Source organism: Cynocephalus volans, chromosome 1 (assembly GCF_027409185.1).
Source record: "Cynocephalus volans isolate mCynVol1 chromosome 1, mCynVol1.pri, whole genome shotgun sequence".
Classification (NCBI taxonomy): domain Eukaryota; kingdom Metazoa; phylum Chordata; class Mammalia; order Dermoptera; family Cynocephalidae; genus Cynocephalus; species Cynocephalus volans.
In genome coordinates this window covers 160,094,185-161,247,617 of record NC_084460.1, presented here as the reverse complement: position 1 = coordinate 161,247,617, position 1,153,433 = coordinate 160,094,185, and the positions used below count along the sequence as shown (strand labels likewise).

The 1,153,433-nt window shown below is 35.1% G+C and overlaps 1 protein-coding gene, 1 non-coding gene and 1 pseudogene across 2 annotated transcripts; 2 read left to right on the top strand and 1 right to left on the bottom strand.

The window, feature by feature from the left end:
• The first annotated feature begins 398,174 nt into the window (after positions 1-398,174).
• Positions 398,175-999,085, top strand: ROBO2 (roundabout guidance receptor 2). Its single transcript, XM_063077978.1, has 28 exons — positions 398,175-398,235; positions 453,490-453,816; positions 809,456-809,613; positions 812,337-812,457; positions 823,153-823,291; positions 849,235-849,362; positions 853,862-853,873; positions 871,464-871,588; positions 875,746-875,917; positions 880,826-881,031; positions 885,439-885,520; positions 885,946-886,108; positions 887,684-887,850; positions 891,011-891,132; positions 898,414-898,645; positions 901,404-901,528; positions 903,773-903,944; positions 912,955-913,137; positions 919,033-919,075; positions 920,522-920,649; positions 925,241-925,522; positions 930,819-930,975; positions 940,267-940,527; positions 944,875-945,080; positions 956,967-957,140; positions 963,248-963,520; positions 965,344-965,544; positions 998,952-999,085. The coding sequence occupies exons 1-28, from the start codon at positions 398,175-398,177 to the stop codon at positions 999,083-999,085; spliced, it is 4,554 nt and encodes a 1,517-aa protein (XP_062934048.1).
• Positions 450,274-450,381, top strand: LOC134365433 (U6 spliceosomal RNA). The gene has a single exon (XR_010022098.1). It is a non-coding gene; the product is annotated as a U6 spliceosomal RNA (small nuclear RNA).
• Positions 669,992-682,693, bottom strand: LOC134387140 (ferritin heavy chain-like; annotated as a pseudogene).
• Positions 999,086-1,153,433: the final 154,348 nt, after the last annotated feature.

Sequence of the window (1,153,433 nt, the reverse complement as noted above, 5' to 3'; positions counted from 1 at the left end):
GGTTCCAAAGAGAACAAGAGCATCTCACATATTCATGATGTAAGGGATAAAGATAACTGCTTAGCCAGGCCCCCAGACAGGCGCATTATTCATGTATGGAAGCAACTGGCTTTAACATGCAGATGACGGCTGCTAAGGAATTTCTCACATCAACTGTCATATCCCAGCAGCACAAATTTATAAGAAGATGAAACCAGTCTCTAATCCCTTAAACTGTTAATACATAGCTAAGAATCCTTGTGCATAACTAATAAAATTTACATTTACTAAGCTTCAATTTCTTTGAAGGATTGTTTTGATTTTTTCAAAAATTGATAAGAAAAATGTTGAAGTGTAATAAACACCACATGACTATATTTGGAAAGGAAGAGGACTGTAACAGGAATTCAATGTATAAATAAAGTATATCTCAGGGATGCTCACTTGTTTGCCTGTATTAATTATTTCTGCCGTGGGAGTAAAGCAAATGATATCTCTGAACATGAAATTAATCCTTGTGTGGTGTAAGAGATATTTTTTCTTATTTAATATTCTTTTCCTATGTGTGTGAGTTTTGGCTATAATCCTCAAACTAAGTCTAGAAACATAAATGGATACCCAAAAATAGCAGGAATGGTTGTTGACTATAAATGAGTTACTTTGAATTTATAACAATGGTAGGTTTAAGTCCTTTGCAATAGAGAACAGAAAAGAAAAAAAGTACTATGTACTAGGTGAGATAAGTCAGAAAAAATAAAGCTTTTGATTTGAGTCCTCAACCCAAATGATTTCTGAAACTTAAATGATTCCAAATAGAATAAATGTGCCTCCTACTTGATTTTTATTCAATAGGAATAACTTTTATTCTTTTTCCATTCTCAGCTAGTATTTGTCAACTGTTAAGATGAAAACATTTGTTTCTTCCAATCTAATTCTCAAGAAACAAATCGAGTCTTACCTATTATTTCATTTCATGCCACTCTGAAAGGAAACTTTTTTCCTCGTTGATCTAAAAAGTTGCTATGTGTACTTTTATCTAATATTTTTCTTATTAAACAATTGTGAAACTCTAGTCAAAAGTGTTTGTTTTATTTCAGATGGAATGTTTATATTTTGCTTACTCACATTAGAAATTTCTATTCTTTTTTGTTGTTTGTGTGTTTCCTTTTAGTTTTCCAGTTTGTAATGTCACAGGATTTCCTCTACAATTAAAAGGCAGGGAAATGTGTATTTTAGGAATTTTAGAATTACAGATAATTACAAATCTAACAAAGGTAGCATAAGTTGTTTGAGAAGGAGAGGGCTTTATTCTAGAACTTGTACACTGGTCTTATTCCTCCAAATGTTGAATGTATACAGAGTTGACATAATGTAGAGCAATTTTTGCAGAATTGGTGATATAATTGCATTGATTATCCCATCTCTCATCTGGATTCCCTTGAAACCGGCATCACACATTTGCAAAAGAACTGAAACTAAGTGAAACTGATTAGATCCCAGGAACTAGCATGCCTGGTTGTACTTGATGACACAGATTGTTCCAAAAAAAATCATTTGGCTGAAAGAGGGGGTAAGAGTGAGTCCACTGAAAATCTATACTGTCCTTCTCCAGAGCCACGAGACATAGTAACAATTTCGTTTATTATGCACAGCTAATTTTTTCTTAAATCTTTAGTAAATTTTAAATAAATATTTATAATACAGTAGTTCATTATATTTTTAATACAGTAGTTTATGTTTATTATATTTTGTTGGTATTAAAACGTGTGAGCCTCTGGTAAAGATTCTCTTGCTGAACAATGACAGGGTTCCCACTCTCCAGTTTATGGGTGAAAAGAGCAGCTGTTTTGAATCCTAGGGGCATAGGAAGCAATAGGAATTCAGAGTTTGAGATGAGTCAAAAGGGGTACAATCCAAGATCCGAAAGTGAGTACTAGAGAAGCAAATAAATAAATAATTATATATATAAATAAACCTCCATTGTAAACATAAGACAAGATAAATAACCTGGATTCCTATGAAACCAGGACTAGTTTGGAAAAGAATGTGTTAAGATAAAAAGGAAAAACAGTCCTATTATAGATTTAGAACACAGTCACATTGTCAGATGGCTCTTCCTAGTGGCTTCTGGCTATACTGCATTGAGAAAAACCCAATTATTGCCAAAGCTGGCTTCCTGGTTAGTTCGTAAGTAAGTAATCGTACCTCCCTAGTCCGTGGAGGGTGAGGAAATGAGCAACTCTACTGGCAGATCATGAGTTATATGTTTCTCTATCTACTTCTGTGTATGTGTGTAAAAAGAGATTAGAGTTAATAAATAACTTAGTCAACCAGACAGTGATACCAGAAAGAATTTTTACTCTCTCTGTACTACTAAGAAGGTTTGGACTAAAATAAGATTGCTTGAGCAAATATACCATGTTATATACGAGAGATCTTCAAAAAGTTTATGAAAAGATTCGTATTATCTTTTAATTCTATTTTTCCATGAACTTTTTGAAGTATCTTTGTAGTTATCTGGAAATGGTTTAGCAAACTACTTAATAAAAAGTCTCTTCATTCATGTATTAATTTATTCATTTATTTGATACCTTCTAACTGTGAGATGTTGTGAGGCATGGACAGCACACCCCCTTTTTCTGCCCTAGAAATTGGAATCATACAGTGAGCTTCACAAAGAATTGTAAAGTGGGACTGTGAACTATAAACTTGAATTGTCATTAATTTGCAGCGTGACATTGGAGAAATCACTTAACCTCAGTGAAATTATATAATATCCTCATCTGTAGATGAAACTATTACATGAGTCCTGGTTGAGCACTTGACAAATAGACCATAGTAAAGAAATGATAGATTCAGTTCCTTTGTCACTTGCTCAGCTATCACACAGACTTACTTGCTTTTGTGCATTAGCCCGTTCAAGTACATCAAAGTGCCTCGGGCCTTACCTGTTAATGCACATCTTTGCCTTTAGGGACTACCTGAGTTTAATGAATGGTGCCTAAAGAAGGTTGCATCCTTGTGAGATGTTAGAGCACAATTCCTACCAAGTATCATAGAATCAAGAATATACAATTTTGAAAACAGTAGCAAACCTTCAAAATAAATGAATATTAGAAGCTGAAAATAATATACCAAGAAAATATTCATACTGTCACATTAAGAGCATCACTATCAATATGGGATTCAGATCATTTAGAGAACATTTTAGTTTACATAACTGAAAATATAATCACAGGGTAAATTTCTCATGTAATGAATTTCAAAACATACATGTAATATGTACTAAAAATGTATCCCGTAAAGTTATATACATGTGGATATTTAATTATTTGTAGGTAAAAAATAACGGACATATTTGAATGGCCCTTCTCTTTATTTATTATGCTAAATTGCTAGAAGAGCCATTGCTGTCATGATAACAATACAATGAAAAATGTGTTAATCAAATCTCTAGTTGAATAGGTTGTGGAAAATACATTTTTTATTCAGCTTGCTGAAAGGACAAAGAAAAATGCATTATAGCATTGCATCTCTCAGATGAATATTACTTGTTTTGCCCACAAGGCATGATGTCACAACATGTTTACAGAATTATTGTGATTTTAATTAAGCCCACACTTTCAGAGTAAGAATTGCAATGGAAATAGATCTTGAATTTAGTAAGAACAGCATTTTTATATGTGTCAACTCCAGTTATTTTTACAGTATTTATTATATAAAAATGCAGAAGAAAGATGATTTATAAAATAGGTGGTTTTGGCCTCTAACATGCATAGCAATAAAAACAATTCTTTTCTTGTTTGTTTATCAACCTGCCTCTGTACATAAAATCAGGTATACAAGTGCTTCAGAAGCCATAACTGGTAGTTTCAGAAGATACTCTGATGGTGACGTTTTCGTGAATATGTTGTGAGTCAGAGCCAAAAGAGTCATTTTTGGTTTGGGGTAAAAAGTGGAGAGGAAATGAATGGAAGCAAAATAGCCATTCGAAAGTCCTGACCCATGTCCTCCTCTTTCACACAAAGAAAAAGACAGTGGCAAAGAGAAAGAAGAGGAGGAAGAAGATAAGGAAAGTAAACATCTCCTAGAATTTTAAAGGATCCTTTGTAGGGACCACCAACCACACAGGCAACTATGACATGGGAACAGGACCTGATTGAATTGACTGCACCCCTGCAAATGGTTTTCCCAGCACCTTCTCTCTTACCACCCATGAAATGAAAGTAAATAGTTTAAGGCCGGCCATATCCTAAGTGCTTTACATGGTTTAATTTGTTTAATCTGCACGATGACCATATGAGTTAGACATGATTACTATCCCCACTTTACAGATGAGGAACTGAGGCAAAGAATGGTTAAGTAATTTAACCAAGAACAATCAGCTAATAAATAGCAAAGCTGGGTTTGCGTTTTCTGTGCCCACAGCCTCAGCTCTTATTCACTGTGCCACACTGATACCTAACAAGCATTACTGACTGAGAGTCAATTCATATGATTGGTGAGACTCATATCTGTGCAGAACATTGGCCTTACAAAATCATCTTTAAATGAGAGTCATTAATTAAAGGGAATGTTATGGAAAGAATACTATTAGTTTGCTAAGGCTGCCATAAAAAAAAAAAAACAAAAAAAAAAACAGACTGGTTGCTTAAACAACAGAGATTTATTTTCTCACAGTTTTGGAGACAAGTCCAAGAAATCAAGATTTGGTTTCTCCTGAGGTTTCTCTCCTTGACTTGCAGATGACCACCTTCTCACTGTGTCCTCACATGGTCTTTACACTGTATTCCTGCCACCCTCGTGTCTCTTTTGTGTGTTTAATAAATTTCCTCTTCTTCAAAAGATATCAGTCAAATTGGATTAGTGTCCACCCTAAAGGCCTCATTTTAACTTAATCGCCTTTTTTAAAGACCCTATCTCCAAATGCAGTTATATCAAAGTACTAGAGATTAGGGCTTCAACAAAAGGATTTGGGGGCACACGAGTCAGCCCATAAAAACGCAAACTCAGAGTTGTCATCAGAGTCCTTATTCTGGTTTTGTTGCTGTGTGACTTTGGGTAAGTCATTCCTTTCGTATGGAGGGCACCTGCTGCCCAAATGCTGATGCTGTCTGGCCCTTGGCTTTCTGACTTTGCATCTTCAGCTTCTCTAACTCTGTGAATCACCCTCATCTTCACACATACTTTTACATACATAGGCTTTTTCTGCCTAAGCCAGCTAGAGTTTTTGTAACATACAACTCAAGACCTCTAAATGGAAGGTTGACTTTTGTTCACAGCTTTGCTGTGTCTTTCGTACATTCAGGTCTATCCAGTCTGTGAAAGGGGTTAATAATGCCTACATCATAAGGCTGCTATGAGTATGGAATGAAATATTGTATGTAAATGTCTGGGTACCAGGTCTGGAAACTAGGAGACACTTGGCAAATGTCTGTCTTCTCTTTGCTACTCTTCCATAGCCTTTGACTTCCCTCTCTGCTTCCAGTTATTATCTCATATATTCTTGGCCACTCATCCTAGAAGTTACACACCTTGACTTTCTGTCTTCTGGGAGATAGAGATTTTTTAAAAACTCAGATGTAAGTGAGTGGAGACATTTTGTACAAGTTCATAGACAAGGGGGTCCACGATTCAACATGACTTCCAAACTGTTCACATTTTGAGATTTAACAGAATTGTCTGCTCTATCAGGCCTCCAATGTTTGCCTAGAAAACTGACTCTGGCTTAGAAAAATTCTTTAGACCTGAGCAGCAGAGGCAAGGCCTCAGGGCTACTCTGGACAACACAAAGGTGAACAGTTAACAGAGAGCAGCCCAGCCTGTTACTGTGGTTCTGCCGACAACCAACAGGAACTGTAGACATCATGTTTCTATGTTGATGATTTTGAGGTGATACATTTGAGACTTAATTACTTGCTTCATCATTTGGATATGTTTTATAAAATAATAGTCATATGAAACTTTTTAAATCATAAATAATAACTACTATACATAATTCCATGTATTTATTTGTATCACTTATTCCAATTTTCTTCTACTAAAAGTTAGAAATATTGTATAAATCTCAAAGAAGTAATGATGCTGAAACATTAGGAAAATTTATAGGTGTTGTGCTCAGGTAGAAGGGAAGCAAGGTAGGTTGAATCTCTTTGGTTTAAAAGCAAGTGATTAAAATGTGTTATTTATGTCACATGCTGGTGAACAATGTTAGCATCTGCATGCCATGTGCAGTCTGTAAACCACATGTAGACAAAGTTGCAATTAGTGAAATGGGGCAGTGCGTGGGCCCAGAATGCCCCTCAAGTTGATGGGCATTATTCAAGAGAAGCTCATAGAATCATAGCTTGAGGCAGGACTCTTCAAGAAACATGATGGCTTCCATTGGCAGCCAGGAGCAGTATCACTGTAAATTATGAGTCTCCATTCCTGGTTTCAGGCAATGTTCTAAATTTACAAGTCCAGAGACCAAATCCAAAGACACGCAGGGTCCAAGGAACACCAGGTGAGATGATGTGGGTAAGACTTTGGAAGCAACTCTGAGTCAGGCAGAATTGTTGAGCAAAGTTCCAGATTATTCCTCAGTCAAAGTTAAAATGGATCCTAAAGGCAGCTTGCAGGAGGCCACACTAGGACCCAGTCACAGCTCCCAGGGCACCAGAGGTAGCCTCAGAGTTTTGTTTGTACTGTGTTATTTACAGGCTGTAGGAGCAGTAACAAAGTCAACAGGTTCAGGTTGCCTCCGGGCAAGGGGGCAACTAATGATTTCAGATCTTCAGAACTTCGTAAAGGAGTAGTATTGATATCAGCCAGGTTGGAGGGAAGAGGGACAAGGCAAGAGGGATAGAATGACAGCTAGTCAACAGTGGGGAAAGAGTGATACTGACTTCAGGAAGAATGGGCCAGGGTGATGTCCAGGGAGACTTTGGGATTGAGCGAGCAGGTACAGTCATGGCATAGATGACATACCTTCACAATAGTGTGAAATGAATGGGAGTTCCAGGTGTACGTGGTCGTTTTAACATCTCCAGGCCAACTTTGGAACCAGAGAGAAGGAATTCTTTGTGCTGTGTTCACAACAGCAGCAGCAGCAGCAGCAGTAGTAGTAATGGAACAGTCCCGAGTCGCTGCAACCTCCAAGGCCACCAGCAGGAGGCAGGCTCCAGCAACAGATAAACCCTGGAGACTCACATGCACCAGGACTTCAAACTTGAGCAAACTGACCTGGACTTAGAGGAGGACAGATGGGGACTTAGATACTTTCACTGGATGAAAATGGAAACTTTTCAAAGATTTTGTGAACCTGCATTTTTTTTTTTTTTTCTTTGAAGAGCCATGGTAAAAAATATATACTTGCGCGGGGGGGGGGGGGGGGGGGCAGTCTCCTACTTATACTCCACCAGGGAACTGGGACAGGAGATATGGTATATCGTGAGGGGAGCAGGGTGAGTAGGGAGGCCAGTTTTTTACTTTAAATTTTATAATTTCAGTACAGTTTTTCCCACATGCATGTATTAATTTTTTTTATTTGAAGAATAACAGTCTGCTCTAGGCACTTATTATATATTAGCAAGTTTTGGGGGGTTTTTTTGTGTGTGTGTATGTGTGTGTGTGTGTGTGTGTGTGTGACCGGTAAGGGGATCGCAACCCTTGGCTTGGTGTCACCCACACTGCGCTCAGCCAGTGAGCGCACCAGCCATCCCTATGTAGGATCCGAACCCGCGGCAGGAGCTCCGCTGCGCTGCCAGCACCGCACTCTCCCGAGTGAGCCACTGGGTCAGCCCGTATATATTAGCAAGTTTTCAAAAAGCTTTTATATTATTTTCCGGCTTGTGACTAATCTAGGAAAGTCTAACCTTTTATCCTCATAAAAGTCAGTGCTGCCAAAATTCACAGAATACATGATTTGTAATCAAGCAGATTTACACAGAATCTATACCAACAGGGTTTTTAAATGTACTATTGAGTATTTGTATAGTATTATGGAGATATGCATATTAATTGTAAAAGATCTAATTTTACTGAAAAGAACTGACTTAATTTGCATCTCCTATTTATAGTATTGGGTAGCATAAATCACCAACTTATTTTTTGTTTAAAAAAACCTCCCTATTTTAAAAAGTGCTGGGAAGCATGAAGACAGTGTCAGGTAGATTTGATCCAGTCTTAATTTTCAACTTTGTTTAAACAAATCCTGCCTGTACAACCTTCTGACATTTTTATCCAGTTACAGGAGGCCCCCCCATAAATGCATTTGAATGCATTTGTGACGGTATGAAATGAATCACTGATGATTCATGAAAGAGACAGTCCTATCATTAGCCTTGATAAGATGGTAATTTGATTATTTGATGGTCCTGTTGCTCATTCCATTTTTGAACATGAATATTTAAAATATTAGAAGGGCAAAATAATTCCAAAGAAAGAATTGGTCGATATTTCAAAATAATATGTTACATCACAATTCCTGTTAACTCTGGCTTCAGAATATCAAATTAGGGTTTTTTTTGTTTTTTTTTTTTTCTTGTTAACATAGAAAGAAAAGTAATGGAAAATATTTACTTTTTAATAAAAATATTTAAATTCAATTTGTGTCAATTTTATCTCCAGTGACCAGTTCACGTATATGAATATAGGATGTGCATTTGTTAGAGAAATTTAAATCATTGGGTAAAAAACTGTTTTTCAATATATGTTCCAGGAAATAGCACAGTGTCTAGGTATCATCCATAACAGGTATAGTTTTGCTGTCTTTAAGAAAATTCAAAATGGTAATGATGAGTTCTTCCTTAGCTTCTCATCAGTCTTTTCTGTCTTCTGTCATCTTTTAATATTTTTAGGGTTGGTTTTATTCTCTAAGTATAGAAGAAAAGAGTAACTGATGACTAGTCCTGCTCATTTTTGTATTTCAGATTTAGGATATGACAAACTCTTTGGTTTCTTTCCTTCAGACTTGAAAATAGATAGTAACCAACAGTGTTAGCTCTCACAATCACTCCCCAAATTATCAAGCACTGTATATTATCAAGTATAACAAAAATGCTGTCAGTGACATACTGTATGAGGTCCTAGCATTTTTTTCTTGTTTTCATTTTGGATTTATTGGCATTTCTACTCTTCAAAAGATTCTGACTACTCAGATATTTTTCTTCAGTTCCCACAGAGGCTGAAACACTACTCATTTATCCATATTGGGTTTGTGAAGCAAAGATATTCCACTTTCAGTAGAACTAATATACATATATCCAGATAGAAAATAATTTATTACTGTGGAACGGTGGGCAGTATGATGCTCATAATTTATTGCTGTGAAGTGATAAGTGAACAGCTGTTGTGCACAACACATCTACTCCCTCACTTCTAATTTTCCTAGCAGACCTCTAAGGCATGTACAATGTTGTCAGTTTTAAGGGGACACAAGGCTCAAGGAGATCCGTGCAGGAGTGGACAGAAGGACAGCATGAGTAGTGGAGACACGATTCTTCTCCCTCCAGTGCACAGTGCTCTCCTACGGACACAAACACAAACCACTGAGTTCAACAGTAGCTTTTCGTTCACCCACACCCCACCTAAACTGGACAAAAGGGAAAATTTCTCTGACATATTAAAAAGTTTCCAGGAAGTCAGTGCACAAGAAAAATAACAATAGCTAACACATACATTGGGAAGAGCTAGCCTAATTAACTTTGGATGGTAGTGTGTTGACTGGATACTGTAAAGTTAGACTAGAGTGATACACACATACTGTACTCTAGAAAGTAAATCTCTTTTACAAGGTTTTGACTTGGCAAGTCTGTAACTACTTTATGTTTAGCAATTTTGTAACTGCATTATACTTTCTGCAGCTAGGATATAACAAATAAGTGACTATAATATATATGATGAGGACAGCCAGGCTTTAAACTGACAAATAAATTATATATAAGGAAAGGGAGATGGCTACAATTAACATGGTGTTGGGTTAGAATCAGAGCTATCAGTTTGGTTTTTAATATATAAACAGGTAGAAATAGAAATAAATATAAATATATGTTTAGGTGTGGGTGTATTGGCTGAGAGGGCTCAGAAGCAATTATACCCCAGCAGCAGTGAACATACCCAACACCAGATCTTGGTGTACAAATGTCATTTCCTAATATATGGAACCAGGGTTTCTTGGAGAAGTGGTTAATTCTAGGGTTAGGGCAGTCAAGTGCAATAAGCCTGAAACATGTCATGGTGCCAGAAAATAAGAAGTGTGCAGAAAAGAATCAGGAAATGTAAAACGTACAGAAGAACTAACCTGTAGGAGCTACCAGTGGCCAAAGCCAAGACAACTTGAGCAGCAAAATAAATAATGGTACTATTGGATTATAACACATAGAATAAAATAAATATCCAGGAGTCTAAATTAAATTATTAATTGAATAAATACGTTAATGCAGAATAGGCAACTCTTTCTTATAAAAATTAACAAAATATAGAAGAATCGAAGAAAATTCAAAATTAGCATTAGACAAAAACCACAGTAATAACTGTTGCAGGCAAATTTCACTGCTCAATGATAAAATCACTAGGTGAAAGTTTGAAGAGAAACAGGGTATGTATATAGTTTTGACATATTGCCTCCAAGTATTTATCTATTACAGAGTGAATAATAGTAGCATGGCAGGGACAGACCCTAATAGGAGTCCCTTTAGCATGTGATCAAGGTTAATATCACCAGTAACAAGAAATGGCAACATCATATACACCCTGATGTGGTGCAGAGAGGACACAATATCATCTCTGCAGTATTCTTATCAACAATGCATGACTCAGCATAATCATTAGAAAGTATCAGATAAACACAAATTAAAGCTTTATCCTTGGAATAACTGATCATCTCTTATCAAAAGTGCCAACGTCATGAAGAACTGAGGAATTGTCCCAGGTTAGAGGGAGGCAAGACACAGGAACAAAATACAATATAGGATCCTGGATTTGATCCTGGAATAGAAAAAAGACACTTGGGGTAAAAACTGATGAACTTCTAATAGGATCTGTAGTTTAGTTAATAGTAATATGGTAATTTTAACTTTTTTGTTTCAATAATTATACTATGGTTATGTAAGTTTTGGGAAACTGATATAGGGTTATGTGAACTTTCTGTAGGCTTAACTTTATTTCCAAATTAAAAGTATAAAAAATTATCTTAGCCCTATGACAATACTACAAGATAGGTTCTATTATCCTCACTTTACAGAGGAGGAAATTGAACAGAGAGATTAATAAATTTGCCTTAGATCACCAAGTTAGAAAGTTATAGAGCAAAGATTCAAATCCAGGTAGTCTGGCTTCAGAGTTCAAGATCTTAACCTCTATGATTTGATGTGATCTGAGACTTAACTAATTCAGAAATATTTATAACTGCTTTTAATTCTGCTTTGACATGCTAGGGTACTACAATATTACATAAAACATATCCCTGGAAAAAGAAATGCATATTTTACAATGTTCAATGCTAACTGATGTAAGAAAATTCCATTCTCTTGCATCAATTTTCAACCAAATGTCAAACCGTGAACTATTAAGTGGATCTTACTAAATAACTAAATGGGAATATTTGCATTCAAAAATGAATATGCATCCATAAGGCTTTTATACTTTGTTTCTAAAATAATCATTAATAATAAAATATATAGTGACAGACAGTTACTAATGCAATAAAGTTCTAAAATGAGATAAAAATGCTAATAATGTATTTTATTACATTCAAAGACAGCTTTAGGTGGCTGTGCTCTGACTCTGAATTTGTTACAGGTAATTAGTAGTTTAGGTCTCTGTACTAAAAGAGTCCATTTGTATCACTGGAAATAATTTTTTAAACTGATAATTTTTTTGAGGAATTCAAGCAACATGAACACTTTACTTATATATCACAGCAATCAGAAATAACATACGTGAATAAAAAAGTATTATGTGATTGTTTTCTTCTGTTCAATAATATTTGTAATTAAAATGTTAAGTAGGTAATACATAGCAATTCAGCCAAAAAAAGCATAACTCTACTAAATTACAAAGTGAACAAATATGAATTATGTTAAAACACATTATGATAGGTAAGAAATATGATTGGGATTTAAGTTAAAAGAGAAAAGAATACCTCTCAGATTACAAGTCTTTATACTAGAAAAAAAGAAATTTTTTTCTATGATGATATGACATACAAACAATTAAAATTAATCCTGACCTGAGAGTATGCATTTAATAAATATATAATCTTCTGAAATTTACAAACCTGAGACTGTTGAAAAATATTAAAATACAAAAATACCCTCTTATTTAAATATGCGTTGTAGTCAAACCAGGAAGAAGGAGGGTGTGCAAAATATTTTTGTGTTATTATTTTTGTGCTTTGTTATAGCTTGATACATAATTTATGGCTACCCCTACTTTCTTCTCTTAAAACACACTGTAGGAAAATCCTATACAGATACAATTAAGCCTTCCTGAAAAGTACTTGTAACGAAAGTTTTTCCATTTAATGGTTAAAAAAAAAGTAAATAGAATTTATGTCTGTCCTGGGCCCAATTAAACTTCCATTCAAACATGTTCTGACCAGAAAATAAATTGCCTATGGATTCTGAATAAGGGATTTTACACACTTGGAGGAAAAAAAAGTGCATCTGTGGAGAACTATGATTTATGAAAGTATTGATTTCTTTGTTAAATAATGAATTAGATGTCCTACCACAACATTATTTATCAAACTTTTTTGTCATATAATTAAATTGTCACATAATGGATTGTACTCATATAGATTCATTAAATATTAAAAACTACATGTGACACTACTCACCTTATCTTTGGCTAACAACACATTTCCTCTGTCCTTTTCCATTAAGGTCAATAATGACAGCCACCATCCTTACTGTCAAAGCATGTAGCCTTTGCTTATCGAGGTTGCAGAGGCCAGGAGCACATTTTCTTAGCTTATGCAGGAAAACCCAGCTATGACTGCAACTAGCCACATTTGGAAAGCAAGTGGCTTGAAAAACATTCCATTCAATGCAAGACAATTTAACAAATGAGTATAAGGGAAAAAATTGCCTATAAACAAAACACAAACACAAGAACAAAACTTAGACGTATTAACATTAGATTTGCATTTGACCAGCCCCACCCACTTGATCACCCGTGATTTTCCCCTGAAACCTCTGCTCCAGCTCGGTGTTGACCTGGGCCCTCTGGGTTTTTGTTTTGTTTTGTTTTGTTTTGTGGTGTGCCTGTCCCTCCATATGTTATAACAACTACAGCCACTCACAAAGTGTCGCCAGCGACATAGATGTATTTCTGCCTTCCCGTGATCACTAACCCATATTCCCCCTTGCACTGACCTTCCCCCAGGACTAACTTGAAGTCTTCACCATAATTAATACTTTTGGTAACCATGTAATCCATTTCCACCCCCTCCCAGCCCACAAGTGTAATATATTCTCGTTTCTGTACACTTGACATTCAAGAGCTGACACTGTTTTGGAACTGAACTCCTGTATCCCATTAACCACATCCACAGCTGTCTAGGGGCTTCCTGTGAATAGGGAGATCTGAGGCAGTTAATAGTAATAAAAGCTTACATTAATTGTATGCTTACTCTATGTTAGGCATTTGCTAAACATTTTACATGCATTATCTTAGTCAATGTTAGGACAATCCTTTGAAATAGGTACTCAGAATTTTCTTGTTTTTTTCATGAGGAAACTGCAGATTAAAGAGGGCTGGTAATATTTCAAGGTCTCAGTGCCAGAAAATGACAGCAGGCATTCAAAAATCAAATATGCCTGACTTCATAATCTATGTTTATAGGCTCTATGCTCCATTGCTTCTCAGTGAATAGGTGAAAATAAAAGCTGAGGACTATGGGCTATTCTTACTCTGAAATCTTTGTAATGGGTTGGTAATTTATTTTAAAATCAAACAGTTCTGTGGTCATGAATTATCTCTGCTACTATTTTAAAATCTAAAATGTTCCTTTTTATTAAAGAATGAGGAGATTTCAAACAACTCTTATTTCCTATAATACTTCTGTTTAGAATCCTGACCTTTTTATCACATATGAGTTAGAAAAGGAAATAAGGATATTATCTTCCAAAGACCATAGAATACATAAACTTAAATGTCTGAGACTCAGGTGAACTTGCAGCTCTCTCTAAAGGGCAGCCATTTCTACCAGGAACTGAAAGGGTGTCTACAATGAACAAGGCATCTTGGAGAATTAAACATGAGTGAGACACAGTCCTTACCTTTGAGACTTTTTCCACTCAACATGAAAATGGACATAAGTACTATAAGGAAAGTTATATAATAAGCTCACAGTCTAGACAGAGAGGGAAAGAGGTGGGGGGGGAGAGAGAAAGACAGTGAGAGAGAGAAAAATAGGGAGAGACAGGGAGGGAGGGAGGACTGATATCTGTGGATTTCAGGATAGGCTTAATGGAAGAAGCAACATTAGAGAATTAGAGACTGATGTTGGAGAATGAGTCCATTTAAAGGCATTCAATAGATTTGTGGATTAAATGAATGGGTAAAATAATGAGGGAATTTGACTTTACAGATTAGGAGAAAGAGTAATCCAGAGGAGGAAAGTACTTAAAGAAATTCATGGAAACAGAAAAAGTCTTACAGTTCCATTCAGTAATTACTACAGTACTGGTTTATGTTCATTCCTGCATTTATTCACAAATCATGTACCTAGAACTGTCCATTGTACAGAGAAGAAGATAAAAGAAAAAGACACCGTGCCCTGTCTGTGTTTACAGTGGTGTGACTTGAGGAGGACTCAGTGCTTGGGAGGGGAAAAGGTAAGCTGGGGTTGGATCACAGAGGGTCTGAAATGCTGAGCTAAGGTCCTTAGACTTGATTCCTAAGGTACCTGGGATCCTTTGAATACTTTAAAAAGGAGAATGGAATGATCACTTTAGAGTCTGTTTGTGTCAATTACTAGATCAGATTAAAGAAGAACAGGAAGACAGGACGTTTTCATGGGTATGGATGTCCCCGTGTAGTCCTGCAGAAGCCTGAGTTGAACTAGAAAGGAAAAGGCCAAAGGGACAGGATTTCTTGTCTGTGGAACAGTGAAGGGAAAGAAAGCCAGTGCTGGTGGGAGAGAAAATGCTGAAAAGAAGGTGGCTGAGGGTTTGCTGGTAGAAATTTCATGTTTTCTGAGGTAATATTACAGATGGACCATTGGGTAGTATAGCTTGTGGTTAAAACACAACTGTGAAGTCTAATAGCCAGGATAAGAATCCAAGAGTCTCCACTGACCAGCTCCCAAATTGTAAACCAAAAAGCTATTTAATTTCTGTAAAACTTCTCTCACTCATAAAATGTGAACAATAAATACAATCTACCTCTTAGTGGTAGAGAAAAGATTAAACATGATTATGCAAGTAAAACATTGAGCACAATTCCTAGCAAGCAGTAAATGCTGAATAAATATTAGAAGTGTTCCATGACATACATGTGGACACATCAATAGGAGTTCAGTTGGTTGGTTGACTTCTTTACTACAGCCTAGATGCCTGTAGTAAAGTTACAGATTGACCATAAAGATGGTTGTGTAAGTCAGGATCCAATCAAGTTCCAATCATCAGAGCAATTATTTGAAGAGAGAGACTTTAATATAAATAGTTGGTAACTAGGTATGAAATTGTTGACTAGGTAACTGAAAAGATGTGAAAGAACTCTGAGTTACCACAATGTTGGTAGATGAGCAAGTCATTACCCACCCTATGGCTGGGGGAACAAAGAGAAGAAGCTGGGATTGTTAAGACTTTAGAAACCTGGAAAAGCTGGAACTCAGCCCTCAGAGAAGGAAGCACTGCTTGGCTGGGCCAGTGTCTCTGAGCTTGAAATGGGTTGGGATGTCGAATTCAGAGACTGGGACACTACGTGTATTGTTCTTGTGTCTCTGAAGTTAGAGTAGGGGTCCCCTGAGGCTGGGACCCAGACCTCTAAGGAGCATGAGCTTCAAGGCTGGTGCTAGTGTCTAGGGGGTTTGGGGACGGGACATAATGTAGCTATTTCTGCAAGTGCAGGAAGAAAATGCAAGCTGAATTCAGCTGCTACTACAAGGAATTGCTGTTGCTAGAGTAGAGAAGCTCTCAAGAATTATAAGGAACAAGGCCCTTCTTCCTCCTCCAGCCTTGCAGTCTCCCTCTAGTGCCCCTTATTGGTAGAACCTAATGGAGAACAGTGGGCAAAGCAGAACCGTGGCTAGCACAGTTGCAGCTCCAACCTCAAAGCAGAGTATAGAAAGGTAAGTCTGGACACAATAAAATGTTGAACTTTCAGAAGGAGGGAACAGACCTACAGTGACTAGAGGAGGGAAAGGGGAAGAGGGAGGGAGATTAGGGAATAATTGGGTAAGAAGCACAAAGAATAATTACAATTTATAATGATGAACATGCTAATAATATTGATTTGATCATCACATACTGTATACAAATACTGATAGCTCTGTACCCCATAAATATGCATAATCAAAAATAAATTAATAAATTTTTTAGAAATAAAAAAAGAAAGGTAAGTCTGGAGCTGAGAGACAATAGCTTACCAACTGGAACAAAAGTAAAAAAATAATTTTGCAAATGGATAAAATTTTTTTTAAAAGCACCTTCTCAACTAAATAGCTGAGTTGGTATGAACTTTAGTATGACCTTGCAGCTAAAGTGGTGGAGCTATATGGGTATATGATTGTGAACTTAGTGGTTGTATTTTTGTTTTATTAGTGGAATATGCAGGTGGACAGGATTTTGGTAATCAGATGTGTTGGACAAGAGAGTAGCCTGGCTGGGGAGGAGATGGGGCAGATTAAAAATGGAGAGACAGGGCAATTGTCAGAGGGAGAGAAATTTGGGGAAAGAAAATCCAGATAAATGTTATATTGAAAACATTTTTTAGTGGGCTGTGAAGTAAGTGTAGAATGAAAACATTTTTTTCAGAAATATTTTCAGAAATAGGTTTGTAGATATGTATTTCATTATTCACCTACTTATGACAGTAGCACCAAAGAGGGCTCTGAGTTATAGCAGAGCCAGCCACAGCAGATACATTCAGAGCAGGGCTAGACACACTTACATAAAAGCATATCTGGGGCTGGCGGTTAGTTCACTTGGTTAAAGCGTGGTGCTGATAACACCAAGGTCAAGATGTTGGATCCCTGAACCAGCCAGCCACCAAAAGCAAAACAAAACAAAATATCTGAAGGTAATATATATATTTTTTAAATCCTCATATTATTGTGATAGCATGATTTGGGGATATTAGTGTACTTTGTTGCTTATTTCCCTCAGCCATTGCTATCTAGCAAAATAAATGACTATTTTTGCTAAAAACAAAAAGTGGAAAATAAGATAAACTTATATAATTCAAATTAAATGATGAAGTTTTTGAACCATCTGTGAATCTATCATCAAATATAAAATATGAAATTCAAAATAAAATGTTAAAAAGTACATAATTTGAATACTTAAAATGGAATGAAAAATAGAAAATTGTTTTAAACTTAGGGAGCCCTAAGAGACAACCAAATGCAAACACATTTCTTGATTCAATCTTAGATCAAAGACTATTAAAGGGTAGTACAAGAATATTTAGGGAAACCTGAATGTGGGCTGTCTATTAAATAATAGTATTATATTAATACTAAATATTCTGAGTGTGATAATTGTATTGTGGTTATATAGGAAAATATTGCCATATTTAGGGTAAGCTGACATAGCTCTTTCAACATACTCTCAAAAGTTTCAGAAAATAAATGAATCATAATTATATATGTGTGTGTACATATATATATATATGTGAGGTGAAGTATTAATGATTAGCAAAAGGTATATATATATATATATATATATATATATATATATATATATATATATATATAGGGTATCCCTTGCACTGTTCATGTAACTTTATTATGGGTTTGAAATATTTCAAAATAAAAGTTAAAGAATAAATAAAATACAAATTTTATTAAAAAATAGTTGATAGCATTAAAGAAAATATAAATGGAACAATTATCATTTAGTTTTATTCTTTATAAAATTCAAATGTTAAGATGTTTAAAACGTTTTACTTGTAAAATTAAAGTTTATATTCTCACTAGTCTCATCTTAGTCACAAATAAGAATGTTGGTGTACAAAATATTTTATGCTGCTTCCAACTCTGATATTTTGTGATCTTGTGTGAATTTAATGATGTGGTACAATAGGAAATGAAATCTCTTACAGATCTTGACTTGACTTCAAATCCATTCTAGTAGAAAGGGGATGCAAATGATTAGTATTCTCAGTGTTTGACCAGAAAATAATTTTAGAAGCAGAAGCATGTGGCTTAATTTCTAGAAAGTATTTTGGGGATTTTATTTGGCTTCTTTTGTTACAATCCAAACAATTCTTCTGGTTTCCTAATTATTCTACTATAAGTTAGTCATATTGAGAAACTACATTTTAGGGGGCCACTAGAGAGCCATGTTGTCCTACAGTTTAGTATTTCACTGACTGCTACTCCAGTGGTTTAATAATAAACATGATTTATTCAATATCTAGGAGACCTATGCTGTGGAAGAAAACAGCTCTAAACATAACACAAAAGAATGTGTTGACTTTTTAAAAAGAATCTAAGTATTAATATTTCACATTCCTAAACCAATTATCTGGTTTAAAGTCAACTTAAACTCCACTCTGTCTTTTCTAAAAGAGCAACTGTGGGATAAACTCCCAATAATCAAAGTTAGAAAGTTAAAATGTCTTCTTTATGCATAAAAAGTAATTTGGTTGTAAAACAAGGTGAGAATTTTATCTAGTGATATTCCCTGGTCATTGAAAAAATTTTTATATAAAGAGATATTTAAAAATACAAGCTTAAAACATGTTAGTTGAGAAATACTATTGTGTTGACTAATATGAAATCAATGCTCTATGCTTGAAAATTATTTTTGAAGAATTTACATGAAAAGAAATTGGTTGGGACTTCTGGTCAATATGGCAGAATAGATGGTCCCGAGCGTCACTCTCTCCCACAAATCAACCAATTTACAACTATAAAAATGTAACATCAGCCAAGCTGTGGCCACTGGGGCTTAGGGGAAGAGGAGGAGAGAACTATGGAGTTCATGAAGGTGGGAGAAGTCACAATGAGAGAAAGAAAAAACTGCTCTGAGTGTTTTGGGCTTTGGCTGCTTTAATGCTGGAGCACACGGATCAGGAGCCGGTAGAAGCACAGATGAAGTTGCATGGAGGTGGCAGGGGAGAAGAGGACCTTGGTGGCCCCCAGGACAGCAAGACCACTAATAAGGTTCCCATGGACCCACGTAGGAGCAAAGAGCCACAACAACTGAAAAAAGGGAGCCATTCAGAGGCTGATGAGTCACTGCAAGGGACCCTCACACGGCCTGTCCCATGGGAAGTGTTTGGAGCACAGGTGGTGGGGGAGACGGGCCCACCGGGAGAACACTGGGACACAGCAAGGACAGCTGATCCATCCCCCAGTCAGCACAGGACCACTCAGAGGAGACTGGTCAGGAATGCAGAATTGCAAAGGGTGCAGTATGATGAAAAAACCCAATCCTAGATCAGAGTTTCTGCATGACACAGATCCACCAGGTCTCTGGAGAGCTGGAAGTACCTGTAAGATCAACCATTAAACCCTGAGCTGCACAAAAAGACTTCTCTAGGGAAACAGCAGCAAAGCAGCAACTTCACTTAACCACACAGCTCAAGTACTGGTTCCCACAGGAAGTTCCCCTGTGTTAGAAGTAAGCAAATGGCAAAAAACTAGTTCCAGACCAGGCAAACCACGCCAGCACCTCGGGGCCTTCCCTGGGACCTGGGGTCTGGACAAAGGGACCAGACCCCCCTCCCACAACCAGGCACGCTGCCCCAGCACCTCAAGACCCACCTGGGGACCCGAGTCATGGAACCAGGGACCAGACCCTCCTCCCACAACCAGGCATGCCATGCCAGCACCTTGGGGCCTACCCAGTGACCCAGGGCATGGAGAAGGGGACCGGACTCTCCCTCCCACAACCAGGCACACCACGCCAGCACCTCAGGGCCTGCCCAAGGACCCAAGGCATGGAAAAAGGGACCAGAACCTCCTCCCACAATCAGGCATGCTGTGCTAGTGCCTCAGTGCCTGCCTGGGAACCTGGGGCATGGACAAGGGGACCAGACTGCCCTCCCACAACTAGGCACATGGCGCCAGCACCTCAGGGCACAGCCAGGGACCTGGGGCATAGAGAAGGGGACCGGGCCCCCCTCCCACAACCATGCACACCATGCCAGCAGTTTGCCCATCCAAGGACCAGACATACCCCACAACCAGGCACACCACCAGCACCAAGGAGCATGCCAAAAACATCACCTTCATGTGGGTGGCCCACCACAGCCACAACAATAACCATGGCTGCCATGAAAGGGGCTAGACACCACAATCAACATGCAGATGGTCCTTCAACCACTGGAGTGCATTCATATAAGGAGAGTCACCAGAAGAGATAAAGAAGAGGATGTCTCTCTCCACAAAGCCATTTCAGAGTGACAAAAGAAGCGTCTGCCATATGATAATATTGGGGGACCTGATCATACCTCTCAGCATTGGTGATGTCATCTAGGCAACAAATTAACATAGTAACCATTATTCTTTCAGAAGGAGAGAAGAAATCTAGTGTAATTAGAGGGGGGATGGAGAGGGGGAAGGAATGAGATTGGACAAGGAGCATAAACAATAATTACAATTCATCACAATATATATGCTAGTAATATTGATTTGATCAACATATCTTAATGAACCCCCAAAATATGTATAATCAATTTTGATTTAATAAATAAAAGAAAGAAAGCGTTTAGTGTAAAGAAAAAAAAAAGAAAACTATAAATCTTTTAAAATAATGCAATGTATTAAAAAAAATTGAAAATGAAAAAAAAGAAAAGAAATTGGTTGTGAATAGGTCTCAGGGTTAGAAGTCACTTTTTTGACTGTGGGTGAGGGGTGGATGGTTGTAAAGAGAACAAATGAGAACAGAGAAGACAATGTTTTTATAATACATACTGTTTAAATCCATTCATAATAATAGCATCAACAATTAAAACTACTTGTCAGATTGTGTATTCTGTTATTTTTTCCCTTTTGAGAAGTTATAATTTAAACCATGGATATTTCTTTGAAGGAAAAAGAAACCTTTTAGGCGACTGTGTTATATTTAACGTAACATACAAACAAACATACATGACCATCTATATTTCAACCTTCTTGCCCTTCTATCTCTTTTCACACAACCTCATCCCCAGAGACACTTAAATGTATTCAAAAGAAAATTAAGGTTAAAACAAAAAAACAGAAAACCCAAAAAGCTAGGAATGTAAGGAGCAAAAAAAGTAATAAAAACTGTGAAACCAAAAAAGTCATTCAAAGTATGTGTTAGGTGTAAGGTACACGAATACAATCACCACCTGTTTGTACCTCACCCTATTTGAAGATAGAGCATTGCATCACCTTAGAAGTAGTGTGAGTTTTCCCCTCTCCCCGTTCCCTTTTCTCTCCTTTGAGCTAATTGCTAAACTACTTTCTGTGTATCATTCTCTCTAGCTTTGTTTTATAGTTTTACAGTATGTGTTTTATACTCTTACAAACTGAGTTTTCTTAACCCTGAGTGCGAACCCAGACTGCATCTTTCTCTCTCCCTGCCTCTCTCCCTCTCTCCCTGTCTTTCTTTCTTTTTAAGGGAAAATGTTTCTATTTCTAGTGAAGTGATTCTAAGCTCCGTTTGCTAATTAACAGGTTGAAGTACTTGACAGTTTTGCAACACGAAGGTACAAGCAGGTAGCAATTATTTCCAAGCCATCACATTTTGCTTACAAATATTCTATTTTTACCACAAACATACAGGGCATGGGGCTTAGAGTGGTGATTTCAAACTGTGTCTAAGCAGAATTCTGGAATAGAAATAACCACCAAAATTACGAACATTTTTCAATCTTTAAAGGTGCTCAGTTATAGCCTAAGAAATAGCATAACATGATCAATTGGAGTAATATTGTTTTTGGAGCACTTAGGTTGTTTTGAATTTCAAGAAAATACAGGAAAGGACCAAACCTTAAGACTTTAATAGTGGCTAAAGTGTAGTAAAAACATGCACATTAGCTTGATCGTAAATTTAGCTGTTAAAAGGCTTTTGTTAAACAAATTAATTTGTGGTTGTCTGTATATGTCCACCCTTACAAAGTCTAAATCAATTTTATTAGAGCCCTTACTTTACTTGCAAGAGTCAAAAACCCACCTTAATGGCTTAAGTGTTTAAGGAAAAGGAGGGGTTGAGGATTCACATAATTGCCAGTTGAAAAGTATGATACTTTCAGGCATAGATGCATATTTAGACACTCAAAATATCAGATTTTGTCTCTCCAAACCTCAAATCAATTCCTCTGTCATCTTTAGAAAGGATTTTTCAACAGGCTGGCAAGATGGCCCCCAGAAGCTCCAGGGTTCTAGTTCAAAGCTCCTGAAAGAGAAGAGCTCTACTTTCCTGATAATTCTGTAAAAGATTACTGGAAGGATCTCCCTGGGTGAAATGCACATCCTTGAACCACTGCAGTCCCGATGAGGTGTGCCAGGCCAGGTTAATGCACACCTCCTAGGAGACTGTAAATGTCACAGGAGCAGGGACTCTGTCTTATATGTTTTTGTCTACTCAAAGCTTAGCATAAGTAAAAGTTACTACCTTTATATTTGTTGAGTGAATTGTCTTAATTTCATTAATTCTCAGTTTTCACATACATTAAATGAATGAAATGACTTGCAACTCAAGGCACATTTAAAGAGTAATCCTCCAGCCCTAACGAAACTGTCATTGTTTTAATTAGATAGACAATTTTTAAAAATCATTGAAAAATTACAGAGAGAAAGTGAAAAAATTTGAATACTTAAAGGTTAAAAATTAGTTACAATTGAAAAAAAAATGCCATGAAAATGTTTTTCTTTAGGACCCTGTAATTCCTTCCACCTCCTCCTTTTTAACGTCATTGATATTCACAAAAAGAAGGGCTTGGTGTTTGTTTGTGTGTGGCTTCTAGCTATCCTTGGACCACCTAGAAGTCTGTTGGTCCTTGTTCTTCTTGGTCCCCTGCTTTTCTCCTCCCTTGCTTTTAAACCTCATTCTCTCAGAGAATTGTTTGATCTCAACCAAGTACTTCCCCTGCTCTGCTAGATACAGTTGCTCCTGGACTTTCTGGAGGAAATGTTTCTACCACCTTTGTGTTACCAAATGGAAGATGTCACTCCTGTGGGATTTCTCATAGACCAGCAGCAAGGAAATTTACCACAGCAGTGAAAAAACTATGGGCGTAAATGGGACTTCAAAGCAGCTTCATTTCCAACAAATTGGCTATTAGTAAAAGACCATGCTCTCATTAGGAGACCATAGGCTAACTCAGAATTATGCGTTAGCCATGATTGTATCTTCCTCTGACCAATTTCAATCACTTCTATCAGAGGTAGTAGCTGTACCCACAAATGAGACGGATAATTAAAATTGCATTATGTACCATTATGTGAGGATTATTATGTACTAGGAATCTTGCTAAGGACTTTATGTTCATTGTTAACTGTCTGCGAGAAAATGGTTAGTTCATATTAATGATCCCTCTTTATAAATGCAGAAGCTGTATCAAGATATTGCACAGCTTATCTAAACTCACTCGGTTTGCAAGGGAGACCTAAGATTGGATTCCCGCGTGCTTTACCTTTGTGCTATACTGTATACCTTAAAATCAGATGAGATGTTCCTCTTGACTAACTTTTTAGTATGATATTTGATACATGTATAAGAACATATTTAATACAATTTAACAGCATAAGATATATATGAATAAATTTTTATCTTTATGTTTAAGCCTTATATCTTTAGCACTTTTTTGTGGTTTTTGTAACCCAAGTTTTCTGCAAACACTGAAATTTAGAGGTATGAAATCTCAAATAATTAGCTGTGTCAGCATCCTGAAAAATACAGTTGAAAGTCATGGTTTTGGTGAAAATAGATGCCTCAGGCAATTAAATTCCACTAGAAAGCTCAATGGTGCTTGTAAAATAAAGAATAGTACTATTAGAAAAATAGTGAAGAGTTATGGTCTTTGTTTCTTTTTTAATTCTAGGATTATTCTTCCTAGTTTTCAATATTTTTCTTCATATGGAACCTATAAAGTAGCTTCATCTTTGTAATTACCATCTTGATAGAGTGTATTCAGGATATTTACACTCTATTACAAATTTTGTGAGGTTCCTTGAAAGAGTTCATTTCAGAATTTAACAGCCAGTATACACTCATTCTAATGGCACATTTTAGTTTTTTGTGTTTTATTGTGTCTTTTTGTATACACCAAATAACAAAATTTTTTATTGTTGTTATTATTGGGTTTTTTTACATACACCAAATTACACCAAATTTATAAACCCACATGTCTTGGTTCCTTCCCTTAGGGCAATGTTATAGAAATAATCACTCTCTGAATTCAGTATGAATTAGTTAATTAATAAAACCAATATTCTTTTTATTTTCTCTTGAAGTAATACCATCATAGAAATTCTCACATGCCTATAATAATAAAATAATATTATTATTATATTCTCAGTACAAGGGCAAGGTAATACATTATTTTACATCCGATATTGGTCTTAGTTGAATTTTTTAAAGCATGCTCTGTACACATTTTTTTTTTTTTCCTTTTGACATTGCCTTTGTCAGGCTAGCTGAAATTTTTAAACAACTTTATTTTAATATATGGAATCATAGAATGATGCAGGTTTTTAAATGCTTGATGAATTTTGCCATTACCCAAGTTTCTCAAATTACTTAAGACAAAGCCAAAGTAAAACATTGCTCTTTAAAAATTGTATTTTCTAAAGTAACATGATGGAAACTTACTTGCTGATTCTTTTTTTTTTTAATTGAAACATAATTGATTGTACATATCTGTAGTATACAGTGTTGAATATCAATACCTGTGTGAAATATATAATGTTCAAATTACTTGCTGATTTTTATACTATGCTGCTTTTTTCTATTTTATGCAGAGTTCATCAGAGAAACTGCAGGTTTCATAATTAAATATAAAAATTGAGGAGTTCACACAGTTATGCTAATAACTCCATTAAACTTCTCCCTTTATATGTAAATTCGAGCCCAGATGTTGCATCATTTGCAAATCTTGCAATTAAAGCATTTTATAACTTCGGTTATGCAAAGGGGCAGCAGACTGGAAAATGGGTAAAATTGCTTGGCTAGGACATTACCATGGCAACACACTGACCTCCATTCAATTAGTTACCACTGAAGATTCAGCTATTAATTATAGTGGTCAAAAGTGGATATCATCTGGATCTCCTCTTACCTTTTTAATATGGACATTTTTCACTCACCATAAATCTTTGACTTTTAGAGGCAAGGCTCCCAAACTGAAGTGTTAAAAGTGATACTGCTTAAGTACTGATGGAAGTGAGGGTCAAGAAAGGAATCTCATTTATCAGCCATATTCAGGATAGTTCTTCAACTTTGTGTAATCTAAGCACTCTGCCAGGAAAGCATCAAAGTGAATATTCATTACTGCTCATTTTCCACATTGAGTTCTTTGCATTATGTGTGTCAGCAATTACCTCTCACTTTACAAAGCCATTATTAATTAGGGCCACCATAATCACCAGGGGGCCTCTGAAATAGATAGATGTTCCATTTTGGGTTGAGTTTTACATTTTCCAGCAAAAAAGTTATTATTTTCTTGGCAGAGTGTACAAGAAATGTTGTGTATTAATTACAGAGGTACTTAATAAATGATGAAAAAAATTCTTTGCATTTTATTGTAGACTTGAAGATAAGAATCTTGTATTCAATGAAGTTAAAACATACTGTTATTACAGAATGTGCTTTAATCAGTGCATCCATAGACTGAAAATAATAAGCACTTGCAGACACACCAAAGAGTGGTGGTCAAATATTGTAATACACCAACACTACACAGATCATAGCTTCTTCGTACAACAAAGATTTACTGATCATCTACTGTGTAGGAGACATTGTTCAATGTGCTGGGGATATAGGTGTGTCCAAGTGTGGCAAGATCCCTGCTCAGTTAGAAAGAAAGAAATTAATCAAATAAAAGGGAAAATATCAGTTCATAAGAAGTGCAATGCAAAGGATTAAAACAGAGTTAAAGAATTACTTGGTATCCTTTTGCGATACTGGTAGTCATAATGCTACTACTAGAGGAGGTGAAGAAAAGTGAACACATTAAGAAAATTGTGAATATGGTTTATGTATACGTATAAAGTACCAGCCAGATGCCAATAAATAAATAAATAAATAAATAAACGTAAAGTTCAAATAAAAATAAAGATACCTTAATATTCACTTGATTTCACAACGGGCACATGCATGAGAATGCTGGGCAATTCTGATAAACTCATTTGGTTAAAACCAAAAAGCAAGAGATTGCTAATCTTTTTTTTTCTTTTGCTTTTATGAATAATATGGCTGTGAACAATCTTAGTGCAAGAATTTCTACTGTTAACATTCCCAGGGTGGGATTGTTAATGTTTACCATAAAAGAATAGTAAAAAGTCCACCAACAGTAAAGTGAAGATATAAAGTGTAGTCTAGTCAACACTGAAATATTATACGGCCATGAAAATGCATGATTATAGGATTTAAACTTAATATATAGTTGAATTTAAAAAATAGGACTTATAAAATTGCATGCTAATATTTATTAAAATAGATTTTTATAAACACCAGAAGATTATTTTGGAATGCCTATTGCATTAGTCCATTTTTGTTGCTTATAACAGAATATATATAAAACTGGGTGATTTATAAAGAAAATAAATTACTTTAGAAAGGGAGAAAAGAAAGAAAGAAAAAGGAAGGAAGAAAGGATGGAAATAAAGAAGGAAGGAAAGAAGGAAGAAAGGAAGGAAGGAAAAAAGTAAGGAAGTCAGGCAGGCAGGCAGAAAGAAAAGAAAGAAGGAAGGAAGGAGAGAAAGAGGGAGAGACGGAGGGAAGGAAAGAAAGAAACAAAAGAAGGTAGAAAGAAAGAAAAAAACAAGGAAGTAAGAAAAAAGAAAGGAAAGCAAGAGTCATATACTAATGACAATGTATCATAAACCAGAGATTATGATTACTCTCATTATTTGAACATAAAGTGCTTAAAAATAAAAATAAGTTTTTATTCCATGACACTTTAACATTTATACAAAAGATTCATTTTAAGAACGAACAGAATAAAATCTTAGAAATTATTTGTTTAATGATGGCTTATTATTTTGCTTTGTATACATGAAGTTTTGATGCATTAGTTTTATTTTATTTTTATTTTTTATTTTTTTTCTCCTAAATTACTTTATTTTACTAATATCTTGAAAATGCCCAGTAAATAACATTACATGAAGGAATAAAAAAGAAAATATTTTGCTTTCTATTGCGCATATGCCTAGAAAAAAGTAAACAGTCTTGAACTATGTCAAAAGTACAATTAATGAAATGTCTGGCAAACTGTGTTTAACTCTAAGTTCAATAGTGCATTACACTAGGTGTACAAACATCTGAAAAGTGCATTAAATATTTTTTTGACAGTATATTATCTTTATTTTTTTATTTAATTTTTTTTTTTATTTTTTATTTTTTTTTATTTTATTTTGTCGATATACATTGGGCTGATTATTGCTCCCCCTCACCAAAACCTCCCTCCCTTCTCCCTCCCCCCTCCCCCCCAACAATGTCCTTTCTGTTTGCTTGTCGTATCAACTTCAAATAATTGTGGTTGTTATATCTTCTTCCCCCCCCCGTTTGTGTGTGTCTGTGTGTGTGTGTGTGTGTGTGTGTGTGTGTGTGTGTGTGTGTGTGAATTTATATATTAATTTTTAGCTCCCACCAATAAGTGAGAACATGTGGTATTTCTCTTTCTGTGCCTGACTTGTTTCACTTAATATAATTCTCTCAAGGTCCATCCATGTTGTTGCAAATGGCAGTATTTCATTCGTTTTTATAGCTGAGTAGTATTCCATTGTGTAGATGTACCACATTTTCCGTATCCACTCATCTGATGATGGACATTTGGGCTGGTTCCAACTCTTGGCTATTGTAAAGAGTGCTGCGATGAACATTGGAGAACAGGTATACCTTCGACTTGATGATTTCCATTCCTCTGGGTATATTCCCAACAGTGGGATAGCTGGGTCGTATAGTAGATCTATCTGCAATTGTTTGAAGAACCTCCATACCATTTTCCATAGAGGCTGCACCATTTTGCAGTCCCACCAACAATGTATGAGAGTTCCTTTTTCTCCGCAACCTCGCCAGCATTTATCGTTCATAGTCTTTTGGATTTTAGCCATCCTAACTGGGGTTAGATGGTATCTCAATGTGGTTTTGATTTGCATTTCCTGGATGCTGAGTGATGTTGAGCATTTTTTCATATGTCTGTTGGCCATTTGTATATCTTCCTTAGAGAAATGCCTACTTAGCTCTTTTGCCCATTTTTTAATTGGGTTGCTTGTTTTTTTCTTGTAAAGTTGTTTGAGTTCCTTATATATTCTGGATATTAATCCTTTGTCATATGTATGTTTTGCAAATATTTTCTCTCACTCTGTTGGTTGTCTTCTAACTCTTTTAATTGTTTCTTTTGCTGTGCAGAAGCTTTTTAGTTTGATATAATCCCATTTGTTTATTTTTCCTTTGGTTGCCCGTGCTTTTGGGGTCGTATTCATGAAGTCTGTGTCCAGTCCTATTTCCTGAAGTGTTTCTCCTATGTTTTCTTTAAGAAGTTTTATTGTTTCAGGGTGTATATTTAAATCCTTAATCCATTTTGAGTTGATTTTAGTATACGGTGAGAGGTATGGATCTAGTTTCATTCTCCTGCATATGGATATCCAGTTATCCCAGCACCATTTGCTGAAGAGGCAGTCCCTTCCCCAGTGAATAGGCTTGGTGCCTTTGTCAAAGATCAGATGGCAGTAAGTGTGTGGGTTGATTTCTGGATTCTCTATTCTATTCCATTGGTCAGTGTGTCTGTTTTTATGCCAGTACGATACTGTTTTGGTTATTATAGCTTTGTAGTATAGCTTAAAGTCAGGTAGTGTTATGCCTCCAGCTTTATTTTTTTTGCTCAGCATTGCTTTGGCTATGCGTGGTCTTTTATTGTTCCATATAAATGTCTGAATAGTTTTTTCCATTTCTGAGAAAAATGTCTTTGGAATTTTGATGGGGATTGCATTGAATTTGTATATCACTTTGGGTAGTATGGACATTTTCATTATGTTGATTCTTCCAATCCAAAAGCATGGGATATCTTTCCATCTTCTCGTATCCTCTCTAATTTCTCTCAGCAGTGGTTTGTAGTTCTCATTATAGAGATTTTTCACCTCCTTGGTTAACTCAATTCCTAAGTATTTTATTTTTTTGGTGGCTATTGTAAATGGGCAGGCTTTCTTGATTTCTCGTTCTGCATGTTCACTATTGGAGAAAAGAAATGCTACTGATTTTTGTGTGTTGATTTTGTATCCTGCTACTGTGCTGAAATCATTTATCAATTCCAACAGTTTTTTTGTAGAGGTTTTAGGCTGTTCGATATATAGGATCATGTCATCTGCAAACAGGGACAGTTTGACTTCATCTTTTCCAATCTGGAAGCCCTTTATTTCCTTCTCTTCTCTGATTGCTCTGGCTAGTACTTCCAACACTATGTTGAATAGGAGTGGTGAGAGTGGGCATCCTTGTCTAGTTCCTGTTCTTAAAGGAAAAGCTTTCAGCTTTTCCCCATTCAGGATGATATTGGCAGTGGGTTTGGCATATATGGCTTTAATTATGTTGAGATACTTTCCCTCTATACCTAACTTATAGAGGGTCTTTGTCATGAATGAGTGCTGAACTTTACCAAATGCTTTTTCAGCATCTATAGATATGATCATATGGTCCTTGTGTTTGATTTTATTAATATGGTGTATCACATTTATTGATTTGCGTATGTTGAACCAACCTTGCATCCCTGGGATGAATCCCACTTGATCATGATGAATAATTTTACGTATGTGTTGCTGTATTCTGTTTGCTAGTATTTTAGTGAGGATTTTTGCATCTATATTCATCAAGGATATTGGCCTGTAGTTTTCTTTTTTGGTTATATCTTTACCTGGTTTTGGTATCAGGATGATGTTTGCTTCATAGAATGAGTTTGGGAGATTTGCATCCGTTTCAATCTTTTGGAATAGTTTGTAAAGAATCGGTGTCAATTCCTGTTTGAATGTTTGGTAAAATTCTGCTGTGAATCCATCTGGTCCTGGGCTTTTCTTTGTTGGGAGCCTTCTGATAACAGCTTCAATCTCCTTTATTTTTATTGGTCTGTTCAAATTTTCTACGTCTTCACGGTTCAGTTTTGGGAGCTTGTGTGTGTCCAGAAATTTATCCATTTCCTCCAGATTTTCAAATTTGTTGGCGTATAGTTGTTTATAGTAGTCTCGAATGATTCCTTGTATTTCAGATGAATCAGTTGTAATATCGCCTTTTTCATTTCTAATTTTTGTTATTTGAGTCTTCTCTCTTCTTTTTTCTGTTAGCCATGCTAATGGTTTATCAATTTTATTTATCTTTTCACAAAACCAACTTTTTGATTCGTTGATCTTTTGAATTGTTTTTTGGTTTTCAATTTCATTCAGTTCTGCTCTGATCTTAATGATTTCTTTCCGTCTGCTAACTTTAGGTTTGGATTGTTCTTGTTTTTCTAGTTCTTTAAGGTGAAGTGTTAGGTTGTTCACTTGCCATCTTTCTATTCTTCTGAAGTGAGCGTTTAATGCAATAAATTTTCCCCTCAATACTGCTTTTGCAGTATCCCACAGGTTTTGGTATGATGTATCATTGTTTTCATTAGTTTCAATAAATTTTTTGATTTCCTGCTTGATTTCTTCTTGAACCCATATGTCATTAAGTAGAATGCTGTTTAATTTCCATGTGTTTGTATAGTTTCCAGAGTTTCGTTTGTTATTAATTTCTAGTTTTAATCCATTGTGGTCTGAGAAGATACATGGGATAATTGCAATTTTTTTGAATTTATTGAGACTTGATTTGTGACCTAATATGTGATCTATCCTGGAGAATGATCCATGTGCTGATGAGAAGAATGAATATTCTGAGGTTGTTGGGTGAAATGTTCTGTAGATATCTGCCAATTCCAATTGGTCTAGAGTCTTGTTTAGATCTTGTGTTTCTCTACTGATTCTTTGCCTAGATGATCTGTCTAATATTGACAGTGGGGTGTTCAGGTCCCCTGCTATTATGGTATTAGTGTCTATTTCCTTCTTTAGGTCTAATAGAGTTTGTTTTATAAATCTGGCTGCTCCAACATTGGGTGCGTACATATTTATGATTGTTATGTCTTCTTGATGGATCAGTCCTTTTATCATTAAGTAGTGTCCCTCATTGTCTCTTTTTATGGTTTTTAGTTTAAAGTCTATTTTGTCAGATATAAGAATAGCTACTCCAGCTCGTTTTTCTTTTCTGTTTGCATGGTAAATCTTTTTCCATCCTTTCACTCTTAGACTCTTAGTCTGTGTGAATCTTGATGGGTGAGGTGGGTCTCTTGTAGGCAGCATATAGTTAGGTCCTGCTTTTTGATCCAGTCAGCCAGTCTGTGTCTTTTAATTGGGGAATTTAAGCCTTCTACATTAAGAGTTGTTATTGAAAGGTGTTGATTTATTCCTAGCATTTTATTGGTTGTTTGGTTGTCTTAGGTGTCTTTTGTTCCTTGCTTTCTGATTTACTGTTTGGTTTCTGTGTTTGTTGGTTCCTTAGGTTGTAGATAGTGTTTTTGTTAGCTTGTTTTCTCTTCATGAATGCCATTTTTATTATACTAGCGGGTTTATATTTTTCTTGGGTTTTTATGGCAGTGGTAGTTATTTTTCAGGAACCAAACCCAGTACTCCCTTGAGGATTTCTTGTAAAGGTGGTCATGTGGTAGTGAATTCCCGCAGTTTTTGTTTGTCTGAGAAATATACTGTTTGCCCTTCATTTCGGAAGGATAGCCTTGCAGGGTAGAGTGTTCTTGGCTGGCAATCTTTGTCTTTTAGTATTTTGAAAATATCATCCCATTCCTTTCTAGCTTTTAGTGTTTGTGATGAAAAGTCTGATGTTAACCTGATTGGGGCTCCCTTATAAGTGATTTGACGCTTCTCTCTTGCAGCTTTTAAGATTCTCTCTTTGTCTCTGAGTTTTGCCAATTTGACTATGACATGTCTTGGAGAAGGTCTTTTTGGGTTGAATACATTTGGAGATCGTTGAGCTTCCTGGATCTGAAGATCTGTGATTTTTCCTATACCTGGGAAGTTTTCTGCCACTATTTTGTTGAATATGTTTTCAATGGAATCTCCATTTTCCTCCCCTTCTGGAATACCCATGACTCAGATATTTGATCGCTTAAGGTTGTCTGATATCTCTCTCAGATTTTCTTCACTGTCCTTGATTCTTTTTTCTTTCTTTTTGTCTGCTTGTGTTATTTCAAACAGCCCATCTTCAAGTTCAGAGGTTCTCTCTTCAACTTCGACAAGCCTGCAGGTTAAACTCTCCGTTATGTTTTTTATTTCGCTGAATAACTTCTTCAGTTCAGCACGTTCTGCTACATTTTTTTTCAGGACATTGATTTCCTTGTACATTTCCTCTTTCAGATCCTGTATACTTTTCCTCATTTCATCATGATGTCTAGCTGAGTTTTCTTGTATCTCATTCAGTTTCCTTAGAATTATCACTCGAAATTCCTTGTCAGTCATTTCAAGGGCTTCTTGTTCTATAAGGATCTAGAGTTTGTGATTTATTAACTTTTGGTGCTGTACTTTCTTGATTTTTTTGTATTTCTGGTATCTTTTTTTGGTGTTTATTCATTGTGGCCGGGGGTTTCACAGTCCACCAGTTTGAGACTAATGACTAACTAGGATGTTGCTGTGGTTCCCAATTTCGTATGGCTCCCTCCGTGACTGCTCAGTTGGCCTCTAGTGCCTTGTGTGTGTGGTTGCCTCGGGTCTTGGGCTTCTCTGGTGAGCCACCTTTCTGGTCAGCTTGGACTCTGCTGGGCTGGTGGATCACGTACCACAGGGTGTGTGATCTCTGTTGAGCTTTCACTTCCTGTGCAGGACTTCTCCCCATTCCGTGTGCTCTGTCCCAGGCTGTTAGATCGTGCAGTGGCGACCCCACTGGGTATGTGGTTTCTGTCGAGTCTCCGCCTCCCTGGCCGCACGTCTCCCCACTCTGTGCGCACTGTACTGGGCTGGGGCGTGTCTTCTGCACCCCTCGTCTATCAGCTGGGCCTTCAAGACCCTGCTTGGCACCGCCTCGCCCAGGAAGTGTACCAGGTTTCTGGTAGGCACAGACGAGTGGTCTCTCTGGGTGCCTTTGTAGCACTGTGTAGATCTTTCTCGGGTCTTGTTCACCTTTGTATCCCCCCGGTATAAACCGAGTCTAGCGCCCGCCTGCAGCCTGCTCTCCGGCAGGTTCAAGTGGACCTGGGAACTCTCCTACCACACTATTCCCAACCAGAAATTCGTTAGGCTTTTTTCCAAACTGGTGGCCGCAGAGATGGTATCTGCCTCCCAGTATCAGGAAGTTTACCAGGGGCGGAGTCCAGGGTGTGGTGGAGTGACAGTCGGCCCGCCCGTACTTCCTTGCCCTCCCGACACTGGCCGGGGACGCCCCCCGCCACCAGCCCCGCCAGAGAACCGCGGAGGGAGTGGGAGGGGAGGCCGGCCTCAGGCTCCGGAAAGCCCCGCGCCAGGCCAAGCAAGTGGGAGGGCTCAGTGATGGCCGAGCCGGGTGGAGCTGCCCGGACCTGGGAAAATGGAGGCAGCCCCGGGGCGGTGAGTGGCCTGGTGGTGCAGGCGGGAGCCGGGTGGGCATCCGCCCCCCGAACAGAGCTGGACCAGGGGGTCACTCACAGGATTGTGCCAGGTCGGGTGCTCGCTCTCTGTCTCTGGTTTGTTGCCTTCCCCGTTCTCGGCCGCTGCCGCCTCGGGCTGTTCAGTCGCGGCGCGGCTCGGGCGCTCCCAGGAATCTTCTTTAATGCCGGCCTGAAACCTCGAATCCTGAATAGGGCAGCTGGCCGCCTTCAGCGCGCCCCCGGCCTCCAGGATCCTGTCTGCATCCACAGCAGCCCTGGCGCCGTGTTCCCTGTTTCGAGATTCGCTTTTGCAGCTAAGAAACAGTTCTTTTCCTGCTCCACACTTCAAAGCTGTTGCCTGTAAGTGAGGCAGCCTCTCCTGCCGGGGGCAAAGTGGCAGTCACCCCCATGACCGGCCAGCAGCTGCGGTCCTCCCTTAAGAGATGGCGAGAGGAAGGTCCACAAGTTTCCCGGCTGCCTGAGGCCCAGTGGCCGCCTTTTCCACCTCAGCTACTCCGCGCCAACCGCCGCAGCCACCGCCATCTTGAAACGCTGATGCATTAGTTTTAAATCATGTTGTCGATTAATAAGCTCTTCCATGTACTCAACTCAAATTTAAGCAAAAGCAGTTAAGGGAAAACAATAAAATCTAGTAAAATGAGTATAATACGTTGATTGTGGCAGAATTTTATTAAAATATTTTGTGACTAGAAGTGCAAGTACTGGGCTCTTTGCTTTGTGTCCTTTATGTCACTGATGGTAGTCAAAATTCCACAGTGGCTATCAGTAACTAAAAGTTCATTGTTTATTTTTAAGGGTCAAAGTTAGTTAAAATTGGCATGAAAATATTTGAGATTTTGCATTCCCATGAAAATGTTATCATATCTTTTGTTCTCTGAAATATAATTAGTACCTTCACGTTTTACATTTCTCAAAAAATAATGATAATAATCTCTCAAAAAATACTTCAGATAGCACAATTAATCTCTTCTCTCATCAGGTACATTGCCTTTGCTTATTTAAAGACATTTCTTATAAAGATTAGTTAAAACTGGCCAAAAAAACAAAGCCATTTTTTCAAAATTGACAACCAGGAGCAACCATTGGTAGCAGAAAATGACTGTTCAGAATCATAAGTGCTGCCTGCTTTATGGGCAATCGTAAGGCTCATTACCTTTTTTTTTTTTTTTTCCCCAAGTTTTTAGAGACTTTGAGCTTCTGACTAAAGGTACATCATTTGTCATTTCTCCCACTGCAGACTTCTGAGACACTTTGGCAGCCTTGAACTTGCAGTCACTGCGCTTGTGCCTGAGGGCATTAAGAAAGCAGTGAAGTCTGTAGTGGAAAAGGATTATCATTTAAACCTCTTCTTTCTTCATCATTTTAACCAATGGCTGACCTCTCATTTTATGTAAAATTAAAAGCTGGCAGCATTGTGATGACAATGCTTGGTCTTTAACTGGCTCTCTCTTTGGGAGAGTAACAATTTAAATGCTAATCAAGTCTCTAAGTCCTTCCTTGCTTAATTTTCCTTTTTCTTCTCTTTAGGTTTCCTATCTTAGATTCCTCTTCTCTTTACCATACTTCTCACTTGGACATTTCTTTGTCTTCCTTTTCCTTTTTATTTTAGCCATTTGTCTTTTTTTTTTTTTTTTCAATAAAAATGATTTTAAAAGTCATATAGAAATACTTCAAGTATATATTTCCTATAATCTCAGTACCCAGACATAGACACAGTGAACTCTCTTTTGCATGTGTTCTTCCAGATGTTTTTAATCTATATACAAATTAGCAGGTTATACTATTATTACTATTGTATGAAATTTGATTATACTTTACTTCCTGTGTTGAAACTTGCCTTTTTAACTTAACAATGTATCTTGAATCATATCTCCCCAGATCAGGATATAAAAGCCTGTCTCATTCATTGAAAAGTTGAATAATATTCTATTGAATGGGTGTTTTATTTAATTAATCCTTTATTAATAGTTACTCTGCTCTCATAAAGAAAGATGCAAAGACAGTATGAATTTCCATAAAATAATTTCCTGGAGTGGTGCCTTCTGACACAGGGTGCATTAGAAAAAACTGAGTTTGAGTCTGGCCGGTTTGCTCAGTTGGTCAGAGCACAGCCTTATAACACCAAGGTCATGGGTGTGGATCCTCACACTGGCCAGCCACCAAAAGGAAAAAAACAAAAAACAAACAAACAAAAAAATGCCTGAGTTTGAGCAGCCAGTCAAGAGTTCAATTTTGGACATACTGATATTTTAGCTCCCTTAGAAACATTTAAGGGAGGCATCAAGTATAGAGTTGAACTTGAGTATTTGAGTCCAGAGCTCAGAGAAATGATCTAGGTTTGAGATATACTTTCCAGATAATCCATGCCATGCTGATTTATTACAATGTTCTTTGTCTCTGGTATATTTTCCAGGAATTGAGGGGGAGGTGAGGAACATGTCTGTGAAAAAATGCGTATGTGCCTTTATATTTATGTATGTATATTTATATTTCTGTGTTACATATAAACATATACATACATTACATATACAGTTCATACCTAATGCATATAACATATGTAATCCATTGCAGAGCTTTGCATACATACTTACATATCCCTCTACATATAAGATGAGTTAGGACAGTATATTACTCTGCCCATAGTTAGCCAGTGAGAATTGGCTTGCCCTGTACTGTAATTTCTCTCAGCTAATGGACACTTTGCAGCATTGTCCTGATTTGACCTTTTTGTGTGTGTTTTTTCCTCTGCTGTTCCTTCTTTTTCTGCCATTTCCTTTGTGTTGTGATACCCAGTTTTTCCCCATAATGGCTGACCAGGATGAACGTGTCGTAGAGCAGGAAAGCAATAGATATTTTAAAAGGAAGTCTAATATTTAGATGTTAGAAGGCTGGTTTAAGAAAGTTTAGGAAATTCTTTCTTTAAAAAATTGGCTAAGGAAACAAAGAGCTTGCAAGGAATTAATGGAAGTACTTTGACATTAAGGAGGCAAAGTAAATATATATGTAAACAAAATTCCCACCCCTGAGGGTTATTCAACAATTGTATGAGTGGAACCTAGGAAAAACTATGACTAGAGGTGTGTCCTTTCTTAAGAAGATTTGAAAAGGATAAAGAAGCCATTGTTAGTATACAGTGCTGGGAAAATTTTCCACAGTAATTATGCTTTAAAGACCCTTCAGAAAACAGTAGCAAGTATTCCCACTTCGAGTCCTGTCTTTGTAAATGGAAGACTTAGGTATGGGTTCAGTGCTCTTCAAGAATGGTCTGTAGACCAGAATGTTCTTACTGGTCAGTAATAAAATAAATACAGAAATTAAGCATAAGCATACCAAAGGTCTATAGCAATCTGACAGAGTAATTTAATATTTGTGGAATCAATATTAATCCTTTTAAAATTAGGTGTGCATTTTGTCTTGGATTTTTAATTTTGTTTTTTAACAACTTATTTTCAGTGTAATTTACAAAAATATCATCTGCAAGAAATTAGAAATTTTAAGTAAGAGAGTAACTGGTCTTTCACCATTGACAGTTTGAGAAGCACTGAACATGAGCCAGGGGAGGCATGTATAAGCTACAGTGAATTGAAAGACTAGGATCAAAACTACAATTTCCAAGTGCACAGTTGGACTTCTCAAGAGTGAAGAGCAGAAATCAGCCTCCCTTGTGATCCTTAGATGTATGAAAAGATGCAACTGGACACATAACTGAGGGATGGGCTCCATCACATTTAGAGCCACAAACCTTTTCAAGGGCACTGTTGTAATTGCTGCACCAAATAGAAACATTAATTGAATGTTTTAAAGCAAGACCTGTAGAAGCTGTTAGCCACTCAAATGTATCATCAATAAATCATTTTTATTTAGCTCTTTTTAGTGATTTTGTGGAAATCGTTTCCAGTGTTGCAGTTAATTTTAAAACATTAAGAGCTTAGTTGTTGCATTCCCCCTGAATAATACCAAGAGTCATTACATTATGGGGTAATGATTTGGCAAATTTAATTATGTAAATCAAAGCTATTTTGACATTCAGATGCTCAAAAAGAATCTACAGCTATTGAATGTTTATGGACTTATTCATTTTAAGCACTTAATTTTTCTCATCAATTAAAGTTTTCTCTTGTGTAGATAGCCTAGTGATGAATGAGGATGTGTATTATTTTCTTAAAAAATTAAAATATGAAGAGAGTAATGGAGATTTTCATAGAATATAAGATACAGAAAATTTCTCAAAGAAAGTAATGAGAAATGAATGATTGATAGCCAGAAAAACAACCAGTTTTAAATAATGAACAGCTAGGCTTCTTTTAACTGTATTAACCTAGTTATCCATATTGTCAATTGTGTTTACATGTTAATTGAACCTGTCTGGTTAGTGTAAACTAAGAGAAAATTCTCGGAAGTGGGTGCAGTGCTTCATCTAGTTTCTTAAAGTTCTTGGCTCTGAGTGGGCCAAACTAGAAAGTTAGAATGTAAAATTATAGGTTATCTGAACAATTTAAAGTAGGAAAACAAAAATAAGTAGGCCAAATCTCTAGACAGCTCAAAATGCAGTATAATGTCCATGAAATGCACTTTTGGAAAGCTCTGCTCTGAGGCCAGAGTAATGTCTTCCAATAAGTGAACTGACCAGTGAACTGACCACGTCATCACCGGGCAGCTCATCACTTTCCTTCCCTTTTTTCCCTCCAGTAAACCTTTACTGAACACCTACTTAATTGAGACACTGTGGATTCAAAAATAGCTAGGATATGTTTCTCACCCTTAAGGAACTCATTTTTTTGGAAGGTAAAAATAAACATTATAGTCAACGTAGAAGGGTAGTGTAATGCTAATGGGAGCGCTTAACCCAATTTCAGAAGTTGCAGAAAATTTTCCTGGTGAATGTAGTGACTCATCTAGACTTAAGGTGTGTGTCAGCAAAGTGAAAGGGCCAGGGGAGAGGAGGAAATGATGAAGAAAAGACATATCAGGAATGGGGAAGGGCGTGAACAGAGTCAATGGGGCAAGAAGAAGACTGTGGGCAGTTTATGTAACTGGATTGCAACACGAGGAAGTAAACAGAAAAGAGACCCGAGAGGCCAGTGAGGAAGCACCTCTACCATATGTTGAATAAATTGGACTCAGTTCCATAGATGAATAGGCAACTGCAGGAGTCTGAAGCAGGTGAGTCGGGGTCAGACTACAGCAACCACGGAGATTTTAGAGGAAATCAGAGAAAAATGTGGTTAATAGTTTAGGTACAAAATAATGAAGGCCTGAATCAAAAAAGTGTGTTAGTGGCAAAGTGGAAGAGATTGGCTTGAGAAATATTTAAGAGATAAAATATGCAGGATGTGAGACATCAAGGCAAGAAGTTGTTTTTTGTTAGGGTTTCTATAACAAAATATTTTAGACTGGGTAATTTATAAATAATAGAAATTTATTCCACACACTTCTGGAGGCTGAGAAGTTCAAGATCACAGAGCCAGCAGATTGGAAGTCTGGCGAGAGCTTGCTCTCTGCTTCCACATGGCACTTCTTGCCACATCTTCACCTGGTGGAAGGGGCAGAAGGACTAGCTAGTTTCCTCAAGCCCTTTTTATAAGAGCACTAACCCCATTCATGAGGGCTCAACCCTCTTGACTTAATCACCTCCTAATGGTCCCACTTCTTAATACTGTTATATTGGCAATTAAGTTTCAATATATGAATGGGGTGTGGGGGGGAGGATGACACAATCAGACTACAGAAGAAGAGATCAGAAATGGCTCCAAGTTTTTTCCTTGGGCAACTGATTGAGTATTGGTACCACCAACAGAGAGAAAAATTCAGGAAGAGAAATCAGGTTTAGAGAGGAAGAAGATGACTCATATTTAGGCAGGCTAAGTTTACAGAGCCTGTGTGATATACAGGTGGAATGTATAGTTCGGGAAAGAGCTTTGTGCTGCAGGATACATTTTGTTGTCCTCAGCATATAGCGGCTGACTGAGGTCATGATAGTAGATGACACTGTCTGCGGAGCAGACACAGTCTGAGAGGTGAGTGTGTATCACATTCTTCAGCAGGTCTTTCCAAAGAGTGTTTACCATTTCAATAGTCCTTCCTTACTGGCTTTATCCTAACAGACAAATGTCTACTGTGCTCCTATACCTAGCGCTTCTGTTTTCACTTAGAGGAGCTATAAGTAACTGCTCACAACCTACGGGTGGATTAAGGTAGAACAAGTCTCTCTGGATGCACTTAGAAGTTTGCCATTAATTCTGACTTTAATTGGAAGAAGTGAGGACAGATTATCCAAGAGAAAGTGAAATTTGAGCTGAAACTTGAAGAATAGGTAAGACTTAATTATATAGAGCAAGCCAAAGACATTCCAGGTTGAGGTGAGTGGTGGTATATGCAAAGCCATTTAGCTGTGAAAGGCTCGGAATTGACAATTGCTGGGATAATGAGCATGTGGAGAAACTGAGAAAAGTGTATGAAAAGGGAGAGTTGGGCCAAATGTTGGGGCATTTTAGTTCTAGCCAAACAAGACCAGATTTTATTTTATAGGCTATGCTCTATGAGGAAAGTTTTGAACAGTGAGAACACGAGTAGAATTGCACTTTGTGAAAATTAAACAGGGAATATTGTATAAAGGGGTTAATAAAGATCAGAGAGGCTGTTATGTCTATTCTGATTGATTTGAGAAACGAGAAGATCTGACGTTGGATAGTGACCAGTGAAAATGGAATGGAGAGTGAAGATGGGAGACTTATTGGAAGGTTTCATAAGTTCTTAAAATGATTAAGGAGGGGAGAAAAACTGAAGGCCCAGTGAATTTGAAAAGCTGAGACATCCATGGCAACATGTCCAGAGAGCTTGGGAATTGGAATCTGGAGTTTGGGATAGCATTTGAGAGTATAGATAAATATGTGAAACATCTTCATTAAGTGTTAGTAAAAGCCTTCAGGTCACATAGGCTGAGAATTTTTTTTTTTTAAAGTGAGTTTCTATATGCTCCACTAAAATAAAACTTTCTTGAGCATAAAGACTAAGTTTTATCTTGCTTTAAATACACTTTTCCTAACTTCCCATGCATTGCTGGGTGCTGGACATAAATATGCTTAATGAATGTTTAGTTAGTTGAGCAGAATATCATAAAATAAAATTTAATGAAAGGTGGGCAAGGCAAAATATTTGGGAAATACATAGTGACATCTAAGGGACAACTGAAGAAGTCAGAGCTGGTATTGGACTGAGGTGGAGTCAGACAAGGAATATCAGGAGACAGGACTAGGAACGAAGGTGGTCAGCAAAGTCAGCACTGCAGAGATGAGTTGAGTGAGGCCCAGTGAGAGGCACTGCACTGGGTGTGTTGATTACAAGGGAAAAGACAACATCTGATACAACCACTTTTTTTAGTGGGGTGATGGGAACCCAAACTAGATCACAGCTGAGGGGAATATGAAGAGGACATGAGAATGAAATAGACATGACTCACTCTTTTTCCTTCGCTTCTTCCTTTCTAATTCTCAGCTTCCTGATTCTTCTTTTTCATGTTCTGTATTCACACCCCCATTTCTCATTGTTGACTCTGGCCGACCTAAGTTGTAAGTCCTGTTAAAAACCTACTTTCAAAGAACATTGTACATATACTACTTTAATCCTTACAACAACACAGCAAAGGAGATATTATTTTTCCTTTTTGCAGATGAAAATAACAGAAATGTAAAGAAGTTAAATTAATTGCCCAAAGGTACTGTTGGGGCTGCTATAATAAATTACCATGGAAAAAGTGCCTTCTAAACAGCATACACTGAGTTCTCACAGTTCTAGAAGCTAGAAGTCCAAGATTAGGATGCCAGCACGGTTGACTTCTAGTGTGGGCCCTTTTCCAGGTTGCAGACTGCTGACTTTTCTTTGAATTCTCACATGTCAGAGAACAGAGAGAGAAAAAGCAAGCTCTGTTATATCTTTTTATAAAAGCACTAATCTCATCCACAAGAACTCAACACTCATGATCTAATCACCTGCCAAAGGCCCCATCTCCTAATACCATCCCATTGTGCATTAGGATATCAATTTATGAATTTTGGGGAGACACAAACTTTCAATCCATAGCAGTTACACAGCCAGAAATTGAGCTAAGATTCCAATCATGTCTAACGAATGTCAAATGCTGTACCCACAACTTTTGTAAAATCTCTACCTTCCCTCTTTAATTCCACTCAGCTAAAATTCCAAAGGTCTAGATTGCAAACACCTTTTGATCGTGTTCCCCAGATCCTGTCTCACTGTACTCAATAGCATGAATGTTTTGGAGCAGCAGTGAGGCAAACCAGGAAATATATCCAATTATATACAATTTTCAAGATTTAAGAATGAGGATCCTTAATTTCATATCCCAGCCCCTCATAAGAAAGGCACTTACTGCCTTTGGATCTTGACACATCAATGACTAAGACTGAACTTGAGCAAAATGTTCTTTTTCATATCATATCAGTGATGTAATTTTGAACTCATTTTTATCCCCAAACTCCACAACAATTACATAGTGCTTTTTAAAATCTAACTATATTTCATTCATCTATCTAGCCTTCCATGAGGGTACTTCATAAAATTTGTGGAAAAACGGAATTGGAAGATAATATGAATCTTTCCATGAATTTTCAAGGTATCCTCGTATGCCTCTGAATGTTTTCTATGCATGAGTAAACATTATGTTTCCCTTTCTTACAGCTATGAATACAACTATTGTAGATATTTTTCAAACTGCTATACAAATTAATTACCATTAAGATTGTTACTCTGAAATATGTACAATATAATTTGAAACTATCTAGGATTAGTTTTTTGTGTGTTTAGTATATAACAGGTACAATGTTTAAGTATACCTACTTCTGGTTGTTTAATGAAACTGTGAGCTGAAGTTTTCAATGATGATGAACTTTTAATCAGGCAATTTAACTGTATTAGGAGAGGTCAGTTCACTGTGACCAAAATGTCTTACCTGATTATACTTATTTCAAGTATAATGTATAAAACATTATCCAAGTAACATAGTTTCATATTTAATTCATATTGCACAGTGAAAGCATTAGTGAGTTTGGGTTATCTGAGCAGAAGAATAAAGTTGCTAGAATATAGCAGGAGGTCTCAGGTTCAAGTCAAACAAAAGCATCAGCAAAAAATACTGTTAATTAATTCTGATCCTGGATTTCCCAAGGCTCAGTCTATTGAAAACTGAGAAATTTTGTCAAACCGAATAGGTCGCATCTAATATCTCCTCCCCCTATCAAAACCAAACTGGCTCTTAGAATTATTTCATTAGATTTTTTCCCTGAAAATTTTTAATCAAAGTAATGAGTTTACTTCTCATTTTCTTAATTATCAACAAATAAGCACACTTTTTCAAAATTAATTATTTTATCTATTCTATTTAATTTTTAGTCTCCTTGTTGATGTGTTTAAGAAATAATAATGATTTAGAAAACTGTTATCCTCAGCAATAACAGAGTTTTATCAATAACTTATTGATTTCTCTGTTAATATTTCTATGTTAAGAACGTGACATATATAACATTTCAGGATGCATTTAACTCAGAGGAAATGACTCATTCATTTGCATATGTTGGACAGAGTGAACATTCACAAGGATGTTTTATTATGGTGACACACTTTTATTGAGAAACTGACAAAGTCTTGAAAAATGTTTCTTTTAGGATAGAATATCCCAAGGGAGCAGTCAGGGCAGTTAGATTTTAGAATCATATAAAGAGAGCAGACCTAACTCAAAATGACTTTTCAGATTACTTATTGACAGATGACTATGGATACCCTAAGACCTAATGACAAATAGCAAATCTACTTAGAATACAATTTAAGTGAAATATTTAACACAAGTAATATCAACAAGATTCTCAAATGCAATCACCTGCTTTTTCTGTTGCCATCAAAGCAGTTATAGAGAGCCAAATTCAAATCAAATAATGTTTTCTATACATATAGAGGGAGTCTGGGCTTTTTTGTTCGTTTCTGTATTCTGGCCTTCTATTCTTTCACTCACTCCATAAGCAAACGCAGTAACAACACCACCATGCTATTTAGCAACAGACTTAAAATTAAAAGCAAAAATAAGCAAGTTAGTGATCAAATCAGATGAAAAAATTAATTTGATATATTTTAATTGAACATATAATGATTGGTGTACTTCAGAGTAATCAGGCATTCATAATAAGAATTTTTGTAAATCTTATTATTTTTCTTATTACTTTAGGGCTGTTTTTTGCAGTGATCTAACTTTTTTGCTTATAAGTCCTCTAAACAGGTTTTTAAACTATATATTTCTTATTATTTGGTATCTAAAATATATTTTTATATCTTACAATAAAAAGAAAATAAGAAACATTTCATGAAATGAAATTAAAATGACTATACTTATAATAAATATTTTATAGCTTGATTTGATAAAAATGGGTTTTTATACATTACTGAATAAAGCATAGCAAGTCTGAGAAAAACTACTGTAAAATATTTATGCATGGATTTTGTCCAATATAGCTGTAAAATTTTGTAATCCCCCAGAGCATTTTATTTTAATTAAAAAAAATAAGTTGTCACTAACTTTACTTCTTTGGCTGTTAAAAATTTGAAAAATACTCACATAGGCCAGAATAGTTCTCTCACTTTCCTGAGAAGCAAACAATATTACTAGTCCATATGGGAATTGCAAACTCAAATACCTTTAGAAGCCAATCAGGAATCTTAACATATGTGAAACACCTGGTGGAAGACGGCCTGGGCAATAGAACTTGATAGATCTGGATGAGTTAAGCTCCACCTAAAGACATTCAATTTAAAAATCAAAAACAAAGAACCCAGAGGTGGTCCAAGCCAAACCACTGTGCAACTGGATTAGCACTGCAAGCTGCTATTTTGTGACTTGGCCCATATACACTACGTCTCTGCCTATCCCCCAAACAACCTTTATTTCTACCCAAAGTCTGATGTAAAATTAATTTGATTTACTAAAGAAAATCTGCTAGGAGGAGAGGGGCATAGATTCCAGAACACTCCCATGATTAGGATGGGTTTTGCTTATTAAAATGAATTAAATTCTAATCAGCTTGGAGCTTTCAACATCAGGGAAAGAAATCAGTTAGCAGCTATTAATGCCATGGTAATACTAATAAGCCTTGTCTGGTTATCTATGGTGTACTTCTGAAGACTTGAAGGTGAAGTTTGAGAACACAGGAAAGTAGAACAGCCAGCGCTGAGATTGAGATGGTTTCTTTCTTTCTTCTCTTGGGGAAGAGATGAATTAAAAGAAGACAGCTAGAAAAATCTACCCTGGAAATGCGAATGTAAGGCATTTTAGGAGGCAAAATTGACAGAAGATGCCTTTTTCTAGAGAGAGAGAGAAAAGCATCTCCCTCTGGAGGACATTGTGCTGCTAAATTTAGTATTTCGGATCATGATGTTAAAAAAAATATGAAAGCTGGCTCCTCTGACCCTAAGAAGCACTATGTTTTCATTCCATACTATTGTCATTTCTGTGTCTGAAGGGAATCCCGCTCAGTGCTATTAAAACTGCTAAGAAATGGGGTGAAAATTGAGGAGAAGAGGGCATTGTGGTTGTTTCAGGGAAAATAAAATGCTTCTCATAACACTGCTCCTGCTCTGATGCACCCATGAAATACTTTTATAGGCGCCAAAATTCCATTAAAAGGTAAAACAATTTTTTTTCCCCTTTAACTTTGCAAAATAACATCCACTTTGACAAAGACGGCAAGAATAAGTCACACAGCAGGGCGTCCTGGGTGGGGTGATCTGTGTTGGAAGGCACAGGGAGAGGGAAGTAAAAGGAGTCTGCAAGCAGAAAACCAGTGTAAAGGGCTTGGAACTATAGCCAGGTTTGTTCTAGGGCTATCCCACCTGTTCTGCTACCCACTTCCTGTCCCCGTCCTTTATATGAGAAGCAATAAAAAGATAAGGAAGTAAAACTTAGCACATTCTTTGGCTTTAGTAAATTGATGGCCCTCCATCGGCAGGGGCCTAGCAGGGGACTACAGTCCTCTGGGACACATAGAAGAGCAATGTGGTACATGCTGAATGCTATACCACTACTGTGAAGAGCTGAGTTATCATTGCTATTGCTGTTTCCAGTATTTATTAATTCAATTAAAACTTTATTTTCATCAATACATTAACCTCTCAAGTTTTCTTCTCAGCACATATTTCTATTATTGTGTCCTGTGAATTGCAATTTAAAATAGAGCCTTTAATTAAAGGAGACTTGCTTTCTCATACTACTTAATATATAACAATAATCTCTAAAATATGCTTTTTACAATCATATTTTTCCTATGATAATGTCTATGCTAATTCTATTAATATAATAAAAGTCAAATATAGTTAATAGGGTGTCTCATGTGAGATAAAAATGTTGATGCTACATGTTTTATGATTTCATACTCATTCAAAACTCATTTGTTTGCATTTATGCAAAATATCTTGTATAATTTTTAGAAACATATATAAGCCTTAGGAAATGGTTATAAAGACCTTCATAAAACTTGCATGCAAGTTAGTTTTAATTAATATTTTCATGTAAGTGTTCTATGTATTTTCACTTTTATGAATTTCATAAATCCATGTTTTTAATAAGTTTTACTTAGAAAAGAACCACATGAATCTTGTAGTAGCTTTGTTTTGTTTTGTTTTTTGAATAGTAGTTTCTTTCAGGTATATTGCTCGACCAGTTTTGCTACAAAAGGGTCAGATTATTTGGCCTTCTACATTCCATGAGTGTGACCAACGAGAGATCAAACAGCCTCTATATGGTTGCCAGAAAAGTCACCCATATTTAATATAATACTTAAAAGTCAGTCAGCAAGTGTCAAAGCAGGGTTTTAAACCTAAAGGCATCTGGCTCTATATGCTATGCTTTCTACCCCCTGGGCAAGTCTACATCCTTAATTCATATTGATACATTATATGCTCTAAGGGGCATGAAAGGGTGACTATTTCTGTCTTGCTCACCACTGTATAACTAGAACCTTCTATGGTGTCACAGGAAATACGCGTATTTCACTATAAAGAGGACAAGCATTTTAGTATTTGGGAAAATGGTTGTTTTATACTTATATTAATTATAATTATATAATTATAAATTTATTATTAATATCATCCTACAACTGTTGTACTTAATCTCTAGAGATGATTTTATTATTGTTTCTATGCTGATGATGTTAAAAAAAATTGTTCATTTTGTATGCTTAACTTATGAATTCCAAAATTGAATGATTTATTTTAGATGAACTAACTTTTTATTTTTAATCCACTGCTTGGTTCTATTTTATATGCTATGAGTAATTCACAGGAAATATAATACATCTTTCTTGTCCCCAGACAGTTTATACTCTTGTGGAGATATTAGCTACAAATAAATGAAAACTTAAATAACACTACTTTAAAAGAAATGCCATAAGGCATAATGATTTACTTAACTGATGTATATTTTTTAAATAGTCATGTAAAGCAGGAATGATTAATGGACTGTCACCTCGAGTGACGGAGACACAAAGGATTACTCAAAGCCCATTTCTTCTGAGCAGTGAGAGGCCCCAAAGGAGTTAATTTTCCAGGAACCCTCAAGAGAGAAGCATTCCTTGGAAAAATAACACCAAACTCTGGTTTTCTCTAAGTATTTATTCTCCAGGCCAGAAAGTTACAGAAAAGGAACATAGGTGGTTACAAAAAGAACAGTAAGATAATTGTCATGGCAACAATCATTAGGTTTAGCTGCACCAAGGACCTCTGTCCTTAGAGCCAGCAATTTTGCTGTATTACAATTCTTTATCTACAACAGAGACTTTAGCCCGGGGAAAGATTTTTGTCTTTCACAAGCTTAACATTTCTATGTGTAATTCTAAAAAGTTTATACCTGAAACTGCAGGGCCTTGGAAGCTAGGCCCTGTGAAATATATTTACTTTATAAATGTTAGTATCCTCCACAATGGACACAACTAATTAAGGTAAAATTTACATAAGATTACTCTATTACAAAGGTATCCTGAAAAATAAGTGAAAGACATTATTTTATATATTCATTTAGGGCTTTTTTTTTTTTAACCCTCATGCCCTGCAGGACATCTTATAGAAGGTGCTTAGGGTTACTTGGAGAATAATGTTTGCCTTCTCTCCTGTGGATATAAAGCCTAAACTGCAACTTACCTCTTATTTAATATTGAACTATTAGCCAAAATACCCACTGATTTGAAATGCTATTCATTTCACTTGAATGTGTTTTAACATTTATATTGTCATTTGAACAGCATGCCTCGCACAGTAGTTCTCAGCAAATCTACTTTGTGATTTTGAAGCGTAAATCTGAAAATTCCAGGCATTTATTCTCACAAATTGCTGTGTTGTAATTTTGAAATTACTCTACTCTTGAAAATTTCTTTTCAGGAACAAAAGCAATCGAAGTGCCAGAAACCCATGAAGCAGCTAAATCTGAGACATGTTGGTTTTGGCTTTCTCGCATCTTCTTCCCTTTAATTGTTACCAGCTCCCAACTATATAGAGGTCTTTTCTCAGGGATGGTTCAGATTCTCTGGAGAAAGGTCCTCTAATCTCCTGCCTGGGTTTTAAGCTTGGATGCTAGCCTTCGAGATGTGAATAAGAAAAGTATGTCAGGGTTAGGGCAGTCTCCCAATGAATCCAGCAGCTCATCGCACCCCTCTGTGTTCATGTTTTTCTTCCTAAGCCCCTCTGATGGAGCTTTGGCAGAGAATAAACTGCAAATCTCCTATGATGCGGGGGAGGGTGAGCTTGGGTACCTGGGTTTCTAGTTGCTTTTTAAAAAATATTTTTCAAATTGTATCTGTTTTTGCCTTCACTCTAATTTTTGCTTTGGTGCCTCCAATTCTTGAGACTTTAAGATCTGCTGAGCAAACCAGCTTGCTTCTCAGCAACATTCCTTGTTCTCCTCTAGGCCCTGTGATTCAACCTTCCTCCTGTCTGTGAAATCCTTCACCACTGCTCTGTCTTTCATCTTCACATATTTTAGTTCATAGAAGCAGATGCCTCCTACATTCTGTTTCTTGGGTCCTTTGGTTGGTTTGTTTTCTTGGTTTCTTGGGTTCTTTGTTGGTGGTGGTTTTCAAAAGGAGAAGTAAAGAAATGTCCTTATTTCTGTAGTCTTAAAAGATAACCATGTAACTTTAAATGCTTATCACTTGCCTCCCAAAGACACAGCATAGTTCAAACAACATAAAATCCATGGTCTATTTATCTCTTCAGTTTTGTAGATATAGGTGCTATAGTAAATATTTTGATATCCCTGTGTCCTGAAATACTTTGCTGTCATTGTTTTTTTAATTGATTTTTCAGTTTTATTCTTTCTTAAACTTTGTTTTTCTGTTTTGCTGGGTTTTTTTTTTTTATCATTTTATGAAAATAAATTTAAAAAGCATTCTTGGTTGAAACTCTTGAGCCTTTTTAAGATCACAAATGAAGTGTCCTTGCTTAGCAACACAACATTGAGATGTGAGAGAGGAGATTCTAAAATAATGATAAAAAGCATACAAGATTTATAATAATATTAAAAAAATAAGCATGTAAATATTTCATTTAGAAAATAGATATTTTGGAAAATTTAAAAAATAAGCTTATAATCAATACATGAAATTTTAGGTAAATATTAAATGACATATCAATATATATTTGCATTTTGAAAATAATTTTCAGTGAAACATGAAAACCAAATAGCACAAAATTGTATAATTCAAACTTCTGAAAATTTTTAAATTTTAATTTATATTGTCATGTAAAGACAATACAGAAGTCGATAGACTTCTAAGTTAGGGTTGCCAGATTTAGCAAAAACACAAAACCAGAAAACAAGGTGCTCAGTTAAATTTGAATTTCAGATAAACAACAAATAATTTTTTAGTATATCCCATGTAAATGTTATACTGTATTTTTATCTGGAAGTCTCAATTTAGGAACATTTCAGAAATCTGCAATGGTTTATTCAAAAACTGATTTTATCCAATGTATTTTTTGTAGCATATACTGAGGACAAAATAGAAGACAAGGAAAAGGGTGGATGCCAGCCATATTTTAAGAAAGATTTCCCAAACGGCCTAGTGACCAGAGGTTAGTGTCCCGATAATACCTAGCTATAAGGGATACTAAACATTTCTTTATACTGGGAGAAAGTGTGCCCAATTGAAAGAAAACAAGGTTCTATTTACTTTGGAAGAAAGGGAAAACAGATTGTAAGGACCTTACCATAGATGTGTAAATAAAAATATTTAGGATACAATATGAAAAGTTGTATAATGGTACACATATAAAATATACAAGAAGCACATAAGTAAAAATATCCAGTAGAGTTTGTACATTTGAGGGAAGAAGACAGGATACAACATCAATAAATGTTATACATAGAAATTTATTTCTGTTGCATTATCTACTTAGATTAAAGGTATGGAAGTGGAATTGTTGAAGATCACAGATGAAGTGTTCTTCCTTAGCAACACAACATTCAGCCACAGAACAAGAAACACAATGACCATCTTTGACTTCTCATACATTTTGTTTTTCAGTCATCATAAAAGAGTATGCCCATTTCCATGGCCATGGGCAGTGAGTAGCTTGTACTTATTTCTTCACAACTTCGCAAACATTGAGTGTTATACTTGATTTTTAAGTCAGCAACTTTTATGTGTAAATAAAAAAGTATTGCAAATTTATAGATACACATACTTTGATTTTCAGAAGTTTTAAACTTTTCCAACTTGTTTATGATATGTTTATCTCCATGTGAGAATTTTAACCATTCTCTTGGATTCCAAAATCTGTGCTTTTTTTTACTATGTGTGTGCCTCAAGCAAAAAATATAAATGCATATGAAGCAATATACTGGGGAAAATGTAGCAACTAATCACTTCCAGTTTTTTGTCAGTCCACTTCTCTCTGGTAATCTATTCCTGATAAAGTCTTCTCAGAGCCATTTCCTAGAGCAGTGATCCTTTCTTGAGGCCTCTTCATCTATAATGTCCTTTTTTATTCCTTAACCCTATGCAATATGGTTATGGACCTCATCTCACCAATGAAAGTTTTCTTGAAGATATTCAGTGAATGTGTCTTATAGACCCTACTCAGAACAGGGATTCTCATGCATCATTGTGCATCAGAAACACTGGGAGAGTTTGTTAAACCACAGAGCTTCTGGGGTGGGGCTGAGAGTTGGCATTGCTAATTAGTTAGCAATACACAAACTAGTTCATCTTCATGGGAATCTTGTAGCCATTTTGCTGGGAAGGAATGATAGAGTCAGAATTTGAATAATTTTCTACCTCCTAAATTTGAGAACCATTCTCACGTTGTAAAGTGTTCAAAACACTGGCATGTAGTAAGTAAAAATCAATAAGTGTTTTTAAAAAATCAAAAAAGAATTTGAAACAATTATGTGGCAGCTAACTTTGGTCTCATTATCAGATAAAAAAAAATACTCAGACTGTGAAGGAGAAGGATTTGCTTTTACCTTTATAACTTTCTAGGACCCAATAGGATAGTTTTTTGAGCAAAATGAGTGTGGAAATAGCCAAGAAATGCACTGATTTGTTTGTGTAGCTCAACAATGCATAATAAGCTTAACAAAAAATTTCCGACAAAGGATTCCTTTTGTTTAACTTCAGGTGTCTTCACTGATAATGTATTCCTTTAATTACCAAACAATCAATAAAACCTATTTAATAGACTTACGTTCTTGCAATGTGATCTATACAATAGAATATAACGGAATGGATGATTAAAAATATTTCGAATCTAATACAGGAAAGGTTTAATAGGTGGCTTCAATGCTGTCTTTCATACATTCAGAATTGGATCTACTCAATTGAAAATGGCTTTGACTATTACATTTTTATAGATTCATATATTCTACACAGTCATACATTTCAATCAGTGATAAGTCTCAGGTAATACTTAGTATTTTCTAGAAATTTACATTCCAATCGGCATTCTACAAGCAAAAGGGGCAGTGGGTTGGGTAGGGGATGAGAATAGTTATATTCACAACTAAACCTACAGCATTATTGTTCAAAGAGTGAACTGAAAGAATTGAAATTCTGAAAACAACAACAACAACAACAACAACATGGAGATTTCTTCCTTTGCTGAAAATTACAGGGCAAAGCACCAGGTGCTGATAATCTTGTAAAGGCACTTCCAGTGATGAAGAATTTTGTAGTGCTGGATGCTAAGCCCCTGCCGGTGCTCCCTACCCCCAAGTCAATTAGGGAGCTCACGAGTCTTTTTCATTTGCTGTCATCCTTTACCTAAGGGAATTCAGCTGGATTCACAGTTGCTATCCATAGCAGTGTCTCAAGTCCCTCCCCGCCAAAATACCAAGGCTTTACAAAGACAAAAAGTGAGAAAATTCTGGTAGAGACAGAGGGTAACTTCTAATTCTATTGCACCTCCCCAGTAGACACACACACACACACACACACACACACACACACACACCGAGAGAGAGAGAGAGAGAGAGAGAGAGAGAGAGAGAGAGAGAAACCTGTAGAAAATGCAAATTTTATAGTATAAACAGTGCTTCTCAAACTTTAACGTGCATACACATCACCTAGGAATCTTGCTCAAAATACAGATTGTGACTTAGAAGGTCTAGGGTGAGGCCTGAGCTTCTGCATTTCTAACATGCTTCCAAAGGCTTTTCAAGGGTATAAAACCACACACTCAGTAGCAAAGCCTTAACATATAGGTTTAGTTTTTGAGAAATTCTGGCTATTTCTTTTAAATCAAACTACACTATGTGTTGAGGTTTATATTTCTGGTTTATAAAGAGTGGGGGGGGGGGCGGACTTTTTATTGTTTAAAGAAAAGTTTGAGCACTCCTTTGGAAAACGCCAGAAAATATTTATTGTGTTAAATCCTTGAGAAGAGAAGAAGAGAGCTGAAAAGCTCAGAGCCATAGACTACGGTATATAAAGGCACACCATTGGCCGTCTTCAGTCAAAATCTCTAGATTAGTTCTGGGTCTCTGACCAGGGAGTTCCAACCTGCCTCTGCAACTTCTCTGGTGGACAATTTCCCTGAAGGATATGAAGGATTAGTAATACCCTTTTCATCTGATCTTCCAAGGACTAGCTTGGGTGAGTTATCTCTTAACTCTTAAACCCTTAAGTAGAAATCAGAGAGTGTCTGAAGCAATCTATATAACGTACAACAAATCTTCCTATGTTTTTCTACGGTTATGACTCCCTTTGAGAACAATTTTATCTCCAGGAAAATTTTACATATACAAACAAATATAGCATTTTATATTTAATAATAAGGGGTTCATGGATGCTTTGAAGTCCAGATCTTACATGGATCCCCAAATTAACTCTAGATTAGAGTCTCTATAATCAAAGCCTGGGGCTTAGAGTTGACAGACTTGGACTGGATTTGTTTTTATAGTGTGCCCTACGGGAGTTTGGAATAACTCTGGGGTTTATTCGGACCATACTCTACAGAAATACTGAGAACAAAGGTTTTACAAGATACCATCTACTATCTTCAAGCAAAAAAGTCTTCTTTTTCTTCTAAGTCCCAGAATTTAAACATCTCTGGAGGACTTTTTTTTTAAAGTTCTGAAAGTACAAAAGTCTTGGGGGAGACATAAATTCATGCTTGTTTTTGCATTAGTGGAGGCAATTTTCCATGAGGCTGGTTGAAAGAATCACAAATCCATTGATTTATGGCTTGAAAGTATACTAAGGATTGTTTTTAGTTGTTTCAAAATTAATTACTTAAAATGTACACTTACCATTAAGTGTGTGCAGTAAATTTATTTACACATTTACATGCTCACAACAGGGATGGTCAGTTATCTTAGTTGGTTAGAGTGAGGTGTTATAACACCAAGGTCAAGGGTTCAGATCGGATCTCCATACCAGCCAGCCACACACACTAAAAAGAAAAACGCAAAAAATAGTTACAGATGCTCACAATATATGCTATATTGTTAAGGTTTTTTTTTAAAAAAAGGTAAATTTAGAAAGCAAAAATGTAGGTTGTAATTTCATTTTTGGATTATAATGGTGTAAACAAAGCCTATCTATCTCTACAGGTAGGATAGGATTACAAGTATTTTTCTTTTTGTATAGTTTCTTTTTTTGTGTGTCTATGCTTTTTTCCTAAAATGAACTTAATCAACCTAGAAATCCTCACATTCTCCAGAATTTGTTGTTTGTTTGTTTGTTTACCTCAGCCAACCTCTGGCCTCAGGCCATTTCAGACTTCTGAGTCACTTTCTTGTAATTTGGGGTTTCTCCTTTGGGTTTATGCCCATCACCCTGTACCGAGGTAGGTACCCCTTTACCTGAGACTAGACAGACCCCCTTCTGGATTTTGCAATGGGCAAATTAATTTTACTGTATCAGTTAACAAAACTCTAATGCCCTGAAATAGCAAAAATAAACTATGATGCTGAAAAGAAAATTTAAAACTGTTGCTATAGGAAACTACTCCTAGAGATACAACTTTTCCCCCTCGGGTTTATCTCTCCAGTGTTTTATAGGCTATAACTTAATATTCCTTAATGGAAGTGTCACTGGTGTTGTACCTAAACAGTGTACCCAGGGCAAATCCAGACCCCTAATATTTTCTTGGTTTTAGAAAAAGGATAAGGGGAGAATAAGGAGGAAGAAGAGGACAAGGAAAAGAGTCAGCAGAAAACACCTGTATTACACTCAGTCTAAGGCAGTGGTCCCAGCCCAAGCGCATAAGAGAATCGCCTGGGAAGTTTTTAGAATTACTACATCCCTGACCTACCCTAATCAAGTAAATAAAAGTTCTCAAGTGAGGCCCTGGGAATAGATATTTCCTTAAGTTTCACAGATGATTCTAAAGTGTAGCCAGGGCTTCGAACATTTGGTCTAAATTCCTACTCCCAATTAAGAAAATAATCTGCAAGGAAATAACCTTAAACCCCAGGAAGACAATGTTTTCCCTTGTCATAGCAGTGTAGCCCCATAGTGTTCATTCCAGAATAGTTTGGTAGTTCTCTACCTCCCTACTCCACTCAGAGTTGTTCTACTCCTGCCAAAAATGAACTCAAACCTCCAACTGTAATCATGCAGAGAATAATTAATACTTTAAAATTAGTAGGAGTGAAGTTTTACTATGCACATGACCCAGAGTAAGAGATGGCAGAAGATCCATCATTCCTTCATAAAGCAAGAGCCAGAGCTCAAGACCTTTTATGTTATTCATACAGTACTTTTATAACAAAAAAAAAGAAAAAAATATTTTTAATTTAAAATATATTTAAGGTTGAATTGTTTGAAATAATTTCATGACAGTACAATTATGAGCTACTATAAAACATATCTTAGACAATAGTAAGGTAGGATCTGACTGCTAGCTTCTTGCACACTCCCAAGTTTGTATGTCTGCTGACTTGCTTGTAACTATCGTATGTTCATGACCTTTTATGACTAACCTGTTGGATATGTTTTCACTGGCAGAGAAAGCTTGCTTTTAATATGTGGAATTTCTTTGTTTCTTCATTTATTTAAAGTCTAGGTAAATGGCAGATAGCTGATCTATTCTCTTCTGGGTTCCTTTCATAATGAACGTGGAGTTAGTGAAATAGGATCAGAAATGGTACAAGAAAAACTGATTATTGCCTATAGTGTAGGCACTTGGCAAACAGGGGTTCATGGACATACATTCATAATTGTGTTTTGGAATTCTTCATCAGCATTAATGTAATATAAAACCAGCAAGCTCTTAGTGAATTCAAAGCTACTTATCTTTTAAGTGAAAATTTTTATTTACAAGATCTCTGATTTTTATTTTTGTTTTTATGATTACTCTTCCTTCAAAAACTAATTTATGTGTATATAGATGAATAAATGGATATTGTATGTATTTATTTGACAGTTACTGAATGACATCACTGTGGTGCTTAAAAGAGCGCCACACTCTCCCGAGTGAGCCACGGGGCCAGCCCAACAAAGGTTTTTTTTTTTTTTACTCCAAAACTTTTGATTTCTCCTCTACAGAATATTTTCAGTTTAATTTATAAATAATTTTTTTAAAAACACTTTATTTTCTAAAATGGTACCCTCATTTCTGTATCATTTGAATCAATTGTTTCTAGAAAATGGCAGTCCGTTAAATTATCTGTAAAGGAATAAAGAAAAACTCAAATTACCTGTGGCAGATAAAACCTTATTAAAATTTCATAGGATATTAATTTTATCTCGCTTTGTAACATCCTATGCATTAATTAATTTCTGTATCTTGTTTCTAGTAAACTCTCCCTTTTAAAATCTCCAATCTGAGTTACACTGAACTATTTCATATACTAAAATTGTAAGCTGCAGAGAAAGTTACATTTGTGTGTGTTTCTATGTACTTACATAAATTTCAAATGCTTTATGCTGCTTTCTATACAATTCAGTGCTAAAACCTATAAGCCTAAATTTGGAAGGAAACATCTTCTTCAGCCTGCTACTTGGATGCTTTATTTTAAAAACTGTTAACAAAAATAACACTATTAGTCCACTTGGTGGGGTAGGAGGCATTGAAATCCAGTTAGAGATTTTGTTACTTTAGGTACAATATAATTATGTGGTGAAATTCTCTTTGTCTTTTTATTTTATCCTAACTTGTGCCTTGCAAAATTTGCAATTCCACATAAGAAAGTTGTGGTAATTATTTTCTTAGAATTATCAGAATGTGTACTAATCTGGGGATAGTTATCTTTATTTCTTCTTTAATTTATTACAGATTAAAATTAAGCTGAGGTTTCTTTAGTGTTAATTTTCTAGAGCCATTGGGATTAGAGATGATGGATTTTGTGGTGTTCTGAGTGTAGTTAAGCTCTTGTCAACGTTTAAGTATAAAATTATTGCTATGTGCAGTTGGTATATATTCAAAGGTAATTAAAGCTAAATATGGTGCAGAGAATGTGCAGAGATGATTAGAAATCTTCGATTCACAAAGAAATTTAGCTTTGCTTTGACATCTAAAACTTCACATTCTTTACATTTAAGAAATATATTTAGACTAAAGATTTTATAGGAAACGTGATAATTTACATATCTGGAAATCATTATTTTCTATAAAATGTATTATCATTACCTTTGATAACCCAAGCATGGTCTGAATATTATTTATTTCTTTTCATTTTAGTTATGGAATGTTCTTACACACTTTCTGATATGGATATTTTTATTCAAAAAACCAAACAGGGAACTAAGTGAGAGTTAATTGTCTATCTGTTACCTTTTTCCTTCCTTTCCTTCTTATGTCATCAATTTAAAATTTTTTTCTTTTACTCTTGATGTTACTAATATGACAGTTTTATTAGGAATGTGGGTGTTGATAAATACAGGAGAAGGTGGATTGATGCCAAAGCTAGCATACTTAGCATAAATAGGTAATTTGAGTTGCTACTAGCCTCTCCTTTCTATATTCCCACATAAAACATTCTCAGTACTTTGTGTAATATAGTTTTTTTAAAATATATTTTCTTAGTACCTTTAGTTTTAAATTCCTAAGGAAAAGGTTAGAAATATGATTGCCAAATATCACAAATTTAAAAAGTATATATATTGAGTATCTAGTCACCCTTCAATACAATGGATTTTATATTTTAAACAAATAATACGATATTATCTAAAACTCTCTAAATGATAGCAGTGATGCCAGAAAAGATAATTAATCTAAAATCAAATTTTAATAAGAGAAAGGGAACCCAGCACTATAACATATCAAATCATGTTGGTTGACCATATTTGAGGAGAAAGAAAAAATCTGAACATGTTGAAGAAAGATAAGGGAAGAGAAAAAGAAGCAAAGTAATAATTTTTGAAGGCTTATCATACAGCAGCTACTATATTCTAAGCACTTTGCAAATATTAACCACTTAAGTCCTCTCAATAACTGTATAAAGTTTATACTGTTATTCTTTTTCTCATTTTACAGATATATGCAAATTATCCTGATTTGATCATTGCACATTTTATACATATACACAAATATCACAATGTACCCTGTCAATATATACAATTATTATGTGTCAATTAAAAAAAAGTAAGTTTTTGAATTTATTCAAAGTTATTTAGCAAGAGGTTGTATATTATTCAGCATTCTCTGGAGAGAGAGAACCAATAGGATATGTATATAAATATATGAGAAGGAATATATTAGGGTAATTAGCTCGTGTGATGAAAGCTGAAGAATCCTATGATAGGCCATCTGCAAAGTAGATGCCAGTAGTGTGGCTTAGTCCAAGTCCAGAAGCCTCAGAACTAGGGAAGCCCATTTTGTGATTCTCAGTTAGAGGCCAAAGGCCTGACAGCCCAGGGGGTGCCTCTGGTGCAAGTCATGCAACTCAAAGGCTGATGAGTCTTGAGTTCTAATGTCCAGGGACAGGAGAGGAGAGTGTCTCCCAGCTCCAAGAGATAGAGTGAGAGATTTGCCTTTTCCTCTTTTTTATTCTCTGGGCCCCCAGTGGTTTGGACAGTGCCCACCCATTTGAGGGTGGGCTTTTACCATCCCATCCACTCAGGCTCACGTGCTAATCTCTTCTCGAAACACCCTCGTGGACACATCCTACAATAATGCTTTACCAGGTTTCTAGGTATTCCTAGTCAACTTCACACCCAAAACTAACCATCACAGGTTGAGCTTGGTTTATAAGACTATTTTGGGTGGGGCGATCAATGGAAGTTTTTCTCCTGAGTGAACATTTAAACTGAAATCTAAAGGACAAAAGGGATTAGCATCCAAGAGAAGAAATAACTTGTGCAAAGACCCTAAAGCAGGCAGGAAATGGAGATTTGAGTAATGGAAAGAGGATCAGGTGGCAGGAAGGGTGTGACTTCGGGAGTGAGTGGTACAGAAGAGAATAGGATAAGCAAGAACTAGATTATTAAAAACCTTGCATACATGGGAAGAAATTGGATTTTGTTTGAAATGCAATCAGAAGCCATCCAGCTGTGAGTGAACTGACCTGATTAACGTTTAAAGAAGACATTTGCTGGGGATACGGTGAAAATGGAAGGGCTGCTGCTATGTTCCAGATATGAGGTAAGAGGCAATAGCAGAAAAACGGGATAAATTCAGGAAATATTTTTGTAGGTGGAATCCATATGAGTTGTATATGAATTTGAATTAGGGATAGCAGGGGATGGGAGGAGAGAGAAAAAGGGAGAAATCAAGAATGACCTTTAATTATGTGTTTGTCAAAACCCATAGAAAGTTCCTGAAGAGAGTGAACCCTAATGGACTTGGGGTGATAACAATGTATCAATGTAGCATCATCTACTGCAGCAAATGTACCACTCTGGTGTGTCATGTTGATAGTGGGGGTCGCTGTACAAGCGTGGAGGCAGGTGTTTGTGGAAACTCTGTACTTTCTACTCAATGTTGCTGTGAATTTAAACTGCTCTAAATAGTCTTTTTTTTTTTTAATTTTAAAAAAGAATGACACATTTTGGCTTAGTTACCTCTGCCAAACATGATGCCATTAGCTGAGATGAGGAAGGTTAGAGAGTCTGAGATATAACAGTAAACATTGTGTTCCATTATTGATGTATTAGGTGGAGATCTCTGCAAGACACTCAAGAGAACATGTCAAGCAAGGAATTGCATAAAAGAATTGAAGCTCAGAAGAAAGATCTGGACTGAGGTTCTAAGAATAATTAGTATAAAAAGAGGATTTAAATGACAGTATATTAAATTAGTAAGGCAGATAAATCAGATAAAGAATAGGGGAAGGCCCAGATATGACCATTGAAGAACCTCCTTCATCATTAGATACAGGGTACTTCAAAAAGTTCACAAAAAAATCAAATTGAAAGATAACTCTAATCTTTCCATGAACTTTTTGAAGAACCCTGCATATGATCTAAATAAATATTTTATTAAAAAAATAGGTTAAGGGTAAGTGTTATATATTCTCCAAGGAAAAGGAGCAACAGAGAGATTGTGACATACTGAAGCTCATTAAAGTATTTTAAACCAGAAAACATGATTACTAAAGAAAATGAAATTAGAGTAAAATAATATTTCTGTAATTTAGTTTAAAAATAACCTAAGACACATATTGAGAAATTGGAACCAATCCATACTTGGTCAGAAAACATTTCAGTTTAATATTACAAATAACTGCTTGGTTTTTTATAGCTTGCTGACTTTTTTTATAGATGGCAATCTGTTTAAAATTCCAGTTGCTTCAGTATAATGTAATTCAGTGTAATGTAGATTTGGATGATAAAATTATTTTTAAAGTAACCAAAAAAAAAAAAAGAAAAAAAAGAAAGAAACCTGGAAAACACATGCATGTGTCATCTGGTGTCTATCAAGCATTAGGTTACAATTATTTCTTCAAATTCATTACTTTGTGGTTCTCCACTTGATTACAAATGTTTCATTTATGTTACATATTCTGTAATTTCATGTGACTGAGATATCTGAAATATAGTTTTGAAATAGTTTTTAAGCACTTACACATTTGTTTGGACTTGAAATAAACAAGAGAAAAAAGATTCCATTTGAGCAAACATCTCTAATGGCTGTAAAAGCATATTTTCTAGACTATCTCAGGATTTTATGTATTTTCTTAGCTACTTTCATTAAATAGTAGAATTATAGTTTTCTAAATAAAAAACTAGACAATACTGAGTCGAGTTTAGTCCTCATTTTAAAAATTTTGATATGTTTTTTTTTCTTAAAAAATAAATCTTATTGAATTCTACTTGTTTCAAGCAGTTATATCCTGAAAAGACTTAGCAAATCTAGATTCCTTTTCAAGAGGCTGTTTATAACTGAGATTCCTACTTGAGGTGATTGAAAAGAAATGTGTATTTCATTAGATCTGGCTCCAGAGAGAGAAGAGTTGCAGTTAGGAGAAGGAAAAATGAGCCTACTGATTAAACAAACAAAACACAAAACAAAGCAAAAAACCATTCTATGGTGGCATTTTATCCTGTGAAAGTGCCCAGCCCATCTCAGCCCTTTCTTTTCTCATGTTCTTTTGCTTCTCTACATCCCCTAGTTTGGAAAGTATATTAGTCTAGTCAGAGGTTTAAGAAAAGCTGTTGGATGAAGCAAGTGCCTGTAAGAGCTTTTGGCAAGAAAACAGTTTGTTCAAAGTTGTGAATAATCTATAGCAGAGACTTATGTAAAAATTACACATATAGAGTGAGTTAATTTTACTTAAACCTCATAGGGAAATAATAAGTTAAGTTAAAAGGAGAAAGGGAAATAATGAATTGCGTTAACTAATTAGTAAGTATTAGTTGGGGGAAAAAGTTGTTCCTTAGTTTCTTATTTTCTTAGAATTTTGCCTTATATATTAATTTTACATTTTAGCAAGGGTTTACACAATGTATTAAGATTCTGTCATGAAGTAAAGAATAGAACTGCATCCTATTTCCAGTAATATGATTGACTAACACTGTACATATTTTGTTGTACTACTATCCAAAAGTAAATAAAAGAAAAGCATGTTTCTTTAAAGTTGTGCCCTCACACTGTTAAAACTGATGGCATCAATTTTAAAAGTTTTTTTTTATCTTTTTAAAATTCTGTCACGTTTAATCAATATCACACCAATTTATTTTTCTTTACTCTTTGCTATGTTTTCAGGTAAAGAAGATTAGTTGTATGTGTATTTATTTTAAATTCCACTTGATTAAAAGAGAATAAAAAACCCCAGGCAAAATTTTAGTATTTTATATAAACTGTAACATTTGCACTACAAATGCAAAGTCTCTCCATCTGCCCATGGAAAGAAAAAAAAGTCCCCACACCCCCAGAAGGAAAAGTCTCCCTATAGGACATTTTTTCAATAAAATTTGGATAGAACAATCACAAGAGTTAATTGGTAAAACCATAACTAATTCTTGAAATCATAGGCCACCCAGCACTTTGCCAGCCACAAAACTATTCATTGTTTTTGTGTGTGTCTGTGTTTCTCCCCAGTAATTTTAGTTTAATGAGTACAAAGAAGTATCTGGGATGAAGGAAGACAGTTCCCAAAGACATTCTGAAGCATAGTGGGTACTTAAGAAAAAGAAAATGCTATGAGCTAGCTGGGTTTCTTAATTTTGACATTGGGCTTCAAATTATCATGTTTACATTTTAAAGGTAAAAGTATTTTTAGTAAAGCACAAAAGTTTAAAATTATTGGAAGATTTGTCTCTGATAAAATAGGAGAAATAGACAAAAATATGCAAATTTAGAACAAAATCTGTTAGTAATTCATACTTCTAGTTTTCAAATGTAATTTCAACTTATTGTTCACTTCTGGTCACTTAATTATATTTTGTCCATCTGCAGTTTTATTTCATGAACTCATATTTTTCTCTGTCCTTTAAAAACACTTTTTAAAAAAGATTTTGGGACCTATTTGGCAATAAAAATTGGGTAAATGAAATCAGTCCTTTCTTATAAAAGAAAGTCAGTTAAGTTTTTTTTCAAAATAGAAGGTTTATACTAAGTTTGAACTTGTACCTGAAGCCTAAATATTTCCTTTACAATAAATCCTTGAGCAAGGTAAATAAACATTAATGTGTATTAATAATGAATAATAAAGGACATATTATTTTATTTAAATGGTTTAGATGCACATGATTTGTAATTTAATTAATTCATCTTCAAGTTTGTGTGTGTGTGTGCTTGTATATCTATATTTCTTTCTTTTTTTTTCTTTTCTGTTATACATACATGTGGGGTACAACGTTGATTTTCAGTAATTGTATACAATGTGTGGTGGTTAGATCAGTATAGTACAGTTAGCTTATTCATCATTACAATATGCAATCATTTTTTGTGTCCATTGACCAATTCTTCATTAGCCCCCCTCCCTCTGCCCCTCCTCTCCACTTTTCCACCTCTAGTTTTCTAAAAGTTAGACATATTACTGTGATTGTTTCTTTCTCTCTGCCTCTCTTTATTGTTTACTTGTTTATTTATAGATTCAGCTCCCAGTTATGAGTGAGAACATGCAGTATTTCTCTTTTTGTACCTGGGTTGTTTTACTTAGGATAATTTTCTCCAGGCTCATCCATGTTGTTGCAAATGGTAGAATTTCATTCTTTTTTTTTATGGCAGAGTAGTATTCCATTGTGTATATAGACCACAATTTCCTTATCCAGTCATCCACTGATGGACATTTAGGTTGGTTCCATCACCTGGCTATTGTAAATAGAGCTGCAATAAACATGGGAGTGCAGGTATCCCTTCAACCTGATGTTTTCCTGTTCTCTGGATATATCCATAAGAGTGGGATGTGTATTAATAATGAATAACGAAGGACATATTATTTTACTTAAATGGTTTAGGTGCACATGATTTGTAATTTAATTAACACATCTTCAAGTTTTAACAGGAGGTAGCCATCCTTTTGTGGCCTTGCCTAACTCTGAACACAAGGTAGAAAAGTGGCCTTGAAAGAGTAAGCAAAAAGTTAACAAATAACTAGAGCTGCAATGAATCCTCCCTTCCCTTCCCCTAAAGAGTCTGAAATTTCATTTCCTTATTTCTAGAAGCCCGCAACAGTTATCCAAGTTGGGGGAAAAGGACCATCGCTTGGATATTCAGTTTAGTGAGAAGATATAATCATAACCTATTTGGCACAATCAAAGGTTTCCTATTAGTTTTCTGATTGAATCAGTCAGCTTAGAAGGAAAAGGAATGAACAAGAATTAGGTGTTTACTATGACTTTAAAATCCATGAATTCTCCAGTGTATTTTTTCCAATAAAATAATTTTTAATTATATCATTTAGAGAGCCCAAGGTTTGGTGTTAGTCTTCAAATTCCTAGTCTATTCTATTCACACAGAAAAGCTAATCTTGCTTACCAAGTAAATTTAGTCAGATGTTTTACTTAAAATTCATGAAGAGTAAAATATGACAGCACCTAAGCCCTATAGACCAATGCTCCTAATATTTTCCTGATCATCGATCCTGCTGAGAATTCTACATAAGCCATGCATCCTATTCTTCTAAAAAAGCAATATACTAAAAATTTTCTTTAAATTTTAGTGTGTTTGTAAATTTCATAAAGTCCGTGAGGAGACTTGAAAAACCACATTTGTTCCAGAAATCATGTTATTATCTGAATATAAATTGCTAGAGGGGTAATAAGAGAAATTTTCTTACCCAAAATTATTTTACAATAAATAGCATGATATAAATGCAACAGCTTTGTCACAGCAACTAAGTATATTTTCAGGAATCAGATAAACTCCCCCAAGTGATTTCTAGCAGAACAGTATAATAAATAAGTAAATAAAAATGCGTAACTTGAATTTTCAATTCACTTTGTACTCAACTTTGTGCTTTCATCTGAGTTACCTTAGAAATCTGTAGCTTAGCTTATCAGTCCCTGTCCCAAAGTTTTAGGGTTAGCCTGAAAGCATTGTAATTATTGAGATTAATCTGGAAACCTTTTGGTTTGTTTTAAATTTAATTTCTAGCTCTTTGAAGATATAACCAAAGAGTAAATGCAATATAAGGAGTTTGTGAAATTATTAATTACTCGTAAATTTTACACAATAATTGTATTTCTTAAAATATAAACATCTTTGAAAAGAGTAAATGAAATATTAATTCACTTTTTATGAAGACAGAGAAATCTTTAACTTTATAAGCCAAAATTTTAGCAGTAGTTATGGCAAGAATAGAATAAGTTCCCCTGTCTGTGGTTCCCTTTACTTTCCCCTTTCCCTTTTCTAACACTCATTGTATTTTAATACCTGACCCATTTTTGTTTTGCCCATTAGACTGTATGTTCTGTGAAAAACATTGCATTGCTCTCACTGTATTCAAAGCTTCCTGATATATACTAGTTTTGTTTTACCAGTGAGGCATATTGGTTTTAAATCTTTTCCTTTTTACATATCCTTTGACTTCTAAAACTTCAATATAACTATTATTTATTATGCATTCATTTATATAGTAGCTTAAATGTTTCAATACATATTACCTGGCCATCATAGCACAGAGATTCAAACCACAGGGCCTCAGATCCTTGTAACAGCTAGTTGCCTAAAAAAAAAAAAAAAAAACCCACAGGGTCTGAAACCAGACTGACTGGTGTCAAAGTCCTATTAGCCATGTGAAATTCGGCAAATACTTTAGCTGCTCCATTTCCATCATCTGTAAAATGGACAAGATGTCATGTGAGGATTAAATGAGTTAATACATTAAGAGAGTTTAGAGGAATATCTTATACTTAATTCATGGAGTGGGTTGACTTATGTCCCCCCAAAACTCACTAAGCTGGAGTTATGTCTCGTAAGTTTTATGTGTTAGAAATTTTGTCCCCACTGTGATTGTTAAAAGAGGGGGAAATCCTATTATGTAATTGAAACATGGAGCCTTGAAGAGGTGATTGGATTATAGGACCAAGCAGTAGTGAATGGATTTTAAATGGTGGTCAGGGGCTTGGTTCTGAGGACTTTAAAAGGAGAGAGTCTCTCTCTCTGTCTGCTCTCTCTGCTTCCACCATCTTGCAATGTGAGACCCCTGGGTTACTGTCACCACCACCAGATGGACTTTGGACTTCGCAGCCTCTGAAACTGTAAGCAATAAATTTCATTTTCCTTATAAATCACCCAGTGTCAAGCACTTTGTTATAAACAATAAAAACTGACCAATATAGTTCACATTCAATAAATATACATCATGATTTTGAACTGGCAACCTTAGTATCGAAATAAGTGTAAACATTCCCAAGGCCATGAAAGATGACAGTCACACATTAAAAAGAGGAGGAGGAGGAGGAAGAGAAAAAACTTAAAAAACTCAAGAAATAAACAGGCTAAGAAAAATGGCTTTATAGTCTTCAATAACCTCTGAAGGTATTAATATACGACAGAACAGTACAACGATATGTTTGTAATAAAACTGCGTCATTAAGAACACATTGAATTTTATTTGTTACAATCAGCTTTAAAAAGCAGGACATTGTTAACACAAATTTTTGGCTTCGTGACTAATCATTTTTTCAAATTTGTAATTAGAAAAAAGCTTAGTTTTCTGGGGAAAATGACCATGAAATGCCAAAAATGTCAAATTTATACCAAAAGATGAAGTGTCTCTGTATTCTTATAGCCAATATTAAGGACAAAGGGAAGCCATGTGTTCCTTAAATTCTAGATGTCCTTAAACATCACTGTTTTAAAAAGAGATTTTAAACTATGGGTATATATGTGTCTGTGTGTGTGTGTGTGTGTGTGTGTGTGTGTGTGTGTGTGTGTGTATTTTGGGTTTATGCCACCTTATATGAAGATTTTTTAAATCTCTACTAAAAATATGAAATGTTAAAGTTTAAGATTATAGTTCCTTTTTCTCCTGACTAGATTTTAAATACTTCATGAAAAAAGTCATAGGAGAATCATACCAATGACTCTGAAGATCAAATAGTCCTACTAAAAAGTACTAATCATATTACGGGAACATAGTTTGTAACACTTTATGGTGTCTCTGCAATTTCACACTCATTATGTTGGCTTAGCACAACACCCATTAAGGAAAAGGCAAGGCATGCTTCAGGAAATAGAAAAAAGTTCATCATGATGCAATTGTGGAGGAGACAAATACAACTAGGGCTGAGGTGATTTTTTATTTGTTTGGGAAAGGTGCTATTTCTCTTTCATTTCTGAAGCATGACTTTTCTGGGTATATTATTCTTGGCTGGCAGCTTTTTTCTTTTAGCATGTTGACTATATCATCCCACTCTCTTCTGGGCTGTAAAGTTTCTGTTGATAAGTCTACTGTCAATCTGATGATTGTTCCCTTATAGGTGACTTTAGGCTTTTCTCTTCCTCTTTTCAGAATTCTTTCTTTGTCTCTGAGTTTCAACAGATTGACTATAGCATGTCTTCGGAAGGACCTTTTTGGGTTGAATCTGTTTGGGGATCTTTGAGCCTCTTGGATCTGGAAGACCATATCTCTCCCAAAACTTGGGAAGTTTTTGGCTATTATTTCATTAAATAGGCTTTCAATGCCTATTCCTTTCTCTTCCACTTCTGGTACACCCATAATATGAATATTTGTACACTTAAGTTTGTCTGGTGCATCTCATAGGATTTCTTCATTTATTTAAATTCATTTTTCTTTTTTGTGATCCAAAATTAATTTGGATTAATTCAAAAAGCCTTGCTTCAAGTTCAGAAATTCTTTCTTCTGCTTGTTCTAGCCTGCTGCTTAAGCTCTCAGTTGTATTTTTTTATTCCATTGAGTGAATTCTTCAGTTCCAGGATTTCTGCTTGGTTCTTTTTTATGATATCTATTCCTATTGAATTTCTCCTTCAGGTCCTGTATTATTTTTCTGACTTCAATATGATTTCTATCTATATTTTCTTGCATCATGTTGAATTTTCTTAAGATTACCATTTGGAATTAATCTTCAGTCATTTCACAGGCTTCCTGCTGTTTGGGATATGGTGGTAGAGAATTATTGTCTTCCTTTGTGAGTGTCATGTTTCCTTGTTTTTTCATGCTTCTCATTCGTGTCTCTGTGCTGATGTCTGGGCGTCTGATGGGGAAGTTGCTTCTTCTAATTTTTGGAGTAGTTTTTTCAGGGAGAAACTCTTACCTGTAGTAGTGTTCTATACTGACAGCAGCGTTGGGTGTTGCAGGTTTGATTCTAGGTGAGTGCAGCAGTATAGTCTTCATGTGACTTCTTCAACTGTGTTCAGTCTTTGAGTTGTCTGTGGGTGCCTTTATGACCTAGGTAGCGGGGCCCTTGGCAGTTTTTTGTTGTGGTGTTTGACACTGGGCAGAGCTGTTGTGGCTGTCAGCAAGGCCTTGGGTACCTTGGGTGTATTCTGGTGCACACAGTGCTTCCTAAGCTAAGGTGTACAGGGTCACTGAGGTCACAGTTGGGGCTTCAATTTCTGGGGTAGGCATTGTGGTAATAGACTGTTCCTCTGCTAATATGGGTGGGTTTGCTGGGATATTGAGTGGGTTGCACACCCCTGGGAGAAGCACTGGGGCACTTCCCTGTGTCCCTGGATGAGGTGGGTGGGCTATCCGAAGCTTCCCCACTGGAGTCTGTGAATTTAGGCAAGTTTAACAGAAATGCAGGACTGCATACACCGAGAGGGGCCAGCGCACTCCCCAAACCCTCTCTGCTGGGGCAGGCTCACTGAATTGGGTGGGTCTCTGAGATCCCAGGAGGAGGTGTGCATGGATCTGGGCAAGTTTACAAGAAATGCATGGAGCTGCATGTTCCCAGGAGGGGCTGTCACACTCTGAGGTGATTTTTTTAGATAGGATTTTGATAACTCACACAAGCCATAAAAAGTTCAGACCTGATTAGGAGATGGTAAGGAGTTCATAGACTATTTGAACATGGAAGCAAGATGTCATACTTAGTGTTTTAGAAGGTTCTGGTCTATTTCCTCAGTAAAAAAAAAAATCAATTTAAAGTTTGAAAATATTTGGTAACTAACATTAAAATTTGAAATAACTAAGCACTGTAGAAGGAAGATAAGAAAAGGCAATAGGTTTCTGTTGTAGACTAGAGGTAGAGATTTAAGTGGTGTGTGTGTACAAGAAGAAAGAATCGTGCAATCTTAGTCCTTTGAAGTTATTTATTAAATAAAATATTTATGAAAATAAGCCTGTCATTATTTCTCTATGAATAAGCTATTCCCTCCTTGTAAGCATCTTTCTCCATCTTTCTTTAACAATTTCACATGCTCTTTACCAATTTGTGATTGTAACTTCTTTCATAATTCTGTCTTCAGTCTCTCCTTCCCTCCTCTCTCTGTCTCATCTTTTCCCCTCTCCTATTAGTCAATCTATTGACATCTTTTAGCCTGTTACACACATGTAAAATTTCATAAGCATAAAAAAATAAGAAAACATTATTTTCTTTGATTTAAATTAATAAGGTATCCCAATGATATCTTTTTAAAATCAAATAATTATAAAATAATACATAATTTTAAACATTTATATTTCTTCCTAAAGGAGGATTAAAATAAATTGTAATTGCTGTCCCGTTTACTGGTAATTACAGTTTTGAAGGGATAGCTTCTCATATCTTACTGACAAATTCAATTATGTTCCAGAAATATATAACAGTATGTTCAATCATGCATTTATTCATTTATTTCTAAACTCATTTAATATTTATTTATTGATCACTTGCTCTGTAACTGACACTGTCCTAGCCAAGTTAATCATGATTTCTGCTCTCATGGAGCATAAAATTTATCAAGGCAAACATATAATTGAACAATTGCAATACAATGCATTGAGTACCAAGTAATTAAAATGTGGCTCAAATTTCTCCAACTTACTTCTGCACACAGACCTTTCCACCTTCCTCACCCCACCCCCCAAATACGTAAGAAACACAATTTAACTACTAGAGACTTAAAGAATAACATAGATCTTCATTGCAGTGCTCCTTAAAGAAAAATATGAGTGGGATTATATAAACATTACACAGAAAGCTTTGCAGTAGTCCTGTGTAGGTATGTCTCATTTTCTCTGAATTTTCCCACTCTCCTTCTCATTGTATAGCCAGTCTACTTCTCTCTCTGTGTATAGGCAGTATTCTGTCTACCAAATTCCTTTTGCAATTTCTATACTTTATTTACTCTCTGCTCATGTCTCCTAACATGTAACATCACCTTTCCTTAGAAGTGTATCTATCTTCCATTTTATTGTCTCTCTCTTGAGAAGTAACCTGGTTAGTGTTATCTATTGTCACCATGATAGACAACATGTGAGGTGCTGTAGAAATACAGTGTGTGACACCTAACATCCACCTGGACATTGAAGGAGACCAGAAGGAAAAGCAGGAGTTTCCCAGAACCATAAAAGGCTGCAGCCAAGGGGAATATGGAAACATTTTCTAGGCAGAGGAAGCATTCTGTAGGAATAACAGAGAAAGAGATCATGACTCCCAATGGGCCTAGAAAGGTAAGTAAATGTTCAGTCATAGAGTGCCTATTCAACCATATTAAGAAGTTTGACCTTCTATGGTCCGAATGTGTTCCCCAAAATTCATATGCTAAAATTTAATCACCAATATGATAGCATTAAGAAGTGGGGGACATTAAGAGATGATTAAATCATGAGGGCAAAGCCCTCATGGATGGAAATAGGGGTCCTTGTGTAAAGACTTGAGGGAGTGGGTTCATCCCCTTCCATCTGTTCCACCATATGAGGACACAGCATTCCTCCCCTCTGGAGGGTGCAGCATCAAGGTGCCATCCTAGAAAGCAACAGCAGCCCTCACCAGACACTGAACCTGCCAGCATCTTGATCTTGAACTTCCTCATCTCCAGAACTGTGAGAAATAAATTTCTGTCATGGATAAATTACCCAGTCTCAGATATTTTTTAATAGCAGCACAAACAGACTAAGACAGTTTTTATCATATTTACATTTTTATGTTTATTATTATCATTATTTAATCAATGCCTTTGTTCCCCTCTAGTTGGAAAGAGCAGAGCCCATGTCTGGTTTGTTCCCTCTTGTATCCCTAGTACCTTCTTGGTTCCTGAAACCTAGAAGAGATCAATAAACATTATTTTAGCAAATGATGAATTAAAAGTGAATTTAAGCTCTTTGTATATCTGTGAAGACAGTGGATTTATCTAGTGTTGAGATTCCAGGTAGGTGTGACAATAGGAAAAAGGGAGTTGAGTGCACTCAGAGAAAGTAGATGAAATAACTGATGATGGAATTTGAATTGGAAAAAGAACAAGAACAGGTGGAGGCTGAGAGGGAAAAATAAATGGGCAAAGCAGTTGAAGATATTAATGAGTTTCAGAAAAGGAGCATTGGGAATAGATGGGTGATAGAGTTAGAGGAAAAAGAGGCATCGATGAGAGAATAGATGTAAAAATAATGATTCAAATGTGAAGCAGTTCTGGATGATGTTGATAAAATCCAGGGCATGGACATGGGAGTAGATAGCTAAAATGAAGTGAATGTCTGTGAAGATCATGAAATCAATGAACACAGAGAACAAGGTGACTTCAGCTTAATAGCATGATCTAGGATGGAGGACGCTGTAAATCATGTACCAAGGATGTGTCTACATAAAAATGAGGAAGCAACTATAGGGGAGCATAGCAGGATAACATGTGGAACAAGAAGGAAGCTGACCAACTTCTAAACCTGAGTCATATGGAGTCTAGTGATAAACAGCCACTGGTGGAGAGGACTGTAAGAGAACTGATCTATTCAGGCAAGAGCCAAGTTATGTTTAAGTCAAGAAGAAGATGGGGAAGTTCAGAGAAGCAGTTGAGATTGTAGGAGAGTTTAAGTCTTGTCTCAGAAGACACAATTAAAAAGATGGGAGAGAGAGAGGATAGAAATTGGGAGGACAGAGATGTAGGAGATTAAGAGCAAAAAAGAGACTAGATGACTTTGGAATTGACCAAAAATAATGGGGTTGGAGGATTTAGCTGGCCACTCCCACTGATTGATCTGGGGAGGAAAGGCAGTAGGTACTTTAGGTCTCAGAATCCTGCCATGCCTGGCTGTATTCACTTCCAAGAAAATTCCTAGGATTCGGAATTTAGAAGTACTTTAGAAGTCTCCGGTCCCTCTGGAAGGAGTCAAGTATGGTTGGACTGGGTGAACTCTAAAACTTGAAACCCAAGCAGAAAATTTCCCTAATGCTGGTCACAGGTCTGCTACGTAAATGCTGAACCTGGTGAGCAGAGGGGCTGACCCCCAAAGGATTAGTTTGTAGAGCCCATGAACAGGGCACAAGCATGTTTTTTGTTCACCATGAGTACTTGACATTTTTAGCACGTGAGGCAATTGTTTGGCACAATGAGCTTTACAATATTTACAGGTATTCTGAGCTGATCAGTTTCCTAATTTTCAGTTGTAAAAACATCTATCAGGCAGATTGGGCACTGAGTGGGCTTGACAAGGGCTTTTTCTTCCTATAGTCAAGGTATTTGGGAAGCCATGTTTTCAAAAGAAAGCTTTCAAAAATTGGCCAAGTTCCCAAATGCTGAGTATAAAAAGTGGGATTTTCCAGAATTTATCATTTGAGTCATTTTTTTGGAGTATTTATATATTTTTATATGCATTCTCTCTGATAGAGAAGTATATTAGGGCATTCTAGAGAAACAGAAACCATAGGATATATGTATATATAAATATATATATATATTGAGAAATATATATATATATTCCCAAAATAAATCCCCACATGATTGTGGAGGCTGAGAAGTCCCATGATAGGCCATTGCAGCTGGTCAAACAGGGGAGCTGTTGGTGTACCTCTCAGTCCAATGTCGAAGGCCTGAGAACCAGGGGACTGCTGGTGCAAGCCTCAGAGTCTGAAAGTCAGAGAACCTGGAGTTCAAGGGCAGGAGAGGATGAGTGTCCCAGCTCCAGAAGAGAAAGAAAATGTGCCTTTCTTCTGCCCTTTTGTTCTATCTGGGCTCTCGACCAATTGGATGGTGTCTGCATTGGGTGAGGTGGATCTTCCTTATTCTGCTCACTGATTCGGATGCCAGTCTCTTTTAAAAACACTTTCACAGACATATCCAGAAAAAAATGCTTTGCCAGCTATCTGGATATTCCTTAACCCAGCCAACTTGACACCGAAGATTAACCATCACAAGGAGGATTTTGCAGAGCTCTCCACCTGCCTACATTTCTGTAAGCTAATGCAATTTGTCTAGATATAAAGCTTTCCTAAATATTTATCTGAAGAGAAAGGCTCACTGCCTCAATGACAGAATACAGGAGCTTGTTCTAATGCCTCACATCTATAGAGTTTGCACTGCTGCTTCTTTACGTAACTCGCATGCTACTAAATGTTACCATGATGGATTAAATGGGCATTTTTCTTTACTCCAGATCAGTGCCAGAGATCAAAAAGCTGCTGAAATCCTTTCCACAAGAATGCCTCCCAAAAAAGAATGAGTTATAGTTGTTCTCACCAACACTCTGCCTTCTGTTGTACTCTGTCACTTCCTACGATCCAATAGCTTGAAATTGTGCCAAGCTAATTAGCTAGTTCAGGGACTGTTATAGTAAGAGCCCAAATAAGCCAGAAGAGGTCATCTTCTTAGGACTCAAGTGCAGCTTTATTGCTTTTTCCACCAACAGAAGGCAGTGCAATAACTAAACCCAATTTAATATTTTCATGTAAACACTTTACAGTGTTTTAAATTTTGTTATTTGTTTAATTCAGGAGCTTCTTAGGTAGTGTTCCTACCCTGTAAAGAAAAAGATAGCTGTTAACTATTTCATTTTAAAATTTATTTTCATCAATTCAGTAAACATAGGTGAGCTAGTATATGCAAAGTACACAGTGCTGTGGTAAATAACCCTCCTACGAAGCAGGGCAACTTATGATTTCCTCTTCGTAATACGAACATTGTTAGTGTTGGTCTTTCACAATTAATATGAGGCTTCCTTAGTTTTATCTTGTTTTATTAATGCTTACTTTAAAAATAAGAGCAACACAGACATCATATGAAGACTTCAGGCCCCATGTTTTCATTCTAGCACCAGTTACAAGCCCCCAAACCTCTGCAGTAATGTTTTCCATCTCTTTGGAGATCTCCGTGTTCTTGCGTCAGTGGGGAGATGGTATATACAGGAGCTAAGTGATGCTCACCCTGGAGCTCAGAGACCTGGAGACTCAGTGCTATTTTTCTATGCCTGTCTGGCAGCTCTGTCAGGTAAATAGATTAAAGATGTTTGTTTGTTTTTTAGTAGGCCATCTTTATAATTCATTGTAACTACCTTTTAGATTCTTAAGCTTATTTCTTTTCATTTGAAAACATTGTGACTCCCTCTTGAAAATGGTTGTATCTACTGATAAAAAACATGCATAATGACTTGTTTCACTTAATGTAATTCTCTCTAGGTCCATCCATGTTGTTGCAAGTGGCAGTATTTCATTCTTTTTTATAGCAGAGTAGTATTCCATTGTGTAGATGTATCACGTTTTCTGTATCCACTGATCTGATGATAGACATTTGGGCTGGTTCCAACTCTTAGCTATTGTAAAGAGTGCTTCAATGAACACTGGAGTACAGGTATACCTTCGACTTGATGATTTCCATTCCTCTGGGTATATTCCCAGCAGTGGGATAGCTGGGTCGTATGGTAGAGAAATATCACATGTTCTCACTTATTTGTGGGAGCTAAAAATAAATAAATAAATATACAAATAACATGGGTGGGGGAAGAAGACACAACAATTACAATTCCTTGAAGTTGATAGGACAAGCGACAAGCGAACAGAAAGGAGATTGTTGGGAGGGAGGGGGGAGAGAGAGGCTGGAGGGAGGTTTTGGTAATTGGCCACAATAATCAACCACATTATATGTTGACAAAATAAAATTAAATTAAAAAAACCATGCATAATGAGAAACGGCTACTACACACAATAATGCTTTTGAATTAGTTTGTATTTTATTATGACTTTGTATTGTTATTAGTAGTTTGCATCGTATTTTATTGTGTTTTACAGCTGCATACAATTGCTAATTGTCCTGTAAATGTACTAACAGCAGACATTTGTGTAGTATTTACTATGTAACAAGCACTACTCCAAAAACTTTAGGTGTTTTAACTCATTTAGTCCTCTTAACAATTCTGCAAGAGGTACTCTTTATTCCCCCATTTTACAGACAAGGGAACTGAGGCTCAGAGAGAATTTGGGCAAGTCACATGGCTAGGAAGTGGTATTTGAATCCAGGTGGTCTGGCTTCAGTTCCCGTGCCTGATCACTGTGCTACACAGCCTGTGTAGGTGAGATGTGGATATCCAGATAGTAGTTCACATTTGATTTGCTGATATTTTTCAATAATTTTGTACTTTTAAAAAAATTTTTCCTCATTGCTCCCCACTGCCTAGATATCCACAGCCCAGAGTTTGGGAACCATGGTTAGATAATTCACTGATGGAAAATTGGACATTTTTGCTTTCTTTTCCCTTATGATGTTTCATCAAATTGCTCTCATCTGGTTTCTCACATATTTAATTCTGATCCAATGCCTTAATTTTGCTGTATGATGCAGGTATTAATGACTTAGGTTGAGAAATAGTAACCATTCTAGCCTTCCTGAAATTGTAGTGGAGACGTTTTATCTAGACTCTTGCTTATTATACACATTTTTAACTAGTAATAAATGTAGAGTCCATATTTATTTATTTATGCCTCTTCCTTTGTTCATCCTAGTCACCCCTAGACACGTTCTGTCAAACTAAACATGATTTTAAATGGATCTCTATCTTTAATGAGCCATTAGAAATCATTAACACCTGCCCTTAACTGGGTCAGTGCACCTAGCCACCTTCTTGGAGGTCTTAGATAAAGTGAGCCTTTGTGTTCTATTTGTCTTGGTTGAACTTGTTACCCTGTCTCTCTGCTATGATATGAAGTGACAGAATAAAATGACTTCTTGTTTGTGCACCTCAAAGCTACAGTCAGAGCTATGATAGGGATCTTCCAATTAAGGTCAACATTGCCTGTTGCAATTTACACTTATTGATATGTTAACAACTAATTCAAGAGCATAGCTTGTCAATTTCCACTTTTCCAATTGTCACAAGGGAGAAAACACAATTCTTATTGCCTTTCTTCTGTTTTATGTTCTTCCACAGGGATGCTACTCATTTTATGTTTAGATGTGTTAAATAATTTTTTCCATTTGTTCCTAGGAATCTTGTTCTACTTTTTCTTTACTTTGATAAAGTAAATATAGTTGGAAAAAGTACACTTGTAGTATTAAGTATAAAAAGCAAAACTACCATTATATGTAAAGATTGACTAATTTGTAGGACAATGATGTCTATTGAAAATTGGGACAGTGTATCTATTATATGCTAATTCCAAAAACATAAATGAAATTACGTTATTAAAATTAGTCATTTAACTATATTTATGTAGACTGAGTTATAGTTAGAATGTCATGGAGTCCATAAAGGGCTGCATGTCTATCAGACAGAATAAGTCCACTATAAATCCACACCTGTCCATATGAATGTCATCGATACTTGCAGTGGTGGCATTGTCACAGTCGGACCTATCAAATGTGTTCAAATGCATAAGAAAGCAACAGAAGTAAAGTGTTATTAATATTTTAGTTTTGTCTGAAATATGTGGGTTCTTGAAATTCTTCTTTATATAATCATACCTTTTCTGATTTTCATTCACTTAGTTAATATTTAATTAGCACTCATGTGTGAGCTATTTGTTCAGGTAGGGTGTCAAATGATGAATAAAACATAGTTGAGACCCTCAAAAAACTTACTTTATAGTGAAGAATAAAAATATTAGACAATCGTATTGGACTAAACTGTATGAAATTGCAGATATTCAACCATTTTTTTACCTACCAAATGGCATGTAACATGATTTAACATGATACCAGGGGCCATAAAGAACCATCACAATAGAAATCCAAACTACCTTAAAGAACAAAAAAGAAAGAACAATTATTTAAGGTGTCTGCAAAAGGCTACATAGAAGAGGTGAAATTTGAACAGTATCTTCAAAAATGTTAAAGAGTTGGACTATAGAATGCCTGTGGAAGCTCTGCTATTTTATCCCTTCATTGGACTTTTTCCATTCATACCATGTCAGCCTGTGGTTTGGCATCTCAACGCAAGTCAGTTCTATGAACATGCCAGTGAGAATGTGGGCAGGAAGCCCTGAAGCACTTCTGGGCTATGGGCTGAAAGTGAAAATAAGCATTGACCATTGACACAGTGTTTTATCGACAGGTTCCCTGGCAAAGTGTTAATGACTTACTGTGGCACTTCAGATAGATGATAAAAAGTAGAACAAGGATAGTGACAGTGATGTGCTGGTAAATGTTTAATAACTGGCTCTCTGGCAAGCAGGCGGGGAAGCCATCATGTATAGCTTTTGACAATTTCCAAAACCAATTTCAAGCTACCCACCTGGTGGCACAGGCAGCAGAGCTGGAGAGATGCACACATTCAGCTCTCAGGAGCAGAGCCAGTGTGAACCAACTCCAGCACACTTGGAGTGACAGCTATTTGTCCTCAAAATAAAGTATTCATTACGTACCCTGGTCGAAAGTGGTGTGTTCAAGTGCACCATGTCATTAAATCTGTCCTATAAACCCTGTCTGATTTATGATATGTCCAAGATCTATCTGGAATTACTTGTGTGGAGACCACTCCAAAATTATTCTTAACCATAATAGAAAACCATTTATTTATTTTTCAGTACGCTTTCAGTATGCTACAGATTTACCCTCTCTCCCCCGCAAAAAATCGTACTACTCTTTTTTGGTTATCAATAGATGTGTTTTTTTTTTAAAGAAATTGTTTATATTTTGTACTTGTAATAAAAATACAATATTGTAGGTTTCCATAACTATTCTGATGCTCAGTGTTTTTCCCTTTCTAAAAAGTAATTATTAATTTTTCAAAAAAGTGTATAGCTTTTTTCTCTGTAGTGAAAAATCAAAGAACTCAGGTCCCTGGGGACATCCTTCTGGGTCCTCACTTAACACAAAATATATCTACAGAAATTTAAATACAAATATAATTGTATTTTAAATTTTCTAGGCATTTATTTTCTAGGCTGTCAATTTTAGCCACACTGGAATGAAGTGTAAGGACTTTTAACAGCTGACATTATTGGATGCCTGCTTAATCTTACTTAATTTATTGAGATCTTTTCAAACTTCTTAGCAGCAGCCATGGTACTTTCTTTCTCTAGCTTCTAGTCAGATCTGCTATTTATCCAGGTCTTGGTGAACAAACAATTTGCATGAGGAGATTTTTTTCAGCTGAAAAAAGTACTTTATAGTTCAGTTATCTTTTGTTAGTGACCTAGGCTATGGGACGGGAATTTTCCCCACGATATCAGACTTCTCCAGGCCTTCACCACCTTGACACTGTTTTTTCTCTTATATCTGTACTTTCTGATATCCAGGTATTTTTTTGTCCCTATGAACACAGATGTGTGTGTCTGTACAAAAGATCTCATTCTGATATAAAATCTCCTCTTAACCCATGTCTTTGTTTTAGATCTCTGCCCAAGCTTTGAGGCAGTGTAATCTGAATAACATAGGTTTCTTTTTTTTGTCCCATCTGCTCCATCTGCCAATGTTTAAATATGCTTCCTGGTTTCTTTTAAACTCACATATCATATCCATCCACACAATGTGCAACATTTTATAACCTTGAACCCACTGATGCCTTTTAAAGGCAAGACTTGGCAAGGTTGTGTTAATCACTTCCTAATGCTCATTTTCTGTAATTTTGTGGCTAACACTGCCCTTCCTCCCTGTTTCCACTTACTGTTTTATATCTAACTCTGTGCTTGAAGATACTGAGTTTTGCTATGGGCTTCTGTGTCAACACTATCGATATTGCTGCCTCCTCTTGAGGGTCAGAGCTTGGGAAATCCAACTTCTGGCCTCATGTCCCTTTGAGATGAATCATATCTGGGGAGAATAAGAGAAGGAAGAAAAGCAAAAGAAACATGGACTATGGGCGCTGTCTAGTTCTATGTTCGGGTGCTCTACAAATGCTTTCAACAAAGAAGCTATTCTTGGGAAAAGAATGCAGCAATCCCCACACTGCTCCCCAACATCACTATTCTAGTCTTTCCCCAAAGTTTTCCTTCTCCCACTCCCTGTTCTTTTCATCATTTTATTTTTGTACATTATAAATTCTTTCCCTTTTCTTATATTCTTTAGCGTTGTTTTCCTGGCTTTAATGTACACCTGTGACTCGGTTCATTTTATAATCTCATTTCATATTATCCAAATGTACTTCCCAAAGCTGTCCTCTCAGAGATTTGTTGTGTAACTCATCTCTTTCTCCTATTTTCCTTCATGTTTGCTTTTTGACCACAGACTTCTTTTCTTTTGTCTAAATTTCATGCAAATCACCAGCTGAGAAACTATCCCTAGAGCTACAAATATATACAGCCAGCCCTCCATATCTTCAGATCAAAAAAACACAACAGTTGGTTGAATCTACAAATACAGAACCCATGAATACATAGAGTCGACTTCCCATATCCATGGGTCCTCAGCACAGACTTTGGGACTTAAGCATCCCCAGATTTTGGTATCCATAGAGAAGTTCTGGAACCAATCACCCTGAATGACGGTATATATTTGTTGGGAATGGGAGATTTTAACTGCATTCCCATCTGTTTGTGTGTGTGTGTGGTTTTGTTTTTGTTTTTGTTTTTGTTTTTGTTTTTTCCCATAGTACCAGGAAAACTCTGAAGACAGACTGGGCTCCAACAGATTCGATAAGCTCATTTTGAAAATGTGAAGATTTAATGTGTCACCCTTTTAAACAGACTGCAGCTTCTGCCATGTTTCCATGTTGGAAACTACTTCCATTGAGGCCATTCTTGACCATTTTCTTCAATGAGGTGTTGCCTTTGAAATATGTGATGTAGAGAAGCCCCAAATCTATGTTTAAAGCTCCTATAGCACTTCAAAAGAAAAACTTCTCCCCTTAAGGAGGACTTCAAAAATTTTCTTTGCTCTTTAAAACCAGCCTTATCTCTACCAAGTCAGTCTCACAATTTTAGATTGTACCATATCCATAACATATCTTTCATAGTCATTCACTCACTCGTTCACTCAATAAATATCATTGTGCTGAACATTTACATTTGAAAGAATATTGAGTCATGATCCCTCTCAATTATTATACACAAGAAATTATTACACAGTATAATAAGGGCTGTGTTATAAATTGTCAAGGGAACGCATAAAAAGATACCTAGAGGCCAGGTGGCAAAGCATGTGATCTAATGAATAAGTGGTATATTTAGGTCTTCCATAGCTGCAAAGAAAGAAAAATGCCTGCTTTTTTGCAAAAGAAATACCATTGAAAGGGATAAACCATATTAATATGCTGATGCTTGCAAAGTTCTTTAGGTTTGAGATATTTGTTGAATAGATGAGTGAAACCTATTATTTTAATTGTTTCATTTAGTTTAAGAGCATACTCAAAAGTAATGTGTCCTTTGCCTCATCCTGAGAATGCAACAAGCATTTAATCCTAGTATACATCAGTATGTTAGTGGCTTTTCCAAGTTGAGTATATAAAATGTTACAGTCAGATGTGTGTTTTGACTCTTGGTAAAAGGAGTCAAAAGCAATCTAATTTGATTATTAGCATTGTGCTTTAGGTGATTGGATGCTACTTGATAGGAAGAGAGAAATTAAGTTGATTTGACAGCTCTCCAATTTTGCTTTTACTGTTATTGATTCATTGAATTCAGGCTCTTCTGTTGAAGGCTTGCTCTTGAAAAAGACAATGATGGGCACATGTAGTCTAATCACATTTCATTGTCCATTTTCTGTGTGTAATGATGAATTTCACTAGCCAGATCAATTTTGGCCCAATCTCTTCTAATAGAATACAACCTAAAGAAGACTGTTTGTTAGATTAAAAGCAGTTTATTTTATGAGATGTATTAGAAGGGAAAAATGAACTGGAAGCATTTTGCTTTATAGTTTTGGTTTAGATTTTATTTGAGATGTATTAGTAAAAAATCAGTGCTTTGTTTAGTGTATGGGAGTCTATAGGGAAAAAGGTCATTTTTATGATTAACTAAAGAAGTTGTTCAGAGAACTATGTATATATAGAAATTTGAAGGGATTTTATGTACTATCAAAGTCAGTCTATTACTCAGGATGAAACAGGCTCAGAGTCATATAAACCAGAGTATAAAATGCAAATTTTTCTGGGCCAATTTTTATATATTTTGCCAACTGATTATACAGGGTGTGTCCCTCTGCACCCAATTGTATTAGTAAATGAATGCTATATTTTTTCCCAGAATATATGAGCATGTGTTATAATATTTTATATATTTAAATGGAACTTACAGTTAACTTTTCAGTGTTCATATTTTTTATGTCTTTATTCCTTTCATTTGAAAATTAAAAGTATAATTGCTTGCCACAATACAGACTGAATTTTTTTAGAGGGTTAATATTGCGCATGTTCCCAAAAGCCAATTATGTTGGTAGGATTTGGAGGTTTTGATGAACTGAACCTAGATTGATGTATGCAATTAAAATCTTTCTAACCTGTGTATCAAGAGAATTAAGTGTTGAGTTAATGCTGGGAAATGAGTTTCATTTAATGCACATAATTCCAGTGTCATGGAAACACAGGGGAGAAAAATCAACTGAGGGTCGTATACAAGAAAAAGTGTTCATTCAGAGAAGTTATTTATTTTTTTGATTTGTGTGTATGTATGTGTGTGTATGAGAGAGAGAAATGATAGAATTAGACTGATTTTTAAAATTCCAAACCAAAATATGATGTATTATAATGATTGATAGATATTGAATCAAAGTCAAAATTTTGTCAAAAAAAATACATGTTAAATAGAAATAATAGGAGATGAATTTATTCTAAGACCAGTCAGGTGAAAAAGAGTCAACGGAGGGAATAAAGAGGAAGAAAAAATGAGAAATGTGGGGGAAGAGGTAAGAAAAGGAAGACTCCAAGAAATGTTAGCTTAGAGAAAGTGAGATGAAAGTTCACAACCTGGATTTTAGTCTTCTGAACCCTGAGCCTCACAATGTTACTGCTATGAAATCATAACTAGTTAATTCAGCCCTTTAGAGAGCTTCACCTGATCTTTTACTTTTGAAACTTATTATGCCTCTAGAAGGGAGAGCTAGTCTTTAGGCAGTTAACAGAGCACAGAGAAGTTGAAGGTCATATGAAAATCAGCCAGGGTCAAGTCTAATTGGAAGTTCTCCTTAATCCGTTCTACCTCCCAAATAATATATAATGGGCCACTCCTATTGTGTGTTGAAAATTCTGACAGTATATATCCAATCAAATTCAGTGGAACAAATAAAGACAGCCCTTGCTTTGCACAGTAGTGCAGAACTGTAAAAATGACCCGGTGAGCTGCAACAGTGCAGGGAGATCTTAACAGTTAACCAAGGAAGTTATGATTGTTCTATGACCTTTAAAGACTTTGGTCAAAATATTGAAATTTCTCACACTATCTATTATAAATGAATAGGGATATTTTAAAAATAGTAAAAACTGATATCTATTTAGTACACTGTAATTTAACACATCAGAAACATTGATAAAGTGTTTTATTTTTTTATTAAAAAATTCACCAAGAGTAGTTTGAGCAGTCCTTGCTTTCTTCTCATTGTATGTTATGATTTGGAATGGCCATCTTTTCTATGCCTTTGTAAGTTGTCATATTCTTTTCTGTTTGAATCAATTTCCAACAACTTGTTCATTGTGCTTTCAGTGTAATGAAATATCTCTGAGAGATCCTGCAATGTCAAGTTTGATAGAATCACTTCCTCTGGAACATCTTCATCATTTTTGTCACAACCACTTTCCTCATTTATGCCAACAAGTTCACCTTCACTAAGTTTCTCTGACTGTGCTTCCAAGATCTCTCAGAGAGTGGCCGTGTCAACATTCATACAGCTGTTGCTTCTGAAACTCCATCTGTGTACAATTTGAATTTCACTTTTCATTTTTTCCTGCACTTTGACTTGTTTTGACCAACTACTTCTATTATTATTATTATTATTTTGTAAAATGGAATATGAGTTTATTGTTGGGAGACAATAAGTCAACACAATACGCATTTGCTGTCTGCATGTGAACTGAGTAACAGATGTGCAGTGGCCAATCACAGACAGATTTTGCAAGCAGTGACACGATTGGTCATTGATCATCATGCACATCTCTTACTTCTGTAGTGACCTGAGGGCTAAAGAGCTAGTAGCCAAGTTTGCACTTCATGAATTTGCTTGTACTTAATATAGCATGGTAACTAAAATTTGAACTGTACTGTAGGGGGACTTGAGTTATTTTAACTAAATCATGTGTATTAGTCAGGGTTCTCCAGAGAAACAAAATTAATAGATATATGCATGATATGTATATGAGAGAGAGAGAGATTTATTATGGGAATTGGCTCAGGATCATGTGATTATGGAAACCAAGAAGTCCTACGACCTGTCATCTGTAATCTGTAAACTGGAAAATCAAGAAAGCCAGTGGTGTAAATCAGTCTGGGTTCAAAGATCTGAGAGCTAGGGGTGAGGGAGTATAGGTATAGCAGGCTGATTGTGTAAGTCCTGATCTAAGTGCTACTGCCCAAGAACCAGGAACTCTAATGTGTAAGGGCAGAAGAAGATGGATGTCTCAGCTCAAGAGTGGGGAGAGAGAGAGAGAGAGAGAATTTGCTCTTCCTCTGCTCTTTTGTTCTATTCAGGCCCTCAATGGATTGGATGGTGCCTGCTCTCATTGGTGAAGGTGGATCTTCTTTTCTCAGTCTACTGATTCAAATGCTAATCTCCTCCAGAAACATCCTCACACACACACCCAGAAATAATATTCACCAACTGCAGGGCATTCCTTAATCCACTCAAGTTGACAGGTAAAATTAACCATCATACCCTGGTAACTCAAATCTGTGCATATTAGAACTATGCACTATCAGGACTGCTTATATATAGAATATCACTTAGAAATATGACATATAGAATACCAGTAAAACTCTTTAACTTTTGATTAAATTAGAGGCACAAAATATAGCATTTTTATATGGCAGTGATTTACTATGTGAAGTTTGATCACAGTGTGGTAACATTTCTCTTCTGTTGATGTTATCAATTGAGAAATTGTATAACAAACCTCAGTATATAATAAATCTGCAGGTCAGATCATTAATGAAAGTTTTCTATAAATCATGAAATTTTATTGCTTGAAAGGACCTTTGAAATCACCTCTATTTCATATTAAAGCTGAGTAAGCCTCTTTCTTTGGGGTTCTGAGTATTGCTCATGGTCATAAGCTAGTTAAGTATACAACTGTAACACATCATTTAACCTCTCCAACCTATTTTTCATAAGTCTGAATGTCAATTATTAAAAAATCCTCAAATACATTTTCAGGGATAAAAAGAATGTAGTTCCATTTGGATGACATGAATTATTGAATTGAATTATTTGAAAAATGTCGTTTCTGCCTGTCCTTTATCAATATCAGGGATTTTGTTTTATAACATTCAGTCTAAAATAGGCTCAAATAATCAATACACTTCAATTTTTAAAATATAGGTATTTGTAAAAATGTTACACACACACACACGCACACACATGCACACACATAAACAAAGCTGGACAATTAGCATAAAACCAAGCCCTCTGAAAATATCCAATGGGATTTATTAGGGCCACAGAAATAAACTATAAAAGTCCCACCTAAAAAATTATTTTGTTGGATAATGTCAACAGTTTAATTTACAAGAATCTAAATAATTTGATGGTAGATATTAAATCAAAATCAAAGTTTCTAAATGAATTTGGAAGGTTTTTAAGTTTTTTTCTGATGTGCTTACCTATAAAGTGGACCATGCAAGAGTCTGTTATAATTTCTCAGCTTCCTTGGGGTCAGTCCAAGTTCATTTAGTCAAATATGTTTTGGTTACAAGGAAGACAAACCCACTCCAGCTAGCCCAAATAAAGGTTGGGTGAGAGGATTGGTCATTGTAAGGATAAGAGAAGTGCAGTAGAAGCCAAGAGATTACATGCAACTAAGGCTTGCAGGAACTTCAATTTGGTAAGGTTTCTGGCATCCTTCATACTTTGAATACAGTAGATAAATGTAAACTCTTAACATGCAAGTTCTCAAACAGGGACCAATTCACTGGAATGTAATAGCTCTAATGGAAAGTACCATATATCACTGTGCCTTCCTCCCTTCCTCCCTACACCTGGATTCTAGGGATAAGAAACTTACCCCAGATAGGGCTCTGCATGCTTGTGGGCACTTCTGAAGCTAGAACTGTGAGTAAGATGGCATGTGGTCTTCTAGAATCTTTTTATGGGGCCAATTATGATGGGTTCACACACTTATTCTTGATGGAATTTGCCAAAAATGAAGGACATATCTAAACAGACATCTCTAGAAGACTCATAACCACGCTAGTTCCGCATCTTCCATCTATCTTGGCATAAAGCTTTACAATGAGGATGCCTTTTCTTTGCATCAGACAAGACAGATGATCCTCTTCTTAGGTCAGTTAATTAATCCTGTAACCCAGAAGCCTGTGAACTTTTTCTGTATAAAACTAGTTAGTAAATGTTTTAGGCTTTACACAGCATATGGTCTGTATGGCAACTGCTCACCTCTGCACCTGCAGCACAAAAGCAGCCACAGACAATACATAGATCAATAAAACTTTAGTTACAGAGACTGCAGTAGACTGGATTTGGCCCCCAGGTGTAGTTTGCCAACCCTCCATCTAATTCTGTGTGTGTTCCACTTTTAGTTCTGTCATAAATTCCCTATAATTCTTCATATTTGAAAAGGAGATATCCCAAATGCCCAGATAATACAATAGCTAATTAACTTTTCATAAACTCTAGTAGTTTATGCTTGCATTAATTTACAAAAAGTTTCCAAAAGGATGAAAATAACACAAAGTGAGGCATATATAGATGGCTTCACATGTCTTAAGACCACTTTATTCTGTGACAGAGTAAACATTTAAGAGTGAAGAAGGCGTACGCAGTATCAAATGATGAGGCAGTGTCTAGGAAGATGAGAAATAAAAAAGGCCTTTGGACTTGATAATCAGGGAGTTATTGGTGACCTTCAAGAAAGTGATTTCAATAGAGTAATTGAGGCAGAAACTAAAATGCAAAATATTTAGGCCTGATAATAATAAGCTATGTAAGATCTTCTCATATGAAACACAGGTTAATTTAAAATGCACCCAGTCCAAATATCTTTTCTTAATCACACTTCCAGAATAACTTCAAGCCAGCTTAAGTAAATGTATTAGTAAAGTAGGTTCGTTTGTAACATATGTTTTCCTATGTGCCACAGTTATTGATGAAATTCTCTATGCCACATTTGAATTTAAAACTGTGACCTGTGATCTCAGGTTGACTTCCTGATAGTAATGATTAGGATGGTCGGTGAGCAGCACAAATTTACTGAAATCTCTCTGTAGTAAAGTCAATGATTTTTTTTCCCAAAGAGGGAATCCAGTTATATGTTTTTTTATAAAAAGATTTTCATTGGCATACTTTCTTTCCTTTCTAATCACAGATGTAAACATATGTTAAATTCTTATAATAACCCATAGAAGAAAGTAATAATAGTATTCATATTTAATTATTTTGTCATGACAGTTGACATTGGAGTTTTACAAAAACCTCAAAATATGCATAGAATAGAAAATGATTACATACTTTGATTCCTACTCAGCACAAAAACAAAATAGAATTTTTAACTTGAATATGAGAATATAAACAATTATAAAAAAAGAAACATCAAAACATTTTTTTTGTTTTTATCTTGTTTATAATTCCTTTGCTCCAATGATTATTTTAATTTAAAAAGGACTTAATATTATTGAAGTCAATTTGATTAGCTCATCTGGTAGACACAGCTTTCCTATTTCTGCCACCCAAAATTCAAAAGAACAAATGTCATCTTTTTACTTTTGACGTAGGACAGGAATTATTTCTCTGTCTCTCTCTCCTCATCATGACCTCTCCCCCTGCATCCGAGTCCTCTATGTGAGCTCTGTATTAGTCCGTCTTGTGTTGTTACAACAGAAATATCTGAGACTGTGTAATTTATAAAGAACAGAGGTTTATTTGGCTTATGATTCTGGGATAGCTGCATCTGGCATGGGCCTCAAGCTGCTTCTACTCATGGCAGAAAGTGGCAGGCAGCCAGCGGGTACAAAGCAGATCACATGGTGAGAGGAAGCGAGAGAGAGAGAGAGAGAGAGAGAGAGAGAGATAGAGAGAGAGAGGAGGTGCCAGGGTCTTTTAAACAACCAGCCTCTGTGAGAACTAATAGAGTAAGAACTCACTCATTAATCCCCCTACCTAGGGAGAGCACTAATACATTCGTGAGTTATCTGCCACAATGATTCAAGCAGTTTCCAACACTGCCACCTTGGGGATCAGATTTCCATGAGTTCTGGGAGGAAAATACATCCAAACCCCATCTAGCTCAATGGTATAGAATGTCACATGGTTGATGGATTCCTATTTTCTGAGTTTTATAAAAAAATTTAATATAAATTCAACATAACATTCAATTATAAGCAAATTTAATATAAATTTAATATAAACTTTGCTTTTCTATGGGAAAAGAATGATAGGCTATAAAGATATATGATGGCAATGAGAAAGGTAGAGAAACCTTGTCTCTCAAGTGTTTTATAACTTGGAAATATACTGTAAACTGGAATTTGGAATGTAAGTGGATGTCTCCTGGGTACAGACACATAGCTCTGGAGAAATATATCTCTACAGATCTCTGAAGATTGTTATCTATCCAATCACCCTTTAACTTTCAAGGCATATCCTTTAACCCAGTTTTCAATTTTGTTTGCCCAAATAACTTAAGCATGAAGATATTATCATAAAAGAACATGAAAATATTTTCTCTGTACTTTTACACAATTGAGAAAATGCTTTATTGTACAAACGACATTTGAGCCTAGAATGTTGGATGTGTGTGAATTACCAAACCAAAGGGGGCAGCCATTCCCGGCAAAGGGGACAGAAGCATAATGATTCAGAGGTAAGAAAGAACATGGTAGAATTCATGTCAAGTAGTTAAGAGTTATAATTTCTTGGAAATAGAATGTGAAGAATAAGTGGGAGTTTAAGGATATCTTTTCAGTTTTACTGTATTTGTATTATCTGAATCATTTATATCAAATTACATTTATATATTATTTGCATAATAAACTTCAAATGAAAAAAGACAGTGCAATATCATCCAGGAAACATGTCATTTGATCAGGTGTTAACTGAAGATGTAGCAGAACAAAAAGCCAATCATAGATCATGAGAATTTATATGCTATACCTAGCAATTTGTACTTCATTCTGTTGGTACAGAGATCCCTGAAAGTTTTCAAGAAGGGATTGATGAAATTGTATCCAAGTTTGAGAACCATCACTATGACAGAACAGATATGAATGGATGAAGATGACGGGGTTGGAAGCAAGGAGGAAAATTTAGAGTTTCAATGATAGACCAGAGTGTAGAGGACTGGTACCCAATTGGAGACAGTAGGGAATTGACACACTTATGAAATCAGGAGGGCTTTCCCAAGCTGCTGGCCTGAGAAGCCCATTAGTTTATTTTAGGTTCTTTTTATAAGCCAGTAAAAATAACATATTATACAGATTAAGCCAGTTATGTCTGGTACAAAGCTGTTTATAGAACACTTTCTGTTGCCATGGCGCTTTGAAGGTTCAGGGCTAACTACTTATCAGCAAAGTAAAAGCATAAATTCCTCCTTTACAAAGTTCTAAGGGTCCCAGTTTCGTTCAAAGTTCAGATCTCAAGGAGAGGGAGAAGGAGGAGACAGGCAAATGCGAAGCCAGCTTTTGCTGGCATAATTCCCATACGATAACAAGGACCCTATCAACTTGCTACTTAGTGCCTTACACCAGAGGATTCAAATGATAGCAGTAGGAGCAGAGATAAAGGCAAACACCTAAGAGATATCACGTAGATCAAATTGGCATGCACTTGATCTTAGCCAAAAGGAATTGGCATGCAGGCGTTAGCAAGTGATGAGATGTATGAATTAGAAGGGTTTTTCGGTTTTTCATTTGGGCAATTGGGTAGTTGACGGTGCTGTTAACTCAAAAGAGAAATACAGACTTTCTGTTTTTGTTTTTGAGCTGGAGAAGATAATGGATTTGTTTTCTTATGACCTAAATTTGACCTTTGTATGAAATATGATGAGGATGATATCTAGCAGTACCTTGAAAAGATAGGCTTTAAAAAGCACTGAAAATTCGATATTCATTCTTCCAGGGAGAATCTAGAGAGGGGGAGAAAATAAGGAAAAATATATAAGAACACAACTATGCTCCACACAGAGTTTAAGATCTGGCTATTGGCATTGGTTTGACAGCTCAACAATATTGGATTCAGCATCTCTATGCTTTTCTAGGCTATTCCTTTACACTTTCATGTTTATAAAATGCCTGTTGGGGTTCCATATATCACAACCATGTTTATAGTAGGGAGAAAAGGTAGGGAGTTGTATCAGTCTTGTCTGTGTCCTTCCATTGAGACAGCAAAAATTTTTTCATAATTTCCAGAAGTTTCCCATTTGTATCTCATTGACTAGAACTGTTTCACATGCCAGGACATACCTGTGAATGGAGCTGGGGAAGCAAGTATTTAACTGGGGAGATTACTGTGCCAACTTTATAGGGACTATGACTTTATGAAGAAGTGGTAAGTAGATAGGAGCAACTTCAGTGGCTGCCACAGGAGATTTTAAGAAGGAAGGTAGTAGGTTCAGCGATGTCATATACTTTGTTGTTCATTGCATCAGCTCTGGATTTTCCAGACAAAGAGTAAATAGTTTTCATATTAACTGGTTAAAATAAAGCGTATTTGTGAAAATAAGTATTATTAACTTGTAAAAACATCTCCATACTGAAAGAGACCTACTGTTTGAAATGACATGGTAATAAGCAAAAGCCACACTGTCTACTGCAATATGGGACTGCCTCTTGTGTAGCCAGTGAGAAGGTATAACCAGAACAGAAACATCACCTCCTTCTGCCAACAGCTCTTCTGAAGACATGATATAGCAAAGCTAAAAGGTAGCACTTTGGTTGCAGATTCCAACATAATTTTAGAGGCAGGGTTGTGAAGGTAAAGAAAATAAGTTAAAAAAAAAAAAAAAGAGAGAGAGAGATAGAGAGAAGTACTTAAGAAAAATGACTGACGCTTTCCTCTCTTTCCAACTCTTGTCCTGTTCTTGTATTCAGAAAAAGGGTAGACTCAGCTAAAAGAGAATAAAGATATTATTTAAACCAGTGTTATTTTTGGCCAATTTCCAAGTTAATTCATGAACCTACTGAAAATCACCTTGTGGATTTGGTTATCAGAATGCCTTGGATGCAATAAGCTAGAGTTATGGAGATGGACCTCAGAATACAGCAGGTGGAGGACTACTCATCAAGGTAGGGACTTGAGACTACTCAATATGCTCTTGGCTTTGTGAGAAAATGAAGGTAAACAGAGAATGATGAAATATTGAAGGATGACTTTTTTTCTTTTTTTCCCAAAATGGGAGCAACTTGATCATGTTTATAGATTTAGGAAAGCTTAGAGACAATAGGTTAAAGATATAATAGGGAAGATGTAGTTAAAAGAGAGGGCAGCTGAATCCATCCCCAGACAGAGTGATGTGATAGAAAATAAGAGAAACCAGGCAAAATAAGGTAGTTCACTAGATGCTAGTACTTTTAGTTCATTTATCTCTCATTCATCGATAATCATTTACTTTTTGTTTTATGATATGGGGCTTTCTAACTTATCGAAATTACAAAAATATTATATGTTGGTTGACTGGTCCATAGGAAACTTAAGATGTTTATCATTGCTATCATTGCTTCTCCAAGTTTGACTATGTTCATTGTATTTCAGAATTAACTGTAACTTAAAATTCTTGCCTTTCGGCAGACAAACGTACGAAAAGGTGATCAGGCTCACTAGCTAGAAACAGAAATTAAAAAATAATGAGATACTATTTTTCACATTTCAATACTGAGGACCTTTTACAAGGCAGGCATTATGCAAGGAAGGCAAAAGACGAGGGAGTAGGGAAGCCTGACATGTCAGCTGTCCAGAAGCGTGCACTTAGTTAGGTGGCCACAGAGTGCTGGGCAAGAGTCAGTTTTCATCATGTACCATGATTTTTCTTACCTGCCTATCTTGAAACTGCTCTGGCTGGAATCTTTTTCTGCCTTACTATTGGACACCTTAGAAATTCCTATTGATTATTAATAGTTTCAGCTTAAATGTAACTTCTTCCAGATAACCATATTTCCTGTGTTTAAGCAATGCCAAGAGCTTCCTCCTCTTTATTGTTATCTTATCATTAATTACATTGTCCCAGTTATTTGTCAATATCTATGTTACCTTCAAGTAATGGAGCTTTTTAAAAAATGGGAATTTTGCTCCATTTACTTTTATATTTACAGGGTTTACCACACTTCTTAAAATAAAGTGGGCTCCCTTTAATACTTAAATTCTGATCAACCAAATAATTTTTTTGATTGCTGAATGATAACGGTTTATAGAAAGAATAGTAAGCATGACCCTCAATTTAATTTTTGTCCTTATAACATTAGGTACAAACCTTCAAGTCCAATATGCAGTATAATGTGGCATTTTTCCATATTATTATTTTTTGTTAATTTTGGTAAGAATTTCTACCAGTATTAAAGTAAAGTTGAGACAGTATATGTCCTATTATTCTGGAATATGCAGTTACTAGCCATATTAGTCAGGGTTCCGCAGAGAGACAGAATCAATAGGATATGTTATATGAGAGGTGATTTATTAGGAGAATTAGCTCATGTGATTGTGAAGAAAAGTCCCATGATAGGCCATTTGCAGACTGGATGCTGGTAACGTGGCTCAGTCCAAGTCCAAAGTCCTCAGAACCAGGGAAGCCAAGGGTGTCCTTGGTGTAAGTCCTGGAACCCAAAAGCTGAAGAGTCTTGAGCTCTGATTTCCACAAACAAAAGAGCATCAGAGCTCCAGCAGATTGAGAAAGAACTTTTCCTTTTTTCTTCTTTTTATGTTCTCTCCGGGCCCCCAGTGAATTGGATGGTTCCCTCCCACATTGAGGGTGGGTCTTTCCCACCCAGTCCACTCAGACTCTCATGCTAATCTCTGCTGGAAATACCCTCATGGACACACCTGAAAAGATTGCTTTACCAGGTTTCTCTGCATTCCTTAATGTAATCAAGTTGATACCTGGAATTAACCTTCACACTACTGAAGGATAAATGGATGGTAAGGTGAAGTCTAAAAGGAGATAGGAGAGAAGGAGAAAATGCAAATAGAGGAAGAAAAGCCAAGAGAGCTGAGTGATAGCAATCCTAAAGACAAGAGCCCTCATGCCTGACTGTGTTCGGATTTCAGCTTCACTTCATTTCTAGATTTAAGTTCTTAAAAGATCCATCTGTAACCTTAAAAAAAAAATCAGCTGACAGATGCCTACCTTGAGCAAGATTGCATGGGTCACTGTGACTTCTGGGCATGCTTCTTACCGGTGTTTTTGTTGTTGTTGTTGTTACTAAAGGAAATTAATGTTATCTTTATCTTCTATGGTGGTCTGAGAGAGGACCTGACCCTGTGTTTAAATAATGACATTAGCCCTATTTTTAAATGAGTATATATTTATAGAAAGAGCTATAAAATTGTTCGGTCACCCCAGAATTTTCTTGTTTTTTCTTTTCTTTCTTTCCCTAACTTCCCTTCCTTTCTCATATTAGAATAAAGTTATGTTAGTTATGCTTTCCAGTTTTTAAAGTAACTTTTTCACATTAAACATCTGTCATGGCAATTTTTTTAAAAAGTTATCCTTGGAACTGCGTCTAAAAGATGCTTCTCAAACTGCTATTTTTCTAAGATTCGTAGGGAATATAAGCATATCAGAAGCTCTGACAACTCTAAAATAATAAAACCAAATAATCTGTTCAGGAAAGAGACTTGAGAAGTAAGTTGTCTTTAAAAAAACTGACGTTTTCCAAAATTACTTGATTTGGACCCACTTTTTTAACATCAGATCTGTAAATATCCTATGGAATGAGACTTTCAACTAACAAGCTTTGGGAACAATGCAAGGAGAAAAACTTTCAGGCAATTTTGACTCCTAAATGAAGAACTTAAAAATCTTTATGCCATTTTAAACTTGTTTATTTTAATATTGTTGGGATAATCAGATAAATAATTTAATCATGCCTCTTTGAATTAAATCAAATAATTTTGTTCTGGTTTTAATCGGTGATTCCCATGCAATGATCCCTCTATGCATTTTTTTAAAAGGTTTTCGTTGTTCTAAGGTTTTATGATTTTATCTCAGTTGTTTAGCCATGTCTTTCTCCATTGATGAATCTTCTGTGTTCATATTAATAAGATATTTCCAAGGAACTGTTTTGCAAGTGGTTTACCATTCAAATGAGTGCCAAATGTAGTAGGTCAGAAAGAAATGATTCATTTTTTAAACAACTTATTTTTGACCAATTAACTCTCCAGGGATTAGGTATAATGACTATTAAATGTTAATATTTCTTAAGAAAAGCTGGTAAGTTTTTGTTGTGTTAACTTGTTTGAGCAAGAAAGTTACCTTTTTCTCTTCTTGTTTCTATTCCCAATCACTTGGTAGAATTTAATTAGCTATCATTATTCAAAACTGAGAAACTGCTTTTAAGTGCTCTCCTATTTTTATGTAAGTTGACTAAGTTCTCAATCACACAGGAGGTGTAGAAGAATTCTGATTTCATTGTTAAGCCATTAGGACTGCGGCGTAACATAAATAGCAAAGAAACAGGATACACTCCATTTAATTGGACTAAATCAGGATGGTTCTTAAGTGATAGGTTTAGAACTGTGCATTTTTTCAAGTAAAAATTATTAGACTTTAGAATAATATAGAAAACTATATTTGAGAAAGCTGTACAGAAAACTGTATAGTCTGTATGTTCCAGAAATGTGGTAGCCTGCTTAAAGAAGTGAAGCCTTTTAATAGTCAGAAATTTATTTTTGTTTTGTTTTGTAACACTGAAGAATGATCTTGTGTAGAAATCTGCAATACACTCCAAAATCAGGAGGGGAATTTTGCCTATGAGCTTTTCTGTTTTTCACAACTGGACCCAGCCTTGAATATGATAAGTTCTCTCAATAAGTGGTGCTACAGATATTCATTGGGAGGAAATGCGATAAGGTCTTTCTTTGCTTTCAGAAGTGATTTTTCAAGGCTGTGGAAAAATAGACTTAATCACAGATCAGACATGGAATGTTGGGTTCTATGTTTAAAAGTAGCATTATTTAAAATTGGTTTAGATTAATTGAAAAACAAGCAAACTTTTGTACTAGCTAGAGCTGAAGAGAGGGTTAAACAAATTCCATTTTGACGGAGGAAATTCTGAGATCCACACATGGCAAAGAAAATCAACCAGAACACACATCTGTGGAATGTTGTGTATCCAGCTAATGCTCCCCTTTCATAAAGCAGAAATCTTAATAGAAAATAACAGGACAGTGCTTGAGAGTCAGTGGCTGGGGACACCTGGAACTCAGAGTTTAGAGAGTAGTTCCTGCTAGACTCAACACACTGCAGATTTACAAAATTAGTACTACACTTAAGTAGGATTTAAGTATAAATTAAATAGTACACAATTCCACTGCTAATGGCACTGACTTTGGGAATTTTTTAATATTTTTATTGTAACAAACCAGAATCTGATATGAAATAGAGAGATTCATAGCTCTGCCAAAGAGTCTTTTAACTGTTCAAGACTTTAGCCCATTACTCTTTTTAGTATCCACCAAGTGTGTGTTGGGCAAAGAAATGAGAGGGGTCACAGTCTTGTAAACCTTAATTTGTAACAGGTGACCCCAGCCTGCAAACACTATTTCTTTTATTCTGATATCAGCCTAGAAACATTTTAAGTCTTTGACCTGTTTATTTTAAATGAAGGGATGAAATGTCACTTTGTATTTGCACAATAATGACAATAAAATAGATTTTCCAAGCTATAATTAGACATAGAGAAGAGGAAGGTCTTTTTTCTCTTTCATCTAATAAATGATGAGAGACCCAAACCCGGATTAATAAGTCTTCCCATAGGATCTTATTTGAATCTCTGACAAACAATTTGTTGAAATTCTAAGAAAAAGTTAATCATCTTCTAGGCAGCTTGAGTTATGCTTTTGTTAAAAACACCACGACCACCACCAACAACAAAAAACAAGATGAAACAAACAAAACTTGTATGCCTATCATTAAAATACACATTCAGTGAAGACTGACTCTGTGGTCTACCTCAGAATTTTAGCAGATGGCAAAATGAAAGTCTTAAAGACTGGCCTTCTTAGGACCAGTGGCATAGACAGTATAGTACTTGACAGCTCTCACAATGTTTCCTGTGGTTCCTATTGTATCACGTAAACCTAATTGTACTTGAACCAGAGTCGTGGGCAATAGTCTGTAATGTGAGGATGTTAATGTGTGGCATGGGGAAAGTATCTGACGCTGTGTTGTGCATTGTAATAAACTGATAAAGACTAGAGTTCATGAGAATGAAAAAAAACAAAATCTATAATTATTGGCATTTGTGGGAATTGTTCTAAGAACATTTAGCCATTTTAATTCATTTTTCTTTTTTTTTTTTATGGTCCTTAATGAAAAGGGGAATATACACAGAGGGCTACAATGCACGCCACTCTTTCATTCTCTCTTACTGGAGAATACAAACCAGATCTGTGGCTTACCTCAAAAGTAAACCTTATTCAACATGCAACAAATGAGATATAGATGCTCACAAAAAATTTTTGTCAAGTTCTGTCTTTAGAAGAATTTTAAGATTGGCTTCAGCTGCAAAACAATTATATGTTGACTCTTGGTTAGAAGTTTTGTTTTTAAAGATTTTATTTGAAATTATATTCTTCTAGAGGGCCAGTTTGTAAACAATACTTTAAGGATAGAATTTGTTATATTGTGCATTTTTTGGTGTTATTTTATTCTGGCTTTGTCATAGTTTTGCATATGAGATATGACCATAAAGTGAGATTGATTTATTTTATTGGCTTCTGTGTATTGTCAGAGTAGATGCATTGATGATACATTTGTTCAGTCAATTCTGCTTTAGATACTATTTTGGAGACTCTTTCTTTGAAATTGTCATTAGGCTTCTTAATTAACTGTAGGAAAACTGGCATTATCGCTCAAGTGAACACCTGAGCTTTACCCAAAAAAAGAAGAAAATATTATATATCTCAGTTTACTCACTCATCTTTTTAAAAAATTTTTATTTCATCATCCTTTTCAGATAATAGATACAATTCAAACACTATTTGGCTATTTAAAAAAAAAATGAACTCTGACCTTAACAATTGGAGATATACCACACTGAGGTTATCAAAAGAATATCCTGCAGATTCTGAAGAAAATTTCAGTGTAGAGATGTAACCTTAAGGCTACATATGTCAGAGAAAAAATACTGCCTAATGGGCTAGAGCAAGAAAATTAGCAAATGAATAAATTATCCCTTGTATACACTTCAAACAACAAGCAAATTGGTTGTTTACCTAGCAGCTTGAGCCTTGTGTATAGGTCACTAATGACCATTAAAAATGAAACAGTTGAGCCATCATGTGGTATCTGTTTTCATGTCTGACTTCCATGACTGAGTTCAGATGCTGTGTGTGCTTAAATCTGCCTGCAGGGAATCTTTGAATTGCTTAATGGGATGGCCAGTTGCAAGCTCTGCCCCACATTAACCAACCATAACAAATCCTTTTGAGTGACTAACATGCTCCAGTTGTAAGTCATGTCTCCTCTCATGAAAATGTACCAACGTTACATTGTAGTTTACTTCAGGGATGTTATACATTGAATTCACTGCCATATTTATATTTGTACCATTTTCTGTATGTATTTTTGCTTAGAAGGTGGATTTGGAGCCATTGAGCTGTGATGTGAAAGTGATGTCTGACTTAAGTTTTATAGCCGCAAAAAAGGCCGGTCAGCATAATACTGCTATATAGTTATTTTGTTTTCATTCCTAACTCTATAAATCTTCCACCAAGACTCTGTCCACTATTTCTTCATGAAAGGTAGCTTGAATAAAACCCCCACCAATCAACCTAACAAAAGTGTAGATAGCGTAAACATGAGTACTATGTATTTGTATCACAGAGCATCAGCAGAGTTTGGCACTTTGGTTAGGAGGTTAAATTAAACAAATCAATTCTGTTTAAAAAAGAAAATGTGATCAAAAGGTAAGAGCTTTGATATTCTTCTGAAACCTATATATTCACTCTAAAGACAGTTTTCTTAAAAAATCTCTACCATTGGCCATCGGAGGAATCAAAAGTAAAACCTGATGTAATGAGCTTTACTGGCTGTGTAAGGTTACTTAGCCAAAATTTAGTCTTTGAAAGTAGCACAGAAGATTACAAAACTATTTTTAATACCCCTCTCCAAATGATTTCAAAATGAAAACTTTTTATACACCAACTCTTGATGAAAATATTTGGTAGCTCCTATACATATTATTTCTGACTACCAAGACTTAAATTCCAACTGATATAAGCATAAAATTCAACAGGTAGAGTGAGTGTAATCCTGGACTATTAGTTTTACCAACATTACATAACCTGCCCAAACTGGATCATAGTTCACCTTCCTTAAAGAAGTGAGTGAATGAATGATGTTTATAAATGTCTACAACTGACAGGATTACCTCTATAAAAAAAAGTATAAATGGCAGTATTCACTGACAACAGGTCTCTGCTAAAGGATTTTTATGATATCTGTTTGTCACAGAAGAACATATGCAAGCATAAAGAGTTATATAAGAACAGCTATTGCTACCATTCAATTTAGCATTAGAAACTATAGGGCAGGTTATGTGATAATAGTACAAGTAATAAACTGGGATTACTACCATCCTACCTGATATTCTGTTGCCCTTGCCATTGTTATTTTGATGCATCCCCCAAATAATTGGGATTCCTAGTTGAAAGGTAGACTGTGCTTTTCTGAATTTTTATCTTAGAATAATTTAATAAAGGAAAATCTATGACAAATGGGCTTCAAAATCTTAGCAACTCAAGCCTGAAAGTCACTGAATTAAGAAAGCCTCTCTGTGATTAAAAGTAGTCACAGGACATTAGAGATGTAGGTCTGAAGAGCTCTAATCATTTCAGGAAGTATTACAAGAATGTTCCCATTGAGGCTTTGATTTACGAGTGATGCTATTTCACAGATAGAGGTATTGAGCCTTTACATTTACTGTTAGAGAAATGTAGGTTGAAAGAACGTACCTGAAGTACAAAGGTCACATATTAATGGCTTTATTCATCTGAAAACTGAAAACTATTACCTAGAACATTTTAGTTATTTTTATTAAAAACGTTTTATTGACTGTTTCTGTGGACGGTGTCCTTTCAAATGACACAAAATATAATACTCAACTTGATACAGACACATTCAACAAAGCTTCAACAAATTTTCCAGGCTTTGGTTCTTTTTGGTTAATTATATCATCCATCATTTCTTTAACTCTTTTGTTGATCATGTGTGCATTTCCCATATGTAGCACACAAGAAATTTTGCTCTGGTTCAATTTTGTTAATTTAAACATGTAAAATTAAAGTAGATTTATTAAGATTACTCACATTTTGCTTAGTTCGTGCTAGGTGTACATACAACAGAAATTGTGTACTATAAACTTAATGGAAAATGCTAATTCATTGCAAACACAGATAAACTGATATAGAAAAAACAATCCATTTGAATATAGAAACGGCTTTTAAAAATTGTTTAGACATAATGATATTTTATTGTCACAGATGAGAATTTTAAATGTTAGTTAAGTGGAATGTTTGATTATACCTATTTTAATTTTAACTCATTTATTTAAATTTTGACTGACTTTTCTGTATTATCCTCCGCTTCTAAAAGTTATTTTTTTTATTTTATGTAGATTAATACCCATCTATTTTAAAGGAAAAAATCTACAGGAAATACTTTTGATGAATTCATCCTGAATTTTGTCATCAACACAATTTTTTGTTAAGAACCTCCCAGTAAGAATGTAAGAGGTCCACTAGAAAAAAATGATCTGTTAAAAAAAATCAACTTGAATTAACTCCTTAACTGAGAACTAATCAACTAAGGCAGCTACATAAAAAAGTGGGGCACTCTTATGAACCACATGTTTGTGTCTCTCCTAATCCCCTCCCAGAATTTATATGTTGAAATTCTGACTCCCAATACAATGGTATTAGGAGGTAGGGTCTTTGGTAGGTGATTACATCCTGAGGGTAAAGCCCTCATGAATGGGATCAGTGGCCTTATAACAGAGGCTTCAGAGAACTCCCTCACCTGTCAGTCATGTGAATTCACAGCAAGAAATGGGTTATGTATGAACCAGGAAGTGGGCCCTCACTGGACACTGGTATCTTGATATTGAATTTGCCAGCATCCAGAACTGTGAGAAATAAATTTCTATTGATCATAAACCGCCCAGTCTATGGTATTATGTTATAATGGCCTGAACAGACTAAGACAGAACACTGAATGGATAATTTTGTTTGGTAGCATTTATAGGGAGAAATAATGTTTGCTATTTGTTAGATATCCATGTAGAAAAAGTCTGGAAGCCTTCTGCTCAAGAATATGAGAAACCTGGACTTCCATAGGCATTTATTCTCCAAAAGGAAAGAAATAATAAAAAGAAGAGATGGAAGAAATCTTACTTGGTATATTTTACATACTTCACAAGTTTGCCATGGGGGCAGGAGTAAATCAGAGCAGTATCCTTATCTTTAATTTTAACTTTAATTTTAATTTTTTTTTTATAAAAGAGGCTATATGGGTTGGGGTAACATAAAAATAAAATCCATATTTAGAGTCAAAACTTGTCATTCAGGTAAAAGAATGTGGTTAAAAGAGTAATTTAGCTTTCTAATTAAAATTCTGATTTAGGAGACTAGTGATTTGCAGATCTCTCTTGCAAAGTGTGCCACTGAAGTTATGGGGTAATGTTAAAAGCATTGGAATTTCTAATCCTTGTCATTGAGGGCATTTGTTTATCAACTAGATTTCTTAGCACAATGGTTAAATTCTGGTAATATGGAAGCTGGTTTCTAATTTCTTCTTGTCCACTATGTCCCCCAAAATATTGAAGTAACATATCTAAAAGCTTTTTTAAAAATGTATATAACTTACCAAAAACCCAGAATTTTCAAAACTCTAGCATAAATCACAAAACAGTTTGAGTCCTTTAAGGTGAGTCAAGGTACTTATTTACAATTAGCCGGGGAAGATTATAGCTTCCATTTAGCACAAATTATCACCTCTAAAAAAAATCAGTATGGATTCCTAAGTTAACTTGATATACAAAATCAAAAATAAACTCTCTATTATTTCAACATTAAAGTTAAAAATATCAAACATTTTTTACAAAGTTTCCTAACTTCTATCCAAAGCATTTTTTTTTTACTTTTGTAGTATTCATATTTTCTACATCACCAAGGCTTCTGTGATAAGAGAAATAAACACATTTCAATTTGCCTTTCATCTGTTGTTTCTCATTAATTATAAAGTAGCATGATTCTAATGAGTATTTCTGACTCTCCATTTTTATTACTTTCATAATACAATGCAAGAAACTGTCATAATGCATTTCTAGTCAGAAATGGTTTTCAACTTATTAAGTTTTTTAACTATACCATATTTCTCTGAATCTGATTACTTCCTGCATTATTTACTTGTTTATTTCATCTTCTTTTGACCAACCTGCTTCTATTGTGCTGCTTTTCATCTTTTATCTTCAAAGCTTCATTGCTGAATCATATGTGACTGCCTAAAGTTAGTTGCTAGTATAAACTTCAAATGCAAAACTTCAGTTTAAAAAATTCCAGCTGAAGTTTATCATTCCTGAAAATGTACAGCTGTTTCTACCACATTTATTCTTTTTATTGTCAAGATCATAAGGCTGAATGCTAGAAGCAGACTGTTCTCATTTCAATCATGCTAACAATCCAGAAAAATAAGGCTTTGATGTTTGGGAAGAAGATTTGGGACACCTTGTGTGTTATGATCGGTTTTGGAGATTTATTTTACAAGAAACTTGCAGTTGTGTTTCAGAATGTGTTTTATATTTATTACCAAGGGACAGAGAAGTAGAAAGTTATTCTGTTGTCAGCCATGAAGATATGAAGTTTAAGTAATTTGAGAAGTAAAGCCTTAGGTGGGACTTGTCAGACTTTGAATTAAATAGGTCTCTGAATTACTAGTGATGCCTTTGGAAACTGAAGGCAGGAAAAGAGTGAACCAACCTGAAATTGGGAACAAAGGGAATGAGATAGGAGGAAATATTGCTGTGGACCTTCTCATAGGGGTGACCACAGGAGGGAGATCTTGGAGAGAGATCTTAGACAGAGAGCTTTTTTATTTTTAAAACAGCTTTACTGAGAAACAGTTTATATGCCATAAAATCCACCAGTTAAAAGTATGCAATTCAGTGGTTTTTAGCACACTTACAGAATTGTGCAGCCATCATCATAACCTAACCTTAGAATATAGTCCCCCAAAGAAAAATGGTATTTATTAGCATTCGCTACACATTTCCCCTCTCTACATCCTCAGGCTGGGCCCTGGCGATCACCAATCTGTGTTCTGTCTTCACAGGTTTGTCTGTTCTGGACATTTAACATAAATGGAAGTATACTGTATATGACCTTTTGTGAATAACTTCTTTCACTTAGACTAATATTTTTGAGGTTTATCCATATTGTAGCACATATCAGTAATTCATTCCTTTTTTATCACTGAATAGTATTTTATTGTATGAATGTACTACATTTTGGTCATCTATTTATCAGCTAATGGACATTTGGATAGCTTCTACTTTGTCTATTATTAATAATGTTGTTATAAACATTAGAATGCATTTTAAATTTCATTTAAATTTTTTGCTTATGTATATTATTTCTATTGTTTTCTTATGACTGAAATATGGAAAAAACTATAGACGTATTTTATCAAAGAATATTGCTTCTAATTTTACACACTAAAATCAGAATATAATTAGTTTTAAAGGTGAAAATATATAAATATGTATGTCAATATAATATGTTATACTATTCTATTTGAATGGAAAAAAATAAATAATATTTTAGTTAGAAATATTTCTTTATAAGTATGTATTATAATGATATATATTCAAATAACTTATGTTTTCTTAAATAAAATATACTATTTAGATAAGTTTCTGTCAACTGATTAAATGCCAAGTTCATATGTGAAGAAGAAACAAATATTATTTATAAAAATGTATTACATTCCTTTATATACAAAGAAAACGTGGGAGACAAAATATGACTAATGCACTGTCTTCGGGGGAGAAATCCATATACATAAGTGACAAGATTAATTCTTTATTTGAACTTTGGCTCTTCCTTGAAGACAATAACTCTCTTGAAAGGCCGTTGTGTAAAAAGACGACACATTTTCTTGCTCTCCTTCCACCCAGGGATGAAGCTGGCGTTCTCCCCCACCCCTCATTGTTAAGTCTCAGCCCATCCCACTTTCATTCCTATCAAAATTCTTTTCTTCTTTTTGGTCCATGTCATCAAATGCTATTAAACCCCAGAGGTATTTACTCTATTGTTTACTGACTTCTTTACCAATTTTATGTGTCAGATATGCCCCCCAAAAGTGCATGTATTGGAAACTTAATCTCCATTGTAATAGTGTTAAAAGGGTGGGAAATCCTATTATGGTAATTGAAAAGTGGGGCCTTTAAGAAATGATTAGATTGTGAGAACTGTGCCCTGGTGAATGGATCAATCCATTCATGGAGAGTGGGTGTGGTTCTGATGGCTTTAAAAGGAGAGCAAGTGAGGAGGTCGGCTCTGTCTTGTTCATTCCATTCTCACCATGTAACACTCTGCATTGCTGTGGAGAGTCACCACCAAGAAAAAGGCCTCCACCAGATGTGTTCCCTGGACTTTGGACTTCCAGGCCTCTAAAACTGTAGGAAACAAATTTCTCTATAAATTACCCAGTTTCAGGTATTTGGTTGTAAACAACAGAAATGGACTAATACACCAAATCACCTGCATTCATTAAAGACTTTGATGCCTCGTTGACACATTTTTTTCTAAGTCTTGCTTTCATTCTACTATCAATAATATTTAAATAGTTTGTAATTCTAACATTCTTAGCAGTTTTTCAAAGTGTGATTTGCCTCCCACATGCATCCAAATCATCTGTGTTAGAGAGGCACATTCATGGATCCCACACAAGACCTATCAATTCAGAATCCCTAAGAATATGATCAGGGAGGTTGCATTTTTTCAAGCTCTTCAGACTATGCGTAGCCATTAAAGTTTGACAGTGGCTGCCCATACTCTCATCTTCTTATTCTATTGAATAATAACATTCAACATCCGCACTGTCTAGTCACCTATTCTTGTGTAGACACTGCTGTCAATTATGCTACCTCTGAAATAATAAATCCCATTCTTTAAACATAACCTTTTATCTTTTAATTTCCATTCATCCTATTTTAAGTTTTTGTCCTCAAGTATTTTAGCATTCTCCCAGCTTCAGTTGCTTCTCCATCTGACTTAAATCCCATTACCCAACACTTTAACAGCTCCTTATCAGCACTCTCGACTGCCCCTTGCTCACTCATTTTTTCTACCACGTATGCTCAGCAAACCCCAACCTTGAATTAATCCAACTACCATCTTGATTCCTATATCCAGCCATCTGAAGATGGCTGGGGAAGATTTTCACAATTCTTTAGATTATTGACACTACCAGAATGTTACTCTCTTCACAATTTACAAGACTAAGCTTCTCATTTCACCAGCACTGTTTTCTCTCAGCAGACGATCCTGCTTTCAGTTTTGTGCCTCCAGGCCCCAATATCCATCTGTTTACCTGATATATACTCTAGAATTTCCTGTGGCCACTTAAAATTAAGTATGTCTGCAGTAGGATAAATAATGGCTCCAAAGATATCAGATCCTAATCCTTGTAACCTGTAAATACTACCTTATATGGAAAAATGGTCTTTGCAGATGTGATTAAGTTAAGAATCGTGAGATGGGAAGATTATTCCAAATCACCCAGATGGCCCTAAATACAACCACAAGTGTCCTTACGAGACAGAGACAGAGGGAGATTTGATAGACACAGAAGAGAAGGCGATTTGACTATAGAGGTAGAGATTGGAGTGATTTGGCCTCAAGTCTACAAATGCCAGAAGCTGGAAAAGGCAAGGAACAGATTTTTCTCAAGAGTCTCTGGAGGGAGCACATCCCTGCTGACAAGTGTATTTTTAGCCTAGTGATAGTTATTTTAGACTTCTGCCCTCAAGACTGTGAGAGAATAAATTTCTATATTTCTATTGATTTAGACCACCAAGTTTGTGGTCATTTATTACAAAAGCCACAGGAAAGTAATACAATGTCCTTAAAGCTATTTTATTCAAAATTTTCACTTCTGTTGAAGTGAAGGACACAAACTTTTCTAGACTTTAGTTTTATACCCAATATTCAATATGTCATCAAGGTCCATTGATTCTGCTTATAAATTTCTCTATGAATTATTTCTTCTTCTATGTATCCACTGCCATTGTCCTTGCTGAGGCATAAATGACTTTTGATGTAGCCTTCTAGAATTGCAAACTGACCTAAGTTTTTGATATTTCAGGAATTATCAGGTTCTTTTGGCAAATATCAGTGGCTTCCAGTGACTAGGGGTAGGAAGTAGTTTTAAGTCTTGTATCTAAAAACTCTCTCTGGTCTGTTATAAGGAAAGCAGGTACCAGGCCAACATCTAGTACACACACAAGTGCCTGTTAGTGAGCAAGAACAAAATTTCATATCTTAAGTGTTTTGCAAGTGCAGCAAGCTCCTGACCTCTCTCTTTTTTGGTACTGTTATGAGAACCCCTGAGTCATTGTAGCAATATTTTGGCCTCAGGAGGAGCCAAAATTCTAACTGGATCAAGAGACAGTATTTTACCTTAAGAGGGAGAATGCAAGCCTCAACAGAGTTCTAGATTATGGGCACTTCTCTGAAGGTACTAGGCTCTTGGACTTATCAGTTTCCCATACCGTATTCACAGAGAAGCACTGAGCCTGTGGGATCTTTCTTTCCAGCTAACCAAATACCTGGAATAGTACTTATTCCTCCAATGAATATTTACTAATATTAATCAGTGAAACTTCTGCTATTGATTAGGTGATATGTGAATTACTTATAAAGCTACCTCAGAAATGTGTGTTTCAGATTGAGTTCCTTCAGATACTAACAAACCATCCTTGGGGTGTCCATGAAAGTGAACATTACACACAAATACATCAGTCTCTTCTTCCTGAATTAATTAAAGTAAATTACCTCACAAGATATTTAAATAGACTCAATTCTCTTTGCTTTTTCTGCCTCTCCATTCATATCCTTTGCCGTGCTGTGTCTGGGCTGATCTTTTGAATAGTACACCTGTTACTCATTGTTGAGGATTCTTATGGCTTCTAGAGCATGTGTTGTTCTCTGTCTACCTGTCCAGTCCCATTTTGCTTACCATACTCTTTATTTTTCAGAAATATTTAATTGTTAGTAGTTCTAAAAATTCAGGCTATGATATTTTAGGTATAATATTAACTCTTTGCCCTCCTCAACTTGCTGACTGCAATTTTTTTTCATTCTTCAAATTTATGTTAAAAAGATAGATCCTCAAGGGAGCTTCCACATTTGTCTCTGTACCTTAGGTTCTTCTTTCCCCTTTTCTTTACTTTTCTGAGTTTACAACCTTATAATTTTGCTGATACTGCCTTTTAGAGTTTTATGTGAGTTTACTCCACCCCACCAGCTCTGCAAGCTTTCTGAGGGTGGTTTCCATGTCTGTTTCACATGCAGGAACCTCTGTCCTATCACAGTGCATAACTGGATCTTTAGAATTATCTGACAAATAAAATAAAGGAATGAATGAGTGAATGAATGAATTTAATAGCCAAAGAAAATTCTTTGTTAATCAGAGACAAACTATGTCTCTTGGAGATACAGAAAAGAGGCTCATGCAATATTTAAGCTGTTTGTTTTTAGGGGTAGAAAAAGGTGTTCAGATGTAAGTTACTATAAAACAAACTATTTATGATTGGCATGTGTAAAACTAGAATAGATATATTCTAGAATAGACCCAATGTTGAGTCATTGCATTCTTTGAGCATGTCTTTGGTCTATGTTAAGTTTTAAAACTAAAATAATGTCAAAATTGAATATTAATTTTCTTGAATATTGCATATGCCACATAATCATTGTATGAAAGAATTTAAGATGTCAATATTTTTAGTGTAGAAAAAGCTGATGATATGCATTTCAATACCTATGATGTTTTAGCTGCTAGTCTCTAAGAATAAAGTTGTTAAAGTCAGAAGATATGGATTCAAGTCCTGAGGACAACACTTCATACTAAAATGATCTTAAGTAAAAAATATCACGGGCACAAAATAAGGCAAAAACAAGGAAAGATAGAAATGTCAAAATGGCAATATTTCAAAAAGTACTCATTTCTAATCTGTAGCCCTACCTGCTGCTCTAAATTACTTTTATTCATCTTTATGTGGCTGATTTCTTTTAAGAAGTGTGCTTTCATTCTTTCAAAAAATATTTATTGAGCCCTACTATGTATTAGATTCTAATGTGCTGAGAATAAAAAATGAAGGGCATGTGGTCCACGGTGGAAACAGATTTAAAAAATAAATGTGCCTGATTGTAGGTGTGTGCTCTTACTACCCAGGATATATTATGAAACATAATTATACCACAAAGCAAATAATTTTAAGGATTATATCCATCCTATGTGTGTATGTGTATGTGTGTGTGTGTTTCTTTTCCCCTACTGCATTGTTAATTGTGTTCTATTGCTGCACCTAAATTAGTGTCTACAAGGATTTTGTCATTTCATGTTTTGTAAAATAAGCAATGCTTTGGTTTATGGTTAATGTAAAAACTGTGAAATAAGTATACTAAATTTCCTGAACATTGACCTATTTATTTTCCTAAATAATCTTTGGCTAAGGTTAACTCATAATATTGAATGTGTTTCCAAATCATACCTTGTTAAGCCTTGTTTATTTGTTTTAAAACATTAATAAATCACTAAATTGAGGTCGTCTTGTGCCATAAGGTGTGACTATTTTACTCAGTCCTGACAGTTCTAAAAGGCAGTTTCACTGGGAATCACGATGCTAGAAATTCATATATTTCAATTATGTCCCCCTAGAGGCCAGTAATTATTGGAAAAACAGTTAACTGGTTTTATAGTCAACCTTTGTCTAGAAGTTCATCCCTGCAACCTACATTCCAGACATCTTGAATTACAGTCTACAGTGTGAATCCAAAGGAGAATAACAGTAAAATATGCCCATATAAAAATTCATTATTTACTTATAAAAATGTGCCAGAAGGCATTTTGCTAAAGCCATTTTCCCTTTTACTTTTTGAAAAATCACTTTGGTTTATAAAGTAGCATTTTTTAAAAGTATTGTATTTACTAGAAGATAACATTTCTCTTTTCCTTTATTCTTTTCTCTTCCTCCTCCTCTCTTTCCTTTTTTCTTTTTTTGTTTTTGGTTTTTTTGGGGTTTTTTGATACTTGGAATAGCTTATCAATCTCAGTAAATGTTGATTTTACTACTAATTCAGTGATTATTTCTGTCCCGGTCATTTAGTTCAACCCTGCTCTACTAAAATCATAACATTCCTTGCCAGAGATTTGCACATTACTTTGTTCATTATCCAGAGGCATTTTTGGTTCTAATTTAACAGACTTAGCTCTATAAATGGATTCTGACTAACATACCAGGGTAACTGTCTTTTTCAACACAAATAAATAAAACAATTACCAAGGTTTTCTAATTGTTTTCAAATGGAGCTAAATTCTAGGATGTAGTAATACAAATTATCCTAGCAATTGACTCTGAAGGCAGTATGGGAATACTCTGTACCTTTTTGTGATAATTTACCACTCTAATAGTTGTAGTTTATTAAAATAAAATCATACTGCAAACCCATGGCAGCTGAGGTTTAATGTACCCATATTTTTATGACTATCATAAGAGTAAGCCATGGAAAAATAAAACAATGAAAGGAATTAGAAGGTTTGGTATATTTTAAGACTTATTTGTAATGGTCATATTTATATTTAAACATTCTAAATGTGCTAATTTTTTTTTCCTGCTGAGTGTATATGTTTTTCTAAAACCACTTCCATTAATATAGCCTTGAGAGGTTTATAACCTGGTATCTGACTTATTTTCTTAGTTTGGATATATAAAACAAATGTTTGAAAGTCATCAAATTTTGTCTTCAGCATCTATTAATATTACAGATTGAGCATCCCTCATCTGAACATCTAAAATTTGAAATGCTCCAAAATTTGAAACTTTTCAAGTGCTGATGTAACACTACAACTGGAAAATGTCATACTTCTCATCCCAAGCATTTTGGATAAGCTATATTCAACCTGTCATAGTGACAATGAGGGTGACATTCTTAACACTGCAGAAAAAGTGCTTGTAGACAACACGGTGAAAATGTGTGATGGGCTTATTGAAGGAATAGAGAAGTGTCCATTCATAATAGAACAAGGAAACATGTCCATTTATAATATCAAAGAGAGACTTTTAAGCCAAAAACCATTGTAGATGAGGCGGATGACTCTGGAGGAAACATTTTAAAAAGCCGTCTGGCAGAATGCCTTTTCATCCCTAGAAAACCAACTTCCTAGTCTTTCAATTTCTGACATTTCTTCCCACTGAAAAAAATTAAAATTTGATGTATGGTAACTTTTTAATCAAGACAGCATCATATGTGGAGACAGAAAGCCTGCTGTTGTTTTTTATTGCTGTTGTTTAACAGCTGACACAGGTATCCTGGTGATCCTCCTGCGCTGCTTAGTTACCCTGAATACATTAGTTTTTCGCTGTATTAATGGTAATCATATTTTTTAGTGTTAATTACTTACATGTGAGTAAGTGTAAGAAAATGATTACTTATCAGTAGGATGTAAGTTCAAAGTCAGAAATGATGGAGATGCCAAACAGCCACAGATCATCCACATGAGTGACGGAGGGAGTGACACCTGTGCTTTCTGATGGTTCAGTGTACCTAAACTTTATTTCATGCACCAAATTAGTAAATATATTGTATAAAATTACCTTCAGGCTATGTTTATAATGAAACATAAACATGGACTTTGTGTGTAGACTTGAGTCCCATCCCCGAGATACATTACTGTGCATATGCAAATTTTCTAAAATCCAAAAACATCTGAAATTTGAAAAACTTCTGGTCCCAAGCATTTTGGATGAGGGGTACTCAACCTGTATCCTTTCTAATCATTCCTCTTTCACATCTTCTCCTATTTCTTACTCTCTTTTACTCTCCAAACCTCCCATTTCACCGTCTGCTACCCACTTTCTTATGCCCAGGAGACTCGCACCATATCATGTTTGTCAGGGCTCCCTTAACTTTCATTTAAAATAGTGAAAGAAATGTATACAAAAAGTCAAATAGTTAAATTAATTTGTATGTGTGAGTATTTTAACCAAGATGACAATATTTCAATTCATATTTAGATTTATTCACATTTAATTGTTTTTGTTTTTTACTATTACTGTACATTTTGGGCTCAGTCTTTAGTTTAATGGAAGCTTTCCTAAATTCACGATGCCAAGGGAAAGATACTGGATGCCAGAGAACTCCTTTTCATTGCTGTTGTAAGATTGTAAGAATCTCTGAGATACCATTATGGTTTTCCCCCTACAAATCATAATGAGTATATCGTTTTGACCTTACCCTATTCAAACCCCTAATTCTGGGCTACAAGATGATTTTTTCAACCCCTTCTCAATGGTAACTCAAAGAAGCACAAAGTTACTTAATGTAACTGCTCTCTGTCTCCTGGCATTGAATGGTCAGGTCAGGGGGATTTTCCCATTGGACAGAATGGTGACTCTGCTACTCTATTTGGGTCCTGCTTCATATGGGGCTTGTAAGTCCAAAAGTGCAGGTAGAAGAGCCCTGGAATCCAGCCTTACTTCACTATTTACTAGTCAAAGGACCTTGAACAAAACATCATCTTCTGGTATTCATACAATTCTCTCTAGTATTTGTGAACAATTGTTATGGGAGAGGAATGGGTACTGTCTTACGAGTCCATGGGATTCTGTATTGAGGAGGGCAGATGGGGATAGGCAAGGACTTCATAGAGAATATAACATATGGCTGATGCTTGAAGCTTGAGTAGAGTTCATTCACTTAACAAATATTTATTGATCATTTACTATGTGTCAATAATGCAACAGAAATCAGGAAATGCAACAAATTTCCAGGTAGCAAGGCATGGTTCTTAACTTTTCAGAGCCCAGTCTATCAGAGAAGTATCTTACCCTGAAACGTTAATATGCTATTTTAAATACCATAATAAAAGTATGTGTCATTAGTGGAAACTAGGAGGAAGGAATGGTTTATTGTGACTGGGAAAATCGGAGAAAGCTTCAATGGGAAAGTGATTAAAATCACTTTTTTTGGAGTGTGAGTAGTTTTACAAGTAAAAAAGAGAGAGTTTGACAGACAAAAGAAAGAGTATGTGCAAGTATTAGGAGACTGAAGACTGGTACATGCTTTGATGTGGCTCAAGTTGAGGCTGAAGAGATAAATTGAAGAAGATTTTGAAATCTTCATATACTGTGATGAAGACATTGGATTTTATTCTAAAGCCTTTGGGGGAACCACTGAAGGTTTAACAAGAGGAGAACACAGATAAGTTTTAGGAAACTAACAGTGGGTGATGGGAGGAGAAGGGGCAGTGTGCAGGGAATGGGAACTGGAGTTGAACTGGAGATAGGAAATTTATTAATTCTTGACAAGCCTGCTCTCCCCCAATTGAAGTTTAATATTCTTTAGTGTAGTGACTTCATTTTATTGATTTTCTTTGGCCCCAGAATAATGCTTTCTATACAAAGGCCACTTTTTTTTTCTTTTGATGGTTGATGGAAGGAAGAAGGAAACAAAGAAAGGAAGAAAGACCTTAGGAGGTGATGAAGTGATCTGATTGTGTGATGAAGGGGACTGAAATGACGTGTCCATCATAGGATGGCCAGAAAAGACAGATTGGAGATGGACTGACAACATAATTTAGCAAACCTATTTTATTTCTGTACATATGGTGAATGAATATCTTTTGCTTTTATTCTAATGTGTACTGGCACATATGAGATTTATGATGAGTCCAATGCACAAAGCTGATTTTGCATAGCTGATTATAACAGTTGTGTATTATTCTTCCTTATGGTCCTGAGTTGCCCACCTCCTAGCATACAGATGACATTGTCACTGACTAAGGAGGAAAAGTTTCCCAGAAAGCCAGCAGCTTATTTATTTTGGCTCTGTCTTCTGAATTGCAATTTATGAAAAAATGCCTAGAAAAGTTATGAGAAGAGAGATATTTGCTAGCTTGGAGGTTATCAGATATAAATTACCCATTTGAATATGGAAAAATGTTCAGTGAGTATTTGTTATCCAGGTTATGTGCCCACCCAGAGGGAAGAGCAATGGAAGAAATCAAATTTCCCAAGGTCCCAACAGCCTGTGGATACAAGCAAGTGAGGTTACATTAACTGAACAAATTCAAATGTGCTGGTTCGTACAGTTACCTTTTCCCTGACTTCTCTCCGAGCTATTTCCATGAATTCCTAAGGATACCTTGTACATATTGTAGGTCGAGTACTAGAAAATAAATTTTCCAGAGGACATTTTTCCCACAGCCAATTCACTGAAAGATTAATTCATTTATTTTACCAAATTTACCAATTTATTATCAACACTTATATGTAAATCTTATATAGCACTAATTACGTGCCAGTCACGTTAGAAGCAGCTTTTTCTCTTTTCACTGGCTCAGGTCTAGTTCATATGCCTAGCTGGGAACTTTCCTCAGGTGGCTTCCTCAAAAGACACCTTGCCAGTGTAAACGATTCATGCAAAGTTGTGCTGCTTTGTCTCTCTTCCCCACTTCCAGAGTCTTCAGTGGCTAAAAATGCCATCTAGTGAGAACTAGCATTTGGCTCTGTGAAAAAGACACCGTAATACTGCTTCATAAAAAGACACATCAACTAAGATCAGCCCCGAAATACTGCAAAAGTGTAAGAATAAAGGTTAAAATAAACTTGTGATTGAATTCCTCTACTCCATTCTTTCTCTTCAATAAGTAAGATGAATCTCAAGCAGCCAAAGTATTTGACATAAGCAACAATGCAAATAAAAATTCTCTGCAAATGTTTCAGTAGACACTAAATGTTAGGTGGGTATGATTTAGTGTTGTCATAGCTTGTGTGGTTTGGGGCATTTTCACAAGGACAAGGCTCAATGCATTCCATATTAAGAGAGACAGTTTGATGTTGGTAAGTAATCACTACATGGAGGCAAATTCACACACAAAACTAGTTATGCAACAAAAAGTATCCCTTTTAAACAATAGATGTTTTGTTTGGTATATTTGCTTCAGTGGATATGGGTAGACAGACTTTTAAAATTGCTAGAGGAATATCTGCAGTAAATAACTCTCATAAGTAGAATTATGGATTTAAATAAAACCTGGCTCAACTTTTAATATAAGCTGATTAATATAAGTTTATATTAATATTAATATAAACTTTAAAAACTCATTTGAGGACATTCTCTTGCACCCTCATTATCTAAAGATGTGATTTAATCTATTTCATTTTGAACCCAATGGATGTAATTTGTATACTGAACCCATGAAAATTTTGAATAACGTATAAGGTAAAATCATTGTCACTTGCTACTGTTCTCAGTGAGAATATAAAACTTACTGCTTAACCAAAGTACTTTTCTATATTGTCGACAGTAAATGGTAATCTAAATTATGTGAGGCAGAAAGGAAGAGTTATATTTCATTGTTATAGCACACTCTATCCTGCTTTTATGTGCATTCCCACGATGTGCATATATGAACTCTCTTTAAGAAGCAAGCTCTGGATAGTTATTCAGAATGGCAGAGAATTGAGTTTAATATAGGGTTGAAAATTTGCTGTGAGAATGAAATGTTTTTACATGCAATAATTGTAACCATAGCTTGCAGATTAGAACCAAATATAATGGCTTCTTTCTCTTTGAAATATAATTAATTCACTATTTCTAGATGAAATTTATATATGAATTGTTTTATCAGGTATAATTTATATTTGTATCATTTTGTAGTAAAAGGAGATTCATATTGTTTTATCATCTAGAACAGGGCTTATTACATTGACCTTTTCATTATTCACAGATTTATTTTTCTGGTAATTTCTGATGCGGTTTCTACTATAGTTATTTCTCCATGTTCAAAAGATTGGTTTTCTTAATTTCATTTGGAAGTTATTTTCTGAGATTTGGAATTCATTTCCTCATAAGGAACAAACAATGAACAAACAAGCAATTCAAAATTTTAAATGGTGGATGAAATTTTTGACCAGCCCAAAAGGCTTATTTAACCTAAAATGCTGTGAGAACCTAAAATGCTTATACATTTCAACAGAGCAGACCTGAATCCAACCTATCCCGAGTTCCACTTTACCTTAGCTACATGGATTTCTATTCTCCCAGAAAGGATATGATTTCTCATCTCCCAGCATATAGATAGGGGGAAGAAGGATGTGACAAAAACTTCACTGTAACTACTCTAGAGAAGTTGTACAGAGAAGGGTTATTAGTTCAGTAAACTTCTCTGTAAGAATGGAACCAATTTGTTTGACCTTTAGTCCAAGATTTAAGGAGATTTCTAACTCTCCTTATGAGAATTTCTAATTCTCATATGCAATAATCATATGAGAAAAGTATTGCTTAAGAAATGCAGACATGTCTTTAAGCAATATTTATTGCTGGTCTAACTCGGCTAAGTCATTTTTCTACACAATGAAACAATGAAAAATAAGACGGGTAAGGACTGATTCTCATTAGGCTTATGTTCTTCGGGGGAGATATAGATAATAAACAAGTATTTACAACTGCATAATGTTGTGGAAAAGTTGAAATATTTCAGGGTTTTTCAATCTCAGCAGTATTGACCTTTTGAGCCGGTAAAGTTTTTTTGTAGAAGGCTTTCCTGAGTACTGTAGAATGTTTATTGGATTCCTGGTCTCAGTTTACCAGATGTCAATTGTAGCACACCCGTCAGTTTTGACAACCAAAAATGCTTCCAGATGTTACCAATTGTCCTCCAGAACCAATGAAAACCACTGAGTTAGATAAAGAGAAAAAATTGATCTTTGAATGTAATAAGATGGAGATCAGTGATGACCTTGATAAACAGTTTGAATTGGAGTGCTGGGAATAAATATTGGAATAACATGGGTGAGTGACTGAAAAGTGAAGAAATGTAGAGAACTCTTTAGAGAAGTATTTTCTATGAAAGGGAGAAAATACATGGCACAACATCTTGAGGTGGATTTGGCTTGAAATGAAGCTGTCTTTGTTATTTTATTTTATTTTTTTTTCTTGATTTTTCTTTTTCAAAATGATACTACTACATGTTTGTTAGTGGTTGGGTTAGATTCAGTAGGGCAGGAAAAGTTGGTGAGGAATAGGGAAAATGAATGAAGTAACACAGTTCCTGAAAAGGTAGTTGCATGTGGTTCAGACCGTTAAGTGGTGGAGTTGACTTTTGATAAGACATTTCTTTCTTGCATTATAATAGAACATAGCAAATTGTGGGTGCAGATCCAGGTAAAAGTGTAGTTTGGTTGCTGTATTGTCTTATTGAAGTGGGTAGTAAGGCTCTCGCCTGGAAAAAGACAAGATTGGGTTGAGGAAGTAGTTAAAAGTTGAGTTTAATTTACATTACTTGACATTGAGTTAACTGTATCAAAAACAGACAGAATCCAAAAATTCCCTGTCAAGCCCTCTGACATAGATCTTGAAATGCTTTAAATAAATCATTCTCCTAATTCTGTTTTATTGCTATAGAATAATACACTTAATGTAAAACTAAATAAAATTTCAAGTTTTAAGTTTTTTTCCTAAAAAAATAATTTTTATTAGTTATATACTTGCAGCACATAAAATATTATTTAAGCCTTCCATTTCAAAATTGAGGGAAACATACAGTTCTGTAGATCTTTTTGCCTATGCAACACTGCATTCCAAACAATAGCAATATTAGAAGGAAAATTATTGTTAAGGAACAACCTTATTATCAAATCAATATAGCCTCTGACTCGACATCAATTTGCTTAGAGTTTTACATGGCTTTATTGATTTGAATCATAAAAAGATACAAAAGAAGGATACATTTTTACAAGTTCAATATCATAAAAAGGAGAAAATGTCCTGTAAAACCCTCAAATGGTAACTTGGTATGTTGATGTGTGCAGAAATTTGGAACAAAGTAAATTGTTTCCTTTTCTATCACAAATCTGGAAAAAATCTGTAGAGTCTGTCTGTTATGTTACCTTACGCTGTCTTCTGACCTAGATTTTCTATGGGAGATATATATCACTGGCTCATTCTTTAGAAAGTAGTAACTCACCCCCTAGAGAACTGAACATGAGGAAATGTTCACTTTGACCTCTATTTTAAAAGCTTGACCCGTGTTTTGAATTCTCTTACCCAGATTTCATCTTTAGTTGGTTTATTTTCTGACCTGGAAGAGTGAAACATATTTACATTTATAAAAAGCTTTGACTTTCATGACTAATGGATGTTAATTGCTATGACAGTGACATTTTGTATCTTACTCATATTTCTAGGTTACCTTTTATGAGAAAATCATTGAGAACAGAATTACCAGGGCTTTTTAGAAAAACTGAAATATACTGCTTTCTAAAAATACAAAGTTATGGCTAATATAAAGCTTATATAAATCATATGAGATTCCTAGACTGTTTTTTACATATCTTTGAAATTTTTCATTTTACTTGAATAATCTTGATTTTTTTTTAAAAAAAGGTAATTAGGTAACTACATGAATGAAAAGAGTTGTTCTGTTTTGAGTGTTTATGAAATCTTAATTTTATCAATATTCCTGCCTTATCTTATCCTAGTCATTCTAAGGAAGTATAACCCTTTGAACTAGCAAAACAGTTTTGAAAGACCAATGTCTTCCTTCTGACAGTATTTTATAAATGCTCTAGTGTTTATTAGAATCCTTTCTAGCTGGTTCTACTTATCCTGTTTTTCCCTGTGGGACATTCCTAATCTCATTATTTTAGTGGAGACTCAGTTTATAGGCTACGACATTTAAGGAAACATCTGAACTGCACTTTGGTCTCCATCAGGAATACCTCATTTACCTACTGTTTCCAACTATGTTTAGCACAAATTTAGGGAAAATTTTTCAATTTTTAAAGTGAAATAAATTAAACATATTCAACTTGATGATTAAGTAAGTAATAATCAGTGAATATCAGCTAATGGAATTTCCAAAGTTTTAAATTTTATGTGTCCAGATTTTAAATATTTATGTGCCTAATCTTTATTAAAGTAGCCAGATAAACCCTAAAAAAGTCTTTAAATGTAAGTAAAGGTTCCCTTGCTGGTAAATGTGGCTAATATTTACTACAGTGGAACTGAGGAGGAATCATATTTTTACTTATTTTTAAGAGTATAAAATTTTCCTTAATTTTTTTATTCATAACGTGACTTCCTAGTTATCAAAGATTAAATAATATAACTTTATAATAAAAAAGTGATTTCTGGAGGAAGAAGTTAGTAATTTAAGAATGCTGGGTTACAATGGCAACATGTTTCTTGTTCTTTTTTTCTAAATTTCCAGGTTTCATTTTTCAGGGCAGTGAGAGGTGTATGGTCTTCTTTTTATAACTAAGTATATGTGCATGGTACATATGGATGATATTTCAGGATTTGACATTACCCTGCCTAGTGATATAGTTCATTTTTGGTAAAAGATTTATTTTCATTATTATACTTGTATACTTGGATCAGACACCAGATAGTAATTGAGTAAACAATTTCATACATATAAAGATTTAAATGCCTACATGTCAGTTGTTTTAGGCTTATCTGCTTAGATTTCTTGACAATAATCAAACTCAATATCAACAGAGATGCTATGTAAAAATATATAATGTTCTGTATATTTTACCTAAAGAAAGTACTCCACATAACTCTCTATAATTTTTGTATATTTCTAAATGATGAAGGGCTCAATGATTTCAGATCGCAGTCAGATTTAAATCCTGCATTCTTATAATTTATGCAAGGAAATGTTTCCTAGGTAAAAGTAGTTCTTGTTTCACCTGGATAAAATAGTCATTTTTTAACCACTCTTGAAAATTCAGGACAAGAAAGGTTGCAAGCATACAGACAATGAAAAAAATAAAGGCTGAAAGGAAGATGTGAAAAAATATACTCAGGGCCCTTTTCATACTTCATTTAGTTTATAGAAGAGGTAAAACCATATTCCACCTACTCCTCCCCAAATGAATACTAAAAAAAAATGTGAAAAGTTATATGCTGGTGTGGCTAATTACAATCCTAAGACTGATTTTCACATAAGACTTTGGAAACTGGTTTGCTTTTTATAAAAACATTACATCACATTAATATTATCTTGGTTTTAATGTTATTTTTCTTATGGCCTAATGAGAACTTAACACCAGCAATTTTTATTGTTTTGAAACACACAAAGAAATTATTTTGAAACACACACACACATCAATATCCCTATTCATTGCATAATGAAATTATTTTAACTCCTTAATGTAACCCTAGGATCCAGGCAATATATACTAATTAAATGAAGCCAGCTCTATGGCCAACAATATTATGATAAAACATTAGCAAATTATCACGTATTATCATTTAGCACAATCTTTTAGAAATATCCTCCTATTGGGTAAGTATTTTTGGACAGGTTCTTTGACATCACAATATGGCTGCCTGCAGCAACTGGGGAACATATACCCAAGGCCAAAAAATTTTTCCTCTGAACCTTGGAATACCAGTCCTGGGCTTCATTCTGATTGGATAGTTTTGAGTCAAGTGCCAATCCCTCAACCCCTCACTTTGGCTAGGGATTTGGAGATTTCACTAATTAATTGATTTAGGCCCAAATGGAGACCTGAGCCCTGCTAAGCCCAAGCCCAAAACATAATGGCTTCCTAAGGTAATGGAATCCTAGAGAGAATAATGGAACAAAAATTTAATGGAATCAAAATTGAGTACTGTTACTCATAGATAGGAAAATAGATGGGGTTAAATAAGAGAATCACATGAATTTTGCTGGTAATATCTAAACAACTATAGATATATAGGTATATGTAATATCTAAACAAATTTTTTAAAGTTATCTTGTGACAAAAGAAATTATATTTCTACTTTCTGCTAAGAATCATGTGAACATAGAATAGATGATTTCATGAAACAAAAGAATGAGGTGGTAAAGAGAAAGTAGATTATATGTTTAAAGAAATATTACTTGTCATTTCTGAGATTTTTGTTTTCATTCTCCATTTTTTCTCTTATGCTATGTAAATCTAATACCTATATTGCTTGAAATATAACAGAATCTCAATAAATCCTGAATTATTAAACACAAATTAATTAATGAAAGCCTATTATACTAACAAGTTGAGTTTTAATGTAAACTTTTAAAATTTTTATAAAAACTCAAACTTAAATATTTAAAAGAAAATAATTGTTTTATTTTTCTCAAAGTAGTAAAACTTTTTGCTTGAATGAAATTGCGCTATGAACAAAATGCGTATTTTCATTCTGTCTAATCAAAGGGTGTTATATTTTTCCCCGGAAAGTATTCAACTTTAAACATGATTTATTATGTACTTACCTTTAACTTTTCCTGCCAGAAGACAAAGGATTCAGATCAATGACCTTCTCTAATTCTATGAATGTTCTGTAAAATGGTCCCTTGCCTTTCAACTTACATTAGAAATCAAAAGTGCAAATGACTTTGAAGAGATTTATGTTTCCTTAAGTATATTTGAAGATTAATCTTTATGTTATTAATCTTATTTGAGTTCTAACAAGTTAAAGGAAAGCTGCATTTTGAGGGTAAATTGGTATCTGCCATTCCAATACGCTTCTATATCTATCAATTATTCTCTATTAATTGATAGATTGATCAATAGAGATAGATGTTATAAAATATAAAAATATAAAATATAAAATTAGCCACTAAAAACTGGAGTTTATTATAGCTCTATCTCTACCTTTATCTCTAGCTCTATGTCTACCCCAGTTTTCAGTGACTAATTTTATCCTAGGTTGTTTTGTTTCAACAGTCAGCATGCTTTTCAGTACTATACCTCTTCAGCTGTTACATCTGAGCAGTAAAAGGCACATTGTAGTGAGATTCAAGGTCAGAGTTTTATTCTAGATAATCCTAGAATTATATGGTTTTTCCTTCATAGGGTGAAGGTGAGGGAACCATGTGTCTGTGTGTTTTTTCTTCTGAGCTGTTAAAAAAATAATTTGGCAATAAAAAGCAAAGTGACCCCATTCCCACTTAGTATCTTCCTTATCTCTGTTCCTGGTTGTAATTTTCTTGGTGTGCTGGAGAAACTCGATCAAGTATATCACTTTACATCCCTATGGCAGTTCTTTATATGTCTGAGGACAGCTATTATATTCTGAGTCTTTTACGCATTTTAAGCAGAATCCCTCACCATCTTTGAGTAAACTCTCCTCTAGACACATGCAGATATTTGTCAGGTCCTTCTTAAAACATGTCTGCTTGTTTTAACAATAAAATAATTTGCAGAACAGTGTAAGCAATAATTTCATATTGTAGTCATTGGTGACTCTAAGGAAATTTATAGCAATTTTCTTGTAAGTTAATTTTTCTTAAAAATGACATTGAGTATATGTAAAGCTTTTAATGATGTCTATACTTTCTTTCATAGATTATTAAACGACTTTTTTGTTTCAAGATACTTAGACTCAGGTTTAACCAAAGAAAGTGGAAGGAATTTGTGTTAATATTATGACGGAGAGAAACCTACTTTTATATCTTGTCATATATAGAGGAATGAAACTGCATTTGAATAGCAGTTGATTACATTTAAAAATTAAAATCTAGTTAAGTATTTTAAATTTCCTGTTTCTTTGAATATCTCTTGTTATAATTTTACCATCAATGACCTTTTCTAAAACACGATTAAAGCGTAGAAAATTTTTAAGCGTCATAGAAAACATAATTTTGCTTTTTGTCAGTATCCTGTATTAAAAATTTGTCTACATGCTTTTTTTAAAAAAATAGTTGTATTCAAATAATTAGAATAGCCAAATATCTTTATTTCTAGTTTGAGTAATTAAACATGTATTCTTCCTCTGAAATTAGTTTGTGGGTTTAAATTTAACCCATGTCAATTTAATTTAATATTTTATTTTGGGGGTGAAAAATGAAAAACCTTCTATAGACTTAAGAGTTTGCTTTGGAAACTTCATTCCATATGAAACAGAAGAGAGTTAATAGCCTTCATAAGATGACTTAAACTCTATCTACAGAGGCTGCTAAGAGGACCAATCAAATAGCATTTTGATTCTCCTATTTATCGCATTTATTATTTCTAAAACCTGGCTATCTCTTTCAATCCAAATAAATTTAATGTGGCGGCATTTTAACCATAAATTGTTGATAGTAAATTAACAGAAGGTTCCATCACTGAAAGGGGGGACATTGCATTTTTTCCCTCCTCCCCACCCCAGTGGTTGATTGCTAAGTAATATGTATTAAATTATAACTTTTGTAAAAATAAAGCCAAAAATAATTTTTAAAAATATAAGGGATGATTAATATTATATGATGTTAATGAAGCTATTTCTAAGCCTAAAACTAAAGATAAAAATCATGAAGCAAAACGTTAATTGATTTTCCATATGCATAAAAAGCATATTAAAAAGTATTTAAAAACTTGTATACATATTTGTCATACATATAACATGCTTGACTTATATAAGGTTTTAAACATGGATCGATAAAATTGTGAATGAAACATTGAAACTAGGAACAACAACACAATGCATACATGAATTAATATAATTATTATATAGCAATAATTCAATCTTGCTAGTAATAAAGACAATTAAGTTAAAACAAGTGTGTAAATTTTCATTTATCTAATTGGCATGTCTTTTTAAGTACATCACCTAGTGTTAATAAGAATATGGGAAATCATGCTGGTAGTGTCATAAACAACCTTTTAAAGAACAATTAAAAAATATACATAAAAATTGTTTAAAATGTGTGTATGTTTTGACCCAGCAATTCTAATTTTAGGAATTTCTTTTAAGGAAATAATCACGGACATACAAATATAAAACTATTAGAATATTCATCACATTGTGTTTCTGATATTGAAAAATAAGAAACTAGAACAGTCTAAAATCCAATCACATGATAGTTAAATGTATTGATTTATCTTTCTCAATAAAATATTTGTGTTTCATTTAAAAAATATTACAGTGGAGAATTTAATGAAGTATATATTTTACTGTATTGTTACATAAAAAAACAGGATACAAAATGTATAAAATGTATAGTATGATACATTTTTTGTGCAAATTATGTATATACATTGAGAGATTCATACTGAAATAATACATACTGTGTTAATAGGTATAATCTTTCAATGTTGAAATTATGAATGATGGTATTTTTATTTTCTAAGTATTCAATAATAATCATGCATTATTTTTGAAACAATACTGTTTTGGGAAAAAAGATAATTTTTTTCCCAATTACATTATACCATTACAAGAAAATCATACCTTCGAATTGGCCCAACTCACAGTTTAAATAGATGAGACTCAAGGTGAGTATTCTTAAACTACAATTTGCATCCTACTATTGGTCATGAAATCATTTCAAAATTTAGTTGGATAGAATAGGAGACAATAAATATAAGATATCAAAGTACTTTTCTTGCTGTCCCTGCCTTCAGTTGCTCATACTCTAGTTGATGAGATAGACCATCACAAGTTTGTACCTGAGCAGAATTTATCAAGAAAGTAAGTAGAGGATGAACATCCCAGGCAGAAAGATCAAAATGAGCAAAGGCATGAATTACATTGAAATCAGGTTAAAAGAAATCAAGAAAGCCTGCCCATTTACAATAGCCACCAAAAAATAAAATACTTAGGAATTGAGTTAACCAAGGAGGTGAAAAATCTCTATAATGAGAACTACAAACCACTGCTGAGAGAAATTAGAGAGGATACAAGAAGATAGAAAGATATTCCATGCTCTTGGATTGGAAGAATCAACATAGTGAAAATGTCCATACTACCCAAAGTGATATACAAATTCAATGCAATCCCCATCAAAATTCCAAAGACATTTTTCTCAGAAATGGAAAAAACTATTCAGACATTTATATGGAACAATAAAAGACCACGCATAGCCAAAGCAATGCTGAGCAAAAAAAATAAAGCTGGAGGCATAACACTACCTGACTTTAAGCTATACTACAAAGCTATAATAACCAAAACAGTATGGTACTGGCATAAAAACAGACACACTGACCAATGGAATAGAATAGAGAATCCAGAAATCAACCCACACACTTACTGCCATCTGATCTTTGACAAAGGCACCAAGCCTATTCACTGGGGAAGGGACTGCCTCTTCAGCAAATGGTGCTGGGAGAACTGGATATCCATATGCAGGAGAATGAAACTAGATCCATACCTCTCACCGTATACTAAAATCAACTCAAAATGGATTAAGGATTTAAATATACACCCTGAAACAATAAAACTTCTTAAAGAAAACATAGGAGAAACACTTCAGGAAATAGGACTGGGCACAGACTTCATGAATATGACACCAAAAACACGGGCAACCAAAGGAAAAATAAAAAAATGGGATTATATCAAACTAAAAAGCTTCTGCACAGCAAAAGAAACAATTAAAAGAGTTAAAAGACAACCAACAGAGTGGGAGAAAATATTTGCAAAATATACATCTGACAAAGGATTAATATCCAGAATATATAAGGAACTCAAACAACTTTACAAGAACAAGCAACCCAATTAAAAAATGGGCAAAAGAGCTAAGTAGGCATTTCTCTAAGGAAGATATACAAATGGCCAACAGACATATGAAAAAATGCTCAACATCACTCAGCATCCGGGAAATGCAAATCAAAACCACATTGAGATACCATCTAACCCCAGTTAGGATGGCTAAAATCCAAAAGACTCTGAACGATAAATGCTGGCGAGGCTGCGGAGAAAAAGGAACTCTCATACATTGTTGGTGGGACTGCAAAATGGTGCAGCCTCTATGGAAAATGGTATGGAGGTTCTTCAAACAATTGCAGATAGATCTACCATACGACCCAGCTATCCCACTGTTGGGAATATACCCAGAGGAATGGAAATCATCAAGTCGAAGGTATACCTGTTCCCCAATGTTTATCGCAGCACTCTTTACAATAGCCAAGAGTTGGAACCAGCCCAAATGCCCATCATCAGATGAGTGGATACAGAAAATGTGGTACATCTACACAATGGAATACTACTCAGCTATAAAAACGAATGAAATACTGCCATTTGCAGCAACATGGATGGACCTTGAGAGAATTATATTAAGTGAAACAAGTCAGGCACAGAAAGAGAAATACCACATGTTCTCACTTATTGGTGGGAGCTAAAAATTAATATATAAATTCACACACACACACAAAACCGGGGGGGGGGGAATAACAACCACAATTATTTGAAGTTGATATGACAAGCAAACAGAAAGGACATTGTTGGGGGGGAGGGGGGAGGGAGAAGGGAGGGAGGTCTTGGTGATGGGGAGCAATAATCAGCTACAATGTATATCGACAAAATAAAATTAAAAAAAAAAAAAGAAATCAGGTTAAAATACAACAAAATAAAATAAAAGGATATATATAATTAGGTATGCAATTATTGATGGTGGGGCATAGGCCAAACTATGTACCATGGAAATATGATTGGGCTTTATCCTATAGACAAGGGTGAAGCATCAAGAATTTGATATTGAGGCTGTGGGTGATAAACAGTCATTAGTTAAGGGATGGGTGGGGTCATGTTCAAGAAGACAAGGTCATGTTCAAGAAGGCACAGTCCTGGGGACATAAACAAGATGGTTCTCTGTGATACATTTATCCCTAGATTAGTTTTGAATGTAGTGAAGTGCTTAAAGATGAAGAGGTGTAAGATAAGGATTGGGATTAAAGTACCCGTAGTACTCATCCTTAAGAATTAGAATTATATTACACAAAACTTGTTCCCCAAAGAGAGAAGTTTTCCAAGATCTTGATAGGTTTAGTGTGTAAATGAGGTTTCATATCACCAAGAAAGTTTGAAGAAATCTGGGTTAGAGGAAGTTAAACACATTTCTTTGCTAAAGGATATGTCAAAAAGTTTAATATGCTAATTTGCATTCTGAAATTTTAAGAGAACATAGTATGCAGAATTTTTTTAACTTCTAAGGCTTTAGAGATTCTACGTTTATTTGTTAAGTAGCATCTGATAGGACTATGATTCCACAAGGCACACTTTGCAAAACACTTAGAGCACAATGACAAGAAAAAGTAGAAAATTCAGTGTTACTCAATGAAATTCATAGCAGTATCAAATTAAACAAATATAGTAATTTTACAATTTGGTTATTAATTCAAAAGTGTTAAGCATAACATTCTAATATTTTTTATTTTTTAAAATATGAATTATTTTTATTGAAACATAATCACATATTTGTGGGGTACAGAATTAACTATCAGTATTGGTGTACAGTATGTGATAATCAAATCAGGATAGTTGGAATTGGCATATTTGTCATTACAAAAGGTCCTCATTCTTTGTGTCTACTAACCAATTTCTCCCTAAGCCCCCTCCATCTCCCTCCTCAATAACCACAGTTCTGTCCTCTCCTTCTGAAAGTTTGGTGTGTTACTGTGTTTGTTTCTTTTTCTTTCTTTCCTTCTTTTTTAGCTCCCAATTATGAATGAGGATATGTGGTATTTCTCTTTCTAGGCCTGGATTATTCCACTTATTTATTTATTTGTTTGTTTGTTTGTTTATAGATACATGCATACATACATGCGGGGTACAATGTTGATTTTCAATAATTGTGTCCAGTGTGTGGTGGTTAGATCAGTATATAGCTTATTCATCATTACAACACACAATCATTCTTTGTGTCCATTGACCAATTCTGCATCAGCCCCCCCTCCCTTTCTCCCTCCCCTCCCCTTTCCAACTTCTATTTTTCTAAAAATTCAATGTAAAGGTAGATTTAACATGTATGTATACACAAGTCATTTCAGATTTTTGTTAAATGTATTGCCAAAGACTTAAATAGAAAGAGAAATACTGTTTTGGAATTAGGTTCAACACATTTGGGAGGACATGTCAAGGTAGGAGAGATAAAATATAGAGCACAGGATATTTTTAGTTTGTTTTCATTCCGTTTGTTATTATTTTCCAATTACCTCCAAAAAATGGTGATGAGAGCAAGAAGAAATAAAGTTCTAAAATATCTTAAATCGACTTTTCTAGATTTCATTTCATTGTTTCATTTATAGAGCCATAATCTGAAACTCACACAGTTTTATTCTTTTTAATGTGCCTTTATTATACATGTAAAAATAGTCGCCTATAATGTGTGAATCCAGTAAATTTATATTTTTAGTTCAAACTGTAAATATATACCCCAAATAACACTTTCTTAGTTTTTCTCTCTTAAAAGATGAGTTTTGTTGAAGGATGATTTTGGCAAACTTTTTGTCAGGTGGATAGTTGTTTGAGCTATTTTTTGAAAAAATCAATTGCTTCAAAAGAAAACAAAAAACTTTGAGATTTAAATATCTGAAAATTCACATATGTTTTGTGGCAAACATGGCAGGTCACATGTTGAAAAAAAGTCAAAGAAGAGACCACATGCTATTTAAAAAGAAAGAACTCTCCAGAATAGAATCTTCTGTTCTATTATTTTAACTTATTTTATTAAAATTTTCCTTGTCTCAATTATATGATAGCAACCAGCAGGGGTTGCTCTTAGCATTACAGGAAAACTAATTTTCTCTGGAGCTGAAATTATTTTCAGTCCTAATTTTCAATATAACTAAAACCCATTTAGCTTGGAAAAATTTTTATAGTAAAATTACTGCCCTTTCCTTTTTCCAGTTAAATATTCTTTCTCGTTCTTTGCCTTTATCCTTTGTCCTTAAGCCTTCAATATTTGAAACCCATATAATTTAATGAAAATAGTATTACTTTCCACTAATCTTTGTGAAAAAAAATTTATTGGTACAGTTATAATAAAGGAAAGACAAATTAGAGAATATGTGTTCTAAAGATAAACTGTACATTTTTAATAGAAATAGCAGGAAGGAGAAAGAAAGTGTATTTTCATTAAGGTTGTAATTTCAAATAGGAGCTGGCTTTCTTTAGGACAGTTCACAAAAATGTACAAAGCAATTTAGTTTTTTTTTTTTTTTTTTAAACTAAAAGCAAGGTTCTTCTCTCTAGGCCACTGGAGAAATTAGAATAAAAGACAAGTTCTGTCAAATGGCTTTTGAAGGTATACTTGGAAAGATAAGGAAATATTCTGTGTATTAGTACCCACACAGAAGTGGCGTTATTTGTCAAAGGTTAACTACACCATATGCATTACAGCTGCAGCTCTTGGTGGGAAGAGCATAACCTCTTCACAATTCCTAAATTGCTCTGTGATTTCCCCAGTATTACTGCTTTTCTGTGTTTTATTTATGTTCTGCCATTCTGGAAAAGCTCCAAATAGTTGAATAAATCACCTGTCTTATGATATTTAAGTATTATAACTAAGAAAGTCTGATTGCTTGTGATAATGCTGCTTCTTTTATTATGTCCAATTAAGAAATGTAATTCTGGTCAGATGTGATTAAGGCTTTCAAGTGCTCAAATCATATTTTGGATAACACCTTCCCTTTTAATAACTCACACACAGATACCTCAAGGTTATTGTTAATAACATATTTGAGATAGTCAAATTTGAAACTCAGTACTAATTAGGGAGTTTGGTACTTTGTCATTACATATATACATTTAGGTATCAGCTTGTCGCACTATTGTGTGATAGGTGGGGTAGGAAATTGCAAAGGATGTTCACGAATTTTAAAATCTAATGTAGAAAATTTTGGACCTTGATGTATCCAGTCTGAATTCTATACTACTAGTCATCTTTAAATGATAAACACAAATGCTATTCAAATATTCACACTACTTAAATTTTGTTTGTAGTATCTCTTACGTGTACATTATAAACTTTTTCTATACTCTTTTCATATTTGCCCAGGAGGTAATTAAATAAATTCTGATTAGTTAGCCCTCAACTTTGTGTTTCTTGGAAATAATTTGACCATTGGTCTTTTTCTATTTCTACTTGGATTATTGATTAAATGAATCATTTTATAAAATAAATTCTAAGAAATATTAAAACCTATTTATTTAAGTCCCCAGTGTTTGTTCATTCATTCATTGAATATTTTTAAAACAGTTTCCATAGGACAGGCACTTTCTAGGTTTAGGTTCTAGATGTGCTAATTCAAATGAAAACTCATTCTCTATCTTTGGATTATCAGTCCTTTTGTTATTATGAAAAACAATAAATTCTGTGATAGAAGTATCCAGAGAGTGTTACAAGAGTCTTGGCTAAGAGACCACTACCCCAAAGTAAGGATCAGTAACCAAGGTTATTTGGGAAGCCATGTCATAAATTCATTTCCAATTTGTATACTGAGAAAGGGTCCTTGTATTAGTCAGTTTTCTGTCACTTGTGATGGAATACATGAAACTGGGTAACATTAAAGAAATGAAATTTATTTCCTAGAAACTGGGAAGTCCTTGGTCCTGTGGGTGCATCTGGTGAGGGCCTTCTTCTGGATGAGAACTCTCTACAGAGTCAGGTGGTGATGCAGGTAATTACATGGCAAGGATGGCAATTGCTCTTTCATGTACTCTGCTTATAAAGCAAGGAGTGCCACTCCCATGACAATCCACTAAACCATTAACTCATTACTCCACAAATGGTTTGATCCATTCACAAGGGCATAGTTGTCACAATTTAATCTCCTTTTAAAAGCCCCCTTTTCAACACCAACATAGTCTGATTTCCCACATTTTTAACACTGTTATGATGGGATCAAGCTTCAGTGAGTTTTGGGGAGACATTCAATCCACAGCAGTCATATATGAAGATTTTTGCTAGCATGATTCATATTAAGAAAAGGAAAGAGATGCTTAAAGCACTAATAAAGTAGAGTCATAAAACTAACGTGCCTTCAAGATATAATCCACGTATTTCTGTCTTGATTCCACCCTCATTTCATCTTCTATCAGCCCAAAGATTTGCTTTCTCATGACCCCCTCCTCCAATAAACTGAACTTTCTTGTTGTAATGAACTATATCTTTTTCAACTTTACAGATGAAGCATTTAATATAATAATTGGTATATAATTGTCCTCAGTCACATAATGAGTAAATGAATAAATCAATGACTGGTATTTGTTTTGTCCACCTAGGTTACCAGTTCTACTTTAACTGTACATTGTCAATAGGAAATCACTTTTTCCTGTTTGAGCTTGACTTGGCTTTAGTTCTACAGATCTCAAAGCTTATGATATAAGAAGTCCCTAATCCAACCTTTGCATCCATTCCTCTGGACCCAAGAGCAGCATCAGAGGAAACTACCCTAACCACTTAGTGATAGGGAAAGTAAGAAATCTATGCTAAAACTGTCGAGAATTTCTTTAATTTTTTAACACCATATATAAAATATTAATTATTAATCAGCTATGAAGATATAAATTTTTAATTCATAATATAATATTTATCTAGCAGCCTTAGGCTTTATATCATGAACATGTAAGTTAGATTTTCATGGTCTACTGGCCAACCTCAAGAAGAAACTCCTTAGTCAATCAAATACTTTACTGAGTATTTTACTCTTTGAACACGTTCTGAATACTCATTTTACAGCTACAAAATCTAAAGGCTGCCATTTACCAATATAAGCTGTAATGGAAATTATGAGAAAATAATCATAAAAATACTAACTATAACAGAATGTTTATAAAGTATTTTTACAGGAGGTAGTATTCAGTGATGAATTGTTTTATATTTTGCTCCATTCCTGAATTTGGAAAATTTTGAAAATAAACTAGAATAAAGTATATGTATTGTCATAACTCCAGACATATGAGGTTACTTCAAGAAGTTTATGGAAAGATTCATATTATCTATTAATTCTATTTTTCCACGAACCTTTTGAAGTACCCTCGTATTATTGCAGTAAATTTAGTATGAGTTTGGGGGTTAAAAAAATAACTTTCAAATCCCAATGAAAATAAAGTTTACCTTTCAGTAGTCTTTCAGTAACTCTCAGTAGTCTGATGGTTATGTTATTTCAAAGGTTTGGAGAATCAGAAGGAAAAAAATTGCAGTGGATATACTTATTACAGTTTCCCTGATGGTTTCACTAAACCAGACGATTTATCGGAGTTAACGTATTCTTTTACTTTTAATTATCTACTTTTTTTAGTCTATTTTCTTATCAGATAGTGGCTGGGAATGGTCCATCTATGACCGATTGGGATGTTCAGCTATTCCCAGGGAATTTTATAACCTGTTTAGATCTTAAGCAGTTTTATCCACAAGATATGGTCCTAACTTTCATGGCCATGCAGTCTTGTTGAAAGAGGTAGAGGAGATTTTTATGAAGTTCTTTAAAGTACAACGGCAGCATGTTATTTATAAAGACTGAATATATCCAAGTGTAAAGGAAGAGAGTGAGAGCATTATTAGTGATCAATAGGAGAGCTTGGTACATAAACTATTTGGGCCTGATCAGATTGATATTTAGAGACCTTGGAGATCACAGTTGCTAAACCCTTGAATTAACTGGAATTCTTTATATTTTGGTAGTGCATTGGATTTTTGCAAGATGTTTAAGGGTATTCTTTTTCCCCATGCTATAGATACAACAGCTCAGTAAGGGAGATAGCATAATTGTCTGCATTTTGCAAATAAGAAAATGGAGATAAAGACAGGTTAGATTTAATTCAGGTTCACGTTAAGAGGTAAATAGAACAGTCGGAACTTCATTTGAGGTCTTACATGTCTAATTCTAATACATCTGGCCTCTCAGTCTGTAAAAGGCAATTCTGTGATACCTGGAAGTACAGACCTCTTAGGATGTTAATTTGAAATAAAGATAGGAACACTTTAGCTGGAACGAAAAGAAGGTTGTAAGTAACTTCAGATCCTTGAAAGCGTTAGGCCTCTTTCATGTCTGAGTTATTGGGTTTTTGTATGGTCACCAAGGAAAGGAAAGAAGGGTTGGGTTGATGATGCTTCTACTGCCCCAAGATGGGGTTAGTGGCCGTGGCCTGACTTGGACTTCTGAGAAATGTCATGATTACAAAAATCGTCAATCTTGACCTCACAACTACAGCACCTCTAGTAGATGAAGAATGATTCATTTATAAAATAAATAGTCTATGTTATTTCAAACCAGCTGGCAAATTTCTTTGTTGATAAAATAAACCATGATTTTTTTCTGAAACACTGGGAGAAGGAAGAAAAAATAAACATAATAAATGATAATGACATACATACACAAATGAGCTTTTAATACTCATCTAAAGAGAGGTGACTGAGCCTTCTAAACTGTGGAGAAAGTTCACTCAGCAGGGATGAGAGAGTAAGGACTAGAATCTGAGTCACCAGCATCTCTAAGGGATTTTTCAGTTCTTTCCTTAGTCAGGTTTCAGGAATAATATTTTTCCCAAAAGACACAATTTGTAAAAGAAAAACAAGAAGCTGCCTTTAATGAAAAAACAGAATTTTAAAAAGCAGAAAGAATTAGAGAAGGGTGGTCTCTCCTATACTAACATCTTTTTTTTCACCCATTTATCTCTTTCTGACACCTACTTTTCCCACCAATTTGATTACCTGCTTATCATTTCTCCAGTATCATCTTGTCATATTTTCTAGAAAGACTCACCTTCTAACACTGACACCCATGACCCCCCTTATTGGCTGATCAAGCATTTCTATCAAACTTAATTTAATTGTCTATTTACCTCTCTGTTTGCCTCTTGCAAGTTCCTGGAGGGCATAGTGTCCCCAACATTTTGCATATTGCTTGGCACAGGTTAATTGTTCAATAGGTAATTATTAAAATAACAAATAAATACGTACCCTAATATTTCATTAAAGCCATACTACAAAAGAAGACTTAAAACATAATGATACAAAAGCAAATAAATAGCTTAAGTTATCTGTTGTGAAGAAACCTAAAATTGGCATTGACAAAGACAATTGAAGAAATAATTTTGTGCCATGGGGAAAAATACTAACCATTTTTTGCAGCACTCTTTACGTTTAATACCTTTCTTTCAAAGTCATTATCAGGAATGTATCCTATTGAACAAAGAATTTTGAGAGGAGACCTTCAAGACTAGATGAGTAAGACGTACCTGTGCTAAGACAGAGGAATTTTCCTCAGCATTAAGTAAGAGACTAGTAGGGTGTGGGCTCTGACTCCACTTAGCTTCATGGACATGGCATGAGGCCTGTAAAAGAACAGTCTCAGGTTTTGTTCTCCACTGCCATATCTCTCATTGATCTTTACAACTCTCTTCAAGTAAGTGCCATTGAAATTCCTAGTGCTTTGAAAGATCAAGCAATGTCCGCAATCCTTCAGAAATTCCCCAAGGAGCTGAAATTTTACTACCTGGTGCTTAAGAATTGCACCAACCCATCACCTTCTCATTCCTTGTAATAGTTATTCCACCTCTGTGCTGGGAAAATGAAAAACCTCCATGATCAAAGCTGGTATACAGACATTTAATTGATAGGGACTTTAACATAACAAAACCATCATGTCTGCTGCCAGCAGATGTTACTGGCCATTGATGTTTATTTTCAACTTAAAAAAAAATGAAGATCACACACTCACTAAAGAATTATAGTGGGAAAGGCTTTGATTATATGAACACATAAGCTTTGTTTCTAATAAAAGGGAGTGGCATGTATGCATAAAGTGATGTATGTATATAGTACTGTTCACTCCACATAGGCAGGACTTCTGCCCTTGAATTTTGCTATGTATATTAGGGATAAAGTAGACATATTGTTTTAAAATGAATGTCATTATAACTCCATATCTTTTGAGCTATCCTTTGTGTAAGTAACTATTGACTAAACAGATTGTGGCTTGAAATTATATTTACTCATTCAAATTTCAACTATGTCAGAGCCAGCAAAATCTTAAGTGATGAGTCAAATTTTCTCATGTTGCAGATAAAGAAAGTGAGGCACAAATAGGCTAAGTGGTTGCCAAAGTCAAGGATAATAAACAGAAAATTTAATACCAGAAGTTGTCTTCTAATTTCTAGTCTTATCCTAATGATGCTTTTCCCCCGAATCTATATCCAGTGCCTAAAGTCTAATCAAGTGTTTAGCTCTTATGTTTGGTGACATAATTTGATTAAATGTCAGAATTTAAATAAGGAACCCAAATATTTTTTGACAACAATTCCAGTGCTTTTTCTCTTGTAACACTTTGTCTTTAATCATGAGTGATTACTATGATGTTGATGTTTTTGGAGTGTGCCTATAAAATTTCGGAGTGCTAGACTTAAGCATGTATTAATATCTATTGAAGGTTGGTAATTTAATAGGTGATAAAAGCAATAAATGCAGTTGTGGGTTTATCTATAAAAATATGACAGTGTCTAGCACATAGCTGGATCTCTGTTAAATAATTGTATTCATTAAACGGATGCAGAAACATGAAAAGAAATCATGGATGAAGAAACATGAAACATGGCATTTAACCAAACCATAAACAGTAAATGGAATTTCAGAAATGTCTATCTCCTGGAACCAAGGGTTTCTACAGGATGCTTTTGTGTATGGGCTCATGTGCGTGAGATACAGCATGGGGTATTGAAAAGTGGTCTACTGGCCTGTGAGTTAGGAAACTTGGGTTCTGGTTGATCTTTGTCATAACTGCCTAAAGAGGTCACCTTACTTTCTTGAGTCATAAATTCCTAAAGTGTGAAATAAGGAATTTGAGATTCATGGGATTCCAGATCCATTTGACAACAGTGGTTCCATGATTCTCTTTAAATATTTATATGAGCTTGCTAGGGCTGCCATAACAAAGTACCATGTCCTAGTTTCAGAATTCTGAGTCTCAGAATTCTCATCTATAAAATGGCCAAGTTGAACCAGATTGTCTCTTAAGTCCATTGCAACTCTGACATGTGAAAGGAAGAAAATCAATGATATGGTTTATAGGAAGTGGTTGATGAAGCAAAAGAGCAGAAGAGCCCCAAGTAAATAAAGAGTAGAAGTGACTATCATGGTGTTCATGGGCAGATATCAGTTCCTTCAGTGATTTGATGTCGGTAATATGACTTTAACAATAAAATATTTTTGAAATCTGTGTCAGGTGAATCTTTTAAATTAAAAAAAAAAACATTTATGAGTATACTAAAATAGACTCTTTCCAAATAACCAAAAATAGTATTCTTTCTTTTTCCTCTTGTAAAATACTTTCTGATTACCTGCAGGCAAATTTAGCCTCTGATGTTTTTAATAAGCACATCATGGCTGAAAATAAATATCTGGTTTTAAAAGAAAATGTGGGTTTTAAAAGAGAGTACAACAAAATGCCAAGACCACTTCTTTAGCCAAGCTCCTGAGTTGCCTGCTTCTGAGTTGCCTGCTTCGGGAAAAGGCTCGTAGAAAACAGGTGTCACTAATCACCATGCAATCTGGATCTCCAGTTGGAGACGGAGAGAACCTCAACCAGCTGCTTTCTCCTCTGATTAAAAATGCCTTCCTATTAAACTAACCTTTTGTTCTTAAACTTACACACGTTTTGTACTTTTTTTTCTGTGGGCTTGGGGAAATGAATGGATTAGCAGCATTTTACCTCTGAGTCAGTAAGTTAATTAAAGAGTGTGTATATAAAATAGAATAATGAATTATTTAGCTGATAACAAACATGATATAAAATTCCATTTATTGGATAGTCAATTCAATTTTGTTAGTTTTAGAATTATTTAAATTATTTTTAACAGAATGCAAAAATATTTAGTATTTGGTGATTTATTTTTCATGTGGTAGGTCTGTTGTTCTACAACCATATCCTTCTTCTTTTTTTTTTTTTTTGTACTTTTTGAAAGGTTTCAAATATTTGACTGAAGAATGATGCAGTTTGATTAAGAAGGAAATATATAGCTTCTGAATCAAGAATATGTAAAAGCCTGAATGATTCCTATATTTTGCCTCTCCTTTCTTCTTGAGCCTGGGACTGTTTCTAACCCTTTTAATACTGTATCCGTTTTCAAAGGTAATTAACGACATCAGATCTCTCTCAACTAGAGAGCAATCTGTTAAACACAAATAGCAATGGATAAACCCTCATTTTCATATTTCTTCAAGAAGGAAAAAATTTTTAAGGTACATGCAATTACTTTGAATTCAAGCCTTTGAGAAAAAAATCACTTCTGAGTAAGAGAATTCAGGTTAGTCTCAGCTCTGTTTCTCTCAATCACCAACTCAACTTTATCTGCATTTACAACTCCCTGTGTGCGGGATTACCACACATTCCAGTTTTCCTAGGACACTTCCAGTTTAAACATGCTGACTCACCATTCTGTCTGGTGATAATTCCCTTTCACTCTCAAAAGTGACCTGGCTTAGGAAAATATATGGTCCCTTTACCACCATACATACACCATATTAACCATCCCACAAATTCATTGCCTTCACTAACCATAAAATGAGAAAATTCCCTACTATTCCTCTCCAATTTAAATATTATATGCTCTTTTCTCTGAACCAGACTTGTGTTGTTATTTCTCCTTACCTAAGAGAATAACATTAAGAGATTTGCAGAAATGCAAAGCCCTGTGATCTTCTAAAAATGCAAATGCTATTTTGTTAAAGTTGTGACTTTGCATAATGCAATAAGCAATTAGCATGGCTAATTGCTAGGAAGAACATAGCATTTAGAATATTGCCTGGCTAAGTTGTGACTTTGGGCAAATTTAACTTCTTTAAGCCTCCATTTCCTCTTCTACAATGTGAGGATAACAACATTTTTTTGAGTGATGGTTGTAAGAATTGAGGTATTGTATGTCAGGTACCCAGGACAGTGTTTGGTTTATAGCTAGTGTACCAAAAATGGTAGTGATTATAATTATTATTTTTTTATCACATAAGATCATGGGACACTTATGGGAATAAATACAGTAAAACGGTTTCTTTTTAATCTTCAGCGAAAATTCTCCAAACCAACTAATTTGGTAGAGTTCAACACAAGTTGAACTACATTATGTGGTTGAGTCTCTATCTGATTCCAGAGATTAATATTCAGTTCAGCTATTTTTAAAAATATGGAATTGTAAGCATTTAGACAATTAGAACTAATGATGAGACAGAAACACAAAATATCCTTTAAAGCAATTCTATATAATTGCCTTTGTTTATGATAAACTTGAGCAGATTTAGAATGAAGTACACATTGCAAAAATAATACTGAACTATGATTTTTAAAAAATGAAGATATTTGATTTGTCAAGTTACAGATTTCTGTCCTCAACAAAGAAAAAAGTTCCTATCTCCAAAAAAGAATCGTTCATTTAATAAAAAACACAATCCAGTATACCTTTGTATTAGTCAAATATTTATCCAATAAAATCAAGCAGTCATATGTTCTTTAATTTTGTCCTTCTCTACAACAGGGATCCAGGTTTTACTTGTTCCTTTAACGTGAGCAAGCTGTTTTTCAGAAGCAAGTTATGTTGAAAATATGTTTCAGATTTACATGGACATTCAGTACTCACTGCAAACAACATCTTTTGATCAGATCACACATCATACAATGTGTCCTAATTTTGGAATTAAAAATGAAGATCACCATAGAGAAACATTTTCTCAATTTTTAACCAGAACATGTGGCTTCAAGTCCTGGCCTTGCCAGTGATTTTGAGATAGTTGCTACCTCTCTGCACTTGAACATTCTTAGCATGCTCTTATTGATGTATTTGACTTTAAAGCACACACTTGTCTATGGAAATTGTACAGGGTTCAAATGGCCAAATGCACTACATTGAAACTAAAGACCTGCAGAATGTGGTAACTGGTTCCAAGTCACCTACATCATGTTATTTTTATTTCTATTTCAGTAATGACAAAGTATAACATTTCCCCAACCTATCTTATTCATATACTCTATTCTAACTTGCATTGTTCATGGTATTTGTTTGAAATCCTTTATGAAGGTAGGATATAAATTCATAAATTAATTAAACTGATTAAGTTCAGTTTCATTAAAAAGTTAGTAAGGATTTACATAGCAGTTAACTATCTTAGTCTTTGTTAAACAAAGGCAGTAACATATAAAAATCATCCTCCTTAGAAGACAATTGAAAATGCTATCTTTAATGCATGAACCTTCTTAACATCAATCATGCACTAAAAGGTTTTGTCATACCTGTTGATTTTAAAAGTTATGACAAAGTAGACAAGTTGAAAGCATTTGTTTAGTGATGCCAACAACCCATTCTACCTGCTTCCTGGGAATGTTGTGAGGCTCAAAGTGAAATAATGTATGCAAAATTACTTTACATGATAAAGTGATATATGTAAAGCTTATTCACTCAATTAATATTGATATTGAATGTCTGCCATGTGCCAGCCAATGCCTTAAGCACTTAATAGCAGACTACAACTTCTTCTAACTGCCCATTATGTGATTCAGCTTTTCATATCAGATATCTTATGTATCTATCACCTTTCTATCTATATTTCAGAATGTTTCCTAATTGTTGATACTTCTTAGTCACTTTTTCAATCTCCCTTTAAACTATTTTTTCCCATCTTTTTTGCTTTATGTGTCTTTCTCCCTCTTCTAGACTTGATTCATGTTCTTTCAACCAACTCATGAAAACAAACACAAAGGTCTACACTACAGTTTTCAAAGCTATCCTAATCCTACAGTGCCCTGTACTCACTATCCGTGCTTCCTGGGAATCTGGCTAAAAGGTGGATTCTGATTCAGAAGGACCTGAGATTATGCATTTTAACAAGCTTCCAACTGACACCAGGGCTGCTGCTCTGCAGACACCCTTTGGGAAGCAAGGCTCCATTGCACTGAGCCTGTGGGTCAGAGCTCCACTTGCTCCTGTTAAACTATTTTCTTGCATCCTATTTATTTTCACCAGAGATTCTTCTTATAAATAATTAAAACTTTGAGATGTAAACAAAATCCTGCATATTTCTCCTAACTTTAACACATTCCATGTGCAGGAGATTTTTAACAACGAAGGATCTTTGTTTCATACTTTATCTAGAAGATTCTCATTTTAATTAGCCAACTCACATGCAGTAAAATCACAATATCCAATGATATGTCCTCTGTGTGTTTTGTCCCTTGAGAATTAGAATGTAGACTCTGTTCTCCCTGTTGCTTGCTCTGTCTTGATTACTATATGTAAATGCAGATACTGGACAACTGGAACATAACTTAACACATGCCATTGCAAAGTTAAATTAAGTCAACACCTGATTTCAATCCAGTTTCATTTATGTTTTATGTAGGCTTTGTTTTAAGCATCCATGGTTTATTTAAACATGCTCCCTCTCTGCTCCAAATTCTATTGTAAGTTTATGCAGTTTTGACTACTTTGAAATATTTTAATTACACTGTTTCCATTGTTTAAAAATATCCCCACAGAAAATTTTATAATACCAAAGTTTACTTTCCAGTTATTTCATATGAGTTATATTATTAACATTAAATGATTATATATTTTTTTTTCATACAAACTCTTGACCATGATAGAACATTTTTCAATTTCGAGCTCTTAACATAATTTTCCAGACTTTGCTTTCACTACCACATATATATCTTAGGCCACAGCCTTATCAATTTTAACTCAGTATTTTTGTTCGTATTTCTTGCCTTCTCAAATGTAAGTGCATTTGGAATGCCATGGTCTTCTGTCAGGGAGAGATCTGGCCACCTGTCTATCAAGAATCCTTCCAGATGCCCCTATAACCTCAAAGCTTGCAATCATCTTCTTAACTCATACATAGTAAAAGCCTTCCATAGACCACTTGTTTATGCTTCTGTTATAAAACTTAGCAATACTGTTTCCAATTCCATGTTTACTTTTCTGCTTTTTCACAAGCTAGACTTGAAGGCAAGCTTTTTTCTTTGATAGTTGTATTCCCAGTACCTAGGTTTGGGATTTCACACAGCAGTACTCAACTATATTTCGTTAAAGATTTATTGATGATTGGTAGCTAAATTTTAAATATTAAATATCTGAGGCCTTTCTTATTTTCAAGTCAAGCATGAGTACCGTTGTATTGCTAGGGCTAGGACTCACAGACCCTACAAACCTGCTGTACATACTGGGTCACAAACCCCTCATCTGCAGGTCCATGGGCTAGGTAATAGGATGGGAGCCGTTGCATAAAAAAGATTAACAGGCTTTGTTCAGATGCAAGCTCAGGTAGCTAGCAGCAGCCACCCTAGTGGCCTCCTGGAGCATCCCGAGGGTGCCAGCAGCAACAGCTTGCAGCAGCAGCCTCCAGCAGCAGTAGCAGCTTCTCCATGCTCCCACCCCCGGGGGGCATCCTGGTTCCTTGGCGGGGGGGGGGGGGGGGGGGGGGGAACCATGGCTCAGAGAGACTCATCCATTATACTTAAGTCCATAACCCAGGACACCTGGGCGCACATATGCAATTACATTAGAACACCTGGGCACACATACACATTTACATCAAATGCTCAGCAAGATTCTGAATATCTGAGGGTCTCTGACTATTTTCCTATACTTTCCTTATATCTGTATATCTGTCTGTCCAGGGAGACATGGGAAATAATTTTTCATAAAGTTTCTCAAAAGGAATGTCAGGATTTAACAGGGTACACTAGACTGGCCTAGATAGAGTGTGATGGTTTTTAAAAATGGTTTTAAATTCTTTGACACTTCCACCATTGAGATATGGGGTTTATGTTTCCTCCCATTGAATCTGGGCAGGATTGTGAATGCTTTGACCCTTAAAGTATGATGGAAATGATGCTGGATGACTTCCAAGGTTAGTTCATAAAAGACCATATACCTTGCACCTGGTTTTCTTGGCACCCTCTCTCCGGAGGGAGCCACACACCACGTAAAATATTCAACTACTCTGAGTACTTCATGTTGGAGAAGCAGTGTGTAGGGCTCCAGTCGAGAGCCCTCTTCACCTGCCAGCCAGCTTACTGAGCCATTTCAGATGTCCAGTTTAGGTAAAATTTCAGATGACTGCAGTCAGCATTAGCAGACCCCAAATGCAAACTATTCAGCCAAGCTCTTCCCCTACTCCAGACCCACAAAATGGGGAACAAAATAAAATGATTGTTTAAAGCCACTCAGTTTGGGGGTAGTTTGTTATACACTAAATAGTAGATAAAACCAACCCAGAGTCTGGATGGGGACTCTGGTTCCAACTGTTTGCATGCTTCTAAGAAAGTCACTATTTGTATTTAGGTTTCAATCTCTTAGGAAGTATTAACAGTAATAACTTATATTTTAAATACTTTTATTTACATTTTCAAATTTCTAAATTCCGGTTAGAATAACTATCATGATTATTATCTCTGCAACTGTGGCCTAAGGTGTCAGGGGTAGGCTTTTGCAATGTAAGAACTTGAACTCAAGACTTACTCTGAGTTCTTTGTAAATCAACAGAAACTGTGACCTAGAAATTTGCATACACCTCTACCTCTGGCCTGCTTTACCTACAATGAGAATTATCGATTAGATTGATGATCTCTCAAGTCTATGATTCTAAGATTCTATAATCTGATGATAATAATATCTTTTCATTTCAACCTATGGACTCAATGAAGGAAGTAAGAACGTGAACATGGAGGCTAACTAGCAGCTTTTAAAAATGCGTGTTGCTGGAAAGTATGGGAAATAAAATGGCAGAAAGGAAAGTTAAGCAATAACTTGCTTGAGAAATGAAAAGACAAGCAATAACTCAGGTGAGAGCATCATTGAAAATAGAAGAGCAAGACAAAGTAGTGGCATTTTTCTGAGCTGTTATTTTTAAAGTGGCAAATATGACACTTGACACATTCCCCCACTATGAACAATGTGCTTGCCAGGATTCCTGAATTGTGATGATTTTACTGATACCTTCATTGGGTCTTTTTCTTAACAACAAAACGGGGGTGGGGTGCAGTAATTTCTAAATAGGCAAAGCTCTCATTGGGATAAATGTATAATGGAACAATAGCTAACGATTTACTATAAATCACTGTTAATATTTGCCATTGCTCTCTGGTGGGTAAGTGAATACTCTGAGTACAGGTATTAGAGTAGGGAACTGTAGACTATGTATCTTGACTCTAATACTGACTTACTGAATAACAATAGGAAAGTAACTTAGCTTATATAGCTTGAGAAATGGAAGGATTTCTACAAGGTGAAAAAAAAATTTACATTTCACATTATTTATAAAGTTTATAAGGAGATTAATTAATCAGTACATAGAAAAAAATGTTGCCTATAAGTGATAAATATAGGAAAATAAATTAGAGTCACAGAAACTCAAAACAAAGGAAGCAGTTGCATTATTAGACTTCTTACAGCTTATCTTCTTTGTATTAACCCTTCTCAATCGACAGGTATGACAAAAACCTTTTTAGTAAGTGATTGGAGCTCAGAATATTCATGCATTAAGCATGATATTTCCAATTGTCTCCTGAGAATGAATGACTTTTACACTTTAGTGCCTTTGTTATATTTAAAAAAATGAAATATTTTACTTCTATATACATATTTATCTAAGTTGTAGATTACTGGGATTAGCCTGTCAGGATCCATAAAATAATTTGTAAGCAATTAATTTATCTACACATACCTCTGCTTGTTCCAAAAATGATTTTGAGTAGGCATCATGAACATTGTAACTTAAAATATATAAGTAACATAGATTAGTCAAATATTAAACGTTGTAATTAAAAACTAGAAGTGTAAATGAAATTTTGCTCTAAGTGATGCAAAGAATAAACATATCTGATATCTCTTTCTCTTCCAAGTACTACTTTAAATCATTTTAGCCCAGATCAACCTCCACAAAGAGAAGTACATACAAAAGTTAATTAAAAAATAAAAAAATTCTTCAGCATTTAATGCTCTCGTTTTCTTTTTGTTTGTTTGTTTTTAAATTAGACTTTTTATTGCTCCAGTTTTGAGTCAATGTACCACATTGTCATGTGTGTATAATTAATACAGGAGAAGCACATCACATAGATTAATTTAGCCCCCACTTTGGTATGTATACATGTCCATTTTTATATACAAAATGCCACTGAAGTTTTCACATTATTCAAAACGTTAGTTAAATTTTAATTCTAAGTCACTATTTTGTGGACTTTCACTCTTGATAAATATAAAATCTTCTTTTTTTGATTTTCACTGAAGATAAGCAAATAGGAGAGTATTTTTTGGTAGCAAGTAAAGAAATACCTACTTAAATTGACACATTAATATATTAAATTTGTTTTTGGCCCATTGGCACTGGTATAAAAGGCACTGATAGCTTCTATGTCAACCCAGAAAGTATTCTGTAAAATATCAGTGTATAGTCTAAAAAATACAAAGGTTAAGATTAATCAAATCAGTTTGGAAAATGATGAATAAAATAGTTAGGTGCATTCTTTTTAGCTGCAAATCTTACCAGAATTTAAAATACTTTTCTGCACTATGACCCCCCTCAGAGTGTCCCAAACTTATTTTGCACAAGTGCACACTTCTTTTTACCGATGTTTGTGTGGTCAGTGTTCCACAGAACAAAATTGGAATAAACAGCTCTGCTCAGCATTTTCTCATGTGAATGATATCCTCACATCCTGTCACTGACAAATGGATCACACTCCCCTTCTTTTTCTCATTGATTCTAAAATTTCACCATCTTCTTTTTCTTTCATGTTTTGTGGTTGAGTTGAAGATAATTTTTAATCTCTTCTTTGTTCTAGAAGTATTTATTAGATGAAAAGCAGCCATGTTTTGTTGGTAACAGAAAAATATATTAGGAAACTATAGACTACATAATACATAGTAAAAATCACTTTCCATTTGAGATGAAAAGTGTTCTAGATAAATGACTTGCCAAGACTAAGTATTATCAAAATCTTATTAAAATTAACAATTACAGTAATCCGCTCCTATTCACAATTTCACTTTTGGTGGTTGCAAATATTACATAGAAAATTCCAGAAATAAAAAATTTATACGTTTTAAATTTCATCCATTCTTAGTATTGTGATGAAATCTCATGTCGTCCTATTCCATATGGCCAGGAACATGAATCGTCCCTTTGTCCAGTGGATCCATGCAGTAGGACCTCCTGACCATTAGTCGCTTAGTGTCATCTGTGTGCTCAAATAAATGGTAGCAGTATTGCAGCGCTTGTGTTCAAAGAGCCCTTATTTCACTTAGTAATGTCCTCAAAGCTCAAAAGTAGTGATGCTGGCAATTTGCATATGCCAAAGAGAAGCCATAAAGTGCTTTCTTTAAATGAAAAGGAGAAATTTCTCAACATAACAAAGAAAAAAAAATTGTAAGGTGAGATTGCTAAGATCCACGGTAACAGCAAATCTTGCTGTAAATTGGGAAGAAAGAAGAAGAAATTCATGCTAATTTTGCTATCGCACCTCAAACTGCAAAAGTTAAGGTTACAATGTGTGAAAAGTGCTAAGTTAACAAGAAAAAAAGCATTAAATTTGGGGGTGAAAGACATGAACAGAAACATATCTGATTGATCGCAATTGGGTTTGGTACTATCTGTGGTTTCAGACATCCACTGGGAGTCTTCGAAGATATCCCCAAAGGATGGGTGGGGGGGCAACTGTATGTTAAATTATAGACTAACTGAGGTAATAGGATCATTTATTATAATTCTAGGTAGTCATATTAAGTAGATTAACAGTTTTTTTCCATTTTTTGAAAGGATTTCTGTGAGAGGATTTGTTTTAGTGCTTAAAAAAAACACATGTACACACAGATATACGCAATCATTTTTTTATGGCTACTCGAATTCATGTACTGTATCTTGGCCAGATAAAGAAGGTTGTGTATAATGTCTCTTTATGTACTTAAAGACTGTTAAACTGTCTGGATCCCTGTACTGGCGAGCCACCAAAAAAAAAAAAAACAAAAAAACACTTGGTTAATTTAAATCTTCAATTCATTACTTTTTCAACATTCTGTGCATTAGGTGGGAAAAAATAACAAAACCATATTCAGATTAACAGCACATCATAGATTTTTTTTCCTTCTAAATACTAATTTTATCCCTGCCATTTGGACTACTGCATGACAACAGCACTCAGCAACGCTAAAGTTTTTGTTGACTGACCCAATTGTTCATCTTTGCTTGGTAGGTGTAATGATGCTTGGTAGGTGTAATAATGGTGCAAAGTATAGTTAGATCTGGCTGCACTTGGTGAAATGGAAGTGAAAACCAATATATATGTAGAACAGCACTCCTTAGCATTTAATGTACATTAAAATCACTTGGGAATCTTGTTAAAATTGAGGTCCTGAGTCAGCAGGTCTGGAATGGGGCCTGTGAATCTGCATTTATAATTCCCAGGTGATGATGATGATGATGATGATGATGGTGATGATGATAATGATACTCCAAGGACCGTGCTTTAAGAAGTAAGAACAAAGAAGTATGTTGACTTAATCTGGTTGGTCAGCTGTTCAACTGAAGGCTCTATCAATCAATGATCTACATTGGCCTATTCTGTAAATATATAGATTCTTTACTCGCAAATCATAATTCAGAATAAAGGCCCAAATAAGTTTGAAATAAAATTTGAGATTAAAAAACAATGTTCATTTCTTTTTCATCAGCAGTCATTTATGGTTATGCTTATAATCTACTTTTCAAATTTACTTCATATTCTTCAAAATGTGGTCTTCACAATGAGCTCTCCATCTATAATTCCTCTGCTGCCTCTTGCAAAGTAGGCTGCTAAAATTCACCCTTGATGTTTCAGTGTACAGTCAGGGGAGTAAATTATTCTCTCCTACTATGTATTGTAGGCACATGTTCTTTTATTTAAAGTAATCTGGCTTTAGGAAAGAAAAGCTTGATAACTTATTCTTGCTCATCTCTTCCATGGTTCAGTTTAGTGTCTCAGTACCTATCATTGTGCCTTCTGTTACTGTTGTCTCTCTCAAATGACCATTTTCCCTTTTTGAATAATTTCTGGAAGCTTCCAAAGAAGAATATTGCCATTTACCAACATATATTTTTCACTCAGTGTCAACTCTCTGTTTATTTTATTCACAATTAATTTTAATAAAATATTATAATCTGATACTGTTTTCCAAGTATACCAGGGTTGTTGTTTTTTTTTAAATGACCATTATACAATGTTTTACTTCACTGCTTTTGACTAATGAATGATCTGAATAGAGTTCTTTTGAATAATGTTCTGTAAAATAAATGTCAGGCATAATTCGATAATAAAATATTTACAGATTTTGTCAATTCAGAGGGTTTTATTAAATAGATGTAAAATTTGATTGGATTGAGATTGTAAATAATGATTAAATTATAACTCCACTTTTCTGACTTTGTGCTCATATATTCTCTCTTCTTCTCTCCCTCCTTCTGTCCTCACCATTTCCCACTCAAAATATTCTCTTTAATGCGCCGAAGAAAATACAGCTTCTCATCATGGTGTTGCCCTTTTTACTAGATGATGATGATTAATCAATTATGAATTTATGAGAAAGAAACACCTGGCACACTTCCATAAACAAATAGGTTTCCTGTGGTTTTAAGAACAGCTGAGGGTATTTCAAAGGGTCAGGGCGATCTGTGAAAAAAATTCTGTTCACAGTTTGACATCCCCCCACATGCCTGTTTCTCATAAATATGCACCCTGACACCCAACATACAAGTATTTATCTATTTCTTTATTTGGCAGACACATGTTGCAAAGGCTACAGAGAAACAAAGAATTTTAAGGGAGAGAGAGAAGGATTTAGCTCAACGACACATGTGTATTGAAAAAGATGTCTTTTTAAAAATATATTTCTCAAATAACTGTAAGTCTAAACCAAAGAACATAAAAATGAAAGTTTCATGAGTGAGAAATATACGGCTCAATGCCACCAACTGAGGTGATCTGCAAGTTAATGGCGGCAATCTGTTTTGGATACAAGGCACTGATTGAAGAAGCATGCTCCGATTCTTCCTTCAGCCGCTCTTGCAGACCTATTTTCTTGCCCTTGACTACACTTCTGCGGAAAATTCTGCTGGTATGTTTTCACATTCAAGGGAGAAAACTTTTAATTGATACAGTGATATTTTTCTACCTTTTGATATATCCTATACAATTTTACCTCACTTTCCTTAAATGCAGTTTTTTCGAAAGGCAGGGCTCATGCCAGTTGCTACCCAGTCCTCAAAGGCAATGCTGTTCAGTACAGTAGCTACTACACTCACGTGCACATGGAGATGTGCTGATGGGGTAAAACATAGCCCAATTTTAAAGACTTTGAGTACACACAAAAAAGAGTAGTAAATATGCCATTGATGATGTTTTTAGATTGATTACATGCTGAAATGATATTTTGTGTGTATTGGGTTAAGCAAGCTACATTGTTAAAGTTAATTTAAACTCTTTTTTGCTCTTTTTAATATGACCACTACAAAATTTAAAATTACATATATGGCTCGCATGATAGTTCTTTGACACAGCACTACCCTAAGAATTTGTTTTTAGTTGTTTTGGTTTTGGTTTTTTGGGTTTTTTCCCCTTATTTTATTTATTCTGTAATGGCAACTATTGTTTTCTCATTTTGATGCTTTCATTCCCAATAATTTTAAAATAAGTCTTGGAAAATCAAATCTAAAAATCCTCAAAATAATGGTTACTTTTCCCAAAATGTATTTAAGTCAAATTCAAAGTTAATATCTACTCTTTTTAAAAAGTATTTAAATAACAAAAAGTGTTAAGATTTAGAGAGTTGGTTTTTCATTCCTGGCATGACAGTTACCAACATTACAAAAAAGTGAGTATTTTTTTAAAATAATTTTTAAAAATGTGCTTAAAAATAAGTTTAAAATGGAGGGGAAACGCACTATAAAAATTTTTAAAATTAAACAAAAGAGGGAAATTTCCTATTTTTGAAACTAATGCATTTATTTATTTTATAGCTAAGCATTTTCTTATTTCTTATAAAACATTTAGTATAACACTACGGAGTACTAATTCTTACATTGAGAAACTGTTTTAATTCTGATTTTAAAATTATAGTATGAAAATGTTGAGGATATTCACAAACATTACAGATTGGCACCAGCACATTAATGCATGCCCTAATCATAATAAAGTGAAGGGCTTTCCCAACATTATTTAGTGAACAAGAAAAGTCACCACAGGGCACATCTGTTCGAGACCCCTACAAAGGGTGCTGAGGGTTTGAGACAGCAAAATTGCCTCACGTCAATGGGGACTTTCTTTATAAGACAGTTCTTCAAGTATTCCATGATTTCGGATTATATTTTTAAAGGTTCTTTGTATTTAACTTAAAAAATATTGTTCTCCAAAATCCATAATAGTGATATCTAGGAGATACTTTGAAGAAAGGCAGGGTCCTATCTCAAGATCTTTTAATAATTAGTCACTAAGATTATGAACAGTAAGAAAAACACACCCACACACGTATATACACATGCACCCCTATATATGTATGTTTTTCAAAATATCTATTAGGCAAATTTTTTTGTGATTATTGTAGTTTTCTTTCCATACCCAACAGTATAACTTGTATTTATTATTACTATTATTATTATTATCATTATCATCATCATCATCATCATCATCATTATTATTTTTAGGGATCCAAGTGAAGAAAACAGAACTTGATTTTTTTCTGTACACTTTAATTTTTGTTAAGATTTGTTTCAAGTTTACTTTGTTATCAGTGGATTTATTGAGTTAGCAGAGTGGTAAAGTGAGCACAAAGTGGTCAGTGCATTACAATTTCCTCCCTTTTCAGGGGTGCTGTATTCATGTCACGGTTATTTGCCAGAGTGGACAATTACTGATTCATGTGGATGACTTGTACCAGTTCCAGAGGATTCAACTGGTTTCTGTTTTCATTAGTGGGAATCTGGGTTCTTAACAGTCAATAATTTATATTTAAGTCAACAATGGACACAAAGAAATTTGAATTAAAGCAGTAATGGGATGAGACTGAAATTTTTCTGTGTGCACATTTTCATCAGTTCCTAAAATCTTTGACATAGATGGAAGAATCTCGAGGACTGTGATGAGAGACACAATTCTAACAAAAATCATAAACACTATAACTAATGCCAACTTAAAGACAAACATTTCGAAGAAAACACAAATTTGAGAAGCCACATGCATACATGTGATAAATGTGCATTGTTTTCACGTAATGCGAAATGGAATCTGATGACTGAAATGTCATGGTATAAATCTTTTAATCAATAATAAAATGCAGCATTATTTACACCATGATTATATCTATGTTGACGCTTTCTTTTATTGTAAGGAAAACTTTTATTCTTTTCTTTAAAAATTCTAAATCTGATTATATTGTTGAACTGTTACATTTATTCTGGTTTGTTTACTTGAGCAATGAAATTGTGATTTCATGGACTTTGTTTTTGAAATCTTCCAGAATTGGTCAATCAAAAATATTAGGCAGATGTGTTTTATTCTTTCTTCACCTACCATAGCTTTTATTTGTGCTTAATAACAAGATTTCTGTATGCATATGCCTTACCTTTTTGCCCTGATCTTCACTACTTCTTCATTAACATATGTCATTCTTGAATCATTATTTTGGATATCGTTATCTGTGAAGAGCTTAAAATTTAAGTTTTTTTTGAAATTTTAAGATTAATGTTTTTTTATTTTTTAAATTTTAATTTATCAATATACAATGTAGTTGATTTTCATGTCCCTTTACCAATTCCTTTTTCCCCTCCTTCCTCTCCCCCAACCCCGATCAACATCATATCTGCTCACTTCTCTTAACAAGTTCAAGGAATTGTTGTGATTGTTGTGTCTTCTCCCCCACCCCAATTTATTTGTTTGAATATTTATTTTTTAATTTATTTTTAGTTCCTACAAATAAGTGAGAACATGCAGTATTTCTCTTACTGTGCCTGGCTTAGTTCACTTAATATAATTTTCTCTAAGTCCATCCATGTTGCTGCAAATGGAAGTATTTCATTCCTTTTATAGCAGAGTAGTGTTCCATTGTGTAGATATACCACATTTTCCATATCCACTCATCTAATGATTGACATTTGGGCTGGTTCCAACTCTTGGCTGTTGTACATAGAGCTGCAATAAACATGGGAGTACAGGTATCCCTTTGACATGATGATTTCCATTCCTCTGGGTATATATACCCAGCAGTGTAAATCTTGCAGCACAATAAACTTTCATCTATGAAGTAAACTAATATATTTTCTCTCTGTATATAAATATATATATATATATATATCGAGAGAGAGAGAGAGAAAGAGAGAGAGAGAGTCTTATGCATATTTATATCATATATGGTCTTAGTTGGATAGTTTTAGCAAATTGAGATTAAATTTAGAGCTTCTGATGAGATAGAGATACCTTATGAGCAATCAAAAAAGAATGGGAAAAAACCTTGGGAAATAACCCTGTGGACAACACAAAGAAACTGGATTTATTTTGTCTCTAAAAATGTCAGAGTTGAGGAGCATAATAATATGAGTTATGAATTACTAAATTGAGGCATAAAGCTGTGAAATTTGCTCTATTGGATGTATTTTATGGAAAGTATGGACAAATATTGATTTTTTTTTCTAGGCTAGTACAAATGTGCTCCTTTTTAGAAGCAAGTGGATGAGGTAGTTGTTCTCCCAGTGGGGCTTTGAGCAAGCTGTAAATATGCTCAGAAGCTAAAACATAAACACAATTCAGATTATTATCTATTCTTTGAAATGGAAGTCCTTTATCCAATGGATATGTTATATAACTTATGTTGTAATTCTGGAATTCATGAGTCAATTTTGTATTTCCATTGTATTTGTGAATAATCGTTAAAAATACTAAGTTAACTCTATTACCCTAATTTGCAAGATCTGATTCTCTGGTCCTAGCTTAAAAATCAATTTGTTGTATTTTCTGCCTTTAACTGCAAACATAATTTTAGAATTATGGAATATGTGACTTGGGAGAAAGATTCCATCTGATAAACTCATTCTTATTTGTTTGAAAGGTCAATTTTTGTAGAAATAATTTTGTATCTTGGTTTAGTTCATAGCATTTACTAGTTCAAGTCTTTCTATTTTTTGGTAAATCATATTTTTAAAAGATAAAACTGACATAAACCAGATTTGTATTAATTCCTTTAAATTGGTCCATGTAGCCCCTCAAACAGGCACACTGTAAAACTGCCAGATATCTTCATTCAGGCAAGAATAGAGGAGAGATCTTCAGTTAGGAAAGAAAAGAGATGGTCAAAACCAGAGGCAAGTAAGAAGTAGGCTTTATCTAGTTAATAAAGTGGGGGTGTAGTTATCTTAATTTGAAAAAAAGACCTGTTTTCAAAAGACAACATTTTCTGCGGATGTTTAAATTTCTTTTTGCATTCAGTAAGAAACAAAAAACTTGGAAATTATAATATTCTTTTTTTTGAGAAGTACTAATTACAAAAATAAAGTTTTCTTCTATTATGGGTAAAAAAACTTATGAAATAATTGAAAGAAGTTTTGGTACAAAGCTGGTATGAAGACTCAAAATACACAAGAGGGTGTGATTCATCCAAAGGTGTTTTGGGATAAATTGGATTCACTTTGGTCTAGCTTCAAGATCAAGACAGAATTTATGGAACAAACGGAATTGATATAAAAATATCTACAATAAAAGTACAGAATGACCGAAATTTTTTTAAAAACTTATTTCTTTAAAATGAAGAAAATTTCTTAATCTTATTATGGCTGTTAGATTAGGAGACAAATTTTCCCATGTCTATATGTAGTTATGTATGTAGTTCTATTGGACATTTAACTGCTCTAACCCTACATATATGAAAATAGAAATGGTTTTATTATTTTAGACAGACTTATTACTGTTCTGAATCTGGAAGTTATGTATAATTATCTGCTCATAAGAACTACAAGAAAGCAACATTATTTATTTTAAAACTGTTCAAAAGAATTCATAGAAAATGACATACAAATTAAGAGTAAATCACATAGCTTCAAATTTTGAAGAAGCCACTAGGTATTACATTTATTTTATGAGATTTAAGTAACTGACAAACAATTAGTGGACAGGAGAAAACTTGAAATCTAAAAACTATTTTTTTTTCATGTACTTCAGTCTTTTCCCGTTTATCTTTAGAAACTTACTGTACTTAGCAATGGATAAATTTGTTTTACCACAGTTGCACAAAAAATACTAAATATTCATAGAACTTATTAGTATCATAGGTTTATTTCTTTAGGATCAATTCACCTTAATTCCATCCATAGCATTAACATCTTTTCAGAAGGAAGTATCGACGAAAACTATTGATCTTTTGACAAGATCCATTTTATGGAGTACGTTGATGCTATTTAATTGTTCAGTCATATTAACCAGGCCTTCAAATGGTTTCATGTAGCTTAAGAATCTCAGTTTTAAATGAAATCTAAAACTGGCAGAGGATTTTTAGTTATAACTCCTGTGTATTAAATGGAAAAAAATGTATGTATCTCCTAAACACCTAGGAAACTAGGGTATTATTTATACTGTCTATTTATGAATATTAAAAAAAATCAATATCCACATCTTTAAATGCATCTCTTTTGTACAATCCCAACTCATAGTATCACTTCCTTTTCTGAACTTTTGCCCTCAGTCTCTGTTATAACTCAAGTAATTCAATTTAATACTTAGCTAAAACCCTTTCATATGTATTTTCTTTCTCTATCCAGAAGAATATTATTCAGCCCTAACAGAATATACATTTTGAGATTCTGATCAAAGCTATGGGTTATCTCCCCAGAAGAAAAGCATGCGCACTAGCACATACATTCAAAATGCTGGACTTTCTACAGTTCATAAACTGTCCTGAATAAACTTCTCATGATTGAAGCCATAATAATTTTATACAAGTTTTAGTCCCAACTGCTCATATAAGGTGTTACTTCAGAGTGGATTTTCAGGTAATAGTTGATGCTGATGACTTGGTAATTGATAAAATATAAGCCAATGGCAGTAAAACATATATGTGAAGCATTTGTATCAATGTTTTTATTTTTTTTAATTTCTTAAATGAGAACTAAAATGTAGATAGTACAAAAGGATTCTGTATTATAAAAGTTAAAGATTATTATTGTAATTATGCTATGTAAACAAGTAACTTTTTGATCACCAGGCCAAATAAAAGGAAGATTGGTACAGATCACAAAATCATTAAATTAGACAAAGAAATCATTCTTGATACCCAATAGGAAGAGTCCTGGATACATCACACTCTTTGGGGGCAGATACAGATATGCCATTGCACTTTTTATGGCTCATTCCCCATGAATAAATGATCCATTTTTCATCATATCCTGATGGCTATGCATTACACATAGTGGGTACACAATAAGTACTATTTACTGATCAAAAGGAGTAAATACAATTAATTATTAGTATGTGGCATTTTTAAAGGGGCAGATATAGCAGAGATATAAATCTCAAGAAGGATAGTAATACTAAATTTGTCTACAACACTGTTTCTAACCCTAGTGAAACTTTCATTTTCAATGGCAAATTATAATATTACCATAAAACTAAAGTGTGTAGGACAGAATCCCAACTTCCTTTCACCAGCTGCCTTTTCCCTATGGATTTAAATATCCTGTTGATGTATTTACAAGGTAACTGTTTTGCAGTTAACTGATGTTTTGAGTATCCTGTTAAAAGTGCATAACTTATTCAAAGCTAGAAAGCCACACTAGCATTCCTTTAGTTCTGCATTATAGTCCTTAATTTGAAATGAAATTTGATTGTTTTAACTATAAAACATAACGGAGCCTGCACTACATCAGACGTTTAATGGAAACTAATGGAATTTTTGGCATAAAATAGTAGAATTAATTAGATCCAGCAATGCACACGGTTTAACTGCTAGCCTGCCATTTTACACTGATTTGAAGTCATACATACTTAACAAAAGACATTGGGTTGATTGCACAAAAGAGTCGAACACTCTTTTCACATTTACTGTGTAAGTTATTATCCACTGTGAAAAGATTATTGACTTTTTTTAAGGAGATATTACTGAGAGAAATGATTGCTACTAGGATGACTGGTAGAATTATGTATGAGATAAGTAATAACTCTAATTTCTCATCTGCTGAATAAATGGCTTTAATTTTAAAATACTAGTTAGTGCATATGAGATTTCTGCTGAATTGAGCAGAATTATCAAAACCAACTTTGAAATGTAATGGATACTAAGAGTAAAGCATAAAACAAAACCTTTTATGTATACCTTTGTCCATTCGGCAGTTATATATCTTACATTGTTAGTGATGTTTCTTATACCTTATTTCTTCCTCAAGGTTGATCTGAAAAAATAACATGTGTGTTCTTTATCCCGGATTTATATTAACCGGGTAGAGAAAATCCCATGCCTCTGATTCTCATATAAGAGATCAACCATATTTATTGAGAATTGATGGCAGTTTAGTTAGTCTGGAGAAAAAGGTCAATTATATCCAGGTAAATCTAAGTTAAAAGTCTTAAAGTTTCTTGTGTGTTTTCCCTGTAGTATTTCTTTCGCACTATTGTGATTTTCTTTAACAGTGTGCCTTGACTTTGAGGCAATGTAAATACTGTATCTGAAAAGCTTGTTGTAAAATAGAGACCTCCAGGTCCCTCTGATGGACATTTAGATCTAAGCAAATTTGAGAACTACCATTCTAGAATGTGCACATGTATTTCCCTGCATGAACCTGCCTCCTTGAGCTTAGGCAGGCTTAAGCAATGAGTTCTAGCTAATGGAGCATGAGAAAAGGTACTGTGTGTCGTGTTGGCATAAAGACAGTTAAGAGGTGGTGAGCCTCGTCCATCCTTGCCTTGCCCTGTCGTGGAGACTTTGGTGACCATACGTCCCTGACTGCACGTCTCTAAGATGGGGAGAGGGTTACTTCATATAAACGTGGTAATCATTATTGCTGTTTGTCAAGCACTTTCTATTATCCTTCCTTCAGAACACTCAGCATATGTACGAATATAAGGTGAATTTTACCTGGTGGAGCCATTAGATGAGTTCTAGTGTTTATGAACTATACGCAGAAGTTATGTGTTTCAGTTCTGAACCAGAGCATTTAATTCCAAGCATGAGACTCTTCAGCTCTCCTCCTGTTCAAAATGTAGGTATCTGTTAGCTTGGGTCCCTGAGCAATTTAAAGAGCAGACCATGATGGGTATGTAACAGGAGAAGAAATGAACATTGTTCATTGAAGACTCTGAGGGTGGGATAATTTATTATTGAAATATAAGTTGTCCTACGTGGCTGAAGTAAGAATGATAAATAAATCTTTATTTTATTAAGCTATTGAAATTTGGGGATTTTTGTTTTGATTACTATCCTTAATTATCTGAAATATTACAGTATATAAGCAAGCCTCTCTCTGCACAATTCTGATATGCAGATTTCAGTTATCACTGTTTAGTAGAATAAATATCATCAGGCATTCAACTCCACAGTCCAAAATTCCATCACCATTAGCTGTAATTGCATAAAGTACAAACTCGGATGCTAGCTTTCAGTCTCCACAAATCACTAATTAAATAACACGTGTGCATCATCATCAGTGACCAATTACTTCTTTGAAAGTCTCTCTGTGATGGGTCACTGCATACCTGTTATTCAGGACTTGCACAGACAGTAAGTGTCACATGTATTTGTGTTGACTTCTTATCTCCCAGTGATAACCTGTGGCATTTGCAAAAATGGATTATCAAAAGAGGGAATTAACCAACGAAGATAAAAGTGCAGTAAAGAAATGTAAAGTATTAACACTGGAAGTGAAACTCAAATTAAATACAAAGGAATTTACAGAAGAAAGAATCCACCTTGGAAATGTTGACACTGCTGCCATTCAAGAGACTCCAGATGGGCAGTTAAATGAACTTTCGTGAAGGTGAACCCATCAACAGAAATTGGGTAACTGTTGTGAGGGAAAGAAAGAAGATATCCCAGAGGAGGTGCTCTGGCAAAATAGTTGACATTAAAGGAATTCTCAGAGATATTTCACAACATTGCAAGTGTGAAGGATACAATGTTAGAAGCTGATCCACACTTAGGAAGGAGCATGACCATTCACCAAGGCATAGCAAAGATACTCACTTCCTATCATAAGTTATATGACAAGAAGAGTGCAAGCACTTGTCAAACTACTCTTGATAAGTCTTTTTTAACAAAGAAATAAACACTTCAGTTCTCGATGTTTGTGATATTTTAAGTTACAGTGCTTTACATAAAAATTACTTTTATTATTTTGTATTTCTCTATACATTTATAGCCAATGGTGAGAGAGCTTTTAATGTTTCAACCAAAATTCAAAATTCTGTTAAGGTCACAGAGTTATCCTAATTTTTCCCACTGACATTAAGTTTGCTTTCCACAGTTTCAAGTCGCATGGTCATTTTTACGTCCCTGATCTAACATGTAGAGCCAAGACTGCCTGTATTTGATTAGGAATAGCTCACTAGCTGAATGAACTGAATAAATGAATGGTAAAATATCTGGGACAGAATTTTGATGATAGTATCTTTAAGTACTCCTCAAATCATGTTACAGTCAACCACCTTTTCCAAGATCAGGCTTGTAAAAGATAAGCATAATTCCTATTTATCTCTTCTACTTGGCAGTACCTCTCTGTCTTGGTCATAATGTCCTTGTTTCATCTCTTTATAGTCATCATGTCTCTTTTTACCTCATGCTCTTCCCTATATTTTTGTTTTTCTGCCTTTCTCCACCTGCTTAACTCCTCCTCACCTTCAGTCTTTAATTGAGGTCTCTTCCTCAAGGAGCCTTCTGGATGTCTCTATGTCTTCTTTTTTATAGTCTCACATAAAATGTTTTATTTACACCTTTCATTTACAGTACTTACTACAGTTAAAATTTTATATTCAGTAAAGTAATTATTTTAGTAATGTCTGTCTTAGTCACTCTGTTGTAGATTTCTTCATGGCAAGTTTTATGTCTGAAGTATAAAAGAGGGGCTTACTGAGTCATTGTTGATTTTAAAAAGTGAGTGAATATGGAGGCAATGTTGCCTACTCTCCAAAACATATATATATTTTTATCTTAGATAGCTAATAATGTTAGGAGTTAATTACTTTTAGCTTGGAAAGGAACCTTATGAGTCACATTGTCCAAATGTTCTTGTTATACAAGAATTATTTCTACCCAATTAATGGTCATTATTTTGGGGGTCAGGATTGAAGAGTGTTTATTACTAATCCCTATTTTTCTTATTAGCTCTTGTAATAGCTGGATTTAGATAACTGACTTTTGATTAAATGGAGGGACATTTTGGGGTATGGAAATTAGAAACATTGGTGAGTAGGAGGAGAGTACTGAAAAAATGCAGAAAACACAAAAAAGGGATTGCACACAGAAAAGGCAAGGGATTAGTGTTTGTTGCTTCTTCTAATTCTCAAGCACTGTATTTGAAACTTCACACATTATTTCATTTAACATTTATCCTGTTACATACTTGTAGATGTTGTTCCTTATTCACTTTTGTAGAAAATAAGATTTAGTGAATATAACTAATTTGCTCAAGGTTATAGAGCTAGTAGTTGCTTTATAAAGGATTAGAACCAGGTCCCTCCGATTCCATAAACCCTGCTTTTCCTGTCATCCAGGCTCCATCCTAAAGAAAGGATCCCAAAGGGCCCAGTGTTAGTTTGTGGTACCATGGAGAAGTTTTCTTCATTGGTACATATTATTTTCTTTCATTCTTGAGGAAAAAAACAAAAACAAAACCCACTTTTTTGAGGTATGGTTGACATACAAAAAGCTGTACGTATTTAATGTTCACAAAGCAGTGAATTGGGGATAAGTATATACCCATGAAACCATCATCACCAGCAAGAAAAAAACATATCTTTTACCTCCCAAAATTTTCTCTAGCACTCTTTATTATTATTACTATTACTCATGTGTATGTGTGGTAAGAACACTACATAAAATCTACCATCTTAGCAAATTTTAAGTATATAAAGTACTGTTAGCTATAGGCAGTATGCTAAAAGTAGATCTCCAGAACCTGTTTAACTAGAATAATTGAAACTTCATACATTAAGCATCACGTCTTCTTTTCACCTACCCCCTAAGCCCTGGCAACCACCATTCTACTCTCTGCTTCTATGAATTTGACTATTTTAGATTTCATGTATAACTGAGATCATATAGTATTCACTTTTCTGTGCCTGGCTTATTTCACTTAGCATAATGCCCTCTTGGTTCTTCCATGTTGTCACAAATGGAAGAATTCTCTTTTTTTTTTTTTTCAGGATGAGTAATGTCCCGTTGTAGTTACCACATTTTTGTTCATTCATTTATCAATGAATGTTTAGATAGTTTCCACATTTTGGCTATTGTAAATAATGCTGCAGTGAGCATGGAAGTACAGATAACTCATCGAGGTCCTGATTTCATTTCATTTAGATACATACCCACAAGTGGAAATGCTGGATCAGGTAATAGTTCTATTTTTAATTCTTTGAAGAACTTCCATACTGTTTTCTGTAATGGCTGTATCAATTTTCATTCCCACCACCGGTGTGCAAACATTCCCTTTTCTCCACATCCTCACCAATGCTTATGATTTTTCTTTTTAAAATAATAGCCATCCCAACAATGATATCTCATTGTGGTTTTGATTTCCATTTCTGTGATGATTAATGATGTTGAGCATTTTTTAATATACCTGTTGGCCATTTGTATGTCTTTGTGGAGAATTGTCTATTCAGGTCCTTTTGCCCACTGTTTAATCAAGTTATTATTATTATTATTATTATTATTATTATTATTATTATTGAGATTCAGTTGTATGAATTTCTTGTATGTTTTGAATATAAACCCCTTATCAGATATATGGTTTGCAAATATTTTCTCCTATAGAAAGGCTACCTTTTCATTTTGTTGTTTTCTTTTCTGTGTAGAAGTTATTTAGTTTAATGTAATCTCTTATTTTTCATTTTGTTGCTTGTGCTTTTGGTGTCATAAGCAAAAAAATCATTGCCAAGACCAATGTCAAGGAGTTTTTTTCCTATGTTTTCTTTTAGGAGTTTTATGATTTCAAGTGTTAAGTTCCTTAATTCATTTTTAGTTGATTTTTGTGTATGGTGCAAAATAAGGAACTAATTTTATTTATTTACATGTGGATATCAGTTTCCCCAACACCATTTGTTGAAGAGACTGTCATTTCCCCATTACATATTCTTGGTGCTCTTGTCAAAAATTAGTTGACCATATATGCATGGGCTTATTTCTGGGCTCTCTATTCTTTCTCACTGTTCCATGTATCTGTTTCTATGTCAGTGCCATACTCTTTTGGTTATTATAGTTTTATAATATAACTTGAAATCAGAAAGTATGATGCTTCCAGATTTGTTCTTTCTTGAGAATGCTTTTGCTATTTGGTGTTTTTTGTGATTCCATAGGAATTTTAGAATGGTTTTCTATTTCTGTAAAAAAAAATGCTACTGGAATTTTGAAAGGGATTACATTGAATCTATAGATCGCTTTGACTGCTATGAACATTTCAACAATACTAATCTTCCAATCCATAGACATGGAATATCTTTCTATTCATTTGCATCTTCTTCAATTTATTTTATCGATGTTTAATAGTTTTCAGGAAACAGATCTTTTACCTCCTTGGTTAAGTTTATTCCTAAGTATTTTATTATTTTTGATGGAATTGTTTTCTTAATTTCTTTTACAGATAGTGTCTTAGTCTTTTTTTACTACTGGAAAATACAGTAATTTATAAAGTAAAGGAGTAATGACTGAGTAATTTATAAAGAAAAGGAATTTATTTGGCTCATGGCACTGGAGACTGAGAATTCCAAGAGTGTGGGACTACATCTAACAAGGATCATCCTAAGGTAGAGAGTAAGAGAGTGTGTGCAAGACAGAGAGAGGAAATTGGGCAAAACTCATCCTTTTTTTTTTTTTTATCAAGAACCCACTCTCATGATAAAGGCATTAATCTCTAATCACCAGTTTAAGGCCCTACCTCTTAAAATTGCTATGATGACAATGAAGTTTCCAACACATGAACTTTTGGAAGATACATTCAAACTGTAATATAGTTTGTTGTTAGTGTATAGAAACATAACTGATTTTGTATCCTGCAACTTTACTGAATTTATTAGTTCTCACAGTTTTTTGGTGGAATTTTTAGACTTTTGTATATATAAGATCATGCATTGTGCAAAGAGAGACAGTTCAACTTTTTTCTTTTTGATTTGGATGACTTTTATTTACTTTTCTCACCTAGTTGCTCTGCTAGAACTTCCTGTACTATGCTGTGTAGAAGTGACAAGAGGGGATATACCTTTCTTGTTTGTGATGTTAGAGAAAAAGCTCTCAGCTTTTCATCATTAAGTATGATGTTGGTTGTGGCCTCATCATATTTGGCCTACATTATGTTGCAGTACATTACTTCTATACCTAATTTGTTGGTAGTTTTTATCATGGAAGGACATTGAATTTCATTAAGTACTCTTTCTGCATCTATTAAGATGATGATATGATTTTTATACTTCATTCTGTTAATGTGATATAACATTTATTTATTTGCATATGTTAAACCATCCTTGCATCCCACTATAAATCTCATATGATCATAGTGAATGATTCTTCTCAATGTGCTAAAAATTTTTCAAATTTTTAGAATTTGGTTCATTAGTATTTGATTAAGGATTTTTGCATCTATGTACTTTCACGGTATTGATGTCACAATTTACTTTTTTGTATCGTGCATCCATTAACTAATTATTATAGCTATAATTATTTAAAATACTTTTGCAAAAAGCACTGTGTGGGTTTTCAAGATGGCAGTGGCTGCGGCGGTTGGCGTGGAGTAGCTGAGGTGGAAAAGGCGGCCACTGGGCCTCAGGCAGCCGGGAAACTTGTGGGCCTTCCTCTTGCCATCTCTTAAGGGAGGACCACTGCTGGTGGCCGATCGTGGGGGGTGACTGCCACTTTGCCCTTGGCAGGAGAGGCTGCCTCATTTACAGGCAACAGTTTTGAAGTATGGAGCAGGAAAAGAACTGTTTCTTAGCTGCAAAAGCGAGTCTCTAAACAGGGAACACGGCGCCAGGGCTGCTGTGGATGCCGACAGGATCCCGGAGGCCAGGGCCGCGCTGAAGGCGGCCAGCTGCCCTATTCAGGATTCGAGGTTTCAGGCCGGCATAAAAGAAGATTCCTGGGAACACCCGAGCTGCGCCGCGGGACCGACTGAAGAGCCCGAGGTGGCAGTGGCCGAGAACGAGGAAGGCGACAAACCAGAGGCAGAGAGTGAGCGCCCGACTTGGCACAGCCCTGTGAGTGACCCCTGGCCCAGCCCTGCTCGGGGGGCTGACACCCACCTGGCTTCCGCCTGCATCACCAGTTCACTCACCGCCCCAGGGCTGCCTCCATTTTCCCAGGTGCTGGCAGCTCTGGCCCAGCTCCGCTCGGTTCCTCACTGAACCTTCCCACTTGCTTGCCCTGGCACAGGGCTTCCCGGGGCCTGCGGGCCGGCCCCCCCCCACTCCCTCCATGGTTCTCTGGCGGGGCTGGTGGCGGGGGGCATCCCCAGCCAGTGTCGGGAGCACAAGGAAGTACAGACAGGCCGACTGTCACTCCACCACACCCTGGACACCGGCCCCCGGTAAACTTCCTATTACTGGGAGGTAGATACCATCTCTGCGGCCACCTGTTCAGAAAAACGCCTAACCAATTTCTGGATGGGAACAGTGTGGTAGGAGAGTTCCCAAGTCCGCTTGAACCTGCCGGAGAGCTGCCTGCAGGCGGGCGCTAGACTCAGTCCATACCGGGGGGATACAAAGGGGAACAAGTCCCGAGAAAGATCTACACAGTGCTACAAAAGCACCCAGAGCGACTGGTCATCTGTGCCTACCAGAAACCTGGTAGACTTCCTAGGCAAGGTGGTGCCGAGCAGGGTCTTGAAGGCCCAGCTGATAGATGAGGGTTGCAGAAGACACGTCCCAGCCTAGCCCAGTGCGCACAGAGTGGGGAGACGTGTGGCCAGGGAGGCGGAGACTTGACAGAAACCACACACCCTGTGCGGTCGCCACTGCGCAATCCACCAGCCTGGGCCAGAGCACACGGAACAGGGAGAAGTCCTGCACGGGAAGTGAAAGCTCAACAGAGATCACACACCCTGTGGTAAGTGATCCAGCAGCCCAGCAGAGTCCAAGCTGACCAGAAAGGTGGCTCCCCGGAGAGGCCCAAGACCCGAGGCAACCATACACACAAGGCACTAGAGGCCAACTGAGCAGTCACGGAGGTAGCCATACAAAATTGGCAACCACAGCAACATCTTAGTTAGTCAATAGTCTCAAACCGGTGGACTGTGAAACCCCCTGCCACAATGAATAAACACCAAAAAAAAGATACCAGAAATACAAAAAATCAAGAAAGTACACCTCCAAAAGTTAATAAATCTCAAACTCTAGATCCTATAGAACAAGAAGCCCTTGAAATGACTGACAAGAAATTTCAAGTGATAATTCTAAGGAAACTGAATGAGATACAAGAAAACTCAGCTAGACATCATGATGAAATGAGGAAAAGTATACAGGATCTGAAAGAGGAAATGTACAAGGAAATCAATGTCCTGAAAAAAAATGTAGCAGAACATGCTGAACTGAAGAAGTTATTCAGCGAAATAAAAAACACAATGGAGAGTTTAGCCAGCATGCTTGTCGAAGTTGAAGAGAGAACCTCTGAACTTGAAGATGGGCTGTTTGAAATAACACAAGCAGACAAAAAGAAAGAAAAAAGAATCAAGGACATTGAAGAAAATCTGAGAGAGATATCAGACAACCTTAAGCGCTCAAATATCCGAGTCATGGGTATTCCAGAAGGGGAGGAAAATGGAGATTCCATTGAAAATATATTCAACAAAATAGTGGCAGAAAACTTCCCAGGTATAGGAAAAATCACTTATCTTCAGATCCAGGAAGCTCAACGATCTCCAAACATATTCAACCCAAAAAGGCCATCTCCAAGACATGTCATAGTCAAATTGGCAAAACTCAGAGACAAAGAGAGAATCTTAAAAGCTGCAAGAGAGAAGCATCAAATCACCTATAAGGAAGCCCCAATCAGGCTAACATCAGACTTTTCATCACAAACGCTAAAAGCTAGAAAGGAATGGGATGATATTTTCAAAATACTAAAAGACAAAGATTTCCAGCCAAGAATACTCTACCCTGCAAGGCTATCCTTCCGAAATGAAGGGCAAATAGTATATTTCTCAGACAAACAAAAACTGTGGGAGTTCACTACCACATGACCACCCTTACAAGAAATCCTCAAGGGAGTACTGGGTTTGGTTCCTGAAAAATAACTACCACTGCTTTAAAAACCCAAGAAAAATCAAAACCCACTCGAATAATAAAAATGGCCTTCATGAAGAAAAAACAAGCAAACAAAAACGCTATCTACAACTTAAGGAACCAACAAACACAGAAACCAAACACTAAATCAGAAAGCAAGGAACAAAAGACACCTAAGACAACCAAACAACCAATAAAATGCTAGGAATAAATCAACACCTTTCAATAACAACTCTTAATGTAAAAGGCTTAAATTCCCCAATTAAAAGACACAGACTGGCTGACTGGATCAAAAAGGAGGACCCAACTATATGCTGCCCACAAGAGACCCACCTCACCCATAAAGATTCACATAGACTAAGAGTGAAAGGATGGAAAAAGATTTGCCATGCAAACAGAAAAGAAAAACGAGCTGGAGTAGCTATTCTTATATCTGACAAAATAGACTTTAAACTAAAAACCATAAAAAGAGACAATGAGGAACACTACTTAATGATAAAAGGACAGATCCATCAAGAAGACATAACAATCATAAATATGTATGCACCCAATGTTGGAGCAGCCAGATTTATAAAACAAACGCTATTAGAGCTAAAGAAGGAAATAGACACTAATACCATAATAGCAGGGGACCTGAACACCCCACTGTCAATATTAGACAGATCATCTAGGCAAAGAATCAGTAGAGAAACACAAGATCTAAACAAGACTCTAGACCAAGTGGAATTGGCAGATATCTACAGAACATTCCATCCAACAACCTGAGAATAGTCATTCTTCTCATCAGCACATGGATCATTCTCCAGGATAGATCACATATTAGGTCACAAATCAAGTCTCAATAAATTCAAAAAAATTGGAATTTTCCCATGTATTTTCTCAGACCACAATGGATTAAAACTAGAAATTAATAACAAACGAAACTCTGGAAAGTATACAAACACATGGAAATTAAACAGCATTCTACATAATGACATATGGGTCCAAGAAGAAATCAAGCAGGAAATCAAAAAATTTATTGAAACTAATGAAAACAATGATACATCATACCAAAACCTGTGGGATACTGCAAAAGCAGTATTAAGGGGGAAATTTATTGCATTAAATGCTCACTTCAGAAGAATGGAAAGATGGCAAGTGAACAACCTAACACTTCACCTTAAAGAACTAGACAAACAAGAACAATCCAAACCTAAAGTTAGCAGATGGAAAGAAATCATTAAGATCAGAGCAGAACTGAATGAAATTGAAAACCAAAAAACAATTCAAAAGATCAATGAATCAAAAAGTTGGGTTTTTGAAAAGATAAATAAAACTGACAAACCATTAGCATGGCTAACAAAAAAAAGAAGAGAGAAGACTCAAATAACAAAAATTAGAAATGAAAAAAGCGATATTACAACTGATTCATCTGAAATCCAAGGAATCATTCGAGACTACTATAAACAACTATACACCAACAAATTTGAAAATCTGGAGGAAATTGATAAATTTCTGGACACACACAAGCTCCGTAAACCGAACCATGAAGACGTAGAAAATTTGAACAGACCAATAACAATAAAGGAGATTGAAGCTGTTATCAGAAGGCTCCCAACAAAGAAAAGCCTAGGACCAGATGGATTCACAGCAGAATTTGACCAAACATTCAAAGAGGAATTGACACCGATTCTTTACAAACTATTCCAAAAGATCGAAACGGACGCAAATCTCCCAAACTCATTCTATGAAGCAAACATCATCCTGATACCAAAACCAGGTAAAGATATAACCAAAAAAGAAAACTACAGGCCGATATCCTTGATGAATATAGATGCAAAAATCCTCACTAAAATATTAGCAAACAGAATACAGCAACACATACGTAAAATTATTCACCACGATCAAGTGGGATTCATCCCAGGGATGCAAGGTTGGTTCAACATACGCAAATCAATAAATGTGATACACCATATCAATAAACTCAAATACAAGGACGATATGATCATCTCTATAGATGCTGAAAAAGCATTTGATAAAGTTCAGCACTAATTCATGACAAAGACCCTCTATAAGTTAGGTATAGAGGGAAAGTATCTCAACATAATTAAAGCCATATATGCCAAACCCACTGCCAATATTACCCTGAATGGGAAAAACTGAAAGCTTTTCCTTTAAGAACAGGAACTAGACAAGAATGCCCACTCTCACTACTTCTATTCAACATAGTGTTGGAAGTACTAGCCAGAGCAATCAGAGAAGAGAAGGAAATAAAGGGCATCCAGATTGGAAAAGATGAAGTCAAACTGTCCCTGTTTGCAGATGACATGATCCTATATATCGAACAGCCTAAAACCTCTACAAAAAAACTCTTGGAATTGCTAAATGACTTCAGAACAGTAGCAGGATACAAAATCAACACACAAAAATCAGTAGCATTTCTTTTCTCCAATAGTGAACATGCAGAACGAGAAATCAAGAAAGCCTGCCCATTTACAATAGCCACCAAAAAAATAAAATACTTAGGAATTGAGTTAACCAAGGATGTGAAAAATCTCTACAATGAGAACTACAAACCACTGCTGAGAGAAATTAGAGAGGATACAAGAAGATGGAAAGATATCCCATGCTCTTGGATTGGAAGAATCAACATAGTGAAAATGTCCATACTACCCAAAGTGATCTAAAAATTCAATGCAATCCCCATCAAAATTCCAAAGACATTTTTCTCAGAAATGGAAAAAACTATTCAGACATTTATATGGAACAATAAAAGACCACGCATAGCCAAAGCAATGCTGAGCAAAAAAAATAAAGCTGGAGGCATAACACTACCTGACTTTAAGCTATACTACTAAGCTATAATAACCAAAACAGTATCGTACTGGCATAAAAACAGACACACTGACCAATGGAATAGAATAGAATAGAGAATCCAGAAATCAACCCACACACTTACTTCCATCTGATCTTTGAAAAAGGCACCAAGCCTATTCACTGGGGAAGGGACTGCCTCTTCAGCAAATGGTGCTGGGAGAACTGGATATCCATATGCAGGAGAATGAAACTAGATCCATACCTCTCACCGTATACTAAAGTCAACTCAAAATGGATTAAGGATTTAAATATACACCCTGAAACAATAAAACTTCTAAAGAAAACATAGGAGAAACACTTCAGGAAATAGGACTGGACACAGACTTCATGAATATGACCCCAAAAGCACAGGCAACCAAAGGAAAAATAAACAAATGGGATTATATCAAACTAAAAAGCTTCTGCACAGCAAAAGAAACAATTAAAAGAGTTAAAAGACAACCAACAGAGTGGGAGAAAATATTTGCAAAATATACATCTGACAAAGGATTAATATCCAGAATATATAAGGAACTCAAACAACTTTACAAGAAGAAAACAAGCAACCCATTTAAAAAATGGGCAAAAGATCTAAGTAGGCATTTCTCTAAGGAAGATATACAAATGGCCAACAGACATATGAAAAAATGCTCAACATCACTCAGCATCCGGGAAATGCAAATCAAAACCACACTGAGATACCATCTAACCCCAGTTAGGATGGCTAAAATCCAAAAGACCCTGAACAATAAATGCTGGCGAGGTTGCGGAGAAAAAGGAACTCTCATACATTGTTGATGGGACTGCAAAATGGTGCAGCCTCTATGGAAAATGGTATGGAGGTTCCTCAAACAACTGCAGATAGATCTACCATACGACCCAGCTATCCCACTGTTGGGAATATACCCAGAGGAATGGAAATCATCAAGTCGAAGGTATACCTGTTCCCCAATGTTCATCGCAGCACTCTTTACAATCGCCAAGAGTTGGAACCAGCCCAAATGTCCATCATCGGATGAGTGGATACGGAAAATGTGGTACATCTACACAATGGAATACTACTCAGCTATAAAAACGAATGAAATACTGCCATTTGCAACAACATGGATGGACCTTGAGAGAATTATATTAAGTGAGACGAGTCAGGCACAGAAAGAGAAATACCATATGTTCTCACTTATTGGTGGGAGCTAAAAATTAATATATAAATTCACACACACACACACACACACACACACACACACACACACACACACCCAAAAAAAAAAAAAAAAACCGGGGTGGGGAAGAAGATATAACAACCACAATTACTTGAAGTTGATACGACAAGCAAACACAAAAGACATTGTTGGGGGAGGGGGGGAGGGAGGAGGGAGGGAGGAGGGAGGAGGGAGTTTTGGTGATGGGGAGCAATAATCAGCCACAATATATATCGACAAAATAAAAATTTTAAAAAAATAAATAAACAAATAAAAAATAAATAAATAAAATAAAATACTTTTGCCTTTTAACTTTTATTAGATTTAAAAGTAATTTATGCACACCTTTATACTGAATATCACGAATTCGATTATATTCTTGACTTTACCAGTGAGTTTTATACCTTCATATGTTTTCATGTTGCTATTAGTTCACTTTTTGTTGCTTGTAACAGAATACCTGAAACTGGGTAATTTTTGAAGAAATGAAATTTATTTCTTATAGTTTTAGAGGCTGGGAATCCTACAGTCCAGGGGGCACATCTGGTGGGGTATATCTTCCTGTGGTAACTCCCTAAAGAGTCCAGTGGCAACCAGGGTATCACTTGGAAAAAATGGCCCAAGGAAGAGTGTTAATCTTCTTACTCACTCTCTTTAAAAATCCATCAGAACCAAACCCATGATAACTCATTACTTCATGAATGGATTAATCTATTTATGAGCGCACAGTCCCTATGATCCTATCACCTCTCAAATGTCCCATTTTTCAAATATCATAATTGGATTTCCCAAACTCTCAACACTGTTACAATGAGGGCCAAGTTTTCAATACAAGAACTTTTTAGGGACACATTTAACCCATAGCAATTAGCTTCCTTTTGTTTTAATTTGAAGAACTCCCTTCAGCATTTTTTGTAAGTCAGGTCTAGTGGTAATGAATTTCCACAGATGTTGTCTGTCTGGGAATGTTCTTATCTCTCCTTCTTTTCTGAAGGACAGACTTATAGAGTATAGAATTTTGGGTTGGCAGTTTTTTCATTCAGCACTTTAAATATATCATCCCACACTCTCTCAGCCTGCAAGATTTCTGCTGAGAAATCCACTGACAGTCTTATGGAGGTTCCCTTATATGTATAAGTTGCTTTTCTCTGGATGCTTTGAATTTTCTCTTTGATTTTTGACTACAATTATGTGTCTTGGTGAAGGCCCCTATATTCAACCTACTTGGGATTCTTTGTGCTTCATGGATCTGTGTATTCATTTCTTTTTGTGTTGCTATAACAGGACACCTGAGACTGGGTAATTTAAAAAGAATAGAGGTTTATTTTGCTCATAATTCTGAGAAAGCTGCATCTGCATCCAGGCCTCAGGTTGCTACTATTCATGTTGGAAAGCAACAGGTAGCCAATGGGTGCAAGATCATGTGACAAGAGGAAGCAAGGTGGAAGGGGGGAGTTGCCAGGGTCCTTTTAAACAACCAGCTCTTGCAGAAAATAATAGAGCCAAGAACTCAGTCACTATCTCCCCCCAGAGGAGGGTATTAATTTATTCATGAGGTATCCACCCCCTATGACTGAAACAGCTCTCAACTCTGCCACATTGGGGATCAGATTTTGACATGAGCTTTGGGGAACAACATACACAAACTCTATCATTCTACCCCTGGCCTCCCAAATCATGTTCCCAATAGTCCCAAAAGTCTTAGCTTGTCTCGGCCCCAACTTAAAGGTCCAAACTCCAAAGCCTTATCTGAGACTAAAGGCAAAACTTCCAGCTGTGAACCTGTAAAAATCAAAAACAAATATATCCACTTCCAAGATACAGTGGTGGAACAGACATTGGGTACATATTCCCATTCTAAAAGGGAGGAATGGGCCAGAAGAAAGGAGAAATAGGCTCCAAACAATTGCAACACCCAGTAGGGTTGACATTAAATGTTAAAGCTTCAAAATGATCTCATTTGACTCCAAGTCTTGCACCCTGAACAGAGTCAGGGATTGGGGCCCTAAAAGCCTCAGGTAGCCCCACGGCCATAGCTCTGTCAGGAACAGCCCACTGGGTTGCACTGGTGCCTGTGGCTTTTTCATGCATGTTACCAATGGCCGTACAGTTCTGGGAACCTGACAGCAGACCAGCTACCATGGCTGCCACATAACCTCACTAATATCTCTAGTAACCAGTCTCTCTGCTGCACCTTTGGATTTTTCTCCTGAAGACGCTCTCTCATTCTCTATCACAGGGCCAGGCTGCAAATTTTCTGAATTTTAAACTCTGCTTCCCTTTTATTTATAAATAATGACTTTATATTATGCCTCTGCTACCATAACTGAGCATTGTGAGTTACAAGTATCCATGCAACTGTCTGAATGTTTTGCTGCTTAGAAATTTCTTCCACCTAACATTATGGCTGCAAACTCTTAAATCTCACCTTGAACAAAGTCCTAGGGCTTGGACTCAATGCAGCCAAGTTCTTTGCTATGGTGTAGCAAGGGTGATCTTTTGTGTCCAATTTCCAATAAGTTTCTAATTTCTATCTGAGACCTCATGAACAAGCTTTACTGTCCACATTTCTATCAGCATTTCTGGTCACAACCATTTAACCAATCTCGAAGAAGTTCCAAGCTTTCCCTTATCTTTTTATCTTCTTCTCAGCCCTCCAAACTCCTGCAATCTTTGCTCATTACCCAGTTTCAAAGCCATTTCCATATTTTCAAGTATTTCTTATAAGCAACACCACACTTCTCTGGAACCACTGTTCTGTATTAGTCCATTTTTGTATTGCTGTAACAGAACACCTGACACTGAGTAATTTATAAAGAAAAGAGGTTTATTTGGCTTATGATTCTCGTTGCATCTAGTCTAGGCCTGAGGCTGCTACTACTCATGGTGGAAGTGGCAGGCAGCCAGTGGGCGCAAGATCACACGGCAAGAGGAAATGGGTGTGAGGAGTTGCCAGGGTTCTTTTAAACAACCAGCTCTCACAGGAACTAATAGAGCTGAGAACTCACTCACTATCCCCTCAATTCCAGGGAAGGATTTATCTTTTCATGTGGGATCCACACCCTATGACCTAAATAATTCTCAACACTGCTACATTGGGGATCAGATTTCAACATGAGCTTTGGGAAGACAACATACCTAAAATCCATTAGTCTGGATGTACATTTTGATCCCTAGATTCTGGAAGCTTTCTCTCATTATTTTATTTTATTTTTTAAAATAAGCTTTTTCACCTTCCTTTTCTATGCTCCTTCTGGGACTTTCATAATGTGTATATTTGTTCATTTGATGATGTCTCAAAAGTCTTGTAGGCTTTCTTCACTTTTTTCATTAATTGTCTTTTTTTTCCTCTGGAAAATTTCAAATGACCTATCATTAACTTCACTGATTCTTTTTTTTTTTTCTTTTGCTCAATTGAGTTTCCTGTTGAAGCTCTCTTTTTAATTTTTCAGTTCAGAAATTGTATTTCTCAGCTGAGTTTCTTTAAGATGATTATTTAAAATTTGTTGTCAAGCAATTTGTGGATCTCCATTTCTTTGGGTTCAGTCACAGGATCTTTTTATTGTTTCTTTGGTGGTGTCATGTTTCCTTGGTTCTTAATGCTCCTTGAAGCCTTTCATTGCTGTCTTCATATCTGAAGAAGCAGTTATCTCCTCCAGTTCTGACTGGCTGTGGGAGAAAAAGACCTTCAATAGTCAGCTCAGCTAGAGACTCTGGGGGTCTCTCAGACTTTTTCTATGGATGGTCCTGTTCCACTCTTCTTGTTTCTTCTTAGAAAGGAAGTCTTAGGATTGTGTGCCTTCTCTTGATCTTGTAAAACCAGGCCTGATGCTGACAGCCTCCCATTTATTTTCCCTAGAGCAGTGCCCTGATGTGTTTGAGGTTGTGTGCTTTCTCCCAGTATAAGAGTCAAGCAGTTGTTGAGATCCACCCTTATTATTGAGATCTATGCAATTAATGTCTGATGGGGCTCAAATGCACTGTGTGTACACTGGGCACTGAGCATGAAGATGCATGAGGTGCCAGCCACAGGGTTGTCATGTGGAGTGATGATGGAATATATCAAATGGTTGAGGGAGTCTGAAGGATGACTTTCCTTCAGGGTTTGTGGGCAGGCCTCTTGGTGGAGTCCTCAAACCAGTTAGCAGGAACTGTGGCCAGCTGTTGAGATCCACACTCTAGTTGCTGTTAGTTCCTGCCCCTTCTTCCTGTTCCTAGTTTCCCCCTTATAATTCAGTGATTTTGATTCCCTCAGTGTGCTGGTGGGGCAAGATAGATATGAACCTTGTAGGCAGCTCATTTTTCTCTCACTTTCCTCTGTCAGAGAAATAGCTGTGTCACCTTAGGAGGTGGCTGATTTGAGTAAAGTGAAATTGATCTTCTTACCCTCTTTGGTGTATCCACTCTCAAATTTTTTGCTCCACCAAGGTGCTGGGACCTATCAGTTGGACTCTAAGACCCCCACAAAGTATTCTTATCCATGGGTTGTTTCTGTGGGGGGATGAGGGCTGGAATCTCCTTTGCTGATGTCACTTCCACATACATGTATTTTTTGTTTATCCTTTCTAATCTTGAATGATTTTAGTTTTAATACTTTTTAAAACTCCCATCTCTTCCTTTTGTATTCCATTACTATTTCAGTCTTAGCAGGAAATTTAAACTGAGCTTTGATTTTGTAATGGTGTGATATAACAAGTAGCCTATGCTGTAATTTTTTATGTACTGGGAATTCTCAGGATCTAAAAATCAATCAACTGGAGCCTTCACTGAAATATAACTGTCTTGTTAAGCTGTTAGGAAAGCTTGGCCCAAGTTCTTCTGTGAGCAGTTCTTCCTAAAGCACAGTGTTATACTAATAGCTCATCTAATACCATGTATACCCAGGGTAAATATATTTTATTTATTCATCAAATCATATATGTCTGGCGTTTTTGGCATAATAGTATGGCAATAGAAAGTTTGGTGGTATTTCCCTATAAAAAGAAATGAGAATAAAATTAAATTAGCATTAAATCAATATTTCATATTTCATATTGTTTTAGAAGTTGAAATAAACTAGATCCAGAATCAACTATTTGAGAGAGAAGGAAGAATTATGTTTTGGCAGTCTATCTGCACATGATACTACACTGCTCTTATAAATTCCATTTCTTGGTCCCTACTGCCAGAAATGTCCTAGAGTGCCAACTAACCCAGACATATTTGCCTAGTGATTTAGAGTGTCCCTAGAGCCCAGTGCTACATATTGGTGAAAATGTAGAGAATAAGAAAGCCATCCAGTTGAATTTCAATCAGTGATTCCTAATCAAATTCCTCCTCTAATATTTACCTTTATAACCTTGTGTATGTATATGCCAATATATATCTGAGTTGGACAATCCATATGTCTTATAGGTAGAACAACTTTATCCATCTATTTATAATTTTCCAGGAAAAAAAGACTTCAAGGTTTTAATTTTCTGTATTCTCATAGCTAAGTACATTTCCCAGTTTTTCTCTCTGATCAATGTATAAATAATGATTGAGATATATTATACATTTATTTGAGTAGGAGAATACCAAATTACCTTAAAGTTTTAAATAATTCCTTAAGCAGAAAGTAGGCAAACTTCTTTCATAAAGGGCCAGATTATAAAGATTTAGGCTTTGTGGGCCATATGGTTTCTGTCACAACTACTCAACTCTACCACTGTAGCATGTAAACAGCCATATAAAATACTCATATATAAATAAATGGATGTAGCAATGTCCTCAAAATTTTACTTATGGGCCTAAAATTTGAATTTCATATAATTTTCACATGACACCAAATGTCATTCTGCTTTGGAGTTTTTCAACCATTTTAAATTAAAAGATACTACACAAAACCTTTTTAGCTTGGGGACTTATATGAAGACAGATGGCTGGGTGAATTTGTCCCATGGGCCATAGTTGATCCTACCTTAGCATTCTGTTATTTTCATCGGGGGATAGGGTTTAAATTTGTTTCAGAAGCTATCAAAATCATGCAGAAAGAGATACCATATAACCCACAAATGCAAACAGGAGTGTGACTTCCTGCAATATATTTGTAAAATACCCTTTTGTTATAAAAGTGCTATGAGTGCTCTAAATGCATTTTATTCAATACATACTTAAAAATGGCAAATGAGATACACACTTTCTCTCTGAAGTAATAAAGTGATGACTCACCTACCAGCCTATACGGATTATGCCAGAGATATGTCTAACATGTGAAATATATATATTTTAAGTGTTTAAAATATCGAAAGGTATTTGGATCTATGACAAGTGGTAGACTACAAGAATAATTAGCATATATTTTTTTTCATGTTGGTAGCAATATATCTCATATGCTTTCTACAACAACACATCATGATATCAGTATTGCATATATATATAGCAGGAACATAGCTAAGCACCCAGATAGCAACTCTCAATTGCAATAGAAACAAATCTAATGTTGGTAACAATTTAGAACAAACTTGAAAAATTAATTATAAGGCTTCTGTTTTAAATCAGTCCAAATAGAGGACAAAATTAAAACAATAGGATTTTCTTTTCTCTCACTAACCCTCCCTCTTTATCTCAAGAATATTGCAATTCTGTTATTAACAAAGCAGAATAAAAATATAAAATGGAAATGTTGGGAAAAAAGAGACTCATATTTGTTGAATGTCTAGAGTATGCCAGGCAAATAATAATATTAATAACAAAAAATAAACTTGGGACAAAATACTTGGGAGAAAAGGAAATGATATATTTTTTAGCAGTCTATGTCTACTTGATGCAACACATATTCTAGTAAATTCCACTCTCCTTGTTCCTACTTAAAGTGGTGTAAGGTGCCAGTTAAGCCTTACCTACTTAGCCCTTAGTATACCAGTATATTGTTTATAGTGTTTTTTTAAAAAAATATCTCTAAACAAACTTATTATACATTTAACTATTTACCAGGTAGGGAAAACTGAGGCTCAGAGAAGTTAACATGTCTAAGTTTATACACCTAATAAAGAATCAGAGACAGGACCTGGACTACATCAGACTTCACTGTCTTTTAAAGTAGATATTGCCAAATTTGTATTAATTTTAAGACAAGAAATCAGACTATGAAATTACTTTATAGCAGTTTGACATGAAAGTCATTTCTTCATATTATATCCATTTTATGTATGATTTTATAATAACCATAGAAATGATATAAAATATCTACACAGTGGAAATATTTTTTAGTGTTCTTTTTATGAGCCTCTTAAAAAAGAAAAACTTCTATTATTGTAGATTCAAAAATGTCCACCAATGCTTCAGTAGTAGAACCTTTGATATAGCATGGTTCAATAAGTCTTTTTCCTCTAGCAAGCAAGGACACCTATGAGAAAATTTAACAGTAATAATCAAAAGAACCTTAGGGTTGAACACTGATCCTATTATAGCAGATGATTAGTACAGGTGGACCTTTCTCTGTGTTCAGTGACTGTTGGTAATCCTTAAATAATCAAGCAGCTGCTAGATAGCAAGAAAATGTCAAGTCGAACACCTGGGTGTTAAACATTTATACATGCTTGCAGGCCACTTTTGATCTATCTGCCCAACATGCCAAATGTCAGTGGCTTCACATCAGTTAGGAGGAAAGCACCTCATTAGAGCATGGTTAGAGTTTGCTTAGAGTCAAAAAGCACAAAGAATCCTGTACCCTTAGATGCAGGGTGGTGATTTTCATGTGCACTGAGCTTGCCAGTATTTTCGAGTAGCCCAGGTTCTCATTGTCTATATGTCTATAAACCACTCTTTTCTCTTTAAAAAGAACTTTGAAATGGCTTCATTTTTCTGAGCAGAACAATACAAATTACTGTTTAATGGCCTAGGATGCCATTCTATGAAGGAGAAGCCTGCATTGGCAACTCCGAGTTTCACTTGGAGTTCTTCAAGGAGTTAATGACTGATGGCTCCACGCTGTATACAAGGGTAATCAGCACAAGATAAGGTGGCATCCTGGCTCACAGGATGTTGCGCAGACAGAAGCATGTTGTCTGATTGCCTTCCCTAACCTTCTGTTCAGCTCTGTTTCCCTTGCCATTGTACTGAAGATGCAGTAATTAGTTTGTGAAAGGGCTTGGGGAAAACAGGCTCAAAGTGAACTCACTTTCTTTTTTTCGAAGAAGCTGCCCAAGTTCATAAGCTGTAGTGAGTGACTTACTGAAATCAATGTAGAGTTTATAAGTGAAAAAGGACAAAGAGCATAACACAAACTGAAACTTGATTTTTCCATCCAATTTAGAGGACAGCAAATGTGATTTAAGAAATAGAATGTCAAGAAAAAGGAATGCCATGTATTAAGTTAAGGGCTTATAAAAAATAGCAAGTCCATGAGGAACCTTTCGATTCTACCAGAGCTCCTTATATTACACAACTCTCCCAGCTATACAATTTGAAAAGGTAATGTAGAACACAGTCTGGTAAATATTTCCTCATTTGGCCACATACGAATTATTGATATTTCTATATTTTATATGATTATAATAAAGTTAAACTAAGATTTCATTTTTATTTTAGCAACTAATTTTAAACTGTAATCTAAAAAAGTACTGGTATGCAAATTGGTATAATTTGTCTAGAATTGGCCTCAGACTGCTGAATCATCAAAATTTTCACCTAATCTGAAGATTAATGTAACTTGTTCAAACCAAGTTGAAGGTGGCTTCTAAAGAGAGCATTTCCTCTAAACCTCCTTAGTAACCTGGGGCTATTCTTGGAAATTAAGATTTCCAGGTGAAATGGGAAAGGATAGCCAACTGTGAGTCTTTAGGACAATTATAAGAACTTGCCACCAAGAAAAAGGAAATGATAAAGAAGTTTCAAAATACATTGTTAGCAGCCTTAATGGTTGGGAACAATACCCTTCCAAACATGACTGCAATGACATTGCCCTTCCAATAGTGCTAATTTAGCTATAGATGCTCCTTGACTTACAATGGGGTTAGGTCTCAGTAAAACCATCCTAAATTGAAAATGTATGTTGAAAATGCATTTAATATACGTAACTTACCAAACATCATAGCATAGTCTAGCCTATCTTACACATACTCAGAACACTTCTATTAACCTACAGTTGGGCAAAATATTCTAACACAAAGCTTGTTTTATAATAAAATGTTGTGTTTCTCATGTAATTTATTGAATATTTTATTGAAAGTGAAAAACAGCATGGTTTTATGGGTACTCAAATATGGTTTCTACTGAATGTCTATCACTTTCACACTATTGTAAAGTCAAACAATCTTAAATCAAACCATTATAAGACTATACTTTCAGGGATCATTTCTATAGTTCGTTAAATCAAACCATTATAAGCCTTGCGTTATCTAAACATTCATTCCCAAAATGTGAAGATAATATCTCTAAAAACAGTCATAAAATAAAATCTCAACAAATTTCTTCACACTTACTTATTTTTGCTTTGAATCCCCTTACCCTCACTACACCCAAGACAACAAACTTTGATGGTACCACCTTTGGACAGAGTATCAGTAAAGAAAGTTGGTACCTTAGTAAACTGGCTTGTATATTTAGAAAGAGTCCCTTGTTTAAACTTTTCTCTAGCCAATCTGGATATCTCTTCACATGTAAACTAAAATCTGGTAATTAATGGTGTGCTTTGAAGTGGAAATTATAGGATATTTGGATCACTGGACCTGGCCTATGTAGATATACTCATGGGCTCTTATTAGGTAACTAGCAAAAATGAAAGCTGGTGCTCATACAGTAATTCTAGAACAAATTAGTACTTGTGTGACGTGATACAGTATATGATGAACTGAAATTTTGTGCTGTAAACCTGAATTGGTGACCTGAGCAAAAGATAAAAATTTTTTTTTTTGACCGGTAAGGGGATCACAACTCTCAGCATGATGTGGTCTGCACCACGCTCAGCCAGTGAGCGCACTGGCCATCCCTATACAGGATCCGAACCTACAGCCTTGGCGCTACCAGCGCTGCACTCTCCCAAGTGAGCCACGGGGCTGGCCAAAAGATAAATTTTAATGATGTGTGATAGCAATGCATTTTTCTTTTCTTTTCTTTTTTTATTGAAACATAATTGGTTTTACATATCTTTGGGGTAGAGTATTGAATATCAATACCTGTATGCAATATGTGATGCTCAAATCAGACTAATTAGTATATTCAACATTACATAATATAATCGTTTTTTGTGGCCATTTACTAAATTCTCACTAACCCTCCCTCCTTCTCCCCCTTTCCCACCTCTGGAGGCCTCAGTTCTGTTCTCTCCTTTTGAAAGTTCAACAAGTTATTGTGATTGTTGTATCTTTCTTTCTTTCTTTTTATTTATTTATTTTTTAGCTCCAATCTGTGAGTGAGGACATGCAGTAATTCTCTTTCTGTGCTTGGTTTACTTCACTTAACATGATTTTCTGTAAGTTCATACCTGTTGCTGCAAATGGAAGAATTTCACTAGTTTTTATGGTTGAGTAGTACTGCACTGTGTATATATATCACATTTTCCTTATCCAGTCATCTCTCAATGGACATTTAAGTTGGTTCCAACTCTTGGCTATTGTAAATAGAGCTGTGATAAACATGGGAGTGCAGGTATCCCTTCGATCCTGGAGGAGAGGGTCTGGAGAGGCCTCAAGCCACCCCGTTCTCTTATCAGGTTCTTGACTGCCACAGGAAAGAATTCAAGAGCAGAGTCACAGTAGAAAGTGAGAGCAGGTTTAATGTAACAAATAAGAGATACAGATTTCACAAAGGAAGTGCAGCCTAGTTCCAGAGACTGAGCAGTGCCCACATTAAATTTAATACAAAAGTCAGAAACACACACTTAAAGTTTAGTACAGAGTGCAGGCTCACTCAAGAAAATGAGCAGCCATCTCCGAGAAGTAAGCTTAACACAAAAGTAAAGTATACATACCTCAGTCAGCAAAGTGCAGGTTGGCTCTAGGAAGATGAGCAGCAACTTTGCCTTCTACTGGGATTCCACATTTATAGTTTGCATTAGTCCATTTTTGTGTTGTTATAATGGAATACCTGAAACTAGGTAATTTATAAAGTGAAGAGGTTTATTTGGCTTATTGTGGGATACCTACATCTGTCATGGGCCTCAGGCTGTTTCTACTCATGGCAGAAAGCAGCAGGCAGCCAGTGGGTACAAGAAGATCACATGGCAAGAGGAAGCGAGAGAGAGAGAGAGAGAGAGAGAGAGAGAGAGAGAGAGAGGTGCCAGGGTCTTTTAAACAACCAGCTCTCCCAGGAACTGATAGAGTGGGAACTCACTTACTACCCTCACCCCCAGGGAGAGTATTAATCCATTCATGAAGGATCCACCTCCATGGCTCAAATAGCTCCCAACACTGCCACATTGGGGATCAGATTTCCACATGAGTTTTGGGGGAACAACACATCCAAACTCTATCATAGTGTCTCTAATCTAATACATATTCATGCTATTAATGAATACTCAACTAAGGGGGTAGTTCCCAGTTATGTAACATAATTGTGTACATGCTCAGTTAATCTCCTTTCAGGGCATGTTCATTGGTAAAATTCTATCACACGCACCAAACATATTCGAGAATATTCTGTGCTCTTTAATGTCTCTAGTGGAAGGTCATTCAAAGGATAAATTCCACTTCACTGAGCATGCTTGGCTATGAGAGTTATATAAGCCCTTTCTATTGAGCATGCCCAGCCACTAAATTTGAATAAGTCTGCACCCCAAGGTCTCAATTTCCCCATGCTGGTACTGTAAATAGGTGCAATCAACAATAGTAACTCTCCTCTAAAGGAGGGCCTGGAGGAGGGGCTTGAGACCTTGGGGAGTGGCCTAAAACCCAGAGGTGTATCTTGTAACCCAAACTCATAGAAGCTGAGCACCTCTTATCTCATCTTCAACATAATGATTTCCACTCCTTTGGGTATATACCTAGCGGCAGGATTGCTAGTTCATATGACAGTTCTATCTGTAGTTGTTTGAGGAACCTCCCTACTGTTTTCCATAATGGCTGCACTAATTTACAGTCCCACAACAGTGCAGGAAGTTCCCCTTTCTCTACATCCTCACCAGCATTTGTTATTCTCTGTCTTTTTGATAATAGCCAGTCTAAGTGAGGTGAGATGATATCTCAATGTGGTTTTGATTTTCATTTCCCTGATGCTTAGTGATGTTGAGCATATTATCAGAAACATATTTTTCATAGTATTGTTCTGTTAAAAATGAGGAAGATACAATAAGAAATAAAATAGTTTTATAAATAAAATTATATATATATAACAAAATAATATAAATAAAATTTATATTTCTTATTAATAAGAATAGATAAATAAATATCATCATTTCAAATATGTGCCAAATGTAAATCTAATCAAATCTTCAAATATCCTATGTGCTTTTCTTTAAAATATCATTTCTTCATAAGGCTATATCAGAAGTGTAATTATGCTTTCAATCTAAAAATATTAAACATATCATATTTTAAGCTGAAAAAATAGTATATACTGTATATGCATTTTCAAAATTAAACACACATTAATGTTTTTAAAAGACAGTAACAACATAGTAAGTAGATACTCAGATAACACAAGCAAAATCAAAAGAGTTCATTACTAAATTGAAGCTATGCCTTAACTATAGCTTTAAAAAATAGCTGAAAATATATAACATTGGTTAAAAGTATGAACTGTTGTGATAATTAATACTGGGTTCCTTCCAGCCCGACCACTTATAACTTGTGTGACCTTGGATAAGTTATGTAAGTTTCTTTAGGTTCTTCTTTAGTTACATGTGAATGATAATAATAGCTTCTACCTAGCAGAGTTGTTGCAGGATCACTTGAGATAAAGCTGGTAAAAGGCATAGAAAAGGCTCAGGAAATGTTCTGTATGATTATTTGATGAATAAAGGAGCAAAAGGCTGCATTTTCTGCAGTGTGATGAAGAAAAACTTCCCAGAAATGTACTTTGCAAAGTAGTTTGAATGACCCGAGGTATGAATTACAAGAAGGGATAAGTACAAGTAGAGCAGGCCATGAAAAGAGTTGGCGAGAGTACAGAAGAAATAGATGGATAAATAAAATATCTTGGCATTACATGGGGTAGTGAGCCTCTAATATGGCCCCCAAATTATCCCTGCCTCCTGATATTCACTCCCTAGTGTAATCCTCTCCCACACTGTACCAAGATTGTTCTGCATGACTAATAGAATGTGTCAGAAATGATGGGATATCACTTTTGGAATGAGGTATTAAAAGATATTGCTACTTCCGTGTGGTTCTCTCTCTGTCTCTCTCTTTCTCTCTCTCTCTCTCTCTCTGTCTTTCTCTCTGTCTCTGTCTCTGTCTCTGTCTCTGTCTCTCTGTCTCTGTCTCTCTCTCTCTGTCTCTCTCTCTCTCACACACACACACACACACACACACACACACACACACACACACACACACACACCATTGTTCATTGGGAAGTCAGTTACCATCTAGTGAGCAAACCCATGGAGAGGCACACATGGCCCACATAGTAAGCAATTGAAGTCTGCTGCCAATAGCCCCATGAGTGAGCCACTCAAGCTTCAGAGGCTGTGTGTAGCCTGGTCTACCACTTGATTGCAATCTCTGTGAGAGACCCTTAGCCAGAATCCAAGCTGCTCTCAGATTTCTGCTCCTCAGAAACTGTGTAAGATAATATCTGTTTTAAGCTGTGAAGTTTAAGATAATTTGTTTTTTAACAATAGATAATATTTTACAAGCTGTTGTCTGAATGTGAAAATAGATTATCAAAATTTATTTTCTGTTATTGCCACCATTATCACATTCTGGAGTTCCTTTTGTTTATCATTCAAAGTAATTCTGCTTCTTCAAGAATGGAAAATTTTTTAGCAAAATTACATATAAATTTGGAAAATTTCTCTCCTTGAAAGTAGGTATCAAGTAACTGTTTTACTAATTCTCAAATATAATTCAAGTGTTTGGAACTTGGAGACCATGTTGGTCTACTTAAAGGAAAAAACATGCCTAATTCGAAATAAGTTTTTCAACCAAAATGTTAAAAAAAAAAAAAGTTGTAGAAGACGAATAGCTGAATTAGAGCTAGATTCTAAATTAAGACTACAATAAAATTAATTTAAATGCAGAATCGTTATGTATCATACAGTTTTTTAAAGCGTTAGGAGGATACAACATATACATATTTGAGAATGAATACTTATCTGATTAATTTTTCTCAAATTCTACTTTATTGAATATTTCCATTTTCACAGGAAAATTACAAAACTTTAAATGTATAAAGGCAGTATAATACTAAGTGTAAAGACAGAGACAAAAACACAATCCTATCTTTCTAGCTCTTAGATTTCTGACGTTGTGCATTTCTGTCCAAAATTTGCCACATATAAAAATGTACACTTCTGTAAGCATATATTTATAATATTTACTGTAGTTTTTTAGATTAAAAATTTTAAAAATATTAGCACATAGAAAGTAATTTTTAAAAAATCTCTAGAAATACTAACTCAACAAATATCCATTATTAATATTTTGTTAACTCTCCTCTGACATTTTACCATCTCACCCCCACTATTTGGGTATGGGAATACAAAGTACCCGAGCCTGAGACCCATATCGCCATTTAATAAAAGAACCTAAATGGCATTAGTTGCAGTCACATGGTCACCTTTTAGGTATGGGATTTGGAGGGAAAGAGATAGAAAACAGTTGAGAACATTTTGATAAAATTCCTGCCATGACTTCTGGAAGTGTGAAAGAAGTTGCTCCTGAATGAAGCCCTTGCAGTAAGTCAAAAACAGCAGATGTCGTCAAACAGAGTAAGCATTCGTAGGAGTGAAATCACGATAGTGAATTCTTAGCAATTCCTCCAATTTCTATCAAATCGCTTTCCTTGCTCCTTGTCACCAAGTTTGATTCCAGTTCCTTACCTCTTTTTCTCTCTAATCTGCTTTCTCTCTTTAAGAGTCCACAGAGAGCCCACGAAATAATGTCCCAGTTCTGTCTAGAAATGTTGTAATACTATAACATTTTGGTCTTGAAATCTTTATCCTACTTGATCTCTTTGAAGAGTCTGATATGTCTTATATCTCTGTCCATCTACTCTTATCTTCCTTCTTTAAAGTCTTTTTTTTTTTTTTTTTTTGCTTTTATGATGCTCCTCTTCTCTGGTTCCAACTTCCCCTGAATTAGGTCTTCTCTTTTGGCTCTGATGCTTTGAATGACCTTCTTAAAATCTTGTAGTGATATTTAAACAGGAGAAGGGTTTAAAAAGAAAATATTTTTTATTAAAATATACTCTGTGCAAAAATCATACTTCTGTAGCTTAATCACAAATCTTACCTGTACAGCTTGATAATTTTTTTATAAAGTTAACACACCTTTAGAATTAGCACACAGATCAAGAATTAGACTGTTACCATATCCCTGAAACACCTATCATGTCTCCTCTCAGTCACTGGATCACTCCAAAAGTCATTACTATTATGTCTTCTAATACCATAGATTAATTTTGCATGTTTTTGTATTCTACATAAATGGAATCAGTATGTAGTATTTAGTATTTGTCTTGTTTTGCTCAATGTAGTATATGTGAGATTCACCTATGTTGTTACATACTGTAGTTAATTTATTCTCATTGCTGTATAGATTTCCATTGACTGTATTATATTTTACTTACCTATTTTTTCTGTTGATGGGTATGTATATTGCTTCCTGGTTTTCACTCATGAATCATGCCGCTGTGAGATATTTTTTAATTAAAATTTTATGTAAAAAGTTTTAATTTGCCTTTTAGCAGTCAACTTTGATGCCTTGTCAATCTTAACTTCCTCACAATTGAGACAAATAAGGAGAAAATATTGAAAAAATTGTAAATCTTTGGTGGGAGCATATTTTACCTTATATAAATTCTGGAAACTTTTGCCTTCAAATTTAACATTAATAGCTTTCATTCCAAACAAACTACTCAAGATAGACATACAAGTCATATTTTTTTTGAAGTAATGTTTATTCCAAATTTAGAAACACTTGCATTTTACATGTTGCTAATAATGGTTCTCCAGTTAGCTTTACAAGTGGAAATAATAAAAGCTATTTAACTTTCATAGGATTCCTAACTTTAAAGAACAGTCCTATAAATATACTAAATGTGAAGGGAACATATCAAGTGCTTTAAAATTGGGGATAAATCTGTAGATGGGTTATTTTCATTAAAATGGTTTTCTATATCTGAACAATCTGTGCCATTCATTTCTATATATCATGTTCTGATTGTGTTTTAAGCCATTTTTTGCCCCTACAGCAAATGAGTTTCATTAAAATTTATTACAGCTTTATTAAATACGAGTAGCAATATAAAATATATCCAGACTAAATCACTTGTGGCAGTTCTGGTGCCAATCTATTTAAAATAAAAGTAACGCCTGTATGCTAACTTAGTAGACCTTCATGAAAGTATTTTCACAAGGATCTATTCTGGATAACTAATCAGTTTTGGTAAAGCTAATCATTCTAAGACACAATTTCCGTATTTGTATGAGAAATAATGACTACATTGCAGGATTGTTTGTAAGCATTTTTCTGGTAGTCCAATATTATTATAGGCAATGGTTATTCTGAGTAAATAGTACTTTAATTGTCTTGCAAATTTACTTATTAAATCCAACATTCTTAGTACCTGGCCTTCCAGCATGTTGAGATTATGGGGGCCTTAAAAGCACTGTAAAGTGCCACCTTCAGAATAAGTTCTTTTGATGTAAAAAAGAAATTCTGTTTCTTTGGGATGATGAGTGCTGATGATAGAACAAATGCTCTTAATAGTAATGAAGTCACTGTTTACCTTACTTACTTTAGCTTAGTAAATATTTACCCATATGCCACATGAGTAGAGAAGAAGGAAAAAATGATATCTGAGGCCAGCAGAGAAGCAGAACTCAGAAGTCTGTGATTTATGGAAGGCTACATGCATTATTGTTTTCTTTATTGTCTGTGGAGAATAAACTTCAAGATCTGGATAAATATTCAAATTTAGAGATCTTTTTTGATCTCATTACACAGATGGGAAAGAAACATGGGCACAGAGTACTTCAGTAAAGGCAATTTTGATAAGACCTTTAAGGACACAGCCAAATCAATAATAAATATTAATAACATTTGTATAATTTTTCACCTACCTGATAAGAGAGAGACTACAGGAATAAGTGGGTTGTTCACTTTTCTGCTTGTTTTTGAGGAATTCAGAGGAGGCTATTAGCTTTAATTTGATTAACTTAAACACACTTTCTGGAACAAAGGATATTCCTCCAGATGGTAAAGTATCCCTTCTCCCTTTCTTTCTGCCTAACCAAAAGAAGGAGAGAAGGAGAGGGAGAGAGAAAGAGACAGAAAGAAACAAAGAAAACAGGAAGGCAAGAATAAAGAATAAAGGAAGGAAGGGAAAAGGAGAAAACACACACAAAACAAACCAAAAACCTTATGTTTCTCTACTTTTCTTAAACTGTTGTAGAAGTTTTACTTACATTTACTTAATAATTAAATTTTTTGTGTGTTCCCAAATAAATTACATATTTGTGCATATCTTGTACTTTTTTTTTTTTTTTCCCTACTCCAGTCTGGACACCTAAAACAAATTTTGTAAGTGCTTTTAACAACTTTCAGGATAAGTTAGGATGACTATTAAGTTAAGTCTTTTAAGAGTATGGTTCTTTTTATTGGCAAAAAATATATTAAAGGAAGCTAAGACATGAAGCTACAGAAAAATGTCTTCACTTGAAATGCAGATTTTCTGTTTAAACATACATGGGTGGGCGAGCAGAGTGATGAACTAACGTTTATGGGGTATATTCTCAGCCTGTGAAAATGTCCGAGTGACTTTATTCATTCAGCGAGTGTTTACTGAGCTCCCATCCTGTGTGGATACAGAGGTGGACAATAGTAGTAAGAGAGGGACGAATGCTGACAGCCCTGCTGGCTACCTAGAGGGGACGGCCCAGGAGGCGGCCAGTGTGGCCCTGGACAGGGTGCTCGAGGGAACAACTTGAGCTTGGACCTAAATCTCAGGAGACATGTATCCATGTGAAGATATGTAGGGGAAAAGCATTGCTGGTGGAGGGAATGGCAAGTTCGAAGGCCTTTAGGCTGAGCTGGACATGGCACAGGAAGACGGCCAGTGATTCATGGTAGTCTGTTTTCTAACGATGATAGGTGCACAAATTGAGAGACGATGTCATAGACAATTTAACAGGATCCTTATATTAATAGTAGTAACAGCTAATATTTAGTGAGGACTTTGTGCTTTGGGGTCAAACTTTTTGCATAGACTCCATTGAAAGCCAATTATAGAATAATGTTAAAAGTTAAAATTTTGAGGGCAGACAGCCCCTGGGTTTAAATCCTGTCTCTGCCTGTTGTTAGCTTTGCAATTGCTAGTGAATTTCTTAATCTCTCTTCAACTTTTCTTCTTGTTGAGAATAGGGGTGATGAGGTAGTGCCTATCTCCTATGATTGTTCTGAAAAAGAAAGAACATAATAATAGTTCACATTTAGTGAGTACTTACTATAAGCCAGTGCTTTAACATGAGTTAATTTATCCCTGCCAGGATTAAACCTCATTTGTCTATCAGAGCACGTAGAGTACACTGTAGAGTATTTCCTAAATTCTTTACATGTGCTCATTAGTGATGTAGGCAAAAATATTGAAACATGGTAAGACATATTCCAATGAAGATCAATGACGGTAAATATTGCATTATGGCTATTGCCTTCTTTGTGATAGTCCCAACATACTGTGAGCATTTTGCAAGTTAGAACTGTGGCCTATTCATTTTCAAAGCTCCATATCACAGTATCTGACACATAGTAGGCTCATAGTAATTGTTCGTTGAATGAATCAGTAAACTCTAGAATTTCTGTGGATAGAGTACTTTTAGTTGATGTTTTCTTTTTTTCTCCTCTTGACTCTCAATATAAACATCTTTCCTTTGCACTTTCATTTCTGCTGTTTCTGCTCCACTTCACCTTTGATTGTTTTTTTCCAACTACATGTTCCACTGAGCACATCTACAGCTGGAAATATCTACTTTTCTCTTTAAAGCCTTTGGTTTTACTCGTTCCCTTGAGTGCTTCCTTTATATCATTTTAAATATATCCTGCCACCAAGTCATCTTGAAAAGGGAGCTAAACATCTTTTCTATTGACCATTGCTTTTACTTTGATTTCTTTATGTTCTAAAAAAAAAAAAAAGGAACCTATATATGTATATAAATTTCATAGCTTTGAGAAATTAATTTTCCTAACATTAATAGTAGCATGGATCAGAAAAGCATATTATATAAAGCCTTATTATTTCTTGTTCATGAGGCTCTTAATTCTACTGGACTGCTTTCATGTGTGTGTGTGTGTGTGTGTGTGTGTGTGTGTGTGTGTGTGTGTGTGTGTGTGTGTGTGTGTGTGTGTGTGTGTGTATTCCAAGCTATTGGCATTTATATCTAAATAAGTATCCTTCAAGTCTGATAGACTGAATCTAAATATTTGGTCTCATGGGTTATTTTCTGTTCACTGCAATCCTGTCTTTGTTTCCTAAGATATGGTAGAAATTTTCCCCTAACAGACATATCTTTTCATATGCTAGAGTGCTGTAAGAAGGCGAAATAATTTTTCTCCTTTGTATTCCTTTTCAAAGTGGTATTACACATCCACAAATATAATCTTTTCTCAGTTCACTTCCTTGGTCAAACATCTCCAAACTGGGTTCATGCACATCTCCAAACATAGCTATCAGTGTCCTAAATTAAAGTCCTTCTCTATATTTCTTTCTCTTTACAGACCAGAGAAAGAGCCCCAGTCCCTCCCTTGATGTGAAATCAATTTCCTTCTTTGTATTGAGGCTTGTTTCTCTTGTACTAAGATTACATCTCGTCTTCTTCCTCTAGCTGTCTGTGTTCTTAATGCATTACACGGGTCTGTTTGAAGGTCTGCTTCCCTATATCTGGGTGATTTTAATTAGTCTTTTGAAGTTTCTTTTGAAATCCTTCTTCTCTTTCCCTTTTGATTATTTACTGTCTACAATTTCCCTTATCTCAGTCTTTATGTTAAATTCTTTTCTATATTATTATTTCTTCTGGAATTTTAATTCCATTTATCAGGGTGTCGGTCTGCTTATTTTATTTGTGTGTGTGGGGGGGTGTATTCTTACACACACAAATACTTTTTTCTCCTTTTAAAATTCTTCTCCACATTCCTCTTCAACATTCGGTGGAAAGGAAATAAGTCCTGATTCTTGCACTTAGACGCAAGATATATAGAGGAGTAAACAAATGTTCTCTGAACAATGAAGCAAATGCTGCGACACAGAGGTAGGTCTATAAAAGAAATGCATTTTACCAAACTTTTTCTAGTCGAGCAAGCTTTTAAGAAAGTTGCCTTGAATTCAGACTTAAAAGTTGAATAAGTGTTTGCCAAAAACATAAATAAAAATGAAATGTCTTGGAAATTGTGACTTCAAAAGCAGCTGCATCTTCTGAAAGAAAGCACTTCTGCCTCTCGGAGGTGCAAGCCAAAATGATTGGCACACTCACCATCTAAAACTACAGAGTGGAATTCCCGACAGCAGTTAGTGTTGATATTTACTCTACATTACAGAAAGCCATGTTAAGGTGCCACCTCTGGTACTCAAATGATAAACTTTTGTTTGTCACTACTCTAAGTTGCAGCATATAGACACAGACACAGGTGATTGTATTAGTTCATTTCTGTTGCTTATAACAAAAAACCTGGAGCTAGTTAATTTGTAAAGAAACAATATCTATTGCTTACAGTTTTGGAGGCTGGGAAATCCAAAGTCCAGGGAGCACATCTGGTGAAGGCCTTTTCTTGGTGGTAACTCTACAGAAACACAGGGTGTCATGTGGCGAAGTGGCAGAAGCAGAGAGAGTGCTAACTTCTCACTCCTCCTTTTAAAACCCTCAGAATCATGCCTGTGACCACCATTAAACCATCAACTTATTAATCCATTTACTAGGGCATGGTCCTCACAATCTAATCTCCTCTTCAAGGCCCCACCTTTTAATTATCGTAATAGGACTTCCTACCCTCAACAGTGATAGTGGAGATTAAGCCTCAATGAGTTTGGGGGAACATTCAATCCACTGCAGTGATATAGTATATATATATAGATAAATATATGGATATAGGTTATAGGTTATATATATATATGGATCTAGGTTATATATAGATATACATATCATACATATATGAGGATACTTCAAAAGATTCATGGAAAGATTCATATTATCTTTCAATTCTATTTTTTCATGAACTTTTTGAAGTTCCAAGTACCTTCATACATATCCTTGAGGTTGTAGAACTGAGATCTTCATTCTCTTGCTGGCTGTTGGGTTGGGGGGTGTTAAGCAGGTACAAAGGGGAGGGTGCACTGCTCTCTGTTCCTAGTGGCTGCCCACCTTCCCCTGCCTGGCGGCACTCTCTGTAAGTCCTCTCACACTGTGGCAGCTTACTTCTTCAAACCAGCATGGTAGAAAAATCTCTCTCTCTCTTGTTTGCTAAGACAATCTTACATAACAGCATAATCAAGGGCATGATTATAACCTGTGCTTTTCCCCTTGATTAGATCAAACCATAGGTTCCACCTGAATTCAAGAGGAGGCGATAGTAAAAAAGGGCAACTCAGGAGTCAGAAAACACTGGGATCACCTTAGGGTCTGCAGCCCACAGATGGATTTCTTAGAAAACCTAGAGCCAAATTTGTGGGTCACTCTTACCAAGAACATATGCATCTTCTAACCTCATTTGTGACCCTTTTCAACGATCCCACTTGTGCTTATCATTCTTCCTGGTTTTGTTTTTTTTTTTTAAATTGGGGGAGGAAGTATTCATTTTAAATCACCTTATATAATTTTAAAAAGAAAGGAAGGGAGTGAAGGAAGAATTAAGAAAAATAGGGGGAAACAATTCAATTGAGAAAAGCAGAATAAATGAATGGGGGAATAGAAAATAGAGACCAGGGAACGGTTAGAACATTTTTTGATATTATGTCAGAGGGGAGATAATAAAAATCTAGATCATAAACAGTGCAATAGAAATAGGAAGAAAGGGATGTATTTGAGAGATATTATTATGCAAGAATCAAAATAAAGGATGAGTTGCCAGTAGGTTTTGACTGGCAGGATTTAGAGTTGAAAATAATGGGACATTTTTAAGGTGACTCGAAGAGCCTAGGAGACTGGAAGAATGAGGATACAAATAATAGAAATTAAAAAGTCGTGAAGAACAAAGAGTGTAAAAGAAAGGATGACTAGTTTTAATCATGAAATGACAGCACGGTGCAGAGTAGAGAAATATACAAAGTTCTATTCTAACATTCATGTTGTAGAAATAAGAAAACTGATGTCCAGAGGTATTCAATGACTCTCACGGAGGTCACACAGCAGTCAGGGTCACACCCAGGACCCAACCCAACATTTTTGATTATCTGTAGCCTAACAGGACTTTTTATTGAACCACAGCTACTATGCAATATCGAATTTTGGGGGAAAGAAGAATGTGTACTAGACATAACAAGTAATAAAGATGTGGAGATAACATAGATGCTCTCTCATAAGGTAGGTGCACTAGAGAAAAAGATTTGCATGTCATTTGGGTAGAAATAAAGCATTTATCGGATTAGATCTCCAAGAGAAGAGTAAATAGACAACCAGCTATGAGATCAACTTAGGCAACATTCATATTTTGTAAGTACCAGGAGGAAGAAGAAACAGCTACCACAGACACATTTAAAAGGATTGAAGACTATTGAGTATTATCATTTTTCTAATTATCATTTTGTATGTGGTGTGTAGGTAGAATATTTTATGCAACATTACCCAAGAATGGTGAAAAGTCTACATGAGGACAAAAAAAGTATGTAATTTAGCTTTTAAAATTTTTTTGTAAGTGTAGTAAGAGACTAGCATTCTGAAATTAAGAAAGGCTTTAAGAAATAAGGCATTACTGTATGGAGAAGACAGGGATATTTCTTCTAAGACTAAACTATTTAATGACAGTCTGTGAGATGAAGATAATTTGGTTGTTTATTAATAAGATGCAAGTTACTTCCCTAATGAACCATTTTAATCAGTGATTTATCAGTTAATCAGTGTTAATCAGAGTTTCATTACTAAATAAGGACTTCATGATGAGGTGGACAAACTCATAGTGTTGCATGACTAATAAGCAGACATCAATTTTTTTCAAAAGGATTTTCATTATTTAGGTCTATAACATCCAAAGTTTGAGAAAAGAATATCTTTAGGTTAGCAGAATCCAGTGGCTTCATGAGAGAAGTCCAGCATTTGTGATCAAATGTTTTGGAGACATACATAGTTGTGGGTAACCGTGCAGTTCCTCCAAGTACAGGGATCTGAAGAAAATAGAGGTATTGTTTACTTTAGGTAAAAAGACAGAATACTCTCAGCAAAATTTTTCTTTCATATTTGTTCATGCTTCATTTTTCTTACCAATAAAATAATATTGCTTATTTCAGCTTTTAAAGACAATGAGATTGTAGACTGTTGAGATAAAATCAAACAGGTCTTGGAAAGTAGTCACCCAACCATTCTCTGCTCATCAGAGGATGTCTGGAGCATTAGATTTAGTTTTAAGTGTTGTGTTATAAATATTGTGTATGTTACATCTCATCCAGACTCCTGGTGACCAGCTTGCCCATATCTACCAGTTTTGGTGAATTGCCACCCTTGTAGATGCTTTTGGCTTCAGACCTCGGGTTCTCAGACCTGGAAAACCAAGTATCAATCCTTATCCCACCAAGAAAGGATTAAGAGGCAGGTTGTGCTGTAATTTCAAGGCTTCCTCCCTAGATCTGTTCTCCAGACTGCTTACCCAGCTTTTTGCTTAATTGCCTGTGCTTTATTTTTTGTTCAGGGAGCCCAACATAATTCCAGATGATGTTCAAAGCCTTTTGTCCTAACCTGTCAAATTTATTTTATGTTAAGTGGTTTATAACATTATTTCTTATATTGAAACAAATATATTACAGACAAAAATAAAAATTTTATATGAATTTTAAAGATAAAAGATTTTTCAAAGAAATAACATATTTGCCATTTCATGCCCAAAGATCAAGGGTAGTTGAATATTTCAACCCTCAGTTATCAGAGAGATTTCTAGATATGGAAAAGATTTGGAGGGATTGGAGTGAAAAGCTGAAGTTTTTGTCTGGAATTTCAAAAAGGAAAACTTGTACAAAGAAACAGCAGAAAAAACTGATTATGTATGGATTTTTTTCTACGTTTTCATATGAGAGAATCAATTATTTATAATGAAACCTTATTTTTTCCTCCAAGAAAATATTCAATTGCACAGAGAAACAAAATGCTAGTTCTCAAATGAAGATACTTATAATTAAAATAAGACAGTAGAGCTTTCTAAAATGTACTCATAGAATGTTAATAGATACCCAGTCAACACTTTTTAAATATAAGAAATACAACTGTGAATATGTAGAACAAAATTAGTAATGGAAGAAAGTTTCTCGCAAGTGTTGTTAATGGCATGATCAGAAATCCAATTAAATGTGATCTGTTTCCTACAATAAAAGAGTCCTAGCATAGAAGCACACTTTTTTTTTATAGCAAATACCATATATTTCACAAATCAAAAAGACATTTGCTTCAGAGATTCCCTAAAGAGCTGAATAAATAAATACATCCATTGTTTATACTGGCACACTTACTGGGCAAACTTTAGAACTTGGAAGAATATTAAAACAATTTCTATCAGGAAATGTGAATTAGCATCACACACAGACTCTTTTGGGCATAGTTGTAGCTCATTAAGAAAATTTTGCCTGCAGCTTCTTTCTCGTCTTCTCTCTTATATATAAGCAAGACTAAAATAATTATATTTTAAGACGTTTCCCATGTTTAAATAACATTACTGTTTTGAAAGTTTAACCTTCATTGATCCTTAGCCAAAGAACCCAAAATTAAAGCACCACAAAAATTTACTAATCTGTAGATAACATAAACCTGCGACTTAGAACATATTTACTAAGTTTGGTTGGTTTCTTTAAATTTAATCATCAGATAATTTTGTCTGTAATTGCCCATCATTTTTGTCAAAACTTTTTAAAAACTTTATTTTAAAATAATTTTGTGTGCAAACAAGAGTTATTTTCTCTTGTTAAAATATGTTGCCGTTAGGGCCGGCCCATGGCTCACTCGGGAGAGTGTGGTGCTGATAACACCAAGGCCACGGGTTCGGATCCCATATAGGGATGGCCGGTTTGCTCACTGTCTGAGCGTGGTGCTCACAAAATATGTTGCCGTTAGCTTTAAGGATACTTAAAAATAATGGATAGTTACAAATGATGCTTTAGTCTATAATTAGTTTGTACTTTTTGAGTGATGTGAGGGAACCATTTCCAAACTTGTAAAATTAATGTGATAAGAAAAAACATGTAAATATTCTAAATAGTTCCTTACTCTGCTATAATAAAACAGCACAGCCTCTGTCTTAATTGTGTTCTGTCTGGTAACTCTCAGTAACAATTCACCATGATACATATAAATGTATTTCTCAGACTCCCTATTTTTGGTATACTCTATAATGGAAATAACTGAAGATGAAAAGAAAGATGTTTTATGTTCTTAATGAAAATTCTGTTTGTACTAATTTATAAACAATGGAATACAAAATAAACACATTTAAGAGATAAGTTAGAAACTAAGAAAATTAATGTATATAAAGCTTTACTATAATATATAAATCTTTTTAATAAATTATTTTTGCACTGCCACATAATAGCAACATGTTCAAAGTATAAGACAGCCATTTCAAAGAGAAATACAAATGCCAGGGAAACAAAAATTATATTCAATCTCATTAGCAATCAGAAAAAATAAACATAAAATAACATTATATCTTTTGAAGCTAGACTGGCAAATAACAACAAAGTACCTGTCTGGTTAGTATATGAGATAATGAGCATTCTCATGCAATGCTGATGAGAGTGTAAATGCATTTAAATAAAAAGATACTGACTGTTCCAACCCTGGCCAGTACACATACAAATGCAAAAGCTAGACGGATATGGTGATAGAGTGAGTTACGAATCCTTATTTTGTGTCCAGAGATGGCAAAGAAAGTGTGATAGAGGTAAGTGGAAGAGAAGAATTGAATGAAACTAGGGGTTTATACGATCCCTTCTTATTCACTTTTTTGTCTCCACCTACCATAAAGAACAAAAATTTCAGCATCTGTCACCGTGAAGAGTAAATATAGTACATGTCAATTTATCCCATGTATTGGACACATCCATTTCTGTGATGAGTTAAAACAAACCTCTTTGCATAATAGGAAGCAGCTAAACTTTGTGCAAAATAAATATATTCTTTTAGTTAGATTAGTTGGAGGAATACAATAATAAAAAAGGCAACAATAATTTCTCATTAACCAATTAAATATTGTGCAAAACATGCACTCAGGATATCTTGATATACTTTATAATACAGTTCCTATTGAGAGATGTGTCTATAAACCATGTCATTCAAGAAATAAGAGAAGAAACTTTAGGTATTTCACCTGGTACCTCTCTTTATAATAGACTTATTTTACATTGTGCCCCAAAGGGTAAGGGGTAGAAGTAAAATAAAAGAATTTTTTTTAGAAAAAATATAAGTACTTTGTAATAAAGAAGTTCATTATTTTCTGAGCCAGACCCCTTTAAAAAAATCATTTGCTGAGAATCCAGACATGAAAATACCCACTACCTGCACTCAAGAAGTTTACAATCATGCCTTTTCTTCACTTATGATTTTCAAATGGAAATTGTTATTCTGGTGGCTCTGCAATTACACAGCGGGAGCAGACAAAATTGGGCTACCCAGTAAGTTCCATCCATTTGATAGGGTAGCCATGCTATTGATCCTACTGCCTGATAATAATGCTTATGCTGAAAAATCTTTGTGCTGAAAATATTTATCTAAATTTTTATGAAAGATCTATCAGTGTTTCTAAAAAACATCGAACGTGTTAATAGTCAACAAAGAATGAGACAGCAAATATCATGTCTTCTCTGGTAGAAATATGGATACTTTGAAAATCATCAACACATCCTTGTAGAATTTATGTAAGTTATGGTACAGATTCTTTGAGCTAGTTAAATTGAACTATTTCAAACTTACACTTGCACAAATATTTAAAGGTTTGACAATCTCTCCCCAGTCAATAGCAATAAATAATGTCAAGTAAAACAGAAGCAGTGTTAATAAAATCAACAGCAAGAAGCTTACAACTTCTATTAAAAATATTGGAGGTGATTCATGAGAGACCCAAATGGGTATTGTGCTTTCAAATATTTTCTGTAAGTGTCTAAAATTGTAGTCACACAATACCTTGTTCTCTCTTTTTTAAAAATCTTTTTTCTTCTTTATCTATTTTAAACAGAATTTTCTTTAAGGACTAGTGAAAATGGCCTCTCTTCCGGGTAGTTAAATTACATGTCAAACATTTCAGAGCTTAGAAAGCAGCTAATGAGAGTGTAATATTAAAATGTCAAACATGTACGTACCATTTTCTTCCTCTTCCTGCCTCTGAAACCCTCTGGTAACAACTATAATGATCTGTTTAGGCTTCGGTCCATTGTTCCCTGTCCTCACTCATATTTAGTAATTACTTTCTCCTTAAGGCTGCACTTTTCTGGAGGAAAGTAAATTTCCAAAGCAGTGTTCAGTTTTGAATTAAATCCTGCTCATGTGACAGCAAGACACATTAGGGGAGTGAATTCAATGCTTGTGGCTTTTCTCATTTATTTCCATCTCTACAAAGTGACTTACAAAATATTCAAGTATATTTTTCTGTGTTGGAGAGGGTTATTTTCTTAGAAAACTTTCTGACTGCCTGCCTATGCATAACACCAGAGATGATTTTAAACTGCCTGATATGTGCTATCCTCTTTGCTTCTCAAACAGGAAATGAGAAAGGAAAAGGAAAAGATTTGGGTGAGCAAGGACTGAGTAATAGGAAACAAGGTCCCTAATGGAGTGACATTAATGTTTGAAGACTAAATGTGGATTCAGAATGCTATTATTAGTGGCGCTTGAAAGAAGAATGTTATACGATGTAATATGTTTATAAAAACACATTCTTTCCAATTCTAGCTAATGTTCAAAGCGAATTTATATGGCAAATTGTTAGTGTCCTGCATTATTCAATAGGATGAGTATAGAATTATCATCAGGAAAAGCTCCATGAATAAGAATAATCCCTAAGTGAGCCAAAATGTGTAATTCAGAATCTAACAGTGGCCATAATTGCTTTCCTATTGTTTTTAAGTGCAAGGTCAGTCTAATACATGAGATAGTTATGATTTTAATAACATCTTTGATGTGATGTTTGTCATGCTCGAGTACATGTGGCTTGCTGTAATGTCAACCATTAGCCTATTAAAAATAATTTGAAGTTATTGTCAACACTTGGAGTCTCCATGCACATAAACAAAGAATGAGATGGTATACTGCCCATTCATTAAACTAGCAAAATATTTGTGGTATTATGGAACGTGTACTATAAAATCAAGTATTTTTGTGTTTTTCAGGGCATTATTGGAGTAGTTGTATTCTTTATGCTAAAACTGAGAGCTATGACTCCAAACCTGAGGAAGGAAATTATTAACGAGCAATATACAAAGATGATCCAGTATTGACAATTCAACCTCCAACTGTCTATCTTAGATTTTCTCCCTCATGGCCCAGGATAATGTGTAATGGCTTTCACTGATCTCAGTTCTTTCATTCTTTTAACAAATATTTTGGAGCACCTGTTTAGGGCAAGGAACCAGAGATTTAGGGTAAAATTAGAAAAACCTAGCCTCATAGGTAAACAAGTAACAATGAATTATAAACAGGAGAAATGTAGAGTGCTAAGAGTGTGTACAGATACTTAACCTAGCTGGGGGCCAAGAGGCTATCTCTGTCCAAATGATATTTAACTTGAGATCCGAAGAACAAGTAAGAGTTAGTGAAGGGAAGTGGGAGTGAGGGTTCATTAGATAAGGCCATGAATGGATCTGTTCTCTCCTCAGATACCTTCTTCTAGACAAATACCATCTCTCTGATCCTTTGTTAATCTGAACCTTCTGTTAAGCTCCTGGACTTTATCTGAAAGTTATACTTCTTGACTCTGGTGCTGTCCTGCTAAAGGTAATCAGAATTTCTGGACACATCCTTCCTCATCCCAAGCCCCCGAGACATCCCTAAAAACATGTAACCTGAGAAAGGAAATTGAAAGCATCTTGATGATCTCTGGGCAACTAGCAAGTGAGAAAACATGGCAGTCTTTTGTTCCTGGAGAGAGCCTTTTATGTTGGGGTTTTGTGATTCTTTTTAAATCTTTAGGCTAGCAGATCAATCTCTGCAGTAGAGAAAATGTTGATGTACATTAATTAACTTACCATTAATTTTGTGAATAAGCAAGCAGGATACAAAAACAGCTCTTTTTTTTTTTTTTTTTTTTTTTTTTTTTGGTAGTGTGTTCAGAACAGCAAATACTCTGCTATTGTATTGCAGCTTCAACTGGGACCTGTGTCGTGTGAGCCCACGTTGGGAGAATGAGGGTAAATACTGGCTTTGGTTCAATAGAAGTTTTTAAACAAGTCAATCTCTATTCTGTCTGTTTGATGGCTCTATTTTTCTGTGTGTTCTATTCAAAGACATAATTCACTCTCACTCAAACAAAATGCTCCACCAGGTAAATCATGAGTGACAGCCTGACTTGAGTTCAATCCTGGTTCAATATTGCCCTGCTAACATGTCAGTTATTGGAGGAGGCCTGTTGATCGATCTGTTTCATGTACACATTATTTTGATTCACGGTGATCTTAAGCATCAGAATTTCAAATGCAATTATATTCTTTCTAAATCAACACCTCTAGCGTTCTCAGTCACCCATTCTTTCTTTCATTGCCACACACATGAACATGCATGTTTCTTATCATAAGAGAAGATATTACTTATAAAACTTTTCTGGACATGACATTAGTTTCAATAGGAAAAAATTTCTCTACCGGTATGAAAAATAATGTCCTTTTCTACACAGAAGAGTCCATTACATATACAGTACTGAAACCTCTTCTCTTTCTCTTTGTAATTTGCATCAGATTATTTAAATATAGCACATAATCTTATTTTCTTAAGATTATATTTAATTCATCATAGCAGGGCCAATAAAGAGAAATGATAGTGTTGTTATATTTCAGTTTTCCTTTAAGCATCTAAAAATGGAAAATTTTAGCCATGGCCAAATGAATTACACAAAATGGTAGTATAGCTTCGCCTGAACTAGTTTATATCAGAAAATTCCAATGGGTAATAGACAACATTCCCTACACTAATGTACTTTGAAAGTAAGGTTGTTTGAAGTGGCTTGAAGTATGAAAGTCTGGAAAGATGCAGTTATTGTTTACAGTATAGAGTGTAGTGTGGATGATTGTGTATCTGTTTCATTATGAATCATTACTACCAACTAGTGCTATTGGAAATTATGCTGTAAACTTTTCTATTATTTGACAATGTTTTTTATTTGGATTGTTTTTGACAATACACAGAAGAATGTTTCCTGAGTTAAAAATTATGACAGGATTTGTTGCTAGGAATATGTAAAGAGTAAATGATGTTTAACTTTCAAGAATGAACACTTGGAAGCTGGTGAAAAATTTAAGCTAAGCTCACAGAAATCAAACTAAAATAATTCAACTGTTTATTTGAAGATGTAATTATATTAACATATTCTGTCATAATTTTTAAAATTCAGGAAGTAATTTTCTGTGTATTGTCAAAACAACCCAAATAATGAACAATACTATATAATTAAGTGTAGTATTGTTTGTATGTACTCATGTTATTTTGTTTTGTTCTTGCATATGGGATAGAATATATACCTAGGATAAAAGTGACTATTTCATTTTAATGATTTAGTTAAACACATGTCTTTTATCATTTCATCAAGCCTATGGATTTTATATTTCCTTTACATAACTCAACAATGCAAACATTGCGTTTGCAGATAAGAATTTAATTAACATTTCAGAGAGGTCAAATTAATTCCCTCTCTGACAGTTGCTGTTATTTCAGTCTACAAAGTAAAACTCAATTCTACAGTACAAAACAATCTTAAAAAGAGAGAAACAGCACTGGATCTTTTTAACCGAATAGTTTTTGAACTAGAATCCTGAAGTTATTATTTTTTATATTTCCATTTTCTATAAAAGGTTTTTCTGAGGGATCTTAGAGTTAATATTTGTGAAGTGCTTGAGACCATGGTTGGCATATAATAAATGCTCTATAAACATAAGGATAAATAATAAAATACCAAAATTCAAGTGCAGCATTATTTTCTGTAGTATTATTGCTTGCATGATTCCAAAATCATTACAGAAGATCAGTAGCAAACCAAGGGGAAGGAGCAGCAAGACTGTTGTGTCCTGGGCACTCTACGTAAAAATAGTAGTAAACTTATTAAAAGTTTGGGTTGGTTTCCTTTGACATATTGCTAGTAACATTTGATGGCTTCCTTGATTTCTGGTATGACAACAAGATCCAGTCTCATGTGTTTTATCTATTGACCCACAAAATGAATCAGCCTGTTCTCCAAAAACAAACAAAAACAAAACAAACAAACAAACAACAACAACAACAAAAGTGTTCTTTTTTGTGGAGAAAAGAATTTGAAACAGCAAACTTTTTAATATTTCCTTTCTTTAAGGTACTAGCTTAGAGTTTACGGAAGTCACAAAGTCATCTTATTTTTAAATAATTTTTAGGACAGGATTTCATGTGGAAATTGATCTTTGGCCTTGTGGCTTATTCAGAAAATAATTACGCCTATAGTTAGAAAAGGTAGGGGTCACTTCATGTAGGTCTGGTCAAAAAAAGAGTTATGAATGAGATGAGCTAGCTCTCGATGAATGGGAGGTATTATAATTAAAAGCAATAAAAAGAGTAAAAAGTATTCCAGGCACATGGAATGACAAAGAAGACTAAAACCATGTTCCAGAGAAGGGAAATAAATCTTTTAAATTGGACAAACATTTCAGTATGAAAATAGAGGAACAATAGTTTACCATGCATGAACAATTATAATTAAATAATCACATCTAAATATGGTGAAGGCATAAGACAAACAAACAAAAGTGACTTTCTCTGATTAGCAGTTGTATTAGTTAGGGTAAAACTAAGCTGCTGTAACAAAGAGACCCCAAATTACAGTAGCCTGAAAACTGTAAAAGTTTGCTTATGAAACAGGTCTGAGTTGAGCAGTCGAGGTGTGCAGACAGCTCTGCTCCTGACAATCATTCAGGAAGGTTCCTTCCAACTTGTTACTCCACCATTGTTTAGGGCAATGTCATCTGCATGGTCAAAGTTGGGTCACTCCACAGCTGGATTCCGGTCAGAAAAGAGAAAGAGAATGTAGTAGAGATACACGTGATCTCTCAAGTCCCAGAGAAGAGTGTGGCATGTGTCACTTCCACTCAAACTCTGTTGGTGAGAACTTGCTCATATGGCCACACATAACTGTGGGGGAGGCAGGTAAACATAGACCAGCTGGGTGGCCACATGCCTGGTTATCGTTCTGTTCCTATCAAAGTGGAGAAAGGCAGATTTGAATGAAGAGCTAATAGTTGCTGACACACCAGTCTCTTCTCTTTCACACCCTCCTGTTTTGTGCATTTTCATATTTTTCCAAACTTTATTACTTTCAGCTGCCCCATCTGTTTTCTTAATTAAAATGTCTCATTATCCCTCCTGCCCTGCATATTTAAACTGAGTTTATTAGAGTCCAGTCAGGAGACAGAAGCCACACCAGTAGTTTGAATATGGAAAGTTTAATGAAATTATTAATGAGTAACAAGATATTAAACAGTAAGTATAAGGAGATCTCCAAGAATTCAAAAATAGCAGACATAGAGAGCAGTCACTACTTTTAGGACTGAGACCAAGTACCCAAGGAAAAGCTCCCGCTCCTCACCCCTCCCCTGACTCCCAAACTGAGATTCATACTTCGTTGGAGAAGGTACAGCTGTGGCCACTGGGTGGTAGAGTTTGCTGAGGTGATGCAGACCAGGGCTACCGAGCATGAAGCCATCGGCTGGTGTCATTCTGAAACGCACTGGGAAGCTGTCTGTGGAGAGCTTGTGAAAAATCACTAGGAAGCTTCCCACCTGGATGCGGATGAAACTTGCTAGAAAAGTGAGTATCACTGGGTGTCCTGCACTCCCAAGGCAGTCATGCCCAGAAGCAAGAACAATAAATCACACCAGAACCAAGAAGAGAACACCTTCCTCCTGCCCTGTCCCCCCACACTACCTACCAACAAAGCTTAGCATTCTGCCAGCTGGCAAAGGAGATGTGTTTACACATGGAGCTCCAGTGTCACTAAACAGGGCAAAGAAGGGTGAATTTGAGGCTGAAGGGCAGTAAATTAATGACTGGCACACTGGACAAGCTGTGAAATCGTATACTGTGTTTGTTGTTTTGTCACAATAAGGTTTCTCTTTTTAGAAATGAATGAGATGAAAAAAAGTCATAGTTTTTCCTCTCAACATAAACAAACAAAAACTCAAAAAAAAAAACAAGATTGCTTTTAATTCTTGGGTAATATTCAATCTGCAAATTTCCCCTCCTATTTCCCTCAGTGTTTTAATGGCCCTCAACAAGTTCCTCACCCCTATGTACAATAACCATAAAAAATTTTTTTAATTGGCTAAACAATAAAGGAAGTATATATACTCTCTTATCGTCTTAACCAAAATAATTTTTAGGTTTTTTTTTTTTTTCTGTTTTCTCACAAGGCAGTGTCTGTTCTTAGAATTGCTTGTGACCATCTCCTCCATGACCCTGTCATTATCAGTGTGAGCAGTGAGAAAACGAAAACCAAAGCTGCAGATGTGTTCCTAGAGCCATCTGGCTCCTTTGGAAGGTAATTTACTTACCTAAAAATAATCACATGCATATGGACGTCCCCCTCCCTTAACGTAACATGTTCCTAAAACTGTTAACATTCGTGCCGTTGAGTTTACAGAAAAAGCATTTCTCCTATGCATACTGTTCTTTTGTTAATATTCATATATGGTATCTGAAGAAAAGAAGCAACTCTCACACGTCCTGGGAAGCAGGAAAAATCTGTTGATGAGATTTTTTTTTTTTCTTTAAATCAATAGCGTACTTTTAGGCACATTTAATCAGTGAGTTTGTGTTTCTTCTTTTAAGTAGCTATAATAGTGTCACATTTTGAAGTAGCAATTTAGAGTTTGATTCTGAAAAAATTTTTCATATGCAGAGTTCTGAAAGGTAGATTGCCAATAGGCTATGATCATCTATGTGTAAGCCTGCCAGCATTGGAAATTTGAATGCTTCAAGCATGGGCATTGCAATCAGCTCTGTAGATTAAAAAAAGTGTAAGACAAACACTAGGACTTCATCCATCATCCTTTTATTGTTTGGTTTAGGTGGTTTATAAAGACAGTTTAAGGGTGTGGGTACACTCTGTCCACTGCTGTGGAGACATGGTGTAGGGGTATGTCATCTAGAATTACCTTCCAGTAATCAGTGGATGAGTTAATTTATTATTACATCATAACATTTTTATACTATGAAATGCTGATGGTGAACACTCAGGTAATGCCCATGCGTACCAGCTGAGTGGTCTTCAACAATGGTTGGCTCGGGTGGTATGCCCTCATAACAACATGAGTATGCTCCATGAGGCTGATGTATTTAGGACCACCCATGGTTAAGGATCTGTTCCAGTATAAGCTGATTCCTGAATCTTAAGACTGAAGATAGATGCCACATTAAATACTTAGCACAAGCCTCTATTCCAAAATGTTAGTTCTCCTTAGTAAAATTGGCTTAAAAAGAAACTATTGATTTTAGGCTAGTTTCCATAATTTTACCTGACTTACTCATACCCTAAATTATAAAGATGATGCTCTTTTACATTTTTAGTTTGTCACAGTGTTTTCAAATAGCCTAGAAGTAAGAGCAAAGTGGAGAAACAGCTGTCCCTTGTTATTTTGTTTCCTGAATACAAATAGTCTTAAATTGCTGCAAATGGAAAGGCTGGAATGAATTCAAACACTGCTTGTTTAAATATACTCGGCCTGATGTTTGTGTGCTGGAACCTTTGGAGAGGGCAGCAGTAGGAAATATTACACATAAACTTGTCGCACATGACAAAATACGGTTATGGCTTCTCTTTTGTTTGTTAGGTAGAGTTGCATTGGTATCGTTCAGAAATTTTTGTGACAGTAAGTCACAAGATACTTGAACTAAGATATCTGAACAGGAGCATTAAATCCTGAGGCATTTACAGTAATTTTTATTCTAACTCCTCTTAGGAAAACAAAAGCCCTTTTGGACTTACATAGTTAACTGCGTTCAGGCAGATATTTCAGATTTTTATGATACACCAGGAAAGGAATGAATGAATACATCTAATCTTTTCTCTTTACTGCTGACTTCTGAACTCTTATTATTTGAGAAGTTAGTCTATATGTAAAGGCCAAAAAAAAAAAAAAAAAAAAAAAAAAAAAAAAGGTGATATGTTTGTTTTCCTTCCAGGACCCATTAAGTTTAAGATAAACCCTATTTTCAAGATGTTCCTAAATAGAGCTTTATCCAACAGCTTTATTGAATAAGTGGGGTTTTAAAGATTCTTTAACAAATTCCTTCTTCTATATTTGATGAAGCAACAGTGCAGAAAGTATAAGAAATTTGGCTAAGATCACAGAGTTCATGTTTGCTGACACAATAATAAAGTCCCTGGTATTTAGACTTGCACTCCAGTGTTTTTAACACAAAACCGTTTTCAAAATCAAGTTCCAGGATTTTCTCTAACTATTGTACTACTTCCAGGCAGAGTAAGTCATTCAACAGCTTCCTCCAAATTTCATTACTATACTATTGCATAATATTGCAGATTATTTTCCTGTTTGACTCCTCCACAAACACACTGCCTAGCACATTGCGTGGGAACTCTGAGAAAAAGTGCTATGCTCAGCCTTTTGAAGTTAAAACTGCTGTGATTTTACTACCTCACAGATTGCTTTAAGATTGTAAAGTGAGTACCAACCAAGCGGAAAGGAAATAAAAGACTGATGACCATTAAGATATCAGACTTATTTATTGGAGAAAATAATAACAAACTGTGAGTTAAAAGTCTCAAAATAAAGTTCATAAAAGGAGACAAGAATCAATTGTTCTTTACCCCCACCACAGATCTAGACAAGAAAATGAGGTAAAATTGTGTCATTAGACTTGGTCACAGACTATATTTAAAGCAACACCCTGCAAGTAATATTGACAGACCTGAGCTCACATTTTGGCCTTGCTTTGTGCCTTTGGATAAATTAGTGAACCTTTGTGAGTCTCAGTTTCTACTTCACTGAGTGGCTCTCAGCATTAAGTAATATCTAAAGTCCCTATCTAGCACGAGAGTGGCATGTGGTATGTGCTCAATAAGTGATTTCTATTTTAATTTTGCTATATTATGATTATATATTATATAATCATAATATATAATATATTAAAATAACATATCACTTAATTAATTAATTAATATCTAATTCACTTTACTTTCCCAACTAGACACACACACACATTACATATATATAGTTATTTTTTATTTACTTTTAGCATACATTTAATGCTCATTGTACAGTATGGAAAGAGAACAAATGCTCAATAAAAACCTCATTAGTGAGCCAAAATGATTAAAGCATAAAGTGTGTATTAGACGTGTTTGAAAATTTATTCATAAATTAGGTTCTTAGAAGCATTGTCTCATTATTAGGTAGTAATTTTCAAGGCTCTTCTAAACATCATAAAATATTCACTTTCACAGTAAAAATCCACATTATGGGAACATCTTTTTTTCATATAACTGACATAAAGTATTTCTAAGCATATCCAATCACTTTGTTATTTTTATCTTCCCTTATGCCCTGTGTTGCATCTGATCCTTGCGTGGTCCAATAGTTTTCTAACAAACCTCACATTGCCATCCATGTCAAAAGACAGACCTTTCTGTACCTCTTTTTGCAGAGACAAAAAAATATTTCCCCTTTTGTTTTGAAAACTCACCGCCCTTGAGTCCCTCCCTCTTGCCTTCCTTTGGCCCCCATTCCATCCTCTGATTCTTTCCTTAAACTACATACAGTTCAGCATCTCCCTTTCCTTCCCATCCCAATTAAAGTCCCTCCCCTAACCCTCCCCCCCTCATCTCCTGTCTTGTTTTCTTCCCCAGCACCCCAAACCCACATCGTCTACACTTGCCGTTTCTCCTTCTTCACCTTTAATCAGCAGCCTGATCTGATCTGCTTTTCCCTCAATAAAGTACTGAAAACGTCCTCTCAAAAATGCTGCTAATTGCCAAACCCAGCATGTCTTTTCAGGCTTTATCTTAGTGTATCTCCCTTAAGCTTTTGAAAACAACTCTTCCTTTCTTCTAGAAAATCCTCCCTTGCGTGACAATATTCCCAATACTTTTTCCTCATTTTTCTCTTGCACCTAATCCCTTTTCCGGTTTCTTCTCAAACTCTTTTCCCTCCACCCTCCCTTAGATACTATGTTTCCTCAGGCACCAGCTTCTGCCCTTTCCTTTCTGTCTAAACTCTCTTTGGGAACCATGCCCAGTCGTTCTCGTTTTCAGGTATAAAGAGGAACTCTAACAGATATTATTTCTCCAGTCCTGGCCTCTCTCTGCTGAAATTCCAGCCTAGATTCTCCAACAATTTTCAGAATTCAACCTGTCCCCTTATGCATGCTCTTCCTTTGGTATTTTCTTTCTTGATCATTGCGAGAAATACTTGTATATCCACGACCGTCGTTGACTGTGACATTCTTTCTCCCTCATCCCCACGATGGGCTAGCCTCCGAGTCCTCAGAGCAGTGCCATTTATGAAGTGTCTGTTACGTGTGTTCCCTGGATTTCATTTTTTGCTGATATTATTCTACTTCCTTGGCAGAAGGTTCTTCCTTTTCTAGTTTTTTTTTTCTTTACCAATTAAGCTTTTGTACCTTCAACAGAATATCCTCTCTAAGGCAAAACTCTAATATCATCCCCTACTCAAAAACATTTGTTTGCTCCTTACCACTTACATCATAAAATATAACATTTTTAGTATTTTTCACAGTCCGGGCTTTGTTGTGTCCCCCACATCCTCCAAGGAGTCCAAGTATTATCAAGCATTTTCGTTCTTTTATGACTTTGCTCATACAGTTTACTATTTCCACTTGTATATTCTACTCACACTTCAAAAATACAGATAAAATGACATACCCCAATAAGAATCACTTCCATTATCCTATATTTATTCCTCCTTGTAGCACTCATCACAGTGTGCCTGAGTTTACTTTAATAGGTTTTGAGTTCAACTACTACATGGGTATGTACAAAGTAACATCCAGAGATAGGGTGCACATTTAGAAGCATCATGTGTCAAAAATATCCGGACAGGTTAGTAAGAATTTTTCAGGTTTTTGTTTTGTTTTAATCATACGTTTTCACTCATGCTATTTATGTATGTAACAGAATGAAATTTTCAAATAAAAAATGCTATTTCATAATATGGTAAGACCAATTTTCTATTTAAGGAACTTTGAAAACACATCTGCTGATTTTAACAAATCTTCAAGGTAGGCTTAGCACATAAACAGCACGGATTATTGTGAAAAAAATCTACTAGAATATCTAAAGGTGTGAATTTGTATAGGGTTATATTCTTAGGCAGAATGTTTCACAAAGTGATTTTTTGAAAGAGAAAAAATGAGGCCTAGTTTATAAGTTCCATTAAAATTATCTAGAATATTAACCGCATCAGCTTTTCCTCAAGACTCAGCTTTTTGTAGGAGACCACTGCAGCCATTTGTGACTAGTTTCACTTTTATAAATTTGTTGTCTATTTTCAATCCTTTTTTTTTCTTATTTTAGTGCACATATTTCTATGTGAGATAAAAATTATTGTCTTCTCAAATTATTTTCTTAAAGCATCACAAACAAGAGAAACTATCATTAGGATGCTATGGGTTGTATTTAATAGGAATTCCAATATGAATTGTCTTCAACATTTTAGAAAACCCGAAAATGAAGAGATTCTTATTGGAAAAATTAGCTGAACTTTGTGCTGAATAGGTCAACTCAGAACCAACTTGGTGGCCAGGGGAATACCATGTGTTGACTGGCTTAGGCCAGGATTGCTGGAATTGACCAGAATAGAAAACAGCATTTTTTAATTTAATCCAGTCAAAGCAATCCATGGAATGGAAGGAGAAGGATCAAATCAATCCCTTCCAAATTATATGATTGCTATAATAGGGGAAGGGTAAAATGGATAAAATAAATGTTAGGAAGACAAGTACAGTGACTACCAATAAGGTTAATTAATAACTTTGACTTTATTTAATGCTTTTACTCTGAAATGTTCCAGATAAGACTATGAAGAAATTTAACACAAATCAATGAATTAATTAAAGAAGTTCCATGTTATATCCAAAGAAAGTAAAGACTTATTGAACTAATTTTCAATTTAATGTGTCTCTAAATAAGCATAGAATTTGAGGACTGTTGGATATTATGCCAGACTATTTCCTGCTCTCTGTTAAAATCAATATGAAGTTATGGCACACTTATTAATGAGAAGAATTAGAGAATTTATAGAAGCCTTGGTCTTTACCCTCAAGAAATTAACAACTTTGGTTATGGAGACAACACCTAACCACGTAAAATAATTGAGGAATGACACCATTTAATTAATGCATCGTAAAGTGCTACGCAGGATAGAATCATGATAGAAGATAAGTGTTTCCTCAAGAAAGAGAAGTTTCTTTGTTGACCAGAGTTAATGGAGGTAGGCTTCTAAAAGCAGGTGGGAACTGAGATGAACCCTGAAAGGTGATGTAATTTGGATAAATAGAAAAATACAGAAAATCCATTCAAGGTTAAGAAAACAAGACAAGCAAGTACAAATGGTTTTGAAAGGCATGCTTTGGGTATGAGTATGTTTGGGAGTTGGGGGGCTTGGGACAGTTAGGTGACAAAAACAGGGAAGGTGGCCTCTCTGGAGAGATAAGTTCTTGTTCAGGACTAATGTTAGAGAGCATTTTATAGTTAATGTAAGGATAGATTGTACCTAAAATTCTAGCAGGAGGACAGTTCTCAGAAGTATAAAACTTGAGCATTTTTCACCTGAGGGAAAACATGATCAAAGCAATTATCTTTTTAAAATGTGTCTGTCCTAGACTCATATAAGTTCAGGCACACTGAGAACAAAGAGATAGGTTAAGGTTCGGTTTAAGACAGAAAAATTGTATCTTAAACCTAGTATGACGGGAAAGGGTGAATGCAAGAGTCTTAGCCAAAAATCAGTCTCAGTGTCAGGAAGTACAGAAATGGGACTAGGACCTTTTAATGCTTACATAGTATGCAACGTCGAACAAGTAATTTTACTTTTTAAGATTTCAGTTCCCTCATTTATAAAATAAAGGAGGGGTTTCAAATCCCCAGTAGGCCTGGATATAAAATCTGCAGAAGGCAAAGATTTCCCAAATAATTTCCTTTACCATGTGCTTTTGCTCATTGTGGAAGAGGGGGCAAAGGTTGGTGGGATCACACATGTAGCTGAAAAAAATTATTAGTGTGTAGTAATACATGATTACCACCAGGTGTCAGATCTTTCAGCAAAAGTGCAGCATTTTCAGAGAGATTAAAGTTACAGGATTCAGTGTTCTCTGAGAATTCTGAAGAAATAAGTTATATAAGAGACATAATGTTACGAGGAAACACAAGAGTGTAAGAGAAGTCAATAGTTTCCATTTAGATCTTGATGGATGTTGTATGAATATTTATAATAGAGTTGTTAACTATATTTTGACATGCTGGTGAGAATATATCAAAAGTGAACTCATTTAGAAGGTTATCTGTATTCTATGACTGTGCATAAACACTTTCCCCAAACACTCTTTTATCGATGCCCCATCCTGCTCTTCTCCATACTCCCCTTATCCCTCCTTCCTTTCTCTCTCTCACACACTTGCAAGTGCCCCCACAGACACCCATTCTCAAGCACACGTAAAAGTTTCAAATCTACTTTCAGTCAGTTAAAAGTAATTGTGAGTACCTACTATGTCCTTGCACTTGGTTGATTTGAGTGTCCAAAGATAACGACATTGTTCAGATTGTCTTCTTGATAGTAGAGATGTCCCAATACTCTACTAATGGTTATTTTGTTATGGCATTTATCTAGATCATGAATTTAATCTACACTGCTTATTATATAACCCTCCTTAATGAGAAAATATGTATGTACATATAAACACATGTAATCTCTTCATTGGCCAAAGCACTCCATTCTTCAAATTCTTGAGGCAATCCCAGTTGTTAAAATATATAATATTTTATTAAGAAGATTTGTGGCACTGTTTACAGAGGTCTTGTGAATTAAAAAGTGGAAAGTAATTTTGGCAAAGCTTCAATAGAGTTTTTTAACTATTACTTTTTATATGAGACATAAAGTGTCATTTTTCAAGTAAGGAGAAACTTTTATGACTGCACATATATATATATATATATATATATATATACACACACACAAACACAATAATATATAACACATTATAAATCATCGGTAAACATTAATAGATACATACATAAACAGTCACATATATTGTTGCGCACAGAGAAATATATATACATATTCAGTTTTTATTTGTAACAAAGGGATCACTGATTTGTATATTTAGTTTGATAAATACTACATTGAGTCATAATTGTAATTTCTCCCAGGGCCACATAACTTGCATCAGCATTTTAGTTTGTTTTCATTTGTCTGGAACTATATTCAATGCAGTGTTTTTAATATTATCAGGGCTTTGTCAAGTGTTGATATATTTTTCTAACATATCTCTATTAACTTTGTCATTCCTACTTTTGTTCATTTAAACTGATTTCTGAAAATTCATGATTCCTAATCTTAAAAAATAAATAGCATTTCATCTGAAGTTTACATTCTACAGTCCAAAACCATGTGTAAAGCTTTGATTTTTTTAACTTATGAGAAGTCCTTTTGAAACACCATGAGTAAACATTTTGGATTCTTGTATTTGGTACCAAAGACTAAGCAACTCAAGGCCATTTTTGGAACCACCTCTGTCTTGCCTGATAGGTAGGTCGTTGGAACTATCTCTTTTATATATTACATTTTGTAATGAAGATATACATAAGGATTTGTTTTAAATTATCACTTGTATTTGATTAATACCCATTTAAACAGAGTTTGTAGTCATTCAGAGTATATTTGTTGTATGAATAAATAAATGAATTTGAAGATGTCATCAATACATTATATAAGAATAGATATCAATGAACTGTAGAACTACGCTTCTACAGTTCTACCTGCTTTACTGCTTGATAATGTTACTTCCTTATTCTAATATGTTCCTATCAGTTGAGCAAATATTTTGTAGAATTTTTCCATATGTCAAATATTGAATTTATTCACAGTGCCTTATTCAATTAAAGTCAAATCTTCTCTCACCATCACCAATATTCTTAATTTTGGCCCTTTTATGAGTAAACTCTTATTCTCTTCTTAACTGCTATTTTGCTCATTACTTTTAAAATATGTGTTAATTTTTTTGCATGTTTACAGTATTGAATTAAAAACAAAAAACTTCTGGGATGGAGAAGATACTGATTTTGTTTTTAATAGCTTGATTTTGTTAAGCTCTTTGCTTCTATGTTCTATTTTCATTTTTATTTAGTTCACATACTTTCTAATTTCCCCTAGAGAGTCCAAATACTTTCTAATGTCTTCTTTGATTTTAATTTGACCTGTGGGTTGTTTAGAAGTATATTATTTGATTTCCAAATATTTAGAGATGTTCCAGATATCTTTCTTTTATTAATTTTGAATTTAATTTCATCATGGTCAGAAAAAAATATTTTGTAGGTCTTGAATCTTTTAAAATTTATTTAGAATTGCTTTATGACCCAGAATATGGTCTATCTCAAGTATTTATTGTACATTTGAAATGAACATGTATTCTTCTGCTGTTGGATAGAGTGTTCTACAAATATCTGTCAGGTCCATTTGGTTGATAGTGTTATTCAAATATTATATAGTCTTAGTGATTTTCTGTCAACATGCTCTATCAATAATTTTAAAAGGGGTGTTGAAGTCTCTGACTATAATTGTGCAGTAATATATTATATTATATCATATTACATTACATTACATTATATTATATATTATGTTACATGTCAAAATGCTCTTTTCTCATGCCATGACATTACCAAGTTAATGTTACCATCTACCTGTATTTTATATGGATAGTGCATTTTTATTACAATGTTTTCCTACAAATTGTCATGCTGTATTTTACAGTTGAAGCAACTTTATAGAACCAAGGAAAAGTAAGTTGAAGAAGGTAGATCTAATTTTACACTAAATATTTCGATTGATACATAGTACATTTTAGATTTATAAAATATTTAAGGTATTGCATAATGCACATATTAAAAACAATTCACTAATATGCTAACTGGCTTCAAACTAATTATTAAGGAATTTATAAGAAAATGCCTCAATAAGAATCAACTGCCTACATAGGTATTTGATTCATATAAATAAAAGTATTTGTATTAAGGAAGTTGAGTTTTTTAGAATACTTCCTGTTCTCCAAAAAGTTAAACTATTTTATAGTGTTCTTATAATCTTATAGTTATTTCTTAACTCTATGTTTTTAAAAAGTACCAGACTTACAGAAAATTTGCCATGCCACTTTCACTTGGATTCACAATTTAACATTGTACCATGCTTGTTTTAGCATCCTCTATTTTTATATGTTTTTAATATTATTATTGTTGTTAACTCACTTGCAAATTGCAGACAGCATATCCCCCTCCTCTAAGGAATTCAATATTTATCACCTAGGAACAAGGACAGTCTTTTTTTTATAACCACAGGCAGTTATCAAATTCAGGATATTTAACATTTATTTCATACTGTCTAATATACAGTCTATATCTAAATTTTGCCAGTTGTCCTAATAATGTCTCTTGTTGCATTTTTTCCTTCATCTAGGATCTGCCTGAGGATCAGACTGAATTTTGTCTTGCCTCCTTAGTCTTCATTAATTTGAAGCATTTCGCCAGCCTTTGTATGCAATGTCCTTAAAGCTAAAGAGGCAATACCTCTTTACCTAACGAAATGTTTTATTATACTATACAGCATTCAAGAAATATTTTACGTAAAATCCACTTTTTGAAATTTGGCATAAAAATGCCATATGCTTTATTGAATAGAAAAAAAGTCTAATATTTAAATAGTTAGGACATGTGCTGTGATAGAGTTTGGACATTACTGTCCCCCCAAAACTCATGCAGGAAGTCTGATCCCCAATGTGGCAGTGTTGGGAGCTGTTTGAGTGGTGGGGGTGGATTCTTCATGAATGGATTAATGCTCTCAATGTAGGGTGGGGGTAGTGAGTGAGTTCTCACTTTTTTAGTTCCCACAAGAGCTGGTTGTTTAAAAGGACCCTGGCACCTCCTCTCTCTTGCTTCCTCTTGCCATGTGATCTGCTTGTACCCACTGCTGCTTTCCGGTGAGTAGAAGCAGCCTGAGGCCTGTGCCAGATGCAGCTGTCCCAGAATCATAAGCCAAATAAACCTCTGTTCCTTATAAATTACCAAGTCTCAGGTATTCTATTATAGCAACACAAAAATGGACAAATACATTCTTAAAAGACAGGGTTCTACTGGGAGCTTTTTAGAGCATTTGCCCTGGTGTCTTAAGAGCCCTCAGCCCTTTTAGATCCTATTAAGATTACATCGTATAGGTGACTACATAAACTAAGTTATTCAATCACTGGGGGTAACAGTAGCTTTAAATCACCATGTACTTTTTAAAATTTCCTTTGATGATTTTTATATATAAATTACCATACTATGGCATTGTTGTTCAGTGTTAGGGCTCTGGAGGCAGAATTCATATTTGTAAATCCTACACTACCCTTATCAGCTGGGGAATATTGAATAGGCTCTTCAAACTCATTAATTTTAATTTCCTCACCTGTAAAATATGGTGGGTAAATATGATACCTCCCAAGACGGATGTTGTGAGAATTCATCGAGTACATTACATTCCATCCATATGAAACTTTTAGATACTGACCAACATCTCATATGTACTCAATAACCACTAGCTATTATCAGTTCAAAAAACCACCAAACTAAGATAAGGTCATTTCTTGAACATTTGAGCATTCTGCTTTACTGCATCTGGAAGCCACCATTTACACAATCAAAAGGCAAATGACATCATTAGTACACAAATGGCAGAGCAAAGGAAAATAGTCACTCAAATTATTGCTTTCTAAAATAGAAGAAAGTAAACCTTCACAGCAAGAATTCTCCAAAATTAGGAAGGAATTTAATGTTGAGACACAAAATGAAAATTTAATAATAAAATTATTTTGCGAGACAATATGTCAAACACTGTAGGAATTCAGTAAGCCTTGGACCCAGACATGATAGAGTTTAAAGTTTAATCAGTGAAATAAGGCACACAGGAAAAGATAGCTAACAATTTATTGAATTAATAATGCTCAGGAACCTTACAGAATATTATCACTACATAGCAATAATTGTTATGAAAGTCAAATGGAGGAGATGCCGTCATAGATTTAGTAGTGAAAAAGGCTCTACAGAAGAGTTGGAGGGTTGGCCTGGGCTTTGGAAATAGGTTAGATTCAAATAAGAAGAGAAAGGGGTAGTTTGGGAGGAATGGGCACCGGGTATACCGTTCAGGGGAATGAAGACACACAAGCGTGCGCGCGCACACACACACACACACACACACACACACACACACACACACACACACGAGCACACATGAATAAAGCAGTCCACTTCTAGTAAGGCATTTGAGTAAAAGTAACTAGCAATGTTAGTAGAATTGATCCAAATTCTAAATACCTGATATTTCTTTCTGTGGACAACTGTTCTAATCAAAAATTTAAAAGTAACAATATGTTATCGTGCAGAGTTCCTTGGTTGCAATTATTCAAATTTCTTTGATTAAACTGTTGCTAAAATAAACAGAATTTATATATAGTAATTATATATACATATGTAGTGTGTGTGTGTATATATATAGAGAGAGTGTGTGTGTGTGTGTATGTGTGTGTGTGTGTATACCAATTATAGTCAGAGCTCAAATATTCAAAGGGAAGTCAGGAGACAAAAGGAACAGGATTTGGGCAGTGCCAGGTTAAAGAAAGGTTGGAATTGTGGGAGAGTACTCATAGCAAGAATGCTATAGTTGGGGCCCTCCTTTAGTTTGGGGCTTCTCTTATTAAGAAAACAAACTCCAGCTATTTCTTCTACCTTTTTGACACTTCTTCAAGATTCTAAGCCCTTGAAGAGAACATCTGATTGGCCAAATATAAGCCACATGTCCCCTACCTGGCTATATCTGAGTGGTGAGTAGAAGGCTGTGATCTTTGCTGCTACTGTAGTAAAAGGCAGGCACCTGGATTTCCACAGTACCAAGACTACCCCGAGTGAGGCAGAGATAATTCTCCAAAGGAAAATAGGAATGCAGTTAGGAACAAAGGTCAACACATACAAAAACAACATTTTAGTGAACTAAAATCTTGTAGCACTGTAAAGGAGCCACTGGACTAGAGAAGAACCATATAGGAAAAATTATAGCCTTGTCCTAGAAATGTGATAACATTCTGTACCCAAGAATGCATATGGCCCCAAGATCACCAACAGAGCCTCAGACTTCCATATATGGATGTCTAGCTCTCCACTGTGCAACTAAACAGAATTCCTCTGTATTTTCAATGTCCCTAATATAATATTTTGTGGGGTTATTTTACCTTTTTAAAAATTTGTTTCATTGTACATGTTTGTGTGTTAAAGTTTGTTTCAATATATGCGTATACTGTATAATGATCTAATCAGAATTGTTAGCTTATCTATCACCTAAACAATTATCATTTCTTTATGGTTATAAAATTCAAGATTCTCTTTTCTGGCTATCTTGAAATATACAATTCAATATATCAGCTACTGTCTCCCTAGGGCACTAGAACTTATTCTTCCTATCTAACTGTAACTTTGTTACTTTGTGCCATTCTACCAACCTTTCTCTGACCCCCTTCTCCTTCCCTTTCCCTGCCTCTGGTAATCACTATCCTTTCTATTTCTCTTCCCCCCACCCTTTTAATTTAATTTTAACTGACCGATGATAATTGTATATATTTATAGGGTACAATATGGTATTTGGGTACATTCATTTTTTGTAATTCATGTAAGCTAAAACCACAAATATAAAACCAGAAGCAAGATGGAAGATATGGAATGCACAGCTGTAGAAAAGCTGTTCTAAACTGGCTAGTATTCATGGAATTTGTTTGGGTGATGAAGATTGGTAAATTGCCCCCCCCCCCTTTTTGGAGAAAGAACATTAGCAATCCTGACATCCTTGTCTTCTTCTTTTATGTGCAAGTAGTAAATCTAATTTAATCAGTCTCAATACTGCTAATAAAAGATAAATGATAGCTTTATAAAAGCCACCACTATTAGTAATGTATAATAGAAAGGACCATTGGTGTTTTTTTCATGTCACCTAATTCAACACATACGAGAAAAAGGAGGAAGATTTATTACACATTTCTAAATACTCAAGAAGGAAGGACATCTTTTGTACATAAATCTAAAAATATTCTCTTAAGGAGAATTAGAAGTAGAATTTAGTACAAGTTTGTGTCTGGCAGCTAGCTGAAGCAGAAGTTGTCTATTTGCTGCAGCTGATGCCTATCAGACTCCAAGGCGCAGTATGTACCAGCTGAAGTCTAACAACAGGGAGACCAGCATAAGGGCAACATGATAGTCAAAACAGGATGAAGCCACAGTCTAAACAAGATGACATGAGCATTTGTGCAATTAACAGCATCAGCAAAAGGAAAGTTGTGTTTGGAATATTGTGCCAGGAATCCAAAAGAGACAGAATGCTTATTTTGCCACAATAATGCTATATTTGGCTAAATCCAATCAATGACATGATGGAAAACACTGCATAGACGGTAGTAAAGGACAGAGTCAAAGTTGATGGCAAAGTCAAAAGATTGAAAACCTTACCATGACTGCTGCTGTTGTAATCAGAGCCTACCCCCAATCCAGTATTCATGTACATGCTCATCCTTATTTGTGCTTAAGGACTGTGTATTGGCTGCTGACTTTGTGCCACGCATTGTGGTGACTTAGATATTCTTCATTTGGTTTGATTTTTAAAACAAGTGTGAGTGGTTGACAGTATTAATCCCATTTCACAGATGACATAGAAACAGGGAACAGTTGTGAACACCACTGTAGTGGAAAGACCAAGAGCTGTGAGGTTAGACACATCTAAATTGGAATACCATTTCTGTTGTTTATAAACTCTAGAGACGTTAGGCAAACCATGTAAATTTTCTGGACTTGATTATTCTTATATAAAGTGTAAACTTCAGATATGTATGAGTATTAAATGATATTACATATTGCTTTTCACACAACGCTTGACATGAAATAGGTATTCAATAAATGTAGAATCAATATTATTATTGCTTTTATGAATTACATGGTGAAAGGTGCCTTATAAATATTTTCTTATTTACATAATTTTTAGAGTAACTCATATTATTAAGAGTACTAATCATTTAAACTAGTAAATATAGGCTGCTAAAAAGGGGCAGACACAGTGCTAAGGACTTTTCATACATTAGCTCGTTTTATTGTCTCAGCTGTACCTGAGTAAGTTATTATCTCCATTTTTCTACTCAAGAACCAGAAGCTCATGAAGATCTTGATTACACAAGTAAAATTTTTACTTCAAGGATTCTCATTTCCAAATCTGATACTCATTTCCACTATTTCACTTTTTCCACAGATTTAAAAATAACCAAAATAAACAGCATTATTTATTAATGATCTAAGAAGCAGAAGGTGAGTCAGTCTTGACTGCATTTCCACTTGAGCTTTATAGAAGTATCTTATAATGAGTTATGATTGTTTTTTAAATGCCATCAGTCACAGCATTTGCTCACAAGTTTGTCCTTAATGATGATTTGTTATATAAATACAAAAATCTATTTATTAGTGAAATATAATATTATAAATTATATTAAAATATAGTAAATAAATGTATGTTAATATTAGGTATTATTCAAAATCTGCTTTCAGAAGAAGATGTGAGAGGGACCATATGACTCACAGTAGAATATTACTGCATCTATAGTGCATTACATTGTTGGCACAGTTAATATTTTATGGTTGTTAATAAGAAATTTAAAGTATTACTACCTCTCGGCAGGAACACAGGGTGCTGGCCTCTGTGGCTGGTGCCATTTTCCTTAGCTCAGTTTCCGTAGCTACTTCTTGAGGACACAGCCACAATTCCTGCCACATTATATTTGTCTTCTTATTGAGCTATTCAGATTTGCAAGCTTTTATCTTTGGTGGTAGTTTAAAGATTTGATGACATATCCCTTCACAGTGTCTTTCAGGACCTTGCTGCTAATCAAGAGTAGCAGAATAAACATCATCTGGTGCCTTATTAGAAATGCAGAATCTGGGTCCCTTCACCAGAAATGCTGAATTAGAATCTGCATTTTTACAAGATCCCCAGGTGATTTGTCCGTACATTAATATTTTATAAGCATTGTTCCAAAAACTACAAGCTGAAAGAGCCTCAATTTTGCTGGACATAACTTTTGTGTCCGGTGGGAATTAAGATTTAGGTTACTCTGATCTTCTTGTAGCAAGAAGAACTGGATTGCAGGAGAAAAAAAAAAGATGATATCCTTTTAGGTGGAGAAAGTAAGGTAGAATTTTTGAATTGTATCATCATTTAATATTTATGTTCTGAATTTTATGTGTTCAGATTATTTTAGGGACTTAAGTAATGTAAATCTTAGAAGCATTCTGGTTCCTTGTTGCTAAGGGACTTTGGCATCGTTCTTCTTGTTTCCCCAACACTTACATTATTTGAATAAATAGCATGTTTATTTGGGGTTAAAATGCTTCATGTGACATTGTTTGCAACTGAGCAAATATGAGTTAGTTTTGATGCAACTGTTACAAATAATGGTTTAGTGTATTGAGAATAAAATATGGTTTTTCAATGTTCCTGAACAAATTTCACATTACCAAGCAATCTTAACATAAATTCTTCTTCATCAGTGAGAATTTCATGCCAATAAATTAGAATATATAGAAAGATCTATGTATGTAGTAAACCACATATGCAAATTAACCTACTTCATCAGGAGAAATGGTTTCTCACATCTAGGCTGTGGGTTTCATATCATAGAGCAGTAGTTAGTTAAAACCATAAACTTAAACATTTCTTTTTTTACTGTTTAAATGATGTATTTTAACATTTTGAATGTGAGCCCCCACCTCATTGGTTCTCCCCATCCCCCAGTTTTACTTTCATTCTGACCTCATTAAAGCTTAATTACATACGTGTTATACTCAAAATACAATTTGGGGGATCTATAAAGCTTATACAGTACTCCTCCCTTGTCTGAGGTTTTGCTTTCTGGGGTTTCAGTTACCTGAGTTCAACCTTGGTTTGAAACTACTACAGTATTTTGAGAGAGAGAGAGCACATTCACATAACTTTTATTACAGTATTTTGTTATAATTGTTCTATTTTATTAGTAGTTATTGTTAATCTCTTACTGGGCCTAATGCATAAATTGAAGTTTATCATTGGTATGTCTGAAAAGGAAAAAAAAATGCATACATAGAGTTGGGTTCTATCTGTGGTTCAGACATCCACTGGGGGGTCTCGGAATGTATCCCCCATGGATAAGTGGGGACTACTGTAATTCCAAACTTACCTGTGTCACTGGAAAACAGAAGTAGCCATAGATTTGTACAGGATTCTATTTTCTATCATAGCATTAGATCTAGAGCTTTGCTTTTTTCACTCCTCCTTCTGCCCAAAACTAAAAGAGGAATAAAAACCTAAAAACCTGTCTTTATAAAGTAGCATAATTAAGCTTTATTTACTGCATTAGAAAAATCAACAAAGTATTAGTGACTTCAGACTAGGAAAAAAAAATATTGAAGACTCTAGCATAGCAAATTAAAAGAAAGAATAAAAAGACCTACTAAACCAGGAAGACCCTCAATCTTTTAGGCAATCTTCAAACTGTTTTCAGTCTGGACCTTGTCTGAATACTCTCAATCTGATCAAAATATAGTTGTAGTCATCTTTTTGAAACGTAGAAAAATCAAAGATTCCACAGCCTAGTACAATCTAATAACCTTTGCTTAAAGCAAAAGTTAAATCTCCAAATACCCTAGTTAAAAATTTTATCACTTTTAGATTAATAAGCAATTTAAAAATTTTTACTTCCCATTTGTATTCTAGGAATGTTGGTCTTATTGATTATTGATTAAGAAATAAGAAAGTTCAAATGCAATTGAACATCTTCTAATAGAGGATGTTATCAAAGTTAAAATTGTTTTAAACCCTCCACAAGTTCTGGAATGATAATAAAATATCTGTAACTTGAGAGATTATTATCTTTGTAAAGAATATTATCACCATCATCGGTATAGCAATTTAAAATTTGCCATATATTTTTACATAAATTATTCCAATTATTTTTATTTAATTGAACTAAAGATATTCATCTTTCATATGAGACAGAGATATTGCATTGCTTAGCCCAAGATCTCAAAGTTGGAAAATCTGGGATTCAATCCCAGGTCACCTGTCCCAGATCCTTTGTCGACAACACGATACTGTCCTCACCTCATTCAAGTAATTGAGATTCCTGCTCCCTTTAACCCCAGCAGTACATTATGTTTTCACATTTGACTTTTTGACTTCTTTTTCTGTAATGCTTCACTCTTTCTTTAATATTGCGTAGACAGCATTTCCCCACTTTTATAATCCCTTGTTTTTTTTCAATCAACATGATAACTTTTATTTGTCCCTCTCGAATTTCATGATAATTAATTCTGACAATTTGTGGAATTTCCTGAGGTTGTTTTATATTCTCATTCTTTTCCTGAGAAGTGCTGGAGATGTCACTTTCCACAAGGTATCTGCAAAATTAATGATCATGTTCACGATTCAATCACCAAAGTCACTGATTAAAATGCTCAACAATAGGTCTGGAACCAACCACTGAGGAACATTACTTATGTCACCTGAACTTGGCAATGGCCCATCAAATACAACTCATTCTATAGTCCTATCGTTCTGTGCTATAACCTAATGGTGGTTGAAACAAGACAATACATCCCAATTTATTGACGACTGTTGGCATGTGATACAGAACCAAAACCTGTATGAAATAAAACTGTATTGGAGCTATTGCTTTTCCCTTGATTTGTCTTGTCTGTCATTCTGTCATAGTTGTAATTGATCATAAAGGATATATATATATCTTACTGGCAATTAACAAAGTAGTTATTCTTCTGCACTGGTAATTAACAGAATAGTTATTCTTCTTTGCACATATACCAGTTTGTGACAGAAATGCTTTATATAATTTATGGCTTTTCACAATAAATGGTTTTCAGCCCAAATTTCACTGTGCAGACATTCTTACCATTTGTACTAATTGAATTATGTTCATATGTACATATTGTAAACATCTTAACGTATTTGAGAAATCTAAAAACCTGTAACATAATAGATTTTGTTCTACTTCAAACTATCTACTTTCAAACTGTCTCTCAATGATTGTTTGAAGAGTCAGTACTTCAATTTACTGTATTAACGCTGGTTGGTACTTTATCATTCTCGATACTCGATACTGTTGTCCCAGCTATAAGTGATTTTGGAAAAACTTTTCACTTTTTATTGTTATTTATTTACTTGCTCTTTAGAGATCACATAAACTAAAGTAGTCTACAGGCTTCAACTCACAAAATATTCATGGTTTATTTTTGTAAATCATTTTAATTTAGAAGTTCATAGTTTTATACATTTTCACTTATCAATAAAGTAGCTGACAAAGAGAGTCAATATACATTATACACTCAGTGATCACTGTAGTCTGCTTTTTGACCAATATCGGTCCGTTTCTATAATTCAGTTCAGATGCTGGCTGACCTTGTGATTCACATCTTTCCTGGAACTTAATTAGATAATTGAACAACAATCAACTTATTCACTCTCAGTGGCCCCTCAAGCTGGAAATGTCAATAATAATTCTCCTTTACAGAATCAAATTCAGGGTTGATTTGAGCTATTGGTCTGCCATGTGCACATGCCAAATGCGCAATGACTACTTGGTTGATTTGAGAATTTTGTTGGGTTTCTTTTTTTTGTTTTTTTCTCATGTATCAAACTTTTGATTAGAAGCTGAGATGACATAGCACAAACACTGCTCCTGTTACATATTCCGAAGTGGAAAACAAAAATTTAAATATATTGGCAATAGCTTTTTAGAAGTAATTATCAAAATCATGATATCTAGTCAACTTTAGAAGAAGTGAACATTTTTCAAATCATTTGAAATACTATTTCTCATAGTTTGAAGGTCTTGGGACACCTTTTATCCCAAAACAGTTTATACGGGCAGGTTGATCAGGCCAGATTGGAATTAGTTTACATTGTCTCTAGATCATTTTGCTCATTTTGCTTATTCTGGAAGCACATGTTACTAATATCCAGGAATTGTAAAACTAAGTGAAATGTATAAGAGACAAATGGATAAATCAGAGTGCTGGAATATTAATTTTAAGGAGAGATAACTGGTAAGGAGATCCGATACTCATATTTGGAGATTGACACATTTTCTCTGTACAAAAGTAATACTGAAAAATAAATCTTTGTTAGCAAACTCTAGTGAGCATAGAGAAGAAAGCCAGGAACTTAGATAATCTGAAAAGTCATCCGCAGCTGAGAGACTGCCTTTGCCAGTATGACTGAATAGTACATCTTGCAACCTCCATTCTCTCAGCATTGCTCAAAGCTGGTATATTCTTTATTATTTTGATTACTTCTTCATTAAGAAAAATTAATATAATTATCTGTGCGGGGGTACCAAAGTTCCTGTCTAGCTGTGTCAAAGCTTTTACTCAGACATAGTAAAATGGTGGTGTAAGAATGCAAATTATTATTTCCTGACAAGAATTGCAATTTATGCTGAGATTATATCTTTATTTTTTACTTTTTAAGTATTGAATATTCTTTCAGTCATGAAATTTCAATAAGAAAAGATGACAAGATATATATTAATTATTTCACTGACAAAATAAAAATTTGAAATCTTTTGATGATCATGGAAGTAAAGAAAAAAATGTTCATTGCAATAAAAATCTGTCTGGAGACTACCAGATTACATCATGACTTTCTCATATTGAGCCAGTCATTGTGTAAAATGACACCTCATCTCTTAATTTATACTTTTTTATTCCAGAAACAATTTAGCCACCTACTTATGATATGTTGCATAGATGAAGTGCTTGTACAAATGAGTCTTATATTGAATTAAATTAGTTAGGAGTTCAGTAGACTTTGCTATACAGTGGTAAATGATGCTGCTTTGTGTTTAACAATAGGGATGGGAAGGGCAACCTGACTTGTAACATTTATGATTTGTGTGGTGTAAATACTCCCACCATGATGGATTTCAAGCTATGAACATCAAGTCTCTTCTTCCTATAGTTGGGAAAAGATATACACATTTGGCTAAGCAAGCCAAGCTGGTACAAACTTTAGCAATCCAATGCTCCCCTCTGTATCTATCTGTCTTAGTCTCTTCAGGCTGCTATAACAAAAATGCCATAAACTGGGTAGCTTATGAACAACAGAAATTTATTGTTCACTATTCTAGGGGCTGGGAAGTCCAAGACCAAGGTGCTGGCAGACCCATCATCTGCTGAGGACCTGTGTCCCAGTTCATATATAGCTTTTCATAGATTGCACCTTCTCTCACTGTGTCTTCACATGGCATAAGGGGTCAAGCAGTTCTCTGGGGCCTTTTTTATAAGGGTGCTAATATCATTCATGAGGACAGCACCTCACAACCTAATCATCCCCCAAGGACTCCTCCTTCTAATATCCTCACATTGGTAATTAGGTTTCAATATACAAATTTTGGGGGAACACAAACATTCAGACCATAGCACTATTGTAGTTTTATTGGAAGCATGTCTTATGTACTGGAAACAAAAACTTTTCATTTGACAACAGGTGATCGATAATGGACTTAAAAGCATAAAAAGAATTCAAGGTAGATAAACTGGAGGAAAATTATAGAAAGTTATTTTAATTATTACATTAAATAATATTTTTGCTCCAAGTTTCACTCCATCTGTTTCCTAAGTGGCTTTCTACCTAAAGCAGTAGCATTTTGACAAAGACATGTACCATTTTATTATTTTCTGGTTAGTAAAATTATACTATAACATAGACATATATTCTCTGCAGACATTAATTTCCAGCAGGGAAATAACTTTGGAAATCTGCTCTAAAGTCAAAGGAACAGTTTCTCTTAGGGATTACATCTAATACTTCAATATGTATTAGGGTGTTCAATATGTATTGTGGATGGTAATAGCAAGTGTCTTAGAATCTTGTATTTGGAAAAATAAATTTAGGGAAGAAGTAGTCTATATTTCTTTTCAGCTCTATGTGTTCTTCTAAACTCTGATTTCCTTGCATGGCCACATCTACATTGTATGCTTCAGAGCACCACTAATTTTGCAGCTGACTTTAAACACACAGATGTACAAGAGGAGTGGAAGTCCTTAGACTCCTATTCCCAGATTTCAAAATCAAAAATGATTCCAATATAAAAGATCTCTCAAATTAGAAATAATTGTAACTCATTAAATCATAAATGCTAATTTGAAAATATTGTAATTTATATATTTTTTCCTAAAAGATACTTACAAAAATCTATTTCTGTTTTGATTTAGTATGATTTTATGGTAATAAATGCAGTATAGTGTTGTGGTAAGGAATAATGAGTTAATATACAAAATGTTTCAGAAGCAAGTAATTGACACTCAATTGGTATTTATTGCTAAGAGCAGTAGAAGCAATATAGTATCAAAGTATTATGTTGTTCCTTAGTCTACCATCTGGACAAGATTAAGTTAAGGTAAGGATTTTAACTTGAGCTAATGAATTATTCTGTTAGACATTATTAATGAATTATTCTGTGCTAGCTCATGGGATACAAAGATAGATAAGGTTTTTATCTATCTTCAAAAGCTTTTAGTCCATTAAAATTTTGTGACCAAAAAAATGAAAGGAGCTACATTTAATCTCTTTCGTCTATGTAACATCCTTTCATATTATATACACAATAAAACAAATATATTAATTGAGCAACAGTTATAGCTTCACCCTGTGCTGAGTTCTAAGTACAGCAGGAGCTGGAGATGCTCTGTCATTATCCCCCTCACCTCACCTTATCATCAAACTGCTGATTTCCACCTGCCTGGGAGCTTTGCCTGATGGGAGCTGATGCATAAATACTTCAGCTCCTTCACTTCAAATGTTTCCCCAGTCACGCCAAACCGAGATAATTCTGAAGTATGCATTTCAAACTGTATCCCAGAATTTTCCCCATGGAAATACCCTCTAGTGCCCACAGTACCTGACTTGATAGTGCTCTTTATTACTTTCTAGCCCTCCCTGTCTCACTCCCCTACTGGCATTCTCTACACCTCCTAAATAAATTACCTGTGTACTAATCCTGGCCTCAGAGTCTGCTTGCAGGCAAATAAACCATGACATCAAAACAGGCTTTCAATCTCAAGGAAAGATTATGCACAGAGATTAGACAAAATAATTTTTTAATTATTCATAAAATTTTAGGATATTATGGCCAAAAATATTTCCCTGAGAATAAAAGCACCTGAACTCCGGTCCTATCTTCTTCACAAAATAGCTCTGAAACAAGGACACGTGTCTTCCATGGACTCAGATTGTTGTTCCCTAGATATGAAATAAAGTACTGAATCTAAGAGCTTGAGCCATTTAGTACTAAGTCGTTACTCCTTAATAACAGAGGCTCTGCTACTATCTCTGTCAACAAAGAACCTCAGTATGTTCCAGATGTGTGGTCGTTATGTTGATTTGCCTAAAGGAGTGTTCTCGAGATCATGTTGTCATCTCAAGGGTAATGGATGCTTGAGGTTGTTGAATATTTTATTTGTCAGAAGAGGTCAAAAGAAAGAGATGTTAGGCTACTTTTCACGTATTTTAAGAGAGAAAAAATTAGAAGCTTCAACAAGCCCATAAGCATAACCGATGGAAACTTGCAAACACAAAACCCCAATCTGAGAGAATAGCAATAATATGCTAAGAATAACATACCTTTGATTAATTAAGTATCTTTTATTATTTTGTAGTTATTACAAAATTTGCATTCACAAATACATCTTCCATGCATTCTGCCTATTTGCATAGCAGTTGGTGTTGTATTCACTATTATTTTAAAGTAGTGTCATAATTATTGTATGCATAATACTGTAAGGAAATCTATATACACATACTTAAAAGCATTATCATGTGTCCCCTGGGAAAATATACAAAATTGTGGTTAAACAACTTAGAGTAGTTATTAAGGAATTGTGTGCATTCAAAGAGATTGTATCTTAGTGACTATTTTAGGCAATACTGTTCATTTTTGAATGAATATATATTGAGATTTACATCTTAAAATAGCACTGGGCTTCATCACACATCTGAAACTAGTATCAAGTAATTTTTTAAAAAGCTTATAATCTTCATATTGTTACTATTTAACTTTTGGAACATAACAAAACCTTCTTAATCTTTAGGGTTTTTTTCCCTGTAGGCTAATATTTAAAATTTTTTTCACATGTTGATGGAATGCTGCCAAGCTACAAAATGACTAAAAAGGAGTTGTTGAGATTACCACTTGGGACTCAAGTGTATTGCTTTTCCAAGAGTTACTTGGGTTTAGAAAATAATCACAAATTTCAGTATAACATATTGGCCCCCAAATTTTAAAATACAGATGAAGTATAGGTGATTGGATAAAACCCTAAATAATCCAAGACTACCGTAAGAAATTCTGTAATGGTGCCTGGTGCATAACATTTTAATCTTTAAGACATGGATATTTATTCTGTGCATATATTAATCTCCACTTTTAATAATGTGGTATACTTTTGAAATGCAATTCTTTGCAATTAAGTTTTTATTTTTTAAATTTATTTACCTGGTAACTTCAAATGATACAATACAATTAAAAAAAAAAAAAAGCCAAAAGGTTTAGAGGAAAAGTGTGATTTACTCCTACCCCAGTCACCCAGCAGAGGCAATCATTGCTTTCAGTCTCTTTGTATTCTTCTGGACACATACATAGATAAATGCATAACCAAAATATTCAATTCCTAGAAGTGGAATTGCTCATATCTAATTTTCATAGATATTAGCGTATTATCTTGCATAGACGACACCAATTTACACTTCCACCAACAATGAATGAATGTGATCCTGCAAACTTTTAAGGATTCAGCATCCTTTACTTTGGTTTGTCAATAAAACCCGATGGATTGGGAATACATTCAGATGAGTCTTCTTATTTAACTTGTTGGCATAATTGAGGAACAGTAACTTACATCTTTTTTATTTCTGATCTTTGCAAATCTCTTCAAGTGCCTAATCTTGCAGAAAAATAGAATGATTGCCTTGTCAATTATTTCAACTTATTTAGTTGAAATCTTATGAGTGTTGGGTATAAATACAGACCAAATTCTTCTTGTACTAACAGTTCCACTACTATATTATTCAATTAGTTAACAAAGAAATGTTCATTAGCATTAAATATATATTTGCTTAAATTATAAGCTGAGAGAAAAAAAATTCCTGCACCTATTTAAAAGATTAAATAAAAGATAATAGCAATTTTTGGAATCTAAAAGGTAAGCCCCCCCCCCCAAAGAAAAATCTGAATTAAACAAAAACTAAATTGTACATGAGGGAATAAGCAAATATTCCAAGTGTAGTTTTTATTGCTTAGGTGCATCCTTTCCTCCTTTCCTTGCCTAAACATGAAAATGCTGAACTGCTCCAGGAAATGTTATGTTTTTGTAGCATTCCAGTCCTGGTAGTAATCAGGAAGAGCTAAAAATTCTCATGAAAATCATATTCTACAACCTAAGTGAAATTCACACATGGTTAAATAAGTAATCTAACATGCAAAGATTTTATATGGTTTCTCATTACTGAACCATCAAAATAAATCCATCGAAGTAGTTTGTTATCATCCATTTAAATTATACCCTCAAATTTAATCAAAATCTTTTCTATAGGGCAAAATAGCCCAATGTGTGTGAATGTTGATGTAAATGGTGCTCAAGGAAAGGGGCAGACATTTTATGTATCAGTTAGACTGTTAATAAATATCTTTACATGTGCCTTTACCACAACAAGGTGATAGATGTTTGGATGTCTGTCCTACATAAACCATGAGAGAGGGTGCTGCTAGTGGATACTGAGTTCAAATTTCAGACCTTTGCAATCTGCACATATAAAACAAATGTTTTCCCAATATGAAAGAAATAGTTCTCTTTTGATAAGATTGCATAATTCCAAGATCAGCATCCATCTGTGTATATATTTTTTTCTTTTAGCTTATGTTAATGGCTTTATTTGGCAACTTAATGTTTTCCTTTTTCCTCCTAACAGCAGGTGAAAGAATTCATAAATCTGCCATGAACAGTTGCCAATGAATATTCATATCTGGGATGTCTGATTGCAGCAGTTTGACATTTTTATTTGATTTCCAGCAAGAAAATGAAATGCTTTGTTTTTTAATTCATAATACATTCTAATCGGTTCCTGCACATTATACCACTGGTTAAGTTATTGTAATTGCCAGTATTGAACAATTAATTTATAAAATAAGAATATGTGGTATGATCCAAACAACAACAACAAAAAACCTGTTTGAGAATTAATCTCAAAAACTCATTGCATATTTGTGAAAAAAAATTATCCACACTGAGTATCTTCATTTCTTATCCTCAATGTGTAGTGCTAGTCTATGGTATGTGCTGGTATTCCCTGCTGGAGAGTTGATTAGGTCTCTTTTGATCTATAAGCCCAATGAACAGATAACATAAGCCCAATGGATATATTTTTCATAGATCATTGTTGTATGAGCCAGAAGTCATAATTGGTTCAACCAGAGTCAGCATAGACTCAGTACCATTTTAGTGGATATTTGTGATTATATGTCAAAAGTCAAGGCATTCACAGCAGCAAAATTAAGTTTTCAATTAATTAAAACCTGTCTTTAGGTTTATCATTTACCACATCCTTCTTCAATTTAGAATACATAAAAATCATCTGGAAAGCTTGCTGCAATACAGATTCGTGGGCCACATCCCTAAGGAGTCTCATTCAGGATATCTGGGTGGGGCCGTGTAATTTTTATTTCTAAGAAATCTCTAGGTAGTGATGATTATGCTCTACCACACTATATTTAAATATTTTATAGTGCTGGCTATCTATTTATAGTGCTGGTCTTCTGTAAAAATATACACAAATCTAGATGAAAATACAGTTTGGCAAATCCTTAAGAAGCCTGTATTGTCAGACAGATTGCAAGAATTATGTGGGGAGAACAGGATGCAGAACAACGTAGACATTCAATAATCCAACACAGCAAGTGTTTTCTCTAATCGTAGTTCTAAATGCTGTGTTTGCATATGGTATGTTTTATATGCAAGAAATTAAAAACTAAACAAGAATGTATGTTTTTTAATCCTCTTATGAAGTAGAATTGCATTCTCTAGTTCCACATTTTTATTGAGAAGCTAAATATAATGTAACAGTAAATTAATGCTTTTCTATTCTTAATCACCTATAAAAAATACTGAAAAAAAAATCTAACAGATTATGAGAAAACAAGGGGAATTAGAGATTATTTCTCTTGTGTTACTGAACTCAAAACATTTATTTTTAGTTTCAATGAATGAAATGCTGACTTCTGTGTTTTTGCAAAATGGGCATGTATTTTCTTGCAATATTTTTTATTTTAATACATCTTAACTACCAAAATCAATTTTGATGACCCACCGGGTTTCAGCATTGACAATGAACACAAGTCTTTGTTTTTGTGGTAGTAGTGGTGGTTTTTATGTAGTAACAGCTTTCCCAATACTTTGTGAGAGACCAAATCTTCCTAACTTCTTTTCACTATGTCACATTCATCCCCTCCAAGCATTTTCAAGTTTACTGTCAGGCATGTTTCTAAAACACTGGTATGATCACATGCAGCTCATTATCTTAATTAAAATATTTCAACAGCTTCCCATTGCTTTTCGCATAAAAGGTGCATTTCTTAGTCTTGCTCACAAGACACTTTATAATCTAATCCCAGACTATCTCTTTAGCTTTTTAGCTAAACCTTTTGCTCTAGCCATAAAAGAACAATTTAGCATTCCTTAATACCATGTGTTCTCAAGCTACAGATCCCCTGTTCTTAAAATGTCTTTATTCCTGTCTTTCCTTTAATTCCTATTTGTCCTTCAAGACTTAGCCCATTCTTCCACTTCTTTTTGGAAATTTTCCCATGTGGCCCCAGTCTCTATTAAGTCCCCATTTTCTGAATCGTCATTCTCCATTACATGGAGCTTGTGAACTCGAATGCCATCAAGGGTCAGGCAGGCAATGTAAATATGTGACATGCCTGGTAGAAGTGGGGAGTGGGGAGATGGGTTGTGTAGAGCATGCATGCCAATCTATGGGCATTCAGATTGAATCATTTTTCTTCAAACACTGTAGCAGGCATATTTCATAAAATGTTTGCACCTACCTGTCTGCAACCCTGCCCCTAGTATACCATTAGAAGGAACTATTGCTAATTAATTGCCTTCTTTCAGAGTGTTTTGACACATTCATTTTTTTTTTTGAATAGTCTTATTATGGTTCTATGAATTGGGGCAGAAAAACTTAAGTAAAAGATGTAGTATATGTGTGCTAAAGAAGGGGCAAAGAAAGGCTGGTCTAGAGGTGTGAAAGCACATCCAATCCAGGAAAACTTTCTGGAGGAGGTTGTTGCTTTGCCTCCCATGGATTTGTCACCCCTTTTTCCCTGGGTGATGGAGCCACAAAGATTACTCAAAGCCCATCTCTTCTGAGCAGTGAGAAGCCCCAAAAAGGGGTTAATCTCACGGAACCCTCAAGATAGAGGCATTCCTTCCATTTGGGAATTAACCATGAATTGGTTAATTTCCTGCATTTATTCTCCAGACCAGGAAGTTACAGCACGAGAACATAGATGGGGTTTTTGCTAAGTATAGTTTAACAAGTTTAACAATAGAAGCTGGTAACATTCAGTAAAACAAGCAAGGTGACATTCCATAATACAATTTTCAAAAAGTTAAGTTGATCCACCAACAAAAGCTTGATCTTAGCAAACATTCTCTTCTTACAGCAATTTCCCAGTATCTTTACATATCAATCAATAACCTGTCTGTCTTTGAGCCAGCAACCTCGCTGTGTTACAATTCTTTATCTTACAACAGAGACTATAGCCTAGAGAAAATTTCCTTTTCTTTGCAAGATTAACATTTGAAACTGCAAGGCTTTCAAAAACCAGGCTCTGTGAAATACATTTACTTTATGTATACTCCACAGGAAAGGAAGACCACAGTGGTGCATTGGGCTTGCAGAGGGAGAGAGTATGCCTTGGGATACAAAGTGGAGGGTGGGGGGATAATGGGAAGGGGAGGGAGGATGGGGATAATTGGGTGGGGGACACGGGGTACAAACACAATTTGTGGTAATGGGCATGCTGCCAGTATGAATCTGGCCTTCACATCTTGGGCACAAGGGGTGACAATCAGCTTCATATCTCATGAATATTCATAACCAATAAAAAAAAGTCAGAAGGTGAAGGACTGAATGTGACAGAAGAGAAAGAAAAAAGATGCTCACAAAAGGAGGCATGACCTTCAAGACAGGAATGGTTGATACTGTCAATGCAGGGACTATTCAAAACTTTTATCTCTTTTTGTGCAATAGGTTTTTAGTCAGGATGGTTAGATATTCTGAATTTTTAGACACAGGTAGAACTAAAATATCACTGTGAACAGCCACATGGGTGGTGTTGGAGGTGTGGGTGCTGAATGACGTTTCTATGGTTCTGCTCTGGGTTTAGCCCAGATATCCCAATCTAGGTGGAGCATCCTCTGTTGAGTCCCATCTCTCCACAACTCCTCTTCTTCCCTCCTATCTCAGTCTCTTCTCTTTCTTTCATCCCTCATCCCTTTCCCTCTTCATGGCTCTGTCTGCCTCCCTGTCCCAGACTATTACTTTGCATCTCTCTGGAGCTCCCCACCATGGGGGACCGTGAGGATGTGGCAAGACCACAGGAAGAAAGCAGAAAGATTTCCCATAACTGATCTGACCGTTTCTCAGCCACAACCTCCGGCAGCATCTTTCCCCCACCCAGCTGGCTGGTGGTGGCCACACATCTTCTTGTTTTTCTGCTGGATGGCATATGGCAGTTAACCATTCTCTGTTCAGCAGAGCCATGCTCCCCTAGGCCACTTCCTTTGTTCATAATACGGCCTTTCTGTTTAAAATTAAGTGTGACTCATCAGAACACTAAGGGAACCAGATGTGACATCCATGGCAGGTCCACCTCTCACCACCACTGAGATATGTGGACTTGAATGTTGTCACTTCTTGCTGCTGTGATTGTCTTCAGTTGCAAATGATGTTTCATAATATCCAAAAGAAGTGCTTGCCTTTGTATAGACATTTGTATTAGCAAGTTGTTTCATATTAACAATCGAGTTCTATCCTTATACAAGTCTTTTATCTAAAGACAGTTATTACAAAGGAATTGATCAAGATTCAGAGTGGTTGAGTGATTTACACAAAGTGACACTGCGTACACGTGGCAGAGCTGACCCACGTCTGACACCATTCATTCTCTACCACATGACGACTTTCAGTTTATTCATGTTTCTTCTGACCGCAATAAAGTCGTGGAGCATATTCTTTTCTCGAAAGCTTTTTTATTTCAACTTTTCACAAAAACATATTGATTCAGCAGGCATTTTACAATAAGAAAATTGAGATGTCAAAACTCTAAAGAAGACACGTTTCCTCAGCTAATTTGTGGCAGAGCTTGTAGCAGGAGCCAGGCTTTGTGAAGATTATCTTCATACTGTTTTTATAGTGGATGCTCTCCTTTGGGTCCTTTTCAGTTTTGTTTCTTTTCTTTGTTCTCAGAAGATACTTAAGAGTGCCTTACTTTCAGGTTTTCATGATTTTGCACTCACATACCCAAACATGAGGAAATTTACCTTCATCTTCTCCAGGCTAATCCAGTCACATGACCTATCATTGCCATTGTCTGCCGACTTTCCTAGCAACTTAGCCAGGCAGTGTTCCATCTTCCACCTGCATTTCTGAGCAGTCCATTTACTGACTTCTTCACTACATGTAATAAGACATACTTTAGTCTCTATGATCTAATAATAAACAAACAAAAAGCTTCTTTTTTCCTAGATGCCTCTCACAATCCCTCCTTTTCTTCACAGGTGTGCCCTTTCTCTCCATGTACTCATACTCTCTTCACTTTTTTAAAAAAAAAACTGCACTTATTTTATGTGTGTGTGTGTGTGTGTGTGTGTGTGTGTGTGTGTGTTTGTGATGAAAGGAAGGCATGGACTTTCTCTTCAGCCCATCCTTATCAAACTGTAGCCCACCATCCCACCAAGGGGAGTCTCAGCAAGGTCACTGGTGACCACCAAAAGTTCAAATCCAGTCAGCTCTGTCTGGCCTTCCACTGACTTCAGTGCAACATTCGTAATAGCCAATAATTTCATTGTTTTGAAATTCTCTCCCTTTCCCTGCCATAACACCAATCTGAGTCTCTTCATAACCCTTTGAACTTCTCCATCTATCCCGAGGAAGTGGCGTATGATAGTGAAGACCAAGGGCACTGGAGCCAGGCCACTGGGCACCACCACTAATGGTGTGATATTGGGCAAATTACTTAACTTTTATGCCTGTTTCCTTTAAAATGGGGTTAATATTTGTACCCACCTTGTAAGTTAAGTATTATCTTACAGGTTTGTTTAGAGGATTAGTAGTGTTAATACATGTAAAGTCCTTATCAATTATAATCTTATCCGTTACAACTTTTAACAATGCCTGGCACATGGTAATTGCTCAGTAAACTATCCTACTACTACTGTTATTGCTGCCACCTCCACCCCTACCCCCAGACCCCCACCACGATTACTCCTTGTCCTTTTACTCCTCTCTTCTTCTTCTTTCTTCTTTTTTTTTTTTTTTTTAATAAAGATGACCGTAAGAGGATCTTAACCCTTGACTTGGTGTTGTCAGCACCACGCTCTTCCAAGTGAGCCACAGGCCTGCCCCACTCCTCTCTTCTTTTACCCAGAACCTACACATGGATGCTCCCTAGAGTTCTGTCCTTAGCTCTTACCATCTCCCAGTGCTCTCCAAAGCCATCATATCTATTGTCAAGTCTTCAAATCACCACATATATTTTATGCCTCTCAAATATTTGCATCCAACTTGAATTTCAGACCAACTTCTGAGCATCTTCTTTTTGATGTCATGTTGGTATTTTAAAGTCAAATGTTATAAATCTAATGTCAGTATATTTCCTCAGAACATGATTTTTAATTCACTTCCTACTAAGGTTAGTGACTCTCTGTTCAGTAATCGTATAAGCCAGAAATCTCAACTTTTTTTTTTTCCTTTGCCTTTACTTCTAATTGACTGCTGTAGCATGAGGAAGAGGTTTTGCTACAAGTACCAAGAGACCTTGAACAAAAATAACTTAAATATAATCATTTATTTTATTTTATTTATATCATCAGGGACTCAGGTTCTTGCAGTTCAGTGCTCTTCCTTTCTAAAACAGAGACCTCAAGAAAGCAGAGAGAGCTCCAGCCATCTCTCCTCCATCCTGGTAGGGGTCCTGGCTAAGTCTAAAAGGAAAATTGACAAGGACAAATTGATAGGATAAAAGCATACACATTTATTTAATAAGTTTTATATGAGATGGGAGCGTTCATAAGGAAATGAAGACCCAATAAAATGGTTTAACTTGCATATTTTTATGCTAGGTTTAATAAAGAAGTGGACAGTCTTGGAGGAATAGGATCAGACAAAGGGGCATGATCTAATAGTAGTGGAAAAAACTTAGCAATGTCTGTTTAGTCAGGTTCTTCTCTGTGTCCTCATGTCTTCAGAGATAAGGATGTCTCTTTTCTCTGAGTATAGGGAGGGTATCTCTTGAATCAAGATCTTATGTCCTGTTTCAGGGGAAGTTCAGAACATCCTTCCTAGATTTTATGACCTGCTTCAGAGGAGAAGGGTGAGGATGTTGAGGGTGCAATAGTTTGGGGTAGTGTGTCCTGAACCCCATCGAGATAAATATAGAAGAGAATAATATTTGAGGGGATTTAGAGTGGTCTCTAATATCTATTATCATATCAATTATAACTTAACAACTTCACATCTTTTTCTTCTCCATTGCCATTGCCACTGCCTTAGTTTAATGTGCCATTATCCCAAAAAACAAATGCAAAGAAACTTGCTCTCCACATTGCTGATAGAGTCAACTTTACTTTAACTTCCCAGTCAAATTTTTGTCTTAACTCTGCTGTACTATAACATTTGTACATGTTATTATGTAAGGCAAAAATTGCCCTCTGTAATACAGATCTAACCTAAGTACATACCCTTAACTTCCAACTGAGTCTTTGTATCTTGTCTTCCAGCCACATCTAATTCTTTGCAATTTCTTCAAATTTTTCTTTATTTATTTGCCTCTTGGGTTTACACATGCTTTTTCTTCTTCATGAAATATTTCCCACTCCTTTCAATCTGATGAATTTATATATATATATATATATCTCAAGTTCCAGCTCAGACAGTACTCTCCTGTTAAGTTGTTGGTGGTTGTTTGTGGGTTTTTTTTTAATTAGTTTGAATTAATCACATGTACCTTCATACCCCCATAGTACACTGAATCTTATATACATAATACATTCCAGTGAAGTATTTATTCTTTGTCTTGTAGGTAGATTTCATTTATCTGTCTTCCTTCTTAGACTGTGAATGCCAGGGGTACTTTTTGGGCATATCTGTTTATCTTCAGTACAGATACAAAATAGTAGGTAATAAATGTTTGCTGAATTGCTAACTATATAAAATTAAATACATTAATATGTATATCAATTATTAAGAGAATGCATGTTAGTACTGTGAAGACAATAACTACCCCCACCAGTCAATGTCTCAAGCAATAAAAATGTGAAACTTTACAGATGTTTTATCTGAATTTAAACTTAAATAATATGAATTAAATTGCCTTTTCCTAAATAATTGCCTTTTTTTGACGCCTAACAAGGTTTTTTGTTCTTTAAATAAAGACAATACCAATGAGACTTAAGAAATTCCACTTTCATGAAATACAAACTTTTCTAATGCAAAAAAGTAACATTTCTAGGTGGGTGAACATTTCCCAAGAGCCCTACACAGTTATCTGGAACAGTAATTCACTACATTCTGCTCTATTGAATTGAACAAGGTCCTTCTCCAGAATTGACTATTGGATCTGGGCCATAGATTAATAAAATTATAAATGCTTAAGATATATCTGGGAACTCTCTCATTCACAATATGTTTTTGGTTGATGGTTATGTATATGTGGGTTCTTCGTTTCACAGATCTGACAGTTGTTTTTACAATATTGAGAATATCTTTCTTGATTTATATTTTCAGTGAAATATTCCCTACTATATTCAAGAAAGTAGATTGAATAGTTTCTCACTTCAATTTGTTTTGTTCCACAATATCAGTTAAGGTACCAAACTTCCTTCACTTTATCTTGATGAATCAGAAAGTTATTCCACAGACATCACAGAACTAATCATAAGAATCCCTTCATTTCTCCATTTCATATCCCACATTCAGTTTTTCTCATCCATTATGTCTCTAGGGTAGAATTGCCAGAAACTCAAGTAGACATCACAGCAATTCTTACGCCCAGCATGCGCCTTTATTTTGACATTCATCAAAAAATTTTGTCACTGTGTGTCTGTAGGTACATGGAGGTCTTTAGGTATAAGCCTCAGTTTGCCATAAATTAAAGAAAAAGTAGTTTATCTATACCTGGACAGCAATTTGTGTTTAAATTTGACATGTGCAGCCACAAAAATAATGTTTTGTTGTCTAACAATTAGTTGAATAGATTATCAAAAGGTGTGTATATGTGGGAATATAAACAATTAAAATCAACCTTTATAATGACCCCAACTTCAGAAAAACCATTTTCCATCTGAGTTGTAAAAATGACCTAAGAATAGATTTGTACCAAAATAATTAAAAATGGCATATAACACAGTGTGGGACTAGTCTTTGTAGTTTTTCTGAAGGTCAAGACAAATTTTAATAATGCACAATAAATATCATACTTATCTAACTAACAGATTTAACATAGCTAAATTGAAAGCACTTAGAATGGCAGAAAAATCAGAATTTAAATTATTGAGCATTGAGAGCTGTCATTAAGAATGTCAAGCATGAAGATTATTTTCTCTAGAGACATTTTACAGAATATTCTAGTTCCATCCTATGATTTTCTTTTCTTTTTCTTTTTTTTAAATATCCAAAAATACATGCAAGCATATCATCTACACCATTTCTCCTCAGACTTACAGTGGTAATGATTATATTTTTGTTTTTGATTTCATTTTCATTTACATTCTGTTGTGGCCCAATAATACTTTTGTGAAACAAAAGAAAAATAAATTACTAGAAAATAAAAAGACTAAATCATACAAATTGAAACCTTGCATTCTTAAAATTATTATTAGATTCAACAGCATAAAATAACTGTTACATTGCTATCAGTGCTTACTCTTGAGGTCTATACCTAACACTCTGCATACCCACAACAAGCAGTGTGTGACTAGTACTGGTCCACGGAGCACACTTTGAGCAGCACTGTTTTACACTATCACTAGTGCAGAACATACACTCTGGTCAATTTTCTATGTTCTGCCACAGTCTAGGTTGACTTAAAAGTATAGATTACCCAGGTCATAAACAGACTTGTTACACTGACTCACCATTTACTTCATATGACCAAATAAGCATCACTAATATGTACGTCTCTAATATTGGTCCTCCTAGCCCATGATAGGTAAACAAAATTTGAATTAAAATACAGATATTGGAAGAAATTTATCCATTCCTTTTATAAATGCTATATTATATTTTGAATTAAGAGGTATTTTATTCCTGAAGGTAGAATTTTAGGATCAATTATAGCTACCTGGTATTTTAGTAGGCACTTCAGCATGATTATATTAATTTAGACATAAAAATCAGGCTACTTATGCAGGAGTTGAAGTATGAAAGAGCTTCTCAATAGGATCCTTATTTTAAGCCTTCCCAACCAAATTACAGTATAATTGCTTTTATTTGATCTTTTCCTATCTAAAAACTGCCTTGAGGGTACGTGTTTCAGTCCATTTAATTTGATCAAAGAAAAAGAAGTCCATGAGTTTTTCAAAGAACTTCCAGATTTGAAGTAGCAAGAATATTCTATGTATTTATACTACTTATATGGACAAGTAATTTAAACAACTCATAAAAAAAAAAAGGAAGGAAAGAAAAGAATGCACATAATGTTTAGCTTTGTAATAACATTATTTAACTTCATATTTTGAAGATAAAACATTGTATTTAGAAGAATACTACTTATATTTACCATGGTTCTGTTATTATCAATCACATAAAGTCTTTGTCTTAAACCTTAGTCTATCTCTCCAAATGTTATTTTGTGCTTATTCTTACTCTGTTTATCATTATCATTATTATTATTATTATTTTAGAATATTACTTCCAAGCTTTAATTAAATGCCAAATGGTTAATTTAATTAATTTACATTAAAACAAAATTAATCCGTTTGGAGACTAAAAATGATAAATTTAGCTCTATCCAAGACTCCAAGCTTAAAGAAATACTTACGGCTGTTTTTTGTGAGTTAATTATTCTAAGTATCTTATCTATATTACTTATTTACATTTCATGCTTAAAAAGTATTTTAAGTGTTTAAAACCCGAGGCCAGCATTCCTTCTCTTTTGTAGTATAAAACTAGCAGTTTATTTCATTTTATCTTATTATTTTATTTCTGGCAAACAAGAAACAAATGAAAAATGAGGATAACTGTTTATCCATAATCAGGTTGAATAAGAGAAGAGTAGGATAATTTTCATAATCCGCACTAGCTATAAGTAGACACACCTGCACATCTCAACTGCTACTTCCTAGTGCCCTGGGATTTCCTCAAGGGCCTGATCTTACTCATTTAATGAACTATATGTTAATTGTTCAGCCATCTCCTGTGACAGGGTAAAGTCACTAAGTGACTTGGAAAATATAGTGAACTGTCTCACAACCAAAGAGTGGCTACATTTTAACTTAAAAGCGTGACCACTGCTTATTTTTAAGCAAGAAGAAAGGGAGGGCTTTGGTTCAATTTAACACACATTTATTGAGTGTTTATATGTTGGAGAGTATTAACACTAACCCAGATTATTGTTATTTTGTAAGACAAGAGGAAGTGATATGATGGACTATCAACTTGAACTTTGTTTTCCAAGGAAGTCTTGTTAGGTAAAAAAAATTGTCATTTGGGGTGTTATAAGGCATCTCTTTCTGATTTCCATTAGGAATAGAGGCTAATGAGCATTTACTCATTACTGAGACATACCAGTCTTAGTCCAGGGCTGTTGAGGCATGCACCCTCAGGGATTATCTTCAAGATGAGACCATTTTATATGAGGTTAATGTACATTGTAGTATGTTGTGCATTAAGTTTGTTTGTTTTGCTTTTTTTGTTTTAATTTCCAGACGTTGAGTTTAAGAAAATTTTAGCCCATAGAAATTTAAACCTCAAAAGGCCACTATTACTAAAACTCAATTTTGGAGCATTTTTATTTAATGCTACTCAACAGGACAGAAAGGCATCCAAAATGCACTCTTGTATCCAGATTCTTTTAAAGAAAATGTTAACATCAATTTCCAATGGAATGCATTAGCAGTTTTATTCTCATACTTGAACTGCTTCAAATTAGAAAAGAGTTCTAAAAACAAAGGAAATGTTGGTTTGGGGGAAAACATTTTTTGATTCTGTCCTCAAAAACCCTTAATTTGTTGGGAAAATTTAACTCATTGCGTGAGCCTTGCAAAAGAGAAAGGGAAAAGTACTTCTAAGAGAGAACACTGTTTTCTCTATAGAGTTCTGAATGCAACAGCAGGGCTGCCAGTAATACTTGAGGCAAATGATCAAAATATTGGGTATGCATTTCATGGCAGGGATTCTGCTTGGCACAGCCTCCAAAGGTTTATGCTTTCTCATGGCACTAAAGGTTTGTTAATATCATTCCCTTTCCCCCAATACAAACTCATTTTTTTTCATTGTAAATCATCAGGCAATATGCATTTAGCCCCATTTAAGGAGTATTCTATGCATTTAATCATACACATTTTTATAAGCAGTGTCATAAATGTGGATACAACCTATTTTCAGGCATCATAAGTACATACGTATTTCAATTTTGTAAGTTACAATTAATTTTTTTACCCAATATGATTCTTTTCAGCAACCTCCCTAATTTCTGAATTTTTTTTTGCTTCCCCTAAACATCTATAGTTCTTCTCCCATTTCCGATTACAAATGTATAATCTGTCTACCCACGTACTATGCTCTTCTAAATAATTTGCTCTCTTCCTCTCATCTTCTTCCATTTCTTTCTTCGTATAACACGTTTGTCTTGCTTTACATTGCTCCTTAGTGAACAAGAATTCGCCACAAATTTTCTCTTTGGAGATAGAGCTCTCACTCTCAGGTACATATTTCTTACATTCATTAATACATCAAAACTTAGACAAAGGCATCTCTTTAGATAATAAATTACAATTTTTCAAACTTAAAGTAATACAAACTGCACCAATGAATTTCTAATAATGTCTTACCAAGCTGGATCTAGACTTCGAAAAAACAGCACTTCAAGTCACCTCAATTGTTGTTCAAATCACTAATTGAATATAAATCGTTAAATTAAATATAAAAACCTCAGCTAAAAAACTCAGTAAGGAATCATTGGAACCAGATTAAGGTTGTTTTTGTTTTTGTTTTCTGTTTGTTTGTTTGCATTGGGGTTTTCGTTTGTTTGTTTTGTTTTTTGACAGCTGGCTGGTAGGAGGATCTGAGCCCTGGACCTTGGTATAACAACACTGCGCTCTAACCAGCTGAGCTAAGTGGCCCACCCCTGGAACCAGATTATGTTTTACAACAATAAATGGATGAACAGTAACAACACAAGAATAGGCGGAAAGTATCCAGACAATCTTTAAATGTCATATTATGCTTATAAAACATCTAAAATCACTCACTGATTTTTCCACATATAGTAGTGGGATCTCAACACAAACATGCATGTATTGTGCTAATGCATGTTTCTTCTCTTTGGTGTATCAATGAATAATAATAGGAACACTTATCTATATTGGTAATATTATGACAGCATGAAAACTTTAAACTTCTACCAGAGTATCGTAGCTCAGAAGAAAAGATAGATAGACTTGCTCACACACACAAAAAAAGGAGTCAAGAAAAAGGGATAATAACATTTAATAAGAACTTACTCTATGCAAGGCCTTTTAAAAAATTCCTAGGTGGTCTCCATTCCTTAAGTTAGCTAATTTTTACCAAACTAAGAAATAGAAAACATAATGCTTATTTTATAGATAAAGAAACTGAGGCACAGAGAGCTCATGTACTTTGCTGAATGGACATAAATAGTAGAATTAGAATTTGAAACCAAGTAATCTTAACCATTATATACATTGTTTCTCAGTTAGTAGGGATGTAGATCTGTAAACTTGGATTGCTATTAATTTAAATAACTTTTTTTGCAACAAATAAATTTGTATAGCATTTGTTGACTATTTTGTGTAGCTAGGAGAAATTGATCATTTTTTAATGTTATGAATTTTACCATTGAAACTGAGAATATGAGCTAGGAAAATCCTTAAAAATCTATTCCATTGCCTGCATTCATATTGAAAAAAGTAGCATCTCTTTATAAGCACATTTGCCACTTGCTAGGTGCTCTTTATATCTTCTGACCAGACACTCTGAGCAAAGAAGTGTGATAAGTTTGGGGAGTGTTGGTTTCAGTTTGGCTGGTTCTGGTTTAGAGCTGTCCTTTAACAACTTTTATTCTGTTCCTCCCCCTCAGTCTTCATGTCCAAAGCCAAGTAGTAGTGACACACCTAAGACTTCTTCCCAATTAATTTATTATACTCTCAAAGAAATTAAAAATTCTTTAAATATCACATAATCCACAGTCTCCTAGACCTGTTTGATTAGAGTAAACCTGGATGGAATTTTGACCAACTTGATTAGGATATTGGCCCCCTGATCCCCAGGATGTAGAGATGTGGTATATTAGCCCCCAACATCCCTACGCAATGTGGGTTTTTATTAATTTTCAAGTTCCTACAACTTTGGCAGTATTGTGAGTTGAACAGATGTTTGGCTTGTCATAATACTCCCAGAAACAGAGTTGACTTTAGGCTCCTAATACAGTGAGATTAGGGGCAAAAATGTTCCTTAAATGTCCCTGTAACCTGTTATCTACAAAAAACTATTTGTTTGAGAGACATTTTTAGAGACATAATTGTTTTTATATATTATAAAATACATATACAAAAACATACATTTAGCAAGAAAAATGATTTTGTTGGGGATGTTACTGATGGTTGTGACAGGTACTAATGAATATATAACGAAAGAAAGGAGATATTAATTTTTAACGGGCACAAAATGGCAACTTTAATGATGCTTTTTGATTGAAATTCTTTGGAAGTAAGCAAAAAATTTGTTCAGGTTGAGCAGTAAGCAGTATAGGAGAAAGATTATGTCACTTAACTAAGGGCAAACACCAATTTCCTATCCCAGTTTATACAGAAACTTGTCTTTGAGGTACAAGAAATGATAGGAGACAAGAGATAAAACTCCCTGTTTGGATATCCAGCAAGACACAGTAGAGAAACAAACCACAAAAAAGACTAAACATAGTCTTTAAATATCATATTATGCTTATGAAAAATCCGAAATCACACATTGATTTTGCAACACAGAATAATAGGAACTCAAAAAGCATTTGTCAGGTGAATAAGATGTATTCTGCTGATGTGTATTTCTTTTCTTTGGTGCATAATATAGGGAATAGTTATCTATATCAATAATACTACAATGATGTGAAAACAGCAATAATAGCTGTGTAGCCTTGTGCAAATGACTGGCCTCTTTGGATACATTCCCAAAAAAGAATATTTTGAACCTTGCATTTATTCATAAACCAGGCTTTCATCAGAATCACCTTTTAAAATTATAAATTTGCACCCCACCTCTAGAGTCTAATGCAATAGGTGTTATAGGAGCCTCAGGAATCTCTATTTTCATAAGTTCCTACAAATGATTCTGCTATAGACAGTCCACACACTGTCATTTAGAAACATGTGTTCATATGATCTTCCAGTTTTCTAGAAAGTCCAAGTTTCCATGAAGTATATGATAACTTTGAAGATTTTTTTCTGGCTGTCAATCCAGAGGACTTCTCTGTATTAGACTTTCTCACTCAACTATGAACTCCTAGAGGGCATATCTCATTGATCATTGTCACCCAGATTTAAGACAGTGTCTGGCATTTGGTAAATATCAATTTAATAAATTAAATATACCACACGACTTCTTATATTCAGTAAAATGTTATTTCTCTCCATATCCTCAAATTAAAAGAAATGCACAGGCAAAATGCATTATGAAACAGAAAATGAATCTTAGTTTGTGAAATGTCAGTTATTTCAAGATAAGACAAAATGACATAACACACAAGATCTTAAGTGTCCCTGTGCTGTGTCAAAATCTTCAGCTTAGTTATGACCCATTTTCCCTCCCCTACACCTTGCAGTATCTTTCCACCACCTACCTTTTTGATTGGAGTTCCTTTTGTTTGTCTTTCTTAGAGATATGACAAAAAAGACACATTTCTTTTGGCATTGAAAGGAGAAACCGTTAAAGACACTCTGCCAGTTGTGTCCTCACCCACCCACCTCAAGAAATAACACTGAGTTATAAAATATATTTAGTTATTTAGTTTTCATTTTATTAATTACAGGAATTATGAAATAAACTAAGGGCATGTTGCTAAAGTAGAACTAAATACATAAACATTTCTAAATAACAAATATAGAGCATTAGGCTATTTAGCTTCTGACCAATAGCGATGACCAAAAACAATAGAGACATTAAACTTTTTCAGTAGTTTTTAGGTTTGAAATGATATATGACTTAGTGATTCTTTTTTTCATTTTGTGGCATGTAGTGATCTACTCTTCTTAGGAACTGGAAATGTTTTCTCTAAAATGATTTCATCACAGCTTACTATTTTGAATTCAAATAAGTACTTTAATTTAGTTTAGTTTTTAACTTCTCTGTATTTTGTGGAGTTTTATCTAACTGAATTCAGGATTTTGTCTTTTAAAAATATCTATTTAGCTAAAAATCTGATCGATCACTGAGTCACTTCAGGAAATGATTAAAAGAATCTATAAAGATAAAATACATTTTTCACAGAAATGAACTAAATTCATTGGGAGCCGAGAAACATGTCTGTGATTGTTATCTGTTATCTGGTGATTTGTCACTGTGAATGGCAGCCAAGTTGTTTCATGGAAAGTCAGTGTCTGGCTAACTGTGACAACAGTAGATCTGAAAGAACCTTGTGGAAACCAGCTCTTGCTCACATCAGAACTGGGCTGACCATGGATACAATTATCGTTAGAGGGCCATGGCTGCAGATGTCTGTAGGGTGTAAACCTGGCGGAAATAATGACAGGGCTGCAACTCAGCAGTAAGTCTTCATAATTTTTTTTTTTAATTTACTTTCATTCTTTTTTTAATGAAAGCTCTAAACTTGGAAAATTGTTACACCTGGAGATTTGTCATAAATGTCACTGAAATATCAATCAAGGCACCAACAGAGAATAACAACTTTTGATTTCCTTTTATTCTACAAAGATAGTCTCTCCTAAATTTCACACGCATAATCCAAAAAATTGATTTTATCACTTGAGTCATAAGCTCTGCCCTACTAACATGTTCTTGTGAATTTTTTCTGATTTATCTTGCAGACCAGAAGCCAGTGTGTTAGTGGAAACATTTAAAATATGACTAAAATAGGATGTTTATATCGTGACTTGAAAACATGAATTATAAAATCAAATCAGGCTTATTGTAGAAAAATGTAAAAAATACAGAAAAGATGCTGGGACTACAGATAACCCATAACCTTAACATTCATAAAAAAAAATTTTTTTTTTGTTTTTTTGTAATTACATTTTTATGCATTAAAAAGTTTGTATTTCCATTTTTGGCTTTAGAAATGAAAGAACTCAGTATACTAGAAAGAGATATGTAAAGTGCTCAAGATTAATAATTTTTCAATTATTCTATTTTCAAATATTTTATTACATCCCAAGAAGAAAATTGAATAGGCAACCTCTTTCTGAGGTTATAAAACTTAAATCAATAAGGCCACAATTGGTGTAAGCTTTGGTGAGAAAGAAACTCTACAAGAAGCATCAGGAAAGTTTTTCCCTGCTCTTGCTACAAATTTTAAAATAGAACTAGGTACATTTTTAACATTAAAAATATTCCGTCAAAACCATTTGATGAATATCAAAAATATTCATTCTTGTAGATCTAAGGTTTGAAATGACATGTATGTCTGCTGCTATAAGATAAATAAATTTACTATTAAGACTTTCTACTTGGTTTTTTGTTGTTGTTACTTTCTTTTGCATCTGTCACATAGTTTATATTTATGTAGGCCAGAGTCATCAATATGGCTGGGGAGCAAAAAAAAAAAAAATCACATATATTATATCAAAGGGAGCAAGAGCAACATGAATGTTGATCATTTTAAGAATGTTATATAAAAGTGGTGTTTTGCTCTGTTCACTCAAAGAATTCATGTTGATATTTTAAAGATCTTTTATAAGAAAAACAAATCTTATATTTTTAACTCTTACTTAACTAAAAAATATCCAGGAACTTATTATTCTTCAAAAGAATAATGTTAAACCAAGATTACTTTTAGTGCACATTAAACATTTCAAAGGTTAATAAATGTCACATTACAATAGATCAGTCAATATTTAAGCCTCCTCTAAGGCAAAGTTCATGTGCTCTAGGGCAAGGAAAAAAGCTTCATAAATATTTTAATTATTTCAGAACCGGAAAAAGGGTGCACTGAATGACTTGTAAACCGTAGGAATTATTTTATTTTTTATGTAATGTCTGGAATTGATATAGACTCCTGAGAATATTTAGCATTTTAGAAACAGCCAATCTCCTTCTATAATCAGCAAACAAAACTTTTTTGCTTGAATTTACAGTCTCTTTTATAAAATGTTTTTGAATTATCGAATGGCCTGAACAATTTGCTTTCTGGAAACTTGTGGCACTTCTTACTTCTGTAGTCTTGTCTTGTGCTGCCAGTTGCAGAAACTGAAGAGAAGAATTGAAACAGCAGCACCATCAGCACTAACTGAGTATACATTTTGCCATGAGAGCTTTCTCATGAAATTTGTTCATTTGACATAAGATCTGCCAATGCTAGGAAAAGAGATTTTCTTTACATTCCTTCTCTCTTATTGCCAGAGGCAAATTGCGTCTTCTGAAGTTTACCACCCAGAAAGACAAGGCTTTGGTATCCTCCTAATTTGATTATTGACCTTGGTGGCCTTGAAATAGAGAATGTCACTAGCTAAGATAAATAGAATGGAGAAAGAACCAAACAGAAGCATAACAGAAGTCAACTAAAGAATGTAAATTTCCCTAAGACCCCCAAGTTAAAGAGGGGAGCCGGTTAGTGAGTCAGCCACAGTTGATTGACGGAGGAGATAAGTCACCCTGGGAATTTGAGAAAAGGAATTTAAGTGCCATTAGGTTAAACAAAGGCTTTAGGTTAAACACTTCACGTAAAAGTTGGTTGTTTGTTTTTAGAACAATAAAGAAAAAAAAAGTGCCTTTGACTTCCAAGAACCATTAACTCTGTTTTTGTCAGCCCAGTGCCTCATCTCACCCATTAAGAATCTTCCAAAGCCAAACAGGGGACAAAATTTTTCATCTTCAAGCTGACATTAAGTTTTTTGACTCTTTTCCCTTTTCAATTAATAATTCATTATTGCCCAAAAATCTCCCTAAAAAATTCTGAGGGTGCTCTTGATTTCTTCTCAAACTACATAAAAAATCCCATGGGTTCAGTTGCATGGTTTTGTTTTAAATCAAGGTTTTTCAAAGCAAGAGGGTCCTTACGCTCTGATTCTTCAGCCAGTGGGGAGGCCCTAATGCCTCCACTTTCACCGCAGCCCATCATACAAGTGAATATCAAAGACTCAGGGCTGAGAAGAAAGTGATGGTTATTTAAAACAACATTTTTAATGTACCTATTTTCTTTTAATTCAAGCAAACAAAAGTAAAGTTTATTAACTCTAGACAGAAATGAATGTGAAAAGCCATAAAGGGGGCATAGGATTAGTAAAGAAAATTTGAGACATGATCTTGTTTAATTTTCTCACAGTTGTCACAAGAAGAGGGTGCCTGGTCCAGACAGGCCAAGACCTCCTAAGTTCAGTGACAGAGCTAAGGCAAGAACACAGATCACCCCCTCAGTGGGAACATGTGGTTCAGATACTGCATATGTAACAGAATTCATGCTGTCTGTGATTTAACTGTTTAATGATTTAACATGAGAACCCTTTCCTTGCAGCTGTGATTTGAACGTGTCTCCTCCAAAATTCATGTGTTGAAACTTAATGACCAATGTGACAGTATTAAGAAGTAAGGCCTTTAAGAAGTGATTAGATCATGAGGGCTCCTCCTTTATGAGTGGGATTAAGGCCCTTATAAAAGAGGCTTCACCCAGGGTCTGGCTCTTTTTGCACCTGCCGTCTGTTCCACCACATGAGGACACGGCGTTCCTCTCCTCCAGAAGGGCACCATCTTGGAAGCAGAGAGCAGCCCTCATCCGACACCAAACCTGCCAGGGCCTTGATCTTGGACTTTTCAGCCTTCTGACTGAGAATTAAATTTCTGTTCTTTATAAATTACTCAGTCTCAGGTATTTTGTTACAACAACACAAATGGACTAAGACACTTGCTATGCATAGTGTCTTTGTCTTATTAGTTTTCTATTGCTGCTATAACAAATTAGCACAAACTTAGTGGTTGAAGGCAACAGAAATTTATTATATTAGCATTCTGGAGTTCAGAGGTCCAAAATGGGTTTTATGGTGCTAAAATCAAGGTGTCAGCAAAGCAGAATTCCGTCTGGAGAATTGGGCGTGAGGATTTATTACTAAATTTTTCCAACTTCCTAAGGCCACCTGCTTTCTTTGGCTGACAACCACCTCATTCTGAACTCTGTTTATATTATCACATCTTCTTTTTGGATTCTAATCTTCTTGTCTCCCTCTTCGAAGGACCCTTCTGATTACATTGGGACCATAAGGATAATTCAGTATAATCTCCCCATCTTAAGATTCTTAACTTAATCATATCTGCAAAGTTCCTTTGATATGCTAGCTTAACAAATTCACAGGTTTGGGGCATAAAGTCATGGACATCTTTCAGGAACCATTATTTGTCTGCTTGTTATAGTATTCAACCAAATACTGATGTGAAGATAAAAAGCATAAATTTGACAAGAAACTTTTTCTTCATGGTTTTGCTCTTCAAGCATCACTTCATTATAGGATAATATTTTTACCATATTATTGCAAATACTAGAAGTAATAGAAATTTTATAAGAATATGGCCAGTACCAAGTGAACCTATTCTAGTTAATATACAAATTAGATGTCATAAATAAATCATCTTTGTGGTTGCTTTGACCCACATAAAGCACATTAAAAAAGTCTTTTCTGAGATTTCATAGACTCTGTACAGAAGAAAGATAAGGCTTATATAATGCAAAAATAAATGCCCAAGTGCTTAACGGACTAACACTCCAACTAGAAAAATTGCCCACAAGAAATAAAATTCACAAAAATTTGCTATTTCACTGCAATTAGAAACTGGTAGAACTTTTTCCCAGAACAATAAGTCTGGCATAATCAAAGTACAGTGAGCTGCTGTCTGATATTCTAAAATGTTAATAAATGAATTCTTACAGAACACTATCATTCTTTAAGACACTCAAATTTAGAAAAATAAATGTATTTTTCCAAGTCCTAGGTAAGAGGGTATTTTACATATTTTGTAAAAATAAGAAAACCAAACACACCTTATGTTTTCCAAGACCCTCAATTTACACAAATGTTTTATAATGAAAATGTAATATAAAATAGTATTATTTTACTGGTATTATAAAGACCTTCTAACAGGAGTAGCACTGAACACAAACGTGATCATGAAATTTTTCTGCACAGACCAGTTTCATGTCAGCTTACCGGTTTTCTTAGAAATATTCTGGTCCTCGCTGAGGCTGTGGGTTCGGATCCTATATGGGGATGGCCGGGGCGCTCACTGGCTGAGCGTGGTGCAGACCACACCGTGCCAAGGGTTGTGATCCCCTTACTGGTCAAAAAAAAAAAAAGAAAGAAAGAAATATTCTGGTCCTGGTCAAAGGATGGTAGTCTGAAATATACACAAACAGAACACCTAAATTTGTTTTTCTTTCAGTATGCTATGCTGTTAGGCCAGAAACCAAGGCTAATTAATTTTGTATTCTTTGTTCCAAGGTTGTAGAATTTTTGGAATACTAAGCAGCCAAGAGGGGAAGAAAACAAATGTTTTAGAACTGTGAGGTTGAGGGAGGAGAAATGTTGGTGAGGTAGGGTGATAAACAGAAACCTAGTAGTTGATACACAGATCTTTAGAGCCTTTTTATTCCTTCTGTAAAGCTACTTATGAAACGTTTGTTTTGTTTTTTAACAACTTTTTTCCACTTTGTGTCTTCAAGAGCTCTATGATATACACTAGCTATTCTAGAAATAACCTGCCATCTTATAAATAACCTGTTGTCTTTGTTAGCTCCAGCTGCCATAACGAATTACCGTACACTAGTCTGGGTGGCTTAAACAGCAGAAATTTATTTTCCCACAGTTCTGGAGACTGAAAGTCAGAAATCAGGGGGCCAGAATGGCTGGGTTCTAGTGAGAAGCCTCTTCCTGGCATGCTGACAGCCGTCCTTCTCTCTGTGTGCTCACATAACCTTTCCTCAGTGCACGTGCCTACACAGAGAGAATCTCTTTCCCTCTTCTTAAAAGGCTACCTATTCTATAGGATTGGAGCCCCACCATTATGACCTCATTTCACCTTAATTACCTCCTAAAGCCCCATCTCCAAATACAGTTGATTGAGGGTTAGGGCTTCAACATATGAGTTTTGGGAGGACACAATTCACTAAGCAACATTCTGCTCCTGTGACTTACAAGTTAGGAAACCTCATAAAAGATGGATACAGAAGTGAATGAAAAAAGCTTTTTACCTCTGGCTGACAATTGTTGAAGTATTTTTTAAGTATTTTAAATTAATTTTTAAAAAATCCCTTGAGCAGCTAGTTTAAATGAAATGAAATAAAACCAAAAATAGACACAGAGGTTTGCCTGTTATTTCCTCTTTATCAATGGTTATTGAGTCATAGCAAGAAAAATCAAGCCCTCTTTCATTAAAATTTATCCTTTTGGTTCTAATGTCATGTAATTGGCTTATTATGGAAAGGATTTAGGATCCCTTTGAATATTACCCATGGAAAAAGTATAAAGTAAGATAAATTTGATCTGATTGTTGTTTTATATTCAAAGACATTCAGAATATTGCTTACAATGTAATACTGAATAAGAAAATGTGAGCCAAAATAGCCGAGACTTCCAGTCAAGATGGAAGAATAAACGGTCCCCAGCGTCACTCTCTCCCACAAATCAACTAATTTACAACTATAAAAAAACAATGACAGTCAAGCTGGGTCTGCTAGAGCTCAGGGGAAGAGGAGCAGAGACCTACAGAGTATTTGAAGGCGGGAGAAGCCACGATGAGAGAAAGAAAAAACTGATCTGACCGTTTTGAGCCCTGGCTGAGTCCAGGCTGTAGCTGCTAAGCACACCGAGAAGGAGCTTGCAAAAGCCACACTTCTGCCCTTTGGATGAAGTTGCTTGGAGGCGGCAGGGGAGAAGAGGGCCTTGGTGGCCCCAAGGAACACTAATAGAGTTCCTATGGACCCACATAGGAATGAGGAGCCACAACAACTGAAAAAAGGGGCCACTCAGAGGCTGGTGAGTCATTGCAAGGGACCAAAGCATGGCCTGTCCCATGGGAAGTGTTTGCAGCATGGGCAGTGGGTGAGACAGACCCACAAGGGGAACACTGGGGCACAGCAAGGACAGCTAATCTGCCCCCCAATCAGCACAGGACCACTCAGAGGAGACTGGTAAGGAGTATAGAACTGCATGGGGTGCAGTTTGATGAAAAGACTCAGGCCCAGACCAGAGTTTCCACACAACCCAGGTACACCAGATTGCGTGAGAGCAGGAACTACCTATAAAGCCAACCATTAAACCTGAGCTGCACAAAAAGCCTTCCCTAGGGAAAAAGCAGCAAATCAGCAATTTAACTCAACCACACAGCTCAAGTACTGTTCCCCACGGGAAGTTTCCCCATTTTAAAAGTAAGCAAAGGACAACAAATTAACTCCAGCATGGAGTTTAAGTGGTGGGAACAACAAATAAGCCAATACAGAAGTGAAAGAAAAATCAAAGTACCTGCAACCAGAGACAAAGTTTGATATTAACCAGTAAAGACCTCATTTCACCACAGAACACCTATAACACCTAGAAGGATTGGAAGTCCCCTGGGCTACCAAGCCAGAAAGAGGGGAGGTCCGGGTCCTCAGCAATGCCCTCCGACACCCACAAACAGTCCTAAAAGTGGGAGACCAGGGCCTCAGCCACACACCCTGACACACACAGCCAGCCCAGCGACAACCACCGAGCTGCCACAGGAAGCACCCCAGGCTCTCCTGAACTGGAGTGGTGGGGGTCCAAGAGCCTTGGCCATGCTCCCCAATACCTGCAACCAGCCCAGCAACCATCATCAAGCCTCAGCAAGAAAGGTCCTGGGTTCCCAAGCAAGAGTGGTGAGGGGCAAAGGCTTTTGTCACCCCCCCTCATATGTGCACCCAGTCCGGCAATAACCAAGCCACCACTGGGAGCCTGCCAGTCTCCCCTGTGGGAATGAGAGGGATGCCACAGGCTTCAATACCACCCGTCTTCCTTCCTCCTTCTTCCATCATATTTTCTTCCCCTTTCTGCTCTCCCCCTCCCTCCCAACTGCTCTGCAACAACATCCTAGAATGTAATAAAATAATATTAATAAATTAATAAAACTACATTCTCTTAAAATAAAATAGCCAAGATATGGGACTGTTGCTTTGTGTTGCTTTGCCCCCATGGATTTGCCCCTGGGTGACAGAGATGCAAAGGATTACTCAAAGCCCATCTCTTCTGAGCAGTGAGAGACACCGAAGAAGTTAACTTCCCTTGGGAATGCTCAGGCTAGAGGCAACCCTTCCTCAGGGTATTAACCCCGAATTGGGGTTCTCGTCCTGCATTTATTTTCCAGACCAGGAAGTTACAGGAAGAGAACATAGGTGGGGTTACAGTTTAACAATATAGGCTGGTAACTTTCAGTGAAACAAGCCAGATGACATTCCAGTAAAGCTATCAACACAAGCTTGATCTTAGCAAACATTCCTTCTTACTGCAATTTCTCAGTATCTTTACATAACAATCAGTAACTAGTCTGTCTTTGAGCTGGCAACCTTGCTGTGCCACAAATCTTTATCTGACATCAGAGACTTTATAGACTGAGGGAAATTTCCAGTCCTCTGCAAGGTCAATATTTGAAACTGCAAGGCTTTGGAAAACCAGGCTCTGTGAAGTACATATGCTTTATAGTATATTCCACATGGGACCGAAAGATAATAATAATAAAAAAGAAAATGTGAGCCAAGACCAATATTAAAAGCTGCAAACCAACATTACCAAATGAACATTTTGCCAACTCATCCTATTTTCTTTCATCGTTTACTCAGCAGGGAGAAGACACTTCTTGTAATTGAAGGAAGTAGTCTAGGACTTCTTTCAGCACATCAGTGGTGCTTATGCATACACCCATGGATACTTTAAAAATAGAAATGAGGCTGAAAAGGAATCCCCACTTATTAATGCAAGAACAAATGGGATAAATGATCATATTAATTCCTAATGATCCATTTTATGCTCCCCCCACTCTTCCTGGGTGCTTACAAGAGAAATAATATGGTCAAAATTTCAAAAAAAGAAATTTAAAAAAATTCAGTTAGAATAATAGAAATGGGGGAGAACTATGGGTAATAAATTGTGCTTTATTTGTAATTCATGCTAAATAAGTAAATTTTAGCTGCTCCTGTGACAAAAACAAAAAAATGGAGAACTATGTGAGATGATGGATGTGTTAATTTGCCTCACTACAGCAACCTTTTTACCATTTTTATGTATCCCATAACATTATGTTGTATACCTTAACTGTACGCAATAAAGTTTATTTTACAAAAAAAAAAAAATTTTAAAGTTAATTCATTTTGAAGGCAAATTTCAATTGAATGAAACCATAAGATTTATTCAAGAAAAGGATTCTTCAGCTAATTTCTCTTATCCTACTTTTGCGTAAACTTTCATTGCTGTTTTGTTTCCACCTTATTTCTTATTGACTCTTTTATGTTGAAAGTGCAGCCCAAGGAAATTTGTGGGGGAGAAGAGAAAAATTATGTATTCATTTTTAAACCAGTATCTACTGGTTGCCTTCTGCAATGCTTCTCAAACTTTAATGTGCGTTTGGATCACCTGAGAATATGGTTAATGTGAAACTACTTGGGTGGGTGTCTAAGAATATTCATTTCTAACAACCTGCCAGGTCAGGTCCATGGAACAATTCCTTGGGTAGTAAGGAGTTAGAGAATAGATGACAGTGGGAAAAATCTAAATAATCCCGGTAAGTATATCACCTTTCCTGGGAAAAATAAGAGAAAAAAAAAATCAAATCAAAAAGGACAATAAAAATAACATAGCAATAAAGTAAACCTAGCAAAGAGAGTACATCCATAAAGCCCTTTGAGTTTATTTCAAGTCAAGGAGATCAAGGCTAACAAATAAGATCAAGAAGCTAGAACTACAATAATAGAACAAATCTGCTATGGGCTATATCCAAAGGGAGACATTCTGAAGCAGCCATTTAACAATAATGATAATATGATAGTAATAATGAAAGTAATATTTATCCCATCTTTACTGTCTACAGTGTTTATTCATAGTCAGTTTAGATTATAGTTATCAGATATTCAAACCATTTTGTTCTAACTGTTCAACATCTATCCCTCTGAATAAAAGATAATACTATTTAAAAGGTGAAAGCAAAAATAAATTGGAAATGTGATATGATATCTTTCCTATATGACCGAGTAAATTTGGCTCAGTAAATTATATAGGATATAAATGCATTGGTATTCTGATGCAAATTATTCATTATAAGACAAAGAAAAATAACAGAAGTAGTTCTCAAAGTAATGATTTAAGGCTTGAATTTTACATGTTTTCCAAGGGCTTTTATGACTATACATAATTCATGAATCTGTATTTCTGTAATGTTTGAAATTTTTCCCCTTGAAGTGTTTTTTAATGATTAGGTCACATGTCCAGAACAGTCCTTTAATGTCCTTTAATGTCTCTCTTTTTCCCGGTTTATCATTTTTCCATTTTGCTTAGGAATACATTAGCCTTTGCTACATACCCTCAAAATATCTACTTTCACAATCATCTCGGAACAGAAAATGAACACTGGAATCTAATTGAATATTATGTATTTAAGATGGCTAAAACAGATACATTTTAGTGATGAGAAATGCATATGAATACACACAATAAAGATTAAAAGATGGTTAGCACAAATAGAGGAATGTATGCTAGCTGAACATATTTCACTGTGTAGGCAAAAGAATTCATTGAACATAAAAAGTATGCTGTCCTGAAATGATGCAAATGTTTCTGTATGAAGACCAAAGTAGTTTCACACTTTAAAAATTGAAACATTTTTACTTATAGTTTATTAGATATGGTAACATGATTTTTAACTTAAAAATTTGTATTTGGGGGAGGATTTTTTTAAAAATTCTAGGAATTCAGACATGATTTCAGGGTTGGTGGTGTTTTGCCTAGCAAAACATTACTTATGGTTCTCAGATCTGATCCTTAACAGCTCCAAATTATTTGATAGTCCATTGGTAAATGGATTAAAACAATCATTCTTGATTATACTTGAATAAAAACATTTATGAGTACAGTGAATTAAAAAGAAAATATGCCATGGAAAAAACTAACAGGTATTTCAATGCATTCTTAAAAGTTTGGACTATGTGACACTTTATTAACACAGACTATTTTAAAGTAGGAATTTGGAATCAATCTGATTTTGTTTATTACTCATCCTTTTCTCTCCTGGGAGAGTTTCCCTATATTAATTGCTTCTGTGCTCAGATGCTTCTAATTATTAACCTGCAGGTGTCTCTAATCACTCTGTTTTCCAGCAGAGTTTTGTTTGAGGGCCATTAGCTGTGATGCTTAATTACAATACACTGTACCTAGTTTTGTGTTCTGTTTGATCTTTCAGATGGCTTCCCAGACCTCAGAAAATAGTCATTGGCAATCATTTTCTACAATTAACCACAGTGCCCTGTATCTCTTTCTATATTATTAAGTTGGACCACAGTGCAGAGAATTGTACAAGAGCTAATCCTAAAACTGAAGATACTAAACTCTAAGACATACTAATGACACTCAGTCTCAAGGATATTAAAACAAAAGAATGAAAATTTATTCCTATATTTTCGAACCTGAAATCTGGAGTATGTATAAAAGATGTATAGAGTCACAGAATCTCAAAGTGTGACTCTTAAGTGTTTAGAAATACTCTATTTCTTGCAAACAGAAAAGCACGGCTACAATAGACTTTAGCCTAAAAGGGACTTTTCTGTTTCTGAGTCTCATCTTCTACACTGCACTGTTTGTTTACTTTTCATGCCATTTTCAAACATTTCAGGAATATCTAAAATTGGATTAATTGAAATAATGTCAACATTAGGACATATTTCTCCTGCCAATTGATCTACAAACTATGTATTTTCTATTTCACATCAGAATAAACTACACGTTGAGTAAAAATCAACATGAAAATAGAGATGTTCATAGGTCAATAGTTTTCTCCTACTCAGAGTGCTTATTTGGATCTTTGAATATGTCTTTTGACCCAGACGTGGCATCTAAATAAGGCACTGTGATTATGGCCTTGACTGTGGCATAAAGTGTGGAGGTAAGGTCTGATGCTGTGATCAAACATAATTTTGTCTGGTGGTTTCCATAACTGCCCTTGTAATTACTGTTTGGCTTGACTCAGCAGGATCACCAAGGAGTTTGTTGGGTGGTAGGTTGGGGTTTCTGTGGGTGATATTTGTTTTGTTTTGATTTCTTGGTTGTAGGTTTGGGTTTGTTGTTGCTGCTGCTGTTGTTAGTTAGAATCTTGATGCGCACAGGTATAGATATTCTGCACTGTACCCCACAGATATGTACAATCAAGTATGTTTCAATAAAAGAAAATAAAGAAGGGATTTAAAAAACAAACAGAAAATAGAATTTTAGTTTTAACCATATCAATTACTGCAATGTGAAATGTACCTGGCAGTCTGTTAGTGTCACATTCTAAACCGTAATTATTTAACATGTTACATTGCCTTATTTATCTGTGTTGGTTTTACCTGTTGATAAAAAGTTCATCTTTATCACATTTGGAAATATAGTGTCATCACTCCTCTCCCAGGAATAAATCATTCTCCTTCCCCCCAACTCTATATTATAAATAATTTCAGAGTATCAAAATAGCTTTTAAAAACACTTTGGATTTCTTTTTCTTGAAAATAGCATTAGTGTTTTTAGCACTTTCAGCATCTGTTACCTGTATTGCTTAGCATGCTAAACAAAAAATAACCTCAAGTAACAAAAAATAAAATTAGCAAAAACGTACAGTTCTAATACAAATAAAAGACTGAGGATATGGTTATGTGATTCTCAAAATCTATCAAGACCTCACTGGGAAAAGAAGATATTTGCATTTATTTAATTTTCAATAATTTATTGCATTTTTCATTGTTAATTGTTAATTTTTTTCTGCCCATCCATGAAACTGAAAGAAATTTATTCATTCTTGTACTTCTGTGCTAGAAAACTAGAATTTTATTACACCAAAAACTCAACTCTTGCATATAAGCTTTAAGCTACCCTGTCTTTGAAGGAAAATTTTGAAGATGAATAACTCTTAATCATGAAACTGCTGTTGAATTCACAGTCTGCTTAATTAGTTTCCATTATCAGTTAGTTATGTGCCTGTTAGGATCACTTGTATCTGCAAAAGGATATTAACTTGGAATTCTGCCTACGGGAAACAGAATGGCCTCTTTTCCTTACATGATTCCAAACAAAAACATTATCATCATCCATTATGTTACTTATTTTAGTATTGCTCTTAATTTTATAAAGCATCTCTACCAGACATACTATAACTATTTAAAAGGAAATTTAATTAGCCTTTTGCAAATAATTGCCTAGAATCATGAAATTGCCATATATATAATTTACTCCATAATCCACATGATATAAATGGCTGAATTAAAATCCTCATTGAAAAATTTTTGTATATATTTTTAATTCATTATAAAAGTCCACAGCATCAAAGTCTATTTTATGAGCTATAGAAGAAAACTGTTTTACTTACATATGTAAGAAATCTTAAAATATGATTGAAACACATTCGTGATTACTTAACACTCTTATCATGTTCACATTTTGTGATTTATATAAATGATCCTAAACTTTGTAGTCATTAGCAAAGCCCTATACTGTGCTAGGAAAACAATCTACAGACCTGTTATCTGGGTTCTTTATTCTAATCTTCCTGAATAATGAGGCGACTTCAGTATATTAATGGTGTCAGTTTCTGGTTTTTATCCCCAACAGAAGCATATGATGAAAACCATTTATCTCAAACCAATTTAGTATCACACTGTAGAAGACAGTAAATGGAAGAAGTCTTGTATTATGATTTATTTCATGCCATGTGATCTAAGGTTGCTAACTATCCATTTACTTTATCTGGTGTCCAATACCAGATTGTCTAATTAAATTCTGATGTCCGAGGAATAGCTATTAGCAAACCAATGCTTTCTTTAGATTGTTAAAAAAAAACAATGTAGAGTTTTTGCTGGAACCTGTTGTTCAACAATGCTCTCTTCCAAGGTCTTATTAGAGAGTTTTGTTTAAAAGGGTCCTCAATTTAATTATTCAAGTTGAAGCTATGTTCAGGCTATGGAGCAATGCAATGAACAAATTTCAATTCTGGAACTAGACACCAGCTGATTTAAAATGACCCTTTATATTTTATCCTTCGTTATCTATAGCACATTCATAATAATTAATAAACATTTATCAACCTTCTGGGTGAGCACACTAGGAGGTTTAATTATCTCTTCTTGCTAAGTATAGGCATAAACATTATTATGAATCATCTAAGTGGCAGATCCTAACTTGCTTTTTTTTTTTTGAGAGATTAAAAAAAGCTTCTTAGGAATTAAGTTTAAATTTAGCATAATTCTGTTTTATAATGTTAACAATTACAAATATGAAATAAGTAGAAATTATCCTCATTGTCAGTTAATGAAATTACTGAATATCATGTATTTTGAGAAGATTGTATGAATGGATAAGATTCTATGTGGAAACATGCATAATTTAAGAATTGTCACCCTCTCTCCAAACATTGATTGAAAATCTGTTATTCTCTAAACTGTACTGTACATAGGAGATACAAAGATAAACAAGAGAGAGTCCCTGTTCTTGTGGAATTTACTTTCTCGTTGGGGAGATGTTTCTAGAGAGAACTAAAAACAACACTGGTATAGCTCTAGAGAAATGTAACAGAGAAGCTTTTTCCAGAGGCCGGCGGGTATGGAAAATCAGGATTTACCAAGTAGGAGTCCCTTACGATCATCCCCGCCGTCAGCTCCAGTTTCCAGCTCTGCAATCTAGGAACACAGTTGTTACCAACTAAAAGATCAAATGGAAGAATGGATTTTTACTTAGCAATTTACTAGAAGCCTAGGGCTGTTTCAATTACTTTTGTGTTATTAGCTCTTATTCTTTTTTATCAGATTATATGGTAATCTTTGCTATTTTTAATTTTAGTGTTTATATCCAAATAGGAGATGGCTGTGGGGGATGCCTCAGTCTTACATCTCTCCACATAGAAATGACAAATATAATAAGCTTCTTTCCAATAGCATAAAGAAGATGAAATAAAGGCACAGAGGGGAGATGGTTAATCTTTTTGAGAAGGTCTGGGTCAGTAGAATTGAGTCAGGCACCTAATTCAAGTCCATTAAATAAAGAATGGATGCATGTATGCCTGAAAAGGTCAAGAACAAAAATGATTGAAGAAATGTGTGAATGATTTAAGGCTTTTGTGAGACTTGGAGCCATGTAGAAAATATTCACTAGCCAAGTCCTAAAGGATATCCTATAGGTTTGTATAAACAAACCATGAATATGTAATATTGTTCCTAGAAAGTGATTTAAATGAGTTTCACGGATAATTTTGACTGCCCTCGATTTTTGCATTACAAAATGACTTGAGAACTTAAGAGTAAGACTCAACTATACAATATAGTGGTCTTTAGAGAAAAGAAGATTTGAATTGAACTTTCAGGATGTGTGAAATTTTGTCAGATGAAAAGACAAAAGGCCACTTAAGGTTGACAGAATGCATGTTTATCAAACAAATATAAAAAGGATTTATTTAGGGATTGTAAGATTTCAAAGATCAAGCTATACAAAAATAAAGCTGGTATGAATATCACCGAACTTATTAATATTAGTATTAATAAGCAAGCCAGACCACTCTTCCTACTCAAACTATTCCAGGATATGTATTATCTAAAGACCTCAGTGTTCACGTACTGATACATTCATTGTCCATAGTTACCCCATCACAGAAAGAGAACTCAAATTAGAGGATGGATGCAAACCACCCTTCAGTGCTAAAGATCGGAAAAGACAGAATGAAGTGGATGGAATTTGTGAACTATATCAGATACCTCTTAGTGCTGTCTGAGAACCTCTTAGCAGAATCTCTCTCTGAGGCCTTTGAACATTTATCTCATTCCAGACACTGCAAATACTGATTTTGCATGGGTCAAACATGACTGCATCTGTCTTCATGCCCGCATGGCACAACTTAACTCCTTCCTTGATGTTATTCCTAAGGAATAACCTATTATAAAAAATTTTTATAGACCCCCCTTCGTTTATGGACTCCTTTTAATTAGATAAAGCTTTGGAAAAACAATGACAATTAGTTCTTCAAAACTATTTGTATTAAGATTTCAGGAGTAAACTTTTAGCAGACTTCAGCCTTCTAACTTTTAAAAGAACAAAAACTTTTGGTCCCAAACTCAATAAAGAACAGTAAGCTCAGTCTCAGGGTTAGGGTTCAGAGCAACTGTTCCTGGAGCAAAGTCCTCTGGCTACTTAGAAGAATGGGATCTCAGTGTTTCTTTTTTGTACTTCTGGTGGATGCTGTCTAGAGAGGATTGGAAGATTAGGAAACCTTCTCAAGGAAAGCATCATCTAATCAAAACATGAAAAGTAAATAGAAGTTGACAAGAAAAAAAAAGTGAGGAATTGGGGAGTAACACTAACTGAAGGACTAGGAGTCAGGAGAGAGCACTTGCGTTCACAAAACTGGAATTCAGTATGGTCAAGCTATAAAGTGATAGGTGAGGGCGTGGTTAGAGATGACACTGGAGAGGAATTCTAAGTCTGAGCTATCTGACGATGGTGGCTACTTAAATATAAATTAACTAAAATGAACTAAAATTAAATATCTTATTTCTTAGTCCCATTAGCCACATTTGAAGTGCTCAGTAGCTGCATGTGGCTAGCAGCCATCACACTGGACAGAGCAGAAACATCATAGAAAGTTTACCTGGATGGAACTTATGGAACTTGGCTAGATCTTGGAGGGTATGCTAAGGTTTTCTTATGGGGTAATTATCTGTATTTATTGACAGGTTTTAAGTAGTGATGTTTCTTTCAAAATATCTGTTTAAAGGGAACAATATGACATTTTATTTGATTCTTTTAATGTTCATTTTTTGATTACTAGTGATAATGCCCTGCCCTCGCTTCAGGAATTTTTTTTTTTTTTTTTTTTTTTTTAATGATTGATGTGATGAGAGAAGCACTGGACTGGATTCTAGTCCAAAAATTAGCTATGTGGTCTTAGGGAAAATCACGTAAATGTATGGGTTCTCTGTTTTTTCAACTATTAATGAAGGGCATTAAACTTTCAGCCCACTTGTTCCAACCCTAGGTAATAAATAATAAAATAATAATAAAATGAAGAAAGAAAAAATAAATTTAAAAAGAGGTTAAAACTTCTTTTTAGAGGATCTTAACCTAGGTTGCAGTGGAGGTACATCAAGGGCAGCACAGTTGCATGTGAGGGGCTGGGAGGGGATGAGCTGGTCTTTCCCTCTGCCTCCTCCACCCATCTCCCCACATCAATCAAAGAAAATTGGAATCTTATTAAATTGAGATTCCTAGTATTGCTGTATTTAAAAATGTTTCCCTAAACACAGTTCTCTCCAAAATATTTTCTGAGATACTTTGACTCAACAAATCTAGATTCCAGCACCAATATTCATCTGCGATCACATTATGAGTGAAATCAAGTGTGCATTTTCTATGGTGTGTGTTTATTTGTCAAATCTCAGGAAGCCACATTGGATGCATAACTTCAGGCTTAGAGTCTTGTGATATCCCTACTCTGATTACTGTCTGCATAAGATGGAATACAGAAAATGGTTTGAGGGATAGTTTATTACCTGTGGTTTGGTACAAACCCAGAGTGTGCAGAGTAGTAACGTATAACTATCTCTAAAATTCTTTAACTATAGATTTATAGTCATCTAACTCTAGGGAATTAAAAATACTGTGGTGACTTTACCTACTTTCAAATTAAAATAGCATACTTAATGGACAGTAAGATACAGAAAGAAGCCTTCAAAATTAACTTAGTTTAAGTACTGATGGCGAACATCAGTTGAACCAGAGTTAATACTGATTTTCCAACCTGCTTAATATAATCAGAAAATGGGGATGAAAATCAAAATAAATATGAATAAAAATTAGATAAAGTTTTATAGCAAATTCAACCAAACCACTATGTGTTGTACATCATAATTATAATTGAAGCAATATATAGGAAGAATTGTGTTATCTAGGTTGTGTTTACCATATGACATCATAGTCTTTTCCATTTATAAATCACCATCTACACATCACTCTAAAAAAATGCCTTGGATTATCTCATGCCACTGGAAGACTTTTGGCTCCAGGTTTTAATCAGCACCAGCAAGTGTTAAGGAAGCTGATTTATTGGCTCAGTTTCTGGTATGAATGTACATATGTATGTAATGTTTAAAATCCTCTCATTTCTGTGCAACCTCTAGAAAATATGCTTCCTCCTGAAAATATTATCTGTTAAGGACTAATAACCTTTAATGTAAAAGTCATTTTTTTCCTGGAGTTTGTAATCCCCTGAAAAGTTGACAGATTTGTCAGAATTTTGAGAAAGTTCTTCATCATTTTTATTCATTCTTCACACTATTTATGCACCACGGTGGCTCCTCTGTTGGAGCTGGGCCTACACAACTTCCCATGAGCTTCTCCAAATCATAGCTGTGCCCCTGCGGCTTGACTGATGATAGGTGCTGGGAATCTGATTCATATTTTCAGTGACTGAGAACTCTTTACTGAGCCAAATTGATTACTGAGATGAAACTGACTCACTTGCTTAGTGTAGGCACTGAGGCTGATTTTTTAGTCTTGCCATTTGATTCTCAAAGTAATCCATGGGAGGGAGATTCAAAACAGACATTATTTTTTTACAAAATTGTAACTTGTTGAGGTATAAGATCTTATAAGGAATGGACATCAAGAAATATTTGGGGAAATCTACTTGGAATATTAAAAAAATCATAGATCAGGATAATTAAGAACCATTATATCTGGGAGATGCCCTTCCTATATGAGGAATTAAGGGGAGCAGAATGATAAAATCACCATAAGAACAAGTTGATAAAACATGGTGAAAACTTGTAACATTTGAAAATCAGCATTTCAGCACATGGAAATGAATTCAGTAGCTCCATTTTATGAAATTAATGCTGGAATAATAATAGTTATAGTCATGTAACAAATGTTTATTGAATATTTACTGTGTGCCAAGCACTGTTCTATGTATTGGGGGAAAAATGAAAGAAGATTTCTAGGGAAGACAGTAACAGATATTTATGTAAAATGTAATAGTTTTAAAAGGAAATGGAAACAAGGAGTGCCCAGAGTAAGGTTTTTTTCTTTTCTTAGTTTTTGTTTTTAATTTTTAATTTTAGATAGAGTGGTCAGGGAGATTCTCTGCAAATAGGTGACATTTAAGCACAGAGATGAAGTGGGTGAGGAGCAACCTTAGTGCAGTGCTCAGAGTAGAGGGAATGGGTTCTTCAAGGGGTCTGCAAGAAACGTTACCTTCAGGTAATGGAGTAGGGGTAGAGAGGGAACTTTGGATCAAATTTACAAGGACTGTTAGGTCATTGTGAGGACTTTACTTTTACTCTGTGTGTAATGGGAAGTCATGTAAGGATTGTAAGCCAAAACTATCATAATCTGATTTAAATTTTCACAGGATGACTCTGCATTGGGAACAGGCTGTAGAGAGTCAAGGGTATGAGTAGGGGAACCGGTTAGGAAGACATTGCCAGAATTCAGGAGAAATAGGATTGTGGGTTATTGAATTATTAATATGTGCCTTGCATTGCATATTTACATGGCATACCTCATTTAATTCTAACAACAATCCAATAAAATAGATATTACTATTAGCTTTCATTTCTTAAGAATAGGAAATGGAGTAAATTGTACAGTCAAAATTTGAATCCCGTTTGTCTTTTCCAAGAGTTTGCATAGCTCACCACTATACTTTATTATCTAAGATCAGGTGAAAACTACTACTAGGTTAAATACTTTTAAAGTGGGACTATCAAAGGAGTTCTTCCTCTGCCCAAAGTGCCTCTACTTATGAGCTTATCCTTCCTCTGGTCTAGAATAGCCATTCCTCAGGTTTTTATATAGGGCCTGAAATTTTCTTATGATGATTTCTAGTTATTTCATATATATATATATATATATATATATATTAAAATGAATATTTTTTCTATTTTATTTTATTGATCATTTATAAGAATATTGCTTTTTTAATATTGACTTTGTAACTCTGCCACTTGCTGGACACTCAAACTAGTTTTGATAACAGTGATTTTTTTTTTAGTTAATTATTTTGTGTTATCTAAGCAAACACTATCTTTAAATGATGACCATTTTGTGTCTACCTTTCTACCACTTACCAATCTTATTTTTTCTTCTTGCCTGTTGCACTGTTAGGGAGAGTGGGCATCTTTTTCGCATTGTTCACCTTAGTAGTAATTCTTCTAACACTTCACCATTCAGTGTAATGTTTTTTGAAGGTTTCTGGTGGATACTCTTTATCAAATTGAGACAACTCTTTCTTTTCCAGACTTCCTAAGCAATTTTAAAGTTTGGCATGGGTTTTGAATGTTGTCAAAAGATTTTTTAGCATCAACCAAAGTCTCATGGTTTATAGTTTCACTTTGTACTCATTAATATGATTGATGGTATGCATATAATTCTTAATAGCTAACCACCTTTGCATTTCTCATCATAGATTTTTTTAATATTCTATATTTTATTTGCCAGTATTTTGTTTTGAATTTTGCACTTACACTCATAATTCAGATGAAACAATAGTTTTCCTTTGAGCTAATACTATCCAATTTGGGTATTAAGAATATGCTACCTTGTAGAATAAGTTAGAGGAATTTCTATATTTTTCTATGCTTTGGAACAATTTAAATAACTTAATTATAATTATTAGTTTTGATTTTTAATAAAAATCTAAATGTAACCATCAGAACCTAATATTTTTAGGAGTGGATTGCTTATTAATTTTCCAGTGCTTTCTGTTATTATAGATATGTTGGTTCTTTCATCTCATCTTCAGTTCATGTCGATATTGAAATCCAAGAATTATAACAGGTTTAGTGTTGGAGGGAAAGAGTGTTTGAGCAAGCTCCAGTTGTTTATATTTCAGGACATAAAAGGGAATGACAGAAAGGTCTATGGATGACCAAAACAAGTATTATTGGTAGATAGTTGGATCTAATTGTTTAAGCTTCATAAGACTCAAATAAATTGCGGGAGGAGGTGGGGAGGGAGATAATGGTCAGATCTCCATGAGAAAGAAGGAAAGATATCCAAACTACCTTGAGCTCAAGAAAGAAGATTGTGGGAGACAAAATTTCCTCCACTTAAGAGGCAGCAATATCCTCAACAGGATATCCTCAACCTTCACCTCTGTAAAATTCAGAGATGAAGGTGACAGCCCTGGAGGATTTTGTTGTGAAGTAGCATGAGTTCCAGAGAGTACAGTGGATGGGTCTGGGGGACAGAAGAGGTGGCTGATCAGGTGAATTTAGGGAGTGTGCATATAAGTATGTCCGTCTGTGTGGGAGATGACCTGGGAGTTAAGCTTCTGATGGGGATCAGGTAACAAGAATATAGGACATTGATGGGATTAGACCTGATGGATTCTTAGTATGACAGTGATGGATTCTTAGGAGGACAGAGCTATAAATACCAGCATTTTTAAAAGAGATGGGGAGGTGGGAAATGTCTTGCAGGAGCAAGCATAACTCTGTTTTGGTCTCTGCTTCAGTACTCCAGTGGCTGTGAGGCCACACAAAGAAGGGTCCCCAATAGCACACAGAGATCTATGTTCCCAGGCAGCTTCTCCAGGAGCATTCTTGGCTCTGTCTTAAGTATCTGTGATTACTATATCCACAAAAACGATACCTCCAACACTGTAGCATCATGAATTTGGACACCTAGATTACAATATTTTAACCTCTCTCGTCACCTCAACTCATAGTCATTAGCATAATCTCAAAATCAAGCATTATATTCTTAGCCATCATGTTCCATCTGTACTGTTCAGCCCATTCAGGGGCCAGATGCAAACAATTCCAGCACTTCTGGATTTTCAATTCAGTGACACTCCCCTACTGCCTTCACTTCTCTCCTTACCTGCCTAATAATAATCACTCCCTCAAATTCACCTTCTATTGGTTTGCCATGTCTCTCTTCATCTGCCCTACTTATCTAGCAAAAATGCAACTCTGCTTAAATTCTTCACTTACTCTTCACCAGCACAGTGGAGAGAAACATACAACCAGACTGGCTTGATTCATTTCTCTGTCCAATTCATTTTCTCCCCTCCCAAGATGAATACTTAATACCTTCCCCACACTCGGCAAATCTATAGGACATTCTCTCTACTCCTTTCTCTATGCTGATTATTTGGCTTGTCAGTTCATTGAGGAAATATAAGCAATTAAAGGGTTTTCACATGCTCCAATAACTCTTCAACCTACCTCCCTCTCTACCTATTGTGGCCAACCTCCTACCTCAGAAGATAAATAACTGTTCTGGTTTTTGCCTAAAACTATTTCCTCCAATTGGAACCCTGGATCCCATCCTACCCCCTGAAATATCTCACATTTTTATCAATTAATTAAAAATATTGGCTTCCGTTTTGAAAATAAATGTTAAGCATTATCCTGAGAGTGATTTTTGCAATGTTATTATCGTCTCTTCTCCTTTTGACCACACACACACACACACACACACACACACACACACACACACACACACACACACACACACACACACATCTCTTTTCACCTGCATCCTGGTAGCTAGAGAAAAATTCACAGCCAAACTAGCTGCATTTACTTAATTCATTTCTGTATTATTTGGGAGGGACAGGATGGCCATGAATAAGCTCAAGGATGGAAAAGAAGAAATCCTTCAAAATCATCATAATGTCTGATTGAACATACTGATTATGTCCTTCTGAAAATTATTTGAATTAGTTTATTTTTATGTTTATAAGCAAAAAGTGAATAATTATCCCTGTATATGAAGACTAAGTTTATAAATGGTTTTGCCTAACTGATATGGAAAAATTCATTTTTTCAATAGTAGGGATTAATAAAGAATTCCCTTGAGCAGATGCCTTTTTTGATGCCTTTTTTCACATCTTGGTCTAAGTGTTATGTAGATAGTCATGTCCGTTACCTTTGGGAAAAAAAATCCCTTTCGCTTGCTTCAGTAAACCTTTTATCAATACTTGCATTATAACATCAATTCAATGCATTTTGGATTCTATTAAACTTTTGGTATACAAGTATGATTTTGTATATGTTTTTATATTTCAAAATGTCTTCCTATGGATCAAAAATAACATAATTGAATTAGCTACCATATTGATATTGCTGTAATCAGGTTGTTGTCTTCTAAAACTGATAAATGCCTGTTTAAATCACAGATGTAGCTGATTTAGTGTTATGTCAGAATATATAAGAATGCCATTGTTTTAGTAAATTTTTGTAGGTAAATAATTTCCAATTGTTATTATGTAATTTTCTTTCCATTAAAGGATGAGGCACAGTGTCTTTGAAAAACAGATCTGCTTACTGTGTTTTGCTGCCATTGGCATTGTTATGAAAAACGTCTCTGAGAATGAAATATTTTATGACTTGTGCTGAAGTAGTCATACTAAGGCTTTTGGATTGCTTCATAACTAAAAATTTCTTCTAGATGATTTTAATCTTGTTCGGAGACATGAAGACTTATTTCTTCTGTACATCAAGAGTCAGGGTTCCTAGAGAAAATAGATTATCTAATTCTAGTCACTGTTTAAATATTCTTCTGAATCATGTGACAAATGGAATTGTATTTGTATGGAAGAATCTGGCTGGTTTTCTTTCAGATAACTAGGTAACTTAGCTTTGGTTTTGCCCTTTTAGAAAATGTATTAGAGAATTATTGGGTTAATTCTATTCATAATGAGCATGTTAGTAAAAATTAAAACCTTAAATCAAAAAATAAACTTTTAGATTTGAATTGAGGTATTCATACCATGGAAAAATATATTTACTTTTTTTCCTTTCTCTTTTCTTCCTATATTTCCTACTATTCATCCTCTTTTATCTTCTCTCTCTTTCTTATATTCTCTTCTTGAAGTATCAAGTGATCAATTAATTTTTCCTAGTGTCTTGACTCTAATATCATTTGGTTTTAAATGACTAATATCATTTTGGTTTTAAACGACTCCGTCAAGAAAAATAAATAAGTGCTGGTAGGTAGCATGCAAAATATCCAGCTGATATTTTCCTTACTCAGAATGCATTGTACCCAAATCATAATAAATTTTCAAATGATTTGAAATTTGTGATAGTTCAAACAGAGACGAAAACATTGTATGTTTAGTACCACACACACACACAAACATACACACACACACACACATTTCTATTATATTTATAATTATTAAAGTTAAGTTGTAATATATTAATTATTTAACTTAATCATAGCATATAATTGTAGCATAGTGCTATATAATTTCCTTAGTGATTATTAGGTGAAGTCTATATGATTAGAATCAAGAACAATTCATAAAATAATGATGTTGTAAATACAGCTTTGAGAGCAGTAGTAGGAAACTTTAGAAAAGAAAACCTCATTTTCCTTTGGATTCATAAGTAGCAGAGCTAAGTTCTTGGGAGTCTGCAATATTGAGCTCAGAATAGCTACAAGAATTTCAAAATGTGATTACATCATAGAGTGCTTAAGAAAAGGTTTTCTGTTCCTATTTATGAAGAGAGTTTTCACTTACTCTAGTCTGGCTATTTTACGTTTATTTAAAATATTTCTGATTTGGGATAAGATGTTAAGTAATTTCATTTTGGCAGCTCTAATTCTCTCAAGACAGTTCTTTGGATTTCTCACTTTGGCAAACCGGTACTTTTTGTTTATTTGACCTTTTTCCTTTTAGAATAATAGGACTCTTTACTTTTACTCCTCAGACAGCTTGCATCATAACCTTATATAAAACGTCTCACTTCCGGAATCCTTTACCTGACCCTCTCCCGGGAGCTCAGTGCTTTATTTACAATGTCACTGCCAATGTGGTGTGTTTGAGATTGACTGTCTCTTCTGCCACTGGAAAAAAAAATAATTAAATAAATAAATAAATAAATAAATAAATAAGCCCATTCCTCAACTTTCACCTACATATGAACCTATTATTGCCTACTATAAACATTACGTATAAATATCCCAAGATGTGACATCACCATTTCCATTTAGAGAATTCTGTTATGTCATTTAATGTTAACCTGATCCTTAAGCATAAGGGATAAACTACTGTGTTTACCTGCAAAACTGAACACATTATCTTTTCAGTCAAAATAGTAAAAGTAGCCTCAGCCTTTGACCTCTTCATTTTTACTATCTTGATTTTTTTTTTTTTTTTTTTTGTCGTTTTTTTGTGACCGGCCGCCCAGTGAGTGCACCGGCCACCCCTATATAGGATCCGAACCCTCACTCTCCTGAGTGTGCCACGGGGTCGGCCCTTTACTATCTTGATTTTTGAAGTTTAGAACTTTTTGTTTGTTGGAGTTGTAAGGGTGTATTGATTGACTAAATTTTGCATTGAATACAAAGAATATGCAAATTAAAAAGACAAATAACAATAAAAGGAGATATATTTATATTTCAAATAAATGCTTTGGGGTGAACATATATTATACAGATGATAATGCACCTTCCCATATTAAAATGCTATTATCTTCAATTCTTAAATCTTAGAGTAAGTCTAATTCAGTTGATAAAATTAGTATTAGGATTTTATCAGGTCCATGACTTAAAATTAAAATCTTAAAATTATGGCCTTATGTAACTTACTTGATACAATTTTCTTACTCAGATAACATTGGTGACTGGGAGTTTATCATACCTTCACTATACAAGAACTATTATGATTAAATTTTTTCTAGTAATTGAGCCCAGTGATTTTGATGATGAATACTTGAAGACACTTAGGACAATTTTTAAACTTTAAGGGAATTTTTGGGTACTTTTAAAATAGCATTTTTTAATCTCTAAGTTTCAAAATATGCAGACATCTTGACCTCTCTTTCTGTGAATACTGTATCATTGCTGAGTGAGGCAGGGAGGTGCAAAGTTATAAGGAGGGTTTATTCCACAGTGTAGACAGTTGTCAGCTGTGTGTGTGATAACAAAGCATTCTACCACTAGAGTCTTTTCAGATCTTTTAGTTACAGATGGGTCTAAAAGTATGGACTAAATGTCCAAGATTTGAGAACCTCGTTTGCATATTATGCATAAAAATATGTACAGCAGTTTTCATTTTCACTTCACATTCACGATGGACCTGTCAGTAGTTGGAATAGGATTGAAATTTAGATTCACATTAAAAATTCTACATGCTAATTATGTTCCTGTGTAACTGCATAACAACATCAGGAAACAGCTGCTTTTACACACGCACACACAAATTGCTGGCTTTAACTTACATTAAAGAGACTTTCAGCAGTTTTGTAAAACTTTGGAATGTCCCAGTACGTTTTTGCAATGATTTATATGGGGTCTGGAAATTCTGTTCATAAAAATGTCTAAGGCACAGAAGGCTCATCTTGGAAAAGCAAAACAGAGGGTAAAAAATTGACATCAATACCAACCAAATAGAAAAATCACTGCTATGATGCACATGTCCATATGAAGTGCAGACACAGCACAACAACCCACATGACATGATTCTAAAGTGACAAGTGTGAGGAGAATAAAAGTACCTCAGATGGAGCTGGAGGGTCCTGAAGATCAAAAGGACCTTATCAATGTGTATCTTTCCCTTCATGAATGGATATCCTAGTTACTTCAATAAAATGAAATTTCATCAAGGATGAGATGGCCTTCATTTCTTTTTTTGAAATTTTAAGAGTTGGGTATGGAATATGCTGTTTATATGTTGTGGAGTAAATTAATGAATAATTACATTGAAGATTTCTCTTCAGTTTGCTGTCCAATGGACATATCCAATATTGATATGTCATCATATATCTTACCTACAGTTAATTGACCAATTGATGATCAGCAACAAACTGTTTATAACTAATTCACTACTTGTAAAATTTTTCAGTGTGGTTGTGTATATGTTAGTCCGTTTCTGTGGCTTTTAAAAGAATACCTGAAACTGGGTACTTTCTATTTCCTACAGTTCAGGGGCTGGGAAGTCCACAGTCCAGGAGGTGCATCTGAAGAGGGCCTTCTTGGTGGTGGCTGTACAGAGACACAGGGTGTCACATATCAAATGGCTGAGCAAGAGAGAGCTAACCTGCTCACTTGCTCTCCTTTTAAAGCCATCAGAACCACACCCATGACCACCCATTAAACCATCAATGAATTTATCTGTTAAGGAGGGTAAAGTGCTCATGATCTAATCACCTCTTAAAGGCCCCACCTTTCAATTACCATAGTAGGATTTCCCACCCTCTTAACACTGTTACAGTGGGGATTAAGTTTCTAATACATGAATGTTTGGGGTCACATTTAACCCATATCAAGTTGTTATACTTCTGTTGTTAGTTTACCTGGTTTCCTGAGGTATATTTTCATATAAGCACACTCTTGTTGCTGAAATGGCCTCTTGATCTCTAAAGGATATGAATAGAAAGGTTTACCCTGTCTCACAATATTAATGAGGGCTTGATTATTTTCCCCATGGAATGAACAATAGCAGATATTACATACTGCAGACTCTTTTGTTGTACTTTATTATTTAATTGAAATCATTGTATCTCATGGAGAGAACATTGGATAAAACAATTTCATAAAATAAATATATAATATGACAATTACATGGATGTCTTATTTATCTAAAGATGGTATTTTTAAAGTGCTATTTTTACAATTTGAGCTTCCTTTATAATTTTAGTACAGTTTGAACCTAATTAAATCACAGAAGTCACCCAATCACAGAAGTCACCCAATGATAAGACAGGAAATACCAACAGAGCTGATTCAATAAATCAAATATCAATATTTGATATTGATTTATATTCAATAAATCAATCATCTAAAATAAGTATTAAGTTATCATGGTAAAGCATGTATACTTAAGATGGTATAAGTAATATGTATAAATAGTGAAAATTTTAATACACATAAAGTCTAATTCATAATATATATGTTTAATTGCTATGTTCGGAGAACATATTGTGAAATAATAGTGGTTTACATGCTAAGATCCTATATATGGTTCTCATAATATCACTTGGTCATTTTACTAATGAGCATTAATGATTCTAAACATAGAGTTTGGACACAAAAAATATGAGCAAGAGATTCCTGAAATTCATTTTTAGGGTGAATTTTACTTAGTCTTAATCGGTTCAGTGATTCACCCTACATTTGTTTGAGAACAAGTTTTCCTCCAGCAGTGTGGTGCTGTGAAGAATCATGATTACATTAACTTAAATTTCTCTGTATACTAAGGGTCATCTCAAGTTCTACAGTAATATAAATATTTCTTAAAAATATATGCTCTTTTCTATACAATATAGAAAGGAAAAGAGTATTTCTAGCTGGCATTTATTATATTCCAATTATGGGGGAAACTCCAGGCCAGGAACTGTGAAGTTTCAAGAACAGAGTTCTTTCCTCCATCTATTTGACAGTAGGAAAGAATGAGTCATGTGATATAACCCTATGAAGCGCAAGAAGAGTAACTGGACACCCGTTCCATGTGTTTGCAAAATCACCAGTGCCAGATGCAAGATACATGCGACCATTCCTTCTCTTTCTCCAAAAGGAAAACCTCTTTTTTATAGCCAGTCTAGTGTAGCACTATAAATAACACCAGATTTTTTTCAAAGGAAGAGGGGGAAGGTTTGCTAGTGCTCTTGACCTGGGATTTAAAAGCCTGCTCAAAAAATGTTTTAATTGTTACGTTAAAAAAAAAAAATTAGGATGCTTGAAAAAGTCAAAAACCTAATCCATTTCCTATGTCAAAAGCCAGCAAGCTCACATATGTGGAGACGATTATTATGTAAATGAAGAAAATAAAATAAAACAGTATAATAATATAATTGATGTAAAAAATGTGTTTGCATTTAAATAATACCTCCTGCTTAGGATCTAAAGATCATCTCTTAGACTTATGTCTTACTTCTCAAACATCTGATGATGACCTTGCTCTATAGCACTAACATTTTCAAGTTAACCTTTTTATTTTCTTTTAAGCTTTTTAAATTATTTCAATTTGTTTGACAGCAGTTTTCTTTCTATGGAAAGAGTAAGCCTTTAAATTACAAGGATATGACCTTGACATCTTCATAGATTTATTTAACATGGGCAACTACCATTTTTTCATTTATTGAGTATCTCTTGAGTATCAGACATTGTTTAAGGTGAACAACTTATACAAAGCTATGGACAAAAAAAATCTACGATTGTCTTGAGAAAAGTGTGACAATCCAGGATTTATTCACATTGAAAATACTTCTAAACAATTAATGTGGGTGATTGAAAAACTCCCATAAGGAAAGTGGCCTGCAAGTTAAGAATACAATCTGGGACCAATGCTACCAGCCTATATGTAAAGCCATAAAAACACATTACAAGAGAAGCTGCTGTTGATTATTAAGAAATAAACATTCCTGTGGTTCATTTGAAGGCAAATCTGTAGTAGTCAGCAGAGAATACATGTGACCACATCTGAGGCCTGGAATTTTCAAGTTCCTGTTCGCAATGAGAAACTGAGTGCCACAGTAATGTGGATGAAGAAAAGATGGTGTAAAACTGTTTCCTTTCCATCTGGTGTTTTACAGCAGTTATGCTCACAGTTACTCTTAGAGGAAAATAAAATAAAGAAAAATAAATTCACGGTCTCGTGTTGTTTAGGCTGCATAATCTAAGCCAAATCATTGTTTAGGAATAAATTAAATTTGGGTAAAACTGAGTCCAAATGTAAATAAAATACACTGGAGGGAAACCTCTCACTACTGAGATTCTGAGCTGATATGACTTGCTGGAGAGCAACAGGATAACGGTACCAGTCCCAAATATGAGGGTTAGCATGTATTTTGTCATTTGTCACTGACTGTCCTATCTTAAATTGCAATATTCCCACTATTCTTTACCACTTTCCCTAATGTGTTTTATCTATAGAATGCACCCCCATATAACATGTTATATATTTAACTTTTTATTTTTGTTTATGCTATTACTCTGGCACTGGAATATAAGCATCAAAAGGGCAAGAATTTTGAAATGCTTTGTTCCATTTTAAATCCCTGGTTCATAGTGAGCACGAATATGTATCTGTTAAATAAATGAATAATTAATTATTTTCTTTAAATATGATATGGGAGGAGGTATGATAGTATATATGAGGAATAGTGCAACAAATATTCATTCCAGATGCATTCTAGGTATCAAAAGATATTTGTAAGTCCCAAGAGGTTTGTTAATTAGTGAATTACTCTTTATACTTCTACCCAGATGGCTAAGAAATATGTATGTTTTTCTTTTTTAATTAACATTTTTAATCCAACTTAGTTTTTTAAGAAATATATTCATATATGTAATTTACATGTATGCATACATTTGACTACATGTAAGTTTTTAGTATAGATTTTTATTTTCTTCCTTCTTCTTTAGTTTGGTTCAACCCTAAACTTTTTCTCCATGCTCATTTTCACCATACACACCTTAAGGCACCTATGTTAAAAACCTAATATGTGTCCTTCCATATTTTTTGTATAATTATATGTCCTCCTTGTTGAACATTTCTATTTTAGAAAATGGAGACATATTAAGCATACTTTTTGCATATAGTTTTCTCACTCAACAATAATGTGTGGACATTTCTGTTGATGTAGATTAAATTCATTCTTATGTAAAAGCTACATGATATTGTATACAGTGCATGAACCACAATTAATTCATCCATTTTATTACTGGTGGACGTTTCTTTATACGCACAATAACGTAATAAATATCTCTGTTTACATTATTCAGCATTATGTAACAGTGGTCTTTTTTTTTTTTTTATAAAGACTATAACAGTTTACATTCTCTGGTGATTTAACTGCTCTTTTTGCCAATACTGTGTAAGTTTATTACTTGTTTTGATATCTGGTGAGACTGCACTCTCACTATTCTATTTTTTCTTAATTTTTCAAGCCATTTTTAGGCATTTCTTTTTCTACGCAAATTTTAAGGTAATTTCATAAAATTCCAGAAAATACCAGGTTGGGCTTTAATGTGATTTTAATCAATTTTACGTATTTATTTTGAAACAATTCCAGAACATATTTTGCCTTTTTAGTTTTTCATTCAGACCTTTTCATAATTTTAAACAATATTCTGTAGTGATCTTCAGCTAGATCTTCCTACTCATTAAATTAATTTTATAGCATTAACATTTTCCGTGTTGCAGACTTTTTTCTCACTGCTTATTGCTAGAGTAAAGCTGTTGATTTTCTTATATTCACATTTTATCTGACCACTTTGAAATTTTTATTAATTCTAGTAGCTTTTTATTATAGTTTCTTGGGTATTGTTAAAATGTGATCATATCGTTAGCAAAAGGAGATTGGTCTATATTTTCCTTTCAGTTGTTTTTTTAAAAATATTTTATTGTGGGCTGGCCCCATGGCTCACTCGGGAGAGTGCGGCGCTGGTAGCGCTGAGGCCGCGGGTTTGGATCCTATTTAGGGATGGCCAGTGCGCTGGCTGGCTGAGTGTGGAGCAGACCACACCGTGCGGAGGGTCGTGATCCCCTTACCGGTCAGGAAAAATATATATATATATCTATATATAGATATAGATATATAGATATAGCTATAGATATAGATATAGATATAGATATAGATATATTTTATTGTAATTATAAACAACTCCAAAACTATGTTAAATAATAATACTAGGCATTCCCATTGAGTTTTTAATTTTAATTGATATATTTTTTATGCTTCATCACTTAAGATAATTAACTATTTATGTAGATTTTTTCTATTCTTATTTTTCAAATATTTATTACCAATGGCAGCTCAATTTTATCCTGATCGGTAGTTTATTAATAAGCAGGTTCCCTTCTCTTTACTGCCAATCTTCTTTTCAATCTCCTAGATTTGCCAAGCCCCAGGGGCAGGTAGACTTAGCCCAATTCAGTTCATCCTTTTCTTCTGGGGACCAAGGAGACATGGAATCAATATTGTACATTCTGGTGGAGCAAAAGGCACAGAATTATCTGAGTATGATGGATTGGATGTTATTTTCCTCCCAGAACTCATGTGGAAATCTGATCCCCAATGTGGCTGTGTTGGAAAGTGATTGAGTCATGGGGGCAGATCCCTTATGAATGGATTAACACTCTCCCTGGGGGAGGAAGGATTAATGAGTGAGTTCTTGCCAGAGCTGGTTGTTTATAGGACCCTGGCACCTCCTCTCCCCCGCTCTTGCTTCCTTTCGCCATGTGATCTGCTTGTACCCACCAGCTCCCTGCCACTTTCTGCCCAGAGTAGAAGCAGCCTGAGGCCCTTGCCAGATGCAACTGTCCCAGAATCATAAGCCAAATAAACCTCTGTTCTAATTAAGTTACCCAGTCTCAGGTATTCTGTTACAGCAACACAAAACAGGCTAATATTAGGTGGAACAACAGGCACAGAATTCCTCCATAGCTTTCTGCCTCTCCTTTGTGTTTCTGCCCTTGTTCTCTCCTTGCTTTTTCCCCTGCAACTATTTTTCTTGAAAGTGAAACAGGTTTACATCCCTTTGCCCATTGCAGCCACTTTAAGAAGCAAAAGGACTTGTACTTGGGAAGAAAAGAAAAGAACAAAAAAAAAAAAGAGAGAGAGAGAGAGAGGCAGAGGAGAGGAGAACGGAGGGGAGGGGAGAGGAAAGGAGAGAGGAGAAATTCACATTCATTTTATCATGTTGCCAGAGTTCTCTCCTCTACTAACAGTCTTTATTACTTTAAAAAAAATTACACTAAAAACTTAAGGCTGACTTTTTTGTTAATCATCTCGTAAAATTCATCTTTCTCCTCTAAAATACATAGTAATTTATATGGAGAAGAACCATGTACTTTTTAAATGATATTTCAAAGATTTTTTTAAGGATTCACTTTTTACTGAATTTGCTGAAAAACAAAAAGCACTGTTTATTGTATCCTTAAGATGTATGCATATTTGTATGAGAGTAAAGAAATGGAAATATAGGAATTGCCCATGACACAGAGATCACAACATGTGTGGGTTATAGAAAAAACTTTTCTTTGAATTTTGTTTCAATATTTTCTCATAGTAATGTTGCTAAATACAGCAATTAGGTCTATTGAACCAAGATACGATTGAAGTATTTTACTCAACAACATTCTAGGACTTAACATCTACCTAAAAGAATAATTCTATAAAAGAAAATACGATTTATTTCCGGTTGGGGTACGGTACCAGCCTCATTAATATGTCTTCAGTGATAGACCTGGGCAATTTCACTCCTTTCTCACTGCCTCCACCTGCTGGCAAATGAGATTGACAATTCTCTATCCCGTGCCTCACAGGGTCTGGAATTTAAGAACTGGTTCCTGTAGCTCTTTTAATCTAAGGATACAACTTAGTTTGGTCCTGAATCCTTGCTCCGCCTAATCTGTCTGCATTTACTTCATGAAGATGAACCTTCAAGGGCAGAGAGAATCTTATATTTTTATCTGCAAAACATTATAATTGCTCAGTGTGAGCTTGTGACTAAACTTCCTATTTGCCTTTTTCATGTCATCAACTTTTATCTCTATATTGATATATCCCAGTTTGACTACAAGTGGGTTAAATGATTCATTTTGAATTTATAAGTATATTTGGTTAAGATGCTATTAGATTGTGGAGTAATTTAGACTATCTAAAAAAACGTTATGAGGTTGCAAGCATGAAGGGGAAAGCAGACGTGTTTTGGTTTTTTTTTTCCCCCACCTGCTAGAATTTTTGTCCTTGTTAATTTCTCTATCCCAGATGTCTATTACCTGGCTCTCCTAGGTACACATAGTTGAATGAATAGATGAATGAGTGAAGGAATGGATATGTGAGTGATTGCAGAGGACGGTAAAGAGGAAAGATGGAAAGAACTTGGGTCCCTAATGACATCATTTAGGCATTACAACAACCACGTTACTGCCCTCTTTGGTCTTCTTGTTATATGAAATATTAAAAGTCCTTATCATTCTTTTCAAGGATGTTAGTATTTAAGTTAATTCGATGTCTTTTCTATATGAACATGATGAGTCACCCTCAGTAAAGCAAATATTTCAGGTATTACTGTATAATGAAGTTGGATCTCTGTATTTTTTTACTTCTCTCATCTTTTGTCCTTCTCTCTCTCCATTCCTGTGTCCAATAGCCTATATATTTAACCAAGTTAATTGGAGTAACAGATGCAATCTGTCACCATGGATAAACAGTAGGGATAATGAATCTGCTCTGAAATTCATTCAATAATTTGATAATATTTATTGAGGGCCTACTATGTGCCAGAGAGCTTATTACATACTGAAGGTAGCATGAGGAGCAAAACTTTACCTAATTTCTACTGTAATAAAGCAGTCTAATGGGAAACATTGTCATTAATTAAAACGGCTAAAGGAAACGACCCTCACAGATATCGGTACATGGTCTCTCTGTTTTGATACCAGGTTTCAAATAAGTCAAAAGCCAAAGAAAAATTGTCAACCCTAAAAAAAAAATCTACAAATGTTTCTTTGTAACATTAATTCTGTCCTCTGGATGAAGTTTCTGTAAAATAATCAATGTTGAAAATTTAATATGTAGCTCCAACTTGACAGCCCAAACATGTCAATACTGTTCCAACTTTAATACTCAACTGAAATGATAAAATGTAGTTTACCTACAGAGCAGCATTCTCAGCAGAGACCCAGATATATCAGTCCTTGGTGGGCACCATCTAATAGAAAAAAACAAGGTGATTGGGGTTTGCCTAAATATCAGAGTAGAGCAATTCTCAAAAGCACAGCCCTGCTAAGTCTGTCCACACAATTTATCATTTTTTTCTTGCAGCATTTACACTCAAAATTGTGCATTAAGCAATTGGCTTCAATAATCCTTTCATGAGCAGCTGCTACACAAGAAGCACAGAGTAATCCCTACCAGAGGTGGATGGTTAGTTTTAGAAAAGAAGACCAGAGAAATCAGATACTACTGAAAGTTGTAATTAAGAAAGTTTCCTCTTTGCAGGGTTGAGTATTCTACTCTTCATTTCATATACACTTTCTTATGAGGAACCTGTTTACTAGGAAAGTTGATGAGAACTATACTTTCCAAAGTAATCAGTGTTCAAAATGAAGGATTTGGTAGATCATATCAAGATGATTGATTTATTTTTTCACTTTGATAGAACTAAAATAACGTACAATCTTCATAATCCTTAAAAAATTTTCTACTTTAATTTTTTAAATTTGAATTTGAAACAAAAATAGATTACTTTGACCACAAAACTTTTAAGATATTGAGACTGCATAGTGTTCTATCTAAACAGAGAGAAATGAATCCAACAGGATTTTCATTCATTAAAACACACATGTGCATGCTTGCACACACACACATACACACACACACACACACAAAGTGACAACAATATGTTAGAAAAAGGAAAACGAGGGTATATAAAGATCAATGGAATCTGACCCCAGCTAAATTTAGTCTCATTGCAATGTCCTTATCTATTAAGTAATTCTTAGTGGACTATTTTTTAAATTGACACTTCAACCTAGCATCTTTTGGAGCCCTTTTAATACTTGGGTCTCATAATTATAGATTATAGTCTCATAATTATAGATTATTAAACTCAAAAATTAAGTCAGCTTTTGTCTCAAGTAAAACTTTAAGTTGATCTGGACGAGAGATTAGCATTAAAGATTCAAGGAGAGAAAAAGTCTATTTTTATATTTCTTCTCATTGTCATATAATTTACTTGGGAGGCAGAATGATGTGAGAAAAGGAGTTCTGGATTTGAAATTATAAAATGTGGATTCCAAGTTTTTCTCTCAAGATCTGTGTGAATTTAAGCAAGTTTTTGATGTCTCTGAGCTTCATTTCTTCCTGCTATTTTTTGTGAAGTCCTAAAATCAATAGGGAACCATGTTTGCAGTGGTATAAAGTTAACATAACTAGTGCTATTAGAATTAGTGAAATGTCTCAATCACAGTTGTTATAAACTTTCTTCATCTTAGCTATTCATTGGTCTTCTCAGAGAAGCATTATTTCAGTGCCCGACTCAAGGAGTCTTAGTTGGGACACTTCTAAATATCTTCTTTACTTATTAACTCATTAGCTGCTACAGAAACAATTGAATGTAAAGATATTGATACATCCTCAACAACTTGTAGATGAATCTGTTAAATTTTGATAAACATGAGGCTATTAAAATTTTTTTATTTATACACTTATGAAATGATGAGAAAGTGCCAATTTAGTTTGAATAGGCTTTGAAATGGGGAACTTTTAGAAATTATAAACATTGTTATTGTGTAAATAATGCTTACAGTAAATGAATATACTTCACAGAACTTTAATCATTAAAGCATTTTTCATATTGTCTCTTGAGAAGGGGCTACTATCATGTATTTATTGCAAAAAGAGATCTTTGGGAAGTAAATCCTTTTTTCATTTCTTCCTAATGCTTTAAGAATTCTACTTTAATCTCCACAAATTGTCCCCTAAATAATCCTGAGAAAAATATGTGGTTTTAATAGTGTATGTGTTGGCGGGTATTTGGAAAGGTTCTATAATGTACCATCTGCACTTCTGAGATAAACAAGTAAGAGAGATTAGTTCAGCAACTAAGCAGGAAGTTACTTTAAGAAATGGGAAAGTATAGTGCTTGCTGGTAATTTCATTTTCAGGATCAAAAATATAGTTGTGGTACACCACAAGGTCCTTTCCAAGGAAATGGAAATAACTGTCAACAAGTGGTATAAAATTTGTTGCTAAGCACAAGTCTTACTGATATGATGTAACTTTTTTTTTCTGTCTCCATGATTTATTTCAGTTTCTGTAAAATTCAGTGCTACCTTATATTTGCAAGGAGAACTAGAAATTTTTCAGTAAAATATATATATTTTACTCCCTTAAAATTAAGGGGCAAACATGAAGTGCATTTCAAATTTTAACCAAAATACAGAGAAATTAAATTTGGGTCTATTCAAGAAATAAGAAATGGATTAGAATTGAGTCAGGCAAACCTAACAGTGATAAAGGAATGAAGAAACAGTCAAGGCCCCCCCAAAATAGGCTGGGTGAGGACAACTATTGTTTAATATAAGGGTTAATTTTTAAATTAAGTTTGTAAAGTTAAACTTTGATGCACCTAATTATGCAACTCAATGAAGCAAGGCAGCAGTGCCAGTAACTGCTGAAGTACTTTAGCCAAAAATGGCAGTTCTCCTGGATCTTCAAAATATGTGCTATTACTGTTTCCAAATTTGAAAGTTTTTTTAATTCTCAAAATTTATTAACGAATCATTTAAACATAGGTTATTTTTGAATGACAAGTATGCAATGTGTATATAATGTTCTTTAAGTTTTCCAAAAGTGCAACAAAAACCGCAACACTCTTTTAATTAATCTCCAATAGGATTTTTCAAGCAGAGGTAAAATTTGCCATTTAAATGTTCAGATGATAAAACCAAAAGCAGAGTTGGAATAAAGAGGGACACATGGGGGAGGAGAGAGGGGGTAGAAAGGAAATTCTGAAAACTTAATGCTAAAATATGGAACATTAGACATAAGACCTAGCTCTCTTATGCTGATGTAGACATTAGTTTTGTGATCTTGAGCAAATTACTTCTCACAAATCCCCTAAATTAGTAGAGAGTTTATGTTACACTAGCTACTCTCCCCAAATCACAACTCAGAAATTTTTAGGTCTAGTGATACAGTAAGGTTTTATACTCAGAATAAGATATAAATAGATAAGAAAATTATATTTATTTCCTTTATGAATTAATGTTTCTCTTGCAGTTTTTTGAAATAATGAAAATCTTAAGTACAACCTAGTACAAACTGTTCAAGAAAATCTATCAGGGAACATAAGTTGTGTATAGAAGGCTAAAATTCCATTTGGTAGATAAAATAATTTACAAACCTGTCAACTTTATCAGCACACAATAATCAGTAGCCAATTAACTTCCTAGATGTTCTTATGTAATTCTCAATCGATAGCAGCTAATTGCTTTATTTTCCAAATAATGATCCACCAATTAATGATCCAAATAAAACTTTGAAAATGAGTCAAAGTGAAAATTATCATATCAGAAACAACCTCATAATTGTTTAATAAGAGAATAATTTATATTTACAACTGTTTCACTGAACTAAAGTTAATTAGGTAGTATATATTCAACCATCAGCAATGAAGTCTTTTAAATAAAAAGCGTTTTTTGTTTTACTTTTTTTCTTTTTCTGAATTGGGAGAAGAGGACTACTAATGATGAACTGCTATTTTCACTCTTTACTCTGAGATTTGAAATAGAGAAATATAATGATATAATCCAGAACCTAGTCAGCTAAGATTACATTCTTTGTACAGAGGGAGTTTTAAAAAAATAGGTCTTTTGTGTCCAAAGAGCACACAGATAACTTCAAGTAACTCAAACATAAACAGGAAAGAAATTTGATAACAAACTTTGGTGGAGGTCCAGATCAAGTCTAATTACTGCCACTCCTTGTGAAAATTTTGAATAAATAAGGTGGGAGGACAAAAAGAAAGGCAAGACATGATGAGTCTTCCGACTTTAAAATCTGAAACCTTGACCCCTCTTTCAAACTGTGCCTCTCCCCATGAAACTGCTTGAGTTGATGTATGAATGAGTAGTTTAGGTGGTGGGAGAGGTCTTAAAGAGTCATTTCTCTGGTCATTCCACCTGTGTTAAAGATCATCATTATGGAGGGAGTCACCTCCTCTACTCGTAAAAGCATGCAAGGCATTCTAAGAAGATAGCACTCAATTACTCACTGGTGCTAATTTAAGTAAAAAATTATATGGATCTGTTATTTAGCATCAATCAAGGACATGGTTCTGCCTGCATTATATGTGTGTATTTTATGTATAAATACTTCTTTAAATGTTTGTTTTATGTATTATCAGTACTATTAGAAAATCAAGAAATCTGTGATTCAACATCTCAAGGGCAATTTTTTAATTATAAATCTAGTTAAAAACCTTTAATAAGATTTTCTTAAGATAGACAAACTCTGGTGAATAAGTAAATCCATGCATCATAGATTCTGTCCAGAATCACTGTATCAGTGACTATAATTCAGCCACTCACTTCTTGGGCCACCTCGAAGCCATTCCAACCTCTTGTTGGTGAATAGTATTTCTTTAGATTAGTGAGTGCAAAAGATTGAAATTCAGCTGGGTTCTTCATATACTTTTACAAATTAAAATAGTAGCTTAAAAGGCAGATTTATAACAAAGCTTTTTTGTGTTGGGGATTAGTAACAGTTACTCTTAAATATTCATGTGATTTTCTAAAATGTATCCTCAATTGCATGGAGAGTATGCCTCATAGATTAACACACAACTCCAAGGCTATTAGCGTTACATAGATTTCCATGTTAAGTGCCTCCTAAATCTACCATCACAAGTAAAACCCTTCCATGTTGACCAATAGTTTAGAATTAAAATGCAAACATGGAAATATGCAACATCCCATGTAAATATCAGAATTTCTCTGCTCAAATATACATAAATATTTATATATACATAATATAATACATAATATACATCTGCTACTACATCACGAGTATTCACTTTTCCGAAGAGCCACTGGAGAAGCAATTGGATGTTGGTACCAAGAAAATGTGTGTCACTTCTCAGTTGTCGATATTGTATCTTCCTCCCTTCTTATTGGGACAAATTTATACAATATTGTAATGCCTTTTGGTATACATTTCAATGTACTGACTACATCAAGATCAAGGAAAGTAGAGATAATATTGTATGTATTTTAGTCAACTTCCTCAATTTGGTTATAGAACCAGCTGATAGGTGCATGTGTCAAGTGAAGAGAAAGCAAAGAGTAAGAATTTCAAAAGATGAAAAACAGGACAATTGTGTTCTAAGTAAAAAGGAAGGCAGGAATAGCATCACATTCTGACTGAGGAGAAGGTGCTCTTGTATACATTGGGCTTTATCACTGCCAAATTGAGGTGACTATAAATGGGAAAAGAAACCTAATCCCTCTAAACTTCAATATGACTTTTTCAGAGAAACCACCTTTTAAAATTCCTTCCTTCCTTCCTTCCTTCCTTCCTTCCTTCCTTCCTTCCTTCCTTCCTTCCTCTCTCTCTCTCTCTCTCTCTTAGCTCCCTCTAAAAAACATGATTGTACATATCTGTGGGGTACAGTGTTGAATATCACTTGTGTGAAAAAAGAAGGAAAGAAGGATAGAAGGAAGGGATGGAGGAAAAGGAAAGGAAGGAAGGAAGGAAACACAATAATACATTGAAACTTCAGAAGGAGAAAAGAGAACTGTAATGAAGAGAGGTGGGAAAGGGAGAGGGAGAAGGGTTAGGGTGAAGTTGGTTAATGGGACAAGGAATGATTATGTTTTGTAATGATAAACATGCTAATTATCCTAATTTGATCATCACACATTGTATACAGGTGTAGGTATTCCATTCTGTACCTCACAAATATGTATAATCAATTCAATAAAAAAATACCCATTTGTAGTTCTATTTTTTTTTTTTTTTTTTTAAAGATGACCGGTAAGGGAATCTTAACCCTTGACTTGGTGTTATCAGCACCATGCTCACCCAGTGAGCTAACCGGCCATCCCTATATGGGATCCGAACCCGGGGCCTTGGTGTTATCAGCACCACACTCTCCCGAGTGAGCCACGGGCCAGCCCTGTAGTTCTATTAATGTCACACCTTATTCTTTATTTTCATGACATTCATCACAGTTTGTAGCCTTATTTTTATTTAGTTATTGTTCTCCCCTGCCAGACTGTAAGTTCCATGACAGCTGGGACTGTGCTTGTTTTATTCACCACTCTATTCCCAGTGCTTAGCCATGTCTAGCAAATAGTTTGCCATGAAATTTGTGTTAAATACATGAATGATGTGTCTTCTGTGTACTGAGAAACCCATCATAAAGCTTAAGAACAGACTATAAAATGATTCCAGGCATCGTACCATTGTGGACAAGAGCTTAAAGAATAAAAAGGATGACTAGTGAGGCAGCCCGTGACCTCCATATCCTTTCCTGCTCACAGCAAGGGTGCTGTCTATGTCAGCTTAGGCTGCTATAACAAAAATGTCATAAACTGGATGGCTTAAACAGCAAACATTTATTTCTCACCCTTCTGGAGACTAGGAAATCCAATCCAGGCTGATCCAGTGACTGGTGAGGGCCTACTTCTTGTTTTGCAGACAGCCCTCTTCTTGTTGTATCCTCATTTGGTGGAGAGCAGAGAGAGGAAGCAAGCTTTCCTGTCTGTTCTTATGAGGGCACTAATTCCACTCGTGAGTTCTCATGACCTAACCACCCTCATGATCTAACCACCTCCAAAGACTCCAACTCCTAATACCATCAAATTGAAGGTTGCAATTTTAATGTATGAATTTTGTGGGAATATAGTCCATACAGGTGCAAAATAGGTTCTAAAATGCTGCAGTTGCTGAAAGTAGTTCTTTTTAATAAAGATAGGTTTGTTTTAATATGCTCCTCTTTTATTTGACCTTTTGACGAGTATTTCATAGATATCTGTACTTGAATGAAACACATTTTTGCATGCACGTTTTGCATGCCCTATGTAGATAAATATCAACATTTGCATATTTCCATCTTAACTTTGGCTAACAAGGTCTGATAGAAAAAAATAAAATTTGTTAGAAAATGGAAATAAAGGAGACTTTATAGCCAGATGCATTTTGTGCATTAAACACATCTTTTGTGAGCCTGATTATATTTAAAAATATATGTGAGGTAGTAGCCAGAGTGGTTTTTATATATGGATAATTGAAGTTAAATAAAAAGAGTAAATCATCCGACACCATAACATTTTCTTCTAAAGGTTATACAGAAAATGAAAAACAATAAATCCAAAGGAATTTTTGATGTCCACACAGGGGTGTGAGAAGAGGACTTGCCTCCGTCATTGTTATTATGGGAAACTACACACACTATTTTTTCAATTATTGGGGTTTGTTATAAGGAAAACACTGATCTGTTTGAGAAATAGATAGAGAGATTTCTAGCTTAATTTTCTAGTTAATTGGTATCCTCTCCCAAAGACAACACATTGACTAAAAAGCAGACAGGTCTAGCTTGAAAAGGGGCCCTAAAATTTTAGTGGCTCTTAAAGGCAGGCATTGACAATGATAACTGACAAACCAAGGCTGAGCTCCATGCACAGGGTGGTTCCCATACCCAGAGGGAAGAACGCTGCAGCCTGGCATCAGCACAGTAATGTTTCTGCTTCATTTTTATGTTCTAAGTATGGTAATCAAGAGTCCCATTAAAGTAAAGAATGAAGTCTGGTAGTCTGTTGCTTGTTATGCTCTGGGATCATTGCTATTTGCTTCTTCAGTAAGAGTGATTTCTTTTCTTTTGAGAATTATAGACTTTTCCAATGAAACTCTTACCTTGAGAGGATTCAGAAATTGCAGTACCTTCAGGCAACACTTAACATGGACACACACAAAAATGAGGTTCTTACCAACAAGAAAAATGATTGAAAAGTGTATGCTGAGAAAATTGTGAAAACATTAGGAAACCCAAGAAAACTATTTAGTGGAATCAGCTCTATGCAAATAAATATCAACATTTGCATATTTCTTTTTCCTGCTTCTTACATTAAGAGGCCCCAGGTGGTGCTTAAAGAAGAGCGCAGTTTGCTTTTGGATTCTATAACAATTTGTGTCTTTCGCTTATTCACCAACTGTATTAAATATGGTGAAAATGGTTGGTAGGACCTTCTCATTGAGGAAAAAGTAAGTTATTTTTAAAAACTTCTGACAGTCATATGTAAGTGGATAATATCTGGTGAGCTAGAAAATCATGGCTAAGTTTTTAAGCCCGGGGTTCGACTTGAAAAGAATATTAGGTTCCTTATCTTTCTGGAAGATATGAGCAGTGTGAAAACAGTTAAGCAGCCAAAGAGAACCAGAGCCCTGGAAAAAGAGAGAAAAGGATCAGATGAAGATAATATAACTGTTATTATTTTCTAGATATTAAGATGGACAGAAATTAAAAACTTTCCTCTTATCTGGTTATTTTAGTTAAGAAAATTGGACATACAAGGCAGTGATCATGAATGAGCACATAATGTGTAAAGCCCAGTGAAAAATAAAAGCATGGATCTCCTTGTCCAAAAAGCAAGAAAAAAACCCCACAATTAAAGGTACTACAACAGGAAACATCTTCCCTTAAAATATTTTATTATTTATATAAAACAAGGCTTACACATAAGTAATAAACTTACAGATTGCAAAAATTGTATTCTATTATCATAATTTTATATAATACAGTAATACTTTGTTAATATGACATCTTTATTGATGATGAGATTTTTCAGGTTAATTTTTCTACAAATATTTTTATGAAGTCATCAAATGTATACTTTTAATAACTTCATTTTCAATCAGTATAACTGAAAATGATGTCACTCTTGGCAAATGTTTGATAGCAAACAATTTTTGATGATCTTCAATTTAAAAGTACCATTCTGAAGATACAGCTGTTCTGGAGCTGTTAAAGATATTTCATATCCATGACAATATTGGGATAAATTTCTAATAAATTATTTCAAAATATAAGTTTAAGTACATACTGAGCTGATGAGTCTTATGGTAATTTTTTTCTAAAAAGATTTATCTCTTCATATATCAATTTTATGTTAGTCTGTATTTAATTTTAAATGTAAATTTATTTAATGGTACTTTTATGTTTCCAATGACATTTCTAATAACTTGTGGGATGTCATACAAGAAAACAAAAGTGGCTTCACGTTTGGCATATAATTCTAAGCACTTGTTACTACATTCTATCACGTATCTCTAACTGCAAGAAAAAAACAATCTTAAAATTGTCTTCTTAATAATTGGTTCATCCAAAATAGTATTATTTTGCATTAATGCATAGATCTTTAAATTAAATTTTTATTTTAAAGCCTGTGGCTATCTGCTTAGCAGCGTTGCAGCAGTTATCAAAACCAGAGATTCAAAACTCTTTGAAGAATTCTAACTACTCCCTGATATACTTTATTGCATTACCATGTGTAAACTTTTATCTTGTAATAATTTACCAACAAATTTTACTGCCTGAGTAGTTATCTCTTCTAAATATTAATATAAACAGAAAAAAAATTCCCATTTATCTGTATTTCAGTTGCGAAAATTGGACATTCAAGACTTTCATCAGGAATGGCAACATAATTTGTAAAGCTCAGTGCAAAATTAAAATGTCCCCTTTTTCGAAAAGCAGGAAAAAAAGTGCAGTAATCCAAAATCCAGTAAACCTAGGTAATTCTTATCAATAAATGTATCAATTGGCTTTCCACTATTTCATTTTTTCTGTGATTGAAGATTTTATTTTTTGAGAAGAAAAAAACAACTTAGCCGAAGGTCTTAATATTGTAAGAGAAAATAAATGATACCATATAAATGAGATAGTGGAACAAAGGAATAAAAGCTCCTTATACTAGCTTATTCATAAAATATCCTCAAAAAGAGACAGTTTAGAAAAATATTGTTAACAAATATGCTGCCATTATTTACATCAGATTTCATCTAGGAAGAAAATTTGGGTAACCTATTTGACAATTTAGGTCAACAAAAACAGCTTAGTTTTTATTCTGGACAGAACTGGGAGGTATAAAAGTTCACTATTTCCTGGTCTCAAGTTCAAATTTTACTCTTTGGTTTCTCCTACAAACCAGAGAACCTTAAATTCATGATAAATCTTAAAGCTATTCATTTGGTCCTATGGACACAGCACCAAGCTAGTACTTTTGAAAATTGAACGAGTGTCTTAAATACTTAATGTTTCAAAGTTGTATCTGACTTAAAAACATTATATATGAAAGCAAAAAACTCTGTGGTACTAATGTAAATTCTGTTTTAAAAGTGTACATATTGCATGTGTTCAATCAGTGCCAATTAATTGAACTACTTTGCTTCAAACCTTTTGAAAAAAAGATGCAAACTGATACAAAATATAATTTCTAAGCCAATACTCAAAGTAAGCTTTGATTACAAAATTAGACAAATTTAAATAGAATGAGTTTTTAGAAATGCAATGCATACAATGAAAGCTAAAACACAGCAATGGTTTTTATAAAGGCTCATTAAAAACCGTGATTCTTGGCAAGCATATCTGTTCTACGTTAAACAATAAAATCTATATTTTCAGAGGGCAAACAGTATTCTCTTTGTTGAGCCAGAGAGTGGATGGGGGCATGGGGGAAACTATTTCAAGCTACACTAATAAATTTCTAGTGAGTCCTTTCAAGTATCTTGCCAAAACATTAGACAGGTTTAGGAGAATGCTTGGCTGCAAATTGATCCATAATAAATCGATTGATGTCATCACTTGAATGTATACCTTCCATGGTTGGTGATTTAGGATGTAGTAGAGTTGAATATGTGTTTGACCTGTCAATAATTCCTCTTGTGAATTTAGTTTAGTTATAAAAAGTAAATGGGGGGAAAAAAGGAAATGGGAAATATCCATTGTAAGGTTACCCAATTTTTGCAATGTGCAACGTTAAATATTTGCAATGATAATTTAAAAAGCATGGAGTGATTTTTATATGCCAAGCACCCTTCTCAGAACTTGAGATACTTCAGTGAACAAAAGCAGACCACAGTGAATCATGAGATAGGCATTTTTCTGCTGTACTTCTGAAAAAAAGATGAGGGTTTTAGCAGAATTGTCAGAATCATATCTGACTGTCCAGGATCACATGAACCAGGGTAATCAGACTTTTTTTTTTTGGTCTTAAAATATGTTGAGCTGTGAGCATACTAGAAGAATCATAAAACCTCATGGTTGCTTACAAAGCAGAATGAAGCAAGTATGAGATGATTTTCTATGCACAGATAAGAATACAAATAGAACTGAGCCACAGAAAGTTGTTTAACCATCACTGAGTCTCCAACATGCAAGGTACGATGATGGTAACTGGGAAGCATAAAGCAGAATGAGACATAGTCCTGCCTTCAAGTAGTTCAAAATCTACACTTCTACCAATAAATGCTTCAAGAACAAGAGGAGGAAGTAATAATTATAGCTTTCAATAGAGTCCTATAACCAATAAAACTGAGGTCTAGTCCAAAGCATTCAACAGAAAGGGCTTCCCACCTTTGTTCCTGAAGCACAAGAAAGGTAAGAAGGAGGCATGATTTTGAAATGGGAGCTGCCGTATTTCAGGAGGAAATACTTCCCTCACAATGAAAAGCCTATTTTATTGACCTCAGCCGACTTGGAACAGGAAGGTATCCACTTGTCTCAGTATCTCACAGTGGTTGGGAGGCAGAAGGTAGACACCATTTCTCATTATTTCTCCCAGCCCCAGATTGGGAAGGATTGGCTTTGGGCCCAGACCCTTCCAGGATCCCAAAACTCATTGCAAGGGCCTCACACTCCACTCCAAAGCTTTTGGTTCCTTTAGAAGTCACGGATGGGTCAATACCACTGGGCTGGTATTGTTTCTTTTAGTCACTGATATAGGCTTTCCAACTTTCCTGACAGGGTGCCAAAGTAAGAGGTTTTCAATCTTCTCATGATCAGGAATGTATTTTTACCCCTGTCAAGACAACTCTGTGTAATAAAGTTTGGTTTCCTGAAGAACACAGTATAACAGTGGGGATGTTTACATTCATTCCCATTTCTAGCTGTCACACAGTTGCTTCTGGCATAAAGGGCTGAGTATATGGGCTCCATTCCTTCTGGTGTCCCCAGGATTTATATCTTCATCCAGGTATAAAGATGCTGCTCTGACAGAGACAAAGTATAACTCACTCAGAGCCATCACAAATATGAATCATTGCTGGAGTCTCAGAGGGAACAGCTCCCTGCCATTCAGCTTCTCAACAGCATTATCATTCTTTCTAAAAATAGAGAATTAAGTCCCCTCATAATGTTCTGCTTTGAAAAGTCAATATCTTTCTGTGATTTAAATTTTACTGTGATTTGCTCTAAAAAGGTACATATGTATGTAAAAAGACATTTAATATAATTATGAGTATTGTATAGCTAAACTGGCATGTGGGAGCATATGTATAAATGATTATTATTAGCAATAATATGGTCTCTATTTTATCAAATATGTTCCATCCAAACTCAGTGAACTGAAGGAAATGACCTTACCAAGAAAAGGAAAATGCTAATAGCTCAAGCCCCTTTTTGGTTTTCAGTCAGAGTTCTTCTGGCTCATTGGCCAAGCTCATTGGCCAGGAATGAGGAAAAAGAGCAAGTAACTACTAGTAATCTTTCTCTTCTGTAAAGTATCATTGGTACATCAGAAAGATTAATTGCAGAAACATCGTGTCCTGTCTACTACTGTGCCGACAGCCTGAAACTAAACAGTTGTGCTACTGAATCACACAGAAAGTGTTTCTGGCAGCTAACTCCTTCTTCCTGTGCCTCTCCCAAGTTCAGATCTAAAAGATTAATGAACTAAAAAATGTGAACATTAGTTCGTATGACCTGGAACTGGTCCATTTCTTCTTTTTTTATTTATTTTTATTTATTTTTATTTTTATTTTTTTAAATTTCTATTTTGTCAATATACATTGTGGCTGATTATTGCTCCCCTTCACCAAAATCTCCCTCCCTCCTCCCTCCCCCCCTCCCCCCCAACAATGTCTTTTCTGTTTGCTTGTTGTATCAACTTCAAGTAAGTGTGGTTGTTATATCTTCTCCCCCCCCCCGTTTTGTGTGTGTGTGTGTGTGTGAATTTATATATTAATTTTTAGCTCCCACCAATAAGTGAGAACATGTAGTATTTCTCTTTCTGTGCCTGACTTGTTTCACTTAATATAATTCTCTCAGGGTCCATCCATGTTGTTGCAAACGGCAGTATTTCATTCATTTTTATAGCTGAGTAGTATTCCATTGTGTAGATGTACCACATTTTCCGTATCCACTCATCTGATGATGGGCATTTGGGCTGGTTCCAACTCTTGGCTATTGTAAAGAGTGCTGCGATGAACATTGGGGAACAGGTATACCTTCGACTTGATGATTTCCATTCCTCTGGGTATATTCCCAACAGTGGGATAGCTGGGTTGTATGGTAGATCTATCTACAATTGATTGAGGAACCTCCATACCATTTTCCATAGAGGCTGCACCATTTTGCAGTCCCACCAACAATGTATGAGAATTCCTTTTTCTCCGCAACCTCGCCAGCATTTATCGTTCATAGTCTTTTGGATTTTAGCCATCCTAACTGGGGTTAGATGGTATCTCAGTGTGGTTTTGATTTGCGTTTCCCGGATGCTGAGTGATGTTGAGCATTTTTTCATATGTCTGTTGGCCATTTGGATATCTTCCTTAGAGAAATGCCTACTTAGCTCTTTTGCCCATTTTTTAATTGGGTTGCTTGTTTTCTTCTTATAAAGTTGTTTGAGTTCCTTGTATATTCTGGATATTAATCCTTTGTCAGATATATATTTTGCAAATATTTTCTCCCACTCTGTTGGTTGTCTTTTAACTCTGTTAATTGTTTCTTTTGCTGTGCAGAAGCTTTTTAGTTTGATATAATCCCATTTGTTTATTTTTCCTTTGGTTGCCCGTGCTTTTGGGGTCGTATTCATGAAGTCTGTGTCCAGTCCTATTTCCTGAAGTGTTTCTCCTATGTTTTCTTTAAGAAGTTTTATTGTTTCAGGGTGTATATTTAAATCCTTAATCCATTTTGAGTTGATTTTAGTATATGGTGAGAGGTATGGATCTAGTTTCATTCTCCTGCATATGGATATCCAGTTATCCCAGCACCATTTGCTGAAGAGGCAGTCCCTTCCCCAGTGAATAGGCTTGATGCCTTTGTCAAAGATCAGATGGCAGTAAGTGTGTGGGTTGATTTCTGAATTCTCTATTCTATTCCATTGGTCAAAGTGTCTAAAAGAAAAGCCCAGGACCAGATGGATTCACAGCAGAATTTTACCAAACATTCAAACAGGAATTGACACCGATTCTTTACAAACTATTCCAAAAGATTGAAACGGACGCAAATCTCCCAAAGTCATTCTATGAAGCACACATCATCCTGATACCAAAACCAGGTAAAGATATAACCAAAAAAGAAAACTACAAGCCGATATCCTTGATGAATATAGATCCAAAAATCCTCACTAAAATACTAGCAAACAGAATACAGCAACACATACGTAAAATTATTCACCACGATCAAGTGGGATTCATCCCAGGGATGTAAGGTTGGTTCAACATATGCAAATCAATAAATGTGATACACCATATCAATAAACTCAAACACAAGGACCATATGATCATCTCGATAGATGCTGAAAAAGCATTTGATAAAGTTCAGCACTCATTCATGACAAAGACCCTCTATAAGTTAGGTATAGAGGGAAAGTATCTCAACATAATTAAAGCCATATATGACAAACCCACTGCCAATATCATCCTGAATTGGGAAAAGCTGAAAGCTTTCCCTTTAAGAACAGGAACTAGACAAGGATGCCCACTCTCACCACTCCTATTCAACATAGTGTTGGAAGTACTAGCCAGAGCAATCAGAGAAGAGAAGGAAATAAAGGGCATCCAGATTGGAAAAGATGAAGTCAAACTGTCACTGTTTGCAGATGACATGATCTTATACATCGAACAGCCTAAAACGTCTACAAAAAAACTCTTGGAATTGATAAATGACTTCAGCACAGTAGCAGGATACAAAATCACACACAAAAATCAGTAGCATTTCTTTTCTCCAATAGTGAACATGCAGAACGAGAAATCAAGAAAGCCTGCCCATTTACAATAGCCACCAAAGAAATAAAATACTTAGGAATTGAGTTAACCAAGGATGTGAAAAATCTCTATAATGAGAACTACAAACCACTGCTGAGAGAAATTAGAGAGGATACAAGAAGATGGAAAGATATTCCATGCTCTTGGATTGGAAGAATCAACATAGTGAAAATGTCCATACTACCCAAAGTGATATACAAATTCAATGCAATCCCCATCAAAATTCCAAAGACATTTTTCTCAGAAATGGAAAAAACTATTCAGACATTTATATGGAACAATAAAAGACCACGAATAGCCAAAGCAATGCTGAGCAAAAAAAATAAAGCTGGAGGCATAACACTACCTGACTTTAAGCTATACTACAAAGCTATAATAACCAAAACAGTATGGTACTGGCATAAAAACAGACACACTGACCAATGGAATAGAATAGAGAATCCAGAAATCAACCCACACACTTACTGCCATCTGATCTTTGACAAAGGCACCAAGCCTATTCAGTGGCGAAGGGACTGCCTCTTCAGCAAGTGGTGCTGGGATAACTGGATATCCATATGCAGGAGAATGAAACTAGATCCATACCTCTCACCGTATACTAAAATCAACTCAAAATGGATTAAGGATTTAAATATACACCCTGAGACAATAAAACTTCTTAAAGAAAACATAGGAGAAACACTTCAGGAAATAGGACTGGGCACAGACTTCATGAATACGACCCCAAAAGCACGGGCAACCAAAGGAAAAATAAACAAATGGGATTATATCAAACTAAAAAGCTTCTGCACAGCAAAAGAAACAGTTAAAAGAGTTAAAAGACAACCAACAGAGTGGGAGAAAATATTTGCAAAATATACATCTGACAAAGGATTAATATCCAGAATATATAAGGAACTCAAACAACTTTACAAGAAGAAAACAAGCAACCCAATTAAAAAATGGGCAAAAGAGCTAAGTAGGCATTTCTCTAAGGAAGATATCCAAATGGCCAACAGACATATGAAAAAATGCTCAACATCACTCAGCATCCGGGAAATGCAAATCAAAACCACACTGAGATACCATCTAACCCCAGTTAGGATGGCTAAAATCCAAAAGACTATGAACGATAAATGCTGGCGAGGCTGCGGAGAAAAAGGAACTCTCATACATTGTTGGTGGGACTGCAAAATGGTGCAGCCTCTATGGAAAATGGTATGGAGGTTCCTTAAACAATTGCAAATAGATCTACCATACGACCCAGCCATCCCACTGTTGGGAATATACCCAGAGGAATGGAAATCATCAAGTCGAAGGTATACCTGTTCCCCAATGTTCATCGCAGCACTCTTTACAATAGCCAAGAGTTGGAACCAGCCCAAATGCCCATCATCAGATGAGTGGATACGGAAAATGTGGTACATCTACACAATGGAATATTACTCAGCTATAAAAACGAATGAAATACTGCCATTTGCAACAACATGGATGGACCTTGAGAGAATTATATTAAGTGAAACAAGTCAGGCACAGAAAGAGAAATACCACATGTTCTCACTTATTGGAGGGAGCTAAAAATTAATATATAAATTCACACACACACATACACACACACACACAAACCGGGGGGGGGGGAAGAAGATATAACAACCACAATTAGTTGAAGTTGATACAACAAGCAAACAGAAAGGACATTGTTGGGGGGGAGGGGGGGAGGGAGAAGGGAGGGAGGTTTTGGTGATGGGAAGCAATAATCAGCTACAATGTATATCGACAAAATAAAATTAAAAAAAAAAAAAAAAAAAAAAAAAAACTCTTGGAATTGATAAATGACTTCAGCACAGTAGCAGGATACAAAATCACACACAAAAATCAGTAGCATTTCTTTTCTCCAATAGTGAACATGCAGAACGAGAAATCAAGAAAGCCTGCCCATTTACAATAGCCACCAAAAAAATAAAATACTTAGGAATTGAGTTAACCAAGGAGGTGAAAAATCTCTATAATGAGAACTACAAACCACTGCTGAGAGAAATCAGAGAGGATACAAGAAGATGGAAAGATATCCCATGCTCTTGGATTGGAAGAATCAACATAGTGAAAATGTCCATACTACCCAAAGTGATATACAAATTCAATGCAATCCCCATCAAAATTCCAAAGACATTTTTCTCAGAAATGGAAAAAACTATCCAGTCATTTATATGGAACAATAAAAGACCATGCATAGCCAAAGCAATGCTGAGCAAAAAAAATAAAGCTGGAGGCATAACACTACCTGACTTTAAGCTATACTACAAAGCTATAGTAACCAAAACAGTATGGTCCATTTCTTCTTAATGCATTGTTCGGAAACCAAAAATAAAATAATTTTAAAATAGAATATTATACATCATAATTGTATTTGAATTCAAAACCATTTCATTGTCTTTTAGGTTCAAATGCCTTTTTCCACCTCTCAATGGATAAAATACTTAAGAATTTGAACAAAGTTATGCAGACCTTCAAGTTATGATTTCATCTAAACAAGATTTTATTATATAAGCTATGATGGACCTGTATCTATTCTTGTCCCCTAACTTTTTCCTTGTATTACTATGTACTTATTTATGTACTGCTATGGTTTGAATGTTTATATGTCGTCCCAAAATTCTTATTATAATATTGTAATACCCAAGGTGATGGTATCAGGAGATGAGGCCTTTGGGAGGTGATTAGGTCATAGGAACAGAGCCCTCATGAATGGGATTAATGCCCTTATAAAAGAAGCCTGGGAGAGCTACATTCACCCTTGCATCATGTAAGGACACAGCAAGAAGTCAGCAGGTATGACCAGACACCAAATCTACCGATACCTTGATCTTGGGCTTCCCAGCCTCCAGAGCTGTGAGAAATAAGTGTTTGTTTTTCATAAGCTACCCAGTTTGTGGTATTGTTATAGCAGCCTGAACAGACTAAGACATGCACCTATATTATTGCTCTTAAACACTAAAAGTAACCTAAGTCAGACTCCATATTTGATTTATTTTCGTACTCCCCAATGCATACATATCACAGTGCTTTGCACAAACTCAGTGAATCAGAGAGCAGCATCAATGTAGTTGTGTTCATGGATTTTGGATTAAAAATGCCATAAATTAGAATCCCAGCTAAGCCACCTGATAGTTATATTCCTTTTGACACTTAAGCTCTTAGAGATTTTATTTCTTCACCTGCAAAATGGAAATGATAATTTATGCCTCAGAATTATTAAACTAATGAAGTGAGTTGATATATGCAAAGTTCAAAATATAATGACTTACATATAGAAACTCTGGTTTGCTTCTTCTTTTCTAAACCTCAATAAATATTTGTTAGATAGATAAATAACTAAATGAGGGACTATAAAGACTTACAGTTTCTGATTTATTATTAGGATGCTTTATATACTTGTCTATTGTGGATGTTAAATGTTTCAAAAAGATTTTTCCAAATTTTACATTTGAATTCAAATTGCTTTCCCCTCTTCAGGGTCCCTTGGTTGTTGTCTCATGGAAGTATGACTGTATCTAAATGATATGGAATTCAAAGTCAATGTGGCTGCATTTCTTGAACCCCTGTTTTGACTTTTCTTTAGTTGTACTAAAATTTTGGCTTTTTGTTAAGCATGGGGATGTTTAAGCAAATAGTTTTAACGTGAAGAAGTGATGGCATTTTAATAGTATGACAAGAATCAGAGAAAATTAATCCTAGGAACTAATTATGGAAATATCTCTCTCAGTATCTTTCACTGGAGAGAAGGCAACATACCTGAATTAGGTATAGTATCTGAGTTATCTGCAAATCTCCTCAGGTCCTTTTGGAGATTTTTACCTTTACCTTGATTTTTCTTCAGAAAAGTCATCAGGGTAATACCTGTGCAGTATTTGTAGAAATATATTGTCACTGGTAGCTTCATTATTCATTTTCTAAAGCTCAGTTTCTCTTTTCTCATATCCATGAGTAATTAACTTCACTGATGTAATTGCCCATTTGACATGATTATCAGGTTTAACGGCTGATTGTCAACACAAGATAGTAAAGAGAGAGAATCTGTGTAGGTTCTTGAAGAGGGGGAGGTAAATTCTTCATTTCAAAATACAAAAAGTTTGATTAGTTTGAAATTGTTAATAGTCTGAACTGAGCTGAAGATCTGCACAAGAGAGCTAAAAACCTTAGCAGTAATACTATTCTGAATAATCAATTTTTAGTGCTTTCGAGCTCAAAGAAATGTTATTATAATCCATTTGCTAACTCATTTCACTTAAAAACTGAAGGAGGTGAATCATTTTTTTTCAAGTATTCAAAATCCAACAGCAAATAATGGGAAAAAAGTAATTTTTTTATGTTAAATTTACTGTAATAAAATTTCCTGTTACCCAGCTTCACCTTAAATTAAATCTTTGCTGGACATATGGGATTATTTATGAGGGCACTGCTGAGCTCTTTGTTGTTATTTCTAATTTTTTTCATGTTCCACTTACATGATATAAAACAATGACTTGCACATAATAGATGGACAACTAATGTTCACTGGATTCAGATGACTACAACTGTATGTATCCACAGAACAAGCATGTTCAAATATATACCCATGTGTTCATTGGATAAACAAAAAAGATACCTTGGCCCAGATCATTTTTCCCAGTGAATTCTTTCAAACTTCTAAGAACCTTTTTAAAAAAGATCTTCATATAATATCACCTCTTCTAAAGAGTACGCAGTATTCTTCCAAGTTTTCACTATTCCAAACAGCATAGCAATAGATACCCTTATACATAAATCATTGACACCTCTGATTATTTCTTAATGATTGATTCCTGGAAGTGAGATTACTAGGATGGAGTCTATAAATATTTTTTGAGGTTTTTGTAAAATATTGTCAAGTTATTGTCCAGGAAGAAGATACCATTTTATATCAACAGTGCATAAGAATGCTTTTGTTTTCATCAAACTCTTCAACTTTGCAAAGGAATAGAATATAGCTTATCTTTTAAAATGTACGTTTCTCCAAAAAATATAGAAAAATGTGGAAGCAAATATATAAAAAATTTACAATGATTATAGTTGGGTTGTAAAATTACTTAAAACTTTTTATTTTATATTTTTGAATGTTCAAATAGAACACAGTTATTATACAAGTATACGTCATCCTATTTCTCCACAAATCACTTGCATCCCCCCATCACAACTCCCAAACAGTTTCTCTGTTCAATTTTGCTATTTATGTTATTGAATAACCATGCACTCACTATCTCAAAGTCAAATTTTAATATTATCAGTTATTGTCATCCTTCATCTTTTTATATGCACTCAATTATCAAATTCTCTTATTTTTCACTTCACACCATGCAGTCTTCCTTCACAGTTTCTCTCGATCTATCCCTTGAGTTCTACATCTAAACAGAATGCTTTTGGTTTATAATCTTCAGTGACTAAAATAAAATCTTAATTAGTCTTTCTGATTCTGGTCTTTTTCTATTTTATTTGCCATATTAAGTTAATCTCCTTCCAAACAATGCTTTGATCACCTCATTTGGTGTTAAAAACTCATAATGACTCAATATTACTGAATTTACACTTAGATTTGCACTAACTTTTTACCCAATCAGGTAAACTGATTTTTAATTATTTTTCCTAATATGACCCTACACATGAAGTTACATAAACATTTTATTAATGTATTGCTATTCAACATTTGCCTATTTATTTAACATTTTAATATGCTTATGCTCTCCTCACCCACAGGATATAAACTGCTAGAAAACAGCATCTTTATATTACCATAGAACCTAGAACGTTGCATTATACATAACAATAATTTAGTAATTATTTAATTTATTTGAAGACCGAGAGTTGTTTTCTTTTTTTAATGGAAGTCAGAAACAAAAAAGACATTCCACTGTGTTGCAATTCCCAGCAGAGGCTGGAAGTACTAAACAATTGTTAAGAGCATGTGCCATACCCAGGAACACATCTGCTTCAAGAGAATTACTCAAGAATCCTATCTCTAAAACTTACATTCCACATCTTGACCTCTGTACAAACTACTGATTTTGACACAAGATTAATGCAGATATTTTGTCTGTCATATTTTTCTCATTAAATTTTGTTGATCTGGTGTAAGATTTTTCCTAATACCAGTTTTTGACCATGCTTCCAAGCTTTGCTACCACCTCTCAACCAAGATCCAGCTTTCCCTCTACCATCTCATTCAAGAAACTCTGCTAGGTTAGGGCTCTTTGTTTACTTCCCCAACACATGAAAAAAATTGAAAAATTGTATGATGTTTCTCAATTTCCATACAGCCAACATCTCTATAAATACATTTTTGTACTCTATCCATTTACAACCTAAACTTCTTTTCATATGGCAAATTTAGAATTTCATACTTCATCACTTTCATGTACCTAACTATTTTCATTTCAGAAGTGTAGCCATAATTAGTCAAGTGGCAATGTATATTTGCATCTATTTAATTTTTTATTGTTTTTGCTCTGGTTTGTTTACTTAGAAAATAATTAGGCTTAATGGAAAAATAAATGAGCTGAAACTAATAATAATAAAAAAGTGATTTCTTATCTAAGAGCAACTTATATTCTCACTGTGGTGAGCAGAATAACACCCCTTCTCCCAAATGTCCAAGTCCTAATCTCTAGAACCTGCAAATATGTTAGGTTATCTGCCAAAGAGGAATTAAAGTTGCAGATGAATTTAAGATTGCTATCAGTTCACCTTAAAATAAAAGAGGGAGAGGTAGGCAGAAGAGAGATGTGACAATAGATGAAGACTGGCCAGAGAGAGATGACATTTCAAGCTTTGAAGACAGACAAAGTAAGCCATGAGCCAATGCATGGAACGGGTTCTCCCCCAGAGCATCCAGAAAGAAAGCTGCCCTAGTGACACCTTGATTTTAGCCCAGTGACACCTCTGTCAGATTTCTGAACTACAAAACTATAACATTATACATATGCATTGTTTTTAAGCCATTAAGTTCATGATGATTTTTGCGGCAGTAAAACTAATACACTCAAATAAAAGCCTTTCAATTCCAGCCCAAAGCATTCTGATATTAGATACTTTTGTTCAGGATCCTCAGAAAACATCTAATGGTGATTTCTCTCTGCCCCCATTCACTCAGTTCTTCCGCATATTGTCCAATCCATCCTTTCAAATTTCTCAGGGGTCACAACCACTCTACCAACTCATACTTTCTTCTCTACGCTTTCAGGACAGCTGTCATGGTGTATTTCCTCTTTCCCAGCCACCACACTCAGTCTCCTTTGCTAGTCTCTCCTCAACTTCTAGAGTGCCCAAAGGGAGTCCTTCAATCTCCTGTCCTTCCATCTTCTCTCACACCTCCTTGGTTAACTCATCTAATCTAATGGCTTTAAATATATTCTGTATTCTGATGAGTCACACGTCCATAGGCCAGACTTCTTTATTCCTCCCTGCAGCTGATGGCCTGTTCAACATCTCACGTGGATATCTCACAGGCATCTCAAGTACAAGACACCCAAAACCAAGCTATGCATTTCTGTCTTGTCCCCATCTCAGTATGGAGGAACTCCATTGTTTCACTTGTTTGGGCCAGAAACTTTGGAGACATTCTTTACCCCTCTTTCTCTTATGCCCCAAACCTGTTCTGTTAGCAAGTCCTTCTGACTTTATCTTCAAAGTATATTCAAAATGCAACACTTCTCATTACATCCACTACTATCAACCTGGTCTAAGCCACAATCATCTCTCTCCTGGGCCATTTTAACGGCTTTCTTTTTGTGTGTGTTTGTATATAAATTTATTATTATTATTAATATTATTTAATGTTTAGATAGAAAGTTATTTCTCAATATGCAAATGAAGGAAAACATCACAAATTGAATTTAAAGTGAATTGGTAAGGAACAAATTTAACACACAAAGATCGATATCCTTAATGCATAAAGAACTCTTAAAAATGAATTAGAAAAATCTTAACAGAAATTTGGTGAAGGACATGAGCAGACAAGTCAACCACCCCAAAGAAACACAAGTGACTAATAAATACATTCTAAGATGTTCTTGTAGGTGGCGGCGGTGGCCCAGAGCTCCCATCTCAGGACCCAGGGCATGCTCTGTTGCTTGTCTGGATGCAGGTGGGGTGGGGTGGCCCAACGCCCTTGTCCCCCATTTTAATAGCTTTCAAAAGGAGAGAATAGAACTGAGGTTACCAGAGGTGGGAAAGGGGGAACAGGGATTAGTGAGAAATTGATAAAGGGCCACAAAAAATAATTACATTGTGTCATGTTTAATATACTAATTATCCTGCTTTGAGCTTCACAAATTTCACACAGGTATTGACACTCAACACGGTATCCCACAGATATGTACAATCAATTATGTTTCAATGAAAAAAATTAAAAACAAAAATAAAATAGCTTTCCACCTGTTCTCCCTGCTTCCACTATTGCCTTCTCCTCCTTTAACAGTGGCCAAAATGAATGCTTAAGAATGTAAGTTGAAATATGAAGCAATGCTCAGAATACTCCAAAGGCTGTGGATCTCCGAGTAAAAGCTAAAGTCTTTATATTGTTCTCCCTCCTATCCTCCTTACCTTTTGACTTGACCTCTTGTTCTTCTTTCTCCTACTCTCTCCACACTGGCCTATTTACTGCTCTTTAAATGTATCAAGCTTGGTTCCACCTTTGGGAGTATTCCTGTGATCCTGTACAGACTGCTCTTCACTGCTATTTGTGCACAACTCGCTCCCTCCCTTTCCTCAGACCTTTTCTCAAATGTTGCCTGTGACATCTTACTTGATGACCCTATGTAAAATTATCACTGTCCCCCAAACATTTCTTATCCACCTTCCCTGCTTCATTATTTTTTAAATCACTGTCTAATTCTATACAGTGTGCTTCATTATCAAGCTTATAGTCTGTATTATGCAGGGTTTTCCATAGAAACTGAACCAGTACAATATGAGAGGGGTCTCTAAAAAGTTCATGGGAAGATTCGTGTTATCTTTTAATTCCATTTTCACAAACTTTTTCAGGTACCTTCATACCAAGATACATACAAAGATATTTATTATGAGAGATTGGCTTACATGATTAGGGAGGCTGAGAAGTCCCTTGATCTGCCATCTGCAAGCTGGAGGCCCAGGTACTCCAGGGGTGTAGTTCCAGTTCAAACCTGAAGGACTGAGAACCAGGGGAGCTGAAGGTGTAAGTCCCAGCCCAAGTCCAAAGGCCAGAGAACCAAGAGCTCTGGTGTCTGAAGTCAGGAGAAAAAAGATGGATGTCCCAGCTCAAGCAGAGAGTAAATTCACCTTTTCTCCACCTTTTTGTTCTATGCAGGTCATCAGTGTGTTGGCTGATACCCACCCACATTGGCAAGGACCATCTTCTTTACTCAGTCTATTAATTCAAATGTTAATCTCTTCCAGTAACACCCTCACAGACAAATCTAGAAATAATGTTTACCAGCATCTGGGCATCCCTTAGCCCAGTCAAGTGGATGCATAAAATTAAGCATCACATAGTCCTTCTATTTCTCCACTAGAGTGTAAGCTCTATGAGTGTCAGGATTTTTATTGGTTTTTCGCTGCTGTGGCGTGAAGGAATGAATAAGAGCAAGAGCAAGGACTGTATAAAAAAGGAAAGAGAAGGAAAGATTTCTGTTACTACTTTCCAGAACTCCCAGACTTCTAGTTTTGCCACACTGTATGTTCCTTTGTTTTCTTTAAAGTGAAAATGATATATAAAATTAAAATTTACTGATTTATTCTCAGGTTAAAGGTTTTTTTTAAAAAAACTCTAAGTCAATTAAATGAAAACTTAGCAAATAGTGAAATGGATAAGCAGAACCAAAATCAGTTGTATTTTTATATTTAGAAATACATGCTACATTGTTGGCTTAGCATACTTCAGATAGCAAAATAGTGAAAGCTATTAGTTCTCATTTCATTTCCATTCAACACACATTTAGTGTGGGTCAAACATATCCCTTTTTCTCACCTAAAAAAACACATAACACTTTTTATTCCTTTATTAACTGACATAATTTACTTAAATATTTGTATTACATTTTAAAAACATTATACTACCATGTCTTTGTATGCTTTATGAACACACACACACATATAAGAGCATTTACTTTTAAGCTTATTATATTGTCAGTGTCATAAGCAATATTCTCAACTATTTTCATCAGCCTACTACTATTTTTATGGGACATTAAACATATTTTAAGTTACACATAAATGCCCAGTTTTTCATTGACAATCCTCATGCAACAACTTTAGAGTAGTTTGTATGGTTGTAATGACTCTCAACATGAAGTTGTTTTTTTAACTTTTCTCAGGACTTCAAAACATAGGCTACAAATAAAAAATATATAGCATGTAAAAATATAAAGTCTAGTAGCACTCTTGCTTTGAATTAGCATTTTACTAGAAAACATGAAAGAGAATATGAAATTTTTACCTTAAAAGAAAATGAAGTATTGAAAAACTTTTATTAACTCATTGATGTATACTTGACAAATATCTCATCATCTTCATATTAATTTGTAATAACATGTATTCTATACTCTTAGAAATTCTTTAAAATAAATAGAAATAACATCATACTACCACAAAAAGGAAATGATTCTATCTCCATGATTATATGCATATGTTTAGAAACACTCCCAGGCACACACATAAATGTAAATCACAAATTTATGTTACGACTGTAACCCCCAGTATATTATGTAGTCCCCCCACTCTTCATATGCCATGGTTATTATTTCCCCTTTACTTGGACAACAAAGAATCTTCTGGTCAGAAAACAGAACATCTATTCCTGATTGTTGGACAAAAGTACACCCACGTAAAACATTAATTTGAAAGAAAACAAACCTCAGTCCAAATTAAGATGTCATCTTTGCTTAAGAGAACTACCTAAACAAAAACTGATAAACTTTCAATAAAGTCAGTACTTATATTTTGTATTTTGAGGAAGACATGGAAAAAATTAATTTTTTAAATTTTACTATCAACATAAGATGGTAACTTAGGCATATTCCTGAAAACAATCTTCCAAGACCCTCAAGTCCTGAATTTCATCTACTCTGATGTTCACATAAAGAGGGCACATGTATAAAGATAGAATCCACCCTCCTGGTATTTCTGTCATCCTTATTCCTCAACCCTGGGTTGAGAGATCCTAGACAAATATATTTTGTGTTTCAGGATATGCTTTGTTTGTTACTGTGAGAATATTCTTTTTAAACTTCTGCAACTGAAGCCAGATTTGAGGAAGTGAACAGGAAGTAAAACATAATATTTATTCAAATATAAAATGCTAAATAGTCAAGAATGATTTTGTAATGCTAGTGTAACCCTCAAATATGTATAACCCTTTCCCAAGTCTCATTAATTTCTTCATATTCCATATAAACGTATAAAAAAAGTATTAATCTAAAATGGAGAAAATTTAGTTACCTTTAACTCACTGTGATTTACTACCATAGCAAGCTTACACTTACCTTGTCATAGATATTGAGTTGTGTTCCCTTCAATAAACCAGTTCTAATGACTTCAGCAAATTTTTAGGGCTTGATTCTTTGTCTTTTGAAAAAGCAATCCTCTACAGAAAATTTTTAAGGCTTGATAAAGTTTATAAGTTTTTCTTATTTTTTTTATTTTTAAAACTTCATAAAGTTTAACTTGTTGACGTCAGTTGTCAGATGAATGTTGGAGTCAAAATTGTAAATGAAACAACTCTGTTCAAAACAAAATATATTGTTTATAATTGTGATTTGTGGTCAACTGTAATTGATTGATGGTCATTTGTGATCCTGGCTTGTTTCTGATTAAAGTTTAGAAGTCAGCTTTGTAGCAATGATTTCACACTCGCTAAAAAGCCTTTTATTCTGTAAGTTTGTATTGTTGGACTCATACATTATGTATTTCATTTAATGACCCACATAGCCAAAGGATGGCACTATAAATTGACGAAGGTTATACATTCATATGCAGAACAAATTAAGTTTCAGAACAAATGAGGAATAGATGTGCAGTTGAGCAAGCATGAACTATTACAATTATAGTGATTATTATAACCACAGTCTAATACCTTCTACACATCAGCTATCATTATATATGTTTCTATCATAAAGGCACAGTTCTATCTCTCCTAAAAAAATATTTCATTACAAGAATATTATTTATATAAAAATAATTTAGATGCTGTCAGTATTTCCAGGTAAAACCATTATTTTTGGGAGTTGAATACTCAAGTAGCATAAAATTTGCATTAAGGCCTATCTAGAATTACAATTCATCTCTTTAAAAGCTTTTGCTGTACTGTGTTCTAGAAACTTTGTTTTGAGAAAGATTGTTGAACAAAATGACAGTTTCATTTATAGCTGACACACATTACTTTCTTTTTGCTGTGTTGCCATATTCCTAGCAAGTGACCTAGGTATGGCATGAGATCCAAAATTAAACAAACACATATTAAACCACTTTTTAAACATTATGAAACAAAATTTTGTTGGTTTTAAAACCTTCAAGTCAGAAAATGTTTCTCTTAAAATGTGATGATTATATTTTACTCTTTATAAAATTTTAAAATATCTGTCTTTCAGATTTTTTTTTTTTAATTTATGGTTTGCTTGAATACAAAAAAATAGATGCATGTATAAAATGTTAATCGGTGTCCTATTGACAAATGATCCATGGAGAAAATAACCTCAATCTGTGAGTAACAGAAGGACTACAAAATATTACTTCTCTAGTTAATTTTCTGCAATACCAAGATTTGTAGGAATTATCTGAATAGTCCTACTTTTCACAAACATAAGATGAAAATTTGGGCCTTTTGGACTCAGAATGTGGACTATCCTTTTTCTACTTCATTTTGAAATAAATTAAGGCTTACAAAATTTTTTGTAAAAAATGGTACCCAGTTTTCTTATGCCCTTTGCCCACTCTCCCCCAATGTTTACTTAATTACCTACAATTAACATTCATATATACTATTAACAAATCTACATACCTAATTTAAATTTCAATTTTTCCAATTGTCCTGCTAATATTCATTTTTTGGTCCAGCATCCAATCCAGTATTCAATTGCAATTACAGCCATGTCTCTTCAGTCTCCTCCAATCTGAAACAGTACCTCAGTCTGTGTTTCACGAACTTGTAACTTTTAAAGAGTTCTGGCTGTCTGAGTTCATTCAGGATACTATAACAGAACACCAAAAACTGGGGAGCTTATGGACAATAAATATTTGTTTTTCACAGTTCTGGGGACTGGGAAGTCCAAAATCAAGGTGCCAGCAAATTTGGTATCTGGTGAGGGCTGCTTTCTGATTCACGGATGGTGCCTTCTCGCTGTATCCTCCCATGGTGGAAGGGTAAGGCAGTCCTCTGGGACCTATTTAATAGGGCACTAATCCCACTTTCTGGATCATAGATGCCATTTTTCACTGACATGGTGGAAAATAGTGAGGTAGCTCTCTGGGGCTATTTTACAAGGGTCCCTTTCATGAAGGCTCTGCTCTCATTACCTAATCTTCAAATCACTTTAAGTACCATCACATTGGGAATTAGGATTCAACATATAAATGGGGTTGGGGAGAGGAGTGCACAAACATTCAGTCTATAGCACTGGTTAATCATTTTGTTGAATATTCCTCAATTTGGGTTGGTCCAAAATTTTCTCATAATGAGATTAAGATAGTGCATTTTTAGCAAGAATACCACAAAAGTGATTTTTGTGCTCTTCTCATCATATCCCATTAGGAGGCACATGATGTCCATATAGAAAAAAAGCGAGAAAAATGTAGACACTGTATTTTTATTTTATTTTTTAATTAATTTATTTTTTTCTTAATTTTATTTTGTTGATATACAATGTGGTTGATTATTGTGGCCCATTCCCGAAACCTCCTCCCTCTCCTCCCTCCCCCACAACAATGTCCTTTATGTTTGCTTGTCGTATCAACTTGAAGTGATTGTGGTTGTTATATCTTCTTCCCCCCTCCCCAGTTTTTTTTTTTTTCGTGCATGTGTGTGTGTGAATTTATATATTAATTTTTAGCTCCCACCAATAAGTGAGAACATGTGGTATTTCTCTTTCTGTGCCTGACTCGTTTCACTTAATATAATTCTCTCAAGGTCCATCCATGTTGTTGCAAATGGCAGTATTTCATTCATTTGTATAGCTGAGTAGTATTCCATTGTGTAGATGTACCACATTTTCCGTATCCACTCATCCGATGATGGACATTTGGGCTGGTTCCAACTCTTGGCTATTGTAAAGAGTGCTGAGATGAACATTGGGGAATAGGTATACCTTCGACTTGATGATTTCCATTCCTCTGGGTATATTCCCAACAGTGGGATAACTGGGTCATATGGTAGATCTATCTGCAATTGTTTGAGGAACCTCCATACCATTTTCCATAGAGGCTGCACCATTTTGCAGTCCCACCAACAATGTATGAGAGTTCCTTTTTCTCCGCAACCTCACCAGCATTTATCGTTCAGAGTCTTTTGGATTTTAGCCATCCTAACTGGGGTGAGATGGTATCTCAGTGTGGTTTTGATTTGCGTTTCCCGGATGCTGAGTAATGTTGAGCATTTTTTCATATGTCTGTTGGCCGTTTGTATATCTTCCTTAGAGAAATCCCTACTTAGCTCTTTCGCCCATTTTTTAATTGGGTTGATTGTTTTTTTCTTGTAAAGTTGTTTGAGTTCCTTGTATATTCTGGATATTAATCCTTTGTCAGATGTATATTTTACAAATATTTTCTCCCACTCTGTTGGTTGTCTTTTTACTCTATTAATCATTTCTTTTGCTGTGCAGAAGCTCTTTAGTTTGATATAATCCCATTGGTTTATTTTTCCTTTGGTTGCCCATGCTTTTGGGGTCATATTCATGAAGTATGTGTCCAGTCCTATTTCCTGAAGTGTCTCTCCTATGTTTTCTTTAAGAAGTTTTATTGTTTCAGGGTGTAAATTTAATTCTATAATCCATTTTGAGTTGAGTTTCGTGTATGGTGAAAGATATGGGTCTAGTTTCATTCTCCTGCATATTGATATCCAGTTCTCCCAGCACCATTTGCTAAAGAGGCAGTCTCTTCCCCAGTGTATAGGCTTGGTGCCTTTGTCAAAGGTCAGATGGCTGTAGGTGTGTGGGTTGATTTCTGGATTCTCTATTCTATTCCATTGATCAGTATGTCTGTTTTTATGCCAGTACCATACTGTTTTGGTTATTATAGCTTCGAAGTATAGTTTATAGTCAGGTAGTGTTATGCCTCCAGCTTTATTTTTTTTGCTCAGCTTTGCTTTGTCTATGCATGGTCTTTTATTATTCCATATAAATGTCTGGATAGTTCTTTCCATTTCTGAGATAAATGTCTTTGGAATTTTGATGGGGATTGCATTAAAATTGTATATCACTTTGGGTAGTATGGACATTTTCACTGTGTTGATTCTTCCAATCCAAGAGCATGTGATATCCTTCCATCTTCTTTTAACCTCTCTAATTTCTCTCAACAGTGGTTTGTAGTTCTCATTATAGAGATTTTTCACATCCTTGGTTAACTCAATTCCTAAGTATTTTATGGTGGCTATTGTAAATGGACAGGCTTTCTTGATTTCCCTTTCTGCATGTTCACTATTGGAGAATAGAAATGCTACTGATTTTTTTTCTGTTGATTTTGTATCCTGCTACTGTGCTGAAATCATTTATCAATTCCAGCAGTTTTTTTGTAGAGGCTTTAGGCTTTTCGATATATAGGATCATGTTGTCTACAAACAGGGACAGTTTGACTTCATCTTTTCCAATCTGGATGCCCCTTACTTCCTTCTCTTCTCTGATTGCTCTGGCTAGTACTTCCAACACTATGTTGAATAGGAGTGGTGAGAGTGGGCATCCTTGTCTAGTTCCTGTTCTTAAAGGAAAAGCTTTCAGCTTTTCCCCATTCAGGATGATATTGGCAGTGGGTTTGTCATATATGGCTTTAATTATGTTGAGATACTTTCCCTCTATACCTAACTTATAGAGGGTCTTTGTCATGAATGAGTGCTGAACTTTATCAAAAGCTTTTTCAGCATCTATAGAGATGATCATATGGTCCTTGTGTTTGAGTTTATTAATATGGTTTATCACATTTATTGATTTGCATATGTTGAACCAACCTTGCATCCCTGGGATGAATCCCACTTGATCATGATGAATAATTTTACGTATGTGTTGCTGTATTCTGTTTGCTAGTATTTTAGTGAGGATTTTTGCATCTATATTCATGAAGGATATTGGCCTGTAGTTTTCTTTTTTGGTTATATCTTTACCTGGTTTTGGTATCAGGATGATGTTTGCTTCATAGAATGAGTTTGGGAGATTTGCGTCTGTTTCAATCTTTTGGAATAGTTTGTAAAGAATCGGTGTCAATTCCTCTTTGAATGTTTGGTAAAATTCTGCTGTGAATCCATGTGGTCCTGGGCTTTTCTTTGTTGGGAGCTTTCTGATAAGAGCTTCAATCTCCTTTATTGTTATTAGTCTGTTCAGATTTTCTACATCTTCATGGCTCAGTTTTGGGAGCTTGTGTGTGTCCAGAAATTTATCCATTTCCTCCAGATTTTCAAACTTGTTGGCATATAGTTGTTTATAGTAGTCTTGAATGATTCCTTGGATTTCAGATGAATCAGTTGTAAAATTACCTTTTTCATTTCTAATTTTTGTTATTTGAATCTTCGCTCTTCTTTTTTTGTTAGCCATGCTAATGGTTTGTCAATTTTATTTATCTTTTTGAAAAACCAACTTTTTGATTCATTTATCTTTTGTATTGTGTTTTGGGTTTCAATTTCATTAAGTTCTGCTCTGATCTTAATGATTTCTTTCCGTCTGCTAACTTTAGGTTTGGATTGTTCTTGTTTTTCTAGTTCTTTAAGGTGAAGTGTTAGGTTGTTCACTTGCCATCTTTCTATTCTTCTGAAGTGAGCGTTTAATGCAATAAATTTTCCCCACAATACTGCTTTTGCAGTATCCCACAGGTTTTGGTATGATGTATCATTGTTTTCATTAGTTTCAATAAATTTTTTGATTTCCTGCTTGATTTCTTCTTGGACCTGTATGTCATTAAGTAGAATGCTGTTTAATTTCAATGTGTTTGTATAGTTTCCAGAATTTCATTTGTTATTGATTTCTACTTTTAATCCATTATGGTCTGAGAAAATACATGGGATAATTCCAATTTTTTTGAATTTATTGAGACTTGATTTGTGACCTAATATGTGATCTATCCTGGAGAATGATCCATGTGCTGATGAGAAGAATGAATATTCTGAGGTTGTTGGATGGAATGTTCTGTAGATATCTACCAAGTCCAATTGGTCTAGAGTATTGTTTAGATCTTGTGTTTCTCTGCTGATTCTTTGCCTAGATGATCTGTCCAATATTGACAGTGGGGTGTTCGATTCCCCTGCTATTATGGTATTAGTGTCTATTTCCTTCTTTAGGTCTAATAGAGTTTGTTTTATAAATCTGGCTGCTCCAACATTGGGTGCATACATATTTATGATTTTTATGTCTTCTTGATGGATCAGTCCTTTTATCATTAAGTAGTGTCCCTCATTGTCTCTTTTTATGGTTTTTAGTTTAAAGTCTACTTTGTCAGATATAAGAATAGCTACTCCAGCTCGTTTTTCTTTTCTGTTTGCATGGTAAATCTTTTTCCATCCTTTCACTCTTAGTCTATGTGCGTCTTTATGGATGAGGTGGGTCTCTTGAAGGCAGCATATAGTTGGGTCCTCCTTTTTAATCCAGTCAGCCAGTCTGTATGTTTTGATTGGGGAATTTAAGCCTTTTACATTAAGAGTTATTGAATAGTGTTGATTTATTCCTAGCATTTTGTTGATTGTTGTTTGGTTGTCTTAGGTGTCTTTTGTTCCTTGCTTTCTGATTTACTGTTTGTTTTCTGTGTTTGTTGGTTCCTTAGGTTGTAGACAGCCTTTTTGTTTGTTTTCTCTTCATGAATGACATTTTTATTATATTAGTAGGTTTAGATTTTTCTTGGTTTTTATGGCAGTGGTAGTTATTTTTCAGGAACCAAACCCAGTACTCCCTTGAGAATTTCTTGTAAGGGTGGTCTTATGGTGGTGAACTCCCGCAGTTTTTGTTTGTGTGAGAAATATACTATTTGCCCTTCATTTCGGAAGGATAGCCTTGCAGGGTAGAGTATTCTTGGCTGGCAATCTCTGTCTTTTAGTATTTTGAATATATCATCACATTCCTTTCTGGCTTTTAGGGTTTGTGATGAAAAGTCTGATGTTCGTCTGATTGGGGCTCCCTTATAGGTGATTTGACGCTTCTCTCTTGTAGCTTTTAAGATTCTCTCCTTGTCTTTGAGTTTTGCCAGTTTGACTATAACATGTCTTGGAGAAGACCTTTTTGGGTTGAATACGTTTGGAGATCGTTGAGCTTCCTGGATCTGAATATCTGTGATTTTTCCTATACCTGGGAAGTTTACTGCCACTATTTTGTTGAATATGTTTTCAATGCAATCTCCTTTTTCCTCCCCTTCTGGAATACCCATGACTCGGATATTTGAGCGCTTACGGTTGTCTGATATCTATCTCAGATTTTCTTCAATGCCTTTGATTCTTTTTTCTTTTCTTTTTTTTTTTGTCTGCTTGTGTTATTTCAAACAGCCCATCTTCAAGTTCAGAGGTTCTCACTTCAACTTCCACAAGCCTGCTGGTTAAACTCTCCATTGTGCTTTTTATTTTGCTGAATAACTTCTTCAGTTCAGCAAGTTCTGCTACATTTTTTTTCAGGACATTGATTTCCTTGTACATTTCCTCTTTCAGGTCCTGTATACTTTTCCTCGTTTCATCATGATGTCTAGCTGAGTTTTCTTGTATCTCATTCAGTTTCCTCAGAATTATCACTCAAAATTCCCTGTCAGTCATTTCAATGGCTTCTTGTTCTATAGGATGTAGAGCTTGAGATTTATTATCTTTTGGTGGTGTGCTTTCTTGATTTTTCGTATTTCTGGTATCTTTTCTTTGATGTTTATTCATTGTGGCAGGGGGTTTCACAGTCCACGGGTTTGACACTATTGACTAAGATTTTGCTGTGGTTGCCAATTTGGTATGGCTACCTCAGTGACTCCCTGTTCTGTGTGCTCTGGCCCGGGCTGCTGGGATGCACCAAGGCACCGCAGAGCATGTATTCTCTGCAGAGCTTCCCCTTCCCCTGCAGGATGTGTCCCTGCTCTGTGCGCACTAGGCCGGGCTTGGGATGGTGCTGGGTGGCAGCGGTGAAGCCTACCTGCTGCTGGATCATGCAGCGGTGACCCCTCCACAGGGTGTGTGGACTCTACAGAGCTTCTATCTCCCTTGCTGGATGACTCTGTGCTCCATACACATTGGGCCGGGCTGCTGGATTGTGCGGCAGCAGTGTGGACCCCGTGGAGTTCCCACCTCCCCTGCCAGACGTATCCCCACTCTGTGCGCACTGGGCTGGGCTGGGAATGAAGCCACGTGGTGGCGGTGAAGCCTACCTGCTGGATCATGCAGTTGCGCCCCGCAGGACATGTGGTCTCAGCGGAGCTTCTGCCTCTCCTGCTGGACATCTCCCTGTCTCGGCCTGCAGGTTGATTCACTTCCAGCTCCAGGAATGGGCGGGTGGGGGCGGGGGGTCAAAAGCCACGGTCCCCACTGCAGCTCGGGGTGACGCACGTTGGCTCAGGCCTCGATGCTTCCAGGTCTGCGGCTGCGGCTGTAACGCGGGCTGCGGCGCACAGGCCGGTCACACTCACGGATTGGGGGAAGATTCCTGGTTCTAGGCAGGGTAAAGACACCCTTTCAAAGCCGTTCCTTTGCGCCGATTCTGCTACAGCTGCATCTGGCATGGGCCTCAGGCTGCTCATTGGCAGGTGAGCCCCTCTGGAGCACCAGAGCACCTACTGTCGCCACAGACGCTCTCTCCAGCCGCTTCTGGCTTCTGTCTTTGGGGAGTGGGGCCCACCACAAGAAATTTTAAAGAACTGAAATCACAAAAAGTACATTCTGCATTTGTAGTAAAATACCAGGAAGATGAAGAGTGAACTCGTCGCTGCCCTCAAAGAACACGGAAATCCAAATGTAGAAACTTCAGACACAAAACACATAATTAACATTTCGCCTTCACGAAAAAAAAATAAAATAAATATTTTCCAAGATAAAAATCAGAGCTCAGGGAATCATAGATATATAGTACCTTTCCAAAATAATGTGAAAATCTACATTCTAAAAAGGTAATTTGCTATATGAATGTTGCTATGTCTTTTCTCTCCATTGTTTGTGTATTTATCATATATAAAATATCTGCATAGCCTTTAATTGTATAGAAACAGTTAAAGATAAATTTATTTTGAAATTGAAAATCATTCTAAACATCTGAAGATTTCATATGTAGCAACATCAAGACAGAAAATGAAAATATTACTGCAGATAGTGTTGCTCCTCCGAGTCAGGGTAGGTGTGACCTGAAAAATTTATGAAGTATTAAAAGCAAGAACCATAAATTAATTCTTTGCTGGAGCCAACCCATTACAATTAGCACCAGCATGTTGACATTACTAGGTTTTTATCATAAATGCACATGTCCATTAAATATAAATGATGCCAGTTATGAAGTTGGGATCATTATTATAACACTGGCTGAAAAAAATCACTCTAAAATTTATTTTATTCGCAACAGCTCTTTTTAGACTATATGTTCTAACTCAACTTTACTTTCTTACATTCTGCCTTTAACCTTAGTTCTTTTCCTAAAATTGTAAAAGGAACACCTTTGAGCCTGAGCTCGTTGTTTGTAGCATTATTCCAAGACAACTGCTTAGGATGCCATGGAGTATTAAAATGAAGACTAGTGTCTCAATTAACTAGCTAGTCCTTTGTAGTGTTCATTCACCCTTTAAACCAGCATTTATTTTTGACCTACCCCTTCTTATCTGCAATTCACCCACATTGATGGATTCTCCATTTTCCTGCTTGTACTTAGTAAACACTAAAAGTGAAAGGTAGGTGTGAGATGATCTACTTTAGTCACATTTGATTTTTATAACAAAATAAAACTTAGTGGCAGGCAAAATGTATGGCTTTCCATATAAGGGCTAGGTAATACTACTATTAAGTAATTATAGATATCTGATTCAAATGTCTACAGTGCATGTGCCAGATCTGTGGCACATAATGCTACCTGTTACATGTTATAAGAAAAGCTTTGCAAAATAGTGAAAAGACAAAAAAAAAAAAAAAAAAAAAGTTTTGATCTACCTGATCTACCACCATACTGGAATCATAGGGAAATATATCTTTCTAATTGTTTACCCCTATATTTCTATCGTAGGTACAAACATAGTCTGTTAGGGTTTGTATTCTGTTCTTTGTTTTGATGAGTATATTTTCTTTTTCTTATGTTGTTTGTGATTCTAATTAGAAAAATAAAGAATGCTTATTTTAGGTAATTTTATCATAAAGAAGAGCCAGTGAAATAAAATAGTGACTGATAACCCTATCAACCAAAAAATATCACCGTTGCATATGTGATAGCAAACTGAATATAAATTTATGTATTGTTAACCTAAGCACTTTTAGCCTTTGTTTCAAACTCAGTTCACACATGTGTAATGAGTTTGTAATATTCAATTTTGTGAATATAATAGTATTTATTTATACTGTTTAATTCCTCAATATTATGCATATAGCTGGATTGCAATTTATATATATATAGTGTCACTCCACCCTCTGCCCACATGTACTTGAGAATATTCACTTAGGACCATTTTTTGTTCTGTTTTGAAAAAATTGGCCAACTCAAACTAGCACAAGTGAAAATTCAGGGTGGTACTGGGTGCTGTTGGTCAGTGTGATGATACAGGAAATATGGAACCCATAGGTGGGAGGTACAGACATGCTTCATAAAATGGGCACTGGGAAACTAGTCAATAGTCAAGGAAAATTTTCTCTCCTTGAGGCCACACATTCTCCCTCATTCTGTGTGTCTCTACTCTTTTATTGACTGCTTCCTTCTTCACCTGATTTCTCTGTGTTCTTTTAGGGTACAGCCATACAAAGACCACTGAACTACATTCTGCTTCTTTCAGCTGGCTGGCTCTGCCTTTGAGTTTTTACAGTTCTAGAAATTGGTAGATGGCCAGCCCATATGAGTGAGACCACATGTACTACAGGTGGCTAGTCAGATAATCCTCTGTTTCTTTTTTAGAACTGTTAGCCACATGTAGTTCAATCAATGGTCACCTCTGCACAAAAACAGCCCTGTATTTTTTCATTAAATAGGAGGCAATGTACAGAACTGTTAAGCCAGAAGGAGGCAGGTGGGTAAGGCAGAAAATGAGAGATGATTTGGTATAATGAGTTAAAGGTGCATGACTTTGTTTTAGATAGTTTATGATAATAAAAATGGAGAAAAAAAAGAAATTGCCCTAAACTTATCACTAATTAGGTTTTCAAAATATGTTTATTTTTCCATAAGCTTTTCTTGAGATTATTTAGATAATTCTTGATAAGTCTTCATGATAACATATGTGAAAACAGTTATGTTTATACTGTGATCTGGAGGAATGAATCATCAAAATTGTAGTTTTTAACACTGGCAAACATCTAATGAGAAAAAAAAAAAAAACCTAGTAAATGAAGAGTTAATATCAGTGATGAGCCATATTTTCCCTTGTTGGTGACATTTTCGTTTTCCCTCCAAAATCTAAAGACCTCTGAACACAGAGCAGAGGGTAAAATCCTCCCATTCTTCCACCATTATGTATAACAAGTTGTGCCTCAACTAGTTCTGCAGCTGACTGAATCAGAACTATCCTTTAACATTGTGTAAGTTTCTAGATTCGTTTGTATATCACTATTTAATTTGGAAGGACAGGGGTGAAAGATTAGGGATGAGGTAACAGGATATTCTAATACTGCCAAATATTAAAATTATACACTTTTTTCCATTTAGCACAATGTAGGATTAAATGGCTTTTGTCATATTAATCTAAGTGTTCTTCTCAAACCTTTTCTCGATACAGGGCCAACAAGGATTTGGTCAAGTCAAGGCAGCTGTTATAGTTCTCAATAAAACAAATCTCCATTTATCTGCCTGTTTTGCTAAAATTGCTGGATGTTTTATCAAAAATTTTTTTTAATTGTATTCAATTTAGTAAAATAACCTTTCCTTTTAATTCACACTGACTCTAATTCATCTCTAAATTGCTATAATACTTGTTAATCTGCAGAGTTCTAGCATCTCAAATATAAAAGGAGATTGAATACTCTCAGTAACATTTCTACAAAATAGTCATTAATCTTATAGTTGATCTCACTAACTCGATTTTTCCTATTTAGAGCTTTCTTTTAAACTTTTTCTGAGTTTCAGATTTGTATATCCAACTGCCTGCTTGACTTTGAAATTTAGATTTTTCAAAGGCACCTCAAATTTAACAATATCCATACTTGTCTATATTTTTCCCCAAGTATTTTCCATCCTTAATCTCTAGTCTTTTATTTCACAGCAAATGATGCCTTAAGCCCCCTCTCTCCCCAAAATGTAAAGCTTAGGAATCATTTTCAAATCCTCCCTCACCACCACTGATGCCAGAGGAAGGATCTGGGAGGCCTGATAACCAGCCTCAACCCAACTTGTCCTCTTACCAGTTTCTTGCCTACAACACATGAAAGAATTCAAGGGCATAGTCACAGCAGAAAGTGAGAACAGGTTTAATATAACAGATAAGAAATACAGGTTCAACAGAGAGTTTGAGGCCTAGCTCCAGAGGCTGGGCAGGGACCATACCAAGTTTAACACGAAGGTAAGAAATACAGACTTAAAGTTCAGTACAGAGTACAGGCTGGGTCAAGAGAGTGAGCAGCCATCTGCTAAAAGTAAGGTTAAAACAAAAATAAAGCATACACACATCAGCCAGCAAATTATGGGTTGGTCCCAGGAAAGTGAGCAACAACCCTGCCTCTGCTGGGATCCGGCTTTTAAAGTTTTGCTGTCTAATGAATATGCAATTAAGGGGGTGGTTCCCAGTTATGTAACATTAGTCTTGCACATGCACCTTTTAGTCTTGCACAGGGTCCCCTGTTTGCACATAGTCATATTGTTACAGTTATGTAACATTAGTCTTGCACATGCACTTTTTTTTGCATCTGGTCCCCTTTTATAGCATGTTCATTGGTCAAATTCAATCACACATACCAGACATATTTGAGAATATTCTGTACTCTCTAGCACCTCTAGTGGAAGGTCATTCAGCTACCAGGGTTATATAACCCTTCTCTACTGAGCATGCCCAGCCACTGGATTTGCATAAGCCAGCCCCCTGTAGTCTCAATTTCCCTGCTTTTGTGCCAAAAACAGGTCTAACTAGCAACAGTAACTTTCCTCTAGGGGAACGCCTCAGGAGGGGCCTGTGACTTCAGGGAATGGCTTGAAACTCAGAGGTATGTCCTGGAACCCAAACCCAGGGTAACTGAGCACCTCCTATCCATCATCACTAAATCTTGTCAATTCACCCTCCGAGCTTTGGCTCAAAGGAATGCATTTTTCTTGATCTACATTTGCCACCACCTTATTTCAAGACAGCATTTTCTTTCATTTTAAATCAATATAAATGTTTTATGTTGTTATTTATATTAAACGTTTAGACTGTACCCCATTTTAATACAAATTCTTCAACTAGACTCACAAAGCCCTTCTTGATCTGACAGGGGCCTTCTTCTCTAGGACAATATTATTCCACTTACTCCCCACCTCTCAAGGCATCAGCTACACAAGCCTTTAAAGTCTTGGTTAAGCCAAGTTCTTTTAACACTGAGTCATCATACATGTTGCTCCCACTACTTGGAAGTCCCCTTCTCCTTTACCCGGTTACCTCTTGAATTGCATTATAATCTGTATAATGGAAACAATAGTGTCTTAGACTTAGTAGGCTTCCCCTTCAAAGAACTTATCTTTTTGTGGTGATTGTGTCTCTTTTGCTCACTTGTCTGTAATTTTTAGGAGACTGTTGCTACAGCACCAGAATCTGATCACTGCTCTATTGCTGGGATATAACCCTGATGCCTGATACATAATAATTATCTGATAAACTTCTTCTGACTGACCAGCAAAACTCAAAAATACGTGTTTCTAAATTAGAGCATAAGATGCATCTGACCAAGAAAGTGGACTCTCTCTCCTAGGATATAATCCACAAGTAATTTAGATGATGATGATGATGATGATGATGATGATGATGATGATGAAGAAGATGATGTGATGATGATTTTGTCAACTGAACAGAAAGGGGATCCTAACTCTTGACCCTGATGTTATCAACACTACACTCTAACCAAATGAGCCAACTGGCCAGCCTAAGTAATTAAGTATTAAATGACTGATATTATTACTAAAAGTTTTCCAAAGGAAAATATAATTTCTTGACTTACTTATAATAAATGTTAGAGTTTAATTTTCTAGAAAGATCCTTCCACGTGTTTTATTTCCAAAAGTTATACCAAGTCATTGTGATAGGAAAGCAATTCATGCATATGAAGAATTATGTAAATTATTACATAGGAAATTTATAATTATTTAGAAACAGGAGATTTAAACTGTTTAGTAGTGTCAGCTTTAAACGTTTCCCTGTTGAAACTCATTGATTTATTTTCCTTTTCATCTTTCAGTCCAGCAGCTCTAGGTCTGACATTTTTATCACCACATTGGAATGCCTGGTTTTCATTTGCAAAGCACACCTCAGTTTTACAAGTGAGACAACATTTCACTTTTACAAGTGAAACATCATCGGCTAAGTTATACATGCAAATCTAACAACCATATCTTCTTTATTGATCTTACTCTGTATTTCTACAGACCTGGGTTTCTCACAAGGCAAATGTGTTATGTAAGTGAAATTCTTTTCCATTTAGAAGGAGAAGGCTGTCTGCTGGGCTTGCCTGTGATTTTTTGCATGGGAAGCATCACTGACATTTGAAGAATTTTGGCCTCACTTATCAACGTGCTGGTGACAGCTGCTCATGGAAAAGCAGAAGTTTACGTGTGCCTGAGTGAGCTTTTCCACACTCAGTTGCATTGGCTATACACACTCAGGGAACAGACAAAATGGAAACATCAATGCGGCCTAGAGAAAACACTGGCCACTGGGAATTAGGAAGTCTAGTTTAGTTCTGATTCCAGCTCCAATTTCCTATCGACATTGAACAGTTCACTGAATTCTGCATTTCAAACCCCTGTAAAATATGGAGTTAATCTGGATGGACTCTAAACTCTCTTTCAACTCTCACTTTCTATTACTCTAATTTTACATCTCTTAACTGAAAAAACAATAACATCGTTGAAATACTATGTTTTGTTTTATTAAATTATGTTGAGCACCAAACTGTGGACAGAGGGTCATATCTCTGTTCATTTAGACTCCTAAGATGTATATCTTTATTGTCATATATGTTTTTGTGACATTATATTTTTATTACCTAACTATCAAAAGTATTTTGTAGGGACATAGCCCTTAAAACAATGCTCCTACTTCAATGTAAGTACTTTATGTAACCTCAGGAAAGTACTTTATGAAGAGCTAGGAAATGTATTTTAATATGTTAGTAATGAAATATGTTTTCAAAGTAATTTTAGCATTTCTCTGGTAGATCAACTTTGAGTTGGTCCTTTCTAGGAACTCAGGATCATTGCCTATTAAAAGAGCTACCTCAGAGGACTGGCATTTGGGGAGTTTCCTTTCGTGATCCCCTGGCCTCCTTTATCTTGACCTGTTGCATACCACTCATTGCTATCTGTGTTACTAGCTGTGTCCACAGACCTGGCAAGAACATTTTAAAAAACTCTTCTTGTTTTTATAAAGATTGCCATTCAACTATAATTATTCTTCTGGTATTTCCAACTTGCCTGTTAGTGATCCCAAACTTCCAGGGAATGAACTCTTGAAGTAGATCTTTGAAGAAAGCAAACAAATACATATTATATTTCCATAAAATATATTGGAAGGGACCACCTAAAATGACTGCTTCTTTATAACTGAAGTTCATTACCAAACTAGAAAATAGTGACCATATTTTATAAGTGGGTTTTGCAGAATAAATTTTGATAACTAAAACACATATTCACAGTTAAGATATAGAATTATTGCAGGAAGCAAAAAGAGATAAGCCACTGTTTGTATCAGTACTTTTTTTCTACTGGTTCTTTGCAATGTTACAGGCATTTACCAAGGGTTAGGTTAGTTTTCTTTCTTTCACCCTTACAATACACTTTATCCTGCCATGTGCCAAATGTTGTTTGGTTATAAGTATACTGTGTCATTTAATCCTTAAAGAAACATGGGGGACAGGTAATACGGCCACTAATTTACAAACGAGAAGGAACTGAAGCTGTGGTAACATGGCTAATAAATTGGGAGGCAATGATTCAAGTTGGACTTATTTATCTAAATCAAAGCTGTTTATTTTTTGCTTTAAAAAGTAGCTTGGACTAACTAGAGAATACATAGGAAGTCAAAATTATTATTTTTAATCACTTGGTCTAAAGTTCCAAATATATACACTTAACTTAGCAGTTAAAGAACTTTTTTCAATAAAAAGTTATGTTTAACTCCCACTTGTCTTATTTTGAATAGTTACTTCTCAGTGAGTCATTAAAAAATAATACTTTTCTAAGCACTCTGTATACATACCGTGGAGTCGTCTTACACTGTTGCTTTATTTAGAGAATATATTTTTATAGATGGTGAAAAAAATAAATGCTAGCCTTGCCCTGAATAAATTATCATAACTTTTAAAAGTCCCAATTAGCAAAAGCTAATTACACTCAAAACAAAACTAAATAATACATTGTCTTTACTTTAATCAACAATGAGAAATATATGGTATTTTAAACAATACACTTTTCTTAAATAATGTTCACCCCACACTTCCCCAGAACAAATGGCACACAATTTGCTTGGATTTACCAAAAAAAATTGCAATTTTATAAATCAATAGATATTGTAGTTTCAAATTAAATCCTGAAAGATTTTAGCCATCAATTGAAAACGTGTTATATTTTAAGAAATTGAAAAGGGAAAGGGAAAATATAAATTTTAGTTACATAGTTTTTTGTTGTTGTTCCTTTTCCTATATAGATTTCAAAACCCAACAAATAGAATATTGCCAAGGCAATATGAAAGCAGAAATAATAACCCTAATGTTTTGAATGGCCATGAGTAAAGACTGGACATTTCTGATTGTTCATAGTGTGGCTTTGCTTCTATTGTACTTTTTCACTGAGAGTGTTGTCTTTCAAGGGTCTTGATTTAATGGGACCAGCTTGCTACCTTGTGGGTTCCAACACTCTGTCTGCCTCTTTTCCCCAAGATGGTTGTTAAAGCTTCACACTTTTCAGGCACTGACACTGTCAAACACTCACAAGGCAGCTATAGCTCCCATAAATAGATTTTTAATAGATTTTCTGGCTACTGCTTTGTTTTTGGTCTTTGAGGATTTCCCTTACTATCTTCTTCCCTTTCCTTAGCTCTGATATGCATTTAAAATTGTGGATTATACTATTTTAGCAAATATTTCCAAAGACTTATAATGGGACATTTTTTCAGGTTTACTAGTCCAAAATATTGCTCTATCTTCCATAATGTTTTCTAAGTCATTTGGAAACATACTTACTACGACAAAGATAAAGATGAAGTATTATATGACATTTAATTGAGAATTCTGAGTTGTTCCACAATAATTAGAAAGTTTAAATATGTGTATTCTACTGGTTTCCAGTTCACTTAATTGCCTTTCTATATAGTTCATATTTCTTCATCTTGTCCCCAGGTATAAGCAGACAGACGACTGATGTTTACAATACACAGGGTGTAAAGTTGGGATTCTTTCAGTTTTAATGACAGAATCCAAAATTGAACTACCTTAAACCAGAAACTAGAATTTATTGGATGATGTTCTTGAGAAGTCCATTAGTTTAAATAACTAATTTCAGGTGGGCTAATGATGTCATCAAAATCCTCACCATGTCTCCAACCTGCTTCCTCATGTTGGTTTCATTCTTTCCTAAGATGCGGCAGAATGGCAACCAAGTTACCCTTTTAAATCTGGCACCCCCAGCAGAAGTAGATCCTCTCTTTTCTAATAGTTCTGGGGGGACAAGTCCCATTTTCACCCTCTTTTGTTTGAATAAAATGTCCATCCCTTAATTCAGAGAGTTAGATTTGCCCCTTCAAGATGACGTCTAAAGTGGAGGCAGGACAGACTCTCAACAGAAGAATTGAATCTGTTACCACAATAAAAAATACGATGTAAGCAAAAACCATGGATTCTTATTGCACTTTGTGCTCTCTGTGTTTGTGCTCGAACTATCTATATCTAAAACATTGAAAGAAAGAAAAGCGATTATCCTGAAATCACTTCTTAGTGACTCATACTGGAGCATAGTAATCATTGCCTTCTTAATAAGTTCATAAACCATCTCATTATGATTAGCTGAACCTATTTTCTCTCACTTTATAAATTTAGAATGGCATATATATTTTCAGCATCCCCCTTTTTTTCATGAATTCTCCAAAATTCTTCAAATTATTTTGGTGATCATCTGTTCAATATCCTGGAAAGCAATTCACAGAGGCTAGAGAATTGAGTGGATTTACACTGGTAGGTGCTCCCTGTCTAATCTCTTAACTATTAGGGGATTAAAATCCCTTATATCAATATTTGTTCTACACTGTTCAGTTTAAGCCTTGTGCTATTTGACAGAGGAAGAAAAGTAGTAGTTGAGGAAGTCTCCATTCTTTTCATCAGTAGAAATCTTGACTTCCTACTCAAAGAGGAAGCCAATGTTTTCTTCTTTCTCTAATAGAATCAATTAGTCTTTATGCTGATTTGCCATTTTGTAAGCTTCAATTCTCACGTGAACAACACACACAAAACCCTTATATTCTAGGCAGTTGTTCTCACTCTGAAACTATCTGTGATGAATGAAATTTTATTAAGTATATCTAAACCATTATTGATTTTGGTAAAATTCAACAAAAGTGAATTACTATAAAACTGAGTACATGCTAGGAAGTCACAACCATTTCAATTGTGATGATAGTTTCTAAACATTTAATCTCGATTCTGTATTCATCTCATCATGGCAATGGTTCCTGGACCACACTTTGAGTAGCAATGGTCTAGAATGTGCATCTGACTACACCCAACTAATCCCTCCCTGGTTATAACAAACTCCAGGGTATATTTTATTCCTTTTCATTACCACTTTCCTAAGTATATTACTTTACTTTGAACATAGATTCATCTAGTCACTTCTTCCACAATTATCATCAAGATAATGAAAGTCTAGAACTTATAAGCTTTTACAGGTATCCAGAAAGTTAAAACCATCATTAACACTACATCTGTCCGCAGTTCTCTATTGCGATCCGAATCTGAATTCCATAATCCATTCCTCCCCCCAAGTTTAAGGACTAAATTTTATTCCTACAACTTGTGTTCTCTTTCCAATGCTTTCCCACTCTTCCTTTTTGTGAACTTACAGTCTGGTTATATTATCTTCCATCCTAATAGATTTTTATTTCTTTTAAAGTGGTACAAGCTTCAGTCATCCCAGTCTGGTCTTTAGGTTCATCAACACTATCTCAACTATATATTTGAAATTATATGTACTTTGTTGCATTATACTGTATATACCACTCTGCAATAAACGTAAATATAGGAAAAGTGAACTTAAAGTGTGTATGTATATGTATGCTTATGTGTGGATTTATATAAAGATGCAAGAGAGAAAAAGAAACAGAGTCAAGAATATTGTTTTCATTTCCTTTCTCAACTTTTTAAAGTGGCTTTTTAAAAAATTTCATCATAAAAGAGCAAGCATATACTATATAAGTGGGTTCTTCCTTAATTAAATTTTTTTGATAATGACAGATAGCCTCTTAAAAAAGTGTTCTAGCTCTCCATGAAATTTGAACTGTTGTTCCTAGACTAATATAAACCATGATCCAAATTCCTCTCCATTCTCAGTGTTCATACAGCCAACTGCTGTACCTTCAGTTCTTTTTCTTATTTCCAATGGCCCAACAGTACATAAATATGATCACCGATACCATGAAACTCTCAAGGTCTCCAATTATTTCATTAAGTTTTCAGTGGCAGCCTTTCCCCAATTTTGTCTTGAAAGATGTAAAATGTGTTCTTTAGTATACATGGTCCACGATTATATATCTTTGGTAAGTTATGTCCTGTAGTTTATTTTGGCAAGTAATGTATCACTCTGAATCATCACAGGTCAATAGCATGTGAGATTGATGACTTTCAGCAGGCCTCCCATCCATCTCATAATAGATATTTTCTTTAGAAACTCAGTCTATGATCTAGTTGACCATTTCTACCAATTTCTAAATCAGCTGGTATGATAGTTAATTGTCAATGGACATAAACAATTTCTGCTTTGGGGCATGGCAAAGTAACTCCCCTATTGTGGGCTACTTTTATATCTAACTTGTGAAATTTTTGTATAGTCATGTAATTATCACATATGGCATAATTTTTCTCATGTATATCTTCAATATATATGAGTGTGTTTATGTATATATTTATGAATAAAATATTCAGTAGTTATAATGATAAAATTCATACACTACATTTGCTTTTCTCTTCCAAGGTGTTCAGTAAGGAGAATTTTAATTAAACTGAATTTTCAGATTCTATCTTAATTGTACAGATATTAATTTTTTTATTTAATGACTAAAAATTTAACACATCACATAAACCTCTGCCAAATGGTAGTTAATAATTCTGGCATTTTTCCGCAATCAAATACCAGATAATTCTGACAGTATTAATCACAAAACCTGTAGAAAAGTTTGCCATCGTGCAACATTCTGACAAAATTATGACAATATACTAACACTAAAATTTTAACAATCTCTGGATAGAAAATTAAATACGAATACTATCCAGTTTTATAAAAGTTGATTCTGAATTAAATCTCTTTCATCTTTAAAAAAATACATCTTACCGTAGTAGATAAATTTGTGAAGATTGGCACTGCTAACTTCAGCTGTGTGCTGCTTGTGAATGTCACCCATCTTAAAGGTCACAAAAAAAACTTTTGGTAGGTGTCCATTTTAGTTTGAAACAGATATATATAATCCTTGTGTATTAGTCCATTTAGATTGCTATAACAGAATTAACTGAGACTGGGTAATTTATAAAGAACAGTGGTTTACTCAGGCTGCTTCTACTCATGGCAGAAAGTAACAGGCAGCCAGCAACAGGTACAAGCAGATCACATGGCAAGAGGAAGCAAGAGAGAGGAAGCAAGAGAGAGAGAGAGAGGAGGTGCCAGGGTCCTATAAACAACCAGCTCTCACAGGAACTAATAAAACAAGAACTCACTCATTACTCCCCCAACCTAGGGAAAGCATTAATCCATTCATGAGAGATCCGCCCCCATGACTCAATCAGTTTCCAACATTGCCACATCGGAGATCAAATTTCCACCTGAGTTTTGGTGGGGACAACACATCCAAACTCTATCAACTTGCCATCAAGGAGGCTTGATATAATCTAATTGATTACAATAAGCCACACATACTCATATATGTAAAGAGTTTAGTCAAGGATGAGTCTGTTCATTGATGACAAGAAAAGGGCAGAATATGACAATGCAGATGGTACCTGACTTATGCTATTTCTACTTATGATTTTTTGACTTTACAATGGTGCATAAGTGACATGCATTCAGTAGAAACTATACTTTAAACCCATGCAACCATTCTGTTTTCCACCTTCGGTATGGCATTCAAGAAATTACGTGACATACTCAACACTTTATTGTAAAATAAGCTCTGTGTTAGATGATTTTGCCCAACTGTGGGCTAATGTAAGTGTTCTGAGCATGTTTAAGGTAGGCGTGGCTCAGCTCTGAGGTTTGGTAGGATGGTTGTATTACACGCATTATCAACTTAGGATATTTTCAACTTAACGATGGGTTTCTGGGGAAGTAACCACCTAATAAGGAGGATCTGTACTATGGTAGTGTACCTAGGAAGCTTCAGGGAGGAAACAGGACTTGAGAACACTGAACTCAAACTTAATTTTATCCTGAATGACAAGGATTAGACCAAAAAATCTGCAAATTTATTTTGTGTACTTTATCTTGCTAGTATTCATGTAATTCAATATGCTTCCAATTCAAGAAGCACTCTCCCCTGATGCAATGTTGAATTTCACTTTGGAGATGAACTTATACTGCAAGATGGTTCTTTCAATCAATATTTTTGGTTGACTAAGTAAAGGATATACCAAGCATCATTTTGTATTATGTTTGGTTAGCTATGAGAAGTGCAACAACCTCCCTCCCCCAACACACACCCCTTCCTCACACCTTAATCTTAGTAGGTTAACATAAGAGACCACATGCTCTTCTTAAAATCTGTATGTGTATGTGCATGTGTGTGTTTTTCCATTTTCCATTTAAAGGCTGGCAGCTTCTGTTCCACTAGAGTAAGTCTGTATGTACTTGAGCTCTTTAGCAGGAAGGAATTTTTAAATGCCGTATAGCTGTAGCCTTAACCTTGACTGTCTTTCATTCTCAAATATCTATTCAGTTACATGTGCTGAGTGACTTACAATGAAGTGAGAGAAAATTCAGCGACTTGACATTTACAGGTCCCAGCTGATTCGTTTATTTATTCAACAGAGTAAATATTTAGGCAGCAGAATTAAATTGGAAAATGTTTATCAAGTTGATAAACACCTTTCTTTCAATATATGAAACATAAACCCAGAGGCCTAGACATAGGGAAATCTACCTACCAACATGCCCTACAGAGAAGGGCACATTTAAATGTCCCAATAGGTTTTCTTTAGCCACTAGTTTGTTTTGAAAACTTCTGCCAATGTTTTAGGATAGTGCTATTGATATAACACTTAATAAACCATAACTTACATACAACTACATTTTATTAACCATTTTATATGATCTTACAATGCAAGCAGTTCTCTGAATGTATTTTCTCACTCTATTTCAGTCCAAGGATCTAGTCTATTGCCTCACCTGAATAGCACATATTTCTCTCATCACTTTTAACACCATGTCTGTGTCTACACACTGGGAAGCAGATTAGCTCAAAAACTCTTATGACCATAACCTAAAGACAGACTCTTAAAAACAGTGTCTCAGCACAAAAGTATGATAAAAATACAGTAAGACTTGCAGTTCCTGCTTAAATCAACAATGTATCGATAAGCTAATTAAAGATTATTGTCCAAAAAATAAAGTTTCCAATGGTTTTCAGAATGATTTTATTGTCATGGGGAAGTAACAGAATTATACAAATGACATTTAAAATCTGAGAAGACAGTGATCACATTGTCATGATGGATGAAATAATGACAAAAACCTTGCTGAACCTTTGCATCAAAGTCAGAAGGCCAATTTCCATGGATATATTCAGAAAAGTTTTTTATATATATAAACATAAAATTTGCCATTTTACTAATTTTTTAGTTATCTGTTTTTATTGATTATACATATTTGTGGGATACAGAGTTGAATTTCAATTTCAAGACATGTATACAATGTGTGATGATCGAGTCAGGGTAACTGGCATATCCATCATTACCAAAATTAATCATTTCTTTGTGATGAGAACATTCAATCTCTCCTCTCTTCTAGCCATTTGATATCATGAAATAAATTATTGTTACTTACAGATGCCTAGCTTGACTATACACCAATAGAAAGTGTTTTCATTCGTAAGTGGGAGCTAGTAAATAAACAAACAAAGCAACAATTAATAATGATAATAATAAGTTGAACTTTCAGAAGGAGTGCAAGAGTCAGGAAAAAGGAAGTGGAGGGAGGTATAGTGAGAGGTTGGTTAATGGACACAAATCAGCAAAATAGGAGAAATAGTTCCATTTTATTTAAGTGCACAATTCAATGGTGTTAATTACATTCATGATGTAGTTCAAATCATCACCACTGTTTCCAAAGGCTTTCTTCAGCCCATGCAGAATCCATGCACACTAGACAGTAACTCCTCACTATCCACTCCCTGAAGCCTTCGGTAACCTCTAACCTACTTTCTGTCCGTATGAGTTTGACTGTTCTAGATATTTCTTATAAGTGCAATTATACAATATGTTATTGTGAGTCTGGACTGTTTCACTTAAATAATGTTTTCAAGGTTCATCTAAATTGCAGCATGTATCAGAACTTCATTACTTTTGGCTGAATAATATTCTTCTGTATGTACATACAACATTGTTTATTCATTCTTCACTCATGCGTTTGGATTATTGTGAATAATGCTGCAATAAACATGTGTGTCCATAGGGCCAGCCTGTGGCTCACTTGGGAGAGTGCCGTGCTGATAAACATGTGTGTCCAAATACCTGCTTGAGTTGTTCTTTTCAATTCTTTTGGGTAAATGGATGAAGCTGAAATGAGCCAGAGGATGTTGTGTGATGACGGCTTGGATGGAAGAGTGGGGCTTATCCACGCGAATGCTCCCTGGGGGGGCACTGAAACCCAAATGAAGGATCTCCTTTTTATTCGCCTCTCTCTCTCCTTTCCTCTTTCTTCCTGATAACCCGCCTTCAAATGTGAAATTGTGGATGTAATGTAGCTCCTCAGAATATTAAAAAAAAGGAATAGATATTACTTTCTTCTAGCAGTAAAATAAATATTCCAGACTAACAGCTGCCTTGTCGCAGTGCTGCCACCACTGCGTGTCAAGGTCTTGAGAGAGCCACCTCACTTCTGTGCCTTCTCAGCCTTCTCATCTGCTGAGTGAATGAGGCAGCATGAGGTTCGGATTACACTGTGTTTTCCGAGTACTGGCATCCTCCCCCCACATTAAAGCAAGTTCAGATTTTCAGAGGAAATAGAAAAGAAATAAAAACAAAATAATCCCTGTCCAGGATGCAGTTTGTGACTTTTATCTGTCTGCTCTTCCTCTCTCTGCTCAAGTTTAGGCATCAAATTGCGCTGAGTATGTGCATTTAAAATCACAAGCCTAATGATGCAACTGTGCTGTAGTGATTCAGTCTCGTGCTGTTTTTCTAGCTTCACATCACTAGCTTGTAGGCTTTACTTTGTTTGTAAAATCTCAACTGTCTTAGAGTTTTAAGAAGGTCATATTTTACTACAACTTTCTGAAGTTGCATTTTGTCACAGCTTTAACATAAGGCAATTGCCAAACTGTAGCTTATGCATTTGGGATGATTTTTAAAGCTATATGTTCAGTTTAGTGCCAGTTCACATTATAATTGAGTAGTCAGGTTTTCCCCACACGGTCACTTGATGAAGACAAATATAAAGCTAATGAAAGAGGCAAAAATGACATCCTTTTTGTGCACATATATTCACATGTGTTCTTTGGAAATAGCTGTGGATAGGATGTTTATCATTTTGCTACCCTTTCAGTTATTGGCATAATTGATATTCTCCCTTCCTTTAATACAATTCCCTCCCAACCTCTTCTCCTAGGTCAGATTTTTACAGTTATTTCCATAGCAACGTTCACATCTAATGGAAAGATACATCTTCTGAATGGCTAACAATACAACATTAACTGTTAGAACATAACATTTTTCATGTTGGAAACATCTGGAATTCACCACCAGCCAAGATGTATAAAAATGTCTGTGGCTCTTTAATAGTCACCCAAGGCTGAGCTGACTTGCTTTATTAGAATTCATTTACAAACAACTCTTATTAACCAGCTATGTAGCATAATAAAACTAAGCTTTATTTCAACATGAAAAAAAGAGTTTAATTTACAAGTGAAGTTGTTTATAAAGGCTAAAATCGCCCTTTGTGGAAAAGAGTTTATAGTAGATTTGGGCCGTATTACCAAGCTATTACTAGGGCACTAATACTTCTATTTACTGGCTGATTATGTCCTCTGGCAAAATTCGGAACTGTCTACTACTCTGGTGCAAACTAATCAGTTTTCAAAATTAGTTATTGATCTCAGACCCATTGTAGAGGACCAATTTAGTGGCTGGTTCATTGAGTACTGAAGTGTCACCGTTTATGTGATCAGCAGAGGAGTCAGACAAATATAGTGTTCAAAGACAATGCTCAGAGGTAGATTTCTATTGCAGGGATTGACAAATACAAGTATTCAAGGATGCAAAGTTTCTCTCATTAGAGATCAATAACGCAGGTCCATCCCAGCCAGTCACGTGAACTTATGATTGTGCCTTTCTTATTCAAATTCTGAATTTAAATAAGCAGTGGGTTGTAAATCATTAAAAAAAAATTCTAAGAAAATATTTCCTTTTGTTTCTTCAAACTAAATTTTTTTGTTTGAATTCATTTGAAGTTCACTAAAGGGAGTTACCTTAAAAATATAAAGTAATTCTTTACTGCTAAGCATATGAAGAAAAATGCTTGAAAAAGTAAAACTGAAATTAGAAGTTCAAAGTACTTTAGTGCCTAAATTCTACTTCAGACCTTTTTCTTTTATTTTTTGTTTCACCGTCTTTTATATATTTCTTTTTTAAAAAGTTCTTAGAGGTTTGTGTTCTATGCTTTGTTTTAGGAAATGTTAGGGAAAATTGAGATTTGACATATTTTATTAGTATTTTGGAGAAACAAAAGTTAATAACTATACTATTTGTCTGCTAGATGAAAAGTTTTCAAAAATTGTCCTTGAGTTTTCTCATCAATTTGACATTCCTGAGGAATAAAATCTTAAAGGTTAAGATGTAGCATCTTCACACAAATTCCCAAATAAGATTTACTCATTTTTAGCTGTAGTTATTTTTAAAACTACAGTCCACATATGTAAGACAAGAATTGACAAACACACAGTGACCATAGCTCTCAATATTGAGAAGAAACTTAGAAGTGGCTATACTGAAAAAACCTTCTAGTATTTTTTTTTTTTTGCTGTGAATTGCTAATCATTTTCTAATCCTTGACTTTCAACAATACACTGATTTTTTTTTTTTGCCTCAAGCCCCTTGTAAATGTAGGTGTGTATATTAGCATATGTACTGTGTAAATTTAAGATATAACTTTCAATAATTGTTTTAATTTAAAATGTCTACACCATGTATAATTTTTTAAGTTTCTAGTTCCAAGAGTTAAGATTACTTTAAGTGAGAAAAAGAAAAAAGACACTTAAATATATACTTACAGGTGAAACCTCACACCCAACTGAAGTTAACCTTATATAGTGTTCCTGTGAATTATGAAGGCATGAACAGCTCTCTAAGGTGTAAAAGTGATATAAATTCTGTTGGTTTGTACATTGTCACAGAATTCCACAATTAAAGAAATCCGCTTAAAGCACTTTCATTGTAATTACCTTTTAATACCTAAAACACACACACACACACAACGGTAGCACTACTTACATTGTGAAAATATAAAACAATCGCATGATCCTGGGACAAAGGAAGGAAACTAAGAAAAACAAACATTGTAGACTTGTTCAGACTTTCATATCATTAAAGTCAAAACTCCTTCTACAAGATAAGTAGACAACCAATAGTTTCTCTAAGGCAGCAATTTGAGCATCCGATGGTATTTTGCATATGAAATCTTTCATGTGTCATTGACACTGGGCATGGTTATCAAATCTAGGGACATTCAGTAGGCCCATTTTCAGTCAGATAATTTCTTCGGAACTGTAGTTTTAAACCCTGTTGAATCATGAGAATCTGCTCTAAGGCTTGTTAAAAGACACAGACCCTACTAAATCAGAATTTCCATGGACAGTTTTAGACCTGTATATTTTATAAGCTAATGTGCCACAGAGAAAAACCACTAGTCTGGGTTTTCTTAGAAACTCAAAGGAAAATGATTTTTCAAAACTCAAAATATATGATAGCTAAACAGGTATGTGTATCACAATTTTAAGTTTTTTTTCAGGTAGGCTTTACAGAAACATTCTTAATATACCTACTACCTTGAATGGAAATAAGATATCACTATCTAAGCCTGTCAACCATCAACTTATAATTAATAAAGAATGTTTATATGGTTCATATGTTTTTCCTCACAGTAATCTAGAAGGTCAATATTATTATTGTTCCCAGTTTATTTCAGAGTGGTTAAGAGGAGGTAAACACGTAGCAGAAAGAACATGAGCTATAGATTCACACAGACCTGAGTTTGAACCCAGCTGTGCCATTTCGTAGTTATGTGGCTTGGGCAATTACACATTCAGAGTGTCAGGTTTCTCATGTAAAAAATAAAAAAAGGAGAACTAAAAATAGGAGAACTATTCCCTCCTGGTAGGTTTAAGATATATGTAACTCAAGTTTCTCCAGTCCTCACCAGATAATCAGTATGAATATACAATTAATTTTATGTAACCTTCATATTCTTTACTTTTTTATTGACATTAGTGAAATTCAGTGTATGTTATATTGGCCTGACTTATCTAGCTGTGACAATAGGAATACAGCAATTAATTGCCAAAATAACTCAATTTAAATTGTGAAATGTGTTCTCTAGTCCTATTTCTGCCCATTGTCTCTGATTTCTGCTTGGTTCAATCCTTTCCACTTTGTTCTTTGGTCTCCTCAAGTGTGTCATTGATGGTTGAAGAGAGTTTTTAAAATTATTTACTTTTAATCCAGTAGGAATTATTGTTATAAACTCAGTTCCTAACTTAGTGCCTACAGAGAGTAACTAAGTAGATGTATGTCAAAAGAAGGAAGGAAGGAAAGGAGGGGGAGAAGGAAAGAAGGATGAAAGAAAAAAAAAGGATAAAAGACAGAAGAAAGTTGTTTAAAATATGAAACTCTCCAGATTGGGGTCAAAACAAAATGTTCTGGCCCCTTTAATATAGATTATTTGGCACTAGCACTAAAATGCATATTTTCAGTAAAGTGGTCAGAAAATGTATAAAGAACATGATAATATGAACTTGGTTATTAGGATCAGTTATGTTAGTTTATATACTTTATTTTCAAAATATTTTTGTTTAATCACTTTTACATTTTCAGCTAGCCATTTTAAAGAATTCTGATATGAAATAAATGCAGAAATAATTTTATATAAAAATTTCAGAAGGCACCTAGCAGTACAATTGTACACGTTAGAAGTATATTTGTATCACAAAAGGAACACAGTATTGATTAAGCTCCATGTCTCTAAAGAATGATTCTAATAATATCTGATTCTAATAAAAATCCAAATTTCATAAAAAATAAAGTTCTGTGGAATACAGTCTTCTTCTCTAGACCTGTTTCTATTCACATATTTCACAGAGAATTTGGCAAATTCTATCATTTGACTTTCTATCTCTATTCCTGTTTTAGCACTACTTAAACTTTTATAGACAATAAAGCAGTGGATTTCATAATAATAGGCAGCAATAAAATTGTCCAACTAAATTTTCTTCTGCCCATAGGAGTATTTTTTTTCTTTTTTTAAAATCCAAGTAGTCTCTAGAGGGAAAGCCTGTAAATCAAAAACACCTAAATTATCAAAGTGCTACAGAAAGTTATGAAGAGATGTACCTTCAAAACTGGAAAATTAAAAGTTTTGAGCAGAAAGTCTGTGAGGAACATCCAAAGGAAAAGAATGTATAACCTTCAAAAAAAGAAGCCAGGATTGGTTTCAGATTCTGTCACAGTTATTTTATTCTCTTCCTGCCTCCAGGACCAACTGAACTCAAGGCTAATTATAATACAGAGAGAAGAGACTAGTCATTTCTCTCAAAGTGAAAAGAAAAGAACAAGAAAATATAATTTAAAGTTCAACTTTAAGAATGAATATTAGATTAGAGAATGTCCCCAGAGAGGATCTAGTTAAACAGTGAGTATGACATTTTGGAGAGCTCTGAATATTCCTTAGAACATTTAAGAATCCAGAATTTCTTCTCATATGTGTGGTCATTGAGGCAAAAAAGGATAGTGCTGGGATTGGCATCACATTGGTTTTAATTTACATTAAGGTTTAAAGGATTGGTCTAATTGTTTCATGACCTTTTGAATTTCATCCAGTTATTTTACTCCAAACATGTTATCCGCATTGCCTTAGTTGTTATCTAAGCAAATAAAGTTTGATTAGGTGACTGATATAGGTCATTCTTTATGTCACATTCTGTTCTTCCCTGACTTTAGAATCCTAATATTTTTTCTACACTGTATAATAGCACAGGTTTTGGTATTTGGTGGGATTTTTTTGGGGTGCTCTAGGAAATAACACACTGGTTACCACTTAAACTCACGAGTAGCACATGGTTCAGATGTATTGCTGTTGGTGATTCATAGCTTCATAATAACCTAGAAATCAAGTAGGTACTAGCTTTCCTCTTTAATGACTGGAAACATTTCCATGGGTCTCTGTGTAATTAATTATTATAAAGCTGCCACATCTAAATGTCTTTCTTTCCTCAGCTGGATATTAAGCTCCTTTCTTTTGATATCTCCAAAAGAGCTCCTACTGCTACGCACAATTCAAGTGTTGCCTGGGTTACACAGATGTACAGTGATTAGACACAATCAGTGGGTCAACAAAAGGCTCGAACTGACAGTGTCCTTGGATGACATTTGTGGAACAGGAATGGAAAGGAGAATTTCCTGCTAATTAGGCTGCAGCCACCCATCTTGTGGGTTATAGCTGGAAGTCTCCCTCACACTCACTGCCAGGCAAACCCAGATATCACAGCCTAGTTATCACTCCCATTGACAGAGATGACCTGTGCTTTGGCAAGCTGACTTATGGAACTGAAATAGGAAGATGGATGTGTAAAGCTACATTTTGGCAATTGGTAGCCTTGGCCTATATGACTCTTCCTGCTTTAGCCTTTGAGTTGGTTCCATTGATATCTGAAAAGGTCACAACTCTTATTCCTCAATTGTTGCATAGCTGCCATTGGCTAAATGGCAGAGCCAGTTCCCTTTTGAGATTACGTGTGTATCTATACTTGTACCAGGAAAAAGGTTGGAGCAACAGAAAGAATATATGCTTCAGAATTCAAATCCTTGCCTTTACAATTAATAGCTGTGTAATGTTAGGAAAGTAAATTAATTTTTCTGAGTATTCTTTTTCATATGTATGAGGTAAAAACAAAAAAAACCTAATCTTTTGTTAAATTGTTAAGGATTAAAGATGTCTGCAAAGAAACTTTGACAATGTCATTATTCGAAAGGTAGCTGCTATACCATTATTTATGATATATATAATTACTTTAATACTAATTATTATTCTTTTTGTGGGCACTAGTGAAGGACCATCCATATCTACAAATTTTTCCTATTTGCCCTTTTTTACATTTATTTAACTAGGGAAATCTTTTATTTGAGTCATAAAGATCATTTAAAATGCAGACACTCATGGTTTATTCACACAAAGCTATAAATGATACATATATAATATTTATTAAGCCCCTAACATAATCCAGGCACTGTAGTCAGAGTTTTACCTGTGTTATTATTTCATTCTTTTCCATTTTACCATGAGAAACTGAGTCATAGTGTCATTAAATAGAATTTCCCAAAACCATAAGCTAGTAAATGGCAGGGCCAGAGCTTGAGAGTAAGTATGCTTTAAGACTCTCTACTATAATGTCTCTCTCTCTCTGTGTCTAATATTGAAGTCTTAATAATCAGAGGAAGGTTCAAGAGAAGTGAAAATATGACCAAATGCGTAACTAATGAATGAGAGGAAAAGAAGTGGAAGAGATTATGGGTTAATAGTAAGAGCTCAGTCACTGCTATTAGATTGGGATTCAAATCCTAACTTTCCTCATGCCAGCTATGTGACTTCGAGCTAGTCCTTCCACCTCCCCTCAATCTTTGGATTGCTCATCTGTATAGGATCTCCATCTTGGATTCTTGTGGTAATTAAATGAGACAAAATGCCTCGTAATCAGTAAGCATTCCATCAATATTGGTATGTTTTCCATGGGTCCAAAAAGAGGAATTTTAAGGTACAGTGGAAAAATTTCATCTACATAACACAACTTTGCTTGAGACACCTTAGTAATAAAGCTTTGTGTTAAGGTTCTCCATACATAGCATTAGTGAACATTCTTTTATATGGCCACCCAAGTGAAAATGTTACATTGTAGCTACCGTTTATTAAATATCTATCACAGCTCAGTTTTTTGGGCACTTTGCATACAACCCTTCATATCAAACTTGTAAAGTAACTACTACTGTGCTCATTTTACAGATGGGAACACTAATGAGTGTAAAGGTGAAACAGCACATCCAGAATTACACATACACGCTCAGTACATTGGCAAAACCTAGAAAGACATTAAAGACTGCCTAACTCTAAAATGCACACTTTTTTCACAATACTTTTTCCCTCTTGTTGAGATTGCTTATTTCTGTTATAGACACTGATAGTTTGTTGGGGGAGATGGATCTCAAAAGTCTTACATTGTTGGTGGGGTTAGGGATATGGCCAAGGTTCTTCCATGTCTTGACCTTGAGAGACTTACATGTTGTTTGGGTTTTGTTTTGTTTGTTTGTTTGCTTGTTGTTTATATTTTTCCTGATATTTGGTGTGCATTATAAGGTGCTCGAGAACAGGAATATATGTTTCTCATTGCATTCAAAAATTTTGCATAAATTTTAAAATATTCTAGATCCAATAATGATTGAGAGAAATCCTATCCACTGCAAATTGATTTAAGGTAAATCTCTCTAGAATATATAAGAGGTATATTGCTTTGTAGATTGGTCTTGTAACTATGCTCATATTTATGAAATTTCTAACATTTTTTATATGTAACTGTTATCCTGGGAACCATCTACAACTTTTGAATTTAGCCTTAACATATATTAATGAAATATTTTTAACATATAAAATGTATATTAACATAATGTAGAGCCTACAGAATGATCTAATCAATATCTCCTTTTAGGGAATTTATAAAAGTATAACATGCATAGAACAAGTAGTTAAGTTCTTGTTTCTCATATTATTGTGAATACTATATATGCATATATGAAATTGGAATAACAAAATAATTAATATTCTATTAAATGCCAGTTATTAAGGCAATGGTTTAAATTTTATGTTTGTTTTCTAGAAAGGCCCTAGAATTCATTCTTTATTGTTCTACTAGCTTCTGTGAAGGTTAAATCTTGAATATTTTGGTTTTTAAATGTGAGCATAGTAGGCTATTATATGTAAGTTTTTATCAGGTTTGTGATGTTTGCCAGAAAACCATTATTAATAATATAATTTCATCAATGATTGATGGATACTTTCAGCTAAATATGCGACATTTTCTTGTGTTATGTAGGTTATCCTTTTTACAACAAGGTTTATATTTGGGGATGTTGTTTCAGTGGTTTACATTTTTCAAGAGTTGATATTTCTCATTTAATCATTTTTAAAAGTTAATTTAGTGACAGCTGCATCACTGTGTAATCAGTCCTCATTTTATTCCATCCAGCATGGATAGCTTTTCATTAATTTATGTTTCAATCTAGGTTATGTGTGCCTTGGTACTACAGCATTTGGAGACTTATACATTTATTAAATAAAGCTTGAAGCAAGTGAAATACATTTCCTTAACTGTTTGTGAGTTGGAGCTATCAACTGGTTCAATGCGCTTTGAAAATAAGTGAAAATAGCAGAATTCAATAAGGGGGCTAGGAAATTTGACCTTACCTATTGCAGATTTTAGAATCCATACATTAAATGTGTTAATATAGAAAAATGTTAATGGAAAATAATGAAGCTTTAAAATTTAATGCCTAATTGAAATACCAGGCCCCTTTTGTGAGACGATGGCTTCTCTCATTATACTAAACCAGAAATCGAACTGGACTGCAAGGCACAGAAAGTCTTTGAGAGACCGATCTTTGTTGCAAGAGACTCTTTAAGCTCCAGTAAATTGTTCCAAGACCTAATTTTATTATTTCTAGAGAATCTGATGTACTCTGTCCCTACATACCAAAGAACCACAAAACCCAAGAAACAGTACATTTGCTGAATCATATATCAAACTGAGAAGAGATTTGTTAAAAATAATTCTTTTGAAGAACATATTCAGCCTCAATTGTATATCCTCAGCTGGCCACATGCTGTTTTTTTCTCTTGATTTCTACCCTTTTAGCTTTCCCTTTATGTCTTCTTCCTAGTTATAAAGAGAGAATCCCAGCCTCTGATAATGACTTACAGCTTTATTATAAATTATTGGTGCCTTGGAGTTATAACAAAGAGGACTATTTTTCTTAAGCTGTGATATAACCAGTCATATTAGAAGAGCTCTGTGTGTGTTATATGTGTGCTTGCTATTTCTAGAATTTTTCTGTAGCAGGCAGGGTTTTTTTTTTTTTTTTTTTTTAATCTTTGTATCATTAATTTTTAAGAATACAATTATAACAAGTGGTATAAGAGTACCTTGCAAATCTCTCCAAAGGGGCAAGATAAAGCCAACATGGTTCAAAAGTTCAGAATTCAAAGCTTCAAAGTGTGAGCCTGGAATAAAGGAAATTCCTCTGGGATCACTATCATTTTCTTACATTCCCACCAATGCTTTGCTGGTTTGTTCTGAAGAACCATTCTCCACAGACCCCTCATTACAATTTCTGCTGTGACTGGCCACAGTCACTTGAAACTTGTGTTAAAAGACAAGCTATTTATCCATGTTGTCATTTTGCTTCTCTGTGGCCAGGAGATTAATCACTTTCTCAAGGGCCTTACTCTACCATTTCCTTTACTTTCGGGAAAGGAGATTTTAAGTAAATGCCTCTCTATAACCACAGCTTATTCTTTAAAAAGAAATGTAATATATCATTTAAAGAAAGAAAATTACCAGGAGATAATTTTAACCAGAATTTGGTTATTGAACGCATATTTGAGAGGTGACCTCACTTCATGGCCAACTTAGGTCTAGAAGTACCCTTCTAAACACGATGAATACATACAAGTGAGCCTTGTGGGCTGGCTGGGTGACAAGCATGTGTTGGCTTCCATTTTTACCAGCTTAAATCTACATTCTGGAAAAGGGCTAAATGAGAAGTGACAGGACAATCTTTCCAGGAAACAAAACTGGTTAGGATACATGTGGACTGATGCAAGGAATCAGTGCAGAGAATTCAGTATTAGTGTTTTAAATGGCTCAGTTAGAATGCTTAATAAACCAATAGTATTTCACTAAAATATGCAAACATCAAATGAGTATTTAGGACCACATAATTTCTACAGAAGAAATTTATCATATACTAATAACTTGTGTGTTAATTTCTTTAGATTGATTTAATATTTTTGAGTCCCTTCCATTAACTACATAATGTCACATATATTATCTTGATACTATTCATAGCAAATTTATGAAATACATGTTTTGTTTTGTTTTTTATTTTCTGGACTAGAAAACCTGGATTGGAAAAGAATTAAGGAACTTTGACTGATATTACATATTCATTAAGTTTATGACCCAGAATTAAAGTTCACATCTGTTTTATTCTTGATCCACTCTTTTTTCATTACACTATGAAGTTCTGACTTTGACATCCATATATAAATGAATGTATATTCACTTATTTGTATATAGTTACTTAAAGTAACAAACTATTCAAGAAACATTGCATTTGGGGAATATATTTTTTCTATGCCTTCAAAATAATGACAAAATGCTTTTTTCATTTCCGACAACCTTCTATGATTATTTGCTCACCATTTTCCCTTCAATATTCTTACCTCTCAAACTGTAACTCACATGTGTTACTTCCATTAATAGATATGACTGTTAATAGGATTAAAAATCCTTCCATAGGAGAAAAGTATAATAAACATTTCAGAACATTTTTATCTAAATGTATAGAATTTGTAAAGGGTTCAATGACTAATACCTATGTAAACTTAACTTATAAACCCAAGTTTACTGTCAATTTGAGCACAGATGAATTAATGTTCATTAGATTGTTCTTTTTAAAATTTTACTCATTTTTATAAAAAGTAATACATGCACAAGTTACTAAATTTAAAAGTTACAAAGGGGGAATTGAAGAATAAGTTACATCTATGTCCTTTTCCCAAAGGCCCCAAATTATGCTTGGAAGTCACCACTGTAACCAGTTTCTTCTTCTAGGTGTTTACAAATATATTTGCATATGATAGCATAGTACATATACTGTTCAGTATGCACCTCTGCTTCTCTCACTTAATAATATATTTTGAGATTTCTCCATTCAGTTTATATAGAACTGTCCCATTCTTTTTGATGGCTATATAGTATTTTTTAAAATCATTATACAATGTAATTGATTTTCACGGCCCTTTACCAATTCCTCCCTTTATATGTGGGATGGTGCATTAAGAAATGAAGGATAGACATACATATTTGGTAGGAATACACATCTTCATTTTTTCTATTAAAAATAAGCAAAATAAAAAGCCCATACACCCTGAATGTACCAATTTGTCATTAATTGTTGTTTCATCAAGTTTGTGTTGTTTGCTTTAGATTGATAGACACACGGTTCAAAGTTTTCAGATGTAAACCATAACATTTGCATTTTTGCATGTGGTTTATAGTTCAAAAGAATTCTTTCTTGGATGCAAATGACTGAGCAAAGTTTAGAAATGCCGGATTCAGTTAAAAACCCAGCTACTTGATTCAACTCAACAAATGGTTGTGTACTAGGCTCTTTGTTTAGCTAGGCAGTGTGCAGCAAAGGACAGATGGTGCAGAGGTGAGCTGGACCTAACTTGGCAATTAAATCACAAGACTGATTAATCTGATCTAATAATATCCTTATTGAACATTATCTCTAAATGCAAGCTATAACAAATTCACTGTTTAGCATCTGATACTTAAGTTTCCCAAATAAACTTACCAGAGAGTATATTTTTGTTTCTGTCCCTAGCTCAAGCATCCCATGAGAATCAAGGATAACATCTTAGCAAATTATTTAAAGGAAATTGTTGTAGGAACTCTCATCCTTGCCTAATGAGCTGTAAAACAAAATGTTGTAAGTTTTTGGAGTCTCTAAAGAAATGTTACCTGCTTGGTTAGGCCCTGCTCGTGCAAGGCATTTTCTGTTTGGGAATAAGCCATGTTTCCACCTGCCATTCAAGAAGAGTCTTTATTTGGATTGATTTCCTTTGTGGAAATATGTTGTTAATTAAAAACACTCAAGAAAAAAAAAAGATTTCTTTAATAACGTGGCAAGTATTTTCGTTTGTTAGTTCTTGCTGACTTCTTTCTAAGTTTTTTTTTAATGTATAGTAAGGTATTGATTATATTTTATTGTTAGTTAGGAGCATAACTGGGACTCTTTTTCTGTACAAATTCTTGAACACATGTGCATTTATGCATAAATACTATGTACATTAACATGCAATGCTTTTTTACATTAAGAATAAATTACTTAGCAAAGTAACATTATCAACTGCTAACAAGCCACAGTTCTATTTTTTTACTCTTTTTATTAAAAGTGATTTTGTACTGCTTAATATAGAAGCTGTGTTTGTATTTCACAAGTTACAGCACAAATATCCAGATAAAGTAACCTTGGCCCGTGGACCTGAGGGGCCTCTGTGAACAGTTTATTTGCCTCCTCAAACAGAAAGATAAACAGTGACCCAAATTCAGCTGTGTCAAAGCTTAAAATTTACGTCTCCTCAAGCTGCAGTTGCCTTTCCTCCTTTATTTATTTTTTCATTTGTATCTAAACTTTGCCCAGTCCCGGTGGCAAACTCTTAGGCTGACCAATTCAATGAGCCCATGCTTTAGTAGCCACTGAAAACTATCACTACCTATTACCTGCCTCAGGTTATTATATATAAAATTTTGCCTTACATCTTACCCTGAGAGAGAAAAAGAAGTATTAAAAAATGCTTTGAAAAAAAATTATGGAATTCAAGTCAGTATATATAACATTAAAGAGCAGAAATAATAATTATAATATTCATACTATATTATTAAATGCCATGATTAATGTAATCAACAAGTACTGTAAAGGAAAAAAGATATCCAACATCTTACACATTATTATCAATAGCATTGTCTTCATGTATGATGAACACTATATTTCAGCATGCCACAGATAATTAACACCTTGTCTATTAAATACATACACAAGGGACGTGGCATGACTTTTTCTGAACATTCGATTTCTAATTTCAATGTAATAATGAACATTTACAAAGCTCTGACTATGGATGAACTCCTGTGCTAGGAAAGAAGAAGATAATAAAAGATGAGTTAGACACTGTTGCCACCCAACCCCATCCCAAAGGGCTCATAGTCTATTTCAAAACACAATGGATGGTATCACCCTGTAAGGGGGCTTTGACTTCACAAATAAGATGCATCCTTGAGGGGATGGGGGGGTGGAGGTGTGTGATAAACCTAAAGAATAAGAACATGATAAAATGATGAACTTACAGTGAGTTACGGCAGTACAAGAGGTTTTGAGGCTCCCAGGTAACAGACATGTAACTCCCATAACATTTTCCCCTTTTTAATTTTGATAATTCTGTTACTAAATCACAAGATTTATATTTCTAGAAGGATCGTTCTTGCATATAGATTAGACTTTTCACATTCATATGCAAAGGGAATTTAATTTTTTGGCTGCTGGCCTGTACAGGGATTGAACCCTGGACCTTGGGGTTATCAGCTCCATGCTCTAACCATCTAAGCTAACCGGCCAGCCCCAACAAAAGGAATATTTTATCTAATCTTTTGTTTGAAAGACAAAAATTCACAGCAATCTTGAAAAGTGAATACTCTAATAAACAGCTTCTTTTTATACACATTAAACCTTGAGGCAAAGATTTCAAAACTATTTTTTTTTTTAGCTTTTCAAACACCCCCTCCATTTTTTTTTTTTTCTTTTTCTTTTTCTTTTTTTTTTTTTTTTGGTATTCTGCTATTTGGAAAAAAAAAAATTGGCAAATAGCTGGCCAGAAACTGTCATAATCTGGTAATGTCCCATAAATTAAGTAATTTGATCTTCACATAATAGGTATTATTTTTACCCTGAGTTTACAGATGAAGAAAGTAACTTGCCCAAGGTCAATTACCTGGCAAGTGGGGAGACAGAAGGATTGTAAACCAGGTGGTCTGGTTACTGAGCTCATGTTTCTCAAAGACTTCGTAATTTATTTACTTATTTATTCTTCTCACACACAGCCTCTTGCATGTTTCAGGAACCTCTCTGATGATACTGTATTTGCCTTTTCTGACCTTCATTATAAACTTCAGTTTCTAAATCCCTAAGGAATTTGTTGCTTGAAATTTGTCTTTTGTACTTCAACTTTGGAATTATCTATTCTTAGAAATGTTTTTGGCCTCTCCTCCCTAGCTATTAGTAGCCCTTCAAGGGCTCTGTGGGATAGTAGGAGTTTATTTCAGTTTTCTAAATAATACCATTGAAGAAAGCGAAAGTAGTACACAACGTAAAAGCAGCTAAGATATATCCTAATGTCCCCATTTTCCATAATAGTCCATCCTGACTTTGTATAAGGATTTCTTTTTCATTAAAAAAAAATTAAATCCCTGTATTATAGTAATAATACTTTATACGAAATAACAATACGATACTAGGAATGCAGACATGTTTTAATATGAATTTTTATGTTATGCTACATCTAGACATATTTGAAAAACAGTAATACATATATACATGGAAAAATACGTTGTTCTTTAGTTTATGGTCAATGCTTATTGTGCATTTGTGTTCCTGGATCTTTGCACGACTCTTGGAATTCTTCAAGAGGGGGCCTCAGACCTTATGTTAGGAATAAGATCCCGTTTTAGCATCTTGTCTCAGTTTGACATTCCACACAACAGAAACAATGATGTTAAGTTGCTTCCTCCATTTTCCTCAAACTTTCTTTTCCTAATTTACTTTTGGAGGAAACTATTACTCTTTGCCTCACAAAGGTGTCTTCTGATTTACATTATTTTTAAATTCTGTCTTTTAACCACAGTCACTTTATGACTCTAATTGTCAAAACATGAATACCTTTTGAAATCCAAGCACAGTTTTTAATTGTCAGTTTTCTTAATATTTAAAAAAGAAAATTGCTTCCAAACTTTTTTCTGCCAAAACCCTCTTTACAGACATGTTGTATATTATTTACATATGTGAATTATGCAGATGAAGGCATGATTTAACTGTGATACAAGTATAACTAAATCTCAAGTATGCTAGATTAATGACTACAGAATAGACATTCCTAAATTGGGCAGGTAGTAAGTGGGTCATTAGAGTCTCATCTCAGAATTTAAGCTCAGAAAAAACAAACAAACAGAAAAACACTCAACCTGGTCAAATTTGCCATTTTTTTCCTCAGTGTTTTGGTTAGAAGTTCATAGAGTCTATAAACTGGCAATATGTCTTAAATACATAAATTGAAGACTAACATCATAAAACCTAAAGGAAAGGAAAAGAAACTTAAACATGCAATTAGACAATGTGACAGATTTCATGCAGAATAGACATTGTTTTCCAGGTAGATGAAATATGTATTTGGGGGATTATATCCCAATACCGCATGATGTTAGGTCATCGTTATTTTATAATACTATGAAATAACCTTTTCAGACTAAATAACATTTTCACATAAATACACAGATGTTCATCTCCATCACCACAGATTTTGTTTTGTTTTAATCATGTAATGAGAAAGTGGAACTTTCTCAAACCATACTGGAATAGCATTGCAATGACTGGTATTTTCTATTTAATCTTTATAATGCCTTTTTAGTATGTCTACTGAAAACATTACAGAAAATGGCCAGTAAGTAGGTTTGCATGTGACTTGAATGGTGACATTTTATAACAATTAGTAATCTTGTCTGTACAACGAAGCCCTCTGGCCCCAATCAGGACATATAACGGTTCTCTTTATATTGATTTCCATTGAGTCACATTGTGCTTTACCACCTTGCAAGCTATTTAAATGAATGATTCGTCTGAAAACATGGGACGTGTTTTAGAAAAGGTAAAACGTGAATACAAACCAAAAACATTTTTTATTTTGTTTTATAAATCTAATTGCAAAGAGGAATTTCATGTTGAGCAATGCAAAATGTGTGAACATCATGTTCAACCTGGGTGAAAAGTGATTAGTGACTTCATCTCATGGTATTGCTAAAAACTAAAATATAACTAATGATCAAATCAGAATATAAATTCAGTGTTTGCTTTAATAATACATGATTCACACTCACATCAGCATTTTGCATTGAACAACACAATGTCTTTTCCATATTTTGCTGTATATTTTGATGCCTTCCTTTGCTATTCATGTTGCAAATGACATTCCTACATAAACATTTTCATGTAAATTTGCGACTGAAGTCAAATAAAAAAAGAATGGAGAGTAATCAGTGCCTGAATTAATGAGTTAAACTATCCCAATTAATCTCATACAAAGAAGCCCTTTGTGGCTCAATAATTTTGTCAGCTCATGACATAAACATTATGTTTCCCCAACAGTTTCAAGTTCACTGCCCATTATGGATTGCATTACAACAAACATTTTAAATGAAAACCTTACAGGGAGGAAAATGATTCAGTAAGGAATAATAGTGAACATTTGTTATGATTTCTGAAAATCTTGATTGATCTTTTGAGAGGATAGATGGTCAATGTTTTTAAAAATGTCTAAAAAGTGTTATCAATAAATTGTGAACCATTAGAGATTTATTCATTATGCATAGAAATTGGAAAACGATTTTGTTTATGGAATGCTGTATTAAACTTGATGCTGGTGCAAAGAAAATTTTGCAGTGGATCATGAAGTATTATTTAGGAGTGTTTAAAAAATGGAAAAGGCACTCACTAGGAGCAAGCTTTGGTTCACTTAAAAAGTCAAGACAACTAACCTCATTGTTAATTCATTATTAAACCTGTAATAAGGGGAAAGCTATAAGATGACTAGATTTCAGCAAAACATTTGACAATGTCTTCTCCATTGCTGAGTACCGCAATTAAATAGAGTCATATCTGGTGTGACTTGTTTTGATGTAAAGAATTTGACAGTCACACAGAACTTAGATCAAATTTAACATCTTTACAAATATAGTATTTTTGTTAATATTGGAAAATAATTTATAAATTTCAGATAATATCTGCTCATGACAGAATGAGTATATGTGCAATAATGAATTTTACATAAATCTGTTTGTATTTCAAAGCTATTCCAACAGATTCTTTGCTGATATCCTAAAATATATGCATTTCTGTGCACCCATGCAAAGCCCAAGATTCCAAACTTCGGTGTTTATCCATTTGACTATGAACTTGCAAGTTTGAATTACAAACACCCCTGTCAATATTCTTGTGATTCCCTGTAGTTATCTTTTGAACTATGTTAAAAATTAAAGACAATAGTAACATGATTGAAAATTCAAATCTAAATAACGCAGGCAATCTAGCTCAAGGCAGTGAGAGTACATGTTCAAGGTTCTGATTCATATTTCCACTTCACATTATAAGCCTATTTGTGTTCAGTAACAATAAATGGAGATATATTAAAGGTGACTCTGTGCATCAGTAATATGTATAAATTTTTTAGTCTCAGAATGAAAATATTCATATTCTTTGAAACAAAGCACTTTTTTTCTATATTTTCTTGTCAAAATACAAATCGACATCTTTTTAGTGTGGAAGAAAGAATATCTCTTAATGACCTGATATCTATTGGAATGTATTTGAGTGTTTTTTAACAATGAATGAATGCTATGGATTCTTCTAAACAGCTCAGTTTAGCTCTCTGTTGCCAGATAAGAACTATATTGCTCACAAAATGAAAATGAATAACCAAAGAAATCAATATTTCCTGGACTTAAAAAATGAAAACAGCATTGTAGAGGATATTTTTCAGATTCTGGATAAACAAGTTGTCTATGCCTCAGAAAAATAAAATAGGTAACCAGATACTTGACTCAATTCTGCAAAGAGAAACTGCTACCTTATAATCAATAGTGGAAATAAAATATGTTGTCACTCTGCTGTGGTTCCACACACAAATACACCAAATGCACACATGTGGTTTTTAAATAAAATTGCCTAAGCAAAGGCTAAGAATATTTCAGAGTTATTAGGACTCTGTTCAGTTGTTGTTTTGTTTTGATTTTTTTCTATTGTACTGGGAAAGTGAATAACTTCCTCCTATTACTTTAGACACACACACACACACACACACACACACACACACACACAACCCTGAGGGCTTTATTTCCCCATGCATTTTATATTCTCTCCCTGACGTTCTCTTTTACACAGTGAAATTTGAGGAGATTCCTGAAAACAAGCCCTGGAAACTTTCATAAGGTCAAAGACTAAAGAGGAATCAATTATAGGCATGGACAAATAAAAAACTCTGTGCTCCAAAATCTGATGTGGAGATCAAGGAGAAAATTTGTCTCTGATGAATTGTCTGCTGATTTTATAAAGGAAGTAAAACTTTGGAGTATTTGGAGATGATGTTAGAGGACGCACATCTGGTTCCATACTCCAAGAAATAATTTGATTCATGAGAAGGTGGTGAAGCTAGGTAAAAATGACACATGACACTCTGCCGATGGATGGCTGTCTTATTCCTTTGGCCATGCTTAGGTGCTTTTTGGTTTTCAAAGTTGCTGTATGTGATGTAGGCTGAGCTTTATATCAAGGGTTTTCCTTGGCCATTGGTGGCTAAACCATGTTGGGCCTATGTAATCAAAAGATAAAAATAGCACTGCCTGTCTGCCTTTGGCCTACTGCAGCCCTGGTGGCTTTCTAAATGTACAGACATAGTCCAAATTTATAACTTAGAAAGCATTGGCTGCTGTATGAGATTAAGGTCAGACAGGGGGAAGCTAGAAGATAAACTGTCCCATTCTCCCCTTTGATTTTCTGTACCAAACAGTGGCCCCAGAAACAGTATCGGAAATTATGCTAGGAGATTCCAAATAATATACCATAGATCACATTAATGGGATAGCATAATAACAAAAAATGTTTTTGTTCTATAGAAGTTGAAAATAAAATGCCTGTTTTCCTGATATATAAACAACTCAAACTGAGCATTTTTGGAAATGATTTTAACATTATTATTAAAGTAATTTCTTGGTTGCCTTTTTCTTTCTTGTAACAGCTTTTATTGAGACATGAGATAATTTATATGCCATAAAATTCACCCACTAAAGTATACAATTCGATGATTTTTAGTATATTTGCTATGCAAAAATTACTGTAATTTTAGACTATTTTTATTACACCAAAAAGAAAACCTCCAAGCCCACTCCCGATGCCTTCTTTCTCCCCAGCCCTAGGCAGCCACTAGTCTACTTTCTTTATGCACACATTTGCCTCTTCTGGACATTTCATATAAATGAATTCATGTAATATGTTGTTCTTTGTGACTAAATTTATAATTTAGTATGTTTTCAAGGGTCGTTATGCTGTTTTATATATCAGCATTTTATTTATTTTAATGCCTAATAATATTGCATTGTATGGATATAACACATTTATTCATCCATGCAACAGTTGATGGACATTTGGGTTGTTTCCATAATTTGATTGTTATGAATAATGCCGCTATAAACATTTATGTATACTTTTTGTGTGAACATATGCCTTTATTTCTCTTGTGTATGTACCTAAAGTAGAATTCTTGGGTCATATGGTGATTTTATATTTAATCTTTTGAGGAATTGTCACCGTTTTCTAGAGTGGCTGAAACATTTTATACTCCTATCAGCAGTCAGCAGTGTACGGAGAGTTCCAATTTCTCCACATCCTCAGTAATACTTTTTATTATAGCCATCCTCCTGGGGTGAAGTGATATCTCACTGTGGTCTTGATTTGCATTTCTGTGATGGATATGATGTTGAACATCTTTTCATATTATTGGTCATATGTATATCTTCTTTGGAGAAATGTCTATTCAAATCTTTTAACCATTTTTTAAGTGAGTGATTTGTCATTTTTATTATTGAGTTATATAATATTTATTTATGTATTCTAGATATGTCATTTATCAGATTTATCATTTGCAATAATTTTCTCCCATTCTGTGGTTTGTCCTTTCACTTTCTTGATGGTGTCCTTTGAAGCCAAAAAGCTTTGCAAATTTGATAAAATTTAATTTACCTATTTTTTGGTGCTGTTGCTTTTGGTTTGGGTTTCATATCTAAGAAAGTGTCATCAAATCTAAGATCATTAAGATTTACCCCCTTGTTTTCTTCTAAGAGTTGTATAGTTGTATGTTGAAGACTTTGATCTGTTTTGAGGTAATTTATGTATATAATGTGAGGTAAGGGTCCAACTTTGTTCTGTTACATGTGGATGCGCAGTTGTCCCAGCATCAGTTTATGAAGAGGCAGTCCTTCCCAATTAAACAGTATTGCACCATTGCTGGAAATAAGTTTACTGCAAATGTGAGGGTTTATCTCTGGACTCTCCATTATGTTTCATTGATCTATATGTTTATCCTTATGGGAGTACCACACTGTCTTGATTTCTGTAGCTTTGTGGTAAGTTTTGAAATTGGAAGTGTGAGTTTTCCAGCTTTTTCTTAATTTTAAGTTTGTTTTGGCTATTCTGTGTCCTTTGAATTTCTTTGTAAATTTTAATATTAACTTGTCAAGTTTTGCTAAAATATATTTTTATTTCATGAAAATATATTGCACTGTGAAACAAAATGAAACAAAACAAATTGTGGGATAAGGTTATACTCTGTTAATTTATACCCTTTTATTTATGATTACATATGAAAAAATCTCAAATATACTTCTTAAATGACTCATGTAACATTAAAATATATTAGAAATTGTATTGAAAGATAATGTTTTATATTAGGTGTGTCAGTAAATGAATCTAACTTTTTTTCATTTTATCATTCTCCATTAGGAGAATCTTTAACAGGCAGTACTCATTAGAATTCCTATTTAGTTGAATTAAATATCTGCACCCAAGCAACAAAATATTTAGGTAATAATTCTTAAGTAATTAAAGAAAACTAAGCGTTTCTGTTTATCTCAACACAGTGTTTAGTTATAAAATGTACATATTTAATACTTAGAAGAGAAAATAATAATTATTAGGTAAAAATTGACAATTTTTCTCAAGGATTTGAAAGGTGTACGTTGCTTTTTTTATAGATAATTATGGTTTATTAAATACATCTATCTAAACCAAATAAAGATACAAAGTAAACTCAAAGGGCAAATTATGTGTATTAATACAATTTATCTATGAATTTAATTGATAATGTCCACATTGATATCATGGATGCCCTTTTCTCACCAAATATTAGAATCTGATCTTATGTTAGATGAAATGTCCAAAGTACCTTCATAGACAAGGAAATTGATTGGTTAAATAGATTTGATCAAATATTATTTAAAGATTTTTGAGCTGGCTGAGATGCTCAGAGCGCAGCCTTGTAACACCAAGGTCACAGGTTCGGATCCACATACTGGCCTGCTGCCCCCGCAAAATAGATAAATAAATTATAAAGGGCATAAAGAAAAATCATGATTTGTAATAATGAATATGCTAATAATAAATAAAATAAATAAAGTACATAATAAAAAATTTTTTTAAATTTTTAAATACTTACTGAGTACCTATCATGTGGTAGGCAATAAAGTGACTTCACATACATAATCTCATTTAACTTATTCTGTTCAGATAATAATAGAATGTCCCACCACTTTTTTGAAGTGAGAAAACTGATCTCCTACAAGTTCAAGTGACTTGATCAAAATCAGCTAAATATTGGTAGAGTTGATATTTATACTCAGGTTATAAGACAGCAGATCTTGTTTTTTTATACTTATCATCATGTTTCTCTATTCACTGAAATACTTTCTCTAAACTTGAACTACTAAACTATAACTTACCAGCTATTTCAGCTCTCTGTTGGAGCTCAGCATTTTTCTAAGACCCAAAATGAACAGAAGATTGTACCAATTAAAAACAGAGAGATCGAGAGGTTAGAATAAATACAAAAGAAACAAAATGAGACCCATGACCTGCACTAATCCTACTATTCTCCAAGACTCATGAGTATAGTTTGGCTCCTGGGGAGACAGAAGTTTTTACCATAATCCAGGGAAGGTTTACACCCTTTTATGTTCATTTTACCATCCTACTAGATAAAGTTTTTAAAATTCATGAAAATGTTGTGTAAAGGTCTGAATATAAAAGTAATAATGATATTTATAAAATAAGAAAAAAAGAATAAAATTCTGACTTGCATAGATTATGCTGGGATTGAATGGTACCGGAAAAATTTGAAAAAGAAAATTGAGGGAGTGTTGTTACAGAATAGCAGACAGAGAAGGGACAAGAAAGAACAATAATTGGGACAAATGTTCTGTGCCACTATAATCCAGGACAAAATTTATTTGACATAATTACACATGTTCTTTTTTAAATTTTCCATTTAAACAAAAGTACATATGTATATGTTGAAAACAGTTTACTGCAATAGAACCTACATATTTTAATATAATTTAGCCCAAACTAAAATCACACATTTGAAATAATTAATCAATATAGAATCTATTTGAGGATACAGTAATAATGCAATTATTAATCAATATAGAATGATGAGAGTAATCCTAGTTTATGTAGAAACATACCTTTCCTAATGCTCTGATTTCTTTTCTCATTTGTTCACATTCAGCCTCCTGCCTAGTCTAGTACACTGAATTTATTAGGTTTAACAATTTTAGACTTTTATTGAATAGTCATAATTAATCTGAATTTTATTAAACATTGGAAATCAGTTAAAATATATATATGTTATAATGAATGACCTTAAAATTTGTCTTTGAGCAAAATATTGGCTATGAAAATTATAAAATGAAGGTAATCTATTCTTGCATAGAAACTGTAGCAGTTCATTTCTCTCCAGGGGGACATAATCAATTTGATAATTATTGATAATAATAGATAATGTTCTTTAGAAATTATTCCATTCCATATTCGACTTTAACTTAACGAGTGGGATATAACTCAAGAAACAATGAAGGAACAGAGTGGAACTCTTGGCGCTATATATATATATATATATATATATATATATATATATATAGTTTCAACAATAACATATAAGTTGCCAGTATTTCCTGAGGATTAATGATCAACTGGAAAAGCCTGTGGTCCTAGGGCTATTAACTTCATGTGGTCATTAATTCTGCTTGAAATATCTTACAACAAGGACATTTATAACAATTACTTTCTCTTTCTTGATACAAGTTTTGGGCAGGATTTTTAAAATCTTTTCATTTTTAAGGATGCTGTTTTCTTACCCACTGACTGAAAAAATATCAATGATTTTATGATAAGCATTTGAAGCAGATTCAGATAAAATCTTTCATGTGTTATGTGTTTTTTGGCATTGTTTTCTTTCTTATAGATCACAATAGAAAAGCTGTGTTGTACCCTAATGAATCAAATGGTTCCAGGTAACATAAAGCAAAAGCACCTACTTAAATGGCTTGCTGTATAGTATGCGTTGGGCAAAGATGAAATTGATAAAGATCCAAGTTACAGAATGCAGGGCTGTTTACTATAGTCTGGCACTGCAAACTTCTAAGGAGTTGCAGCTGCTTTAAAGATTTATGTCACTGCTTTCAAAATGCAGGTTGAATTCATGGTGAAGTTCTAGAATCTAGCTTTATTTGGGTCCTATAAAGCATGGTTTCTGCCAAAAAATGTGATTTTTTAGTTATTTAATAACAGAAAACAGTGTGTTAATTTTCTATTACTACTCATTGCCGTAATGGCACAGTGCCCACGAAACTATTAGTGTTCTATTGCAAATTAAGTTTTTTAATTCCAGAGGGAAAAAAATACATTATATTTTAGTTATCACAAAAAAACTTAAGAATATTAGCAATTCTTTAAAAAAGAGATCCTATTCAAATAATATTATAAAATAATCTGGGTATGTATGAAAATATTAATCATCACCACTAGAAAAATATTAATATAAATAAGTATATGATTGCACTTGGTTATGGTATTTGCATTATAATATGAAACTCAGTATGTTATTAGCCAATTTTATATTACACATGAATAAACAATTAACTTCCATCTCTAACTGATATATATTATTGAAACCAGTAGGAAATGTAATAAGTAAACCCCTAGCTGTGACAAGATGCAACAAGCAACTCTAAAGACCATGCCAAATTAAGGCAGAATGAGTCCCACACTGCCTAAAATGAACACGACATTATAAAAAACCGATGTCACATCTTATTGACAATAAAAGTGCCAAAAGCATGCATATTAGATTAGAGCTAAACTAATTGGAGAATATGGGATGTTTGAGGTAAAGTAATAGAAGCAGGCGCTAATCTCTGTCATGATATGCCATGTCACTGCTACTTGAAATTCCATTGGGCAATATTAATTCAAGCAGAGGTCTGAGCTACTAATAAATGAGGCAAATTGAGTCAATTACTAATTTTATGCTTTTATGATTTGGGGTTTAGCTAGATAATATCTGTGATTTAATACACTGCCCTCTAGAGATCTTGTTGACCATTTATAAAGAACATGCTTTTACAGACCTATTTGCACTATTCATTTTGTTTAAGTTCTACACTGCCATGTGGTGGGGGAAGGGAAAGCACAGGCCACAATGTTATTTTCTTCCTCAGTGCTTCATGTGTGACTTCCCTTTGATTGAAATCTTCATCAAAGTTTATAGCTGAATTCCTTGCCTTCTAGCAGTATTTACTTGGCCCTATTTCTCTTTTGGGAACAGTAGTCACAAAAGATAAGGCAAGACCTATGTATTAATACATTTTACTGGAATGCTGCAAGGGGTTTTATGCCATCAAGAATTCATGCACTTTTAAAGAATTAACCTCATCTTCCACTTTCTTAAAAAGCCACTTTTTTTTTAAAGAATTAACCTCATCTTCCACTTTCTTATATTTTGTGTTCAATTCAGTAATTCTGAATTCCTCTCTTCCACTACCTCCCTTCAAAATGATGATAGGTCAGTTCTCATACATTCTTTGTATCACTGCTGATTTCCAAGTTAATTGGTGCATAAGTAGGTATCCCCCTGGGAATAGTTTAAATTAAAGTTCCCCAAATAACACATTTTATTTTATTTACAAGAATTTCTTTGCATGGCAAACATCTAATGAATTAAAAGTGTATTTATTAATATTTAAAAAGTTTAGCTCTGACACATATAGAAAATACAGAATTAAAAACAAAGCAATATTAAATAATCTATAAAGATATTTTGTCAGCATATACGCTTTTATTTTTGAAAATTATATATTTCTTGTTTTTAAAATGTGTGTGTATAAGCTATACTGTATTTGTCTTAAAAGTAATTGCAAAACAAACTAAAATTTTATGCAACCTTTTTGCTGATAGAATCATAACAGCATTGCTCAACTTATTTCCTGTTAGAAAGGTAGATTTTAATAAAATAATCATATAAAGTACTCATTTGTATCAACTCTAAAGGTAGGGATGTAAGCCTGTTTTTCCCAGTTTGACCAAGGACCAAATAAAAATATACTTTAAATCATGTCTTTCCAGCTGTGGTTAACTTGATTAGAAGGAGGTCAGTAGGGGAGTGGATGGTTGCCAAAAATCCTCTTTGGCCAGGTCCCCATCACCAAAGTGAAGTAGTAAATTGAGAATTGAGCCAATTATGTGAATAAGTCAGGCTAAAAAGCACTTTCCATGGAACTCTATCAATAATTTACCTAAGTTGTGCTGTGGGAGTTTGGGTTATAATCAAGGTCAGAAAACCTAGAGGAGAGTGTTCTTATTCTCTGTTTCCTTCCTTCTTTCCTTCCTTCTTTCCGTCCTTCCCTCCCTCCCTCCCTCCCTCCCTCCCTCCCTCCTTCCGTCCTTTCCTTTCCTTTCATTTTATTTTCTTTCCTTTGAATTATTTCAGTGTGTCTTTATTTTCCGCTGCACTCTGCTGGTGTAGCCTGACTAACAATAAATACCGCTGTTATTCCCAGTGGAGTAATTTTCTTTGTTTCAGTAGAACTGAGACATGCATACCTCTGATTCTTTGTTCTGACAGTAAAGCCTAAAACAACTTCCTTTCTGAACTGCACTTTGTGCTCTGAGAGGTTAGAATCAAGAAGTGAATAGATTTTAGCAAAACTGAGCTTCACTCTACATTTCAATAGATTTAGTGTAGAAAAGAAATGAATCCCCCCAGCCACGCTCTGATGCTGTACATTTAGAGACCCACTCCAAAGAGAAGCTTCAAATTTCCCCACTGTACTATTTAGAAAATTAATGTGTATAACATAAAATATTATGCCATAATTCAATGTCCATAGAAGAAATGTTAGTCCTGTCTCTTCATATTTATTATCTCTCTAAAGTCCTTATTAACATGATAATTAAACACTTGCTTAATATTAATACTTTCCCATTCTTATTTTCACTTACCAACAAAAGAACTGTAGTTGAATAATGGGGGAAGACAGTCATTTAAAATAAAACTGCTAAAATATTGGAAAGATAAAGTTGCATAGAGTAGATAATAATAGGTAATATATATTGAGAACTTACTATAAACTTGTCATTTTTAAGCACTTTAAATGAGACATTTTTATACCCATTATATAAATTAGGAAACTGAGGCACAAAAAAGTCATGTAAACTGATCAGTGAAACAGAGGTGATATAGAGTAGCTTTTAAATCTGTACAAGCTGATACTACTCTTAACCACTCTAGTATGGTCTAGCAACTAAAAAAAATTCTATTTTCCATTATAGTCTTAGTAAATAGTTTCAGAGTGATTTTTTAAAGGAAATTGATCCGCATTTTAAGCAATACTTAAGATGAAATGTTGGTTATTAGCATACCACTTTTTTGGGGTGATATTTGGAAAAACGATAATAGACAAATTGAGTATTATGGTATAAAAACAATATTTAATTTAAATCTTTATTCTTTGGAGAATGTTTACTCCTATTTGCTCTGATTTTTCACTTTGCTATGATCCCAATATTTCAATAAGACTAGGCATTTAGTAGAAGAACACTAATATAAAACTGTGGAGAGAAATCTAGCAAGATATTTGGGACAAAGCATTTCAACGAGTTATAATGACAGATGAAATCAAAGTTTTTTTACATAGCCTGTTTGTGTGTGTGTCCACAGTACATGGGCATATGGGTGTATGTGAACAAGGGCATACTTGTGCTTCTTTTATACCTAAAAGATTATTCACCTTTGTTCCTTCTGAATTCTATTATTAGCATTAAACCTATGGATTTAAATTAATAAATGGTTTAAATTTATGCTTTTTTATCTTTTGAGATCTAATAAATCTCAGAATGGTAAGATTATTATTTTCTTTTTAACTCCAGTAACTTACTTTAGGAAGCTTATTGAAAAATTATTTCTGCCTTAATTTCCCTTACTTTCATCGTACTTTTTTAAAAAATAAAATAAAGTTCAAAAAATGCAATACGAAATTTTCGGGTACCTATTACCAGCTCTATGAGGTTCATCTTGGTTTATTGGTTTCTTCACCTCTCTTAAAATTACTGTTTGGAAAGCTTTAGTGCTGTAGATTGGATGCCCCCAACCTCCCTGAGGCTTAATCTCCACTTTTAACTGTGGAGAGTGGGAAATCCTATTACAGAAATTGAAAGGTGAGGCTTTGAAGAGGTGATTAGATTGTAGGACCATGCCTAGTGGATGGATTAAAAATGGTGGTCAGGGGCATGGTTCAGCGGGCTTTAAAAGGAAAGTGCATAAGGAATTATCTCTCTCTGCTCCACCATTTCCTGCCATGTGAGACTTCTGAGTCTCCACCATCAAGACCCTCACCAGTTATGTTCTCTGGACTTCGGACTTCCAGCCTTTGAAACTGCAAGTCATAAAATTTGTTTTCTTTATAAATCACTCAGTTCCGTGTATTTTGTTATAAGCAACAGAAACGGACTAATACACTAAGCCAGTCTTTCTTCAACTTAACCAGGTAGCTTTCCTGCCTACATACTTCCAGTTAGAAAATAGGGGTACAGGAATATATTACATATGCAAAATCATTAATAATAGAAACATAAAACTTTAAAAATAAAGTAAAATGATCTAACATGTAAAGTTTTCATAAATGTAATGATTTAGAAAACCAACACATTAAAGTTAATATATACTACCTCTGCCTAATGTTGGAAATCTTTTTTTAAAAACATGGTATTCAGCATATAACTCAATGCTATTAACATTACCAAATAAGAGCCATTGACACTTATTGTTATTTTTTTCTATGAAAGATCATGGCTAAGAATTAATTCAAACCATTGTGTAATAGGCTGTATTGCAACATTCTAAATCATATAAATAATTAATCTATTTGCAATATCATCCCACAGTCTGCATTGTTTTCTAGTTTCCACTTTCTGGGTGCAGTTTTTGAAGTCATCAATACCAATTACAATGAAATGTTGCTCATATTTTTTATAACCACCATCAGCTAAGATCTCTGTATTTGTTCACAGGCACTAGATAAATTATGGTTCCATTACAGCGTTTTGTTTTGTTTTGCTCTTTATTATGGAATCCATTGAGTTTTGAGGACTTTGAAGAGATAATAAATTGGTAATCCAAGGAAAAGAAAAAAAAACTTTTCTATAGAAAATATAGATAAAGCCTTAATGTTAGATTAATATGTGATTCTTTTAGTGTATTAATATGCACAGTGTGACTATCCTGCCATTTATTGATTTACAATAAGAAACCAAGTGAATAGATCATTAGGGGAAGTAGAAAGGCTTCAACTATCAGAGAAAGCAGAATATGGCAGAGTTCAAAAAGCTCTGAATTTGTGTTTTTCATTCCAATAAGGCTGTGGACCCCAGCTTGGAGGACATATATCCTCAAATGTAGGGTTATTTGAAAAGCTGTTCATCAGCTAGTCACTCTGCTGAACATATGGAAAACTATGTAACTATAAAGAGGTTGCCTTTTATAAATTTCCATGATGAACTAGAATTTCCCAGCCTTCAATGCTGATGCTTGTTTTCGTTATGAGTGTGAAATGTATACACCTAGAGCATAAATTTTCTTGTTCCTAAAAAAACCATTTACTATTCTATAGTGTAAACAAAACACATTATTAGAAATAGATTTGCCCTACCACAGAACTATTCATTCTATGGTAAAAGTAAGTTAGATAAGGGGCAAGTAGAATGGAGAAGGCATGAGACTGGTGGCATTAGTGTGTTTTCACCTCTGGGATTATCATCTCTAAACACCCTAGCATTTCCTATCAACCATTCTGAAGAAGTTATCTATACCTATGTATTACTAAATATATATTTTTAAAATTTAGCTTTAATTAACAAAAATTGTAAGCACATTTAAAGCTCTGCTTTTCTAAATTACAATTACACATCACCACTGTTGAAACACATCACTGAAAATTTAATGCCACCCTGGGAAAAATAACAGTGGGCTATTGAAGATCACACATTCTGAGTTCTCACTTAATAATTTGATGAGAAAAAAATGACACATTTAGACCAATTTTTCACGAGAGAGAATTATATGAAATCTTGGCATAACATCAAATATTCCTAAAAATAAGGGGAATTTTTTTTTTTTCCAGGGCCTGATGTCCCCATTGCTGAACAGAAATCCAATTTCCCCTGCTAGGAATAGCGTATGACCCACAAGAAATAACAGCACCTATAGGTCTAGTCTCTCCGTTTTTAAAGAGACCCATTTTCTACCATGATCATTCTAAAAAATAAGAATCCAAAGGGTATTTAGCTAGAAAAAAACAGTTTTGAGAATAAAACATTCATTGATTTCAAAACTTCTGATATACAGTCGACTGCCTGCTGATCAATTTTTATTCTACTTACATTTTAACAAGAACTATTAACATCATTTTAATGAAGAGTATCATATTTTTTAAATAATAAGATTAACAACTTGAAGCTTTTAGCAACTCTGTCTTGAAGAGTGAAAGAATAAAGAATTTGTAAAATTCTAATATATCTTAGAGGAAATGATTTACAAAGTTACATGTACATCTTTCAAAAAACCCTTTATTTGTTCTGTTATCACCACCTCCAGAAATGTCTTCATTCACATCATCTAATTTTTAAAAAATTCTATTTTAATGTTTACTTGTACATATTTGTGGGGTGCACTGTACTGTTTCAATGCATTCATTTACTGCACGATGATTAACTTAAGGTAGGTAGCATAGTTTTGTAACATTACTGTTACATAGTCCTTGAAATTGTTCCAACTAAAATTCAGTTTGGTTAATGACCTCTTTTAAAAACAACAAAAAAAGCAGTTATCTCTTTTGAATCTTGTTAAAATGCTTTCAGTCATTCATACCTTAGTGTGAATTGGTTTAATTAGCATGTTTCCACCCTAATTGCTCTGTTTAAACAGGAAGAGGAAAGAAAGGTAAGTTACAAGCCACACTTTGATGAGTAGGGATCCTGAGGACTTATTGAGTCCCTAAAATAGGAGAAAGTTAAAAAAAAAAAAAAAACCTGCTAAATGAGCCCACAAAACAGTCTATACCTTGAAATGTTAGTGTTGGACAACCATGTACACGAACAGGAAAAAAAATGTATTTTTCTTGCTGTGCTGTGTAGCTATCAAGAAGCGATCAAATAGGAATTTGTGTTCTGGCCTGTGAACCTAATTATTTCTAATGTTGTTTCTATGAAAAAAACATGCTTTGTTTCCAAATACAAACATTAAACTTTTTCAGTACATTGGGTAAGTTGGAAACTGCTTTTATTGGCTACTCTTTTCTTTCCTAATTATGCGATTGACTCTAAAATAATTGCATGAGCAAATAAGATTAAAAACAATCTAATAATAATAATAAAAGATTTGTCTTATAATTTCCTCTGAAATTCTAATCATAAGCACAATTAATGACTGAATCAAGATATCTAGTAAGAAATTATTTATTCTTTCGTTTAGCAAATTTGTATAGAGAGCATGTTATATGACAAATAGTGTATGAGGCTCTCTGTAGACAGTGCTAAAAAGTAGGTAAACTTAATACCTGTGCTTACAGAGATTACAGTCTTATGCAGTTGTATCCTGATTTTTCCTGGAGAAACCTATGTTAATATTTTGTCTTCACCCTCCCATAAACCACAGAAACATGCTAGAATTTTCTGAATTTCACCAACAATTAACTGAAGTATACAGGGAGTAATATAATAAAAACGTACCTAAGTTGGCAAAGTTTTATTTTAATCAATGAGTTCCATTTTTTTCCTCATTGGAAAACATTGTTAGCAAATCTATCCCAGATATTAATATTAGTAAATTTTTCATTAATTTAATTTAAGACAATTTGAGCATTGGATCGAAGTTTACATTTACACTAGAAAAAAAAATAATAAATGAGCAAAATAAGAAGTCAAAATAATAACGCATTCACAAAAATCTTTGAAGGAGGTTCTGTAAGTTATACTTGGCCATAGTCTGTATTGTAAGATGTACTTGAAAATAATCTCTTTGAAAATAATTTGTAATTGGTCACTGTTAATTCAGATTGATCTTCTTTTGATATTGAGTAAATTTTTACTGAGCATTCTCATTCTGAGCTATGGTGGATTATGAAAGAGAATTTAACAAAGTAAGCTAGCCTTTCCTTATTTTATTCTACTAATCATGCAGAATTATCCTTTTTTTGGTGGCTTCTTGGTCTGATGTTACTGTATGATTAAATGATAGTCTCTATTATCATTAACTGATGTACAACATAATATGTGACTGCCCGTGTCTGCCCCAGCATTACAGATCTGCTTATTGTTTCTTTGGGAATAAGTCAATGAGATGAGTGAAAACAAGTATGAATATATAATTTGTGTGTACAAGGTATACATTCTTCCAGTCTACATGTTCTGGGATAAACTACTTTGGCATTTTAAAGTTCCATACTTATAGGCTATTCCATATTTTACAGAAAGTTTTCTTTGGTTGTATAAAATAGGAATAATTGTTACTAAGAATGCATGAAAAACACAAATTATAACATTTATATATATATCTCACTTTAAAATATTGATACTTTTAATATATATGAATGAATATGTGTTAAAGCGTCTGAAACATTTAATGAGATAGGATTGATAATCTTATACCTTATGGTAAATTTTTATTTCTTCTATTTTTATATTTCTCCTGTTAAATAATAGTGTTTCTTGAATAATGTAATACATGAGATCAATTGTGAGGTCTGACATTTTTTAATATTTTTATCAATGACTTTGCTCACTAATTGAAAGCATGATCATTCTAAATTATCCTAAATCAGAAGGGTTTTCTAATATCTTAGAGCACATTGAGAGAGTTCAAAATAGTCTTCAAGATTACAGAAACATTTCATGAAACCAATTTAATTATAATGGGACAAGTGAAAAGAAATACCGATAGTGTGAAAAGTAAAAGAAAGATATGAGTACCGCATCAAGAACAACATGAGAGACATTATATGAGTTGAGCTTTTAATTACTCACTTGTGTAAATGTATTATCGGTAGGTGTATCACTTAGTTTTTGCTGCATAACTATTGACAACAAAACTTAGCGGCTTAAAATAATAACCATTTTATTTTGCTCATTATTCTGTGGATCAGAATTGCTATCCATGTGTGGTTGATCTGATCCAGCCTGGACTTACTCATGTATTGCAGACAGCTGTCATGCTGGCTAGACAATGGCCTAAAATGACATTAGGTGAAATGAGATTAGCAGCCCCATGTGCCTTATCATTATCCAGGAGGCTAACCATGGCTTATTCACATTTTCGTGCAGAGTTCCAAGACAGAGAACCAAAGAATGTAGAGCCTCTTGAATCCTGGGCTCAGAACAAGTTCAAAACCACTTCCACCCATATTTTGTCGGCCAGAGCAAGTCACAAGATCAGCTCAGAATCAAGGAGTGGAGATATTCCATCTCTTTATGAGAAAGCCTATAAAGAATTGTGGTCAGTTTTACAATCTGACACAGTAAGCATTTACTATACTGGCCTCCATAATAGAGAGCACTGAGCACTACTTATCTTAGGAGGACAAACTGATTGATACCTGCATTCATCTATCATCACAGATAATGGAGATGAGAAGGACATCAAAAAGAAAAGAAAAATTCAGCTAAATTGTATAAAACATTAATCCAAGAAAGAAAGGAAGAGGGAAAGAAATTGAGCATATTTTAAAGAAATCTGGACTGAAAATTTAAAGACAAATTTTCTAGTGTCAGTTATTATTAACAATGCTTGATATATACTATATAGTACTTTATAGAGTATCAAGAAACTTTCACATACATTAATTCCCACATGACAAAAATAATATACATATGATACAATAATCAGTAAGACAAATATTATTTCTCACAACTTATAAGTGGAAACTGAGGCTCATAACATACTGTGCATAGTGGTTATTGCAAATATAATGGTAGTTCCTTTTAGGAAAAAAGTGATTCAGGTAATTTAGTACAAAAACCCTTTACATCTTGTTATTCTCATAGGAGTCCACAACTAGCCTATGACTAATTTGCACGCCTAGGGGAGTTTGGTGATTAATGAAGTCAGTGTGCTGGCAATTCTCTGGAAGGGTTGAATTAAGTGCTCCTTCACATGCATTGCAGAAAGACTTGCCAAGTATATCGAGGGTGGAAGCTTGATCATAGGAAACAATTTTATTTGCTTAATAAAATAGTTTTTAATGGATCTTAATAACCACATCTATTTATTGAAGCAGTCCCAGTAAGATTTAAACTTATAAGTATTTAATTAGCTGTTAGTTCAAATTAATATTTATATTCAAAATCAATAAAACTATATTAAGGTTTGTACTGGCCTTCTCCCAAATTAGTCCAAATCTATAAGTTTTTCTGTGTTTTGTAGTTAGGCTTACTGCTCAGTGATGCTGTTGCTTATGGAGTCTATTTTCAGTCATCTACTGATGGAAAGAAGATTTTTTTTTTTTTAATTTACTGCAAAATGAGTAATGATCCCCAAATCCTATTTATTTGTTGTGGCATGCACTTCTGATTCTTTACTCAGATTCAGCATTAGCACTCTTGCCTACAGGCTGGGTGTCTATGAATTTGACCAGAAGAGAATGCACTCACAGTTATCTATCACAAATAAAGGCAATAACCTCTTGTAGATAACTGTGAGTACCTGTAAGACTCTTATTCCAGATAACAGTTTCCTTTAACTTAAAGAGAAATATGTCCAACATTCACACTGTTATTTACACTTTTTAAAAAACTTATGTCTTTACAACTCAGTACAGTCAAATGCTTTTGTCACATGGCTCTTGGTTAAAATAACATTACACAGTTTAGAAATGTCAATCTTGTTTTATCCCCGGGAGAAACTGTATTCTAGTTAATGGTATTCACGTTAGTAATAATTACAGGAATTCAGTTCTTGACTAAATACAGAAAAGACCCACATTTCAGCAAGAAATGTGTGTCAAGACTGATAACATACATGAGGAACACTTGGGATTTGTATAAAATCCATTTCTTAAGAGTTGTATGCTTTCTATCCAGTGTTAAGTCTTTTAATACAGGCCTTGCTTAGGAGTTCTAATTTTTAGCATTTTAAGTATGTGTTTTCTAATTCAGTTCTGACACATATATGCCTTTGTGTTCTCCAACTGTTTCATGTGCTGTTTTTCTTACAAATTGGTAAAGTTAAAGATACAGATAAATTTTCATTGCTTTTTATTCTCCACTGCAACTAGCACAATACATGATATAGGTGTTCAACATAAACTTCTTGGTAAATTTCTGGCTATCCATACCCTATTACTCCCGAGAGTTTCGAACTACTTTTATTTATCCTTTATATTACACTTCTCCCTAAGACCAGATGGCTTAATTAATGTCCACTGAGAAAAAGGAAAAAGAATCAATCCTTGACTTTGGTAAAAATCACCATTCAAGACCCTTAAGGTTCATTGTTTATAGTAATAAAAAGCTACAATTAAACAAACAAACAAAAGAAACAGACAGTTGAGGAAGTTATTTCACACATGAGCTGTGGTCAGACATGAAATGGATTCTGTAACCTGAGTGACTTGCTCATTTCTGCTCTAGGCATAATTGGAACATGTGCTTGATAGGTCACTGAAGGACTTTGGGTCCTATGAGAATCAATAAAACAGCAAATATTAGAAGCCGAGGACCTACCACTACCACATACATACCCTGCCTCCAGAGTTCCCCCTTTGCCAGCCTCTCAGTCTAGACAGCTCTCCTTCTGTTTTTCTACTTATTTAAGCTTCTGCATCTCCTGTTAAGTTCTAACTAAGCTAAGCATTTGCTGGCCATTCCAGGCTGAGTGGTCATTCATTTTTCTGAACCTTTCAATATTTATGTTTGCAAGCACCCTTTAGAAACTTATTTATAGGTAGCTGGTATTTTTAGTTACTTTGTTTTCTATGTGTGGCCTCTTCAAATGTCTTAAAACTTTGGGGACAGGAATCATGTCTTACATGTCTTTATATCCAAAGTTCCTAAGACAGAGTTTTGAATATAGCAGATAATTGGTAAATATTTTTTATGACAATTCTTACCTCTTGGAGAAAGTTATCCTGAAAATAAGGAAGTAAAATGGGGTTGAAAACTGCATATGCAAAATGATATTAAAGTGAAATAATAAAATATCATTCATATTTAAAATGTGTTTTAGTTTAAAATAGTTTTATGGATACCATCTCATTTGTTATATACATTTACAAAATAAGAATAATAAAATGCTTTAGATACAGAGGTAATTTTCAAAATGTGACATGACATGCTTTGGGTTTTAATTTGTCTAATTTAGCAGCATATATTTAAAAGCCAGAACAAGGTTTGAAATTTGCCCAGCAGACACAGTTTGTGTGCCTACTAAATTTCTAGAAATAAGCACAAAGTCTAAAACACTGCATGCTGGTTTCACCTAAGAACAAAGAAGCAACAGTGCAGTCCCACTCCTTCCCCCCCCCTAAAATCATGTTCCATAAATGAAATTTGATACTGTACTTTGAGCAAAAGTAGGGCAAGAATAGAGCTATTACTTTAAATCAGGCTCATTTTCAAGCAGAAATCCAAATTGGAATGTTGGCCAATGCCAGTAGTATCAGAGTTTTGGCTACAAAACAATCAGTTTACGGACTTATTAACAGTTCATAAAATGTATGGCATTCTTCTGGTTCTTGTCACTGGGGAACATATGCTCTGAATCTATGAGACTGAAGCACCATTCCATAAATATCAAAAATAGTTGTGAGCATCACAATGGAAATATCTCAAACCACGGTGGAAATATGATGCTTATCTAAAGAACAACAGATCTTTTCAGATATGATCAGCAATGAACATCACTGGGGATTTTGAATAGGGATTTTCAAGGTCTTCTAAATGGTTACAGTGTAATTTCTCCATTTCATAAGAACATGATAAATGCCATCCTGTTTCAAATCTATGAATCTTCTAGATCAGAATTACAAATGGGCTAGTGGTGCCAAGACTCTTTATGCATGGGCAAGGTCACCCTCATAACATCAGACTCAAACAGTAGAGTCATTATGAACATCTTTCTAATCCTTAATAAGCTGACAGTTTTACAACTACAAAGTTACTCCTTTCTTTTTGCTGCAGAAAGACTTTGTACTTGATATATTTTGTTGCACATATGTGTGTGAATATGTTTCTGCTTAGAATGGGAGCTAATCCATGTTAGAGATCCTATCTCTTCTTCTTTGTGTGTCCTCCCTGCCTACTGAACTGGTCTCCACGAGGCATCTAGTACAATATCTAGTCCAAATCTGGACATCAGTGAGTATTTTGGAAATGAATGAAGGCATTTTCAAATCTGTTGTATTATTGAAGAGAGTATGATAAAAGGCTTGTAGAAATGTGTATTAATCCTAGGTTAGTAATTATCATGCATGAATTTAACTTTTATTTTATTTTATTTTATTTATTTATTTTTTTTAAAGATGACCGGTAAGGGGATCTTAACCCTTGACTTGGTGTTGTCAGCACCACGCTCAGCCAGTGAGAGAACCAGCCATCCGTATATGGGATCCGAACCCGGGGCCTTGGTGTTATCAGCACCGCACTCTCCCGAGTGAGCCACGGGCTCGGCCCTGAATTTAACTTTTAAAATAAATTTTACCTTTCAGCCTTGTGGTTACTAAATTTCGTAGTGTTCAAATTAATACTTTATTTTACTGGTCTTTAGATTATCTCTTTCACGCTTTTGAAATAACCCTTATAACTCATAGTACAGGACTTGATGAAAAATGACTTTCAAATTTATTAATGTGATTAGCATTTACATTCATTTATACACCAATAAAAGGTTTCTTTCTCTAAATATTTTATCCAACACTTATATTTCTCAAAAATCTAAATCTTAAGGGCTCTGGCCGTATTTAAAAGTATGAATTGTATTGATGATATATTATTTTGTATTAAAATGTTTATCACATTTGTGATCATTTATTTTATAATCACAAATAAGAACTCAAAATTCTAAAACTGATGTCTTATGAAAGCAGCTTTAAAGTATTTACAAGTCCAGTTAATACTAGAATAATAAAATAGTTATGATTCTACTTATCGTATAGTATTAAAAAGGGACATCTTCAGTTACCAAGAAGAACTAACACACAAATATAAGAATTTACATTTAAGCTTTGAAGTTTCTAGTATTGTCTACACATGGCAGAGATTTCAAGTTGGATTTCAGTCTTCAATGATATCTTTTTGCCTCAGTCTGTAAATCCAACTCATGGGTAATTACTAATTTAGTTGAGGTTTATGCTACCTTTTATGTTTTTCTTTTTGATCTGGCACACCCATGAAAGTCAGAGAAACAGTACAATAATATTTACTTAGTACATATTCAGCATACATATTAAAGGAGGAGAGAAATACCTGCTCAAACATTTGTGTGTAATGACAAGATCAAAGCATTCTGACAATTGACCATATGTCCAGAAATACTCTGTAATTAAGGTAGATGAATAGAATCCCCTAGGAATCTTTTATTGTGTAACCACAAGAAAAAATAAAAGAAGAAAGCAAGCTATTTCTTGAGTACATTGACTGTATTATTCTCTATTTTTTTATCTTCATACACAAAGCGTATTATATTTTTCTCTGTGAATCTGTGAATATGGTAGATACTTAATAAATGTTCTTTGTTTTGTAGCACCTTTATAGTTCCTTAACTTAGTAGCAATAACCTCTATGTAATAATAATAAGCACATCACTTTAATAGTTATGGAAACATACTGATCCCTTAATAATTAGTCTACTATAAACTGGAGAAAATATGGGAGCAAGAGACCTCTATATTGAGGAGATATCCAAAAAGAACAATAAGACGAGAAATTTTTCTCAAGAGAACACTTTAATAATGTTACCTAAATAATAGTGCTCTGAGGATAAATGAGATAGCTACTTGTTAAATAATTAGAAAAGTATGTTGTACAGATTAACTGCTCGACAAAAGGAGCAATTATTATCACCATCAGTCTTCATTACTTTTCAAGCCTTTGTTCATAGACATTCCTCTACCCAGTTAGAATGAATGCAGGCCAGGCTTTCCAAAGACGGAAATTCTTTAATCAGATCCAAAGGGTCTTTTCTGGAAAAGTTGTGAAATGCATTTCTTTCTCAGCCTAGAATTTATGTAGTTGGCTGGCCCACTAGCTGCTCATTGTGAACTTGGAAGCTTCATAATATGTAGCCAAACCTAAAAACATCCTTTATATAGAAATTCATGCTTATTTCCTTAATATGTTTCCGTTGATGAATCAGTGAAAAAAAACCTTCAAAAAATTAAATTTTTATCTGAGCCAAAGATAATTTTGACTGTGTTTGTAATAAATGTCTATATAATAAACTCTGGGTACTTTAAAAATGCGAATCAATAACAGAACTGTTTTGTTGTCATGTTAAACTTTTTAGAAACCTCAGGATTTAATGGCTATTGACATTAATTAAATCTTCATAGCTCTTTTGGTTGGCTTCTCAAATATAGAAACAAGCTTTGTGGCTTGTAATTCTGCCAATGGTTGAAAAGAAAAGGAAAAAAAAAAAGATATAAAGAAAATCCATAGGTAACAAAGGTTTCAGGTTTTAGTTCTTTGTTCCTTGCTGGCAACTAGTTGAGTAGTAGTTCAGGACCGAAAGTAGGACAAACTGTAATTAAAGCTACAGCTACTCCCCCATTTTACTCCCTCTGAAAATAGAAACTCCCAGTAAGTCAATCACTTGCCTAAAGCTGTACAACATCCATGGAATTTCTAACTTATCCAAGGAGGCAATCTAAACCAAATGTCTAAATTCAGTTGAAAGCTGTTTATCATCAAAATTCTCATTCATGCTTTGGGAACCAGATTGATTATAGAGAGATCTGTTGCAGAGCCAGAAGGAAGCCCCATTTATAGACATTTTGCTTTCTGTAAAATGTTTTGGTGCTGATATTTGTTTCTGCAAATATTTTGCAGATGGTCATCTTAGGTTATTTCGTGGTGATGACATAAGCCCTTCTTTTTAAAGTTAGACTTCATCTACCTTAGCAGCTTTACCAGACTTCTCCCCTTGCAATCCCTGTCTTGCTCATTTCAGATGCGATGTTCTACAGAGGTACCATGCCTTCTGCATAGGCTTCCCCCTTTGCCTGCACCTTCCTTCCCACTGACCAGATCTTGTCAAACCTCTCCCCACTGGAACAGCAACGCTACTGGAAAACTCTTTTTAACTCCACAGCTAGTCGCTCTTCCATGCCCCAGGCACTGCATTTTAAGTATCTGATAAATTGTTTGCCTCCAACCCTCTGGGTGTTTCTTGAGGAAGGGCAAAGCCCAGGTCTTCTTTACATTCGTAGTAACAGCACCAAGCAGTTTCTGGAACAGATTTGACTCTCCCTGTTCTCTTATTAAGCAACAATTGTGTCCTATGTGTTTAGCATATAATTCCTTATATTTGTTGTTATACACACACACACACACGCACACACATATAGACATACATATATATGTGTGTGCGTGTGTGTGTGGCTGACTGGTAGAGGGATCCAAATCCTTGACCCTTGTATTAATAACACCACACTCTAACTTGTTCGATATATTATATTAGTAAACTGGGCTTATGCTGTAAATGTTCGATATATCATTCAGTACTAATGAACTAAATCCACTTGTGGTTCAAAATGGACTTTATATTTTGACAATGTAATGAGCAAAGCGGATAAGATATAAGCTTTGTTGAAGGTATTGGTGCACACCTGGATCCTCTGTAAGGACTGAAAAAATTGTACTTTATAGAGTAAAAGAAACAAATAAGAATGATGTAAATGAGAGCAGACAGCTGAAGAGAGACTAAACTCAGAACTGATGGATCAGCTGGCTCATGTTGATTTTACCATGATAGTGGATTATTTATGGTTTGTGTATATGATTCTGAGGAAACTTGAACAAGAATGTGAATTAGGTTTCTGTAGCAGTCCTAACCTCAAGTCTTGAAGAATATTATACCATAAAGAAGGATGCAGTTGTTTCTCTTCTAATCTGAATTTTGTTTACACCAGAACTTGACACTATTTGAAAATATTCTCTTTGCCTTTCAAAGAATTAATTGGTTTTCTGAACTTTTATTTTCTAATGAGTCGATTAAGTGACTAAGCGATTAAGCACTTAGTTACTAAGTGATATTTTGAAAAATTAATTTAGTGACAATCTTTTATTTTGTATTATGTAAGAAAATCAGAATAGTCTTACTTGAGCTCTAAAAATATTTGCTTGCAAACTTTTCTCAGGTTCTTTTGACTATCAGTTAATCTTTGCTACTTAAAGGGCAAGGGCAGTCATTTCTGTAGTCACCCATACATGAGTAGTCTGATTGTTATGTGGGTTAAGGATTATCAAACCTTTAAGCCTCAAGCATTACCCAGCCAGAACTGTATGTAATCAATAGGAATGTAGAAATAAAAGATACATATGATGTATATACTGGCCAAATGTTAGTGATAGAAATTTGTTAATAGAAGTGTATGTGTGTGTGTGTGTGTGTGTGTAAGTAGGCTGTATAATTTTAAAATCTTTCTGAAAAGTTCTGGTGTGCATCCAGATTTGGGGAAAACTAAAGGAAAAATGAGAAGTAGGAGAAATGCTATAGCAAATTAAAACTTTAAAAAAATTATTTAAAAACAAATCTTGAAATAAAAACAAGAAGAACAGGAAGAAGGCCATGTGGTATAATGAGGAAAAAAAATGAAATGGAGAAAATGATTTGGATGAAAATTATATGAGTTTTCCACTTACTGACTATAATCAGAGATGTCTCCTTATTTTTCTAAGTCTTAGTTTCTTTTTTTGTAAATTATATGTAACAAAAGCTATTTCATAGTAGTAGTAAAAATATTCCATGGAATAATGTCTAGGAATATAGATTGTAAATGATAAAGCACTCTTAAAACATTTATTATCATTGCTCTACAAAGGTAGAAATGATGAAATTTAGATAAATGACTTTGGAGGTCTAAATCTAAGGCATAAGAGAATAAGAACATAAAAGAGAAATACATAAATTTAAAGTAAAAGTAATATCATTAAACTGATATAATGGCATGTCATGAATGACAAAAATATAAAAGAAAATTATAAAAAGCAAAAATTAAGTACTACTAAATATATTAGGAAATGTAGTTAATAGTCTCTAAGATATTTATTAGTTTTTAAAAAAAGTTTTAAAAGATAATATATCTTGCTTAAAGACAATGAAGAAATTATGTGAAAGTTAAGTAAAAGGTCAAAGGAAATGTGTACCTTAAATCTATTAACATTTTAAAGGAGTAGGCACAAGCAAGTTAAGTATGAATTAATTCAAGATCCAACAATAGAAGGCACACTCTTTAATCAACATGAAAGACTTACGAGAGGACAGAATACTTAGACAACACCTAGGAGAGCCAGGTGGATGAAAGTGGGAGTTGTTTTCTCCCAGCTGATACTTGAACAGCTGGGATGGGGAAATATCCTTCAATTCAAATCCTTTGTTACACCATTTGATTTTATAACCATTAATATTTTATGTAACAACACTATAGCATATATGAATTTATTAAATTTAGATGATAGTAATTATAAATTCATAAAGTTCAATACATACACATGCATTTTTTAATGTTTTGCTTTCATTGTATACATTTTTCCATTTTTCTCCTCCACCAAATCTTCATTACACAAGATACCAAAAGTATAAATGTCCATCCTCATACCACCCATTATTCCAACCACCTTTCTCAGAAACTGCCAGTTATATTATTTTGTTTCTCTTTCTTATAACAGAGTGCCTAATGCTGCATAATGTAGAAAGAGATAAAATTTATTTCTTACACTTTTGGTGATGGCCTTGTTCTTGGTGATGAGGCTCTACAGCAACGTAGGGTATTGTACGGCAGAGAATGAGCTGAACAAGAGAGAGTTAATCTTCTCACTTGCTCTCCTTTTAAAGCCATCAGAACCACCCCTACTGCCACTCATTAAACCATGAACTTATAACTACATGAGTGGATCAATCCATTCAGGGGGGTAGAGCCCTCATGATCTAATCACCTCTTCAAGGCCCCACCTTTCAAATACCACAGTTGGATTTCCCACCCTCTTAACACTGTTACAAGGAAGATTAAGTTCTAATAAATGAAACTTTGTGAGGCACATTTATCCATAACACCACCTCTGTCTATACTTTGATAGGTTTCCTTTCTGTCTATCTTTGAATTTACTCACACACACACACATTTCCATGATTTATTTTCTTAAACAAGATTGAGATTTTACTATAGATGTTATTTTACAGTTTGTTCTTCTTACAAAAATTTTGTATCTAAAAAATATCTCCATATTTCATTTTAAGTAGTTGTACTGTATTCCATACTATGCATATGTCATAAATCTATGCATTTCTTTACCTCTTAGTTTTAAGCTTCATCCAGTTTTCTCTATTGCAATGAATCCTGAAGAATTTTTGTACATATATCTTTGAGCATATCTGCAGGGTACATTTCTATAAGATGCATTCCTAGAAGGGAAATCACTGAGTTTGAATATATGTGCTTTTTCTTACAATTGTAATGGAGTACTAAAATTACTTTCCAAGAAGGCTTTGCTAATTTGCATTAGAATGCTAATGTTTCTAGTTAATGAATTATGCAAAACATTACTATCTTAAATGGATTTCAACCCTGCATTATTTAATCCAATCTGATATATATTATTATCAGAATATATGGTTTATGATAAGATTATGTATTTTGCAAATTTTCTTATCATAGCTCCTTATTTCCGGTCAAGAAAATTCAGATACTCTCAGAAAGCTCAATTCCAAATACCTGGTGCTTCAATCACACTGTATTAAAGTTATAGCATCATCCTGTTTTAAGAATATTACTCTATGAATTTTTTCCTCAGGAAAAAGAGGAAAGTTTGATTTCTTGATCTTGTAATTTAAAACAAACCCTAATCCAAATTAAATTAGATATGGTATTTGCATAATTGACATTACAGAAAATCTACTGAGACTATAAATATTAAAGGAAAAAGGGATCAGTATTTTTTCATTTCAGACAAGTATTAATTTATAAAAATTGATCTTACTTTTATGTGAAATCATTTGTAGCTTCCATGTATGTTTTCTCTTACTGCTGCATACGTATGAGTGACTGATTCATACTCGAAAGGAATTATAGATAAAGGTGGTAAAATGTACATACAGTAGTTAGTAACAAATTATAGACAGGTGAGATGAGGAAGAAATATACGTTAATGCTAACTCCAAATTTCTCTCCTTTGTGATCAGGAGAATAGTGATCCCATTGCTAGAGACACATTTAAAAAGTAGGAAGAAAATACTTGATTGAGACTTTACTACTTTGAGAAGACTATGTATCATGTGACACAAAGGGTGTCTGGAAACACAGGTCTGACAGATCTGGGCTAGAGCTATAGAACTGGAACATATCTGTCAATATGTGAAAATTAGAGCCTTGTTTCAGCTTTGCATGAAATCATCCAGGAGGAAAACACAGAATAAGCACTAAGTAGAAAATTTGATGTGCCTGAATAGGCAAGTTCCACAAAAGTAGATTTTTTCCTTGTTTCGTTTACAATTTTATTCCTAGCAGCTGGAATTATGTATGACACATTTGCTGAGTAGACGTATGCAGACTTTCATTTGCTTTGTTCCTTTGGATCTTAACCCATTAAAAAGTTACATGCATCATAATAAAATCAACAGTTGGGGCACTGAAGCATACTTGCTATTTGGTCAATTTCATCTCTTCCATTTAGATAAATTAACACTTACTTCAAAAAGTAAGGTATTAAATGAGATAATCTGTTTGAGGGACCTAGCCCAGTGACTGATCCTCATAAAAAACAACAAATGGCAGCTATTATGATTAGTGTTAAACTGTGGCCTGTAGATTTAGTTTGGAATATGTGCCCTCAGTCTATCAATAACTTACTCAAATACTGAGAAAATTAATTGAGAGATTGAGTTGACTTTTCTCTTTGAGTAAATCACTGTTAACCAGACTAACTTATTTAAAGGTAGGATAAAACTTTTGACAAGAAATCAAATCCAATTTTTAAACCATTTTTAAAAAACTGAAAACTTTAATCTGATATTGTTTATATTCTTGATAATTTCATTTCTTTTTATAGAAATAATTGTTTTTAATATGCCAAACTATTTCACAAACAATGTTTAAATACTATATGATATTAAAAACATCTGGTCATAGCTGATCTTCACATTTTGTATGTTGCTTAGTCAAGAAAGCCTCAAGTACATAACCATTATATAGAAATATTTATTCTAAAATTATACGTTTTTAACAACCAATATACTAATAAAAAGTCACTTTTTTGACTGAGTTAGATCTTGGCTTATAGACACATTCAACTTTTAAGTTTAATATGTTAATAAATTCAGAATTCTATTAGCTTAATGGCCATAAACTGTTTATTCAAGCACAATCAGAAAGCTTACTCAAAGGATCAGTTTTTTAGTTTGGTTTTATGTTGTTTTCATTGAACTTGGTTGATTTCAGAAACAGAGGGAATTGACATTCAAAATTAATATAGTTTGGTTTCTATAAAATTGAAATACACATATGGAAATGACCTTCAACACATCTGGTGAATATGATTCCCCTCACTCTCTTTACCTACCACCAATCCTCACCACTATAACCAATTACCTGGACTGTTAAAATAATTTTGTAACTTTCTTTCTACTTCTACTCTTGAAGGAAAAGTAGCCAGGGTGATTTTTGATACAACTAAAATTAGAACACAACTCTCCTGCTTAACACTCTCCAGAGACATCAATACCTTTACAGTAAAAGGCCATCTCCTTATAAAAATGCTTAATTCCCCCCATGATCAGGCCAGATCTTATCACTCCAACCTCAGCTCCCATTAGATTCTCCCAACTTACTGTCTCCTTCTTGGCCCTTTCAGGACCTTTATACTTGTTCTTTCTTCTTCCTGAGATGCCCTACTTCAGATTGTCCGATGGCTGGCTCCTCTCAGTTCTTGGGTTTCTCACAGAGGTTTTCCTTGAACTCTTAACTAAAACACCACTGGAACCCTTGCTCCAGCCACTCTATCATCCGCTTTGCTTTATTTTCTCCATAAAACCTAAAGCACCCGAAATTCTTTTCTTTCTTTCTTTACTTTTCTTTTTCTCTCTTTCTCTTTTTTTCTTTTTTTTACCTGTTTATATATAGAGTAAAAGCTCTATGAATTTAGGAATGAGGTGTGTTTTATTCACTCTTGTATTGTTAATGCTTAGAAAATGGTCTTGCCCACAGTAGGTACTCAATAAATATTTGTCAAATGAATAAGTGTCTATTTTTACATATAAATCAAAATAGGTATACCTATTAGGAATGTCAAAAAGACTTGTTTCTTGTGTTGGGTATCTTTGGCCTGCTCCTCGAAATCCATCCAGAGGTGAATTCACCCTGCTCAGTGCCCTGGGGAAACTGACCCGTTTGGATAGCATCAACAGCATGGCTTCTGCTTGAGTTTGGCCAATGGCAATCACTTGCAAGTGATTATAGGGCAAAGGGATGGTGAGCTCAGAAATTTTTTTTTCCCCAGGCTGTCTTCCAACCAGATTGACCCATGTTGTCTATAGTCTGCATCCCTCTAGCCTTCTACAGAAAGCCTTAGTGCTGTCAGATGGACATCTCTCTACAGCTACCTTTTCAGGCCAAGGGGTGGTAGGAGCTTTTCCTTATGACTAGCCCAAAGGTAGTTTTCCTTAAAACTTGCATAAACTTTTGTAAATAGCTCCTTTATTAAACCCTCCTCAAAATATCAGTTAGAATATGCCATCTATTTCCTGCTAGGACCCTTGTTTTGAAATTTTACACAAAAGATTATTTACCCAGATTGCAAAAATAATGAATTGATTCATCATTCGGTGGCATGGTATAATAACAAGAGATATGAGCACCCAACTTAAAGCAATTTTATGTAGGCTTGAAATTTCTTTAAAATGAATCCTTCCTTTCTAATCTAAAAATAAATATTTATATAAATATATGACTTTATGAAGGGTTATCAATATTTAAAATGTTTTACTTCATAATATATTTATTTTCATTGTAATATAAATAAATAAATAAAATCTAAATAAATTTGATACTCAGGACTATGTCAAAAGTTTAATTATACTGTGGTTTTCTGTACCCCTGGGTCCACTACTCCATACCCTAGAATTACTTGTGGTCCATTTTGAGATATGTTACTTCAGAGCACAGAGGCACCAAACAATGGAAAAGTGCAATTTTGTCTTTGAGATCATACCTCTTTTGTTGGATTTCTATTTCAAGACTTCATGAAGCTTACTAAAGATTAGTTCCCCTGATTAAAACAGTCATGTTAATGAACAACAAAGGTTAGATGATTCTATGACACAATCAATCCAATTGGAATAACATGTGAATCTGGTCTCCTGTAATTAGTATGTATGCTTTGTTGTGAATTGAAGAGTCACCTGATAATGGGAATTTCAGTTACATGGGTGGATAGAAAAATAAGGTAACCACTGCATGAGAAGCTTTTATTGTCAAAATTTGTCTAATGAAATGTTGTAAATCAATGATTTTCAAATTTGGCTGATAGCCCAATTTACCCAATAGACTTTTGGAAATTCAGGTTCTCAGACCCTGACCCAGAACTACTGAATTCAAATGCCTCAAAGTTAACCTGGTAATCTTTATTTCAACCAACCCAGGTCATCCTGCTGTGACTCACCCTTTGTGGCATCTTCCTAAATCCAGTTCAGTTCTATTTCCCTCTATATGGGCAGATTTTTATTAATTCCATTTTTGCATTTTTAGATTTGTTACTAATTCCATTTCATTATATGATTTCAGTTTCTTTAATAGAACCATTTTGGGGGGAAGAGGAAATGTTTCTAAATAAGAATTAGAAAATGTAGTTGACTCAAGAAATGTTCATTTAAGAGAAAGAAATATAAATGTCTACAAAAATCCTTTTTATCTTTAAGCATTAGCCAACATTAGTGTTTTAATATAATTTGCAATCACTAAGCACATCTGTAATCTAATCAGAATTGAAATATTTTTAAAAGAAAGTAGAAAAATAATGAAAAAATAAATTAAATTATAGATGCACCTTAATTTATAAGATAGATGTGTTTCTGAGAGATTGGCTGTTGAGGTAATTTCTATTAACTAAATTATATTTTCCCATTGACTTGGGCTTATAATTGGAAGCCATGATTCTTAGAGTGGGGTAAAAAGGAGAATGTGATCCGGAGGCTAAAAAGGAAGCAAACATAACTTTGATGTTATTTTAAAAGATATTTGAGAATAAATTATAGATGTTGATTAAATAATAATACTTAAATACATCAAAAAATAATGCACCCCGATTTACATGCCTTTAGGGCTCTGCCCATAACTGAAGGAAACGAACGCTGGAGAGAGAAACATACTACATAAAACACGTTGTTGCTTCCTTCCATTTTGAGTAAGGTAGTATCCCTATATCCCTAGTAAGTATTGCTTTTGTTTAAGATCTTAAGCTTATAATAAACGCTTATTGTTACTGATGCCTCAATTATTTTCTTGCACTATGAATATGCAAGACTATTGGGACAAAGTGTAGTTAGAAACAGTGTTTCTAAATGTTAGATTTTAAAAAATGCATTTCCAATAACCTACAACATCTTGTAATATCAGTTACCCAGCTTTAGTATTTTGATAAACATTAGTTTCTCCATGGTTAATTATCTTTTAGTGAGGTCTGCCCAAATACTTTCAGGATAGTTACAGTTGTGCAAAATCTCATTTTCTTCATTTTTGAGCCTGAATTTTAGAGGATATAAACATTTAATGTGACAGACTCTAAACTTCTGATGCACTAAAGATTTTTAATGGCTGCTAAATTGGCCCTGTCTCTTATTCTACATTCTCCACACTACACCTTATGGATTAACGTTTCATTTGACATTCCTCTCTCCCACGCAATTTAGATAATCTGTTCACTGGAAGACCCTGGTAAACTCTGATTAAGCTCACAGCTGCAGACAGTGCAATTCAGTCCTTCTCCAGCTAGAGCTGTGCTGGAATAGGGATCTGGCTGAGATACTCATGGGATGACTGCATAGCAGCGTGCAATGTTACCTGGGGCTGCAACCCTGTGATACAGAAGCCAGCAGTTTTCACACTCAACTTTCTTAGATGTGGCACCCCTAAGAAAATGGCATTAGGCTGGAAATCCTCACCATCAGTCTCCTGCATCTCTATTTAAACTGTAGAACTGTCTCTTGAATTAAAATGTGAGCTGCTGTATCAGAAAAGACCTAGTTTTGTTAAGGGAGTGAACAATCAGGAGCAGCTGGAGTCTGGGGGTGGTCAGAAGACCACCTAAGTTTTACTCTATTATCAAAGAGAAGCAAAGGAATTACTGGTTGATGGTGGCCATTTAAAAAAGAGAGAGAAAGAAAAAAAGCCATCCTAAATGAACAAGCAGAGCCTTATTCAACATCTGCATTCCTGCTTTCTTGGACTTTTGCTGAGTAATGAATCTTTCACTCTATTAATCACGTTTTTATTAATACTTGTCATGTTTCCATTATTTAAAACTTACAGGTTATAATCATAACTAATGAATTCTAATGAATTTATCTTTAAACATAGATATTTGCTTTCTAAATACTATCATGCCTCAATATTAAAAGTTCTACTTAAAAGCAAAAAAGTATCTCAAAAAAAGAAAGTACTTATTTAAGAAAAAAAGGAAACATAGATTCCTAGCCAGTGTTTCAGGAGAAATCTTGTAATCTCCCTCCAGTAAAGCTCATCATAAAAGCTCTAAGGAAATAGTGTTTAAAATCAATTAACCAAGAAGGCCAAAATCAATTTAACAAGAGTTAGCTAATGTTTTACTAAAGCAAACTCTCTTTTCTTTAAACATGATTAATATCATTTAAGGATTATTATTAGTGGTGTCACTTCTAAAAAGTGTGACCAATTTGTAATGAAAGGGTCTTTGTGTACACGTATGGGATTTATGGGAGGCACAGAAATTTAACATGGTATTAGTGATTACATCTTTTCCTTGCCTTTGATATTTTAAGAGAACACTCCATTTTTACTCTGTCTCCTTGGAATGTCTCCTAAAAGGTCACTGAAGGATCAAGAAATATTTAACCTATAACTATCCTTGATTAAAGCAGCTCTATGCAAATTATATTCTAGGATGACATTTAACAATGTTGGTATTGGGTAGAATCATGAAAATCAATGGATTTTAGAGTTAGAAGAAGCTAACCAATATAGGCTAATAACTTTTAAACTATTTTTAACAGCTTATTTCTTATAAGAACCCCAATATATACAAATGCTTTAAAATGAATCTGCTCTGATTGAAAGGAGGGCTACCTAAGCTGAGTTTCTCCAACATCATAGGTCCTTGCCCGGGCCCCAGGCCCCCAGTTTGAAAACCCAACAGCCATCTCCTACCTTGACACAATAGGAAACTGAACCTAATGTGTTCAAATGTTTGTCTATGTTAGCACAGAATATTCATATTATATTTGAAATATAGCTTGATCCATATTTGAGATTAATACTATGGTCTTTTGGTTTTTCCCTCTCAGTCTCCATGTCCTAATATGTTGTTTTCTACTAATTGGTTTTAGACTTTTGCACTTTAATTTGCTTTGGCAGATTGTGGTGTTATAGTGATTTGGATCCATATACAAGTCTATGTCTTTCCTTTAAAAAAAAAAAAAAAGGAAATGCTTTACTATTGATTGCGAATACCACACTTTTCACTATCTTTGTATGTGTATGAGATTCCCAGCCACCAGAAACTGCATCTTATTTATCCTTATAAGTCTAGATCCAGCAAGAGTAATGTCAACACCAATAGTCACCAGTCCACTCAAGTAAATTAGATTAAATCATAGAAAACTGGCAATATTTGAACTTTTTAATCTACATGTGGCTTAACCTAATGCAACTTCTAATCCTTTCAATAACTGTAATGCAAAATTGATCCCATTCTATAGGTGAGGAACATGTGGTCACAGAGATGAGCTTGCCCAAGGCCACTCTGTCAAGAGAATTAGAGGACTGGGGACTTGGCCCTACACATTTCTCTAAATCCCACACCTTCTCTCTTGCACCATGCTGCCCTATATGCTTAGATCATTTGACAGTATAAACAAAGTGATTTTGTTCAAAGCATAACTTAGTTCGGTGTGTGCGTGATAGTATGAAACCATCTCAAATATATATTTTTATGAAGTAAGCTTTCTATATTATAATATTTAGTAAAATTGTGATCAGATATCAGCAGTATAGATTGTCTGAGTCTCTTCTGCTACCTCTAAAGCCCTCAGCAACATCGACTGTCAATCTTATTTAATTTACTATAGCTCATATGCACAATAATCTTACTACATGTTCTGATAAAAACAGGAGATCTTTATTTTTTCTAGAATTTTGAATTAAAATGAAAATATATTTGGCCAACAAACAACAAAAGAAGGCTATTAGAATGTAAGAATGTTACCTTGGAATTTGTATCTAATTTCAGAAACTGTTAGGTGGAAAAATAACCAGCCATTTTGTCTGTGACCTTCCATCTTTTAAATTCAAAGGAAATGAGTTAAAAACAAAGCAACCACCACCACCACCACCACAACAACAAAAAAAAACCTTCTACCATAAAGGGAGATAAAGTAAATAGATGGGGGAAGTAACACTGATTTATGAAAAGATTAGTTGGCCCCCTCAGAGATAGCATCAACTGGCTGCCAGGACCCAAGAAATTAAAGTGTGTATGAAGTAAATTAAACATGGTTTTCCTTCACAATCATTGCAAAGTATTAGTTCAAGAAAAGTACACGAGTTGCTTAAGCTGAAACAAATTGAGAAAATTTTAACATTTTGTTCATGTCATCCTATCCATAGAAAAAAAATCTTTAGGCCTCTTATTTAAATGATTTACTTTAAAAAAGGGCGAAATTAAAAATGAGATGCGACAGGTAGAAACACAGACCTATGAAGATTCTCATCGTATTTACTATTTCCTTTGTATATTTTATTGTTAAAGAAATGCTGTACCTCACATAATTTAAAAAAATAATAATTTTCCCCTTTTTTTTCTTAACCTGCACCCTAATTAATAATCAAAAATACTATGGGCATTAAGGCCACATCTTCTAAAATTTTGTTTCTGTTTTTTATTTATATTAATGGCATGTTGAAAACCTAGCTGAAGTCCTGCGATATTATTGCCTTCATATAGAAAGTTTAATGCACATGATGTATATGGAAAGGGAAAGGAAATTAAATAAGCTCTTATCAATTCAGAAACAGTACTTTAATTATATCCTAATACTAACATGTATAAACTCAATGTAGAGATTATAAAAAATACAATTTAACAGGAAATAAGGAAGGGTAATTTAGGGCATCTCCTGTCACCTAATGATTGTCAGAGTTGATTCCTCTGCTCTGGATTACCAAGAAAAAGCAGTCCCTCCTATCTCTGATCCAAACACATCCCTTCTCAAGTTGGTGGGGGCAACAAGGACATCCTTCCGAAATAGAACATCTTTCTTCTATCAAGGGTCTAGCACAGCATAGCAATGGTCCTCTGCTAGAATCGCAAAGTGATTAGGATAAATTTCAAATGAGTTATCTTAGTCCATTCAGGCTGCTTCAACAAAATACCATGAACTAGATAGCTTATAAACAACAGGAATTTATTTCTTACATTTCTGGAGGTTGAAAAGTCCAAGATCAAGGTGCAGGTAAATTTAGTATCTGGTTAGGGCCATTTTCTAGTTCATAGATGGCATCTTCTAGCCATGTCCTCACATGGTGGAAGAGGACAGGCAGCTCTCTGGGACCTCTTTTATAAGGGCACCAATTTCATTCATGAGGGTTTCATCCTCACAACCTAATTACCTCCCAAAGGCCCTATCTTCTGATACCATCACTTTGTGGGTAAGAATTTCAACATATAAATTTGGAGGAGACACAAACATTCAGATCATAGCATGAGTGCACCCAAAAAATACGAATTAAAGAAGAGGGATAGTTCTCTGTGGCCTAAAGACATCAGGAAATTCTTCATGAGTAGATGGGCCTTGAAAGAAACAGAAGGGAGACCGCGAATAGAAGGAGTAAGAGAATTTCGTAAGGGAAAATGTCCCATAGGGTGAAACCATAGTCAGGAATGGCCAAACTAACAGATCCTTTGTCTTCAGGATTTTATCTCTCTCACTTTAAGTGATTTTTGAGTGAGCCTTTCATTTGCAAGTATTTGTAACTTAGAATTGTGAAACCATTCAAAAATTCCTGTGGAAAACTTTGAAAAAGAAGCCTAAAAAAATCTAGCTGGCTTCTATAAAATGGTGATCTGCATTGCCTCTTGAGGTTAAAACTTTGTATCCTAGATTCAGACAGATTTGGGTTTGAACTATGACTCTACCCCTTCTAGCTGGTTGTCTTTGTGATGTGAAATGTGAGTTAATGGTAATGGGGATTTGGTAATGAGGTTCCAATGGATCCTCATCAAGTTCAAATGAGACACTATATGTAAAATGCTTAGCACAGTACACATAGAGCACAACCATTGATTCTAGTCATTATGATTTCCAATGTATTTTTAGAACCATTAAAAGAGACTCCGTTTTTAAGGAGTAAGAACAGGAAGAATTCTTGAATAAAAAAAAAAAACTGAATACATTTTGGGAAAAATAATTTAGATATTCCCCTTATCCTATGCTGAAATAAAAAAATACATCTTGATTTTATAGGTAAATGTAAAAATAAAGCCACAAACAAAGCAGTAAAACTGCACACTGAATAATTTATCAAATATCTAGATGGGAAGAACTTTCTATATATAAAAGCATTTGTGAAATAGAAGTTCTTATTCACAGCTGGTGAGAGTGTAAATATTTTGTTTTACTCAGAAACATTTTTGCGATGCAAGTTAAAAACTTTAAAAATGTTTATGTCCTTGTATTCAGTAACTCAATCAATTTGGGTAAATACTTAAATTTGAGTAAAGCAATGAAAAATTTGCACAATAATTCATGGACAAAGATGTTGAATCCAGTATTGTTCATATAAGAAAACAAAGAATAATCTTTTAAATAACCTAAGTGTCCAACAGTAACGGAATATTAAATAAAATGTGGTATATTCACACTACATAATATCACAAACTATATAAAATAATGTTTATATGTTTAATGACATGAGAAAGTTTTATTTTTCAATATTAAGTGAAACAAAAAGCAACAACAGAGTAGTAAATAGAATAAACTTGCAACTATAAAGAAATACACAGAGAAAAAATGGAAATAGATTACAATAATGTGTTTTTCCTTAAAAAATGAGGTATGGGTTGTATGAATTCTTTATACTTTTTAATACTTAAATATTTTCTATTATGAACAATGAGAAAAGCTAATTAACAAAGATGCCATAAGAATATTTTTTTCAATTGTGGTACAATATAGCATAAAATTGACCATTTTATCCATTTTTCAGTGTACAGTTCAATGACATTAAGCACATTCATACTGCTATACAACCACTGTCACTCTCCATCTCCAGAACTTTTCTCATCTTCCAAAACTGAAAGATATGCCATTAAACAATAACTCATTCTCCCCTCTCCTTAGCTGCTGGCAACCACCATTCTAATTTCTGTCTTTATATATTTGACTACTCTAGAAATTTCATGTAGTGGAATTGTATAATGTTTGTCCTTTTGTGACTGGCTTGAGAATTAAAATTTTTGCAAACCAATTTCTTCCTTTTCATGAAATTACTAGAAAGTAAACCAAATAGTGGATAAGGAAATAAAATCATAAAAGGTCAAACAGGCTCCAAAAGGTTGTAACAATAGTTGAGATATATAATGATTGGATAAAAAAATGTAGTGAGGTGAAATAATTTGATAACCTTTTGTAAATCAAACGGTATAGTATTTTTAGAGTTCAAGGAGTTGAAACACTCTGCTGAAAGGATATAGCCTCTTAGTAAAAAGTATGAAAAGAAACCTAATTACCCCCTTATTAACATAGAATTCTTTTAAAATGCTTCTTTCAAGCATAAAACTAGACCGAAAAAAATTAAAAACTGACTATGCTGATGAAATTCTCATGCCAAAGTACTGGCCTCTCGTTTTAATGAGTCTGTTAATCTACTGTATCTACAGCCAGAGCAGTTTTGGGGAATGTTCTGATTATACATAAATCACAAAATAATTGTAAATATGGACAATAAAATTCTCATATCTATATTTTTGAAGACTAAGAATATTTACATTATGTTTTACAGTTACAGTTAGCAACCTTATTTTAACTGCTTGAAGTACAAAAATGTGGTATTAATATGATATTTTCTTCAGGTCTAATAATTCAGATTCTCTGTATTTCATGTAGACATAAGACAAATGAATTCATAGGTCAGTTCTACACAGAAGAAACACATAAACTAACATGCATTTTTCTTAGATTTGGAGTTTACATGGATTTTATGATTTTACATAGTTCTTAGCATTGCTCCCAAAGTTCCATTTGATAGATTGGATTGGTGTGTCCCTACCCAGTTAAACTTCTGAATTTCTTAGGCAGAGAATTCTGTTAACATTTCAGCATAGATCAAAGTATTACTTCAGAAATCTTTAAGAGGGAAGATGGAAGAGGACACAGAATGGGTAAACTGGAGTGTTAAGCGTTATATGTTTATTGTTCTGAATATGAGTTTCAATGCAAAAATAGGTCTGGCACTGAGCTAAGCTGTGTCAAAAGTGAGGCAGTGAAACAGAGCTTGAGTTGTTGATGGACCGGAATAAAAAAAATGGAGTGATCTCAGCTACAGAAAGAAATTGTGTAGTCCATGAACATAAACATGTAAAATACTATGGTATAGTATTTAGAGACATGGTGTACTTAGAGTAAAAGCGAGTTAGAGATTCGTAGATTTTAACTGTACTGAGAGAAGTAAGAGAGTTGGAGACTGAACTCTGCACTGAGAGAAGTATCAGAGTGTTGGAGATTTGGAGACTCTAAAAACCAGTTGTTCTGGATTATATTTTGAATGATAATGAAGCCAATGAAGAGAGAAAAGAAATTTGAAATCTGCTTTTATAACATGAATCGTAGTATGACCAGTTTGGAGCATTTTCCCATGTTAATTATTGTTCCAAAAATTCACGTATTTCTTCTGAATTTGTAAATTAATACCATATTGGAGGGGGAAAAGACGCGTTTTGGAATGAATGACTACCACGAAGTGAAGAGACTGAAACATTAGGGAAGTGACCATTAGCTTGACCTTTCCCTGTTTTTTCTTTCTCTTAGACTTTTTTTTTTTTTTTTAAAGACAGAAGGCCTGTCCTTTGGCAGTAAATTAATTTAGTGTGGTTTCCTTAAAAAGGCAGGAGATGAGGAGACAGGGTGGCCATCTCCTCCCTTTAGAATGTATAGTGGTTAAGTCTAAAGGAAGTGGTCATAAAATTCTAACACAAAATGGTTTACTATGATGAAAAAGTTATTTCTTCCCATTTTTGTTATTAGATATTTAAGGTCAATTAATGTCATTTGTATTCCAACTCTTAGTTATTATTTTGGATTTGTCTTTACTGATGACTGCTTAAGCCTGCCATCAGCTCATGACTCCTCCAAAATTGTTTCTTTTTATTAGGGTTCTGTTAAACATTTTGAACCTTAAAAACAAAACATAATAGAACACATCCCAAGTGACATCAATAATTAAATTTGTGGAAACTTTCCTGTTCCATTGCTGTAACAAATTCAAATATAAATTTATTGCTAAAGGCAAAACCGAAGCAATGTCCTGCAGTGACTTGGAAATTTAGTTAATATGATAACTAGCAAAAGTTTCTAAGAGAACAGACAAATTGTTCCCAACTGAACATAAAAGGGGTGACATAAGGATAGACAAAAGATTCACAATTTAAGTGAATTTCTTTTGAAATGCAAACGACCTCAAAGAATCTTTACAGCTCTCTTAGGGAAAATCTCCTGGGTGGTATCATTTGTGTGGAGGTTGTCTTAGAATGGGCTGGTAGGGTGCTAATGGAAAGTCTTACAGTCCTGGCATTTGGGGATTTACATGCACAAATCCCTAGAGCAATTACTGAAGATACCCATATAAATCTCTGCATCATTTCTTGAGAAGCATTTTCCTTATTGCTGCTTTTAGCTCAATGTTTTATACAGTTTTATTTCTTGAGAGGTACTTGATAAGGAAACAGATAAACACTATCTATTGGGAGACACAGTTCTGCTATGAGCATCTCAATGTTTCAATTTATTTATTTAAAAAATTGTCTTTACCATCAACCAAATCAACAATCAAAATTAAAGTTCATGGGAAGGAAATACTCAAACGACAGAAAAGCTCCTATGTTTGTTATTAAGTCAATCTCTATTTCTTGTTTTACTCAAGAGAACCTACTGTAGTTTTCTTCAGTCTCATAAGTTTTTAATAATATAACTCCATGGAATTCTCATACACCACTTAATATCCAGGGATAAATTGACCTTTATAATATCCATGTCTGAATCATTACAAGCTGTGTTATAGGAAGGATTCTAGTATGCTCCCTTTTTTAAAAATAGAGGGTTGTGATATTAGAATAAGACAGATACATGATTCCTATGGACTATAATGGAATATAACAGATGAACTAGATACCCAGGATGACCACTGCTTTTCAGTCAACACAGTGACCCAAAGAACAACCACTTATACTCAGACAACTTCACATAAATATAAGCATAATGGATTAGATCAGTTGCGCCAATGCAGGACTAACATATATACATATAAAGGTATAGACAATATAAACACCTTTCAAAGTAATTTATTTCACAGATCTAAAACCTGAAGCAATAATTCATTATCTTCTGCAAAGGGCTCAAGCCCAATTATTAATAGAAGTAAAATCTTTGGAAATGTCTTCTACCTGAGCAAAATAATAGAATGTTCTTGGGGGAACTAGGCTTTAAAAGTCACTAGTTTAACTGTATCATTTTACAGATGAGGAAGCCAAAATCCAGAAAGTCAAGGTGTGTTTATGAGACAGATGTATTCACGTCATAGCCTGGCACGTAACATAAAAATTTCAGTGAATTGAACAAATCAATCATTTCCCCCCAATTTTCTTTATCCTAACCACTGCAACTTCTCATGCAGAGGAGACCTATTCAGAAATAGGTGCAGGCATTTCGACTAAGATAATCTATTTCCATGATTTTCTTTGGCATAAAAAAGGCTGTTGTTAATGCAACAGCTTTTTAGGGGAGAGCTTAATGGATTTGTAACTAGAATAATAGAGCCATATTGCTACTTATCAAACATTCAGATAAAAAACTAAATTACATCAGCAGTGAAAAGTCATGTAGCTCAAACATCAATTCTAATTTAAAAGTATTTCTGGAGACAAGGCAAAATATAATTCCATTCCTCAGTTGAAGCAATACCATCTCAAGGAAAATTAATATAGAAGCCTGACAAACAATAATGTTAATAATCTCCTTATATGTCTTTTCGATGACAATAGTGATGACAGCATCATATTACAAAAATAAATCTCAGTCTGAGCAAAATAGGTAGGAAGAATTCACCTAAAGCTCCTAGTGTGGTTAGGTCTCTTACCAAGCTGATGGCCCAAACATTCCTAAAGTGACATCCCTATGGAGCTGGCATTGTGTGTGTGAGACAGACTAGTGTTTGGACTGCTATGCTATTGCTTCTAAAGTTCATGCAGAAGCACACACAGGCATTATCAATTTAGATACCCCAGACAGCATATATAGCATCAAAAGTAAATTGGACAATAAATATAAAATCAAATTCTGAGTACTAAATGAATACATGGAAATTGCTAAGTTGCTTTGTTTAAATATTTTAATATTCAATGATAGGAACTGTTAAAAAAAATCTTTGGCACACTTATGTCAGCGTGGTACTTTACGGAAATACAACAGTTAGTGGAGTCCTCTCAGCACTGAGAGCTAGCTTGAGGACCGTGGAGGGTCAAATTCAGAACTCTGGGGAGGGTAGCAGTCAAGTACTACTCTCAGACCCACTTAGCATATTTAAATAAGTGGGGGAACGTCACAGCTAAGCTATCTTAAAGGTCCTGTGAACTAAGGAGGCCATATCACATGTGTCATTCAAGACAATAGTGAAGAGGGTAGAAAGAAATCAGAAGACGGCTCGATGAGAGCTGGACCACAAAACTGGAAGCCCAGAGACTATCAAATCACATGGCTTCCTCCAGCTTTTGTTTTAGTGAAACCGGGCTTACTGAACACTCCTCTCTACTTCCGCACTGTCCTGCTTTTCCTGCTTTTCTGTCCTCGCACCTTTGTTTTCTTTTTCTTCTGTTTCATTTCTTTACTCCACTCCATTTCCAGGGTGGCACATCAACAAGGACCTGTTCATGAAATCCCCTAGTTCAATAATTGGCAACACTTTTCTCAAGTTAAAACCATTCCAAACACCTTCTCTCTACAGCCAGGAAACAATGATGAACATTACATTAGTCAGCACAGTACAGTGAGAATGAAATGGACTTTGAAGTGAATGAGGTTTCAGTACTCTTATTTATTTTTGTTCTCTTCCGCTGAAGTCACCTCATTTCTCAGAGCCTCAGTTTTTGTCATTCATAATGAATATTCTTTACTCATCTCTGATCTGTTTCAAGTTCTCAAAAAACTTGACGAAACCATCTGACATCTCTTGTCTACTTTTTTCTTGGTTCTATACATATGAAGCTTTTTACTTTTCCCCAATTTTGACTTCATGTCACTATGAAAATGGCTGAATATTTGTGGAATGTTTTCCTCCTTTTAAAAATCTTCCTATAATTACCTTCTCTGTACCTTACTTTGGTGGCTATAACAAAGCTGATCATTCCTTTCTTCTTCCCAACATCTCTTTTTCACACTGAGGTTTTGGTGCAATATGTGGCAGTCAGTACTGTGTATGGTATAATTGATCAGCCTATCTGTTCATGGATTTGTTGTAAGATGTAGTCTGGATTTCGTATTTGTTTCTCTGTATAATTATAGCCAGTGATGCTTCTCAATCTTTATTATGGATGTTGATTTAGACTAAAGTAACAGACTTATTAGACTATGTTCCTTCAACTTGATTTAAGAGGCTCAGAGTCTTTATTCGTGCATACGTGGTGTGTATGTGTGTGTGTGTGTGTGTGATTTATCACTACTTGTTAATGATTATGGTGATTGGCTGGCTCCTGTCAGGCCTAATATACATATTAAAAGTTGCCAAGATAGGACAAATGTTGGGTAATTTTGGGCGCTTCTAAGTTTGGAGAGTAATTTCTTTTTTGCTTTTTAATTGAATGGAGAAGAAAAATGAAGGGGTAAATAGGGTAGTGACATAGATATTAAGATTTGGCAAATTATTTCCTTTACTTTAAAATAGGAAAGTTGTAAAAACATGAAAGTTAAGCCTTCTTCCTCTCTAATACTACCTTAAATAAATCAACAGAGGAAGCATCTGAAATCTTGTGCTTACTGCCATAGGCAGTTGTGTAAATCTGGGTCTGTGATAACCTTTAGAACATGTTGCAAGAGGCATTCTGTAATAAACATTAATAAAACCAAGACTGAATATTTTATTTAACATTTCCACATAGAGAATACAGTCATTTAGTATTTCCTGTAACATTTTTATGGTATAGGCTTATTTTAAAATTTTGATATGATTCTAATTATACAAAGAATTTAAAATGTGCTAAAATGTACAAAATTAAATTTTAACCAGAAACCATTGGCAATTGCAATAACTATTAACAAAAGATAATATCTAAATTACTAAAGTTGTCTTGGTTAAATTATTAATACAATTTTAAAAGGCTAATTTGTGAATAAGGTGCCTGTTATTCATTTAAATTGGGCTCCTATCCTTAAGTTACATAGTGACAAGATTATAATAGATAATCTTGAAGATACCATTTGGTTCTGAAATTATAAAATGGGTCTTTTAAAGTAAACTTCTCAAGTTTTAATTTTTTCCCTTTTAATATTCTTTTTAATTACATATACATGTATCTATTTGTATGTATGTACATGTATGATAAACTTTTCATTTAAATAGATTTAGAATGCATATTATCTCTTTCCAAGAATTCCACTAATTTATTATTAATCTAGTTGGCTTTTACAAAGTAAAACTTATTTCCTCATTTTGAATTTATCAAAAAAGGTAATAGCTATATTAGTTTCCAAGCTATTGCAAATTTAGTGGCTTAAAACAAGATAAATTTATTCTCTCATAGTTCTAGAGAATAGAAGTCCAAAATCAAGGTGTCAGCGGGGACATGCTCCCTCAAAATCTCTGGAGAAGAATCCTTTCTTGCCTCTTCCAGCATCTGGTGGCCCCAGGCATTCCTCAACTTGTCACAGCATACCTCCAATCTTTTTCATTATCTTCACGTAATTGTCTTCTCTCTGTAGTTTTTGTGTCTCTGTATCTAAATTTCCCTCTTCTTATACACTAGTCATTGGATTGGGGCCCATCATAATCCAGTATGAACTCATCTTAATTTGATAGTATCTGCAAAAATCCTATTTCCAAATAACATCACATTCTGAGGTGCTGGATGAATATGAATGGGGGGGGCACTATTCAACACAATACAGCAGCACATGCTGGTCAATCATTTATCTTTAGCCTACAATAACCCATATCACCACAATGAATTCACACAGTCCTTTCAAAAGCAAAGAAATCGGAAGGAGGTAGATATGTGTGATAGAACTGGTAACAAATATTTCCAGCTTTCTGCCACCCATGAAGGGGTAGGGTGTGAGGTGAGGCTTGTGTCTTGCTTTGGCAACAAAATATAAGGAATTGTGTCATTTGTCTCCAGCCACAAGATTTAACATATTCTGCCTTACCATTTTTTTGGAAAATGAGTAATCCAGCAGCCTAGGTCTGGGAATGAAGATGTGGAGAAGTCTCCAGCTGATTCCCAATATAACAAGAAATAACCTTTGTTGTATAGGACCAAGGGAAGACTTCAACCCTCTGAAGTTTCTCTGAAAAATCACCTGATAAACACAGACTAATACGGAGAAAAGGCATAACAAATTGTATTATATCATAGTTTAATGTGACATGGGAACCTTCAGAATGAAGATCCAAATATATAGAGAAAAATGTCCATATTTCTGCTTAGTTTCTACAAAGCAGGGGCATCTGTGTAGAAATGTGACTGGACAAGGAAGGTATGATCTAATGCTAATAGACTCAGTGGGGAAACCCAGAAATTCCTGTCTGTTTATATTTTTCTTGGCCTCTCTGAGTAGCATTTATTCCTCTAGAGTATGGGGTAGGACTCTTTCTGGAATGGGAGTCTTATGACTTAAAATCAGATAAGGTAGGTCAGAGAATTTCTTTACAGCCAGCTCCAAGACAGAGATGCAAGAGGAAAGATTAGAGTATATCTATGACCCACTATGGGGAAGAAGTATTCTAGTTTCTATGGCTTCCCTCAGAGAATAATGAGGCTGAGAGAAAGGAGGGCAGGAGAAAGAGGAAAACTTTGCTTTTGAGGATGCTTCTGAGGCCTTCACTTTGGGTTATCACTTTCTGGATCCCAACAGTTGCCTGAGACCCGGGCATTGTTTGTACTTGTAGAGTATTCATCCTCAACGGAGGATATATGGCAAAAGTTCTTGGGCACACATGGGTGTTCTCATGCACACAAAATCATTCAAAACCTTTCTCCTTTATTTATAGAGTGTGTGTGTGTGTATATACACATACAATACCTAAACATATGTATAGTTATCTGTAATATTGGAAGTTCATGGGGAGGTGGTTAGAGAAAAAAGGTATAAAATTGACCCTGTCTTAGTCTGTTTGAGCTACTATAACAAAATGCCATCAACTAGGTGGTTTATAAACAACAGAAATTTATTTCTCACAGTTCTAGAGTCTTGGAAGTCCAAGATCAAGGCAGATTCATGTTCATGTCTGGTGAGAACTCAATTTGTGGTTCATAAGTAGTGTCTTCTCACTGTGTCTTCACAGGGTGGAATGGTCTAACTATTTTGCTGGGATCTCTTTTATAAGAGCACTAACCCCAACTCTGCCCTCATGACCCAATCACATCTCAAAGGCCCCACCTTCACATACCGTTATCGTGGGGCATCAGGATTTCAACATACAAATTTAGAGGAGCATGAACATTCAGACTAGCTCTTTCAAGAAGTGACAATGAAAAAGATGTGGTGAAACATTGCTGTAGAATAACCTAGCCTATTCTGGGCTTTGTTGAGATTAGATACAAGTCTCAGCTACAATCTATGGCACCTTCTAAGTTTCTTCATCAATTTGAGCATTCATTAACTATTCTGAATTATGGGGCTAATGATAATACCATCCTCATCAGCTTTGTGAGAATTAAATAAAACAATCAACACAAAAGGCATATTACAGTGCTTGCCATACAGTAATTATTTTAAAAATTTAGGTATTATTATCATTTGTTATTAAACATAGTTTAATATCCTATAAAGAAATATATTACAACACTTCCATTATAAACTTTAGGCAAAAAAAAAATAGTATATTCAAAGTAGCTGATTATATTTGTCAGGATTGGTTAAGTGCTAAGGCAAAGAATACTAAAACTTCAATAATTTAACACGTTACAAGATATTTATTGCTCAACTCACAGTCAAAAGCATTCAAGGGAGAGTGAGATAGTCTGAGTGTGTTTACATACTCATTTTGGGACTCATTTATTCCATCTGATGGCTCAGTGTTTTCTACGGGATTTGGCCACCTAACAAAAGAGGAGGATGGTGTGGGAGGGACCTTAGAGACCAAATCCTGCATTCCATTGGCCAGAAGTCAATCATATGGTCCAATGTAACTGCAAGGGAGGCTGAGAAACTCGGCCAAGCTCTGTGTGGAAGAAGGAAAGGAAATGACTCTTGGAAAGAAAATGATGGAGGTTAATTAGTAGACTCAAATAGTCCTAAGTGTTGGAAAACAATTAAAATGTACACTGTTCCAAGTTCTTTAAAAGCAACATCCAAATGCCCTTGTGAGTAGCCACTATTATTATCTTTGTTTTATTATCTTTAAGTGGTAGAGCTAAGATCAGAATGCAGATCTGCCCTCCAGATATAACTTCAGATCTATAGCTCTTAGCCAGCATGCCCTATCATTTCCCAATTTATGAGCCCATTCATTACCCCTTCTCCTTGCAGAGATAATGGAGTGGAAATGCTGCTCCAGTGTTAGATTAGAGAAAAATTTTCCTGATGACAAGTGAATGCTTTACTTAAGAATATTGTAAAATCCCCTCGAAAATATTTAAAATAAAATGTTTTCATTTCTTTTTGATAGTTTAAACGTGATTGAGAATGAAGACTGGAAAATAGACTACTGGAACCCCTATAAATGTTCTTCCACCTTTGTGATATAATGTCTTTTTAATATGTGTGTTTGGTGGGGAGTCATGAAGGAAGAAACAAGGTAATAGGTGAGTAACTACCTGGACTTAAGCCAGCTGTAGAGACAAACTAAAAAATGAAACAAGAAAACAAAACCCCTCACTGATCATCAGGCTACATAATTTTCATTGACCATGTTTATACCAATTATACTTCAAACACTAATGTTTGCCAGATCACTGAAGAGAAAGATCATAGATGAGTAATCTTAGAAAAATGGGAAATTACAATCTAGAGATTTGGTGAAACATTTCTCACATTGATAAAACCACAAATTAATTTAGATACCAAATATATCTTATCTTAGATAAAGTGTAAATATATTTGAATTTTATATTCCTACTAAATATAAACATTAGTCATTAAAAATTTTTTAAAGTACATTAAAAATAAAAGCAAGTAATGGGGGACTAAAACTTCAGTAATTTAACACATTACAAGATATTTATTGCTCAACTCACAGTCCAAAGCATTTGATTGTGAGACAAGGGGACCTGTACAATTTGTATCAAATTGTCAAATCTGCACTAGCATTTTTCAATTTGAAGTATTTGGTCCATTGGTCCCTTTACATTCGTATTAGTATGTCATGGAAAAGCAGTAATTACTCAGAGAACAAAAATCACTTATCGCTGTATTCTTTTTTTGCTAAGTAAAAGATTAATCAGTAGAAACTGCCTAAGAGAGAGACTTTCTATTCAAACTGAAATATTTTGATATGAGGTATCTTATATGTCATATTAATCCTTCATTTGCAGGTTTGCTTCTAAACTTGGGCCATGGAGACATCTTCCATTTATATCACCTTGTTACTTAAGGAAGAGAATGTGTATTTACATCTCTAAGTTTTATAAACAAAATTATGTTACCTAGATTCCCTGTTGGTATCTAATAACTATAAACCTAGAACTCTTCATAAAAAGGACTTTAGGTACTCCATGGGCAGTCAGAATTTATTTTATCAGGCAGAAATAAGATAATTTGGATACTGGAAGAAAATCAGAATCTGCTCCCAAACACAGCTCTTCTATATGGTAGAACCATAGGCAGTTCAATTGGATTACACATGCCCTTGGATTAATTCCACGATATTATTGTAATGGAGAACAAGCAACTTTTTTTCTAGTTTGAAGAATCCATTATGAAACACGTTTAAAAGATGATCTGTGCATGGATAACTGTAAAAATCTGGGATCTATGGGTATGATGTGTCTTTTCCCAAATCTTTGACAATCCCATCTTTCTAAGAACAACAAAAATTCTGTTTAGGATTTAAAATAAAATTTCCTTAGGGTTACATTTATGTGTTGCTAAAATTCAATTATACAAAGTCCAGATTGGAGCAGATGGACTTGGAAAAGTTTGGCAAAGAATCAAAAGGATTTTCTTGGGTTCACGATACTGTGGGGTAAATATAGCAAAAAAGCGTACATTTTATGTCATTGAAGTTAGGCTATATACTAAAATAAGAACTGAAGATCTTTAAAAAGAAATGATAAAATGATGGCAGGAAAAAAATCCCTTCATGCCTAGCCTGTCATGGTTAATGACTGAAGTTGCACTGATTTGTATTTTTGCGAGGTGGACAGTTTTGCTTATTTTGTAAAAACATTAGCCTAACCTACGTGAGAGGTTATCATCTTTGCTACCAAAGAGCTACATTTTAACATTTAGAACGGGTTTAGATTTTGTGCTTTACTAAGATGGGGATAGGGGCAGTAATGGACACCCTTTTACTGACATTATGAAGATAAATAACATCTCATCAATGACCTCTGAAATACTTCTGTGTAATTTTAAAAATTTCAAATTTTAAGGTATACACACATAGAGAAATTATGCCTCAATGTTATATACGACTTACTATGATATTTTATTTACTCAAAAGCTATGTTAAGTTTGAAAGTAGCACTTAACTCTTCAATCAAGATAGAAAATGATTTTCCAAAATGATTTTAATTCTAAATAAGGAAAAATCTTTTTGACAATAAGTGATAATACTCGCCATAGAACACTTCTTTTCTTTAAAATAAAATATTGCTATGTTTCAGTCAACTTAAATCCCAGATTTCTAAAAATGAAATAATTTAATAACTCCATGTAATATACCAAAAAATACCAATCATAAATAGATACACAGATAGATCTATTAAACAAATTTATTACATATAGTGAAGTACTAGCGAACACATCAGAATGAATTGAGTGAAATCAGATAGAACGTATTTCAGAAAAATAAAATTCACTTCACTTCAGCTTTGTCAAATCCTTCTTGGAACAAGATGAAATGTAATAAAAAGAAATAATGTAGGAACAAATGAGTCATCCTTCTCTGATCAGAATTTTTAACGCTTCACTTATTTTAATTGTCCTGTGTCCTTTTGTAGATAATAACTCATATATTTTGTTTAAATGTGATGTTTCTGTATACTATGGTAAAACAATCTTATATAGAAAAATATGAGCTGAACAGATAACAAATGGTGATCTTTTGGCTTTAAAAAGATCCTTCAATTTAAAGAAAAATTGATCACATATTTCTGTATGTTTTGGTACACCAGGGGTTTTCTTAAATTGATTAATGAAAGCAATTTATTAAACTGTTACAGTATTTCTAAAACATGGAAGATGTCTTAAGTCAATCCCAAGAAGCACAGTCTAAACTTAAGGACAAATTTTGTAGTCAGATCTGGATTCAATGGAAGATTGTACCTTTTATTCACTTGGGTTAGAAATCTCATCTTCAGTGTTCTGGACAACCACATATGTACAGGAATTTAACAATATAATGAATTTTTAAAAAAAAAACTAGAACAATTCTTCAAACATACTAAGTGCTTACCACATAGTAGTATGTATTAAAATTATTATGGGTCAAATCTTTGATTTTTTCTATATATGCTGCCTTGCAATTATAAGAAGAGCATGTTGGAGAAAGAATTAAAAAAATGGATTTGGGTTTTTCAATTTATACCACATTCTTGGGGAAACTGGCATGAAAAAGAAATATTTAATATCTTATATCTTACCTTGTACAGATTGCCTTCATATGGTTATTTTCTAATTCTCCAGGAATGCCAACTCAGAAATTCAATCACAAAGAAGTCCATTTGATCACCTTACCCAAATTAGGGGTTAATTATAGTCTCGTACACACAGTTGTCTTCAGATGTATTAAAATATATATTTATCTGGTAGGCACATTTCGAGTACATAATAACACCATTCCAAGTTTTACATAAAAGAAGCATAGATTTCCACATACATTTCTCTATTCAGCTGCTTGTGTAGAGAAGAAAGAACTATTTATATTTGAAAAGATATTGTAGCCAAATCCCCATTTGATTTTTTGTATCTTAAATCCTCTGATTTGCTGCTGGTGGGGCATCATTGTTCTAAACCATTTCTGGTTTTGTGTCTTAATGAAACCTAAATATATATATTTTAGCTAAAGCACTGCCAAAATTGAATTTCAAGCGTCTACTAGAAGGTTTATGTTATAAAGATTTTCCTTTAATTAAAAATAGAATTACAGCAAGAAATTCATTTCTTACGTAGACAGAGCTCACTTAAAAGTGTGTTAAATTTAATTGAAATATACACATTACTCTAGTGCAGATTTTATCAAATCTCTCAGAAGATGGTGTCTTTGTTCCTCTTGGACTTAACATTGTCCATATTAAATTTCTAACTGCAAACTTGTTACTGTTGCTAATTTAGTGTGAGAATTTTGTTCAAAATCTTCAACCATCATTCGAGATGAGATTCTAATAAAATCAGTTTTCCTTAGGCACATTTCATATCAAATGAGATACTTACAAAGTATTCATTTTTAAAAAAAGCAGAAAACACGGATTCCAAAATTCTTTTGTGTACAGACATCATTCCATAATGTAGGTAATGAGTAGCAAAAAAGATGGCACCAATATGAAATCAGTGGCTTATTTTGTCACTTTTAGTAGTAAAGTAATTATGACGGCAAAATGAAGATGCTTGGCTAAAAATGTCAATAGAATATAACCAAAGAGATTTTCCTTAAATAAACTTCTTCTCTGAGTGAGGTCACTTGTCATACTCTACACACAGATAACTTTTTTGTGAGATAAGAAGCAACATTTGTCTGCCCTAGAGGACAACAGCAATAGGTAGGCTAATCTTCTTCAACACATCTCTACTCGTTCCCACCCACTCTTTTTCTGAGTGATTTTATAGGTTACTTAAGGAAAAGCATTTGTAGATGGGGAGTCTATCAAGTATGAATAGAATCTATCTTTTGCCTGGTAAATGAATAGCCATGAGAAAACTCTTCTAGCTGAAATGGTCCAATTTCTTTCTTTCTGAGACTCATCTTAAAATTAAAGGACTTATAATCTATATTATTTATTAATTCTTGTATTATTTTATTAGGGAGACTATTTTCAGGATTTTTTTTATTGCACGTACATAAGGAAATTTGACTGAGTTAAGATGGAGGGGGGATATTATTTAGAGAAAGGAGGTAAGACTTTGTAATCCCCAACTTTAAACCTAGTCTAAATATTTTAAATGAGAGTTTTAAAGAATCACCAGTCATTTTCTAGTATTCCAAACAGATAAAAAGATGTTAATCAAATGAATTTTGGGGTTTTTCTAGACCACAGTATTATCTAATTTAGACTTCTTGGCCTTTTGGTGGTGGTGATGCTGGGGGGAGAGGGGCAAGTGCATTTGTTTTCCTTTAATGGTTTAGCCTTTTTTCCCCATAGGGTGCTAAAACAATACCACGTTCAGAGTCATTACTGTGTGAATTCAAATGATTTAACTTCAGCTCACTAATGCACTCTTTCCCTTTACAACTAAATACTGTAGATCAAAAGTGTGCTAAAATTACACTTAATGCTTCACGAGAAGAATAGCTTGTTTTATTCTTTTGCAAGACTATTTCATTACCATAATTTTCAAGCATGCTGAGGTGCCATAAGAACTCTTCTAATTGCTTGAGTGTCGCTGGTCATTTTTTTTTAACACACAATATCATGCCCATAATAGGCAAGGGAGAAGTAAGTTAAGTGGTAGCACCAAAATGTATGCAACCAAACAAAAGGCTCTTCCTCAAACGGCCTCAAAAGGAGAGAATCTTTCCTAATATTTTCCAGTAGGGGGAACTAAAGACTCACCATCCAGCGTTTAGCTGGGCTCTCACGGACCTGCGTGAGTTCCTATAAGCCGCTTCTAATCACCCGAACGAGCATCAGACAGCTACCAGCTAGCCTGTGATCACACGTGGGCCCGGCCACACCGGCCACACCAGGTCACCGCATACACTGGAATCCCTTTGATCTAACGTGGTCTTCCTTAATCATCCCCAGTCCTGAATGGCATTCACTTGGTAGTTTTTGCATTAATTTTCAGCGATTTGTCGTCTTTGGGCTGGAATTCGGCTTTTTTGAGCTTCTATTAGCTCAGTTGGGTTTTTCAGCTTGCCTGTGTTTTCCTGAGCCTGTGTTCCCGAATTTCCTTTCAGAGGGGCTTGTCTCTGGAGGGTAAAGGCTTCGGGTAGCGCCGCCCCCACGGTCTTTGATCCCAGCTCCCCATTCTAAACATCTTCTGCTGAACTCCTTTACACCCCACCCTCTCGCGTCAAACTCATCTTGGAGGGATCATGAGGCAACAGAGTCACAGAAGAGAAGATGCCACCCCTTCACCTCCCTTCCTCCCTCGGAGATTCCGCAGAGGGAGATTGGCTAAAACGAGCCCGTAGAGGCTAGAGATGTCTGTCCCTCGCCCCTTTTCTTGTGCCTTTTAAACCATATAGGAAGCACCCATACACCACCTTTCCGCTCCGAAAGGTGGTTATATTTCTTTTCCTTTCCTTTTTTCCCTCCCTCTCAGCTTCTCATTTTGCTACAAGGTGAAGAGTGAGTGTTTGTGTGATTTTAAGGGGTAATGAGGCTGAGCCCCGGGTCCTGGTAGACGATCTTTTTCCAGAAAGCGCGTGCAGCTCCGGCAGACGGAGGGATGAATAATTAGGAAGGGTTTCCATGAAATCACTCACCGAGAAAATTACCTGCCCATTAAACCGGACGCGGCGCGGAGCGGGAGGCTAGAGCCCACCTATCCGCTCTCCAGGCGGGAAGGAGGGCGGGGGTGGGGTGGGGTGGAGCGAGGCGGCGCCGAGAAGGGGAAGGAGTTGGCTGGTGGCTCGACCCTGGGCAGCCGGCGGGGCTCCGAATTTGTTAATTTCCGTCCCCCTAGGACTCCTGACTCTCCAGATCCCCTCCGCAGTCCCCGGCGGGCTAGCGCCCCCTGCGCGGGCGGGTGGTGGAGTCTGGAGGTGGAGGGCTCAGCGCACCCCCTCATCGCTCCCCTCTCCGGGGCAGACTCCAAGCAGCTTTTATTCCTCCCGTCCCCTCCCCTCCCCTCCCGCCTCCTCGCCTTCCCTCCTCCGAGTCCTTCCACCCGCGGCAGCTGCCGGAGGAGGCGGGCGCTCTGCTGTGCGGCCGCTGGAGCGGCGGCGGCTGGACCGCGCCTGGCGGCTGCACTGCGCGCTGCCGTTCTGTCCGGCTCCCCGGCACCGCGGGGGTGGCCGCAGCCTCAGCCCTGCCCCTCCCTCTCTCCGTTCTTCCCTCCCTCCCTGCAGCCCCACCACGTAGGAGTTGGGATTCTCCACCCGAGTCGTCCTGATTTCCCTTTTCCTCTCTTTGGGAAACAAGAGAGGTGGAGGGAGGCAACGCGGCTGCACTGGAGAGGCCCGCCAAGTCTGCACGGCTGCAAAGTGTTGCTTTGACACATCCTTATTATGGAAGTGAAGTGAAAACAAAAACAAAAACAAAAACAAAAACTCCGGACGTGGAGCTGCTACGGAGAGGGAGACCGGGGGAGAGAAAACCAGTAGGCAGGCCAATGGTTTTTCGGCAGCGCGCTGGCAAGTTTGTGGAACACTTTCTAGGAATTAGGTCTTTTTCCGTCCCCTTCATCTTCTTGACTTCTGAAGAAAGAACTTGGCTTTGGATTGCTATGCAGCCTAAGGAGACAGGGTTAGATACACTTGAATGATCTCTCCGGCTGGGCTGAATTTGTGGGAATTTAGGAAGCCAGAGTGTGGAAATACAGCAGCCTTTGAAGTGCCCTCTGTTAATTTGGATGGATCTAAATGTGCCCCATTCAAGACCTCTCCACCAACCCCTTCTGATCTTGCGATTTGCTCGTCTTGACTTTAATTAGTATCTAGCAAAGTCTAAACTTTGGACCTACCTCTTTTTTTGATACTTATTTTGTACTTCTGCTCTCTGGGATTGGTTTCTTAAACAATCTGGATCCTTTTTAATATGTCAAAATGAGTCTGCTGATGTTTACACAACTACTGCTCTGTGGATTTTTATATGTTCGGGTCGATGGTAAGTTAAACATGCTTTTATCCTTTTTGTCCTCCTCCCCACAAAACATTTATTTCTGAGTCAGATGTGGGTTATAAATAAAATGACATTGTGTCTGTTAGTCCGTTTTGGCTAGGCTAGGGCTGTTTGGGGGCAGAGGTTTTAAGTCTTTTGTTTCTAAACTGCTGCAAGTGGAATATGTTTGTAGTCACCAATTGTTATTGTTGTTGTAAATTACTTAATTAATTGAGGAATTAGATAATAAATAATGGACTCCCAGTTTTGTTAGAAAAATAAATATTAAAGTAAATTTCTTGAATGATCCTAATACTATTGTGCCTGCTATTTGATGTTTGTCCTTGTGTCTGAACTTTGGCTCAGAAATTCAGGTGAGGAAATAATAGTAATAGACACTCCAAGGAAAGTTCAATAGGTTAGGAATTTGAGACTGGGTATCTCAGGGATCAGTGTGTATCACCTGTGTGCCAGTGAATGCTATCGTAGCGTGAAATCAGAATAAAAAATTTAGATCGTAGGAAGAAAACTGTCAAAAGTAAGACTGGGCGAGACTCCAGAAAGGGGGGTAAGCATCAGCTCTGGGCTGGCTGCAGGTGAGAAACACTCAGCTCAGTCCCCAGTGGGCAGACACAATGGGGACCTGAAACAGGTGTTGTAGGTGTCTCCCTCTAGCTTGAGTCAGTCTGTCAAGCATACAGCATTCTACCTCTAGTCTCTCGTCTTTTGTTCGGATTTGGTTTCCTGGGATATTTTCATAGGATGTCAGTTTCTTGTGAGACTATAGAAAGATCCTTTTTTGAAGCTCTTTGAATGAAGACTGGAGACAATCACTCACATGCTTTTTTGTTTGTTTTCAAAAGAAGAAAGTCAAAAGTATATTTAGTACGAACCTTCTAGAGGCTTTAATTTTTGTATTAATGAAAAGGATTGCTATAAAGGACTAGAGTATTCTTTTTTTGCCCCTGGAAATGGTGATTGTGGTACTTTAGATTTTTCATTACTGTACTTATAAAGAACCTGAGGTGTATTGGTCAAATATTTAAACCATCATCATAGCTCGTTGCTCCATAAACTTTCTTCAGTATTTGCATTGTGGATGAATTCATTATTTGGAACACTGCCTATTTTTGCCCATCTGTGGGAGCTAACTTTGTTCCTGGCAGCTGCTACTCTTCAGAACCCAATGTATCGGACTCAAAAAGGAAGGCTTTCTATAAACATGAGGCAACACAGACGAGTTTACCTACTGTCAAGTGGCTGTTTTCAATCATGGACTACACGAGTACCTTTGCCCCCCAGCGATAGCAGGCGAGGGTGCATGTGTGTGTGCAGTGCTTCTCTCTTTCTCCCTCCTAAGTAGTGGATGTTTAGGAATTAATCACTGTGAATTATACTGTGGCAATATCTATTATCATGTCTGTAATCATTCTTTATGCATTTTCTTCGTCAATACATTTGCCTTTACAGTACATTTTACATTACCATAAGGAAAAGGTTTATATATTTGTCCCAAGTGTGTTTGATTCATGATAAGAAGATTCGTATCATGATAAGAATATAGTATAACTTTTTAAATAATGTCTTCATAAATCATGAACTGACACATCTCAGTAACAAATGCATGTATAAAGTATATATTAGACTAGAGAATTATCACCAAGTTTTTTTGTTTGTTTGTTTTTTAAAATCAGTTTGTCGCTAGAAGGAATACAATTAAATTGCTCAGTGAAAGTGACAGAGGAAATCAGAAGAGCTTGATGTTACAGAATGTAATTAATGTACCAGGGTGTTTGGAGATATATGAAACAAATGCAATTAACCAGCTTGCTGGAACAGCAGTAGCAAGACATTTCTCTCCTCCTTCTTTCCTTCTCCCCTTCCCTTCCTTCCTCCATTCTCTCCCTCCTTTCACCTCCTCTCTCTCTTCTTTCCTTCTTTCTCTTCCACACCACCCTCCTCCTGCCCCAAAGACACACCTAGAACCTCTGTTCTGATTTAACATTATAGGATAAGGGGGCAGTTTATGTCTGGGCCACAGTTATACAGTAGAATTCATACTGAGGCAGTGAAAAATGCCCAGGCTTGAGGAGTTGAGACTGAGAAGGCAATGTTACATTTTGTGTGTGTGAAACTAGTTTTGTATTTAGCGTCTGTGTCAAAAGGAAACTGTGAACACTCTTGTTGAATCAGTATGCAAATCATACATTTGGCATTGGATTGCCTTTGGATACTTCAGAATGATGACAGCCTCTCCACCGGGATTGTTGAAAATTTGGGACATGGACAATACTGCCCTCTAGGTTGTTTCAACACTTTGGGACCCCGTGTTCACATATATAATGAGGGGGTTGATTTGTAGGATCTCTAAGCTTTGTTACTCTTCCAAGATTCTATGATTTCTATTTACTTCTCATCCTTAGAGGTGTGTGCTTATTCTCTACATGAATTTTAAATTTAGATAAGCTTGTACCATTTCGAAGATATACTGACTATCCTTGTGCTAGACACAGAAATTAATTTTATTCAGTGACAAATGATACATAGATTTGCATTGAAATTTGCTTGGTGGGTTATTTATATGTGCATTTTTATAGTGTATGAAAAATGTTAAGAGTTTTGCCTCCTCATGGAAGATATGTGTTAATATTATTTATGATTTTTCAATATCTTGCCCCTGAAGTAATCCATAGAGAATAAACAGTAAGTTACTTGAGAACTACAGATAAACTTTTCTGTTTGTGCTATAAATAAAGATTTTCTCATTTGATACAGATTAATTAACCACATGCAGATTTTTCTCTACCCTTATATAGAAGAATATATATATAGCCTTCATTTTCCAGATTTTCTTTATTTTTAAATAAAAACAGAGTTTTGCAGTCATTTATTGAGAACTAATATGAACCAGCACAAGACTTTTAAATTACATTTATATCCCGTATGTTATGTCAATCCAATAATTTTATAATTTTTGTAAAAAGGTGGTTTTAAAATGAGAATAGTATTCTCATCTTTACTCCTTAACTATTTTTAAATGAAAATGGCACACATGATACTTGGGGAAGTAAAGATAATGTGTATGTATAGTGCAGATATATAATCTCTTATATAGGTTTATACATTTTGCTAAAGTGCTTCTTTCTGTGATGGGCTCATTATCATTGCCATATGTAGACCATTTCAGAACTTAAATTGCATATGCGTAACCTGAAATTTGTTCTTGCAGCTATGCAGTAATATCACGTTTGAATTGGCTTTGTTTGAGTAACCTTTGATGCTGTGCAACATGTGGGCCATAAACCCAAAGGATTTCTTAGAACATTAAACAACAATATCTTAAAGAAAAAAAAAATCATGATTATACAAAAAGAACAGTCTGGCCATCTCATCCCTGAGCTGCCTGTGTCAAATAGCATCTTTGACAAAGAAAATATGGATATGTAAGCACAATGCATAAATTCAAATACATGTATAATAATAAAGGGAGCATATGTATGCGGCATGTATGTGTATCTAGTAATATCTGCTTCAGCAGTTCCTGCAATCTATAGGGGATAATTTATTTCCCATGTGCAATTTGATTTTTGAAGAATATTAAAAAAAAGATTTTCCTCTTACTTATTTCTTTTCCTTCTTGTTTTCCTTCTCCTTCTCTCCTGTTTTGTTTCTCCTCTCCCTTCTTCCCATCTTTCTCCTTCTCTGTCCTTTTCTTCTTTTTCTCCTCCTTCTTCTTTTTTGGACCTGGTGAAAGAATTAGAGAAACATTTGTTGAAGAGTGATGCAGACAGGTGAGGGTGTTTCTTAAATAATAATTTAGAAAAGCTGTGTTTAAGGGAGATACCTTAATAATGTTTTTCATTTGGATATATACAATTGGGGTTTTGACTTTCTTACTTTTCTTTAACAATATTGTTTATAACCTCGTGCAAACTTGTTTTGTATGTATCCTATCTTTTTCCAGTTTAGACAAACAGGAGTCTCCTGCCTGTTTTCAGGCAGACAATGGAAATCTACAGAGTACCATTTTATATAATTTATTTTTAAAGAAAAATATTGTTATGTTTCTTACAAGGTCTCCAGCTATAAGTCTATCAACCTAAGTCAATACATTGACATAGATATTGATTTTCTTCTTCTTTTAAAAAAATTATTGAATGAAGAATGAATGAATAATTATATAAAGTGTTTCAAGTAGAAATTCCTATAAACTCTTTGAATGTTTTAGTTGTGTATTATACCATCATAGACCTGTAATTTTAAAGAGTAGCCTACTGACCCAAGATACCTGTCTCTAACTCAAAACAGTGTTGGAATAAACTAGGCTTCAATCCTAGTGTTTTCTGCTCCATTTACAGCCAACAAGCTCTTTCATCTAATCCCATGGGTTTTAAATACACATTTATGCTGATACTTCTCAAATTGTCCTACTTATTGCACAGAGGAATATAAGCTCCACGAGGACACAACTTGGCTCTTCTATATACTGTTTTATTTCCAGTGCCTAGAACACTGCTTCACATTTTCCCCTGACTACTTTTTTGACTACATTTTTGCTTTGTGTCTAAAGAGAATACATTGAACTCAAGCTCGAGATAGAATCTGCTTCTTTTTCTAGTCATTTCCATTTCAGTAAATGGCCTCACTATCACAGACTTTTTCATGACACAAAACTAGGACTCATTCTTGACTTATTCTCACAGTCCTTAGCTAACTTGTAAGCAAACCCTTAAAAATTTATTTGGATATGAACCATTTTGTGTGTGTGTTTGTGATTTCCCCGCAACATTTTATTATGACCATTTTCAAAAACACAGCAAAGCTAAAATAATTTTATAGAGAAAACTCAGATATCCCCACTCAGATTCTACCATTATTTTACTTTACTTAATTACCACTTACTTAATAAATCTATCCATTTATACATTCATCAATGCATCCATCAATTCATCTTACTGTTTTGATGCATTTTCAAATAGCTAGATACCAAATGTTTCTTACCAACTCAACCACTACCATCCAGGTCAAAACCTGGACTATTGCAAAAGGCTGATAAATGGCTGATAAAAGGCTGCTTCCACTCCTGTTCCTCTTATTCTCACACCTTACTCCATCTCAGTTCTCCATACAGTGACTAGAGAAGCCTTTTAACACATGTAAATGAGATACACATTTTCTCACAGCTCCTTGCTCATAGCTTCCACTCAGTACTTTTCACAATGGTTTACCAGACTGTACAAGTTCAGGCCCCTCTCTACCTTTCTGACCTCATCTGCTTGTAATTTCTACCTAGAATCTGGATTAAGAACTTCCTTTTTGATGTTCTATTTCTCCCGAGTGCGCCACGGGCTTGGCCCTTGATGTTCTATTTCTGACTCATGTTTTTTTTTCTCTACTGGAAATGTTCTTCCCGAGATTTTTGCATAGGTAAATATTTCAATTGATTTAATAATCCCTATTCTAGTATTATCTCTTCAGAAATAGGGGTCACGCTATCTAAAGTTGTTCCCCTTGAAACACTTTTGTGCTGCCCCCTTTACCTGTCTTAAATTTTTTTTTTCCATAGCATTTATCACCTCCTAGAGGGGTGTGTGTGTGTGTGTGTGTGTTCTGTATATCTATCTACACACATACACATATGTCTATGTATATGAATGTATGTGTATATATGTATGTGCATGTGCATGCGTGTGTGTGTGTGTGTGTGTATCAAGAACTGTGAGGGGTATGACATTCTACTCGCAAGTAAAGAAGTTGAGAAGTTAGATCACTACACCATAGGAATGCTGGCAGAAGACATAAGATTTCTGGGTCAGAGATGATGGACTTCATTAGCCCTACCACAGTAAGCAGCATAACTTGATGTTTGTACTGATAAGCCCCTGAAGTCCCATAGGGAAATGTGGAGGAGCCCAGTTGATGATACACACATAGTGGCCTAGCTTCGCAGCTGAGGAAACCTGAGTGCTTGGGATCTGGATATTTTATAATGGGTGACAAGGTAATTTGCCTAACTTTTGCCATTGAGGAAGATATTATCTTTATTATATTGGACACTAAGAAAATCTGCCTTCTGCTCTCAAGAGAGACCATCTATATTTTCTAAGGCTCTGTGCTATAAAAACGTCCTTGAAAATATAGTTGGAAACAGAAGACTAATTATTGCTTCTGCTAGCAAGATATACAGAAACATGAGAGGCTATGGAGAATGTTCTCCCAACAATACATAGGTATAGGCATTGGTTTGTTTATTGTCCAACTCCTCCACTAAACTCCTAGGGCAGGGATGTAGCTTTGTCTGTCATGTTTACCAGTGTACCTCTAATGCCTAGAGCACTGAATGACATGTAGTTACTCAGTTTTTTGTTGAATAAATGAAAATGTGTGATGGAGTGCTTTTGAAGTGTTGATTTTCATGCTCTAGCCCAACATAGGAACCATTCACCATTGGAACTAGTTTTTTTGGGTTTTTATTTTTTGTGTGTGTGTGTGTGTATATGTGTATGTGTGTGTAGTGAGGGGCAGAGACAGAGACAGAGAGACAGTTATAAAACATGTATATTTTGACTCAAATAACATCATGGCTTCTGATGATTTAATATTTTGCCTTTTACCTGGCAAGAGACACAGAATTGATCATTTGCTTAGCTATGCCTCTTTCCCATTTAACAAAGAATATTTTCTTTTCTTTTTTTACTTTCTAAAATTTTATTTATTTATTTTTTAAAATTTACATATTTCATTTTATAATATCTACAGTTACTTGAAATCGCCCTCTAAAGTCTTCCAAAAGCTTGCAAATATCAAATTTTCAACAGAGGAAAATGAATAAACTTTTCAAAGGCAAATTAATTTCTAAGCAAATCAACAAGTCCACTTAATAAAAAGAAATCAAGAACAGAAGTTAAATATCTAAGTTTCGCAACATACGTTACATAAAAAATCAACAAAACAGATATAAACACAAAGACACTTCAAAAAGTTTGTGGAAAAATAGAATTGAAAGGTAATGGAAATCATTCTGTGGACTTTGTTTATTTGTTTTTTGAAATTTTTCCCTTTTTTTTCCTAAAGACCAAGATCATAGAAAATACGTTTTCTGACCACAATAACAGAAGGAAGTTTAGAAAACTCACAAATGTGTGGAAACTAAACAACACTCTTCTAAATAAATAATGGGTAAAAAGAAAAATCACAGGGAAGTTATAGAGTACTTTGAGATATAGATCAAAGCACAACATATCAAAATTTATAGGATGCAGGGCTCATGCAGTGCTTAGAAGAAAATTTATACTTGTAAACACCTACATCAAAAATAAGAAAAATCTCAAATCAGTAACATAAACTTCTACCTTAAGAAAATAGGAAAAGTAGAGCAAACCAGACCAAAAGCAAATATAAGTAGGAAATAACAAAGATTGCAGCAGAAATATATGAAATAGGGAATTAAAAACAATATCTCTATTCTCAAATCAACAAAACCAAAAGTTGATTCTTTAAAAAGATCAACAAAATTTGCAAACCTTTATCTACACTGAAGAGAGAAGACCGAAATTACTAAAATCAGAAATAAAGTAGGAATATTATAACATTGTCACTATGGCTTTTTGTGATAATAAGATTTAGTTTCTTTCTCTTTCTCATTTGCATTTTTGTTCTACCAGATGCAGAAATTCCCTGAGGATTTCTTATAAGGATGGTCATGTGGTGGTGAACTCCCACAGTTTTTGCTTGTCTGGAAAATACACTATTTCTCCCTCATTTCTGAAGGATAGCCTTGCTGGGTATAGTATTCTTATCTGGCAGGTTTTTTTGTTTGTTTGTTTTTGTTTTTTAATATCTCATCCCATTTTCTTCTGGCCTGCAGAGTTTCTGTTGAGAAGTCTGCTGTTAGTCTGATAGGTGCTTCCTTATAGGTGACTTGACACTTTTCTCTTGTTTCTTTTAAAATTCTCTTTGTCTTTGAGCTTTGCCAGTTTGTCTATAATGCATCTTGGAGAGGATCTTTTGGGGTTGAATCTGTTTGGGGATCTCTAAGTCTTCTAGATCTGAAGGACCATGTCTCTCCCTATACCTGAGAAGTTTTCCATTATTATTTCATTGAATGGGTTTTCCATGGCATTTCCTTTCTCCTCCCCTTCTGGAATACCCATGATTCAAATGTTTGTGTGTTTAAGGTTGTCTGCTAGCTCTTTTAGATTTTCTTTATTTTTAAAATTCTTTTTTCCTTTTTTAATCCACCTGGGTTATTTTGAAAAGACTGTCTTCAAGATCAGAAATTCTTTTGTCTGCTTGTTCTCGCCTTCTGCTTGAGCTTTCAGTTGTGTTTTTTATTTCACTGAGTGAATCTTTCAGTTCCATGAGTTATCCTACATTCTTTTTTAAGGTATTAATCTCTTGTAAATTTCCTCCTTCACATCCTGAATTTTTTTCTCATTTCATTATGTTGAGTGAGTCTTCATGTATTCAGTTAGTTTCCTTAAGATTGTTCCTCAGAATGCCTTCTCAGTCATTTCAAGGGTTTCCTGCTCCATAAAGTCCGGTATTTGAGAATTACTGTATTCTTTTGGTGGTGTCATATTTTCTTGGGTTTTCACATTTCTAGTATCTCTACATTGACATTTGGTCATCAGGTAGAGCAGTTGCTTCTTCTATTACTCTGGAGTGGGCTTTGAGGAGAGAGATGTTCTCTTCTTTTGCTGGCCTCTGCTGGTGATTCCCCTTGTGCCAATACAGTCAAGAGTTTGGTGGGTAGACTGCATTGGCTATGGCTGCTGCTGTGGCATCAAGCCACTTTTTCAGTAGCCATGGCTGTGGTGGTGGCTCTGGTGGGTCACCCACACAGAAGTGGTGTTTTCAGTGAGCTCTCCTGCCTGCTTCTAGGTGGAGGGGGCTGAAACCCTCAGCTCCTCTAGAATATTTTCTGTAATGGTGATTTTCACAGCTACCATTCCCTCATTCCCACACTGACATTGTTGTGTTTCCTAGCACACTGTTGAGTACTGTGTATATTTTGACAAGGCAATCCTTCAAATGATTCTGATGTGCTTTACTAGGACATACACACTCCCTCACACTGAAGACCACTTTTAGACCTTTTTGTACACTTAGGGCAACTTTCAATTTCTAATTAAACATTAACAACAAATAAAAATTGTTACTTTAGAGATAAATCAAATAGATTTGTTCTAAAATTGCTATAAAATATATAGCTCTTCAATAACTGAAAAAGAAGAGGAAGATTAAAAGTAATATTTCCAATAATGGGCATTGTTCCACCCTATCTGCTGTTTCAATTGTTATGGCCGGGGCCCCATTTACCATCATTGACACTAAACTGATATAGATATACTCAAGGATTTAGCAAGTCTTGTCTTGATAGGCTTACTTTCAATTAAAAAGGAATACTGTGAAGTAGTCTTATGAAAAATTTACTTTACATAACTGCTATAAAGGCCAAGATAGATACCCTCTAAATTTTGCTATTTAAATATTCACTTTTCCCCCCCAGGACCTTTATTGAGATGGAATTAACATACCATAAAATTCACTCATTTGAAGTGTACAATTCGGTGGTTTTTAGTGTGCAACTATCACTACAACCTAATTTTAGAACACTTTTATCATCCCCCAAAGAAAACCTGTACCCTGATCCTGTCCACTATCTGTTCCCCCAACCATAGGAAACCACTAGTCTACTTTCTGCCTCTACAGATTTGTCTGTTCTGGACATTTCATACAAATGGAATCATAGAATACATGGTATTTCATGACTAGCTTCCTTCTCTTAGCATAATGTTTTCAAGTTTCACGAATGTTGTAGCATGTATCAGTATTTCATTTCTTTTTATTGCCCAATAATATTCCATATCACTTATCCTTTGATTTATCAGTTGATGGACATTTAGGTTGTTTTTACTTTTTGGCTATTACGAATATTACTGCTTTGAACATTCACGTACTAGTTTTTGTGTAGTCATATCTTTTCATTTAACCTGGGATAGAATTGCTAGGTCATGTGGTAACTCTTAACCTTTTGAAAAACTTCAATACTGTTTTCCAAAGAAGCTGTACCATTTTACATTCCCACTAGCAATGTATGAGGTAAGGATTTTCTTTTAATTCATCTTGGAAAGAAATTGGTGAATGGCCTTTATGAGTCAAATATGATGTTTTGGAGTGATACAATTTCATATTATGATAATATGCCTCAAATTTCCAATAATTCTGATTTCTAATCCCTTCACTGTAAAGTTTTGCAAATTTAGTTAACTCAATTGAACTCTTAACTTTTATCAGAGACCTCAAGAATACTAAATATAAATCATAAGATGATAGCATCTCAGAGCTAGAAGAAATATTTACAGTTATGGGGTACTACTCTCTTATTGGTTGGACATTTAGAGAACTGAAGCTCAGAGATTTTATGTGCCTTGTCATGGGTCATGTTGATACTTTGTGGTAGAGCTGAAACTAGAGTCCAGGGGTACTTTATCTCTATATCATGCTTCTTTCTATGAGAGACTATTTCTAGCTTCCCAGCCCTGCAACTCCTTAACAAGAGTTCCAAACTCCTGTTACTGAAAATGACCAGCTGTTTTCTAAACATGTCGATAAAAGAAGTAGCTCAGATACATTGCGGTTATTCATTCGACTCAACATATGCTTACAGAGCAACTATTTGTAGACAAGGCAACTTGCTGGGCTCTGTGAGTAACATAATGAACTGCTAAATTGTCCCCACCTTCAAGGACATCACTACTTGGAAGGCAAGGTAACAAATGTTCCAGTCACTAAAAAGAAAATAGTGTCTGGTAAATGGGGATTTAAAGATATGCACATCATAGTCTGGGAACTCAGAGAAGGAATAGGTAGTTTCTAGATGGTGCAATCTGGGAAGGGTCAACACCAACTGGGTCACTTAAACTGAGCCTTAAAGGAAAAGTGGGGTTTTGATAGGCAGAAAAATGGACATTTTATTCCAGCAAAATGAGTAACAGGAGGATTGGCATGGATATGACAAAGATGTGCTAGGGGAAATGCAAGAAATCCAGTTCGATTGCACCATAGTCTGTAGGAAAGAAGTGTGAGATGATAATTGAAAGACAGTCAACGAACCCTACAGGGACACATGGCCTGTCCATCTGTGACCAGTCATGGCTGTTCTGTGTGTGAGAAGAAGGAATTGAATTTAGCACAATCCTGGGGAGGCTGTGCAGAGAGTGGAGGCCAGTCCTGGACTCAGAAGATGTGGGTGCTGCCTCCGTTTGACTGATCACCATGCATCAGCCTTCACCACCTGCCTTGAGTGAGTGTGAACAAGTAATTTAATCTTTGCATGCCTCAGTGTCCTTATCTGTAAAACGGACATGGTAATGATATCTATCTGAAACTGTTGTTATGAGGAATAAATGAATATATATGTAGCTCTGAACAGTTCCTGCTGATTTATAAGCATCATTTAAGTGTTACTATTTTTATTAGTACTAGTATTTTAAGAATACTATTATTCTCTGCCTAGTACAGGATGGACAAGGAAAATACCTTGAAGAGGATTTTGGCTATCAGACTGATCATGGACTACATTTGGGATGCATTTCATGACAGTTTTCATATGATTTAGCAAACAAGAGACTGTAGATGACTGATTAATAATTTTTGTTGCCTCTTAAGGGGACTAATCTGCAGCCACACCTATGCAACTGTGACAAACGTGCTATGACATGTGTGTTTCCATTGCATCATACGCTGATTACAGAATGGATAGGATTCCCAAATGAATGGTGTTACGAATGAAAGGAGTAAACAAGAAAGGCATCCTACAAATAGCAATTTGTTAACAAATAGATCACGCTTATATAACCCTGCATTTGGTTCATGCTGACTGATATACATTTTATACAGAATAATTTTTACTTAGTGCTTTTGGTATAAAGCACTGTGAAGATATATCTTGTATAAGACAAAGTTACTGGATTCTAAATAAACACACCTAGTACAGAAAATCTTTTTTAAAATTAACATTTGGTCTCTACTTACTTATATTTTTCTAGATAGTCCACTTATCTTTCATCTATTATAGACATTGATTCTAATAACTTTTTGCAAATATCCATTAATCAGATTTGCAAAATGAGTGGTTGTATATATCAGAAAGAATAACCTGAATAAAACAATATAATTATGATTGTAGAGAGGATATACCTTGGGTGGTCAGAAGTTCTGAATGCCAGTGTTCTTATTAATTGTGTGCTAGATCCTTACCTAATAAAGATGAAACTTGACTCTCTGATATCCAGGGTCTTCGTCAACCTTAACTTTTATTATTCTAAGTAATTCTTTTTAATGTTCTATCATTTGTTATCATCTTTGAGTATAATTGAAGGAGAAATTTAGTCTGGAAAAAAATTATTGCAAACTGTAAATATCCATCTTTGAGAACAATCAAGGTCTGTTCAATCCATATGTGTATATCCCTGTATTTTTGTATATGGGCTCAATGATATGTATATATGAGTCGATATGAATGACAGGCAAAATTCACTAGTCTTGGGATTCACATCCACTTTCATTCATTAATGACCAGTGGTACCTATGTTTTCTTTACGAGTAAATGCAATTTTTAAAAATTTAATAATAGGGAAACAACAGTCTTAAGTCAATGTATTTTGTTTATGGCTACTGTAACTAAAACCATATGCAACATAGCAGTTTTAGTTCAGAAAAGGAGGGTAACAGCCACTTTGTAATTTCTGTTGCAAGGATTGATGTGGGATCTCTTTCCCTAGTTTTTGGTCCCAAGCCGTTTTGGAAATGAGCTGGAAAATATGAAATATAACTCAACTATCCCATTATACTACTTTTCAAGTTTAAACAAGGAACACCCAGTTAAAATCAGGCTGGAATTTAAGGGATTTGTCCAAAGGCTCTGCAACCATTATAACAAATTAAAATGTCTGTGAGTTTGATTTTAAAAAAGGGATAACTTTGGACTTTCCAAAAAAATTAAGTCAAAGTTTTTTAAAAATAAAGACAAGTTTATAAATCTTTATAAATCAAGGTTAGAGCCACACTATAAAGGTTTATAATATATATTTCCAAATACTAGCAAATGCTACAATATGGTTAAATTAACTTGTTTAGCTACATCTAATAATTATAGAATATGGTTTTAGGGTTACATTAAATTAAGGGAAATTAAGGATGAACCTAGCAACATACACTCTAACTTGTGTTTTATATCTTTATTTTAAAGTGAACTTTAATGTATTGCCAAATAACATTGTAGTTATTGAAAACCAAGTTCATTGTTGATCCATTAAATTAGACAAGGCATTTCACCTTCTCCTACTCTAATATGTAACTGCTTGCATATTCTAAAATATCTTTGAATATCAGCAACAGCAACAACAAGCCACGACCCAAATGCTAAGTGTGTTATCCTCCCCCTGCTCCAGCTCTATCTTGGATAGTAGGAGAAGCTGAATAGGAAGAATACAACCTTTTAAAAATGAATGGCTGGGTACAACATTCGCCAGCTTTTTTTTTTTTTTTTTTTTAATGCACAATGAACAATGAAGAGTTAAAACATTTAATCTGATGATCTCAAAATAATTTTTTTCACTGCAGTGATAATCTCAAGTCAAAAACTAACAGTAAAAATTATTTCAATGGTACACAAACCTTGCACTCAAAAATGTCATGCTGTCGTTCAGTTGAGGTTTGCAGCCTCCCATTCTGCTCAAAACATGGCCAATACTGTTTAATAACTTCACCAGAAAAGTGCTAACAGATTTAACTGGGGTGTTCTTCACTGGCTCTCATGAAAATATGTAAGTGATTTTGTAGCTAAGTACGTTTTTAAGTGTTTCAAGCCCACCTTTGTGATTTGAAAGCCTGGATAATGTCAAGTCAATACAAAATGAAAGAAAAAAGAATTGGGAAAATACACACATCATGTGGGTACAGATTTTGGGCATATGTAGCTCTTGTTCCCCGCCCCCACCATAAAATGGGTATGAGATATAAATGAACTGAATTGCTTGATGCCTGCACTCTACTCACAATCCAACAGACAACTTTTATTTTAAGATGAACACTTTCCAGGCTATGAATTACTATTGCACTTTTCTGTAAAACTGTAACACCTGTGATATTCACAGATGGATCCTATGAAGCTCTCCAGATTTTTGGGACTTTGAGTAAATGTGTCTTGTCATATTAAATTTAAATCCCAAGTTTGTTCAACTTTCCTTTGCAGAAAGCTGTTTTCATCTTTCAAAGAAGCAGCTAAACATGACATGCAGATAAAATGACCAGGCAATTGCTTTTATAGCCTATCTTCATCAGGATTCAATCCAAGCTCTCTAAGCATGGCGTGCTATAGGAGTTTATTCATAATCTTTGCATTTGAAATGGTCCGGGAGGTGCAAGGATATACTTGGGTGGGGAGATCCCTATGAACTATAATGAACGAGTTGAGGGGGTGTCTTGGAGAAGCAAAAAACTAACATTTGTATCAAGTGTGTTGGACTAGCATTTGACACTCAAATATATAGCAAGCAGACAAGTTGATATTTAGTTCTATGGATTGTTAACATTCACATAAAACAGAATTATTTAGCATTTACTGAATCCTTTTTGATAATCAATTTGGGATCAAATGCAAAAGAACATGTGTCTGCTTTGTATGACCCCAAATTCTTCCGTTTTCCCTTTGAGCAGATGACATGCCTTCTTTGTTGACTGATATTGGTTGCTAGGAGAAGTGCACCGGTTTTGTTCCTTCTTATCCAGCAGTAAAACTAAAGAGTGTATTGAGTAAGAGAAAAAGAGGCAGAACACAGTACAGGCCATGAATCATGACTTGTCTCCAATATATCCACTTTGCTCCCATTTTCTTTCCCTTTAAAAACTTTTGTTTTTACCAATGATGCTTTCTTTCAGCCATTATCTGCAATCCTTTTGGAGCCTGAGGGGATGAGGGTTGCTAAAGAGAGGCTGTACTGCTAAGAGTCCACTCAGAGCAATAATAAAAGCCTTGAGAGTTATTCATGGGGCCACATTAGTGAGAATGCCCTACTTGGTGAATAGCATCAGTCAGCTGCCTTTGAGTTTGGGTGATTAATACCTTCTGTTTTTAATGGGGGGAAAAGGCAGACAAGAAAGGTCTTCATACCACTTTGGCTATTTTGCAAATTAGATCTTATACATTGTCAAAGCTTTTGACAAAGAAGTTGCTAAATTTTCAATACCTGCAGTAGTCTTTTTTAAAAAAAATAGTGTTCATGAACTGTTAATTGTGGCCACTGTCAAATAAAACTGAAATGGTAAAAATATCCCAAACCAGCCCTTAAATAAAATCTGTCAGCCAATCATATTTTGGCAATGTTTGTGGTGACACTGAAATTAAAACATGATGTTAGTGATTGTATTCAGAATGTTGTCTAGGCAGGTCTATTTCACAACATCCAAATAACACTTTTGTTTGTTTGATAAAGAAACTAATTACAATACTCTTGAGAGTTTAGAGAACCATCTAATGAGAAAGTGTTAAGGGTGGCAGGTGTTAGTTTCCCATGAGCACTTGGATGTAAGGGATAGTCTGTGATTTACAAATAAGTTGTTAGTTATATATGTATGCATGTGTGTTTATGCATGTCTAGTTTATAAAGGATTAGCAATAATATCATTATAATCCCCATTACTTCTCTTTATATCTTTTGATTACAATCTGTACATGGAACAGTTCAAATAAAATTCCTGGAAGTTTAACAACCTTGTCAGTCATCTGAGGTGCATAGTTAGAAAAGCTTCCAGTTTTGGTGCCTTGCGTGTGGCCACTAAAAATGCAAGATGAGGCTTTTCCATACTTTTTCTCAGCATGATTCTAATGTCATGTGGGCTGTTAATATTTAAATGATAAATTAAGCCAAGCCTTAGTGTTTTTTTTTTTAAATTCTCATTCTTCTCTTTATTTTACATTTTAAACTTATTTTTTATATAGCAGCCTAATCTGACCTATCTATATATATTCATATTCATTCAAAAGCATTCACTTTAGTGTGAGAATAAGCAACATTAAAAGACTCTGTGTAATGCTTCCTATAACCTGTTTTTCACTCTGTGGAAGTGAAATGTCTTGTTAAGAGGTGGTAATACCCAGGGGCAATCAGAGATAAAAATTTAACGATTTGGTGGGTGACGTCTAGAGATCAGCTTTAAGTGAGGTCTGATTTAACATCTTTATTAGTGATATAAAGGCAGAATGATAAAGAAATTATGTATCTCAACGTTGGAAAGCCATCTGAACTCTGCCTCCATCTGCTGAAACTACATAGAATGATTTACAAAAATTTAGGTAGAAAAAATTATTATCAGGGTAAGAATGAAAGCTTTATTTGGTACGTATATGTAAACTAAATCTTCAGGGAAATAATCAGAAGTCTAGATATCTTCCTAGAGAGAGAGCCAGCAAAGCATTAACAGTGAAAGGGCCCAGGGGATAAGTATAGGAGTGGGGGCTAGGAGAAAATGGGATTCAGATTAGGAGTGTTATATCCCAGTTTACAGGTCATGCGATTATAGTGCCCATTTAGGGTGTATTGCATCACTGAGTAGGGAGATTCTCTTTCAATGAACGTGGCTTAAGTGAAATTGAAATAATTCTTTCATTTTGTACTTCATTGTCAGAACATAAGGGAAATTTTAGCAAAATAGAAACAGGAGTTAGTGCGAAGACAGATTCTTTAGGAAGATGCCTGTCTACTTAAAACTAGAGAATAATGTACTTATTTTCTCTGTGTATTCTGACCTATGCATATGAGAAACAATGTTAAGATGGATTCTATTAGACCTTTTTAAATATTGGGGGAAAAGGAAGCAATGATCTGTGTTTAGGTGGAAAATGATCTGATTTCAAAATTTTTGTTGACTTAAATTATAGGAGATGCTTAAAATAAAGTTGCACTGCATTTCAAAAGAAATGTAGGAAACAATGTGAGTTCACTATGTAAATAGACATGACTTGTAATCAGACTCACGAATTGAACAGAATCCAGAACATAATCCTCTTATTACTTTCAACATTAGGGTGATCTTATTAGACTGATTTGTGTCCTTTGGGGCTATATAATTTATGTGAAAGTGAAAACTTTGAAAGAGTCTATTCTGTAGACAGTGGCAAAATGATAACAGGATTGGAAAATAATACCTAACATTGACTACATAAGTCCTTTTTCTGTGTTTTTCTTCTGGTTCTATTATTTTGAATAAATTAAACGTAGAGGGCAGAACAATGTCCTGTAATTTGATTTTAAACTCACATTTTTTGGTTTAAAAGATTTTCACGTTTATAGGCATCACCTACAAACTTTGGTTCTTATTTTATATCATTAATGATAAGCCCAAGAGAACAGAAAGAATGTAGAGCTGACTGCCAAGGCTCATCCACTCCATCCTGTTCTTACCCTGTAGGTTAGTAAAGGAAGCATAATATTCTTGAGCAACTGTCTCAGAACTTTTCTATGAAGAGAAGTTGTAACAATTTTTGGCTTTGCCAGCCATAAGATCTCTGTCAGACTGCTCGAATTTATCTTTTGGGGGAGAAAGAGGCCTTAGACAATATGTAAATGAATGAGCAGAGCTGTGTTCCAATAAAACTTTACTCATGTGGAAATTTGAATTTTTATTATAATTATTTTGGGGTCTCAAAATATTGTTTTCCATTTTTTTTCTTTTTTTTTTTTACCATTTGAAAATGAAAAACAATTTTTTCTTACCCTGTGGGTCATAGCAAAACCCAGGGGCAGCCAAGATTTGGCCTGAGGGCTGTAGTTTGCTCTAGAGAATATAAACTAGCCTTTTTCATTAGGAGAATTGAAGGGAGAATGTGCTGGGTAAATGGCAGGTGGAGTTAGAACCCTCCCATATTATTTCTCCAACATCATCACTGTTCTTCCTTTCTTTTAACAAATGTATGGAGCGTGCCTACTATGTGCAGTTTATTGACCCTTTAGATCTAAAGCGGACAACTAAAGTCACTGCCCACAAAGATTACTGCAGTCAAGACATTTACACAATTCACTGAGAACCTAAAAGGCTTCCTTATGTTTTGTTAGAAAGCTTCACCTGCAGATAACTTAAGCAGACTGTTAAGAAGAAAATGAGTGTTGTGATTGCTGTTTCAACAAGTGGTTGTGTTGGTGGGGATAGAGTGGAAAGGGCGTTTAAGGCAGGAGACGAATAGATAGAGTGTTTCTGGATGAATATAGGGGCAAAGAGGAGATTCCTGGAAATGAGTTTGAAAGTTTTCTTGAGAAAGACTCAGTCATGGAAAGAAAGCAATAAAACCTACCAAGAGGTTTTAAAGTGGGTTAATGTTATACGAAAATATAATATGTGACCTCTATGAGAGTGTTATTAAAGATGAAAAGATCAAAGGCAGAGAAAACCCTTTAGGGATAAAATGGGGAGGGCATAAGGTGATAAACTGTTAGTGGACGTGAATGAAGAGAGACTGATTCCAAAATTATAGAGGAGGTAGATTTGACCAGATTGGACTGGGTGTGGCGGAATAAAGGAGAGAGAGAGAGTATAGCAAATGTATCTAGGGATTTAAGTTGAAATTAAGAATTTGCAAAGGTGAGTTGGAATTAATGCACCCCCACATATATTTGTCTTGATTATCTTTCAGATTGCACAAGGGAAGTTTTTTCTTTATGTCCTTCCTTGTGTTCCTCTAAAGTTGAAGATGCTGGCAATTCTTTTGTTAGATGTGCTTTCTTTTCTCTCCACTTGTTTGGACCTATGTAAATTTAAACTCAGTCTAGATTTAGAAGGAATGTAAAACTGTGACTTTAACTCCCGTGTACATGCTCTCCACTGAAAAGTTCAAATAGTTCATTTTTTATAGAGAATATAGCATCTTCAGAACCAAGATCAAATTCATAAAGCTTTCCAAGAGAGATTTCTACCTTCTGTCATTATATAGCAAGGCCATGTGTTGTTTTAATACATTTATATCTGCTGAATTACACAAGTCGGGATCAAGTAAGGTTGGAATAATTTAATTTATCCTTTATAGACTGTTTTTACATAAAAACCCATACAATTTATGCCATCTGACCCTAGATAAGTTCAAGAGTAGCACTTCCTGTTGAAGGCAAGCGTCTTCCTTCCAGTTGAAGAAGGGAAGCTTGGAAAATGGCTCTTCTAACAAAATATGTCTCCTTTACCCACTTGCTGGTGAATAAGGATACTAAGCTTGAGGATGAAGGCCTGGAAGAGGTTGGACAAGTGAGATTCTCTCCTTGCTGCACAATTACCTGTTGGCTCCTTTTCCCTAGTCCTCAGAATTCTCCATATTTCTTGTTCCTGATGGAAGTGAGTGATAGAAATAGAATGGAGCCAGTATTTTGAAGTAAGAGTGAGTTAAGATGGGCAGTGAGAAGTAATGGAAGCCAATTCCTTGAGTTTCCAGTTGGTTTTATTTTGTCAATTTTACCTTACTGTCAATGCTGTGGGGACACAGAGCCAACATTTGAAAGCATGTGAGCATTGTGTCATAATATCATTTTAGCCAGTGATTGAGAAGAGACTGAACTCTACAAAATCTTATCGGTGTGTGTGTGTGTGTGTGTGTGTGTATGTGTGTGTAAAACTTGATTAAAGTGTAATATACCAATAATAAGATTAAAGCCCCGATAATTAAATCCCTATATGTTAATTTTGGAGTTTTGATACAGGAATAAGTAGAAAAGCAGTTATTAGTTGTTTTTTTTTTTTTTTCTTTAGAAATACTAGATAGAAAATATATTCACCTGGAACTCACCATCCTATGATTCCTATTTACTGCTTTTATAGTTTAAATTCTTTTTTTAGATTTTCTCTGTTATTCAGCTTCCACTGCATCTTCTCACTATATCAAACTCTTTTGTAATTAGTATTCATCATGTTATAACAATGAAATATAAATATTGTAAAGGATGGTCCTGACATTAGGGGTCTCGTCATAAAATTCGTTCTCCTGGTTTTGCGATTGGGCTACTAAATTGCATATTGTACTGATGAAGGAACTTTCAATAGTCTTTGAACTCACTGGGAACTACTTTGCTGACGAGGCATGTATAAATGACTAGAACTATACAAAAATCTCATAATGAATCTGTAATAGAAATATAGATGCGGCAAAAGAAAATGTGGTAGATTCATTCTCCTTTTTTCTTCTGCATTGTGATTCTTGAATACATCATTCTATTCCATTTCTGAATACCTTCAATATCCATTCCACATGAGGCTTATTCTTATAAAGAGTTTGAGAAAAGTTGGTGTTTGGAGGACTAATTTAAGTATAACATATCCACATATAAACTTTGATAAACTGGAGTAGACTGTAACTTGTGTGATATAAATGTAACTATTAACTACATATTTGTACTCTGAGGAACTAATCAAAACCAGTGGGATAACCTTTATTACTCTCAATACCAATATACTGATGAGTTTATTTCTGTAAATTATTTATTTATTTATTATTTTGGGGTGGCTGACTGGCACGGGGATTAGAACCCTTTGACCTTGGAATTATAACACCGTAGTCCAACCAACTGATCCAACCAGCCAGAATATTTCTGAAAATTTATATAACTGCCAGATCATTTATTCATTTTTTTCTTTGAAGTTTTTAAAAGTAGAGTCAAGTTAGCCAAAAGAGTGCTTGTAAGGTAAACTTGGCAAAATAGCAATTGTGATAAAACGTAACTTTTTAAGTATTGTCATTATGAAATGCATTAAATTAAAAAGGTAAATAGAGAAGCTGAACTGTGCTTACGTATGGCTGCACAATGCTAACAACGTGTCTTTTGAAAGGAGATTTAGGACATATTTTATAGGCATTTATCTCGCACAGAAAGAAAAACTTCCTCCCGTGGGAAAACATTAGAACACAGGAAGGCCTGAATTATTTGAGTAGCAACCTTGTGAAGCCACACTCAGTCTAGACAAGTTCCAACCAGATAAAGTCCTCAGAATAAGAAAAAGGGATGATGGCCATGAAGGTCTACCACTGTGTTTCCCAGCTTTTCTTTCTAATGTAGCTAAGACTCTCTTTGATGAAGTCATCCTTTCTTGATCTATTGGTGTAAGAACTAGCCCTCGCCCCTTTCTTTTTTCAAAGGAAGCAGTGTTTATAGCAAATTTGGTATAGTTTATAAAGACCTAATTTTGTTTGATGAGATTCACTGGGCTTAGGCAACAAAAATAAAGACAATGAAGATGTACATTTGTAAGTGAAAGATTCTACTGCTTATTATGAATATCTTAATTCATGCAGTGCTTTGACTCATAAGAAGACACAAGTACTGTGTCACATTTCAGTTTAGATTGTAAGAAACTAGTAACTCTTTGTTTATTTGAAATTATGTGGGCAATTTAAAAAAAAATAAAAACTGGGAACTAAGCATTTAGGGGAAAACAGTACATTTGGTGTAAATTTCATAGCTTCAAATATACAGGTAAATTAAAACTGAGACTTAAGTCACAATTATTTGGCAATTTGTGTTAAGGCTTATAGATCCAATAATATAAACATTTTTAGTTTTTTCAGATATATTGCTTAACATTTCAAACATAAAACCAAAAATGGTTGAATTGAAGTTATAATCATAATCCAGGCAATATGTTTTATAGACCAAGGATGTACATGTACGTGTATGTAACATGTGATTATACATATACACCTATAAATATATTCATGTGTGCACATATAAAGTTCCACAAAAGAACTTACACAACTTCTATCCTTTGTCTTGTCAATCTTTTGAGTTAGTTATTAACATGCGTGATATAACTTTTGGATATAATAGGGTATTTTTTATAAATATGTGGTTAGATTTTGATTGTATTTGATGTTATTAGGTATCTATGTGTGTGAGGGTATGTGTTGTTGTTTTTTTTTTACCATCAAATGGAGGAATAGTTATATTTCTTCCTAATTTGCTGCTAGGAATATTCTGAGAATATTGGGATAAGAAAGGTCTTCAAAGTCTTTTACTAAGCTTTCAAATATCAACTGAATGTAGTAAGTGAATTAAAACTGAGCTTAGATGTTTTTAGCTTTATATAAAGCCACCTAACTTTTTTCAGTTGCCTTGATGTAAAATATATGGCAGTTAGGTATAGTACTTTGATGTTTAGTTACCTGGAAAGTTCCAACTAAATGTAAATAATAGTGACAAAAGCAAGGCTATTGTAATTTTAAATAAAAGATTATTGTGTGCCATCTTGTGTACCCTGCCCACCTCTTCCATAACATCCCAAAGAATGAGTTTCCAACTCCTTTCACAGTTAGTAAGATCTCAAATGACATTGCCAGTACTCTTGAAAAAGTAATGGAAAAAATGCATCTGTGGAATTTGACACTAAAGTATAGTTGCTTTTGAAATGCATATTGTTTTGCTATTTCCTTTGAGACCCTTGAGAAACTATAGCACACCAGGGAGATTACAGTGATGACTGTCAAGAGGATGACACCAAGAGACTGGAATATGCTCTTTAACTGATGTCTCGAGAACCAAAGGAACTAATATTTCTGTGGAAACAAAGAAAACAAAGGTTGATGACTAGAAGAAACTAAAATTCAGACTCTATGTCCAGAGGGCAGTTAGTAGAAAAGACTTCTAGATTTGAGCTTGAAGCATATTTTCCTGGTTTGCAGCTTGAATGTCTCTAGTTATGACACTGGGCATTTTGGTGAACTCCCGGAGTGATCCACATTTTGGGCATGAGGGTTGTCCTCTGAAATTACATTAAGTTGTCCATCTCCAGCTTGAGGGGTTTCAGGAATGGAGATGTTCCTGTTCTTCACGTTTCTAAGTCAGAAAAGTGGGAGAAATTGGATTGGAGGAACCTGGAAAAATTCAAGATCCCGTTCAGTCTACAGATAGATAATAAAATTCAAAAATCAATGAATAGGCATGCTATTATTTCATTTACATTTAACTAATTCACTTTTTTTAAACAATTATGCTTGAATTGCTCATGAATAATTTCATGAGACATTAAACAAATATAGCCATTGAAGGAGTTCAGTAAATGCCACCCCAAATTATGCCACTTTGGTATATCGATCACTTCAAGCTAAAGGCAATTGAAAAATAGCAAACGCAGGGAGGGGCTTTCTATGGACTCCCCTTTTCTGTCTAAAGACAGATCCTTCATGGGAACTGGGCTGTCATCAGTCACCTCCCCTGCACCATTATCTTATGTTGTTATATTTTCATTGACACCTCTATTTTTGTTTTACCAACAATTTTAAAACTAGCTTTACTTACTAGAGATCTACCTAAAGTGCGTGAACTTAGGAAAAAATACCTTTTGGGTCCATTTCTATATTTCTGAGAGTATTAGGAGTAAATTTATTCCCAAGCCAATTTGAAAAGAACTTCCTTAAAGGATTTTAAAAATTGATTTATTAATACCATTTGAAAAATATCACATATACATAACATATGTGCATTTATACAAAGACATACATAAACATACAAACAGAAGCAGATAAACTATTGATTTGAGAGTTACCTATTAGGAGAAGAGAAGCCCAAATGTCATTCAGCATTGGTGATTGCCATGGAGTTACTGTCATTGCAGGCCATTATTGTATAAGCCTTTTGTTTCTTATCTTGCTCTAAAGTCCTTTAGAAATGTTCCCCTAACTTAGCTAAAACTGTAGCTTCCCTCCCTATCTTCTTTCTTTTTTTCTTTTTTAAAAATAAATCTGCTAATGTCTGGGGAGAGTTTATTTACATAAGGCAGCTAGGGCATCTGGATTGATCTCCAAGTGGGCTTTGAAATCGGTAAATGATTCATCTTTCTTTTGTCTGCAGGTCTGGTTGATTGACCAGTCAGTGTGGGTGGTAAACATTTCAGGAATAGCTTTCAAAACGGTAATTGTATTTTTGGGGGCTTTTCTGGCCAATATATGGACCAAGTGGGGGGCTCATGGCCATGGATGTCATCCTTAGGGTGACACCATTCTGCCTCTTGCATCCATTTTTGAGTTTCCTCAGGTCCTATCAACATGTGTTTAATTAGATTACTGAGTTCAGGGCAGATTCCATTAACAAATGGTGTAGACAAGCATTTTCTATGCAAGACAGGGATACCTTTTATAATTGCTCTGAGCTCAAGATTTTGACCAAGGCATAAGGGTGGATAAAAAGTAGATCTAGTTGATCCAAGAGCCTAACTTTTATAAACACTTATGTAGTTCATTTGCCCTTCTTTCCTTCCTTCTTTCTTTCCTCTTGTCCCTCTTTCCCTCCTTCCTTCCTTCCTTCCTTCCTTCCTTCCTTCCTTCCTTCCTTCCTTCCTTCCTTCCTTTATTCCTTCCTTCCTTCCTTCCAGGTGGGCAAGAAAACAAGTAAAAAAAGTCAGCAGATTCAGAGTAGGCAGGGGAGGGTAGAGAGAAAGACAGAGATATTAGAAGCCTCTACATGCCAATCGAAAATATATTCTATTGTTTTTCAGGCTCCCCTATACCCTTTTACCTTTTATTTATTTATTTTTTTTAATGCCCCATAGATGAGCAATTTTGCATAGGTTAAAACTTCTTTGTAGTGGTTACCAGGATCATTTTTTGTAAGGTTCATGGATTTCTCTAGAAAGCACAGGTTACATGATGGAGTCTCTGATTTTCTGAATAAACTCATTTAAATAAACTCATTATTTTCTATCTTCCTGGAATGTATCCTACCATAGGCCTTTTACTAAACCCAATTCAGTTTCTGTTCAACTCAGTCAGACACCTGAAACCTCCCTACAGAATCAAGTGCAGTTTCTGTTGTGACTTCAAACCAAGTTTGGCTAAAATATGAAATACTCAAACTCAGATAATTTGACACAAATCATGGAGGTCATGTACCCAAGAGGGCTTTCTGGTATTGACCTTCAAATGCACAGCAAGAGGTGGTGAACAGAAGAGACTCAGTGTGGTACCTATTCCTGTTTGCTCTTTGTTCCTGAATGTCATCATTGGGCAAGTTCCTTAGCATCCCACTTCTGACACCAAATCTGAAAAAAATTTTAAGCACATTTATTTTAAAGAGTTTTTTTGAGCATTCATTGACTTATTAATCAGGGTGGCACCAGACCACAAGGGGCTAGCATTCTTCTGGGAAAGGCAAAAGGGGAAACTTTTATAAAGTATATCAAGAAGCAAGACAAAGAAAGCAATTTTGATGGGTTAGAGTGGAAAGTTCCTAGTTAGAGGTTAGTTGGTTGTTTCTGATTTATGCAATTTCTAGTTTCAATTTACTGTCTGCATTGAATTTTATTTGTTCATGTAGTAATTTAAAATGCCTGAGCCACCCCAGTCTAATGGCCCCCCAATTAGAATTTTTTTTGAACAGTAAGAACCCTGAATTTTATTCCATAGATAATGCAAAGACATTGGAGGATTGTTATGCTTCTGCAGGAATTTATAGACTGGTAGAAGAGGCTCACTAGTACATCAGTATACTGTAGAGTATGAGCAGGTGTTAGCTTAGAGGTGGCCTCAGGGGACTGTTAAAGCATAGTGGGTGGGAATTAAAATCATTCTTGGACAGTGAAAATGATCAAGAATACCCTAGGTTGAGTCCAGAGTAAGATTTAGCTAGGAGCTATGCATAGCCCCATTTCTGACCACTTACATAAAAAGGCTGTGAGGGGAGCCTATGTGTCTTTTTTAAAAAAGTTTTGTCATGTGATTCTTGATGTGCATCCAGAGTTGATACTGAGAAGATAGTAAAGAATACCACATGTTCTCACTTATTGGTGAGAGCTAAAAATTAATATATAAATTCACACACACACACACACACACACACACACACAAAAAAAACAGGGGGGGCGGGGAAGAAGATATAACAACCACAATTACTTGAAGTTGATATGACAAGCAAACAGAAAGGACATTGTTGGAGGGGAGGGAGGAGAGGGAGGAGGGAGGGAGGTTTTGGTAAGGGGCAACAATAATCAACCACAATGTATATCGACAAAATAAAAGTTAAAAAAAAAAAATTTAAGAACTCTAGTCTAAATGTAAAAAAAGTACCCAAGGCAGCACCATTGAGAAACATAACCAATAAACAAATCCCCACCCCCCAAAAGAATAAGGTAGGAAGAGGTTGCAAAGGAATTGGAAGTCAGTCAATAAGACTTGAGCAAAGTGGGTGAAGAGGGAATTAGTTTAGAGAGATAACTAGGACTATGACCACAAAAAAAAAAAAAAAGCTTCCACTATGTGCCACAAAACAGGGAAGCTAATGAAAGTTTGACAGGATCTTCTTACCTTATCATCTTTCATAACTTTTCTTTTCTTCCCCCTGGATTACAACTTACTTAAATTGTAGTGAATTATGTATGGGCTTTATGAATCATACTTATGTTAAGCTACTTCATGTCAGGAGCTGTTTCTTCCTGTTATTGCTTGTATTTGGTAGCAAAGAACCTTACAAATAAAAAAGTGTTCAATAAATATTTGTTGAAATAAACTGAAATGGCCCACTTAATTCGGCTCTTCTGTGTCCTGGCCTGTTCAAGATTCAGCTAAGACTACTTATTTCCCTTGGTGTTGCTAAATTCATCAATAGCATGTGCAAATTTAAAATGATTCTATTCCTGTATATTTATTTCCTGAATATACTTAATTTAAGAATTTGGAATTTTGATTGGGCTATCTCCCATCTATATCTGAATGCCTAAAAGCCATTTCTCATTTAAGAATACTCATAATATATACTTTGTATTGTACATGTTAATTTACTTACCTAGATGGAAGGGCAAGCCTGTTTTCTTTATGTTAACTTTAGAGCCTGAAGAAAAGTGAGTATCCTTACGTTGTTATTGTTAAGCTTTCTATTATGTAATTTCATAAAAGGAAAGTAATTGGGTTCATTGTTTTTATTAATCATGTTTATTATCATAAATAGTTGGCTTTATTTTAAAAATTACCTTAAAAGGAAAATGTATTAAATTGTATTGTTTATTCCTTTCCAAGCAAGGAAACTAAGGAGTAAAGATTAGTTTTAAGAACAAAATTCAAATATATGAAAAAGTAGTGAAATGTATTTTTTATATTTTGCAATTTTATATCATAAGTATTTAGGTAAAATTAATAGTTGAAAACTAGTGACATTTAAAACATAATAAAAACATTTTATTTCAGAATAAATAGTGTAGAAGTTTGTAACAATTTAAAAATTGGGGTTAAATACTTGAATCAGAAGCCTATCTATGTAATAATGATTTCTGCTTTCTCACTCAAATATCTTAATTTTTGACTAAGGAAAGAGGAAGAATGAATTAGTTTCTATAATAAAATATTTTTGATGATTCTATGATGTTCTCAGATTCTATTTTTCCATAAGATTGATGACCATCAGGGGAATATGGAGGTCTTGATAAAGTTAATGCTCAGCTGTATGCAAGAAGTGGGTTTTTGGCATTTGATCAGAAATGTGTGAATCCCCAGATTTGGAAGGGAGAAGTGCTCAGAAAGTATTTTTATTCAGTGGTTCTAATGTAAGGTAGGTCTGGGTTAATCAAGGGTACTAGCTAAATTCATTTAGAAAAAAAAAATGAGGAAACTGTATATAAAATAATAATAATCACAATAATGTTTAGTAATATTATCACAGTCTTTCCCCAAGGAGCTTCAAGAGCTTGGCAATTGTCTCATTAATTCTCAGAAGCTCCCTGGGAAGAAGTAGAGCAATAAATCATATGTTCAAGAGATGTTTTAAACAGGGTAGTAAGTTGTAATAAATATAGGTTGGTCAACAAAGGTGACAACTCACTTTTAGGGAAATAAATTTATTCTTTTTCTTTACAAGAAATGAATGACCAAACAAAAACTTTATTAAAAAAAACTAATTGTGAAAAATAGCTCATTGTTTCCCTTTGTATTTTTATCGAAAACCAATCACATGTCATCCTGATGACCTATTTTCAAAATCCCATTAAAGTCAGCAAGTAACAAGATTCTTAGCAATCTTTAGTCAGGTGTCATTTGACTATTGGTAATTAAGATTGAGAGTGCCTTAAATGAGGAGTTTCAATCAATGACCATCATCCATACTATTGATTTAACATTTTGTTACCTTAGTAATGGCCCAAACTTAAACATTTCTTAGAACTTGTTAATTTTAAGAAGAAATTAAAATAATAAAATAGTATAATTGTTTGCATAATTAATTCGAAGATGAACGGAATATGAAGGTACATATATGTTTCTCTTGGAAAATAGTGCCTTCTGCTATTATTGGATATAGAGATGACCTTTTCACTCTGAGGTCAGAGTTCAAATTAAGACTTGGTCCTAAGTAAATTGAGATGAATGATTTAGCCTTTGTCCCTGGTGTAAAATAGTTCATATTACAAAATCACCATGCATCTGTTTTTGCAAAATTGGCATAATTGGCTTTCTCCTAGGAGATATTTGGCATAGTAGCTAAAGCTATTTCTTACCACAATAGAAGATTCTTTTCTAGGCCATGGGTTTTTAAAAAAATATCTATAAACTGGCCCAGAATATGTCTGTTCACGTGTGACAAGGGAAAATTATGTCTCATCACAATCAACTTGGTAATTGAGAATAGCAGAGAAACAATTTAATACATTACTAAGATGGACCAACCAGTGGGAAATGGAAAGATAAACAAAATAATTTTGAAGAGGCCCCCTCATTGATCTTATATATTTTATAAGTACTTTCACTCAATTATACTAAGAAAAATCAAAAACGCCTTAAAATTCTAATGAATTAAAAGTTATTAATATTTCTCAAAAACTTTAACATTTAAACACAGTTATGATGTTTGAAGCCAAAAGATATTAGGCAGTAATAACCCTGACCATATTAACTGCATGTGGAAAAAATTGTTTTGAAAAACAACTCTTTATTCTATAGGTTCCTGTGTTAATAATAGTCTAATTATATACTTTCTTAAATATTTTATTGTTGTCAATTTGAAAAAGTTTCTTAGCCAGAAAAACTTTGTGTAAAAAAGGGGTTTGCATATAATGTCACCCAGCAAATCATACAAAAATGTGGGTATAATCAATTGAAGGACGAAGATTGGGGAAATTAGTTAATGTACTGAGGTGCATATGTTAATGTTAAAGATGCTCATATTTTAATTTAATAGTTATGTAGATTATTTAGAGGGAGTGATTGTTTTCATTTTTGTATTTAAACAGTTTTTGATAGTACAAGCATGCAATCGAAAGAATATATAAGGAATAATTGGTTAGCATTATGAGTTGGGAGATCATATTAAAACATAAAAGTTACCTCAATTATCCTTCTATTTTTTCATAATAAAACAAACAATTATTTGCTATCCTTGCTGTCAGTTTTAGAGTTAACACACATCTTGGAATTAGTAAATTGTTAATTCTTCATTCACTTTTGGTTTAAATATTATTTTAAGAACAAGATCCCTTTTCCTTCTTCCCTCCTCTGCTGTAACACACACAAACATATACTCACTGTAAAACAAAAACCCAGCACTCATACACGCATATACTCACCATAAAACAAAAATGCAAAACAGCTTGCATTTATTGGTGGGCTGTAGCAGTTTTTCCAAAGATTCCAGAAAATGTCTCTACTTCATTTTTAGTGACTACCAAAGTTGCAGCATTGGATTAATCAAAGTTGTCATTCTCTTTGCAAAACATACTGAACTGAAACCAAGAGTCCTCCAAAAAGGCACAACTACCCTCTTAATTTAGAGATGGTGGGCACTACTCTTCCATCAGTGGAACTGTATACTTAAAACTGAGTTTTGCTTATTCTCAAACTTTTTTTTGTGCTACTTGTCCTCGATATTTTTATTACTATTCTTATTTGACAAACCTTAAGCCAAGGGACAACTGTGAGTACAAAAAGGGAAGCATTTTATCCATACATACTAAATTAGAAAGAACTGATATGTGTGTCTCTAAAATAAACTGCGTTTGAGTTGGAGCTGAATAACAGACTAAAAAGATTGGGGAAAATGTCACAGGATTTTGTGAGAATAACATTAATCAAGATAACATCTGAAAACAACTACCACCATGATTGACATAGACTCAGTGTTGAACTGAGTGCTGTATTTGTTTTTTTCTTTTAATAATTTTTCTGATGAAAGTTATCTGCTGTCTACTGACATATTATCTATAACCTCAGAGGACACAGACCTTCAGGAAGTTGGCAGGAAAACCATGGCCGCTGTGAGTATGAAGGGAATGAACCCCACATGGCATGTTTTCTTTCGAATTTACCAGGTTATAAGAAAAAAAAAAAAAGACACAACAATCACAGCATTCCCTGAACTTGTTAAGATAAATGAACAGATATGATGTTGGTGAGGGGGGATGGAGGGAAAGGAAGGGGTGAAAGGAGGAATTGGTATAGGGATACAAAAATCAACTACATTGTATATTGATAAGTTAAAAAAATAAATAAATAAAAATTTTAAAAAATCCCACACATTTACCAGGCTGCCCCAGTTTTTAAGGAGTATCCAGAGGATGCTTTAGAACACTTTCCCTTTTCATTTTATTGATGCCTACTTCATGTACTGATTCTTAATATCATATTAATTGTTTACAGGGTATTCCTGTTTAAGATATCATCATCCACTCTAAACAATCATGTCTAACTCTTTGCTTTATTTGTGTTTCTCTTTGTGTTATCATTTTGTTGTTGTTGTTCTTGGTATCTCTTTTAGTTCAAAATACTTATAAGTGTATATTTGCAAAATTTTCTAAAATGACACCATTAACCTTTTGTTGTTGTCATTGTTGTTCTAAAGTCATAACTCGAGGGAAGAGCTGTCCTATATTTTGGAGTGCTGCTTCTCTTTAACCACAGGAATGCATGGGCCTTCGGTTTAATATTTATATGAATGGTGTGAACCATGATTGGTATGAGAAAATATTTTTGTAATGAAAGAAAGCTGTAAGTCTTATGTGTTGGAAACAAAGATTGAAATGAAGACAGCTTTTGCAAAGATGTTTTCTTCCGTTGTGTCATCATTTCCCAAGGGAAGTGATAGAAGCCATTTTGTTTTGAGTCTTTGAAATGAGAATGAACAAATCGCCCTATTGAGAACAATCTTTATTTAGATGAACATTGTTTGGAATAAAGGATAATTATTTTTTTTCCATTGCTAATTTCTGAAACCTCCTACCAACCAGTCCCTTAACAGACAAGTTTTATATTCACTCTAAAGGGAAATATATCTTGGAAGTATAATTCATGCACATTATTCATTTGTGGGAGAGGGGAATGTTATCAAAACAGCATGAGGAACAGCAGAATTGGACATAGAATGTGTGAATTAGGACATTAATGTTTCTGTGAACATAAAATTTAATATAATTCCGCACTGTGATGCCCAACCCACTTCCACTTCCTTGTGTGTTTCTAGGCTTCATTAGTAGAACACATTATCTGAAAAAGAGGTGGGCACACTACAGCCTGTGGGCCAGATTCAGCCTGCTGCCTGTTTTTGTGTGACTCACAAACTATACTAATCTTTTTTTTTTTTTTTTAACAATTTTAAATGTAAATGAAAAGTACGATAATATTTCACCACTCATGAAAATTTTATTAAATCTTATTTTCTTGTCCACAAATGAAGTTTAATGGGAACATAGCCACGCTCATTTGTTTAAGCATGGTCTATGGCCACCTTCCTGCCACAAAAGCCGAGTTGAGCAGTTGTGACAGTGTATGGCTCACAAAGCCTCTGAGGGTTACTATCTTGCTGTTTAAGAACAAGTTTGCTGATCTCTGGGTTAAAATAAAAGGGTAATACCATGTGCTTTTAGACCATATACAAAAATGCTAAATTTAAGACAGAACTAGACAAACGGGGATTAAGTTGAGGAAGTCCTTTAGGAGAGAGGACGGAGGAGGAGGAGAGCTGAGATGAGTTTTCAAACATGATATGAGAAATAGTTGAAAGAACGAGGATGCTTTGCCAGGCAAAGAAGTTGACTGGGATCATAATATTCTTCGAATATGCACTATCATGTTGGAGAATGATTAGACTTGTTGTATTTAACCCAAAGAGGTAAAACTGGAGTTAGGAGTAGGTAAAAAAATTACTGAAACATAGGCTGATTCAATTCAAAGAAATAAACAGTATACTAATAAAATTATACTATAATGGAATCTCTCTTTTTTCTTTCTTTTTTATTTTTTTGTAAGTCTTCTAGTACTTCAGTCGTTCAAGCATAGGCTATTCAAACACTTAGCCAACATGTCCATGGTGGTTAGACTGAATGACTTTCTTATTCTCTAATTAATTTGGTAAATATGAAGAAAAACTTCAGAGAAAACTTTGGGGAAGACAGAGTTTTGAGAGACCTGGTTTGGGGTGGGTAGGAGTGTGAGGGAAGATCAGAGAGACCTTGGTTCTGAAGCTGCTTCTTTAGTTCAAGTACTCAGCATGTCAAAGCAACATACTTTGGAGTATCATTTTCTAAGCCCCAACACTAGATTGGGGAAAGACTGGAAACAAGGGTAGGTTTCTTCGGTCCTTGTGGGGAGGGGTGAGAGGTGTTTAGCACAAATGTTAAGAAGTGAGGCCAGATGTGGAAGACTTGCTGATAGATTGGGCAAAAATCAAGACGTAATGAGTGGTGTGTTACAGAGAGGGGAGAAATCATGGGTGGTTTCTTTATTAATTTTTGTTTGCTTATCTATTTATATGAGCACTAGCAGACTAAAATATTTGGAAAGCTACAGCAGGCTATGCTGTGAAAAGAATGTCTCTCCTCTAGCCCTGTCTCCCAGTCTCTTTACTTTAGGAGCAACCACTGTTAGCAGTTTTTTCTACATCCTTCTAAGGAAATATTCTATAAAGAATCTTCTTCTAAGAAGACATAGATCTCCTTCTAAGCTAGAGCTATTCTTCTTCCATAAAATTCAGTAAATGAACAAGATTCCAGGCCAGAAAAATTTACTTTTTTGAGTAAGTAAAAATGTCAGTGAACTCTAAAATAGAGCTAAATTAAAATGAAACTGGTAGTTTTATGTCCCTTATGACTGACTCTTGAGTAATAAATAATTGGGAAGTTAGCTAAAACTTCAAAGCTAGGCTTTTTGCCTAGAAAAGAAGAAAAGCACTTCCTCTCTCATTTTCAAAACTTATAAATGAAAAATGAGATGGCTCTGTTACCCGTTGTTTCTTCTCTCACTCCTGTGAAATGAGCGATGGTGTTTTGGAAAAAGCCTGGTCATTAAGCAGCTTGCCTGAAGGGTGTAGACTCCTGGCAGAGTCCTTTTGAGGTGAAGGGGTTGGCGGTGTGTGTAGATGTCCCCTCCTGTGAGCCACTGCTATCTTTGTGCCCTTTTCAGGGTCTTTCTAAGCCATTTAAAAAATGATTAGGAAACAATCAGCTTCCTGCAGCAGGATTGAGCATAATAACGTTTCCTTACGTCCACGAAGCTGAGCTGTGTCCTGGGGTATCTACGTCTCACATAACAAATCTACCCACTACTTCCAGTCCTCACAAGTTCCCATCATCTCTTACCTGGGCTACAAAGAGCCTGCTAGCTGATGTCTACACTTCCCCCTGACTCTCCTTAGAGCAGCCAGGATGGTTTTTGAAAATGTGAACCAAATCATATTAGCTTCCTGGGGTGTCTAAAATACCTCAATGATTTCTATCGCACTTATGATGGGATTGCGATCATTAACATAGGAGTCATACATTTCTACATAGTTTTGGCTTTAATTACTTTTAAACTTTAAATGTACGTTCCACGTCTCTTTCCCTTATTCTATACCCTAAAGACACTGATGTCATTCAGCTCCTAGAACAGACCAAGGCCCTTCCCGTTTAAAGACTACCTGTGCTAGATACTCTGCCAGGAGTGTTCTTTACCAGTTCTTACCTTGGTTAACTCTATTTGTCTTTCAGGACTCTGCTTGAGAGTCGTCTGACTAGGGAAGACTTGCTTCCCCAATAATCCGAATTAGTTCCTCATGTTACACCCTCCTTTATAGCATTTTTCACAATTTTTATCACAGATATGCTATCTGGTAGTAGGTTCTCAACATATATATTTTGAATGAATATATTTTATGTTAATATGTAGTAGAGATTGTAGCTTTTAATCACCCTTAAGGTTTGTGCGCCTGTGTCCTGCATTAATCTGTTTTTATTTAAATTCATGATTGTATTTATGTTTATTTACTGCAAATATACCAGAATAAACTTCTTTTTTTTTTTTTCATAGAAGAACTGTTAGGCCAGGCCATCATCATTTAATTCAGTGTGATGATTCATAGAAGTCAAAATGGAAATCACTTTGAAAATCTAAGTAGGAAATGAACTAAGACTTTATTACGTCTATAATATTGTAGCTTTTGAGGAGTTTTGTAGGAGGTATTGAGGAAAATGTCCAATAGATATGAAAACAGTTGCGCTTTAAAAATTACAGCAAACAAGCATATAATGCAAAGGGGGTTAATAAATTGCTCAAGGGAAAAAGATTGTAATTATATTTAATTGCTATCATTAAAAATAGTCTTTAACAGTTTGAATGCTTTTAACTCACTGTTCTGAATACCAGGTAAACACCAGCTATTATTTTTATAATGTTTACTTTGTCATAAGAAACTAGCAGTGAGAAGAAAGCATGCTGTTTCTGAAATCACCTGCAGGATGAAGTCAATGTGAGAAGTTATAGTTGTTTAAAATTTATTGCAAAGATTGCTTTTTCATACAAAAGAGGAGAAAAGGTTGTGAGAAGCACATTACAGAAAACAAAGATTAGTGGGACAATATGATTAATTTGAAGTTAAAGTAAAGGAGGTCTCCCATTCGTCACCCAGTGCCAATTTGCAGTAAACCTTAGCATTTCATCAAAGGGTTGAGGTGAACGACTTTAAAGCAATCAACTTTCCTGGAACTAGAACCTAAGGCCTTCCTGACTCCTCTTTGAGAACACAAAGTCTCTGTGATTAATCTTCTCTTCTTTTCTGTCAACATGAATATTAAGCGATTTCCTCTCTAGTGCATTATTAAGTTGTCTCATTTATAGCTACTTTCTGGGGTCGACACAGCTTGACCCTCACACTGAAGGTGAACAGATAGGATTGTCCTGTGGACTTGGTGTGATTCTCCTGTGGACTTGGTGTGATTCTCCCTCTTTAAATGTGAAATTATGCAAAGTCTGGAAGCTTCAGGCCTAGTTGGAGATTGTGACCTGAAAACATACACAAAGAAAGGGAGTAAATGAAATTTGTGAACTAGAGCCTGCATTTTAACTTATTTAAAACTAGCTATTTTGATAGCCATTTTTGTTCCATATCACTTAACACAAATATAAAAGTGTATAAAATTTACATTACAATTTAAAATTCTGTGTGTACAGATGAACACATTCTCATTAAACATGTAATGTTAATATTTCATTTTTATCACTAGCACTGTGAACATTTATCAATTATAGATGCACACTTAAATCTAGATTTTTCATAAATATTCAAATATGTTCCGATTGTTTTCAAAAACATTAGTAGGTGATGTAATTTTATTTTCCGCCCTCCACACCTGTGAGGGCTACCTTTAAAATGTCACTTACATCCTCTTCCTTTTCTCTCAGGTTCAGTTTTAAAGTATGTCTCCTTTCCCGTACTATAATTCTAAGTCATAAAAGACTAGTTAGGAACAGATGATTTTTTATGTGTCTTGTTTCCTTGCAAATGCCTACTAATGCAATCAGTTACATTCCTGAGAGGGTCTTTGTATTTATCTATTATATTTTGAACGAGTCAAGGCACAATCTTTTCTAACATATTAGAGTGTTTATTAGTTCAGCTGGTTTGCTGACAGATGTTTCCTTTAAGATGGAAGAACTAATATAGCTAGTTCAATTAAAAAAAAAAAAAAGTTGTGTCCTGGGTGAATTCATGACTTTGTATTTCTCTCCCATTTTTAAAGTAACCCTTCCTGGAAAAAGCATCACTTTTATTTTATTTTATTTTATTTTATTTTTTCCTCCTGTGATGTATATTTATTACTGGAACCTTGCTTATAAATAAATAAATGACAAACGAATGAATGAATGCAATCCTTTGAAGAAATATGTTATTTCAGTACAACATAAATGTCCCTAAGGACAGGATGAGATGACAGTGTAGCAACCTTTTCCTCCTAAACTTCACGAGTATTTAAAGTGCAGTACATTAGATGTTTCCTTGTTTTTCTTTACCCAGTCTGGAGAGGAAAACTTAAAAATGTCAAACTTTGTATTTATCATTTTCAAGTAAAGGTTTTCGTTGTTCTGTTTCTGTCATATAATTTAAATTTTCACAGCTGGAAAGTTGAACACTAAAACCTGGCTTTTAGAAAGTGGGCCATAAATAAAAGGGGAGAGAAGTCACCTTGTTTCTGGTTAGTGATATGCACACACACATACACACACAAACACGAAATACATTTCTTTATACATTGGCACTTTAATGTGTGTATGTTAGCCTTCTATATAAGCATTATAGAATGACCAACCAAGTTTAGTAGAAGTTATATCTTTCCTGCTAATTTTACTGGATAATATTTTTTCTTGTTGTACCTGAAGAAGGTATAATATGTGGAATATTATATAGAAATAGGAACACTTCACATGAAAATACTGATGAATTTCAGTAATAAAGAAAATTGGGTACCTCAGTGAAATTTTAAATTGAGAGTAATGTTTTCCCTTTCTCACTGAGGCTGGGCACTATCTGTTGAGATTATGTGGGATTCCTGTCCTAGGATGTATCAACAACTTGGAGGTGGGTGAGGAAGGGGTGCTCTAAGATATTCACTGTGGGAGGCCTGAGCCTTATTCTCTGTTTCCTTTAATCAATAACCTCCTGATGAAAATAGCTAACAGAAAAAGTACCTTTTAAAATCATTTTTATGTTAATATATACACCAAAATATGGTCTATGTATTTTTGCTTTAATTACATACTATTGTTTTTTATGGCATCTTAGTGGGACTCAAAATTACTGTTCAGGAAGTGTTGTTAATAGTTTGAAAAGCTTGGGCACATTTGGTTATCTTGCAGTTTTATTTAGAAGGATCATTATCTTATCATAACTTATTTATTTTTACTATATTATAAAAATAATATGTAATTCTATAATCCTTTCTCTTACATTGGTGGTTACTATACCCACTTTATTATGCTTTCTCGTGATTCTCGTTTTGTCTTATGAAGACCTTTTACCTTTTTTGGGATTAAATTAGACTGGCTCTTAAAAATAGTACCTAATTTAAATGTTTAAAACTTATTTGGGGGAGGGGAGGTATTTTAGCATACATGGTACTAAAGCTTCTAACAGTAGCTTTTGGTGTTTTGTTTTATTTTTTTCTTGCTTAAAGTTTGCTTTTCTAAATGACAAAGATTTTAAAATGTGAAGAAAATAAGTAAAACTGGAGGAAAGACTGTCTTTTCATGTCAAGATGTACCTTATCAACCACCTATAAATTATTCCAAATTAAACTATATAAAATCCTTACAAATAATTGCGTTAAAAATTAAGTAAAACTGTTCAAATAAAGATTAGTTCTAATTTCTAATATAAATACTATAGCATTTTGCATCATAAATAACTCACAATAATGTACAGATAAATCTACATGAAGCATTAATTAATTGCCTAATTAAAGATATAGCTTTTCATTATAGAAACTTTTGAGTTTTGAATGTCTTTCTTCTCCAAAAAAGAAGTCAAAAGTATAAGGTCTCAGTTTTGCCTTAACAGTTTAAGTAAATTAATACTGATCAATGAAAATTTTGAACAAAATATTTAAAGCTGGCAAAACCAAAGTTTTTAAGGAAGAGATTAGATAATCAGGACCTTCAATGACCATACTGAAACAGCTCACTGAAACAAACTGGTACTCCCTCCTGATAAATGAGTTGTCTCCTGAGCAAAATCTTGGTTGAAAAAAACCCAAAAAACAGTGATGACAGCACAGATGAAATGTATATTCTTGCCTTTTGAAAAAAAGAGCACAAAAATTTTTTGATTATATTTTGAAAACCTCAAATACTGTGGGTAGTGACAATTTCTTGTGAATCTATATAAGCAATTTAAATTCTGGAATCCTCATCCATTATACAAATGTTGTTCTGAGAATGCAATAAAATAATCTTGGTAAAGCACCCAGTGCCTAAAAATTCAACAAAGTATAACCATATTGATTATTTTTGTTGTTGTTATTGATTAGTATTATTGAAAACAAGTTAATGTTTGTTAAATACGTACGTATGTGGGTGTGCTATGCTAGGCACCAGAAATACTAATAAGTTAAATGCAGAAGAAACAAGATCTTTATATATATGTAACTATAACTACATATATTTATATATTTATAAATTTATATATAAATTTATATATTTAAATGTATTTTATATATTTATATTTATAGTTATATATATTTATAACTATAAAAATATGTTCTTATCCACCAAGAGTCACTCTTTGCTATGTCAGAGATATGTCATGGAAAGGGTAGTCCTGAGGTTAAGGGTGGCTCAGCTAAGTACAGAATCACTCCTAGATGTTCTAGAATCCCTGCCATTGTATCTCTGCTTTCTACTTGACACCAGGATTATGAAAGTGGGCTTTCAACCAACACTTTTACAATTCAATATCACTTTAATGAGCCTCCAAGGAGGCATTGACATATCTGTTTCACATATTTTACTGTCCAGAGGGAGAAAGGGGTTTAATCAGGGTTCTAGAACACAAGACTCTGACCTCCATGAGGTTGGGACTCCCTCCGCCTAAAGTTATACCTCTGATATAGCAAAGAGTGGCTCTTGGTGGATGAGAACATATTTTATAGTTAATATAAATATAAATATATAAAATGTATTTAAATATATAAATATATATAAATTTATAAATATATAAATATATGTAGTTATAGTTACATATATATAAAGATCTTGTTTCTTCTGCATTTAATCTGGCAAATAATACCCAATATGCTTGTTTCAGGAATTAATAAAATTATTGGTATCAATGAGGTCACTATCTTTGTATGAGAGCCAATTAAAATTAGTTTATAGACTATATTTTCTTTCTATTCATATAGATAGAGCTCATTGCAGCTCCTGAAATATATTCATAAAACTTAGTTTGCCTTTATTATTGAAAAGAAAAATGTCATTGAGATAATGGGCACTGCTCTTTAGCCACTAAACAGTTAAGGCACATCCAGACCTACCTGAGAACTTACAACACAAAGATGTTCTTTAGCTCTTATTATTTAGCTGATGTTTATGTTTTCCTGGGACACTTCGTCCCAGGCACTCATCTAAGCATATTACATGTATTAATTCATTTTCTTCTCATAATATGGGGTAGGAGATATTATCATCACCACTTTATACTGGTACTGAGAGAGTTAGTAATTTGCCCACAGTTCCCCAACTCCTAAGTCTGGCTCTCAAATTTGAGTCCAGAGTCCATGTTCTTCAGTGGCCCTCCTGTACTGTCTTACATTGATATGGTTTCTTTAGAATTAAAAAAGTGTGGCTTACATATATGATCACTTTTCATTGTTAACAAAACAGATAGATTTCAATCTGCTTTACAGATGAAACAACTGAGATTCAGAGAGGCAAAGTGTTCCAGCTGATGTGGGAGACTGAGCTGGGCCTGGAAGTGATTGGTTTATTCACTAGATAGTGTGTGTCACTTAATGTCTTAGGACTGAGAGACATGGATTGGTGTCTCCCACCTCCATGCCCCCAGTTCACCAGGGCTTCCAGATTCTCAGAGCCCCCTGATTTCTCCAGTAGTATTTTTCTGATTATTTTGGATACCCCGTGACCCAGGCACCCACAGACCTTGTCTTTTATATCTTACTCTAATCAGAATTGTAGAAGTAGATTCTACATTCAATTGTTTAATTCAACTTCTAGTAATTTAGTAATGTGTATACAGTAACTAGTATTAGTATGTTATGCTTTTTTGACAATTTTCTGTTTCCTACTGTTAGTGAGACTGACTTGATAAGCATCCTTCACTCTAAGACAGACTGTGTTCCAGATTTACTGTTTTCCTTGGCCAATCATTCAGAGTTTTCTAATAGCAGAAGTCTTCTTGAGTCCAATTCTTCATGTGGCTACATTGACGACTTTAATGTTTCTATTTGATAGTGCCTTGAAATTTGAAAAAAAAAATTAACTATTATCAAGATACACTATGTAAGAAGTATGGCTATAAATTAATGAAACCAATCTCATGAGTCTCACGTGAAAAGTAGTTTACTATAGTGTTTTCCTTTATATGTCCTGGGTCCCGTGTTTATTAATTTATTTTTGCTAATTACCGTGTCTCTGCAATGATGTTTATTCCACAGGTAGTACTGTCCAGCCTGCACACTGGGGAACGTTTAATCTGTGACCTTAATTATGGCTCACAGTGGCACTTCCATGGAGTGAATGCTAGCCAGGGGCTGTATTGGTTGTATCACATATGCTCCAGGGAATAAATTAGTGCATAGTTCTAAAATTCAGAAGCTGATTTTAAGAATATATTGGTTAACCAAAGTTGGGTCTCAAAATGACTTTGTGGCTATTATACAAACTCCTCTAATTCCATGGAGTAGAGAGGGTAGCTTTTTAGATTATACAGTATCAAATAATATTCTCATTCTGTGTTTGTTAACCTAAGCAAAAGACAGATTGAATTGTAGAGCTCACTTGACAAATGAGCGCGTTTTGCTCTCTTCCTGTAGTCTTCTTCTCTTAGCTTTTGTGTCTTATGTTTCTTCCCAAGCAGTGTTATGCAAATGAACCAATTAATGGTAGATAAAATGGTCTTTCTACCTCGCTGTGTTTTTAACTGTTAGGGCAACACCGTGAGTCACGTACCTATTCAGCGGATTCTATAGGCCACAGAGAGGGTCTGATTAGCTTGCCTGTGGAAGCCAATCTCAGAGGCATCTGCTCGGTTAATTTTGAGAGAAAATTTACCAGATGGAGGCTGAAGATTTAAGTGATTAGAAGGTAGTAGATTGGAATACAAATTGGATTAAAAGAAATTAGATTGATATAAATCGAATTGAGTCACAACAGTTTGTGTTGTTCGTACCAAGGGCCAGTGGATTATGGGAGAAGCAGATGCTCCAATGAGATAGGAATTAATGTGGCTTTGACAGTCCATCTGCGAAGGTCTGAATATCGAGTACATCCCTAATCTCTCTCTCCATTTATCAATGCCATAATGTTAATTAGTACTTCATTCATTAAGTTACTTACAGGAGAAAAAAATCTCACCCCTTTCCCCTCTCTGCTCGAGAATTTGTTATTCTGCCAAGAATCGGAAAGCTCTCTTCAGCTGAGCTAGCTACAGTTGACTGTGAGAGTACAGTAAACCCGAGTCCTTTCCCTCATGCGCACAACTAACTGCCTTTGGTGTGAGTGCGGTAAACCTGAAAATAGTTGCTGATGTGTTTCCCTTCATAAACACAAGTGTGTAGTTATTTGGAACCTTGCATTAAGGCCTAGGCACAGCTCCACTAAAAAAAAGTGGCTATATTAATCTGATAATATAATTATATACATTCACTTTCTGATTTTTCTGAGATATTTATTCATTATATGTTTTGTTTAATGACTCAAATATTTGACATTAATATTCAGTGGGAGATTCCTCCTTAAGGGAAAAAATGAGAAAAATTGTGTTCCCACAGTTCTGTAAATGTGTTTATACCCCTATGCCTGTCTCTGTGTGTGTGTGTGTGTGTGTGTGTGTGTGTGTGTGTGTTTGAAGTCCATGCACTAGTTTATTAGTTTATGGAAAATTGCATGTTACTGACACTTTCAGATGTTTTGGTATACAATGCTTGGCTGTGATTGTTAAAGAAAAAAAGTTAAATAAAATGAAATTAAAAGAAACACATCATTTTCAAATCTTGTGCTTATATTGGGAATATGATTCTTTACAATGCAAGGAGTATTGACACAGGAGCCTCATTATTACACCATTGGCCACAGCAGTGAAATGCAACATAAGGCACTTCTGTCTTGGATCCCATCCAAGGGATCTGAGCCAGTAGAGATCCAAAGGTGATCTCACCTTTCAGGCAGCCCAAGGGTGTGGACTCTAAGGACAGCCATGCAGAAATACCCCTGTCTATTAATAATAATCAGGCAAATACAACTTCTGGAGACTAAAGTGATGAGATAGGCAAAAACGGAACATCGAATCTGTGATGCAAGCATATCATTAAAGGTTGTGCCAAGTCATTTAGAAATAATTGTGGTATGGGCAAATGTGGGCTGCCTGCCAATGTGCAAGCAGGAAGAATTTCTATTTTTGTTATGTGAAGGAAGACAGTTGCTTGTGCAAAAGTGTATTGTGTTGTAAAATTTGGGGTTTATCAAAGAAAATTGTTTGGGCAATGAGCTCTTCGGGCAATGTGTTTGATGTAGAAATATAGATATAGATGATATACATATAGATATAGGTATAGATGGCCACTCCTCACCCAGGCTGACCTGGGGCTTTTCCTGCTTCCTCTCCAGACTCCAATCCTTGGGTAGTTTTTGTAATCACTCTTAATACTGGCTGAAGAATCTGATACTTTTAAAATCCCAGTGTCCTTGACTTCATAAATAACCTTTTCTCCAGGAGACAGGACTGAATCTGAGGTCTGTCTGAATCCGGAATCTATGCACACTCTCTGCTTAGGCCCTATGTTTAAGGACATTGGCTGATATATCTAATTGGATGCTCATTGATCCAAGTTGATCATAATGAAAGAGTGTATCAAGCAAGATGCAAGAAAAATTTAGAAAAGGAGAAGGGGGAAAAGCTAAACTGTAAACCTACAAAGTGCAAAGTGTAAAGCAGAGTTACTCATTGTAATAAAGAAGAATCAATGAAATTTGTCTTTTGCTATTGTGAGAGTGATTAAATGCCACCTAAAAATAATTTACTATTCGGGGGTCAGTTCCTTGTTCCTATTTTGACACTTGAGGTTTCAACCTATTTGTCAGTTGTCTAATTGGTGACAGTTGTCTTCATTAAGAACCATCAGTACATCAAGGTAGTGCATACTGAGCCTGGCAAAGTCATACAGGGAGCTCTTGTTCACACTTTTGTTTGCATGCCTGATCACTGGGTGTTTAAAACCTTTCTGAGCCCAAATGAGGATAATTAAAGAAAGCACTTGGTTGTAAACTAATGACAACAGAGATACAACCTCCTCATTTCCTGATTGTTGATGGACTTTAGCCAGTTGATAGATTTTCGCTGTGAAATGTGTTTCAGTGATTTTGTACATTTGAGTTAAAATTCCACATAAATACTGAGGTTGGTGGGTGTGTGTTAGCTATATTGATGCCACTACATTCTAATTTCTTTTTGTTAACGATCTCACAAGGAATATACAAAGATTAAACTAATGCTCCTATTTAAAGATACTATTACTTTATTTTCTATTTTAAAATACTCATAAACCAAATGCAAGAAAAGTAGCCAGATTATATAAATGCCTGCATCATCATTTCAGAATTTACATCTGGGCCAGTTGACCCATGGACCTGATTTCAATATAGGCAATTTAGATAAATATATCAGGCACAAGCAATCTCAATGAAATGGAAGATTCTGCATCTCATTTTTGCCCCCGCAGTCAGTGTATTTTTTCAAATTTGCAGTAAACTTAGAAAATGAGAAACACAGCCAAGTTTTAATATAGTAAGTGATGTTCTGGCACCTTTGACTATAAATCAGTGTCACAAAGACATCGTAGCAGCATGAGTAAAAGCTGTCCAAATAAACGCTGAGCCTTGGCATGGTGGTTTGAAGTTTTGTGCTTCATCATAGGACCCACCAGGCAATTTGCTTAATCCTGGCTGCATCAACTGGACTTAGAGAAGTCCAATTTGTAGTTCAGCTGGCTGAATAAATGGATTTCTACTGGCCAAGGGACTGAGAAGAATTTAGAATACTCCATGAAAGTCTGAGATTTGCCTGGCCAACCTACGTAGTTTGTGAAGAAAAGCTACATCTAGCTGTTCTAAAATCCTTATGTATTTTTCTAGGAATGGAGTGATTAGGGAAAGGAAAGAACATATTTGGAAGGGAGAAACTACGAGAGTGTGGAATAACAAAAGTGAGAAATTGAATTTAGAGAGAGACAGTGAGTGTGGAACTGAGAAGCAGACATAAACCTAGAGAAGAAAGGAATCCACAGGAATCCATGACTGTATAGACATGAAAGGAATCGAAGAGTTAAACCCCACAGCTGGGATTTTGAGCAATAGGGACCTGAAAAAAGATGGAGACGATGTCAGGAAGGAAAAGAGGATGAGGTATGGGACCAGGAGAGAGGTGAGGGATCCATTTTGAGAAATAGAATTTGAGGTGATGACTGAGCATTTAAATGGGCACCTGAACAAAGATCAGAACTTTCCTTAGCTGGAAATACTAGAGATTTGGCTATTGTCATCCTAGTGATAATACCTGACAGACAGAGAGGAAATGAATTCCTTTTCTGTGGAAAGCATTGAAGAGAAGAGCAGAGGTCTGAAACACGTCCATCTCTGGAGGCCTTAACCAATCAAGTCAAAAATGATTAGACTCGATTTAAACGTCTAGTTCAATAGTTTACATACAACTGAAAGATTTTTTTTCCCTCCCACTTAGGATGAAAATTTTTTTAAAAAGTAAGAGGTAACAACATTCCTCTTTAAAAAATGTCAGCAGCAGTATGTGTATCTCTAAACAAATGAAACACAGTTATTTATTGCCCCCTTTGAAAGCTGAATATCTATGTGGAATATTGAGCAAAGATCATTATATTCTCTTTTAGAATTTGTACACTTTTCAGATATTATGTTGATGGGGGAAGGGGGAGAAGGAGAGGGGACAAGGAGGAATTGGTAAAGGGACACGAAAATCAACTACATCATATACTGGTAAATTTTTTAAAAAGTAAAAAAAATAAAATTTGTACACTTTTCACTTTCTTCCAGATTTCCAGTTGATACTTGTTTATAAAATCCAACTTGTCACAGTTTGATGTATTGAATGCTTGACAGTAAAAGCAACTTCCTACTTTTAAAAAACACCTTCCTGTACTAAACTATCATTATTCGTGTCTTTCACTATTGTTCTAAGTCTATACATTTTTATTCCCCCGCCTGTCAGCATTTTCTTTCCTTCCAGCATGATCCAGTATAATTCTGTGCGTTCCACTGCTTTTGCTTTGTGACAAGAAAGCATTGCATTTCGAGGATGGCTGGATGGAGGTTAATTCCATGTCCACATGGTAATAATCTGGGAAGACCCGAGGGTGATCGGTTTCATCTGATCCCTCACATGATAATGCTTCAAAGTAAATGGAGTGAGTGGAAAATAACATTTTTTATAAGTTTTCTAGAAACTGAAGATGTTTTCTAAGAGACTCAAGGAATTGAGTCTCATATATTTTAGTGAAATATAATTCAAGCAGAAAAAGATCATTTTAAAATGTTTTAGCACCCATTTGCTGCTTTTCTCCATTCAGCAGAAAAATAAGCTCCTTTTTCTCTATGCACACAGATTCTTTTAGCTGAAAACTACACTCAGTGTTTCTGTTACAGCAGTGATGTTATCTCGTGGTCATTTTGCTCTGAAACAGAAGACATCTCTTGAAAGGAAATTTAAAGTTTTTTTAAATAACTCACTTTTAAAAGGCATCAATGGATATCTTAACTAAACAAAAAGAATGTAGATCCCCCAAAGAAAAAATATCTTGTATTCCTTATCTACTAAAGCAACTTCAATTTGCAGTACAAGTTTAATTATTTGCATAGCCTTACTACAGATGTCATATCAAAATCACCATTTACCAAATGAAAATGGAAAAGAACATTTTTAAGATATTAACTTAAATTTATATTTATTTATTATTTTAATACAATGTGTAAAGTGAGTACAGAATTCAAACTTAAAAAGTCTTTCATAGGATCCTAAAAATTTGAAAACAGATTTTATTCCAAGCTATTTGTAGCTGATTAAACATGGCCTCTTTTTCAACCTATTTTGTATCACTTATCTTGTCTAAGGTTTTTAGTGGAATAAGCACTTTAATTAGGCTTCTGCATGAAGTAAAAGTGGATTTAGGTGTGTATCCTGCAAATACCTCCACAGAAATGTGATGCTGTCGCCTTCATTCAGTTTGGTCAACTGTGAAAACCCATTCACCCTCAGCGTGATCATCCAAGACAAAGTGATAAGTACGGGTTGTATTCAGCTACCTTTATAAATCTACTTTGCTCCCAAGGTGCAGGCTTCAGAAAAGAATTCCAACATGCCATTGAACAATATAATGAAAACTAAATCTAATATGGCTATTTTCACCATTCAAGAGAAAAATCTTTCATCTTTGGGATCACTATACTCCTCTTTGACTTGAGCTTTTTATAGCAAGTGCTCTAGCCTTATTTTAAAGATACACAGTTCTATAAACTGTAATTTAGAGATTGCAAGGAAAAATATGATGCTTTAAGAGGGAGAAAATGATTTTGTTTTGACCACACCTCGAAACTACTGGTAAGAGTTACTTTTAGATGGTGTTCTAGTAATATTCTTGTTCCTGTCATGCTATTTAATAAGTCATGTTATTTTGCCTTTAACCAATTTCTTTTGCTATCTCTTAATCCTTTTTGAACTTATAATGAAAAAGCAACCATAAAATAGATGCTTCCTCTATATTAATCATGCAGGGGTTTCAAGATTTTGGTGATGAAAAATCTTCAGTGTTGGTATAACCTATTTCAATAAAATAGTTTAGAGGGACCCAAAGACTTATTAAGCATTGATATTTGCTTAAGTTTCAGTGAATATAAGTTACAAATCATTTCTTCAGCTTGCCTAGACAGTCATGCCTGGTACCAAAATCCTGCACAAAAATTCTACACATGCAATAGAAGTTTTCTTTAGCTATAATAAAGCTTATTTGATTACAATAGAACTACCTGTAGCTCCATTGAGAGGATAACAACAGTGATATGTTTATTCATGCATTTATATCGCATATTAATTAAGCACCTAATATTTCCATATTTAGAACATAATATGGTATATTGCAAGGCTGACTAAAGTGCAGAGCTATTAGATCATGAACCCTTCAGGGAAGTGCAGGTGAGGTACGTCATTCAGAATAACCTTCAGTTTTGTAGTTTGGAACAGACAGTAGCAGAAAATCAGAGTACAGAGACAGGCAAAAGCTGTATTTTAAATGACCAACTATTGCCTAAGAGGAACCATATTATAGAATGGTGGTTTATTGACTTTATGAGGTCACAGGAACTTTGAACATAACAATAAAGGTTATACTAATAAAAGGATTATACATTATAATACTAACAATAGTAGCAAACATTTACTGAGTGCTTATGATATGCTAAGCACATGCAAAAATCTCATTCAATCTTCCCAGCAATGTTATTAGGTTAAAACATATTGCTATGTTTTATAGATAAGGAAAGTGTGGAAAGGGTAAGAAAGTTTTCTGAGTTCACACTTATCTGACATTTGAATAAGAGCAATGTCAAGGCAGATAATCTATATTAACTGCCAAAGATGTACCTTATGATTTCTTAAAAAGACACATGCACACATACACACAAAATTTGCTCCTAATTTCTGAGGTACCATTCCTTACCTCCATTTCACAAAAGCCAATCCATGGTTGAAGAACCATACTTTAAAAAGTTTATAGAATAATGAAATGTGATTCACATGTTAGTTGAATATTAATTCAAAGTGAGCAAGCCTAAAACCAGTCATTGTGTGTATCCCTTGGACATGATACAGCAAACGCTTTTGGCAGATGAGAGTTGTAATTTTTTTGATAATGATTTAGCCATAATTATTTTGAGGAACTTTCTGGATTGTACTAGTATTTTCAATTCTGTCTTTTAAAAATCTTCGGCATACTATATAGTAAAATGTGCCTGAAATTTTAATTAAAGTCATTTAATTTAACTTTATAATAAAATATTTCAGGTTAAGGGAATCCCAGGCAAATTAATCAGAAACTAAATATTTACAAAGCTTAACACACATGTGTAAAACGTCAGTGCTGGTGGAAATGGTGCTTTCTAGACACTGACACTGGGGCCTTCAGCATCTACAGTTACTAAGATTAATGCTACTGCTATAGAATTTTCAGAATATATTGTTGCTTAGGAACTAGAGTTTATTTAAGTAGAATGCCATTTTCTGTAGACTTGTTCATAGTCTCCATCAAGTAAATATCGATTGTTTTTAGAAAATTAAACATTATTAAATAATTTATTGGGTTTGGGGATTGTTTCATTACATTACCTTTTGTAAAGCCAAATGCAATTTTAAACCATGTCAAGGTATTATAAATATGATAACAAGAAACTAAATTTCAAAGATGTCTTTCCTAGAATGAGGATTGTTTTTGTCATTGTAAGGCAAATCTGCATAACCCATGAAAACCTCTGATTTGGTGGCAAATCACTCTTTTAAAGAATACCTTCAACCATGTAAGATGTAGCAAATTGATTTGAAATATATTGGATGAATGTCTAGGTTAATACATTAGCTCCTCGCTGACTAGTTGGAAAATGAATTTGTAAAGTAGGAAATTATTTTTTTTTATTTCTCAAGAGGAGAATCACCCCTAAAATTTTTCTGGAAACCTTTCAGATTAGTGGTTTCAAAATTTCTTTCCAATGATATATAGATATTGCCCTGTATCTGCCCCAGGATTCAGTTGCCTCCTGCTAGTGATTCTAACTTGCACAAACCAGTCCTGCATCCTTCCCTGGATGCAGATGCTCCAGACTGTCACCAGTGCCCACCTGCTCAGGCATGGTTAGTGGCTCAGCACCTTGGATGTGGGCAGCTGGGAAATATAATATTTTAAAAAGCAATTAAAATTTACCTTATGAAATCACTGAATGACAGGGGATGTGAACAAAACAGGGAAAAAGCATTTTAACAGTTATAGCAATTCTGTTAACAGTAGATAAGTATAGGCCTGAAATACAATTGCAAAATTCAGAGAAAAAGTTTTATGAATCTGTCCTAGTTACCTTCTCTGAAATAGCAAAGGTAATAAGAATAAGGAAGGAAATATTGAAGATCTTTGATGTAGGTTGTTTATATAATGGATGAACTATTTAACTTTAAGATAACTGCTTATATGTTGCCAGTTGGTATTTGGTTAAAATGATTTATAGAACCATGTATTTATTGGCAACGTGAATAAATTTTATAGAAATTTAAGAATAAATTCCAAATGTTATATAAGCTAATTTTTTTTGAGAAAAGTCTTTTAAATCATTGTTTACTTTTGGAGAGTTCTCTAAGAAGGCATGTTGATACACATTGATTTTGATAGCAGACATTAGAGTCAACCTTTCTAATCTATACTTTTTATTAAAAAGATAAACATTAAAGTGTGTATCCTTAACATTTTGCTTTATGTTCATAAATTTAAATTGCTACCCATTATACTCTTACAGATATGTCCATTAAGATATTGTTGATGTGACAGCCATAAAGATTGTGATTATGTTACAGAACAATGAGTTTGTAGCAATTTACTCTTCCAGTTGCTTCAATTTGGGGATGAAGAAATAGTATCATAAGAAAGTTTAGATAACTTTATTCAGGTCATATCATTAACCATACAAAGGTACAGGGGGAAAAAGCCAAAACAAAACAATAAAACAAACAAAAACAACTAAAATCTAATGTGTTCAGTACTTTCTATTTTAGAATTCCAAAATATGGGTAAGAAGGAGGAGTAATAAAGAAGGAAAAGTTGTGCTGCTGAAAACAGAGCTTGGACCCACAGCTAAGACAACTATGTCCTTCTAGTCTCAGTTTTTGGGAAATAAACTTAAATTCTTTGGTTCTCTATCTTTTTCTTCTCATCTATAAAATGGAGGTTTGGAATAAGAGGATCGCTGGTAGCTCAATCTTCCGTCTGTTGGATCTGGAAAACTAGGTAATAGGGACGCTGCTTGATGCCATATTTTACAACTGGAAACTTTAAGAATCAAGGCTGCCTGCTCTTTGACAAGAAAACTCTTTTATCCTTGTCAATTTCCTTTCATTAACTTTAATTGCAAGATATTGGAAAGCCATGTTTAAATTTTATAGCAAACAGGTAGTATTTCTCGGTCTCAATTTTGCTGTTGTTTCTAATTTAAACTTATTTTTATTAACGTGGCACTACTGTGCTTCCAAAATAAACGAGAATCTTATAAATTTGTTTATGTCACTGGCAAATTAGAAAATTTCCTGAGAGTTTTAGTAGTGTGCAAATTGATGAAACAATTTTTGCGTTTTCTAAATATTGACCTTTTTACTACCTCCTAGCCCATCATAGGACATCTAGGGAAAAAAAAGTTATCTCATAGCCCTTTTCTGCTCCTTCATAAGGTAAGTATGCTGGAATTTATTCATCATGAGGAATTCAAGTATGGAAAAGTTGTAAAGACAGACCTGATGGAGTGATAGAATGGCTCATTAAATTCATTTCATTACAAATTACCTTAGCTCACTAATCAATGAAGACAGCATTTACAGTGGCACTAAGATATGCTTTTTTCAGTGGAGGAAATTTTGAATAGGACTTATTTTGGCAAAAGATAATTCAGTAATAACTTCTATTTTTTTGAAATCTAGTGTAAAACTAGCTAAAATATATTGAGCAGTAAAACATTACTACAAAAATGACCCTCAGAAAAGAGAAATTCATGTTAATGTGATTAGAGTTTTATGGGATAAATTTTGAAAAGAATATTTGTAATGGTTTACAGAAGGGAAAAAAATAAGATAAAGTCAATACCTGCTACCTGTCTTGGTGTTCTATATACGTGATTTCTTTTAATCTTCTAAACTGACTAGTGAGACATTCGTGTTCTGATTTACACCTGGTACAAGGCAAGTGAGTCATAAACATTATCTGGTTAATAACCTGTGTCCTTTATTTCTACCACACTGCCTCCTTCTTACTATGATGTATCAGGCAGCCTTCAGCCTTCAGTGGCACTTTTCATATAGTGGCACTGTACCTCTCAAACTAGGGTAGGGATAATGTCAGGAAGTGTCTCTGGGTCACCTTAAGAATGGGAGTAATCGTAGAAAATCTTCAGGATCAATTGTACTAGGATGATTTTTGAGGAAATATTTTATTAAAACAAACAATTGTTATGAACTAGGACACACTATTACATATATTTCTAAGAAAGAGAAAAAAAGACTGCATAGTAATTTTGCTGGGGGAAGTGTATTTCATACTCTGTTCCTAATTTGCCAAGAATTACTTCTGCCCTCAGAAAAATTCAGAGAAGTTTGAAACACATTGCTTGCCTTCTGGAGGGACTAATAGTTGATAGGACTACCTAGTTTGTGCATGAAAGAAATATAGCTTGGTTCAAAGAAATACTATATTTCAACTGAACAATGAGGCAAGAGCATTTTACTTTGAAATACATGAAATGAAATCAACGATTTTCTTCTAGGTGCTTTATCCTCCTTTATTATATCATGTAATTGAAATCGCTTCCTAAAAACAAAAGTTCAGTGACACTCACTGCAAATGAGTGGTTATTGACTAAATGAAACTAAACTTAACTATATTTATGGATTATGATTTCTAATTAACCTTTACAAAATTTGAAGAACTAATAAATCATTCAACTTTTTAAAAATTAAATATTTTACCAAAATTTATTATACAATCATTGTTTGAGAGTCTCTGAGAAGCAGAAATAACCCATTATGTAATTTGGTTGCTTAGAACATCATTCAAAAATACATCTGCATCCAACTGTTTTGATCTTGCTGTGGAATGCTTATATCTCGCCAGGCCTAAGTTCATGATCTTCTCCTGGTAAACATGCTAAAAATGCAACTTCCCAGACGCCTTTACCAGCTATTTCTGATGCATCCTGTTCACTGTAGAGACTAAAAATCTTCATTCTTAAGAAGTATCCCAGTGCTTGCTTTGGCAGTACATATACTAAAATTGGAATAATACAGAGAAGATTAGCACGGCTGCTAGGCAGGGGATGTCATGCAAATTCGTGAAGTGTTCCATATTTAAAAAAGAAAATTCCAGATGATTCTGATGCAGGGAGTCTGAGACTCACATTTTGAAAAACAAGGAAGATATTTTCTGGTTAAATTATGACTAGTGACATTCATTGATTCATTTTATTGAAATCAACATTAGAAGAGGATTTTGGAATCAGCCTAGAGGTAATGGGCGTTCTTTACTTACTCTTCCATTCATTTTTAAGAAGCCTGGCACATTTTGGATTAAAGGTCTTGAGTTCTAATTCTACCTCTAGTAGCCATTCAGTTTTGCATAAGTCACATGACCTTTTCACAGCTTACTTTCTTGGACAGAAAAATAAATATTTGGATGTTCATCTTTTGGACTCTGAGTAATTTCCATTATCTTTCTTTCTTAATAGCTAATGGGAATTGAATAAAATGTTTTTAATTAAAACTTGACTGATTGCCCAATTAGTAATTGAGATATAAAAAGATGGCAGACTTGATATCAGCCGCAAGCAAATTTAGAATTGTAGGTAATTATTCTGGTACGTTGCTTAGCCTATCTCTTCTTACAGGGGCCCTGGATATTTCTCATTATGTGGGCAATACTAACATTGCTGTCAAAGTAATTTTTTTCATCTGAAATCTGGAGAAGAGAGTTTTGTGTACTTACAAATTTATAAAAGAAATATAAATTTAAAAATGAAGTTAGTAATGGAAAGTGATAATCAGGTATTCTAGAGCAGGGTCGGCGAACTTTTTGTGTAAAAAACTGAATATTAAATATTTTAAGCTTCCTAGGCTGTAAAAGGTCACTTTTTTCCCTTCCCTCTCCTTTGTCCTTCTTTTTCTTCTTTCTCCTCTTCTCTCTCCTCTTCTCCCACCCTTCTTTTCTAACAACACTTTAAAAATATAAAAACACTCTCAGCTCAGGGCTATACCAAAACTGTTTAGGGCACTGATTCTCAAACTTTAGTGTGAGTACACATCCCAGGGGGGCGGTGGGATTCTTGTTAAAATACAGAGTCTGAAATCTTAGGTCTGGGGTTGGGCCCATGATCCTATCTTTCTAATATATATTTTGGGTGATGCTTGTGGTGCTAGTTGGGGACCACACTTAGAATAGCAAAACTCTTAACTGTTTCTTGGCACTTTATGTGTTCAATGGTCCCCTCTCCTGTTTGGTTTTGAATTCCCAGTGAGTTCTGCTGACAACTCAGTTTTGTTTTTTGACCAAATAATGGAGGTGTCTTGACAGTAAAGTAGAATGCCCAGTACTTTAGTGCACTGTGCTTCATAATTGTAAAGGCTCTGGGAAATCGATGAACACTATGCCACCCCTCTCCCCACTACTCACTACCCCCCACACAAAAATACCCATTTTTACACACAATCTCAAAGAATTCATGGACCTACAGAAGGTTTATCCATTGGATCCATCTTTAGGGCCACTGCTGTAGTTGTGTAATGTCTAAATGTAAGGGAGCTCAGAATTAATTCTCATACTTTTAATCATGTCTTGAAATTTAGATTGTAGCTATTTTTTGTATATCTGTCTTTCTGTCTCTCTTATCTATCCATCCATCCATCTGTATCTATTTACCTACCTACCTCTCTATATCTATCTATCTATCTATCTATCTATCTATCTATCTATCTATCTATCTATCTATCTATCTATCTATCTATGTAGCTGGCTGGTGAGAACTTCAAGTTCATTTTATGCACTAATTAGTTATTGCAGGCCTGCTAATTACACTTAAAACCTAAAATTATAAGTAAAGAAAATAACCAAACTTGTTAGCAGTGAACACAAATTGTTACACACTTTGTATTAAACTTGTTCACAGTGCCTTTTTACCCATTACTTTAAAAAAATTTTTATTGAGATACAATTCATATTCCACAAAATTTACCTGTTTAAAGTGTACAATATAATAGTTTTTATTATATTTACAGTGTTGTGACATCATGGTGAATTTTAGACTATTTTCATCACCCCCTGAAGAAATCCCATTCCCATTAGCAGTAACTCCCCCATCCCCCTTATTCCCCTTACTTCCATCCCCCAGGCCTAGGCAACCACTAATCTACTTTCTGTCTCGATGGGTTTTCCTATTCTGGACATTTCATGTAAATGGAATCATACAATATATAGTCTTCTGTGACTAGCTTCTTTTGCTACGTTTTCAAGGTTCACACATGTTGCAGTGTGTATCAATACTTCATTCCTTTCTATTAATGAATAATATCCCATTATATTGATATGATGCATTTTATTTATCCATCCATCATTAGCATTTATTTTATTTATCAATTCATCATCATCCATTTAGTTGATGGATATTTGAGTTGTTCATGGTATTCTTTCAGTCTGAATGCCTTTCTTCATCAGTTGACATATTTTCATTCTTTATAGTTCAATTTAAATGCCACCTTTCTGGGGAGAGGCCTCTTATTATGTTAAAGATAGAGTTAACTTTTTTTTTTTTTTTGCATTTCTTCTACCTCTATGCAACACTTATTTCATTTTCACATAGTAATTTATACTTGAGTTCCTTAGTCAGAAACACTTGGGTTCAAATCCTGCCTCTACTGCTCAGTTCATCTACATTCCTGGGCAATTAATGTTATTTCCTAAGCTGCTTCCTCCTCTGTTACATTGAAATAATAATATTTGTGCATAATTTGCAGGTCTCATTTTGTGTTAAAGTCTGATGACACAGTGCCAGCACAGTAAATGGTATCTATGAGTGTCTTCTAAGCACTTTCCCACTGGTCTTTCTTCCCCAGTAGATAGCAAACACTTTGAGGACAAAGTGTCTTTTTCATCTTAGTACCCATCCAACATGTTGGTCCCAAAATAAAATCTCTTGCTGTCTTTTACTTTTGCTTGGCATGATTCATAGAACATGTTAAACCTAACTTATTGAAATTAATAAGATATTAATTTATCCCTATATTACAAAGGCATTGGGATGACTTATGAGCTGCATAGAGACCAAAAGAAGGAAGCATAAATAGAATAATAGTATTCAGTTATTCAATTGAAGAAGTGAAGAATTTAATTTCACCATTTTGAACCTAAATGAAACAGAAGGCATAGATAAGGAAGCGTTAAAGCCTGTCTTCATTCTGTCATGCTTTGTAGGATCTCGTCTTCGCCAGGAAGACTTTCCCCCGCGGATTGTGGAGCATCCTTCGGATGTTATCGTCTCTAAGGGAGAGCCCACCACTCTGAACTGTAAGGCAGAGGGCCGGCCGACGCCCACCATTGAATGGTACAAGGATGGTGAGCGGGTGGAGACCGACAAGGACGACCCCCGGTCCCACAGGATGCTTCTGCCCAGCGGATCCTTATTCTTCTTGCGTATCGTGCACGGGCGCAGAAGTAAACCTGATGAAGGAAGCTACGTTTGTGTCGCAAGGAACTATCTCGGTGAAGCAGTGAGTCGAAATGCATCTCTGGAAGTGGCATGTAAGTGACCATAATGAACCTCGTATACACGTTTATTTTTGTTTATTTTTAATTAACTTTGATTTGTTCCCATAGATGTTTAATATCTAAGCATGCTGAATCAACACACTCTGCATAATTTTACTTTGCCTTCTCCAAAGAAATCCGGTCAAAATAATGTCGAGCTAGGTGTTGCAACAAATTTCTTTATATTAAATCAATGTGGAGGTTATTTTATTATATTAAAGCAAGGTTACAATGATGTCAAATTTGAATTATTAATGAGAGATATAATCAAGTTTTAAAGTTGGCTATGTTAAAATGAAAAGTTTATGTGTAAAGTACCATCACATATAAGACACAAATTCAAAATTGTACCTATTACTGTTACCTATTTATGTATAAGTAACTATTTTATAAATATAAATATATATATATACACACATATATATTTACTTCTAAATCTAACTTTTATTAGGCAACTTTAAAATGAACATGTTCTCTTCTTATGTAGGTTATATTAACTCTTTTACTTGCAGGCTGAATTCAGGAATCATTACCCTAGGCATGGTAGGGAAAATATAGCAACAACAACAGCAATTATATCTTATTCATTTATTTTGTATAAAACTCAGCAGAGAAGAGATCTGCTTTCTGTGTGGACAGAATGTTCATATATAGAAGGATTTCCAATTTCTTCTCAATATTGGTAATCATCAATAGCTAAGGACTTGCCCTGCCTTTGGCATATTTTATATATTTATTTATTCGTCAGATAGTCCAAATAGCAGTGGGAAATCGGGATATCAATGCTTCGCATCTATTTGAACGTAGATTCCATAACTTCATAGATAATTTTCATGAGCAAATTTTTAAAAATGATACATATGTTTTCTGGTTTATAGGTGACGGTTTGGGGTCATAATTTAAACAATACTGTACAATTTTGATATTATCTATTTTAAGGAAAGATTATATCTAGAATAAATTGTAAATAGATGGCAAACAATTTTTAGGTGGCTAAAAAATGTTTGTACTCTTTGACTTTCTAGTTGTAAAGTAGGTCTTTATGCAGAAGAGAACTGAAGAAAGTCAGGATGTATGAATCTGATTTATGTAGCTGACAGGGGAGTGCTTCATAGCTCAGGATCTCATGTCTTCAGTGATACTTGATAATTAAAATCACGTGCTACATGATATTGTACTAGATTACAAAACTCGTGTATTTGTATATTGAGATTCTCAACAAATATATCATTGTCTTTACACATGAAAACATCTTTTAGTAAATAAAATCATATAGCTACTAATTCAGCTATCGTGATTAAAGCTTTTGTTCTCAAATATCTAGTCTTCTGATTTATAGTTTCTGTCAGGAAACTTGGAACCCACTGAAGCTTGAAATTTGTATCTCCAATAGGAAAAGACTAGAAGTATCCTAAGACCCTTTTTTTTTTTTTTTTTTTGTGGAGTATCTTAAGGTAAGAGCTTCAGAACCTTCACTAGCAATGTCGTTTTGCAGTGAACACCAGGTACTTTCATATTAATAAAATACTACCAAAAATTAATTTAAATGGTACTTAAATTCAGTTTAGTGAAATTTAAAATATGTACTCAAAAGCTCAAGAATGCAAATATTTCTAACTCTTCCATCTTTATTTTGAAATGTCTTATTTCTGGAACTTTTCAAACACATTGAAATATGTTAATGCCAAATCCTATTGATTTTTCCTCCATTAGATCTTTTTATAGTAAATATGACAGGAATTATTCTCCCATTTTGTAGGAAAAGAAAATGAAGCCCATGATGGTTAAGTGGCCAACATTCAGAAATTAAGTTAAAGGGGAATCCAAAGCCAGATCCTCAATCTTTTAATTTTTAATTTTAGGAAATTGTGCCATATTTGAAGAAACACTCTAAATGAAATCTGGCCTATTTTACATAAATGATAATTAAGCATTGTCAATTTTTCACAGTTTTTAAATTTTATCTACTTAGTAGCAAATAACTAATTATTTAAATCCTTAATGAATTTTACTTCTCAAAATTGAAGTTTATCTAATTGGTCAGACATTTTATTGTTGTGCAATTATAAACTTATTATTTTTTTCTGAGCCTTAACTTTGTTAAAATTGCTCCCAGCACACATGCATCTTTTATTTTTATTTCATTTACAAAGGTTGCTGTCTTTTCTAATTGCATCATTAATAATGAATCAAACTGTTTTAGGAGGAAAATTTTCAACCATGATTTTATTTCATGTAATGTGACAGTAGAGTTTTTTATTTTGAAATAAATGAGCTTTAAGAAATGCTTGAATTACTTATGACTTAGAGAGGAAGACAAGAAGGCTTCCAAATTAGATTTAGCTAGTGAATAAAATTCTCCCTTTTAATGCTGTGTCAACAGTTCATGCCATTTGAGGCAATACAAGATCACATATTCATTGGTATGTTGCTTATCTCTTCCCATTAGCTCACCAGTCTTTTCTTTTTCCGTATGGATTGCAGAAAACCTATTCATATTGAAATTTGTTTCAGAGCATTGTTATTTTTCAATACCTGTTGATAACTAAGGTGTATTTTTATAAAATGATGAGGAACAGCTGAAGATTATATAACCATTTGGCCTTCATGTTTTAGAACACTCAACATTAATAGCTCAGTCATGGTGCTTCCACCTCATCTATTAACAAAAAGTAGACTCTACTGAAAGAGGTGTTGGGCAGTAGGAATGAAGAAGATGCCTTCCAGTCAATTCTCAAAGAGCTCTCAAGAGTGTTGTGATGACAAACATGTAAATAAATAATTATAATAATAAATAAACAAACAACAAAGTCTATCATAGAGGCATATAAAAGGTACTATAGGAACCCAGAGGGGAGGAGATTTAATTCTTCTTAGATAGACGAGTTGAAGAAAGGATTCTGAGGGGATACATGACTGAGCTCTGATTTGAAGGTCAGGTGAGAATGTTTCAGATGGAAATTAAAGTGAAATTTTACCCTGGTAGAAAGAATGGAAGCCTAAAAGAGCACTGTGTATTTGGAAAACTGCAGATAGGGTGATGTGAGGTTGGTGGGTGGAAGTTGGAAAGGGAGGCATGTGCTGCATTGTAAAATCTAGACTTTTTTTGTTATGTGAAAGGAGAGTCTTTGAAAGAGAATTGAAGATTGTGTTAAAGAGAGGATGACTGAAGTCCCAGAGGAGTTGAGGGTGTGAAATAATTCAGAACAAAAAGTTGATTTTTAGATTCTAAACTGAGAATAGCAGTGAAGATTGAAAGGAGGAAATGTTTTGAAACATATTTAGGATTTATTAATCATATCACTTTATGGTCAATTTGTGGGGATAAAGGCTGATTTCCAGATTTTTTCTTTTTTTTTTTTTTTTTTTGCTGAATGTTTGGTTATATAGTGCTACCATCCTTAGGGATAAGGGGGTACAGGAGAGATAACTGTAGTGTGTATGGTCAGCTTTGGCTGTACAGTTTGGCATACCAATGAAATATCCTGGTAAAAATATCTCTTGTTGCACTAAAAACAGAACTTCTGGAATTGAGAGGAGAGGTCTTTCCAAGGTAGAGGCTGAGGCCATGGGAATAGATAGACATAGAGGTGATTGCCCAAGCAGGCTGTGGGCAGGGTGCAGTTGCTAAGGTCTGAGACCATTCCCACTGCTTGGAACAGCAATATTTAATGGTGAGCAAGGAAAGAATTGCCCATGGAAGAAGTTCAGGCTGAGAAGAAGTATCAGAGATAGGATACGGGCAGAGAAGTGACAAGAAAAAACAAAGAAATACTTTTAAGAAAGAAAAAATGGTTGGCACAGTGCGAATGCTACATGGTTGTCCAATAAATAGCAGCTGTGGGCTGTAGTGATGGGGGAAGAGCCCAGCTGCTGAAGAATGAGTGGGAGGTGGAGGTGGAGTCCGAGTGGCAGACGCTGCCCGTTCCTTCAAGAATGTAGCTCTGGATGGGGCTGGGGGTATCTCAGCCTCTGCACTCCTTCCATTTGGGATTGGATAATTCTTTTTAAAAAAGTTTAATTAAAAAACTTTTTATTTTTATTGGAACATAGTTGATTGTACATATCTGTGGGGTACAGCAGTGAATATCAATATCTGCATGCCATATGTCATGTTCAAATCAGGTTAATTAGTATATTCAACATTACACAATGTAATCAATTTTCATGGCCCTTTACCAATTCTTCTCTTACCCTCCTCATTCTCCCCTTCCCCCCTCTGGTAATCTCAGTTCTGTTTGTTCTCTTCCTTTGGTTCAGTGTACTATTGTGATTGGTGTTCCTTCCTTCCTTCCTTCCTTCCTGTCCGTCCTTCCTTCCTTTCTCTCTTTCGTTCTTTTTTATTTTTTTTAGCTCCCACTTACAAGTGAGGACGTGCAGTATTTCTCTGTCTGAGCCTGGTTTATTTCATGTAACATAATTTTCTCTAAATTCATCCATGTTCCTTCAAATGGCAGTATTTCATTCTTTCTTATGGCATGCTAATAATCCACTGTGTAAATATAACACATTTTCCTTATGTAGTCAACTGATGATGGACATTTAGGTTGGTTCTAACTCATGACTACTGTAAATAGAGCTGCAAGCAACATGGGAGTACAGGTATCTCTCTGACATGATGATTTCCGTTCCTTTGGGTATATACCCAGCAGTGGGACTGCTGGATCGTATGGTAGTTCTATCAGTAGTTGTCTGAGGAACCTATTGTGGGAGGCTCCTGCTCTGCACTGTGGGATGTTTAGAAACACGTTTGGCCTTTGCTCACAAGATTCCGATAGGACCCCCCACCCAACCCCAATTGTGAAAACCAAAAATGTCGACAGACATTCCAAAATGTCCCCCAGGAGGCAAAGTCAACTGAGAACCACTGATCTAGGTGTATCTAAGTGGTCCAGTTTATGGATAAGTATAAAACAAACTTGTTATGATTTTTATTGTAAAATGATTATTGGTTAAAAAAAAATGTGGAAAATGTTTGACTCTCTTAGCTTTACCTTGGTCTTCATTTTAATTTCAAATATCTTGGAGCTGCTGTAATATAAAATGTGAAATTTTATTGATAACCATCTGTCTTGACTGTTTGTATGGAAGTGAGCATATTCTTTACCATACCATATTTTTTCTCTTTTTTGTTTTCCTTTAGTACATTCTTCAGCTTTATATGATGGAACAATACAATGAAGGAAAAAAATTCAGGACTAATCATTGCAATGGAGATATGAATCACTTGCCTCATATTTGCTTTTTAAAAATTTTCCTTGGTTCAGAAGAAAAAAATAATCTAGAAAGTACTTTTCAAGACACTTCAACTCAAGATAGGTCTTTCAGCAAAGAGTGATTTTTTAAAAATAGTCTGAAAATAGAATTGCAGGGTGCACAAGCAAGGGACCTGGCACTCAAGAAGTTAGTACATAGTTTTCCCATGGGAACCCAAAGAGAGCCGTGGTGTCTCTGGTGCAGATAGGTTTTCAGTTCTGAACACTAGTGCTCGCCTATAAGAATCAGGGAGCACAGGGGTCCTCACACAGATTGCAGCTGCCTGTGATGCAGCCTGAGTCAGCGACAGCCTCAAGAGATAGCAGCTGTAGCCCCAGGTGGTAAATATATGACAGCAGCTTGGTCTATCGACTAGGGTAAGAAGGGGTTCTGGCCTAAATGAAAATTCATGAAAAATTAATAAAGTCCCCAGATTATTTTTTCTGTTTCCTTTTCCCAGCACTATGCCAGTGTAGAGAGGGGGATTAAATGAGGTGCTGAACACTTTAGTGGCAAGAAGGTTGTGGTTCAAAGGTTAGGGGTCACATAGAAACTGATATTTTTTTCCCCTTTTCTTCTAAAGTAAAGCACAAGAACTTTTCAGATTAGCTGTGAATTACCTTCACTTTGATAAACAAAATGGGTTAAAGTTCAAAAGTTGGTATTTGTTACAACTGTAAAAGAGATGTGATTCATAATTCAATTGGGGGACTAGAAGTAGATTGAATTCCGTGACTGCAGGGTGATTTCTTTTTTTTTTTTCTTTTCTTTTTCTTTCTTTCTTTCTTTCTTTCTTTCTTTTTTTTTTTTTGTCTTCATATATCAAGACTCATGCTGCAAGAAAAGGTCTTGCATTATTTATAGGTCACAGATTGCTAGAATAGGAAAGCTGTGGAACACTATACAAACATAATGACCCTGTTTGCTTTAAATCCAAAACTAAATTGATGGCTTATTGGTATAAGGAAGAGATGGTTACAGCAGTAGACTGATTTTAGTGTGAGAGGGCACAGGTGGCATTAAAAATGAGCATAACTTACATAGTTTCCTTGATATCTTCTAGTTAATAAAAATGTAAAACTGTTATTTCCTATTCTATTTTGGCTGTAAATGAATCTTATCCAGGCAAAATAGTTTTATACTCCATAAAAACAAAGATAAATTAGATTGCAAAAAGGCTAAGCCATGGAGAGCTTTAAGAAAATTGTTTTATTGAGATATAGTTACCACATCACTCATTTCAAGTATTTAATTCAGTGTTTTTTAGTATGTTCATGGAGTTATGTAGTGAATACCACAATCCAATTTAGTGTATTTTCTTCATTCCTAAAAGAAACCCTATACCCATTAGCAGCCAATTCCCATTTTTTCTGAACTCTACTGCACCAACTCTAAATAAATACTCATCTACTTTCTGTCTATATGCATTTGCCTGTTTTGGAATTAGATATAATGGAATCATACAATATATGGTCTGTTGTGACTACTTTCTTTCCCTTAGTGTTATTAAAGGATCATCTTTGTTGCAGCATGTATCAATACCTCATTCCTTTTTGTTGCTGAATGATACTGATATACCGTGTTTTTTTATTCATTTATCAGCTGACAGACATGTAGATTATTTCCACTTCTTGTTTATTATAAGTAATGCTGCTATGAACATTTTTGTACAACTTTTCTCATGGACATATGATTTCATTTGGGTATTCTCTTGGGTATACACCTAACAGTAGAATTGCTGAGTCATATGGTAACTTAGTTTAATTTTTTAAGGAATTTATATGTAATTTTTAAGTGTAGATTAAATGATGTTTATTAGGCCATTGAATTAACTATATCCAACTCCCCTCTTATTATAAAGCATAGTCATGAAACATTTCTAGTATTTGATAAACATTGTTAAATGGATTGTTATGTCAGACTTCCATGATTTAAAATAAGATTTGATTAATTAAAAATATAAGGTAATTAACTATATGAGTATATTGAATGGCTACAAAGTTTCTGTTTTTTCTTTGACCTAGTCATTTAATCCAAGTAGGTATAAATTTATAGAATAAACCTTTGAGTATCTTCTACTAGACTATTTTAACTTGGGATAATCTTGCTATTTGAGAGCCTCCAGAACAGTCCTCCACTCTACCAAATGAGCTGTTGAAGGAATCACTAATCTTGCTATTGGAGTCTTCACTTTATTATTTGTCCTAGTTTTACTTGTACTAGAAATAGTCAATTTTCTGTCTTCTTGGGAGTTTGACATCTCACCTTTCCTGAGAATAACTGACATTACTTTTCCTGTTCCTAGATTACTTTTCCTTCCAAATATCTTAAGGTTTATATTCCTCTACTTGGGAGTTTCAGAATAAGAAATTAATGGGTGATTATAATAGAAGTCAGTTAAGTAAGTCTAGGAATGAGAAAACAGACTACTATCATCATTCCATTTCTTTCTTAAAACAAATAAACATACAAATGTATCCTCTTAAAATGTAAGAGGCAATGAGTTGGACTGAAACTGATATTTCAAGATTTTGACCAAAAAGAATATGGGACCAACTGTCCTTTTCATTTTCTTTTATTTGTGTTTCTACAAATGTCAGGAGAGATTTCAGATTTTTTTTTTGGTGGTGATGATTAGGGGGTGGGGGAGGATACACAAACAACTGAAAAGCACTCATAGCTCAAGGTTCTTTGCACATCAATGTGAATGTGTTATGTCCGATGTTTTGTGTGTGCCTTTTAATTTGCGATACTCTCTGCCAGGTACTTTTGCATACAGGTCTGCTCCTTTGATCTTCACAAATAAAGGTGTGAAATTTCTACATATGGGAACATGTCTGAACTTATGACCTATTTAAATATGTATAGTGTCGTATTTTGATATCAGGTTTCTTCTGTTGGCTGAACTAACTGTATCCAAGCCCTCTCTCAATATAAGTCTCAAGTTGCCATTCACTGACAATTAGCCTGAATTAACACTGATTCCACGGAAAGCATATAAATTAAGTGAAATCTTGATGTCTTCTACTTTTCAAAAGTTTATTCCTATAAATGTTATACTTCTGAATATGATCCTGAGCTCTGCAATTATATAAATCTTAACCATAGAATGACAGGGGAAATATTCATAGTGATACTAAGTGATAAAAAGACAAAATATGTTGAGGTCTGCTCTAGTTTTCTACACCAGAAACCTTTTTTAGGTAAAGTTAAGGAAAAGATATTCAGGGTTTTCGTGGGTTTTCCTGCTATAAAACTTCAATTTATTAGATTTCGATTAGTGCATAGATGCAAGTTGATTTTACTGAAAATGTGTATAGGTTGACACTAAGGAAATGTAATTTTATGCAGCAACTTGTATGTTTTTCTTTCAAGATTCATGTTTCAGCCAAATGACAGGTCTCCACTTTTCTCTAGATTGGATTTGTTTCTGATAATTATAATACACATCTTTTAATTCTGAAGCAGCCCTCACAAGCTTTCTATAATTACTCCCAGTAGGGCGAACTTTTTTTGTGCAGGAGTCAGTATACATGGTAAGCTCTTTACAGAAGTGCAGCAGTAAAAGCAATAGGTGAAGTTTTGTTTAACTCTGGAAATTTTTTCTGCGTAGAATTTGTGACACTCTGTGGCTTAACTGCTAAGGAATGAGATTCAGTCACAGTGTTGACATATTCTCTCCACTATATACCATTGGAATTGGTTATTACTCTTAGATTTTCAAAAGCAAAAACATCCTCAACCACTCATTTCCTAATTATGAGACATTCATACATTTTTGTCAATTAGGGGATATTAATACATTTTTGTCAATGTTTCATAAGAAACACCCTATGAAAGCAATATTGGGTCCCAGCTTGCAGTGGCTTCTGTAAATTCTCTCAGGTTTCTTAGCACTTCCCACCTGGGGCTACTCAGACACAAGTAGTACAGTTTCTCTGTCTGTCTTAATCTGTTCAGGCTGCTATAACAAAATACCATAAACTGAATGGCTTTTAAACAGCAAACATTTATTTCTCACAGTTCTGGAGGCTGAAGTTTTGAGATTAGGGTGTCTCAAGACTTCATGACTGGATTTTGGTGAGGTCCTGCTTCCTGGTTTATAGATGGCACTTTCTAACTGTGTCCCCTCATGATGGAAGGGCATTAATCCCAATCAGGAGGGCTCCTCCTCATGACCTAATTACCTTCCAAAGACTCACCTCCTAATAGCTTCTCCTTGGTGGTTAGGATTTTAACTTATTTATTTTGGGGGACACAAACATTCTGATCATAGCTCTGGACCTTGGAGAGAATTTGAGCAAGGGTTGTAAGAGAGGCAGGTGCTTCAATGGCATGGCACACAGATAATACAGGCCCAGACCCTATTGAATCCCAACTGGTTTTTTGTGTGTTTGTTTATTTTGCCCCCCCCCTTTTTTTTTTGCCCCTGGAAAGTCTATCACTGAAAATAGCCCTTAGTAACTTATTCGCTAGTTAGTCTGAGTCCATTATACAATTGACCCTCAAAAGGCCAGAAAGTAGGGATGTCAGTCTGCATTACAGGTAGCAAGAAAAGTCTAATTGGCTGCGCCATCAGCTCATTGAGTAGCATTAAAAGTAGGGCCTGGAAATTGAGCTTAAATTCACACCCAAGCAGAGAACAGGCTCTACTTTATCACCTGTTATTTCTTTCTGAGAATCAGCCCATTTCTCAGTTATATAAGTACTTCTTAGTATTTATAAAGGGAATCTTTTTTTTTTTTTTGTAGTTTTCTAACATTTAAGTCTGTACTGAGATTTTTTTTTTTTAATTTTTTTTGTCTTTTTTGTGACCGGTAAGGGGATCGCAACCCTTGGCTTGGTGTCGTCCGCACCATGCTCAGCCAGTGAGCACACCGGCCGTTCCTATATAGGATCCGAACCCGCGGCAGGAGCGGCGCTCTGCTCCCAGCACCGCACCCTCCCGAGTGCGCCACGGGGCCGGCCCTGTACTGAGATTTTGAAACAAGCTTTACAACATCACTAGTGATCAGGCAAATGCAAATTAAAACCACATTGAGATACCACCTCACCCCAGTTAGACTGACTATAATCAAAAAGATGGTGAATAACAAATTCTGGTGAGGGTGTGGAGAGAAGGGAACACTTCTACACTGTTGATGTGACTGTAAATTAGTACAACCACTATGGAAAACTTTATGGAGTTTTCTCAAACAGCTACAGATAGATCTTCCATAAGATCCAGCTATCCCTCTCCTGGGTATATACCCAGAGGAATGGAAATCATCATGTTGAAGGGATACCTGCACTCCCTTGTTCATTGAAGCTTTGTTTACAATAGCCAAAATGTGGAACCAACCTAAATGTCCATTGATAGATGATTAGATAAACTGTAGAATATATACACCATGGAATACTACTCTGCCATAAAAAAGCATGAAATTCTCCCATTTGCAACAACATGGATGAGCTTGGAGAAACTTATGTTGAGTGAAATACGCAAAACATACTGCATGTATTCACTCATGTGAGGGAGCTAAGAGAGAAAGAAGGTAGGAAAGAAAGCCCACAGTACTGCGTTGGTCTTACAGAGGGAGGGAACATGCCTTGGGCTACAAAGTGGAGTGTGGGGGAAAGGGGGAGGGGGAGGGAGGTTGGGGGATAATTGTGTAGGGGACACGTGGTACAAAAGTAATCTCTGGTAATGGGTGTGCTGCCAGTAGGAATCTGGCCCACACATCATGGGCAGGAAGGGGGACAATTAGTTTTGTATCTCATGAATACTCATAGCAAAAAAAAGAGAAAACATATATATATATGTGTGTATGTATGTATGTATATAAATGGAAATGTAATGTAACTATTTCTTTCCATAACATAACCATTTTATACAAATTCACCTGCCTCATTTTCTTCTTTTTCTGCTTGTTCATATTGAATGAGGACATCCAATGTTTTTCTTTAAATCAATTTCAAAGTCTTTACTGAGTTTCCTAGTTGTTAGGAGTAAAAAGGAACTTAAGAGGTCTGTGCGCTTGATGGTACTTGTTTTGTAGGTGAGGAGACTGGGCAGCTTCGTTAAGTGACAGCTAACATTCCACTCTGATGTGGGATGAGGGCCTTCAGCAGGACATGCCGTAGAAGTTAAAAATGCTTCTGGATGAACATGGATGAAAGATGGTCTTAGAAAACTGGAAAAGAGTATAAAAGCGAGGTACTGAGGTTGTGGTTGTCCAGGTTCAGAAGGAAAAGAATAGATTAATTTCATTGGAGAATGTATGCAGGGGAGAAGAGGGAGATAATTTAAATAGGGAGGTGGAGATTGGTAATGACTAAGTGAATTATGGGGCTTGTACTTTATCCTAGAAGACTAAGGGAGCCCCTTTTGATTGGGCTTGCTATTTGAAAGTGAGGTATAAAAGGAGATATATTACACCCAGTCTGAGGTGTATTGGAGCTGGAAGAGTATGCAGGGAAGAGACCCACTACAAGTAAAGACAAGATGAGAGTTAAATTAAGTTGATTAATTAAATTGATATCAGAAAAAGGAGGACATGGCATTTCAAAGGAGAATTAATAGGATTTTAAAAAACTGAATTGTACTTCAAGGGAAGATATAAATTTAGTTTGCTATATTTATGTACAATACCTTCCAGCAGCTAGGTTCTCTTCTAGGCATTGAATTAATACAGAACAAGAGTTGTGCAGTGGGTAGAGTTTCAGTTTTGCACAATGAAAAAGTTCTAGAGATCTGCCGTACAACAATGTGAGTATACTTAACACTACTGAACACTTAAAATTGGTTAAGATGGTGAATTTTGTTATGTGTGGGGTTTTTTACAATTAAAAAAACAAAAACAAAACCAAGGCATGGTTCATGCCATCAGAGAGTGTTCAGTAGGGTGGTATGGAATGTGGTAACTGCAAGTGAGCAAGCCAGAGCTGCTGTGCTATGGGATACAGAGGGAAAACAGGGTGATTCCGAAAAGAGACCCGTGCAACAGGTGAGATGCTTTCTCTAGGCGGAAAATGATTAACAATAGTCATTGGTGCTTGCTAAGTGCCAGGCTTTTTTCCAAGTGTTTTAAACCCATGGTTTATTCAGTTCTCAAAACAACCCTAAGATCTGGGTACTATTATTTTCTCTCTATTATATGTGAGGCATAAAAAGTTAATTTTCCAATTTTTACATGGAAAGGAGAGTTGGGTTTCGAACTTAGGCAGCCTATCTGTTGCGTCTGCTTTCTTAATAGTGCGCTAAATGTCCTCACTGATTAACGTAAAGAGACAAAGAAAGCTATTTGACACTTAGAAGCAATCATTAGCTTTTGGCTTTAGGTATTTTATCCAGAAATAAGTATCCAATTGTATATATTCAGTGATGATGCTGGTCTAGATGAAGTCTAAATCATTGTTTTTAGACTACCATTTAGACCACCATTCCATGAGTCATACATGGGCTATTAAAGGAAAGAAAAAACAGCAAGAGTAATCTGTCCTATTTTTTTCATTTAGTTATATATTGACATTTGAGAGCTCATTAGTTTATTCGAGTAATTTGATTTTCTCCATACAGTTCCTAGTTGTCAAATATCAGTATTAGGAAAATTCATCACTTTCAGATCTTATTGACATGTTTGCAGGCCAAAGCAGCTTGGAAATTAAGAATCCAATTTATAAGACGAGTCATCTATCATTTAATATCGAAAGATAACTTGACAAAGTTTTATAGAAAAAAAGTATGATACTAGTAATAATACGTTATTATACTTTAGAGAGTTTTTTGAGACTCATTAATATATTTATATGCATTATTTCATTGCTATGTATATTTGTAGACATTTGCTGACTTTGATAGTTTGTTTCTTTCTAAGTTCAATACATAGTATCATTAACACTGGTCAATTTGGCTTTCAAATTACTATATTTATGTATTTTTCAATTAAAATGAATCTAAAGAGAAAGGATAGTCTTTTCAACAAATGATGCTGGAGCAATTGGAAATCTATAGGGAAAAAAAATGAACCTCAACTTAAACCTTACACATTATGCAAAAATTAATTCAAAATGCATCATAGACTAAAATGTATAGTATAAAACTATACTTATTTCAGAAGATAACATAGAAGAAAATCTTTGGTGCCTAGGGCTTGGTGATGAGTTCTTAGACATAACACCAAAAGCACAAACCAAAAAGATAAAATTAATAAATTTGACTTCATTAAAATTAGACTTTTTTTCTCTGAAAGATATGATTAAGAGGATAAAAAGATGGGCGATATACTAAGAGAACATATTTGTGAACCACATATCTCTGAAAAAATATAAATCTAGAATATGTTAAGATCTCTCAAAACTCAGTGTTAAATAATACAAACAATCTAATTAGATAATAAGCACAAGACATGAAAAGACATTTCACCAAAAAGGGTACATGGATGACAAGAGTGCACATTAAAAGAGGTTCAGCATCCTTAGGGAAATGCAAATTAAGACCTTGTTGCAGAGATCACTACATACCTTTTAAAACAGCCAAAATAAAAAGTTGTGACATAACCTAACACTGGTAAGGTTGTGGAGAAACTGGATGTCTCATTCTTTGCTGAAGAGAATTTAAAATGTTATAACCATTCTGTAAAATAGTTTGACAGTTCCTTAAAGCACTAAATATATACTTTCCATACAATGGCACCCCTGGGCACTTATCTCAGAGAAATGACAAGGTATCTGCACACAAAAACCTGTACACAATTTTAATAGCAGTTTTATTTGTAATAGCAACAACAGAACAACAACAAAAAAGCTGGAGACAACTAAAATGTCCCTCAGTAGGTGAATGATTAAAAAACCATGCTGTATCCTTACTACAGAATACTACTCAGCAGTAGAAAGGAATGAATTATTTACATACACAAGGACTTGGATGGGTCTCATGAGCATTAAGCTGAGTGAAAAAAAGGCACTTTAAAAGGCATTTCAAAAGGTCACAATACAGTATGATTCCATTTCTGTAACAGTCTCAAAATGACAGAATTATAGTGATGGAAAACAGATTAGAGGTTGCCAAGAGTTAGGATTGAAGGAGAGAAAGGGGAGTGATAGTTACTGTGAAGGGAATGCAGGAGGGAGATCTTCTGGTGATGGAATAATTCTTTATCTTGATTGTGATGGTGATTACACAAATGTGCACATGTGGTAAAATGATGTAGTGTTACATGCACACATTTTACTAATGTAAAATTCCTGGGTTTGATATTGCACTATAATTATGTAAGATGTACCATTGGGGGAAACTGTTCTATTATCTCTACTACTTCCTGTGAACCTAAAATTATTTCAAAAGAAAAAGTTGAAAAAAATTAGTTGTCAAACTATCTTAGGTAGACATTAATAATATAAATAAAAATGACTTCTTAGAAACTGAACAATTTATTTGATGACTTTTGAAATTTAAGTATTTTTCTTAAATACTAATAAATTCATATTTTTATGAAATGTCCATCATTTCTTTAAAAGTCACTTATTTAGATTCACAAATTTACTGTTTGAAATTTATGAACTCAACTAAGAATATGTTGTATATACAGTTCTGTGAATTTATCTTCATGGCTTTGATTTTCGCTCCATCATGTTTTTTTTTTTTAGTATAATCATAGGTTTTTGTTTTTTTTTTCTTTTTCAAGAAGAAGTTAAGGTAAGAGGGGAGTGGTTTTTTTCTGGGAGTTAAGCGAGAGTGCTCAGTACATGATTTTGATAAACTGGGTGCATTATATAGCTGCCCCAAAGTCTCTTACTCTAAACTGGGTTACTAGCATGGATTAAGAATTGCATTTCAGCTTGATTCTTTTCGTGGCATTCCAGTTTTAATGGTGCATTTAAACTGACTCTCAAATTCACCATTGAAACTGGAATGCCACTAAAAGAGAAAGATCAAGGGTATAAAACTATGTTACAACTAGGAAAAGCTGAAGGAATCGGGATTATTGATCCAGAAACAGTGAAGACACCGTAGGTGCCATAGTTCTCACTGAGCACATCAACAACTGTCATACCAAAGAGAATAAATTGATTCCATGTGACCCTAGAGGAAAGATAAGGCCCTGTGGATGGACGCTGCAGATTTTGCCTTAGCATGCTGGACAATGATTATGGTGTCTGTTTTCTTTCCTGGGATGTTAAGCGTGTTAAGGACTAAAGCCAATATGATGTTGTGCTCAGAAATGAACCTAAAAAGTTACATACAGCTGCATGTTTTGGAATAGCTTTGTTTTACATTTTCCTTCAAAGGGAAAATGAATCTCTGGGATAATGAAACAAGATAGAAAGGCTTGGTGCTGGTGATCTATTCAACTACAAAATAATTCTCATCACTTTCTTATTCACAAAGAATATCATAAAGTAGAAATAATTTCCTTACATTTAGTATTATTATGTTGCATGAAAAGTACTTGGAAAAATCCCATTTGTGCATACACCTTAAACATCTTATTTCAAAATCCTTCGAGATTATAAGCAATTAAATTAATTGCATTTTGTAGGCCAACCCCTCATTTATAACGTATAATTCCCCTGGATCCACATGTCCAGATTCAAGGGCAGCTTGATAGAAAGGCTGATTTATTTTTGGTTTCTTCCTGGATCTGCTCTGAATATTCTTAAAAGAGGAGGAAAATTCTGTGTTTAATATTTATATAGGATTTTTTTTAAAAAGCAGCTTCCTCCAAAAGCCTTTCGTAAAACAGGACTATCTGTAAAGGGGTCAACTTGCAAAATCCTTCCTAAATACTTATTTGGTTCTTTGAGATTGATGGATAAGCCGATCAAGTCTAATCTTCAAATGTGTATGTCATTAATAGAGATGTAAGAATCTCAGTTTGCTTTGTCTTTTCCTTTTCTGACACATCATAAGGAAAAGCTTTCCTAATGAAGTACCCAATGCTAATAACCCATTATGTACTAGAATCTCTCTTTATAGCAGACGACATGCAAATGAACTGTTCCATTTCTGTGGAGAAAGAGAGACAAGGAGTGGTCTAGTTAATCATACTTGAGGGCTGCCGTAGTTGTCTTCTGGGAAATATTATCATTATTCATTCTTATTTAAGGGTACTTACCCTGTGCATAAGAATATCTCCCATTCATTCCATTTGGGTTTGATGTTAATTACAGGGGCATTAATAGAAGCTTTCTCATAAGAAATGAATGTAGGATTAAATCAGGAAGAAAAAAAAATGATAAAGCAACCTTAGGGTGAATCAGGTCATCAAAAAACCATGCATGTAGGAGCTGGCAGGTTGGAGGAACTTTAGAGATTATCAGTCTTCTTTTTGTTTAGATACAGAAAATGAGGCCCAGAGATGTGAAATGGCTTAATCAAAGCCCCCAGCTGATGAGAAGCAGGCATGGGATGACAAATGAGGTAGCCTGTTTCATCAGACAGCAATGTAGGGAAAAGATAATTCTGAGAATTTAAGAGACTGGGTTCTGGCCCTTTCCTACTATTAACTAGTTCTGTGATTTTTGGCAAACCTTTTAATCTCTCTGTATCTGTTTTCTTAAGTTTAAGGTGAGGGGACTAGACTAGGTAATTTGTCCTCCAGAAAAGGGGAGATCTAAGGATGGAGGATGTCAGTGTGTGATGCTGGACTTAGTTCATTGGAAATGAGGTAGTTCTAACACGTCGTCTACATTTTGCTCTCAGAACTTGAGCAGCACCTTGGATATGAAGTAAATTTAGCAATTTAGCAGCAGTCTTTTTGACTGGTCTTTCCCTAGTCCGTGAAATGACTTTTTTCCTATACCAGACAATCTCTGCCCTCCTCCCCCTTTTTTTTTTTTAGTGTTTCTTCATGTGAATTCTAGTTGACAACAAATAATTGATAATATTGTGGATAAAATGAGGCTATTCCTTAATCTGTATGTCTTTGAGAAATTAACTGATCGTTTATCCGTGTTTACACAGTCCTTGTTCACCTTGTGACCATGTAATTAAGTCATTTTTCTTTTTCAATCAGCCATTCAGGTCTAAGGTAAATGGTTTTTTTGAAAAATTATGTATATCCCGGTCCAGTATTTCTGGTCTCTTGAAGTTTAAGGTGTACAAATATAAATTTCTAGTATATAAATTGAATTCTGTTTTGTTTCTCTAAAAAAGGAAAGCAAAATAAAAAAGCAAAGAAGTTCATTTTTTACTTATATAAGTATACTGAACTTACACTTAGTGTATAAAATGTTAGTGGGTAAAAAGCATTCTATCTACCTACCAAAATATTTTCACTCACATAGAATATTTTACAAACAGCAGACATATATTAGACCAACATCACATTTCTCCTCTCTTTGGACCCATATTAACTGAGCTACTACAAAATCTTTCCCCACCATGAGTATTTTTGTTTGTTTTGTTTTTAAATTTTATTTGTTTTGTGTTTTATTTTTTATGTTATTTTCCTGATTATATGTAATATATACCTGTTTAGGAAATGTTAAAAACTACAGAAAAGTTATAAAATATTACTACCAGAAATAAACATCATTTTTCCACTGTTTTTATTTTAGTTTTTGTCAATAGTATGACTTTAATAATAGACAATCTGTGAAATGGATTCAGTTTTGTTTAATATTTTAATAAAATAAAAGATAAAATACTGCACATGTAAATAACTATATAATTTAAAGAACATTTAGAAAGCTCAAATAGTAGCTTGCACGTGCACTCAGAAAATAGGAGTAATCTAAATTACGAGCTTACTTAATAAGTCCTTCCAAATTTGAACACTGTGTTATCTTGAAAGTTTTTATGTAATGTTCTAAGTGCCAAATATTTTATAACATCTCTGTAAAATAAGTTTAAATAGTTAATTTTTCTGCCAAAAATATGTTGTCTTTCAGCTTTCTAACTGTTCTAATATCCTTGTGAGCACCAGCCCTTCCTTCACTTTTATAAACCAACTAACTATACAGTAGGCCTCAAATTTTACTTGGTAAAAATCAGCAGAGTACTTGTTCATTTGTGGACTAATTAGACTTTTATAGCCCCTTTAAAATGTTGCTTATCTCTTGGGTTTTTTTTTTTTTTTTTTTTTTTTGGCTTGGGAATTTAGAGATAGTTTATTCTGCATTTCTTAAAATTATTGATTTTAATAAATGAATGTATTTGAAACTAGAAAGCAAATTCAGAAATGTTTTGTTTTTATATGTGATGTCAGTTCAGAGGAAAATTTGGTTTACCTGTATTTCATGTCTTCCTTTACCTATGCCAGCATCCTCAGTTAGAGTGACCTTTGCAGGGACTGGTGTCTTGAGTGATGTGGTTAATGAGATAAAGTGACATCATGACCCTGACCTTTTCGTGGCCTTGACTCCTCTCATCCATCTTCTTAACCTCACAGGCTGTGAGTCAGTGTGTAGAATCAAGATTAAACAAGTGTGAGTGAACAAGTTCAAGAGTTTTCTGTCATGGTAGTGGCAAAGCAAGACGCAGAGAACTTAATGCTGAGAATGTTCTCTGTGTGCCCCCATGAATCCTGCTGGAGACATCACTACTGTTTGTGGTCAGTTTACTGCATCTAATCTCAGTTTGCTCCATTCTTGGACAGTGTTGAAGGTTGGCCTTTATATTCACATAGCTGTTGGCACATTCAATGAAAGGATGGCAGATCTATCACTTGCCCAGTGTCACACGTTAATAAAGCTTTTATCTCATTAACTATGATTAATGTTTAAATGGCATGGGCTTGTCATGTAACTCTTCATATTCAGCAGTTTTGAATGTCTTAACTTGCTTGATGAGCGAAGGGTGTTTCTCTTTCCAGAGGAGAACTTTGTCTTAGGGACAGAGAAGCTTTATTTACAGATCACCATTGCCACATGGCCTGATAACTGTGTGCTGCAGCTCTTCCTTGACTCTTTCCCCATTATTGGACTTCAATGTGCTACTTATCATTGAATTTGAGAATGTCTTTATATAACTGCAGTCTAATGGAAACAAGGAAGAGTTCGCTTATGTAGAAAATAATAGAAGGAATTCAGCAGAACTTCAAGGAAGCATTTGTCTGTAATTTCTTAGCCTAAAAGTTGCTTTCCTAATATGATTTCCACTTAAGTCTATTTTCCCAAAGTTAGATCAAAATGGGTCAAGATAAAGGGTGCAGTTACCTTCTTGCCCACAGCTATGGTTTTTGCATTATCTGTTTTGCGTTTGACAAGTCTTTCCTCTTAGCTCAGGGAACCATTTGATAAGTTGACCAGTCAGTGATTAAACATATTTATTTAGTTCAATGGGTCAGAGCTATTGTGACAGATAGAAAATTACTGATGGATTATCAATTTCAGCACCTCTGACATCTGGCCTCGGTGCGGTCCATCATCTGAGGACTCATAATACGTTTGCTTAGACAATAACATGCTCAGCTACCTGTGTGATCACAGAGTTGGATGTTGGAAATATTTTGTTCAGAATTAATAAGACAAAAGTTGCAGAAATTAGCAGAGTTTTACACTTACCCATGAAAACCTAAAAGCACACATTGATCTACACTATTTAAACCTGGAAAGACAACCAACTTGTAGTACTTTAAATATGCTTTGCTGATTTTGGTGATGTTTTTATAATTTTTTTAACAAATATATCTTGTATTTGATGAAATAGTTACTTGGAAATACTTTGGAAACAATATTACTTGTAAAAAGATTACTTGTGTTAAAATTTTTAAATTTTTTAATGAGTAAAAATGATGCTCATAAATTTTTGGTCTACTGGGGAGTGGGGTTAAGGAGTAATTGGGTAAGGGACACAAAGAGTAGCTATGATTTGTAATGAGGAACATGTGAATAATACTGATTTGATCACCACATGCTGTACACAACTCTGATAGTACTGATAGTCAACTCTGTATCTCATAAATATGTATAATCAAAAAAAAAAGTTTTTGGTCTACTGAAATAAAATTACCAAAATAAAACCTCGATGCAAATACCTGCTATTCTAATTCCTTTAAATCATGAAAAGGATTTCAAATTGTAGCTTTAGAAAGCTTTTGTGTGTGCGTGTGTGTATTATTACTGTTGAGTGGTTCTTTTATCCTAAATGTGTTCAGTAATAAAGAATAAGAGCCTTATAGCAGATGCTAATCTAACATGGAAATATATTCAATTCCTCTGACCATTTGATTAAAATTTATTCCAATATAATCTTCTTCATATCCCTATTTCAAAGTTCCACATAAAATTTAAGAATAAATTAAATTTGTGATTAGTTTTTCAAACAACTACGATTCAGGTTAGCGGTTTGTTTTAAGTTATGTTCATGTCTTCTAAAAACTGGCCACACTTGTTGAGAAATTAATAGGTTATGGAGATAATAAACTTCAACTTTTATTTTGGATTTATTCTCATTTGTAAATCTTTTATGTGACTATCCCCATATCTTTATATTCCATGTGCTTAATAGTGTACTTTATAATGAGTGTACATTTAATATTTATGTGTGCTGTCGTAAAAATATCTGTGAAGCTGAAAATGATTCCTAATTCTTAATGGGCTTATTTTCACACATTCCCTGAGTCTCTAAACTGATAGGAACTTAAAAATGTTACCTTTGTTCACAAAATAAAGATTGAGCTCTTTGACATTACAGTTTATATTTATTCTCTAAATCTACACAAGTGCTACGTGCCATAAAATTGACAGGCCCTTTGGAATGTCCAGCTTTTTACAATGCGATATAACTTGGCAATATTGTGGGTCATTATTTATTGCCAGAGACTTCCTGATTTGTCTTAAGTGAGGTTTCTTCTATAATTCAGTGGAAACCTTCAGTAGTTGACTATAGCATTTAATTAATGCATTTCTCCTTAGACAGCTCTGAGTTGGCTTGAAAAATCCTTAGGTGAATCCTAGTCACCAATCCTCTCTGGAATCTAAATGTGTGGGTTGGAAAAACTGTTATGAATATTCAAATAAGGCACAATTGAAAAATGAGGGAGGTCGGATTAGGATAAGAGTTTGATTTGGAAAATCCTTTGGAGCAGTCATAGGGAAGGCATTGTAGCATTTTCCCTTAAAGACCCGCCCCTCTAACTATCAGAGCATTACACATCTGTCATTTGTTTTAAATACTTAAATATGATGCCCAGAACTTAATGCTTCTTCAGATGTGTTACATAGTGCTTTTAAAATTGGAGATGCTCACTGAGTTCACTGTACATCGATTAACTATTCAATGACTAAATTTTCCTTTTTCTTTTACTCTATACAGTTTACTTCTCTCTAAAATAATGTATTTTTCCATTTGCAATTTCTGTTATATAAGCTGTATATGACTTGCCAGGAGCAGGCCAACAGATATTTCCATATAAAACAAACAAACAACAATGGAAAAGTGATATACATTATTCTGGAATAAAAATCATGTGGATCAACCCATTAGCATGAAAATGTGTTGTTGTATCAAAATGAATCAACTTAGATGAAAATATTTATTTATATGACTTGATGTGGGTCAAAGTTTCTTTGCCTAAAGGAACATGGTGTGCTAAGTTGCGAGGTGCTTTTACATAGAAGGGGATCTTATCACCTGTTTCCTCACAGAGAGACTGAGAAATTAAACAAGTAATGCATGTGAAAGTGCCATATAGCCTACAAAGAGCTCTAACAATGTGAGGTATTTTAATGCTGGTTGAGTTTGTTGGAGGAGACATAGCAAAGGAGAGAAAATCATTATTAGAGGCTCTGTGTAGTCTAACAACTGCGGTCTCATATCATCTATATTGGCTTATAATGATTTTTGATGCAAGGACATTAACGTTGGCAAATTTCATGTACTATAATGTAATGCAAGAAGATGCTGAGAACTAGTTTTGAAATACAGCCTTCTAACATTGTCCTTAAAAGCATTTGAATCAGTAATTTTGAATGACTTCCATGCTGGACTATTTTTTTTTATAAACCCTATTAAGCATCAATGGTTTTTTTTTTTTTCACTTCCTTTAGATTACTGGATTAGTGTTTTGCATCATCAACAACTTTGATTTCTACATTTAAATTCCATTTTTTAAGGATTGTGAAGAACAGTTATGGTAACAAGTGGATGAAATAATTATTTTAACCTATAACATGCATTGGCATTTATTTCAGTGTGTTCAGTATGTACGTTTCTTCTATGCACAGGATATTTCATGAAGATGTGGCAAAGAACCAAGTCAATGATGTTGATACAGCAATTTAATAACCTTGGTGTCCTAAAAAGGATTTAGGCACTGAGGGAATCTGGCAAGTTATGAAGCTTCTAAAATGTGTGTTAAAGGGATTCAAATGGAATCACATTATGCTCCTCATCTGGATTGATTCATATTATAATTACCTCTCAAAACACTGGTATCTTATTACTAAATTGATAGTCGTAAGTTGATAGTAAAAATTTAAATGTGGAGTAGCTGCACAAAATATGGAAGGAAAATTTGCCTTTGTTCTGTGAATTTAAGATGAGCCTGGCATAGTTATGATAATTCTAACAGCTACAAAGGTAGAATTCAATGGCATAGCTGGAATTACAAAGATAGGATTGAGCTTTGAAGAAAAATCAACTTTGCCACCTAAGTATATTGTCCTCCTCTGTATTCAGAATATTAAACATTTCAGCTAAGTCTGAAGTAGATTTAACAAAAAAACTAAGAAAAAGCAATTGAGCAATTTTAACAGCAAATTTAAACATGCATTGGTATTTTGAAATTGATTGTACCTCTAGCTTTGTTTGGCATACTCCTTAGACTTAGGAACCTCAGAGAATTTCTTATTAATAATAAGTGTTTGGGCAAATTAATAGGGGAAACAATGCAGATGTTTAATATTATTAAGCTGATGAGTTATATGCTCAGGTTTTGATATTCTTTTTTAATTCTTTAGAAATTCTTTGATAGTCCATCAGCATAATAATTTGACTAATGTTCATTTTACTATCCATCCATGTAAGTTCTTCATTGGTGGAAACTTAGTGATGATATTCTCATTTAAATATTTTCTACAAAACTCAGTTGAGCCACATTTCCTTGGTTTAAGCCACCGTGCTCTGCTGAAAATCTTTCTTGAAAGTATTATTTTATATTATGCATTGTCGGAATTTCTTGGATGATTAAGGTCTCATCAGGGTAATAATTCTAAGTATTGGTTTTCTGTATATTATGGAATCTTGACTAGACGGTGGTATTCCACAGTGGAAAATTCAACATTTCCTTCACATTAATTGAGCACTAATTTTGTTCTGGAAACTTTTCAAACACTATTTCATCTTTACTTCAAGCCACTGATATTTAGGATATTATTTTTTCCTTTATGAGGAAATTAAAAGGCAGGCTGGATAAAAAGCTGCCCAAAGCCAAATAGCTGGCCAGATGGGATTTTTTAATTCTCATGTGTCAGTTCAATGATCTGGATTTCTTGCCACTTAAAAAAATATCTAGTGTGTTTGATCTAAGGAAGGATTTTTAGAATTGGTTTCTTTGTGAATATAAAGTACAACAGGCAATTCTGATTACGTGGGAATTCAGGATCTTTGTTTATTGAGGTATAACTCTTGTTCTAAGCAGATGAAGTAGAAAACTATGTCTGAACACTGAGGGAGGTGTGTTTATATGGGTGAAGAGAGAGCAAGAGGGTATTAAATATTAATCTGCTCCCTGACTATACAAATATAAACTATTTGCTTTGTGATCACAAACAGATGAAGGTACTTCAAAGTGAACTTTTTGAAGTAACCTTGTATTTTTTGTCTGATTTTAAATTTCAGAAAGCTGAAATTCCCTTGCCACCTTAGGCTGCAGGTGTACATTTGGTGGTCTTCCATCTAATGTGTGAATGACTAAACATTGCCCAGGCAATGACTTGAGGTTATAATTTAGCTCTCACTGCCCCTTTTCTTTTGTGTGGGTTAAAATAGTTAATACGTAAAATTTTTATTAGTTTTCCTATTCAAAGAATATGTAGAAATCCATAAAGCTGGTTTAAAATTAGATTATTACTTCACTAATAGTACAGTTAAAGAAAATGGCCAGTCGAAAGGCTGAAGTTGAGTCAAATATCTTTTTTACAGTGATGACAACATAAAAAATGAACCCATAATGCCTTACCCAAGGCTTCCTTCTCAGATACATCCCGCATGTGGTGTTGTGGTAATATTGCGAGCACTGAAGTATTAAAACAGTTTTGTCTTGCATTCTTTCATTCTGACAGGCCAATGACATAATGCCGACAAGCCATGTCTGATGGATTCAAAATTAAATGTGAATACCCTGCCTTTTTTCCCTAGCTCACACCTAATGGCCTTTGAGTCAATGTGCTATTTCTCTGCTTCCAACAGCCAGTCTTCCACAGTAAGTCTGGGAACAGCTTGTGAGGGTTTTTTTTTTTTTTTTTCCAAGCTGCAAAGGATCATTTGATTAAAATCATATTACTTTGTTATTAAAAGAATGGAGAGGAATCAAGAAGAAAAATGATGGCTAATTCAGGATCTGAACTCTGAAAATCACTTTGTCAATAAAGATATTAACCTTGTATATGATTTAATATTTTCACAATAAAGTTAGCTAGTTGATTTTTTTTTTTTTTTTTTTTTTTTTGTCGTTTTCGTGACCGGCCCTCAGCCAGTGAGTGCACCGGTCATTCCTACATAGGATCCGAACCCGCGGCGGGAGCGTCACCGCGCTCCCAGCGCAGCACTCTACCGAGTGCACCACGGGCTCGGCCCAGCCAGTTGATTTTAATGAACAAACACGGAAAAGTATTTCAGAAAAGCATTCAGAAAAGTAAAGGCAGAAATTTAAAAAATTGTGTTAATTGATTTTTAGTTCTACACCATGTTATACAGTCCCATTAAGGATGTTTTATAGCTATGTATGGAACAAGTCTTTAAATACCTCCCAGGCAAATTTTCTCTTCTGCAGGATTTTCACCAATTCAAAAGGTTTACTTCTGTGGCTACATAATTCAAGATGATTTATTAGACTAAGAACTTAGTGGATTTAGAAAATAATAGAAATTAAGAATTTAGCCTGTTTCAGTGTGTATTAATGTGTGGCCCTTGCTTTTTGACTGCTTGTATACTAATCTGAAAATTAGACATACGTGTATGAAACTCTTGACAACTCTAGACAGTGGGCAAGAAAGTGATCAAATGTGCTAATAATATATTACTATATTACTATAGGACAGCATTATACATAGCTATAGGATGGCTTTCATGTATATGCATACACACACATATAAAAACACACACGTGTAAAACATTTGAAAAAATACTTTTTTGAAATAAAATCTTATTGGAAACCCCAGTGTCCAGGGTCCACATTGGATAAAAGCAGAGATTGTCTGTTCCTTTCTGGAAAATTTGGTGTTCAAATGGTTAAAACCCATCTTTGTAGGATCAGGGAAGCCCGAGCTAAATGTGGGTTGTGGGCTAGAGGAAGTGGTGAACCTTCCTTGTTGGGGAGATTGAACTGACCAAATTTGAAAAATTGGAAGAGAAGAAAATGGGTCACCAGAACATGGTGAAGGGGAAACCTCGAGCCAGGAAGGAGCAGTGTTTTTTTAAAGTACTGTAAGAGGACCAGTGTGGCAGGAATAGAGTTTATATTATTGATTTATGAGGGGCCTAGGTCCAGTGGAGCCAAGATCACAGGACCAACAAATGCCAGGCAAGAGTTTTTGAAGTGTATCTGGGAAGGAGTATAAAAATGTTTAAGAACTTTTGCAAATGGACACGACATAGTAGGATATAACATTTAGTGGAGTGGTGGGAGTGGGTTACTGTACAAAATAAAGTCAGGGTAGGAAAAGGAACTGGAGGTGTCTGTTGTATTCTTGAATTTGTTTTTGGAAGAAGGACTACTGACTTTGGGGACAGTAGTGTAGTTACTTTTATTTCAGTCTTCAACTAAATATACACCCCTGTATGCATCTTGGTTAAGCACTCACCTTTTTAGTTCCAATTAAAAGCAGCAAATGATTTATCCATTGTCATTCCTTGTAGTTCCTAAGGAGTTACCCTCTCTCCCTTCCTCCCTTCTTCCCTTCGCCTTTTCTCTCTCCTTGCTTTTAATCTTTATTATACCTTTCTTTCTCTCTTCCTCTCTCTCTTTCCTTTTTTCCTTCCTTTCTTCATTATCTCATTCTTCCATACACTATACTGGCCTTTTCATTATGAGAAATATTAAATTCTAATATGATAAGATTATATCCTTATGATACAGAAACATCAGGGTAGAAAGGGAGAGAATCCAGACAATTTTCAGATGTTTAATTTAAATAAATGACAGGTTCCTGCTTTTGCTCATTTTCCAGGTAATGTTTAGACACATCCTTTATTTGCTATGAAACCTAGAACTGTAATAAAATTTAGGCCAGATATCCACACTTAGTGGAAAAACTATATTAACCTTAACAGCTGTGGTCTGTCTGTACAATGTCACAGTCATAGATGCATGAGTATTTCTGGATTTCTACCTCTAAGAGTGCTGTTCAAGTAGATCCAGGTGATTATGCCAATGGAATAGATTTGCCTTTGAGGCATAAATCACTACAATTTTCAACCTTTCCAGGGATTTGTGTCATCTGTTGGTGTTGGTTTTGTTAATTACTTTGCATTTCATTCACATAAGGTACTATGGTTTTAATACGTTAATATTAATACTGCTGAATTTGAGGCTCTAGGTCTATATCCCTTGCTTCACTGATAGGCATTCACTACTCTCTCTAATTAACAAAAAAAAAAAAAAAAATGAGCAGTGAAAGATAACAGATACTAACCAAGGTGCATATTGGTACCTATGTCAGTGTGCTTGAGCAAAGGTGTGATGTGAATGAATCTGAACTCTTCATCATGAGAAAATGTAAAAAAATGTTTTGGAACAGAAAAAGTTTGCTTCATCATAATCTTTTTGGAATATATGTATTTACTAGTTATTTAGTGTATAATAATTTTTATGAAGCTTTCCTGAAGTATGAATTGATTAACAGTTGATTTTATGGAGTGCAATTGTTAGTAATTCACATCACAAAATAAAATGTACAGAATTGTCATAATAATATACCTCTGTGTAGTTTAATTCTACTTCTGAACTACCGTTAGTTGTTTCACTCACATAATTAAACGAAAATATGTCTGCAGAGTCTACAGCCTTTAAATTCAAAACAGGTTATTATTATTATTCAGCTCCTAGCGATTACACACATTTGACCCTAAATGACAAAGTAAATGAAAGCCCTTTTTCAAAGTAATACAATCAGTTCAAAAAATATTGTGCTAATAAAGTTATACATTCTAATTGAAAGATTGATGGCAATCCATTTAGTTGTTACTAGGTTATTTGTGACAGACAGATGCAGAGTAACCTCATTACAGTCAGAATTGTGATGACTTGTAGCTGCAGAGAGGAATAAAGCTTTAAACCATTGTCACAGTCCATTTCCAAAATGTATTCAGAAGATGGTTTAAAAGAAAATATATGACCATTAAATATAAGTTTGAATTGGTTACCTAGGAGTGTTATTATAGAGGCAATGAAGTAATCATCTGTTTGATCCCTAATTGGCCTACTTAAAATTCACAAATCTGGTTTACAGATCCCAATTTATGTAAGAGAAATACAGTAGCAAACACTGGATTAAAAAGGTTATCCCTTGTGGTTTGGTATTTTCAGTTGATACTTTTAGTTGTTTTCTTCTTGATCATTGAGTCTGTATTACCTTATTTTAGACATTTCTGTCCACAATCATCAGTTTATGATAAATTATTCAGCACTTTTCATTTGTATATTCCCTAGAAGTTTACAGTCAGGCTTTCAGCACAAGTACTCATGGGAACTCTAGAAATATTTTAAAGTTATCTAGTTGAGAAAAAGAAGGAATATTGATGCACATAATTATTTTTTTTCTTTTGAAAGATTTTTAAGTCTTTGTGGGATATATTTCATGTGTCTTTGATTTTGAAGCTTTTTGAAATTAATTAATAATAATGTAGAAATGTTGACCTGCAAAAAGTACTGTCTTCTTCTCCCAGTCTTCCTATTGCAGTATTTGCATGTATCTCTAAAAGGTTTTACATTCAGAAATATACCCACAGACACCCTTTTTGTTTCAAGTGTCATACATGCTGTGTCTCACACAAAACACCCATTGTATGTGATGTGATCTCATACACCGTTGCCCTTGCTTCTTTCATGGTTCAGCATTTGCACTTTTCCTTACTCTACATCCTCAGGTTTTTCTTGTGCTCCTTATAATCACCTCCATGTCTTTCATTATACCTTATCTTTCATTATGAATTCTAAAATTCTCTTATATTGACAGAGATACTCTTTGCAAGAAGACTATCACAAACTTGATTTAAGGCTGGTGCTAATTTTTTTTAAGTGCATTTAGGAGAAGAAGATTGTCATTGTGTGGATAACTTAATTAAATATCTGTTGGATATCTCTTTTCTGCTAGTAAATTTAACATGATGTTCTTTCTAAGATAGTGTCTCCACATAAAGTTGACATTTTGTCTGTCCCAATAAATAAATTAAAAGGAAGTTTAGGATGCTGCTTCCTTATAGGTTATCAGTTAAAACTAAAACTTTGACTTGTCCAAGCAAGTAATCAAAAAATATATAATAATCAAATCCTAACCAACAGAACATCAGTCAGTTGAGAGGTTGTGTGTTGAGGTGAGAGGCTAAAGGATGAAGTGGGAACGAAGGAACTTTCTTCCAATTCTAGTCATAGATCATTTGCCATAAATTACTTATACGTTATGTGAACAAAGGCAAACATTGGACTTCCAGGTCTTGGGTTTTTTTAACCTATAAAGTTGGATGGTTGTTCTAACCTTCTAAGAATATTATGATACTTATATGTATATTTTATAATTATAGATGATGGATTCATTTATCAATCATAAAGCTTGGGAAGGTATTAGATTTATACATACTTATCATTCACTTAAGAAAATGATTACAGAGTGCCTGCTGTATTCCAGGTGTAGTTCCAAGTGGCTGGGATATGTCTGTATAAACCAGATAAAAGTTGTGGCCTTAAGGAGCTTGTATTCACCATGCTTAAGTATTCGGTGCAGAAAATAGAAACATATATGGATGTAAATACACAAAAATTAAATTACTTAAAATTTTGCTGTTAGTTTGTGGGTTACTAGTTGTATTGGTCCATTTCTGTTGCTTTCAACAAAATACACAGAACTGGGTAATACATAAGAAAATAAAATTTATTGCTTACAGTTTCTGAGGCTAGGAAGACCAAAGTCCAGGGAATATAGCTGTTGAAGGCCCTATTGGTGGTGACAGTGATGGTGGGATATCACATTGTAGAAAATGGTGGAGCAGAGAGCAAAGCAGAGAACAAGAGAACGACTTCCTCATTCACTCTCCTTTTAAAGCACTCCAAACCATGCCCATGACCACCATTTTTAATCTATTGACTACAGCATGGTCCTATAAACTATTCGCCCCTTCAAGGCACCACCTTTCAACTGTGATAGGATTTCCCACCCTCTTAATGGTGGGGGCCAAGTTTCTAGTACATACAACCTGGGAGACACAATTCAAGCTTCAGTGAGTTTTGAGGGGACATAATTCAATCCTGTACATTAGTTTTTTGCATGTTTCTGTGTATGCATGTGTTTTGCGGTACTTTTTTTCAGGCTGCCTTTGTAGCCTGTCTTGTTTTATTTGTATTTTTCATAAATATTTTTTCATATTGTATTCTTCTTCACCATGGTGTTTAATGGTGCACATTTCAACCTATGTTGTATGCTACTTTTCTTAATTATCATTGGATCATTGGCTATTTAGGTTGTTTACAGTTTTTCAACATTACATATAAATATATGAACTATGAAGACCATACTATGATAAAAGTTCTTGTGCACATCTCTAATTATTTCCCTCAAATAAATTCATACACATAGAATTGCTGAGTCAAATATACACATAGAAAGTTTTGTAAGTTCTTCAGAAACGCTGTTTAAATTTAAACTTGCGTAAACAATATCTAAGGGTCCAGATTTACTCATGCCTTTTCTTTGAACATTTTCCTTTGCTAATACAATAGGTGAAAACATTATCTAATAATAATTTTATGTTTTATTTTTAGTGAGGTTAAAACTTTTCTTTGTGAGTATTATCTTAATTTTTCTTATCTTGCGAACTGCCTATTTATGTTGTTTAAAAGATTTTCCTTTTTGAAATGCTCCTCTTTAAAAAATTTGTAATCTTTTATTATATTAGCTCTTTTTTAAAAATTAGATTGTCTTTGTTTTTCAACTCTATTAAGGTTTAATTGACAAATAAAATTGTAAGTATTTATTATATACAACATAATGTCTTGATATATGCATACAGTGTGAAATGATTAAATCAAGCTAATTAACATATGCATCACCTCACATACTTATTTTTTGTGTGGTGAGAACATCTGAGATTTATTCTCAACAACTGTCAAGTATACATTACATTAACTATAGCCACCATGTAATATGGAGTGCTCTTTTTACTGATACTTAAGTGTTTGTTATATATGAAATACATCATTGTCCTCTTTTCATGTGCCTGTGTGTGTGCATGCATAAGGTTTTCCATTTTTTATATGGAAAGTAATCTCCATGATTTCCTAATGATTACTTCAAAATTGATAATTGACACATATGTGATTTCTGACCATCTAATTACTAATTATTCTGTTATGTTCATGATGTTAATATGAACATTGCTTATGTATAAACTTCTTGTGTCATCTAGTTACAGAAGTAGATTTTTTTTTTCTTATTAGAGTACTAGAGTCTCTTACTCCTTTCCCCTTTGATATATATTATTAGAGAAGTTTGGGCTACTTCTAGCTAAAAGAGAAAATGACGTTAAAGGACTGAGATGTACAGACCCAGTACATTCTTTGCATGGGTGTTATTTCTACCTTTCCAATTTTATTGGTTCGATCAAACCGTAGACCTACACTGGATCTTTGGTTGAAAGATACCTACCACTGCCCCCTCCCCACCACAAAACTTTCCTTTTGAGATTGGCTGGAAGCATCTGAATTTTGTCTGATTTTTCATATTTTGGAACAGGTGAGGAAAAGGCAAAAACATAGGCAGGTTCTGTTAACCCTCACAGTGTTTCGCTATTGTGTTGTAATAGCATTTACTGCTTTTAGATGAGTCTTGTTCTCTCCAGATGTCCATATGCCCAACAAACCAGATTTACCCACACCTAGCATGCTTTATTCAGATAGATTTCTTGGCTGGACCCAGTTGACATAAAAGTTTAAGACAGATGCATTAGTGGTTAAAGACTGCTGAACAAAAACACATTAATAGTCAAGAGAGATTTAAAGTCATGTGCTTTAGGAGCTATTAAACCTGCCAATAACATAAAGGGAAATATATCACCTTCAAGATCTACAAATATGAAAAGTAAGTTGTTGATAAGCTCTAAGCTCAATGAGAGTAGGAACTATGTATTGCAACTTTTTAAAAAATCTAAAACATGTATCAAAGTGCCTAGCATAACTGTAAATGCTCAATAAAATTCGTTGAGTGAGTATGGTATAGTTTCCATGCTCTTTACTATAATTTACTTGTGAGACCAGAGAAGTTAGAAAAGATTCTTTAGTTTATCGGATTTGACAATTTACTAAAACAGCTATTAAATTAATTGGAAAACCATTCTACCACTTTTTGGAAAAGTAATTATTTGTATATTTTTATATGTGGCTGTGCTTTTAGAAAGAAGAATATTCTAAAGCCTGGTAAAGATAGGAAAAACATGTTATTAAATTATTAAGTGGGGCCGAGCCCGTGGCGCACTCGGTAGCGTGCTGCGCTAGGAGCGCGGCAACGCTCCCGCCGCGGGTTCGGGTCCTATATGGGAATGACTGGTGCACTCACTGGCTGGGTGCCGGTCACAAAAAAAAAAAAAAAAAAAAAAAAAAAAAAAATTATTAAGTGAATTTATTTGAAATCAGTCATTTAAAATGAATTAAAATGGATAAATTTGTCTTTCTTTATTTATTTTTATTTTGTCAGTGTACAATGTGGTTGATTATTGTGGCCCATTACCAAAGCATCCCTCCCTCCTCCCTCTCCCCCCTCCCTCCCAACAATGTCCTTTCGGTTGTTTGCTTGTCTATCAACTTCAAGGAATTGTAATTGTTATGTCTTCTTCCCTCCCCCGACCAACGTTTTTTTTGTGTATTTATTTATTTATTTATTTATTTTTAGCTCCCGCAAATAAGTGAGAACATGTGATATTTCTCTTTCTGTGCCTGACTTGTTTCACTTAATATAATTCTCTCTAGGTCCATCCATGTTGTTGCAAATGGCAGTATTTCATTCTTTTTTTATAGCAGAGTAGTATTCCATTGTGTAGATGTACCACATTTTCCGTATCCACTCATCTGATGATGGACATTTGGGCTGGTTCCATCTCTTAGCTATTGTAAAGAGTGCTGCAATGAACATTGGGGAACAGGTATACCTTCGACTTGATGATTTCCATTCCTCTGGGTATATTCCCAGCAGTGGGATAGCTGGGTCATATGGTAGATCTATCTGCAATTGTTTGAGGAACCTCCATACCATTTTCCACAGAGGCTGCACCATTTTGCAGTCCCACCAGCAATGTATGCGAGTTCCTTTTTCTCGGCAACCTCGCCAGCATTTATCATTCACAGTCTTTTGGATATTAGCCATCCTGACTGGGGTGAGATGGTATCTCAGTGTGGTTTTGATTTGCATTTCCCGAATGCTGAGTGATGTTGAGCATTTTTTCATGTGTCTGTTGGCCATTTGTATATCTTCCTTTAAGAAATGCCTATTTAGCTCTTTTGCCCATTTTTTAATTGGGTTGCTTGTTTTCTTCTTGTAAAGTTGTTTCAGTTCCTTGTATATTCTAGATATTAATCCTTTGTCAGATATATATCTTGCAAATATTTTCTCCCACTCTGTTGGTTGTCTTTTAACTCTGCTAATTGTTTCTTTTGCTGTGCAGAAGCTTTTTAATTTGATATAATCTCATTTGTTTATATTTCCTTTGGTTGCCCATGCTTTTGGGGTTGTATTCATGAAGTCTGTGCCCAGTTCTACTTCCTGAAGTGTTTCTCCTATGTTTTCTTGAAGAAGTTTTATTATTTCAGGGTGTATATTTAATTCTTTAATCCATAAAATGGATTAATTTGAATGCATGGTTTCCTTTAGGACCTAATATATTGCCAAGGCTCACTCATAAAATCATGAAAATGAAAATAAGTATATGATAATCTTTACGTACAAAGTATGTATGATTTATTATAGGGTTGTGATTTTTGTCTAACGCCTTTGTATTGAATGATGGCAATTAATAATACTGTAATACTGCATGTCAGAAGATTTATTGTAGCTTTAATTTCTCTGAGCCAGGAGACAGAGTACTTGAATGTTTTGGTGATTATTGACTGATAAGCAATAAAATGATCCTACGTAGAGCTCAGTGGCAAATGTTTCTTCAACTCCCTCTGATTAATATGGTTTTTTGGTGTAATGTGTCAATTTTATCAGATTCAGATTTATCATCAAACAAAGTAGTTTCAGCTCATGAAAAGGGCTATTTTGGCTGAACTATCATTATATTCACAGACAAAAAATGTTTACCACAGGGAAGGTCTTTATGAAAAAGTCACTCTTGATTACTGACTGATCAGCCAAAATTACTTACATAACATTAGATGAAATAAATGAACTATGCATCTACAGAATCTGAAACTTTTCAATATTGCTAATAGATTAATAGAAGTTTCCATCCAATCACTAAATCTCTTTTAACCACTGACTTTTTAAGTGTAGAGGTCTTTATTCTCTAGAGTATGAAAATGTCTCCGATAACTGAAAGCATTGGAAAAATAAGGACTACTAACAGAAATGAGAATTCTAAAAAGTGAAAATTATTCATGTAAACCATGTTTAATATGTTTATAGTATAACTGAGTTTAATTCAACAAATTTCTTTTGAACATATACATGTTATGCAATGTGCTGGGTTGAGGGGTAAGAATGAATATGTATTAAGAGAGAAATGAGAGGATGGGAGATGTTTATTAATCCTTTCTAGAATGTTCCTTATGAAATAACCAAGAATGGGGACATATAACTTCTAAATTCCTACTTCCTCTAATTTTGTGATATATCTCTGTACTTATTTAGTTATTTGGTAAAATGGATAATTGGGACATTGTATGGCAATTATGGTTTATAAATGAAATTTCAAATTTTTCTGGGTCATTTAGACCACAAAGCCATTAAAATGAGAGCTGAAAGGTGAAGGGGGATGATGGAATAAAAATTTTCTATTTTGTGTCAGGTCAATTTTTGAGGGGATACTGAAGAGGCCACTAGAGAGAGAATTGAGCATGTGTGATTTTTAAGGTATTTCAAAATATTATGGAACTCAGACTGTTCTATTTCTAAGAATTGCATCATTCCTTTGTTAAAATCATTGTACTAACAATAAGATTTCACTCATAGGAAAATCAGATAACAACTCTATTAACAACTTTGAAAGCATCAAAAGAAATCTTGGCATTCAAACATCAAATATTTGAAATATACTATGTATAAAATTAATGTGTGATTATGAAAGGAATTATGTACATCTAATGGATTGCGTGTTTTGCAAAAGGCAGAGAAAAAGCAGTTGTGTTCTCTGCACCACTAAAACACATTCTGTCCTGGGATTCCTTTCATTTTTATGTTTGTTCTTAGCAAAAACTCACCCAATAATTTTCCTTTGTGTTTTAAATACCGTTTATAAGAAATATTGCATGTGTTTGTTGTACACATGGACAATTTAAAAAATATAGCCATTTACAAAGAGTAGTAATTTTTACTAACCTGCCATATTTGGCTGTCATATATATGGGAAGAGATATATTTTCTTTTTTCTTTATTTAATTCAGAGGGAAATAAACCTGCTGTTTCTTATATGTTTGCAAAATTCCAACCAAAACTGCTCAGAAAATCAGAAGTGAAAACACCTGAAGTTTACTCGATTTTTTTCCCTGAAATTTACATCAAAGAAACACGAAGGCAAGGGTAGGTGGTTCTTGAGAGAGAAGGCTTTAAAGTTATTTCCACAGAATTTTTTGCACCTTTATCCATGATTTGTGACCCTTTAAAAGCCTGGAGAGTTAAAAAATAGCAAACATTTGACTTTTACTTTTCTACTACTGATTTTGGTCAAAGCAGTCTTTAAAGATTAAAAACATACACGTGACTTTTAACCTACTGATCTATTCCTCTCAGATAGCATAACAAAGTACCTTGCTTTCCAGGTGTTTGGGACTATGATATCAAAAACAGGAAGGAGAAACTGAAGGACAAAGGTTAGCTTGTGGGGTTCTTTTAAGGTTTCAGTGTTGGCACTGACATATGCTATATCTACGCCCTTTCAATTATGAATCAACATCTCTGCAGTCAGGATACTGTGAATGTTCACATGTCTACCTGTCAACACTTCTGAAACCCTTTCAGCACCCTATTTCTCAGTCTCTTCTTGATCAAAGCATGATCTCGCTAAAGCCTTCATAAAATAATAATTTAATAACAAACCCATTGCCACAAGACAAAGGAAAAGACTGTGTAGGAGGCCACTGCTAATTTCCCTCCCAACATAATCAAATCAGTATAGCTATCCAGCCAGGACTCATAACCCTTAATAAGTCACTCTACTCGATTAAGAGAAATTGATTTTCCTCTACCGTGGATCATAGTGATTATGATAAATATGGTATCTGCCGTTCACTGTGCTTTCCCCTGCTCACTGCCAGTGTTCGTCTGCTGGCAGGGCGGCAGGTAAACGAGCTAGAGAGATGACGCCGTGTCATTAACTGCAGTTGATATCAGCGCTTTGACAGCTGTGGAATTGAGTGGTTCCATAGATCAGCTTTGAAGCCAGTTGTAAGAGCTTTGCACAGCAATTATACCCTCCTGACAACGCTACCGGCAGCCTTCAACATGCAAAACTCCTGGGTTGTGATTTTTAATTGGGAATATGAAAATAAACCAGAATTGGTGGAAATGACTGGAGTCCGAATCAAAGTGTTGTAATATGAAGAGCGATGTGGGAGGTGAACAGCAATGTGCTCCCTTGCCTAGATTATAACTCGATTTTTGAAGTTATTTCAAACGTACAATGGGTGTGTCTTATATCTCTAGATCTCTACAATCAAATCTAGATTTCCAGAGAAAGCAATCTCTTAATATAATAATGTTGGCTGTGGAAACTTTTGGTTCCTCTACCCTTGTGCCCTTTTTTCCCACTTATATGAAGAATCTCAAAGCAGTTGGTTTTAGTTTGAATCGTTCCCCATTGCTTTACATCATTCAATAGCTGTTGATACCGTATTTTAACATCAGTGGATAAAAAAAAAAAAAAGGAAAGGAAATATTCTGTCAGAGCAGAATTATTGTAATTGCTAAGAGTTTTTATGTAAACTTTCTATATAGCATGTTGAATATTTGTTTCTAGTTAAAAATACTTGAAGTTCTTGACGTGATGTCTGAAAGTGGTTTTGTATAACACAGTAGTGGTAATAAAGATGTCCTTTTTACTACTTTTCCCCTTTTTAAATACTTTGAGTTTGGGACTTTGTGTTCAGTGTTAACTTCCAGAAGATATCTCCTGTTTCCGTGTTCTACACGGAACGTGATATTACAGAGTGATGAATTATATAAAGGTGTGAAATGTTATTCTTAACTAAGGAGGCTGTAAAATAATTATAGGAAACACTGAAAATGGACTTCAGAATTAACTTCATAAAAATAATAAGTTTATTTCTTTTGATTAAATTTTTTTCTTGCCCTGAGTCAGACTTAGGATTTTTATAAATTAGCTTCATCATTAAATACCAATGTGCTATTTTCTATTCAAGTGAACTAAATTGTTGCTTATTAATTGTTACATTTGAGAATATATTCTAATTTTATTAGGGAAAATTAGTCTTTTTAGTTCATATCTTGATGTCTTTCTCTTTTTTATAAGAAAGGGCCATAAAATCTGCTTTTTTTCTAATTTTAAAGCAGAATTGGATTGGAGAGTTTCACTTTATTTTTACTACCATTACTGAAGAGTCTATTGTTCTTTGAAGTAACGTGAGTGTTATGCTACTTCTTAGCATTTCCCCCCCAAAAGAAAGCCATCACAGTGGAATTTAATGATATGTTAACAAATTTAATTTTTCTTTTATTTGCATTTAACTTTTTGTCACCTGAGAAATAACAAACAAAATGATGATAAAAGTTGTTAAAACTCTGGCTGTACCCGCATTGATTTTAAGGGAAATTTTCCTCCTGTTATCCAGGGGATTCTAATTGTACAGTCCAGTGAGCATGAACAAGTCTGTGCTTGAGACAAACTCTCCAAATGGCTGCTTGTCCATAAGAGTTGATTGTCCAGTGAGGAAATCTAGGGGAAGAAGTATGTTTTCTTCAGTCCTGTCTGCCTAAGCTGGAAACTTAACTAATGAAATACAGCCTAATATGAGGGTACTTCAAAAAGTTCGTGGAAAAATACAATTAAATGATACTACGAATGTTTTCATGAACTGTTTGAAGTATGCTTGTGTATTCATCTCTCTCTTAGAGCTAGGTCATTCCTATATAGTTCTGTGACCTTAACAGAGAAAGTCTCTGGTGTAGCGCTTCCAAGCAAAAGCAGTTAAATTTAACCACTTTATTTATTTATTTATTTATTTTTTAGCATTCCCAATATTCCAGACACTGTGAAAAACCTGGAACACAAAGATAGTTCTGAATCTGACAGACTATTACGAAGATTTTTTCTTATCATCTAAAGAATTTCCCTTGTGATTCACCCTTTCTAAGTTTTTATAGTAATGGTAGATTATTTGCAGATATGGCCCAGTTCTGTAGACTGACACTGTAAGCATTTTTAGTTTTCATTTGTTCCTGACTTTTTGCACAGAAACACTTTATAATCTAACTACCAAAATTTATGCTCATTGTGATTCTATTTTATAAAAATAATGTTAGTTACTCATATCATCAGTGATAGTACAGTATATCATAGTTTCTAACACATATTCTTAATTCACCAAACTGTTTACGTCTGGTTTATGGAGTGTCTTCTCAATAATTTAAATGCTATGCTACTTTCAAGATGATGACAGAATTGCAGATGGAGTTCTTTTTAAAACAAAAATGCAGGGGTCACAGAATCTTATGTGTATTCAATTTAGAATATTCCAAAACATATATTCGTATTAGGGAGACAGCATGGGCTATGAGTAGCAGAAAATCGACTCTCTAATCATTATATGAATAAATAGATAAAAGGACTAACATATGTCTAAAAGTTTTTAATTAAAGTGTGTAGAGTCAGTTTTTAAATTCTCTTCTTGTGTTTATCCTTTGTTTAAAGTTCTGTTTTAATTCTAAGTCAACAGTATAAGTAAAAACAGATGAAAAGAGTTGGAATGATTGGTCTCTGTGTTCTGTTTTATGCCACAATTTGAAGTGGCCAGAAGCAAGCAGAATGTGGAATAATAGGAACAATTGCAGAGTTTAGAGAGGATTAGGCCAATTGCAGGCTTCTGCACACAGGGAGGAGAAAACGTATACATGAATACATGATTGGAAGTGTCTGGCTGTGAGAAAGGAGAAAAAGTAATGTCTGTCTCTGTGTTGAAAAGCTCAAGGGTTTCTGTGCTAGATCACGAGTTAGCAACTAAGCTGTGTTTAAAAATATTTGTGATATGAGAATTTGTTAGGCAATTGTATTCTGTTAAAGGAAAAATGATCAGGAGAAGTCTGAGTGGTTCTAATCTGAATCTATAGGGAAATATGATTGAGTAGAGATTAGACAAAAAGAGCAATAGAGGAAAATGTGAAAAGTTCACATTTAAAATATTACCAAAAGGTAATCTGATCATTCTAAGACTATGAAGTAGAGACAAGCTGCTTCACACTGCCCTGATTTAAAAGAATATATATTAAACATTTTAAATTAGTTTTGGCAATTGATATTAATTTATAGTTGCTGAAATGTACCACCATGCAGAGAGGAGACTAGGCACATTAAAAAATTTTGGTTTCATGCAAATAATTTCCTGATGTTAGACAGAAAAATTTTCTGAATATGTTAACAAAATAAAAAGTCTCTTTCCATGTATTTTGTTCCATTAATACACTTTATTCATATTTAAAAGCTACTGAATTTTAAATTTAGTAATGGATTACACTTGGAATGGTGCTTTAAACCAATGACTTACCTAGGATATATTAATACTAAGCAGCCACATGTACCAACATTTTAAGAGCCTAATAATGAAAGTATGATTTACTGTCTAAAGTTTGTTTTGGAGTCCCGCATTACTTGACTGATTTGGAAGTGTTGTGTGTAATGCAGATACGAACCCAGTTCAGCAAGTTAAATTTCCTAGCTATAAAGATCAACACATCCTCACAGCAGAACAATCTGCAGAGTCTGCTGCTATTATTACACATTTCACACTTTCCAACAAAGCTTTGTGTTCGTGGAGGCTGTGTCTGTGGTGCTCAGGCTTTAGAAAGACCTTTAGTCCCCACCTCCTCTGAAGTTGGACAGCAGCCGCAATAGCAGCTGCCTCTCTAGTCACTTTTCTTCCCCTTGTTTTGATAATTATGAGCAAAGAAAGGTCAATCATTTTCTCATCAAGGCGAATCCTGACAACCCCACATGTCAGAGCCTAAGTTATAGATGACATGCTTGTCAACATCAAAAAACTGGGAGTGTATCTTTACTTCCTCATGACCAGCTGAAAGTCAAAACCCTACTGAAAACCAGAGGCAGGAGGGGATGAGGGAAGGGTGGCTGTTTGCCCTGCCTTTGTCAACTGCAGATATATAGTTCTAGAGAGATTTTTGTCATTTTAAGCTCCACAAATGGACAATTACATTACGCTTGTTAAACATGGACTATGAACATCCTGACGGAATGCAAATGCCTCTGTTAACAGCATGACCTTGTCGTGCCTTAGACAGAGAGACTTTAGTTTTATGGTGGCGGTTTTTTTCTGAACCCAGCTTAGTTTCTTAGGTGAAGATGAAATGCTTTAAAGCTAGGATGGGGACAAATAATGCTCCTTTTTAAAATAACTAGATTCTGGGTGAACTAAAAGCCTGACTAGGACCATTATATGAAGAAAGTCACTTGATTCAGTTCACTAAACACTGAGGGGGTAAGGAGAGAGATATTTCATTTATATTAAGAAATTTGATATTAAATTTGCACTGCTCAGATTATGTCAGGTATTGATTTACATTTAATTATACAATACCTTCCAGTCCCTGGAATCAGCATTCATAGAAATATGCGTTATTGAGTATGCTGGTAACTGGACCCTGAAAGCATAAACAGAGAAAAGCACAAAACCGTCAGCGTGACTTGTGCCCTACTGGTCTTTGGGCATTAGAATTCCGTGGCACCTATCTACATGTTAGACACTCGTAGTTCCAGTAGTCCCAGTAGGGTGACCTAACAGAATATGGTAGGAGGTTAAAATTTAGTTTGGGGTCCCAATTTAGTATGTACTCATGGTATGTGCCTTCCTTTGTACAATCAAACACTTTCCTAAAATTCTTTGGGTCATTTATTATATACATTAAGTGCTTTCTGTTTCAAGGATACCTGTAGTAATTCTTCTCTCTTCTTCTTGAAAGGATAATAAATCCTTCCATACAGTAAATCATTACCTTCACACTTCTCATTTGTTTCAATCAAATTTTTTATTTACCGCATTCTATGAATATCAGGTAGTGAGTTACATACAGGTATGCTGTAATAAATTGATAATGGGATGTTCATTCTCAAGATGAAAGAACACATTATTTTCCAAGAAAGTTATGAACCCAGTGTGATAATTTAGGATTACAAAGAAAGTGTATGAAGTATTTTCTGAAATGAACAAATATAATCTGACATTAAAGCAAGTAATATTTATCCCAGATTAAGAATTAAAGTCTGCATAGAAATGTAATGAATTGTGAGTATATAATTCTGTGTTCTAGCTCTTTCCTTTCTATAATAAGGTGAAATATATAAACCCCTCACAATAGTCTCATAATAATTATGTTTTATAATTAATAATTGTTCTTGGACGTACATGTCTTTAGACACAGTGATCTGCTGTTGGGGACAGTCTTGAAGACCATTGCTTTTCTTGTCCTCTGTTCTTGTCCATCTCCCTGTGGCATACATTCCAGCTGTCCACCTTCCATGATACCCACAAGAAAGGAGTCAAAGACTGGCAAATACATAGGTGTTTGTCACTTTTTAAAATTCCTCCCCTTAATTATTCATTATGGTAATGGCACTTTGTGATGTGCAGTTTCTGGATTTATGACCCATTCTTGATAAGTGCGAATCCAGACTGCGTGTGCATCTTTGATAAGGTTCTAATTGGATAGCGGTGACCTTTCTGGATGTAATTCAGGGAGGAAGATTAAAAAGCAGTCCAGGAAGTGACAGGTTTGGGACAATAACATATGAATTTGGCTCTGCTGGCAGGCAAGAGATGTGAGCCATGATAAATTAGAGGCAGACCAAACAGGCTTACTGAATGATTTTTCATTTCTGCTGCATGCTTGGGTAAAAATCTATTGTATGAATTGTGCTAATACTACCGTATTCTCCTACCCCTGTGTTAGACTACTTGTTTATTGATTGCAGAAGCTGGCAAATTATTAAGTTAATGTAGTCTCAAAGTGACTGAATACCGCATACTCAATTAGAAGTATGGGCTCTAGTTAGCATACTTGTGCAGTCTTCTAAATTGAATAATCAGTGTTTGGAAGAGAGTTACCAAAACTCAGAAAAACCTCCCTTTCTGTTTCTTTCTCTCTTTTCTTCTCTCCCTTTCTCATATTTATACGAAAAATCTATTAGAAATATCCATGTGTATATATACACACCCAGATCCTGAGACCACCTTTGTCCAATATTAGAGTTAAAGATGGATTTTACAACAATCAGTTTATTAGGGACACATAATTAATATTCTTATATATTTGATGAACTCTCAATATGTCTTCCACTTTGGATATATAGTGGAAATACACTTGTGTAGACGAGTATATTTAATTATATATTTAAAGGATAAGAGCACATAACACTCACATGCAAGTGTTTATACACCTTCAGAGAGAGACAGATTGGTTTTCTTGTGAAATGATATTTCTCCTGAGGAGTGCCAATATTTGATAACCTAATTAAGTATATTAATATAATAAAAGCTAAAAAGCAGTTTTTGTCAGATGATTGTGTAATGTCTGCCTTCTTTGCTATTAGAAACTGTTGCATGTACATATGGAATACAAAATAAATTGTCCAAGTAACAGGCAAGTCAGTTCGTGGCTGTCCCTTCAGGATTAATAGGGGGAGGAGTTCTGTCCCTGCTCACTTCCTGCTCACACTTGGGTGCGTTCAAGGAACACAGGGCCTATTAATTCTGGATCTGCCTTTAAAGGGAGCCTTCTGCAACTTGCCACCAGAGAAGGGAAGGCAACTACCTTTTCTGAGGGCCTGAGGTAGGTCAAACAGTATACGAGGCACGTGCACACGTAGAATTGTGTTCCAGCCTCACCATAACTCAGTGGCGTGTTGCTTTTAGCTCTGTTTTCACAGGTGAGTGGTATATTTCCCCAACACTCACTCAGCACAAGGTCTGGCCCTCAGCAGTCACTTTGTAAATGGAAAACAAAATGAGTAAGGCCAGGAGAAATGAAGTAATCACCTAAGGTTACGCTAATTGAAACCCAGGAAAACCGGATTTGAATCCTGACTCTGTGTCTTAACTCAAACAAGCAAGCCGATAATCAAAAGCAAACTTCCAGCTGTATTGCTTTATGATGGTTTTGCATTTCACCTACCAGATGCACTTTCTTTAGACAACACCTTTACTGAGATATAATTTACGTATCATAGAATTAATTCATTTAAAGTGTCAGATATCACTTTATATTTATATTTTATTTCTATTATAAAATCAGTGTAACACACTGCCTCTTTTCTCAGCTGTGTTTAATGATCATGGACTGAAGACCTATTTGTTTTTAACCTAAATAAATAAGGAGCTAAGAGTATTTTTTCTACTTAAATCCAGTAGTGCATATTTCTACCAAATTCTTGGATATCTAAATATTGGTATTCTTCCAGAGTTTCTCAGACATTCATCATTTCCTGCCCGATTTTCCACATTCACCATGCTGGTGGCCTCCCATGTCATACACTTGGATTATCTCTAGAAGCACTTACTCCTGTTCTTTCTAGACTTCTTGCTGCTCCATGTTACTCTGGAAACTTATCGACAATTTAATTGTTCTAAAGAAATTTAATTTCTCCGTAACGCTTTGCTATTCTTAAAGCACGTTGTCTGTCAGATTAAGTGAAAAAGACAAAACTTCAATGACTGTCAGTGTCCTACATAATCTGATCTCTCCTTACTTATGCAACCTTTCTTTCATAACTCCTACCAGGAAACACCTTCTCTACATAGACGCACCCCTTAGTCTCTTACTTATGTGAATGTTTCTTTCTGACTCTGTGGCTTTTCTCACTTGCTTAACCAGTTTACCCTCCCTTTTCTTACCCTCCTAAATGTGACCCAAGATGATAATTAAATAGTAGTTCCTTTATCAAGCCATACTGACCCACACATCCAGCTCTTATTGACTCCTTCCTCTTCTTAAATCCTACCGAATTTATAGTTTGTTTCACGTAATTTAACTCTTAATAACCAATGGTCATATATTTTTTCCTCATGAATATTTTATATGTGGACATCCTGACTCTATAAATTTTTAATTTCTTGAGAACATATTTTATGTGTGATTTCTTCCCTGGCATCTTTCTTCCAGGTGTGTTCTGCTTCAAACAATCCATTTTTATTTCTGTAGACAATATCTAAATATGTGTGTGCATTATATATATCACCTTATTTGAAAAGTAAAAAGATTTATAAGAATTTATTTAAACTTCATAAACTTCAGATTAAATATTGAATTAAGTACAGCAATTCCCATTTCAATGTAGGCTACGGATGAAAAATATGACAAGATATATGGTGCTGGCATCCTAATATAAAGTTGTATCACTAATTTTTAGGAAGGATAAGAAGCTAACTGGGGAAGGAAGTGAAATTCAGTAAGATTTTCATCAATATCAAGTTACATGCTTTTGGGATAAATTTAAATGTAATTTGGTTCTCAATCAGGCCTTAAATATCAGAGATAGTTGTGAGCCTTGTGAAATAATTACTTATTAATGCCTTGCTCAGTGGAGCATGGTGATAAAAATGGACAGTAACTAGTTCTCCAGTCATTTGTTTTGTCTTATTTTAATCTCTCTGAATGTAAAAATATAGATTATTATAGGAAGTTGTTAGTGACCCCAATACTTTTATCTTCTGCCATTTGCTTTATAACAATAATATCTAACTGAAAATGAATAGAGGAGATTCATTGATTCTCATAGTTTAGAGTCTATAGTCACCACAATAGACACTTGAAGAGTGACTGGTATATCCTAACCTAGCCAGGTGTACCTGGGCTACGCAAATAACTTGGAGACTGCATTTCTCCAGGAACTGTGGAGGTCAACAGAAGTTCTAAATAAAAGTGGTTCATGAGCTCTTAAAAAGCATTAAAATAAAATAAGACAAATACTGATTCCAGAAAAACATATTTGAAAATTGAACATTTTGGTTCTAACAATTATGGTTAACACAAAATGTATGTTTACATTTTCAAGGATATTATTGTGATTTCTTACAGCTAATTTTCCAAATGAACTAGTATGTTTTAGATCATGTTTGTTTTCTTATGTGACATCGAGATAAAAAGCTCTAAATTGCTTTGTAAAGTTGAGAGACATTATTTTAAAATGTTAATAAAATATCGCTTAAGCTTTTACCTGTTTCAAAATATTTACACATACTCAAAAATTAGGCAAACTATAGAACCGTGATGGATTTTTAAAAATTAAGTGTAACCAGGTAGCACTTTTCTTGGTTTAAGGATGTCATTTATCTGCTTCCACCACACATCAACTGAGTGAGATAATTGAGGGAGATACTTGAAATAAACATGACATAAACATCTGTCAGTTTATGTGTTGATATAAAGGATGACTTCTTTTCTATCATAATAAGCAACATGATAAAATTCTTATTTTCTAATTAATATTCTCTCACTAAAAATTTAAAAATTGAATAGCATGCTTATTCATTTGTTTGTATATATAGTGAACATTATTGCTATTTATTAATTTAACCTTCTGAGGAAGAAGGGTAAGTTGTTTGAGACTTTTGATATCTTGAGTTTTTAAGGTAATACTGTCATGCACTTACGTGCTGAAGGTGGTGATTAGAAAGCACAGTTACTGCCACCGCTTGAGTCATCTAAACATTTTATTCCTGCTACTTAAATGTTACAGGGGAGAGGACATGAGCTGTTCTACAAGCTACAAACTCCCAGCCTGCTGCCATGTCAAGAAGCCAGAGAAATCAAAAAGCCACCTACTGACCCTCCCTATTGTCTGGGCTTGTCGTCTTCTATCAGTAGCGTGCCACAATCAGTGAGATACACATGTACCTCCTGCCTGCTCTGGGTTTGGCAGCCCCCTGATCTCTGCACCTGTTTGCTTATACATGAGCTGTGCATGTGTTTGAATTTAAATAGACGCAGGGGAGTGGAGCAAGGGGGGAAGGGCGATGCCTCTGTCACAAGTGGTTCATTACTGAACGCAGAAGAGCCATCCCAGCTTGTAGCAAATGAGGAGGCATGATCCTACAGGATTGGTTCATAAAAGATGAGTTTCTCTGTGAGAATCACTTTGTACCCCTTTAAGAGTTGAATGGGGCAGGGGTTCAGCTGAAACAAAATTAATAATCATTTTGATGATCACATCTATCAATAAATGGTATCTTCAGCTACATAGGGAATTATAAATAAGATGATGAATTGTTACTTGGGTCTTTTCTGAAGTTACTTTTCTCTAAAATCTTCAAATGATGTCATTACGAAGAATCACTAGTCTGACTTATCAAAGAAATAACATGAAATTCAGGCATGCATACAGGTGAAAGAGAACCAGTATTTAGTAAATTTGTATACTGTGGACTCATATCTATGGTATATGCAATACACACCTGTTTATATTAGAAATTTTTTTACCTAGCAAGGAATAATACTATCAGCTTTTTTTTCCAGCTTGTTTACAACACTACGGTTTAGTTAGGTCTAGTAAATGCACACATACTAGGTGTGGCATCCTGCATCCGATCTTCTATGGCTTTGAACCAGAAGACCCTGAGACTGGTTGCTGCCTTTGGTATTTATTGGTTCTGTGACCTTGGGTGGGTTATTTAATCTCCCTGAGGCTCAGTATCTTCATCTATAAAAAGGGAGGACTGGTGCCACTTGAGAGGGCTACAAAGGGTCGAAATTTAATGACATGATAGTTGTAAGTGCTTTTTTCAAACTGTGATGTGTTTTATACACATTAGGTATTGTTACTATTACTATTGATGTTGTGGAAGATAGGCCACCAACTCCACAAGATAAAATACTCAAATTTTCATTACTAAATAAACATTTTTTAATAAGGACAAAGTACTTTTAAAAACAAATTTTAGTTTTATTACCATAATACTAAAAGTTTCATAGAAATATTTTCTGTGTACAGCACATTTTTATATGTTAAAATGTTTTCCGGATGTACTTTCCTATCATATATAATATTCAAAATAATTCTAGAGTATCAAAATGGAATTCAAATATCATATTATTGCTCAGTATCACACTTCCTTCTAATTTTATTGTGCCAAGAACTCATGCAAAAGTTATATAGACCAGTGTGTTCTTTTTTTCTTTGGGTTTTCAACACTTAGTTAAACAAAAGGATGAAAAATTTGGGGAGAGGATCTGACATTTATAAATGCACATTCCTTTCCACACACACATATATCCCTTAAAGTTAGAAAAGATCTGTTGAATTTGGGGGATACCTTGAAGTTCAAGCTGTCAGCAATTCACTACCCCATGCAGTTTGAGCAAATGAGCAGCCTTGAACTTTGCACAGAGTTCCAGGTCCTGGGCAGAAGGCAGTGCATCTGCAGGTCCTTGCATGACTAATTTCCTGTCAGTGAGTGATTTTATTATCATTTAAATAAGAATTTATAATAATAGCAGTAAACTTGCCAGATGGCTGAATTAGTAATTTTTAAAGGATATAGGCTTAAAACACTTCTGCGCTTTCTCCGTTAATGCTTTCTCTTACTCTTCAGCCCCTTACAATCAACTATTTTGGTGACCACTTTTGATTTAGCCATTTTCATTAATCCTATTGATTAAAAGGATTTTAATAACACAATAAATACTGTATTGCCTGTTTTAGAAGAAGACATATTATGTTTCACTGCTCGTTGTTTGCATTGGAGATGAGGGAAACTCGATTATGATTAGGCATTCACCCGTGCCTTTTCACAATTTCTGTGTGAAAAATTTTGTTTCTTTCTCTACTCGCCCTACATTTAACAGAAAAGCGAAACTACCTGAACTTCTTAGTTCTCATTCTTTTCACAGAGTTAAAATAATGTATAAAAACAACAATTGCATTCATTTCTCTGGTTCTCTTTCCTTAACATAGCATTTTAAATACAACAATAAATGAAGATGATTTGAAACACAGGAGAGATTACTAATATTGCAGTTTTCCTAATTTTTCCTGAAGAGGACAGGCACAAAAATAATTCGTATCAGATGACATCTTACAAATATTAAATCCATTGTGTTGAACAAATGCCACTAAACATGAAACAAAATATTGACTTTATTTCATAATATAGTTATGGCTAACAAAATAAATCTAATAGAGAATTTTTAACTCCCAATTTAGCTTAATTAAAAGGTACAATTTCCTCAATCCTGATTAAATAACAGTAGAAACATGTCCTGAAATTCCTCCCTCTGAGATTTTTAACAGAAGGTTTGAAAAAGTTTGGTGTTAGAGTTATAGTTACATGTGGTGATTCGGCTGATTTCTTTTGACTTAAGGTATCAATATCAGTACTAACCAAAATTCACTAATTGAAAGATTGGTGACACAGTGAATTTTAATGGTATTCTTGCAAACGCATGCATGTAGATAGTAGTATTTATTGTAGACTAATGACACTGGCTTGGGAAATTAGTATCCATGCATAACCTTGGAAAGCCTTCTTAGTAGGTATCCCCATGCTTAGAAAACTCAACTCACAACCTGTAAAACAGCACATTTGTCAACAGTTCAGTATTCCTCAAGGAGGGTTTATATTCCCATAGGTCAACAGTGGCTTATAGGAGATTTAGATGCTTCTGTTGGCATTAGTCAGCTCCAAGCTTCCCTCTCATCCAACTCACAGCTTGAATTTCCTCACTTACCAATATGTGTTGGCTGCCTGAAAAGCAAACTGTTGAACAATAACGTTAAGAATAGATTATTGACTTTGTTCCATTAAGTCTTGTCCCAGGTGTGATCTATATTAAATATTTTGGTGATGAGACTTTATTCCTATTTTGCTTTTTTTCTGCTTTGGTGATTTTACTGTCAATAAGTGCTGTGGTTCTCGTTTTCTTTTTCTCTAAATTCTGCATATTTTCTTCTTCATTGTATACTATTTAGGTTATAGCTAATTTGAGAAATAGGAAAATTGGTAAAAAAAAGCAAAGCAAAAGGAAAATGTCACAATTGGATGACTATTTTATTTTTTTTGATCTTGATTTTTTTTCCATTGCCACGAATATATAATTATATCATGGTTTCAGTAATGTGAAACAAAAATCAGATAAGGGGGAAAAAAAATAAATAGGGAACTATAATGTTCTTCTACCATGAAGAATTTAACTAAACCACTCACAACTCCCCTGCTGGGCTCACACAAGCTGAAATTAATTCAAGACGGCAGATAAAATTTTTAACCAGGCCGAGTGGAGATGACGGATGTGACAGCTCTCAGTTAAAATGTCTTTCAGTGGCAAATGCATGCGTATTAGTCAAGAGATGTGACATAACTGTCCCGAGTGAGAGAAAATGAACCAATGACCATTTGCATTGAGAACAAAAGAAACATTCTTTAGAGTAAAATGGGGAGAAGATAGATGAGTAACTCGAGGTTTCACATTTTTTCATTCATGTTAGAGAGTATTTTTTTGTAATAGTTTTACCTTAAAAAAAAAAAGAATCCTCCAAAAGTTAGGAGGAACATTTTTATCTCAAGCAGTGGTTCCTGATTCTTTTCTATTTTGTCTATACATATTAGAAAAGAGAGAATTGTTGGGTAAAATGTCTGTACCCCAGAAATACAGGTAATCCTTTTTTTTGTCTGCAAAGAGCAACAGAAAAGTGTCTGTAGATATCTAGCCATACTTCAAAAGCTGGGAGGAAAAAGACTTACAAATTGAGAAATCAGATTTGGCTACATGAATGAAATCTTGAAATGAGAAGGTTGTTTGTGTTTGTTTGTTTTTTAAATAACCCTTTCACTTCCCAAGAATAAGCCAATTTGGTTGTTCATTATGAAGCAATGCAAACAAAATTAAAATGGATGTAATTCTATGGCAGAATGTTATAGGGAAGGAAAATTATTTGGAAACTACAGTTGGCAGGATTTGACCCTGTAAAAGTCAAGTTTAATTAACTTTAGGAACAGATGCTTTCAAGACACAGTAGTTACCAGTTAGGGCTGCAAGTATAATTAAGTTTTATAGTATAGAGTTTATTTTTCCAATTAAAAACAAATTGCATTATCATAATTTTGTTATTAGAATATGTGACACACTGCTTTAAGAGGGTCACTCAAGTATGAATCTAGAACTTGCCCTCTTTTGATCAAAAGGAAAGAATCAACAAAGATGTGTTTTATTCTTGAAACTAAAATAAAATATCCAGTTTAGAAGTTACTTATTTCCTTTAATAATCTGTTATCCCCAAAAAGGTACATAAGATCATAAAAAATTATTGCAACGTTACAGGGGCCAAAATTTAATCAGGTGTACACATATTTAACAAAGCTAGATGGATTAGGAAAGTGCCACAGAAATAAAGTGATAATTTTTCTGGGCTTTTAGGGATAAATAGGAATTCCCCGTCTAAATGAGATGGTTTTTATTCAAAGTGAGGTGAATAGAGGAAGGTGTTTTTCTCTTATACCTCAGACTTTTTCTTGTCTCTCTCTTTTCCAAGATTATCAAGCTTTCACTTTTTCACTTTGTCAGAATGATTGCCTTGTGAATCTTCTCTTTCAAATCTGTAGCATAATTTTATGTGGACAGCTTCTGTCAACAAACATTTTCATGGACTACAACTTTGATTTGCTATTCAGACTGTCTTTGACTGTATTTGTGATATTGCTTAAATATTTTTCTTTTATATAAATTTATTAATATAAGTGCTCAAGACATCTTTAAATCAAAGAAAAATACTCACTGAGTTTCTTTCCATGCCCAGATCAGCACAAAGCAATGGCATTTTCTTCCATAACATTAAAATTTGCATTTGCAAATGACATATTTTGATGAAGTTGAAGAAATTAAGCAATATCAGTTGTGCCTTTTCATAGTGTGTATATGTAAAATTGATCATCTTTCATCATGAATGTAGTCTTGGTTTTCATAGTCTCTATCCCATTTTAGTTCTATCCTTTAGATTTTTTTTAAGTCCAGTGTCTTTGCTGTTCTTTAGTATAACACTTTCTCAGTGACTTTAGCAACAGTCCTCAACTATACCACATTATTTGAAGATGTGCATTTTTAACAATTTCTTTCTGCTTTTCTGCTTTTGATAGCACTTCTTAGCATCACTGTACAATAATATTTTGGGAATATTCCTGTTACTTCTCCATTGTATTCATTCAGCAGGGGGCATTTATGCTATGACTATGGACTACCTGTTCACAGCTATAGAAAATTCAGAATCTTCTTGATACTGAAAATGTCTTGTCATTTATAGCCACCCAGTTTGTTGGTGATACTGAGAAAATGCTCTAAAATAAGTCTGTTTAACAAAAATATAATGTAAGTCCCATAAGTAATTTTAAATTTTCAAAGATCTATATTAAAAAGGTAAAAAGAAACACATGAAATTAATTTACTGTTATATTTAACCCAATATCCAAAATTTTATAACAATATGTAATCAGTATAAAATGTTAAGGAGATATCTTAATGATTTTTTTCTTACTAAGTCTTTGAAATCTAGTGCATAATTTACACTTGCAACACATTAATTTGAACTAGCCACATTTCAGTGCACAGTAGTCCTGTGTGGCTGTGGCCACCATATTGGACAGTTGCACTCTAGACTTTGCTACTCAGATTATGCCTCATGAAGAAACATGTGAGCATGTTAGAGGTGCAGATTCTTGTGTCCCTCCCCATGACTTCCAGATCTGAATCTTTGTTTTAACGAGATCCCTACGTTATTGTATGCACATTAAAATTGAAAAAGCACTGCTTAGAACTTTGACGTGTTATTTCTAGTTTCCCAAACATATAGAAAATTAGTATTTCTACTTTTTTACTAATTTAGTAATTTAGTTAATTAGTATTTCTACTTTTTTCTACTAATTACTAATAGTAATTAGTATTACTACTTATGCCATGGATTTTTTTTTATAACAGCTAAAATTCACCCTGAGAAGGTGAATGTACAATTCGATGCTTTTTAATATATTCGTAGTTGTGCAACAATTATCATCATCTAACTTTGGAATATTTTCCCCATCCCCAAAAGAAAACCTGCACCCATTAGCAATCACTCACTATTCCCTTCTGTTCTCAGTCGCTGACAACCACTAATCTGTTTTCTGTATCTCTGAATTTACTTGTTCTAGGTATTTATGTAAATGGGATCATTCAATGTGCAGCCTTTTTTATCTGGCTTCTTTTACTAAGCATGTTTTTAAGGTTTATTCATGTTGTAGCATGTATCAGTACTTCATTCCTTTTTATGCTAGTATCTTGTTGAGGATTTTTGCATCTATATTCACAAGGAATATTGGTCTTTAGCCTTTATTTCTTGTGTTGTCCGTCTAATTTTGATATCACAGTAATATAATGCTGACCTGTTAAATGAGCTGGGAAACATTCCCTCCTCTTCTAGTTTTTGGAAGAGTTTGTGATGAATTAGTGTTAAATCTTCTTTAAATATTTGACAGACGACTGGATAGGGAAAATGTGGTATATATACACAATGGAATACTATTCAGCCATAAACAGGAATGAAATTCTGCCATTTGTAGCAACATGGATGAGTCTGGAGAAAATTATGTTGAGTGAAATAAACCAGACAAGGAAAGAGAAATACTGCATGTTTTCACGATAACTGCATGCAAAGAAAGGAGAGAGAGAGAGAGAGAGGAAGGAAGGAAGGAAGGAAGGAAGGAAGGAAGGAAGGAAGGAAGGAAGGAAGGAAGGAAGGAAGGAAGGAAGGAAGGAAGGAAGGAAGGAAGGAAGGAAGGAAGGAAGGAAGGAAGGAAGGAAGGAAGGAAAGGAAGGAAGGAAGGAAGGACAAAAACAATACATTGAACTTTCAGAAGGGGAAAAAAAAAACCTAAGGATACTGGAGATGGGGGAAAGCTGGGGGGTGGGGAGGGATAGGTTGGGTAAAGGACATAAAGAAAAATCATGATTTGTAATAATATTATGCTTATAATAAATTAAAAATATATACTGGATAGAATTTTCCAATGATGCATTCTGGTCCTGAGATATTTTTTGTGGAAAGTTTTTTTGATTATGGATTTAGTCTCTTTACTGGTTATCTGTCTATTCAGATTTTTAGTTTTTTTCGTAAATTCAGAGGGTTATGTCTTTCTAAAAATGTGTTCCATTCATGAATGAATGTGGTCATTAAGTGAACTGAGGAAGTCAAACACTTTTCCTTCATCATTCTTCAATCTATTTTGCAGCAAAGATCATTCCTTGTAGTTACCATTATGACTGTACAATCAAAATGAGCCTTGGTAAGTGTATAGTTTCTGACATTTAATTCACCTTTTTAAAAATTTTCAAGCAATGGAGAATAGAACAAGGCCCTTTTGGGGGACCATAGTTGACTTCCTAGTCTCCTATAACATGCATAGTATATTTAAATAATAAGGGAAAGTCAGATTAGAAAAAGACAGCTTCGGTAGTAAAATAGTGAATATAAGTACTCCCCCCTTCATCTTCTACTTGACCGACCTTCAGATATCAGAAAGCAGCAAAGCATTTTCTTTTTGGTAAACTGATAACAGAAATATGATGGAATCCAACTAAAAAAATTATGAGAACATCATCAACACTAATAATAATTCCTGAATGAATTTTCACTTGACACAATACACATAACTTAGTCATTTTCTCCTGTTATTTTCTCACCATGGGTTTTTCTTTTTTGACATTGTTTTAGCATGAAGTTAAAGAAATAATCAAAAAGCAATAAAAATATACAGAGAAAAAGCAGGGAATATGGTATGCCTAGCAAAATACCTCCCTCAAAGTTTTTTTAAAATGGCTTGTTTTTGAGTCAGTGAGGGAGATCACTGGGCATATGGTCAGTGCTCAATAAATTTTGGATGACTGTGGTATGGAAAGCAGAATAATCGCTGTCACATATGTCCTCACCCTAATCCCCCGAACATGTGAATATGTTGGGTTACATGGCAAAGGGGAATTAAATTTGGAGATAGAGGAACAGGTAAAGGGGCATGAAAATCAAGTACAATATATTTTGAGGAGTAAAATAAAATAAAATAAAATAAATAAATAAATAAATAAATTTGCAAATAGAATTAAACTTGCTAACCAGCTGACTTTCAGATATGGAGATTATACTGAATTATCCATGTGGACTAAATATAATCGCGGGGTCCTTAAAATTGGAAGAGGGAGGCAGAAAAGGGGCTCACAGTCATCTGATATGGGAAGGACTTGTCTTGTTGCCAGTTTTGAAGACTGACGAAAGTGTGTCAGCCAGGGAACACAGGAAGCCTTCAGGAGCTGGAAAAAGTGAGGGACAGATCTGCCCTTAGAACCTCCAGAAACCCTGCTAACACCTTGGTTTTAGCCCAGTGTGACCCATACAGACTTCTACAGATCACTACAATAAGAAACGTGTTCTTTAAGCTGGTGAATTGTGGTTATTTGTTACAACAGCAATAGAAAACTAATGCACGTGTTAATTGTTTAATAGAAAAGGAGCACACCTCTCTTTCTTAGTCTCTTTTACAGATCATTCCAATCCACTTCAATTAAAAATGTTAGAGCTCTCTCCTCTTCTTGTTCTAGGACTCTAATCTTCACTCAAAGCTTTTCTGGACCCTCTTTCTAGATAGTATGCAGATTTCTATCTTCAGTCTGGACCTTTCTTCTGAGCTATATCCATGTAACCCATTGCCTGATTGAATCTCCTTTTCTCTGTCTCAAAAGTTCTTCACTTCAGCATCTCCCAAACTGACCTTGTAACTTTTGTGTCCACATGGCACTATTCTCTTTTTCTATCTAAGACATTACTATGAACTACTAATGTTACATTTATAGCTATTTCCCCAATGGATCCTCTTTGTTACTGCTTTACCTATATCACCCTAAACTGGACTGCTAAATGGCTCTCCTAAATCCTATCTGGACTGTGTTCATTCTGTTTTCCATCTTTTATCCAGAATAATTTTAAAGTGCAATCTCACATGTTAAACCTGCATCAAACACTGATGAATGGCTATTATTGCCCTTAAGATTAAGGCAGAACTCCTACAAGTGCCATGTACTATTCCATTTTGCAAAAATATTGCAAAATGGAATAGTAGCCCTTGTAGCCATTGAGGCAGCCCTTCCCAATATAATATGTAGCACAATTTTAATTTCAGTCTTTTATTTTTTTTTACTTCATATAGTAAATAGCAGGAATCATGACCATGAAAACATAGAGATTAAGTAATCTGGAATGAGGAGCTCCCAATTTTTCCTTCAGTATTGTCATAAATTGTGTGTCCTTCTGGATTGGTTGAGAAAGTTATAGGTAGGCACCACTTGGGAATGAGTCAGAGAAGTTTTGATGAAGGCTAGAATATGTGTTGGAAATGGGGTCAGATTTGATTGTACTTGAAATCGTGTTAAATAATGTATGATTGTATGCATATTTATACATATAAATCATTTGCAATTTTTACAATTAAGTTGATGTCAATGCCAATTTAATTGAACTCTAAATGTCAGCTGGTTCTGCTTTCACTGGCTGATTGAGTTGTTAATATACTGATGTACCTATGACATTGAAAAACCATTATTAGTTAAACCAATTGTCACACATGCTGGTTATTTGAAATTCAGTGGAAATAAATTTTCTTATCTGTTGAAGGTTGCCGTGAGAAATTATAACAAATTTTTTCCAAAGATTTCAGTAATGTTTGTGAAATTAATTTTTAACTTTGTTCATCTCCTGTGATATTGCAGGTGTTTGATTTTAGTAAAATAGTAAATAAGCTAGTACCTCATTTACTCTTCATGAATTTGTGCTGGTGTTCAGTATTCCTTTTTACTTAGAATTTTAATAGAGTTCTTCTGTCTCTAATGTTTGTACTCTTTCTTCTACTTATTCCCAAAGTGTGTTCTCCACACCAGCAGCATCAACATCACTTGAGAACTTGTTAGAAATATAGATTCTTGGCCCCACCACAGAACTACTTAATCAGAAACTCTGGGATGGAACCAAGTAGCAGGTATTATAATAGGCCCTGCAGATAATTCTGATGCATACTACACATTGAAAACCATATTATTATATCACTTATAACCCACAGATGTGACAAGCATCTAACATCTTTCTTTACCATTTTTTTTGACTCACTAATTTTTGGCCACTAAGGCAGAATCAGGAAATAATTTGATGTTTTATTCCAACTTACTAACCAAGAGATTATGTACTTAACAATTAGCATTCCCATCTTTATTCAGGATAGCATATAATTAAAAGGTTCAAAGGTCCAAAAGTTAATCAATGTTCTCATTGTAAGCTATGTTTAACTTCATTGTCCTGTGCTAAAAGTTTTATTTTATTTCATTGTGACAGCTTAATGTTCTCCAATTCCCACATTGAATTTCCAAGGAAAGAAACTTATAACAAGTTTATACTTGGAACATTCTTTTGCTTTCTGTGTGTGGGAGCAGAGAAGTTCTTTACACATCTGCTTTACCATTGAAAAGAGTAAGGTAACCCTGAAGGCATTTGGAGTGCATGGGGTGGGGACTTGTAAGTAATTAGTAACAAGTGAAGAAGCTGTGTATTCCCGGTTTTTTGGCATGCTAGTTGTGAATTGATTTGAACAGTCTTGCTTCACTACATTATAGGTTGAAGAGAGTTATTGCTTATGAGTAAATGCATTCTGTGGTCTAAAACCAATTCTAAATGAGCTTTTGGAACATAGTTTGTTTCTATATTAGAGATTACATATCTTTGATTCTGAGAGTCAAACATTGCTATTTAGATATTAAATTCAGTGCATGCATATTTATTAAAATTATCCCGGGAATTGTGGGAGATAGGCAAAAAGAGTATACAGTGGTAGTCTTGAAATATACCCCTGACTACCCTTACTTTGAGCTCATAATTCAGTAGTTTGATTTAAAAAATGGGAAGAGAAACATAAAAATGACAACTCAAAATTCTCATATGACATTAATTTCATTCGAATTGCCTAGACTCTAAATACAGTCACTAAAAGCATACTCCAGTGCTGTATTCCCACAGGCTGACCCCAGGAGTGAAAAAGGTTAACAGTGGAAACTTTGAAGGAGATTTAAGTTGGCAATGTGTAATACATAAATTGGACACAACCCAGGACTCAGAAGGCCCCTTTTTCGATATTGGGTAGAACTTGTTGATAACCAAGAATGTTTAGGAGAACCTTTCTCAATGAATACATTGATCAATACAGTCTTCATGGAATGGCACCTGCTATTGATGTTTGAAGACTATTACTTGCCCTTAAATAGCTGTGATTTAGAGAACTACCCACTCAGGCACTAATGTAGTTCATTGTGTGAAAAACAGACGGCTCACCCTATGAGGTAAGTTAATATATATAATTGGGGATACTGCAGGAGGCAGTTGAATTCTTTGGAGGAAAAGTGGTTTACAAATTGAATACATTAGTAATGAATATCATTACTCATTTACTCATGACATAAAGAACAGGGCCAAGAAATAAAATGCATCCCTAGGTTTTGCAACTCTAGAGATGTTTTCATATCTTAGATAATAAATACTTGTAGTAGGTATTAGCTTATAACTAAAAGTATGTGCTAAGAGACTCCCCCAGAAGAGTTTGTCTTCTGACATGCTGAATTGCCTCAGGGTTTGTGGCAGCTTAATAAAATATGGGAGTGTTCAGTGTGGAGCTGTTAAGTTATTTATTCCAGTTCTGATACTGCATGCATGAACTGCCACTGGTTGATGAATCACTGCAGGGAAGGGGAAATGACAAACAACTCTTCCTTTAGCGGCTGGTCACACTGACAGCATTAATAGAAAAACACATCATGGGTTCTAAAATGCCACATTTTCACCATTTACCCTGAATAAGACATGAAGCTCTTTAAGGAAAGCAGTAGTACGTTATCATTAAGGACCAGCTGACAGAGAGGCGAGTGTGCTTTGAACTCTCTCAAGTCATCATTCTTAATTTCTCTCTTCGTAGATGGAAGGCCCACCCACATGGGCACTGAGCAAGGCTGGGACTGTTGCACCTTTTAGAATCTCATTGATAGATTGGTTTCATCAACACCCATCTTGGCTCTTTCCTGTCCGGAGAAGCTCAGGTTCTCATTAGGGTCCTATAATGTCTGCAGCCTGACATTGTTCTCATGCAAATGGAATGACACAGAAGATAAGTGCCATGAAATTCAATTTCCCCTGACCATCATTACCCTTTTTCTTTTAGTTATTCCCACTTCAATCTGCAGGAGGTAATGTGTGCAATCTGCTGGTACTTCTGCAAGATGATTACTGCATTTTAGTAATGAATTTCCCAGCTATTGCACTAGGGGGTGTTTTTAGCAGGTTCCCTGGTTTACCTAAACACTTGGCAGCCATCCTTAAACAGCTCTTCCACGGTGGATTTCCACTATGGTGAATGCCTGGCAGGTAGAACTTGGATCCAATACTTTTCCTTCTTTAGTCACTAATGGCACTGGGAAAGTAGAACAGGTGATTTGTTTAATATTGTCTGGAAAATAAAAATAAGAGATATGTCTGTCTGTCCAAATCAAAGAATAAAAGCTTCATCAAAAGGTGCATAGCTGATGCATCTTGGATGATTAAATATGTAGTTTGTAGTTTATGACTGGACTTAGATAATTTAATAATAATGTAAAATTCAGGGTAGCTCATGTAAATATATTAAAATTATAAAACTGATAAGTTAAATAAATCGTGTTTTAGAACTGTGCAGAATTTCCTCTTGGGCTCAGTTGAAAACTGAGAGAATTTACCTGGTACATTTCAAATTCCCATACTTAATCCTATTCTTTATATATATATATATATATATATGTATGTATTTTTTTAACATAGGGATTAAATACATATATATGTATCTTTTTAACATAGGGATTAAATATGTAAATATTTTATTGTCAATGATTTATCATGTTTTAGAGGTTCTTTGCTTCTTCTAAAATTATCCCCCCTCCTCTTCACTAGTCTAGGAATGAAATAGAATGCAATAGAGAGAGACAGAATAAAGAGAAAAATGTAGATTTGCCAGATATAACAGATTTGTCATAAATCTGTTTATCACAAACTCAGAACATGGATTATCTTTCTCTGGTGATTATTATCCTACTAGTAATTATTGTAAAGGGCAACTATAGAAGGCACAATTTTCGATGTCGTTTATATAACTCATTTATTTCCTCAATAAGTAGAGGTGAGCTTTCCGAGTGAATAAGAAAAGCACTTTATGTATGACAACATTTTATGTACAAAGAGGACTAAAGAATTCATAATTTTTTAACGCCTATTTGAAAGAAAAAAATTCATTATTTTCTATAAAGCTTTTCTTGGAAAATATTTTTTCTTACAAATGATGAAGATATTTTTGTTGCAATTCCATTCACATTATCTTCAGATATTTTTATGGGATTGATGCACCGGGTGATTTAGAGATGTTTTTAATTACTGAAATTTGCTCATTTAATAATGTATTCCCAACAGTTAGAGATGTTGATAACAATGAAAAAAGGAGAGAAGGCAAGTTATTTGATTACCTGAATCATTTATTTTATAAACTGATATATGTAATATAGTTCAGTAATTGTGATGAAACCATTTAGAATATCTACCCATGTAGTTTATATGTGAACAGTTTCCAACATGTGGTACAGAAAATTATATCTGAGCTACAGTTTTAGTACTGCTACTTCAAGTTAGATATTGAGCATATAATTACTGCATTCTTGGCATGTAATTACACAGGGGTTATGGTTTATATTGACCTCAAGAAATACTGATACTGTAATTTCAAACTAAAAAGTAGAACTTGAGTGTGAAATTGTGTGTTGATTTTGAACTGCTTGCATTTTGAGTTTGCTCTCTTGAAGAATAATTTATTACTATGATAATTTTTCCCAACTTCCTATGGAATGAGAATATGTAAAGTGTTATTAAAGCATTAAAGAGTCCTTTATGACTGAATGGTTAACTGGTTACACTTATAGGTGAAAGAAGGAGTATTCCAGTGGGTTGGAAGAAGTTGCTAATTTCAACCCTGCCTCCCTATAACTTCCTGGCCTGCTGTTCTCAGAAACATAGAGCCAATGGAGCGTGACTGCCTGGGGCATCTCAGTCTCAGCAGGCTTTAGTTGTTTGTTTAGGTGTTGAGAAAAATGCATTCTAACTCTAATAATAATTATGTATTTGGGATTGAATTTTTGCATCTGTAACACGAAGTTCCATCTTGCATAAAATGCAACCTCAGCACCATTTTTATGGTGCTTTATTTGCATATGCAGCAGGATGGGATTCTTCAGACATAGGCTTCATTTGATTCTGGTGCCAACATTGTTAATTTAGCATAGTATTCAGTGTTCCCGGTGACCACACTTTAAGCAATGTTTGACTCTTCATTAAGGACAAATGTGTGTACACACTCTTTAGTTGTTATTAAAACGAAGGCAGATTCACTAGTGTGATGACACTTTCATATATACTTTCGTATAACATGAGGAAAGTAGTAGAACTTTATTTAGGTAATGATCTCACAGCAATTTGTTTTTATTTTCTGACATATAGCCCAAAGATACTCTACTTTGGGATCCTTTTAAGAAATCTGACTTAGAAATGCACAATTCAATTTGAAAATCAATAAGTTAGTTTTTATCACTCTCAGGTATTTTCTGAAAATGTGTTTTCTTCTCTTTGTTTCTCTTAGGGCAAGCAGCAGTTATTCGAGTTTCCTTATTCTGTTTTACCTCCTTCCTGTTTCTTTTTCTTGCCCCTTTCTCTGTTATCATGGTTCTTTACTGAAAAATGTAGTATTTTTTTTTTCTGGACAGGAATATTCCAAATAATTTTCAAAGTAAGAACTTTAACCAAATTATATACAAAGTCATGGTCTGCCAGTATACAGAAACAGAACTTCTCCAGTGCAAATCCTATTGTACCAATAATGCGTTTAAAAAATAATCTCTTTCTATAGAATGTATTGATATAATTTATCTCTTCTCAAATGCAGTCTGTACAAATTTAAGAATTAACTTACTAAATTTTAACTTGAGATATTTGCAAATCTTCTTAAGTCATAGCTTTCCAGTATTACAAAATAAGACATATGGCAGAAAAGCATGCTCTGTGAAACATGATAGCTAAATGGAAAAAATATAAGTTTGAGGATAAATGTTATGTACTTATTAGTAGTAACAACACAGGATATATTTGTACTTTATTTTTATTGTCACCATATAAAATTTGAAATTGTTGGATACTTTAAGTATATGATTCTGATTGGAAGATGGACCTTAAAATCGTACTTGGCTTAACAAGTATTGACCTTACACATTTAGATGTCATTCATATAAAGAATAAAGATAAAAGCATTGTGCTAGAAAAACAGCTACCATTGTCTTCTGTATTTAATTAAAATAACTTTCAAGCAGATAAACAACTGTTTCCATGGGTGAGATCCAAGAAATATCATTTTATGGATGCCAACTTCAGTGTCTTAATGAATTCTTGAAACTTTGCTAATGGAAACAGTACACACCTGCCTCTGTGTTACTCTCTGATTAAAAATGGTGTGCCAAAGCACATTAAAAACAACCTCCCTCCTATATAAATTAAATAACTTATCCTTTATAAACAGTATGTATTCTGTTTTCTTTTTCTCTAATAAGCCTGCAAAGGGTTTAAAGCATTGAGGCAAGCATTAGGGGGATTGGCAGTAGAGGTGGGAGACACTTTCAGAATCCTGTAGTTGAGCATTTAGGAGTATTACTTTGGGGTTTTCCATAAAGTTGGTGTTAAAAAGTTTGCTACTTTAAAATCCTGTGCAATGTTTTTATATTTCCTGGTGCCAATGATGTCTACTACCTTTTAAAATGTATATATTTAAGATATTCTTCTTGCCATCTAAACCTGCTGGAGGAATAAATTACACATTCATAGATTTTACAAATGTTACATTACATTGCATAAATCATTCACAGTCATTAATTTAAGGCAGAAGTTTAGCTGATCCTGACAGTAGTTCTGCTAATCATTCAACTGTTAACTTACAGAGATTCCGATAATCCAATGTCAAACATTATGTTCTAGGCCATTCACTTCACAATGCTGTATATTTGAAAACTCCTTCATCCCAAGGTCAACTGTAATAGCTGGCATCTTTTTAGGGTCTCCCTGCTATTCCTTCATGGTGCCCTATTGTTTCACACTACAGTATTTATCATGATTTGAAATTATATCTGTATATTCATTTGTTTAATGTCTGTTTTCTCAACTCGATGGACAGGTCTGTGTTTTATTCACCAACTTATACCTAATACTTGTACTTAGATAGGGTTTGCGACACATAATAAGAGCTGAAGAAAAGTGTGTTGAATGCATGCGATGTATAATCATTTGACTAAATATCTTACTGTCACTTTTTAAAAAAAAAATTGTATTTTAAACTTATTACTCGCATTGCCAAAAATGGTTTCTCTTGAAGGATGGATGGGTAGCTGGGCAGAATACACATAGATAAAACAAATATATTCATATACACACAGAGTTTTGTTCTTAAGCTGTGATAAATTTGAGTCAAAAAGACATTTCATCAAGTCCCCACTCTGTAGAGACAGTCTGATAAGAGGATTCACTCTAACACAGAAACATTTATAGATGAAATGCTGGTTGATGTCAGTATTCTGGTTGTGATATTGTACTATAGTTTTGCAAGATGTAACCATTGGTGGAAACGTGGTAAAGGGTGCAATAGTATTTCTCTGTATTATTTCTTAATAACTGCTTATGAAGTTACAATTACCTCAAAATAAAAATTTTAATAAAAAATTGTATGTGGCATTTGTACAAAAACTGAAACAGATGTACAAATGAAACATAAAATAACTTTTTTAATCATTACTTTGGCATTGGGGACATTCCATATCCATAATTTGCACATTTAAAGAATTGGGCAAGGCTAGGAGAAACTTAAAGAAAAATCAGTGGTGGATCTGTTGACACATTCATGTTTTCCACATTCCGTGTCTCTTATATTTTTGTAAATTTTGATTAAAGTGTATATACATACAAAAAAGTAAAAACAAAATAAGTATTCAGCTTGATGAATTTTTGCAAACTGTGCATATCTGTGTAATCAACACCGAGGATCAAATAACAGGCCATGGCAAGTACCATGGAAGCAAGACCTCTCATACCCTATCCCAATCCCTACCTCCCAAGAGAACCTCTGTCTCATCTTCCAGCTCCATAGATGAGGCCTTCTTTTATCTCCACTTTGAAAGATTTCAACATACAGAAAAGTTCAAAGAGTAGTGTAAGTAGTAACAACCATTACCCTTTGCCTAGATACAATATTTGTTAATATTTTGCTGAAGTCTCTTTATATCTTTTTTTTTTCTCTCCCTCTGTACAAAAATACTATTTGAGAGTTACTTGCAAATGGTGAAACTTCACCTGTAAGTACATCAGCATGGACATACTTTTACATAATCATAATAGAATTTTCACGTTCAGGAAATTTAATACTAATACATTATTATTTAGTAAAAAGTCCATATCTAAATATCCCCATTTGTTCCAATTATATCAATTACATATTTTTTTGTTACAAGATCTAATTCATGATCATGCATTGCTTTTAGTTATTCATTCTCTCAATCTTGTCTCTTTCTTTCTCTTATTTAAGCAAAATTCCAGCATTTTTTTTTTGTCTTTTATGGCACAGAAGATTGTAAGTAATCCAGGCCAGTTGTTTCATAGAAAAATGCTTCATATATGTTTATATCTCACAGAAAAAGTTACAAATTTTGACTCATTGCTATCACATATTTCTTTATTCTTTCTTTTCTCTTATATAGTTCACTGTCTGGCCAATATTAGGTGCCAAATAGGTGATCTAGTGATAAGTTCATTGAACTTGCAGTAAAAAACCTGTATCCCAGCTCTGTAACAAACTGCATGAACTTGGACGAGTCTGTTGGCCTCTTTAGACCTTAAATTCTTCATCTTTGAAATAAATTGATGGGGTTCTCTTCCATTGCTAAAACTGTATTGTTTTAAACATTATATTTGACCATCTTACCATATGAAGTTAGCATTTCTACCACGGAATGGAAAATTATAGCAATATTTTATCATCTACTACTTTGGCTGGAGTAGGAACTAATCGTACAATCTTACAAATGTTATATGTACATGGTTACCAAAGAATTTCAAAACTTTCTGGAGAGAAACTATACTATAAAAATTCTAAACAGCTGGTCTGATTTAAACTTCCAAGCTGTTAAATTATCTTCGAAGAGCTGGCTGGCCTCATTGCCAAATACTCTCTCTCTGTCATATCCCACACAGCCTACTTGGGAACTTTCTTTCCTTGAATTCCAAATGTAAGAGGCACTACTGGAGTGGTAGTTATACCTATACATGTATTATTTTGCTATGTATTTTGTTTCATAAATATATAACTGTTTTTCTGTACTCTTTGAGATAATTTAATTTTCTGCATGATGTTTAGACCTTAAGAAAATATGATAGCGTTAGAAAAAAATTTAAAAACACACTTTAATGTACATTAACACCATTGCAATAGCAAGTACGTAATTTTTTTAATGTGCTGTATTAGCCCTTAGATCTTTTCACTTAACAATTTTGTCAAATTTTGTGGAAGTTTCCCTGCCCCTTCCATCAGTTATTGGGCTATGGACCCTTCTTTCTAATTATCCACCAAGAGTGGTGACATGATGTTTCTCTGCTGCATTAACTTTATTGTTTCCTGTAAAACATAACATGGCAAAAATCTGAGCTTGTAAATCAGAGACTTGTCTTTGTCTTGCTCAGAGAAATGAAATTTGCAATTCAAATGAGAAAAATTAATGAACTTAATGTGTAGGCTTGAAAAAAGTCTTGTAATGTGCCAATTGGTTCTCATAGGTTGATTCCAAACATCCTCATTAAAGTATTGATTGTGTCCATTTAGTAAAGCTGAGGGTGTAGTGAACTCCCCAATGGTTTGACTTTACAACATTACATACAGCAGTAAACCTTCCATGCATTTTGCTTAACATATCTACAGCTCCCAAATACATAACAAAGTCAATGGCAGAATGGCTGTGTAACCAATATGGCTCTTAACTTTGATGTTGCCTGGCTCTTCTCTTGCTTGCTTGCTCTGGCTAGTACTTCCAATACCATATTGAATAGGAGTGGTGAGAGTGGGCATCCTTGTACTGTTCCCTTTCAGGATGATACTGGTAGTATGTTTGTCACAATAAAGTGGCCTTTATTGTGTTGAGATGAATTCTTGTTATGAAGGAAAACATCATGGCTATGTACAGTTAAAAGGAACGCCACTTTGTAATCCCTCTTTTTATGAAATTATTTGGACTCCATAGATAATGTTTGTCTACTCAGTTACATTTGTCAAGTTATAGCTTTAAAAACTATCAGGAAGAATAGATAACAAGTCTGATATGAAATCTTGACCTTCCCTTTTTTATTTCTTCCACCTTCGAGACCCAGACAATGAAGCTAGCTATTAGACCTGGCTACATTTCTCACTTACTCTCATAGTTACATGTTTATATCCCATCTTATTGTAGCTAATTTATATTTTCTGGTCTTCTCATTAGAATGTTATATCTTTATAGTAGATACCATTCAAGTGTTAAGTTTTTGCCTCATCTCCTACTAAGTGCATAACCTGTAGTAGTGAATTTAAAACAAACAAAAATGTCTACTCAGTCAGAGAATTTTTTAATGATTGAATGAAAAAATTGGCCTGATTTCGCCCTCATGAAGAATTCCCTCTGCTTTCTACCACATGTGAATCCCTCCTGTGTAATACTGAAGGACTCCAGAGTCTACCTCAGGGAAGGACCAATGTGGTGCTAAAATGTGCAGACTTGGCTTTCGTTACCCTCTCTCATCTATAAGTTGTTTTCTTCCAGGTTGAGATAATTGTGTTTCTGTGCAAAGGTTATTTTTGTCTTTAAGTGCCCACAGGAAATGGGGAGCCACAGTTATTCCATTTCCAGTGTTTGAGAATGAGCTTAATGAGCTCATTACTTAAATGAGCTCAGAATAAGTATTATTCTTCCCTCCACTTGTGTAATGCTCTGATTGTATCTACACATATGCAAATGAAAAAACATTCAGATTCCACATTCTAAAAATATGTGACTAAATAAAATATGTGACTTATTTTTTGAGTGAGCTTATGAACAAGTCACTAGGCTGTGTTATAGGTAAAGTGGTTATTTAGCATTCTGCTAGTTAAAATCTTCACTTGGATACTTGGATTTTTTTTAATGTTGATGGGGTGTTTTAGGTACCTATGACTAAGATAGCCCTCTGTTTCATTTTTTTTCTTCACATTTGTCAAGCTTTAACAAACCTTTATCATTATCTACCAGGCAGAGTCTCTGAATTAAATTAAAATAAAAGAATCATCAGATTCCTTACTTGCCAACTTGTTTATAAATCACCTTTGCTAGGTACTAGAATTGGATTTAAACTCCCCAAAAGAATGTTTCCATTATCGTTAGTAAAAATTTTATATGCTAAGTAGAATGCAAGTATATGCTTTTGGAATTTTCTGAATATTGTTTCTGAACATTACTTTGTTACCTGTCAGTCAATCCTGTGTACTTGTACTATTTCAGTGAAAACTTTTCTCTGTAACTATGACTGAGCGCTTAAACTAGAAACCTGCTTTAGTTATGACTACCTTGATGTTTGCCTTTTTTCCCCTCTCTTTTCTCTCTCTCTCTCTTTTTTCCTTTCTAAAGATAAAGGTCACTCTAAGAAGGTAGTTCATGAGTTAAAAGTGTTCCAAAAGGTTGGGGATTACAATGGAAACAGACAGAGTTCCCCACAAAGGGGAATGGAGTTGAGCACGAGCCTTCCCACTGTGGTCGTCCTGGGGTCTCTGGGGGATGGCATGGGATCTGACAGTGATGCGCTTCCCTTGACTGCTTCCTTTCTTTGTAGCTAACTCTGGTCCATAAATAGAGCAGCACATCATGCTCCGAGACTGACACCAGAGAAGCTTCATAAATCAGCAAGTGAGTGTTACAGCATGATCCTTTAGCCACTGTCTTCCCTCCAGAGCTGACACCTGTCACCTTTTAAAGAGTGTACATTCTCTGTCACTGTAGCTGTCTTTTCTTTATCCACTCTCATGTTTTGCCTAGGTGGTATTATCTGGGAGGCTTCCCATATATTATTAAATCACTGCCATTATAGACTAGGTAGGTTTTTATTTATGCCAAAGACTTGGATTTTCCAGAGTCATTGGGTACACAACTAAGAACATAATACAAAAATGTGTTTCAGTTTTAAAAGGACATAATAAGCATGTATATAAAAACAGACCTAATTATATTCATTTTTAATACCTGATAGACTATGGCATTTAGTGAACTTATGAATAATGCTTTAGAGCATTTGAAATGGTAAGAGTTCTCAGGAATGTTTAAGAATCTGTGAGTCAAGGAAAATACTTTGAACATTCTTAGACTGTAATCTGCTCCATTACATTAGTAAACACTGGTTATTTGTTAATATTAAAAAGTATTTATCTTCTCTCTGGTACACATGTCACTTTATTGAAAAACATTTGAATCAAATGTACTGTTGTCTGGCTTATTTCGTCCTAATTATGGCTTCTATTTAAGTGGTTTTATAGAATCCCTTAACTTTCAAAGAGGGATAGTGGAAAAAGTTTGTAAAAATTTAGCAACTCACTAATTTACATGAGCAGAAATTTACCTCTCTTCAATGTTTCTATACTAATGGCATTAAAAATAAAATAATAGACACGTATTGGGGATTTCTATACTCCCCCACAAAAGAATGTTTAAAATTTTATTTTGAATCCTATTGAAGCAAATGAGGATTACAAGGTGTTTGTAATTGGGGGGGATTAAGTGCAAAATACAAGCAGAGGGTGCTTAAAAGGGACAGCGAAAGTCAGTTTCTTATTGATTGGACTGTGGTGGATAAATGTGTGGCTTCTGCCCATAATGGAAGCTGATTGTTCAGGGATGTGTCAGTGAGGCTGGTCGATTCTTGAGCTGTTGTTTACTGGGAAGGACAATATCAATTTTCCAGAGGGATGATTGGTGGAATATCAAGGCTGTCACCCTTTTCTCCTCATCACTGACAGACAGCCCAGTGACAATTACCGGCGATGGGACATTGCCTGCATTGGCATATACACTAGAGGATATGACTGGCAAACAAAAAAAAGAGGAAAGCACTCTTGTAAAAAAGATATAATCAGCAGTTGTCAGGACTGGTTACATATACAATGTCTGAATAGCAGGGCCACGGCACGTCGCCCTTACTACTGACCTATCATGCAGCCTGCTTAAAAAATTAATCTTGGAATATTGCAAGGGAGGGTGGCTAGAATTAATTGTTGGCACATTATTTCTTTTCAGAGGTTAATATCAGAACAAAAATATTTTCTTTTACTTTTTTTCTAATTAAAATAAACTTTGGATATTTTTATTCTACAGAAATGATTACATTTGTAATATGTTAAACACCACATAAGTTGAGATAACTTTTATGACTTTTCTTCCTGGGCTTGTGTTATTGGCAAAAGTCCAAATGCATAACTAATGAGTTGTGTTGCATAATTATCAGAGTAAGAGACTAAATAATTAAAGACTCCATAATTATTCCAGAAGAGCATTATTTAAATAGTGGAGTATATTCTGGATAGGGTGGTTAGTACATGTGTATATCTACCAGGTTTTCTACAGAGGCTCTTCTGCCAGTCTGATATTTTCCATTTTTTCTGTTCCACTGCTTAATGATTTCAAATAAGTTTAGAGAAAAAAGTCAGTATTTCCATTGCTTGCCTTAACATATAGAGAAACTAATACCCACATTAGTCAGAGCACCTGGAATATCAGAATAGACTATTCTTTGTGTTAATTCATAAATATAATTTACTTAATTCATAATATTCAATCTAATCTCTTCTTAGAGTCACTATATTCTGATGGAAAAAAATTTAGTGTTTGGAAAAATTCACAATGATTACAGTTTTAGAGTCAAACTGACATATTTTTGTTCTGTAGGAATCAGATACCCCTCCCACCCCCGATTTTTTTCATATCAAAATAAAAAATGCTCAGATAAAAAGATTTTTATTAATTTCCCAATAAATATAGCCTGAGAATACTTTCTAAGCTTAGACTCAGTTGTCTGATGAGGATTGCTTTCCACAGAATTGGTCACTGTAGAGATGAAAATAATTGGATATATGATGTTGGTTATCTCCCATCTGTGTGGATTGCGTAACTTACATTTGTTGTATTTCTTTTTTTGTGAAAAGTATTTTCTTAAACATCCTTTATATGATTTACAAAAAAAAGTATTTACTTCAGAATTTGGCAAACATAAAGTACAAATAATGCTTTAAAAAATATCCTATAATTTAGAGGAGAACATTGTTAGTAGATGAACATTTGTTCATTTTAGCTTTTGTTTGAAAATTTTAAGCGTTTATATGTGTGTATCTTTTTTTAAGTGTTTTCAGTGATGCTATATTCCAGCTTGATAAATATATAAACAAATCAATGATTTTGGTGGTGGCCTTTTATTTTACTTTAAATAAGTGGGTTTCAGTACTGCCAAGTGATCACATTTGGAGGTTATTTCTGATTGGGCTTGTAAGATTCCATACAAAAGTTATCATTAATTTCCTCTCATAAACCACTGGCTAATTGATTTTCCATTGCACTCATTAAAAATAGATACTTAGCGTTTCAGAAGATTGTCTCAGAAACCCAAAGCAGGGCCCAGGTCCTCTGGGATGCCATCAACTGACCGTTCCATCAGGCCTAGAATAGTGGCCCTCCTACTTGTCAGAACTGAAGTATTTATCCCATTTCCCAACAGATAAACATTTGCAAGGCAAATAATAAATTAGCCATTAATCAGAAGAATGTTTGCATTCGATGAACTCTGAATGGAGTGGAGATGTCAGGTAGATAGACAAGGTATATCAACAAGACAGAATCAATCACAAAGGAGAGCCACCAGTAATTTAGAAAACATTGGTCCTTACATTTAAAGAATTAGAAAGGTAAGAGTATTTGTAAAGGAAGAATAGCTATTTGGAAAAAGGACTGGGTAGATTTTAAGAATGAACAGCATATTTAAGTCTTTAACCTAATGATCCATCATTTAGAAGTTTGATTTGGGGGAAAAAAAAAAACCAGACTGTTAAATATTGATTTTTAAAGCCTTCTGTATTCAAACAACTTTCAATCCGAGGAGAATTCTCATACTTCATGAGAAGTTTCCACATCATAATTCTTTTTTCAGATTAAAAATTTGGCAAGTATATTGTTTTAAAAACAAGAAGTGACCTCGATATTTTACTGTTCCTTTTTTCCTAAATTTGTTCGCCCTTTCACTTGTGTGATGCCAAGACTTTTGGATTTGGAGTCTGAGAGGCCCATGTGTTGAGCTTTGCTTGGCCACTTAATAATCACATGATCCTGAGTAAGTTACTTAACCTTTTATGACCCTCAATTTCCTCCTTTGTGAAATAGGTCCTGGCACTGTTCAGTTTTTTACACAGAAAACATATGTATGTTATATAAATTTATTCAAAAGCAATATTTATATTTAAAATTTTGAAATATCAGTTATTGTTACATATCTTGCTTCATGTCTAATTGGTTAGCAATATATATCATGTTTCTGAAAATATTATATATAAAGAGATTAAAAGGCTCATTGTTCATAAAAAGCAATATTATCTTCCCTAATTCTCTAGAGGTTAGAAACTACAACCTTTGTTTTCTCAGAATTGACCATCAGGGAAATTGATCTTGACTCCAAACACCTACCATCTGGCATATTCTGTCTTATTGTAATATGCAATGCCTTAGGCATCCTCAAAGTTTAATTTGTGATATATCCTGTACTCTCTACATGTTTGTTACTCATTTATTTAGCCTAAAGTACAAGAAAGAATGAAAGTAAATGGAATAACTATAATCCCCAGCATTGCTTTCCTAACTCTTCATTTCTCACTCACTTTCTTCCCACAAGTACAATTATTTCCCCAAGTTAGGTTTCCTAGACTAGGTATCTTACAAAGTAATGGCACCTTTTAACCAAGACATTAACTGGGTCATGGGTGTCCCATCCCCATAGCTTTCCTTGACTAAGAAGATCCCTCTAATCAGGAATTTTAAATGAATACTGGTAATGTTGATTAGCATTGCCTTAAGCTTAGAGAACAATTAAAATATTTTGGAATTTTAGAATATAGAAATTACTCTCGTGAAGAAAAAAGCGATTTCTTTATACAGTCCAGAATCTATTTGATTAACTCTTCTTAGAGGGCTTAAAATGAAAAACATTCGGACCAACACACTTTAGCTGGGTATTAATGCTACTTGCTGATTTTTTTTAAAAATTCATTTCCAGCTAATACCCCGTACCCCCATACCACCTTTGTCTTTTACTCTTATCAGATAATTTTACCCTGAATTTCATGAATAAATATGGAGTTACTATGTGTGAATTATTTCTTGCTCACCTCAGGATTTATTCAAATCTTTATTTATCCTTTTTTGTTTCTGTTTAGGTACTCACATCTAAGACTAGCAAACCTTCCTGCTTATGTTTATGTTTTTAATTTACTCCCAGTCTATACCCATCAAATATCTATTCTTTCAGTCGTATCCTTTATTAACTCTTCTTTAAAATAAAAGCATACCCAACTTTCCTCCATTGTAAACACAGGAAGATATAGATAAATAGAAAAATTCTATAGGATTTCACTAAAAAAAAAAAGAATTACATTTAGATTTGGAAGTCAGAAAGCCTTCATAAAGGCAGTGACATATGAAGATGCCTTTAAATACTAATATTTTAAAGCCTTTCATAACATAAATACTATTTATTGTCATCATAAAGTCTTTTTTAAAATATGACTAACTTTTAATAGCTAAGGCTACAATGAGTCACAAAATCTTAATGACTTGAATTTATAGCTCATATTTTTCACAATAACCCTATGAGGTAAGTTTTATTATTATTTTCATTCTACAAATGCGGATACTGTGTCAAAGAGAGATTAAGTAGCTCACCTGAGGTTATATGTCTAGTAGTAATTTTTGGAACCAGAGTTTGGACTTAGTTGACTCTAGGGTCTGTGCCTGACCACTATAGTTACTACCTTTCCACACAGTACATGCACATATCATTAATTATAAGGCTGTAAGCTCTATAAGCCTTATAAATCCATTTTCATAATTGGTTGGTTTTTGTCTGTAGAGCATCAATAGGTAAGTGGCATAAGATAAGAACACAAAGGTAGATTGGAACTATATGCTAGAGCACTTATTTACAAAGAATATCTTTTTTTTTTTTTTTTTTTTTTTGTCTTTTTCGCGACCGGCACTCAGCCAGTGAGTGCACCAGCCATTACCTATATAGGATCCGAACCCGCGGCGGGAGCCGCACTCTCATGAGTGCGCCACGGGCTCGGCCTTACAAAGAATATCTTTAAATTTCTTTTAAATATTGTGTTGGTAATTTGTTTTGTGAAATCATTAAGGTTTTGGCTAAAAAATATGAAAAATACGTAAAAGTATAACATACAAGTGTTTAAAAGGATATTATAACTGTCGATTATTTGTAAACATCTACTTTACTTTGTACTATCATTTTGGATAAATCTCATTTACTAGAATTAAAAAATGTAAAAATGCAGCCAAAATATTTTCAGTTTTGCACTTTAACAAAATTTAAAGTCTAAAACCTCTGAAAATGTTTTTCTCATCTAAAAAGCCACGTGGGAAACATGCTCTTAGTCCTGACATTTGGTTGTGAGAACCTATCTGCTTAAACCACCAAATGATATTTTATTGTTTCGTGTTATCACATTGTTGGTGGTAGCTTAGAGTCTAGTTTTCTATTTTTATAATTAAGTATATAAGTTGAAAATTAGATTTATGAACAGTAAGAAACAAGAGAGAAATGTCATGTACCCTGCAAAGACCATGCATGGGTGAATTGCTAAGTAGATTGTTTTCCTGTGAATCAACACAATTCTCTCTTCCATTCATAAGTATGTATAAGAAATGCTGCACTTACCATTCCATACTTCTCCTTCAATGTTTTCTGATTACTTTATTCATCTAATATTTGTTAAATATCTACTATGTGCCCTGAAGTGTTTAAGTTCAGAGACAGAGCAGTAGACAACAGAGACAAAGACCTGGGAGTAGAGAAAAAGAGCTTCCATGTGAAAGAGGTAGACAGAAGATAAACCTATTAACAACATAAAATTTAATATCAGGTGGAGAATAAAGAATAAAAGAAGACAAAGGGATAGAAATGCCATTGGGGAGATATGAAAGGCACGATAGATGGATACAGCAATGGAAAAGGGCAATGTGTTGCATACTCTTTAAATAATACATAATTTATATTTATCTTTCACCTCCATTGATCATTTTGTCCAATATAGAGCTGGAGTTCCCAATGCACAGAGGATACAATGGCAGAATACAAAGCTCTGCCATGTGTTGATGCCTACATGGTTGGTTTTGATTCTTAAAGGGAAAAAAATGCTCTTTCAGTGCATTTGCCCTGAATGCATGCTCAACAGCATTGATCTAAAGTCTACAACACCCACTAACCACAAAATGTACACTCAAATTCGATTTCAGTCCCTCAGGTTAATGAAAAGACACCTCTCTTTACTAAACAGTTGAGAATGCAAGCTCAAGAAAGCCAGCAAAGAGATTTTAAAAATCTAAGACACTAATAACACTTCAAATGTGTCATTTTAGTTCTTTGAAATTATTTTATACCCTCCTCAACATGTATATAATTATATATTGCCACGTATATATTTTAAAAAGGCAATGTACATAGGCTATGTTTGGATCACAATTGTATTTGAATATTTTCTTAAATATACTTTCTAAGACATAGCTATTCTGCTTTTTTGACACTTTGCAGAAATATTTTGAAAATGGAAGGTACTCGTAGTAAGATCAAATTGAATTTTTTTCAAGGTTTCAAGTTTGAGTTTGAGTTGGAACAAATATTATGTTATTCTCTCTATTCTGACTGTTTAGATGAGACACTGATGCAAGGCAGCTGAATACTGATGTGAATGCAAATAACTTAGGTATCTGCTAATGGTTCTGAAAGAATTTATTGTGATGTAGTTAGTATATCTTAGGTAAATATTAACATAACACAATATGTGGCTACTTACTATATGTATTCTTTTCATTTCTAAATTCATTATTCTCACTATTGCTTGCTACAAAATATTCCTTAGAAACACTGAAAATGAAAGGCTGTTTTTCTTAAAACTGTCTTTTGCATAATGAAAATGCAAAGAGCTTTAATATTTAGTAACTGCCTTTAGGTATAGCTTGCCAGTATCCTTCTCAACAACAGGCTTTAAAACTCCTGGTCACTTGCTAAATACTCTCCACTTCTAAGGAGATTGAATTGCTATAGGCTAGTTTGCTTAATAAATCTGCAAAGAAATATGTTCAATTAAATAGAAGATTCATGAACATGTATCCTTTTAAATTATTTTTTTCTACATTGCCATGCAAATATACATTATTCTTTCACATAGTTTATGAATGTGTGCAAATACGTACATATGTATTTGACAAGATTTGTGTTTTGAAAAACATTGTGGTAGATAAGAAAAATTATAAATATTTTATCCAGAGGTATTAGGAGCAGGAAATATCTAATCAAATGTAGGAGGCTAGAAAAAAGTCACAGTTTAAAATTGTGCATCATGAGGATAAAAAAATTAATAACATTAGAATGAATGGGTTGACGGTCTTTCCCTTCTGCTATCCGTATTTGATCTTTTTTTAAAACAACCTTCTCTGTAACATACAATATTAAATCCCCTGTAAACTTCTAGTTGTTTTCCATTAAAACACAAATGAGCAAACGTAACAAGCAAACCAGAAAAGGATTGTTGTTATTAAGGGATTATATGTGATTATAAGAAGAGATGTTAAACAACTGCTAGAATTGAGTTAAACTGTCTCTTAAAAGTTGCAGTCCTGACTGTACTCTGTTAAGGAGATAGTTTCATGAACAGGAGCCCATTTGTAATTAGATAAGGAAAACTGACAGCAGCAGTTGAGTTAGTGGCTCCCATGGAATGACAGGTATTGACTGAACCCTGGGCTGTGTTTGAGATGGTGAGGGAGTCGATAAAAGCATCAGGGCTTGTTTGGAGTAACACTGCCAGCGATGCTTTAATTTGCCGCCTGGAAAAGAGCCACAGACATTCTTCCCCCGTGTTTAGTGTTGATGAGATCTAACACTTACATTTAATCTTCTGTTTACCACTAAAAACACTTGTAAGTGGTATATGGCACCACAAAGAGACAATAGAACAGGAGAGCATCTTTTCTACAAAGCCCAAGTTGCAGTCCAAGTCTAGGAAAATAAACCTTATTTGAATCATTGAACCAAGTGTGGAAGCAAAATTTAACAAATACAAAAATATCAAATCAGAGCAAAAGTGTTAACTGATTTGGGGGAAGAGATAAAGAGTAGAAAACATTTCTAAACTATCTTCAAGAATCCTTTATACATTTTTGTACATATCATCTCAGTTGAATGAAAGAAAATTACTTAAAAAGGAAATGCTATGAAAGACACATTAGGAATGTATTATCTCCATATAATTTAAATATCCCATTTCATAGTTCTGTTTAAAGGAAATGTATTCTTTTTAAATACTTCAGATATTTTTGAAACTTGTTACATAAAAACATATATATATATATATAAATTCTTTGATAAAATATTAATGTATACTTTTTATGTGTGGTGTATGTTTGACCCATGACATTCACCCATAAAAATCCACAAAATCACCTAGATTTTAGTACTGACCATTAGAGCACTCATGTGAAGTGATCTTTGAAAAAGAATTACTTTTGGTTCAAATTCTACCAAGCTACATTTAAGTTGCTGCCAGAACTCAACAGACACCATTATAAAATTTGCACATATTTATTAGTATCAACTCAAATAATGTGTTGCTCAAATAAGGATAATTAGTATATTCCACATTATACAATGTAATTATTTTTCCTGGCCCTTTACCAATTCTTCCTTTACCTCACCCCACCACCTCTGGTAACCTCAGTTCTGTTTCTTCCTTTTAAAAGTTCAAGATATTATTGTGATTGTTGTATCTTTATTTTTAAAAATTTGTTTGTTTACTTTTTAGCTCCCATTTAGAAGTGACAGCATGCGGTATTTCACTTTCTGTGCCAGGCTTATTTCACTTTACATGATTTTTTTCTAAGTTCATCCATGTTGCTGTGAATGGTAGTATTTCCTTCTTTTTTATGACAGAGTAGTATTCCATTGTGTATATATACCACATTTTCCTTATCCACTCATCCAATAATGGACATTTAGGTTGGTTCTGACTCTTTGCTATTGTAAATAGAGCTGTGATAAACGAGGAAGTATGGAAATCCCTTCAATATGATGATTTCCATTCCTTTGGGTATATACCCAGCAGTGGAATTGCTGGATCATATGGCAGTTCTGTCTGTAGTTGTTTGAGGGAACTCCATACCATTTTCCACAATGCCTGCACCAATTTACAGTCCCGCCAACAGTGTAAGAGGATTCCCCTTTCTCTGCTTCCAAACCAGCATTTGTTATTCTCTTTTTGATGAGAGCCAGTCAAACTGGAGTGCGATGATATCTCAATGTGGTTTTGATTTGCATTTCCCTGATGCTGAGTGATGTTGAGCATTTTTTCATATGTCTGTTGGCCATATATATATCTTTCTTTGAGAAATGTCTATTCAGCTCCTTTGCCCATTTGTAAATCAGGTTATTTGTGTTTTTACTGTTAAGTTGTTAGAATTCCTTGCATATTTTGGATATTAATTCTCTGTTACATGCATAGTTTGCAAATATTTTCTCCCACTCTGTAGGTTGTCTTTTTGCTTTGCTGTTTCTTTTGCTGTGCAGAAGCTTTTTAGTATGATATAATCTCATTTGTTTATTTTTCCTTTTGTTGCCTGTGCTTTTGTCATATTCATAAAGCCTTTGCACAGTTCTACTTCCTGAAGTGTTTCCCCTATGTTTTCTCTTAGGAATTTTATAGTTTCCAATCTTATATTTAAGTCTTAAATCCATTTTGAGTTGATTTTGGTATATGGTGAGAGGTATGGCTCTGATTTCATTCTTCTACATATGGATGTCCAGTTTTCCCAACCCCGTTTATTGAAGAGGCAGTCTTTTCCCCAGTGTATATTCTTGATGTCTTTGTTGAAGATCAGTTAGCTGTAAGATTGTGGGTTAATTTCTGCATTCTCTATTCTGTTCCATTTGTCAGAGTGTCAATTTATATGCCAGTACCATGCTGTTTTGGTTACTATGGCTTTTTAGTATAAATTGTCAGGTAGTGTTATGACTCTGGCATTATTTTTTTGCTCAGGATTGCTATGGCTATTTGAGGTCCTTTATTGTTCCATATGAATGTTAAAATTATTTTTTCTATTTTTGTGAAGAATGTAATTGGTATTTTGATGGGGATTGCATTGAATCTGTTATCACTTTGAGTAATATGGGTATTTTCACAATGTTAATTCTTCTAATCTAAGAGTATGGAATGTCTTTACATCTTTCATGTCCTCATTAATTTCTATCAACAGTGATTTGTCATTCTCATTGTGGAGATATTTCACCTCCTTGGTTAAATTGATTCCTATGGGTTTGTTTTTGTTTTTGTTTTTGGAGTTTTTTTTGTTAACTTGTAAATGGGCTAGCTTTCTTGATTTCATTCTCTGCAAGTTTGTTGTTGGAGTATAAAAACACTACTGAATTTTGTGTGTTGATTTCATATCCTGCAGCTTTACTGAAATTATCAACTGTAAGAGTTTTTTTTTATTATTATTATTTTATTTTAAATAGAGTCTTCAGGCTTTTATATATATAGGATCATGTTGTCTGCAAACAGGGACAGTTTGACTTTGTTTTTTCCAATCTGGAGGCTTCTTTATTTCTTTCTCTTGACCAATTGCTCTGGGTAGTACTTCCAATACTATTTACATAGGAGTGGTGAGAGTGGGCATCCTTGTCTTGTTCCCATTCAGGATAATATTGGCAGTGGATTTGTCATATACGGCATTTACTGTGTTGAGATATTTTCCTTCTATAACTAATTTGCTGAGAGTCTTTATCATGAAAGGATGTTGAATTTTGTCACATGATCTTTCTGCATCAATTGAGATATCAAATGGTTTTTGTCCTTGATATTGTTGATGTGGTGTATCACATTTATGGATTTGTGTATGTTGAACCATCCTTGCATCCCTGGGATGAATCCTACTGTATTGTGGTGTATGATTTTTCTGATGTGTTGCTACAGTCTATTTGCTAATATTTTATTGAGGATTTCTGCTTCTATGTTCATCAAAGATCTTGGCTTATAGTTTTCTTTCTTTGTTGTATCTTCATTTGGTTTTGGCATCAGGGTGATGCTGGCCTCATAGACTGAGTTTGGGAGAATGGCCTCTGTTTCAACTTTTGGAATAGTTTGAGGAGAATTGGTGTTAATCCCTCTTTGAAGGTTTGGTAGAATTCAGCAGCAAAGCCATCCAGTCCTGGGCTTTTCTTTGGAAGACTATTAATTACTTTTTTAATCTTGTTGCTTGTTATTGGTCTATTTAGGTTTTCTGTTTCTTCTTAGTTCACTCATGGTAGTTTGTATGTGTCCAGAATTTTATTCAGTTACTCTAGGTTTTCAAATTTGCTGGCATATAGATGTTTATAATAGTCCTTAATGATTCTTTGTATTTCTGTCATATTGGCTGTCACGTCTCCTTTTGCATTTCTAATTTTTGTTATTTGGGTCTTCTCTCTTCTTTTCTTTTTTAGTTAGCCTAGCTAATGGTTTGTCTATTTTGTTTACCTTCTCAAAAAATCAACTTTTTTGGGCCGATCCCGTGGCGCACTTGGTAGAGTGCTGCGCTGGCAGCGCGGCGACGCTCCCGCCGCGGGTTCGGATCCTATATAGGACTGACCGGTGCATTCACTGGCTGAGTGCCGGTCACGAAAAAAAAAAACGACAAAAAAAAAAAAAAAAAATCAACTTTTTGTTTAACTGATCTTTTGTATCATTTGGGGGGGTCTCTTTCATTTAGTTACTCTCTGATCTTAATTATTTCTTTCTGTCTACTAATTTTGGGATTAGATTGTTCTTGTTGTTCTAGTTCTTTGAGGTATAGCGTTAACTTATTTGTTTGAAATCTTTCTACTCTTTAGAAGTGAGAATTTATTCCAATAAACTTCCCTCTTAGAACTGTTTGCATCCTCCCACAGGTTTTGGTAGGATGTGTTTTTATTTTCATTAGTTTGGAAATTATTTTTCTGGTTTCTTGTGTATTAGTCCATTTTTGTTGCTTATAACAAAACACCTCAAACTGGGTGATTTATAAAGAAAAATGACATTTATTGCTTACAGTTTCTGAGGCTGGGAAGTCCAAAGTCCATCTGGTGGTGGCAACAGTGATCCAGGGGTCTCACATTGCAAGACGGTGGAAGCAGAGAGAGCAGAGAGAGAGGAAGACAGATTCTCCTCTTCACTTAAAGCCCTCAGAACCATGCCCCTGACCACCATTTTTAATCCATTTGCTACTTCATGGTCCTACAATCCAATCAACTCTTTAAGGCCCCACCTTTCAATTACCATGATAGGATTTTCCACCCTCTTAACAGTTGAAGTGGAGGCTAAGTTTTTAGTATATAAAACTTGGGAGACAATTCAAGCTTCAGGGAGTTTTGGGGGGGACATAATTCAAACCACTACATTCTGTTTAATTTTTTCTTGGACCCATATGTCATTCAGGAGCATGTTGTTTATTTTTCATGTGTTTTTATAGTTTCCAGAGTTTTGCTTGTTATTGATTTCTAGTTTTAATCCACTGTGGTCTGAGAAGATACTTGAAATAATTTCAATTTTTTAAAAGTTTGTTGAGGCTTGATTTGTGACCTAACATGTAGACCACATTCCTGGAGAATGTTTCATGAGCTGATGAGAAGAATGTATATTCTGTGGTTGTTGGATGAAATGTTCTGTTGATATCTGCCAAGTCCGTTTGGTTTAAGGTGTGGTTTAAATCCTGTGTTTCTCTGCTGAATTTTTCAGTGTTGAAAGAGGAATGTTCAGGTCCCCAACTATTATCATATTTGGGTCTATCTCTCTCTTTAGGTCTAATAGTGTTTGCTTTACGTAACTTGGTGTTCTGGTGCTGGGTGCATACATATTTATGATTGTTATGTCTTGCTGGATAGATCCCTTTATATAAAGATGAAGTGGCCTTCTTTGTCTCTCTTTATAGTTTTTGGTTTAAAGTCTATTTTATCCAATAAAAGAATAGCTACTCCCACTGGGTTTTGATTTCCATGTACCTGGTATATCTTTTTCCATCCCTTTACTTTTAGACTATGTGCATCTTTTCAGGTAATGTGAGTTTCTTATAGACAGAATATAGCTTGGTCTAACTTTATTATATAATCAGCCAGTCTGTGTCTTTTGGGTGGGGAATTTAATCCATTTGCATTTAGGGTTTTTACTGAAAGTTATTGTCTTCTGGCATTTTATTGATTATCATTTGGATGTTTTAAATACCTTTTGTTTCTTTCTTTCCCTTTTATTATTTATCTTTGGTGTTTGTTGGGTTTTGGAGGTGGTAAGATACAGTTTCTTTCTCTTTCTCATTTGAATTTTGGTTCTACCAAAAGGTTTTGTTCTTTCTTCTGTATTCATGGAAATAATTATCATTTTTTTGATTCCAGATGCAGGCTCCTTTGAGGATTTCTTATAGAGCTGGTTATATGGTGGTGAACTCTTGTAGTTTTTGTTTGTCTGGGAAATACATTATTTCTCCTTCATTTCTGAATTATAGATTTGGTGGGCATAGTATTCTTGGCTGGGAGTTTTTTTCTTTTAGTATTTTGAATATATCATCCCACTCTCTTCTGGCTTGTAGAGTTTCTGTTAAGAAGTCTACTGTTGGTCTGATGGGGACTCCCTTATAGGTGACTTGATACTTTTCTCTTGCTCTTTTTAGGATTTTCTCTTTGTCTTTGGATTTTGCCATTTTGACTATAATGTGCCATGGAAAGGACCTTTTTGTATTGAATCTGTTTGGGAATCTTTGAACCTCCTAAATCTTAAGGTCTGTGTCTCTCTCTATCGCTGTTTCCTGCTATTATTTTGTTGAATATTTTCTTAATGCCTTTTCCTTTCTCCTCCCCTTCAGGAATACCCATGATTTGGGTGTTTGTGTGCTCAAAGTTGTCCACTTTCTTCTCTCATTTTTTAAAATTCTTTTTTCTTATTTTATCTGCGTGAGTTATTTAGAAGAGACTGTCTTCAAGATCAGAAATTCTTTCTTCTATTTGCTCTAGCCTGCTGCTTAAGCTCTCAGTTCTGTCTTTTGTTTCATTAAATGACTTGTTGAGTTTCATGAGTTCTGCTACATTCTTTTTTAAAGTATTAATATCCTTATAAATTTCTTCCTTCATTGTTTTGCTCAGTTCATTTTGTCATCTGTGTCTTCTTGTATCTCATTCAGTTTCCTTAAGATTTTTACTCAGAATTCCTTTTCAATTATTTCAAGGGTTTTCTGCTCTATGGGGTCTGGTACTTGAAAGATATTATATTCTTTTGGTGGACTCATTTTCTTTCTTTCTTTTTTTTCTTTCATGTTTCTAGTATGTCTACATAAATGTCTGGTCATTTGGTAGAGCAGTAGCTTCCTCTACTATTCTCCTTCCCTGGACTTTGCTGGTGACCCTCCTTGTGTCAGTTCAGTTGAGTGGTCATTGGTATGCCTACACAGCAGCAGTGGCTGCTGCAGCTGTTTTTGTGGCTGCAAGCCACCCTTGCAGGGGTGGTGTTTTGTAGTGGTGGCTTTGGTGGGCTGCCCACATGGCAGTGGTGGCTCCATTGGTGTCTCCAGTGGTGGTGAACTGCTTGCATAATGATGGTGCCTGCCTGGTGGCACCAGTCATTGCAGTGACTGTAGCAGCTGCCCACTTGGCTGTAGTGTACACAGCAGCAGCCTCTATAACTGTGGTATACACAGTGGCAGTGGGGTTACCTCGTAGGGGTGACAGCAGCACCCGCAGCTGAAACTGCCTCTCTCATGCCTGCAGTGTCCACAGAGGTGGCAACGTTACCTCACAGGGGTGGCAGCAGTGCCAGCAGGTGCAACTCCCTCAAGTCTGCAGATTATTTGGCAGTCCTGGGGTTACTTCATGGGGAGACAGCAACTGTATCCCTTGCATCTGCAGTGTCTTTATCATCAGTGGGGTTAACTCATGGCAGTGCCAATGGTGGTGGTGGTTGCAGCCACCTACCTCATGTCTGTGGAATTAACAGCTTCTGCAACAGGCCACTTATAGGACTGCTGCTCTGTGGGGAGCTGCTATGCAATGGGTGACATTTCTGGGACCAGACAATGGCTCTGGCAACTGTGGTAGTGTTGGAGATGTCCCATTTTGATCTTCTGCAGGAGGAATGTACCCTGGGCACCTCTTCTATCATCTTCCTGGAAGTCCTATAACGAAAGTATTTAAAAATAAAAAATCACGTATAAATTTCTTAATATGTTTCTGTGACAGCCCAATAAAGTTTACTAAATCAGGTATTACTTAAGTAGGAACAACTAATAACATCTCTCTTATTCATATAATTATTGACTTTAGTTAGAATAACCTTTTGTCCTTCATGATCCACAAAAATCAGTATACTTTTATCTGTCTGTATCCTGCTGTTAACAAAAGTTGCCAGTCACCCTCTGATTCTTTATAGATGGTATTTCTTTGTAGATGGTTTTATTTCAGGTTTATTTTAATCCTTTGAAAAGACAATTTATATTTGACAGCTTTTGTAACCATCCTTAACAGGATTAATTGAGATTTAAGTACTGCCTATCAAGAAATTGACAACAGTTGGGACCCAATGTGTGGGCAACTTGTATTGGTATCATACAGTACAGTAGTCCTCCCTTATCTGCAGTTTCACTTTCCATGGTTTCTGTTATTCTCAGTCAATTTCAGTTCTAATCTTACAGTGTTTTGAGAGAGAGAGAGAGAGACAGAGAGAGAGAGAGAGAGAGAGAAAATAGAAAGAGGGTGAAAGAGAGACCACATTCACATAACTATTTTTTAAACAGTGTATTGTTATAATTGTTCTATTTTGTTATTAATTATGGTCATTAATCTCTTACTGTGCCTAATTTATATACTAAACTTTATCTTCGGTTTATATTAATAGGAAAACATATAGCATGTATAGGGTTCAGTACTATCCAAGGTTTCAGGCATTCACTTGGGGTCATGGAACATATCCACCATGGATAAGGGAGGACTATTGTACTCAGAATTTATGTTTATGGTGCTGGAAAAAGCTAAATAATCCAGAATTTATTCAGTCATTCAATGAATGTTGTTTGAGGACTATGCTTGAGGTTGGAGTTGGGACAGTAAAGATATACACAATCCCTTTCTGAAAGTAGTCCCTCGTCCAGGAGGGGAGAAAGACATGTAAATAAATGGTTGCAATATTGTAGAGTACAGTGTGATCAACACATTAATCGAGGTATGTACAAGCTTGAACAGTTATTGAGAAAGAAGGAATGATTAATTCTGTCTGAGGTGGAATAGGGGAGGGATTGAATTCGAGCCTGTTCTTCTGAATAATACATGAGAGAGCACCAGTCCACCCTCCTAAATTGTGTAGTTTAGCCAAAGAGAGCTGCCAGCCTATCGATCAGCTGATGAGGAGATGGAACTTAGACCTAGCAAGTCTAAATGAATAGTGAGCTGACATAAGCACGGCTCAGTTATGTTTGCAGCTTTGTCCCTGAAATGACGATGAGTTGGGGCTCTGAGCAGACTCTCCTCAGAGATGAGGTGGTACCATAGCTAAAGAAACTTTTAAAACAGGTGTCAGTAAAGAATGTCTAGGGGGCTGGCCAGTTAGCTCAATTGGTTAGAGGGTGGTGTTATAACACCAAGGTCAAGGGTTCAGATCCCCAAACCAGCCAGCTGTCAAGAAAAAAAAAAAAAAAAGAGGGAGAGAGAAGAATGTCCACAGATGCAGATAACTGGACTATAATTGACATTATCTGAGAACTCCTAAATGAATACAAGTCATCAAATCTGTCCTTGAATGAAAAATATTACTTCAGCATTTCTGAATGTTCTGCAAGGCATTTTTTTCTATTTTAGTGTATAGAAAGAATAAACAAAATGAAACTTAAAATTTTTTAAAAAACTGACTTCATCTTGTTTCTCGCGTCAAGTCATTATAATCCTCCCAATCAGATTCCAGTTTTTTTCTGCAATTTCACTCTCTGTTTTCCTATTATATTGTTACTAACCCATTAAACTTTCTCAAAATTAAAAACAAAACAAAAAGCAAACAAACAAAAAACTATATTTGTGCTAACCTCCAGCTCTGGAATGTTCCTCCCCTTATCTGATCCTCTATAAACTTTAAAAATTCTAGGAGGCCTAGTGTTCCTTGTGTTTCCATAGGGATTACTTCCTCAACTGGACACATGCCTGGGTATTATATAATAGTTATATGGTGAATTGTCTTCTTCAAAAATTCATATGTTGAAGTCCTAACCCCTAGTACTTAAGAATGTAACTGTATTTGGAGACTGGATTTTTAAAGACGTGATTAAGCTAAAGTGGACCTTAGACAAATATGACTAGTGTCTGCATAAGAAAAAGAGATTAGGACACAAACACACAGAGAGATGGCCATGTGAGAACACAGGAAGAAGATAACTACCAAGAACAGAGGCCTCAGAAGGAACCAACCCTGCTGACACCTTGATCTTGGACTTCCAGCCTCCATAATTGTGAAATAGTAAATTTATGTTGTTTAAGCCACCCAGCATGTGGAATTTTGTTATGGCAGCCACAGCAAACTAATACAATAGCAGTGACAGGTATTGTTTCTGTATTTTGTCAGTTCAATTGCATTGATATTTCCGGCCAACTAGAACATCTTGATCATCTCTAGAACATAGTACAGATCACTCTTCACAAAGTAACACTCAGTAATCACTGTTGAATTGATTAATTTTCTGTTCTTGTTTTCAAGTGATATGCCACAATTTATAAAAGTCTCCTATGCTATCTTCTACTATCCTTGTTGATTTGTATTCTGCTGTTTATCTCAGGAACACACAGTGTCAATTTTTCTGCTGTCTTTAACCACCATGTATTTCACATTAGGTTGCATCTGAGATTTAGTATCTATTCCCTTCTGGACCTGGACATCATTAGACCCTATTAAACACCAACTGAACCCCCAGGATAACAATATATATAGATATGTTCATTGAATGATTAGCATGTTTATAAGATTGGTGTAATAAAAGAAGACTCTAGAGATTTCCTTACTGCTGGACAACAGAAACTGCATCTCCAGAGCTGGTTTTCACTAATTACAAAGTGTATGTTTCCTCTTTATAAATCTTGCATAAGCTTCATTTTTAAATTCTACGACTTGGGAAATAGCAAACCTTTTGATCATAAATGCAAAACTAGACATACAGTCATTCAATTATGAAAAACTTTTAAATCATCTATGCACGAGGCACTGTGGGAGATGAGAAGATGAATCAGATGTAGATTTTGCCATTCATGATTTTGACACTGTAGTAAAGGGAATATTATGTGAAGATACGGAACTATGATAGACTGGAAATATATGTGATCTAGATGTGATCAGATAGAATGTTAAGAGTTTAGAGGATCATTTCTGGCTGTGGAAACCAAATCATGATTCATGAAAAGTTGGTGATTGATTGTAGCCTGCCTTTAAAGGAGGGTAGGGTTGGGGTTTGGGTTTGCACATCAGGGAGAGGGCATTTCAAGCTGGTGGGACAATGTGAATGAAAGCACAGGTAAGAAAATGTATGTACTACATTTATCTGGATTGAAAGAAAATATTGAAATAAGTTTGTTTCACATTAGGTAATCCTTCCATGTTAGCTTAAAGAAATTATTTTATAAGAAGTAGAAATACATCTACAGTTTCTCAGAATGGGTTTCACATGAAGATGTTCTGCTTGTTTTATATGTACGATGAATTGGAAAGAAAATAGGCTCTGGGGGATATTTCAAGATCTACAATTGGGCAAATAAAACTGAGAAAATATAATTCTTATTTTTGCATCTTTGGATTCTAGCATAATGCCTAGCACTTAATAGCTTACAAAACTGGTTGATGAATTAATTGTAATCACAGCTGGAAATAGCTAAGTAACCATAGAAATAGAGTATAATGGATGGAAGAGATTTTTGAAAAATTTGATAAGGTTTTGGGGTCAGGGATGCCATAGAAAGGATTGTCAAATATGACTTTAAGGCTTGGAGCTGGGATGAGAAGTAGAATGATGTTCCCATCAAAAAGAATGAGGGCAGGAGTAAGGTTATTAGGAGGGAATGTGTTTATTAGAGAATCTTCCATTGGAAATATATGATAGGCATCTTAGATTCAGATGTAATTAAAGTAAAAGAGTTATCTGTTTAAAATGATAAAGAGATCACTAAAGGAAAGATTATAGAGAGACAGACGATGTTGAGGAATAGGTTTTTAGGAAATGAATATTTTTGGAGGAGAGAAGATATGGAACCACAGAAGGAAACAAGGGGGTAGTCAGATGAGTGGAAGGGACACCAAAATGTCAGGATCACAGAGATTAGGGAGATCAGAAGTGGACAATATTTAATGTCATGGGGAGATTGAAATGAAGTCAAATGGGGAAAGGCCCATGATTTTGAAGACCAGAAGCTACTCTTGTGGTCTTGTAAAGAGTAAATTCCATAGATTAATCACCTTCAATTCTAACTGCCAAGGAGGTAAAGAATAAATTAGTAATTATTAGTAGGTTAGGAGGTGAAAAGTTGAAGGACCAGCTGGATGAGAGGAAGGGCCCTTTAGGATCAAGGGAGTAGATGCAGTTGAGATTGAAAAATTGAAGTAATGTATAAAGCTGCCTGGTGAAGCCAGGACCTGAGTCCAATGCAAATAAGTTTATCCAGAGGACAGAGGGCAGCCTCAGGCTTTTACAAAAGCAGCGATTTTGGTTTTTTCCCATCATGAAAGAATTGCTTTCAAGGGTTATCTCTTTAAACCTGACAACAATCCTTGAAGATACATATTAGTGTTTCCATTTTACAGACATAGAAACTGAGGCTCTGTGAGTTTAAGTAATATGATTCCAATCATACAACTATTTGTGCTGAGTTACGATTCTAACCCCGATTCATCTGGCTTTGAAAGCTCTAGCCTTTCTATTATTGCCATGTTGCTTTTTAATGCTTTTCCTCACTGATTAGCTAATGTAAAAATGCTTTAACTTTCTCTTGATTAGGCAATATTATTTAAAGATTGAACTGGCCTGCCGAGTTGTTACATTTATGTCATGTAATATGAACCATGTCAACATCAGCTGATCATAAACATTCACTTCGGGATTCAAGAGGCAGGAAAAAGCTATACATTTTCTGCAATAATCATTGTTACAAATGTAATCACAGCTATTGTTTCTCCTACAAAATTCTCATTGAAGTACATGAAAATGAACACAACAGTAAGACTGATTCTTCATTGTAAAAAACAAAAATAAAAAAAGCAGCAGCTAGGTTTAAATAAGCCATCTATACTATGGAGTGGCTAGGTTAAAATCTAAAATTATTATTTGATTTTATTAAACTATCTTGTCTACCTAGATGAATTTGAAACTTTGGCCATTCAGTAAGGTGCAAACATTCTTTTAGTTTAAAATGAAATATGCGTAAGGTTTGGTTTTGCCATTCTTAGACCTGTGAAAGTTTTGGTTGAGCTTAAAGGGCCTGTTTACCCGACATCAGATTATGCCAAAAGCTGTGAATATAACTTAAAATAAATATACTTCAAACTAGCAAAAGCAATTTCAAAGAAATTAGTAACAAGTCCTTACATTTATGATGATCTCTTTTTATCTTTATTGTTGTTTTTGGTCTTGCTTGGGGGGTTGACAGGGCTGCCATAGATAGGACTGTCAAATATGTCAGGCAGATGAATTTAATGACCTGTTGCACTTATAAAGAACTCCATTCCTACTCTGGAACCTGTGGATCCTCACAGTCACTGTCTCAGGAACAATTCTACATAATATATTTTTTTTACTTTTAAAGATCCTAGGCAATCTCTTGAATTCTATTTATTTCTTCACTCAGAATTGCTCTCTATGATAAATTATAGAAAAAGCAGCTCTTAATTTTTTTAATTTCCAGAAATCTCAATTGTTTCGAGAATAAAAAATAAAGTATTTGTGTTTAAAAATAGTTTTATAAATTTATAATTGATATGTTTGTATTTTCTTTCATCATAAACTATTGAAATAAGTATCAGAGGATGACCTGACTTCTTTATTTTAAAACCGAGTAAGAGATGAAGTCAATAAATAATAAAAAATATTAAATGTAATTGCCCCTATCCAACTACAAGAATACTGACTGTATCAAATATATTCTATAAGTGAAATGATTTCCAACCCCTTTATTACCATAAAATATTAGGATAATATTTTCAAATGGGTAAGTGAGCAACAGCATCATTTTTATAATGTTAAACATGAGCAGTTTTGGGTCTATTATACCTTGTTTAGAAATTCTCTTTGAGGTTATGTGGATTCTTCCTTTGAATTATCTGCATTACCAAGAAAAATAATAATAAGAGAATAAAGATTTGAAATGAAGTAGGCTTATTCACTTATATATGATTGAAGGGTAAAAAGCCAACTAAATGGACTTACAAACATGTGGGAAAACTAGTGTATACGATATTTTTTCCAACTAAAGGATTAAATAATATGAAAAGGAAGCAATAATATTTGTAAAAACAGAGCTACCTGTACCCTGGGGAGTTATTATAGTCTAGAGGTGTTTTATATGCAAAATGACCTGTCAGCCTTATGGAAAAAAATTCTGACACCTGCTTCTCATCAGTGCCCTGGAAACAGAGGTGAAGAAATGGGTTTCTGAGCATGGGATTGCATTGCTTACTGGGTTTGTCTGAAAATACATATGTTTTTACGTGGCAATTTCATATTCATTTATAAGCCCTTGATTAGTTTAAGGTAGAAAAAGTATAATGTGTGGTGCTAGAATAAAATGCACTTCTTTCAGGATAAAAATGGCAATAAGTATTGTTATGTTGTAAGAGAACATTTTTACTATGTATCTACATAGCCTGTATCATCTCTCTATTTACAATTCATATTCGTCAAAAATTTAAAGAAAATACTAGTACTAAAATTACAAAAGTCTGCCACAGGAATATTTAACAATATATTTTTAGACCTCTAGGCTTAGATAGGACTAAATTTCAGTCTAGAAATAAAGAATTATTTTAATATATTTTTAAACAGGGTATGGTGGGAAATTATAACATTTCTAGTTCAAGAACAAATATTTAAAACTTGAAGGCATATTACTTCTGCAGTCTTATGTGTGCGTGCGTGTGTGTGTGTGTGTGTGTGTGAGAGAGAGAGAGAGAGAGAGAAAGAGAGAGAGAGAGAAAGACTTGGCTTTCTGATATAAAATGCAGAAATTTTTGTTATACAAAATAGATGTTTAAGTAAAAATATTGTATTAGACACTTTTTAAAAATTGACTTTTTAAAGATTATTCCATCTGAATGAGAATACTTCTCAAAAATACTTCTCAAAGGTTTTTGCATTTATTTGGTCTCCTAATAAAATTTCTGAGAATTTCATTTTTCTGATGTGACAAATCTCATAAATGCTTATTGTACTAATTTGTTTTGGTTTGATATTGTGAGCTATTGCAACTGGATGTGATAAGGTTAAAATGTGGAGTATCCTGAAGATTATATGGAAACTGAAGAAGTTATAGGTTTGCTGAGACAAGAACGCTGAAGAGAAGATTTCTAACAAACCCTCTTAGAAGTGACCATGGGAAGATGATAAATGATATTTACCTCATATGTCATGATAACTGTTTTTTAAAGAAGATGTCTGTGCCCTCTTTTATCAGAGGTATGGGAAATGTATCACTTACAAGCACTCAATCACCATGACATAAAGAAATAGCAAACCTTAAACATGTCGAAACAGTGCCTGTTCAATCTACTTTTTCTTGAATACTGAGTTTATTCTCAATATTATATCCCCCAATGAGTGGTCTTTAAAATATGATATTTATTTTCTGGTGCAATTTTTATAAAACATGTAACTAGGTATGTAAATATATATAATCTATAACAATTTCATATAAAAATATTTTTTAGAGTTAAAAACTAGATAGGACAGCAATATCTGAACTTCTTATTTTTTTAATTGCTAATATTTACTGAATGCTTTCTGTATGCCAGACACTCTTCTGAGTTCTCATAACAAATACAGGACAGTACTATTATTATTCCCGTTTTACAGATAAGAAAACTTTGATAAAGAGATTAAGTAACATGTTCAAGGTTGTCCAAATGTAGTTGTAACTTAAGTAGAATATAACAATAGTTACTTGAGTTTTGTGATGCTAAAATTGGTTTAGGTTACTGGTGTTAGTGTTCTTGTCAATGCTCTTTATAAAGTATACTCTTTATATCTCTGTGAAAAAGAGAGAGTAGTTTGGGTTGATTTAGTATTGAATTTGAAATGACGAATCTATTGTTCTGTAGTCATGAAATAGTTCTCTGTGAAAATTTGACCCTTTTTTCCTGAAGAATGAATGAAATTCTTGCGAGGAAGATCCATATCTACATCATATATTGATTATGTTTCAAATGTCCACGAAAGACAAGAATATTACTACAACTGGATATTTAACTTAAACTTATTGGAAAATTCTAGCTGTGCTAGAAAATTCTCTTGTTTTATAGTCATTTGCGACTTTTTCAGAGTGACATTATCTGTGTGTAAAATTCTGACCTCTACTTTTAACTGCTCCTCCAGACGTTTCTCAAAATAAAAGATATTGTTTCTGAGAGTTCTATAAACAACTCCTGACCTGAATGCCTCCTGTAGCATTCCTCTTAAGTTATCAGTTAAAAATGAACTCTTTTTTTTTTTTTCAGGGAAAAACATATATATATATATATATATATATCTTCTTTTTAGAGAAAACAGTGAAATGCAGCATTATAATCTGTGAAACACACATAGAATCTTGGCAGGCAGTGTCTAGCAAGGAAGCATTATATTTTGGCTGAACAAACTAGGCTTTTTTTTTTTTTTTTTTTTTTTAATCTTGGCTAAAGCCTTTTTAATAAGAACATGACTTAAAAGAATTTGTCTCTGCTCTTCTATACCAGATTTTGAAAAGAAAAGTTTTATTCAGTGGTTAGACTCTTGAACTAGAATATGAGGTCTGTATACAAAACCATCATGCTAATGAAATTTTAAGAAACTTCTGAAATGGTAAGAAGTCTATATTCTTTATATAATTTATAGAATGGTGTACAAAAATGCTAAGATAGCTTCTAAAGGTGAATGGCCCTGCAAGCAAAAAATATAAATATGATCCTCAGAAAAAATGCATATCAGAAGTACATTTTGTAGATGTTCCTGGAAATACTTCAAACATTGTAAGCAAAAAATCAAAACAAAGACAGAGTGTTAGGAAGATAAAAACAAATTAACAACCTTGCCTTTCAAACATGGACCCTTATTAAATGCCAAATAAACACATATACACTTGTGGGATAGTTATCTAAATTCTTATGGTAAGTTAAAAATAATAGAATGTAAAAAAAAAAAAATTAGTAATAGAAAGCACTGTAATACTAGCTACATATATTAATGACTTAGTAGATGACAGGTGTCATGCTTTGACTATACTATTTCATTTAATCCTGAAATAACCCTAATAGGTCATGTAACTAGGGTGAGCACCTTAATTTTTTGACCTGTTGTACGACTGGATAGTCCAGTTGAGAGCCATAAATTGAGCAGAGTCTTAATTGTTCAGGGACTCAGTGATAGGGCTAAATACTCATGAGGGATTTCACCAGATCATTTGACTCTTTAAAACTGTGACCTAAGACATATAGGAACCATGATCTCTAGGGGTAAGAGGCTAATGCATTAAACTTGCATACCATTTTGCTTTTGGTATTTACCATTTTGCCATTGCCTTTTTAAAAAAAAATCTAACAAAATTCAAGACAGTTGGATTTTTTTTTAACACAAATATTTCTGAAAATTCAATTTAATTGGGCAAAGACTAAAATTTATGATTTGGTTGTTAATAAGACTTAAAGAACAAAGCTAATGCTGTTCCATTTAGTGAGAAAGGCCTCTGAGGACCAGAGAACTGACCAATATTGGTTCTCCTGCTGGGAAAACACTATGCATAAACAAGTCCCCAGGGCTTCGTTACTGAGCCTTTTAGACAAACACAGAATGCATCTCAGTTTATTTGAAAATCCTTACAATGAAGCTTTATTGTATATCTATAAATTTTTCACACTAATGTGTCAAAGACTTATAAAAGTATACTGGTAAGAACAATAAACATTATAAATAACATTTTTCTTTAAATGTAAGATGATTGTACACAGTATGGTCATAAAGTGAATACAATTGTTTGGGGAAGCACATGAAATGAGTGGTGATATAAAACAGAGCGGAAACTATTGAAAATGTAAGTAACTTAACATTCTTTAGCAAAGTTGATTATACAGTTTTTGATGATTATCAGAGGAGATGTGTCATTTGGGTGTGTCATTTTATTCCATGGTTTTTATTTGTTTATTTTTTAAAATTGTTCAAAAACAAGATTTAATGCCAATACCTTCTCAATGTGATTATTCTACCTTCCTAAGTTTTTTAAAAAGCATGTTCTCCTTTATGATTGTGTTTTATTGTACTCGCCATGCATTTTTTTAAAAAAGGAAAAGTAAATTTTCCTATGAATTTTAAGTGTAATTCCTCCAATTCATAAAGTCAATGAGCTATACTACCACAAATTTTTCTACTTTGCCAGGTTTTCCATGCACACTTCCTGGGCCCAATTCTCATAGAATATGTACAACTTTAAATTGTGATTGCAGCTATTCAGGTGTGGTCATCATCAGAATATTAGCATTTCAAGTTATCTGCCAACTAATTTGAACCACTAGGTAAATTTTCTTAGCTAATACTTTTTAGAAGTATTTTCTAGTGATCATATAGATAACAAATTTGGTGTTCTAAACTCAGTTATTTCTTATTAAATTTGAAAAATCTTTTCCTCTTTATGAAAGAACACATTTCCATTTTTGACATGTACTCTGCTTTAAAAATGTTAGAATATGTTTTTACAATATTCTCACAGAAGTGGCTGCTCTGTGAGCGGAATGCCAATATTAAAAGATAAACAGCCTTTGAATATAGTTTAAATTTTCAATGTGATAGTATAATTAAAGCTGAAAGGAGTAGAAAATGGCTCTCAGAACAAAATTTGTGATGTTCTAGTTGCCTGTTCGCTTCAGGGGACAAACCGGATTCCAGGACAGAGCCCCACCTAATTCTATGAGAAAATTGCACAGGAGACATTTTTGGCATGAGGGCTTACCAAGATGGCCAATAGAGAACTTTTAATGAATGTGGGGATCTATGGAATCTTCATGTACTTAAATTAACCAAATAATTTTATAGACTTTTTATTTTCATTTTGCTAATTGGGCCATGACCTTGGAGTAGCAGGAAGTGAGGACAGGTCGTAACTTAATCAGCAAGGAAAATAAAATTATATCATCACCTTAGCATAAGCATTTGCAGTACAGGGAATTCTTCTTTGAAGGATTTCTTGTTTTGACTGATGCAAACTCCATTCATTTTAAAAATTTTATAGAAGTACATAAAAAATACAGGAATAAAAGTGAAGCACTCCTCCCTACCCCACTTTATGATGTTCTGGTTACTGAGTACAGCTATGCTAGGAATTATTTTTTTGATCAATGTGTATGATTCTGTTTTTTTTTAATGTGGAGATCAGGAACCTATGTTTTAAGATATTAGATTAGTTTTATACTCTGGTTTGTTGTCCCCAAACAGCTGTCAAAATCAAAAGCAAATAAAAACAAAGTACCATATGTTATGTGAGATGACAGCTTATGGCAAAAACCAAGGGGTATGGAATATTAATTAAAATATTTCGTATTTATGATTTCACATCCACTCCCCCCCCCCAAAAAAAAACGTTTCTAAATGTTATAGCTAGTTCTTGTAGTTACAATTGATGGTAAGATCAGTGGCAGCTTAATCCAGTTGATCAATTTATAGCCGTCCTCCAAATGCTCTGGGGGACTCTCCATTTAAGCTCCCGTCTTATCATTGGCTCCTTTCACTGCTGCCATCTAGTTGTCCTGTATCCCAGGACCTGCTGCCCTTTGTTTAATTTCACTTTTGCCAGACTTAACATGGTTATTAGTTATGTTTAGCAACTTCTTTCTCATGATATTATTTAATTACTCTTTCATATTTTCTGGTCACTCCAGACTCCAAACTGTTTTGTTTATTAAGCTTCTCTGATTAGACACAATAGGTTTATATTTGAGATTTCTTTCACTGACTGCAGAAAATTGAGTTTATTTATTCAATTCAACAAGTATTTACTGGTAATTCATTAACCGCCCTGTGAATGTTCATTGGGTAAACCATGTTTACAAATGTTTTATATTATATTATCTTTTATATATGAAAAAATAATTCCCAAATTCTCTGGAATCAACATTAGGTTAACTTTTACTATTAATTTATAGTGCCTTTGACTTGAGTTCTTTAAAACTTCCCAGAAATGATGGATGTTTGCCTATTAGCCTAAAATAGAAAAAGTAAAACTCTCCCTATTGTGTTATTAGAAATATGATATTGGATGAAGGAGTAATTTTGGCATAAAGCTTGATTTGCAATTTTGACTTATATCAGAAAGGCATTTTTCAAACTAATTATTATAATTTCTTAGAAATTGAACATTATATGGCTCTTGGAAAAAAGAATTTCAGAATATAGTGGCAATGTTATTAGGATTTTCCATGTTGGAAACGACGCTAACATGAATCAGCATCTTCCTCTCCCTAAATCTCACCCCCTGAGGGAAGTATAGTGTTGTGTCCTTTCAGTGCTTAACCACCCTTTTAATAAGTTTTTTCCCCCAGTTTTATTAAATTTAGATAAACAGGATACTATACAAACTATGCATGCCATATCCTTTTTCCCTGTTACATTTTGCTAAACTAGCAATTTGTTATAGAAGCTTTTTATATTTGTTTTGTTTACAAATGTAGAAAAATTTCTTATTTTAATTTCTATATTACTTTGGTGAGATGGAGAGAAGTACAGGAAGTTGATCAATGAAATGTTAAATAAGCATTTATGAATACAGAGTGAAGGTAAACATTTTCGTAAAAAAATTTAAGTAACTTTCATGCAGATTTTTCCTACCTTCCAAATGAAAATAAATGCACTGATGATCAAGTTCAAGAAAAATAATCTAAGTTGAAGATAAAATTACAAATGAAATCAAAGAAAAAGAATCAGATAACAAAATAATTTTAAAGATTATATCAACTTCATTTTGGCAATTGAGCATTTAAAGTTTCAGGAAATATTATAGTTAACAGCAAACATTTTAAATCTGTCAATATGCATATTAATGAAGCTTCTAGGCTTGTTTTATAAGAAAACTTTTTTAGAAATATATGTAATTTTAGGCTTCCAGATATAGCTTGTAATAATTGCATGTACTTGCCTTGCAAAATTATAATACAAAAAGAAAGAAACTTGTTATAGAAGTGCTAAAATGTATAGAACTTCAATCTTTCAAGTTTCCCTCTTCCACCTACTAGGCTCCATTAAAGTAATCTGAAAAAAACACTATCTCTTTAAGGCTGTGATAGCATTGTGCTGATGGGCCAGGGGCAGCCCACCAATTGGCAGACCCATTGGGTGATAAATGTCCAAAGACCTCTAGGCTGACGACACATTTTTCATCATTAATCCAGCCCTTTGTAACCAGGGCCATTCACATTGATTCGAACTAGGGGGCATCATCTGCTGTTAAGAGGGTGATGAGTCGCTAAAAATGAAGGCCTGAAACTAATCAAATATATTTAGAGCCTTCCCTGGCAACTTGCTGGGAGAGCAGCAGTAGCAAGCTAATAGAGGAGCAACAGACAGGTAGTGAGTGCATTGCTCTGCTTGCTTTGTATGGGAATGTGGGAAATCCATTCGGAATCCTGTTGTGTACTTCCAGCTAACAGACATTGTAGTACAAATGCGTGTGGGGATTAGTCCAATAGAACTGTACTTGAGAGTTTCATTGAAAAATGTAGCTGGGAAATACCATGCTTTTATCTGGAACTCAGTTGCAAAGAACAGACTCCTCAAACTCAAATCTCTTTGGGATTGCTAAATTGTTTTTGTGTTTTTGTAAGTTTGTAATAAATAGTTTGAGAAGTATGCTTGATTTATTTATTTTGCTAAATTAGCAAAAGTTGATGGAGAGGAGGGAGTCTCTTTTTCCCCTTGCAGAATTTAACAAACAGTTAAATTTTGCTCTTTTGTACTTTTATTATCTATTTAACCTAATAAATTAATTTAGTATGTATTTTATCAGACTATACCTAAATTCACTGTGGCAGTTCAAGGTATATGTGCATATTGTACTTTGACTGTTTATTATATGTATGTGCCTATATATACGTTTTATGTAAATCTTTTATTATTTTAATTTATGTTGATAAAAAAATGACTTCAGTTAAGTCATAACTAGAGATCCAAAAGGTAATGGTTCAGCAAACTGTGTGCCTCAGAAAAATACAGGAAAACATTTTCTTTATTTCCTGCTTGTACCTGATTAAGTACAATCGGGTGAAAGTAGGATATAAATTTAACCGATTAGACTTATTCATTGAAAAATGTAATTTATATACTGAACTTTATAACTATATATAATAGAATAAAAAAGGGTAAAATTTGGGAAGAATTTGGCTTAACTAAAAAACAAAAGAGAGACAAGTGAAATTCCTTTTCATAAAAAAGAATGTAGGCAGAAAGAAAAGAGAGGAAAAAGACAAAGTAAAATAAATAATGCAAACTTTACAAGTGTTCAAATAGTTCCAGTGTTCTAGCACATGAAACCATTGGCTATCTTCTAAAATATTTGTAGTGTCATAAAAGAAAATTTATGCTGGACAGAAAAGCTTTCACATGATTTCTCTAGAAGAAGGTCATCAATCGCATTTCAAAATCTTATTTCCCCCAAATTCCAAAGCTGAAATTTTGCAACTTTCGTGTTTGCAAGTTTTAATGAGGACGATGTACATAGTTATCAACTGCTTCTAGTTTTGGCTGAACTTTTGTGGAAAGCTTCATTAATAAGCAACAGATGACCTGGCTTTGTCTGTGTTATGAATATTCAGTCTGATGCTCGTCTTAACTGGGTCCGTATGACACAGTGCCAAAAAGCAACTGGTTATTAAGTATCATGGAGGAGCAGAAAAGAGATTGCTTACATTATTAGGTTCTTTCAAAACCAGGTTTGAATATGGAATCTGTTTAGAGTTTGTTGGTTCCAGTGAAGCCAAGTGAAGGCTACTCAGACAAATGGCTGGAAAAAGAGGAATTGATCTGAACACTGCCGACCTTCTTGTTTCTGCCATCAGAAAGTGGTTGAGGGTTAAAAACAACATCCAAAAATGCAATGTAAAGGTGGATGAGAAGTAATTAATTTAGCTTCCTCCAGTAGACAGAATTATGGTCTCTAAAGATGTCCACATTTTGATCCCCAGAATCTGTGAATTGTTACCTTACATGGGAAACTGGATTTTACAGATGTGATTAAATTAGGAAATTGAGATGGGGAGATTATCTCAGATTATCTAGTTGGGGCCAATCTAGTCACATGAGTCCTTAAGAGGAGAGACCTTTTCTTTTCTGTATTTAGAATGAGATGTGCCTCTGGAAGGTGAGATGGGGGAAGCAACATTACTGTTTTTATAGATAGGAGAAGGGGCCACGAGCTAAGACTGTTTATCTTCCAGCTCCCCAGATTAATGCAAACTTCACAGGGGCCAGAATTGGTCCTGTTCACAGTTGTATGCCTGGCACCCAGCACATAGCAGGAGCTTAATAAATGTTTGGTTGAATGAATAAACTAGTGAACAAATGGATCGATCCTAAAGAACTTGGTTTTTCAAATTGTGATAACCCATAAACATAAAAGAAATTTCATGATTTCCTAGTTATTTACATTATTTATTTAAAAACCATGTATATTTCTAATACACTAAAGCAATGGAGAAAAAGCCCTTTATTTTCATCCTATTTAAGCTCTTCCCAAGCCAATCAAGAAATTAGCAGCATGCTTCGGTAAAGAATAGCAGGGAGTCATGGTCAGGGTGGTCAGCACTGAAAAGGGAACATTTAAGTTGAAACTTGAGGATGAGAAGGAATTGCTCTCATAAAGACCCAGAGGAAGAAAATTCTAGAGAGAGGGAACCATCTGCCTAAAATTACTGAGCTGAAAAAGCAGTTGGCTGACTTAGGGATTGAAAGAAGACCCTGTGCTGGAGAACAGTGAACAGAGCCTAAAGTTATCTAATGGGAGGGTGGAAGGTCACTGTGGCCCTGTGTCATAGTGGGACATTTGAGGACCAAGGTAGAGTTCAGCTTGCACATGGCTTCCTCTGGTCAGAACCCAAAAAATCCTTCTTAGAAAGGCATTTCATTTTATCTAGTATTTCATAAAAATGCTCTCTATGTTCAAGTGCTTGGCATTCAATGATAAACTTTAAATGGTCCCCACTCTCAAAGAACCCAGACTCAGGGAGACAGATGTGTGAACAGAAAATTGCAATATAGCATGATACGTATAAGTGACATTGTAATCAATAGCAATGATTCCCAGCAGAACAATATTCAGTGGTGAATAAAGTGAAGTGTTAGCCTCTCTGGTGAAAGTTATTTTAAAATCTTTTGCAAGATTTCATCCTGGGTTTTCATTTCTTTGCAACAGTACTCACTCCTTGATTATTTCTTTAATGCAGTTGTTTTTCTTGTTGTTTTAAGCATTGGAGTTTTTATCCAACAAGGCTTGAATCATCATTGCCTGTATTCCTTGGAAACCAAGGTAGAGAACCTGATTACTCGCTGATTGGGGAGCCAGAGATGTCAAACAAGCTTGTTGACTGTATGAAGTAAGCACTATCAGCCACCGGCACAATCTGGTCTCTAAATGATGGTGGTCAGGTGGTGGTTAGGGAGCAGACACAGAGGTATTCAGACAAAATAAATCACAAAGGCTTACTCAGATGTTTTCATTATAAGTTAAAAGTCAGTATTCCTTAGCTGAAATGGTTGACCTGTTGTTCTTCAGCTGATTCATGTATTCACAGTGGGCAGTCAGTGATTCAAGATTTTCTCATTCTGATGGACTTAGTCACTCTTTGCATTCCATGTAAATGGTGTACTTTTGGAGATTGTGGACTGGCAAAATTCTCATTACATATTGTGAATGCAAGGAGTAAATGGAAAAAGAACATGATTTTATTTATATAAATTTAAAAATTTTACATTTTCAGATGGATATATATGTGTAAAAAATGGTATGGAAGAAAACATGCAAAGCTGTCTACTTTTTAAAAGGGGATTGCATTTAGAAGGTGTTATGAATAGCTTCTGTTTTAAAAATATTATTTTAACATTTTCCAGTGAGATAGTAGTAATGCTAATAATCAGTGTGTGTGTGTGTGTGTGTGTGTGTGTGTGTGTGTGTGTGTGTAACCTATCTTATATCATATACAATCTAATTAATGCAGGCCAAAGGCATAAAGTGGGAAGCATTTGGAAGATTCTAGATGTGATTACTTTTGGTAGCTGTCCTTACTACCAGATCAATTTCAGAACCACGAAGAGCAACATAATAAATGCAACTTAAAAAATAAGAACAATTAAACCAGTATTACCCTTCAATGGTCATCTAAAAGTTTTTCAAAAACAGTGTTTATATTGTGCTGTGGGCAGATTGAGGGTCCCCTTAATAGATCTGTTTGCCTTGAGTGAAGATAATGCTCCTAGTCCAGATGTTCCTGCAATTGTAAGACTATCAGAAGAGCTAGAGTTCAGCTCCTTTTCTAGTTGTCACCTGACCGTGGACAAAGTAAAACAAAAACAAAACAAAACAAAAATACAACAACCTCAAAGAGAGTGTTCTTCAAAGGAGAAGTGCCTGAAAGCCATTTTATTTCCTAAAAAGGTGAACGGTGTGTTTGTTACCAGTGACTGGATGGCAGCAATGGAACACGAGTTCCAAGTTAAGCACAGATGGCTGCAATGGAGTTTGCTGCTTTTTTGGAAGGATTTTCCCCTTATATTATTCTATAACGTTTATGAAGTTTCTTACTGGTGAAATGGTGCGGTACTTTCACATGTAATGACAATTACAATTTAGTTTAAAGAATTTTTTTTTATATTTATTTTGTTACTTTTTGTGCTTCTGAAATTGATTTAATAACAAGGCCTTTGAACTTTTAATACACCATGAATCAGGATAAAAATATTTTGGCTACTCACATTTTTTACAGCTGAGGATAAAATATCAATTTTTCATATTTAAATTCTACATAAAAGTGGTTTGTTTTGCCTCCTTTCATGATATCAAACAGTATTTATTTCTGTATGCCTTACAATGTGCATATTGAACCGAGTTCACTCACATCTGCTGCGTATATTGCCTAAAATTTTCATAATAGCTGGATCTTGGTTTTGAAGTCAGTGGTATTATTTCCATGGAAACAAAAAACAAAGAAAAACAAAAAATTAGACCTGTATTCTAAAATCTACAGTGAGCATCAATAGGATTGAACTGCCAGCAGCCAGCTTCCTAATTTTGTTTCTCTATAGGTAATGTCTTGATCTGCAAGGACAAAACAAATTATGGATGGCCTAATTGGTTTTACTAACTTAGAAACTGTACCTCTAGATCACTCACAAATTTGTAAGATTAAAACAAATTACATATACAAGCTGTTTAGAGCTAATTGAGAAATGTGTAGGAGTCGACTTAATCTACATTTTTAATTGAAGCAGTAGCTTTAATTCCTGCATTCCCAGGGAGGTGCGCACATATTCAGAAGTCAAAGAGTCAAGAATAATGACAAAAATCAGAGGGAAGCCAGCGGACTGTGAAATCACTGGTCACTGGGCTTTTTCTCTGAGTTTTGACCATATGTTACAAACTGCTATTGACACATTTTCTGCAGTGTCCAACATTTCAACCTCATGATATTTTATTCTCATTTGCTCCATCCGATTACATCCACCTCTTCTAGAGTAACAGAGAAATGCTGAATGGTTTGAAGAAAGACAAAGTAGCTATATTTCAGGAGGGACGATGGTAATAACAACTAATAATGTGCTTAGTGTATGCTTGTCACCCTTCTCATTAAAACTTAAAGAAATGACTTAGGTAGGGGGTTGTTCTGAAATAGTTATTTCTGTCCTTGTAAACACTATCATTTCTTTAAAAATTATTCTTCACAAGTAATTTGATTTTTCTTAGCATGAGTAATAGAATCATTATCTAAGAAAGCCCTCCACTTATTACTTGATTCCCTTCCTTTTTCTTTCCACTCTCCCTTCCTTTCTCCTTCCTCTCTCTCTCTTTATCTCTCTTTCTTTCTCCCTTCATTTCTTTCATTCATCAAATATTTATTTTACTGCCTATCTAATGCCTCCTTGGTTGATTATAGCAGCTCCATGAAATCAAATTACCTTCTCAGGATCATATACTCAAATATAAAGCAAAGGTCTTGGGACAGAAAATGATAAACGAGGATGTTTTCCAACAGAGCTCTGGTTCAGAACTTCCCTTCATCGATAGTGCCTTTTAGCATGTAGGAAAATATAGTCTCAGCCACTCACAGAAATATAGCTGGACTGGTTGGCAGCAGAGTGTTCTGAAGGTCAAGTCAGGTAGAAAAGTCAGTTGGGATTTGGAGGAAGACATGTCTCCCTTTCATGGCATTGCAGAGTATAGTACCGTGTCCTACTGTGTCCAGAGAGTCAAATAAAGCAAGCAGTTTATTTCTCCAGTTTTGCATATGCTAAAAGAAAAAAACATTGACCATGTAAGTGTTACCCTAGATGTGAGAAGGATTTATGCAATTTGTAGAATATAAATTTTGCTAGAAGGTCACCGCACCCACTTTTCTGATTGTGTTGATTAACAGAATTAAGTAACCTTTGGTGCAAATGTGTCACAGGAATGATTGATCACACTCAATTCTTAAGGGTGGGGTATTGTTTTTTGGCATTTTGAGAGTTTGCAAATACTCTTAGGTTAAGAATCTATTTTTACCTGCAACACTTATGATACAAAAATAAATCAGGTTTCACATCTGCTTGGGAAAGAAAACCAGAGTAAGTAAGATTGATATGTAACTAAGGCATTGAAAGCCAGTGATGATGCTGACATTTAAAATGTCAGCTTCAAAGTGTTTGAATATACTTTCTGTGTAAAAGTGACTGAATTGAACTTGTCTGTTTTTCATGAAACCAAATGCCAATTTATTATTTACATATATTTTATTTTCCCTCTATGATTTCTTTATATTTTTATTGAAAGAGGCTTCAAGGCTTCTCTTTATAAGATATTTTTATGATGACTGTGTTGATAGTGGCAGCTGAAACTGCCACTGTTGGAACTGATATACCTCTATTTTCTCATCCAGTCCTCAGTGCAACTCCATGAGACTGGAACTGTAATTGTCCCTAGTTTGTAGATGAGTCAGCTAAAGTGCAAATGTATTACTAAGGTCTTCAAGGCCACACAGCTTCCAAAGCCTGTGCTCTTAATCATGAAGCAAAACTGCTTCTGCATGAAAAAGTAACTTAAATAAAATTAAGGTCTATGGTTTGGCCACTCTCTCTCTTAGAACAAAATATGACCAACAATTTGGCCTGCCCTCACCTCATTAAAAAAAAAAATGTAAATAGGAGAATCTGCTTTACATTAAAAAGTAAATAAGAATGATTCACTGTTTAAAATATTTAAAATATACTGGGGTCTATTTTGAGTCAGGGCTCCCAGCCAGACCTGGCTTAATTCTGCAGGATTCTAATGAAGCAGCTGGAGATGTAGGACCGGCAGCCAAGCTTCTCTGTCTTTACCTGACACCTGCTTTTTAACTATTCAATAATAATTCCTGAGAGCCACTAGGATCTAAACACTGCATTCAATGGATTCAACCAAAATATGTCCCCCACAACTTTTGTTTTTAGTAGAAAACTAAAACAAATAAATTCCTCATGGTATTCAAACTTTAGGTATTAAGGACCAACTTATTTTTCTAACAAACATGAAATAATTTTTAGAACATACTTATGATAACAGCTTTGTGGCTTTGAGTGCCCTGTTTTCTGTTTTGGAGTTTATAATTTTTAAAAATCTGTGTGTTTAAACCTGTATTTTGAAACTTTTTAGACTGCTAAGCTTTCTTTCAATTCTAATAAAAATTCTAAAATATTAATATTTTCCTAGAATATGTAGTTTTCTTTTTTCCTTTTCTGAAGTCTCAATGACTATCTAATGGCCCACCCAACAGCACTTTTTCTAATTTGGTATTTTCTCTCTAACTTTAAATGAGTCAGCCAACAAACAAATAAACAAACAAACAAACAAAAACAAAGGAAGCTCCAAGACAGATCCTCCATATTTTTCTTCCTGAAGAAATGTCTAATACTGGCCAGTCTAAATAACCAGAATTTAAGTAGGTAGATTGGAATGTGTCATGATTCAGACCAACAGTTCAATTGCATGTGGTCTTGAACTAGTTTAATCAGTTGTGCTATTGGAGGAATTATTTTACTTTTTCAATGTATAGGCAAAAAAATTACTACTGATTTTATTTCAAAGATAACCTGACTGTGACTGAAGAGAAGGCAAATACTGACCTAAATTATATAGAAGAATTCCTCTCAGACATGAAACATGCCTAAGATAAGGGTTCTGGGGAACAAGAGTATATTAGTTTCTTCGGGCGTCCATAACAAATTACTACAAAATGCCTGGTTTAAAACAACAGAAATTTATTTTCTTACAGTTTTGGAGATTGGAGATTTGAAATCAAGGTGTTGCAGGGCCACACTTCTTCTTAGGAGGATCCTTCCTTGGGTCTTCCAGTGTCTGGTCACCTCAGGTGTTCCTTGATTTGGTTGTATAACTCCAATCTCTGCCATGTCCTCACATGGCTGTCTTACCTCCATTTCCGTGTCTTTGCATGTTTTTCCTGTGTATCTCTTTCTTCTTCTTATAAGGACTCCAGTTAAACTGCATTAGAAGCCCACTCTACTCCAGTATGATGTCATCTTAACTTGATTATGTCTGCAGAGAGCCTATTCCAAATAAGGTCGTATTTACAGGTACTGGGGTTGATAACTTCAGTATATCTTTTTGAGTAATACAATTTAACTCACAATGAAGGAAATCTATATTTTTAAAGTTTTGATACGATTTTCTTTTCGGAGCAAGATAATTCTAGTGATGAGCCTTTTTTGCATGAAAATAATTAATGTAGTGATATTCTCTTGTACAAAAATATTATATAGCCTTTTAAATTTTTTTATGGACATTCTAAATGCATTTCAATACTCAAATTGTTACATGATTGTGTACTATTTGCTGACTGGCTCACATGTAAAATATAGGATTAGGTTTGGTTGTTTATGTTTTTTTTTCTCCTTTCATCAATGGATTGGTGATTTGAGATACTCTAACTTTTACATAACAGACAATTTATACCCATAAACTACAAATACAGAATATAGTTTAAGTAATTTTATTCAAATATAGACATTATGTCAATTTAATTAATTTATTTGGTGAAACAAACTACATTTATAAAGACAATAAGGAATATTTTTATCTATGTGTTGTTTTTTTCTCACTTATGAAGTCCTGCTTCTCCAATCTTCTCTCTCATTAAGAAGTATAAAATTTAGAAGGAGTTTGAGGTATGAGAGGATTTAATGCTACAATTATTACTTTTTCTATTTTAGTGAGTAAGAATCATTCTAAAATATAAACTTTATATGATATAAAAATTCATTCAGGCAGTCCTACTATTCACAGTAAGAATCAATTTTGAGTAACTTAATTTTATATTAAATAAGTCAGAATTACAGTTTTGATCTGAATTTTATATTTAGATATTTAAATAAAACGCTCAGATGCTAATTTATGATTTTGTTAATGTTTCTTCCTTTTGTTCACCATAGTCATCATTTTATCTTTAAAATATGTTTAGAAATGTACATAAGTGTAGGGTAGTCTCAAAATCATTTATAAAGGAAAGATTAAAAAATGAGAGTGTAACTCATATTTGACATTTTTCTATGTTGTGTCTACACAAAATCCAAAATTATTTTCACAGTCCAGTGGGGATAAAGAGCAGTTCCCAAAACAGAATTAGGTAAAGCTCCAATGATCACAAAAGGACAGTCATAGATGTGTGTTGTGTAGCAGTTTTAAGAGGATCCTTGGTTAATGTGAAGCAATTGCAGATCATTGGAACTGTCTTTAAACCCCTAACTATTCTGAGTGAAGTCTATTAGTGATATTCTTTGCATGCATCTGACATTTTAAGATTCTTGCTGCTTTTCAAAAAGTGTGGGCCTAAAGATGTCTTCCTACTCTTGAGAATTGATTTCATACATAACAGGAGCTTATGGTGGATTCGCTCCCATTGTGGGAATTGTCCATGAATATCTGGGGTCAAGAATTGGCTCAGATAAAGAATCCATCATGAGCTCTCTCCTATAAAGAGTGAGATTTGTGCATTAGAACTAGGTGATGCTGAGTTTAATTCCTAGTCTCTTTTGTAGTTCTAAACCATTTGACAAGGCTCTACCTAATGTGAGCAGACTGATCAGGAAATGTATTCATCTCATGACCTTGTCAACTCATTTATGGCTCTTAAAATAGTAACTCACCTGGAAATTAAACCTGCCTAAGAATTTAGATGTTGTGACTACATTTCTCTCTTTGTCTATAAAAGTACATTTTGCTTTGGATAAAATATCTTGGGGAGAATTTTGTTTTGATATGATTGATCAAGCTCTATGTTATATCCACAGCCACAGTCACAAATTGCTCTTACCATATATTCATATTTTATTTTGTTTGAAAGAACATGGAGATTGAGTTGAAACCAATAAATATAGTTACATAAGCAGGTATGACTGACAGCATATTGATGGTCGATAATGAACAGTGTTAGAATTGTCAATATGTTTTCTTTGATTTCGGACCTGTTAAAACTTAACTCCTGAGAACCCATTTGGCAGGATAAAATTAATATTAATAGGCAGTCGCTACTATTATACAACCATAAATGAGCAATCACTCTCATTTTTGTTTGAAAGTGGACTATACCCGATGACCTTATCACTTATGACAAAATTGCTCACTGAGATTTGTGTAATCTGAAATTTGGGTCTTGTTTAAGAAAACCAGACTTTTAAATTTCATGTGATATGGAGATATCTTGCATGTCTCTTGGATTTCTTGTTATCACAAATTAAAATAACAGATTTCTTTCACATAAAAAAAATATTAAAAAACAAAATGTTGGCTACAACACTGTCAGATCTCTATTTGTGCACAGATTCATTCTTTCATTCTTCCCAAAAACTATTTATGGAAGACCAACTGTGAATAAGAGAGACATAGCCATTGATCTTATGAATATTATGCCCTGGGGGGTAAAGGGAATAAAAGAACAAAGAAGCAGACAAATAAACAAGAAAAGAGCATTACATAGTGGCAACTGTTAGAGAAAGTTAAAATCCACTGTGTTAGATATTCATTGGTGGCCCCTTTAAACACAGCTGTCAGACAGGGTCTTTCTGAAAAGGAGGCTTTAGCCTGAGAGAGAACCATGAGAGAACTTTGCAGAACGCTGTGCAGACCATTGTGCTCTAGAAGGTACTGCTTGTTCTAGGACACAAACATATGAAAGAACTTGACAGACATGAGGAAGAGAAAGAAAGCTCATATTGTTTGTCATTGGTGGGGAGAAAAACAACAGAAGGTCAGTTCATTTCTAGAAAAAAGCATGTCCAGATGTCACTGGGCTGTGTAAGGCACTTGGACTTTATTTTAAATGCAAAAAGATTGATATTGTTCATTTACTTTGGAGAGATCATTACAATTGATGCATTATAAAAAATTCTACTCATTTTTGTGGAATTTTTTAATAATTTCAAGAAACAGATCTCACATCTGATTCTTTGAGAAGCTGGCATGAACTTTTAAAGTTAATAAGGATCTTCATACAGATATTCATCTATTTTTTATTAACAACTTTTTTCCAGAAATATTTGGTAATGTTAGTTTTATATGGCAAATATCAACAGTAAGGAACAAAATAGAACTCAGTATTTTTGTCTGATCATCTATAAATCTTAGACCAGATAAATTACAGAGAAGTAATTAAATATTTTCCTGCCGTGGGCAATCTAAAAAAAAAAAAAAAACACTTTCTGTTGCTGATTATCAAAATGTTCATATTATCAAAATGTTAGTAGTTTGGTGTCACATAAAAATATCTTAACTGATGGCAGGATTGTGTAAGGTGTTTTACTTTGGGAGTATCATTTAGATTTCAGTAAGTTCAGGTTAAAAAGACAATAAAGTAGAAATAACAATAAAGAGGATTCATTAGACATGTACTCCACTTCGTGAGATGATAACAGTGAATATCATTAGATAATCCATTTCTTTTCTGATTGGCCATTTAATGGTAGAACCATGGCTTGATTGTCACGGGGATATGCCATATTAACAAAAATTGAGGCATACTAATATAGTGGAAAGAATACTGGTTTGAGATTTAGGAAGTCTTAATCTGCCTATTTAACTAGAGAGTTGAGCAAACAACATAATGTGTGTGGAATTAGTTTCCTAATCTGTCAAATGAAAGGATTACAGTAGGCAGTAAATCCAAAGTGCTGGTCCAGCGAAAAACATCAGGCTGGCTTCATCAGAATCATTTAAATAATTTTTAAATACCTTTGGTTCCCAGATTCCACACTCAGAAATATTTATTATGTCCAGAGTGGGACAGACATTTTTAAAAATAACCCTGTGTGATTCTGATGTGTCCTGTGTTTGCTTAGACGTTGAAGTATATGACCACCAAAATATTCTCCTTTAAAAAAAAAAACACTGAATTCTGTGTTTCTCTAAACTATTTGCAGGAATCTTTACATTGCAAATTAGGCCACATTTACGGATTTGGTCCTCAGGCTCTTAGGAATTTTTTCTTTGGAAGAAAACTCATGCTCCTTCTATAGTTTTAGCAGCATCCCGTGCAGATCTTTTTACAAATATCTCAAAATATTAAAAGTTCATTTGGAAACTGGCTTAAAATTTGCATTTTAGACTAGCAATTTTCTTTTACAATTTGATCCTAAGTTGTGTTCAAAAGTTTATGTATAAAGATGTTCTTCACAGAGTATTTTGTAATAGAAATTAATTTAAAACATCACAAATATCCAAAAACAAGAAAGTGATTAAAAGAATTTTGGTATAACAATAAAATATTAAACTCTGCAAGGATTAAAATTTCTGTTCTAGAATGATATTTATTGACATGGAAAAATACTCACTACATGTTAATATATTGCTTTTTAAAAGAAACAAGTTACCAAATAGTATTATCCTAATGTTTGTAAACAAAAGTTGAAAAATAAAATCTTGCATGTGCAAGGAAAAAAAAAACTTACTAATACAAAATACCCTAATATTAAATTGTTATTTATATCTCTAAAGAGATGAAATTATGAAAGATTATTTAGTGTTTGGTTTTGTTTAGACTGACATGTTTCTTTTCAAAATATGTATTTATTACTTTGTATTAATTTAAAAATTATCCATAGCAAGTGTGTAAAAAGGGATGGGGAGACCATGGCATGAAGGCAGGTTTATTCTCTGCTTGAGGTCTAAAGATGCACTCAAAGCATTATGTAACTGATGTTAGAGCTTCAAGGTATAGGAGATAAGCTTGTCAAAAAATAGACTAGAGCAGTAAAGCTCACAGTCAGATTCTCATATGTGTGCGGGCTCCTTTATTTTTCTACTGTCAACTTGAAGATATGCATACTTAATATTCACTGTGGACCTGTTTTAGCCATGCATCACTTCGCTGGTGAAAAAACATTGTGAAGCTGTTTCATTCCTGGCCATTTTTTGTCAATAATTCTTTATTTTGCCCCAGTTTTTTGTTGTAACTAATGCAATTATAGTTGAAGTGCTCAAAATTAAATGCTTAATTATATTCAGCTTCAATTACAGTTATTAATTGTTCCAAACTTATTAACATGACACTTGAAGAGCACCAGTTACATAAAAATTATAAAAATTGTAGGAGGCAGTACTTTGAGCATTACACTCACATGAGCTAGCAATCTGGATGAATTTTCTTTTATTAATTTGATTAAGTTTCACAGCTTTTGGGATTCATATCAGACACCCAGAGTCTAGACCCAACCCTTATTTTTTAAACAAGGACAATAGAACCCAAAAAAGTAAATGAAATATTACAAGCAGGAGTAGTTCTCACTCCAAATGAATATATATATATATATATATATATATATATATATATATATATATATATATATATATATATATATATATATATATATCATTAGTTTGAAATTATTTGTCTTCTGTTCATTTTGGATACATCGTCAGCTCCGATTATCCTTGCCAATGATAGCTTTAAATCTCAAGGAAGATATTTTGCAATAAAATATATACATACTTCCCAAGTCCCAAGAAAATTATGAGTTAGATTTTAGAGTGTAAATATCTCTGTTTAAATTGATGCTTTGTAGGTTCCTGTCGTGATGTGTGGATGTGTTCAGTTCCTTTGCCCTGGATGCTTTCCCACAGGACTAGGCATTAAAAAGCAAGTTCTTTAAACTCTATACTTCCATCATCTCCACCCATCTTGCTCCTTTAATATGCTGATTTATAAAATAAATAAAAATAAAATTTATGAAATGGTTGAACAGCAGCACTTGCCCTCAAGAAATCACAGAACTATTTTTAAGATTGCATTACATGCGGCATTGGAAACTCCTTTATAAATGTTAAAGGCCTTAACTAATTTCACTCCATATCCAAATTGTGTAGAAATTTTTTAGATCTGAGGCTGGCAAGTTAGGCCACTTGGGAGAGCTAGTAACACCAAGGTCACAGGTTCATATCCCCATACTGGCCAGCAGCAAAAAACGATAAAACAAAAAACAAAGAAAGAGTTGAACTGGCAAGTCATGTTAGACAATGCTTAAGAAAACATTCCATGAATTATGGCAATTTTCAAAAAATGCCTGAACAATTGTGATAACTGTTATTGAAATAAATCTTTTAAAAAAAGAAGTCTGTTAGATCTTGGGAATTAAATTACTTTATAAATACAGTATTTGGGAAAGATTGTAGAGTTGTAGGTTTGAATTACTTTAAGACAAATTCTTTTAGTAATATGGGAATGATGACTTATCTAAGCAGAGGTATAGATGACAAAAGAAAATGTTCAGTAAGTGGCTTAGCAGTATGCTCATATTTCTTCACAAATTGCATACCCCAAAATTACATCCCAACCTCAACTGAAAATATAGATATACTTTTTCCTAAAAATTTTATCATAAAAGAACATGCCATAATGCTATTATTTCAAAATTAATCATTTCAACTCAGTGCTTTACATATATTAAAAAGTGTTCATTTATATACGTCATTTTCCAATAAGCATAAAATATTAGAATATTATTGCCTCTGCTATTTTAATGCACTTCAGGTAGATTCTTTACAGAAATTGTAAATGATCCATTAAAAAAATAAAGACATTATTCTGTCAAGATGATTAAATATACATTTTTCCTAATCTTCTAGTCGAACCATTGAATCTTCCAGTGATGTATACTTAAAATCATGTAAGTTATAAATATACTTTCATAGTAGGTGTAAGTAACTTCACCTGACTAATGAAGAGAGATTTGTATCTCTTTTATCATTTAGACGTTAATGAACTTTCAGTCTCACACAGCAGAGTTACTCATTCATCTTTTTGAAAAAAAGATTAATTATTGTTTAAGTTGCCTCCTAAGTATTACTATATTGTATAATAGTAGAAATATCACATTTTCTATTACAAAAATACATATATGAAGTAGACTTATGGAAAATATAATTTGAGTGGAGTCAAAGTTTGCATCGAGTATTAAATACAGTGTTCAGAGGCCTTAATGTATGTGATGATAAAGATTTCCTATGAACCTTGGGTTATGTGTTCTAAAAATTTGGGGCAAGGAAAACAATTGCATGAACGTTGCAGACCCAAAGAGGACTAATGCACAGCTTTGTCTTCCTGTGGCTCTATTATGTCATACCTATGGTGCCCCTGATCTTGACTTGGTTGTCTCTGCTCCCTCAGCTGTGGGAGCTCCCTAGAGTTCTGCTGTTCAGCACTGTATGGCTCTATAGGCTGAAAGCCCATCACTCAGACCAGTTTCAAGGTTGATAGGTGTTGTTTGTTCTTTTAAAATGAGTTTTATAGGGTTGCATTGTATTATTTGATAGTCACTGGGTAAATATAGCAGAAATACAACTTCAATTGGCTTAAGATTAAAAAAAAAAGAGGAGGGGCTTTTCTTATAAAGCTTAATAGGGTGTTTTACTGATCCAATAACAGGACAGAAGCTGAGCCTAATACCATGATTCAGACCCTATCAAATCTTTTTTTCTCTTTCATATCTACTCCTCAGTGTTTTTGGTTCTCTCTCTCTCTCTCTCTCTCTCTCTCTCTCTCTCTCTTCCTTGTCTCTCCCCAGTCTGGCCTTCTTATGTATCTTATCGTTCATCCTACAGAGTGTGCCTCAAATAAAAAGGATTCACTAACCATCCATACACCAATCCATTGGGACATGTAAAAACATGGCCATTTGGCAGGAACTATAGAATAGGAATCCCTAAAAGAAAAGGAGTCCTATGAAAACAGACAATATTTGTGCAGCAAACGGATGATATATATTTCTTTCAAAAATTGATATCCCAATAGAATATTAGTATGCTCTCTTCACCCTCATCCACAAACCCTAAGTGTAAAAGAGAAGGTATATTAATTTAATAAGTACAGGTGATGTCATAGATATAGATATACATATAGATTGTGTCCATAACCTACTATAGTAATGTACTAAGTCTCATTGTCAATATGAAGAATTAAGTATACATATTGGTACCTATTTGTAGAGTTAGGGCTGGGTCTGGAGCTCACAGACCCCTCAAGCTCATTGCCCAGACTGGATCACAAACCCTTCACATGCAGTTCTTTGAGCTAGGTAACTAGAAGAAAGGTCCTTGGAGCCTTGTTTGAAGAAAGAGCAGTCTTTATTTCTGCACACACATGTCTAGGAGCTAGGCAGCCCAAAGAGAAACTCAGAAACTCAACTGCTACTGGCAAAGTCCAAAGAAAAACTGAGCAGCTGCCAGCAAAGTTAACATGCTCTCTTTTTTTTTTTTTTTTTGTCCTTTTTCGTGACCGGCACTCAGCCAGTGAGTGCACCGGCCAGTTCTATATAGGATCCGAACCCGCGGCGGGAGCGTTGCAGTGCTCCCAGCGCCGCAGTCTACCAAGTGCACCACGGGCTCGGCCCTAACATGCTCTCTTTTTAGATGTGAGCTCTGCCAGCCAGCAGTTGAGGGTTGCTGCTCCACACAACTCTCTGGAACACACAATAGCAACAAAACTAAAAAGATACGTTGGCACACATGTGCACTAACTACATCCACACACACGCAATTTGTTTACAAAGAATGTGCTGCACCACACCCCACCGGACCTGAGGCAAGGGAGACTGATTAAACTATTCTATTTTCCCCACACTATTTAATGTCTTTTAATCTTGCTGATCCCCAGTTGGTTATCTTTTACCAATACTCTGTCAGAAGAATATGAATATCACCAGAGGATTTTCAAAGTGGGAAGCACATTCAAAATAATAAAGGGATGGAAGATTTTTCCAGAAAGTTTTTTTTTTTTTTAATTGAAACATTGTTTTCAATATAAGGGAAGGTAAACAATTGCAATTAAGAGTGAATTGGTTTTCAAAGTAGATTCTGTTCTCTCTTCATGTCATCTTTATTGGTATATTCTCAAATTTTCTTGATGTCATTTGGAAACAACTGCTGTTCAAAAACTGTATCTTAATACACAAGAATTTACTATATAAAACTTTTCTTTAATGCTTTTAAAGCATTTCTTTCCTACAAATATATTTTTCTTTATTTTAAGCTAATGATGAGACAGAATGGTGATATGTCCATTTGCTTCATGTGATATGCACATTGTTCTATGGGCAAATGTGGTCTACCTCTAATTTCATTTTCATTTCCTAAATAAGAAGACCCATTAAAAAGCAGACATCTGGTGTAGAGAGCACTTAAAGCTGTAGCTCCCAAGGAGAGCTTCTTTCCTCTTTAAATATGTATGAACTGTTGTTTTGGTAATCTACTTCACCCTGTCAAAATAGAATCAAATAGAATGTATGTGTGACCTCTTCCCCTGCTACCCTGGGAAAATGAGTTCCAAGATCATTGAGGTGTACAATATTCTAAAGGCTTCACTTTCTGTTTTATTCACCTTCAGAGCTCTCACGGTTACAGAAGCTGAAAGTTTAGCTGAATCTACTTTATTAATAGCTACACTGTTTTACTTATAAAGAATGGCTCTGTGAGCTTTAAATAATTGAACCATAAAGAATGAATTTGGACTTTCAAAAACTACACATTGAAGAGTTTCAGAATATCTCTACCTTCATTGATAGTTCATATCCAATAGGACTCAAGTTTTCTTTCTTTCTTTTTTTTTTTTTAAGATCTCATTTGGCTTTATTGTGATTCTAGAACCAGACAATAAGTTATTCCATAAAAAAGCATAAGTGTTCCAAAGAAGGCTCAAGTTTTTAAAAAAAACAGTTATCTTAACAACTCTAAGTACAGAATACTCATATTTAATGGATACTGAGACTAAATATTGTTAACTCACTTTCCTAAGAGAAGAAAAAAAGCTAAACTAGGCATTTGTGCTAACAACTTTTTTTTTTTTTCAGGTGATTCACATTTAAGGTCAGTTTGCTTCCTTGAGGTTTAGACCTACATTCCCAAGACTGAGTCTTGCAGAATACTAATTTTTCCATACCCATCCACCGCGTCCCATGTAAAAGGGTTACATGGTCAAATGCTACAGACCCTGCCTTCTCCCGTAGATTCATGATTGAAATCTTCATATTATGCTCTCTGCCAAAGCTTGTAGTAAAGATATACATTGTCCAACTGAGTTGCCCAAGTATATGTAACCCCTGAGCATTAAAAAAAAAAACAACGCATTTTGGGAAACTAACTTAGACTATGTTTATATGCAGATCATATTTAAAGGTCAGTATAACCGTTTTTGATCAGAGAAGAGAAAAACTACATGTTGTTTTCCTTCTAGTTTTGCTTGTTTTTTTTTTTTTTTTTTTAACTTCAATGTAATTATACTAATCTGATTTTGTTAGTTTGGAATTTTATTTTATTTTTGTTCTATGAATAGCTTGGTTTTCCAAAACCTGTGTATATATGACATCCTCTTTGTCATTCAAATATTTTAAGGGAGGGAAATGTATACTTTTTCTGTTAGAATCTGTTTACAAGTTATATCCCTCTAAATTTGTATGAGTGAGGCTGTGCCACTGCTATGGTTTAAGATATTCTGTTATACTTAGAGTAGTTTTAACCAATGGCCTTAAAAGTAGCAGCACTCTGACTACTAACTGTAAACCATATTCTCTAACACTGTTAATGTGTTTTCAACCAATGTGATGCCTGTGGGAAGGCAGCTCCTTCACTGAGAAAAGTAAAGGAGTTTTGAACCCTGGCACAAATTTCTGAATCTCTTCACCGTATTCTACCAACTCAAGCAGCGAAAGTGGTTTTTCACAAACAGCAAATGTTTGAATATCAGAGTTGAAAAACTGTCTAATTAAGTCTAATACAGTATTTATACGATGCTTGTGGAAAAGATATCTTGCTAATTTAAGATGACAAGTGGCATTCTTTGCTTATGTATCTGCAAAGATATTCTTATCTCCTAAGAAAATGCACTTAATAAAATAGAGGATAACATTTAATATTCTTTGGGCTTATTATAAAATTTGTTTTATTGTTTAATTGTTTGGGGGAGATATTTTTGTTTGTTTGTTTAACTAAACTCCTTGTGTGAGTTTATTTACCAACTATAGATACCTTTCCTCTAAAACAATGAAAAGGTTATGGTCAGGGAATGTGTAGGAGAATCATAATGGTTTGAATTTCTTAGCCATTTGGATTATAAATACGATACACTTGATGTTATTAGACATTTATTTCTCTCTAGGGAAGATTTCTGATAGTGGACTACAAGATTGATGAATATTATTTGGTTATAAAATTTCCATCAAATATGAAAAAAGGTTTAAATTTTAGCTACAGATTTAATATAAATTGCTTAAGTTATCATATAGGGTATGTTTTATTTTGAAAAATTTCAAACATACAAAATTAAAGAAAATAGCACAATGATCTGATACATAGTTATGACCTACATTCAACCGTAAGTAACATTTTGCCACAATTTCTTCATCTATGTCTCCTTTTCTTCACACTGAGGTATGTTTAAACATTTTATTTTACTCCTAGATACTTCAGTAGGGATCTCACAAAATATATATGAGCTTCTTCTTACAAAATTAATGTAATTTATTGTAGCCATTTTATTTTTTTAATAGAAGATATAAAATAATTGTGGCTACTAGGCCCATGAGATTTCATTGTATTGAAAACAAAGAATAGATTTTTTTATAAGGATATTTGCTCCTATTTTGCTTTCATTAATAGGTTCTGATTCAGCCAATTTTGCATAACACATTATGATGAAAAGCCTCTTTTTGTTCTTTCTAATAGTTTCTGGATTCCATTGGTCAAAGGAAACTCATTTTCAACAATATGCTGGAGCTTCGTGAAGTCTTGCTATATTTTTTCCTCTTGTTCTTGAAAGTGCAATTTCTTTAATATACTTGCAGCCATGCGTTTACTAGGCAACCTATTATATAAATTCTATAATAAATTAAATAGAGCTCTGTGAGGGTCATTTTTGATTAACCTGATTTAAAATAAAGTGATTTACTAAAGAGATAGAGAGAGAAATACTATGTGCTTCTAAATCAATTATGAGTGTATTCATCGTCAAGCAATTATGTGTAATAGTGTATTAAAATGTACTTAATAGTGTAAAAAAAATGACTCTTTTATTGAAATTGAATTAACACTTTTGAGCTTATAATAGCATTAAAAGCTATAAACATTTAAGCAAAATCCTTTATTTTCAGCCAGAAATAGAATGTCTATGTATGACTTCATGCTATGGAAATTTCATCACAGGAAAATGTTCAATTTAGGACAGCATAGTTTAGATTTTAGAAAGAAATGTCTTCATTAGAATGGTGTCATGAGACTCACTTAAAGATATGTTATCACACATCAGTATTGTCCTTATCATCTGGAAAATTACTGGAACGAAAATTTGGAGATACAGTTCTACTCACCCATTTTGTGCAAGAAATAATACAACATGAATGTTTCTTTGTTTTAGAAATGTTATACTCACCAAAACATTAAGTATGTTTAAGTTACAAACAACAAACAAATTCAGTTAAGGCTATTTTGACTGAAATCCTTTATTTTTTCTTAAAAAACAAACAAGCAAGCAAAGAGCAAGAAATTACTACACTAGCAAAACAAGATGTCCCTATTAGGACAGTTGTAAATGAACATTTACTTCTTCCTTGATGCCCTCACTGAAATGAGCTTAGAAGGAAGGGACAATGTAAGATCAGCCACAGTAAATCTGCTCTGCTCCTACACATGCTATATTGTCTTTTTATATTGTCTTGATTGACAACGACAAGATTACTAGTTAAAAACTAGTCTTGTTGACTAAGTTGATTTTTCTTAAACAGCTTGAATTGTGATGTTCATGTCAATGTAGCTTTATTCAACAAAATTTTGACCTTTTTATACAATGTAAAAAGTTGCATCTTAAAAGCAATTTTGTTTTTTTTTTAAATAAAAAGGCTTTTAGGCTTATAAGTTTTTTTTAAGCAGTGGAAAACATAGGTCATGAATTTCTTTTCTGTGGTCCACAAAAAATAATCTTTCTTATTAAAGTATTCTAACTGCCCCAAAATATAAGAAAAAAAGTAAAATCAGGAAATATTGACTAAAAATGACATTTCAGGTGATCATTATTTTCAGTTAAAAAATATCTTTAAAAATATTTGTATAAGATTCAGATATCATTATACAACTTTGTCAATGCACCTTAATACCTCTGATTCCATTTAGGGTAGTCAAGAAAAGTACTTTCAAGTAGATTACTTTTCTCACACAAATGAGTTTGAACAAGGGTTTTCCAAAAGGTAAAAATTGAAAAAAAAAAAAACTTTGATGCTGTGATGCGTTTTGATTACCAAATAGAATTATGGTAAAATAATTAATATTTGATTTCTTTCAAGTGCTGTTAAATACCTGGTCAAAGCCCATTTCTTTTTTTGTTTGTTTGTTTGTTTTTGGTAGCAATATATTTATTCTGTGAAAAAAATGATAAATTTTATGTAGAAAACCATGGCAATTTTTTAAAAGTTTATTTACTTATTAATACTATATTTTTACATTCTATGATGTTGTTGCGAAGCAGTTGCGGGGAGGGGGAGAGGATAAGGGGGAAGGAAATAGGGTGGGAGAAGGAGGAAGGAGGAGGGGCAGGGTTGAGACCTGTGGCACTCCTTTCATTCCTACAGGGGAGACAAGGGGACTTCCAGTGGTGTCTCAGTCATTTCTGGACTGGGTGCAGATGTCAGGGAGGTGTGGCTGAAGCCCTTGTCCCCCCACTGCCCCAGCTTGGGAGCCTGGGGTGCTTCTTGCAACAGCTTGGTGGCCGTCGCTGGACTAGTTGCAGGAGTCCAGGCTCTGGAGAGCCTGGGGTGCTTCCTGCCATGGCTCTGAGGTCATTGCTGGGCTGGTTGCGGGTGTCAAGGGGCATGGCTGAGTCCCCCAGCCCTCCTGCCTCCCTGGCTTAGTAGCTAGGGGAATTCAGTCTTTCTAGGTTTTATAGGTTTTCTTTGGTGATGTGAGTCCTTTACTAGTTAATATAAAACTTTGTCTCTGTTCTGTGGGTATTTTGGTTTTTTTCCAGTTCTGTGTTGGATGATTCGCTATATGTACACTTAAGCTCTGCCTGGAACTAATTTGTTGTCCTCTGCTTACTTCTAGAATGGTGGAACTTCCTGTGGGGACCAGCACTTGAGCCCTGTGGTTGAGATGAATTGTTTCTTTGCTGCTGATTACCTGGGGAAGGCTTTTTGTGCAGCTCAGGTTTTAATAGTTGACTTTATGAGATCTGGTACACCTAGGTTATGCAGAAACTCTGGTCTGGGCCTGAGTCTTTTCAGCAAACTGCACCCCATGCAATTCTATATTCCTGGCCAGTCTCCACTGAATGGTCCTGTGCTGATTGGGGGGCAGATCAGCTGTCCATGTTATGCCCCATTGTTCTCCTCATGGGCCCATCTCCCCCACCACCTGCACTCCAAATACTTCCTAAGGGGTGGGCCATGCTCTGGTCCCTTGCAATGACTCACCAGCCCCTGAGTGTCTCCTTTTCTTCAGTTGTTGTGGCTCCTTGCTCCTATGTGGGCCCACGGGAACCCTATTAATAGTCTTGCTGGCCTGGGGACCACCAAGGCCCTCTTCTGCCCTGCCATCTCTAAGGAACTTCATCCAAAGGGCACAGCTGCAGCTTTTGCCATCTCCTGCTCTGTGCACTCACCAGGGCCAGCCTTAAAGTGGCTGGGGCTCAAAATAGTCAGAGTGGTTCTTTGTTTCTCTCATCATGGTTTATTCTGCCTTTATGCAGTTCGTAGGTCTCTCCTCCTCTTCCCCTGATCTTTCCAAAGCCCATTTCTAAGGTAAGAACAGGTTAAGGATAACGTAAAACAAAAGCTGAATATTTGTTGATCTTTTCTCCTTTAGAATAAATAGCGCTCCATAATTCTGCTGGAGCCAATGTCTACAAGTACAAATGCATTTGTATGTGATGGGTTTGACTGACAGGTTGGATCAAGCTGAGGTGGAGCATTGGGGTGGACGAGGGGGAGGAAACAGGTTATTCTATTCACTCAAGTCAATCAAATAACCTGATTGTTCTTTCAACTGCTTTACCTTGTCACTGAATGTCAAGTCAGTCACAATAGTGAAACTATTTTTTGCATGTATGAGAGCTTTATTTTATAAGCTTTATTACCTTACCGGTGTAAATGCAGACATAAATATTTTGGTCCACGTGTTGAAACTATATTCAAATGTTGCAAATGTTTATGGGTGTGGATGTGTGTAGGAAAGAAACCAGGCTGGAGTTAGATTCAACACTACATTTAAATTATTATTAATATTTCATATTTAAATATAATATCTAAGTTATTATTTTGCAGAAACTCAAATAGTTGGTAATGCTACACTAAAATGGTTCTTTACAGAAATATTCAGCAATATTTTCTCTATATTAATGGAGCCAAACTAGCATTACTTCCAGGAATTTTACTGAGGATTTGCATTAAATAGTTTGGAGAGCAGATAATGTTTCTCTCTCTCTCTCTCTCTCTCTCTCTCTCTCTCTCTCTCTGTCTCTTCTGCCTCTCACACACACTCTGTCTCTAACATATTTTTTAAATTGAAAAATGTACTTGCAAGGTTATAAAGAAAATCTTAATAAAATCCAGAAACACTGAACTAAGGCAATAAGAAGACCTAATTATTTCTCATTTCTTGAAGAAGTTACTCTGCTGTAATGCTCAAATCCAGATTAAGTCTATCACCATAAAAGAATTAGCTGATAGGACACAAACTTAAAAATAGTTGGACTGGGCCGGCCCCGTGGCTCACTCGGGAGAGTGCAGTGCTGGTAGTGCCAGGGCTGCAGGTTCAGATCCTATATAGGGATGGCCGGTGCGCTCACTGGTTGAGCACATGGTGCAGTCCACACCGTGCTGTGTTGAGGGTTGTGATCCCCTTACCACTCAGGGGAAAAAAAAAAAAAAATAGTTGGACTACTCATTTTTAGTTCTCAGGCAATTTACCTATGGGGCTCAACATTAACTCAGTCTGCTAGGTTCATTTGCATGTTTTGTTGTTAAGATATCTGCTAAATGAATGAAATTAATCTCTAAGCTGTTTTCACATTTAAAAACTGATTTTAATTGCTGAGCCTTCACCATGGTTTCTGTAACATATTTCTCAGAGATGTCAAGTTATGACAGGATGCATCTATCGGTTATTGGGAGGGAGATGGGACTCAATACTAGCCTATCCTATATATCTGTGTATAGTTTTGGGGTTTTTTTATGTACATTATATAATTTGCTGATCAGAAACATTCCCAAAGATAAACATCATAAGTATTATTAAAGCTATTGAACAGGTAAATAAATGGAAGCTTAAGAAAGATAAATGAATGGACCAAGTTGGACTAGCTCATGAAAAAACAATAGGCAGGGGAGTCCAGTGCTTGCTGCTGTCCAGTGCACTGCCATACTTTCCTAGTGCTGTAGATCGTTGTTCCTTTTAGGTGATTTAATATATTTCAACACATTGGAATCAGGAGGTTATTATTTTTTCTAACAATTTGTATTGAGAATTCCTTAAGTGAAGAAAGGTCAATTTTTTAAAAATTTCAAATGTATTGTAAAATAACAAAAATGTTTAACCTGGTTGTCTTAGGCTTCAGAATGAAAGTGTAAGATAGTTTATATAAAAATAAAATAATTATTTTTTTATCTGGTGAATAAAAAGCTTGAGCTTTGTTAACTAATTTTTTTCTGGTGTTGGGGAGTTTATCTTTTGGCTGGGTCAGAGAAGTCTAGGATTGTTACTTGAATCGTCCATGCTAAACTGCTTTTTAAAATACAAATAATAATAATAATATAAACAGAAGTTACTCAACAATGTGATATTAACCTAGGTTTCTTTGAGAGCAAAAGTGAATGCAGTAAGGTCTGCCAAAGGCAATGGGGAAAAGAAGAGTAAAATAATATTATTGCTAGAATTCAATATATGTCTGTTCCAAATGGAAATCTATTTTTTAGAGTACATTAATTTTACACTGGTTTACTTTTCTGTTAGAATCCTTGAAGCAAATCCTAAAGTACTCATCTGAAAACTGGTTTCTTTCTCAAATTTTCTTAGTGAAAGTATTGGAAGGCTGGCTGCCACATGAAATATATATATAAACTAAAATTACTCTAAAGCACGGGGTAGTTTTTAAATCAAGAAAATCATTGAACAGTTGATTGTAAAGAATATTGCAAACAACAAGAGTCTGGTTTTCCTTAATATTTGAATTTTTGGTGCAAAATTGCTTTTTATTAACTTCTTCATGCAAATCATTAACATGTGTGAGCCATTAGCATGTCTATATTTTGATTTAATGTTTTCTTTTATGTTTTGCTTTTAAAATATTTACTATATATACCAATTAGTTTTCAGTTAACCAAAGAAAATAATTTGTGTGATTGAACATGTGTTTGGAAGGTTGGTAAAAAATATTTCTTTACTTAAAATTATGAGTTATTTTCTCAGTAGTTAAGAATCATTCTGTTCAGTAAGATCACACAATTAATTTTTTGATGGTAAGATCATTGGGATAAAGTAAAAGGCACGTGTGTGTGTGTGTGTGTGTGTGTGTGTGTGTGTGTGTGTATGTGTGTTTTTAGAAATGGTAGGATAAAGAATGCTTAGGACCCCTGATCAAGTTCCTTTATTCTTCTCCTTTTTTTTTTCCTTTTTTTTTGGTATTTGCAATTTTTTTCATTGTATGTGTTTATGGGGTACAGCTTGTTTCAGTACATGCGTATATCATACAATGATCAAATAGTTAGCATATATATTACCTAAACATTTGTCATTTCTTTGTGGTTATATCATTAAATACCTTCTGTCGGGTCCGCCGCCGGCCGACCCGAACAGCCCTAGCCTCGTTCCCCTTGGTGGGTGAGCAAATGGCCTGGATTCCTCTTTCCCTCCTGTCCCCCTTGGAAGGAGACAGGGGAAGAGAGGCGTGAAGAGAGGTGAGCATACCGCCAGCCCCAAACCAGCCCGGTTAAAGGACACTCAGACGCAGCGGGGGTTCTGTCGAGCAGTTCCGTTTATTATCACACAAGCACTTGCTTTTAAAGGCAAATGGGGAAGGGAGTTTTTTTACGTAATCCTATCTGCTTAAAGGTCAAGGGCATGCAACCTGTCTCAATGCCTAGCTATTGCAACCACGCAGTGTTCACGAGCGCAGAAGCACGTATTTGGCCAATAAGGGCTAAGGCAAGGTTCCCTCAGACACCCCCACCCTACTTCCTCCTGGCGCTGTCTTAGGCTGCCACATTAATACGCCCTTGTGGGCCTATAATGGCACTGCTTGTAATGTCACTTAAGGTGGTGTTAGTTTTTAAGGCCCAACAATTCCCCCTTTTTTGTTTTAATAAGGTAGCTGGAGGCGGCTAACCTTCCCAGCCTCGCCTCCATTCCTTCTGGTGGCTGTGCCTGTCTTAGGTTGTTTCCCTCTGGAAATCTTACCCGTCACTGACTATCCAGCCAAGTGGGGGCGGGGCAGAGACTTAGAGATTGGCGTTGATTTTTTAAAGGGCAATATTGACCCAAGGGCTGTCAGGGCTTTCATTGTGGGCCACCTCCTCTACCACCTGGCTGAGCATTACGAGATAAGTGGTGTTGTGCCTTATAAGGGACACAACCTGGCGAATGGCGTAAGGCCCCAAGATGAAAATGGCTAGGGAGCCTGGCAGGGAGGACAGCAGGGTGGTGAGCTATGGGGAACTTAAAAGCCAGCTTTGGAACCAATTACTATTGGCTTCTTGCTCTTTTTTTTTTTTTTTTTTTTTTTTGCGCTTTTCTAGCCCTTCTCTAAGCTTAGCTAGGGAATCTTTGACCACTCCAGAGTGGTCGGCATAGAAGCAGCACTCTTGTTTGAAGGCGGCACATATCCCTCCTTGTTGTAGAAATAGCAGATCCAATCTGCGTCGGTTTCGTAGCGGCTTGTATGACCTCCCAGGTTTGGTTGGCTGACTTGTGGGGACCTCCCCCAGTGGCAGAGGCCCTTGTCCTTGTTGATCCAAGGAGGGCAGCCACTTGGAGCATCCACAAAGGGTTCATAATGCAGTTTGAAACATACAAACAATAAACTCCTCAGGGTCCTCAGTACCCTGGGTGTATGGCCAGAACTTAAGATTTTTGGCTGGGACCCATATAGGGGTTGACTCACTGAGGGGGAAGACACAACCAAACCCTCGACCCATAGTTAGCAGTGGGTCAGTAAGTCAGGGTGCCTCCACTGGCCTGTTAAGGGGTCTTTCCACCGCACTTGGACTTCCGGGCACGGTGGTTAAGCTGACCAGTGTTTCTGGAAGGCAGTCAGGGGTTCATTTTTGGAAAAATTTAGGATGCTTAAAGTTAGTAGTGCCTGTCCCAACTGCTGATGAGGGCTGGTGACTCCCCCTTTTTGTTTTAATAATTGATTTTTTAGGCATTGGTGATGTCGTTCAACAATGAGTTGTCCTTGGGGGTTATAGGGAATTTCTGTAGTATGCTTAATGTTCCATTGTATTAAGAATTCTTGTAAGGCTTTGCTAGAAAAACAAGGTCCATTATCTGTTTTAATTTGTGCTGGCAGCCCTAAGGTGGCAGAACACTGCAGCAGGTGATTTTTGCATGCTTGGCAGCTTCACCTGCGTGTGCTGTGGCCCAACACGTGTGTGAATAGGTGTCAACGGACACAAAAACATATTTGAGTTTCCCAAAAGGTGGGAAGTGAGTTACATCAGTTTGCCACAGCACATTAGGCTTGAGTCCCCTAGGATTGACCCCTGGCGATTGTAAGGGGGGTACTTGCAGATAAGGAAGGCATGACTTGCATGTGTGTACAATCCTTTTTAGCTGTGAAATAGGTATATTTGGAAACCTGGCATGTAGACCTCGCCAGTTTACATGAGTTAAAGTGTGCAGTTGGCTGGCACTATCTATTGTATATATTTTAGGGCCCTGAGAGGCAGAGTGTCTGCCTGGGGTACTGGCCGCCTGGTAGGGCATGGAAGCACTTGCTTTGTATCCCCTTGGGGTGACAGGGCTGGGGATTGCCCCTCCTCTAGGTTAAAGGCTTTCCGTCCTTGTCAAACTTAGACCGGCACTCATGCTTCCAATGAAGTCCCTTACCGCACCTAGGGCACGGTGTAGAGGGAAGGTTTTTATTTTTCTGGTTGGAACAGTCCCTTTTGAAATGACCTTGTTCCCCACAGCCATAACATTGACCCCTATGGGAGGGTTGGCTGGGGCTCTCTTTAGGGATCCCGACAGTAAGAGCCTGGGTCATAGCACCTACAAGGGTTTCTGCTTGAGCTTGTAGAGCGGAAGTTAAGGCCCTGGTTTGTTGTTGGTAGCGTCCAACGTCTCTACTGGCAATGACCCACTTTTCCATAGAATGATCTTTGAGCCCAGCACAGGCAAGCTTGTGGCCGGCAGTCATGCCGTCCCACACTAGCATTTTTACAAACTGGTTCCGGAGAGGACCTGGGGGAAACTTTCTCTGTATGCTCTGTTCCACTCGAACTATGAAAGAGGGCAGGTCCTCGGAGGGTCGCTGGGTGACTCCGGCCATTGCGGGCTCACTGGGCCCTTCAGCCAACTTTTTCCATGCGGCTAACGCTGTTGCCCTAACCTGGTCCTGGTAGGGGGCTGGGACAGCAGCCTGTTGGATTCCAGTACTAAATTGATCTGCTGTTCCAGACAGCATGCCGAAGCTGATAGGGATGGGTGGGTTGGCAGCTTGATTTATCTCTGCCTGCACATGGCACTCTTCCTTAAAGAAGGCGCAGAACTTGATAAACAAGTTTGGGGGGAGGACAGCCTTACAGAGCATTTTCCAATCTTGGGTCGTGCAGGGTTGGTGCGCTAAGCCCTGGAAGATGGTTTCTGCCCATGGGGAATTGGGCCCATCCCCTGCGACAGCTTTTTCAGCTCTGTAAAGTCATGAGCTTCCCCAGGGTACCAAGCAGCCGGCCTATTTCCACCGGGGGCAACGTTGACCGGATAGTCCTGAGGGGCTGCTTCCCCCCATGGGCTGTGGATGGCAGGTGGTTCCCAGCGAGCCATGACAGGAAAAGCCTGAGGATCTGCTGGGGGTGTTTTTAAAGGTGGACTAGCCTCCTCCACTTCTTCAGGTGCCGCTTTCTCTCCTTTGGCTAAACTTTGCCCAGGGCCTTGCATTGGCAGCTTTGTTTCCTTTTTTCTCTCCTCATCGAACTGCGCCCAATCCCTTTCTGCCCCTTCCTGATGCTCGGGACGGAAGCAAAGCTTTAGGGCAGAGATGGTTGGGTAGAACCCTAAGGGGGGTCTAGCCCGTGACTAATCTCATTCTTCCTGGCCAGGGTCTGAACCCGGTCCCAAGTCTCATACGAGAACAAGTTGGACGAAGGTGCCCAAGGGGCCACCTTCACCACATGACGCCAGGCATTGGTGACTGTGGAGTCAGATATTTCTAGGCCTCTGCTTTTTAACATGTACTTTAGAGCCTTGCAAGCTGTCTCGTCACTCTTTCCACACACGCCTCCCATGTTACCCCGAGGAAGGGACAAAGGGAGCACCAGGGCAGAGAAGTGCAGGGACTTCCCCCTGTTATGGTACTCACCCTGACACGCAGGCGGATTACTTCACGGCGACTACCGTGGTTGCAGGGGCCACTCCGCTGGTTGATCACCCGTCCTCGACCTTCTTTCAGGACCGAGCAGCCGGGGGCCTCGCTCACCTTTCACCCACGAGTTTTAAAAAACGCCTCACACAGGGCACCACTCTGTCGGGTCCGCCACCAGCTGACCCGAACAGCCCTAGCCTCATTCCTTTTGGTGGGCGAGCAAATGGCCCGGGATTCCTCTTTCCCTCCTGTCCCCTTTGGAAGGAGAAGGGGGAAGAGAGCCGTGAAGAGAGGTGAGCACAACCGCCGGCCCCAAACTAGCCCGGTTAAAGGACACTCAGACGCGGTGGGGGTTCTGTCGAGCAGTTCCGTTTATTATCACACAAGCACTTGCTTTTAAAGGCAAATGGGGAAGGGAGGTTTTTTACATAATCCTATCAGGTTAAAGGTCAAGGGAATGCATCCTGTCTCAATGCCTAGCTATTGCAACCATGCAGTTTTCATGAGTGCAGAAGCAGGTATTTGGCCAATAAGAGCTAAGGCAAGGTTCCCACAGACACCCCCACCCTACTTCCTTCCAGTGCCGTCTTAGGCTGCCACATTAATACGCCCTTGTGGGCCTATAATGGCACTGCTTGTAATGTCACTTAAGGTGGCATTAGTTTTTAAGGCCCGACACAAGATCAACTCTTTTAGCTTCCACATGTGAGTAAGAGCACGTGGTATTTCTTTCTCTGTACCTGGCTTATTTCATTTAACATAATTTCCCCCAAGCTTATCCTTGTTCCTGTTGATGGCAAAACTTCATTCTTTTTTATAGCTGAGTAGCATTTCATTGTGTCTATATACCAGGTTTTCTTTGTCCAGTTGTCCATTGAAGGACATTTAGGTTGGTTCCAACTCTTGGCTTTTGTGAATAGAGTCACCAGAAACATGGAGATGCAGGTACCACTTTGACATATTGATTTCCATTCCTTTGTATGTATACTCAGTAGTGGGATTGCTGGATTGTATGGTAGTTCTATTTGTAGTTGTTTGAGAAATCTTCATACTATTTTCCATGACTGTAGTAATTTACAGTCCCACCAACAATGTGTAAGAGTTCCTCTTTCTCTGTATCCTCACCAGCATTTTTTATTTTTTCTCTTTTTGATAAAAACCTGTCTAACTGGGCTGAGATGATATCTCATTGTGATTTTGATTTGCATTTGTTTCATGATTAGTGATGTTGAGCATTTTTTCATATACCTGTTTGCTATTTGAATGTCTTCTTTTGAAAACTGTCTATTCAGTTCCTTTGCCCATTTTTAAATTGGATTATGTTTTTTTCTTTTTTTTTAAACTATTGAGTTGTTTGAGTTCTCTGTATATTCTGGATATTAATCCCTTGTCAGATGCATAATTTGCAAATATTTTCTTGCATTCTGTGGGTTGTTTTTTTTTTCTTTGTTGACTTTCTCCTTTGATGTACAGAAGCTTTTTAGTTTGATATAATCCTTTTTTAAATTTTGCTTTTGTTCCCTGTGCTTCTGAAGTATTATTCCTAAAATCTTTGCCTAGACCTATGTCCTGAAGTATTTCCCCTATGATTTCTTCTAGAAGTACTATTGTTTTTGGTCTTACATTTAAGTCTTTAATTCATTCTGATTTGATTTTGATATTTGATGAGAGATAGGGTCTAGTTTCCTTCTTCTGGAATATGGATCTCCAATTTTTCCAGCAGCACTTACTGTCCTTTCCCCAACGTGTGTTCTTGGTTCCTTTGTAAAGTATCAGTTGCCTATAGGTACATGGATTCTGTTCTGTTGGTCTATGTGTCTGTTTTGTGCCAGTACCATGCTGTTTTAATTACTATGGCTTTGTAGTATATTTTGAAATCAGCGAGTGTGAGACACCCCACTTTGTTCTTTTTGCTGAGGATTGCTTTAGCTGTTCAGGGTCTCTTGTAGTTCCATATAAATTTTTGGATTATTTTTTCCTATTTCTGTGAAGTATGTCATTGATAGTTTGATGAAGATTGCATTCAATCTGTAGATTCTTGTAGAAGTATGGTCATTTTGGTGATACTGATTCTTCCAATCCATGAGCATGGAATACCTTTCTATTTTTGTGTGTCTTCTTTAATTTCTTTAATCAGTGTTTAACAGTTTACATTGTAGAAATATTTCACCTCCTTGGTTAAATTTAGTCTTAAGTATTTTATGTTTGTGTTGTTATTCTTATTGTAAATGGGATAGATTTCTTGATTTCCTTTTTCTATGAGTTCATTATTGGTGTATACAAATGCTATTGGTTTTTGTATTTTGATATTGAATCCTGCAACTTTACTGAATTTGTTTATTAGGGTCTAGGAGTGGAGTTTTTCAGTAGAGCCTTTAGGTTTCTGTCTAAGTAAAATCATGTCATCTGCAAACAAAAACAACTTGACTTCCTCCATTCCAAGTTGGATGCCCTTCATTTCTTTCTTTTGCTTTATTGCTCTGGCTAGGACTTCAAGTACTATGTTGAATAGAATTGGTGAGAGTGGGCATCCTTGTCTTGGTCCAATTCTTAGTGTGAAAACTTTTAGCTTTTCTCAGTTCAGTATGATCTTAGCTGTGGGTTTGTCATTATAGCCTTTATTATAGTAAGATACTTTCTATATCTAATTTGTTGAGAGTATTTATCACGAAAGGATGTTGAATTTTATAAAGTGCTTTTTCTGCATCCATTGAGATGATCATTTTTTTTCTTTCATTCTGTTGATGTGATGTATTACATTTATTGTTTTGTGTATGTTGAATCATCCTTGCATCCCTCTTATAAATCCCACTTGATTGTGGTGTATAATCTTTTCAATCTGCTATTGGATTTGGTTTGCTAGTTCTTTATTGAAGATTTTTGCATCCGTGTTTATTAGGGTTATTGGCCTGTAGTATTCTTTTTTCATTGTGTCCTTGCCTGGTTTTGTATTAGGATAACCTCAAAGTATGAGTATGGGAGAATTTTGTCCACTTCAATTTTTTCAAATAGTTTAAGATCTATTGATATTAGTTCTTCTTTAGATGTTTGGTAGAATCCAGCAGTAAAGCCATCTGGTCTTGGGCTTTTCTTTGTTCAGAGGTTTATTATTACTGATGCAATCTTGTTACTTGTTATCGGTCTAAGTTTTTTATTTCTTCTTGGTTCAGTCTGGTTAGGTCGTATGTGTCCAGGAATTTATCCATTTCCTCTAGGTTTTCATATTTTTTGGCATATAGTTGTTCATAAGAGTCTCTGATGTTCCATTGTATTTCAGTGCTATCTGTTTTAATGTCTCCGTTTGTATTTCTGATTTTATTTTGTCATTTATCTTTTTTCTTGGTTAGTCTGGCTAATGATTTGCCATTTTTGTTTATCTTTTCAAAGAACAAACTTTTCAGTTGATTAACCTTTTGTATTGTATTTTGAGTCTCAGTTTCATTTATTTCCGCTCTGATTTTTATTATTTCTTTTCTTCTACTTATTTTGGGTTTAATTTGTTCTTGCTCTTCTAGTTCCTTAAGATGCAGTGTTAGGCTGTTTATTTGAAATCTGTCTATTTTTTTTATGTAAGCACTTATTGCTATAAACTTTCCTCTTAATACTGCCTTGGCTGTATCCATAGGCTTTGGTATGTTGTGTTTCTGTTTTCATTAGTTTAAAGAAGTTTTTGATTTCCTTCTTAGTCTCATCTTTGACCCATTGGTCACTCAAGAGCATGTTGGTTAATTTCCATGTATGTATGTAGTTTTGCAAGTTCTTCTTATTGATTTCTAGTTTATGGTCAGAAAAAAATTATGGTCAGAAAAAATACTTGATATGATTTCAGATTTTCTGAACTGGCTGAGGCTTATTTTGTAGGCTAACATATGGTCACTCCTGGAGAATGTTCCATCTGCTGATTAAAAGAATGTGTATTTTGTAGCTATTGGATGAAATGCTCTGCATATGTCTGTTAGGTCTATCTGGTCCCTGGTACCCTTTAAATCCAAGATTTCTTTGTTGATTTTCTGTCTCAGTGATATGTCCAATGCTGAGAGTGGGATGTTAAGGTCCCCGGCTATTATTGTGTTGTTGTCTATCTTTCCCTTTACATCTGATAATATTTGTTTTCTATACCTGGGTGTTCTGGTTTTGGATGAATATATATTTATGATTGTTATATCCTCTTGCTATATTGATCCCTTTACCATCTTGCCCCCATGTTCCCTTATTCTTTATTGGGTGCTTTAATGCTATGCCCTGTTCTATTGTTTGAGTTTTTAAAACTTTACCTCCTACTTTATTAAGAAAATAGAAGTGGGTGGCCATGATGGAATCTTTTATCTTTTTCTGTTTGCTTGTCGTATCAACTTCAAGTAATTATAGTTGTTATATCTTCTCCCCCCCCCTCGGTTTTTTTTTTTTTTTGTGTGTGTGTGTGTGTGTGTGTGTGTGTGAATTTATATATTAATTTTTAGCTCCCACCAACAAGTGAGAACATGTGGTATTTCTCTTTCTGTTCCTGACTTGTTTCACTGGAAACTTTTATCTTTTTCACAATTAAATTCTTAATGTATTATCTTAAACTTCTTCTCTTTCCTTAAAATCTCAGGACAGGCTTGCCCTCACTCTTTTCCCAGTCTAAAATACTGAATCAGTGTTTTTATTTCTCATCCTGTCCCTTCTCTGGAGTATTATTTTGTTTCTTATGACTCTTTCTGATATCTCTGTTTGTTTCCTCTTCAGAGATTCTTTGTCTCCACTCACTGACTTTCATCAACAGAATTTGTGGAGCTAGATTATCCCAGTCTTCTTTATAACTTACTAGAGTCTAACCTCTATCTTCAAAGCTCCACTGAAACTATTCTCTCCAAAGTCTTGTAATGTTTTACTCCATTCTAGTTTTCTAGAGCTTTCAATGTGTTGATCATTCTATCCTCCTTCAATATTTCTTCTTCCTTGAATTCAGTAATATTGTACTCTTTTGGTTCTCTTCTTATTATCAACCTTGTTGTATTATTTCAGCTTTCCCAAATTCATTGATTTTTTTTTCCCCAAACACTATTTATTGCATACCTTCTATAAGTGAGGCACTTTTAGAGCAAGTGGGAATACAAAAGTGACTAAGAAAGAAGATGTCCCAGCTTATGGAGCTGCATGCTAGTGAAAAGACAGAGAAAATAGATTAGAAAACATATAAATAATAGAATTTAATGTGGTTGTTAAATCCTATGAAAAAATATAATAAAGCAATAGTGTATAGGGTAACTGGGGAAAGAAGAGCTATTTAGCTGGCATGGTCAGGAATGTCCTTCCTTAGTGGGTAACATTTAAACAGAGACCTTTTGGCCTCTTTTAGAGGCTGTTCTACAAAGACCAGAGTAAAAGGACTACTGGAAGAGGAAATAAGTGGAAAGGGCCAGAGACAACAATGGTGAGTCTGATAAGAATGGTTTCCATGATATCCTTGAAAGTGCTTTGAGGCAATGGGAAATCAAAAGGTGGGGACAATGAGTATAAATTGTTTTCAGAAGTTGGGGATATTGTGACACATTTGTATGCTACATACAATTATCTAGGACAGGGGAGACACTGACTGTACAGGAAGGGATGGTAATTATTAGAGTAAATTCTAGCAATGTAAGTGCTCTTGGTTGCCTGTTCTCTCTAACTTACATGATTGTCAATCTCCTACAGCCTCGTAGTTTAATTCTCCTGTCCTGGAAAAATGCTTAAGCATTGGTTTTTTTCTCTGGTATTTGTTTCAGTATTTCCAACTAGATTTCCTGCTGGGTTACTATATGTCTTAGTTAGTTTTGTGCTGCCATAACAGAATACCACAGACTGGGTAATTTATAGACAGAAATTTATTGGCTCACAGTTCTGAAGGCTGGGAATCATAAGATCAAGGCACTGGCAGGTTTGGTGTCTGGTGAGGTCATTCTGTTCTTCCAAGATGGTGCTTTACACACTGCATCCTCACATGGCAGAAGGTGGAAGGACAAGAGCTCAAGAGAACGAACCCAATCCCATGAATTCTTTATGTAATAACATTAATCTATTCGTGACAGCATACCGCTCATGACCTAAATACCTCCCATTAGGCTCCATCTCCCAACACTGTCACATTGGAGATTAAGTTTCCAACATATTAATTCTGGGGTACACATTTAAAGCATAGCACTAAAGATTCTGCCTTTCATTCCAAACATTTTCCATTCATATTACTGGTGGAATATATTTCATATTAATGGTACCACCATTCTCCCTTTTATTCATGATCCCAGATCTATAAGGATATTTGCTTGTTTTCTCTCATTTAACATTCAGGCATGATTCCTTTCCTTTGCTACCTACAAATACGGTACTCAATAGCCAAGGCCTTTGTCAATTATCTCCCATCAGTCTCCTCTTCCTGTTATTACTGCAACTTACTTGGTTCATGCTTTCATTACCTCTGTCCTGGACTACTGTACAAATGTCTCAATCTTCCTCCAGTCTTCATTCCTTCAATCCATTTATGTACCAACACTAGATGTCTTAAAGGATTCACCAACTTTAAGTTGGCTGGAGACTCAATCACAGATTTCTTAGCTTGGCAGTTAAGATCTTCCATCTTCTTGCCGCACAAACCACCATTTCTACTTTTGGGTTTTTGCTCAAGCTATTCTTAACTACTCTTACCCTTTTCTCCCCAAATGTTGGTCCCTCCTACTTGAAAGAATTTTATCATTCTGAATCCAATAGCGTATCATCTCACTACACATCATTTTCTCCCTTGTATTTTAGATAATTATTTACATATATTTTCACCACCTGTATTACCTTGAGGGTAGAGTTTATATGATGTTTATCTTTGTATCATCCTAAATAATGAATATAATGATTTGACCAATATTGTTGATCAAACCATATTAATCACTCTCTTTGCCTCAAGTGTCTGTATCCTCAATTTCTTTAAATCTAAATTTTCAATTAGATACCCCCACATACATATACTGTATACCACAGATATTCTATCAGCATGTAAAGACTTTATGTATCATTATTTAATACACCTGACCCCACCCTTCCTGATTATTCCTCATAAGGTTATCACTATAATCAATGATATCCCTATTCTTTCTGCAGCTTAAATCAAAAAGCTCAGAGGCACTTCCACTGGAGCAATTGCTTAATTCGATTTGTTTTATTTTTCAAAAGTTTTGGAGTCTGCCCTTTTCTTTCTCTTTCCTCTACCACTGCCCATATTCAGGACTCACAGAACAATCAAAGTTTCATCGCATGCCATTCAAAACTTTCCATAAGTTTCCTATAACCTATCTTTCCAACCTGGTCTCTGTATTTGTCTTTTTCAACTGTGAGTTTTGTCACTTAGACTCCCTACTGTTCCTCAGATATTTCATGTACTTATATGTCTCATTGCCCCTGTGCCCACTTTCTACTTATTTTTTTCATCAAAATCCTCCTTCAGCAATCATATTTATTCAGTCCTTCATTTTGGAAGGTTTTTTTTTCTTTCTTTTTTTTGTCAATGATGAAATCTAATTTGTACCTTGGTAAGTTACATGTATGTCTATGGTCTATGACTTCTAGTAGATTATAAACTCAAAATATTTCTTATTCTTATTCATCCTGCCCATGATTTCCTTTGCTAGCATCTATCGCAATGCTCAAAAGTGTCTGTTGATTTGAGCCTCATCGTTTTCAAAGTGTTTCTGGATTTATGCCATTCTCAAATTATATGTTATTTATTTTAACTTAAATAATCACTTTTAAATTATCAGCACAAGTTGCAAGTGACACATACTGAACACCATCTAAGTCCAACTTATTCTGTGTTAGGCTGGTGCTTGCAATATAAACAGGTAGAATACATTTATTCTACTTAAATGAAAAAACTACAGGGGAAAAAAACCCTACAAGGTTGTGTAATAGCTCTTAACTTATCTTCACGGTCCGATCTCTCCATAGTTAATCTGATTGATTGCTGCCTCATCTATGAATAAGTCTAAAAATTCCAAGTCAATATTACAATGAACAATTCAGAAATATCAATGAGGTGAAGCCTGTATGTATTATTTTTGGAATGTGATTTAAATAATGTTCAAGAAATAATCCTTGCTTTTCTTTGTCTTCAACAATCCTATGGTTTATAGGTAACAAATCTGAAGCAGTTATGCATTAGTAAAGCCAGTGCTGATTACAAGAATACGCTATAGTTCCCGGTGACAGGGGACAAGGGCAACATCTGCTTCATAGGCTTCCTGTGTTACAGGAGAGAAACCCTGTCTATCATTATACGCAAAAGGACATTATCCAGTGCATGGAATACCCATATGAGGGTCTAGATGTTAATGGGAAGTTAACTGTCTTTCAAATTTTAATATAATACTAGTATAATACTTTTGTATCACTATCCCATGTTAATTACATATTACCTCACTATTTTAAATAATATTTAAGAATCAAAACCAAGTCTTAAATAAGTGTTTATGTAGATTTGATGTTTAAATTAATATTATTATAAACAGGTGTTTATATCAATTTTATAAAAGAAAATGTAAGCAATTAATTATTATGATTTAACTGAAATCTGATTTTTTCTCAAGAACACAATACTTAAACTATGATTCATTTGGCTCTTAGCATCTGTATAAAAGACAAAATATCCACTAGTGAATCCTCATAGCATATAAATATATGTATATGTTAATATATGCACAATTTAAAAAATGTGCATACTGTATTTGTGTTTCTGTTAAAAAACCAAAAAACAACAACAGCCAAAAACCTTGGGATTTATAAATATTCCTGAAGAAATTCCTTTTATTAAGTAGCCAAATTAGTTCTGAGTTTGGCATTTTCTCCTTACAACCTAACTATGGAGAGGACCATTAGCTTTCCTGGAGCTTTGGGACCTTGGGTTTTTGCCTTTGGAAATTAAATATTTAATATTGCTTTGTTTGGGTTGGCTTAGAACAGGATCCTTTCTTCATTCCAGGGCAACGTCAAAATTCATGAAGAGCAACAGCTCATATTGTCTATTGGATCAAATCTGACTTTTCTCCTGTCCCTTCTCCCATGCCCGCCCTTGGGATTGTGACATCATTACCATTTCAGGAACCCCTAGGGTTGTTGTTCCTGTTAAAATAAAGTGAGATTAGGGTTCTAGGAGAGAGCAGTCAAATATTTGAGCACTAATCATGCCTGGATGTCTTTTATTACTTTTCAGGCTGTGGAGTTCTTTTGGCCTCAAGAATTATACCACAGTCATTCAATGTAAATGCAGGCAGAAAAGAATACAATTAGGTGAATCACAGAGACAATCTGCTTTGTACAGCATTCATCGAAATGAAAGTTGCATCTATTTAAGGGTTATCTGGCATATGAAAGAGACCTTTATTCCCTAAGGAGAGAAGAGAATCACTTAAAAGAAATAAGACTTTTATTAATATCTTTCAATTAAATGTTGCAATTTCCTTATCTTTTTTCCTTTTGTAATTTTTATGTTGACCTAAGACAGTGCTTTGTCCATGTAGCTTTCACTGTTTCTGGGCAAGTCATCAGATGGAATGAGTTTATTGAAAAAGAAACAGTATTAAAAGTCAATGACAAAAATTCAAATAGTGTGGGTTTAGAGCTTATCTTCTTGATGATAGAGCTTTCATGGTTATTGGTTGGGGACTTTTGGGATTGGTTATGTGATGCTCAGGTGGGAGATGTCAGTGTCAAGGGAAGTCATGGCTTTACTTTAATTCTGGGGTTTTTTTGGAGATTGCATCATGTTTAAGCATTATGGATAACATTCAAAAGTAACACATTTTTGTGACTGAAGTATTTGATTTAGGAAATGCAAAATAACTAAATCAAATAAAATGGAAGGGACTGTTATTGTACCTTCTCCCCAAAAAGGACTAATGGAAAACTATGACTTTTTATCATATTTGGGTAAATGTTATAATCTATTATAAAAAAATATCTAATATGCTTCATTAAAATGCACAATATATTTGAGAGAAAATTTCATACATAAAGTGATGACTAGTCATGAAAGGTCGAATAGCATAAACAATATATTTTAATCTATAAAACAGAAGAAATGTTACATGCCCTGGAAGTTCTCATTCAGCTCTAAAACCTTATGAATTCTACAATATGAGAGAAAAAGATATTAATAATGTGAGTGGAATTTACCTAAATAAAAAATAAAAACTTGAACCAATGACATTTTTATCCATTCATTTTTAATGCAATACCTCAGGTTGTGATCTTACATATCAGCAAAAGAATCAATTCAACTATATATTAAAGAGAAAGTCTGAAATTTTAGAATACTTATTTTGAAATATTTCTATCATGCTTTCTGCCAAAAATGAAATTCAAAAGCATTCATTTGGACAGTTAAACTTCTTTCTCCTAGAATAATCTAGTATTAGCATTCCATGCTTCTTTTCTTAAATAGGCTTTATTTTTTAGCAATTTTAGATTCACAGTAAAATTGAGCAGAAGGTACAGAGATTTCCTATATACCTCTGTCCCTACACATGTACAATCTACCCTATTTTGAACATCCCAAGAGCGGTACATTTGTTACAAATGATAAACCTACATTAACACATCATTGTTACCCAAAGTCCATAGTTTACATTAGGATTCATTGTTGGTGTTGTATATTCTGTGGGCTAAACAAATGTATAATGGCATATATTTACCATTTTGCTATCATACAGAGTAGTTCACTACCCTAAAAATTCATTGTGCTTCATTGATTCATCCATCTCTCTCCCCTAACCTCTGCTGGCAAACACTTTTTTTCCTTTTCTTTCTTTCTTTCTTTTTTTTTTTTTTCTGTCTCCATAGTTTTGCCTTTTCCAGATTGTCATACAGCATGGAATCATATAGTATGTAGCCTTTTCAGATTGGCTTTTTTGATTTCGTAATATGCATTTATGTTTCTTCCATATCTCTTACACATTCCTTTTTTAGCACTGACTAATATTACTGCTCTGTTGGAATGTGTCACTCAAAAGTTTGTATGTTGGAAACTTAATCCACAGCATTGAAAGGTGGGGCCCAATAGGAGGTGACTGGGTCACGAGGGTAGAGCCCTCTTAAATGGATTAATGTCATTAAAGTGAGTCCAGCCCCTGGTGTGTCTCTCAGCATCGCATGCTTGCTTATCCTTCTGCTGTGTCATGATGCAGCAAAGGCCCTCAGTGCCGTGCTCTTTTGGACATCCCAGGCTCCAGAACTGTGAGCCAAATAAATCTCTTTTCTTTATAAACCCAGTCTGTGATATTCTTTTATAGCAGCAGAAAAGAGACAAAAACAGAAAATTGGTCCTGAGAAGTGGTGCTGTTGCTGTAACAAATACCCAAAAATGTGGAAGAAGCTTTGAAACCAGGTAATGGGTAGGGCGAGGCTGGAAGAATTTGGAAGCATGGGCTAGAAAAAGCCTGTCTGGCTCTGCACAGAGCTTTAAGGGCAATTTCAGAGAGGGCTAAGAAGAAGACAAGAGCTATAGGGGAAGTCTGAATCTTCTTAGAGATTACTTAAGTGGACATGACCAGAATGTTGGTAGAAATAAGTCACTAAAGGCCATTCTAATGAGGTTTCCAACAGAAATGAGGAGTGAAATATTGGAAACTGGAGTGAAGGTCATTCTTGTCATATACTTTCAAAGAACTTGGCCTAATTGTGTCCATGCCCTAGGGCCTTATAGAATTACATTGTTTATATGTATCATAATTTATTTTATCCATTCACCTATTGAAAGACATCTTGGTTGCTTCCAAGTTTTGGCAATTGTGAACAAAGCTGCTATAAACATCTGTGTCCAGGTTTTTATGAGCATTAAGTTTTCAACTTTTTCAGGTAAATGTCAAGTAGTAAAATTGCTAGATTGTGTGGTAAGTTTGTTTGGTTTTGTAAGGAACTGCCAAACTGCCTTTGAAACTGCTGCACCATTTTGCATTCACACCAACAATTAATTCCTGTTATTCTTTGTCTTTGCCAGCATTTGGTGTTGTCAGTGCTCTGGATTTTGGCCATTCTAATAGATGTGTAGTGTTATCTCATTGTTTTAATTTGCATTTCCCTGATGACATATAGTATTTAGTATCTTTTCATATGTTTATTTACCATCTATATATCTTCTTTGGTGAGATGTCTGTTAAAGTTTTTGACCCATTTTTAAAATCAGATTATTTCTTTTCTTATTGTTGAGTTTTTAGAGTTTTTTATATATTTTGGATAACAGTCTTTTATTAGGTATGTCTTTTGCAAATATTATCTCCCAACCTGTGGGCTGTGGTTTCATTCTTCTGATACAGTATATTGCATAGCAGAGATTTTTAATTTTAGTGAAGTTTATCTTATCAATTCTTTTTTTCTTAGATTGTACCTTTGGTATTATATCTCAAAAGTCATTGCAAAACCCAAAGTCATTTAGATTTTCTCTTATGTCACCATCTAGAAGTTTTATAGTTGTTTGTTTTTTACTTTTAGGTCTGTGATCCATTTTGAGTTAGTTTTTGTGGAGAGTATCTGGTATTAGCGTTCCATGCCTTTTTGATACAAATTGCCTAAAAAACAAAGTCCATATCACCGTTACTGCTTACCATTTTGCCAGTATTATTGAGAATACTTATGGCTTAAAAATTTCTTAATAGGCTTTAGATAAAAAAATTTCAGTGAAGAACATTTACTACATTTCTAAATGTGTGTTTTCATTATAACTTCAACTGTATTTTCTATCCAATTTTCTTATTCAGAGAGATTTTGTTTAGTAGTCTAAAGTTATTTTCCTATTACTCAATATGATCATATTTTTCATTTTTTTCTAAGTATAACTTGTATAGCTTTGAACATTTTTAGGCAAACAGACCACCTTAGTGATTAACAGGTACTTCCTGCCAGTGTATATTCAGTGTTCACTATGTACAAAGGTATAATAGTGACATAGACTTTACACTGGAGTAACCTTGTTTTCTCTTCTACCTGCAGATAGAGGAGTTGGCTGATATCCTGAGAAGATCCGTGATTTTCCTAGTGTTCCTAAAAATGTAGTTATTTGATAAAATTTTATATATTTTTTATTGACTTTAGGAAATATTGACATTTCTAATAAAGATGGGCTGCTAAAGACCCAGATAAAACAGGGAAAAGGAGAGCTGAACAGACATTTTAGGGCAACTATACGATATAACTTTACAAGGCAGTCTAGGCCTCACATGAAATCGAAAACAAACACAACCAAAAATGAATACCAGACTTCGGTAATTTTACATTTCAGCTACAACTGTATTCAGAACTTTTCTTTGATTTTTCTCTTGTCTGATGATTAGCTGAGGGGTAAGTGATGATGGCCAGGTATAACAATTCAAATGGAAATATTTTGCAAACGCCACCTCAGCATCCCTTGATAAACAGTTTGATGAGTGAGTAAATAAAGTTTCTATTTTTATACAGAAATCTCTGTACTTTGTATATACTTGACCATTTGTGCATCAAATGACATTTTGTAGACACACACACTCACTGAACTTGTTACTGTTTGCCAAAGAAGTAAAAACAAAAACTGAAAGGCTGCTTGAGAGGGATTATTCAAGTAGTTCTATGTACTTATAAATCAAATTTTAAGTATGCAGTAGCCTCTAGTCTGATGAAAGTAGAAAGACTGTTGTAAAAATTTCAATTTCTTTGAATGGTTACTAAAGATCTCATCTTTCTATTTGTAATTTTGACTTGAAATATGAAGTGCACAAATCAAACAATAAAATATTTCTAGTAAAAAAGTAGACAAATTCTATTTTAGTTTTCTTGTTTCAGTCAAATTCAGTTTGTGCTACTTAATGATGACACTATTTTTAATAAAACACTTTAAGTGCCTATCTGACAAAAATGGTATTGATAAAAACCAACAATAAGCACTGTCCATTTGACTTTCATAGAATATAGGTAAATCATTATATGCCCAAGTGACAGAGGAGAAAATTGGGGTGCAGACTAGTCAGGTGGCAGGCTCACACAGGAAATAAATAGTGTCTAAGCTAGTATAAAAACATCAATCTTCTGACCTCTAATTCAGAGCTTTTCTGCCACTGCAGTATGATTAATCAATACCAGGAGGCAAACTAAGTATCAAGAAAAGATCATCCTTTTGTATCATTCTTTTCTTTATGTGGTTGGAATCTAAAATAGCCAAGTGCATAAAGAATCAAAAGTCAGAAGCTTTGGCTATTTAGTGACTACTGAATAGTTTTTATTATTATTATCATCAAGAGAATTGATGATAAACATAGACATTTATCAAGGCCAAATTGTGAAACACTTTGTAGAATTTTGCTAACATGGGGAAAATAAGCTCTTTGTTTTAGCAACTTACTTTTTAAAAAATTATTTTTATACTGCTAAGAAAGCACTCAGATATATGCTGAAATATGTATTGCCTTATGGATTGCAGTTGGCAGGGGATGTTCGTGTTAAAGATTCACACATTTCAAGTAAGATAGGATGCATTTATATTTGTCAGAAAAAAAAATTATAGAATCTAAGAACTTAAAAGTTAACCAAAAGGCAAAATCATGGCATTTGGCCAAAGAGATAGCAGCATCCTTCCCTGTTCCTTTTTTCTAAAGTTGTCTGCTAACCGAAGTTTTGGCAAACAAAAATTATTTTTTTGTGAGATATATTTAACTTTAACATCTTCTACAGAAAAGAAAAGATAATGATATAGATAAAATCATTTAAATCAAGTCTAAAGTATGGGAAGGTATTTAGTAAGGAAGCAAACACTGTCTTGAAGCTGTTATCCAAAATATACTCTCTTTTGCAGTTTACTAAAATAATTTTCTCAGTGTGCGGGAATTTCCTTTGCATGCAGCTTTACTATAGATATGACATCACACCAGCAGTGACATGACTTGTTTACAAGAGGGTGGTATAAACAGCAAATGTTCTTTCTTAAAACAGATTTCTAGTTGAACTTCAACAGAAAAAGGAGAATAATTATAGAGGAAAGAATAGGAGATAATCTTTAACATGTAGGATAAAGTCTAAGGCAGAGGAGAGATTAGATGATGGTGTCTTTGTGTGTTTGCTTTTTGTTATTATTAGCAAGTCTACTGCCTTGTTTTTCATATCTAATAAGAAACCTTCCAAATGTACATGGTCTTTATGTGGAAGGTTATATATGGCCTATTGCAGCATGCCTTAATGCCTCAAGATATGCATGCCTTAGTTTGTTATGAATTAAATGGGAGAGGTAACATCCTACAAGGGAAGAGAAACACAATGAGAGAGAGAGAGAGAGAGAGAGAGAGAGAGAGAGAGAACCCTAATACCCGCTATAACCTGTCTTAGTCAACTTTCTGATCTAGGATGTTGTGACAGTCACTCTCTGAAGGGATTATAGTTGTAGCAGAGCCTCTCCCATCTTTTTGATCTGTGTTAACCCTAGTTTTTTTTCCTAGAAATAATGTTACTTTGCATAACACATTTCGGATTGTACCTGACTGTATTGAAAAATATTAATTTACATTTCTTGTGTGAGAAACATTATTTAGGAAAGTAGAACCAGATAAAAATAAAATCAACTAGATTTTAGCCCTTTGAATCATCATGTAAATCATGATTGCTAACTGTACCTCAGTACTGATTAAAAACCTACATGATTATTTTTCCTAGGACTTGGGAAGTCTTAGGAGTAACTGAACATCCTGGCCTGGAGGGGGACCAGGTCTGGTCCTGCAGCTCTCTGGACCTGGGTCTGGAGGGTGATTCAGTTCTGAGACGTGAGCCCATAAGAGAAATTATCTGAGTAGAAAATGGAGTGAATAATCTGGACGTGGTCATGGATTTGCTACTCCAGTCTTCTCCAGTTTCCTTTGAAGATGCATTGGTGCTTTGTGAACCTGTGGAGTAACTGAAGGTGCACAGTACTGGGTTTTGTCTTTAAAATACTTGACCCACATCACTGTCACCTTTTGGCATGTGACAAGTTATTTAACCTCTCTGAATTTCATTTTTATGATCTATAACACAGGCTAACATTGCCTTTTTTTATAGAAATATCTAATATTAAATAGTGCATGAAAAGCCCTTTAGATACTATTAAACTTAAGACAAACGTCATTGTTCTTTATGAGGCTATAAAGAGGGTTTATATGCCTCATGGGGCATAGAGGTTTCCCCAGTATTCTCCTCAAAACTGGCCTCTACACCCCAACTCAAAACTCCTTGAAGAAAAAGACCAGATTTTGAAATACTGTTGTTTTTTCATAGTACAGAATGAACACATTTTGGGACTTCAAAATTGGATTCCTTCTTGGTATCATCAAGTGTTCAAATTCCTAGAAGCCATGGTAGTAAGTCAGTGAAAAAACAATAGCGATTGTATGATTATACTATATGTAATTGGTCATGTTATTTCTTTTTAATATTTATTGAGTTTGTGATATGTACAAGACCTCATGCTAGATGCTGTAGATAATGTAAGGGTAAGTGAGGACTCCTTTCCTCAATAAAGGCAACCTACTAGAAGGAACACATGTTTCTACTGGAGGAAATTAACGTATGAGACTGAATAAATAAATGAATTAAGTGCTACGTAGAAGACAAGACACGTATTGAAAGAGATCAGGAGGAGTGATAACTTATTATGGGATGGGGAAGAGAATGGTTGTCTGGAAAAGATGATGAAGATCAAACTGTTGGACCTAGGTAGGATTTTAATAGTTTGAAAGACAAAATACCCCCCCCCCAAAAAAAAAACAGATAGGAAAGGAAAATGTATATCATGCACAAAGTCAGGGTTCCATAAATATCACTGAGATTGTCTAAGGAACTGTTAATAGTTGGATGGGGAATGCTGAAATATTAAGTGAGAAATCTTCTATAAATCTTTCTTTTTCTTAGCCTCACTACCAGATATTGATGAAGATGTTTTAAAACATTCCAAATCAAGTACATGTGAACAGATGAATACCTAATTTCTATTGGGGGAAAAAAAAAAAGCAAAGTTCTTTGAACTAATTTTTCTTAGTTTATACCAACAAATATTATATTTCCGTTTCGATTTAAAATGATGAGGATGGTGGCTAAAAATAAAACGAACAAGTTTTATGCATGTCGTATTTTAACAAGTCGTATGTCTCATTGGAATGCACTGCCTTCTTGTTCCACATTTATTTTTGGAATTTAATAAGGCGCCTGTCATATCTGCCTCAAGGCTAAAAAACATCATGGGGGAGAAATCCAAAGTACTGTCATATTTGAGTGACATGGAGCCAATTTTATTTTATTTCCTTTTCATGCAGGGGGTAGCTGAAATTAGGCGGCCTCACTTTTGAAAATGCATCGCTATACCACGTGTTCTAAAGGCCTGCACTGGTTAACTGGTAATGACATTGCCCAGTGACATTTGTCAGATAGGTTTGACCCAGAAGATGAGTGGAAGATTTTCATTAAAAAATTAACTCTGTGCATTTTACAGCAAAGCTCATTCTCGGGATAAATTCTGGTACAGTGCCACATATCTCCAGAAGTGGGTCTCATTACCTGAGAAACTTGGGCAGGTATTAACTTCTTTATTTCTTCTTTGTGTTCCCAGAGCACATAATTAACTTACTGACTCATTTAGCTCAACTCTCCATAGGATGAGGCTGTGAGAATACAATGGAGATTCAGAGAAGTTGGCAAACAAGTAAAGTTTCAGAGTCTCATCCAGAGTGAAGGAAGAACTCTGCCATTTTCTGCTTCTTTCTTTTAAGTTGATGTTTCGTACAATGTGACTATTTTAAATAGAACCATAATAGGTTAAGGAAACAAGGATGACCGGGTGTAGTGATCACAGAATGATCTTGCCATGGCTGAGTTAATCATAAAATTAGAAATCATAGTTAGCTACAGGATCTATCCGATGCATAAAAATAAATAGTGTGCCATTTAGTGGGTGTGCTATTGTAATAACTGGGATAAACATTTCAACTATGTTACTAATTAAATCAGAATTAAGGTCCAATTTCTTATAGTGACTGTCAGGAAGTAACTTAGTTAAATACTGTGAACTTAAAGTATGTAAACTTAGCGCTGTCATGTGAAATTACATATCGATAATATGTAAATAGTACATATTGACATATGTAAAATGTAATAATTTGTAGCTAGAAAGCTCTTTCTACTTTTATTATTTGGGATTTCCTGCCTCTTGGGTAAATGGAAAAAGAGCAGTGAATCTAAACCACCTTTTAATGAGTTTGTGCATTCTTGGGCACGAAGAGACACCCATGAGCTCTTCTCTGTATCCCAGAAGACCCTTGAGGTAGGATTGTGGATTGAATTTGACTTCAAACTACTGAGTGTGTAAATGTGTGTGTATGTGTGTGTTGGGTTGATAAATAAGGAAAGGAGACAATTGTTGGAAAGGTGAATCTTGAGAGTGTATGATTACACCCACTTTAACCCAAACTATGTAGGTTTGATCAATCCTTATTTGTTTGGAAGATAATTTAGTGGGAAGGCCAGGTCTGAATCACTAGATACTGAACTACCATATAACAAACGTGAAATATGAGATAGCCAGTTGATTTCTATCCCATGTCAAAGGTGCTATATACTTTAGCATTCTTAGGGATACATGAATCTCAGGAAGTCAACTGGATTTTGACATGTTAGCACTCAACATTTTATTTTCCTTTCTTATGGAACGCCAAAGCAATACTGTATAGATACCCTAAAATACTCCAAAAGCTATCTGGCAAGCAATTTAGCACTCTTCTGTGAATAATGAATTTAATTTAAATAAATGCCATTTCTTGGAAAGAATATACCTCTTGATTATAGCTGGACTTCTAATTTTACCCAGGCTATCTCATGGGGGCATAAGTTTTCAAAGAAACAGGGAGGTTTCTTTCTTTTTATTATTTTTATTTAAATGTTTATTTGGGGATCCCCAAACGCTTTATTCCTTAAGTAGTCACTAACAACTGGCACTGAAAATAGAAGAGGGGTGGGGTAGACTATATTCGATTTAGTGAAAGATTTAAGGTAAATTCTCCTGAGGAAAAAAAGATGGACAACTTTTTAGTACACAATTGCATTTATTATTTCAGTGGTTATCTACCAAAAGATGAATCATCCTGAACAGATTGAAGTCTGTAGTCAATGTTTCCAGTTATGGATTCCATGCTTAGAAGTGCTTTATTTAATTTAAATGTATCACTAATGATATTGCTGTGGAATTGTGTGATTCTATTCCCATGAGCAGCTCTGAATAGCTCCCAAGCTTTCAGTCTAATCTTTATTTCTGGAGGCGGCAAGAGTAGGTTGTCATGGAGCTAGTGGAGAAATCACCAGACTCTATTTATGTTTTAAGTGAGAGGATACTGTCTCTCTTCGGTAAAATTTTAGAATTAATTAGGCTGTTCTGCAGGAACATTAGTCTGAGTGCCATCCTTCAGTTATTTTTTCACAAATACAGTGGCTCCTCTTCTCTCTTCAGTAAGAGTAGTTGTGCTACTTATAGAATATTTTCCCTGCTACTAGGAATTCTGAGTACTGGAATCGTCTTTCTTGACAGAAAGGCCTTTGCAAATACATGTGTTCTGTCTTTTTCTTTTGGGTTTAAAATTTTTTTTTTTTTGGGACCATTTCCCTTAGCATCTCAAAGCATTCAATAGATCTGGATTTGAATCCCAGATCTGCCGCTTACTAACCCTTTGAAATTAAGCAATAAATGTATCTTGCTAAATTAGCAGTGCCACTTTCTTAAATTTTTTGTGAAAGAAAAATTACTTAATAAAATGAATTTGAGAGATCACTTGAAATAAAATCAGTTGAGTATAAGTGTTTCTGGAACATGATTCCACCAGTTTTTTTCTCATAAGTGTAAAGATTATTTATAAGTTTTTTTGTTGTTGTTGTTTTGTTTTAGATTTGCATTTTTATCTCATTAAGAACTGGGAAAAAAAGAGCCTTTGCTGAATTGCCTGGGAACCAACTTATGACAAAATATTCTGTAGTGACCTCTGTGCCTATTTTTTATTTTTTTACAATTGCTTTCATTCCAGATTATATTTTTTAATGTTTGTGATCTAGGGAGAAATAACCAAATATTCATACTTGTATGAGATATTAATGAAAAGCTCAAAGACCAGGAGACATCATGGCATGTTGTAAGAACAAACTTTTCACAGGAGTTAGCATAGAAAACGTAGTTGTTCTGTACATGCAGTTAACAGTATCTGTAAAAGACCCTTACCTGTAGCAGTCAGTCTTATCTTCCTACTGAAAGTCATATTTAGTTTCCGCTGAATATTATCACCCATCACATTAACATGAATTTATTAATCTAAATTTTAGAAGTTGCATAGTTTTTTATTCTATTTAAAAATTTTATACTTGCCTAGGCATATAAACATATGAAACTTAAACCTAGTTTTATATTTGTGAATTCATATTTATATTTAAGCATTATAAAACAAATAATTATCAATATTAGAAGTGAGAGTGTTTTTTCTTAAATATTTTTTAAACTAGTCAAATTTGAGGATAGCTATTATGTATTATTATTATTATTATTATTATTATTATTATTATTATTATTATTATTATTAAGTGCTTATTTCTACAACCACAGAAAACTAAGAGCTGGCTGTAAAGTTTCTAAGTGCTAGATTTAATGTTTTTTTCTGATTTTCCATCTGTGTAAGTCTTACTTGAGGACCTCTGAATTTAAGGAAGCATCCCAAAGAAATTTTTTCCTACATAAACACAGAAAAGCTCTTATAGCACACTGCTATTACACAAGGAGAAAATCAGAAATAGATTTAAAATATTGCTATAATATAAAAAATGTCATAAGCCTACTTCAAAACCTACTACCTACTCTACTTCAACTATAATTCAGAGCCTATTTCAACTATAATTCAGACTAGCATATTAATTTTAGATCTAGAAAGGCCTAGAATTGAATTCTGGCTCAGCTTTTGATTGATTCACTCTGTAATCTGGGTGAATTTTAAGTCTCTTTATCTGTAAAATGGAAGCCCTAAGGTTACCCTGGAAGATCACTTTTGAGGATTCTCTCTGGTAATTGTTGAAGATGCCTGGTCTGGGCTATCCCATACTGAACTTTCAACAAATATTCGGACTTTTCCCATTCTGTCTCCATCATTTGGCAGCTGGAAATACCTTCTCCCTTTCCCCCTTGATATCTAGCCTTCCTCACACCTCCTGCTGACAGGAAGGCATTGCCGGGTGCCATATGCCTAGCTAGTCAAAGTGTAATCTGTGTTCCATGACTGAGCAGTGCACATAAAGTAGCCGCTGAGGCACACACAAAGTCTTTTGCCTCACAATCAAACAACCTGTTAACTCACTAAAACAGGCACTTTCTTTGATATTTTCCACTTTGTAGTACTTTCACTTACTTTGTGATACACCTGCATTGTGTCTGTACCACTGAGTGGTGACACTTTTCAGTGGTTGCTTTTTTTGCAGTTATAATTCATAAGCAAAGAGAGACTGCTCTTTCTTTTAAAAAACAAATGAGCAAACAAGGAAAAAAGCAAACCAACACAGAGTGACAAATGTGCGTGTAGCTTATTCATAAATCAATTCATTCATTTTAAGTGACTTTTGCTTCTATTGAAAGAATAAATATTTTACATCTTACTTTTAAACCAGAAATGAACAGAAAGTTTTAATAAATGAATTCCACCTGGTTACCTATTTAGAAAGGGTGATTACTTTATTTTGCAAATCAACATTAAATTAATTTATATGGCTGGTTGTATTAACCTTCTAATTAGTCATTTTGAGAAATATGTGGGTGCACTGAAGTTGGCATTACAGATGGAGAATTTTAAGATCTAAGAAGTCAAAAGTTGCAAATAAATTTCTGAGAAGTAAGCACAGGATAGGAGTTCTCAGCTGGAATGTCTCTGTGTTTCTCCAGGTGGACAACAGATGCTTATATTTGATTTTGTAAAAAGTGGACTACCGGGCCGAGCCCGTGGCGCACTTGGTAGAGTGCGGCGCTGGGAGCGCTGCGACGCTCCCACCACGGGTTCGGATCCTATATAGGACTGGCCGAGTGCCGGTCACGGAAAGGACAAAAAAAAAAAAAAAAAAAAGTGGACTACCTCTGAAGTACATGGTTTTGACACTAACATTTTAACCTTAATGTCAATATTAGAAAGATAACTGGTTTGTAGGAAACTTTTTTAAAAGGCGAGTTTAGAAATTAACAGTAAAACTTCATAGAAGCCAAGCAAGTATTTCTACAAGTTGAGTTATGTATTTCCACATAGTTGTGTGGGAGGGGTATTAAAATCTAATCGAGAGGAGAAAAATGATTTCTCTAGAAGTTATTCACATAGAGAGCTATGTGACATAAACTGCAGAAGTAAGTTTAATATCCATTGAACAGAGCTATTGCAGTAAAACTCTTCTTAAGTTTTGTCTTTTTGAAAATTAAATCTAGTATTCCTGAATTTTTATGAGATGTGTGTTCTAATATGAAACAAAGTTTTCCACAGGTGAGAAAAATCCAAATCTGTTTGGTCAATGAAAATCATACAGTGTGAACAAGGAACCTGGATGAGCTTAAAATGATGAAGTTCAGAATTATATTTTTTTGGCCAATGAGAAATAGCAACATATGTCAACAGAAGGGCAGTGACATATTAATCTATTCTAAGGTTTTGGTTACGTGAAAAGGGTTTTCGTAGAGGAAGATGTGGATTCTGAGCACTAGGTCTAGATATGGTAAACTAGAAATAGTGATAAAGAAATGACCTTGAACCATGGATGCAAGCTGGCAATTTTTTTTTTTAAAAACCCTCAAATTTTTAATATTTAGAATATATCATTCAAAATAATAAAGAAAAGGACACATTTTGGACATACTTTTTCTTTTAATATTCTGTTTTTATACCCTGTTTAATCACTATATGTATGAAGACTCTGGCCAACTAGTTAGTTTTGATTTTGTTTGAGAAAGTAATGAAATATATTGCTTTGTTTTTTCTTTGAAGACATAATTTTCTGCTCTTTTAGTGAATAGTGATTTCTATATTAAGTCAGTGTATTCATATTTTAATTGCATCAATACAAAGCTTAATTGATCTGATGCAGCAGATATTTTCCAGGGAGTAAACAGAGGACAAGACCTTAGAAGTAGCTTTACAACGTGTATTAAGTAATTAAAACTTTTTTTTTTTTTTGGCTTTTTAAGATAATGATGAGTTTGCCCCCCTTCTCTAAGCTGGGAACTTAAAATCTGAAAACTAAAGTACCAAAGATTCTAACTTAGGGTCTTATGTGATGATGAGGTTGAATATCTTTCAAAATTATTAGAAAAAAAGGGAGAATTGTTCTACTTTTTAAAGTTTGGTTTTATTATTTCTAATAATGTTTTTGTTCATTGCCAAATGAGAGTGAGAAGTTAAAGCAGTTCTGGTATAACATTTGTTAAAAAGCCCACTCTGTTCTAGGCACTCATTTCACTCATTTTTATTTGACCCTTACTTCTGTATTGAATCAGCATTTTCATTTGACAGAAGAGGAAACCTAGGAACAAAGGGGTTAAGTGTCTTGCTCCAAGTTACCCAGCAAAAAAGTAGCAGAATAAGAACAAGGTCCTAGATCTTCTAACCCAAGGTCTAATGACCTTTCCATTAAACTTCAATTGCGATTTTCATGTGTAATAGGGACATATTACTATATCTTTCCTTACAGAGAAAAACATACTGAAAAGTAAAGTTTAAGCTGTATTGTTAAAGGGAGAATTACAGAAGGTGATATTTTTCACCAAGATCCCAAACATCTAGGAAAGTAAAATCTAGATTAACATTGGAGAGATTGGATTTCCATTTGGTAAAGAAACATGGAAATGTGATATGACCTAGTGAAATATGAACTTAGGGAAACAATCTTTTTGGAGGTTTTGAAATCAAATTAAGTTACATGAGTCTAAAAAGTTGAAAAAGCCTTTCTTAAATGCACCAGTAAATTTAAAGAAAAGTTAGTAAAGTGAAAATTTGTTAAGAATTCATAAAATGTGTTAAGTGTATCATGTTTTAAAAGCAATTCTTCTAGTGAATAGATATAGGTAATATAGACAGTGAATATCTTTAAGCCCCATTCTTTGGAGTTCCTAACCATGTGACCACAAATCTCTACTGCCACCTTGTGGTGGTATGTATATTTCAGAGACAGGCTCTGTAAGGAAAGTTAACCTCTGAAGTGCTGAGAGGTACACTACAAGATGTCTGGTGGTAGCTAAACTCTCATCTGAACGCAGGAACTAAATAGGTTTGGAGAACATGGTATTTCTCTTCTGGAGTTACTATCCAAATTCTTACTGTAGCAGTTCAGAAATACCATAGATTTGGAGAGTAACGCTATTATACAGACATCACAGGGTGAAAACCATGAGCAAGAATAGGAACTGAATTTGATTTCAGATTTTTTTGTGTTGGTGGGGGAAGAAGACATTCTGTTTTAAGAGGCTCCTAACCAACAACACGATTTTCATCTGGAAAATACATTTTAATCTATTCTGTATAAAGCAATGAGAAGATAGTGTTGCCAGAGGAAGTCCCATGAGTGTATGAGAATGGAAGGCTTCCAGTTACATTTAGTAGCATTCCTAAACCTGACCAGTGATTTTTTTTCTAGAGGCTGAATAGTTACTTCAGGTTGTAAACAAACTTTGTTGTCAATCCTCAGCATGAGGTTAAATTATTACACCAAAAATATCTGCGATTCCAAAATGAACAATTATTGAAGCTCTGTGTGTCATAACTAATGTGTCTATAAACTCATTAACCAAATGAAGCCAACTATTTGTCCACAGTTGATCTGAATTTGGTTTGTCTTTAGGTGCCAATGGTCCTCCTGTTTTGATTTCACTAGCAGAAATGGGTTTAATAGATCAAAATAGGACAAATGACAACAAAAGACAAATCTAAAATTATTTCTATTTTATCATTCTAGAAATATTATAAAACATCAATACTTAAGTGTTGTTATCACTTATTTTATATTTTGTGATACTCAGGAGTATTTATAATGTATCTTTGTGCTATAAATGAGTCTCTTCCAATTACAAGTTATGTGATTTGGGCAAATAATTTAAACTTTTTCTCTTTACGCACAATGAATAGAATGTAAATGTAAAGAATAAACAGGGACAATAGGAGTAAAATAGTGTCCTCAGTAAGTGTATGTGTGTGTGTGTCTGCATGTGTAAACAATAAACAAAATACTCTATTTTATTCAGTAGAAACATCTTGACATCTCATATCTTAACTTAAAGATGGTGGGGAGCTTAAGCATCGGTACAAAAAACTATTATGAGTGCTTTATTTGTGGAGAATATTGATAGAGAAAGGAATAAAGAGGAAAAAACCTAGTCCCAAGAAAGACTTTTGCTAAGAGCAGAGTATGAAACCAATGCTCTCAAGGAACACCGAAACAAACACACCCTGGCAATGTCTGGGTAAGCCAGCCATCTTTATCTCAATAATTTTCATTGTGCACCCAGTGATTTCTCAGGCAATTTTTAGAGCCTTTCAAAATGATCTCCAAATTATCCACTAATACAGCACTGCTAATGAAAGCCCTCATAGAATGCAACTCATTAGCTCTCACTTTTTTGCTAATCCACAAATTCTATCCTTCTTGCTGGACACCTGGTGGTTCACCCCCACCCCCCATCCCCATATCTCAGCAGAGATGTAATTGCCAAGGACTGGAGTGAGGTTTCATATTACCTAGACGTGCGGCTTATGCAAACTCTTCATGAGACTGTGTTGTCAATAATTAAGAGCTATCAAAACACTTGGCTAATTTACACTTGATAATCTGAAATGAGGGTCCCTGTGATCACCAGCTTCTGTTTTATTATTTAAATACACATAGTGCAAAAAGCAGACTGGGGTGTAAGCAAGGGATATCAGGGAAAAGACTGGCTTTTTAGCAAACAGGATGTAGCCCAAAGGTTATGAGCAAGTCTAGCACAAGGCAGAACAAAAACAGACCAATTTTATTGCTGAGAAGCTTCACAGAGCAGGTGGGATTTTAGAAGTTCTTTTGAACACTGAGATGAGGGAACCTGACAGGATTTAATTGGCAAGCTGTTGTAGTAAAATGCAGAGACCACGAAAATGGGCCTGCATTTTGGGCTTGAATAGGGAACTTGAACAATATTTTAAGATGAATAATTGCTGGAAATAATAGGAAATCACTATGTATTGGCTGAAAATAAATAAAATGTGTTGATTTTTAGAAAATGCAAACTCCAAGTAAAAATATAGAAGGAGAATATCTGTGTGTAAACAGTGAAAAGAACTTGGCAAAAACTGGTAGAACTTGGGTTTTCAGCAGCGTTAGCTTAGCATGGGATTGACCGCATAATTAATCTGAATATTTGTACAGAATTCAGGGCATTTATTATTTTCTAATTCCAATTTACAAGATGAGAGATCAGTGGTGTAACTGAGGATGTTGTTATCATTATTTTTGGATTATACAATGGGATAATGTCAATGGTACATATTGAGAAAAATAATAATGTGCAATAATAAGGAACAATGCTATGAAAATCTTTCAATCATAATATGTCAGGATGTTATTTGAATATATCTAATAAACAAGATCCTTTGTTATAATGTCATTTAAACATTTCTTTAGCTAAAATGTTTTGAATAGAATATAGGGAAAAATAACTACATTAAACTCTGCTATACAGAGTGTATGACAAAGGGTATTGATTTTATAACCTATTGATGAGACACATTACCTTGTATGTGAAAATACAGTAGACCATAAAGTTTGAAATAATGTACCAACACGTCAAAGGGCAACATATCATGGAAAAATATGTTTAGGAGATTAGAAATGTAGGTGGAATTTAAATTCATTTGTATGAATCTCAAGTGAAAGTGTAGCTGAAAATTTTAGGTCCACCCTGAAGTTAGAAATGGGATTATTGCTGGTTTAAGTGATCACCACAGTAGTTAGAGAATTTAATAAATAGTTTATGAGAGGGGAGAGCATGGATGGGATAGAAATTTAAGTCTGTGTTACTTTTTACCCAATTATATGTTCTTCCTCAGTTTTCCTTTAGAAATTGAGAAATTATACTCATTTTTCTCAAAGGAGCAGATCATTTTAAAAGTCCAATGAAAGTTTTAAATATTTTGCTGAATTGTCCATGAGCCTGTCCTTTAAATTCTTACCTTGTCTTCAAAGCCCAGCACAAATAATGGCTGGCCAGTTAACTCAGCTGGTTAGAGTGTGGTGTTGATAGCACCAAGGTCCAACATTGAATCCCTGTACCAGCCAGCCGCAAAACAAACAAACAAATAAACAAACAAAAACAAAGCCCGACACAAATGCCTCTTCAATTATCTTCTAGCTATAAATAAGCTAAATCTCTCTCCTCACCTTTTAAGTATCATTCTTTGGGAATTCATCCCTTTTTTCTATGTGTAAGTATTTACGGACATATTTAATCTCCCCCATCAGGCTGCCTTGAGGACAAAATTTCTTTTAATTCATGGGTGTGTGGCAAGCACTTTCCTTAAATGTAAAGCCCTCCACGGTCAGTTACTGCTGCCCACTGTATCTTTCTTTCTCTCCATATTCTCCTCCCGTTTTGCACCAGCTCTGCTGAATAATTGGCTGGGCTCTGCACGCTCAATTTGCTTTTCTTGGCTGCTGCTTTCTCTGCATGTTTCCTTGGCTAATATCTTCCAAGCCTTCAGTTCTCAGTTGAGATCTCACTTTCTTTTGAAAGGAAGTCCCTGATACTCTGCTCATAGTCATGTCCAACTTAGGGACCCTCCTCTGTGTTCTCAGAAAATTATCTTCTGCCATTATAGTTAGCATTTCATACACTTGTTATTGTCTGTTTTCTTGTCCATCTCCTTGATTGGAATTTCTTCCTCCTAGAGTTAAGAATTGTAGGGAGAATGGTCAATGTTCAAAAAATATTAGGGAATTAATATTTAAGTTAACTTTAGTAGAAGGGAAGCACTATCAAATTTGGGACTTTGTTTTGTGTGTCCCTATATCTTCAGTGCTTGAAACAGTGCCTAACCCATTGTAAATCTTCAGTAAAATAGTGCTTTAATGAACACAATTGGTTTTAAAAAATAATGCAATTGGTTACTAAGAGTTTGTGTCATAACTGATCATTATAGCTAAGCAAAAGTACTAAAAATGTAGATGATGTTGAAAAGATAGATGAGAATAAGCGGAGCTTAATATTTGGAAGTAAGTAAAATAAAGAACAGGAACAAAAAAGGATGATTTCAGACTAGCTGCTGCTTTTTGACAAATAAACCCTTATTTTCTGAAAGTTTACCTTAGCATTTCAGCAGCTGACAATAATAAAAGGAGTAAGAGGTATGAAAAATTACATGCCATTTCACAATCACTTCTGTGCTTTGTCTGTTTGCTCCATTGTGATGGTTCAGATGGTTCCATTTGACCCCAACCTCTAGCTGTTCCAACCTCAGAACCAATATTTATTGTCACATATGGGCTATGCATGGCAGCTGCAAAATCCAGATGCCAAGCTTTGGAATGTATTTCTGTGGCAGCACCATCTGGGGCTCTGGCCAGCCTTCTTTATTGTCTCTTGAATGTTTACACAAATAGCTTTGCTGGGCCGTAGCACTACCTGTGGGACGTGCTGAGGGTCAGGCTGTTTATGAGATCCTCTTGTCATTCTAGTTAGAATTTCCCTTTAAATGACTCTCACATGCTATCAACTTATTCCTCTTAATGTATCTGCAGTAATAAAACAGGTGGTCATCATGACTACAAAAGCAAAAGAGTGTTTTTACAGCAGTGGGTTCATGTCATTCCTGGATCCTCAACAGCCCATTTGTGGATTTTGGGGAAAATATTAATTCTCTTCCAATTCCTTAAGTATATTATTTCACATATGTATCATTGAAATGGAAGATATACATTATTATAGTCCTTTACCCAACTTATTAAGTAGCATATTGGTCTCTAATTGAGGTGTTAATGTTCTACAGCACAACTTAACAGCATATTAATTCTGTGAAATTAAGAAAAGAAAAGGTTTATTCTCAACAAGCAGTGGGCTGAGTTGTTTGAAGATTTACGTGCAACTTAGGCTGGATAAAATGACTCTTTGCGATCCTTAGAACCAAGATTGAAGAAATTCCTTCAAGGTGAGTCTGGTTGATTCACTGTTTTGAATTGCAGTAAACCCATCATTTGAAATGAAGCAATACAGCACAAAGAAGATTCAGCTCAAGCAATAATTTAGCGTGTTCCATCTAGGAAGGGGAATTGGCTCTAAGAGTTTAAATGACTTATCCAAGGTCACACAGGCCATAGATTCAGAGTCAAAGTGAAGATGAGGTTTGTACAATTATGGGATGACTGTAGGACTGACTGGAGAGTCAATCCTGATAATCGAGCTCCTGAAATGATGAAATGACCTAATAATTGTGCCATGTCCCCTCTCCTTTCACTGTTGTGACTTGTGCTGCCCCAGTGGGTAACCTCACCATTTGGTGTGTCTTTAGGGATAGAGGAGGTGGAGCTGGGTTGTAGTCAGACAAGGAACATGAAAGAAACTGCATTTGTCTGACTTCTTTGAAGCCACTTCTTCAGATCCAGAATTTCACTGGGAGGCAGCCGACCCAGAATTAGTGAAGAAATGAGGTACTCCCAGGGTCTTGGTTTCTAATTGGACTGTCACATATCTGAGGAGGTATTTCAGGGTGAAGAATGCATACGGGAAAGCAATTTCCTTGGACATCTGCCTCTGCTTTCTATGTCTTCATTAAAAAGCAAGGTGCTTCATTTTAAATAAGCCAGATAGGATGACAGAGTTGCGACTCTCTTGCGTGCCAGTACCAAAATGGCAATGTGTGCTTGAGGAATGCCCGGGAGGTTCACAGAGGCAGCCTTACAGGTTATGTAGCCGCTTAAGAAAGCCACAATTAGATCCAAGGGAAGGGTGATATTCTCTCCAAAGACTTTTTAAATAGGGACGAGCTGTTAAAGCTTTTCTGTAGACTAAGGATAGACTTTTCTAAATGATATTTAGTCTTGGAAAGAACACATATTGCTATACTGTGTTGTCAATTCTCAAAGGAAATGGCATAAAAGGGTGCTTTTATTGTGGCTTATTCCTTTGTTCTGGAGAATTGGTGCTTCTATATATAAGGATATGTTTTAATCAAAAACCATGACAGTATTACTATTCATATATTGGCAGTGAGATACTAAGATATACAGACATGTATGCTTATATATGCATGTGTCTGCAACGGTACTTCATAAAGTTCGTGGAAAAATGGAATTGAAAGATAATACGAATCTTTCCATGAACTTTTTGAAGTACCCTCGTGTGTGTGTGTGTGTGTGTGTGTGTCTTTGTGTGTATTTTTAAAATGGGTTCCTTACTGCAGTTGAAAGAAAGTCAGTACAGCTATGGCAGACCTCTTGTTGTCAAAGGAATACATTTCTGATTTCATGTTTTGCATGAATGAGATGGGAGAAAAGTTTATAGCATCTGAAATATCCTTAAACGGATTGACACATTGTCAAACCCTCTGAAAAATAGTGGCTTAGAGCTCCCCACCTTGTAATATTCACCACTCCAAATTTGTACACTCTTCTACTTGTTGGAAAATAAATATTTCATAAAACTATTATGGTTGGACACAAATGTATTACCAAGTCCATCATTTTATACAGTAGCTAGAGGATATTCTTTGAGATGATGCTTAAACAAACTGACACTCTCAAGTGAAGCCATTGGTTATATGTCCAGTGACTGAAAAACATATCAGAGGATGCTACTCTTTTGTCTTTGTCTTGAAATCTGTGTTTTGCAAATTGACAAATGACAGCATTATGGTGCTTAAATTCTAGAGACTTACAAGGGGTGAAAAAAGTAGTGAGTTAAATGATCAATTGGAACTAGGTTTTTATTGCATAAAGTACTCACAAATGGGTACTTGTGCTGATAGGTGTACTGGGAGTTGCGTATTCACAATGAGAGCACATTCCCTTCATAAAAGTGTTTGGATGGACTTGGGCTGTACATCCTTGTAACAAATATATTACTACCGAAGAAATCCCTGGGGATGCTCCTGAAGGGGCAGCTTCAAGTTAAACCTGGAAGTAGAGGGTAAGCCACCCATCGTGTTCGTGTGTGTGTGCACGGGCACACACACACACATTCAGAATCCAAAATGATATAACAAAAAATACCTAGAAAAAAATGTTTTTAAAAAATCCATAAAAGCTTCTTGGAAAGTCATGCGTATTTTAATCATTGTCATTTAGCATTATAAATTGGAGTTGGAACATCCTTCAGTTTCTCAACTTGATCCTTTTAGAGGATTCCATGCTATTTGTTTGTTTGTTTTTCCATAATCTTCCCTTGCCATTCACAATCTCCTAGAATCACAGTTTTATACTATGGTTATTTCTAGTATATAGTTGACAGATTGTAAAGCGATGGCTTTCCTCTCCTTGTCCCTTTGACACGCTCTGTTTCTTTGGTATTTTTATTAGTCATTGTAGTACTTCTGACAAATCTGAATAGAGAGCTGTCCTCCCATTTAAGATTTGTATAAATGAAGAGGGTAGTTAAGATATTAAACTTCAACATTTACTAATTAAAATAGCATATAAAGCAAACTATTACTTCAGGTATATCAATGTACAAAAATGTCTCATTCCTGTTCATTCAGAAATACCTTGAACAAATAGAAAATTGTCTGGATTGATGATTGCCCATTTTACTACTTAAAAACTGAATTGGTCACTTAATCTGAAGGAAATAGAATAAGATCTCATTACATAATTATTGTAACTCAAAAACCAATTTCTTCTCATGTTTCAAAAGCTTCATTTATATTATCTGACTCATCCTTACATCCCCATGACATAAAAGAAGGGCAGACCTCACATTATCCCCATTTTCCAGTTGAAGAGTCTGGAAGAGAGAAATGGAAGTACTTGCCTGTGGTCACACAGTGTGTCGGAGGCAGGAGATGCTACGATTGCTCACTGCCAATCCATCCTTCTTTCTATTAGTCCCCAGTCTCCTCATTCCTTAAGGTTTAGGCCATTAGGGGATTGATCTTGTGGGGAAAATAACATCTGTTTTTAAATTGGATGCTTCTTACAAGTTTATGTGCTTTGATATAATTTTAATAAGTGTGTCATTGCCTGCTTTTCTTTATGAGAGATGATATAAAAGTGAAAAAATACACTTACATAAATGAAATGAATATAATAAATAAAGCCGTCTTCCATTTCCATTATTCTAAGTCATGCTCCTTGAGACTTCAATCTCAATATGATGTTAATAGAACCATTAGATATGATTCATACCATACATAAGACACTTCTATTGACAATTTCATCTTGACCAAGGGTCAATGGATCCATTACAATGCAAATCTTACTGTATACTTTCCATCTAAATCAAAAGAATTTGGTTTGGTGTCCACTCTAATATGTTTCATGAACCAGAGTCCAATCTCAGATGTGAAGTACACATCTGTGTTTCTCATACTAAATCATGCTGTGCCTCTGTGCTCTCAATTTAAAAGGTAATTCATTAAGTTTTACATTGATAGACTACTTTGGAGTATTTAAAGAAATACATAGGGTTTATGAGAATCTGAGTTTGCCCTTTTAATACATACCAACCTATAAGAAAAATGCCTTCATGGAGATATGTCTCTTCCATTCTTTTTTGGTACATATAAAGCTATACTACATGTTCTGTATGTTATGCAGAATCTGGACATTTTCCAAAAGGGTACCCAACCCAACCTTATGAAGTATCAGAACAAACTGAAGTTTAACCAGTTTTTCAGAAAAAGTAAAGAATATCTCCTTAGGTATAGGAATTTCTTTAAACTTCCTCCTTTCACCATGCTGTTTTGAGAGACGCCTGATTTGGGCAATCAATCAGTCAGGAGAGACCCTCCCAAGGAACAACGAGACCACGGCTCCGGATGCAATTAGCAAGAGGTTTTATTGAACATACGGGTACCCGGGCGGCTCAGTCTCTCGGTAGACTGGCGCGCCGAGTAGAGTTTTTGAGCTTGTTTTATAGCAAAAAGCGCGGGTACAGAAGCGAGAAGCAAGGTAATTGGTCGGTTTAAACAAGGCCAGGGAAAAAGCGCGGGTACATGTGGGAGTTCTTGAAACAGCTGAAGGGCGCCCTGGAAACTGCTGTTGAATTTTTTTTTTTTTTATTAGGGTATTTTTCTGTGCCTTGCGGAATGGCGTTACTGCGGCTAGCTTGGAAAACACTTCTTTCATTCCCCCATTTCTCTTGTGGGAAGCTCTAATCTTAGAGCGAATTTAGAGGTTGTCTTCGTTGTCTAGGGTCTGATATTTTTGTCTAAGGACCAGAATTTTTACTGCACTTACCCTGTCATTGATGAACTGGACTAACCTATTGATGATGCAGGGCCCGAGGGTGAACAACAGAAGGAGGAGCAATAGGGGCCCGGCGATGGTTGATAGGAGGGTAGTGAACCAAGGGGAGTTATTGAACCACCCTTCATACCAGTTTTGGTTTTTCTGGCGCTCCAACTGTCTTTTATCTAGTCTCTCTTTGAGTTTTCTCATGGAGTCTCGCACCACACCTGAGTGGTCTACATAAAAACAGCACTCTTCTCTTAGGGCCGCGCAGAGGCCTCCTTCTCTTAGGAACAGTAGGTCAAGGCCTCTTCTATTTTGGAGTACTACCTCCGATAGGGAAGTCAGCGAGTCCTCCAGCTTGCTGATTGAGTCCTGGAGGACCCGGAGGTCAGTATCCATGGCGGTCTGGAGGCTGGCTAGGCCTTGTTGGAGGTCTATGGGCCCTTTAACTAGGGCGGACGCGCCAGTACCTATACCTGCTGCGACCCCCAACCCCAGAAGAACAGCTAGGGTAAGTGAGACAGGCTCTCTTTTAACCCTGGGGTGAGGATCGTCATAGGCCTGCAACAAAGTTTCTTCAGAATGGTAATAGATGCGAGGGACCAGCTGGATCAGGATACAGAAATCTTTAGACTGATTAAAAACTGAGGTGGAGAGGCAGGGGGTGAGGCCGGTGCTGCAGGCCCACCAGCTATGGTTGGTGGGGAGCAGGTACTGATGTTCCGTGGAGGAGTTGATGGGTAGGGTCTGGTTGCAAAGATGCTGATGGGTAGAGGGCACCTTTCCTATGCACGACCCGTGTCCTGAGACCTCAGTGAGGGTAAGCTTTCCTTGGCTCTCCCAGCGGCACTGGGTATAGTTGGAGGTATAAGTGAAGGCCCCTCCTAAGGAGGCAACTCCTTCATAATAAGGGGGACCCAAGGCCAAACAGAGCCAGCAAGACTTCGTGGCGTCTGGGTCGGTGGCATTTAAGGCTAGGAAGGCCCCCCTCACAAGGCCAAAGAGTCTGTCGCCCGTGGTGGGAGACAGGGTGTTCAGGACAACACTTCCCTCCAGTACCGTGGGGACTTGGCTAGGAGCCGCCGAGGGTTGAGAGGTGGGCGGCGCTTCCCTCGTTGGGGAAGGGGGGTTTTTGTTAGGGGGTCCTTGTTTCGCAAGGACGGAGTTGGGGCCCACTGTCTCAGCTGGCTTGCTGGTGATTTCTAACCGAATGGTCAACTGTACGCCCGGATATCTAGACACATAGAATCCCAATCCCCAGGTTTTTCCTATTATCCACTCTTTGGATTGCCGTCCTTGTTCTGTGAAATTTATTTTAAGGGGGTTACACCAGCCGGTTTTTTCACAGGTTGCCAGTAGGGCACCCCATGATCGCTCTGTGTTATTCCAATTTACAGTTATGAGGTCCCAGGAGGACGTAGGTTGCCAATAAACATTCCCCGCGGTTTCACAACCCCATTCTTTACAATACAGGGATTCTAACCCTCCACACCTTCTAGCTTCTGAAAGGGACCGGCCATCCCGGGGACACACGTAGAAGGTGGAACTTGCCATTCTGGTCCTAGCCTTAGGGTAGCTGCATCCTATGGCTCCCCAGGTGATCTGTCTATAAGCACTTTCATAGTTTGAGTCAGGGGGTCTGACTCTCTTAGAGGTTGATACATCGGTTCCTGGGATATCCCAGGCTTCAAGACCGGCCGCCAGGGCACATACATCAGGTGTAAGAATGGGCCACCAAGTCCAAGGGGGCTGGACTTTCTCTGTCTTCCAGACAACGTTCCCAGTTTGGGACAGTACCTGCCAGGTGAGGGTCACAGGCTGGTGAGGGTTTTCACTCCAACCCGTTCTGCCGCCGCCGAAAACGCAGCTTAAGAGGATGATCAGTCTTTTCCAGCTCCCAAGACTCATCTGGTGCCGAGGGTGGTGCAGGCTTGAGGTGAGAAGCATGGACCCAGGCAGCGATACCGTCGACTTTTACTGCGGTCGGGGTGGTCAGCAACACCAGGTACGGGCCTTTCCACCGAGGCTCAAGGCTGCTGGGTCGGTGGCGTCTGATAAGCACTCGGTCTCCGGCCTGGAACGGGTGGGGGATTGTCACGGTACCGGGCTTGTACACCTCCTTGATCTGGTCCCAGATCTGGGTCCTCACAACTTCTAAAGCCTTTAAATGAGTAAATAAGACAGGGAGAAAATTATCATCGGGACCCAATGTCCCTCCAGACTCGAGTATGGGGGGTGGTCCCCCATAGAGAATTTCATAAGGAGTTAGACCAAACTGGCCAGGGGTATTCCTGGCTCTGAGCAGCGCTAAGGGAAGGAGGGCCACCCAGTCTTTTCCACCGGTCTCTAAGGCTAATTTGGTTAAGGTCTCTTTGATTGTCCTGTTCATTCTTTCTACCTGACCTGAGCTCTGGGGTCTATACGCACAGTGTAACTTCCAATTTATCCCCAGTTGAGTGGCCAGTCCCTGACTTATCTGAGCAACAAAGGCTGGGCCATTGTCTGACCCGAGTACCTTAGGGATCCCGAACCGGGGTAGAATTTCCTCTAATATCTTTTTGCAGACGGTCAGGGCCGTTTCAGTTTTGGTAGGAAAAGCTTCTACCCATCCGGAAAAAGTGTCTATGAATACCAGCAAATACCTGTTTCCATACCGGCCAGGCTTTACCTCTGTGAAGTCTACCTCCCAGTATACGCCGGGTCGATCTCCTCGTTGTCTCTTTCCGATCTCTCGGTAGGTTGGGACCGCATTAGTCATGACACAAGCCTGACACCGACTGGTGACCTCGCGAACTACAGACTGGAGGTTCGGGATGAGGAGGCTGGTGCGGTTTACTAATTGGAGAAGCTTTTCTGGTCCCAAGTGTGTCAACTGATGCAACCGCTGGATAAATTCTTTCCCCCGGTCAGGGGTGAGCTCTCTTGGCTCGGCCTTAACTTGGGCGGGTTCGATTAGCTCTTGAGGTTTTGTAGTTTCTGCCAGCACTCTGGTCGACAGGGCGGCTTGTTTTGCAGCCTCGTCGGCCTTCCGGTTCCCGGTGGCCACAGGGTCATTTCCCCTCTGGTGGCCGGGGCAGTGGATAATGGCGACCCGCTTAGGGAGGTGAATGGCCTCTAGCAGGGCCAAAATTTCTTTCTTGTTTTTAATGTCTTTTCCCGCAGAAGTGAGCAACCCCCTCTGTTTATATATTGCCCCATGAATGTGAGCAGTGGCAAAAGCATACCTGCTGTCGGTGTAGATGTTGATGTTTTTTCCTTCGGCCAGGCGTAATGCCTGCGTCAAAGCCACTAGTTCGGCCTTCTGGGCTGACGTACCTTCTGGCAGGCTGCTTGCCTACACCGTCCGCTTGCCATCTACGATGGCGGCCCCTGCTCTCTGCTTACCCTCCGCGATGAAACTGCTACCGTCCGTATACCAGGCTGGCACCCCGGGCAATGGCTGGTCTTTCAGGTCTCGTCGAGTTCCAGTTTCTTCGGCGAGGATCTCTGAGCACCTGTGTACTGGGGTAGCTTCCGATTCGACTGGTAGGAGGGTAGCTGGGTTCAGGATGGCAGGGGGTGCAAACGATATCCTTTCATTTAGCAGCAGGCTCTGATAATGAGTCATCCTGGCATTGGTCATCCACCGGTCGGGGGGCTGCCGCACAATGCTTTCGAGGCTATGGGGAGCAATCACAGTCACATTCTGTCCCAAGGTTAACTTATCAGCGTCCTTGAGAAGGAGTGCCACGGCTGCAACCGCTTTCAGGCAGGTTGGCCACCCGCTAGCCACCGGATCCAATTTTTTTGATAGGTAAGCTACTGGCCGCCGCCAGGGTCCTAAAGTCTGAGTAAGCACTCCCCGGGCCACACCGGCTCTCTCATCTACGTATAGAGTAAATGGTTTGGTGAGGTCTGGGAGGGCCAAAGCGGGGGCTGACAGCAAGGCTTTTTTTATGTGGTCAAAAGCTTTTTGATGTTCCTCAGTCCAGGTAAAAGGGATGCTTTCCTTTGTTAAGGGATACAGGGGTGCAGCTAGGGAAGCAAACCCAGGGATCCAGAGCCTGCAGAATCCTGCAGTGCCCAGAAATTCACGGACCTGTCTGGGGGTCGTGGGAGCGGGGATCTTCATAACAGTAGCCTTTCGGGCCGGGGTCAGCCATCTTTTTCCCCCCTTGAGTAGGTACCCCAGATAGGTGACCTCTCTTTGGCAGAGCTGGGCCTTTTTAGCCGATACCCGGTACCCTAATTTACTCAATTCCTGTAGGAGCTTCTGTGTCCCTTCTTTGCAGTCTCTATATGTGGGGGCTGCCACCAAGAGGTCGTCTACATATTGGAGTAGCACTACCTGAGGGTTGAGGGCCCTAAAGGGGGCCAAATCTCGGTGGAGGGCCTCGTCGAAGAGAGTGGGAGAGTTCTTGAACCCTTGGGGCAGCCGTGTCCAGGTCAACTGACCTGCGTTACCTTTTTCTGGGTCTTTCCACTCGAACGCGAATAGCGGCTGGCTGCTGGGGTGTAGCCTGAGGCAGAAAAAGGCATCCTTGAGATCTAAGACTGAATACCAAGTGTGGCAGGGCGGAAGGGAACTCAGAAGGCTGTAAGGGTTTGGGACGGTGGGATGAATATCCTGTACCCTTTTATTAATTTCTCTCAGGTCTTGGACTGGCCGATAGTCATTGGTCCCTGGCTTTTTTACAGGTAGTAGAGGGGTATTCCAGGGCGATTGACAGGGCACCAGGACCCCTAGGTCTAAGAACCTCTGGATGTGGGGTCTGATACCTTCCCGGGCTTCCTTGCTCATTGGATATTGTCGAACAGCCACCGGTGAGGCACCTGATCTTAGTTCCACTACCACTGGTGGGACTTGATTGGCCAGTCCCATGCCTGCCCTCTCTGCCCATACAGTGGGAAAAAGTTGGAGCCAGGATGGGTCGATAGAGGAGGGACCTGGCTTTTCATGTAGCCGGTATTCTTCTTCTAGGTTCAGGGTCAGGCACAGTGTAGGGCGGTCTTCCCATGTTACTTGTGGGCCCTCAGCAGAAAACTGGATCTGGGCCTTTAGTTTGGTTAAGAGGTCCCTACCCAACAAAGGGGCGGGGCACTCGGGTATGACCAGAAAGGAGTGGGTCACCTGTTTATGTCCAGCCTTTAAAAGTCTCTTTGTGGTCCAGGGGTAGACTTTGCTCCCTGTTGCTCCTTGTACGACTGTCCGTCTGGACCCTACCCTTCCCAGGGGTTGGGTCAAAACTGAATGTTCAGCCCCGGTATCGACCAGGAACTCAATGGGAGTCCCCTCCACAGTCAGCGTTATCCTGGGTTCGGGGAGGGGGTCCGAACCTTGACTCCCCTAGTCATCTAGGGACAGAACTTTGGCTTCTCTGACGTTTTTCTTTCGGGGACATTCTCTTGCCCAGTGACCCTTTTCTTTACAGTATGCGCACTGGTCTTTGTCCAGAGGAGATCTTTTATCCCTAGGTGTCTTTCTTGCCTGGTTGCTCAGATTCCCTGTCTGCCTATCTCTAAAACCTTTTTCACTTACCACTGCGGCCAAAATCCTAGTCAAGTTTTTTTCTTGGCGCTTATCGCGCCGCCTTTCTCTCTCTTCTGCCTCTTTTTTTTCTCTTTCTTCTCTTTCTTCTTCTGTCTCCCTTTTGTGGTACACCTTTTCTGCCTCCCTCACTAAATCTTGCAAGGAATAATCTTGGAGCCCCTCTAGCCTCTGTAACTTTTTTCTAATATCTGGGGCTGACTGTCCGATGAAGGCCATGGTAACTGCAGCCTGCTGCCCCTCAGAAGAGGGCTCAAACGGAGTGTATCTCCTATAGGCCTCCATTAGGCGTTCTAAGAAAACCGAAGGGGGTTCTGCCGGTCCTTGTAAGACCTCTCTTACCTTAGCCAAATTGGTGGGGCGCCGAGCTGCCCCTTTGAGACCTGCCACTAGAGTCCGGCGGTAGACCAGGAGACGCTCCCTACCTGCGGCTGTGTTGTAGTCCCACTGAGGTCGATTGAGGGGGAAGGCCTCATTAATGAGGTTGTCGAGTTGAGTAGGGGCCCCGTTGTCCCCCAGGACATTCTTGCGGGCCTCAAGGAGAATCCTTTCTCGTTCCTCCGTGGTGAAGAGAATCTGTAGGAGCTGTTGGCAATCGTCCCAGGTGGGCTGATGAGAAAACATAAGAGACTCAAGGAGCCCCGTGAGTCCTGCTGGATTTTCAGAAAAAGAAGGATGATTAGATTTCCAATTATAAAGATCTGCTGAAGAGAAAGGCCAATATTGCAGAGGGACTAGGCCGTTGGGCTCGGCTGGGGGTCCTATGGCTCGGAGGGGTAAAATCACAGTGGAGTCAGGACCCGAGTCGTCTGCCGGACTGCGGGCACGGCGACTCCTGGTCCCCGCGGCTGGTCCCTCAGGATCGGAAATATCGGGCGCCTGGACCGGCGCCGGTCCGACCGCCTGAGGGGCCAGAGGAGGTGGCAGGGCTGCCGGATAGGGCGGGGGCTCAGAGAGAAGGAGCGAGTCGTCTGTCGCCGGGTAGATGGGGGGTCGGGGAGGAGCGGATGGCCTCTCTGGACTGGAGACGACAGCGACCTTGACAGAGGGCGGCATCCATGATGGGGGACTCTGGGCGAGGTCTTGCCACACCACGATATATGGAACTTGGTCCGGGTGTCCCCCGATTTCCTGAAAGACAATCCTTTTAACTGCGGAAATGACAGAGACATTAAAAGTTCCTTCCGGCGGCCACCCGACACCGAACGTGGGCCACTCGGAGGAACAAAAGGTCCGCCATTTTCCCTTTCTGATTTCCATGGACAGATTGTGAGCCCTTGCTCTCACGTCCCTCCAGTGATCTAGAGTGAGGGAGAGAGGGGTAGAGTTATTTTGTCCCATTTCGAAGAGAGGGACCACGACACAGAGGCCTATCAGGAACAAAACAAAAAGAAACCAGAAACGGCGGCGAGATCGAGTAGCGTAGAGACAAAAGAAGGAGTCAGATGGCAGAGCGCGCCTCTCTAGACGCGGCAGTGGGATCAGAACATAATGATCCTCTCCGGAGGGGTCCACCAGGCGTCCCTGGTCCTCCCCTGATCCTGGGACGTCTCCCAGGATTACCGGGCGGTGAGCCCCCGAACACGTCTGTTCGCTACTCACACGTCGCTCCCAGAGCGATCAGCCCGGAACAAACTGAAACCAAAATGCGCGCACTCAGAGGGACAGTCAGAGTTACGGAGTCAGACACAGAAACGAGACACGGAGCGATCGCTGGCCAGCTTACCTCCCGTTGGTGGGTCGGTGGTCCTTGGGTGGGGGTCTGATCCCGGACGAGCCCCCAAATGAGAGACGCCTGATTTGGGCAATCAATCAGTCAGGAGAGACCCTCCCAAGGAACAACGAGACCACGGCTCCGGATGCAATTAGCAAGAGGTTTTATTGAACATACGGGTACCCGGGCGGCTCAGTCTCTCGGTAGACTGGCGCGCCGAGTAGAGTTTTTGAGCTTGTTTTATAGCAAAAAGCGCGGGTACAGAAGCGAGAAGCAAGGTAATTGGTCGGTTTAAACAAGGCCAGGGAAAAAGCGCGGGTACATGTGGGAGTTCTTGAAACAGCTGAAGGGCGCCCTGGAAACTGCTGTTGAATTTTTTTTTTTTTTATTAGGGTATTTTTCTGTGCCTTGCGGAATGGCGTTACTGCGGCTAGCTTGGAAAACACTTCTTTCAGTTTATTTCTAAGCTCTTTTATCTCCATCTCTTTTTCCTGCATTCCTGGGCATCCCTCAGAATCGTTCCCTCCTCAGTGCTCTAGACAGCGTATGAGTTGAAACCTATTCTTGATATGAACAATCAGCTGAGCCTGTTCCTGGCCACTGCAAAGCTTCAGAGCTACCTGGATCTCCAGCTATCCCTTTTCCTTTTCTGTCTGTGTTATTTTTCTTTTTGAACTTTACTGCTGCTTCTCTCCATTTCGGCACCGCAATAGAAAGACCTGCTGCTTGCTGGTGAGGACTTCCTGTGATACATGAGGCTAAAGGAGCTGAGAAGGGAAGGAACAAGATCACACAGAAGGACCTGTCTCCCTTGCAGTCCATGACTTTGCAGCCACCCTCTGATCTCACAGCTTTCCTCCATCTGCCTTCCTTATTTCTTGAAAAGTTGCATTGCAGTGAACTATGGACCAGGCAGAGCTGTGTGTAATTCCCTGTTCCATTTCTTTTCATTGTGTGATTTTGGGCAATTCTCTTACTTTTGTCTAATCCTTAATTTTGTCACCGTAAAATGGTGATAATAATTACCTGCATCAGAAGGTCGTTGTAAGTATTAAATGAATTGATTTATGCAGTGATCACAATGCCTGGTTCAAAGCAGGCTTCCAAACATTTTATTACTTTACTCCCTCTTCACTTTCTTTTTGTTCCCCCCCACCCCAAATCCTACTTTTGTGAAAAAAAAGGTTGACTTTTTAAGAGTACCACCAGACAATCACATGGCTACAACTGATTAGCTTTTCCATTATGCACTCTTTTCCAGAAGTGTTTGCTTCTTGTTGATCACCAAGAGCTGCCTATAAGTACATTTTTATCTTTCAGATATGAAAGGTAGTCTCAGATTTAAAAAGCTTTATTTTTTTGTGTGCAAAAACTCTGTGACACAAAAGTTCAGAGATTATGCAACGATACCAATGCCTGAGTTTACACAAAGCATCTTAGTTGTAATCCAGTTTGTATTCCGGTTCAAACGTATGTCCAGAACTACCAGTTTCAAAGGTTCTCTCTACATATATAAGTGGTAGTTAAAAATACTATTTTTATTGCTGACAGTCTTAATTTGTAAGTGGATACCATCTTAAAATGCAAAGTACAATATTCCAGAAATTTTTCGTTAGCAAGCCAGCTATTGGATGTCATAGGGAAACTCAACAGAAAGAGATGATACATTAATGGGCTGAAATATTACATGTTTGCAGGTCAGTCTCTCATAGGTATTCTGACCTGCTTCATGTGCATCTCAGTTACTAACTAGGATATACTCTATCAGTCCAGAGAAGACAAATGTATATCTGAGAGGATTAGGGTGTTTATTCATAAGTTAGCTTAACTCTGGGAGGGAATTCTAGTGTGGAAAAGATGAGTCACAGTGTGGGGCAGAAGTGAACAAGAATAAATAAAACAGTTTATTTGTAAGTGGGACTGATCCCTCTTGCTCATGCATTAGTGCTCGGCTGCAGGAGAGTAGTAATTTATTGATGCAGATGGCTATGTAAAGTGCATGCAATTTGTGAGGGGGCTTGACCCTTGACTGATGGGCCATATGTTGTAAAGCCCCAGAGGCGTCATTTGCCCCAGCTCTCTTCCTCTCTCTGTCTCTGCACCTACGGTCCTTGTTCAATCACCACATATTGAACTATAGACTTACTAACTCCCCAATAAATCTCCAACTAATGGCTCACAAAGGCCATAACTTAACCCTTTCAACACAACAGAGCACATTATTTTGCATCATGATCACCCTCAGTGAAATAAAAGATAAATATTATATGACCTCCTAGAATAGGAAAGCAAACTGTTGTAAAATGCCATTCCCTGTTGGGTATTCACTGTATTTCGATGTAGTAGGATTGCTTTGAGCTTTCTGAATTCTATCGTTATTATTTTACTATGTTATAATTACAGCTTACTGTTATAACATAATTCTTAAATACTGTTAATATACCCCAGTCGAGAAACACTTAATGTTTTTTAATTAGCTTCTTTTGTCTGGGTCTTCTCCTTTTCCTCATAAAATATAGAACATATGCTCAATGAAAAGTGCATACATTTTAAGTCTCACATGAAAGCAAGTTTTTAAAAAATATTGCAGCATTTGTATGGAATAACAGAATAAAAAGTACAGTGCATGTTTTAAATACTTAGTGTGCTCCGATTTTTCAACGGAGTCAATTTCAGCAGAAAGGCTCCATGCCATGAAATTATTAATTTTCAATGGCAGCACTGGGTTTTCTTTATGATGCAGGCTTTCAGGGTTCTATATGCCCCCTGAAAAGGAACAGGACACCTACAGTAGAAATAGGTTCTGGCTGATATATTGTGTTAACTTAATTTTTTCCCATCAGAGTAAAACTGAGGAAATGATACTATTCAGTGATGTGCACATCAGTTCAATTTGTCTAATATTAGGAAAGCCATTCAGCTGCCACATGCTCATTCCTATCACTTGAATAATGGAGGAGAAAGTGTCTTCCCTGGAATCCTGAAAGATCACTGCAGGCAAGAAGCAGACCTTCTTTGCTAATCCAGAGTCCAAGTAACATTTTCATATTCACTGCCTTTCTTCTTTTCTGGGCACAGCTCTTGGCAGATTTGGCAACACCGAGAGAGCCTGGAGGTGTAGAGAAAGACTGTAAAGAGGCACAAACCCTTGGCTGGACCTCTAGGAGTCTCCAGGGAATAGCTCATCTATACAAATAGTAGTAAGAAATAAGTATATCTGGCTATATTGTGTGCTTGTAATAATGGGCTTTCCATAAAACAACCCATCTTCTACATAGCTCGCTACTCCAGTGTTCACAGTGTGTGTATATGTTTTTTTTTTTTTTTTTTTTCTGTCGTTTTTTCGTGACCGGCACTCAGCCAGTGAGTGCACTGGTCATTCCTATAGAGGATCCGAACCTGCGGCGGGAGCGTCGCCGCGCTCCCAGCGCAGCACGCTACCGAGTGCGCCACGGGCTCGGCCCGTGTGTATATGTTTTATATAATAGCTCTGACCATCACATTTAGGTAGGTATATAATGTTTTATTTTTATCAGATTCAGTTTCATTTCTTTATTGGTATGAAAAATAGGTTTCATATTTTTTCTTCTTCTTCTTTTTTTTTTTTTTTGGTCTTTTTCGTGACCGGCACTCAGCCAGTGAGTGCACCGGCCAGTCCTATATAGGATCCGAACCCGTGGCGGGAGCGTCGCCGCGCTCCCAGCGCCGCACTCTCCCGAGTGCGCCACGGGCTCGGCCCATATTTTTTCTTCTTCTAATTAATGAATAATTTTTTCACACTACGGTGAAAATGTAGCTCTCTGAGCCAATTCAAAGAAAGATGAGAGCGAACTTGACTTACACATACACTGTGTTAAAATTTTTCATTTCTGAGTCACTAGTCTTATCAACATGGACAACTGATGTAGAAAAAATATTAAAATATACAGAGAAGTCATTGTCCTAAACCCAGTAGATGTAATGCATACAAGGCAGCCAGAAAGTAAATCCGCATAAATAAACCATGCATTCACAATTGAATTTCAATAATTTAAACATAAATCCTTTAGGCTTTGATGCATCTTTTTCCACAAGGGCTTTTCTTTTGAATTTTGGCACTCCTAGCATTAATTTAGAATTCATCTGTAAATCACAAATAAACAGGGTGCCCAGAAACCTCTAATAAACTATCCCTTTCGAGGTTATTGTTCCATAATTTAAGGAATTCCATTGAAAACATGGATGGCAGGGAATTTTGCAAGGTAGGGGGTAAACAGATCTGCCTATAAAAAAATCAACATTTTAAAGCATAAATCACCAATTTTCCTGCATGTAGAATGCACAAGGGATGATCATCTATAATACATATTTCTGAGATTGATAAGCAAGGATGAATTGCTGACATTCTGTCTGATTCCCATGTGTTAGAAAAAATCTTGATAGCTTTCAGAAAATGTATTGAGAGAAGAACTTTTCTCTGGTCTCGTGTAATTTTTGCTTAATTATAATTTGGCAGCTAGAATTTATTGTCTCTTTAAAATAGACTAAACTACATGGCACATTATATTAATTTTAATTTTTAAATGCTCTCTAAAATTTAAACTTAATAGCAAATGGCATATAAAACATTTCAAAATGCAAAATTGTGGTGTAAGTTGAATATGTCAACTGGTGTTGGGACAAGTGAAGATAAAGAAAATAGTTACTTTCATTTATACCGTGTTTCATTGTTGCCTGTCTTTTCCCAGTTCTTCAGTTAGATAATGTAGCTATAATGATTTTGTAGTACTTATCAACAGACTAACCTTTTCCTTAAGAACATTCTAGAAGCTTCAAATCAATACCATTTCCTAAGCTAAACTTTCTTGGCCCGGATTATAAAGACCTGTGGCTGTTGACTTATTCTTTATGCTTGTCTACAAAGTGCCAAGTAATATTGCTATCCCTGGAGTAAGATCCTGCCACATTCTGATATCATCATAGTCAATAAGAAAACTGAGTCAATTCTTTTCTGTACATATACATTTGAAAACATTCAATTACAGCATGCCCCTCGGAATCCTATGATTATCTGGTATTATATTGAGTTATGGTATTGAACATTTTAGTTAAAACATGACAATATTAAATTCAAATGGTTCAAAATATTATGGTAATGCAAAAAACAAGAAATCTTAATCATCAACATTTAAAGATGGTTGATTTTTTTTTTTTTTTTGGTATTAGCAGGACAAAATTTATTTTTACCAGTAGAACAAAATTTGATAAAAGATGTAAGAATAGTTACTTATGATTTAAATGGCAGGCAAAATATTCAAGATAATTAAGTCTGTTTTATTTCCTAAAATAGAGTTTCTATGTCATTATTGAAAGTGATAATGATTCTTATCTTATAGTTTTTATGTAATAAATATCACATTGTTAATGCACATGTAGGGTAGATTTTTACATTTTTTTATTCTTTGAAAATGTCGTATCCTCATGTAAATACTATGCATATGAGAATTATTTTATATCTTCTATTTAATATATACAATAAATCAACAAATGTTTATTGAGTAACTACTCTGTACTATGTGTTGGAATGATAACACTGAACAAAAATGATCTCCTCTGCCTTGAAACACTTAAAATCTAAAGTACAGTGATGTTTACCTGAATATTTTCAATGTTTCTTTAACACAGTTTCTAAAAATTCTATGGTTGGAGGCTGCTCAGAAACAAGGAGAAATATACTAGTATATTATTGTAGAAGGCATTAATGTATTTCGGGGGACGAAATATTTACATTATTGTATTTGTTTTATGTAATATTTTTAAAACATGGCACCATTGCTAGACAGAAGTGAATGTGTCAGGTATTAACTTAAAGACCATTTAGAAGCAACAGCTGAAGGATTAAGGAAACATCAGCATTGAGGGAGGAAGTAAGCATAAACTATGATTAGATCCTCCACGGTGCACTATTCTTAGCTAGTTATTCACTACAAAATCACGTCAGTAATTTTTTAGTGACATTTTTTATTGCTCTTGTGCAAAAGATAATAAAGTAGAAGAAAATAGGATCATAAGTGAAAAAAATCCAAGTTCTACACAGATGTACTTTGGTTTTCTTTGACAGTTGATTTGGGGTACCCTAAATTACATATTTACAGAGAACTGCCTTGTAGCAAAATTCGATGTCCCATGGACCCTGACTTTACCTTTTCATGTTGTTTCATTATTGCAAGAGTTTTTCCTTGTGGTTAACCAATAGCTTTTTCATCTTCTGAACAAGTTCTTACAGTGGAAGGGTTTGCTATTTTTAGCATGCCTCTGAGAGTGGTGGAGAGTGGTGGGGGAAATTTCCCTGCCTACTGTATGAATACCTCTCCCTGCGGAGTGTAGAAGGATGCACTTAATTTTGAGCTTTTCATTTTGGCTAGTAACACTGCAAACAAAGTGCAGGTGTCTATAATTTTACACCACGTGAGTGAAAACATTCTTTTTCTTTCCTCTTCAATCTTCTTGTTTGGCTGTCTTAAACCCCTAAGATGGGAAATTAGAGAAATTGACATTTTAAATTGATGAACTAGTTTAAAAGACTCTTAGAAAAGGAATCCAGGGCCGACCCCGTGGCTCACTCGGGAGAGTGTGGCACTGGGAGCGCCGAGGCCCCGGGTTCGGATCCTGTATTAGGGATGGCCGGTGCACTCACTGGCTGAGCGTGGTGTGGGCAACACCAAGCCGAGGGTAACGATCCCCTTACCAGTCACACACACACACACACACACACACACAAAAAGGAATCCAAAATTTCTAAAATCTAAATGTAAAACTAATAGTGATGGGGAAAGATTTATGAATAGAGTTTTCAAGTTAATGTAAAAGTAGAAGCATTATCCGATAGTGACTGTTGATTGCAGCTATATATCTTTATCACGGTTTATCATAGTTTCATTATTGTAATTGTGCCTTATCTTTGTAAAAACCTTCCACAGCTATTTAAGATGTAAAGTTTTGGCAATTTTTAAGTCAGAGTCTCCTGTACAGTAGAAGGTATCTTTAAATGGCCTTGTCAGATGAACTCAAGTATGGATCCTTGCTGAAGTACCAGAATCTTGACAGGATATGATTCAACTGTATCTGAAGAGTATTCATGAAACTGAGTCTTAGATACAGAAAAATAAAAGGGATCTAGCAGTTTCATTAAGCTGTTATCAAAAAGTACATAATGTATTGCATAAAATTATAGCAAGAAATAAAATTTTCTCTTGGTTAGTTGGCCACTCTCTTTCTCTCTATAGTTTCTATTCTTGTCAAGACTTTTCTCTTAGTTTCTAATTGTCTGCCCTCATGGTATTTTTATCTATTCTTATTTAAGTCTTGTTTCAAATATTTAAATTTTCTATGCCTTAATTTCTACTGTTTTTTTTTTCTTTTTGCTGTGGCTGCCTTTTTAAAATCTTCACACATTTGTCAAAAAACATTTGACCATATGTGCATGGATCAATTTCTGGATCCTATTCTATCCTATTTGCTTTTATGGCTATCATTATATCAATACAACATAGTCTTGACTACTGTACCTTTATGATAAGATTTGAAATCAGGTATGTAAGTCTCCATCTTTGTTCTTTTTCAAAACTGGCTGGGTAAACGTGATGACTTGGAGTAATGAAAACTCTCATGCTTTGTTGCTGCTAAGGCAAAATGATACAGTCAGTTTAAAAATCTGACAATTTCTCATAAAGTTAAATACACACTTACTACATGATCCAACATTTCCACTCATAGACATTTACCCATTAGAAATGAAGATACATGTCTACACAATCATCATGGAAAAAAACTGAAAATAACTCAAATGTTCATAAATGGGTGAATTAATGAAAAAATGTGGTATATCCATACAACGAAATACTGCACAGCAATAAAGAGAGTGAACTTACTGAAACAGAAAGTAACGTGGATGACTCTTAAAAACATTATGCTAAATAAAAGAAGCCAGACTCAAACTATATGCTTTATGGTTTGATTTATATTAACTTTTTGAAGAGGTAAAACTAGATTGGTAGAAAGTTGATCAGTCGTTTCCAGGTGCTAGGCTTGGGGGAGGGGATTAACTGCAAAAGCCAGAGGGAACATTTTGTTGTGATGAAAATGTTCTATGAGCTGGGGTGGGGTGGCTGGGGGCCACAACCACACCCACCAACGTCTGCATCCAGCCCAGCAATGACCACCAGGAGGCCACCAGAAGTGCCTTGGGCTCCCAAGCTGGGGTGAGGGGGCTGAGGGCCACAGCCACACCCCCTGACATCCACATCCAGCCCAGTGACTGCCACCAAGCTACCACTGGAAGTGCCCTGGGCTCCCGAGCAGGGGTGCAGGGAACGGAGGACCTCAGCCATGTCCCCTGATGTCCTAATCCAGCTCAGCCACAACCAAGCCACTGCCAGAAGCCTGGGCTCCTCTGCTGGAATGAGGAGGGTGCCATGGGCCTCAACCACACCCCCTCCCCTCTTGCTCATCCTCCCACCATATCCCTCTTCCCCTTCTTCTCTCCCCCTCTACCCCAACTACTGTGAAACATCTTAGAATGTATAAATAATAATAATAATAAATTAATTAATTAATTAATTAAATTTTTAAAAAAGAAAATGCTCCCTATCTTGATTGTGTCGTGAGTGTGGTGGTGATTACGACTGCATACATATTTCAAGATTCATCCAATTCTTTTTGAAATTGATGATTTTTATTGAATGAATATTATATCCAAAAGGGGTTTGTAAAATTTTTATTTCACTTTGATGTGAATCTAATCTAAATAAAGTAATTTTTTTCTGATTTTTCTTCATAAATTAAAGCTACGATAAGAATTTATTAGTGAAGTTGTTAATAGAATCATTTATGGCCCTAATATATTACTAGTTATGTACAAGTTGAGTTTACCTCTAGTTGCTAATGTAAGCATTTGAGTAGAATAAATTGAAGTATAAATTTTTAATCAAAACTAAACTTTCTCCCCAGAAAACATTTATCACACATGTGCATATAGAATATGTGCATTTTATATCCATATTTGCATATAAAGTGTTGTGGGAAAATTAGAAAGCATATGGTCTCTCTTTTTTCTTAATTGTCTAAGAAGCACTAAAGCCAAATAACTTGGCATGATTCTTCTAATTTGACTCTTTTTAAATGGCTTTATTGTCAGGCAGATGGGGAGTGCTAGCCACTTATTAAAATTATGCTTGTATATATTGTTAGAATGCTTTGTTTGTATTCATGAAAGTAAAATTTTTAGAAATGTCATTTAAAATAAAAAATCCTTTCTGTCATAGAGTTGAGTAACAACTGCACCTATCACTTCAAAACCTCTTTGAAATATGTTGCAGCATGGATGGCTGCCTAATGAATATTCTGAGATTTGGGTTCATTTTAATGATGTCTTAAAAGCTCCCCGTCTTATAAAGTAAAAGAAGATCATAGACTTGAGACTGAATTATGTGGAGAGAATGAACTTTAAAATTGTTTGAACTTGAAAATGAATTCTTCCAATTTGTTTTGGGAACATAGATGTGGGAAAACATTATCATATACTTATTAATAAGTACTTTTCCCCTCCATGAACAATTTAAAAGTCAGTACTTACAATGGATAGTCTTCAAGCATCATTTTTTGGATTAATAAACTGGGCCAGAGAGATAAATTTAAAATCACAGGTTATGCAGTCTATGAACACTAGACAGTTAAAATATTCTTTTGTTTTAGTTTAGAGTTAAAAGAAAAATTGATTTAAAAATAAAAGTTGTGTATCTGTATTTATCCACCAAAATCTGGTACTAAGAATTTGGAGAAGTGAAGGGTGATATTCTTTTATATACTTTAAAAAAACATTTTACTGACACGTGGATATTTTTCAATTTACTATCTGAATTACTGATACATCTCTTAGATTCTGTGAATCATTTGCTTAAAAACATTTTGAAAATGTAGAATTTCCTATTTGAAACATGAAAATATACCACATGATTTAATATATCAATGTAAATAGATAAATAGGTTGATACATATATAGATACATACATAGATACAAGACAATGTATGTATGTAATTGACCTTGTAAACTTGGTTTGTTTTGAAGACAAAACTTTTAGACAGTTTTGAGGAGACACTGTGAGTTATAAGGCAAATTTTTATAAATGTGAAGTCGGAACTAAACTTTCTGTCATTCAAAACTATCAAATGTCAAAACCTTCTTAGGGAAAATTTTAATAGACCTTTAGCATCTTGTAATGTCAGATCCCTGAGAAACTTGATTGTATGGAGAGAACCTGCCAAAACATAATAAGCACATTTCTGAACTGCCATTACTTTGTGGCCAAAGATGTTTCTGTCTTATCTTTCTACCCTGTTATGGTTGCTTTGCCCCTATAGTTTATCCTTGAAATGTGTGCAATGAAGAAATAGAAAGCTTGGGGAAAAAAACTGAATTGGTATATAAATGCAAGTATCTTCAGGTTTTTTTGTTGTTGTTTTTTAATGAATTTCTTTTTTATCCTAGCTTATTCTTGTTTTATTAAAAAAGGTTTTCCTCCTCATAGTGGCAGTATTGAAATTATGGTTCATATATCAAAGAAATAGATTAAGTTTTATATTGTGAATTGCTCCCAAAAATTTGTGTAAGAGTTTTCCAGGTCCACAGTTTGGTGTATACAATGATACAAAATATGTCCAAAAATTATTTTCTGTTAATTTAGTTCTAGATGAAACACCAGAAGAGATTTGGTATTGGAAGTATTGCTTGAATAACCTTTGTTTCTTGGAATCTTCACTTTTGTCCACATGAAACTGTTAAAGCAAACTAAAACCTGCACTTCTTAAATGATGACATCCAATCGTTTCCCCCTTTTATATGGTGCTATGAACATTCTATGAGTTGTGCAGACATACCTATGCAATGTTTATGTGTTATGTAACTTAGATTCATTTTGAAATCTGTGGAGAGGCTGCAAAATCCCTGACCGTGCTATATAAAATTCATGTTTGCTCCCCTCCACCTCTCTATACATTTTAGTTGTATCCAGGATTTTCTGGGTGTGTCCTTCTGTGTTAATAGTAGTTAATAGACTGTAAAACAAAACAAAACAAAACAAAACAAAAATCCCACGAAACTCTCTGATACCCTAGCATAGCATTTCTTGACTATTTTTCATATTGCCTCTTAAGGGAGTTTTTTCTGACATTTTTTTCTAATTGCTCTCCCCATGTAGTATTTTAATACTACAGATAAACTATGCAACTGTTTTTGTACTGTACCCATGTTTTTATGTATAAAAAGATTTGATTTTTGTCTCCCTTTCCCCAAATATATTTTTGTCCCTTTGGATGGATGTAGCCTCTGTTGAGAATGTGTGCTGTGGCAGTGTTAGGATGTCAACTATATTTAGGATACGTTCTCATGCATAGGCATTTCATTGCTATTTTGTGTTACCTCTCTTGACCTCCACCTGGAAATGCTTTAATAATTATATCATTCAAAGGAATACAATTTTCTTTGTCCATTTCAGAAAGAGCATGGAGGATGGGAAGAGATCAGAATAAGTTAGCTAGACTTCTCCCCTCTAAACAGAAAACTTAGTGTTTTTTTTTTGTTTTTTTTTTTTGGAAAATGAATAAAAGAGTTTATTAAAAAAGGAACTTCTCAAACTAACAAGCACTTAGGAAAGGCTCGATTTAATTAGTAGTCCAAGAAATACAAATAAAAACAATATAGATATAATGTTATTAGTATAGTGAAATTTGAACATGAGGCTCTCCTGGCCCTCATGTATGGCCAGTGGAATGTAGACTGGAGTGGCCATTCCAAAGAGCAGACAGGCAAAACTTAGTCCCATTAATTGCATGAATATCTCATGATCCAGAATCTTTGCTATTGCCCATGTATGTCAAAGAAAACATGATACAGGCCCATAGGGATGATTATTGCAGAATTACTTTTGAAGGTGTGTTTTTGATTTGTACTCCCAAATAATCTTATAGGCAAAACCAAAGAGCAGATATTCCATTTATATAAAATGGTTCCAGAGAGTAGAAAAGAAAAAAATGCTCTTCTACTTATTTTATAAAGCTAGGATAGGAGCAGTAGATAAGTGGTTTTTGTTTCTCAAATATAGTTTCACCTTAAAAATGAGTTTTTATGTATTTTTCTAGCTTCATTTTTTTCACTTTTCAATAACTGTTTATGTCTGTTTTTAAGACTTTTTATTTTAGAGCAGTTTTATGTTCATAGCAAAATTGAGAGAAAGGTACAGAGATTTCCCATATAACCCCTGGCCCCTACATTCATGACCTCCCCCGTTATCAGCATCCCTCTCCAGAGTGGTACATTTATTACAATCTAAATTGAAGTATCATCATCACCCAAAGTCCATAGTTTACCTTAGGGCTCACTCTTGGTGGTGTACTTTCCATGGGTTTAGGCAAATACATAATGACATGTATGCATCATTATAGCATCATACAGAGTGAGAAAACTTAGATTTTATTCTCATAACTGACATTCTTAGCGCTAATATGTGCTCCGTGAGTGAAAAGCCTTTTGTAAATCTATTGAAAAAGCCATGCTCAAGGACTAAGGTTGCCTGTCATGATCAACTCCAGAGCTCCTGTAGATTTCCTCTATGTTAAAGATAATGTGAGTATTCTACATTGATCCTCAGCTCTAGCTTCCTAGTAACTGTAACTGATAACTCTCCAAACCCTATAAATACAAGTAGATGCATGTTCAGGGTTTATATCCTGGACCAAGGGAAGTTTATATGCTAATTTTGCAAATTAGGCTAATTTGTGCAAGATGTTTACACATGAATAATTATAAATTGTTAATTATTATTACATGTATTAGATGCTTACTAGAATCCAGGTACAATGCTATGAACTTTACGAAGATTTCCTAATTTTATCCTCACAATAAATCTATATGATAGATACTTGCATCATCTCTACTTTACAAATAAGTAAAATAATATCCAAACTGCATTTTAAATATTGATTTTAATAGTTAATTTTATTGATGGTTATAATGAGAGATGATCAAAATAAGAGTTGACTAATTTGTGTTTTATTTTTTTATGGTGCATTTCTACCTTCCCAGTTGTGGAGACATTAGCAGTAAGTACAAAAAGAAAATAGCCACAAGGACTAAAAAAGACAAACCAGATGTATGACTTAAACTCAAACTCAGAACTTTAAAATGACTGTTTTAAAAATGACAGCTCTCCTAATCATATTTGTGATAACAGCTTGCATTAGTTTACTAAATCATCCTCACATTCTCAGCATCAGTTTTAATTTACTAAAGAAGAGACAAAAGGTCAGAGATGCTAATCACATTCCTTAGACTCTAGACTCCAATATTTTATTAGTTATGCTCTTGATTATTGGTTGGTGTGAAATGTGTTAAGGATAATTAAATAGTACTCTATGAAACTGGAAATATCCTACACAGGTTAATAGTTATCACAATATAAAATGAGTAGAGTGTGCCATTTATTTTATCAATGCTTAAATTTGCAGAACCCTATATATTTTCTGAATATAATTACACACAATAACAAACTTAATTCTTTTGAGTTTAATAAAATGTACCTTTTTGTTTGAAAATTTTCAGTATCTTAATGTCGGCGTTGCTTATACAGGAAATACATTATGCAAATGGCTTGCAATAAAGTCTATGAGTTTAGTTAAGCTTGAGAAAAAGTTTGTAATTAACAAATTAGCATTTGAAAAGGACATCTTGAATATGCATAGTAGAAAATTCTGCTTAACTTGTGGGGTGTGTTCATAATGATTTTTCAGAATTCATACATATGCATCTTTTAATGTACAAATATTTGAAACTTTAATGGTAGTCCAGATCTGGCTATTTTTTTTTTTTTTAGTTAAATAACTAAAATGATAAGTAAGGCATCATGAATGCGCATACTACATGTGGAGTCTCCTTTACTTTTCTTTGATGTAGTATCTTCTTAAATATTATGAACACAAAATTAAATGTTATTACTTCCATGTGGATAAAAATAAAATTAAGGAAAAACAGTTTTGATATCTGCCTTTTCCTACCAAGTGTATGCGATGTACTAGAAGGTGTAGTTAGGGCTTTACATTAAATTGTACTATTGAGGGTTTGGATTTTGGTCTCTCTGTCTCTCTCTCTCTCTCTTTCTTCCTCTCTCTCTCTCTCTCTCTCTCTCTCACACACACACACACACACACACACACTAAATTATTAGTGGAAAGTGGAAAAAATACCTTGTGATTACTTTTAAAAAAATATTTTAGATATTTGTTTCAGTGTAAAGTGTACTTTTTAAAATATTTCTTAATGAAGACCATGCCCCTCCTCTGTTTAGGGAACTCTACTAATTCTTGATTAATCATCAGATATAATCGTGAATCTTTAGTTTAGCCTTGAGGACTGTTCTCCAATACAAAGCATCTTTCTCACCGTTCCTGACAGGATTCATTCTCATCTGGTCTCTATACTTTTTTTTTTTTTACAAATTTCATACATGTATGATCATTAAATTTTTCTCTGCCACCACCCAAATGTTTAAGCAACCCTTCTGACATAAGACCTTACACAACTTGGTTAGGACACATGGTATTTTTTATTGCTGAATTTCTACAGTATTTATAATCGGTTTATTGCATTCCCCGCAAAATGGTTATGTAGAAACTCATAGCTAATTTAAATATAGAGTTGATAAATAATGTGAGTGCTTCTTTCCAGCTAGATATGATATCTTCTACTGGTGTGGTCAACTCCATAAAATCCAGTAGGCAGCTGAGGACAAAAGATTTGTCTTGACTTGGCTTACTGAGAGGATGGGCACCTCTTTCTAATGAACTCTTAATTTATTCTGCATCTTATAACCAAAAGGAATGGATAGACCTGTAGACCCAAAAAGTGAGTGAAACATTTTTTTCCACACAAGTTTGATCATAACCAACAATAGAAAATAAGATGATTAAGTGGTCTCATGAACCTTCCTTTCTTTTGTTAGATCCCAGTCTTTGACTTTTAAAAAAGTTATGTTTTCACACACAAAAAAGGACAGACATTTTTCTCATAGACAGTTTTAGTATGTTTCTGACTTCAATGCAGCAAGTATCCGGTTAGACACTAACTTTTCCAACTCTCTATATTAATATTTTATTTGCATTAAAGTAAAAATAAAAAATTATTAGAACTATCGTTAGAAGTGTATATATTTGTATTTTGCAAGCTCTTAAAACCTACTATTGGGGTTCTTTATTATTTTCACTGTTTTTCCATCTTTTATGACTTTACTTATTTTTTAAATAACTGCATTAATGCCTGAAAATATAATTATTTTATAACATAAGGATGCATAGTCTATAATATAATTATTGAATAAAGGATAATTTGCTTTATAGATGAAATTTGACTAAGTGGCTAGAATGACAAGATTTATTCCATAGGCTGCTTTCTTTACAGATCCTACTTTTTGGTCTTCAATATTTACCATGCTTCCATAATGTTAATAATATAAATCGAAAATAGATCTTAATCACGAGGACAGATTCTTCCTCTAAAGTAGAAGTGCAAATTTTATATAAAAGGTTAAGAGAAATAAATGTGATATTCACAAAGCAATCCACAACCATTCATGCCTTGTAAAATGTAACTTTCATATCAGATAAATGAATTCTCAATGTGCTTAGAAAAACATTATATCTGCATTGACAAGGTCATGAATTTAAAAAACTCTAATATATTTTACTATAAACATAATTTGATGAGTCATTGGAAGCCTCAAAGCATAACATGATAATCAGAGAAATTTGGGGTCTAATCAATAAGTTTATAAATCTGGAATGAAATTATCATTGAACTAGAGTGAATGCTACATGCAAAAAAAGCTTTTTATATATGAAATAAAGTATAATAAATACCTAATTATTTATACTTTTCACTAAACAATTGATGTTAATGTAAAAAGCCTTTTGCTTTTTGTTTGTTTGTTTCAGTTGCTGTTTGAAACTCGAGAGTTTAAATGACAATAATGGCAGATTGAAATATTTTTTACAGCTTTTTATTTTCTTCTTTAAGGCATTATTAATGTAACGTCTACTACATCTTAGTATTTTTATCCATTCTGCAAATCATTGGTGAGTTCATTTGGTCTGCATCTAGAACAACCAGAAAAACATGTATAATATATGTATCTAAAAGGGAAATGAAAATGCATGAAAATGTCTAATTGTGTATACTGTTAAGCTAGAGAATTAAAGATGATAACCCCTTTTCACCATTCAGCCAAGCGTGAAAGAGCAAAAGAGATTCAAAACTTCATTAATTGCTCTCACACAACATTACAGGCCACCTGCACTTGAAAGAATTTACATTGGAGCAGATGGATTGCTGAATGCAATATCAAAGATTTTCAGAATGTTTGTTTTAAAAATAAACTGGATTCTAAGGCCAGGACAAGCAAAGCATACAGTTTACAAAGATGAGAGAGCTTTTATTATTGGAACATTTTTTAAAAATATGAATAAAGGCATGTTTTGATCTCTAAAATAAAAATAGACCTACCAACTACATTTTGAAATTATGGAAGTTACATATTTAAGTTTATAGATGACAATATGTTCATCCATTTTAATTTTGCTGTATTTATCTGGTGCTTTTGAATCCCCCTGACTGGTTTCCTTTACTAATTCCTAGATCCATGAAATTCAGCCTTTGCCCAAAGTTTTCACAACTGTCTGATTATTCAAGCCCCAGAATAAAAATTGTTCCATATGTAAAATAAGTTTAAAAGAAAAGGTCAAGGTTAACTTTTTGTTGAGGAAGTTTATTTTCACTTGTCATTTGATTCTGACTTGAGCTCTGCACTTGCACTGGTAGATCCCACTGTGGAATAGATAGTTAAAATGAAATAGAGCTAACCTAAAAGCTCCTTGGTTCAGATATATTGTACTTTACTTTTGCAACATTTTTTAATTTTCATATCTTACAGATGTTTCTACAGCTTCACCCACAAATTAAGTTTTACTTGGAATTTGCACTGTGGTATTTTCACACATTCTATAGTTTTTTTAACCTGTCTAGGTATTTGTTTCCTTGTCTGTAAAATAGAGATAGTGATGGTAGCTACCCATATGAACCTACACGTGGGTAATAAAGATGGTACCTACCCACAATACCATTATGATTAGGTAATAACAATATGGGTAATGATGGTACCTACCCATGATGATTAAATGGGATAATATTAGCTCTTAGGAAAAGGCCTGGCCCATAATAGGTACAACACAAATGTTACCCAACATCAGTATTCAGCATCATCATTTTCTAAGGAATAATGCTAGTCATGAAAACTGTGAAATGAATTTTTAACAATATTATTGTACTTTGTCCACCGTCCCTATTCAAATAACAATTGGATACTGTGGTTTTGTATTGTGATCACGGACTTTGAAGGTGGAAGCCCTGACTGTGAATGACAATTTACCCTCTCACTTGTTATTTAAGACCGTTAGTAAGTAATGTAAGCCCTCTAATCCTCTCTCCCTTATCTGAAAAATTATAATAATAGTAATAATAATAATATCATCCCCTAATAACCTGAATATTGTAAAGGGCAAAAGAAATTAGAAATATGAAGTAGGGGGAATTGTAAGGTGCAATTTAAATCAAAGGTTTTAATGCCTAATTAACCTTACCTCACTTCCATGCTTTGCACTTTGAGGTGATGAGTATGTGTAATTATTTAGCCAAGAGGGTTTAAGATTAACCCTATTGTGTCAAGTGTTGACACATGCGTCATCATGGACGAATGTTACAAACATAATGAGTGGGAGAAGTCAGACACAGAAGACCACATATACTGTGATCCTATTTATATAATTTTCCATAACTGGAAAAGCTAATCTTTGTTGATAGAAAAGAGTATCAGTAACGTTTTAGAGTGGGTGTGTTCAGGTATGTGTGGGGGGTAGGATAATAATGATGGAGATATCTGAGAGTCTAGTAAGTTATATAGATCGTCATTTGGGCATAGGTTAAGGGAATATATTCATGTTGTACAACTTTATTGACCTGAACCCTTATGATGTGTGCACTTCACTGTACATGTATTTATACTTGGGTTTAAAAATGATTACAAGAATGAAAGGAAAAAAAGGAAGGAAGAAAGAAAGAAAAGGAAAGGAAACAAGAAAAGCAAATAAGTCCAACCACTTGTCTTGCTTCCAGAATCATAAGTCTTCTGCTACCTGATCTGTTCACTTCCTTCTAGCACTTAACACCCACATTTCTTTCTACAGTGCCACGCAATCCACCAACACACCAGCACACACACATGCATATACAATACACACACAAGCACACATCCCTGTAATAAAGTGAGACTCTACTTTGACCATCCCTGTCTCTATATAGTACCTTGAATATGTGATGTTTGACAGAATTGACCTTTTATATTTTCTATTTATGTAAATCCTGTGATCTCCACTTTTACCTGAAGGCTTTTCTTAACTATATTAAGGCATTATGACCTTCATGGGACTCACTGATTATGTTTACTCCATATCATACAAACGTTGCTGTTTTCCAAAGATTTGTTTTAACTTTATTTTATTTTACATATCACTCATTTTCCCAAACTATATACATGTTCTGTGAAGACAAGGCAAAAAAAGATCTTTAAATAGAGATCTAGGTTTATAGTAGCAGTCAACTATATTTAAAAACTAAATTTCATTTATTCTAAAAAGCATAATGCTCTATACAGTACAAAACCAAAAAGCATAAAAGCTTTGAAGGGAAAATTAATTCTCGATTGCACTCTAACCCCTATGAAGCCCATCCCCTTCTCAGAAGTAACAGATGTTGCTGCCTTTCTTGTGCAAACTTTCATTAATATCTGAATGATCTGTGCATATGCATATAGCTTTGTGTTTTACAAAAATCTTAGCTTGCTATAGACATCATCTTATACCTTGTTTCCTTAACTGAATCATATATCTTGATCATTTTCCATATCAATAAATAAGGTGAACTAAAAATACCCAAAGAAGTTATGGAAGCATGGAAACATTAAATTTTGGAGTGCCATCTTTTTTAATTGAATAACTTTGCAAATATTATAACATTGCCTTCTTTACATCATCAGCATAGACTATTCTGATCATCATTTTGGTAACCTTGAGAGGGATTTAAAAACCAGAACAAGATTATGTTTATGTATTAAACTATGCTGAAAACTGTTTTCCACTTTGTCCACATGGCTTTCCTTTATCCTTCATGTAAGTGTACTGAATAAATATTTAGTCTATTGTTCTTGAAGTCTATACTGAAAACTGTGTGAAACATTTCTACTTTTTCTTCTTTGTTTGTTGCACTCTAGCCAGGAGTTTGTATAAACTGTGTTTTGGAATTTTGGACTTTACCAGTTGTTGAGTAATATGCTGCGAAAATATAAGTGCAAATGGTCTCACTCTTGATTCCCTTGTAAAAATGAAAGGCAATTTTGGAATTCTAAACAGATTAGAAATACAGATTGTTATTCGTTTGGGCTCTTAGAAAAGAAGTCTCTCTTTGACAAATCTCTCTGCTTATTAGACAAAGTGCAAAAGCATTACATCTGGAGTTCATAAGCCATTGTTTTATGGAATTGATCCATAATACAATCCCTTCTACTCTTGAAGTAAACCCAGGAGATTTTGTTAAGTAAGATGCTACATGCACACTAGCACTCATTGATACACACACACACACACACACACACACACACACACACACACACACACACACACACACACACACACACACAAACACCCCTCTAGACACACGTGCTCCCATTAGAGACCTGTGTCCTTACAAAAACATTTCATACACTGGAATTACAACATGCTTTTCAAATTGTCAGTATTGTTTTAATATTGTTTATCTTTTAATAGATTTCTCAATCCAGTTGCAGGAATTATTCTTATTTCTTCAAACTGATAACCCCCTAGTTTTTATTCAAAATGCTTTTTATGATAAACCATTTCCTTTTAATTGAAAAAAAAAGCTGGAATTATTTTTGAAACACACAGTCCCCAGATACTTAGAATTTATTTTTCTTCCTCAAATCTTGAAGCACACCTTATTTATTTCACATCTTTAGACTGTCAGAATCCAAATTGTTCATTCTGTGCCAGTAAAATTTAAAGAAACATTTAGCAAATAGCTATATATGTGGAAGATGGATTTTTAGAGAATTTAGATATTTGAGAGGAATTGCTTATAGATTCTGCTACTATTAAAATTTCTTCAGATGTCATTCTAAAGGATGACTGCAATTCAGGTCACTAAAGTGCTTTGATGTCTTATTTTACTTTTTTTTTTTTTTTGCAGATTGTAATCCACATGTTCACAAGGCCTCTCCCAAGAGTATAATTTAATGTAATTGACAGTCATTATTCCTCCAAAAGTTTGAATTAAATTAACATAAGCATGAATGAAACTGATAAAATAACTACATACAGACTTTATTGTTTTTTTCCTTTAGGATCAATGACAATATTATGTATGAAATTGGTATTTGTCTATTACATCCTGGGTATCTTGGTGTACAGTAATTTAGGTTCATGAAAACCTCTTAGGTTTCCCATTTAGTCCTTGGGTTTATTGAAGAACAGGGTATTTTATGTGTGTAGTGATGAATTTTGTTCTTTCTCTTTTTACACTAAGATCAAATACAGACTGCAAAACTGACCAAGCATGAAATTGTGTTTAGAAATTGTGAGAACTAGTTTAGATGGCAAAAATCAGAAGAACAGTTGTTAGTAAAAATGTGGTGGAAAAGATGAAGGTAATGGATGGGGAGAGTAAAGGTAGAGAGATATTAGTGCAGGACAAAAACATTCAAGTGACAAACACATCTCTATAGAGTAGTTTGCATGTTAAGCCAGCATCCTTAAAAGCATACAAGTTTTTTGGAAAAAAAAAATTCTCGTTATTCTGACTTTTTTTTCCTAGACATGCACACGTTAAGGAGACTGGTATAGGTTTTCTGTCTTACGGTAACTGCCACTGCAAAGCAATTAGACTTCATTATAGCTGTGCTTATGCAATGCTAATTAACATGCCTGTTGTGCTGTTTTCCTTATTTGACCATGTGACAGCCCACAGGTCTGACACCCTCTGTGAACCAACAGCTGAGGAAATTTTCAACATGGCAGATTTTTTACAAAATACACCCAAACAAAAATGTAATCACACTTTTCCTGAACAACTGCATTAACAGAATGTGTTACAGCGGATCTACAATTAGTGGATTGCATTCATTTGTACAGGGGGAAAAATAAATGAGACTAGAGACTAATCAAGCATATGCACTGAATAAATGATTATATGTTTGGTATAGAATTTAAAAGTGGTAATAACACTGTATTTTATTATTATGGAGAATATTATTTTACCCGTACATCAGATCTAGTAAAATTATTATTAAAAGTTAGAATCAAAATTGTCATTATATTTGCAGCACCATTACAGACCTCTGTATTGACAGGCTAATTTATTAAACTTGCATGTGTCATGAATTTAAGAGTTTGGACATTGGTGACTTTTGACTTTGTTTGTTTGCTTTGTTTGGGACTGGGGACACTATGATTAACAAAATCAGGTAGAATCACTGACTACATGGATTGTACTGTCTAATAAGTGAGGTTGGGATGGACACTACAAGTCCTACAAATAAATGTACAATTAACACGGCCAGACAGGAAAAGTTTCTTGATCCCGTGAGAGTGCAAATAGAAGTATCTGGCCAGATTGTGAATTAAGGAAAGTTTTCTTTAGGAAGTGAAAACTGAGCTGAGACCTGAAGTCAAATCAGAGGTGAAACAGATGAACTGGGGAGTTTAGAGCACCAGGTCACTCACACACTTTGTTGCACCTTGGAATCACCTCAGGATTTATTTTTTGCTTGATTTTTTCTTAATTACTGATGCCTAGGTCCCATCTCCAGAAAGTCAGATTTATTATTCAAAATATAGACTGGATATCGAGAGTTTTAGAATATCCCTGGGTGATTTTGATGCACAACAAACTTTGAGAAAATTTGATCAGAATATTCTAGAAAGTTAGAAAGGCCTTGTGATAAGACGAAGCATGGCAAAATCTTAATAAGGCTGTGAAAGATCAGTTGCTGTTACTGCAGAGCAAAGAGAGGAGGGAGCTGGGGAGAGACCTGAGCAACATGAGAGTGAAGAGCTGGGAAAGAAGAAACCTCCTTGGCCATGATTTAGCTTTGGGGTTTTGCTGAATAGCAGCAGGAAGCCAGCAAGTCTTTTGGCAGACGTGTTACCTCACTGCCACTGTTTTTTTCATGAAAAATACAAACAGTGTTGACTTTGCTTTTCTCGCATATTTTGACTTGTTGACCTCTATGTACCTTGGAAAATGTATAGAAGATCACAGTAATTCTTTTTTTTTTTTTTTTTTTTGTCGTTTTTTCGTGACCGGCATTCAAACAGTGAGTGCACCGGTCAGTCCTATATAGGATCCGAACCCGTGGTGGGAGCGTCGCAGCGCTGCCAGCGCAGCACTCTACCAAGTGCGCCACGGGCTCCGCCGATCATAGTAATTCTTACGAAACCATTATATCAACCTTCAACTCTTCTGGTCTCCCAGCCACTGAAAGTGGATCTGAGCTGGGCTTTACTGCAGTGGGCTTTTTAACTTCAGCTGCATGTGACAATCACCTACGGAAATTTTTACACATGCTGATGTACAGGCTTAATTCAGTCAATTTAGGAATGATACCCAAGCATAATTTTTGAGGTTCCATAGATAGCTGTAATGTTTGGCCAGAGTTAATAACTGATCTGCTGGATAAATCTCTTTGAATTTAATTGGATTTAGAATTGATCTGGAGTCTGATCTTTGCATTGAACTGGAGTCTTTTGGTTTCTGGAAATAAGGGGAAGTTAAAATGAAAACCCTGAAGAATTTGCCTAAGTGCACTCTCCTCACAAAATAGAGAGGGGGTTGTATCGAATCAGATCCAGTTAAAGGAAACAGGTTCCAGAATGCTGGGTGATGAAAAGACGGAATCCCTAGCTTCTTTGGAAGTTTGCCATAAATTGTATCACATTTCCATATTGCGTTTTTGATAGTCTTTCATCTAGGAGCTAACTTTAAACATCTGCAGTTCTATCACTTGGTTCTGATCATTTTCCTGCATTTGTGTCTAGTCCACTCAATTTTATCAATGTGTCTGCATTTCCAGTGAACACTCAGAGTCTGTACATTTAACAGAAGACAAAGAAATTGGCAAACAAAAGCAGCAAAGGAAGTTGGTGCAGAAAAGAAAGGGAAGGAAACAGACCTTCAACATGGGTAGAAAAGAGAAAAACAGACCATGTCTGGGATGGAAGTCCCATTGACACAGGAGGCATGCTTATGGAGGTTAGAAAGAGTGCAAAGAGTCTCTGGACAAGTGCCAAGAAGGTTGAAAACCAGGCAGTGGATGAATGACGGGCTACCTACGGAGGCAGAGCATTAAGCCTGTGGGTGATTCAGCAAAGCCTCCTCAACCAAGTAACGAACGGCTTTAGAACCACGAAAGGATTCAGTCAGTGACAGGGAAGTGAAGCCTTTTGGGTGAAGAATTCCAGGGAAATCCTGAGAGATATGACACAGATGTAAGAAAATTCTCAGCACGAATTGAACACTATTCAAAGTTTGAAAGTTAGAACTTAGAATGAGTATTAGAACCATACTAACCAGCTCCAGAGAAAACAGAGGACCGCTTAGTAATAATGCTTAGGAACTCAAGCATGTAAAATGATTTTCTGAAGGTCAGAGATAGCAGATTATGGCTTTCACCTTCAGTAAATTTCAGAGCAGGAAAGAAACTCCCAAATTATCCAGTCCAAACCCCTCATTTAACAAATGAGAAAATTGAGCCTAATTGATTCGCCAAACCAAGAAATCCAGCTGCCCCACTTAGAAAACTTCCTTCTTCTCATTCTAATTTGTCACCTTCAGACCAGGGTGAAATAGGAGGAGACTGAGATGCAGTGGGGAAAGGTTTCTATCAGTCATGGGAAGTTGTAGTGAAGGTTATTTGATACTGGAAAGTGTACTGTTGACATAGGTGCGCCACACCAATCACAGCTGACTAGTACCAAGTTACCATCAACAGAGGAGTGAACAGAACATTTTGATTTTGATTTAGGGGTCCTGAATTCAAATTAATTTTCTATAGACAAATTCATTATTTATTCCTTCATTCATCTGTGCCTGCTATGTGCATGACACTGTGCTTGGCACTTTAGAATCGGTAGTATAACAGATTATGCCCTTAAGGTGCTTACAACTAGTTTAAAAGATAAGACATACGTGTTCATAATTATAGTTAAACACTGATTATTAAATGTGTTGTGAGATCTAGAATAGTAGCCAGGACATTTCAGAAGATGTAGAGGTTATTTTCATCTATTGAGGCAAATGGAATTTCCAGAGTCAAGAAAATTTCATGGCAGAAGTAGAATTTAAACTGGATATTGAAGGAAAAGTAGGATGTGTAAGGTGAGGAATAGGAGGAAAGCGTTTTAGAAAGAGGAAAAGAGAAGCATGCATGAACAAAATTAGTGTTCTTTGGCTGGATGTAGAACTAAATAAAGTTTGGAAATGAAGTTGGGAAGGTGAGTTGGAGAAGGTGTGATATCATGATCTGTTTTAGGAAAAGCAAATTAAGAGAGAGCTGAGGGTTTTGAGAAAACAAAGTGTCAAAGTCTAGAGATGTGTTAGGTCATGATTGTAAAATCTCAGGTCAGAATAATTGAGAGTAGGTCTTTGAGAAATAGCCATCAAATAAAGATTGACACTGACGGAAGGTACAGAAGGGGAGTGACAGGCAAAGTCTGCCAATTAGATGGAAGTGAGAGAAGGGAGATGGAAATTCCAAGTTGTTTCAGAGATTCTCAGCCTTGGTGTCATGAAAGAAGGCAAAGTCAGGAAAATGAATATGGAATGCACATATTTCCATAACACTCATCCTATTCTCATATTTTGAAAAAAAATCTCATTTTTTACTCCCCAAATATACAAATCTTCCATACATATTATATACAGAATATGAACAACATGCACACAAATGCAAATGCTATAACTGTAATCACTTTTGCAGACAAGCTTAGTTTCAGAGCAAAAGAGAAATTGATATAAAATTGAATGAATCATGCAATAGGAAAATCAAATTTTTGTTATTCCTCTTATTCAGACTGTAGAATCTGGATGGAGTTTTATCTTTTGCTATGCTGCCTTACATATTACAAAACATATTCTAAGAAAGAGTTATTTAGAAAGTTGATTTAGTCTACACTGTAGCCCTGTTGGATTGGAAATAATCAGTTTAAGATTCAGGCTCTAACTGGGTATTTAGGCAAGTACCCAAAGAGATGGTTATGCCTTCTAACTCAGTTTAATAAGATGTAGGGAGCATGAATGAAGCAGCCCAACCCATCTGTTCTTTTTCTAATTTTGAAGAGGTTATTTTTATATCAGTTTTCTGAATTTTTAGTTCTGTCTCTGCTGTGCTACAAAAATACTGGTGCTAACAGGCTTGAACTAAAAAAAATAAAAAAAGAAAGAAACTGTTAATAAGAGGAAGAGGAAATTAGGGTATACTAAGACTAGCTGTTTTCCCATTTTAAGTTGCATTTCTTGCTTTTTTACAAAACATGTGACCTTTTACTTCCTCATTGTTTCTTTCTGTCTTAGTCTTTTTCATTAAAATCTCAACATTTCTAATAATAATGGGTGTCCCCAGAATTTCTTTATAAGAGGGATTTAGGGGATGCAATCTGGCTGAAATAGGGGATTCAGGGGACTTGTTTAAACCTATATTGAAATAACAGATGTATTTTTTAATTAAAATTGTATTTGCTGATTTAAGTGGATGACAAATTTTTCTAAAGATGATTTTATTCATACTTTACAAAGATATTTTAAAGAGTTTAATTTTCAAATATTATTATTACTAAGACTATTGTCAGGATAATTTTTAATGGTGATTGGGAGACAGGTATCAAATAAATTCTCACCATTGCTGATAAAATAATCAACTGCACTGGCAAAAAGTAATTTATGAAATTATTCTCAATGGTAGCTTCTAACAACTTGTATGTAGCCTCCAATCATTCTTCTGAGGCTGCATGTGCATGCATTGCTCCAAAATGATAGAATAATACAAATATATTTTATACAGATTCATATATTCATTTATCAATCCATTCACTCATCAAATATTTAATAATTTCCTGTCATGCATATAGTTGTGGATATCTAAATACATACATGAACATAAGCAAAAGTACATTTTTGTATACAATTCATCTGCAAAAGAGGCATAAACATTCACCTGAAAAACCTCCTTTTCTACCCCTCCTTGTCCTCTTAATAAAAGTTAAAATGATACCTTCCTTTTAGTTTAGAAGTCAACCTTCATATATACCTCTCTTATTAGAGACACAGTTAGTGTGGTGGTTAATTAAACATGACTCTGGAGCTAAACTGCCCAATTTTGTCATGTACTGTGTGTCCTCAGGAAAATTACTTGACCTCTCCAAGCTTCAGTCTTCTCATCAGTATAACGATAATAACAGTACCTACCTCATAGGGTTGTGGTAAAGATTGATTGAACTATAGATGTAAATTGCTTAGAACAGTGCCTTGTTCATAGTGAGTACTTAATATAAGTCTATCTATTATTCTTCTGACTAAAACCTTACTTCTGTTCATTAGGTCTACAGAAAATTCAGCTTAACTTCTCTGCCTTCTACAATCACCCCTAAACAATTCTGTACAAGACTAGCTAAGCAAATAAAATCAATAAGCCAATAATTGCACCTGTATGTATTTCTATATATTTAATGTACATTCTGGGACTAGAAACTCTTAAGAGTTAAACTAGGGGATAATGCCAGATTTCCAAATCTCTTCTCTACCATGTTTCAGTTCATTACTCCTATGAGTGGTTTTAAAATCAACCATAATTTCATGTATCTGTTGGAAAATACATTAAATATTCTCTAAGTAATAAAAAGATAGGAATACATCGATACAGGTGAAATATATGCTTGGAAGGCAGCAACAGCAGCTGGCTATGACCTTCTTATTGAGAAAGTGACCCAGAAAATGGCCGAGGAAATTTCATCAGTTATTTCCTACTTCTAAACCAAAGTCTCAGATGTCTTTAAATCCCCACAGGATAAAGTTGGCTTTAGGTCATATATAAAATACAAATTGAGTAAGGGAATGCTTTATCTTTATTACTCGGTTATATTTTTTTATCATCAGCTCCTAATAGAAAACCACACTAATATCTCTTTCCTTAAAATGTGCAAACCACCTTTAATTATAATCCCTTCATGCTGGATTTCATGGGATTTAGTATACTACTAAATACAAAGATAGACCTCGTTAATTCCCTAAAAGTACACATTTGTTTCTGGGCATGTACATACAACAGTACCTCCATGCCCTGTCCTTTCTACATTGCTACATATCACCATAGATTAAACTGTATGTACAAAGTACCATATTAATTTGAAATTTTGAATTCATAGAATATTTTTCATGTATGAATATAAATTGCTCAGAGAGGACACTCACTGAATGAGTTGTTGAATAAGTGAAAAAGGACAAGATAAATGAAGCTCTTTGATAAACTATGGAATGCAAAAATAACCAATGTATTTAATTTTGGGATAAGTAAGATTGTTTTGACATTACATTTATCCTACAGGAAGTGTGAGTATTTGGTGTTTATAATAGAATGAAAATGTATCCATTTATTCATATAACTAATATTTTAAAAATCTCCTGTATGGATTTGTGAAATAATTTGCATTTCTTGCCTTTAAATGCTTATATTTGAGCAAGGAAGAAAGATAAGTAAGAGGGCAATTAAAATATAGGGGTATCTTACAACTGAAAGTTTGTACCCTTTAACCATATTTTGTACAGCATGGGTGATGATAGTTGTGTTAATTAACTTGATTGTGGTAAACATTACACGATGTATACATATATCAAATCATCACATTGTACACCTTGAACATATTCAATCTGTGTGTGGACAAGTGCTAGGGATAAGCAAAAGTTTCTCTGGGGATATCAAAGGTGTCACTTTAAGATCGTTAGATGTTTTGAGAAGAATTAAATTTCAACTTCACCTATGTAGAAGTTATAGTGCTGGATTTCCTTTCCAAATAAAATGTGGGGTGACAGAAAATGGACACCAGCTTGGCTCTCTTTAGTGGAATAGCTTTCCTTCTCAACATCAAGTAACACGTCTCCTAGGTGTCCTTAAAGTTTCAACCTATAAATATTCTACCTCATTAAACATAAGGACCAGTCATGGACCTATGCCACTAGTGTCCACTTTCCTTCGGAGATGTAGGGTGATGAGAAGATAAAGGGTCTGCTTACCAGATGGAGCTTGTCAGATTAGCAGTTGGAGTAGAGTAAATATCGATGTCATATTGTTTTTTTGAAGCACAAAGAACCCCCTTTGTATAACGCATGTGCATATTTAATAGTTTAAAACAAAAAGCTCAGCAGAAGGTTGGCTGGTGGTCATTCCTCTAGCCCAGTGGCCGATGCCTGAAGGCACATTTCTGCTTTCCTCATAATAAGGAACATTAGCAACCAGTGGCTCGAGAGAGGCAGAGTCAAATAAGTCTCTTGGGGCCCAGCCAGCCACATGGAGCGAGAGCCGTTAGACATAGCAATGAGATTACTGCTCCAGAAAGGGTTTACCACATATATTACCACATAGACTTTACAGGGCTGCCAGCTCACTCGACATACAAATGTCAAACATGATTTAAAAGGTTATTATACGATCAAGAGGGAAGGAGGATGATTTTCCATCACTGAAATTTCTATTTCATTCTGTTGCACACACTACATCTCATGAAGTCTAATATTGCTGAATAACCTGCTTTTATCTTTAATAAGTGTTTTATGGACCTTAAATTGGAAGAACCATTTTCACTTTATTTGTATCAGACAATTTGATCTTTTCTGGTCAAATAACAGAGTGATAAATACGATATACATATTTATGTATTGTGCTTGGAAGATTGTTCTTCGAAGGGAATAAATTTGTTTGTAATGTGTCAGTTAGGGAGAGGATCCATAGGTAAACTGTAGATTTTGGTAAATGCATTTGTAAGTCTGCAGTATTTCACGCTAAAATGATCAGGTGTGGTTCTCTATACTGCATTACTTATTGCTGTTTCGGTTTTATTGTAACTGGTCTTCAAAAGGGTCTACTTTCCCAGCTTTTTGGCCCCTTTCGGAATATTTATTTGCTCAATAAGGATTCTATTGGTTGTACTCAATAATATTCTAAGCACAGTTATCTTTGAAAAGTTGCTCAATAAAAATAGATGACTGTTTTTCTTTGATTTTAAGATTTGACTTGTTTTGCAACATTTGAGAAATAAATAAATAATGTTCAAGTGTAGCTGTTAAAGTATACAATAAACAGCACATCGTCAATGTGGAATTTTTAAACACTGCATTTGCATTCGTAAAACAAGGGACTGCAACTGGCCTTTTAGTAGCATTCTTCACTCAGTTTCCTAGCAAATCATTCTGATTGCTTTTTCTGAGTGTGAGACTATAAAACTGAAGGTTGCCTACATATCAAAGTCCCAGAATATGCCATGCACAGCCATACATCAGCACTATAAGCTGACACACTTGGGGATGGAGTTCTCAGGTGGGATGTAAAAAGGATAGAAGAATACAGTCTATGGTGTTGAGATATTGCCTGTTTCCCCCTTTATCTTCAACTCTGAAACATTAAATTAAATTCTGTGAATTTTCCCATGTTTGCATGGGCATGGACAAAATTAAATTAAAGCTTCCAGCAAAAAATATTCTCAGCCTGAAGAATAACACCTTTGCTCCTTGTTCAGCACCTATTTTATCATTTGCCGAAGTGCAAGTTACTAAAAAAGAAAAGTAAAACAACTAAACTACTTCAAATTTTGAAAATTATCAGATTTCTTCCATGTGAAAATAATACTAAAAATTCAAAATTAAAATGTTCAAAGTTCTTCAAATGGAGTGTAAAATTAGCTTTATGACATTTGAACAACAGTGAACTTGAATATCTACATAAGGATTAACGTGTGTGCGTGCTCTTTTTTTTTGAAAATTTTATGCAGTATATATATTTATTTTAGATAACTTCTTTAGTGTTACAAAAATAAAAATAAATTCATAAGATATGGAAATATGTTATCTTTAAAATTCAATTAGAACATCCCATTTCTTCCCTTCTGTTACATAGTAACAATAGAAATAGATGAATCATTGAAATATTGAATGAAAATAAATATATTTTCTATTTTAGTTTTGAAATTTGCTCAAATAGTAAATCTGCTACAATAATGTATTCGTATATTCAGTAACCAATGATATATTTATGTAAGTATTGGATTTTAAAATAACCATGCTTAAAATTTCAAAACATTAGTTTTTCCAAATCGAATAAAAACTCCCCTCACAAATCTCTCATATGGTTTCTTGAAACTGAAAACTCTGTTAGTACACATGAAATACAATTTTATTAATAAAGTATAATTCATGTATACCTCTTTAAAGCATTCAGTTATTTGGGCAAAGCAAATTATATGTATGAACTCAAAGTATAAAGTATGATTATTAATATGATGAAACGTATCTCACATGAAATTGTAAGATGCACCAAAATGTTCCTTCTATGGCAAAATCTTAGCTTCTGCTAAAATAAACATATATTTTTAAAAAGCTATGTGGCATTATCTCAAGAGGTAAGTTCATTAATACACCAATAAATTATTTTCTGAAAGCCAAATTGAGTTTCCAAAATAAATAACTCTCTAAAAATGATAGCAACATAAGCCACAGAACACAAAACTTATTTAGTTCAGTCTATATATGGGGTAAAGTTATCTTCCTACTGTGGTTCTATAATAACAGAAATAATTAGTTGATATCTCACAGCTTAGTACACAAATCAGAGGAACGTGTAATCCTAGAACCTTTGTTTTCAAAAGCCACCACCACATTTTTTTTAGAAATCTTATCTTGAAAATCAAATGCCATGATAATATTGTTTTGCTTCTCTCAAAAATAAAAGCATTGTGGCTGAAAGGCATTATCTCTGTATTGGGCAATATAAAGTATCACTTTTCATTCTAGTTATTCTTGAAAAATATTCAATAATGCATGACCACCACCTCCTCCTCAATGCCAAAATGAATTTCTTATCACCTTAAAATATATTATTTTACAAATCAGTTGCAGACTTCAACGTGTATAACGTAGCTGTCCAGAAAATAGGGCATTTCTGGTGCTTGTGATAAGTAAACTTCATGCAATGAGTAATCAAGTTCCTCTTGCAGCCTTGCCCCAGCTTACTGGGTCTAGCTTGTTTATGCTGATGGGTGGTATGAAAAAGATAATTAGGAGATGCCATGCTGGTGATTTCTCTGTGTTCAAATAGAATTGATTTTGTTGGAACCATGTAACCTAGTGCTAACATTACTCCTTAACATTATAAATTATATATTAGAAACTATTCTCTAGAATTAAGCCAACTATTTCAAAATAGGGTTTATTATCTTGGTCATAGGCTTGTAAACTCAAAAGCATACAGGGGCCAAGTGAATGAAGTTAGTGTGAATGCACCGCAGTGATCTGGACAGTCCATGCTATCATTAAGGGCACATTTTCTTTAAAAACTCTGCTGTCACCCTGACCCAGAACTCCCATTTCTGACTTCTTCATGAAATTAACTACTCTTCATACCATTTCTCAGACTTTTCAAAAAAGTTGGCAGGGGGAGAGATTCTTGTCAAATCTAGGAAAAATGAAGTTTTTTCTAGAAACAACCTGAGTTGAATTAAAAATATTGATAATATATGAGTTGGGTAGATGAGTTTTTAACCTGGTGAAATGAGAATATTTCAATTTTTTTTAAAAACTAATTGCATTCATATTGAATGTGTAATAAGGAGTGTTAAATCTAAATATTAATTAGAAAAATTTTGGAAAGCATGGCATTCAGTTTTTTTCATGCTAGAGATAACAGATCTAAGCCAAATATTAAGTCATGTTCTATGTAGGCAGGAAGATCTTATTTAAATTCCCTGGGCTTCTTGGCATTCTGACTCACAGTACCATCGTCAGTCTTCTAGTGATGCATGAATAAAAGAGTAATCAAAGACAAACACTAGGACATACTCTGGAGTGCAGCAGAGACTGAACATTAATCTAAGTGGAAGAAAGAAGCTCCAAGTGGTCTAGGACTCTAAAAATTGTGCCAGTGACACTGGATACATCCAAATAGACTGGACTAAAAGGGAACCGAGAAGAGAAACAGAGAAGCCAAGATGCTAGATACTAGATATGAAGTGTGTTGAAGAATTTAAATAGTACCATTTCTGACTATTGAGGGGTGTCATAACTTTACAGAGCTATGACATACTAGTAAAGATCATCACTGCCTGTCAACTTCAGTGAAATGGGTGGAACCAGGGAATTCTATAATTTTGTCAATATTTACAATGCCTATATTAATGTACAAATGCATTATTTCAGTCTTTTCTTCGTAGTTAACTTTGAATACTGTATTCTTCACAGATTAAGGAATTCATACTTAGAGAGGTTAAAGTAGCTGACCACATGGCTACACATTTACAGAAAATGGCTGATCTAGGATTTGACACGAGGTCTACAGATTTTTAGTCCAGGTTTTTTCCCACCGTATATCAAGATAGCCTCTTGATATATGGTGGAAAATAAACACTGGATCCTAATTCTGACTCTGCTAATGTGAATTATATGTATCCACATTATGGGGCTGGGATTAGGCCATCAGTTGTATTTGTTTGTTTGTTTTGTTTTTTTAATCCAAAATAATAACAATTTATAGCTAGGATTGAGAACCAGTGGCTTAGAATCTAAAAAAAAAAAACACTTCAAACTTTATTTTCCTTTTACTTCATTCTCATATATACTCTAATGAATGTGAATTGCTATTAAGCAACACATTTATATGTTCATTCACAGAAAAACAGTTTCTGTACTTACTTTTCCATCCTCAAAACAGATTTAGAGGATTCAGGAGAAAGGCAGAGTATGGTACAATTAGAAGAAAAAGTGGGAAGGATGATTCTTTCATAGTTGTTTTTTGCTATAATCTGGTGTTTTAACCTAGAGGAACCCAAAAGAACCACTATAGATTTAGTGTCTAAAATGTGCCTTCATGTTTATGGAGAGATTCCTTCAGTCACATTCTTCCAGAAGAAGCCACTGGATGATGATGGAAGTTTCATAATTAAGATTGCTAAATTTAGCAAATAAAAATATCTGTATTAAATGTGGTTATCTGGCAATCCTACTCCTAACAGCCTGGCTTTCAAGTTAATCTCTGGACCAGTGTTTTTAGTTTTCTTCCCACATGAATGAAGACAACTGCCCTGCCTGCAAAAGACAAAATGTCATTCTTCACTTCTCTAGAGACATTAACCCGGCAGAAACCTCTCTCTGGAAATCCAGGAAGAATCGAACATTTATAACAGCAAGAACTACATTTGTGTCTGTGATTCTGTGGAAGGGTCCACAGGGAGATAACTCTTATTTTTAAAGCAGCTCTACTTGAAAAACAATAAGAGTAAGGCTTAGTAGAAGTTGATGCAAAAAGTAATTTTCTTCATTTCTTAATACAAAATCTTCCTACAGATAATTCATAGTAAGTGAAAATGGAAAAGAAAAAAAAAAAAAAAAAAAAAGAGTGGTTGTCAGACCTTAGCTCTTTGTTCCATTAAAAATGTATGAAGACTTTGTTTGTTTTCTATGTACTGTCCATTATGTCCATCCAGAGATTTTCCATTCAGAGTAAGGTGGCCTCTCTTATGATTCCAGTGACTGAAAGAGGAAATTCTCCTCTTATTTTAAACTTCTTTTAATGGATTGCATACTAAATTTCATGTACACGTAAACTCAAGTCTAGAACCCATTTATGGCAAAATTAACTGTCTTTTTTTAGGAAGCTAAGTCTAACATTAATAAAATTGAGTGCTTAGAGCCTAATAGTCTCTGGAAAAAATTTTGGATTGGATTGAAGAAAATTTCTACCCCTCCAAATAGAGTGTTGTGTGTAGCCAGTTGAGAACCTATGAAAAATTAAATTGAGAAAGATATTTTTTTGAGACTCTTTTAAGGAGAAATGAATTTCTTTTTGTGTGTCTTGAGAATACTGAAGCAGAGAAGAGGGCAAGACAATGGATATGATTCTGTTTGGAGTATAAAATCCCTGCAATTGAGGATAAATGAGAAGGAAAAAATTGTCTTGTGTCTATTTGTCTTGGTCTTTAGTACAAAACTTGTTCTAGAAAAAAAGAAAAAAATATTGATTTCCAGAGAGAGCAATTTTGTCTTTCAGAAAAATTATGCATGTCTTTTCAATTGAGATGTCTCAAAATTAAATGGTATTGTAAAAACTTACATGATCTTCTTCCTCTTAAGGCTCAATCTCTTTTTTTCAGAATAGTTATCCATTATCCTGAGAGATGAAAAATAATTTAGAACAACAGTATATTATATGACCAAGATTGACTAATTCAGTGTCTTACTACTTAAATGTAGAATTCAATGTGGATTGTAGTGATGAGCTTTAAGTGAAAAAATAAAATTCCCATAATGGATTAAGTCTGATACAGCCTTTTTGTCGTGAGTGAAGAGGCTAATGTAATATAAGCACTCATGAGTAATCAGATGTCCTCTGATGAGTGAATTGAAATGTCATAGCAGAAGTAATCCACTACACATTTTATCATAGTTTTTTTTTGCGTGGGTAGATTTAAATTCATTTCTGACTCATTTAATTCATTTAATCAAAACAAAATCTAAGATGCTGAAAAAATTGGTTTGGTAATAAAAAATTTACCCCAATATATGTATTCATTTCTAGTTTTTCCTTTTCCTCATCAGTAGACTAGGCTATATTTGTGTGATCAGTCTCTATAGCTTTGTTTCTGGTTTTTGCCAAAGACCACACAACTGTGTACATCAAACATTACCAACAACATTGTATTTTAATATAAAATATTATATAGTATGTACACTAGACATATTCCAGTGTTTTCAGTAGCTCTGATCATGTGTGTCTCTGACATGATTTGTCAGATTCCAAAGATGAGGCATATTTTTGCAAAACTGGATTTTACATGATACAGTCAATTAGAAATATATGCGGCTATTTAATTGACTTCTGTTATTTTGCTTTTAACTCATCTAAGATCTAAGGCTAAGATCATCATAAATTTTGAGATGAGAATAATTTGCTGAAAATATTTTGAAGCCACTGGTACAATGATTAAGAACAAAAGAGGGTCAGTGTTTAATGAAAGTCCTCCTACAGCAGTCATCATGGCCATCATTATTGCCTACAAAAAAAATTGGGCAACCCAGTTGTTGAACTGGATTCACTTCAATAAAGCAAAACTACTTAACTTCTCAGTGTTCTTGCTCTATGTTACATAGTAGGATATGCTTTAATTTAGATCTCTAATCTTTTTTTCCTAATCAATTGTTTTCTACAAACAACTATCTAATCTTTTTATCCTCATATCTCAAAACAAAAGACTCAAAACCTTTTAAAGCTTGTAAAAATTTATCCTCCTTTAGTAATTATTTCTATATGTGAAAACCATTTAAATCCAAAGTTTTTTCAGATTATCTCTATAACCTTAGATACTTCATGCATTTTTAAAAGTACAGAAATATTGTATGGGTTGAATATTTTTGTTATTACGTACCTAGACAATTTTTAAACAACTAGTCAGTGGCTTCAAGCACCATGTGGCTTCATCTTGACCATGTTGTTCATGTTTTGTTTGCAAATGATGAACTTTACCTATATTATCTGGAAACATTTGTATGAAGCTAGTTCTATAAATGCTTTTAGAGAAATAGAAAACCTTGCATTCCTGTTTGTAACCCAAGACACACGAGAAAGTGAATGAGTTCTTTTTGTCTTACCTTTCAATTCACACTAAACCAATACGGAAGGAGTAATATCTTCTGTAGTAAAATAGAAACCTATATCTCCCCAGATTTTTGAGTGAGTGCGACTAGACAAGTCAGATAATTCATTGTTTTTGTTCTCTTCACAAGCTGAAGCGTTTAATGACTTCATAGTTTCTTAGGTTAAACTTTAACTGTCTTGAGTGAAAAGTATACATAGTTTGCATTATTGGTGAGTGAAAATGTCTAACTTGAGCAAAGAGAGGGAGCAGCCCTCCTCAACCTGAGAGTGAAATAGAAAACTTCTGGTCAGAATTCCATATGCCGTTAATTCATGGAAATGATTCAATACACACATTTTTAAAATTGAAATATCTTAATTATCACCAAATCTATAAATCTGCGACCTTTATCCATCTTGTCTGATGGCTTTTAGAGTCATGCTTAATTTCACTGCTGACAGTACAAAGCTTATCTTCATTTTGTAAATTGTCTAATTGGAACCTAGCAGCTGTTTTCTGTAAAAGAAAATGTCTTTTATGTGAAAATGGTGTAGCCTACACGACCCTCCATCAAACAAAGTTTAAAGGAGCAAGGTAAAGCATAAGTGTACACACATGACTTCAAGTACCAATTTTTATGATATCAGTGAGGATGTATTAGGATTCTGTGTGCAGTAGCATGAAAGTTTCCCCAAGCTCATGTTGAAACTTAACCCCCAGTGTGGTGGTGGAAAGTGGGACCTTCAAGAGGTGATTGGATTGCAAGAACTGTGCCCTTGTGAATGGATTGGTCCATTCATGGAGTAGTGGGTTGATGGCTTAATGGATTGTCCTGGGAGTGATTCCAATGGCTTTATATGGAGGGCAAGTGAGAAGAATACCTCTCTAGCTCCTGCTCTTCTCACCATGTGATAGCCTGCATCACCACGGGATTCTGTAGGGAGCTCCCACCCAGAAGAAGGTCCTCACCAGATGTTCCCCCTGGACTGCGGACTTCCTTTCCTCCAAAACTCTAAGAAATAAATTTTATTTCTTTATATATTACCCAGTTTCAGGTATTCTATCATAAGCTGCAGGAAATGGACTAATACACTTTGTTAACAAACAGTCCCCAAATTTAAGAGGTTTAAAAGCAAAAAAAAAAAAAGGTATTTCACTCTTTGGACTGTGTGCCTATTGCAGGTTGGCTGGGGCCTTACTCGGGCATAAGTATTGAATTTCCTTCAGGACCCAGAGTGAAGGCATATTGACAACCTGGTGACAGTGACAGAGGTAACATAGAGTTCTGGAACCTTTGAGTCAGCATAAATCCCTCAGCCCATATTCTCTCACAACTCGTAGGCTGCAACATGTCACGTGGCCGCACAAAAATACAAAGAAGTCAGAAGGCAATCAACTTATGTTTCTGGAAAAAGTGGATAACTGCAAACATTCAACAAGTAGTGATAATGACTATACAGTTATTAATAAATGTATAACCTCATGTAGTCTCCATTGCTACCAGCCTTACTTTAGTCTAAGTCTTACTGGACTCCATATTTTATGTATTGACATTTTTAGAAACTGCATCTATCATTAGCCCCTTTTTCTTTCAACAAATTTCTCTTCTATGTGTTATTGATGTGTTTTTGTTTTAAGTTGTTTTATCTTAGGTCAAAACAAACACTGGTATATATGTCATTAGTAACTAAGCCTCATAATTATGACATTGATTCAACACGTTAAGATTTATGCATGAGATTCTGCTATCAAGGAGTTCAGGGAGATGTTCTGACGATTCCCTGAGACTTACAGTTTCTGTGTTTTGCATGTCATTTTACAAGTGCTCAAGAGAACAGATTGTGAATCATAGAATCTAACATCATAGGATTGACAGGGAATTGTTTAATAAGATACCATTTTTAAAAATATTTCTGCAAGATTATACACAAGGCATCATATATCAAGCCACGTAAGACGGGAAGGCAGACAGAGAAAATGTTTGTTCAAAGTTGTTTTATTCATTTTGTTTGAGAGCAAGACTATCACATAGCACTGCTGTAGGAAATGTGACTGAGGTTTGTTTTATTAAAAATAAGCTTCTTTTTTGGCTAAACTTTGGTAGCATATTTTCTCTTTATGACAACATTCAAATGAATCAACTTGGAAGTTTTACATTTATCTGATAGCCAAGTCATTATTTTCTAAGTTTATGGATATTCTGCATAATAATAATAATAATAAAACAATGTGGTCTAGGGAAGAGTGCTGGACCACATTACTGTGGTTCCTGAAGTTAATGTCTCCAGAGCCTCGTTTTTCTTGTCTGCACAATAGAGAAAACAAAATCAGCCTTTCACAAACTAATAATATGAACTTGGAATTACACGAAGGTCTTATATGCAGAAGAGTCTTAGCATAACTACATAAATAGAAGCATTGTAAGTGTGACTGTATATAAACAAGCACACCATTTTAAATGGAAATTAAATTTCATTGTTCAGACCACATTGATTTTATCTGATCAAACTGCTCTCACATATTTGAGTTACAAGATTTGAGGGTGAATGGAACTCTGTGATGAATTCCAACAAATCTGGGCTTTACTTAATCAAATTTTTCAGTGTTGGACCAAACAGTAAATTCTTGTGAAGTTGATTTGTTCATCTCTCCTTATCTTTGAGATGCTTAATCTAATAAAATCATAAAATTTCAGAGCTAGAAGTAACTTTGAGTTTATATTCCCTAATTCCTTCACTTACCTTTTCAAAAAGTGGGCTGTTATCAGTTAGGGATTCTATTCAACTGATAGTAAAGATTTCCAAAGTTAATGTCATATATAAATTATGGATTTATGCATCCAATGTTTTGGCAAGTTTCTTGGCCTTCCTCTCATAATTGCCTACATGGTTTTCAAGAAGGTTTGCACAGCATTTTATTTATAGAATAATAAAAATGGCAAAAAGCAAGAGGGTAAGTGGCTGATGAGTCTGTCTCCTCCTAAAAAGAGCCAGTGATTTTTGCTTACAACTTAATGCCAAGCATTTTATCACAAGGCCCCATATTGCAAGAAAGAATGAGCAATGTAGTTCTGTGACTGGTCTCATTATGCATCCCCCCCAATTTAGAGTAATACTAATAAAAAAGAGAAGGAGAATATAGGTAGTGCATCAGAAACATCTGCCACAGAGGTGTATTTTACCATTTTGGACAATATTATGGATAAAAGTATTTTTATTACTTATATTTGCTATTATGTCTGGACTGGAATCTCAACAAACCAGAATTATAATTAGCCAGAGACCATATAAATTAAAACCATACATTCTCAAGTAAAACTGAATTAGGTTGAAACCAGGGCCTAATCATAAGTGACTTAACATCTTTCCACTTCAGTGTTCTCATGTATAAAATAAGGATGGCACCTAGTCTACAAGGTCAAATACTAAATTAGATAATGTAAAGAAAGTACAATGCATAAACACAATGTCTAAGATATAGCCATTGCCCTACAAGTTGTAAGTGCTGCCACCAACCAGCCAGTGATCTTTTCTACATTTTACAATTGAGAAAGATGATTGACATTTTATCTAAATCAAAGTCAAGATAATATTATTTATCAAATTATTGTACTTCAGGTCATCAGAGTTGCTCTAGTGCCTTTGAGGTTCTTCTCTCAGATGACAATGGTTATTATTCATCTTCTATCAAACTATATATTTTACCATTTTAATCTGACAGATCCATCTTCTAGAGACATGCCCAACTCAATGATTTTAATGAACCTGTGCTTCTTATTCAATATCATAATACCTGAAAAGTAATTATGTTTCTATTTTTTATTTTAATCTACTCTTACCATATTGACAATATGGACAATGGCCAAGTCCATTATGAGTTTGATTGTTTATATGCCAGGTATTAAGAAGTCCACACTTTGAATCTAAAGAAAGCCAAAGATGAAACCACAGAACTCTGATACATTTTACTAATTATGGGTAAAGAAATAACTGTTCTTTTGTATTCTATATTTTAAACTTCTCCTGTGCCTGGAAGTAACAATTCTTATTACAGTGACTTTAGTTATTGATCAGTGTGCATATAGAAATTTCCTAAATTAAGTAAGAATAAGATTTATCTTTAGGCCTGTCTAGAGTTGCTGCAAACTAAGGACATAATTGCCCATGTGGATTGACAGAACAAGCATTGAAGATCTAAGTCATCTAGGCCTTTGTTTTGTCATTGGGATTTGTCCATTTGAGGTCTGTTGGCTGGGAAGTTTATACTCCTGTACAACTGACTGTGATTTGCGTAAGACAGCTTTAATTGAAAACTCTAATGAGGAAAGGGAAATGGAAAAGAAGAATCTCTAGTATCTTTCTCCATTATCAATAATGCCTGGCGCAAGCAGTGTTGGTAGATGACAATATTGAACATGACTTTTCTTTCATGTAAACTTTCAATATGAAATTATTCAAATTATGCTGTATGTCATAATGTCTACATGGTATATATGAAATAGAATTAACTGAAAGTGAAGTGGCTTCCATTCACCCATTCATCGTGTTCAATGCACTTAGAGAATATGTTAAGGATGTTGCTTGTCCTGTTTTGTATTCTTTCCTGCTACTGTTCAGTCTGCCCCCAAGTGGCGGAGAGCTTGAAATAACGTGGTCAGTCCATGATTTACTGCTGCAATCGTGTGTTTGATTGATTTTTGTTGGTATACAACAGCTGAACAATTTGAAATTTATTACATGTAGTATGAATTCACCTGTTCAAATAATAGCAGCATAATAATTCTTGAAAATGTGGCTGTACATTTTAATTCAATATACTAAGTGAATAAATTTCAATCCATACAGCCACCCTTCGTGAAATAGATTTCTAAAAGTTTATTTTGGGTTTATTCTCTTCTTCCTCTTTCCCTTCCAGTTTTAAAATCCCTCTCCTCACCATGGAATTATACTGGGAGACATTTTTACTCTTGATTTCTAGTAATTGCTAGCTGGTGGTGTTGAGTTTTAATGTTTCGGCATGATTCAGAACTCTTACCATTTTCCAGTTCTTAGGAGCTCTCCCTTGTCTCATTTTTAAACATGGCCTTTAGGGAATGACAGTGATTGTGACAGATGGCAAAGGAATAAGATTGCACTTTGGCACTGCTTCTGCCTTTACCTCTTGATCTCTTTCCACTTTCTCAAGGCAAATTATAGATCTCCTTTTGCCTCCAGAGGGACGCAAATTGCAATTGCCAGTTATATGGTTTTTTGTTGCTATGTTTTTAGTTCTTAGAAGAAAAGGGCTCTTATTTAATTAAACATTGTCATTACCTTTATTGTTTATGAAGGGTACTGATTAGTATGTTGACCAAATACCTTACTAGACAAAGGAGACTTGTTGAATCACAGGCAAAAAAAAAAAAGTTATTTTTCTTCATTGAGTTTGAAGGTAGCTTCCCTCTAGTGGCCAAAAATGGTACTTTTCTTACACACTAAACATTTTTTCGAAAACTTTTTTTCATTATCTTTTTTTTAACATTATCTGATATGAGTGATTTATATATCACATGCTTTAGTGAATGTGTCTTGCTACTAAAGCTGAGCTCTCTAAGATGTTTAGAATTATTTTTAATTATTAAACTGTTAATTTTAGGTATGAAAAAGTAGGATGGGTACTTTATACTGCACACTGTGTTGTCCAGTAACCTACACAAAGACAACATACAATCACAAATGAAAGGATGCATGTACATTAGCATGGATCTGGATTATTTTCACATTTTATGAGGTGTGTGTGAAGGAATTAAAAAAGGATAAGAATAAAGTTGGATGGTTGATATATTTGCAATACTTCTCTCTATATTAGAAGTACTTCATAATGAAAAAAATTTAGAGTTGGTAGAATAACTAGATAGTTAAAATTTAAATATTAGAATTTAAATGGAAATAGTGGTGAGTTACTGTTATGATTTTAACTTGAGTTTATTTTTCACATTCATTTATCCACGAGGAAAGTAAGCAATACCAGGAAAGGCTACAGTTCAAACAATGTGGAAGAAATACAAAGACAAGACTTGCAAGAGGCAAGTAAACAGACAACTAAGCAATGAGACAAGTGCTAGTAGAATGTATAAAGAACTAGGACAGCACATCAAGGAGAGAGGGGCCTTCTGTCTGGGAGGGCATAGAAGACAGTTATAGACAATAGTAATAAATGGCCACTTGTTTGAACACAATGCACAGGTTACCTTTGCAGGTAGCACCATGGGAACTGGGTCTGAAACAATGGGGCTTCAAGTATGAAAGACTTATCTAGGCAGAACTGAGCAGACCTCATTGCTCAGTAAATTTCCTAGAGCAGGCACTGTATAATATCATAATAAATTATCAAGTGGGAGAAGATGCAGTATTGCTCCCTGGGTCACACACATGAGTATGAATAGTTCATCTCACAAAATAGAAGATTCATTCACAAAACAGCAGGTAGCCGAGAATTATCAAACAAAATGATCTTTTGTGCCTCAGTTTGTTTTCCTAACATGGGTTTCCTCAGAAAAAATTATGTTTGACACTCTATTGTATAACTTGAAAGAGATATACAATGAAGAGGTGCTCAAATTTGAAAATATCATTGAGGAAATTTGCCTCAACAGAGGTCATGGTGATGGAGAGCTAAGCATAATCAAAAGCTCTGGTTTCATTCTGAAGTCAATGGGAAGTTGTCAGTTCCAACTGGAAGTGGTGTTTTTCTAACATAATACTTAATAATTTTTTTGGTGGTAAATTTTATGATGATTTGAAGGAACGTGAAGACAAGATCAGAAGCAAATTTAGCAAATTGATGGCTAGACCAAGGCAACCATAGGGAAGGAAATGGAATGTCAGGAGAAAGATTGACACTTGTTTACATAATATCCATAACTGGTTAGATTGGCTGTTTTTATGCATATTCTATAGATATTTCAAGCTTAAATATCACAGTCACTAAGATCTTTATTATGAGACAGTTATAGTTACAAAGGTATGTTTTCATATTTATATATACACATGTATGATATGTATGATATGTATGAGGTATATATATAATCCCAGTTATAAAGACAAGTATAATTACTTGTATCAAATTGTGTTTCATCCTTCATGTCCATAAACACATTCTCTAGCCTGGATATCACCCACCCTTACTCCCACTTTCACATTCTCAAGGATCTCCAGCTACCCAAGCATTAGCCTCTCCTGAGCTGAGACTTAATTGTATCTTATAACTTATTTTAAGGCCCTGATACCAAGTATAAGATGACATCAGATACATAACCTGAGGAGCTACTCCATGCTATTAGAGTAATAGAGTAATACCCGTGCTTTCTTCCAAAATTAACAGAAAGGAATTGGTTTTCTGTAGAAAATGTGCCATTTAAATGAGAAAATGTGTGTCAAACAACTTTGGCATCGTTTAGACACACCAAGTATATGCCCTTGAACTCGGCTTGTGCATAGACATAAACAGGTACCTGATAAATGTTTGCAATACTGATAAATATTCTAGATAATTGAGTAATATTATTCTTTAATTTGTTTTTATATATGAAATTTCTGAAGATGATTCACAAAGCCTAATTTTAATCGTCTCTCTCACACACACATTTTCATGCTTTAAAAGGCTCATTTGTTAGACAAAAGGGTGTTGTGAGTACGTTTGGAAATTACTTGGCATTTTTGAGGTTTGCCAAACAGCTTGACAAATTTTAAAATATTTTTGTTCGATCAAATCCCAAACATGTTTTTCCAAGTACTTTTTTTAGGTCAATTTTTATAACCATGTGTAATTTCAAGGAAATTTAACCCATATGTTTGTTTCTGTTACTGTATATTCGAATTGATTTATAGCACAGATGTAAGATTTCCTTTGACACTGGTGTATGAAGAGGGTGAGAGAGATTTGCAATTTACTTCTTGGGAAAGTCTGCAGTGAGACTTTAGATTAATGATCATAGACTATAACCCGGTTCTAACCCCAGCACACTCTTCATGATAAAAGACACAGGAGACTGTCTACAAGTGTCAGCAAAGGATGGGATCCAGGTATTGCAGTATGTTGGTGAAGGTGTGTTCCTAGCATGGACCAAAAGATGGAACTCCTGTTGTTGATTGTACAGCGATATAGGATTGAAGCTCTAAAATGTTACTAAAGGTCTTTGACCACTATAATGAAAAAACTGGATCTATGAGCAATGATTCTTACTGGCAAAGTAGGACTGAGAACTGTCAACATATTCTATTTTTTGTGGCATAGAGCATAAAGCGGGCTGGTTATCAGGAAAGTTGAAACACAAGTCAAAATACCAGTATACTTTACAGGGATTGCAAAAGATGAATCCTTTAAACTAGCAGACATGTTACCTAGAAGGTATTCTTAAAATTTAATGGAGATAGAAAATCTCTAAGAAGACCCTTGGATTCAACCAATATGTCATCTTAGAAGTAAGTGATACTTGCCACAGCAAAGATGCTGTGGGTGAGAATGGATAATAGCAGGGTATCAAAGTGTCAAATGGAAGATTATTAAAGCCCTGTTATGCTATAAGGCAGAAGACATAAATTCTAAACACAAGAGCATTTAAGAAGTAAATAAATTATTGCTTGTAAGTGCAAACTAAAGGTCAGTTATTACATGTACAATGATGTCTGGCTTTAGGCAAATACTCGTAGCACTCTCAGGGAAGGAAATTTGCTCTCTGATCCTGTCTACTGGAGGGAGAAATCCCAGTGATTGAAGAAGTCAAACAACTTTTTAAACTCTGAGAGCCACCTTACCTGTTCTGCTTCAGGGTTTTGGGCAACATAACAATATCTTTATGAAAGTTACCTTACAGAATGTTACTTATATCAGGGCACACACAACTGGGGATTTGACAACCTCACTACACTTTGACTGGACTGACATTTCCTTAGCAGTAACAAGCTGCTACTGTCTGGTGCCATGGGGGCCCTTGGGCTTGATTTAGGAGCACTGACATTGACTGCTTGTTACTTCATATCTCAGAGCTGTCACGAAGCAACTGATGTCAGCATCAAATTATTTGATAGCTCAACATCTTGGGCAAAATGTGAATCTACTGATGTCTATAAAATACCCTTCAATGTCTTGGAATTGGGAGTGGACATAATTGAGAATAAAAACTCACCTAGTTTATTGTTATGCAATCCTTTGTTTTAAATTTGGTTCACATAATTACGAATTGTAATGTCTGTTGGGCACGTACTGATTACACTCATTAAGGTACATACTCATCTAATCCTAGAAACAATCTTACAAGATAAACAGTATTTTTTGATCCTCATTTGATAGTTCAGATTACACTCCTAGAAGGAAGAACTGAGATTCAAATGCAGACAATCTGATTCCAAGGTTTGTGCTTTCACCTTGAGTTATACTGTTTCTCCCATGGAGCTGAAGATTCCGGACTGATGGAATGCTTTCACTGAGCTACCGTTGTTTTTGTTTTTGTTTTTTTCCTTAGTTTTAATTCAAGAAAATAATTGCTCATTTTACTGAAGAATGTAGCAATACACCTTGTATTATCTGACAAATACTCACCGAATGAAAGTTGGTCAGTGACCAATTCCTTTATTACAATAAATAGATTAACATGTTCTTTGAGAACATTTTGTAAATTTTTATAGTAGTAATTAAATGTAGGGAATTTTGTGGCTAATAAAGAATCTCAGTAAAAATGAATCACAGAGGCTCACAAAGTAAGAAATAATTATCTAATTTATAAATTGTAGCTCAGTTTACCATTCTGTTTATCACTTCACTTATTTTTAACCATTGTGATCTTCCAATGCAGCCATTTTTTGAATAACACATTTCCCTGCTCCTGAGAATCACTTGCAAACTCTGAAGTATTTTCATTTGTAACATTTTAGATGTGCATGGTTCTTCTGTGTTGTTTAAAAATACAACCATTTTATATGTCCTGATTAACATTAACAATGGCAGAGGGCAACATAATTTCTAAAATATGTGTTTGTATGTGAGAGTGTGTGTTTCTTTTTTTTCAACCAAATCACAGAGATCTAGGGGAATTCTGATTCTCTAATTCTAGCTCAGTATATAGCAATCGAAAGCATTTAGTTGTGATTAAAGCAGATTGAAGGAGATAATCCCTCCGAGAAAGCAGCTTCAAATAGCTTAGCAGTGCTTTTTCAGGGATAAGAACTAACACAACACAAGCTAATTCCTTCAAAGTCTCCCTGGTGGTGTCGTAGACGTACCCCTCATTTGCTGTTTCCCCTCCTTATTGGGTTCTGTTCAAATTCTTCCTCCACATGAATTCTGCTTTGAAAACTGTCTTATTCATTTTTTCCCCAAGAACCAACATTTAGCCTTTTGCTTTAACTGATACAGTGAAATACACTTCACATAATAAAGGAACAGAGTGCAGGCAGTTCCCAATTTACAACTGAATGACATTATAAAAGTCTATGTGTAAGTCATAGGCTATTTGGAATGTGGGATATAATTTACCGTAGAAACATTGTTCTATAGGAAGGTTAGGTTTCCTGGTCAGCCCTCCAAAGCTTATTCAACCCATAATGTAGTTAAATATACTATAACTAGTATCATAAAACGTCTAACCTCTTGTTTAATAACAGTTCTCTGAGAATACTTCTAACCCATGTGCTGCATTGAATATCGGGAAGCAGAACACCTTCTTTTCTTGGGAATGCCCTCTGATTTATTTCATTCACAGTATGTCATTCCTAAGATCAAAGAGACAGGCAGGTTTGTACCTTCCAGGTGTAGTATGCTGGAAATAGGAGAGAGAGAACTACATTAAATAATAAGTTGTAGATTGAGGTTTTCTTTATTTCTCTATCTTTATTGCTGTAACCCCATTTTACAGTTTAAGACCATGCCCTTGGAAACAAACCATGCTGGGGAAAGGAAAAGTACATGTGGGGACCCCAACTGTCAAGGGCTAAGAAAGGAAAAGGGGAGGAAACGCCCAATACCAATAGGCCAAGGAGCATCACTCCTTTAGCCAGCCTCATTTGAGGATGAAGACAGTACAGATCCCATGTTGCTGGGTACAGGATGTCCATGAACAGTGACATTTATGAAACAAGGCTGTGTAGCTATCTTTAACTGTTGTATCAATAAAGTAAAAGATTAAAAATGTTCCTGTTGCCCCCTCCCCACCTCCCACACCCTCTGCCTCCCACTTGCACCCCCCTCATTGTCATAAGCATTTCCTCTTGGGTGCACCTCTAATGTGATGAAAATGAGGCATATAGTAGCTTAGCGTCAATACCTCTCGTGTTGAGAAATTAACCACGTGTTATCACTGAGTTTATTAATAAAGTTTAGGCCACATTTTGAAGGGAATTAGTATTTTAAGATATGAAACCACAGTTTTCTATGTAAATTTTTATAAGCTGGTGCAACAGTGTACAAACTAATACCCTATAGGATGTTACTGGCAAGCTAGAATTTATTGACTGCCAGCATCTAACCAAATCTAAAGTTTAATCTAGCTTTTATGTATGGATCACCTGCCAGCATTTCATCATTTGTCTATATATCCTTTGCTATTTTATTATGTGGCGATTGATCTGCTGTTTAATTTATAGTAATGATGATGGGCTGGCATTAATAATAATGGCATTTGTTAAAAATGTAACAAGGCACCTCAATGCAATGAAAGAGATATATAGTTTAAAACCTTTTAACATTGCATTGCCCCTGCTAATGTTTCACAACACTTTATACTCTGGAAACAAAAAAAGAAAAAAAAAGTGGCATAAAAATAGCATGTAAAGTGTTTTTCCCACATGCTGTTCCTGGTCTTTGGCATGCCTGTTTTCCCCACATTTTCCAAAAATGACAAGAATGCATCCCATCTGATACATCCTGTGAAAAATTTAAGAGCATATTTGAAAACACAAAATACTGTTTTCATAAACTGCTGAAATCTGTGATAGTTTGGCAGCCATCATAGGAACAATGCCGGAACTCAACTCTTTATTTTTTCCTTCCCTTGCATTCTCTTGTCAAAACCACTGAATTTCCCTACGCTGTATTGCTTTCTGATGTGTTGATCCCAGTCTCTTTAAAACACACATGTTAGTGCCTAAACAGAGGTTAGCAGTTGGATTTTCCCCATTAATTGATGATCTAATGTTCATATTAATGCAGTCTTTCTTTTAAAGATAAAAATTAAAAATCTGAAGCTGATTTGGCATTGAGTAAATTAGAAACGAAGCTCTTAAGAAAAAGAATGATGGAATGGGAAATACCAGATGTAAGATTTTGTAGATTGACATATATGGATAAAATTCTATTGAGGTGAGAATAGGCAGAACTCTGGGAACTTCTGTTTCTACTTTTCTCTTTATACATATTGGGAACTTAAGATTCTCTCTTTACCTGTGTGGCAAAATGTAACGAATGCAGTTTGTTTTTACACTAACAGAATAACATGTTAACACTTGTTTACACAAGATCCCTTTACATTAAGAGTGATCCTGTGCCTGGCTTATTTCACTTAACCTAATTTTCTCCAAATTCATCCATGATGCTGCAAATGGCAGAATTTTGTTCTTTTTTTATGGCCAAATAGTATTCCATTGTGTATGTAGACCACATTTTCCTTACCCAGTTGTCTGTCGATGGACATTTAGGTTGTTTCCAACTCTTGGCTATTGTAAGTATAGCTGAATTAACATGGAAGTGCAGCTATCCCTTCAACATGATGATTTTTATTCCTTTAGGTATATATACCCAGCAGTGGGATTGCTGGATGGTATAGCAGTTCGATCAGTAGTTGTTTGAGAAACCTCCATACTTTGGGGGTGGGGCAATTAACAAGAAATTTGTTAATGGACACAAAGAATGATTATGTTTTGTAATGATGAATATACTAATTATCCTGATTTGAGCATCACATATTGCACACAGGTGTTGATATTCAACTCTGTTCCCCACAAATATATATTATCAATTATGTTTCAGTAAAAAAAGGGGGGGGGGAATCCTGTACCATTTATGAAACATAAACATCCTACTTGGCTACATTTTGCCAAGAAGTACAGTAAAAAGCAGTTCCAAAAGAAAAAGTTTAGTGTGGTATAAGTGATATTATGGTGACTTCTTCAGCCATTTTCTGCCAATGTATTTACCTTAATTATGATTCTCTACTGCCCCATACCTCTCATTGGGTTTACACTTTTTGTTTTGGGGGGGAAGAAAAGGGGGGAATACCAAATTTCTTTATTTGAATGAATGGTACAAATGCATGTTTTGGTACAACTTATAGAAAAAGTAAGGGAAACGTCAACATGCATGCACTGCCATGGTGACCAAGGAAGTCACCCCATGGCTCCAGGAAAGTTAGCGTTCATTATCACTGTGTCCCAGGGTGTGCTCGTCAAAGTGATATTCTGCCATGCCAGATTCAGGGGCTCCCGTCTTGGGCAAACTGGTTACATGGTCACCCAATTCTTTGATGGATTTCACCTGCTCCTTCGGAATGCGTATCAATGAAGTCACATAAGCGGGGGTCGTTTTTGTCAGTTTGTGCAGTTCCCGTGGTGACCGATTCATACTTTTTTCCAAGTGTAATGCACACCCCCTTACATTCAGCCCACTCTCCCCGTCTTCACGGTCTGGGTTCTTGATACCCTGAAGGAAGATTCCGTCCTCTCACTGGTCCTGCAGCTTCATCAGTTTCTCAGCGTGTTCCCCCTCCTCATGAGATTGATGAGGAAAGTATTTGGCAAAGTTCCTCAAAGCCACATCACTGCCGTCAAAGTAGTGAGACATGGACAGGTAGGCGTAGGAGGTGTGCAGCTCCAGGTCGATCTGGCGGTCGAAGGCGGGCTCCGAGTCCCGGGGGTAGTTCTGGCGCACCTAAGGGGCGGACGCGGTCCCACAGCGGCGACTGAGGACAGGTGGCGGCAGGGGCGGTCGGAGGGCGCTGGCTCTGAGAGGCTGGCGGGGGTGCGGGGTTCCATCCAAGCACTGTTGAAGCAAGAGACCACAGCGACTCTCAGCAAAGACGGTCCGGCCAGGTTTACACTTTGCACAGGGTCTGTGAGGTGATGTGCATTTAGCCAATTGGTACAGTCAATCTGTGGGTTCAAGCATACCGCATAATTTGTCAGAATACACTGACTGTCTTAACTAAACCTGTCTCTACTTTTATAGAGTCACGTGGGGGCAGGCACAGTGACAGAAACAATGGTAGCTAATACGTATGTAGCTTACTGCACTTGACACGTTATTTCATGTACTTCTCACAATCCTGAAGGTTATGATTCTGAAGGAAGCATTCATAGGGATGATGGAAATTTAGTGAGGTTAAAGAGTGTGAACTTTAGCATGAGACAAATCCAAACTGAGATAGTACTTTTGCTACTTTTGCCAAATTTTTTTTTTTTTTTTTTTTTTTTTTTTGGTCTCAGTATAAAATTAAACCACTTGCACCCACACTCAACTTCAAAATCCAAATGTAAGGCATATTACTGGGTACCACTTATTCTGCATTCAGCGTCTATCCTGTATCAGATAATGATGTAGAATGTGGTATGCTTTTCATCTAATGATCACTCAGTATGTTGTTAAGATCATATTTACACTTGAGTGGCAGGCTTGTTATGAGTGAGCTCAGGGGGTGTGGTAAAGAGGCTTATCTAGACAAATGAATAGAGGTGGACATTTATGGTGTATGTTTAGGGGATTATTAGAAGATCAGTTTGGAGTGAAGGGCTCAGGCTGGGGAGTAAAGAATGAAATATTTGGTGGAAGATAATAGAATGTCTTGAAAGGCAGCCACAGAAATGTGGGCTTTCATCTGATCACATTTTATATACACTTTGCTTATTTTTCATGGAGGTATATTACTGAACACTCTCTTGTTCCGCTTCAGTAATATTCTTTATTTATTTGATAAAGTATTTTTTTTATGTTAGTAATTCTAAATTCCAACATGAAATTAAACAGCCAGGTGAAATTCTTTCTCAATATTTGATTGACTTGATTCGTTCAATTTTAAAGAAAAGGTGAATCATATGGTATTCTGTATGATGTAGATTGTAACTCAGTGTGATAAGTTAGCTTTGTCTTCTATTATTTGAAAGTAAGCTTTTGAATCTGACAAGAAAAGAGCCCCAGGACATCAGGAGTACACATTCTCCAATCTAGATTTTAAAATGTTCAGTAGATGTTTAGTGTATGACAGAAAAATATTAAGCCCATTAATATGGTAATTACCCAGAGTGTTTCTTTGCTTCCACATACTGTGCACTGAGTGCTACATAAATGGGATTCAAAATATAAACTTTTGTGTTTAGCAAAACTGCCAACGTCTATGTCTGAATTCATAAAGGCCATCTTAGGAACCAGGCGATTTCTGTTTACAGCCTGGTGCCTTAGGGAGACTGTTTAATGAGGAGATGTGAAGCCTTTTACAGTTTATTGTTGATGACATTTTGAGGACACTTGCAGTTGCGTCGACTGAAAAACAATAAAGCTGGGTATTTTCTTGGATGTGGTTTATGTGCCCGGGAGAGCCGTATCAAATTTTATCAGTAATCATATTTCTACTTGATAGCGAAAACAACAACAACAACAACAAGCTTTTTAGCAGCTAAATTTTACATATTTAAGGCAAAGGAGAAAAAAAAAAAAACTTACAGATCTGACATCAGAATTTTCTGAGGTTGAAAGAATGTCAATTTTTCCAGTTATTCAGTTGAACTAAAGATTACTATCACTGCATTTTCCAGCTTGAAATAGCTATTTTTTTTTTTAGTTAGATATTGTATTGTTATAGCTGTTGATATTCTTTGTTATCTGTATTTTAAAATTCTGAAGTGGCTTGAGAAAGTCCTACAATAGAAATTAAATTGTTATTGCTATTCAGATAACAACTCTTGTGTTGCATATTGTATTCACAGACATAATGCATTTTCACATCTATTGCCTGGTACTTTTAAAATGAAAAAAAACAGTAATATATTTTCTCTTGTCTTTGTTTTCATGTGAATTTTTTGTGACCAACTTTTAGTTATTAAATTCGTAGGAATTTAACACAGAGATTTGGTAGAAGATAAGCCAGCTGAATCTGTCCAGGTGGGCCAATGTTGGTGTGTCTTTATGATTGGGTCTGGTCCTCATCTTTGTGGGTGCCTTTTCCAGACAGGTACTTATGGGGTGTGTGGTTATAAATTCTGGAATTGAGCTCTGTGGCCTTGAATTTGATCCCATCAATTTTTTAGTGTGTATCTTTGACATAGTTGTAACCTCACTGGGCCTTAACTGCAAAGTGAATAGGACCTATTTGTACCTTCTTGTGTTATCATAATGATAAGAAGAGATAATGCTTGTAAACACTTTAGCTCTCTTGTATGACATGAAATTAATAATCAGTATTAGGTACTGATATGAATATTAGTGTTAGCACAGTTTTCCTTATTTGAGAGTTGCTTGCTGAATACCAGGTCAAAACAGAGAAAGATAGAGAATCTTGATGCAAATTTTACCCAGCTCATGAAAAACTTGAATGCCCTTCCTCACTTTGTTCAAGAGATGTGTCTCTGATGGTTTGCTCTTCCCCATTCCTGGTTGGTGTTGAGTGAAATATACTAAATTATTGCTTCCAGGCTCCTCTTCTCCATACTCTGTGCAAACACTTTTATTTATTTATTTTTTTTACCCCTAAAAAGAATTATTTGACGGGATACAATGCATGTGATTATGGCTGTGCTAGCTTAAGCCAGTTTATTACAATGGATTCAGTTGAGGCTTGGTCATATTCCAGCTTCAGCCATTTTATTAATAATGAAGAGGTTATAGCTTTAGATTTGTTGACTCAATCATGCATTCTAAGACGGTGTCCCAGACACCTTAATTAAACCTGGCTGTTCCTAAATTTTCTCAGCCATTTCTTCTACTATATTTCTAATTTTACTCTTAGAGAGGAAGCTTTCTGCTTCTATGCAATTAAAATGGTAAAGAATCCTAGATTTTAGTTTCATTAGATTGATCACTATGAACAGAAGGCCAGTACAAGTACAGAGCTTTCAAGGGAAAATATCTACATGAAAAAAATGTATGCCTATATTTTTGTTATAAACTAGTTATTTGAATTTTAGTGCATATGTTTATGAAGAGAAGTATATTTGCTATTATAATCAACAGTAACAGCCCACATGACTCGTGAAAACAAACTTGGCAGTGAGTGGGTGTTCCCAACCCACCAGTGCATATGCTTAAATTTTTAGGAAAAAGAAAAGTATATCCACTATTATAATCAACAGTAACAAGTCAGTGACTCATGAAAACAAACCTGCCAGTGAGTGAGTGTTCCAATCCCACCATCGCATATGCTTACATTTTTAGGAATGTGTGTCCACTACATTGTTATAACTTCCTTCAATCGAATGTGTTATACAAAACAAAGAGTAATTTGTATAACTGTTTCCTTCCTTTGGTAATGAAAATCATCACATTATGTTTTTTAGAGTCATTACCCATTGCTTGGATTAAAATGGGAACTTCTCAGAAATAAAATATACACTTTGTTTTCAATTTCTTCTGAAATATGGATAGAAAGAGCATTAATCCAGCATAGGTAAGGGGAAACCAGCAAGCTTCCCTGATTAGAGCATCAGTCCTAAGTTTTCTACTGATAAGTTTATTCAGATTTTACAGTAAGCTCTTTTTTAAAAAGAGGCAGAATCTAACACCCATTCTCCTGCCCACATCTATACCTTAAGGTGAATTTTCTTAATAGAAATTGCAGGTGCTTTTCTCCTAATGCCTAGATTAACTCAGTCATCCTGGAGGAGTGAGAGCTTTGATTGGTAGGTAGGAAGTGATACTTTTAGAACTTTCAGCTATACTTAGATTCTATAGGCAGCCAAGGAGAAAGAAAGGTGCCCAGAGATCTTGGGCGGAACAGAAAATGAGAAGAGGCCAAAGAGACATTTCAGTTGTGTAATTCTGCCTTGGGCACTGATGACCCATATGAAGCTGAATGTCATCTCCAGTGACATCTTCGGTGTACCTGTCCCAGATTGCCTGTGCTTGGCTTCGGGCACTCATTTTCTTTTCTATAGAATCCAATCCATTAAATGTCTGCTATCGTTTTTCAGGCCTGCAGAGGGATTTTTTTTTTTTTTTTTTTTCCTCCAAGGCCCAGGATAAGATGAAACATTCACTGCTTTCATTCATTCATACATCACATGTATGTTTCTCTTCCTCTTTCCCTTCCTCATTCCCTAGCATACACAGGCACCCCTAAAACACTGGGCTATTCCTTACTATGTAACAGACTTCTTGGCAGAAGACAAGGCAATATCTCTTCAGTAGTGCTTGAAGGAATGACAGATACTTTGAAGCCTGATGGAAAAAAACTTGACACAAGCTATTTTTCTGGAATTGTTTTTTGATGGTGTGTGTCCTAGTGAGACACAAACCTGAAGCTAAGGTCGCAATTATTAAGTCCTATAATTCAGATTTACCTGTGGTCCTGAAAACTCTGCACAACCCACATTCCCTGTATGAGCAAGATGCATATCTATTTTGTAAGGTTATGTCTTTCATTACATTGGACATTTTCAAGTCTAAGGCAGTAGGTGAGAAAGGTGGACCTTCACAAAAATACTGATCACACAAACAAAAAAGGAGTTAAAACTTGAAGTGACAATTTGGGGTTCTCTTCAAAGTTTTTTTAAGTACACATGTTAATATTCACATAGTTTATGATTTTGACTATAGCAGATAGCTGATCATACTTTACACCTGGAAAAATTGTCTTTACAGAGGCCAAAAAATGTCTATATTTTCACATGTATCTGTAGCTATAACTATGTCTATATCTATACTTAATTGAAAAACAACTATGATGGTATTTAGCTTAATACTGGGATATAAAGACTTTCCACCTCTCTTCTCTCCCATAGGTTGGCTGCTTTACCACACACCCCAAGCCCATTTATAACTGACCCACCTCCTACTTGGGTACATATGATCATAAGTAACAGCTCTCACTTGTTGAATTTATTAGACGTAGAGCCTACTAAGTGCTGGGTCATTCTCTCATTCAGAGTAGGCACCAAGAAGAAGGAAGAAACAAAGGAAATAATTTACAAACATTTATTGAATGGCAACTGAGTCTAACTATGTGTTAGATAAGGCAACCTTGGTGTTAAAGAGCTCACACTACAGTAGAAGAGAGGTGTGTCAGCAAAGACAGACAACGCCACATCGTAATGCTAACCAATACTGTACTCAGGTAATCAAGCCCTCGTGGTTTGATGGGAAAACAACCTCATAAACAAAAATTGTGGAACTTGTGATAATTGAGATATATGCAAGGTACCATTAAGTACAAAAGAGGTGCTCTATTAACAGCCTGTTAAGAGGAGGATGGAATATAAGGCATGGAGGTTCCAGGGACGCTGCCTGGGAAAGTCAAGAATGGACTCAAAGTGATGGATTTAGAGATGGGATGGTGAATGAACAGAAGCATTCCTGGTGAAGAAAAAGGACTGGGTGGACAAAGAGTTCTACTTGCACAAAGGCAGTGTTTTGAAGGGTTCGTGGGGGCTCTGTTGGTGAACCGAGAGCCAGTCTTTCAGGAGCATGATGAACAGTGTGGCATAATGGAAGGTGAGGCTGAATAGTTCAGACAGAAGGCAGAGTGAAAAGGGCCTCTTAGGTTAAACAAAACACTGTGAATTTTATCCCATAAGCAACAGGAAGTCAACAGCTACTTGTTTCTGTATCTCTTTCTCCTTCCCTTCCAACCTTCCTTATTTCCTTTTTCTTGTTTTCTTCCTTTTTTTTTTTCTCCTCCTCTTCTTCACTCTTCTCCTTTTTTTTCCCCCTTTTTTTTCCCCCTTTAATTGAAATATAATCCTAGTAGCACTGCGGTGGATAGACTAGGATTAGGGGAGACTGTTGGCATGTTGAACAATTAGGAAATTTAGCAATATTCCACGAAGAAATGAATGACAGCCTTCCATTAGACAGTAGCTGACAAGAGGAGAAGGGGGCATTTCCTCTACAACCTTGGACAGCCACGACAGAGAAAGATCTCTGTCTTCCCTCCCTAAGCTTGGTGAACCATACCAGTATCTGACACAAGGCAGGGAGTCCATGAAGGCTATTGCAAAAAAGGTAATAGTGAATGAATGCATGTTTTATATTTTGTGATTCTGAATGAATAAGTGATGCCTTTTACCAAGGTCCGAAACAAAGGATGTGAAAAATTTGTGAGGAGAAAGAGGGATAGACAAGTTTCATTTTTGTTGAGTTTGGTATGTCTCCAGGATGAAGTGATCTCTGCATCTAACAAATTCTTGAAAACACAAGTTTGAGAATAAAGGAAAGGAGGAGAGACAGTCTCTAAGAGATGAAATTTCCTCACACTTTTGTTTGGTTCAGATAATATAAGGGGCTTATTTTATATCAGGAAGAAATTAATTGTTCACTTTCTCAATGAACTTCAGCAATTTCTACCAATTAGAATATCAACTAATATTTCTAAAGAGACACTGTCACAAAGATAAATTTAAGAGTCTTAAAAAGTCTTTTCTTTTCTTTTAAAACATGAGCAGTTTGCCTTTTTCCACCCTTAGGGCAGGCACAATTGGAAGGTACATGGCTTTCTTCTTTGGAAAGAAAAACTTTGCTCTAAGAAAAATGAGATCTCTTTCCTAAGATTAGTCCCAAGAATATTAAGCCAGGAATGTGGCAGCCAATTCTTTTCATGGTTATGACAAAAAGGAAAATAGCTTATTTTTTTAATGGCTTCTCAAGTTCAAAAGTGTGTGTTTGATCCCTCAAAATTCATTTTTATGTTGAATGTATTATGTCACCTGAACTTAAGTTGACTTCACAGTATTTTCCAAAAAACGCTATCATAACAAAAAAACATTAGTTTTGAGATAACATTATACATTCATTGTTTTTCCTTTATTATTACTTTATCTTATTTGAACCTAATAATTAACTCAGAAATTACATTTTCTGCCCATATATGCTATTGCTTTAGGCCCACATAAAACATTAAATAAGAATACTATAAAGCTAATTGACTCTGGGATCATATCGGCATTCACTAATCTTAGTAATGAATTCATTTCTTTTAGGAACACATTGCAAAAATTAAGGAAAAAACCTTTGGATTACTTTTCAGTAGGAAATGACACAGTTTTTTGAACATATGTATAGTCAGTAAAAGCCATTTATTCCAAATCATTTTATTAGTCAAATTTCTGTTTCCTTGGCAGAAAACCTTCAAACTTGGCTCTACAAATCAACATAATCAAACTTGTTGTACTAAATAATAAATCTGTAAGTATCGGTTGGAGTTTAATTCCAGCATCCTTGAAATATTTCTGAACTTTCGTATTTCCAATAAACAACTGTGGTCAGTAATAATATGCTTGGGTAAAACAAATTGTATTTTTTTTCCAATTCTAAAGCTAAGTTTTAAAAAACAGGCATCAGAAAAGGGGTACCACAAACCTGTTGTAAATGTTTAATACAAGCTAGAGCTTTTATTTTATTTTGGTCAGGGTGACTAAGAAAAACTTTTATTTGGAGAAAGAATTTTACCTCAGCGTTTTTTACATTGGGTTTCTTCTATTTTTCATTATTTGGGATATTTCTGCGGAAAGGGCACTTTGTTTTTTTAGATAACATCTGCTCTTTCTAGTTTTGCTCAGACCCCCACATCTGGTAGTTCATGAGATCTCAGGCAAGATCACCATGACCTCACTAGAGAGTGGTTGGAAAAGGAGCACATGAGTGTCGAGAAGGCTAAGCTCATGTCTTTCTGACAGATGACTCTAAAAATAAAAATTTCTAAAGAAAGCAAAACACACAGACATGGTTGACACACAGCAATAAGGCAATGGTGTGGCGATTGTTTTTAAAAATTGATTAGACTTTTTAAAAAGAGAAAAAAAGGCAGACAAAGATCTTTAAGGAACCACCGAATGCAGCTATTGAATTAAAATGTCAATTTGAACATGCTTCGAATACTAAGTATCTATAATAAATAATAAATATTTTAAAAATTCTAATATATTTAGGTATAGGTCAAGAAAATTACTAGGATTAAAAAAAAAAGAAAATTACTAGGATGAGGTATTTGATACTTACAAAAAAAGAAATGCTTTTTTTTAGAACTGTTGCTTTTCTGAGTAAATTGGTTAAATAATTGTTAGATTCCATATTTTACTTATAAATGAAACTATAATAATAAAGCCCATGTATTGACAATTTTTTTAAAATTTTGGAGTTGTATATCTAATAATAGAAACAGCTTTAGAAGTGAGATCCTGATACCGTCCCAAAATGCTTATTTAATTCTAGATATTAGAGGAGTACTCTGGTAGAAAGAATAACTGAGCTGCTTTCAGACAAAAAGCATTTTATTTAAATTATTTTTTCTTTGGTTACTTAATAATTTATAATGTACGTACTTTATTGTGAAGGAGATAAGGACAAGGAGACAGCTTTTCTTTAATTTTTTGGCAAAAGATAAAAAAAGACAAAAAAAGTTAACTATTTTTTGGTAACAGGTGTGGTGTTATCCCATATGTAGCCACATTCAGGATTAAGTTAGAGTTAGACATTATCTGCAGTTAGCCTGGTTAATGTTGACTGTGACAAAAAGAGAAAAGATAATTTGAGCATGAGTCTGTTATCCAGATAGTTAGTCTATGCAGATAATTTCAACCAAAAAAGATGTTGAAATGCTCAGATAATAAAGAAAAGTGTGGTGAGCTTGAAAGTTCTGGGTATTTTTTACTGTGTTCTTGATGTGGAAGCACATTTTACGTACTGAATCTCAGCCTTCTCAAAAGTATAACTTTGAAGCATGAACAGTGTTGATGTGCTCAACAGGAAATCGTAGTGAAACTTGCATCAGTGGGTAACATCAGTGTGCCTCAAAATTCAAGAAATGACCTTGGTCAATATAGCAAGTCCATTGAAATGAAAGAAAAGTCATTTCTCAGTTTTCTTGTATCATTGGGTATCCTTTTAAAATCTATGAGATTTTTAGATATGCAAGAGGAAGCCATTATTATCATGGCCTTTTCATAGAACTAAAACATATATTTATAGGGAATAATGACCTTCTCATGAATTACTGGCTTTAGGCACCATAATATATATTAAAGAAGGAGTTGGAGAAGCAGGCAAACAACACACAAACATTTTATAGTTTTTTTTTTTTTTTCTTTCCACTTCAATGCATTTATTTGAAAACTGCTTATTTGCCTGAATTTGCACTGCTGGCAAAATTTTTATACCAGACAGCTACTTTTTATTGTTGCTGCACATCATGAATAACAGCTTTATTTGATGGCAAATGAGATGCCCCCAAGTTGCAAGCTTTCCATAAACATATCTGAATTGTTCAATTTCCTTCTCATTGTGTAATTTCTACCCTGGCCCTTTGCCTGCTGATATTCAGATAAAGATTTCATTCAAGTCATTTTCAAAACTGTCCTATGTTGCTTGCTATCTAAGTGGTAAGATTGCTCAATTCATATTAGGTATAATATAAGTGCTGCACATGTTTTTATCAGATATTTCTAAAATCATTTCTTTGTAATAAGTGGTAATGAGAATAATAAAAGAATAATAAAAGTGTTGGGTTTCCAAACGCTGGTGGTTTCTTAGCAATAGAATTAGTAATATGACTGTGTAAAGTCACTTTTCTGAATAAAATATCTTACCGAATTATTTTGTCTCCTTTTCTTTCATGTCTTCTAACATGGATTCGGAAATTGTGATTGCTGATTGATTCCACATGACTTGGTCCTTTGTTTCTCAATTAGGTAAGTGATTCCAATTCTTTAATAATCTTAGGAGTTCATGGCTGTATTTTAAAAATTAATATTCATTGCCAATTTGTGCTGTTGTGTTCTCTGGAAAAATAAGGTAAAATTCGAATATAAGACAAATCACCATTTTCAAAAATATATTTAAAATCTATTTTATGTATGGCATAAGACATAGATTAACCAAAAGAACCGGTTCGGATTGTTCCTGTTTATATGAACCATATGTTCAAGTTCATTTAAGTCCTTTTTGTTGGCTAGCTTTTGTTTTTAAATCAGCTCTATCAGGTGTTGACCAGAAAGTTCCAGGTTATATCAGACTAATTACTAATCATAATACCACTTATATCCAGCTCTAGGAATGCATTCCATACGGAAGCTAGTAAAAGCTTGATATAAAATCAGTAGCTAACAATTTTGGTGATTCCAAAAATATATAGGCTGGAAAAAATGTCAGCTTTGATTCTGAGGTATTGTCAATTATAGAGCTGAGAACAGCAAACCATAGTGTATGGGCCAAATTTGACCAATGTCAAGTTAAGCATGGTCTTTCCATTTTTTTAATGTTCCACAATTTTCATGTTCCACGTGAAAATTATATAAAATTTAAATTTTGTGTATTCAAAACAAAATGTTGTTGGAACACAGCCATGTTGATTATTTTACGTATTGTCTATGGCTACTTTCATACTACAACCATATGACTCACAAATCCTAAAATATTTACATTCTGGTCCTTAACAGAGCAGGTTTACTGACCCCATCGCTTCAGCACCAGTGTACAAGAGGTTAATTCCCAAAACTTCCCACTTTGGGGATACTGATAAGAGCAGAGGTGAATTCATTACATATTTGGCCTTTTCTTCAGTCACAAAGGAATCTACCATATCTAAGATGCCCAGATCTTAACTATAGATTTTAATTTTCTTGAAACAGCCTTTTACTTAGTTATATTTTTCATACCCTTTAAACCCTACAGTATTCAACCCATTAAGTATAATTTATTTTACTGCCAGCGGGTCTTTGAGCTTGCCCACAGACATTCGAAGTCCAGTGGCCGATGGGAACTAGGGAAGTGACATTTTGTGGCTGGTGAGGCAGCAACACGTCATATAATGAAAAGTAATTTCCTCAAACTTTTAAATAGTTCTCAAGGCTTTGTTTTACCTAAGAGAATACTAACATTTTATAGATACTGGCTCTTCTAAATTACATATGACAGTGCTGGAAAAATGTAATATTGACTATTATAATCTAGCTTAGCACCTAAAGCAACACAAGTAAGCATGCATATTCTGATTAAGAAAAGTCTTAAAATAATTATAAATATATTTCTATTTCCTTTTGTTATGTATTTATCAAAAATGGATGCATTTGTAGTTTGAGACAGAAAAGAATAAAAGAGAAAAAAGAAAGCATATTCTTGGAATATTGCAAGAGAGAACAATGTTGAAATCACTGTATATTAAGAATATGCATTATCTTCTAGGTTTAGGCCACTGGGAAATAAAGCCTCCGTGCTTGTATTTGATATATAACGACAGACACAAAGAAAATGGCAAACGCACTATGGGTATTCTAGTATGGTACAATTATACAGTATGTTTTCTATCCCTTTTCATGAAAATTTGACATTACTGTACCTCAGATAGAAGCAGCAGGAATCACCAGGGAAGGAACAGCTGGATACTTTATTAGGTTTTATGTTGTACATAAGGAGACCATGTTTTCCATTGTCAGTGTGTAAAAGAAAATGAAAGCTCTGGGCATCATTAAAGTCTCGAAAGCGCAGGATTTGTCAGCTCTGTTCTCCCAACACCTGGATTGAAAGCACAGTGTGAGGTCACTGTAAAACAAAAACAGACCGTCTGCTCTGGTTGCAATTTCAAGAGTTGATTTTTAAAAATGAAATAGTCCATAATCATTGCAGAGAGAATTATTCCTTTGTAGCTGGACAGTTACATACATGGACATAAACGTATGTGTCTTCTTGAACATCTTTTCTATCATACGGCACCTGAGAACCTTTTTCCTGCTTCTTAAGGAGCACCAGGAGGCTCCTGGGAGTCAGAAAGCTCAAAGATGCTCCTCTTGCCGGCTCTAATGGTGTCACACTCTTGATGAACGTTTTCCCTGGCTTTCTGTTTACCCGCTTTTGTTGAATCATTTTTGTTGACCCTGCAACCCCGTGCCACACACACATTATTCTTAGTGGTGTAGTCATCGTGTCTCCCCTTGTAAGTGTCTTTATGATGCCAACTATTTTACCATATATCTTGATGTATTCCGCAAGGCCCCTCACTGTGCTCCTCATACAGTGGTTGCCTTTAAAGTGCTGCATTAGTCTTCTCAGGCTACCATGTCACATCATATCATAGACTAGGTGGCTTAAGCAACAAGAATTTATTTTCTCACATTTCTGAAGGTTGGAAGTCCAACATCAGGTTACCAGCATGTTCAGTTTCTGGTTAGAGCTGTCTTTTTGGTTTTCTTTGTATCCTCACATGGCAAAGAGAGAGACAGAGACAGACAGATAGACACACACACACACAAACATACACACAGATCTTCCTCTTCTCATAAAGCCACACTCCTACTGGATGAGGGCCCTGCCTTTATGATATCATTTAATCTTAATTACTTTCTAAAGATCTTATCTCCAGATATAGTCATATTGGGGTTTAGACTTCACATAAGAATTTGGGGGTGACACAATTCAGTCCAGAGCAAGTATCTTTGACACAAATTGAGTTATGTAAGAAAGAGAGAGGACTGCATTTGTTGTCTTTACATGAAGCTATGACAGGTCTTGTCTGCTGGCTTAGGCCAACTGTGTCTTACCCACGAGTTGGAGTATTTTCTTAACCTCCATCATATGCTCTATTACATTTAGTAAGTTACAAAACGTGTTTCAAATGTTAAAGAATGTTCTATGTCCTGGCTCTAATCTTTTCTTTTATCTTAAAAAAGCCGTACAACAGATTGAACACTGATTCCACTCATGAATCCACTTATCTATATATTTAACATTGATAAGGTGCCCAACAAGATGCTGGAGGGATACACACCAATGGGTATAAGATCTAAAGAATAACCTGACAACATTCTACCTTTCAGGAACTCAGTCGACAAGAAAGACAGTTTCAGAGCAATATGTTAAGTGCTTAATATAATTTGCAATTAAAATAAAAATGAAGCAGTGTCCTTAATCCTTTGTAAGGACTTTTCAATGGTGATAGCATCTGATCATGAGGCAGAGTTAGTTGAAGAAAAAAAGGGACTGAGCATCAGGCAAAGGCAGTGGAAAGGACAAAGCAAACACCTGGGTCAATAAGAGTCTGCAAACCATTAATGCTGAACAAAATGAAGAAAATGAAATGCTCTTAAGTTTTGTTTTGTTCTGTTTTAATTAAGCTCCTACTGTGTGTCAGGTTCCAGGTTATATGAGTTGGCATTTAGTGGTAAACCAGAATACCATCCTGTTCTTGAGCTGATTTTCTAGGGTGAGGAGACACCTAATAAACAATTAATAAGAGATCAAGAGCTGTAAATGCCAAGAAGAATATAAAAATGACCTTTATAGAGGAGGGTGGTATATAGTAACCCTCCCTGGATGGTCAGATAGGTCCTCCTGAGAAGATGATGAGAAGATGATGTTTGACTTAAAATTGGAATGACAAGAAAGAGTCAACTATGTAAAGATCCAGGTAAATGGAACAGTTTCCTTCATATATCAAAAATATTCTTTCTTAAAATATAGTATGATATAGGGACCTTGCTTTGAATTACTACACAAGAGAAAAACTGGGGGTATAAACTAGACTAAATATTTGTGTCCCCCAAAATTTATAGGTTGAAACCCTAACCCCCACAGTAATGGTGTTAAGAGATGGAACCTTTGAGAGGTAATTGGGTCATGAGGGCAGATACCTCATGAACGGGATTAGTGTCCTTATAAAAGAGGCCCAAGAAAGCTCTCTAGTCCCCTTCTGCCAGGAGAAGACACGGTGAAAAGATACCATTTATGAACCAAACAGCAGGCCCTCACCATACTTCAACTCTGTTAGTGCCTTGATCTTGGACTTCCCAGCATACAGAACTGGGAGATATGAATTTCTGCTGTTTATAAGCCACCCAATATAAAGTATTTTTGTTATAGCAACATAAATGGACTAAGACAAGAGATAAAAGAAATAAGATCAATAAGTGCTATGGGGTGTGGATAGATCAGCAAGAGACTAGATGATTGTTAAAGCTGAGTGATAGGTTCTTAGCATCTCATTTTAAAATTTTCTCTAATTTTGTGTACATTTGAAAATGGTCATAATAAAAGGTTTTTTTTTTTAAATGCTTTCCCCACTAACCTGCTGTTTCTTTTTGGTATTATTCCTTATCTATTAAGGTAACATCAAGAGCATTATGGTCAACTACTGTTGAGAGACATTGTATTTGTTATCTATTGAAGCATGATAAATTACCTCAAATATTACAGGCTCAACACAGCAATGAACATTCATTATCCCTCACATTTTATGTGTATCAGAATTTGGTGTTCTAGCTTGAGAAAACCCTCCTCCCAAAAAAACCCCATAAAATCTTGTATGAGGTTTTAGTCAAGATGTCAGTCAGGGCTATGGTCATATAAACTGGCTTGACTGAGTGGAGGACCTGTGTCCAAGGTGGTTGACTCACATCACTGACAAGTTGATGTTGGTAGGTGGCCTCAGTTTCTCCTTTATTGGATCTTTCCACAGAGCTATTTGTGTGTCCTCACAATTTGTCATCTGACTTCTCCTAGAGCAACCCAAGAGCAGGTAGAAACAGCAGTGTCATTTACGACAGACTTGGAAGTTACACAGTCTCACTCTGCATTATTGTACTGGGCACAGAAGTCAGCTCTATTCAGTGTGGGAGGAGATTACATGAGGATATAAATACCAAAAGATGAAGATAATTAGTGACCATTTTGGAAGGAGAAACAGTTTATTTAGTATTTAAACAAATAATCTTGATAACATGTTCACTGGATTGATGCACATGCAAAAAAAAAAAAAAATTCCTAGTTAATTTGTTGTTTTCAATTAGCAACTGACATAATTATCTTTGAACCTCAATATACATATTTGGTTTCTAGAGTATGCACTTATATAATGATGTCTTTCTTCTTATGAGGTACTTGAATTAGTTTTATTTAATGAAACAATGATATTAAATAACTGTGTAAATCAAAAGGTGAAAATATAGACCCAGAATAAATTACCAAGACATTGTCCAGCATAATTGATGGTGATTATTTTCCAGTATACTCTTCAATTCATTACTGTAATAATCTTTTCGACCAATTACCAGTCAATTTTGTCTGTTATGTTAAAATGTTAGCCACATTATTTGCCTGTTAATGTAGGTTAAATGTTAATTATGCTGTTCTACAGTGGCTAAGATGGTACAGCCTGAAGTTACACATATTATTGGTTGATTATGTGGCTGTCCTATATTAATGCACCTCATTATTATTGTGCTAAGTTTAGTACCAAGCACATCATATTGTGTGTTACTAAAACAAAACCACCCATCATATATTGCTTTCAACTGAACATTAGGCACTTTTGGCTGTGTAATTTAGGAGGGAGATACATAACGAAACAGGTAATGATCTTCTTTAACTCTTACACTTGCATTTAGTATATTTAGGCTGCATCGTTAATATATTTTAAATATTTGTAGGCCAGAGTATAATCCTCTTTACAACAAATGTAAGTCATGATTTTAATTTAAATGTACATTTAAGCTTCATGAGTGCTATGATTATAAATATGATCATGATTATTCCTTCAGTTGTACTAATAGTGGAATGGCATGTCAGCTTAGTTCCTGAATATAATTTCATTACCCCTCATTCCACTTTTACAACATTGGCTATTTTCTAGTGCCAGTGAGCAACATTTGGAAAAAAGGGTTTGTATTAGTTTTCTACTGCTGAGTAATGAATTACCACAAATTTAGTGGCTTGCAACAGTGCACATATTTATTATTTCACAGTTCTGTGGGTCAGAAGTGCAGTCTCAGCTGGCTTTCAGCACTGGGTTCATGTGACCAAAGTCAAGGCGTTGGCCCTTCTGAAGGTTCTCGGGATAAATCTGCTTTTTAGCTCATTCAGGTTATTGGTGGAATTTAGTTCCTTGCAGTTGTATGACTGACATCCCCTTTCCTTGGCAGCTGTTAGGTGGGGGTACTTCTACCTTCTAGAGGCTGCTGTATTCCTTGTCTGTGGCCACTTCCTCCATTTTCAATGGCGGCAACAGGGATCGTGTCCTTTTCAAGTATAGAATCTTCCTGAGTCCCCTTCTCCTTTGTCTTTTTTCCCTCCAAGCAGAGAAGTTTCTCTCCTCTTCATGGCACATATGATTAGATTGGCCTACCTGTATAATCCATGGTAAACTGCCTATTTTAAGATCAGTTGATAAGTAACCTCAATTCCATCTGCAAAGTCTCCCCCAAGCAGTACCTGGTTGAGTAACCAGAAGGGAGTCTTCCAGGGATATCTTTGCAATTCTGCTTTCCACAGAGTTGTTGATTAGAAGTTTAGAGTGATGTAACTTGAGTGAGACCTTTCAAGAAAAGTTCCATTTAAATTGAGTCCTCAGTGACAGAAGGAAATCATAGGAACATATGGAAAGGAAATTGAGGAAAAGACGGCTCTAATTCCAAGTACATCATACAGGCTTATGGTTTATATTTGATTTATTCTATAGCCTGTTAAGGAAAACAGACACCAGCACAAGCCAAAACAATAGCAATATAAATATATTCTACTCCAGACTTTAAGTTATTTCTGATTATATATTAATAAAGAGGAGACATAATTAGGCCTATCATGTTCTTAAAAATGTTGTAGTAATTTCCCTTCTCTTTTTTTCTTGTCTAAATCATTCCCATCGGCACACAGTTATAATGTTTATCTCATTAAAAAATAAACAAAAATACAGAACCTGTATTGTGTCATTTCTCCCCTTGTCTCTTCTACATAAGTTTTCTACCTACAATTTCTTTCCATTTTTTTTTCTTGAACCAACTATAAAATCCAGCCTTTTTTCCCCCAATCATTTTACCAGTACTGCCTTTATCATGAACAGTGGTGACTTTCACTTCACTAAAAATGATGGCCATGTCTGAGTATTCATCTTAATAGGTCCATAATCAGCATTGGGCACAGATGATCACTCCCTCGTCTTTGATACACTTTCTTCACTAGGCTTCTGGGATATCCTTGAGCTGTTCTTCTCTTGTGTGCCTGGCCACTCCTTCTCTGATATATGTGCCTGTTCCACCATCTCGCTCAAACCCTATGCTGTATTTTAGAGTGTCCCAGCTCATGGTCCCTGGACTTCCTCATTTTCTGTTACATGTACTTCCTACGTGATCTCATTGATTCTCATGGCTTTAACTCTCCACTTTAAATGCTGATAATCGCCAAATTTATATTTAAATCCTGTACCTTTTTTTTCTTTTTTTTTGTCTTTTTCGTGACTGGCACTCAGCCAGTGAGTGCACCGGCCATTCCTATATAGGATCCGAACCTGCGGAGGGAGCGTCGCTGCGCTCCCAGCGCTGCACTCTCCCGAGTGTGCCACGGGCTCGGCCTTTAAATCCTGTACTTCTGAACTTCCAGTACCATTCAATATTCCATTTGAATATCAGAAAGGAATCTCAAAATTAACATGCTCCAAAATGAGCTAAAATTTCTACTTTTCTTTCTAAAACCTGCTCCACTCATAGTTTTCTATTCAGTTAGGCTCTAGATCTTCGGGGTTTTTGTAGATCTTTCTTTCTCTAATTTTTTCTCTAATTCTCTTCTCATGGTGAAAATCTGTTTCTTCTATTTTCAGAATATATCCAGATTACACTAATTTCCTTTGCCACTGCCCAAGGTGAAGCAACCACTGTCTATCACCTGAATCATGGCAAAATCCTCCTATCAGGTCTCCCTAATCTTGTCCTTGCTGTCATTCATTTATTCTCACCCACATCAGCATCAGTGCCCACCACATCTCTGACCCCTCTCCTGTTGGTCTCCCTCCTTCTCAGCCCTCATTGTCTTTCTTGCAGGTGCTTTGCTGTTGGTTGTGCCTCATCAGCTTTTCCAACAATAGATATTCATTTTTCCGTCTATCCTACTTTCTTCACTTCTTTACTCAAAAAGCCTCTTCTCAGGTGGCCTTTTCTTGTCACCCACTTTAAATTGCAGTCCCCCATCTCCACTTGATGTCTCCTATTCTCCTTTCCTTATTTTTTTCTTTTGCTCACTTACCTATCATCAACCTGGACTCTAGACTCTGTGTGGGCAGGCATTTTTGTCTGCATTTTTCTCACTACTAGCAGAGCCTAGAATACAGTAGATGGTTATTAAATATTTAATAGTGGGAAAAAAGGATAAATATATAAAAGTACATTGATATATAGTATACTTTGGTCCTGGCTACAACCCTTTTAGGTAGATGGTACAGGTATTATTTTCTTTATTTTTAAGTGAAGGCAATTATATGTCTTGCCCAAGGTCACAAAACTAGTTAAGTGTCAAAGATTAAACCAAAACTCAACTCTCTTGACTCCTAACCTGGTTTTTGTCCCACTACAATTGGTGCTAAAAATATAGTGTTGTCTGTTCTTGGAAGCTACAGTGTAGTGTCCCTCAAGAACCTGGAAATAAAGAAATAAGATTGCCTTCTGAGAGTTAACACTATGAAATCGACATATAATGAATCAGTTACCTTAAAGCAATAGAATTGCTTTTAAACCAAAGGGACCACTACTCATTAAATGGTTTCACATTTCTAAAGGAACAAAATTTTAATAAGAAAAGGCAGACTTAGAGACACTTCAAAAGGATACTCCAAAGCAAATTTGGGAAACTGCATCCAGCCAGTGAACTGTGAGAATTCCAGAAGCTCTACTGTCCATGGATGCATCAGATTCTCTCACTAACTCATTTTTTTTTCTGAGTCCATGACCACCAAACAACCTTATGATTAATAATTGATTTTCCATGTAGCTCTGCCTCTGTACAGAAGAAAAATCCCTGGCAATATGTACTTCCAGCAGTCTGGTCCAAATGTCAGCTATTTCTTATGGAAAATTAATAAATTGACCATCTGATTATGACTTGGCTCCTGTAAAGCTTACTTTTGGAAGAAAAAACATAATTATTCCATTGACACGTATATTCTGGTCCATTTGATGGTTATATTCTGAAGATAAAAAAAAAAATACTGCATTGTGATTTTATGTATCAATCTCCCTAACTTGATTAGTTGGATGTGTCTCTTTTGCACATTTCCTCTTCCACTTAATAGATACTCCTAACATTTTGGCTGTGCAAGAATATCAACTAGAGCTTTCTTAGCATCAGCCTCTACTTAAAATGCTGGACAAGAGAAGGCGCTGAAGGAGGGTCCTAACTTAGTGAAGGAGGACAGATTTTTTAATAGGGCTTTACAAGGAGGTGTCAGCTGAAGTTCAGCATTTTAAGGAATAGTTGGTCAATGACAGTTCTGGTTTACAAAGGAGGGAGGAATTGCTCGCCATTGTTTTGGCAGTTTGGATTTTTATCTAGAGGGGTAGATGAGGACATTTGTGGCTAAGGTCATCTGCAGTAGGAAATGGGGAGGAGCCAAGAGGCCCAGTGGGAAATTCTCAGTGTTTTGTGTCTATCAACACGTGAAAATTAGACTTCTAAGTCAACCAGCCTGCGAGTTAAACACATACTCACTGCCTTTCTGATTTACCAAGCACAGTTGACCACATACTGTTTTTTAATGATTGCATTAATCAATTTATGTATGTTTCAATAAGTTACGTTTTGATGGTTTCTTTCTTATAAAACTGAATAATAGCTAACAAAGCTCTCAGGGAAAAGATTTCATCTCTGGCAAAAGACACTCCTCCTTATTTGTTTGTTTTACTTCTGACTTGCTTTTTTAATTTATTTCACATTGGAAGTTAAATCTTAGGGAAGTTTATTGTGAAAACTTCAAATTTCAACTCTAACATAGTCAGATCTTGAATAAATAATTTAGGGAACAAAAGGGCAACATAAACATATCCAAACACACTGGCATTGTGATTGAACATGAACACCTGAATTTGAGTCTTAGAGTGAAAAATTACTCTTTAAAATCAAAGCACCACTCAGTTACCATGGAAATAAAAAATGGTAGTTGAAAGTGGATAGAAAAAGGGGGATGTGACTTTTATTGAGGGGTGTGAATTAATTACAATGGCAGATGAAGGGATTAATGATCAGAAGGAAGGTTATCCCAGGCCCAGCAACTGGGACTAGCCTGAATGAAGGGACAAACTGAGATAAAGGGCTCTGTGGCTGAGCATATTAAAGTCACTCCCCATAATCTCCATGGATATTTCTCCTCAACAAGCCATCAGAGTTGTCTATATTGAAATATAAAGGAGATGCAGTACCTTAGGCATCAGGGAATTCACATTTATTTGCAAATAAAAGGGAGGATCACTCTAATAATTAACCATGTTTTTAACCAGGCTAAAGCTATTGAGAATGAATCAGGGGGATGTGTTATGTTAACATTGTAAGTGAAGAGAATACAACATAATCTGGGGTCTCTAACAGTAAGAGTTGCAGGTGTGAGCATTTATACTAGCATTCTAGAAGAGCTTGTTTTACACTCAGTCCAAAGCACTACAGAGCTGTATAATGAAAGATCTTTCTCTGAAAGATATCAAAGAAAGGATATCAAAGAAACTCTGGGATTTGAACATATGGGTAGGCATGACTATAGAAGTTCTTGACTCCTGTGGTAATGACAAGGGCTTCTTTACAATTCATGTGTCATTCTATTTTGTAGAAGATATTCTCAAGCAGACTGTCTGGCATTGTGTGTCTGTACACAGCAACATCATCAAAAGCAAAAGCATCAGTTACAGAAAACAGTACTATTTTTTTCCAGAGTCTAAAGGCAATGACATCCTGATGGTAGAAATTGCAAGGTCAGAAGTGCTTTGCTCTTTCATTCGATAAGCCATGAAGAAATAAGGACATGATATTTTAACATAAGAAAAGATATAGATTGAACAATCTCAGAAAAGTTCAAATCTTTTTTTAAAATAGGCAAATCATTGAATTTTACCCTCATCTTATTTTTTAAGGGTCAACCTTAATAGTATCAAAGTCACCAACCAAGAAGCCACCAGTAGGAATGAAATCTTTTTTCTTGAGTTCATTTGTTAATTCACTATAGACTCTGGATGTGGGAAGCTATTACTGTAGAAAGAGAGGTCAGGAAAATGCAGGTGCCTAGTATTTCTGGATTTAAACAGCTCATTTCATATGGTTCATCACAAAATCCTTGTAAATAAAATAGTTTGTGTTTGTCTCAACAGACCTACTAATCTTCGTGATCATCTGTTGCCTGTGTTTGATTGAATCTCAGTGTTTACAGGTTAGGTTATCAACAGAATTCTTTTCAGAATTGCTCCTTTGAATTTCAATGAGGGAACAAATTCTTACTGGCTTAGGCATTTTCATAGGTCATAATCTATATTAGGTTTTATTTAGAAAAAAAACGTCATTCATATAAGCCCCCTTTATGAACTCGGTGCTCAGATTCATATTATAACTTTGCAGTCTCTTCTCTAAGAAACTGTTAAATTTGTAGATTGAACAAGATGATGTCATTCTGCAACATGGGCTATCCAAACTTTTGGGGTTCTGTTAATGACATAAAAGACTGGAAGAATGACTGCTATTTTTGAAGAGGTGACTTTATCATAGGTCCTCATTTTAGGTAAGGCATGGTTGGAAGAGAGTGTGTTTATGGACATGATTGAGGACCAGGAATAGAACAGTACACTTGTGTTTAAGTTAATCCATTTTATTCGAGTCAAGATTGGCAGTTCTGAAACAAACATGTTATAAGAGAGAGAGTGTTTCGTTTCAGATTCTTCGGTATTTTTCAAAATAGCTCCCTTATGCATAGGGAACCCTTTTCTTTTCTTTTCTTTTTTAATTCAACAACTATTAACACTGCTCAGAACATACAATGAAAAATATTGCCATGGATATTTTGGAATCTCTTCTTGGGTTAAACTATAAATAGAGAAAAATGTATAAATAAGTTACATTAATTCCACTTGTTCCCACCACTCCTCTCCTGAAGCTATGCAACCTGAATTGTTTTTAGAGAACTGTACTTTGGAATTATGCCCTTGGGTCATATTGAGGATCATTAAAAGAAACAGCCCTGAGAAACTCATTATTTACTCTGAGAATTTTTTTTTTTTATTACTTTTTTTTTTTTTTTAATTTTATTTTGTCAATATACATTGTAGCTGATTATTGCTCCCCATCACCAAAACCTCCCTCCCTTCTCCCTCCCCCCCCCAACAATGTCCTTTCTGTTTGCTTGTCGTATCAACTTCAAATAATTGTGGTTGTTATATCTTCTCCTCCCCCCCCCCCGGTTTGTGTGTGTGTGTGTGTGTGTGTGAATTTATATATTAATTTTTAGCTCGCTCCAATAAGTGAGAACATGTGGTATTTCTCTTTCTGTGCCTGACTTGTTTCACTTAATATAATTCTCTCAAGGTCCATCCATGTTGTTGCAAATGGCAGTATTTCATTCGTTTTTATAGCTGAGTAGTATTCCATTGTGTAGATGTACCACATTTTCCGTATCCACTCATCTGATGATGGGCATTTGGGCTGGTTCCAACTCTTGGCTATTGTAAAGAGTGCTGCAATGAACATTGGGGAACAGGTATACCTTCGACTTGATGATTTCCATTCCTCTGGGTATATTCCCAGCAGTGGGATGGCTGGGTCGTATGGTAGATCTATTTGCAATTGTTTAAGGAACCTCCATACCATTTTCCATAGAGGCTGCACCATTTTGCAGTCCCACCAACAATGTATGAGAGTTCCTTTTTCTCCGCTACTCTGAGAATTTTTTTGAGGATGTCATTCTCTGCATTGCCTGGACACCTCATGAGAACTCACAGGAGAAATATATCTCAAGGGGCAGTACCAGGAATAGTCTTCTCTTTCCTGAGCAAGTAGTTGTTGGTCTTATGTACACTGTGAATTACAAAAATGATTGTTTTCCAGTTTACATCAGTGACAAGAAAACACAGAGCAATTTAGGGCACATCTCTATGATTGGTACAGAGCATTGCAGCTTTTTTTGTCCTGGTGTCACTGTTTCATCTTATCTTTCTTATGTTAATCCTATGTTAATTTTCCTTCACCTTGATGAGTTTATCAATCTACTTAGTTTTATCGATTTTGTAGTATGGATCTACATCTAAAATCTTTGGAAAAATGCAGAGTATAAACAAGCAAACCTTTATAAGTTAACTGAGACCAAAACACCTGTGGGAAGTCAAAGGCCTGGTCTTGGAGGAATTTAGGGGAAGATTGTCAATTGAAATGGCCATATCTCCATGAAGTGTCCCAGTGTGGAAGTGGTTGAATGAGGGTGGTGTTTGAATCGGAATCACTGGGGACAACACCTGAGCATATGTATTTTCAGAATTCTAACATGTGTAATCAAAGAATGGCATTTCTGGCATAGAAAAGAGCAAGTGAAAATGCTCTGAGAAGGGAATAGCCTTCGTGTGGTCGCATTGTTCTGAGAGAGAAAAAAGCTGGATCAGAATTGAGTGAAAGAGAAAGGTTCTGGCAATAAAGTTGATAAATAGATGGGCCAGATTTCAGGCAGAACCTTTTAAACCATGATAAAAAGCTGCATCTCATTCCAAATACAGTATAGGTACCAGAGGGTTCTTTGTTAAGTCAAGTTTACTAAGGTAGAATTGACATACAGTAAAATTAATTCTTTTTACTGTACAGTTCTATGAGATTTGACAAACACATGGAGTCATGTAACATTCAACACATAGAACATTTCTATCACTCCAAAAATTTCCGTCATGTCTTTTTGTCAAACCCTCTTTTCATCCCCATTTCCTAGCAACCATGGCTCTGCTCTCTGTTCTATAGTTTTGCCTTTTCCATAGTATCTTATAAGTTAGGTCATAAATATGTAGCCTTTGAGTCTGGCTTCCTGCACTTGGCAAAATGCACTTGCCATTCATACATGTCGTTGTGTGTGTACCAAGGGCTTTGAACAGGAGAATGATGCAAACTGCTTTATGTCTTACGTAAATAACTCATTTGCTGTAATGAGAATTGTAGTAGCATGGTTGTTAGGTGATTGTGGCAGATTAGGCAAAGGGAGATGATAGCGCTTTCCATGGGTAGCAGCAGTGGAGGTGCTGAACTGGCTGAATTAGAAACATTGTGAGGGTTGAACTTATATGAGTTTAGTGATTTAGATATGAGTAGGGAAGGGAGTTATCTACTTGGGTAAAAAATAATTTCAAATAAACAAAACAGTCACATATTAAAAACAATGAAAGTACTAAAGGAATTCTTAGGAGACATTAATTAATATAATTTTAAGATGAAGAATAACTTCTTCAACAAAACAAATCTAAGCTTAGAAAAAATTTGTAATATGAAAAAATTCAAATTTGCATAAGGTGAAAGACACCACAATCAAACTTGTAAAATTAGTGCTAGCCAGGGGGAAATATTAATAGCATGTACGTCCAAGTACCAATACACAGTAGTCCCCCCTTATCCATGCGTGATATATTCCAAGATATTCCACAGATGCCTGAAACTGTGGATAGTACCAGCCTTATATATACCACATTTTTTCCTATGCATATATACAAATACCTTAATCAAGTTTAATTTATAAATTAGGCACAGCAAAAGACTAACAACAATAACTAATTTTACAAAAGGATGATTATAACCACATACTGTAGTAACAGTTATTTAAAACTTATGATTTTCTTATTTTTAGAATTTTCAACTTAATATTTTCAGATCATGGTTGAACAAAGGTAGCTGAAACCACAGAAAGTGAAACCATAGATAAAAGGGGACTACTGTACACACTATATAATGAGCAGCTATCAATCTCTGAAACAAACAACCCAAAAGAAAAATGGGCAAAGCAGAAAAGACAATTTACTAAAGAAATAGAAATGTCCAGTGTACATATAAAAAGATGCTTAACCTCATTACTTTTTGATTCAACAATTTCACATCTGGGAATCTGTTTTATAGTAATACTTATGCATGTGGACATAGATTGTTTTGCATCAATAGGGGAATAAATATGTAAATTTTGGTTTTTAGCACAATAAAATATTATGCAGTCATTAAAAAGAATGAGCTAGATTGTGGAAAGATCTATGTTAAATAAGAATGTTGCAAAACAGTTCATTCAGTGTGATTCCATTGATAGCTAATTTAAGAAAAAACAAACTTTTGTGATTGTGTGCATGTGAGAGAGAGGGGGAGAGACAGACAGATGGAAACAGAGAGAGGGAGAGGGGCAATAAATACAAAGAAAAACAACTGGATACACATCAGATGGCTAACTGGTTAATATTAGTTTACATCCACAGAGGATGGTGGGATTGGGTTGGGTATGAAGGAGAAAAGAAATATCTTTTCCTCACCTTTGGTAGTTTCATGGCTGAGTCCCCTATAACAAAAGACAGATTAACAAGAGAAAAGTATACAAATTTATTTCACGTAAGCTTTATGTGACATGGGAGATTTGGGAAATAAAAACCCAAAGAAACAAGGAAGACTGTCTATTTTTTTATGCTAGGTTTGAGGAAGAAGTGGATATTTATGAAGAAGTGTGGTCTAATGGTAGTAAACTGAGGGAAGTTAGTAAGTTCTGTTCAAATACTTCTTCATGTCCCTGTGTCTTCAGAGGGAAGGGTGTTCCTTTCCTCAGAGTATGCCTGAGGGAGGGTGCCTCTGGAATGAGGGTGTTATGACCTGCATCAGGGGAGAAGGGTTGGGGAATATGTTGGAGAGACCTTCCTGCCTCTGCTGTTCTTTCAACTTCCTTTGGCTAAAAATATTTTAGTGTAGCTTGTCCTGAACCCCATCAGGTATGATTATAAAGAAAGTCTTCCACTTTTTTCTTCATATGATTTGTAAACTTGACTACTGTTAAGATTTAACGTACTGTCCTTACAAACATTATTGCAATGCATAGTCTTATACATTCACTCTTGCAAATATGCATCAAGAGTTCCTTTCGGATGTATATCTAAGAGAAGAACATAATGTTAAGTGAGAAAAGCAAATTGGAAAGAAGTGCTAGTATACCATTTATGACTATTTTAAGAAAACACAATCAATCAATTTTAAACATTGGGGAAATACATGTATTTAAATGGTTAAAATATGCAAGGAACAATACCACACAACTTCAAGGGAGTGGTTAATTGTGAAGGTCATGGTAAGAATTGTGCTTTGTTTCTACAATATTTGAACTCTTAAAAGATATAAATGACATGATATTTAATGTTTGCTAAATCTGGATGATTGAAATATGGGGAATGTTATCTTATTTTCAAATGTCTTAATATTTGAAGTTTTTGTTATTAGAAATAAAGAGAATATTTAAGAAATTGTGGGACAGTATAGGGAAATGTGATCAATAGTGCTTAAAATAGGGGAGGAAGAGGAGTGCTTAGTCTATCATATGTTTATACCATTTGGATTTCAAATAGTAAGTCACATTTATTGAGAAGTTACTGTGTGCCAAACACTTTGCAAATGCCTTATATATATTTTATCATTTAATCCTCACAATAGCTCTATTAGCCCATGCTGTGGTTTGAATGTGTTCCCCAAAGTTCATGTGTTGAAAACTTAATCCACAGTGCATGTTGACAGGTGGGACCTTTAAGAGATGATTAATTAGATCACGAGGGATCTGCCTTAATGAATGGATAATGCTATTATCAGGGGAGTGAGTTAGTTATCACAGGAGTGAGTTTCTGTTAAAAGGATGAGTTTGGCCAGCCCAGTCCTCTCTCCCTTTCTCACGTGCTTTCTCACCATGTGATGCCTTCTGCCATGTTATGAGGTAGTAAGAAGGGCCTTCCCAGATACTGGCACCTTGATCTTAGACTTCCCAAACTCCAGAAAAAGAAATAACTCTGTTTTTGTAATAAATTACTCAGTCTCAGGTATTGTGTTATAGTAACACAAAATGGACTGAGACGGCCCATATCACAGATATGGAAAATGGATCTTGATAGGTTTAGAACCTTATCCAGGATCACCCAGAGATCGCATAATAGAACAAAGATTTCAAGTGAAGTCTTCTGAAGTCTTCTTCACTTCCAAAGCCCCAACACTTCACCTCCCTGTTCTGCAACCAAATAGTATTTTTATGTTAGGAAAGGAAATGTGGCAAAACCTCATGCTAGCCCTAAATCAGATGAGGTATTAGAGGAATAGGTAAGAAAATGAAAAGGAATATTTGAGGACTAGTAGAAAAGAGGTTCAGGCTAAAAATTACCTCTCCCTATGAAAATAAAATAACCAGAGAATTAAACTTTGAAAGATCCATAGAGATTGGTGTGAAATACTTTTCTTTCCACTCTTGAACTGCTATTTCAAGCATAAGAAAGAAAAAGTCTGTTCTCAGAAAGATCCTATTGAAAATGTTATCCCCATTGGAACTGTTTGAGGGTATACTGGTGTATTAGTTTTCAAGGTCTGTAGTAACAAAGTACCTCAAATAAATTCATTCTCTCACAATTCTGGAGTCTAGAAGTCTGAAATCAAGGTACAACAGGGATCTTCTGAGACTGTAGTTGGAATTCTTTTTTGACTCTTCCTAGCTTCTGGTGGTGGCTGTTAATCTTTGTTGGTCCTTGTCTTGTAGCTGTACGTTCAATCTCCATCTCTATTTTTACACGACGTTGTTTTCCTGTATCTTCACATTGTCTTCTTATAAGGACACTGGTTGTTTTAGATTGAGTCTACCCTACTCCAGTATGACTCTAATATCATTTTAACTAATAACATCTGCAACAAACTTATTTCCAAATAAGATCACATGCTGAGCTACTGAGAGTTAGGACTTCAACATATCCTTTTGTGGGACAAACTTTAACTCATAAGAATAGGAAAACAAAATAAGGCAGTCATTAGTTTTAGGTTTCTTTCTCAAACTTGATAGATATCAAGTATTTTAAAAAAATTAAAATTATGTTAAATATATAAATAATTGTCTCTGTATATCCACATGCATCTGTATGTGCTATGCTTTATTTCTGAATAGTACACAAGTTAAGCAATTGGCATTTATTTTTATGTACTGAGATTTCAAGTCTAGATAATGATGTCTTTAGAACAAGAATTTATTTATTTATTTTTAAGATGACCAATAAAGGGATCTTAACCCTTGACTTGGTGTTGTCAGCACCACGCTCTCCCAAGTGAGCCAAGGGCTGGCCCTAGAACAAGAAATTTTTGAACACCATCCCAATAAAGAATCCAGTGGCATAAAATTATATTACTTTTTCTCAGATTTCTTAATTAGAATAGCTTATAGCATTCAAGTCCAATAAGTTATTGCATAAATGACCTTTTATTAAGATATATTGTTATAGTAGGGCTTCAAGATGAATAAAATTATTGTAGCAAAAGTTGTTGATGAGTAAGTTTTGTGTTCTTATTTATTTGGTTGTTCTGTTGTTTTGTTTTGCTTTCTTCTCTGGCTGAAAGTCTTAATGGAAACAGAATTGTTTTTCTCGTTCAAAATGATTAACATTCTTTCTCACCCTGACTTCCTGCCCCATCTTGAATAGAAAGCTGTATATGTGTATCTAAATAGGCATCAAATGTTCTTGGGAAAAGATGCAAAAGAAAGAAGAAAGCACTAGATTTTATTCACTTCTCAGGGACATGTTCATTGAATTACAAAAGCCCCAGCACCTGGGAAAATCTGCCTGGAGAGGCAGGGATGTGGACAGTACTGGGAAATGCATTTCTGTGTCAGCCTCAAGGACTGGGAACTATTACGCGTGGTGGTCAGAGTGTGATCAAGTAAAATTCAAAAGAGAGAGATTCTTTCAGAACCATATAGGATACAAATAAAATGTAGAAATCAGATGAATGTGTGTGTCTGTCCTTTGAGGCAGAAAGCATCTGTTTGGGAAAAACAAAATTTACCTATCCTGATTTAGAGACCTCAAAATGTGCCTCTCCAGAGTACTCCCAGTTATCATTGTCCAGCAAGCCTTCAAAAATCAGGCTGGCTAAAGAACACCAGGACCTGTGAGAGTGTGGGTGTGTCATGGGTTGGGCCAGCCCCCACAGTAGAGAGTGTGGAGAAGGCAACTATAGAATACTTTGGAATAGAAAACATTTTAAATAAAGCTTTCTTAATTCAGTTCTTGTAGTAGTCATTTTCTGTTGATTATAATAGAATACCTGAAATTGGGTAATTTATAAATAAATAGAACTTTTTTCTTACAGTGTCAGAGACTAGGAAGTTCAAAGTCCAGGAAACACATCTGGCGAGGGCCTTCTTCTTTGGGGTGAACTCTACAGAGTGCTGTCATGACCGGGGTATCACATGGGGAGAGAGTGCTGAGCGAGAGAGAATTAACCTTCTCCCTTGCTCTCCTATAAAGCCATTAAAGCTATGCTCATTACTGCACTAAGTGTAGAAATTGAAGTACTAAATCTCTGCTGTGTTCCCCATATTGCTAGGGATGGAATCCCTCAAGTTACCGATTGAGCACTTAAAGTAATAGTAGTATCCAGTGGCCTGACCAACTCTTCATTAGTCATCAGATGCAAGGAGTAAGGTATTGGTGGGTGGGGGAGGGTATTTAAATATTCTAGTTGCAAATGTACTAATTTGTAAGAGTTAGAGTTTAATTAAACCCCATCAAAGTTTAGAAGTGCTGGAAGGATTTATTTTACCTATAAGTAGTGATGAATTGACACCTGAAGAAAATCACTTTGTGTAAAACAAAGATTCATTTATCACAAATTTTGATTTTTTTGAGATGGAGGATGAAGAGAGAGGGTTGGAAGTTGGTAAAAATAAACCCATCGAAGTAGTTAAAATCAATGAACTTTATCAGAATCTATCATGAAACTTTATAAATATTTCCTTGGACTTATATGGGTAATAACAACTATCTGTGTTTTATCAATTCATTTTTTTGTGATAGTTTAGCACAAACCTTGCATAAGCATTGAGAATGCTAGAAGTCTTTTTTTTTCTTTCAAGTTTACTTTATTTTTAAGTTACAGACATAAAACTATGACCTGTGATCTGTTATTAGCTTTAATTTCAAACTAAACATATATTCTAGGAAGTGAAGTGATTTTTATGTACATAAAGTTTTGGGGCCCACATTCCTTCCCTTCTTTCCAAACAAATTGCTGTGCCTGAGCTCCACTCCCACCTTCTCTCAACTTACTTTTTATCACTTCCTTCTTACCACATTTATATTTTGGGGAGGATCCAAAGGTTTTCTTAGGGGACTCTGAGCAAGTTGCTAAAATATTTTTATTCTTATGTGTTTTTGCCTCTGTTTTCTGTTTTGTTTTATTTATTTATTTATTTATTGATTGATTAAATCAGTTTATTGTTGGTGGTAGAATATTTGTTTTTATTTCTGTTGACTTTCTTATTTCTGTGATTATGACCCTTTCAATTCCATAGGCAAACATTATTAGTTTAAAATGCTATATCCCTTTATTTTTATCACGCATCTTCTTTAATAATTTTATAAATATTTATGCTAATGCCTAATTAGAACCTCTATGACTAAATCAAATGTATTTTTCATTGCAGACCTCTTTAAAGTAGAGTTGTCAGATTAAATGCAGGATGTCTAGTTAAATTTAAATTTCTGATAAACAACAAACAGTTTTTTTCTTAGTAATGAGACACAATTTTTTGCATGGAACATGCCTATGCAAAAAAGTATATGTGTTCATTTGAAATATGTTTGATTAGTCATTTTGTATTCTCTATTTTTATGTTTACTTTTATCACTCTACTTTAGAGAAAAGAAGTACTGGAAAATTTACTAGTCAAAAACATGATACATCAAGCTATCTGTCTTAGTTCTTTAGGGCTGCTATAACAAAACACCTTATACTGGTTATTTATCAAAAATAAAAATTTATTGGTCACATTTCTGGAGGCTGGGAAATCCAAGATCTAGGTGCCACGGATTCAGTGTCTGGGAGGCTCACTGCTTCAACAATGGCACCTTCTATGTGCTCTCAGCTGGTGGAAGGGAGGAACCAGCTTCCCCGAGTCATTTTTGGAAGGGCCTAATCCTATTCATGAAGTTGAAACCCTCACGACAAAATCACCTCCTTAAAGGCCCCACTTCTTAATACCAGAGGTTTAGGGAGTAAGTATCCGACATATGAATATTGGCAAGATGCCCACATTTACACCATAGACCATCTTAAAAACTATGTATAACCGACTTAATTACCCTTAAATGGTTGGGGTGGAGAGGTAAATATAAATTTAAGATCTTGTTAATTTTGATTCATTCATTTATTTCACAAGTATTCACTGAGTGCCTAAAACATCAGGTCCTAAGGGGTGAGCAAAACAAACATAATCCCTGATTTAGTGGAATTTGTAACTGAATGGAGAATGACATTAATCAAATAATCTCAAAAGTATATAGTAAACTGTAGTAAGCACAATAAAGCAGAAGGATATTGTTCATACAGCAGGGAGCCCAATAATGTATTGGAGAGGGATAATCAGGTAAAATTTCTCTGAACATGTGAAACTTGAACTGTTAAAAAAGAATTATTCAATGATACTTGTTAAAGCACAGTGAGGCAGACTCTGTTCAGGACCAGTACAATAGACATAGGGACCACGGCAATGGGACTTTGCAGTGGTAGAGAAAGATTGAGCTAAACTCCAAATACAGCATAAACAAGTGGAAATTTTGAGTAGAATCAGGAAATATCTCAGCTAGAAAAAAAAAAAAAATTGGAATTACTAGGTTAGGAAATTGAAGCCTGCAGGGGCTGACTTCTTTCCTATAGTACTTAATTTCCCAAGTCGAATACCTCTCCATTCTGGGTGAATTTCCTCTTCCCTTTCCATCTTGGGTAGACAAGTCTCATTTTCTGACAAATTTGTCTTGCTGGTGGTTCTCAGCACTGCTCCCTTCACTACTAGCTGAACTCTGCGCTCTACAGAAGGGTACGGTGGGCATGGGGGATGTGATTAATGGACAACAGATAGATTAACAGGAGAGACCTTTCGATTGACACACATGCAAGGAGTTGTGAGCAGCTTCCTGAATAGTAAGGGGTTACTTTCTACACCAATTTAACAAAAAAAGGGGGTGGGGGTTATGGCTTCAATGGGAAAAGTATGGAAGGTTCTATTGGATTTTTTATTCTGATGCAAATGGGCAGTCTCCTTTCTGGCCAAAAGCCTCTATAGGAGGGTTTATGGCAGCTGAATTTGTACTCCCTGGTGCTAAGGGCCAGTCTTCTCCCAAGAGGGTTAATGGCAGCTATCTTTTTAGGAGGCTCTGCTTAAGTTTAGATAAGTATTTTCTTTTTTTTCTTCTTCTTCTTGCAACTGCAGTTTGTTCAGATGTTTTCAGTTTAAAGTAATCTTTATTACCAATCTGGTGGGTTTTGGGTCCTGCAGTGGCTATAATTTTTCTTTTTCTTTTTCTTTTTTTCTGACAGCTGGCCAGAAAGGGATCTTGATCTTGTTGTTATCAGCACCACACTCTAACCAACTGAGCTAACCAGCCAGCCCAATAATATACTTTTGTTTGAGTAGTTGTCTCATCCCTACAACTGGACTCAAAAGGATTGTTCAGTCTTCTTAGAGAGATTCACTGTTTTTGTAACAATCACTTTGTGCAGCACCAATGAAGTCTGGCGGATGAGTTAGGCATGGAGAGATATTCCAGATTTTCTAGCCACGTGAAAACCACTCACATGGGCAGTAATGAAATTCATAGTGAGGGGTGAATCCCTTTCATATTTTTTGTTAATATGAAGATGCTGTTGTGGTATAGCCCAAATCCAAATAAAGTGCCTTCAGTGAGTTATTCCAGCCAACCCAAAGGAATGGAGATGTGGATGGAAGCTCTAGGCCAAATGTTAGACAATACATTTCATTCTGGAGTGGGGGAAAGCACTATATTGACCAGCAAAATTTTAAATATTTGAAATCCAAGATTGTTGTAAGGACTAGAAAAATACCTTATTTTTTAAAACTGAAATAGTGACTTTTACTTATTTAATTTAGAGTGATCTGATATGTTAAGCATTGGAGACTTTTTTCCAAAGGAAGATTTATTATTTTATTGTAAAGGTAATTATAAGATAGCCATTTGACTTACAGCTCCAAAAAATACTTTTGAGTGAGGAAAAATATGTTTTCCTCTCTCTACTTCTTTTTAAAAACATTTTAGCATAAAATAGATACTGAATGAAGCAATCCAAATGATTATATTCTGCTATTGTTATGACAACCGAAATGAGAGTACAACCAAACTGATTTTTTTCTGCTGCGTTTGTGAAAAGAAATATATATTATAATAAATTCACTTATCCACCCGTGGATTTAGAACAGAAACAGGAGTAGTTTGAAGAAACTTGCAAGTCTTCTAGTAAATGCAATTCACCTGGTGTGGGAATTTCTGTTTGGGGGCTTGTCCTAATAGCTATAGACTGAATGTCTGGGTCCACTTGAAATTCGTATGTGGAAACCTAATCTCCAATGTCTCCATATTAGGAGGCAGAATCATTGGGAGTGATTATGCCGTGAGGGTGGAGCCCTCATGAGTGGGATTAGTGCCCTTCTAAAAGATGCCCTAGAGAGATCCCCCCCACCCCACCCCGTTCAGCCAGGTGAGGATACAGTGAGAAGATGGCCGGAATCAGGAAGCAAGCCCTCACTAGACACCAAGTCTACCCGTGCCTTCATCTTGAATTTCCCATCCTTCAGAATTGTGAGAAATGAATTTCTATTTTTTGTAAGCTAGCCAGTTTATGGTGTTTTATTACAGCAGCCCAAACAGACTAAGATGCTCACCTTAAAACCCCAACACCTGTACCTTTCTTATTTATTATCCCGTGGCTCACTGTTGATTCTGCACACACACTGTGTGTCAGAATTGAAACACTACCAGAGTAATACATGATCATATCCCTATATGAATAGATACATTTAAAAACTACAATTGAGAAGGATGTGCAAAACTGTTTTTGAAATAATGATTAACCAAAGCGAAAAGTTGATCACTCATAAGGGCCCATTTTATAAAAGGATGGCTAGTGTATCCCCTTATGTTTGTAGTTTTTGTGAGTATCCTTGGAGTGCAGCTTTCCTTCCCCTGTCCCCTCCTCCTGCTTCTCCCACCCAGTAATTAATGGTTGGTTTCTAGTACTCCGAGAATCATCTCCCACTTTGGAAATGATGATAACTCAGTAAGGTTAATAACTGAGCCCATAATAGTTTTCTTAGATAAGTAATAAACAAAATAACATTCCATATGAAAAAATAAAGGTGTTATGAAGATGCCAAGAGATGCATTCTTCATTTTCCTGTAGAATTATCAGGAAGCGATGAAAAGTCCCAAGCTTCGGGAACAGGCAATAGTAAATTTTCTGTGGTTCCGTGGGACACACTATGCTTAGCAATGAAACTGTGTGTAATAAACTCTGTGGTTGACATATTACCTCTAGCTTCCAGAACTTTGTTCTATTAATCCTCTCAAAGGGAGTCTGCTCTCCTATTAACTCTTAGAATGCTGAGAGTTCCCAGTGTCTTGACATTTCCAGTACATCGCATGTGCTTCTTGATGTGAATATTTGGTTAGTGAGCTTCAGAACTTGATAACATTCTTTAGTAGAAATGGGAAATGAGTTGTTGGATGATAGGTTAGTTTTATGTAAACCTAATTTTTCTTCCATCTAAGAATGTTAACTTCTGAAGTTACCAGAAACAAGAAGTGTGTGTTTTATGAATAGTGTGGTCTCACTAGTGTCATCTGCCTTGTCTGAATTAGTGTCATCTGCCTTGTCTGAATTTTCTTTTCATGTAAACATTTTCTTAGAGAATTCATGACACACACATCAAAGGTTTGTCTATGAAACTGTTCCTGATTATATGTTTTGAAAGGGCTTAGTTTATAATTCTCAAGCACCTTGAATTCCCTAATTATGTTTTGTATATACTGAATTTCTATCCTTTTTTTCTTACTGCAATATTTTGTGGGTAAAATGCATTTTATTCTTTGTCATTTTTAAAAAGAAAAACAAAACATAGCATCCAACAGCACTTGTGTAATGTATTATTCATTCATAGGTATTTATGTGTGCATACGTATATATGATATAGACACTTAATATGTGCCTATATCTTTGAAAACTTGGTTCATTATATAAGCTATTATATGAACCAAGTTTTCAAAGATATTAAGAGGTTTTGGAAATCTAAGGTGAGTTTTTCTCTGACATGGGGTTGAAACAGAAAGAATAAACTTGAGAATTAAATCTGCTCATTGGTGGTTGGCAGCTGTATGTAATTCCATGGATTGTTTGCTCATTAGCTGATATTTCTCTGAATATACAATTTTTAATGTTATACTTTGTTGAACACACTAATGTTCAAAAAAGTTTGAAATCAAAATTCTAGATAATATAACCACTTGAAGGGCAAACACATTTTTACATGTGTCTATACATACTTCCGTGTTTGTATGTATGTCTTTATATCTTGTGTCCTGTATCTTTTGTGATAATCTCAATATATTTAGCTGCTTATAATTTGAAATGTGAAGATCCTGTCTTTGTTTCTAAATTAATCATTTAATATGACAAGATATTTAGTGCTCACTATAAATGTCAAAGTTGGGTCTTTATCTTATATTTAACAAAATTCATATATGTGGATACATGTGTAGTATAATCTTTTATCAGAGAACATCCATAAAATCACACTACATTAAATGTAAATGTTTGTTAATTCAAAAACTATGTATTAATTACCTATAGGGTATTACAACTTTATTTTGCAGTAGGGTTGCGAATTCTGGCTACAAATCCTTTAAACGTGAGACGACAGTTTAACATAAGAGATAGAGATAGCATCCTGCCCATTAGGAAAAGTAGTGACAGCACTGGTGTCAAATTTGCCCCTCGAGTATGGCCACAGCAGGGCTGGGACTAGTGTGAGGTAAGCGAAGTGCCTGGGATGCACTTGACATTCTGCATCTGGCAAGTGCCCACCCCATTCTCGAACAACCCTGAGAGTGAGCACGCTCTTAAAGGTGAGGTGCCTGCAGTGCAACATTTAATGAAGTCCTCATCCTCAGGGTCATGCAAGTGCCCCTTAAACTTTCCAGTCCAGGTGCTTTACATGGTGTGCTATTATCCAGGTCCTGGGCTGCAGCAGGTATCACAAAATGTGATCTCTGTCTTAGGTAGTCTAGGGAAATGGGCTGAGAGTATTCTGGAAAACTCTGGTATATTCTCATTTGTAGTGTGTTTCAGCCATCAAGGGGTTGAAGTTACATTGTGGCAGTGCATCCTAAGAAAATAGCAGATATTATATAGAAGGAGAGTAAAGTGAATCGCGAAATGGGTGCCCCACCCTGTGTCACTGAGTTGCAGTCACAGGCAGCATAAGTGTCCAGGACATGAATGAGAGTCTTATGCAACCCAAGCGACAGATGGATAAAACCTTAAGTGATTCTAACAGGTATGCAGATATAGCCATAATTGAGCACTTGTAAGGCAGATTTCATACTTTCCTAAATGTCTGGGCCCTTTTCTCATACTTTCTAGGGATAATTATGCACTTTTCATGGATGGAAAGAAGAGAATTTACCAGAAAACACAGGTGACCAAAAATAGAAAACAGTGCTTCAAGAGTAAGTCATACGAGGGAGTCAGTTCTACAAGGCCACAGAAAAGCTGCAGGTTCATAACTGTATAGAGCCATGCTCACCTGTGGGAAGACAGGAGATCATTTTCTCTCCAAATTAAAGATTTTTGGAATCTTGATGTTGATTTCTTGCGAAGGATACTGGATTGTCCATGGGAGAGGTTGATCAGGTTTCTGTAGATAGACTCAAGCCACAGGAAGCATGAGATTGTTCAGTTACCAAATAGTATAGTTTTCTTTGCTCCAAGAGTTATATCCTTGAAGGAGTTGTTCACTGGCCTATGTATGTGGATGAAAAGACAGGCATCTGTGGTTAATATATTGGGCTTTAGTGTTGGGAGACACTGATATTTGAAAAGGGACAACCACACGTAGTAAAACTATTAATAGTTTATATCTAATGAATGAATTCAGCCATCCGCAGAACCTCCTAAAATACTGTATTTAAGTCTGTGTTAAAACTTGTTGCGCATGGAACAAGAGTGTTGAACGTCCGACTAAGAAGACCATACTATTTCCCAGAAACCTATAATTCTTCCAGACGTATTGTGACATTTCTGAAGTAATGGTGTATTGTCATAACGGACAGGTGATGGTCTGAAAAAGGAACAAAAGGAGAGCTAAAATTCAAAATTGTTAGTGCATAGCCAGGAAATAGTAAGGGTTTTGGTTCTAGATCTAGATAATTGCTTTGTTGTCTTTATACATTTCTGTCTTTTGCATTTAGAAGGTCATAATCATACTTAATTGTTCAAAACTGAATTCAAATTTTTGGTATATCTCCTAGTTACATTGGAGTCTCTTTAGTAGTGTGAATGGGTCTGATCACCTCTCAGCATATGAAGGTTCTGACCTTGACCTTGACAAGGTATTGAAGCCCTTTGGGGATATTGGGCTGTTCAGTGGGATCATTCCAACTTAGTTCCTATGCAAGACTGTGGTTTTAGATTAGAGGTCAGCAAAAAATGGTCACATGTCAAGTCTGGCCCACTGCCATTTTTTTTGTGTGGTCTATGAGCTGCGAATTATTTTTACAGTTTTAAGTGGTTGAATAAATTTTTGGGGGGTGGGGGGGAGCGACTGGCTTGTAAGGGGAACCAAAACCTTGACCTTGGTGTTACAAGTCTGCATTGAGCTCACCAGCCAGTCTGTGGCTGAATAAATTAAAAGAAGAATAATATTAAGGGGCACATGAAAATTTTATGAAAACCTGATGAAAATCAAGTGGCTATATTTATAAATAAAGTTTTGTTGGAACACAGCCACACTCGTTTATTTCTGACTTTTGTGCTACCATAGTGGAGATGAACAGAGACAGAGTTGATAACAAGAGACTGTTTGACTCACAAATCCCAAAATATTTACTATCTAGATCTTACAAGATCTCTGCCTTAGACAGTCTGAGGAAATGGGCTAAGAGTACTCTGAAAAGCTCTGGCATATTCTCAGCTGTAGTTTGTTTCAGCCGTCAAGGGGTTGAAATTATATTGTGGCAGCGTATCCTAAAAATAGAGCAGATATTACAAGGAAAGTAAAAGAAATAAAAGAGGTGATATTGGTCTTTTTTAGCTTGGTATTGATCATCTTAAAGCTAAATTGAGATTTAAACTTCTAAATTTAATTCATTCAACAGGTCTTAAAAACGGTTTATGTTCTTGGTGTCAAGCTTGCTGATTTTATATATGTGATCTCATTTATGAGAAAACTATTGAGAACACTGATCCACTCACAAAAGTCATCTCAAAACATAATCGTGCACATTTCTAAATTATCGTTTAACTGTTTGAGTGAGGGTGTCTTCTGTACAACTACTTTTTTAGGTAATATGTATACGATAAAGCCTGCATACAAAATCCATATCTATTCTATCTCTGTCTCTCTTCTCCAGGTCTTCTCTTTTTCCATCTCGGTCTCTAATCTGATACAGGTGATACAGCATGATGTTAAAGAACGTAGACATTGGAATCAGATGGTCATGGATTTCAATCCTGGCTTTGCCTCATAGTAGCTGTGAAAAGTTGGGTAGGTTAGTTAAGAACAGTACTCTCATTTATAATGCTTACCTTCTAGGACTTTTTTAAGAAACCTTAAATGAGAGGATCCATAGTACTGAGCATATACATAGCATAGGTAATGCAAGCAAACATTGGTTCTTATGATATGACTCTTCTAAAACTATCCAAGATGGAAATGATCCTAAGGTGCTACTTTAAAAAAGAAGAAAAAAGAGGAAGCTCAAAATATAATTTCTGTTCTCTAGCCAGATAACATTCTATTCATGTAGAAGTTTAAGAGTGACTCAGTTACTATTTTAGTTAACATACCTAATATCTGTTTGGCCATTTGGGTCATGGTTTGTATCTTGGACCACACGTGAGTTATCATCAAACAGTTTCATTCATCACTTACTAGCTGACAGCTAAACAAAATTAGTTGCTTAATGCAAACCATCAAATTGCTGAAAGGGTCACTTGTGATAAATAACATAACATTACACTGCCAATAATTACAGGTGATTTTCTTGTCAGTTCCCATTCCAGGATCTGAGTTGGGTAGATAACTGATGCATTCCACCTTTTTCAAGCAGCAAAGTTTTAATCTGCATCGCTGGCTCTCTGTTATCCTTCTGTGCATATCTATAGCTTTAGAAAGAATTCAGACAGTGAAAAGAATGAAGAAAGAGGAAGAGCAAGAGAGAAAGATGGGAGAAGGGAGAGAGTGAAGGAGGGAGAGAGTGTAGGCAGGAGGAAAGGAGGAAGGAGAAAGGAAGAGAGCAAGAAAGCAAAAGAAATGAGCATTAATAAAAAGTGTCCAATTTATGCGTAGTTGATTTCTACATGAGGAAGAAGATATTAAAAAGAAAAGAAACACACAAGTTAAGATTGTCTTTATTTTGAGAGTTTCTAAAAGAAGCCTTAAGTTTCTTTCCATATCTGAGTTTGAGGATATGAGTCCTCCTCAAATATTACATTTTAACTATATTCCATTCCATTTATAGTTTGTAGGAGAGAAGGAAATAAGTGAAAAGCTGTGATATCTTGGACAACAGATGATCTTGCTACCGTGCATAAAACATAACAGTAGTAAATTTATAAAGCCCAGGTGCTCAAAACTGCAAAATAATAGTTTCTCCCAACTTTGTAAAGGAACGTGTACTATTCTTACACAAAATGTAAATTAAAGTTGGAATTTTAGCTGCCTTGTATGAAAATATACAATTCTCTCTCAGTAGAGCCTTAAAGGAAGATCCTCCTGGATGTTTGTAGTTTGGGTAAAAACTGTCATTGGATTTGCATTAAATACAATTCCTTCCTCTTAAGATAGGATGATTGGCAGGGATTAAGGCTTTATTACTAAAAGATTTCTAAGCCAAGCTCCTCTTTTTCATGAATAATACCAAACCCCTTATTTATTAATGGTGTTTTTGACAGCTGACAGTTCAAGGAGTACATGTGCTGCTGTATTAACTATTAAAGTTCTCTGTTTAGATGAAGTGGAGATGGCATATACTTTTCCCATTTACCCAACTGGTTATGTTAAAATTACGGGTGAGAAATGAATTTATTGTAATAAAGTCATAATTAAAGTCACATGTAGCAGTATTAGAGGAAATTTTTTCAGAGATTATCAAGTCATAATTATAATTATACCTTAGTGATTTTTTAAATTTATTAATGATCAATCAACTAGATAGAAATGTCATTACCCCTGGAATTCATTTTAGCCTCTGTTGAATTGAAATGGTTCTACTTAAGTGCATGTTTGTATATCTCTACATCTATCTATCAATCTACCTGCCTATCTTTATCTAATTGGCTTAATTTTACGTCTATTAAAAAAACCTTCATTTTCTATTTATTGCTATTATATTTCTATTGTAGGGGTTTTCTAGAATATAAGGAAATTACATTCCTGAAAAATAATAGTGTTATTAGTATCAAAATTACAAGTGAGTAGAGAGAGCATCATGTCAAGTGAATTTCTTCTCTCCAGAATTGATGCCTCCTGGTAAAAAGGGGAGCTGAACAAACTGTATATTTTGATTGCATGTATCAGAGAAATTATAGCCTCCAGCAGCCCTCTCTACAGGGAGGAAATACACACTATGGGTTTATCCAAAGGAAGCAGAAAGGGTCATCTCCCCTGCCTTGCTCTTCTTTGGTCCTGAACTAGGCATTCTCACTCACTCTCACAGGAGTGATTTATAGCAGCCTTAACACCAAAGAAGGTAAAAAAAAGTTGGGCTAAAGAAAAAAAAACAAAACAAAATCTGAATACCTCCTTCAATATTATAAGGCCAGTTATGCCTTTTATTAGTTCTTTGGGAGTATTTGACAAAAATATCACAAGCCAAGAAATCTGGGTCTGAATCAAGAATGAAATAATAAGAGTAGAATAAATTCAGGGAAGGAAATGAATTGAGAGATCTTTCTTAGGAGATAAATTATTGTTAAAAAGTAAATAGTTATTAAAATACATCTGATTGAAATTCATTTATTTTTTAATTAAGGATCTGTTGACCTTTCTGGGGCCTTAGAGAATTGTGTTCAGTGGGAAATAGTCATTTAAACTTCTATATAGATTACTGCTCCTATCCAGTATAACTCAGGACTATGCATCTCTCAAGTTTCTATGAGCTGATTTTCTGGATGTTTTCTATATGGCCTGATTTTAAATTGGGCCTATTTTTTCTGTGGCTCTTATGGATTTTACTGTTGGTTTAGAATGTATTTTGCTGCCAGTTTGCTAATATAGTGGCTGAGATGTACTGATTGAATTATCCTTAGTTGTTTGTATCTTAACTACAGAATCCCTTACTAATACAAAAATAAGTCAGCAACAAGATCCGACTAAGTAACTCCTTGTCTTCTTGTTTTAATCCTTGTATTTCACTATGAAAGAATATTTCAAAAATTTCTTTGAAACATGAATCAAATTAAAATGTTTTCTTTGGGTTTCTTATCACTAAGTAGATCTGTTTAACCTCCATTCATTTTCCAATGACAATAGAATGTCTTTGCTTCTTTTCACATTTTTGTTTTCCTTTCTGTCATATCAAGCAGCTGTCACATAAATAATTAAGGGCAGAGCGTTAAAAGGATGCACTTTTAAATTTTAATGTAGAACAGAACTTCACCTTTAGTGCTTTCCAGATGATGGTGCTGATTTACTTTGCTTCTCTTTTCACACGTGATTATGTCACATGTATCTAGTAATTTTTGGTTTAACCCTTCCATTTAGGCTTTCTTTACAGTGAAGCTGTCTAGGCTACTAACATACTTGGGTTCCAGTTAGGATAATGATATTGAAGAGTCATCAGGTATTAAATAGGCATCAATAGTATGCAAAACATAAGATTCTGAACTGTTTTCTTCCTTTCTTCCAGGACATACATTTATGGGTGAGGTAGTCCCATGCATTTCTTCAGAAACTTGCATAGACTGTAATGTAACTCTACCCTTTTCCTACATCTCTTCACTGCTCACAGTCTTTCACCCCTTGGCACACATAGGAGTAGTACTGAAGTGCTCAGTAGAAGCTAAGAGCACCTAGTAAGTACTCTGTGAAATCTGCTATTATTACCAAATTACCTTCTAGCCAAAAAAGGCTAAAGAAGGCTTGGGAAGCCAACTTGGACCAAAAGATCCCTTTCTTGAGTAGAGCAAGTCATCTTCAACTCTGAAGATCATAGGCTCTTTGGCCTCCATTTTGAGGGAGCTTTAATTACCTGCATATTTTTGCACCTCTTATCCCCCCTTCCTCTTTTAGACAGTAAAGCCCAAGTCTTGTGAGGGCACATACTCAACACTAGCATAGTGCTGAGCATATTGCATAAGGTCTATAAACAAGTGTTCACTTTGGATATCATCATATCTAATGACCATTCACTTGCCAATTCTAAAATTTCTACCATTTCTATCATTCAATTAGTATGATTCTACTTGGCAAAAGTATTTTAATTTAAATGTCATTCCCTCCCCAAAATAATCATACTGTATCTATGAGAAACTATCGCCATAATTTTCTCATTCTCATTAAGCAGAAATTCCTAGGCCAGGTTTATTTATTTGTAAATCTAATGTATTTAGGATAAAAATTCTTGTTTACCAAAATCACTTGTGTAGTGACTTATGAACTTGACCAAAAGCTAATTTTCTTATTTTATTTTACATCTTAACTTTAGATTGTCTTTATTTTGAGATAGAACATAAATTTACATGATTCAAAATTCAAAAGGATAAATAACAAAAATTATATCATGTCCTCTAGCACATCCATTTGCTCTTTCTAATGGTAACCAATGTTTTAGTTTCTTATATCTCCTAAAATATTTTGAGAATATGCAAGCATATACATATATAGAAGGTACCTAAGTTTCTCCCCTTTTTAAAACAAATTTCAATATACTATATATGATTTTCTTTGGTACTTGAAATTATCACTTAATATATTAAAATATTACGGTGATCATTCTTTCTCCATACCAGAGAGCATTCTCATTCATTTTTCTGGCTAGAGAAGCATTCCATTATATGTTGTATACAAGCTGAATTTTGTTTGTTGCATTTCACGTGTGTAATACAAATCCAGCAGACATTTACACACAAGCCAATAATGTCCCCAAGACCATATGAAAGATATGATACCATGATCTATGACAAACTTATCTGGCCATTGCACCATGTTGTTAAAGTGACTTACTGTAAGAGGAGTCAGATATCTGATTTGGTTGGGTATATCCATTTCAAAAGGAAAACCCAGGATTTTCAGTGTTTAATCCTTTGTGTACTTTACCTTAACCCTTTGCCATTAGATTGGACATAAACAATACTTAATATCAGTGACTAATGGCAGTAGTTCTTCAGCGTGGCGGCAAAACGAAGCAGTTCACAATTAATCAGCAAGATACAATCAGGTATATGCCAGAGGTGAGGGATAATTTTTATTTTCTCTGCTCTGACTCACTGGAGTTTTCTCTTTGTTATAATTTAGGTCACATCTACATTTACTGGAAAAAAGCTTTATCTAATGCATTCTTTAAATGATGGCACCAACTAAATCTAGTTCTTAGCAACAGGACTTTGGAAATATTAATAAATCTTATGCATATATATTTTTTTGAGATACCATAGACACAAAGCTTGTCTTTCCTTATTGGAAGTTAGAAAGGAAGTAACATTTTTGTAAATTATCACAGTCTTTTTCCAATTCAAAAGGTAAATATTATTCTCTTCAATTTGAAGATTCACCTAACATTTATTGAGACACTTTCTCTGTCAGTTAAGACCCCTACATGTATTGACTCTTTGAGTCCCTATGAGGCACATAATATTAGCCCAGTTTTATAGATCAAGGGAACTGAGGAACAGAGAAGTTAAGAACTTTCTCAAGAAAACAGCAGAATTAGGATACGGTCAAGCCAAAATTTAAAACAAACAAACAAACAACAACAAACAGGAAATTTGGCTCCATGCCATTACTTTTTGCCACTTTGATTTGAAGTTATGTAGTCTCTCAGATGAGAAAACTCTAGCTCAAAAAACTCAAAGCCATGAATCTGCTAAGTAACAAAGACAGGGTTTGAACCTATGTTCTGACATCAAAATCTACAGAATCTTATTCACTGTACAGATAGATATGGATACATATAAAGATATGTTAAATGTAGGTAAAGATATTTGAAATAGGTTGTGCAGTATTGAGGTGGGTGACTTTTCTCTTGGGTCTTCACTGAACTCCAAAGTCAGATTTCTTGAGCTGTTCTATAATTCCAAGCAATGGTTAACTGTGCAGTTGCTTCTGCATGGATGCCTCAAATCTCTGCTTATGCTCAGTGAGTGTTTCTTTTGTGACTGCTTCTCTGGTCACACTGTCCCACACCCAGAATGCAGAACAAGTTAAAGTTACCAATCTCTCCTTGGAGTCATTTCTTTATCTTTTTCTGTAATTTACCTGAAGTATTTACCAATGCTTTATTACATGCATTTGTTTATACATGTGTGTCTTTTGTTAATCTGTGACAAAAGACACCTTTAAATAAAGTATGGTAACTTGATTTTTGTATCCAAAGCATGTAGTATGTTATCTGGCCCCTGGTAAGCACTCAGTAAAAAATTTTAAAGATTGATGACTCTTGAAGACCATCCTACATGTTTCTGACTTAATATTTGCATGACTGTAATGAATTAGAAATATATAACTTGAAGAAGTGTGATATTGTTAAAGTAAAATATAGAGTAATAGCTTTGTACATTTTTGATTTAGCTGAAAACTTTTTAAAATAATAACTCAAATGACTTTTATCTTGTGTCACCATGCATGAATCAACTCTGGTACTCTGAAATTCCTCTTCCTGACCTGATATCTCTTTTCAACATACTCTTTCAGTCCTCTGGATCCTGCTGTTTGCTTCACTGGGATCTCTCCCTGTTCTATCCATCAGCCCTTTCCTAGCCTCATTCTCCCAACTCATCCCTACATGACAGCTCAGACTCAATTTGCCTGTCTAGGTCCCCTGAGAGGATCCCAATCCTGTGCCAACTCAGTTGTTAGATTTCACCCTCTACCTCTCAGCTCACTGAGTACAGTAGATCATCTGTCTTTTTATCCCCAGAGAGAAGCAAAGTTATTGGGATTGCTCTAAAACACTCAGAGAGGACTTTATAGATAGTTACTTCTAAAGCCCTCTTTCTGTTCCAGCACTTTTACTTTGTGCCTTTGTGCAGTGGAGAAGTGAGTCTACTAATATTAAATATATGAAACAAGGAACATGTATCAAAATAAATGCCATCAGGGAGCCACCTGAATATTCTTTTTCTTGTAATCAGCACCAAACCAAAAATAGCTTGCTTTTTTTGGAGAAACCAAAATAATACAAATTTTACTAAAAAGATCAAACACACTAGCAAAGTAGGTGGTCTAAACATCTCTTTCTTGATTATCTTTCCTACTGGAGTATGTCAGCATTGACCTGGATGTGGTGACTTCATGGAATACAGGCCCATTATTTTTTTTCTCTGTCACAGAGAAAGAGGAAGATGGAGAAGCTGAGGGAAACTTTAAAAGACAGAGTACTAAAATGTAACATCCTGTTAAAACATATTTTCAAATGATGTAAAGAGAAAAATATAAAAGGAGAAAAATGAAAACCAAAGGTTAATGATAAAGAAAAATGGCAGCTGGGGAATTTTTAGAAGTCAAGCATTAATAGAATTGTAGTGCTGTATTTTCTTATAGAACACTTTCATGGAGTTCTTAGGCTAAAGTACTCTGTGTCCCTTCTCTTTCTCTCTCTGTCTTTTTGGGGAGGTGGGAAGGGAGGGGATCAGAGCAGTGAGTGTAACAGAGATTATTACAATGGCGAATCTGTGTTAGAATGAATATTTCTTTCATCCTCTCCACTGATTAGTACAGTTCCAAATAGTGAGTGTGATAAACTCCAATCTTTTGATACCCTTCCTACAGCTCCACCCCACCGCCAAACTCAAAGAGAGTAAGATCACAGTGCCCTGTTTCCTTTTTCCCCTTGAAAAAGAAACTGGCATTTCCTCTGCATTTCTTCTTAAAGCAGACATTTAGAATAATCAAATACCATTCTTACATTTTCTGTTTCCGTGGACTCTATGGAAGACCTTAAGTATCCAGGATGCCCTGGTAGCCCATAAAAACCATTATCAGATTTCCGTTCTCTGGAGCCTAAGTTAGATCTTCAGAGGTACAATGAGGGCAGTTTTCAACAGTGAAACTCTTTATGAAGGGCCTTTAAATGATAGCTTCTAAACTTTCAGTATTCCTTTGATGATTTCACACTCTGACTATTTTTGCATCTTCCTGACATTTTGCAGTTCCCTTGAGGCACATATTACAGTACACACACTACCCATGGTTAGATAATCACAAGTTTAGGTATTTGTGAATGTTTAGGCTCTGAAGAAGAAAAATGACTTCAGGCAAGGGTACTTGTCAACATAATCATAGAATGTCTGAGAAAATTCCACTTGCATGCACCCAAATATGTGAGTACTTACTTGTTTTTTCACCCGTATGTGATTCTTTTTCTTCTTTATTTTTGCTATTATTTTTTTTGCTTTAGATGTCCCTTTCTATTCATTTACTTTTAAACCAGAGTAAATTTATTAGCAGATTTTCTGATTTGTTGGGGGTAAGAAGGTAGGTGAAACTTGATGCCATTTGATATGAAATCTATTTTTCTGGAGATAAATTTGAGGTGTCTAGCAGACTGCATTTTTGATTTCACCCCGCTCCCAACCCCCACCCTCACCATAACATGCATTAAATGTCCTAGCAAAGTTTGTCCTTGATGCTTTGCAAAGAACTCAAAATCTCTGATAGAGTCAGATATTTTAAGGACATACCAACAAATGAACGCATATGAAAATAAGGATTGTTTAGGTCTAACTCTTTCATAAGTGAAGGAATAAATGGCAAAGCTGCCAGTTGAGTAGAGTGTTGTGTGCCGTAAGACTGAACTTAGAAATGAACATGAAAAAAATAACTAGAATTTCAAACTATACTTTTTGATTAAGAATTGAGAAAATTTGATAGATCTTTAAAAAAAACACCATTAAAATAGTAGTAAGCATGCTCTCCTTTTAAAAAAAAAAGATGAGCTATTTTTAATACTACTTTCCTTGTTACTAACGTGCCACCAAAATAATTTTATTATTTCAAAACACTTAAAATTGGTGTTGGATTTTTATTTTTCTATCATTTCATTTTACAGATTTATTTAATCTTTAAGTTTCTGGCTGACCGGAAGCATAAATAGACAACTATTTGCATATGCATGAAAACGATAACTTTTGAATTATATTTTATTAATTTTCATTAATAAACTTCAGCTATTTGAGTGAAAATAATTTTATTACTGCCGGAGACCAGCTCCAGTCGAGTTGGGGGTCTTTGAAAGAGGGATGGAGAGGCAGCGAAAATAAAAAACACAGGCATAGACCTTGGTTCCTTTGAAGCACGTTCTCACCCTATAGGCTGTCAGCGCTGTCGCAGCCAGAGCAGCTAAAGCAGCTGAAGCAGCCTTCAGACTGAAAACAGCATTTTTATTTGTTACACAACACGGGGCGGGGGCGGGGGTTAATGTGGGCATTTTAACTACATAAACCTTTAAAATTATTAAGCCAATAGTTAAACGGAAACTTTTCTTAAAATTACGTTAGTTCTCATAAAATTAATAATCTATAAAGTTAAATAAAACTCGGTGGTCAGCCAATTCTTTCTGGTGATTATATCTGCTGTGGTTGATTAGTCCGTGACTTGCTGTTCTTGACGTTTTTCACCATTGTGTTTCTTTTCTTCTTGCCCTCGTATTAATCTTAAACTTATTATTACCAGCAAGCATAAATTATATGTCTGACTCAAAATTGAGACGGCAGCGATTGCAGTTTCAAAGTGTTAAACAAATCTTATATATATTTTTAACTTTGATTTAATGATTCTCATATTTCTATAGGCATGAAACTTGTTCATTTGGAAAAGGAATAAAAGATATTTGAACAGCTTTATCATGCTTGTACTTAATATAGTGGCTGTGTGGCCCAATGTAAAGTGTCAAAGTGCACAGCAGCATCCCTCACAAAACCAGGTGCATTCTAAATTCCATCTATAATCTTTATTTCTAGGAGGGAAAGTTGTGCATCATATGTTTTTGTCCCAATATCTTACTAAGATGTTTTTATTTAACTTAGGACACCAATGAGTAACAGGGTTTCTATGCATTCTTTCTCATAAACTTAATTCTTTTTATAGTATCTTTTTCCATTAATTTCAACCATTCTCTTACCATTAATATAATCCCCTGTAAATGACGTTTGCCAACTTAAGTCATATTTAGGATGCCCCCTAGGAGGGTGCCAAATTTTTCCTTTTCCCATTTTATAATCCATAAAACCATTTACCCAGATGGTGGGAAGAGGGGATTTCTATTGTTTATTAATTTCTTCGGTGAAAACAATTGCTCGTGGCTATTCATAAGGTGTTTTTAAAACATCTATTAGTGTAATAAATTGACTCAAAAGGGACAATTTGGAACTGTTCAATCTTCCCGGATCTTTTGTGGGATAATCTAATTTTACGACAACAACTGTTTGTGTGTCATTTTTTGCATCTTTTGGAAACTCAGGAAACTGCCACGTTGACCAAAACATCAAAAGAGAAAGCGAAAGCCGCACCACTATGCCAAGGCAGAGATCTTTACAGTGAAAGCAAGTGCTGGTAGCTGTGGCCCTGCCAGTAGCTCTCCCTCCGGGGCCTTGCCAACTCGGAAAGGGCAGCCCAAGCTATTCTTTTCAAGACCCCACCATGGCGTGGACCGTGCCATATTACTACGTTGTGTATAGATGATAAGAAAAGAGATTGTAGAACCTCTTATTAACTGTGTTTCCTTGGATACATTGTTTAACCTCAGTTTTCTCATCTGTAAAATGGAGATAATAACAGTGCCTACCTCAAAGTTTGTTTATTTTTTAACATTTATTGGAGCATCTGTGAGTAATTTTCATCAGTAACATGCTGTTGTTTTAACATTCACAACTATCATTTAAAATTTTTTCAGTATCCTATTGAAGTTCACATGAATGTCATTCATATGACTTTTTAGTGGTAGTGCATTGATCTAGAAAATGCATCTGGACATAAACAACTTTGGAACAGAGTTGAGCAATGATAAAATCCTAGTAGGAAGCCAAAACATCCACCCACCCCTCCTCCAGACACCAGTTACACCTATTCTTATGGAAAACTTAGCTTGAATTACCTAAGTTTTCCATTCTGTGAGATCTTTGGAGTGAATCTCTCAAATGAAATGAGACACCTCCATGACAACCCTATCAATTATATGAAGTTTTTGTCACATATTAGGACCTTATGTGTTCTTTTGCCTCATGTATCAGTGAAGACACTTTGGTGCTTAGTTTAAATGACTTACCTAAAATCTTCAGAAAAGTGAGTGACAGAGCCTACAATGCAGGTATCCTAACACTCGGTCTAGAGATGTTTCTAACACATCACTTCTAATCCTAAATCTAAAAGTAAAATCTAACAATAGCAACAACAGAAGAGAGAAACAGTAGTTTAAAATACCATCTGGTACAGTGAATTTGTAATGACATTTATATTTGATTATTCTAATAATAGCTGATGTTTATTGAGTGCTTCCTAATGACAAACATTAGGTACTATGACAAAGATTTAATTTGCATTTTATTATTTTATCTTTACAGGAACCATAAGGAGAGTGTATTAATATTATCCCCATTTTACAAGTGATGAAAATAGGACTTTGAAACATTAAATAACTTTCCTAGCTAGTAAATGTCCTAACTGGAATTGATTCAAATTCTATTTGACTTCAGAGCTTGCTCTCAGAGCCAATCTACAATTCTAGTTTACAGCATCTTGAGTCAGGACTAACTTACGCAATAGTGGATCTTTATTTACCAAAGAGCTGTCTCCTCTTAAAACAAACAAACAAAAACAAAAAATGAAAAGCAACTCTCCAAAACAATGGAACTCTTAATTTTCTAAAGTATACAAAGAACTTTTTTAAGCATTTTAAAATATAGAGCATAATACATTTAATTGTAATTCAGACTACAAAAATTCAAACTACAGATCGTAGTAGCATTTCTTTTAGCATTACATCAGGTACATTTTAGTAGCATCTGAGGATCACAAAATATTTTATTAAAAGGTGATTTCTTACATGTTAAAATTCAATGTTAATTTTTGCAACTAGGTAACTATGTTTCATAAATTAGTTTTGCTTGATTGAATGGGAAAAATTTGAAGGTCAAATTCTGAAGTAATTTTGACTTTATTTATGAAAATGAATTTAGTCTGTCCCATCACTTATTCCTGCCAAGTGGTCAGATGTGTATAGCACATTTAGTTGTATTCTCTTAATATCCGTAAGCAGGGCAAACTCCGTTCTCCCATCTTCATACACACACACGCACACGCACACACTTTCCTATAAAGGTACCATTTTACAAAAATGTAAAATGATGCACAGTTCTTTTCTCAATTTATGCTGAACAAAGGAAATTTTTTTTTTTTTGGATCACCCACTTTTTTTTATTCCTCCTTCCTTTTTTCCTTATTTTTCTCCTTTCTTTTTCTTTATTATTATTTTTAAAATTTATTTATTTAGGGATTTTCCTCACAATTAAAAAAAATAATAAAGACAGCTTTTTGTGTTTTCCATTTATTTTTTTTTTTAATTATTGTATACATTTAGGGTGTACAACCTGATATTTTGATGACTTCTCTCACAACTAATGCCAGGTTCTAGTTTGTGCTGGGAAGTAGTGATGAGTCTTAAGTATTTTATCACAGCTCTTCGATTTGTGGCTTTTTACAACCATAGTAAATTGACTGTAAGTCAAGAAGAAATCTTAATACACCAATAAAATCTATAAAAATTTGTCTTAAAGAACCACATTCTCTTAAATAGAGACAGGATGTAACATTTTAAAGTATAAAATGTAAGGCAAATGCAGGGTTTGCTGCAGAGGGTTTATTTTATTTTGTTTTATTTTTAATTTATTTTTAAATTCTTCCGCCCTACAGATATGCAGCCAATACATAAGCCGCTAGCTGTCTGTGCTTATTTACATTTAAATTATTTGGAAAAAAAAAAATCTGTTCCTCTTTTGTACTGGTAACATTTTAACTGCTCAATAGCCTCATGTGTCTGATGGTTATTTTATTAGAGAGCACGCATATAGAACATTTCCAGTTGTCACAGAGAGTTCTATTGGACAGTGCTACCCAACAGAGTATTTAACTAACCACTAAAGGCAGAAGTATTACAGTAATCATTCTTAAAATTTAGAATATAGATTGTCTTAGTCCATTTGTACTACTGTAACAAAATACTGTAGACTAGACTGGATAATTTACAAAGAACAGAAATTTATTTCTCACAGTTCTGGAGACTGTTAAGTACAAGATAAGGTGCCAGCAGGTTTGGTGTCTGGTGAAGGGCCACGTCTCACCTTCTAAGATGTAGGCACCTTGTTGCCATATCCTCAGGAGGGGATGAATGCTGTGTCCTCACATGGTGGGAGGGACAGAAGGGCAAGAGGGCCTAGGCTAGATCCTTCTAGTCCTTTTACAGGGCACCAATCCATTCAGATCAGAGCCCTCATGACTTACACTTCCCCAAAAATCCCACCTCCTACTGCCAACATAATGGAGATTTAGTTTCAATATGAATTTTAGAAAGAACACACATTCAAACCATACCATATATTTATATATTTATATTATACATTATATATTCAATAAATATATATTTATTTACTTTTCCTTTTTTCTTCTTCCTTTATTTCCTTTCCTTTTTTTTTCTTTTTAATTTTTCTCTTTTAATACTTTTACTTTTACTTAAGTCATTAACTTTTTGTAGTTGTTGATATTTTAGCAAGATCATATTGGCTTATCCACTTTATATCCACTTAGGTGTATGTTTATGAAACCATCACACCTAGCATGGATGCTAACTCCAGGTGAGGTTGGAGTGCACACATGTGTTCCTCCACTCCATGGAAGGACTAGGCTGTACTTTTGCCTTCTACATGATTATGTCATTAGAAAAGAATAAAAAGAGGATTATAGCATTGTTATTTTACCTGTAGCTGTATAATAAATACAATAACCTGTGTCCAGAAGAGAGGAAGCAGGATTTCCCAAATATCAATCTGGGGGCTGGGCCACCTTTAGGGGAGTGGGGTCAGTGGGATGAGTGTAGTAAGATCCAAGTCCACAGGCCAAACTCTGAGCTCTTTCTTACATATCAACCACATAGCTTTGAGTGCATTCAAGATTCTTATTCTGCCTTACTTGTTGGTAATCTATAAACTGGTTATTCTCTTCCTGGAAAACCTAAAGTGGCTATATAAGAAAAAGTTCTGGTCAAGTATCTAGGTATTCTTCTTGATCTATGGCATTTATAATCAAAATGTGATATATGAAAAGAGTTAACACTGCACTTTTAAATAACATATGTATGACCTATATTTTAAAGACATATAGTGATCCAGATTATCCATTATTCCTGCAAGCATCGAATTCTGTATGCACAGTGTCCAAAGTAGTTTCTAAAGGGAGTCATCGCCTGCCAAGTTCCCAACATCCCGACAATTCAGGGCTTATCTTCAGTCTCCATCTCTCATGAGAACCTCTCTCAGTTTTCAGATAAGTGAACACACGTTTTCCTTTTCGGAATTCTCTATATTTTCTGGATGTACAGAGATCTGAAGTCATTGGATTCTAAGTCCGCCTTTACCTTAGATACACTCCTGAAATCTGAGTTCCATAGTTTCCTGTTTACTGTGTTCCTGTTGAACACCAATGATCTATGCTTTCAGAAGCATATATTGTATTAGTTTATTTATTTACAGTGCCAGGCACTGTACTGGAAGTTGAGAAAGGAAGACTAACACAAAATTCTTTATTAGAAAGTTTCTCACAACCTGCAGTATTTGTTCAAATTCAAGTTTCTATTATAATTCCCTGAATTTGCATTACAATGTGATTTGTAAATGCCAAATCAAAAAACATTCTTTTTTCTAAGGTGAGAAGTATATGTTCCTTAGATGGTTTGAACCATTTCTTTTGCTTTCTTTCTTTCTTTTTTTTTTTTTTTAATTTTATTTTGTCGATATACAATATGGTTGAGTATTGTGGTCCATTACCGAAACCTACCTTCCTCCTCCCTCTCCCCCCTCCCACCAAACAATGTCCTTTCTGTATGCTTGTCATGTCAACTTCAAGGAATTGTAATTGTTGTGTCTTCTTCCCCCCACACCCCCTCGGTTTGTGTGTGTGTGTGTGTGTGTGTGAATTTATTTATTTTTAGCTCCCACCAATAAGTGAGAACATGTGATATTTCTCTTTCTGTGCCTGACTTGTTTCACTTAATATAATTCTCTCAAGGTCCATCCATGTTGTTGCAAATGGCAGTATTTCATTCGTTTTTATAGCTGAGTAGTATTCCATTGTGTAGATATACCACATTTTCCGTATCCACTCATCCGATGATGGACATTTGGGCTGGTTCCAACTCTTGGCTATTGTAAAGAGTGCTGCGATGAATATTGGGGAACAGGTACACCTTTGACCTGATGATTTCCAATCCTCTGGATATATTCCCAGCAGTGGGATAGCTGGGTCATATGGTAGATCCATCTGCAATTGTTTGAGGAACCTCCATACCATTTTCCATAGAGGCTGCACCATTTTGCATTCCCACCAACAATGTATGAGAGTTCCTTTTTCTCCGCAACCTTGCCAGCATTTATCATTCACAGTCTTTTGGATTTTAGCCATCCTAACTGGGGTTAGATGGTATCTCAGTGTGGTTTTGATTTTCATTTCCCTAATGCTGAGTGATGTTGAGCATTTTTTCATGTGTCTGTTGGCCATTCGTATATCTTTCTTAGAGAAATGCCTATTTAGCTCTTTTGCCCATTTTTTAATTGGATTGCTTGTTTTTTCTTGTAAATTTGTTTGAGTTCCTTGTATATTCTGGATATTAATCCTTTGTCAGATGTATATTTTGCAAATATATTCTCCCACTCTGTTGGTTGTCTTTTAACTCTGTTAATTGTTTCATTTGCTATGCAGAAGCTCTTTAGTTTGATATAATCCCATTTGTTTATTTTTCCTTTGGTTGCCCGTGCTTTTGGGGTCATATTCATGAAGTCTGTGTCCAGTCCTACTTCCTGAAGTGTTTCTCCTATGTTTTCTTTAAGAAGTTTTATTGTTTCAGGGTGTATATTTAATTCTTTAATCCATTTTGAGTTGAGTTTAGTGTATGGTGAAAGGTATGGGTCTATTTTCATTCTCCTGCATATTGATATCCAGTTCTCCCAGCACCATTTGCTAAAGAGGCAGTCTCTTCTCTAGTGTATAGGCTTGGTGCCTTCATCAAAGATCAGATGGCTTTAGGTGTGTGGGTTGATTTCTGGATTCTCTATTCTATTCCATTGATCAGTGTGTCTGTTTTTATGCCAGTACCATACTGTTTTGGTTATTATAGCTTTGTAGTATAGTTTAACATCAGATAGTGTTATGCCTCCAGCTTTATTTTTTTTGCTCAGTGTTGCTTTGGCTATGGGTGGTCTTTTGTTATTCCATATAAATGTCTGGATAGTTCTTTCCATTTCTGAGAAAAATGTCATTGGAAGTTTGATGGGGATTGCATTGAATTCGTATATCACTTTGGGTAGTATGGACATTTTCACTATGTTGATTCTTCCAATCCAAGAGCATGGGATATCTTTCCATCTTCTTGTATCCTCTCTAATTTCTCTCAGCAGTGGTTTGTAGTTCTCATTATAGAGATTCTTCACATCCTTGGCTAATTCAATTCCTAAGTATTTTATTTTTTTGGTGGCTATTGTAAATGGGCAAGGTTTCTTGATTTCCCTTTCTGTGTGTTCACTATTGGAGTTCACCAAGGCCACGGGTTTGGATCCTATATAAGGATGGCCAGTTGGCTCACTTGGGAGAGCATGGTGCTGACAACACCAAGGCAAGGGTGTCCCCTTACCGGTCATCTTTGAAGATAAAATAAAATAAAATAAAGCGCCGGCCTGTGGCTCACTCGGGAGAGTACAGTGCTGATGAACCATTTCTTTTCCTTTCTAAGATCAATTGTCCACATCCTTTCTAATTCCCTGAGACTTAATCTTTCAAAAATCCTAATTTTAGCCAGGCCGTGCATAACAGATTTTCATCTATGGAAGAAATTGCAGTGTGAAGTAAGAACTGTCAAAGCAGCAATATTTTAGGACCACTTTGATGTCAAATTGAAGGTTGGCATTTTAGTTTAGAAGTGTATTCATCTATTCTTTGACTTCATAAATCATATTTAGACTATTAGTGGCTAAGGTAATGAAGTTACTGTGAATTGTAGAAATGAGGTATGGCTACTGTGGTCTAATGTGTGTATCTTTAATAAATTCTGTTTTTGAATTGCTAAAATTCAACCTATTTGACTCTGTCTTCATGTGCAGACTTTGTTTCTGTCACCCTTGACAAATCCTAATGGGGATTAATTTCGTTATGGGTGACAGAATAAGCTACAACAGTAGCCCTGTATTCTTTCATGGATCCGAACTAGTTAGGAACTTTGCTTTTCTCACTGCAGGCAGAAACTTGGCTAAATCCACAATAGAAAGCAATACCTGCCTCTTCTATCTCTTTCTTGTTCTTATTTAACATAACCTCTTTCTTGCATGGCCCAATATAAAATTACACATTTGAAGTTACAGTAATAAATATGTGTTCTACACATTTTAATCACTTGCCAGTCTGCATTAGCCTTTTAATTATTAATAAAGTGAAATCCATTGATTTCCTCCAGTTGTTCGAACATGAGTCTGACCTAATCCTGCCTCAGGCTTGAGGGGTTCTGAGATGAACAGCAAATCCTTGAGCTAAACATTAATTTTGTGGGATTTAAACATAGTACTGTTTTTTTATTCCTAAAGGAGGCTACTCCTTTGTCTTTTCCTTCTGAATTTGCAGAAGTATTATGAACTTTGGTCTGTTTCATGTTATACATACAAAGCAAATCTTGGACAAAACAAGTTTGTGGTGCCACTAAAATTTGACCTTTCATATTATTTTTTGCTGATATTAGAAATTTTATCATAGATACTCATAAAAGGGTAGGTTCAGAAGACTTTAATACCACTTTTAATTTAAATTGAAGCACTATTTATTAGTAGGGCATTTTTGCCTTTTCTGTTAGAAAGAGCTCTTTTTTCCCCCTAATTATATTTCAAACCATGTTCAGTAACACATTTGGATTTGTTGCAAATTTTCTTAATGAAATCTCATGTCCTGTTTTCCTTTGTTCATTGACATAATGTCAGTTAACATATTATCATTTTATCTACCTACAGAAATTGAACGATATATTAATTTCCCTTCTCAGTCACCTCTTACTTGTAAAGGTATATTAAGCAGGATGACAAGATTGCTATTCAATAGAAATTTATATGTGTCTGGTTTGCCTATTTTCTTTCAGAAAAACACAGTTTAGAGATTTAGAATCTGGTGAACAGCAATGATCTAAAGCTTCCAGAAGACAAAACATAAGAGTAAATATCTCATTCTATATGCTCAAATTTTGTTTCTCGAGGATAGAAGAAAAATTGCCTATGACTCCAGTGCCACACAATGACTAGCATATAGTAAGTTACTTTTAAATATGTGAATGAATTTGTGAATGAATTAACAATTATGTTTCATGGCAAACTTCTCAAACTATTGAAGTTTAATCATGACAACTCCTTTTCCAGGAAAACTTCACATAATTCAGAATATTCATATTTGGAGAAAATTTATTACAGTTCTGTATAAATGTATCTAAATTTCACATTATTATTCAATAGTCATTGATTTATTATTCATATACTATCTGCTGAGTATTTTAACTCCATTAATTTAGTTGTTTTTTGCAATCAAATTTGGAGTTATCTTAATATAAGAAGCTTACAGAATGTAATATGTATAAATCATGATGCTAACTTATTAAAATCTAAACTAGACTGTATTAAACTTAGAGTTCATTTAATTATTTACAATTGGAAGCTGAGAATGAAAAGTTAACAAGTGTTTATTTGACCAAACAGTGGCAAAGAAATGTTGGTTTTATTTATGCCATCTTTCCCCATGTAGTGAACCCTCATAACTGCTTCAAATCCTAAATCTCAGGGAATTTGTTTTCAACACCATAATAGTCTTTCAAAAGTAACTGTGATTATAGCAACTTCAAAGCAGCAAGCATCTGTACTTCAAGATGGGCTGATGGAACCTAGCGTTTGTCTTCCATGAAAAAAGCAATCGTGCTTTTTTCTGCTGACACTTAGAAGGGCTTCCTTGGGGACCTTGTTAGATGCTTTCATGTGAAGACCGTTTGACCCACTTCTGATTAGTGTGCAGATTTTTACGGCAATGGCTTCTGGGAGGGAGATGCTGTTGGCTGGTTGCTTCTCTATTCCTGAAGTGAAAGAAAACTCTCAGTGGAATATATTAAGGATAATAAAGGGAAGGAGAAACACCAGTTAAAAGAGAGGTAAAGTATTGAACTACTATTAAAAAAAAAATCCAATGGAAACATATTCCCGTACTGATTGTTAAGAAGATAATAGAGTCGGTATCACAGTTTCCAGTTTTGTGTTCAGACGAGTTTTGTTTCTTCATTTTTTTTTTTTCTGGCAATATTTCATCAATGTATGTTTTGAGGATGTAAAGAATAAGTACCTGTGACTCCTTTCACCTTGGTTCTATTAGTTTTTCTTTACCTGAATACTCATTTCTACATTTAGAATAACACTAAAAATATATTAAAATGTCTTTAATAGTAACAATTAAGATACCAAGAATACCTGGATTGTGAGTGTCTCTAATAATTGTGATTTATAGCTTTAATAACCTTATATATCTTAAATGAGGGTACTTCAAAAAGTTGATGAAAAGATTCTTACTATCTTTTAATTCTATTTTACCACTAATTTTTGTAGTATTGTTGTATATCTTATATATCTCCACTTACCAAATTACGTTTCATATAGTATGCATATCAGCCCCAGTGTTGATATCAGAGTATCAACAGCTTCCAACCATATTGCACTCTTTTCAATTTAATGCTAATTCTTCAGTAATAATTATTATTCAATTTAGAATTTATTTAAGATCTGCTTACATAAATAGACCCAGTATTTTCCACATTTCCCTTGCTAATAGAATACTTACATTTACAGCATCAAACTGTAGAGAAAATAATTTACTTAATGGGTTCTCTTGCTATTTTAATTTATTTATATATATGAAAGTTGTTTGCCACATAATCCAGCGTTTGCTGTCTCTTCTCCCCCAACCCTCATGTAGGATTGGCACCATGTAATTTTCAATTAGGATAGGTTAATTTTAATGTAATTTAATACATATGACAGTAGATTCTCCACGTGGTGTTCAAGTACTCTCATTTTTAATTTCTCCTGCTTTATCCCTTTAAAACCAACAGCTGTTACTAGGATAACACAAATGATGTTGAATAACTGCTTACTTTGCCACTTTCCCAGAGGGGTGGGGGAACAGCAGGTAGCAAGCATAGCCTCATCCCCAAACCAGATGTTACTTTATTAAAAATTGAACATTTTGGAGAGAGTAGAAGGAGATTTATGCTATCGGAGAGCAGTGAAATTAGAAGAAATAAGTTAGCTTTTAAATTCAAGCTCTGCTTATATTTTATTGTTAGCATTTTATCTGAATTGCACTTTAGATGTGTTTGGACTAATCAAAGGCCCAAAGTCCAATGTAATACTAAGTAACTGCTATCATAATTAGTCAACTCAACAAGTTTTTCTAGAGACTTTGTATAAATGCTATTTGGATAAGCTCTAAATGTTATAGCACTTATTTGGAGTATCTAAATGTAATAGAATGTGATACAATTTATCTCCTCCCTGATAATAGTTTAATTGATAACAACATTTTCCTAAATTGTTTAGTTAGTACTGGAATTTTTCTTTTATTTTTTATTTATTTTTTCAGTACTAGAATTTTTAAAGGAATTTATTATGTTGATATATGATACACCAATCTATTATTTAAGTTTATTTCACTATAATTTTCTTGGATTATATTTTGAAGAGATTCTTTTATACTTCTTTAAGTCATAAACAAGCCATAGCTTTGAAAGTGCTACAATTTTGTCAGTATTCAGAACTCTTATTTATTTATTTATTTTTTCTGATTCATTTTGGAAGTATGCTGAATATTTCAACTAGTAGGAAGTCATTCTGAAAGAACAATCTTTTTGACATCCAAATAATCAATAAAATTGTATATTTCCAAATCTAGCAATGAGGTTCAAAAATCACATCTGAGAAACTGTTGAAGAAAAGATTTCAGCATTCTCACTTGGATCTATCCATCCCTGAGATTAAATTCTGAAGATTTTTGCCTCATCTGCTACCTGGACCTACTTTCTGGGTTACTATTTATGTTTCTGCATCCTAAGTTATGATGATAGGTAGTGTTTTTCAAATTCCATTCAACTAGAAAAGATTCATAATCTATAGGAAAATTATAGAAAAGTGAGACAAATTTCAAAGGTTGGCAGTCTGTTATACACTTCCAATAAATTTCTTCCTTACCGTGTTTCTGAGTTGTTTCATCTTTGAAATAATCAAATTGCTAAGAGCCTCCTAATCACCTTCCAATCACAATGTAGTAGCAAAATAATGAATACATGAAACACTCTGTTTTCAAAATTATTATGGACTTAACCTGGATTACTGTTATAGTTACTATGACTACTAGAGACTCACTGAAGACAATTCTACAGAATCATTGATTTTTTTGTTTATTGTACTTAAACACTTTTGTCTCTTTTCAGGTGTTGATATCTATGAAGTGTTTATTTTTTATTTATTTATTTTGTGTTTGTGTGTGTTCCTACAATGCTAAATTTCTTCTAGACACACCATTCTATTAGACACTGCCATGTTTAGATTGCTGTTGTTGGGTGCTTCAGTTACATACATAAGTCAACTTTCAATGAGGATGGACAGTTTAAATTTTGCAATTAGTCAGTCAGCAAAAATATACGAAATAATTTATCTCAATTTTGTCAGTTTTATTTTGTATTATTAGGTAAACAAAGAAAAGGAGCACACTTATCTGGTAAATTTATACCACAATACTGTGAACCTATGAGCAGAGAGGTTATTAGTTTTTCCTTGTGAAGGGAGTGGGGAGTTCATCCTTTGAGAACGATAGAAAAAGTTAATGCATTGAGAAAACTATGACATGTTTAGGTTAAATATAAATATATGCTAAAATTTTCAGGTTGCAAATACCTAAAGGATATTTAAATGTGTCACATATCTGAATTTCAGAGACAATCTGTCTGAGTACATATATCATGATAGTACCCAGTTTTCAAAGCAAATATTCATGGTGTTACCAGAAAAATAAATCAAGTTCCAGGGAAAAAGTAAAATTGCTCCCTGACCCAAAAGAAAATCCATCTATGCCTACTGGGGAACTGGAAATGACCAAAAGGCTTAGTCAGTGCCTTGGGTTGAATGTCCCCCAAAAATTTAATCACCACTGTAACTGTTGATGGTAGGAAATCCTGTTATGGTAATAGAAAGTTGGGGCCTTGAAGAGGTGATTAGCTTGTAGGACTATGCCATAGTGAATGGATTAATGATGGTGGTCAGGGGCATGGTTCTGAGGGTTTTAAAAGAAGAGCACATGAGAGGTTAGTCTCTCTCTGCTCCACCATTTTCTGGCATCTGAGACCCCTGGGTCACTGTCACCACCACCACAGCCTTCACCTAATGTGTTCCCTGAACTTTGGAGTTCCCAAGCCTCAGAAACTGTAAGCAATAAGTTTCTTTCCTTATAAATCACCCAGTTTCGTGTATTTTGTTATAAGCAGCAGAAAAAGACTAATACAGTCAGTGAAGCTGATTATGGCTCGTTCATTCACTGGTTGAACCCTACCAATAAAGAAATTCTATGAATTTGAACTACAGCTACACAGTGGAAACTCTCCTCCTGAAAATCCATTTAAACTAGCCATACCTGAGAACAATAATCAGAGATGTTCTATAGAGGAGTGGAAATGTGTCCTCTAGAACAATTCCATCTTCAGAAGTTTCATCATAGCATCCACTCTTTCCCAGAAGGCTCTGTCCATCTACTGGTTGGCAGCCCAGGTTAGAGATGGAACTTTATAGGTATGAATACAATCAGTTACTTTGTCTAAAATATCCTGAATAAGAAATCTATTGATGCACCACTGTGTATTTAGTAGCCACATCATTTGGTGAAGATGTAAGTCTTTCTATTGGCAATATATATATGTATGATATTATTTACCTATAAATAAATGTCTATGAATGTTTAATATCATTCATAAAAAGTTTGTTACAATAAATTTGGGGTTATAAACTTCATTTTAAAAAATTATTTATTTATTTATTTATTTTTACTTAATGCAAGCTATAAAATTTTAAAACTCTAAGTTACCTTAGAGTAGAAAAAAACTGTGAAGTGCTTTTTCCAGCTTACTAGGCCTCTTTTTAATGACTTCACTAAAGGCAAGTCTTGTAAAGTAGCCTGGGGTTAACAGAAATTGTTTTCCTTTCTAAAAGTGACAAGATTCAAGCTCCTATTGCAAAAATTACCAGAGACTGGGGATTACCTGAGTAGCTGGTTGCTTACACATGCCTCTGAGAATTTCTTTGAAAAGAAAAATTTAATTGCCAAGCTTTATTTATTTATTTTTCATATTTCCTTGGTCCAGTTCTCATTGTATATAGATTTCGGTAAAATACTTGAATTAACTGTAATGAATGATTCTAGAAAGGCACTTAAAATATTTAACTACTAGAATAACCTAGTAAATGCTTTGGGAGAATGATACAGAGTTAATTTTATTTTTGGCACATTAGTTCCCTAGGAAAGCTTGGCAGATAGGATGCCCTAATGAACATATTCTTTGGTGACAAAAGATATTTTTATCCTGGCTTTGTCGTCAGGACACATTTTATGGAAGTTTCCTAGTGATTTATTTACAGTATTTGGCTTGATCAACTAATGTTTTCATTTGGGTTTTCTTTTTAAATCACAATTCAGTACAACTTTAGCTATGAAATCAGGGATTTGAAATATTTATTCTGTGGCACAAATTTCAAATTGTGCTTTTTAAAGCCTCAATACAAGCAAATTCCAAATCCCTAATTTTTTTGAAGATGAACCTATACCTTAATGAGAATTAGACCGTATATCCAAAAGTAAATTGATTTAAGTGGCCATGATAATGACTTACACTTATATAGTACTTAATGGTATCAAATAGAGTGCATGCATTCTTTTAATGCATAAGAGTACCCACGGTGTGTGTGTGTGTGTGTGTGTGTGTACATCTCTATCCATCCATCTATTTATCTATCTCATTCTGTCCCTTAAAATAATGTTTATGTCTGTCTAAAGTAGAAATGTGTATTATTGCCAGAAAACTGAGGTCTCAGAAACCCTGAGTAGCCTGCCAGAACCACACAGCTCTAGGAGTTGTAGTGCTAAAACTGTAACCCATCAGCCTGGCTCTAGGGTGCACGTTGAAATCTGCAGTGTATTGCCTTGGACTGAGTTAGTCTGGACTGGAAGGTATTTTGCTTTGTGTGGGTCAGGTAGGAAAAGAGAGGTTAAAGAGGGAGTGTGTGGCCAGACTGGAGAGGGGAATTGGATTTGCAGGCAGAGAGAAGGGTGAAACTAGGAACGGGAGAATTGAGATTAATTTTTAAATTTTGCTTCTTAAAATCATCATTTTGTAATTTCTCTAGCCATGTGGCTTAGCTTTTTGTTTAAAAAGATTTCTTATTTCTGGCTCAGGATATCATTACACATCCCCAAATTTAGACCTTAAAAATGATTGGCTTAGCTAAAAAGGGGAGCTGATGGATGTTATGAGTCATCTGAACTGTAAATTCTAAATAGTCAAACAGAGCTTTTGAATGTTTCAATAGCATTAAAGGAATATTGAGTAATTCTGGTGGTTAATATTTTTGAACTGCACTTAGTATCTTTTCTGTAGCTTTTATCAACCTTTGATAATGTGAAATCAACCATGGATTCTTCTAGAATCTCTTTGGGGGACTTTTAAGTAAATCATCTATTGGGGCACATAGTTCTAAGAAGAAACTAGTAAATTCACATTAGACGTTACAAATAATCCAATGCATGTGTTCATCTAAGTGTATCACTTTACAAATCATTGTTTTAAAATACTTAATTTGCATATCTGTTTTAAGGGAGAAATATCATGTTCAACTGTTGATTAAAATGATCGGAGACGTGAAGGAAGACACAGCAGACGAGATGCAGGTGAAGAGCGGGGGCCACTGCTCTCTCAGGCAAATAGCACCGACCCAGCCGCTGTTACAGCTTTTATTACATTTAGCAAGCTAGTGCATGCAAGATAAGCATTAATGCATAAATTCTCTTATACTATTCTCAAGAGCAGAAGGCCATTACCTCCCTTCTCAACCACTTGGTTATCTATATTGCGTCTCCTGGGAACATCCCAAGAAAGTGTTCTCACGACTTCAAGCGTTGCAAACAATCCTTGACATTTCTTGGTTAACTCGTTTGCGAGTTCGCCAAGTGAACACGTCCTTGGGTGCTGACAACAGAAGTCCATTAACCATTTCCTTCATTCAACTTTTCCTTTTGGGAAACATTTCTTTCATAAACTGTGCTTGTTTTTGTGATTGCCTTGTTATGGTTCAAGAAGGATTTTATACTGGCTAGTTGGGGGCTTATGCATTAAGGAGTGAGCTAAATGCATATGTATTTAATCCTCACACCTACCTATGTACTATTATTTAATCCTCACGCTTACCTTAATACCTACCTCTATGACTATTAAGATCTCCATTTCCATCAAAGGACATTTAGGTTGGTTCCATATCTTGGCTATTGTAAATAGAGCTGCGATGAACATGGAGTGCAGGTATCCCTTCAACATGATGATTTCCATTCCGTTGGGTATATACCCAGAAGTGGGATTGCTGGATTGTATGGTAGATCTATCTGTAGTCGTTTGAGAAACCTCCATACTGTTTTCTATTATGGCTGCACTAATTTACAGTCCCAGCAACAGTGTAGAAGAGTTTCCCTTTCTTTGCATCCTTACTAGCATTTGTTAGTCTTTTTGATTATAGCCAGTCTAAGTGGGGTGAGATGATGTCTCAATGTCATTTTAATTTTCATTTCCTTGATGATTAGTGACTTTGAGTCTTTTTTCAAGTACTTGTTGGCCATTTGTATGTCTTCCTTTGGAAAATGTCTGTTCAGCTCCTTTGCTCATTTCATAATTGGGTCATTTGTGTTTTTGCTGTATAGCTGTTTGAGCTCCTTGCAGATTCTGAATATTAATCTCTTGTTGTATGTATAGTTTGCAAATACTTTCTTTTATTCTGTCTGTTGTTTTTTCACTCTGTTGATTGTTTCCTTTACTGTGCAGAAGCTTTTTAGTTTGATGTAATCCCATTTATTTATATTTTCTTTTGTTGCTCGTGCTTTTGGGCTCTTGTTCGTAAGGTCTTTGCCCAGTCTTACATCCTGAAATGTTTCCCCTATGTTTTCCTTTAGTAGTTTCTGAAAATATTAGAAATCCTGACTTTTAATTGGTTAAGAATTGGGCTGGGTGTTTTTCTGAGCCATATCTCTTACCGGGTCTATGCCACTACAAAAAGGTATAACTGACCCACTGGGTCAGACTTAGCTAAATATCCACATTGAAAGATTTCAGGGACATGAGACCAGTAGATCATTTCAAAGGATAATTTCATTGTTCTTGCTCTACAGCCTTTGAAACTAGTTTATGACAGTTTATTGCAAGTGTGTCTCTTAAAAATAAAGAAAAAGATCTCCATTTCATAGATGGGAAAAAAAATGAGGTGGAGCTCAGTTAAGTGAGTTCTCAAAATTCTAAACCTAGTCAGTAGTATATTTCTAATTCTAATTCAACTTTTTTCTAACTACAAAATTTCTGTTATTAATTCTTATGCTTTATTCTGTTTGAGGTAAGTTTTAACATAGGTGTACAATTTTTGTGTTCTTTCCTGGGAAGGTCCTTGCAAGAGTAAAATTAGAGGGCTGTGTGGGGTTTTCAGATTGTTTTTTTTATTCTTGGCTACTTCCTCTATAGAAGCCATGGACATGGAGGATACAAAAGCATTGCAGAAGAGAGTAAATCCATCCAGAAATTTCATGCCTTTGTTTAGGTGACTTCTTCATCAGCCTCCACAGTTTATTGAAAAATCCAGCTCTAGAGGGATGGATTATGAGTTTATATTTCATTTCTGCTGGCTTGAACTACTGCAGATTTTTTTTGAAAAATTTTTTTTAAACTGAAGGAGGGGAATTCCAAACCTTAAAAGGCAAAAGAACTTTGTTTATCTTTCTAGAATTCATGCAGTGTTACAGACCTTTTCATGACTCCAAGTTTCCTCTTCACAGCTAGATTTTAAACCTTTTCAGGGCAGAGATGGTATATTTTTATATCACTTTGTATATATGCTGGATGCAACTTAGACTTTTACCAAATTCTTGAATTCTGTTTTGCACTGTAATTAATTTTGAACACTATCCTATCAGCCTACTAGACATGCAAAAGGGGTATGTTCTCGAAAACTTGGTGGCCTGGTGGCTTTTAGAGAGCACTGCGATATTTGAATAAAAGTTCAAAGGGACACATTCTGTAGAATTAGTAAGTAATGATAGACTCAACATTTTTTGAGGTTAATTGATTAATTAATTTAAATAGACAAAATATATTTATAGTGTGCAACATGATGTTTTAAAAAATATATATGTTGTATAATGGCTAAATCAGGATAATTAACATATGCATTGTCTCCCATACTTTTTTTGTGGTAGAATACTTAAAATGTAATCTCTGCAATTTTCAAATGTATAATAACATTAACTATAGTTGCCACGTTGTACAACAGATCTCTTAAACTTATTACTTCTGTTTAACTGAAATTTTGTATCCTCTGATCAACATCTGTCCAATGGCCCCCACACTGTAGCCTCCGGTAACCACCATTTTACTCTCTGCTTCTATGAGTTTAACATTTTAGATTCCACATATGAGATCATGCAGTACATGTCTTTCTGTGCCTGGCTTATTTCCCTCAACCTAATGTTCTCCAGGTTCATCTATGTTGTCACAAATGACAGTTTCTCCTTCTTTTTTAAGGCCGAATAGTATTTTGTTGTATTATCCATTCATCTCTTTATGTACACTAGGTTGATTCCCTGTCTTGGCTATTGTAAATAATGCTGCAATGAACATGGAGTGCAGATATCACTTTGACACACTGACTTCATTTCCTTTGGGCATATACCCAGTAGTGGGATTTCTGGATCATATGGTATGTTACAGTGTAACAAACATTTCAGTGGAGTAGTAAATCCTATAAGAATAGTGGAGTTTGGGTCAGATCAATAAAGCAAGTTTTTTTTGTTTGTTTGTTTTGTTTTTTTCTGTTGGCACTTGGTTCCCAGGCCAGGATCGACTGGAGAAGGTCGGTGTATCAAATTTGCACTATACTAAAAATGACTGGCTTTTCAAGTTGGCATTTGCTGGAATAAAACAACACTGCAAATGGGTACATCCAATTAAAGGTGCCGGAATACCACAGTTTCTTTACCACTATGAAGAAAGAATTGGGCATGATAATTCCTCAGTACACTGAGGCTGCAAAAATTTTGTATGACAGTCTCTATATACAGTATCATTACTCATGGGTCCTTGGTTTTAAAATAAACTTTGGGCATGAGGAAATCATTAAAATGGAGCAAAGCCTCAGGAAATATAATATCTCACATGTAAGTTTATGTATATAGCCCCTCTGTATAAACATTAAGTGTGTGTATGTGTTAGATGTAAGGAGGCAAAACCTGCTTTTAGTTGTGTTTGTATAAAACAGATAATTTCATGATTACATTTCTTATTCTGTGTCACTTACAGTATTTCTTCTCACAGTTGTTAGACAACAAGCTTAGACATTTTAAGAGCCTACAGATGTCATAATTAAACTTAGTAATAGGTCTAAAAATAAAACATAAATAACAAGGGATTATAAAGGTCAGCAATATGGCATGGCATAAACATGGAATCCTACTGCTGGCTTTTAACATGAAAAAAATGCATTTTGCAGTTCAAAGCATGTCATTTTCTGCATATGTTCAAATGAAATATGAAAGAAGAAAAATTCTCTCTGAATGATTAATGCAACATTTTACAGGGGACGTATGGATGTTCTTAGAATTTAATGGAGGAAAGGGAAACTTACCTGGAATCAATTAGGGGAAATTTGACAAAATGGAAGTGAAAGATTCATTTGCTTCTTTTGTTATAATTACCTTTGTTATAAGCTTTAAAAACATCAAAAATAATAAGAGTAATTTTAATCAATGGAAATTAATTGTATTCAAATAATAGCGTGACAAAAGAGACACCCTCAGGTTTGGAACTGAATTTAAAGAACAGATTTCAATGTGTGCTGAGTAAAGATGTAGGTGTCTTCTCTTCCCTGAAATTTTCTCATGCCCTCCACAAGTGATGTTGTTTCTCTTATATTTTGTGTTCCTTGCAGTCCGTATACATGCACATACTTCTCTGCAAGCAAAAATTACAGAATTGTTTGTTTACCCACCTATCCCACAAGACTGCAAGTTTCTTGAAAGCAGTAATCTCTATTATAATATACCTTTGAATCCCCAATTATTTCCAACACATCTTGAACTTTATATTTGATATACCGTTAGCTCAGGGCTGAGAGAATACAATAAATGATGAATAAGAATTTATAATTCAGTGAAAAAATCAGCGAATGAGTGAGCATGTTAGTGTATGAATATTGCACAGTTAATTATTTATTTTGATTTGAGACTTTTTGTTTTAATCACTAGAAAACGTAGAGGGTTTTTTTGTTTGTTTTTTTTTTTTTAGGAATAAAATAATATTTTAGAGCTTTCTTTGTAAAAGATATGTAACTTATTCCGATACTGGAGATGTGTTTGATTCACAAAAAACTAAAATTACCTTAATACCATTCATATCTTCATATTCTATTTACAATTAATCCATAAATAGCAGTTAAGTCTTCAAAACAATGATTTTCAGTAAATCATTTATCTAATAATTTAGATAAATTTGAATTTGACCTGAATGGCAAAAATTAGACATATGAAGTAAGTAGAGGTTCCTCTGGAATATTTGTGTTGTTATTCTATATATACTAAATTTTACATTTCAAATAAAAATTAAAGTTAAAATGACAGAGTCAGAAATTAATGGATCAATTATTTTTAATTTCTATAGGAGAAGTTTGACATCATAGATTTAAGTCTTTTATCAACATGGCCTTGCATTAATTCTATATATTTGGTGTAAATGGAATGCTGACTAGAGAACAATTTTAATTAGTAATACTTATTAATTACACGCTAAGCATAGACCTTGTCTAATTTTATTTTTTTCCCAGGATTTTAGAATATATGTATGTGTAAGTTGAAAAGTGAAAGCATGACTGCGGTGGTTCAAGTTGGTTTTCATGTGTTTTTGAAGTTCTAAGCTTCAGTGCCCCTACGTGTTTCCACTCCATGCATTCTCATTTAGAAAGTAAAAGCACAAGTTTTAATTATTTTTCTCTTTGAATTATTTTGTGCATCTTTTCAGCAGCTTGGGACCAGAAATAAAAATGCACACAGTACATGACTTTCTCCAAGTTTACATTTTAAACTTAGCAAATTTTTGACCTTGTATTTCAAGTTCAATTTGCAATGTGATGAGTACTCACTAATGCGATTTCTTTATGACTAAAGACAGGAGAAAGGCTTTAATGATTTTAATAGCGCTAACTCCTTTTGTGTTTGTAGGTATAAATCCATGTTACAGTGACAAGGGAAATGGACGTATTCATGTTGCTGCATGTTTTTGAGGAGTATATAGTTCAAGGACATCTGGAAAATGGGTTTTTGATGCATTAAAGTAGTTATTAGTGTATAAGTCCAATATTTTCTGAAATAAATCAATCACAGAATAGTTTACCATGGGCTTTTTGGAAGAGCTTCTTTAGATATTTATATAACCTTACAAAACATGATAAAAGTATGGTGACAATTCACTGCCACATTGCCTTGTCGAGAATGTGGTTTCTATGCCAAGAACAAATATGGAAAACAGCATCATATCTCTGTAGCACAGCTAATCACAGTGCAATGTGTGTCCATCAGTTGATCTTTTGTAGGAATTAAGGGAAATTCAAAGGAAAGATTATCATGTGCAAACAAAGAGAGCTGAGATATCTTGCCTAGTGGCCTAAGGTCTCTCCATCATTCCTGCAGCGTTTACTTTTTGTATCAGGAGTTAATTAAGGTGAAACATGAAGTAATTAGGGCTAATCCTCTGGCCTCCTGCTGGCCTGTTGCCTCCTAGGCTATCATCTAAACCAAACTATTTTCACAGTTTACGAAAGAAAAGCCCAATTTTAAAAAAGTGATGCTCATGTTTATTTTAAAAATGATTCCCAATCCCGTATAGCCGTTATTAGTTTTTAAATAGATCCTTTGCTGGAAAAAAGTATAAAGAATGATCATGCTCTTCTTTAGTTTTTATTTAAAAAGAAAAACAGGAATTTTATATTAATACCTACCTGGTCACTGACAAGATTACAGAGTTACATTTCTTCACTTTACATGTTACTAACATGTTCAGTGAAATTTGTAGTAGTACAAATCTTTAGCTTTGATTATGCTGAAAAGTGATCCTCTTCCCAAGAAAATTATATCCCTTATACAGATTTGTCAATGAATTATGCATTTATAAATCTATAAGAGTAGTTGGAGGAAAGCAGATGAAAAAAAAAAAAAGCCTTTCCTGAACTTCATCCAAGTGTTTTATCTTTGAAGAACATTCTAAGCTTTACAAGGCAATAAATGGATCTGCTAGGTAGTAATTGACTTACTCTCCTTAGAATAAATCCACCTCTGGGTGTTAAGTATGTCTAGTTCCATAATAACTTTTGTGTGAGTGAGTGTGTGTGTGTGTGTGTGTATGTGTGTGTTGTTTTTACTTTTGGTTTTTCAATGAAAGGAAAGAATAAAAAGATTTACTATCCATGTTAAGCTTTTCTAAGTTGAAAGAAAATCACATGCTTCCTTATAGATACCTTAGCCTTCTAGTTTACCAACTGTAATAGAAGCTGTACTCTTACCAAAAGGCATTTTATTAGGATGTTAAGAAATTAGAATTGACAGCCCACCCGTATTAATTTAAAAACAAATTACCAAGAAGCAGTCATGACATTTATAAAGGAGGGAACTTATAGGAGAAAAATCTCTTATATCGTATTTTGTAATATCTTTTCAGGTCCCAGGCTAAAAATTCTATCATTATAAATTTGATTTTTTTTTTTTTTTGGTTTGTTTTCCAGATTGCTATGAGAATTTTAACTTTTATTTAGCCCGCACTGATTTCTTCTTTTCTCTCTTTTTAGATGTGCTTCTGGAGAATTGTTTGTGCTAGTATCTCGAAAAAATATGTATACACACACACACACACACACACACACACACACACACATACATGTATAGTGACTTTTACTGAGATTAAAATCTCTTTCTGTGGAGTAAGCCTAAAAAGATTACATAACAATTACACTGCAGCAAGTTGCTAATTCACATCTGTTTGAGACTCTGAAGCAGTTAATATTTACATTGGTAGATGTGTGGCCAAATCATAAATTCATATTGAGTAATTTCAAAACCTTCAAATGTCTGAATCTTATTTTTTTTTAAATGAGAGAAAAACCATCATTTTTATTCTACAGGCTTTCAGACTAAAGGAAACTCAGGGTAGCATTATTTGTGTTTATTTAGTTAACCTGATGTTGATTCCTTAAAATGGAAGTGGGACTTTTCTCTTGAAAAATTGCAAAGAGAACATTTGCACCATGGCATTTAAGAATATATCAGATGAGATTTTCTATTGATCCCAGTGGCTGGGATGAGTGCCCCGAGAGAATAAATGAGCCGCCTTTATGAGACTCCCTGTCATCAAGGATTTAGCTGTTTCATTTGCAGATTCCTGTAAATGTTCACCAGATTCATGACCAGTAATTTTCAATGGAGAAGGACTGGGTGGTGGGTAAGCAAATGACTCTTTGTCATTAACGGTTTCAAGTAGCATTAAAAATGTTCTGGCAGCTCAATTGATTCTGATAAAGCTATGGAGTCCAACTGCAATGTGTCTCTAGCTAGTATTTCCAATTATCAGGACAAGGAAAAGATCAAAGTAAATGATATGTAATACACACACAAATACACACACTAATATTGATCATATAGTTTTTCTGTGTAAAGATTTAGATTGAAGTCTAGAGAGGTTCACATTTAGAATAGCACAGTAAAAATACAAGTGAACCAGAAACTACACCTTATGGAGTTAAATTTTATCAGCTAATCTTCACTACATTAATTGGGTTATCTGCTAAGTGATCAGTAAATTGCATGCAATAACTAATCTACATGCCCTCTTAGAAACGGTAGCTGCCTGATGCTTTTAAATATAAGTACCTACTAGTGTACCAAAATTGGTTTTGAATTAACATCAAATGAAGAAATCTTCAAAAATTCTTGAGACATGACAGATAAACAGGTTAATACAGCTGTCTGTGGAATCTGTTCCTATATATCAAAGTTTAGTATACATATGAATATTTCAATTACCTACCCTTAATGTAAGACTTCTATTTCTGAAATTCTTCTTCTTATTATTTTTTAAATTTTATTTAGAAATGTGTTGAAAAATCTATAGCTCATTTTCTTGGCCTGTATTGGTTCTGGCCTGTGCTGACATACAGAGATGCTGTATTATACACAATAAAGGGTTCTGTATGTTGTAATCTTTTGTAAGCACAGAGCAGAAATAAAAATAGCACCACTTTTAGGTTCTCCTAACTTCTGTTGCCCATTCCTCCCTATCTCCCCAGGAAGGATGTACCCTTCTGTTTTCATGCTTATCCAAAGTCATTCCTTAAGGCTTCTCATACATTGCTGGTATGGGTGTAAATTAATAAAAACTGTACTGAAGATAATTTAGCAGTATTTATTAAAGTTAAAAATGCCTGTAGTCTCAGACCTAGCGATTCCATGTCTGTAAATATATATTTCAGATAAATTTGTGTATTTGCAAAATGACATTGTATGTGTAAAATTTTTGCATTATAACATTGTTTTCAATAGTAAAAGATAAGCATCCTTTTAAGTAGGATCAAGTCAATAGGAGACTGTCTAAATAAGTTATTGTCCATCTTATTTTGAGCCATAATGAAAGAATAAGGAAGTCTTTTATGCATTGATATAATAAAGTTACTGTGATACTTTATTAAGCAGGAAGAATAAAGGTTCTGAATTGAACTTTCCCATTTTAAACTATTGTTTAAAGATAGGGAAATGAATATATGTGTACATATGTATGTATTCCTGTGCATATTAGCCCAAATATGTACAGTATAAGCTTCTGGAAAGACATACAAGAAATTAATAATATTGATTGCTTATGGAGAGGAGAAGGAACAGGGGTAAAAGCAAGGCATTTTACTTTAAACACTTTAAAAAATGTTTTTACACCATTAAAACATTAAAAAACATTTTCATCCGTTATTCTTTCCTTCCCAACCTGACATATCAAGTTCAAATATTTAAATACATTTTTCCTCTTCCCCTCTTTTAAATCTCCACTTTGGAGCTGTCAGTTTTACTTGGCTATTAGGAAAGCCAAGTAAAATCTAAACTCATATTAACGTGTAGGTGACTAATGGCCTCACACCTCCCAGGCATGTTTCCTGTTTAGAAGAGGAGCTGTATTAACTCACATGGAATTCTCACTGGTTAAATTTCCGACAGTTCTAAATGTACTTTTCAGGCAGCATTCACCTGATCATTTGATTAAAGTGACGACAGCACACCAAAGACATCTGCAAGTTCTTTAATCTACATCCCTGACAAAAGGACAAAGTGGTCACTGCCACCAAGATTCTACCTGGAGTTTGGTGCCTAGAGGGCTCCTTGCAAATGTGCATGTTGGAAAACTCCAAGTAAAGAAGGGAGGGCACTACTCAGCTCTATGCCAGTGTATCTCAAAATGTGATTATGACACATTTGTCATAAAGACATAACAAATGACATAGGCTTTATGCTGGAATGTTTGTTAAGGAGGAACACTCCAGAGCCCTCGTCCCCCCCAAACCCCACCGAATCAGACACTGTAGAAATGAACCCTTAATTTGAGCATTGCTGATTCATGACTAAATCACCTGATCTGCTGCTTCCCTTATCCTAGTAACTGGTGAGAGTGGAATCTCAATCAAGATTTGTTTGTTCCTTTAACACCCAAGCCCTGGGCAATCTCTGAACAGCCAAGCCCAAGGTTCTCTGAATTAAAGATCTGAAAGTCTTTGCAAAGGGCTTTACAGTCCCAGCCTGCCTGGGCTGATCCCCAAATGCTTTCCTAATCCATTTCCCTGGGGGTCTCTACTCCTTCCAGCCCCACACTTCCTGTTTTATACTGATAGTTAGCTACTGCCCTGGGGCACTGAACTAGTGAGGTACATTCCTTTTCCAGTCTAGCTAATGTCTCTTGGCATTTGTGGATGAGTCAGAGGAGTGGATTATCTAAGCTCTATTCATTTATTTAAAAAAAATATCTGTTGAGCACATACTTGGAGCCCAGCATTCTTCTAGGCCCTGCTGATTCAGAAGGGAACACAAAAGACCAAAATATCCTTAAGGAGCTTCCTTTTCTGGAAGTGGATATTGACAGTAAACAAGGCAAATAAAGAAACATTGTTTTAGCTAATAAAGTTGCATGACCAAAAAAAAAAAAAAAAAAAAAGCGTGAAAGGGAAAAAAGAAGTGTGTGTGTGTGGTTGGATGGAAGTGGCTGCAAGGTGCAATTTTTGATAAAGAAGGCTTCCCCAAGAAGGTGAGTTTTGAGTGAAGCTCTAAGGGGAAAAAACAAAACACACACAAACAAAAACCAACCAGCTACGTGGGGAGTGGGGGTGGGGACAGAGAATGTTCCAAGAAGATGGAAGAGCAAGTACGAAGACCTCAAGTTAGGGAGAATGAGGATGTTACTGTGAATGCAGCAGCCTGAGTTAGGATAAGGTCCCTGAGTGGATGAGGGGAAGTTGGAGTAGTGAGCAGGGGTATGTAGTCACTTTGGGGACTTTGGTTTTTATGTTAAGACAAGAATCCATTGAAAGGTTTTGAAGAAGAGACATGATCTGTTTTACTAAAATGTTCTTGTTGTTTAGTTAAGAATTTCCCAAATTGTGGCTAGACCTGAAACAGGGAGATCAGTTTCCGTAACCCAGGTCAGAACGAACCAAGTGGAGGCATTGGAGATGGTGGGAAGTGATTAAAACAAGCTACATTCTGAAATCAAAATCATCAGGATTAGATCACTAAGGGAGGTAATGAGAGAAGGATGAGAGTCAAGGATGACTCAACTTTTCTAGCCTAACGGGAAGAATGGATTTGCCATTTACTAAAATGGAAAGACTGAGAGGTGCAGGTTTTATGGGCAAGTCAAATGTGACATGTTTACTTGACATCTATATATAAAGATTTTAAATAGGCAACTGGATATATGAGTCCAAGGAAGAGGTCTGGCTTGGATATATAAATTTGGAATATTAGTATACATGTAATAATTTAAGTTGTGAGATTTGATAAGACTACAGATGGAGTATTTTGAGGCAGAAGAAATCTCAATACTGAGCTTTGGGTCACTTCAGTTTTAAAGGTTGAGAAGATAAAGAAGAACTAGCAAAGGGGACTGACAAAAAACTATTAGATGATAGGCAGAAAATGGAATGAGTGTATTATGCTGTAGATCAAGTGGAATAAACATTTAAAGATAGAGAGAATGTTCAGCTATGTCAGTTGCTACTGAAGGATCACAGTAAATTCCCAATAAGCTCAGAGCATTGGAAATAGCAGTGCGGAGATCATTGGTCACCATTATAAAAGCAATTGTGCTGGAGTGGTGGGGGAATCTTATTGCAGGAGGTTCAGGAGAGAATGGGAGAAGAGACAGCAAGTCTTGATGTCACTCCCAGTGTCCGCAGTATGGGGAAAAGGGAAATGGGGAGTATCTGGAAAGGGATGTGGAGACAATAGAGAGGTTTTGTTTTTGTTTGTTTTTAAAATGGAATAAGTAAAAGCATGTCAGCAATGTTTATGGAAGTCATCTCATTAAGAGGGAAAAATTGATGATACAGCAGAGAAAGGGGGAAGTTGCTGAGGCACTGTCCTTGAGTTGGCAAAGGGAGATGGCAGCTAGACACAAGTGGAGGAGCTGCTCACTTTGGGGACATAGACCATTCATTGTCATGGGAGAAGGGAGATCATGGGTCCAGATGCAGTCATATGGGTGAAGGAGGGAGCTATATTCGGTCTTCCTTGTGTACAGTCATGATGTATTCATTTTTTCATGTTAATGTTTGAAAAGAAATGGGAACACTGTCTTACATTGTTTGGTAGAGGAACAATGAATTGTGTTGAAAGAGAACAGATTTCCAGACAGTGGTGAGGTCTGAGATAATCTATAACATATGGCTCCTTTTACAGCCAACTTGTATAGAGAATTCCTTTTCCAGATTGGTTTAATTAAACAATGAAGCATTGAGTGAAAATATTGAGACCCCACCCCTGCCTTCAAGGAGCTGCCTATCTGGTGGGACAAGCCCCGAGGTGAGTTATGGGGACCATATTTTCTAAGTAAAAATCAGGACTGACTAAAGGAGAGAGTACTTAACATTAGGGCCATCCGGGAGTATTCAGGGCATATGTTTGCCATTATTGTAATTAGTGTCAGATGTTTGTAAGTGCTGAAATATAAAAATAAACAGTGTTATGAGAGAACAGAAGAGTGAATTCTCAGCTTTGCCTGAGAGTGTAGGAAAGCAAAGTAAAGGCTTTGAAAATTACTGGGAAAAAAAAAAAAGAGAGAGAGAGAGAGAGGGGGGCAAGATTTAAGCCTGGATAGGCAGATTAGGGTCATATTGAGTGAAAGTTATTCTAAGGAGTGTGGACATTATTCTATAAACATCAGTGGTGACATAATTATGTCTGTATTTTAGAGACAGAAATCTGGTAGCTGCTTGGAGAAGAGACTGGCCAAAATTGGAGGCTGTAAACCACTGGATGTATAGTCCAGTCAAAGTGACAAGGACAATAGATATTGAGAAAAGGGAGGTAGATCATAATAAGTTTTTTCAAGAGAGGAAAAACAGGACTATGACATTTATTTGGAAAATAAGAGAAAATATAGCAGTGACTATGAAGTTTCTGTTTGGGGTTAAAGTTACACTTTCATGTCATTTGTCTAGATATAAAATACTGAGGATGAGCAGTTTTGGTAAGGAGGTGACCAAATATAATGAGGTGTGCATGTTGAGAGTTAGGTAATATCCAGCAGCTGTAGAGTTTGAGATTTGTTCCTTTAACATCTTTCCTTTCTTTTAATGGACATTGAATTTATCATTTGAACTCAACAAAAAAAGAAAAAAGAAAATTAGCAATAATTAGGTGCCAATAAAATGATGTGAAGGACATTGAGTGCTAAAGGACAAATTCATTGTATATCTAGTAAAATCAAGGGTTCCCAATATTTTTAGTTCAGGGTAACCACATTTTTTTTTTGGTTTGAAGTAATTTCTTTGGTAAGTTATAAGATTTGCCAGAAATATTTTACTTCCTTTCTTGTTATATATTCACATTCAATAAATCTACAGATTAAGCAAAAGAAAAAAAATATATATATATATATCCAGAAAGATGGTTAGAAAGAAATGATAAAGTTGTATGCCATAAAGAAAATAAATTGTGTACTTGAAGATAACCTTTTCGTTCATAGGTTATGTGCCCAGTGGAAAATGCTTAGGGGTACATTTTTAAGATTTCTAAGAACTTCAATAAAACATACATAATAAATGCATCAAGCTCCCTATTGCATTGTCTAAGTCATTAATTATACACCAAGACCATTTAATGACAGAATAGAATGCCTATCTGACCAATCCACAAAGACCCCATTGATTTGTGGCTCTCAGTCTATGTATTCAATATATTGTAAAACCTTAAAAACTAGTAAATTCATTCTTTAACAAAGTAAAGAACACCATAAAATGCCACGATGTTTTCTAATTACACTTTCATAGTATCCTCATGCTCAGAAAATGTAACTGACAACAGGTAGATTATCATATGAATTTATTATTATCATTTTTTTATTGTGAGATGATATATATCCAATGTAATGCTTTTATCCTGGGACCTTAGGGCTAAATTTAATACATAATCGTGGCAACTACATGAATTGCTTTTATTGTGAATGTATTTACAATTTTCTTATTTTACGTGTTTTTAAAATTTTCCTTTTTTAAGTTTTAATATTTTTATTAAATGAATAACTATTATTTGCTTAAAGTATTTTTTTGGCACCAGAAAAGGTGGAGGAATGAATGAATATACAAACTGAACTAACAAGCCTTGTTACTACCTTGTTTTTTGTTTTTTTTTTAAATCTAACTTTGAACAATGTTGGTAGCCTGCTGAAAGTAACATCCTTATATGACTTCTTACAGAAAGGTATATGAAAATGTCGCAGCAGCCTTTTTGCTACTTCTTGTTTTTCTTCAAAATGATACTAGCTGTGTCTAGCATGAAATGGGTGCTGCATTTGAGTAGTTTTGCTGGTGCTTTTTTAATCAGCTTACCTCATTTTTTTACTAGGTTCTTATAATAGTACCATACTTTGTAACATATTAGATACACCCATATCCCAAACCAAGTACACATTTTTATTGCAGATATAAATGTTATTCTTTTTAATTATAAGCATTTTTTTAAATTAATGGTGATGACTTACCAAAGGTATTTCAAAATGAACTTAATTCTGCTGAATTTTACAATTTACAAGTTATTCTAATATTTTTATTTCTCATCTTTTTGTTTTCCTTGGTGATTCACAATTCCAAGTATTGTTTGACCCACAATCTCTTTAAGTGTCACAAAGACAATTATTGTGCTTCATACATTCATATGCCAGGCATATGCAAATTCCCAGTTTATTAAGAGTAATGGGATGTGGAAGGGAATGGCCCACCCTGCATTTTCCAAAAGCTAGTAACATGATGGAGAGACATCAAAACCACAGAACAAAGTAGAATATAATAGTTTCTGTTGTAGAATTAAAAGCTATAAGCTGTGGGAGCACCAAGAAAAAATGGTTAAGGAATCAAGAAAGCCTCACCAAAGTTGTTACTTTACATATTCCATGAATGATGAAGAATGAACTTTTCATAGTTGCTGAAAAGATAGTTGGGAGAAAGGAATAATGGGTGTATTTGCTTCCTAGGGCTGTCATTAAAACTTAACATAAGCTGCGTGGTTTAAAACAGAAATTTATTTCCTCTCTGTTTGGGAGGCCACAAGTTTAAAATCAAGGCATGGTTTTTTCTAGAGGTTTTTCAGGGAGAAACTGTCTCATGCTTACTCTTGAAAAATGATAGTTTTTCACTATATGTTCTTTTAATTTATTTCATGAAGAGAAAGAGGCAGATACTGTTAAGGTCTTCCAAGACAACATAAACTCATATGTGAGATTTCAGTAATGTACTATCGTGGAAAACCTTAAATCATACTTTATCAGCTTACAGAGATACACTCATCTAATAGAATAATAATAAATATTATTAACAGTAGTTGTTATGTGTTGATCACAGTAGGTGTTTCATGTATATACTTCATTTAACAGTCACCTTAATGGTAGTACTAACATGTTCTTGGTAGAGATAAGAAAACTGAGGCTTAAAGAGGTTAATTAATGATGGTATATGTAAGCATTTAAATGTGATAAGCAGAGTAATAATAAAATAAATTGAACATGAGAACATATATTACTGTGAAAATGGAAAAAAAGAAACAGAAATAGTACACAGGCATAAATATTGAAATGACAATGTAGTATGTGACAGAGGACCCTTTGTATTATAAGCAACTTAATTTTTTGTACTTTCTGCTTCTGCCTTCTGCAGCAAAACTCATAACAATATAAAAATATTATGTGCCTATTTACTATGACAATAAAAATAAAAGCTATAATACAAAGAGCTTTGAAATTCTACATTTTGGGACTGAAAGCTTTATTTGATAAAGTAGAGTTTAATATGAAATGCCATTATAAATAAATGGATATTTGTTAAAGAGGAAATAAACCCAAAAACTTCTCTAAAATGAGTTTATTTCTATGCTAGAAGAGCCTGAAATTTTTGAGTTGCCTTGTTGGCTGGTATTTCTCAAGCATGAGCACAATATTGTTTCATGAAAATGGGGATTGGAAGAATAGGTAAAAATTAAGACTACTGTGCCCAACTCCATACCTTCTGAATTTACATCTCAGGCAACAGGATGAGGCAATATGCATTTTAGACAAATATCCGGAATAACTCTTTAATACCAAACACCTGAGAACCATTGATCTAGGTTTAATACGGGTATTCAGAACATTCTCCCTGAAATTAAAAAAAAAAAAATTAATTTTTAACTTACTTTTTTTTTAAAAAAAATGACTTTAGCAAGATGGAAGAGAGGGTCATAAAATGAAAAAGTGGTCTCAGTCTCCAATGTTTCCATAAATTTTCAGGCCAAAGGAGTTGTGTTAAGTAAATATTCAAGGTAAATATTTTACAGACTGATTTTTGTTAATGAAATAAATATGTTTGGAAAAGTCTATTTTTAAATGCTTTTTAATAAGTCTAAATATGTGTATGTACATGGTTGTGCCTCAAGATAAAATAAGATCAAATATAAAGGTAAATTTGGGGCTGCATGTTGCTATTCAGAAAGAAGACTTCACATTTCATGTGATTGGCTCTACCAATAGGGCCAAATTTCCTGGGCACACATCCTTCTGGGAGTGGCTGCTCTCTTTACTACCCATTTAGCAGCTGTACAACTGGGAAGCGTCCAACAGATTGAAAGCCACCTGCTCCTCTAGTGTTTTCAGCCAAACAGGATTGAAGCTTTACCAAATGTGTTGTCTGTCACTCTGATTCAGTTTTAAAAAGTAAATCAAACTGGTCAGATATTCATATAGTGTGCCATTAGTTCACTCCTGTAGTGCTGGATTCAACTGATTTGGAGATGCCTTTCTAAAATGCAGAATGGAGATGGTGTGGAGAGATAAATTAGGAAAAGGAGGCATTCTAAAAAGTTTCCCTTATCACATGCTACATTATTGCACTCTATAAAATGAGTAGACAGGCACATTTTTCCCCATTGACTATTTTCCTTCCGTATGTGATTATACGTGTTCCCAGTCTTGTTAATTAAATGTCAAATGCCCATAACACTTTCCAACTCACCCCTTTTCCCTGCTCTGTCTCTCTATAATCCTTTAAAATTGTCTACAAGGCAAGTCAGTATAATATGAAAGGGAGAAAAACCATGGGGTTTCCCATCACATTGGAAAGTCATTGAAGCTGGAAGCTGGACTCCATTATAATTTGTCCTTTGGGCATGTCCTTTAACCCCTCTAAGCCTTAGTTTTTAGTCTGTAAAATAGTTATTTTATGGATTAGATGTGTCTGGAAATGTCCCAGGCAATTTGTTTTTTATGTAAATATTTAGTATTTTCTGTTTTTTCTAATGTTATTTTTATATGTTTGTGTTTTACATGATTATCCATCCCATTAATATCTAAATCATGACAAGTATACAGTAAAGTTTTATTTCAAATATTCTCTTTTTTCACCACAATCTGACCATGTATAGCATCTTATTTGTCTTTCTGTCACTATCTTTAATCATTATGCTGTATATATTGGTTGACAGAGTGATGCAACATTAGTATAAGTTTATATGTATGAATATTTTCATAATGATAAGGATTTGTCTTTTTGAAGGGATTAGCTCATATAATATTGCAAGAATAAGTAGGGAAAAACCCCCACACAATGTTGTTCGATAATTTCAGGAAAATTCTTTACATATGCATTTTTTTATTGTACCTCTGAGGCTTTAATCATTAAAAGCATTGAACTATTGAGCACCTTCGATGAGCATAATACTGTTAAAACTCCATAGACGTAGTTAATGAAGTAGACTATAAAAAAGGGAAAATGACATGTAGGTAGAAATAGATAAATAAAAGTAAATAAATGGTATGATCTATTCATCAATCCTCTTATTATCAGTAGGTAAAGTAAAAATTTCATTATAATAAGCAAGTAAAGTGTTATCAACCTTAAATTAAGTTTAAAAAACAAGATTTGTTGTTAAATATTATATCTTTTTTATACACTATAATGTTATTAATTTAGACTCCTCTAATTTGGAGTTCATCAAAATTCATTCAAATGAGTTAGATATAGTATCATGAAAACCTAGATTCATGTGTTGATTGGTATTCTTGCATTTAATGGGCACTTTGCTTTACACTTTTCTGGCAATTTTGAGTGCTGAGGCAGCACCATAGAAAATGCCAGCTTCGGCAGATTAGCACAAAAGTTAAGAAGCCACATACATAATTGCAGTGTCAGTCTAGCTGTGTGAGCAGCCTATGTGGTTTTATGGTACTGGTACCTGAAGGTGAAATCGAGTTGCTATAGAATAAGACAGGAGATTAGAGGCATTTGACGTTTACACCTTTTACTTCCCTCCTGTACCCACTGTATCTTTTGGTGTCAAGAGAATCTTCTCCAGAAATGGGCATGAAGGTTAAGAAGTCATTAATGGCTAATATGTACCTTTCTACATTTTCTGCCAGATGATTATGTTATGGTTATCTTTGCATCCCGGACTGCTCCTGGAACAAATTGTTGCACATGATGGGCATTCAGCACACATTTTTTTGTGTGTGTGTGTCTTTTTCGTGACCAGTGCTCAGCCAGTGAGTGCACCGGCCATTCCTATGTAGGATCCGAACCCGCGGTGGGAGTGTCGCCGCGCTCCCAGCGCCACACTCTCCCAAGTGCGCCACGGGCTTGGCCCAGCACACATTTTTTTAAAAGTGTCTTTGCCATGTCCTCCTGAGATATAAGTATGACTCTGGAATCAATATTCCCAAACTGCTGTTTCATAAATTAAAGTCAGCTCAATGATATTGAACTACAGAATAATTTAAATAGAACTGCATTTCAAGCAAGGATTTAAAAATGATTACCTTAATATTTTCCTGCTAAACATATCTAGTGTGTATCTTTACATTTGTTTGACCTCCCCTAGTTGAATTGCTCTATCTTTATCACTTTGGCATTAAGCATTGCCTGGACACTCACAGCGATTTGCAACTATTTTTCATGAATGTGTCAGCCTATGATTACATAATTACATGACTCTTTATAAAAGCATAGAAGCCCTAGAAAATATGTGCCCTCATTTTATAAATACTCAAGTACCCTTTGAATAAAACACTTTGCTCACTTTTAGAGATATGATATGCCACTGGAAGGCAATCATTTGGTCTTTTATGTAAATTACTATTTTTCATTATTTACCAATTCCCCATTGCCCTATATGTAGTGTAAGTATATTCTCTGTGGCAGTCAGAGTTACACAATCTAGAAGTTAAATGATTAAAAAAGCAGATTGCCTTGGATCAGAGGCAATATAATGCTGTGCTGATAAATATAACTGTTTTTTTTTTTCTTATTACTTATTAGGCAAAAAAAAAAAAAACATTAAAATATCATAATTATGTAAATGAGGACCCTACACTCTTAACCAGTTTATGAAGCAACATTTCTTTAATCTTGCTATTTAGTCTCTAAGATGCTATTCAGATAAAATTTTTAAGTCTAAATGATTTACCATGCCATATTAATTATATATTTATTGAGTAGCTGCTATATCCAATTTAACGGCATTCCTATATAAGAAATGGACCTTTCCTGTCATGAGCTTTCAAAGTAATTGCAGAATTAAGACATAAACGTGAAATTCAGAACAACAAATACTGTAAGTAAAAATTTAAAATAAACAATTGTTAAGGTTATAGTAGGTGGAAATATATAAAATTGCCAATTTTCAACTGTTTTGACCTAATATAACTTTATACAATTTTATTATAATTTTACCTAATATCTTACTTTTCCTCAACTCTGTGCTTCTGCCCATATTGGTCCTCCTGCTTGGCATGCCCTTCCCCACTTTGTGTGAAAGGCACACTTTTCATGTGTACTGTCTCCGCTGTAACACTATAGTGCCTGGTATTTTCCCTGATGTTAGCAGGAAGACCTTGGCACTGCATTACCAATTATACACTTTTTATATTTAAAACACTTCAATGTGTGGCCATCCTATAGTATGTTATTTCATATACTCCTAATTCCACCCTGGTGCTCTCTAAAAAAATAATTCCTCCAGGACAGTGTCATAACTTATTTGTGTCTTTGAGGGATGTCACAATGTATTTGTATCTATAGAGCTTATTATTGTTATTGGCATATAACAAGAGCTAAGTAAGTGCTGAATGAATGAATTTGTTAGTATATTAATAATTCAGTATATTTTTTTGAACTGGTAGAGATCTTGCAGACTTTCTACTTCTGTACCCTCATTTTACAAATGAGAAAACTGAGATTCAGAAAAATAGCTTGTCTTTGCTCTGTAAGAGTTGAGTCAGAGCTGTCAAAACATTAAAAATCATCTAAAATTATATGGGTAATAATTGGCACATATTCAAGCAAAGAAATAGTAACTCTGGCAAAACTCTGGGCAATGATGATCAGAGAAGTTCTTGTAGAAGAACTGGGATTTAAATTCAATCTTGAAAGATTGGCAGAATTTGGACAGGCAGAGGAAATGGAGGAATGTGAGTGAGATGGTATGAGCAGAACCCTGAAGGAGGAAAGTCTAAAATATGCAGAAAAGAGTGAGCAAAGGGAATAGTAAATTAGTCAGTGGTTGTTCTGATGTTGTTACAAAGTATATGGTGTTAGCCATGGGATATATACTTGCTGGCTTTCTGATTTTGATTTAAGAAACTATATATGTGAAATTCTACATACAGACTGTTTCATCTAGACTGAAACATGAATAACAATTCTTAAAAGTATTGTACAAGTTAGAACAGAATTGAAAATTAATTTTAATCTTAAACTTTGAAATTTGATTTTTCATAAATGTATTCCTAAATTGCTAAAACAGCTTGGCTTCCATGTTTGGCAAAATAAAGGTTTTTTTTTCCTTCTTCTTCTTCTTTTTATTTATTTTTTATCCCAAAATATTTCTATCAACTTTAGAAAATTCTGAGGAGGTTTCTTAAACACAGAATTTAGTTATTTTTTATATATGAATGCTGTGTGTGTGTGTGTGTGTGTGTGTGTGTGTGTGTGTGTGTGTGTGAAGTCATAAGTAGTAGGGTGGGTGGGGGAGTTGTTGGAAGGAAACATCTTCACAATGTAGTTGAAGATTTACCAGCTTCTCCCATGTACCTCACCTTCCCACAGAATGACAAACAAAGCTAATAGATGGGCTTTTTCCTCCCCATTTTTAACTTTGTTTCTAACATTCTCCTAAGAAAAGGCACCACATGTAGCCCCTCGTAAGTACTGTTAAGTTGGAACAAAAGATAGAGCTATCTTATGTAGATATATATGACATAGATAACAATCTGGTTTAAGGGTATCATATACACATACACATACACATACACATACATATACATATACATATATATATACATATTGAGAGAGAGAGAGAAGTAGGAATGTCAGTTGGGAGGTGTTCCTTTGTGTTGCTTCGCCCCCCACGGATTTGTCACCCCACTTATCCTGGGTGACAGAGATGCAAAGGATTACTCAAAGCCCATCTCTTCCAAGCAGTGAGACACCCTGAAGAGGTTAACTTTCCAGGCACCCTCCAGTGAGAGGCAGCCCTTCCTTGGGAAATTAATGCCGAATTGGGGTTCTCTTCCTGCATTTATTTTCCAGACCAGGAAGTTACAGGAAGAGACATAGGTGGGGTTATAGTTTAACAATATAGGCTGGTAACTTTCAGTGAAACAAGACAGATGACATTCCAATAAAGCAATTAAGTGGTCCTATCAACAAAACATTGATCTTAGCAAACATTTCCTTACAGCAATTTCTCAGTATCTTTATATAATAATCAGTAACTAGTCTGTTTTTGAGCCAGCAACCTGCTGTTCTACAATCCTTATCTTGCAGCAGAGACTTATAGCCTGAGGGAAATTTCCTGTCCTTGCAAGGTCAATATTTGAAACTGCAAGGCTTTGGAAAACCAGGCCCTGTGAAGTACGTATGCTTTTTAGTATATTCCATAGGGAAGTCATCCAATTGTCCAGACAAGAGATCATGGTGAAGTGAACTAGGTTGATGGCAGTGATCATGGAGCAAAGTGAGCAGATTTGGAGGCAGAGCTGTAAAGACTTGAAGTGCTGGCTTTGTGATGTGAGGGAAAGACTGATCCAAGAGAGCTTAAGTGTTTTTAACTTGAACAACAGGATGAGTGGAGGAGCCATTAACAGAGATGGGGCCCATTGTGGTGAGCAGTTTTGGGAGAAGAAGGTGAATTGACTTCACATGCTGAATTTGAGATGTCTGATTGTTATTTGAGTTGAGATGCTTCATAGTGTTCAGAAATCTGGGATGAGATTTGGGTGATAGGTATGGATTTAAACAATGTGGAAATATGAATAATTGGAGTTATAAAAATTCTTTCTCTTGATCATAGGGAAAGAAAACAAACTCTATTTGAATGTGCTGTGCATAATGTAAATACATAGACATATATAGAGAATGTAAACACACACACATATATGTGTGTGTATATATAAATATATATAACCTAGGGAATAAAAAGAATTATTAATGGCATTTGGATAGGAAGGAAAAAAGGAAAGAAGGAAGGGAAGAAGGGAGAACAGAGAGAGGGAGGGATATTTTGCTTGCCTGAAGAAAACTATGTTCAAATCAACTTTAAAAATTGAAATCGTTTACTAGTTCAGTTTATTTTTCTCCCAACAAAGCTGTATATGAATGTATAAAGAAACTGATTAAAAATATGAATAAGATTAACTCAGCTTCTAAAGTTCATATAGGGTAAGAATTTGTGCTAAAAATCTGCTGAACATATTTGTCCTCTCATAAGAAATACTCTTTCATTATTTGCCACCAGTGAATTTCACATTGTAATTTAACACTGAGCTAAAACCTCTAGTAATGCCATTGCTATGTGGAAAGTGTCCTAGATTCCTGGAGAGGGCATATGCAGTGGGTGGCATATGGGTGACCAGTTTGTAGGTGTATGGAGGAAGAGGTTGACATTAAAACCTCTGGATTTGGGATTAGCTCGAGAATAGCTAACCCCACCACTGCTTATGAATGTGTATCTGATAGAAACATTGTCAGACAATAGAACACTTCCTATTAAAAAGTCAGGGCCAAATTAATAATAAAAATAGCTAATGTATATTTTATTTATGTTGTGCTAAGCAGTGTTGTAAGAACTTGATGTTGTATCTCATTTACTCCTAAAATGGGTACAATTATTATCTACTTTATAAATGAGAAAATTGGGGTAAGCTTAAATAATTTGCTTACGTTCACATAGGTCCTAAGTGGGAGAACTGGGATGTGAACTTCTGGGCACAGGAACCCTGAGATGTGATTGTTATTCGTTGGTTGTGATGAGTGGGTTGGGGAACAAGAAATTTCAATCCCAGAGAAAAGCAAGTCTGACTATTTCCTGGAGTAAATGTCCTGCTGGTTCCCAGTGGCAAAAATGGAAAGAGAAGAAAAATAAAAGCAAGTCATTAATTCATAAAACCTAATTTCCCCAACTGCAAGGCTTGCAGTTTCTGCACCTGCTATGTTGCTGACTCATCTCACCTGAATCATTTAGTCAGCTTTATTGTGTTTGCAAGGACTGCTAATTACCTCGCTAGGATAATTTAAACTATTAATAAAGAAGGCAATAAATCATTAAAGATATGGTTAATAAGGAGAAATAATTTTGACCATTCAGCCTGCATTGATCCTTGATATAAAAAGATTAATTTCGTATTCCATTTTTAACCTTACAGACAACCATTAGCCATTTCTTTTCTAAGAGTTGAGCTGAGCTGGTTTTTCATTAACAACATGGCATTTATCTTATCATTGAATTTTTACTGTTATATCTCATTCAAGGAAACAAAAAAAACAAATAATATTGTGGCTTACCAAGAAAGCACAAGACAAATGTTACCTTTTTAATAAAGATCATTGCAGTAGAGCTTTGAGACACATGCAGTTTTAGCACTACTATTGAAATTTTCATTCTTTTTGATCTACGCAAGAACACCTACTCCTTATTCTTATTAATTTGGAAGGCTGATCTCTTTTCCCCTAGGAACAATAGGAAGTATGTGATTTTATTTGTTATTGAAATTTAATGGAATGCATACTCAAAATGTTCTGATCTATAATAAAAAAATGTGGAAATATTTTACATTTGAGGCATTCACATCAAAGCTTAGGTAATATTTTAGTACTAATATGCATTTGGATGTTCTCAGAACGATGCACATTTTTCATAGCTTTTAATTTATTGTGTTTTGGCTATGGCTGGGCAAAGCTGTATAACAAGAAATACTTGTACTTTGTAGTCGTGTTGATCTACTGCATACCAGCATTATATTGCGTAATGCACATATGCTTGACATGGAGATGTTTTAATGTGAACATTTTTATATTAACAATGTAAGAACAATACATTTTTTATGTCAAAACTTGTTGAAGAGGAAAAAACCACACTATAGAATTCTGATTTATTTTTAGATTGGCGCTAAATGAATAATTAATACTATTTTAAAATTATATCAGCTAAGCAATTTTTATCAGTGAAAATGCTTTATTTCCATAATCTGATAATATTAGAAACATGTACAACAAAAAAGGAATTTTAGAATCGTATCCTATCATGAAGCTAGTCGGCTATTTATATACAAAGTATGAATTAAAAAATGTTTCTGACTACTCTTAAATCTAGGAGAATAGAAGATCACAAATCCTCTCTCCTATGTTTTATTTTTCCATTCTCTGATTCTGGGAAGAGGCCAGGAGCTACATTTTATTATCATCCCGTAAGTGCACCTGGCTTTTTTTAACTAGGCTTTGATACATATTTTTAAGCCATTATGATAGCCCCACCTGCTCAGAAAGTACAGGTAATAAATAAAGACAAATGAAATGGTATTTCTCCCCTTTCTCAAGCTTGATGGGAAATTCTTCCATTATACAATCAACCAATCAACAAATTCCTACTCTTCTGGTTTCTGAGGGGAATCCCATGAAGTATAGAGAGCCAAAGACTTGGCTGTTTTCTCCATCCATGGATCTTTTGGTAACAAAAAACACCTGAAAATTGCTCATGTGAAATAGTAGGTTTATTACAAAGATGCTGTCACTATTTCATGATGTTCAAGGATAGAAAAGGAAGTTCAGGAGAATCAGATCTAGAAAGTCAAAAACAAGGTTGTAGTCTCCTTCCCCAAAGAACACACCATTCTCTCTGTACCCTGTTTCTTTCTGCATGTTGATGCCCTTTGCTCTACATCTTACATGTGATCTGAAATGGCCCCATCCTAGATGCAACTTCATGGCCTCTTAGCTCCGGTGCTGCCTAATGGCTGCCAACAGTTTCTGTATCTTGAGAGAGAGCATCTGGATCAGCATGGCAAAGCCCAGGGTGAGAGCCTGCCCTTGTCCACTGTGCTGTGACTATGAGGTTTGAATATTAGTGCAATGGACAATGATAGGCATGTTTCATATAATCTTACTCCTGAAAACACGGCAGAGATGCTGAAAAATAACTAGAAATCCAGGCCAGGGTTAATTAGCAGGTCTCAATACATTCTGTGATGAAGGGAGGACTTGAACCAATTCTTGGTGGGTAAGTAGGAATTGACAGATGAGAAGGAAGACAACACTGTTTGATGGGGTGGGAGAGTGGTATGAGGAAAGGCCACAGATTGGAACCTGTAAGAAAGCTGTTCTGAATGGCAGCATGATTTAAAAGAAGGGTGAGGGGAGCTGAAGGTCTAGGTGCAGATGTCGTGGAAGCTTGGAAAAGAATGCTTTGTGGAAAGCCTTGGGCGATAGACTGTGACGTTTTTACTTTCTGTGAGGGCATCCTTTGAAGTTTTGTAGTTGTTATTGCCTTTGCGTGTACCTGTGTGTTTTAGCAGGGAGTGGCTAGTAGTCAAAGGTATGCCAGTAAATGTTTAACAACCAGCTCTCCAAAATAAAGATGTGTGTGTGCATATTAACTTATTAAAAATTTTACTGATTTAAAGGGTGTAGAACACAATTTATAAATAATAGTAAAATATATTAATGGTCTGAATGTTTGTTTTTCCCCAAAATTCATGTTAAAATCCTAACCCCAGGGAGATGATATTAGACCAGGAGGTGGGGCATTTTAGGAGGTGATTTGGTCTTGAGGGCTTGGCTCTCATGAATAGGATTAGTGCCCTTATGAAGAAGGCCCCGGAGAGCTGCCTTGCCCCTTTCACCATGTGAGGACACAGGTAAAAGACACTGTCTTTAAGGAAGCAGGTTGTCACCAGACATTGTTGGAGACTTGTACTTGGATTTCTGAGCCTCCAGAACCGTATGAAATAAATGTCTGTTGTATAGAAGTTCCCCTGTTTAAGGTATTTTATTGTAGTAGCCCAAACAAACTAACACATGTATTAGACTCTTTATTTTACACTTCATGTAGCTAGTCAATAAACTCAGAATACTGTCATTCATTTTGCCAAACCCTTGTGTCCGTAGCCAATCTGTGGTTGCAGTTCAACCATGATTTCCCAAATGGAGTTGTATCCTAATCTGCTCATTCCTGATAAATTAATTGTTATTAAGTCTGATGTGTGACTTACTATTAAACTATTTATTTCCCTCATATAAATTACATTCTTTAAACCAAAAACTTTTTCAGTTTCAGTACCAATCATAAATGTATATAATTTAACAGCAGAGTCAGAAAATACCTGAAAATTTAGTAGTTGGTTTTTGTGACGCAAATGAGCTTGCTCCAGCAAATAACTGCTTAGTGTACTTGAGGTGATGATGATGACCTCAATCACAATGTCAATGGAAAGGAAAGTTACATGTGGGAAAATCTGCAAAATAATAAGTGGAATTTGATTGACATAGGAGTAGGTGAAATTGAAGAAAATTTATGCTTGGGTCAAGGGATTATGATGATCCATAATACAGAAAGGATATAAGAATATTTATCTATATTCAACAAATATTTATGGAAGAGCAAATACTAATGAGGAAAATCTAAACATTCTATATGTGCTACAGGGCCGTTTTCTAATTAATTGTTGAAGTCACCTACAGTTCGAAAATAGATATAAATAATAATCGATTTCTATTAAATTAAGCCTTTCTGTTCAGCTTTTAGTGATGACCCTTCTTGCACCTTCTTCATGAAATGACACCCTCCCTGGACTCTGAGACCTCCCAAAGTAGATTCTGTCTTACTTTCATCCTGTGTTCCCAGCATCTAGCTCAATGTTTGGCTCATACTGTTCAATAAATGTGGGTTGAGTTAAGAAATAATCTATAGTTGGCTCCATAAGAGAAAGGCTAGCCCTTGATGAAAGGGGGCAGGCTGGTTGACTATAATCCTTGCCAGGCCCAGATAAAGTGTGACAAGTGTTAAATCTATAGAGACTATTTTTTGTTCTTTTCAAATCCCAGAAAAGTCCATCAGTCCATCAGGAAGTCTACAAGGAAGATTCAATAACAAAAGTATGTGGTTTGACACTGATGTTGCATTGTCTCCAGGGTGAAGACTCCAGCAGTCATTGTTTATGTGTACACCCTTGAATTCCTAATCCTTGAACTAAGAATGAGGATTACAAGACTTGTGTTGGATATCGATATAGCTATAAATATTAAGCAAAACTAGACAGAACAGTTCCCTCTGCAGCTGACGATGTACATATTGTATGCCTCTGACTTCTTTAGCAATTTTAAATAAAATCTTTGGGATTTGTTTTGACTCTTCTGCTTTATTAATAAACCACAGTAAGAATAAGAAGAAAGAAAGGGTTATAGGATAAAAGTTTTATGTTCAGGCTAGAGCAGTGGCATGTACAGAATTTATAGAAAAATGGAAGGAATAACATTTTATGCACAGGCTTTTTTTTTTTTTTTTTTTCCTTTTAATCCTGTATTAATGAAGTGCATTCTGTATACTCATTACTCAACACAGGATATTCTCTGTGAATTGACTGTGTTCCTAAAATTTATTTGTAAATAATTGTTTAAAATATGGTATAGAGTTTTATATGGAAGTAATATTAAATGTAGTTTTTAGTTACCCCCACACCAGTGTATAAACCTGATTTAGTTCAGTGCCTGAAATCTATGAAAGGACTAATGATATTATAGATCATGGTTTGGCAAATTATGTTCTTTGGGCCAAATCTGGACCACCTCCTAATTTTGTAAAGAGGGTTGTATTGGAACAGTTATCCTTACTTATTAGCATACTGTGTATGGCTGCTTTACAGGACACAGTGGCAACATTGAGTAGTTGCAACACAGACCCTTTGGTCCACAAAGCCAATTTTTCAGAGAACAAGTTTGCCTGCTCCTGGATAGTCCTCAGTGAGCACATGACCACAAGGGAGAGTGGTTTGTGGGGAAGTTCATTCAGAGTTTTGACTCGGAAGATAAATTAGAAATGCATCCTACCCTTCTCAAGGTGTGTGCTGGTTTATTGTGTCTCATCGCATTCTATTTTACCTTTCTGCCCCTCTATACTGTGATAACTGCTTCAACTTCATGCGGCTGGAATTGATCCTCAAGGTCTGAGGAGGGGGCTCTCTAGCAGGACATAGGCTAGAGATGTAAATAAGTAGGACTAGATTACTCTGTTTCAACTTCATTGGAGAAGTGAAGACATGTGGCTTTATTTGGGGACGCTGTCTTCTATTGGGGGCTTGTGATGAAGGAGTTGCTCACAGAGCTCAATTTCTGCTTCCTTCCTTCCCTCATATTGCATTCCTCTCATCACTAGCCTCCCTACAGCTCAGCCCCTGCTCACAACGGGTCTTGGGGTGGGGTACCATGTGGACATGTGCTGAAAGTTAAAAGGTTTAGTCTTGGGTAGGAGCCAATAGAGCAAGAAAGGGAGAGATAGAGTATTATAGGCAGTTGTGGGAAGGAAGAGGGGGTTCCTGGAGCACTAGGATATTTCAGATCAGTTACTAGCTAGAAGAGATGAATGTAAACTAGGCATTGCCCATCCTGATTATACTTTCCTAAGCTGTTCTGTATTATGCTCTATTAGAAAATTCTATTATGCTGCCAGTATCACTGCTGGATGACACTAACATAATGTTCCCATGGGCCAGGCAGGGCACTCAGCTTTCCAGGCACTGCATGCTAGGGATTTTCCTTCTCCTTCTCTGGTAACTCCTCCTACTTCTTTTAAGATATAATTCTCCTCCTCCATCTAATCTTTAAATGATCAAGTAATCTAGACTTAGTTGTGAGTTCTCTTAATGTTTTGTTCTATGTTATCTCCCTAGACAATCCCATCTACTTTGTGGCTTCAATTGCCTTCTGCAAACTGATAGCTCTCAAATGTATAACTCTCTCCTGAACCTAATTTGTGAGCTTCAGATCTGGATATCCAGTTGCCTACTTGGAAACATTGCCACTTGACTCACTCATGGTCTTTTATCCCACTCTTCCATCAGAGCTTGTCTCAGTAATATGTCCATACACCATGAAATATCTCAGTCTGGAAATTCTGTGCCAATATTTTCTTCCCTTTCCCTTATCCCCTGTATCTAATTCCAAGTCCAGTATATTTTCACTCCTAAAATCATTACAAATCCATCTACTTTTTTCCCTTTGTGCTGTCACCTTCCCAGTCACGGCAACAGCATTTCTCCCCAGGAATATGAAACAGCTTTTTACCTAGTTCAACTAAAACCACTCTTATCCCTGATAATGTTGCTCTTCTACTTGAACCTTTACCATGACCTCATATAGCTTTTCGGGAAAAGTACAATAGCAGTAATGTTACCTACATGGCCCTGCATGATCCCTTTATAGTGCTCCCCCTGGCCTATTTCACTTCCTTCCATGTGCAATTCTTCTTTCTGGCTTTGAATATGTTGTTCCTTCTGCTGAGCAGGCCCCTGCTTCCTTATCCTTGACCTAGACAATCCTTGCACATCTTTCTTGGGAGAACTTAAGTCATATCCTTAATAGGAATCTTTCAAAAATGCTCACACTAGGTGACGAACCCCAAATTTCCCATTGGCAGGTGTAATCACAATTGTAGTTCAATAAATGATTATGTAATTTTGTAAAATCTGTCAGCCTCCCTAGAATGTAATCTCTAGGAGGACAAGGGCTATATACTCTTGTTTAGAGTTTACAGAGTTTAGGTTTTATCTCCTAACACAACACCTCTATAATCATTGAAATAGTTAATATACTAACTGATTGATTGAATGAATGTTATTTAACACATACAAACTTATAAGGTATCTATTGTTATCACCACTTATGGTAACTAAATATAATTAAATTTTAAATCTAGGCTGTCAGATCCTCAGACCATGCACTGGCACATACTGCAAAGAAGGTTTAGGGTTTATTTGCTTTCCTTCTGGTTCCCTATTATCATGTATAATGAAAAGTTGATGAGGTCCCACTACTGGATCCTATGTAAGGAAGGACTAATCAATATGTAACAGTGTTTTTGGTGTGAAGGGTCAAATTGAATAAATTGTGTACCTTATTATCCTTACATAGATAATGGCTTCACTGGATACCCTTTTATTTTAAGACCAATAATTCTGATTATTATTATTTTTAATGCACTCACATAAAAAATGAAGAAATGGCCGAATAATGAATACTTGATCCACACATTACGAAATCAATTTTAATATGCTCAGGAAGATTTAATATTTTCTTAGTGCAGTGAGATTGATGAAGTCCTGTTAATGAATATATTGATGAAACTGAAGGAAAATGAGCTCAATGGTCTTTTGTCACCAGTGAGATGAACCCTATATTAAAAACTAAGAAGTAGGTAAAGAAGGCATTAAAGCAATTAATAAGCCTTTTTAAACCTAAAAAGTTCATTTTGATTACTACTTTTTTAAAAAGCTTAGTAAATGTGGATTTTTTTATTATAAATAACAATAAAGCTAATTTTCTCACAAAATTTATTTAAAATTAATGCATTTATTTTTAAGTATCTTAAACTAAGACTCCATGAATCTGTTACATCAATAAATAGTATTCATTCCAGACCATATTTCATTAACAAACTAGTAAGAAAACATCTTTTTAAACCAAGTAAGTACTATGAAAATGTAAAAAGCAGCTGTTGTTCTAAATAAATTAAAAAAAAATAAACACTCATATTCTAGAGGCACTTTTGAATACAGATTTGACAGTTTCAAAAGATTTTTTTTCCATCTAAATTCTACCTGTAAAGCTGTATTCCCATGTTAACTAGCCTGAAGACAGATACTAATTGTACCCCCAATTTGTAATGCATCAGTTTGGCACTATTGATCTGCTAACAAAAAATGAATGTAAACTAAGCAAGAGCCGGTCTCAATACCAGAGAAATGATATATTGATTCCATCTGACAATTCCTTGTCTACAGATCAATGTGTATGTGTAGCACAGACTGGTTAAGAATGAAACAGGATGGACAAAGGTCACGAAAGAAACAAGGTATTCTGAGATTACTGGAGACCATAACATGAACATATCTTAAAGTTCATCAGATAGATGTTTATAAAAGAATTCTGTAGGTTTACTATGGAAAAAATTGATAACATAAATATTTAATGACTAAACTACCATACAAGATCGTAGGAGCTGCTTTGAAGATATTGAAACTCACTTCTTAATCAAGAATGACTTTGTAGTGAATTTGCAAAATGAAGATATGATGTGACCTCAGACTTGCTCTCATTTCACTGTATGTGAACTCTTTTCTGTTAAAAGCCTATTTCCATTCCTGATATCAAACACTTGTAACATTCAAATGTCCTCAAGTCCATAATTCTGACACTTCCTCCTAGGTCCTATTTTAGATCCTTATGGTTGACCTATGCAATCTTTTGGGAACCAAAGGGCTCATTTATCTTTTGGTCATATTCAGGTTCTTATTAGAATAGTCATATGTTCTTTCACCCTGACAACAGAATTTAATGTGGAACATATAATGGCATATTATTCAATGTATGTCTGTGTCCTTCATATTTTGGTGCCATCAGGTTGGTCCCATCCCAAGTAGAACTACTTATATAGTTCATAATTTGATTAGTTCTTTACAGACCTGGTCTTAGCTGAATGAGTGTGATTTGTAATACAGTTGCTTCTTAGGTTTTCTAACCCATGTTTTATATTACCTGTAAATTTCTTTAAGTTTCAGATTTAAAAAATCAGATACATCATGTTGGACTGATTGAAGTTTGAGATATGAAAGAAATATGTTCTGGCATAATCACGAAGGAGTAATTCATCAGATTGCCATCTTCCCCACACCCTGTGGAATAAAATTTAATATACTATAGTGAAATATATGCATATTCAAAAAATTCCCTTCGCATAATCTAAGCCACTATATTATAAAACCAGAGATCCATCTTTAGAAACAGAGAAAGCTAATGGTGATATTATAGCTATAGAAAAAAGTAGCCTTACACAATTTTCTCTTTTCTTTTTTTTGCCTCTATATTTTTCATTTTCTGGGACTTGTTACATTTTAAGAGCAAAGATAAGGTGTCAGCCGGTATCAACATTGCTACTTTAAGAATAAAAATATTCTATTTTATAAATTATTCAAGTTAGGATGTCTCTAGGGATTTTTAAAGATTCTAATATGGTCAGATGTGACCTTCTGAAATGATAAAAAAGGAACAGAGAAACTAATTTATGTGTAGAAATATTGGACTTTAGTATAAAATAATATTTAAAAAATCGTATATAAAAAAATCAAAATGTTAGCTCTGAAAAACTATATTTCTTTTGGAATTTTTTAATTTAGATGTTATTTTTGTTATTAAAGCCAGTTTGAATATCTGTTTATATTTAAAAATCTAAGGAATGAGGAAAGAAACTGTGATAGCTTATATCCAGAGGAAATGTCTGTCAGTCCTAAAATTCAGTAGCTATGCAGTAAAGCATGATGCATAGCCAACCTTTGTTCATGCAACTTATTTTATCATTAAGAAGTGTCTTCTATAATAGCAATCCTTAGACAATTGTATATGTATGATTTTCTACTTTTGCATGCCTTCTGCTTCAGACCTGAAGAAATATTAATACATGGCAAATCCAATTTAGGCAAGGAAATGTGTTCCTGAATACCTGGCATAATCCGAATCTTATGTCATTCTCAATCTTTCATAATAAATTTTTATTTTTAACAACTAGCCTGGAAGTGCCCTGTAGCAATAGCAAAAACCCAGTTCACCATTCACTTGCCCTACCAGCATAGAAATTCTTTGACTATTTGAGAAATTAATAAGTTTTCAAATTTGCGATTTCTAAAATTTATTCATATGTGAGGATCTGTTATTTTTATACCATCTTAAATAAGCTCAAAATATTACTGCACTGTATTTCCTTTCACCTTATAAAACTTGTGCTTAAGAACTGAAATTATAATGTAACTATGGTCATGTACTTATGATTTTAAATAATGTTCAAAGGAATGAGCCATTGGATTTAAATAAAAATTGTAATTATTATTGTATTATAAACAATACATAATATTAATTAACATTTATTTTTATAAGTTAGCAAACTTTAAGTAACTCCTATTAAAGCATCTAATTTTCTTTGTTTCTTTCCTTCTTATACTTACAAAGAATTATTTGCATAGATCTAGAACATATCTAAGTGAAATGGAACTAGAAAAATTTCTTTATTTATTATAACATTCATCACAACCTTACTATCATAAGTGAGGGAATTTGACATTGTTTTCACAATCTAATGTAGAAAATGGCTGAGTTTTTTGAATTGGTGATTAGCCATTCACAATTCCTCCTGAAAAATCAAAGGAAACCTCCTCTGAAAAATGTCTACAGTAAACAATGGCAGCCTTCTGTGAATACACCCTGTCTTCTGGCCAGTCGATTCTTGATCTTAATGTTCAGATGCCAGAACTTGCATCAATTGGCAGCCCAGACACCATGGTATGCAAAGCTGGGAAAAAAAATAAAAGTAGCAGTATGGTAATGAAAATCTATACCTTATAGCAACTTAAAACATTTTCAATAATTAGTTTACTGTATATATATATATATGGTAAATATATACATATATACAATATATGTATATACATATATATGTGATACATGAGAGATTTTCACTTTCTTACAATATACCCCCCTTCTTTTTGGTATATACTATTTCAGATACAGACTTTTCAAACTGTACAGCCTTACTTCGTCTGGAAAATGTAGGTGTGTCCCCTCTGTCTCTCACTCTGTCTCCCTCTCTCTCTCACTCTCTCTGCTTTTGTCTTTGTCTCTGTCTTTATCTTTTTAAATAGATATATACAGAGATAGATAGATAGATAGATAGATAGATAGATAGATAGATAGATAGATAGATAGATAGATAGATAGATCCATTGACCGATCTGTCCTCTGAGGGGGCTGAGCAGATGGCAGCAGCAACAACACATCCAAGCAAGACTAGCAATTGTCCAACTGCTACCCACCCAGGCTGATTTTGGAGCATCTCAGACCTGAGACTGAATTTTATCAGATATTAAATCTGTATGAAATATACATATGGAGAAAGAGAGAGTGAGCATACACCCATGAGAGACAGCAGGTTTGCTAGAACACTCTAGGCTACTTAGACTGAAAAATGTGTATCTGAAAAGTGAGCCAGTGGCGCACTCGGGAGAGTGAGGCGCTGGGAGTGCAGCGACGCTCCTGCCGCGGGTTCGGATCCTATATAGGAATGGCCGGTGCACTCACTGGCTGAGTGCCGGTCACGAAAAAGACAAAAAAAAAAAAAAAGAAAAGAGAAGGGGATACACACACATACACATAGATGTATATATGTGATATTAAGTATATTATATATTATACATATTACATTCATATTAATAGTTATGTTTATTATATTTTAAATCAAGTATATTGTCCATGTGCTTAATAATCATTTAAATTGTAACCATTTAAAATTACTTAGCCCACCAGCCCTACAAAAACAGGCAATAGCCTAATTGGACCTTTGGGATGTTGTTTGCAGAGTCCTGTGCTAAACTATACATTTTTTAGTACATACAAAAGAGAGATATTTCTTTTGTGTAGGATGTGTTACTATGTAACTGTCAACGAATACCGAATAACTTATATTGGCTTTGTAAGAGAAAAAAAAAAGTTGTTTCTTGAGGTAATTTTACATATAGAGATATTAAATCCATAGAGTTCTGTATGGTCAAAGTCATTTAAAATAAAATAAGCCCCATTAGTTCAAGAGAAAGTCAAAATCATAACGATTATCATTGTGGAGCACAAAAAAAATGCAAAATACCAAAGAACATTTTCTATATTTTAAGTTCTTACAGTTACCATCAACTTCAGCAGCTAATTTTCTGAATGTTAATTGAATAGTATAGAACCTTCTAGTTACTATTATCCATTATTCATTAAGTTAATAGCAAAAAATGAGTAATCTCTTGTAAGTCATTAAGAAGCAATTAACATCTTAATATCAGAATCTGGAATCATCACTTTATTGAAACAGCTCTGTACTTTATCTACTTTGCTCAGGATCTGAACATGATGATCAAGGAAATATATTAAAATCTGAGGACTATGTCATTTGCAGAATGGAATAATCTTATGGTTTTTTTCCATTGTAATGAATCTGTATTTTTTCAATCTGCATAGCTTTGTGGCCTCTTATTGTATGAATTATTAATTTTGATATCCAAATTATCTCTGGAAAAGATGGACTGCACTCTTCTCTTGCCCTGTCCCCTGTTCAGTGCTGAAGTAAATCCTTATACTGTTCAGGGTAGAATAGAACAAGAGCCACAGAAAGATATCTTTTTAAGCACGCAGGGTTCCTTGCATTAATGCAGTTCAAGAAAGGACAATGTCTTCACCATCACCATTCAGCAGTGCAAGGCAACCTCCTAAGGCAAGAATGTCAATCAACCTTGGAAATCCCATTTTCTTCTACATTTTCTGTTTCTTCCTTTCCTGTCTTGTTTTCCTCCTTTTTCCTTCCTCTCTTCCTTCTGCTCTCTTCTCTTCTTTTCTAGACAAGCATTTTTAACTGAATGTTTTAGACACCTCATACATACCATACCTCATCTCCTAAATAGCTTTTAACCAAGCTAAACACTCTTTGGTCTGGTATTGGTCCAGCAGGCAGTCAGGGCATGTTTATTGGATGAATGATATAGGAAAGGATATGCAAATAGAAATGGATTTCTCACTTAATATATAGTTTTAAAATCAAAAGATAGTTATTACATGTGGGTTGAATGTGAGAAGCAAAGGATATAAATGTGGCTAAAACACAGTAGTTGTTTCTATTTATGTCAGCCTACTATGTGTTCAGAATAACAATGAAAGTTTAATAGAATGTCCATTGACAGCACCATTTCTTTATTGTGATACTTTTTAACTGGTCTTTATTTATAATACATTTTCACATCATTTTAGTCAATAAAAAGCCTAACTTTCCACATTGATTGTTTTAGTGTACTTTGCTCCTGTAATTACTTTCATATGCCATTTTACATCTTTGTTTTGTGTTGAATAGCAAAATTCATAGATGACCTGGGAGTCTTTTGATTTAAATAAAATTAAATTGCCAGCATTGCCTGTTAGTTATTTTTCAAATAAATGCAACAATTTTACATTTACAGTAACAAACATTTATTTTTATAATGTGCTATGTATATGGTTTTAGTAGTTATAATGTACACTGATAAAATATCTCAGCCAATTTATATGGGTCATGATGTGATAAATGGAAGTTTTTCTTACTATTCTATTAGAAGCAATATTAAGAATAAGATGATAAATTATCCGTGTTCATAGTGAAGTAAACATTTGATAGATTTCCATAATTTCTTGAATAAAATGTATTGAAATTTCCCTAAATCTCTGATCTATGTGAAAGCCCAATTTTATTCCTCTTTATCAGTTTTTACTTGTAAAGAAGGAATGTCTCAGTCTGGTGTACAGTCTTTAATATGATTGATTTCTGCTAGGTTCCTTTTCCATTTTCACCATTGTGAACTGACCTGGTTCTGGAAGGTCTGTCTCCAGAGGGTGGGCGTGGTGGGAGGGGAGGCTCTGGCTGAGCACCCAAATCCAGAAAACACCCCTATTCTCAGCCTTCTTTTCTCCCTTACCTCCCATTTTTATTTTTTCCTTTTCTTGCCCCAAATCTGTTTATGTTTTCCAAATTCTGGGCTGTTCTTTCTGGCAAAGATTCCATCTTGAGTCTGGAAAGACAATGTCTAAGGGAGAAGTGAGGAACAGGGAGGAGAACAGAGTATTGTTCTCCAAGTCACCCTCTGCCTGCAGATGTTTTCTCTTTCCCTAGGGACGGACCCCACATGCCCTTTATTGTCCAACTGGTTTTACAATAGAACAGCTCCTTTTCATTTCTCTTCAGTTTGTATTCTTTAATATAATCCAAAAAAATATATGTTTGGAAGTCTGCTGCGTAAAATATATAATATTTTCAAAAGAGTGGCAGGAATGTGTATGTGCCGGCACTAGACCAGGAGGGGTTGAGGTATGGTCTTTTCATTTAAAATGAAAGTGTATGACTGTATGTATGTGTGTGTGTATAAATTCAAAGCCTCTTCAAAAAGTTTGAGGAAAGATTCATATTATCTTTTAATTCTGTTTTTCCATGAACTTCTTGAAGTACCCCTTACACACACACACACACACACACACACACACACACACACACACACACACACACATGCATACATTTATACATATATTCTCTATGTATGCATAAAATAATATATAAAAATAGGATAACAATTGTTATGTTAAAATACCAACACTGTAAAACAGTACTTTAAAAGCATTTTGGAAGGATCCAAATGAGACATACAAAGAAAATAGATATCTTCAGGTCTAAATTTAAATAAGAAAAGAATTTCTTCATAAAACGAGTTGCACTGCATAAGACGTCAGTATTCTGAAGGATGTGTGTGGGAGAGGCCTTTGGGATCAAACTGAAAAAAGAAATGATCATCCAGAGTAAAAGTTATAAGATAAATGTCTTTAGTCAAGGTTTTCAAAGTGACTTTTGCTTCTGTTGCAAACAAGCTGCTAGTTTATAAACTTTAAACATCAATTTTGGGGGCCGGCCCCATGGCTCCCTCGGGAGAGTGTGGCACTGGTAGCGCCGAGGCCGCAGGTTCGGATCCTATATAGGGATGGCCGGTGCGCTCACTGGCTGAGCGCAGTGCGGACGACACCACGCCAAGGGTTACGAATCCCTTACCGGTCAGGAAAAAAAAAAAAAAATCAATTTTGGTGAGTAAGCTTAAAGATACTAAAACAATACTGCTTAACTATTCTTCTGATCAGCAGATCAAAGAAAATTCAAATTTAGAATGATCATTGTTGTTGATGCTTATCAATATTTTGTTTAAAACATTTTGAATTTAAGAGTTTTTTTTTTTTTTAGTTTTAGACACAGCACATTTAGAGTTCTTTCCTTTTTCTTTTAATTTATTTTTGAATTGAAACATAATTGATTATACATTTTATGGGGTACAGAGTTGACTATCAGTATTTGTGTACAGTACGTGATGATCAGATAAATATTACTATTATCTTCATCATTACAAATTGTAATTATTCTTTGTGTCCCTTATCCAATTACTCCCTAACCTCCCCCTCCCCCTTTCCCACTTCTAGTAACTGTAGGTCAAATATGCACTCCTTCTGAAAGTTCAAAGTTTTATTGTAGCCTTTCCTTCCTTCCTTCCTTCCTTCCTTCCTTCCTTCCTTCCTTCCTTCCTTCCTTCCTTCCTTCCTTCCTTCCCTCCCTCCCTCCCTCCCTCCCACTGTGTGCAACGACATATGGTATTTCTCTCTCTGTGCTGGCTTATTTCACTTAACGTAATTTCCTCCAAGCTCATCCATGTTACTGCAAATGGCAGAATTTTGTTCTTTTTTTTTTTTAATGGCTGAGTAGTATTCCATTGTGTATATATACCATATCCATTGACAGACATTTAGGTTGGTTCCAACTCTTGGCTATTGTAAATAGATCTGTGAAGATCATGGGAGTGCACAATCCCTTTGACATGATGACTTCCATTCCTTTGGGTATATAACCAGAAGTGGGGTTGCTGGATAGTATGGTAGTTCTCCCTGTAGTTGTTTGAGAAACCTCTGTATTGTTTTCCATAGTGGCTGCACTAATTTACACTGTTGTTCCACCAACAGTGTAGAAGAGTTCCCTTTTCTCTACACCCTCACCATTAGGTGTTATTCACAGTCTTTTTGATAATAGCCCGACTAGCTGGAGTGAGATGATATCTCAGTGTGGTTTTAATTTGCATTACACTGGCTATTAGTGATGTTGAGTATTTTTTCATGTACCTGTTGGCCATTTGTGTGTGTTTCTTTTAAAAATGTATATTCAGCTCCTTTGCCCATTTTTTAATTGGATTTTTTTTTTTTTTTTTTTTTTACTGTGAAGTTGTTTGAGCTCTTTGCGTATTCTGGATATGAATCTCTTGGTGGATGCATAGTTTGCAAATATTTTCTCCCATTCTGTTGGTTGTCTTTTTACTCTGTTAATTGTTTCCTTTGCTATGCAAAATCTTTTTAGTTTGATATAATTCCATTTGTTTATTTTTACTTTGGTTGCCCGTGCTTTTGGGGTTAGAGTTGTTTTCTAAATGTTAGTTAAACATAAGAATGGTAGAAACTTTACAATCATGAGTTGACTGCTGCTGTTTCTGGTTCAAAAATAGAGTATGGGCACTATTCAAGGTCATCCAACTATGTGGGAGGTAACACTGCAATTTTCAAACTATTTTTTCAGCCAGTAGAAACCACTTTTTACACATTATGTTCAATAAGCTTGAAATCAATCTTGTGAGAGACATAAGATAGGATAATAATTATTAATAGTTTTGATTTTACAGAAGAGGAACAGAATCAGGAGAAAAATAAATTCAACTTGACATTTTAGGAAATGATAGAGCAATTTGAGAAGAAAACATAATTCTCTTCTTTTTCCCTTCAAAGAATTTTACTTATTAGAAACTAATATAAATGGCAATTTAACATCTTAATCATTCCGTATATTAATAAAAATAATTTATACCCTCTGACTTCATTTGGAAAGTCCTTCTCTTTTTCCCCATTCAAGTTGTAGCTATGTTCCTGGCAGGCAGATATAGTGTTAGAACAGCCAACTTGGACTAACAGAGAAATAACGGTAATGCCATGAATTATCTAATCCAGAGTCTCTTCCTCATACCCAATCTTAATCTTTTTCATGATTTTTATATCACTGTTACCAACATCACAGCTTTCTAAAATAATCTTGTTATAGCATCTCAGTTTGCATTCTTTACAAATTAAGCAGATAATGTTTGTAATTTTTCTTACCTCTTTTTTTCCTACCTCTTTTTTTCCTACCTCTTTTTTTCCTAATTACCACTGCATATTTCTCATTTATATTTGTCCATGACTTCATTGTTGATCTTAGATCTTCTCTTCTATTTATTCAACATTCCCCTCTAAAGTTATATCTAAAGTAAATTTAAGAATGCTGCTGAGAGTAGACTTTTAATATCAAAATCTTCCCTTCCTACACATGTATTTGCATAAATGAGTTTAGGCTCATAGCTTTATATAATTTATTAGAAAGACCAACCTCCTAATTAATACAGAGGATGAGGTTTTAAGGGACTATAAACTTTTTATGGTGCTTGGTGGATTTGGGTTTATAATTATACACTAACTCTTCATACCTAAAAGTTTCATATTTTAATGAACATTTTCTCTATATATTAACTTATGTCTCCATATAAACATTCTCTATAGCTGTTCAGTGACATAACAGTTTCTGCCTGCTGATACTTAGTCTGCCCTTTGACAGAGAAATCACATTTTTCTAGGTTCAGTTCGTTGAAACTATCATTTTGCCACCCTAAGAAGTTTTAAAGAGGAAAAAGAGGTTAAGATATTCATTGGAATTCTTTATTTAGCGGCATTGACTTTTCCACAAGGAACAATTGCTGTGTGTATAGTAAAGACTCTGAGTGAACCAAATATAAAATTCTACATGGGTAAAGGGTAATGATTACTGAAAAGAGCACCTCTGTCCATCTCAGGCTTTGGAAATTAGGAAAGACCTTTAAATAAACTATATAGTGTATGGGGGAAGTGAATGGATTTCATATCTGAGTAGTTAGTATCTCCAGTTAGGAGTTGTCAGCAGACATTCAGAATTGTCACCTGATTTTGGAATTTCATGAAGCATCCTTACTACTAACTGTAACTAAGTCAGGATGGTACACGTGTCTACAGTGCATTCCAGTTCCAAAACCTGATCTGGTTTGATGTTCTCATTCTTTAAATGGCATATTGCCCTTTTTTGGCAAATAACAATCAGCAAGTGATTGATATGCCACACTATTTTGGTGAATCTCCTGTGATACTGCTGAACATTTTGCTCCTTCCTCAGATACAACCTATTCAAGGACTCAAATAACTCAGTGTCATAGAAGGATGAAGGAGATGGGCACCTGACCTCAGCATCGTTTGCCTCTTTGTGCTAATAATAGAAAGATTCATTTTAAAGAAAATTAATCCTATTTTTAATTTAAGGAAAAATACAAATTAAAATTAAGACTACTTTAGGATTTCTTACAATCAGTCGAACAAATGTAACATTGACTATTGTAGCATATCTGTAAGTCAGTGGAATATAAGTTAAAACAAACAAACAAAAAAAAGAAATTTAATGCAACATGAGCATTTAACTCCCCACAAAAGATTATACTCAATGATTATATATACTTCTTTGTACTCACACCCTTAACAATCCATAGAAAAACAATCTTATATGCTACCCAAAAGTGACTTTTGGCCAAAATTCCTGAAGGAAAAAAAAAAAAAAAAGATGAGTCTTTAAATTGTAAATCATATTGTAAAACAAGATTAAAGAATTCATGTTTGTCCACAAAGTCAATAAAATAACTGCACAGTTAAAAATAGAGATATTAACTTGGTAACTACAGAAGATAGAATTTTCATCATAGTTTCTTTTTAAAAAAAGGACATAAAGTTGAGTTTTTGTCTAATTAATTGTGCTAAGATATAATAATAATAACTGTTCCTTTTTAAAGAAATTAAAAGTGTGTTTTTGCTTATTTTAAAATAAGAATAGCTTTTCTTTGAAATATAAACCATAGAAGTGCCATTTTCAAACTTTGTCTAATATACTGCACAGGTAAAATAATTACTGAGGATGACATGTGGTAATTGGGTCTGTAACTCCAATTAGCCTGAGACATTGACTCATTTAGACTTATGCCTTTATTCATCAGGTTTGTGAGATAAGCTTTTCTATAGAAATAAATCTAGAGTATCTCCCTTGAATTCAAGGATTTCACAACTCTCCTCTCTAGAGAACCAGCAAGAAAGCACTGAATTATTTGCTAATTTTAAGCAAAATTTGTATTGATTTTTTTTCTGTCTCTCTAGCTAATGTTAATAGCATCATACTTCAGGTCACTAAATACTTTCCCACACCATCTAATTGTCAAAAAATCTCTTACTAAGACAAAATTGTAGACATCAAAGCCACAATACACACACACACACACACACACACACACACACACACACACACGCACACACGCACATACGCATATGCACAGAAAAACAAAGAAAATGATGACACAGGCAGTTACTATTCTTTTTCTTCTCTATCTCACGTGTTAATGTTTTGCAATGTATATTACTTAATTTGAGACTAATAATAATTTGAAAAAAATATTAAAATTACTATATCACTTGGCTCTAGCCAAGCCTGATTAAACTGCTGGGCAAGCATTAATTTCTCATTGCTCCCCAGTGCTGCTACCATAACAAATACAACAAAAAATAAGAATATATCCATATTTTTTCATTATATTGTCATATAAGTTTGCATGTTGAAGATATAAAGAGCACAAATTTAGTTTTTCTTTTAAAATGAGTATGTATGTAAAAATAGACGTTGCATACTTCTCACACTGTTCAAAGGCTCTATGTGGTTTCTAGTAAAATAAAACTATTTCTGTGTATTTTAATTTCCATAATATCTTAGCAAAGTGTTTTAGATTAAAGATGCATGTCAGTTCTCTGTAGTGACACGCAAAACTATTGCTCAATGAATTTGACTAAATTTAGTGAAATATAGCTGTAGAAAAAAATAGAAAACAGTCTTTTGGATGCTCAGAATAGGTTTTTACATGAGAAAAGCCATTCCTCTCATGGCCCCTAAATAGTTGTTAAAACCAATGTACCTCACCATTGGCATCTGTTTGAGCAGAATGAATCCATTTCAAATCCCCAAATCACTTTCACTGTGACAGAATGCAGTAAATGAGGCAAAATGGTTTGGGGAAATGAGACAGTGTAAACAAGCCAATCAGTTGCTATTTAATTTCTTGGAGAACCAGAAGTTTTCTCAAGGAAAAGTGAGTTCAGAGTCTGATAAAGGAAAACCTACTTATAACCCATTGCTATTTGAGGGATGTTCTCTCAAGTGTACTGAGATTTAAATTGATACAATACCCAGAAATGTTTCATAGAAATAGCCAATATTAGTAAGTGATGTAGCACTATTGCAAGGTAGTCCATGAATATCTGTTCGGTATACCCAGGAACAAGGTGCCATTAATGTTTTTGATCAAGCTTGTTATGGTAAGAAACATGGTATTCTGAACTCCATGTGTTGAAATATTCAATTCTTGGGCTTTTCTTTTAGTTCATTAACAATGATGAGGTTCTTCTTCCATATTGCTGTTAGATTTTTAATGTCCATTAAGTTCTGAGAACATTAAATTAAAAGAAACTTAAAAATTAAAGATTTTAAACACCAAAGTAAAGCTTAATATAGTAGGCTTTTAATTAGTCCCACTCTTCCATATGACCCCATGTAATGTGCTCTTGTAACATCTCTGGATAGATAAGTAGGTTCACAAAGTGGACCATTTAAATCATAGTAAAAATGTGGCTTATTACACCTTACTTGGGATAGAGTTCATGTTTGACATTCGTACGATTCCTGCAGGAACATCATGGACAGTAACCCTTTGAACTAATGAGTGTTTTTCTTTAAATTTAGAGTATAATTAAGATATCATCTGCTGGTTCCAAAATTGAAGTTGGCTGATTGAGAAGTTCTAGTGCATAACACCATAAAGATACAGAGAACCCCTGTATGTTAAACCTTCATGTTTTAGTTTTTTTTTTTAATTCTTATTATTGTTTTTATACTTGTAAGATTGTAAGAGGTGGAGAAATGTATGTGCAGTGTTGAGGTATTTAAAGGCATGTGTGTGAAGAAAGTTCTTGCTTATTGTGCACAAAGATTATAAACTGACACAGTAATATTTTAAGCTATGGTGGGTAGAGTGTTTGCAAAGAGAAGTGCAATAAGTCCTTCCATCCCTATATCTACACTCTTTGCAATGTGAGTTTGCCAGTTTTTCTATCAAGAGAAGTCCATTTCTCTAGCGCTTGAATCTGGGCTGATATTGTGGCTTGCTTTGACCAATGGAATGTGGTGAAATTGATGTGCTGAACCTACACTTCATGTGGGCCCTGCTGATTTCAATTTGCCTTCTTGGGACTTTGATGCCATCATGTGAAGTAGTCTGGCTTAGAACCTTTGAAGTTGAGGGACCGTGTGGGAAGAGTGGCCCAGCTGTGCACCTATACAGTTGTCCCCATGACCACAACCAGCACCAACTGCCTAGAAATATGAATGAGGCCGTCTTGGACCATCCAGCCCCAGTAAAGTCACCTAGATGATTGTAGATGGATGAGTGGTCCGAAGCAAGATCAGCAGAAGAATGACTTAGTGAAGTCAGCCTTAATTGCTGACCCATGCAAGTGTGAGCCAATGAAGTACACGTGTTGCTAAGCTATTAAATTGTCATTTTTAAGCCACTAAGTTTTGTGTTGAAGAGGCAGCAGTAGTCAACTGATGAATACACTCCTTTAAGGAAAGGACAGGTATTAGTGATATCTATGTACTGTTCACTGCCTGGCACAGAGTAGATACCAAGAAAAGGTTATTGAATCAAAAAAAAAAAAATGAAGTAGAAAACTTTGCTTCAAGAGATTGGCGACTTCTCTGGGAACTGGGCAAAAGGAACCAAATCACTTACTGAACTTAGGCCTACAAGAGTCACCTGCATCTTCTCACTGAGTTCTGGCTTGAGACCAACATCAAGTTTTCCCTCATAAAATCACTTACTGTATAAGAGCCAAGATAAAAACGTTTATATGCAAATTTATTTGAAAAGAAATTATATGAGGAAATGTGAATGAATTTTATTTATTATTTATTTCATTTAGTGTGATTATATTGTTGTATTTGATGTAAAACATTATAGATGTTTATAGATATCTAGTAATTGTTTATAAATATCTAAGCTAGGTAAGTTTTGTACAGCTAAATATCCATCAAATGAAAGGTAAACATTCCTAAAAATACTGGAAATTCAATCAGATATGTCAACTAATTACACATGAAAGTTTTATAATAATCATAAAACGTGGAATTAGACTGTTCTTTGGAATTAACATTTATTAAATATTCTATTCCATATGTAAATATTAATTAAGGTTTACCAAAGAAAACTTGATCTTGAACTTAATAGCATGAAATAATCTTTTCAGTGACAGAGACAAATGGTTATTAAGGTTATACAAACAAAATAGTGATGAGAAGAAAGAAAAGGTATACATTTTAATTTTCATCTTTGAATTTTAAAAAATGCATATAGAGCTAAATAAATTTTAGGTTGTTAGATATGCAGTTATATTGGGAAATATATTTTTTAGGGATGAGAAGGAATAGTATAGGTACTGCAAGTTTGTAAATCTTTGAAGTACATTTTAAAAGATTTTTCTCTTTTTAACTAAATGTGTTAATTTTAATCAAAGAGAGAACACTTGTGGTTGAATTTCATCCAAAGAAGGGAAGAAAGAAATCTGCATCTTTCATTAAAATTTCCATCTAGCCATGTTTCCATTAGAGTTCACTGAAAAATGACTCATAAACCAACAATTTTATGCATCAGGTGACAGGTTTTGACAGAAACAGCACTGCAGTTTTTGCGATATGCTACATTTTGAATGCTTAAACTGTGTGATTAGGTGTGCTTTCTATGACTTCCACGTGCTTAGCTAGCAAAATCTGAGTTTATTTACACAAAATTATTCAAGTGAAAAAATGGTATCTCATCATGAGCAAAGTCAGACCTCAGAAGGGGCCAGAGGGGATTGACTAGCATTTTATTATCAAGTGAGCCCTGCTCTGTTAAAAGCAAGGCTCAAACCTTCTTGGTAAGCACAAATAGCTTTTTATTTTTAACTGACCCCCCAAATAAAAATAATGAACCCCACTATTTAATAAAGTATTTTTCTGTTTCAGCTTCTATTATTTCAGGTCTAGAAGAAGAAAAATCTAGGCATCTCCTGTAAACAGAAAATAAAATGTTCTAAAGTTACAATATGTATGCCAGAAGCTTTTGTTTATACAAATGAGAAATATATGCTTGCAAATCTTTAGATATTCTCTATGCACTTTTTTCTGCACATAGTTTAAAATAATTGCATTGTAGAGTCAGCTGTTCTTTATTGAGAATTGAAAATCCAGTTGTTAAAATGTTTAAATCAACTTTTTCCATTTGGCAGTTGAATAAGACACTTCACTCCTTATTGTTAACATGGAATATTGACCATGCAACTTATGCTGATATAAGCTACTTTCTAGTAAGGAAAGTGAAGAGCATGCATACTTTAGAGACTACAAGCCCTGGGTTTTCATCCCTAAGTTACATGACCTTTGGATAAATCACTTTCTGAAACTCAGAATCATACATCTTTGAACAGGAAATAATAATCCCTTGAAAAGTGGTGTGAGTTTTAGAGATTATGTAGCCGATATGGTGCCTGCTGGATAATAAATATGCCAAGAATGATAATTACTGTTGTTAGAACTGGTATATTTAAAATATTTTTATATTTCTCTCTTGGATCCCTTCAGTTAATATAAAAAAAGTTTTAAATATTATTTGTGGATACATGCAATTTCTAATTTGTCAATATCAAAATGGCAGAAGAAGTAAAACCAGTCTAAAGGCTTTATCTTTTAGAAAGACTATAGATTTCCTTGTGATATTCATAAGTCGAGCAAGGTAAAGGTGAAAGTAGTGGAAGGAAAATGTCTTTGTTATATGTCATATATTTAGAAACATTTTTTTAGATGATAATCAATGACATTCAAACTTGGTAATTAGAAACTTAAATCTTGACCCTTAATTAAAACATAGAATATAGTAAAACTTATAAAAGAATTGCACTTTTTATTGAATGCACATTTGAAATGCTACCAAGTTAAATCCCATAGTTTTCTTCTAAGTTTTATTATATTCATCAGTTTCAGTAGCTATGTTCATTTAGCTGTCATATAGACAATTTTTCAAAAATCTAAATATAGTTGAAAATGGTCCTGATTGTCCTGATTGTTTTTTTGCTTTTAAACCAAAACATATTTTTCTGTAAAAAGGTAATTTAATTACAGAAGTCAATAGGAACATTAATTCCATTTACAGAAATAGGTTTGAATGTCAAGAGCACACATACAAGCCAGTGCGAATTAAATTGCAGTATTCTTTGCCGTTTCCATTTCTTCTTCTTGATCCTTAAAGTTTGCATTTCTCAGGGTTCTCTTCAGAACTTCTACTATCTCCTTGAGTAATGTCGGGTAATCTCATGTTTTCAGTTACTATGGGGCCTAGCTGTCACAGAACTATGTACCCAAACCCACTGAACATTGCCACTTGGAAGTCTTACAGACACCTTATTCTATTTTCTCATTTGTCTAAAACTAAGTTTACCACTCTATCATCAACCTGCTCTAAAATTTTGGAAAAAAAACTTATAAAACAAAATAACAAAATTATATTTGCTCCATGAATGATCTTCCATGTCATCTTCTATTCTGTAGACATTTATTGAGAAACTTCCTCATCGCTGTATTAGAGTTGAATAGAACATAGAATCTCCCTAAATGTTCATCTACTTGGATTGATTCTTATTTCTAGTCATGTCCACTAGCTGGAATTGTAATTTCACATTTATTGACTATATCTGCTTGTTTCCATTATTGTTTTATTTATTTGTTATTATTGTTTATGTTATAGGATACAAAAACTTAAAGAAATTGGAGGTGATCTATTCTAATCTCCTCAATTTACGGATGCTAATTGAGTTTCAAATAAGTTGAGGCTTTTTCCATTGTCAAGTAGCAGTAATAGTGAAGTATGTAAAAGTTAACATTCCTTATTATTTTTGCAAATTAATAAACATTTCCCCTTTTTTAACCATAGTTTCCATTAGAATCCTAGGTCCTTTGAGGACAGAAACTGTATCTTATTAATGGTTATTTCCAGGTCCTATTTGAATGCATGGCATAGAGTAGCAATTTAACAATTATTTGAATAGTTTATATTAGTTAACTACTCAAATCACTGGCAAATAATGAAGTGACCTTTTCATGATGTGAGCTTCCAAGAAGAAAAAAGGAGACAGATCATTAGGACATTGGAAGATTTCTGATGTGTTTTAAGTGTCTCAGAAATACACATCCTTCCTGTCTCTCCCTTTTTCAGTCAGCACATTCATCCTCAATCCTTCTCATTTCTAATCAATAATTAGACCTGAATTGATCAGATACCTTCATTAGAAACTTTTTTAAAAAATAGAAATTGTATACAGCCTTCTTTGAGATTGGTATCTACCTCAAAATCTTCTTATTCTGGGCCTTTCTTTTATATTATGCTTTGACTGTTCATCCCTTTATGGTACAAATATCTGCTAGTGCATTTCCTTTTTTTTCTTAACCTTGTCCAGGACATTAATGTTTACTTTGAATATAACTCTGTCTACCAAAATAAACATAACTGTGTTTGAAAAAAAGATAAGTATTCAGTTTGGTTATTCTCTTTTTATGTTTTCTGATGTACCGCCTTTCTAAATGTAGCAGAGTCTCTAGTCTGCCTCATCAATTTCTATATATTCCCACTGCCATCACATAGGTCATGCACTTATGCTAAATCCCAGACTCCTTTGCAATGAAAATTCTTGATTGTATACCAAGTTTTATATGCAGGAAGCTTTTCATTCAGTTGTTCTTATCCTAATACATCTTGTGGCAGAAAGCTGGCAGTATTTATATTAATCTCCTACACCAGCAATGTTTATGCTATGCCATCACTTTAACTCTGTACTGGCATCATCTGTACAGAAAAATATTATTAATTCATACTGTATCTAACCTATAAGATTTCATAGTTTGACATGTTGAAAGATCTCGTTTCTATTGAATATTTCCTTCACGTACAAGTTCATAAGAAGCCATTATGTACTGTTAAAAATATCTAGGATGATTACTATTTTTCATTATAGCTAACATTATTTAGTTAAGTATCTATTCTATTCTCTCTTTATAACTGTTTATGTTATTTATGTTCATTCATTTGTGGTAGAGGTTGACATGTTGCTATGTTTGTTTGTGTGGACACCATAGAATCACCATAGTTTGGACAAGTTAGCTTTTCCTTTAAGCACACACATTCCCACACCCAGGCTGTACCTGTAATTTAGTCTACCATATCTTGGTGTGTGAAAGTGACTTAAAATTAGGAGATGGCAAGAGAAAATGGATGAGTAGTTTACTGTTGCTCATGTTAAGCAGCTTTTTTAAAATTCACTGGCTTGTAACTTCAAAAGGTAAAACTATCATGGGAGAACAAATAGAAGAATGAAATTGTAATGCTTACCCCAGAACAACCAATTTAACTGCCTTTACAATGAGTAGAATTACTATTGTAATTAGTAACACTTGCATGTTGTTTCATTAACGACAGAACCTTTTTTCATACCTTTGAGAAGACAATACTGAATCGTCAAAGAAAACTTGGAAAAATGTTTGAGCAATCGTTAATGAAAAACTTCTTTTTAAAGTAACACTAACAAAAAAAGTAGGGGAAAGAGTGTATAGGAAAAATATTTTAAAATTACGACACTAAAAAAAATTCTATAATAGCTGACATTGTGAATAGTTTATTAAGACCAAACAGGTGAGTCTGAAATCAAAGAAGAGCAAAAATCTTTCTTTCTTCCTTTTTTTAAATGTTGAAAGCAATAGTCAATATGCTTTTTTTTTAGTTCATTCATTAATAAATAGAAGCCATCATCATATATATTTGCAAAGCAGTTTTCACATAATGTTTCTCTTTATAGTAAGGTCCCTTGAGATTGATGGTTAACTAAGGGGCTTTGTCAATGAACTTCTCCTACATATGGAAGAAATCTGCAGAGAAAATGAAAATTTTTATTTCCCTTTGCCTTATTTTTTTTTATAAAGACATTATCAAGGCTGTACATGTCCTCTTGTAAGTAGAATGATAGAGAAATTATTTAGAAAACGTTGTCAGTGTTTCTATGTCACCTTGAATTCTGGGCATCCTATTCAGTACCTTAGTGCAAAAATATGTAGTAATATCATAGCATATTCTGTATCAAACTATAAATAAATAGAATGCAACTGGATATCAACTAGTAAAAGACAATAATGTTCACAGCTATGCAGTACTTTTTTTTTTTTTACTTGTAAAGGGACCTTTTTCATAGTTTGACACAGTAAGCAAATAAAATTAGTCATTGAGGATCCAAAACTAACAGTGAACAGGAGTTGCTGTATATGGGCATGAAACATAATTATTTATGTTTAGTTGGGGATAGAAGAACTCTAAAGGGTTGGCCCTGCTTCGAAGGAAAAAATATTGACTTGGTAGGGAGGAGATGGTAGATGGTCTTAAAATATTTCTGTGAAATTACACTTACGATGTTTTAATAAAAACTAAAGGATATACAACATGCTGGGTTTTGTGTGCCAAACTTTCATTCTGTTCCAATTAAATATCAAGCTGTAATGTATAGAAGTGGGAAATTCAGTGGCAAAACCAAAAAGAAGAAAAAAAAAAAAACAAATTTCTCATCATCCTGAGTTGCCACGGCAGCAGTCCAGTTGGTGGAAGATCCTAGGCACCGTATGTGCTGATGTTTACGGGGGTGACATTTTAAACCAACCTGAAATGACTGGGCTGTTTTGGATTCTGCCAGATCCTTTTAGCTTCATCTCAACACAGGAAGCCTCTTCCCTGTAGAATGTGCTTTTGGAAGAATCAACACTAATTGTAGAGAGGAAGACTCAGCATGCTAGTGTCTTTTCATGTTGTTCGGTTCCCGTCATCGAAAACAATTCAGAGTCACAATCTGGATATGGGGATGCAAGGCCAATTTGGAGAGTGCTTCTCAGCACTGATTTCCCCATTCCCCCATTACACATCTTCTTTCTGGCTCAAGAATGCCCGAGGATTATTTGTTGCTTGTCAGATAATCCTTGGTTCTTGTACCCGTACTGAGTAGAGATTACTCTCTCCCTCCAGCCTTTTGAAAGTCCAGCACACCCAGCTTTGCCATGTGTGAGAAATCCACAGGCACTATTAGCCCCGCTTGAGTAGCTCTTGCTAATACTCTCTAGGAAGTCAATTAAAGATGTCAGGGGGTGGGCTGGACCACTTTGCTTTTACTAACAGGCATTTGGAGAGTGGAAGATAGAACTGTCAGGAACAGATGATTTGGGCTTCTCAAGAAATTAAATGGTCCTTGATTTCTTTTGCTTTTTCCTCTTATTATTTCAATTCTTTATTCTTTCTGTGATCATGAAACAAATTATTCTTTTTAAGTTTTAGGTAGCAATAGCCATATAATATTGAGGATCACGTACCCAATGTAGTAAATGACAAAAACATTTATTTAGCATAGTTAAAAATATGGAGAGAGAGAAAAGTCTTACAAATTTGAGCTTAGTGAAAATCTATATTAAGGAGCTAATTTTTGTGCTAAAATTCTACATTCAAGCAAAAATTAAATCTGACTTAATTCTTGGTATTAACGGTGCTTGGTATTATATTAGAGGCATGTTTTGCACTTGTTTGCTATATATTAGTGACCCTTTTTTTTGCTCAAAATCTTGTTCTGTGTTTTTACCAAGAAAGACTATCCAAAAAGAAAATGAGATTTTTTTCTACATTAATACAAGGCAAAATTAAAGTGTCATAGCTATTTAGCTAAACTAACAAATATGAATGTTTAAAACTACACTATTCAAGTAAAATAAGTATTATTTTAGTAGTGCAAAATAATGTTACTTAATAATAATATAATGTTAAATTAATGCAGTAACAGAGATATTTCTAATTTGTTGTGTTTCTCCCACAACTTTGCTATATATTTATGTATTCCATCAGGAGAATTATCACTATGGGGAGACCATACTTTATAAAGGAGAGTATATAACTTTAAACATCTCTATTTGATTATTCAAAACCATGATAATGAATGAATACTCGCTCTTTGCCGGATATGTGTTAAATGCTAAAAATATTTTCTCTTAATCCTCATTGCCACCTTATATGGTAACACCATCATCCACATCTTACAGAGGAGGGAGCAGAAACTTAGAGAGGGTAAATAGCTTGCCCCAAATTCTGTAACTTATAAGCAACAATGCCAGGACTCAAGCCAAAGGCTTTCATTCACCAAAACCTGTGGGCCTAACTTCCAGAGGGCAAAGAGTAGCTGAATATGCAAGATTCTCTCTGTACTTATAATTGCAAACAATCAGACCTATAATGATTATATCACTCTAAGAAGTGAACCATCTCCAAGTAGGTTACAGGTATTTTCTAATGTTATGTTAAAAGCAAATGAGAATGGAGAAAAGACTGAAGCTGACTAGGAGGTTTACTTTTGCTGAAAGAGGAGATTGGCTTAAATATTAAAAAAAAAAGAAAAGAAAAGAAAAAAGTGAAGACTACAATTCTGAGGGTTTGAATATACTATTAGAAAAAGCCACAATAGTTTATTGTACAGAAAAACAGCAGTGTAATTCTGATCGGCATTTCACTCCCATTAGCTTTTGTTCTCCAGTTTTTTATGAAAAAGACAATTGTACAGAATCAAGCTCATATTAAGGATTTGTTCAAATAAGTGAGTTTCATTATGAATTTTGAATTAAAAATAGATTTAATCTAATGTTCAAAATCACCATCTCACAGCATGGTACAATAACTGATTACAATGAAAACCTTAGTTACCAAGTTAAATTATTTTTAGTACACTTTGGTGATTAGGTTAAGGAATTATAAATTATGTCTGTTACACCTAAGTTTCTATCAATATATTTTTAAAGTATAGGATCTAGAATAAAAAATCATCTGTTTTCAAATCCTTGCTTCTCTTATTAACTGGAGGAACTTGAACATATCAGAACCTCCATCTTTTTATTTATAAACCTACTTATGTCACAGAATCATTGTGAGCTTTCCATTGGCCTCAAAGGCAAGAAGTCTTGACCACTTAATAGGCACTGATGTATCCCACCCTACTAGATAACTGAGATATTTAAAAATAAACATTCAGAGCCCAATCTTTAAAAGGTTATGAATGTGGTAAGCTGTGATATAAGTTTCTGATTTTTTTCTAATCATTTGAATAATGTGAAATATTTAAGTTAGTTTTTAACTTTGAACATAAGAAACTACTGGCATTTCATGGAAGATCATTCCACAATGATACTTCTCAAAACATATTATATTCTTTACTAAAACAAAGGATAAGCAACTTCCCATACATTTATCAAGTAAAATGAAGGGTTGGACCAATATAGGGAACTTTCTGCTGATGATGCACATGTAGTAATTCACTGTAACCAGTTTAGTTAGTGAAAAAATTTGAAATTCTCCATTCACCTATTCGTTCAATAAATATTTTTTGTTCACCTACTGTGTGCCAATGACGTATTTACACCCGGGAGATACAAAAGTAAGCAAAATTAACTTGGATCTTGTCTTCATGGAGCTAGTTCACATTCTGTTGAAGTTGCATAGATGATGAATAAATAAACAAGAATAATTTCACATAGTGATGTGTGATACGTGGGGGCAAAAGCCGAGAGGGATGTGATGTGTGTTATCTCGCTGCTTCTTTGGATTGGGTGGTCATCAAAGAGGAAATTTAAGAACTGAAATGGACACTAAGATTTGACCGATAAGAAAAGGAGAGCTGTAGGAAGTCTTGGGGAAAACAATATTTCACAGGCTGACTAAATAGTATGGAAAGAGGACCTAAAGGAGTAACTGGCCTTGCTGGAAGAAGGGAAGGGCCAGCATGACTGGGAGAGAATGGAGCAGGAGTGGTAGGTACTATGAGATGAGACGCCAGATCTTAAGATATCTTGTAAGCCAGAGTAAGAAGTAGGATTTTTTTGTTAATGTAACAAGGGAACTTTTGGAGATTTTTTTTTTTTTGTACTTTGAACTTTTATTTAAACATATCAACTGTAAGAAGACATCTTTGAGACAATTGGAATAGTTGAAATGGTATTAAATGATACTGTTAGTTATTTTAAATTTGATGATGGCATGGCAGCTATGTTTTTTTTTTTTAAAGGTACTTATTCAAAGATGCAGATTGAAGTGGATGAAGTAAGATTAAAAAATGGTGATAATTCTGATGTTGGGTGATAGATATGTGAGGAAGAATCTTTATACTATTCTAATTTTGCATATGTTTGAAATTTCCATTATACAAAGTTTTTTGTTTGTTTTTAAAGAAAGCAATAGATGATGGTAGCAGATAGTACATGCAAGGTGTGTGGTGAGACCAAATAGGTAGATGAAGGAGGGCCTCACTCAGAAGGTGACAATGAAGCAAAGACTTGAAGAGAGTGAGGGAGGGAGCTCTGTGGATCTCTGGGATACAATGTTTCAGCAGAAACAGGAGCTGGTGCAGAATCCTGAGGTGGAAGTATGTAAAGGGAGGAATCTACTCCAAAGAAACTAGGCAAAACTGGACACAAGAAGGGAAAATGTGATGAAAGCCAGCTTCCCTTCATCTTTATAAATGTTTAATAATGCACCTTATTGTTTCTTATGCCTTTGGAGGATTCCTTGAAGGAGGATGACAAGATTTGTTTTACAGTTGCTTTTTTTTTTTTGGACCGGTAAGGGGATCGCTACCCTTGGCACGGTGTGGTCTGCACCATGTTCAGCCAGTGAGCGCACCGGCCATCCCTATATAGGATCTGAACCCATGGCCTTGGTGCTATCAGCGCCACACTCTCCCTAGTGAGCCACAGGGCCAGCTCTGTTTTACAGTTTTAAAGAGGTCACTCTGTTGACTGTATGGAGAACTGACTGCAGGAAGACTCAAAGTAAAAGTAAGATTGTTGAGTCAGCTGTACCTCCTGAGAGACGGTGGTGACTCAGACAAGGTGACAGGGGTGGAGGCAAAGAAAATTGGATGGACTCTGGATAAGTTTTACAGTCATTGGTCCTTATTAATTGTATTAGTTTGCTTTTGTTGCTTATAATTGAATACCTGAAACTGGATAATATATAAAGAAATATAATTTATTTCTGGAGTCTGGGAAGTTCAAGGTCCAGGGGCACATCTGGTGAGGGCCTTCCTCTTGTTGCAAACTCTCTACAGGGTCATGTGGCAACACAGGTTATCACATGGTGACAATGACAAGAGCTCTCCTATGTATTCTCCTTATAAAGCCACTAGTCCATGCCCATGATAAATCATTACCATCAATCCATTACTCCATGACTGGATTAATCTATCCATGTGGGTACAGTCCTCACAATCCAATCACCAATCACCTCTCAAAGTCCCACCTTTCAAATACTATAATCGGATTTCCCACCCTCTTAACACTGTTATAATCGGATCAAGTTTCCAATACATTAACTGGGGGGACACATTTGACCCGTAGTCTTACTGGTCAAGATGGTGCGTGTGCGTGCGTGTGTGTGTGTGTGTGTGTGTGTGTGTGTGTGTGTGAGAGAGAGAGACAATAATTGAGGAAACATAATTTCTTGAGCAATATGTATATGATGATACCATATATAAAGACAGGGAAGATTGAGGAGATGAAGACTTGCATGACAAAAATTAAGAATTTAAATTTGACCATATTAAATTCAACATACTCTTAGATATTCAAGTGGCAATGTCAGGTAGGCCAGTGGATGCAAGACCGGAGCTCCAGGGGCACTCAGAGCTAGAGGCATGCATGTTGGGGTCATCAGCATGGAAGCAGAACTGGCAGAGGTTAGCTAAGAAGAATGTGTGGCTGGGGCACTCCATTTTGAGTACTGACTATTTTTTTAGTAACAGAGAGTTTCTGGCAAAGTACTGGATGAATAATGGCTAGTGGGTAGAAAACTGGGAGAGTATTCCAGAAGACAAGGTAAAAAGTACACATTTAAGTTAGATATATTTTATGCAGTGCTTTAACAGAAATGATTTCATCATGTAGGATTTGGGAGAAGGGAGGTAATACAAAATATCACTACAGGAATTTTTCACATATCTACTCTTAGCAAATATTTATCAAGCGCTTACTATAGCACTTACTATACTATGGGAGAGAAACACAAACTAATTACATCTGCATTGGAGATATAGCTAATTTCCAATAAAATTTCCATTGCTACCTGACTCTTCAGTCTTATAAGGGTATTGACATATTATCTATGAAGGCAATTAATTGCAATATTTTATTAAGACATCCATGGTTGTATGGAAATTCTATTCTATCTAAACATTATAAATATTGAAGGGGAAATAAAAAATATATTAGTATATTTTAGTATTGTTTCAAAAGATTTTTAATCTCTAATAACCACTCTCTGTCATATGACCACTTTTTTTAATTGAAAAAAAAACAACCACCTTAATTCTGTAGTAACAAATTTATTTTTAGAAAATGCATTTTTAATAACTGGGCTGCTTAATTTTTGAGGACTATTGAAAATATACAGTGAAATTTTTATTATGCAAATGCATTCAGTTTTGAAAACAATTAAATGGTAATAAAACATTCTCCTCTTCTTTACATCATATTACAGTAATAAAGCTATTCCCTGTCAGTATGCATTTTAATGAGTTTTAACCAACATTTTAATGAGTTGACATTATCATAAAACCAAAGATTAGACAAAATTGAATTTACTGGTATCAGGAAAGTTTCATCAAGAGTTAATTATATTGTTTAAGATGGAGTATGATGCATTTTATAATATAACATCAACCATCATTCTGTAAGAAAAATTATCCTAATAGATTGAATAATGTTATTGCAGTTAACCTATATGTATAAGTATTCTTTTACCTCACTTATAAAATAAAAATTTGTGATGTTTTTGTTTTTTATATATTCAAACCATGTGAAATATAAAAGGCATGATCATATTAAAGAAAATAAACCAAAATTTTTATAAAGTTAGACAGGTATTTTTATATTTCCTCTAAAGAAAACTCCATGAAGAAGGATCTTCATATGGCGATGTGTTTATTTTTTAAAGAAGGAATCACTTATAATTTTTTGATTCACATATTTGAGGTGGGTTTATAGACTCACAACTTGTAATTTGAGAGAGATGAAGAATTTTTTTTAATAAATAAGTGATATTTTGGTATGCTAGATAGATTACATGTTGGCAGTAAAATCCTTGTATGTGTGATGGTTGTAAACTTCTCTCAATAAAGCACAGTCACCACTATTTGCGCCTTACTTCAGAACCTTCTCACTCTATACTCAATATTCTATAGACACACTTAAGAGAGCTAAGTCTAGATCAAAAATTTGTCATCTTATTTATATTTATGTCTCTTATCCCTAGCTTAGAGTAGCCCTCCACTTAATGTTAAATGAAGAGAAAAGACTTTCTGAACACCAAAGTTTATGAATTTTTATTCTATTTTAGAAAATAACTAATTAGTTGAATTCTATATTTTGATCAGGCTTAAGGTTAGCGTTGCCACTATCCTACAGATATTTTATTAACATTGACATTTTAATGCATTGTTATTCAATAAAATTGCAGTTTGTATCATTTAGTGACTCTTGTAAGAAAACATGCTTCTATACCCTCTTCACAAGTCTTTGTGTTGAATCCAGTTGGGATAGACAGTACAATTGGAAAGCACTATAAGTCAATATACTTTTTATTTATGTATTGAATTTATACATTGTCAAATATACATATTAATAAGTAATTGATACATTTACAGGGTTCAAAAATCAAGTATAATGTAGATGTAGTGAAGTCTTGCTCTTCCATCCCTCACTTCCCAGTATTTTCCCCCCCGCAAAGGCATTTGTTACTATGAGTTTCTTGTGTGTTCTTTCAGAGATTGTTTTATTACATGCAAGCACATTCCAGTATGCTTTTTTCTTATTGTAATTAATTAAAGCACACAATGCATATTTCAAACCCAGCTCTGAAACTTGCTCCTCTAAACAACCGTCCTTATGAAAATGATGTTTTCCTACGGCATTTTTAATGTACTTGTGCTCTGATACTTCATACTTTTATCTTTCAGATTGTGGTTTTTTGAGTAATATATGGTAACTTTCTTAAATCTCTTCAGCACCCTGACGGGGAAGATCTCTGTTTGACATATCTTGTACTCCTAAAGTATATTATAAGCATCTCAAACCAACCAAATGTGCAGAACATACATGTTGAATAACAGAAGTGAATAATTGAAAAATTAGAATTCTTCTGTTGCCCTACAGTATTTACAACTAAAATTTGTTGAACAGTGAAAAATATCTAACTTACTTGGTATCAATGAAACAAGAGCAAAATCAAATCACCTTTTAAAAATGAACTTGGTAAACTTACTGGGCAACACTTACATTTTTTTTGATTGACAGGAACCATGGATATTTTATTGACTTGTTAATACTTTACAACATAAATTATTACCTCTAAATAAATTTGATTTTAGAATTATATTATTATATGTAAATCTCACTCTGGTAGTACTTATTTATAGTAGTTATTACTGTCTATTAGCAATTGTCTGATCCTCAAAACCTTAAAGTCTGAAATATTTTTACACAAGTTAGGATTCTTGAAGATTGTTAACTATTTGAGAGTCAGAAGAATTAAAGTAATTGAGAGCCATTAAACTCTTTTAAGATCAGACATGAGGACAGTGTTACCAGTTCCTTCGTGTTTACTAGGGTATTCCTAAGTGCTATTGACAGTAGCTCTCATTTATGAAGTGCTTCCTTCACCTCTCACTGTGCTTTATAAAGATAACTTTGTTTGTTCTTCATAACAATCCAAAGATATAGGCTTTATTATCCTTATCTTACAGGTGACAAAGCTGAGGTTTACAATGGCTCAGGGATTTGTATTAAATCTCCCAAATAAAAGTAGCAGAACTGAGACTCACACATGGGTCATCGGACTAAGCCCATTATCTTAACCACAAGCTATACTGCCTCCCTGCCAAATAGTGGTAGCTCCATAAACAGTTATGAAATGGAAGTTCCAGGTCACACTAAAAGAGCTAGGCATCTGGTGGAGAGGAACTAGAGTGCATTCCAGAAATAGAGAACAAGCCAAATGAAGGCCCTAAGGTAGAAAAGAGTGCATTATGTTCCAAAGCCTGAAGAAAGTCCAGTGTAGGTTGAGTATTATGATTGAGGAACAAAGATGGGGCTGTGGAGATTTTTAGAGGCTAAACCACTTAGAGTTACAGAGGGATCGAGGTGAACCAGGCTGGATTTACTGGAACTGTCCTCTCATAAATGTACTTCCCTTTGATTTCAAGTGTCTAGTTTGGAGGATAAAATATATGGTAATCCCATTAGTTGGTAATGTTAAAGAGTTTTGCTTTCAGAAAGAATGAATACATGTTTCTTCAGCTATATAGAATATTGGAAAGGAAATAAAAAGTCTTCTCGTGTATACTCCATACACGGCACTTCTATCAACTGAAGACATCCTCAGGGATGGGTTATCCCATGAGAGATTGAAGCCATCTCTTGTAGACGATCACCAAAGCAAAATTCTTCCCTTTAAGTAAATGTGGGAAAAAATGTCAATGGCAGTATTGAACATGTGCTTTAGACATCATTCAATCAATATATGTAACATCCAATTATTTGGGATCTACTAATTTATTTTGAAAATTATCCCCTTTGCCAACTTCAAATATTCCTCTTAGTGCACACATTTTAGACAATTTGCCCTATGTTCAGAACAGTCATAATCTGTTCATCAAGTGTTCCAGAAAAATCAAGGTCCTAATTTTATTATTTGTGGACAGTTTTTAGAAGGAGTGAGGTGAAATAGTTAATATCCAGTGCATAAAAATGGCCAAAATTAGGGATTAAGATAATTTATGAATTTTAATAATATGGTATTATGAATTGCCTTGATTAGGTTAAAATAATGGAGGGTTGGTAAACTTTCTGGTAAATCTTACTTATTATGTTTTGGTACCATCCAAGGTTGAGAAAATAAAACAATCACATGCAGCTAAGTAGTTATCTCAGTGTAGGGGGTTGGCTTCTCTACAAGTCAGAAGAAAGTTGCTATGTCTGTTTACTGTTTTTCTCTGAGAATTTTGAGAGTGAAAGTATAGTAAGTCCTCAGGCTAAGAGCAACAGAACAGCCCAGGGACTAAAAATATAGCCAGAGATCCAGAAAGCAATCTTATTTATTCCCTTATTGCTGAGCGTATACTCTATGGATGGCTGAGGTTGGCTCCGGTGTATATCAGAGGAAGAGAGGGATTTTTTTTTTTTTAAAAGCTCCATATTTAAGAGGATTCTTTCTAGTTTCACATAAGATATGAAGGTTTGATCAAAGCATATGTGAATTTTTAAATATTTAAACACTTTTAGGGAAAACACACATACAATTAGTTTCCATCTTGAAATCTCAGTATTGCTCACACCTTAAAAAGATATTCAGTATTCATTGTTTGACATCACTTTGTTTTCATATAGTGTATGGAAAGGCGAGGGGAGGGGGTGGACTTAGCATCAGGAATACAAGAAATTGTTTTCAAGAGGTAAACAACAATTTTCAAGCACATTCTTTTGTTGTCCAATTGCTGTCAATGGTATAATGTGAGTTTTCTGACATAATTTAAATTTGGTCTTTAGGACATTTGCATTGATAAAAAGTGCTTGGATATACTCCTTGCTTCTTCTCAACTGTCAAAACATGGTGATGCTTTTGAAGATTTATGGTAGATGGGTAATGAGGTTGCTGAATGTTAACTACTTCATTCAGAATTCATTTGGTGGTGAAAGAAAAGAAGGTTACTGGGTCTTTGGGATAGAGTAGAGAGATGATAGACCTTTTTTTAATCAGCCAATTTAAAAATAAATATGCTACATTCTGTATTAAGAAACATTTTGAGCTTCTTGTCATGTAGTAATCAGACAGATCATTTCCTGAAGAATATAGGATGTCAAATTGCATCTGTTTCAGCAAAATTCATGACAGCATATAGTAATGCCCCTATTTTGTGATGTGGACATATGCAAATTTTGATATTGATTCACAATCATATGAGGTGATTTTTTAAAAATTTAAATATAGTCTAATGCAGTTAGGCTTTGGTCTATGTTCCTGTGTAAAGAGGGAAATAAATAGTGTACCCTCAAACTAGTCATTTTGAAGTTCAAGGATTATGTTGGGATTCACGTGTACCCTCTATATACGACCTCCTATGGTTATGGTTACAAAACGTGTTGTTAAAATAGGTGAAATGATAGAAATTGTGAAGTCAGCAGAATCAAGTTGAAAGCCCGTAGATGCATGATAATATATGTCTCCTATATTCAGAGATTTGTTGAGTTTCAGGTAGAGGGAATAAAGATAAAGCCACAGTCACTTTGTAGTTTCAAAGTAACTGGCATTCTAGACAAGGAAGTTTGACCTCGACCTTCTTCTCTTTCCAGCCCTCATTTCATCAGCAGGGGTGAGATTGCTTTGAGACCCTGCCAATAGGTAATAAATAACACATAAATTCCAGGACACCCTTGCACTGTAGGGTGCCCTAATGTGTAATAATCCTTAGAGTATTGAGAGTGTAACTCATGACATCTGGCAGTTACTTGGCATTGTAATTCACGTTGATCGTGCACATCAGGATACACTATGGGAGAGAAATATCAGAGCAATAACACATCGATACCAGGAGAGGCTGGAATGACAGGAAAATGCTGCTCAGACTGTGTACCTCTGTGAAGTGTGCGATGTAGGAATGCTGTAAAAGCTAATGCCTTCAGATAAGGACTAACAAGGTGGGAGGAGAGTGGTAATCTATTGGGATCCAGAAGAAAGCAGCACATTGATATTTACTTGATAGCACTCTTTCTTTCTTTTATTCAAATTGACAGATGTACCTATCAGGCAGTAATGAATCCTGGAGTTTGAATTTAAATATATACTTAGGTATATTTTAAATTTAATGTACACTTAAATAAATACATTGAATTTTCTGTTTTACAAATACATATAAATGATATTTGATCCTCTCAAGTTTCTATTTTTGTTGGTCTTATGGTGAGGATTAAATGAAAAGGAAATGGGGGATATTGGAAAAAAATGGGATGTAGTAAGAAAAGCTTCTCTACGAAACACCTGTAACAAGCCTTCCTGGTACCTAGCAACTTAATTGCTTTAGTTGAAGACTTGAGGCTCATGGGACATGAACCAGATTGAAAAGTAGAAGCAGACAGATGATTATCTGTAATAATCCTGTAAATGTAAATTCTATAAAATGGGTGTGCTTATTTATTTATTTATCGAGGAGTACCCAAACCCAGATTAAAGGAAAGAAAGTAAGAGGCCCCATCATAAACTTGAAATAATCTGGCATTTCATCCTGTTACCATTTTGAGAACCACTATTTATTTTCTTTTATCTTTAATTAAACTAGCCTCTGTAGTTCTGAATTTTAAATTGATTGTATTATATCTTCTAATGTCAAGAGTTATAGGTATTGCTGTTACCCCAACACTGGAATTAGTTCTAAACGGGAAGATGCTGGAAGGTAGTTGCTTGGGGAGCAGAGCAGAACTGCTCCACTTTGGGGTCATGGATAAGAGGTTTTTGTTCTAGTAGAGGAAGAATTTGCCTAGAATATGTGTAGGTTAATGCTAGCACTTCTAGATAACATCTTGCTTTCACATACTATATTTGGACACATTCTCTAACTTGCTTTCATTCCTTTGTGCTTTCTGTGATTTTGGATACATCAATCCCACATGAACAATTTTGTGGACAATGGATCTTTAAGGGAGAAAAAAGAGAAACTGATTAAACATTAATTAGCCTCAATCCACAACTTCCTCATCAACTAACTAACGGATAGGATGTGCAGATCTCTGTCAAATATCAGATGCTATTCTTTGCCAAAAATAGGACTTTCAAGTGTTGAAGGTATGCCAACTGCTGGCTCCTTAACTGCAAACCAAAGGAAATGATTGCCAGAGACAGGCCTAGAGTCTGCTGTGGTCAGATGTCACCAGTTTGCAGTGCCACATGGGATCCAAGAGTTTATGAATGATCTCAACACTTGGTCCCCAAGGAGAACATATGCATTACAGAGGTTATGGATACAAATTACAGAGAGCACAATGTTTCCATGCAATTTCTAAGAATCCTCCAGCAAGTTTTAAACATTAATGGAAAACATTAAGGAAGACTTGGCACTGTTAGCAGGACTTCAAATTATATTGTGGGTGAGGACAGAACAGGGCTAAAAAAAAGATTCAAGAATAAAGACTTGGCTGAGCAACTCAGAGCTGGCCATTCCTCTTGCATGAATTATGTGCTTGTGTGTTTTATTTCCAGTGGAACACCAGGCTCCACAAAATGCTATGACTTGAAAATGAACAAGTTACAGGGCATTCTTGTTTATTCAACATGCTCTAATTCATACCACGGGTTTATCTGGATCATTTGCTGAGTGAATTTGCTTGTTCACTGAGTCCTAGTGGAGCAGGGGGGTCAGTGCTTTTCATTTTGGAATTGCCTGCATGCAGCAGGGGTGCCAGAGTGTCAGCTTGCACAGCAGTAGCAGGATATCTCCCCACTGAGCTCTTTGTTTCCCATTCCCCTTCTGTGCAGAAGAAACCACTTATGACTTCCCCAAATATCAGGTTTTATTGTCTATTTAGTTGGTGGATGGCCTGTCCATTCTGACCATATTTTGTTTGATTGTACCAAATATAATAAAGTAGTTTCTTGTGAATGACGATTCCTCTTTAGATTTATTCAGTCTTTTAGTAGTTAAAATTTCAGAAAAGTACAGAATTGTCATGCCAGTTCAGTGGGGAGCTTTCAGTTGAAAGGGGAAACTTAAATTGAATATGAAAGAGAGCATATGTAGAAAGTCCAGAGTTAGCACAGTCTTTAGGACTGATTTCTTTAGCCATGTCATCAAGAACCCAGATTTTTCAAATTCTAGTGTGTGTAGTCTTAGTTTCTTCCAAAGGCTGGAGCTCCCCCTGGGGTCACAGTGTGGCTGCCAACCACAGCCATTTAGTCCAGGAAGAAATGGGGTGTTTTCCTCCCAAGTAGAGTAGAAGCCCTGAGCTTTGTGCTGGTTAGCATTACACCTGATCATTCTCCATGGTGATTGGTAGTGGAGGTTTTGGTGGGGTTAGGGAAGAAATGTTGTGCCAGTCGTAGGGGTCGCCATCATTTTGTTTGTTTGTTTTAGTCCTTTGTAATATTTACCATCGTATACTATAGTTTGTGCTAACAGTTTTGCTGGTTGTATATAAATCTATTGTTTCATTGAATGATTGATTTCTGACCGGCTTGAACGATTGGGCTTTTATCTTAGTGATATATGAACATGTAGGTAGGCAAGTCAAGTACTCTACCCCTTAAAACCAATCAAATTAAATTGTTCTTCATAAGTGATGTTTTAAAATCAAATTAAAACATTGTGATCTATTTGATATGATAAGAAATTACTGGAACACACTTCATTAATTTAATCAACTAATCAAGAATACTTGATTAACTCTTCCAATGACCTTCAGAATGGGAGCCCTTTGGAAGGTTACCAAGTCCAGTTTAAGTACAGAAGGAAAGACCTTTCAGATCAGTGAGTCTGAAGCTGACACTGAAGGAATAGTCTGTATTAGAGAAAGGAATAAATAAAAGTAAGGAAACAAAGGGGGGGCTGGGAGATATTTTCAAGTAGAAAGACCATCGTATGCCAATGTACGATGATAATGAGATGTTCCCTTCTATGAACTGAGCGTGGGGGTTGCAGAAATGTCCATGAGCAGCCTGGAGATATAAGCAGAGACCCAATTTTAAACAATCTTTGAAATCATATTAAGCAGAGAATTTTATCTTAAGAACCATTAAAAAGTGTGAAAGGGAATTGAAATGATTATATTTGCATTTTAGCAATCTCATAATAGCTACAATGGAGAGTTTAAAAGAGAAACCAGAAAAAAAGTTCAAATAAGGTATTCTTGCAGTCATTCAAGCAAGATAAAAGGACATTCTGAATTAGGGCTGTAAGAACAGGATAAATAGAAGCAGATGATATTGGAACTCAGTGTAGCATAATGACTGTGTGTAGATTCTAGTATTAGACACACTGGGCATAAACCTGGTACTTATCTAACACAATAGACAAGGATCAGATGACCTATTACATATACATGATACTGTGCTTAGCATATAGTGTGTGCTCACTAAATTTTAGCTATATTGTAGAGCAATTATTTTTAACACACAGAGACCAAAAGTATCTTTATTTGTGCCTGATAAATTATCCAAAAAAACGAGTTTTAAAAAAAATTATTGAAAACCAACACATATTTAATATTTATACATTATCTATATGCATAACTAAAGGCTCATGAGTATCCTTCTAATGTCATGATTTATTAAAATTTTGTATTCATAAACTAAAATGTACATCATATAAGCAACTGCTTGGGACCAGAGTTCAGTTTTTTTACTGTGAAGCCTGGATGTCACAGTAGCTCTGACATTTCGTATGCTCATACAACAGACAAAACCAGCCTTGTGTTCAGTGTTGTTTGAGATGCTAGTCATGCTTTTCATTACAATTCCTCCTCAGATTACCTTTTCGTAATCAATTTAGTTTTTTGTAGACAGTTTTCTTTATCCAATGGTGTACGTGAATTCTTTTATCAATAATATTTTTAGGCTTTGCATTTCTAATAACTTCACTCAAAAGCATGAGCAAATTGTGGTTCAGAAATATATCTGTCCATTAATTATGCAATCTCACCTCCTTGTCATTGCTAATTTATTTGAATAAATTAGATGGAAATGTCTGAGTAATGATTTGCCTCAACTGAGGCTAAAAAGAAAAAGCCTGAGAACTATTGATTTAGGACAGAAGGGAGGAAGCAGGATGTAAGCTCTAAAATCACAACTGGACATAAAACTTTGTTAGACTACTGTATTAGTTTCCTATTGTTTCAAAACAAATGACCACAAAATTTGATGGCGATTTGGGTCCTCAAGGGTTGTTGAACCGAGGGCCTCAGTTCCCTGCTGGCTGTTGGCTGGAAGCTGCCCTCAGATCCTTGCCAAGTGGGCCTTTTCATTGGGCTACATGGCATCTTGCATGATAGACGAAGTACATGAGGAGAGAGAGAAAAAGAGAGAGAGAAAAATGAAAGTCATAATCTAATCTTGGAAGTGATATCCTATCACTTTGTAATATTTTGTTCATTAAAGGCAAGTCAGTAGGTCTAGTCCACACTCAAAGGGAAGGGATTATACACAGGGGTAAATTCTAAGAGGAGTGACCACTGGAGATTAAAGAAGGCTACCCCAGGCACCACCACATCACTCTCGTTTTGTATTTCTTGGCCGGTTCATAGGACAGCACTGAGCACATTTTAGTGCTTAATACATACTTGAAAAATTGAATTAATTTGTTAGAAATCTCTATGTCATAGATAGTTTTTAATATTTATATTATTTTATGAGTATATTTTATCAGACACTCTACTAATTCAGAATGCTCTGATGTTCCAGAATAACTTTGTCAGTCCTGTGTCTATCAATGCAAAAAATACATATATAATCCAGGTTGTATTATAACTAGCTGGTTGAACTCTTTTTTGTGCTTTGTAGCTTATATGTAGAAATGAATATTTGGCTTGTAGCCATTTACATATCCTTTTCCCCCCATGGAGATTTGAAACCTTGCATTCTAAACTTATATCTACAAGCAAGTACTATATCAGAGTATACCTGTTAAATCATTTTTTAAATTTAATTCAATTTTCAAAATTTATTTTTATTAATAAATAATTGTATATATTATATATTTATAGCATACAATGTACACCTTTTAGAAGGGCTATTATTAAAAAAGATAAAAGGTAAGTGTTGGCATGAATGTGGAATAAAGGGAAGCCTTGTTCACTGTTGTTGGAAATTTAAATTAATCCAAACATTATGGAAAACAGTATATCCTTTTTGTTTAAAGTATAACTTATTGCTACCTTCCCATCTTCTGTCATTTTAACCAGATCCTTTCTAGCTCATTATGTTTATTGAAAGAAAGTGAGCTGAAACGTCAGGTACTGATCAAGCTTTATTAAAGGAAAAGAATCTGCCAGGCCATGCTCAAAATGGAGAGTAGCACCAGGCATGGGGGTGGGAGGGCTTGTATAGACTGTAGGGAAGGCTGATGTAATCAGGGAGGGGTTTGGGGCTGGTGTGGAAGATAAGGCTGGCGGATGCAATCAGGTGGAAGGTTGCACCTATGCAGAAGTAGAGGAGTTTCTATTTCTCAGAAACCACAAGGTTTCTCTTAAGGGGAAGGCTGGCGGCTATTTTGTGCTTATTGTATGCAAAATGGTGCCGGTCACATCCAAGATCCATCAGTCCAGGCTTTTAAGTATAGGGAGAGGGGGAGAAGGGGTAGAGGTCTCATTCTTCTGAAGCTACTTCCTGCTGGAGATGAGCAAAAATATGAAAAAATAAAAGATTTACGTTGGCAGGTAAAACAATTAGGTGGCAGGGTATTGGTTTTGTGTGAGGAGGCTGTATTCTTCCAGGGAAGGGTCACTGATTCTGAGGAGCTGATATCCTCCTCCCATGAATTCAATGACCTTTTGGTTGGTGAAGGCCTGCACATGTTCCTGTAAGAAACCGGAGAAACACCAAAAGAGGCAGGGACCAAGAAGAAGGACAAGTCCCATCATGTTTAGGGGTCTGACATGTTTTGTCCTGAAGTCCTCCCCCATTGCTGTAGCCTAGGTGAGTGGTTTGGGTGAAGCAGAAATGTTTTTTATTGGGGTGAGGGCACTGGACTCCAGCAGAATCCCCTTTGGAAAGAGCTATCCAGTAGTTTTTACCTCCATAAGAACATGATGTGGCAGTTGTCCGGTCATAGCATGTTGTGGGAACGTATGTCAGGGATGTGAATGTGTCCTGTAGGGTTCACCAAAGTTAGGAATCCATAGGCAAAGATACCCTGTAACCCCAAGAAAGAAAGGATTTCACCCTTAATGGTAGGAGTAGGGAGTTCAGAAATTAAAATCTTGTGATCCACCATTATTTCTCTAGTGTTGGGGGTGAAGTGGACTCCCAAATAGGTTACTGAAGGAGAAGCAATTTGGGACTTGCTGGGGGACATTCAATATCCCCTAGAGGCCAGGAAATTAAGGAGAGCAACAGTGTGGGCCTGTGAAACCTCATAGGAGGGGCTATAAAGGAGGAGGTCATCCACATATTGTATTAAAGTGCTAGAGGTTGGAGGGAGTTCAGATAAGTCTTGAGCTAAGGACTGGCCAAAGAAGTGGGGCCTATCCCGAAACCCCTGAGGTAGTACTGTCCAGGTGAGTTGTTGGGAATGACGTCTATCAGGGTCAGTCCAAGTGAAGGTGAACAGGTTTTGACAGGAAGGGCGTAAGGGGATAGAAAAAAAGGCATCTTTGAAGTCAAGTACAGAGAAGAAGCGGGTTGTTGCTGGGATTGTGTATAGAAGAGTATAGGGGTTAGAAATGATTGGGGTTATGGGTAAAACGGCCACATTAATGACCCTGAGGTCTTGAACTAAATGTTATGAGCCATTAGGCTTTATAATCAGAGGATGGGTATATTAAAAGGCGAGTGGGTAGGCCATATGAGATGAGAAGAAAGGAGTTTGTATCTGATGGGTTTTAAGCCTATTAGGTGTTTGTTAGCGATGGGGTATTGTGGGACATTAGGGCACAAAGAGGAGTTCCACAACTTAACAAGAATAGGGGAATGGTGCATAGCAACAGAGGGAGAAGAAGTATCCCATACTATGGGATTAACCTTGTCCGAGGGGAAGGGGAAGGTGGAAGCCTCAGGTGCCAGGTCTGGGGTGGCCTGTAACAGCAGTATTGTAGCTGGAGTTAAAGCATTTAGGGTAAGGGTAGCTTTGAATTTGGAAAGGATGTCCTGTCCCAGTAAGGGGGCTGGGCATTGAGGCATTATTAAAAATTTGTATGTGAGTTGAGTGTGATGTAGGGTACAGGAAAGGGGTTCAGCAATCCATGGCCAGTATTCTGATCCCATGATCCCTACTATTGTGATAGAGGAAGAGGCTGCTTGTCCTGCATATTCAGGAAGGGTAGAGTAAGTGGCCCATGTATTGATGACAAAAGAAATAAGCTTACTGGCTACAAGGAGAGTTACTCTGGGCTCACGCATGGTGATCTCCGTGGGAGCCTCAGGCCCTGGGCATTGTCCAGTCCTCCTCTTGGGGGAATCCAAGAAGTTCTGGTGAGGATGGCCATGAAGCCAAAGGCTGTGGGTTGGGGACTGGGCCACTCCCTCTTTGGCAAGTGGAATGGTCAACCCCCCAATGACCTGGTTGTTTGCCATGAGGACAGGGCCTGGGAGAGGGCCTGGGGTTAGAACAGGACTGTGCCCTATGGCCCAGTTGACTGCATTTGAAGGAGTTCCCAGTTGTCTTGCCCCTAGAGGCAGCTAGCTTAGGGATATGTGAACCTTGTATGGCATTAGCCATGAGTTGGTATTTGGCTTGATCTGTTTTGTATTGATCTTTCTTCTCCTCCTCCTCCCTATTGTTAAAAACCTTGAAAGCTGCATTGAGGAGGTCTTGTTGGGTCGTATTTGGACCATCCTCAGGTTTTTTAGTTTTTTTTTCAATTATCAGGGGCTGACTGGGTAATGAAATGAGAGTGTAAGAGGGCCATGCCTGCAGGGGAGTTTGGGTCTATGCATGTGTACTGATGTAAAGCCTCAGAGAGGCAGGTTAGGAACTTGCTTGGATTTTCAGTAGATTTTTATGTGATTTCTCTAAGCTTTTCATAATTGACTGACTTGTGAGTAGCCTTTTGGAGGCCGTAAATCAAGTGTGTGATCATGTTATCCTGGAGATTCCAGTCCCTATGGCCGGCATGGTAGTCCCAATTTGGGTCCGTGTGAGGGACGGCAATGGCTCCCACAGGCTGCCTATTATTTTGAGCATGTACCTCGTCTGCCTGTTGTTGGGCTGTTATCCAGACCTGCTCCCTGTCTTCAGGGGACAAAGTAGTAGTGAGAACCATAAAAATATCATGCCAGGTGAGATCATAAGACTGGGTGAGATATCTGAATTCCTTAAGATATGTGTCCAGGTTGGACTGGAAAGATCCCAGTCATTTTTCAATTTGGGAAAGGTCCAAAAGAGATAAAGGGACATGGACTCAGACAATTCCCTCTGTCCCAGCCACTTCCTGGAGAGGGTATAAAGAAGCCAGAGCTGAGATGGGGTTGTCACCTGATGAAGGGGTAGAAGGAGGGGGGTTGGGTGGCTGAGGATGAGCATCTCAAGACCAGGTGTTGGGAAGAGAGGGAAAAGGTGGAGGGACTGGTGAAGGATCTGGAGCATAAGGAGGTGGTTGGGGAGCAGACTGTTCTGATGGATCAAAAGATTGACCTGAATCCAGAAGATGTCAGGCATGAGCTAGGAGAATTTGAGACATAGGACAGTTTTGACAGAAAGGATGCAATCTGAGATAGAGGAAGGCTTGAACATGAGAAATCTCTCCAGCTTTGCTGTTTCGGTGACAAAAGTTGTCTAAATCTCTGAGTATCCAAATCTAGAGTGTCATCTTCTGGCCACTGGGGTCCATTGTCTAGTTTGTACTTAGGCCAAACCTGATTGTAGTAGAAAATAAGGCATTTGGGTTTAATATCTCCCTGGAGGCCAAGAGGTTGGACAGGAGACAGCCCAGAGGGCATAGAGATCACGGTAGAAAATGAGATGTTTAGGTTTAATGTCTCCCTGGAAGCTAAGAGGTAAATTGGCCAGGAGACAGCCCAGAGGCATAGAACATGGAAGTTTGGATTGTGAGGATCCCATTTAAAGGGTGAGAAAGGAGGTCAGTCCCAGTAGAAGGGTAACACCAAGGAGCATCCTCATTGGTGTGTACCTTCCTTTCAAGAGAGGAGCCAGCAACTGGCTAGTGGAGCATCCTCCAATAGCTGGGGGGCATGAGAGGGGTTCCCTCAGGCAGACACCTGGGCTTCGAAGCAAGTAGACAGTAGTCATAGAGAGTAGTCGGGGGAACCCATAGAAGTAGGACAGACCCACTGACTCACCCTGAATTGAGGCCGATGGTGGATGTGTTGGTCTGAAATGGCAAAAGGAGAGAGTCTTGGAGGCACATGGTTTGGTGGGTCCAGGAAGGGTGGCTGGGAGGGCCAATCAACCCAAGAGAGGGGATCATCTGAAGGTCCTGGCCAGGACCCTTCCTGGTTTTCAGCACCAAAATTAAAGAAAGTGAGCCAAAATGCCAGGTACTGATTAAGCTTTAATGGAGGGCAGCAGGCTTGGGGGTGGGAGAGTTTATACAGGCTGTAGGGAAGGCTGATGTAATCAGGGAGGGGTTTGGTTCTGGTGTGGAAGATAAGGCTGGCAGATGCAATCAGGTGGAAGGTTGCACCCATGCAAAAGTAGAGGAGTTTCTATTTCTAAGAAACCACAAGTTTTCTCATAAGGGAAAAAGCTGGCGGCTATTTTATGCTTATTGTGTGCAAAATGGCACCTGTTACATCCAAGATCCATCATTTATTATTCTTTATCATCTTTAAAGACTTTTTGAAGAATGAGGTAATACACATTTGTCTATACAATTTTGCTTTGCTACAGTTCTCAGTTCTTCCTAGGATAGGGACTTAAGAGAAAAAATAATATATATAGAGAGAGACTCAATTTAGAATTTGAACTTGTTTCATTTTGTTTTCCTTTTTTGTTTTTTCTTTTCTTGTTTATTTGCAAGAGCATTTAGTCCCCTTCATCCAACACGTGTTAATCCTTCCTGATGGCTCACACTTTCTAGTCTTTATCATCCGCAATAAAGCACAGGGCAATATAAGAGAAAGAAATGAATAATTAGCAGAAAAACAAGAACTGATGAATATTATTTTATTTTACTTTGCTTACATTTATGAATGGATGTAAAGTACAGATTTCAGAAATATATAAGCAAGTATCAGGCAATATATATCCTCCTTTTCTATTTGAGAAGAGTAAAAATGACATTACTTTTTTCCTGAGAATAAGTTCTCTGTTTGCTCTGCTAGATAGAACCTGCTCAGAAGGATGTTTTTTTCTTCTTAGTTTTATTTGAGAGAGATAGAAAGAGAGAGAGAGAGAGAGAGAGAAATACATTTTATTACCCCAAAGACTACGTTTTATTACCCCAAAGACTTAGGGTAAAAGAAATGATGTCACTAAGTACAAATGAATTAACTGAATCCTATACAAACCCCAAAGACTGTATTGCAAGTTGAAGAGGGTACGGTACCAATTATACCATTATCTCACCCTACTCTCTGGGTGAATAGTCTGAAAGCCTAAAATTACAGTTGATGTTAGATTTCTTGGCTTCATTTGCAAATTGGACTCATTTTCTTTTTTTGTGAATGCCGTAAACACATGTTATACTGTTGAAGTGTAGCAGTCCTTATAGTTTGTTATGATATTTTTCTCCTTTTTGTCCCTCATGTCAAAGGGCTTTTTTTTTTTTTTTAAGTTGGATTGTTGCAAATCGGTGTAATACTGTGTTTCTGAATGATTTGCAATGGTCTTAAGTACCGTTTGTGTTGAAGCGTTTTGGCATGTCATTTGTTAGGAGACCAGTTCTGGAGAAGGCCCTTCAACTGGCCAGCTGTGCCATTTTGGAACAGATTGAGGACCTGCCAAAACACCATTTGTTGCCAGCACCGGATATTGCAGGGGTGCTCATCACCCTGTTACCATGTTTTTGCACGTTTTAACATTGCATAAATAGGCAGCTGTTCTGTATTTAGAATATAAATGAGTAACCAGCTAACTCTCCCTGGAGAATTCACCTGCAAGAGGGAACTACAGTGTTAACGCCTTCACATGGCTTGTGTGAATGTTACATTTAAATGCACACTTCCCTCAGCCCATTCAGAAGCAAATCTTCATGCATATAAATCACACCTTTCTTGCCAGTAAAGCAAGGGGACCAAAAATGTGCAGTTCACAGTGCTAAAATGGAACACATTTCCTTAGCTGCAAAAGCAGTAAACTAATCAGCTTATAAGCTGAGAGTGAACAATTTGTGCTGAATTCTTTCTTACTGCCCCTTCAATAGGAGACAAGGTTCTCTCATCTCGTAAAGGGCCATGACTTCATTAAGATTGAAAATGTGTTAAAAGATGTGTTGTTAGAGACAGGAAAAGAAAAGCCCTAAGTCACTCAGTTGTCTCTCTGGAGCTATTTTCAGGACAGAGATTTCTATTTATTTGGAGAATGACAATTAACCTAGAGACTTGGCACAACAAAAAAGCAGAGTGCTGAAGTAGGTCTCATTACAGGACACGGAAGGCAGTTGGTTTGACCTAATCCCCATTTGCAGCAGATGATTTACATAGCAGGCTAGCACAAGCTGCCTAATGTTGATTTCAAACAGTTTGACACACACACACACACACACACACACACACACACACACACACACACACACACACACGTATGTAGATAGATATAGATATACTCACACATATTTATATGTATATACACATACACACACATGCACACACACGTGTGTGTATATGTGTATGCATGTGTGTGTGTATGTATTCTGGTTTGTTTTACCCCTAGGTACTTTGGAACCCATCTTGTTGATGTTTGGATGTAAAGAGTAGAAAAAACAAAGGCAGTTAGAAAAAGCAGAGGCAGTTGAGGTATACAATATATTAGTTGGTCTCAACTACCTTATGAATATTTAACCTGAAGTAGACATAACCTTTATTTATCAAATAAATCCAGCATCCTGTAGTCTGATAGGGCCAAGTCACTTTTCCAGGCTTTTCATCTTGCCAGCAGCAGAAAAGCACATGCAGATAGACAGGTGACATTTGGAGAGCCAGGCATGCCAGATTTTGGGTGGTTACAACAGAGGTCCAACCTGCTGTTCTCCTTAATGAAAGGAGGGGAAACTCAGACTGGCAAAACTGCTATAAGTGATATCTCTGCTCCGAATGTCACGCTGCCCAGATGTCGCTTGGCAGGTGGAGATGCAGAGAGAATGAAAATGTAGCCCTGTGTATGTGGGTGCTAGTGCATTGCAAGGGTGAACAATCAGTCTATCTTCTGCAGTGTGATGAAAACAGTGTGGATCTTGTACATATTCATGTCATGAAAAAGGACTTTCTCAAAGAATTCTCACCCCACATCCCCCCATAGACTGCCATGCATACATGCTCACAATTACCTGCATGTGACTTGTTTCAAGTTGTAGTATAACTTTAACATTTATTTTAACGTATTTATGTATATATAGAGATGTGCTTTTTCTTTATAGAAAGTACAATCATATTACACAGAGTTCTGCACAAAATACAGTTATTTTTAATATATCTCAAAACTATGTTATGAATATTTTTCATCTTATTTTCCTTAGACTTATCTAATTTTTTAAATCAAATTTTTGAGCAAACGTGCATGATCATATGAGTTAGCTGTTCCCCTATGATGAGCATTTAGGTTGGCACTAGAATATGTTAAGATGGGCATGGCTGTGTTCTCAGTAAATATCCACACAGTTTCTAGTAGAACGAAGTAAGCAAGACTTGAAATTACCTTTTGCAACAGAAAGCTGAAGTTACTGTGATTGAGTTTTCTTTTACTATAATTATTTTTCTTCAGTGTTACGAGATGACTTCCGGCAAAACCCCACAGATGTTGTAGTGGCAGCTGGAGAGCCTGCAATCTTGGAGTGCCAACCTCCCCGGGGACACCCAGAACCCACCATCTACTGGAAAAAAGACAAAGTTCGAATCGATGACAAGGAAGAAAGAATAAGTGTGAGTTAAATTAAAATCATGACCTAAAGAGATTAAATTCCAAATCTTAAAATGGATGTGTTTTATTCTTAATTTGTTGTTAATAAAACTATATGTGAATGCTAATTGTCATTTATAATGTAATAAACTTTGGGATGAGCATTCAAAGAGACAAAAATTATATAGATCTCAAGTATATATGATATATTAATAATTTTACAAATCTGAATATGTAAATGTATATTTGCAGTAAGATATTGATGTCATAGCTCTTTATCAGATCTCTGAAGGCGTGTAGCATGTGCATGTTAAAGTGTGAAGTGATAGCCATAAACCATATTAACTACAAAAATCTCATTTTACACTATTTCCAAAGTTTTAAGAAGAAATAATTTAAGGTGGTAAAGCAAATTTAATTGATATGAAATAAAATCAAAACAAAAATTACTGACTGATTCTGCAGGTTAGATCATGTAGAAAAATACTTTATTTTCAAAGGAAATTGATGACCCATTTCATCAGTTGATTAAGATTCAGAATGAAGCACCCAGAAACTGGTAAAGAAGTAGAACAGGATGATGGCATGCACTCATTTTATTTTTTCAGAGGATCCACTCAGTATTCACTCATTTTATTTTTTCAGAGGATCCACTCAATATTTGTATGTGAAGTTTGTAAGTGAGAACTAATTCACTGAAATAGTATGTAATGCCTATGTATGATAGAAGATAATGCCTATTATATTATATTATATATAAAGGTATATAATACTTATTTAGTAGTATAATTTTTATATTCGGTACAATAACTAATAATGAATATGTTTTATTTAAGCTAATGTCTCATTTCACTGAACAAATATGCCATTTCAATCAAAAGTGTGTATAATCTGGGAGTCTATTATCTTTAAAAATATATTTATTATAAAAGAGGATTTTTCTTATGTGCACATTTTGAGTACAGTATAACACGGAACCGAATAGGCCATGTAAGAGATCACAACATATATTCATGTTTCTGGCTTGACTGTTAACTCTGTGAGGACCTTGTGAGAACCAAAGAGAATTTGGTCCTCAGTGGTATGTGCTTGGGTACAAAACTTGTGAAAATGTGCTCCTAGTGATGGAGTTAAATCAATGTTCAAAGGTTTCTAGTTCATGTTTGTAGAATTTAGCTTTTGCTTTTTGATAAATCACCCCAGATTACAGCGGCTCATAATAACCATTTTATTTAGACCCTGATTCTTTGGATAAGTTGATACTTCTGCTCTCAGCCACTTTGGTTGATTTCTGCTAGATTTTCTCATCCTTCTGTGGCCTGTTAAGAGGTGTGCTGGCAGTTGGATGATCTAGGATGACCTTACTCACATGTCTGGCAAATGTCTGATTCTCAGCTAGGCAACTTCATTTTCCTCCTCATGACCTCTAATTTTCCATCAGGCTAGCTTGGGCTGGCTCCCATTTTGTCTCAGGGTTCCAACTGCACCAAGAGAAGCCAAGTCCCAGTGTGCGAGCACCTTACTTCTGCTGAAACATTTGCTGCAGTTCCATTGGCCATACTGCCAAGCTCAGTTTCAAGGGGAGAAAATGGCCTCCGTGGCCATTTTTATAATCTACCATTATGCTCTACTGGGATATAATTAAGAAAAGATTGATGGTCTTTTCCTCCCACATAAAAAAAGGTGAAAATCTCTGACTATGACATGACATGTTTTAGAACTTGAAACATCTCTGTTGAAAACAAACCTACGTAAGTTTTGTTTACCTATAAAATAAAAAAATCATGGAGAAAACCAGCATGTTCTTATCTCATATCTCTTTAAGAACACTCAGTCATTATAAAGTTAAAATTCTTGAATTAGATCAATACAAAAACAAAAATAAAAACAAAAAAATAAACTGGAAAAGAAGCTATGAGAGATAATACACTTATTGAAAGCTAACCTCTGCTTTAATGTCCTCTTTTAGAAAATAGACATTTTAATATTGCATTTGTTTATTCAGTCAACAAGTACTTCTCATTTAAAATATATTTAGGGAGCATCTAATAGATGGCAATGATTTGTACCAACTAATACTCATCATTTTATAAATTTTATTTGTTTTTATCCAATCTGCTCTTCTCAACAAAAATTATCTTTTAAATGCTATTAAGATGCGACAAAGATGTTTAATACTAACAATTGAAATGTAAGCTCTAGGAAAGCAAAGATTTTCACTATTTGAGTTTCTACTGTAATCCAAGTGCTCGGAACACTGCCCAGCTCACACAGGTACTCAATAAATACCTCTGAATCAGCCGGATTTCATTATATTATCCAAAGCAGATATCTAGTCTTCCTTTCTGACGGCAAATGGCAATAGCAATTCATTCAACAGAATCTCAGTGTGAGGACAAACCACTGGGATACATGTAGTGGGGATAGTCACAGAACTTGTAATAGGACCAGGCAAGAGAGAAGAAGGCTGCCTTAAAGAAGTATGCCTAGGGAGGGAATATGGAAACTAATTGTGAGGGTGAATTTAAGAAAAGAAAGCACACACGCAGATGCCAAAATAATGGGAATTTTGTGTCTTAGATACTTAGCTATTTTCTTTTGGAAAGAAAATACACAAATATTCAAAATTATTTATTAATAACCTTTCCCTTCCTTCCTTCCTTCCCTCCCTCCTTCCTTCCTTCCCTCCTTTTCCTTCCCTCCTTCCTATCTCTCTCTCTCTCTCTCTCTCTCTCAACTTTAACAGATCCGTGGTGGAAAACTGATGATCTCCAATACCAGGAAAAGCGATGCAGGGATGTACACCTGTGTTGGCACCAATATGGTGGGAGAAAGGGACAGTGATCCAGCAGAGCTGACTGTCTTCGGTAAAACCCTCTTTTAAATTATAATTGCTTTTCATATCTACTTTTCTTTTGCTTTTTAATAATTTTATTAATACTAAAAACCAGGCCATATATGGATGGTTACTCATGAATTCTGATAAGTAGTGACAGCTTAGAATTGTCTTATTTTTTGTCTTATGGTTGAAATCTTTGATGTCTTATGGTTGAAATATTTGATGTGAAAACAAAATTCAAATATTAATTCACCCACTTTATTCATATTTTGCCTTCCATCGAAATGAAAAAAAAAAGCTCTTTCTCAAAGTCTGTTTGAGGTATTATATCTCTCTAAAGTTTATCACTCATTCCACTATGATGCATTTATCAGGTATCTATTATATGTCACCACATATAATAGGGAGGGAGGTTTTGGTGATGGGGAACAATAATCAGCCACAATGTATATCGACAAAATAAAATTAAAAAAAAAAAAAAGAGAGTGCAGCACAAAAATGCTTGTTCTCTACTTTTAAAAATTTTTAATTGAGGTATTTATAGTTTTAGCTCACGACAAAAATGCTGTCTATTCACACACACATATAAAATCAAAATTAGAAAAAAAAACTCATAAATAAACTATTGTGTTATGATATTCATGCTCCTTTAACTTTAAAAACCAAGGAACTCTTTAGCAGGAGGAATTTAATTAATAGGATAAAAACTGAATAGACTTGTATCTCAGAAATGGCGGCAAAAGCTTTAGGAAGGAGAAAATTGAGGACAATGAAGATGGCCAAGTACACAAAATTAGTAAAATACTATGGGACAACTGTAGCAAATTGAGAGAGAAATAACATGACAGAAAATTGGGAAAAAGAAAGATCTTACAAATACTGGAAAATGAAACATTTGTTTAGAATACATTGAAGTCCCATTCAAGTATCTGTATGTAAATATAGATACATATGTATATAGATACATATATGTATGTATATATATGCATGTGTGTTTGTGTGAATCTTAATAAAATATTTCACTATTGCAGATACTATTTAATTTTTTTAAGTTGCAAGAGATCACTGTGATTTTTAAATTACTTCTCTGTGCCAGTAAAATAATCTTGTGTTTTTATGCATGATATGATAATATCCCTATTTTTGGTCATTACCCCAGGACATGCCCAAGGGTAGCACCAAAGTCCTGCCTAGGTTTCTAAAGAAGCCTCTTTTGCAGTTTGGGAGCTGCCATCCATAGTGTAGTAAGAGCACCACGACGGAAAGAGCTGTCTTATGATTTCCATTACATTTCAAGAGTAAGGGTTGTGCTTTATGAATATGTACCAGAGTGCAGGCCTCTCTTTTCAATCACTCTGAGTACCGAGTAATCTCTGGTAATACTCCCTGTGGATACTAAGCAGCTTGAAGTCCCAAATGACAAAGCCAGGAGAAATCCCATCATTCGTTAAAGGAATTGAATAGCAAAAATAAAATTGCTCAAAGTATGCATGTAAATTTTTATCCTGCAGAGCTCAGACAAGTATCAGTTTGCCCCTAAATTTCATGCAGTCATCTTTAAGAGTCTCAAAATGTGCTCCACTCTGTAATGAATAAAATACAGTTTTGCCTAGTAGGATATGAAATTAGTGGTCACTGAACATTAGCATTGAAAGCCCACAAGTACAGCTCTTCTATTTAAAGAAAGACTCATTGCTATTTCTCTGTAACTACCACAGCTTTGGAATAGAAAATGTGGCATTACAGCAGTATAGGCTGCCTTCAGAAGGAAATTGAAAAGGTTTAAATGTCAATTAGACTTACCAGTGATGTGACCTTGTAATTAAATATTTACCCTCCTTTTCCTAAAGACATTAGAAGAACTACAGGAGATCCCTAAGCATGTCAAGAGTTATGTGGAAAGTTCGAAATTATTTCGAAAATATCAACCAAAGAGATTGAATTTGTCTAGAAGCACTTCCCGTGGAAGAATTGATTTAAGGAGCTGAGAAATATTTCTCTGATGGTGTAAACTAGTCAGAAGTGACCTGAGGGATTATATGTACAATCTTAAGTTGAGGGAAAAACTAAAATTCCATTATTGATAAGAAAGCAACATCCAAACCCAGTAGAAAAACAATAAAACAGAAGTGATTGTCCAAATCAAGGATGTGACAACATAGCATGAGAGACCCTTTTTGAAACTTGATCCTCTCCCTACTCTTAGAGAAAATAAAATAAACAGTGTGCTATTTGTGGTGAGGCCTTTATTTTATTTTGGTGCTGTTACATCCAGTACATGTTTTCTAATAAACCTCTTTATATTTCATCATTGCTAGATAGTATCATTTCTGACCTAAAGTAAAATTGGTTACATTTTAAACTCCACCCCCATCAATTTTATTTTCATGTAGCAACAATTCCCCTTTAAAAAATCTGGTTACTTAGAACTACTCTGTAGCTATAGAAGGTTTTTGAATGTTCTTTGCAACTCAATCTTTTAAGATATGTTATACAGAAAATGCAGTTGATGATATTTAGTTGTATAAGATATATAATTCACTTATATATGTCAAGAAAAAAAATAAAAGAAATAAAGATCCTTTTCCAACATAATAGCTATCTATTTTCTGAGACATATTGCTGGAAAAAAAGAATTTTCTTCATTTTTCAAGTTTTTGATTCGTTAGTAAGTGAGATTGGGATTTGAAGTTTTGAAGTTCGAAAATTCAAATTATATTTTCAAGTGTACCCTTTTGACAAAGACATGATCAATGTAACCTAATTTTCTTTCTTTCTTTCTTTCTTTCTTTTTTTTTTGGTGGCTGGCCAGTTCCAGCCGTGCTCTAACCAACTGAGCAAACCGGCCAATCCTGTAATGTAATTTTCAAAAAGTTACTTTACCATTCTCTATGAATTATTTCTTATGTTCATCCTTTGGAAATATCTGGCTATGAAATAACATCCTAGTTAAAGGGGAAGTATCAAATCTAAAAATTGGAAGTGGGTATCATAGTCTAAAATGACACTAAAATCCATGGCACAGTGTAGGTGCTTTCATAAAGAACACCCCCTAGTAGTTTACATATGTTAAGTTGGAAAGATCCTAAAGGCAGAGAAACTAGAGTTTAAGTACATAATTAAATTTCTAATTATGATTAGATTTTGAATATCTGCCATCCAAAATTGAACTATTTTTTAAAAAATTACCAAAAATAACGTATTTTTTCAAATGATTTCTAAAAAGGATACTTTTTTTGTCAAAGTGACACATGAAAACATATTTTATGTGTAACATTTCTAGTATATAAGTATTACAAAACTTACAATGACATACAGAAATATTTTGCCCCACACCTCCTCCAACACACACACACACATTTCTCGTCTTTGAATATTCCTGCCCTGCAAGTCTGTTTTATCTTTGTCTTGTGGGATTTATTTCCATATTTTTGAATAAGTGTTTCTTCTGCTACTTTAAATGTATCAATTTTATACCTTATTTTATTTACTAATTTAGAAGACAATGATTTGGTCCACTTAATGATTTGGGCCATTCCTATATAGGATCCGAACCCGCGGTGGGAGCGTCGCCGCGCTCCCAGCGCCGCACTCTCCCGAGTGCGCCACGGGCTCGGCCCCTTTTTCTCCTTCTGATGTACTAACTTAAGAAACATTGTTTATATTAGTATTCAGAATTGAGTTATTATAACTGTGAATATTATCGACTGCAAGCTAAGTGTTATACTATTATGATTGCATTTCTTTTCTGACACTATACCATTTACTTATGTTTGTCTACACCTGGCATGAATTCTTGAAATCTCTAACATAAATTTTTAATGTTAACCTTCTAAATTCTATTTTTAATCTTCTAAATTCTATTTTTCACAATTTAGCAATTAAGTCACCTGCTCACTACACAGCCTTTCTTGGAGGCCTCAGACCTCCTGCCCAATCTGACTGGGCTAGATATTGCTTAGGTCTGCTCCAGAAACTTCATCCTGATTTTGTTTTCCTTTTCTCCCATGCTGGATCCCCTCTTTCCTGCATCTGGTATTTGTGTCTTTCTTAGTTAATTCCTCTATTCAGAAGTGTTTCTCTTCTGCCTTCTGTTTAGTGCCGAGAGTACATCCCAAACCATAGTGCCTTCATTCTATTCAGAATATACTTAGAATTCTAGTTTACAATTCTATTTTAGTTATAGAATTCTAATTTTAAAAATATTTTTGCTCAGAATATTGAAGTTGTCACTGCAATATCATTTAACTTCCTGTGTTGCTCTTAAGAAGTCTAGTGTGATTCTGATTCCTGTATCTTTGTATGTGAGTTTTTGTTTTGTTTTGTTTTTTTCTCTTTCCAAAGTTTTGGTATTATCTCTTTATCCCAAGTGTTCTGAAATGTTTCAATACCATGTCTTGGTTTGGCACATTTTTCTTTTCCTGGCATACTCTTGCTGAGCAATCTTAATATGGAAACTCTTGACCGAACAATTTAATGAAATTTTCTATTTTCTCTATTCCATTTCTGTCGAAGATGTTTTTCTTAATTAGATGTTAAATCTTCTAGGTCTTTTTTTGTCTCTAATTTTTCCTTATAGTATCCTGTTCTTTTTTCATTGATGTTATTATAAATTCTCTGTATCACAGAAGTTTTTAAACACTGTGTTTTTTTAAGTAAGTATTTTTGTGGTGCTTCTCTGCCTTTATTTCCTTTTTCCTTCCTCCTCCCTGCATTGTTCTTTATTTTTTTACACTGGAAATTTTCTTCAAATGGTATGTGATCTATTGTTGTTCACTCATATTTAATCGCTATTCACTAAGAAGACGATTGGAAAGTATGTGCCAGCTGATGATTTTCAATGGAGGATGTTCAGATTGGGAACTAAACATTTTTTAGGAGATGAGGACAGAGATTGGGGATGGTGATGCTGATTTTCAGTCATTGGATGAAAGATAGTACTGATGGCCTAAGAGTAGTTGAGATATCCAGAGATAAAGCTGTGAGGGAAGATGTCTCAGAACCAAACTTCAGGAAATATCTACTAACCTGTGGCTTTATTTAAGAACTCAAAACATAAAGTGTTATTAAAATCAAGATAATTGTTAGGAACAATATAGGGTTTTTTTTAGTCTATTTCTTCAGCAGCGACTATGTGCCAAACCCTGTTTAAATGCTTAAACGTAGTGGTGAGTTGCATAGACAGGGCTCCTGCTCTCAGCTGGACTTTCTTCTCATGTCATGATATGATTTTCATATCAGTAATAACATAAAACTAGCTCTAAAAATGGTGAGAGAGGCATTTCTATTCCTTTGAGAACATTTACCTATGTTTGTCTTTGCTTTATAGGATGGATTCTCTCAGACAAAGAAAATTTTTGGTGCAAATAAATTAATGCAGTCAGGAATTATTTAACCACATTCTGGTGGTTTGATCATTATCATTATTTCTTGGAAGGGTACAATAATTCACATTCAGTGCCTATCAAACCCACCCTTTCCTCATACATGTCCAGTTAAATAAAAGGGCTAGCCATCTGACTTCCTCATTTAATAGACATTACAGTGTGGCAGGTCTTTCTGGGGCAGCTGAAGTCAAGTTAAGGTTTACAAGCAGTGGTTAGCTCTAATATCCTTTTATTACATAGCTTTGGTCTTACTGGACCTAAAGGACTCTACCTATGTAATTATTGCCACAACACTACACTACCTTTATAATGTCAAGCAAAGTTTATTCTAAAATTGTTAAGGTCATCCTAAAAATAGCTGTCATAGCATAGCCATTGACAGTTCTATAGCTGTTCATGACTGAATACAGTTGAAAAGAGAAATTGGTTCACCGAACACCTAATTTCTTTCATTGTAGCACATAAATAAGAAACTTAAAGGATATTATGCAACAGTATTTCAGAGTTATGCTATTTTGTATTAAATTGAATATTTTGCTTTCTGAATATTATTGACATAACTGCAATGGTACTTGGCATTTGATTTTATTATAGCCACATTTGAAGTTGGGTTTTCCATAATGCAAATTTGGAACTAAATTGACATGACTACTTGAGAGCTGTACTTTACAGAGTAACACACTGGCAAACAACACTGTTGTCTCAAGAGAGATTAACCTTGTAAGCACGTTATGCAGGTGATTCAAATCCAGTTAATCTCACATAAAAAAATGTTAATTGCATTGGCAAAGACATTGCCTCTGATCACTCCACAGTTATATAATTAGAGATCAGCCCATTCAGAAGGCCTCTAATCTAATTGATAAGCAGTCAGCAAACAACCCTTGAGATTTCTCCCCGTTTTTCAATATGCGGTCAGACAAAGGTGATAACATGGAAAAATTGGTGACCTTATTTTGATGGGCCTTAAAATTGTTTGCTTATTCAATAGTTCAAGATTTTCATATATATTCATTTTAACTGTATAGAACTTCATGGGTAAAAACTCTAAGGAGCATTAATGGGTTTTGAATACGATCATCTTACCAACTTACTGGATGGTTCTATTTTCAACTTACTTTCTAATCCTACCAACTTTCCATTTCTTTTCAGATGATTTTGAGACAAAAGGGGAGACCAAACACACTCTCTTGTAATTTTTGTAATTTGTGTCTGAAAGGGCCTCGTCTTTGTGTTTGGCTTATGATAACAGCAGCCACTATAAATGCAAAGCATTTAAAAATACATTTTTGGCTTGTACAACTTCTTTAGTGTTTAATACTCATGTTTCTGTTTTCAGATTTTCTAGGAAAAAACTCTGATTAAGGAAAATGGAAAACAATTCTTACAAAAATTTTTTCTTCTGTTTAAATTAATTTTAGTCAAAGTTATAATTTTTAACATAATTTTCTCTGTAGGCAGTTATGAAAATTGCAAAGCAGAAGGTGTTTAGTATAATTAAAAGAAAACAGTTGAAATAATGAATAGTACAATTTAGAGATAATTGCTAGAAAGGGTGCTATGGAAATTCTTAGAATAATACTTTAAAATTTGTAACCAAACTTCAATATATCAGTAAATTCTAAAGTTACTTTGCACAACCTAAGATACCCAGGTATAAAACCCATCTTGATGTGTCATGGGTATGCAAGCGACTCTTATATTGGTTATTCTTTACATCCGGTTTTTTTTTTATCAGTTGAATTACATTTTCCACCATGAACCAATGTCAGGGTTCCAAAAATTATACCACATACTCTCCTGTGGTTATCCAGTTGCTAAGCAACTAGACTCTGCTTGAGGGCAGAAGGAATGAGAGAAGGTTCATTGTGAAGTTCTCCACTCCTGCTGAGCTCATCAGAACAGCAGCGGGGGATCCTACATCTTGCTTCTTCTTGAAATTAGAAATCAGGTGCTTCCACATGTCTCCATATAAAACAATGGGTTTTAGAACATGTATGATAACCAAAAAATCTTTAAGGATCCTGATGGTGTCCCCTGGAGAAAGAGGCAACTTAATTTTGTGACACGCCTAACGTAAAGTTTGTCCTTCAGATTAATTGTATGTTGCAATTTTGTGACTGGTAGCATGTTAAGGGAAGCATACAAAAACTTTGCCAGAAAATATACATGAATATCTTAATGAAATTAGTCTCACATATTGTTTTGCAATTTATTTTATACTCAGCATAATGTCATGAAAACTTTCCACATTATATAGATGGGTAGCTTTAATAGTCTAATGACTTAATCGTTTTTTAATGCATGAATTTGCCACAGTTTATCCTAAAATCCCTCATTTCCAAGACAGCCAGCATTGCTTCAATGACCCTATGTATTTCTTATTTTTGTTGCAACTATCAATTATCAAAGTTATTGTTCTGCATTGTTATGTATTGTAGAGTGTCTGCAAGTAATGGTTATTTTGGTTCTTCTTCAATACTCACTTTCTTTTTCTTGCTGATTACTGATGTTGGCATGTCCATCTTCTTCCTCACTTCAATGGGCATGACTTCAGTATTTTACCTTTTAAAATAATTTTGGCATGTAATTTCTGATCAAATATCTTCATTATGCTTAAGAAGTTTCTTTTGATTCCTTCTTTATTTATATTTTTTAGATCTAAGAGCTATATCTACAGACATGATCATATTTTTCTTTCCCCTTCCATTATGTAAATAGCCTCCTTTAGCTTATTAATTCAGAATTCATTTGGATTCAAGTAAAAGAAATGTGACTAGCAATGGCTTACACATAAAAGGATCACTTTTCCCTTACCTGCCATTTCTGCAATGAAAGGATCTCACACATACGCATACACACCCCGTATCCACATTGTAACTGTCAATATGTTCCAATTCACTAAATGGAGATTCACTAAGTTGAGATTCTTTCTAGACTTTTGTTTTTCATCCTCCACATTCGATTGATCACCCAGTTTTCATCTCTCTGTCCGCTTTTCCATGTCCCCAGAACCACTGTGTCAGTTTAAACTGAAATAATTTCTTACAGAAAACCTTTGACCTAATTCACTGCTTCATATTTCTCTTCTAATTCATTTTTCACTGATCTGCTAACATGATCTTTTTCATATGCTTATTAAAAATGCTGCTATCTTGCTTAAAATCCTTCAACAGCTCTCCATCACCCTCAAGGCAGAGCTGACTTTCCTGGACATGGGTACAAAGCCCTTCGTGCTAGCTTCGCCTCCCACCACTTTTCCGATGTAACGAAGCTGCTGGCTCTTCACTAGCCACCGAGATGGAAGCCAGGCATAGGAGAGGCTGTATTAACATGTGCTGAATGAATGAGTGGAAGACAGAAATGCTTCTCTTTCTCGTTCATCAGCATGCCGGGCTCATGTTAAAATCAGAGTGGGCAGAAAGGGTCTTTTCCTGAAAAATCATTTTTCAATCTCAAGTGATATCAATAGTGGCTTAGCCCTCTTTAACATTTGGTTAATGCACCTTTTAGATGAATCAGATGAATAGCCCCACGTGATAGATAAAACAGAAAAAGTCAGTCCTGCTTTCATATGCAAATGACTCATTTTTACTGTTAATATTTGGAGCACTCTTAGTATATACTAATGCTATTTCCTGTTTATTGCCAGAAACAACATAGTATCAACAATGCCATCCCTAAAATAGCTATTTTGGGGACATAGTGTCCAGAGTTCAAAAGGATAACACGAAATCATTCCATCCAACATGAAGTTTTGTTCTGTGGTCTAGGGGGTACACTTTGAAGCTGAGTAATTCCGACTACCCAAAGTCTTTAGATGCAATCATATTTTTCTCTAGTTTTTATGTGTTGTTTATAAATTCTGCATTAAAAACCCTTTTCATGATAAAATCCTTTTTGCCATATTTTATGGATTGGGATTTTGAAGTTTTAGAGTACAGGTATGCGAGCATATGCACATCTGTGTTTTGAAGAAAACTATGATCCTTACTGTCAAATTCTCTGTGAAGAGATACAGTTGTCTTCCTTCTGATGATTGGTTTTACGGCAGAAAAAATATTTCTTTTGCAACTAACACGTTTGTCTTATAAATATGAATTTTGATTTAGTCAATAAAATTATATACTCTGTCTGTAGTCTTAACATACATTAGTTCAAGTGATTTATTTTCTTTGAAGGTTTCCTGCTGAATGGGTTTCAGTTTTTGTGCCACTGTATTCAAAATTCTAAATTGGAAGGTTTGAAACTAAAGTCCTAAGTAGGTAAATATAGCCAGATGGCCAGATAAATTGTGTCAACTCCCTATGGATCTCATATTTCTTTTCCTTGACTTAGTTTTCTTTCTACTTCAATAAGTAGCAATATTGCACCTGCCTATGACTTGGAGATATGTACTAATAAAATTTAAGTGGTAATTTTTCCAGTGTCAGACCTTTCCCAGAAAGGGAGGAAACTGGACAAGGAATGGAGGTGTTTAGAGATATATACAACTACTTTTGGTTTTATGTTTCTCTTAGGTGGTAAGATTCTTACGGATAGGGATTTATTTTCTTCTTGCTATATGTAGAGGAATGCTGGAATAAAATTTAATAGTGCCACATACAGATTAACAACAACAACAAAAATAAAGGACAGAAACACCAAAGCAGAATACTGAAGAAATAAAAAAACATAAAAGTTAAGTAAAAATGGGTAAATATTTTCACCACTTAGGAGAAGATTATTGGAGACCTTAGAAAATTATGTATGACAGTAAACAGTTTGGAATAAATAGTAATGACAGTCTTTGTATTTAAGAAAAAGAAAAATCAGGTAGACAACTTGCCATACATGAAGTGAAAATATTCATAACATTTATGTATGAGAGCACCCATTTTTTAAGCATTCTTAATGGAATATTAAAATTTGTTTCCTTTTTAATGTTTTCCATAAGTTTTTAGTTTTTCCACTTTGACCCATGATAATAGATTAATCATTTTTTAAAAATATCTCCTTGTTTCTGTTGAATTCAGTGTTCTGATTTTTTTTGTGATAGGATCCACCTCACTTGGCTCAGGAATTTATTGAAAAATCAATTTAATATTTTTTTCCATAAGGCTGTATGCTTTTATGTACAAACCATAGCTATTCATTCCTGTGTTCCAAAATATTTCAATTTATTTAATTATATTGAATTCATAAGGCCTTATGAAGACATAGTTAAGGTAGAGAGTTAGGTACCTATGTACTAAAAATAAATAAATCAAATATTTCCTTTGCTTTTTTTTATAATTTACTTAAAACATCAACAACATTTCATCTCATTTTACTGTGTGTTTTTTTTTCCCCCCAAGAACGACCCACATTTCTCAGGAGGCCAATTAACCAGGTGGTGCTGGAAGAAGAAGCTGTAGAATTTCGCTGTCAGGTCCAGGGAGATCCTCAACCCACTGTGAGGTGGAAAAAGGATGATGCAGATTTGCCAAGAGGAAGGTAAGAACATCATAACCAATAAATAATTAGAAAAGAAAAAGACATCCACAGTTCCACCATGCAACACTCCTGTATACTGGGGTATTATTTTCACACATAGGATTTTTACATATGCAAGTCATGTGTCTGCTGTTTCTATATTAAAGTCCTTTAGGCTCTTGATGTCACTCTTTCAGTGAATATCCACATTACTGCCATCTATTATCCCCAAATACAAGGATTCCTGAGGTGCTTTCTGTCTCATGCTGCTTATAGGTGCGGCATTCTGTTCTTGCTGAATTCTTGGCCACACATCCCACTTGCCTCCTTCGACGACTTCCATGATGCTTCACCCCACACTGGATTTCATCTACCTAAATTGCCCAAAGCATCTCAGACAAAAGGCTGCTGAGTGTAGCTGATTTTAAGGTGTGGAGTAAAAGAAAGATCACACCCAGCATAACACTGAGAAGGCAGCAAGGAGTTACATCACTGTCTACATAGAGGATTTCTCACCAGGGAGATCCTGTTACTTTTCCCTTTCCATCTCTTCATGGAGACACTTACCTCCTTCTCTTCCTTATTCTTATCACCAAACTCTAAAACCCAATCTCTCAGGTCTCTACACTATCCAAAAATGCTTGTCATCTTTGATAAGAATAATTTTAATTCTATTGTTGTTTAAATTTTGCTATCTAAGACCTTGCTTTTTAGGGTCAAATAAGTCATTCAAGTGTTTTTTTTTCTATACAAGAGCAATTCTATCTTTAAGATTTGTTTTTTTTCCCCCCTCCTATTCTTGTCTACTGAAACTGCAGCCATCACACCTTCTACAATTGTTGTCTGCATAAAATTGCGCATTCTGCTTTTTTTCTAATTTTTGTTTGTTTATTTGCTTTTTGTTTTTGTCACTCTGCTGCTAGACATCTAGCTTTAAAGAAATGTCATTGTCTGGCGAGGTTTGTGAATGTGAGGGTCCTCATGCCTTCTCAGGGGAGAAGCTGTTAAAAAGCAAGGAGAGTTTACGTAATTGAGTTGTGTTGGTGCCCATCTTCTCTGGACAGTTGACAACTTTCTTCAAATCTGAGAGCACATAATGGATAATTTTAAATATTGATGCAAGATGAAGAGATTAATTATATAGTAAAAGTTATCCTATTGTAGACAAAGGTTAATTTTCAGTTACTGGGAGTACAGAGCCTTGTTCACTAAAGGAAAAAAAATAACTTTAATTTTAGAATAATTTTGGATTCACAGGAAAGTTACAGAGTTAGTATAGAGAGTTCCTGTGCACCCTGCACCCAGTTTCCCCTGTAGTTAACATCTTCATGACTATGAAACATTTGTCACAACTAATGAAAAAATGATGATACATAATAATTAAATAAAGTTTAGACATTATTTGGATTTCACCAGTTTTTCATTAATTAATTTCTGTTGCAGGATCCAATCTAGGGTTTTTATCTAGTTGGGTATCGTAGGCTATTGCATTTAGTTGTGTTTCCTCAGTCTCTTCTGGTCTGTAACAGGTTCTCAGTGTTTACTAGTTTTATGACCTTGACAATCTTGAGGAGAAGAACTGGCTAGGTAAATTATAGAATGTCTCCCAAGCCAGGATTTGTGTAGCATTTTCTCATAATGAGACTGGGCTCATGGCTTTTTAGGAAGAATGCCACAGAGCTGAAGTGTTCTTCTCATTATGGTGTACTGGGGACATGTGGTAGTCACATCAGAGCACTAGGGTCCTGTCAATTTTTAAACATTAAACAAGATCAAATTGGAAAAAGATTCAGAAATAGAAATTAGTATGAATCTGTTGCATTTTAACTTGTCTATGTTTTTGAATTATGATAAAATAAAACTTATTCATGACTAGTTTGATTTTTCCCAGTTTATTGTAGGTGTTAGCTCCTAAACCTGACAAATGTAGCTACTACACTCTTCTCCAGATCTTGCCAAATTCATTTGCTTCAAAGTTCGAACAATACATGCAAATCAAACAGCAGCATTATTACTAAACTTTTAGAATGTGTGATATCAAGGCCTCTAAAGACAATGTTGAAATTTTGAGAAATCTTATCTCCACTAACTTTCTTTAAAACATTTTCAATGCTTTGGTCTGTTTATTTTTCTATTACTGGCATGATACTACTGCAGTACTTTGCATAACCAGCTAAATATTTTTAAAGTATTAGGCAAATGGAAGTGCTGTGTAAGCTGTAAATTGTTGTGTTAGAAAGGCTTAAAGCAAGGATCAGTGCAATATAAAAATTTAGGTCAGTATTTTTATCATGATAGAAGCCATGCATTTTTTCTTGAATTCCCAATCTTTAAATGGTGTTTCAAAGAAGCTTATTCATTCTTGGATTTTTATGTATTAGCATAAGCTTCACTTATGCATAATGAGGGGGAAAGAGACCTGTTTACTTGGGGACGAATAACAGTAATGACTCTTAGCCAACCATAGACTAAATCAACAACATCGATTCTATTACATTATTTAGGTCTCAGATTAGGGAAATAGCCATTGTTCTTGAATAAGCAATTGGTGTGGAGGATGACATTTCTTTGGCTTAACATTAAGTGCAATTTGAATAAGGTTTGTGTAGTGGTTCATGCTTAACACATTTATAGTAAAGCTTTGCAGGGCAGCTGCATAGCCTGTAATTACTATGTAAGTAATATGTGACTGGTTTTTTCTTTTGGAGGCAAGAAAAGCTTTTCAGTTCAAGTTTAAATTTATGAAATGCTGTGATAACTATTTAAACCTTCAACACAGAAGAAGGTATCTGTGCCAACCTTTCAGTTTCCAGAGATTATTTAAGAGAGTATTTCTTCTCTTGCCATGAAAATGTTTTTTTAAGTAATGCCCATGTGCCTCTTTCTTTTATTTAGCTCCTGACCTTTCTCAGTAACTAACTTTAGTGAAATTACACTCTTGATGAGTTGTATTAAAAACATTTTCTAACTAGATGAATGTTTTGATGAGGTAGGAAACATAGCAGGTCTAACAGTAACCCTTATGCCCAACCAGAGAAAAGTTATTTATATGGATACTTGCATATGAAAAGGGACAAAATAAGAAGGAGGCTTTACCTTATACATGCTACTGTCAATTTTTCTTTCTTTCTTTTTTTTAATTTTTATTTCAAAGATGACTGGTAAGGGGATCTTAACCCTTGACTTGGTGTTGTCAGCCCTGTGTTCTACCAAGTGAGCTAACCAGCCATCCCTATATAGGGATCCGAACCCGTGGCCTTGGTTTATCAGCACCACACTCTGCCAAGTGAGCCACGGGCCAGCGCCTCTACTGTCAAATGTTAATTCCTTGCAGAATCTTCTGAAGATGTTACTATTTTACAATTGATTATCTGAGGAAGAAAAAAAAAAGACACTACTTTTTTTGGTGACTGTGCTAAGTATATATTTCTAGAAGGACTCAATACACATGTGCTCAAATACATGAATACTGACCCATCTATCAGGGACAAGAATTTTATACACTAATGTGAAAATAAAGTAATTAGGTGGAACAAGAAGGGCAGGGACATTTTATAGTCTATAATGTTTATGTTTTTTAAAAGCACAATTTTTTAAAAGCAGAATTTAAATAGTACAAAATGCCTTTTCAGGTTTACCTACATTTATTAAGTGCCTACTCTATTTATATTGCTTGTTATTAGTTTGTAAAAATAAGTCATATTAAGCTAGGAAAATCTACTGTTATTGATTCTTTCCTTTTTTAATTTTATGTTAAGATTCAGCAACATAGGAAAGTATTTACACACTAAATACATTAAAGAAAATAAACTGAAGTAACCTTAGTTTCTTCCATGGGTTCTCAGGCAAATTTAACAATTTTTTTTGCATGTTAGTACCCTTTTGATGATCAAGTGCCTTCAACACATGCTCACAAAGTGTTTTATGTGATAGAAGCTATATGTATTATAAATGAGACAGTGCTGCATTTTCTGCCATGTTCCATCATACCATAAGCATACTGTATATTTTGTTATATCAAATATACATGTATATTTTGGTATGAGCTGAAGCTCTATGAAAAATATCATGCATTAACATAAAGAAACAAAATATAAAAAATTTCCAAAGAAAGAAATAAAAATACAATTGAAATATACCAATACTATAGTATTCTGTTTAATCTAATATTAGTGAAAAGTATAAAGAAATCTCTCAGAATTTGGATAAGAAGTACGGTGATTAATCTATGATTCCCTATCTTGGCGTGTTAGCAGAGTCTGTGTTTTGGTTTATTATTAGCAATCTTTCAAGAACTGTAAACAGGAGATTTAACATCCTTCATCAATCGTGATTTTCAGCATATCACATTAGTTAGCTCCACTATCTTTTCTATTCCATTTTTATTTACTTTCTAAACTAACTCTACAGTGACACTAACTTTCTCAATAAGGATCTACAGTAGAAAAAGGAATGTTCATAATAGCTTGTCAGAGAAAAAAAAGACATAAAATATGCCATTTACATTCTTATGTATGCCTGCAAATTCTAAATGCAGTTGATGGCTTGCACATAGTGAATATAATTCATGAATATTTCATAAAAATTGAAAAGGGACTAGAGAATAAGAGTTTCAAGATATATAGAGCAAAATTCTATCAATTTTCCTAAGCTCAACAGCAAATTCCTTTCTCTAAAGTGCAAGTCTATTTTAAGAGAGACTTTTTAGAGCTCTTAGGTCCGTGAAATGTAAGATTCACAGAAATACATGATTCTTTAAGAAAAGAAACTGAATAGGACCACTTATAATTTCTTCTTTGCAGCATTTTTTCACAAAGAGGCTTATTCCATTTAGCCCTGGAAAATGTTCTTGTATTAATTGTTTGGAAGCTCCATTGTTTAGAGCATGTGCTTCTGGGATGCAGAGATTCTGAACAGGTGCTCAGCTACCCTGCTGAGGAGATCAGCCTTCTTCACATATAGTGTGTGCTTCAAGGACATGCAGTAATTTGGGCTCCTGATAAATAACCACGCTGATTAGGTTGGCTGGCAGAGAGTGGGCAATTAAAGTGGTTTTAGAAAAATGGAGAAAAAATCTAAGAACAGGAGAAAAGCAATGTGTGTAAAACATTGTAAGGGACATCTGAAAAATGGACTTATCCTTGAGTCAGAAATATAAAGAGTATAAATGAAAATTCTATGTTTTTTTGTGCTATACAGATGTCTTAGCCATTTCTATCTGAAAAAATTAGAAACTGCATGAGCAGTTCTAATTCATAAGTTCATAAGTTTATGGGGTCTTTTCATGAGATGACAATAGTGTAAAGAATATTTAAATCATTGTCCAGGAAACATCCTGGACTTTAGGCCTTGTACTGCCACTTTTTGATCGTTTATCTGTTTAGTAACACCCCCGTCTTCTGAAAATGATGTTGGACAGATTTCTGTACCACTAGTAAGGAGTATGACCTTGAAGAAGTTATTTATTCTCTTGGCGTTTAACATCCTGAAGATATGGACCAGTAGTGTGGTGGGACTAATGATTAACCTATGCTTCAATTCATTTGTGCAGGATGAATAATTATGCCATACATTCTAACTTGAGTTATTAAAATGCTGTAACTATTTCAAAGCACTGTAAACATTGTATAATGGATGCACATACAAGGTGCCTCACTTTTATAAATCCGACTGATTGGTGGCATTTACTAGTTATACAGATAACTATAAGGAAGAAAATAGTTAATAGTGAAAAGTATGAAGTATACAATTTCTATCTAACAATTACACATTCTCCTTTCTTTGGCCAAATGATTTTCATAAAAACACATAAAATATTATTTATTCAGTGGATGTCACTTTTGTTTTTAATTACTTCATTTATAAATTTTGCCAGCCAGTTGGCCTAGACTAAAAGTTGCCACCCAGTTTTCTACTTCTGGAAGGTTGCATATCCTTTACGTATTGTGTCCTACCCTCTGTGCAATCAGATCTGGGTTGGGACCTTCACATTTCACACATTATACTGTACTGTTTGTCTGTTGGTGATAAGAATACCACTACTTTTATAAGAAGATTGTGTAATGATAAAAAGAAGTATTTTTGGAGGACTTGCTCTGTGCCATGTACTCTACTAAATGCTTTTTATGTGTGTTAATTTCATTATTTTAAAGAATAGTGTTATAGCATATTACTCCTACTTAAGGGGTGTGGAAACAGAGCTTAAAGAAGTTTTAAAAAGTTTCCAAGGTCACACATGAACAAATGTTAGGGCCAGGACTTGATTTAGAATCTGTCCAACATGAAATCTGCATTAAACTGATGGGTCTCATAATTATGTGATTATTAACTGTTTATGGATCTGAGCCACTTACATACTTAATATTTTAGATAAAAATTTAGATAACTGGTTAGAAATATTATATTATGAATAACTATATAAAAATACTATACAGCATTAAAATTAAGGGTAATTTTCAGACCAATTTTATAAGCCACACATAACACGTTTTTGGATTTTGAAAATTTGAACTTGGAAGTGTTCAAGATTACCTTCTTGGAAACTGAAGATACAGGTTTTGTTTATGAACAGGATTAATTGGCAACTTTCAGAGAGATGCCAGAATGGTCCTTTTTTTTTTATGTTTTCATAAAGTAGGTGCTAATAGTTGCTGTTAACACAAAACTGATTGCCACCTAGGGTTGGGAGTGCAAGTTGCCTTGTCCTGTGACCTCATTGGCCCATCTGTTGAGAATCTCAGCTTAGGAACAATGCTGGAACTGGCATCCAATTTGGACTCTGGCCAGTGGTCAACTAACAAGCCCGGACACACTTGGAATATGAAATGCCTGCAAGTCAGAGATGCTCTGCTGTCCATTAACTGGCAGCTCTTGTGTTGTGTGTGAGCAGAGCCAAGGCCAGGTACCAGTGTGCAGAGCAAAAGGATCTGTGTGCCACCTGTCATTGGCATGTGAGTGTTGTTCGACACAGGAGCCACAGTAGGTGTTCTTCTTCCATCCAAGTGTGGCAGGTTAGAGCATTTAGTTAGGCTGAGGATAACTTTTACCTGAGACCGAACTGTAAGACAAGCCAGAGGCTTACTAGGAGATTGTCATCTTTGCACATTTTATCACACAGGTGGATGGATATTTACAATTAGAGACACTCTCCCTAAGACCTAGGTTCTTACCTAACTCTAAACAAAATGTAAAAAGCAAAAAGTTGCTTAGTTAATTGTATTAACACAAATCTTTGAGTTCATAAGATAATTTGTGGTTAGAATCACGAATTATTTTTAATCACCCCAAGGTTTTCATTAAGATACATTTCTGACTGATTTTTTTTGTTGTTGTTATTCTTGGTAATTGTAATGTGGGGCTGAAAGGTAAGCTAGAATTTAGAAAATCTATGTTAATTTTAGAAAACCTATGTTTTTATCCCAGCTCCACCACAATCACTTTATTTTAAACAATTCACATAACTTATCTGATAACCAGAGTCCATATCAGCAAAATGTCTAAGTTGGATTGAATGGTTTCTGTGGTGCCTTTAAGCTCTGAAATGGTATGATTCTGTGGCACATATTTACCATCACTAATATATAAATCCATTATGTCATATCAAAAATGTAAGTTTGTATCTGTATTAGTCCGTTTTGTGTTGCTATAACAGAAATACCTGAGACTGGGTACTTTATAAAGAACAGAGGTTTATTTGGCTTATTATTCTGGGACAGTTGCATTTGGCGAGGGCCTCAGGCTGCTTCTACTCATGTGGAAAGTGGCAGGGGGCTGGTGGGTACAAGAAGATCACATGGCAAGAGGAAGCAAGAGAGAGAGAGGAGGTGCCAGGGTCTTTTAAATAACCAGCTCTTGCGGGAACTAATAGAGCGAGAACTCACTCATTAATCCCCCCACCTAGGGAGAGCATTAATCCATTCATGAGGGATCTGCCCCCAGAACTCAAACTGCCACACTGGGGATCACAATACCACAAATTTTGGCAGGGACAACACATCCAAACTCTATCAGTATCTTTTTCTTTTACATTATCATTATTTTCCTCTGCCCATTGAAACAAAATTTAAAATGGTTCTATTTTTTTTCTCACAGAATATTTTAACTTAATACATTCTTGTTTTCTTTTCAACACCATTTTGGGAAAGAAAACTAATGTCACTGGGAACACATCAGAAACTAAAAAAAATGCTTACTGAAAGAATAAAATATGAGAAGAATATATAAATCCAGAACTATGAAGTCTTTTAGGACATTGGTAGTTCAACTCATATTTCATTTTCATTGCTCAATGTAGTTCTCAGGCCACATTTGAATGTACTAAGAGAATGATTTTTAATATTTTTTTGATAATGTTTGGTTAGCAACAATTCCATGGACAGTTATCAATTGGCAGGCAGGACTGAGTTCTATATTTTATATTTTCTATGTAATAAATATTTCTTTAAAAATTCCTTATAAAGCTTCCTCAGCAAAAGTTGCTGTTTGATCCAGTTATTCAAGTTAAATAGTGTGAATTGAAAGAGAAGGGAGAAAAAAACCCCACCAAATAATAATTTGAGACCTAGTACTATAACGACATGATAAACATGGAATAGATCTTTGTTAGTGTGTGAAAGAGATACAATTACCGAAGATTAGAAACAGGAGAACAAATGCTTTCTAAGTATTTTAAGAATATACTCTACTTCACTACAGTAAAGTCAGTTGTTGGGGAAATTTGTTTTAGTTGTTACATAGTATTAGCTCATTGGAGCTTCATTTTCAAAGGCCATATTTCGAGGTAGGAGATGGCATGGTGGTACAGTGAACCCTTGCCAAGAAATTAAAATACTAGAAGTCCTCTCTGAGAAAGTGACTAATCATAAAGACTTATGGGATAGCATTGTGACAATCTCAGTGAGAAATTATGCTAGTTATTCTTAGGAGCATGATGTTACAATTACAAAAGGAATTATAATATCTTGTAATTCATTTGATCAAATATATAGCATTTGGAGCCTTTTTAAAGAATATCTGGTTTAGTTTTCTATATCATTGCAATTCATATGATGAATGGTACTTGCTATAAAAAATATGATCAATGACAACCATAAACACTCCAACCATTAACCCAAATTTTCTAACAGTTTGTCTAAATATTTACACCACAAATAACAGAAACCAAAAAAATAAATCAGTCTTGTTTCTTTATTTAAAGTATTTTAAAAGGAAAGAGAAATATTTTTATCCCCATTATGATCATAATTTATAGTAAGATGTCAATTTTCTCAAGGAATAATAACAATCTCCAGTATAGACTAATACAATATATTTCAAATATAACTAAATACGATCATTGAACATTTCTATGTGTTGATATTCCAACAAATAAAAAAGATGAGTTTATTCTCAAGGATTTTAAGAGAGAGTGTGAGATATGTACTACATTATTAAATAAGGCAAACTATATAAAAATTATGACATATAAGACTTTTTAGGTTTTTAGAAAATAAAAGATACTTTACTTCCATGTGAAACTAGAGATGGGTCTGAAAGGGAAAATAGAATTTCCATAAGTGGAGCTGCAAAGACCATTTCAAGAGAAAGAAGCAGGATGAAAAAGCTTTGGAAAGTGTAGGCCAACAATTAGTGGTTCAGTTTTCATGGAGCACAGAGGAGTGGTACTTCAGGCCAAAAAGGTTAGATGAGGCTCTATGATGAAAGCCTTTAATTCCACTTGAAGTGTTTCTGCTGAACCCCCTACGAAATGGGGATTCAATGAAACACATTGAGAAGAAATGTATCTTTGTCTCTATGTTTAGAAAATTGATTCTTATATTTATATGTAGGATAGCTTGGAGCAGAGGAAGTTCGGAGGTAGGCATAATTGAAAGAAAGTTATTTGAAAGGTATTTAAGGGATTAATTACATGGGAGTATTTCCTGTGAATATACAAACAGGTATTAATGCAAGTGGTAATACAAAGAAAAACTTTTTTTTTTTCAATTGGAAATTGATTGTATGTCAGGGTTCATAGGAAAAGAGAGGTTAAAAGTAATATTGAGGTTTATAACTTGTGTGCCTGGTTGAAAAGTGTTGTACTTAATAAATAAAGAAGTCAAATGATTTATTATTTAGTCAAATCACTTTAAATCGTATAATAGTACCTTATGTCAGTGAATCCTGATTGAGAGAGCCACAGTACTTTTTCCCTGAATTAAGGAGAGAAAAAATGACCAAATCAACCATGATATGCCATCTACGGTAAGATGGTTTTAAATTTCCATGATATTAAAATATGAAAAATGAACATTTTAAAATTTATTAACTATGGGAGTAATACCTGATGTTTATAGGTGCTTTACATATAAGTAACTCATTTAATATGCACAGTTTCCTCATCCCAGTTTTATGAATGAAGAATCTGAAGGTCAGATTTAAGTGGTAGAGAGAGATTTGAATCCAAGCGACTCAGCTCCAGAGCCCACTCTTCAGTGACTACATGCAATAATTTATTTTTAATGGAACTTTTACTTAAAAAAAATAATAATCAAAACTGTAATTTTTTGAGGGTCCACTGGTTTTGTGCAAGATGGTTACACAATTTATAATTAATCTTTCCAACAGCCTTGAAGTATGAATCCCCTCTGTAAACAGAAGAGGAAACTGAAGCTGAGAGACAGTGAAAAATATGCCCAAGGTCATGAGACTGATGAGTAGCAAAACTAGATTCAAACCTCAAGTCTCTGACATTAAAAGCTTGTGCTCAATTCCCATTTTGGACCCAGAACACCCTTTATTACATGTTTTACTTAACAGCTGTTGACTTTTTTGTTTTTTGTGTTTCCATATAACTTTGTAACAGAAAATAGTGCTCAGGTCATCATTATCGTAATTATTTATTTTTTTATCTACCCACCTCCCTTTGCTGTATTTATTTTTAATCCCAAATATCCAGCCCTGTGTCAGACGCTCAGAAGTGGAAGTTACACATTTAGTACAGTGGTTCTCAGCTGGGGGCAATTCTGCTTCCCCCATTCCCTGAGGGACATTTGGCAATGTCTGGAGACATTTTTGATTATTTTTGGTTGGCACATTTGGGAGATTGGTTGTCACTGGCATCTAGTACATAGAGGCCAAGAATGCTGCTAAACATCCTGCTATGCACAGGAGAACTCCCATAGTAAAGAATGTCTGTCCCAAGTTGTCAACACTGCTGAGATTGAGAAACCCTGATTTAGTGGAAAAAATGAATCTGGTCATTACTCAATTAAACGTTATTTTACGTGTTTTTTATTTTTTGCTTTTGATGTTAGGGCAAAAATAATAGAACATAATTCAATAAAACAGATTTCAAAAATAATAGGCTTTTCTTATTGCCTTAGATATGAAGGTTACAGCAAGTGAGATGGACAAACAATACCATGATTGGATTTGACATAATGATGTCATCATTTAGCACAAGAATGCCCTTTCGTTCCCTAATGATTTCAGATGAATGTATATTTTTTGCATATTTTCTAGAATATCTAAGGGAAGGCTTTTTTGTGTGTTCCTTGCTCATTAAATAGTTTCTGAATTGATGAAACTAGTTAAGTCTACCTTAATTAGAGAAGGGTCCGAACCTTCAATTGCAATAGAACAACCAACCCACCAGTTTTATGTGGCACATTTAATAATCAGAAGTGTCCCTACGAAGCTGTGTTGAATTTGTACATTATTCCATGAGCACGTTTCAGGAGGAAGTTTCTGTTGGCAGAAGAAAAGAGACAATCTTTTGAATCTTCCTTGGCGCATCCCAGACTGAACATCTCTCTGATGATGCAGAAGCCTCCTGTAGATCAGCTGATGCTCTGTGTGAACACTCATGGAGAAGACTTCTCGAAATTTGTCCAGGAAAGACAGCAAGGCCACTAAGTAGACGGCACGTTTAAAAATCCTTTTATCTCAAACTTGCGACCCCTGTTGCACGGAGTTCCTTCTCGACTCAGAAGAGTGCAAGAAAAATAGATAGAAAAGCAGATAGAAAGACTATCAATAACTGCTGGTCTGAGCTGTGAGCTCTCTGGATTCCTGTGGATTTAATCTTTAAAGTCTTTTTCTAAAAGGACTTAAAGATGAGGTTAATTTGTAGCCAAACACACTACTGCTGGCAATTTCTAGTCCTATTGCAGGACCAAATTGTCCTGAAATAATTTAAGCCAGTAAAATAATTATTTCTTATTTTATTTATTTATTTTTTTAAAAGACGACCAGTGAGGGGATCTTAATGCTTGGCTTGGTGTTGTCAGCACCACGCTCAGCCAGTGAGCTAACTGGCCATCCCTATATAGGGATCCGAGCCCAGGGCCTTGGTGTTATCAGCACCACACTCTCCCGAGTGAGCCACGGGCCAGCCCTAAAATAATTATTTCTAAATGGAAGTATAATTTAATCTGCCTCCACAACTTTTTTGTTCTAACATGCTCTCCTTAATTGTGATATATTTTTTACCATAAATTTTTATGTTCTGGTTAAAAACTTATTGTAAATAATACATGCAATACTTTTTTAAGTATTTAAAAGTAATTTAGGGAGATTATTTGAATAATCTATTATAGGTTAGCAGAAAAGTTGTCAAAAGGATTGTTGCATATTGATTAAGGACAATAGTGAAAATAATTAAATATTTTTTCTAATAGTTATGAACCAAAGGACAAATTTTAATATTTCTACAATGGTTTAGATTTGATCTTATATGAATGTGGAAGAAAGAAGTACAGGATTTTACAAGTTTTATATATATATATACACACACACACACACATATATACATGACTGTATATATATATAGACAAATTATATATATTATTAAAAAGTTATATATTGTATAATATATATTTTATATATTTCAATATTTTACAAGATGTATATTTAAAAGTTACATATATATTTAAAGTTTAGAGTTTTAAATATATATATTTGCAAAATTTTATAAGTATATATATTAAATATACATATATATTTAAATATCTAAACTTTTAAGAGCTTTATATTTAGTGAAAACCAGAATGACTATAGGGTGATATTATTTTCTTCAGTTTTGAGAACTGCAGTAATGTAATTATGAGTTACTCTTATAACTCAGTCAGTGCTCTATCTTCAGATATTTGTAGTCTAATGCCAAAAAGAAATAGTGATCGTCATGTCAATGATAAAAGAAATTCAAACTGTAAAATTGTAGTGTTAAATCCTTTCGATGTTAATATTTGATATTAATGAATTATTTATCAGTAATGAAATATGTGTATAATTTTTATCATATACTTCTAATCTTAAACTTATTTTTTATTGTACATTTTAAAAAAATTTTGGACCTCACTCTTATTTCCACCGAGAGTCAAACTTGAATTTTTTTATGTAGCTAACAGGTGTACATGAAGCTTCCAGGTTAAACCATAGAACAAGGACAGATGTGAGCAAGGATCCTCTCTTTAATTTAACATCTCCTTTGAATAACAGGTTAGGTGGTGGCTCCTGGTCCTTGTGGAAAATGGTATTAATTGTGGCAATAGTCAGTGATTGGAAAGGATTGGACACATAAAAAATAGTTGAAGTGAAACATGATGATTAGAAGATATAACTAGAACAAACTCAGAGTCAAAGTTCAGAGACCTGTAAATAAAGTGATTTGATGCTCCAAATGTGCTCTGTGTTGTCCACAGCCTCTCCATTGCACACATTTGGCACTTTGTTATGAGCTATGTTTGACGCTGCTGAGAGAATATATCCTTCTTCCTACATGTGCATGACCTTCATTTATTCACTCATTAGCAATTTGTCTTGGCTGCCTTCTAGGTTCAATCCACTGTACTAAGCTCTGAGGATACAACTGTGAATAAAAGTGACATGGCTGTGGTTTTATGGAGCTTAAAATCTAGAGGTGTAGATAGATATTAAATTAATCCTCTGTCAGGATGAGCAGAGGTAGTTGGGCTAAAGGGAGGTATGGAGAGTGGTTAAGAGGTAATGACCTAGCATATGCAGAGAGGCAAGAGAGCCTGAGTATTCTGGGGTGCAGTGGAAGGTTTGAGTGTAAGGTAGATGATGGTGTAAGATAGGTCAGAAGGTTGCCAGAGACCAAGGAAGGAACATAGAGGCTGGGTTCAGAAGTTTGAACTTCTTCCAGAGCTCTCTAGAGAGCCAGTCAAGGGTGAATTGAAGCATGCATTAGTCTACTCTAGGTATATAAAGAAGATGGTGAGCTATTATATTAATACATAATTAGGTCTTTGCCAGGTTAGAGCAACATGAAAGCAGTGGAACAAGGTAAGTGAGGATATTGGCAGGCAACTTACGGACCATGGAACCGAAGCAGGGCAGAGAAAGTAATGATGACACAGGGAGTTGATGAAGAGAAATGGAGGACAAGGTTGAGCTTGTGAGCGATTAAGAAAGTAGGGTACGTCTGAGGTTATGTCAGGATCAGACATTCAAACTTCATATTTCAAAAGTGGAGCCATTTCGGTTGAGGACAAGGTCCAGGGTCTTGCTATTAGACAATGGCCAAGGGAGATGACTATAATATCACTGGAGGTGGAACTATGAATGAAGTGATAGGCAGCTATGGAAAATACCAGATGATATTTATTGGGTGTTTACTACATGCTAGGTGCAGGTCCCAACACTCTAAATGTATTAACTCATTTACTTCTTACAACAGCCTTGTGAAGTAGATCCTATTAATTATCATCTTAAGGAGGAGGAAATTCTAAAAATTCCATTAGAAAACTGGATGACATGAGAGTCAATAAAATCAGATTTTGCTTCATTTTAGTTTTTTATTTTATTTCCATGAGAGAATATAAGTAGTTCATTCAAAAAATATTTATTGAGTAACTATTCTGTGTTAGATACGGAGTAATTGAAATGGCTGAGAGGGTGCTCTTCCCTTCCCGTTTCTTCACCCTTACACCAGAGGGCAAACCATCAGGAAAGAGCCAGATTTCTGTTAAGGCATGGAGGATAAATATCTGAGAAAGACAGAAGGTAAGGAAATCAGGAAACAGGTAGTTTAGAAAGCACAGTGAAACATTTTGTGGCAATGGCCACAGAAATTTTATGAAAGGTTCTTTCAATCAGAGGAGATGAAGCTCATCACAGAGAAGGTGAAAATCAAGAGAATAAAACAACAGAAGAAGATGGAAACTTGGGTGATGACCAAGGATGACAGGCTGTGAACTTTACAGTTATCCATAAACTTTCCAAGAGGATTAATCCCTTGAGTCTGCCATGTCTGTCATAGGAGTGGAAGATGGGAGAGACAGGGGTACCCAGAAGACAGACAAATCTTACACTGGTTAAGACTTGAAGGGAGTTCTGGTTAGGGTGGGCAGGATGCCTGGACCTCACTGGAAGGACCCAGCTGCAGCTTGGTTTAATTGCCCAAGCTCCAGAGAGAGGCTCTAGTTTCAAGGTGGTGAGTACCCTGGATCTCTGGCAGTGATTCAAGTCTGGACTTTCCAGCCTATTTATCCAATTTGCTAAAATCTGTACTTTGATAAGTCAACTATTGCTATCCTACTGTGGGTATTTTTAGACATTTTTGTTTGTTTGTTTTTGCTTAGCTTTTTAGTTTGAAAATGCCTTGCTCTCTCAACTGTACTTAAAGGAGACTAGCAGAGGGGTTTCACATTGATGGGTCAGGCTGACAAGGGGGAGAATGAAGGTAGCAAGGGAATAATTATGGAAATCCAAGAGAGGCTAAAGTATTTTTTGGCTAATAAAACAGGGTAAGAGTGCCATCATATTTCAAATTTCATTTTGGCTTTTCATAGAGGTTTCCAGAACAGAACAGTAAGTTCACTTCAGCAAGTTCATCTTGTCTCTTACAATCCCCTATAAGTCCAATCTCTCAGGATTTTTGTTTCTTTTTTTCTTCTTCTTTTTTTCCCCCCAATGAATATCAGGGCAATCATCATTTTTTAAAAAAGTTTATCTGTCCCTGTACTTCTCTTAAGTTCCCTGCTCAGAAATTGCTTCAACCTGATCCCCAAGTGAGTTCACTTTGAACTGTAAGCATTGGCCTGCATTATAATTGTAGATAAAAAGGGGAGCACGACCTAGGATCGACTATAAAGGAAATGACTAAGTCTCCCTTTGCCAGCAAAATAGTGGCCTATTGTGTACATTTTGGGATTCCCCGACCTTAAACGTGATTTAAGAGCTTGCCTTTAGGATACACCTTAAATGTTGAAGAGTACAAAAATATCATATGGGATTTAGGTTGCCAAGAAGTGCTTATGCGAGTTTTAATAAGTTTCAAGTGCTGTCTGTGGAAGGGTCTTGTTTGAAAAATGGTGAGCAGAGAGATTATTTTAGGAAAATTGAGCAACTTTTCCTATTTTCAGTTGTCAAGAGTGAAAGAGGAGAACATTTAACTTTCTCCAGAAAGGTTTATGTTTTATAGATGAGTGCCTTGACTAAAAGTTTTGAATTATTAAAGTGAATTTTTTTTTTAAGCAATGGAAAATACTGTCACTAAGTTCTAAATGGGTACATGTCCATGTCCATAACATGGTACAGTAGCATGGATTAGTTGATGGGTGTGTCTTATATTGATTAATGATTCCATAAGATTAATGAACAATTTGTATTCTAAAAATCCTTGTGTAGAAAGCAGAGCAAAGTCTCTGTGATGTTCCATATAAAGCTCTATAGTGAAATTCTTATTGAATTATAGGACTATGGAATGTCTACTAATGCAGATCTTTATTTTCTGAAGGAGTCTAACAGGTATAGGGTGGGCTTCAGCTATTTAAGTTGAGTGGAGGTATTTTGTAAATTGAAAATAAACTTCTCAAGCCTCCCCCAGAGGAAAGAAACATTTGCTTGCATGGACATTAAATGTTTCCTGGATCAATTCATAGTTCTACTATTGACCAACTTAATGATTAATAAAGCAGATGCATAATAAAATTTTAAGCGCTAATTCAAAACACTTGTTCTAGAATTGGAGCCAGAAATCTTACAATAAGAAACGGTAGTGATCTCAAAAACTAAAAATGTTGAGAAAATAATTTCCTCCCATGAAAAACAAAGGTGCTATTGAGATGAGAACAGCTATTTGGGAGGTTTTATAGGGTCCTCCTGTAATTCCAACAAGGTGATGAGATGCATAGACTCAAACAGAGCACGGTGTAATTCCAGTTTGTTATAGAAATTTTAGTTTATATTTCATCATTTTTTTTTTTCCTTCAAAATTCTACAGCCATTATGAAAGTCTTAGGAGTCCCTAAATTATCTGAATTATATTCATTAAAGCCAGAAAATCCTAAGAAGTTCCTACCCCAAAGGCTGAATGTGCATCGGGAATTGCAAAGTATGAGTAATGAATGAAATGTGGTTATGTTATAAAATTTTGCCAGTTTTCAAGTCTTGTTTAATATTTTAAAAGTAAATTTAGATTTCTACAAAATCTTCTCACTAAGAATGAGAGCTGGTTTCTTTATGAGGAAGAAACGAAATAGATTCTTTTATTAATCTGGAAATGATTTTAGAGTATATTACTTTGCTTCTTAAAAAATGAATACTAATATTTCTTTTTTGAAGCTCTTCTAAGATTCCTCATCAAATATAAGATCACACACAAACAGAACTTTGCATACAAACTGTTGTTTTAAGCATTAAAATAAATGTACTTTGTTTTGTTTATTATTTAGCTGAACAGATGGTAATGGTTTTGACACAATTCAGTTTGCTTTTCCTTTTTTTTTCCTCTGGGAAAAAAAAAACCACAAAAAAACAAGGCTCTTTTCCCACTTTGTCACAGCTGGTTACCAATCAATCTCAATTCACGGTACAGTGATGATAGCACAGGTTGTCCGGGGGCCAAATCTGATTGGGTTGCATTTTTCAGCAGTGTTTCATATCAGAAAAAATAAGGTATCTCTATGGTAGGGACTGTCAGCACACGATTATAAAACTGTCATTAATCAAACCTGGCAACAATGACTGCCTTTATATAAGTCCAAGACTGGCAGATTTCACAATGAAAATCACCCAATTTCTACTAGAATTTCCTCATCAGTAACGTTTTTTTTATCTGTTTCTTTTTTTCTTGATTTTAATTAAAGTCAACAATACCTCCTATATGTTGGTCATATGTAATATTACTTTACCATATTATGAAGTAGCTGTTTTATCCCAAAGTATGCTCTAATAATTTAAAATTTATTCTGGACTGTTTAAAGAAGGATAAAGGGAATTAAGAGCAAAATGTAAGTACCTTTAAGTGTTTAATAAGAGAATAATGTTAAAGTATGTGTATAACAATAAAAACATTTATGAACCTCCTAGGGTTATGGTTGGTTTTAGAGTACTATTGAGAAAAATATTGGTAAAGTTAGTTTCTGGAGTTTTTAAAACTCCAAATACAAAGCCACTGATACAGAAATACATACTTGCCCACACACATGCAGAGCAATAAACACACACATCAAATGGAAGGGGAAAGTTACTCTCTATTAGAAAAAAATAAGTACTTATAAAGGGTCTCAGTCCCTTTATAACTTGAGATAACAGTCTTAGCATTCATTTCTGTAAAAGTGTGTTTGGAAACAGGCATTTTCTCTAAGTTTTTTCATTGTTGTGGAATCATATGTTAAATCCTGGTTTACACTGTAAAGTTCTCTTTAAATGTAAGGAATTATTATTCATAACTTTTTATATATCTCTGTTAGTATTTCCTTTCAAGGAAAAAGTGAATATTTCCCCTATTATTCAATGTAATGGTATAAAGCATCATTGAGATTACTACTTGGCATGTAACAGTTTATCCAGAAAGAAATGCAAGAAATAAGGCCGCATTTATTGGACCTCTGGAAATATGTAGTTTTAGGAAGCAAATTATTGTCTCAGGGAAAACATGACCCAGTAGAGAAAGCAGTAGATACTCATGAGAATTTTTTCCCCATGAGGCCTGAATTCTAATAACAACTCAGCCATTAAAAGCTTAACTGTGATATTGGCCATTTATTCATGGTACCCACTAAAGAACAATTTGGAAGAGAATCTGCCATTTTGGTAGTATATCCCCTGCTTACCTTCATTTCCCTTTATGGATTTAAACATCATGATTTTTTTAAAAATTGAATCTTTATATTGCCTCTTTGTCAAAAGCTATAACCTTTCTAATACAGTTGATGAAGATCGTGCCAAAAGACCTAGATTCCAATATGGTCTAAACCTTTGCTATCAGTTAATTTCAATACTCTGGATAACAAAGCACTAGTTTTCTCATCTAAAATTAGGACATTAGACTAGGCTCAATAATTTTTCAATTATTTGCTATGTCTCAAAATTTATGACTTGTTACTTTCTTGGGAATAACCAACTTCCACATATTTTCTTATTATTGCATAATGAAATAGAGTTCTTTTTTTTCCTTTCCCATATCCTAAAGGTATTTTATTTAGGCTTCAAATGTTCTCTGTTGATATTGATATTTTTAGATTTTTAAAATATTTTTATGTCCACTCATTCATATTCTTTATGGTTTTCTAGACTTAAATAGTATTCTTTGAAATTATTATTTTTACCCATGAACCACTTAAAATCATGTGCTTCACTTTTCCAATTTTTATGCCTTATTAAGAAATAAGAAATGAAACTGAATATTGTATCCCAATTTCTGTAATACTGTGTTCTATAAAAGTGTAAGAACAAACTATATGGTTTGCTGTCAGGTTGAACTATTTATACCTAGATTTCCTAATTTTTAAAGTGGAAGAAATAATAACTTTCCTCCTTGCCTACCATAATTGTTATGAGGATAAATTAAAGAGTATATTTGAGAAAACTATGCACATTTATTTTTAAATTTTCATTATTTTATTTTCATAATACATGTGACTTGAATCCACTCTAATGGCCAAGGTAAGGAAATAATAAATTTGAAAGTCTAGAACAAAACACAAAGCTTACTTTGTTCTCTCTTAGTCATCACATTTGTTTTAAGCATTCTGCTAGAGTTATTTTTTTATTTTGGTGGGGGAACAGAGATTATTTGTTCATGTTACTAATTTATAGAGGAAATTTTATTAATGATAATGTGCAAACCAAATGTGTAGATTGCTGCTCAGGATTTGCTAACTTCTTTATTTTAGCTCTGTCTCTATATAGCTGGTAACATTTGCATATTAAATGTTCCAAGTTCTTGAATTTGCAGTATTATGTCGATATGAATTTAACTTACATTTCTGAGTTAATTGCTGTTGTATAAACCTAACAGCATTACTGTGATTCTTGATATAATAGAGTGTTATATTTCAAATTAGCTAATCTTTCAGTTCTGCATATGATTATTTCACTAGTAACCATGCTTTGGAAGAACTAGAGAGGAATTTCAAGCATTTGTCGGTGCATTAACATTGATTCAATAAGCATTCACGGAGCACCTCCAAAATTTCAGGTGCTGTTTGGTGAGGCTTGGGGTATATAATTCGGAACAAGAGAGAACCAGACCTGGTTCTCATGCAGCATACTGATGAAGACAACAAACAAGTAAATGTAAAATTTGGTAAAGATATGTTCTTCTAAGACAATAAAAAGTACTGAAAGTTGCAAAAGAAATATGAAAATAACAAATAAAAACAAAGTAAAGTAATTTTTAAAAGTAAGTGGACAGAGATGGACAGATTTATTTTACATTGCTTGGGAAGGATGACATCTTTGAGGGAATGACATTTGGGCTGTCCTGAAAGTGAAAAAGGGCAGCAGTGGGAAACGTAAGGGAAAAACTTTCCATGAATTTGCAGAAGTAATTCAAAGACAGTGGCAACTGGCTACTTATGCTGAACACGAAAAGAAGAGCCGTGTGGTTAGAACAGGGTGAACATGAAGTGGGAGAGATAGGCAAGGACCAGATTATCTAAAGACCATAAATTAATAGGGTTTATTCTAAGTGGCTGAATGAGAAGCTATTGGATAATATTAAATAGTGGAGTGATATAATCATAATCAGATTTAGATGCATCAGTCAGTGAATTTGTATTGATGATTTTAATTATCCTTAAAACCCTTAGATTACTGCTGTTATAGTATATGGGTTGCAGTTATTTGGCATAGTTGGCCTAGAGATGAGATAACTCATAGGAAACCCAAAATTCAACAGGCTGTCTTTTGCAGGAGACAGAATGTACTTTTCTGTTTGGCACAAGGAGTAGTACTATTAGAAGAAACTTTGGGGAGAAAGATTTTGTATTATTGTAAATAGAAGATCTTCCCATAGTCAGAGATGTTCAAAGATGGAATAGGCCACTCATTATAAGAATAGGCTGGAAGACTGTTGGATTCATGTTGCGGACAGGATTCAAATATTGATGGATGGTTGCAGAAGATGAGTTTTTTTGTTTCCTTTTATTCTAAGGAGTCAAATAGTTTATATACATTCAAAGTATTTTGATATAAATCTATAATGCTGCTAAAGTTTGCAGTCTTTCTTCATGCAAAGATCCATGAGAAATGAGAATTTAAAAGATTCTGAGCATTCCAATATCTGAAAGTACTCGATATCTTTTTTGTTTTTGTTTGTTTTTAAATGACAACACCCCTGTGTGATGGGACATAACAAGACTAGTGTATTGTAGCAGTTATTTTTAATTGGGGAAAGACAGGACATGGCCCTCAGAAATGTGTGCATATCAGACCTTGGGGCTGGGGAAATGTGTAGCAGCTGGAGAAAGCCTCAGAGGTAGTTCTCCTCTGCCCTTATATGGAGACAGACATTATACCTTCCAGCTGAGAATCATTTCACTAGGCTCTAAATCCTATGAAATCATGTACTACCGCCTTTGGATGTAGTGCCTGGCACGTAGGAGATATAAGTATTTCTTGAATAAAATAATTAAATCTTCATTATAATATCCAATTTCATTGATAATCAAGGGGAAATTAAAATGAGACGATGGTAAATGAGCATTTACTATTTACTCTGAACTATGCTAGGCATTATGATATGCAAGATCATTAAAAGTCATCCCCCAAAACTTTTTTCTACTCCAAAGCATACTCGCCTCACTGGGAATGGGTTCAGTACCTGAGTGCATGCACTCTCTGTACCTGTAAGTACTTCTTCAAGAATCTCCATACCCCCAGACCATTGATCTTGCCCATAGTTTTACAACCTATATGTGAAAACCTGTCCTATAGTTGGAAAAAAATTAGATTTACTGTTTGCTTGTAATGACTTAGTATCTTCAAAAGGTAGTCTCTTATTAGTAGCTAAGATTAATTCATTCTATTCCTCCCCAGTAATATTATTTAATGTTTCCTGTGGGGAAAAAAATTGCAGTCATAGAATAAAATTCACAATTGCTTGTATCTCTGATGAGAGTGCCCTTGATTAAAAATCAAAAAGTAAACAAAAGCCAGCTTCAAAAAAGAATGATAAGATACAGTGTTCTTATTCCTATCCTTAAAAAAAATGAAAAATCTCAGGAAGTCAGATTTTGGACTGATCTTAGGTTCAAATATTATGTATTCTGTAATTTTAAAATAAACACTTTTTTGCACTAAAGCAAAATATAAATATCTTTCACATAGTATTTATCCTCTGTGCTGTTACTTATATAATGAATTTCTCTAATGTGAAGTAAAATTTTGTCAGAAGGTATAAGTAAATGTTTGCTGAATGTGCAATTATATTTCTATTCAAATTATGTAGCTAATGTGTCCTACATGCCTTAAGTTAGCATTTACAAATTAAATAAGCATTTCTCTTCAGGAAAGAGGTACACATAGAAAAGGAAAAATGACATGCTGAGAGTCAAGCTTTGGACTCTCGTTTTTCTCTTTAGTAGTAAAACGACTTTGAGCAAGTCATTTCACTTGCCCAAGTGTCAATTTCTTCATGAATAAAATAACAATTCCTAATGTAAGTGTTGTTTTGAGGATGCCATGAACAATGTATGCAACCTTTATTTATTTATTTTTTACTGTGAGGCAATATACAATTCTTTTTTCTCAGTGACAAAGCAGAAATGATGTCTAATGCCAAGTGTCTTGTTCACCTGAAATCACAGTTTCACATGTGTTTTGATCCAGAAAAGACCCTATAAACCATGAAGTTTATATTCCTCTTTGAGCTCTTGAGAAAACTTAGTTATAGGACATTGAAGAGACTTCCCAGAAGTCATACAAGAACCAATGGCAAAACTGTAGCCCAAACTGAATTTGTTTGAGATGAATTAAAAATGTCTTCAAAATATATTCTTTTTATTTAATGTTTATATCTTAGAGCTAAGCATGTCATGTCATAGACTAATTGTAGGCAAGATCATTTTTGTTAGACATTAAATACATCACCAGCAACTTTTCTGAAACCACTATCAAAATCATTACTTCTCACATGTTTTTATTAACAAAGTGAAGCAGAGAATGTTTCCCTGTATTGTCACTCTTTTATGCATCTTAACTTAGTATTTGCCCTAAACCGTAAATATAGCCCATAAGAAAGCCCTAATAGGTAAATATGGTAAATTTGCAGCCTTGAAGTCTTTCACATTTGGTTAGACTTTATACAAACGAGAAATAAGACATTCATCATGTATTCAACCAGTATTTCTTGAGTTCCTAGTAGGTGTAATAAAAATAGCTAACGTGTATTGTGATTCTCACCTAAGTATTTTATATGCAACACTTCATTTAAAAGTCCACACCCACTCCATGAAATAGATATTATTATTATTAGCACCATTTTGCAAATGAGGAATTGAGACCCAGAGAATTTAAGTATCTTGTCCACCCTGACGAGCATAGAAAGAGGTACAGTCCATGATTAAAATTATAGCCATTTTACTCTACAGTCTGTGCCCTTAACTACTTGTTTATGCTATTTGGATGATCAAAGTTCTGAGTTTGGGAGTGTGGCTATAGCAATGAGTGAAGCAGACAGGATCTCTACCTTTATCAAAACAGAAAACAATACAAAATGTAAGTAACTGCAGAATTACTGCTGTAGCAATAAGTTTGAAGGAGGGGGCAATATTTTTCTGGTAGAATAATGGAAGGATTCAAAAAAGAGTAATGCATAAGTTTTTCCTAACAACTTACGGCATAGTAAATATTTAAGGCAATATTTAATATTTAAGGCAGAAATTTAAGGCAAAATATTCAGACAGAGAAGTAACTACCATAATTAAAGCCTAGAGGAGCATGGGTGGTTTAGTTTAGTTGGCCTGATGATGGTATATAGACATTGCTTTTTGTCATGCCAAGGTCTCTAAAACAGAACTCTTATTAGTCCATGTCTTAGCCTCTAATAAAGTTAAGATGTATTATTCTTTTAGCTAAAGCTAGAAGTGGAAGACATCTGATTATGGTAGTCTTAAATGCAAGCCTAAAATTTTGGTTTTCTCCTGAAAACAATAGAAAGTCACAGCTAGTTTTGGGTAGACAGAACCAATTAAAATAATATTTTGGAAACATGGATCTAACTGTGGTATATATGAGAAGAGAGACACCGTGCTCAATCAGAAGCTCTTGCAAAAATGTGTGTTTGAAATAAAAACCATTAGTGAAAATCACGAGGAAAGATCATACATGAACAGAATTAAAAAGTAATAGCTTCATTATTTTGTTTGTGTAACTATAATTTCTTAGACTCTACTAAGAATATATCCTTATGAAAGTACCCCAAAATGTTCATATTAAAATTATAGAATTTTTTCTGAGCTAGTCTATTAGTCTGCCATATGATCCACCAATCCCACTACTGGGTATATATCCAAAGGAATGGAAATCATCATGTCAAAGGGATACCTGCACTCCCATGTTAATCGCAGCTGTACTTACAATAGCCAGGCTATGGAACCAATCTAAATGCCAATTGATGGGTGGCTGGGTAAGGAAAATATGGCATACATACACAATGGAATACTACTCTGACATAAAAAAAAAAAAAGTTGAAAATCTGCCATTTGCAGCAACCTGGATAAGCCTAGAGAAAATTATGCTAAGTGGAACAACCCAGGTGCAGAAAGAGAAATACCGCATCTTCACTCATAAGTGGGAGCTGAATTCATAAATACACAAATAAACAATAAAGAAAGAGAGATAGAAAACATAGAACCTTTAGAAGGAGAGAACAGAACTGTGGTTACTAGAGGTGGAAAAGGGGATGGGAGGAGGAGGGGAGGAATGAGAAATGAGAAATTGGTTAACGGACACAAAGAGTGATTATGTATTGTAATGATGAATAAGCTAACTATCCTGACTTGACCATCACACATTGTACATAACTATTGATAGTCAACTTTGTACCCTACAAAGAGGTATAATAAATTATCTTTCAATTAAAAAAAAGGAAAAAAAAAACTGGAAGTGAGACGATAAATGTGCGTGAAAGAGTTGAGGATGTGCATTTCCAAAAATCACTGTAACGCATATTGATGTTTCAAGAGTTAATATTGTTAATTTAAAAAGGCATTACCCCTTTTAGTTCTTTTAACTAATGTCTATTTTGTCAATTTGCCAATAAATAAGAGAAATATTTTCTTTTTAAATATATTTTACCTCGCTTATATCCAAGATGCCTAAAAAATAGTCACATTACTGAACATAGTGTGACTTAAAAGATAATAGAATATAACTTATCAAAAATTGAAGTGTATATATTTTTTTCTTGCTAGTTAAGAGCACCAAAAAAGGTGAAAGTGTCAATAATGCCTTTGGTAGTTTTGAAATGGCAGGACTTGTATGCATATATAAAATATAAGTAACTGATAATCAAGCAGCAAGACCTCAGATATGGAATTAATGATCTTATTAGCAATGCCTTTAATCTAAGTAATTGTACTTTATGACTGAACATTGTATGTATGTGTGTGTGTATGTATGTTTTCTTTTAGGTAAAATACAGTATAAAAAGAGAAAATAAAGATGAGTACTTAGTGTTATTACTCCTATAACTAATACTATTTAATAAAGCCAGTTCATATTTTACACAGGTATGACATCAAAGATGATTACACTCTGAGACTTAAAAAGGCCATGAGTACAGATGAAGGCACCTATATGTGTATTGCTGAGAATCGGGTTGGAAAAGTGGAAGCCTCTGCTACCCTCACAGTCCGAGGTAAGGGACTTAAGATGTCAAGCATAATTGAACCAGGAGACTAGTATTTGGTTAAATTGGTAAGTGAACTCACAATCAAAATAATACATTGTTTTATTATATTAAAATGCCTAAATATTTTTGTGCTCTCTAATATTAATTGAAATAAATTACTCCCAGTTTTGGATTTTAAGTGATGATTATTTTAAAAGATTAATTTCTATTTAGTAAACAACAGCTTATACGGTTTAAAGTAAATAGTTTATATGGCTCAAAAGTAAATGTTAAAAATAGAAAAGATTTGTTAGTCTTTTACATTTCCCTTTCTTTCAAGCATTTCCTGCTTTTAAATGCCATCAGTTTCAAAGGTACTCTAATGATCTTTGTTCACTAGTTTGTCACTTTACACTAGTAGAGTACTGTTTTGAAATTCTTTTTTATTTCAGCATTCAAAAAAGCAATCTGGAAAAAAACTCCCAATATTTCCAAAGGTGAAAAATGGATACAGAGGAGCAATGGCATTGAAACAATCTGATTTAGAGAGTGATTTGTGAAGTTCATTGGCCTTAAATAATTGAAACAGTCAGTGCCACTCTTGTAATAACTTTCACTTTCTGGGTGTCATGCACTTTCTCAGTCATAGAATAATGTTCATTTATAGATGCACTGGAATTGCTTATTAAGTGAAAGAAAGCATTATTTGACCCCACAGTGCACCAGAATGAATTAACTGTCTTCCTGGTGGAACATGTTGATCACAGGAGGTAATTTATACAGTCCACGGTACCGAGTAGAACCATGTGTACAGCCACATTTACTCTTGCCAAATAGAAATTGACTGTGTTATCATTTACACTAACGGGACTTCAGAGATAGGCAAGCTAAGCCCCTGCTCAGTCTTTTGACCTTTCTTCCACTACTACCTCTGCCTCTGCTTCTCATCTCTCATGATAAGGAGGTTCGCCGCATGATTTCATCCAAGTCTCAGTTACCTCTCACCTTAGTTAGTTATACCTCTTACCCTTGTATAACTTCATTCCTGGAAAGTTTCACAAGAATAGGAGGAGGATTTGAAGGAGTTTGGAGTTGCAAGAAATGTGTCAGGGATTCTCAGGTTGGTCCTCCATCTGGTAAGAACAATGATTTTTGCCTGATCTGATTTGGGCTTGAAACAGTACAAAACTCATTTGCCTCCAGGTAACTATTAGGAGACAAGCATTCTGGATACCTGGAAAAATATTGGTGCTTTCCATCCTTCTCAATTGCTCCATTTCTATTCTACCTAATCCATTACTTTTCTACTCCATTCTATGTGAACTTAGGTATAAAACAAATTTAGACAAAATTGACAAGGTAGTTGTTTTAAAACATTTTTACTTCTCATTAGTTAACAGGTCATAACATGCTATGATCATATATGAATTGAATATATATACTGATTATATATGATCAAAATCTGATAACCTGTATAAGCCAATGGATACTTTATTCACTTTAACCTACTCTTTCTGTAGGTGATTTTATATATGTTTGTTTTTAACTAGGCAGCCCTTTGCAAAAACAAAACACTTGACCAAATTATCCCCTAAGTTTGTGTTTTGTTTTTTTTTCCTGAAGTGAATGGAAAAAAATAAACAACCAAGCGAGAAATGTTCCATTCAAAAAATATTTGCTGACCAAACAAATGGTGAGAAAATTTGAGCAGTTGTTTGTTAGTAGAAACAGCAGGTTTCCTTTTATACTTGAATGCTTGGATGAATGAGACTTGAAGTCTTCTGTTTGCTTTAAGATCTTTCCCGGTTAATTGTTTTCATAATTTGTTGAAAGTTTCAGGTTTAACATTTCATTTAACAAAACCTGTTCCTCGTGCATGGATGTTGGAAGCTAACTTGCAAAACTAATAGAAAGCATTGTTTGTTTTCAAATAGGATTTTTTTTTTTTTTAATCAGCAAACCTTAAATGGTCTGTCCCCTAATCTGTATTCTGTAAATGGATTAGAGTGTTTATTCTGTGTGGTATGTATTTATCACTTGTCTAAGAGTGAAACTTCAAAAACACAGTTAAAGAAAAAAATCTTCACAATTCAATGTAATGTGGACTAAAATATTTCTTAAAATATTTTTCAGCATTAGAAAAAGCAGTTGGGATTTCTCATGCTAAGAGGTTAACAGGAAAAAAGAAAAAGACATTATCTATGAATTTTTTTCCTGTTCTCATTTTTTTATACACATAAATGAAATGTGCAGCCTTTCTCTGGATTGTTTTATTAGAGAGAGGTCAACTGACCCAAGAGGCCGTGTCTATTTTCATTCATTTAATGCAGGGACACAGTTTAGTTTAATTTGCTGATTTTGAAAACATCCTCCTGCTGGCTTTTTTCAGGATGAAATGTTGCCATGTAACAAAGACAGAAATTTATTGTGATGTTTCTGCTAAAATTTTATCATGATGTTCACTTTAGCCAATTGGGGAAAAGGTAGAGGAGTTTTAGAGTTGAAATCTGCAACAGATCTACTCAATTGTTTTCCATTTCAAAAATATGGTCAAAAATAGACTATAAAATGAAACTTTAGAACAAGTAGCTCCCTTTGCTAACATGGCAAATGTAAAATTAGAAGGAAATAATGCTAGTCAGCAACAAATCTCCTAGCATTTATATTCTAATAAATAATTCATTATCTAATAGAATTTTTTTAAATGTCTCAAAAATGACTTAAACAACATGATCTGCATATTTGTAAACACAATTTTTTCCCCAATTTTCAATTGTTTAATTGGCTTTGCATAAATAATCTCTTTGCAAAAACTGTCTTGCATTTAGGGCAATGAAGCCTTAAATTTGGGGGAATTATTCGAAAGTGAAAGAGAAATTTATTTTATTTATTTAAAACATGATTTCTCACCATGGTTTCTTCTCATCCTCTCTTTAATATCATAGACTCAAAATACTTTTTTTTTACTTAAGGAAACATTTTGTTTGAAATTCAGCTTGCGGTGACAGCTGAAAAGCACAAATTCAAACATGAAAGACAAAGTTTGTTTTCTACTGGACATTGGCAAAATTAAGAGAAATCTCATCAGTTAGAATAAGGCACAGCTTTATGATGTTAGGTTGTTGTCTCATTCCTGGTTGTAGTTCTTCTATCCTGTCCCAGTGAAAAGAAAGAAATTGGACAAATTACTTCTCTTTTCCTCTTGCTATAGCAAATCTACCATATATTGTAGGACACAATGGAGTTTCACTAAGCTAGAATGTTTGTACTGCTGTTTATATTGTCTTATTTTTCTTTCTGTTTCCTTAATCTTTTCCCTTTTAATTGTGAATAATATTATAAGTCCATGACTCTCATATAGAAGCAACTGTAGTATTATTTTAAGAGATTGCACAAAGCTAGTATTATGAGACATTCGTTGAGTGAATGGATAAATATAAATATTTTTTCAATGGCTGTATCTATCTCACCGTGCCAAAGAGCCATCAGCAACACAAAACTATCCATACAGTCTAGAGTCACATTACACATGCATTAGAACTATATCCACTGGGACATGGGTAAAACACTAGTTGAAAAAAATTATGTTTTGAATGTAAGATTTGATTGAAGTTCAAATGCTACTAAATATATTTCTTTTTCATTTGGATAATGTTTTGTAATATTTGTCCATTGCTTTTATATACGATGGTCTACTGCATAAACCGACTTGGCATTATTCTTTTAAAAGGAAGTATTATTAAGCCCATGTGTATCTTTTAAAATTTCTGCACGTTATTAACAGGGACAGCCTATTACTACTGATTTCAGTGATTGAAAGTTATGGTCTAATAAAAAAATAATAATTTGTTGAAGCAGCAGTTTGAAAGCCATTCTCAGTGTGAACAAGAATCAACTTGTCAGTCACTGTATCCTGCCCTCTACCAAAGAAGAAAAAAGCTTAGCAGTAGTTAGAGAGCTACTGGGTTGAAATCTCTAAGGATGTTCCAACCTATTTGTTATATTTTCATCCACCCTGTCCACGGATGAAAAGTGATGTGATCTTAACTTATTACTGACTGAAAAGCAGCGTCAGGGGCTTTTCTATAGTCCTTGTAATGGATCTGACTAACCATGCTTAAAATCCAATTGCTATTTAAATCAGACAGTGAGGCCTTCTTTTATTGACATGACATTTGCTAGTCTGTGACTTGAATAGTTATATTCATCAGGTTTTTAACTTTGGGGTGACACTTTGAAATAATAACTATAGTAATAATGATGATAAGACTTTACCTAAAATATCTCTCAAATTGTTTATAGTCAAACCTCAGAGTCAAAATAATAATTTTCTTAGAATTATAGTTACAACTTTCCGTTTTATCAAACTCAAACATCCTGTTCATACTTGAATTATGAGACTAGAAATCACTCTATTGTCCATACTTAAGTGTAACATTACACATCATGCATTCTGATAATTTTCTTTTCTTTCTTTTTTTTAATTTCTTTTTTATGTTCTCACCACACCATTGTAATGTCTACAGCTCGCCCTGTTGGTAAGTAGCCATCCTTCTATCCATTTAGCATGGCCTTGTACAATGCTTCATAATTCATGCATAGTAGGATTTGATAGAATGAAATATATTTATTCACCCATGTTAAAATATTACCTGAGGAACTATCTGCTGCTAAAAGTTGCTCTTAATTTTTTTAATTACTTGATAAACTATTTTGTAATGACTTTTGCTACATAGCAATGAGTAGGTAACACTTTTTATATAAAAGAATATATGAATGATTAATTTTATAAACGGCTGACTTTCCTTAAGTTAATATATTTTCCTTTTTCTCATGTATAAAATAATTATTATTGGTTATGTTTCATATTAGATAAGGTAAAAGGTTACAAACTAAATTAAGAAGTTTTATTGCTTTATGCACTTTTATTTTAAGTTACATGGAGTCTCAGCTTTTTAGGGGTATTTTTAACTGTTGCATACGTATTATCTGCATGCCTATTTAAACAAAATTAAATAGAATGGTTCAAGTTATTGCAGGTAGATACTCATTCTTAGTGGGAAAGGGAGGGATGAGCTGTGTTCTTTGGCATGAAACCTTAGTGTTTCTGGTTTTAATATATCTCGTCTTTCATTTGGCTTTGCAAAACTGAAATAAGTTAACAGCTTGCACTTGCAGAAATTTAAGTGGTAATTATTTATAAACATTTGGAAGATAAAATCTTTTTAAATTCATTGATTCAATAATCTTTCTGCATCTCTTTTAAAGTTTTGTTTAACCCACCAATAAATATGTTTAAATAAGAGAAATCTTGGTATTTGTTTCATAGGTAAATGAATAGATGAATGCATAAATGGGTGAATGAATTGATGAACTTAGTATATTGAACGAGATACTTTAATCATAACTTATTCAATATTTTTAGTACTTTATAAATTATCCACCTAGTTTCAAAAGTTTTCTTAATATACTGGTTTGACATTGTTGACATTTGATGTATATTGGTCCAAACTCACAAAAAAAGTTATGAGTTTGGTTGAAACATTCAGACTTTATAGTCATCCAGTATATTCTTAACAGGGATAGCAAATACAGTAAATAGAACTTTGGTTTCCCAATCTGAATTTCTGATCTGCCTTTTCTGAGCAGTACCTCCTTTTGATTAGTGATTTAATATCCCTGATACTCAGTCACCTCTTCTATAAAATGGAGATAATAATACTGGCTTATCAAAGCTGTTGCAGGAATGAATTGAGTATAAAATTAATCATATATGTGAAAAGAGTTCTGTATGCAAGTATTGGCTAACGTATTTCTAGTTTCTGAGACATATATATATTATTTCCCATTTCAATATTTTTGAAATATAGTTATGGCTTAAAATTAATTGAAACACACCACATTTTCTTTTCCTTGAAACACAGTTATTAAATCAATCATGGTTTCTTGCAATTGATGTTGTTGGAAAATTGAGGAATATGTTGTAATTTTTAAGCCTTGTTGTCTTGTACTTGTTAAGAATTTCTATTAATGATAATTTTATGTGTCTATTGGATAACATTCCAAAATTAAAAAGAGAATGGGAAAGAATGAGATGACACAAGAAAAGACAAAGAGCTGATAGTAGGCTACACAACTACTGTCAGATTTCCTCTCAGTATCTGTGAACTAGGTTTCAAATCCAGAGACTGACTCATTTATTTGAAAGCATTGTATTATATATGTGAGTATCAAAAATAAATGGAAAGATTTAAATAAAAATTATATATAATATTATAGATTATATATAATAAAATATATGAAATGGAAAGATTTATAATGATCTGACCTTTTTCTGGAATGCTTGATGGCTAAAAAACTGTGCAACCTTATTTAGAAGTTATTTTAAGATTCTAAGCATCATGATTTTTACAACAAATGTAAAAAGAGAAAGACTATTGTCATTAAAAAGGATGACATTAGGTATCTAAAAATTCAGGTCATTTTAGCATTGACAGCAATTGCCATTGTAAGATAATGACTTCTCAAATGAACAAGAAAAATTATATTTAATTTATAGATCTTTATATATAGAAATTATGCTGATTTACCATGACCATTTGATTTATGTTATTTTACAAGTTCCAGAACAGAAACAATATGTTAATAGTTTCTAATATATTTTAAAACTTTTCAACAAAGAAAAAAGAATGCTGATTTTAAAATGTGATGTACACAGAGTATTGAAATGTATCTGTCACCTACAAGGCATTTCAAGAGTTATTTCCATTTTTTATTCTTGTTTGAAATGATTTCTTAAATTCCCATTGGATTGGAACTAAAGAATAGCTACTTGACACATTGTATTTTATTCTGGGGAAGTCTGTCATTTCATAAACCTATCTCGAATGACTTATGACAATGTTCAGAAATATGAAGAACTATACTTTAAACTTGACAACTACTATTAATTTTGGAAACTGAATGTTGGATATGTTTTTATCAGCTTACCAAAGAAGAGACTCATAATGAGGAAATTAGCCTGCTTTTTCTTTGCGTCAACTTCTGACATCAATTTTAATTCAGAAATTATAGATACTTGAACTTTTACTGTAGAGTCAGAATGTACAAGTCAAGTAAAATAAAAAATTAAATATTCGAGTCACAGAAAAACTACATTATTCCTCATATCTATTAGTGCATTAAACAGCAAATTTTTCAATTTTGAAGCTCTTAGCATTTGCAAAAAGGGCATTCGACAAAGTAGACTATAAAGTGGGAAGAAAACCCAGCTTTTAATTTCAAGATAAATTATGTGAAGAAATATGTGCCAAGTATTGAAAGTTTAGAGAAAATTCTGAGAGTAGTTTCTGTCTAAAGCTTTTGAAAGAAAAGTAGAAATCAATGCACATTCTAGAATACTTATAGAAACAAATGACTACATTCGTACCAAATGAAACTTCTTGGCAGTGTGTGTGGAAAGCCCCATTTAGAAATCATTATAAACACCCAAACCAGCAGTTTTGTCCAAATGGATGACTCTTAAGAACCATATTTGAGTTAAAATATTTGCAACTCTATGCAATCCACAGTTGGCATAAACAGCTTCTGGCCTGTTCTTTTGAGATTCTTGGAAGACTTGATTTAGAGGATCCCCGGTATGGGAAACATTATTGATGGTAGACAGTCACATACTTGCCATTGGAGGGAAGTACTTTCCAGATAACACTTACTCGTCTGTATCGTCACCAACATCTCACAAAGAGCCCTTTAATCCAACTTCCATATTTTGCTGCTTACCACAGAATCCAGACAAATGCTACTTTGATAATTAAAAACCCACCAACCCTTCCTGTGGTTTTGACTGATGTTTTATTGTTCCAAAGGCATTCTTTATATAAAAAAGCAAAAGTACATCCTAGGACATAGTTAGCTATGAATGCTGAAATATTCATTTGTTTATTTGGAAAACTCTTCTGACTAGGAAACTGACAGAAGAAAATGGTCTAAACAGGGATAAATATCTTGCTTCCTATACCCATCTGTCTTATTTTTCTATTGAAGCCTTTTCCAAGCTTAAAAATAAAAAAGAACATCTATTTTAGAGATGGGCAACACATTTTTTCCTAGCAGCAACTCAAAACATGATGAGTAATTTGGAAAAGAACTGTCAAATCTACCAGCTGCCTTGTTTGTGGAGCTGAGTCTTGCTTCGTTTTATACCTTGTGTACCATATGCTAGCTGCTGGTAGCCTCGAGTATGGAAACTAGGAGCTGAGCATGTCGGGCGGAACTTGTTTAAAATATCAAAAGCAAACTGATGATACACAACTTTATGGAAACTTCTCGGTATTTTTTAATTTGGTAACTCGAAAGTATGTTTTCTTATGATAGAAGAATATAATTGGCCACACAAGAATTTATAAGTATTGAGAAATAAATGTTTTTGGCAAAATTGCACGTTTTTTAATTATCCTTTTAAAGAAGATGACACTAGCCTAAACAAATCTTTAAGGACATATTTTTTTCAATGTTTTAATTACCTAAACACAAAAAAATATGTATCTCCTCATTTTTGAAAGTTCTGTTTTATGAGTTGAAGTGGAGTTAGAGTTCTAGCATACTCTAAAGCATTTTATTCTTGAGGCCACCAAGAAGTCCAGTAAAAAGTGAGTGTATTAGTCCGTTTTTGTTGCTTATAACAAAGTACCTAAAACTGGAAGATTTATAAAGAAAACAAAATTTATTGCTTACAGTTTCTGAGGCCAGGAAGTCCAAAGTCCATCTGGTGGTGGCAGCAGTGACCCAGGGGTCTCACATTGCAAGATGATGGAAGCAGAGAGAGCAGAGAGAGAGAAAGACTCTCCTCTTCTTTTAAAGCCCTCAGAACCATGCCCCTGACCACCGTTTTTAATCTGTTCACTACTGCATTGTCCTACAATCCAATCATTGCTTCAAGGCTCCACCTTTCAGTTACCGTAATAGAATTTCCCACCCTCTTAACAGTCACAGTGGGACATAAAACTTGGGGGACACAATTCAAGCTTCAGTGAGTTTTGGGGGAACATAATTCAATCCACTACAGTGAGTGATTGAAAGATTCATTTAGGGCAAATTATAAATCAGGTATTACTGAAAGAATAATGTTACACTCTCATCCCCCACCCATCACTGAAATTTGGAAAATTTAATATGCTATATTAAGTTAATATATAATTTAACTTAATATTGGAAATATTTCAGTTATGTTTTAAATTAGAAAACATGTAGGTATTGTGTATGAACCTTATCATGTTGAGATGCACTTTCTGCACAAGATGATCTGAGTGCAACTTGGAAGAGACCTAGATTATTCCTCACATCTCTTCTTCTTTGGACACGTCGTTACCTGAGGTGATCATCACACTCCTGCAAGCTCTTAATGTTTCCTGCACCTGGCACTAATTAGCTACTTTATGCAGAGTCTCACTTAATTATTATTAAGCATTACATTTTCCATTGCTCCATATGTTTTGATTAAATGATAAGTTTTAAAAAATGCATTCTGTTTTCTCTTGTATATTCCAACAGAATTTCCATAATGTGAAATATTTAAAGTATCTTAAGCTAATGGTAATTTTTCAAGTGAAAAATAAGTATGTTTTCTTTCTCAGGGTCTGGTTTTAGCCTTGTGTGCTTGCCAGTGTCTATAGATTGGCTCTGTAGTGGAGTCTAGTCATAAAATTATTGAGTCATACTCCACCCGCCCCCCCCAACTCAGAACTTAGTGAAAATGTTTCATTGTCTTGGTATTGAATGGTAGTGAAGTCTGAAGCTTACAAAACAGTTTTTTCCTGCTTGGCTGGAATGCCCTTTACTATACTATATAAATGCCCATGTAGTTCCTTCTTCTAAGTAATTTTGCTGAGTTGTGTCTTGGGGCTGATCATCCTGTGTCTAATATTCCTAGGATACAACAAGCTGCTTGAACCTGCAGATTCATGCTTTAATTTACTTTACTTCAACAGCATTTTCTTCTGTTTTATCTTTGAATATTTTTTTTCTGTTTCACTTCTTTTCTACAAATATATTGCTTAATGTTGGTTTTCCTTTGTCTAAATTCCCTATTTATCAACTTCTCTGTAAAAATTTCTTTTTTTTTCCAGTCATCCTTTTTGCTTCATCCTGTATGATTTCTTCATGCCAATTTATTACCTCCCTGACTTCTTCAGTTCCCATTATTATTATTATTTCTTGTTTCTACAATACATTCTCCTTTTTAAATTTTTCTCTTTTGTTTATTTCTTTGCTAAACCCTTACAAGATATTTTTCATTTCCGCTTGTCTTTTAGCCCATTTTGAGTTGGTTTTTGTTTTTTTTTAAAGAGAGACTCTGTTGCATATAATTACAGTTAGACTCTGGACAACTATTTATTGTAAAGTATGTCTGTGTTTCTTTGGGTAATTCTTGGAAGATATAGTTTCTTTGTGTGCCTTTGATTAATTGATTATGTTTCTTTTCTGTTATGAATTAAATAAGTAATTACTTAATGTATAGTTTGCTTTATTTTGTTATAAGTAGATTCTGAGTTGGTCCCTATCTAATTATTACTTATCTAGTTAACTGCAGAAGACTAGGGTTTGCATGTTTGGAGAAGAGTAAATGGAAAGAATCAGGGTCATTCAGTAGCCACTTGGAATGTTGTCTTGAATATTTTGTCAAAAAGCATGTCATTTTCTTCTCAGTATTCTATTGTTACTGATGATACACAACAAACCTTTTTATAAGCTCTCTGAATTTTCAGATGAAATCTCCTCCTCATCTTTCTTTATACTCCCTACTTCATAAGAAAGATGATTTTCAGGTATGTTAATTTTCTGCATAAAAAATCACCACACATTGAGCAATTTAAAACAACAGTCATTTATTAGGTCATAGTTCTATAGGTCCAAAGTCCAGACAGGCTCAACTGGGTTTTCTGCATAGAATCTCAGGCCAAAATCAAGGTATTGACTAGGATGAGCTCTTCTCTGGAGATTTTCCAGAATAGAAGACCACTTCAAAGTTCATTCAGGTTGTTGGCAGAATTAAGTTCCTTTGGGGTTGTAGGACTGAAGTCCCTGTTTCTTTGGCTGCTAGGCAGGGTCATGCACAGTTTTTAGAAGTCACTCTCCAACCTTCTCACAAGGCCACCAGAACCTTCAAAACCAGCAGTAGTGCCTTGAATCCTTTGTGTGCTTTGCATCTCTCTGACTTCTCCTTCTGATATCAGCTAAAGAAAACTTCCTGATCTAAAGGTCTTATGATATTAGGTTAGGTCCACCTGATTAATCTCCCTGTCAGGAGGTCAACTGATTAGTTACCTTAATCATATTGTCAAAATCCCTTTTGTAACGTAGCATGATCCTGGGAGTAACTCTGAGAAATGAAGGTTGAGGGCCAACTTAGAATTCTACCAACCACAGTAGACATGCTTTTTCTTTCTTTCAGTGATTCTTGCCCTGCCTTCTGGATTTTAGCCAGTTTTCTACAAGTCATGTTTCATATTTCCCAAGTCTCACTCTTGACTCTAGATCTTCTTCCTATCAAAGGATCATGGAATGGGCTTTCATGATGCTGGCAGATAATTTTTGTGAAATTGGTATTGATAGAGGATTATTCAGGCTAGATATGTTGGTGTCAGTATGCTTCCTCATAGTCCTTCAGACTTGTGTATTTGGCAGGAGTACTTCATAATTCACAGTCTGGGGCTATGGTAGTGTTTTTCATATTATTAATTTCTTTCGTTGTATTTTGTAGAGAAAAGTAGAGCAATCAGCCTTTATGCCATTATCTTAACCTAAATATCGAAAAGTTTAAATACTCATTAATTTTGGAGTCTATCCAAATAGGAATAATATAAATACTAAGCATTTTAACTTAGTACTTAAAATTAATGTATTGTAAATTTTAATATCAGAATAGTATAAATACTCTGGTTCAAAACAGTATTATGAGATTAGCATTAAGAAATTTCACTGGCAGTGGCCAGAATACATCACATTAACATTTTAGACACACCTTCTAAGAAAGTAAACATTTTCATTTTCATAAGTTACAGCAGTCTGTGGACAGAAAGAGACATAATGATATATATCCTATAAAATATATATTAAGGTATGCATTACATCTAAATGTTATATGCATGATATTTGAATTACTACATTTATAGATATTAAATGTTGCTGTAGGATACAGTACATAATTAGATTCATTAAAAATATATAAACTAGCAAATTAAATTAAATTTTCAGTTAAAATATATCTGAATGCCTTTTTAAATTTCTCTTACAGCATATTGCTTCCCAGATTTATTGGGGATATTATTTTCATCCACCCTACAAAGCTATTATCTTTTTGTCAGTAAATACATCATTCTACTTATCTCTCTGCTGCTTCTAGGTCTAGCATAACACTTACATGTGGTAGGGGCACACCAATGTTGGTACAGTTAATTGATGCACACACATGCATACATAGGTAATACTTGCCTAGAAAATGTTTATGCAAGCAGCTTTAAATACTGCTATAAAAAGATTAAGCAACATTAATGGTAACAGGCCAATCACATATTCCCCATTCTGCTAGTAGGAGATAAAATACAACAAAAAGAAGACACTAATGAGTTAGGATGGTGACTTACTAAGCGTGTAATTAATGTTATTAAGAAACATTGCAGTTGCATATTAAAATTCCGTTAACTAAGCAACCCTTCAGCATCAGTACATTTGTTCCTTGGTCGCAAGTTTTTCTTTTTCTTTTCTTTTCTGATTGGCATCTTCATGCAATCTTTCCCTAAAAAATGAGATAATGGGATGTGATCAGCCTTTGTGGTTTAGCTGGAGTGCTGACGTGACAGTTCTGGCAAGTTGACAGGTTAAGTGAGTGAAAATGGATGTCTTGTCTCACCATTTACTTGAAGAGCCATTTTTAAGCTATAGTTTTCTCCTCCTCACGCCCACACTTACAACCCCTTCTACTCCAGATATGAGAAGTCTAGTTTTCCCAATTTAGTAATTTAAGATCTTGAAAAAATTCTTTTCACTACTCTTTCCCTCTTTCAGGAATAATGTAAATATTGTCTTATTTAGAAATTAGTTTTTAAGTTAACAGTATTTCCCTTGCACACTAACAGTTCCCTAAAGAAAACAAAATTTTATTACTTTATTTCTAGTATTTTAGTCAGGAAGTCAAGAAGAAAAGCAAACCTACCTATTGGTAAAGGACAGAATTTGTTTAAAATCTTGACATATTTCTCTAGGGCTCTCTCACTTCATAACTATGCATAATTCAAAAGTTCTATGAAACTTGCATGTTGAATCTCAGAATGATTTCTTATAGTTACATGATGTCCTATATACTTGTGTGAAAAGAAATCTGTTTTAGTAATCTGAAACATGATAGGGCTTAAAATTATCTGTGAACAACTTAGTTACATTATGAGTAAACTATTGCAATGTAGAAATACCATTACAGGATTAAAGTGGACTTGCTAAAGCCAGTAAACACCATTTGCATGGAAAAATCCATGGTTCCACTAACATAATCCCTCAGCTTAAAAAGCAAACTAAAAGAGCAGTCTGGCGTAGATGGCTAAAGGCAACGAGGAAGCCGGGTGAAGGTAATGGTGCATTAGTGCAGTCTGGGATGCTCATATCTCTAACATAATGCACCTGGTTTTCCATCTGTGAGGAACAACCTCCCAACCTTGCTTCCTTACGTACTCAATCTAAAGGAACAAATCAAACTCCTTTGCACTCTCTTTCTCTCTCTCTCTGCTTTCTCCAACTATTGGAGGCAGACTAAGTTACTCTTGTTTTGCTAGTAGGAACTCTATTACAACACTTATTGTGTTCATCAGAGTGTAACATGCTTGACTGTTTTCATGTGCATCTCCTCTGGTAGGAGGTGACGTTCAGAGGTCAGCTATCTTAGTACCCTCATATGCTACTACAAAACAAAACCACTACATTTTTTTTTTAAGTAATTGAATAGTATTATGAATTAAAGTGCCAACCAACAACTAAATTCATTTCTAGCACAAATTTATTACTGTGTTGTTTTCCAGTAATGTGTTGTCTTTTAAAAAACATGTTAAGGCACTGACGCAAGTACAAAATGACAATGTGCTTATAGCTGTTTATTATAACATTGCTTTTATGTGTTTGCCCATGAGATCCAAAACTGCAAGATATTTTGAACCAAATGAGTTTACTCTTTCCACAGGATTCTTTCCACTCTAGATAATCATAGAATTATTTGATTTTGATTTTTACGTGGTTCCATTTCAAGGAGGGGCATATTATGTGTGACTATAAAAGAAACAAGACAGTCTGAACCATCACTGCAAACCATAGGCATACTTTTTTGGGTGTGTGTCACAATACCACAGTGAACTCAGTGCCTTTGACCTCCCTTGGAATTTCTTTCACAGTTGCTGTACATAGCAATTTAGAAGGCCATTTCTATTATTATACAGTTTATTTTAGGGGTTTCAGATACTTTATGAACCTTCCAAAATTAATGTTCCCACACCAACAAATTTCATAAGAGTAGTTCAGAAACGTAGAGAGTAATAGCTGCATGACAGCAGCATGTCTTGACTCAGATAAGGATTGAATGCAATTTGTATGTATGTGTGAGACCTTGAATGGGTGGAGAGTAGAATACATAGTCCAGATAGATGAAAAATCTAAGGACTGTAATTCATTACAGTCATTCTATTTTCTTTACTTACTTTGCTTTTTCATTTTTATGAAAGCAGTAAACCATTTAGTACTTTTTCTTTTCCTTCCTGACATTGAAAAAGCATATATATTAGATTATTGATGAAAGAAAAGGTACAGATTTTAGTATTTTACCATGGGATAAGAATTTTTAATATTAGCTACAAGTAAGTTTCTGTCTGGGAAGGAAAACATGTTACTCGCCTAGAATAGTATTTGCCATGGACTGAGTAAGAAAAAGGTTTAATGGGAAAGGTAGGTAATTTAGCAATCTGATCATTTATATTCCTTGAAAATAGTGACAAATGAATAAAATGTGATTAAATGGCCTCATAAAAATGATTATTTTAAATCCTATATCTCTAATTTGTATTTTCCATTATAAATGCATTGCTTCCTCTGAGATGAATTGTGTTAATAAGCTTCAAATTAAATATTTTTATGACATTATGTATGTGTTTCCAATATTATTAACAGAAATTCTTTTGAAATCAAGTGAAATGTTAAATAATAAAAATTAAGTAGAATTAAACAAGTTGAAGAAACAATTTTGTATCAATTAGAAGCCAACCTGTCCTGATTACAAATTGAGTAAACATTCATCTCTTGCTCCTGGTCTATATTTCATTATAAATGAAATAACTTCTCACTATTTGCTTCTTGCTGATGGAGGCAAGCCTATAACTAATTTTTTTTTTTTTTTCTGCAGGAACTTCTAGGACTGATTGTTATACAATTCTCTATTTCTTTATGTTTGTTACTCTGGGATGGTGGCTACTCATTTATAGATTTGGGTCATAAATTTTTAATTTGGTGTAGGGGGGAACTTTCTACAAAAGGGCATATCAGAATTGGTCAGGAGATTTTTTTCTCCAACAACTTATTTTCTTTGACTTCCCTTTGTCCAAATTAGTGCAACAGTGAGCCACTGGCACTGGTGGGAATGTGTCATATTCATCAGGTATAATGAGATGGAAAAACATTATTCACTTTAGATCAAGAATTCTTTTTTTTTTTTTTCAATTTCCTATTTCAAAGCATTCCTTTACTGTTCACTGTTTGGGGCTTTTCTAGGCCAAATGAAGACACTATTTCAGTGCAAAATGATAGACTGCACCCTCTACCAATAACAGCTTACAACTGAACTGAGGAAGCAAGACACATAGGCAGGGGGAAAAAATAGAAAGGCAATGCAAGCAAGGGCAAGTATCTTAAATTGGAAAGAACGTAGGACAAGTACAAGGTCAGGTTAATCATTGTTGACAAGATAGATCAAAGGATAATAGATATCAGGATGGGCTAACCGAAAGAGCAAATACATATGTGAGTGAAAGTAGACTGGTTTGCTGAAATGCTGGAACTAGTTTGGGGACAAATGAGTGTCAAGATGGTAAAATTTGGGGTCAGCTGATGGAAGCCAAAAAGCTACACCAGGAGAATAATTTGCAAACACTGTAGGTTTGCATTGCAATGCAGTGAAAAGCACTGCAAGTTTTTGAATAAAAAGTGAATTGAAGAAAGTGTACTTAAGAAAGTTTGTACTTGTAGGTAGTATAGAAAGAGCAAGATGATGGGTTTTATGCTGCTTTAATAATAAAATCAGTTATTATGTCATAATTTTTCAAATATTATATCATACTGGAAATTATAGCATAAAAATTATAGCATAAAATTCTTATCCTTTCTTCTGGAGCTAGATATGACAAATTTTCAGTTAATTCGTATTATGGTTTGAAGTGAACTGAATTAATTTAGCAACTTAGTGTTCATTAAGTCTAACTATGGCATTGGAATGAACTAGAAGCCAAATCTTCCCTCCTATCTGAGTCTTTAACCTTAAGAAAGCCATGTACCCTTCATAAGATTCAGTTCACTAGTTTTTGCATCATAATGATAGCAGTTAAACTTTAGGCTTTTAAAATATTAAATGAGATAGTGCCTGTGGATGGTTTAACCCAGTCCCTGGCACTTAATAAACACTCAATTAATGTTAGTTACTCTTCTATTAAACAGTTTGTGACTTAGCAAATCTTTAATTAAAGAAAATGGGGGAAAAGAATGCTTTTTAAATACGCTTGCAGAATATATTAACATTTAACAAGCAACTATATTAAACAGCAAAAAAAAATAATTTCTACTTGAGTTTGTTGCAAAGTTCAAAATGTTTATAATTACAGACCAAAAAATTTATTTATTCAGGCATAAAATTATACTGAAGAAAGAGTAGCTGAGTGTACCTGCAGCTATCCTGTATCACCTATTAATGTCCCTAACTACTGCACAGATATCTCCATGTTCATAGCTGCCATAGAAAGTCATATTTCCCTGTAGAAACAATTCTGAACATGATGCAATTAACCTTTAGGTCTCCCATCCCCTCATCTCCAAGCCCACCTCACGCATGGCCTGTGCTGCCTACTCATGTTCAGCCGCCTGATTTGCATGTCACCCACTCACGCTCACCAGCAGGCATTAGCATAACAGAGCTGTAGCATGACTTTGATTGAAGCCAGCTTGGACAGAATGCAGTATCAAAGCATAATTTAGCAGAAATCAAATCTAATTTACTGCACGTTGTATTTAAGTTCTCAAAGTGCAGAATCAAGTGAATTGTCCCAGACCTCTAATCTTAATTGACCTTTTTATTTTCAGGCCTACTTCTCTGGAAATCACACAACATACTTTTCTCATAGAACTATTGTTTTTTCACTTGTGTTGATTAAACACTGAATTGTGCCACTCTTGTTTGCTTCAGCAATAACGAGAAATGAGCAATAAGGTATAATCACTTGACAGATTAAGCCAGTAGGTTATTACATTATAGTTACAAAAGACTTGTTTAATGCTTTTAGGTTTTAGAGAGGATATAAATACATTTTTTATAGTCTTCTGTCATAGAAACATATAGCAGAATTGCCATTTCTGTAATCAGCGTATTCTTCTGGATTTATAACTCAATTTTTTAAATACACATTGGGTTTAAATGTGTGTTTTGAATTGTCATCTTGAGGACCTAATTGGTTTTTTTTATAATTAATCAGAGCCATCATGGAAAATCCATTTTATGTATAGAGCACTTTGTGCCATTGCGCCATGTTGATAAAATGCCACCTCTGTCTACTCCCTCCCACCGGGGTCATCAGCAAAGTGCTGTCTTTTTAAACCAGTTTCATTGCCACCTGACAGAAATACTGAAACTGTGAAGTGTTATCAGAAGAATTATTGATGCAGTTTTTCATTTTAAAACCTCAAAAATAAATTCCTTCAGTTGATATCCCTTCACAGAAGATTGCAATATAGATCTTGGGCAGAGAAAGAAAGTCTACAAAAGTAAAAGTGATGGATGCAATTCGTTTTACTGGCCCAACTTCAGGTGACAATAGGAAAGGATGTACATTTTCAGACACTTGTTACTCTTTCAATTTTTTGCATTGTTAAATGCTTCAACATTTTTAGGTTTTGTTTTTTTTAAAAAACTTTAAAACTAATGAGTTAATTCCAGTTCCAGCAAGATCAGTTTGGCTTACGTTCTGGTGACAAGAAGCTATTGGATACCTTATAATTATAATGTATTTACAACAACTCAGAATCAAAGTATGATATAAATAAACATCACATGAAAAGATATTTCATAGGGTGAAGAACACAGATGCTGATAGCATTTTGTTATTGACTAAAAATTTAATAATTTACGATTTCATGCACTTTTTAGATTGGCATCAGTGGTAAATGGTATGTTGTGATACTGCAGAATTTCGTTGATCTTTAAGAGTTCTATTGAAATGCTCTCTTTATGAATAACAATTATTATCAGTTATTATGAATAACAATTCTCAACTGGATTTTCTGCCACAATTTGCTAATAAGCTTTTCCAACCCTTTACCTCTGCCATTTCTCCAATCATCACCTACGTGATTCTTTCCAAAACATAAATCTGATTATATCTTTCTTTCAAAACCATCTTTAAACAGATTGTCATAGGTTTCAGGACCAAATTTTAACATCCTTTAGCGTAAATTATCTGGCCCTATCTATATTACTTCTGTATCCCAGATTCCTTGTACTCTAAATAACTATATACTCCCCTAACAAATCCAATTCCTCAGGTCTCTGCCTTGTGTGCTTTAAGTGTTGCGTCTCTCTGCCCTGTGTGAACTTTCCCTTCCTCATCCAGTGGACTCTTAACTTTACTTCTAAACGCAGCTCAAGTGTAGCCATCTCCTGGTATCTTTCCTCTTATTTCCTCACTAAATGGTCAAATTTGGTTTCGTTCCATTCTCTTCCCCAATGCCCTTGGCATTTTTCTATTATTACACAAATCATATTTTGCTGTATCTGTTTATTTATTTATATATTTACTTAGAAATCTCTGCCATATGGTGAGAACAATTTTTTTATTTGGCTTCCCATCTTCTGTGCCAAGAAGAATGTCTCAAAATTTGTAGTCAGTCAGTACATTTTGAATGAATGAATGGATGAATCATATCTTTTCAGAAAAGTGGGTGCATACATGTGGTCATTTGCCAGTCCTTATTTTGGAGACTGTATTTTAGCAGCAGCTGTGTTAAACTTTCAGAATCTCAATTACAAAAGCATTTAGCAAAGTCACTCATCTACAAAAAATTTTCAGAAATTTGAAAATCAAATTCAAGAAGGTCTGTAGTTATATCTAAAGTCCAGATGTTAATTTTCCTGAAGTAGATAGAAATATAGAGAATTATATGCTTAAAACTATGAAATATGTTTTCATCGCTTTCATTTGATGTTTCATTTGATTATTTCAATCCTGTGTGTTCTCAGTTATTACATTTAAAAAATTGTATAAAGAAGGACTGTATAGGGCATCTGGCACTTAAGGTTTACTATCTAGTTATGTGAGCTAGTTTAAATCCTTTCTGACCCAAAGCAGTACAAACAAACTGATAAGCTGAATGTGTGACTTTTACTAAAGGCTGTTGAATAACTGGTTTTGACTGAATTCAGTTTTTAATTTTTGATAATGAGATGCGAGTTAAATGACTTGATAATTCTCACTTAGCTCGTGTTCATATGAGTACTATTGTTTTCTTTCATAAGATTATGAAGAAGTAAATAACTATACACTGATTCTTAAATCTTTTATAGCATAATTTTTCCAGAATATTACAAATGATGGAGACCAACCTTAAGTCTTTTTGGTACAAATACCTGGTAGTTTCACATCTCTACCGAAAAAGTGTTCACTGTAAGGGTTTTAAGAGATTTTCCTAAAGTAATTTTGTAACACTGATTTAAACTATCATTTCTATTAGAAAACATGGAACAAAAATCAGTATATCTGCTGATTCAGTAGAATTGTGTAGAAATAACAAGAAGATTGCAAGAAGCAAGTAATCTGAAAATGCAAGGCAACATAAACCACACTCTGTTCAAATAGGTCCATAAATCTGGGTTCTCCATACAGTTAGAATGAGTCTTCTGTTATCTATAGTTGTAGAAGAAAATTTCACTTAGTAGATTTATTCCTTCTGTTTCTGGGTTACATTTTAGATGCGTCGAATTAGGAGGCAGTATATTAGAACACCGAAACATAAGTCAATTTTGAAAAAATGCTACTGCTTTTCCTATGCTAGCGTCCTTGTAAGAATGAGTATTGGTTGTATGCTGGTGTCTAACCTACGTTTACTGCATTCCTGGAACTGTATTTACCTACTCCTGAAGGACTGAAAGAATTCTGGAGGCCTTTATAAGACATCACTTATCTTCAGAGTTCTTTAGATTTCAAACTTTAGGATTGTTGCCATGTATACCAGGTTCCAAAAATTAGAATTGGTTTTAAAGTGTTCTCTTGGTCTCAGTTTTCTACCATAAGTAACTAATTAAAGTAAAAACAGATGATTAGAAAAGTCATGGAATAAACATGGTGTTTTCTTTTCAACAGCAGTGGATTCCGGAATGAAGAAGATGTCGTTGTGAAAGCTTGCAGTTATACTGCATACTGTCTTTCACTGTCTTCTCTATCATTATGCCCCAATTGAAATCTGAACATTCTCAGGATTTTTACTTCCATCCTTTTATTTTCTATTGGAGCTACTCATTGTTTTCACCTACACCATTTTATTAATCTCCAAGCCAGACTCTCTGCTTTATTGACTAAACACCTCTTTCCCTCTAGGCCCTTATATTCCATTCATTAGAGGGTTAAAGCTTCAAAAATTATGCTTTATATCTGTCATTTGTCAGTTTAGAAAGAATCATTATGAAATCCTCAGTTTGCCTTCTCACGCCTTCCTTTGTAGCCAATTGTCTTTATGTAACTTGAACCCTCCAGTTCTGCCAGAATACACACTGTATGCTGAATGTCTTATTCCTTCTTGTACTTTGCTCAGTAAGCTGCTTGCTTGGAATGTGTTCATTTTTCCAGTTATCTAAATGCTGCCCTTTCTTCAAAGCTCCCACAATGCCCATTTCCTACACAAAGCCTTTCACAGCTACCACAACACAAAGGGATCTCTATCTCCTGAAGCCCTATCTCATGTATTGTATGTAGTATAACTTAAGAGCTCCTTCGCTGTGCTGTGAGTGCACCTCTATCAGTTCTTACCATGGTTTTAGATAATTGTTGGTTTACTTTTGTTTTTGTTGTTTTCATTGTCATGACATTTTTTATTTTTTATTAGACTATGAGCTCCTTGATGGCTACAGGACAGAAGCTGTCCATTTCTGTATCTTTAGTGCCCAGTAGGGGAACACAGTAATTATCTGACTAATGCTTATCTATCTAAATGAAATGAATTAAATTGAATCAACCATTTAAATACATTTATGTATATTGTTAGCTACCTTTGTATATATAATTCCCATGTTTTCAATTCTTCAATCTCTTTAACCCCTCAACTCTTGAATTCTAAATATAAGCACATTAAGGATAGGGATCATATTTTATGCCTTCTTAGAGTCCTGTGCCTTGTACAATATCTTAAAAATATTTAGGAGTGCTCAATGTTTGTCAATAGATTGATTTTAGAGGAAGGAGATGGTTGCATAATGGAGTGATTCTCTTCTATCTTTATTTACTCAAAAAAGCAGAACCAAATCGGGAAACCACATTTTCCTTTAAAAATGTTACGATCATAAAAAAAAAAAAAAGAAAGAAAAATCTATTTTATTCTTCAGGTATTTAGGCCACGGGATTACAATACACAACAAGTAAAACATGTCTACTACTAACTTTCCTCTTTTCCCCTCATTTGATGGAGTGTTCTTTCCCCTTTCTGTTTGTGTTTTGAGACATGCATAAAAGTAAATAAACTGTAGCTTCTCTCTGGCACTGAGCATTTCCCCTTGTACCAGATTTTCTCTTTGATATCTTTGTCTTTGTCAGTGGTTGATATTTACACACTTTCTTTCCTTTTAAATTATAGCTCCTCCACAGTTTGTGGTTAGGCCAAGAGATCAGATTGTTGCTCAAGGTCGAACTGTGACATTTCCCTGTGAAACGAAAGGAAACCCACAGCCAGCTGTTTTTTGGCAGAAGGAAGGCAGCCAGGTGAGTGTGAGGCTTGACTGCTTTTCTGAAATCTCTGAACTTCCCCTGTCTGGTTCTAATCAAAGATTGCCTTGCCCCTCTTGTGATCAATTTTAAATTTATTTTATTTCTAAAAAAGAGACCAGTGAATTTCAAAATAAGTGGGAGTCAATTGTTCTTGTACAGCGTTCTTTATTTGCTAGTGCTATTATTTTTAACTGTGTAACTTACACAAAATAAATACAAAGCTGTGTAAAAAAAATTATAAAATGTCCAACCAAAACTCTATTTAAAATCTCTGAAGGAATACATAATTTTGCTTTCTTGCATTGAATTGCATAATTTGATTAAGTGACTTAGTACATATAAAGGGATTAGAACAGTTCCTGGCACATGAAAAACAGTCAAAAATATTTCTGTTATTAATTGACCTAGACCCCAATTTAAATCTCCTCTCTTAGATAGACAGTATACATGACTCTGGATTTTTAATAATTAATTTAAGCATGTTTTCATTTAAAAGTAGAAGAAAACTTTTCTTTCATCATCCCTTCTGGATTCCTTCACAGTATGGGTAGACAGGAAATAATACTTTATATAACAGAAGGAAACAGCACCTGCCTTGTCTTTGCTGTGTCCTGGTTTGTCCTCTCCAGGCACCTCTCTGGGCAACATGGCCTCTCAGAGTCTCTGCAAAAAGTCAACTGGATACATAATTTTTCTCCTTTAGAACTTGGTTTAAATTTAGACAAGCGTTTAGTGCCTAGGTTCTGAGGCAATGAGTGGAATTTCCAGCCTAAACTAGATTCAGAAATTGTGTTCTCTGCCTAAGAATTTATCTGTGCATTACTGAGGGACCTAGGGACATTTTTGTTCTAGATTCTCCAGAACCATCCCAAACAAGACACAGAGTTCCCAGGAAAAGATCTACTGGTGCCTTCCTCAACACTTTCTGGTTTTAGTCCAATTTCTAGAAGAATTTCCTTGGAAATAATGGAAAACATTATTAAAAATCTCAGGAAATCTAAAAACTTTGCGAGAGATGGGAAATGTGTAAGCTACATTAAGAGAGCCTGTTAATTAGAACTTGCATATATTTCTCTGGTTACTGAGGCATTAGGAAGTTCTGCCCAGCCATCATTTCTAATTGTTGTGAGTTCCTATACATTCATGTACCACCCCCAAGCTAGCAGTTTTAACTATTTGTTCTAGATAAACAAATGGAATTCCTTCCTTTCTGGAACTCTCCCTGTTGGAATCATTTCCCCTGTGACTGGTGGGATGGGAAATTAGTGATGGGGAGACAAGGGAAGGTGATGGCCACTGCCTTCTTCCACATCAGAATTGTTCCAGGCTTTAACTCCCAAATCTATTTTATGATTTAGTAACTATAAAATAGATTTCTACTCATGGAATTTCTTGACTCATCACTTAAAAAATCCTTTCTCAAGTGAGTGTAAAGCAACACTATAGAGTGAAACACGTATGTGCATACGCACACTCACACTGAAAAAGGAGAGAATTGAAAAGCCAGTTTCTTCCTTATGAAATGCAGTCTTTGTAGTGCTGTTTAACTTTACTGAAGCTCATTTTCTTAATCTAAGATAAAGGGATAATACATTCTATTTCACATGAGTTATGAAGATTACATGAATAAGTTAGTTTGTATGTAAAAGTGCTTTACACATTTGGAAGGTCAAATGCAATGTTATTATGTCACTGATAGAAAATACAATGACGTAAAGTAATTTGATTACTGTGCATTTGTACTTTAAATCCAGTATAAGTCCATGGTGATGTATCTTATTATAGAGACTGCATCATGAAAATTACATCTCCTAAAATAGATCCGAGTTCGATACAAGATATTACCTAAAATGTGTATTGGTCCTGTAGTCCAGTAAACATATAGTATTTAAATGTGCTACATTGTTCTTTTTAATAATTTTGAAAAAAAAAAATGGTCAAAAGCATTTAAGCATTTTTTTTTCTATTATTTGACAAAGTGGCATGTAATTCTAGATATATTACTTCTAAAGGTTACACAAAATTTCCAGTGAGGTACTTTGATTCAATTATAATCTTAGGTCTAGTTTTCTTCCCTTCACCTATCTCCCTCCTACCAGAAAGGGAGAGAGTGAGGGAGACAGACTATGGATGAGAACAAAAGAGAAACGCTCGAGCAAATTGTAAATTTTGAAATTATAAATTGGGATATTAGGAAAAATAAATTGGTCTTACTGTCTCCCGTATCCAATTTTTACAGTGATCTACGACTATCTATGGGTAGAGAGTGTTAAGAGCCTGGACTTAATGGTCCATACTCCTCAATATGTGCTGATAATGCCAATTAGCACTAATAGGATATCTAGGAACCTCAAGACAAGAGCTCTGCAGAGTTCCTGGTTTTGCTTGTAATCCATTTTCTTTTGCCTATGTCATACAAGCTGGGAATAAAGATGATGGGTCAAACCCAATCAAATGCTGTTTTCCATGTTAACGAATCATTTAGAAGGTAGACTGGTATTACATTGTAGAGGAAGTGATCCCATAGAGAATTAAGCCCATCTGATGTATTAGTGCTATGTAAATTAGTATTCTAATGGCTAATTGTAGGAAAGTGCACACTTTGAGTTATTGTATCATTTTCAAGTGGCTTTAAAATTTAGACCCTTCTCTTTTGGATGGTTTATTTCAGTAATATATTTGGATTTCACAAGAGAATTAGCTTGTTTTCAAATTATATTTTATATATATATATATATATGAAAATGTCTAGCCTTACATAGTAATACAGGTTTTAGTAGAGAGCAATAAATAGTATTTTGAAATTACATTCCTGACTAGTAGCAAACATCACTCCTTTTAGAAGGAGTTTAATAACATGGTAATGTTTATGTAAAGTGGGCTTATAGTGTCACACTCGAATCTAATAAAGTGGACATCCATCATGTTGCAATAAAGAGAAGAGCTTCTAATTAAAGTAGGACATCATTTCCAGGATTAAAGTCATTTAGTGTAATTGAAAAGTGTTAATACCCTATTTTATCCTCTTCCATTGGTATTACTTCAAGGGTAAAAACATTTTAAGGTGAAAATGTGTCTTGTGCCTTTAATTGAATGTTATTACCTCCTGATTGCAACGTATTGCAACTGTTTAATTACAAACCTGGAAAATTAATTACTATATCGAGAAACAGATCCCAGAGGGTTATAATGTTCTTTTTTTGTGAGTAAATACAACATAAAAATTGATATGGCCTTATTTATAATCCAACTTGGAAGCATACCTCAATATGATTTATTATACCCAAATGTTTTTCTTAATTGAACAACAGTAAGGCAACATAGGTCATCCAAATTAATGTTACTACTCCCATACAAAAACTTTTAAAAATCAGTGATTAAGCTGTATATATTTAACATGAGATATATAGTAAACTAATTTTTTTTAAAAAGAAAGCAGTATGAACTTCCTTAAGGTAACGTACACGCTTTCAGAAACATTCTGCATCCTCTTGTTATTTTCAATGATTTGCTTAATCTTGCTTAGGTTGTAGTATTTGTTCATCGCTCCTTTCAAAGCTGTAATGACCTGCAGAAATGGTATAGCAGAATTAGATTCAGCTGTTTCTGTCAGTCTCAACACATATTTGAATACCTTTAGGACAAATTCAGCTGAGCCCATCAAGTATTCAAAAAGTGAACAACAGGAATTACATTTTGTATTCTTTAGTACTGTGAGTTTATAAAGCACATACACGTTAATGCTGAAGTCCAGATCCTCACAGTGTTTTAGGAGTTAAATTAGATAAGCAATATTCTGTCCATTTTACAGATGGGAGAGCTTTGTTTCAAAGATATTAACTAATCAGCAGAAAGTTAGAGAGAGAGTAAATGGTGAGATAAAGATCCAGATTTTTTTAAAGTACAGATGATTGCTCCTTCAACTAGAGCTTGCTAACTTAGAGCATGTTATTTCCCCATGATTCGGGAAAAGTTTACCAGTAAAACTCACTATGAAGCATTTAATCATGTCAGTACCACATATTTTTAAACGTACGTGTTTTCTTTTCCAACCATATTTCCATAATTGTAACAGTTGTTGGTGACATTATGTTGTAATTTTCTTTCTGAGTGGGAAAAGAATATTGATGAGATTTTGTTTGCTTCCGCAGAATCTACTTTTTCCAAACCAACCCCAGCAGCCTAACAGTAGATGCTCAGTAACACCAACAGGAGACCTCACCATTACCAACATTCAGCGTTCGGATGCGGGTTACTACATCTGCCAGGCCTTAACTGTGGCAGGAAGCATTTTAGCAAAAGCTCAACTGGAGGTTACTGATGGTGCGATACCATTATTAGATTTATCTTATGAAAATAATTATTTTTATTTAAGATACATATTAACTATGTGGAATTTTCCAATCAATGCTTAGAATTTTAGATCAATACTTATCTTCTAAATTTGAATCTAGGTAAAGTAACATTTTTTAATCGTTTCTAATTCTCCCAGATTTAATACCATTTATTTTCCCAAAGAAGAACATTAAAGGCATTCTGTTATAATCTTTACAACACAGTGATGCATGACTTTAAAGAAATGACATCATATTCACTGGGTTTAGAAATGTAATCTGCATATTTTTATTTAGTCTTATGCTGACATGATTGCTTCTAATGGATATTAATAATTTTATTTTACAGAAGGAGGAGTAGATACTACTTTTAATATGATCAGTAAAACAGAGATGAGTTTTTAGTTAGCTAATCAAATTATGACATTCCTATGTTATACATTCAAGAAGTTAAATTAATTAAATACCTTCCGAAGTACTGATGATTTCTAAAATTATTATTTTTATTTGTACATGTGTATTTTGAATCTTAACTGAGGCATCTACATTCATAGTGAAAGTTGGAAAGGGTGTAGGGCTCTGCATAATCTGATTTTTTCCCAGCATCTGATTTGTCGCGATTGACAGCTAGGGAGTTTCAGATATTTCGTAAACTTCTGAGCGTGAATTTATTTTCTGTTCTTTGATGTCTTAAATTAAAAATTCTTTTTTGCTCTTTTATATTTGCGAGGATTTTTATTTTTGATTTTTCCAAATGCTGGCTTCTGTGATATAACAACTTTGGTCTATGGCATCACTCATTCTGTTCTTTCTCTGCTGGTGAAATTTGATGTGTTTTATACAATTCAAATTTATATGTAGATTAAAGGGTCATTTAAAATTAATAGAAAGGCGGTATTTTAAATATCTGTCCATGGGATGGCCTGATTCAGCACCACATCAGGAGTGGGAATAAATACAACAGACAGACGTTGACTGTGTAGGCACTGAGTCATTAAGGGCTGCACCTGCTGATGCTGCAGAGATTTACTGCTGTGGAACTGAAAGGAGAAGGCAGGTTCAAGGGTAACAGTGATGAGAAATTCTTTACATGGGCAAGACCTTCGATCCTTTGTACCTACATATTTCTTTAAAAGGATAAAAAAATAATTATTAATCTTTTAAAAGTTCTCATGTGTTCTACTATCAGCGAAAATGTCCAGATACATATTCTTGGAAAATAAGATATTCTGGCTAAAGCCAAAATTTTATTTTATATTACTATAAAACACTTCAAGCATACTGCTTCAAATATCTACTTTAATCTAGCTTATAGTATTCTACTATTAGTATCTATTTGTAGTATTTTTACAGAAGACAGACCCTAAAATGTTTCTAAATGAAAAAAATATTATGGAAAAGGCAAAGCATATTTGTAGAAAATAGAATTGATTAATTAGAAGAGCTAGTTGATGTGACTGTTATGGTTCATGAAATAGGTGGATATTCATAATTATGTCTGATGCAATGAAAAGGAAAACTTCGGTGAGCTTATGTTCGTTGACGGTATCTCAAAGCAGTAGTTATTCTGTCTTCATTTCTGAGGTCAAAATTAAAAGAGTGATGACCAAGTGTAAATTTTCTGATGACTGAGAACTGAGATGGCTCTGAAACTTTTGCTACAACTGGCTTAAATATTAATTCCTACATTGATTTTCACTTAAATAAGCAATCACAAAGTCAAGATACTTTTGCAGAAACATTGAATGGAAGTTACAGAGTTATTGATTTGACAGTAAAAAAAAAAATCTAACTTCAAGACCTATATATATATTTATACACACACACACACATTTATTATAAATAACTGTCTCTAAATATTAAGTTGCCACATTGGCTGACGGCTTCATCTTCTATTCAGAGTTTTAATTTTTCAGATTGGTTAACGATTGAGTAATATGTGGTTCATCATTTTCATTTTGAACAAATTTTCTTGGTATGATTCAGGGCAATTTAGAGCCAATTGAAATTCCATTGTAGAATGAAAACATATGTCATGTTCAGAGAAACAAGTGATTATTCTATCTATAGCAAAGTTTCTGTTGTTACATTTTTGCACTGAGACTCATTTCTTGGAAATTTTTTAATTCAAACATTCATATAAGATGAGATTGCTAATGGTGATGAAAGTTGCTGTGTTGAGTAATAAATTTACTAGCTATAGATTGAGCTGAGATGATTTAATATATTTGAGCTTCAAAATATTCCTTTTAAAGACTTTCTCATTAATTCACTGGCACAGTTCTTCGTTTCTTTTCTTCTGCTCTTTTTCTCACACAAAATTAGAAAATTTTAATGAGAATTCTACGAGTAGAGCCAATAGAATCTAAAAGGACCGGAGAGACAAAATGTATTTATATATTATATTGACAATAAATGTTGCACCATGATATTATAGGAATGGTTTATTGAGGATTTATAATGCATAGTTAGAGAAGATCATGAACCTGTTCACAGATCACTGGGAACCCTAAATGTTCATTTAACCTTTGGCCTTAGTGTCATGGAAACCTGTGGTCATCTTTCACCCATAACATTCTTGAACTGAAAATTCTTTCTGGACAGATTTTCAATTACTTTATTGATCAAATTCATTCAAAAGACAAAGAAGTACTCAATTGGGCAGTTAAATTAAAAAAGAAAAAAACTAATTAGATGACCTTTGGCTGCATCTAATGATTTCAAGGATATGACAATAAAATCAAGTTATAAGAAGTTACATGAATTCTATATTGGTATTTAATTTGAAACAAATCAGTAACATCATTTAAAATTTAATAAATAAGTTCTACTCTGGTAATGCAGACTCATTTTCTCAATAAACTGAAAATTATTCAAAATGTTTTGTACATTGGCCTTCTATTTTTGACCCACAAAGAAAATAAATTCCATGAAATTTTCAGTTTGAATTTGTTTGCCCAATCATGGCCAGATGTGCCAGAATTGTTATAATATTGTGCTTCCACATTCTCCTAAGATTATCTTTTTTACTTCTAAAATGAAGAATTTGATCAAGAAAATCAGTGAAATAAATGGTTTTAATTTTTGTTTGTGAACACCAAACAATTTTTCATTGTTTATCTTGAGTTTTTGTAATTGATATAGTATGTTTAGGTTGATTGGAATTCACAGTATATTGGTATGTATGGGACCTATATCATAACTTCTAATTTAAATTAAAATTGATTGACTTTCTCATGGTAGGCTTTGAAAGGCCTGTTTAATTTTAATGTTTTATTCCCCTAAACTGGGAACTCTAGTAATAAAGATGATAATGTAGATTGGGAAACAGTCATATAAACTGGTATTTATGAAAGCTGGTGGACAAAGGATATCAGAGCATTAAGCAAAATTACTTTTTTGATTACGTATATTGTGATACATGGTGACCTTTCTGAGAAAAGACACTATTTCTCACCATAGTTACTTAGCGATAATTAGAATCCACCACTCTTTTTTCTTTCTGTGGAAGTCTTTGTATATATATGTTATATATATATATAATGTACATATTATCATATATACTTTATATATATAATGTACATATTATCATATATACTATATATATAATGTACATATTATCATCTATACTATATATATATGTATATATATATACTAGCAAGCGTATTTTGTATAATTAACCAAAGTCTATGCTGTCTATTTTAAAGTTTATAGAACTTTCTTTTAAGAAAGCCTTCCTTGGTCCTGGACACATCACTTAGGTTATGAAGTGACCGTCTAATGAGTTCTAGATGTAACCTTACCTCCAGTTAACTCCATATTTCCATTAACCACTTAAATAATGCTATACATTCTGATGTGCTTCTTAAATCATTATTAAATACTTCTGAGGCACAGAAGATGCTGCTACAAAACAATATTTCATAAACAGAAAGAACACTGAATTAAAAGTTTTTGAAATTATGGAATATTTACCCAAAAGAGCACAGGAATTGATATATATGAAACACTGATTTTTGAATGAAAACTCTTTTTATCATCACATAATAATAGTCTAACTAGACTGCTTTTCTTTGCTTAATTGTAAGCACTAATTAAGTCAAAATCATCCATATGATATGATGGTAATTTGAAGATCTAGTGTCAAAATTTTGGAAATAAGTTATGATTTAATACTTTAAAATCAACAGAAATATTTCAGCCTATATAAATACAGCATACAACTGATGCCATGTTGGGTGAACTTATATTTTATGCATATATTTATAATAAAAGCAGAAGTGAAAATTGACTCTATTCATATTATGCTCCACAGGCTTTCTTAAATATGTATATGAGAGGGCCGGCCCCATGGCGCACTCGGGAGAGTGCAGCGCTTGGGAGCACAGTGGCGCTCCCGCCGCGGGTTCGGATCCTATATAGGAATGGCCGGTGCGCTCACTGGCTGAGCGCAGTGCGGACGACACCAAGCCAAGGGTTGCGATCCCCTTACCGGTCACAAAAAGACCAAAAAAAAAAAAAAAAATGTATATGAGAGGTAAAATGAACATTTTATAATGACTACCATAACCTATCTGTATTTTAATTTTAATTTTAATATGACTAAGCCTCTCAACAGAGTTAAGCTTTCCAAAAATGTCAGAATTTATCCCAACATCATTTTAATTACACGTAATGCAGAGTGAATTATAAACAATAGTATGGCCTTGGTATATTATCAATAGATGTATGTATAATATGTACAGATGATAGATATATGATAACTATAGAATATGCAGAGTAAGTTACAAGTAGTATGTATGGTTTTGGAGCTTTAATCTTACTTTCAATGTCAATATATCAAAACTACTGGATTTCACAGAAGTTAAAATATCCTGAAAATATCTTTATTCCCCAGTTTTGACAGATAGACCTCCACCCATAATTCTACAAGGCCCAGCCAACCAAACGCTAGCCGTAGATGGTACAGCATTACTGAAATGTAAAGCCACCGGTGATCCTCTTCCTGTAATTAGCTGGTTAAAGGAGGGATTTACTTTTCTGGGTAGAGACCCACGAGCAACTATACAAGAGCAGGGAACACTTCAGATTAAGAATTTACGGGTAAGTAATCTTCAACTTGTATTTGAATCTTCATCTCAACATAAGTACTTCTCTAGGGAAAAACTGTATGGTAACTTAAAATCTTACATCACAGCATAATTGCTATACATTTTTTAAAAGGTCATGTTATTTACTATTCAAAAAATGATTAACTGAAATTAGAGGGAAGGCATTGTTCTTATGTTACTCATAGATTCATAACAGACATAAAAACTTTTTACTCCTGCATCACATTCTGTGTGTATGTAATCCATGGAACTGGAAATCTTAAATACACAAAGTTAATGCTAGTAAGATATTTAAAATAATTTGAAAGGGACAAATACTTCTAATTTACTATTATTAACAGAGGAAGATAGTAGGGAAATGTAGATCAATTGGTTTGGCCCAACAGTTATGGGGAAAAAAATAAAGAGATGAGTACACAGGAGGCAGGTTTGGCTAGGTGATGGAATTCTTAGATTTTAGGTTAAGTTTCTGTGGAGTTTAGATTTAAACTCATGGACAAGAACAAGCCATTAGGGGTCTTTTAACTAAAGTTTACATGATAGAGAATGTCCATTCCTGGCAACTTAACGAGTTGGACTTGCTTCAGGACCAACTCACAATAAATATCTACTTCTAAATATCAGTTATCTATACTAAGTATCAATATTGGCAAAACCATAAAAGCTTAAAGGAATGCACATCTATTAGCTCAGAGTTTCTGTGAGTTAGGAGCCTGGGCATGACTTAGCTAGGTCTTCTGCTTCATGGTCTCACAAGGCTACAATCAAGTATCAATTAGGGTTGTGGTCTCATTTCAAGATGATTGACTGAGGATGGATTTGCTTCCAAGCAACACGATTATTGGTAGCATTCAGTTCCTTGTGGCTACTGGACTAACAACTTTAACTTCTTCCTGGCTGTTGGCTAGAGGCTGCCTTTAATCCCTTGTCATGTGGATCTTCTGATATGACTAGTTGCTTTCTTTCTTTTTTTTTTTTCTTTCTGATTTTTAGTTTTTGGTGGCTGGCTGTTAAGGGGATCTGAGCACTTGACTTTGGTGTAATCACGTGGCACTCTAACCAACTGAACTAACTGGCCAGCCCCTAGTTGCTTTCTTAAAGTCAGCAAGGAAGAGAGTTTTCTAGCAAGATGGGCATTACAATCCTATATAGCATAACCACAAATGTGACATCCTGACACCCTTGCACTATTCTGTTGTCCAAAAGCAAATTAATAGGTCCCACCCTCACTTTAAGTGAGGGATTACATAAGGTGTGAATACTGGGCAGTTGTTCTCATGGGGCCACCTGTCCTCACTGCACCAGTATAATATTTAAGTCATTGGACCCAGTACAGTAAGTCTTCATCCACTCCTCCCTCCCCTACCCCATGCAGCAAAGGCTATGAGAGTATATTATAATAATCACAAGATTGGGGATGAGAGCCATAACTAAGATAGCTGATTAAAAGTGCATGAAGAAAAATTGACTTAAAGTGATTCGGTGGAAGAGCAATTAGTAGAATCTGCTGGCTAGGTAAAAATTGGGAAATAAGATAAAGAAAAACCAACAAACAAAACAATGTTGTTCAATTTTCCCATTCAAAAGCCAGGGAAGATGGTAAAAAATTTTTACTACATGCATTTTCAAATGATCACGATTTGGAAGATTCTTCTTCTGCAATGGGAATACTTACAATTACATGCTTACCTGGTTCTTTATCTGATATATATACACCAAAAAGGAAGAATGACTATTTTTGTGGCACTTATCTACACACACACACTCATAAATAACATTTTAACTTATTAATATAATTTTTATATATGTAATTTTAACTTTAATTTTGAGACATAGAAATTAATTATTGCTTTAAGTAGAAAAATGTTGCCAAGTTCAAAAGAAAAATAAATGAATACAACTGCTTTTAGCCTTTTTAGTGATTGTAAATTAATTGTTAACCTGCTTTGAACAAAATGGAAATTATTAAAAAGTTAATGCCAACTCTCTTTGCATAAAAACAGTCTAACCATTCTCTGGGCTAAAAGAAGACTTGGCCATGGAGGTTAATGCATTTTCACTGTATCTCTAAATTAAAGGGTGTGCTTTAATAGTCAAGATCCCTGGTAGTGTTTGAAAGAAGTAATTAAAGGTGGGTGCTTGATGATGTCAAACAAACTTTGAGCCTCCTGACAGGCTCTGAGCAGTCTCTCTGAGATGCCAGCTCCTGGGGGCTTGTCTTCAGCCAAGTGTGCAAGGTGATACATAGGTGATAGTGGGTGTCGACACATTCATCTCTTTTTAAAGCACTTGGTTAAGGGTAAAAGGATGAGGATGGAAAACATGCAAAAGTTATCTAAAGTTAAAGGAATAAAAAGGAATGTGGTAATGATGATAGTGATACGAGAGTGAGTTTTAGTAATGATATTTAGGCTTTTAGTATCACTTTTGATAAATGCCAAAATGAAAATGTTGTTCTTTATCTGTAAGGTGACTGTCTTTAAACAGAGGTATAAATGGGCTTTCCAGTATTTCACTCTTACAGTCAAGAGAAGGTTTCTATAGGTCATATTCCTCCGTGTCTCACTGTTCCTTTTTTAGTACTTAATGCAAGGGAAAAAATAACATGATGAATACTGTGTTCTCATCGTCCAGCTAATTGGTAACTAAATCTTTTGAGAGGTAGAATATTCCAGTTCTCATTAAAACATACCTACCACAGCTAATGTCAGACTTGTATCTCCACACAGTGACAAGGATATGCAGTTAAAAAGCATTACCTACACACTTTTCTTTTAGCATTTGCACGTAATAACAAGTGCTACATTTTAGTTCAACAGCTATAATAAAATGCAAATTCTTTTACTCTTTCACAGACCATATTCAAATGAACATCCCATTAAAATCCAACCTCCGCTCGTTATATTTAGTTTGTGAGTGATGCTTCTTAAATGCAAAGAGTTCTAATGACTACAAATGCGCACACAGCCACATTTGAAAAAATGGCTCTTTCCACAATGGCTATCCCCATCATCCCTCTGTGTAATGGAAGACAATTGTGCTGAGATAATATGGCAAAGAATGACATGCCAGAGCAATTTGAAGCTTAAGTTAAAATATATAATAACATTTAAAATCAATTAAAACGGTGGAATGGCAGTAACATCCATGCGCTAATGATTTACCTGAGAATCAATTCTGAAAGCTTGAGTCATCCACACACTCACATTTTGAACCCAGAAGATATAATATTCCGTGAACTTTCATATTTCATCAACAATCAGACTCATGTTCATTACGGAATTTTAACCCTGCCCCTTCTGCCTTGCCCTATTCTACTTGGGTGTCTATTCTCTTCCTAGAGTCACTGTTCCTTCTCCCTTAAACTAAGGCAAACGAATGTTGTTTGCCATGTAAACCACCGGGGCTCACCCACAGTGAGGATTTTTGAGTTACATGTTTTGTTGATCTTAGGACTTCTTTCTGCCTTTTATATTTGTAAAAGAAAACTTGATTTTTATCAATTCTTTCTAAAAGTCTTTTGCCACTGTTCAAGAAATAAACAAAAACATTTTAAATGATCATCAAAATGTCAGTTTCTAAGTATGCCTAAAAAGAATTATGTATTAGATGATTTGTATGTCCCCTTTCAGTTCTAAATTGAAGTGATTATATAGATCTGTTTGGTTTGTTTTAGTGATACAAACTTATTTTATTCGCTGTCACATTGTTACAATTAACATGTAAGTGAGTACTGAATTCTTTAAAGAGAAAGATTTAGTTTTCCTTTTTATTTACTCATTTATTTTTTTCTTCATTTTTCTCCACATCTTTCAAAAGAAAGGAAGCATGGCCCCTTATTATCTCATTGCTTATTTAATTTTGGGTAAATTTTATTATTAATATAATAAATAATAATATATATAATAATATATAATAATGTATAGTTTATTTGAGATAGAAAAGAAAGCTTTGTATTACTGATTCTCTGTAAGTTCATAAGATTCTGAATAAATTCTGTCCTGAGTTGTCCAGAGTTGTTTACTCTGACACAGTAAAATCCCACCATAAAATGGAGTTAAAAGATAATATTACCATGGAGCAAGAAAGAGAGACCAATAGAGTTTATCAGAAAAATAATATTTAGTTGCAGAAATATAATAGAAAACCCTTTGAATTAATGCTATTATGAGTTTATTTTAATATTCTACATATTAGAGGAATTGATTATTATCAATCCTTTCTAAAAGCCTTTTGCTACTGTCCAAGAAAAAAAAAAAAAGAATTTAGATCGACTCTACTGCATAATTTGGACAGCCAAATATACACCTCATTTTAAGAAATATTGCCTGGTTGATATTGAGTAATTATTTTACAAATTGACTAAACAAGTTAATTCTCTCCCTTCTATTCACACTAGATTTCTGATACTGGCACTTATACTTGTGTGGCTACAAGTTCAAGTGGGGAGACTTCCTGGAGTGCAGTTCTGGATGTGGCAGGTGAATTCTTTGTGAATTACATTAGCAGCAGAATCTTGAGCCCCTGTTAGAGATAGTTCATTATTAAATAACAAGTGAAGGAGAGACCAAGGCTTTAAATTTATTGAATGTAAATCTAAGTCTTTACATTCAATGCCCCTTTTTAATTTCTGTACAGTTGGCATATATCATTGCATTTGTGGAATTTAACACATTTGCCTTTGATAATCTTATTTTACTTCTTCTGAAGTGCAAGCAACTCTAGTGATCATGTGTAAAAGTAAAGCTTACATTTATTAGCATGTAGGAAAAGCAGATATTCACTTACGTACTTCTGATTTATGGAGACAAATTGTTCACTGTCTAGGTCAGCTCCTTTAATATTGTTAATGTTACTGTCAGCTTATGCAATCAGGAATGAAGTTTTTTCTGTCTGTCTTCTATAGAATCTGGAGCAACAATCAGTAAAAATTATGATTTAAATGACCTGCCAGGGCCACCATCCAAACCACAGGTCACTGATGTTACTAAAAACAGTGTCACCTTGTCCTGGCAACCAGGTACCCCTGGAACCCTTCCAGCGAGTGCATATATCATTGAGGCTTTCAGGTATGGAACAAATCCTGTTTTCCCCGTTGGGTTTTGCTGTAGCTCCTGTATCCTAAGATATCCCCTGAGCTGTCCTGCTGTTTTATTTTAAGGACATGTTCAATAAATGCAATTTAAGAATTTATCTTTTATATATGACTTGACTCAAAAACAGACTTTACTTTTTTATTTATGACTTAATTATAAGAGTAATTGTGCATTGTTCATACCTAGGTCTTTAGGAATCTAGTTCATAACATAGCTTCTTTCTTTACTCTGACCATTGTAGGGACTGTAGATGAGAATTTGGGCATTAGAACTAGGCAGAAAATAATTTAATTAGGCACAGGCACTTTTTAAAATTAAGCAATGTTTATTGAGTCATGGGACTCTGGAATCTTCATTCCTAATAATTAGAGGAGAATGTAAAATAATTTCAATGTTTCTATGCTATATATTTGAATACATCTATTGGATATACTTGAGAGAGAATTAAAAACCAGAATTAAGAAATCGATTCCATGTATTTACAATTGCTGAAAGGAAAAGATGTTTCCATGTGTTATTTGAAATAATTCTCATCAATTTAAAGATATAGACTATAAATTAACAAATACTAAATTGTCTATGGGAATATTGATAAAATACTTCCACAAGTGGGAAAATGTACTTTCATATTCAATGTGCTTCTATTTGACATTTATATAAAGTTTAAAGGATAACCACTCTTCTTTGTAAACATTAGAACAAAAGATGACTTTCATTTGAGGCTTCTCTAATATATATTTAATGTAATGATAGTTTTCAAATTTCAAAATACTATTTTTCTTCATTTTTGTGCTTCTATGCTTAAGTACATCTGAAAAATAGATGGCCCTGAAAAATCACATTTTTTTCTTATTCTGAGCAAAATATTTGACCTTAGACAAAGTGTTCTAAAATGACATCCACTGTGGATGGCTGTTAAGGGGTCCACACACACAGATTCAGAGGTATTTCACCATTCTGAGATGAGAAGCCACGATACTGTATAATGTACAATTTGTTAAAAATGTAACCAAGGGAAAATATTCATTACTTGCTTCCTTTCTTCTTTTACAGATATATAGTTTTAGAAGGCTCTATTATAATATTGCATGTGGAATTGATGCAAAAGAAAACACACCTTGTAACAGGAAAATGTATTGGCATAATTTACTCTGTAGTCCATTTATTCTTTCTACAGGTTAATTCTTTTCAAGGTATATATATACATTTACGAGGACCATACTTATTGTATAAACTTGATGTTGTGATCTTGGCCTCTGTTCCTTTTACAGGTATTCATTTAGTGGGCTGCTGTGCATTAGCAAAGGGCTGTCACATCTCCTGGGCTGAGTTTAATTTTGTTGTGCATGGCACTTCTGTTAGGTGGGCTCGGCTTTGTTGTTGAATAAACTGAAATCATCCAAGTGTTTCATTTATTGGGCTGAACACTTCAAGTGTTGTGTGTGTGTGTGTTTAATTTTCAGCCATTAACCTTTGTCATTGATACCCAACTCCATTTCTAATACCTTTATGACTGTTCTTTAAATGACATTTCTGTTCATGTTTCAGCCAATCAGTGAGCAATAGCTGGCAGACGGTGGCGAACCATGTAAAGACCACCCTCTATACTGTGAGAGGACTGCGGCCCAATACAATCTACTTATTCATGGTCAGAGCAATCAACCCCCAAGGTCTCAGTGACCCAAGCCCTATGTCAGATCCTGTGCGCACACAAGGTAATTTCAATAGCTATGAACATGCCTGATTCTGGAAGGAAGCATCAAACAGATATTCAAGAGCAAGGGGATTGCATGAGGAAAAGGAAATGTGCCTGCATCACTTTTTATAATGATTCACTAGACTTTATCCATGAAGAGAAGAAAGCTTGTTATTCATCTTGGTGAGGTGTGTTCTCTTTCTGGAGCTTTCAGGATCTATTCAGTAAAAAATAAACAAAATAATTGGGTATATCTACAGAGGAAGAGTGAATCCACTAAATTAGGGCTCAATTATTATATGCCAGAGGGAGGAAAGATGTTTCTCCTTCTTTGAAATTAATTATACAATAGCAGAGTAGTAAAATTTAATAAATAGATGTCCAGATACGGGTATCAGAATTATTTGCTATTGTTCAGGGATTCTGTTTTTATAGTGCAATGGTTTGCAAAGTGTAGATCCCAGGTAAACAGCATCTGCATCACCTGGAACAGTTAGAAACCGATTTCTAGGCTCCAACTCAAAAGCTCTGGAGTTGGGGCCCAGTGTCTGTTTTAACATACCCTCCAAGTGATGCTGATGCTTAAGTTTGACAACCACTACTACAATGTATTTTAATAAATCATGTATTCAAAAGAGTAATTTGTCTCAGAAAGCAGTAAACCAAGCCTTCCTGAGGCAAGCAGGCATGCAATTCCTTCGACTAATATTTTTTAAAAACCCAGAATATTAAAATATAATTTCAAAATGAAGGTTACTTTATCTCATCTTTAGTAGTCTGTCTCTTTAAAGTGAGAAGTCACTGGCATCCGAGGTTTAATGTACATCCTAGTTTCCCTTCCTTCCCAAGAAGCAGGTGAAGGGAATTAATAAAGTAGAAATGGTGGCTTTATTACTGTTATAACCTACTTCCCATAGGGTTTTTGAGAAAGGGTTAATTATTTCTTATTTGTAAAAGGCTTTGAACAAGATATAATTCAAAGTAGTATTTTTATGCTATGAAAAGCACCATACAGCCATAAAATATTATTATAATTACAATGTAGTTCAGTGATGGTAACCAGCATGCTATTATAACAGAGAAAGGCGCCTTAAAGGAATCTAGTGAAATAGTCATCACGTGACTTTGTAACGTTGCTGACATGATGACAGTCAAGGGAGGAGGGAATGCCACTTTGCTATTGTTCTCTAAGCAGTAATGTGATTAATTTTCCATGATGATAAAGGGCCTGTAGGTAACGAACTTGTCTCTAGAGAAAGAAAAGGCACAACAAGGAATTTGAAGACCTGAAACTAGTTATATTTTACCTCACCTAGATCCAATTGTTTTTGGTGTGTCTGAATTTAATGAGTAAATTAAATTACTGAACTTGAAATGGAAGCTGTGTACAATTTTAAGTCAATAAATTATTGTCCCTGGATCATTTATACCTGTGCAATGCAGATAGATACCGAATGGGAGGAATTTTAGTGTGATTAAATCCATCAGACCTTCTTGATTGTTAAATAATTTTGCCAGCCACTAAATCTTGACCCATAAAATAACTCTTGGTGAAAAGGTCAAAAGAGATTAATGAAAAATTGTTTGTGATCTGGCTTGTTCCAGTTGAGAGACTATATACAGCAAAAGACTTATGTTTTCTTAACAGATACTTAATAGGAAAATTCATGTTTTGTGTCTAAACGTTAGGATCATTTTTCTGATACCAAACTTTCAGCAGCTATTCTGTAAGACACTTCTCAAGGAGCACTTTACTCTGTGAGCTCTTATTTTTCAAAGATTTTTAATACAATAGAATCAAGTAAATCTTGTATTTCATTAATGTTGCAAATACTGGTACTATCAACATCACAGCAGATCATACATATAGCAGCAAAGGTTAGTATTATTCACATAAAGGGACTTTTTTTTCTGAATCAAGTAAAGCTTCACTTTGTAGTTTACGTTAAGGATGAAAAAAGTGGAACTGGAAAAAAAAAATCACCGAAGAATGGTTCCCAATTATTTATGTCCCATTTTATGTTACTGCACCAAATTTGTTATAGCTGAGATATGCACTTAAAAATCATTTTGCAAGAGTATTGCATTGTGGCCTGAGAAAAATAGGCAAAAACAAGTTTAAGAAAATAAATCACTTTAAATTGGACTTACTTCCTTAAATAAAATAGTTAGAGAAAGAATTTCAAGTTAAAGTGCACAGTTAAAGAAGTTGATCTGAGTATGTGTGAAATCCAGTGTTTGAATCAAGTGATGAACTTAGATGTCTATAATTTATCATTTTTCTCTTAATGGACACATAAAATATAATGCATTGTATGGGGCAGTAGAGTGGTATTCAGGGAAAGGGTGAATAAGGAGGCATTAACAATATATGACTGAGAGTCTATCATTCTGAACATCCCCATTCTTCCTCCTGTCCCCTCCCCCTCTCTCTCCCCAAAAGCAGCTGCCCAACCTCTTGTCAGATATTACAGTACTGCTCAAAATGTGTTACTTCAGAGCATGTTATCAGTGTTCTAAACTTGTGTGTCAAAAGTATTTTTTGTGAATTTGAGGAGCTCTTTCCTCCCCCCCCCCCCCCCCCGCCATTTACCTTAATTATATAATTCACTTCCCCTGGCCCTGATTACTCTCCCCTTCATGCTTCAGATTGAACTAGGTCAAGGAGGAAGAAAACACAACCTGATAATTGGGACCAGGGATTCATCAAATTCCTAAACTGCAGTTTTCTGATAGGTCCCAACTTACTGCTTGGGGAGAATCCTTCAATATACCAACTACATAAAGCTGATCTCTAGAGAAGGCTTAGAGCACACATTTTATCCCTTAATAAGAAAATAAATGATCTCCCACAACAATATACCTGTATTTGAATGGAGATAACGGATTGTGATCACTCTTTTATTATTTTTATTTCAAATATCTCTCAAATTATGTTCTACCATTGTGATATATATATATATATATATATATATCCTTTAAATGTGACATACATATGTGATATATATATACATATATATCAAATATATATATATATATGCTTAAATTATTTTTGTTACAGAAGAGTTTTACTTTTTCTTCTGTTATTATTTTTAATAGCATAATTTTGGCTAACAAAATAAATGGAAATTTTACTAGCATGTTTAAAAATTGGGAGTGATTATCTTATCTAACTGCAGATATCAGCCCACCAGCACAAGGAGTGGACCACAGACAAGTACAGAAGGAACTAGGAGATGTCATTGTTCGTCTTCATACTCCAGTCGCATTGACTCCCACCACTGTCCAGGTCACATGGACGGTAAGTTTTCAAAGGCTATATTAATGGTAGTCTCTTTAATTCCTTTAAAGAAAATGAACAAAAAAGAAAAATGCAATAAACAAAGCAGAAAAAAAAAGTAAAACCTCACCATTTAAAATTAAGGTGTAATCAATGACAATAAAGGAAAATATTCAACAAATAAAAGAGTAAATTAAGTAATACAGTAAAAATGTGTTGATTGAACTACAAATATGACATGTTCTGTCTTCTGAATTTTCTAAAAAATTATTGAGATATAATTAACATATCATAATTAAGGTTTGCAACTCAATATTTTTAAAATATTTACTGAGTTGTGAAATCATCACCAAAACCTAGTTTTAGAACATTTCATCATCCCAAAATGAAATCCTATGCCCAATAACAGTCACTCCCTCATTTCTCCTACTTTAGCCCTGTGCAACCACTAATCTACTCTCTATTGCTATATATTTGGTTACTCTGGTTATAGGAATGAAATCATGCAATATGTGGCCTTTTGCATCTGGCTTCTTTCACTCAGCATAATGTTTGAAGTTCATCCACGTTGTAGCATGCATTAGTACTTCTGTTCCTTTCATTGTTGTGTTGTATTCCATTGTCTGGGTATACCACATTCTGTTTATCTGTTCAGTTCAGTTGGTGGACCTTTGAGTTTTTTCCACTTGTGGTTCTCATGAATAATGCTGCCACCAACATTTGTGTACAAGTCTTTATAGGGACATATGTTTCCATTTTGCTTGAAATACACCTAGGAATTATTGGATAATATGATAACTCTTTGTTAACATTTTAATGAACTGCCCAAATGTTTTACAAAGTGGTTGCACCATTTTCTTTTCCCACCAACAATGTTTCAACATTCTAGTTTCTCCCAAATCCTTGCCAATTTCTCTCACATTCTTGCCAACAATTGTTATAGTCTATCTTTTTGAGTACAGCCATTTTAATGTATATGAAGCAGTATTTCATTGTGGTTTTGATTTGCATTTCTTTAAGACCAATTATGTTCATCATTTTGATGTGCTTATTGGGCATTTATATACATATCTCCTTAGAGAAATATTTTCAAATTCTTTGTTGATTTTTCTTTGTCAATTTTTAAATTAGGTTATTTGTATTCTTATTATAGATTTAAAAGAGTTCTTTGTATATTCTGGATTCAAGTCTCTTTTCAGATTTATGACTTTCAAATATTTTCTCCTAGTCTTTGGGATTTTTAAAAATTTACTTTCTTGATAATGACATTTGAACCCCAAAAGATTTTAATTTTAATAAAGTTATCTTCTGAATTTAAATCAACCATCTTTACATTCTTTTACCTGAATTTTATACGACAGCATCAAAACATGTCTATAATATTAATAATTTGACATACGTAGTCAAAAGTTAGTGGACTTTAAGAAATAAATTGCTATTTTAATATGACGTAAGAATGTTCAAATGTCATGCATTATTCAATGTGTGACCTAATACTTTATTATTTCAAAATGCCGAATGTTTTGATCAGATGGTAGTCACTGCAGTGAAAAGAACAAATAGTATGAAAATAGGCATTTAGTCATACTAGAGAATATTAATAATACTTGTGTGTGTGTGTGTGTGTGTGTTTATGTCAATGATTCGAGAGGACCCAGAAATTGTTCTTCTCTGTGCCTAACACAGTTAGTGCCAGCTTATTTCTGCCCAAGCTGTTTCCATTACAACTTACAAAATTCCAGGAGGAATATATATTATATAAGGAAATATATAAGGATGATAGAAGAGCACATCTCTTCTTGAAGCACTCTATGTGGCAGAACTTGTATAAGTAATGGACATTTGAGTTAGGGATAGCTAAAAAAATTTTCACTTTAATTACAATATTTATTTAGAATGTATTTATAATTATGTCTCTCTTCTTGTTGTTATTTTGCTGTTATTTAAGTTAAAGAAGGATAATAGTCAAAAATTTTAATTTTTCATCCCTTGGAGTTCATTTCTTTAGGGAAACAACTATCTCACTATTTCCATCAACTCCCTCGACAACGAAGTTTGAGAAAGGAAAACTGGTTATTATTCATCATTTCTTGAGTAATTTAAATTTTAGGTACAAAACACAATGAAGAGAATTATTCCCAAGTTTTGTCAATAATAATTCCATTGAACAAATCCAGTTCAACAAGCATTTTTTGATAAACAATTATGTTCTGGATGTGGGGGAATGCTTTATAAAGAGACAAATATCTAGTTGAGAGAGACATAGTAATTCTTCATGGCATGGATAAATGCCTTAACAGTTGTATGTGCACACTGTATACAAAAACTTCAAAAGAAGAAGAAGTGTTTAACTCTATCTTCAAGCACATTATCCTTCATCTACTTCTATAAGGGGAAATATGAAGGAATTATCGTCCTAGAACAGGAGAACCTAAAATAACACTTAAGTTCATTTACTCCAATTCTACACTTTTATAAAAGGAAACCAATGCAGACAGGCTGAATAATATTCCTGATATCCTATGTCTACTTATAGGTAAAGACAGGATTATAATTACCTGACTTTAAATATGCTTTTTTTCTCCCTCACTTAAACATCCACTACCAAAAAAAAAAACCCTGTAGGTAAATATTTAATTGAAAGGAATAGCTTTTAAATGTGGCATCTAGAGGAATGATCCTAGGTGGTACATTTTGTTATTTCTTAAACCAGACTGCAGGATCAGTTACAGTTTTGGCCTAGAAGTGAAAATTAGGTACTATTTTAACAAAAATAAGAGTAACTTTATAATATTGTTAGATTAATTATGATTACTTAGAATTACAGTGTTTCTAATTCCATTTTTGATATAATTTTGCAAAGACATTCTATTTTGTGCCTATAATGGTTTTCATTTATCTATTCCCATGAAGGGAACATAATTACCTCGTCTTTTTTCTAATGGCATAGTAAAGGGTATTATCTGCCACGCTTCTTCCACCACTTCTATCTTTATGTAGCTTTGACTAGATGTGAAACTAACAAAACCAAGGAAACAGTTGTATTTTTAATAGCAGATTTTTCCACATTCTCAGTTGAAAGTCTGCTCTGTTGGGAGTTTTGAAAGGGCTTCTTTTATGCTGCTTCTAACTGTGGAAATTATTTTGCTAAGAATCACAGTCATTATGTTTATGAAGTTAATCTCTTTAAAAGTCAGTAAGTTTAAAAGAGTAAATCAAATTAAAACAAAATTACATGTCAATAGACTGGGAGTTCTTCCAGGAGAGGGACCTTGTCATATTCATCTCTGTATCCCAAGAAGCTTGTCATTACTAGTTTGCACATCTATCTCCCTCATGAGCTGTAACTTTCGTAAGCCTAGGGTCCGTTTCTTTCATTTCTGTTTTTCCAGAGCAGAGTGTCTATAATGAAATACCCTTTCAATAACTGCCTGTTCAATGATCAAACTAGTTGCTTTCATGCATTTTTATGTTTTATTCTTTGAAAAAAGAAGGAATTTAATTAATATCACAGGGTGTTATTCCCCATGAGTTTGTAGTTACACATGAGATAAGTATGTATTTGAGAGAGGTAAAGTTAGTGAAATAAAGTTCGTCTGGGGGTGGGGCTGGTTGCCAAAGAAATTGATGTTCGTGTAATATTTTCAACTTGCTAAATGTATAAGTTATTGAAATTATCACATTGTTAGCATTTGAGTTGCAGATGTGTTGGGGTTTAAGGGAGAACTATATTCCCCAGCTCATGTGTTTACCTTTGGGGCCAGCTAGGGTGGTTACCGAAAATCAGCAGGATTCAATTACCAAAGGCATATGACATTTGTACTAGAAAGACCACCCCCCCGCCCCACTCTCCCTCATCCACCGTGCCAAAACCAAACTAGAAGCAACAATAGTTAGCAATGGCTACTTTTAAAAAATGACTACTCTTATAGTGAGTGTAGGCAAAAATGGTAAGAAAATTGCTGTTCCACAAAGGAAAATTGCAATATGTGACTTACTAAAAAAATGATTATTCTAGTGTTATTTTTTGTTTTTGTTTCTATTTTGTTCAAGGGCAAAAAGAATCACATAACCTTTGCCAATTAAACATCACTCCACTGTAGCTGCAAAGAGTATTTCGGAAAACTAGAATATCAGAACTCAGCAAAAACCAGATCAGTCATTTAGCAGCTAAGCCCACCAAAGAAAATTCACTTTCGATATTCAGTTTAGATGGAGATTTTTTGTTTCAGTTTTTAAATTGAAAAGGTAGATATTAAGCATCTCACTTAAACAGTTTAATGAAAATGCTGATTTGAGAGCCACATACGGGCCTTTTTTTTTAGTATGTCCCTTCCTTAACAATAATGCTTTATCATTGGGCATCTCTAAAGCTTGCAAAGTGCTTTCACTTACATTAGTCATTTGGTTATTTCTGTGCCCCTAAGATATGGGTATTATTTGAGAAAATTAAGGAAACTGAGCCTCAAAAAGTTTAAGAGGCTGAGCTCTAATTCAAACTGAGACATATTACTGGAAGTCTGAAGTCCCTCTCATCATTTAGTTTTTCTTTTATGACAACGCGTTTATATTAATGTTTCAGAAAATACTAATTTTTTAAATTATACAAACCCATGGATTTGTGACCAGATTCTGATTGTAATCAACTCTAAAAGAAAATCTTCCTTCTTCTAGTCAGAATGTTTTTAATAAAACTAGTAATAAGTGCATGGTTTAACTTGAAAATGACCATCTGTCAAGATGAACTGCAAAAGTTAGTGTAGACATTTTTGTTTCCACCTGCAACAACAAATTTCCTTCTAAAAAAATGCATTATAACTGCCCCCAAACCAAGATAAACTAGTTATTAAGTAGGCCATTGCTATATACTGGTTGAACATGGTGTACTCCGAAATAAGCAAGGCCATGTTGTGTAGTAAACATTAGCTTCATAAAGTCCCTAAAACAATTAATTAATGAAAACCAAACATGGATAAAACCAATTTACCCTGATTTACAGACTCCCTTCATCTGGAAACAGCTGCTTAATGTTCTTCTTAAAAACACAGCTTGCTTCTTTCAGTATTAACAAGCTATTATTGTGAGTTATGTCTTTCAGTATATAAATTCACTTAAAGCAAACGCAGAGAAGTTTATAAAATGCAGGCTTAATGTTGTTTTAACATATGCTGCAAGGATTTTTTTGAACATTGACAGATTTGATGAAAGGCATCTCTCCTTGGATCTCATAAATTTAACTTTTGCTTCTTGGTTGCCTTGTGTTACAATGTCATAACAACTCCTGCTTTTCAGAAAATATGTCAGTTGGTACAAACACAAACTGGTAGCTTGGATGAGGACTCAAAGATCATAAGTTTCCATGACACACCTGGGCTCCCTTTTTCTTGATATAACCTCATACAAGTGCAGCACTAATTCCAGAAAATCTTTGAGAGTTAGAGAGCTGTCAAGTGAGTGACGGGATCTGTACTTGTTGCAACTCATCTGGGAAATCGGAATTAGCTCTATACAGAAACATACACACACCCATGCCCACCAACTTCATGGAATTTTCTAGCTTGGACATTCTAAGCATAGAAAAGTGTCCTTTTGTTCCATTGTAATTTTGATTGAGGTACTGCATTTTTAACTTTTTTAAGCAAATATTTTAAGCTAATATTCATTGATGTGCTGCCTTCACTGAAAAAATAAATAAAACAATGTAATGAAAGAAGAAATTTCAGAAGTTAATAGATGAAGGAATACCTTTTTTAAATAATAGGCTGACAATTGGATAATGAACATTTTAAAAAGCTGAAATAAATAACATCTCCATCATCAACTTCTCTATTTCCTCTCTCTCCACAACCTTCCTGAAATGAGATTATTCCATTTCTTCTGCATTAATCTTTACACTTTATTTGACAGTGAAATATGTCAAGTTTAAGGTTTCTTAGAATATGGCTATTAAACTATGATATGGGATATTAATTTGAGAAGGTGCTGTGATCATTTATGTTAAAACCAAGTGTCTCCAGAAACATGGCAAGACATTATAAAAATGTTTAAAAAGTTGAAAGTCTTTTTCTCCCTGAGGATAAAAAAAAACCCAGTAAAGATTGTTTAATAAATGTATAAAAAGAACAATGTTGTGTTTTTTATTGCGTATTTATTTGTATTTGATTTTCATGTACTTATTGTAAGAGTAAACAAAAATTTTTTTTAAAGTTCTATTTGATATGAGTTTTCACATTCAAAATCTCAGATTGTTATTAAAAACAGCTGCTTATCTTCTGTACTTCAATTGAAGGGATCGAGAAAGTTGCCACATTATGTCAAGAGTGGGACTATTGAAGGAGTCAGAAGTTGGTAAATTACTAAAAAGTCTTTCATTAGTATTTGGAAATGGGTATAAGCTTTCATATGCATTCAAAACAGATGCTTTAGCTTCATAACTTTAATCTCTCTCATGTGCTTTCTCCAGCCAGGGGATTTTATACATGCAGTCCCCACTCTATTCCCCCCAGATAAATTCTACTTGTTTTGCAGATCTTTGGGGGAATTTCTGTCTCTCCTTTCTCACTCAGTCAGCTTTCTCTCCACTACAGGCTTTCTTAGGTCCTGATACATCTCATTCACAACATTTGGTTGTGTTTATTTGTTATAGTTGTAGCTTGACCATTGTTTGGGTGATTATTAGATAACACCCACCTTCCACCTGAACTCCAAGCACCATGAGGTCAGGGACTGACTCTACCTTCATTGTCCATGTTATCCCCCGAGCTTAGCAGAATTCCTGGCACCTATGAATAGGAACTCAAGAAGTATGTTTTGAGTGAGTGAAGGTATTTGTGAATGGACAAGAGATGAGAATGGAAATTCCTGACAAATGGCACATTACACGTGAAACCACAGGAATGGGAATTGTTGAATGCAGGGGAAGGGCAAGCAGATGAGAAATGAAGATAGAAAAATTTGCAAGTCTGGTCCTTGACAGGCCTTTGCGCTAATCCAAGGAATCTGAATTAATTACATATAAAATAAATTAATTATGTATTTGAATTAATTATCTTAGATACTGTGAAGTATTTTAAAAAGGGGAGAGAGTTGCTCCACTCTTCATTTTGGAAATTGTCTTAGGAGCAATACGAACTTGGAATTGGAAGACTTTATTAGAAGCAGGGAGATGGGTTAGAAAGCCAGGCTGTCACACAGATGATAGTTATAAGGACGGTAATAAGGACAAGAGAAAAGAGTGTGGATCCATTGTGATGTCTGCAATACTTCCCGTTAGTTGCAAATGCCCTTTGCTATGTTTTTCAGGTTGACCGCCAGCCCCAGTTTATTCAAGGATACCGAGTGATGTATCGTCAGACATCAGGCTTACCGGCAACATCTTCATGGCAGAATTTAGATGCTAAAGTCCCGAATGAGCGAAGTGCTGTCTTAGTCAATCTGAAAAAGGGGGTGACTTATGAAATTAAAGTTCGACCATACTTTAATGAGTTCCAAGGAATGGATAGTGAATCTAAAACAGTTCGTACTACTGAAGAAGGTCAGTATTCAGGTTTCTAACCTCAGCCAAACTTATACCATCATTAAACCAACTTCTGTTCTGGTTCAAGTTCATCATCTGCCTTAGAAGAGTAGAAAGAGATCATCTAAAAGTGAATCCAAGAAATGTGATTTTCTCCTTTTATTCTGAGAATTCCATAGAATCTGACAACTAAAAACAGAATGACACTGAAGTCATTTGAATTTTTCTGAAGTAAACATTTGCCCCAAATATTATGTTTTTCAGTATACTTGAATTTGATTATAATGTATTCCCATATTTTTGTGTAGATTTAGCTCATTTGGTTTCATTATAAGACAAGCAGCTGGAAACACAAGAATACAGGCTGTTCATTATGACTACTCTTTTTTTGGTATAGTAAAGTGTGACATTTTATTTTATAACCCTCTTTTCCCTGTGGGTGCCGCTAGTCTAACCCATAATTTGTAATTTGAAAGGCCACTTGCATGTTTTCAGTAGCTTTCTTCTTAGTGAAGTTACCTCCCTTTCCCCGCTTTGGAACTTTTCTTACCTAGAGATACTTTAAAGTCAGTCTGTGATGGACGTGAGATTAATGTAGGTTTCAGCCAGTCCATTTACTAATATCTCCTTCACTATACCAGAGGCTTGTAATAAATGCTGCCATCAAAGTAAAAAATGAGATGCCAAATGAAATAAATCCCCCCTTTCTACCTTCCTCCTAATTTTATGTGCACAACTCCTGTAAAAAGCCTTTAATCTAAACATATTTCATACAAAATGATATAAGAGGAGGCTTAAGAAAATGTATAAAGGTTGCACATGCTAACATATAGATGTTCATATTTGACCAAAGAGCTTGTAAGTTATACGTTTCTCATAATACTCAACACAGCAAAAATGTTGTCTTCACATTGTTTTACAGGGTGATGCATTAACATGGCATGTTTTTAAAGCCATCATTAACTTACTTTTAGAATATGTAAAGACAAGAAAAAATTACTAATATGTGATTATAGTACCTTTATCCACGATTATATTTCACACTATGTTGCAAATTTGTAGTTCTAATGAGTGGGGTGGGCAACTTTAAACCAGAATGCTATGTTTGAAGCCTACTTCCAGAAATTAATTTCACTGCAGTTACACTTTTCCTCTGGATTAGATATTTATCACCATTCAGTATACATTCATCTCTGATTTCTGTGGCCTTGTAAAGGTAACAAATGGAACTCAGCTGGGCTATGTCTGAGAACGATGAGTGGTGATTTGGGTTTTTTCACATTTGTAGAATGAAGCTGAGCACTGGAATAATTGACCTGTCAGGAGGCAGGCAAGGTGTTCTCGTGAAGCCAGCAGCCAGGCGAATAAGAAACCAGTTTCAAAAGTGTTATTTTTCAATGCAGTCTACCTAATAACTATGAGGCTGGTAGACAAGTGGTTGGATTTATGTCATCGTGCCATATTTTGGAGCAATATTGTCACATAGACAAATAGTAAAGAACAGTATTGTGTTAACATGTATCTGTGTGTCCTGTATCTCAATGCAGATATGGCCATGCCTCAATGAAATACATCATGACAAATTTACCAAACGTGGGAGATCTTATCCCTGTCTTTTAGGATATTTAGGATATTTTCAATGGACTAAACTGTGTAGAGTTATTTACTATTTACTAAACTGTGTAAAGTATTGATGGCTTTATATAAAAATCCTTTAATATCACAAAATGTTTTGATTTTTTTTAACTGTCAAGGAGGATTATATGTAGTACTCTGATTTTCATTTTCCTTCCTTTGCTTTTAATTCCAAGACTCACTGAGAATAGGTGAGTTTTTTTTTGTTTGTTTGTTTGTTTCTTGCAAAATGAGTATTTCTTAGCTCTCAGATGCATGGAATGGGCAATGCTGCAGCCTAAAATCAGGAATTGCTCCCCACTCATCTATTCTCAGCATGGTTGTAATTAGTTATAGGAGAAACTATAAAGGAAGAGAATTATTGTAGGAAATCAAAATCTGTCTAATTCACATTTGACCCAACATGAACTGTTTTCATTTTTATTTTCAGAGTCCCTTGCCCATCCATATAAAGTAAGTTTTAAATCTTAAGTTATGGGTCAATTTATAACAGTCAATTATTTTTTCCCAGCATGAAGAGAAAAGGATATTTTTCTGTGTTGGCAAAATTTATAGCTATGCTTCTGTTTTGACTTAGTGAACACAAACTAAAGCAGTACAAAAATGGCTGTCAATAAAGCCACCATTCAGAAATAACAACGAACATTTTAGAATACATCTTCTCAGAATATTTTTTGATAGTGGTGAGATTTTTTCAGAAGGACAGCCTATTAGAGTTGAAACTGGAATCAGGCATACCCAGGTTCAAATTCTGACTTGCTGTTTGACTTAGATAAGTCCTTTACAGTAGCCTTCTGTTTCCTCATCTGTAGAACTGAGATAAGACTGGTTTCTACTTCCCAAGGTTACTGTGAGAATTAAACCTGACACTTAGCTAAGTTCCAGGAATATAGAAAACACTCTTTAGAATGTTAGCTGTTAAGTTTATTATTGAGTGCCTATTACCACAGCTGTTGCATTTGCTTTAAATCTATTATATTTGAAGGATGTTTCTCAAAACAATTGTCACCGTTGAACACTATATGCAGATTCAGAACTACTGTAAGCCAGAACCTCATGCATTTATATTCGTATTCTGTAAGCACCATTAATGCATACCAAGACTTACAGTTTGTGTTTATTCTAATAACTTTTTCTGCAGCCCCAAGTGCCCCTCCACAGTCTGTCACTGTGATGATGGTCGGAAGCCACAATAGCACAAGTATTAGTGTTTCCTGGGATCCACCTCCTCCAGATCACCAGAATGGAATTATCCAAGAATATAAGGTAGGGCCTGGGTGAACAGGAAGGCTCACAGATTAAGGTTCCTGGAGAACTCCCAGTGTCATATGAATGAGGCATATCTCTAAAGGTTCTCTTAGTTTTTGTGTGACAGGGAATGAAACAATTGCACAGGGGATTAGAACCTAACTTCAAGGTCATGGATCACACAGACTAAGTTGGGCAATCAAACCACAACAGTGGAGTCTTTTTCTGTACAGTGTGATTCGAGAACCTCATGGATTTAGAGAAATGGGTTATGGAGTAAGTAGTAAAGCACTCATCTCAGAAACTGCTTTTATGTTTGTTATTAGAATTCTGTGTAAGAGGCTTTAGGGCAGCCATTTTAAAATTATTTTCTCAGAAAAAAAGGACGCTCTCAGGAGTTTAGAGAGGTGGGGTGATCTGGGGTGGAGATAGCAGGTGGGAAGCACAAACTCTCACTCTTAAATGCTGCTTTTATTCATTTGTTTAGGTTTTGTAAAATATTTCACTTGAAAAAAAGGCAGCCATACAGCAAGAAATTTTGAACAAAATGACTTACAAAAAACAGTTGATTGTCTCATTTTTCAACTGGAGAATTTGTTGCTCTTTGAAAGCAGTACATAGCTATGTTTCATCACCATCATTGGATATTTAAGACACAGAATATGTCTGAATTTTCAAAATAAGATTCCCTTTAAATGTGACGAACTTAGACCACACGAGTGTAAAGCACTTCATTAAATTTTGTAAAAATTCAAAACTGTGATTTTTTGCTATTAATAAATATTTCTAGAATTCTGAAATTAACATACTAGATAGATTTAATGGCAGAGAATAAGACATCCCACCTCACCTCAGAAATTCATAGTGGTATGTAAAATTAAGCTGAGTAATTTCACTCAAAACTTTGCAGATTAAATTTTATCTCTAAAAATATAATACATTTTTAATAGAATTTTATTAAAGGTCGACTTACTAAAGCAAATGGATGAACTAAATGTATAAGCATTTATTTTATGACTATTCCCATCATGTTACAAAGAAACATGCATAAGAAATACAAGAATAATGCTTCTACAATAGCATAATTATATAGATTCTAAGGTTTTACAAACATTAGGACATTGTTTTAACAATAAAGAATTGTCCACTATTGTGTGTATGTGTGTATGCGTTTTAAGGAGGTTAGGCATATACTTTTGTACAATCTGGAACTAAATATCCTGAACTTCCATTTAGTTAAATATATATTTTTTTACAACATAATGAATTTTTTCATAAGTTGCAAAATTTCTCACTCATTAGATATCTGTCATATTTTTGTAGCAAAATGTGTATTTAGGTGAGGGCTAAACATCAGGAACACAGATGTCAATATGTAAATAAAAGAAACACGTGATTCAGAGGAATTATTTTACTAAAAATGTTTCAGGAGCTTACCTGTTTCAGAAACAAACCATATGTGCTCCTACAAATGTGTCTACATGTAGATTATGAAATACTATGTAATATAAATATGAATATGGATACACAATGGAATTCTTCTTGTAACACATTTTACAGTAACAGATTTTCATATCCCAGAAAAAAGCATGCCCTAAAATTTGATTCCTACTTCAAGTAAAAGCCAAGCTTCCCTAACATCATTGACTAAAGACTCCAACATTTTGTTCTCATGCATGCATATGTGTTTGTAGACATGTTTTGATCGATATTAAGATTTATTACTGTCAATGTGATTATTGGCTTTAATTTCATTTCAGTTGATACCTATAACTTAGGTCAATTAATCCTGTTAACTACTTCTGTCAGTTAATATTTTCTTAAATGAAATATAAATTACTTAGATGTACACCAATATACCTTAGATATTATGATTCATAATCATCATATTTTTAATAAATTATATGGAGACTAAATTTTGATAAATTAAGCAGAGAAATTATGAGTTTTAATCCATACCAAAATGCCATTTGCAAACAAGAAGCACTTTCCAGAGGTGTTAAGGGAGTCATTATGCTTTCTAAATTACTCATTATGAGCAGTTTGTGCTGATACTAACATATAAATGATAGTTTCCCTTATTGTTCTTCCTTTAATATGCACATACACACATATAAATAAACTGCAGAGTCATTGACAAATACTTCTTTAAGCTTACAAAATAGATTGGTCACTACTAAAAATATCTGATCAATTATAATAGTCTAATTACCAGAAAACATCATTTCATTTCCACTTGTTATTCACTTTCCATTTCTGTAGATCTGGTGTCTGGGAAATGAAACACGATTCCATATCAACAAAACGGTGGATGCAGCCATTCGGTCTGTAATAATTGGTGGATTATTCCCAGGTATTCAGTACCGGATAGAGGTTGCAGCTAGTACCAGTGCAGGGGTTGGAGTAAAAAGCGAGCCACAGCCAATAATAATCGGTGAGTATCAGTTTATTTGGTCTGTGTTTTAGAATCAGCCAGCTGACAACAAGTTTATTTTTTTGAATACGCATTCTGACAGTGGATATGCACTTATCAGTAATAGCATATACGCGCTGTATAAGCAAATGGGTTAACTGACAAGGGTTTCTTACAGAAATGCTTGGTACAATTGCTAGTGATCTTAAGAGTTCCACAATCTTCTTAAAATTGCAGTTACTATGAATTTAAATGCTGAAAGGTTGTCTGAAAATCATTTTGAATCAATAGTTTCATTAACAGTTTTGGTGCCTTTGAAATATAACAGAAAATGAGATAGTTACTGAAGAGAATGTGTTATGTTTCAAATATATATATATATATATATGTTGCAACTTGGCCAGAAAAATGTCAAAATTAACCAGAAACAGGCCAAAAGAAATTTTGTAATCCAAATATACTATCCAGAGAAAGAAATTCATATAAAATGTACTATCATCATTGCATAAAATTGTTCCTTGTCACCATGGATTATGTTTGCCTATTTTTGAAATGTGTATAAGTGTAATCATACAGAATATGTTATTTTGGGCCTGGTTACTTTCACGAAGTATAAAGTTTCTGAGATTCACCCATGTATAAGTATGTGTTATGCAATTCATATGTTTTATTTCTAAGCAGTATTTAATTGTATGAATATCTCATATTTTGTTTATCTGCTTTTCTCTTGAGAGCACGGACATTCCTGTCTAAATCCTTTGAGGAACACATGCTTTCATTTCTTTTGGAGAAATACCTAGGAGTGGAATTTCTGAGTAATAGGGTTGTATAGTTTGACTTTATAAGAAACTACTAAACAATTTTAAAATTGTTGTATAATTTTATACTCCCACCAGCAAAAAAAAATGACATTTGATGTTGCCAGTCTGTAATTTTAACCATATTAGTGAGTGTGAAACAGTACGTCATTGTGATTTTAACTTGCATTTTCTTTCACGACTAGTGATGTTGAGCAACTTTACGGATGTTTATGGCCATCTGCATATTTTCTTTTGTGAATTGGCCACATCTTTGTCTTTTTAAAATTGGGTTGTCTCTTATTACTGATTAGAAAGAATTATTTATACATCCTAGATACAAGTTCTTTGTCATATATATTGATTGGAAATATTTTCTCCTAGTGCACGGGTTTTCTGTTCATTTTCTTAATAGTGTTGTTTGATGAAGAAACAAATTTTATTTTAATTAAGTATAATTCATCAAACATTTCTTTCATATTTAGAGCTTTTTAAGAAATTGTGGCCTCCCTCTAGATAGTGAGGATATTTTCTTATATTTTCTTCTAAAAGCTTTATGATTTTAGCTTTTATGCTTAGATCTATAATTCATCTTAAGATAATTGCATGTGGTTCAGGGATCGAGGGTTATTTATTTCTATAGGTACATCAAATTGTGTGGACAACTTTCCTTGAAAAGACTTTTTCCTTTCCCCAGTTAACCACATATAGGTGGATCCATTCTTGGTTTCCCTCTCTTCTTCCATTTGTTTGTATGTCTGTCCATATGCCATGCCACACTATCGTGATTACTATAGTTGATAGTAAGTCTTAAAATCAGGTAATATGAATACTCCATCATTTTCATCTGCAAAATTGTTTTGACTATTATAGACTTTCTGCTTTTCCATATACTGTTTCAATCAGGTTGTCAGTTTCTACAAAAATATGTTGGAATTATGGTTGAAAATGCAGTGAATCTATTCATCAACTTGGGTACAGTAACATTTTAATACTGAGTAGTTCTCTCCAGGAATCTGATACACTTCTCCATTATTTAAGTCTTCTTTTCTTTTTTGTAACAATGTATTGTAGTTTCAGTGTATGGTCTTACACGTTTTATTTTTTAAGTATTTGATGCTTTTTATACTATTATACACGAATTTAAAAATTTTCTTTCCTTTCTAAAATTACATACAAATTTATTTTTTTATATTGCCTTTGTAACTTGTGACCTTACTAAATTCACCTATTCATTACAATAGTTGTGAAATGCTTTTCCTGAGTGCACTCAGGCAATTATGTTTTCTTTCTCTTTGTTTGTGTTAATATAGTGAGTTCTATTAATGTTTTTTCAAAGGTAAATCAACCTTGTTCTATATGTCATGACCAGGTAAATCATACGTAAATCTTACTTGGTCATGACATATTATCCATTTTGCAGATGTTACTGGATCTGAACTGCTAACATTTAGTAAAGAATTTTGCATTGAAGTTCATAAAGGATATTGTTTAATAGTTTTCTTTTCTACAAATGTCTTTTGTCAAGATTTGGAATCACGGCAGCTGGTTTTCTAAATTGGGTTGGGAAGTATTGTTCCCTTCTCTATATTCTGTAGGAATTTTTGTAGGTTGGTATCATCTCTTCCTTAAATATTTTCCAGAATTCAGTGATGATATCTATGCCTACAGTTTTCTTTGTGGATTTTTAAATTTTTATTATGAATTTAAGTGTATTCAGAATTTTTATTTCTTCTTGTGTTAGTTGTGGTAAATTTGTCTAATCCATCTAAGTTATTGAATTTATTAAGCATGTAGTATTTTATAATATTTTCTCATTATCATTGTAATGTCTGCACGATGTATAGTCATTTCACCTCTTTTATTCTTACTAGGAATTTACATACACTCTGTCTCTTCCTTTTTATTTGTTCCCACCTTTGTCTGTCTCTGTAATTGTTTACCCTCTTTCTCCTATTTTAATCAGTCTTAATAAGGATTTATCATTTTTTCTCTTTTCAAAGGAAAAACTTTTGGCATTATTAGTTTTCTTACTGATCTCTGCTATTTATTATTATACTTACTTTTATTTTCCTTCTTAAATCAATGATTTTGGACCTTTTTTTCTGATATGAATATTTTAAGGTTTTATATTTTTCTCTAAGCACTTTTTCAGCTGAATCTTACAAATTTTGATGTGTTATGTTTCCATTTAAAATGGAGCAGAAAATATTTTATGTTTTTCTTAAGAATTTCTATTTTTCACAGAAGTTATTTAAAGTGTATTATATAATTTCCAAATGTTTAGGGATTTTTCCAGATATCTTGTTTGTTACTGGTTTCTAATCTAATTCCACTGTGATCAGAGAATGTACCTTGTGTGAATTCAGTCTTTTACATATGGAGTCTTACTTCATGTCCCAGCATTTGGTTTTAGTAAATGTTTCTCATGAAATTGAAAAGTATGTGCATTTTTCAGTTTGGGGTTGGAATGTTTGATAAATGTCAGGTCAAATTAGTTAGTAGTACTATTCAGATCCTTGCTGGTTTTCTATTTCTTCTTTCAATTACAAAGTAAAAAGAGTCTAGAAATCTATTACATTAGCCTCCCCCCTAACTGTGGTTTCACTTTCAGTTTCAGTTTCCTGAGGTCAACTATGGTCTGAAAATACTACATAAAATAAGATATTTTGAGAGAGAGTGGGAGAGAACACATTCTCATAACCCTTATTACAATATATTGTTACAGTTGTCTTATTTTATTATTATCATTGTTAATCCCTTACTGTGTCTAATTTTTAAATTAAACTTTTTTATAGGCATGTATGCATAGGAAAAAACATACTTTATATAGGGTTTGGTATTATCTATGGCCTCATAGATAGTGGATAAGGGAGGACTGCAGTATAATTATGGATTTGTGTATTTCTCCTTTCACTCTATAAGTTTTCATTTTAAGTGTTTTTTTTTACTGTATTTTAAATGAATTCATTTTAAGATTGCTATATTTTTTAATGAACTTTTCCCTTTATCATTATTAAATGTCCCTCTTTATTTCCTACTAAGGTTTTTTGTGCTAAAATTTACTTAGTCTGATATTAGTATAGCCACACCATCTTATAAGTGTTTGCATGGTTTATCTGTTCATTAGGACCACATTAATTTTAAGTCCTTAAACACATTGAAATATAGGTGCTTTAAAATTTTTTTCTCCTAGTTTCAACATCTATGTTATCTCATAGTCTATTTTTATTGATTATTTTTTCTGCTGACCTTGGGTCATATTTTTCCAGTTTGTTATTGTTTTTTGGTTAATTTTTGCATACCTAGTAATTTTTTTACTGTATACTAGACATTGCAGATGACATACCATAACATTTTGTGATCTTATGAAGAGTACTGGTTTTTGTTTTAGCAGGCAGTTACATTACTGCTGATTACCTTTGATCTTGTGGTGTCTTGGTTTTTACATTTTGTTAGTATGGGATTGTTTATGTTTTGCCTTTATTCTTAAGGCAAAACCTCAGTTTAACTTTTATTTCTAAGGCATGGCCCTCCTGGAGTTTCAGTGATAAGCTTAATATGTTTATCTGGTCCCCTAAAAAATTTAAACTTCAATCACAGTCTTCTCTGCAGTGGACATGAGCTGAAACCTCTGCTTAGCCTTCCAGCCTTCTTTTGCTTTTCACCAGATACTTACGGTCTTCTTTCTGCATGCATGGTTTAGAGTTCACTTAGGATTTAAGGAGAGATTATGTGCAGATTTGGAAACATCACTCTCCACTGGCTCCCTCTTTTACATTAGTTTTTAGTCACTCCAGCAGACCTGAACTCTATCTTCTGCCACCCCATATAAATAAGATTAAAGTTTTCAACTTGAGTCTTAGCTGCCTCACACTGAGCAGATTGAATTGATCTTTAAAGGAAAAAAGCCTCATAAATGCATATTTCCCTTAGTAGAGCTCCCTTTCCTTCAAGAGGCACATCCCTTTCAGTACTTCCTGCTTTTATTAGTTTGGCAGTGCTTTTAAGTTTTGAAAAATATTTTTCTCAGAGTTTACATATTCTTAAAATATCTGTTCATAGTTTGATACAAGTCATTCCCATTATTTTGTATTTTCTGAAATGATGTATAGAAAGTATATTGACAGGTTCTGGATAATTATTTCTATTACAAAGTATTTATCACATATGGACAGATTTAACATCAGTCATTGTGTTTGAATTTTTCAGATTCTCCAGGTTTTCTTTCTTTTATATATTAAAGGCAATGAGGAGAAAAAGTTAACGTATTAACTTTTCTTTAAATTGCCTCCCCTTTCTTAATTAGTCATTCAGACTGAATTAATTTCTTAACCTGAGGGAAACCTACAATCTTGCCCTTCTGAGATTTTCTTAAATAAATTGGAATAAGAAGTACAGGTACACCCAAAAGGATTTAACAGGGGTGTGTGTGTGTGTGTGTGTGTGTGTGTGTGTGTGTGTGTGTGTTTCATTTGTGTATTTAGAAATGAGCCATTAATTTTTCACTTAAAAATCATGTATAAAGGTATAATTTTTCATTACAGCCCCTAGATAAGTAAACAGAACTTTGTTTTTTACTGTCTATGCAGCATATATATGAAATGGATCTACTGAATATAATTGTTCTAACTCAAAGATAAGTAAGATTGCCATATAACTACATTTTTAGTTTCATGTTTTCTTTTCCTATTATTTCCCAAACAAAGGAAAGTTTTTTCCTTCTTTTTTTTCTTTCCTTGTTCCTAGTGACTATCTATTGTCCTCACAATTTTGAGGGGATTTATTGCACTTAGAGGCAAGTAAAAAATTGCAAACATACATTATAACCAAGCTCATGTATGAGAATCACAGTTATGTGATGAATAATCATACAGTAACTTAAAATAATAAAGCTAATTTAGATTATTTTAAATAAAATTAGAAAGTTTTACTTAACTCTTCTATCATTCTTCAAATAGATGATGAGTGTTTTTAAATTTATTGTTTGGTATATCATACAAATGTTTTTCAAATTTTTCTACAAAATAAAAACTATTCTGGTAAATGATATTTCTACCTCCTATTCATGTAGTTAGGATATGTTGTACTCAAGATGTAATCATAAAAAATAGAACTGTAGCCCTTGAAATGAGCACACGCACATACAAGTAAGCACATTTCAACCCAGAAAAGGATATTTGTCCTTTAGAGAGTCATTTCTTTTTAATATCTACTGTTGTACGGAGAAGCCTTCTAATTGTCTCTTTAATTACCCATGCATATCTACCTTAACATCTTGTCTGATAACCTTATCTACACAACTGTTATTCTTTAGTTGAAAAGTGATTTAGCAATGGCTAATCTCTCTTCTGTTTCGTTTTATGCTTCTTCTATTGTCCATTCAGTACTGGAAACAGTACTTGAAGTGACTCAAGCTCGATCTCATTTCCCCTTTGCTTTAATTAAATCATGTATTGGCATTTGATGTAATTTATGGTTCATGATTTTAGATTTGTCTTATGCTAGACCATGTACTGTTTCATCTATTCCCTCTCAGTTTAGTCTTTATCCCAGAAAGTTCCATAAGGGACCATTAATTAAAATATTGTAATAATATAACTCAAAGACTTACACAGGCTTAAAATTAGTGTTGTTCTTTTCTCTGCAGTCTCCGAAAGTGAGGTGACTCTTACATCCAAGTGTCCACAATTCTATATTGTTGCACCTACAGACACAAAAATGCAACCAATTACATTCACATATATAAGCATCAAATAGTATGTCATATAACAAATTTACATTGACTTAAAATTTTCATTAATCTTGCTTAATAATATAGCTGTTTTTCTCTAATCATTTGGCCTTTTTATGCTTATGTTGCATAGTTGGTAATATGTGGAACAGCTGCAAACTTTCACAGTAATAGGTACAATCGAATCTGATGTGTCTAATTAATTTTTAGTCCAACAAATTAGTTTTGTTCTTCATTACTCTCCAATGGGAGGAAGACATTATATTTCATTATATTTTTTGTCTTTAAGAACGATAGAGCATTACAGGTCAAACATATCCCTTGTCTGTGCTCTAATTAGTCCATCTGACAGCATTGTTTCAAAAAATATCAGCAGCATAAAAAATAGTAATATACCTTGCGTTATTTAAATATTGCACCATACTAAATATGATATTTTATAGACCCTTTACAAAAATGAAGAACATTTTTTTCTATTTGTTCTATAAAGTGCTTGTTTCCTTTTGAGAAACTAATAGCTAAGAAAATCACCAGATAGGTATATATCTCATATTGAAAATATGATCTCATTTTAAATACAGTTTTGACTGTGTTTACATGTATAATAATTAAGAGTAGACATATTGAGAAAATAAACCAGATTTGCTACATAAGTGAAGGTGATTTTTAAATCTGGAATTTAATACAAAATACCTTTCAGGAATGGAATATAACTATATCCAAAGAAATGCTAGCAGCTATAATAAGTAAGCCTGCATGTTGATTGGCTTAACAAAATAAAAATTTCTTATTAATAGCCTAGTTTAATATGGGTCAGCAGAATGAGAAATGGGGTTTCTATTCTATATAGTCATTCAGGAACACTGGATCTTGCCAGACAGCTCTACTGATCCACTACTTCTGTCAACAGATGAGGAAAGAGGAATTGTGTCAAGTATTGTCAGAGCAGCGTTATGGGTCAGGCCCGGAGGTAGTGTGCATCACTTGCGCCTACGTACTATTGGCTAATACTCATCACTTTGTTGCACTCAACCGCAAGGGATGCTGGGAAATGTAGGCTAATTTTCTGCCCTAGAAAGGAGAAACAGTGTGGTGAACAAGTCACTTGTGGTTTGCAGGATTCTCAAATCTAGATCATTTACCACTCATTTCCCTCAAGTTAGCTGAGAGGTTCTTAAAGTAATCTTTATCCTTATTTGGGTTATAATTTTGAATCAAAAACTATTGTGTGCCTATTAACCTCTTTATATACATCACCTAAATTAATCCTCTCAAAATATATGAAGTAGATAGTACTGTTGCCAACTAACTGAAACAGGGGCTCAACAAGATTAAGTGCCCTATGTAAGCTTACTGCTTACTTAGCTAGATACCAGAAATGGTATTCAAATCCAGGATTTCAAACACTATGCCCTTTCTGATATATTACAGTGCCATGCTAACTAAAACAATGAAAATCCCACACATTCCTTTGATGGGATACACTGAATGTGCCATTTACATATTGCTTACAATTTACCTTTTGAAACTTTGTGATTAGTCACTAACTAGGTATAATATTGACATTAGAAATCCCTTAATTCCCGGTGTCTAAATTTTTTAGTCAGTTAAATAAACACGTAAATCTTTGCTTTTCAGTGATATAATGATTCCATGAGTTAAAAACCTGTTTAAAATGTGATTGATACATTTTTAATTAACTCTGAGAGGTCTAAATTTTCAAAATATGACCACTTCTAAAATAATTTTTGTCCAGATTTAAATGTATGTCTTAGTTATGGAGACCTTAAAATTAATTTTAAAGTTGTCTTTTATATTCAACTTTCAAGTGGATTTTCAAGTTAGTTTCAAATACTTTTAAAGGAATACATGAGTTTTATCTTCTTATGACATTTTAGTTATGCATGAGGATCTCTGTGAAAGGATGTTTATATCATTGTCATTGTTTTATGAGGTAGTTTTAATACTTTCCAGAAAATTAAAGGATATTTGATCTGAATAAGTTCTTCGGTGGGATAATCAAGGCAATATTAAGTTAGATTTTCTTGTGAATCATGAACATTTGAATATGGACAGTGCGGTAGCAGACAGACCATTTGCAGATATCTGTGCTGAATGTTGTGTAGTTGCCTTTTTATTTTTTTAATTTATGAGAACCATATTTAAAAATACATTATATAACTCAAGAAATGTTGCTGTTATTTCAATTCCCAGTGCTTGTTTTAGTACTTATTTATTAGGCAATTAATCAAGAAATGGTTCTGAATTTGTCCATAGCAAACCGAAACACAACAGAGCAATGTTCTTAATCACATTTTCAAACTCATGATTTGATTCTTCTTTTGAAACTTACAAAACATGTTTGTCAGTAATTGTGAAGGGTTCAGGACAAAACAAATATCTGCTTTCAGAGGAATTTTCTGTGCCTTTGGTGAACCATGTTGTATTCCTGTGTTTATTTTTGTCTTAATATTTACTAAAACTATTGTTTCTTCCATAGGGGGCCGTAATGAAGTTGTCATTACTGAAAACAATAACAGCATAACTGAGCAAATCACTGATGTTGTGAAGCAACCAGCCTTTATAGCTGGCATTGGTGGTGCCTGCTGGGTAATTTTGATGGGTTTTAGCATCTGGTTGTATTGGCGAAGAAAGAAGAGAAAGGGACTCAGTAATTATGCTGGTAAGAGACTATTTCCAGCTAAGACAACCTCTTATCTTCAGGAATGTAATTTAATGAAAAGAAGACATGGAATGGAATAACAAATGAGTGATTTTGGCTTGTTTTAAAAACCTGCTCTGTAAAATACGATTATAAACAACATGCTTAATGCAATGCTCTTGACCATATCACTTTAAAGCAATTCTTTTCCTTGTATCTCCAGTGAAGCATAACAAGAGTGTACACTGATAAAATGCTTACCCATTTTTCTCAACTAGTTCTTCAAAACCACACAAACACACACACACACACACACACACACACAGACTTTGCATGCTATGAAGCCATTGTTTGAGATGTGGATTTAGGTAAGAGCATTACTAAAATTGTCAGGAAAAAAGGAAAGATTTGAAATAAAGCTTTTAGTATTTCAGGATGCAGATTACAATAACAAATGCCCCAGACGGAGGATACAAACAAAAATCTCATCAGAATTAATAAGACCGAGGAGGCATGAATTAAGTGATTTACTATTCACTTAAATAGGGTGTCTAGTTCAATGTGAACAAGCAGTATTCCAGAAGAAAGAAAGAGGAGAAGGAAGCCAAAGGAGAAGTAGAAGAAGCAGAAGCAGAAAAAGAAGACCCTTAAATGGTCCACATATTCACAAAAAATATTTTCTTCTTAGAATTCAAGACAGAGTTTCAAAAATGTCAGCAATTCTGGCCTTCAAAATTTCTCCAGGGAAGAGGGAGAGCTAGAGCTACAGCTAGAGAGATAGAGGTAGAGACAGAGGCAGGTGGGGGTGGGGGGGGAGGGAGAAAAGAGATAAAATTATAAAGTCAGTGATTGAGAGAATGAACCCAAAACTGAAGCCATGCTCAATACAATTTTAAGTGCTATTCATTTTAAATATATTTCACACTTCCTTGACTTTACAAGGGAACAATTTTAACAGCATCCTACAAACATTTTAGACGTTTCTGAAACAGTATATTTAATCCCCTATTTCTAATATTAACTTCAGTAAGAAGCATAAACATCTTAACAACTCATTTTGACAGAGGCGTCACTGCTTATTAAACGTCTAAGCTGCTGTAACTTGGAAGCTTCCAAGCTGCTGAGAATGTCTAGCTAGTAAAAGTGTTAAGCACCAGCTTGGTTGTCCTGCTAGTTATTTAACAGCATTTAAATATGATCCTTTGATTATAACATTGTGTCTCATGCATATAATTTAATGAAGATGAAGTGTGTAAGTTCCTGGGTAGAATCAATTTCCAGGACTAGACAAAGTAGTGTAACGTCTGTATTGACAAGGAGCTTCTAGACTTGGTGACATGCCATCATTCTGCCATTCTCATTTCTCTTTGGTTGCTGCCTGCCTGCTTCCTTAAACTTTGTCATCTAAGTGCTGTGTCAGTTCACCAATGAGGGATTCTTCCTCAAAAGGGGCACTCGGCAGTAACTGCTGAGTGTCAGTTTTGAGCATTAATGATACTTTAATGAACCTTCTTGTTTTGCAGCCCATTCCTCTACCTTCATTGCTGAAGGTGTTGTCCATCAACCCATCTGTTGGATCAATCACCATGTTATATTTTGTCTCTGTGACACACTTGTACAAATCATACAAAACATAGGGAAGAGCTAATTTAATTCAGGGACTGTTTTGTGTTTATCCCTTCAATTGACTTTGGTGATAATAAAAGATGGACTATGCTAGTCACTTTAGTGCAAAGTTTTAATACAGCCGCATTTGGAATGTTACATTTTTATCCTTCCTACTTCTTCATGCACTCACTACTTATAAGTAAAAGAGCTCTTATAGTTAGTAGGTTTGCACTTTTAATAAAATGACATCAGACTGACTTTTCTTCTTTTTTTAACAGCAGTTCTTTGCAGAACCTATGCACTTAATTTGAAAATATCTGTTGGTCTTTGAGCTTGACAGAATAGTACATTTCCTATTATCTTTTCTCATTGTGATTGATATCCATCTGCTTGTAGAAGAACTGCTAACTCAGAGGCTGCTGTGCCCTTCAAATATTTTGAAATAAGGCCAAGACAAAGGGAAGCCTTTCAAAACATTTATACTTAATGGATTGATGGCTGACTCTGAGGATAACAGATTTTATGAAACTCTGTAAATATAAACAATTTAATATGAGCGAGAAAATTATGAAACGCTAAACACTTTGCATATAGGTTTTTAAATCGTTAGTGAAATATAAGTTATTTGACAAAACTGTCTGAAGACAGCTAAAAGATTTGATGGCATTTTTATACTCCAATTATCTGGGCTGAGTTAATGCTTATTAAGAGGGGATTAATCTACATCCATATTTGAGAAATATCTTATCAGGATAGAAAATGAGGCTTGTCTGCACATTAAAGTTTCCATGTGGAGTAGGAAAATGTGACCTACCAGAGATAGGGACTCTGAAAGCTTCCTTACCTCAAAATGTCCATTTACCACAGAGTTGTGTTTTCCTTGTCCTCGCCCCCAGTTCTAGCAGGCATGAGATTAGGATTAACCCTGTCAGGCAATATTAGAGGTGTTTTGTGTATGATATAACCTTGCAAAAATCTCTTTACCTCATATGCTCTATAAAAATTGCAACAAATCCAGGATATTTTATGCAGTTCTAAATATTTTAGATTGTGGTGTCTGCAGAACTTTTTGGAAACCTTAGTGCTCTTCAGTTTTTTTAAGCTACTCCCTGAAAGTTCTTAATCTTAGATGCTAACAGAACCTCCTGATTAAGTTTCACAGTTATTTCAAATTTATCTCTGATAAGCACAACGTTACTATACTGTAGTAATTATTATCAAAATTGTGACAAGAACAATGTTTTCCAACCACCTACCTTTCCTCCTTTTCTTTCAGCTTCAAGGCAAACATTTCTTTGAAATGAGAACTACTTCAAAATAGCTTTCAATTTGCTGTGGCATTCATATTTATGTTCTTCTCTCTGCATTAAAAAATATTCTGATCAAAACATCAGATATGATTTCTATTTCAGGAGTTCTAATTGTTCATCCTTATTTGTAGTCTACTTTTAAGCCCATGGTCTAATAGAACTTACTTTTGGTCTACTTTTCACAAAAGAACAAAGCTAAAAGTTTCAGAGTATGGAGAAAAAAGGAACTTGAAAAAGTGTTCCCTTTTTTTCCTTGCTTTAAAAACTCAAGTAAACAACCCTATTATGATAAGGTGCCTTTTTTTTTTCCCTGACAGAAATAAAGAAAATGGAAGATTCTTGTGCATACAAATCATATGTGGGCCATTTTAAGTTAGTATGTACGTAATTCACTGTGAATTTTTGCCTCTGTATAGTTGGTATGCAGAGATACAGAAATAAATGTCTTTATAGACTATTTTGACAACCTATTAACACTCTAGAAACATTTGAAACATATTTAAATGATGACTGGAACACGTATTAGAAATGGGTACATCCTGAACGAATGCTGAATATGAAATGCTTCGAAATTTAAATTCTTTTGCTCACAGCATTTAATTCTCAGCTAGCAAATATGGCTCATACCATAAGGTCAACACCCAAACACATCTGCAAATTAACCTTAATGAATGATATCTTTTTTAATAAGGTTTTGAGTGTTACATCATAATACTTTGAATTTTACATTTTATGAAGAATTTGCCGTTGATTAGTGTGTAAAAGTTAAGGACAACTCAATTTTTGTGCTTCTCTTTCAGTTGTCCTCCTTTTCTCTAAAATTCTTTATTGCTCTGGCAGTAACAGAAAGGTTGGATGGGAGAAAAGAGCATCTAAATTAAGGAGAACTACTTAGGTTCTCACATATCTCCTGAACTAGCACATTTTGAGGTGTGCCCCATCAATGCCTTCTTATTTGCATATTCACAGTGATATTCACAGCATTGTCCGAACTCTCTTTCAATAGCGTGAAACAATCACTTGATAGACCATTAAAAATCATCTAACTAAAAAATCCCATCAGATTGAAAGCTAATTAGCTGTACTGTTTTCACAGTGTGTGTATGTGTATGTGTACATGTGTATTCTAATCAGGACTTTAATACCTTCAGTGCTCAATGTTTGCATTAATTGTTTCAGATCAGTTCTCTTTTGTTAAAAGCAGTTCATAAAGGGGCATGAGGTGTACAGATGCTTGCTGATTCCTGATTCCCAGCACTTAAGTGAGCCTGTAGCAATCGGTATTCTTTCCTCTTCTCTGAGGAGCTGTCTGTAGCCAGTCCTGGACAGATGCAAAGGTTATATCAGGATTGTTTTACAACGCATTTGTGATACTACCTTCAAAACTGATAAGACAGTTATATTTTGGGTACCAAAAAGATGTTTCTGAAAGCCCTGATATATTTCACTGTCTCATGAAATCTTTTTGGACCCTTGTCATTGTGATCATATTGCCTGATTATGATGTCATGAGAAATAATGCCATTAGATGACCTTAAAGAAGGTACTGGGGAATTGCTTTTGGAAATATACAAAATGTTAAGAATGATTATATTTTATAGCCCAAACTTGAGGAACAGATGAATTATAATGAGTTATTCAAATTAAAATGTAATTACTATGTGTATATTTTAAATGACAGTATATCCTCAGGTTACTTAAACTATGAACCAATTCATAAAAATTTTATTTATTTTCACCTTTACTCACCAAGTAAAGAGATCATAGTAAATATAATCAATGTCTTTCAAAGATAGGTTATGTTGAGTTTACAGGTGTAAAAAGAGTATTTTTTTTTCTCTTCATCCGCAGTGATTGGCTTATTAATTTTGGTCAGAATTACAAGTTTATTGCAATTTTGCAATCCATGCACTTCTAAACATTAAATTTCTTTTCCATAGCTTTCTAATTATGTAAGTTTATGACAAAAGTTGATCCGAACTAATGTGAAGCTATTTATAGACTTAATTTATCCCATTAATCATGGATATTCACATTTCACTGCACAAATATTAAATAAATTTAGGTACAGGTTGCTGCCTCAGACCGTCCTTGTAGTATGCAAAGTATGCTACCTTTTTCAGTTCTGAATCATCTTGAAATCCAAATGCATTTGGCTGCAAAGCTTTTGGAAAAGGGATGGAAAACCTGACCTGATATTTATGTTCTTTGACCAGTCCTAGAAATCTACTTTCACATTGTTGGCTTTGTAAAATGGAAACTATTGACTGGAGAAAGTGAGCTCACTGGTTTTGGCTGTACTGGATGCTTGTTGGTGTTGCTAATAAGTACACATAGAGGACTTAAGCATTGCGATCATTACACATACGGCTGAAGTATATTTAGTATTATTTATCTAAATATTTCATTGTCATGAGCACTCTATTTTTTATTAATTATAGTGCATGTCTATTGTAATTGTAACTGTTCAAATCATAGTGCTTGTAAGGGTCCCTAAAAAGATCTGTGATGGTGAGAAATATGTAGTCAATGAGGATCTATTTCTCTTTTTTCATTGGAAGGATATTACTTATTTGAACTATTGTGTTTCAGTTTCTTTTATGTATGTTTTGCCTTATGCCTTTTGATTATGGCATCTTTGTATTAAGATTAAAATTCTTTATTTGATAATTCCACATTAATGCTGTGCTGATCTTCCAATACCACTATATATACCAATTGTAACAGTGTTTGAATCTTAATACAAATTGCCACTTTAACTTAACTATACATTTGGCTTCAAGAATCTTAAAATACCCTATTAAGGTTGGAGCAAATGATGGCTTTGTCCTGGGCCAAACTATTGCTTGTTACTCTCTGTACAATTATGTTAATTATATTTTGTTAAAATTCCCAGAGGCGTCAGCTGTAAACTAAGGGCCAATATGTAGTTGTTATTAATCGTAATTAATATCGACTACTTGTGTGTGTATGTCTTTCTTTTCTTTTTTTTTTACAGTTACATTTCAAAGAGGGGATGGAGGACTAATGAGCAATGGAAGGTATGCTAAGGAGATTATTTTTTATTATTATTTTTAATCAGGACTGGGGAAATGAAGCTCTATAGTAAGAGGCTATTATTGTAATAAACAATCACTTATAAGTCTGAGAATTCTAGGAGGAATTAAATGGCTTACCACAAGGTTTAATGATCTGTCTGTTGTGCACTTTAGAGGAATCAAGTCCAGATGTTTCATATCTCCCAGATGCCCCTGAAGAAATTAGTAGTAAATATCACAAGGAATGTGTTCATTTGTTAGCAGGATGTTTATTGCATTAATTAGACATTAGCAAATGAAGTTGCTGTTGTTTAAGACTCCTTATTGGCTCTCACTAAATTGCTGTGAGTGAACAATTACATATAATCGATCACAAAGTAAATGATTCATGGATGATGAATAGGCTGTAGATTGATAGGACTGGATTCCATAACTTTGGATACTCAATTGAAATTGATAAAAGCTGATAACAAACCCATATATCCTCATCTATTTTCCCTTTGCCAATATGGAGATTGTAATTAGGCCCTGGTAATAACTTCCAATCTCCCATTTTAATCAATATTTTAGCAAAAAGAGATTAAGTCTAATGAGAGCTAGTGGATGTAGCAAAAAAGCAGTTGGATCTTCTTACTGCAGTTTCCATAGAAACACATGTTTCTCTTAGGGATTGTACCAGAAGGGGTCTATCAAAAAAAGTACAATGATTATGGATGTTCTATTTCTTTGTAAATATGCTAATAATTTGGAAGGGAATCACAATCCCATCTTTTATATTAAAGGAGGGAGTTCTTTATTAAATATGATGTGAAGGAAGTTTTCCTCCTAGACTATACTCACAAGCTCAATCAGATCATAGCGGATCTTTTATTACTTTGAAAAAAAAAAACCTTAATACACCCATGATATCTTGCAATTTAGAGAACTTGAAAATGTGCTATTGATGGAACAGTATAAATACTGTGCATTAATTTCCTTCGAGTTCCTTGCGTCTAAATGAAGCATGAGGACTGATAACAAGGGTTACAGCCTAGAGGGGACAGATACATATGGGGACTGCAGGAATTGAGGAAGGAATAGCCCAAAGTCCTGGAAATGGCTGATTCTGAGCAGTCACTCTGAGCAATTGTTCCCTTGAGATGCCAATTTATCATCAAATCTTGTTTCAGGATCCCACTATTACCAATTTCCACTAGTTTCAGGGCAGACAACTGAATTCATGTGGATGTAAGCGGAATCCCAGGCAAGGACTCTGCTTCCACTGACAGGGTTGATCTAATATAGCTTTAATGAACTGAAGAAGTTTCTTAATCTTTGGGAGCCTACGTATTTTAATTTGAAGTCAATTAAAATCTTCTTAAATTCCTTAACCCTTTTTAGTGCATGACACAGGTGTCAAAATCTCACGTTGAGCTGCATAGGTTGATTTCCTTCTAATTTCTGTTTCAGCCGTCCAGGTCTTCTAAATGCTGGTGATCCCAATTACCCATGGCTTGCTGATTCATGGCCAGCCACGAGCTTGCCAGTAAACAATAGCAATAGTGGCCCAAATGAAATTGGGAATTTTGGGCGTGGAGGTAAGTTGTGTTTTTCAAAATAATATTATTTGTTATTTCTTTTTTCTTTCCTTTTTTTTTTTTTTTTTTGGCTTTATTAGATTTTCTAAAAGGGCAAATCAGAGAGTATTTTCCCCCATAATTAAAATTAATTAAGCACATTAGTGCTGTACATTTGCTAAATATTTTTAAATAAAACTATTATATCTATATTACCTTGGGCAAAATCAAGCTTTTTAAGAAATTATTACTAACCAAGAAGATAAATATCCATAATACATCTGTTTTCAAGAATATTAGTGTAAGATTACTAAAATGAGAAACTATGCTGCTAAACACAGCTTATGATTTTGGACTTGATGTTTCATTTCTCTAAATCTCACTTAACATATATTTATTGATCATCTCCTGTGTGCCTGGCACTATGGCAGACAGTAAGAACATAATAATGATATTAAAAGATATGGTTCTTACCCTCATGTGCTATGTAAGGGGTAGACAGTTAAGTCGATATGACAACATGTTGAGAGAGAAATTTTCTGTAGTTTCACTATTGGTAACTGTTATCCCTAATGAAGCACAAAAAAGTGCTAAATAGCTGAAATGCTCATGGCTTCAAAATTTAGTGCTGGAGTCCTCTCCATATGTTTTTATAAAGAGATGAAAGTGGGCCTACTCTAAATAACCACCACCTCCCCTGGAACCACCTTTTTATCCGATCAATGGGAGAAAACTGAAAGAGAGAGAGGGGAAGAGTAGAGAAGTCTCTGATCCCAGTGTTTGGCTTGGTAGGTGTATGTGAGTTTTCCATTAGCAGAAAGTTGTGCAGATAGTAAATGGACTTGAACTTCCTTGCCTGTACCCCACATGCCCATTGACAGTGAGGAAGCCCTATGAAAGGAGTGTTACTTAAGCTGATATTTGAAGGAGGGGTAGGAATTAGTCAAAAGTATGAAAAAAAGTGTGTGGAAAAGAAAATAACATATCTTAAGGTCCGGAAACAAGAGAGCCATTGACTTATTTGAGAATGAATGAATTTTCTAATGAGTTGAATATAAAAAGCAAGGCCCCAGAAGGTAAGAAATACAGAGGAACAGATAACAGAGGACATTCTAAGCCACATAAAGTTTAAAATTTGTCCAGAGGGTAAACAGAAGCTATTGATGGAATTTTAAGAGGAAAATGTTAGGATCCAAGTACTGTTTTAAGTTGTACAGCCTGCTGCTGGGTGGAGAATGAAGTTAGAATAGAAAATTGAGGTGCTTAAATTGGAGAGTGCTATAATCCAAGCAAATGTGGACAAATCCTCTGGAACATTTCTACACTTCTAGGTAGAATTAATGCAGGAGACCCCGGGCTTTGCTAAACTATTCTGAGTTCTTTATAAGCCTTGGTGGGTGGATTTCACGTGTTTCAGTATACAACCATCTTTACATAGAAGGATAATCATGGATACTGGCATGTTCCCTTTAAGAATGGATTACCAATACAATTGAATGAAATTAAAATATTATTTCAAATAATACATTTGCTCATTATTGCATAAACCTGCATTCTGTCAATACCAACTATAAGAAGAATTCCCTCCCCTTGTCCAAATAAAATACAGGAAATAACCATTCCTAAATCATAGGTGTGTAATGAAGCTTAAATGGATGACTATATGAGGATATTTCAAAAAGTTCATGGAAAGATTTGTGTTATCTTTTAATTCCATGTTTCCACAAACTTTCTGAAGTACCCTTGTATAGAAGGTTTAGCATAGAGCTTGGCATGCAATCAGTGCCCAGTAGCATCGGTGGAGTAAACGAGAGAATGGGAAGTAATTTGCATGACTCTGTAATCCAGCAGACTGGATTTTGGATTGTCACTTGTCCAGAGGCTCTGATAGTGGCTGTCTCCCCCAGGTTACCAGACTCTGAGCACCTGTAGGCTATGACTTTATGAGTAGTTTCTGTACCTCAGCATCTCCTCACCAGGAAAGCAGAGAGTCCCTCCCTACTTAAAAACAGACTGATTTTGTCAAAAGGAATTCTGTTCCCAAAGCTGTTATCATTCAAGGGATAGCTGCCTCTTTCTTTTACTGGTATTTGCATTGGAATAGCAAAACTTTCTGTCTTTATCAAGAAATAAATGCCTAAAGAGGGAGAAAATGTTTTTTCTGGTTCCTAGTGAGTATATTAACATTTAAAATGTCTTGGTCCAACTTGACCAAAGGGTACATTTGTAGATTTGTGAGGTTTTTCTTCCATTTCCACCTCATTTTTGTGGTGTAAAATATCTCCCAAATGAACATCAAGGCCAAGACAAAATTTTTGCAAAGTTTACTGTATCCCTCTTCAGTGTGAAAGGCATTTTAAGCATTTAGTATATGTCAGAAATACTGTTAGGATTTTTTAATACATTTTAACTCCTTTTTTGCATAATAATGTGTAACATAGATAATTATATTTCCATTTTAAAGGTAAAAAGAAAAAACTAACTTTTATCAAGATGAATAATTTGACATCTAGATGTAGAATGCAGGTCTGGTTTTAAAAACTAGGTTGTTTTATCTACACGGCTCTGTATTTTAAAGGTGGATTCACATGTTTGTAAAACCATATTCACTGAGAATAATACTCATGGATACTAGCATTTTCCATTTAAGAATGGAATACCAACACATGTTTCAATGTCATGAAAATTGTATTTTGAATAATAAAGTTACTAATTATCACATAAGTCTGCATTTTGTCAATGCAAACCATAAAGAGTTTAATTAACCATTCAATCAGCAAGTGCTTACTCTCTTCAGAACACTGTGTAAAGAATTTTGGAAATGTAGACGTAAATCCCTTATGCTCCTGTCCTCAAGTAACTTATGATACAGTGAAGAAAATAGGGATTCATATTATTCATATAAATAATTATATCAGGCAAAAAGAAATAAATGCATGAATACAAGTATAACCAAGGTGCTGAAAAATTATACTGTCTTGACTATGATAGTAGTCATCTTAGCAGTCAGATTAGTGATATATGATATGATAGTAGTGATACTAGTAGTCAGGTTAGTGCAGAATGCATCACTAATTCTGACTGGAGGAAGTATTTCTGTAATTCATAGGTTTCAAACACAAATGTTAACAAGTGCAAGTTCAGACAGCCTAAAGCATTAAGGGTGGGTAGGTGGGGACTGGAAAATGGGGACTGAGAAATGAAAAATGGAAAGTCCTGTGTAAAGGTGGCAGCACCTATTTAGGTCCAGCCTGTTGGGAGGAAGGTGGGCCCAGTGTTCCAAACCATCTGCAGTTAGAGGATTCTCCTCCACATCCAGATATTCATGTATAATCTTTCCATATTTCACTGTTGAAATGTAATTCAATTTATTTTTGAAAATGTGGGGTGATTTAATAATATTTGAAGAAAATATGCAGCTCAAAAATCAATATAGAAGCACTTAGACTTGAAGGCTGACTATAATTCCATCTAGCAGGGAGAGAGATTCTATTTCCAGAGTCATAGCTTTAGTTATTTTAGAGTAATATTCTATAGGATTAGATTCTTGGACTACTTTTTTTCCATTTTTTGTCATTGGAGCACACAGATATTTCAAAAGCTTGCATTTGAAGTGGTTTAACAAATCTAAATCTCAAACTTTGGAGAACCTCAAGTTTAAGATGTATGAGGCTGGGACCCATGTTGGAAAAACGTTTTCATTCATTTGATATTCATCAGTAAAAGACATGGTAGAGGCGGCAGAAAGAGAAATCTGAAAACTTACCCAGAATGAGGATCTATTTCCACAAATTTTGATATATTATTAAATTTTATTTGTTTTTGAGAGTAAAAGTAATACTTAAACTTGAGAATGAAGAATTCTTGTTCGACATCATATTTTATAATTACTGTATAGCTAAAAGTAAGAAGGGCCAGAAAGTAGTTGTAAAATCCTGAAATCCAAAAAAAATTTCACTTGCTTATACAACCTGGTAAAATATTATAAATTTGAATCCTGCTGTATTGTGAAAATAACTTGTTCATGAAAATTCTCCCTTGATATTCAAGAAAAAAGAACACATTTTACTATCAATTATTTTCCATTTCTGGAGCTATGAAATCAAATTAGATAAATGGCAAGTTAAAACTTCAGAAAAATGTACTTCATAGTCGGCATAATATAATTTTGGAAATTTTTGTGTGTATTCAGCAGTTGTATTCCATGTCTTTGGGGGTAAAGTGAAAAGACATGTTTTCATCTATGATTTGTAGATTCACTCTTATTGCTTCTGTAAAGTGCTAACACTTTCATTGGTTCTAACACAGACTGAAAAACTGAAAGCATTTTTCAGTAGTGAAATATCCCAAACTCCTCATTCATAGTTGAAGAAAATGGGGGAAGGGGTGTGTTAAGCAGTGAGACGTGAAGGGCAAGCGGTAGGCCTGCCTGTCACCAAGGCTGATGGCTTGGTGATGGTTGTATATCATCTACCCTTCATTGGCTCATGAAGCCCATCTCAGCTGAAATGCAAACGTGCAGCATGACACATTTATTTTTCATCTTCAGTCCTGATAGTTTTGGGCTTCCTGTGCATCATTAAATTGTTTCATTTCCCTATGTTCACCACAGATGTGCTGCCACCGGTTCCAGGCCAAGGAGATAAAACAGCAACGATGCTCTCAGATGGAGCCATTTATAGCAGCATTGACTTCACTACCAAAACCACTTACAATAGTTCCAGCCAAATAACACAGGCTACCCCATATGCCACGACACAAATATTGCATTCCAATAGCATACATGAATTGGCTGTCGATCTGCCTGATACTCAATGGAAAAGTTCAATTCAACAAAAAACAGATCTGATGGGATTTGGTTATTCTCTGCCTGATCAGAACAAAGGTAACAATGGTAAGTCAGGTTCTGAGTCCAGAAGAGTTATTTTCATATCATTTGTGCATGAGATAGAGATTAGCATTTGTTGTTTGACTTGGTGATTCATTACCAGGTTCACTACCTAAATTAAAAAAAAATATCGGCATGTATTCTGTACCTTGAACAATCCCTACCACCACCACCACCACCACCACTGCCACCACCACCACCACCACCACCACCACCACCGCACACCAACACCAATCGGTTTCATCCTTTCAGTTCTTTTTCAATATAGTGATCAGCAATCCATGTCTACTTCCATTAGGACAGGATAGACAAAACATCCCTCCACTCTCCCACAACATCTGCTTCTGAGTTGCTAACTGCATGTTCTGCATGGGCTTGTGCTGTGAACTAATCACATGATGCCACTATGACCTCTGCCCTTTAACCCTTAGCCTTACTTTACATCCCTGACTACCGATTGGCTGAGGGATTGTCTAATAGAATGCCACACAACCAGTCTCAGGATTTCAGCACCACCAGCTCTCACAACAGCTCAGAAAGGAGTGGCAGTCTCTCAGGTTGGTCTCATCGCAGTAAGAAGAAATATTTGTTTGTCACCAGAATATGACCTGTGTTCCTAACAACCATGAAGAAATACTGAATCCCAATTCACTGTCAGGCATTTGTCTTTCAAATGACAGTAGCAGTTTATCCCAATGAAATCATACTTTGATTGGGTGGGAGGGGAAAATCACTATCACTCTTTATGTACTATCTGTGCAAAGATGTATTTAAAGAAAAATAATGCCAGCTTACTAAATACCATTCATTAAATAGCAGATGAGTTTGATCTGCCATGAACCCTATATAGGAGTCAAGAGAACTTTATAATAAAAAGATTGTACGTAAAAGCCAATTCCTTGTCATGGACACCAAAAGATGAATTCAACTAAAATGAAAATGATTTTAGAGACTTTTTATAATATTATGATTCCAATGATGTGACTTCCTATTCTTGGACAAACTTTCCAATATATCATGTAATAGGATTTGTTATCTATTGAATACTATTATACTTTGCTAAAGAAGAACATTAATATGGGGAATTATTATTAATATTTAATTTCTAAAAAACATACAATCTTTGATATTGGTGTTTCTTTTAGGCTACAAATTTTAGTATATTTTTGAGATACATCAACTAAACTAACAATCTACAATATACGTATTATATAGCACATGTGGAGAAAAGTACATTTTACTGGACAGAAATATATATCTATCATAATGCATATCATCAATATCCTCCTGGTCCCAGGATCCTCACCTGTAAAATGAGGAGGTTGTTTAAACACAATCTAACTTCCAACCATAACATTTACATTATGTGGCTGATGACTTTATCTGCACATTTCTAATTGATTCCATGACCCTGCTTGCTCAATTTGTTCTGATTAATTATATACTATTTGTTTGAATGGAGTTTTTGTTTTGTTTTTAAAACAAGTTATTCGTAAAGGATTAAAGTGTGTTATGATATTTAACAGGCTGCCAGGCATCAAGGCCTTACAGAGTTAACTTTTTTACATCATTAGGGTAACATTTACTAAATTACTTTTCCTCAGGAGATAAAACCCTCTCAGTCTGAAAATGTCAATGCTCTCTCTTCCTTCTAAAATGAGTCATTTGCTCTTCTTGCCAATTGGTAGGATTAGATATATTATAGAATACAGAAAATTTTAAACATCTGTTATGAATTTAAACTGGCTTAATAATATAGGGGAACTTTTTGAATGACCTTATATGTCATTTATACTGTCACTTATTTATAAGTCCCACAATTATTCTGGATAATTAAAAAGTAATTTATCCTGGGCTTCCTTTTTACTTCATTAAAGATATGTAAAGTACCAAGCAATATATAAAAAGAACCTATATACTGTAAGCCATGGATTACATAAGAACTTTTGCAAGTCTTTCATTTAATATTCTGTATACATTGCCACCAAGTTTTAAAAGTTATCTTTTGAGTAATTGTGAGCAGAACATGATTCACAATAGTGCTTACTGCTTTTCTGAATCCATTAATCTCCTGAGTGACATTTATATACATCTATGAATTATATTAACTACTTCATCTACATTTGAATACAAAATTACTTAAATTGGTGATAGAAGACATTCTTCAGTAAGTGAAAGTGAAGTGATTATTCCCTTTTTATTTTAGATCAATTGAGTTTAATATTACAGCATTTTATTTTATCCTTAGAATCATAGGTATATTTCCTAAGGCTCAAATTTAAGATCAAACTGCCTGATGGATAGTTAATCATATCATATTATAAGATTTTCTTAATTTGTGCACACAGCAATGTGACCTATTTAAAATAATCACAGCGATAAACAAAATTGGACATTTCTGAATTATTTGAATAAATTTATCACTCTCTTTGAAACACATAATTTATTTGGTACATAAGTTCTGAGTATTTTTGTTTAAAATTCAACCATTAAAAAGTATAAAAGAAAATTAAGATGTTTCAAAAGAGTATCTGTAATTATAATTATATATATATAAAATAAAAAGTTATAATTACAGATACTGTGTACAATATATATAACATGTTGCATATATATAACAATATTGCTAACAGTAACTGAATTTTTTAATGCACCAGTGGTTTTTAAAAGTAGACTATAGTATTTTTAAATGAATTTAATTTTAAAATGAATTTTCATAATTCTCTTTATGTACAAGCATTTATTAGGCATAAACCAAAAATAAATGTTTGTTTTAAATTGAAGAGAGAAGGGTCTAATATGTTTGCAAGTCATCAAAATATGCTCCATTAAAACATAATACAAATGGTCCTCATCTTAGAATGATTGAGGCTTCTTTAGTTGCAAGTAACAGCAACAGGCTTTGGCTTACTTCCCTCAAGATTCAGATCTCAGAGAGAGAATTTAAGGTTATGCTAAGAGCCCACCACTTAGCTCACAGGCATGTAGATTACTGGTCCTACTCAGACTGTCCACAATGAGAGAGCAGAAATTTCCCCAGAAGAGGGGGAAATGGGTGTTGAATGAAAAACTCTCACCAATTCCCTCTGTGAACCGGCTGTTTTCCAAAATACAATTTTAAGTCTGTTGTTTGGAATAGTAGGTTATGAATGGCTGTCTTGAACTTGGGCAAGGACTTCAACAGAGTCTGCCTCAGAGCGCTAGAAAGAGTCATTTCCAATAAAGCTGCTGCATTCTAAATTATGATTTTTCCATTACTGTGTGAATATGGACCACATAACACTCACAAAGAACCTTCATGTCTTGATCTATCAAATGCACATGTAAGAACTTCCGTATTTCTGTCACTCAGTTTTGGTGGTGATCACCTAACATTTCTAAAAGTGCTGTGAAAAGTGAAATGGGTTGTACACATTATAAGCACATAAGGAATAAAGGAGCTACACATAGGGGAAAGCTTGAAGGACAAGTGGCTTAACCCATTCCTCTTTTAATCATTGAAACATAGTTCTGAAACTATAGAAAAAGATCAGTCCTTGTTTATGTTTTTGAGGGTCATCAGAAAACAAAAGATTAAGGTTCATTTACCCTAAAGGCAAAAATGACACACTTGTATTCAAGCAAGTTTATTCTTATTCTGAGAGTCAGGCTGTTTCTGGGATAGCGATTGGACCTGGAGAAGCTGGGAGTAGAGAAGTCTTTAGAAAACAGCAGAAGCTGTGTTTGCTCTGAGATAAAGGAGATAGGAGAGAGCGATAATGACTGGCATTTACTGAGCATTCTATACATTCTGAGCACCTTATATGCCTTATCTCGTAATCCTCAAAAGAACTCAAAGAAGTAGTCACTACATATCTGTTTTACATGTGCGGAAATTGAGGCAATATCTACTGAATAACTTATCAAGTAAGTGGAGAACTAGTCTTCAAACCCAGAGATCAAGGTCTTATCCTCTAAGCAGAAAATACCTGCCCTTCTTCCTCTTAATCCTTTTCTTCTACCAAATATAAGAAGTAAAAGGGGAAAGCTCTTTGTTTGTAGGGATGCTTTTTTACATATGTGTGTATGTATGCATGCTATGCAGAAAGCATGCACAATTCCGTAAATGGCAATAGGGGATATATCAAGCATAACAGCTTTATTACTTTCTAGCACTCAAATATGTTATTATTAAATAGCATAATATTCTGATTTGACTGATGCACATTAGTAATTGGTAGAAGAAAGGAGATGGGTTGGACGTCTAGTGAAATCTTTATTATTAGGTAACGCTGCTACAAATATTTTACGCTCACAACTTTTACTTCCAGAAGGATGAAGTCCAAGGGCTCGATACCATTTTTGCAGATAGAGCTATAGGCTGTAGTGGGAGTGACAGAAGTAACTTCAGTTACCCTGGAATGTCTTTGCCATTTGCTCATTCCTGCATTCTACTGTGGTCCATTTCTTAGGAAGAAGCTTTATCTGCTTAATTTGGGGAGAATAAAAGTACAGCACTATACAAATGATAAATTTTACTTTTATGTTTCATTAAGCTCCATGTAGTCCCAGATATGGCTTATATGCTGCTGACTTACTTTCTGCTCATGTTTGTGCATGAATTCATTTGCATTATAATACGATGGCAACTGATTACTGTACTTCCATTAATTTTTCCCCATTTTTGAAATCTTACGAAATGTTATATTTAAAACAGCTGGGATCTACTCTCACCACATGCAAAAATAGTTGTGCCATTCATTACTTTAAAAAGTCAATAAAACATATCATTGTGAAAGATTTATAGATAGTCTCCAGATTGTGGTTGATTGATTTGTATAAGTTACTTTTTGAGAGAAAAATGTTACTCTCCTGGATTAATTAAATTGAGTAAATTCTAATGGAAAAGTTTAGCCTGTATCCTTAGACACTGCATTTTCCACTGAGAGAGATTATGCAAAAGAGCATTATAAGCGCACTAAAATCTGACATTTAAAAGAATTTGTTATGGCCCATTATTTCGTCTAACAAATGAAAACGTGGAGGCAGCAGACGTGAATAAATCAATAAGTGTGCTTTCGATATATCAGCCATGGTTTTTGGTTTATTCAGCTCTGCAGCTAATGCACTGGGAAGGAAACAATATCATTTTGAGTGATTTATAAAAATGTTTTTCTGATTATATCATTTCATTGTTTATAGCTTTTCACAACTCTAATATACTGATTCTGGTGTTTTGAAAACACGAATACATCTTCCCATCTGATGTACTCTGTTTCTTCTGATATTTGACATCTCTGAATAAATGCATTATCACTTTCAGGTGGGAAAGGTGGAAAAAAGAAGAAAAATAAAAACTCTTCTAAACCGCAGAAAAATAATGGATCGACCTGGGCCAGTGTCCCTCTACCTCCCCCCCCAGTCCAGCCCCTTCCTGGTACAGAGCTGGAACACTATGCAGTCGAACAGCAAGAAAATGGGTAAAAATATTTATATACCAACAAAATAGCCAAGGCTGTCCTCCCCTCTCTATTGTCGATTTTCATCTTTATCCTGTATTTTCACATTGTTTTTCCTGCCCCTTCCCACCCTGTTCATTGCATTTCCCCCTTTTATTGTTTGCACTGTCTATATATTTTTAGCTGATAAATACAAAACAGCACATATTGAGTACTGAAATCCTTGGCCCTCAAGTGTCTTAGATTGTCTGCAATCATGATAATGCAGCTTCCATTTATAATGTTGCTTGTTAGTTTGAAAGCAGGTACCCACAGCTCTGTGAACTAAAGAGCCACTCCTGAGAAAGGTTGAAAAGAGAATTAAAATAACCTTCTTCATCATCCCTTGCAGTTCTCTAATGACTTGATGTCTGGCCATAGCAGGACGCCACTGTAGAGCACCATCACAATGGGATAATTGTAGGGACCTGGCCAGTGGGTAGAAGTTTAATCATCAGCTTTGATGGGAATTTAGAGGATGGAACAATAAAGGAGGTTCAAGCCAATGCACACTCCATAGCAAAACCTTTTTGAGTTAGGATATTTCCTTTGAAGGCCTTTAAATGTGACCAATTTCCTTTCTTTCCCAAACATCTCTTAAGGATTAGTTTTCCTCTGTTTAAGTGTTAATTGATTGTAAACACAAAGAAACAGATACTTTTAAATCTCTAATTCTAAAAAAAAAATAAATAAAAAGCAGGTCAAAAGAAACATATTCAGACTCTTTTTCTATTTTAATATTTTAAATGCTCTGTCTTTTTTATAATTCCCAGCTCACTGTTTATTTTGACTGGGCCTTTATGGAACCTAAAAATATGGGGAAAAAGGCAGTTTTTCTTTTCACAAGGTTTTCTTTACTTAGAAATATTTAGTTATTAAAACATCTGACTTTATTTGAATAATAGTTTTATTTCTTGTCTTGGTTCAAATAAAGATCACAGATACATGCTTATAAATTTTTTCTGTCTTTTCTATGTACATAGCTGCTGATTTTGGGATCTCCAAATTAGAATGTTCTAATTTTCCTTCCAAAGATGTCATTTGTCTTTTCCTCAGGATATATATAAATATTTATATGTGTTTATATACACATACACATACTGCACATATGTATTATATATATATATATATATATACTTGTGTATACGCACACGTACTCATAAACATACACACACATACATAAATATATTTCCTCTCTGTCTTTCCCTCCAAAGGACTTCATTTATCTTTCTGGAATTGTAGTGCCCATGTACAGGCATATCATTATTAATTTACTTTTTTTAAAAACATTCACATTTGAAATAATACACTAAGATAACACCCCATGTCCTTTCTGTGACTTTTTTAAAAAAATAAAATTCTGTATGTGTATATGATCTTAAATAATACATGTCAATGATATAAATGTGTCAGTGTCACAGGGATCCTGAGTAAAGAAAAACCAGACATGTGTATTCCACAAAAAAAGATAATCACAGGGCTCAGAAATCTGCATTTTAAAGGCTGTAGTCAGAGAATGAGGAAACGGAATTTGTAAAATGGAGAAAGTAGTGTTGTTAAAGCTTTATGAGCATAGTCCTGAACTCAGATCGCATGAAAATTGTGGGTGATTTGGAATTCTTTCTTTTTTTTTTTCCTACTGAGTCTGCTTAAAAAAATACATAGGCTATAATAATGCCTATTACCCATTGAAATATAACTAGTTCAATCAATATAAATGTTAAACCTATCACTTGATTTTTCTTACCCAGCAAGAGTTGGAAATATTCATTTGGTGAATGAAATAATACATATTGGTCCAGATGTTTATTTTTTGACACAAATTATTTTCAGAATACTAAGATGTAAAACATGAAGTTATTTATACATATTTGGGGATTATAAGTTATTTTAATATTCAACCACAATCATGATATTAGAAATTCTTTTTAAAAAATTTCCATTTGACATTTTACATAGGTAAAAAATATATTATACATATGACTATACACACACAAATTTATTTTATATATAAATATACACATATATATTCAAAATCTTCGTGGCATGTAGTTGAGCCCTTGTTTACCTTTGAGTTCTTATTGGCCTTAAGATCTTAGTATTTACTGTAAAAAAAAAAGTTATCATTCTTACCAAAAATAGTGGTTAGATCTTAATCAGTTAGTAATACTGACAGCAAAATTCAATTTTCTTTACTCTCCGGGCTCAGTTTTTTAGCTGTTGATGAATGAAAGTTTTTATTTCAGTTGTTTGTAATAAAAACATATATTTAAATTCATTATATCAAGGACAAATTAAAATTAGTAAATTTGGGGATGATCTTGTCTATTTCTTGATTTTTTAAATACTTTTGTGTTTTTGACTATGTAAAACTTATGATACTGAAGCAGGCATTATTGAACACATCATAGATTATACTCTGTTATTCTTGATATTAACATCGAATATTTCACAATAGAGATCTACAGAATTGTTTATATGCTTTAATTCAGGCTTAAGATTTTCTTCATATACAAACACTTCAGAAGTTTTTTTTTTTGCTTTTAATAATTTTTATTTCTAACAACCAAGAATTCTGCAATTGTACTGCTTATGATGATATACAGTTGTTGTTGTTGACATATCTTAATAAAGTACTTATTCAACAAACATTTTTTTCAAGTCCATAAGAAATGCTAAGCCTGGTGCTAGAAAGCGAAGCAGAAGACCAATGAGGTGAATACACAATTAATAAGGAAGATCTGATCCTTGATCTAGGAAGCTCATAGCAGAGGGAGGTAGGCATGAGACAGTAGACACTACTCCCCTCCCAACACACACACACACACACACACACACACACACACACACACTATTTTGTACAACAAGCTGCAGGTGAGCAATGTGTGCAAAATAATAATTTGGCTACAGAAAGGGGTAATAAAGTATATCAGGTACACCTGGGGAAAGCTTATGTAAGTTGAGTTTTGAGGTGAATCTATCATTTATTTACAGATAAATACCTAGAGTGGGGTGGCTGTAGGATGCCAAGCACTGAGCCAAATATAAGGATAAAGGATAAGAAGAAATAGTTTCCAACCTAAATTGGCCTTCCCACAAGGATAAATTGTTAACCAACAACTACAACAAAATGTTACTAATGTCACCATTTGCTATGCAAATGGAAAGAAATTTCACTTGCCAAAGGAAAAAAAAATACAATAAAAGATAAAAAAATAAGAAATAGCAAATAGCCCATTGTTCTTCCTTTTGAAACTCCACCCTATTCTAGTTAGGGTTATTTGCCTTTTCTCTATTTTTTCATTATTCTTCAAGCCTACCCCTCTATTGTTGTACTCATCGCATTGCATTTTAACTGCTTGTCCACATCCTTCAGCAATTGGTACTACTCTATGAGGCTTGTTGAGTTTGATACCTGCATAGGGTAGGAGATAATCTGAGAAGGTGTCTTGAGGGCAGTTGTGGAGCCTTGTATGTCATATGAAAACCTTGATCTTTGAGTATAGGTGATAGATTAAAGGCTATGAGACTGGGAGCAGGTGAATAATGTATGGAATTTTTCAGAAGAATAGCTGATATCATGAAAATAATAAGGGAATAAATAAAATAAGGCAATGACAATGGGATGTAGGGAGAGGGATTGATTTTGGGGATATACCTAGCTGAAAATAATCATAATCTTGAAAATATTGTCTTTAGTTTGTTACAATATTTAGTATTGTTTCTAAGAGCTTAGATATCATCAATTTTCCTTCTAAGTCTTCCTTGGGGCAGTTTTTTCCCCACAATATTAAATGTCAAAAGTTTTCTAATGATTGTCCAAATAAAAAAGCATTTAATTGTTAATTTAATAATATAGCAACAACTGTAAATGTTTTCTCTCATCAATATGCCTCTCTCAGCTTGACAAAATGTGTCAAAATATATTTTTTATAGCTATAAATAAAATACATTTTATTATAGTCATATAATGCTAGGAAGAATTCAATAGTAAGTAAATGGAAAACCTAGTGCTTCACTTTGTTACTGCAATTAGAGATTGGCAAGCTTTTGCGGGTGTTGAACTTTATTGTATTTTTATTAGTAATTTGGTATTTGTATCTGGCCTTTAACAAGTTAGTTCAGATGCAACATTGATTTGTTGTCATCTTTATCATTATTCACCAGGCAACACAGATAATATGATGTCTCATACTTCATTGACAATAGGTCAAAGAACAAAAGCTTCTCTAGAAAGGTTGGCTAAAAGACCTTTGGTTTGGCATTAATAACATTTTTACAGTGTTTTTTGATGTTTTTACAAGAAAAGTTGAAATTCTGTCATTCAAATAAGATGTGTATCTGTAAAATGTGAAGGAAACTATAAAAATAGAGGTACACTTTATACATTTATAGTCATCTGTTACTTTCTTGTCTTTCTTCATTAATTGCATGAAACTTAAGTATTTGTTGCTCTGGAATGGATTGAGATGTGAACACCACAGAGATGATGAACAATTCTTCATCCTGTGACATGCACTATGTCCCAAATTCCCTTCACTTATTTCATGTTTTTCTCTTAGTCTTTTCTTTTTTCTCTTTCCATTTTTTCTTTTTGGGCACAAACCACTTAGATAAATCCATGGACGGTTCTCAGCTTTTCTTACCTCACAGGGTTACAGAGTGTGCTCACTCCTGCTCTAGGGTATCTTTGCAGAAAAGACATGAAGCAATTAGTGATAACATCCATTCTACATAAATGGAATAGCTAGCGAAATATGTTTGAGTCATTTAGTACATTACGCAATATATCTGCATAATGTCAAAAATAGTATTTGTGTGGTTAGACTTTCTTTTTCCTGATCGTATTTGGATAATAGAAAATAAATCAAGTAAAACTAATTACAATTGTTTTCTTCTATGTTACTTTAACACATGGTGCATACAACACATTTCTTATTTCTATAATGTTCTCTATGTATTTTTTATTCCATGTGTATATCTCCATTAAATTATTAAAAGTAAGAATGCTTTACAACTTACGAAGAAGGGAAATTTTAGGAGATAATTAACTATTTCCATTTGAAAGATTGAATATATAAACATGTTCTTTTTTATTCAAAAATGCAATATCCTTGGCAATAAGCCATTGTAAGCAAGGAAAATGCACCTATTACTTTCTGCTCTTTTGTAACAAGTGTTACAGAGTAAATGGAATTATAACTACTGATGAAGTATAACAGCATATTCCATACTGAAAATGCACAGTTCTATTTTGATTAGCCTTTTTATACATATCTGTTTGACTTAATAATATGGCATTTAACATCAAATAATTAAGTTATGAAAAAACGCTAAGCATTTTTATTAGTGAAGCAATTTGTCTTTTCCTTTCAAATCAATAAATGTATATATGACATTATTTTTAAGGTATTATGTTAGGTGTAGCACAATAGGAATATTCAATGTAATACTTGTAATCAGCTTGAGGAGAAGATAGTATAAACAGGTGAAAGATTAAATATTAAAATAAATTAGACAACATTTAAAGGAACATTTATAGGAAATGGCAGAAGATTTCATGTAATCAATTTTCAAGTAAATGTGTAAAAATATTGTCAGTGCAAGTTCAGAAGAATAATATTTCAGTGCTGATTGGCCTTGTCAAGGAAATCTTTATAAAAGATATGGGACTTAGCCTGTAGCTTGATGGATTTGTAAGATTAAGTTGGATAAAATTGGAGGAATACACCTTATTTGAGATAGGTTGAAATCTATAGATGAATGTACCATGATAGAAAAGTACAAAGAAACAAGGAAACAAACCAGTTGACTTTGAGCAGGAGATTAGATTCTTGTTGAGAAACTGTAAAAACTGTCTGAAAAGGTAGGTTGAGTCTTAGACATAATTAATGGGCAGAATAGCATGAATAAATAAATGTTTTTATTCAGACTCTTTCAGTGTATTTTGTACTTGAATTTTTAATTGGTTGGCAGGGTTGACTAGAGGATAGGAAAAACTAAAAGGAGTAAATCCAACCAGGACAGTGGATTACAAACATTTTTAGCAATAAAATCTTTTCTTCAAATGAAATATAACTATGATCTCCAGCATATAAAACAGATAAAAATGGCATAGATTTTGAGCAATATATCTTTTCAGTTCAGAATGGTACTCAATATAGTCAATCAATGGGAATACAAGTTTAACCAATGGTATTTTCTACTATATAAAAATTGTTATTTGTAACACACTAATGTGTGCTTGTTATTTATACTACATTATAAAAGCTATTTAGAAAGAGAGATTCCTATCAAACTGTATAGGGCTTCTGAAATAGTGTCTTCAGTGTGCAATTCATTGAGGTAGAAGATTATTCAGGTGGCTTCAGCAAGAGAGGAATATGGCCTTGGAAATAAAAATAAAGGAATCAAAAGTAAAACTAACTTTGAAGTAATAATTTTTGGGATTTGGGAAAATGAATTTAGGGGTTCTGTGAGACTGAACAGCTACAGATATCATTCCCTGTATAAAACGTCTTGGTAACTATTTATCACTCTCAGGAAAATTTCAAACTCCTTCTCAGGGCTGATGAAGCACTCTGTGACCGGCCTGTCGCCACCTCTCTTCCCACATCTATGGCCAATTGTTTTCTTTCTTTTCATATCTTGTCATTTAAGGAAATGTTTGAGTTTTTCAAATACCTTTCTATTCTTCATGTGTTACTTAATATATTCCCTTTTCTGGTGGTCAGCATAGCCTTGCCCAACCCCAAAACTAGTGTAGGCCTCTGCTCTCTACTCCCATAGTACTCTGTATTGTTAATTATTTGTTTAATATCAGTCTGTCTTGCTGGTTGTATGCCTGTGATATAGATTCAGGGCCCTGACACATGATTGTCAGACAAAAGAATGATAAATTTGGAGGGGGGTTAAAATAGATTTTACTTTGTAGATCACTTTTAGGTTCACAGCAATACTGAGTAGAAGATACAGAGATTCAACCTAGCCAACACTCATGCATAACCTCCCCACTATCAACTTCCCCCACCAGAGTGGTACATTTGCTATAATTGATGAACCTACAATGACACATCACTATCACCTGGAGTCCATAGTTTACATTAGGGTTCACTGTTGATATTGACTCTCGGTATTGTACATTCTCTGGGTTTGGACAAATTTATAATGACATACGTCCACTATTATTGTATCATACTGAGTATTTTCATGGCCCTAAAATTCCTCTGTGCTCCACCTATTCATCTCTCCCTCCCTAGCCCTTAGCAACTACTGATCTTTTTCCTGTCTCCATAGTTTTATCTTTTCCAGAATGTCATGTTGGAATCTTATGATGTGTATCTTTTTCAGATTGGCTACTTTCACTTAGTAATGTCCATTTAGGTTTCCTCCATGTATTTTCAAGGCTTGAAAGCTCACTTCCTTCTTAGCAGTGAATAAATATTCCATTGTCTGGATGTACCACGGTTTATTTATCCATCTGCCTTCTGGGGGATATCTTGGTTGATTCCAAATTTTGACAATTATGAATAAAGCTGTTATAAACATACATGTGCAGGTTTTTGTGATCAATTCAGTTTGAAACAGGATAAGTGAAAAGGCATTCAATTGAAAATATTCCAGAATTATCTGGACATATAGAAATTACAGTTTATAAGAGAAATCAAGGGTAGTTATACACATTTATGATTTTTATTCTGCTTTCAGTTTTTTTAATGACTATCTCCCATATGCCACATACTGTATAAGGTGCTAGAAATATAAAGCTGAGAATTACAGAGTTGTTGGGTTTCAGGAGACTCTTAATAGGAGAAAAGAGGCACAGAAACAAATAATGTCAATATAATATGAGAAGTACCACAATATACATTTTATGGAGTTGTAGTCAATTCTATATGGAGGGGGCAGAGAAGCCTTCGCAAACTGATGACATTTGAAGTGAGCCTTGAAAGAAGAGCAGAATTCCACAGGGAGATGATTTAAGAACCACCATATAGAGACCCAGAATTTAGAAAAAATACCGAGTAGGCTGGTCTTGGGGGAATAGTGGGAAATTAAGCTAGAAAGAACTGTGTTGATCAGATGAGAAAGGATCTTTTAGGTCCAGTTAATGATTCTGGACTTTTCTTATACTAGTTATAATCACTGAACAATTATAAGCACAGGTATGTTGTGAAAGATGATTTTAGAAATATAATTTTCTTGCTTGTATGGAATATAGGGTGGAAAAGAAGACAGCATCCCAAGAGACTAAGAAAACTAAGAGCTAGTTTGCATCAGAAGGAGACTAATCTGTGATAGTGGAAGTAGGGCTGAAGTGTAGGAGAGAAATTCAGGAGATATTTAAGAGGTTGAATTTATAGGAAAATAATATTCATTTGTGTTGTTTATCTTATCCTTAGGTCTCTTTCTAAAAGTATGTTGGGATCTATTTGATTTCTAAAAATACTAGGACTACAAAGAAGGTGTAAAAACTGATTTTGTATCACAATTGAAACTTTTTAAATTAATTTTTAATATTCCTAGCTAGAGTCCACAAAAAAATTCTGTTTTAAAGTAATTGTTGCATTGTACACTTAAAAATTTGTTAAAAGGGTAGATCTCATGTTAAATGTTTTTACTACTATAAAATGATTGTTATTTTTCTTTATAAGATATACTTTATAGGGCAAGGTTTTGAACTTGTTTTATGATTTGAATTTAGGGGTCAAGACAAAGGAAGATAGTTTCTACTGAGAAAATTAAGAGAATCAAGGGGATATTGAATACAGTTCACATAAAATCTTAATGACTGACGTCGTATGGAATGAAAAGTTGACATAGATCTAAAATAAGAGTAAATAAAATTCCTCAACTCTTTTTAGATGATCAGTCAGCTACATTGTCATATTCTGTCTGTGTACAGGGCTGAATAGGAGAAGAAAGTAGTTAAATTTACTAGCACTGAATTCATTAATTGTCTTTAATTAGCAATTTGGTTTTTCCACATGAGTAACTTTGTTGGGAAGTTATTGCCTTTTATAACTGTGGGGTAACAATTAGGTAATAAGGTCTTCCACGAATAAATTGAGATATTGAGATAACAGATTTAATTACGGTTAGAAATTAAGATAACAGGCAGGTGATTTACTATGATAGCACCAACAACTTGATCAGGAGGATGTAAACTGAAAGAACATTTCACATACTACGTGGTTGCTCTTTATTGCTGGTATAACTGTGTGGGTGCATGTGTGTGTGTCAATGTGCATTTTGTTCCTCATTTAATTTCAGCTATGACAGTGATAGCTGGTGCCCACCGTTACCAGTACAAACATACCTACACCAGGGCATGGAAGATGAACTGGAAGAAGATGATGATCGGGTCCCAACACCCCCTGTCCGAGGTGTGGCTTCCTCTCCTGCTATCTCCTTTGGACAGCAGTCCACTGCAACTCTTACTCCATCCCCACGGGAAGAGATGCAACCCATGCTGCAGGCTCACCTGGACGAGTTGACAAGAGCTTATCAGTTTGACATAGCAAAGCAAACATGGTAAATTTTCTCGTTAAGTTAAGGGATTCATGCTTTCAACACATGAAAATGTTCTTTCACATTAATTCACAGGAGATTCTCATAGAACTATATATCTGGGGTAAGAAATGCTATTGTACACTCCTTAATTGTTTAGATAAAGACACTATCTGCAGAAATGTTAAATAATTTTACCAAAGTCACATAGCTCATAAGAGAGTAAACCACAGCAAGAATTCAGATCTGCTGAATTTCAGGCTAAAATGCTTTTGGCTCTACGAGAATCTTTTCTAATTTACTATTTAGCGTCAATTAGTTTATCCTTGAACTAATTTCCGATACCATCATAAAGGACTCCTTTCAGATTCTTCAAAGTGCCTGTGATTAATTCTGTATGTGGTTTTGAATATGTAAATGTAAGCTTCTGCAAGTCACACTTATGGTCAGTGTCAGTTATGGAAAGACCCTGTTTGGGCTGAATTAAATGAGACAGAAAAAAATAGCAATATTAGCAATAGTAAAAGCATACAAAAAAAAAAAAAAAGACTGTGGCATAAATACAGATGGGACTAACTATCACAACTTTATATATATATTTTTCTTATTTGTTCTTTCTTCTCCCAAATAGTGATAGAAGTCTGGACTCTTAAAAATGAAATCTCAGTGACATATCTTCAATTATCTTCTGTTGATTTACACCCTGTGCTTAAAGTCAGAGTAAATTTTTTTTTTTTTTTTTTAAAGATGATCGATAAGGGGATCTTAACCCTTGACTTGGTGTTGTCAGCACCAAGCTCACCCAGTGAGCAAACCGGCCATCCCTATATGGGATCCGAACCCGTGGCCTTGGTGTTATCAGCACCACACTCTCCTGAGTGAGCCACAGGCGGCCCCACTGTAAATTTTTTTAAAATAGTATTCTTTCTTTTTTTATTTTCTTTTGGATAGTTTTAGCTACAGGGATAAGTTGATAAATGAAATAATTTTTATTCTCATTGTTATTGAACTATTTATTTTTTAAATACAGCTACCTATAGATACAGAGAGATACCAAAACTAGGAATATCACTTTAAGCTTATTACAAACAAGCTCTTTTCTTAGAATCAGAGGGTTTATTTTTAACATTTTCCCAATCATCAGATGTTTTCTCAAAGGTCAAAGACAACCTATAGTTAAATGGTATCATTTTGTATTATGCTGCTTTTTGTAAAACATCACTACTAAGTTGAAGCCAGCTGCTTAAAGAGCCATAGGATTTCTTTTAAGTTAAATAATGAAGCAGTGCAGTTTAGCCACTTAAAGCACGGACACTAGCTCAAAGATTCTCAAATTTGCCTGCATTTTGGAATTACCTGGATAACCTTAAACTATGTTGATACCACCCCCAGACAGATTCTGATTCTTGGTCTGGGATTTGACCGGGGACAGCCAAAGAGGAGGTGCCGTGGAGGTGAACCTGTCCTACTAGCTGTATGACCCTGGGCAATTTATTTAAATTTACATGTTATAGTTTCCTGTATGTAAAATGGTGTTGATAACAGTAATTAACTCATATATGACATTAAAGGGCAGTCCTCAAGACCACTCTCAATCTGACATCAAGTACAAGTTTACAGGTTTCCCCAAGACCACCCTCAAGTTCAAGAATTCACTCGAAGTCATAGAACCCACTGAAAACTTGCATATTCAAAGTTACAGTTTATTACAGTGAAAAAATACAGATGAAAACCAGCCAATAGAAGGAATGCATGGGGTATAGTCTGGGAATATTCCAAAAGCAGATCTTCCAGTTGTCTTCTCAGAATGGAGTTAAGGACAGCATTACTTTCCCAGCAAAGACTGTGACAATACACATGGAGTATTGCCCACCGGGGAAGAGCACACAAGCCCTGAGGTCCAGAGACTTTATTTGGGCTCTGTCACTAGACATGACTACACACATGGCTGACCTGTCCCTAGCTTCTCCAGAGGTAGAGCTGATACTGTGTAACCCAAAGCCCCACCATAAATCATATTGTTAGACTTTCTGGAGTAGCCTAAGACCTCCAAGTAAACAGAGACACTTTTATCAGACAGGATATTCTAAGGGCTTACAGATTACCTCCCAAGAGTGGAGGGCAAAGACCAAAACTCTCTTGGGTCAAGGTTAAATTCTTTGCTACATATCATAGTTTTTGTGAGAATTAAATGAGTTTGCACTTGTACAGTACTTAGTAAAGTACCTGGCTATATTTTAGCTGTTGTTGTTCAGAAGAGGTTGGGTTTTCACCACGTTGTTCACTGCTGTCTTTCCACCCTTAGAAGAGTATCCCATTTAATAAGGGCTTGATAGATATTTTCTAAATGAATGAACAGACTAGTTCATCTTCACCTGCTCCTAGTACTTGTACAGCAGACCCTGTTTCTTTTTCTGAGTATGTTTCTACTCCATCCAGCAATCTTCCAGAATGCCTTAGCTGACTCCACCTGTGGAAATATGAGCCTCCATGTGCTCACACAAGACCTTGCCCTTATGCTTTGGAAGCACTTCTCCATCTGGGTTGCACATCAACTTCACAGGAGTATGTTTAAGAAATAATAATTCCCAGGCTCCATCTCCAGGGATTCTGTTTTATATTGATCCAGGAAATGCAAACCACAGTGCCTGACACTAGAAGATATTTATAAATGTTAGGTACTCTCTTCCTGTATTTCAGTTTATCTGCTAATTCAGTTTAAATCAAGGAGTACATTTTTTAATCCCTTCATGTATATTTGTTCCATCAAGAATTGTCAGCAGTTATGTTGGACTAGAGTGTTGGTCTGTTCCATCCTTCCCAGGACCAAAGTCCATACCGTTATAGGAGAACAAAGCAAGCAAACACATATTGACTCATATCATCCAGCTCATCAGTTGGCTTTCTCCATTCCCGATCCATAAACAGAATCTGAGGCACCATTTACAACAAGATGTGCTCATCAATGCTCAAGATTTTCTGTAATAGTAGTTGGGAAACTTGCTTTTCCTTCCTGGCTTTTCAATTAATGGGATGTGATGAAAGCTGAATAATAACTTGGGGCCTCAGATTCCTGATCTATTAAAATAAAGATTTGAGTCTGATGACAATGAGATACCTTCGAGAACTAACGTTGTTGGTTCTTTAACACTGAAAGAGCTAGAATCCTGTTAACATTGAAGTTGGATACAAGTTCAAAAATGTAATGGAAGAGAAATATTAAACAAATTCTGGAAGAATTAAATACTTCACAAAAGAATGCAAATGATTAAAGAAAAAAATATATTTCATTAAAAAGCCAACAGTAAAAATACATAGCCCTTGTTGTATATCTTTCTTAAACAGCAGGAATCTTTTAAATTTTTGTGTGAAGGCAAAAAAAAAATTAGTATGTTAAAAACATGTAGTATGTTCACTCTTCAAAGACAGTAACAAATAACAATGACTTGCTTTCATTTAGCATTTTATGGTTTAGAAGAAACTCTAGGTAGTCTCAAAGCAAATCAACTGGATCCAGCATGCAGCTCCACATTTTGTTAGCCACATGATTTGAAACAAATCACTCAAATTTGAGTTTAATAAATTCTAAACTAGGGTTGATAGTACCTGTTCTAGTACCTGTTGATAGTACCTTACCTCATAAGGTTGAAATCCAAATTATTCATTCATTAAAGAGTTTGTTTAATACTCTAATGTCTAAACACAGAAAATGCTGACGTAAATCATTTTTTTCTTTGAGGAGTTTAAGACTTTGGTGGGTGAGGCAGCCATACAAATAGTAACTAGAGCCTATATTAGTTGTACCCACCCTAAACTGGTTTAAAGTGGAAACCACCACGCAGCCTGATGCCAGGGGGATTGCGCAGGAAGAAAACCTTGTAGGGCAGGGAATGTGCTCAGGGTTGGGGATGGGGTATATTAGGTCTTTACACGGCATCTTTTCTTCATAAGGGCCAGCAGCCCTTAGCAGAAGCTAAGTAGAACTTTGACAGTAAACTGAGAACAAAATTATTATGTTATTTTTGGAGAAAAATGTCATCTTTAGATAGTTATTTGTGACAAATATTCCTATTCTCCTTTGGATGACTTATGTATACAAAAATACTGGGTCTGTTTTTTTTTTTTTTTTCTGTGTTTCACCCAGTGCATACCAATAGAAGAGTTTAATAGTCTACGTTATTGTTTGGTGAGGCACATATCCACAGTCCACCATTTTTGCTGAAGTGTAAGAAAGCACTGTAAGCTTCAAAATTAGTGGAAAGGAAGAAGACAATATTAGTTTCTATAGCATGCCATCTAATTATAATTACAATTTTGCCCAATGTTAATAGATTGCTTTTCTTTTCTTCTTTTTTCCCATTTGAATTCTAGGCACATTCAAAGCAATAATCCACCTCCACAGCCCCCGGTTCCACCATTAGGTTACGTGTCTGGAGCCTTGATTTCTGATTTGGAAACAGATGTTCCAGATGATGATGCTGATGATGAAGAGGAAGCTTTAGAAATCCCTAGGCCCCTGAGAGCACTAGACCAGACACCCGGATCCAGTATGGACAATCTAGACAGCTCTGTGACAGGTAATGGAACCTATTTAATAGGAATATCTGACCTACTTGTAACATTAAAATGCATAAAAATCAAATACTTTCTTATGTAAGATTTGCTGCACTCCATCTATTTCTGTAACATTTAAAATATGTTAATATTAAACACAAAATTCAAAAAGGATTTGGAAATACTTTTGCTTTGCTGCAAAACTGATAAGAAAATTCATGAATTTTAAAAAGCTTTAAAGACATGAAAAAAAACTCAATTATATCCAGAGCTTTCATGAAAAGTTCACTCTACTAGGGAACCAAGTCTATTACATAAAAAACCTTGGCTTTAAGAAATGATATATTTTGTATATCAGAAGCAACATACCAAGTGAATGCAATCTTAAAATGCTTCTTGATATTTCACTCTGTAAAATCATTCACTGATGAAAATAAGCAAGTCTTAAGAATAAGCCTCTCTAAGGTTGCACATGGTATTATTTTGAGAGCAGAGAAAATGTATAGCGAGATAAACCATACATTTATGCATTTCATATTGCTAACTCCAATAATTGCTGCTCTCCCAAGAAATATAGTTATTTTCACTGTTTACTTCTTGAGCTTCCTCTTGCCTTGTTTACTAGTGAAAGACTTCAATTTGTACTGCCCTATGATGAGCCCAGGACTGATCTATACCCTACTTCCAAGGATTTAAATTTAACAAATTTTGTTAGAAAATTTAAAATCCTGATGTGTAGAGAAGGAATTTGGAGACAACTAGAAATTCAGTCTTTCTATTCAATTAGGTATCCATGCTTTGCCACACGAAAAATGCCTGTTACATAACAGTGAAGACATAGCTACTATAAATTTAAGTCTAATCTTTGTATTTCATTGGTTGTTCTCAGAAAACCACCCATATTTGTATTTACTTGATGTCATTTTTTACCCCTGGAGGTATTTTTATCACAGTTCTGCTTAATTCAGTTTTGCTTCAAAGGCCTCCCATCTTTCACAGATTTTGTACTACATGTTAGAGTTGTGCAGACACTGATGCAACTTCTTTATGACTGTGATGAAGAAGCATCAGTACTTACAATCTTCCTCTGTATCCCTTCCCAGTTGTGCAATGTGTGATGCATGAGCTGCATTTCAGTTTTCTTTCTTACCCAGGGGTTGGTCTGCTTGCCAGGCTAATTAAGATTTAAGAGCTGAAGATACACTGCTGTGATTTGAAATCCAGATCCAACTGAAGGTGGCAGAGCAAAAGTTAAAATCTTTGAATGCAGGGAACTGACTTACTAGTGCACTATTATGTTAAGCTCCTTTGCCTGAATTTCTAGCATACTCTCCTTCAGGGTAAAATTCTGCATATTTTTGCATATTTCACTAATGAAACTGAACTCTTTTCCATTAGGAATGCAGTAAAGAATTGCAATAATAATGAAAAAAAAAAAGTCAGCTATAGCCCCATGTAGTCCTTCTATTAAATATTACGATGTCAAAGAGGATAAATATATCTATAAATCAGGAGAATGTCATTTTGCACTTTTACATGTTCACCTATTAGTAACATTTTAGGCTGTTTAATGTGACTGTGGTTCAGGCAATCTGCATTTCTCCTGTAGCAAGTATAATGGTCATTCCAAATGAAATTTTTATTGCTAAGAAAATAAAGTCTAGTTTCCTACTTGAATTCACTGCCTAATTGCTGCCATATATAAAACCTCAGGGTGTTTAGGTATGTGTTCTACAATGAATTTATCCTACCAATAATACCTATCCTTAGTAAAAGAAGTTGCACTCTACATAAAAGTAGCCAAATAGGAAACCCCTTTTGTTTTTTCTTTCCACTCCACAATAAGTTTGTGGAGAGGCGTGCTTAAAGATTTAACTTGCATTTTAGGGTATGTGTGTTGAGTGTATGTAGGGAATGTGAGTGTAGTCATGGGCCACATAATGACATTTTGATCAACAATTCACCACACACAATCATGGTTTCAGAAGATTATAATTGACCTGAAAAATTCCTATCACCTAGTGACAACATAGTCATCATAATGTCATAGGGCAATGCATTCCTTAGGAGTAATAGGCTATACCATATAGCCAAGGCGTGTAGTAGGCTATGCTATCTACACTCTGTGGAGTTCACACAGTGACAAAATTAACTAACAATACATTTCTCAGAATGTATCCCTTTCGTTAAGTGAGGCATGACTGTATATAAATGTGTGTGTATATAGAGTGCAGGAGCGTATTAGAGTGTTTGTGTGTGTGCAAAAATGTGTGTGAGCATACAGATAAGGTTGTGAGTGTATGTAGAGAGTGTGTGTAGGAAATGTGAATGAATGCATACAGCTATACGTGTGAGAGTATAGATAGGGTGTGTGACTATCATAGTGTGTGTTTGTGTGCACGTGCACACACGTGCATGTATATGTGGGGATTGCACTGAGATCAATGTATGTACAGACCAAATGTTAGAGAAATCAACATGCTGTGAATATTGTTCTAACGTCCTCATGTTTTCTTCAGACACTTACAGCTAGTTGAATGATGCTAAATGAGGTGGGCAATGAAACAGGTACTATTTCCATTGGCTTTTTATGTTTTTAAATTGGTAAGTGCCCACACAGCGGATTCTGATCTTACCATCAGTTACTTTGAGTTCTAAATTTGTGGTATGAGTAAATTAGTCATTACTTTTACCTGAAATTCCTTGATAGATACATTTTTGTGAAACTAATGGCCGCTTTTATTTAATAGAACTACAGCTATGTGCCATTCCCTGAAACTGAAGCCAGTGAGAATGAAAACATCAGGAGGCCTATAAGCCTGTATATAAAATTATGCAGGATTTTACTTGAATATATTATGCTTCATAGCTGCCACATTAAGGAGTATCAGCAGTTAACAAGGCATAGAGCACAGCTTTGTAAAGAAATAAGCATATTAACTCCAAATATTTTTATAACAACTAGTTAATTTGTGAGAGACTTCTTAAATTTTGAAATTATGGTTTGTGAATGGAAAAGGCCAAGAAGAGAGGAAAATATCAGTAGTCCCAATCTCCGTAATGGGAAATATTTCTTTGTAAATCTGTTGTATTATTTATTTATTTCTAAAACAAACATTTATTGAATGCCTATTACTTCCAATCACTTGGCTAGGAATTTAGGCTAAATGCTCATAAGAAGAATAAAAATAAAGTAGCATATATGTAGCCCTTAGTAAGTGCAAAGCACATTTCTAAGCCGTGGCCTGTTTTTTGTGTGGCCTAGTGAGCTAAGAATGATTTTGTATTTTTTAAAGGGTTGTAGGAAAACAGGAAACAAACAAAAACAAAGAAGAATATATGACAGAAACAGCAAAGTTGAAAATATTTAGTATCTGTCATTTTCTAGAAAAAGTTTGCCAACCCTTGTTCTAAGGTTTTAACATACATTAACTCATTTAATTCTCACAACCCTACTATTATGATTTTTCTCATTTTATAAATTAAAAAATTGAGTCACAGAGGAGTTTAAAGCCTTTGTCAAGGTTACCCACCTGATATGTGGCAGAAGATGTTCAAAATCAATCAGTTTTATTCTAAAGATAAATTATCACGATCCCTGCTCTGGAAATGCCTGACTTTCTTCTAATCTCTAGAATTAGCATATTTAAGAGGAAATTAATGGTCTGTTCTGTTATTTAGTATGTGTATTGTGTGTGTATATGTATGCACATGCAAATAAATATGTATTTATACAAAGACAACATATAATTATATCTCTGGATATAATTAGTCCTTACCCCCTATGCATTTAATCAAAATCAAAATATTAAATTTTAGATGTGACTTTTATTATTTACTGTTCTCATATTTAGTTCTTTGTCAGTTATAGTTACCCATGCCAATAAAATTCAACTTTATCAGGACTTTTTGTAGGGAATCTCATTTTTATAATTTTTATTTTAATCTATGTTCATGACATACCTATTTGATTGTAATGAAGTACAAAATACATTTATTACAGCACATTGTACTCTCTTTGGGGCTAGGAAGTTACCATACAGGATTGTTTCTCTGTTCAGGAATATACTTGTAATATTTCTTCCTGCATGCCAAACCCACCATCTTTGGGTAAAGGGCGGGGTAAGCCTTCAATTCTTCTCTCTATAACTTCCACAGTGGGAGTCAAGGGTAATTGTTTCCTGAATTTAATGACACCACCAGGAAAAGAGAAACAGAAGGCAATAGGAGAGAAAGCAGGAAGAAAATGTCCTGAACATGTAGCCAAGATTCTAACTGCCTCAGTGATCACAAAAAGTAAGACTGAGAGAGCGTGCTGTTAAGTGAAATGAATAAAAGTTTCCTTGACTGCTGGACCCCACATGAATACCACAGCTGAAAGGAAATTGTGGCTCTGTATTTTCTATTTTATGTCTTTGGAGGTTTTTACTGGAACTCCCACACCAGATCAGAAGAAAAACAATAAAATCTGGCAGCCTCACGACCTGAATCGACCACACAGCTTTTAGAGCTTTGGCCACTAAAAAATTTGACCTGAAGCTTTGATTTAGCTGCAAATCTTAAGAAGAATAATTTTAGTAAAAGGATATTTTGGGGATAATGCTAAAAATAATTAAATCATTTTCTTAAACTGCTTCAATGGTTTTGATATCTTTAAAAATAAATTAAATATACACTTCAAAATTTCGCAGAAAAAAAGGGGCATATTGTATGTGCGATTTTTATCTGAGTGAAACAAGTTAGCAGGTGCCATATGTCCCAAGGAAGAGATTTTTTAATTGCTTATTTTGCTTTCCATATATATTATACATTCCTTTCTCTCTGAGGAATGTAGGTGGAATTGTTGCATATTCCATATGTTTGAATGAAAGAAAAACTTCTATAGATTAGACCTGTTTTTCTACTTTAGGCAGAGGTCAGTATTTGGATTGATTTGTCCAAAGACATTTATAGCTGAAGACATTACTTAACAGGTAGTTAGACAAATAGCACTTAATAGGAAGAGTTCCTAGAATAAATATTGGCTGAAAAAATGGGGGACAGCTAGTTTTTGTATCTCATAAAAATGGTAATGCAACAATTAGCAGGATTGTATTATAAGGCACAGACTTTACTCTAGCTTAATGGATCTAAGGATAAGCATTTATCAGCAAGGAAGGATTTAGCATAAAACGACATGTAAATGAATTGATGACTGATCATAAATTAATTTTAGTGCTGAAGATGTAATAGAGACACAGCAAGATGCCACTTTATCATGGTATTTTACTGCTCAGTAACATTTGAGCAACAACTTAATGTCCTATGTGCAGTTCTTCTTTAACAGCTTGAATAAATTTGAGATCTGTTTTTGGCCTTTCAGCAATTTTAAACCTGAGAAATTTGGGAAGATTGAAAATGTAAACACAAATAAATTTGACTATATGACATAAATTCATTTTTCATTAAATGTTTAAATATGTATTGATTATGTTTGGAGCTATAACATGTCAAATTGGTATGGATTGCTTGTAATTTGTAAAGAATCTCTAGCTGAGCTGCTTTTACCTCGTGTTCATTTTCATTTTATATCTACATTTATGAAAACACACCAGTTATCACAAAAATGACTTACTTTTTAATTCGTGAGTTAAATGTTTTACTTTTCTTCCAATCATTGTCATCATCTCCTCTGCATCCTCCTCTTCCTCCTCCTCTGGTAATTGTTTACTTAAATTTTCAGGTCATTCTTGATTTCTTGATGTTTAAATCTAAAGGAAGAGGAAAAATTGTAGCCACTGAGAGGTGAAATCAGTAAATGTTAAATAAATATTAGCAATTTTACAGGAGAAATTTTAATTTATGTTATACAGTTTTTTATTCATGGAATGGGACCAAACATCTTATCAAATATTCCCTGCAAACATACCTATTCCATATATCTTACCCAAATTGGGAGGAGAGGGTGTTGAAGATACAAGGCAGAAAGACAAAGAAAAGAGAGAAAGTGTATTCCTTTGTCTTTTTCATTCCTTGCTCTCTATTTTAAAGGTAAACACAACCATACTAACTGGAGGCACTTTTATCTCTTTGGCTTAGGGCCATTATGTGTCTCTCAAACTCTGAAGTTATCTATCTAATCTCTTTGCTCTTATGGGGAGTACAAAGAAAGAATGGGTGATGCTCTTTCTGTATTCCCAGAGAGAGGAAAAAAAAGTCAGAAAAAACTTGATGAATAAATGGGATTTCTAAGGACATGGCAAGGAACATTAAAGGTTGAGAGAGAGTCAGAACAAAGACACAAAGGTGGAAAAGTAATTGATTTGTTTAGGGAATGGCCAATGTGTGTATAGAAATCCTCATGTGAAGGGCTCACTATCACAGGGAGATATACAAGGATTTTGGGGGGAAATGTTAAGCTAATTTTCTGTTTGGAGGTCTCACAGGATGGCATTTCTTTAGTGACATTGCTGTGATGTCATTAAAGAAAATTTTTTCTAAGTTTTGCTCTTTCAGAAACTAAATTTGTCAATATGCTAGTTCCTTAGGCTAGACTCACACAGCAAGTAGACTTATACATAAAACAAAACAAACTCCACTATTTCCTGACTGGTTATAGTGGAGAAAGGAGAATTAAAAAGAAAAATAAAAATTGGGCTAAATACATTAAGATGGGTATGTGTGGTCAGAGAAGCCATACACATGCAAAAAATAAGTTGCCACTTAATATGATTTCATTATCTTAATTTGATTAAGATATTGCTAAATATCAATTATTCAAGTGTATAATATATATGTCAGTTATGCTTTGATGCACTTACATTACATTATACATATAACTTATTATATATAATCATATAATATATTCATATATATAGATATTAAATATTAATTATATATCTTGATTGATTTGATACACATGAATATTATATATATATATATATATATATATATATATATATAACTTTTTACTCTCTCATTTTGGATGATTACATTACTGCTTTCCCCGTTGTCCAAGTAATCAACGAGTTGAATAACATTTTCTTTATTTAATAAATTTTCTAGTTCTTATGAGGACATTCTTTCTAATAACTAAAATAAGGTCATTGCTAGGAAATTATACATCAAGTAAAATCACACATAGAGTTTATAGTGAATAATAAAAATGCTGAACACATGTAATTTAATATGCCCACTGTTTGTTGAATTTCTACTGTATAATGTCCCTGTACAAGAAATATGATAGGAATAAGAGATAGTTCCTTATCTCCAGAATTTCATGTTCTAAAAGGGAAAACATATATGAGGGGTCTTCAAAAGTTTATGGAGAGAGACATCTTATCTTTTAATTTCATTTTCCACTCACTTCACAAAATAATTTTGTGTATTTAACAAACTGCAATATAGGGAGAGAACTGATATTCTAAGGTATGCATAGCTTTTGAAAAACAAAGGAGGCAGGGGGATCTACTGTTCCTAAGATAAGGTTGCAGGTGAGACAGAATCAAAGTGGTAAAGGAGATGGCATTTCATTTAGACTTTAAAGTTTGGCAGTGGTTGATACAGTTGGTAGCAATACAGAGGTACGTTCGAGGAATGGAGGTGGTGTGGGGCAGGTGAGGAAAGGAGACTGCGTGACTGGAAGAAGGAATGGAGCTGCAGGCTTTGGCTGGGCTAGATATTGAAGGGTATCAAATATCCTTTGAGTTTGAATAGGAGTTTGGACATGGCACTGACAAACTAGGTAATGCTTTAAACAAAGGGATGAAATATGGGATAAGTGCTTCAGAAAGATAATTTAGATCACAATGAGGAAAATAAGACGGGACTAGCAGGGACTCAGTTAGGAGAAACTTAGGGATGAAATTGGAGATGAAGAATGAGGAGAGATGCTTGTTTGGAGAGTGAGAGCAGACATTTACAAATATAGAAAACAGCACATGGACAGGACCGCAACTGAGCTTTCAAATGTTTTAAAACTTTCCTCAATTCTAGAATTTCATGTTCTTTTGTGATGCCTCACTGAATCACTTTGATTTTTTCTTATCTTGCAGTATTTTGTTGCAAAGCCTATAGCATCATTTCTTCTTTCATTTTGGGCTGGTGGTCCTTGACTTGTGACTATTAACCCAGAAATGATTCTCTTGGAGAAGGCTTAGTTGCTGGTGTTATCTTGGCTTCCTTGCAGTGGCCTGTGTCAGGGGAATATGTGTGGAAAGTAAAAAGTGCTTCTCATGCTTTTGGCAAATGGAATCAAAATTCTATCTTTCTCTGCTACACTTAACACCCTTTTAACTTCTCAGATCATTCTAACTTGTTCAGTTTCTGTTTTCTGTATCCTGAAAGTGCATGAAACCATGTTATCATATCCTGGCACCTTGACTAAAATTACAAATACTGCCTCATGGCAACACTCCTGACTATACTGTTGTCTCTTAAATACTGGAAGAAAGAAGAAATAATCTACAGCATTTGGCTTTCATCTCTTTCAGATGAACATGTGTTTGGTTTATTTAGCAATATTAAATTAGCTTTTTATAAATACTTTTTGCCCCTCTTTTAGCAAAAATCAGGATAAGCAATACTTGGTAATTTATTGTGTCATGAATTAATGGTACACCAACTTTTAAAATAAATATTGAAATAAATATTGTAATATCAGTTTTATTAAGTAGTAGGTTAAGTTCCCAGTGTGCTTTGGCCTAAGAAAAAATATAAAATTGTAAGTGCCTTGTTAGAAAATTAAGAATAAAAGTTATTTCTCGGTATCTTCACAATTTTACAGCTCTTTACTCATAAAGCTGCAATTCCTTTCCTCTATTGCCCATGTTTCATTTTGCAGAATAATCCGTTTTAATGCCAATGATATTCTTCATAAAGGTTAATTTTTTCAGATAAATATTAGTATTAAACAGAAAACTGCAGTTCTTAAAGTAATTAAAAAGCAAAGGAAGTATAATGAGCATAGAATTTTGTAAAATATTTTTTATGTTCTAAGATTTTTGCTTTGATATTGTGTATACATTTTTATTGTTATTTCATGAGTAATTAAGTTTTTATTTTAAAACCTCGAAATAATTCTAGCCCTTCTATGGTATACAACTGTCATTTTCATGTTATCATTGGAGTCTGAATTAAATTCAAGATACACTCACATGATTTCTTCAACTGAGTCCTTGATAAATTTAAATATACTGTAATTTGTTTCAATAAAAATATTCTTCTCTGAATTGTGGGAACTTAACATATGCATAACAAATCTTTTTTGGAAAATGATCATGTAATAATTTAAACATTGTAAGAATTAAACCATATGGAACATGTTTTATTCATGTGTCACAAGCAGATACAGGTTTGAAATAAGCTTTGTTCTTTTGCACTAAGAATGTTTATAACATGGATGATGCTTGCATTTGACTAAAGAAGTCATGATGAAACTGTACGGAAGACGTGAGGAGTTGAGACAGCCTACTTGCTCATTAGTATAGTATGTACAAGCAGATGAGATATCCAATATGTACAACTCACTAGACAACTACATTTGTTTTTAGGTTCAATGGTAAATGGATGGGGCTCTGCATCTGATGAGGATCGTAACTTTTCTAGTCATAGATCTAGCGTAGGTAGCTCCTCAGATGGCTCCATCTTTGCCAGCGGGAGTTTTACACAAGCACTGGTGGCAGCAGCAGATAAAGCTGGTTTTAGGCTGGATGGAACCAGCCTTACAAGAACAGGTTGGTAGACTCCAAGTCAACACTCTTTGCATGAGAGAATCTTGTCCTTTGGACACTGACTTTTTTTTCCTGTCTTTTTTCCTCAGTGAGTCTGACCACAGGCTTTCTTTAATATGCATGAACACAGTTTGGATGCTCCTTTACCAGAATTGTCTTCTGATGCTGGTTTGCAGAGCCAAGAATAGGCTCCTACTCACCATCTTCTACCACTTATTTCCCTTGCTCTTCACGACTCTGCTGATTAATTGAAATATGCTTCCTTTTTATATTACAGCAAAGCAGCAACTAAGATTGCCATTAAATTTTCAATAACTCACACTTTGCAAAATCCTCACACAATCAATAATGTACCCAGTGATTAAAATTACTCAGCTTTTATCTCTATTACTTTTCTTTGCCCCATCCCTTTCTGCAAATGAGTTTTCTGGGAAAGCTTCATCAGCATGGGTGAATGGGTCTAAGGCTGTCGATCTAACAGTTCAAATGGCTGATGGTCTTATTAATTATTTGGCTGTTAAGATTTTAATACAATAATTTATTATTTGTTTTAAAGGATGCTAATTAAAGATACACCCACTGCATTTGCAAGTTGAATAAAATAATGACTACATGTGTATTGCTCTTAAGAGTAATTTGATTTTGATTTCTGAGAGTGATAATAATAACAAAAAGACCAATCATGTCATTTTTTTATGTGCTGCTCATTCTATGAAAAAGAAATGTGGGATTAACTCTAATAATACATCAGTAATTTGTAATCATTTGTTTTTCTGAAGCAAAATAACTTTGATATGATACATGCTCGTCTATTTGTATGTGTATTTCAAAACTGCCCACATAGGAAGGTTCTCATATATGAATTAAACTAACTACCTTACAAAACAAACTAATAAAACATTAAGTGGATTTTTGAATCTTAATAGTGTTCAAGTAGTTAAAGGAAAGAAAAATGATTTTGACCCTTCAATAAACTCTCGGGTTATAAAAATGAGTCCTGGAAGTTTTCTTTGAATTATTATACCAGCAATGTTTCTTTAGAGCATGCATGAGATATCTTCAAACAAAGTTTTAAAAGAAGATTTTGCAAGCATTGCAGAGGTTTATTTTTAACGTAGCATCCAAACTAAAATATGTTGTAATATAACCATTATTTGAATTTTCTTGCTTTATAAGGCATAAGTCAGAAACTTTATGTTGCCTGAGTGCTCTTTGTGGCATTAGCTATAAGCAAAGCAGAGGAAAGTGCAAGGAGACTAATAAATTAGAAGGTATAAGTGCATTTCTTGCATGTATGCTAATTGCTAATAAAGCATTAAGCGAGATCATGTCATATTGACTTAAGAAAATGTAACTACATATGATAATTTTGTATGAAACAGAAACATCCACAAGAGAATAAATACATGCACATAAAGCAGGCATCTCTTACCATAATAAACATGGTGTTAAAGTCATAAGTTGTTGAAAATTTATTAGCTAACCTTTTCTCAGAAGAAATTTCCCTGCAAATTTACACTAAGCCAGAAGAAAAGGACATAGCACATTTTGTTTTTCAATGTGAATTTGGAGTCTGTCAGATACAATAATATTCATTAAAAAATACCTATTGCACTTTGGATATACACTGACGTGATTGAGTTTCTGCTAAAAGAGGTAGAATGCATCATGTATGTGCATAGGTGATAAGGTCAATTTAATATATGTGTCTGAGCAGACCTTTTATGTAAAATTTCAAATGTAGTTACTACAGGACATTTTTCTGTGCTCAGAAAGAGTAAGTAATGTAACAAAGGTGAAATTTGATTAAACAAATGAGACAGTACACAATTCATTTCAGAAATAGCTTCTCTAATTTTAAGAAGTAAAAGCTGCATAAATTTGTGTGTATCTATAAAAGTATCACTAAGATTGTCAAGGTTAAATAGAAATATAATCAAGCAATATTAAAGTTTTGATTGGTGGTTTTGTTTTATGTTCATTTGTTTGAATTTTTTTGTGGGTGGGTGTTGTTAGCTTATTAAAAATTGGACAAAATATATTCCACAGGGCATATAGAGGTGCACCAGTACTTGGTATATTCAAATGGCATCTCTAGGTAGGTTTACAGGCTATCTTAGTAAAAGCTGAAATGCAAGACAGAATCAGTGTACTATAGTGACTTTCTATATGCCCCATTCCCTTTGTTTTCTTTTTTAGGAAAAGCCTTTACCTCCTCTCAAAGACCTCGGCCCACCAGCCCATTTTCTACTGACAGTAATACCGGTGCAGCCCTGAGTCAAAGTCAGAGGCCTAGGCCCAGTAAAAAACACAAGGGAGGGCGAATGGACCAGCAACCAGTGTTGCCTCATCGAAGGGAAGGAATAACAGATGGTAGGTTTGTTTGTTTTATTCTTGTCTCCTCACTGAAGAGGTCCGCTCCATGCAATCATTAATTTAGATTAAAGCAGCTATGGTAAAAATTAGGCATTTCCTCCTTACATAACAAGGCAGAATCCTGACAATATGGCCTTGTTTAAATAAAACACCTTCTTTTTTAATAGTCTGGAATTATTTTTATATGATCAAGCCCTGAGAAAAATATAGTAAACCACTTTGCAATGTTAATTTTTTCTGCCACTCTGGCACTTTTCATTGGTGATTCTTAGAGAACATTCCACTTTAAGATTAGGAAAGAAAATATAAGCAGGATGTTCACTTGCCATGTTATCAGAAGATTTATGAAACTAAATTATAATAAATTAGATGGTATTTCACTTTCGGAAAGGACCTTGAAATAATTCAGTAATTTTTTAGTTTTGTGAATTTCAGAGCAAAAGCATGCTACAGGTCATGTAGTTGAAGAGTGTCTTAGTCTATTTGAGCTGCTATAACAAAGTACCATAACATGGGTGGCTTATAAACAATAGAAATTTCTTTCTCACAGTTCTGGAGTCTGGAAAGTCCAAAATCAAGCCCCCAGGAGATTTGGTACTCTGCTGAGGGCCCACTCTGATTCATAGATGGTGCCTTCTCATTGTGTTTTCACGTGGTGAAAGAGCAGGGAGGGGATCTGCCTGAGTGTGTTTTATTTATTTATTTATTTATTTATTTATTTTTATTTTTTATTTTTTTTGTCTTTTTCGTGACCAGCACTCAGCCAGTGAGTGCACTGGCCATTCCTATATAGGATCCGAACCCGCGGCGGGAGCGTTGCTGCGCTCCCAGCGCAGCACTCTACCAAGTGCGCTACGGGCTCGGCCCCCTGAGTGTGTTTTATAAGAGCACTAAACCCATTCATGAGGACTCCATCCTCATGACCTAATCTTGTCCCAAAAGCACCACCTCCCAATACCATCCCATTGGGGGTTACAATTTCAACATATGAATTTTGAGGACACACAAGCATTCAGATCATTCAGATCATAGATTATAAAGTCTAGATGGTAAATATTTACAGCTTTGAGGGGAATATGGTCTGTGTCACAACTACTGAAAGCTGCATTGTTGCATAAGGGCAGCTATAGAAAAAGTAAAAGAATGGGTGTGACTGATTTCCAATAAAACCTTATTGATAAAACAGGCAGTGGCTGAATCTGGTCAATGAGCCATAGTTTGCTGATCTATTTCAATCTTTTTATTCATATATAGCATCTAGTCTTTGAATATTTGCTTAAGCACTGCTAGTTTCGGGAAGAACAATATTACTGGAAGATGTCCATGTTCCATAATGAGTATTTCATCAGCTCTGCAGAGCACATTGTATTTCCCATATTTTCAACTTAATTATTCTACTTTTTAAAGTGTGAATAAAAATATTTATCTTGAAGTTTTATTCTAAGGATGTGTATCATATTTAAAGTGCTTAGTCTAATGTCATTCCAAAAGGTCAATTTCTTCCCCCTTCTCAGCACTGTCCTCTACAAGCACACAACTTTACCCTGAGATAGTTCCTCTAAACACCAAAAGAATGAACCTAGCCAAACTGCACATTTGATTCATCTGTGGAGCTCTTAAAATATACTTTGGAGATTCTGAATTAATTGTTCTGGGATAAAACCCTGTTGTGGGTATTTTTGAAGCTCTGCAGGTGAATCGAAAATACATCCAGCTTGGAAAAGCTATGACTTAGTCCTCAGCATCCTTAGACTTACAATTATAGGACAGAATAAAGCTTAGTTGGAAAAGAAAGTATTTGTTCTTCATTGGTTTGGGGGAAGGGGCACTCTAACAGCCACCTTTGTGCTTTCTTTTGTCATCTTATAGTGTTAAGAATACTTAAAAAGCCAAACATATTTGTTCTGAAAGCTTTCAGGTTTACTAATCTTTCCTGCTTACTTTGTTTTTATTGGGAAGTTTTTCTATGGAATATGAAGGTTAAGAGTAAAATCAAGTTCTCGATTTTCTGTAAATGGATTTTAATTATGATACAAGGACATTTATTTTGGATAGCACTCTACAGATTATCCTTCAGAATACTGTTATTTTACAGCAAATGCATATGCTGTAAATTTACATAATATGAATCCTTGTGTCGGGAATACTTTCATAATATTTTTATGCAAGATCAAATTGCTATTTTGGGGAAGGTTGCTGCTTAGTAGCATTTAGTGTATAGACATTTTACACTAAAGCTTTTGTAATATAGATTTTACAGTAGTGTTTTCTCTCCTCTAAGCAGTGACATGAGGATGTAGGCCTCTTTAGAATTGGGGTACCATCATTTTCAAGATTGGAACTTTATGGTTTCTGAGTGAGGGGAAGACAGAACATGAGTGAACATTGGGAGGTTCTAATGGCAAGTGGCCCAAGTCACTTCTCATATTTTATTGACAAGAACTCCGACACACAGCATCAAACTAACTACTGGGGTGGGAAAGTAATCTTTTCTCTGTCCAGTAAGAGGAATTGGGAATGGTGAAAAATGTCAGTCTCTATCCCAAATGCTTTGCAAAAATCTATTCACATTTTAAGTAGTGCTCTTTTCTCTTGTATAAAGTCTTTCCTAAGCAGGCATAGCTGAATCCAAATATTCTATTCCATTCACAAAGTAAATCAAAGAATACCCTTCAAAGCCTAGACACTGACCAATTCTGAACAAGGAAGGCAGATCTCTACCCATTGACCTATTTTTTTGTTGTTGTTGTTGTTTTGTTTTTTAAATCATGTCCTTACTGCATGTTCTCCCTTTTCCTCCATTCTTAATACCTTTTTCAGAGAGAGGGCTCTTTCTCCAGCTCTGCCACATACTAGCTTTGATCTTTGTGCAAATTTATGCATTCATTAATCTATTCAATCAAATGTTTATTAAGTGTTTACAATGTGATAGGCAATAGGAGGCAAACAGACAAACTTCCCTGCTCTCTCAGAGCTTGCATTCTAGTGGGAGAAGATAGATAAATACAACGTAAATACATAAGTGAAAATTAAAAATAAATACGTAAGTGAAAATATAAAGTATCTAAGGTGGTGATAAACATACAAAACAAACAAAGGACTTTGAGAAGTATAGGAGTAAGGAGGAGGTATTTTTATAGGGTGCTCAGGGAAGGCTTCACCAAGAAGTTGAAATCTGAGAAAAGACTGGAAGAATGTAAGCAAAAGAGCAATGCTGATATCCCAGGAAAGGTTATTCCAAGAACTGAGAACAACAAGTGAAAGCCTGGGGCTTATTTTTTTTTTTAAAGGAAGTGGGGTAGTGAGACCAGAGCAGAGAGAGCAAAAAAATGGAAAATGAAGTCAGATAAGCAAGCAAGGGCCAGTGTTTACAGGACCTTCAAGCTACAGTAATGACATTGGCTTTTACTTTGAATTGGAAACCACTGGAGCAGTGTGTGTGTGTTTGTGTGAGTGCAAGTGTGAGTGTGTGTGCAGGCGTGCATGAATCTGTGTTTAAGGCAGAGGAGTGACTTGATCTTATTTATGTTTTTATTTTAAAAATTCACTCTAGCTGTTGTGTTGTGATATACTAAATGAGGAAAAGTGAAAACGTAGAGATCACAGAGGAGATTGTAGATGTAACATAGGGAATACGTGATAGTGGTCATATCAAGGTAGAGTCAGTAGAAGTGATAAGAAAGGTTGGATTCTGGAGGTGGAGCTACCAGGATTCGTTAATGAAGTTAATAAAGGTTGTAGTAAAGCAAGGAAGTCAAGGATTACTCCAAAGTTTCAGCCAATGAGTAGAACAAAATTTTCACTAATTAAAAGGAGGAACACTACAGCAGAGCGAGCATATTTTATACAGGACAATCTAGAGCTCAGTTGTGATATGTGAAATTTGAGAAGATTTCTAAATAGCTAAATGAGAATGTTCAGTGTGGATTTATTTAGTTTCCATGAGCCTGAAGTTCATGGGAAGAGAGATCCAGGCTGGCGATATTTAATTTCTTTGAATTTTGCCTACATTCTCTTACCTAAAAAATGAGGATAGTAATGGCACCTATCTCATTGGACTGTTGTGTGTCTGACAATAGCTAATCCTCAGTGGACCGGTAAGAGACACTTTAGTGAATTGATCAGTTGAAATGAATCAACATAGATGTGAATAATAAATTTAATTTAAGTAAATGTATTTGATTATATACTTTTATTTTTTCCCCAACCATTCTTAATCCCATCTCTTTTTCCAGTTTGTTTATTTCAATGTGCATGCAATGGTCTTTCTTCTTAGGATACACAAACCCCAAGGATATTATTTAATTATGAAGCTATATAATTTCAGGTTAAATCAAATAGTAATCAGAATTTTAGTTGGCGTAAGCAGATGCCATTGAGGCCACTTTAAAAATTAAGCTGCTCTGAGAGAGAATAAAAATCAATGGCAAGATATATTATTTTAGGAACAAATATAATAATTTCTCCTCATTGGCAGTCTAAGTTCGATAACCCAAATTAAATAATTAATTCGCATTTATAATAACATATATGAAAAAAGTCCATATCGAACATGAAGGAAACACTAAACTTGTTAAATTATCCAACAAACAGATATTTCAATATTGGATTAGATCTCCATTTTGGAAGAAATATTCCAAATGCAACTGTATTCTCCCAGAGACCCTGTTCCCTCCAATAATTAGTAATTCATGTAATCTAACATGAGGCCATACATAAGAACTGGGAATGCTACTCCTACTTGGGAACTCCCAGAGCAGATGCTCAGGAGACCATCATTAGCAGTTAAATGGAGGATAATATAATTTTGCTCATAAGAGAGAATGTAATAAATCTTCTGAAGAAAATCTTTAAAAAGAACAGCTTAGCCTTCTAAGACAGCTATCTTTTGTACATGGAAACTTTTACTTTTCCCTTTTAAATTTCACAAACAAAATATCATTGGGAACAAGAGAACACGTTTATAAAAATGGCATGGGAAATAATTGCCTATGTTATGTACAATATCCTCCATTCATGAAAAAAATGTACATTATATTATATTTGGTCTTTATGAGCAAATAATATAATTACCAATATTCTCAGGATGAACAAAAAAGTTTGCAATAGCATTCAAGGAAATTAGAACAAAATGATCCAAATGAACATTTAGAAGATTTCAAAGTCTTCCACAATATCCAAACTAACGTAATACTTAAAGGTGAAAGGGACTGTGATTTCACAATTGAAGATGTTCAAAATATAAAGGTGTCATAATCTGAAGAGCTAATAAAAGAAAAATGAAAAATTAGCTGAGGCTGAAACTTTTAATTTTTTATATCTGATATTTAATTTAAATAGCTTTTCTGAAAAATTATCTATTCCAGTATATCTCAGGTTTCCATGATGTATTATCTACTCTAGCACCATAAAGCACATTTAATTTGTACTCTGAACATTGGTTATTACTTATTAAAATTAATACTTTGGAAGATTATAATATATTAGTTGTAACTCATTAGCTAACTCATGAAATGGACAGCCAGAATTGGTTGTCAGGGAGAATGTTAATTGCATTTAATAAATGTTAGCTTAACCCTTTGACTATTGTTAAGTGTGCCACCTACATGAGTAAAGGCAGTCATATGTTGCATATGATACAGCCTATAGTTTTTAATTTTCCAAGGGTGACATTTCCTATGGAGATTGACAGCGGAGCTCCTGTTCTTCTCAAGGCCTTTTATTAGCACAGCTGCAGGAATTTCTAGTGATCTTATTTTGTGTCATGGTATTTCTACTTTGGGGGACAAGAGAGAGGAGGCAATGGATTGAATATTAACCATAAACTCCCCTTTACTTGCATGTTAGCCTCAAATTGTGAAAAACACTTCTCACATTTAACAGTTAGATAAAACCAGTCAATTTTATTTCAATGATGCTGTGGCCATAAGACAACAGAGAGATTAATAATATGCATTTTGTATATAAATAATCGACATATTTTCCCCAAATTTCTTTTGCATGGGTGATACCTCTATGAGGGCAAAGATTTTCTTCAACTTGAATTAAAACCTGTATTTTTTATTAAATCTTAGTCCATTCTAAACATTATTCAAAATTTTTAGATCTTCCACCACCACCAGATCCCCCACCAGGTCAGGGTTTAAGGCAGCAAATAGGCCTGAGCCAGCATGCTGGTAACGTGGAAAACTCAACAGAGAGAAAAGGAAGCTCTCTAGAGAGACAACACGAATCCAACTTAGAAGACTCAAAGAGCTCATTGGATTGTCCAGCTAGAACCTCCCTAGAGTGGCAGCGACAAACCCAGGAATGGATAAGCTCCACAGAACGCCAAGAAGATACACGGAAAGCCCCACACAAACAAGGTGCTGGATCAGGTGTGTTCTGCACAGTCCCAAGAAAGTATGGACTGTTACTTTTTTTTTTTTTTTTTTTCCTACCATGTATCTTAGAAATAATGGCAGTTGTTTAGGGGCATCTGAAAAAATACGTTTGCCTTAAATCAGTTATTGAAGTTGAAATTCCTCATCAGAGTTCACCAGCACATTCCATAAGGCCGACTCCAATGGGGATTATTTCTCAGATTAACCTCTCTATAGTCTTTGAGCCTAGGAGACCTCCAAGTTTCACCTACAGTCCTCAGGAGACGATTTGATTTTTTTGCCTTTTAATGTTTATGTTGAATACTTTTAAGACCACTAAATTTCATGTTCTGTGTCAATCTCTTCCTTCAACCAGTTTGTTTATTTTGAGTGAAGTAACCAGTCATTTGAAAGGACAGCTCACTTCACTCAAACAGGTGAATTCATTGAAATTACAAAGTTGCAACAGATAAATGCCCAGTTACAGAATCCTCATGTTAGAAAAGGTTAAGCTGGGCCTGCACTTTCTCCATCTGATTAAATTTGGTTAATTATTAACACTTTGATGTGAAATACTTTTGTTTATAAATCAAGCTTCCTGGAAATGTTGCAAAATATATTTTGTTGTTTATGGCTGGATTTTTTTTTTTTTTTTTTTTTTGCTGGTGGGGAGGGGGATAAACCTGTTGTAGAAATGCATTTTCTGGAACATCCTGTTCTCACATATGGATTCATTGAGTGTTAAAATACACATACACATACATACAACTTTTGAAAAAAATCTCCTTACTCATTCATTTATTCATTTGGACTCAATCATGTCTAGATACATACTCTCCCCATGCATTTTCCATAATTACATTTTGTCACAACTTGGTGCTCCAGTTTTTGGAAAATGTAATTTGTGCAAGGGCCAAAAGATGCCAATTTCAATATCTGGATTTAATGAACCATTTAAGAAGTTTATACCATCCAGGATGTGAGAGAGCATATAATTCTTATCAGTAAAGACTGTCCAATGAGAGAAACAGTAAATTCAGTCAGCATTTTTTTTTTTTCGGTCTTGTAATCATGTAATAAGAGCTTATGTCTAGGAAAAAAAAGACAAAAACAAGGTGGGGGGTAGAGAGTGGGTGGAGAGAAAGACAGGGAAAGATAGGAAGAAAGAGGAAAAGAAAACAAACTTTCAAGCTATTAAGTGATTATTTAGTAATATACACCACGAGTTATTTGTAGAGAGACTACATAAAAATAACATTAACACATTATTTATTAAAATGTGTGTATTTCTTTTTCTTTTAAGAAAATACACAGAATTTCAAATAATGTATTTATGTCCCGAGAAACAAGAAAAATTAAGTTATTTAATTAACTAACAAATAGTTCTTTGTCTAAATTTATTGAGAAAATGTTTTCATAACTTAAACTAAAACAAAAAACATGTTCCTTCAATTGTAATGGGAAAATTAAATTGGAGCTTGATTGAACTCCAGACATCATTCTCAGATACGCTTTTGTTAAGCAAACTATGGTTCATTGTATGCAGCTTTTATAATGACTTTAAATTTTGCAAAGAATACATAACATTGTACACTTATCCCAAGATCTCTTTTCATTGAATCCGGCTTCAGTTCCTATTGTGAGGAATGTTGCTTGCACGTGGAAATTCCTTTAATATCTGAGACTGATTAAACCTTATAATTTTAATTTTACTAAAGAGTGAAGTGGTAAAATAGCCCATTTTGAGCTTAATATTTAAGAGTTAATTTTGTGCTTTGCCCACCCTCCACCCACATGTTGCTGTTTAACTTAGCCCTTTGTGGGTTTTTCTTTTTCAGAGGAGACCTTGGTGCCCTATAGCAAGCCCAGTTTCCCATCTCCAGGTGGCCACAGCTCATCAGGAACAGCTTCTTCTAAAGGATCAACTGGACCCAGGAAGGCCGAGGTGTTGAGGGGGGGGCACCAGCGCAATGCCAGTGACCTTCTTGACATAGGATATATGGGCTCCAGTAGTCAAGGACAGTTTACAGGTGAATTATGTAAGTGCTTTAGGTCATTTAAAAGGCTATAGCAATTCAGAAAGATATTGGGCTAACAACTTGCCATATTAAACAAATTTCAGAATAATAGAAAACTTACTCTACTATGAGGAAAAAATCAATTCTGATTTTGAACAATTTTGGTCATAACTTAGACCATCGTTATTTATGGCAGTCAATGAAATAAACATTTCTGCTATTTCAAAATTGTTTTAATTTAGGCAATTAGTCTTAGTACTTACAAGTTAAATGTAGTCCATTTGGTCATTTTCTTTGTCTTTTTAACTGTGTGCAATAAAGCAAAGAAAACATATTGACTTTTGTAGTTTAAAGAATCTCTTTAAAAATTCCTCATTCGCTAGTTGCTCTTCATTTATTTCTTAAATTTGAAGAGTTAACCTTGAAGAGTTGATCTTTGATTTTAGTTAACTTGTAATATTTTAATTATAATAATATCTTATAAATAAATTTCTCTTTTTGAGTAAAGAACTGGCATTGGTAGTATAACTAATATATTTTCTAAATATAAAATACTAAGTAATAGAGAAGTTTAAGAATGTTACAGTATGTCACAGTAAAAAACATTGAACTCCTTGTGATAATTTTATCAGGAAGATTACCAAATACACTTATGTCAGAATTATAATGCTTCATGCATTCAGTTTAAATACTACTGAGAGAACAGTCCTGGGTTCTAATATTCTCAGCTGCTTAACTGGTTAAGGGACATGAGAAAGTAAACTACCTTCCTAATCTATTTCCTCATGAAAAAATAGCATTACCCTCATGTTCACATTGTAGACTGTTTGGGGGATTTCATGAGATAATGAAAAGGGAAAACATTTTTGAAACTGTGAAGTTCTTTATTGATCTTATTTATCAGTATTATCATTAGTATCATTGGCTATTGCCAATCTGATTATTATTAAGATTTATTTAATTTGATTCATGACTATATGGATTTCTCTTTAACTTTTATTTTGAAATAAGTATAGATACACAAGGAATGCAAAAATAGCTGTACTAGAATTTTAAATATCCGAATTCTACAGTGTGTCTTTTTCTTTCCCTGGTCATTTCCTTCAAGTAAAGTTACCTAGATTTACAAACTGACAAAAATCTATCCAATGAGCTTATCTTCATTTATTGTCTGGCTGCTTTGCTTTTTGTGATGTTGGTCAGCATGGGAGAATATTTAATTTAATGTAAACTAAGTGTTTCTGATTTTTTTTTTTAATCTCTTTTTAGAGTAACTGAGAGGAGACATACAAAGCTGCTCTGAAGGACCATCAGGTCTGAACTCATGGAAGTGATGACACTAAACAGTGCAATGAACAATTTCTTTATTTATGTACTATTAAGAGAACTGTAAATGCAATGTAAAGACACACAGCCACACATATCCCACAGATATTTTACTTGTGTTCTTCTCTTAAGTACACCACCCACCTTAACTCTTTCCTGTCTGGAGTATATAAAAAAGAAAGAAAACAAAACTCGCCCTCCAGGAAGAAAAGGATTTTCCTCTGTATATAATTTCTTTTGTGCATTGCTATGCAAGCTCACTCTTTTTAGCTCTGTTCATATTATTGTCTGTTCTTATTGGTCTGTTGTACTATATGTGAATTAATAGGCTGTGGTGCCATATATTAACTTTTAATTGTGTAACTTTTATGTTTAAATTTTGCACTGCAATTTTATTTGGTGATAAGCACAAATCTCTACTCCTCATGACATGAAGAAAAAGACTGAATGTGAAGGGAGTTTCTGTACTGTAAGCTAGGCTGGATAATGCTGGTTGTAACCAATCATGTTAGATGGTTTTCAGTTGGGGTGTAGAAGTAGGAAGATGCAAAGGAACGGTGGTGTTGGCAAAGTCTTCTTTGAACATCAGGGACTGAGTCAATAAAAGAAGCAGAAAGGTGGCTTTTACTATTGACAAAAGCAGGGGTCAAAAGAAGGAAGATAAGTCTTAAGACTGAATATGCATTAAAATCTACAGGTAGCAAAGATGTACTAAACTTGCTAAAAAAAACAACAACCAAAAAAGAAATTAAAGTTTTATTTAGAATAAACTTTTCTTGTCATTGTAATTGACCCATCTGAGAATTACAACAAGCAAAAGAAAATTAAGGTGTTTCACATGAGCTGTATTTATATTACAGTTTTTAAAAAAAGCATTTTCTGAATTACCATAATTAATCTTTCCAACTCATTAAGTCAGAATATAATGTGAAGTTCCCCAAGGAAACAAACAAATGAACTCTGGAATATCTAGCAAATAGTTTAAGAAGCAATTTATTATTAAGACATACTCAGGCTGCTTCCAAATATAAACTCGATCGCAATATCTTGTTTCATCTTTCTAATACATGTACAGTACACACCAGAGGATAGAGCTGCATCACTGAAATTGATGACTTTTTTAAAAATAATGCAGCCTATATACAATTTTGTTTTATTTGATTAAGAAGTAAAGTTGATGCCACCAAATGTACAGCCAAATTGTAAGTGCTTAAAAAGCAGTGCTCAGAGTATGTTCAGTTCACAGTAAGTAGATTTATTGAAATAAATATTTTACCGTGCATTCTCAGAAATTGGCTACCCACTAAAATACGTTTGACCCATTTTCGAATGAGTAAATTGAAAAGAAAAATTATAAAGGAGAAAAATGCATGTTTATACACTTTTTAAATAAAACCAAACCTTGTAAGTGGACATTAATGACAGTGTCCTGCCTCATTTGTTTTCACGACTTTGAGAACAAGAAGTTCCTGAACATCAGTCATGTATGCTCAAAATAAATGTGACTTTGAAATATATGTTAGCTACTGTACATGTATAGTCAATCAGTCAAGTAGAAGAGAACCTTCCTGAAATTCCCACTTGTGACATTTTCCCATGTGCTACCTATACAATCCTAAATTCTATTTTTGTCTGTACCTTCTCATATTTTTCCTATGGTGTCTTCAATAGTTGATATTTCAAAAAACATTCAATGTAATGATCGGGATCAGTTCTATAATATAGGACCCCTTTGAATGGTAATTCACACTCCATGCATTATTGGCTCAGTCACCAATTTATGTCATGTTGTTATAGCAGAGGGATGACAAAATTAAATTCTTCCACCTTTTTTATTCCCTGAGACTGCATCAGCACAGGCAAGCATAGAATGTAGTGTTCTTTACAGGCCCCAACATCTTCTTGGTGCCATGTCGTTCATTTCTTCAGTGAAGGGAAAATAAATTCTGTAACACACTTATTAAATCCTTTATCTGTTTTCTACCATCAGTGCCTGAATTTTAATGCAGTTTGATTTCTCTGGGACAAAGAAACTGGGGAAGGTGAAAAGTTTCTGCAAAGAATGGGTACAAACATATTCACAACTTTAAAACGTGAGGAATTTAAATTTTTATTTATGCAGTTCCCTACTTCACCTCTTTCTGCTTAGAAGGAAACGAATTCCTGAAAGGTTTTTTCATTTGTTTTCCCCCTTTGTGCTTCTTTATGACCCAAGTTAGTCTAAAACTTTAATTTACTACACATATTACACATAGCCTTTGACCCTGGTAACTGGCAGGTGTAGGTGATTAATAAAGCAAGACTTCAAAATTGAAGATTGTGTAGGCAGATGACTTTTGAAATAATGTGAGGCATAGCACCATACCTTCCTGATTGTCTTCAGTACATAAAAACTAACTGTTACAGTTATATTATGTCAATGCAGACCTTGCGGTTTCCTGCAATGTTCTTTTAGAATAGTCCGTGTTGCCTGTGAAATCTAGTTTTTAAATAAATTGGTAGGTCAAATCTTGCACCCAAATGTCATCCTCACATAGATAGAAGGCAAGATAAAATGCTGTGGCTATATAAATAAATTTAGAAACATTATCAAAAATCAAAAGCCTTCACCAACTTGCTATAGGTAAAAAGCTGCTAATCAGTATGTCAACAAAAGAACATAAACATGGATGAGAGCCACCGTGGTTTTTCAATGTCATAGTTGATTAAATAAATAATTAAAAATTCATGGAGCTCACTCTTCTGCAGGTCCAAGCAGAGACTTGCATAAGCCATCGGAAGGGAATCTGGCTGGGAGAAAATGTTACCTTCTCTTACACTCATAGACAACGCTGCTATGTGGCCATGCCCCACACAAGCACAGCTTCATTTGTAACAAAGTCTCCTTTAGGAAAATAGCCGTGTCAGTGCCCAAACTCAGTTATGCCACTGTCTGCAGGTGGAGTTGCCCTACCCCTCCTCCAAATCTTTCCCATGAGAGTTTTAAAGTGAGGTGGGATAATACAGGGGCATGAAAATAATGGATTCCCTCACAGGATTTGAATCCAGTTCAAGAGAGAATATAGGAAAATCAAGACCAACATGTAAGATGTCACATAACCAAAGGGAAGTAAAACCATTGCAAGTTTACTGCTGAGTAACAAAACAAATTTAATGGTGTTCTATGACACAGTTTAATGCTCTGGGTATTTAAATATATTTTCAATGGGATTTGAGTTGGAAGTTTGTATGCACTTTGGTGGAACACCTCCCAGTTTCTATTCAATAAATTTATGTAATTGTCCATTGACAATATAATGGTAACAATATGATGACCTCTAAACTATGGTTTATCTTCTCCACTGGAAAGTGATTGTGTGTCAGTATTAAAGGTATACAGAACCATAACATTCACTTATTTGTCCATCTGCTTCTGTATATTGTGTTTGTAGAATTACAGGACAAGAATTGGTATAAAAGATCATGCCTTTCTACGTTATCTTAGAGGTGAAGTTACTTTTATTTTGCTTCTCTACAAGTATAATGTGTACTTCAAATGAAACACCATACTTTTTTTTTGAGTGACATTCAACTTACTATTTTTTTTAATCATAATTTCAAGACCATTTATCGTGACTTTAAATTGTTGCAAGAGAAGGGATTTTGTGGCCGTGGGTAGACTTTTTATACTTTGTTTTATAGATGAATTTTTTTTAAACTGTAGTTTAAGTCACTAAACAGCGTCCAAAATCTTAATGTGTTTCATTTGATGTTGTTAGATCAGCAAAGAAATTGGCATAAAATTGGTTAATAGTATTGTCAAAAAATTGTGTATTGTGTACTCACTGGGAAAAAATAAAATATATTCACATTTCAAATTTGTTAACAAGCCATTTATGTACATAAGAGTTGGTGTTGACTTATAGTAGTGACTAAAAGACACTGATGAAGAATGTACCAAGCATTCGAAAGTATAGATCCCACTCTATCAGAATTACTTTCCAGACTTGCTACTTTCCTCATGCTATAAGACCTTTAGGTAGATATAAGACAAATATTTTATCTACAAAATTACTAATAAATTATTTTTAAAAGTATAAGTAAATATCAGAATTTGAAGAAGGTAAATATTTCTTATTTGATTTAGAGCAGTTAGTCACAACTTTCTTTTAACATGTTGGATGTTGAAAAGTTATCTCAGGTACTAAGTAGAAAAGAACAATATCCTGTTTTATTGTACTTCATAAATATTTTATTCTTTTTCACTGTAAAGTACAACTGTAGGACCATATTATCTCCAAAAATAAAAAGAAGTAGTTTCTGTGTTCTTTAAAATAATAATCATAGTGACAGGAAAAAGGAGAAAGAAAATTTTTAAACCCTGAAATACTCACTTAAAAAGTACAATACATTTCAGAATTCCATTTAATTTTGACTGCTAATATGAGAATAAAATAGCTTTAGAGTTATTACAAATAATGTTATATTAATATACAAAAGATTTTTTATCAGTATGATAAATGGTACAGCAATTACAAAACAATTATTGCTTTATGGAATTTGTGTGTATTATGAAAACATCTACACATGGCAACAGTGCAAAATTATCTGAAAAGTTTATTAAAATAATGCACTATGCTCTCTTGATTATTGTATATATTAGCTAGATAAAAGACATGTCAATGTTGCAGGAAAGCATTTAAACAAGAAATATTTAATGTTCACGTTTTGGTGAAAATATATTTTATCTCTTCTACAGAGGAGAGCAGCAATGTTCATGCTAAACTTTATTTCATGACAGAGATGTGAAATAAAATTGTACAATAACAAAACACCAAGTTTTAAGAGTTCAAAAGAAAAGGGAAGTATAAATGCTAGCTAAGGAGGGAAGACAATATGCTGTTGGCAAACATTTTCAAAGATTCTTTCACCTTGATGCATTTAGTGCAGTCTTGATTTTGGACTCCACCTTCACAGGCACAGAGAAGAAATTTGGAACATGGGAGTGTTGCAAACCTGTCAAGAATCACGGAGACAGATACAAGACAATTGTATAGCTGTGCATTAAGTTTATGAAGAACTGCAAAGGTGACCTACCTTTGCATCCTCTAGTCAACACATTTCTCCTTGTAATTAATTAAATTACATTTCAAAATCTTAATTGATCAAGATACAGGGGAAAAAATATATATGTACATATATCTGATTAAATATTACCAAGATATTGTACATATGTTTACATATATACACTCATGTGTATGTGTGTATTTGGACATATTAGTAATCAAGGAAAGCTACATTTGTGATTCACCTTCAATGACCTTGCACTCAGGTCAATGTCCCTGACAGGAATTTTCAGGCCACTCTAATTGCAACAGTCTAAGGACTATAGCATCATAGCAACCGTTGCTTGTAAATACATTGATGGATACAGCCTCTAGGTAGTAGACTTTTTTTTGACAATTTTAAACAATGTTTTTCTAGACAACACTTCTAAATAACTGGTTTCTGACAAAACTGGTTTTTTTTGGTTGGTTGTTTATTCAGTTCCTTTGTAAGTGAGTATTGAGATACTGTGCTAAGAATTAAATATTCAAAGTAGCTAAAACAGAAATAATCTTTGCCTTCATAAATAGATTAATATCTCCTGTTACTATTTTTACCCTGATTTCTAGGAAAGTATCTTTTGATGAATCTTTTGAAGCTAAGATGGAAGAGCCAATATGCAAAGCTTTTAAATACATTCACAAGCAATAAAATCTATATTAGCTTCATTCACATCCCCCACCCCCATTATAGTATCCATATTCTAGTCTTTACTAAGACAGTCTTTGGGGTTTTAATAGGGATTTTACAAACAAGAATATAAAGGAGTGGAAGCTTCATGGTTGAATATATAAAAAATTTCTTTACAACTTGACTCCTTTACAAATCTTTTCAAATCCTATAAGACAAAAAAATCTCTTTGTCCTGAGGCATCTTATGAGACTAGTACTGTGTAAAACCCACTTTGAAAACTACTCTCCTAAAAACTATCTACTTCATTCTGCCCCTGGAGTCTACATTAGTGGCCTCAAAGGCATTGCATACCATACCTTGCTGTGGTTTTTCTCAAGTCATGAGAAAGACATATGTGGATCCCAGGCATTATGCAGAGATGATGGAAAATATGTGCATTAAGATATTAAATAATTAAATTCCATTTCAAGAACTTAATTGAGATCAGTGCTCAGCATTTTATCAACAAGTAAGATTGCACCATGTTCTTTAGCTTTTCCACAATTTTTCTTTTGTGTGTGTGTGTGTGTACTTTCAACTCTTGAAATCATTAGGCTAAAACTAAAGCATGAAAATACATTCATCATCTACCCCCTCATCCCCAGCTCCTAACTCCCACAAAAAGGATAATTATTTACTTTTTTAAGACTACCATCTGATTATTACCAGGTTCTACTTCAAGTGGAACTTTTCTAAAAATAATAGTAACACAAAATTTAGGGATAGAGGACTTATAATTTTTCAGTATGATAATATATAGAGCTAAGTCCCAGTAGAATTTGTAATACAGCTAACTAGTAATGACAAAAATCACTATACTCAGAAATGGCTAAATATAGAAGTGCCAAAGAGAAAATGGAAGATTACTATCATAAGAGCTTTCACTGGCAATGAGTACAAAAAAGATGATAATGTTATAAGGGAAATTAAAGTGGGAGGTGGAAATTAAGGATTTAAATTTACTTGATGAATTTTGGATGATGGTAGATCTATGCAATCTATAGATTTAAATGCCCCAACTTAGGTGATTTGGAAACAGTTACCAGTGGATAATTGGTTTTGCTAATAAAAAAGATGAAACAGGAAAATAGAAGCAGCCTGAAAAAAGGACATAAGAATAGTGAATATCCAATGTAAGAAAAGGTATTATACCATTCTTAATAAATGTAAAAGCATTTTTTGTATGGTGCTGGTGATGCTATTTTTTCTAACATTTTCTTGGTGTTTCAAGTATACTGCTATATTCAAAATGCATTACACAAACCCCTATATGCATATGAGAACAAAGTATAAATTTAAAGAAATATTTGTGTTAAATGTCCAATGTCACCTAATTAAAACAATTTGAATAGTTAAGATTTTAAAAGTTAAAATCTATGATAATAAGAGCTACTTTTTATCATTGAAGTTCAAATAAAAGGAGATTTTGCATTTGTCCTAATAATATTCCAAAAAAACCATTATAATTTGCATTTAAAATGTATTAGGCAATAAATGTACTAGGAGATACACACACACACATAAACATATATACATACATATATAAATAATTTTCAATCATTAGAGTCCAAGATAGGCCGATGATTGAAAAATCCCCTTACTCATGGACTATGAAAAAGGGGACACCTAACAAATCTATGGGGATAAAGACAGGCATCCCAGACTGAATAAAACTTCAAATAATCTTTGTATCTCCTAAACAAGTTAAATATATGCATTTATATTCATATGTATGCACACATAAACTCATGTATACGTCTGTATACATTTCTGTTACATACATCACATATAGCGTATATATTGTACAAATAATGTGTATATATGACAGAATGGGTATTTTGTTGTTTGAAAGACCAAATGTTTCTAAATGAATGAACAAATCTTATGTTCATGGTACTGTGTTTGGCACAATATAGTGGGGCAGCCAATTATATATAATACAATCTCATTATGAACTAGCTGGAGTAACAAAGTATAAAGTGAGATGAACCATATAAGATTTCAAATGTTCCAGAAATGAATTTTGGAAGTTAAAAGTTGGGAGGCAGCACTGAATGTTGGTATCATCAGGTAAGACTTCAGTGATAAAATGGATTGACCCTGACCTTGAATGGGAAGAAATGATAAAAGAGAACTTGGAGCTCAGAAAGCAGACACAATACAGTCCCTAGCTCACAGGAAACTGCAGTCTAATGAGGCTAGTCATCTGAACCAACATTTGAATTCAGTGAAATCCAAGATATGATATATACAATATGGTATTACGGTGGGGTAGGGAAGGGGGGCACCTAATTTGGATGCTAGGATTCAAGCCAGGCATCCCACACTGAATAATGCCTTAGAGGGTATCTATTTCTCCCAGACAAAGGAGTTAAAAGAGGGTTTCACTTTCCCTGTGCAAAAGCACTGATCCATGAGACAACATGCACAGTAAATTGTGAGGAGCTGCCCGAAATCGCCATTACAAGATGGCGCTGATTTCCGGTGGAGGGCAGGGCTGCTCGGTAACACGCCTGGGCCGATTAGGCAGCCACCAATAAGGTAGGAGCACGTCCTAGGCGAGGAGCAGTCTCTATATAAAGGGCGCGGGTTCCCTCGCTCGGGGTCTCCATTTTTGGCAAGCTTATGCTCTCCCTCTCAAGATGCATTAAAGCTGATCTGCAGAAGGATCCTTTGTGTGCCGCGTCGTTCTTGCTGGCGAGACGGTAGCGCGGGACATTTGGTGCCGAAACCCGGGAACTTGTGTCATCGTCAGCACCTTCGGAGACCCCCTGGAGACAGGGAGGATTCAGAACTGCAGGAGGGTAAGTTCGGAGAGGTATGCCTGTTCTTGGTCTGGGGTTAATCCGGTTGGTTTAAAAGGTTTTGAAATCGCCCGTTGGTGTGGTCAGACTGACGTAGATAAGCAGCTGCACCAGAGACCTGTGTGAGCCTCTAGTACGTAAGGGAACGGCGCGTCTCACAGCGCCTCCCACGGAGTGGGGCGCGTTATGGGTTCCACTCAGTCCATGGTTACCGCGTTAGAGGCCGTGCTGAGACAACGTGATATAAAGGTAGGGGGCCGTGTGCTCAAAAATTTTGTAAAAGAGGTAGATCGTGTAGCGCCGTGGTTTGCTTGTTCCGGCTCCTTGACTTTGAGCTCTTGGAACAAACTAGGCAGAGACCTTGACCGCAAGTACGCGGAGGGAGACCTACGTCAGGGCACCAAGACCATTTGGAAGTTCATTAAGAATTGTTTAGAAGATGAAGGCTGTAAACCGGTAGTGATAAAAGGACAAAATACATTAGAGGAAGTCCAAGACAGCATGTCAGAAACTGAACGGAGTGAGAGGATGGGTACCCGCAGGAGGAGAGACGTCTCCCATAAGAAAAAGGGCCCTCCCGGTAAGTCTACGGACGAGGGAGAGATTCTAAAACAACAAAGTGACACTCCCGGCACATCTGCCGGTAAAGGAGGGATTTCAAAACCCAGACAAAAGTTGGAAGGGAAAGAAGGAGGCCTCTACCCTATGCAAGAGCTGGGGGCCTTAAAACAAGAATTAGAAGATTTAAATCTGGATGAGTCCGACTCCGATCCCCTCAGCCCTAGTGAGGAATCCGATTTGGAGGAGGAAGCTGCCAGGTACGAGGAGGAGAGATATCATCCCGACAGGCGGCGGAGACCACTCGGGGAGTGGAAATGCCGGCCGCCCCCAGTGGCCCCCGCACGGCCTGCGCCTTCGGCGCCTCCTCCTTACGTGCAGTCTTCTAATCCCTTCTCATTCCTCTCTGATAAAGTGAGGAAAAAGGTTCAAGCTGCCTTCCCAGTTTTTGAGGTTGAGGGCGGAGGGAGAGTTCATGCCCCCGTCGAGTACACCCAAATTAAGGATCTAGCAGAGGCGGTTAGAAAATATGGTGTAAATGCCAATTTTACTCTAGTAATGCTAGAAAGGTTTGCTGGTGTGCCTATGACACCCGCTGACTGGCAAATGTTGGCTAAGGCAGCGCTCCCTACCATGGGTCAATACATGGAATGGAAGGCACTATGGCATGAGGCTGCACAAGCTCAAGCCAGGGCAAACGCTGCTGCACTGACCCCCGAGCAGCGAGATTGGACCTTTGATATGTTAACAGGCCAGGGCCCATTTGCCGCTGATCAGACGGCTTTCCCATGGGGTGCTTATGTTCAAGTTTCTAGCACTGCCATTAAGGCTTGGAAGGCACTCCCCAAAAAAGGGGAAGCTTCTGGACAACTTACTAAGATCATTCAGGGACCTCAGGAACCATTCTCAGATTTTGTGGCTCGAATGACAGAAGCAGCGGGGCGCATCTTTGGGGACCCTGATCAGACTGCGCTAAACGCTCAGCTGAAGGGAGGATTAATGGTGGTTAACCAGCGGGTGGATCTTGTGCAGGAACAAATAGACGTTTTATGGCAAATTGCTCAATTGGGGTGTCAATGGAAATATTCAGGGTTATGTGTCACCAGTATCCAATATAAAAAGTATACCAAAGCTGCAAATTTGTCTAAACAATTATCCCAGCATCTTTCAACAGGTTGGACGAGAGAATTTGACAACCTGATAAACCAGCTGCGCATGGCCATTGTGTCCGTGAATTCAACAAGAGTGGATGTCTCCTTCGCAGCCGGACTGTCCTCATGGATTAAAACGGCCGTGTCCCACTTCAAGGAGTGGGCAGGAGTGATTGGGGTTGGCATGTTCTTATGTGGGGGAACTGTGCTCCTACTATGGTTGGTCTGCAGATTAAAAGCCCAGACCCAGAGAGACAGGGTAGTCATCGCCCAGGCATTTCTAGCCCTGGAACAGGGGGCCAACCCTGACGTTTGGCTGTCCATGCTTAAGGATTAGCCTGCTCTGACTCCCCTTCCCCCTTCCTGTTGGCTGGCCTCCCTGAAGCTTGTTCAGAGGAGTTCGCCCTTGCTCAAACAGGTCTATGTGTAACAACAGGCTCCAGTGTGTCCAGAGACGGGCAACTTCCCCCAGACTTGAACCAACCTAAGACATGGTGCCCGGTGGCGATAGGGTCAACCTATGACGGGTAAGGTCAAAGTCTGTGGAGGGACGACCTAGGACAGGAACGCTGGCTAATTTGTCCGCGACCGCCGAGCTTGTACCAGCCGCTTTAAATGATAAAAAAGGGGGAGATGTGAGGAGCTGCCCGAAATCGCCATTACAAGATGGCGCTGATTTCCGGTGGAGGGCAGGGCTGCTCGGTAACACGCCTGGGCCGATTAGGCAGCCACCAATAAGGTAGGAGCACGTCCTAGGCGAGGAGCAGTCTCTATATAAAGGGCGCGGGTTCCCTCGCTCGGGGTCTCCATTTTTGGCAAGCTTATGCTCTCCCTCTCAAGATGCATTAAAGCTGATCTGCAGAAGGATCCTTTGTGTGCCGCGTCGTTCTTGCTGGCGAGACGGTAGCGCGGGACAGTAAATAAAGAATAGTAAATGGTACTAAATGAAATAGTCAGTGGTACAGAATGTTTAGAAAACAACAATGGAATGGTGGGGAGACAGAGTGGAGAAAAGGGTGAATGGGTTAAAAAGAGGTGGACTAATAATGCCAAAACTTAGTGAAGACCCAAAGCAATACAGATGAAGAGTCTAGTATGGCCACTTTGCATGCTTCTTTCTCAGTTCTGGGGAGGTAAGGACATCTCATCCTCAAAGAGGATTTGTGCTTTTGGAATTGGAAAAAGTCAATTCTTCCCTCTAATTGTATGCACCCACACTTGCCACATAGGTGGTAAGATTCTAAATAAAGATTGCTATAGAAGCCTAAATCTGCACACTAAATAAATGAAATTATAATGGAGTGTGAAATATTCCCACTTAGAAAGTGTGCGATTTCATGTAAACAGCAACAGGAAATATCAGACAAAAGCAGAATGAAACCAATTATGATGAGCACAATCCCAAATGGGTCAGAATGACTTTCTACATGTGTGCAGTTGAATGCAACAGAGCCAAACCTGACCCCAGGGCTCAAACAGGAACTCCATTAGGGAAAATTAGCAACAATATACAAATGATGATAAATCTTGCAACAATAATCTGCCTGAGAACTAACCACAAAAGGAGCACAACAAATAAATCCATATCCTGGAAAGAATAGATGAATAAAAACAAAGATAATGATGTGCAGTAAAACTTAGTAGGGAGAAACGGAATTGAAAGCAGAACTTGTGGGCCAACCCCGTGGCTCACTTGGGAGAGTGCGGCGCTGGGAGCGCAGCAGCGCTCCTGCCACGGGTTCGGATCCTATACAGGGATGGCCGGTTCGCTCACTGGCTGAGTGCAGTCACAAAAAAGGACAAAAAAAAAAATTAAAAAAGAGAAAGCAGAACTTGGTTTTGCCATCCTCCCTCCTTCCTATCCTGCCTTCCCCCAGGACCCTAACGAGTTGTTGACTATCACTTTTTAAAGACCAACAAGAGAAAAGCTTAGAAACATGAAAAATAATTAGAGCATAAGACTATAGATAATTATGAGGTGGCAAAATATAATTAATCATCCATTTCCTGCAAAATGCTTTTTCTAAAATTACTCCATAGTTTTAAAATACACAATAACTTTAATTTTATATCAACACACACATACAAACTGCACAGAAAGCTGTTTGGTGACAAAATAAACTTGCTATAGACTTAAGGGCAATATTACTAACATACACTTGAACATGGGTTTGCTAGATTAGCTCCCCAGGCATAAACTCTCCCTGCTCAACACTTAACTTTGATATCTTTCTCTGGTTGTAGCAGGTCATCAGGGATTTGAAGTTTTCCATGTTTAAATTTAGTGCTATTAGTAGTGACTTTTCCCCTCAAAGACATGTATATTCATTTTCCCAATCATTTGAGGTTTGAGAAAGCTCTTCTAAATAAAGATTGTGGATTGTTTTTAAATGTACAGCACTAAAGCACCATGTCTTATACTCCTTTTGTAACTGCCAGTTTCTGACACGGCACTGATTTGAGGGGTTGCTTATATACTAAATTGAATTGAATATACTGGCATCCACTGAATTATTTTACCATATTAAGTTGAATGACATTGTGACTCTAAGAGCTTAAAGTCTAAACATATTGCAGAATGAACTAATTAGCAGTAGAAACAGAATAGTGGGTATCAAAAAATGTGTGTAGACTATTGTAAACAGAGCTGCAATGACATGGAACCAACCTAAATGTCCATCAACAGATGACTGGATAAGGAAAGTGTGGTATATATACACCATGGAATACTACTGTGCCATAAAAAGGATGAAATTCTGCCATTCACAGCAACATGGATGAGCTTGGAGAAACTTATGTTGAATGAAATAGGCAGAGCACAGAGGAAAAAATACTGCATGTCATCTCTCATAAGTGGGAGCTAAGAAAGAAAGAAGGAAGGAAAGAAAGACCACAGTGGTGTGCTGGACTTGCAGAGGGAGAGAGCATACCTAGGGAAACAAAGTGGAGTGGGGGAATGGGGGATGGGGAGGGAGGTCAGGGATAATTGGGTGGGGGAAATGGGGTGTAATCGCAATTTTTGGTAATGGGCGTACAGGCAATGTTCATCTGGCCATCACATATTGGGCAGAAGTGTTGACTTTCAGCTTTGTACCCCATGAATATTCACAACCAATAAAAAAAATGTGTATAGAAGCTACTAGGTACTTTGTTGTTAAACAGTGAGTTTTGGCCTTAAACTCACCTGAGGAGCAAAACATTATAATGCATCATTTTATCTCCTTATGTACAAGTAAATGTGTATATAAAATTCCTCTGAAAAGACAAATATATTTGTTCCAGTGAAATCTCAAGCAAGCAAAAGTTTACCAGGAGGTTTTTAATATAAATGCTGGGTAAGACGATAGCACTATCTCCAACTGAGCTTTGCAAACGTCAGAGGACTATTTCTCAAATAGGTCATTTTTAATATAAATGCTTTATAAATGCTGAAGATTGGAGTCACTGTAAATATTACCCTATCCAAAGCAATTTTGTTAGTGGTGTTAAATTGTAGGCAGTAGACCAACATTTTTTACCTGGAGAGGTCAACCCATTTAAACAACGTATACTTAGGGAGCAGATGGAGTCAATATTTTTCTGTAAGAAGATCTGTGGATCATCTTAAGCATTTAGCAAATGCCTGAATGCTGTGTTTAATGAAATTGCCTTTAAGCTAAAAATGGTTCCTGCATGTGCTCCCACTGAAGAATCTATTTCTAAAGAAACTCAGCTACTGCCATGGAACTTGTACTTCAGTCTGTTGAGCCCACCAGAAGTCACCCAGTATACTCTCTATGAAAAAAAGCAACTCATCAGTTGAATGAGTGAATCTAAGATTCTCCATTCAGGTGTCAATGAATGTGCAATATACACACTGACTTTGCTTACAACAACAATGCTCAGCAGCAATTATCGAGAAAAACTAGTTAATAGGCTTCACTCCAATTAACACTTCAATTCTGATTTTCTTGTTTACTATAAGATGATATGCATCTATTTTTTCCTAATTATTTATCCAGATTTATATTCAAATGAACGAATAAATGAAAAGATAAATATAATTATTATTTAAAAATTATTATGAGACTACTCCCTGTATATCAGTTAATCCTTTGGATGCAAGAAATAGAATTTGCTCTAAAGGTTCTGGTTTAAGAATATATACTTTATATAGCTAACAAGCTGCCAGTGGTAAATAGTTCCAGGGTGGTCAAAATAAAGATATTGGAAACCAAAAAAAAAGGTACTTCAAAAAAATTCATGAGAAGACTCCATGAATATTATCTTTATTTCCATGTTTCCATGACCTTTTTGGAGTATCCTCATAAATGTAATTGGTTATGGAATAGTTTTGCCCAAATCCTACACACGTCTTCTGATTAAATTTACTCAAGAGAAAGATAGCATAGAATTTTAAAGCTATCTTAAAAATTATTAGTTTTTATTTAGAGATATGGTCAGACAGACAAAGGAAACTTATCTGTGAAGTTAATTATTTTTCAAGAAATATTGTTTTACACAGATTCTTAAAAGTGGAAATGGATATCTTGGGGGTCTTTCTAGATTTATTTTAATCATGAGACATTTTAGAAAAGATGGAGTTAGCAACTCCCAGATGGAGCTAACAAGGAATAATAATAGTAGTAATAATAATAATAATAATATAAAGTGTATAATATAATAACCTAGCAGTTTTTCAAAGCATCCTTCCAGTACTCTGGGTGTCCTCAAGATACTTTCAAAGAGGTTATGAAGTCAACACTATTTTCATAATAATTCTAAGATGTTATTTGTCTTTTTCACTGGGTTGGTATTTGCAATGATAGTGCAAAAGTAGAGATGGGGAAAACTGCTACTCCTTTAGCATGTCAAGTTAGTAACACCAAACCACACTAATAGTCATTATATTCTTCATTGTATCAGTTTGATAAAGCTCTCTTAAAGTACCACAGACTATAACTTAAAGAACAGAAATTTATTTCCTCACATTTCTGAAAGCTACAACCCAAGATCAAGGTATCTGCAGGATTGGTTTCTTCTGAGGTCTTTCTCCTTGGTTTCTAGATATAACTGGGTAAAGAGTAGAGGCTGGAGGAGTTTTGAAGTACATATTAGAAAAAAATCAACATTGCTATGGAGGGAGCAGTAGTAGAAATATGAACGATAAAGGTGATTCTGGTGAGGACTCAGAAAAAAAAGAAGTTGGAGAGTAAGCTTCAATCCTTGTAGAGAATTATCAACCTAAATAATAAACAGAGAGGAAGACTCTCTAAAAGAAAATAATATTTATTCAGGAATGAGCATTGAAATTAGAATACATGTGCCACAGTGAACTTTGTGTGTATTCAGGTAAGGGAAGACACAGGTTTTTTAAGTACAAATGTGGAAGAATATAGAATTGTTTTGAGATAATTATCTATAGCTACAAGCATCAATAACAAGGGTAATTCCAGTTTGAGGCTGGAGAGGCAATTGCTGAGCAGATGGCCCTGAAGACATATATTTTTTGTGTAAGGTTGTGACAGTCTTTGTGTAAGGTTGTGGTTTTTGTAGAGCCTTTTGGGATAGTTCTTGTTATCAGGCATTTGTCTATAAGAATCTTCCTTTCATGCCTTTCCTGGCTCTGTTTGTCAGGTTTTTGTTGTTGTTGTTATTGTTGTTTGTTTATGTTTTTGTTTTTAACACAAGTGACTCCAATTTGACTCTGACAACTTTCATGGAATACATAAATAATCATGAATAAAATGTTCGTAGAACTATGGTTGTTAAGTGGCGTTCTAATGAGGTCTCAGACAAAAACAATAAACAGATGATTGGAAACAGGAGGAAAGGCAATCTTCGTTATAAAATGGCAAAGAAATTGCCTTAAGTGTGTTCATATTCTAGTGTTTTGTGGAAGGTAGCACTTGCAAGTGAGAAAAGTAGGTATTTAGCTGAATAGATTTCTAAGCCAAGTGTTGAAGGAGCAGCTTTGATCCTCCTGAATGATTAGAGGAAAATGTGAAAAGAGAGAGGTTAATTGAAGAAGGACTTGTTAAACAAAAAGGAAATAGAATTTGAAGATTTGGAAATTTCTCAGCCTAACTATATTGCAAAATATAGATAGAGAAAGATTTTTCTGAAGAGAATACTAAGGATGTAGCTGAACAACTATTTGATAAGGAAATTAGCATGGGTGTGAACTACAAATTTAATCAATTAGTTCTACTGAGGTGTCAGCAGAAGGCAGGATTATAACAGCAGAAACACTGCCTGCTGGAACTAAAGGAAATAGAAAATAAGACAAAATGAAAAAAGACTGTGAACATGTGTTATCTTTCAAGAAAAGCAAAGAATGACACCAAAGGCAATTCAGAGATTATTAGGGCTGCCACTCCCACTACAAGACAAGGGGAAAGGCTGCTTCCTCCTCTAATTTAGCAGGCCAAGCAGCCACCAAAAACAGTGGCTTGGACAAGGCCTTTCCAGAGAGCCACACAGGTAGGGTAACTCCACCCAGCAGAAGGGAAAGGATGCCCAGCAGTGCTGAAGGGGCAGAGCCACTCTGCAGAGTTTTGGGAGTGGGGCTGTTACTCCAATGGGCCTGGAGGGCAGAACATTGAACCAAAAAGGATTATTCTTGCCCCTTAAGATCAAATAAAATTTGCCTTGCTGGGTTTTGAACTTGCTTTGGACCCAGAAACTTCATTCTTTCTGATTTCTCTCTTTTGGAATGGGAATGTCTATCCTATGCCTGTCCCACAAACTGTATTTTGGAAACAAAAAACTTTAGTTTCATACCTTCACAGTTGGAGAGGAATTTTGCCTTAGAATGAATCATACCTCAAATCTCAGCCACTTACATATTTATTTGAGATCTTGGACTTTAGACTTTAGAGTTGATACTGAAATGAGTTAATACTTCACAGACTGTAGAGATGTAATAAATGTATTTTGCATGCAAGAAGGGCATGTATTTTACACTATGGACTGAATTATTTCTCCCTAAAGTTGATATGTTGAAGCCCTAAGCCCCAATGTGACTGTATTTGGAGACAGGGCCTTATGGAGGTAATTAAGGTTCAATGAGGTCATATGAATGGGGTCCTAATTTGATAGGACTGATGGCCTTATAAGGAGAGGAAAAAAGAGAGCTCTCCCCTCTCATGCACTGAACAAAGGCCATGTGAAGAAACAAGATGGTAGCAGTCTGCAAACCAGAAAGAGAGCCCTCACCAGAAACTGACCCTGCCAGACCTTGATCTTGAACTTCTAGCCTCCAGAACTGTGAGAAAATAAATTTTTGTTGTTTAAGCCACCTGGTCTATGGCATTCTGTTATGGCATCCCAAGCTAATACAAATCTCACTTAAAATTTTTAGATAATAGAGGGAAAAAATGTTTGTCTTTCCTACCTAACCCATCCTATTTAGCTTTTGTCTTAAAAACAAATGAACAAACTGAATCTGTTAGTTTAGATCAGAAGCCTGGCTTTGTGAAGTAGGAGGAAGCATGAAAAAAAAAAAATAATGCACTAGCCTGGCACTACGACTCTCTCCTGGTCTTTAAGGCAGATGGCAAATGATGCTACTGCAGTACTGCCAGTGAAGACAATTGTCATCATATGAATCGTTTGGCAATAGCTTTTCTTCCACACCACTAGTTGCCAGGGCAACTTGAGTATTGCTGTCTTTTTGCTTCTGTTAGTTCCCTTTGCTCTATCTTCTGAGTTTGCTGACACATGTTTATAGGGAGGTATATGGGTGGATATGTACATGTGTATATATGAAAGCAAGATACTTTTTCACATGCACTAATCTTACCTAGGTTTATTTGTTTTTTTGTTTTGTTCTGTTTTTGTTTTTCCCACAGTGCAACTAGTAAACCACTGACTCTTTTTCTGGACCTTGTAAATTCTCAAATAGAAGCAGAGCTGGCCTCTACTGTGTTTTCTAGGATTATCCATGAGCCTGCAAGGCACATGGCACCCTATGGGTCAGAACATAAATCATACATAGGAAATGATAAGCTACTTTTTCTCTCTCAAATTATCAGTCCTAGATTTAGCTGCAAGCAAGAGACATGTTTTCTTCTATGAAGAAACAAATCTTAGTGCTCCAAATCTCATTAAAGTCTCATTAAAGAGTAATGAGTGTGGGCTTGGATGTCAAAGAAACCTCTTTCAGTTCTGGCCCTACCACCAACTAGAAGAACAGCTTGAGGCATGGTCATTTAGCCTCTCTCTGCCTCATAGATTTATTCAATAAGTATTGGTCAAGGACCCAATATATGCCAAATGCTGCACAGGGAGATAGGAAAAAAAAAAAAAAAAACCTAAAATCTCCAAGTTCCAGAGTAACTTACAACCTTGCAAAAGGAACAGATGTGAAAACAAGTGTGTCGGGGTGTCCCGTCTGACACCAGCCTTAGAATCACAGCCCACCTATCTGTGAAATATGTGATCAATGATCACTGCTCTACATGTCCCAAATACATCGATTCCTTAGTAGTAGTAAAGAAAGAGGACAAAAGATTTGTGCTTGAGTTACAGGGAAAAATAAGAGCCAGGAGGGACACAAAGGAGTAGCCAGGCTGAAATGGCATCTAGTTTCCTATATGACGATGGGACTGAGTCTGTGCTGCAACTTGAAGAGACTAAAGTGAATGGTGCTGCTTTCACTTGGAAGCATAACGCAATTTTGTCACTTTGGTGGCTTTGCAGCTTTGGGCTGCCCCAGATTTTTGTACCCAGAGCAGGACATCATTCTCTCAGGAGGAGAAAGCTTCTATGTCAGGCAGAACAATTGGGCAAGATATTCATTGGGTCCAGCAAATGCCCAGCCGATAGTCAAGGTCACCAGCAAAGGCCTGAGGCTGGGCAGCACACTCAAAGGCAAGGTCTCATCCTTGCACACGTGCAATGCCCACAATATTTGAGAGGTGGGTGGATTGTCTTTCTAGGAACTGTTTTTATGAATGTGAAGGGAACTGAGGCAACAAAATGAATATTAATGTTAATACAACCTCATAGTCTAATGGGACATGCAGGTTATATACAAAATTATTATTAAACTATAACAAGTATCTAATGAATGTGAGTACAAATGGCAATGAGGACACAGAAAGGCATGGAATTAATAACTTATGAAGGATTTGAGGAGTATTCAACAAGAAAGGCTGTGGCTGAGCATTTTCTTGAAGGTAGAATAAAACATTTACATTTATTTCAAAAAGGCCAGAATATGAAAAAGCATGGAAAAATAAGGGTGGCACTTTGAGAGAAGGTAGTAGTTAAAATTGCCCTCTGTAGCATGTAACAGAAAACCCAAGGACAATAGTTTAAACAAAGAAGAGATTATTTTTATTGCACAACCAGAAAGCTTACAATAGGTAGTTGCTGGACATGGGTCAGGGAATCAATCGTGCCTTTACTCGATGGTTGCAGGGTGGCTGCTGCAGGCCGACATTGCACATATACTCATGCAGGAGGAAGAGGTAAGATGAAATGGCCATGGCAGTCATCCTGTCTTATGTGGAAAGAGGACTTTGTCAGAACCCTCTCCACATAACTGCAGCTCCCTCTAAGCCCAATGGTGTCCCATGTCTCTTACCACACCCCCATCCCACCCCAAAACAAGGGAGTCTGGGAAAGCAAATATTTAGCTGAGAACATTGCTGTATTGATAAAACCTCACAGAATTGTCAGTAATAAAAAGATGTATCAATAGAGAATGAAAAGAAATTACATTGCAGTTAGAAAACCGTCTGTGGGATGGAGTGGGGGTGGGGGCAGTGAAAGTTGCAGAATGAAAACTAAAAGTAAAGGAGTGGACTGATTTTGAAGGCCTCCTTGGGCTACATTGATGTCTTTGTTTTTCAGCCCTTGACACAGGGAACAGACTAATTATCTATCTTTTAATCTAAGAGTCTGTTAGATTCCTTGTCAATAATCCCTAGCATTCTATAGAATGTCCTTACTTGAACTTTAGCCATTTTTAATCATAATCATAAACTCCCTGCTTACCCTACTTTCCCTGAAACTCAATGAATTTAGAACACATACCTTTCCTCCTCTTTCTTCTTCCTCATCAGTATCAATGCTGAGACTTCGGCCCCATAAAAATGAATATTGACAGAGAGCAGCTGCTACTTAAGAGAGTGGCATCTGCAATACGTCCAGCAGCAGGGAGGAGTGATGAGATGAGCAAAAGATCTGGAGGCAGGAAATCTTGTTCAGGTCCTGACTGTCACAGATGAGCTGTGTGGCCTCATGGAACCCGTTCTCTGGGCTCATGTCATAGAGGATAAGCTAAAATAATAGGATGAAACTAGTGAAATTGTAGAATCCTTCTAGTTCTAGTATTATTTGTTGAATTATTGCTTTCAGCTCCTCCAAGTATGCATATACACCATGGCTGTGTTTTTTAAAGAATTGATAGAGTGACATTTAGTAGGGGAAAAAAACAAGACAAAAAACTTCCATTGTTAGGAAATATATGGATCTCTAACAGCTAGATTTAGTCTTTTTGCAACTAATGATTTAGCCGCAGTGGAACCTATTAAACAACCCCGCCCTTAGTTTGAAGTCCTACAACTTATGAATTTAGTCTCTCTTATTCCACTGTCAAAGTTTTTGAAGTCTTGGGTTTTTTGGTAATTGTGTTCTTTCCTTCAGGGGACATTTCTGCTCATTAAGCCTGGAGCTGCAGTTTTCCTGTTACAAGACAGTCACAAATACCTTTTAAATGTCTTTCAGGCATGACCGTGCTTATAAGAATGAGGAGGTTTCACAATTTGGTTCAGGGAAATAATGACCTCTCTGCCATTTACCATCAATAAGCCCTTGACAATAGCACGTGTTGGCACTTTGCTGGACATAGATGCCAAATCTGACCATTCAACAAGCATTTAGGCTCTGTTGTTGATTACTTTTCTTGGATCATTTCCTTCATTTAATTTTGTCATGTCATTAAAGTTAAATAAGATATTTGCTGCTGTTGGAGTAAGATCAGCCTAGTTGTCAAACAAACAGGTTGTGAGCTCTGGGAGGAAACTTCTTAGTGCTGGATACCAAAGACAACCGTGTTCACTGATGGAGGAAATCTTTATTACTGTGAGGATAGAGCATGCTGTTGTTACAGAAGAGCTGCAACATTTTTCTAACTGGATTGCATCTGCACTTTTGAAAGACAGACAACTAGAGTATCACTAGAGATAATAGGATCTGGGACTAGAAAGCTTCATATTTTATTAGGGCTACATTGATCCCATTTCTTTAAGTCACTGGAGTGTTATTTCACATTCCAGTGTCTGCATAACTGCATCGCCTTTGTTTCTCAGTTTCATTGAAAATTCCCTGGCATATCAAGGCTAGTGAATATCAGTGACGATAACTATCAACATGTAATAACTTCCAACTACAGGAACGTGTGTCTTGAAAACACTTAAATGAGCAGGTCTTTCTGTAATAAGTGGGAGCCAAGGGAAGACAAATTAACTCCAACCCCTCTGTGTGTATGTCAGATTTAATTTTAGTTTTGACTGTGCGTAGACAGGCGTTCATCGCAGATGGCCAAGGAACTGGAGTGGGTCCCAATGAATAAGAAGATTACATAAAACAAACGAGGGGCTGATACTATACATCACAGACAGCCTTGTATCAACCAGCCTCGAAATTATGTAAGAACTTCCTAAAGGATATAACTTGAATTGGAAACATGAGGATATCCTACACTCAGAACTTAATTTAGTAATTTGCTTAGAACTCTGTCCCACTCATCTGTTGATGCACAACAAACCACGGCAAACTTGACAAGTTTAAATAACTTACTATTGTCTTTAATGGTTCTGTAAGTCTCACATAAGATTGCAGTCAATTGTAGGCAGGGCCTGGATTCTTCTGAAGGCTCAGTTGACTGGACAGACAAAATATCTTCTTCAATCACAGGTATATTGTCTGCCTGAAATGAAACAATTTAGAGCTGCCCAGGCATCTTTCTTTCCTTGTTACCCCTTTACCTGGCTAGTTGTGGCTTTCATAGAGCATGACAGTCTCAGGAAACTGGCTTTCCCTGGAGCAAGTGTTCTAAGAGATCAAGGTAGAAACTACAAGAGTTCTTATGACATAGCATCAGAAGTCTTGCAGTATTACTTCTGTATGTACTGTTTATTACAATCACAGGGTCAGTCAGCCTAGGGCAGAAAATTATACAAGGGCATTTACATTGGGAGGCTTAGTCTCTTTAGCACACTAGCTGAGAGAATTGTTATGGCTTACCATGTGCCAAGTACTATGCTAAGTAATTTTACACAGATTTTCTCTTTTAATCTTTATAATAATCCAGTGAGTTAGGTGGTTTTATTTTTGTTTTACAGATAAATTAACTGATTCAAATATTTACCGCATAGCAACCGTGTAGCAGATTGTGGCAGATAGAATTATAAGATGGCACTTATGATCTCTGCCCCATGGTGTTACTCCCTGACTGTTATGTTATGTGACAAAGGGATTTTGCAGATTTAATTAAGGTTTCTAATCAGTTGACCTTAACATTGGGAGATTATCCAGGTGGGCTTAACCTTATCACACAAGCCTATTAAAAACAGAGCATTTTCTCCAGCTAGTAGAAGAAAGGAAAGTCAGAGAGATACACAGAATATGGAGGATTCAAGGGGCCATTGATGACATTGAAGATGGAAGAATTGTGCAAAGATTATCTAGCAGACTTTAGGAGTTGTGAGTGACCCCAGACTGATAGCCAACAAAGAAACAGGGAATTCCATCCCACGATCACAAAGAACTGTATTCTACCAACAACCTGAATGAACTTTGAAGCAGGTTCATCCCCAGAGGCTCCAGATAAGAGTTCAGCCTAGCTGACACTGATTTTGGTCTTGTGATCCCCTAAGCATAGGACCCAGTTGAGCCTGCCTGGACTTCTGACCTACAGAACTATGAGCTAATAAGTAGGTGTTGTTTTAAGTCACTAAATTGTGGTAATTTGTTACATAATAACAGAAAACTAATTTGATACCTGTGGGGCTTTTCTTGATACCACACTCTTGCTTGACTTTTGGCTTGGTCTTTTATTGCTGCTATAACAAAATACCACAGACTGGGTAATTTACAAACAATAGACTTTTTTTTTTTTTTTTCACAATTCCAGAGGCTGGAAAGTCCAAGATCAAGGTGCCGGCAGGTTGAGTTGTCTGGTGAGGACTGCATCCTCCAGAGTGGAAGAACACTGTGTCCTCACATGGCAGAAGGTGGAAGGGCAAGTGGGAAAGCCTCTTTTATAGGGCCTTTAATTCTGTTCATGAGGGAGGAGCCCTTATGGCCTAATCACGTGTTAATGGCTTCAGCTCTTAACACCATCACATTGGCAACAACTGAAGTTTAGAGGGAACACAAACCGTTGCAACCTCCATTCATTCCAAATCTTATTTCCCCACTTTGTACTTGTTTTTTCAGTGAATTATTTCTAATAAATTTATTTTACGCAAATCCTAATCTCAGGATTTGATTCAGGGAAATTCAATCTAACTGGGTTATTAGCAGAGGTGGTCCTAGAAAATAGAAAGGATGGAGTTCTGAAGTGGGTCACTTACAAGCCACATGTCAACATAAATACAATTATGGTGGAAATTGGATGGCTGGTAACTCCTGGTATAGTATTGCCTTACGATTGTCAAGACCTTCCTCTGTGACAAATTGGTATGGATTGAAGAAAGAAGGGGATGTATTACCTTTTGCAGTATCTGTAGCATTCCAACTAGTGTAGGGGAAATGGTTACTTCTAGAATTGTGGAGTTGATTGTCTTTTTGCTAGGGGTCACTAGTATGCTAAAGAGAATAATTACAAACTCAGGTCACAACAATGATGAACTCAAGGTGTAATATGAAAATAAGAAGCCTTTCCTGGCAGCACTAACAGAGACCATAATCACCTGCAGACAGAGTGGACCATGCTGAGGATCGGATCTAGAACTCAATGGTGAGTCTCACAGAGTTACAAAAAATGCCAAATTCGTAGCAATTTGGTAATTCTCTAACTCTGAAGTCGGGAAAGAAATGGGATCCTGAGATGTCAAATAGAGATGTTTGGGTAGATGTGCTTGAATACATTGAACCTAAGATTACCTAGAACCCTCTGTGTCAGCAGAAGAGGCCATTTGCTATGCTTGAGGATAGCAACATCCTAAAGACCACACAGAGTCATACCTTTGCCTGAAGATTATACTGAAATCTCCCCTGAACAATATCCCTCCTGGCTAGGACCCAACAGCTACGATCAAGACTTAGGATAGCCCTACAAGGAAGTACTGAATCTGCTAAATGAGGATAGTAATTATTCTACAAAGGAAGTAGAGGACCTGAATAGTATGTAGTAGCTGGATCCAAGAAAACATGACTAGGAGAGGACCTTGGGAATACTGGACCAAGTGAATTGTATATAAAGCTGCACTGGTCTCTTTCCCATCATCCAGATTCCACACCCAGGCAAGAACTTGGTCTTCATATATTGCTGGAAATAATGATGGCCCATATTAAATTAGGAGATAACAGGACTTCTTTGGTAGAATGCTGAGGAAGACACAAAAATGCTGACAGGTGGATATGCAAGAATGAATATATGAGGTACTTCAAAAGTTCATGGGAGGATTTATATTTTTTAATTCCATTTTCAATGAACTTTTTGAAGTACTTTTGTATTATACTGGACCAAATTACTGTAAGATAGATATGTTCCCTAGGAGGACCAAGAGAACATTCCTTTACTAAGAAAAGCACTTAGTGAGGGAGAACCAGCAATGAGGAAGCTCAGTGATGAAGTGATGGCAATCCACTGGAGGCCAATACTGATGATAGAGAATGCTGTGTGAAAATACACTCTCTGTCAGGGATGATAATACTACAAAATAGCAGAGACAACATGGCAGTATTTAATCATCAGACACAGAGTAAGTGTATATACCATAATGGGTAGCAAGTTTGGGGTGGAAACCAGGTGCCCTGACCCATAGGCAACTATGCTGATGGCTACTATATCATGGTATTCTTACAAATCAGATAAGTGGATAACCAACAAAGTGTAGCTTAATATATATAATCAAAAAAGATTGAAGGCAGATGACCCCAGTGGAAAATCATTATCTCTCAACTAGTTTTCAGACCTGAGCTTGACTGAAGGAGATGCTGATGGATTTGAGGAAGGACCCTGCAATCTACTGCAAGTATAAATAGCAAATATTCACCCAGTCATTGCCCCAAAATATCTATGTACATTGGGGCAAGGGTATACCTAGAAATTTTTAAAGTTGTTAGTTACAGGGTCCAAGATAATATGATACCAAGGACCCAGAATCCCATTGTGGTCATATACTATAGTGGAATGCAGGAGATAAATGGAATCCTCTTTCAAGTCCAGAAGAAACACAGACTCAACTTGTGGTCATTTCTCAGCCCCTGTGTTTCTAATTGGGATGAATATACTTGCATCAGGACAGACAGACAATAATGTACATTCCAGTCTTTATCAAGGCTATTCTTTCTCCTGCTCTATGTCACAATGTAGTGTAAGAGGATATTGATGGTCTAGAAATTCCTGTCATATCCTAGCCCTGCACAGAAAGGATCTTGAGAGACAATGGCAAGAAGAAATTCTTCCATTGGGCAGAGCTTAAGCAGTGTGCCTGGTCTTCTATCTTACATGGAGAAACAAGTGACCTGTGGTAAGGATGTACTAAGACTTCTGGCCAGTGGAAAATGGCTTGGCTGGTTGACCATTGGCTTGGAAGGGACAAGATTACAGAGAAAGTCTAGAGAAAAGGCATATGGATAGATGCATGGAAGTAGCCTAAACTGAGCAGATCTTTGTATGCCAACTAGAGCAAATGTGCTGCATAGGAAACACTAAACAGGCAGGTGGACAGGCTGAGTCATCCAGTACGTGTCAGTACCCTCTGTACCCATCCATGGCAGCATTCACATAGTAGACCCATATATGGACAAGCCATGGCAAAAGAGATGCTGCCTATGCACAGGTCTAAAAGCATGGTGTCATTCTAATGAGGCTGATGCAGCTATTATAACTGATAAATATTCAACTTGTCAGCAGCAGAGATTGATGGTGGGCCCTTAATATGTTATCAACTCTCAAGGGGATCAATCAGCCACTTGGTGGAAAGTTGATTATACCTTACCCCATCCACCCTGGAATGGGCAGTAATTTACAGATATTCTGGTATATATTTTGCTTTCCTACACTTAATGTCTTGTTAGAATTTAAGAGATTACAGATTTACAGACATTTTATCCTGTATAACATTTCTTTAGAACTATGAGACTGTGATCATAACTTACTCCATCTTGAAGCCTTTGGCACTTGTTGTGTTCTTTGTATGAATCCTGCCCAAAGTAATTAAGCAGTAACTAGGGGTGAAGTAGTTAGAACAATAGGTAGAAACAGCTTGTTGACTACAAAGCAGAAATTTTATGATTAAGTACTGGTATAGCAACAGCCGGTCTGGCTGCCTGCATCACCAGATTAAAAAAGATAATAAACATTGTCATGAGACATTTGGGGCTAGTGACATTAGCTTGTTTCTTAGTCAATAATTGCTTGTTGGCTTTTCCCACTGTTTTGTGTGAATTGCCTATATAAACTCGGGCTCGACCAGGAGGTGGTGTGGAGAACTTTGTGTACGCTTCTGAACTGTTGCCCGACAGATCCATCATTGTGTAAGTAAATGACCCTTTCAGTGAAATTCTTTGCCTTACTACTGCATGGAAGGGCCTACTTTGTTTTTCAGTCTTAAGATAACTTCCGAGTTTGGTGGGCACTTTTCTTCGGACCCACCTTCAGACAAGACCAAAGGACACATTATACAGAAAAGTGAGTGTGACACTGAGTATGTGCCTAAGGATTCACTAGCTCTACTGTTTTCTAGCAGACACTGTCTGTGCTTCACACACATTCCCTGGAATCACCTCACCAATTCCATTTATTCTGATTCCAACAGCCAAAACCTGCATCTCTTGATCACAAGGCTGTCTTCAGGATGTTGAGCTTATTCTACCTACACAAATTGAATTAGAAATACCTGAGAATTTGCTCCTCAAGACACAGCCCTTAAACTATAATTAATGATGCGAATATACAAATTTTCAATTCTCTCACAACTTCACTGGCACAATCCTAAGGTGTAACATACAACGTCTACAGATTATCGCTTTGGGATTGAGCTAAAGTTACTGTCTATAGGACTTTGCTTACCAGATTCTACAACTGGCCTTCTTCTATTCTCAGTATACCTTCTCTTGAATTTGAGACATACATCTCCCTGCCTGGGTAACATAGAAGAAGTTCTACCTTCTCTTTTTCTTCCCCTTGCTTTGAATGTATGTGTCTGTCCAAAATTCATGTGTTGAAACTTAAACCCCAAAGAGATGGTATTAGAAGGTGGGGCCTTTGGGGGTGAGTAGGTCATGAGGGTTTCACCCTCATGAATGGGATTAATGCTCCTATAAAAGGGCTGGAGGGAACTAGGTAGGCCCTTTTGCCTTTCTGCTTTTCACCATGTGAAGGCAGAAGAAAGGTGTCATCCTGGAAGCAGAGAGGGAGCCTTCACCAGACATCAAATCATTTAAACCTAAATCTAAGATCATCTGCTCACACTTTGATTTTAGACTCAACAGCCTCCAGAACCATGAGAAATAAATTCTGCTGTTTATAAATTACCCATTCTATGATATTTCGTTGTAGCAAGAGGAACTGATTAAGACAACACCGTCTCTCCTCCTCCTCCTCCTTTCCTTTTCCTCCACCTCATCTTCTTCCTCTGATGTTTAGAGTCATTAGCTGGGCTAACATGGTTTTGCTGAGAATCCAACCATGTTAAGTGTTTACAACTTTATTCTGTGACAGAATATCATTGTAGAATTTTGAGCATAAGAATGACATGATTTTTCTTTACTGGATGTTCTGTGAAGAAAAAAAAAAAACTCTGCAGAACAAGAGTGGATCAAGGACATGAATGAGGAGGCTATTTATTGCAAGTAAGAGAGGATGATAGTTCCAAGGAGACTGACAACATTGAAGGTTGGTAAAAAGTGGTCAGACTGGATGTATTTTGAAGGCAGAGCTCAAATTGGATGCTTAATTGAATGTACACATGAAGGAAAGAAAGATATCAAAAATAACCCCAAGATTCCAGCCTGGATAATTGGAAGAAAGGAATTGCTATTTAGTGAGAAGACGGTAGAGGCAGAGATTTTTTTTTTTTTTTTTTACATAGAATAACATAACTGGAGATAGGCTAAAAGCAGGTCAATCTTAGCAGTATCTCTCATGTCTATGTATAATCATAAAGAAATTAAAAAATTAAAAGGAAAAAACTAAGATGTTTCTTTTCTCCTTTTCCTCTCTCATTTAGAGTAATAATAGGACTAGAGATTCACCTTCTATGCTTTCCCCTATCATCACAGCCCATGTCTACTCAAACCAAAATTCAACACCCCTTTTGTGAAGCCTCTTTAGGAAAGATGCCACCTCCATACTCATCCCTCCTTGAGTGGCCACTACGTCATGTTTAAAATGCAAATTCTGGAATTAAACTCAATTAAAATTTGGCTCTATCATTAACTCACTCAGGAAAGTCACAACTTTTAAACAACTCATCTGTACAAAGGGGATAATAGCAATAACTACATCATGTAATTAAATAAAAAGTAAGAAAATAAGATGATAGGTTTAAATTATTTAGTCTGCAGTATTCTGGTATTTAATAACCAGATCTCCCAATTGAAAGAAAAAATAAACAAAAAAAGGACCTGATTTTGTGCATGTGCATCATGAAGTCACTGATAGCAGAACTGAAAAGATTGTACTTGATTAGTTCTTATGTGCGGATAACACACCACTGGATTTGGCATAGTGGCTCACATATAATGTGTTCATAAATATTAGTTATTAGTGTTAATATTTGTACATGCATAACACTTAGAACGCTGTATCATGTTGTATGTTTATATGGCAGTCTCCCATCCCCTGTTGTATACTTCCCGAAGGCAGGAATTATGATTGTATGGCTTGGAAAACCAAACAAGACACTCTAATCTCTTTCCTTTTGTCCTTCTCACCCCCATTTCAGAAATAAAGATCCATGTCTTTATTATTTTGTGTAGATATGACCATCCTGTTTACCCTCATCTCTCCCAAGGCTGAACTGTCTAAGTCTTCTTTGTTATGCCCATTGCCTCGTTTCTTGTCTTTAACCTAAGCCTCAATTTTTCTGCTTCTTTTTGAAAAATGTGAAAGTTAGTATGATTGATTTTTTGAATGAATGAATGAATGAATTGTTGAAAAAATGAATTAAGATGGGAAAATATAGGGAGAATATGAACCCTGAAAACTTGTTTGGCACCAGAACGTTAGTTTGGGTGATACACAGGCATTGATCCTTAGGCCTTGGAAGATAGTGCCTGCAAATAATTAATAGTAATAACGATAGGAAGAAGAAAAATTATAAATGTAAATATCATGCACTGAGCACTTATTAGGACAGTAATTTTCCTTTGCATTTTCTATTTATTCTTTAAGTTAATTTTCACAGCAGCCCCTTGGGATACGTAGCACTATTTCTAATTTACAGAAATCAGCAGCAAGGGACATTTGGGGTAGAAATAATGCCTGGTCCCTTAATGATAAGAACAGGAACATAACAATTCAAAGCCCCATTGGGTTAGGTTGGAATTGAGGAGAATTTGATACGGCTGATGTGGGAATATATTCTGGTTCAACTGGGATTAATTCAGGAGTTTGGTAGACTGAATCTGCATATGGAAGAAATCAGCAGATCTACATGTAAGGAGTTGAAAAAGATAGAGAAGAGGAAGCCGGGGACCACAGTTCATATAAAGTTTCCAAATCAACACGAATATGAAGAATGGGACTGAGATGGAGAAATACTTCACTTACACTTGGCATACATTAAGTTCCTTTTTGTCCCAAGACACTTTCCTAAATTTGAATTTTATTCATTTTTACAATATAACTGATAGGTAGTTTCTCTTCTCATCCCTCCTTCCTACTCCATTCCCCCTCCCGCCCCCCTCTAACAAGCAGCAGAGCTAGGAGTTAAACGCTGAGCTTCTGACTCCAAGTCAATACCCACTTCATGCTGCCTCTTTTACTCCTATGGAAAAATTGGTTTGGGGGAGGATCTATGAGTTAGGTAAATTTATGTTATGTGCAGGGGCTGAGAAAGAAATTTTAGAAGGGAGACTGCTAGATGAAAGCCAAAGAGTTGAAACTGAGCAGAATCAACTTAGCCCCACAAAGAAAAAGAAAAAAAAAAAAAGATTCTAATAGACACATTGGCTTCCAACACAAATTTGGGAAATTATCACCATATTTTGCACTCATCCTCAAACACCACTTAAAATCTTGGATTATTTAGCATATTCAATACATTTATTTTTCTTGCCTCACCTTAATGAATGCCTCTGTGTCATTTTTTCACTTAATACAATACTAGTATGATTATTCCTTCTTATACCATTTTTGATTTGTATAAAAACTTCTAATCATATGTGTTATCTTTACTGTTAATTATTGGGCAATGGCCGTTTATTTTTTCTTCATCTTCATTATAATTGACCTCTAGTGACTGCTATAATCATCAATAACCTAATCAATAACAACTACAGTCAGCATTTGCTGAATACCTCCCACACAGAGAGAACGGTCACACACTAAGACCCCAAATGAAGTAATGGTCTATAAAGTGCTATCCACTAGTTACATGTGGCTATTTAAATTTAAATTATTTAAAATAAAATATTCAGTTCTTTAGCACTAGCCACATTTGAAGTGCTCAGTAGCCACATATGTCTAGCGGCTACAGTATTGAACAGCACAGATTATAGAACAGATCCATCATTGTGGAAAGTTCTAATAGAAAGGACTGCTTTATAATTCAGGAATTAGCATGCTGGCAATTTATGTCTTGAGTCTATACTGTTTGGATAAACTATTGCTTTTTTCCACTTGACTGTAAGTGCCATCTGCAGTGCTTGCTACATGGTAGTTTCTATATAGATAAATATGAACAAAAAGAGAGAAAAAGATCTTAGAACTTTCTCTGCAAAGAGATAACCAATTCAAATCCTCCATTTTTGTCATTTTTATTTTGTAATTAGTGTTCACCCAGCTAAGTTTGCGTTTGTTTGTATATAGAAAACCTACAAAGGTTTTGGTGAATTAGAACAAAAAGAAAAATGATAAAATATCTTCTGTTTGACATAATCACATATAATATGTTTAAAATTGTGTCCATGCTTACTTGTGTCACACGTAACTAGTAAAAACTCTTCAGGATTATTTAACCATTAAAACACGCTTTATGTAAGTGATCTCATTAATAAATAAATAAATTTGGGTCAATTCTAGACACAAACCTGGTACCATAATTTTTATATACACCATAGTTAATACAAGACAATGCTTTTTTCCAGGATGCCTGAAAATTATTGACCTTGAAACTTGTTAGTCAGGACTCCTGGTTGCAAGCGACAAAATCCCAAGTTGAATTAATTAAACAAAACAGGAGATATTTTAGCTCAGAGAATATAAGGAACAGATGACTGTCCAATACTTAGGAAGAGCAGGGCTGCAGCAGCCGAGGCTTAGGAACTCCTAGAGACAAGACTTGAAGGACTGAAAGACTTTCTTAATGCTTTAACTGAGCTTCCATTTTGCCTGTTGATATTTTTCTGAATATATGAAGTTATAAGTGTTTCTTCTATGTGACAGAAAATATGGATTTTCATAGCTTTCATGTTTTTCATCTTAATATTTTAAATCTTAAAGATGAACTTAACCTTATTAGTCTGGTATGCCTGAGTTCTCAAGCCCGGACCAATGAATTTCAGCCAGGAATCAGTGAAATGCATTTTTACCAGCTTTGGTCAGATTCTCATCCCTGGACCAATTATGGGGCTTAAAAGACTCATAAAAACATGGCCACTACTGAGAAAATTATTAATAGATAGAAGGAATTTTAGAAGAGGAGAGTTGGACAGAACAAACACTAGGTACCTAGTACAGGAATATAAAGAGATAGTCCCAGTTCTTACATCAAGTTTGCTTTGGAGACAAAGTAACCTCTTTCATGAGGTCCAAAATGATCAGATTGCAGCAAGCAGGTCCAATCTACAAGGGATAGCTCTCCTACTGTTGTTTGTTGTCCCTTCTCACAAAAGGAGCACTATTGGTATTCACAATAACACTTGATAAAATGATGTCATCTGTTTACTCAATAAAGAAGTCAGTGTTAGATATTAATTAACCCTCATTATTGCTAGAGAAAAAATAATAACACCAGTTCTTCTTTCATTACTAAGATTTTAATTTAGCAATAGTTTCATTCCTGAGCCTGTTTATTTAACAGGCAGTGACCTTCAACAAATATCTACAAATAACATTAATATTTTCCCTCTCAGTCCTTGCCCTCTGCACCCATTGTCTTTACTCTGTCTTTCAAATCACATTGGGTTATGCAGAGGACACATGCTAGATGTTTGGATTCCAGAATTGCAAGCTTCACAGCCAATTTGTATTTGCATAGAAGCAGACTCCTTTTTCAGACATTAGACACACACAGCAGCATTCAGCCTGCCAACTTCATTACTGTTCATTTCACCATCATACAGCAGCTCTTGCTGAAAAGAGTAATATAAATCTTGGAAATATAAAGGTAGGACTCCATAATCACTCACCAAAGAAATAAGATATTATTCTATGATTCACATCAATGATGTGGTATTTGTTAAACATTTCCTAATTTAGATACAAAGTGTGATAAAAATCCAATTGAATATTCGAATCGTTATCTTGAAGGATAAAAGTAGAAGGCAAGGAAAAAATATATAGATCTTTTATTTTGGCTGTGAGTGCTATACCAGAACAATGTCAAAATACCTGAGTATAGATGTAGCAGCATAATGAGAATGCTTGGATAGGTAGAGACTTTCTCATATATTTTACAACAGACAGACACAAACACACCTTACATACAATGTGTTCACATTTCAAGGCTTGTTCTGTGACTTGCTGAACCAGCTAATGGGTTACTCCATATTCGAAGATTTACACTAAGCTTTTTCTTTCCAATTTTCCTTGTACTGCAGGAGTTACTGATGCTGATTGAACTCAGTGGCTCAATAAACAACTTTGCTCTCTCAAAAAATACACCATCTTTGCCAGTAAACTTTTGGAATCATTCCAAGAAAAGGGAAAAAAAATTCTGGTCAATGGAGAGAAGGGACCACATTGAAAGGTATGCACTCCTATTTTCACTCTGGCCATAAATCATCATCCACTATGGCATTGATTAATTGGCCTTCCTAAAAACCTCCCGAATTCTTATGAAAATCCAGGATAAAGGACAATTACCCTATTAGCAGCAGACAGAAAGGGGTACACTTTCAAAATGTTGTCCGGAGATAACAAATATGTGCCGCATCCAGAGCAGCTTTTTGATTATTTACATTTTTAAAGTGATTTAGTTCCCTTTTGTGAAAGTCTTCATTCACCCTTTTTCTTATCTCAGGTCTACAACCAAGCCTGAGAGGTGAGGATGACATGCTCTACATATTCCACCTGTCAGTATGACACCAGGGCGTCCTGGCCCCATTGAAAATTTCAGTGTTAGAATGTCTAATTCTTCAGGGTTTATAGCTAATGATCAAGTTTTGCATTGGTAATTTAAACTAGTATCTTAGATAGATTGGAAATGAGCTAAAACAGCTGTCTGAATGTCACGTATGGTCAGTCTCATGCTGATTAGGTTTGTAATTCTAACAATAGTTTCACTTTGAGAATTAATAAGCTTTTAATTTGAGGACTCATGTTTGCTGATTTCTACTTTCTGTTCATCCACTTTCTTCTTGCCTTACTTCATTCTCAATGACTCCATTTCTTTCACTTTTTTGTTTGTTTTAAAGAAGGTTGGTCATTACTCTGCATACTTTGGTAATTAGCATCCTAAATGATACGCATATTGTTCAGTAAAAAATAGTTATGACTAAAAATTTATGAAAGCAAAAAGCATAGGAAAATAAAGAGAAATAGACCAATGGATCAAATTCAAGAGTTCAGAGAGAGATCCATGTACATATGAACACATACTATATGACACAGTTAGTATTGTATATGATAAAGTTAGTTTTGTATATAGATGATCTAAAAGATGGCACTGGGAAGACTGGCCAACTATATGGATTTCAATAAATCTAGATGCTATTTTGTACCACACAAGAAACTTAAATTCAGGTAGATTAAAAATGACCGAAAGGTGATACTATAAATCTAATGAAAATTTAGAAATGTAGCCCCACCCCATCCCTGAAGTGAATAAAACTTTCACAAGATCTCAAAAGCAAAAACCTGAAGTGAATATTAAATTTAGCTAGATTAAAATTAAATAGATGGTATAGGTTAAGTTTAAACAGTGGAGTCCCAAAATTTTAAAGCATTTTTAAAAAGAAAGAAAGAAAAATGGGCAGATCACTGATATTCCTAAATTAATTCTCAAGCCTTTTTTACTCACCGATTTCCAAAGAAAATGTCATAAAAATTCACAAAACTGCTCTGTAATGAATCACAAAAACAGGACAGTAGTCAAAGTATTATTACATATCCATATTTTGATGAACAAATGCTTATACAGCACAATCACGTGGCAAAGCACTGTTCTAAGCACTCTTACTAACTGCTTTAACCATTATGACAACCACATGAAATTGTTGCTATTATGATTATCCCCATCTCACAAATGAGGAAAGTGGAAAGAGATTATGTTACTCACCCCAGATAAGACAATGAGGAAACGGACTCATTGTGATATAAACCCAGTTTGGCTACAGATTTGCCCCCTCAACCACTACCCTGCATTATTTTCTTCAAAATTCTATGTAGAAGTAACAATTAAAAAATGCTTTTTGCTTTGACTTTTTTCATAAACATCTCGTATATTTTAGTTATAGTAAGGAAAAAGAAAGCAAATATTCCAATTGGTGACAGCTTAACTATTTCTAGCTTACCAGTGTAGCCCTGTGACAAAAATGCCTACATCTTTCTACAATTACAATATATTTCTATTCTACTTCCACTGAATTTTTTTCTTCTAATTAATCTATAATTTAATAAAAATAGACAATTATTACATTTGAAAAATAAGTAAAATTACCATAAAGGAAAGTAGAATGAGTACAAAAATTGAATAAAATGAAATTAATAGCATTAACTCCTTAACTATATAAAATATGGAGCACATGTAGACAACAAAAGTCAGTAGAATGAATCAGAGAGTATATAAATGCATGCTACAGCTTTTGTGTCTTTGGGGGATAGTTAACAGCTGATATGCTATGATATCTAGGATTACAAAAATGTGTATAAATTACTAATCTGGAAGAAAGGGCCACAGAGAAGTGTAAAAAGTGTGCTAGAGAAAAGACCTTTATTTAGCATAGGTATATAAATGCATGTCCTATTTAAGTCATTGAATCATAAAACCTTGGTGTTGTAAAGGTTCCTGTATATTATCCAGTCAAAGAAACTTCCAACCTTTTACTCTCTTATACTATACTCTTGACAAATAGGAAGTCACACTCTTTGAAGAGTTCTGGTGGTAAGTAACCGAAGAATTCTACTCTTGAATGGTTCAGTGGAAACTGAAGTTGATTAAGATTCAGGCTTCTTGGCTTCTAGTTCTGGCTAGGCCATTAAAGAATGAAGGAGCAAACATTCAACCTTGCTCGATCCATGCTTCTTCTGAAAAATAACAGAATTGAACATAATGATCTTAAGGCACAATTCTACCAAAATTAAACATTCTCATTCTCTGATGTATTTTTTGGATATATCTTTACTGCATGATTCTTTCTTATAGATAATCAAAATTGATTTCCATATTATAATAACTAAAAATTGAGTGATAACCCTTTAATAACTAACTGCTCTTTGTTTCGCATATTTCTTGCTGCATAACAACACCCAAAAGTGTAGTGGCTAAATGTATAACAAAAATTTTGATCACATATTTGCAAGTTGATCAGTGCTTGACAGTCATCAACTTTCTGTTGTACTTGAATTCTTCTGGGGTAGCCCAATGACTGGGAGCTGAAGTTTTGTTTACTCAGATGTCTGATGGTTGATGCTGCCTGTTGACTGGACCTCATGTGGGGCTGAAGGCTAGAGCATTTACAGATGGCTTCTCCTTGTGACCTGCACTTCTTTCCTCACAAAATGGTGGCTGGATTCCAAGGATTATTATCCCTAGAATCAACTGGGAAAGTTTTATCACCTAGAATGTTCTACCTGTACGAGTCACTTCCTCCTCGATCTATTCATGAGAATCTATTCAGTGTTACTTCTTTCTCAATCTATTCATGAGAAGCAAGTACTAAAGAGAATCATATTTTACCTTTTTATAGAAGAAGTGATAATCTTAGTCTTCTATGTAAAGTCTTCTAAATATTTGAATATTAATACCATCTTCCCTTAAATTTTCTCTCTTTCTCTCTCTCTTTTTTAAAAAATTTATTTTTATTATTATTATTTTGTTGTTTTGTTTTGTTTTTTGCTAAATGCATTATTCAGTTTTTAAGAACTTTTTTATCAGGCTACATTTTGGGTTCCCCATGCCATCCTTGTTACTTCACTTTAAAAAAAACTTTTATATTGGCTTTGTAAAATGAGACTACTCTCCTCAAAATTGTGAAGCAGTACTTCTCAAAATATGGTTCTGAGATCCCTGGGAGTCCCGAGGATGTTTTCAGAGGTTGGAAAGCCAAACTAATTTCATAATCATATTAAGGCATTATCATCCTCTTTCACTTTTATTTTCTCAAGAGTATACAGTGGAGTTTTCCTATTCTACATAACAAGTGATAGCATTGTTAAGAAATATTTTACACACAAAAAAGATAAAATTATGGCTCTTCTTTGGATATGAAATGATCATGCATTTAGGCTTTTACTCTACTCATCAACTGGAGGAAGGAGGCATATGATGGAAGCAGTTTAAAGGAAAAGTTTCTTTAAAAACTCAAATTTATATGAAGTAAGAAAAGAAGTTGAGATAAATTGCAAACAAAAATAAATCTGTTTTGTTTTTCCCTATAGGATTCAAAGGAATACATTTGAACTGCCATCAGATGAGACAAAATATGCATATCTTCCCAGTACCTCTCACTACCGACAGTCATGAAATAGCTCCCATAGAATCAGAATCTGATAAAATGAAAGGGTGTGTTATAGACAATGCATAGTGTTCCACTGAAGCACATTTTTTCCTTCATCAAAATAAATTCAATGCACAAGCAGATGTAAGAATCCAGTTATCTTCTATGAAACCAAACATTAGAGAAATTTGCAAAAATGTAAAGGAAGAGAGCTCTTCTCATTATTATTTTGTTTTTTTTTTAAAGACATAAACTATGTTATGATAACTTATAATAAGTTTGTTATTCTTATTTTAAACAAATTACTTAAAGTTTTTCTCAGATTTAACTTCTAAAACAGTAAGTATTGATAAATATAACCCACATGAATGAAAGGTCTATTTATCCTCAATAAATGTTAACAATATAAATGATCCTGAGACCAAAAAGTTTGTGTAATGGTTTGAATATCCACCCGGATGCGAATGTTGAAATTTAATTGTCATAATAACAATATTAAAAAGTGAAGCCTTTAAGAGATGTTTATAGCACTTGTGAATAGACTAACGCCATTATCACTGGAGTGGATTAGTTATTGTGGGAGCGAACTCCTGACAAAAGGAGAAGTTTCATCCCTATTTTCTTTCTGTCTTGTATGCTCACTTGCCTTTCCACTATGGGATGAAGTTCACGAGATGCTGGTGCCATGCTCTTGAGATTTCCAGCATCCAAAACCACAAGCCAAATAAATCTCTACTTTTTATAAATTACTGAGTCTGTGGTAATCTATTACAGCAGCAGAATATGGACTAAGACAGTAAATTGATACTGAGAGTGGGTTTGTTGCTATAACAAATACTTGAAAATATGGAAGCAGGTTTGGAACTTAGTAATGAGTAGAAGATGGAAAAATTTGAAAAAGCAAACTAGAAAATGCCTAGACTGCTGTGAATAGAGCATTAAGGGTGATTCTGATGAAGGCTCATAAGGACAAAGATGTAGGGAAAATCTGAAACTTCTTTGAGATTACTTAAGTAGTCATAACCAGAATGTTGGTAGAAATATGGATAATAAAGGCCATTCTGATGAGGTCTCAGACAGAATAACAAAGTATTGAAAACAGGAGTAAAGGCCATCCTTTTAATAAAGTAGCAAAGATCTTGGTTGAATTGTGCACATGTCCTGGGACTTCATGAAATGCAGCACTTAAAAGAAATAAACTAGAATATCTGCCAGAAAAAAAAAAGCATCAAGGCATTCAGACTTCTGTGTAGTTACTTTTAATAGCATATGAGTGAGATGCAAGAGAAAGGGAATGACTTAAAGGTGAAATGTATGATTAAAAGAGAAACAGAATGGAAGGATTTGGAAAATTCACAGCTTAGCCATGTAAAGAGTGAAAACATGTCTTTAGAAGAGCAAATCAAGTGACTGTTTGCAAAAGAGGTTACCATGGATGATAAATGCAGCCAGGTGCTACTCAGCAAGACAATTGGAGAAAGACCCAAAGGCATTTCAGAGATCTTTGAGGTTGCCCCTTTCATCAGAGGCCCAGAGCTTTAGGAAGGTAGAATGGTTTTTGAGGATGGACCCAGGGTGCCCTCCATGGGCCTGCTGCCCAGGGCCACCTCAGGACTTTGCTCTGTGCATTACAGTGCAGTGCTTCTCAGCCACTCCAATCATGACTCAAGTGGTGCCAGGTGTGGCTTAACCCCTGAAAGGTACAAGGAGTTAGCCTTGGTGGTGTCCAAATGGTGTTAAGTCTTCTATTATAGCAGAAGAAAACAAATTAAAACAGTTTGGGAATAACAGCTCTACGATTGTATTAGTCAGGGTTCTCTAGAGAGAATCAATAGGATATGTTATAATTATATGAGAGAGGTGTATTAGGGGAATTAGCTCATGCACCTATGAAGAAAAGTCCCATGATAGGCTGTCTATAAACTGGATACTGGTAGCATGGCTCAGTCCGTGTCCAAAGCCTCAAATCCAGGGAAGCTGATGGTGCCCTTGGTTTAAGTCCTGGAACCCAAAAGCTGAAGAGTCTTGAGCTCTGATGTCCAAATATGGGAGAAAAGAGTGTATCCCAGCTCCAGGAGATCAAGAGCCAGCTTCACCTTTTTCCTCTGTCTTTTGTTCTCTCTGGACCCCCAGAGGATTGGATGGTTCTCACCCCACCCACATTGAGGGTGGGTCTTTCCCACCCAGGCCACTCAGACTCTCACACTAATCTCTGCTGGAAACACCCTCATGGACACACCTAAAAAGATAGCTTTACCAGGTTTCTCAGAATTCCTTCATCTAACCAAGTTGACACCTAGAATTAACTTTCACAAAGATGTTTGTTTACAAATGGCATCAGAATATGCCAATCCAATATATACCAGTTTTGCATAAGAATTATTTTGAACTAAAGGCTATTAAGAATCAACAGATGTGGGAACAATCCTCTGCCCTTCCCTTATATAAAAGCAGAGCAAAGTTTCCCTTTGTGAAGATGTACCTCCACTGTACCAGGAAGACGAGAGCACTCACATAAGAGACAGAGACTCAATAGTGAGGTAAGTTTGCATAAAGAGACTTTACTAAAATAACCCTTACCTTCCATTACTTACTTCTCCCATATATTTCCCAGTCACTTCCACGATTCATCTTCCCTTGAAGCCCCAACCCCGTTTTCTTTATTAAAATGGTATGTAAGAAGTTTTATTGTCTCAGGGTGTATATTTAAATCCTTAATCCATTTTGAGTTGATTTTGGTATACGGTGAGAGGTATGGATCTAGTTTCATTCTCCTGCATATCGATATCCAGTTATCCCAGCACCACTTGCTGAAGAGGCAGTCCCTTCCCCAGTGAATAGGCTTGGTGCCTTTGTCAAAGATCAGATGGCAGTAAGTGTGTGGGTTGATTTCTGGATTCTCTATTCTATTCCATTGGTCAGTGTGTCTGTTTTTATGCCAGTACCATACTGTTTTGGTTATTATAGCTTTGTAGTATACCTTAAAGTCAGGTAGTGTTATGCCTCCAGCTTTATTTTTTTTGCTCAGCATTGCTTTGGCTATTCGTGGTCTTTTATTGTTCCATATAAATGTCTGAATAGTTTTTTCCATTTCTGAGAAAAATGTCTTTGGAATTTTGATGGGGATTGCATTGAATTTGTATATCACTTTGGGTAGTATGGACATTTTCACTATGTTGATTCTTCCAATCCAAGAGCATGGAATAACTGGGCACAGACTTCATGAATACGACCCCAAAAGCACGGGCAACCAAAGGAAAAATGAACAAATGGGATTATATCAAACTAAAAAGCTTCTGCACAGCAAAAGAAACAATTAAAAGAGTTAAAAGACAACCAACAGAGTGGGAGAAAATATTTGCAAAATATACATCTGACAAAGGATTAATATCCAGAATATATAAGGAACTCAAACAACTTTACAAGAAGAAAACAAGCAACCCAATTAAAAAACAGGCAAAAGAGCTAAGTAGGCCTTTCTCTAAGGAAGATATCCAAATGGCCAACAGACATATGAAAAAATGCTCAACATCACTCAGCATCCGGGAAATGCAAATCAAAACCACATTGAGATACCATCTAACCCCAGTTAGGATGGCTAAAATCCAAAAGACTATGAACGATAAATGCTGGCGAGGCTGCGGAGAAAAAGGAACTCTCATACATTGTTGGTGGGACTGCAAAATGGTGCAGCCTCTATGGAAAATGGTATGGAGGTTCCTTAAACAATTGCAAATAGATCTCCCATACGACCCAGCCATCCCACTGTTGGGAATATACCCAGAGGAATGGAAATCATCAAGTCGAAGGTATACCTGTTCCCCAATGTTCATCGCAGCACTCTTTACAATAGCCAAAAGTTGGAACCAGCCCAAATGCCCATCATCAGATGAGTGGATACGGAAAATGTGGTACATCTACACAATGGAATACTACTCAGCTATAAAAACGAATGAAATACTGCCATTTGCAACAACATGGATGGACCTTGAGAGAATTATATTAAGTGAAACAAGTCAGGCACAGAAAGAGAAATACCACATGTTCTCACTTATTGGTGGGAGCTAAAAATTAATATATAAATTCACACACACACATACACACACACACACACAAACCGGGGGGGGGGGGGGGAAGAAGATATAACAACCACAATTATTTGAAGTTGATACAACAAGCAAACAGAAAGGACATTGTTGGGGGGAGGGGGGGAGGGAGAAGGGAGGGAGGTTTTGGTGATGGGGAGCAATAATCAGCTACAATGTATATCGACAAAATAAAATTAAAAAAAAAAAAAAAAAAAAATGGTGTGTAAGCCCTTAAGCCTAGACACATCTTTTGAATTTTACTTTTTCTGTGACTTCCTATGCGAGTAAAATATTAGTAAAAATTCTATGCCTTTTCTCTTGTTAATCTGTCTTTTGTTAGTTTAATTTACAGTCCTCAATGTAAGAAACTTAAAAGGGTAGAAAAAAAGTTTTCATCCCTGACAACTTCTTGTTTTCTTTATCTTTTTTTTAATAGTAAATTCATGAACAATTGAAATCCAGACACATTCTATGTCCAGTTTTTCCTGATCATCTAAAATTTACCTATCTAGTAATTCTGTCAAAAATAGAAATAGTCTGACTCATTTTTAGGAATTTGAGGTAAGTTCTCAATGAGTACTGTGTTCTTCTTTAAGTCCTTAGATATCTTTCACTTAACATTTCCTTGAATAATCTCTCTTGTGATTAACATCAAGATTCATTGCTACATATGTGGCAGAATTCAAGTTTTAGCTGTTTAAAGAAAAATGGTTCTATACTTTTTCACCCCCAGTATTTTGGCTCCTCTCTCATTCTCTGTTCTCTGTTCCTTTTATCAGGTTACTAATTGTGGCCCAACTATCTCCCCTGATTTTAGGTGATTTCTGTATTTCTTTAAAACTTAGTTAATTTCTATTTCTCTGCCTCTTTAGCAAATGGTGCTGGGAGAACTGGATATCAATATGCAGGAGAATGAAACTAGACTCATACCTTTCACCATACACTAAACTCAACTCAAAATGGATTAAAGAATTAAATATACACCCTGAAACAATAAGACTTCTTAAAGAAAACATAGGAGAGACACTTCAGGAAATAGGACTGGACACAGACTTCATGAATACGACCCTAAAAGCACGGGCAACCAGAGGAAAAATAAACAAATGGGATTATATCAAACTAAAACACTTCTGCACAGCAAAAGAAACAATTAACAGAGTTAAAAGACAACCAACAGAGTGGGAGAAAATATTTGCAAAATATACATCTGACAAAGGATTAATATCCAGAATATACAAGGAACTCAAACAACTTTACAAGAAAAAAACAAGCAACCCAATTAAAAAATGGGCAAAAGAGCTAAGTAGGCATTTCTCTAAGGAAGATATATAAATGGCCAACAGACATATGAAAAAATGCTCAACATCACTCAGCATTCGGGAAATGCAAATCAAAACTACACTGAGATACCATCTCACCCCAGTTAGGATGGCTAAAATCCAAAAGACTCTGAACGATAAATGCTGGCGAGGTTGCGGAGAAAAAGGAACTCTCATACATTGTTGGTGGGACTGCAAAATGGTGCAGCCTCTATGGAAAATGGTATGGAGGTTCCCCAAACAATTGCAGATAGATCTACCATACGACCCAGCTATCCCACTGCTGGGAATATACCCAGAGGAATGGAAATCATCAAGTCGAAGGTATACCTGTTCCCCAATGTTCATTGCAGCACTCTTTACAATAGCCAAGAGTTGGAACCAGCCCAAATGTCCATCATCGGATGAGTGGATATGGAAAATGTGGTACATCTACACAATGGAATACTACTCAGCTATAAAAACGAATGAAATACTGCCATTTGCAACAACATGGATGGACCTTGAGAGAATTATATTAAGTGAAACGAGTCAGGCACAGAAAGAGAAATACCACATGTTCTCACTTATTGGTGGGAGCTAAAAATTAATTAAATAAATTCACACACACACAAAAAAAAACCGGGGGGGGGGGGATGGAAGAAGATATAACAACTACAATTCCTTGAAGTTGATATGACAAGCAAACAGAAATGACATTGTTGGGTGGGAGGGGGGCGAGGGAGGAGGGAGGGGGGTTTCGGTAAAGGGCCGCAATAATCAACCACATTGTATATCGACAATATAAAATTAAGAAAGAAAAAAAAAAGATTATCTTTGAGTATTTAGAGATTTATCGAATAATTCTCTGATTACTACAGACATGACATTCTGATTTCAATCTTGTCTATACTCTTCTTGGCCTATAAAGGAGGTTGCCATCCTCATCCTTGATGACTTTGGATGTAGACCATTACCTTCTCTATCATCTCCTGCCTATCATTTTTTAAGGCCTATAGAATATTGCTTAGAACGCTAGAAGAGTTGTACTTGAAGTGTGATCCAATTACTATATGTATCAGAATTCCTTGTTTTGCTTGCTAAACAATCACATTTCTGGACAGTATCTGAATATCTTGTTTGAACTGAATTTCTGTCATTTGTAATCATAAGATTTGTAACCGATATTCTTAAAATATTAAACCTTTTAGGAGTTTAGCTGTCCTACTCATTTAGCCCTCATAAAAACTTATTAGCCCTATTTTACTGTTGAGAACACTGAAGAGCTAGCTCAAGGTTACACAGCTAGTAATTGTCAGAGCTGGGAATCAAATCAAGCCTTGTTTATTTGTTTTTCTCCCTTCTAATGCCTCATAGGCAGATAAAACACCTGAGAGGTATTGGGAGCAAGCTTGATGACCAAAAATAACTCTACATGGCCCTGTCTGAGAGTCTAAAATCCTCAGCTTTCTTCAATTCTTCCAGTTAAAGGCAGCAGTTTAAATGCAAATTATATGTGGAAAGGGTGTCACATTAATAGCTACTACCAGCTATTAACTCCTAAACACAATCGATGTTCTTGTTCTCTAGACTAGACAGAACTCTAAAAGAATGCAACATTTGAAGGAAATTTTTGAACTGAGAATGACAGGAATAGGAAATGTTGGGAGCATTAGGCTGCTATCATGATGGTGGCCTTGGCAAGTGACAGACCACGAGTGCTGAGAGGTGAGCAGGCCATGACAGGAGAGGGTAGGAGAGAGATGCAGTCAGAAGGGGCTGTTAGAAGGGTGATAAAATCAAAGATTGCCTGCTTTACATCTTTGCATGCAACTATTTAAATTTCTGGCATCCATTTTGATCATGCTTCGATCTTTATGATAAAACTCAGGAAATTACCCTCCCCCTTGAGTGTGTAGTATGTGTTAAATATGAAGAATTAATCCAAGACTGCCAAACCTAATTCACATAAGGTCCCAGCATGAGCTCACATTCAATAATCATTAACATCTTTAACCTATTCTTCAATTTCTTTAATGGATAAATGTATCTTATTTCCTCAGAATACAGAACAATTGGACATTCCTCTTTAGTGTCATATACATATGTAATGTAAAATATGCTGTTAAGAGGATTAAATCACATAAGTAATAAACATTACCATGTTGCTTTGTTGTCAGAATTATAACTAATGGAATGATGTTAGAAAAGGTATTTCAGAAACAGCTCTAGGTTTATAATTTTTCCCATAAATTACTCATACAAACAGATTTCACAAACCTATAAAGTGATTCCAAGGCTGCATAAATGACTAAATTACTTGTTACGTTGAAAAATTAGTGACAGAGCTATTTGTGCCATAGTGGCTAAGATCATTGCCTAATAAATTTGTTATAAAATGTTACAGGATTTGAAAAAAATAAAAGATCATCACTTAGGCTTGGATTAACAATAAAAAAAGCAGGAGCTTTTCCTAAAGCTTTAGGTGAACAATGGCACTTGAAAATGAAACACTGGCAAATTGCCCATCTCCTGTGGGAAAAGGAGGAAGAAGGAGGCAGCATCTTTGCAAGCAATCACAGTAGCGAAGGCAGGCTTCTTCCTGGGGCATTAACAACATCTCAACAGGACTCAGAGATTTTTGTCAAGAGCCACAATTTACACAATAATTACACTCATTGGAGCAAATACTGATCCCAAATTGCCTCCTACTTTGTGTCCTCTCCCCAAATCAAATGTTTTGTCCATGTTCCCAAGTTGTTTTAAAGGATGAGCTTATTTATGTATTCATTTAACAAATAATAGCGTTTATGTGTTTGTGTGTTTTATTTTTCCAAGCAATGAATTCATGGAGCTGACTCCATTTTTCTTTCTATTAATGTACTATAAAAAAAAAAAAAATGATTTCAGAAGATTTTGATATACCTAAGCACACTTCTCCTATATTCTTAAGGGAAAAAAAATATTTTTAAAAAGCGTGGCTAAGCATATTAATCATAATTTATTGTGAAACACAAAACCAAAGACAATGAAAGACAACTTGTATTTATGTGGAAATGGCAAAGATTATACTCTGCATTTTATGAGATAAAGGTAGTTTTTCCAGGCTATTAGTTGCCGGTTTTTCAAGGACAGATGTAAAGCTATCATTCTTCCAGATGAAAAGGATGAGAGAGAGAGGTTCAGTTGCTGTAGCCAATGCTCATAAACTTACTGTTCCTGTTCACAAAGCATTTGCCTGTGTCTGTTTGTCTTGACAACATGGGAATTCAGTGAACCTATGATCACACTGGCCTTCATGGTGCAATGAAAGACAAGTCATTTTAGTCCACTGTAGCTCCAACTATTGATGTCCAAGCTCATTATGCATTAATAACTTCTTTTTGGTGTTGGGACACCAAAGAGAGATCCTGTTAAGAAGCAGAGTGTGCAAAACAGGATCAGTGGGATATTGTAATCAGGTGGAGAAGGAACTAAAGTGCCTGGGAAAAGACCTCCAGATGGTGATGAAAAAAAGATGACCTCCAATGGAGATGCTACACAAACTCCTGGAGGGGAGCCTTGTGGCCACAAGCTGGGAAGAGATCTTGAAGAAGGAGAAAGAGCAGCCAATTTTCCCTTCTAGGTAGAGATCAGGTCACAAGCCTCCTTGGGGATAAAGTGCAAACCCTTCAAGGGAAGGAAGCTGGTTGATTATCTGTGGATTTCCATCACTCATGCGCACTCCCCACTCCTGAATTGGGTGTTGCACGAATGCATGAAAATACCCTCGCCTATCGGATTTATGAGTTTTGGCACCACAATATCATGTAGCTTGACTCTGCAGTTTCTTCAATGCTGTAATGAAACAATCCTAATTCTCATTCTAAGAATTCTCATTTTGAGGAAAATTGAATGTTTTTGTATGAGAGATCTTTTCATTTCTGCTACTGGAAAAAACACGAATGATTCATCTATTAACAGTTTTTTTTTTTTTTGTGGCTGGTAGGTATGGGGATCAAACTATAAAGAACAAGTTTTTATATCTACGTTTAAGTTTATCTTCTCATAGGGTTGTGAGAATGAAATAAATTAATATTTGTTTTAACATTTAAAATGCTATACTAATGTGAATTATTTTTGTTATCTTCTTGACACAGAAATTCTTGCATTACCCATTAAATTGATTTAAAAATACTGCTATGAAGTGATAAAGCAACTGCTTAGTTTTGGACCTTACCACTACAGTCTAGATTTTCATCTTTGTTGCTTTGTGTTGCTTTGCTCCTCACAGATTTGTCACCCCACTTCCCCTGAGTGATGGAGACACAAAGGATTACTCAAAGCCCATCTTTTCTGAGCAGTGAGAAGCCCCAAAGTGGTTAACTTTCCTGGGACCTCCAGCAAGAGGCAACACCAAATTGAGGTTTTCTTCCTGCATTTATTTTCCAGACCAGGAAGTTCCAAGAAGAGAACATAGGTGGAGTCATAGTTTAACAATATAGGCTGGTAACTTTCAGTGAAACAAGCCAGATGACATTCTAGTAGACAATTAAGTGGTCCTATCAACATGAGCTTGATCTTAGCAAACATTCCTTCTTAGAGCAATTTCTCAGTATCTTTACATAACAATCAGTAACTAGTCTGTCCTTGAACCAGCAATCTTGCTGTGCCACAAATTTTTATCTTATACCAGAGACTTATAGCCTGAGGAAAATTTCCAGTCCTCCACAAGGTCAATATTTGAAACTGCAAGACTTTGGAAAACCAGGCCCTGTGAAGTACATATGCTTTTTAGTATATTCCACACATCTTTGTTGACAAAAAGTAACCAGAAATATAAAATGAGATTATCTTTTTAAGAGTAAAATTTAAAATTATTAACATGCAATGGTTAAAATTAACCATCATTACCATTGGCCCAACCTAAAGAAAATGGTAAATAGTAACTTCAGAGATCTGAGGACATGATACCATATTTTATTTGAAGCTATATATTAATTAACCATTTTCTTTTTGCTAAATAAAGCTCTAATAGAACTGATTCTATCTAATTACAAACACAGAAAAATAAAAACAAGTTCAGAAATCAATACATTTCAATAGGAGACAAATTATAGGAATGTGATTTAGAAACCAGGACATTAGATAGTTAAGAATGTCTCTGCAAAATTTACAGTAATCTGAGGAGACAGTCCTTTGTTCTGGTAAGCTTAACCATTCCTATGATTTGAGCTGGGATGGAATTATCACAATGCCTACTTGAAAAAGCCAGTATGAATCATGAGGTCAACAAATGATCTAATTTTTTGTAAACTAGACTAGTCTTTATTATTCCCACAGGGTATACACAGTAATCCCACAGAGAACACATTTAATGACTGTGTGTATGTGTGCACAAAGAAGGATCATATTTGGTAGGAGCAATTTTGTCCATTACATTATGTAATATCCTCTGGAGGAATAAAACAGGTAAGGTATAACAGGTGTGAAGTGCCATGGTATGTTTGGGAGAGTAGGACAATTCTGATCTCGCCAGGAGCGTTATCTGCCAGGTATTGTAGGAATGCAAGAAAGGAGGGCTGAGCAAACCTTTTACCTGGCTGGAGCAGCAGGCTGGGGCATTTCATCACCACCCAAGCAAATCTTATCATTTCAGCCTTGGAATATCTCTTTTAATATTTACTTTTGTGGAACAGCAGAATATGCCACCCTGAAATATGAAGTATTGTTGAGCTGAAGGAAATTAAAAAGAAGTGGATGCAGGAAAGCTCTCCACCTCCCTCTATTTGCCTAAATGCAGGACATAGATTTACAAAGACTAAAAGTGTCTTTCCCCCTCTTCTACTAAAGAAAACAAAGGTTAATAACTAAAGATAACTTTAGACCCTTATGGTCTGGAGATGGTACCAGAGGAATCTACATGAAGAAGCTTTACTGACTAGCCTTCATCTGCCAGTTATTTGCCTTTCCACAAGTTGCCATCCCTAGAAACTCAAAATTGCTTTTCTTTGTCTTGTTGTTTCTCTAAGAATTTACTGCTCTTTGCCAAAGATGCAATATTAGCTGGAATTCAAGGCCACCTCTTTGAGAATTAAAGTAATCCCCCTTACCCACAAGAAGTATGTTCCAAGTGGATGCCTGAAACCACAGATAGTACTGAACTGTATATACACTATGTCTTTTCCTATACAAACATACCTATGACAAACTTCCACCTTTTCACTTAAAGAAAGTACTTTACAGCTTCTTTATGGCATATTTGAATTGCCAGCATCACTACTCTTGGGCTTTGGGCCATTATTAAGAAAAATTATGGTTACTTGAATATAAGCACTGCCAGAGTCATATTTGACCTACTGAGAGAATCTGACTTCTTCACCAGGGCCCATGATAAAGATTCTTCTCCATCTCTACCTTCAGGGAGGTGGCTCTGTGGCAAAGAAGGGTGGCATCAGTAGATGCATCCCAGGAGTGGGTGTAGAATTAGCTATTGTCATGTGTGGCTACTTAACATTAGCTTACAAGGAATGCTTCATCCAAAAAATAAGGCCAGGCGATGCTGAACTAAATGGTCCCTAAGTCTCTAAGCTCCTGCCATCTCTAACATTCCAAGACTATATCCAATTGTAGAGTGGTTAGATGCAGACAGCATTATTGATGCTTAATGATTTCTTTAACAACAGAAGTTTCATTAGAGTAAGGTGCTAAAAATGAAACACACTATTCCTTAATAACCAGGAAGAGAATCTGAAATGGACTTAATTTAATTTAGTTTTAAGGAATTGTAGGGCTATATAGCAAACTAAGAATAATCTCCTTGAGATCACTGCAGAAAGTGCTGTGTAGTCAAGTAAGGAAGAGAGTACATTTTAGTACCTTCAGTGGGCATAGATTAGTGTGGTCATTAGCACAGCTTTATAAATCCACCAGCGTAGAATTATAGAAGCCTAGAAGGTCGCATGCTGAAATTTCTCCATGTATAGCCCTTCAGAGCCATTTCAAGCACAGTTTTAGAGTTTCTCCTTGAACTCAGGTGCTTTCTGCATTAGACCATTTACATTTTTGACACACAGTATGTCAGTCAAGAGGGAAAACATAAACATTAAGTGCTTGAGGGCCCTAATATGCCATTTAAGAGAAAGCCACCAGCTGTGGCAATGAAAATGTAAGGGAAGAATACAATCTTTTTAAAGAACCCTCTGAAACATAAAAGAAAAATTACAGTGTGCCTTGCTGCTTGATCGTCTCCTGTACAAAGGCAACTGACACTGACTTCAATCTGTGGCCTTGCAGCCCACGTGCCTTGCAGATGATCTAAATTACTCAGGCTTGAGATGGGAAAACTTAGGACTTGTCTTGTTTGAAGACTGATGCAGGCATTCGGTTGTTTTCAATCACACTTCTTTACGTGTCCCTCAGTCTTCCCTCCCTATGACCATCTTAAAATAAAAACAAGACAAAACCAGCCATGAGAAATGCTGAATGATTCTTGTTGAACATTATCAGTTGAAAACTACAATCATAAGTTTCATAAAAAATTTGTACTAATATGTTCCTGATGATCATAATAATATTAATATTTAGCCTCAACAGTGTCATCTCTAAGCTTGCAGCAGGGATTTGCAATTATTTTCCAGAAAGTCACCAATTCTGAATTTGGGGCTGGATATAATCAAATGCTGCTTAGCTGCACATTCCTTCAGGATCTGTTTCCTTTTGATATGCTTTTAGCTAGAGATAAACGTGTTTATTCCATCCAGGTACTGCTAGTTGCCAGCTTCCCTGAAGAAGTAAGAAGCAACAGTTGATTTTGACTCAGGGCATGCCAGTTACAGGACAAGAGTTAATTTGTTACCAAATGCTATGTTCCATCTACCACTCGCCTAACTAAATAGATAGCTCAGATGAGTCTTACATACGAGTCCTTTTTGGTTTTTCTTTTTTCTTTAGCACCTGGCTTCATGTGCTCTAACCAGACAGCCCTGTTTTCTTTTTTTTCTATCAGAGGCTCAGTGACAATGTCTGAATTTCAGATTCATTGTTCATTTTAATTCAAATGTATGAGAAGCAGGATGCCAGCATTTATTGAGGGTCTGTATAGTGCTCAAAGGCATGACACTGTTGGTAGTGTTTTCAAACTTTAGTGTGTATCAGATCCTCTGGGTGGCTGATTGTTAAAAGTGCAGATGCTGTGACCTCTTCTCATATCTATGGAATCAGAATCTCGAGGGGTGGGCCTGAAGATATGTTGTGAAGAGTATCCAGCTGGTGCAGGTGGACCTGGCTCTATACATTGAAAACACTAGTATATTATCTAGAGAGAATCCATCAGAATGGAGTAGTGAAAAGTGTACTAGATTTAGAAGCAAATTACCTTGGTTTAATTCTTAGTTCCTTGGTTTGTTAACTGTGTTCTTGTCCTATTAAGTTAGCATCTCTAAGTCTTAGTTTCTTCAACAGTAAAAACAAGAAGTGGCTAAAATAGCAGGTCTATATCATTAAGGATCTATTTAGCAATATAACCCAACTCATTTTTTAATATATTTTTTTCTCCCTATGTTTTTAGAGAAAAAATTTAGACTAAGGGAGTATTGAGAAAATATTCATTAAAATAATAATGCTTACCCTACAACCGTCTTTGAAATACTGTATTTCTGAAGGAGAGATACATGAAAATGAGCTCCACTTTTATTTACATAGATTTGAAGTAGGTCAACATTAGAATACAGCACATAACTAACAATGGGTGCTGGTGCTAGTAAAATAAACAAGTAAACAAACAAAAGAAAACGAACCAACTTAGGCCCTAGAAAGTATTGCATGGCTAAAGAAATAAAACTGTGAATTTGAGAATGACATGCAACACGTCTGGAGTCTTGGCCTTATTTTAGAACTCAGATTGTGGTAATTTCTACCATGGACTCACAATCTCAAAGCTAAATGTCAAAAGAGAAAAAAATTTACAAAAATGTGCCCTTCTTTTCCAAAATAATATTCTTTAAACTATTCCAAAGTAATATTTTCTCTGGACTTAATAACTTACTTTATTTCCTTACTATAAAGAAACTATTATTATGTATTTAACTATTACAGTTGTCAAGGTGAACGTCATGTATACTGCATTTCAAGAAAGAATTAAGCTTTTGGAAAATTCCCCATTTGTAGACAACCCCCCCACCACTAGTTAAACAAAAAGAACATTCTGATAAAAAACATTATTTGCATACTATATCCACATCTGTCCATACCAGAATATTTAATCACATGGATGGAATTTTATGTACCATCTTTGCAAAGGTGACTTTGTACATGCAACTTGGCAAGGGTGGATTTAGGCATGGGGGAAAGACATCAGAATAATTTATGATTTTCCAAGATCTTATCAATTTTATTGAATATCCTTTGTTTCTGTAATAGTTTCTAGTCTTTATTTCTAGTTTAGAGCTCATCAAAAGTTAATACAAACTAGACAAATGACATTGTTTTCAGAATCAGAGAAGGAGAAAACTAGGCATTTGGCAATTCATCTGTGGATTCCTTTTGCACCTGCATGATTCCTTTGTGAGTTATGTACTGGAGGCTTAATGCCATGCCTCAAGGGTAGATCAAGGTGTGCCCTAGCAGCAACCATCTAAGTAAATTTCCCAGCACCTGCAAATATTAATTGTTAGTCAAATTTGGACAGCTGAGGTAGCAAGTCCTTTTTTTTTTTTTTTTTTTTTTTTCCATGTGGTTCCAATCACAGTTATGGGTAACTAGATGATATTTGACATTAATAAATGCAAATGCACTTCTAGGTCAGGTTAGTTTCTACAATATTAGAGGAGAAATGATATTCTCTTTAACTAGTGATTAAAATTAAAATTTATGATAATTATCACAAAGGAAAAGCATTACTGTGTTAAACATCAATGATGATACAGTGCATAAAAAGGAATTAAATACTAAAATGCATATATAAATTCCTTACTAACACTGGTAAGCCTTTCAAGTTGGGAAGGAGATGGAGGTAAGGAGGCCGGAAGAAAATTCTATAAGGAGAATACTAGAAACATGACATTTATTTCCCTGGCATGAATTATAACTTGATGCCTGCCATAAGTAGATCTTGGGTGACTTTTTTGTTTAGTGGCAGGAAGAGATTATACCTGAACCAATGCTCTGCCCCCCCCCCCAACCCCTGGCACTCAGCACATTGAGTAGTGTAAATTAGAAACTCCATAAGTATTTGTTGAGTGAATAAGTCAATAAAGAATGTCTCAACTTTTTTTTTCTGAAGAAGATGGTGATATAGGACCTGAAAGTCTGAAAATGAAAGATTCTTCTTTATGCTCTAATCCTATAAAAATATTCCACAAATTTTCACTACTACTTATATTTTATTACCAAATTCATACATAACAAGCATTTTTAAAAACTCATTTTCAACATGGAAAAGAGGAGAGGGAACTAATATATTTTCCAGGAACTAGGTTAGGCACGCTATGTACACTCTTTCATGAGAGAGACCTCATATCTCCCATTTGCAGATGTGAAACTGAGGCTTGAAAAAGTGCGTTAGCTTCCCAACTGACACACTGCTGCTAAGTGGCAAACGCTACTTAACATCTTTAGGAATGGGACACTAAAGGCAGAAAAAGTAACTTTGAAAAACAGAAACAAAACTTCTTTGAATGGCTCTTTTATATGTTCTGTGGTGGGTTGTTGTATAATGAAGTAGTTAGTTTTTCTGCTTTCAGTCCTGAAAATCTATGCTTTTAAATTAAATCAGTGGTCAAAATTAAATATCAATGCACACACACATATAGGTATGAGTAAAATGAAGAAGCAAATAGATTTGTGAGCAAATCCTATATTATTAAAATACCGGATGCTACATTTCATTCTGAACCTTTCACTTAGCATCAACTCTATACATCTCCAAATGAAAAAAGCTCACTGAATCACTGTTGGGCTTTAAAAAAAGGAAATAAGATATACTTAGATGGAATTATTGTACTACGTTATAAGAACTATCATAGAGATAAGTAAATGGTCTATGTAAGCAGGATGAAAGCACAAACTTTCCTTCAAGAAAGAGTGTGAGTGGGGAAAATGCAATCAATGGAATAACCTGCAATACACACACACACACACACACACACACACAATTGTGTTTGTTTTGTCAAGTTTATTTTCTTTTTATTATACTCAAATGAATTGGCAATTGAAAATGACAGTGCTCCATTATAAAGATACCAAATAGGACTCCTTTGTAAGACAAAGATAAATAAAAGCTTATGTAAAACTGATAGTAACTATTTTACAATTCTAAATTATAAAATAATTTGAATATAAGATAGTAAAGCTGTTTTTGAAAGGATAATGTTTTCATCACTTTTGTGTTTTCAAAAGATTATTCTGTTATCATTGTAAAGAATGACTTGAGAAGGAACATGAGTCCTAGATATGTGATAATCTGCAATGGTCTAAGCAAGAGATGGCAAGGGTCTGACACAGAGCAGACAGGAAGGCTGAGTAAGGACAGTGAGAAGAGAAGACAGTAAGAATGAGTTGTGAGTAACAACACAATTTTACAGGGGCTTGGATAAAGAAACCACTATAAAGAACAGAGCAAAATTTTCTAAGACTACACACAAAATCTTTAGACTATTAGAGCACTCTATCTTTCCACTTTAGCTCAAGGAATTTTAAAAGATTAAGATTTTTGAGATATAGTGTTGTAAAACAGGACATACCTATTGTCTTAGTTACTCTGAGCTGCTATAACAAAAGTACCATAGATCGAGCAGTTTAAACACAATTTATTTCTCACAGTTCTGGTGGCTAGTAAGTCCAAGATCATAGTGGCAGCAGATTTGGTGTCTAGTGAGGACCATCTTCCTGGTTCATATACACCACTTTTTCTCCATGTTCTCACATTACAGAAGGTGCAAGTCGGCTCTCTGGGTCTTTTCTATAAGAACACTAATTCCGTTCATTAGAGCTCTATCCTTATAACCTAAACACCTTGCCAAGGTCTCACTTTCTAATACCGTCACCCAGGGGTTAGGATTTCAACATAAGAATATGGGAAGACATTAACATTCAGTCAGTTTCTAGAAACTTCTTCTGATTTTTTACACACATGATGCATACTTTCTGTTTGCCCCTGCAGATCCTCTTCTCTCTCTTCCTCCCCAACTCCCACCTCATCCTATGCCCTGTGAGGCTGACCTTTATGGACACCTCACCCTCTCTCATGGGTCCAGTAATATGTTCCCAGAACTACATTATTGTCTTGCCTGCTTACTGATGCAGCCCAAGCAAGGACTAAAATTGTCCTAAAGATTGTGGAGTTAGATCTTTGCTGCTGCTTCAGCAAACACAGAGTGCAGCTGTGTTGGTGGTTTGCTTTCCTTCGGTTATGCAAAGCCATGTTCACATAGAACCCTGGTTCACGCTTCCCACCTTTACTTTCACCATGGAGCTTTACCACTACTGCTGAGTCAGAGACACCACAAAGCCCCTCAGCGCCATGCATAACACAATCCAGAAGGGCAGGGGAGACACTTTATGGGACACTTTATGTGGCTCTTAAAAGCCAATGGAGCCTCCAGAAAGACATCAGAGCTTCATATCACTTCTCTGCAGATGTTTCATGAATCCAAGTGTACTAGACTGTTTCTGCTGTTTATAAAAAAATACCTGAAACTGGGTGATTTATAAAGAAAATGAAATTTATTGCTTATAGTTTCTGAGTCTGAGAAGTTCAATGTCCATCTGGTGGTGGTGACAGTGACCCAGAGGTCTCACATTGCAAGATGGTGGAAGCAGAGAGAGCATAGCAAGAGAGACAGACTTTCCTCTCTCTTCTTTTAAAGCCCTCATGACCACCATTTTTAATCCATTCACTACTGCATGGTCCTATAATCTAATCATTTCTTCAAAGATCCACCTTTCAATTATCGTAATAGAATTTCCCACCCTCTTAACAGTCAAAGTGGGGGTCAAGTTTTTAATATATAAAAGTTGGGGAACACAATTCAAGCTTCAGTGAGCTTGGGGGGGACTTAATTCAATCCACCAAACCAAGAAATTTGCTTGTTGTAAAGTTGTGACCAGCTCAGGTAAGCACTTATATTATAGTTTTTTGTTCTCTATCTCTTTTTTTTCTTTGCTTCTTTCCCCTTTCCCTCACTTTTGCTTCTCTGGGATTGTATGCCCAAATAGTGTGTTAGCATAGGCTCCGTTTTCAAATACAATTGGGTGAAAACACTATCTGGCTTCCAATTTGGGACAATGAAAGCTACGGCAGGATATTGTTAGCCAGAGGAGGGTGAGCTTGCAGTTTTTGTTTGCCTGGCTTCAATTTCACCAATTCCACTGTAACTATTCTCTCTGGGTTACAATATCTGCGTTCTCTCTTTGTCCCTTCAGCCTGGGAGAGATAACAACTCCAAGGTAATGTACTTTCTCTTAACCCTGCCCACACCTTTGTAATGAGTGCCTTTATAACTTATCTTCAGTGACCCTGTTGATTTGTTCAGCATCTTACTTGAACATGATCCATACTTACCTCATGAGTAAAGTTGGAAATTGGCATGTTGATAATCTTAGAATAGGAACAGTGGAGAAGATCTGCCAAGTTTATAGAAGGTATATGCCAAAAAAGGATTTAGCCAAACTGGTACAGGGATTAAACTACATTATCTCTAATATCTTACAGGTCTAACATTCTGTGATACTAGCTCAAAAAGAAACACACCCTTTGATGTCAATCATATCTATTGAATGAAATAATAGAGGGAAAAATTTTGATAGTTTTTCATTTTTTGACTTGTGTCAGAAAATCATACAAAGCAAGCAGGAAAGGTGCTCTGTTATATTAAAAACAAAACAAAAAACAAAATAACAAATGAAAAACACTCAGCTTAGAATCAGAATAGACAAGATAGAGCTGTCACTGAGATACTTAATAACTATGTGACACTATAAAATCAATTTCATTCCCTGAGTCTTAGTGTTCTTATATGTAAAATAGGAATTAAAATGCTGTCACATGGGTCACATGGTTGTCATAAAGATTAAATGAGATGAAGCATATGAAAGTACATTATTTTGCTAGAGCATTAGTCATAATTTATATATGGATATAAATATTATTTGCCCTCCATAGAAATATCCTAATGTGCACAAAAAATTGAAACCTAAATTTATAAAGCATAAAATATTGAACATGAATATTTATTTGGAAAGAGAATAAGCTGAATGTTCACCAACGGTGAAGTCAAATTTTGATGTCAGTTTATAAATCTTTGCCTAAATAACGCACTTAGATACAATACCTCACACAAGTAAAAAAAAAAAATGATACATTTTACATGATTTCCAACAAAAATTCATGTTTTTGGTCATTATTTTACAAAGATGTTTCTCTAGTCAATACACTTGAATATTTTTAGCTGACACCCTTTACCATTTATTTAGTATAGTGAATAAAAAGTCACCTTTCCAAAACAAACAAAACATATATCTTCTAGGAAGACAGCCACAAGCATAGATGAAGCCAGAAGCAAACCCTGGTCCTAAGGCTTAGAGCCACTTCCTCTGGCTCTACAATGCTTTGTCTCATTTGAATCAGATATTCATGGTTTCTATGCACAGACTATCGGATAGGATACAGCAGCATGTGTTACTACAAACATTTGATTTGCTCTTATTTTCTGACATTGATCCAGAAAGAGCTTTTATCAACTGTTTCTGCTTTCTTCAGTTCATATGTTGAAGTTCTGCTGACATCCACTATAGAATTAAAATCAGATTCAATATCCCATCAATTTTCAGCATAGAAAAGTGAGCACATTTCAGTTGTGTCACTGCATAAGCAGTAAACATATTTAATAATATAAGTTACTGCACACTTCCATGATCTGGAAAAACATACAGCCTCTTGGAAATAGTCTTTGGTGACCAAGACAGTAATGCATTCATTAAAGAACTGGTACAAACATTTTCAGTGGATACTAACAATGAGCTGCAAAAATAACATACTCTTTTGCAATTATTTTGGGGGAATAGGTGCTAAATAAATAATCTAATTCCTGTAGATGAGATTCTTCAAGAAATCATTAAATTCCTTGGAAGAACTATATTTAAGTATTCAAGAGAGGTAAATTAATTTCATTTTTTTTAACTTGTATGATATTCCACACTGATTCTTGGAAATTATATATAGTTGAATTTAACATAGTGATAAATAAATTGATTTTTGTTGTTGTTTATCATGATGATCACCATACTATTAGTAGCTTCATATGTTTTCTCATTTTGTGTCAAAAATGATAAGAATTAGAAATTACTCTACCCATTTTATAGAAGAGGAAACAAAGACTAAGAAATGGTAAATAATTCAAGGCCAGCAGCAGCTAGTAAATGAGAGAGACAGATTTTAAACCATTTTCTGCTGATTTAAGAGTAATTTCTTTCAACTATGTTCTGCTGCTCTTTTTTGGTTCAAGAAGGCATTAGAGATTGATTTCTTTAAAATCTTAGTTTTTAAGTCTACAAAGAGTATTCTCTTCTAGAAGTAAAAATTTCTCCACCCCTCTCCTTGTGACCTCACAGATAATGCTATTCAACTGAAAAAAAAGGTCTCTTTGCGATATATTCCCCTAGCTAGGAAGATTAAAAAAAAAAAAAAAAAAAAAAAAGGTGCCTAGTTGCAATCTTTGGTAGAATCCGAGGTGCTTAGCTCAGGGCCATATTTTAAATGAATATTTCCTTACTTTATAGTGGCAATAACTGAATGAGGGCTTCAAAACTTAAGAAATATTAACAGAACAGAACAAAACAAAAAACTACAAGTTTTCAAGAGAGTGAGGACGGGATCCCAAGGATGGGATCTTGGCAATATTCACTCAGCCGAAGGAGGAAGGGCAGACAACCCCATCTGTTTTCCTTATCACCCCCTCTGTATTAATCTGTTTCTGTTGCTTATAATAGAAATATCTGAAACTGGGTGATTTATAATAAAACAAAATGTATTGCTTGTAGTTTCAGAGGCTGGGAAGTTCAAAGTCCAGGTAACACGTCTGGTGAAGGGCTTGCTGGCAGTGACAGGGACGCAGGGTCTCACATGGCAGAACAGTGTAGCACAGAGAGAGCTCACTGCTCACTCTTTCTCCTTTGAAAGCCCTCAGAACTACACCCATGACCACCATTAAACCATCAATTTATTAATCCATTTACTAGGATATGGTCCTCACAATCTAATCACCTCTTCAAGTTCCCGCCTCTCAATTACCTTAATAGGATTTCCCACTCTCTTAACACTGCCACAGTGCAGATTAAGTTTCTAATACTTTAAACCTTGAGGGACACAATTCAATCCACAGCACCCTCTTACTAGGTTTATAGAAATGTGTTTCCATTAACTGGTTAGACCCATTGGAACTGCACCAGCAGTGATGGTGTCCTTAGTTTCTCACAGCCAAGGAGTATGATGGGCCAGCTGGTATCCACAGATGGAGGAGCTATATGTGCAGCACTACTCCTTGCAGTCCACAGACTAAAACAGAAGTCAGTTGTTTAAACTTCAGCTGGCAAAATGTCCTATTAAAAGTAAAGTCTTCAACTACTGGTGTTAGAGAGACAAGAACAGCCATAAGGCATTCTCACACAATGCAGAGATGAGAGGTCAGAGCATGGGCCTCTGGGCCTTTATAAACAGTCAAGCCACAGGATAGAAAAAAAAACCTTCCCACTTAGTGTGGAAAACTGGGCTGGGAGAGAGGATGATTCAGTTCTTCGACTCAACATGATTGGAGAAGGCTGTGTCAACCCACTAGGGCAAATTTCTTGTGGATAGCTCCAGGGATGGCAGCCCCAGGGAGGGAGCTTCTTTTGGAGACCAGAACAGCAGGAATTTCTCCCAGATAAAAGGGGATCTGAGAGCAGTGGCAGAGGATTAGCACAAAGCCAGTGTGCCTGGTGCCCCTAGGTTTCCAGAGTTGCTTATTTACCTTTCTATGGCAGGATGAGGTTTTCAGTTATCCTCAGACCTTCTGTTCTTTTTTTACACAGATCAATTAATATAATTTCCAAACAAAATGATGAGGAAAAGAAAGACATTATATACTGTGAAGATGGTATTTCAAACCCACGCATCCTGGCTCCAGAATCCATGAGCTGAACCATTTTTCACACTGCCAAACTTTTCCCGTTAATGCTGGGACAATTTTATATGAAATAAAAACTTCATGGGATAAGTGTGGAGAAATTTTGATATAGTAGTATACTAATAGAGAAAGATTTATCTTGTACCTACTTCATTCTGGAGAATCTGAGGGACTTTAGCTTCCTTGTACACAGGCTGATAAGGACCTACCAGTATCTTTCAGGATAGAGCCAGGACCCAACCAGAAGTTCCAGAAAGATAGAAAGGACACAAGCCAATGCAGACAGAGAGAAGAGGGGGAGAGAATGGCCAGGAAGGGAAGGACCCTAAAGGGATTGAATGTTTCCTGTGAGAAGAAGCAATGAAAGGTTTTGTATCATATCCTTGGCTTTGTTTTTGTTCATAAGTGATTAATAATAAGGCTGATTTCTTTCTATTAATGGACTATTCCTCCAGCTCATCCAGACAATTCAGCTACAACTGAGGGGATACATTTATTAATTACTGCAATTATTGCAAATTACTTGTTTATGCATCAGTCTTCCTTAGTAGACTATGAGTTCCTCCAAGGCAACTCCATGTTTCCTCCATCCTGGCTTCTACACCTAGCTCACCAGTGCTGTAGAATAAATGAGAGAAGCTGTTAGTGTTGGTGCCCAGATATTCAGCTTGAGTCTCTAAGCTGTGGCACACTTTTGTTTGTAAACTATTCTATCTAGAAATTCTCTGGCTATTGGAATGATCTTATACCCTGAGAGAGATTACCCATGACCTTGATCTCTACTAGATCTTTTGAACAGTGAAGATTGGGGCCTTCACCTGTGGAACTGCAACCTCTGAGGACATTGTAGGAGAAGAAAGATTTCTTCCCTCACCTATTACTGGGTTCATGACTGAGGCCCCTGTAAAGAAGGGCAGATTAACAAGAGAAACATGTACTAATTTATTTGATATAAGTTTTATGTGACATGGGAATCTTTAGAAAGAAAGACCTAAAGAAACACGAAGTCTCTGTAATTTTATGCTTAGGTATGATGAAGAGTGGACAGTTCTGATTAGGCAAAGGGGGTATGATCTAATGGCAGTCAGTTGGGGGGAACTTAGCAAGGACTGTTTGTTCAGACTCGTCTCTGTGTCCCTGTGTCTTCAGAGATAAAGTCATTGCTTTTTTCCAGGAATAGAGAAGGACCCCTGGAATGAGGGTCTTATGACCTACTTCAGGGGGAAGGTGTGAAGGGAAGGTGAGAGTGAACTTCTTAGTTCTGCTGTTTTCTCAAATGTCAAGGTGCCATATTTTGGGGAAGTGTGTCCTGAACCCCAGCAACATAATCCAGCCACTATCTCTATTCAGCTCTTTGGGAGATTTATAAAGTACATAGAAACAAGTTTAGGCTCACTCTTACTTCAAAATGAGTGAGTGGTGAGTGGTAGTGGACACAGAAAAACGACACAAGGCTGAGACAGAGAAGACTGTATGATTTCTACATCTAATATGTGCAACTGAGTAGTTGGCATATTTGGAAGTCAAATAATCAGTATGGACTTTAAAAAAAATTTTCAAAACTAATCCTATTACTTGAATACAAAACACACTGTGATTCCCCAAAATATAAACTGCTCTAATTTGTGATATTTCATTTTTAGATAATATGCAAATATCAGAGTAAGAAAATGACTACTGTGTATTTATATAAATTTCAGACCTGTTAATAGTTTGTGTGTGCATCAAATATGTGAAAGTAAAAAGAAAAAGTTACTTTAAATATTTTCAGCCAAAGGATCAAACTGAAAAATAAAAAAGAACCAACTGAAATGATTCAATGTTAGAAGCCAGATTCATTCAACTTCTTTTTTTTTTTTGCTCTAAGATTGAGAGACCATTTAATGTAGCTATTGAGATGATATCATGTTATATTTTTTCCTAGTTGATCAAATAGTCAACACGAACACACTATACTTTATGTAATAATTTTTATTTTTGTTTATCGTGTTTTCGTGTGTGTGTGTGTGTGTGTGTGTGTGTGTAGTATGTGTAGGGGGAGGGATGAGTTGGAATGAGAAAAGAGCTGAGTGAAACTGGCTCTACTTCCCCCACCATGAAATCACACTTGCTGCATTTATTAGTAATTAGAGGTAAAAACACTTGTCTAACTGGGGCAAATTGCCGTTGATTTTTTTTATGTAGAACTACAAGACTAATGAATCCGTATTACTATGCCTAAAAGCAAACCTGTCCAGTAAGCTACTCCTCAGCTCTGGTCACTCTATGATTCTGTACTTCTTCCCATTATCTTCCTTTAGACCTTGTTACTATACTATTTGGAACTTCCTGGTCCCCTGATGGCAAACTGCCTTATACCTCAGTGTCTCTACTTGCATTTCCTTCTTCGCGTTGCCTTAAATCTGGCTCTTTCTAGTGGCATTGCATCTGGTGTGGTCCTCCTTTGCAAGGGCTTCTTACTCCCCACTGCCCTGTGTGTTGGTGGGAAATGAGGTTGAGATGATATGTTCTTACCTCCCAACTGCAGCTGCAGCCACTGCATGCCCAGCATCACCTTGGAGGACTTCAGCATCCATGTACATGATTCTCTAACATCCTAGTCCCTTATCTAGTTGAGAAGATAATCACTAGACCTGTCATCATCTTGAATGTATTTACTTCTGTAAAACTGAATATCAGTACATCTGTGCTAGGGGATAAATGTGTCCCCCATAAGTGTATGTGTTGGAAACTTGATCCCCATTATAATAGTGTTAAGAAGGTGAGAAACTCAATTATGGTATTTGACAGGATCGTGAGAGGTGACAGGATTGTGAAGACTCTGTCTTCAAGAATAGATTAATCCATTTATGGATTTATGGATTAATGGGTTAATGGCTTAGTGGGTTATCATGGATGTGGAGTGGTGGCTTTACATGCAGAGCACATGAAAGAGCTCTTGCCATTCTTGCCATATGATAGCCTGCATTGCCACGGGACTTTGTAGGGAGCTCCCACCAAGAAGAAGACCTTCATCAGATGAGTCCCTTTGACAGTGGACTTCCAGCCACCCCAACTGTAAGAAATAAAGTTTGTTCCTTTATAAATGATACAGTTTGAGGGATTCTGTTATAAGCAACAGAAAACTGACTAATGCAGTCGGAATACCATATTCTACACTTTTCATTCTTTCATTTTGTATTTCTATTAAGTTGCTTTGCTAGTTTCCATGTGCTATTAAATGTCTTGATTTGGTTTTTGGTTTTGAGGTGTTTTTTTTTTTTTTTCCGAATGCGTTAGTCCCTTCCTCAATGCATGTGAATCCTAGCCCAGCGTCTCTCATATTAAAAGTATTTAGCAAATACTACTTTGTTGTTGGTTTTATTATTATTGTTATTATTATTACAATTAATATCCATATGGACCCTTTGGTATTGTTTATTTGTTAATTTTTATAACTTAAAAGGCATATATGCATAGTATGTGTCATCACTCTGCTAGACATTGGGAATGCAAATTTGGCAGGAGATAGTGTTTTCTTCACCAGTCTATCACTACCTCCTTCATGGGGATGAAGTTTACCTTCCCCTTTTTGGGTGTATGTCAAAGTAAAATAAAAGATACAAGCCTTTAAAATACAACACAGAGAAAGAAAAGAAAAAGAAAAGTCTCTTACTGCATAAAAACACAGTAGTTATGTTATAAAAGGATTGTTTCCAACAATGCAAGTGACTGATTGCCTTATTGATGTTTAATACTGAGGTTGAATTTTTTCCTTCTCTATTTTCTTTACTCTCAAACTTCTCAACTGCATTTTAAAAGAAGGTAGACTAAAGGGAATGCATGGCAACCAAGGATCAAATTTGAGAAAAAGAGGCAGGATGCTGGGGCAGGAATCAGAGAGCAAAATTCTGTATGGTACTTGGCGAGAAAGGTGAATTAAAAAAATTACATCAGGATAAACTCCCCAGTGTACAGGGTATTGAGAATAAGAATGAATAAAGTTCCGCCACGTTCAGGAAGGAGCCGGTGGGGTGAGCTGAGTACTGAACATTAAACCTATTCTCATCCCCCACTCAGTGCTGAGTCTGTATGAAGAAGACTGGGACCAGAAATAGAGAGCTCAGCATGTCATTCTGAATCTGGGTGCTTGATTCATTGGCTAACAGAGGCAGGGGACTTAATTCTGTAAAGAACTGTACTCATGACTCCTTGCTGTGTTAATGACATTACGTAAGGAGTAAGACACTGCCTAAGCCCTCAAGGAACTATAGCCTACTGCATAGGGACACTTCAAGTAAACAACTGTAACTAAATGAGGCAATTGTTTTAATGCTGTGTGTGCCAAGTGCAGCTGAGAGAAAAGCAGCACCTAAATTTTCTTGGGAGTGTCAAGTTCAATGTCACAGAGAATATAGCATTTGAGCTGAGAGTTTTAAAATATAAACAGTTGGTTAGACTTCTAAGAGAAGAGGATCCCAAGCAGTACATACAGCATATACAAAGTATGAAGGTATGGGAAGCAAGGTTGGTTCTGGAATCTATAGAGAGGTTAATGTTGTGGATTAAATGTAGGAGTTAATAGCTAGAGAAGGGGAGAGGAGAGCTATGAGGATAGATCAGGAAGCAGGAGCTAGATGTTGAAAAGACATTTCATGTTCTGTCAAAGAGCTGAGATTTTTATCTTGTGGGCCAATGGAACACCACTGAGGAATTTTGAGAAAGGGAAGACCATGGTAAGATTTGCATGATGGCAAGATCGCTCTGTCTTTCTTGTGGCAGGTAGATTGGAGAAACCTGGAGCATTTCTCAAACTGTCTTCCATAGAACAGACATCTTATGTAATTTTCCTCAGAGTAAGTATATCATGGTCAAATACATTTGAGGAAAAACTTCATTATCTATCTTCTTAGAAGTTCACAATGTGCATTAAATATCCTAAAGTTGTCTTTAGTAAAGAAAACTACATAACAAATTTAACCCTAGGTTTCCTAAACTTATTTGATGTGTTCTTGATCAATGGTTTTTATCACACCCCCAAAGAGCAGCCACTCTAGCTAAAGTAGAAAGGTAGTAGGAGAAACACTTCAGGAAATAGGACTGGGCACAGACTTCATGAATACGACCCCAAAAGCACGGGCAACCAAAGGAAAAATAAACAAATGGGATTATATCAAACTAAAAAGCTTCTGCACAGCAAAAGAAACAATCAAAAGAGTTAAAAGACAACCAACAGAGTGGGAGAAAATATTTGCAAAATATATATCTGACAAAGGATTAATATCCAGAATATATAAGGAACTCAAACAACTGTACAAGAAGAAAACAAACAACCCGATTAAAAAATGGGCAAAAGAGCTAAGTAGGCATTTCTCTAAGGAAGATATACAAATGGCCAACAGACATATGAAAAAATGCTCAACATCACTCAGCATTCGGGAAATGCAAATCAAAACCACACTGAGATACCATCTAACCCCAGTTAGGATGGCTAAAATCCAAAAGACTATGAACGATAAATGCTGGCGAGGCTGCGGAGAAAAAGGAACTCTCATACATTGTTGGTGGGACTGCAAAATGGTGCAGCCTCTATGGAAAATGGTATGGAGGTTCCTCAAACAATTGCAGATAGATCTACCATACGACCCAGCTATCCCACTGTTGGGTATATACCCAGAGGAATGGAAATCATCAAGTCGAAGGTATACCTGTTTCCCAATGTTTATCGCAGCACTCTTTACAATAGCCAAGGGTTGGAACCAGCCCAAATGCCCTTCATCGGATGAGTGGATACGGAAAATGTGGTACATCTACACAATGGAATACTACTCAGCTATAAAAACGAATGAAATACTGCCATTTGCAACAACATGGATGGACCTTGAGAGAATTATATTAAGTGAAACAAGTCAGGCACAGAAAGAGAAATACCACATGTTCTCACTTATTGGTGGGAGCTAAAAATTAATATATAAATTCACACACACACACACACACACACACACACACACACACACACAAACCGGGGGGGGGGGGAAGAAGATATAACAACCACAATTATTTGAAGTTCATACGACAAGCAAACAGAAAGGACATTGTTGGGGGGCAGGGGGGAGGGAGAAGGGAGGGAGGTTTTGGTGATGGGAAGCAATAATCAGCCACAATGTATATCGACAAAATAAAATTAAAAAAAATAATAAAATAAAAAATAAAGAAAAAAAATAAAAATAAAAATATATAAAGCAAATAACTGATTCTTCAAAAGGGCCTAAGAACCAGGAATGCAAACTCTACAGTGAGACAAAGCCCCAAGAGTATGTCACAAGGCTGATTTCCAGAAAGAGCATTGTTATCACTTAGATCCGTGACTTGAGTTTATTGCAGTGAAAGTTGAGACTGCACAACCACAGGTGCCCTAGAAAAGCTGGTCATTTCCCCTGCCAAGCGTTACAAAAGGTTAATTCTGTAATTTCACGCTATTCCCTATTAAAAATAATTATACCGTACTTCTGGTTGGAAGAACCTCTGTAAATGCTACTGTTCTATTTGCAAGAGAGATTGAGAAATTGAATTCAGACTTTGACAGAGAAAGCAAGGGTCATATTGAAGGAATCTGAAATGTGGATTATTTACAATGTGTGAAGTAGCTACGATATAATAAATATCCGGGAAATATGACTACATAACCCCTTTTTTACTTGCTGCCTTTTTATTACCAAATACCTTCTTAGAACAAATATCCCTTGTTAACACACTTTGAGAAACACTGAATCAGAAGCAAGGAGAGTAGAAAGAAGGCTACAGATAAACCAAAATCTTTAAATCTTTGCTCATTCTATAACAGCATTTCCACTTAAAACTTTTCCATCTTGGTACGGGTAAGGGTAATCAAAAATATGATCATTGCAGCATTCTATTTTATGATAAATATCTAACAACTTCAATATTGGTTAAATAGATATGGTAGAAGTACATGGAACACAGGATAATTTGGGGAGAGAAGCAAAATTTTAAAGTTATGCTACATTTTTTAGCTTTGGGGTTTAAAGAAATCCCTCTCTGTTGCTAGCCCCTAGTGATGTTTTCAAGGTGGGGGTCGGGCTTGGGGGATTGGGGGAGGGTGAGAGTGTGAATAGAAATTTAAACAGGACTACATTCCGTGAGATTCTGTTTCTATGCCTTACTGTTTCTGTACCTCACTGGAAAATTCGGGGTTATCTACTTATCTCAAAACCTCTAACTTAATTGCATCTGGCCTCAGGTATTTATTCCTCTAATGACACCATCCTCAGAAATTGCCTTTGTTTAAAAATAAACAAAAACTCTCTTCAGCAAGTGGTGCTGCGATAACTGGATATCGATATGCAGGAGAATGAAACTAGATCCATACCTCTCACCGTATACTAAAATCAACTCAAAATGGATTAAGGATTTAAATATACACCCTGAGACAATAAAACTTCTTAAAGAAAACATAGGAGAAACACTTCAGGAAATAGGACTGGGCACAGACTTCATGAATACGACCCCAAAAGCACGGGCAACCAAAGGAAAAATAAACAAATGGGATTATATCAAACTAAAAAGCTTCTGCACAGCAAAAGAAACAATTAAAAGAGTTAAAAGACAACCAACAGAGTGGGAGAAAATATTTGCAAAATATACATCTGACAAAGGATTAATATCCAGAATATATAAGGAACTCAAACAACTTTACAAGAAGAAAACAAGCAACCCAATTAAAAAATGGGCAAAAGAGCTAAGTAGGCATTTCTCTAAGGAAGATATCCAAATGGCCAACAGACATATGAAAAAATGCTCAACATCACTCAGCATCTGGGAAATGCAAATCAAAACCACATTGAGATACCATCTAACCCCAGTTAGGATGGCTAAAATCCAAAAGACTATGAACGATAAATGCTGGCGAGGCTGCGGAGAAAAAGGAACTCTCATACATTGTTGGTGGGACTGCAAAATGGTGCAGCCTCTATGGAAAATGGTATGGAGGTTCCTTAAACAATTGCAAATAGATCTACCATACGACCCAGCCATCCCACTGTTGGGAATATACCCAGAGGAATGGAAATCATCAAGTCGAAGGTATACCTGTTTCCCAATGTTCATCGCAGCACTCTTTACAATAGCCAAGAGTTGGAACCAGCCCAAATGCCCATCATCAGATGAGTGGATACAGAAAATGTGGTACATCTACACAATGGAATACTACTCAGCTATAAAAACGAATGAAATACTGCCATTTGCAACAACATGGATGGACCTTGAGAGAATTATATTAAGTGAAACAAGTCAGGCACAGAAAGAGAAATACCACATGTTCTCACTTATTGGTGGGAGCTAAAAATTAATATATAAATTCACACACACACACACACACACACACACACACACACACACACAAACCGGGGGGGGGGGGGAAGAAGATATAACAACCACAATTATTTGAAGTTGATACAACAAGCAAACAGAAAGGACATTGTTGGGGGGGAGGGGGGAGGGAGAAGGGAGGGAGGTTTTGGTGATGGGGAGCAATAATCAGTTACAATGTCTATCTACAAAATAAAATTTTAAAAAATAAAAAATAAAAAAATAAAAATAAAAATAAAAATAAACAAAAACTACGCACTTTATGTATCAACAATCTTAGGAGGTAGAACTATTATTATACCTGTTTTTATAGAAGAAGTAAACAAGGCACAAAGGTGTTAAATAATTTTTTCCAGTATCACATTGCAAATGACATGGCAAGGCTCAAAAAAGCTGTCTTGATTTGTTTTGAAACAAAGAGGAGATGCTTTCCTTTTTATCACTGCTTATTTCAGGTTTATTTAATGTGTTTTATTCTGATTTTTAATGCAGAAAAAAAGATCCTCTTTCCAAATAAGGTGACATGCATAGACTCCAGAGATTAGAATATGGACATATCTTTTTGGGAACCACCATTTAATCCACTATAAAAACGAAAAGTAAAAGCCATGTTCACTAACCTTTCCACTTCCTAGTGTAACTCCTGTTGTAGGAGGTGGGGTGTGGGGTCAAAAAAAATCTCTCTGAAAAATTTTCTTGGGTGGTTTATTTGTCGGGGTTCTCCAGAGAAACAGAACAAACAGGTTGTGAGAGGTGTGTGTGTGTGTGTGTGTGTGTGTGTGTGTGTGTGTGTGTAGATAATTTTTTTTTTTTTAAGGAATTGGCATTATCTTACATGATTGTGTAAGTGCAAGTTCAAAATCTACATGGCAGGTCAAGAGGCTAGAGACCTGGGGAAGAGTTACAGTCTGAGTCCAAATGCTGTCTGCCGCAGAAGTCCCCCTTGTTTGGGGAAGCCAGTCTTTTGTTCTATTAAGACTTTTGACTGATTGGATGAGGCCCAATCACATTATGGACAGTAATCTGCTTTACTTAATGTTCACTAATTTAAATGTTAATCTCATCCAAAAAAAAAAAAACACCTCACCGAAACATCCAGAATAATGTTTGGCTAAATGTCTGGGCACCATGTCCCAGCCAAGTTGACACATAATATTAGAAATAGTACCTGATCCTTGGCTGGAAATTTCGGAATTCACAGGTTCACAGAAGTCTACTTTGCAGTAGTTCTTGAGGAAATGTATGTTTTGCTTAGTGAGACACACTCCTGCCCTGTATTTTTCCCACTAGTTGTCCTGGATGTTAGGATGTAGGAATATATCCTACTGGGCTCGTGTGAACCTGAGAGAGAAAAGCTAGAGCTAAAATTGCTCAGCCAAGTGATGGGGATTTAGCACTTGATGCTGGTAGAAGCCAAAAAGAGAGAGGCTGAAGATCCTTTGAAAGCTGCGGAAAACTGATATTATCTTTGTCAAGACCACTATAGCATCAGAGATCAATAACATCACATCAAATCAAATCTAGAACACAGGCCCCTGTCTTTTGCTCACCAGCACTAAGTTGAATACTGAGGCAACAATGGACTTTACCTGCACCAGAGCCCAGATTCCACAGGTAGCAGGAGTTGGCAGAGGAAAACCACCCAGCTCCTAACACATATACATCCCCCCCATGTATAAACTTACCCCAATATATAGACCTCACATCTCAGAAAGAATAAAGAACCTTGAATGCAATGAAGATTTCATCCATATGAGATTCAGTTTCCTTTCATTATAAGATTAAGATTTTACACCATCATTGAAAATTAAGGTTATCTAGCTAGTTTGAGGTTGGTTGCTGAGATGTGTTACCTTCTTAAATTTCAAATGTCACAGCAACTATGGAGTACTAAAGAGCCACATAGAATTTTGTTCTAGAAGTATATTTAATTACATGAAAAAATATTTATTGCACATTGTTCAATAAAAAATTGCAAGTTGTAAAATAGTATGGATAGCAGGGCATCATTTTTTTCTTGTTAAAAATATTGTTATAAGTAGTAATATATAACATATACAAATAATATATAAATTAATGTAAAATGTACATAAAAAGGGCATAGAGAAAGACATCAAAAAGATAGTGCTTCTTATCTCTGGGGTGTGACTATGGTTGATTTTTATTTTCCACTTTTGTTTTTTCTGTATTTTCTAGATTTTCTACATAAACACTTTCTACATTGATAATAAGAGAAAAAAAACGAAAAATTATTGCCCTTTCCACATGCCTGGATGAGATAAATAAATTGACATTCATCTTTAATATTTAGCCCTTCTTGAGTTTGTTAGGTATAATTATGTTTTGAATCTGATCACTACTTGTGACTTGATAGAATCAGTTCTCTAGATGTGATCAACTATTTTCTAAAGCACCTACTGGTAATGAATAAATGAAAGCACCTGCACTTCATAGAGGAAAATGACAACCAGAAGAAGCAATTTTCAAATCCCATTTTTAAGGTTCACTTTTCCATGTCTTAGCGACCATACATTTGCTCCTGTGTACCACAAAGCTTTGCATTGGATGAGGCTGGGTTTGAAGATTGTTGAAATGTAATTTTTAAAGAGGATTTTGCTATGCCTAAAATTGCTTCCCATTTTTAACAGCACTATTTTTAAGCGGTTCAAATCTTTGATTTAGTGTACCTTCATGTGTATTTTATTTTCATAGCTGTTTCCTATATTAATGGGTATTGCATTTTTTTTTTCATTTTATCTTAAGCTTCTGTTAAAGGACGCAGCTGTATGATCTATTGTCCCTAGGAATGACTTCAAATTTTTTCATTACTGCAAGACATTAAGTTGCCAAGATATGATTTACTTTAGTAACTGCCTTTTATGTCATCTACATTGGAGAGTTTTTGTGACTGTTATTTAAATTTCATTTCCCTGGCAATCTGTCTCAGTGTTAAAAAACAAAGGAGAGAATAGATGTTGGAATCAACTAAGATACCTACAACATTAGGTAATTGCCACTGCCTCGTTAGGCAGACACCACCAGGACAGACCACACACCACATGAAACCAGAGCAGCCACCTGGAAGAGCAGAGGGGAGGGGTGCTTCTTGGCACTGTCTCTCCAAATGTGTTCCTATCAGCTGCACACATTTTTGAATATGTGGAAGCAAAGAGGAGACCACAGAAGTGGAAAATTGAAAGGCAGAAAAAAAAATCCCCTCAGGCAAAGATTTAAAGTTAATTTTAAAGAATGTTTAGGTGGTGAATGCTTGCTGGAGTTCGATAAAGGTAAAGAGTACAATAGAAGGCTTCTGTTCTGATGCTGGGGACTGCGTTGAATGAGCTGATAAGAAAATGAAATTGTGTAAACAAATTTAAGGCGGTGATGGAAGAGTTCAGTCAAGCTGAGGACTTGCTAAGCGAGGCTCAGAAAACTGTCACCATATCTATCTGAGAATGTGATGTTTTACATGTTTGTACCCAGCACAGTATTTGGACATAAAAATAAGGTAGAAGGAAACATTCTCATTCAAATCATTGCTCCACTGGCTGGCAAAGGATTCCGATATTTTTATATAATGCATTAAGCAAGATGAATAATTTAAAATATTGGGTTAAAATGATGTCTCAGGGAAGCAAAATAATAACACATTTTAGGTATTAGTTTAAAAGTTACTAAGATAATTTAATAGTTATTTTTTATTTGCTGATAATGTCTCTGGCCATTATTTTTATTCCTTTGATTTATAATGTGCACTTACTTTTAAGGCCTTCAGTCACATGTAAACTGCAAAATCCTAAATGACTTAAACAATGGCATAACTAACAATAGCACTTAAGACCTGTGTTAGCACTCCCCAGCCCTGTTACTCATATCAGCAGACCTTAATGATATTAGCTCAGAAATTAAATTATTGAATTATTCCCATTGTCATCATACATATTCCAGTCCAATGGCATTAACCTAAAAACCATTTAATTCTAAAGAATAAAACATTTAAACCCTGTTCTTTAAGAAAGATTCCTAATAATAATTTTATAGCTCCAGGTATTTATTCCTCCAATGACACCATCCTCAGAAATTGCCTTTGTGTGAAAACAAACAAAAATTTCGCACTTTAAGTATCAACAATTTTATGAGGTAGAACTACTATTATTATCTGTTTTTTAAAAAGAAGTAAATCAAGGCAGAAAGCGGTTAAGTAATTTTTTTCCAGTATCACATTGTGAACAACATAGCAGGGCTCAAATCCAAGCTGCCTTGGCTTAGTTTTGAAACAAAAATGAGATGCTTTCCTTTTTATCATTGCTTATTTCAGGTTTATTTAAGGTGTTTTATTCTGATTTTTTTTTAATGCAAATAATAATAACTATAAACCATTCATTGATATTGTCCATGGCATGATTTGTCAACTGACAAACACTAAAATATTTGGAAGCATTTGTATTTTGTTTGTGTTTTTCTTTTTATCTGCTGGGCTGCAGTTGGTGGTTGGGCAAGAGAGACCAACAGAACAAAAGACGAGGCAGAAAATCAGGAAGAGTTCCTGAAGCAGGCAGTGGAGGAAGTTTAGGGAACTAAGATGTCCTGCAGTTAAAACAGGCAGATGTCCTGGCAGGTGACACAGTTTGGCAGCAGAGTTCTATGAAGCCATTAGCATGAGGGAGATCTCTTCAGAACTATTGCAACCACAGCTGCGTGGTATTCAGAGGTTTGTGTCTGGTCTTTAGAAATGACACAGAAGAACAGTGCAATTGAACAGGAAACTGAAACGAGTAGGATACAGGGATCGGTGGATAAAATAAGAACCTGAATTTGTAGAATAAACTTCTTTGGAGCAGATACAAGATGTGAAAGTAAAAATCAATCCTGCTGATGGTAAGATGACAATCTTCGTAAAGGAACACCAACCATTTCCAATGGATCAGGGACAAGGTTAACAGAGAACTTTGTTTCTAACAGAATCATATCCAAGGCCACACCATAGCTGCAAAATTGCTAATAATTGTTTCTTCAGAGTGATTGCTACTTTCTTACCAGTGACATCCCTACCTCTTGAACAAAGATTACTAAAATACCCAAGTGAAGAACTATTCTACTTCTTAAATGCATCCATCTCAAAAATGGGCCCCCGCTTTTGTGTTTCTTAGATCAGCCAGCACAAGCTCTATAAGAGATCCTCTTCTGCCCCATTTCTTTCTCCAAGTTTCCCCCACAGTAGCTCTGGTGTGTGTTATCCCTTGCTTTAGGAAACTAATAAGCCTCACTTTGTTTCACTACATTTATGTTCCTGGTCATCTTTGGTCAATGAGCTTTAACAACAACAACTAAAAGAGACCAGCTCTTAGAACGAATATGCTTGGACAAATAAGATTTGCTGCTGCCATGAAATTGGCATATGGTAAACCCAGCTAGAGTCAAACTTTGGTCCGGAACCTTGACATGAGCTATTTCATGAAGTTAAGTGGCACTAGCTACTGTGTTCAGAAAGATTAAACGTTAGAAAGTGAAGAAGATAACTATAGACAAAGATTAATTATACCATAGTTTCCTGATTTATTATTTTGTTTACCCTAGAATTATAGCGACTTGAGATTAAGGTGGTCTTTTAGATAATACAGTATAGGAATCAGACACACTATATTTATCTGAATATTTAATCTTAATGTCAATGAGGGCACTTCAAAAAGTTCATGGCAAAATATAATTGAAAGATAATACAAATCCTTCAATGAACTTTTTGAAGTACCCTTGTATATTTAAAAAGACCTAAGACTTTTCTATATTAATGGGGTTTTTTGATTTGTTTTTATAAAAAAAATGTTCATTGCTTGTAATCAATATCTGAAACATTCTATCCTTGACCCATAGACATTTATATTCGGTATAAATGTCCATAGCTAGGCTGTCATGTATTGTTCAGGGTTGTTATGAAGAAAGTATGAACAGAAGAGATGCATTGCTTCATTCCAGAAATTTCCTTACGAAACATCAATATCCTATAACGTTTTGAAAGCAGAATATAATCCACTACAAGGTCTAATCTTGAAAATCTTTCCAACCTTCCCTGTTTGTTTACCAAAAGTGAAAAGAAAAGAAAGACAGTGCCTAAATCTCATTACAAATTCCTGACTGTGCAGGAAAGGTGCAGCTGTTAGCTATTCATCACCTAAACTTTGCTTTGTCTCTATTGACAGACCATTTTAGTAACCACAGTTCTCCAGTTGACGTAAAGTATTCCACATTTCTGCACTAGAGCAATTTATTATTTAACTGCTTAAAATAGGAAGTTTTATTTTCTGCATTCCTTCCTGGAAGTTCTTCTTCCTTGCGGTACATTTTTTTCTCTTACAAGTGCACTTGAATAACAATGAGTGCCTTTTCAAAAAATGTTTAGTCTAACAGTTTAGCCAGATTTGATAGATAATATGAGGCCATTTAAATAAAAGATACTCAGTGTCATGTGACCTACTATACTTGACTTTTGTTTCCTATATTGGTGGTTCCTAATGTTAATTTCTTCTGTCTGAATTTATAGAATGTTTGAATTAAGTAATTTTTTTAAAAAGATGGAAAAAGTAACACATACAAAGGAGGGACAATGTCCAGTGTTGTATAGAATGGATAGAAAGACTAATGCGTGCCCATTTGATTCTGACTGACATTTTTCAGTTGTCCAGCTTCACTCCCAAACCCTCTATGATTTCTGCTTAATGAAAGGTGAGACATTGCAAATTCTTTTTACCATGGTTCTTCTAAGAATCAATACTCTAATGACATTATTTTAACAGTAAAACGTCTCTCCCATACTGTACTCTAAACTGATGAAGTGACAACATCTAGAGAAAATATATTTTAGTTTTGCTTATGACAACAAAGAAGGCTTGGGTTGTCAACTTGTTCACTTTATGTATTCAACTGTGAAGCTGAAAATACATGTAAAATAAAAAATCACAACGTTTTACAGAGATGAGCTTTAGCATGTCTCTTTCGTGCTATTAAGTAGCTGAGTGGAAACTGATTTGACAACAATCTGATAAAGTTTGTCTTTTTAGTCTGTGGGAAAAAATAAAGGATAGCTCAAAAAGGCTACTTTCTTTGCCCTTGATGATTTTTTTCTTCATTGCATTTCCTTATTTCTTGCTAAAGCTATTGTGCTAAAGGCTACAATATACTAAGAATCAGAGCTAGTGGAGTGGAAGTAAGTTGGCTTTGAAGCTAAGTGGCCAGACTGCCTCCCTCTGGCAAAAATATTTCCTTATGCTAGAGCAGAATTCCTTTATAATAGGCCTGGTGAACTTCTAAAAGATTACCTAAGTGTCAGGTCCAGTTTAGAATGTACTTACGATGCCATTTTGAAGAAGGAAAATACCATGTTTGTTCAAGTAAGCCTCAAAGATAACACTCAAATTTATTTTCCTTTTTCCTCCTGCAGGCAAGGCAGGATAAAAGTTAAGGATATGGAAAACTTATTATCAATATCAGAGGAAGGGGCCATGACTATAAATTGTTGCAATTTAAAAAAGGATTTGGGGAACTGATATGTCTGGCTTTACCAACTTCAGGTTAAAAAAATATATGCCTTTTAATATCAAACTACTATGGCTTTAAGACTGTATCCACTGAACTAAGGGAATCATATTTTACTCCTCAGCTTCTCATACTGTGATGTTCTCTAAAGCCCACTAGAATAGTTTTGGATGAATCAATCCTGTTTACTGTCATTGGAAAGTCTCGCTAGTCTGAAGAAGAGAGCACCGACACATCAGCCTGTTGGCAAGACCACATTTCTATACTCGAGTGCCTCAGGGTGCAAAGTCAGGAGAAATTGAAAATCAACTATGTGCTTTGCTGGTCCTTTGCTATTTTTTCAATGTATAGTGTGGGTTTCCTCCATTCGCAGAGACATTCATCCAATGAACAAGTTAAACTAATAGTGCAAAGGGAATTTCACAAAATCTCTGCTGTTTCACCCAGATAATCTATGGTAGAGGCCATCAACGTTCCAGTTTACTTATTTTTTTTATTTCAAGCAAAAAATGTTATAGTTTATAAGATTATTGCCTAGCTACAGATAAATTCAAATTTACGTAACTTTAAAGAATCCATTAATGTGTCCATTCTAATTTAGACTTTAAGTTCTTTCCCTGAATGATAAACAGGCATCATCTTATGTGTATGTAACTAAAAGGCCCTCGCTAGTAACTTTTCCAAAGTTGAAGATTAGTTGCAAAAGCACTTACTCTTTCTAGAAATCCATATTGTCAGGTAAGTTGAAGATGCATCTCCTTCATTAAAAATCAGATCAAAACAGTAATGCACATTCAAACAAACCATATCCCTAAATTAATTTTTACCGGGTAACTATGTGTGCCTGTTATTCAGTTTAGTGCTTTTATATATAGCATCTAGGTTATCATCACTTGGACCCTCCAAAAGTATGTCAGCCCCTGGCTGCTATAATTTGGATCCAAAATTTTAAAAAGGAGTATTTCTGAGTTACTCGATTAATATATTCTGTTCATGAAACATCTTCACTGTTTTTGGTATTTTTTATGTATTTCTGTTGGAAAAAATAACTCCTTGATTATAAATGTTATTCAGCATAAGTGTCAAATGTTAACTAAATAAATTCTAGTTGTCTAAGATGCTATATGATAGGTGTTTAAAACACATATTTTCAGTTTGTTTAGTTCTAACTGCCTAGCTCTGATTAATTTTTTTTCTTTCTAAACAGACACTCAAATGGGGACCAAGGTTCTTCCTTTAAGAGCAAGACTTGGAGAATGAAACCAGTGGGTTGTAATTTTCAGGTGTATTGTGGGTACAGGTTAGGAAACACTCACATTAAGTTTATTCTCTTTTCTGCTCTAAGAATAGTGTTTAGCATATTTTAATAAAGTTACACTAAATCTTTCTAAGTTTTGGTTCTCTGAGGGATAAGAAATTAACCTTGATTTTTTATTCTTGCCAATTGAAACACTTTTCCATAATAAACAGCTCTCAAAATTTCTCCCTTGCTCAGAATGCAAATAGAGTAGGAATTCATAAAATAAGAAAAAAATTTTCTGCATCATTCATGAGTGGAGACTTTCTAAGCTTAGTGGGATGCACAGTGGTTGTTAAAGTGGCTTGTTAGGTGACACAAGTATGTTGCTGGCTTAGGCTGCTTAGTTGTAAAGACAGAACAATCGAGAGTCATTGTACATGTAAATGTTCATTCTTTATCTGTTTGGAGGGATTCGGGGCAAGCATGAGCCATAATTCTTAAAGTTGTTAGAACACCTTGGGGAGGCAGGTTTAAAAGTTGTCTGTATTAGATAGGATAATTAATGCTAGCAAATAACCCCCAAATGTCAGTGGCTTGAAACACACACACACAATTTCTTTCACACTCTCATCATAGTCTGATGTAGGTTAGGTGTCCCTCTTGAGCAAGGGTTTCCTCTAAGGTTGTACCTAAGGGATTCTGGCTCTTTTCGTCATGTGACTCTGTTATGTCTGAGTCTTTTGCATTTATCTTCAGAGCTAAAGGGAGAAAGAGATTAGTTGAATATCTCTGGGACATTTTAGCCCACAGGACAGGAAGAAGTAAATACCACTTCCATACACATTTCATTGGCCAAAATTTATCACATGGATTATTACCAAGCTAACCTCTAGAGAGGCTAGAAAACATTCTTTTTGCATACTTGATAACAGAAAATAGGATGGGGGAGTATTGAACCAGGGTCTGCTACAGTGCTTTCCTCAACAGCCAGTTTCTGCTGCATTTTTGTGAAGTTTGTGAAGCTCATGATAACCAACTTGGGGTGAGCAGAAAGCCTGGTGTGATTGCTGTCCTCATCACCAATCCTGTGCAATTCATTTTAGGGACCTAATTATATTGTAGGTTTTCAGCAAGTATCATAGGCATTTATTGGAGACCTGGACTGTCAAACTTCTCACTGATTTGACGTAGGCCAGGAGATACAATGAGGAGCAGAATGAAGAAGGAAAATTTTCTGTGTGGGGAATTGGCTGGCTCTGACTTGGGATGCTGATCTCTTTCATGAACAATCACAAGACTTGCAAATATCCTCCAGCACTAAGAAGTAATTCCTTGAGAGGGTTTGCTGTCTATGACATGTTTGCTCAACTCATTTCAGAAAAAAAAAAAAAAAAAAGAGGCTGCCCTACTTAGCTTTTTGTAACTCTGGATCTCTTTGGTTTTCATCTCTGTCACCTAAATTAATTCCATTGTTAGCAGGAACTAAAAAAGAATTTAAACAAATCATATACCCTGGGGTAGACCATTAGCTCCTGGATATAATTTAAAAATTGCCCGGGCAATACCTGATCCCATACTGCTCTTGTCTCCAATCATTCATGTGAAATATATGAGAAGAAACATGTTAGCCATTATTTCCTGGGTGGTTAAAAAACAAATTTGCTTCTTCACTATTGCCCTTCTTCAAACAATGCTCACTTCAAGCCCAAAGACATATAGTAGATGGAGGAGGAGGTGTTCCAGGATTTCAGTTCTTATAGAACCTCAAGGGCAGGGCCTTTCATATTTTACATATCTTTTGTTCTTTCCTGAACCTCTGATCTAGTTCAAATGCAGAGAGTCTTAATTTTCAGAACATGGTTACATCCAAAATAGGATGCTCCACTGGGCCTAATACTGATACCAGAGCATTGGTCTAGGGCCTGTTGTGGACTGAATGTGTGTGTCCTTCCAAAATGCATATGTTGAAGCCTAAATTCCCTTTGTGATGGTATCAAGAGCAAAGATACTCATGGACATTGAGAGAATCTAATGAAGTATCTACTGTATTCCAGAAAGAGCTTAATCTTTGCAGCCCAAAATGATTGATCTAGAAAATCAAAAAAGTACCTGTCTCTTTTCTAACTTGGAGATACATTACAGGAGCTCCATTTCTATCAGGACTTTGGGTAGGCAATAAGGTCATGAGGATGAAGTGCCCTTAAATGGGAGTAGTGCCCTTAAAAAGGGGGCCCCAGAGAACTCTCTCATTCTCTTTCCATCCTGTGCGAATACAAGAAGTTGTCAGTCTGTAATCAGGACGAGAATCCTCACCAAAACCCAATCATGCTGGCATCCTGATGGTGGTCTTTCATCCTCCAGAACTGTGAGAAATATACATTTCTGTTGTTTATAAGCTACCCAGTTTATGCTATTTTGTTAACAAACCATCTAAGACCTCAAAAGTAGCCACCAAGGGCTGGCCCGTGGCTCACTTGGGAGAGTGTGGTGCTAATAACACCAAGGCCACGCGTTCGGATTCCTATATAGGGATGGCTGGTCAGCTCACTTGGAAGAGCGTGGTGCTGACAACACCAAGTCAAAGGTTAAGATCCCTTTACCAGTCATCTTTAAAAAGAAAAAAAAAAGGAGCCACCAGTGGACTGATGTCTGCTTGGGTTCTTCTACTAATTCTCTCTGTAGATCCACTTTGTCTCTCTAGAAATTATATAACTTTCTTCCAAAACTCTACTAAAGATGTGTTCTTACTTACTCTTTAACAGAACCTGTTTTCCTCAGCACTTCCTCGATAATCTCCCTTCAGAACTACCCTTGGCAAATTCATATAAAAGATACTTCTCTCTTTATAGTAGTGTTTTTAATCTGTGTTTTGGGGCCAAGTTTAGTTCTTTCTGTCTCTTTTCTTCTGAGAGGGTATTGTGACAAATAGTCAGCCCTTTATAAAATATTTATTAAATACATGGCAAACACGAGGTACACTTTTTGTAACATATTAACACTTTGATTATCATGGTAGTGTCTTGCCAGATTTAGTTGTATGGCATAATTTGATGAGGGTGCAGCTAAATATTGTGTCACAAGTAATAACGTCAGACAGTGCCACTCCCAAATTGTAACACACCGTGGCAATGGAACCTATAACAAATAGTTTCATTATGAGCAAGAATTGTAAAATATTTAACTATCATTTTCTTCAAGCAAAAACACTAAATTTTCTAAACCAAACAGCAAGTTTCACAATGTAGCAGAGATATAGCCTGTTCTGTGAGTCCCTGGGCTTAGTCCACTGATATGGAAGTCTTACTCCTAGATTCTCAGAAGGTACTGTGTGGATATTCTATGATCAAGAGAGAACATTCTTTTTGGATCCTATTCTTTGCCCACTCTCAACATCATTTCCTGGTCCTTTTATCTTTTTTATTCATATTCCCCACCAAGTTTCTACTTCCCCTCGTGCCTGTCCTCTGGCTTCGATTATCAAACATTTTCTGTTTCATTCATATCTGTTTTTCAGTGGAGGCAGGTATAGAAAGCAGTGGAGAAAGATGCTCATGGATGCTGGGAGAATCTAATGCTCATGAATAATGTGAGAATCTTACAAAGTATCTACTATATGCCAGAAGGAGCTTAATCTTTGTGGTACTGATTTTATAGATGCCGATTTTCTAGATCAGCCATTTTGTACCTCAGAGATTAAGCTCCTTCTGGCATATAGTAGATACTTTGTTAGACCGAAAGAATACCCATCCCTTTTCCAACTTTGAGATTCATTACGAGAGCTCCCTATCTATTACTTGAGGCAGCTAAAAGGATAGCAGATGGGAAGAAAAATAGAAGTCTGCCTATTAGGACTTTGTTATCCATGACTATTTTATTTAACTCATGGTTAATTTGAAGCAATGGGCTCCATATACGAGAAGTGTTCAAGTAGTTCGTGGAACATTTTGTATTATCTTTTAATCATATTTGTCCATGAATTTTTTGAAGTACCCTCATACTTGTGAAGAAGTTCTATGGATGGGGTAAGAGAAAGAGAGAGTATAATCTTATAGAAATAAAAAATTAAGATATCTTGGAAGATTGAAAATTTCATGGTGCCAGATGTTATCTTTGACTAGAATAGTTGAGGCTAAAATCTAAAGTTCCACGGGAAAATTGATAAATATAGGTTCATTTCATTAAATAAGGGAGAGAGAAGCTCAGCACTGAGATCCATTATATAACATTTTATCTAATCAGAAAAAGATATTTTTCTTGGCTCTGCATTTTGTAGCTACTGCTACCTCTTGGGAATGGTAGCCTAAGAAATACAAAAGAGAACAATTTCCCAGAAGTTCTCATAAAATAATTTTTTATTACAATGATTTTGCCTGAATCAAACGATCTGTTTTGATCTCCCTCTAGATTAATGACATTACTAATGTGAGTTTTTCATTTATTTTGGCAAATATTTTATTTTGGTTGAACTATTTCCCAGTTGTTTTGCTATTCATTAATTTCCTCATCATTGGGAGGGAATAAGAGAGGAGCACTGTAAAACGAAGAGGTTTAGCTTGCATGAAACCAGTTTGCATTTTATTAAGAGCAAGTATGAGTGTATGACTTTTTTAAAAAAAGTAGGAAGCCAGAGGTTCAAAACAGTAAAAAAATTATCTGTATTTTTTCACTTGTTTATATTATGCTTTCCTTAAATGTTTATATGTATTAAAAATTGCATTATATTTCACAAGCATGTTGAAGAACACTGAGATATGTCCTAATCTGCCAGTTAGGATTATGAAATAGTCCTAATACTGTAAAGTTTATGGAAATTCTGCTTAAGATTGTTTTATTCAGTCAACTATTTCCATATGTATTCACAGCTTTTGATATAATCACTTTCAATGCTATAATGTTATTATCGGTGAAAACGTATTTTGTATCTTCACATTTGGAGGCATTATTCTATGGGTTAGCAATATTTATAGAGTAGAAATTCAACATTACACAAAAAGCAACCACAAGATAAATGGTGAACATATAAAGAAGTGTTTTGCTGGTACTTCAACTATATCATTTCCAAAAAGGATCTATTTATATTTCCCCAAATTCTAACTTTTAATTCTGAACACTACTAGGTGTCTCTTTCTGGCTTGCAATGTTGTTTTCCTAGAGTAGAAGAACTGTTCTATTCATGCTACTATCTCAAAAGTCATCAACCACCTCCTTCTTTCTTTCACCCTTTCCCCTCACATATGCAATCACCGAGTCACATAAATGTATCATTTACATCTCCACAATCACATTGTGGGGTTTTTTTTTTTCCCCTTTTCCTCCCCTGTTCTAGTTCAAGCTCATAATTCATTATGTCCTGTCAAAACTACCCTAATATATTTCTTCTTATTATCTCTTGTCCTACCCTTTTTATCTTTTGCACCACAGACAGATGTTGGAGTGAATATCCTAAGGCAGAGATATAATGGCTTCAGTCCTCTTCTAGAAAAACCTTAGGTAATGGTCTATCAGTCAGGGCTCTTGACTGCAAGCTTGCAAACCAATTCTAGTTCTTCAACAGTAAAAAGTGAATGTAATGACAGACTTACTGGGAGGCTGGAGAACTAGATTTGGAAAATGCATGGGAAGGAAGGTCAGTTGGGAAATACAATAACTGTATTTTATCCAGAACGGTCTGGCCAGGATGCTGCTATTGCTTCTGTGGATCACCATAAACAGTAGCTGAGAGAGGATTCTTTCCCTTTGGCTCCTGTAGCATTGAGAAGATGTACTGCATCACAGAGACGCTGCATGCAATGAGGTGGCTCCAAATCAGAAGGGAAGTTGGATGCTGGGCAGTCACTCTAAAAAAAGATCAAACAACAAGAACAACAGAAACAACAAAAACAACTACCACTACTACAAATATCAATTAATTCCATGCATAAGGTATCACCTGTTAGTGCTGCACTCAAATCCCTTCCTAAGCTGATGTTAAATTACATTTCCAAAGTACTTGCTTTCTGAGGTGTCCCTTCCAACATGTCAGCTGTCCATTCCCATCCTGGACAACTAGCCATTTGCTCAAACTGCTGTATACCTTTCACACCTTCAAGTTTGTGCACACACTGTTGCCTCAGTGTGGGGTTTCTCAGCCATGAAACTTTTGGCGTGGTGGGCTGGGTCATTCCTCATTGTGAGGGACTAGCCTTTGCATTATAGGATGTTTACCAGCATCCTAGGCTTCTATGCTAGATGCCAGTAGCGCCTCTCTAATCATAATAACCAAAAATGCCTCAGACATTGCTCAGTCTTTCATAGGGAGTAAACTACTCACACTTAGGTTAAGGAGGAGGCTAAGGATAAATACTTAAATGCGATGTGGGATCCTAGAAAAAATGGGAAAACTTACGAAAATTCTAATAAGATGTGGGAAAACTTACGAAATTCTAATAAGGTCTTCAGGTTAGTTGATAGTACTGTATCAAATTAATTTCCTGGTTCTGATCATTATACTGTGGTTATATAAGATGTTTAAGGAAACGTTGGCTGAGAAATATTTACAGGCTCCTTGTGCTCCTTACAACATTTTTATAAGTCTCAAATTTGTTCAAAATAAAAATAGTAAAAAATTCTCTGGGTTCTCATTACCAATTTCTTTAGTCCTGTGTTTCTCAACTTTGTTTTTTTCTTGTTATTTTACTTCTCTCAACCAACTGAGCCTTTTGAGACTTTTTTTTCCTAACTGTCCTCCCCATGAATTTTGAATACCACAAAAAGGCTGTATGTTGTGTGCTCTATGTATATATGTGCTTAATAAATTTTTTTTTTAAGTTTTTTTTTGCTCCCCACCCCTCAGAACCAACTTTTGCCCCCTTTGAGAATATAAGCTCTAGTTAGAAGCTGTGGTACTCTCCGTTGACCTTCCACTACTATACAACTATCAAATGTTCCTTTGCATTTTAGTAAAACAATACACATGTGTGCATATATGTTTATGTCTTTCCTACAAGATTCATCAGCTTCTTAGGATCAGTGTGGCTATATCATTCACCTTATATTTCTTCCCCAATGATTGATACACCAAACACTCAAAAAATTGAACTGCTTTAGGGCAGAGATTATATTCAGTTTAGATGACTTGGGTATTTAATAAATGTAGTAGGATTAAAATAGGCAAAAAATACAGGAAGTTAAATTAAGAGTAAAGATAACAGAGTGAAAAAATAAACAAAGCGCATTGGTAATTGATGCATATTATTTGACTAGAATTTTATCTGGGGTAATAGTAAGAATTAGGCAAAATGACGTGTGTGTGGACATGCAGTAAATTCATTTACCATATGATTTACTGAAAAGAGCACAAGATTTGTAGAATTAAAAAAAGTTACTAGCTGTGTAACTAGAAACAGAACTTTCTTGTCACCTGTTACATGTATGAACTAGTTAGTGAAATGAAGATAACAGAAGATAACAGGAAGATAACAGAAGGCAACTGTGATTCCCTGTTTATCATTTCCTTCTCTCGTGTGAAAGTCATTCAAGGCCCACAGCTTTTTCAGACAGTTTCCAGTGATAATATTGAAAGTCTTGCTCAGCATCACGTTAAAACTTCAAATTTCACCAACTAATATTTCTCTCTTCAACCAACTGGGCCTACCTCAGGCTGAAACACTTGGTATGGGGGAAGAGTCATGGACTTTCCTTCTTTAGAGTTTTCATGAGTGTGTGACTCAGCACCCCAACTATTTATAAACCTTCAGGGGGCCAGGGAGCTTATATCATGCTCTCCAGTGGTCTCCAAGAAGCTGTCCTCACTTGTTTCAGGAGGAAAGGAAGCCCTCCCTGTCCCCACACCATGGAAGGGGGCAGACACTGATCATGCTTTCCAAATGAATCCTCACTACCATTGCCCACAATTTCTTGTCCCTCCTTCCCTTCCTAGTGCAGAGGCTGGAGGTAGATGATGGGTTAGTGCTGGCAGAAACAAGCACTATACAAGTCCTATAGAGGTGATGTAGGAATTAGTTTAAAACTAAAGTGTACTGACACATATTATATATTTTTCTGGCTTATAAATGTTGGCTTGAAGCTCTAAGCTTCTAAGAAAAGTCTTATTATCTGGTTATACAGTCAACGACATTTCAGTCAAAGATGGCCTGCACACACGATGGTGGTCCCTTAAGATTATAATGGCTGTACTGTATAGCATAGGTGTGTGGTAAGCTATACCATCTAGGTTTGTGTAAGTGCACTCTATGATGTTCACACAATTGCCAAGTCACCTCATGATTCATCATTTCTCAGAACTTATATCTGTCATTAAGGGACCCATGACTATATTTTAGAGCATGAACACCATATCTAGCACATAGCAGGTACCTAGTAAATATTAGTCCCCTTTATTTTACATTTTACCTCTTTTTTAAAAAATTCTCCTCTGAACTATATTTCCTTCTAGTTCATAAATTCGACTCTGTAAATGTCCTCATGTAAATATATCATATTGCATATTCCTCCACATTTTTATCAATCCAACGGTTTGCCATATCATGAAAGAGGAAGAAGAATTGGGTTTATGTAAACATCATTAAGAAATCATAAAATATTGAGTACTTGGGAACTGGAAAATTATACTATATGCTTTTAATAACAATTTAGAAAAAAATAACTATACTAAATATTGGCAGAGATTTCATTTTTTCCCTCAGTTTCCTCAACTGTAGTGAGAGATTTGAACCAATGTTATTAATTTATAACTGAGAATAAAAAGATGTCACAGTGGGTGGGAATATGCTCCATCTACTCATTGCTCTGTCTCTGGCCACTTAGGGGTGTTCTATGAGAAGTCCTCCAATATATTAACCAGGAATGTCTTCTTCCTTCCTTTAAATAGTCCCATGAATTTTAATGTATAATAGACTTCAGACCTTCATGAACCTATTTGTAGTTCTATTGTTTACCATTTCCAGAATTTACTATCATATAGAAAAAATACTTTCTGTTTTTTGAATGAAGTCACTGCTTTAAGGTCCAAGGGGTACACTCTAACTAACAACCCTGATTCACCAACCAGTAGGAGCTGAGGTGACCTGAAGGAATGTCAGAAGCTGACAAGCTGGAGAGTCTGGGCAGTTGTCAGTCAGGGATCAAATAAGCAAAAGATGTCAAGAAAACATCCACACCAGTGGGCAGAGGAATAGAGTGCCCAAAGCTAAGTAATCTGAAACTGCTGGCAGGTGGCAAAGTAATTGATGAGAGCCCTTTTGGCAGGATGAAGAGGGAAGATGGCTGGTGATGGGGAGTGGAAAGAGGATTTTGACCTAGAGCCAGCTCACTGTCTTGGCCTCCAATGCCGTTATGTTCTTCTCACTTGCTTGAGATTCAGTCCTGACTGAACCTGGCTTAGAGGTAAGTCCTTGGTAACTCCAAACAGGTCGTTGGCTGTCTGAGTAGCAGACACTTAATCTACATTTGCTGGGGGAGAGGACAGACATATTTCTCCAGCACAGGCAGTTCCCTGATACTGATATTAGTGAACGTGCTCTCCATGCCTAACATGGTTTTGTAAACTTTGATCACTGTTGCTTCATCTCTCATGTTTGCAGGCGAATGATCCTTTCACCCTTCCACATGTGGAAGCTCCTCTTTCTCCTCAACAATTGACATTTATTGTTCTCCAGACTTTCTTCAACTCCGTCACACCCTTCCACATGTGGAAGCTCCTCTTTCTCCTCAACAATTGACATTTATTGTTCTCCAGACTTTCTTCAACTCCGTCAAGTCTTGAGGTGAATCGAGGAGGTCTGTACCTCATTTTCCAGGTGTGGATTCTCCATTGTTTAGAACATGGGCAAAATAATAATCTCTGTATTCCCAAAAGCTTTCTTTCTGATCCCAGCATGCTTTGTGCTCCACATGCCCATCGAGCAATTGTATTCATGTATTGATACAGTATTTCTTCAATTTTAATGTGTATATGAACCACCTGGGCATCTTGTTAAACTGCAGATGCTGATTCAGTAGGTACAGGGTGGGGCCCCAAATTGTGCATTTCTAGAAAGTTCCCAGATGCTGCTGCTGGTGTAGACCACACTCTCAGTAGTGATGGATTAGTATAATAATTTGCAGAGCCTTTCTCTGTGTCAGAAGGAAAAGCCTTGAGTAAAGTGTGGATTGTTCTTCCCATTTGACCTCCTGTCTCTAAAAGCATGACTTTCTATTTTTCCACATTGGCATATAATTATTGATTTTCCTGTGCAAACAAACACACAGGATTCACTGTAATTTATTTATATAAATTTAACATTAATAAAATTTGGAAGAGTTTTAAATATATTTATATGTTTCTTGGGACATCCTAAAACTTGTCATCAAGACATGCATATACATAGAATAGAACTGGCAAAGAAGAACTGGGATGATGCCCCATAGAGAGTGACACAAGCTAAAGATAAGGCTGTCTAGAGCTGTAGGTTCATTCAAAATGATACGAATGGTGATCAAGGTATTCAACTATCTCTTGTTATAGCTTTAGCAAAATTTGGTACCTGGGGCTAAAAATCTGTGCTATCCCAATATGTGGATGAAGAGTTGAGGAATTTGGGTTATACTTAAAAATTGAGTTCTGGGAAGTGGCTGGGGTGTAAAACTCAGTATTTTATTAAGATTCAAAACCAGAGACCAAGGTAAATAAATTAAATATATCTCCTCCTTCTGGTGCAAGGAAGAGGACACAACCCCTTAATGCTAGATTTAGTTGGGAGGTAATATTAAGCCTCGTTTAAGTTGGTTTCTTTTTGTGTGTATGTATGTGACTGGTAAGGGGATCGTAACCCTTGGCTTGGTGTCGTCCTCACCGCGCTCAGCCAGTGAGCACACCAGCCATCCCTATATAGGATCCGAACCCACGGCCTCAGAGCTCCCAGCGCCGCTGCGCTCCCAGCGCCACACTCTCCCGAGTGAGCCACGGGTTCGGCCCTAAGTTGTTTTGATAAGTTGTGAACATGTTTCTTTACATCAGTTTAAGAGATTGAAAGAAAAATCAGGGATGTCCTTTTATAGATTATTTTAAAAATAGGTCAGTAGGACTGCAGATCCATCATAAATAGGGGATTCCACTGTCTCAATTGAATAACACAGTTATCTGAATATCAGGACTTCTATATTTTCCTTCATGAACATTATTTTTATATCTTTTTGTGTCAAATATTGACACATTTTGACATTTTGAAAGGCTTTTTGGAATTCTAACCTGTATTCATTTCTATTTCTAGACTACATAATCATTTCACACTCACTTTTTGGGTGAAGAAACTTTCTTTCCCACACCCGACAGTTTCTTGGATACAGTGGGGAGCTCCATGAGTTAGCACCTCTGCCCCCTCCATCTCCTCTCTCACCTCATTGTGAGTGTTGGAAAACCGGGCTTGGGAAACCTGGCCTCCTGCTCTCTCCTCCTTTGTGGGATTCATTTGCTTACAGAAGTCAGGGGCTCGTGGTCATGTGATCGGTTTAACAGCAAAGGCTCTTCCCTGTGGGGAGGCTCCTGGTGGTCCAGGGCTGTGGGTGACTAGGAGGTGACGTGATTCTGATTCTGGGAAGAATAGTAGGAAGCCCATTGCCGCCCCATGTCCAAACGATAGTCTCCAACTTTATTAGGGATAAAGGTGATATTCTGGCCCCTACCTATAGAATCCTCTGTCTTATTTCTCTGTAGTTTCACACTTTGTCAGAGAAGAGTGGTAATATTGACTTGGTATATCTTTAAATTCAAACGTTATTCATCACCATTATGATTCAGAGAACTGCAGAAGGCTAATTCTAACAGAAAATATGCTGTTTCCTTCTTATAGATTATGTGTACATGGACTGTAATATTTATTGATAACTGTCTCAAAATCAAAACTTTGGGAACTTGGCTTGAGGAAATTTGAATTCAACTTCCACTTTATTACAGTTGAGTAATTTTGGGAACTCAATCTTTTTGAGTCTCAGTTATCTAATCTGTAAAATGGGGTTCAGGTGTCTCCTGTCTACTTCAGAGTACAGTTGTGAGGTTAAAATAAATGCATGAGAAAATGTATCAACAAGCATAAAACAGCACAAATGGGTGTCATTATTGAATAATTATGTGTATATAGCAAATACATATTGGAAAAATAAATGACATAGCTGTCGATTGTATTCAAATTGCTTCTCTTTTAGAAAGCTGGAATTAAAACCATTTCTTCTTTCTGGAAACAGTATCACCCCTTACTTATTGGGTCAGATTTTTATAGCATACTGTAATATGCACTTTCTTCTCGAGTGACTTTTTGTTATGTACATTAGGAATAGATTATTTTTATATCTAAGTTCTATGATTGGCTGAAAGTATTTCCTTTTCTCGTAAATATCTTCTAAAGTGAATTATGTTTATATCATTTATCTAGTTTCTTTTAATGATGTAAGTATCACCTTGTCTTGTTGTTACATATTTTCAGATTTATTACTTTTAGTTATATGAAGTGTCAAATAACATTTGTTAGCCTATTTCAGTGCAGGCACCTTTAAAATGTCAACCAAACAGATGTTCTACTATAAGCATGAATAAAAATGAGGGCATAGTAAGGCTAAATATAGAATATTTTATCATGTTAATATTAATATTACTTAAAATTCAGTAGTGATGAAATTGTACATAATTAATGAAGATGACAAGAAAGACTCCCGAGTTCATAATTTCATAAAGAAAGTTTGAGTGCTTTAAGTTATTTTTCAAAGTTGAGAAGTGATTTATTACTTCTTTAAATGGCAAGATTAGGAATAACGTTAGGCAGATATGGTTTATAGTGTTATTCTGTGATTTCTAATTCTGCTTCTAATATCAGTAAGAATATGAGTAATAATATTGATTTCTAATATTAGTAATAGTCAGTATTCTGATACTGATAAATCTCAGTACTATCTCAATTTCAATATTCAAGTTGATGTTATCCATTGATTTTACATACGTAGATATATGTCACTTATAATAAAAAGTGAGAGGGGGGAGAACCATGGTATTTAAGAAAGAAAACAAGAAATGCCATTTTTCTCCACTGTTGTATACATCATATTGCTAAATACTCAGAATTTTTTTAACATGTGTAATTACTTTAAAAAAAGAAACCAAATATATTGAGCTAAATTAAAATATCACATAAAACAAGTTGTTCCTTTAAAACTTGGACTATTTGTGGCTGGATTAGAAACTTATAAAGTGTGTTTGTGTAGATATAGTCTTATTCTCATCTCTGTGAAGACATGCATATGACATTTTTGCCCTTCCTGAACTGATAACATTAATAATAATGATATAATAATATAATATAGTTACAAATTGTTATTTTACTACAACTCTTCCCACTTTTTGAATGCCTGCTGTGTATCAAGGATTTGAAAATGTGCCTTCTACATATCCTATTTAACATATGTGGTTTTAATTGAAACTACATTGATAACAAATAATCTTATCTTAAAACACATTTTTCCTAATTTAAGGTAAGAAATACATAAAGAGTGTTCAAATTTTGAATGCTACATGTGAAGAAAATTCAAAAGCATAAAGCCCTAAGATTATTAATAACATGCGTTCTTGTGAATATTCATTTGGAGCTAAAAATAGCTCCTGTATGTATGATGGGACTTTCTTCAAAGTTAATGTGCATACAAAGAAAGAAAATCAATTTTGTTCTACACAATGCCTCATAGTTCCAGCCTAGCTATTTAAAAATATCATATTGTAGGCAATTTATACTTATATCTATAGATCTTTCCTGTTGATGGCCATTCAAAGGAGCCCTTGGGTGATTCCTTTTTCAAACAAATAATAATTTCCTAATCTGTCCTGTAGGTCTGAGATGTTGTAAACTAGGTTTTCTTAAAATAAAAAATGCTTGACACTCTTTCCTTAATTATTACCAATTCACATACAATATAAAAAAGAATCAAGTTTTTAAATAATTTGATTTATCATAATTTGAAGCAATGTTGAATGATGCAAAAAATCTGTCAGCTTATTAATTTATGTTTAAAAAATAAATTCCAAGGTAAAATAAAATGTTTCTTTTTTTTCATTTCTTGTCTACAGGATTTAAACACATAGTGAAATAATGAAGTAATAATGAAATAGGAAAGTCAGGTGAAAATAATAAATGAATAACATTGTTGCTACTTTAGAATTTACAAATGATGTCATTTGATTCCCATAGTTATCTCATTGTAGTTGATTTTCATGACCCTTTACCCATTCCTCTTTTCCACCTCCCTCTCTCCCTTCCCTCCCATCATATCTGTTCATTTGTCTTAAAAAGTTCAAGAAATTGTTGTGATTGTTTGTGTCTTATTTTATTACTATCCTTTTTTTTTTTTTTATCAATTAGCAATCTGATTCTCAGAGAAGTTAAGTGACTTGGCAAAGGCTTCTGATCTAAATGAATATAGTGTGGTTAGAGTTAAAAAAAAATCTTAATTCCCATTCAGACAAAGATGAAAATATACCATGTAAAACTAAATGGCTTTACTGACTTTCTAGTCATCTATAAATTCCTCCACTTTGTTGTCAGAAAAAAAATATCTGCTAGAAAATATTGTTAACTACTTTGACAAATTTTCATTAAAAGCGAAATTGGTTACTTTTATTTATTGTTTAGAGAAGTCACCAAATATAACCACTCAAATTTGAAACAGTTTTAAAGCTTGCTTATTAGTTTCTAATTGCTGTTGTAACAAATTGCCACAAAGTTAGTGATTTAGAACAAGACAAATTTATTCTCTTATAGATCTGAAGGTCAGAAGTCCAGAATGGTCTAAAGTTGACAGATGAAGAGAATTTTTCCATAGGTTTTATTATATCTAGAGCCTCACCCATGCCTAATTTAAATGATTTTTAGAAATTTAGAAATTTTGAGCTGATGAGATTTTGGACTTGATGCTTAATTTGTAGAAAATTTTCAAGACCTTGAAATGGGGTGAATGTATTTTGCATGTGGGATGGACATAAATCTTTGAGGGTCAGGGAGCATCTTTTGCTCAGATGGCTGAAGGAATCCATGAGACACACCCCTGATCTTTTCAACAGCCCTCTGTGTGACTGAGTAATTTGACCTTCCAATACATCAGAGGCACTAGCAGAAGGTTGTTGAATCAAACTCTTTGCTTCCTCTCTAAAGCCAAGCCTCTTCCTGAGAGCGAGTCTCCAATTTAGCATCTTTTGCACATCTGGATAGGCTGAGAATTTCCCAGTCATCAAGTCTTAGTTTCTTTTTGTTCAACAGTTATTAACTTGATCTGTTTGTTTTCTGTTACATTTTACAGTAAGTAACAAAAATAAAACAAGCTGCACCTCCAACACTTTCCTTGAAAATATTCTGAGCAAAATATCCACATTCATCCCTTACAAGTTCTGTTTTCTACACAACTGTAGAACACAATTCTGTTAAGTTTTCTGCAAGTGTATAACAAGGATACCCTTTCTTCCAGTTTCTGATAGCATGTTCTTCATTTCCTTATGAGGGCTCATTAGCAGTGCCTTTGACATCCATATTTCCCAAAATAGCCTGTTTATAATGATTTAGGTATTCTCTAAGATGATACAGGTTTTCTTCACCCTGTTCCTTACTTCCTTCTGAGTTTTCACAAGCAGAGTCATTAAAAACCATTTTCCTGCTAATAGTCTCTTCAAGGCAAATAACACTTTTTCTATCATGTGTCTCATCATTCTTTTAGCCTCTTCCCATTACAATGTCAGAGTCATTTCCACAGTTTTGCATATTTGTTTTCAGCAGCATCCCACTTCCAGTTATAAAAATATGTATTAGTTTTCCATTGCTGTTCTAACAAATTACCACAAACTTAGTGGCTTAAACAACAAACTTATTCTCTCTCAGTTCTGCATGTCAGAAGTCCAAAATGAGTTTTTCTTGGCTAAGATCCAGGAATCAGCATGACTGGATCCTTCCAGAGGCTGCAGAAAATAATCTGTTTTTTACCTCTTTCAACTTCTAAAGGCTGCCAGAGCCATCTCACTTCCATCTCTGCTTCTGTTGTCACATCCTTGTCTCCTCTTTAGACAAATCTCTCTCTGCCTCTCACATATAAGGACATTTTTATGCACTGCTGATAGTCAAGGATAGTCTCCCCATCTCAAAATCACTGACTTAACTGCATCTGTAAAGTCTCTTTTACTATATAAAGTTGTTACTTTACATACAACATTGTATGTGTTTATCTAAACATGTACATATTTTATTTACAACTTCTGGGGGGTTCAAATGTCAGCATTTTGGGGGGCATTATTCAGCTTATCATGGCTTAATATTACCCTTTATTGATTTTTGTCTTCTGGTTTTAGTCAACTCTGAGATGCAATTATATTTTAGTTGTTCACAAACTTATTATAAATTTATTATAGATGATTTTTCCAAATTTTGTGTTATTTTTAGTAATATAATGTAGTGATGTATAATACAGATGATTTGGGGATTTTAAAAAGTTATGATACTATGATTATGCATAAAATGTTTCTATGACAGCCAAGATGTAAAATCATCATGCTAATGATGATTTACTATGTTGTTTTTCAAGCACAACCTGTGAGAATACACCATATTTTGTAAGATAAGGAAGAAAGATTATGAGGCCAAACAGCCTTTGTTAGAGATGAGTTACTTGCTTGATTGTATATCATTGACATGAACTGAGAACTGTTAAGACCATGTGCACTCAAGCTTCATTCTTCATAAATTTGGGACTCACCCTCTATGTATGCCTATATTGAGAGAAAAGGCATATTATACATCTACAAATGAGAAGTTCAAGGATTTTTTTCAGATTATAGTAAACCTAGAGCAAGTTCCAACAAATAGATAAAGTGTACAGTTGGCACTGCATAATTTTCTCCAATATGCAGTATAACCACAGAGTTTTAAATCTGCTTACAAAAACTGCAAAGAACATCAGTTTTACTTCTTCTCAGGCACTGGGTACTAGAGCTAGTCTTACTTTTCCCTCAGTTGGAGCATTACCACCACCTCTAATCTGCTTGTTTTAATGCTTTAATTATGTTGATGACTGAATGGTAATGCAATACAGACAGATTTTAAACCAGCATCCTGAGAGTCAAACTCTGATCTTCTGTCATACCCAATTGACAACCAATTTTTGTTTCATCCATGTCCACTGCCATTAAAGTAATTCAGTCCCATGAAACTGCTCCTCTTATCTGTTCAATAGCATCTATCTCAATTAACCTTTCTCCTCACAATCTTGCTCAATTCCAATTCATGTTCAACAAACTGACTCAAATGACTTTTTTTCCTAAAATGCTAATTTAATCATGCACTTTCCATCACAAAATCTCGCACAATACTTCAGGCTAAGTCCAAACTCCTTAATTCAACATACACAGATTTCAGGATCTGGCTTGCCAAATTTATGAGTCGCCACCTCTTGAATCCTTGTTTCCTGATCATCTTCAGGGAGAATTAAGTGCTTTTCCCTGGGCTTCTCTTCTTGATCACAGCTGGGCTGTTTTGTGGATTTATGATGTTGCATGTAATTTTCATAAACTCCCATTACTCTTGATGACACACTTACCAGCCATGGATTGGAAATGCCACATTTTAGATAAGAAAACTTATCTATAGATGTTATATAACATTTCCTTTGTCAGATTTTAAGCAGCACAGTTGAGATGTGAACCTGGACATATTTAACTCTTTGCTATGCTATCTACTACTATAGCTTGTGGATCACCAAAACGTTGTGCTTATACCTATTGCAGTACTTAGCATGGTTCCAGCTTTCTCCCCACTAAGGTAGTGGCTCCTTAGGGAAAGAATCACGTTTGAATCCCAAGTATATAATATTGTGTTTAGTTCACAATTAGGTCTTCATTCAATATTTGTTGGATGAATAAACACTTTGAGAATAAACACTTTCTTCCTTCATGATAATGTGGCCAGGGGGCAGTGATTTGCATATTTAGAGATGATAAGGATTTTGAGTAAAAGAATCAAAGTCAACAAGGAGAATCTAAGTGCTCAGTCCATCACTTACAAAATTTAGATATTGTAGGCAAGACCTATTATTATTTTTATTACTATTATTATTATCATTATTATTTCAGGCTGGTTATTTCTTCCTAGATTGCATGTTCTCAAATCATAAATATGCCACCAGATGAGGAGTCACTGTGACTTGAGGAGGTAGCATAATTTAATTTGGTGGATAACTGAAAAAGCTCACAGTAACTCATTTTCTAGCCAGTTCTGTGTGGGTGTGTGTAAGAGCTTAAAAATGTAGACAGTAATGACTAATATTTGTAGAACTAATTTAATGTGAAATACAAAATTAAGCAATTTAAAAATACAAATACCATTGAATTGTTGAATTGACCTTATTGATTACAGGAAGAGGAAAAGACATTGTGAATAGTTAGTAAGGATAAAATAAGTCATCATTGCATCCAGGAAAAAAGTATTTAGGTCTCTAAGAATTTGTGGAGAAACAGACAAAATAGGATAGGAGGCAAAGCAGAAGAAATTGTGGAATGTCTTTTTCTTTTTCTTTTTTTTTGACTGAAACAGTGAAGTGGGTCAAGAACACAATGGCAGTTTATCCAGTGAGGGTTAAAGTTTCAATAAGAGTTACTTTACCAATATACCCATCCAGATTACTGGATACAAGACCAGTGCCTTATAAAAAGCATTATACTAGAACAACCAAAAGAGGTAAAGTAAATAGTAATTAATAGTAGAGCCATATACTGTCTAGCTAGGTCTACCTTTGTTGAATGCCTGCAGATGAGCTGGGGAGTGTTTTGTGCTGTGGGTTAGAATTTATCGTATGGAAAAGTGTTCTTTTTCATCCTGCATGCTTGAAAGAGTTCCCAGGTACAGTATGTAGTACATACCCATTGTTTCTCCAACAACTTTGCTAGAATTAGATGTAGACAATTAATCATGTACTTGCCTATCATATATTACATGTCCCATTCCACAGACACAATTCTTTCTCCAGAAGAAATTTGGGACTAAAAAAATAGGTAGAGCCTCATTCCCCTTGTGCTTTGTGTAAGTTGGCTTGTGATGAGATTAACTATAAAGGCCAATGTTTATTATGACCCAGGAAATTTGGAACCACATAGAGAGGCTAATGGGTCTAAACCAGTGAGCCAACAAATAAATATTGCAAATTAAGATCAGTTTTTCACTGTTTAAAATAATCCTGATTTACTTTCTATGCCTAATTTAGATCCACGTCTTAGAGTCTGTAGCCATCCAGATGGTGGTAGTTCTTTGGGACTTGACATTATTTTAAAAGGTCACCACAGGCAAATTATAACTGCACCTTGTTCTTATCAGAGACCAAACATCTGTGAACTTGCTCCAATTTTGAATCATCTGTGGAGCAGTTTCCCATGGCAGATCCTTGCTGACTTTCTAAGTGAACTCTGTGAACTATTTATTTTTCCTATTAAAAACTGGCTCATGCATTATATAGACAGTCCCATAATGTTCCTAAAATTTTGTCACTGAAATTTAAATCATGGGCTATTAGTTTTTTAACTTAGAAGCATGCATGGATTCATTTATTGTAATGTCAACATGTAGAAAATATCCCCCATGTAAGATGCATTTTCTTCCCTAACATATCCAATATATCCCAGCAAACTTCCAGCATTTACTCTTGTTCTTCAAAAGTATTATATATTCTAATAAATAAACAAATATAATATGTATATTTGCATTATATATAAATATAATGTTTAAATTGTATGTTTCAGAAGCTCCTTTCTTCTTTCCATATTGGAAAGTAAAAATGTATCTAAATTATGAGTCATATGTACACGCTCTCAAATTATTCCCCAGATACTCTTATCCACAGATATGCAGATCTTGATTTTCCTGTTGTATATAGGTATTTATAACATGTATATACTATGGGAAGAGGTGAAGTGAAGAATGGAAAATTATCTTTTATTTCACTACCTTGAAGTGTCTACTATTACTTTGCCAAGCCAGTAAGAATTGATGCTCAAATTGAAGATTCAGAAGCCATTAATTGTGAATGAAAGCTTAAATTATGCACAGGGTAGTTTTTGCATTTAGTGAATTTTATTCTTTTTTTCGTCCTTCCATACACCAACTTGAGTAATTACAAAAGCCCTTGTTCAGTAGCAGGGTCCTGTTCTGAACCCTACCCTAACCTAAAGTCGGTCTTCTTTGTTTGCTTGGTTTGTGCTAATTATCTCTCCCACCACTTCTAAAGAGAAGCTATGGCTTACTTAGGCCTTTGTCCTGTTTACATATTTCCTTGATATAGGCAACTCATCCACTTGACTTTTGAGAATAACTTATGTATAAATACCTTTGGGGTTAATTTTAATAGAATTAAAATTGGATGTCCCAAATTCCTTGTTCCTTGATTAAAATTAAGTTGGAAGCAGATTTACTGTAAGACATTTTGAAAAAGGTACAAGTCATTATGAAAATAAAAAGCACTGGATGAACAACTGATCTTTGTTCATGTGGATAAGAGAAAAGGCTTATAAATGTGTATATATCAAGTACAGTATAGAGATGCTCTTCAACTTATGATGGGGTTATGTCATGATAAACCCATTGTATGCTGAAAATATCATAAGTCAAAAATGTGTCTGATACACCTAACATGCTGAATGTCATAGTTTAGCCTAGCCTACCTTAAACATACTCAGAACACTTACATTAGCATATAGTTGGGCAAAATCATTTAACATAAGATCTCTTTTATAATAAAGTGTTGACTATCTCATGTAATTTATTGAATACTGTGCTGAAAGTGAAGAACAGAATGGTTATAGCCAAGAATATAAGGTGCATAAAGGGACACATAGATACATAGGGCCTTTGGTGAAACTCAATGACCTTCCATTTTCCCATTCATGACTCAAGCTTTAAGGACATAAATAGGTCACAGTCGTAGGTTAGAGTGTTCTCAGACTAATAAATTAGGAGGTTTATCTTCTGTGGAGAATATTATAAAGCAAAAATATTTCACAGGGCCTAGTTTCTTGTAGTTTCAGGTTTAGCCTAACTTCTTAAAATTATATATAGAAATGTTAACCTTGCAAAAGACAGGAAACTTTTCTCAGGCTAGGGTCTCTGATGTGGATGGAGAGTTGTGGCGCAGCAAGGTTGCTGGCTCAAGGACAGACAAGTTACTGATTGATATGTAAAGATACTGGGAAGCTGCTGTAGGGAAAGAGAATATTTGCTAAGATCAAGCTTTTGTTGGTGTATCGACTTAACCTTTTGCAAACTGCATTATGGAATGTCACTTTGCCTGTTTTACTGATGTTACCAGCCTCTATTGTTAAACTTGTTAAACTATACTTAGCTTAAACCCCACCTATGTTCTTTTCCTGTAACTTCCTCGTCTGGAGAATAAATGTGGGGTGAGAACCCCAGTTCTCAATGTCCCAAAAGGAAGGAATGTCTCTCCCTTGAGGGTTCTGGGAGATTAACCCCTTTGGGGTATCTCACTGCTCAGAAGAAATGGGCTTTGAGTAATCCTTTTGTGGCTCTGTTACCTAGGGGAAGAGAGGTGACAAATCCGTGTTAGGCAAAGCAACAATCTTCCTCACCAAGTGGCCATTTTTTCTGTGTAGATATTTCTTTGGTTACTCTTCTCTCCTAGGAAAAGTAGATGGAGACAACCATCTCCATTTTAGAGGTGACCCTTAAACCTCAACCAGCTCAGATGCTTTGGAGAAACACTTGGCAGAATTGCAGCAGATTCAGATTAAAGGGGGCAAGAAGTAAATTGGTTAGGTTGGGTCTTTAAAATCTGTAGAAAGATGTGATTGTCTTCCCTTTATTTGTGACTAACTCTACTACTCATTAAATTTTGAGGACCAAAATAACTTTGGAAACTGGAGATGCTGGTCTCTTTCTCTGCTTCAGTCTATCTCTCATGGTTAAGCTTGGTATGTTAAAGTAGGAGAACTCAAAGAAATTTCAGGCTGTGTGCTCAATAATCAAGTATTCCCTAAAGTGTCCTCTACCTAATGATACCCTTTTGGAACTGCCTGCATCTTTATAGTTGCATGATGATTTCAAGAATCTGGAATTCATCCATCTTTGTCTCTCTTAATTAGATATTCAACTAATACCTAACATAATGCCTTATGCTTGGGCCTATACTTTTAATGAATAAATTTTTAATGATTGAAAAATAATTGTATTTATTAACTCTATGTGTAATGTTTTTGAACTTTTAAAAAATGACTTCATTCACTGAAAGAGACTATAATCATACTTTCCTTTCTAACTGGGCTCATCCTGTCTGTAATTTGAAGACAGGTAAGTTTCTGCATATGGATTATGATGGTCATATACAAAATGAATCTCTTTCAGTGTTTGGCTTGGCATCTATGTAACTAGATTTTCAAATATGATGTAAAAAAAGAAAAACATGGATAACTAGAGAGCTACATATATAGCCTAACCTCTTTAGAAAGCCTGGCCAGAGCATTAATAAAAAAGATAGCTGAGAATATTTTGGCAGAGCTAAGATTCTTGATTAAAAGCAGACATATTCTGTGTTCATGCGTTAGTAATTTTGTTGTTCACAGGAGAAAAATGACTCACCATTATGAGTAATTAGTAAACATATGGGGAGGAATATTATGCATATTTTGTTTGTTTTCTTTTTAAAGAAGAAAAAGGTAATTTTCTTATCCAACTTAAGTGGTGGAGAGCAGTGTAGCAGACAGGGACAATTTCATCTTTTAGAATGACATTTTTCAGAATAGAAAAGGATCAAGCAAAAATATTTGGACATATATTATTCTTATTTTCTTTTTCTATGTTGATTATGGCCAGAATTTAAAACAAAGCACGAGTTGCATATCCCTTATCCAAAATGCTTAGCACCAGAAGTGTTTTGGATTTTTTCGGATTTTGGAATATTTGCATATACATAATAAGATATCTGGTGGATGGGACCCAAGTCTAAACAGAAAATTATTTGTTTCATATATACCTTATACATATAGCCTGAATTTTGTACAGTATTTTTCAGAATTTTGTGCATGAAACAAAGTTTTGACTGCAACCTGTCACATGAGGTTGGGTGTGGAATTTTCCACTTGTGGCAGCATCATGTAAGTGCTCAAAAAGCTTGAATTTTAGAGCATTTTGGATTTTAGATTTTTGGATTAGGGATGCTCAACTGTATACTTAAAAAATCCTGAACAAGAATTTGAATATTTAAGAAACTGATCTTGCAAATATGTAATAAATTAGTAAGTCAAAGTTTCACAATTTATTTTCTCTGGAAATGTACATAGTTTTATAATATAACAATAGGTCTTATTGAAGACAGAAGCTCTGTGATCGTAAAGTTGGGAGAAAACTGGTATAAACAAGCCATACAGATTTCTTTATTGCAGTACTTCTCAGAACCTTTAAAATGTTAATGTGGACTGTGACTATGTGTGTAGATAGTTACATATATGAGGGGGGTCTTCAAAAAATTCATGGAAAGATTTGTTTTATTTATTTATTTATTTATGCTTTTACTTTTTGTTTTTGTACAATCAATATGTTTCAATAATTTTTAAAGTGTTATTTTTAATTTCATTTTCCAAAAACTTTTTGAAGTACTCTCACATATATACACATATATATGTATACATGTACCTGTATATATACATATGTATATATACACACTATATATATTAAATATATAGACCAGTTTTCAAATGCATTTGACTATGGAGCTATTTTTCTTCCTCCTTAGAACATCTTAGAGAGTAAGGTTCTGTAGAACATACTTCAGGATACTGAAATAAGTGTTCCTCAATTCATCCATTAAATCTTCAAGGTTGTCATTGTGTATTGATATTCCCTAATGAGTAGACTAAATGGCATTTAATTGGTTTGATAATGTTAAACAATCTCAAATAAATGAATGTGCACTCATTTCTGTCTATATTTTGGTTTATCTAACCTTTGGCAGAAGTTCATTATTGAAATGTGCTTTAATTTTAACTCAGTAACTTTTGTCTGTCATCGGGGGAATAAAGAGCTCTATTTCTACTTTGAAATTATACCAAGCTGTAGCTATGGTTAATAAAATACTTAGAATGTTGATGAAAGAAATTATTATAATAACAATATTCATCATCATTATTATTTCTTCAGAATCAGAATTGGTTTCTGGGTATTCTTAGACTAATCCCATCTGCCACCACAGAATTTGGACTTTGAAGCAAATGCATTATGTATTTCCTAGGTCACATCCCTAGATAACAAAGGACTTCATTAAATACAGAAAGCTCAGTATAACCTCTACCTCCCACTGGTTTAATATATAAAAGCTTGCACTAGATATAGAAATTATATTTACATTTCAAATCCACAATGTTTCATAGTATGTTGTATGAGAGAGACTTGAGGTCACTCTCTACGCAGCAGCCAACAAGGGCTAATGTTTTGATTTGACTCCCTCCTTGCCTGATTTCTATTGAAAGAAATAGCAGCAACAAAACAATGACATAAAACATTTCAAAGCCTGTTTTCAAGTAATGATGGCATTGTGGTTTAAATGTCCCCCAAGCTAATGTTGGAACTTAACTCCCAGAATGGTGGGATATTTAAGAGGTGTTTGGATCACGAAAACTGTGCTCTTGTGAATGGATTGATTCATACCTATAATGGGTTGATGGTTTAATGGGATTGTCACAGGCATTCTGATGGCTTTATAAGGAGAGCTAGTGAGCACATTAGTTCCCTAGCTCTTGCCATCCTCACCATGGGATACCCTGCATAGCCACAAGACCCTGTAGAGAGTCCCCACCCAGAAGAGGCCCTCACCAGATGAACCCCCTGGACCATGGACTTCTCAGTCTCTAAAACTGTTAGAAATAAACCTGTTCTCTTTACAAATTACCCAGTTTTGGGTTTTCTGTTACAAGCAACAGAAATGAATTAATTCAGATGGCTTACAGCCTCTATAAGAAAGCAAAGATGTTCCAACTGAATGCTGTGCTAACACCAGCTCTAGTGCTCTTTCATATCCATGCAGGGCAGACAAGAAAAAGCTATCTAAAAGAGCATATACTGAAAAATTAACTAGAAACCTGGGTAAATTTGCTATGGAAAATTGCCAAATTGCATAACAGTTGTAATATAGAAATATGATTTAAGTGAGAAAGTCAAGACAAGCAAAATGCTATTCCGGCTGCCTGCAAATCTAGCCATAGTTTCAAGACTCTTTGACTTAAAGCAGGGAAATATGTGAATGTCCATCAGAAACATCTTGCCTTACAATGGTATTTCTCTGTATATCCTCTAATGGTGACTTTTAAATTGCTTTCTATAATTTTTCTAATAATCTGTGAAATAGTTAAAAACTAGTGTGGGAATTCTTATCAGAGTAACGTGAGATTTCTCATGACCCATGTAGAGATTATAAACCTTGATAAAAATCCCATCCCATCAAAGAATCTGGATAATTGGGCAGAGAGTATATGAGGGTACTACAAAAAGTTCATAGAAAAATAGAATTAAAAGATAATAAGAATCTTTCTGTGAACTTTTGAAATAACCTCCTATATGTTGAAGCACGTGACATTTTCAGTATTCTACTCTTTTTTACCCCAAAATGACAGTTTTATATTGTTTAAGATAATAAAATGGAAACTAAATGTTATAGTAGGAACTACGACAAACTGGAATCGTAACGTTTGTTTCTCTCTCCTTTTCTGAATCTTATTACGAGCAAATAAAAGTAGCCAGTTTATAATATCAGCACTCAACCTAGAAATCTACTTACTGATCAAATCGGTACATAGTCTGGTTATCACTTAATAATAAGAGAAAGAATGCTTTCTTAAGACAACAAAAGCATAAACCATAGTGGACATATATCGGTAAACTTTACTGTTAAATTAAAGGCATCAGTATAACAAGACAACCATAAACAAAGAGACAAGTGATAGATCTACAGAAAATTTTTGCAACTCATATAATAGAGATTTGATAACAAAAGGGATTATGAAACAATACTTATGACCAACTACAAATTAATAAGCCAAATTAAACAACCCAATAGAAAAACAGGCAAATTATATGAACAGATAATTCACAACAGAATAAATACTAATGACCAACTTCTATAGTTGCTATGACAAATTACCACAAACTCAATAGCTTAAACAACACAAGTTTATCATCTTACAGTTCTGGAGTTTAGAAGTCTGACCACACCGAAGATTAGAAGTTCTCAACACACTAAAGTCAATTGGTCAGCAGGCTGTGTTCCTTTTGAGATGCTCTAAGGGAGAACTGTCTCCTGTTCATTCAGGTTATTAGCAGAATTCAGTTCCTTGAGGGTATAGTACGGATGTCCCCATTTTTTTGCAGGCTGCAAACTGAGATACATTCACAGCTCTTAGAGGATGCCACATTCCTTGCCTTGTGGTCTTCTTCTATCTTCAAAGCCAGCAATGGTAGATGGAGTCTTTCTACATTGATTTTCTTGGACTCTTCTGCCGTCTTTTGTTTTTAAGAGCTCATGTGATTACATTGGAAAAACCCAGATAACCCAAGAAAATCTCCCCATCTTAAGGTTTTTAACCCTAATCACATCTGCAAAATCCTTTTTCCTATGTGAGGTAGCATATTCATAGATTCTGGGGATTAGTGCATGACTATCTTTGGCAGGGGGTGGGCTTTATTCTGTCTATCACGTACAATAAGCATATGATAATTAGTTTAAACTCATTTGTAATCAGAAAATGTAGGTTAAAACAATGACATGCAATTAAATTAAAAACATTGAATTGGCAAAGATTAAAAATATGACAATACTGAGTGTCATCTGGGATGTGAGAAAACTCGTATACAGGTATAGGTAAAAAAATAAAATAAAATGGTGGATGTGATTGTTGGAGGTAGGGACCGATTATCATCCTCAACCTACCCAGTCCTCTTACTGCGTTCTTGACTCCACCACAGGAAAGAATTCAAGGGCAGAGTCACAGTAGAAAGTGAGAACAAGTTTAATGTAATAAGAAATACAGGTTCCATAGAGACAGTGTGGCATAGCTCCAGAGACTGAGCAGGGCCCACACCAAGTTTAACACAAAAGTAATTTCAATACAGACATCAAGTCTAACACAAAAGCAAGAAAAACATACTTAAGGTTTGGTACAAAGTGCAGGCTAGCTCAAGAGAATGAGCAGCTGCTTGCTGAAAGGAAGTTCAATACAAAGTAAAGCATACACACCTCAGCCAGCAAAGTGGGGATTGCCTCCAGGAAGGTGAGCAACTACCCCGCCTTCAGCTGGGATTAGGCTTCTATAGTTTCTCTAACAAATGAATACTCAATTAAGGAAGTGGTTCCCAGTTGTGTAACATTTAGTCTTACACATCTTTAGTCGGTCTCTTCCTGAAGTGTGTTCATTGTTCAGACCCTATCACATGCACCAGGCATATTCAAGAATATTCTGTGCTCTCTATTGAGCATGCTCAGCCACTGGATTCACATAAACCAGCCCCTGTGATCTCATTTTCCCCATGTTGGTGCTGAAAATAGGTCTAACTGGCAACAGTAACTGTCCTCCAGGGCAGAGCCAGAGAAGAGGGGGCCTTAGACCAGGGGGAGTGGCTGAAAACCCAGAGCGGTGTCCTGAAACCCAAGCCCAGGGAAACTGAGCACCTCCTATATCAGACGTCCATGTCTACATATATAAATAAAATCTATATATTATATATGGATATATACTGGATATGTTTATATTCATATAAATATGAATTTTAAATATTTTTTAAAGTTCAAAAATATATTCATCAAAATCATCACAATGATTGCCTTAAGAAGAGGGAGGGTAAAGAGAATACGACTTTGGGTAGGATTCCAAAGGAGCTTTATTTTATCTGTAATTTATATCTTTTCTTCTTTTTTAAGCCTAGACACATAATACATCAAGTGATAAAATCCTAAAATGTCTATATTGTGAACAAGTGAAATATAGGATTAGTTTTTATCTACCTGAATATTTTTCTTACTTGTAAAATAAGTATTTCTTGAAACAAGAAAACGGAGGAGATCTCTTTAGGCAATATATACATATTCATCAATATCTGGTAGTAATTGTTTAAACCAGGGGTTGGCAATTTGCGGGGACCAAATCTTGCCCTATTCAAGCTGATATAAATAATATATTTTGGAAAATAGCCATTGCTATATTGTCTGTGGATGTTTTCCTGATAAAATGGCAGAGTTAGGTCATTGCAACAGAGACCATATGGCCTGCAAAGCCTATAATATTTACTATCTGGTTCTATTATCTTTTTTGCTTGAAAGGGACACCTCATTAGAGCTGACTAGGGGTTGTGTGCAACTAGAGCCCATTGCCTAAACACGGTTATATGGATTACATAATTATTTAGCATCAAGCAACTCCTTAACAGCAGAAATGATCCCAGTGTCTGGTTAACAATAAGTGCTAATGAAACTAAATGTGTAATCACATTTTTGTTCTCAGCCACAGACTGCTGTATTAAAGGTATATACTGAAGAGCAGAATTTTATTTGTTCCTGACTGGGAACAACTACTCAATTGAATAATTATGCCCCACTGTGTTTATATAGAGTCTCTACCCAAGTCTTGCATATACACTGTCTCATTTAGTCATTTTAGATTATATCTCAGTGATGGAATTAGTATTCTCATTTTACAGCAGAAGAAACTGAGGTTCTGAGAAATTAGGGGAAATTATGTTTGGTACGTGACATAGAGGGTTAGACCCATCACTTCTTGTTATCCAGTATGCACCTTTTTTCTATATAATGTTTTCTTTTCTTTAGAATGAGTTCATCAGAAGATGAATATTTGATGGATGTCAACTGCTACTTTTTTAAAAGATAAAGAGTTTTATATAAGGATATAGCTTAGTTCCAGGAAATAGAAAACTTGGAAATCATACCTTCTGTAAAACAGATTTCTCCAGCTCACCCAACGTGAGCTCACCCAGCTCATTTCTGTGTTACTTCTGCAAACTCACTAGCTTTAGCTGCTACTTGCCCACACAGGAGTTCCAATACCCATCACAGTTCTCCACTACTGTTGATGGTATTCACCACATTTATCATGAAACAGCCTAAGCTTCTACTTACCATAGTTTTCAAGACACAAAATCTCTCTCTGGTCTTGTGGGTACTGCTGCAATCATTAATAGCTCTTTTGTCCTCCTCTTCTCGGAGCCCTACCAGTGCTGCCAGCTTCCAATTTCCTCTTCCAATTGCAACACAGCATGGCAGTCTCTTGAGAAGGGAAGACATATATTTGGATTTCTTTTGATGTTCTTGCAGTAGAGTTGTTAGGTTACTAAAATAAAAAAGTTCTTTGTATTCACCTGCCCAGTTATTTTTCTCCTCAGGGCATACACATGCCATCAAATGGTCAGATTGCAATAGATTACTGTGTCACTTCACTGTACATGAATTTACCACTCTGCTAAATGCCTAGGCCTTTTAAGTAAAATGGTTGATAGTATAGGTTCATATTTCTCTTTTGATAATTTCTTTTGGGGCTGCTCCTGGCCCTTCTTGAAATCTTGCTTCTATTTCTTCACTGAGAATCATAATAAAAATCTAAACACCAACATTATACACAACTATAAGCTACATTTGTATACTCTGGACATGAGTAAAAAGTATTTTCCCACCATCTCTAAACTGAGAGTGAGCTTCTCAACTGAGAGTTGAAAGGCAAATCAATGAATATAGATAGGTATTTGTATGGGAGTAATATTCTAACTCATCAGGCCGGTATTCCAGCTCCTTGCTTAAATATGAATATAGTACTTATATAATGTGTTAGTTAATTTCATGCGTTCACATGGTTTGGCCCAGTGCCCAGATATTTGGTCAAACATTATTCTGGATGCTTCTGCTAGGGTGTTTTCAGATAAGATTTATATTTAAATTGATGCATTTTGAGTAAAGCAGATTGCCCTCCATAATGTAGCTGGCCCTCATCCAATCAGTTGAAAGCCTGAACAGAACAAAAGACTAACCTCATGTAAGCAAGGGGAATTCTACTGCAAATAGCATTTGGACTTAAATTGAAATATTGGCTCTTCCCTGGGTGCTATGGTCCAAATGTTTGTGTCCCCTCAAAATCCATATGTTAAAATCCTAACCCCAAATGTGATGATATTAGGAGGTAGGGCCTTTGTGAGGTAATAAGAAGATGAGGGTGAAACCCTCATGAATGGAATCAGTGCCCTTATTAAAGAGACCCCAGAGAGCTAACTCACCACTTCTACCATGTGAGGACATAGCTAAAGCCATCAATGAATCAAGAAGTGAGCCCTCACCAGACAGTGAATCTGCCTTGATCTTGGACTTTCCAGTCTCTAGAACTGTGAGAAATAAATTGTTGCTGTCTATAAGCTACTTAGTCTATTGTATGTTTTCATAGCAGCCCAAACAAAGATATTGGATCTCCATCTTTCTGGCCTACCCTTGGGCTTTCCTAACCTAGTACCTTTCAACATGTATCTGGATAAATTTGAGACCTGCTATGGACCAATTGTGGGCCTCGTGTTTTCCCTGTTTGAACAGGAGTTCCTATAACAGTTAATCTACTCCTGTCTCACCATCGCATGTTGGTATGTTCATTGGGGGTGGGGAGGGTAGGTGGGAGTTACTCATCCCTTTAGCTCACAACTCTCTGGATTGAGTAGATCTGGACTAAGGGTGCTTTCCTTAAGGGTTGATACACAAATAGACTTCCCTGCACCAGGACCTGATTTAGATGATGATATTCTGGATATCACACTGAAGCTGTAGCAGGGTGAGACTTTGGGGTCCTTAGGAGGGGGTGAGAATATTTCATGTTTATGACAGACATGAATTACCAGTGGAAAAAGGTCAGATTCCAATAGCCAGTCTCCAGATGGCCTCCAATAATCTCCATGTACTAAAAGTCAGACTCTGTTAGTCCTTTCCCACATTGTAACAGGAATGGGCTCTGTGACACATAGAATATATTATAAGTAATGACATTTCACTTTTGAGATACATTACAAATGATACTGTGACTTTCATCTCAGCACTCTCCACCCCCGACCTCTCTCTCTCTCTCTTTCTTTCTCCTTCAGATCACTTACTCTGGGGAAAATCAGCTGTTATGTCATGAACAGCATAACGGAAAGGCCCATGTGTTGAGAAACTGAGGCCTGCGATCTACAGCTAGTGAGAAACTGAGGGCTGCTACCAATAGCCCCATGAGTGCACTTGGAAATGAGTCCTGCAGTCTCAATCAGGCTTTCTGCAGACTTCATCCTAAACCTTGAATGCAGCCTTCTGAGACATTCTGAGCCAGAACCATCCAATTAAACCACTCCCTGATTCCTGACTCTTGAAAACTGTGTGATAAGATGTTCCTCGTTTTAAGCTGCCAAGTTTTGGGGTAATTTGTTACATATCAATTAATAACTAATATAACCATTCAAGTGTTTATTAATATCTACTAGGTCTCCTAAGTTGTATAAGGTACTGTCAGAGATAACGATAAAGTATATCTGACCTCTACATCAGTCAGGACTCAATGCTGAAACTATAAACCACTGTAGGGATTATCAGCTGAAAGTGTTTTAACAGAAGGAAAAAGATACTTAGAAATAAAGTGGGAAACTTCAAGTGCATACTCATAACAGGGCCTTAGGGGATATTGATTTTGAGACTGTCACTGGTTCAAAAACACACCTCTATAGCTAAATGAGGAAGATGGTGTGAAAAAGTCACCAGCACAGCCACTACTGCCACTAGCAATGTGGGTCTAACCACCTGGTAATGTGTAGAATGGACACAAGAATGTAATGCAGAGAAACAGCTTATGGGTACAGTATAGTTCATGAGCATAATCAAACAGGGGCAAAAAAAATGGCTTCCACCTCATTCTGTCCCTCCAGTTTTCTGCAAGTCAACCTAATTAGTGGAACCTGATTCTCTAATGGAGTCATAGCGGCAAGGAAGTCTGGGAATGTTTTTAGCTTTTGAATTTCTTCAACTTGAAAGGAGGTAGAGTGGAGTTTGAGAGCCAACTCTCACTCTTCACCATAGTGTATGTTCACAAGGGGTTTACAAGTTAAATGGAATGACAAGATGAATGTAATGCAACAAGATTAGAGATGAGGCATGTGCTAAATTGAGTGTTACAGCTTAAGTTCAATAGAAGATCAGAGGAAAGGAGATTAGAGTGCGATGGAGAATTCAGAGAAAGTTTTATGAAAGATTTTAGCTTTTAATTGGGGCTTGTAAAGATGGTAGGATTGAGAAAACATAGAAAAAAGAAGGATATTTGATGGAAATGGATGGCAGTGGAAAGGCAGGGATTAACGTAGGTGAAAGCAGTAGTTAACCTGACTTCTGCAAAGAATAAATAATGAAGAGTGGTGATGGTAATGGACTTTGAAATATACAGGGCTTTACAAATTGAGGTAATATGAGTATTTAAATATATTGCATGTGGGTATTTATGTACTGAATGCTCATGACATACATTTTATAATTCTGTATGTTATTGTCATTCAGCAGATTTGTTTCTTGGCCAGATTCTCATGGACCTGGACTGCACTACAGGAGTACACATGCCCACAGATATCTCAACATTTCCTTCCCCGCAACCCTGATCATATTTGTGTGGTCACTATGAAAGATTTTAGCCCCATTTTTGTTTGTGCTTTGGTTCCATTATTACAAAAAAAAAAAAAAAAAAAAAAGCTTCCCCTGAACTCCCTAATTCTTGCCATTTCCTTCCCTATTGAGGAGCTAGACTGTTCTCATAATTTCCTAGCGACTTCCCATGGTCCTGCTTCTAAATGGACACATTAGAGCATTGTTACGTGAACCTGTCTAGTTTTGAATAGCACATGTACCTAGAAATTGCCTGCTATTATGCCTCCTCATTTAGATCATACCTTCATTCATTTTGATATATTAATAGTAATAATAGTTACAACTTATGAGTATGTATTTTATTCCAGGAAAGGGACTGGGTGCTTTCCAATTTTAGATTCAGATATACATATTTGCCTCCATTTCATAGATGAGAGAACTAATGAGATTTGTTTAACTCCAGAGCCTATACTCTTTCCATGGAATAATAAAAATCAAAACACAAACATCACCTTTATGTGATGATGTCTCATATCCCACAGCTTACAAAACTTCGCTATTGTTCATTATCTCATTTGATCTTCAGAATAAGCCTGTCGGTGAGAAAGGTAGGAAATTACTCTCCACGTTTTTCTAGATGGAAGCAGCAATTAACTTCTAAGTCACCTGCCCTAGCAAGTTGAGAGTTCAATAAATATTATTATATTTGATAGTCTTATATGAAGACTATTTTTATTCCATTTACACATAGATAAATATTGATATATAGATTCACTTAAGGATTTAAAACATAGAGAATTAAAAGTTTGAAGAACCTCAAATATCACAAAGAGTATAGATTTCGCCACAGTAAAAACTGGTAAAATATAGTTATGATAAAACATTTTTCTGATATAATTTACTCTGTCTTGAACACAGTTATGTATGATCTCCATGTGAGCATGAATGCCTGATCTTTCATTTTGGACAAGGAAAACAAATCAGACACTGGTAATCTTTCTTAGTCTTAATGCATCATTTTTAATAGCAGAAGAATCAAAAGAAAATTGGTAGAATTTTTTTTTTTTTGGTTGACTCTACTGCTGTAGACCTCAGAAAGGTGTTCCTTGGCTAACTTACCCATGTATGTTTGTATCATGTGGGAAGATAAGTTTTCTGTTGGGATTCACTATCCATGTAGATAGTTGTTTTAGCAAGTTCTAATGCATGAAGTAACCTCAGAAAATGAAGTTTAACCTCAAATTTTAAAAAATTGAATTTTAGTTATTTGTCAGGATGTGGGAAAGAATTATAACTTCAGAATGACCTTCAGTTCTTAAATATCATCTTTCAGCAATTAGACCCCTCAGCCAGCTGGCCCTTTTCTGATCAAGAAACAAAAATTTATGCCTATGTAGCATCAAAAATTCCTTGGTTATAATCAAGAAGAACGTAAAGGTGAACATTTTCATTAGTGCATGTCATGAGCAGTGTAGAGGAAAGAATTATAACCCACCCCAGTCCAATCCATCTTCTCTAAGAAGACATTTCAAGGAAAAAAAAAAAAAGTCTTGGTTTTTCAGTTACTCCAACTTCTTGAAATAAGTCTTAAAGCTGCATAGGAAAAGTTCTCAAGGAATAGCAAAGGCTGCTTGATCTCAACTAAAGCCATATGAAAAATCTGTAATTTAAAGACTGATGACTCTACGTCAGGAATAATGCATCCAATTCTAAAATCAGGGATATTGATTGAAATCTAAGAGCAAGATGCAAGCCTGTGGAAAGAGAATTAATACATTTTTCCATATATTTAATTAATCATGGTTATTATGGTATGAAAAATTAAACATAACACATCATTTGTCTAGGCTGTATTGAACACTTTGTAATTGCATAAAATCTATATGAGAATTCAAATATTTTGCTTTCAGATCACAGAGAAGGAATTTTGTAGCTTAAGACTAAAAATTAAAAGTTGTTGGAAGAGAATCAATTGTTGCTGAACAATATTAGATTACTATTTCGACCGCAGAATTACCTTCTATACTACAAATTTATAAACACATATCCAAGTTGCTATTATTACTTACTCAAAGAATGCATTTTCAAACTGTCAACTCCTAAAAACTAAGCATGTTGCAGAAAATCAGGTCTTCTTAACTTGATGTAGAGTAAATTAATTTAAACTTGATATTATATATAGCATGATATTCCAGATCGTTATTTGCTTATGCATGTATATAGGTGCACCAAAACATATATATTCATGTTATAGTAAAAAATGCATATATCTATAGTTTCTATATGTTAGAACAATATTAAAAAGCTTAGAAATGATCTTTCCCCCAACCCAACATTTTATAAAGAATATTGAATATTTGCTAATTAACTTTGTGGTAGGCAGTTTACACATTTCACATTATCTCATTTATTTATTTATTACGTGATGATAATATTTTATTTCATTATTTTTTATATTGAAACATAATTGAATATACATGCTTGTGGGGTACAGAGTAAATATCAATACAATATGTGATGATCAAATCAGAATAATGAGCATATTCATTATTACAAAATGAGCATTCTTTGTGTCCATTAATCAATATTTCGCCAATCCAACTCTCCCTCCCCTATCCCACCTCTAGTAACCACAGTTCTGTTCTCTCCTTCTGAATGTCCAACCTATTATTAGGATTGTTGTTTCTTTCTTTCTTATTTATTTATTAGCTCTTACTTATGAGTGAGGTCATGTGGTATTTCTGTTTCTGTGCCTGGTTTATTTCACTTACCATTATTTTCTCCAAGCTCATTCAAGTTGCTGCAAATGGCAGAATTTCATTATTTTTGTGACTGAGTAGTATTCCATTGTGTATATACACCACATTTTCCTTATCCAATCATCTGTTGATGGACATTTAGGTTGGTTCCTTATCTTGGCTATTGCAAATGAGATCAACATGGGAGTGCAAGTATCCCTTTGACATGATGATTTTTATTTCTTTGGGAATATACCCAGTAGTGGGATTGCTGGGTCCTATGGTAGTTCTAACTGTAGTTGTTTGAGAAACCTCCACACTGTTCTCCATAGTGTCCATACTGATTGGCAATCCAACCAACAGTGTAGAAGTGTTCTCTTTTCTCCACATCCTTGCCTGTTGTTTGTCATTCTCTGTCATTTTGATAATAATCAGTCTAACTGGGGTGAGATGATATCTCAGTGTGGTTTTGATTTGCATTTCCCAGTGATGTGTGATGTTGAGCATTGTTTCATGTACCTGTTGGCCATTTGTATGTTTTCCTTTGAGAAATGTCTGTTCAGGTCCTTTGCCTATTTTTTAATTGGATTATTTGTTTCTTTACTGTTAAGTTATTTGAGCTCCATGTATATTCTGCATATTAATCCCTTGTTGGATGTATAGTTTGCAAACATTTTCTCTCATTCTGTAGTTTGTCTTTTCACTCTGTTGATTGTTTCCTTTTCTGTGCAGAACCTTCTTAGTTTGATTTAATCCCATTTGTTTATTTTTTCTTTTGTTGCATGGGCTTTTGGGGTCTTATTCATAAAATCTTCCAGTCCTACATCCTGAAGTGTTTCCCCTATGTTTTCTTCTAGCAGTTTTATAGTTTCAGCTCTTATATTTAAGTATTTAATCCATTTTAAGTTGATTGTTTTTGTATGGCGAGAGGTATGTGTCTGGTTTCATTCTTCTACTCACGGCTATCCAATTTTCTCAGAACCATTTTCTTAAGAGGCTGTCCATTCCCCAGCGTATGTTCTTGGTGCCGTTGTTGAAGATCAGTTGGCTGTAAATATGTGGGTTGCTTTCTGGGTTTTCTATTCTATTCCAATGGTCCATGTGTCTGTTTATATGCGAATACCATACTCTTTTGGTTACTATAGTTTTGTAGTAAAATTTGAAGTCAAATAATATAATGCCTCTGGCTATATTATCATAATTTTTTTTCCCTCAGGATTCCTTTAGCTTTTCAGGGTCTTTCCTTGTTCCATAGGAATGTTCAGATTGTTGTTTTTTTCTGTTTCTCTGAAGAATGTTATTTACATTTTGATGGGAATTTCATAGAATTTGTAGATTGCTTTGGGTAGTATGGACATTTTCACAGTGTTAGTTCTTCTAATCCATGAACAGAGAATGTTTATCTTTTTGTGTCCTCTTTAATTCTTTCAGCAGTGATTTGTAGTCCTCATTGTAGAGATCTTTGACTTCCTTGGTTAAGTTTATTGCTAGTTATCTTATTTTTTTGGCGGTTATTGTAAATGGGCTTGTTTTCTTGATTTCTTTTTCTACTAGTTTATTGTTGGAGTATAAAAATGTTACTGATTTTTACATATTGATTTGTTGTCCTGAAACTTTACTGAATTTGTTTATTAGCTTTAAGCATTTTTGGTGGAGTCTTTAGGTTTCTGTTCAAACAGGATCATGTCATCTGCAAACAGGGACAATTTGACTTCATTGTGTCCAATTTAGATGCACTTTATTTCTTTCCCTTGCCTGATTGCTCTGGCTAATACTTCCAATACTACGTTAAATAGGAGTGGTGAGAGTGGGCATCCTTGTCTTGTTCCTGTTCTTAATGGAAAAGTTTCCAGCTTTTTTCCCCCCCTTCATTCAGGATAATATTGGTGGTAGATTTGTCTTATATGGCTTTTGTTGTGTTGAGATACTTCCTTTCTATACCTAATTTGTTGTGAGCCTTTATCATGAATGGTTTGTTTTTTGGTGTCTATTGAGATGATCATATGGTTTTTGTCCTTGATTTTGTTGATGTGGCATATCACATTTATTGATTTTTGTATGTAGAACCATCCTTGCATCCCTGGGATGAATTCCACTTGATTGGAATGTATGATCTTTTTGATGTGCTGCTGTTTTCTATTTGCTAATATTTTGTTGAGGATTTTTGTGTTTGTGTTAATCAAGGATATTGTTCTGTAGTTTTCTTTTTGTTATTGTTCCTTTTCCTGATTTTGGTATCACGATGATGTTGGCCTCAGAGAATGAGTTTGGGACAATAGCCTCTGTTTCAATTTTTTGGAATAGTTTGAAAGGATTGGTATTAATTCTTCTTTAAAAGTTTGGCAGAATTCAGCTGTGAGGGCATTCATTTCTGGGCTTTTCTTTTTTGGGAGACTGCAGAGTACTACTTCAATCTCATGGCTCATTATTGGTCTGCCATATTTTCTATTTCTTCTTGGTTAAGTCTAGGTTGTAAGTGTCCAGAAATTTATACATTTCCCACAGGTTTTCAAATTTGTTGACATACAATTGCTCATAATAGTCTCTAATAATCTTTGTATTTCTGTAGTATCAGTTGTAATGTCTCCTTTTTCATTTCTGGTTTTTGTTATTTGGGTATTCTTCTTTTTAGTTAGTCTAGCTAATGGTTTGTCTATTTTCTAAATTTATTTTTTAATTGAAACATAATTAATTTTACATATTTATGGGAAACAGAGTTGACTATCAGTATTGTGTGCAAAATATACTCAAAAAAACAACTTTTTGTTTCACTGATTTTTTCTATCATATTTTGGTCTCTATTTCATTTAGTTATGCTCTGATCTTAATTATTTCTTTATGTCTACTAATTTTGGTGTTGGACTGTTCTTGTGTTTGTATTCCTTTGGTGGGTAATGTTAGGTTGTTTATTTGAAGTTTTTCTATTCTTTTGATGTACACATTTATTGCAATAAAGTTTCCTCTTTGTATTACTTATGCAGTGTCCTATAGGTTTGGTATGATGTGTCTTTAATTTTGATAGTTTCAAGAAATTTTTTGATTTCCTGTTTAACTTCTTCTTCTACCCATAGGTTGTCCAGGAGCATGTTGTTTAATTTTCATGTATTTGTAATTTCCAAAGTTTTACTTGTTATTGACTTTTATTTTTAATCCTTTGTGGTCAGAAAAGATACTTAAAGTGAGTTCAATTTTTAAAAATTTGTTGAGACTTGATTTGTAACCTAACATGTGGTCTATCCTCGGAAGTGTTCCATGTGCTGATAAGGAGAATGTATATTCTGTAGTTGTTAGATTAAATATTCTGTAGATGCCTGCCATGTCTTATTTGTCTAAAGTGTTGTTGAAACCCTGTGCTTTGCTGCTGATTTGTTGCCTAGATTCTCTGTCCAGAGTTAAGAGAGGGGTGTTGAAGTCCCCAACTATTATTACATCGAAGTCTATCTCTCTTTAGGTCTGTTAATATATCTGGTTGCTCCAATGTTGGATGCATATATGTTTATGATTGTTACATCTTCTTTTTAGATCACTTTACTTTCTTTGTTTCTTTTTATAGATTTTGGTTTAAAGTCTATTGTATGCAATGTAACAATAGTTACTGCATCTCATTTGTGGTTTCCATTTGAGTATTATATCTTTTTCCATCCCATTACTATTAATCTGTGTAAGTCTTTACAGGTGAAGTGAGTTTCTTATAGGCAGCATTTAGTTGGATTTAGTTCTTGAATCCATTCATCTGGTCTATGTCTTTTGACTGGGAAATTCAATCCATTTATATTTAGGGTTGTTATTGACAGGTATTGTCATACTCCTGGCATTTTGTTGAATATTTAGTGTTTGTTTTATATGTCTTTCATTCCTTTCTTTCCCTTTTATTGTGTACCTTTGATATTTATTTATTTATTTATTTTTAGTGGCAAAGTCTAGTTTCTCATTCTCATTTGCATATCTGCTTTATCAGCAGGTTTTTTTCTTTCTTTTGTATTCATGGTAGTGATTATCATTCTTTGGATTCCAGATGTAGGACTTCCTTGAGGATTTCTTGTAGGGCTGGTTGTGTGGAGGTTAACTTTGGTAGCCTTTACTTGTCTGGGAAATACACTATTTCCCTTTCATTTCTGAAGGTTAGCTTTGCAGGGTGTAGTGTTTTTGGCTGGCAAGTATTTTTTTCTTTTAGTACTTTGAATAGGTCATCTATTCTCTTCTGGCCTGTAAAGTTTCTGCTGAGAAATCTGGTATTAGTCTGATTGGTACTCCCATATAGGTGTCTTGATGCTTTTCTCTTGCTGTTTTTATGATACTCTCTTTTTCTTATGCTTTTGGCAGTTTGACTACAATGTGTCTTGGAGAGGGCCTTTTTGGATTTAATCTGTTTGGGGATCTTCGAGCTTCTTGGAACTGAATCTCTCCCAATACATGGGAAGTTTTCTGCTATTATTTCTTTGATTAGGTTTTCAATATCTCTTCCTTTCCCCTCCCCTTCTGGAACACCCACAATTTGGATGTTTGTGCACTTAAAGTTGTCAATAACTCTCTTAGATTTTCTTCATTTTTTGAAATTCTTTTTTTCTTTTTTGTCTGTCTGGGTTATTTCAAAAAGACTGTCTCTGAGATCTGAAATTCTTTCTTCTCCTTGTTCTAGACTGTTGCTTAGGCTCTCAGGTTTATTTTTTTTATTTCATTCAATGAATCATTCAGTGTCAGGAGTTCTGCTACATTCCTTTTTAGGGTATTTATCTCTTTTTACAATTCTTCTTTCAGGTCCTGGATTGTTTTTCTAATTTTTGTTGTGCCATCTATCATACTCTTCTTGAGTCTCATACTGTTTCCTTTAGATAGTTGCTCTGAATTTCTTTTCAGACATTTCAAATGTTTTGTGCTGTTTAGGGTCTGGTACTAGAGAATTATTGTATACCTTTGGGGCTGTCATATTTTCTTGGGTTTTATATATATATATATATATATACATATATATATTTCTAATATACCAATGTTGATGTTGCTGTCTGATCTTCTAGTGGAGCAGTTCCTTCTTCTATTACTCTGTAGTGGCTTTTGAGGAGACTCACTCCCTCCTATAGATGTGTTTTACATTGTCCTTTGGATAGGGTGTTTTAGTTTCGGTTCTGGGTAGATGTAGTAGTGTAGTCATTGTGTGGTTACTTTGACCATATTTAACATTGAAGTTGTTCGTGAATGCTTCCATGTCCTAGGCATTGGGACAGTCAGTGGTTCTTTGCTGAGGTGAGAATCTATGGGTTGAATTGTTATGGATGTGGATGAGATCCCGAGCTCTTGGGGTGTCTGTGTGGCCTGTCTGACATTGACTGAGATAAGTGGCCCTGGGCAGAGGTACTATCACCCTGGATAGTGTCCTATGACAATCATAGGTGCACTGGTGTGTACTGAAGTTCCTCAGCTTGAATGCATGATCCTGGGTGGGGTTTCACTTTCCTCTTTCCTGAAGACAGAGGCTTTTCCTTGGTCTGTGCTTCTCCCACTTTCCTCTTTCCTCCTGCCTGGTAATTCACAGAACCACTTGAATGTGAGCAATGTGGTTCCAGGGTTGGGGCCCATGTTTCCAGGGTTGGCGGGGAGTGGATGGGCTGCTGTGTGAGGAAATTCATGGCCGTGGTGGCAGTGCTCTGGGGCTGGTCAGTGGTAATGGTGCTGGCTGCAAAGTTGTGCTTTCCTCTGTGGTTCAAGAGCTGGACTACTAAGGGTGGAGCTGCTGAGTTCTCAGGAATTAGGTGAAGCCACCAAGTGGGGCTGCAGTGATGGGGCTTGTCTAGCCAGTTTTTGCATGGTGAGCAGGGCTGCTGGGCAGGCCTGCAGTAAGGTAGACTATAGAGCTGCTTCTGGATGGTGGATGGGACCACTAGGCAAGCCCACAGTAAGTTAGACCACCCATCTGCTTCTGGGCAGTGGCCAGGGCCATTAAGCAATTGTCCAGTGAAGGGGACAGTGAAACTGCTTCTGGGACTGTTGGCAAGGCTGCTATGAAGGACTGCTCAGGATGAAACTGCCTATGAGCTTCTCAGGGAGGGTAAGATGCACTTTTTTTTCACTGGACTGAGGGTGTATTAATTAGAGTAGAGACCCACATGTTGTTTATCTAGTTTGGGGGCTCAGGCATATACAATTCAGTCAGCTGTTGGTTCTGGGAGTAAGGAAAGGAATTGGGGGTGGCCCACCTGAGGAGGGTCTACCTGTCTGATCTCTGGCCCAGGACATAGAGGTGCATAAGTTCAGCAGGAGTAAGGTTGGCATCCCAGACTGTGTAACTAGAGTCACAGCCACTGTGAGCCCAGGCTTCAAGCTGCCAGGATCAGGATCTGCAGGCCTTTGTGGTGAGGATGGGGGTTGGTGTGAGTCCTCTGCCTACCTTTTTGCTGCAAGGGAAAATTCTTTCTGCCCCAATCCCAATGTTGGAGGTGTGGTAGCTGAGGCAGTGTGCCTCTCTCTTATCTATGCTACCATCCTGGGTTTTCACAATCCACAGCGATCTTCCCAGTCTCTTGATGTACCTCTACATCTCCCACCAATGCTCCTGTCAATATTCAGCTCTCTGTTATTTGTTCCAATGCTTTTCTATGGGAGGCATGTGCCTTGGGCACCTCTAGTTTGCCATCTTGCCCCACCTTCCTCAGTATCTCATTTATCTCTCGTAATCACACAACTGATTATATATGGTAAGCATCACCTTCCCCGCTTCACAGCTGAAAAATAAAACTGAACTCAACATCACATCGCTGGAATTCAATGGGGCTGCTAGCTACAACCAACTTCTTTCAGTTTCCAGTGTTTGGTAGATTGCATATCTGATCAAAAACCTTCCCTGAATCCACTCCTTGTGTGGTACCCTTCTACTATTACTTGGTGACCTGAGTTTACTCATGGGACTTGCTTTGACCAATGGAATTTCAGCAGTCATGAAACAAGCAAGGGCTTGAACCAAGTTTGCACGATGGGACTTGATCTGTTGTGTTGCTATCATTGCCACGTAAGCATACCTCAGCCAGTCTCTGGTTCCAGGAAGAAGATAAAAGGCACGTGGAGCAATCTTCCTAGATAAGTTGCCCAAAGCAAGCCAGCAAAGAACAGGACTCTCTTCAGCTAGCAAACTGCAGAGGAGCAAGTTAACTCAAGCCCAGCTAAGTTCAACCTAGACGAACTGTGTCTGAGGTGTTTACAGATGTATAAGCTGAAAGGATAAATGAGTGTTATTTAAGTGGTGGGGTGGTTTGGTATGCTACAATTGATAACAAAAACAAAATTGTAAACCCTTTTCCCTGCATTTCCAGATGATGGAATGAAACACAAACCTGACAGGAAAAACTTACGGAAGTGTTGAAGTGTCATTGCTGTCCTTTGGTAAGGAAAGTTCAACACCAATGTTAAAGGTCAGGAATGACTAGGTTTAGTTGGCTTATTAATTTTTGCATTTGAAAACAGTACCTGTTGACCTCTATCAGTCTATGGTAAAAGATGAGAACCAAACGGGAAGGAAAAGGTACTACATCATGATGCAATACGATGACTCACCAATATACTCCTGAGGGTATGTATACCCACAGGAGGCATTCCTGACTTGCTCCTGTTGTTTCTCTGTAAGCACTGCTGGAAGAGGTGTAATTACAGGCCAGACTCACTTTTGTGTTTAAAGCAACCACAGAGAATTTGGATGTTCCATCAGGGGTTGCCAGACTATTGCCCATGGGTCAAATCTAGCCCACTGCATGTTTTTATGAATAAAGTTTTATTGGAACACAGTCATTACATATAGACTATTGTTGCTTATGCTTTATGATGGTAGAGTTGAATAGTTGAGAGGGATGTCATGGCCCACAAAAATTAACACTTTTGCTATCTTGCTCAGTTCAGAAAATGTTTGCTGATCTTTTTTCTGAAGTGCTATAAAACGGCATGGCTGAAAGATGTTAGGTCAGAGTAGGAAAGTACAGCTAACCATGTCAGAGAGGGCAGTTTTTAGGTGTAGTTGCAGTTGTAGTTGTAATTATAATGATTGTAGTTAACAAATGAGAAAGGAAATGTGATTTCAGGGAATTCTCACTGGGGTCCATTGTGAGATTTAAGGTCGATGCCTGTGTTATTTGCTTGTTGCAGAAAATTATTTAACGGCTTGCTTATTTTAACAAAACCTTATCTTGCAGCATCTTTACATTACTAGTGACATCTGAAAGATTTAACTTGATTTCTAGGTGGGAATTTGAGCCAAGGAAACAAGACAGTCTTGAAAGGTAGCCAGACTCAGATATATTTTCTATAAAGCTGCTCATGTGTATGTGCGTATGTAGGTTTTGTGTTTTTTTTTTTAAAAGATATTTCTCATACACTGTCCCAATTATATATATGTTCTGATCTAGAATAAAGTGTATACGTTACCATAAGGCATATGCTGTCTGACTATATTCCGGGGCACACTGAGTTCTTTATTTGTTTTGTGGATCTTTCACCCCTGACAAATCCTGAGGATCAAATAAATACTGCACTCATCTCCACCTCAGAGTTCCTCTGAGTTCTTACTCTTCAAATTACAGTGATGGCTGGTTTCCCCCTTTCCATTTGCTTGTCCTTTGTCTGTTTTCACACTCCTCATGGCTTGTAATCACTCATTCTCTCTCATTTATCACAGCCTTTGCTGGTCCTGACTACACTATCTCCCTATTTTTGTCATGGTGCACTGGTACATTACAAATACAATTAAAGCTCTTATGATACTGCAGCTTTTGGCCTACACATCCCAGCTTCAAGGTTGAGAGATTTCTGATATTACCTCTGATATCAGTACTTTCCCATTTATCGGCAGTGTCTGGACTAATGCAGTAGTGTTGCATTAATTAAAGGAAGCATCTAGTAATACTGCTGTTTTTCCCAGTCTGACACTGAATCAGGAGTCTGGTGCCTGCTCATGTTTTAAGAACTATTTATCACCCATGTCATCCCAAAGCAGCCAGCTGTCTGAGCCAAGCCTCATTTGCATTTCATCAACCGCAGGCTCTCTGTCCCCATCTCACTCTCAAGTCTTTGTATAGCAGCTTTAATTTTTTAAAGAACATTTTTCAAAGAAGGAACTTAGCTAAAAATAGTATGCTACATAGAAAGATGATTTGAATACCAGACACAAGTCTCTGTACTGATTGTGGCCAAAATAAGTAACAAAGGCTGTGCTTTGGATTTGTTCTTTCACTTGGTCAGCTGGTGGGGATGTGGGGATAGCTCTATCCACTACCCCACTCCTCAACATTGCTGCATGAATTTCATCAGTATTCTTGCTCAGTTGTAAACATAAAGATTCAATTGCATTTTCTGATTATGAAAACAATTTATTACAGGAAAAAATGATTCAATTTTATCATTCATTTTGCACTTGGCCCACTGTTCTTCCTACTCTCTCCAGTCCCACATTATATATGCTTCTCTGCCACTAGAGCTTTTACAGACATATCTTGACAGTGGCTCAAATTTCCTAAACCAGAGGAAAATCAACTAATGAAACTGCAATTTCGAGCCTTTTTGAAATAAGTTTTGTGTTTGTCTTCATAATTTCAAAATCCATGTAATTAATGCACACATTTTCTTTTTCATATCTTAGTCTTTGTTGTATCACCATTTTTTAATACAAATCTTAATACCTCTTGAGAAAATTTAGTTTTTCCTTTCCAAAACAGAAGTAATGGTTCTTTATTTTCTTGAATCATCTTCATATTAAAAGCCTTTTCAATGAAGTTTATGCAAGAATTGTGTGTGTGAAGGGGGTAGGAGGTTGGCGAGGGGAGGGAGAGAGAGAGAGAGAGAGAGAGAGAGAGAGAGAGAAATAGACAGATTATGTTAACTCTTTGTGCCATGAATTTGTCCACCCTGTATGTTTTGCTTAAACCAAATCTTTGGAGAGAATTTTTAGAGGCAATCATACCCTTTTATATTCTTGCTTCTTAACCCAGATGGCCAGCAACAGTGGACACCTGTCTCCCACTGAGACCATTTGACAAAGGTCATTTACAGCCTTTCCTGATAATACCCTTTAGTCACTGTGGGGTTGGTTTCAGATTCCATCCAGTGACCTAGAAACTTGAAAGCTCTGTATCCATAACTAATCCCTTGGGATTTCTTGTCCTCAATAGGTAATTATTTCAACAAGTTTCTCTTTGAAAGAAAGTGGACTTTTGGAATTCCTATTAAATTGAATAGGAAAGTAAGAATTTTGTATGTATTAAATTTAGTTTACATCTAAAACATATTTTAAAACTAATATCATTTAAATTTTAATCAGCCACATATCATTTAGAGCAAAAGAACAAATACTTTCTAATACACTCTGTAAAAATCGGTTTTAATTTGATTATTAGGATAAGTGTTTAAGATTTCTTGGTATGTATTTGATAATCTTCCTAATCTATTTTAAAAACACCTCACATTTTTAAATCGGAAAAAAATGTATCTCAGAAAACTTATGTTCTAAAATCCCTTTTAATTCAACCAAGATACTATAAACTATTGCATAAACAACATGCATTTATTTTTCATTGACTTGAAAATGCTGTGTTAATACTTCCAAACTCATATTCATTCTTCAAACAGTAAACTGGTTTTCTGTAACTTGTGCGTGGCCATATGTTCACAAAAACTCATGAAAGAGACAGTTTTGGGGATTTTTTTACATTTTCCGTATCTTCTTCTAATGCCTTTATTTTCTGTTTTCCTTCAGATTTATGAACTAAGACCTTAATGCTTGAAACTGAAACTTTTCTCCTCAGCTTTCATGCATGTAAATCTCTTTTTACATTATAGCGCTTCCTGCCACATCCAAGGTTGTTAAAGTATGTTCACATTTGTGTAGATGGATTGTTTCCTTAACAATATTTTGTAAACACTTTTCCTTTAATACATTACTTTCATATTTTTTTTCACAATCCATACAGTATCATGGATTTTGAAAAGATGGAATAAGAGCTTCTGACATTAAAAAGAATGGATTTAATGAAAACCACCTCACTGGTTTCTGAGTAGATTATGTCTCTCTTTAGCAAAAACATCATAAAGTTGTAATAGAAGAGGTCTGTTGGTGGTAGAATAGATTGTTTTAAACACCTATCAGGTATGAATATGGAGCCATTTTTTAAGATAAAATTTTTATTTCAGAATAGCTTTAGATTTTTATGAAACTGTGAATATAGCACAGAATGTTCCCATATATCCTACATCCAGTTTCTTCTTTTGGTAACTTCTGACATTGATATGGTACCTTTGTCAGAACTAATAAACCAGTACTGACATATAATATTAACTAAAGTTCATACATTGTTCAGATATTCTTAGTTTTTACCAAATATCATGGAGCCGTTTTGACAAGAGGAACATTTTATGGAATATATTTACAGGTTGACCACCTCTAAATAAAGTGGGATGGCCGGGGTGGAAGATAATGACAGACCCTGGTGTCTCAGCTGTAACTTCGAAGTTCACAGTTTTAAATCACAGCATTTTCCAATATGTATTAGCTATGTGATCTTAGTCAAGTTACTTAGACTCTTTAAGATTTAATCCCTTTATATAAAAGTGGGCAAAACAATAATGCCTTTTTTATAGCCTGGTGATGAACATTAAATTAAATAAATGCTGCAGATAAAGTTCTTAATGCAGAATGTGGAGCATAGTAAGTTCTCAATATATCTTGGCTGTTTTTCACTGTTATTTCTAAATTTGAAGTACAGGAGCAAGCAGCCTGAGAGCGCTTAGAATTACTCATATAGACGGTTTGTGTTGCTTCAAACTGATCAGTATATTCACAGAGCCAATCTTCACAACATCTACAGTTATAGATTGCCATAGGAGATACCTGATCTAACAAATAGCCCATCAGTTACTGGCAATAAAAGCTAAATTGGGGAGGGGAGTGGAAATCCTGTTCCAGCTCTTTGACTATATCTGCGGCTGAATTCTTCATTTTTAGTGGAAATAATAACATTCTGATCTTCAAAGTTTTGTTTTACCTTTTCCAAAGTAGCTGGGGAGAAAAACTTAAAATTCTGATAAAATGTGGGAAGAATTATTTATTTTTTTCTCAATCGATACCTTATGAGTGAAACTACTTTGCATTGTACATCGAGGAAAATATTTTCCAGGCATTCCCAAAATGTAATGTGAGTGAACAAGTCTTTAAACTTCCCACTACTCTGCTGTAAACAAGAATGAAATACTACCATTTCCGGCAATATAGATGGACTTAGAGAAAATGATATTAAGCAAAATAAGCCAGGCAGAGAAAGAGAAATACCACATGTTCTCACTTATATGTAGGAGCTAATAAAAATATATAAATAAATATATAAATAAGCCCAGGGGGCTGGGGAGGTGGTGAGACACAACAATCACAATAATTCCTTGAACTTGTTAAGATAAATGAAAAAATATGATGTTGATGGGGGGGGAGAGGGGAAAAGTAGAAATTAGTAAAGGGACATGAAAATCAAATACATTGTATATAGATAAATTAAAATTTTAAAAAATAAAAAATAAAATAAAAACTTCCCTCTGTCCTGAAATTTGCACCATAAAGGCTCAGGTAAAAGATTTGCTTTTTTTTTTTTTCACTACTTGTTTTTGAGAAAATGTAAGAGAAAAGGGAAATAAAAAGAAACCAAAAGAAGAGTTTTGAAGGGTGGAGTTTTGGCAATGGTATCAGATTGGAAGATGCAAATGTGGATTAGTTTCAACCCATCAAAAATTAAAGAACAGCTACAGTTCTAACAATAAGCCAAAAAAATTGGCGTGTGTTGAGGGGAGGGGATTAAACAGAGATTTGATAGCCCTTCAGACACTTTTTAATAAGAGTTTACAAATTATGCATTGTAAATAAAGATTTATAAATTAAGAAACCCAGTATGCATCCACCCTTGGATACATGCTGCTGTGTGCACCTGGATGCCTATTTCAGTATGACTTTGTGCTTGTCAATCATAACAATGGTGTTAGAAGAAATAAAAGCCTGCATGAAGCCCTGTGCTAATGGTAATGTTCCCAGTAAGCGCAAAAGTGAGGCTGTTACTTTTAAGCAAAATTGAATATAATCAAACATTGGGTGGGCTTATTTATAGTTAAATTTTATAGCTCATTCATACATTTATAGCTTTAAAGGAAAAAATATATATTATTAAAATTCCTATAGTTAAAAAAAACTCATTTGTTATCATAAGTCTGAATCTCTCTTGACTGCAAATTCTTTTGAAATAGTTGGTTTCATATATGTTGATTTTTTTTCTTTTTTGTGTGTGTAACATAAGGTAGACTTTTTTGTAAATAAGAATGAGGGTGCCTTGATTAAGCTGAAGTATGAGATCCACTCTTTTCATATATATATATCTGTCCTTCCTAAGAATACTGTCTTTCACAAAGCAACACAAATCTCTCCCACCTTCTCCTCGGAATAGTGCATATTCAATCAGTGTCCACAAACCTCAGATGCAGAATGTTTGGTTACTACTATCATTGAAAAACAATGTGAGTTATTCAACATCCAAAAAAATTTCAGGAGCTGTGAGCACCACAGATGGACCTAATTATTATTTGTAGGGCATTATAATATTAGAATTTTATCAAATTTATAAATTAATGGGTATTTTGTTGATGAATATGAACAACGTATTGTATAAGTTTGACGTATATATCTTTGGGAAAACAACAGAATAAAATCACACTTTACAATTTTTAAAGCATTTTTCTATTCATTATTTCATGTGTGTGTGGAGCCAGTGAGTGATCAGGACTTCAGATGTCAAAAAGGAGAATTTTTTTTTTACCCCATTCTGCCATCAGTTTAGGTGTATTTAACTGGCTTTTTCCTTCCCATTTCCCCACTACTTAAAAATCTTGTCCTTGAGTTTCGTAGTTTACTCATGTGTAGTTGTACCTGAAAAAGAATTGTGTTACAAAAGTCACATCTATTAGAAATGTGGAGAGAGAAACACAAAATCATTAACATTGATTACCTCAGTGCAGGTGGGATTGGAGGAGGCAGAGGTGAGATTATTATTTTTTTATATACATTATTTGTGCTAATACAAGGCTCATGTATACTCGTAATTAAACACCAAAAAAGTTCTTAAAAGCTCATGTGTTTAACGTATTGTAAAGGAAGTATAAAGTCACAAATGCAAATTTTATTTTATTTCTCAGATTATTGATCCTGATAAAAGTAAAAATATTCAGAACTTTTAGAGAGAGATTTAAGCGAAAAAACTAGAGAAAAAGGAAAAAACTTAAATGCAGTTTTCTTTATTACTTAATCATTGTTGATAGACTGGAAGCATCTAATTTACAGCTCCTGAATTAAATGTAATCTTTTCTTGGAGAGTAGTGAGGGAGTGAGGGTGGATAGGGAACAGTGTGTATTTTGAAAGATATAAAATTTAGAGAAGCTTAATTTAAAAGCTCCTTCTGTGTCAAATAGCTATTAAACATAATTTTCATGATTTTAATATAAGTGAATCTGAACTAGCATATGGACTAAATTTCTTTTAAGTTGCACATGGATTTAAAATCTGGGGGAAAGAGATCACTTGGCAAATGTAGTTTTGGTTTTGAAAACCTTCCAAATGTTTAAAAAGTAGTTTTAAAGTCAACCATATCCATATGCACTCAGGTTTTCTTATCCTCACTATTGTAGGATGAAAAGAACTAGAATTGGAGCAAAGTAGATGGCGATGTGATGCATATGTTGCAAAACTAAAAATCAGTTGGTACCCAGGGAATTGGTTAAAAAAATAAAGTTGGTCCTTATGGAGACTTAACCGAAAGAATCTAATACTTTTACCCTTAGCTATTTAGGATCATGGATGGTATTAATCCGCAACAAAATGATCCTATGACCATTTCCAGAAATGAAAAAAATGCTGAAATAGAAAATGTATATAATATTGCTATTTTATTTTGTTCCAAGTCCTGTTACTATCCATGGAAAGCAGTGTTCCAAGGGAATGAACATTTAGATGAACTATGACATGAAATATCATTTTCAATGTTTTATGCATGGAAAAATTGATATTAGCTGAACATTTTTGCATCTGGCTTCCAGATACAGTGAAGATTCCCTCATGGCAATTAAAATCTAAATATATGGGTATGGTCACTTTTTAAAAAAACCATAAAGACACTAATTTCTATACAACAGTTATTTTGAAATGTTATTTTTTAAAATAAGAAGTGTTTTTAGTTAGCAATTTAAAAATAGGAAGCTATATTTGGGTAATTAGTTACTAATTGTTTTTTTGAATAATGGATGAAATATATTTTAGTTTTGTTTTACATAAATTTGAATATATAGATGCAAAATCAATCACACATTGCTTCAGACAAAATATGTGCATGGTCAATAATTCCCAAACATTGAAAAATACTCAGTGAACTTCCACACGTGCTTTTCATGATCCATTAAAAGTTAATTATAATAAATTTTGAATTGGACTCAGAAATGAAGAAATTATTTTCCTTTTAGTCTTTGTTGGTTTCTTCTATTTTCACAACCCAGACTGAACAATAGTCACGTATGACTGATTCTTTGGCTATTTTGTCAATTCTCTCCAGCAAATTTCTTTTCCGTCACTTTAATCACGTAGAATTTCTAGAGATTAGTGAATATAGATCCTGTAGCAATATCTACGTGTGTACCTGGGAAATAAAAGATTATTCTTTCTTACTCATCCAACATCAAATATACCATCAGTTAAGTTTGATGAAGAAGGTAATATTTTAGCCTAAGAATGAGAACTCTATGAGACAGTTAGGTGACTTTTCTATACTCATATTTTGTCCTTTCCTCTTGGAAGAATGTGAACAGAAGGTTCTTCTTCACACTTTTTATTCATCATAACTTCTCCTGCAGGATTTCCCACAAATCAATTTCCTGGAATATATTAATGAAACAAAAACAAATGCATAGAAACAAAATACTGTGTCTGGAAGGGTGAGAAATCAAACAAAGTGCACGTTAAACTGTGTATTGTACATGCACCCCAAAGTTTGCTTTAAGATAAACTCATCTTGGATAGAGATATGATCAAATGCTGTATTCCCTTGATCTTTTTTTAAAGCAATTCATTAATCTATCTTTGGAAAAGAGGCATGGAGCGAAGGATAGTGATTGTCTTAGATTTCTGCTGGAGTTGAGATGAGGTAGGTTGAGCCAGATGAAAGTAAGAGGGTACATCAAAATGTTCATGGAAAGATATTATTATTATTGTTGTTGTTGTTATGTTAATACATACATGTGGGGTACAATGTTGATTTTCAATAATGGTGTACAATGTGTGGTGGTTAGATCAGTGTAGTTAGCTTATTCATCATTACAATACACAATCATTCTTTGTGTTCATTGACCACTTCCTCATTAGCTCTCCTCCTTCTCCCCCTCCTCTCTCCTTTTCCACCTCTATTTCTCTAAAAGTTCAATGCATTACTGTGATTGTTCTTTCTTTCTTTCTCTCTGTCTCTCTTTATTGTTCATTTGTTTATTTATAGATTCAGCTCCCAGTTACAAATGAGAACATGCAGTATTTCTCCTTCTGTACCTGGGTCGTTTCACTTAGGATAATGTTCTCCAGGCTCAGCCATGTTGCTGCAAATGGTAGAATTTCATTCTTTTCATGGCTGAGTAGTATTCCACTGTGTATATATACCACAATTTCCTTATCCAGTGATCCATCGATGGACATTTAGGTTGTTCCCATCACCTGGCTATTGTAAATAGAGCTGCAATAAACATGGGAGTGCAGGTATCCCTTTGACCTGACATTTTCCAATCTTCTGGATATATTCCCATGAGTGGGATTGCTGGATCATATGGAATTTCTATCTCTAGTTGTTTAAGGAAGCTCCATAATGTTCTCCATAATAGCTATACTAATTTATAGTCCCACCAACAGAGCAGGATGGTTCCTCTCTCTCCACATCCTTGCCAGCATTTGTTATTTTCTGTCTTTTTAATAATAGTCTGATTGGGGTGAAATGATATCTTAAAGTGGTTTTGATTTGCATTTCCCTTATCATTAGTGATGTTGAGCATTTTTTCATATACCTGTTGGCCATTTATTTGTATGTCTTCCTTTGAGAAATATCTATCTCCTTTGCCCATTTTTTAAGCAGATTATTATTATTATTATTATTATTATTTTTTTTTTTTTGCTATAAAGTTGTCAGAGCTCTTTGTGTATTCTGGATATTAATCCCTTGTCAGATGAATATTTTGCAAACATTTTTTCCCATTCTGTAGAATGTCTTTTCACTCTATTGATTATTTCCTTTACTGTGCAGAAGCTTTTTAGTGTGATATAATACCATTTGTTTATTTTTTCTTTTGTTGCCTGTGCTTTTGGGGCATTATTCATAAAGTCATTGCCCAATCCTAAATCCTGGAGTGTTTCCCCTACATTTTCTTCTAGGAGTTTTAAAGTTTCAGGTCTTATATTTAGGTCTGTAATCCATTTTGAGTTGATTTTGGTATATGGTGAAAAGTAAGGATCAAGTTTCATTCTTCTACAAATGGATATCCAGTTTCCAAGCATCATTTATTGAAGAGGTAGTCTTATTCCCAATGCATGTTCTTAGTGCCTTTGTCAAAGACTAGTTGGCTGTAAATAAATGGGTTGATTTCTGAGTTCTCTATTCTGTTCCATTAGTCCACATGTCTGTTTTTATGCCAGTACCATGCTGTTTTTGTTAGTACAGATTTGTAATATAGTTTGAAGTCAGGAAGAGTAATGCTTCCATCTTTACTTTTTTTGCTCAAGATTGCTTTGGTTATTTGGGGTCTTTTGTTCCATATGAATGTCTGGATTGCTTTTTCTATTTCTGTGAAGAATGTCATTGGTATTTTGATGGGAAGCACATTGAATCTGTAGATGGCTTTGGGTAGTAGGAACATTTTTACTTCATTGATTCTTCTAATCCATGAACAAGGAATGTCTTTCCATCTCTTAGTGTCTTCTTTAATTCCTTTCAGAAGTGATTTGTAGTTCTCCCTGTAGATATCTTTCATCTCTTCAGTTAGATTTATTCCTAGGTATTTTAATTTTTTTGGAGACTATTGTAAATGGGCTTGCTTTCTTGATCTCTTTTTCTTCTAGTTTGTTGGAGTATAAAAATGCTACCGATTTTTGTATGTTGATTTTGTATCCTGCAACCTTACTGAATTCATTTATCAGCTCTAAGAGTTTTTTGGTAGAGTTTTTTGGGTTTTCTATATGTAGAATCATGTCATCTGTGAACAGGGACAATTTGATTTCCTCCTTACCTATTTGGATGCCATTTATTTCTTTCTCTTGTCTAATTGTTCTGTCAAGTACTTCCAATGCTATGTTAAAAAGGAGTGGAGAGAGCAGCCATCCTTGTCTTGTTCTTGATCTTAAGGGGAAAGCTTTCAGCTTTTCCCCCTTATTATCTTTTAATTCTATTTTTCTACAAACTTTTTGAAGTGTCTCTGTGTAAGTTTTCTAACAGATACTCTGGCTTTTTTCACATTTATTTATATTTTTAAATTTATTTATTCCACAAATAGGAATTGAGAACCTATTATTTACCAGATACTGTTCTAGGAAATTGAATATATAGATTAACCAAACACATAATATCTCTGCCCTAAGGGAGATGTGAGAGTATTCATCAAATCTAATTTTTTTTTTTTCCATCCGCCTTGCTCTGACTCAGGCTCTAATTACCTTTTTCTGGGCTTCTTGGGTCTCATAAATGGTAAATCTACTTTTAGTGTTGCCTTCTCCAACTGAACCTAAATACCAGCATCACCTTCATTACTCTAAAGCATGACTCTCCAGCTCGGAAAATTTCAGTAGCTTACATTTACATCTAAAAATGCTTATAAATTCTTAGACTATATTTTTAGTACCCACCCATTATCAATATAATCACTGATAAACTTACTTTCTCAACTCTCTTTTACCACATCCCACTCCCTTCTGCACCTCTGCCCTATTTCCAGTCATATTGCATATTCTGTAGGCTCCAGGAACATAAGGCTTGTATTTGTCAATTTCTCTCCTATATACAGTGAGCTTGGTACAGTCCTAGTATATAGGTGATTGTTCTGTTGTCTGTTGATCCTGAAACATACTATCCCAAAACTTAGTGTCTTAAGACAAAAAATATTTTTCTCCTTAATCTGCATTCTTGAACACATAGGAATTGGTGTGGTTGGCTCATCTCTGCTGTGTGTGGCATCAGTTGGTGCAGATGGACTGAGGCTGGAATATACCCTTATATGCCCCAAATGGCTTATTCACATGGCTGGAAAGTAGGTTCTGGACCTCAGCTGAGGTTGTCCATTGATTCCCCCTACAAGGGCCCTTCCACTTTGCTGCTTGGGCTTCCATTCAGTATGGGAGCTAGATTTCAAGAGCAAGTATTTTAAGAGATGTGAGGTAAAAACCATCACTCTCTTGCCTAGGCCCAGAAAGAAGCACAACGTAATTTCTGCTATATTCTATTAGTCAAAGCAGAGCCCTCCTAGATTCAAGGGAAAGAGTATCAAAAATTTTGCAGTCCTCTTTAAACTGTCACAAAAGTGCTTGAAAATTATTGAATGAATGATTATTTAATGTCTTCAAATATTTCCTGCAGTTCCCACATCATTGTGCCTCTGCTCCTCTATTCCTCCTTCAAGGGATGACTTTATATCTCTCTTAATCCTTCAAAGAATGCCTTTCTACCAACTCGGTGTGCCAAAGTGCTATGTGTTTCTGCCATGAAACTGGTTATATTCCCTTATGCCCTTATATTCTTATTGTTTTTTATTTAATTAATTTATTGTCACTAATTACAATCTGACTTGCTAAATTATTAAGTATGTGTCTCCTTCATTAGATTTTAGACTTCCTGAGGTTAGAAACTATGTTTCATTCTGTTCATATGTATAAACCAATGGAAAGATGGGCTTCTTCAAACAGAATATTAAAGAAGAGTTAATCTGTACACAGCTCCCTTCAGTTGCAAGAGCAGCTGCAAACAGGGCTTTTATCTGTTTTAAATATTTGACCTGACACCCAGTCACATGCTTCCCTAAGACAGTTGATCAAATCCCATTTTTCTCAGGTGAAGCAAGACCCATCATATGGTAAGTGGCCAATGTGGTTGTTTAACATGTAAGGCAGCAAATTCCAAGAGTTATCTGGTACAGTAGACCATTTATAGACAGTTATTCACTCACCGTCATTGTATAAGGTATTGGAATGAAAAGATCTAAATCCTGAGAGGGGTTAGGGATACACTTTGGAAATTAGGTTAGATCACTGTGGGCCCAGGGATAAGGACCAAAGTAAAACACAGGAACAATTACAGTCATTCCTCAGTATCCATGGGGGATTGATTCCAGACCTCCTGTGGATACCAAAATCCATGGATGCTCAAGTCCCTCATATAAAATAGTGTGATATTTGCATATAACCTATGTATATCCTCCTGTATAATCATTTCTAGATTACCTATAATACATATCACCAATGCACATAGTATATAAATAGCTGTTATACTGTATTGTTTACAGAAAAATGACAAGAAAAAAATCTGTACATTTTCAATACAAACGGAATTTTTCAAATATTTTTGATCTGCAGTAGGTTGAATCCATGGATGTAGAGTACATGAATATAGAGGACTGACTGTTCTCTTCTTATCTTACATTTAAAGTCAGTTGTTTTAATTGTACATTTGAGGTGGGATTCTTACTGAAAATGGAATATCTTAGATGCAAGTGAAATGTATCAAGAAAGAAATATTTAAAAGCTAGCAGCCATCTCTTTCACTCCTATTTATCTCTCTCTCTCTCCATCATCTCTCTCTCTATTTATCTATCTCTATCCACCCACCTATCACCTATGTCTATATTTACCTTATAAAATACAAAAAATAAATAGGGACTCTGTTATTCATTACTTAGAACCTACTGACTTAGTGGAAAGAATGCAACAAATGGTCTATGAAATGGGAGCCCTTGCACAAGCCAGTGAGCTTTACAGGCACTGACATTGATACTCCTCTCTGCAATTATGCACTTTACTATGGTGGAGATTCTGTGTTTCTTACTAAAAAGAAAAAAATATAATTGTGTTATTTCCATTTCTAAATTTTCAATTCTTATTCTAGAAGAAAGTATGTGCTGCCTCAAATGCATTAGTACAGGGTTTGAAAAATTGTCCCTGAGCTTCCTGTGGATGTTTTGGATGCAGTACAATGTTTAAAAACATAAGGGCTGAAGCATGGCAAATGAAGCCATGAAATAATCAGTTAATTGCAGGTAAAATTGGCCACTCACCTCTTTTACTGAAAGAGCAAGTGACTAATTGCATTTGTGAATGCTCTAAGAGAACAAATTGTTACCCAATTATGGAATAACATACATTTGGTGGACATGCAGAGGATCATAATTGAAAGAAAAATCGTGGTTGTATACATATATTCAATAGATCTGTGCACTGAGAGGACCTGGAAACAGGGATAATTCAATGGAAATGATGGAAATTATAACAGGGCAGGGGAAGGGAACATACAAAATGAGCCTGGCATACCCTATTATGCCAGGGAGCAAAGACATGCTCACAGAACGATGGGAACATCAAAATCACACTGAAACTGATTCAAAGGGCTCCTCCTGGACAAATACGGGACACATTGAGCATCAAAATGCATAATGATGGTAATTGCTTATAGCCCAATGAATATATTAGGAAACCACAAATCCATACTGGTAGATTAAAGAGATGAACTAATTGAAACATTGATGAGGAATATGGATGTGATGTTTACAGTTTTGCAGTTACAACCCTTTTCCCCAGTTCTTACCAATCGCAAAGGAAATTTGTGTAACTTTACCGTGGAGAAGCAGACAGATGCCACCTTAAACGAGTGACCAAAGTTTATCATCAACAAGGGGACAAATTGACATCATGTGACACCTGATGGAATGCAATGATAAGCAAATAGCATCACTTCTATGATTTTCCTAGCAAGGATACATAGCCTGATTCTAGTAATAAAAAAGAAATTAGACAAACCCTAAAGAGGGACATTCTACTGAAAAACTGTCCTGTAAACTTTATAGATATAAAGGTCAAGAAACTAATAAAGACATTTTTAGAACCATAGATCAGGGAAAAAAAAAATCTTACCACTGTACTTTCAATTTTTCTGTAAGATTGAGGTTATATCAGTTTCTCTTCTCATCCATTAACAGTGGTTATTTCTTTCACTACTTCTTGAAATTAAAAATGGGTGAGTGGCTCTTAAAGCAGTGATTGTCTTGTCACCTAAACATGTTAAATATTATAAGGTAAAGTAAAACAATTCAAATCTATTTTATTTTATTAGAAAACAATGGAAATATAATTTCATTTAGAAGATGTAGAACGTTTTTGATCTAAATCCTCACAATTTAGTTTTTCAGTTTGGGAAATGATTTTATATTTTAATTTAATTTTTATTGAAGCATAATTGATTGTATATATCTGTGGGGTACAGAGTTGAATATCAGTACCTGTGTGCAATATGTGATGCTCAAATCAGGATAATTAGTATATTCAGCATTACACAATGTCATCATTTTTTGTGGCCCTTTACCAATTTCTCATGAATCCACCCCCCCCGCCACTACCCACTCCCCTTTCCCAGCTCTGATGGTCTCTCCTTTTCTATTCTCTTCTCTCCTTTTGAAAGTTCAACAAATTATTTTGATTGTTGTATCTTTCTTTCTTTCTTTTTTTGTTTATTTATTTATTTTTAACTCCCACTTATCAGTGAGAACATGTGATATTTCTCTTTCTGTGCCTGGCTTATTTCACTTAACATAATTTTCTGTAAGTTTGTCCATGCTGAAAATTATTTGTTTCAGTTTCTGAAGTGATGAAAGTTTGTCATATCATTAAGACTTTGTTATAGGTGCAGAAAAGGCTAAGATTCTTTTATTCATTCAAGAAATATTGATTGAGTGCTTATTTTTTTCTAGGCACTGGGGATATAACAGTAAGCAAAACTGATACAAATCTCTGACCTCAAGAAGCTCACATTTTAGTGGGGGAGAGAGATCATAACCAAATAAGTAAATTATATTATATGCTTCAGATATATGCACAGAGAAGAAAATAAAACCAGGGAAGGAGAGAACTGAAAGGAGAAATGTCAGGGCCTGTGCAACCCTAAATGTAGTGGTGAGGGAAGACAATGCTGAAAGGGGACATTCAAGCAAAACCCTGCAGAAGGTCAAGAACTGCACCATAAAGCCCAGGTGCAAGTAATGCTCTGTTTTTTAACATGGTGTGATTTAACATGTTTCTGGTTCAGGTGAGTTTTCTAATGTTGAAGAGACTGCTTTGAATTTTCCTTATATACTACAAGGAAACAAATGTCTGCCTATGGGGCTGAATGCCATTAAAAAAAAAAACCGAAACACTTGGACAAAGTCTCTTACAATTAACGACATATTATATTGAAATAATAAAATGGATAAAAAGTATAATAGAAGTATAAAGACTATAATAGACATAAAGAACCCTGAATAGGATAAAAATACTTGGAAAAATCAAAGGAAAAGTTGGGGAGGGGCTTGGTACCACACAATAGAAAAAGTCTGAGAGGAATGGAAGGAAGAAATGAAAAAAGAAAGGAAAAGAGGTGGGGAGAGAAAGAGAGGTATTACAAAAGAGAGAGAAAAGAAAGGCAGGAAAGGGAAGAAGAAATGGATAATAGATTAAAAGCAAGTGTGCAGGTGTAGGGAAACATTTTTTTAAAGGGCCAGATGGTAAATATGTTAGGTTTTGTGGGCCAAAATGGAGCTCTGTCTAACGACTCAACTGTGCCTTTGTAGTGTGAAGTGTTCGTTGTAGTATGAAATACATAAATAAAATGGTGTGACTATGTTCCAGTAAAACATTATTCATTAATACTAAAATTTAAATTTTGTATGTCACAAAATGTATCATAAATTTAAAAATGAAAAAAAACCCCAACAATCTTAGATTATGGACTCTGTAAAAAATGGGCCATAGTTAGCCAATTTCTGACCTAGAGACGGAGACAAGTCATGTGAGTCAACATGGTGCAAAGGGAGGTAGAAGAAAACCAGAACAAGTATCCCGGCTTGACAACAGCGTTTTAGTTCTTTGCCTCTGAGCAAGATTCCGCCTCTCAGTGCTTCACTGTTCTAACCAATGAAGCGAGAATGTTGAAATCAATGAACATCAGATTCTCTTCTTGGAATAACTTTTGCTTTATTTTCTTTATTGCTATTTATTATTTCAGTTCTATTACTTGCAAAAGTCTCTTCTTAAAGCAAACCAGTTTTTCACCCCTTGGGTGTGGAAATTACTCCTTTCAAGCCCTTTAGGAAATTGGTATCACTATGATTTCAGTGCCATGAAGTGAGGCCACAATACGGCCTAGCAAGATGTCAGTAGTTTGTTTCTAAGTAAGAGCCATTCCTAAATGGCTGGTAAAAATTCTCACCCATGACAGTTTCTCATTCATTCCAGTGTAGATTACTTTGAGAGGCCAGGTTGAGGTTTGACTTTGTAATGGTGAACATGTGCTTCTTTTTGAAATCACTCTTGCTGCCCTGCTTCAGGGCAATGAGGTGTAGCTTCTGACTTCCTATTTAAATGTTTTTCAGGATGATTTCAAATTTGTATATTTAACAAGAAATTATTACAAGATATTTCACTCCTCTCTTTCAGGAGGTAGTGACTGTGAGATCTAATATAATTTTTAATGTTAGTTCTATAAAGTATATGGCATTTTCTGGTAGCAAGCCAAAAAATATTAAACTGATTTAGATTGTGTTTCTATAGATGGCCATAATAATATCTCCCATTCCACTCCCCCATCAAGCTTTGGAATCCCCTTGAATCTGGGCTGACTGGTGACTGGCTTTGACCAATAGAATGCAGTGGAAATAACACTGTGTAACCCTTGAAACCAAGTCTACCTGCACCTTCCAATTCTTCTCTCTTGGAGTCCTCAGCTACCCTACTGGACAGAGGACATAGAGAGAGGGAGAGATGCCCAGCCAGCCCCGAGCTGTTCCAGCCATTTAAGCTGAGGCAGCATATAGGTAAGTGAATTCCCTTCACCAGCTAGCCCAGTACTCCAGCTGAACTTGATCTCCAGCTGATAACCCAGCAGACTGCAGCTAAAAGAGTAACCCCAGGAAACTCACAAAGAACCGAGGAAATGCCAAGTCAAGCATACCCACCCTGAATTCCTGACCCACAGAATCTTGAGCAAATAAAACAGCTTTGATTTTCAGCAACTTAGTGTTAGGGTAGTTTGTTGAATGATAATAGATGACAGAAACAAACTTGACACTAATTAATTCATAATGATCAATTGTATCACACCTACACTTTAAGTGATCTAGGCACAGCTTATCAAAAACTAGCTGCTCTACAGTAAACCACGATGAAATCTGTATTCACACCAAATGTCTTCTTACTTCAAACATTCACTGTTCTTTAGACAATCTTTCTTGCTGGGTGTCTGGCTAGGGCAACTGTGGGAATCCTGCTGACGTAGCCAACTGTATTGTTGGGCTAGGGCTCATTAACCCTTCAAACCCATTGTACAGACAGGGTCACAGGCCTGTCCTATGCCAGGCTGGGTCACTAGACCCCTCACATGCCTGGCTGGATCACTAGATTCCTCACACGTGGGTCCACAAGCTAGGTAATTGGGAAAGATCTCGGGAGCCATTGGCAGAGGACACTATCTCAGTCCTCAGCTTTCTTAGCAGCAGCAGCAACAGACTCCAACGGATCCAGCAGCAGCAGCAGCCTCCAGCAGCAGTAGCGGCCTGGATCAGAGGCATTCATGGATCATGGGGCAGGGGGCACCATGGATCAGAGCCATTCATCCTTCACACTCAAGTCTGATAACCCAAGACACTCGGGTGCAAGTCAGACAACCCAGGAACACCTGGGTGCACATGAGCAATTACCTTAGACAATAACCAAGGAACACCTGGAAGCATGTGCATATTTATATCAAATGCTCAGCAAGATTCTGAACATTTGAGGGGCCCTGACCATTTTATATATTTTCCCTACAATCCACCCTTCAGGGTCCCTCACCCGTACAATCTACACGTTCAGAATCTTCTGCAATGTTCCCTTAATAAGGATAACTGACCCTTGCATTCACATCTTACACATTCCATCCCAACAGTCGCAAAAATCTTTAGCTTGTTCCAGCACCAACTCAAAAGTCCAAAGTCCAAAATCTCATCTAAGACCTGGACGCACATGCGCAATTACATTAGACAATAAGTACAGAACATCTGGGTGCGCGTGTGTAAATATTGGCAAGATTCTGAACATCTGAGGAGCCCTGACCATTTCCCTACATTTTCCCTACACTGGGCAATATAATTAATTCAAAGATAAATATAATTAATAATGAAGCAATCTATGTAAAATTTAAAATTATATACAATAAATTTAACTTGAATTAATTCTGGTTTATAATTATTAGAATTAGCCATCTGATTGTTATGCCAATAAAAATGCAATTACATTGTTCTATGCAATGCAGTGTTTACTTCCCTAAATAAATATACTAATATTTAAATAACTAATAAATCAGGGAAAGATGAAAATATATTTAATTCATAGGCTATTGACATTAAAAGACTATTTCTTAATTTGAGTAAAGTTGAACAATATAAAACTATTTATAGTAGCATGATACATCTGACTTTTATTTTAACCATAGCTTATTGAGGTTGGTCTAATGTTTTCTTGATGCTCCCTCTTCAAGACAAAAAGAAACAAGAGTAACTACTTAAACGGTGACACAAATTGATGTTAATAAATTGGTACATTCATAAAAGGACTCCTGATTTTATTGCTAAAAGTGCACCATTATAAGCAGCATTATGTAGTTTAAAAGGCACACTGATAAGTGCCTGTATTCAAATCCATTTCTGTGCCCTTTGTGTTCTTATCTTCCCCGGGCCAGCCGACAATCCTGCTTTTCACTAACCTTTGGCACTCCCCATCAGCAATGAACGGTTTGCTCCTTCATTGCCCCTGAGCTTCCTTAATTAGCATCACCTGTGTATGTTGCACTTGGAGCAGCCCCAGCAGCAGTACACACCTGCTTTGGTGCCTGTAGGTAGAACAAGACTCAGTGTCTCAGGGCTGAGTCCATCTGTGCACCCTAAAGCAATAACTAAATACCTATCATTTTGAACAAGCTTACCATAGCCTCTATTCCTGATAATTGTGCCTCAATGATGTTGAAGTAAAATAACAAACAAGAACCTGAACAGATCCACAATACAGTGGCCCAACCAATTAAGTAAAATACATTTCCTCTGTTTTCAAAATGAAAGACATTTGTCTTTACTCAACAAATTAAGCAAAACACTTTTCTACCCTTTCAGTATGAAATATATTTATTTTTATATTCAGATGTGCTCTAAGCCTTCTCTTATAAGCAACAGAAGTTGCAAAATTTTAATCTTTTTTGGTGTCACAGTATGTTTTTAGTAAAGATTTTGAATTATATCTTCAAAAATGTTCAAGGTTATGTTTTCCTTTAAAATATTCTAATAATATAAAGCATTTTGCCTGTATCGTAGAAGGGTAAAATTGATTCACATTTAAATTTTTTTTAAAAATGATAGCAATGAATCATAAAAAAAAATGTAATGAATGCCTTTTAGTGAACAATGGATGAAACATAGGTAGTTAAACTAAAGGAATTTTAAAAGGCTTAATTTGTGGTCTTCTCGTGAACTCACACTTTTCTTTTTCATTCCTTTTTTCTTTGCCAAGAAGAATTTAACTGTGAATCTTAATGGGTATATTTTGTTGAAGCTAACTTCTTTTAATGTCAAGCTATTATATCATCTACATACAGAAGAGAAATGGTGCCAAGATTTCTAACAAGTAGGTACACATTCTTTTTTAAACAGAAAGAAACTAAAAAAAGCATTGTGTTGGTAGATTGACGTGTTGAAAGATATGCAGCTCATTCTGAATCTATTAAAGACTGTTTGTAAGGTGGAAAAAAAGCCTATAGATGAACACTTATGCTAAAAACAAAAGTCTCTGATCTCTTTGTGCAATTTGTAATAAAGATCACATATTTTTACCTACAGTAATTTGACTAAAAAGATAGGACAGAAATGTTGCCTGAATTGTACCAGGTTTCACTAAACAGACTTAAGTTATAGTCTATTTCTGCTTATATATTTTTAGGTAAAAGTTAAGAAAATAATGTATGCAATTTTAGTATTAAATGACTTTCATTTACAATGAAAATGGCTCATATTTGGAAGAAAGGAATAGATACCATCATTTAATTTTTTAATTTTTAATTTTTTAATTTTAAATTTTAATTTATTTTTTATTTTTATTAAATTTTCATTTCTCATTCCATGTTCACAATATACGAATCATACACTCTTCATCTGACATATGAGAAACTGAGGCCCTGAAAGTGACTTGCATGGGGTTGTACTGTTATTAGTGATTAAATCCTGGTTCCTCTATCTCAGTCCGACACTGTCTCTGTTGCTGACTTCATGTCTGTGAACGTCAAATGAAAAGGTATATTTTAATAACTACCAGTCCAAAGTAAAGCTCAAAACTGCACATACTTTGACAAGTTCTAATAATACGCATTTCTCTTAGAACGTAGTCAGGAAACAAACCAGAGTTCTAAATTACAAAGCGTAGTCAATGCACTCATACTTATAAAGGAGTTAAGAGTTCCTTTCACATGTGTTTTTAGTCACCAATGATCATCAACCTATTGAGAAGTTTTTCAGATAAAGAAAGAGACAATTCAGACAAGGTTCTAATTCTATAAACCAGCAGAATGAAAATAAAATAGAATACATAGAAGTTCACAGGTCATAGCATTGCATTGTATCAAAACACCAACAATAATGATTAAAATATAAGATCAATCAAAGATTCTTGGTTGTACTTAATGCAATATTAAGATAGCACTTTTTAAAATATGCCTCTCAGAATGTAAGTTCTTCAGGATATTTATGGAGTATACTAACATTAATAAAGCAACTGTATTTTACAGGTCCTAGTTTCCAAAGCCCTGTAGTTTCAGGTATAACCTAACTTTTAAAAATTACCTATAGAAATGTTAACCTTGCAAAAGACTGGAAACTTTCCCCAGGCTAAAGTATCTATTGTAGATATAAAATTGTAACACCGCAAAATTGTTGGATCAAACAGTAGATGTCTTTGGTGCAGGTTAACCTTACTTGATTGTTATGTAAACATACTAAGGAAATTGCTGTAGGGAAAGAAAATGTTTGCTAAAAACAAGCTTTTGTTGGTAGATCGACAACATTTCCCAAATTGCATTATGGAATGTTACTTTGTTATTTCACTGATGTTACCAGCTTCTGTTGTTAAACTGTACTTAGCCATAACTCCACGTATGTTCCTTTTCTATAACTTTCTGGCCTGGAGAATAAATACAGAGACAGAACACCAGTTCAGGGTTAATTTCCCAAGGAGGAATGCCTCTCTCTTGAGGGTTCTTGGATGTTAACCTCTTCAGGATGTCTCACTGCTCCGAAGAAATGGTCTTTGAGTAATCCTTTTGCATTTCCATCACCCTGTGTGAGGCAAAGCAACAGATATATTAATAGGGTTTTTTTTTTGTCTTTTTTAATTGAAACAATTCTTAAGTGAAAACAAAGTTTCCAATTCAAATATACATGTGAAAAACTGAATACAATATCCCTTCTTGATATTTACAATGCATATAACTATATGAAAGTTTTTGCGAAGTTATACAGCAAGATATCTGTTTAAATTCGTTTCACCAACTGTTTCCCAAACTTATTTGACCACAGAACCCCTTTTTCAAATAATAGTACTTTATAAAACACAATGGGAAACATTGATTTAGTGTGTATTTTGTGTTCTGAGAAGCTGAAGCGGAGTTCTGTTATCTATTGTCAAACAGAAGTGTTGAGAATTTTTAAAAAACACAAAATATAATTTTATGATGATCATTTCTCCCTTAGGTTCATTTTTCCTTTTCTGAACCAGAAATTTGAAAAAAATGAAAATAAAAACACACAAAGTATAAAAAAATAAATAACATCAAATGTGGCTACTTCAGTATGAAAAGATGGGAACCCACATCTTGGTTTCATTCACTTATAAAGGTTACTGAATCTGTCAGGAAGGCCAATCACGTCAAGCAAGATTATAGATTATCCCCTTTCCCTAACACACACACACACACACACACACACACACACACACACACACACACACACACACACACACACACACACACACACACACACACACACACACACAGTCTGTTTTATGACTATATTAATTAAATGTGGCAGGATTGTAGAGATGGGCTCCTAGACTTCCATTAGGCTACTTCCTATGAGTTTTATTTTATTTTATGCTACTGCCTCTGTTAGTATGGAGGGGAAAGAACAAGTTTGTTGCATAAAAGTTAAAGAAAAAAAACAACCACCACCAATTGACCAACCAATCAACCAACCAACCAACCAACCAACCAAACAGGGATAGAGAAGAACCTGGCAAAAGGGACCCATAAATTGGCTTTAAGAGCTGGCCAAGGAGATGTTCCTGCTAGTTGCTACAAACTCAGAGGAATTGCTACTAACCACTCTTATTTCTGGCTGATATGAGGCCCTGGCTACTAAGGTCCTATAGGACATAAGTGTTTAGCTTTATTCTGTACAGGGCAGAATTCTGTTAGATTGTATGAGATGTGAAAGGTAAAGTTAGTTAGAATTTTTCTTTCCCATACAACCTGCACAGGGAAGTGGTGGGAGTGAGTATATCTGCTGGTGTAGTTTGAAAATTCAAGACTCCTTTTGTTAATGGATGGAAGAATAAACAGGAGAGTTAAAATTTAGAGGGCACTGTTTCACATGCTAATTTAGTCAGTTCAAATTTAATATGGACTTGCAAAGAGATAGGAGGTGATCCTAGAAATTTGATTTAAACCAGAATTTCTGAACAATTTTGTGTTACCTTAGTATCAAATTAAAAGCTTCAGAGTAAACCATACTCAATGATGAAAGCATAAACAGTTTCCCTCTGTTCTCAAGTATATATAAGTATATTTTCAGTAATTCTTTGAGCATAGAGCTAGAGCTTTGTTTAACACAAAATCTGGCTGTGTGAAAAATTGGGCACTGAAGTGGAAACGATTTTTGCATTCTTCTATGCCAGTGTTGCCCTTTTCTGTCAAGTTGCTCATGCACTTGTCCACAATGAGAGCAGTATTTACAAGCTGCATTTTACGTAATTCCAGGAACTGACTATCTACTCTTCCAATGAAGAGAATTCCCTTGGCATTCCTGTTTGCCATTCAGTCCTGCTGGTTCGTTTGTTCTATTGTATATCCTGCAGAGTGATACATTGCAGCATCTTTGCCCGTTGTAGCTGAAGTGGAGCAATCCATCATTGCGATCACAGGAACTGAGGACCTTATGGACTGGGAGTAAATTATGAAGCTATGAGGAAGGTGATCATTTTTGCAGAAACAGCTATTTTATGTGCATGTTCTTAATACCATCCTTCTTTTTTGTTTGGGATAATGAAAGACTAAAAGCCACAGGACGAGTTTTTGTCCTTTGGATTCATGCTGAAGGAAGAAAATACAATCAATAAAAATGCACTTAACAAGCCTAAGATTGACTGGTCTTTTTCTTGTTTATTTTGAATTTCAGATGTGATTTTCTGTTGACCTGTTGTTAATGCTATGTAGCTGTGGATATACCAGATTTAAGTGTGTTGTAAATGGATAAACTTCACCACGTGGGATGATTTAAACTAACTGACTTGAAATCCAGGCTGGGCACTACAAAGTGAAACTTGTCACTTATCTTTCATGAATTTCAGCCATGTAGAGTCAAACTAGATAACATTTCGTTCCCACCCTCTCATGCTTCCTCTTCTCCTGCAGTGGAAGCATCGATTCATGGCTGAAAATATAGTCTAAATGTGTAAGTTACTTAGAAACTTACAATTTTGCTTCATGTAATTTACAAAAGTCTTTATTTTATTCTAGTGAATTTAGAATCATTTATAATATGGGATAAACTAACCTGCTTTAGTTTATCTTTATTACATACATATTGGCTATTTTCTAATGGAAGATTTCTATATTGTTATCATGAATACTTATCACCTTTTTAATACAATTTTTAAATCTAATAAATGATTATTTTCTCTATTAGAGAGAGCAAATAGCCTCAATTTGAAGACTGATTTTGGTTAACGTAAGCAGTATGATGACTCTTCAATATAGTTGCTTTGACATGGGTTACACAATAAAATTACATCACATGTAAATCAACAATACAGTTTGTCCTTCTACAACAAAGGCTACTGGAAGGCTGTCTGGAATCCTGCTCACAGCGCCAATTGTCTGGCTCTTAATCCTGTTTGTGATGCCAATTGTAAAGCTAGGCGACCACGCTAGTTGTTGTGACTTTTTTACCTGCCGGTAATCCTGCACCGACTGGGCCGATGGTTGAGCTAAGGCTGGGTCTGGAGCTCCCAGACCCCTCAAGCCCATTCACAGACTGGGCCACAAACTATTCACATGCCAGGCTGGGTCACCTTTACGCAGGTCTATAAGCTAGGTGACTGGCCACACGTCCTTGGAAGCTGCAGGTCTGGAAAAAACATGGCCAAGCAGGGCGGGCACCCAAGGCAGTAAAAACACCAGCCAAAGCAGCCGGGTGGGGGCACTCACTCCATCCACACACAGTTTACCGAACCACCCTGAACCGGCTCGGAGGCGAGGGGAGCCTGACCAAACTGTTCTATTTTCCCAACACAGTTAATGGAATCTAAATTAATATTTTAAATTTGGAAGGTGCATTGTTTTTTATGGACAATGAGACATTAAAGGAAACATTCTAATTGAAGACTAAATGCTAGGTTACATCTGGTTGCTATTTATAAGAGATAAATATTTAGCCCAAAGTAAACTAGCATTTTTAAAGCAAATATTTACCTTTTATTTAGAATGACCACACACATACTTTTTTTTGTACTATAGCTACTGAATTTTTATGCAAAATGCTAACAGACATAATAGTAATGAAGTATAATGGAAATAAATGTTGGAAAAGTAATTAAATTTCCTTTGTATGGAGAAAAAGTGTTTTTTATATAAAACGTAGCAAAGCAAGTTATTTTTACCATGTTTAAGTAGAAATTTTATTGAAGCAAATCAAAGGCAATGAAAGTCAGGGATAGTAGTTTTATTCTAAACAACTTTATTGACTTCAGCTGCTGTTGTTGAGCAAAGCCAGTCTCTTATATTTTATAGGCAGCTGCTCATACCCAATCTTTCACTAAGGAAAAAAAGCTCACTACCCCAAAAACGTTCCATCACCTTGCCTTGCCAAGTTAATAAAAAAAATAATAAATGGTTACTCTGTGTAAAAAAAAATTAAACCTGTTTATTTCTAGTTAAAAGTTTGAAAATGTAGGTGTTTAGAATGACAGGAATTATAGGAACACTAACTAAACATAGATGGTTCCTGAAACACTGTTAAATGTTGCATCCATAATTTTCAGATGCATGGAGAAGGCTGTTCATTCAAGGACAGTCTGGATGGAATACTTTTAAAATTTCTACAATAAGCCAAATTCAGGCCCTAGATAGACTGAGGTTCTAGATTTCACATGTCCTAGCAAAGAAATATTATGACTCCTATTCCAAAGATAGATTTATAGGCTTGTATATAACAGAGGTTGCTCAAATTTCACTTGAATATCCCAAACCAGATTAAATTCATATGGTTTTCTATATGGGATGAAAAACAGTTTTAGATGTACCACCTTCTTGCATCTGCTTTTTCTAAAAGCTAAGTCGCATAATCCAGTTAGTGGTCTCGGATGCTTAGGAAGAGTCCTTACTGGTTTTTGTAAGACAGTATCCATGTCTACAGCATAATTTTTAAAAAAGCAATTTATGTAATTGACAGAGCAAGAGACTCACATGTCATATCTTAGACAATCAATTGGCTGATGAATACTCACACGTGACTAAACTCTTCCAGCAGTGCATTAATTTGCTGCATAAAGAATTTTAAAAATTCACTGTTGAACTAGTTGGAACTAAGTAGGCAAGTTAGTTTAATCATTGCTATACATAAATTTCACATATGTGGATTACAAAGTACTGAAATTTAGTGAGGTAATATAATATTATTAAATATTACTGGTTTGGGGTCTTATCATTCACTTAGAAAATAATTGCCACGTATAAACTAAAATAGCTAATTGAGAAGTTATAGGAATTTGACAGAAAATACACATAATGGTCACATCAGAAGCAAACAAGTGAAAAAAATACTGCTTTGTCTGACTCTACTAATTCCTGCTTAAAGTTCAGAAGTTTCACTTAGGTTTCTGTGCTCAGTATGAAGTAACACAACTGTTCTGATGTGCGTGACAGAAGTATACATGGCTCTTATTTCAACTCACTTGAAGATGTCTTCACAAAAAGAACCTTTAACTGTTACAAAACTTGACTTTTATATTTCCAAAAGAACCCCATTTTCTGTTTGAAGAACATTGAGATTATTATTTCATATGAAGGCAATCATTATGGTGCCTTTAACACCTGTGACTGATTTTTTCTATCTACGTGTTCCTACATATCGTTAATCCTTCCCCTGTGTACTGAAAAGGCATCTGGCATTAGTCAGTAGTGAATTAAAGACCTTCTGTTTGCTTCAAAGATAACTTTAAAGTCCTTTATCTATGCTGTAGAAAATACATGATTATTCATGTTTAAAGCTCATTGTGTAATTTACCTAACATTATTTTTCAAAATTAAAACATTAAAATATATAAAACATAAACTAGGAAAAAATTAACTTTCAGATAGCTGTATAATAGCAAAGGATTTCCATCTTCCATTAGTTGAAATGATGCTCAATATGACATACATTAACAGTTTTTGTATTTGATCAGACACACACAGTCTATCCATTTTTGTATTTGATATATTCACCAAAAATATAATTTAAAAAGACACAAGAATGGCATTCGTGCTGGGATCCTGGACAACAATAACATACAAAACACATTGTCAGAAGCCTAGGCATATCTTCAAGATGGCTGCAGTTGGTGAAGATGCTTCTAAATACTATGCAAAAAGTCATTATTCTGATCCCAGTAAGCTCACAGTGCTTAGAATCTCCAGACAAACTTTCCCTTGTATATTTCTTGAGCTATTCATGTGGTCTCCTACCTCTAGTACCTCAGGAATCAGGCAAATGGCCACTCGGCCCTTCCTTAGTTTTCATTTCTATGCAGTGATTTTTGAAACTCATAGAGCTGGAACCAATGTCAAGACGAGGTCAACTCTTCCCATCTGTTGTACTGGACAGGGCTAGAAGGCGTAGTGAGGATAGCTAAAGAAATACTGAATTTGAGTTCAGGTAAGAAAATCAGAACTCTAACCATAAAGAAATCAAGAGCCTGGCAATCTTGTCATGAGTCAAGATATGGGTGGAGCAACCATTAGAATTTAGGTTCTATGAGGGCAGTTCTGTAAGTTCATAGAATTTAAGTTCTATGAGGGCAGATACTTTCTTTGCTTTTTCATCACCATAACCAGAGTTGAACATAGTTGGCACTCAATAGATATTTGTTTAATGAATGAATTACTCAATAATATATACAACTCAAGAATAAACAAAAGACAGAGCAGACAGTAAAATAGAAGATGATGGCAAATAAGAAAGGACAGGGGCTAGAATTCAAACTAGTCCGTAAAATATACATCAAGCAGGCATACAGATGAGACTCAGAAAAAACCCCAAATATGAGAGCAAGACAGGTAATAACATGATAATAATAAAAGTGACTTTTTTTGAGCATTTAGTATGTATAATTATTACTTGAAGTGTTTAAACTTGTTACTTTTTTCCCCCTCACCTTATCCCATTATCCTAATGCTACAGACAGGAAAGTAAGTAACAAGAAGTTTCCATCTTATTTAAGGTCTTAATTTTAGAAAGTGGTAAAAGTCACATTTGAATCAGAACTTCTGCCCCTAAACACTTTGCTGTGCTGCCTGCCTTTGGGCTCCCTAGAGATAATGAACATTAAATGGAGCCTGGCAATGCAAGCAGGACAGTGGAGACACAGCTCTAGGAAGAGAACTTGATTTTGAGCCAGACATCTAGGCCAGCCAGGAAAATTAATAAATCGGATTACTGTTTGGGCAGACACCAAACCTAAGGCTTAGCTGACCCAGGAGTTCATCTTGGAACAACATGTTGGAAGCACATGACAAGATACCAAAGATTATGATAGCAGGTTGTTTTTGCCTTTTATGGCAAACCTCAACCATATTCATTTTCCTAGTCCAATAATTGCAAATATATTTTTTAACAACAAAAATTTTGTGGGCCAAAGATTAGCATGCACATTTTAGTACCTGATCTGTTGTCTGATGAAATATATATGATAAAACACTCCTAAAAAACATAGTAATTTTTTATGCATTTGCATTTTATACTTTAAAGAACATATGTGTTAATTTGAAAAATAGAAAAGCATACATTTAAGACAAACTTTTCACTGAATTAGTAGGCATGCTGTTGTGAATTTGGATTGTTGGACCATTGGATGAAATCAGATGGCTAGAGAAATTTAATCTGGAGAGTAGATTTAAGATAAATTAGGGTAACTGCCACTTATTAAGTTCTTATCTATTATTTGTTTGTACTAGGGCAGGTTTTTTCAACCTTGGCACTTTTGATGTTTTGGGTGGGGTGATTCTTTGTTGTGGGGGACTGCATTGTAGGATGTTTAGCAGCAGCTCTGTCATCTACTTAAGAATGAGATGTTTAGGGCACAGAATTTAATGCCTTCACAGGGTGTATTTTACCTCACTCTGGTTCCAGCCCTGATAGAGATTGTGAAATGTTCCCTTAGAGGGTGGTAAAATCTTACACAATGAACCACTGACTTTGAGGGATACCTAATTGTTTAAGAAATACATTACAAAGTGTAAAAATGGATCAATAATTAAAAAGTTTATGTCTCATTAGAACAACAGTCCTAATCTGTACTTCTTGCTAGGAGAAGCTGTTTGTACATGGCTATTCAGGGACTTAGATTCTTTATACATTGTGCCTCCAATGTCTTCTGAGCCTTCTATTTTCTGTGGCCAGCTGGTGGAAGGGAAAAGAGAACATGGAAGTGCAAACACTTAAGTTGAGAGCTACATCCCAGACATATCAGTCTTTGCCTCTGATTCCACTGGGTAGAACTCAATCACATGGCTATACCAAGGAAATCTGAGAAATGTAGTCTCGCAGTGTACCTAATATAAAGAGGAAACAAATATTTAATGGGCAGTTTGTGCATGTACCATGGAGAACATAGCAGTAATGTTTGTGTGAATAAAATAAAAGAAAGAGAGAGAGAGAGAGAGAGAGAGAGAGAGAGAGAGAGAGAGAGAGAGAAGGGCATATGCCCCCCAATGGAAAATAATTTAAAACAAAATTGACAAGAAAATGAATAAATAAATTGGAGTTCATTCGCACAGTTGAAAAAGTAAATTACAGCTAAACACAACAACAGGGATGAACCTTTGGAAACATATCAGGGAAAAATAGCAAGTCCTGGAAGATTACACACTATCATATTTAATTATAGAACTTAAAAAAAATCCAACAATATATTGTACTCCTTAAGCACATGATAAAACTAGGAATGCTAGGAAGCAGTGAACACAGAATGGAGAATACTGGTTATCTAGGCAAAGACTTTATGAATATAACTTCCAAAGCACAGGCAAAAAGGAAAAATAAACAAATGGAATTATATCAAACTAAAAAGCTTCTGAACAGCAAAATAAACAATTTAACTCAATGAAAAAACAACCTACAGAATGGGAGAAAATATTTGCAAACTATGCATCTGACAAAGGATTAATATCAAGAATATACAAGGAACTCAAACAACTTAACATTAAAAAATAATAGTAAAAACCTGATTTAAAAAATGAGCAAAGGAGCTGAATAGGCATTTCTCAAAGGAAGATGTATAAATGGCCAGCAGATACATATAAAAATGTTCAACGTCACTTGGCATCAGGGAAATGCAAATCAAAACCACATTGAGATATCATCTAACCCCAGTTAGACGGGCTATTATAAAAAAGACAGAGAATAACAAATGCTGGAAAGGATAGCGAGAAAAAGGAACCCTCCTACACTGTTGGTGGCACTGTACACTGGTGAAGCTGTTATGGAAAAACAGTACAGAGAGCCCTCGAAAACTAGTTATAGAACTGCCATATGACCCAGCAATCCCACTGCTGGGCATATACCCAAAGGAATGGAAATCATCATGTCGAAAGGGATACCTGCACTGCCATGTTTATCACGGCTCTGTTTATCAGCTCTATCTAGGCAAGATATGGAACCAAACTAAATGTCTGTCAGATGACTGGATAAGGAAAATGTAGGATATATGCACAACGGAATACTACTCTGCCATAAAAAAGAATGAAATACTGCCATGTTCAGCAACAAGGATGAACTTACAGAAAATCCTGTTAAGTGAAATAAGCTTGGCACAGAAAGAGAAATATCACATGTCCTCACTCACAAGTAGGAGCTAAAAAGTAAATAAATTTTTAAAAAAGGAAAGAAAGAACAGTCACAATAATATGTTGAACTTTGAAAAGAAGAGAACAGAACTGAGGTTACCAGAGGTGGGTAAGGGGAAACAGAAATAGGGTAAGAGAAGAATTGGTGAAGGGCCACAAAAACCGATTACATTGTATAATGTTGAATATACTAATTATCATGATTTGAGCATCACATATTGCACACAGGTGTTGATACCCTACAGATATGTAGAATTAACTATGTTTCAATTCAAATAAATAAATAAAGGAGACACAATGAGACTGGGATACAAGAATGGCTCAAATGTAGATGCATGTTATTGGAAATAATCTTGTTTGGGGGTTTGGTGGTAGGTTTAATGTTATTCTTCATATTATTCTTTTTTATAACTTACATATAATATTGCATATGTATTAAATAATGCATTGCAATTTAAAATGTTAAAACTAAAAGATCAAAATAAGACAACCACATTAGTATTTTTTTATTATTGAACATTATATACTTACTGAGTATTTGCTAGTGGAAAACTTAACCAAATTATTAAAGCTGTAGAACTTGTACTGCTAGTTATTTTAGAAACGTTCTGAAGGCAGGACAAAGCAGCCAATTATACTGCTGTGAATTTCTGGTACTATATATTATTTTTGCTTTAATTACTGTTATCTTGTGATTTGTTTTGATCGTAACACATTAGTTTTAATATTAAGATTTGTTAGTACACTTTTTGAATCACTCAGAGGAATTTGTCTTTTACTTTATTATGCATTTGAAAATGGGATATTATCATCATAAGGAACAGTTATTTTTTCAATATTTTAAATATTTAATGGGATCCAAGAACAAGAGGAAAATATGGAAATATGTTTTACGTTAAACTCTATTAGTATAATCTATTGCATTAAATGAGGAATTTTAAAAAGAAAATAAAAAGCCTGTATTGAATATGTGGTTAAATATAGCCTATATATGTGCTGGAGAGTGAATTCATCATATTGGAATAGAAAACCTAGAAATAATCTTTTGGAGCATGAATGTGGAGAAATGGCAACAATTTACCAAGATCAATGTTGTTTGTTTAAGGACCAATTCGTTGACAGACCCTTATTATATTCAAATACCTCAACTTAGTTACAAAATTAGAATGTGGATGTAAGCTGAGGACTTCTTGTAACCCTCTCAGATCCTTGTTGCATGTATTTTTCTTTAGCCTTTCAATCTGAAGCTATGTAATGTTGATCATAGGTGCTGATCAAATTCTGTGGCCTGGCATGAAGGAAAACAAAATGTAAGAAATTCTTTAATTTTCCTTTTTCTTTTTCTAATATTATATATACATGTATATGTGTGTATATATAAATATGTACATATATATGCTTCTAGGTATCCATTGAAAGTACAGCATCAGAGAAATATGTCATAATCAAATCATCAGTAGATGATTGATAAGACTATATTAAGGTCTTAATGCAAGTCAAAATAATTTTTAAAAGATTTAACATGAAGCCCATAATTCCCACATATGTTCTGTTACATTTGGTTATCATTTAGATTTGAACATTCATAGATATGCATATTGTTCAAGCATCTTATTTTGGCAAAGGTACATACAGAATCTCAAGCAAATAAATTTGCATGGGAATGGTCATGATATTTTGACAAGATTAGGATAGATAAATACAAAGCTGATGTAGAAAGTGTGATGCCTGACAGACGTTGGGGTTTGCTTCATTATTGTCATGGAAATTTTGTATAAAAATAAATTTGACAAGCTTTGTTATGTTTGGTGCAATTGAAAAAGTTGTTTCTGTAGTTCCTTTGATGATTAACTGACTAGAGTTTTAATGATGCCATTGAGGAGAAAAACAATGAAGCATCATTCCTAGCAACTGGTACCCCGCAGCATAGAAAATGATCCACGGTTGGCAAATTTATCTTGAATACAGCTGCTGGATGAACATAAAATGTGAATAGTTGGAAGAAATACAAGATACGGAGACTGGCATTTATAACGAATTATCAAATGTGACTAATTGTACTCAGTTTAACCAAAACACTGAACTTTTTGAAGCTGACTCATCATTTTAATAATTTCCTTTTAAAAGCTATTTTATACCTAACCCATATAAATCAAAGTGCTTTGAAACACAATTAGTGCTATTTCCTTCATTAGATGAGGAAAGAGTAAGCTTTAAAGTAAAATTTTCACTGAAAACATCTATTTCTCCATAACATAGTGATTACCAAACTATAGATTATGATTGTCAGGGTTCATGGTCTGGCTCTACTAGGTAGCAATTGCATAACCATAAAGCAGTTATTTGATTAAAAAAAATGGCTTGCAGAACCAAATTGCCAGAGCATGAGACCATCTGCAGAATGCAAGGTGGACAGAGAAGGAAAATCTTCTTTTGCTTATATGCTAGTTGTTCAGGGCCATGAGGCAGAGCCTGTGAGCTGTGAACTTAAACTCAATTGGCATAAATCTCCCCATCAGGAATAATCATGACATCTTATTTTATCATCTCTAAAGGGGGAAATTATCACTAATACATACTATCACCTCTCTCAAAAAATGAACAGCAGTTGCCAAATTATTGCCTTTTCCAGAATTTACAGTAAGGCACTGGGGTCTTGTTTGATGAGACTTTCTTTTACATTTCGCATCTCCAGAACTTTTTGATTTTGATTTCCCCTTTATGCCTCATGTGTATTGGAACAACTATGTTTCTTAAGTAAGAAGAAATATTTTTATATGAGTATATTGGAGCTTACAAACCCTTACATTTTGTTTTGTTGGCTAGAAACATTAAGAAATAGATAAGGACTGGCTCTTAGAGAAGATAACAATAAATAGAAATTACAAGTGCATGGGGTGAATATAAGATTTAGACATCAGTATACCAGGTGGTGAAGTATTTAGGATTTCAGGGTCATTATACAATTGCGGCTGGTTTTAAGGAGACATGAGAGTGTTTCCTCATAGGAAAAGACCTGAGAAAATGCAGATTCTTTGAGCCTTGTAAAATTTGTGTTTATTATTCTCTTGAATTTTTAAAGTTTTACTGCATATGTTTCTATACTTAATAAATATTTTGGTTTATTTTGCATGTTCTTGAATTCATATAAATGAAATTATACTATAAATACTCTACAGAAACATGCTCTTTAGATTAATTGTCTCTAAGTTTTGGCCATGTTGTTCCATTTAGCTGTTATTCACTGATTCTCTCTACTGCCTAGTAGTCCATTACCTGAATATATTACAATATATTTATCATTTGATGTTTACAGATATTTGAATGTGTTCATTAAGGTGGATAGAACTACTTAAACATTCTCATACTAGTTATATACAGGTGTTTTTCTAGGGAAGTAGTTATCAATGTTTAACCACAACACAGAAATAGAAATTTGTTTTATGTGGTGATCAAGTAAACAAAAAGTTTCACAAAATATCAGAAATAATTCTCATTCAATGCAGTCTTATAGTTTTATTCTATTGTATATATTTATAATCTATCTTATGTTATTTTAGGTCACCTTCTCTGGGTTACAACCACAAGGCCAAAACAAGTTCATTTAACTTGACAAATAAACTCAGTTGAAGGTTGGTTTACTACTGCACTAATCTCTCTGAAATCTTTTATTGGTGTTGGACCTTAGAGAATTTTTTGTAAGATGAACATCTAACACTGTAGGCATCTAGTACATTGTGTAGATGCGCGCACACACACACACACACACACACACACACACACAAAGTATTTGTAAATTTCAGCAGGAGTTTATGGAACCTAGTGTGCAATGTTGCTAAAAATTAAAATCCTTACTTTTGGGGACTTTAAAAAGTAAGACACATATTAAGTGTTTGTGCTTCCAGCAGTAGTAAACTACTTTATTTTGAGCAAACATCTCATTAAAAGCAAACAGATGCTAGAAAAATATATAAAAATACATAAGATTGCATTTGATGATAGACATCAGATACCTACCAAGACAGCAAGAAATTTCTTGGAATACAATCCCAAAGAGTGGCAATGTCTAAATTCTCAAGGAGGAGCTATCTGTAGATGTTTGCTACTACTTTTCCCCTCCGGTCATTTGCTTATTTAAAAGCAGCAGCGGAAAGGCTGAAAGCAATTCAAAGGTAAACATACAGGTAAACAGAAATGGATATTGCCCATATAAGGCAGTGGTAAGGAAGTATTGTGGCAATGTATATATATATTGCATGGCAACAATAGCACAAAAGGTGAGAGGAAATAAATGGAATTAAAGTGTACAAAGTCTTTTATTTTCTCAAAAGTAGTAATAATTTTAATTTATATTTGTTTAATATAAATATAGGTCAAAACACACATTGAAATTACCAGGGTAACCACTATATAGAGATTTAATAATATATAGCTTACAGGCTAAAGGGGGAAATGGAATTAAATAATAAATGGTAGCTACCAAAAACTGCAAAATTATCACAGTTAATGGTAAAATAATGAAATAGTTTTTCCCTATGAGATTGGAAATGAGTAAGACTATCCTGTCACAATTCCTTTTCAACATTGTATTCGACATTGCATCGGAAGTTCTAGCCAATGCAATAAAGAAACAAAAGATGTAAAAATGAAAAGGAAGCAGTAAACTGTCATTATTTATAGGTTTTACAATTGTGTGTGTAAAAGATCTATATAAATCCACATATGAACTTAGAATTAATAAGTGCATTTAGAAAGGTCAGTGGATGCAAGATCAATATTAATTATATTTCTAAATACCTTCAGTGCCCTTTGTCATGTGACTAGAGTTTCTCTCATAAGGGAGAATATGCCTCCCTTTACGACTCATCTGACTTGCTTTGGTTAATTGAATGAAGCAGAAGTGAAGGTATGTTAATTCCAAGCCTATGCTTCCAAAGGCCCTCATGCATTTCTATTTGCTTTTTAGCATTTATGCAATCACCATGAGATGAAAATGCCTATGCTAGTCGCCCCAAAAAAGGATGAATGGACTATGGAGCAGAGATGTACCAGATGTCTTAGTCCATTCGTATTGATATAAAAAAATATCTGAGACTGGGTAGTTTATAAAGGACAGAAATTTATTTTCACAGTTCTGGACTCTTGGGAGTCCAAGATCAAGGATCTGGCAGGTTCGGGGTCTGGTAAGGCTTTGGTCTCTGCTACCAAGATGGTGCCTTGTTGCTGTATCCTCTGGAGGGGAGAAATGCTGTGTCCTCACAAAGTGGAAGGGACAGAAAAGCAAAAGACAGGGGGCAAACTTTCCTCATCAAGCACACTTTTAATGGCATTAATCCATGAGGCAGAGCACTTATGATCTAAAAACCTCCCCAAAGACTCCCCCTCCCAACACTTGCATTGTAGATTAAGTTTCCAACATGTGAATTGTTAGCAACACTTTCAGACCATAGCAAGCTGTCCCAGCCAAGCCCAGCCTAGAGCAAGCCCGCAGTGATATTGCAGATGCAATGAATAAGCCAGCTAGATTGCAGACACAGAGCTGATCCCAGCCACATGGGCTCTGCTCTAGGTTGCATTTGGCTGTGTTAGTTCAGCTGAGGAAGTTCTGTTCCATGTGTTTCTCATTTTCCTCCACAGACTTAATAAGCTAGACCAGGCATGTCCATCTCATGATGATGTCATCAGCTCACAAAGACCAGCAGAAACACAAGGTCTCTTGAATCCTTGACTTAGAACTAGCTCATCATCACTTCTGCTTCATTCTATTGCCAAAAGCAAGTGATTTATTATTTTTTTAATTTAATTTTATTTTGTCAATATACAATGTGGTTGATTATTGCGGCCCATTACTAAAACCTCCCACCCTCCTCCTTCTCCCCCTCCCTCCCAGCAACCTCATATCTGTTCACTTGTCATATCAACTTCAAGGAACTGTATTTGTTGTGTCTTCTCCCCTCCCCAGTTTATTTGTGTATTTATTTATTTATTTTTAGCTTCCACAAATAAGTGAGAACATGTGATATTTCTCTTTCTGTGCCTTACTTGTTTCACTTAATATAATTCTCTCTAGGTCCATCCATGTTCTTGCGAATGGCAATATCTCATTCTTTTTTATAGCAGAGTAGTATTCCATTGTGTAGATATACCACATTTTCTGTATCCACTCATCTGATGATGGACATTTGGGCTGGTTCCAACTCTTAGCTATGGTAAATAGTGCTGCAATGAACATTGGAGAACAGGTATACCTTCGACTTGATGATTTCCATTCCTCTGGGTATATTCCCCAGCAGTGGGATAGCTGGGTCGTATGGTAGATCTATCTGCAATTGTTTGAGGAATCTCCATACCATTTTTCATAGAGGCTGCACCATTTTGCAGTCCTACCAACAATGTATGAGAGTTCCTTTACTCCGCAACCTCACCAGCATTTATCATTCACAGTCTTTTGGATATTATCCATCCTAACTGGGGTGAGATGGTATCTCAGTGTGGTTTTGATTTGCATTTCCCGGAGGCTGAGATGTTGAGCATTTTTTCAAGTGTCTGTTGGCCATTCGTATGTCTTCCTTTGAAAAATGCCTATTTAGCTCTTTTGCCCAGTTTTTAATTGGGTTACTTTTTTTGTTGTTGTAGAGTTGTTTGAGTTCCTTGTACATCCTGGATATTAATCCTTTGTCAGATGTATACTTTGCAAATATTTTCTCCCACTCTGTTGGTTGTCTTTTAACTCTGTTAATTGTTGCTATTGCTGTATAGAAGGTTTTTACTTTGATATGATCCCATTTGTTTATTTTTCCTTTGGTTGCCCATGGTTTGGGGTTGTATTCATGGAGTCTGAGCCCAGCCCTACTTCCTGAAGTGTTACTCCTATGTTTTCTTCAAGAAGTTTTATTGTTTCAGGGTGAAAGAATATTTAAATCTTTAAATTAAATAAATATTAAAGAATATTCCATTTTGAGATGATTTTAGTATATGGTGAGAGGTATGGGTCTAGTTTCATTCTCTTGCATATGGATATCCAGTTATCCCAGCACCATTTGCTGAAGAGGCAGTCTATTCCCCAGTGTATAGGCTTAGTGCTTTTGTCAAAGATCAGATGGCTGTAGGTGTGTGGGTTGATTTCTGGATTCTCTATTCTATTCCATTGATCCATGAGTCTATTTTTATGCCAGTACCATGCTGTTTTGTTCATTATAGCTTTGTAATATAGTTTAAAGTCAGGTAGTGTTATGCCTTCAGCTTTATTTTTTTTTTGCTCAGGATTACTTCAGCTATGTGTGGTCTTTTGTTATTCCATATTAATGTCTGGATAGTTTTTTCCATTTCTGAGAAAAATGTCATTGGAATTTTGATGGGGATTGCATTGCATTTGTTATATCACTTTCTCAGCACCGCACTCTCCTGAGTGAGCCACGGGCCGGCCCAGTTCGGTAGTATGGACATTTTCACAATTTTGATTCTTCCAATCCAAGAGCATGGGATATCTTTCCACCTTCTTTTGTCCTCTTTAATTTCTCTCAGCAGTGGTTTGAAGTTCTCGTTATAGATATTTTTCACATCCTTGGTTAACTCAATTCCTAAGTATTTTATTTTTTTGGTGGCTATTGTAAATAGGCAAGCTTTCTTGATATCTCTTTCTGCATGTTCACTATTGGAGAAAAGAAATGCTACTGATTTTTGTGTGTTGATTTTGTATCCTGCAACTTTGCTGAAATCACTTATCAACTCCAAGAGTTTTTTTGTAGAGGCTTTAGGCTGTTTGATATATAGGATCATGTCATCTGCAAACAGGGACAGTTTGACTTCATCTTTTCCAATCTGGATGCCCTTTATTTCCTTCTCTTCTCTGATTGCTCTGGCTAGTACTTCCAACACTATGTTGAATAAGTGTGGTGAGAGTGGGCATCCTTGTCTAGTTCCTGTTCTTAAGCTCCATTCAGGATGGCGTTGGCAGTGAGTTTAACATATATGGCTTTAATTATGTTAAGATACTTTCCATCTGTACCTAACTTGTAGAGGGTCTTTGTCAAGAATGAGTGTTGAATTTTATTAAATGCTTTTTCAGCATCTATACAGATGATCATATGGTCCTTGTGTTTGATTTTATTGATATGGTCTATCACATTTGTGTATGTTGAACCAACCTTACATCCCTGGGATTAATCCCACTGATCATGGTGTATAATTTTGCATGTGTGTTGCTGTATTCTGTGAGCTAGTATTTTATTGAGGGTTTTTGCATCTATATTCAATAAGGATTATTGGCCTGTAGTTTTCTTTTTTAGTTGTATCTTTACCCAGTTTTGTTATGAGGGTGATAGTTGCTTCATAGATTGAGTTTGGGAGAATTGCCTCTGTTTCAAACTTTTGGAATAGTTTGTAGAGAATTGGTGTCAATTCCTCTTGAATGTTTGGTAGAATTCTGCTGTGAAACCATCTGGTTCTGGGCTTTTCTTTGTTGGGAGCCTTCTGATAACAGCTTCAATCTCTTTTAGTGCTATTGGTCTGTTCGGATTTTCTGCATCATCTTGGCTCAGTTTTGGTAGTTTGTGTGTGACCAGAAATTTATCCATTTCCTCCAGATTTTCAAATTTGTTGGCATATAGTTGTTTATAGTAGTCTCAAATGATTCCTTGTATTTCAGAGTTATCAGTTATAATATCACCTTTTTCATTTCTAATTTTTTTATTTGGGTCTTCTCTCTTCGTTTTTTAGTTAGCTGTGCTAATGGTTTGTCAATTTTATTTATCTTTCCAAAAAGCCAACTTTTTAATTCATTGATCTTTTTTGTCAATTTTTGATTCAATTTCATTAAGTTCTGCTCTGATCTTAATGATCTCTTTCCATCTGTTAACTTTGGGTTTGGATTGTTCTTGTTTTTCTAGTTCTTTAAGGTGAAGTATTAGTTTATTCACTTGCCATCTTTCCATTCTTCTGAAGTAAGCATTTAATGCAATAAATTTCTCCCTTAGTACTGATTTTGCAGTATCCCACAGGTTGTGGTATTATGTATCATTGTTTTCATTTGTTTCAATAGATTTTTTGATTTCCTGTTTAATTTCTTCTTGGACCCATGTGTCATTAAGTAGAATGCTGTTTAATTTCCATGTATTTGTATACTTTCCAGAATTTCATTTGTTATTGATTTCTAATTTTAATTCATTGTGGTCTGAAAAAATACATGGGATAATTCCAATTTTTTTGAATTTGTAGAGACTTGATTTGTGACCTAACATGTGTTCTATCCTGGAGAATGATCCGTGTGCTGATGAGAAGAATGAATATTCTGAGGTTGTTGGATGGAGTGTTCTGTAGATATCTGCCAAGTCCAATTGGTCTAGAGTGTTGTTTAGATCTTGTGTTTCTCTGCTGATTCTTTGCCTAGATGATCTGTCCAATATTGACAGTGGGGTGTTCATGTCCCCTACTATTATGTTATTAGTGTCTATTTCCTTCTTTAGGTCTAGTAGAATTTGCTTTATAAATGTGGCAGCTCTGACATTATTGCATATATATTTATGATTGCTATGTCTTCTGGAAGGATGAATCCTTTTATCATTATGTAGTGGCCCTCATTATCTCTTTTTATGGTTTTTCATTAAAGTCTATTTTATCAGATATAAGAATAGCTACTCCAGCTCATTTTTCATTTCTGTTTGCATGGTAAATCTTTTTCCATCCTTCCACTCTTAGTCTATGTGAGTCTTTATAGGTGAGGTGGGTCTTTTGAAGGCAGCATACAGTTGGGCCCTCCTTTTTAATACAGTCAGCCAGTCTGTGTCTTTTGATTGGAGAATTTAATCCTTTTACATTGAGTAGTTATTGAAAAATTTTGATTTACTCCTAGCATTTTATTGATTTTTGTTTGGATGTCTTAAGTGTCATTTGTTCCTTTCTTTCTGATTTAGTGTTTGTCTTATGTATTTGTTGGTTTCTTGGGTTGTAGATAAGCTTTTTTCTTTCTCTTCATTGTTGGCATTTTTATTTTACTGGCGGGTTTTGATTTTTCCTGAGTTTTAATGGCAATGGTAGTTATTTTTCAGATATCGAACCCAGTACTCCCTTGAGAATTTCTTTTAAGGGTGGTCATGTGGTAGTGAACTTCCACAGTTTTTGTTTTTCTGAGAAATATACTATTTGCCCTTCATTTTGAATGATAGCCTTGTGGTGTAGAGTAATCTTGGCTGGCAATCTCTGTCTTTTAGTATTTTGAATATATCATCCCATTCCTTTCTGGCTTTTAGGATTTATGATGAAAAGTCTGATGTTAGTCTGATTGGGGCTCCCTTATACTGACTTGATGCTTCTCTCTTGCAGCTTTTAAGATTCTCTCTTTGTCTTTGAGTTTTGCCAATTTGACTATAACATGTCTTGGAGAAGACTTTTTTGGGTTGAATACGTTTGGGGATCTTTGAGCTTCCTGAATCTGAAGATCTGTGTCTTTTCCTATATCTGGGAAGTTTTCTGCCACTATGTTGTTGAATATGTTTTCAATGCAATCTCCTTTTTCCTCCTCTTCTGGAATACCCATGACTCAGATATTTGAGTGCTTAAAGTTGTCTGACATCCTCTTAGATTTTCTTCTCTGCTTTTAATTCTTTTTTCTTTTTCTTTTTCTTTTTTTCTTTCTTTCTTTCTTTCTTTTTTTTTTGTCTGCCTGTGGTATTTCAAGCAGTCCATCTTCAAGGTCAGAAGTTCTCTCTTCTGCTTCTGCAAGCCTCCTGATTAAACTCTTGGTCCTGTTTTTTATTTCCTTGAATGAATTATTCAGCTTGGCAAGCTCTGCTACATTCTTTTTCAGGGCATCAACTTCCTTGTACATTTCTTCTTTCAGGTTCTTTTTACTGTTCCTCATTTCATCATGCTGTCTACCTGAGTTTTCTTGTATCTCATTTAGTTTCCTTAGAATTATTACTCAAAATTCCTTGTCAGAAATTTCAAGGGCTTCTTGTTCTATAGGATCTAGAACTTGAGAGTTATTAGCCTTTGGTGGTGTACTTTCTTGATTTTTCATATTTCTGGTATCTTTCCTTTGATGTTTAGTCATTGTGGCAAAGGATTTCCTGGTCCACTGGTTAGACACCATTGTCTGGCTAGGATCCTGTTGGGCCTGCCAATTTGGCACAGCTGCATCAGTGGCTGCTCGGTCGCCTGCTGGTGCCTCGGGCATGTGGTCACCTCAGGTCTTGGGCCTTTCTGGGGAGGCACCTCTCAGGTCAGCATGCACTCAGCCGGGCTGGATCCAGCAGTGTTGAGGCCTACCTGCTCAGTTGTGCGCTGGTGCCATGGGGCACGTAGTCTCCCCCAAAGCAAGTTAGATGGCCATACCTAAAGTTAAGGGGCAGAGACATATCCCATTTTGTAGAAGATAATTCAAAATCACAAGACACAAGTTTTAGTTAGAAGGAATATGAAGTACTGGGACAATTAATACAATCTACAACTTCTAGAAGGATGTCTCACAGTAAATGAGTAATTGCATGAATAACTAAATAAAATGTCTAGTTTTAGGAGTTCTTCAAGAATCATCTAGACCTAACCAGCCAGAATAGCTTGCTCCTAACTAAGCCTCTAGTATTCAAAACCAGCTATTAGTGGGAATCTGAAATACCTTCATGACTGTGATTTTAGAATGAATGAAGCCAGATTATAATAATTAGATTGTAATAAATAATAAGTATTACCCACCTGACCAACTATATATTTGTGAAAATTTTAGTTCTTAATATATTTTCTTATATTTAAAAAAAAATTATCTCAGGATCTTCAAATATATACATATATATATATATATATTTGTGTCTTAGGATAATGCAAATATATGACGGGTCTTCAAAAAGTTCATGGACAGATTCATATTATCTTCCAATTTTATTTTTCTGCAAACTTTTTGAAGTACCCTCATATGTATGATTGCTTAATTATAGAAAATTTTAAAATAACTATGCACGTAAAGTATGTATATAGCTACATATGTATATGTATGTATATATGCGTGTGTATTTCTTTAGAGAAAAAGGCAAATGACAAAATAAATTTATATCAGGACTTGAGTTTGATAATAATACATACTGATGTTCAGATATATTTATAGACATATACATACATATATACACATAAATGTATGTATATTTATGTATATGTGTGTTGGGCTGCAACCGCTCCACTTGCTATAGCAATTGCTAGGGTGAAAGGAGGCCACACCAAATGGCGGCTCTTTAAGTTCCCCACCCGCATGGTCCACACAAGATGGCACCTGGAGGAAGCAAAGGGGGAGTGTCACTTTTAGTTCTGCAAAAATTTTTATTGGTAGTTGTGCTTTTCCGTGCTCGTGATCACTGCATGATCAGTAGGCTAAGCACAGGAAAGTAAGGTGCATGCACATGTGACCTTTCCAGTGATTGGCTCTCAGTGTGGAAATCCCCACTTGCTTAGATATAAATACAAGTGCTTAAAAGACAATAAATGGAACTGCTTGACAGAACCCCCGCGGCGTCTGAGTGTTCCTTTGCAGGCTGAATAGGCGGGCAATGCATTCACCCACCTTCGGGGATCCTCTTCGGCTTACGCCGCAGAGGGCAACTTATCTGGTCCTGCCCGGGGGGGATAGGGAGTCTGCTGGGGATCACTCGGTGGCCACGGCTAGGGAAATGCGGAGCCTGGGCCTGGCTGACCGAGAGAGCACCCCGACCTATGTGTGTATATACATCTGAAGATGAGTATACATTATCTGAAGATGAGTACATACATATATACACATATATAGAAATGTGCATATATATGCATTTATGTATATATGTATACATATCTCCTGGATTTAGTATAAACCTTGAACTATCTCTTATATTGTTTATATTTATCTCTGTATTTCTAAATATGAGAATCTGTATTTATTTGAATCAAAGATCCTAAGATAATTAAAGATTTTTTTTAAAATATAAGAAAATATATTAAGAACTAAAATTTTCACTAAGAAAATTTATTAAGAACTAAAATCTTCAATAAAAAGAATGGAACAAAAAGTAAGGGTAATTTAGTAGCTGAGGTCACAGAAACCATATTATTCCTTAAACTTAATCAAAGTTTGTTTATTTATTTTTTCTTTCTTTTTTATGACTGCAAAATGGTTGCAAAATGTATTTTGGAATTTTAAGATATAATTTATGCCATTTTAGTGCCTAATTTACATCCTTGGGAGAAAAAAATTCATTTATCTCTGTACAGATTATTTGGACTCAGTTTCAAGTTACAGATACTTACAGGCACTAGCTTAAGTAATATGGTGTATTTATTATAATCATGCTAGAATATCTCAAATAACTGAAATGTGGGCATAAATTTAGTTCTCTGGAACTGCCTGGAGACAGGACCTGAAAGGTTTTATGCCTCTCTTTGTGTATGTTTCAAGTTTTTCTCTCTCAAAGGTCAGCTTATTCCAATTTTTCTGACCACATAGCAAACAACAAACCATGGCTGCTGCTGATCCCTGAGTTGATATGTTACACCCCAGAGCAGAGTTTTCTTTCTCAGTCCCAATTTGAAATTCCTAGGGATTGAACTGTGACTAGCTTAGGCTAAGTGGTCATTTTTGGAGAATGGAATCTGATGGCTGTGTCTGGCCAGGTCTGGTGAGAGGACAGGGTCAAATTGCACAACATAGCTGCCTGGACTGACCACTGCCATCCTGTGGTAAAATACAGAAAACAGTTCCCAAACAAGAGGGGCATGGAGAAACTGGGTCAAATGACTTCCTACAAAGAACCCATTATGAAAATCAATACTGTATTTTGAAATTCTAAAATTATTTAATAGAGAAGCCAACTAGTCATAAAAGGGTCTTGCTATGCCCCCAACATACTTCCTGTACCAGAATAGTATGCGATGCATCTATCGATTACATTGATACCTTCAAGAAGCCTCAAAATAACAGCCAGATTTGTACCGATCTCGCCAAGTTCTGTCCCTTTCCACTGGCTACCCAGATGAATTACAAGGGATTAATGCCTGGCAATCTCTGAGATGATAGATAGGAGGACCCCGCACACCAAGGACATACTATGCTGGATTGTGGTGGCCAACCCATACATGTCTTCTTTTCTAGGTGAGTTTGAATTAAAAATGGCTACCCTGACATTAGAGTCAGTACAGGTATAGCAGACTCAGAAGCAGCAGCTGGGTATTAAACAGGCAGAAATATTTCCACAGATCCCAGGCAATACCTGTTTCAGCAGAAATGACCAGTGGAGATGCTTCTGAATCAGCACACGTACAAGAAGACCAATGGAGCTATGGCTGCATGAGGAAATGTAGGAAATGACATTTCAGATCTGGGGTGGCTTTTAATAACATTTTCTGTGTTTTCCTACTTCCCCATATAGTGTTATAGGCCCCTATCATCTGAGGAAAACTGAGTATGATTCTGTACCATGGAACTTAAATGAGCTTAATCAACAATACTTGTTAGGATACAAACAGTGACGCTGACAATGAGATTGAAATCATGCTCATATTAGCAGTAAATAACTTTTTAAAAAGTGTTTTACTAGTACTAACAATGAAAAATAGTTGTAGTAGTAACAATGACAATAATACTAGCTACTTTTCACTGAGTGCTTACTATGTTTCAATGGAAAGTACTTTACAGGTATTATCTCACTTTGGACAACACAATGGTTTTATGAGGTTGGATTAGCTGTTATCACTCTCATTTTACAAATGAGGAATCTGAGGCTCTGAGAAGTTACATTTACTAAGATCCCATAGCCAGGAAATGAACCATGTGAAACAGACCAGGAGCTCTTAACCACTTTGCTGACCTGCTTGTCCTGCGGGATTTATGAAAATTTAGAGTATTGAGAACAAATCGCAGTTTCATTTTGAGAAACCAAATAAAGTGCAATATAAAGACATTTGTGTGGAGCACTCCTGGAAGCTAATATGTGGTTACCTTTCCATACATTTTCTGAAATATTTGTCCTTAGATACTAATACTAAACTGTTTCAACATCTGGTTCAAATTATGCATTTTGCTTTATCTGTAAAACTGCGAAATATTATGTCATTAGCACCAAGCAAACATGTGCTCTTCATTATGCTTTATTCTATTCATATTGAAATAGTTATTAAAATAACATGGCACAGTTTCTCTATTTTCTTTATTTACTTGTACTATTTTTGTAGCAAATAAAGTGTTTTATTGTTAGTGTAAAGAACCATATTAAAAATCTGGGGAATCTTATTCTTCTATTTTGTTTTTTTGCAAATCATCAAGTGTGATAAAATACTAAAATGTTGTAAGCCAGAGTTTATTAAAAATAACTCCCTCTCTTATAAACCTATACTTCCAAATATCATCAATTATTATTTAAAAGAAAATGAAAGCTCTTTTAAAAATAGTTTGTCTATTCACCATTTTAGGATCCTGCAGACTATCTCTTTTTTCTATAGAAAATTTTTCCTTTTTGATTTATTTGGTGTTTTATTCAGGTCTGTCTATCTCTCTAACTGCTTCTGTCTCCTTTGAACACAATCATCTTTCAAAGCACAGTCTTTTACATTAGAGTTTTTGATATTTTATACTAATTCAGGAAAACAAAAAGTATCATTTATGGCAGTTTCAATGATTGCATGTAGTCATAAGAAGCTTTGGTCCTGGACTTGGATTTCCTGAAATTGAATCTTTCTCCAATTGTTAGATGTATGATCTTGGGTGGGAAAACTGAAGTCTCCATATCTGAGTTTCCTTCTATGTAAAACCTGGGAAAATCAGAATGCCTCACCCCGAGGGATTTTATGAGGATTAAAATGAGATAATATGCTTTAACTCTCTGGTGCAGTATAAGCACTTATCAAAATGTGCTGTTTACTCCTGCCCTGACCTCTCAACCCTACTTCAATTATGTATTTCCCCTGCTTTCCAGAGTTCTTAGTAGTTAAGATTAAAGACCCCACTGATTAAGAGTCAGTAAAAGACTTTAAGAAGAGCAATGAAATGAAAAGACATTGTGGGCCTGGAAGTAGGAATATCTGATAGATGGCTGCTGTGGTAATTTGGGCATGAAAGGGGAACGGTATGAGCTAAGGAAGTGGTAATAGACATGGATAGAGAGACTTTTCACATATAGAGTTTACATGACTTTAAGACTGACTGCGTGCATAGGATGAGGAAAGAATAGATAAGTAGCATGATTTCCAATGACTGGAATATTGAGTGAATTGTTTTGTTTAGCAGCTCATTATCAAAGCGAATAGAGATTGTTGAGAGTGGCAATGAGGGTGACATTGAAAGGAAGTGGTAAGTTTGGTTTTGGACATCCTGAAGGTGAGCCGTCTTTAAGAAATTCAGTTAGCACTACACGATGCATGTATATGTGTGTGTGTATATATATATATGTACATACATGCACTGATCTAAAATTCAAGAAAGAGTTGTATGAGGATATCCAATTATCAGTTGTTAGCACATGAGTATGCATATGATTACTTAAGAAGAATTTGGCGAGTAAGAAGAAAATTGAGCCAAGAAGAGAATGCTATGTAACACCAACTACAAATGATATGTGGAGGAAGAAGAGCTCAGAAAAATAACTGGGAAAGAATGTCAAGAAATGTAGAAGAAAAATCTCGAGACACTGGTTTCATAAGACACTAGTTTCATGGAAGCTAGATATGAATGCATTGTGAGTTGGAATGTGACAACATCTAACAGCACTTATGCCATCAAGAGAAGATCCCAACTTGAAAGGGTTCCTGAGATTTGACAATTGGGACGACAGTTGAAATTTTTAAGAGTGTTCGTTTTTCACTTGAGTAGTTCAATTGGAAGCCATACTGCAGTGAGTTGCAAAACAACGAGAGTGGCATATTAGTCTGTTTCTGTTGCTTATAACAGAATATCTCAAACTGGGTAATTTCCAAAGAGATGAAATGTAGGTCTTACAGTTTTGGAGGCTGGGGTCCCAGTCCAGTGAACATTGTGGTGAGGGCCTTGTTGTTGGTGGTGACTCTTCACAGCAATGCAGGGAATCACATGGCAAGAATGGGCTGAGGAAGACAGCTAACCTGCTCACTCACTTGTATTATAAAGTTATCAGGACCACACTCTTTACTCTGTGAATGGATCACTCTTTTCATTACAGCACAGTCCTTGCAATATAATCACTTCTTAAAGGTCCCCCCCCCACCACTTTCAAATACCACGATTGGATTTCCCACCATTAACAGTGTTACAATGGAGATCAAGTTTCCAATGCATAAACTTTTGGGGGACACATCTAACCCACAGAAAATAGGAATGTAAAATGGGAAGAGGAAAATGCTATCTGGAACTGTGACTGAGAAGGAGAAAGATTGTGTATCGTATTAGATTACAGGCATATAAAGGTCAAGTAAAAATTGCCTATGTGCTTATTTATTTTTGAGATGATGGAAATGTGGAGATGTTTACTTGCTGACCGGAAAGAAACAACAGAGTGGGAGATTTGGAGCCACAGATGAGAGAATGGTTGACCCATGAAGCGAGATCCATGATAATGGAGGAGATGGGAAAAGATCTCATCCCAAAAGACCAAGAATTCGATTTGAGAATGATGGGACACACCCCTGTAAAGGAAACAAGATAGGAGATAAAGATCAATACAGATACAGGTAACTGCAAGCCTTGAAACAGCGGAGAGTGAGGCCCTCCTTCTGATACACTGCTCCACCTCCTACTGCTGCTGTCCTTTCCCTGCTCCTTCCCCGTCGGTCTTGTTCTTGTCCTACTTCTCCTCCTCCTCCTCCTCTTCCTCCTCCTCCTTCTTCTCTTACTCTTAGAAAAGCAAAACAAAACAAAAACATTTGGCATCCAAGCACAAAGGACATATTTCCAGGTATACAAAAAGTTATCATTGTTATTTTGGATTTCCAAATTGCAAAATAAAATAATTTTATATTATTTTTGAGAGGTCAAGCAAAGGTTGGGCAGAAGGAACTTTTAGCAGAAAGAAATGAAAAGCATGTATTTTCTTGGAAATATCTATATATTTTTAAAAATTATATAAAAGTCCAAAAAAAAAAAAAAAAAAAAGACAAAACTGAAACGTTATTAACTTCATCTGGCCATAGCAAGGCTTACACCCAAAAGCATAATCTCCTTCACCTGGGATCTGAGACCTCAACTCTTGAGATGGGTGTCTACAACATACTCATTCTCCCTTTTTGAAGTTACTTTGCATATTAATTTCTTAGTAAAAATTTGCAACTGTAGTTTGTTTTGATAATTAAGTATTTCTATCTTATGTTAGAACGCTGCTCTTTTGGGGTTTATTCTGAGGATAAAACGACCTGACGTATTGTTATTTTACTTTGGATAGGAAAAAATAAAGCAAACACCATGGTGAATAAGTTCTTTGAAATCCTAAATTACTTAATTTTCATCCCATGTTATTTGAGGACAGTAAAAGAAAAATACTAATGAAAAAAAATTCAAGACATTTTGCACACCATGGAAGAAAAGCAAACCAATCCCTTTAGGGTTCATGTAGTATTCTTTTGGAATTTTGTTTTATCTGAATAAGCTTCAGACAAACTACCTTTAGTTAACTTCATTATCTTTAATTCTGCATCAAGGAGAATTACACTGATCTTTTTCACATTTGTGGTGTTTTTTCCTCCACCCCTTATTAATACTATTCTAACTCTGGTAACTCCCCCACACTGAACAGGTACTGATAGAACATAACTGAAGGCAAACAAACTTCATGGATCTTCCAGGACACCTATAAATTGGTCAAATAGCCCTTGCACCGAATGTTAAACCCTATTTAGGCAATTGTTAGCAGGACAAATAAAATATATCTTATTATTACATTTAATATCAAATTTAAACAAACTGCATTATGTTTGTAAAGCTCTCCATATTTAATCCATCTAAAGGCAGTTAATGTGTACATACATAAAAATGTGTTAAATATCATCTAGGCACACTGGAGTAGATGCTTACTGTTCTTTTATAAATATCATGATTCATCAAATTATTTGGTTATTTCTGCTATTGGAAATAATTTAAATTTCTCTTGTAATTTTTTCAAAGATTTCTCAGGGTTAAATAATCACATTAAACAACTTGAAATGAGAAGTTTTAAGTACAATGAGTTGAGTCAATACTTATGTCAACCTGTTTCTAATAAAATTTTCTGTAATGAAAAAGTTGGTAAACTAAAAGTAAATAATTAATAGATACATGAATACATACCTACATATATACATACATGCATAATTAATATTTTCAGATTCTTTTGCAGATGGATTTCCATACAGCTATTGTTCTAAGAATGTATAACCAAGCATATTGATGGATGTTGGCTCATTTTGAAAGCATGGTGGCAGAGGGTCAGTGGGTTGATGCCTTGTGTTCATCTCTAGTGGAAGTTCTAGTATATGATTCCTAGTATCCTAAGTGCCTAATACCATGAAAAGTAGTGTTGGGGCTTTCAGTAGAAGAGACTTAAATATGATTGAGCTTTTCCTAACCTGTATTGTTGCTGGCCTTCTTAGAGATTCTGCCAGCTCTTTAAGACTGTAATAAATCTCTTTCTACTTAAACTAGCTAGAGGAAGATAAGCAAAGCACAGAGGTCAGTAATAAAAGAGGAAGTTATTTAGGTTATAAACTACACCTGGATCCCAAGTTGGTACCTGGAGATAAACAGGTAGGGCAGAGGAAGGCCAGAGACCAGAAGAAAGAGGATGAGTAGATGGAAGGAGGAGGAGGAGAAGGAGGAGGAGGGGGAGGAGGAGAGGGCGGGGGAGGAAGAGGGAAATGGGAAGGGGGAGGGGAAGGGGGGAGGGGAAGGGGGGAGGGGGAGGGAAGGGGAGGGGGAGGGGGAGGGGAAAGGAAGGCTGGCAGGAGGGTGGGGGGAACGGAGCAATGAGGAGTGCCAGTAACTGCAACAGTCCTAGAAATGTCAATAAAACTTTCCAAATACTTACCATTAACTGATGCCATTGATAAAAGCACACTGGCTTTGAATTCAAGGTCACACTCTACTAGACCTTACTACAACATCTACAGATACAAACTGGATCATTTCTATTCTCCAGCACCACCTGTGGTGTTACATGTTTAGGCACCTTACCCAGCTCACTACTACCCTCCCTCAGTGTCCCAGGACTCCCAAAGAATTCTTACCCTCTTGAACAGCAGCAGTTGGGGTGTAGCCAAATATTTATCTGGGTTAGTGTATACCTTATATTTTATCCATTTTATATTTATTCTCCAAGCACAGGTATATTTGAGACGAATCTAGTAGGTACACGTCTCATCATGCTCTCTTCTTCCTTAGTGAAACATCTTGCATTCATCGCCTGCTCCATCCTATGCTTGTGTTGTTCTGTCTCTTTTTCAGGCCTCTCCCCTTTCCCTCCAGCTATTTTAAATGCCTGTCACAGGATGACCTATTAAGATTTCTCTTTCACAAAGACTTCCATGATTGCTCCAGCAGAAAATCTCCATGTTGAATTATCCTGTAGCATATATTGCTATATAAAAATAGGCTGCTTTTTGGTTTTTGACTTCATTGTTTTTGATGTGTCATCTCAACACATAGACTGTAAACTCCTGAGGGTCAGGAATAAACAATATTTTGACTTTCTTTGATGTACCAACTTCATAAGTAATGGAAATACAATAACATTGACAAAAATATCCCATCCACGTGGCCATTCACCATGACGACTGGAAACAAATAGGCCAGAAGCTTACTAAGTTTTAAGCAACTATATTGCCAAAGAAATCCCAGACCTTTGTCTCAATGAGATATGACAGTTCAATTTACAAAGAAATCTCTGGACCTTTAAAATTGCAACAGCGGGATGTAGGCTGTGAATGGGATAGCGTCCACAGAGGGCACACTTTCAGTGCTCATCTCAAATATGGGAAGGAGACTCTGGACAAGGATGATTCTCCCAGATGTCAGAGCCAGGACCTCAGTGGAAAACGGACAGGGGATAATCTATCCAAGAGATGAATCAGCAGTGCTCAGATTGGCTAATAAAGGAACATATTTCACTGCCAGAGCCAAGCCTCAAGGCTATTCTTATTAGGTAACATTGAAATACCATGTATTTGTCTTTCTCTTGACGTACTTTAATCTCCAGGTCCCAGGAGCAACACCCAGACAAGATGTGCACATACCTGCAAGGAACTTAAAGATCATGGGTCCTGAGCTGTATGTGGAAACTCTATGAGAACTTGGGGTTGTTTCTTCTGAAGAAAGGTTGTGTTTTTCTTCCACATATGGAGAAAAAATGTGTGCATTGATATTTGGGTGAGCAAAAAGGCAGCTGGTTGCCTCCCAAATATTCATTCTCCTTTTCTTGTCAAAAGAACCCTGGGAATTGTGCCCAGAAGATAAAGATAGAGGAGCAAATTGAGATTTAAACACATATTGTGTGAGGACTCAATGTATTTTTTTTCTCTCTGTCTGTATCTTCCTATGTGCTGCCTCGTATGTGGATATGGTAGTGTGTTGGGAGTCCTTAAACCACCCTCGGATTCATTGATTTGCTAGAAGAACTCATGAGACTCAGTTCTTATTTTTATGATTACAGTTTATTGGAGAGAAATGGTACGATGCAAAATCAGCAAAGGGAAAAGGTGTCTTGGGCAATATCTGGAGGAAACCAGTCTCAAGCTTCCAAGATTCTTCTCCTACTGAAGTTGCAAAAGATATGCTTAGTTTCTCTAGCAGCGACGTGTGAAAACATACGCAAAGGGTTTTCTACCAAGAAGGTCACCTGTGTCTGAACCAATGGGTGCAGAGCTTTCATTAGGGGTTGTTCATATAGGCATACAGTACCTGCTTGGCTTACCATGGTCCCTCCTGGTCCCCAAAGGAAAGCAGGTGTTCACCATAAGTCATTTAGTTTGCACAATTTATCTAGAAAAACTAGTTAGTGTGGTTAAAAGACCCAAGCCAGCAAAACACTCTTATCAGAACATTCAAAGGCCTCAGTTCCCAGGAGTGGCCAAAGGCCAAGCCAGTCACAAAGGCAGGCCTAGGATTGGGAACATGCAATGTTACAGCAACTCAGGACCACTGAGTTAACTCTTTCCTGCACAGGTGGCTGATGCACTAGCAGCCATCTTGTGATTTTGGAGTGAAACCTAGAGCTAATTCATATATCTTTCTGGATCCAATCTTAGCCTGCCTAACTCTTCACTTTGCACATGCACATGCATGTGTGTGTGGAAGAGAGAGAGAGACCTACCTTACACATGAAAGCCATTAATATTCATCTCTGTTACCATTGACTGAATCTAATTCTTAACTGAAACTAAAGTAAATGCTTATGCTACCTCATTTCCTCAATTTAAAAATAACAAGAATAAAATATTATTTGAATTAAGATTTTATTCATTGGTAATTATCACAAAATTGCAAATTAAAGGTATATTGAAATGTTCTAGGGCACACTCCAGCAGTGTAATCTCTAGTGCTTACTACCACTTGATTTGAGTTGTGACAGAATGTATTAGTCTGCTTTTTGTTGCTTATAACAGAATAAAACTGGGTATTTAAAAGAAAATGAAGTTTATTTCTTACAGTTTTGAAGGCTGGGAAGTCCAGGGTCCAGGAGGCATATCTGGTGAGGGCCTTCTCTTTGGTGAGGGCTCTGGACAGAGTCCTGTGGTGATGCAGGGTATCACATGGCAAGAATGGCATGAGCAAGAGGGTCACCCTGCACACTTGCTCTCCTAATAAAGCCATCGGAACAACTCCCTGATAACCCATTAACCCATTAACCCATTACTCCGTGAATGGATTAATCCATTCATGAGAGTATGATCCTCATAATCCAATCACCTCTTAAAGGCCTCACCTTCCAAATACCATCATAGGATTTCCCACCCTCTTAACATTGACTAGGGGATCAAGTTTCCAACATATGAACTTTTGGGATACATTCAGTCCATAGCAGAGAACAGCAAAATGGTTGGGATATATTCTGTAGGGAATCTTGAATACCTCAAATTTCAATTTTCTTCACGAACCAAGGTTAGCTAATGATGACTTTAGGTAAAAGGGAATAAAAACATAATGTTTATATGATTCTGAATGCCAGCCAAACCAGTATTACCTTCTCTCTCTTTCTCCTTTTTCATTACATACCTCAAGTCCTTAGGTACTTCATTCAGAGAACTCTGACTACAGCAATGTCTTGCCTGCAACTCTCTCATTAATATCATTGGGGTTTGAGGCAATAGCAAAATGCAGGCTCCAGTGGATGATTCATATCCTACTTCTTGTTCCTTGCTCCTCTGCACTAGAAGTTGGATCATTATAAGTATCAATCCAAATGATATCAGAAATAGAGAGACAAATGATTCATGGGGTTAAAACTTCATTGGCAAGTTGTCTTGATAGGATACTCAGAGGTTGCTAGCTATTTTACACAATTTTTCAAAAGGAAGTTTATAAATAAATATAATAATTAAGATAAAATAAAATGGGTTATCAAACTTGATAACAGGAATCTATAGTCTATATCGTGTATCAATGTAAATATATTATGTTTTATTTTAGTGATGCATCTAATTTTAATTTTTAGTCAAAATTTTTTCTAGTGATATTGAGTTTTTTTTTGAAACATTCTTCTGATTTTGATTTTCTTTTCTAATTCTCTTTGGTTCAATTCTTTTTTGGTGCCCTTGAGTATAATTAAGCTTAATTTTAAAGGAAGGGGCAGAAAATTATGGAAAAGTAAAAATAACAGCCGTACATTATCTATTAGTTGAATATTATCATGCAAGTACTCTTTCTAACAAATATTCTCTGTGTTAAAGCTATACTATGGTGCAATGGAAAGATTATCATTTATAAGTATCAGAAATATTATATTATTGCATTTAAAATCTAAAACAGTGGCAACAAAACCCTTCCATGTCTAAAAATATAGAAATCTCCAAAACATAAATTAATAATAATGAAAGGAAACACATAAGCAGAGCCCATTAAATAAAGGAGATTAATTAATATGTTTAAATGAATGAAGGACCAGGTGGTTGAGACATTGAACCTCCTGCTACAATGCATTGTAGGTGAATACTTCCAAGCTAATTATTAACCCAGGACTAATATTTTCAACCAGAATATACTTTACTGTACCACATGCATTCTCAGTTTTCCACATTGCTTCATGAGAGTAGACTTTTAATTTCTGGAAATTTTAAATAGAATTTACATCAATACCTCTCTAAATTGGTAGCAAATAGTTATTTTATCTTCCAGACATATTTCTAAATTTTAATTCAACTTGTGATATAGTTTTTCTCCTTTAAGTCATTTTTTCCTCAAAATAAATTCCTTAGTTTAACCACACTCTAAAAGATGTTTTAGCCATGCTTCAAAAATATAAAGTCTGTATTTGAAATACCTGTAGTCAATAATAACATTCAAAAAAAGTTTTATGCAAAATGCATGCCTCACTCTGGGGAAAGCTCAATAAAAGTCAAAATGAATGGGGAAAATGAAGTGCAAAATATAGCTCTGAGCCCTGAAATGGCCCAGATATTCAGAAGAGGTAAAGGTCAAATTGTAATGGCATATCAATATATTTTGTAAAGTATATTGAGGGTACTGCATTTAGAAAAGCTAATTTGCATGCCTGGAATTGTGACAAGAACAGAGGTTGGCACAAAAATCAATACATTCATGTGGCAGGCATTGTAGTAAATAATAGAAATGAAGAAATGGGTGAATTTCATCCAATTTTATTATAAATTAAAGTCAGATTAATATCTATGTTACCGGCTAAGGGTAGCATGGCCACAAAAATGCAGAAAATTGCAAGTTGTACTTTAGATAATTTTAGTGTTTAATCATTCTCAAAAATAACAATTGAAAAATGTTATGACCTTCAGTTTTGTATGTGAGATTCAATATCTGTGCATATCTGCAAATTGGCTAGTTTTTTCATAACATGAGCATAATGGGGCCATAATGTGCATAGTAAGAATTTGCTCAGCATGTACATCATACTTCATCATGTAAACCTAACAACACCTCTGCCCCATGGGACTGGCTTTATATTCACACTATATTTCACAAATAAGGAAACCAAGGCATAAGATAATTAACCTATTTGGTGTAGGTCACAAGGAAAATCTGTGGTAGATATCAAATTATGATTCTTCACAGCTAGAAGCAGGATTCAAGACCACTCAGCCTTTTAACCTCCTGAATTTTTATTTCTTGGGTCACGTCACCCTGGACATAATTGCTGATGTACATAGGCGAAGGGATTTTCTGTCAGGCTGATTTTAGCAATAACTCAGAGTTGCAGCCATGGAAAACTAGCCTGGGTTCTTAGAATAGTATTTCAGGGGCCAGGGACATATGGATATGTACTCAAATATGTGCGTATGCATTTTTCAAAATTAAAGGAAGTTAAGTGTGTGAAAGAGAAAGCTCACATATAAAGCTGGACTAGCAGATTTCCTTTTTTAAAAAAAATTTTATTGAATCAAAATTGATTATACATATTTTGGGGGTTCAACATTGAGATATATTGATCAAATCAATATTACTAGCATATGTATTGTTACAAATCATCATTATTCTTTATGCCCCTTGTCCAATCTCCCCCCATCCCCCTCTCCTTCCCCCTCCCCCCTCTAATTACCCTAGATTTCTTCTCTCCTTCTGAAAGAATAATGGTTACTCAGTTGACTTGTTGCCTGGATGATCTGTCCAATGCTGAGAGGAGTCATCAAGTCCCCCAGTATTATCATAGAGCAGATGCTTCTTCTGTCACTCTGAAATGGGCTTTGTGAGAGAGACGTCCTCTTCTTTTCTTTATTTCTGGTGGTGACTCTCCTTGTGTCAATGCGCTCCAGTGCTGGTGGACCATCTGCCTGGTGGTTGTGGCATCAAGCTGCTTTCGTAGCAGCTATGTTTATTGTGGTGGCTGTGGTGGGCCACCCACATGGAGGTGATGTTTTTGGCATGCGCCTTGGTGCTGATGGTATGCCTGGTTGTGGAAGGGGTGTCTGGTCCCAGGCTCTATACTTCAGATCCCCGGTCCCCTTCTCCATGCCTCAGGTCCCTGGGCAGGTCCTGTGGCACTGGGGTGGTGTGCCTGGTTGGGGGAGGAGGGTCTGGTCCCAGGCTACATACCTCGGGTCCCCAGGTGGGCCCCAAGGCACTGGTATGGTGTGCCTGGTTGTTGGTGGGGGGTCTGGTCCCCTTCTCCATGCCTCGAGACACCGGGCATGCCCCAAGGCACTAGAGCAGTGTGCCTGGTTGTGGGCAGGGGGCCTGGCCCCTGGCTGCATGCCCCGGGCCCCCAGGCAGGCCCTGAGATACTGGTGGTTTGAGTAATTGTGGGCTGGTGTCCTGTTCCTGGCTCCATGCCTCATGTCCTCTGGCAGTCCCCAAGGTGCTGGTAGTGTGCCTGGACCAGGACTAATCTTTTACCCTTTGCTTACTTCTAAAATGTGAGTATTTCCTGTGGGAACCAGTACTTGAGCTGTGTGGTTGAGCTAAATTACTGCTTTGCTGCTGTTTCCCTAGGAAAGGCTTTTTGTGCAGCTCAGGGTTTAATGGTTGACCTTATAGGTACTTCCAGCTCTCCAGAGACTCAGTGCACCTGGGTTGTGTGGAAACTCTGATCTGGGCCTGAGTTTTTTCATCAAACTGCAGCCTGTGCAATTCTGTGTTTCTGATCAGTCTCCTCTGAGTGGTCCTGTGCTGATTGTGGGGGCGGGTTGGCTGTCCTTGCTGTGTCCCACTCCTCTCCCAGTGGGCCTATCTCCCCCACTGCCCATGCTCCAAACACATCCCATGGGGCAGGCCCTCTGCCAGTCCCTTGCATTGACTCACCAGCCTCTGAATGGCTCCCCTTTTTCAGCTGTTCTGGCTCCTCACTCCTGTGTGGGTCCATGGGAACCCTATTACTGGTCTTGCTGTCTTAGGGGCCACCAAGGTCCTCTTCTCCTCTGCTACCTCCAAGTAACTCCATCTGAAGGGCACAGCTGCAGCTTCTGCTAGCTCCTGCCTGCTCCCACTCCATGCATTCAGCAGTTCCAGCATTAAAGTGGCCATGGCCTGACACACTCAGAGCAGTTTTTTCTTTCTCTTATCGTAGTTTCTCTGCCTTCATGAACACTGTAGGTCTCTCCTCCTCTTTCCCTTATCTCCAGAGGGCCCAGCTTGGCTGATGTTACATTTTCATAGTTCTAAATTGTTTGATTTCTGAAAGAGAGTGATGCTGGGGACAGTCTATTCCACCATCTTGACCGGAACCCTCCAGACTTCCTTTCTTATGTAGATATGTAAGCACTCTGACATCTTTGTAACTGGAACACCTAATTAACCATAGGCATGGCTACTGTATGCTTCAAATTGTCTAGAACAATTCCAATTTTGTATAATTATATTCTTTAAAAATTTAGCTCATTACAGATATAACACCATGTGATTTCTTAAAATGTAAATGCCTTTATGAGATTTTTCCATTTACCTAAATCCATAAATATTAAGAATATTTTTCACAGATACTATGTCTAAATTTTAAGTTTATTATCAGTGGAGAGGATTGAAGCCAGGGAAATTAGAAATTGCACTTTCTGAACTCCAAAATACATTTTAATGGTTTGGGGTAAAATCAGCACAGTCATGGAGAGAAATTATAGTCACATGGAAAACAATTTATTTTTATTTTATTTTGTCTTTTTTTTTTTTGTGACCGGCCGCACCGCGCTCAGCCAGTGAGCGCAATGGTCATCCCTATGGAGGATCCGAACCTGCCATGGGGTTGGCCCGGAAAACAATTTAAAAGGGCTGTGGGTGGAAGAGAGAAAGCATTGCCTTGGTGATTCTTTTGTGGGATATTGTGTGATAATTTTATTTAGCAGCTGCTTTCTCTTAAAATAGTGTATGATGTCAGAGATAATGGATCACACATATTCCTGGATGAGGGCATTTGCTACAGTAATACGTTATCAAAGATGATTCGGTCTTGAATTTGAAAAATAATCCAGGGACACTGTCTTCCTTACTATTGGAAACATATCGAAATTCAGAAAAATACTAATATATTCATAAAATATATGTATATGATTTTTCCAAGAAATATCTATACATAGATGAATATGGATAAATATGATTAATAAAATAGACACTTTCATATGTTTTTGCATATTAGAACATATATATATGTAATCATTTCTAGTATAGTAATTACATCTTGAAATTTTTATTCTATCATTAGGTGCATTTAACAACATAACACTGCTACTGCTGACGGTAAGGCTACTTGAACTGATTTAAGCTTATGAAGAGAGAAAGAAAGAAGATTGTTGGCAAGAATTGCTCCCAGTTTCCGAAACAACGGCTTGTTCTGTTTAATTCCTAACACCATCATCATCTAATCTTCAGTAAATTTGAAGTCTGGACTGTTTTGAGAGTCAGCAACTAATGTTATGTGCTAACTGTAAACTTGCTTGTTCTGTGACTTGCCAGTCTAAGGTTGAATTCTTTATTCATCTATTAGTAATTTAATTAGAGCCTGTCATTTTCCACTTGCTCAATGACACACCTTACTGTGCTGCTCCTATGAGGCTGCGTTTACTGTGCTATGAGATAACCTTCGTGGGGCTGTATGAATAGCAATTACAACACCAGCCAGAGACTCAGTTACACCCATGGTTCAGCTCCCACGAAGGGGTCTCCCTGTCTCACCCAGTTTTATTAATAAAAAGAAAACATCAGTATAGAAAGGCAAGACTATCAGAGCTCCCCTCCCATTCTCTGTCCCCTTCCCTCTTTCTCTTGTCTCTCCTCCTCTCCTTTTCTCCATCCCTTCAGTGATGCCCTGAGCCTCAGAGGGAGCCCAAAAGGCAGCAGTAAAAGCCAAAGTGACAAGATGTCCAGGACAGAAGCAGACCAGATGTTCACAGAGGACACACAAGCCAGAACAGAGCTCGGTGCTCACATTGATGTCGGCTTCCTTGCCACTGTTCCTGACCACTTGGGCTGTGCAGCACCTCTTCTATAGTGTCCCTTCTTTTCCTCTTCAAAGTTTGTAATATTTCTTTAATTCATTTTTCACCTTTGTAAACATTTTTAGGATGCAAAATGTCAATATTTCCTTGCATTTTGCTCTCAGTAAAAAACCACTTCCCTTCCTCCCCTCCACTTTCTCTTTCTCTCTTTCCCTCTCTCATCTTTCCCTATTTCAGGGTTGGGGCCAACCATACCTGTTAACCAATCTGAATCAACTAATCACTCCATGACTTCTGGAATCCGTGAATATTGGGCTTATGTAAAATTGTATTACTTTGTATTAGTTAATACTTTGTACTACTTTACTTTGCCAGATGAAAACCTCACAATTTGTTAAAGTAATATACAGTTATAAAAAAAAATAGAGATTACTGTTTAGAAAATACTGGATAGTTTTACAATCCTGTGATGTTTAGGAAAAAAAAAATAAGTGAAACGGTGATTGAGAAAATATTTGAATTTTATAATGCACTGGGCTTCATATCCTCACATTTGAAAATTTTGATCCAGATTATTTTAGATATTTCCTTAAAGCAGGAATCAAGAAACCTGAGTTCTCATTTTGTGATCACCAAATATATCCAGATTTATCACTTCCTGACACATGGTTTCATCATACTTTTTTTTTTTTTTTTTGACAATAGGTTTGGCCTTGGGACTTGGTTCTGAATGTGAGCAGCAACCATGCATGGAATGTGAAGAACCAGAGCTTAACCCATCACTTGTCTTCTTAGTGGTGACCTTGAAAACTTCTTTCAGCCTGGGTCCTCAAATAAACACAGTGATTAGAGTCCCCTTATAACCTGCATGAGACAGTGGGTTACATGAGAGAGAAACAGCCTGTGGTGGGATTAAATCTGTTAATATTTGAAGACTAAAGTAAGTACCCTAGATATAAAAATGAGTATTCATGCCGGATGTGAAATAAATGCTCAATAAATGTATTTTCTCATTCATATTTCAAAAAACATATTTCATTCCAAAGCAAAAAGAAACTTTAGGTATAAATTCTTGATCCTAAATCCTTGTTTTCTATATAAAAATAGGCAAAGATAGATTTGTAAAATTTCGTTTTTAATGTCCTCCAGGAATAAATATCAATATTGTGTGAACAGCCCATTCTGATGTTAAAACACTGAGAGAAACTCTGATGCCTAACTTTAACTTTTTAAAATTTTACTTAAGCCAACTTGTCTCTGGTGTTTTCCCTTCTAAAGAGAAAGAAGGGATTGTCTGCAAATGCCAATGCAAAATTCCTCATATGTTTTTGCCAATTCAGTTTATTCTGCTAGAAAAAAAAAATAGTCTCCTCTCCCCCTAAAATCACTCACACTCACACACACACACACACACACACACACACACACACACACACACACACACACACACACACACACACACACACACACACACACACCCCATTACAAGACTAACGCATACTCGAAGCTTCAGTTTGTTGGGGCTCAGAAAATGGAACCGGAAAATGAAGGCCTCAGAAGCAAAGTTTCTGTCTGACTTTCTGCCCACCTGTCTCTCAGCTTCATTCTCCCCTAAGCAAGCCACAGAAACCAGAATTCCTCTTCCCAAGATGGGTCATAGAAATCAGAACCTATTCTCCTCAAAGTCAGCCATAAAACCTAAAAATATTACTCTAACCACCACCACTCCCTTTCTGGGTAAGAACCGGTCATAAATTCTCTGTCCTACCTTGTCTGATAATAGGTCATAAGACCCCTATTCCAGAAAGGGGCCTGCCCCATTCCTGGGAGAAAGGAATAGTTCACAGACAGGCCAAGAAGAACCTGAGCAGACAGGCCTTCCGGGGTTTCCCCACTTAGTCTATTCCCATTAAATTATACACTTTTTGTCCAATTACAGCTCTACATGGCTGTGCATTCTTCATTGAATCTAAGCATGAAAATATACAGTTTTCCCAGGGTCTTTGGGTCTTCATTCTGAAAGCTCCCTTGTCGCATAAAACTATGATTAAATTTGTTATGCTTTTCTCTCATTAACCTGTCTTTTATCATAGGAGTGTCAGTTGTGACCCTTATGACAGGGAGAAAAGGGTCCCTTTCTGCCCCTACAAGTTCAAATATTTATTATTCAAATTTTACTTCCGTGAGATCACCATCCCATCCCAGTTCAGATAGTTTCCCATTTGCTGTTGTCCCACAGCTCCTTGCCGTGCATCTCTTACAGTATTTGCCAAATATCATAGTATGCATTGATTTCCTTTTTTTAAACCAGGCTGTTTGCTCCTCTGAGCAGCCTCAGTGGCTCACTCATTACTGCATTCCCAGTGCCTAGCACATATCTGGCAAATAGTAAAAGCACAATAGATGCCATTTAAGTGAATAAAAATGAATATTTTTTCAACTATAATCTGTTGCCTCTTAAGTTTTCAAATCAGTTCATTTAACAAATATTGTTTGAGTACTTACTATCTGCTAAACATGGAGCAAGGAAATGTGGAAGTTTTATTTATTTGGGATAAAAAATACCTGACATTAATTTTCTTATTCTATCCATTAACATTTGTTGCATATCTCTGTTTGTGGTACCCTTTTTAAAATGAAAAATAAAAGGAAGTGAAGCTGTAATTAGGACATAGCAGGGATTGTATACTCTTAATAAAGTGGACTTCTGATTTAATTCACAGTGGTTAAAAGATTTCCTTTGTCTTCAGTTATTGTCTAGGCTATGCTAGTATGTTAATGCTTACACTCAAGTAACTAGTGTTCAGCCCTTAAATATGGAGGGTCTGTCCCTATGGTTTAAGTCACACTTTTGAAGGACCAGTTCTCAATTAATCAGGGACACTTAATTCTATTCTTGTGCCTTGTAGTGTTGGCAGCCTTCCAAGATTAGAACAGATAGTGTTCTCATTAAGCTAGTGGGTGAGATTATCTTCCATGCCATTGATACAGTGTATGAAAATACTGGGCCTTAGAACTGATCCCAGTGGGACAGCTCTCAATATGTGACCCTAGTTTGTCACATAATCATTGTTCATCACCTGTGAGTATGACCTTCCTTCCAGTTATACATTGACGTTAAAAATACTCCAAATTTCTTGGTGAAAAATGTTATGTGAGTCTGTGTCAGAGGCCTTACTAAAACCTAAATATATTAAATGTCCTTCTCTTCCTTAGCCATTGCTGTCATGGAGAAATTAAAGTGTTCTGGGGTGATCAACTAATTGATTAATTTAATTAATAAGCATCATGTTGTTACGATTGAACACCTGTGCTTTTCTAGGTATGATTACATCCAGTTGCAATCTAAATATCAAAATTAGGCGGACTAGTCTTTACCTACAATAATTTTTTATTATATTCCTTGACATTCTATACTTTCTTTTTTAATTGCATCCTGTCCATCTCATTCCCTCATAAACCACTTATTTCTGCCCTTGGTGACTGTCCCTTCTCCAGTATTGCCTCCCTACTTTATCACAACTAGCTCAGACCTCTCTCATCAAAATCACCTGATTTCTGTAAGTTCTTTTATTTGCTTAACTGTTCCCTTTGGAATGCATGTTATTTTGAGAACAGGAAATGTTTCTATATTCATAGTGCCTAGCAGAGACTGGAACTGTATAGGCACTTAATCAATAAACACATGCTGAAGAAATTTATCCTCAGACTTTTCCTTCTATATCATTTCCATTTTTTGTCTTTCCCTCAAACAGACTATATCTGGCTACTTAATGTGCTCCCGGGGAATCCACAGCGACAGAAAGCGTTTGCACATTCTTTGTTCCCTGAGAGTGACCAAAATGCAGTCGTTTCACTGTCTTCTTTCCTTCAGTTTCTATTAACAGAGTTTGCTTTTTGTTCTTTGATGCAGTCATCTACTGAGCAACCCAGACATTTGTTCTCTTTCCTGTGATTTCAGCACCTGGGCTACATTTTCACTCTTGGCCTTGTCTCCTGCAAAGTTTACGGCTATATGGTATAATTCAATCACTTCACAATTCCTCAACCTCCTGGACTCTAGTAATTTAATTTCTATCAGCCACAAGCACAACCATGTAAGCCTCTAGGTTCCTGAACACTGAAATTGTATAGTTTCTTATATATGACCTGTTCTTACTCTGTACCTAACCATGCGGATCTAAATATTACTACGTTTAGAAAGTAATTTTGGAGATGCCTGTAACATGAAGAGTGTTCAAAGGTGGCTTGAATGGTCATCTTGCAATCAGACAGGCTGCAGTAGATAGGAGATTTAACTAGAAGGACTTTGGTAACAGTATTGATGTCAACAAGGGCTTCAAACTGCCTTCAGATTGCTTTTTCTGAATTCGTTCCCAAATCCCAGCCTAACCTTCACATTTAATAAATGCAGCCTCATTTCCCTGAAATTTAATTCAATTCCACACATATTTATTGAGCATCTTTTATTTACGAGATACAGTTCTAGGAACTTGGCATAAATCAAGGAACAAAACAGATAAAGCTGCCTCTCGTTTGGCACCTTATATTCTTTGCTTGAATCCTCTTGCAGAATGTACAATATCATGTGTTGGTCTTGCATAGTATATATTGTTTATAAATTCATGGGGTTTCTATGCTCAACAGAAGTTTAGAACCAGACAAATCCTTTCATTTTTCAGCTTAGGTAATATCTGTAAGTCTTAGTCTCCATGATAACCGCATGTAACCTCACAGGCTTGTTTGTAGGCAGGTCAAAGATAATGTTTAGAGGGTCTTGGCTGGTGCCTAGCACACAGTAAGCATTTTGAAAAATTTTCATTGCTATTATTATATTGATATTTTAGAAGTCATAGTAATAGTAATGAAAATTATAAATGTTCAATACATTGAAGCTATTTATATTATCAATAATTTTGCATGGCACCTCTCTACTGTTCCCTGAAGTCAAGAATTCTCTCTCTTTCTCTCTCTCCTGTGCAGATGACACATCATTGACATTCCAAAATTATCTGCCATATTAAATTTAATTAAAAGACTATAATTTCATTTTAATTAACTCGCAGGGTTTCATTTGTTCTCAAAGTTTTTCAAGATATTCTGTTTTAGTACCTACCAGATCCTGAAAATAAACGGGAAAGCAAATTATAAGATATTATGTATCTAAATATTATTAGGTTTAGGATGAAATTCCAAATTCCACTCTCTGTTTAAGAAAGTTATAATTGATTTTCTGATCATAATTGACATTTACTTGATGGAGAGACAAATTGGGTTACATGTGAAAGTTTCTGCTCTGCTCATAGAAATGGCATGTGTAACATCTTACTATCTAGACTTGGATTGTCACTGATAGAAAGGAAAATCTGAGAAATTTACACAATGGAGGTCATTATGAGTACATTTTTTAAAAAAGATACAAATCATCCAGTTTGAGGATAGTGAAATCTAGCTACCAGCCTTTCTAGAGCCAGGATTTTCCATATTTGGTATGCTAATGACTAATCAAATCACAATCAGTATGCATTTTAAACCACAATGCAAATACTGAATTTCATTTGGTGATGTAAATACGTGATAATAATTATGGAAATTTCCTTGGGTGAAGGGCTGCAAATATTAGTACAACTAATATGGTACTTTGTTAGGTCCTAACTGTCTCCATTTGACAAAAGCTGCTGAGGAAACCACTGTCTCATTATTTTTCATTCTTGTTGCTAAAAACCTAGAAAAGAACAACACTCATAAATGAGCTAACCTACTTTGACATAGCTCTTTACAGTTTAGCTATGCTTTTCTAGATAACTTCGTGATAACTACATAATTCTGAGGGGTCTTCAAAAAGTTCACAGAAAGATTTGTAATATCTTTTAATTCCATTTTCTCACAAGTCTTTTGAAGTACACTCCTATATGGCTTAGGCTGTACGCTGGATCACCAAGGTGACTACTTAGAAGTGTCTTTCAGATGGCTAATGTATTCGAATAAACCAAAAAGAATCAGATGACCATTGTTGCATTGGGACTATTTTTTTTGGTTGGTTTTTCAGCAACATAGTAAATGAGCTTTTCTTTTTGATAGTTCGAGATTTATTTGGCAATGCTGACTAATGATGGTAGCCTGTCTCCGAAGGAGTTGAACCAGGCTGCTGAAGAAGGCAGTGTTTTATCTCTGTAAGAGCCATTTACTGCACTGCTTTTTACTTTGAATTAGAGGTGGGCAAGTAATCTTATCAATAGTTTATAAGCAAATCCGTCTTCAGATTTTGAATTATGAGATAGGGCTATATATGGAAGAACCAGTCTCTCATGAATTATTTTAAATTATTTCCACAATT

Bases quoted from the DNA above. Each gene is read 5' to 3' on its own strand.
- ROBO2 (XM_063077978.1), top strand. From the start codon at position 398,175: ATGAGTCTGCTGATGTTTACACAACTACTGCTCTGTGGATTTTTATAT. The intron at 901,529-903,772 runs GTAGGGCCTGGG...CCATTTCTGTAG, and splicing joins GAATTATCCAAGAATATAAG to ATCTGGTGTCTGGGAAATGA. The intron at 945,081-956,966 runs GTAATGGAACCT...TTTCTTTTTTAG, and splicing joins TCTAGACAGCTCTGTGACAG to GAAAAGCCTTTACCTCCTCT.